We start from the raw sequence: 1037910 nt of genomic DNA, 5'->3' as shown, positions 1-1037910 counted from the left end.
CTTTAACAGCCGTGTGAGGAGTTTAAGCTACTGGCTTGCTGATACTGTGGGTAAATTTGACATAAATTGTATCAATGAGCCACACTTGCAAACTTAAATCGTCTCAGTCTTGATGGAGGCATGGAGTTCTTGGACAGATAAACTCACACAAATCTTCAATTGTCATTCAAATGTGTCTGTTTTCAGCTGCCATTCAAAAGCTTCGCTCCCCCATCTACTTCCCCACCAGCTCCCTGTAGTTCACCTGTAATGACTCTGAAGGCCCTTTTGATCCTATCCATGGCTTTTGTCAAGCTAATAAGCTTTGATCCACACCACTACCCCAAGGATTCTGATGATGACATTAGTTTCTCACTTGATGGCTTAGTTTTGATTTTCTTTACCGGCATTTTAAGCTTGTCTTGTCAGGGCAGCACCCACATGGTTGTTGCGTGTCTTTCAAGGTCGTGAACCATCAATTAGGACTCGCCGGGGTAAAAGTTCACCTTCAAGATCACATCCTCATCCGAGTTCATGGATTCATATCAAAACCTTTGCCTTTGTTAAATCCTTTTTCCTAATAATTGTGATGCCCCTGACACCCACAGCTATAGGCACCCTTCATGTTGGGACATCCGTATTTTGTAACTAATGATAGATCAGGACACATGAGGACATAGCAGCAAGTTTGGGGCAAAACGTGTTGTAACAAGAGCACTAGGGGGCATACCAGCCACCCAACCCAACACAGACAGACAGACACCAAAGGCACACGTATAAAAACACAAGTTTTTACTTCTCTTTTCTTCGTCTGTGGGCAACGCCTTCCCCGTTCCCACAGGCACAACACATTCCCAATAAGCACTATCCCAATCACAATACTTTTTCTTCTTCTTTTCTCCTCCACTCCTCTCCGGCAAGCTTTGTCTCCCTCCTTCTGACTCTGGCTCCTAGAGTGGTGGCTGCTGGCTTCTTTTATAGCCCATCCAGAAGTGCTCCAGGTGTTTGACCACCTATTTCCGGTTGCACTTCCGGGTGTGGTGGAAGAGCCACCTACTTGGGCTCAGGAACCACTGCAGCGATCCCTGGCGGAACCCCCCGGATCCTAATGGGGTTATAGAGAACTCCATTTCCCATGGAGCCCTGCAGGAATCTGAGGCACCACTGCCACCCAGGGGGGCTCCTATCTAGCGTGCCGGGGGAGGTACTGTTCAGTCCATGTCTGTTCCCCCGGACCATATGCAGAAGAGGTGTCCGCCACAGTGTATATTTTTTGGAACAAACATCAACAGTGTCCCTTTTGTGGTGCAGTTAAAATCCTTCAATAAACAAATGTCAATAAAAACAGTGGAGAGCATTCAAAAAATCCATAAAGCCAATAGAAAAATAAAAGTTCCATCCACAGAGCAGCCACCCTTAAAGCATTTCCCAGTAGACACAGCACTGTCGCATCCATCGCCCTTTTGCAAATAAGGAATCCTGGTAACTCTGTTCTTTCTCCATCAACTCCTTCCTCCAACAAGCACTGCAACCATCCTTCTTCCTTTATCCCAGAACTCTGATCCTTGGGCTCTCCTTCTTCCACCTCCCATCAGTACCTGCAGAAACATACCAAATCCACAATGTCTACCCTATTCCTTGTTCCATGGGGTCAACTCTGCTTTCCATGAGGGCTCAGTTCTATACCAAGAAGATGACCTTACTCAAGGTCTCATAGTTCAGCCCTTTTCTCTCTCTCTGTCTTTCTTTGTTCTAATTCTCCGTCAAGATAGACATTTTTCTGAATCACTGCTCTCCGGCTTTCCACATTTACTCAGTCTCGTATATATCTAGTAGTGTAGGCCCTTCGCTCCATGATCAACGGAACTGCTAATGAGGGATGGCGGCACAAATAGCTAACCCACATGTGCATGCTTAATTAATCCATTCTCCCATTAGATTTCTGTGGCCACACAGCTTTTCTACACATCTACATTACCAACGCGGCGTATTGCAGGGATCATACCAAAATAAATAAACTGCACCTTGTCATTCTGCCATGGACCTGAGGCATGTTATGCCTCAATGATCATTCTGATTTAGATCTTTTGCTCTCAGTTTATGAGTTTAATTTTTTTCTTGCGATCTTGTCATGGTGGCTGCACTATTTTATCTCCCAGTATCTGACTCGTTCCTTTTTTTTGTCCACATCAGTTCTCCTAATTACTTATAAAATCCAACAAGCTCTCCTATCCAGCACAACAGCGCTCTCATGAATGTCTGGCCTGTAGTTTGACATCCCCAGCTATTCAAGTCATGACGATGTTTGACTCACATCAACAAAATCAAAGAGGTTTGAGTTTATCTTAAGTCGTAGTTGTCATGTTTTATGTTAGTTGCCCTTTTGTATTTTTATGATTTCCTCCCCTTGCTTAAGTTTAAATTTCCTTTTCCTCTCCTTATCAATCAATTTTCAGCATTGTTAGTTTTTTTATGTTTTTTTTCTGTTGTATTATCCTTTCCATTTATGATTTAGTAGATATGTTTAATGTATTATTATTTTTGCTATTTGTGAATTATTTATTATTTAGTTTCTATGTGGGTGACTGTGGGTGGATCCTTAAGAGGAAGTGAAATCCTTGAAGTTCATGGAATGTGCTCTGGAGGAGGCTTGTGTGAATATTGCCATGTCTTTGATTTTGGTCAAATTTCTGATCTTTTGTTCATTTTTATTAGATTACTAGCAAAATACCCGCACTTCGCAGCGGAGAAATAGTGTGTTAAAGAAGTAATGAAAAAGAAACGGAAACATTTTAAAAATAACGTAACATAATTGTCATGTAATTGTTTTGTCACTGTTATGAGTGTTGCTGTCATCAAGGATTTGATTATCATTATTTGTTTCAATCAGGTTCGTATTTGCAGGATGTGTTGTGTTCAAGTTACATTCCGTGTTTGTTTAGTCTAACCCTGACCATCTCATCTTCGTTGTCAACCGTTGTAAAGATAACAGGTGTCATTCATTGAAGTGTTCACTACCCAAATTAGTACTCATGAATCTAAGATGTTTAACAGGCATTCCTGGTATTAAGTTGTGGATTTGCCTGTGAATATTTAGCGGCAGCGTGTCTATGGACGTAATTTAAACTTAAGCTTTACACCTTGCTTTCCTATTGATATGTCTACAAAGGCTTGTCCTGCGTCCTCTCATTAAACTTGTATCTCGTGAATATTGTAATCGTCTTAGGCATGACAAACGCCAGCGGCAGCCTGTCTATGAACTTAATTTAAACTTAAGCTTTACACCTTGCTTTCCTATTCGTTTGCATAAGCACAGTCCTTCACCAGCAATTTTAACTCCGTTACAGCAATTTTAACTCCGTTACAAAGTGATCAAAAGTCTTGTTTATACCATGCGTCTTCTCATTAAACTTGTATCTCACGAATATCGTATTCGTCGTAGGCATGACAAACACCAGTGGCAGCATGTCTATGAACTTATTTTAAATTTAAGCTTTACACCTTGCTTTCCTATTGATATGTCTACAAAGGCCTGTTCAGATTCAGAGGGTTGTTCCTTTCTTACTGCATCAATAAACAGCTCGTCTTTCTCTTTATCTGAGACATCACACACTGCATGCACAGGTTTACCTTTCCCAGTCCTGCAAACTATAGCAAAGTGGTTCAATTTACCACATTTTTTACACTGTCTTCCTTTAGCTGGACATTGACTTTTTCCACCGTGTGCTTTCTTTCCGCAGTAGCTGCACTTATGAACATGCTTGTATGCGTCACTCGCTTCATATTCTTTTCTCTTCTCAATTGCGTAACGTGTTTTTTGTTCAGCGCTCTTTGGAGCTCTTGCCTGTTGTCTGCGTGCTGCGTTCACAGCCAGTTCACGTGAGCCGCTCGGAGTACATGCATCGAAGGTTCTCAGCTGTGCTTGTGCTATCTCGTGCGATCTTGCGATTTCCACGGCTTTATTTAATGTTAGCTAAGACCCGGCACTTAAAAGTTCCTCTCGCACTTTCGCTGAGTTTGTGCCAAACACTAGTCTATCCCTGACCATCTCATCTTCGTTTGCATAAGCACAGTCCTTCACCCGCGAATATTTAGCGGCAGCGTGTCTATTGGATTGTCACTGACGGACGGCCTTATATGGGCAGGCACTCAATTACGTGGGAGGTGTGATGATGGGGGACGCAACTCCGTCTCACATGGTGACCGAGCTGCAGGCTATGGCTGTATATATGTACATAAGTAGATTCCAGTTATGACCGTTACGTGTAGAATTTCGAAATGAAACCTGCTTAACTTTTGCAAGTATCTGTAAGGAATGAGCCTGCCACATTTCAGCCTTCTACCTACACGGGAAGTTGGAGAATTAGTGATGAGTCAGTGAGGGCTTTGCCTTTTATTAGTATAGATTCTTCTTGGACTTGTTAGCTTTGGGTTGCTTTTTGCTCCTTTTTTAGAACCTTTTGCTATTGCTTTTAGTTGTCAATAAACATATTAATTTTCAAAGGTTTATAATTCTCCCACTTGTGATGCATATTTATTGATATTTGTGATAATCTTCATATATTTTGAGACATTTAAAGTGATTTTGCCAATTCTCCTCGGTTGGGGCCTTATATTTCCAAGGGTCAGGTTCCCCTGGGGTGAGACCTATTTTTGCCCAGGTCAGTTATTACTCTGGCCTGTTTTCTCTTGGTATTTTAAAAGGCCTCACCTATTTTGCTATTTTATGGTACTAGAATCACAATACTGCAGTCATGCTAATTAATGCACCCGGGGCCTGTATTTAGAGGTCTTACCGCCACCTTAATTAAATATAATAAGACAAATAACAAGAAACAGAGGGAACATACAGTAATTAATCCAAGTAAAACAAAAAAACTAACTGAAGAAAGTTAGTAATGAGACAAGTGACCAAAAGGTAAACTAAAACAGAACACTACAAGAAAACCAGAAGCAAGAGAGCAGAATATAACAGTATGAGGCCCAACAAACAGTACCAAAGATTAAATACAACCTGATCGAAATTGGAAGAAATGGAGGAGTGAGAGGCTGTCTTCAGAATTTTCACTCAAAATCATCCAACTTTCAACTGTAATATGATTGAAATGAGAATAAAACAAGGGGTTGGGGGACAGTTAATATTGGAAGAGACTAAATGTAGCCTAATCAAAGCTGGAAAACAGGAGGTCATCTTTAGAATTTTCACTCAAAGCCAATTTTGAACTTCATACAACTGAAATTGGAATCAAAAGATGACCGGCAGGACTGTGGTCTAGTAAGGGCCATACTGGGGAGGCCGTGCGATTTTAACTCTTTGAGGGCTGAATATTTTTTCTTAAAAATACAGTTTTCTGAAAAGCACACAATTGTTTCACACATAAATCAACAAAAAGTGCCTGTTGCTGCATGTTGTGGCCGCCATTTCACCGTCTCTTGCTCCTCAAGCTGCTCATGGGTGGCACGACTGCTGGCAGGAGTTCATGGCAGGCTGGCATCCAGGCTGTTTTCGTGGGGCGGCGGGGCAGCAGCAGTGGTCACGGCACAATGCAATATGTCTTGCACCTCTTGCCATTGTAAGTGGCAGTCCTCCCCAGGTGAACACTGCCATAAGCGCATCAGCTACATGAAAGTGTTCAGCACTATGATCAGCTCGGGACCGAGCAGCTGATGCTGGAACTTCATGATCATTTTTAATTACTCGAAGTCTAACAAGTCAGAGTCCAATATACAATATAATATGCAAAACATCATCCACGCAGTACTTTGCTTTGCGCATTCACTTGGACCTCTTGCCAGAGGTCGATGCAATTTTTGCCGTTGTTTGCTCCTCGTTATTCATGCTAGTGGAGGGAATCTCAGTCAAACCAACTAAGCTAACTTTCCTTCTAGCAAAGAGAGTCGAACTAAACATAATGGCAAGTTTGGTCACCGTTTAAAGTTGATTAACACCCTCAACCCTTTCTGTTGACAAATGTCGACAACTGCCCTGAAAGAGTTAAATAAATAATGAAACATTGCTGCTCAGGCTTCATGGGTGTGCATACTTGTGTGGCCCTGGGGTGTTTAGTGGAGAGACGGGGGCTGATCACACTTGCATGTGAGTGTGCGATTCGTTTCAATTGGCTCATTGACTTTCTGTGGGTCGTAATTAGGGAGCTTCACCCGCGGAGGATGAAAGAGTAACCTGAGCAGGAAGCCGGGGGACAAAAAGAAAAAAAAAAAACAAGACAAGACAAACAAGACATGAAGGTTAAAGTGGAAGAAAGGGAAAAGAAGGCAGAATCATGGAGGAGCCTATGCTGACAGTTGGGAAGTGGACCCTGGAGAAAGCGCATGGCAGGTCGCTCTTGCTGAGAAATCTACGAGCAGGATAACAGGTGGGAGAAAGGAGCATACCTCAGCGTGGTATCCTGCAAATGTTGAAGGACTGGCACCGGGGACACAGGCTTGTGTTTTAAGAGTTGACTGCGCCTGTGGGTGGACATCTCCTCTTGTTGCTGAGGCTCATTCAGGATAAGCAGAGGAGACATTGGTTTTAATAAAGCAGCACTGTATCTCCTGCTTTTAATGGAAGGATTCATGTCATGGTTTTAACCTAATTTTAATGGTTGTATTTATTGTGACTTTTGTTTTTCATTTAACCTCCATTTTGGACACATGCTATCACTGGTTCCCAGGTTTGAGAACTGCCAAAGGCTCTTGAAGCCAACCCAGGACCATCTTAACATATGGGCACAATGGGTACTGGCTGGGTGTCCCAGGTGCTTTGGGGCCCACTATATTTCTGAAGCTTATGTATGTTTCTGTTTTGCTATCTAAGCAGGGCCTCCTAGTGCACTACTTTTCCCGGGGGCCTATGATGCTGGTAAGATGGTCAAAAGACGACCTCCATAGTCAGGCACCCCACTTATATTCCTTTAGCTCTTGCAGGGTGGGGTTAGGTGTTGTCTCCTGGTGGTGGGTCGATGCAGTGAAAAAAACCTGAGATACAATTAGCAGCAGCAGCACCACTCTCTGTTTGGTGGTGGGATTGCTCAGTTTACCTGAATCCTCGGGAGAGTTTCTAAGTGTGCATGTGTGGAGCAGCATTATTAGATTCTTTTTGGTTTTGCTATTGTTAAATTATACTTTTTGTATTTTTGATATCGGTTAGCCAAAGGGACACCTACGTAATACCTGGCTGTGGCAGATAGATGGTCATTTCGGGAGGGTAGGACTGGACTGAGTGTCTGTCCTTGGGTTCCAAAATGGGATCTTGAGCTGTTTCGTCATGAGTGCTTCATGCTCCCCAACCTGACCTGACCTGACCAGACCTGTTAGTATTAGATTTTTCTTTTAGGCACAGTCCGGAATCAGCAAGAAAAAAAAAAATTCACTGCATCTTATACTTATGTATGATTTTGCATGTGACAAGTAAACGTCTCAAAGTGCCAGTTTATTACATAGATGCAGTACAAATTAATGGCTAGAGGCAAGTAAGCAGTCAATCAATCTGCTTTTTCATATAGCACCTTTTACTGAAGGTATCATCACAGACCAGTACTTGAATGTCCAGGTCTGCACCCTCATTGTGTCTAAAAATAAGAAGACGCAGATGGGGTGGACAAGGGAGAATCCACTTCTGCGTCAGCAGCACCTGCATGTGCCCAGGCATCAAGTGAGTCCTAGAAATAGAAAGAAGTGGAGCGCCATTTGCAGGAACGATGCTCATCCACTTCAGAAAGGACAGTTGTTTAGATCACCATTCATGTGAACGTTTAACTTTTGAGTTACTAGATCCAAAATTTATCTCTTTAGAGGTCGTATTTCATAGGCCATGTATATTTAATATTTTTCAAAAGAATACTACATCCAAAAATGACATTTTTTTAGTATGCTGCTTAGCCTACGTACTTCTTAATCGTGGCCGAGATAAATTTGTAATCTCATGTTTTCTTGGAGAAAGGACGTGGTGAGAAGTTAAGCAAAATGACACCTTTTATTGGCTAACTAAAAAGATTACAATATGCAAGCTTTCAAGGCAACTCAGACCCCTTCTTCAGGCAAGAAGGGGCCTGAGTTGAAAGCTTGCATATTGTAATCTTTTTAGTTAGCCAATAAAAGGTGTCATTTTGCTTAACTTCTCACCACATCCATAATGGCTAACACGGTACAACACCACAGTACTTGGAGAACGGACATAAGAGAGATTCTCAGTGAGTGGGCTTGATAGGTGACCAATACTTGATAGTGGCAAACGCTGTTAAAAAAGTCCATATAAAAAAAAAAAACTTGCGTTACATGCGTCACATAACCCATAAGACTTTTATACAGTTACTAGCTCAAAACATGCAAAACAAATGCTTTTTTGCTGAACAGTTGTTAAACACCTACTTTTTGAATTCTCAGCCTGTATGCAAACAGGAAACTCAAAGACTTGAAGACAACACTCTTGACCAATGAATGACAGGGAGAGGCGGGTCTTAACACTGGAGCATAGAAAGGTTAAGTGATGAGGTTAGTGTCACACGGCGAGGCCAGAAAAACTCGGGGATAACATTATATCTTTTTTGTTGTTAGGACACATATATACTATAGATGGATACATTGATTAATTGATTACATTTCAGTGGTCCCCAAACAACATAAAAACAAAGTGAGAACAATTAAATAAATGCTAATGTGATGCCAGGGGAGTACAAAGTAAGTTGCACCCTCAAAGGTCTGACGCACACCACCAATGAAGCCAGAAGGAGAAAGAACCAATAAAAAGAAATGGCAGAGGAGTGTCCATGAATAGAAAAAAAAAAGAAAATAGAGAAAAATGAGTCGGAAGTGTGCATTGAGTGCTGATTTCGATACAAGAGACATGAAATCAGAGACAGAACACGAAGAAGCAGCTCAGTCCCAGAGAATCGCTCCAATAAATAATGAGTGGCGGTCCAGAGCTGGATGAGATGTGGGTAGTAAAGGCAAGCTGAAGACTTGTGAACAGAAGCCAAAGAAAAGACAGACGCCAGCAGTCCCAGTGAATTGTTTTGGTATAAGGCGCCAAGTGGAACACAGCGGGCTGGGAAGGAATAAAGAATATATAAATATATAAAAAAAAGAAGAAGCCGTTGGGGAAATACAAAATGGACGAAGGATAGAGAGTGAGAGAGAGACGGAGTTTGATTTGCCACCTATCAGAATTGTGACATCATGGAACACTGAGCTTTTAGGAGTACTTCATACAGTGATGACTCCAGATGTAAGCCGTCTCAGTACGTGGGTGCTGCGGAAAACATTGATTCCATATTGGTGAAACGTGAAGGTGAGGTCAGAACAGACATAGCAGAATGAGGATTTAAGACTAACAGTGAGTAGGATAACAAAAAATGAGACGGACCCTGTGTCACACACGTGCGAGTAGCAGACAGCTAAAGGGCCTGCATAATTTTTATTCCACATCCGACCAGGGGGCGGCAGGGTGCACTAACTGTCTTTCTCAATCCCTTGCAGACCATTCTCGGTAAATCCTGCAGGGTTCCAGCGCCTCCAATGACGTCACTTTCCGTTTCCCCATGCCTCTGATGACGCCACTTCCGGTTCCAGGACATACGATGATGTCACTTCCGGCACTGAGGCCTCCGATGACATCACTTCCGGTGCTGGCAAATAAAGACGCCATCTTTACTATCAAAGAATCAGTTCATTTGTGGACTCTGATCTGTAAAGATCTGCTCAAAACTTTAACCTTTTGTAGCCTGGACATAATATACGGGTGGCTGCCCCAAACCTTCTTGATGTCTTTGTGTGCTCTTTGTGACACCTGCTACCCCGATGACACCCAACAGCTGAAGTAGAATCTGTGCTATCAAACTCTTACTTGTTTTTTTTTTTGTTTTGTATCCTATATTTTTAGCCATATTAAAGGATATATTTAGTGACTGAGTTAAAATAGCTGCTATATGTAATTTCTAAGAAATGTCTGAAAGTAATAAGATGTCATATTTAGTTTTCTAACAAAAAGATAGAAAAGTTAAAAAAAAGAAATTGCTTTCATTGTTTATGGTCTATATTAAGATTTTTGCTTTATTTAAAGAAAAAACTGTTTTGTTGGTGTGTTAAATACATATTCATTTTCTTCAGAATTGTAAAACTGGGTCATTTGAATTGCCAGAAATCTGAATCTTATACTTTTAAGTGTGCAGAAAGGGGGATGGCATTGCTCAGGGGAACTTTATAATTCAAGAGAGGTGGCCAGAGCCAAACAATTGGCAAGTGGCAGTAGGGTGTTACACTAGACACAAGACTGTACACATAATGTGCCTAACATATATTTAATAAACATTGTACCTAAAATAATATTATACTTATGCAGATGTGTCTGTTATACAATAAATAGCAAGTTTACAGACACTTACAATAGGAGGATGGATTATGCAGTCTTATATTTGTGGGAAGAAAGCAGCAGTGCAGTAATGAGGAGGTAGTTGGTTGAACACTTCCAACCACATCTCTGCTAACAGCTCCATGTGAGACACTCAGCTACTCATCTACTGTCTCCATGCTCAGCCACCTTCTTCTGTTTTTCTGAAAGCACAGTTTCAATCACAGTGCCAGTAGCACCTCTCATCACATGACACTGGAATTGATCTGTGGTTGAAGAAGCTCCAGGGTCTTAGGACACCACCGCAGAAGGAATTTTGGGATGGTCCAGGATGCTCTGTGCAGAAATGATTTTCGTTTGCGACATCAGTAACAATATCAGCCAGACAGGCAATGACAACCATGTGGGGCTGCAGGAGGTGGGTATCCATAGTGACTTGAATCCAACAATCCATTGTGCAAATTGGTTACCTGCTTCTAGTGCCTCACTGCCAACCACAAGATAAAAGCAGATTCCCACCTCAGCCAGATTTCAATTATTCCAATGGCAGGCCAAGTAGTCCTTTTAATGATGGCGGTCTGAAAACCATTAGAAACAGCACTCTGCATTGTTATGGCATAGCCAGGGTTTCATTTCTGGCTCAGGTTTCTTTTCTTTTCTTTACTTTATTGTTTTGATGTATTCTGATGTCATTTATGTTACTGAACACATATTTTTTCTTTCTAATGGTACTTTACCATTTCTTAGTAAGGATTGTCTAGTGTATGTATTGTCCTCTTCATGCTGAGCCTAAGACGATGGGGTTGAAGCTGTGTCACCAACCCCAGGCCCACATGAGCTGGTGAAAGCCTCAGTGCTAGCGTAGAGGTATTTGCACGCAGTCTTCTGTTTGGCTTGTCTTAGTTATGGTCTGTGTAAGCTTCTCGAGTTTGGGGAATGGCTAATTTTAATTTTAGACCTCATGCTAAGCTTTGAAGTTTAGTTTTTGTATTGAAGCCCTCTTTTCATATACAGTATGTGTGCTCTAACATCACCTGGATAACAACCAGATGTTATGATTTCTGCAACCCCTGTAACTGGAACAAACTACTGAGACATGTAACTGAAGCAGAAACCTTGCCAAAAATCTAGATGACATATTGGGACAGTTTAGCTATTAGTTAAACAAACATGTTTGAAGGACCGAATGGTCTCTTCTTGTTTGTCAAATTTCTTATGTTCTAACTCCCAAATACTAAAAAGGGGTGCAGGCCTCAGAGAACAGTCAATATCCAGATCTAACCCCTTCACAGGTCTGGGCCCACTGAAAAGGCTTCACCCCAGGCAGCCTAGCCTCAAACTCAAATGACAGGCCCAAAAACAAGGTTAAGTCTTTAAAACAGCAAAGGTCTCACAATGTCCCAATAACCAATAACCCGTGACCTCAACATTACCAACGCAAAGTGTCTTGAATATTGAAAGAATATACATTAGAATTCAAAAATAGTTCACAAAAAGACAAGGCAAAAAAGGAGATAAAATAAGCAAAATCTAAAGCAAACAAAATCCAAATAGTAAAACAAAAACAGTACCTTGTAGAGAAATTGGGGTCAAAGCCAGAAAATCCAACAAAGTAGTCAATATCAAGAGCACAATACTAAATCTGTAATTACTTATGCGGTTTCATCTTTTATACAACTGGGGCAATCACCTATATTCAGGATGAGGTGGCCCTGCCTCCTTAGGCTCCACATAAGGGGTAAAGGGCAAAAAACAAAAAATGCTAATGCATACAATCTTAACATAAACACACCGTATAAAACAGATTCAGTCCTGATGGGCCACAGTGGCTGCAGGTTTTTGTTCCCAACCAATTGCTTAATAAGAAGAACTTATTGCTCAAGTAACACTTCTGCTTCACTTTAGTTGTCTCTCTTGTTAAGATTTTGAACCCTTATTGCTTATTTTAGTCTTAAACAGCTGTAGACTTGGTTTTTAATTGCTCCTTATTAGCAATAAGATGCAAATGACAAAAGAAACCAGCATTTCTCCATTTAGCTTGTTTCCATTTACACCGGTGTGTATTTATCATGCATTATTGGGTTTAATTAAATACTTGGAAGGAAAGTGAAGAGAAAAAAGTGAAGCACTGCGAATAACTCATCTGTTTTAGACTACAAATCATTTGGATGATATCCTTAGAAAGGAAAAAAATCTAGGATATGAAAATGACCTGACATAGCAGAGTTAAAGCACTACTAGCCATGAAATTAAATAATTAACAAGGATTAGTTTTTAATTAAGCACCTGGGTTGGAACAAAAACCTGCAACCACTGTGGCCCTCCAGGACTGACTTTGCCCACTCGCGGCATAAAACAACTAAACCAAAAGCAGAATTAATAACATACAAAACTAATTTTTAAGTAAGAATAGAAAGATTAAGTAAACAAAGAACCTACTTGGGTCAGAGCCATGTCAGGTTCAGTCAGGGTGTTCAAATGATTGTTTAGCATCTTTTTTGTTCATTTTTGATTCTCTCGTCTGTGTTAATATTGTTATGCTTGTTGTTCATCTGAATTATTAGTTTTGTCATTTTATGTGTTTATGCTTGCTTTATTGTGTCGCATGTGTTTGTGAATGGTTCCTCGAGATGCAGGGCCAACTCTCCATCTCCGTCAAGGGGCAAGCAGTCCCTTGCGGTTCATTGAATGCACTTAGTGGTGTTGGTGAGGTCTCTTATGATTATTGTTTTTTGTTGATTCTCTAGATCTTTGACCTCTGTGCTCTGTTTTTGTCTTTGCCTTCAGATTTTCTAGTTTTAGGTTTTGTTTAGCCTCTGTTGTTTAAGATAAATCCTTCTGGACCTTTTGTGCTCTTCGAAGCTTCCTTGTTTCAGAGCATTTTTGGAAATAAACCTTCAATCTATAAAGTTTCTTTGTTTGCTCCAAGCTGAAGTTGGGCAGATCCTTGCAACTGAGACTGTTGTGCTTAGAAGCTCCTAAGTTCAAGACAGGCCTTTTGTTTAATTTCCAAATAAATGCAGTTTTGTATTTTCACACAATAACTAAACATATTCTTGATTATGAAATTTACAGCATTTTAAATTTATATCTATATTTATTTTGTATGCATCCAGAAAACACTGGGTATTCCTATTAGCATAAAATAAAAATGAATCTTTACCTGATAATTTTGTCAGTACAGGAAAAAGTACACTGGTACCTAATGATTCTGCCAAAGATAAATGACATTTTCCAGAATTATTTAACTTCTCCCCAGCTTTTACTGTGACATGTTAATTCATTTATTTAGCTGATTGGTGGCCCCTCACAGTGCTTGGACCCTTGTTCCAGTCCTCTTTTTTTCTCTGGCCATGAAGGTTTCCTCCAAGGTCTCTGCAGACATGCTGTTACAGTACGTTGATTGGTGGCTTGCCCGGCTGGCCCCACAGGGCTCGTTTTGCATGGAAAGCACGCAGCCATGAGTCACCCCCATCCCGGGATGCAAACTTAGGTCATGCAGCTTTATGCACAGACGTAAAAACAACAAAAAAAAAAGAATTTGAGCAAGTCAAGGTAAAGAGAACTTATTCTTCTCAAACAGCTAACTTTTGACTTTTGACAGGCACTGCTGCTTTTATATCCAGCTTAGAGCTGTATCCTGCCTTTCGCCCAGTCCTGCCCGAACTGGCAGCGGCTCCCATCAACTCTGTACTGGGAAAGTGAACTCAAAATGTATTTACATGAGCTTTTCCACTTGTCATCTTGTGTATGACGTTAATCTGCATCCAGCCCTGAAAGCAGGTCCTCCAACTTGCAGGGAAAACTTGAGGGTTGGTGGCAGGACTGGCATTTCAGCCACCGTAAAGAACCTCACACTGTTCCAGTGTGGTGCTGAGGTGTCACCTGCTGCACTCAGGTCCCAATCCAGGTAGTTTGTCGTGTGGTGGGTACGTCAACGCTCTGTAAAATCAGCACATACTCCCAACCTCCTCCTCCTCCTCCTCTTTTACTACTTGTACTTTTGTTTCTTTATTCCTTTAAGTGGAGCTTGGGTTGGTTTAGTGGTTGTCATCAGAACCAGCATCCTTTTACTGCATTGTCTTACATTTTAACCATAGCCTACAGTCTTATAAAAGTAAACTACTACACCACACTAGTGATGAAGCAGCACTGATGAATAAAAAGTTTACCTATCAGTGAATGCACTTTAAATCACACAAGGCTGGTCTCATAATCACACTTTTGGCTTCCTACTAGTTATGTCCCAGCAGTGAATATTGAGTGTTCATTTGTGTATTGTTGTTATTATTTTTTTACTTGTCTGTAAATATGCACTTCATTTTATGGTCACCTTTTGTACCTACAAGGTGGTGTTGAACACTAACGTGGCGCTGCCCAGGCCTCCTAGCTATCACCTGGGTCAAACTGCCATCTGTGCTTTTCTTTAAACGAACCCTGCATGGCATGCAAGTTACACTGAATGCAAATATATATAAAACATATACAGTATGTGTGGCACATGGATCAGACCAAATATATATAGTAGGTCTGCTGTTTGTGTACACGGTCTAAGTAGCAAGCAAGTCAAAATCCTGGACAGGGTCACACATGTGTGCCATGAGGACAACTTAAAGGCTCTGGCGGTAGTAATTCATAGCCAACCCACAAGATGGTGCTGTTTCATAATGCCTCTTATCTTCCTCCCACTACAGACTAGATGATTGACAGCCGTACCAACTCTGATGTCACTTCTGGTGTCTGCTCCACCCCCTGCCAGGACCCGCCTCTTCCTGCCTGGCCTGAACTTAACCAGAAGCATCGCCATTTTGGGCAGTCACCTTGAGACTCACATCTTTTATTGCCTTTTTCAACACATTTACAGTATAAGTCGTGTTTGGTTTCAAAACTACAGGGTTTGCCTCCGGGTATTTCAAACCTTCATGCTTGTCTGTGTTTTCCATTACAACAGTTTTAGAAATTTTATTAATACTAGGGGGCTTCGCCCCCTGTTCGCTTCGCTTGCCAACCCCCATTTTTGTTTTAAGGTATACACACTTTTAAGATTTTTTTCCCCTTTGAATTGTTGCTATTTCATTAGTTTCACTTTAATTTCAGAACTTCTGTAAAAACAATATTTGGAATCTTTTGAGTCCCAATGTGCTGAATCTTTTAAATGAGGTTAGTGAGACACGTGTTTAATGACTTTGTACCATAATTCAGGACAGGTTTCTCTGTTTGGAATTTTAGCACAAACAAAGCGATCTACATCATCAGAAGTTAATAATTTTGTTTGCAAAGTAACCAATAAATGCATGTGAGATAAACTTTGTTTTTGAAATTCTCTTGACTTAAACTTCAAAGCCTTACAATATTTACATACTTCTGACATATCACCTATGTCCATATATTCGATCTCTGTTCGCCTTTTTATTATTTCTCCGAGTAATAATTTCTCGTTCTTTGCACTAATGCGATCTTTACTTTCTTTGTTTTGACACTGCCATTTTTTTCTGCTTTCATATTCTGTATCTTGCTCTGCATGTGTTTCTACGACTCTTTTGAATTCCAGTTTTCATTATCTCTGACCTGCTCTGCATGTTTGGCCCCTTGTTTTTTAATCTCTTTATGACGTTTTACTTTGTTTTCTACTCTATCTTTTATTTCTGACCTCACTTTGTCCTGCTTTTCTTTCAATGACACCTGGTCCGTGGTGATTACTTTTCCTTTTTCGAGTAATAATTTCCGTTTGTTCGCGCTCCTGAAATCTGTACTTTTTTTTTATTCTTTCTAATTTTCTTACTTTCATATTCTTTAACTTTCTCCACATGTGTATTGCACCACGCTTTTTTTTTTCAGCCTTTCGAATTCCACTGATTTCATAATCTCTAACCTGCTCTGCATGTGTATAGCGCCAACGTCCTGATTGGACGTGCTTTTTTTTCCAATTCCACTTGTTACGGGCTGAAAATTACTTTCCTTATTTTCTGAATTTGCTCCTAGATTATTCTTTTTCTTTTTTGTCTCTCCAATGCTTTTGAGTCTGTTTTCTCCACGCTTCTTTCTGCCTGTACAGCGGCTGTCCTTTTGCCACTTTGTATCTCTTTCGCTTGCATTGTGAAGTGGGGGTGAGGATTAGTTTGGTTGAACGCACGCTAAGGAGAAGCATTCTGATCATTGGCAGGCCTTTTGCTGTTGGCGAGCTGCGTGGTTTGCTTGTCGCTTGTCATTGTTTTAAGAGCTGGGAGCACATGAAGTGTGTCCGCCAACAGTAATCCAACAACTGCTAGGTTAGATGTCCGTGGACTTGATTTAAATAATGGCTCACTGCCTTGTCTCGTGTGACATTGTAAACACAATACTTGTCCTTTATTTCCGGCCCCAGGTGCAGTTAAATCTCTTTCTCAGGACGTATAATGCTGCTCGCGCTGTCGCGTTGCTCGCATTGGCTGAACGCATGCTAAGGAGGTGCCATCGCGTTGCTATCAGTCTTCCGTGCTGTACTCCGCCCTCCCTTAATCGGACCTAACAATCATTTAAAACAAGAAAGACTTCAAACTGCCTGGGATGCTACAATACTTTCGAATTTTACTGCTTTCGTATTCTTTAGCTTTCTCTGCATGTGTATCACACCATCGTTTGTTTGAGCCTTTCAAATTCCACTGCTTTCATAATTTCTTATCTGCCTTTTTTCTCTCCAACGCTTTTTAGTTCTTCCCCTCCTCGACCTGCCACCTTATCGTGGTGGAGAGGCTTGCGTGTCCCAATGATCCTAGGAGCTCTGTTGTCCGGGGCTTTATGCCCCTGGTAGGGTCACCCAAGGCAAACTGGTCCTAGGTGAGGGATGAGACAAAGAGCGGTTCAACTAAACCTCCTATGAAGAATAAAACATTTGGACAGCGTTTTCCCTCGCCCGGACGTGGGTCACCTGGGGCCCTCCTCTCGAGAAAGGCCTGTAGGTGGGGCTCGATAGCGAGTGCCTGGTGGTCGGGCCTGCACCCATGGGGCTCGGCCGGGCACAGCCCGAAGAGGCAACGTGGGATCCCCCTTCGCATGGGCTCACCACCTATGGGAGGGGCCAAGGAGGTCAGGTACAGTGTGAGTTGGATGGTGACAGAAGGCGGGGACCTTGGCGGTCTGATCCTCGGCTACAGAAGCTGGCTCTTGGGACGTGGAATGTCACCTGTCTGAGGGGGAATGTGCCTGAGATAGTGAGTGAAGTCGAGAGGTTCCGGCTAGATGTAGTCAGGCTCACCTCGACACACAGCTTGGACTCTGGAACCAATCTCCTTGAGAGGGGCTGGACTCTCAACCACTCTGGAGTTGCCCCCAGTGAGAGGCGCCGAGCGGGTGTGGGCATACTTATTGCCCCCCGACTTGGAGCCTGTTCATTGGGGTTTACCCTGGTGGACGAGAGGGTAGCCTCCCTCCACCTTCAGGTGGGGGGAAGGGTCCTAACTGTTGTTTGTGTGTATGCGCCGAACAGCAGTTTGGAGTACCCACCCTTTTTGGAGTCCCTGGAGGGGGTGCTAGAGGGCATACCTTCTGGGGACTCCCTCATACTGCTTGGAGACTTCAATACTCACGTGGGCAATGACAGTGAGACCTGGAAGGGCGTGATTGGAAGGAATGGGCTCCCCGATCTGAACCCGGGTGGTGTTTTGTTGTTGGACTTCTGTCATTCAAGCATAGGGGTGTTCTTATGTGCACTTGGCACCAGGACACCCTAGGCCTCAGTTCGATGATCAACTTTGTGGTCATGTCATCGGACTTGTGGCCACATATATTGGATACTCGGGTGAAGAGATAGGCGGAGGTGTCAACTGATCACCACCTGGTGGTGAGTTGGCTTCCATGGTGGGGGTGGATGCTGGTCAGGCCTGGTAGGCCCAAACGTGTTGTGAGGGTCTGCTGGGAACGTCTGGCAGAGTCCTCTGTCAAAAGTAGCTTCAACTCCCACCTCCGGCAGAACTTCGACCACGTCCCGAGGGAGGTGGGAGACATTGAGTCCAAATGGGCCATGTTCCGTGCCTCTGTTGTTGAGGTGGCTGACCGGAGCTGTGGCCGTAAGATGGTCGGTGCCTGTCATGGTGGCAATCCCCGAACCCGTTGGTGGACACCAGCAATGAGGGATGCCATCAAGCTGAAGAAGGAGTCCTACAGGACCCTTTTATCCTGTGGGACTCTGGAGGCAGATAATAGGTACCGACAGGCCAAGCGGAATGCGGCTTCGGTAGTTGCTGAGGCAAAAGCTCGGGAGTGGGAGGAGTTTGGGGAGGCCATGGAGAACGACTTTCAGATGGCTTCGAGGAGATTGTGGTCCACCATCTGCCGTCTCAGGAGGGGGAAGCAGTGCAGTGTCAACACTGTATATGGTGGGGATGGTGTACTGCTGACCTCTACTCCGGACATTGTGGGTTGGTGTGGGGAGCACTTTGAAGACCTCCTCAATCCCACTAACATGCCTTCCAATGAGGAAGCAGTGCCTGGGGACTCGGAGGTGGGCTCCCCTATCTCTGGGACTGAGATCACCGAGGTGGTCAAAAAACTCCTTGGTGGCAGGGCCCTGGGGGTGGATGAGATATGCCCGGAGTTCCTCAAGGCTCTAGATATTGTAGGACTGTCCTGGTTGACACGTCTCTGCAACATCGCATGGACATTGGGGACATTGCCTCTGGACTGGCAGACCGGGGTGGTGGTCCCCCTCTTTAAGAAAGGGGACCGGAGGGTGTGTTCCAACTACAGAGGGATCACACTCCTCAGCCTCCCTGGAAAAGTCTATTCGGGGGTCCTGGTGAGGAGGGTCCATCGGACAGTCGAACCTCGTATTCAGGAGGAACAGTGTGGTTTTCATCCTGGTCGCAGAACAGTGGACCAGCTCTACACCCTTAGCAGGATCCTGGATGGTGCATGGGAGTTTGCCCAACCAGTCTACATGTGTTTTGTGGACTTGGAAAGGGCGTTTGACCGTGTCCCTCAGGGAATCCTGTGGGTGGTGCTGCGGGAGTATAGGGTACCGGACCACCTGATGAGGGCTGTTCAGTTCCTGTACGATCGGTGTCAGAGCTTGGTCTGTATTGCCAGCAGTAAGTCGAACCTGTTTCCGGTGAGAGTTGGACTCCGCCAGGGCTGCCCTTTGTCACCGATTCTGTTTATAACTTTTATGGACAGAATTTCTAGGCGCAGCCAGGGTATTGAGTGGGTCCGGTTTGGTGGACTTAGGATTGGGTCACTGCTTTTTGCAGATGATGTTGTCCTGTTTGCTTCATCAGGCTGTGATCTTCAGCTCTCTCTGAATCGGTTCACAGCTGAGTGTGAAGCGGATGGGATGAGAATCAGCACCTCCAAATCCGAGACCATGGTCCTCAGCTGAAAAAGGGTGGAGTGCCCTCTTAGGGTTGGAGGCGAGATCTTGCCCCAAGTGGAGGAGTTCAAGTATCTCGGGGTCTTGTTCACGAGTGAGGGAAGAATGGAGCGTGAGATTGACAGGCGGATCAGTGCAGTGTCCGCAGTGATGCAGGCTCTTCATCGGTCTGTCCTGGTGAAAAAGGAGCTGAGCCGTAAGGCAAAGCTCTCAATTTACCAGCCTATCTATGTTCCTACCCTCACCTATGGTCATGAGCTATGGGTAGTGACCGAAAGAACGAGATTGTGAATACAAGCGGCTGAAATGAGTTTCCTCTGCAGGGTGTCTGGGCTTTCCCTTAAAGATAGGGTGGGGAGCTCAGTCATCCGGGAGGGGCTGAGAGTAGAGCCGCTGCTCCTCCGCATCGAGAGGAGTCAGATGAGGTGGCTCTGGCATCTGATCAGGATGCCTCCTGGACGCCTCCCTGGTGAGGTGTTCCGGGCACGTCCAACCGGGAGGAGACCCTGGGGAAGACCCAGGACATGCTGGAGGGACTATGTCACAATTCTCCCGGAAGACCTAGAAGAAGTGGCCAGGGAGAGGGAAGTCCGAGCATCTCTGCTCAAGCTGTTGCCCCCATGACCTGATCTCGAATAAGCGGAAGAGGATGGATGGATGGATGGCTTTTGGTTCTCTTTTCTCTGCGCTGCTCTTTCTTCTTCTTTCGTTGACGTTTCATCTAGAACACATTGTCCTTATACTCTTTATATGTGCTGAGAGCACAGGATCCGTGCATGCTACGTCCCTTTACACGAGTGTTATTTGATGTTGTTTGCATCTCGTCTTTTAAGTGTCTTCCGAGAACTTCCGAGAAGATCACGTATCATCGCCCTGCTTTTCCTTTTTAGGATTTTTTTTATAATAGAGAGACAAGTCAGAGTGCTGTTTTCGGTTTCAAAAAGAGGACGTCTTGTCTGCCTATCTGTTCGTTTATCTATTTTATATTTATAAAGGACATCATTAGATCAACTCTGATTATATTATGGAAAAGATGAAAACAGTCATAAGCAGATTCACTCCCATCTTCTGATTATTTTTTCTCTTATAGATTCTGCTGTTTTAAGAATCCATTTAGGCTCAGAGTCCAAGTTCAATGCCCTTAAAGGGCAAAGTGGGAATGCGGTCAGGACTGGCATGGAGCCTTTTGCGGGTGATGGAGAAAGCAGGTGGGAGCAGGAAGTTTAGTCTCTACCTGAGATTTTAACCCCTTTTTCCTGTTGGGATTAGATGGAGGTCGTTGGCTGAGCCCTTCCAGGCCAGTTCTACTGATGCCTTGTGAGACGCTTCAAGTCACCTTTGTTAAAGGTGTGAGCGTCTTCATTTTTTCTGTTTTTTTCTGAAACCAGTTTTACAATCTCAGACCCACAGGGAGTCAAAATCTATTTATGCTTTACAGGGTGCAAGCCTTGAGCCTCCCCTGGACAGGCCACTGGGATGGATGTACAGAATTTCTTGAATTTGTCAGATGCTGTTAATGTAGGCTACTTCAGACACTGAGGTGTAACAAGCTTGGGGCTCAGACCTGTGAGGAACACGCTCCAAAGGTGGCCATGGGCTGCCAAAGGTGGCCACAGACTGCCAAAGGTGAATACCTGGAGAAACTGGCTATAAAGCAGCCTGTGAGCAGCAGGTAAAGAGAGGAACAGCCACAGAATTTAGAATTACACTCTGATCACATCTTATGGCTGCTGCAGCCCATCAGTCCAGATGCTTATCTGCCAGCGAACCTCAGATGTGGACCCTGGCCATGGGTTGGCTCACAGAGTCAGGGGATAGTTGCGTCTAAATCCTTGTGAGTAAGATGAGGTGGAGCCAGGTGGCAGGCATTTGTGTACAAAGGAACAGATCTGCTAGAAGCACATGGCACCACTGAGCATCTGAGCAGCATGGGAGAAGCAGCGATGAAGAAGCCAACACAATCCTTTATGGGCCCACTCACCAGTGACTGGCATAAAGTGGCTAATTCCATTCTTCCATCTTGCACACCTCAAGGTCTTTATGGGGCTGTCAGGGTGAATGGCTGAACAGTCATGAAAGCAGAAGTCAGGTGTCAGGTCCGTTCATTTTCTTAAGGGACAGAACAGACAAACTAAAATTAACCCTTGCGATTTTTGGAGGTTAGGGGTGCAGGACCCTCCTCAAATGCAAAAATCCACAAATACATTTTGGGCCCATGACTACTAAATATTTAGTTTATTGCAAGAAACGCGAGATAAAATGATCACTGCACAACCGAACCATGTGTGTGAGGCTGGCTGCCCAAACAAAGTGCATAGTTCAGCAATTCTTTATTAATCTGGAACTTTTTACAAAATTTAACTGATTATAATAAAATTGTGTGCATATTTATAGTAGTAAATAACAAAATGATTAATATTACAGATACAAAAGAAGTCCAAAATACTACGCACAAAATGAAAAATGATAAACACTCTCGACACAGTCCAGTCCTGCAGAGGCAGATGACATTGGTGTAGTTATGAAATAAAATTCCCTCTAAAAGTTACGCAAAGTTTTCTCCTATCATGCTGATGTAAATAAAGATTTGTAGAAGGCAGGAGCATGCCCAGATAAAGATGTTTTCCTACCAGGATGAATTCACACAAACAAGCGGGTAGAGGCAAAGAACATAAATCCAAGGAAAACTGTAATCCGATGGCTGTAATTGTAATCCAACTGTGCAACGAATCATTTCAAAAAAAAAAAAAAACAAAAAACTACTGGCCTGTTACGACTAATTTTTAAAGCTAGCACCTTATCTTCTTTTACCCAGCAGCCCTGGCAGCAACCTCCGAAGCTGCCCAACAATGCTGTACTTCCAGGACTGCTGGGATTTGCAGTCCATTTATAAATAGCACTGCTACAGTGTCATCTGTGGTTTTCAGCAATAGGACATAAAACTCACAAAATAATTTCAATATATTTATTGGTGACATAACCGCGAATAGGCGGATCCACAAATCAGAAACCCATGAATCACAAGGGCCGACCTGTACTTCCACTGATAGTAGGACCTCAAATGCCCATTTGGGAATATCCAGAAAATGTTTATTCACTATTACCAGGTGTGTTTCCCTCAAATGTTTGATTGATGTGCAATAAAATGGATGAGCTACAGTTACTTATAAGCTTCAAGACTGATTTCTCTATCACTTCATTGTTTTGTTTTACTGAGCTAAATGATTTGTTCCATGCTGAGGTTGTCAAAGGTGATGGAGTTTGCTTCATTATTAACAGTTTGTGGTGCACAGATATCAACACCACGAGTTAACGGAGGACCATCACATCACCTTATTGCTTTGAAGTGATTGCAACTTCATGGGGGGGATTATTGCTTCGATACGGTGCACAACGTGGGGCACCAGGGAGACGGTTATGAAGAGTGATGAGGTGTGAAGTACGGCACTCCATCTACTGCGGTTTCTTCAAAGTTCAAACTACTAACAGATTTGTAAGATGGTGCTAGTGCTTGTGGTCAACCAAGCAGCACAATTCTTCACCCAAGGCCCACCCACAATAATTCCTGGTTGAATGAAAAGTACATACCATGGAGTAGGAGCTCAAGAAAGTACCAAGAACTACAAATGGCCGAAGTTCCTACATTGGGAATGCTACAAAAGTTCCTGAGTTTCTAGAAAGTCCCTGGTTCCTGGAAAAAGATCCTGTGGTGGGAAAGCACCTATGCGGTGAGTGGATGGGGGAAATGGAACTAAGAGTCTTATTGCTTACCATCCAACGTCCATCTATGACCACATCTACTATCTACTACATCTACTAATCCAACATTGACTATGAAACTAACATTAAGATTTAGGTAATCCCAGAGGTGCCCCAGAAACAAGTTTAGTCCTCACTGCTTAAAATTCTGGGTTGTCTTCTGTATGAGAAGGGCTTTTTAAAAAATATTATTGTAATTCACTACTATAGCAATTTTAATCAAAATCTGAGATGTAGTGGTTAAATAAAAAAAAAAAAATTGTAGTGCTCTATTGTGGAACAACCCCTTTAAAGTAGATAACAGTGGTTACCCAGACCTCATTGCTGGTTGTAGCAGTAAAACGGGCATCCTGGCTGGATCAGAGGATAGTTCATTACCCCGATGGGAGGCCAGTGCAATGAACCAAGCAAATTGGCTGGGAGGGCAAGAAAATAAATTTGTACCCATCCAGTATGATTTAATGGGCAGACAGAGAAAATCCGAGTATTGACAGTGGTTCCATTCCCCATACACTAGGTGGCAGAGGTGAACATATGGTAACTCAATTGAGTCACCTGCAGAGCTGCTTAGAACTGAAGTCCTGAAGTTCAGCCCTGTTGGGGTCCCCAGGGATCGATAGAGGGCACTGTTGTTGGAGGATCGTCCTACTTTTTCTGTGGCCAGGAAGTTCTTCCGTGAGGACAGAGCGTTACACAGGAAGTATTCCAGGGTCTGAATTGAAAGGAGTCCACTGCCTCACTTCATTTGAGTCAGTGTTGTGAGGTTGCGGGCCTCACTCAGCAGAGGTGGAGAGGGAAGAAGAATTGTATACTTTGCATTGCTGTGTGGCTGATTACTGGAGAGAAGACTGTGAGAAGAGCTTGGTTTGAATAAAACATCCTTTATTTTATGCCAATAACTTGAGGTGTATTACTGGGTCTTTAGTTTGAGCTCTGTGGTGCCCCCTTGTGGTCACACAAGTCAAGCTTCAGAAGTTAGTCCACCACTACTAGTACCTCAGTCACCAGGCCACACCATCTACGTATAAAAAAAAAACGCAAAAATGTGCTTTTGTTCATATATATTGTCTACTGGAAAAATACATATTTTTACAGAAAACAATAAATGTCAAATGATGCTGGGAGCTTCTTCTGGCTGACGGGATGGTATGCCATCTGTTTCGCTCATCTACTCTACAATATGAGTTGTGAACTGAAATATAGTAGTATGATTAAAACACCTGACAAATTTCCAACTTGAGGCCAAAATGCAACAAAATGTATTTGTTGGCTTGAAAGTGGCTATAAATTTTGGAGTCTGTCAACACTAGCTAATGGCGGAGCTCAGTGCAGGGATGGTCGCAAGAATGTGGAGCTGCGGATGCACAGCATGGAACAATGCCACATAAATAAAAGTGTCAGGTTTCTCGTATGCGCAGAGTTTTACAAGTTACAAATGGCCATTGGTTTTCTATTAGATTTTTATCGATATGGTGCTTTTTTTTCTTTTCCTCTGTTTATTTGGTTTTCACAACTCTACAGTCAGCCAGACTGTTGTGTCGGTTCTGCTAATGGCATTTCCATTTCCTGTTCATGAAGCCACACGGCTCTGTAACTGTTTCTTAACCTCACACTACTGACCCTTTAGTTCATTTAAAACACTGCAAATATACAGCATGTACCTGTACATTTCATAAAGATTTCACTTAGCAATTTTAAAAAATATGCATTGAGAACAACTGGGGGGCTACCAAATGAGCCCCAAAACTCAAACAAAGCCAAGGAAGTCAAACTGTGAAACAAGAATGTCCTTCATTATAACATATAAAACAGGTGAAGGAAGGCTCAGAGGTGCTGTAACCCAAGGTGAATACAAAAGGGGCGCCAGAAACAAAGCCTAACACACCTCAAGGCCTACCGAAACTCAGGTCGGTCCTCCCTTCTCTTTGTTAGGGTGGCTCTTCCACTTTCAAAGATTGCTCCTCCAGTCTGCACGTTCTGCTCTTTCTCCTCTGCCTCTCGGTGGTTGAACCCTTAACTATTCCAGTCCTCTTGACCTCAAACAAGCTTTCCTGGCTCGTAATGGGATGGTCCTTTTGAACCCCAAGTGAGAAATCCTTCTGGACCAGTTGAATCAGGTGTGCTCCTGGGAATTCCTGGAGTCCTCAAGCTAAATCTTTACCTAGCAGATCCTGGTGCTCCCGTAGGTCTACTTAAAGGACCGGGCCAATTCTGGATTTCCTGTTCAATATGTAAATTATCATGAGGCCACACATATGCTACTGAGCCATCCTCATGCCACTTTTCTAGAGATGCCACCTAGGGATGCTTAATAGTTCCCCCAGCTGAGGAAGGTCCACAAAATAACTTCTTCCTGAGCTGTTAGTATTAAATTGGGCATTGTGCCCTCTTTTGGTGAAGTTCTTGTATCACGCCCATTTTATCAATGACAATGCACTTAACATGGATCCAATGATGCAACTCCTCTCCAGCTAGGAGTCCCAAAACCCTTTCACACATGCACATTGGAGGAACACCTTTTGGGCTTATCACAGGAATGCAATACCCCACCAGGACAAGAGGGGGCACTGTCACTAACAGTCTCGTTATTTTCTCTCCTGTGCAGCAGTGATAAGATACCCCTTGAGGACAATTTACCCTGCCCCTTCTGGACGAAGAGCTATAAAAGTCCAATGCCTCCAAATGTCGGTGTCTCATTTGGGTCTGGCCTTTTCGAAGAACGGAGATCCCCTTGAACGACCCGCTTTTAACAGTCATCACCCTTAGGCAATCAAGGCGACTATATTATTCTTGTTTCTGTTTTGCACCCTATACTTGTATAAAAAACAATGCTTCTTAAACTACAAAAAATATTTTATTTCAAAGATGAAAAATTGGATATAACTTTTTTTATAGAAATACAAACGTGCTTTATTCATTTTTTTTTTGTTCAGGTCCCAACATCCAATCTTTGTCTCCTTTTTCCTCCTTCCTTCAAAATTGTTGACACTGTTGAATTTTTTTCACCATTTGATTTTCTTCATTTCATAATCAACTTTTTCAGGTATTGTTAATTTTTTTCCAGGATTGTTATTTTTTTCAGCATAAATTGACCCACATTTTTTTGTTCATTACAAAGAAAACTAAGAGAAATGCTACGGAACTCAATAAGTATAGTATATATATATACACTCACCTAAAGGATTATTAGGAACACCTGTTCAATTTCTCATTAATGTAATTATCTAATCAACCAATCACATGGCAGATGCTTCAATGCATTTAGGGGTGTGGTCCTGGTCAAGACAATCTCCTGAACTCCAAACTGAATGTCAGAATGGCAAAGAAAGGTGATTTAAGCAATTTTGAGCGTGGCATGGTTGTTGGTGCCAGACGGGCCGGTCTGAGTATTTCACAATCTGCTCAGTTACTGGGATTTTCACGCACAACCATTTCTAGGGTTTACAAAGAATGGTGTGAAAAGGGAAAAACATCCAGTATGCGGCAGTCCTGTGGGCGAAAATGCCTTGTTGATGCTAGAGGTCAGAGGAGAATGGGCCGACTGATTCAAGCTGATAGAAGAGCAACTTTGACTGAAATAACCACTTGTTACAACCGAGGTATGCAGCAAAGCATTTGTGAAGCCACAACACGCACAACCTTGAGGCGGATGGGCTACAACAGCAGAAGACCCCACTGGGTACCACTCATCTCCACTACAAATAGGAAAAAGAGGCTAAAATTTGCACGAGCTCACCAAAATTGGACAGTTGAAGAAAAATGTTGCCTGGTCTGATGAGTCTCGATTTCTGTTGAGACATTCAAATGGTAGAGTCAGAAATTGGCATAAACAGAATGAGAACATGGATCCATCATGCCTTGTTACCACTGTGCATGCTGGTGGTGGTGGTGTAATGGTGTGGGGGATGTTTTCTTGGCACACTTTAGGCCCCTTAGTGCCAATTGGGCATCGTTTAAATGCCACGGGCTACCTGAGCATTGTTTCTGACCATGTCCATCCCTTCATGACCACCATGTACCCATCCTCTGATGGCTACTTCCAGCAGGATAATGCACCATGTCACAAAGCTCGAATCATTTCAAATTGGTTTCTTGAACATGACAATGAGTTCACTGTACTAAAATGGCCCCCACAGTCACCAGATCTCAACCCAATAGAGCATCTTTTGGGATGTGGTGGAACAGGTGAGTGTATATATATATATATATATATATATATATATATATATATATATATATATATATATATACTGATAAAAGGCAAAGCCCTCACTGACTGACTGACTGACTGACTGACTCATCACTAATTCTCCAACTTCCCGTGTAGGTAGAAGGCTGAAATTTGGCAGGCTCATTCCTTACAGCTTCCTTAAAAAATTGGGCAGGTTTCATTTTGAAATTCTACGCATAATGGTCATAACTAGAAGCTATTTTTCTCCATTTACTGTAATGGAGTTGAGCTTGAAAGCTGTGGGGGGCGGAGTTTCGTGTGACATCATCACGTCTCTCACGTAATCACGCATTACGTAGAAAACCAGGAAGAGCTCCAAAAAGCGCTGAAGAAAACATGCATTATATAATTAAGAAGGCAGCGAAACAATTAGAAGCGAGCGAGTGACATATAAAACCATATTCAGTGGCTCACGTGAACTGGACGGAGTGTGCAGACAAAAGCAACAGTTCCAAAGAGTGCTGAACAAAACCGAATTACACTGCTACGCTCAAATAGACAAACACGCCGTGGCTAATAGTAGAGGCGCTCTAGCGGACTCCGAGGTTCGATTCGAGAGGGGATGCACTAAGTATGTACGTGCTCTTCTCGATTCATTTTAGCCTCGCATCCCCTTGGTTTGAGACGTATGAAAAGATATGCAGTTAACGCAGAAAGACAGATCACCAATTGAAGCTTTATGAATAATGGATACTTTATTCGCCATCAATGATTGTTTTGGTAAAGCCATACTCAGTGTATTCATTAGATGAACGGTAAAAAAGTAAGAGCGAGGGGAGGGTAACTTATTGAGGCACACAGGCAAAACCACAATAGCACGCGGGCTCGATGTACTGTAGTGCGTCAACTTGATCTGAATTGCGCGATCACATTTGAAAAAATATTTCTTTTCAAGTTCTATTTAGTCCATATGTGTCAAACTCAAGGCCCACGGGCCACATCCGGCCCGGCGTGTAATTATATCCAGCCCGCGAGATCATTTTATATACTGTATTATTGTTATTAATGGCCCGGGATATGAAGCGCTGGTAACACAATAAACTACAGATCCCATAATGCAGCGCTTCAGCTGCCTTGCGAACACTTACGCGTTAATCAAGTCTAGCTTATGATGCTGCAAGTTATTGCGAAGCTAGCCCACATGATGCAGAAGAGAAAAGGTGATTCTGAAAATAGAGCCTTTAAAAACCGATGGGAGGCTGAGTATATGTTTACTGACATTGCGGTAAACCCGTGTGTCTCATTTGTGGAGCTAATGTGGCTGTAATTACAGAATTTAATCTAAGACGGCACTATGAGACAAAACATCAAGATAACCTGAAAGACCTGAATGCAATGCACAAGATACAGAAAGCAGAAGAGTTAAAGAAGAATCAGACACTTCAGCACACCCATGCAAAATCACAAAGTGATTTCAAGTAAAGCTGCTTTTATAGGAAACACAAATGCACCAGCGCAACTTGCCCCACTTTCCCTGTTGCCAAGTAATGTTGAACCAAGTCGGCACAATGGTGTTCCCAAATACGCACTTTGCTGATAAACTGAGCGCACTACGCACTGAGTTCTCACGGCGCTTTGGTGACTTTGAAGAACAAAAAGAATTTTGAGTTGTTTCAACCCATTTGCCGTCGATGTGGAAACTGCACCTGTGCAGATTCAGATGGAGGTGATTGAGCTGCAGTGTAATGGCACACTGAAGGCAAAGTACGATACTGCACGGCCCGCACAGTTTATTCACTCCATTCCCACAGAAATGCTCCAGCTCCGTCTACATGCGGCTCGAACCTTGTGCATGTTTGGTACCACATATCTGTGTGAGAAGCTCTTCTCAGTCATGAAGACTAACAAAACAGCACACAGGAGTCGCCTCACTGATGAGCACCTGCAGTCCATCCTGAGAATCTCCACAACACAGAACCTCACACCAAACAGAAACGAACTTGTTGCCAAAAAAAGATGCCAGGCGTCCAGCTCTGATAAAATGACATAAGAGCAAAGACAACTGAATGATTTGATTTGTTATTGCTGAAAAGAACACATTTTATTTATATTTCCAGGTTTTGTTATGCACCATGTTCATATTTGAATTTGTATAATTTTGACAGGATATATTTTATGGAGAGCAAAATCTTTTGGGATATTTAAAATTTAAGTTTATTTTTTATATAAAATTACATAAGAGTAAAGAAATTTGAATGTTTGTTCTTTTAACGTTTACTTTATTTCTAACTTGTATAATTTAGACAGGATATATTTTTATGGAGAGCAAAATATTATAAGTTATTTAAGGTTTGAGTTGATTTATTCCGGAATAATATTCTGTCGACTAAATAAAAATTTTAAATTTAAATAGAACTTGAACAGATACGATAGTTCATAATATCCACGCAGACTTGCACGTAAGAGCAAACAAATAGCGTTTTAACAAATAGCGTATTGCACTGATACGAAATGGCCTGCCCATTTAATTATTTAGGAATGGATTAATAAATTAAGATTTTGTACAAATAATGTTTTTCATTTTTCTTCCTTCATGGATTCTGGCACCTCCAGCAACAGTTGCTCGCACCCCAGACTGTATATATGCGTGTATATATATATATATATATATATATATATGTGTGTGTGTGTGTGTTTGTGTATATGTAGATATGTATGTATATATATGTTTATATATATATATGTGTGTATGTATATATATGTATTTGTGTGTATATATGTGTCTGTATGTATATGTATGTGTGTATATGTAGATATGTATATATACCTGTATATGTGGATGTATGTGTATATATGTATGTATAGTCACGCACGAGCGATTAGGAGGCCGCGGACTGATTCGAGAACACCTGGGAAAACATTCGCCGCCAGGGAATGGCGGGGTATTAACTTTCTCCCTCTGCTTCCTTGTAGAAAAAGAGACCTTCCAGCACCATAGGCCTGGTTTGACGCAGTGCGGTACTTCCGCCCTTCCTCCGCCATCTTGCCCTGACGTCATCCTTCCCATCCTCCCTTGCGGTCCTTCCCAGCTGTCCTTCACTTCCGGCTCCACCCCTATAAAATGGCCGCGACGCCAGGAGACGGCGTCGCGTTATGAACTGTTTAGTTTATGCTTTTGACCTTTTTCTTTGTTTGAAAATTTCTGTACAATATACGGCCACCCGGAAAACCCCATCCCTTATTGCTGTCTCCTCGGTCCTTTTTACAACTGGCGTAGTCGGCAGGATACAGAGATCCCGAGATGACGGGCTGGTGGAACGCTTTAACCAGACGCTTAAGCAGATGCTTCGCAAGGTAGTCAGCGCGGACGGCAGGAACTGGGACCAGCTCCTCCCGCTCATGCTTTTTGCTTACCGGGAGGTACCCCAGGCCTCTACTGGCTTCTCCCCATTTGAATTGTTATATGGGCGACAACCCCGGGGAATCCTCGACATCCTAAAAGAAGGCTGGGAGGCCGAGGCCCTTTCTTCCTCTAACATTTTGGAGTACATAGCGCAACTGCGCGACCGACTCACAAAGATCAGGCCCCTCCTAAAAGAGCACGTGACTCGTGCGCAAGCAGCGCAGGCCCGGTGTTACAACCGCAACTCCGTCCTCAGGGAGTTCCGCCCGGGGGACCGAGTTATGGTGCTCGTCCCGACCTCCCACTCGAAGCTGCTCGCCACTGGCAAGGGCCTTACGAGGTTAAGGAGAGGAAGGGCTGCCGACTATTTGGTGAAACAGCCCAATCGTCGACCGGCGAGAGGATCTATCATGTCAACCTGCTAAAGCCCTGAGAGATAGAGAGGAGCTTCCCAGCTCCCATAGGTCGCTCTCCTCTTCACGAGCACAACTGCCCTTAACCTCGGAGAAGAGCTGACCCCCAAGCAGCGGCAGGAGTTAACCCAGACCCTCCGTGCCATCCCCGAGGTGGTGAGCGAGTCACCCGGCCGGACCTCGCTGATTGCCCACGATATAGTCACGGACCCCGGTGTAATCGTCCGGGAGAGGCCCTACAGACTCCCGGAGGCAAAACGTGCAGAGGTCGAATTGGAGGTGAAACGTATGTTGGACATGGACATAATTGAAGAGAGCCATAGTCCCTGGTCCAGCCCTATTGTCCTCGCTCCAAGCCAGACGGCTCCTGGAGGTTCTGTAACGACTTTAGACGCCTGAATCAGATCTCCAAGTTCGATGCCTACCCCATGCCCCGCATTGACGACCTCCTTGAGCGGCTGGGTACGGCTCGATATTTGACTACCCTGGACATGACAAAAGGGTATTGGCAAATTCCCTTAACGGCATCCGCAAAGGAAAAAACGGCCTTTAGCACCCCTAGCGGGCACTGGCAGTACAAGGTCCTCCCATTTGGGCTGCACGGGCCCCGCGACCTTCCAACGCCTGGTAGACAGAGTGCTGAAGCCCCATCAGTCCTATAGTGCCGCCTACCTGGATGACGTTGTCATCTATTCCGGCACCTGGGAGGAGCATCTATTGCAGGTCGCCGCTGTCCTCCGAACACTGGCTAAAGCCGGCCTCCGCATAAACCCCCGAAAGTGTTTTTTTGGATTAAAGGAGGCCAAATATTTAGGCTACCTCATGGGACAAGGACAGGTGCGGCCACAGGGCTCCAAAGTTAAAGACATCTTAGAATGGCCCCGTCCGAATACCAAGAAACAGGTGCAGGCTTTCTTGGGGCTTGCGGGTTACTACCGCCGGTTTGTTCCCCGCTTCTCCGAAAGAGCAGCACCCTTGACTAACCTGACAAAAAAGGGCGCTCCCCTCTGCGTGGTGTGGACCGACAAGGCAGAACACGCGCTCAGTGACCTAAAGAAGGCCCTAACGCCGGCACCTGTGTTACGGACGCCCGATTTTGGGCTCCCGCTTATCCTCCAGACCGACGCCGGACACAGGCCTGGGCCGTGCTGAGCCAAAGCGCCGATGGTGTCGAGCACCCTGTGATGTACCTTAGCCGGAACTGATGGACCGGGAGACCCGGTATGCGGCGGTGGAGAGGGAGGCCTTGGCCATTAAGTGGGCAGTGACCCACCTCCGTTACTACCTGCTGGGTCGCGAACGCTCTGGTGACTGACCACGCTGCACTTCAGTGGATGTCCCTGCACAAAGAGTCGAATCCGCGGGTCACTAGGTGGTTTCTGGACTTGCAGCCGTATAAGTTCACTGTCACTTATCGGCGGGCACCCTTCAAGCCAATGCCGATGCTCTCTCGTATTCACGACCTCTCGGTTAGGTCCGCCCGACCTGACGGTCCTGGGCTAAGGGGGGGATCGTGTCACGCACGAGCGATTAGGAGGCCGCGGACTGATTCGAGAACACCTGGGAAAACATTCGCCGCCAGGGAATGGCGGGGTATTAACTTTCTCCCTCTGCTTCCTTGTAGAAAAGAGACCTTCCAGCACCATAGGCCTGGTTTGACCAGTGCGGTACTTCCGCCCTTCCTCCGCCATCTTGCCCTGACGTCATCCTTCCCATCCTCCCTTGCGGTCCTTCCCAGCTGTCCTTCACTTCCGCTCCACCCCTATAAAATGGCGCGACGCCAGGAGACGGCGCGCTATGAACTGTTTAGTTTATGCTTTTGACCTTTTCTTTGTTTGAAAATTTCTGTACAATATACGGGCTGGAAAACCCCAACCCTTATTGCTGTCTCCTCGGTCCTTTTACATATATATATATATATATATATATATATATATATATGTATATATGTGTGTGTATATATATATATGTGTATATTTATATATGTATGGATATGTATATATATATATGTTTATATGTGTGTGTGTGTGTGTGTATATATATATATATATATGACAGTAACACTCATCACTCACAACAGTGACAAAACAATTACATTGACAATCATGTTACGTTATTTTCAAAATGTTTCCTTTTCTTTTTCATTACTTCTTTAACACACTATTTCTCCTAAGCGCAGGTATTTTGCTAGTATATATATATATATATATATATATATATATATATATATATATACAGTATTGATATACAGTATTGTTGAGGGCAATATGTCCTACAGGAGCTGGGATGGTTCAGCCAGTTTAACAGAAGGACAGAAATTGCATGGATGATATGCTCCCCAAATACAATAGGTGGTAGTCTTCTTGGGCTACGGTGTCATAATGGATACCCACGTAGCATGCTGGGGATTGCAGTCCTGTTAGACAGCCCTGCTGGGTTCAATGGGTGCCGGCAGGGGGAGCTGCAGGGACAGAATGTTCATATTTTAAAGAACTTCCACCTGACCCAGAAGTGCTTCCAACATGCAGTGTTGCAACACTGGAAGTACTCCTGGGTCTGGCATAAAGGAAGCTACACGACCTCATCCAGGCAAATTGGAGTTGGGAGAGGAGCAGGACAACAACTGGCCAGAGGAGAGAAAGGAGAGGAAGAAAGAGAATAGGAGGCATTGTGCCTGTGCTGTGTTGTAAATACCTGTGAAGGTATTTGTTAAAATAAATTACTATTTGAACCCGGGATTTGATTTGGTGTTGGTGGGTTTAGGGGAACATTCATACCCCTTACAGGTCACTATATATATATATATATATATATATATATATATAAGCTCCTACACTTGGAAGTGTGTGTGTCTGTCTGAACCAGAAGTGACAGGTGGAGTAGGGCTAAGGGCTTCACCTCTGAGGAAACAGAAAACTCGCTTAGCCACTAATAACACAAGCGAGGCCAGCATGTCAGCAAAATGAAACCTCAGAGGAAAGCAAAGTTGCTTAGCTGCTAACATCGGCAAAATGGTATCCCTTTTACTTTTCCTTCCATAACTAATACACAAACGAGGTGAGCATTTCAGGAAAACGAAACCTCCAAAGAATGACAGTCGCTTAGCTACTAATACACAAACAATGCAAGAATGTTGTCAAAACGAACCCTCCTAGGAGAGAGATGCCCAGAGTAGCTCCTTTCAATTACCTGACATCTCTACATTTCAGTTTATTTTCTGACGATTTCAATAGTTTCTAGGACCCTGAGCTTTTTACAGCATGGCCTTACATGGCTAGTATGTATATAAATATACACACAGTATTTACATTTAAAACTGCAGACATGTTGGGATTTCAATGGAGGGTAAAAATCCTTCCCCCCTGCATGTCACCATAACTCTCCCACTGCGCTCGTCTGGCAGGCTTGTGTCAAAATGCAGACAGCACTGAGATTTTTTTTTTTTTCATTCAAAACAGCCCCGCATCTGATATTTCAACATAAACATAACTTATTCCTCTCTTATGGCCATTTGTCATTTCTTCAAATTATTCCATTATATTTTTTAAGCTGATGAATGCTTTAGTGGAGCATTTGTTTTCCAGGCCTGAAAAGAATGTTTAGCTTTCTGGGAAACTGATGACAAATCTGTTATTTCTCATTCACCAGTCCATTCACTATCTCTGTAATGGTGAGGGTCCTAAAGGGAGCTGGCCATTGTAATCAGAAGAGGGCACCACTGAGCCCCAAACCCAAGACACAGCAATACACCACACAATATTAGAATAAAAGAAAGAATATTTATGCTCACAAAGCACTTTTCCCACATCACCTCTTCAAATACCAGCTGTACAAGCATGATGAATTCCTCAATAAACCTTCTTCCTTCCATCCTCCGCTAAGTGTTGCCTGCTTTCTCCTGACTCCGACTCCCCAATGTGAGGCGGCAGACTTCTTTTAGGTCAGACCCAGCAATTCTCCCAGCCATAGAAAAAGTAGGAAGGTCCTCACCTGACAGCATGGTCTATCGATCCCCAGGGACTCCAACATGGTTGTACTTCCGAACTGTAAGCCCCAAGCACCTCTGTGGGTGTCCCAAATGGGTTACCATATGAGGACCACTGCCACCTAGTGTATGGAGGATAGAACCAAATCCTGATCTTCATTTCTTATCAGCTCATCCCTTAAAAGGGTACAAATGTATTTCCTTGTCCCATCAGCCAATCTGCTTGCATCATTGCATTTGCCTTCCATCCGGGTAAAGGAACAGCTACCAATCCAGCCGGGATGCCCGTTCTCCTACTTCACATTGAAGAAATGTTGATTCCCCACAGGGATCACTTGTTCATCCACTCATACTATGATAAGTTGCCAACCAATCTAAAAACATACCTTTGGTGTATTGCAGGAACCCACGTAAACTTGACAAGACAGTGTGAACTTCATTCTGATGGCAGGAGTTAAATTGAATCAATCCTTTGTAGCACCCACAACAAATTCCTCCTTGAATTCTTCAAATGTTCAATGTGGTTATTCACTTTGGGGTTCACAGAGAGCTTTTGTTCATTCCAACAGCACCAGGTAGAAGGTAACACCCAACCCTACATGGGGCAACACTTGAGATCTGTATAAACTAGCTAGGAAACAATGAAGATATCAATCATGATAAGAGAAAGAAAATGTCTGCTCAAATGAAGCAATTGGGACACCAGGCCATTGCCAAACCTTACCAAAGATAACATGTCTGCTTAAATCATCAGCGTAAGACGGAGTTGGTGAAACATTACCAGTGACGTCAACTGAGCAGATTACAGTCCATCAGGTGAATCAGTACGTCCATATTTACTCATAGTTGGCCAATTTACAATCATCACTTGATATCAAGTGTACGTGGGAGAAGAGCCCATGCAGGTGTCCTGCTCATCGCTTTCAATAAGTAAAGACTTCAGTAGTGAAGAGTGGCACAGTGTTAAAGAAATAGCCAACATAAATATCTAAATTGTCCTGAAAATGTGATTTTAAGCAACAACTTTCTCTAACCCTGAAGTGGATAAGCAGATTAGAAAATTGAAGATGAGGTCAGGTCAGGTCAGGTTGGGAAGCATGCACTGGTACAGCGCACCCACCACAAGACGAAACAGCTCGGGATCCTTGCTCCTCAACAATGAGCCAGATCACCCTTGGGGAACCACGCCACATGGCTGTAGTGCCATAACTGACGCTCCCTCACAATGCAGGTAATGTGCCTCATTCGGGTCTCCACAAGCAAACTGCTCATTCAACACAAAGTCAAACTAACGGTACCCAAGGATTCTCCAAAGAGACACAGTACCAAAGGAGTCCAGTCTTCGTCTCAGGTCACTGGATAGCGTCCATGTCTCGCCAACCATATAGCAAAACAGGAAGCACCAGGACTCTAAAGACTTGGACCTTTGTCCTTTTGTATAGTGTGGACACTAGGGGCGCTATTGCCCCGTGAAACCCACCAGACAGATGTCCAAGACACACGTGTAAAAGCACCAAGAAGAATCTTTTAATATTTTCTTAAGAAAAGTGCACAAATCACCACACACACCACAATTCACCATCGATACAATAATAAACAATAATCCTCCACTCCCAGCAACTTCGTCACCCAACCTCCCAACTCTGGCTCTCCTGCTGGGTCTTCACCAGTCCTTTAAATAGTCCATGACCTGGGAGTGCTCCTTCTCTTTTTCCGGGTCAAATGCCACATCCTCAGTCCTCAAGCAGCCCGGAAGTACTGCGGGCTTCCGTCCTTGTGACTCTGAAGTACTTCCAGGTTGTAGTAACAGTAGGAGTCCCCAAGTTCTTTGTGAGCTCCCCCTGGTGGCACCCAACAGGGCTGAGGAAACTGACTCCATGTCCCAGGATGCCCTGAAGGAATCCGGGGAACTGGTGCCAGCCAGGGGAGCTGCCACCTAGCGTCCCTGGGGAGACAGTGCCCCGAAAAGGCTGCCTTCCTTCATTCTTCTCTTTCAGGGATGTCCTGGCCGGATTGAGCTGCCGGCCGTCTATCACAATAGACATTGGGAGTGCCACACACCCCTTCCAGTGACCCCATGCCCCCCCCCTCCATGCTCTCCCAATCCGTCTACTGACTGCATAGGAAGAGTCACCAGAGACATGACTGTAACTGCCGAGGTAAGTAATCCTCTCGACAAGGTCGACACTCTCTCCGCAGACAGACACACTGCTGACGGCTATGCCCAAGTGGTCATTAAAGGCCTGGATCTTGGTTTTTATCCAGGACATGAAGAATGAATGAATTATTATTTAATTACATATAGCTTGATCATTTAAAAAATCCATTTCTTTTTAATAAAATAATCCTAAATATTATTAAAATAATTAACTTGCATAATTAATAACTTACTATCTGTATTTTGTGGAGCTTGCTGTAAATCTGTTAAGTGGCTGTAGTCTGCCATTCATTAGTGAAGTATATCTACAAACCGCAAATACAAAATAATACAACTAAAGTAATTAAATGAAATGGCTCGTTATTTTTCTGGCATGCAGTTCTACAGGAGCCTCTGCATTTAGCTTCATTCCAAGCTTGTCTTGTTGCTACTCCATGTGGTTAAACTACGTACAGACAGTTCTGTGCTATTAATTTTTATGTGGATTTAGAATTTTTATCAGCTTCCCTTTTAATGTACTATTAGGCTGTCCCTTAGAAAAGAGCACATATTAAACTTATTACCAGGACTGCATTTTGAGGTATGCCGCCATAAAAAGTTTCTTTCTTATTATAATTAATTATTATTATTATTATAATTCATATCATGGAGCTGTTATTGTATTATAACTATAATATAATAATGTGTAGGAGTCATCATTTAGTTGGTTTGGCTGCATTTCTCTATTTTATCAATGATGCTGTCATTTCACAGTTTCTCTGAAACGTTGCGTACACATGGGTCAGAGTTTCCATAAATATTCGCATCTTCCTCTGTCAAGTTTTCTTTTATAAATCCCATCGTTTGTATGCAAAGTTGCATACACGAAATTTGAGCCTCTTTTTGTGCATACGCAAGCTTTATAAATGAGACCCCAGAAATTCACTAGTTTGCTAGAAATTCAGACTTACTCCAGGCAGCAAGACTCCAAACTAAAGAAGCAGGCTTTCAGGCCTATACAAGCCTGAAATGTGGCACTGGCTTTAAAAGTGTCAAAATACTTTTGAATGTCCCAATTATGCAAAAGTGTCCTTCAAGGGAGAGGAACACTGTATAACCTCTAGTGTGTAAAGACAGGCCAAATGATAATCAAGATTCAACAGGTTTATTGAGAAAATAAAAGAGAAAGACAGATAAGAAAACAGGCAAACAGTAGGCGAAAAAGGATTTATCAATAAAGGCAACACAACCCTGACATACCCAAAATATGATTCAATGACAAAGAGACAGAAGCAAAATCCACAAAAATTACAAAAAACAATAATATTCACTATAAAAATGATCCACACTCCATCCCAATCAATGAACCACTGAAAAATAAAGAGTGTGGGTGATCCCTCAGTTGTGACAAAATGGTGGCCCCGTTTCCTCAGGTTTCACCCACAGACCACTAAGAATGCCACATCAAAGCACAAGTAGAGAATACATAGAAATATTTAAATGACAAAACTGCCATAAAAATGTATGAAAAAAAAAATCAAAGACAACAACAAGAAGATTAAACATAAAACAAGTAGCAAATCCTGGCTGTCACACAACAAATTATGCAGTAATTTACTGTGTTAAATTTTGCCTTGAGAAAAGTTATTTCAGCTTGTATACTTTGTATATTTTCCTCTTTTACACATCCTGACACAAAGAGGCCCCCTCATCAGACCTCCACAAAGCCAGCCACGAGAAGTTATATGAAACACTGAGAAAATGGTGTGTCACATTATATGACATTATAGGCAACAGATGAGTAGGCGTGACACAGTAATATAATAATACTTGAAATCTCCATAAATTAGCCAGTCGACAATGAGAAAGTCTATCATGATAAGAACAAGACAACGTCTGCTCAAATCAAGCCATTGGAACAATAGGCCATTGCCAAACTATACCAAAGATAACTCATATGAATGGCGAAATGCTACCAGTGACATCAACGGAGCAGATTACTGAGCATTTAGGAGAATCAAGCATCTCAGCAAGTGCGATGGAAAAGGCTGCTTCTGCTTGTCCTCCTTGCCCGCCTCTTCCCATTGCAGATGACTATCAGTTTATTTATAACAGTATGCTGAGAAACGTGACAGCCCCAGATCCAGATAGAGATAAGGATATGCAGTATTTGCAAAGGGACGCCTGGAACCCACTGCTAACACTGCTTCCCTCGCAACCCAGGCAGTGAAAAATGAATGAAGGAGTGAATGCAGGAAATTGCCAGATTTTCTCAGGACCCCAGCAGTACGTGGCAGGGGGTGCTGTGTTTAGGTGATGTTTAAGCCAGAATTCCATCCCTGACTTACGTTTGTACTCTTTTTCATTGTGTTTTTTGCTCATTTCTTAGTTTGGATCAATTATTAGGATTATTTCTATTAAAATTGGGCTCTTCATTTTTCATTTATTTGTTGTGTTTAATGCTTTATTTCTTTTGTAATGTTTAAAATTATTTAGGTTCCATTTCTTTAAATGTCTTTTGTGAAAAGTAACAGCCCCCAGCCTTTAAAGGCAAGTTGGGAATGTGAGTTTGAATTGCTTCAGAGTCTATTGCGAATATTGCCAATCTCTTAGTTATGCTGGTTTTGTTGATTATCTTTGCTTACGATTTCAGTTTCAATTTCTGGGTGGCGTATTTCGAGTTCCTCGCCTTACCGTTGCATTTCAGGCAACTTCTTGTTTCTTGTATTTTTTTTCTATTGTTAATAAACAATCTATTTTATAAAGATTCTTTCTTACACACTGAGGATTTGCGGTCATCCTTTCTCTTTTTTTTTCTCTATTTTGGGATATTCCTTGGAATTTTTGAAAATTAAAAGCCTGTTCTTCAATCTGAGGCCTAGCCAGTTCTGAAGCTCCCCATTTGCCTGGGGGTCAGGCCGATTTTGGGCAAGCCAGTCAAGATTTTATCCTGTTTTTGAGGATCTTTTTGTAGGTTTCTGTATTTTGGCAACAGAATCTTAACAGTTAAGGGTTTTATATAAACAGTACGGGCCAAAAGTTTGGACACACCTCCTCATTCAATGTGTTTTCTTTATTTTCATGACCATTTACATTGGTAGATTCTCACTGAAGGCATCAAAACTACGAATGAACACATGTGGAGTTATGTACTTAACAAAAAAAGGTGAAATAACTGAAAACAATCGAGATGGTTTGGGGTGAGCTGGACCGCAGAGTGAAGGCAAAGGGGCCAACAAGTGCTAAACACCTCTGGGAACTCCTTCAAGACTGTTGGAAAACCATTTCAGGTGACTACCTGTTGAAGCTCATCGAGAGAATGCCAAGAGTGTGCAAAGCAGTAATCAGAGCAAAGGGTGGCTATTTTGAAGAAACTAGAATATAAAACATGTTTTCAGTTATTTCACCTTTTTTTGTTAAGTACATAACTCCACGTGTGTTCATTCATAGTTTTGATGCCTTCAGTGAGAATCTACCAATGTAAATGGTCATGAAAATCAAGAAAACACGAGGAGGTGTGTCCAAACTTTAGGCCTGTACTGTATAAAGCTGTCATGCAGTTTTCAAGAATCATAACTTCAGTTCTATATATGATAAAATGAATCTGTAAAATAGGTAAGTGAAAGAATTTATTACATTTTTACAGATATATTGCCCACCAATTGTCAAACCCCAATGTGATTCTGAAATTCTACTATTCTGTATTTGATTCATACTATATCGATAGATACTATTTTCTGTAGTTGATTTTCAGTAGTACCCTGAATCACATTTGTTATCTTAGCCCATATTTCATTTAATGAATTTGGTCGAGTGGGGTGGTGCAAGTTTCTTGTAATGGACTCAAAGTCTACTTTGGACTGTGATGAGCGATTTTAGTTCAGCCAACCAAAGGATACGGTTTACTTTCTCTATTGAACTCATGGGTCAATTGTCCATCCATCCATCCATCCATCATCCAACCCGCCATATCCTAACTACAGGGTCACTAGGGTCTGCTGGAGCCAATCGCAGCCAACACAGGGCGCAAGGCAGGAAACAAACCCTGGGCAGGGTGCCAGCCCACCGCAGGGTGCACACAGACACACACTACAGACAATTTAGGATCGCCAATGCACCTAATCTGCATGTCCTTGGACTGTGGGAGGAAACCGGAGTACCCGGAGGAAACCCACACAGACACGGGGGGAACATACAAACTCCACGCAGGGAGGATCTGGGAAGTGCGCTAGTGCAGCAGCGCTACCCACTCTACCCTGCTGCCCATGGGTCAATTGTAATTCTGAAAAAAGAAAAATCATCATATGAATAAATGAATTTTAAAAACTATTCCTAATGTATTATTAAGCTACAATAAAGTAAATGAATTATGCTTCACAATGTTCTTTAAAGATTAGTTTTTTTATGCACAGTTAAGAGGTGACACATACTTCAGACTCCAACACAGGGTACCCCCAGTATGAATTGTAATTGTCTTCAGGGATCATCTGGCATCCCGTCCAGAGAGAAAGGTGTCACCTCGCCAGGAGGGGAGGCTGGAGTGTAAGGACACTGATGGATCGGCGTCCCAACCAGGTCGAGAACTGAAGAGACCAGGGGAGTTAGCTGTCCCAGAGCCTATACTTCTTCAGTCCAATTGAGGGCAGCATTCTCGTCTCACTGCTCCCTTTTTTTCAGCCCACAGGCATGCTGGTAGGTGTAGTCTCATCGTGCAGCTCTGTTGTGTGCCATGGGTGCTGCCAGGGAGAGCTCCATTCCTGCATTATAGAAACTTCTGCCTGACCCGGAAGTGATTCCTTCAGACTTTGGGAGGCCACCAGAACTTCTCTGGGGATTTGATTTAACGGAAGCTGCTCTGCCTTGCCTCAGTGGGTTAGAGACGAGAGGCAGAGGACACCACTTGCAAGAGAAAGAGAAAAGGAAGGATTCACTGTCCATATATGCATTGTATTATACTGTAAGTGGAACATGGGGGATAAAATCCATTATAATTGAACCTGTGACTGTGCGTGTGTCAGTTGTATCTGGGGTTTGGGCCTTGGTAGTGCCCCCATCTTTCACAAATAGCCAAGCTACGAGCTATCAGGGTTGAAGAGTGGTGAGGAGTTGAGGTATGCCACGTGCGTTTCACTCTGGTCGTGAAAAATGGGTCACACCACTGATGTGAATAATCGCCAAAAAAGGGTTATTGTGTTCGGCCATGCCAAAGGGTACAATGAAGAGGAAGTTGTCAACTTTGCAGGTGTGTCAAAGCCTAACGTCCAATGGGTCTTTCAGCAATCGTAGTCAACCACTAATTGTCAGCAGAACTGTGGTCGAAAGATGGTTCTCACAGATAGGGACCGTCACTGTGTGCTGGGACAGCAAACCACTTTGCTACCGCTTTGCAGGAACTACCAGAGACTGTCAATGCAGGCCCACAACAAGTCAATTCCAAATGAACACTCATAAGGAAACCACCTGCCATGGATATCCGGAGCAGAATACCACAGAAGAGGCGCGGTCACAGGGGGCATGGAGCCAGAAACACTGAACTGTTGACACCTGGTCTGATGAATTGTGTTTCTGCTTGTACTCGAACGATGTGAGGTGACGGGTACATCGTAAATCACATGAACCCCACCACGAGGACTGTGTGCACAGTGCTGCTCATTCAGGAGCAGTGGCATAGCTAGGGGGAGGCGGAGGGGGTGGTCCACCCCGGGCGGCACATTTTTGGGGGTAGCATTACTGGCCAAAGGGTTCAATAAACTTTGTGTGTAATCAGCAGGGTTTGGAAAAATGAAAAAAGTAAAATTCTCTGATTTTTATCCACAAATGCTTCAAAACTAATTTTCAGACTGTCCTGTGACGGCATCAGACACAGCAGTTGAAACTTGAAAGAGGCAATAAGAAAAATAAACATAAACATTACACCGGTAATAATTTCTAGGAAGATAAACAGCTAATTTACAATTTATAATTTCATTTCATTATCAATCCAAATGCGTTCTTGCTCTGCTAATTACTGTAATGCACTCCTCTCTGGACTACCCAAAAAAGATATAAATCGTTTGCAACGAGTGCAGAATGCAGCTGCTAGAATCCTAACTAGGAAAAGAAAATCTGAACACATCACACCAGTCTTAGCGTCACTACACTGGTTACCTGTGTCATTCAGAATTGACTTTAAAATTCTGCTTATGGTTTATAAAGCCTTAAATAATCTCGCCCCATCTTATATATCGGAATGTCTGACATCTTATATTCCAAATCGTAACCTCAGATCCTCAAATGAGTGTCTCCTTAGAATTCCAAGAACAAAACTTAAAAGAAGTGGTGAGGCAGCCTTCTGCTGCTATGCACCTAAAATCTGGAATAGCCTGCCAATAGGAATTCGCCAGGCTGATACAGTAGAGCACTTTAAAACACTGCTGAAAACACATTACTTTAACATGGCCTTTTTATAACTTCATTTTAATCGTAATTTAACTTAATCCTGATACTCTGTATGTTCAATTCATCAAAACAACTATTCATGGTGGCTCTAAAATCCGTACTGACCCCTACTCTCTTTTCTGTTTCTTTTTCCGGTTTCTTTGTGGTGGTGGCCTGCGCCACCTCCACCTACTCAAAGCTTCATGATGCTCCAACTTGCTATCACTTATACACTACACTGGTTCTGTTTCTCGCAGCGTAATTATATTAAACTAATAATTAGAACACGGCTTATCAGTGCGTCATTACTATATTCTTGTCTATTTGATGCTTATTAATAATTATATGTGAAAAATTATTGCTGTTTCTCTATATATGAATAAATCTGTGATAAAAAACTTTATCTTAATTTTTCTCTATATGTCATTTTAATAGGTTAACATATTCAGATATGTTGGAGGGCGGCACATTGAAGCACCACCCCACCCCGAGCGGCACGAACTTGAGCTACGCCACCGTTCAGGAGGTATCTCTCTGGTGTTCAGGAGGTATCTCAAATATGAGGAAATGGGTCCTGTGGTTGAGTTGAAAGTAAGATTAGGCAATAGATAGATAGATAGATAGATAGATAGATAGATAGATAGATAGATAGATAGATAGATAGATAGATAGATAGATAGATAGATAGATAGATAGATAGATAGATAGATAGATAAATTAATTAGATAATCCCACAGTGGAAGCTCGGTTTGCAAGCATAATTCGTTCCGGAAATGTGCTCGCATCCAAAGCACTTGTATATCAAAGCGAATTTCCCCATAAGAAATAATGGAAACTCATATAATTCCTTCCACAACCCAAAAATATCCATCCAGCCATTATCCAACCCGCTATACTGTATATTAACTACAGGGTCACGGGGGTCTGCTGGAGCCAATCCCAGCCAACACAGGGCGCAAGGCTGGAAACAAACCTCGGCAGCCCACCACAGACACACTTGAATAACAAAGGGCTACACCGATGACCATGTGTTACATTTTGATCTTCATCTCCAGAGTAAATGGCTGCCCGCAGTCTTCTAGTCTATGTGACTGTCATGAAGACAATTTTGAAGTATTCTCACATCTCAACTGGCCCTCAAAATCTTCAGATTTAAATCACATAGAAAATCTGTGGGGCTGTCTGGAGCAACAAGTGAAACACTGGTGGAGTCATCTAGCAGGACTGGAAACATGCTTTAAAATTAATGTTGCAAACTGGTGGCATCCATTCTGGACAGAAAGGTCTCACAGAGGAGTTCCGCACTATTAGATAAGATTTAGTCAGGGTCGACTCATTTTTTTGTCCTGTATTTTTAGGAACAATAGCTATGATCCTGTTTAACGTGTCCTGAATTTGGTCTATTTAATGTGTTTGATTATCAGTGTCATTATGTTGTTCATGAATGTTGCGTTCAACTTTGCATTTGATTTCTGAAAGCAAAGACTGTTTTCACAGTGCAGCCCAATTGCTATTTTGGCGCTCATACTGTATGTGACACCGCACTGGAGGGGAAGCGAGTGTTTGCTTCTGTCCAGATGTTTCATTTAAACCTCATCAGTTAAGCCTGGCCATCTTTGTGCCGAGAAGTTTTTTTTTTCCTGTTTTTTGAAGGCTGTGGTTCTCCTTTGATTTCCAAACTGGGAAATGCAGACAGGCAGAACCCATCTTGATGAAGCCAGCTGATTCCCGTTACCTCAGCCAGAAGGTAACATTCAGAGACAGAAATGTAGAAGTGTGAGATTTAAAAATAGGCCCGCAATGCAATTTCCTGACAGACTCCTCAGGTATGCTGATCTCGACTTCAGATTAGGACATTCCTGTCTCTCAGAGTCCCTGTTGATGTTTTGGCTCAATTTAAATAACTGAAATGCCTCTAAATAACAACACACAAGCGAGCACACGACCGGCTGAGTTTAAACGGAGAGCTCAGAAGAGTTACAGCTGGTAAGGCGCAGCCTTCATGATCTCCAGCAAGGGTGTCACCTTCTAAATGAGTATCCAGTTACTCCTGCTAAATAAACTTTCTTCTTCTTGCCCTAATTTTAATAAACTTTCTTTTTAAGGTTAACACCCATTAATTGTTTCTTTTTTCCCATAACCAGCAGTCAAGCAATAAAGAGATAAAAGCGAGCCAGTCGATGGATGGCCAGCTTATCTCAGAGCCCTCCAGCTCAGGTCCTCAGGTCAGTGGCTGCGGCTTCTGATGCTTTAGATTGCAGGCGTCCAACCACTGATCAATGAATGCCATCTACCCCATCTGTCCAATGCACTTGCATTTCTAGCCGCCGATGTTTGCAAGCCCAGCCCTTGTTCTTCCTGTTTCAGCATTCTGACAATAATTATTGACCTTCTGAAACCGCCTCGCCCCCAACCCATTTTTCAGAGAAGGGGGCTAATAAATGCTTAAGCTAGTGATGCCCCTGAGGCCACCATTTTAAACCTTAATTGGAAGCCAACTCTCACTGTTAATGAAACCCGTAATTAAATTTTATGTCTTTTTTGGTTCCTCATTCTGCTATGCCAGACATTTCCAAAACTGTCAGCTTTCTTTTTCCTGGGTTGTGCCCAGGTGACTTGCTTCAGAGAAAATGTCCAAAGGCTGGTTGGCTTGATGACTTCCAGTACAATGTCACTCAGATATTACAAAAAGTATTCGTCCCTTGGAAGTTTCACAGAGTGTCACAGTGGAAGCACTGCTGCCTCACAACAAGGAGCCAGCGGGGTTCAAGACCTGCGTCCTCCCAGAGTGGCCCTGTCTGTGTGGGTTTCCTTCTGGGTGCTCCGTTTTCCTGAGACAGTAAAATTGGAGTTGCTGACTTGGCCATTAAGGTGTGTTTTTGGTGAGACTGGCCTTGTGTCTTATGATTGCTGGGATAGGTTCCAGCTTCCCGTGACCCTACTCAGGATGAAGATGGTTTAGAAGATAGAAGGCTCACATTGAATCACAGTGGATTTCATTTGGAATTTTTTGACACTGATCAACAAGGAAAAGACTCTTGAATGTCAAAATGAAGCAGCTCTCTGCAAAGTGGTCTAAATGAATTAGAATTGTTATTACAAAGGAAGGAATAGTCAGAAAAACAATATATTTAAACAGAAAAAGCGATACTCGCAAAAAACAAGACTGCTTATTCCTGCCTATGGCTGCAGTATAAATCCCTAAGGAGGACTCAGCAGCTATGATGTCAGGGTGGCCCCGCCTCTTGGGGAGCCACCCACAAAGAACAAGGAACACAGACACACTTTAAAGGACTGAGTTATGAGCTAGAGAGGTCTTAAGCATACAATGCCAACTAGAGGGGGAAATCTTACTAAACCCTGGCTAGTAGTCAAGAGGGATAAAATAAAATAAAAAGATTTGTTTCACAAAGTGCTTTGTAAAACAGTGAAGCTCAGAGGAAGACAAAATACAGCACAGTAGATGCCTGAACAGGCAAACGAATCCCAAACACAAATCCATAGAGTAGTCGAAAACAAAGCGCACAGGTTGAAGAAAATCTAGAAAAACCACAAAAGCACAGAAAAAAAAAACACAACAGAAGCTCACCATACCCTGAGCATATTCGCAATGAACCACAAGGGACTGTAGGTTTTCCTCAGCCTTTTTTTGATTAAAAAAAACTGGGACAGTATGTGTATCCAGCAGGGGGCGCTAGCTCCCTTGTTGGAATGTTCTTTTGTAATTGTGGCATGTTACATAACCGAAACTATTATACAGTAGATATAATATAAAAAGGCAATAACCCTCCCTTAGAGATACGGCAGGTAGAAATAACTTAGCTTTCTTTAATGACGGATTACACGACATAACAGACGAAGGAAGCCATGACAAGACCTTCAGGAGTGGGGGCCCGACTTGTAGAGTTTGCCATTTTTGTCGCTGCGTTGGAAGGATTTTCTAGATCGGATGACATTATCTCCCATTCGTCTGTCGGCTTCAAAGGAGTGCCGGGCAATGTTCCAAGGCTTTATACTGTTTCTTCATGTGCAGGCCCCCACTTAGGTGAATAATACAATTCCAAACAAGGCAAAGAGAGGATACAATTTCATGCTGACTCTGACAGATGAATAATAGTGCACGTTGCCCATTTTGCAGTTGTCCCTGTCTTGTCTTGTAATGCTTGCCTAGCAGTTCTAAATGATGAGCCTAAATCTGGCTTTGTATTAGCTGTGCATGTGAGTAGAAAGAAAAGTAGATTGATAAAATATTTGTACAGAGCACAGTAACATATTAAACATATACACTTATTACAGTATGGATAATACTAACAAAAACGAAACAAAATGAAATGCAAATTCGATTCACTCTGTATTATATTGAAAGATCTGCAACAACACATTATTCGATGTTTCACCTTGCAAATTAAAAAGTTTTTTTGAAAATATCCATTTGTGAAGGACGACCCGTGTTCTTACCCGGCTGGGACACCCTTGAAGTGGAAGGACAGGGATAGACAGCTTACACGAGGCTTTGTCTCCTCCAGGACAATAGATGGCAGCGAGTCCAGGCTCAGATCCCCGCATGGGTGCCTGCAAGGCCTGCAGGGTATTGTAGTCCAAAGACAGCCTTGCTGAGTCCTATGGGAGCTGCGGGATTTGGGAGTCCCTACTCCATAGGGCTCCAGACTCACCTGGAAGTGCTTCAGAGCTGCAGCATCATGTCACGGGAAGCACTCCCGGGGACTGGATAAAAGGAGCTGCCTGCCTCTCATGGATGAGCTAGAGTCAGGAGGAAGGTGGACAACGCTTGTGAGAAGCAGTGCAGGAAACAGTGTGAGACAGAAACCGAGAAAGAAAGAAAAGAGTTGTGCTCTACAGTGCTTTATTGTACTTATGGCTGTGGTGGTGGGAAACGTTTGTGAGAAGAGTTTTCCCACAATAAATGGCTCTTTGTGCATTTACTTTGTGTCCTTGCCTGTTTGTGTTGGGTGTTTGGGGAGCTGGAGTGCCCCCTGGAGTCCACACCATTCATGCCAAAACTGATGACTGTAACATGCTGGGACATTTGAGGGCTTACATCTCCATTTCTTTTAATAACACTTATTAAGTATCTGAGCACTGAAAACAGAAGCTCATTAAGTTTAACAAATGGAATTTTCCCCCATTCATCTATTTTGCAGGTCTACTTTTTGCTCAGTTGTACAAGGCCTTCATCGCCATATTTTACACTTCATAAAGTGCCACACATTCTCAATTGGAGAGTTGTCAGAACTGCAGGCAGGCCAGTCTTGTAGCCCCACTCTCTGCTTACACAGCCGTGTACCTATAAACCAAACAAAATGTGGCTTGGCGTTGTCCTGTTGGAAAAGTCAGGGATGTCCCTGAAGAAGACGGCAGCGTATTTAGCTCATATCTGTCTGCATTAATGGTGCTGTCATAGATATGCAAGTTAACCCAAGGCATGGGCACAGAAAACCTCCGTACCATGACTGACAGAGTTTTGGAACTGACCCTGATGACAGTGAAGATGGTCCTTATTCTCTGTGGCTTGTAGAACACGATGGTTGTTTTTCCTAAAAGTATTTGAAATGGTGACTTGTCGCACCTGTAGCTGGCGGCTGGGTTCCTTGCCCGTCCGGGATGCCCCTGCTGCATATGTTCCGGGGGAGCAAACATGGGCAACTTAATACCTCCCCCGGGACGCTTGGTGGCAGCCTTCCTGGCCGGCGGTGATCCCTCAAACTCCCGCAGGGCTCCATGGGAGATGCAGTCCTCAACAGACCGATTGGGAGTTAGGGTGGCTGCATGGATTCCACAGCCCAGCTGGACAACTCTTCAGCCCCACCCAGAAGTGCAATTGGAACCAGGTTGTCAAGCACCTGGAACGCTTCCGGGTGGGCTATAAAAGGGGCCAGCCACCACCACCACTCAGTGGCCAGAATCGGGAGGAAGAGGAAGAGGTTGCCTGGGAGGAGTGGTGGTGCCAGAAGAAGGGTTGGGAATTGTGTTGTACTTGGTACTTGGGACTGTGTTATGTCTGTCGGGTTTACGGGGAAGACGTGCCCCACAGGTGAAGAAAAATAAAACTTTTGTGTTCATTACACACGTGCCTCAGTGTGAATCTGTGCCGGTCGGGCGCCTTTATAGAGCCTTATTTCACAGACCACAAAACATGATTTCACTGGGCTATTTTCCATCTCAGGCGAGATCAAACCCAGAGAAGTTGTCGTGCTTCTAAGCAGTGTTGATATATGACGTCTGCTTTGCAAAGTAAATCCTTAACATCTGTGGATGCAGCAATGAATGGTGTTAACTGTCAAAGGTTTACTGAAGTATTCCCTTGTCATGATATCCACTACAGATACTTGACAGTTTTTAAGACAATGCTGTCTGAGGTACTGGAGATCATACACAGTCAGAAATGGCTTTTGTCTGGGATCTATAGTCTCTGGGGATATGAAATGGGAGACCGGTGTAGGATCCATCAAAAAAAAAAAAAGGCACAACAGCAAATGTACTTCCTGCGACAGCTGAGGAAGTTCAACCTTCCACAGGAGCTGCTCATTCAGTTTTGCACAGCAGTCATTGAGTCTGTTCTCAGCTCATCCATAACAGTGTGGTTCGAATCAGTGACTAAACAGGACAAAAACAGGCTACATTGAAAATGTCTGCCCACCTTACAGAATCTGTATAACTCCAGAGTCATGAAATGGGCTATGAAAATCATTACCGACCCCTCACATCCAGGCCACAACCTTTTTTTTTTTAACCCTTTAGATTAATATACACCAAAACAATCAGGTATACAAAGAGTTTTGTTTTTCCCCACAGGCCATCAAGCTCACAAATGGTTAATTTCATCCCACCAGGCCACCCAGGGCCTTGCAATACTGTTCACATATTGTTAATCTCAGTGTTTATTTCAGCATTTCTTACACTGAGTTGCACTCTGCACTTTAATAATAATTCTTTGCATTTCTATAGCGCTTTTCTCGCTACTCAAAGCGCTCAGCAATTGCAGGTTAAGGGCCTTGCTCAAGGGCCCAACAGAGCAGAGTCCCTATTGGCATTTATGGGATTCAAACCGAAAACCTTCCGATTGCCAGTGCAGATCCCTAGCCTCAGAACCACCAGTCCGCCTAACTTTGTATGCATATATACATTTTTACATTCTCTATCTTGTTTTTTATCTCTCCAGTGTGTGATTAACTGTTGTGTGTATGTTGATTACATAACTGATAACTGGGAGAGTCACCAAAACCAAATCAAGTCAAATTCCGTGTATCAGGGGTGACCAATGCGTCGATCGCGATCGACCGGTAGATCGCAAAGGTAGTGCAGGTAGATCGAGTTTCATTCAAAAAATAAATTTTTTTTCAACGTCAGTCTATCATATATCCTCCCTATGGCATTTGCCACTTGATTGACATACAAGGCAGCCAGTCTGAGATCTCTTTTCTTCTTACACACTGGTCATCCCGCATGCACGATCAAACACGCGAGCTACTGCAAAACTCCAGCTGTGATCTAGTTAGCCTTCCAATTTATATCGACTAAAGAAGGGGTTTAAAAATAAAATTGTTTGGGGAGGGAATGGGCCGGATGTGGAATTGGAAGAGGATTTTTTTTTTCTCACAATGTCACAATCAAAGTGCGTTTGTCTGACGGCCGAGGTTCGATCCCAGATGAGGGGTACAGTGGAGTGTGTACGCCTGATGAACTGAAAATAGGGCAAAACACATGTAGCGTACTCTTTGCATTATTTGACAGTTAACTATGTAACATTCTATGATCTGCTTCTCGCAACTGAAGAGGGCACCCGTGGAAGATGTTTGCCGACTTGCAGACCAACCACACGCGTTACCTGGTAGGTAACCGCCAATACAATCAGATTGTGATTGAGACTTCCAATGCTATGTGTATACTGTGGCTTGCAAAAGTATTCAGCCCCCTTGAACTTTTCCACATTTTGTCACATTACAGCCACAAACATCAATCAATTTCATTGGAATTCCACGTGAAAGACCAATACAAAGTGGTGTACACTTGTGAAGTGGAACGAAAATCATACATGATTCCAAACATTTTTTTACAAATAAATAACTGCAAAGTGGGGTGTGCGTAATTATTCAGCCCCCTTTGGTCTGAGTGCAGTCAGTTGCCCATAGACATTGCCTGATGAGTGCTAATGACTAAATAGAGTGCACCTGTGTGTAATCTAATGTCAGTACAAATACAGCTGCTCTGTGACGGCCTCAGAGGTTGTCTAAGAGAATATTGGGAGCAACAACACCATGAAGTCCAAAGAACACACCAGACAGGTCAGGGATATTCTCAAGTTATTGAGAAATTTAAAGCAGGCTTATGCTACAAAAAGATTTCCAAAGCCTTGAACGTCCCACGGAGCACTGTTCAAGCGATCATTCAGAAATGGAAGGAGTATGGCACAACTGTAAACCTACCAAGACAAGACCGTCCACCTAAACTCACAGGCCGAACAAGGAGAGCGCTGATCAGAAATACAGCCAAGAGGCCCATGGTGACTCTGGACGAGCTGCAGAGATCTACAGCTTAGGTGGGGGAATCTGTCCATAGGACAACTATTAGTCGCGCACTGCACAAAGTTGGCCTTTATGGAAGAGTGGCAAGAAGAAAGCCATTGTTAACAGATAACCATAAGAAGTCCTGTTTGCAGTTTGCCACAAGCCGTGTGGGGGACACAGCAAACATGTGGAAGAAGGTGCTCTGGTCAGATGAGACCAAAATGGAACTTTTTGGCCAAAATGCAAAACGCTATGTGTGGCGGAAAACTAACACTGCACATCACTCTGAACACACCATCCCCACTGTCAAATATGGTGGTGGCAGCATCATGCTCTGGGGTGCTTCTCTTCAGCAGGTACAGGGAAGCTGGTCAGAGTTGATGGGAAGATGGATGGAGCCAAATACAGGGCAATCTTGGAAGAAAACCTCTTGGAGTCTGCAAAAGACTTGAGACTGGGGCGGAGGTTCACCTTCCAGCAGGACAACGACCCTAAACATAAAGCAAGGGCAACAATGGAATGGTTTAAAACAAAACATATCCATATGTTAGAATGGCCCAGTCAAAGTCCAGATCTAAATCCAATCGAGAATCTGTGGCAAGATCTGAAAACTGCTGTTGACAAATGCTGTCCATCTAATCTGACTGAGCTGGAGCTGTTTTGCAAAGAAGAATGGGCAAGGATTTCAGTCTCTAGATGTGCAAAGATGGTAGAGACATACCCTAAAAGACTGGTAGCTGTAATTGCAGCAAAAGGTGGTTCTACAAACTATTGACTCAGGGGGCTGAATAATTACGCACACCCCACTTTGCAGTTATTTATTTGTAAAAAATGTTTGGAATCATGTATGATTTTCATTCCACTTCTCACGTGTACACCACTTTGTATTGGTCTTTCACGTGGAATTCCAATAAAATTGATTCATGTTTGTGGCTGTAATGTGACAAAATGTGGAAAAGTTCAAGGGGGCCAAATAATTTTGCAAGCCACTGTATATATATCCATCCATCCATCCATTATCCAACCCGCTATTTCCTAACTACAGGGTCACGGGGGTCTTCTGGAGCCAATCCCAGCCAGCACAGGGTGCAAGGCAGGAAACAAACCCCGGGCAGGGCGCCAGCCCACCACAGGTATATATATATATATATATATATAATTTTTTTTTAATGTAGGGAGATCATTTCGGCCTGGTCATTTTAAAAGTAGCTCGTAAGCTGAAAAAGTGTGGGCACCCCTGCCCTGTATGAATGCATACTTGGTCAATAAATCTCATTCTGATTCTGATTAACACCCTGAGATATGAGTGCCTGTGGTGGGCTGGCGCCCTGCCCGGGGTTTGTTTCCTGCCTTGCGCCCTGTGTTGGCTGGGATTGCCTCCAGCAGACCCCCGTGACCCCGTAGTAGCGGGTTGGACAATGGATGGATATGAGTGCATTCCTTGCATCTCTTATTCCTATTGTGCACTGCAGATGGCGAAAAGCCCAAAGTCCTCCTGATTTGGCTTTTGGGAACTTTCTTCTCAAGTGATGGATTAATCATCTGTTGCCAGACTGGTGAGGCTCAGCCCATCCTTGCCCTAGAGGGACAGACCTTTTTTTGGAGGCTCCTTGTATGCAAGAACACAATTGCCTCCCCTATATCACATCAGCTTGTCATTTCAACTCGTCCATTGTTGTTTGTCCTAAATTACTCAGTGCCAGCTTTTTTGGAATGTGTTTCAAAGCATCAATTTCAGAAAGAATGTACATCTTCAAGAAACAATACAGTTGACCAGGTAAAACATGAAATCACTTGTCTTTATAATTTTTTTTTGCTTGAATACAAATCAAAGTAAACTTACAAACTATGTCTTTTTCTCGTACTGTCCCATCTTTAAATGTAGGCTCCTGCCTAACCTAATGCTGAGTTACCCCCAGCACTACATAACCAGTCTGGGCAAGAAATGTAATTATGCTTTCTACGAGGGTGTCTTTCATTAAAAAAAAAATCACCTGATTAATTCTTTATGAATTCTTAAGTATATTTTGTGACATACGTGCGAATAGGAGGACACCGAGTGGACCGAAAGAAGGTAATTCCACGCCAGGCCAGGGTGTGACGGGTGCACTAAACTTTCAGATATGGGAAAACCAGCCTGATTTCTCTGCAATTCAGGCCACAGTTGATGTCACTTCCGGTTCAGATGCCACCAGGAAACCTCACTTCCGGTCCCGGCCTCCAAGATGATATCATTTACGGGACCTGGTCTATAAAGACGCCATTTTAACTAAATGATTCAAATCAACTTGAGAACTTGACCTGTGCACTTCAGTGCTTATTTAAAAAGCATTGCAGCCAGGTGTAATATATGGGTGGCTGCCCCAAACCTTTCTGTGTATCCGAGGCAGAATTATTTCACAATTTATATATTCTGAATACTATTTTTTAAATATAACAAGAGTATTTTTAATCTCATAAAAATGGACATCCCGATAGCGTGGGCACAGCCCCTGAGGCTCTCCCAGAATAATAGGTCAGCCCTGACACACACACACACACACACACACACACACACACATGTCTTTGTGTCTTGGAAACTCGAAGATTTCCATGCTGATAATAAACAAGTGTTGACACTAAATTCAGGACTGTTGATTTATGAGGCAGCAGTGCTAAGCAGTATGCTGCTGTGATGCCCGCCTATAAAACACTGAGTTGGAAGGTCAGCCATTAAGACACTAGTACTCATCCTGCAAAGAAAACAAAACAAAAAAAAAAAAACACATTTAAAAGAAACAGAAGAGTTCTGAGGCCATGTGCTCTGGACACATGTGGAGCCATTTGGTTTTCATCAAACCTGACAGGCTGAATTACCGCCAAACGCTGCCTTTGATCAGAAGCACCACATCAGAGCCGGCGGTGGACGGTGTCCTAATTCCCTCTGTCCTTATCTCTAATCTTTTGATGTCCCCTCAGTTCTTCTTCTTTTATTTTGTCCTTTGTGGCTACAGCCCTGTCCTGAAACAGAATACTAATTCACTCATACTTTGTTTATGTTGGGTATACTGGGGAGAATGGTTTGTAAGGACTGTAAGATGGGTTTTTTTTCAGATTATATTGTTAACCCATTTAAAAATGCATTCTGCCTATTAAATTAAAAATAATGAAAAAGCCAAAAATACCTGTAAAAATGCACTGGTTCACAACATTTCAGGTCTGGGTTCAGCCCTCACTTATTCCCTGTCTATATGAATTATTCCACATCTTCATGGCTTTTCTCCAGTTACGCAGGTGTCCTCCAACATCCCAAAGGCATAATAATGTAACGTTTTCACACTAAGCTTAATTCCTTTCAAGTCTGCAGCTGAGACAGGCACAAGACAGCAATTAACCCTGGACAGGTCACCAGTCCGACGCCAGGCCTACTCATGCCAAATAAGATTCACAGATCAAACTAATCTGCAGCTTATGAGGATTTGGTGTACTTGGAGAAAAACTCCTATAAACACTGGCACCGCTACAAGCTCCAAGACATGAAGGTTAGACTCGTTAGTGACTCTCAACTGGCTTGATGGACTACTGACTTGTCCAGGGGTTGGCTCTCTGTTACTGTGAGCAATGCAAAACGAGATGGCAAAAAGAGAGTAGACCTCCACTAGTTGGAGCAGGAGGCTGACCCCAAAATAGGCTTCACTCCAGGTAGCCTGATGCCAAACTCAAATGGCAAACCTCCAGTGCCGGTGCAGGCCCAAAATGAGCCACAGGCCTTTAACAGTTCAAAATACTCAGAAATACATAAAAATGTCCTCCAAGGGAGAGGGAAACCACAAACCTCTGGCTTTTAGGACAATACATAACAAAATTCCTTATAAACAGTATGTTAGAGAAATACTCCACCCAAAATGTATATTTTTTGTATGTTAACCCATATAGTTCCTAGTAGTGGGCAAGAAAATTTTTTGATCTCAAATTTTGATGGGAAACAGACAGAATAGGATCAAATTGTGACCAGCTCTGGATAACAGCAAACAATACCAAAAACATTATTTCATTATTCATGTCACACCTTAAGAGGCTCAAAATCAGAAGTATGGGCCTGAGCTCCAACCTGCTCTGACACTAATTGAGTCCAGTTTCAGGGCAAAAATTCTAAAGTACCTCTGGGTTACCCAGAGGTGGGGCCCCTGATGGCAGGCCCTGGTGGTCACATATTATATATGTATGTTGCATAATTTACTGTCAAATAATGCAAAGAGTACGCGACATGTGTTTCGCCCTTCTTTGGGCTCATCAGGCATACACACCCCACTGCTCCCCTTGCGGGGATCGGACCTCGGACGTCAGCGTCAGAGACAAAGTCCCTTTACGCTGCGCCACGGCGTGTAGTTCATTTATTTGACAGCCTGTAGATTGGAGTAATTATATTCATTGCATTCGTAGTCTGAGTTCCGACCTGATTGTATGGGTGGTTACCTACCAGGTAACGCTTGTGGTTGGTCTGCCATTCAGCAAACATCCGCCACGGGGCCCTCTTTCAGTTGTGAGAAGCAGATCATGGAATGTTGCATAGTTTATTGTCAAATGATGGCTGTCAAACAAACGAACTACACGCCAGCGTAAAAGGACTTCGTCTCTGACCCTGACGTCCGAGGTTCGATCCCCGAAAGGGGAGCAGTGGAGTGTGTACTCTTGATGAGCCCAAATAAGGGCGAAACACATGTCACGTACTCTCTGCATGATCTGCTTCCTGCAACTGAAAGAGGGCCCGTGGCAGATGTTTGCCGAATGGCAGACCAACCACATGTGTTACCTGGTAGGTAACCACCCATACAATCAGGTCGGGACTCAGACTACGAATGCAATGAATATTTATGTATGAAATATATATACAGTAATCCCTCCGCGATCGCGGGGGTTGCGTTCCAGATCTCCCCGCGATAGGTGAAAATCCGCGAAGTAGAAACCATATGTTTGTATGGTTATTTTTATATATTTTAAGCCCTTAGAAACTCCCCCACACTGTTTATAAATATTCTCCGCACAATTATACAGTAAACCCTCATTTATCGCGGTTAATCCGCTCCAGACAGACAAATGAATTTCCACGAAGTAGGATTCTTTATTTATAAATCTAATATTTTCGCAGTTAGAGCATAGAAAACCTGTTTACAACCTTCTAAATACGTTCTTTAACATTATTAGAGCCCTCTAGACATGAAATAACACCCTTTAGTCAAAAGTTTAAACTGTGCTCCATGACAAGACAGAGATGACAGTTCTTTTTCACAATTAAAAGAATGCGAACATATCTTCCTCTTCAAAGGAGTGCCGTCAGGAGCAGAGAATGTCAGAGAGAGAGAGAGAGAGACAGAGAAAAGCCAACAATCAAAAATCAATAGGGCTGTTGGGCTTTTAAGTATGGGAAGCATCGCGATAAAGCAGCCGCAATGAAGGGATCAATGTGAAGGTAGTCTTTCAGCATTTTTTACAGGTGTGTCCGCGTCCGTATCTTCTAAGCAAACAGCCCCTCTGCTCACACCCCCTCCGTCAGGAGCAGAGAATGTCACAGAGAGAGTGAGAGAGACAGAGAAAAGCCAACAATCAAAAATCAATACGGGCTGTTAGAGCTTTGAAGTTTTCGCGGGAAGCATATCTTATATCATTGAGGAGTTTTATTTAATACGTAATACGTGCTCTGATTGGGTAGCTTCTCAGCCATCCGCCAATAGCGTCCCTTGTATGAAATCAACTGGGCAAACCAACTGAGGAAGCATGTACCATAAATTAAAAGACTCATTGTCCGCAGAAATCTGCAAACCAGTGAAAAATCCGTGATATATATTTAGATATGCTTAATTTAAAATCCGCGATGGAGTGAAGCCGCGAAAGTCGAAGCGCGATATAGCGAGGGATCACTGTATATATATATGTATGTAACAGAGTAATAAATAGAATCTCAGCCAGGTCATCAAGTTTACTTGCAAAGTAACTGAAAGTTTGTAGCATTCAGGAAATGGATAGATAGATAGTTGCCCAAAATAAAAAATATTGCTTATAGCAAAAAGAAGGGATCTAACTTGGAGCTTCATTTTACAGAGAGTTTGGGTCAGAAGTGAGACGCCACCTACTCAACACTGCTGGTTTTATATGCTCCAGATCAGAAAGGGTGTGGCTTGTGTAGACAATGGGGTGTGGTCTGTCGGTATGCTGGGGCATCTTCTCAGAACAGCGGAGGAATAACACAAACAGGCAGCAACGGTGTCCCTCTTGCACCAGGGTGGTGCTGCCTACATGTACAAAGTCAGCAAGGAGGTCATCAGACATGCATGAGTGACACTATATACTATATATATATATTTGAAATAGAAAATTTTTGTTTCCCATCCCCTCCCATTGCATAGTGAGCAGAACAGTACTTTACTGTTGTGTTGTGTTTTACAGAGATTCATGTGCTCACACAGAATTTTTTTATAGTAAATCTTACTTTTAATAAAAAATGATGTGGCCCTTTTTGTATTTTTTTATTTAGCCCAGGTTTAGGATGGGATTTCCCCCTCTAGTAAAGATTTTTACTAGACTTTAGGACTTTCAGTCACAAAAAGAAGTAGATACTGGTTTTCCAATAAGACAAAAACTATGACAACACTCTTTTTACACCCACGAAAGCAAAGGCAAATGATAAAATGTTTCAGTAAAGATCAGTGATCACCAGCACTAAAGACGTCATGTGGGATTTCAGCAAACACAGAGAGAGGCTCATACCCTGGCTTGTATCAATGGGACATGAATCAGCTGCTTTAGATTTATGAGGTTACAGACAACAATCAAAAAGACTGACAACAGTGCTCAACAAGACTGAAGCCTTCCCGGAAACACACACACCCCAAAAGTGCCCCCACTTCTCAGGCGTCTTTAACAAAAGCAGGATGAGTAAGCAGACACTTTGAATTATTATCACTGCATTACAGAAAGAGATCTGACATCCTCACAAGAGAAGAAAGGCTGTGATATCTACCAAACATTCATCAGTTAAGGGATCTCCACAGAAATGCTGCTGTGATAAAGCCTACTGAGCACATTAATGAATACCAAACACCGTCCCCTAAAAACCACTAAATGTCTCCACAATTCAGACCTTTATCTTCAGGATTGGAGAATTTTACACAAAGCTTGTCAGTGCCACACAATGAATAACCAAGAATATCCTAATTGATGGAGGGCTGTTCATTTTCACTGATACAACTATAAAGCATTAAATGGCCAAGGTCCGGCTTACCTGTCTGAACTTATCATGACTTACAAACCTGAGCGCACATTAAGATCTCAAGATGCCGGTGTGCTTATGATTCTAAGGATTAATAAAATAACAGTAGGAGGTTGAGCTTTTAGTTACAGGGCCCCTAAACTGTGGAATGGTCTGCCTGCTACTATAAGAGATGCCCCTTCGGTCTCAGCTTTTAAATCCCAGCTGAAGACTCACTACTTCAGTTAGCATATCCTGACTAGAGGTGCTGATTAACTGTACAGACTGCATCTCTGTTGTCAGTCATTAGCACTAAAACATAAGTAGTTATAGTGATGATAGTTATAATTTGATACTAACCCTCACCTATTCTGTTTCTCTTCTCAATACTCAAATGTGGCACTTGGTGCCACTGCCCACCTGCCAAGTTGTTGTGCCTGCTTATGGTAAAGTTATCCCTGATGGAGGATCGCTGGAATCATGGGAAAGAGAGGTCCTTTTATCGGATTGGCTGGCCCAGCACTGTTTCAGCTGTGGAATGGCCAAATGGGAGAGGCAGCTTGATGGATGAGGTCTCCAGGACTCTAAACAAATCCAAATCATATTATGTGATGTCATCCATTGTTAAATTCTGCTCCGTACTTCTAAAATTTTTATTTTTATACTGTATTGAGGATTTGTTCTGTTCTGTGTATTGTATTGTATTGACTCCCTCTTTCTGACACCCACTGCACGCCCAACCTACCTGGAAAGGGGTCTCTCTTTGAACTGCCTTTCTCAAAGTTTCTTCCATTTTTTCCCTACTGAGGTTTTTTTGGGAGTTGTTTCTTGTCTTCTTAGAGAGTCAAGGCTGGGCAGCTGTCAAGAGGCAGGGCCTGTTAAAGCCCATTGCGGCACTTCTTGTGTGATTTTGGGCTCTACAAAAATAAATTGTATTGTATTGTATTGTATTGTACTCTCATACATCATGTGGTTGTATGTGATTTATTTTGAGTTCCATCCAGAATGTTAAAAAAGTATATTTTAGAATTTGGGACACTAAGAGGCAAATATCAGATGTTTGGGAATGAACTGGTCATTTTGGCTTCATCATATCTGATGTGGTTGAGATGAGAATGATCTCCTCCCAATATGAGGTCAGGGTCCTCTCCTAGTAAACAGTGGCTTCTTCCTTGAACAGCTGTACCATATGGAGGAGATCAATTACACTCGACAAGAAATATTTTCAAAAGTTTTGCTTTGTGAAATATTTTTGGTGATTTTGATCGACAACTTCAATCTGAAAACAAATATAGTTTTAAATTGACTATATCACGTAGAAATGTAGATAAACATGAAATTAACTTTGCTTGACTTCAGTGTGTTTGACCACTTAATGATCCTAAAACATTGCATTGGTACCACTGAGCTAAAAGTGTTCCACTGCTGATTGTCACTCGTACACTGAAATTCATCTCACTTTGATGTGTCAGCTAGCATTGACGGACTCCACTTCTCCTGATCATTTACAATGTCCTAGTGAAACCTTTTTGCCATGTCTGTCACTAACTGCACCGAAGGAAGAAGACCAGCTATGAATACAGGAAACAAATCTTTAGCAACATGTTGCACTTCATGTTTTGTAAGACTGAAGCATGTTGTCGACAAGCTGGATGTAATTTGATGCTCTGTAATTGCTAAGAAGATGCTCAGTAACATCTTTATTCGATTTCCTTCAGCACCACTAGCAGATCTTCAAGCTCTTTGTCATTGATGAGGTGTCCGATTTGTGGACCAATAAAAATCCTGTCATTAATCTTGCCATCTGTTATTTGTGGAAATATTGAAATATTTGTCAAATATTCAAATCCTTCACCTTTCTTCTTCATTGATTTTGTGAAATTTTTCATCAGTTCAAATTTCACATGAAGAGGAGGCAAAATCTCTCTGTTGGTTCAACAGCTGGTTTAAGTGCCACACTTTTCTGCCCAGAGTCAACTGCTTACAGAGACTCTTTGGCATAACGGCCCATTTTCAAATAAAACAGCAGTGCCTGGTGTATCTGACATGAATTCCTAGAAGCAGGACAACTGCTTTTAGATCACCACAGGTGTTCCAGTTGTAGTTCTTGTAATGTATATTTACACTTATAACATGACAGAAAATCACACAAATAAGTAATCGGAATAAAATGGTATGTGATATGAAAACCTAAAGGGGGCTTCTATGATTAGCAGGCCAAAATCTGTAAGACACATGCAAATGTATTCAGAAAGCAAAAGTTTTATTGTCCAGTGTTATCTGACAGTCTTGTACATGACTGAGAGAAAGGGAGGTCACGAGATTGACCAGTGAGTCAGTGAGGTGGCACCAATATTGTGGACATTGTACCAGACTACGGCAGAGAAGCAGGAGGATAATGCTCTCCATTTACTGTTCAGTCTACATTACATCCTCACCTGTGGTCGCAAGCTGTGGGTATTGACCAAAAGAATGACATTACCAGGACAAGTAGCATAATGAGGTTCGTTCATTAGGCTCTCTTTGAAAGGATGAAGAGCAGGAGAACCTCAGAGTGGAATCACTGCTTCTCCAGAACAAGAGGAGCCAGCTGAGGGGGTTCAGCCGTGGACTTAAGATGTCCCCTGGGTGTACACGACAGGATGAATAGATAGAAACAGAGTGTGTAGCTGCTCCTGAAAGTTTCCTCCTGGTACAGATGAGACCACGCTCCGTCTGATGTTTGAAGAGTACTTATTTGCTCTCTTTCTCTCTCTCTTTTTACAGCTCTCAAACACCGTGAAAAACTAAAATAAAATAAAGCTAGTAAATGAAACAATAAATGAATTGCACAGGTGTAGGGATATCAAAATTAAAACATACCGTGTGCGCCTTCTGACCAGAAATTCAAGAGTCTTTATTCCAGTCTCTCTGATACTTCACTTCTGACTATCGTATTGAAACTAAAACCTTTCTTCAGCTCAGCGTCCATTAAGTGTGTCACTATGTGCATTTCCACTCCACCAATGAACCTGATTATGTTACCACAGTTCCATTCAGACCAACTTTGTAAACTTATGTACAAATACATTGAGATCATATTAGAAAAGAAAATATTATCATCAATAAGATTGCACCCAACTATTATGATATACAATAGAATTTACAAAATATATTTTACAAATACAAACATCAAATTTACATATACTAGGGGGTTTTGCCCCTTACTCGCTTTGCTCGCCAACCCCCGTTTTTGTTTTTCCAGATACACACTTTTAAGATTTTTTTCCCCTTTGAATTGTTGCGATTTCATTAGTTTCACTTTAATTTCAGAACTTCTGTAAAAAACAATATTTGGAATCTTTTGAGTCCCAATGTGCTGAATCTTTTAAATGAGGTTAGTGAGACTTGTGTTTAATGTCTTTGTACCCTAATTCAGGACAGGTTTCTCTGTTTGGAATTTCAGCACAGATAAAGCGATCTACATCATCAGCAGTTAAGAATTTTTTTTTGCAAAGTAACCAATAAATGTATGTGCGGTAAACTCCGTTTTTGAAATTCTCTTGACTTAAACTTCAAAGCCTTACAATATTTACATACTTCTGACATATCACCTGTGTCCATATATTCGATCTCTATTCGCCTTTTCGTTATTTCTCTGAGTAATAATTTCTCTTTTTTTTCATTAATGTGATCTTTACTTTCTTTTTTTTGACACTGTCGTTTTTTTCTGCTTTCATATTCTGTATCTTGCTTTGCATGTGTTTCTACGAGTCTTTTGAATTCCAGTTTTCATTATCTCTGACCTGCTCTGCATGTTTGGCCCCTTGTTTTTTAATCTCTTTATGATGTTTTACTTTGTTTTCTACTATGTCTTTTATTTCTGACCTTGCTTTATCCTGCTTTTTTTTAATGACACCTGGTCCGTGGTGATTATTTTCTCTTTTTCGAGTAATAATTTCCGTTTGTTTGCGCTACTGCGATCTTTACTTTCTTTTTTTATACTTTCTAATTTTCCTACTTTCATATTCTTTAACTTTCTCCACATGTGTTTTTTTTTTTTTTGAGTCTTTCGAATTCCACTGCTTTCATAATCTCTAACCTGCTCTCCATGTGTATAGCGCCAATGTCTGGATTGGACGTACTTTTTTTCAGTTCCACTTGTTCCGGGCTGATAATTACTTTCCTTATTTTATGAATTTGCACCTAGATTATTCTTTTTCTTTTTTGTCTCTCCAATGCTTTTGAGTCTCTTTTCTTCGCACTGCTTTCTTCTTCGCTTAGTCATCGTCGTTTCATTTATAACGTCCTTATACGCTTTATATGCAGTGAGACCCTGGATTTGTGTGTGCTCAAAGCCTTAGTTTACACGACTGAGTGTGTTGCTGCCCGTGCTCTTATTTGGTTGTAAGTAGGACATGTCTTGCAAGAATCTCATGTTCTACGTCATCGCGAGACGGTCCTGGGTCAATGTCTTGGCACAATGTCTCATGTTTAAGGTCCGCCCGAGACGCTCCGTGGCCATTCTCTTTAGTCTTGTGGGTCTTTTAAGTGTCTTCCGTGATCTTATAAGATCACGTCTCGTCACCCTACTGTTTCTCTCCAGGATTTTTTTTTATAATAGAGAGATATACACACATATTCTGCAACAGCTACAGAGTGCATTTTTATCGATTTATTCTTTAGTATTTAGACAGTAAAGTATCAGTAGTTCAAATATGCTCCTAACATATGGCAAGTAAATAATCAAATACGAACAAGAATAGATAGTTCAAAAATAAAGAAACTAAAAGTGTTAAAATTATGACAGGTGAAGACTCACAGATAAAATTTTTCCAACATTTCTGAAGCCAAAGGGTGGCTTCAGCATAACATGAAGAACAAACAGCATGTCAGGATTTAAAGTATTGAGATGGGTTATGTGGTTCTGGAGTGTCTGACTTTAAAGTTTATTATGGTTATAACAGATTTGATTTGAGAAGGATTTAATATCAAATTCAAGGTTTTTGTCACTTACGCATGGTGCAATGACATCATTCTCACGTAGCTGAAGTAGAAAATTTGGAAAAGTTTTCTGGATGACATAGTGAGGCACGTAGCTATTAGCTTAACAAACTGAATGGTCTCGTCACCTTTGTCAGACCTGCTACTGTATATTTGAACTTTGAGATGGAGAATCGACCTTGTCCCCTTACCTGTCTTGGAAGCCAAAATGGGGGGCGGGGGGTTGGTCTTGTCAGTAAGGGAGCTGCAATAACCCACAGTGCCAGTAGGTGGACATGGGAGAGACATTGTGGCAGAAGATTCACCACAGTTGGCTTCGTAGCAGCCATGTAAGAACGTGTTGGCTGGAGAAGCAACCCATCTGGGGTGGCTGGTAGTCCCTTACCTGGTCAGGAGGCCAGAAATACAGGACAGTGGGAAACTGCCTGCTATGTGTAAATTATTCCCCCATACATTGGGTGGCAGCATCACTTCTGTCTGGCCCTGGTACAGATACTGCAGGGCTACACAGGAGTTACAGTCCCATACGGCTTCCCTGTCAGGTTGCATGGTGGCTGCCAGGAGGAGCTGTCTGGAATTAACGGCTGAGTGAGCAGCGTGGTCCTGCCTAACCTGGAAGTTCTTCCTGGCAGCAATAGACCGAGTACTGAAAGTACTATGGCAGTGCAAAGACAGAGCCCTCCACTTGTCCCAGCGAGTCAGAGTCAGGAGTGGAGAAGGGCAACAATTGCAGGGGAGGAGTGGAGGATTAAGGAGTTGAAGGAGAATGAAGCTAAAGGAAAGGATTCATTTGTGTTGAGCAATTAGAAAAGAGACCTCTGGGGAGGTACTTTGTTAAATAAAAACATTAACTTCCAGCCTAGGACTTGGGACTCAGTGGCAGCCCCTATAGGCCAAAACTTGCATAGGTCCCAACAACAGACCAAAAAAAAATAGCATGCGTTACATTAATGCAACATATCCAGTATATTGTACAGTACATAGCTTATACTTATTGTCAGGTGTGGGTGCCTAAGGAGCGTCTTATGGGCCCAAACAAGGCAGGAACAACACTGGGACTGAGAGCGGTGACACTGGAGCTACTAACCTTTCCTTCTGTGCTTAAACTGGGCCAAGAAAGCTGGGACAACCAGTGATGAACAAACTGGGAGTTGCCGTTCATCAAGGAACCTGACGAAAAAAATTGACAGATCAATGCCTTTGGAAGTAATTACGCTGCAGATAATAAAGTCAAGGTTTTGACCTTATGCTCTTGTTATTTACTTTACTTTCCAACCTGACACAGACCCCAAGACTTTATTTGCGTCACCCCTTTATTTGTTTTACAATATATAGAAGAAACATTTGTCAAACAGAAAGCAAGTAAACTGAGGTCACTGAGGGTTTTCTGGTTGTTGTATCGGGTCCAACGCGAGACTAACATCGGCCACATTAACCTACCGGCCTGCCAAGACAACAAACATTGAAGCCCTGCAGTCCCATATCGGCCCTGTTATAATTCTGATACCTATTAAAAAATACCCTAAGTATATATTTATTTGTAGCTTAGAGATGAACAACTATTTGAATAAGCATGGGAAATCGTTATATATATATATATATCTTAAGCTGCTTCTTTCCCCACAATTTAAGAGGTTGTTATTGTTATTAATATTATTGCTAACATCTGTTTTTGTATTCTTGCAGTATCACCCGTGTTGTCCAGTTAGCAGTCAGACTCCTTGGCTACATGTGTTCGGCTCGAGCATCGCTATGCTCGGAGCATGGCGCTACTCGAACGAGCACCACGTGTGCTCGTGCCCCATGCTTGAGTCTCCGCCCCGCACGTTTTGCGGGTTGGAGACAGCCAATAAAGGGGCAGGTAAGTACTGCCCTCACTGTAATGCCAGTAGCCATGCCAGGTGCTGGAACACGTCATCGGGTGCTATATATGCAGGCACTGTCATATAATGTTTTAGAGCGTCAGCTCACCTGCAGGCACTGTCATATAATGTTTTAGAGCATCAGCTCACCTGCAGGCACTGTCATATATTGTTTTAGAGCGTCAGCTCACCTGCAGGCACTGTCATATATTGTTTTAGAGCGTCAGCTCACCTGCAGGCACTGTCATATATTGTTTTAGAGCGTAATTTTTCCTGTAAAATTGATTGTTTTGGGGGGTTTTGGGGGTGTTTTTGTCAGTCTGTAAAAGTGGCATACAACTCGGACAAAATGGTTCCCAGCAGCGACTTGGAAGTCCAAGATGCATCCAGACATCGTCCCCTTGCTGTTCCCAGTCCATTCGGATGGTGTTTCTGTCACTTTCTGACCTTTTCCAATGGACCAGGCACCCTCCCCTCTTCAGAGCAGGGGGTGCCTGGTTGTCTCCCATTGACTTACATTATACTCGGGTGCTCGGTAGAGCACACGAACATCGCGATGTGTTTGGACCGAACACCTGAACACTTTGGTGCTCGCTCATCACTACTGGCGACTCATTTTGTTTGGTTAGAAGTATGCAGTAGCCATCTTGTTCAAAGAGACCACTTTCAGTGTGTTAGCTTTTATATTAATACTAGCTGTGTAAGCCCATGCTGTAAAAAGCCAGAGGTCCTAGAAATCATTGAAATCTTCAGAAAAAAACCTGAAATGTAGAGATGTCAGGTAATTGAAAGGAACTACTCTGGGCATCTCTCTCCTAGGAGGATTCGTGTTGCCGACGTGCTCGCATCGCTTGTGTTATTAGTGCCTAAGCGAGTTTTCCGTATTCTCAGAGGTGGAGTTCTTACCCCGACTCCACCACACACTTCCATGCATAAACGTTTATATATAAGACTATCTAGCTACATTACCTATTAAAGACAGGTAATAGAAAAAAAATACACATTTTATATTATTATTATTTCTGGGCAGCACGGTGGTGCAGTGGTAGCGCTGCTGCCTCGTAGTTAGGAGACCCGGGTTCGCTTCCCAGGTCCTCCCTGTGTGGAGTTTGCATGTTCTCCCCGTGTCTGCGTGGGTTTCCTCCCACAGTCCAAAGACATGCAGGTTAGGTGCATTGGCGATTCTAAATTGGCCCGTGTGTGTGTGTGTGTGTGCATGCCCTGCGGTGAGCTGGCGCCCTGCCCGGGGTTTGTTTCCTGCCTTGCGCGCTGGGATTGGCTCCAGCGTGACCCTGTAGTTAGGATATAGCGGGTTGGATAACGGATGGATTATTATATCTGATACTGCTTGCCTGAACCCTCAGTGTTTGTCATGCGCCTTTCTTCGACATCCTTGTGTGTCTCAACCTCTCCTGCCCGGAGCTTCCCCTCTCCATTTTGTCTGCTTCTCAGACTCTTATCATTTTGAGGCGCATTTCTCACCTCCTGCCTGCTTTTTGACTGCCACCAGTGGTAGACAGTTCCCCATGAGCCACTGTGAAAGCATCATTCCTATTCTTGCAAATACTTCCGGTGTTTGAAGGCGACTCTCAGCATTCCTCCTACATCTTTCCTCAGTATCCTTGTGTGTCAACCTCTCTTGCCTGTGTCGATCGCATATGACTGAGCAACCAAAGTGAAACTGACCAATAAGACCAAAGCCAAACTGAGCAATTGGACTGCCAGAAGGGACTGAACACACACACACACACACACACGAACACACAAAGAGTAGCATTTTATTATACAGGTAGTAGATGTTGTCTTGTCTTACAGAAGGATATCAATGCAGCTGGTCACACAAAGAGGTGGTGTGGTGGTGTAGAGTTTAGTTGCATCACAACAACAAATTCCTGGGTTTGAATCCCGAATTGTTCTCACCATGTCCATGTGGGTTTTGTTCCGAGTCCATTTTCTTCTCACATTGCAGATGCATGCATGTTAAGTTGATTAGTAACTGTAAACTGCTCCATGTCACTGAATGTGGGGTTGGACTGGCACCCTGGTGACTGACACTTTGGTCTCCTGTCCAATGCCTGATGCTACCTGGCACAGACTACAATATTGAGACAGAACTGAACTAAGCAGGCTTAGACGGCAGGCTATAGAAGATTTTAGTGAAGTCTCAATTACATTCTTCATGCACTTCCTTCACAGAGTCACCCCACCCAGAGCTACGACTTCATTTTTGTATTTTTATTAAGCTTTTGGAATCATTATTTCTGACTTCAAAACAGGCGTCAAAACCATCATTCTAAAACATCCTGAAGTAGCAGCTTAAAAAAACGAAAAGAGAATTTCTTGGCTATAATTTTTGTCCATAAAAGGTAAACTAATTACGGGAGCTCTGAAGGAAAGCTGCCAGCACGACTGCTGCTCATTATTCACATTTTTAGCTCAGAAGGTCAAGAAAAGCCATCTTAAAATGATTAGACGCAAGATGGAGGTAAAATTCCCAGAACTAAAATTACCACATACTGCAGAATAATAAGGGGCATCAAGTGGCAGTGCCAACTGTATGCTAAATGTTGCTGCAGGCGTAACAATCATAATAATAATAATAATCATCATAAAGAGTTCAACCTATATGGATATTTTCATAAAAAGTAAATCAAAGAGATTACTACAGAAAAAATGAAAATGTACACAAGCATAGAAAAAAGAAATAAGAGAAATATAAATATACAGCTGCGGTGGGCTGGCGCCCTGCCCGGGATTTGTTTCCTGCCTTGCGCCCTGTGTTGGCTGGGATTGGCTCCAGCAGACCCCCCGTGACCCTGTAGTTAGGTTATAGTGGGTTGGATAATGGATGGATGAGTGGATAAATATACAGTATAGGCCTGCAGACTATACATGAGAAGCAAGTAAATTATAACAAATAAATCAATAAAAAGATTTGATCTTCAGGTTCATGAGAAGTGGAGCAGGTCACTGAGGCAGAAGGAGCCTAAATAATGAAAGACCAATTTATAGTGCTTAGTCCAGCTTAGGGACACCAGGCGTTACAGCGGGGTGGGAAACAACCATGGAGCGGGCACCAGTGCCTTGGAGGACACGCTCATGCACACATACCACCAGTATGACATGTCATCTTACTGAACCTGCTCATCCTTACACAATGGGAAACCAAAGAGTAAAGGCAAAGGCAATTTGAAAATAATGTGGTCACCAAAACGGACAGAAGCTGCTGCAATACAACACGATCACAAAGGCTTATGGGTAGTTCACACACTAACAGTGCAGCACTCTGACATTAGTCTAGTGGAAGTCAAGGTCAAATGTACATGGACGCTCCACTGCGGGATTGCACCCTTATTGAACAATGTGCTTTAGTTAGATTTCCTTGGGCAGGGGGACTGCAGGAGGAGCTGATCAGGCCCCAAGTTGTATCCTAGCAGCATCACTCCATGGGTCATTCCTCCTCTGATGCCCCTGCGATGCCAAGCAGAGTGTGAGTTTTGCAGAGCAAGCAGCCAACAAATCCTTTGCAGCGACTTTGATAGAGTCACATTGCACTCTCCCTCCTTTCCTTTGGCATTCTTACACCAGCTCCTCAAACTTGCTCCTTTACCTTTCATTGGCCTCAGTCATGTCTTTCCAAAGTACTTTTAGTTCCTTCATGAAAACCTGGTGCGAAGCCTCTGACAGTAGGACCATGTCCAGCCTCTGTACTTTGTCACTATGGAACTGCCACCCCAGGCTGAGTTGGACCTGCCTATCTGAAACTGTCGTGAGCAGGCCTCCTGTGGCTGCGGATGTTCTTCTGCCCCAATGAAGGCACCTAGTAGCTGGCCTGGATGATGGCGTTTGGTGTTATTGATAGCTGTGTTATTCTGGCATTATAGTTGTGTAGTTCCTTTCATAATTTAAAAAAATCCAATCATGTCACCTCTTAATCTCCTTTTGCTTAAACTAAAAAGGCTCAGCTCTTTAAGTCTTGAAGCCCTGGACTTCTTCTAGTGCTGCTATGTCCCTTTTATAGTCTGGAGACCCAAAACTGCACACAGTACTCCAGATGAGGCGTCACCAGTGTGTTATAAAGCTTGAGCAGAACCATCGTGGACTTGTACTCCACACATCAGGGCGCTATATAATCTAAAGTTCTGTTAGCCTTCTTAATGGCTTCTTAACACTGTCGGGACGTTGATAGTGTCAAGTCCACTGTGACTCCTAGACATGGGCTCTGACAGGAGGGGAAAATGGGAAGATGGGGGGCCAAGACAGTGTTTACAGAAATGTATTAATTTTGTGATGGTCCCATCAGTAACAAAATTATTGTTATTAAATTTGCTGCAGAAAGTGCTCCTCTTTACTGAACACATGAAATTTAAGTAATAACCATTGATAAGAGGCGGTCAACTGAATGGCGTACAATCTGATTTTCGTGGGGCTCTGAATTTTTCACATCAGTAACACCACCAGCCTCAAGCAAGCAGCGCAACAAGCACCATGGAAAGCAACTCTTCTATGCCTGCTATAATGGAATCATTTTTTCTTCTGTGAAGGACGACCAGTCACTGAATCTGACCTTATAATGAGAAAAATCAAATCAGGGAAGGGCCAAGAAATATGCAGAGTGTGATCTGTTTTTGCCCATCCACACCAAAACACTCACGCTACGTTTACAAAAGTATCCGGCTCTGCAGAGAGTTTTTAAAAATCTTCATTTCTGTGGGTTTAAAACACTGGGCTAGAGTGGAAAAAAAGCAAAAACGGATGCAAAACACCCCATTTTTAAACAAAAAGGTGGTAGTGTGGAGAAGGTTTTAGATGGAAGACAACTTGCACAGGAGTTGAAGAAAGACTATGAGTGTGTTTGAATTGATCACATTCAGTCCCGAAAAGCAGCTTACTGAGGCAAAATCTATGGATCATCTGCTTCTCTACCCAGCAACACTGGCTGTAGCATTGAAGAGCTTTTGTAAACTTAAGCTCATCAGGACTTACCAAGGCCCACCATAACACAGGATCGTTTCAGTGGTCTTGCTATCGTTACCATCAAGCACATCTCCTATAATGATGTTACTGATGTTATTGCAGCAACGAAAAACAGAAAAGTAACCTTTTAGACTTGGAGGTGTGAAGTGATTGTGATGGATTTAAATGCTATATGTCCAGTGCATATAAACTTTATATATAATTTATATATGTAAATAATTGCATGGAATGTAAACTTTGGTGGAATACTTTTTGTTTAGTTTTATTTATTATTCACCTTAATTAAACGATTACTGTGTGTTCGTCCAGCCGCTATGTCTCTCATTCCAACAGATGGCACAGCACAAACATTAACACTGCTTTTTACAAATGCCATACCAAATGGAATATAACAGAGGCATATGCATATCAACTGTCATTCCGACAGATGGCGCATCAAATCATTTGTAGTAGTGCATTTTATTACTACAAATGTTTGTGATGCACCAACGTTTGGAATGACAGTTAATCACACATCCTCTGACGCACAGACGTGGACACCAGTGTTGTTTCCTGGTGTCATTAAGGTGTATCAGGTCTTACAACTGACACCGTGTGACCCGGTCAAGGTTTGTCAAGTCTCTGCCCATGTCCAAGTGTCATTTTGCGGTCTCCACACGTCACCCCCTTTTCAGCCAGATCTATCTTGATGCCCTCTTTCCAACCTCCATGCTGTTGGTGATGGCTCTTCTCTTACTTCCACCAGTAATACCCTGTGTTCCATAGGCTTTGCTGAGGGAATGGCCTGCAAACCCTTGGTGGCCCACTTCCACCAGTATGCACCTGGTCCTCCTCCCTTTTCTACGGCAGGCCTCCAGCAGTTCCTGGTATTCCTCCCTCTTCCTCTCCTGTGCTTCATCCATCCTTTCCTCCCAAGGCACAGTTACCTCCAGGAGGATGAGCTGTTTTGTGACTAAGATGACGTCAGGTGTCAGAGTGGTCTTGGTGATATGTGCTGGGATTTTCAGCTGCCTCTCTAGGTCAACTGTCATCACTCAGTCTTGAGCCGTATGGAGTAAGCTAATAAAGTTAGTTTTGGTTCTTTCCATGGCCTGTGCTCCCCACAGTGCTTTTTATTACTACATTCTAATAGATGGTGCTCTGCAAATGTTAACGCTGATTTCGCAGATTTCAACCTCTCTTAGATGGGCAGCATAGCTAGTAATTATAATATTTTTGAAAAATCATTTATCATTACAATTGTTAGCTTCCCATTTCCCCTTTTTATATTTGTGTTATGCATTTCAATAAATATGGTGCATATTGTACCACATTCAAGTTAACACCATCCTGTCATCTCTGGAGGTTTGGGAAGCATGGACTTGCAAAGCATTTCCTTCCCCAGGTTGATTTCAGAGGGCCACCTTGGCACAATTAATGCAAAATTCAACTAAAACTCAAAACTCACAATTTCTAACCCCTGACTCAGAAAATACAAAAAAAAAAAGAAATCCCAAACTCAGAATTTCTACTCACAAACTCAGGGCTGGATTCTCAAGTCCGAGTTTGTCCGAATTCAGATTATGACATCAATCCAAAATGGCAGAGTACACAGCAAATGGTACGTTGGTTTATTAGAAGAATTTACTTTAAATTAATGACCTCAATCCAGAATACTAAATATTGAGACGGTAAATGTATTGGACTAACCACTGATAAAGTACGCTCTACTGTTCGTACATTGCACTCAATGGCTCCTTTGTGCAGTAGTTTTATGGACCACAAAGATGACGACGTGTAGTCTATGCGGACAGTGACATGAATGTGTTCCTTGATCCAAAGTGGAGTATTAGATCTTTGCATGCTCCTCTGCATCAGGCACCTTTCAAGCACAAATAGTACTAATTATTGCTGCCCAGAGCATAAAAATCTCTTTTTTAGATATGATAACACACCCTTTGCATCCTTCTTGCTATTCGGTTTCTTCTTCAATCCAGACTATGGAACTGTTACTTAGCGTTTGTTGTTAGCACATCTAAGTTTACATTCCCACTTGGGCAGCACAAACATGCAGAGGACACCAGCGACACAAATGTGACTTCCAACTTCACAGTTGTGCCATATGATGAATGCAGCGTTAACGCTGGGCACCAAATGTGCCAGGACTGCCACTGGGAATAAGCCTATCCTGCCCGCACTCCAGCCAAGTGCTTTAAATGGTGCTGTACGCAGGTAGATCCGGGTGCCAGATCAGTGCAGGGCCTGGCGCTGTGGCTTTGCAGATCCAATGTCCTGTGTTCAAATCCTATGCCCCATGTTGTTGCCTGCTTTTTCTTCCCGGTACTCTGGACCGCTCATGAGTGAACGGACCCTGCAGTAGACCAGACTACGGTTGTTTCCAGCTGTGCCTGGTGACCTTGAACTGGATTAAGCAGATTTCAGTAACTGACATAAAAAGGGCTTTCCATGTGGTTCACAATGGCAGGCACAATGCACAATACACAATAGCCTTGCACCTGATGCTGCCGAAACCCTCTATTAGATCAAGTGGGTTTCAATAATAGAGAGTCAGAAATTTCATTAATTGGATTCTGGTCATGAAATGTATTTGTGTGTTAGTAGAACAATCAAAGCAATGACAAAATCTTTAAAGACAAACAAGTGACCATCAGAACAGGAATAAGATGAGAAAGAATGGAGGTGAAGGTGCTTATACAGAAAATGGGGAGACTAATGAGGCCCTCGTTGACATGGGAAAACCCAAAAGAGTCAGGACAAGGCCTGCGACACACTGATGAGCAAATGGCATTCATCTTAGGTTGCCATTTTTCATTGTGAGTATCATTAGAAGGCTCTTTACAGCCCTGAGAGTTGCCCATTAATCAGCTTTCAGGCTACTTTAAAGTCCATCCACAGTCAGCTGCCTAACCAGGATCGAAAGAGAACCGCTATGCTTGTGAGTGGCGGACAGACATGATGATGAAGATGTAAAATGACAGACAATCCCACACCTAAAGTTGTTTGGAATCATAATAACAAAACACTCTTTTTTTTAACTTAAAAATCTCTGTTTTTGCCTGGGAGATTTCCTCCGGCTTGATTGGAGTGAAATATGCAACACAAAAATGCATTTCAGCCATGAGTACATTTTGGCAATCCGCACAGACTCAATAAATTACAAACAAGTCTTCTACCTCTTCAGAACCACAGATATTTGAAGGCCACTGCCAAGATCTACAAGTCTGACCTTCTAGTTTATGTTTCAGGCCTAACTGGGCTCCTGCATGCCTTCCCACATAGCCACAGTCTGGACGAGGACAAGGAAAACAAGGAGCTTCAAGAACTCGGCTCCTAGTAGAAGCTGTTTAATGCCAGCGTCCCTAAGAGGAACTCACTGTCCGAGAAAGGACGAGCAGTCGAGTCTTCACTTCGGCAAAGAAATTAGGCTGGGCGCTATATTAATTAGCATGTGGGTGACTGGGGGCACTCTTGAGCTTCCCCAGTCCATAAATAAACACCAAATGCCACACTTGTACAAAAATCTTGACCCTTTATAAGTTTTAGGCGCTACCAATTACAGACTTCAGTTATGCACGCGGTCAAAGGGACATTTTACTTCTGCATACTGAGGAATTGAAACAACTGACAGAAGTCCAGTTAGGAGAAGTTAACGACTCGAGCTACTACAATCAAATAATAAACACCAAAGGGGCCAAAGTTGTAAAAATGAAACCTTTCTGCTGCAGGGTCATCTTAATAACATCACAGGCCACCGGGCAAAGAAGCGAGCTGGGTCCCCTGTATTGACAACAAAACAGAAACACACATAGGCATCAGAAACACGATGGGTCCCTGGCCAGTGCCCAGTGTGCCCATAGGTGCCCTGGGTTATTAAGTATAGATTGATGAGCAAAATGGCAAATTCAACCATTTAAGATTAAACCTACAACACAATAAAGTGTGTAGAAAGTGAAGGGGTCTAAATTATTTTTGAATCTACTGTAAGTGTGTACACTTGATGAGCCCCAATAAGGGCAAAACACGTATTGTGTACTCTTTGTATTATTTAGCAGATACTGTATCACTTATCTATGATCTGCTTCTCGCAACCGAGAGGACGTGGAGGATGTTTGCCAACTGGCGGACCAACGACAAGCGTTACCTGGTAGGTAACCACTGTCACACACGTGTGTTTAGGGGACAACTAAAGGGCCTGAATAGATGTAATTCCATGCCAGACCAGGGGGTGGCAAAGTGCACTGATTCTCTCTCTCAATTACTTGCAAACCATCCTCAGGAAATCACACCCGGCTTTGAGGCAACCAACGACGTCACTTCCGGTTCCTGTCCTGATGACATCACATCCTCTGCTAGCATTTAAAAGGCCCCATCTTAAGACAACAGTCAGTTCTGTTTTGGACTCGGTCGTGTGAACATGTCTGTTCTTTTTGATCGATTTTGCAGCCGGGAAATATTATACAGGTGGCTGCACCAAGCCTTTCCAATGTCTCTTGGTCATTCTTATTAGACCACCTAAATAATCAGATGCCATAAACTGTGGCAAGAAGCCCAGACGCATACAGCCGCCCTGATCCCGACGCGTATAGGCAGGACACAGGTTCAGCACGCAACACACACTTTTATTTACAGCTGGGGAGTTCCTTTCTCTGCTCCCCACAGCACAATACAACACAGCAAAGCACCAACACAGTCCCTTTGCCGCCCCTTCAATCCTCCACACAGGCTTTGTCCTCTCCCTCCCAACTCTGGCCATTGGATACTGGTGACTTGCCCCTTTTCATAGGGCATCTGGGCAGGCTCCAGGTTCCCAACAAGCTTCTTCTGGCAGCACTTCCAGGTGTGAGCTTCTATGCTCATGACCTGTGGCTTTGCTGGAAACCAAGGGGACTGCCCGCTGTCAGTCCGGGGGAGAAACAGTCTTGAAAATACTCTCCCCCTTGGTCCTTCCATAATCAGGGAGTCGTGGCCGGGTAAGGGCCTTGTCTGTCTGCCACAATATATATATATATATATATATATATATATATGCACACTGTGTGTTACACTACAATATTTGTTCTTATTACTGGCTGCCCAGCAACCTTAACCATGTCTAGGTAGAGAGTGTCCCTGAATCTACATTACTCTCTGGCACCAAACAGTTGATCTTCAAGAGCTCCCAAGAATGTGATATTCATCTAATACTTGTGCTACAATTAAGGGGTGGGGTGCTAAAACCAACAAGGCGCCTGGATGAGTAAGTTGGCTTAAGTTTGAAAAGAAAATACAGCTCAGCCAACGTTTAAATGTTTTAGGGGCTACAGATTTCAGATTTCAATTATGCATCCAGGCCCAAGTGACATTTTGCTCCTGCATCCTGAGGATCTTAAACAACCGACAGAGGTCCAGTTATGAGGACCTTACACAGCACGAACATGAATAAGCTCTTTAACGCCCTGCAGCATTACCTACTCTGAACTCCTCCACTTTTGTAACAACCTCATAAGATTCTCCCCAATAATTTGAACCAAACTGGAATGTTAAAATGACATACTATGCTTGTACAACCCAGATCTTGTGAAGTATTGACTTACCTTTACAGTGAAGCATGGTGAGCAACAGCCATTGTGTGAAGTCTGCAATGTGGCACTTCCAAACGAAGCGTGGAGCTTTAGAGACATTTGGAAACAGAGTATGATGCTTACAAATGCAAATTGTTAGAATTTTTTAAGTGAAAAAAAAAATCTTAAGGCTTCATAAAAACATTATTTAGATACAGGCATTCGGGACATCGTCAATTGCACATCGAATTGCCAGCAATGAGAAAGCGTACACAATACAGGAACAGCTCGGCTTGCCTTGTGCAATAAACATGTGCACCGAAGTTCTAGACGAGTTAGCCACCTACAGAATAAAAACATATTCCTTCCTCTTCACTTAGCCCTGAATAAAACAAACTTGTGAAAATCAGACAAGCCAAGGGCACATATTTGTGTCGAATTATTTTTGGATGCGTACCGTGCGTTTTGCATCTATTATGTCCGCTATCACTGCGCCACCGTGTCTCCCTATCTATTATGTAGTGTATTTAAATACAGAACTTGCATTTTGTTATTTGTTAATGTGGGCAACTCAGGGAAACAGTTGACGAGTTTACATGAAAATTATTACTACAAAAAGAGTAATCACTAACAAAGCCAGTTAAAACTGTGTGCCAAGGCCGGAAAGACTGAGAACAGCTGACCTAATGGATAAAAATTAAAATATAATGCTGCATTTCCAGTTAGCAGAAATTTGCCTGCTGTACAGAAAAGCAGTGAATCATTAACTTGATTTATTTTTAAATATGACACGAACTTGTATACAGTGGATTGCGTTTAGTTTTGATAATTAGAGGAGGTGGACTGGCGACCATACTTTATCCATTAGCACGCTAGACTGGCTTATATTGGAAACCTCCATTCATTTCGATTTGAATTAAAATATGTTAAGCACAAATTCCTCTTAAAATATGAATGATTCGTCGTTTATTAGCCGTATACTATATAACCCTCCGCACGCATTACCACAGAGGGAATGACTGGAGCGATGAAACCGAGAAACCACGCCCATTTAAAAGAAACCCCTCCCCTACTTCTTAAAATCTGTGGCCACTGGCCAGAACCTCCAACTACAGTCCCCGTTTCGGTTTTGTCCACTTGTACCTTAATGAGATATTTAAGATTTCTTCTGCTTTAAAAAATATTGTTTCAGTTTCTAATTTAGTCCGACGCTAGATTGTTCAAAATGTGTTACTTTCTCTAAATGAGACAAAACTTTAAAACGATTGAAGCACGCATCCGAAACTCAGACATGCACGGTTAATAAATTACTGAATATTTTCGTCGTTCGCACCACTAATTGATTGATCTTAATGAGGTACTCGTACTTATTAACACCCGTTCAGCTCGAGCTGCTTTCTAATGGGTCTGCGATTTTTTGGGTAGTCGGCGCCGATTCTACTTGAGTGTCTCGTTGCGCTCTTTCTTTGTTCGTATTTTGTGACTTTCTATGAATTTATTCTTTACAAAAAGAGAAAGATGGTAAAGTCGCGCCAACTGCTATGGATTAAATTATTTCTTTGCCTTCTAAACTCCGTATTTTGGGTAAGAATCCCAATGTTCGGCGAGCTCCAATGCAGCGTTCACGTGCTATGGGAATTTGTCTTCTTGTGGCGTCACAATTATCAACTTTGTTGTGATCACGTGACTTTCCGCTCGGGCTGTGTGAGAGATGCGAAGTCGCAGTTGATCTGCTATTAAATAAGAAGTGTTTGTAGTGTGTCGTATCACTGTAAATAGAATTTTAACATAAAATGCCTTTTTTGTTGAAGTGGTTATCTTTTATGTTGTGTTTATTGAAGAGTTTAGTTTTGCTAATTGTAGAATGGTTCTCTTCATGTGATCCTATCTGGAGCTTCTCCTTCGCGGGAGCTTGTATTTGCGTTCGGCGCCACAGCAAGTGAACGCTGCATTGCAGTCCGGTCTGATGCATTGTCTCATTCAGGGGCTAATTGTCTTCTTTTGGTAGATTTCGGGGATTGTGCTCATGTGCGTGGGGGGCTCTGTGCAGCTCAACTTCTACGACGTGTCTGTGGTCGTCAAAGAAATCTCCTCTGGTGCACCTACTGTACTGTTTGCCACAGGCATCCTCATTTTCTTCCTGTCCCTTTTTGGATGCATGGCTGTTTTGTTGGAGAGTAAAATCATGGTTCAGCTGGTAGGTATAAATGTTGCCCTTGGCTTATGTTTAGAAGTGTTGTGATAAATTCCATGTTTTCTGCAGGTTTGTGCACAAGATCTAGTGTCTGTCAGAGTTCTAAAAACAGTTTTGTAGATGGGCTGCTGTCCAGGGGGAATTGCATAAATCGGGAACCAGATCTGTTTGGTCTGCCAGGAAGAAACCCCAAAGGTGCAAAGCACATAATTCTATAATTCTGCGTATTCCAATAGAGAGTGTTGAGGTATTAACACTTTATATTACGAAAGTGGCATTGTTGCAGTTCTAATCACTATAGCCTTGCACATTTAAAATCGTAGGTTCAAAAATCCCATGCCTGGCTAGTGTTCTTTTTGGACTTGTGCACATTCTCTCTTTGTTTGGTTTATTCTTTTATGCACCATAAAGTGTGCACTTTATGTTAAAAGGCAACTTTGCATTGGCCCAGTACATGCCTGTTTCCTGCCTTGCATCCAATGCTGCCAGAATAGGCCCTTGTCCCTCCAGTGACCCTGAATTGAATTGGGACTGTTTGAGAATGCTATGTGGCAGCAAAATTAAATATCTGCAAAAATAAGGCCCACAGTTGCGAATGTGCTTGCTGACCGAAATGGTCAATTTGCTGTTCATAAATTACTATAAATTGCTTCATATAGTGGGAGGGGGGGATTATAAAATCTAAAGCCTTGATATGCACCATCAAATCCAGAAACCAAACAAAAATGAATCCAGGTTTGAGTTTTAGCCAGTCTTAAACTCTCCAATAGCAAAACTGGAAAAGTTGCCAACCTCCTTATTGGACGGTAACTCTATCTAAATAGCCTGGATGTGTTTACACTCATTTCAAAAATCCTCTCTTACTGGAGACTCAACTGTTCATTACTGAAGAATTATAAAAAGTAATTCAGAATATTTCTTAAACCAGGTTTTGTTCTAGCCTTTGTGAATGTTCAGATTGTGTTGGGTCCTTTGGAGCATTTGATTAATATCAAAGATAGCTATGATATCTTCTTGAGTATATGCGTTAGGTTGTTAAAATATGAGCATCTTGGCCACAGTTTAGTACTTTGTGTGGGATGACTAAGCAAACATTTCTATCACTTTTTGACTTGGCTTTAGTGGGTTTCATAATGGAAGGATCAAGTTTTTTGAACATAACTTTTAGCACTGCTGATTGCCAAGATTTTCTCTGAGTGTGTGTGTTTTGTACTACTTGATCGTCGGGTTTCCTCCACACTAAGTGACCATAAAATTAGGCTTTCAAGCAGGCTTAAAGTTTTGACTATAGCGTCTCTAGAATAACCCCTGTTTTATGGTAGTAATTGTTTCCATCTTGAACTAGGAATGCTATCTCATGTAATGTTATCTTTGTTACTCTTACAGCCCTGTTAAGATGGCCAATTAAGGAACAGGTTGGTCATCTATGGACAGGAAAGGTTTGCTTTATGCTTGGGTGTCTCCCATGTTGATTTTGCTTGTTCTCCCTCTTTGCATAGACTAGACTTGTTGTAGAATGATTTGGCTACTCGAGTATTGGTATGCCTACTGGTAGACTGGCATACTGTCCAAGGTTGGTTTTTGGCCCTGTGCCAGATCTCGGCTTGTAGTAGCCCAACACTGAATAACAAGATGCAAGTAATGGAAACACCATTAGATAATCAAATATATAAGGAAAGCTTTGGTCTCCTAATGTCCGGCATTGTCCTAACTTGTTTGCAGTACCTGTACATTTCCAGACCTTGAGCACTGAAGAGGTCCAAACAAGCCTACATTAGCATGGCCATCCCTTCCAAGAGATCAGATCCCTATATCTGCCATTAACTTAACCCTTTCAGTGTGACAGTCTGGTTTTCTTTACTGACATGAATTTCATTTTCTCCCCTCTGGAGGAAATCTGTTCATTTTTTCTTTTTACGGTTAAATGTTCTTATTAGTTCAACCATTTGGCTCAGTGGCCATCTGGTGAGGACATCTGTAAGATGAGTGGCTGCCAGTCCTCTTGTTTCTTGGAATGACGACTCCCTTTCATCAGGTGCCAGTCCCGTTACATAAAAAAATTTACTTGGAAAGTGCCTTAGGATGGAGGACACTATATACAAAGAACTTTGTTTTAGGCCGCCAACAAAGTAATCCGATTTAGAAAATGGTGTTTTATTTGGACTAAAATGCTTATAAATAAGTGGCAAAGCAATTTATTACCATTCATGCCCGTCTCCTGCTTTCCTTTGGTTGGCTGTGGCGATCGGTGGTTTATTTACAGTACCCCCCCACTGTTTATGGCAGCAGTGGATCTTTATTTAAAAATGCACTCTACGTTGTCTTCTGCATGCCAAAGAAATGCAGTATAGGCACACTGGTAACGCTAAACTGGCCTCCGATGTAAGTGTGTTTGACCGCACATTGAAGAGTGCCTGAGATGGGTTAGCGCCTCATCCATACTGGTTTGTGCCTTGCACCCAGTCCTTCTGGAATGACTTCTACTATGACCCTGAACAGGACAAGCAGGTTAGTACATGGATGGATGGATGGATGGATATCTTACCAAAATATAAGGAGATTTCATTGAAGGATGGCATGGTGATGTAGTGATTAGCACAGCTGCATCTTACAGTATCTCCTTGGACCAAGATTGGAATGTTCATTCACAAACGGTCTATGTTGAGTCTGAATATTTTCCTCATTTTCATCCCTGCCATACCCCAGAGTGTTTAGTTTTAACTTGCACCTCCTAAGGATGCATGTGATAGGTTCACTCGCTGAACGCAGAAGTGTGTGTAAGTGTGACACAGCATTTTAGTGTCCCTGGGGTAGGGTGCAGGATCGTTTCTTGGCTTAGATGGCATACTTATCGTGCATCCCTTACTTTCCTTCAGCGCTCCTCCATGTGTGTGTGGTGTCCCATATTGGCCAGAAGAGCCATGAGCGTTCTCGTATTCCAGGAAAAACCCTGTTTGGGTAGAGGAGTGAACTTGGTCTCTTGTGTCTTTTCACTTCTTTCATTTCTGAGTTTATTTTTATAGGACTTGAGCAATGTAAACAAGGAAATTTACAAAGGCTGGTTATTGAACTCTGACAGATAGCTGTGGGCTCACACACTGAGCCTATTGCTGAGAACACACTTTCGCCATTCCGGCTTTCAGTTGCATACTGAGGTGTTGGCCTTTATAGTATCTTATGAATTGCAAGGCTATGGTGGTTTTAGTCCCGGTTGTTCTATTCGCTTTTCATTGTAATCGGTTGTTTCTGTGTGGCTTTGCAAGGCCCAGTAAACCAATCCGTCATGTATGATGGTCTGTTTAACCAGCCACTCAAACAGACAATTGAAAGAAAGTAAAAGCCCTGATCGAGTTATACTTCACCTTTTGGCTTCCCTGCCTTATTACTTCCATTATTAGTTAATGTTTTATAGCCCCTTTTTGAAGTGTCATATAGTGTATATTCAAAGTTCTGTGTATGGGTACAATACACTTTGAGGCGATTAGGTATTTGAGTTGCAGGTCTTATTGAGCTAATGGTGGGATCTGAACCTGTGAGTGCGTAACTTCCTTATTCTCTCCAGTATCCCCCGTTTTATTGCTGCTTTTCTGAAGGCACATGCATGTGGTGTTTCATTCTTCATTATAGATTGTTGTTTTACAAATCATCTTTCCCTGAACATGGTTAAATCTAGTTTAGTTTCGAGTCCTAGAGGTTGGAGCCCAATCTGACAGCATTAGGCTTATGTTAAGGAGCCATTCTGGATGGGAAGTCAGTACTTTTTTGGGCACATTAATCAATCCAATCATTACCAAGCTAATTTAGGATTGCCAAATAACCTAAACTGTATGTGTTTGGGAGACAGAAGAAAAAAAATGGAGTACCCAAAGAACAACAAATACAAATTCAGGGAGAACTACAAACTCCACAGAGACCAGGCTAGGATTTAGACATCGTACTGGAGTTGTGAGGAGGCAGCACTGGTCACTATACTACCCTGTCACCCCTAGAAGTGCAGACTAAAATTCTTGTACTCTGCCCTTTACAGACTGTTGCTCTTAATTCATGCTGGGTTACATCTGATGGCTAGTGAAGAGAAAATATGCTGCAGTGCATCGGAATATTGCCTGATAATTGGCAAATAAAGCACAAAGTCTTTACAGTTGTCTAGGGACCTTTACATGTTCACTTGGTATGAAGGTGCATAGGCAGAGAGACGCTGTACTGACCTTTTAAAGTGAATTCGTGCTGCCAGCATGGACACTGAGATCTCCTGCAGCTCTTTATGTAGATCAGGCTTCCTCCACTCTTGTGTACTTTGGCTGTGAATGGGGCTCCATTTGTAACAAAGCTGTGTCTGCAGATAAAGTACACAGTGTAGTATGTGGTCTTTTGCCGTGTCTCTGGCTGCTCTAACAGCTTAGTCTGGTCTGTTTCAGCAGAGCATATTTTTCAAATCTGCCACATCTTGAGGCTCTTGAGACATTTAGTGTATTAAGTTTTACGAACTAATGGAGACCAGTCCATTAAGCTCCTGTGGTTAGCATTGTGGAGCTTAATCATTAAAGAGAGGAGCTGTGCTTAACAATAGATCACCTCTAAATATACTTGAAATATGAATTTTAATATGACTACAACATCCCTAGTTATTAATGTTCCTAGGATCTGAGTATTAAAACATGTATTAGTTTCTTCTGTAGCGATCTCTGCTGAATGCTAAAGGGTGCCACTTCCAAATAAGACATTCCCCGGCCCTTTTTCCTTTCTTCCTCTCCCTCCTCTCATGCTCATGGTTTCAGCTCACAGATCTTGGCTTTGGATCCCTCTGAGTATGCAGGCTGATGTTCATTTATTGCATTTTTGTTTTTTTAATTAGTAGTTTTGGGAACAGTTAGGTTTAATGTACTTATTTTAAACCTTTCTTTTTCCTTCTGCAGTTTACAGTTTTGATGATCATAATGTTTTTCGTGGAAGTTGGCGTTGGAATCTCTGCCTATGTTTACAGAGGTCTGGTAAGTGCTGACTGGCACTGTCTGTCCACTTCTTATCAAGAAATTAGGTTGAGTTTAAGGGTGGAGTGGGTGAGATCTATTGGCATCCCCTGGGTGATTTTTACCTGAGGCTTTAGAACTTTCATATCTGTTGAAATAATTGAGTTGAAAGAGACGGTAAAGGTTCAAGATGAAGAGTTTAAGGCTCTGACTTCCAATAAATGTAATTATTCTTGGGAATACCTGTTGGGCATCTTAATTTTGTATTGAGAAAAGTGTGTGTGTGTGTATGAATATAGAGATATCATATACTGTATATAGTGTGTGTGTATGTACATTTTTTTTCTTTCTCTTTTTTTTTTTTTTTTTTTTGTTCATTTTATAAAATTCAACAATTTCCGTGACAGCTGATTTGAACAAAGCAGGTTTCAAAATGAATGACTGCATTTAAATAAAAATCAGAATCTAAAACTGTACCTGTGCTAGCTGGCAGGGTCATAGCAAAGTTTGCTAGGGTTCAATGGAGCAGTTGGAGGTTTCTGCTTGGGGTGTCAGTTTTACATTTTTAAGCTTGGAATAAACTGTGCCTTCAGAAAGTATTTAGACCCCTGCACTTTTTAATTGTTTTTAAGCTTCAGCCTTATGCTAAAATTGTTTTCCTTAAAAGAAACATTGTCTGACCTTACTTGTGGAGTCCTTTTACTCTTCCTATTCTATTTCTACTTGCACATTTTCCTCTTTTTTACTTCAGCCGATGTCCACTTCTGATGGCAAAATGGATTATATACAGGCTTTGATGTGCTACACACTTTCAAATATTTAATGTTTAAGAGGTATGAACAGTTTGTCATGGACACTTCACAACCAACTTATAACCAAAGTACATCAATTGATGCAATTCACTACATCCCACGAGCTGGAATTTAGTGTCTGTGAAAGCTGTTGTATTCACCAAAAACTTCTCTAGGCCTGGGTTTTGACAACTAACATTTAAAAAAGATGTACTGTAATAATACATATTATACTATAATCACTTTTTTTAAATATAACTCCTTGTCAAAACAGTCAATCTGCATAAATGTAATCTCTGAAAATGAAAATTATTGCATGTTTGAAAACAGTAAACCAAATGCCAGAATGCACCTGAATATTCTACCACGTGTACATTTTCTAACTTAAGATCTTGGGCGATTCCATAAAATATTTTGATCTCTGGTTATAAAAGCTTTCATCACTTTCTCCCACAGCCGCTTAATTAGGAAGGCCTCCCCATTTAGCCACATGGGTGGGGGAGCTCCAGGTAAAACAATTTCAAAAATGCATCCAAGACTTTGCTGCTTTTAAATCTTCTGTGTTCAAGTGCCATCTTGTTAAAGTGCCAAAAAGCAGCATCGCAAGTTCTAGGCGTGCAAATCATGCCGTAAGTCGATGAGCATTATTATAAAACACAAAAGACTGGTCACTTTTTTTTTTTCCTACAGTGAGTGACATAAAGGTTTTAACCTTTTATACTGACTTTCTAACTTGCCTTGCCTCTAGTTATGAAAGAAAATTCTTCAGTGTTTTTGTTTCTAACACATTTTCTGGATGTGTTAATTACCACAAAACGAGTGGTGGCTCTGAGGCTAAGGATCTGCGGTGGTATCCCAAAGGTTGCTGGTTCGAATCCCCGTCGCTACCAAAAGAGATCCTACTCTCCTGGGCCCTTGAGCAAGGCCCTTAACCTTCAATTGCTCCATGGGCGCTGTATAATGGCTGACCCTGCGCACTGACCCCAAGGGGTATGCGAAAACTTAACAAATTCCTAATACAAGAAATTGTATAAGGTGAAATAAAGAACAAAAAAAAAAAAAGCTGAGTTTAACATTTTATGATGAGTTTTCTGCACGTGCTCCTACCACCCAACTACGCTGTACAAGGGGGAGTGGTGCATTTATAAAATCTGTGAAGCGGAGAAAGACTAGTCATTTCACAATCATGGGATGAAGTTCACTTTGAGTAGCTAACTGGACCATAGTTTTGGTTCTTTGGTACTTGAAGATGTCTGATGGGCTTCCTTATCTCCAGCATGATGCAGCTCATTTTCAGGCTGTGAATCGTGTATAATGATGAGGAAGGTCATTGTTGATCAGTGTGATTATTTTTAACCAGTACTGCTGCTAGATTAAGGCCTGAGTTTGGTGACACGGGGGAAAGGATACAGATAATGGAGGAATTTGTCCAGGATTGATGCAGTGTTTCCTGTTGAGTGGTGTAAACTTTTTTTTTTTTTTTTTTGGACCCCCTACCCCCCCAAACATCCCACAAAGTGTAGAAAAAGCTAATGACTAGCACAACTGGTGACTTCAATTTGTGCTTCTGTTCTTGGTCTACTAGACCTCCACTGTGGCAATAGATCTGTTCCACATCTCGTTCATATTGTTTTATGTATTGTACTCCACAGTCTCTGCTGTCAGGGAAGGGGGGTCTAAGCCTGTCTATAGGCCTGCTGCTCTAGGACATCTGATTCTTGTAGTTACTGCCTTATTCATGTCGTTTGGCACTTTAATAATAATAAAAAAAAATTGGTTCTAATTTGACATTTTTAAATCTATTGCCTTTTTAATATAGGAGGACAGGACAAGAAAAGCAAGGACTGTTTCACTTAAAAGAAAAAAAAAAAAACGCCTTGATTTAAAAACATAACTAGTTTAGAATAATAAACCCTAGAAAATGGTAGAAGGATATTTTGTTTGCTACGCCTTTTCTTTTGAGTATGCTAGCAGGAAATGTAAAAAAATGTAAAATACTGGAAAGTGTGTGACTATAATGAATTGGTTTATCCTCTTATCTAATAAGTAGCACAAAACATACCATTGAAATCAAATAGAGTACAATTGATATTGTGTGTGTGCGCACTCATGAGCCATCTGGATGAATACTCTTAACGCTTAATATAAACAGCTGAGATTTGAAAGTGTGATGGGGCGCCTCCACCACCACCTTTTCTTTTTGAATAGAGAAGTGTGTTTGCCTTTGCTTTCCTCCTGTAAAACTGTTGCAGATGGAAAACTAAATGCCAAACTGTCCACTAAGCACTAGGGTCCCAACATGTGTCTTGGAATGAAGTGTCTGTCTGACCTTTTCTGTTTGCTTCTTTTGGATTGGTAACCATGATTTCTTTTGAGTATTGCTCTCAAGTCCTGGCTTCAAATTAAGGGCCCAGGCACAATCCGTGTGCTATATGCATATTTTCCCCATGTCAGAATAAGTTTTCTTGTAGTACTTTGGCCGTCCCATCACATCTCCAGTATGAGCTTAGGAGTTTGATTGGTGACACTAAACTGGCCCCTTATAATCGAGTGCAGTTGTGTGCCTGAACCTGTCCCACTGTGGGCTAGTGTCCCATCCAGTGTTGAGGTTGTCCTTGCACCCATTAATGGCAGCATACACACAGACTCCTCAACGCTGTGTGAACGCGGCCCCAAGAGGACGTGGCTGTTCTTCTGAAACCCCCCTCGTAACCAGTGATACAATGGGAAACAAACACAGCATTTCATCTCTTCTTTGCGGATCGGCAGCTGCTTGCTGCGTGTTCTGCATGTCACTCGTGGTTTCGAACATTTAAAAGACTGCAATGTGGCTGTCCTAATGTCTCACTGCCTTGCCCCTCTTCCCTCAGACATTCCCAGCTTTATTCTTTATGCTTTATTATGCTGTATTCAAATAAAGTTTCTCATTCTTGAAAACCCTGAATGAACCTGTGCAACTTTGTGACACAAACGTGACCGCTGATTCCCTGGGTGATTTTTACCTGAGGCTTTAGAACTTTCATATCTGTTGAAATAATTGAGTTGAAAGAGACGGTAAAGGTTCAAGATGAAGAGTTTACGGCTCTGACTTCCAATAAATTTAATTATTCTTGGGAATACCTGTTGGGCATCTTAATTTTATATTGAGAAAAGTGTGTGTGTGTGTGTGTGTATGGATATAGAGATATCATATACTGTATATAGTGTGTATGTATGTACATTTTTTTTCTTTTTTTTTCTTTTTTTTTGTTCACTGTATAAAATTCAACAATTTCCGTGACAGCTGATTTGAACAAAGCGGGTTTGAAAATGAATGACTGCATTTAAATAAAAATCGGAATCTAAAACTGTACTTGTGCTAACTGGCAGGGTCATAGCAAAGTTTGCTAGGGTTCAATGGAGCAGTTGGAGGTTTCTGCTTGGGGTGTCAGTTTTACATTTTTAAGCTTGGAATAAAATGTGCCTTCAGAAAGTATTTAGACTCCTGCACTTTAATTGTTTTAAGATTCAGCCTTTAGCTAAAATTGTTTTAATTTTCTGTTCTCTTCAAACATTACTCAATACCCAAGAATTAAAGTGAAATTAGGATTTTGGGAATTTTCAAAGTTTAACATTTTAAAAAAAAAAAAATCTGAAATATTACATTGATAAAAGTATTCAGACTTTTTGGTGTGACACTTTAAAATTGGCTAAGGTGTATCCCATTCCATGGATTATCTGTTTTCTACATCTGATTTGGAGTCGACCTGTGGTAAATTCAATGAGCATGAAAGACAAAGACCTGTCTATACAGTAGAACGTCCCACAGCTGACAATGTGAATCGGAGACCAAACCAAGCTGTGAGCCTGAAGCAACCGTCTGCTCAGCTTAGAGAGATGATTGTGTCTAGCCACAGACCTGGGGAAGACTACAAAAAAGGACGGCAGCATTGAAGGTTCCCAAGAGCCCAGTGGCCTCTGTAATCCTTAAAAGGAAGAAGTTTGGAACAGCCGAGAGACTACCTAGAACTGTAAGCTCATCCATACTGAGCAATTGTTGGAGAAGGGCCTTGGTAAGAGAGGCGAAGAATGGCAGGAAACTCCTAAATCCAGGTGTGTAAAGTTTGTGGCGTAAGATCCAAGAAGACTTGTGATCTCTGCTAAATATGCTTCAACTAAATACTGAATAAAGGGTCTAAATACTTGTTAATATGATTAAGGTTTTTTTTTATTTTCAATAAATTTGCAAAGATTTCTAAATTGTTTGTTATTCTGAGGTGTTGAGTGTTGCTAGCAGATTACCCAGTGGCTTCGCTAACTGAGTGGAAGGGAAAAATTTGCGGCTCTTGTGAGGCAACGGCATTAATGACCCAATTCTATGATAGATTTGCCCCCACATTTTAAATGTCGGCATAACGCCAGACACGTCAGGAGCAGCCGTGGTGCCAAACGATGTCATCTGAAAACCCAAATTGTATTTCCGAATGTTCTGTAGAAAATGAATTGAATGTGGATTTGCGCCAGAAATAAGAGACAACGGTTCAGGTGGATGGCTTAAAGGTGTTCATTTCACGTTGCTGTCTGATCAAATTTAACCCTCTGTGCTGGCAGTACTCGGACATGATGTCCATTTCTCCCATTGTAACTTTTGGATGTAGGCAATAATCTCTTTCAATGTTATAATTGAATCCCTCCATATCAGACCTTGACGCCTGTGTGGCGTGGTAGCCTGTGAATACTGCATCCATCGAATTCGGTTCTGTTCAGCCTGTAGTTCGGGTGTTAGTGAGGCCCTCAATTGTGATTTTCGTATACGTTGATCAGCGAGCCTGCAAGCCTTTCTCAATCTGCTTCTGTCTCACTATCTCTGTGTAACCTGACTGTTGTGGTCATACGTAATTTCTGTTTTAAACGCAAAAATTTTATATTTTTGTATTTTTTATATATATATATATATATATAGAGAGAGAGAACGAACGAACTGGAATAGAATAATGTGAAAGGGTCTGAATGTACTGTGTATGCATATATTTTATCCACCTTAATAAACGGTCAAGTGCCTGACCAGTTCCTATGTCTGTCATGGCAAAAGAGAGTGCATCACAAACATTAACATCGCTTTTACAAATCCTGTACCAAATGGCATGTAATAGACTGAGGTTTTGCATGGTGCGTAACAAACGTTAACACGGAGGTCCACATTGATTACTTGGATTTCAACCCATCTTAGGTAGCACAGCTCGCTGTATGTGTACAAATATATAATATAAAAAAGAGAGAGAGAGAGATCTAGATATACTGTAGATACACATTAGAAGTCCAGAAATTCAGACCACCTGAGAATTGGGACTTTTTTAGGAACACAAACTTAAAATTTACAGGCTTTTGCATTTGAGAATGCATGCACTTGCATATTCATTACAGATGCACAGTGACAACACAGGCCACGGGGACACAAAGAAATGAGCGTTCTAATCAAGGTGATCTATACAGATATATTTGTTCCATCCACAAGTGGTGAAGTAGATTTGACAGGAGTTTGGAAATGAACCGAGATACTCCTTTTGATAAACTATAATGACCCTCTATCTGCTGCAGCCACGTGTTACATGGGCGACCCCTTGGCCTGGTCTAGCCACTCGGGTCCCCAACAATTAGGATCTTATTAATCAATTTGCCTGTGGGGTGTCTCTTTAATCCTTCCTTAATTTTTTGAGTTTTAAAAGTACTGCCTGAGAATCTGGTAAATCCCAAAATCAGGGGATTGAGGGAATGATGTGTACTTTTAGGCAGGCAAAACAACTCTCAATAGGTATTTGTGATTTAGCATGATGCTCTGTTTACCACTGTTTCCTCATCCTGGTCTGTATTGAGTTTGCATCGTTTCCCTGTTTTGCTTAAATGAATCAAAAATGATTTGTGCTGGACACTCGGACAGTTTGGTCTGTCTTGCAAATGGTACCGTTGTACGCTCTAATTTTCAGTCCTTAAACACCATTATTAAAAAAAAAAAAAGTGATATCGAAGACAGATGTGTATTTGTTTGGATTAATGCAACACAAACGGGTTTGATATTTCTGTGTTCAGTATAGTAATGAGTCCTTTTTAAAAGTAATAATTGGCACCCTGACTAATAACCACCAGTTGAGACGAGCTTGGGTCACTCTTTCATAATGGTTTGTTTAGGTTTTAACTCATTTATCTGAACAGGTACAATAATGGAAGGATGTTTTATGAATTTATTCAAAGTATTTGGCACTCGCAAGTACACTTTTTTTTTTTTATGTATTCCTGCTGTTGGAATACAAGTGGATGAAGTGACTCCATTATTGTTACATATTAAGTCAAGGTGGGTATTCAACTGCCCCTAATGGTTTTCAGTCCACCTTCTCAGTCAATAGGTCACACTGCCCATTTGGTAACCCTGGGCGGCTTAGTTAGGCTTTTATTATAGAGTTATCCGTACACAATTTCCACCTAAAATGTATGTTTGCACTACACTCTCCCGTGTGATGTATTAAGTGTTAGTTACAATTAAAGCCGTTTGAGTATTTCTCGGGGAGAAGTCCACAGTAGGAGGGAGATCTGTTTCCATTTTCTTCCACTGCTAGCCTCTTTACTGGTCACTCCGTGAGACAATGTGCAGGGATGCGCCCTCTGCCTGTCACGTGGATTATTGCAGAGGTAGTGGCCCCAGAATCCTTATGTGGCTTCAGAAATCTTGGGTGCCAGTGTGTGTTTTGGTTTTTTTAATTTTTTTATTTTAACCTAAGGTTGAACTTGCATGCTAAAATATTGCGTTGCGATGCTTTGGAAAAAGAGGAAACTTTTCATTTCCCTCTGGAGGTTTTTTCTTTTGTCTTTCCTGAACTCTTCACCCCAGCATTAAGATGCATGCTAATCTTCAAACCCACTATTGGTGCATACTTTCTGAAATGATAATGGATTCCAGCTGTCCCAGTGGAAAGAAGTACACTCTGCTTCTGTGTTTTATTATCAATTATTTGACAACTGATGGCAATTTAGCCGGGTGGTTAGTTGGCTGACTCTTTTGTGCCATCTTGTGGCCATGTAAAATTACTATATGCCACCAATAATCCATTAGTCCTTTTGGAATAGTGATTTTTTTTTTATGTTGCTTTTACATTACATCTTTATCCTACATAACTTGCAAGAATGATGATAACTTAAAATATCTTAACGTTTGGCAGACAGGCATGCTCAATGAGTTGGCAATATTAACCTGACAATCTGCTTTAAAGTCCTTGTCCCATAGTGTTGTAGCAGGTGATGAGGATTTATTGATTTGTGGAGAGGAAAAACAATTAGAAATTGAGAACAAAATAAGAGGAACTGACTTTAAAGGTAAAACCAGATTGGAAGCCTAGTGAACCTTCACTGTTCTGCAACAGAAAGCATGTTCAGGAAAAGCTCTGGATGCTTCAATTTCTCTTAAATTGTAGTGTTTGTGGCCTTTTTGTGAAAGGCCCAGCATGAAACTGGGTGAATCGTTTTATTTTTCCACTCGGAAGGAGTGATTGGTGGGCTATGTTGCAGTAGTGGATACTTTTCTATTATGTTTTTGCTATGGGTGTGACTAGACCTGAAGGGAAAGTTTATGACCCAAAGTTTTGGAGAAAAAATAAAGTTCTAGTACTTGAACAGATTAGTATGGTTCAAGTTGGTATACCTTATGTCTGTGGAGAAAGATCCATAGAGTCTGGCATGAGTAAGGGTGTGCAGCTCAGCTCATCAACAAATTAGACAAAAGATGATGGACTGGATTGCATTGCACGGTGGAAACAAATGTTCATTAGGGGATGAAAGGGGTTCTCTGATTGATCTACTGCTGGTCAACATTACAGTGGGCCGACTGAAAGTTCTTCAAAATCTGTTACGGTAGAGGTGGTAATAACACTGGAAGTGATTTGGGAGGAAAATCTCTCGGCCCTTAAAAGGCCAGTTTCTGCAAGAGCATATGAAGCTTTAAAGTCCAGTAATGTCCTTGTTGAAGAACTCCTTTAGTAACCGCTGACATCCACCATACTAATACCCTGCATCATTTTCAACACTTCATATCACTTAAAGCTCCAGTTGTTTAAACTGAAAAGGTCGATTTCCTTTGATCTGTCCCCATACCCCTATAGTCCCAGTATCTGCATACTCGCACTTCTCTGGGCTTTCTGTGGCACTGCAGTGTGTGTGTGTGTGTAATACGGGTACCAGAGCTGCACAGGGGACTCCAGAGGAGGACTTACTAATGACGGAGTTGTACGGCTTAAGCTTGGCTTGCATATACTGTAACACATTGAGGTATGTAACCTAATATCACATTAACTTTGATAGCTGCTTCTGTACATGACCTGGATGTTGACCGTGGCGAGTCCTTCTTATAAGAAGTACTTTTCAGGTTTCAGTTCTCCTATTGTGTATTTATATCTAACATATTTACTTCCTTTTTGGAATGTCTGTAGTAAAGTATGTATGTGTGGTGTACTAGGGTACTTTAATCTCACTACCAATGCATCTTACTTCTAAGACTTTACCTCCAACACAAATTGAAGTATAGTGGACTTTTATTTATATATAAAATATATAAATAATCATCAGGAAAAGGCTCTGGTTACAATGAAACCTGATCTCTGCAAAGTGATTTAAAATAAGTCTAAAACGCACAACGATTGAATCCTACGTTTTCACTCGCTTTATGTCCATATTTCGTAGATGCACCTTTGGCAGCAGTGACAGTCTTGAGTCTCGGTGAACAGGTCTCTATCAGCTTTGCACATCTGGATACTGATGTTTGCTGGGGGGGTGAAACATTCTCCCCCCTCCTGGGCACAAGTACTAAGGCTCTGTCTGGTTACATGTAGATTGTGAGCAAATGGCCTTTTTTCCAAGTCTTGATTAAAATTCTCAATTGGATTGAGATCGGGATCAGGACTCTGACTCTGCCACTCCGAGACTTTTAACCCTGTTGTTTTAAGCCATTCCTGTGTAGTTTTTGCTTGTACCTTTTTTACTTCGGTTTTCCTGCTTGATTTCTGTGTACGTTAAAGCATTTATTTTACCCTGCTAAGCCTTTCAAGCCCTGCCCTAGAGAATCCTCTCCACAGAGTGATGATCCCACCACCATACTTCACAGTGGGATGGTGGTATTTTTTGTTTAATGTGTAGTTACTTAATGCATAGTTTTTAGTTTGATTGTCAAAAAGAACAGTTTTGGTTTTATCAGACCACAGAGTCGTCTTCCAGTTGACTTCAGAGTCCCTTGTACTTTCTGTCAAACTCCAGCCCAGATATCCTGTGCGTTTCTGGTGGTTTGTAGGATTTTTTTAAATTTTTGTCACCCCTGTGGGGTTCTCTTTGCCACTCTTCCATTGGTAAAGCCCCCTTCAACAGTTGCTATATACACTGTCTGACCAGTCTTTGCCCCTGTAGCTTGTAACTCCTTTAAAGTTGGCATAGGTCTCCTGGTTGCCTCCCTCGTTTCTAAATGATTTAAATTGATATTCAATGACTTTGGTATTTTCTTGTCTCTTTTTCCCTGACTTTTCAGAATTGCTTGGTGTGTTCTTTGTCTTCAAAGTGTAGGTTAGGCCACAGTACTGACTGACCACAAGTTGGACCTTCCAGCTAAGGTATATTTTATACTGCATTAATTGAAATGACTTGACTACTGATGGATGATCTCCATTGAACTAACTCTGCCTTTTAAGGCCAATTAGCTGCACCAGTGAGGGTGTGTGTGTGTGTGTGTGTCACATTAAAGGGGGTGAATGCTTTTGTGTTTTAGTTTAGTTTATAGACCACTTTACAGAGATCTAGTTTCACTTTGAGTAAAGTGGTTTTTCTGTTGATCAGTGACACAAAAGCCAAATTAAATTCAATATTGTATACCAGTAAAATGCAAAAACTCCTAAGGGGGCGAATACCTTTTGTTTGGCACTATATTTTCGGTATTCTACTGATCTGCTACTCTACCATTTAGGTTCAGAATGGCAGACCAGACGCTTCCTTCAACATATCTTAGGGAAGTTGTTGCTTTCTCAGTGTACCTCTATAATCAATATAAAAACCAAACTTTACTCCTATCTAATTTATAAGCCATTTTTCATGAAAAATGTATTTATTTTTAGGTGCATAACACTGTTGTGAATTTGTTCCTGAAAACAATGCAGAAGTATTCCACTGAGCCTGAAATAAAATCATCCATGGACCATTTGCAAGAGATGGTAAAATTTTGAAAATTTCTTTTTGCACTTTATTTAATACATTTATGTGGTTATTTAATACATCTTGATCAACAGAACAGTTGGTGTGTCCTGATAATTCAGTTCACTACAAACGAGGGACTTATTTGCTTCATAGTTTAATTTCAGTTTTCACCCATCAAAGGGCATTAGCAAGTTGATTTTCACTTCTCACCAGCCTCTTGGGAGAGAGTTGTGCTTCCCAGAGAGGTTGGTGGAAATGCTGGGGCAAACCCATAGCAAAGAAACTGTTATGGTCATTTGGAACAAGACCGATCCCTTCAAATCTGTCAGGCTCGCCCAGTCCTGGGGCTTTACACAGTGATGCGGTGCTAAGGCTTCATAGTGCAAACCTCCTTTGCCCCCTTCCCAATTTCCATGCATAGAAGAGGCATTGGTGTATCCCTAGACTCTGCCACATTGTCTTCTGCCACAGAGTAACCCCCAGTGGTGGTGTTATCCACCTGATCTTTTCATGTACCCACTTTTCCCATTCAGGTCAACTTGGGGAGCATGCACTGGCACAGTGTGTTGCTGCACCCACTAACAACGAAAGAACTCGGGATCCCAGTTTGCAACCCCCCAGGCAGACATGCGGTCCAGTCCAGTCCCACCCTCCGGAAATGACCCTCTGTCTGCCACAGCCAGGTGTTATGTGGGCGACCCCTTAGCCTGGTCCAGCCACTTGTGTCCCCAACAATGAGGATCTTACAAGCTGGATGACCCTCTGGGAAATGCGCCACACGGCCGTAGTGCCGTAACTGACGCTCCCTCACAATGCAGGTAATGTGCCTCATTCAGGACTCCATGAGCAATCGCTCGTTCGACACAAAGTCAAACCAACCGTATCTAAGGATTTTCCGGAGAGACACAGTACCAAAGGAATCCAGTCTTCGTCTCAGGTCACTGGATAGCGTCCATGTCTCACAACCATATAGTAAGACAGGATGCACCAGGACTCTTATGACTTGGAACTTCGTCCTTTTGCATAGATATCAGGAGTGCCACACACCCCTTTACAGCGACCTCATGACCCCTCATGCTCTCCCAATCCGTCTACTGACTACATAGGAAGAGTCACCAGAGACATGAATGTCACTGCCAAGGTAAGTAAACTTCTCAACAAGGTCAATACTCTCTCCGCAAACAGATACACTGCTGATGGCTGTGCCCAAGAGGTCATTAAAGGCCCGGATCTTGGTTTTTATCCTGGACACGCGCAAGCCCAGACTCTCAGACTCCTCACTCAGTCTCTTGAGCGCCCTGATCAGAGCCTCCATTGACTCCGCGAAGATCACAGCATCGTCCGCAAAGTCAAGATCCGTGAATCTTTCTTCACCAACAGATGCCCCACAGCCGCTGAACCCCACGACCTTGCCCAACACCCAGTCCATACAAGCATTGAACAGAGTAGGAGCAGAACACACCCCTGACGAACCCCAGAATCGACTGGGGGAAAAACGCAGAGGTCCCGTCTCCACTCTGCACAGCACTCACAGTACCAGTGTACAGGCCGGCCATGATATCCAGCAACCTCGAGGGGATCCCGTGAACCCTCAGGATGTCCCACAGGGCAGCTCTATCAACTGAGTCGAGCGCTTTGTGAAAATCGACAAAGGCTGCAAAGAAACTGCCGATATTCACATTTGCGCTCTATAAGAACCCTCCGTGCCAGGATGCGGTGGATGATAGATTTCTTAGGCGTAAAACCAGACTGTTCCTTTTGCTGGTAGGTGAGCAAGTGATCATGGATCCTATTGAGGACAACCTTAGCGAGGACCTTACCTGGCACCGAGAGCAGTGTTATCCCCCTGTAGTTGCTGCAATCCAGGTGGCAATCACCCTTCCCTTTACAGATAGAGACGACAAGTCCTGTTTTCCAGTCAGTTGGGATGATGCCAGTCTCCCAAATGGAAGCAAAGATTGCTTGGAATGCCAGGAGGACAGCCTTGCCACCAGCCTGGAGAAGTTCACCATGGATACCACAGATCCCTGCAGCCTTCCTCCCAACTTGGGTGGCTCACAGCTAATTGGAGGATCAGCCCCAAGAACCGAGGACCCAGAGATATCCAACGTCCTAGCTGGAGGATCAGCTTTGAACAACTGCCCAAAGTAGCCAACCCAGCGAGTCACAACTTTTCCCATTGCAGGGTCAGAACATGTACGGAGGTACAGTAGACCCTCTGCCTGCTCTAGTGGTCCTGTGAAAAGTGACAAACAGAATTGGATCAGTTCAGTCCATCAAACTGACCAAGCTGGGATATGATCTGAGGAGCACGGTGCTGGCATGAGCGCCAACTCCAGTCCTGCTCATGTTTCTTTATGTTTAATGCAATGTAATTGGTTATTTTTATGAAATAAGTCCTATTTTTCCCTTTTTGTGTTCCTTTGCAGTTGGACTGTTGTGGTGCCACAGACTTTACTGACTGGTTTAACACATCGCTTGTCAACGTTGTTCCAGACAGTTGCTGCATTGAAATGAAATACAACTGTGGATTTGATGTTGAAGTCAGTGGTCAAAAAAACATAAACATGCAAGTGAGTGCTACCATCCTTAATTGTAAGAACGTTATTCTGCTCACACATCCAGTGATTTGGCGAAGCCAACCAGTGGACCTTCCCCCATGAAAGCTCATTTAGATTTGCTGCACCTTCACTCTGGAACTCTTTTTGGTCTGCTCATTGTTGATCACCTTTACACATCCAACTTGTGTTCCTGATTTTTTTTTTTTTTATATATCGTCCACACATTTGGTCAGCCATCTCCCTTCATGTTAAGTTGTGCAGACTCTGTACAGTTTGCCAGATTCCCTGTGGTTTACTGTACCAGGCTCACAAAATGTATTCAGATCTTCACTTTTTGCTATGTTACAGCCTTGTGTAAAAATCATTTAAAATCGTACCATCGGGCAACACTCAGTACCTTAGGATGACAAAGCAAATATATTAAAAATAAACTGACTTCTCATTAATACAAATATTCATACCCTTTACTGAGGACTTTGTTGAAGTGCCTTTGGCACAAATTACAGCCTGGAATCTCCGAAGGGTCTGACGCCACAAGGTTTGCACACCAGGATGTGGGGATTCTCTGCCATTCTTCTCTGTATATCCTCGCTTCGCTTGCCAACCCCAGGGAGGGCGCTACTCACTAGCCACTTCGTGGATCTGCCGCTTGCGGATGTACAATTTAAACAGATTATTTTCATGGGAATTGTAACATATACATAATAGAACTATTTTACATTACAGCGAGTATTTAACCATAGTAAAATGTAATAAATTGAAAATGCTCGTGTTGTGTTAGAGGTATTTGTTGCGTTTTTATACATTTTTTGTTCTGTTTGGCTTTGAAATATACTTTATTAATCCCAAGGGGAAATTCACAAATTAACATGCAAATACTTTTTTTAAACTTACACTTTTACTGTAAAACTTCAGTTTGTTGCATTAACTTTTCGTCAATATCGCATTGAATTTTTATTCCGTGTTTGGACTTACATCGTGACAATGCAACGTATAACTGCCCATGAGTGAATATTGTTTCTTTCTCTCTAATTAATAAATCGACTTTTTTTTTTTTTTTAATGTTTGTCCTAGTAATTTAATTGTCCTAACAAAAGCTATTCTAACAGGAAACTGTAAACGTTTTAATACAAATGGCCTAGCAAGATCTCTTTTGGTGTCTAATGTTAACCACGGAAGATGTGCTACATTACCTTTCTTGTCACCTGTTAAATTTTACGTGTCAGAATTGCCAGACCGTTTTGAATATACTGTAACTAATCTTGTCCTATTGCATAGCCCATCACTCATACAAAAATTACGCAATAACATTTCAATACATCCTCCTTTCAACAGTAATAAGGCCGGTGGAAGACCGTACGTTGTTAACGGTTGTAGAAATTCTATGGGATATTGTAAGCTGATGATTTCATCTTCCGTACCATCACCACCAACTGCTTCAGCATAGTCTATTGATGCACATTTAACCAATGTGCTGTGTAACCAATTGACGACAACTTTCACATTAATTTGTTTGACTTCATTGTTTCTTGGTGCTAGGATTGCCCGTGTTCTCCTTAATTCTGTTGATAACCCTTTGGGATGAAATTCTACAGTAAGATTTGGACAGAATAAGTCATCTTTTATTGGGAACTTAAAGTGAGGAAAATGTAAAAAATTTATACGAGCGGAGAGCGCAGGAACTGTGTCTGTCAAAAGCATTCACAAGAATGAGAGGTGAAAGGACCGTGTGGGGTGTTTTTTTTTTTTTTTTTATTAAAAAAAAAAATGGTTGACAGGAGGGCGGAATTTGAAAAAAATCTCTTGCCAATAGATTTTCTTCTATAATCAAGAGATTTGATATACTAATTTTTAACGTATCTCTTAATGCAGTGCAAGTCATTATAGATTAAAAGATTTAGATTTTGTTGGTTTTTAATCCATCTTAACTATTAACCACTAAAATACACAGATCAGCCATAACATTAAAATCACCTGCTTAAATTTGTGTAGCTTCCTCTTGTGCCACCAAAACGGGTCTGACCTGTCGAGCATGGACTCCACAAGAGCTCTGATGGTGTCCTGTGGTATCTGGCACCAAGGTGCTAGCAGCAGATCCTTTTAAGTCGTGTACGTTCACGAGGTGGGGCCTCCATGGAACAGACTTGTTTTTTCAGTCCATCCTTCAGATGTTCAGTTGGATTGAGACGTGTGGAATTTAGAGATTGTCATGTTCTTCAAGTCATTTTTGCACTCCTAAACATTAAAAATTGTACCTTTGCCATAGCTAATGACATCTGTGATGTAGAATCAAAAAAATGGTGGCAGACTTCGAGGTGACTTTTGAGGAAGAAATATTTAGAATTAAGGTGCTTCAGTCTTTCCAAATAAAGTATGGTGCTAATAGAACTATAAGAAACATGTCACTTATGTATTAATAAATAAGGATGTATTACGCTAACTGAACAAGTGTAATCTAATAGAGACACTAAGCTGTAAGAGTCTATTCCTGAAAGACAAATGTACTAAACTAACTTTTTTTAAGGTAGCTTTTGATATTGTATAACCAATTATTATGTGTGATGATCATTATGTGCGAAATGTAAGCTATAATAAGATTCTTAAATTGTAACTGCCACATAGTCGTTGAAGTGTTGTAACCTTGATGGTGCAGAAGAATAGGGAAGTACATGTTTTGCAAAGTGCTGTCTCTGTAACTGTCTTGCAAAACTAGCCATAAAGACTACCGTGTACTTCTGCACGTAATGATTTAATGTGTCCTCTTACTGTAGCTACTTGCCAACTCGGTGGGACCTCCAATTGAACTGCCATACTTCCTCTTTTTGTGTAGTAAACAAACTGGTATAAAACTGAGCTAACTCCCTTCTTTGGACAGGCTGCCTGATCTGACCAGTCAGTGGCACTAAGCTGGTTGTGGCGGTCTCTCTGCCACCAAGAATAAAGAAATAGATTTTTCATTTGAATTGTTTTATCTCCCGTGTTTCTGACTTCAGCATCCACACTTTCATGTGGCATGTTGTAACATCGTTGTCTATCTTTCTGCTTTAGGGGTGTGTGGTTAAACTGCAGAACTGGATTCAAGACCACCACCTCCTGATTGGTGGAGTTGGAGTGGGGCTTGGCATCACACATGTAAGTACCTGATCAGTTCATTCTTTTTATTTTTATATACAGTACACAAGGTGTGACTGAGCTGATAAAGTGTAGCATACAAGGTTTCCATCTCTGTGTGACCCCCAAGAACCTTCACTTAATGTCACTTAAACGGATGTATTTGTAGAAATACAAACCAGTGTACCTTTTTCTTAATGGCACTCAGCACAGAATGTTGCATTATTGCAATAGTTTGTGTTATTTTATATAGTGCCTTTCACAGAGGGACTAAAGTAACAAGACTAGCAGTCAGGTTGTGATGAACCAAGTTTAGTACCTTATGAGAGCCACGCTTACAACTAAAGAGAAGCGCTGAACATGGGCGAGTGACATGCTAAGATCCAGGCTTTTGATAGCGGACCTCTTGAAAGGTTAGTGATGTTTAGTTAACTAAAAGTGGTGGGAAATCAAGAGTGTGGTCTGTCGGTTTGGGAAATTGGCTCAAACACACAAGAATCATGGAAAGGTTATGGCAAGGGCAACTTTTTCAGAATTAGAACATAAATTTGACAAACGCTTGAAGACCACCGAGTCCATCAAGCCCGTTTTTTGTTTAGCTAATCGCTACAGTAAGCTGTCCCAGCATCTCCTCCAGATTCTCCTTAAAAGGTTGTCGAGGTATCTTCCTCAAGTACACGTCTCCCTAGTTTGTTCCAGAGTCTTACAACTCTTTGCATAAAGAAACTCTACCTGGCTTCAGCCCTAAAATGCATTACCCCCTGCACCTCGACTTTCCACCAATGTCCTTGACTACTTGATTCACCCTTGGGGTGACAAATTAGGCGTTGTTAAAAGTGGGTGTCCCTCAGGGGCCACTGCTGGAGCTGCTGCTCTTTTTTTTTTTAAATACACAACTATCTGAACACGAATATAATCCATAAGCTGGTTAAGTTTGCAGATACCACCCAACTACTTGTAGGTACAAGGGCAGATAATGGGCAATTGGTCAAATCATTACAAGAAGGGCTTGAGCAGGTTTGTGGCAGATGAAATTTAATGTAACGTATTATGTGTAGGAAGTAAAAATGTTAGGTTTGAAAACACATGGGAGGTCTGAAACTTGAAAGTACCCCTTATAAGAAGGACCTTGGGAGTCCTAGTGGGCTCACTAATGTACACATCCACACAGTGTAGAGACGTGATCAAGAAAACGAAAGGTTTTACAGTGTGTGTAGTTCAAGTCGAATGCTTTAACACACCTAGTGAGGCCTCGCCTAGAGTACCGAGTCCAGTTTTTGTCTCCGCGTTCCTAAAAAGACGAAACGGCACAAGAGAGAGTCCAGAGGAGAGCCACTAGGCTGATTCCAGGACTGAGCTTTAAGGAAAGACTGGAGGAGTTGAACCTCTTCACAAATTAGGAGGGGACGTGAATATAATGTTTAAAATTACGAAAGGACTCAATGGATCCCAGTTATTACTTGAACTCTTTGAAAGCGAATTTATTCTTTTTTTTTCCCTCATTTTGGCCCAAAAACTATTTTCTGAAAAGCACACAAACCAACGGTTTCACATCATAATCAACACCTCTATTTATAACAAACTAGCCGTCCCCCGCTGCTCCACCCGTGTACTAATGAAACAGGACAAAGTTTAAAAATCGATGAACAAACCAGTATCGCTAGCTAAGCGGAGGCAAGGTCCACTCCAAAGGTAGAGCGATTCGAACAGAGGCTGGCGGGTGAGTGAGGAGGGTTCTGCCCGGCTCCCGCTTTCCCTCGGCCCGCAGCCTCTTCCTCAAATTAACACGAAAAAATCACTCCTGCAAGTGAACTGTGATACTTAACGCAATAAGAGAAGGCGGAAAATCAACCGGAATGTTCAAGCAAATTATAGAAAAAAATAAGAAGAAAAAAAAAAAAAAAACCCCGATCTAAATCTGTTAAGTAGTTCTCTTGTGAAAAGCGGACAGACAGACCGATGTCACTTTTGTTCCGTGAGCCTCTACTGTATGTGAATTTACATACCTCTTTTGTCTCCTCACTCATAAGCTGAAAGACACTTTCTGGAATAACAGCTTGAAGTAGTTGACTGGCGGGTAATCCGTAGTGTCCACTAGCACGCTGTGTCGTCTGAAGGCTGGTAGCCAGCTTGCCTTCCATTGGTCCTCCCAAGCGAACGTTGATCCGCACGTCAGCTACACGTGTTTAGCACTACGATCTGCTGATGCAGGTACTCGACTTTCATTTTCGATCTCCAGATCACTTGCATCAAGATAGGAGTCCAATAAGTCAGAGTTCAATTTCAGTAAATAACATGCAAAAAGTCGTCCACGGAGCTTTGCGCTCTTGCCAGATATCGATGCCATTTTAGACGTTTACTTTTTGCTACTCATGCATGCGCAGGGATTCGAGGTCAAATCAGCAAAGTTCATTTCCCTTCTAGCAAAGGGAGTCAAACTATTGTGTAACAGCGAGTTTTGTCGACATTTACAGCTGATTAATGCCCCCTAACTGGATGTTGATGTTGGTCCACCTTCACCAATGTGTGTCGACACACTCCCACCTCCAAAGTGTTAAACTGTGCATCAGGAACATGGGACAGTATCAGAAACATGAGTGCAGATTTTGTACAAATGTTCGGTTTTTCTTAATGCAAAGAACTACAGACACTTGGGATAACTGAGAGCAGGACTTTCGAGGAGTTCAAATCCCAACTTGACATTATTTTGGACAATCGATGCATAGGATGGAGGACTTTGTTGGGCTGAGTGTCCGGCCTGTGCTTCTCATAATTGTATTAATGTTGTTTAAAATCCATTTTGTCCCCAGATTGTTGGAATGACGGTTTGCTGTATCCTGCTGCATCAGCTGAAAGAAGAATATGAAGGCATGCGCTAAGGGCAGTGGAGATGCTGCCTCATCTGAACACATGGGACACGTCCAAAGATCTTCCCATCACATACAAATGGTGACTACGAAGCAGACTTTTTTTTTTCTCCCCCCACCAAATTGGTCTTCCTTGGTTTTTTTTTTTTTTTAAGGATCTTTTATAAAACACAAACGAAGAGACCAGATTAGGCCCCCAAGTGTGGCACATAGCTGTGTAATGGCATTGTCTTTTATTAGATTTGTTTTTCTTTAATCACTTTACAGTGTGTGGCTTAAAGGAGATTTTTTACTTTTCTTTAGCCCAAATGTAGCTGACTGGCCGTTTTTTTTTTGTATTTTATTTTAAAACTCTTCTTTTAACGCTTAGCTGTGCACTCCTCTTGATGATCTGTGACCCGTATTCTGGCCTGTGCCGTAGGATGCCAGTGCTGACAGAGGAAGCTGAAATTCTTTCATTATCTCTGCAAGAAAGGGGGAGAGAGAGCGACCGACCCATTTTTAGTGTTCCTTGAATCCGCACCAGATGCTTGGGCATGTTTGTGGTCCATTCGGCCGTTTCAATCTCCAAATTTGGAAATCTGGAAGAGCAAAAAAAAAAAAAACCGCAGGGGAGCAAATCTTGAGCACCTGGGGACATGTTTCTTCTAATAATCTGGCCATACTGAGTAAAATAAAAGACAAAAACGCTTAACATTTTCAATTGCTACGCTGCAAATTGTTTCCTTTGTCCAAGCTGTATTGTTGAACCAGTCTGTCCACAGTCTGCTCAATCCCGTGCTTATAAACGTCTTTCCAGTCCAATAAGTCCATGAGTGTGGTTTTTATTTTGTCTCGCCTCCTTTGCTGACCCGGCAGCCCACCCAGGTCCTCCCTGATGATCTGCACACTCTCTGCTGGCGCCACTGAATGTAATAATTACCCGAGTGAAGCCAAGAATGGGCAGCAAAAGTGTAAACGTACAGCTGATCAGGAGGACTCCCATGCCATAGTAGCAATGACTTCTCTGCATGTCTAGCTGAGGTACATTTGGCCAACAGTTTATGGTAAAAATAGTAAAACGGCCACCAATGGTGATTAGGAAGTCTGATGTCTGTGGGGGTCCATAGTGCACCAACTGAAAGTGGATGGGGTAGGGCACAACGCAAAATACGTAACGTTTAGTGTGTAAGGTTGTGCTTGGGTATAGGGATGGCCACTCCACAAAGCAAGAAAATTTGTGGTGCCAAGCAGGGTGGTCTGTTTATTGTTGGAGGACACACAATGCAGAAGAAAAGAAATGCTCCTCAGTGTGCTTCCCATTAAACAACCAAGGCTTGTGGTGCTGGTATGCCAAGGTCACAGTGGTAGCAGACCTCTGTCGGGTGGGTTGCTCATGCCAGTAATGATGCTCATTTCTGGAAGGCCTAGATGTTTATGGCGGCAGCACCAGAAGGGATATTTGGGGGGCCTGTTCCTCTCGTTGGGTGGTTTCTTGGAACTTTGTTTGGGAGAGAGATGATGGTGAGCAACTGTGCCCCCTCTGGTCCTGGCACGTTATCGCATACCTTGACATAGCCTGTTAGAGGTCCTCAGATGTGCCGGCATGCCAATGTACAGTATATCTCATTATTGAACAGAAAGACTAAATCTTTTAATGTCAAAATGAAAGCCAATCTCTGCAAAGTGGGCTAAAGTGATTCCAGGTCAAATCCCGGTCTGGATAATATTGCAGCGACAATTTTCAGAATAACGACTACTTTATTGGGCTGGACAAACTTTCATACAGCATCTTGTTAAACGGATTCCATTTTAAAGAAATGTATATTTCAGTGTAATGAACTTTTTTTTGACCAAAAATGGCCACCGTCAGTAATGCAATGCAAAAATACTTAGGCCTGCACCTCTACCAAGTCCTGAAATGAGACAGAGTGTTGCTTGTCAGACCAAAAGAAGGTGGGCCGCCTGTTGTCAAATTTCCAGTCTCGGCGCAAGTGTAGGAGAGACATCACGCCACACACACCGCAGCCGAATGCTGCGTCTACTTCAGTAGTTCTGCCATGTGCGGATACCATACTGTTAGTTTTTCAGTGGATTTCTCAGTTTTCTTTTCAATGACCAAAACAAAAAAAGCGAGAAGTGCCGTCATTTTACACTAAAAGAAAAATTAACCGTTAGTTGCACAGGAGACACAAATGGGAGTCCAGGTAGGGTGTTAAATGTTCGAAGCATCAAGCACAATATGCAGTAAGATGCAGGAGAGCAGCTCTTAGAGATGGCAAATCACTGGTGACCCCAGTCATGATAATATACGTATTTTTCTCATATTTGTTATAATGAAATTTTTTTTTGGTCCCATGCATTTCATTACAACAGGACTCCACCTGTACAAATACAGAAACCGAAACAATCGATTTAAGAATTCACCCCTTTTTAGTCAACCTCTGGCACCCTTGAGAGACTCGACTCTTCCAACTCTCTCAGCTTTGCACGGCTGCCGAACCTGAGTGAGCAGCTTTTATCACGACCAGCCACACATTCTCAATTGGACAAGAGATGCAAATGGGGCTCTACTCTTTGGGAAATTAGTTCTATTCCTAAGTTAGTAATCTACAAACTTCAGCAGGAGTTAGGAGAGCTGATGAGCTGTGCTCACTTGGTAAGAGCTGCCAAAAGATGGCTTTGAGGTGGAGAATAGCTGGAATATCCTGGGACTGATAGGCTGGACACCAATGAGCTCATAAAAATATACTGAGTTGACAGCAGTGGAATCATTATTACAAATCTGTAATTTTTTTTGTGATCAGTACATCATCAATCAAAGGCAGGATCACTGCATTAACACGCAGCTGGTCATGGATGCAAACCCCACTCTACTAAACAGCATAGTACACTGAAGGGAGGTCAGGTTTAATGGGTGACTGACAGCAAAATGAACCCTGCATTCCACAAACCTCTAGAACAATGAAGTGCCACTTTAGAAGCCTGGGAGGGCTCGCAGAAGATAAGCAGGGGCTGATGGATAGAGGCATGAAGCATTGTGCAGCTACAGAAGACGATCTGGTTTGCTGCTGAACTGCAATGGGCCCCCTACTGTGACTGTTGAAACAAAGTTTCTCACATCCTTTCTGCATGAAAGGATTAAAATTAAAAAATTTTTGGCAGCCTCTATAAAACACCCAAGTTAAGTAACATTTAAGAAAATATAACTGTTGGGTGGAATACTATCACATCTTCCACTGCTCAGCAGGCAGTTGCCACTGGGGTAATTGCTCATTTGTGTCCTGTTATTCAGGTCTTAGTACCACTTTGGATGAAATTGCTTGCTCATGCTAATTCATTAAAACGATTCATTCAAATTTCTAGAGGATTTAAACCAGAATTCAATCCACAGCCTTCAGGATTCGGCAGGGCATCACTGATGGTACCCTTTCTTTAAAGTCCTCTGCTAAAGCAAACGGCCACTGCTCTTGAGCAAGCTGGGATTCCTCCTGGTTCATCTGCCAGATCTCAACAACGAAACAATCAAAATCCCCAAGACCTATCCAAGATTTGCATGCATGAGCATTGGGCTTAATTACTTCTGGGACATCTGAAGTGAGGGTATCGGGAACTTCTTTTAATATATAGAAGTAGCCAGGAACAAAATTCTTTATAATTAACAAAAGATCTAATTAATGGGTTCATCTATCCATTTTCTAACTTGAGGAACCAGGGCAGCAATTACCAGGTGGCAATGCTCATCCTGGTAGCATTGGATGGAGCACCAGTCTGTCACACAGTCCACACGGAGCATAGTTTACTAATTACCACGGACATTCACATTTTTGGAATATGGGAGGAAAGCAAGATTGCCTGGTGAAAACCTCACACAGACAGACGTCAAGAGAACACGCAAACCCCACACAGGCTCCTGGGAGTCATGAGGCAGCAGTGACACTGCCACTATCAAATAGCTGAACTGGGTGTTAAACCAGTAAATGGCTATGCAATGGAATCAACAGCAAACTAGATTATTCAAACAGATTTTCAATACAATTGTTTCTTTATTAAAATACAAGTTTAAAAAAATTATATTAAAATTAAACACAAACATGTATAAAACAGACTACTTACACAAATGCGTTAATTTTCCAGCTCTTAAGAAGATCAGTTAATAAATATCATCTTTTCAAGTCTGATTTTATTGTCCTTTGTAAATTAGCTATACTGGCATCCAGCGCAGCAAGTCCGTTTCTAAAGTCCTGCTCGTCGCGAGTATTAAACGTCGTTGCAGATCCCATACTCCAGTCAGACTTTGCACAATCAAATTCCACGACTGAACAAGCAGAGTTAATAATGGATGGCGTACTTCTATACTTTGGTCCTTGGTTTATTTTTTGTAAAGCAGAGTTCGGAAAATATTTTTTTACCAGGTGGTCTTTTGTGTCTGTGATTTTTTTTTCTTCACTAGTCCTGGTACCAAGTGATTCAGCAAGTGTATTGAATTTCTCAAAATTGGACAAAACTACAGGATTATGTGACCTTTGTAGATTTATAAATGCACTCGGTGAGGTCTTGCCATCGTTTTGAGGCTGCCTATCTAAAGCACCGCTGTTACAATCAATTGTTTTTCGACCAGACAATGTGGTTGATGCTTTTGTTGCTGCGTCATTGGATAGTTTTGCAGTACCAAAAACTGGAAAATGTGCTGCCTCATGAACCTTCCCTCGTTCATTCAAAGAAACGCTACCCTTATGTTCAAACTCTGAAAGAAATTTGGAAGTAAACTCTCGACTTGGTGACGTTCTGGCTGTTAAAACTGCAAAATCATTTTCCTTTGAATTTGAAAGGGAGGGTTTAGAACCATGATTAAAATTTTCTAGTGACCCTACGTCTAATTTGTCTGAGAAGCCCTCATCGGTTTGTAAAGAACTATGATGCTCCACCATCAATGTGTCAAAGTATTTTTTAACCATGCCTCTCACAGGATTCAATGCAGGGTCTTCTATGGGCTGACTTTCAAATTGTTCCAGGAGCGTTTGGGTGAGACGTGAGGCCGTTTTCAGTTTGTTGTTGTCCACACCAAGTTCTGAAATGAGCCTGACCATGCTTTCCTGTACATTCCTGTGAAAATAGACAGCAATTACAATCATAACAAGGGTGACAAACACACAGCAAAAAATACCCAAGAGATCTGTGGTGCTTAAATATAAAAATTAGAAACATTAATAGTAAAAGAATAGGTTTTGGTAATTTGCAACTCCATATATTTTTCACACTAGTTGCAAATGCTCATATGCTGTAGAAAGTTGTGCTTTTTAAGCAAAGCTGTATTTATTTAAATTATACTAAAAAATATTATGAATTTAAAAAAATCACACTTAGTTTACAATTAATGGCAGTGAGACACTAAGAAATTTAACACAAAAGCATAAAATGCATCAAGTACCTCCATTTCGAACTGGCAAACATTTCAGTCTTGCAAATAATACCTTCATTATTCTGGTGGTATTTATATTAAAACAACATTTGAAATAATTTTTAAACACAGGCTCTTGGCACCATCCTTTCAGACAGAAGGACACACACACTTTCTGCTGTGGGTGTAGTTTTCATTGAAATAGCAGCCCATGTAAAGGTTTCAGTGTCACCACCTGAAGTGCTGTGGGCTAGAATATCATGAATAACCTGAATGCTAAACAGGCTCTTTTACTGTTTATATAACTACAGCTAATCTTTCAGCTAAATGCACATACCTTGGCTATGGAAAAAAATGACAAAAAAGGGAAATTTCTATAGTTTTCACTGTTGGCAAAGCATGATAGCAACTTGAGCATTTTCAAAGTAAAGTCTCAGTCACTGAAACCGTGAAGGTGAAAGTTTCTTACGTGGGTAGATAAGGTGAACTGGGAAACCAGAGTTGTTTAAAAGTGTAAGATCCTCACATATATAAATTGCATTTTTGTGAAAACAATGTGGATAAGCACTTTCCCGATATATATGTAACCTCAAGACATGAATCAATATGCAGGAACATTTGTGGGTTCAGAGTGGGCATATTTGCTGGGTTTTTAAGTCTTTTATTTCACAATTCTTCTGGCACCCCATTGGCTGTAGGTGCAAGTAGATAGGGGGTGACAGTTCAATCCAAGATATATGGGGCAAATTAATTTTGCTACAATTGTTAATAACACCAAACCTACCCCTTAAGTGTGAAAAAAGTTATCCTTACATATTGAGACAAGTTCATCTTCATTCCTAATATTGTGTAATTTTGAAGTCTAAGACCAAAAAACAATATAGCCATGTAGTATTTTGTGCTGGAGATAATGCCTTCCTTGCTTGCAGTTTTTGTGGAATACACAATACTTCTGACATGAAAAGTCTAGTGAGACTCGGGGCATATCATCACCACTGTCATCTACAAACAGATTTTACTCAAAACCTTCACGAACCCTCAATACTTTGCCCATAAAAAACACAAACAGGAAAGGAAACAAGAGCCTCAAACTCCTACTGAAAGACTTAAAGGCAAGTATGCAAACACAAACCCTGCAAAAACAGTGATGGAGCAGCACACAGGAGCAGATTCAGAACCCCATTCTCTTGTAGCTTCTTTCATAATATAATCGGGGGGGTAAGTGGTCAAATATACCAAAAAGCACATTTACGCAGGATTGATAAACTTTTATGAACCACTAAATATCTGTGCAAGGAGTTGATCAGCTGTTCCATTGCTAAGACAGAATTTGAACTGTTCCCCAAAACACAACCTCCAGAGCTTTTATAATTTCTGATTAGATCTCATTCACCTATGTGGCCATTTCTGCTACAAAGCTTTTTAATCATCTTAAAGATCTCAGACATGGATTCAACCCCAAACAATGTTTCCAACATGGTCTTCTTTCATGAGAGTAAACCCATTGTCTTTTGGGGTTTCCTAAAAATGCCAGGTTTTACTTCAATGATATTCTCAATTTAGGTCAACATATTGCCAACTTTACTGAGAGCAGCCTAAGCAACATCTCACCTACCCTTTACTAGTTGTCAAGAAGGTTTTCAAGAAACCTCCTCCATGCTCTCACCAAATTTCTGACAAGTGGGCCTTCACTTTGACCACTGCTGCAGCTGCCACCTTTTGGCCTGCTTGCACTTTTCAGTCATCCTTGGGGACTCTCCTGCTAACACTGCATGGAAGGCTCTTCAACCCAACAGCTTAACACTGGTATCCATCTAAACATCAAGACAGCCATTTTAATCTCCTTAGTGTTAGACCCGAGCGTCACACAGGCTGTGAAGACAGTGTTAAAAGCTTTAGTCACTTGGGCAACTGTTTAGACGCATTTTGCATAAGCATTAGACCCGAAGGATTACTTGGGTTGTAAAAGTGCTAACAGCGTTAGTCTTGAGCATTACTTGGGCAATGGTATAGGCGTGTCTTATGTAAGCATCAGGCCTGAGTTGTGTAGATGTCTCTTCTCCTGACCTCATAAGCGTCTCATAAGAAATGTTTTTCAGCACTCAGGTATGGCATGCTCTTGACAGTGATACAAACAGTGATTTTGAGGACTCTCTCATTTGAAGTGATGTTGAAGTGAATCTGTCTTCAGGCAGTGAAATTAAAACGGACAGTGAAACTGAAAGCGTTTCTGATGAATCTGAGTGACGATCACGTTTGGGTTTCTATTGACACTGCTTCAAATAAACCAGCATCATCTCGTTTTGATTTAGTGAGGCAGCCAGGAATAAAAGTGAACGTTGACAGCCAAGATCCATTTACATACTTGGAAGTAATTTCTTTATAATGACCTGATCGAAAGAACTGTTGTTAAGACGAACCGTTATGCAGTATATACAGTGCATCTGAAAAGTATTCACAGCGCATCACTTTTTCCACATTTTGTTATATTACAGCCTTATTCCAAAATGGATTAAATTCATTTTTTTCCTCAGAATCCTACACACAACACCCCATAATGACAACGTGAAAAACGTTTGAGGTTTTTGCAAATTTATTAAAAATAAAAAAACTGAGAAATCACATGTACATAAGTATTCATGGGCGGCGCGGTGGCGCAGTGGTAGCGCTGCTGCCTCGCAGTTAGGAGACCTGGGTTCACTTCCCGGGTTCCTCCCTGCGTGGAGTTTGCATGTTCTCCCCGTGTCTGCGTGGGTTTCCTCCGGGTGCTCCGGTTTCCTCCCACAATCCAAAGACATGCAGGTTAGGTGGATTGGCGATTCTACATCGGCCCAAGTGTGTGCTTGGTGTGTTTGTGTGTGTCCTGCGGTGGGTTGGCACCCTGCCCAGGATTGGTTCCTGCCTTGTGCCCTGTGTTGGCTGGGATTGGCTCCAGCAGACCCCCGTGACCCTATTCGGATTCAGCGGGTTAGACAATGGATGGATGGATGGATAAGTATTCATAGCCTTTGCTCAATATTTTGTCGATGCACCTTTGGCAGCAATTACAGCCTCAAGTCTTTTTGAATATGATGCCACAAGCTTGGCACACCTATCCTTGGCCAGTTTCGCCCATTCCTCTTTGCAGCACCTCTCAAGCTCCATCAGGTTGGATGGGAAGCGTCGGTGCACAGCCATTTTAAGATCTCTCCATAGATGTTCGATCGGATTCAAGTCTGGGCTCTGGCTATGCCACTCAAGGACATTCACAGAGTTGTCCTGAAGGCACTCCTTTGATATCTTGGCTGTGTGCTTAGGGTCGTTGTCCTGCTGAAAGATGAACCGTCGCCCCAGTCGGAGGTCAAGAGCACTCTGGAGCATGTTTTCACCCAGAATGTCTCTGTACATTGCTGCAGTCATCTTTCCCTTTATCCTGACTAGTCTCCCAGTTCCTGCCGCTGAAAAACATCCCTACAGCACGATGCTGTCACCACCATGCTTCACTGTAGGGATGGTATTGGCCTGGTGATGAGCGGTGCCTGGTTTCCTCCAAAAGTGACGCCTGGCATTCACACCAAAGAGTTCAATCTTTGTCTCATCAGACCAGAGAATTTTGTTTCTCATGGTCTGAGAGTCCTTCAGGTGCCTTTTGCCAAACTCCAGGCAGGCTGCCATGTGCCTTTTACTAAGGAGTGGCTTCCGTCTGGCCATTCTACCATACAGACCTGATTGGTGGATTTCTGCAAAGATAGTTGTCCTTCTGGAAGGTTCTCCTCTCTCCACAGAGGATCTATGGAGCTCTGACAGAGTGATCATCGGGTTCTTGGTCACCTCCCTAATTAAGGCCCTTCTCCCCTGATCGCTCAGTTTAGATGGCCAGCCAGCTCTAGGAAGAGCCTGGTGGTTTCGAATTTCTTCCACTTACGGATGATGGAGGCCACTGTGCTCACTGGGACCTTCAAAGCAGCAGAAATTTTTCTGTAACCTTCCCCAGATTTGTGCCTTGAGACAATCCTGTCTCGGAGGTCTAGAGACAATTCCTTCGACTTCATGCTTGGTTTGTGCTCTGACATGAACTGTCAACTGTGGGACCTTATATAGACAGGTGTGTGCCTTTCCAAATCATGTCCAATCAACTGAATTTACCACAGGTGGACACCAATTAAGCTGCAGAAACATCTCAAGGATGATCAGGGGAAACAGGATGCAGCTGAGCTCAATTTTGAGCTTCATGGCAAAGGCTGTGAATACTTATGTACATGTGCGGTCTCAATTTTTTATATTTTTAATACATTAGCAAAACTCTAAAGTAAACTTTTTTCACGTTGTCATGAATTCTGAGGAAAAAGATGAATGTAATCCATTTTGGAATAAGGCTGTAACATAACAAAATGTGGAAAAAGTAAAGCGCTGTGAATACTTTCCGGACGCACTGTAACAGTTCTCCTGTTAAAAGATATACTACAAAAACATATTTTGACAGTATATACAGTATTAGCATCATCATTATTCATTTCATATTATTAATCATTATTATTAGTATCATTGTACTTTCAACACCTCTGACTTTGTACTTCTAGAATTACAAAGTACAAATAAGTTTTTTTTTACAGTAGAAAGAGTAGATTTAATAAAAATGTAACTTTTCAAGCCAAAAAATGCAAAGTTTTAACATTTTTTTGAGAAAATTGGAATACTAAGGAGGCTAAAGTAAATTTTATTTGTAGAGTGTTAATATTTCATGTTTTCAGGATACACTAAATAATTTACATGTTGCTATTGCTGCAGACAGTGCTAAAAGTAGTTAATTTCTCAAAAATATGGTATGTTTCTTTGCCTGCACTGGGGGAAGTCCTGGAAAAAATGTAACTTGTATGACCTCTAGTGGCAGAAACATTATTTCTGAAGTACACTGTAACAGCATTGAAGCCAATATGAAAATGTAATTGTGCACAGGTGCCAGAAACACACAATTAAGATTAGGTTGTCACTATTCACATTTTCAGAATGTCATGGACATATACAATATACAAAGAGTTAAAACATGATATAGTATAGGCAGATAGAATAAACTAGCTTAAACCTCTTCTGGAAAGGTTCGCTGAAAATGCAGGCAAAATATTTAAAGCTGTACACAAAGACAGACATTAGATTTAAAAACAAAATTACCTTGTCAGTTCATGTAGTCGAGTAACTTCTGCATCCCGCTGTTGAAGATTCAACTTCAAAACTTGGTTTTCCTTCTCAGAGGTTTCTAACTGAAACTGAATATTCTTCATTTTTGATAGTGCTTCTTCTATATCTTAAAACCAATTAACAAAATATAAGAATTTATATCATGGACATGTACTCCCATAATATAAAAAAAAACCAGAACCATGAACTATAACCGAAAATCATGTAAAATCTTGAGTTTGGATTTCTCTGATTACTAAAAATGAACTAATAGCAGGAGACAATAAAAGCATTACCTTTGGTGGTATTTTTTTACCTTTTAAACTCCATTAGCACATTCTAGAGGCAACTACCAGGATATTCAGTCATTGCACACAATTAAAAATATCATTGCCAAGAGACCTAGCAACTACAAATCAAACATTATAGTCCCATTTTCAACTTGAGAGCTCCAGGGCAGAAATTTTAAACAGCAGCAAAACAATGTTGTCCTACTTTCCTTTCAGGAAACTAATCTGCAGCAAATATCATGCAGGTCATCAAGCTCAACTGCAATCTGACTTTTTAACTCTGAGTAATGTAAGCCTGTGAGCATGCATAACCAATGCCATACAAATTAAATTTAATATGAACTGGAAAGTTGCTTTCTGTAAGAATTGTGTACTACTTGTGTTCTTTACAAGCTGATAGCTTCTTTTCATACTGTGATTGGATTAACTACCACATAGAAGACCAGCAGTAAATTTAAAATTTATGCAGACTTTTAAGTTCCAAGTCGATGTATTTTTGAGTTTGTATTCTGTGTTAAGTGGAGCTTCCCAAGCAGACTTAAATTGCAAAGACATGGTTGCAATATTGACCGCCATCTCTAAACTGGCTCAGTTTGAATAAGCTGATGATGTGTTTGTTTAGGCAAGGGCTTAGAAGCACTGGTGTCTGAACTAGAGTTTCAAAGTTTCAGAAATGCACAACTAGAAAGGTACTGCTAAGGAGGTAAAATGACAATCATAATATGGATGCATTGTTTTGTATAGAAAAGTAAATTTTGTGGTCTAAAAATTTTGCCTAATAAAAATATGTGGACTGACCACAGATACATTGTGTTGTATTTTTATAACAAATACTACTCTATGCAGATGGGAATGGAAAACCAAGTTGCTTAAAATGACAAAGGTACATTAGAGTCAGGATTATTTCTGTGAAATATGGAAAACTAGAAGTAAACTCAGGCTTTAAAACTGATCACTAATTTGGAACCTGAAAATACTTGCTACTATGTTTTAGTTAATAAAATAAAAAATGCTTGTGGTTATTTTATCTACAGTAATACTGCAGTGCAAACATATTAACCTTTGAAACGATTATGGGGGAATTCTTGAAACCATTACTCCATTAAGTACAGTAAAACCTCCATTTCTCTGTTAACCTTTGGGAGAGCAAAACGCCAGTGTCCACCCATTGCTGTACTACAATTGCTGTGTGGTACGCTGAAAGTTTTGCACATTAAAACAACTTTCCTTTGTGCTAGCATATAGTGTTCTTCCCCAGCGACACAATGTCAGTTACGTACCTTCAGTTTTAATAGCGTTTGGTAGCTTCTCTCTTTTATTATAATTTATCGACTATACCTTGTTATGGCTAATACAAACAACTGTATGGTGTTGGAATTGTCACAAAAAACTGAAATTATTAAACATTTACAAAATGGTAAAAGTGCTTCAATTTATGGAGTAGGATGAACAACAGTGAATGATACAAAGCGTGATGCCAACAAAATTGAATAATGTTAATGTATTAATATTAATATTAATGTTCTGTAAATTGTTATAATTTGTTAATATATTGTGACATGCATGCAGCTTGTGATTAGCTGTTGGGGAGCAGACAGTGTGTAATGAAAGCTGTAAGTAATGGGACTGGGTGAAGGGTGAACACGCCTTTTAGGAGACGAGTGACAGGAGAAAAGGGAAGGTGCGGCAGAAGAAAGTTTTGAGTAGGGAGTCTGTAGACAATAAGCAGGAGTGTTAGTGGTATAGAGAAAAAGGGAATGTGAATGGCAGGGGATAAACTGTTTGGTGGGAAAGCTTTCTTTTATTGTTTTGGAGGTGTGCTCCATAACCCAGATAACAGAGTATAAAAGACAGGGCACCGTTGGTTATGGAACGAAATTTCCAAGTAATATGCAAAAAACTCCAGTACCTCCGAGTTGTTTCCTTATTGCGCTAGTCATTAAAACATTATGTTAAGTAATCTTGTTAATACTCAATTATATATTGTATTGTAAATAAATATGATTATTCGCTAATCACAGTGTATCATTAAAAGTAGCCGTTCTGTTATCCATCTTTTATCTGTCACAGCCTAAGTCCCGACCCCTGATGGATAATCAAGGTTTTACTGTAGCTGTAATTAACAAAAACAGCAAAAAATATTCAATAGATAAGTGTTTTCTGTCTCTATATATATATATATTCACACATACACCAAATAAACATTACCTGTTTTTATGCTATTTATATCAGAATCACACTGTTGTCTTATGAGCATAATTTCTCCTTCCTTGTTTTGAATCGTGTTCAAGAGCTCTTGGTTCTGTACCTTCTGCTCATCAACTGCTTTCAGTAGTTCCTCACACTTTTTCTGAAGTAGTTCAATGCTTTTGTTTGATTCTTTTAACTGTGCTTGCAGAGTCATATTCAGAGACTGCACTGAAATCACTAAAATAAAACACACATTTCATATTTCACTAGTTTATAAATCGTATATGTACTGTACAAGCACAAAGTCAGTGGCCACCTTTATTAGTTATACCTGCTCAATAATGGAAGTGATCTACTTTGACTGTGGGATGACTGCTGTTGCAAGACATGCTGGTTGTAGCATACCCATCTGGGATTTTTCACACCATTATTGTCAAGTTTAGGTGTGATAAACAAAACCAACAGTGAGCGGCAGTTTTATGGGAGAAAACACTGTATTAATGAAAAGGGTCAAAGGGTAGCAACAACACTAACTTAAGTTAACATAAGCCACAAAGCGTTAAACAACAGCTCTGTACATACAGAAGGGCATCTCTCTTTAAATGCACAATCCATTGGACCACAAAAAGAATGAGACTAGAGTAGGAGAAGAACACTACTATCAGATGGAAATAGGAAGATGAAGCTAATGTGGGCATATTAACACCAAAATTGGATGACAGAAAAAGGGATAAATGTTATCTGGACTGACAAATCTCATTTTTTTGCTTTCAGAAATTTTTACTCTGCATATATAGTCAAAATCCTAAACGGTATGAACCCTATAGATCTATCCTGCTTTGTGTCACTGGTACAAGATGTTAGTTGTAATCCAATGATGTGGAGATTTTTATTTTGCCACACTATCAGATAAGCATGTTTTGAATGACACAGCTTATCAAAGTATTGTTGCAGACCAATTGTAAAAGGATAATGCCTCATGTCACAAAGTGTGCATCATCTCAAACGGACGTCATGAACAAGCTTATATATACAATGCCTATATTCCAATACAAGACCTTTTTGAAGAAGTTGTGTTCCTGAAAAATCTACAGGAACTTCAAGATTATGTATCGGTGTGGACCAAAATCCCTAAGAAATGTTTCCAGCACTGGTGAATCCGTGCCTTGAAGAATCTGGAATATGCTGGAGGCAAAAAGAAATCTTACCAATAACTAGATGTGTACCTAATAAAAGTGGCCATTCTGTGTGTTTGCACACATGTAAGTATGTTAATATATTTTATAAATACTATAAAACACAACCTTAATTGATTAAACATATTTACATTCAAAATTTACATCCAATGGATTTAATTCTTTTTCTGCTCTCTCTCGCTCTCTCAGCTGTTGATTCACTATTCTCAGGCGTCTGAAATAGAGAGAAAACAATTTAGCATCTAATAAATTTAAACCCAGTGAAACAATTAATAACTCCATTATTCAATAAATAAAGTAAATTTGCATAGATACAGAAGTTTTCTAATGCACCATAAAACACAATTAAAACATTTCTTTATATTATTATTGGACCACAAACAGTCCATATGCATTTCTGTTTTGTCAAAAACATAGTTAAGTCACAGAAGGTAACTGTATTCCAAACTTGTTTTGTGTCACTAGAAACAAAGAATAAGAAACTGTAAAAACGACTATCCTAAACTACCTGAAGCCATAGCTGTGGCTCTCTCTTTCACTAATGCCAAGATGTACTTTCTTCGACTGTTTCCCATGGGTTGACCAATATCAGATGGGGAATGGGGAAAACTAACATTCATTGTAACAACTGCCTTTTTCAGTGCAGGTTCACAATTGCATCAATAAAGCACAACGCAAGAAGTAAGCATGATTCGAGAAGTTGCATCATATATCATTGGAGTCCGTACCCACACACATACAGTTACATTAGATAAGCCAGTGTTTCCAATCAGCCTACAGTACACATTTTTACCACGATCACCATTTCTTTTGTTCAAATTACATAAACAATAAAAATGCGCTTAATTTCAGTATCTGTTTCCAGATCATCATTTGTACTGTACTCTAGGTGATAGCAAGTACTAAGAATATTTAGCTGCCAAATGTTTTACAATGCACCAACTAAACATAAATAAAGAAAGCTACAAATAGGTTATGCTGGGATTTGTTTTTGCTCCCCTGTTTGCTCCCATCTCTTGATTTTTGGAAAATGTAGGCCAACAACATACCTATCACAAGGTAGCCAAACACAAAAAAAAAACACAACTATAGGAACTGGAAGGCCAGTAAGGAAGCAGCTATAGTAGTGGCCAAAACAAAGGCAGAACAACACTGCTGGGCTTTCTCTGTATTATAGCATGTGGAGCTCAGCAGTATGAGAGGATTTTGGACTAGAAACACCGTTTCTCTAGAGAGTTGAGATTACTCGCACATAATCTGGCTTCCTCATTGTGGTACACAGGGTCTGTAGCTCAGAAAAAGGAGGCAGAGTTTTAAGTAGATAATTGTTTCTTGAATGTGCAGGCTCCAATCAGGTGCAGCTGTGTGTGAGTGTGTTTCACTCAGCAGTTAATTGGGGAACTGGCTGACTGCACAGCATACATATGTGGAGGCAGGTGGATCAGTCAGGCACCTAAAGGACACTACAGAGAGAGCAGATCCTCGCACACATACACAATTAGGAAGAGGAACATAAAGGAGCCTGTGCAGGACAGAGGGGAGAAGGAAAGAAAAAAAGAATGGAAGTTAAAAGGAAAGAGAAAAAATATAGGAGTGAGCGAGAGCCAGTACAAGATGGAAGGAAGCGGGCGGACGAGAATGGAGCCCCCCAGGAAGGAACGCGTAGCCGGCACTTAAAAGGGGGCTGAGGGATCACTCCTGTTGAGTGACTACAGTGCAGAAGAGAACCATTGTGCTCAGGGTGTGTTCTTGCCAGGAGGAGCCAGGGCTCAGCAACTCCCCATGGAACACACTGGGATTGGCGGCGGGTACAAGGCCCGGAATAAAAGGTTGTCTGCATGTTTTGGTTGGATGTCTCTCTGTGCTATGGGGCCCAATCAGGGTAAAATGCAGAGACATCAGTTTTAAAAGGAAGGCATCAAGGCTCTGAATTGAACAGTTTCCTGCCTGTGTTTTTAACCTCACTTTTAATGGAGTTATTTACTGGAATTTTTAACCTCCACTGATACTTTTTACGGGTTATTTATTTAATGAATTTTTGCACTGCACTTTGTTTTGAACACGGTTTGTTCCGACTGTTTTTAATAAAACCACTGGATCACTTGCACCTACCCGTTTGCTTTGTGTATGTCCTTATCAACTGGCTAATCCCGCTGGTATGTTATTGACAGTAGCAGGTTCAAGAGGCTCCCTAGAGCAACTCGGTCGGTGGAGCCAACCCACACCGTCACACCCATTTGCATATTACATGGGGTATACTGGACAAAACCAAGGACACAATGAAGGGATTACCCTCACCATCAGATTGCCTGTTGGTCTGGTCTGTTCATATTAGTATGTTTCCATGACTCACAAATATAGTAATAATTATCTGCATTCACAGTCAATATTATTGTATTATACATTAACCCAAGTAGACACTTCTTGTTCCTGATCACACTGCAAATAATACAATTTCTCCAGATCAAATTTTCCCAAGCTCTGCTAATCTTGAATTATGCATAGAACATCATCAGGCACTGATGATTTACTACATCATTAAAGATTCTTGTGAATGATTATAATGACTGTAGGATTTAGGATTGAAAGGGACTCCATCCAGAGAAATGTCATGTCTTGAAAGTACTGTTACTGGAATAAGCTACCTGCAACCTTGTAATAAAAAAAGCTAATTCAGGAACTAAAGGGATATATAATTAACTTATCACAGGTTGGCATTTTCATTATCTTTAGTGCATGGAACATTTAGGCTGTTCTTGAAGAATGATACAGGGAAAAAAATAGAGGGGTGTGTGTATATATATGAGACAAAAAAGTAATAATTACAAGTTCAATACACTGTTTTTGTTTTCTTTAGGAATATTCCTTTGGTCATACCATGTAGTCTCGTGTATCTGTTTTACCACCTGTAACATCACTTTATTGCTTACTTCACTACAACGGAATTTTATCAGTCTCATGCCAAACTGATTCACATTATTTATATTTTGGTACATCAAATTAATGTCATACAAAACAATAAATTACCAAGTCAAGAATATTGCAAATAATTAATTGCTGCAAATATGGATATACATTTGGCAGAATCCTGCATCCACACTGAGTGGACTTGACTTTAAAACAGATCAAGTCATAATCAGCACTGAAACCTCCCCACTAAAGCTACTGTGGCAGGCAGGTAAAAAACATAATAGTAAAACCCTATACAGTACCTATGTTCCCACAACATACTGTTCTCCTTACCACAAGGGACACTCAGCTATTAATTCATTACTATTACTACAAAAGATCAAATACAATTGTGAGACATGCTACCTACAGAAGTTTTCAGGTGACTTTTAACCATGTATAAATGGTCGACAGGGAGAGGAATACATAGACTGCTGAATGATTTTGTGGAGCTGTAATATTGTATCTCAATATTAACAAAAACATATGGTGGTAGGAAAAGCAAAACATTTATAGCTGTGGTCTCTACCCAAGGACCATAGATGTTGATGTAGTTCAAGTATACAACTACCTGATGGCAGTACATGGCCACATACCTGGACTGGTTTGCAAAGACAGACATCACTTAAACAGAATTGCAATTAACACTATAAGGAGGCACAGATCAACTGTTTGGGCAAACATTTCTAATTATATTCTATTAATCTGTAGTTACAATACCACATTCTGAGCAGCAGAATGAGAACAGGAGATCCCAGCAAGCTTAAACTGAAAAGGTTCTATGGACCAGTCTGGACTGTGTAAAGGCAGTGGCTGAGAAAAGGATACTGAACATACCGCTGGCTGCCATAAACAATTCCTTACACCCTCCACCTGACGCCCTGGTCATTTTTTTTTTGTTTGTTTGCTTCTAGAGCTCCAATACAACTCGATTTGAATTCACATTTTATCATTATGTGGAGGCAAACTCTGGTTGATTAGGATGGGGGAAAGTAAAGCATCTGTAGGATGCATTTGAACCCTACAACTCTCTGATGAAAGTGATAAAAAGATTGCCATGAGATTTCTATTACACAAAGTTTTCATAACCCTTGTATCCTTAACTAGTAGATATAGTCCCCGAATAGACAAACAAGTTTGAAATATAGCGGTGTCCAACTGGTGGTAAGTCCTATGCATAAGTGGTTAATATTTTTGTCAGCAAGCAACTTCCAAAAAAAGCACATTAAAACTTACCGACGTAGCTGGGCGTTTTCACTTCGCAAAGGCTGCAAGGCCAATGCAATTTCTGCCTGTACATTTGTACTTCCAACCATGGTAGGCAACAATGATATATTATCTTCCACCTCTGTTATTACCCTGAACACCTCTGGATCATCTCCTTAATAGAAATAATATAATAGATTACCTTTTCCATTCACAATGCATGCTGCACCATTATTGCAAATAAACTACAAAGGAATTACTACATTTCAAAAAAATACAGGCTCGTAGTGTATAAAAACTCTACTTGTGGGAATTTCTAAAATTAGAAACCCTGAGCAACATAAAAGAAACATTTGGGTTTTAAAGACTCTTTATACTGTATACACAGATTATTAGTATAAACTTTGTTTTACTTTGATCTGTTTACTTTCTAAACTGCTTAACCTGAAGAGGCATAAAGCACAGAGTGGGTATCCCTCAGTTCACCATAAGGGTTATGGGAGGTGAAGCAACATAAATTTAATAAACACAGTTCACCAAGTTTGTCAAAACTGTGGCTATTAAACACTTAAAAGTGAATAATGTGCTCCAACAGTACTCAATTGCAAGACATTTTTTACATTAACACTATTCATATGTGAATCTTAGTGCATAAAACACAATGACATGAAAAGTCACGCATCACATTTATATTTGGCTTTAATTAGAAGACAGGAGTGTTTTCACTTTGTAGATGGTTTTGTCACTGGAACTATAGTTCATTTTAGAAATATATGAAATAATAATAAAAAAAGATCTCCATGTTTGGATGAAAATGGTTGTTTCACTAACATTTCAAAATGATGAATAGATTCAGGCATTTGCATACACAAACAAAATCCTGGATTCGTACTGCTATTTCACTCATGTGTGTTCTTGGTCTAATGCTTTGGTAAGGCAACCAAATGTATGAGTATTTGGCAATATGTTTAAAAAGTCACAGAATATTCCCTAAGCATCACCGCTAAAATAATAATGATGTTACTCCCTTCTCTGCTCCAGACATTCTTATTTTTGTAAATTTCCTAGGGTCTCAATTATAAAACCTGTTGTGTATTCAAGCTTGAAAATATATGTATGCCATAAAACAGGAAAAAAAATGTATGACAAAAAATGTGTGATTTATAAAAGCTGGATGACCTATGCAATTTACCATTTATAAATCAAAATTGTCTTAAACGTATACATGGACATAAATCAAACCCTGCCTGGTTGCCAACCCGAAAACAACCATATATTGACCATGCTAATTAACTTCATAGAATATGCAAGCACGATGCTTCAGACCTTCATTGGCTGGTAGAGCAGCCTCACATACGATGCATCCAACCATCACATACAGCACCAGTGTGGTCTACCAAAACTACTTTTCCTCAAAATAAATGAATAGTGGTTTGAGCAATTTCATTCTTGCCAGGTGCCCTTATTAAGTGCTTGACATTGGCAGTGTATGGTGTGTACCGGCAGTTTTTAGACTACAAGCGCATATAGCGCAGAACCAATAATCCCAAGCTTCAAACTCCACGATGGACACTATCCAATCTAATGTTATTCATCTTGGCACTCAAAAGTCCAAGGTAGACAGAATGCAGCTCCTCCGTTTATAGCTTTCAGCACAGCGGGCATGATGGACCCAAAGCTTGGCCAAGATATTTCTGTCCTACAAACAAGTTCTCTCTCGTAGGTGTCTGTTGCCAGAAAGCTATTGTTAAAACCAAGACATTATCTGATACTGCTCAATATCAAGCAGTGTGTCGATCTAATACCTGGTCTAATTCAGCACATAGTTCCAACAGAATGGCTCTTATGAGCCAGTCTACACTATGGGCAAAAAAAAAAAATCCTGTAGTCAGAAAAGCTTGTTCTCTTAGTATACGACCATTTGTATAGCATTCAAGCAGCTAAACAGAACATGCTGTGTCAAACCAATAGGCTACACATAGTCTGTGAGACATCAGATTTATAGCTTTCTGCAAGCAGGGAGGAAATGACAACTGTGCATTTACTTCATGTAGTTACTGACAGCAAATGACTGCATGTCTTGAGGGCAAATACAAAGAATTGACCCACTTTAAAGTGAGCTAAATTAGTCTTTACATCATATTAATCACTTCTGAAATTCAAAATGTTTATTGCAACATTATAACAATGGCTTGTGATGCAAGTTATTATATGCCTGAAACATCATTTGGCTATACTTCCCTACTTGAGGAAGGGTGTCATTATTTCGCACTCTCAGAAATATTATGTACCGTTTATTTCACTCTAAATGATTTTAACTGCATTTTGTTCCCTTATTCCAGTATGACCAAGATCGGTCACATCACAGTATAAGAATAGGAATATTATAGAAAGTATTTGACTATTTTTACCTACCAGTTGCATTCTAATATTATTGATTAATTTAACCACAATTTTAATCACATATCTAGGTAAAATAAAATAATGTATATACTAAACATTTTACATAAAAACTCACTATTCATCAAGTAAAACACAGGAATCACCAGATTGCAAATTAAAGCTTTAACTTTAAACATGGTTACTTTTCCAAAAAGAGATGCATATTACCTTTCTCTGCTACAAGTGCCTTTAGTTCTCCCAAAAGATACTTTACAGTTTGTACTTTTTTCATAGTCTGGTCCGGACTTGCACTTTTCATTCTGAGAAGGTTTTGTTTATCAAAACTAGTTTGACAACTAGTATCCCTTACTGGAGTATGATCTACTGAATCTAATTCATCTTCACTCGTAGTCCACTCACTATGTTCAGATTCTGATAGTTCAGCAGAAGCTTGCGTCTGGGTTGGGTCCTGTACTTGACTAGACACTACTGGCTGCCAACCTTCAACCTGATGATGCTGAAGATGTGACAAATGCATCTGAATTTGCCTTAATAGGTCTTGATCCCGAGTGTTTCCTTGCTGCAGTCCTCCTTCATTAGGGCATGGTGCATGTGGAATTACCTGTGCTACTGCTGCCTGAGAGGCTATATGCAATGGTACTTGCAATACAGTAGGAAGAGGGGCAGGACTTATATGCACAGGAAAATAAGTGATCCCTCCTTGCTGAGCACCTTCCTTATGAATATCCCTGGAAGTGGTCTGAAATGAGATACAGAAATGTTGTATACTAAATAACTAATGCATAATCAGAAGCTTAACTATATAAAAGTACATAAAACATTCCAATATGCACTTTATTTTTGGTTATTTTACTTATTAAATTTCTACCTAAAAGAATACAATAGATTTTAATATTTAAAACAGATAAACAAAATATTCACGTAATAACTAATGTGCAAGAATTAACGTATTTCCTAGAAATTTTATAAACACAAAAAAGTGGTCCCTTTTGTTATACATCATATACATTTTCTCTCCAATGTATACAAAAAGTCTTTCAGCAAAAACAATGGTTTGTAAGTATAATAAAAGCATGCCACAAGCCATATTTATTTTAATATTGCTAAGTACTTCATGTATATAGATATTAGTTTTAAATGTGACTAGCAGACACAGAAAGGTGTGACAACTTACTAAAAGAAGAAATTTGTTCCATGTGTCTGCATTTGAGCAGCAAAGAACTTTTCTGACATTATGCAGCATTAGTATAGTGAACACTCAATAAGTGGCAGAAAAACTACCCAAGGAGAAAGGTGTAAATGGCAGCATAGATGTTGTAATGCTTTCAAAACAACAGATCTCTAGAATTAGCTAGTAGTACTAAAAAATATTATGGAAGAGAAAAAAAAAAAAAAAAAAGATGCATTAAGGAAAGATTAGCAAGGGATGCGCTTGCTTTTTTAGCAAAATACAGTATAATGTGTCTTCGGTAATTTAGCATCTGATTCAATTAGTCTATTTTTAAAAATATACTGTTGCCATTCTTTTGTTCCATTATCACCTGGCCAGCATGACACTACCTAATTCATTTTGTTTAATTAAAACAGTATTAACACTAGCACAGTATTAGTTTTCTTAACTGGTTGCTTGACTCTTCTCTCTGCATTAATATGTCACTCTAAACAATTCACAATCAGTTAATGCATTATTTAGCACCATTCTTTTGCACTTTTAATACACTTCATTTGGGATTATCATGGGCCCACAACATTAAAATGGCTTGCGATAAATGAATACGGTTAGCCTTTCACCATAAATTGTGATTTCATGAGCTTTACTTGTAGCATAGTATGGGATGACAAACTCATTAATGGGGGCAGTGGGGGGTACAGATACAAACGCATGCACACTGGTTCACAATCTGCAAACCACTCTCTAGAGTAAATGTAAGGCAAATTCACTTTTGACATTCTTTGTGCATGTCAAAACCACAATCAGATTGCTACGTAAGTAGCTGAAATACATCCTGATGAAATATGTCACTCATTTTAACATGCATATTAAAAAAAATTACTACTAATATAAAAACACAGCTTAGCATCCGTGCCAAATCCAAAAGGTGTTAAGAAGCAGAAGTCATATTAATTACAGGGCTTACAGGAATTAGTAAAATGTTACCAATACAAAAGAAGGCATTCTTCCCACTTTTGTTTAAGTGTGATCTTTTTTGTATGGCAACTAGTGAATACATCAATTGAACAGATTTGTATAAAATAAGGCTTCTAAAAGACTGTCGAATCTTCAGTTCTTGCAACCTAGATCATAATGTGCAAATGAGAAAACTAAAAACCAAACTGAAAATATGACAGTGGCACAGCATAAAATTAATGGGTGCCCAGCATACAAAGCCTTTGATTTGTCACACCACTTCCTATTTTATATATATATATATATATATATATATATATATATATATATATATATATATATATATATATATATATATATATATATATATATATATATACACACACACACATATATATAGATATACATACACACACGACTGCACTCTGTCTGCTTTAGTACTAGAAAAATCAGGTTCAGAAAAAAGATTAGACAATTTACAGAAACAAAAATAGGCATGTAGTTTTCATGTGTATGTAACTGCAAAAGTGATCTAAAAATCAAGAAGAAAATGCTTGCTACTGCCTTTAATACGAAAATTAAAATTAAATTGTTTTCCTGGGCCTTACAAATTTAACAGCACCAAATCTTTAGGTAATTAAAAAAATTAATAATAATAAGATGTAAATTTAGCTTATAGTCTGCATTATTAATTGTAGAAGTACACATAATTGTATATGCTGGGTAGTGCATAAGCCCTGTAATGGTTCATTTAACACTCCACATGGAAAACGTTCAGGTGATTATATCACCAAACCAGAAGGGAAAAAACAAAAGTACTGAATACTATGAAACATAACCAAATGCTTACCAATGGCATATGAGATGGACTCAATGAATTTTGTGGAGGCAAAGTAGGTGTAGAAGTGGTTAAGCGACAGTTGAACTTAGTGGGACTTTGCGTTGCTAAACATAAAACAAAAAACATTAATTAAAATAAAAAAAACATTTATAATGAAAACTTTTACCATTAAAATGATTTGGCATATCTTACCTGCTGCACCAGTTGAAAAAGGGATTTGGCTAGGAGCACTGCATACCGGAACTTGATGTACTAAAGATGTTGGTGTTTGAATATGGTCAGAGTGGACTTGCTGAGCTCCAGGACCAGATGCAGTACACTGAATTACCAGCTGTTGGTTACCAGAATGTTGGCCTAGATTTCCATGTTCTTTTTGCTCATTCCCAAGACTTGTACATAAGGGCATAATTCCCTTTTCCCCTGAAAGAAAAGCCATTCATTTTAAATATTAAATTAATGAATTCATCCATCACTCTCCTAATCTGCTTAACCAGTTGTGGACTGCTGATGGCTGGTACCTCCACCAGCAGTACTGAGCACAAGTTGTCAATCAATATCATGTGGACTGCCAATCCATTACAAGGCACATTCCCACAATGTGAGCAAACCAGAACTGACAATTATATTTAACTGCACATCTTTCAAATGCATGAAGAAAATCGATGAACCGAAAGAAAAAAAAAAAAACAAACTGATGAATACTCCTAAGTATACAAACTCCACAAAGAGAATGGCAGGAAGGAATTCAAATCCTGGAGTCTGGACATGTATGGCAGCAGTGCTAAACAAGAATGCTTATTTAGGGGTCAAAAATAGTTTTTCTTTGAAAAATAAACATTCCAACAGAAAGAGAATTTTGATAAACATATATTCCATTATTGCATTGCATACGAAGTGTTTGCTATACAACTCAAGACTGTTGTATGTATAATCAAGAAACATCAAATGATACAATGTTAAAAAAGGGAGGTGTGTACAAGAGATTTTTGCAGTTAAATATGCATTTATCATGTGCTAATTTTAAGTTACAGTTGTCCAAAAAACTTTACCATCTGGTGGATAAAATAACACGATGCGTCAAAAAAAAAATAAAGATAAAAAATCTTGAATATGCTTTTGCTGCTCCAAGGTAACTCATCAATATTAATGAGTGATGCAGAGCTTTAACCAAAACACAATGGTGTGTAAACGAGAAGCTGTAAAAACTAGCAATAGTGATGACAATGTGAGTAGGTCATCAGACATTGACTCAAATAGTGAGACTGATGCATACAGCACTGTACGACTGAACTGCCATGATAGGCCCAGTGAATTTGGTTGTCTGAAGTTAAGTGTGGCGCATGCAGGTGTGTGGCAAAATGGCTATGATCAAGTGGAAGGACAAGAAAGACGTTAGCATCCTAAGCACTGTTTACAATGCTGTAATTGTCAAGAGTTCAAGTTGGGGAAATGAGGAAGTCACTACGTCTTGCACTGTAGTAGTCTATAATAATTCAAGGTTTGCGTCAATTGTGCAAATCAGGCACCTTCTACCCTTATACACAAGTAACAGATAAAACATAAGAAATGCACTTCTACTGTCCTGATTACAAGGTCAAGTTGTACATTAGTGACTGCTTCATAACATATCACACGGAGAACATGTACTAAATCTGCATCGGTACACATGACACACCTTTCCTACTGTATTTTAATATTTATGTTTCGGTATTTGCATGTTTCTGTTACACATAATAACATTTTATTGTCGTTTTAATATTTATTTTTTTTTTTTTAACATTGTTGGCTCCCTTTTCCAGGAGGAAACATAACACTAAGGAGGTTAAGTACAGAGAAACAGAGACTATCCTGGCTTTAATGAACAGTATATGGATAAAAACTTTCAGTCAGTTACTCCCTAATTTAAAACCAATGTCCATATGCACATCCTTGGGATACCGGAGGAAACTTGGCCAACCAGTAAAAAAAACCCTATGCAGACATGGGATGAACATGAAAACAGATAAAAGTATATGGTATTGTGGTCCCTACAGATATCAGGCAATAGTCCAAATTACTATATTACTCTCGCACGCAAAAATATGTTTTAATCTTACATTAGTGTAATTCTTCACACCTACCCCTAACAATTCTCTTAAAAATGGGGACACATAGACACCTACCTGTACTCTTCTTTAAAGTACACGAAACCGTAGATCGGTGAATTTCTTTCCTTTTATCATTTTTTCCTTTCACAGAGGTCATTTTAGTAGCAATCTTGCCAGGTTTTGAACTTGAAGGCTTCACATCTAATGTAAGTTTGAATATGTTACTTAAAATTATATATATATATATATATATATATATATATATATATATATATATATATATATATATATATATATATATATATATATATATATATATATATATATATATATATATAAAGTCACAGTAACAATAATAAAATATAAATGGTCATATACCTGCTTTTTCAGTCTGCAAAATACCTTTCAGCAAGGCAGCACAGCGGTCAAGACCTTTGTGAATAGTAGCAACCTAAACAGAACAAACAAATTGAATACATATTTTACCCCATTTTAAGCCACCAATGTAAACCTCAAGACAGCTGTCTTAATCTTTACCTGATCTTCAGAGTCTGTAGAATAGAGTGAGTAACCAGAATCTACAGAAGATGCCAAGTTCTTTCTTCCAGGGGCCCTAAAACAAAATAAACCTCAATAAATATAAAATCAAACACTTCCAACTATGATACTGGTACCAAGCTTTACAAAAATTAAGTTGTCTATTTTGTTGCCAATAGTTTGATTTCAGCATATGAATATACAAATGCTATGGTTTATTGAATGTCGCTTAAGAATGACAAAGCCTGTAATCAATAATTAAAACATCTGTCCATCCATCCATTATCCAACCCGCTATATCCTAACTACAGGGTCACGGGGGTGTGTTGGAACCAATCCCAGCCAACAGAGGGCGCAAAGCAGGGCACAAATCCTGGGCAGGGCACCAGCCCACTGCAGGACACACACACACACACACACACACTAGGGACAATTGAGAATTGCCAATGTACCTAACCTGCATGTCTTTGGACTGTGGGAGGAAACCCACGCAGACATGAATATTAAAATGTCTTTATTTCAGAATGGCTTCAGAGGTAACACTTTGGTTTAGGGCTCTATTACTCATTTACTATTATGTAAAAAGACTTTAATAATAACTTCTTTGGACCTTCATAACACTTACAAAGCATCAGTAAAGGGTTTATCTCTTCAATGTGCTTTACTAACAAAACTTCTTTTTGGAGTAGCCTGAGGTGCCTTAACTGAAACACATTTCTCCTGATATTACATATTTAGTATAAGATTTGTGAATTCTTCATATTAACAAGCACTTTTACCATCATATCAATATGCCACACTGCACAGTTATGAATAACCTATATACTAATATTTTACATGCGTTATTAAGACCAAAGGAAGCCTTTGTTAAGGTCTTGTTACTTAAAGAGTAATAGTTGAATTTTTGCAGTACCTAAAATGTTACCACAAGTATCTTGGGTTATAGACAGAATGTTTTCTGCATAAAACTATAATCGGTTAACACAAACTTGAATTACATTAAAAAATTATTTAGATCATACAGTTTTAAAAGGACTCTAATTTAATTTTTTTTTTTTTTTATATTTTTCAAGATTCTTTCACATGATGCCCATATGTGTCCATCCCTCTTAGACTTGAACATAATGCTAATTCACTCTAGGACAATTTCTAGCAAAATATTCAGATTAGACTTTTTATAAAATTGATTTGAGCAGAGACAGAAACAATCAACACATGAAATACTATATATATATAAAATGAGGTCTTGAAGTACTAAAGTGCTCCATATTTTAGTATCAAGAATTTCTTACAGAAAGTGTATGAAAGTGCTAAAGTAATAAATACATTATGTTTTCCTATATTTACTTGTAATGAAAAATTTTACATTTTTTGAAATTACACCATGCAGTATACAAAACAATTCCAGTGTAGCAGCAAATACCAAACAATAATATGAAAAAGAGATACATATGTTGTTTTGGCCATATTTCCTGCAAACAGATAAAGCCTCACAAAAGGCTTTATCTGTAACTTCAAAAGTATAGTATGTGGTTGGTAATAGTGGAACATTAATGCAGTGTGTAATTTATTATATACATAATACACACACACACATTTCAATCTATACAAACTCTTTATTATATAGGCTTACAATGCCTATAATTTAGTTCTCATCTAATTCGCAACTGGCATATAAGAGTTGAACATGGGAAATATATTTTAAAAAATAGCAAAGCAACTAATTCAAATGGCTTTTCACAGGAAAGTCAAATAGAGGAAGGTGCTTTGCATGAAATTGTTGAAATGCACGCAGTCTCAGCGTTAAAGATCCGAGTTCGACCTGGGCACTGCCTGAAAGAATTAGTATTGCGGACCAAGTGACAGACTCGAAATCCGTTAAGGTTTACCAGTTGCCTTGCGACACATGCAGCGACAGACCCCTGGAGCCCCCTAGAATAACCATACACCGGAAGGAAATAAATGAATACATGAGAAGTTTAATATTACTTACCGTTTTCTACAAATTGGAGCCTTTGCAGATCCAACAAGTCTTCCCGAAGAGATTGCCTTAAAAACAGATAAGCGATTTTTTTTATATCTTCCAGTCGAATTATCTCTGCTGTATTTATAATTTAATACCGATGACAATAAAAACCGAGATTATAGACATACTATCGTTGTGTAATGTGTTTTTGCATGCAAAATTGCACCCGTTAATTCTAGCATAATTGTAAGTACAAAAAACAAGCGCTAAAGCTAACACACGAAGTTCTATAATTGTACACTAAAAACATTCACACACACACCGCCAATCCCAAAAGGAATCATGCCGCATAGTATCAAAATGCTATTCAGCGCTGTACGATGACATCTGAGAAGTACATACGAAATCAGCATTAACGATTTCTTACCTTGCTGGTTTTATTTAAACCTTGCCTTGCCATTTTTCTTCTAGATATGGATTTCACCAAAGAATGGGGTACCAGTTAGAGACGTGTTTTCTTTTGCCCATTTCGTAAACGATCTGCTTCGTTTAGATCGATTTTACCTGAAACAATAAAGCCATTGCGTTAACCACCGCCCACCTGCAAGCTCGAAACAGTAACCAACTAGTAGCGTGAATAAAGTCAAGTTCCGTCATAGGAATGAAACGTGACGCCCTATGACATACTCCACCCATAACACAACAAAAAAAAATCTTATTTGTCTTCTTTAAAAAACGGAAACTTGGCTTACTGTAACAAACCAAACACAAACACCGCCAACGCCATATTTGTGATTGACAGAACTTTCCCTTTAAGGGCCGTTCAAATTCGGTTTGTGATTGGTGGGCAATCATTTTCGCGGTTCTTTAAACCAGCGCCTACTATGGTTCTCATTCGCTTTTGCTCTCAATTGTGCCTTTCTATTGGTTACTCGTATGACAGTCCGTTGCTCGAAAAACGAGGCCCAGTAGCGCACAGTCTACGCCATTTCCGTAAACATTACCAAACAAAGGGCAAGTGGTTATGACACGACGCCCTCGGTTGCTAGTAACCACGGAGACCGTTGGCCGGCAAACTGAGAATAGAGAGCGAGAAAGAAAGAGAAGCGATCCGTTTTCGCGGCGTTCAGACGGACTGTCCCGCTCGGTATCCTGAAAGCGCGAGAAAATGTATATAATGCGGCTAATGTAACTGTTACTTGTTACGTGTTATGTTAGCTTTAAGTACATTTAAGTACAGCGTTACTGTTAAAGTTGCATTAAAATACCAACAATATTTAAATTGCAGTGGGAGGTTGAAACTTTAGCAAAAATTCTTCAAACTCGGTAAACAGATGTGTCTGATTGTATGACACAGTCTAACCTTTTACATTAGAATTTACGACTTATTATAGAATAGAATACTCTTGTTAGAGCTGTGGGTGAGGTTGTCCATATTGCTTTTAAGGAGATCTTTGTGATTAACAGTTATTGAGTGTTGTCTGTTCTTTATCACTTCGCAAATATTGCATATTTTCATACATGCATATAGCTTAAAGTGTATTACAGATAACAATAGACAAATTACAATAAAAAGAAAAGTGTACAGTTGTTATATGGGCAAAAGTTGGTGTCCCATTTGAAAGTATATGTAGTTTTCAAATGTCCAGAAAAGATGAAGATACTAAACCTGAAAAGAGTGATGACTGTTGATGTCTATACTACCCCGCAGGAAGACAGTAAAATGTTTTTATGTAAGGAGCGGGAGATATGCAAAGTACAAAAAAAAGCAAGCCAAGATTAGAAATGAAGTGAATATTATCTTTCAAGTAAAAAGGAACATTTTTTAGAAGTCAGAAACAAGAGCGTGAGATCATAACCTGGGAAGACAAGAAATGTTTCTATTAACAAAACCAAAATGTGATAAAAAAATTTAAGTGAAAAAGCAAAAGCAAGGATTCCATAACCAGGAAAAATCAAAAGTAAGTCTTTCATACAGTGAATCAAGGTTTTTCAGAAAATTCAGATAAAACATAGCTGCTCAAGCCAACCTTTCCCCAGCAGCCAGCGGTCGCATCATGGCAATTGGATCCAAATAATGTTGACGCCAAAGAAGCAAAGACAAAATAGTATTGATGGTAAAATAATTAAATAAATTGTAAACTTTATTAAGTTGCAAAAAACAAAACTTAGACATGGAATCTCTGTGTGTCTAAACTTTACAAATCAATATACAATTAGCCAGAAACTACTAGAATTTTCACAATATTTTTTTGAAAAACAGCAATCATAGCACTAGTGTCACTATCATTTTGATCAGGTTTCCCCTACTCAACTTGGTCCTGAACCTGAGCAATTATGTCATTACCAATGAAACACTAAGACTTAACCTAACAATCTAACAATAACAGTGGTTGCCTGCACTCTTCAGGTGTTCAATGAATGTCTATAAGCAGCCAGCACAGCAGAGATGGAATACATTTAGGTTTGTTTCAATTTATTTTGCTCTTTCCTGTTGCCAGATGGTCTTAGCTTAGTATTGTACCAACACTGAGAAGTTGCATTAGCCTCAGGATTAGTCATGTAAATGATTAGCTTGAAAGTTCATAAAAACAGCAAGGCTGCCAAAGTCGCAAATGAATTGCAATTTGTGTGCAACAGTGAGTAGTCCTTTTAAGGATAGCAAGATACTTGAAAGAGCGACATAAAGAGTAAGAATACATTGGTACTGAGAGTTGGCCAGCTGCACAGCAGTGCTGGTTCTACATTAGTTTCAGACATTGGTTCAGCTTAGCAAAGTACCAAGAGCCACAGTAATCCAAAATGGAGTTGTGGGAGAGTCATGAGGCTGATATTTAGGATCTGGAATCCTAGCTGCAGTATTAATACAGTACAGAAGATAGTTGAGAGACTGCTTGTGTTATAGTGGGTCTGCAAATAAGTAACAACTGGTCTGTTTTTAAATAAATAATTGCGCCCCAAAAAAAGGTACAGGCTGCAATCGGGCGTGGGTGTGCATGAGTGTGTTTCACTTTGTGGTTAATTGAGGAGCTGGCTGACCACGCTGCATACGTGTGCGGAGGTGGGTGGATCAGTCTGACGCCTCAATGATGCCACATGGGAGCAGCTCCTCGCCCCTGCACCCAATTAGGCAGTACAGGACATAAGGAGCCTGCACAGCACAGAAAGGGGAAAATGAAAGAAAACTAAAAGAGAGATCAGGTGGTTAAAAGACAGGAGACAGAAGCAGACAGGAAGACCGGAGAGTGCCGATGCAAGAGTGAGCAGGCAAGCAAGTGAGAGAGAGGAAGCAGGCAGCTGTGTGGAGAGCCCCTCAGCGGAGCGTATGGGAGACACTCAGGAGCTAAAGGGGACCTTACCAGCTGAGGGACTCTGGGAGCTGGAGTGACTCAGTGCTCACTCTGATGTAAGTCCGGGGAGCGCAGTGGGAGTTGGAAGGATTAAGATGAGGTTCTGATAGCCCTGGTGGGAGCCATGAACAGTTGGGACCCAAGCTTCAGTTCAGCTTGGGAGCCCAGCTGGGAGCCATGGGACAGCTGGGATTCAGACCTGTGGAAGAAGGTTGACTGCTCCTGTTGTTTTGAGGTCTCTCTGTGCTGTGTGTCCCAAGCAAGGTAAGCCAGGGAGACACCCATGTTAAAGGGGAGCACCGGGGTCTTGATTTTAAAAGAAAAGTTTCCTGCCATGGGATTTTAACCTATTTATGGAATTGTTTTTAACCTCCAGAGTACTTTGTTTTATGGATATATTTATTTATTCTGTGGTGGGCTGGCACCCTGCCTGGGGTTTGTTTCCTGCCTTGCGCCTGTGTTGGCTGGGATTGGCTCCAGTAGACCCTGTAGTTAGGATATAGTGGGCTGGATAATGGATGGATGGATATTTATTTATTGAAGTTTTGAGCTCTGCACTATTTGAACAGTTTATTTTGGGTCTGTTTTTAATAAAAGCACTATTACACATTTACACCTACCCCTTGGCTGGATGCATGTGTCCCCATTTGCCTGGCTCATCCCTTGGTTACGTTACATGTGATGCGGGTTCAAGAGGGTCCCAAACAGGAGTGGGAGTGGGGCCCCAGCCTGCACTATCATACTGCTACTTCTGGAGCCCTACCACTGCTTCTCAGTCTGAAAAATTTTTTTGGCTTGGGCATTACAGAGCAGCCATGGAGGGAGAGTCTCAAAGCTGAGATTCAGACCTGGAATGTGATTTGCAGGATAATTTCAGTGAAAAAAGAGACATCCACAGTTCCTCACAAGGAGTTTTGCCTACCCACATTTAATGGACAGATCACCAAATAGAAAAATTCAGTGTCAAATACCTCTGCTGCACCTTATGACTATGTAGAATTTAACATCCCTGCGATTCCATTTCACAATGCAGCAGTCAACATCTCTGCTGTACCATCAGACAATGAAGCACTGAAGGCATTGATGTGTCTTTGTCACCGGCTTTAGGACCATTGCAGAACAAAGTCCACCCTGCCGTTTCAGAGGATTTGTGCACCATTCCAAGAAGCTGGAAGTAATCACTGGGGACAACAACTTCAACAGGAGGGCCATTTAACGGCACGGACAAGTTACATCACTTTGGGCATGAATGACCAACCTTATGAGCTGGCATTCCATCATACAAATGAGCAGCTTCAGAGCCAGCAAGGGGGCCCACAAAAACAGCAAGCCTGCCAAAGCTGCAAATGAATTCCAACTAGTGCAGCAACAGTGAGAAGTTTTTTTTTATATATAGCAAGCTACCTAATAGAGCAGTGTAAACAGTACTATTATTATCTGCAGTTTGTTCATATTTTTGGAATGGAAGATATTTCTGGGTATGGAGAATTTAATTTCAAGTATTATTTAACTTCAAGTTTGTCTTGTGTACATAATACACAGTAATTCTTATTTGCATATCTTCCATAGACTTGTGACAATAATATAATGCTACCAACAGACAAAAAATACAGTAAATACAATATCATACAGTACTTTAATTTAATGTAAAATGTGTATACCATATATTATGCAGTACAGAAAACTGTTTTCCATATAAATGGCTGCTGAGTTACCTTATGACCCGTTTCCTAATCTAGTGGTGTGAGTGCTAATGGCCATGCAGGAGGAAGGAGAAAAGTGAGCAGTCTGCCATTCTGTAACAGCATGTGTTATATATGTCCTGAACAGAAGGATGTCCTGTGTCATTGTTATTATGTGCCAACTTCACCACCCTCTGTAGTTCTTTACAGGCCTGAGCCTAGCATTTGTCATACCAGGATGTTATGCAGGCAGTGAGTATGGAGTCTACTGTGTAGCTGCAGAAGATGGAGATGTTATCAAGGACATTGATAAGTCTGTTTAATTACAGCTGAGACATGTTGTGTCCACTTCAGGTTGTCAGCGATGGTGACTTTAAGATATTCAAGATGCTGACCCTCTCCAAAGCATACTTTCTGATACTGATGGAAGTGTAGGTTACCTCCTATTGTTTTTGCCAACATTAAGGTAAACCTTGTTTTGCTAGTACCACATTGTCAAAAGGTAAATCTCTTCTCTTTAAGCTGTCTCATCATTGTTGGTGATCTTCAGGTAAGATGGTGGCATCTTCAAGAAAATGAAATTATAGAATTGTACCAATGAACTTGGCACTCTACTCAGTGTTGAGAATCTGTATTGAAGAAGTAATTCAGCCAGTCCATATATGTTGGGGTCTGCAAGTTAGAAAATTCAGGATCCATCTGCAGATGCTTCATACTGATCAGCCTTGGTGGTAAAAATATGTTGGTTGTTGTTTTGGATGTATATATGAGGATGCAAATCTGTATTGTTGTCCGCACATTGATGTGGCAAAATTTAACACTGGATGCCCTTTCAACGTAACTCTCCCCACAATGCAGAGGACAGGAAGATATGGAAAAAGATGATCTGCTGTGACAACCCCTAATAGAAGCAGCTAAAAGAAGAAGAAGAAGATATGCAAATATCTAGCCAAATCTATTTACATTAGCTGCTTTGATTTTGGTCTTTGTAGAACAAACATCACATTCTCCATCTAACCATTCTGAATTTAACTCCAGAAGTTCTCCACTTTGCCCCTTCCACCATAAGAAAAGTATTGAGTAAGATTTCAAAATTAATGGAATATATCTTTCAGAGGTAATGAATATATTGATTTTCACCATGCTGACAGCATTGGTTTACAGTGCTGTACTGAGTTTGACTCCGGGTGAACCAGATTTTTTTTACCAGTCATTTCCCATAAAAATTATTAATGAGTTCTAAACAAGGTAGTATTGGAGCTATTATGGAGATTTCAATTAATATTCAATAATAGGTATGTTATTTAGATACATTTAACATGTCATTATTTGTTGTGTGGGAGGCAGATTGATCATTTTTTAATTAGAAAAAAAACATAGACTTCAGAATACATTTATTCGATTCTATGAAAGGTATATTTCAGGTCAGTTATACTCCATAAAAAAAGTTTTCAGACACTATATTTGAGAAAACTCAAGATGATATCAAAATAAAATATCGAAAACATTGTAGATCTATATGCACTACTGTTCAAAAATTTGGAATCACCCAGAAATATTCGTAATTTAAATAGAAATGTATACTTTTTCACCATTCAATTGATTAAAAAAAATAGCCAAAACATTATGTTGCAAAAAGCTGTTACTGCTTGAAATTAATTATTTATAATTTATTATTCATTTATAGATGTCCTAATAGTAAACTCTCTTAGCTCCTCCTTAATTAATCAAGTCTAAATGTTGATTGTTTATTAGAGAAAGCTTTATTATTTTGTTAAAATAGTTGGAAGTTGTTATTCTATTCAGATAAAGGAAGTGAATTATATTTTCCTGGGTTGTAAGGTTTTGGCAATCCTAAAAATCAATTCTGGCTTCAAAAATGGACAAAACAAAATGGCTTTCTCAAGGATCACTTCAGTCTATTGTTGTTTTGCAAAATAAAGATGACTCCATGCCACAGATTGGCAAGAAACTGAACATTTCATACAAAGGAGTCCACTACTGTCTTGAGGGAAGAGAGCAAATGACATGGAAGGCTCAACTGCACAACTGCACAAAAGCACAAATACACCAGAGAATGTAGTTTGAGAACTAGTTGGCTGCTTTCTTAAATATTACATGCCAAATAAGCTCTTTGTGTTATGCTGAGCACTCTGTCGGTCTGTGTTGCATGCTGAATTGTACTAAAATTGTGATTTACTAAAACATGTAAGAAAACGTATAGTGTACTTTGCCATAAAAGGTATGGAGCAGATGCACAATTACTCCAATGATGTTATTCTGCTTTGCAAAAACACTTATTAAGCCACCAACGATTTCTAAGGGGACATGGGTAAAATACATTTTGGATGGGATGCCAGGACAGATATGCTTAAAAGCCACTGCAAGTTATGCTATCATTTTCAGTTAAAGTCATTGAGTTACAGAATAATAAAGATGTAGAATTAAAAACGTATATTTATTTAGTTAGTGCAGGTGTAATTTGTTCAATGATGGAATGCCAGTAAGCTTTGTTCAACGCCTCTGTATGCCTATCTTATCTTGCACTGTCATTATTCTGACAAATTTAAGGCAGCTTTGTTGTGAGCACTCAGGTTTACAGGAGATAATACATCATCCTTTATACGTCAGCCATTGTCTGTACTGAATACATTAAAAAAATGGATGTAGTTGCATTGCCATCTCCCTACCAATGCACATTTATTAAGCAGTTAATTCCTGAGTAGGGAACAAGCTTTTATTAGACTACCTGTGCTTAAAGTCGCAATAATACACTTAGAGCTTGAAAAGTATAATGTGGCTAGTACTACGAAGCCAACTAAATAACATGTCAAAACTGGAGCATGTTATAAAATTTAACAATGCAAGATTCCTGGCATATATTTCCAAGGAAAATGTGTTAATTTTATTTTGTTATATTTATTTTGGGTGTACATAAATGTTAATAATGGCACGCTCAAAAATAATTAGCTTCCATTTTACAGGGTAAATGCTTGCAAAATGCACATTTTATTTGTATGTTATAAATAAAAAGTAATTTATTTAATGTAATGCAAAGGGTTCCAAGCCCACCACAGAGTGCACGTGTGTTTTATACTTCTCAAGTTTATATTTTTCCAGAATGACTTCACAAGTTTTGGTAATGACTTAATTTTACAAGAGTACATGCATTGGCAGCAGTGTTCTTTTTTTCTGGACCTGGGACTTCTTGGAGAAAGGCTATAATTTACTGTTCTGCTTCCATATTAATACAGTTAGCAGAGAGGAAATGAATACCTCATTTACTTAATGTACAATAAACCTTTGATTGCTCTCACAATATAAAGTTTACTAAAAACAGGTAACATGTCGTGCACAAAAAGTACTTTTTCAAGCTTAAGCCACCCAACCCAATGCTCGTGGAGGGTACACAGTACAAGGGCACTATATGGACAGAAATATTGGGATGCCCGACCATTATACCAACAGGGACTTTAATGACATCACATTCATAGACTTTAATATGGAGTTGCTCCCCCCTTTGTAGCTATAACAGCTTCCACTCTTCTTGGAGTGTTTCTGTGGGAATTTGTGCCCATTCGTTCTGTAGAACATTCATGAGGTCAGGCACCATTGTTGAATGAGCAGGCCTGGCTCACAATCTCCATTCTAGTTCATTCCAAAGGTGTTAGATGGGGTTGACGTCAGGGCTCTGTGCAGGCCAGTCAAGTTCTTCCACGTCAAACTCATCCAACCATGTCTTTATAGACCTTGCTTTGTGCACTGGGATGCAGTCATGCTGGAATAGAAAAAGGGTCTTCCCCAAACTGTTTCCAAAAAGTTGTAAGCATGGCATTGTCCAAAATGTCCTGGTATGCTGAAGCATTAAGTTGCCCATCACTGGAAGTAAGGGGCCTAATACAAACCCTGAAAAACAGCATGTTGATCATGCAGATCAGACACTAAAATTCGACCATCTCATGCACAAGCAACAGAAAAAAAGATTACAAGAAAAATGTGCAAAAAAGCATGCTTTTATGGTCCCAATAGCGACATCATGACTGTATCAAGACATATCACATGAAGGACATGTACTAAATCTGCAAAAGTATAGCAGTGGACTTACCTTTCCTACACTATTTATGTTGACATTTCGGTATTTACATGTTTCTGTTGCATGTAATAACATTTTTTCTTGTTCAAAAAATTCAGCATTTTTAGCTCATTTTTCCAGGGATAAACATAATGCTAAGAAGACTACAAATTATTCATTATCCCTCCTTGACTAAACTTCACAGTTGGCACAATGCAGTCAGGCAGGTAATGTTCTCCCAGCATCCTGCAAACCCAGACTTGCCTATCTGACTGCCAAACAGATAAGCATGATTCATCACTCTATAGAAAATGTTTCCACTACTCCATCTGATGCCTGGTATTGGACCTGGTGATGGGAGGCTTGCATGTAGCTGCTTGACCATGAAAACCCATTCCATGACGCTCCCACCACACAGTTTTTGTGCTTAAGTTAATGCCAGTGGAAGTGTGGAACTCTTTAGCTATGGAATCAGCAGATCATTGGCGACTTTTATTTATCCTTGCACCTTAGCAGTCATTGACCCCGCTCTGTGTAGTTTGCATGGTCTTCCACTTCGTGGCTGAGTTACTGTTGCCCCTAAACACTTCCACTTTCTAATAATACCACTTCGAGCTGACTGTGGAATATCCAGCAGGGAGAAAATTTCACAAGCTGTCTTATTGCAAAGATGGCATCCTATTACAGAACCACACTTGAAGACACTGAACTCTTCAGAGATTTTGTTTCACAAATGTTTGTGAATGGAGACTGCATGGCTAAGTGCTTGATTTTATACATCTGTGGCAATGGGACTGATTGAAACACCTGAATTCAATAATTAGGAGGTGTGTCCCAATGCTTTTGTCCATATAGTGCATGTGGCTACTAATAAGGAGGAAGTACTTGTCAGTACATTAAACTAGTAAAACTCTATGCCAGGGGTGCTTATTAAATGATTAAATTACTAGAAAACACGCAGATCTCCGATCTTCCGAACATCAAGATTCCAGCCACAGGCAGGGCTGTTTTTTTTTCCGATCACGTAATCAACTTCTGCAATTTGCTTTTCCATCAGCAGATGTCGCTGCTCTTCTTTTTCTCCCTGCCATGTCACCCTTTCAAGAGGTTTGCTGTAAGATACAAACCACTGATAACTTCACAGAGGTTGCCACAAGCCACATTTTTGCTTCATCAGCACTTCTCATAAGCTTTTGATTAAGACCAAGATCAGGCCCAATGATTGACGAGTCATCGTATGACAGACGGACTGATAGATAGATAGATAGATAGATAGATAGATAGATAGATAGATAGATAGATAGATAGATAGATAGATTATAAACAGTCCAATTCGTTTGCAATAACATATCAAAATAATCATTTGAATAATCTTTTTTCCTTTTTGTATAGGGTGACAATTCAAATGAAGCCTATCCTGGAAGCACTGCTGCAAGACAGAAACCAACCATCGACAAGGCACCAGCATATTGCATGACACACTAACAGCATACAAAAGATGGATTTCTCTGAAATTGCACAGTATTATTAAGTAAGACTGTGTTCATGACTCCATTCCATAACGTGGGAAACCAATAAACATACACACTCAGTCAAACTACTTCAGTTCAGAACTTCCCATTAACCTATAGCATGTGCAGTATGTCTGGGTGTAGCAGGGCTGTGTTCTATCTCCATTTTTTTTCAACATGTATGCTGAAATGATCATGAGAAAACAGGATATTGATCATTTGTAAATTGGAATTAAAATCAGTGGGTGTAACACCAACAATCTAGGATACGCAGATGACTCCACCTTGCTTGTAGAAGATAAAAAAGAAAAACCTTGAACAGCAGAACTAACAATTTAGAAATGAGATTGCAACACTGAACCTGCACCTGGACATCAAAAAGACCAAGATAATGACAATGGCATATGGGATAGTAAAAATAAAGATTGATGATGAAGAAATTAAATGCGTTCATCAATCTGTTTTCTTGGATTCCAAAATTGCCTGCTGTGCCAAATGAAGGCCCAGCAACAAATAATGCATAGTCTTGGGCTGAAGTGCAATGATCAGCATGAACAAATCAAAGATGCCAATCTTGTAAATAAATGCAGACTTGTCACCCCCATTGCTATGTATTGGTGCGAAAGCTGGACTTTAAAAATGGTGGACAGATAAAATATCAATGTGTTTGAATCATGGTGCTGGAGGAAGCTGCTTTGTATACTGTGGATACCAAATGTTGCAAGCAGAAACGTTGTAAGTCGAACATCTCTCTGGAAGACAAGATCACCAAACCAAGACTGACTTATTTTGGAAATGTAGTATAGGCCAGCAGTTTGGAGAAAGGAATCATGATTGGAAAAGTCAGCAGAACATGGACACCAGGACTACAATACACTGGATAGATACCATCAAAAATGGCACAGACATTAGCTGCAGCAGGTTAGGGATGCTGCTCAAGACAAAAATGCATGGAGGAAGCTGGCTCAGGGTGTCTCTAAAGTCAGAAACAACTGAACAAAAAAATCAGACAAGGCAGGATTATGCCTTTGAAGCAAATGCAGACGTTGTAACATGCAAACTCCATACCATCAATGACTAGGCCTGGAGTCTAATTTAAGGCCTCTGAATTTTAAAGCAACAATGGTGAGAATTTAAGTATCATGCTGTCATGCAGCATTATGATGTTTTGTAAATGTAATATTGATCTGGGAAAATTGGTTTTCACACTAACAGTACAAATGAAGTAAATGACTTTGATTATAGTGAGAAAAACAGAAATATACATAATGCTTAATTATCTCTGTCTGCAGTGAGAGAGACAATGAGGAGAACCAGGAGTACTGATGCAATAAGAAAACGTGTCAATTCTTAGAACCAGTTAAGTCCATATGATTTTTGGTCAAACCCTAAAAAAACTGAGCTGAAAATCAAATAACTGTAAACAAAGATAAGTATTTTAACACCAGAAATACACCAAAATACACCAAAAGAGCAATGCACAGAAAACTTGCAATATCTAGATCTATCTAGATAATTCGGAGATGTGTGTGCTGACCTTCATACGGTCGCTAAGGGGTTACATGCTACACAAAAATAATAATAAAAAATTATAACATTTCTTAGGATGCTTCTAACATGACATAATTCTTTGTTATGAATTGATCGCCCTAGGTAAAAAAAAAAAAAAAGAAGTATGCTTTGTTTAAATAATAAGCAGAAAACTCACAAAAAAGAATGAAAATTGTCAATCATAATAAATTACAAGGAAAATGCTTGGTTTTACTCTAGCCAAGAGTTGGTCATTTATTTGTTAGAAACTTTTTAGAAGTTCAGGTGAATGAAAATGATTGAAGAAACACCATTGATAATTTAAGGTTTGGCTTAAGACTAATGTAAAACTGTAAATTGTCGGTCCTAGTTAGGGCTGCTGACAGCGAATTTGCTGGGATGATGATCAGCCCCACCAAAGTCTGTGGTCATGGTTCTCTTACAGAAAAAGGTCGATTGCTCTGTTCAGGAGAGGGGGACAGGAGTTTTTGGGGTCTTGTTCACAAGTAATGGAAAATGTGTTATTGATATGCGGACTGGACTGGCAGTAGCTGTTTAATTAGCCATTGTACTAGTCCATTGTAGTGAAGGTGGAGGAGACTCTAAAGACAAACTTCTCGGTGTACCAGCTGATCTACTTCCCTGTCCTCAGCTATGGTCATGAGCTATGGATAATGACCAAAAAAATGAGATGGTGCGTACAAGTGTCAGAAATGAGGTTTCTTCACAGAGTGGCTGGGCTGACACTCTGTGATACGGTGAGCATTTTGGCAATTCAAGAGAGCTTCAGAGTAGGGTCACTGCTCCTCAATATCGAGAGGAGCCAGTCGAGGTGCTCCAAGCTTATTCCACTAGGTAAAGACCCTGCACCAGACCCAGGACACACTGAAGGGCTGGGTTGGGTATGTCTGAGAATTCCTCAGAATTAGCTAGAATCTGCAGCTTTGTATATGGAAGTCTGGGCTGAACTGCTTGCTCGGCCTGCTGCCACTATGACTCTCACCAGGAGAAGCAGTTTATAAAAAAAGGAGAAGAGACAGAAGGGAGCTAAAAAGAGCAAAATTTCTAAATGAGACGTGACTGCAGATGCAAACATCCACCATCAGTTGTTGATACCAGGTCAGCAGAAGCTACACTCAGCCTTATACCTTTTAAAATGGATTGATGTACTACTCTCTTTAGTACATATGTGAGTCTCGATGAAGAATAAACACTAGATAAATTACATTTTATCCATAAGTTGTTAAAAGCCTGATTATTTTTCAAACTAAGTTGCATTACATGTGATTTCAACTGGAACAAATGGACAAATTAAGTAGCAGGTGATGACCTCCTGTATATTGAATTGAATGGCCTCTTATACTCATTAATATCCTCAATGTCATGCCACATGGTCACACCATTAACTCAGGTCAGTACACTTACGTTGCAGAATTAGTGTTATCAGAGTTCAGACTCACTAAAATGGTGCTGAGATCCTCCTTCAATGCAGCAGTAAAGGACCACACACAAGTCTGAAAATACCCGGGGTGGACTGTTCTTCTCCATCTACCCAGCAGCCCTGTTCTCGATCCATCAGACTGACACCTCTTTGGAGGCCTCAGATATTTCATCTGTGGAAAAAGGTTTAGGAGAGATAATGATGTTACTGAAGCAGTGATTTTGAGTGAAGGATTCAGACTGATATATGAAGAGGATACACATTGTTTTTTTTTTTGTTCCCTGGTGCAAGGTTATTGAAGTTGACAGAGATTAAACAGAAAAATAAGAAGTGTGTTCTTTTGACAATTGCAGAATCACATAATTTTGGACAACTGTGGGCATCAATGGAAAGTACATTTAAGACTGAAGCCAGGAAGCATTACTTTACTCAAAAAGTCGTGGGAATCTGACACAAACTACCAAGCCATGTTGGTTAAGCAGAAACCTTAACAACCTTTGAGAAGAATCTACAGTGTATATGAGAAACTGGGTCAGCTTAGTCATTAGCTAAACAAAAACGTCTGAAGGACTGAATGGTCTCTCCTCTTGTCTGTCAAATTCCTTACGTTTTGCATTTCTTGTAGCAAATTTCTCTGCCTCTAATTTGCAACAACTTTTTTATTATTAGTTCTTTATTGTTGAAATATGTGAGCATACTCATAGGATAATTAGATTTTTTGTTTTTGTACATAATCTGTTAATGTAGCATTGCAACACCAGTAAGAAACAAGAGTAGTGAACCCTTCTTGTATAAATCTGAATTCTGCAACTCTTCATATTTTCAATAACCTTGCCATTGCTACTAAATGTCTTCTCACAGATGACATCTCTCAATATGTTTTTTTTTTTTGGTACACTGTATTAATCCCTGAGGGGAACTTGTCTTTGTAGTTGACCTTTGGTGGTCAGACGGCAGGGTCAATCATTGTATAGCACCCCAGCACACTTTTCAGGTTAAGGGTCTTGCTCAAGGGCCAACGGAGTAGAATCCCTTCTGGCAGCAACAGGATTTGAACCTGCCACCTTTCAGATACCAGCACAGCACTACTCCAAAGATTTGGAAATGTAATTGCATAATGTTATCCAAAGTCACAGTGGCCATGACATTCCCTGCAGAAGGGAATAACCTCAAACTTCTTTAACTGAGACATTGGATGAAGCCATTCCATTGACTGTCTTTTGGTCTTCAGTTCCAAGTGATGCATGCATCTTTTAACTCCAGTAATGATCCATGGCAAAAAGCTTTGATCTTCACCCTCATGACAGGATCGCAATTCTGAAAACATCTCTTTCTAAACAATTTTGTGACTACATAATTAAAATTCATGGAACATTAATATCCTAATACATCAATAATAGTGTTCACATTTCCCACAGATAATGAGTGCAAAGCTTTCTGGTCATAATCTATTGGTAAGGCATAAAACGTAAGAGGCATTTAATATTTCTATGCCCATCGTTCCAAGTCTTCAATCATTACTTACAATCACTATGGATCAGGACAGCTCTATTACGTTCTGAATAAAGGAGAGTGGATAACAAAATTCATCCTCAGTATATCAATAATATTTGTTCTTCCTGTGTCATGCTGGAACACTTTGGAGATGCCTTGCTGGTTGTGATGGACATCTCCATCTTATTTGGCTTCTCATCAGTCTCTGGAGACATTTTCCAATACTTTGGACTTTCCTCTAAAAAGAACTTGTTACTTATCAGGGCTGGCGCATGGGGTGAGGCGATGAGGAGATTGCCTCAGGCTACACTTCAGTTGGAGCGCCATTTTCATTTTTACAAAATAATAATAGAAAACTGAAAGGTAAGAGTTACATACTTTAAGAGATACATACATATTAGGTGCTTCATTTATATACTGCTTTGAAAAATTGAGAGAAATATTTTCAATGCAAATGTTTAAAATACAGCATCTCTGAACAGCAGCTTGCAAAACCTTGCAGCACTGTGAACATCTGACAAGCTACATGTCAATAACTGATATTGCCATTATTTCCTTGATTTTTGTACATGTCATATTGTGTATAGAGTGATTATGTCATTTTGCAAAATTGTATTAATTTCTGAAATGTTATCATGGAATCAATCACAAGTACAATACCTCCTAAATATCTCTTTGCAACACATGTTTATGCAGAAAGGTCAGGCACCTTTTAGCTTGCATGAGTTTTGAAAAGCGTGTGGGAGAGGTGATACAGCTGAGCTTTATTTCACATTCAATTTTGCAATCACAAAACTCAATAAAAATGTACATTTGGATCAAACAGAAGTGGTAAAGAGTTAATACCTCTGCATTGTTTTTAATGCCTATTTTCTATATTTTATTAAGCTAATTATTTTCATTTTTTCACATTCTTTCCAAAAATAATAATAATTTATTATTTGCCCATTATGGAAGTATTTTATTCTGAACCCTGTATTGCAATACATGTTGTATGTGGAATAAGTGTATCCCTTAGTAAGGGATATATGGGGGGCGGGGGTTGAATGGCAAAAATGTGCCTTGCCTCAGGCAAAAATATTTAACTCACCGGCCTTGACTGTTATTATATAAACTGCTCAAAAAAATTAAAGGAACACATTGAAAACACATCAGATCTCAATGGGAAAAAGAAATCCTCCTGGATATCTATACTGATATAGACTGGGTAATGTGTTAGGAACGAAAGGATGCCACATCGTTTGATGGAAATGAAAATGATCAACCTACAGAGCCCTGAATTCAAAGATGCCCCAAAAATCTGAGTGAAAAAATTATGTGGCAGGCTAGTCCATTTTGCCAAAATTTAATTGCAGCAACTCAAAATTGTACGCAGTAGTTTGTATGGCCCCTGTGTTCTTGTATACATGCCTGACAACATTGGTGCATGCTTCTAATGAGATGACAGATGGTGTTGTGGGGGATCTCCTCCCAGATCTGGACCAGGGTATCACTGAGCTCCTGGACAGTCTGAGGTGCAACCTGGTGGCATTGGATGGACCAAAACATAATGTCCCAGAGGTGTTCTATTGGATTTAGGTCAGGAAAGTGTGGTGGCCAGTCAATGGTATCAATTCCTTCATCCTCCAGGAACTGCCTGCATACTCTCACCACATGAGGCCAGGAATTGTCGTGCACCAGGAGCCACTGTACCAGCATAGGGTCTGACAATGGGTCCAAGGATTTCATCCTGATACCTAATGGCAGCCAAGGTGCCTTTGTCAAGCCTGTAGCGTTCTGTGTGACCCTCCATGGATATGCCTGCTCAGACAATCATTAACCCACCACCAAACTGCTCATGCTGAATGATGTTACAGGCAGCATAATGTTCTCCATGGCTTCTCCAGACCCTTTCACTTCTGTCACGTGCTCAGGGTGAACCTGCTCTCATCTGTAAAAAGCACAGGGCACCAGTGGTGCATCTGCCAATTCTGGTATTCTATGGCAAATGCCAATCGAGCTGCATGCTGCTGGGCAGTGAGCTCAGGGCCCATTAGAGGACATGGGGCCCTTGGGTCACCCTCATGAAGTCTTTCTGGTTGTTTGGTCAGAGACATTCACACCAGTGGCCTGCTGTAGGTCATTTTGTAAGGCTCTGGCAGTGCTCATCCTGTTCCTCCTTGCCCAAAGGAGCAGATACTGGTCCTGCTGATGGGTTATGGACCTTCTATGGCCCTCTCCAGCTCTCCTAGAGTAACTGCTTGTCTCCTAGAATCTCCTCCATGCCCTTGAGACTGTGCAGGGAGACACAGCAAAACTTCTGGCAATGACACGTATTGATGTGCCATACTGGAGAAGTTGGACTACCTGTGCAACCTCTGTAGGGTCCAGGTATCGCCTCATGCTACCAGTAGTGACACTGACTGTAGCCAAATGCAAAACTAGTGAAGAAAAAGTCAGAAAAGATGAGGAGGGAAAAATGTCAGTGGCCTCCACCTGTTAAACCATTCCTGTTTTGGGGGTCATCTCATTGTTGCCCCTCTGTTGTTAGTTTCATTAACACCACAGCAGCTGAAACTGATTAACAACCCCCTCTGCTACTTAACTGACCAGATTAATATCCCATAAGTTTCATTGACTTTATGCTATACTCTGATTAAAAAGTGTTCCTTTAATTCTTTTGAGCAGTATATTTTTAAATTAGTTTATTCTAAATATATATGTTGCATTCCAGCATTTTTACATTGCTGCTGTAAAATACATGTAGTCTCTCTTTTGAATTTGCCTTTGGAGATGAGATTATCAATAAATTAAAGCAGCACTGGGTTTGACTGCTGCTGTTGGTCTGCATGAGTGACTTCAGCCACTAACAGTGAATTTATAACAAGCATTGTCTTTGTAGATATTTTTAACCATTTTAATAACCATTTGTGAATGTTCTTTGCTGATTCTTCCTACATGAGAAGAAATTCAATAAAAGGTCATTCAGAGATTAAAATTCAGGTCAATACGCAGTATGCATAACGCTATACAGTAGGTAGAAATCAGATTGTTCCAAAGCATTGCTGTAGCAAGCAGGACATTTCAGATGATCCAAAGAATATTTCGCAGAAATTTTCCTTTAATTTTGACAGAAATATAGGAATATAGGCAACTTATAAGATTTGTTAGGCTAAATGGCCTATTACTGTATCTTGTTATGTTCACCAATATCCTTAATTTGTTTATTTTCTTAAATAATTAGACCAGAGGTAAGTATGGCTGAAACACATGTTCCACGTTTAACAGATTATGCCAAAAGTTTTCTGTCATTCTGGTTATACACATTTGCACTGTAAAAATCTTTGCGGCATGCAAATTCCTTCTTTGAGTTTTACACAAGTTCACACAAAAGATTCCTTTGTCAATTGAGTTTGTCTCCTTTTCCATTTATTTTTTAGGACCTAGCCATGTACTGGACAGTCAGTAACATTAATTAAATTATATCTGACCGAGACTGCATTGCTTATCAGTGTTTGCAAGAAGTGAGTAATTTAATTAAAACAGATAATGGGTAGCGCTGCTGCCTCGCAGTTAGGAGACCCGGATTCGCTTCCTGGGTCCTCCCTGCGTGGAGTTTGCATGTTCTCCCTGTGTCTGCGTGGGTTTCCTCCAGGTGCTCCGGTTTCCTCCCACAGTCCAAAGACATGCAGGTTGGGTGCACTGGCGATCCTAAATTGACCCCAGTGTGTGCTTGGTGTGTGGGTGTATGTGCCCTGCAGTGGGCTGGTGCCCTGCCTGGGATTTGTTCCTGCCTTGCGCCCTGCGTTGCCTGGGATTGGCTCCAGCAGACCCCGTGACCCTGGGGTAGGATATAGCAGGTTGGAAAATGACTGACAAACATATAACATGGGTGATCTATTTCTAATTCTCCTTGAGATCCATCCGTCCATGACTGGAGCCACTTTTTCCAGTATGTAGCAGTGAGAGAGATGAGGTCTGAAGTTGGTCAAAAGGTGAGAACCAATCCTAGACTGGACTTCAGTACCCCATGGTGCACATTTACACACAACCACACTGTTTTGTTGTAGTAGGGTCCAAGGATGACCTGATTTTTCCTTTCAGACTCTTTATTATGTACAGAATACCTCAAGTCCGATATATAGCCCTTGTACGTTTACTCTTATCAGCCTCACTACTGTCAAGGTTGACTGTGACAGCTACTGTAATATAATTCCTCCCTTTGCTTCTATGTCTATAATGTCAGGCAACTATATGAAAAACCAGAACAGATAGAAGAGAAGAGTAAAATGAGTACAACCCGATTAATAATCATTTTTCTTGTTTGCTTAGACTACCAGGTGGCTCTCCATCTTAGTATGTTGATTGGTTTCATGTCCAGTATGGTTTAGCACGGGCCTTTGAATGGAATGGTAGAAACAGATGGAATGACTGTGTACACAGAGATGCAAAGGCACTAAATGTATGCTACTCTGCCTTCCTTGATATGCCTCTCAGACCAAGGGATGTCAAACATTTCCCAATTAAGCAGACTCAGCCCACATTCCACCTCTGGCTAGAACTAACTTGCTTGTCCTTTCTTCTTGTCTGCACTCCCCTAGGATTTCTTCCTGGAAGGGAGATGAGGTGCTTGTGATTCTACCTGCTTGTCCTTTCACTTTGCTTGTATTCCCCAAGGTCTTCTTCTTGGAAGGGGATGAGGTGCTCATGAATTGAAAGCCTAACCTCTTTTGTAGAAACTCAAGGGGTTTTACCTTTACAACTAATTTGCAACCTTCTGATGTCACAGATAATGTACCAAAGCAGCAGCTTCGCACTCAATTGGGATGCGAGTTGTAGCAAAACATTCTTGTTACAAACAAATTGGTACAGAGCCCTCAACCCCCCTAAACACAAATTACACATCCCAGAGTAGCAATTAACAAAAGTTCTTCTCTGATCTAGTAGGGTCATATGTGTGCCCTAAAAACAACTCCCCCTTAAACATTATTAATTTTCAAATAAAAGTATGGCTTAAACTTAGGCATTAAAGACAATTCTACAAAAAAGGCGATATGATCCACTTATATGCTAGGTATTACTCTTGATTGTACACACTCAGAAGAAGATCTGTAGAAAAGTCTCACTACTGAAAGAAAGGAATGACAGATCTTGTGAATATAGAAGAAATTGAATGATCTCAACAGCCACCTTGGAGACAGAGAAGGGGTCTTAATTTTAATTGTAGGAAGTATGCTCAGTGAAACATATGCCTCTATTTGGTAATTTTTGTATTTCTGTTTCTTTTTTTTCTTGGTATGTATACAGTGGCAATTAGAGGAAAATCCTTTTGTGTACTTTTTATTGAGTTACAGTCTCACATGATAACTTTAAAATATATAATATGAATGTGCTGCATTTACCATCCCGGAAGGTGGAGGGAGCAGTGGAGAGACTGCATTTTGTTACAGTGTGTTTGTTGCAATATGAAAAGTATTAACCTAATCTTCTCAAACTCACTTATTCCCACTTTGCGGTTAGGGGTGGTGAATAGGAATTGGGCCTGTAGGATGAAACCTATCTCAGAAGTACAAGACAGGAACCCAATTAGGACTGGGTGACAGTCCATCTCAGGGTTCTCTCTAAAAGGCAGCTACTTTTAACTATGATTTTTCTCAACTAAATCTCAGTTTTGCATTACTTCTGAAAACAGCACCCCAATGTCAATGTTTTAATTCTGAAAAATGCACTTGTACAACACAGCATGAATATTTCATTAAAATGTAACACATTATATAAAACATGAGCAATACAATTAAGTGTAGACACTGATGTAACATTTCACACTGATTGCCATGGCAATATTTTAGCTGTATGAAAAAGAAGATATTCAGTATTTTTAGTGGGCCCAGAACAGAAACCTTTTTCCTTTTTTGACATTATATAATACATATTGAGCTTCAAAATCTAAACATCAGGCATAAATCACCCTTATTCTTTATATATGCCATACAAACATCACTGAAACACAGCCTAGAAAATAAAACTCAATAAAATCAATGCCATATATGTAACATATTTTTATTATAAATGTACATCTCTAAACTACTACCATTTTCTTAATCATATAAAAACACAAATATCAAAAGAGCCTTACCTCAGTGTTGCACATCAGTAGTGGCAAGAGCTAATGGTTGCTAAAGATTATTTTTTAAAGTTCCCAGACTATTCCACTTTTTCAAGGGTGTGCTAATTCGGATGCAATGATACAAAAAAGAGACACAGTTGTTTTCAAATTATTTTTACATTATGTGGTTTACTCCAGCTATTAATTTTCATAATGTGTGCCTTACAGGTTATCAAATCTCCCTTTATTCGTGCTTTTTTAGCTTGGTTTTATGTAGCAGTGTACAATCAAGACACCAAAAATACAGGCGTGCTACATGTTTCAGCCATCCAGTGTTTACTCCAGAGTTGATGCAGTCAACTGTCCAACCACTGCCCTATCCACCTTTCTATAGACTACCTTCTTACCAAGTTCAGGGTCAGAGGAGACCTGTGCTCACCACTGCAGTATTCAAATTCATTTATTATTTTGCTTATAGCACATACACATTTGTCTCTCTTTTTTTTTTTTTGTTATTTATTTTGCATTATACAATTTCTTGTATTAGGAATTTGTTCATTTTCGCAGGGTCAGCCATTGTACAGCACCCCTGGAGCAACTGCATGTTAAGGGCCTTCTTCAAGGGCCCAGCAGTGTAGGATAACCTTTGGCAGTAATGGGGATTTGAGCTGGCAACCTTGCAGACACCAACACAGATCCTTAGCCTCAGAGCCACCACACCACCCCCAAACTCAGGGGAGAGTGTGAACGCCGTCCACCACTACCGGAAATTATGCAGTCGAGCTTCCTACATTTGGGGAAGTCACAGGAGTCAGCACACCCGGAGTGCAATGGATGAGCCTCGCACTGGGAAAACCACCTTAGTGATCATGGTATCTCCCCTGCCAGAGAAGTATATTATTAGGTAAGTATGTTCTTCTTTAATGTTGCCTAAAAATGTTGGATTGTAAAGCATAAGACTAATATTTGTAAATGCCTTGTAGTGTACATCTTTGGTGAATCACTACTGTCTTGGAGATGGACGTTGACACTTATCATAATTAATAAATATTAACTACTTTTGTGATGATGGGGGTTGGCCCCACGCTACTGGCTCCTTCCTGTGAGCCACTTGAACCCGCTACTGCTGATAACGTACCTGAGGGAGGAGCCAGCAGATGAGGACACAGCGCACAAAGCAAAGGGGTAGGTGTATAAGTGATCTAGAGCTTTTATTAAAATCCAACAAAACAGAACAGTGTTCAAAAGTGCCGTGCAGATCTTCAATAAATAATGAATCTATTAAAATGAATGATGGAAAGAAAAAGATTCAATAAATAAATCCATTAAAAACATTAAGGTTAAAACCAAAGACGATCTACAAAACTTTGAGCTCAAAATATTGCCCTTTTAAACCTGGCGCCTCCTCCCCTTCATCCTGTTCAGACCTCGCAGGAGGAGGAAGAGGACACACTGACCAACCGGTGCCATCAACCTTTATATTCTGATTCTGTTCCCTGCCGCCCTTCCATTGGCATGCACAGGGCAACATGTTGAGCCACATATGCCTCTCCTGCCACTCACACTTGTGGGATACGCTGACAATCAGGCTGCTCCTACTCCATGGCAATCGCTCAGTAGGAACATGCTTTCTTCAGCTTCATGCTCCTGCAGCCATGAGGCTCATTCCCAACCACCTGCCTCTCACTGTCTCTCTCTTCGCGTCTCTATCTTCTCTCCATTCACTTTAGCCTCTGTCTTTCGCTCATCTTTCTCTTCCTAGGGCCATTCTATTTTCCCTCTCCCCTCTCATGCTGGCTCACTCTTATATGCCTCCATGGGCACTGTGTCTCAGTTGCGCACCACAGGAAACCAATTAAGCAATAGAGACAGACCTCACCCTCATGTGGAGGTGCGTCTCACCCCAATAACTCCTCCAACCTCCCCACAACTGTGTGAGCATGCACACCCATGAAGATTGAGCCAGCAAATTAATTAATTATTTATTAAAAATATTTTTTTCTAGGCCACAGACCTGCTATACAACAACTTTAACTTGAAACTTCTTTCTTCCTTGCCCTATTGTTATAACTGGCATAAAACCAGCTAAATGTTTAAACAGAGCAGACATAACTACATAAATGATGTGTCTTTATGATAATCACATGGTTTAAATAAAGCAGCCTAATTAATGTCTTAAAACATCTAATTCATTATTGTTGAGTTATTGTATATAGTGAGTGTAACAAAATAAAAGAAAAACAAGCTAAAGATTTGGAGTATCTCCTGAAAATAAAAATTCAGGACTGTTAATCAAAAGAAAATAAGGAGACTATCATAGTTTAAAGGTAAAGCCAGGATGCTATGGGAATGTCCCACCCAAAAATGATTTTTTAAAATTGTTGTTTAGCCCATGTGGTTTGTAGTGACAGAGGATGGGAGCATGCACTGAGAGTGTGTTGCTGCATCCAAGACACGATGAACCACCTGGACTGGGACCCAAGTACAGCGGGTGAAACCTCAGTACCACACTAGAACATGTGTGAGGCTTTTAACAGTAGCTGGAATGCCAATCCTGCCACCAATCCCCAAGTTTTCCCTGTAAGTTAAAGGACCTGCTTTCCAGTCTGGATGCAGATTAACGTTATACCCGAGCCAGGATGAAGCAATTACAGGTTAAGGGCCTTGCTCAAGGACCCAACAGAGTAGAGTGACTTCTGGAGTTAGGATTCAAAGTAAGCATAAAGTGACCAGTGCAGGATAACAGCAAACATATCAAATCATCCATAAAAAAAAAAAAATCTTGTGTTGCTTGTATGACATACAGTGGTGTGAAAAACTATTTGCCCCCTTCCTGATTTCTTATTCTTTTGCATGTTTGTCACACAAAATGTTTCTGATCATCAAACACATTTAACCATTAGTCAAATATAACACAATTAAACACAAAATGCAGTTTATTTACATGATGGTTTTTATTATTTAGGGAGAAAAAAAAAATCCAAACCTACATGGCCCTGTGTGAAAAAGTAATTGCCCCCTGAACCTAATAACTGGTTGGGCCACCCTTAGCAGCAATAACTGCAATCAAGCGTTTACGATAACTTGCAATGGGTCTTTTACAGCGCTCTGGAGGAATTTTGGCCCACTCATCTTTGCAGAATTGTTGTAATTCAGCTTTATTTGAGGGTTTTCTAGCATGAACCGCCTTTTTAAGGTCATGCCATAGCATCTCAATTGAATTCAGGTCAGGACTTTGACTAGGCCACTCCAAAGTCTTCATTATGTTTTTCTTCAGCCATTCAGAGGTGGATTTGCTGGTGTGTTTTGGGTCATTGTCCTGTTGCAGCACCCAAGATCACTTCAGCTTGAGTTGACGAACAGATGGCCGGACATTCTCCTTCAGGATTTTTAGGTAGACAGTAGAATTCATGGTTCCATCTATCACAGCAAGCCTTCCAGGTCCTGAAGCAGCAAAACAACCCCAGACCATCACACTACCACCACCATATTTTACTGTTGGTATGATGTTCTTTTTCTGAAATGCTGTGTTCCTTTTCGCCAGATGTAACGGGACATTTGCCTTCCAAAAAGTTCAACTTTTGTCTCATCAGTCCACAAGGTATTTTCCCAAAAGTCTTGGCAATCATTGAGATGTTTCTTAGCAAAATTGAGATGAGCCCTAATGTTCTTTTTGCTTAACAGTGGTTTGCGTCTTGGAAATCTGCCATGCAGGCCGTTTTTGCCCAGTCTCTTTCTTATGGTGGAGTCGTGAACACTGACCTTAATTGAGGCAAGTGAGGCCTGCAGTTCTTTAGACGTTGTCCTGGGGTCTTTTGTGACCTCTCAGATGAGTGGTCTCTGCGTTCTTGGGGTAATTTTGGTCGGCCGGCCATTCCTGGGAAGGTTCACCACTGTTCCATGTTTTTGCCATTTGTGGATAATGGCTCTCACTGTGGTTCGCTGGAGTCCCAAAGCTTTAGAAATGGCTTTTTACCAGACTCAATTACTTCTGTTCTCATTTGTTCCTGAATTTCTTTGGATCTTGGCATGATGTCTAGCTTTTGAGGTGCTTTTGGTCTACTTCTCTGTGTCAGGCAGCTCCTATTTAAGTGATTTCTTGATTGAAACAGGTGTGGCAGTAATCAGGCCTGGGGTGGCTACAGAAATTGAACTCAGGTGTGATACACCACAGTTAGGTTATTTTTAACAAGGGGGCAATTACTTTTTCACACAGCGCCATGTAGGTTTGGATTTTTTTTTCTCCCTCATTTAAAAACTGCATTTTGTGTTTACTTGTGTTATATTTGACTAATGGGTAAATGTGTTTGATGATCAGAAACATTTTGTGTGACAAACATGCAAAAGAATAAGAAATCAGGAAGGAGGCAAATAGTTTTTCACACCACTGTAATTCACCTATCAGACCATCCAGTTGCATGCTGACAGCATGCAAAACACATGAATTTTTTGCTAAAATATTACTAAATATATTCCTTCTGAAAATGATTTTTTGTTTGCAGGCTTTGGCTACAGCAAATGCAGCTGCTATATCCTAAAGGTCCAAAGACTGTCAAACACTGAGTGCTACTGAAGTTAGAGCTCAGGCTGAATGTCTCTGCTGGCACATAGTAGATGACAAGTAAGATTAAAACAGCTGTAAAGATTGAAGCTTCTCTCACCAGAGGTGACAGTAATAGGAACAGTCAGTGCTGCTGAGGGACTACATTTTAACTTCATAGACCCTTGTCTCACTGTTATCCGCTCACCCTGTGGCGGAATTGGTGCTGCTGATTTTGGCCGTGCACAATAGGGGTCTGAAGAGACTGAAGCCGAATCAAAGACAGCCAAAATGCCTAAACAAATCAAGTCAATCCATTTGATTCTAAACATATAAATGCTCTTCATAATTAATGAAATCAGCTCTGATTACATTTAATGTTACAAAAAAAATTCATGTTTATGACAAACACTGACACTCTCACAAACGGAGATTGGGACCCGACTGTGTCATTGTAGAGTGTTGACCCTACTTCAAGGGAAATTCCCATAGATCTGTCATTGAAATTAGTAACTGTGTAAACGGACCTCCTCGGGGAGCCCCTCTCTAGTTCATAGCCAATAGGATGTCTTGCATGTCCTACAGCTGCAACACTGTCATATGGGGCTAGTAACATTTAAACCAAATGCCATTTTTAGAAGGAGCAAATTCATTTAAGTAATTTGCTTCTGCAGAGGAGCTCTGTTTACCACAGACATGGGTTTATGACTGACTGCTGAATTCTGGCCCTGCATGTTCTGAAATGCTGGCAAAGGCGCAAGGGGCGAGACTTTTGGGTCCAAGAAGAAAGTGATGTCGGTCCATTTCCGGCCACCCGTCTTCAATTCTACAGATAGAAAGGAAGAAAGAGTTGACAACTGTGTGTACTTCTTGCTCTGGAGTCACCATTCTTACCTCGGTAGAGTCATGAAAACACCCCTTAAGTGCACAGGTCTGTCTCAAGATAAAGGCACATCTTTCATTAAAGCAAATATATTCCTACATTTAGACACAAATATTTCCAAGGTTAATTCATAAATATTCTTTTAAAAGTCTAGCTTTGCAACTCTAGCTCTAAAAAATCAAAACATTCACAAAAAAAATATTATTCTGGCTTTCTCCCCATCACAGCATTACCTCACAGACTTACAGTGTTACTTCACCATGTTTTAATACACCTGATGCAAAGAATGCAGTTACTAATGTGCTAATATAACTCAGCTCAAATTTTCAAATTTTTAATTTCAGCATTCCGGTTAATAGGGGTGAGAAGTCTAATATTACCAAGCACTCTTCTTGGATAATTTATTACCTATTTATCAAATCATTTGCAATATGTTTAGAACTCCTTCATTTGTGTTTAAAGTTGGATACAGTAAAAAATATATCTTAACCCCGTTGGAAGTTTCTGCATGTTAATGTTATAAAATATTGCATCACAGTGAATTTAATTTAGGTTTTTTTAACACTGGTAAACAGAAGAACAATTTGAAGCAAAAACAGATCTCTGCAAGGTGGTTTAAATTAATTATAAATATAAAACACAAAATCACTGATCTCATAAGTATTCAGCCCCATAAGTAATGACACACTTAAATCTTCAATGGGGCAGCCAATTGCTTTTAGAAGTCACTTGATTAGTCCAATAGAGATCACCTGTCTGGGAGGTTCAGTTGATTGTAGTATAAATGCACCTTATCTGAAGATCTAACTTGGGGTGAGTCAGTATGGTGGCCTAACCTACACTACACACTAAAGACAAAGCACCACTCCAAGCAACTCCAAGAATAAGTGAGTGAAAAGCACGAGTTGGGAAGGAGACAAGAAAATATCCGAGTCGCTGAATATCCCTTGGAGTTCAGTTAAATCAATCATTAGAAACAGAAAGAATATGGAACCACGGTAAATCTACATAGAACACAAAAACTGAGTGATCATTCAAGAAGAAGGCTAGTGAGGGAAGCCACCAAGAGACCTATGAGAGCTCCAAAAGAGTTACAAGCTACAACAGTTGACATTGGAGATGCTGTGTGGATAACTGTTGCTTCTATTAAATCCTATATTCTGAAATAACCTAACATGAGTAAAGGATCTGAACATAGTAGCTAATTATTTACTGTGTTTATGCCAAGTTTTCACTTGTGCACAATGCACCCTGAATCTCTATTGCCTTTAGTTTGGCCTTGGCAAAATATTTTGTAGATAATATTAAAATTACTATTCATAATACTGTAGCATATTAGTAAAACACAATGCATGTTGTTTTAGGATACAATGACTGTCCACTAACATATCCTGCTGTACAGTGGCTTTACTAGGTCGTCTTTTTAATTTACTGTTCATAGAAATTAAACTCACTGCCTTCTAATTACCACTCTTTAGCCTCCCTTTATAAACTGCTCAATGTTAGCTTGCTTCGATTCCCCAGGAACTTCTCTATTTACAGTGACCTCTTTAAAATGGCATGTCATTTTCTAGCCCACTTAATCCAAGGCACGGTTGTAGGGTGTGCTGGAGCCTATCCCAGCTAGCATACTGCACAAAGAAGAGACAATCTTTGGGCAGGGCACCAGCCCATTGTAGGGTGAACACACATACACACACACACATGTTAGGGCCAGTCAGGCTACACCAATTCACGGCTTTGGACAGAGGGAGGAAACCGGAGCACCTGGAAATCAATCAATCAATCAATCAATCAATCAACATTTATTTATATAGCACATATTCATACAAAAAAATGTAGCTCAAAGTGCTTTACAAAATGAATAGAAAAATAGAAGACGCAATAAAAAATAAACATAAGTCAACATTAATTAACATAGAATAAGAGTAAGTAAATAAATAAATAAAGAGTAAACTTGCAACCTGCAAACTCCACAAAGGAAGGATCCAGGACATGAACTCTGGTGTCCTTACTGCAAGGCAGCAGCACTAGCACTGCACCACCGTGCTGCCCGACCTCTTTAAATTCATTCTTAAAAGTGCAGCTATGATGAAAATACTCAAACACAAGTCCATTTGACAAGAAGCAGGTTCTGTTCACTTTTTCACATTCTGGCTTTAAGCTAAAGCAAATAAATGAGGGCACGAAAATTGTTTTAATGATCTGCAACCAAAGTTACAATTTTCAAAAATATTGTGCATGCTTTTTCTGACTTGTTTATTATTTTTTTCTGTAGTATACTTTAGTGACATGAAAGCTTTTTTGCTAAATCAAATAAATATCTGTCTATCTTTAATGCGTATTTTATATATACACACTGTATATTTACATAACCTAATGAATAACATGCTTTGCCTCGACTCATAAATCACTTTTTGAAATATAGCTCATACAGACCGGAACTGTAATAGAAGTGTGTGGTTTCACTCACATTGGTCAAAGATAAATTATAAAGTCTCATTGTTATGACAGATAAAGCCAATGTTTATGTGCATCATATGCTATTCACGTGGCTTAAAAATTGCATTAAGGAACAGCAAAATAAAATTGAATATGGAATAAATATTTCTGGTACTGTGTTAAAAAGGAACAACAGCCATATATACAGTGAAATCATTTATGGAAACTCTGAAACAGGAAAGGATCATTTTTAACATTCAGTATCATCTGAAAGACCACCAGTTTTCACACTAGGTAATGGTTCATATTTTTTGGACTACCATTATTTCTATATGCATCTTGTAGGAGGAGAATGCACATCCTGGCCAAGGAGAATCATGGGCTATTACCTTGACAAGAGGCCCAAGAGGAACAATGGAGGGATTGGCCAGCTGGATGAAAAGATAACTTTGTGTCCAGGCGGTATAAAATAATGGATGGACCAACAGAAGCCATAACTTGGGAGTGGTTCCATCCCCTGTGCGTTAGGTGGCAGTGGTCTTTGTATAAGAACCCACACCAAGGGGTGCTAGGGAAATGGAGTCTGGAAGTGCAGCTCTGTAGGGTCCCTCTGGGGAGGACCACCCTACATTGTCTATGGCCTGGAAGTGCTTCCTAGAGGAGACAGAATGGCACTGGAAGCATTCCTGGGTGCTGGGATTAAAAGAAAGCCCGCTGTTACACATGGACGAGTCAGTGTCGGGAGGCAACATTCAGCAGAGAAGAGAAGGAGGAAAAATTGGTGATTTATTGTATTCACATATTGTATAATTGTGGCATATTACTGGGAGGAGGTCTGTCAAGCTGCATTAAGGAATAAATATTCTTTAATTTATTCTATTAATGTGTGTTGCATTGCTTTGTCTGTGGTTTGGGGCTCTCTGGCACCCCCTTGTGGTCACAATCTATTTACTCTAATATTTGAAGGTAAAATCAATCAGTGCCTTAGGCTGACTGGCCCAGCATGACTGCGTGTATGATGAGGCTATGCCATAAACTGGGGTTACTGTCTACTTTTCACCCGATAGTGAAAGCATAGCTACTGGTTCATTACTGCCCTGAACTAGATTGATTGGGTTTGAGGATGTGATCTTGTGTGATGTTTTCAAAGAGACTCCATTCATTGACATTAAACAGTCTTCACTATACTGTAGTGTAAAACTGAAAAGAGACTGAACAGAGACAATTCAGAAATTTCTTCAAAAAAGATTGCACCCTACTGCTAATTTGTACCAATTCTTGCACGGTTTATGGCATAAACAGCGAGGACCATGCTTCCTTTTTCTTTACAGTGCTTTGTGATACACTTCACCACAAGGATTTGTCTAAATTAAGCTATAATTGAATCATCAATCACTTATTTACTTACATAAAAAGAGGAGCTGCTCTCAGTGACACGAGTTTCCATTTAACTGGTCATTCATTTTAAAGTGAAACTGATTACATTGTGTACCTTTTGTGAATAAATGCGTATAATGCTAATCATTAATGATTTTTGGAAAATATAAAATTGAGTAAGATAGTTATACTTGAATTCTTGTATTTTACTGTAATACTTGGAAAAAGATTTTGTCACAGAACAACTTAGGGATGTTTAACTAGTCGTTTTTAAGGCTTGGTTTTTAGCATATACACTCTTACTAAGATGTATTTTTTAAGTTAAACTAAGGATTAAAATGTCTTTTTATTGCTGTTTGTGAACATTTTATAACTCTACAGACTGGAAATCTTGGGACGGTAAGGAACAAGCATGGAGAACAGTTTCATCAGAACATTTCTGAAATGGAAAAACAATGCCAAGGCAACTGGAGTGCCAGTATGTTTGCTGACTACTGCTGGACTTTTAACAGAGTGTCATGAGGATGGTATTATAATACTATGATAAAAATAATGTCCTTAGACAAAAATGCTTTAGAAACCAATTGCATTTACCACAAGTTAAAACCAGTAATGATGAAATCTCAGAAACAGACAAGTCAGCTAGCCTGGGGGAATACAAGTGGGCTGAAATGAAAGATCACTCTAACTGGAGATTGAAACAGGAGTGTGTTGTGCTGAAACAAGTACTGGTAGGGAGTCAGCTCATCCCATTGGTCATTGGAGAACTGAGTTGTGGTTAAATAGGATTGGTATGAAGTAGGGAGTCAGATTATGCTATCAATCCGGGAGGTACATCAGTAACCAGGTTTCCATTCAAGGAGTTTCTGCGAAAAAATATTTAGCGCTTTAAATTTTTTTATCGATATAGCTGATGGAAATGCTAATTATCGATAAAATGTTGTACATGTCGACATAATATTTTTCCGTTTAACTTTAGCACATAAATTCCATATCGATACTTCAGATGTCGCAAAAACTACATTGGAAACACTTTTTGTAGTAAAAAAGGGCTTTAACGCAAATAAATGTGTCACATGATACATTTTCCTCACGTGCAATCAAAACGAGATCGCATGGTCTGATGAAGAGACTCGTTATTTCTCGTGATGAGCCAATGCAGTAGCGGATAGGCTGGGTCTCCTGCTATAAAAGGGGTACCTGAACTCCCTCCACATCAACTGTAGCCTGGGGGTGTCTCTCAGGATGTTTAAATAATACAAAAACCACAAAGGTAATTTACTGTGCCAGTCAAAATTTTTAATAAACCGTGTGTTTCATTATCTAAACATTTTTTTCTTATTATTAAATGGCAGATGTTTTAGCATATATGAGAAATTCTCTCATTAATATTAACTTTAGTTTTTTTTTTGATTAAACGCCGTTATTTTGTATTAATTCAAATTTCAGTTTTAATTAAAAACCTCAAGGGAAGCAGGTTACAGTACTAATTCAGTTGTTATCGCACTGAGAAGGGATGTTGAAAGGTAGGCTCACCTGTACAGATCCGATGCTACAAACACAGCTGCATCATGGGCACTTCCAGGAGTGCCAACGCAGATGTCTCGTATCATGCACCTGTCATCAACAAGGGCCTGGAGAACAATAGATGGCCACCCTTTGCACACCGTAAATCTGTGGCACAAGATGCACCAAGGAATTGCAGTATACAATTTCATTGGCCTCCGCTACAGTCGGAAGTCTGATATAACGCCGCATTAATTTTTCTTTAATAGCGGTGCACACAGCATATACACATCAATGGACGGTAGTTTTACTAACTCCGAAAGTTTCTCCAACTACTCTATACTTGGCGCAGGTTGCCAGCTTGAAAAGGGCGATGGCAATCCGCTTTTGGGTTGTAACCGGTGGTCGGTGGCTACCTGTGATGGGCGCAACATCAGGACTGATGAATCCACACAACATCTCAAACGTCGGCCGTGTCATTCTAAAATGTTGCAGCCAGAGATTTTCTGTGAAGTGCCTCCCCACCACTTCCTCCCAGAAGGTCTTATTCCGTCGTCTCTCCCATACCCGTGGGTTTCGTCGCACTGGGGTACTTTCTTCGAGCTCTAGGGCTATCAGACAAGAAACTGCTTCATTCTGCTGTCGTCTTCGGGTATTATGTACAATTCCAATTATTTGTGAAACTGAAATAACAGCAAACTGGCAAATTTCAAAAAACTGTCTGAATAATCTCTCCATTTCTTTGTTTCTTTGTTTAGTGGAGGGGGTGTAACGTGGAAAACAAAACGTAGATAATTTGCGACATACACAAAATTATGTATGGAAACGGCTCAAGGGCAGATTTTTTTTCGCAATACAACAAAACTTATGCGACAGTTCGTTTTGGGGGGGATGACGTCATCACGCACACTATTTTATCGATAAAAAGCCAGTTGGAGGGAAACAGGCTGAAGACAGCAAATTTCGCACATTTTTTTAACGTATATTCTGTTTGTCGATAACAAAACGTCGCAAAAAACTGGATGGAAACTTGGCTACAGATACTAGACTAAGATAATTAACAGGAGGCTTGTAAAGGCTTGCAGTCTTTCTCATCCATAGAAAAGAACACCAGGCCTTCATTGACTCCAGAGCCAGCTCTAGCATTTTTGTTGCCCTAGGTGAAGCTGTAAAAGGCCCCCTGCCATTCCCTATGCTTTGAATGAAACCTTCACTGCCAGATCTGTACATTGAAACCTGGAGACATCTGGTTCAGAGCTGATGACGTCGCTTCCAGCACTCAACATGACATCACTTCCAGTTCTGTCACCCAGAAGAATGACACTTCCGGTTCCGGTGCCCAGAAGAATGACACTTCCAGTGCACAGATTGACATCAGAAGAACATCACTTCCAGTTCCCCAAAATCACTTCTGGTCTGATCCCTTAAAGCCGCCATCTTTGCAAACCCTTACCAGTTCTGTTTTGGACTCAGTATTGTGAACATCTCTGTGCTATTCAAAAACCTTTTGCAGCCAGGAATATTATATGGGTGGCTGACCCAAACCTTTTTAAGTGTGTCGAGTTTGTTCAATTTCACACAAGGCATAAACTTAAATAAGGTCTGAAACTGGCAAAGATTGGTTTCTAATTAAGCAACTGGTTTGGAACAAAATCCTGCAGCCATTGTGGCCCTCCAGGACCAATACTGCCTACCCCTGACCTATATTGATTCATGTGAAAAAAAGTTACATTTTGCCACCCAGTGTTTGCTGACATTTTGTGAATGCATTTTTTTCCATTCACAAAGCAGCAAGACGGGAATGAATGCTTGACAGGATATGTGTTTATTGGTCATTTTTACTATCTGTATTATTTTGTAAACTATTCCTATTTCACATGTTAGTTTGTCTTACTTTGTGTAAAGCACCCTCTAATTCTGTTCTTTGTGACAGGTACCATTTTTTATTAAATAAAGATTAACAAACTAATAATATTTAACATATAAAGAATAAATATTCTGTAGTGGGGATGAACAGTATAGTGGTGCAGTGGGTAGTGCCGCTGCCTAAAAGTTACATACGTAGCATTTACTGTACTTCTAAAGCAGGCTTGCATCTGAATCCTTATATTCTAATTCAGGATATTGGGAAGCCAGGGGCTAACATGGCATCATCAGGTGTGCCCAAACTGGACAGGACACCAGCCCATCAAAGAGCCCAGACACACACTCACTCACACAGTCACCAGTCAACCTAATCTGCTGGTCTCTGGGTTGTTGGAATAAACTAAATCCTTGGAGAAAGCCAACACTGATATAAAGACGGAATACAGAGCAAACCCAGGCATCAGCTATGCTGGGAATTCGCCCTCATCTCCTTGAACTTCATGGCTGTACTGCTAATCATGGAGTGACAATTCCTGCCTATTCTAAAGCACGGCGTGCAGCAAAGACAAGATGTTGTTTATGACTTTGTGACGAAATTTTGCTAATTGCTTGATAAATATATGTGTAAAAGTTATCACAATGTGAGGAAAAATAAATTAAAAATTCTAACTGAGCTGGATGAAACAGAATATGCATTATATATTATATGGTACACTGCAAAAGAATATTGAAAGGACAAGTTTGGTATTTTTCAAACTGGTTATTTCTTCACAAACATGCTGTATATGCATTTCCAACACAAAATTGTGTTCTAAAGTTAATTGCTTTCTATAAATGTAAAAAAAATATCTCACCCGCACTGGCACTTTACATTGTAGTCATTGTAGTCATGGGGCACGGATGAAAAGCTTAAAAACGTGCCCAATATGTAGGGTCTATTTTTCAAGCCAAGACAGTTGCTGAGTACCGAGCAGCATCTTCCGATTACAAACGTGCTGTAATATAGTCCCAACATATAATTTTTGAAGAAAAATCACCAATATTATGAGATTCTGCCATTTTAAAAGGTGAGCACTCATGCGTGATCGCTCAGCACTTAGTCGTCCTGCACAACAACCTTTCCTTCCGACAGACCAAATCACAGTACTCACTTTCCGTGCCACGTGATTTTAATTGATTTCCGCATTGTTGTCAGAAACATGGGTTGGAAATACGTAAGGGGGGGATCAATACTGGACAACTGTCTTAGATTGGAAAATCAATGTATTTGGTAAGTTTTTAATCTTTTCATCTGTGCTACATACGCACCCATTTTAAAGTGCCAGATCAAGTAAGATTTTTTTTTTCAATTTAGAGAAAGTTCTTAACTTTGGACCACAATTTTGTGTGGCAAATGCATATATAGCACGTTTGTGAAGAAATAACTTTGATTTGAAAAATACCAAACTTATCCTTTAAGCTATAGAATGGTTGAAGTGCTTTCTGCTATACTTAAAAAGTGACTCTTGGTGGCTACGATTAAAAGAATTTAAACACACGAGTATCTATTTTATACCTACTGTTTGTATAAAGCGTGTCTTAAATTGTTTGAGTGACATGCTTTCCTGTTTCATATGAGTTTCATAAAATTAGGATCAATTATGCAAATCTGACCATTTTACCCTTTTAAATGTTGCAATTATATCAATGCAATGACAGATGAAGACGTTACAGAGATTTAAACATACTATGATATTAAGCCTGCTTTTAAAATGCAAACAAAGTTTTGGAGTAATTCTTCAAAGCTAGGGGGCAGTAAAGGCCAAGAAAAAAAATGGTTATGAATAATTTTTCATCATGACAGAATAAAAAATACAACTAGCATTTTTTGCATTTTTTTTAAAAATAAAGAAAACTCATCTCACAAGGCTTCAACCCAGAGAACTGGAATGTTATATATAAATTCAAATAATATATCTAGTAATATATTATATTATTTAATTATATTATATAAATAAATATATTATTATTATATATATTATTATTTAATTATTTATGTATAATAAACATGATAATTTATCACCCAATGACCATTTTGGTATAAATGGTAATATTAGTAAATGTCAACCAGCAGTCCCTGTGACTTACTAGGTGTCAAGTGATATGTTTAAAATGTGTCCTTACAAGATTTTAGTCTACTCATTCATTTACTGCACCCACTTACTTCGTTATTATCTTAACGCGTGGCCTGATGATACACTGGGAGTGTTGGCACTAAGATAAGAAGCAACCTGGGATGTGCTGCCAGTCTATCACAAGGTGCCCCCTATCGCCCACTTCATCACACTTTATCATTACCAGGTCAAGAAAGAGTTGCCACTTGATCAAACACTGAGGGATCTGACCAGATCACAAGTCTCCAGTCTTGAGAAAAAATACACACACAAGCTGGCTGCAGAAACATATATCTTCCATATAAAAACAGTAGCCATGAACTGAACCTAGCATCTTAGAGCTGTAAGATGGCACCAAGTATCACCATGCTGCCATCATTTATAGTACCCTTCTAAACAGCATTAATGACAATAATGTTTGCACTGTCGCAATAGAGCATTGCAATCAGTATTCTCTGAATAAAAAATTACAGCAATAATGTTGTCCATCAACCCATCTATTTTCTCAGCAAGCACAGGGTGCAAGACAGGAACAATTACTGGACAATGTGCCAGCCCATCACAGGGTGAACACACACACGCACAGATCAGGGGTCAATGCATCTAATTACATGTCTTTGGGATGAAAGCAGACCACCCACCGGAAACCTACGTGGACATGAGGAGAACATGCAAATGCCATGCAGAGAGTACCCAGGAGTTGAGCCCTGGTCTTGTCTTTGTGAAGCAGTGGTACTTACCACCGTGTCACCATCATTTTATTCATGAAATTAATAATGATTATCCATCCACTCTTTTGGACTCATTTTTTTCTTTAAATATGCACGTGTGAGATGCAGCCTATCCTGTCATTGTTGGTAACGAGGTAGCAGTCAGCCATGGATAGCTTGTCAGTCCATTGTAAGGAACTCTCATTCACTCATTCATTCACTAACACCAGACCTTCTATTATCCTAACATGGACAAACTTTCACTCTAGAAAAGATCTGAGTAAATATGGAAGGAATGTGTAAACCACACACAGAAAATAACTGGGCAAAGCAGAATTATGAATGCCTCCATCATCCTGCTTAACAATGTAATTAACTTTTATAACCTAACTTTTCACAATTACTATTATGACAGTGTTAACTACATAACATAGCATTCTCAAACCAGTTTAATCTGGATCAAGGTTGAGGGAGGCTGGAGCCTATCCCAGTAGCATCAGGTGCAAAGACATAACTAGCCCTAGAAGGGGGGTCAGACCATTATAGTGCCCACTCATCTACCACAGGGTCGATATTACAGTCATCAGTGAATTGAGCCTGCAAGTCTTGGGGGAGATGTGAGAGGAAAACCTCCACATACTAGAAGAATCTGCAAACTCCACACAGGCAACAAAATGTGCATTGGATCTCATCTGAGAATGACACATTTGTGAGGTAGTAGAGCTAACTGCTGCTCCACGGACATGCAAGTAAGAGTTTTACTCTACTCTGTGACATGTGACGATACTAATACTAACATATGCCACACTACATTGTGTTATGTAATTTATATGTAAGTCCTATAATTACAAAATCACCATTATCTCTAAGCTGTCATGTCATTTTCTAACCAGTTCAATTCAGACTAGGGGCGTAGGGGGCTGGAACCTGTCCCAGCTAGCATAGAATACAAGGCAGGAACAAACCCTGCACAGAGTGCCAGTCCATCAAATGGCAAACACACACATATTAGGGCCAATTTGCCTTCGCCAATTCACCTAGCATACATTTCTTAAGGACACTGGGAGGAAACTCACGCAGACATGGGAAGAACATGCACGTAAACCTAGGTCTCCTTACTGGAAGGCAGGAGTGCTACCATTGTGCCACTGTGCTGCCCATCTAAGAAGTATATTTTATATTTATTATTCCAGTACATTGCCAAAGCCAAGCAACGGCATGAAGCATCAAGCCCACTCACACTTCCATGCTCACTCTTACAGGACCAATTAGAAATGCCAGTCAACCTACTTGTGAGTCTTAGTAATGTGCATGGAGTACCCAAAGAAATGAGAAGAACATGCAAACTCTTCATACTATAGACTGGCCACTAATTCAGCCATTTTCTAAACACACTTTTTCAGTTCAGGGTCACAGGAAGAAAAACACCTGTTCAGAAATGAGTTCACGGAGGTCCATCTCTGATCCTGGACGGCCGCAGTGGCCACGGGTTTTCTTTCCTGTCACTTTCTTCACCATCAATGACCAATTTCTGTTGTTATTTGACTTCTTTTCCCTTCAATTGAAATGCCTTGATTTTTAAAACTCAGTCCTCTCAATTGCTTCATTTTTCCATAAATGAACAACAGATGATAAGCTATGTTGGGTCCTCAAACTCCAACCAATTTCACTCCAACCAGTTTCTTAATTAGAAGTCGATTCTTGTTAATTAAACCCATTATTAAATTCCATGGCTTATTGCTGCTCTCATTTTGTCACAGCAGACAAGTGTTGGCTCACTTTGTATCTCGTTTTTGCCTGGTTGCTAATTAAGGGGAAAAGAAACAATTAAGAGTCCTAAGTTTTAAAAAGAAAGTCAATTAAAATGAATACAAAAGAAGTTAATCAGTAGCAGCAAAAATAAAAACATACACACACACACACACTGATTAAGGACATGGTTAGAATGAAAACCTGCAGCCACTCTTGCACTCCAAGACAGGAGCTGGACACCCCAGAATTAATAGGTGCAAAGCAGTAAACAGTTGTGAATGGGACACATCTGTTCTGTATCAATTTATAGACACCGGCCTTTTGTAATAACTTGGGAATAACAGCAGTAAACAGGGATGAGATCATCCATCCATTCATTTGTTGAATCATCAATCCAGAACCTGGAAGCTGTCACGACAGCATTGGGTCCAAGTCATATGAAGCACTGTTTTCTTGCAGGGCACATGTACTCGTACAAAAGACTCGCGGCAGACTGGCAGAGTAGGATTTGAGCTTCTCTATAGTTTCTGTGCAGCTTTGAAAGATTAATTAATAAGTTATTATTTTGTAATCCATCACAAATATTAGTAAACAAAAATTGAATCATTCAAACATTTACTGAGCCCAGTTATGCCCATTCTTGGTTGCAGGGGTTCAGAGCCTTTATAAGCAGAATTAAGTAAAAGGATGGGAACAATTCTGGATAAGTTGCCTTTCCATTACAGCAAGTGTTAAGCCTTTGTGCAATTTAGAGTTGATTAAACTTTGGGATTTTGAATGAAAAAGAACAGCTCACAGAGACTGGTAAAAAAAACATATACCAGTACACAGATGCATTGACCAGGCAAGGATTTGAACCCAGTTCTCTGGAGGTGTGGTATGGAAGTGCTAACCACTGTGCCACCTAATAGGAAATCAGTGATTATCAGGTGATGATCTTGTAACCTGTAGCCTGTAACCAATTTAAAAAAAATTCTCTTTTAATATGTAAGACGTTCAGTGGCACATGGCATTGCATACAGTTCATTATATTCCACAGTACAGTTCGAGTATATGTGTGAGAACTGATGGTGTAATTCGAACGTTTACTGAACCTCGGGTACCTAGTGGAAGGCTGTGTGAACATGGTATGTAGTTTTCATTGACTGTGAATCTTCATTGTTGTTCCTCAATCAGGCATCCCGCAAGTCCACTAGTGAATGGTAGCCCCGTCTCTTTAGAGACAGAGAATGGCACGCCAGCACTCGTTCTCAATAAGCATTGTTCTGTGAGTGTGCACATCTCACACACAACACACAAAACACACACGCACGCACGCACGCGCGATGTATACATTTTGCATAGTATACCTCATGTAGGCAGGCAGCGCTGAGCGGCGCTACCTAGTCGAGATTTTACGCTGGAGGCCGGGTGGAAGCGATCCGAGGGTGTGGCAAGTCAGGGTGGGGATTAGGAAGAGCCCATTGTTATGCCCCCCACCCCTAACACACGCGCATACACATACTGTACGTAAACCGTAAGGCGCACAACAGAGGAAATGCTGCTGTGACACATGCGATCGCAGTTTTTCATTTTTTTTTTTTTTACCTAAATCCACACGCCCCGGGGCATGTTTCTTTTTTGCTTTCATTCTTCTCCCGCAGTTGATTCGGACGTCTCTGGCATAGCACGGCCATAAAACACACGGGCGTCCCGGTCCAAGTATCAGCACTCTGGCACCCTAGGCTGGCAGGGAGACAGCCGCGACTCGCACAGATCGTGACATCACTGCTAATGAGTTGTAAGGTACCGGTGTGAAGCAGCCGGACCGAAGGGAGGCGGGTTTGGGGTGAAGTGAGGCTTGAAGCCGGTTCGGCTGGTGGCGCCCATTCGCCGCTTGTCCTTGGCGTCGTCTAGCGGTATGCCATTCACATGTGCGGCGGGTCGCTTTTCGTGGCGCCGCCGGAGCTGCTAGCGAGAGGAGGGTGGACTCTAAACAATAGAGAGTCAATGCATCGCTCTTCTTTGTAATCAGCGAGCGCGGAGAACGGAAAAGCACGAGTGGAAAGGGAAAGGCGGCGAGCGCCCGTGAGCGCAGCAAACATGGACGGGATCGTGCACTGATTTTTTTTGTTTCAACACACATACATCTCTGGATATATTTCTTGTTCTCTTTGGGCATTGTTTTTATTTGCGCAAAAATCATCAGAGGTGGAGGGGAGAGAAAATGAATTCGGCAGAAGGAGCCGAGGAGGGACTGAATGATTCAGACACTGACGCGTTTTTCAAAACAGGTAAGAAATGATTTCATTATTATTATTATTATTATTATTATTATTGGGGTGGTGCACCCATCACCCCTTTCACTTTACTGGAAGGAAACGGTTCTGCAGCATCCTGTGTAGGCAGTATCGAAGTGTACTGTGTGTGTGAATAATTTGATTAGAGAGGGGGTGTTTGGTTGTGTAAATTGCCTTGTGAGTAACACAAACATAACGGGGATTTTATTGTGCTGACGGATCGCGTAACAGTAAGCTGCAAGCAAAACAGAACAGTGACAGAAAGAAAACTGTGCGGACAGTTAACGGGAAAGCAGAACAGACACCGTTCTCCAGTGCCGTCTATGTCTTTATCTATACGATGTGTAAAATCTATTTTGTATTTATTCAGGGCAGCGCTATTATGTATCCGTGTACCAATTTTGCATACTGAAAATGACGCGAAAGCTTAAAGCACCTACTACACTTCATTCCCTAATGTATTCAGGGTCCTCACATCCCTATGTTTTGTGTGATGAGTAACAATAAGCAGTTGCTCGCAAGCCTCCAGCATTAGCAAACTAAACACGCCTCGCCTTCTGCCTGCCTTGCAGTATCCACCGATGATGCCAGAGGGTCAGCCGGAGCGGCACATGGTGCATTAATGCGATGTCACCAGCATCGAACAAATGCTACTCATTTATTACTTGGACTGAGCCCGACGGGGTAGTTTATTTGGCTCGAATCCATTCTAGGGGTATGTTGCCCTACAGACATGGCTGACAGTTTTTCTTCTTCATTGGTTCACCATCACCCAGTAGTAATCACGACACACTCCTAGGTAGTATTGTTGCTTTGCTGTCATTTCTCAACGTGTTTGATGACAACACCTCCTATGAAGCTTGTGTAAGTTAAAAATAGAATTATTTCGGTGTAGCATTCTGTGTTGTATATTGATCTGCCTCAGCAACATATCATTGAAACCATCATGTGAAATTTCCTGAGTGTTTTTGAATTTTTCAGTATGTCCTTAGTGAATTTTCACCTCCAATTTGATATTAATGATGATGTGGGTAGAGCATCCAATTATGAAGTGATTTTGGCCTTTCTTCAATATTTCTGCTGCATGTCAGTTTTTTTGTAATGGATTCCTGTACCAGACTGGCATCTCATCCATGCATGGATTCATGTTAATGAATCCTGCAAAAGAATGGAAAACAGTCCTGAGTTCGTTTGTTGAATTTGAACTGCTAAGTTAGGCTGGTGCTTCTGGATAAGCAGGGCCAAAAATGTATAGAGAATTTAATGTGCTTGTCCTTCGGGGATTTCTAACAAAGCCCAAATGGGTACTATCAGCTTCTACTAGTAATATGGAGTTTGTGTGTGATGCCCAGTTTATAAATACCTGGCATTCATTTCACTGGGTGAATAACTCCAGTACATAACACCTTTAAACTTGATTGCGATTTTTGACCTTCTATTAGACCCTCAGTAAGACTTGTTTTCTGCTGGGTAGTTGTAGAATACAGAATGTCTAGTGTTCCATCTGGGAAAGGTGCTATATAAATAAAATATCTTCTTATTTTTAAAATGATTGTTATTATTGTAAAAGCAGTAGGAAATTGAAAAGACATGTATTAGCAGGAAAATAAGAAGACATGATTAATTCTGGGCATACAGGTACACTTTTACCAATCCAAGAGTAGCTCCACTGTGGGAAAAAATCACAAACTAAACCTAAGTAAGATCTGTCACACCGTAGACACACTAAATGTTATCTTCAGCATGTTATCTGAGTGGCTGTTTGGTTTGCACTTCTTCCCAGAGTCAAGAAACTGCATTCAAATCCTGGCCATATTTTTCGTCTGTGGATATCAAGTGTATACCTTCTCCTGTGACAGCACTGATTTTTCTCCCTTTACTCTAAGTTTCCTTCCACATCCAAAAGATGAACAGGTTAGGTCAACTGGTGACTCTACAGTGTGACTGGGTGTGGATGTGTGTGTGTGTGTGAGAATGCCCTGAAAAAGACACATTAGAGTTGGTTACTGCCTAGTACCTGATGAAGAAGACATAAGCTCCATCTCCAGACAACCCAGAAATTACTTAAAGCAGGGTCAGTAAGAGGATGGACAGTCTTATGTTTGTGAAATGAACATTATCCTAAGACGTTATAACTGTTCATTATTTAAGTATAATTATTTAAACATGGTTTTTACATGTGAAGCACAAGCAAGTTATGTAACTTGATCAGGCCTAACCAGTCAGTCAATCCTGGTGACTGAACCACCAGCTTTGTGGTTTAGAGTACTGTGCTTTTTTGTTTTTCACTAGGCCACAAAGCCAGCCATTGATTCATTCACCACTGGTAAGTGTTAAACACCTGCCCCATTATAATAAAAGGAAAAATGCCAGATCAGGGTGAACTTTATTATCCCTGAAAAGGAAGTTCGTTTAGTCTTTTGCATTACAATTGAATAACACAAAAAAAATCAAACAAAGAAAAGTATACGGTACAATTAAAAAAAGTATCTCAAATGCAATCTGCGTCCTTTTTGAGCTTCTCTTTATTACAGAACAGTGCAATTGTACTGATAGTACAAACGATCTCTTATATTGTCTTGTTATTATTCTGCATTGTAGGGTTTCATCTTTGTCACACTAACAATGCAGAATTTATAGAGCAGACACTGAGTAAGATCATTTCTGCTTTGGTGAAGGTTTCTTAGGGCAAAGTCAACCAATAGGTGCTCCGCAAATGTTTGATCAACCCCAGTGCTGTACTCTTGCGGTGCATTTTAACTTTATCTCGAGTGTGTGTAATTCAAACAATGCCCGTCTGATCAGGAATGAACACTTGGCAAAGCAGGCACTTAGAATGTTTCCAGAATTGTCTTGGCGTACGTTTCCATGTGTGCAGTTTGTGATCAAATGGTTAATAATTAGGGTGAGTTCCTGGCAGGACACAGGGAGAACATGAGGGCTGCACAGGGGAAACCGCAGAGCCAGGGAAAGTAACTCCATGTACAGCTGTGATGTAGCAGTGCCTTCCACCTCACCACCATGCTACCTGTACTTTGATTTAAATTGTTCAGTTCTATGAAACATGTTTACATTTTTATCTTTAAAAATGATGCAATTTATATTATATAATTTATTTGTAATACAGTAGTTCAAGGATTTTAGATACTAACCACTCTTTTTACTTGTATGTAGCATTTTGCAATCAACTGCTCAACAACACATCTGGTATCCTGTTTTTAAGTGCAGAGTTGTAGGGGCTGGAGTCCTGGTGCAATGCAAGAACCTGTCTTAGGTGGGGCATCTGTCTGTTTCAAGGTGTGCTCAAATGCCACCAGTTAAAGTATTGAGGACTACAAAACAGCCTATGTTAAAGTTACTAGAACAAATTGTGCTTATGTCAGATGCAGTGCGGTTTCTGAATTTAGATTATTTATTGCCTAAATGTGTGGGTGCATGTATAGTATTATCTCAATGCCAAACCTTACCAGGATACGTGGATATGTGTGTAATGTTATGTACATTTATATTATATAAGTGTGTGTGTGTGTACAAGTACTGTAAAACAAAAGTTAAAATGCCCTAATAAAGGGTTGGGAACCTCCTGGACCCAGTTTAAATTAGCAAAAGTTAAGAAAAGATTCAAATTAAAATGGTCATGGATGTTTTTGTCCATCACAGTCTCTCTCAGGCAAAAGTATTCAAATGCTTTCCATACTGAAGCCCCGTCCTCTTCTGAATTGGTTAAAGAAATGAATGTCAACTTCCAATGACATCCTACTTTTAATATCCTGTGGGACAGAAGAGGTGGGACATCTGGGGCCAAACTGGATGTGATGTCAACAGTCATTGTGCGACTTGTCCTGCGGGTGAAAGGATAAAGGTTGTTAGTGACCACGTTGATGTGCTCACTGTAGTAGTGCCGCGTTGTTCCCAATGTTCAAACATGTGACAGTATGTACTGTATGTAATTTTGCATGTATGTTGTATGTGAATGTGAATATATATATATAATGTATTGTAATATTTCAGTATTTCATGAGCTTGGTGCAAAAAAGTACCAGTTGTCTATATTTCTGTCTGTTGTATACAGTACATACATTCAAACATGCACACATGTAGAAACTGAGACTTGCTGTTTTCGACCCGCACTGTTAAGCTGTGCATTTAACGGTTGTGCTGTGAGGCACCTGTCGCGTAAGCTGTTGACCCTCAGAAACTTGTGTTCTGATTGGGTTGTGACTTTGAGTCTGCCAAATCTCTTCCTATCAGATTTTCTACCGGTTTCCAATGCCTTTGGATTGTGTAGGACACCACTGTACTCACCAACACTTTAATTGGATTGATATCTCTAAATGAAAGGCCTTCACGTCGAAGGGTAATAATGCTCAGTCTCATTTCATTTGTTTATTGCCATTTCTTTCCATTATCACTGGAATTTGCAATATTCCACAGTATAATATTGTCCAAGTAGTACTTTGGAGGGTGTATTAACACAGTCTGTTTAGACTCTGCTTTAGACAGACAGAGGGTTTTTAAGTAATCATCAGAAGTTGGGACACCTGTGCAAATTGTTTGCTTCAACTTGCAAGGCTTAATTTACTTTAATTACTGCAGAACATCTGTAGGGTGTAACCTATTAGTTGTTCCCTGAAGAAGGCCTATTTGTAACATTCTGAAATTTCATTGTTTTAAGTTTTTGCTAATCTAAACTTTAAATCTAAACATCTGACAGTTTATGTCTTACCTTTTCACCATTTTAGGTCATTCATTGTATTTCAACTGATTAAATATGAAGAAAAACCTACAGCGAAGTAAAAAGACAGTGACAACATCAAAATGATGGGGTACCAGCCTGGTAGCCCTGTTTCGTACAGACTTTAAATGAAAATTAAAATGAAAGTCTCAACCAAAAATAAATAACCAAAAAGCAAGGACTGCAGGTCCTGAGGTACTCTGTAGAGGCCACAACAATCAAAATAAGCCTGTCTCCGCAGGAGGTCCTATATCTGTGGGAACAGGGTCCAAAATGAATGACAGCTTCTGGTTGTACTTTGTCTTAAATAAGGGAAGGACTGGAGGGGCCATCAGAACATCATTGCTGGTCAGTATTGTCTTCCTCTGATCTAAGGAAAAAAATGCCAAAGGAATGACTGACTGTGTTACACCCAAATCCTTCTCTGTCATGAATAAATGACCAGAGCCACTGGCACACTCCTAGGGCTTGCATGTGTGAAAATATGTAGTATGTATTTATTTTATTTAAACAGATAAAAACAGAAGTAGAACTACCAATAATTCAAAAATAAACACTTTTATGCTATTTTTTTAACTGTAAGGGTGAGAGTTAACTGAAGAAGTAAAACACAGCTAACCAGAACAAATGCCTGCTGGCCCCTCTGGGACTACCTTAGCAGGTGCTCCGTTCTCTTTATAGCAGTGGGGATGGCTGGCCTAATTTTCTTAAGCCCATACTCTTCCCTTACTAATGTCCGTCTTTTACAATTCTCACCACCTTCCATACACCAGAGATTTCTTTTCTCTGACTCTTGCTTTAAATTTGGATTAAATTTGGACTAGTCATCTTCTAAGTTTTTTCTGGAGTTTTCTGACAGGACATTCCTTGAAATTATTTTGCAGGTGAAACACCTATAAAGCCAAGTGTCTTAAACTAATATTGAACCCTGATAGTTAATAAACATTAAAAGGGAAATTCCACTGTATTTACCATTTTACATTTACTTATTTTGCTGATGCCTTTATTCAAGGTGAATTACATTTATGATACAACTGGTTATATTTTCTTTTGGTTTTCCAATTGGAGCGCAGGCAGGCGAAGTGACTTGTTCAGGGTGACATAGTGTCAGTAGCGGGATTTGAACCCACAACCTCAGGGTTTGAAGTCCAAAGCCTAAACACTACATGGGCTCAGTTTAAGAGCTGCCAGGGCTTCTTTTAACATTACATTCCAAAATGTATTTTGTATTTAAAAGCATGAATGTTAATACTTTCTATTTGACTTTAAAATAACTTTAAATGTAATGCATTTACTATGTTAATAGTTTTTTGAATGTAAGTACTTCATTTAGATAAATAAAACCTATACAGTATTTTAAACAATATTTGCACAGGCCTGCTGTACCTTCTTATTTGTCCTCTTCTATAATAGCTTTTTATCAGTGATAATTCCTAATTACACATCCTTATTGGAACTGCTGTTTTAATATTTCATTACTTCTTACAATTTTAAATTATGACCAACAGAAAATACAAATAAGTATCAAAGATGTGTGCGTTTATAGGGTGTGAACAAGGGACTTTCTCTAAAGTGTATTTCATCCTTTTAAGAGTCTGTCCCTTAGGTGGGTCTTTCTACTGCCTTTTGTTGACCTTTAACTTTCCATGACCTCCTCCAGAGTACCCAGGGCTACTCTTACTGTACATCGCCTCCTAAATTAAAATATCAATATTGGGACAGTGTTGGATGACAGTGTAGACTTGCACCCTTAATTGCCCATCTAGTCAGGCCAGGTTTCAAGGGTCCTCCTTGCCAGAGCTGACCTCAGTTTAATGCTAAACTCATCACCTCTGATGTCAACAAAAACTCAAAGTTGTGTTCTGGTCAGCCTCTATGGTGAGACATCCTCTGCTAAAATATAAATGAAATTTATTTAAGACATTATATTGTATATTGCATTGTGGACACTGAATAAATACCAGGCTTGAATTAAATGAGTGACTTAGAGCTTTTAACTTCAGGCCATTGCGACTTTGTTCCTGAGCACTTCTAAACAGCTACTGAATTAAGCAATTGTGCTGAGGAGAGTAAGAATTATAAGGGAGCAGGGCAGTTTGCCAGCTTTGTTAATACTGTTGAGTAACATTGCAACGACAGTGATGAGCATGGCACCTAAGTTCCCCTTCGCAGCGATGACACTGTGGAGCATTTTCTAAATTAAATTGCTGAGGGATAAGGAATTAAAAGAGTAAGTGAGCTTTGATCTTATTTGTAAATCTATGGGGTCGATTAGTACATCATGAACTTGAGAAGACACTGACTGACCTTCTTTCTAGATGGCAATGCCATATTCTAGATTGAGGCATCTTTTAAACTACAAAATATGGTTTCTGTTATTAAATTATTGTGACAAAAATAATGAATTAAAAGTGGAATGTCATTTTTGCTCCTTCAGCTTTGTAGCACTTGCTCTTGGGCACTGCCTCACTGTGTTTATCCAACAGGTCCGCTTATTTTCAGTATTCAAATGCAAACCCAAGACCCCATTCTTCTGCGAGGTACTTGATGAATAGCAATCTGTATTTTACTTTAAAGTAAGTAGCGAAAGTTCAGCAGAATTTGGGAAGCTGGGTGGTACAGCAGGTATTGATGAAATTAAAGGCCTTGTTTGATTCCAGGTGACTTTCTTAGTGCTTTGTATGTGAAGTTTGGTTATGTTTCAATGAGGTTTTTTTTAGCCTGCTGTTTAAGCTGATCTGAAATCCTAAATGTACCTGTGGTGGGTCTGGTCGTGCCCTCTAGTGCACTAGCTTCCTGCCTTCTAGCTGTTGATGTTGGCACAGCCTCTGGCCTTTTTACAACTCATTAATCCATTTCAGGGTTGCCAATGCGCATCTTCAGACTCAGGATTCATTGGGGGACCTTACATCCATATTCATTGACATGGAGCTATTTTTCAGTTGCCAGTTAACCTAACATGGCTGGAGTATGAAAATCCAGGATTTCCAAAGTAAGACCTCTGGATACATAGCAGACAGTTGAACCTAGGACTCTGGATCAGTGAGGCAGCAGCACTAACAACTGTGCCATAAGGATATACTTGAAGTAACCGTAAAAAAAAAACAGTGTTGATGTGTAGACTGTATTGACTTCTCACTGAGACTGATTGGGCTGGGACTGTGAACCCAGGACTCTGGAATTGTGTGTCAATGGAGCTACTACTGTAGGGTTAATATGCCATTCCTAAACAATAACAGTGGAAAGCAGTATAAAATACAGAGCCTGTGATGTTATTTTTCTGGTTTGAACTTTCTTGCATTAATGATTCCGACACTGCAGCTGACTGCAAGTTTAAAATTGTTTTTGCAAGGCTCCATGCTTCCCACATTTTAATTTATTTAATCCCTTTTTATTTACTGTTCAAGCGTTGCAGCCCTTAAATGTTCAGCAGTTTGCAGTATTGACATTTACCAGCAAACGGAATGTCATCATTGCTTCTTCAGCTTTGAAGCACTTGCTCTCGGGAACTGCCTCACTATGTTTGTCCAACTGGCCCGCTCAGTTTCAGTATTCATATGCAAAGCCAAGACCCTGTTCTTCTGAGAGGCAGTTGAAGAATAACATTGTCAAATGCATTACTTCATCCTTAATTTGCCTTCTTTTTCTTATTTTCTCTTGTTTTATTTTTCTGCCCTTGTCATATGAATTAATTTTGATGATTTTATTATTCTAATTCTAATTTTCAGTGATGATGATAATAATACTGAAACAACAGCAATAATAATACAGGGTGAGCCAAAAAAAAGTGCCACATTTCAAATGTTTCTTCTATAAAAACGTTACAAGATAGAAATACATTTCATTACGAAACAAGAAAGGGTAAACAAAATAGAATTTTTTCACTGTGCTTTAAAATTGATGTCTTCAAGGTGGTGGCCATCATTAGTAATACACTCTTCAAGACGATTTCTGAAGACTCGCATGGCTCTTTCCGTCATTTCAATAGGAATAGCGGCGATTTTGTGGCGAATAGCGTCCTTGGGGGTTTCAAGGTTTTGAGGTCAGTGTATGTATACCTTTGACTTGAGATTGCCCCACAAGAAGAAATCGCACAGAGTGAGATCAGGCGAACGTGAAGGCCACCCAGCATCGCCATGCAGGAAGATCAGCTTCCCCGGAAACATCTCCCTCAAAACTTGCATGTATCTCTGCTCTGTATGTGCTGTTGCTCCATCCTGTTCAAACCAGGCATTCACCACATCCATTTCTTCCGGTTGGGGCCACAAAACGTTCTCTAGCATTTCAAGGTAAACCTTCTGAAATGATGGTGACCGTTGCTCACCCTCATCAAAAAAGTAAGGGCCTACAATGCCAAATTCTGCGCACTAAACTGTAACATGCTCAATGTGCAGGGGTCTCTGATGAAGTTCATGAAGGTTGGTTTCAGCCCAGTAGAGAAGGTTTTACTTATGTATGCAACCATTCAAATGGAAATGTACCTCGTTGCTGCACATGATGATGCCATTTCAATGAATGGTTTGCAGAATGTTCACACACAACTCTCTACGGCTCTCCCAGTCTCTTTCAGTGAGTTCCTGCACTACCAGCATTTTGTATGGATGGAAATTAAGATACTCATGCAAAATCCTCTTCAAAGACTTGTTGGAAATGCCTAAGGCAGAAGCAACTTTGTGCAGTCTAGGATACTGCGAAATTGATGCCCTTACAGCATGGATATTTTCAGGCATTTCGTACAGTCCAAGGACAGCTGGGAGATTTTCTGTTCAATGTTTTACCCGTCTGTCTAAATTTAGCCACCCACTAAAAAATTGTTTTCTGATTTGAGACGTCACCGTTTGGAGGAATGCTGAAGTGCGTTCGGAAGGTGCGTTGCTTAGTGATGATGGATTTGTTCTTTTTGAAGAACGCTTCGACAGTGAATGCAAGGCGTGCACCGGACCAAGGCATGTTGCAAACTGAAAACTACAAGGGATCGCCTATCAAAGAACCCCCACCCCACTTAGCTGTCTCTACCTCGTGCAATCAATTTGAGAAACATGGTACGTCATTTTGGCTCACCCTGTACTTATTATTCATCTATTTTCCAAACTCAGAGCAGAATCCCAGCAAGCACTGAGCTTGCAGGAATAATGCCTGGACAGGGCGCCTGTCCATTGTACAAATTTGACTCTCACGGTTTTGGTTATTTGTGAGTTAGCTGTGAACAGTTATTTTTGGAGCTTGCTGAAAGATTGTAGAAACTTGTACGTCAATATATAAACAGTACTGAAAGTGATTTCTATCACATAAAACCATATAATACACAAATAGTAGTGTTATTTAATATTCGTTAGCATAATTGCATGCTATATTTTTAGAAATAAAAAAAAAAAAGAACTGTGAGATCTACACACCTTCACTGCTCCCTTAGTTATTCAGCAGATCAGGACTTCTCCTCTCAGCTGGTTTGCTCTCCATGCTTGCATTCTTTCTTTCTCTCACCTCCACCAGAAAACCGCATAGAGCTCTTGCTATCCTTTTTGGCTCTCACCTCTCTCGAGTTTGCACTCAATTGCTCACTTCTTGATTTTGTTTCATCCAATTTTTATATTCTCCTTTCATAACTGCTCCTTTTCTTTTCATCTGTGCACACAACTCCCGCTGACGCTGTTCACTCACATTAAAGAGATGATTGCCATTTAGAGTGAGTGGTAGCTCTGGTTAACCAGTAGGGTAAGTTTAAAACAGAAAAACATAAAAAAATAAAAATGAAAGCAATTAATAAATCAAAACACTAAAATATCCTGCTGTGGCATACCCCACCTCAGTTTAGGGGTATTACAAATTTTCTGCCCCTAACCTTTGTGAAGGGAGTGACCTGTATTTAAAATATATATTTAAACTTAAATTCCTTTTTATTGTCAGAATACCCAAGAACAGTGGAAAATACAGATAAAAATCAAAATAAATATAATAAAATTATAATTAATTATGCAATGATATTAATTGTACATCTTTGGTAAAAACCCATTTCCATGCAGCAAACATTAAAACTCACAATCAGGCCATTAATCCATTCATTTTCTTAAACACTTTTTAGTCCTATTCAGGCAGCATTAGGCAGTAAGGCAGGAAACAAAAATGGAGGTGATGCTAGTTCATTGCATTGGCACAGTCATGCTCATTGTGATGATTTCAAGACAGTGAATAACCCTACACACATTTCTTTGGAATGTTGAAAGGAAACCACGATACTCAGTAAATAAGAAACTTTAGAAAGACAACAACCTCATCTGTTATGAAAAACTGGTCCATTTGGAAGTCAGGCAGCACTGTTAACCACTACGCCACTATGCTGCCCATTATATATAGTTATAGTGGTGGAGTTATCAAAATAGAATTTTGCAATTTTATTTACTATACAATATACATTTTGACCAGTGGGAGGCAATCTTAAGTCAACCTCTCACTTACAAAGACCCACCAATCCAGTTAGATGAGTTTTTTTAATAGAAATAAGGGTTCCAGTGACACACAGGGCACTTTTTACATAAAGATAGACTCTGAAGTGGCGAGTGTTTATTGTATTTACATACTTAAATTTTTTTCCCTGGTCTACATTTTCCTCCTCTTTTTGCACCAATGATACTGGCTTGTTTCTCTCCTTTTTCTCCACTACCTTGCCAGATGAGTCCTTATTTATTCACATGTGTCTCCACATCACTCCAAAATCTGAGATCACCTGGCTGAGGGAAGCTGGCTTCTTTTAAAGTGTCAGCCTTGACTACTTCCAGGGTCATAGCCAGTTTATCTGACCAAAGGTTCCAGGTCATTCCTGACACTTTGGGAAGTATGCTGCTGCCTACATAAAGGACCAGGCTCACACATGGCCCTGAAGGACTAATAGGTGGTCTGTAGCCCTCATTTGGTCACCTTTACTACTCCATCTGGAACAGGATATCCAATTCCTGGATCACTCCTTAGTGTGTTGCCCAGGCAGTGGTCAAAACCAGCTCCCGGATGGCTCAAAAAACCCCTGCGCCCTGCTGGCTTTCACCTGATTTATCACAGTCAATGGAAATCTTTACAAGGAAAAACATACAAAGGTAGATTGCAGTCATTCAATGTACCAATGAAACAAGTAGTGTAATAAGCAGTGTGGTTGTTCAGGGAAATCGCATACAAGGGGTTCTCAGCAGTGTGTTACTTCTGTCAACCTAGACTTTCTGCTCTGTCGTATCGAAGTAGTATGTTGCCCATGACTTGAGTGGTTCTGCTGTAATTGAATATGAAATGCTAAAGAAACAGTATGGATGAGTATAATTCTTTTTATTTTATTTCATATAGTGCCTTTCACAGTGGGTGAAATTACAACCTTTCAAATTGATTACCAGCTTTTGTGATTTTTGTGGAAGGTCTGATGTTCAAGGGGCAAGACTCAAAATGTGTGTGATGTAATGATCATTTAGAGAGGGAAGTGGCATTGTACACAGTAGAGCATGCAAAGCTGACACTTCATTTCCATTGTTCTCTTAATATCTGATGGAGGCCATTGAGGCTTGCTTCCAGCATAGTGGAGGTGTAGTTGGGTGAGAATAAATAGACCTGGAATGTGGCCTTAAACCAGAAATGTCTATACTTTTAAGTTAGTTAATGGAATACCCTTGTATTTCTTCTTAAGTTAAGAAGTGGATGAATAAATTCTATAGTACTATGCATGTGGAGCTGTGGTAGTGCCACTGCTTTTCAGTAAAGAGATTGTGGATTTACTTTCCGGGTCCTCCCTGTATGGAGAGTGCTTTGAGTAGTAAGAAAAGTGCTAATTATGGTGTCCCTTAAAGCAGTGATTCTTAACCAGTGGGGCCTTGCCCACTAGAGGGCCTTACTTAACTTCCAGTGGGGCTGTAAGATGATGGAAAATAATGATAAAATTGCATCAAAATACTCAGATTAGTAAAAATCAAGATACATTTGTCCTCCTTGAAATATCTTTTTAAAGTAGACTGCTTTATAATTATCCAATATATGTTACATGGAGCACACAATTACTGTCAGTTTTCTCAAAGATCCCTATTCATGTTCGTTTCATAGATTGTATCTATATAAAATTGAGCTAGAATACATTTACTGTATACTTTTCAGTAAAATGTGTCACCAGTGTCCAATCTATGCAGCTCAGCACACTTCAGTAGCTATCTTGTAGTTTGAAATGGAATGGGATGCCCACAATCACTACATTTGCCTGCGCTTTGATAACGCAGAATTATTCACAGAAACCTGGTTTCCAAAGTGCCATGTAAACCCTTATTCTAGTTGGAGAATCTAAGTTGTAGGTCTCTGAGAAACCAGGTTAACACATGTAGATTTCATGACAAGTAACCTGATTATTAGACCATGTAAACCCTTAACCAGGTCACAGTTGAGGATTTTGTAGTTTCAGCTTGGTTGCTGCACTCTGTTCACTGGTGCACATGTGAGCAGTTTTTAGCCACCACAGGTAGAAGACGATGGAAGCATTTACAAGATAAATTTCCTGAGGCAAATGATCAAGTGATCCCATTAGTCCTTCTCCTGGTTGAAATAATGTCTCCATATTTCAGAAATTGCTAAATTTATGGTGCTGAGCTGACCGCACAATTGCAAAGATTAGCAGCACAATCTATCGAGACATAGGGTAATGTGTTAAAAGGAACATGTGTTAAGTAATCTGATTGCTTTTTAAACTAGCAAGTAACTTAATACAATAATTATTTTATTATAGTAAAAGTACATGCTTTATTATTGTCCCAGCAACACTGAATGTAAGGCAATAAGCACACATACCGTTGCGCCACTCCATTTCAGGGCTGAACCACCCAACCAAGCATAAAAGAATGTGTTGCAAGCAATCATCCTCTGAACACTTCATTTTTATTGGATTATTTATTTATTTATTTATGGTAGACCTTTGGAGCATTGCACTATTTGGACGATGCTTATTTGATTAATTTTAATAAAAGCACTTGCTCACTTTTGCACCTACCCCTTGTCTGGATGCATATGTCCTCATCTGCCTGGCTCATCTCGGTTATGTTATCGATGATGCCGGGTTTGAGAGGCCCCCAAAGAAGAGTGGGAGCATGGAGCTAACCCGTGCCGTCACATGAACAAATTCCGGCACTTGTAAAATAACTTTTACTTAATGAAAACACACATACTTCTCAATTTTATATTATGCTTTAAAACACACAGGTTGTGTAATAGCATAGAAGCATATATTTTTGGTTAATAAAGGAGAGAGAGGTTAGGAGCATGTGCTGATACAGTGCACTGCTGCGCCAACCACATAACAAATCAACTCAGGATCCCAGATTAGGACCCAAGTGCAGCCATGCAATGGGTGACACCTCAGCACCACACAAGTTCAGATGGAGTGGAACAGTGTGAGGTTTTTTATGGCGGCAGGAGTGCCAATTCTGCCACCAACCCCCAAGTTTTTGCCTGCAGGTTGGAGGGCCTACATGCAGAGATGAATGCAGATTAACATCATACCCAGGACGGAGCAATTACAGGTTAAGGGCCTTGGAACCGGCAACCTTCCGATTGCCAGTGCAGATCCCTAGCCTCAGAGCCACCACTCTGCCCTTTTGTTAATAAAGCTAAGTTTAAAAAGCCCCTTTGTAAAGACTACAGCAAAAGTACAGGAAAGTCAATATCATGTGGGGGCCTTGCTATATTCTTAAGGTACACTAGGGGACCTTCGATGAATAAACGTTGAGAACTACTGGTCTCTCTGTTCAGAGAGTCAAGAACAAAACAAATATACTATTACTCTGCTTAAAATTGTAAGGTTACAATGTCTTTTTTTTATACAGTTTTGAAATTGAAGAAAAGAAAAAAGAACCTGCAGCAATAATTTATTCACTCACCTAGCAAGAATGTAATCTTCCATAAGAACCATTTTTGCACTTTACGTGCACACTTTTTCATATCCAGGATCATAGACTTGCACATATAGAGGATGCAAAGGTTAAAATCAAATGCTTATGAGTAACAAGTTGCCACTTAAAGGGATTTGTTCAAAGCAAAAAAGTTCACCTCTGTGCTGCTAATGGTTTAAAGGAAGAGCTGCAATTGAGATAATAAATGCATGGGAGCGGAAGCGTGACATTTTGTGAAGCAGTTCAATTTAGAGGGCGCCTTTCCACTCAGAGCAATAACTGATACAGAAAACATATAAAACAAAGGAAAGCTTGTGTTTTAATTTTTTAGGCCAGTGTAGCCCAGGTAATGAGAAAGAATACAAAAGATATGTCATTTCTAATTTCTACAAATCCTCGATGAGCGCCAGAGAAAGTATTTATCTCTCCGCTTCTTACCTCATATAAACCTGTGTGACAGCTGAGATCTTCCCAAGCCCGCTTCCTAGCTGTTCATTATCCTGTTGATGAATGCTCAATCAGTTTTTTTTTGGCACTCTTTTTGTCGTTCTTTCTCCTGCTCTTGATTAGATGCGTGCTTTTTTTATAATGGCATTTGGAAAATGCAATTATCAGATTCCTTATTTCCCCCACCGCTTGCTTAGATGTAAGTCCTCAATTATTCGGTATAGTCTTGCTTTTAACGGTGTCCTTGTATTCTGTTTTGCAGAGCTGAGGCAGATGATGGGATGCTCAAGGTCACAAAGTGAGCCCGGGATGAGATTTCATTGTCCAGTCTTAAGACTTTAAAATGCGTTGTTGTTTCCAGGTTGTATATAGGGCCTCCTATTAGTTCTGAGTGAGAGAAGTCAACGTTTGTGACTTAACAACAAAATCTCACCTTTTATTTCTGCAACATTCTGCACATGTATGTTTGAAAATTAAGAGTAAATACTACTTTTTGTGTTTCAGTTCCCTTGTGCAGGTTAGTAGATATTTATAAAGTAGGACAGAAGAGACCCTTGGGCTGCAGGAGCGGTGGCAAGTTATGCTTTTCTTCTTTAAATGAATCCAAATGGTAGATTATCCCCCTAAGGAAGACTTTATTTACGTGAATGCACAGTGATTATCTTCAATATAAAACCAATGCAAAGCCCATGATTAGATGTCTCAGTGGAGAGCAAACGCATCCGATTGTTAACTCTCTATTGTAGTAGCTTACATAACAGGGGACATATTACCACTGCAAATGAAATCTAAAGCATGTCTACTGTATAAAAGTTAGTTAATTTACTCTGCAATGCATACATTTTACACTGGCATGCATGCTAGCCATGTCCGACCTATCAGTGAAAATCTTTCAGGTGGGGAACAGTGTAAAAAACTCATGCTTTTGATATTTGTACATTTCTGCCTGAGATCTGCAGGACATAGTGACTACCTCCACTTGCTTTGCAAAACTCTGAAGTTGATCCCAACAAGCATGTAAAGATAGCCCGTTTTTTAAAAAATCGAAGAGGAAGCCTTTATTGTCATTGTAAAAAATTACAAGAAAAACAATATAAAAATAATAAACATACAAAAATGTTATTGCACTAAAGGAAACTGCACATATTAGTCCAGTTTATAGATAACAATTGTGATAATAATACACAAAAGACATCATCAAGATTTTGGGTAGCCACCCAAATATTGTGTTATTTTCTGGCTGCAAAAGTTTTAAGTTTTTGAAGCACGATGTGCATAGAACAGAGTGCACAACAGAACTGACTATAGTAGCCCAAGATGGAGGCTTTAAAGGCCCGTAGAGGAACTGAAGTCATCAAAAGGGGCGGAACCAGAAGTGACGTCAGCAAAGGGGCTGGCTATGGGAGTGATGTCAGCAAAGGGGCCTGCTTCGGAAGTGATGTCAGCAAAGGGGCTGGCTTCGGAAGTGACGTCATCAAAGGGGCCGGCTCCGGAAGTGATGTCTTCTGAGGTGCAGGAACCTTGCAGGATTTCCCGGGAAAGGTCATTAGGGAACTGAGAAAGACAGTCAGCCCCGTGGTCGGATGTTTTATTACACTTACCCAGACCCTTTAGCTGCCTCCTACTCGCATGTGTGTCACAGTATATTATATGTAAAATATATACTTGAAAAGAAATTAGATCAAAAATGAAACCAGTAGTAGTATAAAAAATAATACAATCTCCCTGGGGAGTAGCTGCATGAGGGCAGCAGTGGTATGTATAAGTCTATTTCTCAGCACTGACCAAAAATTGTTTAACCTGCCTTAATTTGCTTATTTTTATTCAATGTACTAGCAAAATACTCGCGCTTCGCAGCGGAGAAGTAGTGTGTTAAAGAAGTTATGAAAAAGAAAAGCAAACATTTTAAAAATAACGTAAGATGATTGTTAATGTAATTGTTTTGTCATTGATATTGAGTGTTGTTGTCATATCTATCTATTTATATATATATATATATTTATATATATCTGTATATATATATATATATATCTATACTAATAAAAGGCAAAGCCCTCACTGACTCACTCACTCACTCACTCACTTACTCACTCACTCATCACTAATTCTCCAACTTCCCATGTAGGTAGAAAGCTGAAATTTGGCAGGCTTATTCCTTACAGCTTGCTTACAAAAATTAAGCAGGTTTCATTTCGAAATTCTACATGTAACGGTCATAACGGTCGATAACTGTCGACAATGTCCGCCATGTCTTTCTTATTTATGGCCCCATCTTCACAAAATTTGGTAGGCGGCTTCCCTGCGCTAACCGAAACCGATATACTTACTTATTTCGATGGTATGATGCCACTGTCGGCTGCCATATTGAACTTTCCAACGTCACCAATTTTCAAACTTCCTGTGTAGGTAGAAGGCTGACCCCATCTTCACGAAATTTGGTAGGTGACTTCCCTGCGCTAACCGAAACCAATGTACATACTTATTTCAGTGGTGTGACGCCACTGTCAGCCATATTGAACTTTCCAACGTCACTAATTCTCCAACTTCCCGTAGGTAGATGGCTGAAATTTGGTACTTATTTCGGTGGTATGATGCCACTGTCGGCCGCCATATTGAACTTTTAACAGAAACCGATGTCTGTACTTATTTCGTTGGTATGACACCACTGTCAGCCGCCATATTGAACTTTCCAATGTCACTAATTCTCCAACTTCCGTATAGGTAGAAGGCTGAAATTTGGCAGGCTCATTCCTTACAGCTTACTTACAAAAGTTAAGCAGGTTTCATTTCGAAATTCTACGCGTAATGGTCATAACGGTCAACAATGTCCGCCATGTTGAACTTTCATATTTATGGCCCCATCTTCTCAAAATTTGGTAGGCGGCTTCCCTGCACTAACCGAAACCAATGTACGTACTTATTTCGGTGGTATGATGCCACTGTTGGCCGCCATATTGAACTTTTCAACAGTCTTTGTTACTTATGGGCCCATCGTCAAGAAATTTGGTACACAGGTTCCCAACGCTAACTGAATCCTACTTACGTACATATATACGTCCATAGCCTGCAGCTCGGTCACTGTGTGAGGCGGCGTTGGGTCTCCCATTCAAACACCTCCCACGTTGTTGGCTGCCTGCCTATATAAGGCCGTCCGTCGCTCCAGTCTCTACATTCCCTTCCTTGCTTCGCCATGGGATTCACGTCTCCCTACTGATAATTACAGCCTTTTTGTTTAATCCACGGCTTCTCCACTGTTTTATTGTTTGTTTATTACAATCGAGATGATCACTATCGATCTAAGAACTATCACAAACCAGTGGTTTCCATGCCCGGAGATACCACCTACCCTTTTCCATTCTCTTTGTTACATATTGCACGGCCATATCAGGCTCACTCTTGATATCCGGAGGAACATTGTGTCTTATGTATTGAATGACTGGGACAGGTTCAAGGTGTGGACTGATGACGGTACAAGAGATAATTATACTACACAGGACCACTATAAGAGTGAAATGCTTAAGCCCTTCACCTATGGTTCTGCATGTGAGTTGATGGCTGCCGCTGAATTGTTTGGTTGTCGCTTTCAAGTGTATCAAATGGCCAAATATTTTACACCTTTCGACAATGCCTCTTAAACATCTTAGATTCACAGGTGACGATTTCAGTAGTGGACACTTTGATGTTTATGAATGTTTAAACTCTCAAAAGCTGGATGTGATTTTATCACTGAAACCGGCTGTGTGCTTACAACGCTTGACAGATGCCGAATGTCACTTCAATACAACAAATCCTGCAAATACTGTCATAATTGAAACAAACCATGAAACTCAAACCGATTATGACAGCAGCAATCCAAGCTGTGAGATTTGAGACAAGATTACTGTTTACATGGCCAACTGTATGTTGCATGCTCAAGAGTAAGCTCAGCGCACAGCTTGGTCATATTACAACCGGAGGGCCGAATTGACAACATGGTATACAAAGAGATCCTTAACAAATAATTATTGGCATATTTTCCCTCAGTTTAAAAAGGTTAAATTTTCTTCTTACGAAAAATTTTAAATGCAGTACTTCGCCGCTGCGAAGCGCGGGTATTTTGCTTGTATATATATATATAGCAAAATACCTGCGATTGGCAGCGGAGAAGTAAAAAGAAAAGGAAACATTTTAATAATAACGTAACATGATTGACAATGTAATTGTTTTGTCATTGTCATGAGTGTTGCTGGCATATATATATATATATATATATATATATATATATATATATATATATATATATATATATATATATACACACACACACACATATATAAACACATATATATATATATACATCTATACACATATATACACATATATATATATACATATACACACATACATATATATATATACTGTATATACACATATATATATATACAAATCTACATATATATATCACATATATATATATTAGGTGGGACTCGATTAAAAAATTAATCCAATTAATTAGAGGCTGTGTAAGAATTAATCTTGATTAATGTATGTAATCGACACGAATTTGCCCCAAATCGCAAATGTTTTTTTTAATTTAAAAGTGTTTTAGTGGGCTTACAGAATCAAATAATAGACATGGACATGAATATTGTAAACTGAAGCTGTTTTAATTTCTGAAAAAAGCCTTTAAACTGCATTTGAATTCAAAACAGAAACAAAAATATCATCCCTGGTTAAAATTGGGCAGACTTAAAAATAAAGTGGTAGTTTAAGTACTTTAAGTACATTTTCAGAATAGTATTGTCTTTAAATAATAATAACCAAAATTTCAACATAAAGTGCAGTTTTTCTTCTTAAAAAATAAGTCAGAAACATAAAAGGTAATTTGACCAACTTAATCTTTAAACTCTGAGTAACATTAGCCAAAATTATTTTGTACATTAGGCTAAAACAGTGTGATCATTGAACATTTTGTAATTAGATGTAATTAGAATTACTAACGGTCACGGAAGTCCAATGATCCCCAGTAAGAGCCACAAAGTCCGCTTTCTGTAATGCATCTAATTTTGCTTGCTTTTCAGTGTGCACAAAACCATGCTTTTATCAAGGCTTTGCTCGAAGTCGAAATGATCAGTCGTAGGAACGCGCTTTATTCCGACTCTAACATTTTTGTAGCTGTGATGTGTGCATCAGTGTAATGGATGTACCAGGAAATCATGCATTGACAAAAGTTCCCGCTTGCTTGGAATTGAAAGTGTGATTAAATGCTATTTTTAACGCTATGGAGTACATGCATCAAGCTTCTCAGCTGTGCTTGTGCTAATAAAGGGAAACATTTTAAAAATAACGTAACATGATTCTGCTAACCTAATATTTTTTCATACGCCCCAAACCAAGGAGATGCTAAGGTAAAATGAATCGGTAGCGCTGCATACATACTCAGTGCATCCCTCTCGAATCAACCTCAATGTCGGCATTAGAGGCTTAAGACTCTACAATTAGCCACAGCGTGTGGCTTGTCTATGCGAGAGTATGTATTGTAGATCGGGGTATATATATACATTTATATATATACCCGCGTATCGCAGTGGAGAAGTAGAAGTTATGAAAAGAAAAGGAACATTTTAAAAATAACGTAACATGATTGTCAATATACAGTAATTGTTTTGTGAGTGTTATTGAATGTTGCTGTCATCAAGGATTTGATTATCATTATTTTTTTCAATCAGGCTCGTATTTGTAGGAGTATTGTGTTCAAGTTACATTCCGGTTTGTCAATCGCTGTAAAGATAAGAGGTTTCATTCATCGATTAGTTTCTTACTGCATCAATAAACAGCTCGCCTTCCTCTTTATCTGAGATGTGACAAACTGCATGCACGGGTTTTTTTACACTGTCTTCCTTTAGCAGGACATTCACTTTTTCCACCGCGGTGCTTTGTTTCCGCAGTAGCTGCACTTATGAATATGATTCTATGTATCAGACGCTTCATATTTTTTTGCTGCCTTCTCAATTGTGTAATTCGGTTTTTGTTCAGCACTCTTTGGAACTGTTGCTTTTGTCTGTGCACTGCGCCAGTTCACGGAGCCGCTTGGTGTTCTTGCATCGAAGGTTCCCAGCTGTACTGGTGCCATCTCGTAATGTCAGCTAAGACCCGCACTTAAAAGTTTCTCTCGCACTTTCAGCTGAGTTTGTGCCAAACACCACCCTGACCATCTCATCTTCCTCTGCATAAGCACAGTCCTTCACACGTGAATATTTACCGGCAGTGTTTGTATTGGATTTCCACTGATGGACGGCCTTATATGGGCAGGCACTAAATTACAAACGCTAGTGGCAGCCTGTCTATGAACTTAATTTAATATAAACTCACGGTTCACGCCGTGCTTTGTTTCCGCAGTAGCTGTACTTATGAATATGCTTGTATGCATCATTTGCTTCATAATGTTTTTCTGCCTTCTCAATTGTGAAATGGCGTTTTGTTCTAATCGCTGTTTGGAGTTCTTCCTTGTTCTCTACGCACTTACGTAGGAGGCTGATGATGTCACACTAAACTCCGCCCCCCACGGCCATTTCCAACTCAACTCCATTACATTATATGTAGAAAAATAGGTTCCAGTTATGACCCTTACGCGTAGAATTTCGAAATGAAACCTGCCCAACTTTTGTAAGTAAGCTGTAAGGAATAAGCCTGCCAAATTTCAGCCTTCTACCTACACGGGAAGTTGGAGAATTAGTGATGAGTGAGTGAGTGAGTGAGTGAGGGCTTTGCCTTTTATTAGTATAGATTAATGGCCATTGGAAAGAAACTGTTTCTGAATTTGTTGGTCCGTGCTTTCGAAGATTTGTAATGTTGACCAGAGGGAAACAGTTCAGACAGGTGGTGACCAGTGTGTGAAGGATCCTTAATGATATTTGTGGTTCTGATGAGATAGTGAGAACAGGCAATGTCTTCAAGGAAAGGCAGAAAGCAGCCTGGGATTTTTTTATTTTTTTGTGCGGAGTTTATAATTCTCAGGAGAGCCTTATTGTCTTTTGCTATTCATCTGGTCTACCATACTGTATGATACAGTATGCCAGGATGATCTTGATGGTTGAATAATAAAAAGCCACCAATAGTTCTTGCCCCAAGTTGTTTTTCCTAAGCACTCTTAGAAAGTACAGTCTCTGTTAAGATTTTTTGACCATTGCTTTGGTGTTCTCAGACCAGGAAAGGTTTTCTGACATGCGGGCTCCCAGGAATTTGATGGTGTGTACCCTTTCTCCATGGCCACCGTTGATGTGAACAGGAACCAGTTCTATGCTGTGCTTTCTGACTGCAGAATATGTGCCCCTACTTTATATATTTAGCATTAGCTGAAACCAGCAATCCAGCTTTTATCTGGAGTATTGTGTGCAGTTCTGGTCACCACGCTACAAGAAAGACATAGCAGCACTTGAAACTGTGTGGAAGAGGACAAACAATTGAATCCCAGGACTTAAAGAATAAGTCCAGTATTTTCCAAGTCAAAGTTATTTCTTCACCAGCATGGTATATATGCACTTTCTATGTCAAATTGTGTTCTAAAGTTAAGCACTTTCAATACATTTTAAAAAATATCTGGTGCTTTGAAATGGTATGGAGGAAAAGCTTAAAAACCTTCAAAATATGTCAATTTTTTAAGCCAAGACCGTTCCTGAGAGGCAGTAAGATGGTCAGACCTGTTCAGATGTACGTTTGAAGGCATTAACATTTGAATACAGCAGGCCCAACTGGTTGTGTCCACAAAAGAAAGTTGCCATTAGAAGTTTTTGTACATTTTTTCTTGGCTGTTTTTGCTGCTTCGATGAACCTTTTGTGTTTCATTTTGGTTTTGGAACATGTACGTTAGATTCCACTTCTGTTAACTGCTTTTCTAATGGGAATTTATTTAATTGGGTTGAATTATTTTTGCATCTTGTTCTATGCTATTTTGCTTTTCATGGGTACCACCATTTTGGGGAGCATCTGCTACCACTTTGCTAGGTAAAGAACCAGGAAGAGAGTAGCTGTGACATCATAGGGTCAGGAGTATAAAGGGTAAAGATTAAACACCTCTTATTCATCCAAGTTTATGGAGTGAAAATTAAGAGATTGGCGAATTGTACTTGCAATCAAAATATTCCTGACTATGTGTTTGATGAATCTTCTTCTCCATGTCTTATCCTCTGATTTCTGCCTCAGTATTTTTGGCAGAACAGTAGCATATTTCAAATTATTTTATATATGTAATTGCATTATTGCTGCAAGTGTGATGAGTGTTCCCTTAGTCCTTTGGTAGTTTAAGAATGAAAAAGAGCCTATCTTAATGCAAACTTTCTTCATTAGTAAATAGAATTAGGCCCGCTTTATGGGATTGATGACCACTGAACAAGTTTGGAGGAGTAAAATGGCATGTCCTCCTTTTAATTTATGAGTTTGATCGCATTTAGTTGTTGTAGTAGTTGAATAATGCCTTTGGGCCTTTAGTGGTTTTGAAAGAGAATAATCATGCCTTTATATTGTTTTCTATATTTAATCACATCCAGTTTAGTTGATTGGATAGACATCTCCTTGCTTCATGGAGATTTTGGCCACAGGGAGGACATTCTCGTCTGCACTGAAATCTCCCATCACAAAGTAGCCCTAAGAAGGTGCAAAAAACTACTGGGATCAAAATGATTTTATTGGATAATTAGTGAAGTTTCTATGAGGGTGGCAGATTCCCACAGGCAAACATACATGGATTTTGGAGGGAAGAGATGATTGGCTATGATATTTTCCAATGATAATGGTATGCTTGTTTTTGCTTCTCATTTCCAGGGTCTATTTAAGATCTTGTCCATACATTTATAATTCTTGCAAAATATTTTCAGATTGACAAGAAATATGAAAGATTGAAGGGACTCATTAATGAATTAGATGTATTTGTGAAGTTTTACCCTTAATTCAAATCTCAGCTGTGAGTCATGGAAGGGTGAAGAATTCCTGCTAGTCCGGCCATGAAGGAGTAATTGAGCATGTTGGCAGGGAACAGAAAAGTATGGACTTGGACATCTTTCCAGTGTTGTTTACTCAGAAATTCAGCAGAAACTGCACACACACAGACACGGACACACACACACATACACACACAGAGTAGAGAATTATTTGAAGTAACTATGGAGATGGCTAAAGCTGCTTCTCACTCTCGGCAGTTTTTACAGTTAGTGAACTTAACGTGTCGCTTCCAAAGAAATGCTGACATACTGCAAATATTGACTAAGTGATGGCTCAGTGAAAGCCTGAGAATTTCTCAAACAGAACTAAAATCCTGCAGTTTGCCAAAATGGAGAATATACAGTTTACGTTGATCCTATATATTTATTCTGTGCTTGACAAAATAGGTCAAATTCTTACCTATATAAGGGGGGAGCAGATTATCTAGTAATACAAAAGGAGTAAAGCTGTTAACCTACAGATTATCAATGTTTTTATAGTTGTTTAGCATCCTACCATATAGTAATAGAAATACAACCGGTCAGACAATACATAATTTCAACAGTGTACAATGAATACAACAATAGATAAAACAATAGACAATGCAGCTGTGCCTGATTAAGATGTTTTTGAGTAGCCTTATGGCCTTTGGGTAAAAGCTGTCTTTGAATCTATTGGTGCAAGTACTAAATGGAGGAGTAAGAAAAGTGACTATCTTCCTTTCTAACTGTTTGTGTTAAATATGAATAGAAGGGAGTCATGTGCCAATAATACTCTGAACTGACTTCCCCACCTTCTGTAATGTTTGTAACCCTAAACTAGGCAGGTGCTATGCCAGGATGATATGAAGCCAATGAGTATGGATTCCACTGTTGAGCATAGATGGCAACATCTAGGCCTTCCCAAGACATTAAGCAGGTAAACATGTTGGTGAATGTTCTTGACAATAGCCAAGGTGTGCTTGTCAGTGATGGTGACTCCAAGAAATTTAAAGCTACTAGCATACCTGACAGCATCCCCACCAATGCAGAAGGGAGTGTAGTGTACCTCCTTATTCCTGAAGTATGTGAGCACGAGAGCCTTGGTTTTGTGGACATCAAGGGAGAGACTCTTCTCCTGGCATCAAGAGTCCAGACACTTCCCTTTGAGCCAGCTCTCCATTTTAATCATGAAGTACTTTTAAAGGTCTTTGGCAGCCTATAACCCTAATATACACTAGTAGTAGAAAGAGTAGTGGTAATGGCAGTAGTAGAAGATATGGCCTGGAACCCCTACAGATTTTATTTTTTTCTCCATCTCTATGGAGTTTGTTTTTTTTTTTTTCTGTCCTCCCTGGTCATCGGACCTTACTTATATTCTATGTTAATTAGGGTTCCTTAATTTTAATTCTTATTTTGTCTTTTTTCTCTTTCTTCATCATGTAAAGCACTTTGAGCTACATTGTTTGTATGAAAATGTGCTATAAAAATAAATAAATGTTGTTGTTGTAATGGGAATATGTTGGGAATATGGGAATATATTGTCTGTGCAGGCTCTCATACTGTATCCTAGTCCCCATCGACACTATTACAATTTCATTTGAAAAATGCAGACATTAGTCTTTGGTTGTACTTTTGTCCAAAATATTAACCCTTGAAAATGTACACTTTAGAAAACACCCACCAGAGCCTTAAACTTATGAAAAGGCCTGCTCGGCGTTGTAATGTGGACAGGCCAAAACACAGATTTTTGAAAGGTCAAACTCTAATCGTGCTTTGATTTGTTTGTGCTTATTACGTAGCCCTTGCCTGATTGGATTATGCTCATTACATCGACTCATTTCCTGATTGGTCATCCTTAATGGATGAAAAACGTGTATCAACAAAGCAGAGATAGAAGAGTTGCTTTCCTTGGCCCTTGATTTTCTGCTTACCTGTATGCATCTAAATTGCATTTTGCACAGTGTAAGTACTGTAGACATGTGCAAAAGGTGGCGTTGTTATCTATTGAAGGATTTTTCTGCTGATGCGTGCATACCCAATGTAGTCAAACATCTACGTTAGAGGCGTTTTCCATCATTTTATTGAGAGAACTATAGTAAATGATGTAACAGAGGTCTTTTTAATTAAAAACGCTTTTTAAAATGAAAATGTAGTAGTGTGGACATAGTCTTAGTTTAGATTGAGTTATCTATTCCAACTACAGACAAGTTTTGAGTTGACTTCATTTGGCACTATCTCCTTGGATCAAGAGTGAGTGACCATAACAAAGGGTGCCTTTTGTTGCATTGCATGCTAAGAGTATGTCATTTACATCATCATAATGTAGCACTAAATCTGCTTTATATTACCTGCTTTCACTTCCATTCAGATGTCCCTTAATAGCACAATTAATGATTTTTGTGGATATTTGAAAATAAGAGTTACTTTTAGGAGTGTTGAAGAGCAGAATTCAGTGCAGATGAGCCATACAGCTCGGTGCCATATGCTGGACAGTTGGTGTTGTATAATTATAATTGCAGAAAACAACCTTCATCTTGTTAAAATCCTTTTTTCATCTCATAAATCCACTTTTTCTTTATGGACATAAGACCATTCTGGTAGAAACCAGCCTGGACTTTGGGCCAGGGACCTTCAGAGTTGGCCCTGGAGGGTCACAGAGGCTGCAGGGATTTTGTTCCAACCCGGTTGCCTAATTATTGCTGGGCTATCACAGGGCCTACACCCACGCTCATTCATGCCAGGCCAATTTGGATTTAAAAGTTAACCTAAAATGCATGTCTTTAATTCTTCAATAATCAGGAGTTCTTGAAAAATTCCATACACATGAATTGGTGCATCCTGTCAAATTCCAGTTTTGGATAAGCAGCAAGGTAGAGCAGTTATCAGAAGGCTGCATCACAACTAGAGGTGTAGTTTGATTATTACAAGTATAGTGGTGGTGTGACAAAATTGTTTAATAAGAAAAGATACATAGTAGTTAATACTAAGCAAGTCTGATCAGGTGCCATGCAGTTTTTAACTATTTTTTGTGAACAAGCTTACTTTACAAAAAGGTTATGAGTAGCTGGAGCCTACTTTCGCAGTGTCAAGTTCAAAGCAGGAGCAAACCCTGCATGGGGTGCCAGTCTTCAACGCAGACAGTGAATTGGCCTGGCATCAAACCCAGTTCTCAGCACAGCACCAAACACTGCACTACAGTACCACCAACATGCACTCATCTATTAATCCTTTTTATTTTTCAAAGCTCAGTGACTTTCATTAATCTACTTGATAAATGCGTATGACTGGCTGCTGTCTGTGAGAATCGATATTAAGAGAGATCGTGCTTGGCTGTCTGCAAAAAATAGTTATTCTTGACTTGAGAGGTCAATAAGCTGACATTGTTGCTTTTTGCCAGATTGAGTTTTGCACTCTCTGCTTTAATACAGTGCTGACAAAAGGATTTTAAGTTTAATTAATCCACTCATTAGACAATCTACCTAAAGGTCTGGTGATGACCATTTGGAATAAAGCCTCAGCAGAAGGAGCAATGAAGGCAGGTATGTGTCTTTGGGAAGTTTAAGAGCACTCATTGGATGAACGTACCACCTATATTTAAGTTTTCATTGTCATTTTTTAAAAATATTTATATGTTGTGAGAGTGCCCTCAGAATGGAAGGACTGCGGGAGATAGCATGAACAGGGCATTGTTTCCCCCGGAGTGCTAGATGGCAGCCCTGTGGGTTGTGGCAGTGCCATGGATTCCCACTGGACCTAATGGGAACTGGGGTTCTTTAGCTCAGCTCTGTTGGGTTCCTTGGGCACCACAAGAGGGTACAGTTGGGACTAACGAGCCCTACCTTGTCAGGCTCCAGCCTAACCCGGAAGTACTCCCAGGCCATGATTTTGGGACACTGGAAGTACTCCTGGGTGTCACATAAAAGGAGTTGCCTGCCATTACTCCAGGAGCCAGTGTCAGGAAGAAGGAGACAAAGCTTGCTAGGAGGAGCAGAGGAAGCAAAGAGAGAGACACAGAGAGAGAGAGAGAGAGAGAGAGAGAGAGAGAAGAAGAAAAGAAAGAGTTTTTGTGTGCTGCTCATTGGTGTACCTGTGTTGGTACTATGGGAAACGATTGTGGAAGCCTTTCCCACAGAAAACACAATAAAAATCATCTTGTTTGCCGTGACTTGTTTCCTAGCCTGTCTCTATCGAGTGTTTGGGGAGCTGGAGCACACCTTAGTGGCTACAATATGACCATTATTTTTAGCTTTGCTTTCAATAGCTGTAAGGGCATGTATAATTCTTAGAGTAACTGTAATGTGTAAAATTCCCTTCACATCCAAAAGACATATGGGTAGACTCAGTTACCGTAATGAGTGAATACTGTGATTGATTGGCATCCCATCCTATTCGTGGGTTTTTGCCTCGAGCCCAGTTTTTCTAATGTAGACTTGGGTTTCTATGAATCTAGCCTGGAACATGTGAGTTGAGAAAATTGAAAATGTGTTATGTGTAACTAATATACCTTGCCTAAATTTTAAAGAATTGTAAATGTTTAATACAAAAATTTGATCTGCTGCATCATACAGTATCTTGGCTTGGACATTTCAAATGTATGGTTATACCTCTATCTTCTGGGAGAGTGTTTATGCTAAGTTCATCTGGCTATACATTTTCCACTGTGTGTGCAATTTGCACAATCTCTGTGTGTCTCATTGGGTACCATCATTTTTCTCCCATATGCCAAAGTTGCATGTGTTCATTGGTGTTCCTACATTGTACTGGGGTGTGTGAGAGTGAGTGTGTGTGTGCGTGTGTGTGAGATTTTCCCTACAATTTACAGGCATGCCATCTAGAGTTGATTTCTGGAGTCCAAATGCTGCTGAGAAAGATGACCTCTAATCCAAGTAAGCAGTTTGGATAATAAATAAATCAAAGAATAAACTTAATACAGAAAGTGATGGTTCTTACAGACGTTACAATCTGTAACTGAGGCCGCGGCTGAAACATGCACCACTCTTGTGTCCTATTTTATTTACTGTTCATACTCCAAGTGTCTCCTTGTTTTTGCATGGTTACGTATGTATATTGTATTCTTTAGACATGCATTGGTGGGCTTACAGGTGGGGCAAGAAGAGGCTGCTATTCCCATCTACTATAGATGAGAATGGAGGGTGGATAAGAAGGGACTGATAGACGTAGCCCACTCTTTCTTGTGTTTTTAATTGTGTGCATTGAATTTTTACATCTACTTATAAAAAGCAACATAAAAATAAATCTTGTCATACCTGACCTACAGCAGCTAGCAAATTTTGAAATGTATCAGTTAAAGAATTGCTGATGCTTTTTCTTGGTAAATATGATCATTTAGGTGCTGATCAGTATTATGTTTTCACTGAAATATACTTAGACTTATTTAAGATTAAATAAAAAATAATCTACAGTCATTAAGTTGACATAATACAGTGTCTTACAAAGCCCAACATTATTCAACAATTTAGCTGTAGTATCGAAACTGGCATAAGACAAGGAGCCCAGCTTGGTGGCGCTGTGGTCAGCACTGCTACCTCACGGATTCAGATGGTTCCTGCACCAGATCGTTGTCCATGTTGACATGGCACATTTTCCAGTGACTGCGGAATTTCCCTGCACATTTCCAAAAATATGTAAGTTAGGTTAATTGGTACCACCATATTGACCTCATGTGGGTGTAAATGGACCCTGTGATTGAAAGGGAGAACAATATCTGACATCATAATTTGCAACAGTATTTCAGTCGCCACGTACAAACTCACTTTTCTGAGACAGGATAAACTAAACCTTTTGTCGTGTTATTGCTTTGGTTTCTCTACTTACTGACTTTTTAATGCTCTGCTTCATGTTACTGAAATCGGATTCTTGAGTAATGATATAGGACTAAAGAAAGATCAGTTAGACTTTTTGGCATTTTGAGCTCAGCTTGTTATTTTAAGCACATCTGTAACTTCAGGTTCTTTTGGATATTATTATTACTTACTATTTAAATGGTTTTGATAAAACCCTTCCTATCTCCCTGAGACAGAACATCTGCCTTATGTCTCTTATGATCACCTTCTACAAGGAAGCAGGCCTACACAAACCCACAAAACAGGCCAGGCAAATGCTGATTTAGGTGTGGGCACCAGAAGTAGGCCTCATCACAGGTAGCCTAACCCCTACTCTAATGGCACACTTTCTATCCTGCCCAGGCTTTTTAGAAAGCAATTGTCAAAAGATATCAACAAAAAGGGAAGAGGAAGACCTATAAAAACTACAACCCAAAGGCACAAGTTTCTTTTTAATTATAAAATATTTGTAAGAAAAATTTCAAAAACATGTCAATAACAGAATAGTTTTAAAAATAAAATAAGATTGGTTTGCTTTAATGACAAACAAATTTAAAAGTCCACAAACCAGGAATCAGTACCTTATGTGAAAATGCAGGGGCCCAAATCAAGAAAATCCACCATTAAAATCCAAAGTGAAATGCATGAAACCAAGTAAAACAATGCCAAAGGTAACCAGACAGAAATTCAGCTTCTCCTTAAATATCTTCTGGGACAGATCCCCAGCTGCATCATTCAGTGGTCCCATATCCTTGAGTCATGAATTGAGTTCTTTAAATAATTTCATGAGTGTTTGTGTATTAAGTGGCACATTAGTACACTCCTACACAAACTTAATCTAATACTTCTTCTTCTTCTTCTTCTTGTTTCGGCTGTTCCCTTTAGGGGTTGCCACAGCGGATCATCTTTTTCCATATCTTTCTGTCCTCTGCATCTTATTCTGTTACACCCATCACCTCCTCTTAATAGTTATAATATTTTATATTATGTTTAAATAATAAAAAAATGAAATGAACAACCCATCAACCTAAGCCAGGGTAAAAACTCTGGTTGAGCTCTAATAGGGGCTCATGGCCCCATAGAATTGGCTTAAGCAGGACTGAGAGTGTTATGTTAATGCAAGAATTAAAATATAATGAGTAACAATTAAAGCAAAATATGATTACAAGTGGTGATATGTATCAGTCAACACAGGCAGCCAGACACAATGCAGCATCCAACAAATATTTGAAGTAGGTGCCGTTGTCCACTGTCTACTGACCAGTCAGCTGCAGTTTAAGCTTGGAAATCTCCTTTTTAGGCTGAAAAAAGCCTTAAACAAACTGCTAGGCAGAGCTCAAGACTTGTCCAGCAAACGTTAAGATTTTGCCAAGGGAAAATTAAAATAAAACCCCTAAATAATTTTCACAGTTGGTGTCTAGTAATTTGCCATTAGTCATTTTTACATTTGTCTACAGCGGTGAGTGTATGAGTCTTTTTAACGATTGTCTGGTTGTATGAGAAAGTGTTTTGCTGCACCTTCAATTTTTATGCCAACTTCAAATGCTACTGATTTACTCTTTGTGTCTGAATTAGAAGAATGTATATCTAATCTAAATTTGAAATTGAAAAGTACCCATCTTGGCTCAAAAATCCCTAAGTGTTGTGATTCTCTGATATGATTTGAGCTTCTTTTTAATTTTTCTTGGGTTCTTCCCTGAAGCTGGAACACTATTCTTAATGCCATTTTTTAGGGATCTTAACACCCAAGAAATCTAATTCTGCAATCAGAACTTTATTAAGAGCTTTGGTTTAGAAGATATTTTTTTTTGCCATCTTTTGCAACGCTATAACTTTCAACGCACTTTGGCGCACCTTTAGCTAGAGGCTCATTCAACCATGGTGTGCTAAGAATTGTCTCTGGGGGTCTTTTCTGCTCACTGCTATCAGACAATTCAGTGTTTCTCCCTGACATACAATAAGTTTATTTTGAAATTTCGGCATAATATTTGTATTTATTGATTGATTGATTGGCTGTATTATTAGTCCTGTGATACTGTATCCTTGTTTTTATGTGTCTGCTGCTGTAAGCATCTGAATTTCCCCTTGGGATTAATAAAGTTTATCTTACCTAATCTAATCTATTTTGTTTTGAAGTTGCTATCTTGTGGTTTTTGTGTTGTGTGTTTCCATGGGGATTTGCCATGAAGGATGGGGCTGCACTGCTTGTGATGTTGCATTTTATAAAGAACACCCTAAAACACTAATGAGTATCTGAGATTGGACCAAACTTAGTATACAGTACTCCTTAACTTTGAACTTTGCTTACTGGTATCTTGAAACAAAGCTCTGCCTTTTGACTGCAATTTTTGGTTTACAAATTGGCTTTACAGTTTCTGTCTTTTGCTTTTGACCTATTCTTTGCCCTTTGACTCCATCCTTTCTCCTGATCCTCTCTCTTTAATTATTTGGGCTGACTGTCTCTTTTACGGTCCGTACACTAGGGATGTGCACTTGACCTCACATGAGTTGGAGCCTTCTGCTTTCACCTGTACTGTCCAGTTCTCATCTGTTTAGCAGCTCACTATCCAGTTTTCTCACCCTCCTGTTCCCTAGCTTCATAATGAATATTTACTGTGGAACAAAATTGAAGGTTTTTTGAAACTAAACTATTGCTATGTTATCCCTTTTTATTTATTTTTAAGACCATATTGGTTGTCACATGCTTGTCTTGGTGCCAGAGAGTGGGGACCATGCAGGTAAGAATATTACTGTACTCTGTACAATATTACTTCTACTACTGCTACTGCTACTTAATCCTTCACAAAGTGTACTCGCTCACCAGTAACTCACTAGTAAAAATGATTAATTATTAATATTACTTATTATTTGGCTGACACCATTATCCAAGGCGACTTACAACAATTCTTTTGTTTTTCCAACTGGAGCACAAGCAGTTGGCGTGACTTGCTCACGGTCACAGAGTCACTAGTGGGACTTGAACCTACAACCTCAGTGTTTGAAGTCGAGAACCTTAACAACTACATAAAAATGAATAGAGATCTGTTTATTTATTTACCTAGCTAAGAAATTCACCCACTGTATCATTTCCGATCACAATGGTCCCTCACAAATGGCCAATTTGGAAACGTTAGTTGTCTTAACATTTATGTGTTTTGGGATGTGGGAGGAAAGCTGAAGTATTCAGAGGAAGTCCAACATGGGCACAGGGAAGCTGAGCAAATTTCATAAAGGCAACATTTGGAAACCAGAATGTTGAATGTCTAATGCAGCAGTGCCACTGTGCTGCCCTGCTCTGAAGGTGCTTTATGAAACAAAGATTGCATGACTGTACACAATAATCTGTAAAAGGTGCAATACAATATGGCCGGCTTAACTGTATACTATAGAAATAAGGGTGATTTATAGGACGTGGTATAAATATACTGCACATTAATCTGGTTTCTGCCCTGTGCTCAATGCTGCCAGGCTGTAAGTATGAAAATAAATGGCTCTTGCTATTCATAGCTTCAAAACAGGGAGAATACTTTGCATACAATATTTTATTAGTGCTTCTTGATTAATTTATTTTCGTCTGTTTGTCATTTGACTAATTATGTCTCATCCAAACCAGAAAGGCGCTTGCTTAAAATTTAAACAACTATCTAGATTTTTCAAAAAGATATTTTAATAAAAAAATGAATGAGAGTGTTAACATGTTGCTCACAGTTTAAATGGTAACACATTCAGTGTAGCTTATACATTTGGCACAAAGAAACGGCTCATTTGACGGCAATCCCTCATCATAGGGGGACACCAGTGCCCTGCTGGCAGATCACAAATGGATACTATACGCTGTGCAAAACCAGGAATTGAGAACAATGGGGGGGCTTGATTCTTGGCTGTCACATACAACAATGGTCCTGCTGATGCTACGTCACTATGGGTTCCATTCAAGGAATGGGCTTTTGTTTTTATTGCAATACCGGCATGGCAGATGGCTAATTGGACAAGATAAACCACTAGGGTAATAGGGAGAGTAAAAGAAGATTTGCAAGGATTATTGAATCATGATCTGACGTGGAAATTGGAGGAAGTTAGCCTAAAAGCAGCAGGCTTGAACTTTTTGTGTCGGCCATATGTCACTTAAGGAGTAATTGTTATCCGGCCCCACTAATGTGCACTGAATCAAATTAGACAAAATAGCCGCCTCATCATCAAACAACACTGTTCATGTGGTAATTGTACTTACAGTTCAGATTTTGGAAATCAGTTTCCATCAACATCTGGAAAAAAAGAAATGAGCTGTGTGTGAAATGTGCCAAAAGAAGAAAGTGGAAAATTCTTTACTGTGAGGCAGTCTTAGGAGAAGCGGCCTGTATTTAAATAAACTTCATTGAAGAGAGCTGCTTTACTGTCTGTCACCAGGAAAATGAATGGAGATCTCTGTATTCATGTACTTGACCAGTGGGTTCACCCAAAGCAACATTGGGACCACAGTAATCCCTCCTGTCTCTATTAGCAGGTTCAGTAGGGAGGACTGAATTGATACCTTTGTTGTTTCCAGTCCACCATCCTTGCCACTAGGCCATACTATCTAGAACCCTAAAAGATTTTTACCATCTAGTGGTCCTGTCTGTAAATCTGGTCGATAGTTAGGAAGCTCATATCCTTTCTGTCCTAAGGGCTGTCAGTTCACAGCAAATGTATTATTTGCAGCATCTGATGTTTTTGTGTGGCTTTCATGCATTCAATTTTGTTTGATAAGAAACTGGTCTTTGATGTGATGTCAGGTGTCCCAATGAACAGAAACATTTTTTTAACATAACTTTCACAGCATGCCGTACATCTCATTTATGCATATTCCTCCTACGCCATGGCCAAATGTAGTGAACTGTTGGAAACTGTGATGTTTTTTCTGTAAAAAATAAATGAATAAATTAAATAAATAAGTAAATCACAGGGTCAGTGGGAGGTGGTGGTGGGGGGAATGCGATCTGTCTGTTGGCTGGACATATGTTTGTGGAGTCAAAAAGGGAAAGCCTGGTTTCATAGTAATAATGACAGATGGTTTTATGCTGAATTACTGTTAGATAAAATGAAAACCTGTTAGCCTTGGGGCTCAGCTGTTTAACGTTATTCCACCTTATTTGCTGCCATCAGTAGTGTTATTTTTTTTATTTTTTTTACCTGACCTCTGTCCGGGTGTATTTAGTCAAATTGTACTACATCCACTGCAAATACCGAATGCAGCTGCACGAATAATAATCACAGCACGCACCCACACACTTTTGATTGTTCTTCAAGAATTACTAAACATGTTAATTTTTTTCCTCAGACTTAACGCAAACTAAAATACTAATTTACCACCTGGCCTTACGCACATTGAAGAAGGAGTAAAAAAAGAAAAAATCTTTATTTGTATTATGCTTGCATACAATGAAATTTTGTATGACATCTCTAATAAAAGCAGCAATACATCAGATGAAAATAACTCAAATGTACAAAATAAAATAAATATACAAAAGAGAGAGCAGTAAACTAATAACTAGCAATAAATGCAGTCGTGAAAAAGTAGGTACATCCCATGGAAATGGATTTTCATGCAACCGGTGCCTACAGAAAAAGGTGATGTACTTTTATAAAAACACAAGGAAATTTTTCGTTTTAAATCATTTATTCACAGGCGGCACTGTGGTGTAGTGGTAGCGCCGCTGCCTCACAGTAAGGCAACCGCCAACACCCATCGCGATCCTGTTCAGGACTTAGAAAATAACTGATGACTGGCAATCATTTATTCAACAAAAGTACCAATAGATTTAATGGTCTACTGGGGGAAAAGTAAGCCCACCCTTGGCAGCAGAAGCTGGTGTTGCCCCCTTTAGGAGAAATTAATTCTTGTAAGAGTTTTGCCTAACTGCCCATCAGTCTTAGACATCAGCTCAGTGAAATTTTTGACCAGTTCCTTCATGCAGAATTCCTTTAGTTACAAGTTGTAGGGTTTCTTGCATGTGCTTCCCGTTTCAAATTCCCCCACAACATTTCAATGGGATTCAAATCTGGGCCACTCCAAAACTCTCCATTTCTTCTTTTTGAGACATGCCTTTGTACTGTAGATTTGCTTCAGATTATTATCGTGTTGAATTGTCCATTTCCAGTTCAGCTTCAACTTTCGGACAAATGAACTCACATTCTCCTCAAGCAGTCTTTGATGTGATTTATAATCCATAGCTTGATTCAGTCACTACAAGCTGCCCAGGCCCTTAGGCAACAATGCAGCGAAGTGACCCTAAGACATAATATTTCCACCGCCCTGCTTCACAGTTGGAATGAGGTTCTTCTCCTGAAATACTGTCTTTCACTATGCTCCAGATTTGCCTCCTGTTGCCTTGGCCAAACAGCTGTATCTTTGGTGCATCTGTCCAGAGCACATTAGTTTGAAGGCCTGGTCTTTGTCTGTCTTGCTCAATGTCAAACTGTTGTCTTGTTCTAATGTTCTTGTTGGAGAGCAAAGGCTTGCAGGTCATACAGTATTTGTGCAATCTCTTTCTGATAGTAGATGCATGTACTTTGTCATCAACTGTTGCAAGAGTCACCTGCAGCTCCTGGAGTGAAATGTTTGATTTTTCAGTATGAAATGGTCAGCTCTTGGGCTCAGTTTGCTGGGTTGGCCAGTCCTAGGCAAATTAGCAGTCATTTGAAATCTACACCACTTGTAGATGGTTTTCTTTTCAGTGGAATAATTGATTTCAAATGTCATCCTGGCACGATGATACCACACATTTCAATAGCAAAGGGAACACCACACCCTAGATTTGTGCATACATCCTTCAGGTGGTTCTAATGATTGACACCTAATCTGGAGCTCTTGATTCTAAATGTATGGATTTAAACTGATGATCAATGTAAGGGTTGTGAAAGATGCCCTGGACGCAGACAGACACGATACCACACCAGTTGTCCACGACACACACGTTTTATTTTAATTTCCACCACGCACAGTACACAAACCAGCACAATAAACTCAGTCCTTATCTTTTCCATCTCAGTCTTTTCTTCACCGCCTCCACTCCTCTCCTGCAAGCTCTGTTCTCTCCCACTAGACTCTGGTACCCTAAATGGAGTGAGGCGGCCCCTTTTATAATGCACCCAGATGTGCTCCAGGTGCTCCCTGATGATCTCCCTGCAGCACTTCCTGGTGAGGTGGAAGTGCTGCATGGACACCTGGAAACACTCTGGGTGTGCCTGCTTCCTGGTTCAGCAGCACTTCCTGGTGTGGCGGATGTGCTGTGGACCAAGGCTCCTTAGTCCATCAGGCGCCCCCCTGGCCATGGCCACGGATCCCCACAGGGTTGAGCCTTCCAGTTCTGTGGTTCCCAACAATCCAGGATGGCTGCCCTCTTGCATCCTGGGGAAGGAATTGCCCCTCTTCCGGTCCCCTTCTTCTCCAAGCCTCCCAGTGGGGCAAGGTCCCTGGCCATCCATCACAGGGTGTAGTTACTTTTTCCATGTGACAAATCTGCATTAGTGTTAGTTTAGATAATGGGAGTAAATGCACCATGTCAGTTTTATGTGTATTTGGTCAAGTATATTACATTAATCTGCAGGCACTGTTGACACGAAGAGCTAATGTTTGCATGTACAAATATGTTAAAGTCAACATTTTCCAAGGGGTGTGCTTACTTTTTCACATGACTGTACATAGATAAAAAGATTCAGCCTTTGGGATCTGAATTGTGAGTGTGTGTGTGTTTGTGTAAAATAATAGTCCAAGGTGGGGTTTAAATCAATTCTTGGCAGTTGGACCTGGAATGATGGAGACCACATCTGTGGGAGGAAACTACTTTTTAGTCTGTGTGGCATTAGATCACCTTATAGCACCTACCAGATGGTAGTGGATCAAACGGTGAATGCCCAGATTATGTTGTGTTTGTGAAGACACCGCTAGCCACCTTTTTCAGTCGGCTAATGTAGACACCGTCAGATATGAGAGGCCTGTCCTGCTGAACCACCTTCACAATACAGTACAGATCCTTCCATGCAGCTGGCATGCCACACAGTCACTCAGTAGAAGACGAAGGATCTCGATGGTGTTGTAGCAGAAGTCCACCAAGAGTTGTTGAGAAAGATGGGCCTCACTTCCTAAGGAAGCAGGGTCTCTGTTGGGCCTTTTTCACCAAGTAAGTGGTTTTAAGGGACCATGTCAGCTGTTTTGTTATATAAACTGCAAGGAAATAGATGCTGTGTTGGGCTGTCCTCTGAGTTCTTCTGAAGTCTACAATGATCTCCATTGTTTTGGTGGTGTTTAGGACCAGGTTGCTCTCCTTACACCACTTAACCTGATGTTTCACCTCATTCCTGTAGGACACTTCATCCCCATCTGAAATTAGTCCGACTATTGTGGTGTTTTCAGTGAATTTAATTACAGTATTGGACAGATACATGGGGTGTTATCATGGGTAAACAGAGTGAAGAGAATTGAGCTTAACACTCAGCCCTTTGGGGTTCCCATGTTCTCGAAAAGAGTCGAAGAAATATTAACAATTCTTGCAACTGCCATTTTCTTGTTCTTTGTTAATTTATTTTTATATGTGATGACAAAGCATGTGTCGAGAGGTTTACTTACTTTTGCAGTGATATTCATGTCTCTGGCGACTTCCTATGAAGTCAGTAAATGGATTGGGATAGCACTGGGGGTTCATGAGGTTGCTGGAATGGGGTGTGGCACTCCCGATATCTATGCAAAATGGCGAAGGTCCAAGTCTTTAGAGTCCTGTTGCTTCCTGTTTTGTTACATGGTTGCAAGACATGGATGCTATCCAATGGCCTGAGACAAAGACTGGACTCCTTTGGTACTATGTCTGTTTGGAGAGTCCTTGAGTACCGCTGGTTTGACTTTTTGTAGAATGAATGATTACTTGTGGAGTCTTGAATGAGGCACATTACCTGCATTGTGAGGGAGCATCAGATACAGCATTATGGCCATGTGGCGTGATTCCTGAGGGTGATCAGGCTCACAGGATCCTCACTGTTGAGGACTCAAGTGGCTGGGCCAGGCCAATGGGACGCCCACGTAACCCCTGGATGTGGCAGATAGAGGGTCATTTGTGGTGTGTGGGACTGGACCACGTGTCTGCCTTGGGGGTTGCCAACCAGGATTCCGAGTTGTTTTGTCATGTGGTGAGTGCGGCAACATGCTGTACAAGTGCATGCTGTCCAACCTGACCTGACCTGACATTATGTAGTACTGCTGTTTTACAGGCCCGGCACTTTAGGTTTAAACGTCTAGGAGGAGTACCCACGTTCCACACATCTTTGTGATTTGACCCTGAAATCTCTCTACTAAAACTGGATCAGTGTGCGTTTGACTCGGAGTGTGTGTGTGCGTGTGTGTGTGTATTTGTTGCCTGGCATGTTGTCTAGGACTGGATCCTTTCAGAATGGGCATTGACTCCATGTAGTTCCCAATTAAATTAAGTAGAATGATATGTCAGCCAGTCTACTATATCTTAACACAGCATCACGGGGGTCTGCCGGAATCAATCCCAGTAGAATAATATTTAATTTAGAAATGTGTGTACTGAGTTTAAAAATTTATACAGTCCTCTGAGCCATTTGTCCATTATTCAACCTGCTTAAGTCAGTTTAGAGTCATAGGAGCCAGTGACTATCCCCTTACCACCAAGTTCAAAGATGCTTGTCCATCGTAGGACATACTTGTACATATTTTGAACCAATTTAGAGTTGTTTTTGCACACGTGTTTGTGATATAGGAGGTAAAACATAATAACCAGGGAAGAACTCACACTGGCACTGTGGAACCTGGTAATTTTATATAGGACTCTGGAGCCATGAGTCAGTGCTAAAGATTCTGCCAATCTTTCTACTGAAAGTATAAAAATGAATATAACTTAATCCTTCGACTGACCTTCGCCAAATCAGGCAGAGCAGTATGGGTTTGTGATTAAGAATAGAACTTAAAGTCCACTACTGGCTGGATGTGGCATTCTGATAAAATTCACTGAAGTCTGCTGAAGGTCTCTCTGTCTGTCAATGTGGTTTTCTTCCTTCTCTATTAGGGTCTCCTCTTTGGCCAGAGCCACCTTGATGTCACATCTGTTACAACAGCCTCTAGCAAAAGACATAGTAAGATATTCATAAACATGCTTACAGAATCGGGAAGCAAGAGGAAGAAGCCCAATTAAGAAAATATTTCAATTAGATGGCTTAATTAGTCTCAGGGTGAAACAGAAGCATGCAGCAACTGTGGCCCTCCAGGAGTTTAGGTTGAGCCAACTTGTCTAACTGATTCAATATGTTAAACAGTGGTTCCCAAAGTTGGTCCTGTTGGCCTACTCACCATTATGGCTAATAGTTTTTATTGTACCCAGTTTATTAACCCAGGGATAATTCCTGTCTGTAATTAGTTACCAACTTGGCTCAACAAGTTTTTGTTTCTTGTAACCACCAGGGGGCACCAGAGAGTCCCAAACCACAGAACCAGCAATACACCACAAAGTTTTAGGATGAAATAGACATTTTATTTTCTCCTAAGGCATGTTCCACAATCCTCTCCAGATGTAAGCCACAATCATGCAATAAATGAACGTTAAATCACCAATCCTTCCTCCTTCTGTTCTCTGCTGAGTGTTGCCCGCTGTCACCCGACTCTGACACGTACATATATGGCAGCGGGCTTCCTTTTATGCTGGACCCGGGAAATGCTTCTGGGGCCACGCCACATCTTCTGGGAAGCACTTCCGGGTCATAATGAAAGTAGGGAGGTCCTTCCATGACAACACACTCTGTTGGAACATAGGGAACCTGTCAGGCCAGCACTTCCAGACTCAATATCCCAAGCACCCCTGCGGGTGTCCCAACTGGGTTTCCATGCAAGGACCAGTGCCACCTGACATATGGAGATTTAACTGCTCCCGGCTTCTGCTGGTCCGTCCATTATTTTATACCGTCTGGGCACAAAGCTATTTTCTCTCTGCACTGTGCAATCCATCTGTCTTTCTGGTCTGGCTTCCCATCCGGGTAATAAACCATTCTCCTCCCCGGCTGGGATTCCCGTTCCTATCCTGCATCCCTTATTTGTATGTAACAAATATTTAAAAAAAAAAAAAAGAGCTTTATTTTACGTTCTGTTCTTTTGTTTCTTTCTGATTGTCCCCTAAATCCAGCGTCCTGGGTTCAGATCACACATTGATTTGGTGCTTATGTAAAGTTTTCGTGCTCCTTCATTGCCAGTGGTGGTTGGTTTTTACCTTCTCAGGTTTTAATCTGTCATCTTTAGTGCATAGTGCTTAGTGCATAGGCACACATTACAGGATAACTGGCTCGAATCTGAGCCACATTCATCTCTTCTGACAATAGCAAAATGTGTCCAGATTATAGGTGTGAAATATTATCCAGTTTATGGTGTAGTGTAAGTGGACATTAATCTTAACCTTCCTGATTTACTCACAAGCCATTTGGAGAAACCCCAATTTTAAATCATAAACATGTTCAGTGTGTTTAACACAGTAGGAAGTCTGAAAATTGAAAGTACACCTTATTAAAATGACCTTGGAGTCATAGTGGACTCATCACTGTCATCATCCAGACAGTGTACAGAAGCACTAGTGAAACCTCACCTCACCCAGTGTATACTGTAGGTTTGGCCTTCATATTATAAACAAGACATTGCAGCACTAGTGGAAGTCCAGAAGAGAGCCACTAGGGCTGATTCAGGGACTGAGCGGTGTGGGCTATGAGGAGAGATCCAAGGAGTTGAACCCTTTTTAGTTTAAGCAGACACTGACTAAGAGGGGTTTAAAATTATGAAGGGAATTAGTACAGTGGATCACAGTTATTACATTAAAAAAACTGAAACATGAATAAGACACAGCTGGAAATTTGCTAAGGGCAGAAATGGTAGAAAGTTTTCCTTCTCGCAAACAACCACAGCCATGTAGAATAAATTACCAAGCAGTGTGGTAGGGAGCAGAATTTTAGTCAGCTTCAAATCTCATAATGATGTTATTTTGGACAATTGGTGAATAGGATGGATGGGATTTTATGAAGAATGGCCTGTTCTTGTCATAGTTTTTATAATGTTATAATACTCCAAATGTAATATTACAGGTAGTAACTAAATTTATTTATGCAGTGCATCTTGATGTCACATGTGAAAGATGAGTACAGATGAGCAGAGGAACTTAAATAGACATGGCAGCAAAGAAGGGAGTCTAAAGGCCTAAAGTAATGGAAGATAAATTAGTAGAATTTTGAGAATTCTTTTCTTTTTTATTTTTTATTTGCAGGAAAATAACAAATAAACTGTCACACAAGCCGAATAATTTATTTTAAAGTCATTTTGTTTGCGAGAAATTCAATGACCTCCCAGGTTCAAAGAGTTGGGTCTCTTTAAATTATAAATGTAAATCTCTTTAATATACAGTACTCTTTGTTGACATAATCATCTAGTGTATATGCTCCAGTAACGGACTAGAACAAAAAAATGTTGAAATATGTCATTATGTCACTGGTCTCTTATATTTTCAACAATTAAAAAAAACCTTGTCTGTGCTAAGACATGCTAGTTTGGTTCATTTTTGACTTTGGCCTCTTACAAATGCAGGCGTATGGTTGTAGTACCATGTGATTTATTGGTTCCTTGTACACAGCTTGTTCCTGCTTTGTGCTTAGTACTTCAAGGATGGGCTCCTTTCTCTTGTGTCCCTGAATTAAATTACAGGTCTACCCTTGCAAATTGCGGGTTTATGATTTGCAGGTTTGTCATCAATTATTAAATGGAAATTATTTTTCAAGTTTTGCTACCTATTGTGGAAAGTTACAGACAAAGCAGTAGCCCTACTACTTAAATGGACTGCAATTCCCAGCAACCCCGGTAGTACTGCGTCTTTGGGCAGCTTTGCTGGTTGCCACGAAGGCTTATGGGTGAAAGATGAGGGCACTAGCTTTAAAAGTGAGCCATAAGAAGCTGTCAGCTTTACAATTGGTGGTGTCTTTTTGTTTCAAAGCTTTTGCACAAATGGATTACAATTACAACCAGTAGATTAGTGTTTTTTCTTGATTTATGTTCTTGTCGTGTGCCATCTTATTTGTGTGAATTTGTATGGATTGGAAAATGTCTTTGTCTGGGAGCACTCCTGACTTCTACAAATCTTCATATACAGGTGCCGGTCATAAAATTAGAATATCATGACAAAGTTGATTTATTTCAGTAATTCCATTCAAAAAGTGAAACTTGTATATTAGATTCATTCATTACACACAGACTGATGTATTTCAAATGTTTATTTCTTTTAATTTTGATGATTATAACTGACAACTAATGAAAGTCCCAAATTCAGTATCTCGGAAAATTAGAATATTGTGAAAAGGTTCAATACTGAAGACACCTGGTGCCACACTCTAATCAGCTAATTAACTCCAAACACCTGCAAAATCCTTTAAATGGTCTCTCAGTCTAGTTCTGTAGGCTACACAATCATGGGGAAGACTGCTGACTTGACAGTTGTCCAAAAGACGACCATTGACACCTTGCATAAGGAGGGCAAGACTCAAAAGGTCATTGCTAAAGAGGCTGGCTGTTCACAGAGCTCTGTGTCCAAGCACATTAATGAAGAGGCGAAGGGAAGGACAAGATGTGGTAGAAAAAAGTGTACAAGCAATAAGGATAACCGCACCCTGGAGAGGATTGTGAAACAAAACCCATTCAAAACTGTGGGGGAGATTCACAAAGAGTGGACTGCAGCTGGAGTCAGTGCTTCAAGAACCACCACGCACAGACGTATACAAGACATGGGTTTCAGCTGTCGCATTCCTTGTGTCAAGCCACTCTTGAACAAGAGACAGCGTCAGAAGCGTCTCACCTTGGCTAAAGATAAAAAGGACTGGACTGCTGCTGAGTAGTCCAAAGTTATGTTCTCTGATGAAAGTAAATTTTGCATTTCCTTTGGAAATCAAGGTCCCAGAGTCTGGAGGAAGAGAGGAGAGGCACAGAATCCACGTTGCTTGAGGTCCAGTGTAAAGTTTCCACAGTCAGTGATGGTTTTGGGTGCCATGTCATCTGCTGGTGTTGGTCCATTGTGTTTTCTGAGGTCCAAGGTCAACGCAGCCATCTACCAGGAGGTTTTAGAGCACTTCATGCTTCCTGCTGCTGATGAACTTTATGGAGATGCGGATTTCATTTTCCAACAGGACCTGGCACCTGCACACAGTGCCAAAGCTACCAGTACCTGGTTTAAAGACCATGGTATTCCTGTTCTTGATTGGCCACCAAACTCACCTGACCTTAACCCCATAGATATTCTATGGGGTATTGTAAAGAGGAAGATGCAATACGGCAGACCCAACAATTCAGAAGAGCTGAAGGCCACTATCAGAGCAACATGGGCTCTCATAACACCTGAGCAGTGCCACAGACTGATCGACTCCATGCCACGCCGCATTGCTGCAGTAATCCAGGCCAAAGGAGCCCCAACTAAATATTGAGTGCTGTACATGCTCATACTTTTCATGTTAATACCTTTCAGTTGGCCAACATTTCTAAAAATCCTTTTTTTGCATTGGTCTTAATTGATATTCTAATTTTCCGAGATACTGAATTTGGGACTTTCATTAGTTGTCAGTTATAATCATCAAAATTAAAAGAAATAAACATTTGAAATACATTAGTCTGTCTGTAATGAATGAATCTAATATACAAGTTTCACTTTTTGAATGGAATTACTGAAATAAATCAACTTTGTCATGATATTCTAATTTTATGACTGGTACCTGTACATTAACATCACGGTAGGACAAAATTTACATAACTTTCAGGAGGCTTCTTCACAGGGGATTTCATTTCATATCTACACCTCCTTCATCTGAATCTGTCAAAGTAAACTGTCGTGTTTATCATTTTGTGCGTAGTGTTTTTTTGGATTTCTTTTGTATCTGTACTATTAATCACTTTTGTCATTTACTACTATAAATATAGAAACATTTGTTATAATTTAAATTTTATTAAACATTAATTACAGTTCAATAAACAACTGCTGAACTGAACACTTTGTCTGGGAGACGCCACACATCTTTCTCTCAGCAGCCAGTCTTACATGCATGATTTGCCTGTGCAGTGATCATTTTATCTTGCATTCCTCAACACATTTTGCATCCTTTTTTAGTTCAATAAAATCAGAATTTTACATTAATCATGACCCCAATACCATATTTGTAGATTTTCACATTCACAGGGGTCCTGCATCCCTAACCCTTGCGAATCGCAAGAGATTACTGCAAATGCTTCCAAGATTGTTATGTAACATTTGTTTTGTGATGAACATGCTGGGGCAAACAGAACAGTTGAGGAAACTTTGTCATTTCTACTTGTAGCTGCTATTTTAAAGGATACCATTTAAATAGATTGTTGACCCCCTAAAGATAGATTCTTAATGCTTCGAGTCCAAAACTGCTGGATAGTTAGGTCAAGGGAAACGATGGGCTGTTTAATGTTAACAAAAAAATACAAAAAAACACCCATTAATGTTCTAGATCTCTTTTGTGTGTTCCTCTAAAACACTGTCTCTCTGTCCATGAGTATTTCCTGCCTTACATCCAGTGTTATCAGTATAGGCACCATCACCCTGCAGCCCTGAATTGGATTATGCAGGTTTACGAATGGTATACACATATGTGTTGTCCACTAAAGGGTCACAGTTTAGGACACATGACATTCTCTAGTCTATTGTAGGAACAATTTATATTTGCCAATAAAGCATTTATGGATGTGTTTAGCATGGGAAAAATACACACATATCAGAAGGACAGTAATGGGACCTGGGCCTAGATCCCCATGTCCCCCCTTACTCAACTAAATATGAATGAAGGACAACGGATCAATGTACAAGATTTCCTCTTGGCTAGTTGTAGTCAGAGTGGCAGCATACGATATTATACAGACGTTATTCCCGCACAAAGGCTTATTTTACAGAATGAGAGCACAAGCAAGGCAATAAGATAAATTAAATGCAGGGCCCTGACTAACAAATGGGCTGAAGAGCTCAGTCCCCTGATGTAAGCTATTCCCCTACCCATCCTTGAACCTGCCCCCAGCTGTCTGTCACGCCTCTGCTGAGTACATGCAGTATTGTGGGGAGAGGCTTACACGTGAAAAGACCTTCCAAGAGTCATTTTTAGAAGCCAGCTGCTGCGGTGCGCTACAAAGCTTCTGTCCTAAGGAACGGGTTCTGATAAATGAGCTGCTAGCTGAACTAAAAAAAACAAAAAGTGAGTTCTCAGTTTGATGTATTGCAGCAAGCATGGATTTTAAAATGAGCTGATGCTATTTAAAAATGATGAAAGAAGCTTTAGTTTCAGTCTTTTTTTAGTTTGCCATGTTTTATTAGTGTCATACATGCAACATCTGCTGATCTCCCTCTCTCTCTTTGTTTCCTGGGTTTCATCTACTCTTTATTTTCATTTCAGTGCTCACTCTGTGTCCTTGGTTGGTTTCTACATTGTGCCTGTCATTGTAGAGATGGGCTTCAGCCCCCTGTAATAGAAAATAGGAAAAAACACTGATACAGAAAATACATGGATTGTTGATGGGTGGGCTAGTGCCTGTCTTCTTAGTAATGAGACACCATACTTAGCTAAGGGAATGACCTATAAAGCGTAAAACCAGGGCATGTAACTGCAAAAGAAAGACTAATGATATAGAAAGAGATGCTGAATGGAAGTGGGGGATACATTCTTAAAAGCAAAGTTTTAAAATTTTGTACAGTCTCGTTCTGTGTGGAGATTGTATATCCTCCCTTTGTGCGTGTGGGTTTTTGCTTCTGGTTTTCCTCCTTCATCACCAAAGAGAAGTGTGTTTGCCTAACTGGTGATTGTAAACTGACTGTAAGTCTGATGAGTGGCGTGTGCAGTGGTCTGGCAACCTGTCTAAGGTTGGTTCCTGGCTTGTGTTCAGCATTTTGGTCATAGGCTCTTGCCCCTTGAATACCATTAACATGGAAGAAGGGGTTTCTAATATTGTTGTTTTATGCCCTTTTGATGATTTTAAGCTGTTAGGAAAAGAGTTGTGTGGTTGTGGACAAATATCCCAAAATGAGCTGAGTTGAGTTCTTCAGAAGTGAAGACCTCAGTTGTCAGGTTCCAAATCCTGTCCTTCAGCCTGAGAAAGTCTCTTCCACTGCTTAACAACTGACTACAGTATATAAAGGTATGCAGTTGTGCTCAGGACTTTTGTTTGGCTCTCATTTCGAAAGGTGATATATACATAAAGGTTGGATGTACCATGTTATAAACTAACAGCTTTACATTGTTCTGATTAGGAGTTTTTGGACAGGACTGATCTCTTGAGATCCAGTGATTCAACCCAGAGTATGGTAGTGTTATTTATAGTTTTATCCAATGGTGATGCATGGTGGCACAACAGGGCTACTTCACTACATCCTGGGTTCTGTGTGTAGATCCCTATGTTCCTGTGCAGTGACATGTACACTGTACTGTAAAAACCAACGCCTTCCTTCAGATGAGGTGTAAAACTAAGCTCATGACTCTCTGGCATCTTTCGAAAAGAACAGGGTATCCCTATGTCCTGGCTAAATTTCCCATCATGACCATGTCCATTCTGGCCACTTAATTATTCCTTGTGCCCTACTAGCTAACTATCTCTCTCACACATTCCTCACTTAAAATCTAAAATGCGGTGAACGTACTGGCACAAGAAGGGTGACCGTCACATCATACAGGTGTATGGTGCACATTGGTGGTGGTTGAAGAGGTTCCCCACTGTCTATGTAAAGCGCTTAGAAGCTATTTAAGTGCAATTAATTATTATTGATTATTATTGGTGACTAGGTGCAAATTTAGAACTCAGCCTGATTACTTTCCATGAGGACTTTACCCATTTTCCCCATTATCTTTGTGGGTTTCTCTGAATGGATTTTTCAACCCAAAGAATGGCCAATGGAGACGATTGATGACTATAAAATGGCCTTCATGAGTGAGTGTGCCATGCAGTGGACCTGAGCTTTGTAGCAGTTTAGTTCCTGCCTTCTGCCTAATGCTTCCTGTTGCCTTAAATTCAATGAAAGGGCTCAGTAAATTAATGATTGATGAATGGTGCTTGATAATGGATCATTTATAATGTGCAAGTGAGAACTCATCTGGAGTACTGTGTGCAGTTTTGGTCTCCAGTCTACAATAAAGATATAGCAGCATCAGAAGAGGTCCAGAGAAGAACGACTAGCCTGATTCCATCTATGCATGGGATGAGTTATGAGCACAGACTGAAGGAGCTGAACATTTTCAGTTTAAGCAAAAGAAGATTAAGAGTGGAGATGATTTAAGTGTTTAAAATTATGAATGGAATAAATACAGTGGATCCAGCCTGCTACTTCAAAATGGGTTCTACAAGTACACAGGTGTCTAGTTGGAAACCTGTTAAAGGTTAATCTCACACAAATGTTAGATAGTTTTTCTTTACACAGAGAACTGTAGATACATGGAATAAGTTACCAAGTACAGTAGTATGGTGGAGAGCAGGATTTCAGGGGCCATCAAAATTAGACTTGATGTTATTTTGGAGGAATTTGGTGGATAGGATTGAAGAACTTTGTTGGGCTGATTGGCCTATTCCTTCTTTTTTTTTTCTACTGTTCTGATGCTTAGATAGATGAATGGCTCATATGAAGTATATGATATGATAAGGGTAAAATTGTTTTAAGACACTTCAAGGAAATACTCACATAGATGATATTTGTCCTTTACCTGTTGGCATTAGACTTTATTCCTTATTTCTTAGAGGTGCTTCCTCAGAGCCCCTGGGATCCTGATTAATTCTTTGCTGGAGTTCCTTCTCTATGGAGCTGCTATTTTCTCCCATGTGTGTGTGTGTGTTTGTGTTTTCTTCTGACATTCTGGTTTCTTTTAGCAAACCAAAGGTAAACGGCCATGTTGATCTCAAAAGCCTCCTTTCACATTTGCTTCCCCTGTGAGACAATGAGAACCTGCCATTGCACATGTTGGTAGTCAGATGGGATATACATTATTTGCTGTTCAATGCATTCAGTGAGCTCAATGATTGTGCAAGTGCTGTGCAATGGACTGGTGTCCTAATCTGTGCTGATTCCCTTCTTTAGGATTAGACTATAGCAGTGTACCGCAATGCTCAAAAATAGTGTAATGAAGACCGCTAAGCAGTAGAGGAAAAAAGTGGTGTTAGTTAAGGGAAACAAAAGATGAAAACTGCAACCAGTGAAAATGCACCGAAGGTGCACAGTCTGCCAGACCGGAAACATGTTTGAGAGGTGAGTGATGGATTGGCTGTTGTGGAATGCCTTGGCTTATTTGTGTCAGTAACATGATGGTTCTTCCGATGGGAATCAATTGAATTACTAAACTTCACCTCCTATTCAGTGTCATCTTGCTATTGGATGACTTTCTTTAGCATACCCTATTTTATCTTGTATGTACATACATGCATACATTCCCAAGCGTATTTAATCCTGTGCAGGGACACAGGGCTCTCAGCCTTGTGTTAAATTCACATCTAAAAAAGTTCACATTTCTGAGGACAATCTGCTCTTTCTGCAGCTCATTTATATAGTGTGTGAATTTTGTGCTCCTGGTTATTCCAGTGCAGCACTGGGCGCAAAGCAAAAACCAACCATGGACATGTTGAATTTGGATCTTTGGTTGCTGTGATGCAGCATGGTCATGTGATATGTATGGGTGTGACAGTACATTTCTTTTAACCATATTTTGAAGGACAGCCTGCTTTTTCAGTAATTGTCTGCACTTTGATTTGATAAAGCCAAGGGTTTTATTTTCCAACTAGCTGAAGTACCCACTGCCCAGTTATATTTGCTTAGTGGTTTAAGGTAATAAGTAAATCCAGTCAAATATCTTTGCCAACCAGATGGCCTCTAAATCCTGCTGACTACACCAGCTGTGGCCGCTAGGAGGAAACTTGGGTCATTCTTTTCCTTTCTTTGTTCAAACCTCCTCAGGCTGGTTTTGTCCTCTTCCTCCTGTCCTGACTCTAACTCCCTAATCAAGGTGAGGTGGAGGGTTTCAAGAAGCTGGAATAATTTTCAGCCCAAGGACAATTCAAAAGCTGCATAGTGGCACAAGAGACTACATACCATTGAAATCTGAGAGTGCTAAAATACTTATAAAGGTAAAGGGGAGTCCCTGATGGGAGAAAACTAAGCAAAGAGGGCAGTGGATTGAAATATAGCCCAATATACTACATCTTTAAAAAAACATGCCCAAAAAAACACAACCTGCAAAACCCTATTTCCCCTTGGATATTGGTCAAAAATAGCTTAACTGGATTGGAAAACCACAGACAAGGAAACACTTGTGAGGCGGCTCGTTACACCAGACTCAGGTGTACTTCTGGTGTCACAATGTTACACAGGGGAAGCACTTCTGGATCAGGAGGAAAAACGAGACTCATTGCTCCCCATGGTGGGACCCACAAGACCCAGCAAATCTACTCAACACGACTACAATTCCAAAGTCACTGTGCACTTGGGTGACCCATCACCAGGATGCTGTCTCCTAGTGAATGTGGGGAGTATACAGGCCTGATAGGCTGTCTTTCTCCATTTCATAGTCTCATCTGGGGAAAGGGAACACCATCCATTTCATTCAGAACATCCATCCATTGACACTCTCCATTCACTACATAGTTCCTTCAACAAGGCAAGGAACCATCCATGCAGGTTATGAAGCCAGTCTGTCCCTGCCTTCCCTTACAATCTATTGTTTATGTTTTTATTTATTATTCTATTGTTTCAAGGATGCAGTGATTATGCAAATATTTTACAGCATATTTAGGCTTGTATAAATTGTATGTGTATTAAGTGTGTTATCTGAAGCCTGGTAAAGTTATATGTAGGAGGGTGGCAAAAAGGTGCCTTGCCTCAGGTGGCATTATTTAACCCGCTGGCACTCTGCAAATGACTGGTGTATTTTCTAGGTTTGGTTCCTGCCTTATTCCTGCAACCCTTCTTTTTCAATAAAGCATATGAACAAAATCACAAACACAATGTAATAAGTTGGAGCCCCAAATCTGAAAAAATCACATTTACTCTTAATAGGTAGAGTAAAGATGCACTAACTTACTATTTCCCTTTGTCAAAAATGTACCAGAGACTGGCGTTAAGTCGGGGTTATAATTCGTCATCTGCATTGACATCTTGAAGGCTAGCAGAAGAACAGCAGAATTAAGTCTTGTGCACCTTTTAAAAGTCTTTTAGCCTGAACACTGATGCTGACATAGGCATCAGTTAAAGTATTACAGCATGTAGGCCACAGAAATAAAGGCCATGGCACAAAGCACAGTTAAAAAAAATACTGAGGAAAAAGAAAAAAACAGCAGCCATTTCCAGTTTGACCCAACATCAGGGGTTCTATAATGGACTCTTATAACGTAAATTGAGCAGAACACTTTTCATGTTTTTCCACTACACTGGCTTCTCTCAGGTCAGGATGGATTTCAGACTGCCATCTGCTACAAGGTATCAGATCTCTGAAAGAGTTCTCCTAAAAAGGTCCACTTGGTCGGCCTCAAAAAGCAGTCTTGTCTCAACTCCAGTGTGAATTATCAGCCTCCAGGGCTTTCACAGAAGTTTTGTATTCTATGATAAAGTTCGAAGAATTCCTGAGGGTGAAAATGAATCTATTTTGTATTTTGCAGCCAATTGGAAACACATGCGTTTTTGGGCATGTGCTTCGTTTCCTACTGATAACTTAATAAGGCGGCTAAATGCACTGCCAAAAGACAGGTGAAGTTTACTCATGCTGTTTGTGTAGTGATCATATTTCTTTTTGTCCATCCATCCATATTCCCAACCTGCTGTATCTTGAGCAGGGTCATGGGGGGCTATCCCAGCAAGCACAAGGCTGGAACAATCCATCGCAGGGTAAACACATACACACAGGCCAGATTATCATTGCCAATCCATCTAACCTGCATGTCTTTTGGAAGCAAAGCGGACCACCCACAGGACACCCATGCAGACAGAGGGAGAGCTTGCAAATTCCAAACAAAGAGGACACAGCACATGGACCAATGTTTTTCTTACTATGAGGCATCAAGTAATACCACTACACCACAGTGCTGTCCTGTTTCTCTTTGAATTTATGTGAATGTTGCATTTTCTTGCTTACACTTCATGACAGTCTGAGGGTGATGATGATGAGGCAAAAATGGGTTGCTGCTGCAAAGTGTTGCAAGAATAGGCACTCAAATGTGGCACTTGGTGCCACTGCCCACCTGCCAGGTTGTTCTGTCTGCCTAAGGTAAAGTTATCTTTGATGAAGGATTGCAGGAATTATTGGGTAGTGGGGTCCTTTCATTGGACTGGCTGGCCCAGCACTATCGCAGCTGTGGAATGGCTAAAAGGGGGAGGCAGCTTGATGGCCGAGGTCTCCAGGACTCTGAACAAATCCAAATCGTATTATGTGATATTATCTACTGTTGAATTCTGCTCTGTACTTGTAATATTTCTATTGCACTATTGTATTGTATTGAGGATTTGTTCTGTTCTGTGTATTGTATTATATTTACCCCTTTTTTTGACACCCACTGCACGCCCAACCTACCAGGAAAGGGGTCTCTCTTTGAACTGCCATTCCCAAGGTTTCTTCCATTTTTTCCCTACTAGGCTTATCTTTTGGGAGATTTTCCTTGTTTTCTTAGAGAGTCAAGGTTGGGGGGCTGTCAAAAGGCAGGGCCTGTTAAAGCCCATTGTGTCACTCCTTGTGTGATTTTGGTCTATACAAAAATAAATTTATTGGATTGTATTGTCCAACTTTGTGTTATGGTGGTCAGGGAATGGAATGGCTGTGAGGTGAATGTGTTGTACATGTGTGCCTTGGTCTGTGTCCTGATTAGCTAGATTAAAGCTGTAGTTTCTGTCCCAGTGACATACTGTCTTGTGATGGGGTCAGAGGCAGCCACCTGAGAAGTGGACAGGAGTTTTCTGCCTGATCTCTTCCCTTACCCTAATGTGCTCATGGACTTTGTGATGGAGCAGAGAAAAGGCATGGAATGGAGATAGCCTGAGGGTGATGGCTGGGGTTCTGTTTTGAAACCCTTTTATAAATGGTGAAAAGTAGTAAGTTAGAATCTGTGTTTAATTATCTGGTATTAAAAGATATCTCACTTGATGTTTGCTACCTTCTTCGATCTTTATACCTCTGGCATGCCCATAATCCTGTGGTAATTACTGTAGACCCTGCCTACGCTCCTTTTGTTTCAGGATTGTCTCCATGTAAGATAAGCATGCACACACAATTTAAAACAGCATTATCGCTAGTTTATATAAGAGCTTAGTCACTGCAGAAATAGTCTTCAGCTGCAGTTTTGTCCAAGATATGCAACATTTACAGTCTAGCAGCACAGCCGTGTAGGGAATGACTGTTACTGCTTTTATTATAATTACTGAATTATACATATTAATTTTTCAAATCTGCTTATTCTAGTACAAATCTCTTGTAAGCTCAAGTCTATCCTGACGGCATTAGATGCAAAGCGCAAAACCACCCTGAATCAGGTGCCAGTCCATCACAGGACAGACCCACGCACTTTTGCCACATTTTTAGCATGTGGGTGGAAAACTGGCAAATGCAGAGAGAATCACTGTAGGCATGCAGAGCATGTACAGACAGCACACAGACAATGCCCACACTGGAATTTGAACCCATAATTCTGGACTGCAAGGTAGAAGTCCTAACCATTACACCTCTCTCCTTATATGCTAAGACATACTGTACATTCACTGAGTAAATTTGTAGGAACACATTACTAATACTGGCTAGGGCATCCTTTTGTTCTCAGAACAGCCTCAATTCTTTGTGCCATGGATTCCTCAAAATGTTGGAAACTTTCCATTAAGATTCTGGTTCTTGTTGACATAATTGGATTACACAACATCTGTAGGTTTGTCAGGAGTACAACCCAGCCTGTCCTTCTGCTGTTGTAGTCCATCTCCCTCAATGTTTGATATGTTGTGCATTCTAGCTGTATCAAGGTTCGACGTTTCATGCATTCCGAGATGGTTTTCTGCTCACCACAGTTGTACAAAGTGGATATCTGAGTTACTGTCACCTTTCTGTCAGCTTGAACCAGTCTGGCCATTCTCCTCTCACCTCTCTTATCAACAAGGCATTTCTGTCCACTCCTGGTACAATTTTAGCGCATAGAAAGCGAACCACTTCTTGCAACTCTTCAACAGAGATGGGACCTGCCATGTTTACTGCAGTACTATAAAACAGCAATAAAAATGGATGGATCAATTTCAGAACTTTAGCAATGAGACCACAGACACACCATGTCTCCACATGTGCACGGGAAAAGCTGTTCAGCCAACCCAAAATGAAATGATCACAAAAGTGTGGGTAATTATTGACTTACCTCATATGTTATAACAAGGGATTTCTCTTTTTATGGGAATATCAGGTCATCTCTAAATAATTGGTGAACATTAAGAAATGATATTCTGGATATATTATTGGACTCTAATCTACCTTAACCATTCTCATGTTATATCCTCTACAGAAAACAGGAAAAATGCAAAATAGGGACATCCCAGCTGCATTGACTAGAGGTCACCAAAAGCAGGGTCAGATCCCTTGATTAGTTTTACAAATCATAGCAGTTAATTAGAACAGCACTTAAAAAAAGGATCATTTGTTCCTAAAACCCCAGCTTCCCTGACATCAAATAACTGCACAATTTCTCCTGGGACTGCTAAAATTAGCCCAATTTGACTAAGTGGCCTATCGTTTGGGCGCTTCTCTGCACTTGTCCGCTTCTCTTCTCTCCTGGTCTGTGCAGGCCATTTCTTTCCCTAATTGGTACAGACATGTACCTTACAGTGATCTCTGCGATGCTGGAGCAGCTAATAATTACTCACGGGCTTCTGTACGCGTGTCGCACTTACTGTTGTGGTGATTCATCCAGCCTCATTAAGTGCCATCCTTTTAACTTTTAATGCTCCTTGATAAACACATTGGTCCCGTCGTGCCTCCTCTTGTGTTTTTATTTATTTATTTTTTATTATTTTGTTATACAAGTGCTGTCTTCTGCTGGCTTTACTCAGCAGGGAAGGGAAAGAATGCGCTCATTTGTTTCAACCAGCAAAAAGCCATTTGGAGTTAAAACAATGTTGCATGCGTGACTTTTTTTGCTCTTCTTTATTCCAAGTTGTTTCTGAGGAAAAGAGAAGTTGACTCACTCAGTAAATTACAGTTATTTAGATTTTGGTAAATTGCATAGCTTAGATGTGTACTTACCCTTTAAAAGACCATTATTTTGGCTGATTGGGACATACATAAAGTGCATAGGGAATCAAGCTATAATAAATTTGTCTGATAAATGTTGATTAAACCATCAGTGTTTATTTTATATAGCACCTTTCATTTTGCAAGATACCACAAGTATGCTTTTATTTTCTGAGAGTTTTTCATAGTATTCCTTCACGATTTATCCCCTTCCAGGGCCAAAGCTACTCTTAAAAAGGTGGGTTCGCCCAGTGGCACGCTAATCAGTTGTCTTTTCAGGTCACAGCTTGTAACAGAATACGACATTCTCAAACCTGCTTAATCAAGTTTAGTGTTGTAAGGGACCAGACAGAGGCTATTCCAGCAACACTGGACACAAGGAATGAACCAAACATGAGTGAAGTCCGCATATACACATACTCATATAGAGCCAATCAACTTTGTTTTATATAGCACCTTTAATTATAAAACTTTAACAGAAATCAGATATAATTCTATGGACTGTTTGTTTGCTGTTCTGTTCCCTAACTTTATACTGAGCTCTCTCACTAATCTGAATGCCTTTTGAAAGTAGGGTGTGCATGAGTCTACCCAACAGTGACCTTGTGTCACATGCTTCTGAAATATGCACCACATACCTAGAAACCTTTCATATGAAAGCATTTCATAATTACATTTTATCTGTATAAATACAATTGTAAGCAACTTGTTTTCCTGTTCGCAATTCATTCAAAATGGTCACACCAATATTGGTGATACGATATATTTGGGAGTGGAGTTGTAATAGGAATCATTGCTGACGTGGGGATTGCAGTTTCCAGGAGTGTGCTGGGGCTGATGGGAGGACACTCTTATTAGCACACACAAAGTTTTGCACTGGCCAAAGCAGGATCTCATCCAAGACGACAGGTGCAGCATTTTCTTCTGAGCTCTTTTGGACTACAAATTAATTTCTTCTTTAGATTACAGCCTTTGTCTATGAGTTTGTCTTTTTTATGACATTGTGGATTGTATTTAGCAATAGAAATTGAAAACCGAGTTTTCACAGAGAACAGGCCAGTCAGCTAAACAATGCTCACCAATCCAGTCCACCTAATTCCTACAAAACAGCATCAAGTCAAGTCAAGTTCTGAAGGACCCACAGTCCCATTGTCCACCACACTACTTATTAACTTATTCCATGTGTTTATAGCTCTCTGTATGTAGAAAAACCTCAATTGTTTTGATGGACTTTAACCCTAACAATTTCAAAACTGCATTCTTGTTGCATTTATTTTAAAGTAACAGCCTGGATCTACTGTACTAATTCCTTTTTTAATATTGGTCAGTTATGTCCCCTCTTAATCTCTGCTTGCTCGAACTGAGAGGATTCAACGCTTTTAATCTTTTCTTATAACTCTCAGTCCTAGAATAAGCCTAATCACTCTTCTCTGGACTTTCTCAAGTGCTGCTATGTCTTTTTTGTAGCTCAGTGACCAAAACTGTACACAGTACTCCAGCTGAGGTCTAACCAGTGTGTTTTAAAGCTGGAGCAGAACCTCCTTGGACTCTACACATTGTGTTATGTCACCTCATATTCTGCCAGCCTTCTTAATGGTTTCTGTACAAAAAATGTCTAGAAGTTTCAAGTAACAAGTCAACTATAACTGCCAGGTCCTTCTCGCAAGAGGTACTTTTAAGTTTCCGACGTTTCCATTGTGTATTCAAATGCAACATTTTCACTTCCTACGTGTATTTGAGGTTTGTTTTATTTAGTAATACTTTTCTACTCTCGCTGCTTGTCTGTCAGTGTTTTATAATTTGACAGTTATTATGAATGAGTACCTCCATGTCACAGTGGATGCTGGTGCTACCGCACATATCCACAGGTTTAGCTCTCGTGCTACATGGTGGATGTCTCTGTGGACTTTGCTTGTTCTCCACTTGTCTGTGTGGATTCTCTGCTGTATACTGTGGTTCATACTGCAATTTAGAATAATTGGCAAGTTCAAGTCAGCTTTGTATGTGTTCGCTGTGATGAAATAATGTCCTGTCTGGGGCTGTTTCTGCCTGAGGCTGGGTTTATACTTGACGCTCAGAATCCTTACGTGCATGAATCCTGGCTGCCACGCATTCCCAGGACATGTCCACTGAGCACGTCATCACTGTTGAATGCTATGCATGTGTGAGTTGCGGTATCAACAAAAATTTGGATGGTGTGTGCGTTCGAGTTTTAGTATGTGATGTGAGCATCATTGTTTCTTATCAACACTCCATAGTTACAGTAAAGCTGGCATCAAATCGCCAGCTGTTTTGAAAGTGGATGTGGAAACTTGCAAGACAAAATGGAAGCAAATTTGAGACCGATACATCCGTGCAAAACGGAAAATGTCCAAGAAAAGGAATGAGGATTCAGCTGTTGCAAGATAATGCAGTGTGATGGCAACCCACATTCCAGCTCCAACAAAATCAATGTGTGTGCTTCAATGTTTGATGCATAGTTCGATGCGGTGAAGCAAATCATCAAACTTAAATGCTGACCTGCGAAAGTGTATTTGATGCTTTTCTTCATCCATTCTCTTGTAGGCAATGCAAGCATTGGATGTTTCCCATCGTAATGGCAAGATTTTTTGCACATGTGCAACAGCATCAGAATGCAAAGAATTTTTATCTTCAACATCTTTCTTCCCTCAGCGTACAACACAGTGAAACCAGACATTGTTTTCTCACCGTGATGATGTCTCATTCTGTCCTCCAGATTTACATATAGTACATGCGCAAGTATAGACAATACACTGTTTGTGTAGTAGCAGCGCCCACATAGCGTAAAGTATATCCTGGCCCTTAAACCCAGTGCTATCAGGATAGTGACACTGACCCTGTAACATATTAAGAGAGTTTGCGAAAGTTCTAGTAGTATATAGGTTACAGTTTTAGTAAAGATGTTTCCAGATTTCTTTAGAGTAGGCAGCTGAAGAGATTTATACAGGGACAGACATTGAGCAAGTGATAGGGATTGAGCTGCATTTTTTATGAAGTGGATTACAGTTGAATGTCTTGACCACTATGAGGCCATACTGCCTATTCATGAGCACTGGCCAGAGCTATGTTTGCGGGTATTGTGGGTTCAGGATCCTTAAGAATCTTTGTGGGCTTCGCTTTTCATTAAACAGACAATTTTTCATCCCTGCCAGAGTTTCTTGGAAAGTTGTTCTTTAAACATGCAGCAAGTTACAAGTGCCTTTAACTGAATGTGTTGGTGGTTTTTCGGCTGCTCCGTAACAGCACAGATAGCATATAGTCAAAGATGCCTAGTTGAGCCGTGTTGTTCTGCTTCTGACAAGACACCACTTAAAGTAAATAAGGGAAATGATACACCCATGTGCAAATGGGATATATGTGACTAACGGGTAGGCTGCCATGCAGCAGTTGGCACATAAGAATCTTCTCAGCACCCACCCACCAGACAACCTCTTACTTTAATATACAGGAGCAGACCAGCTAGTGTCGTTTGTGCATTGGAAAAAAGACTAAACAAAAATCTTACGTAAGCTTGCAGTGAATCCATTGCACTAAGCCTTGCACTCTTTCAAATCTGTTCCCTCTTTGCCCGATTCTTGAACTCTTTGATGTTAACGACAGTTAAAAATATCAGACTAATTAGACACTGGTGGAGAGCCACATCTTTACTTTAATTTCGTTTTCATTTTTTTTTTTCCTAGACTGCAAGATCAAAGTGATGTTAAGAAGTTACTAATTTTATTCTGTGTACTCGTCCGCGGTCCCACACTCCTTTGACTTTTTGCCACAAGGCACTGGGACTGTGCCATGTGATCAAACAGCAGTAAAATTGACAATGAGCTATTAGGCTTGAAAAACACTGCATGACTCATGACGTCAATATACTGTGTTGATTTTCAAATTCAGGTAATGTAAATGAGATGGTCCAAAGACAGGCTATCTATTTATATTCAGGGGATAACCCTGTTTGGTTAAGTTCTAGCCCACAGTAACCTGTTTGTAATTTATGTGCCTTTTCAAGCAAATGAGAATGTACTTAGAATTTCAAATAAGCCCTTAAATCATGTCGTTCTTTAATTTTGTTAACCTGTGTAATCTGAAAAGTCTGGAGAGACACAGCGCTACCCCTACGGCATCAGGTGCATTGCAGGAACTGACCCGGAGCCAGTGCAGGTCATTGCCAGTTCTTATAGTCAATATATTATATAGTCAACATATTGTCAAAAACACTGGACAACCGTCTAAAGGCCATGTCATATTATGCAACTTTTCCAGCAATTTTCATCTGTTACCTTCATTTACATAACCTGAGTGAGTCGGAGGGACTCGGTGGGGTGCGCCCGTGAAGCTAGTAGTGTAAATCGACATACCCAGTGATTTGCCCCAAGTAGTCCATGACTGGTGGGCTTTGTTTGCCTGAGAGGTGACAACCAGTGAATGCCATTCTGAAAGTACAATGCATATAACACAGCGATGAGGAATAATGAACATAGGGGCTTTGGACCTCACAAACAAAGGAGAAGCTCATCTATCTGATGTGTTGTATTTTATGTACCACAACAGGTTGGGGGGGGGTTGGAAGAGTGCTGCTGTGATTAGGGCTGAACTCGCCGTATCTGTTGACCGTTCGTACAACACTGACTCCATCAGGCAGCATGCTATTGGCTGTCACAAAAAAGGGAGATCACGACTGTGCTGGAATGTTGACATGCAGTCGCTGAATTTGACATGCCCAGAGATTTTAAGTCATATAAATTGACATGCGGTTGGCATGTCTGATGTGCCCAATGACTAAAAGTACCATAATTTGATTTAGTCTGTCACAGTAACAATGTTACTAGTGATGTGTGCTAGGGGAAATCGGGCAATCATAAGTCTATTGTTTAACAATTTTTTTCAGCTCATGGTTAAAGGTGCTAGGAGTCTATCATGGTGCAAAACAGGAACAAGATGTGGATTAGGCATCAGTCTATTGCAAGGCACACGCCAGTACTGGTCCAGCTTTACATTGCCAGTTACCCTAATGGGCAGGTTTTTGGAAAGTCGTGATAAACCAGAGTACCAGGGGAATAACCCTTATGGACAGAAGGATAATATACAAAGCCGACAGTCTGTGCCCAGGCCTCTTTGGAGTTAACCACTAGCCACTGTGTCACTGTACTGCATTAGACACTCAGTTAATGTTTATTTTATATAGTGCCTTTTAGAATGACTCCTCTCTCAGAGGATTTTGCAGAGTTGTTCATTTTCCAAGACAGAAAAACAAGCAGTCCTCACATACATGAAGCCATGCCAAAAAAGGAAGGCTTCAAGGCTAAGGCACAGAATCTGGTAACCACAAAAATCAAATGTAAAGTAAAGTAAACCAGCACGGCTATGTGTTGGACTGGAAGTGGAGGGTCAGTTTTCCTGCTCAACCTTCTTGGGGATTTGTGGATAGCAATCTGGCTGAAACCACATATCCAGTGTCAGAATATGATGATTGTCTTGACTCTTTGAAGTGAGCAGTGTGCTGCTGGCAAGGGAACAACATGTCAGGCCCCTGAGCGGTCTGTCACTCACTGACACCCTACAGTGGAAAAGCCAAATATTTTTTGGCTTTCAAAAGCTGAGTAGCATTGCTGGCAGCTGTTAATCAGGAATTATCGCAGGTAAAGTGCAGTAGGATGTCAAGGAGGCAGGTGTTATTTTATGTAGCGCCTTTCACAGTGAATCCTATAGTAGAGCAATCAAGAACAAGGTGGTAATAGTTCAGATTACTTTTACACTGCATACCCGTGTCTTTTTCATTCTGCTTCAAGGTTGATTATCATAGGTTATAAAAGAACTGGGTGCTTTTGTAGATGTAATTGTTCAAATACATTTTTGTTGGTGGGATGCAGTGATGAAATGTAGTGCCTGTTGTGATATCTTAGAGGTGGAGAAGGTGGCATTTCAGGAGCTTTTACTGTGTTTACACTTTACTTAATGTGGTTTTAATGTTGGAATATAATAGGAACACAACAAAACTGTAAAATATCTGTAGTGATTATTTTATGCACAAGAGAATGCACAATATTGATAAACAGAGAATCACCTAAAAATCCCATTGGTAACTGCATGAACTAAGAAACATGCTCCATGCGATTCATATTCAGAACTTTACAACTCACCACCTTGAGAATTAATATTGCTGTGGCTCATCAATTTTATTCCCCTGTTGTTACTACAGTTCTGCACATCCCCCTTATTCTTAAATATCGGCACCAGTACACTTCTTCTCCACTCCTCAGAATTCCTCTCACTTTCTAAGATTCCATTAAACAACCTGGTTAAAAACTCCACTGCCATCTCTCTTAGACACCTCCATGCTTCCACAGATATGTCATCTGGACCAACAGCTTTTCCATTCTTCATCCTCGTCATAGCTGTCCTTACTTCTTCCTTGGTAATCCGTTGCACTTCCTGATTCACTATCTCCACATCATCCAACCTCTTCTATCTCTCTTTCTCTTCATTCATAAGCCTCTCAAAGTACTCTTTCCATCTGCTCAACATACTCTCCTTGCTTGTGAGTACATTTCCATCTTTATCCTTTATTACCCTAACCTGCTGCACATCTTTCCCAGCTCGGTCCCTCTATCTAGCCAATCAGTACAGGTTCTTTACTCCCTCCTTAGTGTCCAACCTCACATACAACTCATCATACGCCTTTTCTTTAGCCTTCGCCACCTCTCTCTTCACCTTGCGCCTTATCTCCTTTTACTCTTGTCTACTGCATCTCTCTGACTATCCCACTTCTTCTTTGCCATCCTCTTCCTCTGTATACTCTCCTGTACTTCCTAATTCCACCACTAGGTTTCCTTTTTCTCCTTCCTCTTTCCAGATGTCATGCCAAGCACCCTTCTTGCTGTCACCCTTACTACATCTGCTGTAGTTTCCCAACTGTCTGGTAATTCTTCACTACCCCTCAGTGCCTGTCTCACCTTCTCCCTAAACTCAACCTTGCAGTCTTCCTTTTTCAAATTCCACTATTTGATCTGCCCTCACTCTCTTCCTCTTCTTGATCTCCAATGTCACCCTACAGACCACCATCCTATCCTGCTTAACTACACTTTCCCCTGCCACCACTTTGCAGTCTTCAGTCTCCTTCAGATTGACTCTTCTGCATAGGATGTAATCTACCTGTGTGTATCTTCCTCCACTCTTGTACGTCACCCTATGTTACTCCCTCTTCTTAAAATATGTATTCACCACAGCCATGTCCATCCTTTTGGCAAAATCCACTATCGTCTGACCTTCTTCATTCCTCTCCTTGACACCATACATACCCATCACCTCCTCGTCTCCACTGTTCCCTTCACCAACATGCCCATTGAAATCTGCTCTAATCACCACTTTCTGTCCCTTGGGTACACTGTTCATCACTTCATCCAACTCACTCCAAAAATCTTCTTTCTCATCCATTACACACCCAACTTGCGGAGCATATGCAATAAAAACATTCATCATCACACCTCCAATTTCCAGCTTCATAATCATTACTTTGTCTGACACTCTTTTCACTTCTAAAACATTCTTTACATACTGTTCCTTCAGAATAACCCCTACTCCATTTCTCCTCCCATCCACACCATGATAGAACAGTTTGAATCCACCTCCGATCCACCTGGCCTTACTCCCCTTCCATTTAGTCTCTTGCACGCACAATATATCATCCTTCCTTCTCTCCATCATATCGGCTAACTCTCTCCCCTTACCAGTCATACTGCCAACATTCAAAGTTCCTACCCTCAGTTCCACTCTCTTTACCTTCCTCCTCTCCTCCTGCCTGCGGACACGTCTCCCCCCTCTTCTTCTCCTTCTTCTTCGGCCAACAGCAGCCAATTTCCGCCAGCACCCTGTTGACTAACAGTGCTGGGGTCGGTCGTTGTTAACTCGGGGCTCGACCGATCCGGTATGGAAATTTGTATTGTTGTCCGCATATTGATTTGGCAAAATTTTGCACCGATTGCCCTTCCTGATGTAACCCTCCCCATTTATCCGGGCTTGGGAGCGGTACAAAGAAACACACTGGTTTGTGCATCCCCTGTGGCTGGGTTACTCTACTGCTATATATGTACTGTATATCTATTTACATAACATGCATTCAGTTGTGAGAGTTGATTGAGTTTACAGTAACAAAAGCAGACAAGTGCCTGCGAGTCAGAGGTGTTTTTAATGTAAAATAATGAAAATTTGCCACCAGGCAAAACATAGGCCATTGTACTTACAAGAAGGTGAGAGAACATGCATGCATTAATATGCGTGATCCAGTTCACTGCATCACCAGTGACATGCTGCGATAATTGAGTTAGAAAGCAATGTGACCTCCGTGGTGTGCATCACCACCATTCCACCACACTGATTGATCCTCCTCTGAATGTTTGGCTCCTCTGGGATTACTAGAGCACTGACAGACCTTTGCTTTTAAGAGCTGATAAGATCAGAATGCAGGGGTCTGGATGAAGGCTGTCACCATGGGGTTTGAGTCCACATCAGTTTTGGCTCATTTGTAAATCTTTTTTTTTTTTTTTTGAAAGAAGAATGAGACAGAAAGTCAGACATTAGATTTAGCCTGTTTTAGAGAAATAAGAAACTAATGTCATTGGAGGTAAACACTTTCACCACCATTACCAGAAAGGCCCTGCTTGGTGTTTGTTTGTTTGGGACTGCTTATGGTTTCATGGTTAGGAGAACTGAATCAAAGCACATAATGCTTTATTTTAGCATTATGTTAATTATTTTCTGGGTGGTTACCTTCTGGTATCTGGTACACAGTATGGGTGATCCATACACACGTTCTGCTTACCATTATGTGAGGTGTTAGTGGTAAAGCAGGGAGTGTCCAACTCAGTTCCTGAAGGATCTCAGAGGTTGTAGGTTTTTGTTCCAGCCTCTTTCTTCATTAGTAACTAACAATACTAGAACATACTGTTACTGTGATTTAATTGACTTGCAAGTTAATTGCTTAATTTTTTTTAACCAGCAGCAAAACAATTATGAGAGACAAAGCAGACCAACAGATTACCAGACTTGCACCTGTTTCTATCATATGTCGACCTCAATTCAATATTTGAAATTAAAAAATGTCAAATTTATTTGGCAAATTACTTCTGATACATGCTATTCATCATTAGAAGTACAGCTCGGTCATGCATGTGAAACACACAATAGTCAATATCTGGCCTGTTCACCAAAAGCAAAGGTAACTGCTTGTACACAGTATAGCAAGGACAGGAAGTGTGTGGAATGGTATGCCATGCAGCTTCTATACGTACCCAAAGCTTATCTGTGTTAACTGCTGTTGGTCTGTGGTACACCTGTCATCACCCGGCTACATCACAGATGTACAGTAGTCAATGGGGAAATAATCCTGAAATGTGTGACCTGGGAAGAAGTTGTATATGATGGTTATTAGGAACTATAGCAGTTTTCATGTCACATGTGGTCAAGCATTGTCATGTTGGAATATGGTATCAGGGAACCTCTACTTGTAGGTTTCCACCTCAGTCTCCAACACCTCTGTGATGTATTGCTGATTGGTCAGGGTATCGGCAAAGAGTATGAGGCGGGAACAGGAATAGAACCCAGGGGCACCCCAGAACTTAACACCTGGTAGTGGGCATGTATGGTGCTGTAGAATGCATGCCTCTTGGAGACTTTCGCAGTGGTGCCTCTATACACAGATTTGTCATTATGTTACAGTAAATTGAACTGTAACTTGTCCAAAAATATAATGCCACGCCATTTATTGTGCTATTGGTGATGTTTTTGCATTCACAGACACATGTGGTTGAGAGTCAAGGGTTTTCAAAGGAACAGGTGGTCAGTGAGAAAGCCGCACTGCAGCAAGTGACATTGAACAATGTATGTGGACACTATTGACATCTGACAGATGCCACCTGTTGGGTTAGGGTCTCTGATGTGACTATTCATTTCATCACTGCCATGTGAATAAAATGTCTGTCCTCCTGTTCTGTTGTGCCTTGGGGTACTCTAGATCCCTCAGTTTTGTGGATCCAACCCTCCTCTACCCACTGATGCCACACTCTCATAGCTGTGCTTGTATTCTGTCCAACAGAAATGCCGATGTCCCAGAAGGATAATTTGCATTCCTAAATTCCCACAATTCTTCCTTGCCCAAAATCTGAGAGCTGAAAGTATGGCTGTCATCTACTTATTTACCTGGTACATGTTTGGTCACTAAGAGTAAATTAACTGACAGCTGTCACTTAATGAAGTTCCCATCTGTCCTGCAAGTTTCAGACCAACTCGATGTGTTCTTCCCCAGTATTGCAATTTAATGGTATCAGCTAGAATCTCTGCATGTCTTACTGATGTTGTAACCTGGATGAAGGACCACCATCTCTAGCTCAACCGCTCAAAGACTGACATTTTTGTGATCCTAGTTCATTTATCTTTTGAGCACCCCATCTCCATTCAGCTTGTTTCATTATTACTAATACCTGTGAAGTTGGTTTGCAGCTTTGGGGTGGTGATTGATGACCAGCTGTTCTGAAAGAACCAGGTTTCTATGGTCTCTCAGTCTTGTAGATTCACTGTGTACAATACCCACAAGATCAGGCTGTATCTGACAGAATATGTAGCACAGCTCATTGTCCAGACCCTGGTTTTGGAGTTGCAGTTCTCTGTTGGCAGGATCACCGGCATGTGTCACCAAGCTGCTGCAGATGATTCAAAAAACAGTGGCACATCTGGTGTTCAACCATCCGAGGTGAGCACAGGTCGTTTCTCTCTTCAGATAACTGCACTGGCTTCCTGTAGCACCACCTATTAAGTTCAAATCCTTGATGCTTGCCAACAGAGTAGTCAGTGGGTCTGCACCTATATATATGGAGACACTTGCTCCATCACTATGCTCCTTCTCGACCATTCAGATCTGCTAATGAACGGTGTCTGGTGAAACCACCTCTGTCTGGTATTAAATCTCAGTGCAGACCATTTTCATGTGTAGCTCCTGGCTGGTGGAATGAGCTGCCCATTTGAAACTCTGACTTTCTAAATATGTTCAAGAAGCTTTTGAAGATTCTCTTGTTTGGTGAATTTTTGCCTTACTGATAATGGCTGTTAGGTTTTGTAAATCTGGGGCTTGTAACTCACTTGAGCTCTTTGCTCGTGATTATTAATTTTGCACCTTTGTCCTACTACACTTGTCCCCAAACAGTCTCCAGACTGATGTTACTTGGTTATGTTGACCTATTTTGTAAGTCACAAATAAGTGTAAATGTAGATGTAAACGTGCAAACTCCACACCGGGAGGACCTGGGATGCAAACCCTGGTCTACTTACTACGAGGCAACGGTGCTACCATTACGCTAGTGTGTCTCCTCTGGAAAGAGGGCAGCCTGTTCCCTGTATAGTATTTGAAACTGGACTGTGGCGGCAAGAGCACCAAATCCTAACCACTAGACCACCAGGGATTATTAATATTATTGTTATTCTATATTTATTAGGTGCCGTGATCTAAATCAAATTACTGTACAGTACTGTAAGCAAAACAGTCTGTAAAGCATCATGAAGCAGTGCAAGAAGTGAAAAGTGTATCATCTAACCCTACCCCTAACACTATTAAATATAATACATCGAATTTTAATTAAGAAAACCCTTGCCGATTCTCTGATGAGATTTTTGTACTGCTGGGGTGGGATGGGGCAGGGGGCCTGGGTTTGTGTTTATTTGGACATGCTGCCACTTACAGTTGGATGAATTGATTCAAATTGGCAAGTACAGAAATGGATGGGTGGATAGAAAATTAGTCCTATTCAGTGTTCCAACACAGAGATTTCTCTGCTACAAAACATGACAGATCAATGCTCACTGTGAAAGGAATTGTATAAATTCTAAATTATTACAACAGATTAATAACTAGAAAATCCTTGTTACTTAGTTGATGAATGGGTGACTGTGTTTTTAGCTCCCACGTTACTTAATCTGTTTTTGCTGCACTTTTGTGAAATTTATGGCCGTTGTCAAAGGGCCACATCTCAAAGGCGTATATTGTCATTTTTAGTTATGTTAATTAGGCCGAAATTGATATGTTTTACTCTGCATTTAGCTTTTGCATGTTCATGTGTGTAAATGATGTATGATTTAACTTTTTCCTTTATTCATTGCATCTGCAGACTTGTGAAGTGCTCTGAGCCTGCACTCTGTTCAAAAATAAACTGAAACTGACCTCTCATTTTTTTGGGGTATTTTCTACACAAAGAAAGTCACTATATTAAATGAATTAACGGAAGCATTTTTTTATCATTTAATGTTGGTCCTCCTCTGCCAGCTGCACTGATGAACTCTTACTCTTTAAAGTATTTTTTGATATTTTTAATATTAGACCTCCTCTTGCACCAAGACCATCCTGTATGCTTTTAGGTTCCTAATGTTATTAGTAGAGCAGATTTAAAATTAATGGCTTGCAGAGAAAAATCTCATTTTCAAGATGCTTCATGCAATTTTTTTATTTTTTTTTTCTGTAATACCGAACTGTGTGTGACATAAGCCAGCACTTTGAAATAGGCTTACAGCTGTGTAGCGAGACTCCGAATTAAATACATTGAGCCTAATGCATTGCCTTTATTGGACCAGACACGTTTTTAAGGAAAGTGCTATTTAAGCTCATTATCCTCTTGGACCGCCTAGAAAAATAACATTACGTCTCAGGGGGCTTATTTTAGGCTGACAATCCAAATAAATCAGGGACCGACAGAATTAGTTTACGAGAGGAAATTCTCTTTCGGAAAGTCTTTATTACTTTGACGCTCAGCTTGCTTTTGGATCCGAGGTACGATGGCAGCCTTTACTTAGCATTTTATTGCATTTATTAAATTGTTAATGTGTTAAGCATCCCACAGTTACTCTTACATGTAGTTTGTGCACTTATCGAGAAACACACGCTAACAAAGGAAAATTTCAAATGTGCCAATGGAGAAGTGAATGAATCCATTTACCACCGGGCCAGCTGGGGTCTTGACGGACGGATGGAACTTTTTAATGGGGAGAGCAGCTGTCGACTAAGCCACAGGCGGCAGAGATACCATATTAAATAAAAGAGAACACACTGGAGAAGTTTATTACAAGTCTGAAATTCAAAACGGGGATCTGGGGGGCATGAAAGAGACACAATGTTAAAGGAAATGCTTTTGATGTTGAATAAACAGTTCTTTATTAGAATATAGAGTTTGGTAATAAGTGCCTTGAGTCTGATGCTTTCCATTCATAGATGCAGAAGGAACGTCAAAATTGCAAAAAACAAAAAAGAAAAGTCAGGTAGGTCCACCCTGAGCTCTGCTTGGTGAAAGGCACTCAATTTTACAAAAGGACCAAATTATAAGGGGGAGGAAAAGGGCCGAAGCTCAAGTCCGAGAAACTAGGGTGGCCGAGACCTATCAAGTCAAGTCCAATTTATTTATATAGAACTTATAAAACAACTAAAAGTTGACCAAAGTTCTTTACAACAATAAAACGAACAACAGTTAAGAATAAGTAAAAAGCATTAAACGTTAGAGTAAAAGGATAGCAAAACAAAGGCAAAAGCAGCACAAAACTAAAATAAATGCCTGACAGTTAACACCCACAAAAATACATATACAGAAAATAAAACAACTGATTTAAAACTACAAAATTAAGCTTGACTTTCAATGGGACCTAAAAACGAGGGAATAAAAGTATGTTTTTAACTTTGATTTAAACTAATTATAGGCGCTGATCTTATTGAGAGGGGATGGCTGTTTCATAGGTGAGGACCCACTACAGCGAAGGCCTGATCACCCCTCAGCTTCAAGTGTGTGTGTGTGGAACAGACAGCAATAATTGATTGGAGGACATGAGAGACCTGGTGAAAGAGTACGGAGAGAGGCAGACCAGCAAGATAGGTGGGGGCAGAGCCATGTAAAGTTATGAGTACAAACAACAAAATCTTAAAAATCCTCTGTGAAGAGAAGCTAACACGGCTGAAATGTGATGTCTTTTTTAAATGCCAGCCAAGACTCTGGTGGCAGCTTTCTGAGTCAGTTGTAGTTGGGGCAGAAATGAGTGGCAACACTAGTGCGGAGGGGATTACAGTAGCCTAAACGGGATGAAACAAAAGCGTGAGGTCTATCACAAATCCTGCTTCCTGCCCAGACGTTGTGTATGGTTTGCTATCGCAGATCAAAGTCTGTCCTTCATTGGCAACACAGAGTTCTGTTCTTTTCAAAAGATTTTACTTTGATTTTTTCTTATAAAGCACACTTGCAGGTAAAAGTTCAGCTGCAATGCAGTATTACAAATACATCCATCCAGACTTATTTAGACCTTCTTAATCCAATTTTGTATTCATTATACAGTAGTTAAAGTAAATTACAATATTGTGTACACCAAAAACATAAAAACCACAAAGCTGATCACAAAACTATCTATCTATCTATCTATCTATCTATCTATCTATCTATCTATCTATCTATCTATCTATCTATCTATTTAGACTTATGGATGAATTTGAAGCAAAATATCAAGACATGCAGTTGAAATAGAAACCTTAACCACCTTTAAGATGTCTCTGGAGGAGATCTTAGGACAGCTTAGCTATTAGTTAAACAAACAAGCCTGTTGGACTGAATGGTCTCCTCTCATTTGTCAAATTTCTTACATTCTTATGTTCTCTCTTTCTTTTTTGTAAATTATCATTTGCATTCTAGAAAACATTACACTCAGTTAATTTGTGTAGAACATACTGTAAATATTCTTTATCTATTACATAGTGTCTTTCAAATCTGCCCACAGTATATGCAGGTACATATAAGCTATATGTATGGGTAAAGTGCCACTGCTAGGTTATTTTACACCCTAGGCCAAGCATATTAGTGTGCCAACTGGCTGTTTGGTAGCTAACTTGTGTGGTTGGGTTCCCCTCCACTTATGATATGCGCCCAAGGCAAATGCCTAATTCACCTTAATGGTGTCAGTGGGCTTGTTTGGATACATCTAATACATCATAGTGTTAAGTGGCACTGCCTTGCACCCAGTTATGGTTTGTGTTTGTGGGGTTTGTACATTTCTGTCAAGTATGTTTGAGTTTTTCTTTCTTGAATCCCCAAGAAGTATGCATTAGTTTGACTGGTGACCCTAAATGTGCCCCGTATTAGTTAAGTTGGGTGTGTGTATGTGTTCCCAGCAATGGACTGGCACTACACCCAGCACCCACTTTGTGCCCTGTTCTTCAGTGATAGGCACTAGCGCTGTATGACTTTAAATTGAATAGGGCTGGAAAATGGCTGGATTGGTATGTGGATGGATGGGTGGCTGATGGATGGATATACTGCATACTGACAATGTGTCTGTACCCCTTAAATGATATGGGGAAATAAAATTGGGTGCATAAAGTCCCAGGAACAGCATTGAGCTGTTCTATTCATCAATATGGGAGATGATAATGAGAAAATTAAGTTTCTACAGGAGAAGGCAGTGTTACACCCATACTTAAGCTGGGATTTTTAAATACTCTAGCTAGAGTTTAAGAAACTCTAGTACTGGATTTCTTAAACTTTTTTTTTGTTGTCACCACATCTTGCCATTTTTAGCGTCTTTAAGACCTACTTCTTGTTAAATGCTTGGATGATTGTCAGTGGGGTGGACCCCCTTGGAGAATAGCGACTGATTATCAGTTTCTCCCTTGGAGAATCATTGACAATCATCAGGGCTGTTGTCACCCTTTGGGAATTTTGGACGATCGTGTGTGTGTGTGTGTGTTAATCAAGGATGATCATCGGATGAAGAATGATAACTTAATCAACACTCCATGACCTTCTGCGACACACTTTGCAAACCAACTGTGACCCTTTGCCATTAAATACAACTGCAACCACAATCCAACCTGTACTTTAAGAAACTCTGCTCTAGTATTTCACTTTATTTAAATAGCCAAGCAGCATGGAGATTCTTTTCATATTATCAATTTCAATATGCCATTTTATTCATTTCTTTAAAGGTATTTTTAAAGTGGCACTTCAAGTAAGGCCCTTTTTAGTATGACTGAATAATAATAGTAAATTATTTTTTGCCCGTGTTTCTAGCTCTATTGTTGTCTGTCAGTGTTTACCCCTCTTTTCTTCCACTTCTCTGAGATGTGCATATTGGCACCTCGACATTGGCTCTGCAGGAGTCAGTGTGTTCTACTATGGAATGGCTACCTTTTTCCTAATTCTTTCACCCAGTACTGTTTCATTGTATGACAATATGCCATTGTAATGATCATGAATTAGAAATGTTGTTGATTCAGAGTACAAAGTAAAATTACAGCTGCTCATAAGAAAGCATGCATTGGCAACGTAAATCATACTGAACTTATACCTGCTGTTGAACAACAGCTGCTGTGGAGTGATTTCTCAGCCGGCAATAGTGTACCCCGCCAGGATGCTGCTGTCTATTTGTCGTGTATGTGCAGCATTCACACTTGAGTGAGCATCACGGTACATCCTTTGGATGATTATTGTGTGCTAATTCCATAAGTCTCTGCCTTCTGAATTTCCCATTAGTAAGCAGTTGCAGAATTTTAAATTAAAAACACAAGGAGTATCGAATGATGATTTCTTAAAGCACCAATGGGGACTGTATTAACAAGAAATAAAATACAGCGAGCGTAACTTTGCAAAGTAGGGATTTCACTAAGAAGCTTAAGAATAACTTAGCTATTGTTTTAACACACTAAATCCCCTTGGCTAAGCAATATCTGATGTCAAAGCAGTCTGCTCATCTTTTTTTTTTTAATGCCTACATTTGAATTGCCAGTTCACACATGGCAAATAAATTCCGAGCTACTATGTTGTAAAATGTAATATTTGCTGTTGTGCTATGGGCCCAGATCGGGAAGCATGGATTGTGTCTGGTTGTGTTTGTCGTTATCAAATAAAGCCTTACAGCGTGGAGACAGTTTTCCCTCATATTTATGTACTTTAAAGGTACCACGGGTCATGTGGAGAACGAGCAAATGTCTTGGCATGTTTCCCCATTTGGTTACTCTTGGTTAGTTTGCTTTGCATTTGTGTTTTCATTGCCTGTATGCTTGTAATATTCAACGTCATGCTTAGAATCCATTTATTGTAGTGAAAGTAACACAGATAGCTACAAGGCAAACTGAATAACCATCTTGCCTTACAAGCATTTACTCATTGCGCCTTTAGGTTTTCCTTACTCCTTACTATGTCATGTGACAACTTTCTTGAATGCAATTTATTTTTGTATGTTATTGTCTTAATAATCCCCAGACGTGTTTCTTGTCTTGTGTCTGAAACTGCCAGAATAAGCTCCTTCCCGTCTCCAAACCAGATCAATCAGGTTTGATACTCTATTGTTATAACAATGTCACTTGAATGTATAATCTTAATTTGGTGAAACTTACGAGAAGAATATGAATAAATACATCATACATGCGTACAACTGTAAGCATTAGGTCTTTTTAAAAGTCGGCTTAAGACCTACTTGTTTTCTTCCACCTTTCGCTGTGTATAGTGGGATTGTGGTGGATGTTATAATTGCTTGTTTTTTTAATCTGCTTCTGCATATTTGTTTGCATAGTGTTTATATTAATGCTTCTTTGTACAGCACATTGGTGCAACCTCTGTTGTTTTAAATGTACTTTCATAAATAAATAATCTGATCTAACCAACTAATAACAACTAATGAATGCAAACATGCTTACATGTATTTATTGGATCAGTGTAGAAGGTGTTACATCCATGCATCTCATTGAACTAAGTACTGTTTTGAAATCTGGTAGCCCTGATCCTCATTGACCTCAGCTACTTACCAAAAAGAAGCATGCTGGGCTCAAAAAGAACCTAATGGGTTTACATTTCAGTCTGCAAATGTAGAGTGAATCCACACTAAGGAGGTGGAGACTAGTGATGAGTGAACCCTGCTGAGATCGCTTTGCTTCATGCTTGGGGAAAACATGGAAATGTTCAGGAATTTCTTGGCAAAATTCATTGAAATTAACGGGGGAAGCATAAACTGAACTACCTTTGAGTGAATTATAATGATACAATAGTCTTTGAAGTGTCCCTGAGGGCTAGGAAACCATCAGCCCACAATGCTGAACCAAATGTTATGGCCAAAAATATGACCTGAGCAGCGAAGCTGCAGTGCAGACCATTGTACCACTATGCCTCCCAGAGATAAAAATACTGTCAGAGTCCACAATAATCTGAGTCCTTTATCTCTCTCTGTGACTGCTTCACTATAAATAACACTCACAGAGCCTGTGATGGATCAACATTATATACTCTGTGTCTGTCTCTGTCGGTACCTGATCTGTGCTATATTGCATAACTTGCTTAATCAAGCAGTGAAGACATGACATTTAATGAATCTATGCAGAACAACAAAATATTTCATGATATTCTTGGTTTCATAATGTTTCATAATATTCATAATATTATGGTTTGCTAATGTAACCCACAAATGAAAATCCTGTTTTACTTACTTTTTTTAATAAAACAAATGCATAGTGCAAATCTGGTTAGGGTACTGATCAGATAGTGACATCACATATGCCATAAATTATTCACACATGCATAAATCAGACCGTGCAGCACTGTAAAGTGTGAGGTGGAGTGCACTTATAGGGTGAATGTGTGAAATAGTTCCTCTAGTATGTTGGGTGATAGCATTTTGCTGTTGCTCCTCCAGTCTTGATTCCTGCAGGGCTTCATGGGAATTGTTGTTGTATCACTGTGGTTCCCAAACTCATCCTGGGGATCCACTGTAGGTTTTTGTTCCAACCAACTTCTGTTTTTCAATGGACTCTTCGCCTTATTAAGTGAGTCATTATTTCCCAGTTTCAGTGTTTTGGAGTCAATGTAGAAATTACAAAGTAAGTTTGGTAGATTTTTATTAAAATTTAATAAACAGTTATATGGGGAATATGTAGATTTTTTAAGTCGGTAATCGTATTTTCAACCTAATTTTTATTCTGCTTTTTCATGTGATCTGGTTATTTAATTGATTATTTATTAATTAGTGTGTCTAACACTGGGTGTCTGCTGTGCTGGTTGTTAATTGTCGCTATTAGAGTTAAATGAAGGGAGCAAACTACACAGGAAAAGGGCAAAATTAAAGGAAAACAGCAGAAGAGGGTCAAGCATTTACAGCTTTAGAAAAAAATAGAAATATTTCTAAATGTCTTATAAATGTAAAAACCATACTGTTGTGTTTTTCTGAATGCAGAATAAGAGAAAAGTAAAAAAGACCAACTAATTAAAAGAGATCAGTTGTTATCGATTATTATCACTGATTGTGAATCTGGTTGGAACAAAAACCTACAGGCACAGTGGGTCCCCAGGACCGAGTTTGGGAACCACTGTTGTATCTTGTAACCCTGTAGGAGACCACAGGGGCCACTGAAGGGAGCTGCTGGTTGCCAGCTTCCCTACCCGTACTGGTACTGGTGATATACTGGAAGTACTTCTGCTCATTTTGGAGAGTCAGAGTCGGGAGCGGAGTGAGATGAAACTCATCTGGAATGAAGGAAAAGCAAGACAAGAAAAGAAAGAGTAGTAAATTACAGTATATCTGATTATATTTCGGTAAAGAAAGCTGTTTAAAAGAAGAAAAATGAACAATAAAAGGTCAAAAATATTATGTGAACCAGGAATTGCAAATTGCATAGTTCTTTCTGGGGTTTGGGGAGCTGAGGCGCCCCCTACAGGCCACAGTGGACAGACAGAAATTGCAAATTACCCAGGCTTGTACTTGGTATTCTTTACGGTGTTGTGCTGGCACACCTCTGATGCCTTCTGCATTATTGGCATTGGCTTAATCCTTGCAAAAAAAAAAAAAACTTATCTTATGTGTGTGCCATCTTTTGCCTGATTCCAGACTTTATCAGAGTTGTCTAACATTGATAATACATTTTATTTATATGTATTTATTATTATGATTATTATGTATTAGATGTATATAACACCAGTCCTGCTGCTCATTCAAGTCACAAGGCTCTGCCAATCACAAATGCATTGAGCCATGTGCCAGACATCTAGTGAGCAGAATTTTTTTTGCCTGTTGTTATACATTCTAGTAGTGGAAACTTAGAAAGATGGCTGTTGGGTGGCATGATGGTGCAGTGGTTAGTATTACCATCTCAAAGATCCAGTGTCCTGGTTTCAAATCGCTGGTCCAGTTACTGTCTGCATGGAATTTTTGCTCTCCCTCATTGTCTCTTTTGCTTTTCTCTGAGTACTCTGATTTTCCTGTCATGTCTTGTCAGCTTGATTGGCCACTATTGATTGTGGTGGCATGTTTGTGAAAGAGCTGGCACTCTGTCTAGAACTAATTCTTGTCTGGCACCTAATACTGCTTGGATATTCTCCGGTCTCCCATGACACTGAATCAACATGTTCTATTGTAAAGATGTCTGCTAAGACCTTTAATCAACAATGTTTTATTGTTGACATTCATCAAAGTCATCAAACACATAAATTCAGTCATATTAGAAACATACCAGAGCTGATAAAAGCTGTGCCTTTTTTTGTCTGTCCATTTTCTAACCCACTTATCCAGTTGTCTGTCCTAGCAGTACTGGGCCCATGCAGTAGTTGAAACCAACCCTCCAAGCATGCCAGGCCACTGCAGGGCCCACTCACGCATGCAAAAGCAATTTAGAGTCTCCAGCTGACCTAACACGTATGTCTTTGGGATATGAAAAGAAAATAACTCTGTAACCAGACAAAAACAAACACAGGCACAAGAGAGTGTGAACACCTAGAATGATGTATCCCCGAGGCAGTGGCTTAAGCACTGTGCCCCCATGTTGCCATTTTTGCATTAAACTCATATAAATTCTGTAGTATTGCACGTGTTTCATGTCAACAGTAAACTGTTAACTAGAGTTTTATGATAATTTTGTGATGCTTTCGAGAACATGCAAACTCCACACAGGCAGTGCCCAGAGCTAGTTAAAAATAAGCAGCAATCGTTGCCCTCTACTGTTACAACTCTCCATGAAAAAACACACATTTGTACATCTACAGTTGTTTCAGAGTCTGCAGATTGCAATTAAATACAGTACAAGATGTGCATGTGTTCCATATGGACAAATGTTTGTACCTCCAGACACCATGGCGTTGTTTTGTACCCAGCACTGAGTGAGTAGTTAAACGCTATGCACAGCTGTTGCTGCTTTCCTTGAATGCACATAAGCTCACGCATCTAGTTGCCAGGGTGTTCTTTTAGATCCGGTTAACATTTAAATGTGGTTGATGCTCTGAAGCTGTGGCTGCTGTCCATGCAAGGCCATATTGTGTTGTCGTCTAGGCACCAGCTTGTTGTTCCAGATCAAATTATCTGTTAAACATGGCACATGGTCTGCTAATGTCCATTTATCAGCATAGGTTTTATGCATTTTGGTGATAAAAAGATACAAAGTAGACTAACCTGTCTGTATGGTCCAGGGCAGGGGTCGCCAAGTCCGGTCCTGTAAGACTACTGTGGCTGCAGGTTTTCATTCTAACACTTTTTAATTGAGTGCCCTGTTTGTGTTGTTAATGAACTTCTTGTGAATTAATTTAATTGATTTGCTTTTTTTAAGATTTGTTCTCCTGAATTTCTTTATCATTCCTCTGAATTCCTTCATTTCTTTCCTTAAACGGCACTCAAACAGAAATGAAATGCAAAGTGAGTGAGCCAACAGAAGACCAACTAAGTCAGGGCTTCAAACTCCAACCAATTTCACTCCAAACCGTCTGCTTAATGAGTGCCAATTCCTGTTGTTAATTAAACCCATTCTTTAATTTCATGGCTTGTTGCTGTTCTTGTGGTGCATTAGCAGACATTTCTGAAATTGTTGATTTTCTCTTTTCTAAGAGCACTGTTAAAATGTTTTGGGGTCCTGAGTAGATCGACATTGCTGAGACTGTCGTCTTTCTTTATTTTCAGATATTGTATGATGGACACAGTTTGCTGGTCATGTTTTAGCTCATTTTGTATCTCATTATTGTTTGGCTGCTAATTAAGGAAAAATAAACAATTAAGGGGTCTGAGTTTTCAAGAGCAAATCAATTAAAATTAGTTCAAAAGAAGTTAATTAGCTGCAAAAACAGGTTACTCATTAAGAAAAAGGTTAGAATGAAAACCTGCAGCCACTGTGGTCCTCCAGGACTGGACTTGGCGACCCCTGGTCCAGGGAGTAACTATGCAAAAGTTGGTCCAGGTGAGTTAAAGTGTGTAGAATTGTATAGGTAACGTACATACATACATACAGACAGACAGACATTTTATTTATACAGAGTAGATTAAGCAATTGTAGCCCAGGCTCATTTCACTATATACTTCTATGAAGCCTCTTAATCTTTGTTTAAAACCATTGTAGCAACCACCGATACGGGAGCGCGATTCCCACACTTCACGACCCACGAGGGAAGGGGACGATATTTGAAGGTTAAAATAGCATTACCATATTTCGGTCCTCGGCCCCTCTTGTCCACTATGCATTCCCCTTTAATAACTGGCAAAACTTTACACACAAAAGAAAGTGGGACTGATAAATATATTGAAATTTGAGGTTCACATTTACTTGCCCAGCGCCTAAGTGCTCATTAGTGATCTCCCTCCCCAGTGGCCAAATCCTAACCCCCGGTTTAAAACAGAAAAAAAAACTGTAAAATAGAGAAAACAAAAAGAAAGATTTCACGTAGTCCACATATAAGGAGAAAAATCCTACAGTTCAGTTCCTACCGAGTGGCATGAGGAAACACAACTGTCCTCTGGCGAAACGGCTTCTCTGCTGACTATCCTGCAGAAACGCACTCCGGAATCCGACTCACCAGACGAGAGCACCCGAAGAACACCAGTACCTGGCCTCTTCTTGGGGATCTGTCACCTGAATGTTTCTTCGGGGTGGCCACCCACAAATAGCAGACGTCCCTGGGTGAAGTAAGATTCTGGACAATTCTTAGAACGTAGATAGTCGCCTCCTTGGCTTCAGCCTTTTCCTTCCTTTATTTCTTTCCCCTTAAAAAAAGCTGGAATATTTACCGGGCGGGGATCCTCCCAGACTGGAACACCATCAACAGTGCCTAAAGGGCTATTTATAAACACCCTCCCAGCCAACATTATAAAGTGAAAGACATTCCAGCAGGCCAACCCGAACAGTCAAGTTATGTAGCCTTGCTACACCATGGTCAGGAGTCCCCTTCGTATTTGTAGAAATCTGTGCTTGATATGCAAGCAAATTATTGACGGTACTTTTTTTATTATGATATAGCTACATTTGAAGGCTGGGAGATATAAACTCTCAATCTTGTCCTTCTTGAAGATTTATGAATAGGTTCTGGCATGCCAAAAAAGATGCAGGTATGGTGAACCATCAATCAATCATCATGAAACAGTGAAAGTCCATTGCGGGTTCCCAAATAAAGATTCTTAAAGAAGTCCCGGTACTCACTGGTACTCTAAGGGAAAATACTGGTGATTATCAACTCACTTCAAGCACTGATAGAAGCCCAAAAATGGGTGAATCATGTTTTGTGGTTTGGGATGTACTTTGTGGTGTGATCTCATACATAATGGGACATATTCATTATCTGTTCAGATGTTTGCTGAAGGCCGGCTTTTATTCTATTCATTTTTTTTAATTCTGTGACCTCCTTTTGATGTGTTCCTCTGTTGTCTTTGCCGTTAGGTATTGTTTGTGCTGTAATGTTAATATATTATTTTTTTCTACCCTATTTCTTATACAGAAAAGCTGGGTTTACTTTTTAAAGGAAACAAAATGGCACTACAGGTACAGCAGGAATCCTGATTCAGTTCCTGAAATGCTTACTGCATAAAGTTTGCATGTTATCACCCACAATTCACAGGTAGACCTTGAACTGGCATGGTGTGACTGAGTAGTTAATGGGTATACTGTGGGAAATAATATTTCAGTTTATTTAAGACATGACACCAGTGTGCCATCTAGAGTCAGTCCCCAACTTCTGCCTGTTGCTACTTAGTTACTAGTTTCTCATGGCTATGGCCAAAATAAGTCAAGTCAGGTGAGCTTTATTGTCAAATCATCTATACATGTAACTTGGTATATCATACTGAAACATAAAATTATGTTTTCCCATGGCCACAGTGCAATATTTAGAGAACAAATGTGACAATATAACAATAAAGATGGGTGGATAATTTTACATAACTGAATGTAGAATATAGAGCAAAGACTGGTATCAGCAAGAGTGAAAGGGAAGGTCTACAAGACTGTAAAGAGACCAGCTATGTTATATGGGCTGGAGATGGTGGCACTGACCAGAAAGCAGGAGACAGAGCTGGAGGTAGCAGAGTTAAAGATGCTAAGATTTGCATTGGGTGTGACGAGGATGGAGAGGATTAGAAATGAGTACATTAGAGGCTCAGCTCAAGTTGGACGGTTGGGAAACAGAGTCAGATAGGTGAGGTTTTGTTGGTTTGGACATGTGCAGAGGGGAAATGCTGGGTATATTGGGAGGAGGATAGTAAGGATGGAGCTGCCAAGTAAGAGGAAAAGAGGAAGTCCTAAGAGAAGGTATATGGATGTGATGAGAGAGGACATGAAAGTGGTGGGTGAAATGGGGTAAGATGCAGAGAACAGGAAAATATGGAAGAAGATCCGATGTTTTGACCCTTAATGGGAGCGAGCATCCTATAGTAGCAGAAGAAGAATGTAGAACAAGGAACAGCATCTGTACAAATGGACGTCATATTGATAAGCAACAACCAGTAATGATAGGAGATGTACACTGGACAAGGAACAGAAGAGTAATAAGATATGAACCTATGATAAGGGGGCACATGCAGGGACCAACCATGGGGTAACATTGGCTGCATGTGGAACGAAGCTGTTGTTTGGTTTTTAGACTCCCGACACATTCTGCCAGAAAAAGTCCACGATCATCATTACTTTTATCAACATTGAAAGACAGGTTATTACACTTGCACTAGCCTACCAATTACTCAATGGATCATTGCTGATGAGATCCATTACCATTGTGTCATCTGCAAACTAGATGATGCTGTGGGAGCTGCATGTCATAGTACAATCATGAGTCGGCAAAGTGAACAGAAGTGGGCTGAGCATTCATCCTTGGGGAGCTCCAGTGCTTATGGTGCTGGATGCAATACAGTATTGTCAATGCTGACTTTCTATGCTCTTTCTAACTGAAAGTTCCAAATCCTTTTGCAAATAAACAGGCACACTAGATGAATGAACACATGGAAGACCGATTCATTGATTGAGAAGCCTTTTTCAAAATGAAAGCAAATACCAGTGCTATCATAACTGTTTCCATGTTTATTTAAATATATAAAATAAACAATAAATGTAGTAGTGGATAATACTCCTCTCAAAGTCAAGCAGGTTAGGCCAAACTGGCATGCTTGTGTACATGAGTGAATCTGTGACAGGATGAAATTATGGTCAAGCTTGGTTCCTGCCTTACAGCCAGTACTTCTGGGATGAACTCTCCCTTCCATGTTTCTGTATTGGAATTAGCAGATTAAGAAAAATAATTAGAAGTTCTCACATTTTTCAGAGTGTGTTTATAGATAAATCAAACAATTAAAAAAAATATGCTTCAGAGAAGATTGTCAGGCTGTCATAAACTAGTAACATTTATGAGCGTGCCTAAGACTTGGAGGTAGACTGAGTTTTTCCCAGTCTCCATTCAGTGCAGGAGCATTTGCTGTTTGTAAGAAATGTAATTACCTTGGAGGTTTACTTATGAACAGGCGAACTTCACACTCATTGGTCACTTTAGTGGGTCCATCTGTCTATTACCAGGTCAGATTTCCTTTTGCCTGCAGAACACCCTGATTTCTTCAAGGCATGGATTTAAAAAGATTTTGGAATTTTTTAGGGATTTTAGTCCATGCTGACTTGATAGCATCACACAGTTCCACAGATTTTTATTCCAATCTCCCAATTTGTGGGGGTTTATTGTCTGATTGACTGGAAATCTGTCCAGATCTGATCACTGCTGTGAATCGCTTTGGCGCCTCATTATTATTACAGGATATTTGGTTAACCCCTTTGCCCAGGATGAACTGCATAATGTTGAATACAACAAAATAATGTATAACCATTTTTGTAAAAAAGACTTAAGCAGCTCACCACATTGTCCATTCATTATCTTGTACTGAATAAAAAACAAGTCCAGAAAATAATGGTCTGGCTGGAGGGATGGATTATATGCTCACTTTGGAGCTTGTGGCTTTCTTGTTTTGTTATTAGCATTGAAATTACTTGTAAACCCATTGGTTTCTAGTTGCCATGGCATCTGGGACTGCACACTTAAGTGATTTTTCAAATTGGCAAAGAGTTATGGAAGTCCTAGGAAATGCAAGAGGCAACAGATTATTAAAGGTTTTTCTTTGTTTTTATAATATTACACTCTTATCCCATGTCTGTCCAGGTCTGCTCATCCCTTGGCTCAGCCTTCTAATTATAGTTCTTTTTAATCTTCAACGTCACTTGTAATGAAATACAATGCCCGGCTGGATTTGAAACAGTTGTCAGTGTGGGAATGTTTTTATTTTTTTATGTTATTTTTAAACAGCACCTTGTGGAACATGGACATTGTCGGTGGAAAGACATGCTGCTGTTCATTTCTTCATGGGGGGGCAAGAATCGAAACTGAGACTGTTGTCCACCTGTTAGATTACAAAGAACTATAAATTTAAAGTAATCTGGTTATTTTCAGGCATTGTTACTCCTTATTTTCTGAAAGATAAAAATATATATATACTGTAGTAAGTACGGACCAGGAGATCCAAAGAAAATTTAGGGTGCTACCCTATCGTGTTTACTGCAATCGTCCAAAAAACAGAATAAAAATGAGCGTGCGGTGGTGCAACTGAAAGCAGGTGTAATAACTGCCTTTTTAGCCTCAATGGCTTTTCTAAATAATCAGCTCTCTTGAGTGTGTCTGCTTCGGGAAGCTTGTGCATGTGGGACAAAGTTCCGTTAATTGAGATGCCATTTTCTGTGAGCACCTCAGCTTTATACTGTCCTGACCTTATACTTAAGTAAGGACGATGCTGAGTTGCCCTTCATGGGTGGTTTCTCTGAGGTAGTGAAGGGAAAAGATTAGATAGGGTTAGCTTTGACCCCCCTTCTTGTCACATCGGGTTATTGTTGCATACCTTGTCTGAGCCTGGAAGGTGATCCTCAGGAACTCATGTGTGACTGTTGTGAACTTGGACCCGGACACAGACAGACGGACATCTTTGTTTCACCCAACACACCGTTTATTTACAATATATACAAGGATCACGTGCACCACAAACCCCAGTGCCTTCTGCACCGATTCCCCAAAGTCCAGGGCTCACAGTTCCTGTGCCTTTCTTTCCTGGCCGCCTCCAGTCCTCTCTCCAGCTCTGTCCACTTCCACCCGACATCCACTGCTGACTGGAGGGAGGCGGCCCCTTTTATAGGAACCCGGATGGGCTCCAGCTGCTTCCTGGCAATCTCCCATGGACATACCCCCGTGTGGCAGAAGTGCCGGCTGCGCACCCGGAAGCCGTCCGGGTGTCCCCTGTCGTCTTCCCCCCGGCACTTCCTGGTGTGGCGGAAGTGCTGGGCTCCCGGGATAATAAGGCACTGGGGCGCCACCTGGCGGTGGCCACAGGCCCATACCGGGCTGGGCTTCCAAGCCCTCTACCCGAGGCCCCCAACATAACCAGGACGGACGCCCCCTCGCGGTCTGGAGGAGGCACAAGCCCTCCTCTCGTCCTCCTGGGCGTCCCGGCCGGGCTCCAGCCCCAGCCGGGGACCACACTGTATACACACGTTTGACATATATATATATATATATATATATATATATATATATATATATATATATATATATATATATATATATATATATATATATATATATATATTGTGATGGGCAGCCAGGACCTATGTCCGGCCAGGACGCCCCTTCTACAATATGTTCCAGGGGAGCATCCATGGGCTTCTCAGTACCTCCCCAGGGACACTTGCTGGCAGCCCCCCTGGTTGATGAAGGTGCCTCAGTTTCCCACAGGGCTCCATGGGAGATGGAGTTCTCCACAGCTTTGTTGGGATCTGGGGTGGCCGCCAGGGGTTGCCGCATGGTTCCCTGAGCCGGACAGGACAACTCTACAGCCCCACCCGAAAGTGCAATCAGAAACAGGTGATCAAGCACCTGGAGCACTTCCAGGTGAGCTATAAAAAGGGCTGGCAACCACCACTCAGGGCCAGAGTCGGGAAGTGGAGGATGAAGCTAGACGGGAGGAATGGTGGTAAAAGAAGACTGTTTGTTGTGATTTGTGCTTACTGGGACTGTGTTATGCCTGTGGGGTGTAAGGTGGAAGACGTGCCCCACAGGTGAAGAAAAATAAAAGTCTTACTTGTATTTTACATGTGCCTCAGTGTGAGTCTGTGCCGGGTGACGCTCTATTTAGCACATTTTATCACTCATTTTATATACTGTATATCAGAATGAAGATGTAAGATTCACACTGGAAGAACTGCAAAGGCCTTTTCAACCCTCTGCTTTACTGTAAGGGTAGTAATGAGGAGCAATGGCAGGTCTGACCAAACATGATCACACTGGGCCAAGGTCATATGGGGTGAGGTGAGGATGACCACCTAACTGTATGAGCCCATCTAGACTCTGGCCTAACCCCTTCTGATCAGATTTTATTCCAACTTAGAATACAAAAAACTAATTTTAAACTATATTTTATTAGCTATTGCATTTTAACAAAACATTATATATTGTAAACGTGCTTGTTAGTTTAATCAGCCCATGTGTGAGTGTGTCCTGTGGTGGACTGCTGCCCTGTCCAAGTATTGGTCCCTGTCTTCTGCCTGATGTTGCCAGGATAGGCTCTGGCCCTCACAACCCTAAAGCAGATTAAGTTGGTCAGATAAAGAACAGATGGACAAAAGGACGTGTTAGTGTTTGTGTTAGTTTATGTGTTAATGTTACATCATTGTATATTTTTTCCATTGCTTTTCCATTTATATTTATACAAAGTTATCTAAGTGATCTGATCTTCAGTCTTTTATGAAAGGTGCTACATATGAATAAACTAAATTGGATTAATTAATAAACCTGCAAGATGTCTTTTTAGAGCATTTCTTTGATGGCAAACAGCCTACTCTAGTGTGACCCCTTGATACACTCAATATTTGAGTGATGAGCTCTTGATTTTAAGAAGTACCATTGACAGTAGATTGGAAAAAGCTGAACAAGCACCTGTCATCATGTCTCAGAGTGTATCACATGCACAAAAATGTAAGGAGGAAAAGAAAAATGTGATAATATCAGATGTGACTGGTGGACAGATTCTGCTAAAGCCAGAGAATATTTGGAGCACCAGCTGGGCGGCACCGTTTAATTCACAGGACTTTTCTGCACAACAGAACGAAATAAAAAGAAAGTCCTGTAAAGGCCCTGGCTTGCTTTTTGAGACTTTTACTAGGCCTTACAGCAGGGGTCGCCAGCATGTCGCTCGCGAGTTCTCTTTCCAAGTAGCTCACCACAGGGTTAATGAATCCTACATAAATTTGAAAACTTGATTAATTAAATTAGGGGGGGTGATCTTTCCAAAAAATCGTATCATGATCCACAATCTGAATTGCAATCTATCTTTTCAATGAGGCATACACTTAAGGGACTCAAACTCATCAAGACCTAAGTAACACCTTATTTTAAATATCAAACAAAGTTGAATTAAGTTGTTCTCTCGTTCGCTAGCTGAGCAGAGTTAAGGTGCATGCCCCAAGGCTGCAATGTGAGTGAGAAGGGCCCTGTCCCCCTCCTCTCTGCCCGCTGCGTCTCACTCGGATTCACGTTAATAAATCGGTACTGCAAACGAACTATGATATACAGCGAAATGACAGAAGTCGCAAAATCAACCAGAATGTTCATGCATATTTTAGAAAGAAACCCAACCTAAATCCGTTAAGTAGTTCTCTTGTGAAAAGCGGACAGACAGACAGAGAGACATGGTATTTTATATATCATATATTAGTAAACCTTCAAAATAATGTGCAGTTAAAGTCTCAACAGCATTCTCAGCATTTCTGGAGCTTAGTAGAGCCAGATAACTATAAGAATCTTCACCAAGCAGCTCTGAAAATGTCTGCTTTGTTTGGGTCTCCATACCTCTGTGAGTCTGACATGAATGTCATGAAATCAAAGCTCAGAGCAAGACTGACAAATGAACATGGCTGTGAATGAAGTGGCTCCATTCCACCATACACCTGCCTCTCTTGTTGACTCCATGCAGTGCCAGTCATCTGACTAACTAAAAAACACATCACACATGCAACTGGACATGTGAATACTCTTGGGAAGTGAAACAGTGACATGTAATAAAATGACAAATGAATAAGTAATATCTGTGTATTTGTAATTGCATTGCTTTGTTTTGACAGCATTCATGTTTTAATTCAATAGTGTGAGATACACTAGAAAACGCATACAGACATACAAAATGCACTTGCAGGGAACTAAATATGTTTTGTGATGTTTTAATGCAAAATGTGAGTTGTGCACTCCAACATTTTGTAAATGTTCAGGCAAAACAAGATTATTCAGTTTGTTTGGGTTGAAATAAGCTATGAGAATAAACGTTAGCAAACATGAGTAGCTCTCGGCCATTTTCATTTTTGTAAAACTACCTCTCAGAGGAAAAAAGGTTGGAGACCCCTGCCTTACACCCTTTCCCAAATTTGTGTCACATATGGCAACAGAGGATGGTTTTAGGATTACTTCTGTTTTGTTCTGTGTATAGTATTGTATTTACCCCTTTTTTGACAACCACTGCTCACCCAACCTACCTAGAAAGTAAAGTCATCTCTGTTGGAGGATTGCAGGAATTATCGGGTAGAGGGGTCCTTTTATCGGACTGGCTGGCCCAGCACCATCGCAGCTGTGGAATGGCTAAAAGGGGGAGGCAGCTTGATGGCTGAGGTCTCCAGGACTCTGAACAAATCCAAATCGTATTATGTAATATTATTTACTGTTGAATTCTGTTCCATACTTATAATATTTCTAGTGCACTATTATATTGTATTGAGGATTACGTGTGTTCTGTTCTGTGTATTGTATTGTATTGTATTTACCCCCCTTTTTTGACACCCACTGCACACCCAACCTACCTGGAAAGGGGTCTTTCCCAAGGTTATTTTCCATTTTTTTCCTACTAGGGTTTTTTTGGGAGTTTTTTCTTGTCTTCTTAGAGAGTCAGAGCTGGGCAGCTGTCAAAAGGCAGGGCCTGTTAAAGCCCATTGCAGCACTTCTTGTGTGATTTTGGGCTATACAAAAATAAATCGTATTGTATTTTATTGTATTTTAGGTTTGTGTGCACCTTGTGTGAAGGGGCTTCCTGTTAGTGAACTAACTTCACCTTCCTGAGTTATTTATTTAACAATATTTTAGCAAAAGATACATATGTTTTGCACGTTGTGAGTATGTGACTTAACATGTATATTCCGTGACATAAATAATGAGATTTTTTTTCATGGATATTTTTTGATACTGTTCGCTGTTGTCCAGCATTGGTCATTATTGGGTCCTGCTCTAACAGAAACCTTATTAATGTCTGTAATCCATGAAATCATGAGGTTAAAAAAAAAAAAGTTCTCAGCCATCACCACACACTACATGGGGTAAGCAACATATAAAAAATCTCATATTCGGGTGGAGCATACTTTTAAAGAATAGGACAGTCATTTTTCATTCTAATCAGTAAGATAAAATGTTAAATATATGATCAAAATTTACATTTTGGTATGTAGCAGATTTCTTCTTCTCAAAGACAGTAGATTCAGTCAGCTGTTATTAAAGACCTAGCATATTGCATCTTTTTTCATTCATCCATCCACTTTTAAAACCCCTATATTCCAGTAATGGGTTGTGAGAAGCCAGAGTCTGTCCCACCACTATTGAAGCAACTGTTGGGGAATGATGGTCTACCTTAGGGTTGTCTCGTATACACATGGCCAGTTTAGAGACATCAGTTAAACTAGGCTGAACGCCCCTGAGATGTCTGAAGACAATCCAGCTACAGGTAGTGTATCCACAGGGGCACAGAGAGACCCTGCTGACTGCAGTCATACTATCACTGGGCTGTGGATATGTGGAAACTGCACTCAGACTCCATCTAGGCTGGCATTTGAAACCAGAAGTGCTAACTACTGCACATTCATTTTGCTCTACACTTAAAATTAACATGCTGATGTAAAATTGAACTTGGTGACATTTCAGAATAAATAAAGTGTGTCCTTTCTGTGCTGTATAGCAATCTTGTTACCTTGTGTAAAATGTATGCTGATGGAATATGCCATTGTTAATGGAATTACTGTATATAAAATAATGAATGATTGAGATATGAAGTCTGTATTGAGCAGGAGACCTTGGTGTTTATAATTGGGAGGGCATAGTGTTGTAAAATGGGGACTTGGAATATAAATGTTTATTTGAGTGGCCTTGGGGCCGCAGTGTTTTACGGCTATGGGCAATCAAAATGTATTTATTTTTATTTTTACTGCATAAGATGTAAGCCTTTAGCTCAATGAATAAAAAGAATGATCATAAACTTTCTGTTGCCTCAAGTGTTTTCCTGTCACTGTACATTCAGTATTATATACCTTATATTGTCACATGATGCTCAGTTCCTCATGGCAAAAGCAACAATGAGTCTAAAATCATCATATGTCACTTGCTAAAGGCGCAATAATTACATAAAAAATGAAATAAAGTACAAAAGCAGCCTTAGCCCCCTTTTGATGTTGCTCGTTCCTCTTTATGTCCCCTCACTGGCAGCTTTATGGATGCCTACAACCGCGTGACTTCTGTGTCCGTGCCTCTGCTTAACTGACAGTATGGCGATGGCATTCGCACTGTGCATTATGGGTAAATATCTAATAATGCATTTATAGCAGAAGTTAAATGTATTCATCTTTGATCATTATGGGAAACAGAATAAATCATAGTGCAGAGCTTAAATTAAATCACATTCTGAACTTGCAAGATGCATGGGTGGTTTAGACACAAAGAAGAATTTCACTAAACTAGAAACGACATGGCAGGAGTTCATTCTTTTTGAAAATAACCAATTATTATTACATAATCAACATGTGCCATAATAGCAGTCCATTCCAAAGTGGCGTGATGAAGTTTACATGCTCAACAGGACAAACAGGAGGTGTCAAAGAAGAAATGTTGTAGCGAGCAGCAGAGACTTGTTTTAAGTTTTTTCTTATAAGAGACAACAGAAGCATAGCTGCTGGAGGTTCAGACTGATATCTTAGCAATTTTTTCTTTTGACTTTTTTTCTCTGGATTTTTCAGTGGGTGCTGCCACTTTGTGGCTGCCAACTCAGCAAGTTCCCAGGCAATGTGGTAGGGACATGTGTGCCACTTGACATCGGAATGACTGCACTTTAAAATAAGAGGGTAGGCACAGAGAAGCACCCAAAACTTTGTCTCAAACAAGGGTAAGATATCAATAAGAGACTTAGCACTAAGAGAACCAACAAAAACTTGGCTGACCGTGTTGCAATTTTAAAATGTTTATACAAGAAGGCAACTGCAGAAATTAAAAAAAAAAAAAGAAAGCTTACACTATCAGAGGGAATTCATGTATTTTAGGCATGAGGTGCGGTATTGTGGTTAAGGCGTTGGACTTCAAACCCTGAGGTTGTGGGTTTACATCCTACTTCTGACACTGTGTGGCGATGAGCAAGTCAATTCACCTGTGCCGTGCTCCAACTGGAAGACCAAAAGAAATTTCACCAGCTTTATCTCAGATGTTAAAAGTTGCCTTGGATAAAGGTGTTGAAAAGAAAAATGATTTAAGGGAAGTGACTTCTTGCTTTGACTTGTGTTTTATTTTGTGTTGTTTTATTCTAGTTTGCTCCTCGTAGCTTGGCAAAAGAATTGTAAAGATGACCGTTTATAACATCCTCCAGCTTTGCTTCTGTTGACTCTTATGAGAAATACCTTAAACAAATCTATGCTGCTTACTACAACATTTGATCTTTGGAACCACCTGTTTGTCCTGCGGAACAAGGACATTTCTTTGTGACATCATCACACCCTTTTAGAATGATGGCACATGTAGATTATTTAATAATTAGTATGTTTTGTTGCCTTGTTTTTGTATGTTTTGTGATTTTTTTAGACATGCAGATCAAGTGTTCCTTGTTTTATTTTGATCTTTTTCTGAAAAGTTGATTTTGGCTAGCATGTTACTTTTACTATTTACACAAAGCCTTTGGCAGGCTCACATAATAACCTTAGTCGTCACGTTAATGATATTATGCGTGTGGAGCTATAAAGACGTGATGGTTCCTGTATTCAGTTTCCCTCGGTGGATAAAACAATGTTTGGTCTTGCATATATGTCCTAGCTCTAGTCCAAATCCTAGTGCTAGGTTGGGTTTTTATGTTCTGACTCTTACTTATTTATGTCCTTGACTTTGAGTTCTGTTTTGCCCCTTGGCTTGCATATTCTCAGTCCATTTTAACTTCTTGGTTATGAATTTATTTCTCACCCCCAATTACATCTTGTTTGCAATATCATCTCCTGGTTTTTGCCACTCACAATAATCCTCTGACATTTTGATTGTCCCTTAACAGATAAGGGGAGTGGCCTATGGACATGTGTGTCACATCCCATGCACGTGGTCATAGTGACCATTTTCACAGCATTAAGCCCCATGGTCAGAAAACGTCTACACTTTGTTCTCAAATGAAGAACAAATTCAAGTGTAAGAAAATTAGTTTGTTGAGCAGTTTAGTTTGCTAAATTTTGTCCTTGGCTAAATATTTGCCCTGTTTGTTGTCAGATTTTCATTTTTAGGTAATCATCAGAGGCTGACACTGACTACACTGTGTCCTTGTTCTTGGGTAATGTACTCTACCTCACTTGCTGCTAATCATGATGACTTTTGATTCTACCTTTATGGTATGACTGAGACATAGAACATTTGTATATTATGACATATTTGATCTGTTCCTTCATCAACTTGGTGATTATCCTTAAAGTAAAAAGTAAAAGTTGTTAAACACCATTTCCATAGCCACTCTGTCTCACACTTAACATGTATCCTACTGCCAATGACATCTGCTGTTGTTGGGCAACAACAATTACACTGTATTCAGAATTATTAAATAATCTCCTTTCACTCATGCATCGATTGCCTGTGACTCAAATCTGCGTACTATAGTGGTCTATAGTTTCTAGTCTTTGAAATCATTTTGAATCTTACTGCTCCATATAAGGAAAAAACACAATTTAAATTTTTACATCCAAATGTTATGTCTATGAACAAACAAGGTTTGAGAGTAAGCCAGGAGATGAGTGAAATCCAGAAAAAGGGTCAAAGTTGGTAGATAATAACAAGAATCTAAGCTAAAAATGTATGGTTCAAGAAACAAAAACAAGGTGAAATGTACCAGGAATCAGTGATAGCAAAGCTAGCAAAAGCAATGAAAGATATGGGTTTTGAACCTACAACTTGGATGTGGCATTGTCTTCATGGGTGACCATTGTGACAGATTAATTGCACTCTGTCCCCTGGTGTAGCTTCAGCCACCTCCGTTACAAGGAAAACACTGTCTTATACAATGTTCTAATGCTAAAGAAGCATATTTTCAGACTGCCAAACAGACTTCTAAACTGCATTCTAGTTCTGAAGCAACACAGTTTCTGGGTAACAATTGTCACTTCAGCAGCTGGCATATTGAATAAAGCACTCATTGCACGTTATTACGAGTCTTCTCACCTGTTGTCCTTTGCAGGCTACGTCTGACCCGGTTCAAGCCTCTGCTATGCCTCTCTGTACATTGAGGTCTCAATGAAGACACCTAGGAGTTCTTTTAAACTGAAGAATTTGAGTTGCTGTAACATAGACAACTTCTGTTCGCCGTGTATTTGAATCAAGCCGTTGTAATTGAGTGAAGATTAAGTGCAGTTCCTGCAAGTGCCAAAATAAAAATTCTGTTTTTTCAGTCTTCTTCTGTCTTTTCTTTGTGCAACTCTACATCGTTTATCCCATTGGGTTATGATCGAAGGTCATGACATCTGAGGAAACGTCCCTAACAACCGGCACATTAACCGAGGAAAACTAAAAATAGCGGCGACCACGAATTTACAAATTATCGGAAGAAACAGTCTACAAAATATTTCATAGTGAAACCGAAAATGAATAGGGAAATTTGGACACTAGATTCAACATCCAAATTAACTGCCAAACAAGTATAAAAATACCCCAAAAAGTATGGAAACTCCTATACAGTTAAGAAAAAGGAACAAGCTCCTAACACATCTTTTTTATTTTCTGCTGCGAGTTGAATTCAGGAAAATGTAATTATGCATAAGTTCTGCTATATTAAGTCACTGCTGTTCAGATTAATAGTCATATATATATATTTAAAAATTAAATTTCACGCTGTGTAAAGGTAAGCTTGAGGTCTGTTCTTTTTTTCCTTATTGCGTCTCGTACTTCATCATGAAACTTTGTCCGCAGTGGTAGGTCAAATGCCAGTTCAAGTCTGTAACGCTGGATGCTTAAATTAGTTAATTGTGACGTGTTTATTTTACTAGGAGAAAACACATCTTAACAATTTATAATAAAGAAATAACTGCTCACATCAGGACGTCAGAATGATGGATGATATGGCACTCTACAGTGTGCACTCTTATCGGAGGCTGCATTCAGCTGCATGAAACAAATTTGTAATGTAAATCTTTCCATCCGAAAATGAGCCTCTGAAATACAGTTGAAACGTGGATCTCTTATTCAGGGTTTAATTATAGTTGAGCTCAGTAGATTATGGAAAAACATTTGTGGCATAAATAAAAACAACAAAAGAAAAGTGATGACAATCCACAAGCCATATTTCCAGATGGCACAGCGCCTTTGAGGGAGCGAGTCAGAGTCTGCAGGGGACATTTGGCTTTTTTTAAAAAGGCGCTCTGAAGTTGGAGGGGTTATGAGTTATGAGTGGCAATGCAAAGGGGAAAATGAAAAAGAAATACATCACAGAAAGCGCATAATAATAAACTCCTGCTTTAGCGTTTAGTAACATGAGTATAATCACAGTCCCAACAAACATGGATGGATGGATGGATGACATTTCCTGGTATACATTGGCTTTTTGATGTGCCCTTAGATATGAAAAAGAGATTCTGATGTAGACGAGATCCTAGCTGGTGTCCTAGTCAGACGTTTTTTGGAAAATTGTGTTATTCATTACCTTTCTACTCTCATGTGTTTTTTCATTAAATAATTCAAGAGAGGTTTTATTAATGAAATGCTTTTAAAGCACTTAACTGGATTAAATGGGCTCCATAGTGGATGGATGGATGCTTTTAAGATGAACCATCACCCAGCCTGGCAGGAAAGAGCAGACACTTAAACCGATACACTGAATTTTATCCAATGTCCTTTCCATATTCCTAGAAGGGCAGAATTAAAGCTATTTTCCTTGCCTGAGATGGGCACTTACAGGAGTGCTGCCAAGCCAGTACTGGATACCAGTTAGCCAGTTATTCATGATTGTTTTCATTTTAACTATTATTTGTACCTCTTATTAGTTTTTCCTTCATTTTTTAAATAGTTCAGCTTAATTTTCCTGTCTATCACACTCAATCTCCCTGTATTATTATGATCAAATCTGGCATTGTGTAGTATTACATTATGGTAAAAATCATAGAAAATGTTTGCAATATTTTTGCGGCAACCTGGCTTTGAAACTTTAGATTTTGTCAGCTTGCATTTATAATTTTCATACGGCCAAAAATGTAATGAAAGGTAAAGTTAAACTTGCACATTCTGCTTAAAAATATCACTTCACTTTCTATGTGATTTACCTGGTGAGAGTTGCAGTGCCAGGCTGGACAGATCATGTCTTCCTGTACTAAGCAGCTTCTTCCAGCTATTCTTGGAATTTTTAGATACTTACAGGCCAGTAGAGAGAGAATCCCTCCAGTGGTAAACTTCCACGGGGGACATCCAAACTGCATGTCTTTACAACCTCTTCTGGCTCCTCTCAATCAGGAGACATAGCGGTTGTACCTCATGCTCCCCTAGTAGTGCTGAACTCCTTGCCCTGTGTAAAAGAAGTAGCCTCAACACACTTAAAAAGGTTTGGAGCAGCCACCCGTACATTGCCCTTAGCTGCAAAAGCATATTGAAAACAGGAATGATCTGTTTGGTTTGAGTTCCAAGACTGAACTGATGAGGTTTTGGAAAATGGCAGCTTTATAAGCCATGAACAGGAAGTGATGTCAGTCTGGGCACCAGAAGTGACGTCAGCCTGGGCACTGGAACCAGAAGTGATGTTAAATCAGGCACGTTTTCCCGTATTTGTCCTGTAGAGATAACAGAGGTAGGTTTAGTGAACCCCGCCACCACCTGGCCTGGAGGGTAATTGCCTCCATTTGGTCTACTCAGCTCCTTCCTAGTTGCACATGTGTGACACCTGTCATGAAGGTTTCTCATTTTTTTGGTCACTATTCAGAGCTCATTGTAAACTAATAAATGTTCCAGACAGTAGAGGACTATTCAGCCCATATGCCTTCTTTGAGTTCACTTAGTTGTCCCAATAATATCACTCAGCTGCTTATAAAATGTGGCATCCTCTTCAAACTTCTGACATACTACTTGTAGATTTTGACAACTGTAAGAAGCAGCCAGGTGGGTAGACAAGGCAAAGACCCAGAAAAAAGGTTACGGTACAACACCAGTGGCCCAGTGTAGTGAAATAACTGCAGAGACAGTCAGTAACAGCTCAAAACAAAAAGACTGTGGATCAAGGCTAGCTGTTGGTGTGCATTGTGGGAGTGCTGTCTCCTGCGTTTGTCAGGTTAGAATCTGATGCTGCATTCTGTCAATGAGCTGTTCTTATATTCCGAGGAATGAAGGGGTGAATCTATCGTCACTCTTGGGTGTATTTTCTTGGCTGCAGGGAAGAAAGGAGAAGACGCTGTTAGCATCAGCGCCCCCACTCACATCCTGGGGTGTGGTATTGCTTACCTCAGAGTCAGGAAGGTGGTCCCCAGATGCACACACGACACAATATATGTATTTAAACTTTCCTCCTGGTTTTCTTTATGAATGCACTTCCTACTAATCTCTATGGGTGTATGTTTTAGACTTTAGCTGAAGAATTTAGTTGTCACATAGCATCAGAGAACCAGCCTGTGTCTGTGTGAATTTCCATGTAATCCATGAACTTTGTGACATTTTGCCATGTTTTCTGCCTTTCAGCCATATTCCAATTGTATTCTGTCTTTGGACTAAAAGATTCAATGATAGGTTCCTTCAACTTGAAACCAATCCAACTCGTTTTTAAAAGGGCAACTGGGACAAGAGAACAAAGATGGAAAAAAGAGTCCGAACTGAGAGATTAAAAAAATAAACATTCTTTAGAAATCCATGAAGCAAGGTTTTTATTCACAGCTCAGATAAGGAGAAGGTAAATCGAGCAACCTTTTTAACCCCTACGACAATAGGATACAACGTGATGGCCAGAAACAAAACAAAATCCAAAGTACATAGCAAAACCCTCTAATAAAAACAGGTTCAAAAAATGGATGGTTATTTGAAGTGTTTGTTGGATTTTGCCTTTCAAAAATGTAAGTAGAGAGAATGAATTTTAGTTTGGTAACCTCGAAGATGTGGGTAGTCTGGTATTAGGACCCTTCCTTCCACCTCAATCCTGCTTTAGACGACTGCTTTAGATACGTTAGAAGGCGTGAAAAACGTGTGATAGAGGGGCACAGCAAAGTGTGAGAGGTTTGCTAAATGTTGTAAGGTGGAGTTCCAGACATGACCAATGAGCATGAGACTAATTTTATAGACAACATCTTTGCATCCTATGAACAATTACATTCCAAATTTAACTTTCCAGCAACACATTTCCTTCACTATCTTCAACTTAGAAACTTTGTTAAACAGAACCTGCCCAATTTCCCTCATCTCCCACCTTCCTCTATGCTGGAAAAAATATTGCTCAGTTTTGAGGACTCAGACAGCATTTCTGCAATATATAACATTATTTTACAGTCCCTCCCTTTCAAAGATCCAAGAGGACAATGGGAAAAGGATCTCTCACTCAACATATCAGAAAATGAGTGGAAGGTAGCAATTCAGAGGATTCACTCGAGCTCCATATGCGCAAAGCATATAATTATCCAACTCAGAATTATATATCAAGCACATCTGTCTCGCCTAAAACTGTCCAAAATGTTTCCAGGGCAAGATCCAACCTGTGAACGCTGCAATCAAGTCCTAGCCTCACTGGGTCACATGTTTTGGGCCTGCACCAAATTAACATCATTCTGGACCAAAATTTTCAAGTGCCTTTCAGTCAGCCTCAGTGTCACAATCCCCCCTAATCCACTAACAGCTGTGTTTGGTGTTCTTCCAGATGGGATTAAAGTGGAGAAGGACAAACAAACTGTGATTGCCTTCACTACACTATTGGCACGCAGACTTACTTTGCTAAATTGGAAGAATCCTAACTCTCCCCTTTTAAGTGTAACTGATGTTTTTTTGAAATTTTTTGAAATTGGAAAAAATCTAATTCTCACTTAGAGGATCCGTGCAGACCTTTTTCAAAACCTGGCAGGATCTAATCAATAATATTTTAGAATAAGATTCTGTTCCCATTTCTTTTTCTTCTCCATTTATCTTTATCTGCCTATTAAACTCATCAATTTATTTATTTTTACTAGCTTTAAGTTTTACTCTGTTGGCTATGCTCTCTTTCTCAGGGGTGATGGTTGATTTGTTTTCAATCCTATTTTTTTGTAAAAATGTATCTATTTGTATGGAATGATTACATTAAAATCAATAAAATTAAAAAAAAACACTAATCTACACAAAGGTGGTGTTTTCATCGGTTTGGGCAAACAGAAGGCCAGATGATTATATAAAAGTATGCTCTTTACAGTGCCATCCTGTTGGAGAGTGGGTGGCATCAGTAACACATCCAAGAATGTCTGTGAAACCCTGAATACTTGAAAGTGCAGTAAAACAGAATTGGGTCGTAGTATTTGAAGCGATGTGCCGAGATAACGTCACTCAACTACAGGAGAGGCCAAATTTGATTTAAGCCTTGATCTGGACATGTAAATGACAAATTTATAGCGCCTCTTGCTAGTATCAAAATGGTGTTTTAGGTTTGTGTAGGTGTGAGCTTTGATCACTCCCATTTTTATTGCGTGTGGAGACTATCAGCTCTTAAAGCACACATAATAAAACCTGGCAGGACAGTGAAGAGCTGCTTCATTTTTTATTGTGACTAATACGTATCATGACCTTCTAACTGCATGGCACAGTAGATCCAGCAAGTATTTAGGTTTTTAGGCCCTCCTTCAAGACCGTTATATCATAATAGCAGAGTGAAACGTCCAAGGTTTATTTCAATTGCATGAGCTTGTGAGAGACAGAGATGTGGGAGCAACCTTGTGCTGGCAGTCCTTGTGCATATTCTTGCCATCAGATTTTCTGTGGTTGAGGCTCCATTGGCTTTTTTCTTCTGTCTCTTAATTTGGAGCAGACCAGCTGTGGTAGCTTCAGTGCTACAGGGCAGCAAGATGGTATGCAGGTTATTACTTTAGCCTTACAGCAGCATATTTGAGCCCAGGCAGGTTTTGCATAGGTATGCAGATTAGACTGATTGGTGACTCTAAATCTAGAGGGTCTGGAAATGGGGTCATGGTGATGGGCTGGTGCCCCATTCACAGTTGGTTCCAGCATAAAGATGTTGCCGGATTTAGAGTGTGGATGGATTTAAAAAAAAGCAGTTTAAAGGTACTTCAGGTAGAATCCCATTATAACAAAATTCATGGGACCATAAAAATATTTAGTTATGACAGAAGTTTCGTTATAACAAATTTGGGGAAAATATGTTTTCTATTGTGAAAAGGATTTGCCATCTATAATGGCAGCAACGCAAGGACAAAAAAGTAAAAAGTAAACCAAGAGCAAAGTAGTTGGTTGTTCTCTGCAGGATCAGGCTTACTGCATAACATGCTTGTTGCACGATGTTTTGAAAGTTTAACACCAGGCTTTGACCTGCTCTTCCTCACACTCTCCTGGTCTGCCACAGTGGTGATTTCGAGCTGCAGGTGTTCATCTAATCTGTAGATAGGAGCTAAAGCAAGACAACTGCCCTGGTGTTGTGGCTCCTATCTCAAGCAAGTGCTTGACTACTGAAGTAACAGCTTCTATTTTGACTGAAGTCTTGAGACTGTACCTGCCTTTTCTATACAGTAATAAATTACTTGCATTTTCCTTGGAAACCTGGACCCACCTTTCTGTCTCTTGTGCAACTCTGTGACCCAAGCTTGACAATACTTATATGAAGAAACAGTGCTTCTTAAACTGAAACATTAGATGTAACTTTTTTTATAGAAATACATATATAAATACAGAACTAAAACAAGATGTTAGGAATACAGGTATGAACACAAAGTGAAAACGGGACGTTAGACGAAAATAAAGTCGCTATTCTGAATGCTTTTGCCACGTCATTTTTCTTCATTCTGTAATCAACTTTTTCTAGTATTGTTAACTTTTCTTTCAGTGTAAACTGATACCGTTTCTCACTTTTTTGTTCATCACAAAGAAAACTTTGAGAATTACTATGAAATTCCAACAGTACAGTATCTGCGCACGATACAACTACCCACGTGAATGCTAGATGGAGCACTGACTCAGAATTTGGGTATGTGCATAATGTCACAGTGACGCTATTGCCAAGCCTTGCTCAAAATGCCTGAAACCAGAAATTTCACAACAGACTAAATCTTTCTTTGAGACCACAGGGTTCCTGAGACTGGTGTGGAAAGTGTTGGTGCGGCACTTTTTTTTTTTGCATCACGTTATTATCATCCGAGATTATTTTTTCTTGAAAAAACACTGAAATTTACATTTCGTTAAAATGTAATTTGTTTAACATGATGCTGTATAACGTTTATACATATAACGTTATATATAACGTTTGTTTGGACCAACCAAAAATATTTGTTATTCTGAAAATTAATGATCAATTCCTTATCTTTTTAAGGATGTCTGATAAGCAAGCATTTTCTTAGATATAAATCTTATCCTGCCCTGGATTTGGATTTCTTTTCAGATTCAGTTCAGTTTTCATATTCAGCTCTTTATCATTATATTACTTTGGCAAACATCTGAAAATTACGTGTTGCCATATAGTGGGACATTGGATGATGTCAGTAAGGCTTTGATGTACATCAATTGTTGCCCAATGGTTGGATTAATACGTTTTTTATTGGAGCTTCCACACTGCTAACTTTATGATCACATGTACAGCCATACAGTATTGCTGACAGGTAAAGGAACCATGGAAATCTCTGTTGACGACACCAAAATGACAGCTCTGCTGTAATGTGCCATTGACAACGTCCACAAAAACATGCCAGAGGTTACATGGCTTGTCTCCTTTCAAAGGCATTTTTTGCATATTTTGAAGGACATTTTATAATAACTCGAATTGTTAGAAAACCAGGGCCGTATTTTAGGCCCTAAGCAGGTCAGTGAAGGTCCAGGCCTAGGTTGTGGGACTTTTCAGAGGTCTCACACCCCTTTTTCACTATGTTTTTGTCAACCATTCCCTACAATTTGTTGCTTATTTGATAGACTATTATGATTCATTTGGAGCCTGCCTAGTGACTGATTTGTTTATCACGTGTGTTTTGCTGCAGAGGTACCAGTGGCAGAAGCAGAGCTATAGTCAGAAACAGGTAGCAGGGTCAGAACTTTAAGATCAAAATTGTCTTGTGTCATAACAAAATCAAAGTTAAATTTGAGAGATGAAAGCGTGAGTCAAAACCCAAAGACAAAATGCAAAGGTACTTAGTAAAAATTTCTTTGTAAAAAAAAAAAGGAGTTTAGGGATAGGGAAACATATCAAAAGGCTTTCCTTTAAACCCATCGTGACACAGCAACACAGCAATGACCTCTGAGGACACGTCCTTAACCACCAGATGAAGCATCCTAACAGTGGGCAAGCTTATCCATACATAATTTCAAAAAACAAATGATATTAATCCTTGTCCCCAAAAACCTATAGAAAGAAGCTCAGAATAAGTAAATCTATAATATTAAACTTGAAAAAATGAATAAACTTTCTAATTACAACAATGTGGCCTTTTGTTTCCCTTTGGCAGAGATTTCACAAGTAAGTGTCACCCATCCATATATAGCACTTTTAGAAAGCACTTTTCAAATGTCAAATTGCATCTTAAAGTGATTTCCATACATTATTAAAATAAATGAATATAGTAAGCAAGACATGAATAAAAATAAATTTTACCAAACATAAATGTGTTAACATTTCTACCCAAGGAAAATCTTGGGGGACACTCATGTAGCTTTCTTACACCATAGGCACTGCATGGTGTCATTATGGCTTTGTTGTACATACAGCACTGATGCGTCTGTGGCCTTTGGTGTTTCTTTGGACAACATCTCATGATTAAGTGACACCGTCTAGCGTGTAGCGCCTTTGATGGTGCCAGTGTGGCTTTGTTGCACACCATTTGTTGGTCCTCAGTTGAACTAATATGATTCTGATTCTTCTGGAACCTCCTGACTTTTAACCTCTTGAACTCAGTTTCATTTTGGCTAAAATCTCATGACCGGGATGATTTTTTCAGAGCCTTACTTCCCTTCTAACCCCTTGACCACATGTGGCCTTTACTCTTATTATACAGAACATCCAGAATTCTTTCTTTTTTTGCTTTTCATTACATCTGGGTAAAGGAACACGCATGTTTGTGGTTTGTGGTTGAGGCTGATGCACAAGTGTAACATTTTTTGGAAAAATTAAGAATGTGACCTCAGGCGCTGCCTTGCATAATTTTTTCTAGGCATGATGGAATCTAACAAGCTCGCTGTTTTACATTCTGCATAAAAATCAGGGCCGCCTGGAAATGCTGCCCACAATGTACTTCTGTATGCAGCTTCTAGGACCCTGGCCAAAATGTCAGGGTTGTGGGGTTGGATTGAGACACTCACTGGAGCCTACTGAACATGAGCTGTTGGCCTCCAGTTCCTCCTACGCAGGCCACCACGCAGAAACAAATGAGAAGGGCACCCAGGGCATTGCTTCTATTTAGACCCAGCACCATTCTGGGTCCATTCTTATGTGCTTCTGTTAGCCTGGACTGGCCCACTTCCCCTCGATGAACGCAGAACGCCTCCATTAAGTTAAGTACACTTGTGTTCGCACTCCAGCAATACTTAATGAAGAATAAGCCTGTATGTGTCAGGGAGATTGATGACTGTCAACCGCTACTTGGAGACTGTTAGTCATCTGTAACAAAAAACAGAAAGATGTCATGTCTCTGGAAATCTTTAAAATGCCAGCAAAACAAAATTTTAAAAAATACTCCAGAAATCATCTGCTTGCTCAAACTCCGTGCTTTCTATGTCTAAGTGTTAGTCTTTCTCCATTTTTTCTGTATTGTGAACACTGTACTAATCTTTTGGCAAGTAATGGTATATTCATTATATAATAGAATAAAAAAAATTGTTAGTCTGGACAATTGTAGTATTGTAAAATACCTGGGCCAATGCACAAAAATAGCTACAGTAGCAAATATGGTTGATTATCAATCAGTCATTCAATCAGGGGTGTGTATGCTGAAAGCTTCGTAATACTAAGTACTGTACTTCCTTATCTCACACTTTAAGATTGTTTGCTAATTAGCGAGTGTTTCCTGAAATGCTTTATAACTAACGTAGCACTTAATCTTGTTCAGAAGTTAATGAGCAAGCTGACCCACTTGTTATATTTAATGCCGTTCTTTATTTTGACTTTTGCCTGCGATTCTATTACAGAGAGACAGAGGTCACCCTAAGTAGATCACAAAGAACACACTGACACTCTTATTTAGACAACATAGTAACAATACAGGGTGGTCCAGATCTAATTACGCAGATGACTTTGATTTATGCGAGGACGATTCCAGTTCGGCACAAAGACGATTCTTCATGTCGTCAGTTCGCACACTTCTCGATGGTCCAGGATTTTTCGGTTGATTTTCTATGTCATGAACTTAATAAGTTATAGCGTAATGAAAATTGCATAATTATATCTGGACCACCCTATAATAATAATAATAATAATAGGTTGATTCTGCAATATAAATTGTACAATTATAATGTACAGTAGGTTCTAGATTAGCAGAACAAGGGCTCTTTGTAGCTTTAACTTCAGTATAGAATTTGAGCACATATTGATAGATAGATGTTACTTTATGAGTTAACTAATCAAACCCTCTATGTAATCAATCACATCCTTAAAAGTTGGAATGCGAATCACCCCTTAGTACCAACAATGACAATGTTAGCTAAGCAGAAAATTATGCAGTTTAATGCAATTTGAGTCCATGAAGCCAAGTTGCTGACCTAAATGCTCTTTTGCTGGCAGACATGAACCCCTTGGACCAGCTCAGTTATCAACAATACAGGCTACCTGAGATGAATTAAAAACCCGCCTTGGTCTTGTGCAGGACAAATTGGAAAGAGGGACATTCCAGAATTTGCCCTCAGTTCCACTATGTAGTTTCTGTGGATTCCTGCAGACCATCGGTGATGCGCATGGCCTCAGCTAGTCTGTTATGTCCTAATCTGTACTACTGTACCATATACACAAAAGACCCTGAGATTTTGGGTTCCAAGATCCTGCCTGACCATGAGCATGTCACTTCACCTTCCTGTGCTCCAACTGGACAAACAAAAGAAATGCACCCAAAGGTATCTAAGATGTCGCCTTGGATAAAGGCTTTAGCCAAATAAGTAAATAATAATATTATTAACAAAGTGCTTTGCATGACACTAAAACTGGTTTTCATGACATTGCAGTCATACCTGACATTGTAGGTGCAGTGGATGGAACAATCATTCCTATTCACACTCCCAGCCTCTTGAATCCCATCCATAACTGATGAAAAGATTTCTTGGCAGTAAAAGTCCAGGTGATAGGCAAGTGGCCATCAGGGCATTGTGGCTAAGAGGCCTGGGAGTACAGATTGATGTCTTTATCTGGTCCAAATCCATTATGTGTACAATGGCAAGGTATTGTGGGTGTGGTGCTGGTGGCGGCTTACTGGGAAATAGTACCTCCAGTATTGACTCTCCAAACCATGGCTGAGCAGAGCTGTAACACTCCACACCAGGGAGATGTGATTCTGGTGCCTGCTCAGGTCCTCAGGGGCTTCCATGAACCTTGGAAAACAACACTTGTTAAGTTATTACCATGTCCTCTATAAATTGCTTTTACTTATTTTGTGAGGTTTTACTCTCTTTTCATATTACTGCTCACCATTTTTCTTTTTTACAAGGAAGTCACATCACGTGTTGAACCCACTTACAGATTTTTGACTGACAGGTTAAATTAACCTTACCTAGAGGTCAAAATTTTCATTTATTAATTTTGTGTTTTTTTCCTTATTTTATTTTACTTCTCGTTGCATTTTTCACTTTCTCGTTTACAAAGTATAAGGAAAGTATTGTAATTGTCCAAAGATTCAATGTTGAGATTTTGATGAATCTTGACATTTTAGACCTCCCTGACTTTCTTGTATTTGAAGTGTAGGGAAAGTATTGGAATCTTCCAAAAATTCCATTTCATGATTTTGATGAATCTCGACATTTAAGACATCCCTGAGTCCGAAAATATGGAATTGTGTCTGTGTGTCTATCTCTGTGTGCTTGTGCATGTGTGTGTATGTAAACATGATTACTTGAGTATGCTTTGACTTAGGTCAACCAAATTTTGCATACAAGTAATAGGTGCAAAAAGCAAATTTCTATCAATTTTTGGGCTACTGTATTTCCATTAACTGGAAGTGGTACTTTACCTTTTATTCATGCAGCAGCAAAGTCCGATTTATTCAACTTTACTGTTATAATAATTGTTAAATATAATTATTAATTTGATTTGAATTGTTGTTGATGGTTCTTTAAAGTACATAATATAAAACTAGAATCATTGTCTTCTGGTTTACTTCTCAAATATCCATTCCCATATCTGAGTATACAAGAAAGTCTAGGGGAGACCACTCCCGATTTTTTCTTTTTACATTTGTACATATCTGGTGTAACCATATATCAATCAATTAATCAATCAAAATCTTTATTGTCATTGTAGCAATGAGACATTGTACAACAAAATTTGTAGGTGCAATTTTCCAGTGCAAAAAAAAATAAAAATAAAAACAAAACACAATTACTCAAGTTACAACTAAAATAAGGAAATAAAATAAATATCCAAAATTGTCCATAACAGCAGAACAATGTTTTCCACTCATACATACATAATATTGCACTTGTCCCTTATCTAATGTTAACTTGGAATGAAGGTGCACTCGGTCAGATTGACCACTTAGCAGCATTCAGCATGGTGATGGCTGAAGGATAGAAACTGTTTCTCAGTCTGTTTGTCTTCGTCTTTATGGATCTGAAACGTCTGCCTGAAGGCAGGCGTTCAAACAATGCATGTCCTGGGTGTGATGGGTCCTGAAGAATTTTCTTGACGTTCCTGAGACAACAGGAACTATGTAGTTCTTCAAGTGAAGGGAAAGGGGACAGCTGACTATCTGCTGGACGACCTTAATGACCCTGTGGAGCTCTTTCTTTTGTGCTACTGTGCAGCTGGAGAACCACGCATTGAGCCAGTAGACCAGGATGCTCTCTACGGTGCAGTGGTAAAAGGGCACCAGCAGTTTCTCAGGGATGTTGTTCTTTCTGAGCACCCTCAGGAAGTACAGTCTCTTTTGGGCCTTCTTCACTACCTCAGCAGTGTGTGTTCCACAGGTCAAGTCCTCCTTAATGGTGGCTCCCAAGAAGCAGAAGTCTGAGACCCTCTCCACACAGTCCCCATTGATGATGAGTGGCTGGATGTTGTCTGCCTTCTTCCTGAAGTCCATGATGAGCTCCTTGGTTTTGGCTGTATTTAGGAGCAAGTTGTTATTCCTACACCACGTTGTCAGCTGCTCCACTTCATCCCTGTAGGCGGACTCATCCCCCCCAGAGATGAGCCCTACTACTGTGGTATCATCAGCGAACCTAACAATGGTGTTACTGTAGTGGGCAGGAATGCAATCATGAGTGTAGAGGGTATAGAGCAGGGGGCTCAGCACACAGCCCTGTGGGGAGCCAGTGCTGAGGTTGATAGGTGTGGAGAGGTAGGGGCCCACTCTATCCCTGTGTGATCACTCAGGAAGTCCTTGATCCAAAGGCAGGTGGAGTGTGGAAGTCCTATGTCTGACATCATACCATTGAAATACATCAGATTGATATTCCCGTTATAGACGGTCTGCCTTTCTGATGTGGATGCTGGGGAGGAGTTCAGAGTGTTTTGGGGTCAGAGAGCAAGGTCAACTGTATGTACAGTGCCCCTGGACCAATTGCAGTTTAAGGGCCTTGCTCAAGGGCTCAATGGAGCAGCATTCCTTTTCTCACTGCCGGGATTGAAATCAACAAACTTTGCGTTACCAGCCCAGATCCTTTAGCCAGAGAGCCGCCACTCTGCTTCTGCCTTGTAGATTCAGCATCCTGGATTTAAATCCTCCCTCCCAGTTTTTTTTCTATGTGGAGTTTGCACATTCTCCTTATGTCTCTATGGGTTTCTCTGTAGATACTCCGGTTTTCCTTTCCATATCCCCAAAACTGCATGTTAGGTTAACTGTCAATTCCAAATTTGCCACATGTTGGTGTTTGGGTGTAGTTGGGCACATGGTAGGAAATAAATCTGGACAGGATGCCAGTCCATCACAGAGCATGGAGCACACTTATATATATCTACATTTATATACTTACTGTACTGTACCCCATCTGAAAACAGACTGATTCTCATTTCCTTATATGATGAATGTAAAAGACGACAAAAAATAAAACAAACTGAAAAGTAAAAAGCAGAAGTGGTAAAAGGAAAATTAGAAGAAAGTGCAGGTTTAATACTTTAAACAACACGCACAGCACCAACACACCACCAAATTCAAATTTAAAAGAGACTGAATGACTGGATGCAGGCTAATTGGTGAGCCTCTGGACCAGAACTGGGAAGCCATTTGGAGTTTATATAATTTTCAGAGGATTTTCAGCTGCTTGACTTGGCTGATAAGCCATCTTACTCCGTGTACCCTATGTGGTTTGAAATTCTAGAGGACTTATGCGTTTGAAAGATAATCCACTGTTTAAAACCAGTGGTCCCTGATATTTTTCTTTGTTTTCTGAGGCTTTGCTATTTTTCACGTTAAAATGTTTTTGTGAATATGAGCACAGGTGGGTTTCAGCACAGTTCTGTCGTGTGTACAAACCTCAATGAAAATTGAATTACATGTCTTCTCAGAATAATCACAGTGATACAGTAACAATAAAACACACAACACATACAAAAGTGTATATAGAATAAAGCATGTTACATGCTTTACAAGATGAGCAATCACCTGTTTTGTTTTTGCTTCTTTGGAAAGTGTGCTTAAACTCACGCAACAGGAGGATGTGACTGATTCAACAGTGTCTTGTTAATCTGCAGTTGTATTGTCTTTTTGTCAGACAGACCTCACAGTTAAACCTTGGCTTTTGTGAGGTCTTCGTGCTGTTGTGTCTTGGTGCATTCCATTATCTTCTGTTTCTGCACTTTTGTTGTTAATGGCAAGGCAACAGAGCTGCTTGGGAGTGGAGCCAGCATGTGGCCAGTGAATGCACTCTGTCATTTAAGAGCTCCATGTTGAGGCACACACCTATCTGGGTGATTCATAGCTATGAATTATGGGGACAATGTCTATGCATGGCCGCCTGTGACATCAAAAGATAGTGAGTGACACCTTGTAATGTGGCCAGTCTTTTAAGTTTATATGGAAATGGAGAAGAAAAAGAAGATTGAGCATTACATGGAAAGAACAGGAGTTTTACTGAACAGTCAGCGTGAGTTCAGACGAGGGAGGTCATGTTTTACTAATAGGCCGGAATTCTTTGAGGAAGCAAGAAAACGATACAATCCAAGTGGTGCAAACGATATTATTTATCTTGACTTTCAGTAAAAGTTTGATAAGATCCTACGTGAGAGGTTGGGAATCAAACTTAAAGAAGTAGGAGTTCAGGGTGTAGTGTGTAGATGGGTGCAGAACTGGTTAAAACACAGGACGCAGAGGGTGATGGCGTGAGGAACCTTATCAGAATTGGGTGAAGTTAAAAGTGGTGTCCCTTCATTGTCAGTGCTGAGGCTGTTTCTGGTTTTAATATAGATGAACAGTCTGGATAGGAATATAAATAAAAAGATGATAACTTGAACACTCATATCTTGGGGAATACCTGTAATGTTGCTTTTCTGACTTCATACTCGTAAAAGTAAGCTCAGCTATCTGAGATATATGCTCAATATGAGGGACTTGTAACATTTTTGTCACCTAACAGACACTCCACCATATAATGTTTTCTCAAATCCTGCTGGTGAATATTCTCTTTTCTGAAAGCCACCCCAATATGGTCATTGTTGTGACATTTTGTGAGGTAAAGGACTTAGTCACCAGATGGAAATCTTATCGTGTTGACAGGTGTTGACAGGTATGGAGGAATATTTAGGACAAAATGAAATAAATAAATAAATGCGTAAATAAATAAAAGTACTGTGAAATGTGAGCATAAATAAATAAATGTGTCATGAAATGAGAGCCTAAATAAATGTGTCACGAAATATGTTTTTCGTTGCTTATTTATTTATTTCATTTTGTCCGTAACATTCCTGCAAACCGTCATGAAATATGGCTTGAAATAAAACTGTCACTTTCACTCGTCAAAGTTGAGAGGGTGGGCTCTAACACGCCCTGTAGTTACTGATTGGTGAATCAATAGCACAAGAATTAATTAGAAAAATGTTTACTACTGCTGATGAAATGGATTCTGCCGAAGATATTACGTATTTCAGAGACAGAATTGAAGATTTATCGGAAGAAATTACAATGCTGGCGCCCTTTTAGACTCCGATATAGATGAAACTGTTTTTGAAATTATCGAAGAACAGGTGGAACAGACTCTACTACACTGCAGTTCAGGTGACTCAGTTCCCTGCTCTGGATGTCCATCCTTTGACATTCCAGCTGAGTCAATAGAACACCTTCTGTTATGCGGTTTAAAAGTACAACAGATTGCAGATCTATATGATGTATCAGAGAAGACGATCACAAGACGAATGAGCCAGTTTGATATACGGTAAGCTGCAACGGCTGTATTAGTTTAGGTACTTATGCCTAAAGCAGCTCCACCTAATATTTTGAACTGAACAACTTTACCACTGATCAGAGCTGTACAGTTGTTTGAAAAAGTAGCTGCGAATATGCAACTGACTTTATACTCGTAAAACAAGGGTCAAATACTCAGTTCTAAAAGGGCCGCCAACATTGTAATTTCTTCCGATAAATCTTCAATTCTCTCTCTGAAATACGTAATATCTTCGGCAGAATCCATTTAATCGGCAGTAGTAAGCATTTTTCAAATTAATTTTGTGCTATCGATTCACCAATCAGTAACTAGAGGGCGTGTTAGAGCCCACCTCTCAACTTTGACGAGTGAAAGTGACAGTTTTATTTCAAGCCGTATTTCATGACGGTTTGCAGGAATGTTACGGACAAAATGAAATAAATAAATAAGCAACGAAAAACATATTTCGTGACACATTTATTTAGGCTCTCATTTCATGACACATTTATTTATTTATGCTCACATTTCACAGTACTTTTATTTATTTACGCATTTATTTATTTATTTCATTTTGTCCTAAATATTCCTCCATAGACAGGTCCCTTAAAGACTCACACGTGTGATGTATTGTAATATCTTACAGGTTGTTGAGCTCTGCCACCTGGGACACACTCCTGTGTTTTGGATGTTTGACCTCAACATGGTTTAACAGGGCACTTGATAGACACCTCACAATGTTAACAAATGTTCATAAATCCATTGGAGACATGCAGATGTGTGGTGTTTGTTTGTAATTTTTGCAGATTATTAGATTTGGCCACCTGAGGAGCATCCTGTCGTGTGACATGTTGTGTCATCCTTCAAGAGCATGCAACAGTAACGGTGAAAGCGTAGATATGATGAACACCTCCACATTTGTCTGGTGACATTTGGACTCCGAATGTTCTCAGCTCTTTGAGAGAGTTTGCCAGGAATCAACACACCGCTGTTTGAGTTACCCAGCGACACAAGCATTTTCAGAAATCTAAAGAGTTTATGTGGCACTTGAGAGACCTTGCGGTAACATAAAGCTTTCTGTTATGCTCACCCAAAGTAAGTTGTAGGCTGACATATATTTGTGTTTTTATAAGCAGAGGTTGGCACCCAGGAGGCAGTAAGCCTGAGTGCACAACTGATTAAACTGCAGTAAACATTTCTGAACAACGGGCTGCAGATTTGCTGAGGTCTTTAATCGAGAACAGGGACTGGTGGTAAACACACTTTTGGTTTTCGTTAATTTCCCGCCTGGTACTAATGTCCTGCAAGTAAAATATTTATTTTGTAATGAAAAAAATGTCAAAGTGATAGCAGGTTCTGTCTGGCAGTTAACAGAGTACCTTGAAACCTGTAGTGGAGGCTTTAGATAAGTTGGTTTCACAAAGGGATGTTCTTGATAGACGAGCTGTGCTGCCTGCCATGCTAGTAAGTGTACAAATGGTTGACATTGTGCAAAAAGAAATGACCAAGTCATGAATTCATTTATCTATCCCTTTTTTGCCTGCTTGTTCTAGTGAAGATCAAGGAGGTAACAAGTGGTGCATAACCATCCATGCTTACTTTCACCAACTACACATTCTAGCTCCTCCTTTGCTTTTCCCAGACCAGATGATAGATTGAATCTCTCCTGCTTGTCCTATCCAGCACAGGGCCTCATTATCATTGCTTGGTTCCTGTACAAGGCACCCAGGGTTTATGTGTAACTAATTCCATGAACATGGGAGGTTTGGGGGGTGGTGTGGCCCTTCAGTTGAGTCCTCCCAGCTGGCACATGGAGTTCCTAGCACAAAAGTCTCAGAAAAGCCCATCAGACGGGGGAAACCACCAAGCCCCGGCTAGTGAAGAGAGAGCAAAGGTAGAATCTTTATAAATAAAAAGGCTTATTTTTAGAAAAATAATCTGTAGCATTGAAGCTTCTAAGAGCACAAAAACAGCACAAAATCACAAAATTTCTAAAAAAAAACAAAAAAACAAAAACCACAGAGCACAGAGGTCAAAAATCCAAAAAATTTGAAAGGCGCAGAATATTTATCACAAAAACTCACCCATTCCACCACAATGAACTTCAGGGGACTTTGGCTTTCCTCAGACTTTATAGGCCTTAGGGCAGTCCCTTGACAGTCATGGACACACATTCAAAAATATCTAGACATACAGAAACTAAATAATCAACAATGTTAACATAAAAAAATGAACAAAATAGACATAAAAGAGACATTTGAACTCCAGCCATGGGGGGAGCCCAGGTTTAAACATAAGAGCACTTTTCCCTATCCTATACCAGAGCACTGCAAATATTTAATGATAACTGTGGTTGAACAGTAGTAAGAATCAAATCCTAATGAAATGTTTCGACATCAGCCGGATCGTCCTGTTTAATTCAACAAATAAATCAAAACAAAAGTAAACACTTGATGGCACTGAAGAACAGAAATGCATGATATAGCCTTTTCGTATATTGAAATTACTGCTCGGTTGAGTGGGTTGATCTTGCAGAAGCTCTATATTCTAGTTTGGCTCAGGTCAAATTGAGATGGCTCTACGAGTTTATAGGAGTTGGCCTGGAAGTGGAGTCAGTCTGAGCTAATTGGCCTGCTGAGCATTACCAATGTAAAGGAAAATGCTTTAAGAACAGTGTACAAACAACTTTGGCGGAACAAAGTGAAAGCACTTACCGTATATATTCACTGATAAGTCGGGAGTTAAATTATACTGTATAATTTCTGGTATTTTATAATGTCGGTCGTATAAGAGGAAAAGCCTATAAGCTGTTGGTCCAAGAGATTCTGATATGCTAACACCCACCTGAGAGAGTAACCACGGAGCACTCTGCCTTTTTATTCTATGTATTGTGCCTACGTGACCACACGGTAACACCTGAACTATTCCAAAGCGACGTTTGCACTGATTTTTGTTTTTTGTATCTCACACCGTCATATACCTTTATCATAAAAGCATTCTTTATCTACAATGGAGTGTTCGATCAGAAGAAAATATGAAGCTTGTTTTAAATTATAATTATAAGGCTGCAACAAAACTCAAAGTGTGTGAGAAACTGATGCGAGATTAGAGGAGGCAAGAAGATGTAAAAAAAAAAAAAATTTAAGTGTTGCATTTTTGGAACAGGCGTATAAGTCGGGATCTGGGTTTATAATCGATTTTTCAGGTTTCAAGATCCAACTTATACATAAGTATATACTGTACCTTGCTAAAGCGTCGAATTGCAGGTTGCACTTCTTAAAGATGTTAACTTTGGCTTCAGGGGCATCACACTGTGTGGCGCTGACGGCAGGGTAGGTGTGTATTCAGGATAGGCCCGATGTATGTCACGCGTACCCAATCAAAAAAAAAAAGCATCTCCATAGCCACCTGCCGTTAACAAAGTAAGAAGAGTAAGAAGTGTTTATTTTGGGTTATTTTAGTTTAAGCATGCATGTATTCGTTTTAAAGAAGGGGATCCCGAGGTAAAGTTATGAAAGAGTAACTTACTTTAGTAACTCTGGAGAAGGCATCAGCTTGTCCGATTGAAGCACGTCATGGGTGTGCTTGTGTTCATTCACACGCATGTGAGGCCACTTTGCGATTTATTACCGACCTCAAAGGTGCTGAGTGTGGCACATATGCAGAAGTAACCTGCGTCAGCCGCTGTTGGAGAAAGGGAGCCCTTTGATGTGGGATTGGCTTGACGTTTCATACCCCGATATAAAGGACTCTTTGTGTCTTTAGGGATTGTCTTTTTCAGCTCAGTCGTGGGGAGAATGAGTTTGGTGTAGCTTATTGTATCAAGTATACTAAGCCTAGCAGCCTGTGCCCTATTTTATATGTATTTTCTTTTTGTATATGAATAGATATAGATATCTCCAAGTAGTAGTATTGTTTTGGTGGAGGGTTTGTGGTGCATTTGTTGTCTTTCTTGTATATACACTGTTTTTTCTTCTTGTTAATATTTTTGCAGTCATTGAACTATGTTTTGTGTAGTTTCTTCCTGATTATATTTTTATTTAGTCTTCATCCATCCATCCATTATCCAACCCGCTATATCCTAACTACAGGGGTCTGCTGGAGCCAATCCCAGCCAACACAGGGCTCAAGTTAAAAAAACAAACCCCGGGCAGGATACCAGCCCACCGCAGCACTGATTTCATAAAAGGTTAAATTATATTTTAGAGGAAGATGTTGTTGGATGTTGTTATGTTTAAGCCAGTGTTCTTCCCCAGACTTATGTGAAATGAAAGGAGATACTCTAACTATCTATGAGACCAAATTCATCAAATTGCCTAATATGAAGATTAAAAAATAATAAGACTGACTTTAGTGCCTTTATTTTAGGTCGAATGCCCATTGGGGGCTGGGTGGTCTTTTGGCGTGGAACCCCGGTAGATTTCGTTTTTTTGTGCTTCTCGCCCCTGGAGGTTTTATTTTTTTTCTGTCCTCCCTGGCTACCTGACCATAGATCAGACTTATCTTAATGGATTTAATAATCTTATCTTCAAATTAAGATTCTACTGCTAGTATATGTGTGTTATGTAAGCGTATATTGATTCTTTAAAAATTCATTTTTTATACGTTATTTAGTTATATATATTTTAACTTGGTGTTTTTTTCTTCCTCTTGTAACTCTTGCCTTTTTTGTTCATTTTCGATTCTTTGATTATTTTCATTTAGGTTAATATTGTTATTTATTGGTATTATTTGACTGGTTATGTAATTTATGCCAATTTTATTTTAATCCTTGATTATTTAGTTTCCATGTGCATATTTTTATTCTGCTATGTTTCTTGTATTTCAAGAGGCGGGCCCACCAATACCTCACAGCAAGGAACCGCCCCCAGCCTTTAAAGGCAAGCTGGGTGAGTGAGTTCCTTGCAGTTCATTGAATGTGCTTTGGAGGAGAGTGGAGTGCCAAGCTTGTGAGATGAAGAGACCATGGTGCTAGTTTAAAATGTTGAACTGAAAATAACAGAGGAAACTCAAGAATATAAAGATTTTTTTGGGGTGTTGTAAGGGATAATTCAATTAGGTGGGGATATATAGTGCCATGGCAATGCTGTATGCTAAATGCAGTTTCAGTGGCCATGGATAATTGGTTGGTACCTCATCCCATGTTCACCTTTAAGGTATACATTGATTCTAAATCTGTAACAATGATGTGAATGTTTTGTACTTAGTTTAACATGCCTCGGTTAGGAAAAAATCCTTCTCATAACAATATAAAATATCAAGTGCTTTGATACATTTTAATCTACCAGTAGCATGGCTTATGTTTGCCAGACCACTGACAACTGTCTTCGGGTTATGTAGTCTGACATACCAAGCGACTCTCTCATACAGGTTAGCAACTCACCCGACAAAAACAAACAGGTGACAAGATCAGCCACTACAGTTATCATGTCTGACATCCCCACCGACTAGAAGTCATGTAATGTCATATCATCTTGAACAGAGCGGGAGGAGTATTACATAATGGCTAGAGCTGAAAGCTGGACAGAGAAAGCAATGGGGTGTGCTACATTCTTACCTTTGTTTTGTGTCTCCCCCTTGCATATCAGTATTCCTTTTAGCACGTATTGTTTCGTCTGCTACCTTATGTATGTGTCCTTACATTTTTTTAAGGTTGTTTGGCATTTGGAGGTAAAATATTCACAGACACAGTAAGGATGGTGTTTTCAGCTATGGCAGTGGATTTGGTGACTTTGTTGCCTTTAAATTGACTTTGAAGTAGCAGATCAGATATAAAGCAGACAGTGTCAATAGTGACCTTTAAATGCTACATTAGCAATGGACGGGTGAGCACTCATCTATCTGGTATAATAATTCTGCACATCAAACGTGCAAATGTCTACACCAGAAGCATCAAAAAATCTCAGCATAAATACCAAGAAAAACAGAAAAGGAATCAAGTAGAAAAATTAGTAGAAGGCTCAGCTTACAGTCTGGGCATAGAGTCACAAAAATACAGCCAACGCAGCTGACGTCAGTATGCAATAGATTTTTATAAAGCTAAAATTGTCAAATACTACGTTGTTATTGATGGGCAGTTGATGGATACATTACATATAGAGTATTTAAGAAAGTAATTTGCTCCAGCCGTCAATGCCTAAAATTCCCTGTATTATACGTTTACTTATTAAGATTGTAAGAAATTAATTTTTTGTGCCTGCTCCTTGGAGCATTACCAAACAGCAGGCATAGGTGTAAATACGGTAGCCAACTGACTTAGTGTGAGATCATTGCAAGAGATATACATTAAATGGCGGCACATGTTGCTCTGTACCATACCTGAAAAGAACCAAACCCCTAATCTTCTTCAGTTAGGTTTCTTGGTTTTAGGTTCCGCAACTTGATGACCTTTATTTCACCCAATCACATTTACATATATTTCCGATGCTGAAATTACATTGATGAATCCTCTTAATCACTTTGACATTGCACACTGGGGTAAGGTCTTCACGCTCACTTAATACAGACTGATCAATGAATCGGGATATGAGGGGCTCAATAACACTGGAAGCCATCATTCAGTGACCTTCACACTTGTGTGTACTCATCTTAAAGTGGCTGCTTTCATAAATCATTAAGGACTAATAATCTACACTTGCCTGTAAAACATGCACTGAGTATATCTGAGGAGGTACATATAGAATGCAGCAGAAAACCTTTTTTAGGAGCATTCACATATGAGGTCCGACACAAAAAAAAAAACAAAGGCTGTGCCTATAACTCTTTTTATGTAACAAATTAAGAAAATTCACCTTCAAAATAGTTCCCTTCTGAGCTGACACACAGCTGCATACAATGCTGCCAATGTTGAAAGTAATTCCACAGATCATTTTCTGAAAGGCCATTGAGGATCTCCATCGATTTTGCTTTCGCATCTTTTGCTGACAAAAAATGGGTTCCTTTGAGCACCGACTTGTGCCATTCAGAAGCGTGTGCACGAGACATGCAATCTTTCCACGTAAGCATCTGTCAATAATTGGAAAGTTTCCAGTAAGGATTTCATAAGTAACTTGATGTTAACTCGCTGTTCACTGTTGCACTCCGACATTTTACGAACGAGGGTAAGAAAATATTTATACTTGAACACGCGTCCACTCTTGCTGAGTAAAGCGATCGAGATGAGCCTTTTCAGACTCTGATGTTAGAACATATTCTATAACCATCTCTTTGTTTGTCCCCTTCCAGTCTTGGCTCCCGAGCTATAGGGTTGGACCTTGTATAGTGTGAGAAGCACCTACTGTGGTAGCTGCGTCAGTCTGTCTGTCCTCATAAAACAACCTGTCCCCCAATGGACTGATGTTGTTGAAATCTGACACACTTATTCTTCAAAGATTTTTTTCAAGGTTGTTCAATTTTCAATTTTAGTGGACTTGTCACTATCAAGCTCCAGACAGTGTTCAGAATATTATGTTATATCGCACAATGTGTAAAGTACAAGTCAAGTTAGGACTGCGCCTCCTCTTGTCTTGGGATGGTAGTGCTTACCTAAGATGAGCCTGGGAGGATTCCCTCTAAAGCGCACGCAAGATAATTTCTTTTGGTAATTATTGGGAACAAATCTATTGTGTGTACTTTCAAAAATGTTACGTCCACCACTACCACATATCAATCAACGCCATTTTCACATCACTTAAATTGCAGCCTGCTGTGTATAAAAGCTATTGTGTTGCATTTTTAACTACATGATATAAAAAACCTGTATTTAATGCAGTCTACTAACAAATCTAATTGCGTTCTATTGTCACTGTTATTTTTGAATGGACTCATTGTTACAAAAATGTTTAATTAACAAAAATGTGATAACTGACTCTTGAATGAAGTAGCTAAAAATGCAAATGCTCCAAGTTTCACAGCAGGTTGCTTAATTTCGCCTGAACGTTATGCCATGGGTACATTTTCTAACTTGTTCATTAGGACCTGGCATATACGTAATAGAAATAAGAAAATGAAAATACAACTAGAACCTTCATTGCGTGCCTTGGGATTAAGTTTCCAAACAAGTTTTTTAGCCAGTGTTTATCCGGCTTCTCTGAGCTCTTCAATTGAAATCAAAAGACAGGCCTTGCAAAAGCAAAAGTTAATTTGACAGAGTGAGAAACAGTCTGTCGTAGGACCTGCACTTTGTGTTTAAAACTGTTGAGGTTTGAACTTCTGGTACTCATTTTTGTACATTTTGTGGATTCGTTTTTTTCAATTTTTTATTTATTATATCCGTATTCTGGTGATGCCTTTTTGTGTTTTGTTTTTCGGGTGATTTCCACCACTTTGGTGCATTCTGTGCACTCCAGTGGCCAATTTGTTTACACCCACTATGTCTGTTAAGAATTGCGAAATCCTTTTTGGCAGGTTTTTGTTTTGTAGTTTTCTCACCCTCTTAGTCCTGAGCAGGGTTGCCTATCCCAACCAACATAGGGCGCAAGGCAAGAACAAACCCTCGACAGGGTGCCAGTCCATCAAAGAACAAACTCACATAACCACACACCCCAAACACACACTAGGGCCAATCCACCAAACCTGCATGTGTTTGGACTGTGGGAAGAAACTGGAGGAAACCCATGCAGACACGGGGAAAACATGCAAACTCCTTACAGGATGGACCCGGGATATAAACCCTGGTTTCCTTACAGCAGCACTACCACTGCACCACCACGAATGTTCTAAATATTTTTTGTGGTTTGAATATTTTTTTTTGATTCATGAGATTTTTTTTTTGTTATTTTGGATACTTCATTTTTGAGATGTGTTTTTATATACTGTATGATTTTGAAACTATGTCTTTGTCTGAGAAAGATTTTTTTTTTTTTTTTGAGTGCCTCACATCGCCATTTTAGAAGCCTCTATGGAGAGATAATGGGTTGCCAGGGGTTCTTTTTCTAGTTGCTAAGGACCACCTCCCTGTCTTGGGCCATGAAGACTTGTTAATGTCTATCAATGCAGCGCAGGAGCTCCTTTGTCCCAGAGTTCAATCAGTAAGCTAGTGTGGTTGGTATCATGACTCCTTCCCTGACTTGTGTTTTTTCTCCTTGTGTTTATATTTCATTCATTTATGTAAGTATCTTATGTACATTTTATAAAGTTCATTGTTATTTTTTGTTTAATTCCATCACCATTTCATGTCATGGTTGCAATTTTACATTTGCTGTTGCCCTAGAGCAGGGGTGTCAAACTCCTGGCCTGGAGGGCCGCAGTGGCTGCAGGTTTTCATTCTAACCTTTTTCGTAATCAGTAATCAGTTTTCACTGCTAATTAACTTTGTTTTCCTTCATTTTAATAGCCCTGTTTTTAAGGCTTCAGTCCTCTGAATTTATTCCTTTCTTCATTAAATGACAGCCAAACAAAAATGAGATGTGAAACAAGCCAACAGATGACCAGCTAGACTGGGTTTTCAAGCTCCAACCAGTTTTACTCCAACAATGAGAAGCTGATTCTTGCCATTAATTAAGGCCCTTATTTAATTCCATGGCTTGTTGCTGCTCTCATTCTGTCACAGCAGATGTTTCCAAACCTGTTGATTTTTCTGAGGACTGAGGCCATAAAAACAGGGCAATTAAAATGAAGGCAAAAGAATATAATTAGCAGCAAAAAATGGTCACTAATGAAGATGGTTAGAATGAAAACTTGCAGCCACTGCAGCCCTCCAGGACCAGAGTTCGACACCCGTGCCCTAGAGAGTGGTCCTGGGAGTTTCATAAATTGCATCATTTGCATGACAGTATAAAGATTAGTGCAACAGATCCATAATTATCTGATTCTGATTTAAAACTGTACAGATTTTATTTCATTAATCTATCCTAAGTTTTGCCTTACCTTCTTGATTACTGCACTTTAGTTATGTTTTGGCTTTGACAATCTCTATGTTTGTCTTCTGGTTACGATCCCTTGCTTGTTTAGAGCGTCTTCTTCTAGTCATCCCATTGTTTTGGTTGCATTTCAGTGTCAACCCTAATAGTTTTCTGTTTTGTCTTGCCTTGGTTTTCATCTTAGTGTTTTGGCACTGGTAAAATAGTAGAATTTTAATGAATTACTCTCTGCAGTTCTTATGTGACCATGATTACGGTTCAAGCTCTGGCTTGAGAAGCTACTCACAACAATTACAAAATGGTTCCTTCTGACTTCTGACAATATCTGTTGGTGGTCATGTGATGTATTCTGTCATTGTGTCCCACCACCTGTAAAACATGCTATCTCTCTCTTCCATTAAGGCTTTAGTGCTGGGACCTCTTATTTATTCTCTTTACTTTGATTCGTGTTTTTGTATTTTAGGCTGTTGGAAAATCATTATTTTGACTTTCTCTGACCCATTCACATGTTCCCAACCATGACTTTGTTAGCCTCTTTTGTGCCTCAAATTCCTGGTCACAGCTTTTTAGTTCTGTTCGGGAACTATAATCCATCCATCTATTATCCAACCTGCTATATCCTAACAACAGGGTCACAGGGGTCTGCTGGAGCCAATCCCAGCCAACACAGGGCGCAAGGCAGGAAACAAACCCGGGCAGAGCACCACCCCACTACAGGGCAGGGAACTGTAATAATACAGTAATCCCTCCTCGATCGCGGGGGTTGTGTTCCAGACCCCCCCCGCGATAGATGAAAATCCGCAAAGTACTTTGTAGAAACCATATGTTTGTATGGTTATTTTTATATATTTTAAGCCCTTATAAACTCTCCCACACTGTTAACATTATTAGAGCCCTTTAGACATCAAATGACACCCTTTAGTCAAAAGTTTAAACTGTGCTCCATGACAAGACAGAGATCACAGTTCTTTCTCACAATTAAAAGAATGCAAATATATATTCTCTTCAAAGGAATGTGTGTCAGGAGCAGAGAATGTCAGAGAGGGCGAGAGAAAAGCAAACAATCAAAAAATCAATACGTGCTTTTGGGCTTTTAAGTATGCCGAAGCACCGCAATAAAGCAGCATTTTGTAGAGGAGCGTCTGTATCTTCTAAGCAAACAGCCTCTGTGCAAACAGCCCCTCCGTCAGGCGCAGAGAATGTCAGAGAGGGTGAGAGAGAGACAGAGAAAAGCAAACAATCAAGCACCGTGCGGGAAGCATATCGTATATCATTGAGGAGTTTTAGTTAATATGTAATACGTGCTCTGATTGGGTAGCTTCTAAGCCATCCGCCAATAGCGTCCCTTGTATGAAATCAACTGGGCAAACAAATTGAGGAAGCATGTAGCATAAATTAAAAGACCTATTGTCCGCAGAAATCCGCAAACCAGCGAAAAATCTGTGATATATATTTAAATATGCTTACATTTAAAATCTGCAATAGAGCGAAGCCACGAAAGTCGAAGCGCGATATAGCGAGGGATTACTGTAATTATTATTATTCTTTACATTTACATAGCTCTTTTCTCACTACTCAAAGTGCTTTACACAGTGAGCAGGGAGACACTTCAACCACCACTAATATGCAGCATCCATCTGGATGATGTGATGGCAGCCAATTGACACCAGTACATCCACAACACATTATCAGTTAGGTGGTGAACTGGTGAAGATAGCTAGCCAATCAGAGACAAGGGATGATTAGGGGGGCAGAATGACCAGGCCATGGTGGGCAATTTAGCCAGAACATCAGGATACACCCTACTTTTTAAGAAGGGTTCCCAGTGATCTTTATTGACCACAGAGAGTCATGACTTCAGTTTTACGTCTCATCTAAAGGATGGCACCAATTTTATAGCACAGTGTCCCTATAACTGCACAGGGGCATTGGGATGCATATTCAGATCACATCGTAAGTGCCCCCTGCTGGGCTCACCAACATCTCTTCCAGCAGCAACCCAAGCTTTTTTCTGGTTGGTCTACCATCCAAGTACTGGCCGGGCCTGAACATGCTAAGTTTCAGGTGGATGGCCTCTTCTGAAGTGCATTTGGTATGGCTGCTGACCACAGCTTGCAGTTCTTAAAACTAACAATAACTAAATGTATTTTTGATCAATGTGCAGAACAGTTGTCCTTTCCAACTCAAATGAGTTCCAAAAAGCTTTCACATGAAATTAATTCTCAAAGGTATAGCTGGGTAGGTTAGTGTGTGAAAGTTGCATTAGGTGACATGGGGTGCAAGGAATTCCTTAGAATAACAAACGTAAATAGCTGAGCCATGGCTGCCTCCACACACTTAAATACCATACACAGTAAGGATGTGCACAGCTCATTGTGCCGCTGAATCCAGCTCAGCTGACCAGTTTGCAGTGATAAATCAATTTTCATAAAGTGCGCCGTCATAATGTGTGATATCCTACTGTCCCATGAGTCTCGCTGGCACGTACTATTTATTTACTTGTTTTTATATGTCTTCATACGTATAGCTGCTGAAGCAGATTCTCAAAGATGAATCAGTTTATGGTTGCTGACATTTATTCCATCCATCCATCCATTCATTTTCAAACTCCCTCAATCGGATTAAGGGGTCATGGGAAATTGTTATGGAGTACTGAATTTTTAACAAAATAAGCAAACACATTAGTATGAGTGCAAGTGTGTGTGTGTGTGTGTGTGTGTGAGAAGGCCCAGTGACAAACTGATGCCCAGTGCTGCAGCTCTGCATGGCTCTCAATTTGACTAAACAAGTTTGACTATGTTATGTTATTATAGTTCTTTTTTGTTTTAACATCAGTACGGATTCAGGTTTAAAAAGCTAGCTGCAGCCTCATGTTCAGAAGTGGAGCGTAATGAAGAAATGTTGGCCACTCAGATATCGAGACACTAAATCTAGAAATTCACAGTGTGCAGAGGTCCATGGTGTGGCTCACGTGGTTGTTTTTTTCCGGGAACAACTCCAGATTTTGAAGCACAGCATGAGAGAGCTGCCTGCCGAGAACTGCTAGCACTCTGGATCATCCCACATGCATGCTGTTTATTGATTGTGTCTTTTGTGAAATACATTTTCCTAGTGCCTCGTATTGATAGATTTCTGCTCCCTTGTGGGCTTCCCTTTAGTTCACAAGCTGGGTATGTTATTGTATTCATTTACTTACAGATAATTCTTTTTTAAATTCTTCTTTTTCTAATGATATCTGATTCCTGAAGTATTAATATCGATTATCTGCCAGCAAGAATGTGTGATAAATAGACAGCAGGTTTAGACTCTAGTTAATAAACTCATTAGACACACTGTTTTTTTATTTTTGAAGAAATGTTCTAAGAGAAATAAAATATCTGCATTAATGTTTGTACAGTCTGGGCACTTTTCTAAAGACACCGGCAGACAGACCACAGCTGTCATATTTGATAAGTAAGGGGAAAATCACATTTGTATACAGAAAACCTGTTTGTGGTTTACTTGGTTTCTCCTGTGAGGTTGGCTTTTATGAAGTGGTGGAAGCACTGGCCTTTGGTGACATCCACTCATCGCTAAAAGTCATGAGAGCCATTGTTGAGTTCTTTAGGGCTATTTTGCTACAAAGGCAGTAGGAACTGACTGGGCCACCAGAAGTAAAAACTTTAAGATAAAACTGAAAAGTTAGCCAGTCCATTACAGGGCACACATACATACAGTAGGACCATGTAGGCTTGCCGATTTACAGTGCCAGTAAAAAGTATTCAACCCTTGGATGTTACACAGCATTGCATCACTGTGGCTTTTTAACTATTGATCAACAGAAAAAGACTCATTAATGTCAGTGTGAAAACAGATCTCTTTAAAGAGGTCAAAATGAATTGCAATTAAAAAGCACAAAATAACTGAACCCATAAATATTCAGTACTAGCCGTTCCCCGCAGCTCTGCCCACGTAGTAGTGAAACAGGACAAACTTTAAAAATCAAGAAACAAAAAAGTGTTGCTAGCTAAGCAGAGGCAAGTAACACTCCAAAATAGAGAAGTAGACCGACTCCCCACTCCTGACGTTACGGTTCCCCCTTCCCTTGGCCTGCAGCCTCTTTCTCAGATTAGCACGAATATATCGCCCCTGCAAGTGAACTATGATTCTTAGCGCGATGAGAGAAGTCGCAAAGTCAACTGGAATGTTCAAGCAAATTCTAGAAATAAACCCGATCTAAATCTGTTAAGCAGTTCTCTCGTTCGCTAACTAAGCGGATGTAAGATACGCCCTGAGGGTGGCATGTGAGTGAAGAGGACCCTGGCCCTCTCCCCTCAGCCTGCTGCATGTCTCTCGGATTCACACAAATAAATTGGCACCGCAAGCAAACTACGATACTTAGCACGATGAGAGAGGTCGCAAAATCAACCAGAATGTTCAGGCAAATTATAGAAAAAAACCCGATCTAAATCCATTAAGTAATTCTCTCGTGAAAAGCGGACAGATCAATAGACAGACAGATGTTGGATTTTATCTATATAGAGATTTAGTAAATGCAGCTTTGACAGCTACAGTACGACAGCCTTGGAATCTGTGTGTACAGTGTCTGACAAAGACCAGGCACTGCACGCAGCATCCCGCTACAGGGGTGCCTTTTAGCGGCAGGGACAGAGAGAACTGGTTCAAACTGAGGGAAGGATGAATACAGGCAAATACAAAAAGGTCCTTGAAGAAAACCTGCTCCAGAGTTCACACGGCCTCAGACTGGGGTGACGGCTCACCATTCAGTTTGACACTGATCTGAGGCATACAGCTGAGACATGGCTGGAGTGGCTTTGTTGACAAGTCTCTCACTTGGAGTGGCTCAACCAAAGCCCTGACTTAAACCCCATCTGTGGAGAGACCTGAAGATGGCAGTTTACAGATGCTTCCCATCCAGGCTAACAGATCTTAAGGGGATCAGCCAGGCGATGAATGACATAAGCTGCCCAAATCCAGGTGTGCAGAGTTTGTAGAGACTTACCCAAGATGCGGTAATTGCTTCCAAAGGGGCTCCTACAAAGTACTGAAGTAGGGTCTGAATACTTACATGAATGAGAGATTTCAGTTTTTTTTATTTTTAATCAATTTGCAAACCTTTCTGAAAACATTTTTCACTTTGTCATCATGGGTTATTAAATGTAGATTGAAAAGCAAAAATCTGCAGTGGGCTGGCGCCCTGCCTGGGGTTTGTTTCCTGCCTTGTGCCCTGTGTTGGCTGGGATTGGTTCCAGCAGACCCCCGTGACCCTGTAGTTAGGATATAGCAGGTTGGATGGATGAAAAGCAAAAATGGCAAATGTATTTGTTTAAAATTAAATCTATAAAAGAAAGTGGAAAAGTTGGAATACTTTTTGAATCCACTGTACTTGAACATTGTGTTGACATGAGTTTTTCTCCACTCCTTCTGAGGCTGGTGTCTGCTCTTCCTGGGTCTTCCTCCAGGTACTCCGGTTTTCCTCCCACATCCTCAGAGTCATGCAGGTTAGTTTAAGTGGCAATTCCAACTGGTCCCGAGTGTATGTGTGAATGGACCCTGTAGTGGACAGTTGTCCTATCCATGGCTGTTTCCTGACTTGCGACTAGAGCTGCTGGGCAAGGCTTAGACCCCATGCTGTGTTGATTTGGGCTCTTCAGGTTTGACAATGGCATATTATGAATTCTAACAGCTGCCTGGATTAATCAGTCATGTACTCCACCTGCTTTTCAGCTTCAGTTTCTGTATTGTTCGTTTTTCTCATTGTCAGCACCTTGCACCCCGTTATTCACAACTGCCAGCTTTACTTGATGTATTGTGCACTCAGTCTGTAATGTCACTTTGCCTTTTTTCCACAGATTTTTTAGATTATGTTCTCTTCAGCCAGTTTGAGGGCCATGCTTCCCTGCTGTGGTACATTTTTTGAATATTACACATGAATATATCAAATAGTTTTGCCCAGCTTATGCCTTAAATTCCAGTATTTACCCATAAGTACAAACTATGGTTTTTGCACACCACAGTGGAAAAACATTTCCCTTCCGCTGTCTCTTACCCTTCCTCGGGTTATTCTGTACGCACACCACAATTAGGATCTCGGAGCAAGGTGAAACGTGTCTGTGGTTGTAATTTGAACATGGCACGAGGCAAGCAGGGCCTTGGAGCTCTCATGGCCTCACACATCCTGCACAAGCCCTCTGCCACAAGGGTTGCTGCCACTTGCCTGGACTTTCCAAAATGTCTCTCTTGATTATTTTGGTTTCCCCCTCCTTCTCCACTGATTGCCCACCCTCCATGCTTGTCTCCCAACTCCAAGTTCACTGGTGTTTATGCCTCCAATCCCCCAGTCCTCATTGTGAACATGCAACTGGATGACTTGATGTGTGGGTTATGTGACATGAGTAATGTAAAATTTCTTCATGGACTTTTTGATACTGTCTGCTGTTGTCTGGCATTGGTGATCACTTACCCCTATTTATATCAGAAAATGTAGTTATTCCCATTCTGCTTGATAAAATTAGATTAAAAATTTCTCTCGCCCATTACTACAAACTTCACGGGGCAAGAGACATAAAATATCATTCCTTTACTGCCCAAGAGCATTGAATAAGCACTTTTGAAAATGGAACCTGCTCAGTCCAAGTTAGGATCATGGAGGCTTGAAACTGTGCTGGCAGCACTGGGTGCAGAGAAGGTACAAGTCCTGAAGGGGATGTTAGTCCAGTGCAGGACTTATTCACAGACAGACAGACACACACAAACACACACACACACGGGGACAATTCAGATTTCCAATGAAGAGCTAATATGTACAGTGGTGTAAAAAACTATTTGCCCCCTTCCTGATTTCTTATTCTTTTGCATGTTTGTCACACAAAATGTTTCTGATCATCAAACACATTTAACCATTAGTCAAATACAACACAACTAAACACAAACAGTTTTTAAATGATGTTTTTTATTATTTAGGGAGAAAAAAAAATCCAAACCTACATGTCCCTGTGTGAAAAAGTAGTTGCCCCCTGAACCTAATAACTGGTTGGGCCACCCTTAGCAGCAATAACTGCAATCAAGCGCTTGCGATAACTTCCAATGAGTCTTTTACAGCGCTCTGGAGAAATTTTGGCCCACTCATCTTTGTAGAATTGTTGTAATTCAGCTTTATTTGAGGGTTTTCTAGCATGAACCGCCTTTTTAAGGTCATGCCATAGCATCTCAATTGGATTCAGGTCAGGACTTTGACTAGGGCACTCCAAAGTCTTCATTTTGTTTTTCTTTAGCCATTCAGAGGTGGATTTGCTGGTGTGTTTTGGGTCATTGTCCTGTTGCAGCACCCAAGATCGCTTCAGCTTGAGTTGACGAACAGATGGCCGGACATTCTCCTTCAGGATTTTTTGGTAGACAGTAGAATTCATGGTTCCATCTATCACAGCAAGCCTTCCAGGTCCTGAAGCAGCAAAACAACTCCAAACCATCACACTACCACCACCATATTTTACTGTTGGTATGATGTTCTTTTCTGAAATGCTGTGTTCCTTTTACGCCAGATGTAACGGGACATTTGCCTTCCAAAAGTTCAACTTTTGTCTCATCAGTCCACAAGGTATTTTCCCAAAAGTCTTGGCAATCATTGAGATGTTTCTTAGCAAAATTGAGACGAGCCCTAATGTTCTTTTTGCTTAACAGTGGTTTGCGTCTTGGAAATCTGCCATGCAGGCCGTTTTGCCCAGTCTCTTTCTTATGGTGGAGTCGTGAACACTGACCTTAATTGAGGCAAGTGAGGCCTGCAGTTCTTTAGATGTTGCCCTGGGGTCTTTTGTGACCTCTCGGATGAGTCGTCTCTGCGCTCTTGGGGTAAGTTTGGTCGGCCGGCCACTCCTGGGAAGGTTCACCACTGTTCCATGTTTTTGCCATTTGTGGATAATGGCTCTCACTGTGGTTCGCTGGAGTCCCAAAGCTTTAGAAATGGCTTTATAACCTTTACCAGACTGATAGATCTCAATTACTTCTGTTCTCATTTGTTCCTGGATTTCTTTGGATCTTGGCATGATGTCTAGCTTTTGAGGTGCTTTTGGTCTACTTCTCTGTGTCAGGCAGCTCCTATTGAAGTGATTTCTTGATTGAAACAGGTGTGGCAGTAATCAGGCCTGGGGGTGGCTACGGAAATTGAACTCAGGTGTGATACACCACAGTTAGGTTATTTTTTAACAAGGGGGCAATTACTTTTTCACACAGGGCCATGTAGGTTTGGATTTTTTTTCTCCCTAAATAATAAAAACCATCAATTAAAAACTGCATTTTGTGTTTACTTGTGTTATATTTGACTAATAGTTAAATGTGTTTGATGATCAGAAACATTTTGTGTGACAAACATGCAAAAGAATAAGAAATCAGGAAGGGGGCAAATAGTTTTTCACACCACTGTATATTCCTGCTGGTGTGGAAATACCTGGAGAACTACCCACACTAGCATGGGGAGAACATGCAAACTCCACATACTGATGGGCACTGTGAGTGGGATTTGAACCCTCAATGTCCAGATCGGTGAGACAGCAGAAATAAGCACAGTGTCACTATGTAATACAAGCTTAATAATAGTATAGAACTGTTTAGTTCAGCAATGTTGTATTGAAGTAAAGCTAAAAGCCTTTGGCAGTCTGACATTGCACTCTCAATGCTGCTTTGTTTTTCTGCCATTTGTAGTCTCCCTGTTGGCTCCAGCACTGAGACCTCAGATGGTGTCCACACCATCCTCCAAGGCCTTTCATGAGAATGTGTGGCTGAGTGAGTCATGAGAAAAGTCAAGGTGACAGATAAGAACAGCAGAGATAATGGAGTTAAGCCTTTACTTTCTTTAGGGTCTTATCCCAGGCTGTTTGATGTACCATCCTGTTAATGATCCTTACATTTCCTGCATTTTTTGACAAGCTGGCAATGTTGTTTGATTTTATAAAGCCTTTTGTGATAGTTATTTTGGGGCAAATGAGAAATGGTTGTTAATTTGCCGATTAAAGCAACATTCTGGAAATAACGGACTCTAAGTAATGTTACTGTTTGTGTTGGATGTGCACGTTCTCCTGGTGTCAGCTTGGATTTTCAGCCTGCAACCCAAATGTTGACAGATTAGGCAAACTGGCAAAGCTAACTTTTTGTGCCCCGTGTACATAATACTTTGTACATAATACTTTTGGGAAAACGTATGGCCCTGCAATTCCAGATTGAAAGTTTTTAGATAAGACATGGATGATTAAATGAATGAAAACTTCTTACCTATTTTGGTGATTTATATGTCCTTATCGAGGCAGAGTAAGAACTTATCAGGTATTAAGGGCATCAATTCAGTTCAAATCATTGTCTATTCTTCTAGACCCACTTGTTCCAATACAGAATTGTGGGGTACATGAGCTACCAGCACTGGCACATGGCAGAAACCACCCTGGACTGAGTGCCAGTTAATCAAATTCTCTGATGGTATTAAATATAATCAAATGTTGGCAGTCCTGCTTATTCCATTAAGGGGACGTGGGGAGCTTTGAGCACAAGGAAGAAACCAACGCTGGACTGGAAACCAGTCCAGCACATTAACAGATGACATTGTGTTCTCTTGTTTCCTTAAAGCTAATTCTGTGTTTGCAGTAATTTATTAATTGTTTTTGTTCATTTATACAAGGCTATGGTGATGGGAGACTCCTTCGACACCTGATTCTGAACTTAAGGCACCACCAATTCCAACTCTGAGTCCTCTATTTTTAATTAGACTAATATAATTACACACAGCATACAAGATATAAGGCATTTTATCACTGCCAACGTGAGTGATCAGGCTACTTTTTAGCACCCTAACCTATGAGTGTTTGGGTTTAAGGGCTCTATTATATATTAAAAAGTTACAAACAACGAGCAGCAGTAAACAGAAGACAAAACTTCGAAATTTAAACAGAAGCTATATTTTTAATGAAAGGGCTAGAAGGAAAAAAATTGAATCGAATTAGTATATGTGAAACTGAAAATTTAAACACATGATATTACAATTTGGGTGGCTTAGCGGTAGCACTGCTGCCTCACCGCAAGGAGATCAGGGTTCGTGTCTTGGTCCTCTCTGCATGAGGTCTGCATGATCTCCCTGTGTCTGTGTGAACCCTGGCCTCCTTGATGCAAGGCCATGCCACCTTGTGAATTTTATTTTTTGTTTATTATATACTACTTACTGCGGTTGGTTGGCACCCTGCCCGGGGTTTATTTCCTGCCTTGCGCCCTGTGTTGGCTGGGATTGGCTCCAGCAGATCCCCGTGACCCTGTAGTTAGGATATAGCAGGTTGGATAATGGATGGATGGATATACTACTTACAGTGTATATTATTATATACTACATATATTATGTATATCCATTTTAATTAATTAATCAGCTATCTAACTTCATCCTGCAGCTTTTCTTTTGTCAGGAGGATTTGCTTGTATCGCCATATCAGAGGATCATCCTAAGCTGCTGCTTGCTTTTTTATGCTCTACTTTAATACATATAATATTCCATCTGATCCATTTTTCTTTCTTGTTTTGCTTGTGTATATCCTAAGGATCCCCATAGATTTTCCATGGACCATTATCAAGTGTGAGACGATTAAGTGTGGATAATGGACACTCCCCAACATCTCTGTAATGCAGAGACCTCTTTAGTCCATCACACACTTGTCCTGTGTTCTCTCCTCTCCAGTATCAGACCGTACTGTGTTTTGCGTACAATGTTCTCACCACTCTGAGTGTTAAGGAAAGTGCAAACAACCATTTTATTCCTTTAATTATTCTAGAGATTATCTTTTTTTTTTTTAAACATCTCACATTTTGCTCCCCTTCACTTTTGAAAGTGGAATTCCCCAGCGAATGTTTTTCTCTGTTTGTGTGGTACGGACTGATGAGTGGTGATGACTTTCTCTTCAGCCATGGCATATTTAATCAACAGAGAATTTATTTCTGAAAAGGCTTGTCATCGCTTAATTATTTCATGATAATTACAGGCATTAGCTTTTTATTTTGGTCTTCTTTGCTTTGCATAATTTAGTAAATTAACTGTTTGCATCTGATGCACTAACAAAACAAGCTCAGCCTGTCCACAGGACACCATGTTTTGAAAGATGAAGAACAAAATCAACCATTCTCCTGATTTTTTTGTCACTTCAGATTACATATTAGTAATACTTACTTAAATGCGGTATTAGTAAAACCGTTTTATTGTCATCTGGGCTAGGACTGGATCTTTCATTGCGCCCAGCAGTTTGGTGATTGAGTCCTGCTCCCCGGGCCTCAGCTCATTTAATCAAGCTCTGTAATTCTTGACTCTTTGTCACCATTGCCACACATTTCAGGGTGGGTTCTCACTTTGTGCTCAATGCTGCCAAGATGGGCTCTGCACCCCCAAGACACTGTTATTTATCCGTGAGCTACTTATTACTCTATGCACTTTTTTATGTTTATCTGCTGTGCATTTCACTATTATTACTGATTCTTAGAACTGTCATTTAATGCTTAATTCCTAAACTAGCCATTTAACACTTGTCACTTTACACTATTGCCCTGTTCCACCTCACTGCTACTCTAGGCTGTATGTTGTTAGCAATTGCACAGTATTTATTATTTTGTATTGTTGCACTATTCTCCTGTTAATTTTTAGTCAATGCAAGCTACACATTAACATAAGAACTGCACTATGCTTCTACACTATACTCTTTGTATATGGCAATATAACTTTGGGTTTGATTTGACACTGAAGTAGGATTAAACAGGCTTAGAAAATAGATGTGCAGTATGTATTTTAACGCTGGCATTCTGTCCAAGGCTGTCTCGTGATGCTTCTGGGATCAACCCTGAATTGATCTCTCTCTCTCTATGTATGTATATATATATATATATATATATATACGTATACACTGTATATATATCTATATATATATATATATATATATATATACGTATATATATATATATATATATAAAATCGTAAGACTAAAAGTGCAACAATTTTGTGCAAAGATTTTATGTGACGTTTTTTGTCACGTTTTAAATCTGGCTTATTTTAAATCCTACATATATATGTTTGGTATCATTCTTTTCAGAATTTATCGAACTTTAATGTGATGTTGTAAGATTTTCAAATTATTGTTCCATTTTTAAATTATAAACTTCAAAATATCAAGAACTCACATCCTGCAAGACGAGACTTTGTGCCAAGAGATTTAACCACACCCGGGGCCGGAAATGAAAGACAAAGAGTAGGACAGCTGCTGTACAGGCTTTTAAATGTTCAAAGTGCCGCTCGAGATGCAGATCATGCAGCAGCAGCAAGCCAGCAGCTGATCGAGCAAAGAGGAGGTTAAAAAAACTGTATTTGTTTCCCATTGCATCACCATTTCAGAGGGGGTTTCGGAGGAGCGACCGCGTCTCCTTGGGGTGCGTTTAGCACCCCTCTTCACAATGTGAGCAGCAGAGATGTGAACTGGCTGGCGCGTAGCACAGGCCGGGGGCGAGCGAAGTGAGCAGGGGGCGAACCCCCTAGTGTATGTATACAGTATGTATATATATATATATATATACACATTGTGGCAAGCGGCTGGGGGTGGTACCCAGGACGGGACAATTGCAGGTTAAGGGCCTTGCCAGTGCAAATCCCAGTGCAGATAGATAGATAGGTAATGTTTTATTTGTCTCAATGGGAAATTCACCAGTAAATATAGAAATATTAGAACAAACAGCAACAACAACCACCCACAAACACACATAAAAGAATTAAAAAAAAAAGAAGAAAAAGCATTTGACTTGAAGGAATGATAAGAAAGTAGTCTCAGTCCCAGTGAGGTGTTATAAAGGCATATTGCTATAGGTGTGAAGGAGTCCTGCTAAAGTTTCTTGACACACTTCTACTGAATACATCTTACAGTTTTTTTATACCTACAGTGGTAGCAGAGGGCTGAGAAGATAAATAAATGGATGATGGATAAATGGAAGGAAGATTGCGCAATGTCTTCATTAATTTCATATCTGACATTAGATGGGCAACAAACATGTTTTTTAAGCAAAAAACAAAAATACCAGAAACATGTTTCATGGCAAAAATATATGAAATTGTTTTCTTACAAAAAGCATCTAAAGAAAAAAAAGTTTAATCTTCTAACCTGTTCATGACTGTCCTTCCAGCCTTCATGTCGGCTGCAGTGAGTTTCCAGGATATGTGCCCTGAGTCCTCATGTTTTTAAGAGCAATGAGATATTTTTCCACTCTCAACCTACTACTTGTAAAACCACACACCATTGTCCAAATTCTTCTTATCTAATAATATGCATTTATTTTCCAAACCCGTTTAACCTTAAGCAGGGTCGTGGTGAACCTGGAGCCTACCCCAGCAATGCCCTGGCACAGGGCAGGAACGGTCCATTTCTTCAAAACGCAGTGACCAGCCTCTTGAGCTGAAGGAACATTAAGCTGCTCCCCATATGGACTGCATTAACACACTTTACCCTGTTACAGCTCTTTATGATTTTTTGGTTTACACTCTAAAAAATTATATTTTACTCAAGTGTAAAGCTGATGTTTCAGATGTTACATTTAAATAATGCATTTTCATACAAACAGTGTAGCTAAACCAGAAGTAAAACAAAGAATTACAAAACAATGAAAGCATAAGAAGTGCAAGAAAGAATTATGAATACAAAGACAATGGATAAAGAAAACAAAAATATATACATACCAGTAATGGTGAACTGCACGAAAACATGCAGTGAATACATTTGACTCACAGTCTTCATCCTCTCCATTTCTCTGTACGCTTAGCATTCGTTTGCTCAGAGGTTGATGCACTTGCTGCTTCCTTAGCAGCTCTTCTTTTCTCCACCCTAGCGGCCCGCTTCTTCTCTTCTTTCATTGACATCTTTTCGCGTTAAAACTGATTAAGTCAGCGTTTGTGTTGCAATTACTTTTTCCTTAATTTTTCACTTAAGCTGGCACTTAAGTCTTCAATCTGCCTCAAGAATGATTTAAGATATGAAGAGGTAGGGGAAGTCACGGCAAAGGTGGTAGGGATGAGAATGGTGTCAGTACACATGCGCCACACGGCCGCCCTGCTTCCGAGAGTTGATTCTACAATAAAATAAAATAAAAAGAGTAATAAAAATCATCACCCCGAATGTGGGCATTATAGGTCATGTAGTATATGTGTACCAAATTTCAGGTTAATAGTTCAAACAGTTTGTGAGCTACAGGTGATTTAAAATCTTGGACAGACAAACGAAGAACCACGGTAGCATATTAAATAAGAAGATATTCAAAATACCAATAAACAAATTGATTTAGAAATGGAAGAGTCCCCACACTCATCTGGAAAACTATTAGCTAAACACAATTTTTAATTTCTAATGGTTATAAAGGTAACTCCAGCTGGTGAGATGGTGGTGAACACAAAGCTGTAGGGGTTCTAACCCGAAATGACCTGTCAGTCCCACTGGATATTCTGCAACACATAAACAGGATCAAATAATTTATTATTATTATGTTGCACTGTCCCAGAAGATTGGATGCAGATGGTGGTATCAGTAGCTGTAGCGTTCACATTTCTTTTGCTGCAGAGTACTTTGGTCAGGTGGCAGTGGTACAGGACACCACCGCAGAAAACCAGAAAAGAAAACGGAGAGAAGTTGCGGTTAGTGATGCGTGCAGATCTTTTCAGTGTGGGATATTGCAGTACCTCTTACAATCTATTACAACCGGCTCAAAACAAAAGCCAAGTTAAAGAATTGGGTTTTTTGAAGTTTTCCATTTCCATATCTCTAGCAGTAAAGCATTCCAGATTTAAGGTAAGTAAGAACAAAAGGAGTCCTTACATGATCTTTGTTTCTTGGCTTACATAATAACAAGCAAACCAGTGTTTGATCAAAGAATAGGCTTGGGAGTGTAAGAGGACAGACACATCAAAACATAAGAGGGAACAAGATTGTTCAGAGCCTTACACACGGTTATGGGTGTTTTTAAAATGATTTCGGCTTCCAGTGTAATGATTGTAAGACTGATGAAATGTGCGTGGACACCTACATCTGATGCTTGTTCAGGCCATGATTGCAAATCTGCTACATTATTAACATTGCCTGTCTTCATTTCCTGAGATGATTACCTCAGTGTAAAGTGGGAGTGCAGCATTTCACATAAGAGTAGGCTGAGCTCATTTCTTTTTCCATTTTGCTGACCAATCACACTGGTTCAATCATCGTTAACAGCTGCGTTTAAATACGCATTAATGGCCCGACAAAGACGTTTCCGCTCTGCGGTGCAGAAATGCAAACAAACGGGAGATTCAAATGCTACTGCTAAATCTGGTTTACCTGAGAAAGGCCTGTGTGTTGTAATCCCATTTTATTTATCTTTGATTATTCTGCTAGAGTGCTGAATAATGAGTCTCCGTGTGGTGATTCATTTTCATTAATTGTAACCATGTGTGTTTGCTGCGACAGGAGCAAAGCTGCTTCATAAATTACTGCTTAGCTGGATGCTTAATAACACATACGGCACTCTTTGGTTGGATCCTGCCAGGCTGATTCGCACACTACTTACCCGACCTAGGTGGTGGCGTCGCCATTATAAATACAGTAAATACAGATAACATGATCGGGTAAACAGAAAAGTGATTAGTAGGTGTCTTAGGCAAAGAATCTAAATAAAGACATGTTATACTACTGACAACCGAAGCTCAGTCTTTGTCCACTGTGATTAGTTAACTGTCCCATATTACTTTAAAAAAGAGAATTAGATGATTGAATTTACTTCTGGTTTAATTTCTGTGGGCTCAGGAGCTTAATTAAGATACACTTGGAATGTCGCCTGGTATACGACCTCTGTGAATTAACAGAATTACTTTGGAGTGCGTGTGCTGAATAAAACATGCAAAATTAACATCTTATATCTGCGGTATTTTCTGCCATTAGAGTGCTTCACACACCTTGTAGTGAATGCCGGGACTTCCCTTTAGCGGCATACCTGTCAGAGGCCAGGCCAGGCTCATTGTACCCAGAAGACCGACAAGAAACAGCATTGATGCTAAGTGTGTTTAAAATGAAGAGACTTCAACTATAAACTGCCGCTTACCTCCTGAACTGGCGTTAGTTCTTATACCCAGTGCTTGAAGTGGTCCAACACTCTGCAGTACCGGCACTTCCCAGTTCTTGTCTTACGAGTACTTGTAGTAAATGTATGCATACTGGTGTGTGCTAACACTTCACGCCACATTACCAACACGTATGTCTGTCCTTTCAAGGGGGTCCTCCTTTGGAGCTTTCACGCCTCCAAATGCAGACCCCATTCTTCATTGCATCACAAGGAGTACCACTACAGACACTGTTATAACATTATCAGTCATGATGGGGCAACTGCTGAAATAAAACAGGGGTGTTGTAGTTCGCCAACATTTAGAGGGACTCACAAATATCTTCACTCACATGTACTTATTTGGCAACTTACAACCTGTATGATCTAATTGGCTACATTTCTTTTGGTTTTCCCATTGGAGCACAGGCAGGTCAAGTGACTAGCTGAGGGTCACACAGTGTCGGTAGCGGGATTTGAACACACAACCTCAGGGTATGAAGTCCAAAGCCTTAACCACTGCAACTCACTGCCTGCTGCTGTGTGACTTGACTTTGATATACCTAACTGACATTTTGCCTTATTTTAATTTTTTTGTGAATTACTATTACTTTAATTAATTATTTTGTTGTTCACATTATTATTTTTTTGTGTGTACATCACATATGATATTGCTTTCGGGACATGTTTCTGTCACTGCCATGATGCAACACTTGTCTAGTTGTGCCTCCATGGTCCTCTGATTGCTTGGGTAAGTGGTGTGAATACTGCTTTTTAACTTAACTATCTTATTAAACAGCATGTATACCTGTGATGTTCTAAGACACATCTTTGATGAGGATTGTTAGAAAAGAAGAATGTGCGATTTTTTCAAAATCGTGTGATTCTGTTACTGCATTGCCTTTTGAGTCCCTGACTAAATCAATATTTAACCATTCGATAATCAGCTTCTTTAGTAGTTTGCTTAGTTTCAGTGGCGAACAAACATGTAAAGGGGTGTGAGGCCTTCAATAAGAGCCACAAACCAGGCCAGGACCTTCACCAGCGTACCCAAATAAGGCTACACACCAGACAGCGGGTCCCAAATACTACATGCCCAAGCCCAAAATGGGGAACTGCCTTTAAAAGTTAAAAGTACTTCTTAATGGTCCCAACATGTCCCAAAATGTGGTCTTCTTGTGATTTTCCTTGTTTTAAAAATGTATTTCTCTTGCAATAAATTTTTCCACAGACTTTTATAGATGGTCTTGTGGGTTTTAACCACAATGCAGCAACAAGGCTAGCATCACAATCATTCCTTAATGAATCTTTAAGGTAGTTTAAAGTTTTTGTACTTTACCGTGAAGCCATCTTCTTTCAGCATGAGCACCATCGTGTTCTGTTCCAGGCCTAATATTTTTGGTCCGGTTTGGTCCAGTCCTTATTTCGATATCCTTCAAATGCTGTTTGACCCATGTCCGACAATATCTACCATAGAATTGATCAGTTTAACTGAGATGTTTGTAGCCTGCTTTCTTTAGTTATGGGACCAGACCTATTCATTTGCAAAAGTACTTTTTAACATAAATAATTTGTTAAAATGTACAATAGCACGCACACGCGCACACGCGCACACACACACACGCGGTGGCACATGCAAGCACATGCAAGCACAAACACATATTCCAGAAATTTATAAGTGAAGGCTGATGGCTTGTTTGCCTCACCAGAGTACAGTAGCTGCTGGATGCTAAAAAGAAAGATATAAACACAAACAAATACACACACACGTCACAATAGAGCTGAAATGGACAGAGGCATTAAGCCACCGGTCTGTCTGTGCAACTTGTTTACTTCATATGACCCAATGTTTTTAGCTTCAAATGAAATATTAATTAAGTTGTTCACTTCATTCAATTTCTTGCACATTTTACTCTACATTTATATGTGTACATAATAAATAATACATAAGTTAGTCAGTAGAATTGGTGGTATTGTATTGTAAATTCTTCCGTTGAGTGATTTGCTTGTATATATAGTTTAATTTACATGAAAGTAGTGTATGGACCATTCCATCCAGATTTTTTTTCTTTGTTATCTTGTAAAGCACTTTAAGCTACATGCCTGCTATAGAAATAAAAATGGCTGTTGTATGCAGTGAGTGCACTTTAAATAGGGCTGTGGTGTCTTGCTATGATCATTATAATGACCATCGCCTATTAAGTAACCATTGAAAAGTAATTGGCCTCTGTCATTTCGTAGAGCCCACACACTGTATAATAAGCACTGCTTAGGATAACCAAGAAACTGGGAAACTGTTCTGTTCAGTTACCAGTAACATTAACTTGGCATATTATAATACTCACCTAGAATACTCCTCCATTCAGTTTCTAACCTGTTTAATACAATTTAAGGTTGTGGGAGATGAAGCCTGTCTCTCAGTACAAACTCATTACAAAGTACAAACTCTGACAGCAGCTTGGACATCAAAGAATTTGGGCTACAGCACTAACAACTGTGCCCCCGTGCTCTTCTTTAGTACTCAGTCAGCCTTATTTCATAGGACTGATGACACCGGCCTAACAGATACTGATGCCTTTTGCACATAAAATAAAGAATCTCCTAAATACTTTCTTCCTGACCCTGAGAAGAAGATGGCCTGTCACAGATAAGACTGCTGTAGTAAATAACAAAAGACCATTTCTATAGACCTGGACAGTGTTTTATAAGACTTGATTAATACTAGCATTGATTTTCTCAACACAGCTGCAGCAGAAAGATTCCCTCTCACCCCTTTGTCAATAAAGGTCGGTCTAATTACTCCAAAAAGCAGCTATTTGCATCCTGATGGCTACTCTCATCTACCAAGTGACTGAATAATATTACCAATGGAAATGTAAAGAGAGGAATTTTAATAGTAACCCATTCAAATGCAGGTGTAGTCTTCTTAGCAATCCATTATAGCCATTTTGCATTCCTAACATAGTGTACTAATAATGCTAACTCTGGACATAAGGCCACAATGGTGATATTAGTTCTTTGTTTCCTGAGTGAATGATGGTTTGTGTAGGATTAATTTTATTGACTTACAGGGAATCATCCATCCTGACAGTTTAGGGACACAGTAGGCCAGAGCCTATCGTAATGACACTGAGAGACAGGTAGGATCAAACACAAAGCCACCCGTGTACAATCTGAATCTACACACTCAACCACATTCAGCATGTGAAATAAGAAAACAGTTGGAGCAGGTGCTTGGGATATGTAGGCTGCTGAGTAAAACTGGATGCTAAATAATCAACTAAATTTACATGTCTCTCATATATACAGTGGTAGATGAATCTCTGATTGGAGGGTAAAACAAGAAAAGGAGTAAGCGACAGTAACAACCTATGATCCGGGGCGGAATTACATGTAGTGACTGAATGAGGATGTCTGTTCTTCCCAGCAGACTTGTTCATTTAGAGCTGCAGTATTTTATATTCATTTTCTTGGCGTATGTGTGGATTTGCTCCACATTAAGAGTTGTTTCAGCCACGGGCCTGGTGTTACCAGGATAAGCATAAGCTCCCTGGAATCCTAAATTGCATAAGTAAGAAAGAAATTAGATGAATTGGTTAATCTGAAGTTTCAGTTTTACAGACAAGAATTACAGCCATTTACATTTATTTGCTTGGCAGATACTTTTATTCAAAGTGACTTACAAAAGAGGTAAACGAATAACATTAGGTTAGGGCCTGTTTGTTTAGCAACAAACAAAATAACAAAAGCTGATTACCACGAGTGAAAAAGATGTAATTAATAAATACAATCATGGATTACAATCAATAAAGCAATTAAACTTAGTCTAACAACAAATTAACCAACAATATAAAATATCCATCCACTATTTCCTAACTACAGGGTCACGGGGGGTCTGCTGGAGCCAATCCTAGCCAACACAGGGCGCAAGGCAGTAAACAAACCTCGGGCAGGGCGCCAACCCACCACAGGACACAAACACATACACACCCACACACCAAGCACACACTACGGACAATTTAAGATCGCCAATGCACCTAACCTGCATGTCTTTGGACTGTGGGAGGAAACCGGAGCACCTGGAGGAAACCCACGCAGACACGGGGAGAACATGCAAACTCCATGCATGGAGGACCTGGTAAGTGAACCCAGGTCTCCTAACTGCTGGTTAAATCCAAGACAGGCCGCTGCATTCTGGACCATCTGCAGTGGCTATGATAGCACATGTGGGTACTCCTGCCTGAAGCAATTTGCAGTCGTCCAGTGAAAAGACCAAAGCCTGGACCAGAGGTTGTGCTGCATACTCTGTCAGATAAGGTCTGATCTTGTGGATGTTTTACAGTGTGAACCAGCATGAGCAAGAAATAGTAGAAATGTGCAGAAAAAGATAGGTGCTCACCACCCCCAAGTTGCGTACTGACTGGGCAAGTGTTAGCAACAGTGAGCCAAGCTGTACAGAGATAGGGAGTTGAACAGACTGGCTGGCCAAGATAACAAGAAGCTCGGTTTTTGCCAGGCTGAGCTGTAGACAGTGGTCCTTCATCCATGTTGAGATATCAGTAAGACATGCAGAGATTCTAGCTGATACCATATTATCCTTCAGCAGTAATGACAGGTACAACTGTGTATCATCGGCATAGCACTGATAAGAGAAACCATAGGATTGGACGATGGACCCCAGTGAGGTGGTGTACAGAGAGAAAAGTAGAGGAGCAAGCACCAATCCTTGGGGCACACCTGTGTATGTCTGGTGTTCCTTTGACACCTCTCCTTGCCAGGACACGCTATAGGGTCTGCCCAAGATGTAGGACTCGAACCATCTGAGAGTAGTCCCAATAATGCCAAGGTCAGAGAGGGTGGCAAGAAGGAAATTATAGTTGAGCGTGTAGAAGGCAGAGGAGAAATCTAGCAGGATCAGGACTGGTGACATGTTAATAGCCATCTGGTTACCCACTATTGCCCAGACTGGGTTCTTCTCTTATCAGTGTGGTGTCTCCTGCTATTTAACACTTTCAGGTGCATTTTTGCTTTATAGCACTTTATAGCACTACTGAGCAGGAATACTTTGAGACCTTCATCATTTGAGAGAGGCACCACAAGATGCCCTGTGATTATACTGTTTAATTATGCACAGTAGTTTCTATTAGATCATGGATTGGTCATGAATTCTTTCATAGAACATTCTTAAATAAAGCTACCAAATTGGAGGCCAACCAGGTAGGAATCCTGATTTACATGGTAAAACTCAGGAGACCACCCAAAGGAACATTTAGAAGAATTTTTTCCATCCATTTTTTGTAACCTACTTATTCCAGTTTAAGATTGCTAGATGTGACACCATTCCTTTGCTGGGCATAATCACTCGCCCAGAGTCAATCGCCATTCAAATAGCAGTCCTCTGTGAGCACAATACATATAGCACCCTCTGGTTTAGCCATGAATAAGTTTAAAGTGTGGTAGTTCTATGTCTACTAGCAGTTTAACACAAGGGACTTGATAAAGTGAGGTATGTGCAATTTCAGATTGACAGCATATGAGAAAGACATTCAAAAGTAGCAGTGCGCTCAAGTGACGTAAAATAAGTACATTAAAAGATAAACACTATTTTTGGTTTAAATGATTTATGTTAGACTCTTACCTTACAGTAATGTAATCTTTCAAAACCAGCGGGCTCTGCTTGGGAACTGCAGAGGGTGTCACAAGCAGTTGCTGTCATTTCCTTGTCAATAACGACTTTCTTGGTGCTCTCCTTTGATAACAAATGAATGACACTTCTGTGGTTGAACTCCAACATCAAGTGATGCCAGGTTTAAGTGTCCCCTCTGAAATCAGACTTTAAACAGATGGTGGCTGATACTGCCACTTATAAGAGATATTGTGTGAGGTTGTCCTTGCTGTGGAAGGTCAAAGTACATGTCTGCAGATCAGTGAAGTTTGGCACAGGTTTGGATGACTAGTAGTGAACTGGTGCTGTGAAGTGTGGACTGTTTTCACAGTGAATATGCCAGCTCCAAATATACGGTGAGTGAAGTTTTCCCAAGCTTACATGCAAATTGGTTTTTACATAAATGGACTTGCATTCTCTGAGGTGGTGTGTTGTGTTCTTGTCACACTGATTTTTCACTTTTTGTTTAATACATCAAATTTTGCTGGCACCATTGCCTAATGGCTCCAGCATTGAATTCTTACACTCAGGCTGTCTGTCTTAGTCTGGGTGGCTTTTCTTCCAGGCACTCCAGTTTTCCTGCCACACCCACAAAGTTGTGTAAATTTGTTTAAATCTAAATTAGCTGGTTGTGTATGAGTGGGCCCTGTGTGAAACTGACAAGCTGTCCTGCCGTGGCCTGATGTATTTGATGATCCACATCATGAATATCCTTAGCTTATTAGTATTATTTGCAGGTGGTCCCCTTGTGCTTATTTAAAAGCAAGCAGTGGTTGGTGGTTACTAGATAGAAGGCTAAGGAATTAGCTAATAATAGAATGCTGAATTGGGGCGGCACTGTCGTGCAATGGTAGCGCTGCTGCCTCGCAGTTAGGTGACCCGAGTTTGCTTCCTGGGTCCTCTCTGCGTGGAGTTTGCATGTTCTCCCTGTGTCTGTATGGGTTTTTTCCAGGTGCTCCGGTTTCCTCCCACAGTCCAAAGACATGCAGGTTAGGTGCATTGGCGATTCTAAATTGTCCCTAGTGTGTGTGCCCTGCGGTGGACTGGCACCCTGCCGGGGTTTGTTTCCTGCCCTGTGTTGGCTGGGATTGGCTCCAGCAGAACCCTGTGACCCTGTAGTTAGGATATAGCAGGATGGATGAATGGAGAATGCCATTCAGAGCCACTTCAGAAAATGGATGGATGGCTGGACTCTTGTTTTAGTCTGACTGCATCGCCTCAGAAGTAACACTACGTAGGAGTGCTTTGCAGTTGTTTGTAGCTTTTTGATTGGTCATTGGATTTAGAAAGTATTCAGACTTATTGAATTTCTGCACACTGTATTGTGTCATAGATTTAATTTTAAATGGATAACTGCACCATTTTTGCCCATCAATCTACACTCAGTAACCCATAATGACAAAATGAAAACATGTTTTCCGAAAGGTTTGCAATTTACTAAAATCCACTGTATGTGGTGCCAGTTTTATGATAATAAACTGTTTTATTTAATCATCTAGTTCAGTTCCTGGATGGCCGCAGTTTATTCATGTTTTCAATCCATCTGTTTTTGTGATGCATTTTAGCTTTCTGGCTAGCAGAGTCTATCCCAGTTCATTATGAATATCATGGAAGCAGGTAGAAGTGAAAGTGTGTCAACTTATTTTGCACAAATATTTGTTCCTGTGCCACTTTTTGAGCCAGCTTTATGACACGGGGTCCCTCGAGACAGAGTGTGATGTAAATGTTGAAGCTTTATTAGGGGGGTGGCAGACACCAAGCCATTCTCAGATACTCAACTTTTAATGGTTGTACTGTTGATAACCTGGCATCTTCTTGACACACTGACCCTGTTTGCTGGATCTGTTTTGTCCATAACTCAAGCATTACAAAAAATAAACCCATGCGGTCTGCTGTCTTATTTGGAAAATACCAAAATGTGTCTTTAATGAACGTAGCAACATTTTTTTTCTCACAGCCAGATGCTCATTTAGCTGGGCACATCTGTATTTCACTCCTTTCTTCTGTCGTTTTCACCTGCAGAGCTGTGAATTTCATGTATATTAGTTCAGCAATCATTCAGAGCTTGAACAATGTTCATTTTATCACCCAAATACTTCTGCTTCTTCCTATTTTGTTCAATCGCCAGCTGGGATGTTGACATTTCAAGCTCAGAATGCTTTATTTTTTTCTCCTTCTGTGTTATTCTTTTACCTGAAGCAAGTTATTCTTTTGATTTCTTGACCGGCTTGAGCTCATTGACAGTGGGTGCGATCATCATATGTAACTTACACATAAGCAGTTAATCAATTCTTAGAATTCAAGGTGCTGCCTACAGCTAGGGGACTAGGTGACCAAATACAATATATAAAAAGTGTAAGGGTTGCATTGCTTCCTTGAGCTGCAAGAGCAGGCTTTGGCCTCCATGACGCTGGTTTCAATTAAGTGAATTTCATTGGTCAACAAAAGACTTATTTTTGTCCCAAGGGTGAGTTTACCTGAATCTTATAGTATTATGTGTGTTGAATCCAAGTTCTCTATCATTTAAAGGTTTTTGAGTGGCATTCAATTTTGAAAATATTGTTTATTTATATTCCATATATATTGTAAAACGTACCTATTTTTGATTTTCTGCTGTACTACATCTCTTGTAAGAGTCCAGCAGTAGTCAGCCAGCACACAGAGACTTGCCTTGGTAACTCTTCTCCATGTTTGAAGTGTCCTTAATGAAACTGCTTGCCATGTTCATCACTGAGTGCACCAAGGTTTTCAGTGGACAAAGTTCAAGTGAGTGTCCAAGAAGTTAATCTTCAATGACAAATTGCACCCAGTTGTGTGGTGTGACTTGAGAAGGTCACACACTATTTTAGGAAAGCATTCAGACTTATGATTTCCTAAAACATTTGTTCTACACCTTTGAAGCTCTGCCCAGCAGCTTTCTCAGCTTTGTTTAGCCATTCTTCAGATGTCTTATCTTTTAATACTGCTCTGATCTGAGGACCTGCAGAAATGCCTTCCTTGATCTCTGTATCACTGACCCTTGGAAATGTATTTCTCAGGTATATGGATCCCTCTTGTGTTTTATTCATTGCTTTAACAAAGTTTTCATAAGGCCAAGTTGCATATACAGAAGAGGATAATAAACTTTCTCAGGGTCAACATGTGCACTGTCTACCACATTCTTCCTAAAAGTGAGGCACGTTTTGGCCATTCTTTCAGAACGTAGTGGCTCTTTTTGTCTCTTCTGTCCCACTCAGACTAAAATACAACAGGACTTGATGCAACTAAGCTGCAAGCCAAACAGTAGTGCAATCATATCTAGGTCTCCACAGATATTCCACTTATGAAAGTAACTTTATAATCTCAAGCGACTCTTTAAAGCTACAAGCATGTGCCATAGGTATAGAATGGAATTTATTTCTTTAGCTTTCAAGATGAAATTTCAGGAGTCAGTGAACAAATGCCATTCCTCCACATTGTGTAGTATCCATTACTTAATTATTTTTTTTAATGTAATGGTAATTAATATTTGAAAAATATATATTTATTAATCATTTTTTCCTTGCAAAAACACAAAATCAGCATTTCCCAACCTGTGGGCCATGGGGGGAACAGCAGGTGGGCCATAGCTTACCCCATACAAAACCCAATCCACCGGTCTGATGATCGTGTTCGATGCATAAGTGGATCACAGCTGATTCTGGATGGCCTGTCCAACCCTTGCTCTGGCAGTCACCTTGGAGGAAAAGCATTGACGATCGTGCTTAATTCTGATGACCAACCCACTTTGATGATTGCGTTCGATTCACTGAGGGGGACCATCCCACTCCCACTGCTGAGACGACTATGTTAAATTCATGATAGGGGACATCCCCCCTACACCCCACCAAGAGTGAGTGGCGAACACAACAGCATGTGAAAATTGAGTTGTGACACAACACAGGTTGGGAAACTCGGCTCCACATGTTGAAAATATGAGGATGGTGTCACATGAAAACTAAGACTCAGAGAAAACAATCTGTCTTCGTATTCAAATTCAGAATTATAAAGCAGGCTTAGAATGCTCATCACAATTCTTGGGACAAAATCGTTGTTGACTAGCAATGGATGGGTGGAAGGATAATTAGAAGTTGTAGAATTAGTATAAACACTAATGGCAAGTAGTACTATCATCATATGTACAGAGTAGAGTGAAATTCTTTCTTTTATGCCAAATAACATGCAACAAATTGCCAGTTTCTGGTGCCATGATAGATAAAAATGCATGAGAAAAGACCAGGCAAAGCCTAAGAAAAGTGAATATGTCAGACTTACCAACTGACAGTTAGTTGCTGATCTCATTGCTGGACCATATCAATTAGCAAAACAGAAGATTATTAGGCATATTAAATTTAGTGACTGAACATCCAGCACAGTTGAGTTTGTCCCTTTTTGTGACAGCCTATAAGGTGCTACCAGGCTCTGGCTTTTTTTTTTCCTATATTCCATTCTGTCGTGGTATGTAAAACACAAGACGTCTGTTGTAATGTGAGATTTTGCATTTAACTTGATAAATATTTTGTATGTCTTTATTTGTAATTTAGGCAAAGCAATGTAATTTAGTGTTAAGTCTGTGTTCCACCTGAATTACACATCACCATTTAATCAGGTTGTATGGTTGCCAATATTCAAATGTACTTTGCATATTGTTATTATTTATGAATATTATCAATAATACATTATTTTATGTGTAACTTAACTCCTGCTTGTCTTTTTACTACATCTAATTGCCTGAGGTTATAGATATAGAAGGGAAGGTGGGCATAAGGTATATACAATAATACCTTATTATAAATAGTGGTAAGTCTGTGAGCTTAGGCATTCTAATCATACATATTAATAATACAATAGGGGAAAGTAGAGCAATATAATACTCTACCAAGATAAAACAACGTCACAATAATGACTGTCTCTTCTGCATGTGAGGTCCAAATGACCCACGTTCCTTATTCCTTATTGCTGCTTTATATAAATTGTATTTCCAGATGACCAATCATTGGTTTTTGGCTCTCAGGCACACAGTGCCTGCCCCTGCAACTAAAGATAAAATATAACCTGTTTGATTTTGTTGGGGTGAGTCATTGACTAGTGGGAGTGAATTGCTGAGCATGTCAACTTAGACAACTGGCTTCGCTGGGAGCTGGAAGCTTCCGCCAACTGCATCTGACTAGCAAGGATTATGTAAAGAAGGCTACGACTGAATATCACTGAAAAATTGTCTAACATGACATTTTTCTCTTATTAACTTAAGGAATGATAAACATCTAAGAAATATAAATAAAGATACAGTACATGGGCATTAGGCCAAAGTTGTGTGAAACCAAATACAAAACCTTCTCAAGAGGAGAACACAGTAAACTACTGCAAAATGTTTCACGAGAAAAAAGTACCATGAACTGCAATATCATTCAAAAGGATTACATCCCATACTGTTAACAGTTTATCTTTTCTTCATTATCAACTTCAGCGTTGCTTTGGCTTTCTTCTCATCATATTGGCAGGTAAACTTAATTCCTTTTTGGAGCTTTTATTGAAGAAGGCTGCATGTTTTTATAATAATGTGTACTTTGCCTCATCTCACTTCTCTTCTGAGCTAACATCTCATTCAAGCCTGGTTTCTAGTTTGTACATGATCCTGTCAGGCTCCCTGTGACTATATTTGAACAAAGTGGATTATTATTTATCCATTTCATGAATTAAAAAAAAAAATTGCTATTACTCCCAGTATCCCTTTCTGCATTGCACTGGTACTTGGTAGCATCAAAGTATTTCAGGGCTGTGTGGCTTTCAGCAGAATACTGTAGACATACTTTTCAGCATTTTATATCTCATGTAACTTGCTGTTACTAGCCCATTGTGGATTTTACCATTCTTTTGGCTTTAAGGGTCATGTTTCTTGTGAACATTGGGCCACCCACGGGGACATAAGGAATGTCAGTGTCATAAGGAGTGTGATCGGCTTATGATGAAATGTAGAAGGAAAAGGTGAATTCTGGTGTGTGATTCCTAAAGCAGCTGTTGCAGAAGGCACAGTCAACCAAAGTAGAGCCAGATGACAGGAGATGAGTAAAATAGGCAGATGGGCTTATCTGGAGAAGGCACAGATGTTGTCAGTCTACAGGAGGTTTACAGGACAAGATGTCAAGATATTACATACCATAGACCATAACACTAGGTAAAAACGTTTTTGGCGTTATGTATGCATGTTTAAATTTCTGTAAGCAGTATTATTTTTGTTGTCTTTTAAAGTATTCTTTTTCATATTTTCTGTGATATGTCTAATTATGTAGTCTTTTTATGTGTGTTTCCGTTCTGTGTGTTTTGTGGGTTGAGCCCCAGGAGGCAGGGCCACTGCTGAGCTATTTAGGCCAGAACCAAGTAAGCTCATATTAGGAGGCCTTTCAGTTTGTTTTGTAGAGTATTGTAAGTATTGCTATTTTTTTTTTTATTTTTGTCTGCTTTTGGTAATTTCTTGCTTCTTTCTAGATTTTGTATTGGAACTTGTTTGTTTTGGATCACCTTTTAGGAAACTTTTCGTCTATTTTTGCTCTTTTGAGTATTTTTTTGTTCCTTTCTCATTTTTGTTTATCCATCCATCCCGTTATAGCCTAACTGCAGGGTCACGGGGTTCTGCTGGAGCCAATCCCAGCTAACACAGGTCGCAAGGCAGGAAACAAACCCCAGGCAGGGCGCCAGCCCACCGCAGGGCACACACACACACACACACCAAGGACAATTTTGAATTGTCAATGCACCTAACCTGCATGTCTTTGGACTGGGGGAGGAAACCGGAGTACCCAGTGGAAACCCACGCAGACACGGGGAGAACATGCAAAGTCCACGCAGGGAGGACCCAGGAAGCGAACCCGGGTCTCCTAACTGCGAGGCAGCAGCGCTACCCACTGCGCCACCGTGCCATTTTTGTTTACTTAATCTGAAATTTTAAATATCTTTTGTTTGCTGTTTTATTCACAAGCTTTGGGTTTATGGTACCCCTTCTCCTTTTGGGACTTTTGCTTTATTTTAGGAAATTGTTTGTGTTATTTTTGCCTGCTCTCCTTGTTTGGGGCCTGCTAGGCTGGAAGCCTACAGGTCATAGTTTGGAGAAAGCTGGACTGGGTGAGCCTCTTCTGCGCTGACCATAGAAGCCTCTTGCCTATTTTTTGGCTTTTATTTGGAGGCCTCACACCCATTTTTGATGTTTTAAGACTCCACTTCACATTAGTGGGAAGCTAAAGAAAGTGCACAAATCCAATTAACCAAAACGGGAATAGCAGTGGAAAAGTACTGAGGTCATCCATTCGCATTAAAGAAGACTAAACTCAAGAGAGGCCCCTTTGTTAAGTAACCAGGCCATTTCAGTTATATGAAGTTCTTGTCATCATGCCACAACAAAGACATACTAGTCCTTGAAGCTTTGCAGAGGAGAGCAATAGGAGCATCCCAGGACTTAAGGACATGTCGTACTATGAACTACTCAGAAAATCAATTCAGTTTAGTCACGAGCAGAGGAGACTTTGTGGAGACATAATTCACGTCTTTAAAATTCTTAAAGACACTGGCACACTATATCCACTAGAATTCTTTCAACTTAACATGGAATCATGTACTAGAGTACACCAGTGGAAATTACGGGGAAGAGCATTTAGGAGTGATGCCAGGAAGATCTAGTTTACACAAATTGTTGTGGGAATCTTGAACAAACTACAGAGTTATGTAATTGAAGCAGAAACCTTGACAACCTTTGACATATCTAAAGGGTGGTCCAGATCTAATTATGGAGATCCAGATCGTCTGGATGACTTTGATTTATGCGGGGATCATTCCAGTTCGGCGCAAAGACGATTCTTCATGTTGTCAGTTCGCACACTTCTCGATGGTGGGATTTTTCTGGTGATTTTCTATGTAATAAACTTAATAAGTTATAGCGTAATGAAAATTGCATAATTAGATTTGGACCACCCTATAGATGAAATATTGAAAACCTTACCTATTTACTAAATAAACAAGCTTAATGGACAGAATGGTCTCCCCCCTTTTGTCAAATATATTATATTCTAAATTACATTTGAAGGCATGAGGTATATGGTTACCACTTGTGAGGTGCAAGACTTTACAGCAGTGACTGAAGGTGGAGAATAGTAAATGTTGGAGTGAGTGCTGGCAGGCCCTTTCATGGTAAATTTGAAAGTCTTTTTATTTCTTACAGCCCACAATTCACCATGATTGAATTTTCTAGTATGCTATTTACAGTGCAACATGCACACCTTAGAAGGCGTGTTAGTTCAGTACAGCATAATGTTTGTGAAAATATAGAATTACATTTCGGTTAGAGCTCTGGAGTGTGCCCAGGGAAGGTCCAGTGCTGTAGAACAAGCTTAGTCAACTTTCCCTTGATTGTGGCTTTAGTTTTCATGTACCTTCTCCTAGAAAAGGCTCCGGATTGTGTCTTGTATCCACCGTTTGAATAACTGTAGTCATATTCAGTACTGGTTTCATACATGCCTTGTAATTAGATGTGTTAATGCAAACCTTGGCAAGACTTGTAAAGTTGGTAAAGAGTTACCCAACAAGCAAGGGGATGTCGAGTTTAGGAAGGCTTTGGTGAAGGCATTGAAGAGAAGCTCTGTTAGCTAATTAAGGGAGATAGAGGCCAAAATGGTGTTGTAAACTCTCTGACTCTAAGCAATCCCAAAAAAGTAGTTCTTCGCAAACTTGACTTTCTGTACCAACTCAGTAAAGAAGCACATTGGTGTAGCGGCTCCTGGGAATTTTGGACTGCAGGGACTGCATACCAGACCCAGGATATTACCCTGTAGTGAGGTTTAAAAGGCTACTCCCTGCTAATGGCATATTGACCCTGAAGCGAGGACGATTGGGGGGATACATACTGAAGGTTTGGGACAAGCAGGCAGTTAGGATCACCCTGCCGAGTTATTATGAAAATAGTAAAATTGAATAAGAGGATGTAAACTCATTTCATAACAGTGCACAGCACACTGACATTAATAACATGATGTGTCCACCTGGCTGGTGGCTTTGCTTTCTTACTTTATTAAAAGCTATCCACCTTCCTTTGTTATCAGTTTGACTAAGCTTCCAGAAAGAATCCGGTTTGTTCCCTTTTGAAACAATTGGGCTAAACTTACTTTTTCTTTGGTGCGTATAGTGTTTCTCTTCAGGTTTCCAATTTCCTCCACCTTGGCAGCCTCTGAAACATTTGTTCTGTAGTCGATTCCTCAGTGCTGACCCAAGATCCAGAGTTAGCCGCTGCTCATCTTGCAGGATCAATCTCCTCTTGTATTCCATTCAAATGAAAAAAAACACTTCTAATACGAAGAAATGGAGATTATGTTACTGTGGCGCGAGCACGTCAGGAAATTCACTGCTCAGTGATAATAAAAAATGACTTAGCGACTGGAGCTGAAAAGGAGTTCATGACAGGGGTAGAAATATGGACTGCGGCCATAAACATTCCAACATGGCGATAGGAGGATGTGTGAACAAGAAGGCATGAAGAGGTTGAAAGATCGTGGCAGAAAGAAATTCATAGGCCCCATTATCAACGATTGGCAGCTCGTCATAGAAACATTATAAAATCTGAGGGATAAATCTGAGATTCATAACTTGTTTTAGTATTATCTATCTATCTATCTATCTATCTATCTATCTATCTATCTATCTATCTATCTATCTATCTATCTATCTATCTATCTATCTATCTATCTATCTGTCTAACACAGTACCTTTCATCCAGCAATCATATATCCCCCTTTCACACCTACCTGTCGAACTGTATAATAGTTCTTTTGTTATATTGCATTGTTTATATGTACAGTACATTCCTGGATCATTACCTTTCTGTCTTAAAGGAGCCTGCACTCACTATGATGGTCCTAGGAATCAGTGTGTTGGAAACTAAAGAGCTTCTAAGCACCAAAGTCCCAAAAATACTCCATTTGCACACTAAAAGGGGGGAAACCATCAAACCCCAGCTACTGTAGTCAGAAAAAAGAAAAATGTTGAATCTTTATGAATAAAAAGAATTATTATAAGAAATGTTCAGATACAAGAAGGTCCTTGAAGCACAAAAAAACACACACAAACAAAAAAGACAATGCATCAAAATTGGCAATCCCAAAGTAAATACAATCGCATTACAAAATCCAAAAATGGTCAAAAGACAGAGCATTATGGTTAAAAAATCCAGCATATCAAAAAATATCAAAAAGAGCAAAAACCATAAGAGAACTTGACACCCACCTAGCACAGTCAATGAACCGCAAGGAACTGTGGGTTTTCCTCAGCCTTTATATGTAAAATCCATTTTTTTATTCAGTGGCATCCTAATACTCGTACACATTTGTACCCTTTTATTTAAATTGAAAAGCATTCTGATATACTTGCTATCCATGAAATGACAAATCACTATTTCCATTAGAATTTGTTGTCCTGTACCACTCAAGTTGATTAATAGAGAACATTTGACAAATGCGAGCAGAAACAATTAAAACCATTAAAATAAATATAATGAGATGCACCAGTCACTGAACACCACATGCTAAAACACACACAGAAAAAATAAAAAGACCATTTGCACAGTTTAGTAAGTGAACTGATGGGATGCCAATTCAGCACCCAGTAAGTGACTCCACAGCTGGTCATAGTTGGTTAGTGTAAGTATGGGAGGCTGAACCAGGATTAAAGTCCAGATTGGGTTGTAAGCACAAAGGCCATCCAACCCTGTGATGTTTGATGAGCATTACTGTATATGTTGTAATCTGCCTATAGTTAAAGGCGATCTACTTTACCCCACAGTAATATATTGAGATAGTAGGAAGAAAACAGGAGATGCCATTAGATTTTAAAAGGTAATCACAAAGTCCACCTTTTTTTGGGGCAATAGTTCATACCCTCTACATGGCACCCTGGATGACTTAATGAGCATTTCTAGATCCAGCAGAATGTAATTTCTAGCTCAGTGCTCTTGGGAGAGCTAGGGGGTCTTTTTGGACCACCTGCTATCAGACTTTACAATACATTCTCCAATCTTGGACACATAAAGTAGTTTAACTATTTAGATTTAGTTTTTGGTGTATATATGTAATAACTTTTAATTTGTATAAACTGCTATAATACTGCAATTTTCCACTGGGATCAATAATCTATCTATCTATCTATCTATCTATCTATCTATCTATCTATCTATCTATCTATCTATCTATCTATCTATACAATAAACAAGACATTTTCCAGGTGGTATCTCCTTAGTGGGTAGTCCTTGGCCGCTCTAATTCGAAGAGCTACTGTATAGCCATAGGAGAACAGCAACTGGTGGGAAAGTGAAGTTTTGACATGGCAAAAGCTGTTAGAGACAATCTGATTAAGTGACAAGACATATGAATAGTAGCAGTAGTAGTAGTATTATCCAGCAATTTTCAAATCAACTTAATCTTCTTTTTATTATTATTATTGTTACTGTTAAGCAAGTTTGAGAATAAAAATGTTATATGTTTTTACTACTATTATTGTCTTTTTAGGGCATGACAGTGCACAGCAGGTAGCTTGGCATGTGTATGTTTTTAAGACCCAGACTCATGTCATAGGTGGCTGCCTTCTGTGTATAGATGACATGCCCTATATGTGCCATGCATGGTCAACACTCTAATTTCCTGCATTAATAAATTAACAGTCACTATTGCAGCCTCCAAACCTCTCAGTATGAATGCCCTGTGATGAGCTGGTATCTTGTTACATTTAGCCTACAGCTATTATGTTGACGAGAGTGTGTCCATTCTCCATTCACTTTCAGTATTATTTACTTATTTCAAATAAATCCATGGAGATTGTTCATATGTACTTATCTAGTTACCTACTACGGGGCTCTAAAACCAGCATGTCCAGTCACAAGAATTGTGCTCATTCACATATTGTTGTACAGGATATGCTCACAGTCGTACTTTTTTTTTGTGTATGCCAGTGACAGATTGGATTCCACTCCTTTCTTCACAGTATGTATAAATGTATTCAGATCAATTGCTGGGATCCATTTAAACATCTGCTGCAGCTCAGTCATGACAGGAGTCAATAAACAGCCAGTCTCATTGACAGCCGACTGATGGCGATCAACAGAACGCTTCCCAGGGCATGGCACATTTCTAAATGTGCAGGAGGGGCTTAGGGTCCTTCTTAGCAGGTATATTGTAAGAGCACTGAAAATCTTCCAGATTTAATGATGTTACCAGGAAGCAACCACAAGAGTCAACATTTTTCCTTTTCCTTATACCATAGTTAGGAATATCTTGGGAAAGTGTTAACGTTTAGATGTACTGAATGCACTTTGATAGCTGTGAGGTAGGATGGGAGCCTGTGGGTGCACTAACGCAAAACAAATCAATCAATCGGAATGAAAGTTGACACCCTGATTAGTATTGTAAGATAGCAGAAGCCTATTGATTTAGAGCAAAAATACTCATGTAGATTTTGCGCTATAGAGATAATTATTTTATGAGGTTTTCACATTTGTGCCCCAAGTGTTGCACAGTTTGAGTATGAAGGCTATAAATGTTTTTCAATAAGATATAATTCATTCTGCCCACATAATAAAATGTTGGTCTGTAATATTTTACTGGTAGAAACACAGCTTAATGCATGGAAAGTCATGTGCTAAACTCATATTTTCATAGATTATTGGTGGTGCTGGTACTGTGACCCTGAATTGGGTAAACAGTTGTGGAAATTCATATGTAATATAATACTAGGCAGCACAGTGCCTCACTACTACTAATCCAGGGTTCAAATCCCAGCAAGTTCTCTGTTTGTGTGGAGTTTGCACACAGCATGTCCTGATGGATTTTTATCAAATAATTCTTATATCTCAAACACATGCAATTCATGTTGATGAGTGAGCTCTGGAAAGCTGAGCTACACCAAATCAGGATCTTCCTTCAGGTAGTGTTTGATGTTCTGCCAAGGGGAAAAGGAGAAACACCAGTTTGTCCCATCTGCCCTAAGCATGGAAACCACACATAAATCCTCAGTGGCTTCCCAAAAGCTCTGGCCAGCATCAATACTGCTGGCACCATGATCAACATCTAAAGGCAACTGCACAGGCCATCAGCATGGTAATAGAAACAACCAAACAATCTCACTCCTCCAAGACTTTGACCACCTTCATCAGAGCTGGTGAGCAACTGCCTCCCACCACAAAAACAATCTACTGGAATCTTGCCAACATCTTGTGACTGGATGTAGACTTGGAAAGAACATTCAAGTGTCCTCGGCATATATTAATGATCACCCTCAGATCAGATCAAGTGCTATGGTCAGATTCTACCAAACACAATATTCTAGCAGAGCTGACAATGCTTTGAGAGAACCACCTTGAAGAAACATTTGAAAGAAAACTTTTCAGATAGGAAGGGCTAATCACCTAGTGCAGGCAGTCTGGATTCAGAGCAAGGTGTCTGTTGAAGATGCATGTAGGGGGCATCTGCAGCACAATCACTTGCCAGAGCTCTTGCCACATTGATAAACAGATGAACATAGCGGAGAGAACCTTGAGTTGCCAGAGGCTCCAAAAAATAGAACCTTGACCATGCTGCATTTAGCTTCTGGTCAGCCGGACACAACTGATCAGTCGTTGCTGGGTCACCTAAGGAAGGCAGTGTGACGCTGAAACACCTGTAACTTCTGAAGATCAAAGATCAAAGTACATTACTAAAGATGTGTCCAGCTGTGGGCATCAGAAGATGCATGCACACAGACACAGTGAGCATGTAGTAAGGCAGACAGTCCCCAGTTTTTGGTTTGTGCCTTACACCTGACACTGCCAGGATAATCTGCCCCCAAAGTTTGATGTTCTTCAGCAATTGAACCTTGTTTCATTTCACAGCTCAGCTATTTGCAGGTTGTCTTCTGTGGTGTCTGCTTTCCTCTTTCTGTCCAAGTATGTGCTCTTAATTTGGAATTTGAAATCAGCCCAGCATCTGTGTGGATTGTTCTGCTTGACAACTGCCAAAGAAAAAGTGGCAGCAAAAGATAAATGGATGGGTGGACGGTTCAAGTGAAGTGTTCTGAGAAGGTACCATATAAAATAATGTCTTTTTCATAAAGTAATTAACTCTTAATGAATCCACTTAAAAAATTTCAGAGTCAGGGGCCAAAGTCTACAGTATCAGCATGGGGTGCATGGTAGGAACCAACCGTGGATGAGATGCCAGTCTATTGCTGGGTGCATTAGGACTATCGGATATTCAGCCAAATTAAGCTTGACAGTTAAATAAGAACATGGAAGTTTGGCAAACCTATGAATTTAATTGGGTTAGCTAATAGCTCAGTTGTCCCAATATCTCATCCACATATTTGTTGAAGGTTGTCAAGGTTTCTGCTACAAATTCCAAATTATTATCAGTTCCCATCAGTTAACATAACACTCTCATGTTTGAGATGAAGATCACACACCCCTCATATAAACCACACAGACATAGACAGGACCTTGGCTGACATTTGATAAAGTGTAAAGTAATATAACAGTGTCAGGTCTGCTTAGTTCACGTCACTGACCCTGGGACTGGGGCCAGCCTTGGCAGTATCAGATTCAAGGTAGGAACCAACCTCGGATGGCATGCTGATGAACGTAATTCACATGTATTTGGGATTTGGGACAACTCACACAGACACAGAGAGAATATACAGATATGTTGCTTGATTGTAAATATGATATTGTAATATTATGTAAAATTCTCACAACCTTTGGATTCACTTCTGAGGTTTAGTGGGCTGGAGACCATCCTGGTATTACTGGGCACCTGATTATTGGAGGGAACCATTTTATTGTGATGTAACATAACATTGTTATATCCTCTAAATGCAGTTGGGTATTGTAGTGAAGTTTGTGGTGCAAGAAAGGAACCATCTCTGCTCAGAGTATGATTCTGTAGAGGTGCTACATTTTTGTAAGACGTTGTTAACTTCCTTTTCTTGGCTATTTTATCTTCATGTATATCAGTAATGATCAGGTCACATAGAGGCTACAGTGATGTACAGAGTGACTGCTCTTCTCACTTTAAAGTCGATGAGCATTTCGTTAGATTTGCCCTGTTGTTCACAGTAAAGGAACTAACAACCTGCAAAGCACCAAACACCCACATTTCCCAATTGAGCAATAAAGATGGTGAAGTCAGTTTATAAAGGGCTAAGAAATAAAAACACAAGATGACCAGGTTTTAGTACTCCACATTTCAGCCCATTAAGCTCCAGAGGAAATCCCAAGAAGCTACTGCCGAGCAGCTTTTCACACATGGCAGTAAACTCCCACTTTACTGCCTCAGTGAAAAATAATGGCTGTTCTTTCAGTCGTCTAGAATCTACTGTAAGCCAAAGACAGCAAAGCTGGCTGTTCATCATAAAGGACGTGTTGCCTTACAGTAAGGTAAAAAGTCAAGTGTGGCTGGGGGGAGGCAGGGATGATCGCTGAGGTGGAGAAGTGCAGTGAAGCAAATGAAAGAATATGCAGTAGCAAGTAAATGAAGTGTGAAAAATGACTGGCTTTGCACATGAAATTCCAATTAATATGAAAATCACCATCTAGTCATCCATTCTCAGAGCCCATTTAATCCATTCTTATGGTCACTGGTGCTGGAGCTTATCCTGGCAAACTGGTCACATGGCAGGAACCTACTAGTCCATCATAGCTAAAAAATAATCATAGAACATTGCTTTAAATATTAAAGTGTAACTGAATTGTCCTCTTTTTAATCATTTGATGAAGAGCCAAACTTTTAAAGTATGTCTGTTTAAAGCTAAATATAGTGTGGCTGTTTACCTCAGAGGTAAAAGTGTTGTTTTTGGACACTATTGGGCTGCCATTCTTCTCTTTAACCTCTCGAAGTACAGGTCCGAGGGAAGACATACTGGAAGTAAATACCTAATAATCGATGTGATACTGGTTGGCCAGCACAGCCTTTTAAATCCTAGACAAGGCCTAACCCAGAAGTGACAGTGGTCTTGCCCTGAATGTAAAGTACAGTGTTAGAATCAGAAAATGAGCAGAGACAATTTGGCCAGTCCAAAGTACTGTAAAGCCATTCATCCTGGTTCAAACCGGACAGAGGTGGTGAATGAGTAATCATAATAGGGTATCTAGGGTTTCATTTGTTCTGATGTTTTGGGTCACTGTTAGTCCCTGTGATCATTCCTTCCTTGTTTGTGTGTCTTTTAATTTATAGTAACAGCCTTCCTTTATAGTTCGCTATCATTTATATGTACAATTCAGAATCAGTGTAGTACTGTCTATCTGTCTGTACATATAGTGCCTTTCATGTATCTATCTGATGGATGAAAGTGGTTTGGTAGCGAGAAGGGACATTTAACTCTCAAATTGGTATTATTTTTGGAGAAATTAGGTGTGGAGGATTGGGTAGGTTTGTTGGGTTGAATGGCCTGTTCTTATAAAACTTTTTTCAAATATTCTATTAATTTTTTGCCTTCTATCTATCTATCTATCTATCTATCTATCTATCTATCTATCTATCTATCTATCATGGCCGGATGAAAGAATGACAGATGACTTGATAAATATTTGGGCCTCCAAATGGGTTGTTCTGTTTAATATATACGAAAAATATTGAAAGTTAAAAGGAGCAAAAAGGAATTTCAGCAGAAAAAGGTTGCAGGAGTCAACGCTTTGAGAAACTCTGTGTCACGGGCACTCCATCAGCCAAATGACAACGCCTTCTGGGAACCAGCCCTTATAGTCAGTGAACTGGAAGGGGCGGAGCTAGATGCCCTAACTCGGCAGTTTCTCATTGCTGGTAGAAGAGAGAGAGAGAGAGAAGACGGTTAGCAATAGCGCCCCTTTTGTTTCATCGGATCATTACATACAACACAGCCCCAGAGAAGGTCCTCGGACACACATGTGTGACACTATCTATCTTTCTATTATAGTGTATAGCAAAATACCCGCACTTTGTAGCGGCGAAGTACTGCCTTAAAATTTTTATTAAGAAGAAAATTAAACCTAACTGAGGGAAAATATACCAATAATTATTTGTTAAGGATCTCTTTGTATACCACATTGTCAGTTCAGCCCTCCGGTTATAATATGACCAAGCTGTGCGCTGAGCTTACTCTTGAGCATGCAACGTACAGTTGGCCATGTGAAAAGTAATCTTGTCTCAGATCTCACAGCTTTGATTGCCGCTGTCATAATCGGTTTGAGTTTCATGGTTTGTTTCAATTACGTTAGTATTTGAAGGACTTGTGTTGAAGTGACATTCGGCATCTGTCAAGCGTTGTAAGCATACAACCGGTTTCATCGATAACTTCTCATCCAGCTTTTGAGAGTTTAAACATTCATAAACATCAAAGTGTTCACTACTGAAATCGTCACCTGTGAATCAAAGATGTTTAAGAGGCATTGGCGGTTGTCCAAAGGTGTAAAATATTTGGCCATTTCGGTACACTTGAAAGCGACAACTGAACAATTCAGCGGCAGCCATCAACTCACATGCAGAACCATAGGTGAAGGGCTTAAGCATTTCACTTTTATAGTGCTCCTGTGTAGTATAATTATCTCCTGTACCATCATCAGTACACACCTTGAACCTGTCCCAGTCATTCAATACATAAGACACAATCTTCCTCCGGATATCAAGAGTGAGCCTGATATGGCCTTGCAATATGTAACACAGAGAATGGAAAAGGTAGGTGCCATCTCCAGGCATGGAAACCACTCGGTAAGTGACAGTTCTTTGATCGATGGTGATCACCTCGATAGACATGTTAATGTGGGTACGGTTGGAATGATAAAGGAAATGGGTACCTGAACAATGTAAAGTAAGTCTAAAATATCTACACAATAACTATAATCATAATAAATGAACAATAAAACAGCAGAGAAGCCGTGGCAGGCAGCCAACAACGTGGGAGGCGTTGGGATGGGGGACCCAATGCCGCCTCTAACGGTGACCGAGCTGCAGGCTATGGACATATATATGTACGGAAGTAGGATTCAGTTAGCGTTGGGAACCCATCCATCCATCCATCCATGTCCTAACCCGTTGAATCCGAATACAGGGTCACGGGGGTCTGCTGGAGCCAATCCCAGCCAACACAGGGCACAAGGCAGGAACCAATCCTGGGCAGGGTGCCAACCCACCGCAGGCGTTGGGAACCCGTGTACCAAATTTCTTGAAGATGGGCCCATAAGTAACAAATACCATTGGAAAGTTCAATATGGCGGCCGACAGTGGCGTCATACCACCGAAATAAGTACGTACATCGGTTTCGGTTAGCGCAGGGAAGCCACCTACCAAATTTTGTGAAGATGGGGCCATAAATAAGAAAGTTCAACATGGTGGACGTTGTCGACCGTTATGACTGTTATGCGTAGAATTTCGAAATGAAACCTGCTTAACTGTTGTAAGTAAGCTGTAAGGAATGAGCCAGCCAAATTTCAGCCTTCTACCTACACGGGAAGTTGGAGAATTAGTGACATCGGAAAATTCAATATGGCGGCCGACAGTGGTGTCATACCACCGAAATAAGTATGTACATCGGTTTTGGATAGCGCAGGGAAGCCGCCTACCTAATTTCGTGAAGATGGGGCCATAAATAAGAAAGTTCAACATGGCGGATGTTGTTGACCGTTATGACCGTTACATGTAGAATTTCGAAATGAAACCTGCTTAACTTTTGTAAGTAAGTTGTAAGGAATAAGCCTGCCAAATTTCAGCCTTCTACCTACACCGGAAGTTGGAGAATTAGTGATGAGTGAGTGAGTGAGTGAGTCAGTCAGTCAGTGAGGGCTTTGCCTTTTATTAGTATAGATTTCATTCATCTATCTGTGTAATATAGTGCCTTTCGTATACTTGTTGATCTGAGTAATATTGTGTCATTCATCTGTTTGTCTCTCTGATTTATAATACTAATAATATTTTGAAGATCAATATATTGTATACTTCATATTGGTCTCCAAAATCATTTTAATTTTATAACGAGTCATTATCTGTATGCGCCATAACAAAGTGCTTTACAGGTCAAACATGATTATAATACAGAAGTACACTGACTTCCTAATGAATAGAACAAACTTAAAATGCAGAAATAAATCAGTTAGAATCTGAGAAGATATAATACAGTAAAAAGTAGAAGGATCCAGTACATGAAGTTGCCTGAAACGAATGCCGCTGGTCAAAGAGTAAGTCAAGAAAGAAAGAAAAAGAAAAGGTGATTCTTTGGCTTTCTTTTTAATATTGCACTAAATGGTAGTTCCAGAGAGTAGGTGTCATCAAATCTTCAGGGTTTAGAATGACAGTAAGACCAGCTTCAGCCTAATTTCCTTCTCTCTAAGGCTAGGTACACACTACTATGTTTTTTCCTAAAAAAATGCAGACATTAGTCTCTGTTTTCACCTTTTTTTCAGCACATTTTTTAAACCCTGAAATCAAAGACTTTTGAAAACACTCTCCCAAGCTGTATACTTCATAAAACACTGGCTCAGCATTGTAGTGTGAATGGGTTAAAATGTAGACTTTTGAAAACTCAGACTCTGATCCCATTTTGATTTGTTCATGCTTCCTTCCCTGATTGGCTTCTACTCACTACAATGTCTCATTCCTTGACTGGTCACCCTTCATGGAACAAAACCACATTCCGATATTGTGGACACGGAGGAGTTGCTTTCCATGACGCTTGTTGTGTTGCTTACCTGTATGTGTTTAAATTGCTTTTTGTACTGTACAGTGTGAATGCACGTAATTTACCGGTCACTACAGTTATGAAATAAATCCTGTGGCTGGCAGTGTTATTGTTCCTTAAAGGGTCTTTTTTTTCCATCATTTTCGGTTGTTTTAGGGTGGACTGAGATAATTTTGTAAACTACTTGAAAACACTAATGTGGGTGGAGATTGTTTTCATTTTAAAATGCTGTTTCTAAATGTAAATGCAGTAGTGAAGATGTAACCTATGTTCTTATATTTCTTTTCTGGTGGCAGTCTTGGTAGGCTGTCCTGGTGCTCAGTTATTTTGTGTGCCAGGCCAAGCTTATTAGTGCACCAACTGACTGTTTGGTAGCTAACCCGTGTGGCTGGATTTTTCTCCCTTTTCTGACAAATTCGCCTTAATGGTGGCGCTGGCCCTGTTGGTAGGACTTCTGCCCTCACCTACTGTATCCTTGTGTGAACTCTTACCCTGGTCATTATCTATGTAGAGTGTGCATGTTTCCCCCATGTCAGTGTGATTTGGTTTTCCTCTCACATCCCAGTGCATGTTAGATTACTTGCTGACTCTAAAACAGAGTGAGCGCGTATGTATTTGTGGCCTGTGCTGGACTGGCGCCCTTTTTAGGGTGGGTTCTTGCATTGTGTTTAATGTTGCTTTAGCCCTGTGGTCCTGTATTGGAATAAAAACATGTGGAAAATAAGCGACTGGAATACCTTCTCCTGATCAATGGAGCAGATGCAAGCTTTCACCTGCTATTGCAGATTCCCTTCTCTAAACAATAACCAAACCATTTCTTGTACCTTTACCTTTTTGAAAGCCACTCCAGTAATTTCCATTGCTTGTACACTTTTTGACACGATTAGCAGGATATTTTTTGTGATGAGTGTACCAGCCGGCTGATTACCTGTATTTTGTTGGGACACCTACACGCTTACATAGTGGGCATAGGACGTGAGTCAAACAAATGGTGTCACTAAAGTAAAGGACAAGTGCAAAGACCCCTGTAATTTAATCCACTGCACCTTGGGCTCTTTCCTCTATGAGATAATGAAAAAAATAGCACAACATGCAGTATCGTTCTGAATTAGACAAAATGTATGGAGGGAGCATGTCTTGACCTCCTTAACACTAGAATTACCAGATCCTACGAAAAACTCGTAGATCCGTCCCACCTTAAATCGCTTTGCACCTCTCCGTCAGCGTCTTTTGTCCTGTAAATGTGTTGATAAGCAGCAAAAAGCAAGCAGCCTGTTATCACATCCCCCCACCCCGCACAGTTTTCTCAGCTCAAGTCTGTTTACCTGCGTGTCAGTTGCTTAGAGTTGTATAGAGTGAGAAGTCAAGCAAAATGACACCTTTTATAAATACTATATCGTTATTTGGAACACATGCATTTCATTTGTGTTCCATGTCTACAACGATCTATGTAAACACATCGTTAAAACAGAAAAGTTTTTCATGTTTTAGTAATAATTGACAAAATGTAGACATGGAGAGTGTAATGTGTTAAGCCTGAAGTCCAAGTACCAAATAAACGCTTTCACAATAGGTACAAATATAACAGAACAAGTGTGCTTCTATTTAAGAATATGACTGCAGAAAAAGAACCCGCTTTAGGGTGTGATATTGACACGCCTTTGCTACGACTGCTTCGGTGGCTTAACGGTATCAACTGTTGACTGGTAATCAAAACTTCACGGGTTTGACCGTGGGCAAGTCCGTTTTGAGAAGTGAGCTGGTCTTATTCTTACTATTTTAGAATAAAAACATACATTTGATTTCAGTCTGTAACATCCAGTGTAAATTTATGATACTTGTAAAGGTTAGCTTTGTTTTTTTTTTTATTCAGTTTTATTCTCTCAGTCACGTTCACGATCCCACCCCCTCTCATTGGACACGGCTGTTTTCACATAAAGATGTGCTATAACAGAGGTGAACTCAGATCATGACGACGGTTCTACATCGGAGCAAGAATGCCTGCTGCACTTTTACCATCGCTGTACTTTGTATATGTACACAGGAAAATCTGCACTCTACTTGTGACTTTACGCTGTAGGAAGTAAGTAAATAAATAAAGGTAAATAGGTAAATAACATTCGATCTGGCTCTTACATACAAAGTACAGTGACGGCAGCTTCCACCTGCAGCTATAGACTCTTCAGTACACAAGCGACTCTCCACGCTAGTGTTTAGATCTGGACATTTACAGGACAAAAGACGCTGATGGAGGGGTGCGAAGCTATTTAAGGTGGGACGGATCTACGAGTTTTTTCGTAGTCTCTGGTATTTATAGTGTTAAGTTACTAGGCGCTAGTATGTGATTTCAAGATATTAACACATGTTTAACAGAAGCATTTTTATACATTAAGAAGAAAAAAATTGAGAAATACTTTATCAACATTGATGTTTTGTTTTTTTTGCAAATTCACAATTGGGAGTTTAATAAAGCAGAAATTAACAGATGTCACCTGAACGATTCTGTTTGTTAATTGAAAAGTCACATTTCCAGCCAGTGAAACAGGAGTCTAGAAATCAGGAAATTCCCCCACTGAGAAGTCTTGGCCGCGCTCCCATGAGCTGGGTAGGTGTGAAAAGCTGACGAATTGAATTTTGATGGCTTTTGTGATCTCGCCGGTGACCAGACGTCTGCTTCTTTATTGAACTGACAGAGGGGCAGAAGCAGAGGCAGAAACTGCTTTCTGTTTGACCTCAGTGGGGCGTCGCTGCAGATGAGATGCTTGTGCCGGAGAAATCAGCAGGAGGTTGCATCTCGCCGCTGACCAGAATAATCTTTCCAATGCTGCGCATGCGTGTAACACTAAGGCTACGACCGAACTGTGCAAACAGCCATTAATCACAATGTGAGTGTTGAACTGTTTTTATTTTTATTTTTATTTGGCTGGCCAGCACTCTGGGTCAGAACAACAACTTGATACCATGTTCTGTCACTTGGCTGCTCAATTGACATTGCTGGACAGTCTCTTGAGAATTAATTTTATGGGAATTCTTAAGGGTGTGCTTAAGGGTGTAAATTTTAGAGCCATTAAGTAGCACATGCTGGAAAGGGTAAATTGAAAAAATGTGAGGTTTAGCACCATGTTTTTTTAATGGTGTAAAAAAAAAAAAGTGATGAATTCCTTGGAAAAATGTGCTTCCTCCTTTCAGTTACTAGATTAACAGGGGCATGGTAATATGCAGAAAAAAAATAAATAGGTTTTACTCATTTGTTGTTATTCTAAGAAAACACCAGTCTCCATTTTCTAACTTGCCTATCCAATCAAAGGCCATGGGGAGCTGGAGCCTGTCCCGGCCGCACTCTTACTCTCTGACATTGTAATCTTATCCGTATCGTTAATTTAAATAAGATGAATATAGCATTTAATTCTCCCTGGGTAAGCTCTCCTCTGAGTTTTGTCCTTAGAAATTAGGTCACACCTGTCAAAAGGACTGTGCTTGGCGTAAATCAAGGGACGGTCAAAGTCAGTTTTGTTGAGGGCCAAAAATAACACTTTCTTTGCTCAGCGTGGGCCAGAATACATCAACAAAACAACTACCGCCACATTTTCAGTATAAATGAGACACCCAGGTGTAATAAGCAGTAGACTTTAACTCTTTTAGGGCTAATTATTGTTATTTTTTCTGTTTTGATCCAAGGCTGAATAATTCTTCCAAAAATCTCAGTTTTATGAAAAGCACACAAAGCAATTGTTTCACAAACAAATCAACATAAAATATGTATTTATTGCAAATGTCAATATGTTTTATGTTCCATGAGCCTCTACACCATGTGAATTCACATACCTATTACATAGCATAGTCCTTTCAAGGCATGGTAACGTTCCCAGCAGCCAATGGCATGCATTGCCACACTACACTGCTTGCAGTATGTGTTACACTGGTGCTGCTTTTTCAGGCATCAGTTGCTGCATGCTGTGGACGCTGCCAGCGCCTGTTCAGCCATCTCTGACAGCGGCCACTGTATGCAGCAAAAGACGCCTGAAATAGCAGCACCAGTGTCACACATACTGCATAAGGACAGCTCAATGGCTGGCTGCTGATGGAGGCAGCTGCACAAAGACAGCTCAGTATCTGGACAGCTGCACACTCCTGCTGGCCGCTGAGCTGTCCCCACACAGCTGCCACCACCAGAGACAGTGAACATGCGGTGACAAAATGACACAATGTGGTTTGTACCTCTTGTCATCATAAGCGGCAGTCCTCCCAGGCAAACGTTACTGTAGGTGTATCAGCAACATGAATGTGTTCAGCACTATGATGAGCTGGGGACCGATCAGCTGATGTGGGTACTTCACTTTCGTTTTCAATCTCCAGAACACTTACATGAAAATCGGAGTCTGATAAGTCAGATTCATGGAGGATTTTGCTTTGTGAATTTTCTTGTCTCTCTCGCCAGATGTTGATTCCATTTTAGATGTTGTTTAATCTTCGCGACTCATGCATGCGCAGGGTTTTGAGGTCAAACTAACGACACCAACTTTCCCTCTAGCAAAGAGAGTTGAACTAAAATTTAATGGAGAGTTTTGTTGGCGTTTACAACTGATTCCCGCCTTCATCCCCTGTGGCGACATGTCGATATAAGGAGTTAAAAGTGTATTATTATCGGAATGCATTTTTCTTACAAAATGCATATGTTGTTATTTATTTTTATTTATTTATCAGACACCTTTATCCAAGGTGACTTACAAAGCAAAGTATATGACATACAAGAATGAGGGTTCAAGAATCAAAGCATCAGTGAACAAAATAAAAAAAAGCGAGCAAAAGGATGTAGAACTACTACATAAATTATACCTTCATCTGGATGAAAAAAACAGGCATCCGTATCCTAAACTCTAAACTCAATCCTGTAAGAGAGAAGCTAAGTAGATCCAAAATATTGATCGAGAAGGTGCATTCTGAAAAGACACCCAAACACAAATAAATTCAGTGCAGTTCAAATGGGTAAAGAGAGACCATTCTACAGCTTTGGAGCAAAAACGGAGAAGCCTTGTCCAGTCCTGGCACATCTAGGCAAGATGAGAGATGGTCAGCAAACAGGCAGAGAGACAGAACAGACACTTCATGAGGGGACATGAGGAGAAACCAAGGATTGATGAACCGAGAATACCAGGATATGTGCAGGTGTGGAACGAGCCTCGGACACAGACCGGCGGACAACGTTTTTTCACCCAACACACACATATTTATTTGCAGTTCTATTTACAAAGTTCATGCACAACCCAGTGCTTCCAGCACCGATCCCCCAAAGTCCAGGCCTCTCTCTCCAGTGCCTTTCTTCAGGCTGCCTCCAATCCTCTCTCACAAGACTTCGTCCACACCTTGCCCGACTCCAGCCATCGAATGAAGGGAGGTGGCCCCTTTTATACAAGCCTGGATGGGCTCCTGGTGCTTCCCAACACTCCTCCACGGACACTCCCCTATGTGGCAGAAGTGCTGGCTGCACACCGGGAAGCCCTCCGGGTGTTCCCAGTCTTCTTCCCCCCAGCACTTCCTGGTGTAGTGGAAATGCTGAGGTCCAGGGCTCTCCAGGCACCCTGGCAGTGACCACGGGCCCCTGCTGGGTCGAGCTTCCAAGCTCTGCACCCGTGGTCCCCAATGCAACCAGGGCGGTCACCCCCTCGTGGTCTGGAGGAAGCGCAAGCCCTCCTCCGGTCCTCCTGGGCGTCCCGGCTGGGTACCACCCCCAGCCGTGTGCCACAGCAGGATATGTGGATTTAGAGATTTTTGTTTTCATAACAATTTCTTATAGATGCTTTGAAATCACCTTCTTTTTTTGCTTTGTTTTTTTGCCCGGTGCTTCCTAACTAACCAGTACAAGAAAACCTCCACATGTGATACACCGTTTGACTCGTCTTGATATTTAGTTATACAAGACATCAAGATATTTGAGGTCCCCTCCTCCCCCAGTTTTAGCCCGCCAGACACGAAAAACCCACATTTTTAGGCCATTTTAGACCATGTAGCCACTGGGGTGTAAGACGAGTTCAAGCACGGGGAGAAAGTGTGCCAAAAGTAATCTCAGTCCAAACGTTTGTTTATAAAAAATTTTTGTGAAATTTCAAAGCAAATAATCCACACAAGAATAATGAAAAAAATTATTACACACGTACAATAAAATGCAAAAAAAAAAGAAAGATGTCTCTTCTCTAAGCTTAGCTTTTCTTGTAAAACTTGTCATTTCTATACTTAAAGATTATTAACTTCTTCTTCTGTACACTTTATACGTACGGTGCAGCACTTTCAATTAAGTGCTTTGTCTTACTTGACACCCAAAACACGCACACAAGGTACGCAAGGCTCAAAAGGCACGGTTTAAAACCATGTGCCCTCTACACCTTACACATGGCAAGGGTGATCACTAACTGAGAATAATGTTAAGTCAGTTGCCATTAGAAATAGCTAGAATATACCAATTCAATTCAACTTATGGGGGTTATAGGATCCTCCCATAGATTATGCACTATCCATCCATCCACTATCCAATCCGCTATATCCTAACCCCAGGGTCACAGGGGTCTGCTGGAGCCAATCCCAGCCAACAAAGGGCGCAAGGCAGGAAACAAAACCCGGGCAGGGCGCCAGCCCACCGCAGGGCACACACGCACACACACCCACTATCATTTAGTAAAACATTTATGTATCTTATGTAACTAGGAAATGGTTCTTACAGACCATATTTTGAAATTATACCACTATGATAAACCTTCAGGAAAAATGATCAGAAGGATTTAAAGTTGTGCATACCACATCAACTGACCCCAGGGGTACAAGGGTTCAAAGTTACTCCTTTTCACAAATCTTAAGAAAAATGGTTATCAATAGTGTAAGTGCTATGCTATATTGAAGTTGCTGATCACAAATAGGATAATGTTTCTGAGATTGAATTCTTTACACGTGGTCCTTGCCCTCTAAGAGCCACTCCTAGAATGTTAATAATGACAAATATAAGCATGTGGGGGTATCATTTGGACTATTCCAAGATTTATAATCCTTTACTTTGGGACCTACCCCTCTATGGACCTTTGTCAGATGGTAGCAATGACAACTGAGAATATTTAGACTTTAATCATTTAAATTGAAGCACACATATTAGTATTTCATATATCTGATATTTCATATGTCTAACTTCTACCTCATGAAGTAAATCATTGTATTTTTTATGAACACCCTGAATTATGGCAGCCCAGGCTAATTCAGACATTTTTATACTCAAGAACAATTCTGGCTACTCATTGGTAATAATAGCTTCTGGATCTTAGTAGTAGTCATTTTGTTATTATTTTGTGTAATGTTATATTACTACCTCTGTAATAACATTGAGCAAAAACAGGAACCAACCCTTGGTGTAGTGCTGGCCATTTCCACAATCTCGCATGCAGGACAAATGAAGCACTGATTAACCTAAGACGTCCATTTTTGAAATATGAGCGACATCCACTGAAATGCTTTTCCTCTTGATTGCTTAAGGGACTACCAAGTACAGGTAGTCGTCGAATTATGACCACGTTTGGTTCTGACAGACCAGTTGTAAGTTGATCTGGATGTAAGACGGACCAGTATGTGTATTCAAACCTGAGTGTATGTATATCTATCCATCCTAACTACAAGGTCACGAGGGTCTGCTGGAGCCAATCCCAGCCAACACAGGGCGCAATTTGTGTGTGTGCCCTGTGGTGCGCTGGCGCCCTGCCCGGGGTTTGTTTTCTGCCTTGTGCCCTATGTTGGGGGGATTGGCTCCAGCAGACCCTGGTGACCCTGTAGTTAGTGTATGTATAGTACTTAACAATAAGTCCCTTAAGTCTTTTGGCAGGAACTGAACCCTCGGCTCCTTGTTGTGAGTGCTAGCACTTCACCACCGTGCCACTCCATTTTATATTATTTTATTTTATACCAGGCATTGCCCGGGTGTATTTGTAGATAGAGTTACGAAAAGGTTTATATGTTTTTTAAATGGTGACCCTGTTGTTAATGCTAGCAATCCCTAACCCTAACCCTATCCCATCTGTCATCCACACTGTGTCTGTATCAATGCTTCTGCTGTCATGAGTTGAGAATTTGTTTTTTTGGTTCCAGTTGGATTCCAGAATTTCAGAAACTCCTTGCTAGTTGCACCCATGAATGCTGTCATGTTTGACTCATTCTCTGAGTTCAAGGTGGACAGTTCATAGTACGTAAATTATGAAGAAAAGCTGATGAACCAGGAGTTAAATTTATATTATAAATTATAAATTATATGAATTATATTATAATTAAATTTATATTATAAAGTTATATTACCGTAGATAGAAGCAGCACAAGGTGTTGCTCGAGTGACTAATATTAAGCTTTGCTCATTTTGTCTGCTAGTCTGGCTTTTGTTTGTATGGAGGTTTTCCTTGCTCTGAGTCAGCAGGGGGCACTGGTGTGCAAATTGTAGCTTACTGAATTAAAAAAAAAACACACACATCAGACCCCCAGGGTCAAAATTTTGGGTTCCAAAATAGTCTACCTTGTCTGTATGGTCCTAATGAGAAACTATGCAAAATTTGGTCATTCTGTTTTATATACAATGATGGGCAAAAGTAGGTTTACAGATGTGAGTATGTGAAACACAGAGTTTATTCTTGCATTACTATTTATTAATTATAGCATTATTTATTTGTATTATTTGTCTTCTTCTTCTTAAAGCTATTGTCATTGTTAGCTATTTTAATAATTACACCCTGCATGTCTTTTTCTTTATGAAGAACTGTAAACCTACTTATGCCCACCCTGTATATAGATTATATTATCAAAGATCATGCATGGAATAAACAGGGTTTTAAATTATTGAATGAATTACCAGTCTGCTGTCCTCTCAGTAAACAAATAACAAGAAATGCTCCGTTCCACAAATGTTCTGTTCTGTGGGTTTCTTTGGCGGTAGGTGTGGTGGCGGACTGTGCTTCCCATTGTAGGCGGCTGAACTCTGGAGCAAATTAGGTGCTTGGTGTGGTGAGCTTCAGATTAGGAGTGAGTTTCCTCTTGAGGTTTCAGCAAAGCCACGCTGTCAGAGAGACACTCTCCTTAAGACTTGTGCAAGTGACTGATGTGGGGTGAACCACCGTTGAAATCTGAAACCAAAATGAAAAGCAAAGTGGCGCCTCTTCATTACTGTTTTGGTCTAGAAGAGCCCGGCATATGGCTGATAAAGCAGCCTGTCCTAAATCATGATTCATATTGTGGTGGCAGCTGGTGGGAGACCCTGCACAGATGTGCCGCCGTTAAATGATGAGTGTTTTTTTGTGACTGATTGTCTGGTTTTTGCTTGTCAAATCAGCCTCACTTGGGCACAGATTAAAAAATATAATGTGTGTTGCACATCCTGCATGCGTTCAGAACTTCTTGATTGTGTCACTAAAGACGAGGCTGGTTTTCCCGATCCAAGTACGTGCTGAGGTAAATCTTTTTGTCTTTTTACAATCTCCAATGGGGATTTAGAATCTGTGCTCCCAGTCATTTTGAAAAGCAGTGGATGCCTACGAATCCCGAGTGATTTTCTTGTCACCTAATTCAGGTAGGCCTGTAGCTCACTACTTTCAGTGCTGCACATGACTTTATTGTTGAATCTGCAACTCAGCTGAAAGGATGGAGCACTTTTTCCAGGTGAATCTCCCTTTACTAATGCCTTAAAGATATGGTGCTTCCATAATAGCAGTTTACCTTTGGGGGGTATTTGCTTGTAAACCCTTTCAAATTATTTTTCAATATGCAATTCATAATGTAAATTAACCTTTTCAGCCTTATTCAGTAGAGAGATGAGTTTCCAGGCTTATTGGGACTAGGAATTCCATGGATAAAAAATGTTAATTGCACATAATTCAATTTATGCATAAAGATTTGAAAAACAGCAACATCTTTAAAGCATGCTCAGCAAATGAACTGAGCAATACAGCAAAGGGTTCAAAAATTGCAGTTAAAGGTACAAATAGTTTTCTGAAGAAAAGCTGGAGAAGCAACAGCTTGTATTTCACTGTTGAGGGGTCTTCACATTGTGAACGCTGGCCCCGGCACAGACAGACGGACAACATATTTTCACCCAACACACCGTTTATTAACACTATGTACAATATTTACAGTTCCAATGTCAAAGTCACGTGCACTCACAACCCCAGTGCCTCTTGCACCGATTCCCCAAAGTCCAGGGCCCACAGTCTTTGTGCCTTCCTGGCCGCCTCCCGTCCTCTCTCTCCAGTTCAGTCCTGCTACCTCCCGACGTCCACCACCGACTGGAGGGAGGCGGCCCCTTTTATGGGAACCCGGACGGGTTCCAGCTGCTTCCCGGCACTTAGCGGTGGCCACACCCCTGTGTGGCGGAAGTGCAGGCTGCGCACTCGGAAGCCGTCCGTGTCTCCCCGGTCGTCTTCCCCCCGGCACTTCCTGGTGTGGCGGAAGTGCCGGGCTCCTGGGATAAACAGGCACTGGGGCGCCGCCTGGCGGTGGCCACGGGTCCCTACAGGGCTGGGCTTCAAAGCCCCCTACCCGAGGCTCCCTGCATAACCAGGACGGACGCCCCCACTCGGTCTGGAGGAGGCACACGCCCTCCTCTGGTCCTCCAAGGCATCCCGGCCGGGCTCCATCCCCGGCCAAAGACCACACGGGGTAAACTGGCATCGGGGAGCCGCCTGGTGGTGGCCACGGGCCCCTACAGGGTAGGGCTTCCATGCCCTCGACCCGTGGCTCCCAACAGAACCAGGACGGACGCCCCCTCACGGTCTGGAGGAGGCACAAGCCCTCCTCACGTCCGCCTGGGCGTCCCGGCCGGGGACCACAACATATAAAGTGGGAGAATGTGCAAATAGCATAGTGCTGACATTTCTTGACTTTACAGTTATTAAATCAACAACTAAATGACCTGTTTTTTAAATGACAGTGTGAGATTTTTTACAGGGCTGGAGTGCCAATTCTGCCACCAGCCCCCAAGTTTCTCCTATAAGTTGGTGAACTTGCTTGCAGGGCTGGATGCAGGTTAACGTCTTATCGAGGATGAAGCAATGGCAGGTTAAGGGCCTTGCTCAAAGGCCCAACAGAGACCCGTCTAGAGTCACTTCTGGTGTTACAGGATTCGAACTGGCAACCTTTCCGATCAGGTTCCCACAGAGCCACCACTCCACCCATGTTTATTCTAGACTTAAGAAATATTGCTGTTAATTGAGAGTGAAGTTTATTAGCTTTGTGTTTTTATTCACAGTTATTTTTATTTAATTCTTAATTGCTAATTCTAATTGAATAAAGATTACTCAGTTTAGTCAAGATGCTCATGATTGCTCTCAATTAAGGTCAAGGAAATTATTGCTAGATAAGACGCTGCTGAGGTTTCAGATTTTGCGTTGGGCATTTTCCTTCTTTAACCTTTTAGATGGTTCAAGAAGCTCAAAGCATTGCAGCATGCCTCTGAGACACTTGGAAAGCATGTACAAACCCACAGTCTCTCGTGCCTTTTTTTGTATTGCTGTATTTCTTTATTTTTGCTGTTTTTCTGATTTGCCTGTGCACCATTGTTTCTCAGGGTTCTGGAAAAGCCGGAGCGTATCGTAAAAATCACTTAGGCACAAGGTGGGAACAATCAGGGTGCCAGCCCAATGCAGGATAAACACACAAACCTATATACATTAGGGACCAATTTAGCATCACTAAATGCCCCCAACCTTAGAACTGTCGAGAAAAAAAAATGGAGGAAACCCCCACAAAAAGGGAAGAACATGCAAACTCCACGTATGGAGCACCTGGGACATGAACCCCAGTTACCTTTTTGTGAGAGAGCAGAACATGCACACTCTACCAGCTTTGTGATTGCTCTTCCTGCAATGAAAAATTGCAGAGCAGAAAATATTGGATGAGGATAGGGAGAAAGAACTAAAAAAAAATCATCCAGGATCAAAGACAAAAAGACAATATTTACCAATGCCCAAAACACTGAACGCATTCAGGATCGAGAAACACGTTGATGTCATAACCCTACATGACAAAGTAAAGAATTTTTTAACATGTGGAAAACTGGACAATTTGAATAGTGTGCCACCATCTTAAATAGTGTTGACTCGCGTGATGTTTTGTGAATCAACTTCTGTTCAGTACATGTTAGGAAGGAGCCATTGCTGATGAAAATAATACACAGAATGACATTGTCTAAGCATAGAAACTGTATTCAAAATAGTGACATGAAAACAAAAATGGTAAACATTTTCAAAATGAGAAACTTCTTTTTCTTCTAACGGCTGCTCCCATTAAGATATCTTCCATATCTTCCTGTCCTCTGCATCGTGTTCTGTTACACCCATCACCTGCATGTCCTCTCTCACCACATCCACAAACCTTCTCTTAGGCCTTCCCTGGCAGCTCTATCCTTAACATCCTTCCCCCCAATATACTCAGCATCTCCCCTCTGCACATGTCCAAACCAACACAATCTCACCTCTCTGACTTTGTCTCCCAACCGTCCAAAATGAAAAAATAAAAAAAGTGAAACAAAAACCAGATTACTTTAAGAACTGGGAAAACAAGTTTTGCACTTGCAAAACCCTAGATTACATGGAAGAAAGTGATATTGCCACAGAAAACCCAGTGTAGACATGGAGAGAACTTACAGATGCACACCCCTCACACCCATTGATACCAAGTCAATTTCTGAATCACCAGTTTACTAAATTGTATGTCATTCGAGTGTGGCAGTGAACTTTAAAAACATAAGAACATAAGAAATCTGACAAAGGCGAGGAGATTATTCAGACCATCAATCCTGTTAAGCTGTCCCAATGTCTCATCCAGATTCTCCGTAAAGGTTTATACTTTACGTCTGTGTCTGAGTAGTTTGTTTCAGATTCCCATAACTCTTTGAGTAAAGAAAGAAGTGCTTCCCGGCTTCTGTCCTAAATGCACATCCCCATAATGTCTACTGGTTTCCTCATGTATGTGATCCACTGTTAAGTTGAAAGAATTCTGTTGAATAAATTATTCTGAGGGTTACAAGTGAAGACAGGGGCAATAGGGAGCCAGCATACAAATGCCACTCACATAGTGATCACTCAAATAAAAGCCAGTGCTGCTAACCACTATGCCACCAAGCCTTTCTGACTTTGAATGCACTGAAAAATAGTGGAAGCTCATTTGTTGCATTTAATATGCCGTACATGTAATTTGCTCTCAGTTTAAAAAAATACAAAAACTCATCATTTAGGAATAATTAGAGCTAATTAGAGCTGTGAAATATAACATGCTGTTGTGTGATTGGTCTGTCTGAGACTGTGGGATGCATGTCAAGATACATTTGTGGCCAGGGAAAGGCGCATTATTCAGATTGCGTTGCTTCACTTTGATCGCTCTTCCTCCTAATTAGCCTCATTTTCTATTCAGACAGTCTTATAATTTGTTTAAGATGGAGCTGCTGTTTTGTACCTATGGTCAAATCCTGCTTTAGGAGGAAATGAGAGCTGTGTGCTGCACTGTGCCACCTCGTGCTAATGACTATAGCACATCTAAAAAATGTGAAATCTCACACTTTTCCTCAGAGACGTTACTCACCTCCCCACCTTGGAACTTTAATTAACAAGAAGTCAAAAGACCCCGTAATTTGTACCAACGGCGCGTGTGTGTTCAATGCTGTAATATGTTTGTAGCGCAATCAGTGGTTGACATGGAGGAGGGAACAACTTTCTTTTCTTTTCTGCTTCTTCTTCTTTTTTTTTTTTGCGGCCACAGGAACATCTGCTAATAATTGTGTAATGAATCAGATGAAGAGGCTTATTCGATCTCCTGACGCTAAAGATGAATGCAGCTGGGAGATGAAAACGTATGCCCACATCGCACACTAAATCCTTACTTCATTGCAGTTAAAGTCATTAAAGCTGGGCTGATTGGATGAAACACAGATGATCTTTCTTCACTTTTATCGGTTTACATTTTTTATTCTGTAACAAATCAACTTAGTTGATGATAATTGTATATTTAGATTTTAATTGCTTTGTTGACATGGTGAACACTCATTAACATTATGTACCCTTGCCTGCAGGCGAAAAGCATTATAACTTTTAAAGCATAAAAGAAAAAAACTCACTAGCTTTTTTGGCACTACAGAGAAATTTTAGATAACTATTACAATATTTATGCATAAACAGAGTTTATACAGTTGTAATTAAATTGTCATTGGCAGTTATATTGTGAAACCGTAATAAATACTCAAGCTCGCCTGAGGAAAATGTAGTAGACAGTGTGATGAATGAAGTGCGTTGACTGCATAATCACGCACAGCATGGGAAGAGTATTTAAGACTTGAAAAGCGTGGTTTGAATATCCATTTCAGTAATTTCTTAAATTAAGTATTTAAGTAATTAATATTCTACACTAATATGTTTTTTGAAAATGGCACAGCTTTTAACATACATAGAGGGACATAAGCTCAAATCTGTGCCTTGTTGCTCTGTGTACTGTTAGCATGTTCTGCTTGTGCTAGTGTGCTGTTTTCGCCTTCTTTCCCAGGTTTCAAAGACGTCCTGATAATACTCCCCTTACTAAGCTCCGTACTATGGGGGGTCGAGCTTTTTGCTCTGCTGCCCCACAGCTCTGGAATCAGCTCCCTGTTGAACTGAGAAATACACAAAACCTGGACATTTTTAAAGCAAATTTGAAGACTTTTTTATTTAGGAAAGCATATAATTGCTGTGATTGTTGATTTAATCTAGTCTTTTAAACTTTTAAATTGTGGTTATTGTAAGTGGTTATTGCTTTTGTTGTAGCATTTTGAGATCCTATCAATGAAAAGTGCGTTATAAATAAAATCTATTATTATTATTATTATTATTGATAAGAGTGATTGAGAACTTTATGTTGGCCCAGTGAGGGGGAGTGCATTGTACTGATATTTCATATGACATGCAAATTCACTGTCTTTTGCCATGTGTATAGAGGACAGTCTGCAGAATGAGGTAACCAAGGCCTCTAGTACTGCCTTGTGCTACCCAAATATAAATAAAATAAAGAAATAAATGTATTGAGTATATAAATACCTGGGGATGTGAGAGATGATTAAGCCAGAGTGTTGGTGTGACTGTAAAATGGACCTTTTCCTTTCTAAGCAACACCTCCACCATGACACCCAGGTCTGCCATGCCTCATCCGCGTGGTGGACTCACCCCCTGCCTTACTAAGCTCACCCAGTGTCAGAGGCAACCTGACCTCCTCACTATGAACCAACCCAAGTCCAGGGTCCACATTTGAGGGTTGCCAGCAGCCACACATAGACAGCTCGATTTGCAGAAGGAAGTTGCAGAATAAAGTGCTTACCCACAGTGCCATGTTTGCAACTTCATTCATGCTCTTCACTGGGCTGCTTACATAGCTGCCATCTCAGGATATGCCCACCCCCTCTGATATTTCACAGCATGTCCTTCCCAGGTCAGCATATACTAGAAATATGGGGACATTTGGCCCTACTACGACCATGGTTCCAGCAACTTGCTTCATGCTCAGCAGATGTCACTGCTCTTCTTTTTCTCTCCGCCATGTCACTTTCATGATTAGTTTGCCTATTCAGTTCACCGTAAGAAGGATGTGAGCCCTGATAACTTCACTGCAGTTGCTGCTACCCACATATTTTGCTTCACCAAAGCATATCATGACATAAGTTTTTGATTAAGACCAACATCAAAGTTCCAGCCCCAGGAGTTCATGAGTACCAGCAGGTTGCATGCAGTGGATGCTGGAGCTGTCATTCTTCTTCTTCCTATCATTCAATTGGCTTCATGCTCAGCAAATGTTACCGCTCTTCTGTGTCTCTCTGCTATGTCACTTTCTTGTACCAGATTGCCTGTGCAGTTCACCATAAGAAAAGCATAAATCCTGATAACTTTGTGAAAGATGCTAGTAGCCACATAAAGTTTCAATTAAGATCAAGATCAAGGTTCCAGCCCCAGTGGAGAGTCACAAGCCTTAGCATTTTAGATTTTTTATTGCAGCTCCCCAAACCCAACACAGACTAAAGCAGGACACAAGTCCAGCACACTTTTTAAAAACTTTTTATTGTAAGAAAGCTGTATTTAGCACAGTACACAAGTAGAGTATACAGTAGTAAACAGCACTCTGCACACTTTTCCTTCTATCTCTTCTTTCCTTCCACCTCCACTCTTCCCAGCAAGCTTCATCTCCCTTCCTCCTGGCTCTTGCTTCCTGAATGGAGTGAAGCGGCTCTTTTTATAGAGCACCTGGAAGCGTGCCAGGTGTCCCATAGTCTCCTTCCGTCAGCTCTTCCGGGTGTGGCAGAAGTGCTGCAATAAAGGGCTCCACATTTCCTACAGCAACCCCTGGTGGCACCCATGGGACCTAACAGGGCTGTACCAAACTCCATCTCCCATGAAGCCCTGTGGGAGTCCGTGGTGCCACAGCAACCATGGGGAGCTGCCCTCTTATCGTTCCGGGGGAAATAATGCCCTGAGCTCTGTCTCTCTCCCCTGGAGAAATTAGTCCACCCTGGTGCTGCTTCACAGAGTGGATGCCACTTTGTGCCCAATGTTGCTGGGATAGGTTCCAGCCCTTTGGGACCCTGAACTGAATTAAGTGGGCTAGAAAAGTGGATGGGTGAATTTTATTGATTATTATTTATTATAATATTCAAAGTGAAAGAAAGAAAGAGAAAGAAAGAAAGAACAAGCTAGTGCTGTTCTTAAAAAATTCCGTTAAGTTAAATGTACTGCCTAATGGGGCGGCCAGGTAATTAGGTCCCTTTGCGTGGAGCTGGCATGATGTCTGCTTGTCCACTTGGCTCTCTTTTGAGACTCCAGCTACATTACAGGGACATTCAGATTAAATGAAGTGGTGCCTGTAAATTTGCCAAGTTTAACTTGCTCCTTTGATAGACTAGCATCTTGTTCAGGGCTTGGACAAACCCAGTACTGCAATAATCGATTTTGAAAGAGAAGTAATGAGTGCCTGAGGAGGTACATTTCTTTGAGATTCTTATATAAGATCAATCCAAGTTGTCCTCCTAATTTAATAGTCGAGAAACTACTGTTCACCCATTTTCTGATCATTTCTGATAAGCCACTGAGTTTGTTGCCAGATGGCACGGCAGTCATTTAACTCACCCACATATTAGAGCACCTGGAAGTGAAATGTCCAGCAAATGCCTGTGATCACTCGCTACAGGAAGTTTAGTAGGCCGATGTTGGTCTCCTGGAGAACTAGTTTGAATATGCTGTATAAGGTAATCAAGTGCAGTGTGTAGGACATGAAAACCTAAAGCAGCTGGTTCAGTCCCCATTTTGTGACTTGTTAAAGTCCTCTAACCTGCTTGGACTGATCATATCAAAATATTTATGCATTATAGTTTGTAAGTCTCTGGGGGTAAAGGCATTTGCCAAACATGTGAAGATAATAAAATTTTTGCTTTCTATTCCAGACATCGTTCGGGACAGATGCTGATCCATTCATTTAATGAACCTGCTTAGCCTTGTCTTAAGTTTGTGGTGAGCCAAAACCTCAAACATTCTAAAATATTTATGAGAATACAAAAACATATTAGTGGCCAAACAAGTGCTGCTATAGGACAGCCAGTGAAATTGAAATCAGCCGCTCATGTGTCTTATGGAGCTCATCATGTCGTGTGATCGTCACCTCTCTCGGTCAGGGACACAACATCGAGGGCTTTTTAACAGATGGCACTGCAGTGGTTAAATAAGAGCTGATAACTGTTGAAGGTCTTTAGAGTCATCATCAGAGTTATTATCACAGACTTCACATTAACCCACAAAATTTCATTTGTTGGCATCTTTAAAGAATAATAAAAAATCCTAATGTGGGAGGCAGTGAGTCAGCCTTTAAAGGAGCCGAATGGAACAAATGCAATTGGAAGGAAGAGTGAATGGATGGAAAAGTGGCTCCATGCCAGCTACACGAGTTCTTTTGGTTTCAAATTGTTACACATAGTAGAAAAACTTTTTGATGAGCATTAAATAATTCCGTATGGTACCATAAATAGCATCTGTACTAATGACTATCATACGGTGGTCATTCCAGATTTATTTAATATTGTCTCTTTAAGGGGGGCTGACACGGTGGCTAGTGCTGCTGCCTCACAGCTCCAGTGACCTTTGTTTGAGCCTCACTTGGCTACTGTCTGTGTGGAGATAACACACTCTCTCCATGTTTATGTAGATTTTAGTTTCCAGTTTTCCTTCCTCATCCGACATAAGTGTTAAGTTGATCAGCCATTCTAAACTGGCCCAGTATGAGTCAAAGTGGAGGTGCATGAGTAAGTGTGGCCATCAATGGACTGCCTTACACTGGGAATGCTGGGATAGTTGCCTACTCCCTACAACTGGATTAGGTATGTTCAGGAATTTGGAAATATGTACTTTTTAAGAATATGCTCATTTGAATTGAGCTGTGGTGGTAAAGAGCACAGTGTAGAGCTATGGCTATAGTTTGCATTGTAAAGCTCTGTGCAAGACTCTTATTTTAATTCCATGCATGCTGCCATAGGTATCTCTGGTCACTCCTCCTTATCTTTGAGATAAATTGCTGTCTTCTTCTGTTAGTTCTGGTAAAAGACTTTTGACTAGGAATTTGAAGACCAATACATGAGGGGGAGAGGCAGCTCTTCAATTCAAAAGCACAGGATTATGGGAGTGTCTTTCCTATTTATGATGTGTGCTCATTTTTGTCCTTTTTGTCCTTTTGTCCTGTGCCTTTAAACATTGCCACATTTGTCACATCTTAGATAGTTCAGCTCCTTTTCCATTGGGAGCCAAATACCCGTGAAAGCCTTGTCCGGATGTCTGACATCTCCATTTCGCTTTTACTGTGTTATACTGGCTGGTTTTGATTGCCCTTTCCACATCTGCTGGGCTCCATTTTGAATACCTGGCATTTGGAAATTACGATGATGGCATAACATCTGAATTTTTAATACATACACAAGGTAGAGTTTTTTTGTAATGTAATGGTTTTTGTTCCTGATCAAAGCAACAAGGTTTTTGTTATCCTGCACTTGTCCCTCAGTCTCAATTCGTTCTCCCCATTCGTGCCCATGTAAGTGTGAAAATGCTCCTCGCTCACCACTTTAATGTTGTGTCCCAAAGGATTCCAGTCCAGCTGCACACCTCTATGGCACTGTTCCTCACTGAGCTGACAACAGAGCCACCGTTTTCATTTGTTTTTAATAAGACATTGAATTAGAGTTTTAGAAAACAAAGCTCTCAAATCAAATCAGATCCACTTAATTTACTCAAAATAACATCAAGTCCATCTCTCTACCACTTTACTAAGTAATTTATTCCATGAGTCTAAGGCTCTGTTTGTGCAGAAATTTTTTTTTAGCATTTGTGTGAAATTTGCACAAACTTTTGATTAGAACAGCCCAATCGGCCCATCAAAGTGTGCCAGTTCTGCCCTCCTAATTCCTTCAAAACAACATCAAGTCAAGTTTTGAATGACACTAGAGTCCTACAGTCCATGACACTACTTGGTAACTTATTCCATGTGTCTGTGGTTCTCTGTGAGAACAAAAACCTCCTAATGTTTGTGCGAACTTTACTATTAACAAGTTTCCAACTGTGCCCCTGTGTTCTTGTTGAGCTCATTTTAAACTAACAGTCGTGATCCCTTGGACAAACTCCTTTCATAACTTTAGAACTTCAGTCATGTCACCTCTTAATCTTCGTTTGCTTAAACTGAAATGGTCAGTCATTATCCAACCAGCTATATCCTAACTCAGGGTCACGGGGGTCTGCTGGAGCCAATCCCAGCCAGCACAGGGTGCAAGGCAGGAACAAACCCTGGGCGGGGAACCAGCCCACCTCAAGGCACACACACACACACACCAAGCACACACTAGGGACAATTTAGGACTGCCAATGCACCTAACTTGCATATCTTTGGAATGTGGGGGGAAACAGACACGGGGAGAACATGCAAACTCCAGGGAGGACCTGGGAACCTCCTTACTGCGAGGCAGAAGTGCCACTGTGCCGCCCAAATGAAAAGGTTCAGCTTCTTTAATCTGTCCTTATATCTTGTACTCTACAATCTTGGAATGAGCCTAGTCGTTCTTCCCTGGAGTTTTTCCAGCACTGCTATGTCATTTTGTAGCCCAGAGACCAAAACTACGCACAGTACTCCAGGTGAGGGCTCACTATTGCATTATAAAGCTTAAACACTACCTTCTTTGACTTGTACACTACATATTGTGATATATAACTTAATATTCTGGTAGCCTTCTTGATTGCTTTTGTATACTTCAAGTCAAGTGAAATTGTTTTATATAGTGAGCATTTAAAAACAACAGAAGTCGACCAAAGTGCTTTACAGCTTCCATAAACACACCGAATACATACAGTATATACAGTGAAATATATACTATATATATTTATATATAGTAAATAAATACACCAAAAATAAATACTCATAAGTTTAGAAAGCTAATCCGAAAAGCTTTCAGGTGGGATTTAAAAGTGACCAAAGTTGGTGCTGACCTAATATAAGAAGGTAGACTATTCCAAAGCTTAGGGGCAGCTACTGCAAAAGCACGGCCCCCTCTAAGCTTAAGTCCAGATTTTAGCACAACCAGCAACTTCTGGTCAGAAGACCTCAGTGACCGGGAAGGAGAGTAAAGGTGTAAGAGGTCAGTAAGATAAAGTGGGGCTAAACCATTCAGGGACTTAAAAACAAACAGTAAAAGTTTAAAGTCAATCCTGTAGTAAACAGGAAGCCAGCGAAGAGAAGCTAAGACTGGTGTGATGTGATTCTGTTTTTGTGTGCCTGTTAGAAGCCTGGCAGCTGCATTTTGGACCAGCTGAAGACAAGCAAGGGATGACTGAGTAGCTCCATTAAATAAAGAGTTGCAATAGTCAAGCCGAGTAGGTACAAATGCATGAATTAGTGCTTCAAAATCATGTACTGAAAGAAAGGCCTTGACCTTAGCCAATACCCTGAGCTGATAGAAATGGGCTTTAATAATGGAATTAATTTGTTAAATAATCTGAGGGGATTATTAAAAATCACACCAAAATTTTTTACAAAGTGTTTACAATAGTTTATCAAGGGGCCATGATTAATTGTAATTGGAACGTCTAAAATACATCTGTTTTTTTTTTTTGTCATTTAGACTACGTAAATGTAGTGACATCCTTTTTTGTTAATGTCTTCTGGACGTTCCAATAAAGGTTTAACAGAATTTGTTTTGATCTGTTTCAGTGGAAAATGTATTTGTGTATCGTCTGCATAGCTATGGAGGGAAGTATTGTGTTTTTAAAGATTGATCCTAAGGGCAACGTGTACAGTGAAAAAAGAATAGACCCCAGAACAGATCCTTGAGGGTCCGCACAGGTGATAGGGGCTGAGGATGAGGAATGATTGCCCAGGCTGACTGAAAAGCTTCACTAGAAACATTCCAAAGCAGTTCCTTGTATACGCACATACTGCTCAAGACGAGCGATGAAGATGTGATGGTCAGCTGTATTAAATGCTGCAGCCAAATCTCACAGCAATAAGACAGCAGTCCCCAGTATCAGTTTAGAACCCTTAGAAGTGCTTACTCCGTGCTGTGGTGTGTCTTAAAACCAGTCTGAAACTTATTTTCATTTAAGAGAGTTGGAAGCTGTAGAAAGACAACCCTTTTTGTATTTCAGAAAGAAAGGGCAACTTGAAAGTGGGTCTGAAGTTTAACAAGTTTGTAAAGTCTAGATTTGTTTTTTTTAAGTAAAGGCTACACCACAGCATGTTTATAATTGGCTGGGACTGAACCAGTCTCAAGACTTCTATTTATAACTAGCAAAATACCCGCGCTTCGCAGCGGAGAAGTAGTGTGTTAAACAAGCTATGAAAAAGAAAAGGAAACATTTTAAAAATAATGTAATACGATTGTCAATGTAATTGTTTTGTGACTGTTATGAGTGTTGCTGTCATCAAGGATTTGATTATCATTATTTCTTTCAATCAGGTTCGTATTTGGAGGATGTGTTGTGTTCAAGTTATATTCCGTGTTTGTCAACCGTTGTAAAGATAACAGGTGTCATTCATTGAAGTGTTCACTACCCAAATCGCTACTCATGAATCTAAGATGTTTAACAGGCATTCCCGGTATTAACTTGTGGATTTGTCTGCGAATATTTAGCAGCAGTGTGTCTATTAACTTGTGGATTTTTCTGCGAGTATTTGGCGGCAGCGTCACGAAGTTGTTTCCATCTAGCTGCATCAGAAAATGTACCACGACGTCTGACACGCCTCCTTTTTACTGTTTTCTCACAGCTTGGATTGCTGCTGTCATAATTGGTTTGAGTTTCATGGTTTGTTTCAATTACGACAGTATTTGCAGGACTTGTGTTGAAGTGACATTCGGCATCTGTCAAGTGTTGTAAGCATACAACTGGCTTCATTGATAACTTCGCATCCAGCTTTTGAGAGTTGAAACATTCATAAACATCAAAGTGTCCACTTCTCAAATCGTCACGTGTGAATCTAAGATGTTTAAGAGGCATTGGCGGTTCTCCAGCCATCAACTCACATGCTGAAGCATAGGTGAAGGGCTTAAGAATTTCAGTCTTATAGTGCTCCTGTGTAGTATAATTATCTCCTGTACCGTCATCAGTCCACACCTTGAACCTGTCCCAGTCATTCAATACATAAGACACAATGTTCCTCCGGATATCAAGATTGAACCTGATATGGCCGTGCAATATGTAACAAAGAGAATGTAAAAGTCAGGCGGCATCTCCGGGCACGGAAACCACTCGGTAAGTGACAGTTCTTTGATCGATGGTGATCACTTAGACATGTTAATGGGGGTACGGTTGGAAAGATAAAGGAAATGGGTACCTGAACAGTAAACTAAGTCTAAAATACCTACACAATAACTATAATCTTAATAAATGAAATATTAAAAAAGCAGAGAAACCCGTGAATTAAATAAAAAGGCTGCAGTTTTCAGCAGGGAGACGTGAATACCGTGGTGAAGCAAGGAAGGGAATGTAGAGCCCGGAGCGACGGATGGCCTTATATAGTTAGACAGTCAATTACGTGGGAGGCGTTGGGATGGGGGACGCAATATAGGCAGGCAGCCAGGCTATGGATGTATATATGTATGTAAGTAGGATTCAGTTATGACTGTTACGCGTAGAATTTCAAAATGAAACCTGCTTAACTTTTGTAAGTAACCTGTAAGGAACGAGCCTGCCAAATTTCAGCCTTCTATCTACATGGGAAGTTGGAGAATAAGTGATGATTGAGTGAGTGAGTGAGTCAGTCAGTGAGGGCTTTGCCTTTTATTAGTATAGATGTCCAAAATGGTGTAGATAGTGTTGAGTCCACTATGACTCCTAGGTCCTTTTTAATAAGGGGAAACAATCCATTGCATATTCATATCTAACATTTTTACTTCCTATGTGTAATTCTTTACATAATCTACTATACATTTCATCTTCCACAAATCTGCCCAAGCCTGTGTGCCGTTCAATTCCCTTTGTAATGATTCAACAGATTCCAGATTATCTGCCAATCCACCTATCTTTGTATCATCTGCAGACTTTACCAGCTTGTTATTTCCATTCCTATTCAGATCATTTATGTACATTAAAAATAACAGCCCCAGCACTGACCCCTGTATACATTGTTCTTAACATCACCCAATTTCGATAAGGTTCCTCGTACCATCACTCTCTGCTTCCTGTGTCATTGCTAGATCTGCAACCATCCATGCACTGCACCCTGAACTGCCACTTCTTTTAATCTGATACCCAACCTCTCTTGTGGGACTTTGTCAAATACCTTCTGAAAACTGAGATCAGTAACATCATATGCACTTGCCTTATTGTATGCTTTTGCTGCTTCCTCATGCAATTCTAGCATATTAGTAAAACACAACTTCCCTCGCCTGAATCCATGTTGAGTATTTACTAAAGCTCTTTTCCTTGCAATGTGCTGCTTAATAATTCCTTCCATTAATTTACTTGTGATGCATGTAATTCTTACTGGCCTGTGGTTACTTGGATCTGCCTGGTCACTGTTTTCTATATAATGGAGTAATACAGGTAGTCCCCAGGTTAGGGACATCTGACCTACAACTTATGAACGGGCTACAGCTGCGACGCATGCGCCTCAGTAACTGCCACTCCGTCATCTTCGGCCTGGGGATGCTGCAAGCAGTGGCTGGATGGAGGATGGAGGGGGGCGATTTCGCTGCTTGCGCAGTATATTGTCCCTTGGGCGGTTCCCGGTGGCAAGCGGTTTCACTGCCCGCCCACTACACACGGTTGCCCCTTTTGTTCTCAGTGGGCTGCTGGTGATGCTGCAAGCGGTGACCCGGTTGTGGCTGAACGGAGGCCATTGAGGGTGAACGGGGCGGTGGGGGGGTAGCATTGTAGTGTGCATCAGATGGCTGCCTATTGAATGGGGGCGATTCACTACCTGCCTTTGGCCACACCGTATTCGTTCTTGGTGGGCGGACGCTGCAGGCAGCATACTGTAGTGGAGGTGACTGTGAGGTGGGCTGGTGATGAACCCCCCCCTCGCCGCCCCCATTCGTTCTCAATAGCAGGCCTGCTTGTACTGTTACGCACATAGCAGGAAGTTGTCTCTTGTCAGGACATCAAACGTGTTGACAACGGGTGCCTTCCTGCTGTGATAGCGTGGACAGTGCTGTGCAGAAGAGCTCATCTTAATCTTTTGTCTTCACCCTTCAAGAATGTTTCTGAAACACAAGTCTGATGCAAGTGCTGGTGATACAGCAAAGAAGAGAAAAACTATCACTATTGAAAATAAAGTAAAAATAATAAAAAGGTCAGAGAGGGGTGAAACTCCATCATTCATTGGCAGAGCACTTGGTTACAGTTGGTCAACAATAGCATTTATTAAGTTTATGTACCTGTTCTGACTTACAAACAAATTCAATGTAAGTACAGACCTACAGTCCCTATCTCGTTCGTAACCCAGGGATTTCCTGTATTTGCCATTTTCCAGTTCTTAGGAATTTTCCCATTACACGAATCGAGTTGAGCATAAGTTCTTGGAATGATTTCTTGTCACTAAGATTCCGTATCAGGAAATGGGTCAATATCTTGTGAAATTGTATTGTGGAACTGACTCAAGCCTGGACATTCTTAGGAATGAACAACTTTGGGTAAACTGGGTGATATTTCTGACTGAATGCTACCAGGGGGCATGAAGATAATGTAACAAAGATGTTGATGTTTCACCCCACAGCATTTAGCTCTCCAGTCTAAAGTTCAGTGTTCCTTGAGTTTGCTACAATTATCACAGTTTTGACATAGCCTTTGACCCAGGGGTCTTCCATCTGCTTTTTGATTTCAGACATCTGTGACTTCCATATGGCGGAGTGCTTGACTTAAGGAGTAAGAGGATGTTTGCAGGTCTTGATTTCCCTGCTGGGTGGAGTTTGTGTTTTTCTTTCATTTACTCCATGGCTATCAAGTGGATGGCATCTCTGACTTGTTTCATTGTGTGTATATGTATATGTGTTGTCCTTCAAAGTCGCATCCACTGTATTTGACTGCCTTGTATCTGTTGATCCTTAGAAAGACTGTGGCTCTCTGTGCCTGTGACCAGAATAAAGGGAAAAATTGAAGTGATGAGAGGATTGTTCTTGATTTGAAACATTCAAATTTTGCACCTGGGATAACTGGGACAAAACTGAAACCTATGATTCTCTTTCTTTGAGGGCACTGGTTCATTGCACAGTCCGACTTATACAGTACATAACATAACATACTCAAATCTGCTTAATCCCGCATTTCAGAGTTGAGGGATGCTGGGGAACAACACGGGATAGCATATCCTTGACGATGGAGAGAAAGAGAACATGTAAACTCCATACAGATGACAATCAGGCTTACATTGATGAGGCAACAGCACTAACCACTGTGCATTCTAAACACTCTTCATGCTTCAATGCATGCTATCTTTTCCTCCTTAACATGACACTTGAAAGTGAAAATAGTAGCTAATCGAGGTTTTTTGCCTGGGAAGAGCGGGGTGTGCTGCTCTATCTCTGTCTCTCTGGCACTCTCTGCCTGAGTCCGTCTGATCTATCTGTCTAGTTCTTGTGATTTTCTGGACATGATTAACCTCCTTGACAGCCTTCATTGTGTTCAGCATGGTTCTCTGGTGACCCAGGTGGAATATTTCAGGACTGTGTGATGTTACCATCTTGACAAAGGCATTGTCCAAAAATCCACAGTGTGCTTTTATGATAAGAAATGTGGTGAAGTGTTTGTTGCCCAGTTACCACCACAGACACAATCTATGGACCCACGCCAGTCCCCACTCCTCCTCCTCTGGATTTTGACACGGCACAATCATTTATGTGGCTAATGCATTATCGGAAATTGAATCCTGGTAAAGCTTGGCTTCTATTATGTCTGTGTGTGTGACATGAAGAAGCCAATAATGTTAGAAAGTGAAGCTGCACATAAAAAAGCACCCGGAACCCACTTACAATGTAGCTTCAGAGCCTCTAAACCCTGGACTAGCTGCTGCTTTAGAGCTCTCATACTCCTTCAAATGAGCCAATATTGGGGGTCACCCATCAAAATACTGAGGAGGTATCACCTTGAAGGTGTTGTGTGGCGCAGTGGTTAAGGCTTTGGACTTCAATCCCTGAGGTTGTGGGCTCAGAGTCTGACACTGTGACTCTGAACAAGTCACTTCACCTGCTTGTGCTCCAATTGGAAAGCATAAAGAAATGCAACCAATTGTATCTCATATGTAATAAGTTACTTTGGATGAAAGCGTCACCCAAATAAATGAATGCAAAATGTAATTTTTCACACTATACACCTTGATTTACATAATTTTAGTAAATTGGAAGCAGTCGGTGGTGTGCTTCTGTGAACACAGTCAAGTAATATGACACACCCAACAACTCCTCCAAGTAGTCCACAACTTAAATAAAATTTTGTCTTTAGTCGTAGGGGTGGGCTCTGTGTGCATGACAGCTGACAACCAACAAGCACAAATCATATAATGTAGCAATGAAAAATAAGGAGTATGGGTGTTGTGGACCTTACACAGAAGAGAAGCTCGCCTGTCTGATGTCTCTTGTTGTACATAATATGACAGATTGGAAAAAAGGGTTGTGATTGCAGTTGAACTCACTGAACCTGGTAACCCTTCGTACAGCACCAGTTCCATCAGGCAGGCCGTCAGAAAAAGGGGTAAGCACGACTGTGTTTGAAGGCCGGCATGCAGTCAGTAAATGTGACACATGTGACGGATGGCCAGAGCCCTTACCTGGCCGAGAGTATGGAAAGACATTTTCTTCCCCAGGCTGACAGAGGGCAGCCAGGGGGCGCATGGAAATTTACAGGGACCTGTTTGGCAGCAAGTGCTTCTGGGAGAAGCTTGTTGGACACCTGGTGCTCTATACAGGGAGCCAATCGCCTGAAGAAGAGTAGAGGCAGATGGACTGGTGGCAATGAAAGGACTGTGTTGGGCTTGGCAAGCCTTCTGTCTTGGTGATTTGTGCACTGAACTGTAAATAAACTGTGTGTTGTGTGTAATAAAACGTGTGTCCTGCCTGTCTGTGTCGGGTTAGGGCGACTATACGCGCCCTTAGGCTGCACAAGTGGCATCCCAGATGGGACTTCCTGGCTGTCAACTGGTGGGAGACCCAATTTAAATTTCTTGTGGCCTACCCTACACAGCAGTATGAGGTGGCCAGAGTTGGGAGGAAGAGGACAAAGCCTGAGGAGGAGTGGAGGTGGATGGACTGGCGGCAAAGAAGGGACTTTGTTGGGCGCGGAGAGCCTTCTGTCTTGTGATTTGTGGACTGAACTACAGTATAAATAAACTGTGTGTTGTATGTGATAAAATGTGTGTCCTGCCTGTCTGTGTCAGGTTCGGGTGGCTGTACGCGCCTTTAGGCTACACACATGCCAAGCAATTTTCAGTTGTGTAAACTGACATGGTCAGCAACCACATTTGGCAAGTCTGACATGCCCCATGACTAGAATCACGTAATGTGACATCGGCTTAAGGTTACAGCCAAACTGTTTCTGTAAGTCAGGAGTTCACAGTTTGTTTAAATGAAGATCTCTTTGAAATAAAGGGCCATTGTGCTTTGCTGGGAGTGTTTTTGGTGGGGCTGTTTTTCACTATTTTACCAGGAAAGTAGCCTTTATGTAAAATCAGTGGTTGCTACTTGGCGCAGCTCTGTGAGGTTGATACACTTTGCGGATGTCAGGGGAGCTTGTCCTCAGTGAATTCTCACAAATGAGGGTGGAAAGTTATGCTAATTGTAAAAGTGGGGTATTTCACGGTGGTGCTGGCAGGCCAGATTTGGCCCCGGAGGCTGTCTATTGTCCACCATTACCATATATTTTTATCTGGAGGTCAACCAAGCACCCTTGGTCACTACAGTTCATAACTTCCATATGGCTGGTGCTTGACGTCTGAGAAAAAGACTGTTTTCTTTCAAAATTGATTCAAAAGTGTTGTGCTCCTTTAGTTCTCTATAGGACTGAAATCTGAGTCGTGTTTTTCCTATTGTTGTTCTAAACACATGGCACAGCATCTAGCAGCCTAAAGTGTTCTACATCAAAATTCATGAGTGACAAATTGAACGGATTATTTCCAGTGTAGGTGTATTTTGTTGCTAATAGCAACTATCTCCTTTTCTGCCTGGGGCAGTGCATGAAGAATGAGAGCCATTTTTCAGTAAAAGCAACCCAACTACAGTAGGGGGCAGGTTTCTTCCAAGGAATATGTGGAATGCCAAGTTTCTGTTGTGCAGAAAGGCTAATTCTGTTGTCATGGAAACGGTTTTGAAAAACTGAAGAAGAGGAGAGATTGGCATTCCAGTATGGTTGAACAGATGCAGGTTAGATTAAGGCAGAGGTGGAGAGATAGCCAAGGTAACGGAGGAGTTTGCACCGGGGAGGGAGGGAATTGATTTTTAAGGATGATGTAGTCATCCTTCACAGTTATTTCTTGCCCTGCCTTCCTAATGAGCGAGATGTCATGATGGCTTGAAAGATACAGCATGGTAATGTTGTAATAGGTATTTTGCTGTGCAGTGGGGTGTCAGGCAGGAAAATGTGGCATGGAACAAGTATGGTTGTAAAAAAGAACAAAAAATGTGACCTGAGAGCAATCAGGACACTATAGGTCAGCAGATCCAGAAAGCGTCAGAGATCTCCAACTGTCTGTCAAAGGTAAAGACGAGGCCTTAGGGGATTAGCAGGAAGTCAGAGCACCTCCTGGGTTATAGAGGGCAGCACATGGTCTCAGGACAAAACAAATGTTGTTGTTTAAAATGTGTGCACTGCCTGGAGGTCAGTTATTTTCCTCTCCCTATCAGATGGCAGCACACCATCCTGGCGCAGAAGGAATGGCACCACGTTTCCCTTTTAAGTGGCTGACTGGGGATGCAGTTATGTCAGGGGTCAACAAAATGCACTTTGTCTTGATGGCCCTCAAAATTTATAGGATAATCTTTGACCCCAAAAGCAGTACCAGTTTCAGTTTCCTATCTACACTACCTCTTATCCCAGTTCACCTTTGGATTCCACACCCAGCAGACCACTGGCCTGTGTCTGAAGTCGGTGCTCAAAGTTCTTGCCAGATTAGAGGTGAGAATAAAAAGTGTTCAGATCCTGAAACCCTGGTGCTTTCTCAGTCCCTGAGACCACTGCACTCTTCAAGCCTGCCATTGCAGTAAACACAGTGCTTATTATTGTTGACTGTACATTAGGTGCAACAGACCACAAGTCCACATCCATCCATCCATCCATTTTCATAACTTTCTTTTCCAGAACAGGGTCGCAGGACAGGACTGAAATCGCACTGAGTAATAATAGATAGAGAAATATTGAAGGGATTAAGTAATAGGAGCGGTACGGTGGCGCTGCTGCCTCCCAGTAAGGAGACCTGGGTTCGCTTCCCAGGTCCTCCCTGTGTGGAGTTAGCATGTTCTCCCCTTGTCTGTATGGGTTTCCTCCGGGTGCTCTGGTTTCCTCCCACAGTCCACAGACATGCAGGTTAGGTGCACTGGTGATCCTAAATTGTGCTTGGTGTTTGGGTGTGCGCCCTGCGATGGGCCCGGGGTTTTTTTTCCTGCCTTGCACCCTGTGTTGGCAGGGATTGGCTCCAGCAGACCCCTGTGACCCTGTAGTTAGGATATAGCGGGTTGGATAATGGATGAAGTAATAGATAAAAATGAGAGGCAATATGTAACAGACAGATAAAGATGAAGGTGATATATAAAAGGTGGATCAAAATATAAAAACAAACTTCAAATAAAAGAAAAGTGACATGGAGGCAGATTTGTAAGTACTGCTGCCTCACAGACTCATCGTCCAACTTTGAATCCCACTCTCAGTTGTCTGAATATGGTTTGTGTTTACTCCCCTATATTCATCCTCTTTGCTCTGGTTATCCTGGTGTGGCGGACAGCCGGGTCCCATGCCTGGCAGGGACGCCCCTTCTACATCTGTTCCGGGTGAGCAACCATGGGCAGCTCAGAACCTCCCCCGGGATGTTTGGTGGCAGCCTCCCTGGCCGACGGTGATTCCCCAACCTCCTGCAGGGCTCCATGGGAGAGAGCCCTCCACAGCCTGGTTTGGGCCAAGGCTGGCCGCTAGGGGGGCTGTCTGGTTTCAACAGCCTGGCTGGACGAGTCTTCAGCCCCACCCTGAAGTGCAATTAGGAGCAGGTGGTCAATCACCTGGAACGCTTCCGGGTGGGCTATAAAAAGGGCCAGCCACCACCACCACTCAAGAAGCCAGGGTCGGAAGAAGGAAGACTACGCTTGAGGAGGAGGAGGAGGAGGAGGAGGAGGAGGAGGAGGAGTGGTGGTGGTGGTGGTGGTGGTGGTGGTGGCGGCGGCGGTGGTGGTAAAGGAATAGGATTGTTGGTGTGTTTGCTGTGCTTATTAGTGCTTGGGGACTGTGTATTGCCTGTGGGTCATGGGGAAGACGTGCGCCCACTGGTGAAGGAAAAAATAAAAAGTCTTGTTTAGTTTATGCGTGCTTCTGTGTCCATCTGTTGTGGGTCAGGCACCTACACTCACCTAAAGGATTATTAGGAACACCTGTTCAATTTCTCATTAATGCAATTATCTAATCAACCAATCACATGGCAGTTGCTTCAATGCATTTAGGGGTGTGGTCCTGGTCAAGACAATCTCCTGAACTCCAAACTGAATGTCAGAATGGGAAAGAAAGGTGATTTAAGCAGTTTTGAGCGTGGCATGGTTGTTGGTGCCAGACGGGCCGGTCTGAGTATTTCACAATCTGCTCCGTTACTGGGATTTTCACGCACAACCATTTCTAGGGTTTACAAAGAATGGTGTGAGAAAAGGAAAAACATCCAGTATGCGGCAGTCCTGTGGGCGAAAATGCCTTGTTGATGCTAGAGGTCAGAGGAGAATTGGCCGACTGATTCAAGTTGATAGAAGAGCAACTTTGACTGAAATAACCACTCGTTACAATCGAGGTATGCAGCAAAGCATTTGTGAAGCCACAACACACACAACCTTGAGGCGGATGGGCTACAACAGCAGAAGAACCCACCGGGTACCACTCATCTCCACTACAAATAGGAAAAAGAGGCTACAATTTGCACGAGCTCACCAAAATTGGACAGTTGAAGACTGGAAAAATGTTGCCTGGTCTGATGAGTCTCGATTTCTGTTGAGACATTCAAATGGTAGAGTCAGAATTTGGCGTAAACAGAATGAGAACATGGATCCATCATGCCTTGTTACCACTGTGCAGGCTGGTGGTGGTGGTGGCCCCTTCGTGCCAATTGGGCATCGTTTAAATGCCACGGGCTACCTGAGCATTGTTTCTGACCATGTCCATCCCTTCATGACCACCATGTACCCATCCTCTGATGGCTACTTCCAGCAGGATAATGCACCATGTCACAAAGCTCGAATCATTTTAAATTGGTTTCTTGAACATGACAATAAGTTCACTGTACTAAAATGGTCCCCACAGTCACCAGATCTCAACCCAATAGAGCATCTTTGGGATGTGGTGGAACGGGAGCTTCGTGCCCTGGATGTGCATCCCACAAATCTCCATCAACTGCAAGATGCTATCCTATCAATATGGGCCAACATTTCTAGAGAATGCTTTCAGCACCTTGTTGAGTCAATGCCACGTAGAATTAAGGCAGTTCTGAAGGCGAAAGGGGGTCAAACACCATATTAGTATGGTGTTCCTAATAATCCTTTAGGTGAGTGTATATAGCGCCTTTGTTACACTGGTTTTCCTTCCATATCTGCAAAAAGAAACGTTAGGTTAAATAAAAGCTCTACCATGCTGGAGCACCACAAGTTGACCAGGATGTCATATGGAAGGTGTGAGACATTGTTCGTTATAACCTGCCATCAACTTTCTTCTCTCTTCTACTACTTTCAGAGCAGGGATCACCAACTCCGGTCATGGAGGACCACCGTGGCTGCAGGTTTTCATTCTACTCCTTTTCTTAATGAGTGACTCTTTTTTTGCTGCTAATTGACTTCTTTTGAATTAATTTTAACTGATTTGCTCTTGAAGACTCAGACCCCTTAATTGTTTCTTTTTCCTTCATTAGCAGCCAAACAATAATGAGATACAAAATGCGCTAAAGCAGCTGGTGTCCATCATACAATATCTGAAAATAAAGAATGATGACAGTCTCAGGAATGTTGGTCTGCTCAGGTCCCCAAAACTTTTTAACAGAGCTCTTAAAAAAGAGAAAATCGACAATTTCAGAAATGTCTGCTAATGCACAACAAGAGCAGCAACAAGCCGTGGAATTAAAGAACGAGTTTAATTAATGACAGGAATTTGCACCTCATTAAGCAGCTGTTTGGAGTGAATTTGGTTGCAGTTTGAGGCCCTGACTTAGTTGGTCTTCTGTTAGCTCACTCACTTCACATTTCACTTCTGTTTTGGTGCCATTTAATGAAAGAAATGAAGCAATTCAGAGGAACAAAGAAGAAATTGAGGGAAACAAATCTTAAAAAAACTATTAAATTAAAATGAATTCACATGAAGTTAATTAGCAGCATAAACAGAGCACTCATTAAAAAAAAGGGTTAGAATGAAAACCTGCAGCCACGGTGGTCCTTCAGGACCAGAGTTGGCGACCCCTGTTCCAGAGTGTCCAACCTAGTGCCCAGATTTGATTAACTTGTTAGATCTGTTTCCATCTCCTGTTTACCATACCGATGTTAGTACCTACTGAAGGTTGGAGGTGGTGCAGTCGACTCAAGACCCCTTTATATTCAGTGAGTACAGCCCATTCCAGATTCCTGGCCAAGTGTGTCCTTGCATTTCTTTAGCCTCATGTTTTTTTTTCAGCCAGTAATAGAAGACACTAAGGTGGACATCCACTTTCATTGACATTAGCTTAGCCCCCAGCAGTATGGGCTACATAGTGTTAAAGGTGCTGCAGATATCAAAAGAAATCTCATCCTGACATAGCTGTCTGTCCCATCTGAGGTCTGATGATGGTGTTGTCTGCTTCATTGTACGCTTACATTAAAATTCAAATGAATTTTGTTTGTTTAAGGTGACTGGTGAATTGAAATTGAACCAATATGAGAGAGTGTGACTGTGTGGGAGTGTATCATGTAATGGACTGATGCCTATGCTATGGCTGATTACTGCCTCACAAATAAAGTTCTATTTATTCTCCTGCCTCAAGCTCCTATCACTTTAAGCTTGTTTAGGCTGCTCCGCTCCAATAATGAGAAAACACCGATTCATTTGGAATTTGCAGTCTTTACATTGCAGTTTGTGTACTTAGTAGTAAGAGAATTACGTAGCTTTTGATGTTCTCTTGTAGACACTGACAGAGGACTATGTCATTTAGTCCATGAGGGCTTTCAGTGATTCTCTTTTGCACAGTCCTAGCTGATTTTTCAGGGCAGCACTTGTTTGAATGTTACTATTATTACAAAGAAGGTGATTAACTAACGATATAATTTTGTTTTGCTCCCTCAAAAATGGATTATGTTATTTCAAGCAGAATGCTAGCCCAAAACACCCACATAAATGTCAAAGCAGAAGGACAAAATATGTGAATGTGATAAATAAAAAGCACTGAGCTTGGGTTTTAGTGCTGGCAATTAGCTACAGAGACAGGGAGAATACCCTAATCATTGCCTTCTGAATGCGAGGCTTGACTATGGCAGGAATTTGGCAGGTTTCCTTGTCTGATGCTTAGGTTTTGTCCATCCAGCTGTGTCCCAGTGGCTTGGTTAAGAAAGAAAGGACAAAACCTGAATGGCTTGATGACTTCCAACAGGACAGCCCTGAGATGTTAAACCATGAAGACACAATAGATAGCCACATCAAGGGACTGTAAACTGCACTCTTTTATCATCTTACTCAGAAATTATTTACAACATTTGTCCAATAACTGATAAATCTTCATGTATTGTTTAACCGTGTATCCCACTTCTAGTCAGAACTCGTGATAATCTGTAGACGTGCAGCTGTCTTCTATTTTCTTTCTGAACACTTACATCTTAAGAGGCCCTGTTCTGCAGCTCATATTGTGTCTCATATTTTCATTACAGTTTTATGTGTGTAAGTAAATGCAAGCTACATCTGTGTAAAATGTGGAAAAATACCACAAGTCATACATTGTATACATACTGTATACTCTATGTACATAATAAATGAAAGCATAAAAGACACTGATGTAGTAATATTTGATTATAAATGTTGTTTATATCTAATGCACATTTCAGGCTTTTATTTATTTTTTAATTTAAAGAACCCAACACAACCCAATAAATTCAAAAAGTAGCAATTACCATAATATGATCCAAAGATAACCCATGAAACTCAACACACTACTCCAGTCCAACCCAGTGAGCTGTGCATTAACGCAGCTCAACCTAAAATGGTTTGTCATATAAAATTAATAAAATAAAATGGTTTAGCACAGGCCCGGTATGCTTACTTAATAATGACATTGATTAATTCTGAACGGATCCTTGTAAAGAGTAATTTTTTTCCAACTTGAGATAATATAGAAAATCAGAAAGTAAGACAGCTAATATGTGAAGGAGAAGAGTGCACCGACCAGAGCCGAATGTGACAAAGGCTTAGAGGAAAACTAGGGCATACAGCTCCTAAGCATCATGGGTAATTATTTCTAATATAATACCTGTATATACCTTTCATGAACTGTGATTTAGCCTGTGAAAAGAGCTTTATTTATCCATCCCACCACAGGGCACACACACACGAGACAATTTAGGATCGCCAATTCACCAAACCTGCATGTCTTTGGACTGGGAGGAAACCCACACAGACACAGGGAGAACATGCACACAGGGAGGACTCAGGAAGCAAACCCGGGTCTCCTAACTGCGAGGCAGCAGTGCTACCCACTGTGCCGCCGTGCCACCCGAGTTTTATTAACTTGAATGAAAATTATTATTTATGAAAACAGTATAAATTAAATAAAGATCCATCCAAACGGGTGGCGCAGTGGTAGCGCTGCTGCCTCACAGTTAGGAGACCCGGGTTCGCTTCCCGGGTCCTCCCTGCGTGGAGTTTGCATGTTCTCCCGTGTCTGCGTGGGCTTCCTCCGGCGCTCGGTTTCCTCCCACAATCCAAAGACATGCAGGTTAGGTGGATTGGCGATTCTAAATTGGCCCTAGTGTGTGCTTGGTGTGTTTAGGTGTGTCCTGCGGTGGGTTGGCACCCTGCCCAGGATTGGTTCCTGCCTTGTGCCCTGTGTTGGCTGGGATTGGCTCCGGCAGACACCCGTGACCCTGTATTCGGATTCAGCGGGTTAGACATTATCCAACCCGCTATATCCTAACTACAGGGTCACGGGGGTCTGCTGGAGCCAATCCCAGCCAACACAGGGTGCAAGGGAGGAAACATACCCTGGGCAGGGTGCCAACCCACTGCAGGGCCTATAGTTCCATAAGATCATTAATTAAGGGGTAAAAACCCTTTGAAATGTGTTAATATATTACATTAAAATACATTTGTTGATATACTCTGGAGACGCTACTTGAATCTTCATCTATATATATTACCTCAGCGATTGATGCACTGTAGATGAAATATGAGGGAAATAAAGTAAGCTACTTTTAATGCAAAGTTACTAATTTTATAAAGAAGAAAAAAATTGTTCCTGTAAGGTTAAATTTGAAGGCATAATAATTGATAAGATGCAAATAAGTGAGAGCTGTGAATGTCACAATCGCATGTGTCTTCCATAGATTGAATACTGTATAGGTTTGAGAGGACTGAAATAAGCCATTATCATCTATCGGGGCCACAGTTTAAAGCTTTGCTTTAAAATATGTCCTACATTGGTTCCATATCTTTAATAAATGGTGAACAACTGGTAATTTGGGAGTAATTTATGTTGACTGGAGCACAAAGCAGATTATGCAGAGATAATTTTCCTTTTCATGGCTAACCAGACAGGTGTAATTTCATTGACTTCTGCCAGTGTTTTATTGTAGGAATGTTTGTCACCCAGTAATAGAACTGAAAAGGCGGGTGGTGTCATGACACTGTCAGCTTTAGATCTTTGCAGAATCACCTTTATTATGTGTTTCTGTTTCGAGTTCCAGGTAAATTAGGTTACAACTGAGTCTGACTGAGCTTTTTGTTACAGTCCTTCAACGTAACTCTCTTAGTTTTATCTCCATCATTTGTGGAATCTTTATTTGAGATAGTGTGGGCCCCAGTTAATTTTGAGCCTGGCTGCTTTCACCAGACTGTTGTTCACATGTTTGTATAGATTGTCCCTCATATTTTAGAGAGGTGTGATTAATTGGCATCTTTGAACTGGCCCATATGGTTAGAGAGTGTACTTTATGGTGAACTATCCAGGGACGACTGCTTGTGCAGGCTCAAATATAGGCGTACAAACAGCAGATACAGACGATATATACAGACGATGTACAGGAGAATGTATTTATGTTGAAGAAGGGCACCATTTCTTTGCCATGCTGGTCTTTGTTTTCCGCCCGCAATCAATACACAAAAGAACCACTTTTGTCATCTGTCTATTTTTTTAAACCTTTGCTACCATCCACCTATTTTCAAGCTGCAAATGAACGTATTTTTTTGCTTGGCAGCAACTGCTTACGTGACAGTTGAAATGTTATATAATGCTGCATGAAAGTGAATAAGCTATGAATATGGGACGAGTCTCTCCTCTGGAGGCGAAATGGTCTTTCTTTTCTTTTTCAGTTTTTGTGAGGTAATTTAAAATGATCTGTCTTTCATGAATCGTCTTCATTTTCTGCAAAGAGGAAATATAAACATTACATATCCTCGTCTCTGATCATGCCATCGAACGTTTAGGTTTGTGATTAAAAAACCACAGAATATAAGCTTCCAATCTGTCAAATAATTAAGGCCTGCAGTGGCCCATTTAGACCTCTTTTTTACATAAAGGTATAATTGTGTGCTACAATGTCAAATACATGTTTGTTGCTATGCACTTGTTGTCACGGCAACAGGCGATGCTGCTTTTGCAAGGGGGATTGCAAATGGCACATGGCTTTTTTGCACATACTGTAGACTTTCAGATGCAGGTGGTGCATGCTTTATGCCTGACCACAATTTAAACTGTGCTTCTGGGCCATCATTTACGGGCTGCTCACTGAGCACTGCGAGTTTCATGAGGCTTTTTATTCCCTGATGGTAATATAGTCTTAGGACAGAAGTGTGTTTTTACTTGGTACTGAATTCCTTGTCTCTTTTCAAACATGACAGGAGTCCTTTCAAGACATGAAGCAGCCATCTGTGAGCACATGCAAACGACTAATGAAAGTGGAGCACTAGAAATGGCTTTTTAACTGCTTTTCACTGTGCGCATCTAAAACGAAATAAAAGAGTTAAGCTCACCTCATTAATATTTGTGATACTGTGAATTGCACTGGCATTAAACGTTCATTAAAAGGACAAATTACTTATGCTGGCAAACTTAAGGTTATATTCTTATGGTTCTTGGACCTAAGACTCGGATCTACAGTAGGATTTGACGGCTTTTGTGAGGAGTTGGCATATTCTATCTGGGTAGCCAAAATATTTTAAAAGGTCACATCATACACTCCGTAATGGATTGTCATAAGATCAGCTCAGTCAGATAACATACCTTGGATGGAATAGTAACTTATTTCATTTCATTATGTGAGATATTCATTTGTTTCATTTCATTCATTCTTTTATACTCTGCTTAGCCCAATGATGGTCATGGTACCAACATGCTGAACCAGAGAGACAAGGTCTACCAGTCCTCAGCAATGTCTTCAAACCCCTCATTAAGGAATATTCACACATTCCCAGATAAGACAAGAGACAGAATACCTCTAAGGTGTCCTATATCTGCACCAGGTCTTCTTCCATAGGTCCATGTACTCCTGTTCCTCTTTCTGAGGAGGATACCCTAGGTTAATTGTAACCCGTTTTTTACATAGAATATTAAAATGGAAACCAACACATTTGAGCTTGTAGGCCCTGGAATCAATAGAGGCTTTATCACACTTAAAGGGCTTAGATCTCAAAACTCCTAATGATACTGAAATGCGTATCCACCCATCCTGCCAGACATTTTCAGCCATATATTCAGGAACACAAGGACTGGAGTTTATTGAAACAGAACGGGATAGAATGGTAGCCATCAGTCTCCATTAACATGCACATTTTTCAGCTATCTTAGTCCAGCTGTAGAATTGTGGAGACCTGCGGCCTCATGTATAAACGTTGCGTACGCACGGAAATGTTGCATAAGGACTTTTCCACATTCAAATTGCGATGTATAAAACCTACACTTGACATAAAGCCACGCACTTCTCCACGGTACCTCATACCTTGTCGTAAGCAAATTCTCCGCTCGGTTTTGCAGACTGGCGCCACCCAGCGTCAAAGCAATGCTACTGTTCCTGTGTGGTTACTCCTTATTTTCCTGACACGGCTTTATAAATACACTGAAACTAACCGCATATTGTTTATTAGTGTAATGCATCTGATTGTAATTAACCTGTAACAATATAAAGGTCCAGGGAACAGCCATAGTATTCCAAATACCATAACTGCTTTAGCGTTGTTACTCTCACTGCACCTTCTCCTTCTTCTTCTTTCAGCTGCTCCCGTTAGGAGTTGCCACAGCGGATCATCTTTTTCCATATTACTCTCACTGCACCACTCGGAGTATTTATATCACTGTATCTGAGTGTGAATCACAGCAGCAGCTGATCGGAAAGAGAATTATCGGGATACAGACTCAAGCACACGCTACCTCAGCCATGGCAAAACGTTTCAAAGCCTTTCCTGTACAGACCTCGCGGTTCAGAAACAGTTTCATCCCAAGAACTATAAACACACTCAGTCAAGTGCTCTTTGTAGAACTGTTTGTACTTATAAGTACAATCACCCCACTGTAAACTTGCACTACAGTTATAATATCGCACAACCTGAGCCACATTATAAAACACGTATTTACATATGATGACGATATCATTTTTAAGATGAAATGCATCAAAATATGTTTATTATATTATACAAGTAAAACTTTAACTTCATTTAAATAATCCGTATTCTTCACTGGGACTGGCGTGAAGGATAGAATAATTAAACATGTACTACGAAGATATTTCAATGTTCCTTAAACATTTTGAAGAATCGGCACTCTAAGCTTACAGATGGCTTAACATCTATTACAGAGCTGATTGTGTGGTGATTGGGTATTTGGGGAAAGAAAAGCAAGGACTGCAGTGGCGGCTACGCCAATATATATTGAATTTAAAACAGAAAGAGAAAATATCGACACAGCTAAAAACACAACGGCAAATTTCGACAAAAGTTAAACGCTTGTATCATGAGCACGAGGCGGCTATGTAGTGTCCGTAATGGACGTGGCCATCCGCTGTGCATAAGATACCATATTGAAATTGGCAGGCGAAGGGGCCACCGATTCTTTCTCTGCCCAGTGCCGCCACAAGCCTAGAGCCACCCATGAGTACTGCTGTCATAAATCATTTCATCGAAGGTCGCACAAAATCACTGCGCCGTGAAACCCATGTTTAATAACGTGCTTTAACTCCTATCATCGTGAAAATGATATCACGTATACATCTCAGTATTTTAGTTATTCACAGAGCTGTAATATCACGAATGTAATGGATTCTGTGTCCAGTTGGAGGAAGAGAGCCGGTTTAAGAAGCAAGTAGTGATTCACACACATAGAGCACATAGAAGATCAAATACAAAACAAAGCATTTAACGTGCTACTTTAATTGCGATGTGATTTTAGAAACTGGTTAATTAAACGATTTTAAGATGAAGTTTATGATGTTCTACTTTCATGACAATATAAACTACGTGATTAAAGTGGAAATTTCGAGATTGAAGTTGACATTTCATGCTTTTTTCCCACTGTGTGCCTATTTTTTTTTTGTCTGTACCCAACTGAGCTTTCATATGACACTTTTCACGGCGGCTTTGATATCTGAGCTTTCAAGTTTCTCCAACACGCTATGTCATTCGATCAACTTCCTTTTGTTGATTATACCATGGTTTAATTAAACAAATAGTATGTTTTCCCTTTGCCTCCACTTGGTATTCGCTTAAATTCTTATATTTTCCCCCGTGCTTTTCCCATAGTCTTTTCACAGAAGACTGAGCTTAAGGGCTATTTATATTGATTTGCATATTCAAGGAGGCGTAGTTCTGGGAGGAGTTGGGGCGTTACATAAAGAGAGTGCACGAGCGTTACTTTTCACGCTGATCGGGATTTATGTAGCGGAAAACGTGGAAGTTGGAGTACGCACAGATTCCTGCATTTGGATTTTTGTGTGCGTAAGCACATTTTGGCTTTTGTGCTTAAGCCATATTATAGTGCGAATTCTACGCATGGTGTTATACATAAGGCCCCTGGAGCTTATTGAACCAACAAGTCAGAACCCACCCTGAAATATATTTTTAAGGTTTTTCTTATAAACATTTAATGAAAGAAGATATTTTACTTTTTGAAATATATAAAACAGTATCTTGTGTGGTTTAGCTCTGCACTCACAGCACATTATTGAGATAAGCAAACAAAGTGAATTAGCAGGTATTGTAATAAGATACGACTTTGCATTTATTGGTAGCAAACAGCTAAATGATTATTCTTTTTTTTTTCTCCTAAACAACATGGTACTCTGCAGACAGGATATAGAGTGCTACAGTAAAACACCAGTGGGAGAGAAAAATATATTCAGTCGAGTTAGTTTTCAGCCTGAATTTTCAAGAAGTCACTGACGAACTGAAGTGGAATCAACACACTTCGTCTCTTGTCGCTTCCACTCCCTCAAACATCTGACGGCAGCTCGCATCTCTCTTTCTGCTCTCATGAACTTCTACAGGTACACAGCTGAGTCCATCCACTCTGGCTACATCACACCCTGGTATGGCACCTGCTTGGCTCAAGGACATAAAGCACTGCAGAGGATGGTGAAGGTGGCACAGAATATTATACAATAGTAAAATGGCAGGATAAATATAACGATCACTGCCTTAGAAAGGCAAACAATAGAATTAAAGACATTAAATTCTAGCGACAAGTTAAAAGTTTGCTGAACAGTCAATCATAAGAATTCAAATATTATAACATAACAAAGAGTGTATATAAATATTTAATACTGGCCTGTATCTATTGTATGTGATTGTTTTGTATATGTTGCATGCCAAGTATACTATTTATTTATTTTTGTATTGTATTTTTATCTTCTATTCTGAGGAAATATTCCAGTACAATTTCCTTGTTCTGTGTAGATATGACAATAAACTTGGCTTGACTTGCTACTTTCTAGTGACAGTATTTAGCCTTGGCAATACTGTATACATGGCAGCATGGTAATGTAGTGTTTAGCACTGCCAAGGTCCTCTGTCCGAGGATCAAATTCAGCTCAACAAACCTAATCATTGTCTTTGTGGTTTGCATATTCTCCACATGTTAATGGGTGTTTTCCTCTGAACAAGTAAATACATCTTGTGACGTTTCTGGCCACATCTTTAGTGATGCTCCTGGATTCTTCAAGTATTTCATGTCTTTCAGCATCATACACTGTCCTCCAGTTGACCCAGCTAAGGTTGATCAGGTTTCAGCAAATAGGCTACTTCACCCGTATGGCTCTCCTCTCTTGAGCCACAGCCATCTGGAGGCATTCTGTGTCACTTTGATGGTGGTACTGATGACCCTTCTGCTCTCTCCTTTAAAGCCCAGTGACCTGAAGGCTCTGGCCAAGAATCGTCTTGTGAAGTGTCTGCATCCAACCTCCACTGGTAGGCAAAATGTTCCCCAACTGCTTAGTCTACAATTGCTGACCAGTTCCTCGTATTTTGTGGGTTTTCTCTTGAAAACTTCATCCATATGATCCATGGCTGCATACTGAGAGAACTTCAGCTGTCTCCCAGGTCGGTCCACTAATAGCTGTCAGTCCCTTGCAGGGAGATATGTCTCCTATTGATCTTTTGCCTGGATGTTTTGGCTGCTCACTAGGTCTAATAAAGATGATCGTCTCTTTAGAAGGACAAACCTGTTTGCTCCACTTGATCTTCTCGCTGATGGTTTCTGTTATAACCTTCAAAACTTGATCATGCCACCTCTGGTAAATTGCCAAAGACGTGCATGGAAGGATAACTGTCTGTTTGTAACTGACCCAGTGTGGGTGTGTGTCACTGATTGGCACCTGATCCAGGACTGAATGTGAGACCGGAATTGAAAAGCAGATTTAAGAGTGCATTAACATACACATAAAACTATCAAATTAAACTTTTGTGCAATACGGTTAAGAACATCTTTTTTTGTTTTCCTTTCTGTTGGTGCGTCTACCCACTGTTGGAGTTTCGATTCATTACAGCATAATAGAGCAAAAACCAATCCTGGCACCGTACATGCAAGACAGGAGCCAGTCCTGGATGGAGTGCCAATCCACATCCATCACACTGGGGCATACTTTCTTACAGCTGGCCAATTAACCCAACACACGCCTTTGGTGTATTGGTGGGAAACGGAGAATCTGGTGAAAAACACAACTAGGCAAGGAGAAAACATGCAAACTTGACACATCGAAGAAGCTGAGATTTGGACACTTTTGAATTTGACTGTTAATTTTATGTTAGAAATTATTTGTGCAGTTGCTGCCCTTGGACCATTTTTCCACATTCTAACAATACCAGTTTTTAAAGATTATGATTCACTAGGCTGTTTATTTTTTATTTATTTATTTACAGCTGGCTTTATGCACCCCTATATTTAGCACTAAAATAAATTTATTGTTTTATAGCTGTTTTTGCTAATCCCTGTAGGCACTGGCAGTAGTTGGAACCAACCAATATAGAGTACAGCTCAATCTAATTCTGCGTACACTACATATTATGTACATCTGTGTTTATAAAGAGAGGTAAGACACATGGCAACTGTGCCCCTGCTTGATCACAATGTTGTCCAGCGTTTACAAGATGGCAGGAATATCCTGTGAACAAAGGCAAGTGGCTGGCATGAGATAGTAAACAGTATGTAGTGGCGTACGTCTGTGCATTCTGTGTTGGACGAAAGGCAACAAGGAGCACAAACAAAGGGAAATGTAAGGGCTAGAATGTCCTGTAATAGAGAAAAAGGGAGGTAAGGCATATCCGGGGAACAGAGGTTCACAAATGATCGAAATAGACAAACTTATTTTAATAAACAGGCTTTTCACTATGCTAGTTTGCGATAAACTTTAACTTGTTATGAATGGTCCAGAAAAGGCTGTTAGCAGACATTTATATTCAAATCTACTCTGTATTTTTTCTCTGTTACTTCATGCTATTGCTGTTATTTAGGTTTACATGATATCTGCTCCATTTTAGATAGATAGATAGATAGATAGATAGACACTTTATTAATCCCAAGGGGAAATTCACATACTTCAGCAGCAGCATACTGATAGAGAATAATATTAAATTAAAGAGTGATAAAAATGCATTTTAGTGCTGAATGCTGGGTTTGCTGATAAATCCTTGATGTTACCATTCCGATGCTGTTGGTTATTTAACTTCTATTAAATAGTTTTGTGACTTCAGTTTGCTGAGGTTCTTTACAAATGGTCATAGATATCATTGCATCTACCAATTAGAAACAAGGGAGGGCAAGGCCAGAGGTTAACTCTGTCAGACTTTGGTCTCCACGCATTGACAGCCATTGCTGGGGGTTCTTCATAGCTGGTCTTACACAGCCCTTACTCTTAGACACTGCAGGTCGCTTTATGGGTGTTTTAGCCTGTCTTGTGTTCTGTTTTAGTTTCAGAGGCAAAGAATGCTTGGGCAACAAAAAATAATTATAAAGAATAAATGGTTCTGTTAGAGTAAAAGCTTGAATTACTAGATCAGTTTATTTATATTTATATATATATATATATATATACACACATCTTTATATTTCCTAGATCAAACGACTGCTGCTGTCAAAATATAAAATCAAAACTATTTATCATGCATATGTTTAAGAATAGTGTGCATAGAATAAAGTGAAAACAAAGATACTGATAAATAAAAGCTGCTTTATCCCCCTCATTTAAATGTGAATATTGTCAGCCTGCATACACTGCACAACTCTTCCAGAGGTTTCCATGTATTGTGACATCCCCAGTGACTCGATCACACCACTCTACAACACACCATGACAGAATCAAATGGGTTTCATTTTATCATAAGCTGTTGGGGTGGGCTTCTGTGCGTGCAAGATGATGACAACCAATGTGCGTTTAACCAGAAGTACAATGAATGCAGTGTGATCAAGAGGAAAGATATTTTGGACCACATAAACAGAAGAGAGACATGTTTATCATAGCACAACAAAATGGGAAAAGGAAAAAATGAACAGACTGAGGATGTTACTGAAATCTCCTGGAAAACATTTGTACAGATACTGACACTTTCCAAATGCAAGAAAGTTGAAATACTTTTTCGAAATTTGATGGAGTGCAGAAAAATTGTGAGGGAGTTGTCTAACAGATCATCCCTTGCAATTCCCAGTTGTTTAAAGGCCCTGTCACACTACAAAGTATTTCCAGTGATTTTCAATCACAGACCTTATTTAGATATCTTCGAGAGTTAGGGATCATAATGGCATGCTTCTATGACCGGCAGTCATGTAGTGTGACATTCCCAGTGAATTCAGTCTGACCCGTCTGCGACTCACCCTGACCAGTTTGATTTTTTCTCAAGTCGTAGTGGTAGGCTCTCTGTATGCTAGAGCTGCCCACCAATGGGCACTCACCAGCTGCAAGGAAACATGGAAAGTGTGCGTTTTGGATCTTACAAACTAAAGAGAGGCCTGTCTGTCTGATGTCTCGTGTTTAAATACCACAACAGAAAGGGAAAAAATGGGCTACTGAACTTGCCATACCTGGAACGCACTTGTATGGCACCAGCATGGCTGCCAGTAGAAGGAGCTTGCTAGCAATTACAAATGTGAAGCTGTGCAGGAAAGTCATCACGGTGGCATGTAGTTTCTCATCTACAGCAAGTCCTTGCATCACCCCATGTTATAACAGCAGCAACTAGACTTTAGAGAGGTACTGTGATCTATATGTACATTATATACCATTTGTTAATGTGCTGTGACTGTATTCAGGTATAACACGTTTGGCATTTGCAGTTAGAGAGTGATGTTAAATTACTTCAGTTATTTGTTTAGACTATGCAGCCATCGTCCATGGTCTGTGGTAATGTTAGTGTCATTCGGCCCATCAGCTGTTTCCAGTCTACTGGGTGCCAAAATCTTCTTCTCCTGTAGCTCTTTATTATCAATAGCAAAATGATCTTGCTTATCAGGAGCTCCTGTCTCCTCTTTTTTTTACTCGGTGCGATGACACACTGTTTAGTACGAATAGATAAGGTGCTGTTATTTTCTTCACTAATGTAGATGCCAGTTCTTTGCACCTCACGTTGATTCTGACTGTACTGTCTTATTGTGAACGACATTGACCATAGGCAGCTAGAAGCAGTGCATCGTTCACATTTACTACAAGTTCAGTGATGTGCTCAAATGCTTGTAATAGGTTCTGTTTATTTTTAAGACGTTTTGTTTCTGCACACACACTACACATGCTTATTGGGTTCACAAGGGCCCCTTTGGGAGTCTGCTTGGCCATGAAAGGTTTATCCATCATAACCGTAGACTTGATATTGTTTGGATGACATAGAGCAGAGCACAGACGCTGTTTGCTGTTTAAATCACCGCCTCTGCTTTGACCTCCACCATCATGAGACATTGGATTGGTACAGAAATGTCATGTGCAGTGAACCGTCCTAATGTTCCCACCCACATTGAAGCAGAGTTCACTCATGGTTGTCTCCAGATGTATATATTATATGTCTGACTCTCCGAGGTTAGTAGAATGACAGAGATCTGCGAACCACTATGTCCATCCCTGTGCTATAGGCAATGCTTCCCAGTGTCTTTAAAAGTGGATAAGCATTTTCATTAATGGTCTGGATGGACTCATTTTGGCAATCCCTACTTCTATGTTGCCCAGAAACCTCTGGCAACCTCTTAACCACTTGAAAACCGTCTCTTCATCCTGTACATTGTGTTGCATGAATCAGGGTCTTTAAAGGGGGGTGTATTTCTGTGTGTCACCAGTGACTTTCATACTTGTGTTTGCTGACGTGATCTGACAACAGGAGAAGCCAAGAATCCCCAGACCTCAGGAAGAAGAAAGGAAACAAAGGCAGACACCATGTGTAGTTCTGGGGAAAGAGAAAAGATTTGCCTGACATTTATGTTCAGTTTGACTTGTAAGACAAATATTTATACTGGCTTATGTAACTGCTCAAAAATTGTAATAATTTGGATGTTTGTGGCTTCAAGGACTAAACTTAGCTTTGATTGTCTCCTCACTTGCAGTACGTTTTCTGACCCACTCTTCCAAAGTACTTTGAAGTCATAATTTGAATTGCATTACATAAAACTGCATCCGCAACAATTTCAGGTTTGATTTTTGTCGGAAGCTCTCAACTACATCGCAGCTAATCACATTTACTTTATTATATTCTTTTTTTTTTTGGGGGGGGGCCTGGTGTGTGACTGACTTTCTCTGCCACTAATATTCAGAGATTTGGCTAAAGGAAAGCAGTATTCCAGACTGAGGATGCCATGGGCACACAAGTACCAGGGGTCCTGATTGTGGTTCATGAGGATGAAAAACATTTGTCATGATGGTGCTTTTTGGAGTTCACACTGCTGCAAGGCAATTAAAAACTGCCGGCGTCTTCAGCATTCTAAATTGTACCGTATATATCATCTTTCAAAGTGAACACTGCTCGAAAGCTATTTACAAAAATAATTAAGAAAAATGTTACAGAAAAGAAGGAGTGTTATTTAAATCAGAACAGTAAGATCCATTAAGGTAATGTGTAATCTTTATTTTGTGTAGCATCTTAGTGAATAGCATTAAAGAATAGTAGTGCGAAAAAAAAACAGCCTTTATATTCTGGGATCAAGTCTCAAGATTTCAGCTCCATTATTTGAGTAGCAGAATCCTCCAGTCTTATCGCCTGAAGCCCTGTCATCGATCAGCTCTGCAGAAAAGCCAAAATGACGGCTGTCTGCACAATAAGCTTAGCAGACCGTAGTACCACTTGGCTGTCCCGCTGCACGGTCATCCACCTCTAAGATCTAAATAGCATGGCATCCTAGTCAAATGATGGTGCATTATTACATATTTGAACTCATTTATTGAGGACTCTCTATTGAAGTTTGATCTGCTAAGGTGCAGCTCAGATGTGCGCCTGCGGCGGTCTGTATGAAGCCCAAATGTGGCAGCAAGACACTTAGAGCTGAGGTGACATGTTTCTGAGTTTTTTTTTCGTGGTTGTTCAATTTGTCTTGCCAATTATCTACTTGTTCCTCTTGCCAATTATCCACTTGCTTCTCACTAAGGGAATGCCAACATCCTCTGGCATTCCCTTAGTGGCATCTGGAAGGAAACACAAGAGGGGCCTCCTCAAATGATACCTTTAGATGGCTGTTCTCAGGCTCAGACTCTTCATCAGGAATCCAGGCCCTGGGGGTCCGAATAAAGCAAGATGAGCTGGTGAGAAGGAGAGCGACTCTGATGACAGTTATTGGATATGCAACTGCATCTGTTATTTAAAAAGTGTCAGCAGCCAAGCTGGCCTCGGCAATATGGGGAGTCTCGCCAATAAAAAATTGAAGCTTATTTTATATGGTGCCTTTCACAGTAAGCCAGAGGCATAAGCAATGGTGTGGATTTCAGGTTGGGAACCCCTCTAATGATATGATTATTCCAACTGATTAATCACGGACAGAATTACGATTCTTACAACCCCCTGAAATTATTTCCTGCCTATGTCCCTGCAGTAAGCATTGTATTAAAATACTGTATATTTAAAGGAGAAATTGTTGCATTATATGTTGCCTTGTCACCACTAGCACTGTAGAAAGCAAAATAAGCCTTATTTGATATGGTGCCTTTCTCTGTGATTTAAAAAAAAATTGAATAGTACTTTTTGTACATGTCCATATTACTTTTTACGATAAGCACATTAACCTAATTTCATAATGCATTCTCTGCAGTGGGATAGATAGATTTATTTTTCATTTTTTTACAGAAGCTTAATAAATAAATATAATATGACAAACAACAAACAGCTCTTAGGTTCCCACCAGAATTACTAAACAGAAAGAAACCTTCAGACTCGAAGACTGAGGCGTTATAAAAGTGTGCTGCCATGAGGGCCGCAGTTGTGTTTCCTGACACACTTCTGTTGAATGAATTGTTGGCTAAAAGTCATCAGTGTTAGTGTGTGAGGGAGAGGATATGCAACATTGTTCATAATGACACTCGGTTTTGTCTTCATTCGCTTCTTCCCTACAATCTCCAGGGGGTCCATGGAGTGCCCCATAACTGAGCCTGCCTTCTTATTTGGTTTGTTGATTTGGTGGGCCTCTCTTGAAGTGATATTACCAGTGGGCAGACTGCAGACTGTTCTACAATGTAGAAAATTGCACTGGCCCTCACAGAGTTGTAGAAGATGTGAATGCAGTCCGCTCAGAAAGAAGAGTCTTCTCAGCTCTTTCCTGTATAGCTCATTTGTGCTACTAGACCAGTCCAACCTGTCATTGATGTGAACCCCCAAGTACTTGTAGGAGTGGACCACCTCTACATCCACTCCTTGAACAGTGACCGGACATGGAGGCTCTTTGGTGCGCAGAAAGTCAATAATCAATTCTTTGGTTTTGCTAATGTTAAGATGCAGGTGATTATCTTTGCACCCAGAAGCAAATTTCTCCTCCTGACTCCTCTTCTCTTTCTCACCCCCCTTATCAATACACCCTATAAATGTAGAATCATCTGGTAATGTCTGCCAGTAACATGAGCCAGTGTTATATACTGTATATATAGTCTGAGGTGTATGGAGTGATGAGAACAAGAGACAGGACTCTTCCTTGTGGTGTTCCAGTGTTGCTCACACAGTTATTGAGCCTCACAAGCTGCAGTCTTCACAACAAGACACCATAGACTCTATTCTTGAGTTTACCCCTTAACATGGATGGCAGGATGGTAGTGAAGGCAATGGCGAAATTAAAAAAACAAAAAAAGGTAATCCAAAGCCAGCCTTGTCTAGCCTTGTGGAGTTTTTAGATAATTGCATTTTTCCCTCCAATCTTGGTCCATTAGGCACACCTCAGTGGGTCAAGGTGGTCTTTCACAAGAGGATTCATATAGTCCAAGACCAGCCTCTCAAAGGTCTTCATGACACGGGATGTAAGGGCCAGTGGGTTGTAGTCATTAGGTGAAGAATACTGAATAGTTGAAAGCACTAGAGGAATCAAAACTTTCAATAAATTGAAGATTTTACAATTGACATAAACCTTACTGTGCCCTTCAGAATAACTGCTAGGTAATCTCACTTCACAAAATGTGATAGTCCTTATTTTAAACAGCACCTTTTGCATTAAGCAGCACCTCTCATCCATCCATTATCCAACCCACTATATCCTAACTACAGGGTCACGGGGGTCTGCTGGAGCCAATCCCAGCCAACAAGGCAGGAAACAAACCCCAGGCAGGATGCCACCCCACTGCAGGGCACGCACACCAAGCACAATTTAGAATCACCAATGCACCTAACCTGCATGTCTTTGGGAGGAAACCCATGGAGACATGGGGAGAACATGTAAATTCCACACAGGGTGGACCCGGGAAGTGAACCCGGGTCTCCTAACTACAAGGTTAGTAGCGCTACCCAGTGCGCCACCGCACCTCTCTTGACACTTTCAAGTATGCCTTATTTTAATGTCGAGTTATGTCTCTTGTATAGTGTCCCGAGCAGGAGCCTTATGTTCTACATATCACCTTTCACAGTTGTAATGATTTTACACAGCGAGCAATCTTTACTTAAAATTGTGCCTTTTAAAGTAAGCACTAAAAGAATTTAAAAAGTAAACAATCATTACTTTTAAATGATGTCTTGTGTTAAGACCTATAAACCCAAAAATTAAAAATCTTCAAAAGTGCCTTCAAAAGTAAGCAGCTGTCTCAAAGTGATTTAAAAGGCAGCATGCATAACTTAATACAGTGATGTTTATTTTATATAAACCCTTTAGGAGAAGCACTTGTTGAAAGTGGAGGATTCTCCTTTGGCTGCTCTGGTAGATGTGAATGTGTTGAGTTTTTTCTTTTCTAAAGCTATCGCACTGAATGAGTCCGATTGATTGGCTGGTGCTGGCGACGCAGTGCTTAGCGCAAATACCTCGCTGCTCCCAAGTCTCACGTTGACATTGACACCCGCGCCTCGCCTGCCGTCAGTGTGTACCTTTTGTGCTTTCTTTTTTGTGTTCCCATTTAATTATTCAGACGTTCAGAGCTGACCAGTGTGGGTGACAGTGTAAGAAAGGACAAGATAGCGTTCTCGCCCAGGTTTCCCCAGGCAGGATCCCTGTGACAATACAATGGACAACACCGATTTGGTAAATGTCGGATTGGCGTCATTTTGTGTTTGGTTAAAAACTACTGAAATTTAAAATGAAAGCCCTGATTCGTCAAATTGAATCGGAATGAAGTCTGCTGATTCTCAGTCCCACATCCTACTGAAGACAGCAATTGGACAACGAGTTCATGACAGGCACCACAAAAGTGTTGACCAAGGTGAAGACCTGACCGCAGGGCCCACCATCCCAGTCGTGCTGCGCAGGTGTTCGAGCACATTACGGCCATGCTGTAGTTGTTGTGATCGCCTCACCGGCAGCAGGCGACCAATGCTCTCCCCACACCGTGTTTTCCCATCTGCAGATCTTTCAAATCAGTCCAATACGGTTTCCTTGTTAAAGCACGAGAGGAGACGTTAGATCTGGGCACAGTGACGCCCCCCACCCCCACTCCATCTCTCATCTCCCCCGCTTTGTCTCTGCGATTTTTCTCTTTTAAATGCGCTCTCTCCAAGCTTGATGTCTATTTTGAGCGTTGTGGCGCCCACTCGCTGGAAATGTCTCCTGCTCGTGGGGCTCTTTGAGTGAGGGACTGGAGAGAGGAGCCACCTCTTCAGAGATGCCTTTCAAAAGCGACCTCCTCATCCTTAATCGGCACCTCATTTCCCTTTTTTCAAGCGTTTGCTTATCCTTGCCTCTGTCGTTTTTTTTTTTTGTTCTTTTTGCCTGTGCCTTTGTGATGGTGCCTGCTTGTACTCAGTTTCCATTTTGTGTGGTTTCGGATTGGATTGGTTTGCGGGTTGCTGCAGTCCTCTGAAAGGCGCTATAAAAGTGTAGTTCGATTGGTGGATATATCATCTGAAGTCTGTCCCCTTGTCACTTTGGTTTGGTGTGTGCTATAGCGAGGCTGGCTAAAAAAGTGCATGAAGCCTGATTGGAGGAAAACTGTCTCCTTGTCATTAGCGAGCTGCTCTAGCGATTGACACGGCGCTGCAAAGCGACAACTCAGAGAGGCGCTGTCGATGGGGATGTCAGGGTGGCATGCTGGCCAGCTTGTTCTTCGCGAACAGAAAGACAGGTATTTATGGCATGAAGTGATGTCTCTGTGTCTGTCACTATGTCAGCATCTGCTGGGAAGGGCTGCGCAATGAACAATGGGCATACAGGGTGATGACGCCGCGGACAGCAAGGGGGCACGCAGAAAGAAAGAAAAACAAAAAAAAAAAGAATAAAGAAAGGATGAAGCCAACGTAATATTTTATGGGATCTTTAAACTTATGACATTCAGTTCCAGATGTTATAAACAGGCTTTTATCCTGGGCTTCCTAAAGCTATAAAAACGTATAAATGAAATTTTATAGCGTATTCCATGAAAACAAATGGGAACAATCAAAATCAAACAAAAGTGGGAAAGAAAGCCACGGCTGGAAAACCCATTCATTTCCATCTCCATTCGTCAGTTTGTGTTCTTTGTACCTGTTGAAAGGGAAGAGAAGCAGTTTGAAGTTAGGTGCCTTAATGAGCTGCAGGGTAACATGAACTAATTGCATTGATTTGTCTGTTTATGGACTAATACTATTAGTAAATTTCATAGTGAAAGGAAAGGTGTAATACAGTAATTGTGTTTGTGTGTGTATATATTTATATATATATATATATATATAGTTTATATATATATATATAAATTTGATTATATATATTATATTATGTATATATAAATATATATATACTGTATATTTTTATATGTACTTGTGTGTATATATGCACAGTTTATGTATGTATGATTGAGAGTAATACATGTGTGTATAAGTATTGTGTATGTAAATATATATATATATATATATAACGTATACTGTGTGTGTGTGTATATATGAGTACAGTATATGTAAAATGTAAAAATTTATATAAAGTATATGCATACACACATCGCATGTAGTAGAGGCATACAATTTATGCATATATTTCAATGTATGCTCATATGATTTTAATGAAATGCAGTTATACACACTCATATATACACACACATATAATATTTATGTATGTATATAACACATATATCACATACTGTATACCAGACGCACATATATATATATACATGTTTGTGTTTTTTTTATATTTAAAGTACATATATACTGTAAATAGCTCATTTATGTGAAAGTTTATTGCATTTATAGTATGCATATGCTTACATCACATATACCGGACATATCCAGTATTTACCAAAATATGTGTGTATGTGGGTGTGTGTGTGTTTGTAATATATATAACCTATGCAGCAAGTTACAGTATATCTATCTATCTATCTATCTATCTATCTATCTATCTATCTATCTATCTATCTATCTATCATATAGTGCCTTGTTCTATCTATCTATCTATTTGTACAGGTTATATACGGTACAGTATACACAAACATATTTGGCATTTGGCATTTTTATGCATACTGGATGCTTCCTATATATTTCTACTGTATACACAACACATAAACATTTTACAGCCTGATTATGTAAGTCTGTATGTATGTAAACAGAATGCAGTGAAGAAGCAGCAGTATTTCCATAACCTAATGTTTTGAAATAACCTGAAAGCATGTAGGAGATCTTAGGAATGGCAGATAATAAAGTGAATAATAATTTTGACTGTTTGTTGCTTCAAAAAGTCCAGAATGCATTATGTCATTATGACAATTACCAGAGCTCATTCTGCACTTTTTGTAAGAGCCCATTACTGAAATTGAGCTACTCTAAACCTGTATGAGATTAATGGGCTTTTATTAGAAAATTTAAAAGTAACAAACATGTTTTACTGAAATCAAGGTACTGTGAAGCTTTATTTATGCATCAGAAGAAGCAGTCAGGCTAACTGCCATTAATGGCTTATGACACAGCTAGCAGTGCTGGGCTTTAAATTACAAATCCTGCAAGATCTAAAATCACTGGCTGATTTGATTTTACAATCTCCTCATGAATTTATTATAAAACCGTCAGTACCTCTGTCGCTTGTTTGATTCCATTGTTTTGGAAGTGCTTTGGAAAAGAGTTCGCTGAGGGAGGCACTGATTGCATAATAAATTTGTGTGGATTTGCTTCTCAGCACAGACTAGCGACAGCTTGGAATCTGTCTTATTATATGCTGTAGCTTGACGCTTTTTAGAAGTAGTGCTGGCCATGAAAGGTCTTACATAAATGTAACATTGATTTGTCAGTTGTTTCCCTTACTTATATGCCATGACCCTTATAATACGGTGTCGTCCATTGCTTTTCATGTCAAAATACCCCTTTCTTATCAGAGTTTGTTCAGTTTCATGTTTGAATGTGTATATGTATATATATATATATATATATAAATATATAAATATAGATATATATAAATATGTGAGTGTGGGTCTGCACATGTGTGCTCTCTGATGGACTGGCACCCAATTCAGGATTGTTTCCTGTTTTGAGCCCTGGATTGCAGAGGTGGGCTTCATTTCCCACTATGTTGAATCATATAAAGTGGATTTGTATATGTTAGTTTTTGTAATGTTGAAGTTTATTTGCTCAAATTCAGAGTTACTCAGATTTGTTTAATCTTTTTTAAAAATTCAGAATCCATATGTATATACACACACATGTTTTAATTAATGTGACTTAGTATATAGAGTACTCAGTATATGTGCTGTGTGGGTTTGTTTTGCAGTGTCACTGAGAATGAGAGGGCAACACAATTTTATTAAAAGAGATGCGTTGTTGGTGGCAGACTACAATACAATCCTAATTAGCTCTGCTATTGTAGTGTACACAGAGTAAAATCAGAGATTTGAGCTTTGTTTCTTATTTCAAAGTAAAAAGTTCCCCATCTGTCTTGATACATAAAGCTATAAGATTTACATCCGGCCAGCGTTCTTGCTCATGCCCGGACATAATGTCACCTGACATCCACAAGAGGGCAGGAATGTCTGAAGAACAAAGTCTTGTCGCTAGCATGAGTTAGTAAACCGAGTGTCGTACATCCATGTGTCACGTTCTTCGCAACAAGGCGGGAATGTTCAACTAAGAAAGGCAACAAAAAGCACAAAGAAAGAGGGATGTAAGTGAGCAAAGGCATTCAGGCGCACAAAGAGAGAAGGATGTAAAGGCTGGCATATCCAGTGAACAGAGGCTTGTAAATCCATGATGTAATAGAAACAGAAGGACATACCATTATACCATTAAGCCTATTTAAACCAACGGGCATTTTGTTATGTTAGGTCATAATCATCAGAAAATCACATATAATTTCACATCTCCCTGTCTCATTGTCTAATAACCATTAATATAATCATTTTCTACCGACTGTTAACACCACTTTACTCACAATAGCACACTGCCTTAATACGCCATTATATGATTCTGCTATATGTTACCTTACCCTAGGTGGCTTCATATGAACATCCTGTTGCACCCTTAAAGGACTGCAGTTAGACAAGGAATGGACAATCTGTCTTCTTGATTGTACTAACAAATCAGACAGAGACATTGGTTTAAGCTTTTAGATAAAAATTATATTTACTTGCATCAAGAATAATACAAACAGAGTGGGTCAAGTCTTCATTCAGTCCCAGATAACAATTCCCAGATGGCTTCTTTGCTTTAATTGCAAATTATATATCCTTAATTGAAACATAAAAAGAAAAAGCTTCTTTACCAGAGGGAGCTCTTTTCTTCAAGCTTCAAGCAGCTAAGAGTCAGTGATCCATGAAAGTGTCCATTTCAGTTTTTTACAAAGCAACAGAACTAGTGTAAAAGGCTCCTTGCAAAGGTCCATTTTTGCAACTGAACAGAACTCTTAACAAAATGTCATCAAAGCAGAAATAGTAATAAGAGAACCATTTTTGAAAAAAAAGGCTCAAAGAAGGCAGTTGTTTTCCCCTCATCCTTCTCACACACACACGTTAACTGGCTTACTTGTTTTTCTTCTCCATTAAGAAACGCAAAGACACTTTTGCAGTTTTCTCAAAACCCATAAAATGTTACTGAATCATTATTATAGGCTCAAAGTTATTTTCTCATGGGAATCAAAAGCTGCACTTCCTAACTAAGCAAGATATTCTCAATCCTGTTTTGCCTTTCAGCTTTCCCAGAATACACTATACTCCTGTTCAGGTTGATGAGACTTTAAGGCCAAGTCCTATCACCTTCTGTAAACTGAATATCAGGTCATTAGGCCAACCAGGGACATATTTCTTCTCATTTCTCATGTTTCTGATATTCTTGTCAGGGGCAAATAACACTCGTAAGTATGGGGTGCTTCACGTTTGTATCTTCTGCTGTTGTATTCCTTTATGCTGTTGTCACTAATGCGTGGGAGACATGTAATTGCGCACATAACAAGAAATTTGAACTTGAGCTCAGGTCAGCGCTGGTCGAAACACCATTTGGAGCCCTGTGAGTTATGGATGGACATCACCCCTAATTTTCTGTAGCGTGTGGTCTGTATTATCAGACTGACAACCTAAACGATTCTCCCTCGGTGTCCAGAACGAGTGCCCCTTCAGTAGCACAATCAGCTCCCCTTTGCTTATATACTGCAGTCTTTAAGGAGCATGTGCCCCTTAGTATATGGACTGTATGCACTTTTACTTTTATAAACACCGCCCAGGGGGTAACAGCACCAACTCAGTATCATCAGAGTTCTTTGACCTGTCCCCTTCACTGTCCGGATCTCGCGCCCCTTAACTTTCATAAATGGTGCCCCTCTGATGATGGCAGCCTAATGGACTGACTGTCTCTGGCTTGGGTGTATCCTGTATGAATATCCAGCCATTCAAGATTTCCATCCATCCATCCATCTATTATCCAACCCGCTATATCCTAACTACAGGGTCACGGGGATCTGCTGGAGCCAATCCCAGCCAACAAACCCCGGGCAGGGCGCCAGCCCACCGCAGCATCCAGGATTTGCTCCTGCTTTATTATCTGAATAATGTTTGTCGAGCATAACAACTCACTGCTGTTTGATATTAAATAAATAAATAATGTTTTTGAAACAATATAACAGATTGTCTGTAGTACAGTAGAGAATCTTAATGCTTTGCTTTCTGGAAAATATGTATGCAAAATATTGATTTCCCTGCCTTTAATCAAGGCAGTTTCCATTTATGTTAAGGGAGGTTTCTTTACCTGTGAAGTACCAGTAGGTTAACTGACTTCCATAGGGTCACACCATGAGGCACAGTAGTTATTCTTGAGGTTTAAAATCCCCTGCCTTAGCCGCAAAACCAGACTGGCTCCTAATGAAAATATGGACTAAACTAAAATCTTTATAAAGTACAATGGTAAAATTTTCAATTATTACGTGAAAGAAAGGAATCTAAAGTATGAAGGCAACAAGAGACACCAGTCTGAACATCACCTACTGTATTAAGGTGCTGATGTCTGAGAGTTGTGCACAAACAAGAGCAGCAGCCAGCTGTTACAGTGTGACGCTCGTATGATGAGCATTGAGGGGCCGATCCGCCACATCTCAGCTTTTCATTCCCATTAAGGTCACACTTTTCAGCAGTAGGAGCTAAAATGGTTAACATCTGCAAGTGAAATGTTTTAAATGTGTGATTTCTGTGCATTGTGAATGTACCGCTAGCTCAACACACACCTGTTCATACTCCACATAGCTGTACATTATGGAAGGCAATAAATGAGCTGCAGCGCCCACAAAATCCTCTGTTTCGTGCTCATAGCAGATGGCATTGAGAAAAAAAATACTTTAATAATGTACTCAAACTATGTTCTGTATGCAGGCAATTAGAACCTCTGGTATCAAAAATGTGTTGTTTGAAACATCAACAAAACGGAAAGACTCATTAAGTGAAATTAGGGTAATAGTAAACAGGCGCGCTATATTTTAACACATACTCATGCATGTATTTTTAGCAAACAACTTCCCAAAATGAACCAAAAACACTGACACAGTTGGCCAAAGGAATGAACAGTTCGTATTTTCAAAAGCTAATCAAAAGTTCAGCTTGCCCTGCATGAAAAAAATGGGCACTTGTGGATTTAGTGGATTTATGATATAATTAAGGAGATTTGTGCAAATAGTGTGACCCTCATTCCTGCATTTTGTAACATGCTTATCATTTTCAGGATCACGGAAACTCAGTACCTGGCATAGCAGCACTGGGCACAAGGTGGGAGTGCCAGTCCTTGACAGGGCACATTCATGCTCATTAAAACATCTTTCAGGAAATGTCTGTGCAGTCACCCACTCTGCATGTCAAATGTTCAACATCTGTACATGGAACTGGCTAAAACAAATCTTGTTTGTTCGTCCCTGATTGGAAAGCTCAAGGGTTTAACTGTGTAAGCATGGACTTCCGCAAATTTTATTTCACACAAATGGTGCCTGGTGACATCATTCACAGCCTCTGAATACCTTCTGGCAGGGAGAAACATTCCTGCCACCAAGGGATTTTAATTTTAAATTTTTTTTGCATATGCAAGGGCACAGCATATTAGCGGGCTGATCAGACTGCAGAGAGTGGAGACAGCAGGTACCCGGAGGCGTTTCACATTGGCTCACACACCTATTTAGATGACACAAGCTTTGGCATGGATGGCGCACTTTAAATGCGAATGACTATTTTGTTTTCCAGAAAAACATCAAGTAAATATCGTGAGGCCACTGGTTAGACTGTTTCAGAAATCATTTATTAAGAAGCTTTATGAAGTTTTAAAGCAGAGGAGCAAAAATGTGATATCTGTTACCAGGACAAAATGTCTGATATGCAGTGCTTCAAACTGGTCCTGTGTAAGTGTGGGTAAATATATGAGTTTACCTGCTATGGAGTCTATATGGTGTGCCAATCATTCTAGAGCTTATTAATTAATCATTTAAAAAAATCAAGAGCAAAATCAACATTTACACAGGAAAGCCAATGCCTGCCACTAAACTGGCATCACACCCAGCCCTCACCCTTTGTCTTGAGGGTGGTGGGCCTACAAGGCGACTCCAGATTGCCATTATGAGCTGAGCCCAGCTAGGTTATGCATGTTGCAAGACCCAAACCCCCCCCCACCACAGACTGGCTCCAGGAGTGGGTACTGGTAACCCTATACTGGGCAGAGAACACTGTTTCTTAATTTGAAACACTATAAAGATCTTTGTGAACTGTTGTTTTATCTGACCTATCAGCCCAAACCTGTTCGCTAACAGAGACAATACCAGAAACACAAAAACTCTCTCAAGCAAATTTCACATTACGCGACTTCTAGTCATTGGGTTATGTCAGATTTGCCATCTGCGGTTTCTGATCCCATCAACGGACCATGTGAATTTAAATGACTGAAAATGGCTGGCCATGTCACATTTTCCGATCACATGTTGACCTTCCATGATGGTTATACTTGCCCCTTTTTCTGTGATTTTTTTTGTTTTCTTCCGCTTGAGATCTTTATTTCAAAAATAGATGACAGGCAGATGTATACAGAATTAATGCATGACAATGTTTCCAGACAGGAAATAAATACTTTTCTTCTTGTGTCAATTGCATGAATTTTGCTGGCTTTGAAACACAGATTTTTTGCTGCAGATTCAATGTCACACTCCTTGTCTCTAGCGTTTGGCCAGTAGTTAGCACTTACTGTAGCCACATAATTCCAGAGGCCACGGTTTGAACCCCAGTCCGCATGCTACCTGTGTGTAGCTTTTGCATGCTCTCCTTGTGCCTGTGTGAGGTTTCTGCTTTCCCTTCCACATCTCAAAGATGTGTTGATTAAATTCATTGCTGACTATAAATGGATGCCATTAATGTGGATTTGTTTGTGAATGTTCCTTGTGATGGACCCATGTCCCATCTAGCCTCGGCCCCGTGCTGCATCCAAACAATCTTAAAATGGAGAAAGGTTGTACAGAAAATGGATATTGTTATGAATTCCAGTATGCCATTTTAAAAAATGCAAAGTGGTTCTGTTCTGTAGGAAAGACACAGGAAAAAGGCAGAAGTAAATTCTGGGCAGACTTCCTACAAGTATTTATTCACACAGAGAGGGGTGGATCGATGGAGCAAGTCACAGCTTCCTCGAACTGAAGATATTTTGCTAAGTTTAGGTGAATAGCAAATGGCCTGCTCATTGTTATGCTCTTATTCACAGTGTTACTCTTCTTATAAGCTGGCCAGACTCATCCACCTCGACTGTCTTGAACTTTGCCAGCATGTAGACAGGTGCCGTACGTTCCTCACCGTTTGGACGCCTACAGAGCAATGGTAGAAAACAAAGAATGAGAAACTGATGCTTCAGAATGAATACAAGTCCAGGCACTGTTGACATTTTACATTTATTGTTGCTTTTGCCTTCACTGCCTTCCTGTGGGAGCACTTTGAGTGTGCAGCTGTTGCCTGTTGAAACAAAGTGAAAAATCAAAGAGACAATAACGGCAATGTCTGATTCAACTGGGAATGCCGGCGACATGCTGATGAAAACCTATTTATAATTTTATGAGCATTTAGTTGTTTTATCATAACACGTGCTAACAAAGAAGATGTGAAATGATCTTAAATTTACTGCAGTGTAGCACGTCAATGTACACTACACGTATCGGGAATCTTTGCCGTCATAATAAGCTGATTCAATTTTATCGTGTCTCCATTACAAGAACACAGGAAAGGCTGCAGCCACAGCTCTTCAATGGGATGCCATCCTGTTGACTGTGCCACTCACAGCAGGTCATGTCTAAGTTGCCACTCAGCCTTTCCAGGATTATAAGAAACCATCGTTCCAGGCAAAAAATGCATAAGGACACAGCAAGAGCAAGCACAGTCCTCACAAGAGTCAGGAATCGACCGAGAGTGTGAGGATTTTAAAGTGCTACACCACCATGCTGTCTGATGTTTTATACACGAAAATGTCATTGCTGTACGATGAGAGATGCTTGATTATTGTGCTCATGAATATACATGAGCTTTCTTATAGCTTAGATATCTTGATGCACTCTGTCTCGTTTTATTGTTGCAATGATTAAAAGCTATTTATAAATGAATCGTAGATAAAAGTGCATGAAACATACATAATTATCACTTGAATCAGAGACGTCTATACATTAATTACAGCATGATACCGTGGGCCGTGTTTTGAACAATGATCCATCCACCTGTTTACTGAAGCCACGTACAGTAATCCAATATGGCATTGAGTCTGGGGAGCTGGAGAATCTGCAAGGCTGGTTCAAACCCTAAATGGAGTGCCAGTCCATTGATGGGCATTGAATGATCATCCAGAAAAAAATGTATTTATACATGGACACTATTGTACAATGTCACATTTTAGTAAATACTAGGCTGACCTGCCTTTTAAGGCAACCGAACCATTTCTAAAGGCAATTCAATATGTAGATCAATTTGATATTTTATACAAACTCATTAATTTGGTTATTTATTTGATTACATTTGAGCGGTATTACTTTAATACTTGTAGTTTCTGTTATTTTTGTGATGAAATTTAAACTTTTTTTCTATATTGAGGTCACCCTTTTGGACCCCCCTGATATTTACTATGCGGTGAGGCATTTGTACTCCATCAACATTAATTATTTCTAGAGAAATAATTTTGTCTATTTTTCCAGCGCATTGCGCACAAAAGCAAGGGAACGATGGGAGCACCATAACTCTGCTCACATCATGTCGCTTCGTACCGCAAGCTGCAAGTAGTAAGTCTGTGATAAGCGGAATACCACTCACGGTTTCCACTCACGGGACGGAAGGACAATCCCGACCGCTTTTATGTAGTAAGAAAGAAGAAGAAGATATCGCACAGTCTGGAGTAGAAAATCATCTTTTACCTGGAAAAACAAAACTATAAATCCCATCGTGCATTGCAAAATGGACGGGGCGTGTGTGAAACTCCGCGCCTGCGTAGCACTCACGAGACGGAAGGACAATCCCGACCGCTTTTATATAGAAGGATATACTGTATGAATACTGAATATAATGTTTTCATGTTATTTAAGTATTACTGTGGCATGAAACAATTTCTTTGAATTCTTTGCCTATGCATGGAGTATCTTGAGCTGCCATGTGAGGATTGCCCAGAGCATCACTTGAGGATTTCATATTACGCAACTAGTATTACACTGGGCACATCAAATGAGATGACTTTTCTGCACAGTTCCATATTTCCAAAATATCTCAAGTTCTCTACTTTTTCTGATGGCCAGTAGTGTGCTACCTTACAGAGTGTGGACTGTCGGGGGTGTCCCAAAGCCCCAAGCACCACACATAACTCAGCCGAAGACAATGGGTAAAATAAAATAATGTTTATTTCATTATTGTACCTTAATACAGTAAAATGTAGTCTAACAGAATATAATTGAAAGAATAAGCATCTCTGTCTTATTCTACTCCAACCTCTGTGTCACCTCCTCCTGATTCTGGCACTGAGGTAGTTGAGGTGCCCTCTTTTGTACTTGACCAGGGAGCTATGGTGCTATGACATTGCTATCAAAGAGGCTCTCCTGGGTCATACAGAAGTTCCAAATCACAGGGATAATCAGTTTTCACAGTCCAACCTCTGTAGTCGAGTGCAGCTATGGCACAAATTGAGCGGGACAGCATGGGAGTTGTCTCGGGCAAATGTATGGTAGCTCTTTGTGTGAACGTACAACATGCATGCACCACAAAACTGGGTTTGTCTGCTTGGGTTGAATGCGAAGTGAGGTGCATGCTAGAACTGAAATAATGTAAAATTATATACATGCGTCATCTCACCAAGTGCCAGTCACGCTTGTATAAGCTTCTACATCTTCCCGTTTAATTTACACCAACTCCTATGGCTGTGGTTGAGCGTGAGCTGAGCGGACTGCTCCATCCATACACACACACACACCTTTCATAGTGAGAACTGAGGTACATCCAAGCACTGAAAAAATGTCAAAATGTATGCATGCTCTGTCTAGTGTCTGTGGTTGAGCGTGAGGGACTGCTCCATACACACACAGGTCTTTCGTTTATCTATGTCTAAGAGGTTTCAAGTGTGTATTGTGAGTTTTGACAATAGGGAACTACAGGTATGATGTGATGGATTGAACAACTTATATGACCGCGCATCCCCGAATGTGGAAGAGATGCAAGCAAACATTTCTTCATAAAAGAAAATCATTGGTTTTAAGGATCATGGAGATATGTTTTGTAACAATGGGCATCTCCATTAGGACATATTGCAGTCAGGTCACATGGAGCTCAAATGAGCTAAAATCCAGATGTCCTATTGTTGCTGCCTCTAGAATTGAAGAGGGAGCGTCTGCTCTGCCAAAGAAGGGTAAGTAGTGACTGGAAGGCTCTTGTGAATTATGTAAGAACATAAAACATAAACCATCTGAAAAATGAGTCCTTTCAGTCCAGCATCCAGATACTTTTGAAAGGTTATCAAGATTTAGTCATCACTGCATGACTTGGTAGCTTCTTCCAGATTCTCACGACCCTTTGTGTGAAGAAGTGTTTTCTGGCTTCTATTTTAAATGCACTTGCCTTTAATTTTCTCAAGTATGCAATTCACTGTTTAACTGAAGCAGTTCCTGGCTGGGCAATAGAAATACATTAGAGGCAATCAAATTAATAAGATAAATACTGAATTGTTAAAATAAATGTGGAGAAAAACACAAGGCTCAACTTTTTAAATAAATCATCATCCATTGTAGGCTTTACTGCATATAATTGTGTTGATAGTCTGTCTGTCTGTCTGTCTGTCCATTTACTTACAACTTAGTGTTCTATGTGTACGTCTATATACTTTTATAACGTAGTCTCTTGTAATACTTTTCTTTTTATTTTGCAGCATATAAATACGTGTGTGTGTGCGTGTGTGTGTGTGTGTGTGTATGTGCATGTTTCCTCCTGTGATAGAGTAACACAGAATTTAAGTTGTTGAAGTTCTCTGATGTGTTGCTATAACTGTGACATCCATAACAAATGGTGCCTCCTCCACCCCTGTTATCTGGGAGCACAAGGGTAAGGAGGGCGCTCTTCTTTCCAGTTAATCTGCCTGGTTTGGCGCACGTGTACTTCTTTGCTATATCACAAAAAGTCCTGGTAGCTCTCTTCTGTCTTCAGTCTCTTGACCTCCCAACTCTGACAAGCTTTGCATTTGTGTGTACGGTGTTACATGCTGGAGTCATTGCTTCCAGCCCCATCAGTTGAAGTACCACTACCTTTCTGTTCCCACATATTCCATCAGCAGTTGCCTACATGTTGCATTATTTTGTTATTTTGTAAATACTTGTGACCCAAAACATTATGACCACCTGACTAATATGCTGTTGCTCCTCTGTGTGCCACCAAAACAGCATCGACCCATTGAGACATGGACTCTACAAGACCTCTGAAGGTGTCTTGTGGTATCTGAGCTAGGACTTTTGCAGCAGATCCACCAACTTCTGTAAGTTATGAGGTGGAGCTGCTGTGAATCAAACTTGTTGTTCCAACACATCCCACAGATGTTCTGTTGCGTTGAGATCTGAGGAATCTGGAGGCCATGGCAATGCATTGAACTCTTATCTCATCTTCATCAAACCATTCCTAAATAATTTGTGCAGTGTGGCGGGGCACATCATCCTGCTGAAAGATGCTATTTCCATGTACCTGGTTTGCAATGATTTTTAGGTAGGTGGTACACATCATATTAACATCCACATGAATGCCCGGACCCAGGGTTTCCCAGCAGAATATTGCCCAAATCATCACAAACCCTCCACCAGCTTGCTTTCTTGCAACAGTGCATCCTGATGCCATTTTTTCCCCAGGTAAATGACACAACTGTAAGCAGCTGTCCACATAATGCAACAAAAAATCGGATTCATCAGACCAGATGGCTTTCTTCCATTGATCCAAGGTCCAGGTGTGATGCTCACGTGCCCATTTTAGACACTTTTAACAGTGGACAGGCGTTAGCATGGGCATTCTGACTGGCCTGTGGCTGCACAGTCCATACACAACAGGATTTGATGCACTGTATGCCATGACACATAACTGCCAATTATTAATTAACCAATTATTCACATTTTGTGCCACAGTAACCCTTCTGTTGGTTTGTATCAAATGGAAGAGCCTTCATTGATCTCTTGCATCAAGGAGTTTTGGCCGCCTTGTTAGTGGTTTGTGGTTTTTCTCTTCTTGTACCGCTGTTGGTATACACTCTGTCCATGATGATTAGGTGGCTATCAAGTTCACTCAGATCTTTGGGATTCAACACATTAATTACAAGCACCTAAAATTAGCTCACCATCTAATGCATCCCTAACCTTGGCATGTGCCAAGATGGTCACCATTATTTGCTTCATATGGGAGCAGTCAAATGTATATATAAATATTTTATACTGTATATGCATACCTCTTTTGTGAGCAAATTTAAATGTAAATAAAACATAAAAACTCACACAGTATTTCCAAGAAAACTGAAAAAAGTCCACATGATATATATATCCACATATCCACATGATATACAGTATATATGATATATCCATCCATCCATGTTCCAACCCGCTGAATCCGAACACAGGGTCACGGGGGTCTGCTGGAGCCAATCCCAGCCAACACAGGGCACAAGGCAGGAACCAATCCCAGGCAGGGTGCCAGCCCACCACAGGGCACACACACACACACCAAGCACACACTAGGGCCAATTTAGAATCGCCAATCCTGCATGTCTTTGGACTGTGGGAGGAAACCGGAGCACCCGGAGGAAACCCACACTGACACGGGGAGAACATGCAAACTCCACACAGGGAGGACCTGGGAAGCAAACCCGGGTCTCCTAACTGCGAGGCAGCAGCGCTACCACTGCGCCACCGTGCCCACTATATGATATATATATATATATATATATATATATATATGTCAAATATTATACTGTATATGATATGTATAATATTTGACATATTTATTTACACTTTCCTGCACTTTGTTGAGACATGCAATGTACAGAATATATAGACCAGGCCAGACCATGCTGAGGTGCACCTAACAGTCCCTCTCTATGCTTGTGCCCACTTCAGCAAACATGGCCACAGGTGAAAATAACCAGCAAGAGCATCCCATTAAGCTAAAGTTACATTACATAACTTCGAATCATAGGGTGTTTCAGACTTCCCAACTGTGTTTTCTGTTCTCATCACCAAACTATGTCAATTTAAATGACTGAAAATCACTGAGCATGTCACCTTTAGCGACTGCATGCTGACCTTCCAGCACAGTTATGCTCGCCCCTTTTTCTGAAAGTCAGTAGTGCTGCCTGTTGGAGCTGGTGCTGTATAAAGGGTTAACAAGTATTCTGTCTTAGCATATATAACATGAGACATCAGACAGATGAACTTCTGCTTTGAGTGTAAAGTCCAAAACAGGCCCGATCCTTACTTCTCATTGCTGCAGTAATTATTGTACATCTGGATGAACATTCATTGGTTTTCAGCTCTCATGTCCACAAATCCACCCCTGCAACTAAAGACAAAACCAAACCTGCTTGATTTTATTGGAACAAATTGTGGACTAATTTGAGAGAGTAGCTGGGTAAGTCACATTACATTACTGGCTCCATCGCTGACTTCATTTGGCTCACTAAGACTACAGAAATAACGACTATGACTGAAAATCGATTGAAAAGTTGTCTAATGTGACATGGCTTTTACAGATACCCACAGACACGTATGATTCAGTGGCACTCTTACTCAGACTCAGATGCTGACTAATCTCTGTCATCTATGCAGCCTGCGACTGAGGCCTTTATTTCCTTAAAGCTATAGATAAGAAGCAATGGCAAGTGGCTCTTTTCTTGACATGCAGTGGATTCAAACAAGATGAATCCCTACCAGCCACTTGTACCTCCTGGTGTAACTTTTTCTCATCTTTCTATGTAGTACAAATGACCATGAGTGATACATCCATCCATCCATATCGTAACTACAGGGTCACGGGGGGTCTGCTGGAGCCAACACAGGGCGCAAGGCAGGAAACAAACTCCGGGCAGGGTGCCAGCCCACCAGAGGGCACACACACACACACACCAAGCACACACTAGGGGCGATTTAGAAACACCAATGCACCTAACTTGCATGTCTTTGGACTGTGGGAGGAAACCCACACTGACATGGGGAGAACATGCAAACTCTACACAGGGAGGACCCGGGAAGCGAACCATTGTGCACTGTGCCACCATGCCGCCCTGAGTGATACATGTCTTTCATATTAAATAAGTGATGCATGTTGATGCAAGTGATTCAGTTCTGACCTCTGACTCTACATTGGTCCGATATGTCTGGTTGTTGTGGTGTATATTAGCATCTGACATAACCTTTGATTGCATGCGACCTTATACTTAATAAAGGTGGTTCAAAAAAAGAATGGACATTTAAAGATAAGCACAAGGAGCACTTTCTTTTTTCAGTTTAACCAGTATTATTGCACGTAATTGAGAATAACCTTTCATTTAGTACATATTTTAGGAATTAAATTACATCTTTACGGGCGCCCTGTTTCTTAGCTTGTGCACAAAGCTCTCAGGGCTTGGCTTCACTCCCCCAGTGACACTGAACTATTTGGGTCTGAGAATGTCATGTTATTACTTTTTTTCCACATCATCTATTTCACTCCAAACTGAAGAGGAGTGTGATGGTTTCCCACTGTTTCATTCTCACGAACAAAGAACTCAATTAGAGGCCATTTCTTTCTTAACAATGTCAGTGGTAGCCGTCTTGTTTGATGAATGTTACTTTAGCCACACTTGAGGGAGGTGAATGAGCGAAAAGCAGGGTGAAGGGCAGACATGTGTGCTGTGCCAAAAACAACGGCATTTAAAAAAAAATCATATGGATGTAATTAATTGATTCTCTGATCATTAGATATTTTTATTATGAGTATTTAAACTCAGTTTTGAAAAGTAATTTCCTCCCAGGAATGTGTAGTCATTAGACGCACCGAAAGATTTGTGATGCCAGCTCTTAACAGATTATCCTTTTCTCTGTGTTTCGGAGCCCAGGGACTCCTGACTGATGCCTTAGCACCGGCAGAAGGTATCTGGGTGATTGCACAATGTCTTTTTTTTCTGTTATGGCTTCAAAAAGAGCAATGAACCGTCTAATGTAACTTTACAATTCACTTCCTTTCATTACTCCACCGAATCTCCTAACAGCAGTAAAACATTACAGCATTTTAAAATGTCCTAAATTGTGGAATTCAGTCATTTTAAATATTTCAAAACAGTAGGCCATACTGAAGATTTACTTTAGCACCAGCACATAGCATGATGAAAGATTATTGTAGACGAGGAGGCCTTTCCCACACTTGTAGTATGAACATTAATGATTTTATCATTTTAAAGTAAAGACTGCTACGCTTCTGAGGTTCTCATTAAATTGTTAGGTGCTTGTGAGTCTCTACTTAATCAAGCGTTTAAAGGAAATTAATGGCAGTTTCTCATTCTTGGTGTGCCTGGTCTGTACACATCTGTGTCTCCTGCAGTAGCCATGAGAGAAGCTAACACTGCTCAGTTTCTGTACATAGCAGGTGTAAGGCATGAGACACAAAAGACAAGCCTTTCTTCATAGTTAAGTGTCAGAGGTGTGACGGGCTGATCATAAGCTTCTGCTCCGCTTTCAGGGCCCTCAGTTATATTGGGCTTAATGGCCTTAAGGTGTAGCTCCATCCAGGCTGTTTCCTGCCCCGTGCCCAGTGCTGTCGAGACCACAGACACTTGGATTAAGCAGAAACTGGACACTGGCACCCAAGCGACATGCTGGTTTTCCATTGTGGTCCAAAGCCCTGGGACACGGCTAATACTTTTCTAAAAGGAGAAACTTAAGACATCACAATAAGTCAATGAAAATCAGTATCAATGTGTCAGCCATGTTATAGCGACTTTTTGGCTGTGTGTTTACTGTAGATAGCAGAGACTCTTCCCTGAAAGAGATGTTCTGAAGAATTTCAATCCATCCATTTTCCAACCCACTGAGTCTGAACACGGGGGTCTGCTGGAGCCAATTCCAGCCAACAAGGCAGGAATCAATCCTGGGCAGTGCGCCAGCCCACAGCAGGGCACACACTTAGGCCAATTTAGGATCACCAATGCACCTAACCTGCATGTCTTTGGACTGTGGGAGGAAACCCACAGAGAGAACATGCAAACTCCACACAGGGTGGACCCAGGAAGTGAACCCAGGTCTCCTAACTGCAAGGCAACAGCGCTACCCAGTGCGCCACCATGCTACCCTGCACTCTCTTGACACTTTCAAATATGCCTTATTTTAATGTCGAGTTATGTCTCTTATATAGTGTCCTGAGCAGGAGCTTTATGTTCTACATATCACCTTTCACAGTTGTAATGATTTTACACAGCGAGCAATCTTTACTTAAAATTGTGCCTTTTAAAGTAAGCACTAAAAGAATTTAAAAAGTAAACCTGAGTACCCAGAGGAAACCCACACAGACGCGGGGAGAACATGCAAACATGAGGACCCAGGAAGCGAACCCAAGTCTCCTTACTGTGAGGCAGCAACGCTACCACTGCACCACCATGCCGCCCTCTGCTTAATGCTTAATCTGTAATTTTTAGATCCTTGACATCAAAATTATTTTAGGTGCATATTCAAAACTGAAATGAAGAGATATTTTAATACATTCTTGTTTATGAAGGTTCTGAACAGGTGATAACATTTTTCAAGCTGACGAGACATGCAAGTGAGACTTTCACTGTGCTCTGAACACGAGATAATAGTATTTCTACTGGTAATACTGATACCTCTCGTAAACTGTATAAGGGTGGGAGCCTAAATGACAGAATTAATTCAAACACCTTTAAAAGACAAGAAGGAAAAAAAAAAACAAATGACATTTGGCAACAAAACAACAAGGGTGTGAGCTCAGGAAGCTTCGGCTGATAAATAGGAAGCTCTTTCCATGTATTCATATGTTTGATTGTGCTATGATAGGATTTGAAATTACTCAGTTGTTTTTTTTTTATCTTTATTTGCTGCCTGTTTTACAAATCTGCTATGTCAACGTGAAACAAATGTCTACAAATCACTCTAAACCCCTAGCACCCTTGGGACCATATTTGCTGAAAGTTCAATGAGAAATTATTGTTAGTAAGAGTTGGAAACCTTTGAACCTTTTGTATTTAGAACTTTCTGCCTAGATTCTTAAACTTTGATTTTTTTTTGTTCACATTGTAAGCTCGTCTCACTTTCTGGTAATGACAGGGAATACCATTTAGGACGAGATTTCATCTTTTAAACCTGTTTCTTTTTGCCCTTGAGGGCTCCCAATATTAAAACAGTTCTGCCAGTGAAAGAAAAGCCCAAATGGCATGGGGAGAACATATAAAAATCTGCACAGATGGTGACGGGGCTAGAGTTTGATTCTGGGGCTCTGGACCTATGGAGCAGGAGTGCCAGGTATTCTGCCTTTTATTTAGTACATATATATATATATGCGTGTGCGTTTCTCTGTGTGTATAGAAACCCAGTAAAACAGTAAAGTTAGAAGAGTGTGAATTGTAATAGTTACATTTATAATACTTAATGGAGCTGCGTTGTTTCTTCTGTGCTTTAGTTTTCTCCATCCATCCATCCATCCATTTTCCAACCCGCTGAATCCAACCACTGGGTCACGGGGGTCTGCTGGAGCCAATCCCAGCCAACACAGGGCACAAGGCAGGAACCAATCCTGGGCAGGGTGCCAACCCACCGCAGGACACACACAAACACACCCACACACCAAGCACACACTAGGGCCAATTTAGAATCGCCAGTCCACCTAACCGGCATGTCTTTGGACTGTGGGAGGAAACCCACGCAGACACGGGGAGTAGTTTTCTCCATTTACTTTCCAAATTATAATAATTTGCATTCGCCACACAATAAAAGTGTGTGTGTGTGTTTTTTAATGACAAGTAATGGGATAATCCTTAGAGCCAGCCCTGATATAACTTTTGTGCTTTTCTTTTCAAAATCCATCACTGACGTGGACCTTAAAGCAGATAAACTACATCTTGGGTCTCACAATCCATGCATAAGTGGATAACCAATTCTTCTCTGCTTCCCCCTTAAAGGAAATTCATCCTTTTTTAAAATATGGACACATTATTTCAATTACGCGGCTTGAGTAGAAACCTAAATCAGTTTTATATTCCTTGCATACTTTAATACGTTTAAACTACTCTCTCATTCCCCACAGAAAACCATTCAACATGAAAACTCATCCCAAGAACCTTCTAAACACATCCTGTTCCTTCCCATCACTATAGCAGTCCTTGTAAATCAAGGCTCGCAAAAAGTTTGGTGTCATAAATTACTTCAGTGAATCGTATTTTCTTCTGTTAACGTTTCGAAGTGCATGAGGTAATGAAACGTCAGATGATGACTTACAGTGTGGCTGTGTTATCTGAAAATAGTTTGGTTACATTCTAGCAATCTGCGTCTTATTTCTGTTCATGAAGAATCAGGAAATAGAGGTTTGCTTATGTTTTAACATATAAAAAAAATGTTTTTCGGAAATTTGAAGCCGGAGGTTTATTATTTTGTTGATACCATAATAATTCAATTACATTTTCAGCACATTTTAAGTCTTACTGGAAATTATATTTGAAGAATAATTATGAGTGGTTAAAAGTCTAAGCACAGTTAGTAAGTCTTACCCATAAAAGGATGAGCTATCCCTTTAAGTTTATGTCCACTCTAACTAAAAAAGTGATCTAACATAAGAACAAAGTCTGACGAAAGAGGGTCAAACCACCAAAGTCATTTGGTTAGCTGAGCCCAGAATCACATAACAGGACTTAACATGGCTTCTAGGCAGAATGAGTCTGGATTGGGCTGTCTCATTATATGGCTAGGAAGTGCACAGGTTGATAACTGTCTCACGATTTCAGACTTATTGCGCTGTGATGTTGCCTCATTTTGGATCACACAAGAGTAAGATGGACAAATCAAGCCATATTTTTCTTTTTCCCCACTTTGCTGTGGTACAACAAACACAAAACATCAAATAGCATCTGTGCTGACTCTAAAGTTCAACAAGCCTCTCTTCCACTTGTACACTAGAAAGCACTTGTTTTCCTTCTTTCCTTGTTGCTGCCATTGGTTCTGTCTGTTTTTGGGGACCGTATCCATTATACTAACAATTGACTGCTTGTTTGTTGACAAAAGAGCCCACCCCAGCGACTAGCGGTTTGCTGAGTCACTTTGTGCCAATGCCGGAGCTACTGGGCTTGTCACACTGATGACAGTTTGCCGTCCGCTGTGGCTTTCTTCAGCTCATTGAGGTTTTCTTATAATAATGTAAAGGCTGTGACTGAAGGTCTTTGGGGAAGTCGTGTTGTCCAACACTGACGTGACAATTAAGTTATCCCTGCATCTCCACCAGGTACTTTTTAAACCCTGCCAAGGTCCTGTTCTTAAAAGGACATCAGACGCCTGAGAATTTACAATTGAAACCCAGAATCTGTCTTTAGGATTAGCAAATGTAAAATAGATGAAGGTGTGCACTCCAGCAACTCCAGCGTGTCTTTCACTAGGTGTTTGGATCATTGTGTCACTGGAAGATAAATCTTCTACCAACTCTCTTACTAACGTCAAACAGATTTTTTTTTTTTTTTTGCATTTACAAGCTGTGCAATCTGTTACACCAACAAGCTTTCCAATAACTGCCACTGCCATAGTGTGGACTCCATTCAACAAATGATGCGACTTCTAAAGTTTTCTGGCCTGCTTCTGGACCTCTTTAACTGTGCCTTAAGCAAACAGTGTGAATTCTGAAGGAATCGGTCATCTGATGTAATTATTTTGTGTTTGTCATTATTGCTCTTGTTGCACTGCTCAGTGGCACAATAACCTAAAACCCTGAAGACTCCATGTTGAGTTACAGTAAAATTTAAAATGTGAGGACTGAACACATTGACTCCCTGTAACCCTGTACTGTAAATTCTGAGCAGGTAGGTGACAAGTTCAAGGAGATCTCTAGAACTTCATAAAAACTTGGAGCTCCAATGTAAGGTCAACAAAACTACATGTAGGTAAAAGTAACATTAGCTACAAGTGCAAGAATTAACCTAAAACATTACGTTGTACATGTAATACAAATGCAGTTAAAATGACAAATAGGTTATATCACAAAAACTTGAATATGTATTAGGGGTGTTTGACTGTAATGTGCAATATGTTAAAACACCATTATAGTTGTGTGCATATACATTAATGTATATTAATATACAGTATATAATGGTGTCCATATACTGAACATTGCACTGACTTTACATTATAATTGTCTACATATACAGTACACTGACATATATTAGTATCAAGATACATTATAGTTGTGCCTAAATTGAGGAAAAGTATTATTACAGTAATATATATATATACAACTGAGTACATATAAACGGACATTATGTAGCTATTATGCATGCTTATTATATTATTTTATGACATTATCGACCAAACATTATAATGTACACAATACAAATACATTACTCTGGCAGTACGTTACAAATGTATCTGTATAAATTTAGCAAACATTAAATTGTGTTCATATACTGTACATTACACTAACAGATTAAAATTGTGGACATATACTTTATATCACATTGACATACAGTATACAGTATTAGTACGATGTTACATTACAGTTGATGAAATGGTAAAAAATATTATTACATTATGGTGATATACAAACTACAACTGAGCATGTACACATTTCACTGACATTACATTATAATTTGTGTGCCTGTATACTCCAATTATATAGATAGATAGATAGATAGATACTTTATTAATCCCCAAGGGGAAATTCACATACTCCAGCAGCAGCATACTGATAAAGAACAATATTAAATTAAAGAGTGATAACAATGCAGTGCAAGTTAAAAAATGCAAGGTGGAGAGTGCGAGGCAGGTGTAACAGACAATAACTTTGTATAATGATAACGTTTGCCCCCCCGGGTAGAACTGAAGAGTCGCATAGTGTGGGGTCTCCTCAGTCTGTCACTGAAGCTGCTCCTCTGTCTGAAGATGATCCTGTTCAGTGGATGAAGTGGATTCTCCATGATTGACATGAGCCTGCTGAGCGCCCGTTGCTCTGCCATGGATGTCAACCTGTCCAGCTCTGTGCCTACAATAGAGCCTGCCTTCCTCACCAATTTGTCCAGGCGTGAGGCGTCCCTCTTCTTTATGCTGCCTCCCCAGCACATCACCGTGTAAAAGAGGGCACTCACCACAACCGTCTGGTAGAACATCTGCAGCATCTTATTACAGATGTTGAAGGACGCCAGCCTTCTAAGAAAGTATAGTCGGCTCTGACCTCTCTTACACAGAGCATCAGTATTGGCAGACCAGTCCAATTTATCATCCAGCTGCACTCCCAGGTATTTATAGGTCTGTACCCTTTGCACACAGTCGCCTCTGATCATCACGGGGTCCATGAGGGGCCTGGGCCTCCTAAAATCCACCACCAGCTCCTTGGTTTTGCTGGTGTTCAGGTGTAAGTGGTTTGAGTCGCACCATTTAACAAAGTCCTTGATTAGGTTCCTATACTCCTCCTCCTCCTCACTCCTGATGCAGCCCACGATAGCAGTGTCGTCAGTGAACTTTTGCACGTGGCAGGACTCCGAGTTGTATTGGAAGTCTGATGTATGTTGGCTGAACGGGACTGGAGAAAGTCCAATCCCCTGCGGTGCCCCTGTGTTGCTGACCACAATGTCACACCTGCAGTTCCCGAGAGGCACATACTGAGGTCTGTCTGTAAGATAGTCCACGATCCATGCCACCAGGTGTGAGTCTACTCCCATCTCAGTCAGCTTGTCCCTAGAGGTTGGATGGTGTTGAAGGCGCTAGAGAAGTCCAGAAACATCCTTTTTACTGCACCACTGCCTCTGTCTAAGTATATGCATAATAAAGTGTACAGTACCATATTTGTAAATTACTCTGACATTACATTAGAACTCTGCCCCTATAAATGTACTCAAATTGCATTACAATTGTGTTTGAATACATTGCAGTAATATTTACTGTATATTACAACTGTGTACACTGACATTACATTATAATATGTATATATATATTATAATTATATATGTATTACAATGGGTACAGTATATATACATTACTCTGACATTATATTACATATATGCCTACATAAATTCAATCCACATTAAATTACAATTGTGTGTGAATACATTGCAATAATTAATACTCACATTACATTATAATTGTGCACATATAATATCCAGTAATTATGTATTACAGCTATGAACATATAAATTATACTGACATACATTAATATCATGTTACATTATAGTTACGCTTAGACAAATAAAAACAATATTACATAACAGCCATATTTACATATACATTACAGCTGTGTGCATATACTGTATGTTACAATTATATATGCATTGCAAGTGTGTACCTGCACATCACAATGACAGTAAACTACAAAAGTGCCTTATTATTTAAAACAACATTCTATTGTATCCTATTACGTACGAGTGTGTGCACATTACAGTTTGAAACACATTACGTGACAGCTGGTGCAGATGCAGTTCTTTATCCTTCCATTCATGTCCAGTATGCTGTCTGTTCTTCACAAGCACCACGTTGTAGTGCTGCCTTTGCCCCCAGTGCTGCTGGGTTAGGCTCCGGCTCCACCACTCTGGGCTGATTTAAGTGGATTCTCTTACCGATAGGTGGATGAAGCACAAGTGCATTAGGTGACTTGCTTGTGGCCACTCAGAGAATCAAATGAAGGGATTACACTGGCAGCTAGCTGGTTTACAGTCCAGTGCCCAAGCTGTTGTGCCAAACTGTCTACCTTATTCAGCTGAAACTTTGGTCCAAAGTGGCTTACAAATGATCGGCACAGTTGTTCCCTGTATTGTTACAAATGCATATTCGACAGGTTAAGCTGCCTTCCCATTTAGCCCACCGATGCCGACAGCCCTCTGCTTTACAGTTTAACAGCACAGCCGCTGAACCACACTTGTGTTTTACCAGTTGGCTGTGTGGGTTTCATGGCCTTTTTGAAACTCTGAACAGCCCCAGGAGAGGGCCCAGGTCAATGGAGTTTACATATGGTGCCTTTCTTGACACAGATGGGCATTTTGCATGCGTTTGAGGTGAGAGTGAGAACACCCACAGCCGAATAGATTGACTCCTATAAAAACTAGCCTATTGAAAAAGTGCCATGTTCTGTAGACCTGCGGCCAAAGCCTCACACATGGTGGCAGATTTCAGTTTTGGCAACAGCGGACTATTTGCTTGACACACGTGAGATTAGCCTTAGCTGTAGAAGACACAAAATGCTGCGGGGCAGGGATATCAGTGAGAAGTCCTGTTTTTGTAGTTATTAGCACACATAGCCGGATGAGCACTCATGTCTAAATGCTAAACATATAAAATGGCCCATGGGAGGGAAGAGAAGAATTTTATCAAATGTCTCTTGGAGGTTCAGAACGGAAAGAATTGTACAGCTCTGCTGAAAATTGTCAATGGCCAGTATTCAGGAGAACCCCCCCCATACACACACCTCACAATAGCATCTGCGTTATTTCTGCCTCCCGCTGCCACTGCCACTGCCCAAAGACTGCATTTATTTTTTCAAGGTTGGACTATTGTAATGCTGTACTCTGCAGGCTGCCGAGGAGCTGCCCGCTGTATAGAGCTCTGTCACTGCTGTTTTAACCCCTTAGATGCCCCCATCTTACCCTGTCTGAGCCCACTCTACTCCAAAGCTTGAGTGAGTCGGTGATCTTAACTTTGGTATCATCTGCTCATTTTTGCTTATCAGGGAGAAGATTAGCCCTTGGACCTCTGATTGGGTCCTGGGTGGGTTGCCTGATCAGAATGGAGTGCTATTTGTCTCCCAAAAGCCAAAGATATGCTGTCTCTTTATTTACCAGTGGTCCTCCTGCCCAGAAGCGTAGCTAGGGTTTTCAGCGCCCGGGGACAACTGAAGATTTCGTGCCCCCTCCTCTTTGCCAAAATGCAATGGGGAAGGGAAAGAAAATTTAAAAAAATATATTTAAAACTAGCCCACCCGCGGCGTACCATACGCTGCATAATGATTTTTAAGCACAAGGAGAAAATTAACATTTGAAAAATCAGTAATGTAATAAATCAGCAAGAAAAGCAACATTGTAACCATGCACAGAACGAACCAACACACAATCGTCCGTGACTGAAAACTGGCGGACTGCCATCGCGCCTTGCGTCCGGGCACATGGGCAGGCAGTGTGAATGCCTAGAGAGCGAGGGTAGACGCAGGCCGGTGAAAAAGGAGTGTTGGTGGGCAGGGAAACGTCTTCCATGTTCCTGCAGGAGTATCTAAGAAGACGCATGTTTGTCGCGGATGCGAATTGCTGTATGTAGCGTGTAAAACAGTTTGCTATGGTGCACGCGGTCGTGTGTCGTAACCGAAAACTCGGTTTTTAAAGACTGCTCACTTCATTGTGTTTTAACCTCAGTTGTAAAGGATTTTTTTAAGGATCCCATGGGATACCCCTCGCAAACCGTTTTACACGCTGCATATGCCGATTCACCTCCGCGAGAAACATGCCTCTATGAACAGTCAACGTGTCTCGGAGGTACATGTGACCTCTACGACAGACGAATATAAATGATGCCGTTTTTTGTGTGTCGTCGCTTCCGAGTTGGTGGGCGTGGCTCTGCGAGTTGTCGTCGTATCCAATGGTCTTTGAGTTGGTGGGCGTGGCTCCTTCCTGCGTGCGCCATAGGTGTCTTACTTATCGCCGGCTTAGTGAATCCACGCCCCTTCTGGCGTGCTTTCCATGGGTTTCTTGCCTTAGTGAATTATATATATATATATATATACATAATAGTATTTTAAGAAAGAAATTTCATATAAGTATCCGAAAATGATAACGCTGCATTGTGTTCTTTAACATCTAAATCCGTCATTAGTTTTTGTAAGAAAAAAATCATTTTCTGCATTTAAAAATGATTTTAATGAAAGTATATAGCAAGTTATAAAGCAAAATAATTATATATTTATAAAAACTGCATTACTTACAATTTATTCGTACAAAAATATGATTGGGAAACGTCTAGACTTTTGCAACCATCTACTAGAATACTTCACCACAGCCCAATCAATTTTTTATCAAACACATAAATACAAATCACTTGGCACACAGAAATGGCATTTGCAACAACTTAGATAATGATACCCTAATGCCTCATGTCAGTCGCGTGACCTGTTTAATAATGTCAAGAACGTTTCTGGGTGGGAGTCAAGCACGTTCGAGTAGTGGAGGGGATAAATTATTGTCTGTTGGGTAGAACTGATACGTGCTTCAAAATCAGAAAGAGACAAAAACATAGGAAAAAGATATCCTCATACTGATGGAGTGATGGACTGAGTATGCAAATGTTTTTTATTTACTTTTTAGTGCATTTAAGAATGGAAAACATTTCATTCTAAAATTTTGTAACATCAGTTTGGCGCCCCCTGGATGCTGCGCCCGGGGACAGATGTCCCCCCTTGCCCCCGTCTAGCTACGCCACTGCTCCTGCCTTGAGTCCTAATGGGCTCGGGCTTTTGGTGATACTAAATAGGAAAAGAAAAGTACAACTATGGGAATCTGAGGGATCCCCACAACATTTTTTATAACGGTTAGAAGGTAATAGTGGGTGACATTTGTGGTGTTATTATTGCTGGTTCACATACAGTACTTTCAAATTTCAGCCCAAGAGCTATGATATGTAAATGTTGTCTGCTCCATCGCCACTCTACCAGAGATCTGGATTTGAATTCCCACACCTACTCCACAGTCTGCGTGGAGATGTCTTATTCTCGTGTTTTGGGAACTCTGGTTTTCTGCCATATGCCAAAAAAGTGCATGTTTGGTTAACAGCAACTTTAAATTGGCCATGCTGGCATGTGAGTGGGCCATGGAATGCACAGGGTTGGTTCCTGCTTTGTCATCAGTGTGATTCCCATGAGACCTCCATTAGATTAAACTGGTTTGAAAATCTTACATTTGTCTGTATGGAGTGCTCTAATGCTCTAATTTTGAGTTTATCCATGGGATTAATAAAGTTTGATCCAATCTAATAGCCTCTAATAGGCTAGGTTTCAATTATTCCTCTTGTTACTGATGAGTATCAGCGTAGGCATAAAAATGTAAGAAGATGACAGACAAGAGGAGACCATTTAGTCCATCAAGCTCGTTTGTTTAGATAATAGCTAAGCTGGCCCCGTATCTCCTCACAGATTCTTCTTAAAGGTGTCAAGGTGTCAGCTTGAATTCCATGTCGCAGTACTACTCTTTGTCTCCTGCCAGTGACGCAGTGATTAGTACTGCTGCCTCTCTCCTCCATGAATCCGAGTTTGATTCATAAGAACAGAAGACTTTTGACAAACAAGAGCAAACCATTCAGTCCATCAAGTTCACTTGATTCCTAGCAATGCAGAGTTTGGACTTTCCCCAACGGTCTGATTAGAATTCTCTAGGTGATCTCGTTTCCCCCCATATGCCAAAACTGTATATGTTGAATGGACAACTTTAAATGAATGACTTCCTGCCCTTGCCACAGTATTGCTAGGATAAGGACCAGTCTTTTGTAACCCTTGCATGAAAACAAATGGGAATTGTGAAGAGCAGGCATTCTTTACATTTTTAGATTCTTTCCAAGAACCTTTAGTTTGCTGTAAGGCCAGAACTGCTTGCAGTAATAAAGTCACTTCATAAAATGACTGAAGTTCTTATAGCCATCACCGCGATCAAGGCATCATGACTGAGTGTGACCTCATATCCCTGGCTGTACAAATACCCATCACTTTGATTATTTCTTTAGCCAACACCCAGTCTACATCAAGCGGTTGTGTAAATTCTGAGGAAAATATCCTTTTGTTTAGCCTTTCCACCACATTTCACAACTTTCATATCACGATGTACACCAGATATCGCCGTCAATGTATTTGGAGTGATTGCGACACTGAGGCGGTTTGAGAAGTATGTCAAGGTTTTTGTCCAGAATGATGTTAATTTAGTGCATTTCCTAAACATGTGACCTAATGGAGCTGGAGCAAGATGGCAGTACTGGCAGGTTGAGTCTTTCCCTGGACAAATTTGAATAAGATAAATGTGATCGGTGAAAGACCTTTCGTTCAGGGGTCCTCAATCACGGTCCTGGAGAGCCGCAGTGGCTGCAGGGTTTTGCTCCAACCCAGTTGCTTAATAAAAAGCACTTATTGCTAAAGTAACACTTCTGCTTCACTTTAGTGATTTTGAGCCCTTATTGCTTAATTTTGTCTTATACAGCTCCTTTAATTGCTCCTTATTATCAATAACATGCAAATGACAAGAGAGAGCAGCATTTCTCCATTTAGCTTATTTACATTTACACCTGTGTGTATTTATCTGCACTATTGGGTTTAATTAAATACTTGGAAGAAAAATGAAGAGAAAAAAGTGAAGGACTGAGAATTACTCGTCCATTTTAGCCTTCAAATCATTTGCATGATAGAAAGGGAAAGAAAATCTAGGATATGAGAATGACCTGACATAGCAGAGTTAATTTAATTTCATAGCTTGTTAGTGCTTTATTGGCAAGAATTGCTTTCTAATTAAGCAACCAGGTCAGAACAAAAACCTGCAGCAACTGCGGCTCTCCAGGACTGGGATTGAGGACCCCTGCCTTTAGTTGAATTATGAAATGCTTGGCACGTGTAGAACTAGAGTGTATCCTCTACCTTTTCTGAGATGCCAGTTGAAAGGTCCTTTTAACTCTATTCCCTAGGATCGTTGAAGGGTAGACTCTTCGAAATATTTTTACGTATTGTTGAAGTGCTGTCTGAGTCTTTATAAAGACTACGTGTAATGACCTTAGGTATTGATATGGGTGCAAGATGTGAAAAATCTGGACGGTTTTTGATTATCAAAATTTCTACTTTACGTATAGGAAAAAAGTGTGTAATTGGAAAGTTAAATTTGGAGTGTAATTGCTCATAAAACGGAAATAAGCTGTCGATATAAAGATCTCCAAGTGCCTTAATCCCTAGTGTTTTCCATATGTTGAACACTGTATAGGTCTGAGAAGGTGGAAAAGGAAGATTATTGTGCGTAGGAGTGACAGACAACAGCTTCTCTGCCTTCAAATGTTTCCCGCATTGGTTCTGTATTTTAGGTAATTTGTGGATGACTAAGTTACTGGTGAACTGACGATCGTTAGTATTGATTGGAGCACAAAGTAGGGCACACAAGGAAGATTTGGAACTGGATTTGTTTTACATTACAAGCTAGGCCGAAGTGAATTAATGAGTTTTCTGCTGATTTCCTATCCATCCATCCATCCGTCTTCCAACCCGCTGAATCCGAACACAGGGTCACAGGGGTCTGCTGGAGCCAATCCCAGCCAACACAGGGCACAAGGCAGGAACCAATCCCGGGCAGGGTGGCTGATTTCGTAGATTTTATTTATTTATTTATTTGCATAGTTGTCTTTTGAATCTGTGGTTGTTTTGAATTTCGGTTGCATGATGTTATCATTTTTTAAAGAATGATTTTTTTTTTTACTTATTTTGGGATACTCTGGAATAGATACAGAAGCTTAGAGAGGATATTTATTTTGGCCACTTTTGAACCCAGGACTGGATTTTTGAATGGCAGTACATAGAAGCCCAAATGAACAGATTAACAGGTTTCAGCGGTGTTACATTATTTACAAATGTTTCTCTAATACCAAGTGAACATTTGAATTGAACAATTAATGATAAGCTGATGCTGCGTTTATGTGTTCCCCGACTATTTGGAGCTCTGAGTTGTGACGTTTCAGCTTCCCACTTCACATGGGTTTCCAGTCATACTCTTTGGAGAGACACAAGGTCAATGTTGATTTGTTACTTGGTCTGTAAACAATGAGCAATTAAAGATAAATAGCATTTTTGTGGAAATAAAAAGCAAAATAAACATCATGGAGGCGAAGGGACGAAGGGTCCAGAAGCAAAAAACAGTTTGAGGTGCTAACACGGCGCCCCCCCCTCCCCATTTAGTAACTTTCTTTCAAACAAAAATGATGCGCAATGGCATGAAATAACAACAAAAGCAGCTGCCACATAGCAAAGTGGCTTCGATCATCAGGCTTGTGCCGGTCACGCGCCTTCTAGTAGGGAGGTTCTCTCTCAGGTTCGTCTCCTTGGTCAAAGACACTTCCATTTGGTCCACTGTCTTTTTAAAACCTCGGGATCATAAGTGGTGGAGTCAGTTGCCCTCACTGGGCTCGGGACAAAGAGGATGACAATGCTGTTAGTGGCAGTGCCCCCTTTCAGCCCTGGGTGTTACTACATCCCTGGGAAACGGTTGAATGCTGATCCTCAGACACGACAACGTATTACATGTGTATCACTTCACTCCAAATGCAACTCTACCAAAAAATGATATTTGGGGCTGACTACGTTAAATGTTTTATTTTAAACAGTTGACTAAGTTGAAAGGTTAGCATTACATCGCAACTCAGACAATTCGGGTAGCTTTGTTTTGTTCAAATTATCCTCCTGGTAGCACTGAGTTGGTAGAATGTTCATGTGGAATTTTCAACTTGGAAACTCGGCATCTGTTGAAGAGCACATGAACATAGTATGAGGGAGCTGACCATTAGGACACTGCAAGAATGATGGCTGAAAATGCGGTTTTGCTGTCATATGTGCATAATGAAAGAAAATTCAGTATTTTAAAGCAGTTATAGCCATTAAGAACACTAGTAATGTCTTAGCTGTATTTTTGGTGGTGCATCACAGACATTAACACTGCTTTTATGTATCACGTAGCAAATGGCATATAACAGCAACATATGCATTACAATGGCCATTCCAACAGAGGGTGTATCACAAACATTTGTAGTAATGCATTTTATTACTACAAATATTTATGATGTGCCACCTGTTGGAATGACAAATGCATTTTATCACGCATTTAAGCAGTGCAAATGTTATTGTTGAGGTCTACAAGTATTACCTTCAGGTTGGGTCTTGAACGGGTGGCACAGCTACTATATATATAGTGGACCACCAGGGGGGTGTACAGCTCCACAAACCCAGTCTTGCCACACAACACACGTTTATTTATAGTGGGGAAACTCCTTCCCCTGTTTCCCACTAGTAAAGCACAGTTCACAAACACAAACATCGCACAGTACAACACAGTCCTTCTTTCTTTCTCTCTCTTCACCTCCACTCCTCCTCGCTCCTCCTCTCCAGCTTTGTCCTCCACCACCTGAGTCTGGCTAACCGTCTGGAGTGTGGCAGCTCCTTTTATAGCGCACCCAGAAGTGCTCCAGGTTTTCCTTGACCTTCTTGTGGCAGCACTTCCAGGTGTGGTGGAAGTGGTGCTACAAAGGGTTCAGCTGTACGTGCAGCACCAACTGGCAGCACCCACAAAACCAAACAAGGCTGCTCCCTAACCCTAACCCCTGCGGGGATCCGTGGTGCTGTAGCAAGCCAGGGGGGCTGCACTCTACCATTCCGGCGAAGATAATATCCCAAACGTGTTCCTTCCCTCTGTCCTTCCACCCAGCTGGCATCCCATCTGGATAATGGCCCTAGCAATCCATCACAATATACAGTATATATAAATAGTCTGAGGGCGGCACGGCGGCGCAGTGGTAGCGCTGCTGCCTCGCAGTTAGGAGACCCGGGTTCGCTTCCCGGGTCCTCCCTGCGTGGAGTTTGCATGTTCTCCCGTGTCTCGCGTGGGTTTCCTCCGGCGCCCGGTTTCCTCCCACGATCCAAAGACATGCAGGTTAGGTGAATTGGCGATTCTAAATTGGCCCTAGTGTGTGCTTGGTGTGTGGGTGTGTTTGTGTGTGTCCTGCAGTGGGTTGGCACCCTGCCCGGGATTGGTTCCTGCCTTGGCTCCAGCAGACCCCCGTGACCCTGTATTCGGATTCAGCGGGTTAGAAAATGGATGGATGGATGGATAAATAGTCTGAAACATCTAAAAAACTTGCAGCATGTATACAAGAACATTGCAATGCTGTCAGAAGAAGGAGCCACTGTCTCTGATATACACACCAGAGACACACTTACTGTAACTAGCACACGGTGGGAGTAAAATTTAAGCTAATACTAAAAGTGCTAGAGAGCTGGCTGAATCGTGGCTCTCAAATGAAAACTCCATTAACAGACATCTGGACATGAACCCAACATATGCAGGCTTAAAAAGAAGAAGAAGAAATAAGACTTTATGAGCAACACCCTCTGAACCCCACCTTATTAATCCACCAACCTCCCCAATACTATGTATTGCCTTGGATTCCTGAAGGTCTAATCATTTTCCTCTGATGAGGACTTCTGGAAGGGGTTGAAAGCTTAGGAATAAAAAACTATTTTTAAGATACGTGACTCATCTTCTCCCTTTGTGGATTTCTAGCTGCAAATATGCAAACTGTATCACAGACCTTCACTTCTATAATCAGACAGAGTTTATGTATATTCTGAAAATGGAAAAAATAAATATAATGTATTGACAGTTGCGTTTACTACATTATTGTCTGTTATAGTGCAGGAGAGTTATGCTAACTTAAAGAAATGTGTGGGCTGATCTTTGTGTTAATCAGAAGTCACTTATTACCATCACTTTATTACCTTAGTTTTCAAGGTGAGAATTAGAGAATTGATTTTTAAGGAGGACGGCACGGTGGCGCAGTGGGTAGCGCCGCTGCCTCGCAGTTAGGAGACCCGGGTTTGCTTCCTGGGTCCTCCCTGCATGGAGTTTGCATGTTCTCCCCGTGTCTGCGTGCTCCGGTTTCCTCCCACGGTCCAAAGATATGCAGGTTAGGTGGATTGGCGGTCCTAAATTGTCCCTAATGTGTGCTTGGTGTGTGTGTGTGTGTGTGTGCACCCTGCCCGGGGTTTGTTTCCTGCCTTGAGCCCTATGCTGGCTGGGATTGGCTCCAGCAGACCCCCGTGACCCTGTAGTTACGATATAACAGGTTGGATAATGGATGGATTTTTAGGGACATTGATGAATATTAAACCTCCCACTCAGCCTTATTTTGTCTTACACAAAAGTATCCCAACAGCTGCTCAGGATGGCAGTTGTGCTGCTGTTTTGCTTTCGAGGCTTCACCTAAGTGTTTGAGCTTTATGTTAAATTGGGCTCAGATATTGCTTATACTGTAATTCCCTTTCCAAAATTGATATTTTAGGGAGGTTTTTCAAAATAAAATGTCATGACCAAGCATAATGTTTCTACACAATAGCTTCAGTAAGCGTGTTAAACCTCAAAGACTGTGCCCTTGTAGAGCTGTAAGGGCTTCTGCTGACCATGTGAGCTTTGTGCTAAACAGGACAAAGCATTTTATTTAACGCATCATTTTTCACTGGTGCAAAACTTTTTAAAAGAATATTAGTCATTAAATCATGGCCCGCATAACTGTTTCCTCACACAAAGACTTCAGTATAAAACTACTCAATCTCCTTTCTATGGTGCTGCTGGGATTTTGGGGTTTCTTCTGTTTGAATGAGTCTGATGCTTCGGGATTTTAATTTTCCCTCCACGTCAGGCACCCGCTGCTCTAAATGACTAAACAAATTAAGTGAGAATGCTCTGTGGGAGGCCTAATAAAACACACTCTGGATTTGCAGCATGATTGGCTGCTGCCCAGTGACTAACACCACTTCACTTACACACGCTTCAATATTATTTCACTGCACGATTAATCCGATGACAGTGCTGAAATTGGCTATCGAACCAAGGTCAACATACCAAATGATTCAATCGAAATGCATGTACCGTTATGTCCCCAGGTCCCATAGTCGCCATCACTGGCATTAGGAAAGCAATACGTGCGGAGTAATGCGGATACCAAAATTAACGTTCAATGAAAGCAAACATGAATATTGAACGCAAAACCTTTTGAAAGGCGGTGTTCAGACTAACCTGGAGAGTTTTCCTCTTAACCGCTTTGACAGTGAAACCTCATTTCTGTTTCTCATTTTTGTTTAACTAAACGTCTGCGTTACCATGATGTGAAATTCAAAAAGTTTGTGAGTCATCAGATTGGCTTCCGCCTCCCCTGGAGTTTTTAAAAAAAAAAATGGATGGACGAGTGGATCAACATACTGGCCGTCAATATTCAATAGCTCAGAAGCTCTAAACTTTTTCATTTTCCTTTTGTTTCCGTTTTGCATGGCCTTTGTAAAGAAGGCAGCATTCAATAAAGAGCTGCAGGTGTTCATGGCAAAGACTGAGATTCTCCACTGGGTTTGTGTCTGAAGCCATGCGCTGAATTCACTTCTAAGGAATTAGGGGAGGCGCAGGAGGCCATCAGGTTATGGAGTTTTAAAGCTCTATAAACTCATTACTATTTATTTTCTCAGTCATTATGAGATTTTCTGCCTAGGGCAGTGGCATGAGTTGGGACGCTTTTTCATTTTTCTTTGGCTTGGCTCCATGCATTTTCTTCATTTTTCTTTCCATTTGGGGGTTTGGAATATGAGCCATTCATTTTATTTTATTATGTTATAGATTTAAAATCGTTCTGACGGTCTTAAAAGTATTTTCCATCTTGGCACTTGCCATTTGTTTTCCTACTCGGCGCCTCCTTTTGGTGGTGAATGGGAACTCTTGCTAGCTTCATTGCTACTGCATAAGAAATGGAAGTCATGATGCGTGACGTCAATGTTGCCATGATATAAAGGTCAGCATTATAAACATTCTGGTTGTCCAAGATTGTGGACACACTTTCGATGAGGGCTTAGAATATAGATGTTTCCTCAACTTGATTTTTTTATTTTGCGTCATTGGGCTTTGTTTATCTTCGTCATTTTGATGTTGATATGCCAGTTGTGAGTATCTAAAGAGGATAAACCAGACTGCAGCACAGACCGCATGCTTTTTCAATTCTAGCCGACCACCCTGAAATGACTGCTGGTAAAGGGGAAGTGAGCAACTGCGAGAACAGTGTTAATTAGAACAGGCGATGTGCAAGTGTTAGGGAAGCTGTAGTAATTGTCAGTGTCTAAGGCTACCTCCACACTACTTCATTTTCCATTAAAAATGCAGACATTTGATCCATTTTTGCCTTTCATCCAAACCCATGAAAACGAATACTTCAGAAAACGCTTTCCAGAGCAGAATAGTTTTAAAAACTGCGGTGTGGCATTTCAGGGTAGACGGGCAAAAACAAAGATTTCTGAAAATGCAGACTCTGTTGTGCTTTGATTGGTTTGTGCTTATTATGTGAAATCTTCCCTGATTGGATCCTACTCATTACAACATTTCACTGCCTGATTGGTCACCCTTCATGGAAGAAAAATATGGTGGGCAGAGAAGAGTTGCCTTCCATAGTACTTTTTGTGTTGCTTACTTATATGCATCTAAATTGTGTTTTGTGTGCTTTTTAGAAATCTTTGTCAAGCGGCTAACACGATAGAGTCACCAGTCATATATTTGCTCAAATTGCACAAGCATGTTCAATGAAATTGACATCCCATGACGTATGTGTACGATGCACACTCACTGCAGTTGCTGCACAATGAGTTTCATGAAATTTGATGGTGAGATCAGAAAATTTGCGTTTGGGACTGCTCACACTGCAAGACAGCCAACTGAAATTTCTGACATGACAGAAATTCTTCTGCTTATGTGATAGCCCAATCGTAAAAACGTGATCAGGCATCGCAACCGTTCTCATACTGTATGTGAAATGCTGGCCGATGAAGATGAAATTCGAACTGACTCAGGAAATCATTCTATGACTGCAAGTCAGGCTTAACATTGTGCCAAAATCACATAACGTATGCCCGGTTAAAGATATCTATGCTGCGCACATGCCCAGTGTCTGTGTATGATTACGTCATATTCATTTTCTGTCTTTTTAGAATATACAGAAATAGCTTCATAAATGATGTGAAAATGCTAGTGTGGATGGAGATCATTTCCATTTAAAAACAGTATTGAGGACCTAACTTAAGACTAGCCTAGACTAAAGAGCTAGACAATACATGAAGTCTAAACAAGGATTTCCAGGAGTCGTTAACTAGAAGAATTGTTGTCACCAAAACTGAGAAGTTTATCTCATCTCATTTTTCTGAAACCGCTTTTCCTAGTCCATGCCAGCGCAGGCGTCTCTGTTCCCTACAAGTAGGTATTCTAGCTGTTCCTGGGGAATGCCCAGACATTCCCAATCTAGTCAAGAGATACTATCCCTCCAGCGTTTCATGGGTCTGTCGCAGGGTCTCTGCCCAGGAATAAGTTCCCAGACATGTTGATACCACCTCTGCAGGCTCCGCTTGATCTGTAGAAGCAGCAACTCTACTCTGAGATACTCCGGAATTGCTGAACTCCTAAACCTATCATGGAGTGTCAGCCCAGCCAGCCGACAAAGAAACCTCATTTCTGCTACCTGGACTTATGATCTCATTCTTTGGGGCAAAGAATGGTTCACAACAACCTTCATCCATCCATCCATTATGTAACCCGCTATATCCTATCTACAGGGTCACGGGGGTCTGCTGGAGCCAATCCCAGCCAACACAAGGCAGGAAACAAACCCTGGGCAGGGTGCCAATCAAACGCAACAACCTTCATGATTGTACAAATTAAAAAGCAATATAGCCTGCCCAGGATAGAGTTACCAGAACCTACATCTGCAGCCAGGCCTGGGGTTATTGTTCACTGGTGATCTTCTGGTGGTCATGCAACCTGCTTAACTGGACTGGGCTCAGCCTGAAACAGCAAAGTGGAGCCACCTTAAGGGCTCACCACCTGCAAGATGATGGCTGCGGGTCTTGTGCAATGCCAGTTTAGTGGCAGGCATAGGCAGGAAAAGCCAAGACAGACTTAACTGAGACGCTAAGACTGTAAACAGTATCGAGAGATGGAAGGCTGTGAGTCATGAACTAGAAGACATACAATACTAAGAGCATTAGATTAAAGTTGTTTGGTGATGAATCCATAATGTTGAATGCTCTATCAAGTTGGGTTATGTCTATGATGTGGTGCATAGTGCCTGCTGGGAAACAGCCTCTAGCAACAGTGTAACACATTCTTGCAACACAATAGCATAGCACTGAAACTACAAAAATGACAATGTGAAAAAGTAACAAAATACAATTATATTAACTTAGAATTAAATTATTAACACAAAACTCCCATGTATTTCTATTCTCTGAAATGTGAAACCTCTAGGAATCCACAAAAGGGAACAGAAAGGAAATATTTAAAACAAGAAAAGGTTTTTAGCAGGGTGTCCCAGTTCATAACAAGTGTCGACCATCGCTAGTTTTTTGACTTTGAAAGGTTGTCGTGTCCATCTCCCGCTCCTATATATTCTTTCACTCTGCCAATCCTCCACCTAAGGCAGAACAGACAGCCAGCTGACATGGTGGCTAGCGCTGCTGACTCATAGCTGTAGAGTCTTGAGTTCCAGTATTGACAATCTGTGTGCAATTTGTCTGCTTTTCCTGCTACACTCCAAAGACATGCATGTTGGTTAACTGTCACTTCTGAATTAGCTCGAGTAACCCTAACCCTAAGTGAGTGTGAATGTGTGTGTGTGAGTGTACCCTGTCTTAGACTGGCGACACATCTAGCGTTGATTCTGTATTGCACCCCTGACTGTGAAGTGGGTCAAGTGTTTTTTTAATGGATGGCTGTTTCCATTAAAATTTCCATTTCCATCTCTATGTGTTCCAGTTTTTCTCCCACATCTCAAAGATTTGGCCGCTCTGGTGGCACCTTGTGTGTGTGAGTGTACCCTGCCATAGACTGGCGACACATCTAGACTTGATTCTGTTTTGCACCTCTGACTGTGAAGTGGGTTAAGTGTTTTTTTTTTTAAATGGATGGCTGTTTCCTTGTATTTCCATGCATTCCTCTAAATTTCCTTCACTTTCATTGTTAGAAGCTCCATCTCTACAGGTCTGTTCCCATGGGGGAAGAGGAATATGTTAATAATATCCATATGTTAATGTAGTTAATATCATCTTTGACACTGACAAATGGAAATGCCTTGGGGAAAGAAGACGAGTTCTGCCTCTTAAAGGACATGTTGAATGCAGATTGAGGGGCACTGGTAGCCAAAGCTTGATGTTAATTGAAGACGTTCCGGGTGCCGTCTTCTGTTCTGACTTCCTAATGAGCCCTCTATGCCGGTGAAAAGAAAAGTTTATATAAATATTATAAGGAGTTATATGGTGTGCAGGAGTGAGACATGCAAGTGAAGTTGGAAAGGACTGAAGTAAGTCTGATCAGGTGGATTTACTGAATTTAACTGATGGAGAAGAAGCTGAGAGTTGAGAGAAAAGATCAGTTTGGCTGTAGTAAGCTGAAACAGGCTGGCGTGGACTGACCTGGTGGAGTCGAGGTTGAAATATAGAAAGTCCCTGTCAGAAGAAGAGAAGAGGAGAGGATGAGGTTAGGGAAAGGGATGGAGCTAGTGGGTCTCGCTTGTAATGGACTAAGAGAACTTGGAGGCCAAACCCAAATGATGGCCACCACAATGGTTATTGCTTTATGGAACGCAGAACATTTTCTAATTTTCTGCTATGTTTTTGTTGCAGTGTTTCGTGCTACTGCCTCTCATCACCAGGTTCATATCCCACCCTTCCCACTGTCTCTGAGGGATATTTGCATGTTGTCCCTTTATCTTTAGGAGTTTTTCTCTAAGTGTTCCAGTTTTTCTCCCACATCTCAAAGATATAGGTGCTAGGATAATTGGCGCCTTGAGTAGAGCTGCCTCATGCAGCCAACTTTCTGTGTTCAAATCCTGCTTCCAGTTTCTATGTGGAGTTTGCATGTTCTCCTGTGTCTGCATGAGACTCTCTCCCACTTTTCCGTTTTACATCACATCTCAGTGTTGTGTGTTATGTTGATTGGCTATTCTAAATTGACCCAGTATGGCATGTGTGACTGGTCCTTGCTCACCATAATGAATGCTGGTACTACCTGATGCTGCTGAGAGAGGCTTCAGCACCCCAAATCTCTGGATTATGTTAAGCAGGTCTGAGAACGTTATGTTATGTTATGCCACTTGGCCTGGTGTGATGGAGTGCGCCCTGCGATGGACTGGCTACCCATTCAAGGTTGGATCTTCAATCTCCTATAAAAGGCTCTGGAATGCGTGTGTTCAAAAATGTACGTATGCATGTTTTAATGTTAAAGACACTGTGTAGATTTAAAAACAGTATTTTACTGTTTGTTTTTACTTTAAATATGTACTAGTAAAAATGTTTTAGCTGTAAGCTCCCCGCTAAATGGAGGACCAGCAAATGTCAGGAGGAGAGAGGGAAGCTGGGGAGTCGGAAGAAAATGTGCCGAGATTCAGTTGCTTGGTTTATTTAGAATCATTTGAGAAATGCTCGGCTGCTTCATCGCCTTGAATCCTGAATCTCGGGAACACAGCGCTCTTTGTGTGTTGCAGTGAGAAATGGATAGTAGCTACTTTTTTTTTCTGCAACTCCCACATTCATTATGTTCTCCGAGCGTTTGCTCCAAGGGATGGCAGGCTTGAAGAGCCCAAATGTACAGTACAACACTGCGTCATGCTGACAAGCCTGACTTTGCAATGACAAAGCAACCGAAAAAAATACAAACACTTGGAACTGACAAAATAAAAAAACAAAAAGCTGACCAGCGGCTTGTATTCCTGAAATGGGAATGTTGGGCAGTGTTGACCTTTTTTTTTTTTTTTTCCCTTTTGAATGTGAGGCCGGATGCGTTGCTACGGGTTACCTCCTCGACTCTTCTTATTGGTTTTCCCAGGAGTGCTCCTCATGTGGCAGCCTGCACACCTAACCAGAGAAGAAAGAGGATCGATAGCCGTGGCTGTGTGCTGCATGTGAAACTCCTTGGAAGAACTTCCTGTCCCATGCAGGAGCCCCAGAATGCATGCAGGGTAAACCAGGGCTGTTCGTGCTGTCAGTCAGATGAGATTATTGCTCTGAAAGCTCTCACCACATCATGTGTGTGTTGTGTTTAGCTCATCTGCTACTGCTTCATGTTGCTTCATCTTTAACATGTGCTGATAATGGTCAAATATTACAAAGTGTATTATGTGCAAGGTAAGAGAGCACCTGGTCCATCGTAATCACATGGAGAAGAATAACACATAACAATAACAAGACTAATAATAGTTCTTCTTATTTGTAAAAGGTAGTCTCCCAAATATAAACCTGAACTTGTACTTCCTTATGACTTAACCCAGTGACATATGGGCTGCCAAAAAAGACAACAAAGGGGACATCTTGAACCCAGCACTCACTCGGAGACACCCCATTTACGTAATCAATGGGAAGAGTGAGCAAATGGCTCAGTGTAGCAGTAACAAATAATTAACCAACTGAACAAGAACTGGCAATCCTTTTTGTTGTGATAGCCTTGTGGACTTTAAACCACAAAGTCTCCAGATCATCACCCACACACTAGCTTGCTGTGTGATCCTGAGCAGGACACCTTACAGACCTCTGTGCCAAAAAAATCTGATGCGTCCAGTACATGACTTTTCCCTACTGTGTGAGAAAGATGAGGCGAAGAAGTCCCAAAGAAAAATTAGGGTGCCAACCGGGCCATTCCATTAAATGCAAGGGTCTAAAAAATTGAAAAAAAAAAATGGCACAACAGAAAAGAGGTGTAGCAGCTGTCTTCTTAGCCTATTCAGCTTTTCAAATGATTCACCAAGTGGGTCTGCGTCAGGAAGCTCTGACATGCGGGTTTGCTTTTATGAAAATTAAATGCCGTCTTTCAAGAGCTCTCAGCTATATGTGGTCCTTATTGGAAGGGGAGGGGCTTCTGAGATAGTGAGCGGGGTTTAGGTGCCCTCAGTGGGCATCTTCTCGGCACTGCACAAGAAACGAGAGATGGTACTGTTAGTGGTAGTACCCCCTCTCATCCCAGTTCGAGCCCAGAAGATGATCCTCAGATGTCCAAGCGTGACGCTACAAAAAGCTGTGATTTTTCAAAAATTTTAACTTGTCATAAAAGAATAACAAAAGAGCATATTAAAGGATTTGTTTCATAGCCGGGAAAATCCCACTTTATTTGTCATAGGCAATGGTGTTGAAGGAAAAAAAGAGTTTTATTTAGGTAAAATGGAGACTGGCAATTAATCCATGCTCCAGCTTATTAGACATAAGACTGACGTTGACTTCTCGGCCATTGCTGCTTTTTGTCTCATCAGCCGATAGAGACGGAACTAAGTTGAAGGCGGAAATTACCTTAATGATTATCCTCTGTGGTGTTGCTCTCCAGTCCAAGGGCAGATGTGGAAGATGGTATTGGTGTAGCATTGTCACCTTTCTCTTTGCACCTTTGAAAGTGGTACACATAAGATACTAATTAGCCTGTTACATGTGACATTATGAAAAATATATGAATATATACACACACATATATATATACAGTATACACTGCACTAGCTATAATGCAGTAGCTGTGAACCAGCAAACCAGTGAAGGATTGAAAGAATCATAGGTGCCCAAGGCTCACTGATGTACATGGGGTGTGAAAGCTAGTCCATCTGGTCTGATCCCATAGAACAACAAAAACAACAACATTTATTTATCCATCCATCCATCCATCCATTATCCAACCTGCTATATCCTAACACAGGGTCAAGGGGGTCTGCTGGAGCCAATCACAGCCAATACAGTGCTCAAGGCAGGATCAAACCCCGGGCAGGGTGCCAGCCCACCGCAGGGAACACACACACTAGGGACAATTTAGGATCATCAATGCACCTAACCTGCATGTCTTTGGACTGTGGGAGGAAACCGGAGTACCCGGAGGAAACCCACGCAGACACGGGGAGAACATGCAAACTCCACGCAGGGAGGACCCGGGACTCTTAACTGCGAGACAGCAGCGCTACCCACTGCACCACCGAGCCAGCCCACATTTATTTATATTGCATTTTTCTTACAAACAGTATAGCTCAAGGCGCTTTATAAGACGACAAAAAGAAAGTTATATGAAATGAAAAACAAATAAGATTAGGGAATAGTATTAAAGAATAAGTAACAAAGAAAAAGGTAAAGGGAGAACAGAAAATACAAATAATAAAAAAAAACTCCAGTTAGGCCGGAGAAAAAAAAACAAAATCTGCAGGGGTTCCAAGGCCAAAATGAACGTCCAGTCCCCATTGAGCATTCCACCTAACATAAACTTCTTTAAATCAGTCCTCTTGGTTTTCAGCATTTGATGAAGTGGGTCTTGTGGACAGCTGAGACACCCACCTTCAATTCATCATCACAGGGGGCTACATGGTGCCTTGATCAAGTGGTGGTGCTGGTGCAGAAGAACCAGAAAAGACAGCAGAGAAAAGCAGAGATAAGTGCAGATTACGGATCCCTGAAAAATGTGATAGTTTTATTCCTACAGTGCATCCGGAAAGTATTCACAGCGCATCACTTTTTCCACATTTTGTTATGTTACAGCCTTATTCCAAAATGGATTAAATTCATTTTTTTCCTCAGAATTCTACACACAACACCCCATAATGACAACGTGAAAAAAAATTACTTGAGGTTTTTGCAAATTTATTAAAAATAAAAAAACTGAGAAATCCCATGTACATAAGTATTCACAGCCTTTGCTCAATACTTTGTCCATGCACCTTTGGCAGCAATTACAGCCTCAAGTCTTTTTGAATGTGATGCCACAAGCTTGGCACACCTATCCTTGGCCAGTTTCCAGTTCCTGCCACTGAAAAACATCTCCACAGCATGATGCTGCCACCACCATGCTTCACTGTAGGGATGGTATTGGCCTGGTGATGAACGGTGCCTGGTTTCCTCCAAACGTGACGACTGGCATTCACACCAAAGAGTTCAATCTTTGTCTCATCAGACCAGAGAATTTTGTTTCTCATGGTCTGAGAGTCCTTCAGGTGCCTTTCAGCAAACTCCAGGCGGGCTGTCATGTGCCTTTTACTTAGGAGTGGCTTCCGTCTGGCCACTCTACCATTCAGGCCTGATTGGTGGATTGCTGCAGAGATGGTTGTCCTTCTGGAAGGTTCTCCTCTCTCCACAGAGGACCTCTGGAGCTCTGACAGAGTGACCATCGGGTTCTTAGTCACCTCCCTGACTAAGGCCCTTCTCCCCCGATCACTCAGTTTAGATGGTCGGCCAGCTCTAGGAAGAATGCTGGTGGTTTTGAACTTCTTCCACTTACGGATGATGGAGGCCACTGTGCTCATTGGGACCTTCAAAGCAGCAGAACGTTTTCTGTAACCTTCACCAGATTTGTGCCTGGAGACAGGATTGCCTCGAGGTCTACAGACAATTTCTTTGACTTCATGCTTGGTTTGTGCTCTGACATGAACTGTCAACTGTGGGACCTTATATAGACAGGTGTGTGCCTTTCCAAATCAAGTCCAATCAACTGAATTTACCACAGGTGGACACCAATTAAGCTGCAGAAACATCTCAAGGATGATCAGGAGAAACAGGATGCACCTGAGCTCAATTTGGAGCTTCATGGCAAAGGCTGTGAATACTTATGTACATGTGCTTTCTCAATATTTTTTATTTTTAATAAATTTGCAAAAATCTCAAGTCAACTTTTTTCACATTGTCATTATGGGGTGTTGCGTGTAGAATTCTGAGGAAAAAAATGAATTGAATCCATTTTGGAATAAGGCTGTAACATAACAAAATGTGGAAAAAGTGATGCGCTGTGAATACTTTCCGGATGCACTGTACACAGTCTATCAGGAATACAACTAAAATAAAGCTATGAGAAAGCCAAATTAAAATAATGCCACCTATGGGACTTAAAAAAAGATGCCAAATACCACAGGACACCTTCAGTGGTCTGGTGGAGCACATGCCACAATGGGTCAGAGCTGTTTTGGTAGGATTAGGGGGACTTGCACATTATTAGGCAAGTTTTAATGTTGTAGCTGATCGTGTATGTATAAACAGTATATCCTCCAAGGGAGGATTTTTTAGTTGATTTACTGAGAATATACTGTACAAGGTTTCAGAAAGATATTATAACATGGTGAACGCAGTGTGCACATATCCTGCATATTATTGTTCCACGTAGAGACAGGAGAACTTAATACTTGACTTGCTTGTAATATATAGTGTGAACTGGGACCCGGACACAGGCAGACGGACAACATAGTTCACCCAACACACGTTTATTTTCACAACTATTTACAATGCACGAACCCCAGTGCCTCTTGCACCGATTCCCCAAAGTCCAGGCCTCTCCGTCACTGTGCCTTTCTCTTGGCCGCCTCCAGTCCCCTCTCCAGCTCTGTCCTTTTCCACCCAACATCCACTCATGACTGGAGGGAGGCGGCCCCTTAAGTAGGAACCCGGATGGGCTCCAGCTGCTTCCCGGCACTCTCCTTTGGACACACCCCTTTGTGGCGGAAGTGCGGCTGTGCACCCGGAAGCCGTCCGGTGTCTCCTGTTCTCTTCCCCCCAGCACTTCCTGGTGTGGCGGAAGTGCTGGGCTCCAGGGTTCCTCAGGCACCTGGGCGCCGCCTGGCGGTGGCCACGGGCCCCTACAGGGTTGGGCTTCCAAGCCCTCTACCCGTGGCCCCCAATACAACCAGGGCGATCACCCCCTTGCGGTCTGGAGGAGGCACAAGCCCTCCTCTGGTCCTCCTGGGCATCGCGGCCAGGCTCCAGCCCCGGCCGGGGACCACACGGGATATTCCGGCACCGAGGCGCCGCCTGGCGGTGGCCATGAGTCCCTACAGGGCTGGGCTTCCAAGCCCTGTACCCAAGGCCCCCAACATAACCAGGACGGATGCCCCCTCGCGGTCTGGATGAGGCACAATAGATAACTACTGTTCAGGGCAGGCAGGCCAAGTCGGCATAGGCTAAGCTCTTTCTTGTTGTGTTCCTTATTTAACATTAATAAATTGCATGTTCTCCCCGTGTCTGTGTGGGTTTCCTCCGGGTGCTCCAGTTTCCTCCCACAGTCCAAAGACATGCAGGTTAGGTGCATTGATGATGCTAAATTGTCCCTTGTGTGTGTGTGTGTGTGTGTGTGTGCCCTGCGGTGGGCTGGTGTCCTGCCCACGGTTTGTTCTTGCCTGGCGCCTTGTGCTGGCTGGGATTGGCTCCAGCAGACCCCCGTGACCTTGTGTTAAGATATAGTGGGTTGGACAATGACTGAGTGACTGACTGAAATTATTTTAAGCAGCATTATGGTATAACAGTGGGTGACATCGCTCCATTAAGGGAACACTGAAGCGGTGTTTTAAAATCGCTAATCAACCTACATAACACACCTCTCATACAAACTTCAGCAGGACGCAGATTCAAACTCAGGACACCAGGTCTATGACACAGCAAATGGAGCACCATACTGTCACCAGGAAGCTTAAACAAGCGGCTATCAAACTATGGATTGCTGCCTTGTGCCCACTGCTGCGAGACTACATTTTCATGTATCCCTGAATAAGTTGCTTAAAAAGATGGATGAAAATCAAGCTTTGGCCATTGGAAGAAGTAAATCAATAAAAGAGTTAAAAATGAAAGCAGTCGAAACATGTCGCTCCACTAATGGCAAGTGTGTACTCTGTGGCGAAGCTGAACACCAAGTCATTGACGCTGCAGTCCTGTGACGTCTTCACTTCTCCGATGAGGAAAATTGCAAACTAAAGTGTTCCTTGCAAATGAAAATAAAAAAAGGAATGATACACAGAGGATTCATTTTCTGTCTGGCTTCGTTGCCATTGCACAATACGCCAGCATACTTTAGACAAAGTGATCTGAAATAATCCCAGAGAAATGAGCCTGGCTGTTGAAGACACGTCCCTGCTGGCTGGTTTGTGGCTTGGAAAGGCTTAGACCAGATAGGAGGAAATTTCTTTGGATGCAGCGGAGGATTGTGGGGACGTGATTTTCATGCAGGGAAAAATAATTGCTTGGCTCGTGTTATGTGGGCTGGGCTGGTGCACTGCTTGTGCTCACTCATGTGGAGTCCATTCCATGTACTTGTGATCTTTTAGCTGACGCTTTTATTGAAAGCGACTCACAAATCACAAGTGCTCAAGGTGAATTGTTTTATGATTTTGGACCATTTGCCGGTGAAGGCACTCATTCAGGGTATTAAAGGAGGGGCTGTCACACAGCTGCCCTCTAACACTAGAATAATGTCAAGGAGGCCATAAAATGCTGGATGCTGGACTTACTAATATCAAAAGGGAACAGACAAATGTGACAAAATAGCCAGCCCACAAAACAAAACCCTGTGAGCATTCTGTACCTACCTGTTCATGTGCTTGTCCCATGTACCCATGAGGGGGCTCACTCATATCCCTTAAACAATGCAGCTCTGTCTCCTGCCATCACTGTCTATTTCCGTCTTTCTTCCACAAGTGAGATTTTGACCCCATCTCACGTCCCAACTCAGATGGCTGCTGGCCTGATGCAACTGTAAACCTGAGCCTCCCACCCGGAGTTACCAAGCCACATTTTCCTCTGGTGATCCGGCAACCCTTGTAGGATTACGTCACTTGAAACTGTGATATGGCCCTACTTCTCCATACCACTGCCACCTGATTTGCTAAAGAGATTTTGATGGTGATTTCCAACATTTCCGCGATAGCGTTGATTACATTTCTTTTGTTTTTTTCCAATTGGAGCAGGAGGGGTGACTTGCTCATGGTCACACAGTGTCAGTAATGAGATTTAAACCCACAACCTCAAGGTCTGAAGTCCAAAGTCATAACCACTATGCTACCCAGCCTGCTCGTTTAAGGGTAAATAAAAGCTGTCTGTTCCAGTCTTGGACAACATGGTGCCCACTACTGACCTAGCGTTGTATCAACCACCTGTCAGTCCCCTGAGGGCTCTGATAGCTCTTTCTCATTCCTTGTACTTGCTGGGTTACCTGCCATATTCTGATTATTTCCAGATCATATTTCCTTCTCTCTCTTTCACTAGTTCACCTCCCCATCTAACTTCCTGTAATGCCCGGGTTTGCCGCAGCAGGCATTACTCCTCTTAGAGTAACTGTGATGGACTGGGCAATGAAGAAACAAATACACACACACACACACACACAATGAGGTGGTGTAAAATTGCTTTGTGCTTTTATTAACAAACAAATCAGTGCCCAAGTAATCAAAACAAGCGAAATGTTCCAATGAATAAATAAATAATCCTTGATTACAAATAGTGCCCCTGTGGAGATTAAGAATCCCAATAAATAAATCAATCCAAAAAAGGCAAGGTTTACAACACCGTCGGGCTCCATTCTTTAAAAAAAGATCTTCAAGCGGCGGTGCATTCCTCTAAAACCAACAATCTGAGGGGATACATCCTCTGGCAAGCACAGTCAACTTGTCATTTCAGCTTTCAGTGGGCAACACCACAGGCCCTGCTCCTTTTTCCCACCGCTGCCCCTTGGCCTTCAGTGGGCGCTCACTCGGTTGGTCACTGCTGCTGCTCTGGATGCTCAGCAGAAGTGATCCTGTCCCATGAGTGCTGTCCACTTGCTCCTCTTGGGGCCACTTCCCGACCATTTGTCTCCATGCTACAGCACCAGCTCAGCCATGATCCTGCCTCTCTTTTCTTTCATTTCATTCCTCCATTTCTTTGGTTTTTCCAATTGGAGCCCAGGTAGGTGACATGATTCACTTATGGTGACACAGTGTCAGTGGCAGGATTTGAACCCACAACGTCAGTGCTTGAAGTCCAAAGCCTTAACCACCACGCCACATTGCCTCCCTGAGTTAGAAATACAGTGGAACCTCGGTTCACAAACGTCTCTGAACACGTACAAATCGGTTTACGACCAAAACGTTCGCCAAACTTTTGCATCTGTTCACGACCACAGACTCGGTATACGAACAAGTCAGTTTCCCTTTCAGTTTGTGCGCGTCGATGATTTCCGCACGTGTTCAGTCTTTCCCTGTGCATCCCCTGTGCAGAGAGAGAGAGAGAGAGAGAGAGACACACACACACACACACACAAGAGAGAGAGAGAGAGACGGCTGGACGCCTAAGGCCGAGAAGGCAGTTAAAGAATGCACCAGGCTTGTTTTTAAAGAGACAGATCTGAGCATTGTTTTAACCTCGACTGTATTTAATGAAGTCTTTTTTTCTATTGGATTTTAACCTCCACTTCACTTCTGTTTACAGTGATCGGTTTGTAGCGTGCATTGTTGCAATGTTACTTTTCTTGGTGTTTTATTAAATTACAGATTTTTCAAATGTTCATTTTTTTTCCCGTGCTTAAAACTCATTAAAAAAAGTGTTTTTAGCGAGCAGGTCGTAAGGCTATAGCGCAAACTCTTGCAGTGTTAGATTTCTCTGTTGTTCAAAGTTTTCTCAGTGTTATTCAATGTTTTTACATTTAGTTTACTGTTACGCTGTGCATTCTATGGTGTAATTAACTATATTTGTGCTTAAAAATGTTTAAAAAAATATATACATACAGTTCGTACAGTTTGAAATGGATTAATTGTATTTACTGTACATACAATCCTATGGGGGAAATTACTTAGGGGCGGCACGGTGGCGCAGTGGTAGCGCTGCTGCCTCGCAGTTAGGAGACCCAGGTTTGCTTCCCAGGTCCTCCCTGCGTGGAGTTTGCATGTTCTCCCTGTGTCTGTTTGGGTTTCCTCCGGGCGCTCCGGTTTCCTCCCACAGTCCAAAGACATGCCGGTTAGGTGGATTGGCGATTCTAAATTGGCCCTAGTGTGTGCTTGGTGTGTGGGTGTGTTTGTGTGTGTCCTGCGGTGGGTTGGCACCCTGCCCAGGATTGGTTCCTGCCTTGTGCCCTGTGTTGGCTGGGACTGGCTCCAGCAGACCCCCGTGACCCTGTGTTCGGATTCAGCAGGTTGGATAATGGATGAATGGATGAAATTACTTAGGTTCATGACCAAATCGGTTTACGACCAGAGTTTTGGAACAAATTATGGTCGTGAACTGAGGTTCCACTGTATGGTGAATTACAGTCCGGCACCTTCGCCACTAAGCAGGTTATCATTTTGGTGGAAATATTTTAATGGGCACCATGAACAACAATGCATTGTACTTTTTCCACAAGTAATCATTAGAAGGGGACATCTGTCAGTAATGCCCTGAAATCAGAATCCTAATACAGATCTGCCTTTTTTATTATTTTTGATTTGGCACATCTTTATCCCAGGCAACTTCTTGGTTCAGTAGACAGATTTTATTTTTTTTACAGTCAGAGCACAGGCGAGTGAAATGACTTGTTGAGGGTCCCTCTGTGAGCCATAGGTGTGAACTGAACCTTCAGCTTTTTAAGTTCAATGCGTTGGCCGCTACGCCACACTGCCTGTCCGTCAGCTGCTGCGGGCTCACTTACCGAGGAGAGAAAATCTGTGCATTAGTGGGAAGGGAGCTTTTCTTTATTCTCTGCTCAATAATGTTCTACTTTTTATTTTCAATAATCATGAAGAGTTGGCGGGTGAAGTGGGTTGGGATAGAAGGTGTGCTCTTACGTTGGTCACCTCTGGTAATAACAGTGTGCACAAGTGCTTGACATTTATGTTGGCTGATTGCTGTTGGAAGAAAATTATTTTTAAATGTATGAAGTTTGTAATATATGCATTTGATTTGCCTTATTTTTAAATACGGCTTGTACTAAGTAAATTATCTATCTTCCCGTGTCCGTGTGGATATTTTTTTTAGATTCTACAGTTTTTCTTCCCTTGCCCTAAATAGCGGAGTGTAAGTCTAAGGACTCTAAACTGGCATTGTGTACGAGTGTGCTTTGCAATGGACTGGCAGCTGCTTGGCGTCTCTGGCACTGCCAGATGAGCTCTGGCTTTTCACTCTTATGATCTAAACAGTGTTGTACAAAAAATGGCTGCATATGTTCCTTTAGTTTGCTGTTGTCTTGTCTGATGCAGATGAGCTGCATATGCTGAGTAGCACACTAGGTATTCCCATCACATTGTCAGATGGAGGGCCGGGGGTTAGGGGGGATCCCTGGGAGTGCTGAGGCTTCACATCTCTTCTTACCTTAGATAATCATGAAGGAATCTTTGAGTCTTAATATCATTTGGGGCCATCCGTGCCACACGTCATTTGTGGAAATGCGGAGGTTAGTTATGTGAAGATGGAGGTTTTTTTTAGTTACATTATCAAATCGAATAAACTGCGTTAGTCTTCCCACTGTGAAGAATTTGAAAGTCAAAGAGTGCTGATGTCACCCGATATAATGATTTGAAATACGTATTTATGCATCTGCAGTCTTAGAAATCGACTGGAGGTTCTGTGGCCTTTCCTTCCTTATGGAAATGATCGATTTAGAGTACAGTGCCTGTCACTTTATTGTTGCTGGTGATGTCTCTGATAATCATTAAGAGCTGTCTGGCCGGGATATGATGTGAAATGCCGAAACGTTCATGTAGAAAAATGCTATTGCTATTCTGAACTAAAAACATGAATTTGAGAGAGCTTTGGGTAATCATTTCCAGGTGAAGAGACTTGTGAGGTAAATATTTGGCTACCTCATACTTTCCGAGATTTTCAACTCCCCCCTCCCCATTCTCTCTCCATGACTCCGAGGGTCTCACTGGGAACAATGGCTTTTTCGTTTTAAGCTGATAAATCAAGCAAGCCTGAAAGCATTGAGCTCTTCATTATTTGGTTAGCTTAAAGATTTGATAAAGTTTACAGAAGATCAGGTTGGCTTGGGGTAGTCCCCTGTCTGTCCCAAGATTTATTTATTTATTAGGACTTGAGCTCAGCTGCCATGACCTCTTTTTATTTGCTTCAGCACACTGAAAATCTGTGGAAGTTAACTCATAACTCACCTTTGGCACCTTTCATTTGGAGCTCCAGGATATGAATGACTGACCAATGGCTCTCTAGAAGTGGCTCTCCACAGGCTCTCTATGATGGCCTAGGAGGGGATGAAGCGTCTGCACAATCAATCTATCTATCTATCTATCTATCTATCTATCTATCTATCTATCTATCTATCTATCTATCTATCTATCTATCTATCTATCTATCTATCTATCTATCTATCTATCTATTATATAGTGTTTCATTATCTGTCTGTCTGTCATGTGGTTCACCTATGTAGCTTTCATTTTCCCTTTCATAAAATATGCTTTCTAAAAAAGCAACCTTTCCTTCTTTATTAGATTATTCATTTAGATAATATTTATGCATATAGGCAATCCTTGTGCCTGCTATTGTACAGTCATGCCCTGTGGTGGACTGGCACCCTGTCTTGTGTTGGTTCCTGCTTGGCACCCAGCACTGCCACAACAGGCAGTGACCCCTGTGATCCTAACCTGGATCAGGAGGATTTGAGGATGTTATTTTATGTTATGTTTTACAATTTAGAGTCATATTTATTTCATGTAATGTATGTAATGATTATTCTTTGGTGTTAATTAGTTAATTGCCTGTCATTTAAAAGCTTGTTTTCATAATTACCGTATTTGCTTGCTTGATTTTTACTAGTTTACATACAGAAGTTAATGATTTCCTTATTGCTGATGTATCTTTAGATGCTCTTAATCCAGTTACAAAGTGATGGCAGGTGGCAGGCAGGGGCACCAGTCTATTACAGTTATTTTCTTCCTTAGATAGATTGATGCATAGATAGTTACACTTAAATAGTGGTTTTCTAGACACTCAAAGCACTTTACATAGACAGCCATTCTTGCGTCAGTACACTTACCACACATTAGCCAGTTAGAGACAGGGGATGATTAGGGGGCCAGAATGACCAAGCTATGTAGGGCTGTTTAGCCAGGACATCATGAAACACCCAACTCTTTTTGAATAATGTGTAGAGATTTTTTTATGACCACAGTGAGTTGATTTTTCTGAGGCAGCACCATTTTTCAGCTCAGTGTTCTCATCGCTGCATTGGGCCATTGGGACCCACACAAAGACCACAGAGTAAGCACCCCCTGCTGGCCTTACCAGCACCACTTTCTGCAGCAACCCAAACTTGCCCAGTTAGTCTCCCATACAAGTACTGGCTGGGCTGGAACATAATTAAGTTCAGGTGGATTATCTGGTCTGAGGTGTTGGTTGTTGTGGCTGTATACTTATTTTATAATTATTAGCTTGTTGACATGTCCTGCCTTTAAGTGCTCGTATCAGGCTAGTTCAGTGCTATCACCTTATATACCAGTCCGCAGCCTATCAGTTCAGCAGGTGGCACAAGACGGTGGAGTATTCACTTGTTCTTTAAAATGTCAGACGGTATTGGCAGAGTCTCGCACTCCATTCTGGGCACAGTCATAGCACAACAGTCCTCACGTTACTAAAATTTTTTAACCAAAAATTTGGAAAATTGTCAATCATGATTAGTCATATGAAATATTTACAAGTTAAATAGATCAGGAACATTTATATGTTGTGAAGAAGCACCTTACAAGGCCTTTCGCTGTAAGCTAATAGATTCCTTCTGCTTTCTCCACCCATTTGGATAAAGCCCTGCTGCTTATTCTGCTTTTTTTGTGACATTTCTGTCTAATGAGCAATGATCATTCCTAAAGTTGCCTGTCCTGTATATTTTTTATCCCAGCCGTAGTAACTTGAAAGATGTATACTGCAAACACACAGTTCTTGGAAAGCTCCAGTAGAACTGACATGCCAACTTTGTAGAGTGATGTGCAGAGCTCAGCAAGATGGAATTGTCTCTGCAACAGAAGTCTAGGATGCTCATGTCTTATTGGCCAATTTACTTTTACGACTTGCAGATGTAGAATTAAAAATATGAATGTGATATCCAGAGACAGGGAAGGAGGAGGGGCTGCAAATTCTCCAAAGCCCAGATATTTATGGTGCCATGTGAGGCAATAAAACTTCTAGTCTTAATACTGTTTTGGCCAGACAGACCCAGCTGGCTTATGTCATGTACTGTATAGTATATATTACAAATTTGTTAATTTTTTAAGGGCCACTTTCTTGATTACATTAATACCACATAAATCTAACACTAGTCTGTATATTAGGCTGATAACATATATATATATATACAATATAATGACTATATAAATGTGTGTGTGAGACCACGCCACTCCTAACAATCTGCTTAGCTGGCAAAGACTCAGTTGTCACTACTGAAATTCGGTGAGCCAAAGGCAAAATGGCGTTAGGGATTTGAACATGAATAATAAAGGAAAATGATGGTTTGTAAAAATCATTTTGATTTACTTCTAATGGGTTATAAAGCTCACTGATGACAAGACCGCTTTAACAACATTAGAGCAAAATGGATTGTGGTTGTGCCCGAGCCCATCTCCCTGAATTATGGCAAATCTTACAGACAGTAATGGAGCTCACAAATGGGGTTGAAGCTCATTTTGGAGTGAGGGGCTGCTGTTGCTACCGCTGCAACTATAGGGGCCAAAAGAGAAAGATCTAGAACTTCACTGCTGAATGTATGGGGCCTCGTGGATGCAGTCTCCATGTTTTAGACGCTGACTTGCCAAGTCTCCCTTTAGGCATTCCATGTTGAACTGCATTGGCTGGCATCTATCTATCTATCTATCTATCTATCTATCTATCTATCTATCTATCTATCTATCTATCTATCTATCTATCTATCTGTCTGTCTGTCTGTCTGTCTGTCTGTCTGTCTGTCTGTCTGTCTGTCTGTCTGTCTGTCTGTCTATCTATTGTATAGTGTCTTTCACATATCTGTCTGTCTGTCCATTCATCCATTCATTTTAGCCCAGTGTAAACTCCACAAAGGTTTTCATTAACAGAAGGTATTTTTCCAGCAAAAACACAGATGTCTAGTAGGGGAATAATAAAATCCACACAAGCCAGTAAGCACCTGCAGGAGCCCACCTTTAAAGGCATTTCATAATGCAGCTGCCCTGCGTTTCCTCCCACCATTGCAATTCTCTGAAGCCTCTTTTCTTTCACTTCCACCTACTGACTTGAGCCACCCAGATCTCATGTGAATGTGCACTGGCAGTGATTGACTATTCTAACCTTTCCATGGAGTTTACTTCAAGACAAGCACTTCTTATACCATCCTGTCTCAGTCTTTGGTTCTTCGGCACCTCAAATCCCGATATAAAGGTCCATGCACCCTTGACTGCTCCTGAACTCCCTGCTGTTACTATTGTCATGAATATGAAGAGTTTGTATTTTTTGGCAGTGATCATTCCATGTATTTCCATGTTTTTTTTGTATTTGAACAGTTTCTGAATATATGTGGAGTTAATTTTATTATTGTTTTTCATATTTGGGGCCTTTTACAGTTTGTTTGCAATGTTTGGCATCTTTGTGCGCTACATTATTATTTTCAGGATTGGTGCACGCCATTTTTTGCGCACATTGTTTGTTGTTGCTGTGAATATTACTGCCACTTGTCAAAAGGAGACCATGACAGAATAAAAGTCAGCATCACATGTCACTTGTTGTCCATGTTTCAGGATTTGTGGAAGGATTATGAGTAGTTTTGTGAGTTTTCCTTTGATTATTTGGCAATTGTTGTGATTAGCTACAGACAAAGTATCAAAAAGGGTGAGTTGTCCTTCAAAATACTACCAGCAAGACTAGGACTTCACTGTGTCTGACCCCAAAATAGGCTTTACCCTAAGAAGCCTGACTTTATAAGTAAATGTTTCTCTCTGTTATAATACAAAAAATCCTGGGATGAGCCGTGACTTTTTCAGAGAGATACTTTCACGTCCCACGAGACGAGACTTTGTGCCAAGAGATTTAACCAGGCCCGGGGTCGGAAGTAAAAGACAAAGAGTAGAAGACAAAGCAGAACATCGTAAAGAATTCAAAAACGTTGGTGTGATACACATGCAGAGCATGTTAGAGATAATGAAAGTACTAATATTCGAACGTCTCAAAAAAATGATAGTAAAGATCGCATTACCGCAAACAAATGGAAATTATTACTCGGTGAAATAATGGAACAGCGAAAAGAGATGAAATGTATTGCTCGGATTTAAACTTTAAATCAGAGATTTGTAGATTGTCTAATTCGTGTTGCCATCTGAGAAAAGTAGTGTTTCTTCCCAATGAAGAGGCGTATCCACGAGAATGAAAAGATTTGTTGTTTGCTGAAAGTGAAATCTACATACGTGAGCGGCAGAGATGCAAAGTGGCTGGCACATAGCACAGGCCGGGAGGGTTGGCGAGCAAAGCGAGCAGGGGACAAACCCCCCTAGTATCCAAAAAAATGAAGAAGGAAAATAATAAAAATGCTTAATTGAACTAGAAGTTGCTGCCTAAAAGGCTATCTCAGGTAAAAGCACTAAACTAAAGAGTAAGCCAAGTACAAGAGTGAAAAAGTCCATTAAGCAGCAATCAGCAAAAAAAACAGCACTCACATAAGACTTCAACGCCCATCAGTGAACCACTACTGGATCTCTCCAGCTGTCAGCCTTTTATAGTGAGAGGGAGGAGCCAGAAGAAGTAACATCAAGGTGGCCCCGCCTTTTGGAGGCTCCTCCCGCAATAAATATGAAACATAAGAACGTTTAAAGAGCAGAAAATAAATGAGTTCAAATAAAAGACACAACATACACAACAACACAATCTGACCCATGACATTTGACCCTAGCCTGTCTCTAAACTTTGATTCAGCGTTTTCTGTCTCCTGGGCTTTCTGCCCTGCTAGTCAGTACAACCAGCATGAAACTGAGTAGTCATTGTCTCATTCTGGTCTTCTTTGTGGCCCCAGTGCCATCCCCTGTTCTCAGTATTAGTGGACACCAGCTGTTCACAAGGGGAATAATGCAGCCCAATGACACATCAGGTACCCTTCAAGTCTGGAGGACAATCCTGAATCATGTAGGTTGGTCACTCGAGGTATCACTTGCTGTTTTCTGAGTGAATCAACACACTTTTCATGTTTAGGTTGTGCTTTATTTTTAAAATCAATTAGAGCTTTTTTTCAATTGCTTTTTGTGTAGACCAAGTAGCTAATGAGAAGTTCATACGAGGAATATGACTATCCATGTGTAGCTGTATGACAAACATACGTACGATTGATGTGTAAACACCTGTAAGGCAGTGTAGCAAATACTGATTTCAGCCCCAACTTTTACAAGCTGTTGGGGGAGCCCAGCCTGAGCAGGGAGAGTGGAATTAACTATTTATGACATCGGTGGCCTCCATGCTCTTGCTGGTAGATTTTAATCAATAACGCCAGGCAGCTGGGAGAAGTTCAAAAGAAATTGTGGCCTAAATGTGAGGGGTCGTGATGATTCCCCTGCCTGTGCCATGATTCTGTCCTGTAAGGTGGGAAGACTAATACCAGTGGTCTTTTCGGCAGATTTGACTGTTTATTGCTTTTCTCATATTTAGTTGTTGATACAAATTACTCTGTGATGGATGAGCTGAGAACAGACTCAAAGACTGCAGTGTAGAACTGAATCTGCAGCTCCTTTGGTAGAATGAATCTCCCTCGGCTGCCACAGGAAGTACATCCGTTGCCTTTTTTTAGAATGAAATCTCTATTGGTCTTCCATTTCAAGTCCCATGAGAGTTTAGATCACATAGATGTGAAGGTATCCACAACTGGCACGACAGTATCAAGTATGGAGAGAAGAGACAATATTGCGGGGTCCCTCCTGAAGTCTACTGTCGTCTCTACAGTTTTGAGTATATTTAGCTTCAGTTTGTTCTGACCACACCAAAGGTCCAGCAGTTCAACGTCCTATCCGTACACAGACTATTTACAATTTGTGATGGTTGTGTCGTCCTAATCTTTGAGGAGTTTGACAGAGAAGTTCTTTGAGGTGCATTTGTTGGTAAAGAGGGTGAAGAGCAGTGGGGAGAAGACATATCCCCTGGGGTCATGATATTGAGAAGAATACAGTGGTATTTAAGAGAATTGTTTTGGACCTTTTTGTTAGCAACTGAAGAAATCATCATATTGCTTTCAAGAAGTCCTGACCTTCAGTTTGCTGCAGTGGACATTTGTTCTGCGTTTACCTCTATTGAGCTCATCCTCATTTTGAATGTCTTATGTGCTGCAGTGCTAACAAAGGTGATCAGAATATGGAGCTCTGCCCCATGTTTAACCCTGATGCTCAATACATCTTTCATATCATAACCACATTAAGCATATTATATATTTAGAAATGGAAGAAGCCAATTAAAAATGACTCTTTGTCTAGAAAAAAAAATGTTTGCCACTAGCTCAAATTCACCATTGCTGAGGCGTTTCTTTGTGACACCAAAGTGTACGAGTCCCTTGGGACTTGTGGGATTTAATATTCCATTTGGCAGCAGATGGCTTGGCGTGGTGAATTGGCTTCATTTCACTTGGTTTTTGTCTTGTTTTTTCCTCTATAATGGCACACTTTGCCTTTTACATCAAATGTTAGTCCTGTTGATTTCTACAACATTACATGCATTGAAGGAAAAGAGCAATGAAGGCGAAACGTTTAGAGAATTCAGTGCCTGTGGCTGATGCAGCTTCTTCCAATTTGCGGCTCGGTCCTCTATCATATGAAAATGTAGTCAGAAATATGAAGACATTTCCTGTCTTATCTGTTCCCCTCGTGCCTCTTAGACGCCGATATGGATGGTTGACAGTATACAATTGAGACAAGTACAGTCTCACATTTTCTTTTGTGAAAGCTCTCTAAAATTAAAATAATACCGGTAGACGGTATTTTTTATTGTTTGCATTCTCATCACGCATCGTCAAATTTAGAAATGTGATCCTGAACAAGCTGCATAAAAAGCAAGCCATGAACAAGTAGAGGAAAGATTACATTACGGCAGGGAAATGATGTTTTCTTACACATCGGGGCAACAAATGTCATTTTCCTGTAATTGAAAAGCAATCAGATGTTTACTGCTTTGGGCCTTTGGTTATTTTTATCCATTCCTCTATGATTATTTGTTCTACGAAAAAGCTTACTCATTATAAAAACTCTATTTGTAGGATAAGGTTAGTCTAAAAAGCGTCGACTTTATCGGTAATTGATGTTTCTATTTTTGGACAAGTGTTACAGACCTGTTTCGTAGCTTGTCATCCTTCAGTTTTCCGAAGTAGTCATTGTAGGATTGTAGGAAGTAAGAATCCTACTCAAAAGTACCAGATGTAGAAACAAGAGCCCACTGTAAGAGCTGAACCATCACATCAGGCAAATTTAGTGATTAATGAAAACCAACGTCTTCTAAGAAAACCCACATGAACAAGAGGAGGGCATGCAAACGGTCGACAGGTGTCAGTGGCGGCACTTCCCCATAGATCTGCATTTATTGCTTTGTTTACATGTATTCATTTGGTTGCATTTTGCCTGCTTAGTAAATCATTTTAATGATAATATTTCATACAATCATGTCAGACTTAACAAGCCATAATTCAATTGTTGCGGGGCCCAGCAACCTCCACGGGTGTACACCATTGCTGTGCCATGTGCCTGCTGACATATGGCGTTATATAAATGTATGAGGTCTTGTTGTCTGAACTTGACTACAGCTTACAAAATGAAAAGCTCAACCTTTTCAAAGAGGATAAGGAAAATAATAAATTCAACAAAATGTTAAAAAAATATATACAGTATATAATTTAGAACAGGGGTTCCCAACTCCGGTCCTGGAGGGTCCCAGTGGCTGCAGGTTTTCATTCTGACCCTTTTTTTTAATTAGTGACCTGTTTTTGTTGCTAATTAACTTCTTTTGAATGAATTTTAATTGAAGATTTGTTCCCCTGAATTTCTTCATCATTCCTCTGAATTGCTTCATTTCTTTCCTTAATTGGTACCCAAACAGAAATGAAATGGGCAGTGAGGGAGCCAACTAAGTATGGGCCTTAAACTCCAACCAGTTGCTTAATGAGGTGCTGAGTCTCGTCGTTAATTAAACCCGTTCTTTAATTCCATGGCTTGTTGCTGCTCTCATTGTGCAATTGCAGACATTTTCTGAAATTGTTGATTTTCTCTTTTCTAAGAGCTCTGGTAAAATGTTTTGGGGAGCTGAGCAGATCAACCTTCCTGAGACCTTCACCTTTCTTTATTTTCAGATATTGTGTGATCGACAATGTTGGTTATGTTTTGCTGGTCACGTTTTGGCTCATTTTTTATCTCATTATTGTTTGGCTGCTAATTAAGGAAAAAGAATCAATTAAGTTATCTGAGTCTACAAGAGTAAGTCAATTTAAATTAGTTCAAAAGAACTTAATTAGCATCAAAAACAGGTCTCTAATTAAGAAAAGGGTTAGAATGAAAGGCTGTAGCCACTGGTGCCCTCCACGACCGGAGTTGGGGACCCCTGATTTAGTATATGGAACTTGATAATGAATTACAGTATATTAGCCAATGAGTGTAATAAATACAATAAAAGTCTGATGATCAGTCTATGCATTGATTGAGTAGTTGAAAGATTGGGGTCGGGGTCAATGCCCAGAGTTGTTAGTATGCTAACTGGCGGGAGCACATGCAGACGAGACCACTAGCGTCCTTAACAGTGTGATGCTGGGAATCGAGGCATGGATGGAGTGCCAGGCCATACACACTCATGTTGGGCCAATTTGTCAATCAATCAATCAATCAACATTTATTTATATAGCAAATTTTCATACAAAAAAATGTAGCTCAAAGTGCTTTACAAAATGAAGAATAGAAAAATAGAAGACACAATAAAAAATAAACATAAGTCAACATTAATTAACATACAATAAGTAAGGTCCTGGCACACACTGCATTGCAATGTGGGATGTAACCCAGAGCATCTGGAGGAACATCTGTGCTGATAGGAAGCAATCATAACATTTGAATAGATTTATAAAGGTTGAGATTTTATAGTTCTTGTTTTGCATGCATCCATATTTCCAACCTGTTTATTCTCAAAAAGGGTCTACGCATATCTTACATAACATTCTTAAATCCTAATTCAGGGATCTCTCCTGACAGCACGTAACACAAGGCAGGAATCTGCCCTAGACAGGCGACGTACATAACATAAGAACACGAGACATGGGGAGATCATTCAGTCCATAAGGCTGTCCCAGTATCTTCTCCAGATACTTCTTAAAGATTGGCAGAGGTTTTTACTTCAACTACATGTCTCGGTAGTTTGTTCCAGAATCCCCCAACTCTTTGTATTAAGAAGTGCTTCCTGTATTCAGTAATAAAAGTTGTTCCCCTCTATTTCCACTGCTGTCCTCCAGTACATGATTCGCCCTTAAGTTGACAGAATTCTGCTGTATCTACTTTATCAAAGTCACTGAGGAGTTTGAAGACCTGGATTAGGTCTCCACTGCTCGAGACTAAACAAGTTTATGTGTTCTGAAGTCTTGGCATGCACTTGGTTGCTCTCCTCTGCACATCTTGTGCTGCTTTGTCTTTGTCGCAGTGTGGTGACCAGACCTGCACACAATACTCCAGATGTGGTCTTACTTGTGCATTATATAATCTGAGTGTTATGTTCCTTCATTTATATTTAACAGTTTTCACAATATAACCTAACATTTTATTTGCCTTTTTGTAGCTCCTGCGCATTGCCTAAAGGATGACAATGTTGTGTCAATGCAAGCACCTAAATTCTTTTTAGCGGTTGCTTCCCATTGGATGGCATCACCCATCTTGTATTTTTAACTGACGTCCCTTTTGCTCTTTTCTACAGTAAACTCCATTCACCCAGCTTTGAAGCTTGTCCAAGTCTTCTTGAATTGTTTTTGCTGCCTCCTCAGTGTCTGCCAATTCTCCAGTTTTGGTATTTTCTGAGAATTTTGCAGGTTTACTAACAACACCAGAAATGCTGACATTAATATAGATCAGAAAAAGTAACGGTCCCAGGAGAGACCCCCGGAGAACTCCACCGATGACCTTACTCCATATGCCACATTTGACTCTTATCTGTACACTTGGTTTCCTTCTGTTTAACCAATCAGTCCATTGTAAGGTCCATTCACACGCACGCACGCACGCACACACACACACACTAATTCTCAGACTCCTACAGTGAACATAAGAGGCACATCTTTGATTTTTGGAAGGACATGCCCAGGAAGAACTTGCTGATTCCACACAGACAGCGACCATATGCAGGATTCAGACCCTGGGATGCTAGATCTATGAGGCTGCCATGTTAACCACTGCACCACCTAGCTGCACTGCTGTATAATAATACATTTCAAGTCCTGTCATGTATAACTGGTGGGCTCAAATGATACTTTTTAAACACATATACAAATTAAATAAGGAACCTTTGTGAATTTGCTGACTTTTATTAATCCCTTTGCCTTATTATCAAGTCAGTATTTTTGTGATGATTAGTGCAGTTCATTGGCCTTTCAGATCCTTCTTTTGACCCAATTGGCAGACAAGTCACAGCTGTCTCTTGTGTTTTGTGCCCCCAACTCCCCCCATGGCAATACAACAGATGCATTGGGGGTCTGTCCAGAACTGGTGCTGACAGATGGTAGTGGTTAGATTAACCATTTGCGTTTAGGCCTTTACTTGTAAATACATTTTACAATTGCAAGTGACAGTTTGCAGGTTGAGAGGGGGCATTGGGATTAAAGATAAAAAAAAGAAGAGGCGACCACGTCAGCATTGATTATGTGTTCAGGCCTTTATTTTTATGTGATACAAAATCAACATTTCATGTGGCTGTTATCATTATATAAAATAAAATAAACTGTACAATAAATTCTTATTTGCAAAGAAAAAACAGACAAATTATATTAATTGAATTGAGGCCTACTAACATTGGACTGATGTCTCTGTGGAGTTTGTATGGTCTCCATGTGTTTGAGTGGATTTTTCTGTAGGAACTCCAGCTTTCTTTCCTCTCACATCCCAAAGGTGGGCCGGCTAGGCTAACTGGTGACTTTCTGAGGAGTGCATTCTGGGGTCTCATCCACTGTTTATTGCTGGAACAGGTTCTACAGTATTGTCCATGACTCCCCATTGGATTTGGAAATGTTTCAAAATGTGTGGGTGAACATCTAAATTAACCTTGTGCTTTGTTGAAGTTTTAAACTTGAAAGACTCATTTCTTGTGGCTGTGCAGTTTAGTTTTCCTTCAGAATCAAATTCAAAAGATGCCAGTCTCCTTTTGAATTTTCCTACCATAGGAAGGCATGGTCACCCTTACAAGTATTATTGGTTTTATTTTGCACAGTGCATCCTATGATGAACGCTGTCAAGGAGCCTGGTTGTCAGCTTTCTTTTTCTTGCTAAATTAATAACTTTTCCTGAGAGCATGATGGTATGACTTTTGTCCTGTTACACTAAACACACTAGCATTTAATAGCTAAAGGCTCTGTATTAAGGACTGCGATCCATCATACTGATGATCTGAAAAGGAAACCTAAACATTTTGAGAGAGTACCTTATACTGAATGGTATCACGCTGTGATCTGATATCATACTGTCCATCTGTACTGATTTATTTAGTATTAATTTATTTGGATGTAAGACAGGATCCATCCCTGAATGACCTACACACACTCGCTAAGCAAATTATTCGAAACTTTACGCTAATACTGGGTAGGTCTTCCTTTTGCTATTAAAACAGCCTCAGTTCCTCGTGGTGTGGATCCCACAAAATGTTAGAAACATCCCTTTGAGATGCTGGTCCATGTTGACATGATTGCATCACATGACTTGTAAGCTGCACGTTTATGCTGTGCATCTCCCGTTCTGACAAATCCCAAATGTGTTTTAATGGATGCAGACATGGTGATTGGAAAAGACCTCTGAAGATCTCTGAACTCATTGTCGTGTTCATGAAAGCACGCAGAGACATTTGCTATGTGACATGGTGCATTATCATGCTAGAAGTCCATCCATCCATCCATTATCCAACCCGCTATATCCTAACTACAGGGTCACGGGGGTCTGCTGGAGCCAGTCCAAGCCAACACAGGGTGTAAGGCAAGAAACAAACCCCAGGCAGGGCGCCAGCCCACCGCAGCATGCTAGAAGTAACGCTTAGAAAATGGATAAACTGTGACCATGAAGTGATGCACATGATCATGCAAGAATACTCAGATACACCAAAGCATTCAAGAGATGATTAATTGGTATTAACGGGCCCAAAGTGTGCAAAGAGAACATCTCCCCCTACCATTACACCACCACCACCTCCACCAACCTGGACTGTTGACACAAGGCAGGTTGGGTGCATGGATTCATGCTTTTGCTGCCAAATTCTGACCCCACCATCTGTGTGCCTGAGCAGAAATCGAGATTCATCAGACCAGACTACGCTTTTTTGAGACAGTTTTGGTGATTTTGTGCCCACTGTAGCCTGGGCTTTCTGTTTTTGGCTGATAGGAGTGGAACCTGATGTGGTCTTCTGCTTTTGTAGCTCAAGCACCTCAAAGTTCGATGTGCTGTACATTCTAAGATACTTTTCTGCTTCCCACTGTTTTACGGAGTGGTTATCTTAGCCTTTCTATCAGCTCAAACCAGAATGCTTATTCCCCTCCGACTTCTTCTCACCTGTCTACAGAACTGCCACTCACTTGATGTTTTTGCACCATCTGTGCTTGAAAATCCCAAGTGCCACATGATTGGCTGATTAGATAATTGCATGTATAAGCAGGTGTTCAGGTGCTCCTGATAAGTTCCTAATAATAACCTCTGTCATCCTTCCACCTTAAATCCCACATTATACAGTCAAGGATGACTGAAATGTAAGGCTCACGTGCGATGGAAAATCCTCATAACAAATTACATTTTTTTTTAGTTTTTGGAGTTACTAGGTCTTTCCTGATGCTATAAAGTAGTGGTGATGGCCAAATACGCCTTAATTCCAGCCATAGCACGATGGAAGAATCTAGTATGTACACAGTATTTTACATACTGCAAGACAAAAACCTAGCAATTCCGCTGACCAATGAGGAAAGACCGCCTACCAATGAAAATGTTGGATTTTGACCACGTGATTTAAATGCCTGCGGTGGGCTGGCGCCCTGCCTGGGGTTTGTTCCTGCCTTGTGCCCTGTGCTGGCTGCGATTGGCTCCAGCAGACCCCTGTAACCCTGTGTTAGGATATAGCAGGTTGGACAAGGACTGGCTGACTGACTGATTTAAATGCTGCGACTACGTGATTTAAATGGCAGGTGTTGCTGATTCGTCAAAAAAACAATATTGTGTATGTGAAGCTCAGGAAAAATGAAATCTGGAGATCGGTAATTGTAGGGGTGACATCATTTTCTTAATTTGCTGAAAACTTGAAAGATGTGACATACTGCGTTTTTCCATAGTTGGTGAGAAGGAAAAAAAATGTTTAAGCCTCAGACCAGGGACATTAAAGGCTTGCTTGCTGTCTGTCAGTCACATTTTTGCAGCTATCACAGACAAAGCCTTTGTTTAGGTTGTGTTAGGTAGATGCATGTGACTAATCGATACATTATGGGTAGCCCCTCTCTTAATGTCATTGGTGCTTTGCAAGTCTTATTAACGTTGTTTTTGATAGCAGTAAGTGGCTAATAAATGACAGCTCGTATTGTAAGGTGCCATTGGTAACTTGTAAGTCATAAGAGCAAACAAAGCCTTTGTTAAGGTCTTCCTTCATATTTATAAGTGACTAGTAGATGTACTATAGTTGGCCCTTCTTGAAAGTCATTGATGCTGTTAGTCCTATTACTGTAAGCTTAATCAAAGCATTTATGGAGGTCTTTTTATAAACTCAGGGATGTAATATTTCTAGCCTACACTGTAAGTTGCTGTTAGGGATTTCTAAGTGTTTGTTAAGGTCCTGATGCTGTACACCAGAAGGATGCTGAGAATCTGCCCGTTAAAACAAAATGACTCCATTGAGACCCAAAGTGGGTAAAAAGGTGTTTTATAATATAAGCAATATACACAAGGAGATGAAAATAAGAAAGCACTCAATGTATCAAACAAAAAAGGAAAACAGTAAACTTACTGCGTCTCTTTACCTTTTAATAGATTCTTCATTCCCACCTGTCAGTTTGGGTGCTTACTGCAGTAATCGATCTCAAACACACAAAAAACAAACTCCCGTTCTCACCTCTAACACCTTCTTTCCATTCTCCTTGGAATCTCTTCCTCCTGCCAGTTGAACTCTTCCACATCTCTCCTTTAACATCCAAGTTTAACAGCTGTTTGGTCAGAAGGGCCTCTTAAGGCCTAGCCCGTGTCCACTCCCTTGGAACCACCTCTGGGTCAGGATCTGACCTCCATTTGGGCCAAGAATACCAAAATAGAGTTTGCTCATTGGCTTCTGATGTGCCTGCAATCCCCAGAACAGTATGACCGTCTTTCTGTCGTCCATTGACACCTCTTGTGTGTACAATTCCTGTCCTCTAGCAGCTGAAATGTATTTTCATCCTGGCCCTTACCAAGACTGTCATCACAATACAAATTAGACGGTGACAAACACAAGCATCTGGGTTGCCCTATTCTAAAGTGTTACTGACAAATCTCTCATCCATGGAAATTGTGTTGTTGTCAGACCCCAGAACTGCAAGACTTTGAAGACTTTGAGCCTATGTACATCGGACTTCCAATACAACTTGGAGTCCTGCCACGTGCAAAAGTTTGCTGACGACACTGCTATCGTGAGCTGCATCAGGAGTGGGCAGGAGGAGGAGTATAGGAACCTAATCAAGGACTTTGTTAAATGGTGCGACTCAAACCACCTACAAGTGAACACCAGTAAAACCAAGGAGCTGATGGTGGATTTTAGGAGGCCCAGGCCACTCCTGGATCCCGTGATCATCAGAGGAGACTGTGCAGAGGATGCAGACCTATAAATACCTTGGAGTGCAGGTGGATGATAAATTGGACTGAACTGCCAATACTGATGCTCTGTGTAAGAAGTTCCTTTAGAAGGTTGGCGTCCTTCAACATCTGTAATAAGATGCTGCAGATGTTCTACCAGACGGTTGTGGTGAGTGCCCTCTTCTACGCAGTGATGTGCTGGGGAGGCAGCATAAAGAAGAGGGACGCCTCACACCTGGACAAACTGGTGAAGAAGGCAGGCTCTATTTTAGGCATGGAGCTGGACAGTTTGACATTCGTGGCGGAGCGACGGGCACTGAGCAGGCTCCTGTCAATCATGGAGAATCCACTGCATCCACTGAACAGGATCATCTCCAGACCGAGGAGCAGCTCCACTGACAGACTGAGGAGATCGTTCCTCCCCCCACACTATGCGACTCTTCAGTTCCACTTGGTGGGATAAACGCTAACATTATACAAAGATATTGTCTGTTTTACCTGCATTTTTATCACTCTTTAATTTAATATTGTTTTTTATAAGTATGCTGCTGCTGGGGTATGTGAATTTCCCCTTGGGATTAATAAAGTATCTATCTATCTATCTATCTATCTATCTATCTATCTATCTATCTATCTATCTATCTATCTATCTATCTATCTATCTATCTATCTATCTATCTATCTAGTGGATTGGTAGTTTAGTCTATTCTATGTACCGTATATACTCACGTTTTAAGTTCTCCCGCAGATAAGTCGGGGCTTGATTTTACTGTATAATTTTCAGTATTTTATAATTGCAGTCATATAAGTTGAATGCGGAAAACTCCAAGAGATTATGATATGCTCACCCACCTGAGAGAGTAACCAAGAGAGTAACCATGGAGCATACTGCCTTTTTATTTCTATGTATTGTGCCTACGTGATCACACGGTAATACGGTAACTATTCCGAAGCGACGTTTGCACTGTTTTTTGTTTTTACTATCTCACACCCTCATACATCTTTATCGTAAGAGTATCCCTTATATACGATGAAGTGTTTGATCAGAAGAAAATATGAAGCTGGTTTTAAATTAAAAGTCGTTGAGGAAAGAAATTGGTAACTGTGCTGCTGCCACAAAACTCGATGTGTCTGAGGAGTTGGTGCGAGATTGGAGGAGGCAAGAAGATGTAAAAAAAAAAATTAAAATTAAGTGTCGCATTTTTGAACAGGTGTATAAGTCGGGGTCCGATTTTATGATCGATTTTTCAGGTTTCAAGACCCGACTTATACGCGAGTATATACGGTAAGTTAAGCAGTAAACTCATTATAGGATAGTTATGCCCACTACTCTGCAGAAGAGCTCCAGAAGTCTCCTGTTCTTAATTAACACCCCTTTGGCTTGAAATGTTGTTCATTTGCCTTCTCCATTGTGAATTTTGGGTCCTGATGGATGGATCACCTGTATCAGAGGGGCATGGTGAAAAATTCTCAGAGAAAACATTTTTAGATGGAAGGAAGTGAACTATATGACAAATACGAACATTTGAGCTCTCCAGCCTAACTTGTTCACATTACCAGGTTGTGTAGTGCAGCGAGATTTCAAACCATAACATGCTGGTTGTCTCTTTCTAACCGGGTAACCACATGCAAGTTACTTAACTCTCGTGGACTTCAGGTGTAACAAAAAGAAGCAAACAACTGAATGTCATCTTGGATAAAAATCTCAGCACTTTTATACAGAGTAATAAATAGGGCCTAATGGGTTTATATCAGTTTGCAGTACCTGACATTTCTCCAAATCTGTGCTTTCTTCCAGGGTCTTTCAGAAGCGATGGAATCAAGGCAGCTGACGTTTTGCCAATCCTAAAAGAAAAAGTGGCCTTTGTTTCAGGTGAGTTGCCTGTGAGGTCTGCAGCGTTGACACACAAGTGAACTAACATTCTTTTCCAGCCAGAGAGTCTAGGAATGTACTGGCTGCCATGGATTCTTTAAACAGAAAAACAGCATTTTTGTGTGCCATCAGCTAGCTGAAAGGAAGTGACACGTCATATTAAAAAGGGGACAGATGAAGTGTTAAGAGTGGAAATTTATGCAGGATGAGTGCTACTGAAGAGCTGGACTTAAATCCTCCTCCAAGGATTCAACTGCATTTACACATGTTGATAGATAATTCCTTTGAAAAATAACAATTTTCCTTTTTTTGCATTTTTAAAATTCTTTTTATTTGGACTATTGCTTTTACTTTTTATTAGGTTTGATGCCAGGGTCATTCTACTGGCAGATTATATCTGGCTGAGTATTTTTAATGTGAGCCCTGCTGTCAAATAGCTCAATCTCCCCAAGACCTGTCATTTCAGTGAATGGCTCGATGGATTATGAGATACAGTGCTCAAAAATCTTTTTTCTTATTTTAACATATTATGACATTTGCGTGATAGTTTCATATATGTTGTGTGTCATTGACAATTGAGGCCATGAATGGCAATTCTACAGTTGCTCCAGAGACACCAAATCAGAGCACTTTTTTGCAGCCCCTTGTTGTGTGTGCACCCCTGAGCAATCAGAAACCCATATAGGCCTATGGCACCTTTTCAGGAGAAAGTCAGGTAATCCTCTGCAAAGTCAGCATGTGTCCATGCAGGCTCTGGTTACTTTTCCTTCGGTTATGTTGTCTTGACCAGTAGCCTGTTCCACTCGCAAACCCTACTGCCCTTGGTGGTGTAATTATACTAACGGGGTGAATTGTGTTGCTGCTGTTAGTTTATGCTGTATTATGACCAGCGGCTCCCCACTACCGTATAAATGTTCTGTGCTCCATGTCCTGTCCCAGGCCAACATGTGATGTTATTTCTAAAGAGGTACCCTAGCATCAGCTCCAAAACACCACACTACATAGGCACAGAATATGAACATGCAATATGGTCTGTGATTTATCTTTATTGTTGCTAGCCTGCTGTGCGAAAAAAATTAAGCTTAATAGAATTACCAAGTGCTCTTCATGATACTGTGCATGATCAGGAGTCGATATATGGAGATGAATGTCACAGTGGATAGATAGATAGATAGATAGATAAAGGCATAAAGGCACTATACCATAGATAGATAGATACAAAAGAAATGTGTCATGAGAGCCAGAATCCTTGGTAGCTTTTATGAGGTACTACTGAGAGCATTCTTACCAGTGCCGTCACAGTCTGGTTAGGTAAACGCCCTACATAGATTGGTCAGGACTGCCCAAACCATTTCAGGAACATCTCTTCCATCTCTGGAGGACATTCATCATGTTAGGGCCCACAGCATCATAACGAGCAGAACCCAACCAAAACACAGTCTAGATAGGGTATACGCTGAAGTCCTGGCTAAATTTCCTATTACAGTCTGGTTATTCTGTCCCTGTAACAGTCCCCTGTCTTTAGTTGTCTATCTCTCTCACCCATTCGCACCTAATAGTTAATGTGTGGTGAGCGCACTGGCACAAGAATGGCTGCCATTTCATTATCAAGGGGGATGCTACATATTGATGGTGGTTGAAGTAACTCCCTACTGTCTATGTAAAGTGCTTTGAGTAGTGAATAAAGTGCTATATAAATGTAAAGAATTATTATTTTTTAGATAGAAAGATATATAGATAGATAAGGAGCTGTTTTGAGGCCTGTTTGTAGTGTATGATGATGGGTATCATGAATCACTGATTATCAGTTGTCATCACTGGCTGATGTACCTGCCACTCCAAGCATGAACAATAAAGGCAAGAAGGTGAGAATAAGGGAGCACTGAAAGTATCACGCAAAAAGGGAAACAGTAAACCTACTTTGTTTTTCTTCCTTATTTCAAATCCCCTAAGGTTCTTGAATCCCACCAATCATTATGGGTACATTTCACACTCAAACACACAAAAACAAACTCCCTTCTCACCTCCAACACCTTCTTTCCACTATTCCTGGAATATCCTCCTCCTTCTAATAGAACTCTTCTGCATCGCTCCTCAAGTCTGTAAGTATAGTATCTGGTTGGAAGGGCCTTCTAAGGCCCAGCTCATGGCCACTTCCAGGTTCGCTTCCCCTCGAACCACCTCCTTGTGCGATACAAATTTACACCACCACCAGTGTTCATGTGCCAGAAGTAAAGATACTAAATATGAATAAGCTACTGCCCATCTCATGAAGGCAGAAAATGATGTAAAAGACAGGTATAGATGGAGGCATATGATTCACTGTGATGACCCCTAAATGGGAGAAGACAAGAAGAACAAGAAGAAAAAATGTTATATTGCTCCATTTGGACCTAGAACACCAGAACTGTGTTCACCCATGGTGTCACCAAGTGCTCTTTATGATAGTGTGCATGATCAGGGATGGATATGTCAATAGCGAATGTCACATTAGATAGATAGATAATAATTCTTTGAATCTATATAGCACTTTTCTCACTTGTCAAAGTGCTTAGCATTTACAGGTTAAGGGCCTTGCTCAAGGGCCCAACTGAGCAGAGTCCATTTTTTCTTCGTTTTATGGGATTCTAACCAGCAAACTTCTAATTGCCAGTGCAGATCCCTAGCCTCAGAGCCACCACTCCGCCAACATAGACAGACAGACAGACAAACATGAAGGAACTATGTAAAAATATATAGTGTAAAAGATAGCACAGACAGAGATAGACACGGCTCCAGATGTCCAAAACACACACACGTTTTATTCACCCTATTTACAATATTTACAGTAGTTAGCTCAGTCCTTGCTTCTTTCGGCGACCTCCACTCCTTTCTCGCAAGCTCCGTCCTCTTCCACCCAACTCCGGCTCCTGAGTAGTGGTCCCTGGCTCCTTTTATCAAGCACGCGGAAGTGCTCCAAGGCTTGATTGGTGACACCTGGCTGCACGTCCGGGTGTGGCGAAACAACTGCCCAGAAGGGCCCAGCAGCTCCCGCTGCAGCACCCCCTGACGGCACCTGCAGAACCCAACAGGGCTGCACCAAACTCCAACCCCCATGAAGCCCTGCAGGTGTCCGAGGCACCGCTGCAACTCAGGGAGGCTGCCATCTAGCGTCCAGGGGGAGGTATTGGGTCTCCCATCCTTGCTCCCCCGGAATATATGGGCCCCAGCCGCCTGCCACAATAGTTATGAATACTACTATAAAAAAAGGCATGGAAGACACTATACCAGATAGATAGACAGATAGATAAAGAGCTGTGTTGAGATGTGTGTGACGGTGGGTCTATGAAGCACTGATTATCACATGTCATCACTGCCTCCCTTAGCACTTGGGTCCCCAGTCTGATCTGCCAGTTTGCCTGCTTTCCTGGTGTTTGCGTGGGTTTCCTCCTACAGTCCGTACACTTGCTGTTATGTTAATTGGTTGGTGATGTTCGCTTTTTTATTCTCAGTGTCTCTTTCACATTTTCTTTTTTTTACATATTAGCTACACCAGACTACAAGCAGGTTTTATTAGGTTTCTGTTTATTTAGTTTTCCTTTAGGTGTTCTAAGGTGACAGCACCCCTTAGCAATGTACATAGTGTGACTTTGTGGTGAAGGAGATGGACATTAATAACTCCCTGCTTGACACTGAGTAGGTCACGATACCTGCCCCGTCTCAAATGTTTAACAGAACTGAGCTGTCATGTGAGAGACCTTTTGGATGAAAGTGTCAGCTGAATAAATAAAACAGAATATGTGACAGTGGTCCTTACCTTCATAGTCATATTAAAACTCAAAGGAAGTAATGTACATGTAATAAGTGGAGAAACATTGCATAAGCTATTTTAATAGCTATTAAGGCCTAACAACCCTGTGTTTGAAATGAGATGCATTCAGAAAATGACTAATGGACAGTTTGTGTGACGTCACAGAGTAAAACATGGCCATTAGTGTGCAAGTCTTCTACTATGAAGCCCAACATGTCAGTCCCTAGAGTGCACTCCCTTATGTAATGAGAAGTGGGGTAAAACATTGAAATTGACCCAAAATATGTCCATTGTTCCATGCACCGATCCCTTTATGGATACCAATGTTGACGCCTTTTTCACCAGCATGGGATTAAATGCTAGCGAGCCAATTAAGACTATTCTTTTTAAAGTAGCCTGGGCATCTTTGGGATGTGTCAGTAAACTGGAGAAGCTGGAGAAAAACTCATGCAGATACGTGTGGATATAACATGAAGAACTCCACACAGCCCACTGACTGGGCCAGAATTAAAATCTAGTCGTCTGGAGCTGTGAGGCAGCAGTGTTATCACCCCCTCCACAAAGGAAATTTACAAAAATAAAGGTAATTCTAAATATACAGAGTTTGTCACTATATTTGGCTTATCAGTTTTTTTGTTTTTATTATTAATTTTATTACAATCCATACAAAGCAATCAAGTGTTTACAAAAAGAACAATTGAGTTATTAACAGATCGATCCCCACCCCTGAGAGAGAGAGCAAGCCAGTTTTTTATCTTTTGAGGAGATTTCCCATGTCGGCATGTTGGCACAGAGCATAGCATTTCTGCTTTTGCTGCTCGGCGTCATGAACCATTTTACACATACAGCATGGCCTCATTTATAGGAACACAGTTTACAGAATATGCAGTATTAGTACTGACTGAGGGTCGTGCCGTCAGGCAGCAGAGGGGATTATACGTGCAGTCTTGCGGTTTCCTGTACAGGTCTCTCTGCCTGCCAACATTTATATTGTTATGAGGTATTGACCAGAACTGTGTCCCATAGGCACTTTTTTTTACAGGTCACGGATAATTTTTCAGCCAATTTCAGGGAAGCTAAGTCAGTAGTCATTTGTTTGTAAAATTTCTTTTATTACATATATTGAAATACAAATATAATGATTTATGTAGAATATGTACTGATTATGTGAAGACATTTTAATAAAGAACATCTTAGGAGTAGCATGCAGTGTATCTTTACATGGCCTTATGACAATATGTTTGAGATTTAGTCTTCCTTAAGATGCATCTCCATTCATATTCTTACGGATTCTGTTTTTATGCTCTTAATTACTATTTTAAACAGACCTTTTGGGTTTAAGGCAAGGATCCACCCTTATGGCTTGCCAATACACTGCTGGACGCACTTCCACCCCACACTCATATAGAGCCAAATATTTAAACCTGATTAACCTAACGTGAAAGTGTTTGAGATGTTCAAAGAAACCCACACACCCTGCTTTATGGTCAATCGGACGTGACCATCTTGGGAAACTGCAGCCTCTTTGCTCATGAACTGAGACTGGTGTTGGCCAGGTGTCTCAAATAAGTTGTCATCTGGCACCCAAACATTAGCAGTTAACAGGCCTTTCAATGGCTCAGTTGTGAACAGGGCAGAAATTTCAGATGTGAGGCTGTTAGCGAAGGTGGTCTTTCTAAGATGCAGACCTCTTTTTAGTTTGCCATTTAATGGTCTGCATCATTTAGAATTTGCACAAATAAATGAAAGCATTGATATGTGTGTGTTTGTTTATTGTTTGTGCATTTGATTTATACCAAGACACTGTCCAAGTAGACATGTTCACAGCTTGTGTTGCATCATTGTCAAGTACATTCCCAATGTGCTGCCAGCCATACCCCACAGCTATTGTTACGATTGCCAGCTATCACTACCTAATACAGACTTCAGTTGCATCACAGCTCCCCATCTGACAGAATAGAAAGGGTGCAGGCTACAAATGGACAGACACCTGCTTTCATGATTAGTTCACTTAAAATAGTGAGAAAGGTGTGAGGCCTCCAGAACACCCACAAACCAGGCCAGGACCTTCACCAGCCTGTCAAAATGTAGACCATGCCCCAGGCAGGCTGACCCCAAACTCTACAGGCAGGCTTCGGCCTGCATAGGCCCAAATGAGAGCCTTGCTTTAAAAGTACAAACATATCACAGGCTATACTAAAACTGGCCCCTCAAGAGAGTGGTACTGCTGAACCTTGGTTTGAGAGATAAGTCTTATACAGAATCTTTAAAAATGAAGAAATGTACTCATAATGAACAAAGGAAGATTAGAAATTTCATAACGTACATTAAATGTGGTAAAAGGGGCTTTTCTAAAACAGCAACCCAGAACAAACAAGTTCTAATACACAAACAACTCCTGGGACCATCTCTTACACCTCAGTATAAAAGCTAAAGGTGGTCCCAGCCACATTGATATCAGGGGTGGCCTTGCAATTTTGGTTCTCATCACAAAGTACACAGAGCATAGAAACACAATACTCACATCTCATCCCAGTTTCTCAGCCGCATTTACTGGTCAGGTCACTGGGGCAGCAGGCCATGCAGGTCAGTCCAGACTTCCCTGCCTCCAGTTACAGATTTCAGCAGTTCCTGGGGAATTCCCAGGTAAAATCACTCCAGCTTGTCATAGGTCTGCTGTAGGGTCTCCACCCAGTTGAAGGTGCCTAGAGTAGCTCAATGGGGTACCTCCAGGTACAACACGCCTAAGCCACCTCAACTGGCTCTTCTCAATCCAGAGGAGCAACGACTCTACACTGAGGCTCTTCCAAATCACTGACCTTCTCACCCTAATATGGGCTGGTAGAGCTCCCATAGAACAACTGCCCCCACTCCTAAATAATTAAAGAAAATGTAATCAATGAAAAATAATATTTTCCTTAAAGACAAACCAATGAGAAACAGATAGACGCCTAATAAACAACAGAAATATGAATCAAACAAGAACTAAACAAACCAGGGCTGACCCATAACACCTGCTGCTAAATAAGCACATGACCTCCACTGCTCATTGCATAATTCTGAATGAGAAAATAAATGCATTTCCCTTGGGTATCTTTGCACAATTGTAAATATGAAAAACAATTGTGTATATGCATCTTTATAGGGGAGCTGCCATTTGTGCCATCACATTTAACTTGTCCACTTGAATTTTATTGCCACCTTACACATACCACCCCTTACACTCATTATTAGAGTCAATGGAAGACGTATGCAGACAAAAAGCAGGCCAAGCAGTAGTGTAGTGTGGGAAAGTGAGGCTGATTCTGTCCATTATTGTAATTCCCTACTGGCAGGTGCCCCTTCTAATCTTATATGACAGCTCCAGCTTATTCAAAACTCGGCTGCAAGAGTCCTCACTTGAACCAGCAGCAGCGAGCACATAACACCCATCGTGCTCCGTCTTCACTGGCTCCCTGTGTCTTACAGAATCAAATATAAAATCCTACTAATAACCTACAAAGCCTTAAACGACATTGCGCCAAACTACATCAGTGACCTTCTCCATCACTATGTTCCTGTCCACCCACTAAGGTCCTCCGATTCTGGCAACCTTGTTGTACCCCACACTAATCTACACTCCATGGGTGACAGGGCCTTCAGCTGTATAGCGCCCTGACTCTGGAATGACCTAACGAAATTAATCAGGTCAGCTGACTCCATGAATCCTTTTAAAAAACAACTCAAAACTCATCTGTTCAGGAAGGCTTTTAGCTCTACTTGACTTTATTACCCTTCTCTCAGTTTACCTCTCTGTCAAGATGTTCATGTAACCTGTGTGTGTGTGTGCTAGGCCATCAATTATGTTGTCTGTTAGGCTTTTTCTCTGAATTTACTGTCTTAATCTTCTTTATTTATTTATTTGGTTTGTACAATGCTATATACTGTATACCCTGCCATTCTTTCTTATATTCTGTAAGTGCCTTGAGCATGGGAAAGGCGCTATATAAATAAAATGAATTATTATTTGAAAAGGCAGAGTGAGCCACTACATAATGTCATACCCTCACAGTTGCAGCAGATGTCAAGCCCTCTGCTAAATGGGATTGGGGGACTACCTGTTAGCTCATCTGGATAAACTGCTGCTTACTGACTCAGAGGTCCTGAGTTCATGGCCAGCGTCTCTATGTGAGGACGAGAAATGAAGAGGAGCAGCTCATTGAGCGACTTGTCACCAGCACATCCTCAGCTGAGGGAGTGCAGATTTAGTGTTACACTTTTTAGAAGTGCTTCATGCATTTTATTTTACAGTATGAGGCGAGACACATTTTTTTTTTTTTGCAATAGATGTGTTCAAAGTAATTTTTTTTTTGTTCAAGCTGATTCCCGTTTTACTTTTTTCAAACTGAGCTCCGTTTTTTCTTCCTGTTCAGAAATCAGCTTGTAGCAAGCACAGAGGACACTGATTATCTTTTAACATCCATGAAACCTCTCTGAAGTGAGGCTGCTTTATCATGCATCATGCTGCCCCCTACAGGCACTGCACAGATTGATGCTGTTACTGTAATACTTTATAACTTGCAACAATTCTTACATTTTTCATTGAAAGAATACATTCTGTGGATTCATAAAGCATTCAGACCACTTCACTTTCTACACACTCTATTGTAAATGCATTTCTCTCAGGTATCTTTGTACAATTGTAAAAATGAAAAACAATTGTGGTGATGTATCTTTATAGGAAAGCTGCCAGATTTTTTTAAATAGATAAAATGTTTCATTTGTAATGTTCCTGCACTCAATAACCCATAAATGTGAAAACATGTTTTCACAATGGTTTGTAAATTTATCAAAAAACAGAAACTGAAATCTTTTACATCCGTATTCAGTACTTTCTCAAAGCCTGTTTGGCAGCAATTGCAGCTTTGAGTTTTCCTGGGTAAGTCTCTACAGATTTTGCACACCTGGATTTGGGAGTTTATCCCATTCATCCTGGCAGATCCTCTCATGCACTGTTAGATTGGATAGGAAGTGTCTGTAAACTGCCGTTTTCAAGTCTCTCCACAGATGTTCTACGGGGTTTAAGTCAGGGGATTGAATGGTCCACTCAAGAAGAGTCAGAGACAGTCCCAAAGCTACTCTAGGATTGTCATGGCTGTATGCTTCAGGTCATTGTCCTGATGCAGGGTGACCTGTCACATCAGTCTGATGTTGCATGCACTCTAGAGCAGCACTCTGTATTTGACTGCATTACTTCTTCCTGCCCCTGTCTCTGAGAAGCACCCCATAACATGATACTGTTTGGAGGATGTTAGGCAGGTGATGCTGCCTGAAGAATTCAGTTTTTATCTCATCAGATTAGAGAATCTTGTTCCTCATGTTGTCCGAGTCTTTTAAATGTGATTTGTCAAATTCCAAGTGGGTTGTCATATGTGCTTGATTAATGGAGTGCTGCTGAGATGGTTGTTTCATGTCAGGAGAGAACTTCTGATGGTCTGTTAATCAGGGTCGTTTGAAGGAATTTGGGGGCCCCAAGCAAAATGGACATGGAGGCCCCCGCACGCACGCATGCACGCAAAGGAACCACAGCATAGCCGTACAGTTTAAATTCACTCACACTTTATATAAATAAAAAAGGTTTACAGTGCAAATACTGCTGTAGCATATACTGTGCATAAATAAAAAAAATGTTTAGAGTGCAAATACTGCTGTTGCATATAAAGTGCATAAAATTTGAACATTTTCAACAATTGAACATTTGCAAAAAACACCACTGTACCATAAAATCAAATATACATTAAAAAAGTGCACAATAACTAAATCCAACATACTTAAAAACACACACACACATACTGTACATACTCACATTAACATTTTTCAGTTCTCTCAAACATTTGCAAATTATCAATTATCTAAAACTGCTGTTTGCGAGCCTTGTTTTCTGCAAAGGCAATCACAATGTCCTCCATGTCCAAAGACTGGCGAACATCCCGCTCAATTGACATAAGTGCCAGTCACTTTATAATAATAACAATCATTAATAGAAGGTAAATTGACAGTTAATTAATCTTTAGCTATGCATTTACTGAATGAGCACTGTGCAGCTGTTCGTCCGACTGAACTGTATTTTATTTATTTTATTTGCAAAATTGCACCATTTGTACAAGACAAGTAGAGCTATTTTATGTGTGTAATTTATCACTTACCACTGTCTTGTTTTTTCTTATCCTCCTCTTCCTTTCTCTTCTTTCTTTTTTGGCTTCCTGAAGCATAATTCCGCTTCATGACTGCCGAGGAAGTTTTGTATTTTGCCGGCAGCAGAGATCGCGTGGTTGGCTGGCTGCTGTCAGCGAGGGGCCCCCTTGAGGGGATCCCGATAACAGTATCATTGCACTTTACTGCATTCACTATCAATGGGGCGCTCACACAGTTTGTCGCTGCATTTTATTCTTAACCAGTCGTTGTCTTGGAGCCCCAGGCCAGCTCGGGGCCCCAAGCAATTGCTTGGTTTGCCTGCCTTGTCGCGACGGGCCTGCTGTTAATGTAACCATTAGGGTTTTGGTCACCTCCATGGTTACTCAGTTTGGTGAGACGACCAACTCTAGGAAGAGTCTTGGTGGTTCCATGCTCCTTCCATTTCACAACTATTGAGGCTGCTGTGCTCCTGGGAACACTCAAAAGCTTTATAATGGCTTTATATCCTCACCCTGATCTATGCCTCACAACAGTTTTATCACAGGGGTCTACAGAGTTCCTTGGGCTTCATGGCTTGCAGTGTGAATTGTGGACCTCATATACACAGCTCTACGCGTTTCTAAACTTTGTTAAATCAATTCAGTCTGCCACAAGTGGACTCCAGCCAATAGTCACATCTCAAGGATCATCAACGCATTTGGGTGAACATGAACACAGTTCGGAGTGCCACAGCAAAGGGTCTGAATACTTAAAGAAATGAGATTTCCGTTTTTGATTTTTAATAAATTTGAAAACCTTTCTGTAAACATATTTTCACTTTGTCATTATGGGCGGCACAGTGGTGTAGTAGTGGTGTTGCTGCCTTGCAGTAAGGTGACCAGGGTTCTAATCCCGGGTCCTCCCTGCTGGGAGTTTCATGATTTCCCCGTGTCTGTATGGGTTTCTTCTGGTTGCTCTGGTTTCCCCTCACTGTCCAAACATGTGCAGATTGGCCCACATGTGTGCTTGGTGTGTGTGTTCACCCTACGATGGACTGGCACTCTCTCTAGTGTTTGCTCCTGTCTTGTGCCCTATGTTAGGTGGGATAGGCTCTTGCAACCCTGTTTAGGATAAGCAGGATTAAAAATGGATAGTCAGTATAACATGCATGTTTTTGAGCATTCGGGAAGAAAACTGAAGAATTTGGACAAAAAAATCTCAAAGATGTAGAGAGAACTTGCAAGCTCTATTTAGACTGTAACCAGGACAGAATTAAAACGGGATCCTGGTCTGGGTTAAGTGGGTTAGAAAATAACATGTCTTTGTCATTATGGGTTATCAAGCGTAATTAAATGGCAAATTTGTCCATTGAAAATTAAACCAGCAACACAAAAAATGTGCAGAAAGTGAAGTTTCTGAGTTCACTGTACCCACTGAATAGAAGAAGTAAGGCATATTCTTGGTTCACTCAGTTTTTCTCTAACTCCTGTCGTAATCCCGTCAGAGAGTTGCAATCAGAATCCCTTCTGGGGTTCTTAGTGTCCTGGGGTGTGTTACTGTTTTTCAGCAGCAAGTTGTTCCAATGCAACCCAGAGCCATTTTGGTGGCAGCGGTGGGATCGATCAGGTGTTGAGAGGGTGTAGATGTTTTTGGAGCATAGTCCAAGACAGTTTTTAGCCTTATGGCTCCTAAAAAGAAGCAGTGATTCAGCACTCCCAATCATCCCAGGGGAGTCCCAGGCAGTTGAAGGTACAAACATCACTGGGGGTGTCCATGTGGCAGTTCATCACCATCCAAGAGGAGAAGAATTACCGGATGGAGCAGCACCTCAAGAATCTTTAGCACTATTTTACCCAATTTCAGGGACAGGTGACTCTGGTACAATAATCGCAGTCCTCAATTCCAGATGAGTCTGCAGAGAGGATCAGAGGCTCACCAGTAAGAACATGGAATTATCCTTGCTTAATGCCATTCCAGGAGCCAGAAAACAACTAACATTACCTGTCCACTTTTGAGAGGATGGCTACAGCATGCGAATGGCCAAGATCAGATTGGGCAATCCGTCTGGTTCATTTACTTTCTGGTCCCCAGAATTGTCCCCACGATTTCCATTTTAATTTCTTAGCCTAACATAGGAGGCTGTGTCCCTGATGACTAAAATGTCGTCAACACAGACTTGATGGTGTCCTCCTCTCACTCATGGAGTTCCAGTTAATACTTGGCCCTTTATGTGAGATTTCACTGGGCAAACTCCCCTCAGCATTTGTCCCACGTTCTGGACAGGTCATCATTTTTATAGGTTTATGGGGTCTTTATTGGCACCCTTACAGAATACTTTGAAAGTTTTACCTGCATGCAATAATCAACGTGCATCTTCGGAAGCTTATTCTTGCTACCAAATTTTATTTGCGTTATTACTTTTACAAAATAATGCAATCGAGTTTTTTTTTTGAGTGGGGGAGTTAAGCTTTTGTATGAAGCATGTCACCTCTCTCCAACACCATGATTAAAGACTATGACTGCCTTACCACAAAACCTCAGTCTCCCTCAGCCAGTGCTTGATCTAAAATCCACTGGAGTGAAAAATCACCACCATGCTTGATTTCAATAAAACCCCTTTGCTGTGCTCTGCCTACACTGCCTAATCTTTGACCAAGTCCACTAGTTTCGGGGCTGATGTTGAGCGTGGGAACTTAAATCTTATTTTCTTTCTGCTTAATGAGGAGTTTAAGCCCCCTGTAAGAAATCCCTGTGGTGTCTCGCCTCCCACAATCCTTATCCGTCGTTTTGCCACTCGCTGACGTCTGTTGCAAGGTGGTAGTCCGTCAGTTGCCTGACCTCACTTATTCAATCACACCCTTTGATTGTTAAGGAGGTGAGGGGTCCGTATTAAGCTAAGTGCGAATGATAAACACTGAAAAGCAGAAAGTGCGGCTTTTCTTTATTAACGAGAATGCAGCTTAAGTGGCTGTCAGAAATCATCAGGCTGCTTCTATCCAAAGAGCCCTTCTCCTCCTTTGAGCGAAGCGCTTTTGGAGGTCTGGAGCAGAAACCTCATGCAGACATTATAAACCACTTCCACAGTTGGGTATGATTACTGGTCTGCATGTCGAGAAGCCCTGAAGCAAGAATGGAAGCAGTGCCTGCTTTTGCTCTGAATGAAGAGTGCAACGCTGCTCCTCGAGCTGCCTGGAGAAGCCGGATGATTTGTGGTTGTGCAGAGGAGAGGCAGACACCCGTCTCCTGTGCAGTCAGCACTTCACCTACTCGACTGCAGCCAGCAAGCGCCGATTTTATCTCAAATACACACTTGGTCCATGTAATTAGAACATGCTTGTGTTTCAAATTAAATGTGAAGGAGCTGAAAGCTCCTCTTCAAGGCCATGGGCCCTCAGATTAAGTGCTTAACTTTGATTTGATTTTAGTGTTTATCTTAAAAAAGATGATCAGATGTCTTCACCGTGTAGCTGATTTATTACATTGGGCTCAGCATTGCTTCCACTAGTAGAAGAAATTGGTACTAAACATTAGAAGTTTGCTTGAAGATGTACTGTCCACCAACTTCTCCTATAAGTTGCTTTATCCCATTGAATTTCACTTTCTTACGTTTTTTTATTCGTCAAGCGACATACGCTCGAGACGTTGTCATGCCACTTTACCTTAGATGCCCGCCGAAGTGCTATGGGGAAAAAGCTTGCTTTGGAAACCCACGATAAGAAAAAAAGATACGCTCTTAGACAAAAACGAATCTTGCGAGACAATGCCAAATCAATGTAAAAAAAAAACTCAGCATGTGCCTTCTGCTTTGGCTTCTATAAAACATTGTGCACGCTTATGTCAGTATCCTCATCCCAGTGTGCTCATGCTGCCTGATGGGAAATGTAGTCCCTGTGTTGGTGTTGTTTTTTGAGCCTTCCCAATATGACTTATGGCCTTTTTATTATATAAAATGGACCAACAGCAAGGCACATATAAGATTTTGTGACAGTCACCTACAGCCGTTTTTGTATGATTAGCAAACAAATAAACAGGCAAACAAGTACACAGCTTATGGTTTTATTAAAAGAGATTATTATTAATTCCTTTAAAATCAAAAGCGCTTCCCATCCTGTAGTAGGGCATGGTGGTGCAGCTGTTAGTCCTACTGGGAACTGTCTGGGTGGTGATTGCTCATTCTCCCCACGTCTCTGAGGGGTTTCCCCTAAAGAAGTGTGTGTTAGGGTGATGGGTGCCCTGGTACAGACTGGCATGCTTTCTTTCCAGGGCTGGTTCCAGCCTTGAGCCCGATGTTGCCAGACTGTGGGATTGCAACCCTGAATTGGAATAAATACTTTTTAAAAAGTGATGGATTTTCACAGGCTTATTATTCCCAGCTCTCATCTAACAATTAATCATCTGCTGATTTTTATGGTTTGCCAGCTTTTATTATCTCATGATTAGTGCTCCTTATTTTTGAAAAATGTCTGGCCATTAATCTCCTAGTGATCTCATGTCATGTGTCTAATAAGCATCCTGCATTAAAAAGATCTTTATTCTGGTAAGGTGCATTAGCGCTAATCACCCAGTGATCTGGCGTCTTTAGTGTCCATAAAGCCCTCCAGCGTTCTCCACTCTCAGATCTCGCAGGGTTTTTATTTCACTGTGTAAACAGGTACATTCCCTGTCTTCATCGATCAGCCTGGCATCTTTTGGGTCGTAATGTTCTTCTTTGCCATGTGTGCTCCAAGGCCTGAAAGGAGCAATGGAGTTACTTTAACCCTTAAAATTGTCAAAGAGTTTTTGTTTTACAGCTAATGCTTGAATTTTCAGTGACACAAGTCTGGAAAACCAAACTCTTTTTAATTAACTCGTTTTTAATTGTGAATAGTTATTTTTATTTGAATTCATGAATACAATAAAAATACAACTAGAATGTTTCCATCATATTATATTTAAGTACAAAATTGACAAAAACTTTAATTAAAATTTTAAAGTGTAGAATATTGTGCTAAAACAATTTAACATGAAATCATTTAATTGATCTAATTTTTTTAACCATTTACAGTATGTATATGTATATGTAAAGGAGATGACAACACGTAATCCTTGACTTATAAATAACTTCTCTAGTTTTTGTTATTACTTAGTTATTTTGTTTGGTGGCCTGTTATTTGTCCTTTATTTCCGGTGTGTCCCTATGAATCATCCAGCTTTAGGCCGCCATCATACTGACACCCTGGCGCCCATGGGTCCTTCTTTCCATGTCTTTGATGGAGTCTTTCAGCCTGGTCTTCACTCCCCGTTCCAAGATTTTTCAGAGGAAAAGTCCAAATGCAAGTCCAAAAAGTGAACTTTGAGACTCATGTTGCAACCAAATTCATTAAACTTAACTAATACATTTTTCATAATTTCTGCATAGTTTGGATCTTTATTGTTATGTAAAAGCTAAGAAAAAAAATGATAAACAAGCCCGTCATTCCTGGTCACACCATCAAATTCTGCATCAAAAATCAGTTTTCTAGGAGCAGGTCTCGCTGCCAATTTAGCATCAGGCAAATGTGGAAACCTTTAGGACAAATCCATAAAACGGGCACCATCTTTTGTTTGATCGGGCTTCATTAAAGCAAACTTAATATCAAGCGGTGGTAACAGAACTTTAGTTGAATCCTCCAGCCCAACTCTGATGATGGGTTTGGCACCAAGCTGTAGCTTCTTTCTAGCAGACCATTCTTTCTGAACCTTCTTGGCTCTGCTGTGCCACTCACAAAGTAAACCTGGGATTATTGCAAGGCCCGATTGCTCATACAGTAAGATGCACACAACCTTCAGGTCACCACATATGAACCAACAGAGCTAATTGCAGTCCTTCTTCTTCTTTCGGTTGCTCCCGTTAGGGGTTGCCACAGCAGATCATCTTCTTCTATATCTTTCTGTCCTCTACATCTTGTTCTGTTACACCCATCACCTGCATGTCCTCCCTCACCACATCCATAAACCTTCTCTAAGGCCTTCCTCTTTTTCTCTGGCCTGGCAGCTCTATCATTAACATCCTTTTTCCAATATACTCAGCATTTCTCCTCTGCACATGTCCAAACCAACGCAATCTCGCCCACCTGACTTGAACTGACCCTCTAATGTCCTCATTTCTAATCCTGTCCTTCCTCGTCACCCCCAATGCCAATCTTAGCATCTTTAACTCTGCCACCTCCAGCTCTGTCTCCTGTTTTCTGGTCGGTGCCACCGTCTCCAACCCATATAACAAAGCTGGTCTCACTACCGTCCTATAGACCTTCCCTTTCAGTCTTGCTGATACCCGTCTGTTACAAATCACTCCGGACACTAATTGCAGTTAATTTTATCAAATAAAACAACTGTTTTGCTTTAAATATACATTTAATATAAGAAAATGTTAAAAAACATTTCAAACAAATTACCATCAAAATAAAATGCTGATATTTGACGAATTATTGTAAAGTCGAAAAACAGACCTCCGACAATTAAAAAATGTCAAGTCAAGTCGGGGAGCATGCAGTTTTGTGAAAAAATGTTACATGATTAAAGAAATAAAAACGGTTTCCATTTTTAAATTCAGTGCCCAAAACCATACAAGACTAACGTGAAATAATGAAAACATTTTTTTAATGTATGCCTGTGCTGTGTTACTTGTTTTCTCTAATTCTGCAACTGACCTCTAACACGTGTTACGGTGTCTATCAATGTTTGGTATTGTTAAAAGTCTATTCAATTTTAAAATTTTGTATAATTTTCCAAATGTGCTGCTGCTGCTTGTTTTATCATCTTTAGCTGTCCTCTTTCATACTCCCAAAGCGGCTTTTTTGGTCTCATCATTTGAACATAACACGCCCACATTGAAAGTCATACATCATTACTCTTTACAGTTCCAAATGTGAACAACAATATTGACTAAATTATGAGCTTCTAAAATAATTTATGACCAAAAAACATGCTGACACTTGATTTATTGGGATTGTTGTGGCCTTGGGAGGGAGTAGGGTGTGTATGTAAGACTAATTCTGATGTTGAGTGGGCTTCTCTGGGGAGCAGCTGGTGGGTTGGAGAGGTTGAGTAGATGGAATTTATTAATGTTGATCTTTTTGAGCACACAATGGCTATAAAAATAGCGTTGGGCATTGACATAGGTCTTATAAAGTATTTTAAAGAACCTTTGTTGTCAAAAGGTTGGAAGTCCTCTGTAAGCAGGCCCCTGCCCAGGACCAGCCCTGGAAGAGACAGCAGTCCTTGGCAGAATGCACTCGCACTCACTCTGTTATACCAGCTACCTTAATGTCGCTCACATCACTGGATGTGTGTTCTGACTTGAGGAGATGGTGGTGCTCTAAAACATTTTGTTTTAGTATGTGGTGAAGAGACATACAGTAATAGAGCATATCTTAAAAATCGACTGTCCATCCAACCATCTTCCAAACCCGCTTCATCCTGAGTAGGATGTTGGGGAGGCTAGAGCCCATATCAGCGAGCACAGAGTGCAAGGTGTGAGGAATCCAGTCTGTCGCAGAAGGAGCACACACAATGGGGCCAATTTAGCACAAACGTTTCAACAAACCTGCATGTCTTTGGGCTGGGGGAAGAAACTGGAGAACTTGGAGGAAAATCACGTGGGCACTGCGAGAACATACGAACTACACAAAGGGAGGACCCGGGATGTTAACCCTGGCCTCCTTGTTGTGAGGCAGCAGTGCTACCAGCAAAAGTTATGTTCCATGTCAGTGCCACACTTTTCAGTCTGCCTCACATAGCAAGTTCAGCTGTGGTCTCAGGCTGTATGTACTGACGGAAAGAAAAAGTTTGAGAGTACAGTCGCCCGAATTGGAGGACCTGCTCGGGTCTGCAGGGCACACAGGGTGAAGAGGACCCCAATACAGGAGCATCAGAGAGTAGAAATGCTGTTGCCCCATATTGACAGTTGTTTTCAGGTTTGTAGCTAGGTGGACCATGGAGAAATCCCATGAGGTGTGTGTCAGGGGGCTTGGGAGGAGGCCTAAGCAGCAGACCCAGAACATGCTTGAGGGATTCACCAGGAGAAGCTGTAAAGGTTGGTGAAAACAGGATGGTTACATCTGATCAGATTGGCATGTTCCCATTGGAACTTTTACCAGGAAAGAAGACAGAAGAAGTGATCAGCAAAAGTAAAAATACTGTAATGGCATGACAAGGGCATTAGTTATGAACCAGTGAAATCCGCCTTCTCACAAACCTAAAATAAAATGAAAATAAAAACCCAGTTAAAGATAAAGAGCTGTTGATAACTCTTTCCTCGTGTATTTAATGACTTTTGGCAGTTCATTTAGAGCAAGCAGAACTCTTTTATTTTGGCACTACATTCGTTTTTGTGTAGCTTGAAAAAACCCTGTTGCAACTTTGCTAAGCAGTGGTACTTGTGTGACACTCAGCAGATGTCACCTCTTTTCTTTTTCTTTCTGCCATTATGGTGGCTTTCACTTGGTTTGTTGACAACTTTGCTGTAAAAATACGACCACAGGTCACTTTGCCATCCTTTACTGATTTTTAATAAAGCTGGATGTTCAAAGATCATTATATAAAACTAGCTGTGTAAGCCCGTGCTCTAAAAAGCCTGGGGTCGTAGAAACTATTGAAATTATCAGAAAAAAACTGAAATGTAGAGATGTCAGGTAATTGAAAGGAACTACTCTGGGCATCTCTCTCCTAGTAGGATTCGTTTTGCCGACGTGCTCGCATTGTTTGTGTATTAGCGGCGGGAGGAAAAGTACAAGGGATACTGTTTTGTTTTGCTGATGTTAGCGACTAAGCTGTCTTCCTTCTGAGGTTTCATTTTGTTGATGTGCTGGCCTCACTTGTGTCATTAGTGGCTAAGCGAGTTTTCTGTTTCCTCAGAGGCAGAGTCCTTACCCCGACTCCACCTCTCACTTCTGGGCCAGACAGACGCACACACTTCCACGCGTAGGTGTTTATATATAAGATACTTACACTTGAATGTCAATAGATGGGCCTACCCACCAGTAATGTGACCACCAAGTTGCCACAACCTAAAATGTTTTGAATTCTCTGAATAGATCAGGCCATATTTGCTTGTCTGTGTGCTTCTGCATTCTGTCTGCTTATTCTTTCTCATTCTTCATCACTCAAAACACCTTCTGTGCTCTTCTTTGTTTTTCTACTTATTGTGGTTTTCTTCATCGAGTAGTCAGCTACTGCGATTTGTTTGATACTCAGCAGATGTCATTGCTCTTCTTTTTCCTTCTATCCTGTCACTTGGTCAGTCGATCATTTTGCCAAAGTAAGCACATGTAGAGGTCAGTTTGCTGTAGTTTCCAGAACAGATCAGGACATACAGTAAGCTTTCAATTAAGACCAAGACCAACCCCAGTAGTTTGAAAGTAATCGAGTGGCAGACCTTACCGTTTTAAATATATGCATAAGGGCTTGCATTGTGTTGTTTATTATGTATTCAGTGGGCCTCTTGCAACAGGTCACTGAGTGAGGATCGCAGCCGGTATCTAGAAAGTTGGCGGTTGAAATCCCCTTACGGCCAGAAGGGTTCCTACTCCATTGGGCCCTTGAGCTGGGCCCTTAACCTGAAAATAGCTCCAGAGATTGCTGGACTATGGCTGACCCTGCCCTTTGACCCCCAAAGGTCGTGTGAAAAAGAGAATTTCCCCTCAGGGATTTACAAAGTATATCAAATCAAATCAAAAATCAAATCAAATACAAGCCGGAGTGAAGAAATGGCAATAAGAAGGAAGGAGACATGTAAAGTGACTGCTGCCAGCAAGCCCAATTGGGAAGGGTGGGCAACAGACAGACCTGTGTGGGCTAACTAGGTCTTTATTTTATACACCCTTTTTGTGTGAAATCTATGTCTCTCTTTGCTCCACTTCCTCAATTTCTTCATATGTTTGGTACTCTGCAGTCATATTCTCCATGAACGGGGTGGCACAATGAGGTATCTCAGGTGAAGAAAATCTTTGTCTCCATAAAGTATCTTTTATGTAATTAGATTAGAAATATGTCTCACATTTATGAGATTTTTAGCCTCATAGTTTTTCAGGATCAATCACCTAGCAATCAAAAATCCTAATCAAGCCAGCAGTCTTTATTTCTTATAGCGATGTAGAAAGCTCAGTCTGATAATTGTGTCACATCAAGAAGATTGCTCATCCCGTGAGGCGTGACAAAAGCAATCGGCTAGAGACCTTGTGTCTCATCTCTCGTATTCAGACCTACTGATTCGAGGGCTTTCATTTCAGCCAGTGAGCAGCAGATGTTGGGCCTTCATCTCAGGGTTACACTTCTCAAGCTTTATTTTCTTCTGACTTAACGTTCTTTCAGGAGTTTTAAAGTTAATTGCCTGGAGATCAGAAACATCTACTGTAGTGTCATAAAATAAACTGCTGAGGTTTACACGTAGTTTAGCTAGTGATTGAAGATTACTTTTTTTTTTTAAGACTGGCAACTGCACTCTCAGAGATCATTACATGGTAGTGTGAAGTATTTTGTTTTATAATCACTTTTGAAGTTCAAACACATTTTTATTTTCATTTTAGCACAACCGTGGCATGTGTTTCATTTTTACATATATGAAATGTAAGCCCCAGTTACGCTGGGATAAACACTCCATGTCATTTCAAAGATCTCGCACAGCTCCATACCTCAGTTAAACTCTTCTAATATCTTTCCTGCAGGTGGCCGTGATAAAAGGGGTGGCCCCATCCTGACCTTCCCAGCAAGAAGCAACCATGATAGGATAAAACAAGAAGATCTGCGGAAGCTGGTGACGTACCTGGCTACTGTGCCAAGGTAAAGACAATTCCCTGTCATCTTACCTGAAGTTGTAATTGTGCTGCTGGTATTTAGTTGTTGCCATCGTATTGCTTTACCAACTTTCGTTTTATATCTGATTAAAATATCAGAATCTATTTCAGATTACAAATGAAGGAATTTACTACAATATATTATTATGCAAAATTGTGTTACTGTTGTATTTTTCCACATTATTGGATGTGCATATAGACTAAGCAGAAATACAGCAGTAGTAAAACACTTCATAAAAATAAATTCCGTAGTAGTCAGCCCCTTCACAGAGATGTAATTTTAATTAAAAGCTAAGCTGTGGGTTAAATATGTTTTATTGATAAAGAGCAAGTGAAAGAAATCAGTAGATTTTTTTTTGTCATGCATAAGAATTAATATACGCATTATTTAAAGACAAGCTGAACATTTTATTATTTTTGTGCCTACACATTTTTTTTTACTTTTAAGTCTTAACCATTTTCTTTCTCCAGTTGTTATTCGGGTTGAAAGCATATTAAAAGACTGTTAATAATAAATAATAAAGCTTAAAGTGGGTACTCAAGAGCTGTTCCCAAAACACAGAAAGAGATCAGAATGGAGGAAAAGGCTCTTTTATTAACCAAAAAAAAAATAAGTACAAGGAAGTTTGAACACAGAAGGTGTCGATTTGTGAGAGCACATCTAAACACTGGGTAATGTTGCTTCGGTCCCCCAGGTTCCTGCTGCACTTGCCGACATTTCAAACACACGTATTACCCGCCTTAGAGCAACATCAGCACCTTCTTCTGTATGGCATTGCTTCCTCCTGCCACTTGAACTCTTGTCCTGCACTCTTCCTGACTCTGACCTCACTGGTCTGGTGTCTGGAATGAGGTTTTGCTCTATTGTGATCTCAGATGCACATATGTAACATGAAAGGTACCAGCTAACCTCTTAGGAAGAAATGTCAAAACCAGCCACACTATGAAACTATTATATGTAACCTCTTAGATGTCTCATTGTCCATATTGCAGCCCACATATTCAACCCTGGAGACCTCTAATGGCAGGCTGCTTCTCTGACTGGGGCCATCTTTACTTTCAACCCGGTTTACCGCTAAAAGAGGGACTTCTCAAAGGCATCCTCTGGAGAACTTAAGGGGCCGCACTTAGACAATGATTGATCGATCTTAACCTCCTCGCGTGCTAGTAGCAATCAGAGACACTGATATAAACTTTCACATAACTTCATATCTATTTGTATTAAAACCAATAGCAGCAAATATAAGTAATGCAAAGAATTATGCAAACATCCTGGGTGGGTTCATGCAGTTTTCATTCAGCAAGACGCTCGATGTGGACCAGTTCCTAACTTACAGATTATATAAACTTAATCAAAAATGAAAAGAAAGATTTCTTGTTAGATGGAGAGAGAGTGAGAGAGGGAGAGCCCCTTCCCAGGTGTCCAGCAGATAAGCAGCAGGTAGAAAGTGTCCATTTTCAGTTGTTAGCATACAGAGAAAGGATCCTTACAAGCGTCCATTTTTGCATCTAAGCTGAGCTCTTTACAAAAGTGTCAGAAAAACACTTTACAGCTTTTTTACGTCATATCTTTTATAGTGATAGGCCTGTACTTCCTGGTAAAGTGAAAGGGATGTCCTCTTCTTCGGAGGGTCCTCCTCCACTCTAGGGCTGGCAGAGGTAGAGAGGTTGGTAGCTGCAGCTCAGCCTCATCTGTCCCCCAGTTTACCTTGTGAGCCGAGACTTCTGCATGCTTCCATAGCGAACACGTATGACACGATATATAAACTTGAAAAGGCCTAACCAAAGGCATAATTAGAAAACAAATCTATATGTGAATTCTACGTTGTTCCAAACCAATGATCAAATCTCACAGAAAAAATTACAAGTCCCAGAAAAAAAAAAGATAAAATACCAGTTATCATGGTAATAATATGTTGTAGTGAGAAGACTCTGTGACCCAACATTTGCACGATAGACATATGAGCACCCACAAAATAGCGCCGATTAAAACGCGGCGTCAAAATCACGCAGACAAAATTGCGAACATTTCATTAAATATGAATTACTAGTTTAAAGCATATATAATAATGTTTATTTTAGAAGTCAATATTATGAGACGCGGCATGCCATCAGCACAGCATGTGGATAGTCCTTAAGATCACGCCCTGCATATGTAGGATGAATTACAGCAAGACGTCTTGATAGTTGAGCGTATTTAGACTTGACGTTTTGTATACGACGCGTTATGCCAACCCTCGACTGAGTTATCTGTTCACGGCATGCCATCAGCAGTTATAACAGTTATAACCTAGCACATAATGTGTACATAATGGGCACGTACTCATCCCACTTTCTTGGCCTCTCTCGTGATTTTGTCGTGCCGATTTTGTCGGTGCGCATTTGTCGAAAACCAGTTAGCGGGTTTGTCGGCGCTCATTTGTCCATCGCGGTTTTGTCGGGGTACATATGTCTATCTCGCTTTTGTCGATGAACCAAAGACTCAATATTATGGGAATAAGTCATAAGATAATAAGGCGATGAAACAAGATTCAACATTGTGGGGTAGGCAAAAATATCAAATTATAATATACAGTAGTTAGGCATGGGGATATGACTTACTGTTATATGGCGGGAACGCAATGGAAATTCAGATTACATAAGGAGGATACAGCACAACAATTGAACATTGTAATATGAAGGGAGCAAAAAAGCAGACGTAGTGGCATCTCCTGCACAGAGGATAGTGAAGCCCTTACTTGTCTGTTCAACCATCATACAACATGTCACCACTCTCTGTGAAGTACAAGTGGTATACCAGTACTGGAAAAGTACCAAAAAAACACACATTTTATAAACATACGCTAGCAGCATTTCAGAATGTTTGGTGTCAGAAGTAAATGTCGGATTTCCTCTCAATATCTCCCACCCCCTTTGCTTAGACACATTCAGGATTTTAAGGGGGACACCACACAAAACACAACCCATCTGTCACAGGGACTTTATGGAGAGCATTGCTTCAATGTGTTTGGTACTTCTTAGGTAAACTGCCAACCACCCTTACTGGTTTTATGCAGTCGGGACTTCATGGGATCAAACCACTTCAATGCAGTTGGGTCTTCACAGGGGACCTTGGGAGGGGTGAGAGGTCACCCATGATCCATACTTCATGGGACCAAATTACTTTGATGTGATCAGGACTTCACAAGGTGCAATTTAAGGCTTCAAGAGAGAAGTGGTGCGTCATGTGTTAGAATGGTGTGGCGCACCAAGGAGTTCAGGGTAACACAGGGGATTCAGGAGTTATCCGTTAAGGGCTTTAGAACTGCTTTAGTACTGGTAATGAGGTCCGAATGCTGCTATCGATACCAAAGTTAAAATTTTAGCGCCGATCCAAAACTACAGGGGACCAAATACTTGAATTCAATGCTACAAGAGATTATGTCATAATACATATAGTAACAATAGTAGAAAGGAAACGGGAAAGTAAGCTGTGAGGCAGAAAATTATATTATTGGGTCAAAGCAGTAAATTGATAGGCTGTAACATGGCGCTGCGGCTAGGAAGCATCAGCTAACGTTGCTATGTCTCCTCAGTTCAGATACAAGTTCAGCTCTGGTCTGCTGTACCTTCAGGGTTATGTCTGGGTGTCAAGTCAGCTTTGAAATGCCTTTCACACTGAGCACTGCCACAAGCCATGGTAAACTTTAGGTGTGAAAGTTAAAAGGCACCGTAGCCCTACGAATGAGTCTTATTTGACACATTTCTAGCGTTCATTCATTCAGGATTGGGGGCTACAGCCTATCAAGGCAGCAAAGATGTAAGGCAGGACCAACCCAGTCATCAAAGGAACAGTACATCTTATATGTATTATCTGTTACACTCTACATTGCACTTAATATTCCTAGGCAATGCAAAATAATTACAATATTTTTAAGAATGCTCTCAGTAGGTGGTTAGCCTCACAGGTCTGCCTTTTTAAAAGACCCTTTAGGCCCAAAATATTGAGGATTTTTTTCTATACATCTTTACAGCAAAAGCTTTAATTACGGCTTTCATACCCGCAGTTCACAAGATATTCTCCAGCAGAGACAACTATCAACAAGTCGAGATATTCAGGCGGCTCATTAGAATACTGACATGTTGATTGACCCTTCCAGCACAGAGTCGTTCTGTTCAAGATGAAAGTCATGAGCAGCAGATGTGGAACATTTTTTTTATAGTGCTTACCCCTGGTAGTTTTTAATACTTTAACGTTCCTATTATTTCAAAGATGCTGCATATTATATGTCTCGAGCAATGTCTGTCAAAAGCTGCTTCAAAGAGCCACACCTGAGATAAAAAAGTGTTGCTGTTGATTGATTTTTTTTTATTATTATTATTTAAGCAATAACTTTTTTCTTCCTCTCATAAAGAATAGCAAAGTATTTTCACTTTCGGGCTAATTATTTTGAGATCAGGCTTCAATGCAGAAAGTCATTTTCTTGTATTTAAAATGTTTGCAAGACAAGCAGTGTGCTTTGAATAATTGTAAACCTATTTAAAAAAGATCCAGCGTGTAATACTGTTAAATCTATTCAGATGGAACAAGAAGACTGAGCATTGTGCGGTCAAGCATGGATCATAACTGGCCTTGAGATGCTAAGTCAGCTTCAAAGGTTGTCATAATACCGTGGACAGGCTGCGGTAATTAGACTTTCAACAACTGAGAGGGCTGAATAAGCAGTCAGCAGGTCTGGCATCTCTTCAGCCTGGCCTTTTGCAGCACAGAGGATATTCAGTAAGTGCAGGTTTTTCTAGTTCTAGTTTTCTAGCAGCATGGTGGCATGGGTTCAGATCCAGTGCCTGGCTGTTATCCAAGTGAAATCTGCACACATGTCTGCATGTGTGATATGTGTGTGTGTGTGAGGTTAATTGCCAGTTCCAAACTAAGTAAGTGTGGGTGTGTGGGTCCTTCGGTGGAATGGCACACTGTGTGGGGATGGCATAGGCTCATGTCCTGAATTGAATTAAGAAAGTTTGATAACGTTTTGCCATGTTATATGTACTGTGCCTTCCGAATGTTTTAAGATACCTTCACTTTTTTCACATTGTGTTATGTTTCAGCCATGTGCTAAAATCATTTATATTCATTTTCCCCCACATAAGCAGCACACAATACCCCAGAATGAAATGTCAAAAACAGGATTTTAGGATTTGTTTCGATTTATTAAAAAAAGAAAAAGCTGAAATGTCTCATTAACTTATAAGGAGACACGAGATTGGAAAGGCTGTGCAGACAACACCACTTATTCTTTTTCTTCTAAAGCTTTCCCACTTTCATCAATGGGTCGCTATATTGGACCGGCCACATCTACTCTTGTCTGTTGTCCGCTTTCTTGCCTGACACTCCTTTCTCCTTTAGATGCCCCTTCACACAGTCCATCCACTTTCTCTTTGGCGGCCCTGCTTTCCTCCATCCTGGTACCCCCTTCTCAATGATTCTTCTCCTCACATTGTTGACCTTTCTTCTTATGACATGCCCGGACCACTTTAGCCCTCTTTCCTATACTTTTCTTTGTGATTTCCCCAACTTTAACTTATCAATGATTCTCTCATTCCTGATCTTATCAAGCTTTGTTATTCCATACATCCATCTCAACATCCATGTTTCAGAAACATCACATTTTCTTTCATACACTTTTTTAACGGCCCAGGTTTCCTGTTATCTTCTTCCAATTTTTTCAAACCTGATTGTATTTGTTGGTATATTTCTAAAACTAGCTCTTCATCCTCGGTTACTGGTGATCTGAGATATGTGAACTATTCCACCCTTTTAAGCCGTCTTTCTTGAGGGTTAACTCCTCCATCTTGTTCCTGTCTGTTAAACCTGATCATTCTACCTTTTTTCTACTAATCTTGAGGCATTGATCCTTTGTAGCTCTTCTCCACGGCTCCAGCTTCCTTTCCATAACATTCTTAGTGGTGCCACATTGCACACCATGGGGCTTGAGCTGCACACTATGGAGCTTGAGCTAGCTACTATTTTCTTCCAACAACAACACCAGTCATAGGTTTATGGGAGAGTGGCAAAGAGAAAAAACACACATGACATCTCAGATGGAGTTTGTCAGAAGACACAAAGAATACTTTGAAGGCAGCTGGAAGAAGGTTCTATGGTCTGAAGAATCTGAACTTAAACTGGCTGTTTCATCGACTCTCACAAAGTTCATAAAGTTCAGACATGTTTAATGCATTCATCCATCTGTTATATCGTGAACGTCACGCTATCAAGAGATATGTTACTCTAATGGAGAATAATAGGCATCTGAGGATAACTGTGAGATACGTAAGCAGCAGCTGATAAATGCTAGGACAGGCATAGTCAAAAGGCAGGCAGAAGTTGAAAACCATAACGGCAAACACAAAACCAGGACGACGGGAATTAAAAGGGCTGAACGAAAAACACGAGTCAGATAGGTAGCGAAGTCAAAAGCCAAAAGTCCTAATGCACTGCATTATTGTTACCATTATTAAGATTTATCCAAGTTAAAATAAATTAGAGAGTGCAAGCATCAAAAGCAGCAGAGAACAAGACGATGAATTGGGCAAGAGGTTGGGCAAGAGGCAGTAATACTACTACTACTACTGTTTAATCATTCCTACAAATCGACTAACACAATAATCAGTATCCTAAGCTCTTTGTCAGTACAAAAGCAGCCATTCTGTAGAAGCGAAATTAATGCTGATGTCACATTACGAGACTTTTTGTCATGGAGTGTGTCAGATTCGCTGATCACAGTCACTGATATCATCGCTGCACCACGTCAAAAATCATAGCCTGTGTCACGTATACCAACCAGGTGCCGATCATCTAGCACAGTCGTGTGCGGCCCTTTTTCTGACAGCCAATTGTATGCTGCCTGTATAAAGAGTTAACAGTTGCAGCCAGTTCAGCAGCAACCTCTTTATTTGTTTCTTATGCTCTGTTATGTTATGTCAAATCCAAGGCATCAGATAGTAGAACTTCTCTTCTGTTTGTGAGGCCCAGAGCCCTCGTGCTGCCTGATGGTGCTGGTGCTGTATGAAGGATTAATAGCTGTGGTGCGTTTAGCTGTGGTCTCTGCCCTTATTTTTTCTTTTTTTCGATTCTGTTTTAGTACATAAATCATAAGACATTAGACAGACTAGTTTATTCTCTATTTGCGAGGTTCACAACACGTGTTCTTAATTCCTCATCACTACATTTTATGCATTATATGGCCGGCTGAATGTTCATTGGTTCTCAGCTCTCATACAGAAAAGCCAGTCACAGACAAGTTGTTGTCAGTCGTTGGGTATGTCACAATAGACGATCGGCTTCATGGGAGCACACAGCCAACTGCCTCCTACTGGCTAACGTTATATAAATGAAAGCTAAGACTGACATTCTCTGGAAAAGTCATCTAATGTGACAAAACCTTAAGGTGTATTTTAAAAAGACGCCTGGGCACGAGTAAAATGGGTGCAGCTAGAATAGGCAAATGGAGATCAATCCATAGCTTTGGAGCACGACTGGGAAAGCATTGTCCAGTCATGGCACATCTGTTGAGATGAGGGATGGTCAGCAGACAGGCAGAGTCAGAACGGAGACTTCTTGAAGAGACTTATGAAGGCATCAAAGACTGGTGATATTAAGGTCAAGACAAGAGCTTTGAACTGGGTCTTTGAAGTAACAGGGAGCCAGTAGAGAGACTGAAGCAGAGGAGTAGTAGGAGTGAAACAAGGAACAGCGAACACCAATCGAGAAGCTGGAGAGGGTGAATAGCAGTTAAAGGAGGAATCCCCACCATCAGAGAGCTGTAATAAAACAAGAACGTGTGGAATAATTAATGAGCAAGGATCGAATCCTGTAAATATTATAAAGAAAAGAACATCATGATTGGGTCACTGAAGAAGTATGTTCATTGAATGAAAGTGAGGAGTCCAGAGATTCCTGACCATGACTGGTGGTGAAAGGGTGGCATGACCTACTTAACACTATGGACTACTTAGAATTCAGCTGACTAAAAAGAGAAACTTGAAAACATTGAACCCACCAATTGATGAAGATTGAATGAGCTAAATCTCTGTGTATGCGTCATGTCCAATAATGCATCGGCTCTGCTGGTTGTGGTTACGTGACTATAGAAAGGAAACTGCTAACAGAAAACCACTTTTCAGTTCAAATATTGATTAAAAAAATAAACCATGCGAAACGGTTCCTTGTAATTTAAAATCAATAAGCATGTATATTAGGACAGTAATGTGCACATCATGTATCCAGCAATGCAAAGCACCAATGGGTCAAAACAGCAGTGCCGATGAAAATAAACACATAAAATGGTGTCACCAAAACAATCAATGGTAAAAATTAATAGCGTATATAAAAAAAAAAAACAGTAAATAAACACTTGAGACAAATAGTAAACACAATCTTTTAAACAACATGAGACATGATTGAAGTATTTAAAATTATGAAGGAAATTAGTACCATGAATCAGGACTGTTATAGTAAAATGAGTTCATTCATCAAGAGCACGGGGACACAGTTGGAAACTTCTTAAGGGTGAATTTTGCGCAAACATTAGGAAGTTTTTCTTTACACAGATAACAACAGACAAATGGAATAAGCTACCAAGCAGTGTGGTAGACAGGAAGACTTCTGGGCCTTTCAAAACTCGAATGATGTTATTTTGGAAGAATAAAGCCGATTAGACTGGTGAGCTTTGTTGGGCTGGATGTCCTATTCTCATCTAGATTGTTTTAATTTCTGACAAGGAGAAGCAGCCTATCTCGTATATCTGTCTCATATTCTTCATCTTCACGTGTTTGAGCAAATCTTCTTCCTTTTCCAGAAAGCTGATCTGTAATTGTTCAAAACAGGCAAAGGAGATTAAAAAATAGTTGCCTGCGGCAGACAGTCCACATAATGCAAGGCTATCAGCTCTGCACAAATCATTTTCATTGTCAGGAGCCCGATTTGAGAGTTATTCATAAATCATTGCATACTTCTGAACCATTGCCATTCTGTATTTTCAACTTAGCAGACTAAGTGTAATTGATGCTGTCATGGCGTGGAGGAGCCAGGGAGCCTAAAACGGACTCTGTTTATCCTCAGATGGTTTTATCAGCCTCACAGTCACAGCATAGCCCAGAATGAATTATTTTTCAGTGATAAACTGGGTGTAGTCCTGCCTTGTACCAGTCATTAGCTGACTTCATAAGCACGACCCTGACCTGCAGGAAGTTGCTTTTTTTGAATGAATGGAAAGAGCTATGGCATAAATTCACGAAGAATGTCGTCCTCTTCAGTATTCAAAGTAAATGTGGACGCATCCATTTCTAGACATTCTGTGCATGGGTATCTCGAGGCTCATTTCATCTCTGTTGTCCAGTCCTGTCATTGTAAAGTTCATGTCCTTACATTCTTTCAATCAGTTATTCACATTCATATGCTGCTAATGCGTAATGGTGGCACCGTGGTTCAAATCCCACCTTAAACACCATCAGTGTGGTTTATTGTTGAGGAAGATGCTCAGTAAATAAAGAAGAGTCTTAAGCCATTGTTATATTATGAAATTCTAAACCTGGATCTACAGGTGGAGTCCCATGTGCTCCTGTTTAATGCAGTAAGGCAGACTGAAGAAGTCTAACAGAAAAACTTGCTTCATCAGTTAGGTTCATTTACATGACACATTTGAGTGTGTTTTAATTTTCACCAAATAGCTTTCAGTAAATTGTATAGTTCTGAAACACACCTCCGAATTACCTGTTTTGTAAAACACATTTAAACATATTAAAAGTCCTAACTATAAAAAAAATTAGACTTCTTACATGTAAGCTGTTATCAGAGAACAACACACAAAGTTACACGAGCTCATTGTCTAATATAAAGTGTGCTAAAGTAGCTTAACAGGCCTGCACTTTCAAGCACCTTTTTCTTTGCTCTTATAGTGGATTATGACAGTTTGATGGTGGTTGGATGGTGCTTTACAGGAATAACATGATGAAAATACCCTCTTCCATCTTCCGTGCTCCATTTTGTCCTTTTGTCACTACACCGTGTATTTCTGATATGCTGTGCTCTTCATTTTAACTTGCACTTGTGCTGTTACGTGCTTATTATAATGCAAAGCTGAGAGCTGAGAGTTGAGAGTTTTCACTCTTTTTCTTCTTTTCTCATTGTCTTATCTTCTTTTGTGCTTGTGTTTTCTTATTAAGTATGGGCTGCTATCTTCTGACACTTCCATCCATCTGTTTACTATACAGTTTATGCAGTTCATACCCATCCTGACAACAGTAAGCACAATGTCGGAGCCAGCCCTGGACGGGTGCAAGTCTAATACAGGCCACCTTCTCTCACGTGAACACTCATTCAGGGACAATTTAGAGTTACTAGTTAACTTAAGGTGGCACAGTAGTTATGGTGCTGTCTTGCAACAAGGAGACTGGAGTTCATGTCCTTGCATGGAGTTTGTGTGTCCTTCCTGTGTTCATGTGGATTTCTCTTGGTGGCTCTGGTCCAAAGACATGCAGGTTAGTTGAATTGGCATTGCTAAACTGGCTGTAGTGTGCAAGTGTGTGAATGTTGTTGCCCAGTCTAGGGATTGTTCATGTCTTGTGCCCTATGCTAGCTGGGATAGGCCCCAGCTTTTCTGCAACCATGCTCAGGGTAACCAGGATTGAAAATATTTAGCTTACCATGTATGTTTTCTGGATATTTGGAAAGAAAACTAAAGAATCTGGATTAAAACTCACAAAGACGTAGAGAGAACTTGCAAGCTCCATTTAGACTGTGACCAGGACAGAATTAAAACTCAGGACTCTGGAGTTTGTAAGGCAGTGTTACAGACTGCCAGTCTGCGGCCGACAAAGCGTTGTGGAAATCCAGCCTACTACTATGTAATAAAACATTAAGGTCTGTGTGTCCAGTCCCTCAGAGCAATCTGATTGGTCAGTTTGGCTTTAGTGATGCGATGAAAGAGTGTGAGACGCACAAGGAGGAGTAATGGTGCACACCGAGAGAGCCGACTTCAAAGACAGAAAGTATACAACTGGATAGGAGGAGAGAAAGGCGTCTCGAAAATAATGACAACAGAGTCTGAGAAGCAGGCTTTACAAGAATGTGCTCGACAGAGGGAGCGCCACTGAAAAGACGATCAGACACATGTGAATACAGAGCAGAGGCGCTGAAGGCACATGTAGGGCAAGATATAGCAAACATTTTTCAATTATTCGTTTACTTGTCTTTGACAGGTACCATGGCTAGTATAAAATGCACTCTCGGATTCTAAGGAAACACAATATAATACAAATTTTTGAAGCGGCCTAGTCAACTTACAATGCCTATACATTCAAACCTGTCACCGCATATACAGTATATGTTTGACAAGCTCAGTCCTCCTGGGTATGGTAAGGCTCAGTGCCTTAAGAGCTGGAAATAAATGAACCAAAAGCCAAGTACCCTGCTGCAGGCCTCGGATCTTTCTCAAGTAGAAAATGACATCTGAACATCCTGAATGAACAGACCCACCAAAATGCTTTTTCCCAGCATCGTGTTTGAACTTAGCTTGATGACAATGCCATATTGTGAGTGTTGTCTACAAGGCCTATACAAAGTATTCACTTTTTGAATTTTATATTTGTTATTAATTGGTAGAGATCTATTGTCACTTTGACTTTAGAGTCTTTTTCTGTTGATCAGTGTTAAAAAAGCCAAATATAAATGCACTGTGATTCAATCTATATATATACTCAGCAAAAAAAGAAACGTCCTCTGACTTTCAACTGTTTTTACTTTCAGTAAACTTAATGTGTAAATATTTGTAAGAACAGTAAAAGAGTCAACACCATAAGACATAAACTAAAAACGTTTCACAATGTGTCCCTGAATGAAGAGAGGCTCAAAATCAAAAGTACCAGTCAGTATCTGGTGTGGCCACCAGCTGCTTGAAGTACTGCAGTGCTTCTCCTCCTCATGGACTGGACCAGATTTGTCAGTTCTTGCTGTGAGATGTTACCCCACTCTTCCACCAAGGCACCTGCAAGTTTCTGGACATTTCTCGGGGGAATGGCCCTAGCCCTCACCCTGCGATCCAACAGGTCCCAGACGGGCTCAATGGGATTGAGATCCGGGCTCTTCCACTGTGAGGATGATCAGCTGTCCTTCCTGTCTCCCTGTAGCGCTGTCTTAGGCATCTCACAGTGCGGACATGGCAATTTATTGCCCTAGCCACATCAGCAGTCCTCATGCCTCCCTGCAGCATGCCTAATGCACGTTCACGCAGATGAGCAGGGACCCTGGGCATCTTTCTTTGGGTGTTTTTCACAGTCGGTAGACATGTCTCTTTAGTGTCCTGCGTTTTTAGAACTGTGACCTTAAATGCCTACTTTCTGTAAGCTGTTAAGGTCTTAACGACCATTCCACAGGTGCATGTTAATTAATTGATTATGGTTAATTGAACATGCATGGAAAACATTGTTTAAACCCTTTACAATGAAGATCTGTAAAGTTATTTGGATTTTTAAAACATTATTGTTGAAATACACAGTCCTGAAAAAGGGACGTTTCTTTTTTTGCTGAGTATATAAAAGTCAATGTATGTATATGTATATGTGTGTGTGTGTATGTATGTATGTTCCAGCATCACTTCCGAACGGCTGGAGCGATTTCCATTAAAATTGGTACACATGTTTCTCATTGGTCAACTAAAAATACTGTAGGGTGAAATCAACCCTAACCCACCCCCTTCTGGGTAGGGTGGTGGGTGATCTTGTGGTCTTGTATGCATGTTATCATCCAGTTGACACTCAGAACGACCACCAGAGGGCGAACTGGAGGTGACTGCCAGCACTCTTTATGTGCCCCTGCTGCTTTTGAAATTAAATAGAGTTGGCTGGTTCTGAGCGTCAACTGGATGATAACATACATACAAGACTGCAAGACAAGCACATTTAATTAGTGAGTCTTCATTGTTTGTTAATTTGTTTCTATTTTTAAAGTTGTTTTTTTTTTTAATTATATTTTTCTCAAACAATTAAAACCAAAAAAACCACTTTGTTTTCCTCCCAGGCAACGCTGGGTATTTCAGCTAGTATTATATAATAATAAAATGTGAAAACATCCATGGGGTGAGTACTTTTTATATGCGCTGTATAATCTGGTCAGTCTGGTATTTCTTTGTTGTTCAGACACATTACTGTAATGTCCTACACAGAGAGACCTCCCCAGGGGTAAAGTCATGAGAAATCTTTAACTTTCAACAGGTACTCTGCATAAGTCATCACATTAGCAATGGAAGTGGGCAGTAAACGGCTCCGCCATGCCATTCTCTTGCCTCAGATCACTTTACCTCTCATGGCTGAGGGGCAGGAGAAACCTGAAACCGAGTAATCAAACGAACTTAAATAGGAATTGGCCGAGAATGAGATTCATGGCTTGTGCACAGATGTCCAGTAAATTGTTCTGCTCCTATGTGGTTTTCCTCTTTACGCTTTACTGATGCGATTTTCCTTGTTATAGTGAAAGATGTTATAAATAGTAAAATCTGACTGGTGTTTTGTTTGTTGTTTAATAACATTTTGTTTGTATGGTAGCAGTATTTTCACTAAATCCCACACAGGCCGTGGGCTGCGTTCTTTATTGTGGGTGGCTGTTAAGCAGCTCCGTGATTTGCAGAGCTCTTGAGCAGAATTTGTTCTTTGTCTTTTCTAACAATTCATTAGCGTAGCACTCAGAGTGGTGCGTCACCCCCATTAATTAATTCACCTGGAATCACTACGCATAATAAATAGTCAAAAAAATAATAAATGTGGAGGCCTAGTGCTCACCACTTCTGCCTCACAGATCTCCAGGTAGGCAGGTTTGACTTCTTTTCTGGTTACTCTATGAACTTTATGCTTGTTGTCTTTTTCTGTTACCTTTGTTTTGCTCCTCATCCCAAAGATGTTCCACAGTGGTGACAGTAAAGTTGCGTGTGTCTATGTGAGTTTGCCATAAAGTCCCCAGTTCAGTCTGCTGCTTCAGATGTGCTGTCTGTGCATCCACATGAAAGAGAATTAGTCTGCCTATAGTTTAAAAAATTCAGGCATCCATTTTCTGTTAAACTGCCAAATATATAAGAATTATAATAATATAACAGGATCGCCAAGTTATTAATGCTCCTGTCTGAAGAATCCAGCATCCTGGGTTCAAATGCACTCCCAGTGGAGGTTGTGTTGGTTTTCGTGCCTTACTGCAAACACATGAGTGTTAAGCTACATGGTGAATGTGAACTGGCCCCGTGTGTGAGTGGGCCTTACTACAGACTTATACCCAATGCTGCTGGCATAGGCTGCAGCCCCCGTGACCCCAAACTGGATTAAGCAGGTCTAAGAGTTTTATGTTGTAATATAACATCTGGTGCCCCATCCTGGGATGGTTCATGCCTTGTGCCCAGAGTTACTGGCGTAGTCTGTGGTCCACTTGACCCAGAACTGGATTAAGATGGTTTATTATCAGAGTATACTGAATACATTATATGCCACTCTATCCTGTTTATTAGTTATGAGATATTAAATAAATGGAAGATCATAAGAAACGTTTTAATGAGAACAAACCATTCAGCCTAACATAGGCTGTCATCCCTTTTCACTTCTTTCAAATATGTGCTTGGCATTTCTAAGCCCTTGAAGTATTATGTGCCTCCTTGTTCACTACTTGTTACTTCACTCCCTGTATCCATGATTCTCTGTGTGAACAGAAACTTATCAAACATTCATGCAAAATATATCCTTAACTAAATTGAATCTGCAATATTGTGGCTTTGTTGAAAAAATTACTTCAAAATAACAGCTAGATAATATCTACCATATTTATTCCCTTCACATTTTTGAACAGTACCTCTTAAGTTTCCATTTGTTTAAACTGAAAACATTCAGTTCCAACAATTTTCTTAATTTCTCTATCCTGGAATCAGCCTAGTTGCTGTTCTTTAGACTTTTGCTAGCGCTGTTATATACTGTATTTTTTTTTGTAACGGAGGAGCACATAGCACTCCAGATGAGTCTTCACTAGTGTGTTGTACACCTTAAGCAGAACTTCCTTTGATCAGTGCCATATAACCAAAGAGCCTAGTAGACTTCTTGGTCACTTATGTCTAGACAGGGACAGTGATGAGCCCATTACGACTTCTCATAATGAGTTGTTTTGTTGTGGAGTGGATGGTATGCAACACAATCCATTCTGGTCCAATTATGTGCACTGATAGATAGATAGATAGATAGATAGATACTTTATTAATCCCAAGGGGAAATTCACATACTCCAGCAGCAGCATACTGATAAAGAACAATATTAAATTAAAGAATGATAACAATAAAGGTATAACATACAGACAGTAAATTTGTATAATGTTAACATTAAGGGTTGGAACAGAAGAGTCGCATAGTGTGGGGGAGGAACGATCTCCTCAGTCTGTCAGTGGAGCAGGACGGTAACAGCAGTCTGTCGCTGAAGCTGCTCCTCTGTCTGAAGATGATCCTGTTCAGTGGATGCAGTGGATTCTCCATAATTGACAGGAGCCTGCTCAGCGCCCGTCGCTCTGCCACAGATGTCAAACTGTCCAGCTCTGTGCCTACAATAGAGCCTGCCTTCCTCACCAGTTTGTCCAGGAATGAGGCATCCCTCTTCTTTATGCTGCCTCCCCAGCACACCACTGCATAGAAGATGGCGCTCACCACAACCGTCTGGTAGAACATCTGCAGCATCTTATTGCAGATGTTGAAGGACGCCAGCCTTCTAAGGAAGTATAGTCAGCCCTGACCTCTCTTGCACAGAGCATCAGTATTGGCAGACCAGTCCAATTTATCATCCAGCTGCACTCCCAGGTATTTATAGGTCTGTACCCTCTGCACAAAGTCACCTCTGATGATCACGGGATCCAGGAGGGGCCTGGTCCTCCTAAAATCCACCACCAGCTCCTTGGTTTTGCTGGTGTTAAGGTGTAAGTGGTTTGAGTTGCACCATTTTCCACTGTGGTAATTGCAGGTGACCAGCCACGCACCCACACTGCCTTAGCTACAGAAGCACTGAGAAGCAGCACCTTAATGAATTCTTGAACCTGCTTCACCACCTATCTCATCTATCTATCTATCTATCTATCTATCTATCTGGTTCCAGTGATTTGCTTGACTTGACAATACAAGTGCGGCACATTCTCTACACCAGCACTATAGCTGGAAGGCTTTTCTGAGAGCACTTTAGAAAAGCGACTGCATTATTAAAGATTCTTACTTATTTGTGGTTAATTACCACTTACAACGTACATCATCTTGTACTTTATTAGGAAACTGTGCCTTATTACTTAACTACAATGTTCTTTCTAAAAAATGATTTCATAATGTTGCATGAGCTGTATTCTGTGTTAAATATTACATTAGTAATTATAAGTAAAATATACCAATGTATTTTATTATAGTGTTCTTTTCTATGGTATTCTTTCATTTTCCTAATTCAGTTATTTTACAAGAGTCTGAGCTTATCCTGGTACTATCAGGCTCTATGGTGGATGGTAGATCTTCACAAAATACACTCACTGCGACACATGGCATCATTTATATAAGGGCAGTTTTACAGTGGACAGTCAGTCTAAATAATGTGTTTTTGTGATATGGCAGAAAACCAGAGAAATATAAGAAAAACTTATGCAGATAGTGGAAAATAGTTTACCTAGACAGGGTTTGAACCTAGGACTTCTGAGCTGTGAGACATCAACTTTTAACAACTGCTTTGCTCCATCCAGTCTGCCTTTCCATTTTCTGTTCCTATGATTTACAGCTCAGGAATGAGATGGCCTGCATTAGCTGCTAGGCAGAGACTAACTCTGGACAGATGTCAACAGGGTATATCCTCACCACAGGCCGATTTATACAGTAAAAAAATTCATGTAAAAATTCTAATCAGGTGTATCACATGCCATCCTAACTTCTATTAAATGTCCATCCATCCTTACATCCGTTTTTTAGCCTCCTTACCTTATTAGATGCATTTATGTGTAATGTGGAAAGCACCTTCTGCCATTAACATGTCTGTCTTTCTGTTTTCTTTTTCCACTTTCATGTGGAAATATTAGACTATATTAGACTAGGCCTCCTCCATTTTGGTCTGTTGTATACTTCCTTGCCTGATACCCCTTTCTCTATCAGATCCCCCTTCCCACAGTCCATCCATTTTCGTTTTCATTGTCCTCTTCTCATCTGTCCTGACACCTCCATATCCATGATTCTGATCTCCACTTTCACCTTCTTTTCTATAATTTTCTTAGAGATTTCCCCGACTTTAACTTCACCTCTGATTCTCTCATTCCCGATCTTACCAAGCTTTGCCACTCCACGTACCCATCTTAAAATTCTCATTTCAGTAGCATCCTGTTTCCTTTCATGCACCCTTTTAACTGCTCAGGTTTCTGATCCATACAACAATACAGGTTCGACTGCTGTGTTGTACATTTTACTATTCACTCTTGATTTTTCAGTCACATAACATTCCTGGCATCTTTTTTTAATTTCTCTGACCTGATTGCATCTTACGGTTTATTTGTGTATCATTGACATAGGACTTTCGCAGGTGCCTAATGTCTGAGACAAGTTCTTAGACTGGCAGCTGGCTCCAGAGAGTGAAAAGAAGGTACAAAGCCTCTACTAACAGCAAGTCTAATGCAGTGCCCCCACTTGGCACACCATGGTACACTGGGTTCCTTGTAGCCCCAGGCTGTTGCTGGAGGACCAGTCTCATTAGCCTTGTCAGGCTGGTATGTCTAAGAGAAGGGAAACGAGAAACCATTTCAGATATTGTTCCCTAGTCAAACTGGAGAGGTCAATCCCCTTTGTGGTGTGCTGGGGGAGCCTGTGACTACCATTAAGCTTTTGTCTTGCAGCTGGACTTTTAATCAAAGGCTAGGCCCACCACCGAGAACCGAGACTGGTGTTAGCAGGGGCTTCCGGTCAATAACAATGACCAGTCTCTCTCTGTCTCTCTGTCCGTATGAAACAACTTGGCTCCCAGCAGACTGATTTTGTTCAAATTCGATATTCCTTAAGGAAGTTTGTCAGGAAAGTGTTTTTGGATTCATTTTTTAATTAAATTTAATAATGCATAAAGAGATTAACACACAAACCAAATTCAAATTAATTATTAGTCCACAGTAAAAACATGAACATTCCACATCAAAGAAACACTTACAAACTATCTTACAGAGCAGGTTACTATGTTTAGTGTACAAATTTCTTCAGATTTTTACTTGCATATGGTAGTGCTGTTAGATTGTATAAACAGTTTTGTTAATTTATACAGTTATACAATATTGTATACAATATAGCATTTCAATAAATTGCGGAGATTACAGCACACTCCTGCTGTTTTACGTACCTTTGTCGGGAAAGATGACATTCGACATTTGAGATATCTTGAATGGAGTATGTTGTACAAATTAGCGAAATCTCAATTACACCCATTTAAAAGCATTAGGGAGTTGTTCAGTTTTAAAACAGAGAAACACTCTGTGTGACTCCAGTTACTGAATAATTTACTCTTTCTAATTTTCTTTAGGAGAGGCTTTTTTTCCTCTGTTTCTCACTGGCGCAGTGCTTGTGCTGCTGCCTCGCAGTAAGGAGACGTCATGGGTCCTCCCTGCATGGAGTTTGCACGTTCTCCCTATGTCTGTGTGGGTTTCCTCCCACTGTTCAGGTCAAGTGAATTTCCAAAGCTAAACTGGCCCTTGTGTGTGTTTGGGGTGTGTGTCTGTGTGTATTCGTCCTGTGATGGACTGCCACCTTGCACCCAATGCTAGCTGGGATAGGCTTCAGCTGGACTAAGTGGATTCGACAATGACATGACATGACTATTTCTCATCTAAAGCCAGCACTGACAGTAAAACAGATTCTCAGTACAAACGTGTGGATGCTCTCACCCCGTCACCTCAATAGCTAGCTCACTTCTCATAGCTTCGTGAAGTTGTACCAGGTCACTGTAATAGTCGTTGTAAACATCGCAAACAAGGAAAGCCAAAAGTCACTCACATTGTCTGGGACTGGATGAAGGATGACAGCAAGAAGCCTCCTAAGCGTGGCTCTGTAAGCTGTGACGAAGTGAATGTGCTCAGTATTTACATTACAGTAAACACAACGACATGGCTGCATTATTATCTGCAGATTATAGTAATTCAGTATTTCGCTAATGCTACAATCTCTCAGCAGAAAGCCACAATGACCTGCAACCATCATGGTTCATTGCAGCCAACAGTTTTAGCCTTAGACTTCATCACAGGTTTTAACTCTCCATTGGGTGCCTCTTTTAAACATTTTCTGTTTAAGAAGTATGAACTACAATTAGCCGTAAGCCCTGCACAACTAACGACAGTGCATCAATCGATGTCATTTTGGCATCAGTTGAGTTGTAATCTGGAGTCTATGAAAGCAGTTTGAGGCACACAAGCCTACTTCGGCTGCGTTTTTAACTACACAATATTGTAAAATGCTTTTGAAAACCTTGTGTTTTATGCACTCTGCTAATACATGTAATCACATTCTGTTATCATTTTTGATATGGCTCATTTGTTACAAAAATATTCAATAAACCAAAATGTGACAACTTTATCTTTGAGAAAGTAAATAAACAAAGATGTAAAATGTAACTTTCAAAACTGTTTCCGAATGCACCTAGCGCTGCTCTATGAGTGCATTTTCTTACCTTCTTCACGGAGTCCCAAATGAGGCACATTACCGGCATTGTGAGGGAGCGTCAGTTACGGCACTATGACTGTGTGGTGTGACTCCCTGAGGGTGATCATTGTTGAGGACCCGAGCGGCTCGACCAGGCCAAGGAGATGCCCACGTAACACCTGGCTGCAGCAGATGGATGGTCATTTCTGGAGGGTGGGAACTGGACCACATGTCCGCTTGGAGGGGTAACAGCCAGGATCCTGAGCGGTTTCGTTGTGTGGTGGGTGCAACAACACGCTGTACCAGTGCATGACCCTTAACCTGACCTGACCTGCCCTGAACTGGACATGCCTTTTATCCAATGCCGCCAAGATGGCTCCCTTTAGCCCTGATTTGCATTACATGGATTTGGAAAGGTTAGGTTAGATAAATTATTTACTTACTAGCCATGGTGCCTATCGAAAACAGTTAATAGAACAGTTTAAAAATAGTATTCTGTCTCTTTCCCTGCATGCACACATTTCCTCTGTATTTGTGTGTGTTTGAACCTCTCTTTATAGGCGCTCGCATTTTCAAGTGCATTTACATAGAGTCTGTTTCTCTGACTCTGTCATTATTTTTGAGGTGCTTTTCCCACCTCTGGTCCAACTTTATACTTTAGCTCTTAGAAGGTGACTGTCTCAGCGTGTGCCTTTACTCCTCATCGTGTGTCTCACACTTCAGCTTTCGTTGTGTAACCAAAGCCAAACTGACCAATCACATCAAAGATAAACTGACAAATCACGCCAAAACTAAACTGACAAGTCACACCACAGTCTAACTGACCAATCAGATTGTTCTGAGGGACTGGACACACAGACTGTAGTGTTTTATTATAGAGCAGATTTAGCTGACAATTTATACTAAGGTAACTTCAGGTCTTAATAGTTCAGTAGTGCTGTTTCCATATTTTCCTAGGTCAGGATGCTTGCTTGCTTGCATGTTCTTAATAGTTTTTGTCAGCATAGTAACTAGTCCAGCATTAACACATCCTAACATAAACACATTTATCAGATTCTGATACAGTCATACTGGGGCATGATGCATATATCCTTGAGTTCACCAGTCTGGCTCCTTAAATCGCTAGGCCAAACTCTTCAAATGTTCACTGCAGCTTCCCATTCCTTGGGACAGGGACCAAGGCTCAGTAGATGTTAAATGGGTGACATATTTTAATTTATGGAGGATTTTTGTTTTTAATTTTTAAGAGGATGCGCCGACCCCTTGAGTTTATTTAAAGGCTTGTGTGCTGCTAAATAAATACACAAGTACAGTTGATGTGCTGCAATTACCTCTCCCATGCCTCCCATGTCTGATGAAGTTCAGTCCATCTTCCTCCTTGATTTAAGGATTTGGGAACTTTGTTGGTGTCTTTCGTCTTTACTGAAGGAGGCTGAGATTCCTGCATGCAAATCTTGATATTTGAGTGAGCTGAGCTAGTCCTCAGAATGAGCCCTTATTTAAGATACAAGAAGGATGTGCTTGCTGGAAGGTTTTTAAAACCGGATTAACAGCGTTGTGTGTGTGATGTGCTTCATTATAGCGAGGATCATCTTAGCATCAGCTTATTTAATTACGTGTAACGTCTGCCACTGAGAGCTGTGACATTAATTCATGGCGCGTTCCTCGCAGTTCAGGGCGCTAATGGGAATACTTAAAGAGGTCCTCCCATGCCTCACCTCTACTAATGACTTCTCAATCGTTGTCTTACAGTATCACACCTTGACTCTTCCCTCGTTTCAAATTATAGAATGCAGAAACAACATCAACGGCAACATAAAGCATTTTTCTCTCACTAAAATATGCTTAAATTCAATTTAGTTTTTACAGCTGGCTGATCTGGAGTGCCATAGAGACATAATAGACAGTCATAAGAGAGCCAACTCTGCCAGTGCCGAGTTCAGTTTATTTAATCATTTATTTTCCAAACAAGCTTATTCCATTACAAGCATACTGTATTAGGGCAAAGATGGGCACAAGGCAGGAATCAAAATGGGGGGTAGGATGCCAGTTCACCCCAGGGCAAACTTATTCACAGACCCACACTGGGTCAGATTAGATCCAACAGCAACCGTCATTTGTATCCAATGAGGGATGGAATTTACAAACCCACCCAGGCAGGATTGGAGTCGAGGACTTTGGACCAATCACTGCACCACCACCATGCCGCACAAAACCATCCATAAGTTACTGGCTCCTCTCATCATAGTGAGTGTCACAGGACTAGATATCAAGTAAATTCTTTTTAATTATTTGGTATACGTCTTACTTACTATTGGCAACTTGGAAATTCTGTGCAAATTTACAAATATAGTATAGAAAAAATAAATCACTTTCAGATCATAGCTACTGTACACCAGCCATTGGTCAATCACAACTGTTAAGTCAGTAGTTAAGGAAAACTATGACGTGACAAGCACCAAACTTCGTGACGACATTAGGGACCTGCAATGCCACATATTGTAAAATCTTGCGTATAACACACACACAATTTTCACTCATTTTACTTCGATAAAAATTAGGGTGTGAATTGTACACAAGACATAATTTATAAGCAATAGTTTCTCACATAAATCAACATAAAACATCTGTTGCTGTGTGTAGTGTGCTGTCGCCGCATGGTAGCCATCTCTGGCTGCAGCAGCAGAAGCAGCGGTGGGGTATTTTTGGGGGGGTCCAGCTGATTTCTGAAAAGCACACAAACCAATGGTTTCATGCGCAAGTCAACATAAAACATCTGCTGCTGGTTCTGTGGCCACCCTCGCTGCGTATTCGCCATCTCTGGCTCCAGTGGCAGTGGCTGTGCAGGGACTGGGAGTATAGGTCACAGTACAGCACAATCTGGTTTGTCATTGGTTACCTCTTGTCATTGTAAGTGACGGTCATCCCAGTTGAACGTTGCTGTAGGCGCATTAGATACATGAATGTGTTCAAAACCACAATCAGCTGGTCACCGATGAACTGATGCCGGTACCTCACTTTTATTTTCGATCTTGATCTCCAGATCATTTGCAACAAAATCATCTTCTGACAAGTCAGAGTCTGGTTCAGAACAATAAAATATACGCAAACGTTTGTCCACTGAGTGTTGTGCTTTATGCATTCACTTTGCTCTCTCGCCAGATGTTGATGCCATTTGTACCGTTCTTTGCTCGTCACTACTCATGCACACACAGGGATTAGACGTCAAGTCAATGAGTCTAACATTCTTTAAAGCAAGAAGAGTCTACCTTAAACTGTAATGGTGAGTTTTTTCAACGTTTACAGCTGAATATCACCCTCACCCCTCCTGTCAACAAAAGTTGATATCCACCCTAAAAGAGTTTATAAAATCTTGAAATGTTAAGGTTGCGCATTGTATATTAATTTTTTTTTACTTCAAATTTTTGGGCCAAATCAGCATGCGTATTAGACAAGAGTGTACATTATATGCAAGATTTTATAGTAAACATGCAAAATAAATCTGGCCATGGAAAAAAAGGTACTTGTGTACGAAATGGATGGCATGACAAAATAAAATAGAAGTATATTTATTGGGATAAAAAAATATATATAGGAATTTACAGAAATTGTAATATTGGAATATTATAGAAATTCCGGTCGTGGCACCAAATTGAAGTGGGAAGGTTTCCCCTACCCATTCTAGTGTAGGGCTCCGTGTGGGAGGTGTCACTGCCGTCCGTTTAGTACACAAGTGGAGGTGCCGCCTTCTGCTCTACATTGCCCCTCTTGCACCAATATTAATAATCGTGGCGAAAGACATGCTGATAAGGAACACAAAGACCTAATTAGATGGTATAATGCAGATTTCTCCGAATCCATTTACCTCTTCCCATTAAATCTGCCATTTCAATTTCATTTTGACAGAGGGTTAGAACCTGAAGTTGTGCCCCGTTACACAGTCTAAAATTGTATAGTAGGACTGTCCAGCTCCCCCGTTCTATGGCTTTTATTCCCCACACTTGCTCAGTAATTAACTTCCTCAGCGTTATGTTTAACACTAGAATTACCAAAGCCTATGAGAAAACTTGTAAATCCGGCCCACCTTAAATCCTTTCTCACCTCTCGGTCAGCGTCTTTTGTCCTGTAAATGTGTCGATAAGCAGCAAATAGCCTGCTATCCCATCCCCCCGCCCATCGGCGCAGTTCAATTCACAAACAAGTTTCTCAGTGCTTAGCGTTTATCTTCGAGTGAAGTGCTAGAGATTTATAGAGTAAAAAAGTACATCGTCATTTGGAATACCCACATTTCATGCGTGTTCAGTGTCATCAACAATCGATGTAAAAACTTTGTTAACACAGAAACGTTTTTCATGTTTTAGTAATAATTGACAAAATGTAGACATGAAATGTATAATGTGTGAAGCCTGACATACAAATATGAAATAAACACTTTCACACAAGCTACAAGTATAAGAAAACAAATGCACTTTTATTCAAGAATATAACCGAAGAAAAAAGAAAGCAGGTTACAGTAGGCGGTTGATACGACAGCTTGCGTGGTGCAATGGTAAGAACTGCTGCCTTCCAATCAAGAGGTCGTGGTTTCGATATCAGCTGCTTCCCAAATTTACCATTTTGAGTAGTGAGCTGCTCTTATTGTTAATATCATACAATAAAAACATACATTTGATTTGTGTCTGTCAATTTATAGCACTTGTCAAAGTTTTTTTTCAGTTTTATTCTCTCACTCACGTTCAAGCTTACCCCGATCTGACGCCATTTCAGATAAAGACGTGGTATAACAAACTAACTTGTTTTGTTACATCCCCTCTTTATTTGAAAACCGTGTCAGATCTTGTGTGCAAACGACACTGAAAAAACCGTGGACGGGGATGTGAGTGGTGTGCGTGACTGAGATTGTCTGTGGATGTGAATTTTATTTATTCAGTTTTATTCTTGAGTGTTCCTGCTCACGCTGAATTAGTATGCGCCTTCTGATCCATGATGTCAAAGCTACTGACAAAAAAGAGAGTCTTAGGTATAAATGACATTTGGAATAATTCATTTTATGACCTGTATTGTACATTGCACTGATGCAACATTATATTCATTTGCGTACGTTCATGCAGTTGTAGTCATGACGTGTCCGCGTTTGTTTTTGTTTTTTTCCCCGATCTTGGCCAGTGTTCTCATGTTGCTGCATGTTGGTATTTCTTTTGAACTCCAGGAGATGCAGAGGACAGCATAATACAGACAGATCAGTTCCGCGCTATATACAATCATCAAATTCAAATGTTAACAGTTCCCACACACACCCAAGGACCGTCCTTCCTACATTTACGACATGTGTATAATGTGTAAAGCCTAATGTCCAAATATTAATAAACACTTTCACAGAAGGTACAAGTATAACAAAACAAGTGCACTTTTATTCAAGAATATAACCGAAGAAAAAAGAAAGCAGGTAACGGCAGGCGGGTTGATACGACAGCTTGCGTGGTGCAATGCTAAGAACTTCTGCCTTCCAATCAAGAGCTTCTGGGATGGATGCTGGCAGCTTCTCAAGTTTACAGTTTTGAGTAGAGAGCTGCTCTTATTGTTAATACTATACAATAAAAACCTACATTTGATTTGCGTCTGTAACAGCCGCTGTACATTTATAGTGCTTGTCAAAGTTAGCGTCTTTTTTTAGTTTTATTCTCTCACTCACGTTCACACTCCCACAACACCTCCCTGCCCCCCCAACTCTGTTTCTAAGATTTTCAAAATGTTTTGGTGACCTGAGCAGACCAACAATACTGAGACCTTCAGCTGTCTGTATTTTCAGATTTTGTATGATGGACACAGGTTAGCTGGTCCAGTGTTGGCTCATTTTTTATCTCATGATTGTTTGGCTGCTAATTATGGAATAAAGAAACAATTAAGGCACCTGAGTCTTATATAGCAAGTCAATAAAAATGAAGGCAAAATATTAAATTAGCAGCAAAATCTGGTCACTAATTTAGAAAACAGTTAAAATGAAAACCTGTAGCCACTGAGGCCTTCCAGGCCCTTGGAGTTGGACACCCTTACCTTAGATGGACACCTCCTAGAAGAAGAAGAAGGCAAGGGCTACCAAAACCAACCTGATAGAGGACAGTGACAGATGAGTCTTACCTGGAGCAAGGCATGACATGTTGCTCAAGACAGGGAAAGATGGAGTCAGGTTGTCACAGCCTTATATCACAGAAGGGACAAAGCTGATTAACTATCACTGCTGTCTCATGGATCAAAAATATTTTTCATTTTTTTAAGTAATCAAATTCAAATATGTATTTCTATTTTTGAATAAATTAAATCCATCTGTTGTACAATTGGGACCACATCATGGGTTTGATTCCCTTGTCCATTTGTTATCCATTTGTGTGAACTGTACGCAGTCTCCCTGTGTCTGTGTGGTCCTCCCACTTCCTCACAGATGGGTGTAATTGGTTGATTGGTGAGCGGCCCCTTGTGTGTGTGGAGAAGTGGTCTCTGTGAATGACTGCTGCGTCACCCAGGGTTGGTTCCTTCTGTGCAGCTGATTCAGCCTGTTATGTTATAATGTCAGCACCCTTTATTGTTAGGGTCATACAGTGTATCAGTGGTGAGACCTGAACTTTTAGTTTTCATGATGCACAGCCTTTGCTGCTACGCCACATTCCCCGTCTTCATAGCCTAACCTGGCTAAGATGAATCAACTAGGCCCCCCGCCACCCCACCCTCTCATCCACCTCCACCCAGCTGAACTGTCATTCTTTGAAACTCTGCCTGTGCCTTTTCTTTGTAAGTTAAGGTGGCAGGCTCAACATCCTTCTGAGCTCCATGAAAGAACACAACCTTCAAGTGTGAGGGATACCCACCGCAGTATGCTGATTGTTATCTGCACATAATGGTGTGCTGCTGTTTGACATTGCTTTGCTGGGATCCACTAATGATATTTTCTCCTTCACAGCGAAGATGTCTGCAAGCGGGGCTTCACTGTAATCATCGACATGCGGGGTTCCAAGTGGGACTTAATCAAACCTCTGTTAAAAACCCTGCAAGAAGCCTTCCCTGCTGAGATTCATGTTGCACTTATTATTAAACCCGACAATTTCTGGCAAAAACAGAAAACCAACTTTGGCAGCTCCAAATTCATATTTGAGGTAAGACATTTCATGTCACTTTAAGCTGTTTTTCTCCTCTCAGTATGTTAACACTTTTTATTTATTTCTTTTCTCTTGGGTTTAGATGCTGAAGTGTTGAAACAGCATTGGATAATATTGGTTAATATAAAACCCAGCTTTCAATAACATCCTCAGAATATACCTAACTTATTTAATTTTTATATGTTAAAATATGGCGCAGTGGGTAGCGCTACTGCCTCGCAGTTAGGAGACCCAGGTTTGCTTCCCGGGTCCTCCCTGCGTGGAGTTTGCATGTTCCTCCCACAGTCCAAAGACATGCAGGTTAGGTCAACTGGTGATCCTAAATTGGCCCTAGTGTGTGCTTGGTGTGTGGGTGTGTTTGTATGTGTCCTGCGGTGGGTTGGCACCCTGCCCGGGATTGGTTCCTGCCTTGTGCCCAATGTTGGCCGGGATTGGCTCCAACAGACCCCGTGACCCTGTGTTTAGATTCAGTGGGTTGAATGATGGATGGATATTTTAAATTAATTTAAATAATTGTGTGCAATTAGGAGAGTTGACATTGGACAAACAGAACATAAACTTGTTAGAGTGTGGCTTGTAGGATGGTGTGCTTTTTCAAAGATTCAGTGTCCATTTCATAAGCCGTACTTGTTGCTTTTAAATAACACAGAGTGCTTAGCTATAAAGCTCTGGCAAGCAACATCACCTCAGATGAAATATTTCCTAGATATTAATGTTTAAGCAGTGTCTAAATAAATGCTGATGTACCTGCTTTAAAAATATCCTCTCACAGAGCATTAGCTGATTGCTCCTCACTGGATGGAGCCTACAGATGCATTCACCGTGTTAAAGTGTTCATCCCATGACCTTTAGCTGAGGAATGGCAGCCCTCCAGAGGACCCCTTAGGCCAGATAAAGTAGGCGGCTTCTACAGCCTTCCCAGCCTGAGACTTTTCTCCTGCTCTAAGATACACCCTCATTGACATAAACAATTAGCTGATGAGGATCAATAGGTTATCTATATATTATTACATAGTGCATTTTTCTATATGTCCTTGTATCTACCTCCTCAGACTATTTATTTCAGTGTGATTAATCATATCTATCTATCTATCTATCTATCTATCTATCTATCTATCTATCTATCTATCTATCTATCTATCTATTATATAGTGCCTTTCACATCTATCTATCTATCTATCTATCTATCTATCTATCTATCTATCTATCTATCTATCTATCTATCTATTGTGGAGGTTGACCCGGACACAGACAGGCAGACACCATCATTGTCACCCAAACACACGTTTATTCACAGCTATTTACAATAAGTGCACCACAAAACCCCCAAAGTCCTGGCCACATAATGCCTTTCTCTCACTCTCTTTAGGCCGCCTCCTTGCCTTCTCCAGCTCAGTCCTCTCCGCTCCCGACTCTCGCCGATGACTGGAGGGAGGTGGCCCCTTAAGTAGGAACCCGGATGGGCTCCAGCTGCTTCCCGGCACTCCCCTTTGGACACACCCTTGTGTGGCGGAAGTGCCGGCTGTGCACCCAGAAGCCGTCCGGGTGTCTCCTGTCTTCTTCCCCCCCAGCACTTCCTGGTGTGGCGGAAGTGCTGGGCTTCAGGGTTCCTCAGGCACCGGGATTGGCCATGGGCCACTACAGGGTTGGGCTTCCAAGCCCTCTACCCGTGGCCCCCAATACAATCAGGCCGATCGCCCACTTGCGGTCTGGAGGAGGCACAAGCCCTCCTCCGGTCCTCCTGGGCGTCCCGGCTGGGGACCACACTATCTTTCTATAACATAGTGTTTCATTATCTATCTATCTATCTATCTATCTATCTATCTATCTATCTATCTATCTATCTATCTATCTATCTATCTATCTATCACATAGTGTTTCATTATCTATCTATCTATCTATCTATCTATCTATCTATCTATCTATCTATCTATCTATCTATCACATAGTGTTTCATTATCTATCTATCTATCTATCTATCTATCTATCTATCTATCTATCTATCTATCTATCTATCTATAACATAGTGTTTCATTTATCTATCTATCTATCTATCTATCTATCTATCTATCTATCTATCTATCTATCTATCTATCTATCTATCGAATTGTTTTATTATATGGTGCCATTTACTATCATCTGTTTTTCAGATAGATAGTTTTCTGGTTTTAGTTTTAGTATCTATTAGTTTTTCAAATCCTCAAACAGGACCACTTTATGAAACAGTAAGCAGAACCCCACCATTTGCATTTATTTAAAAATAGGCTAAAACTAAAATTCACAATGTTTACATCCATTTTTTCACATTTCCTTCTTTTACAGTTTTAAAGAAGCAGCAGTATTAGGGCGTAGGCTGACCTTTTCTTCTTATACACAAGAAATGATCGTAATGTAGGTTGTCACCTGTAAGCAGAAAAAAATAAAACTCCTAGATTCAGTCTGTCCAGGCAGTCTGTGAAGGTTTCAACAATCCCTGCCACCCCCAGATGCCTCACATTCTGTTTTATGTTTTGAACCATCAAATCTAAAACAGGTGGAAACTCATTTGCTGCCGCAGGGCACACCAGCCCTAATTTAGAAGCCTCTCGTTTGTAGTTAAATTGAATTTAAAGGTTACTGGGTACGTTACTGTAGCTCAGGGCTGACGTTTTCAGGCGCATGGTGCATATGATTGTCCCCCGCCTAACTAGCCACTGTACGTCAGGCATTTTAGAAGACTGAATATTTCCAAAAAGGTGCATTGTAGATGGTCATAAATGAAGGACAGGATGGTCTTGCTGACATGACATCTATCCAGTATATGTATTAATGGTGTTATAGTGGCCAAACAAGGTCTCATATAACAGTCATTCTTTTCATATAGTGCCTTTTACAAGAAACGCCTTACAGGATTATCCATCCATCCATTGTCCAACCCGCTATATCCTAACTACAGGGTTACCGGGGTCTGTTGGAGGAAATCCCAGCCAACACAGGGCGCAAGGCAGGAAACAAACCCCGGGCAGGGCGCCAGCCCACCGCAGCCTTACAGTATAAAGAAAGCAAAAATGCAGAGCTGAGTAACAAAATAAAAACAGATTTGCTGTATATTGTATGTTACTTTCATTTTGTTCACATAGCAATAAATGAACATTCTTTTTGTTTTAGCTCAAGTTAATAAAGTCAGTGGCTACTTTGATTGACGTGGTTCATCAGGACTGTTATATTTTAAAATATTGTATGGTGACCTGGTGACATGGTGCTTTGAATGCTGGCTCAGTGACACCACTGGTGGTGGAGGCGTTTGAATGTTCTCCTGGTATCGCACATAGTCACCTGACACATCCTGAAGATGTGTGTTTTAGATTGGTGGAAATCTCTAAATTAGACCCATGTCAGTGAGCTCCGCCTGTTCACCCCGTCCAGGGTTGGTTTGACTTGCACCTGGTTGCTGCTGAGATAGGCTTCAGTCCACGTGACTCCCAAGCTGCAGTAAGGAGATTTGATTGTGCCAGGATAAGTCAATGCCTTAAAATAAAGTGATATTTGATCTTTTTCTGAGGATGGGAGGATGACGCAGTAGTTTTTCCTTCTACCTCCCAGCACAACAGTCCTGAGTCCTGTCCTTGTGCTGCTCATGTTCTCCTTATGTCCACATGTGTTTTCTTTGGGCATTCCCATTATCGAGTCACTCACTTAGATTAATCCTTAACAATAAATTGTCCTGGTTTGAGTTTAGGTGTTTGCAATGAACCGTTGTCTTCTCCGGAACTGGTTTTCCTCTCTACTGTGCAATGAAAAACCTGGCCTCTGAAAATAAACAAAAAAACGGGTGCACATATTAAGACTTTTTTCATCTTCAGAGTTGTACTAATAATAAGATTTCTAACAGTGTTTCCCTTCTTGAATTTTAGACAAATATGGTCTCAGTTGAAGGCCTGACAAAACTAGTGGATCCATCTCAGCTCACTGATGACTTTGACGGCTCCCTGGAATATAACCACGACGAATGGATAGAGCTGCGTGTGTCCTTGGAAGAGTTCATCAGCAATGCCATACACTTGCTGTCTCGACTGGAAGAGTTGCAGGAGATGCTAGCAAAGAAGGAGTTTCCAGTTGATGTTGAAGGGTCTAGAAGACTCATCGAAGAGCACACGCATCTCAAAAAGAAGGTGATGAAGGCCCCTGTGGAGGAGCTAGACCGAGAGGGCCAGAGACTTCTGCAGTGCATCCGGTGTAGTGATGGCTTCTCTGGAAGGAACTGCATCCCCGGCAGTGCAGACTTCCAAAGTGTTGTGCCAAAGATTGCCAGTCTCCTTGACAAGCTGCACTCGACTCGGCAACACTTACATCAGATGTGGCACGTCAGAAAACTGAAATTGGACCAGTGCTTTCAGCTTCGATTGTTTGAACAAGATGCAGAAAAGGTAAGCAGTAGTAGTATTGTGACAGAGTACACTGAAATTCTTACCTGCATGTCAGGCCAACATGTTACCACTCTCTGGCGTCATCCAGTATTTATTCACCAACAGCACATGTAACTCACTGACTACATGTCTTACATTTCCGTCTGTAGTGTGGTCCAGATCTGATTATGCAATTTTCATTACGCTATAATTTATTAAGTCTATTACATAGAAAATCACCCGAAAAATCCTGGACCATCGAGAAGTGTGCGAACTGACGACATGAAGAATCATGTTTGAGCCGAACTGGAATCGTCCCCGCATAATATTTCTCAAAAGGAGTGTGTAATGTATGAAAGTGACTGAAATCGGCAATTCAGTTCTGTCAGCTAAATGAAGACTCACATACACATACCTTATTGGGTGCACTGGACATAACAGGACACAAATAATACAGCATATGTCAAGTCAGTCATTGGCAGGATAAGCTTACACCACAAGACCATAAAGTCTGCACACTAAACCATTGTAAAAAGATAAGAGACACACAGAGGAAGTGTTGAGTTGTATTCTAGATTCCCTTTTTAATAGATATTATGATGATTATACCCAAAATTACCAAAAAAGAACCCTCTGGTGCATATTAGGGTTTCCTTCGCTAAGAAAGTTAAGCTTCTGAGAGTGATGACCCATCTCCTTCTGCCATTGGTCCATTAATGAATGTCAACTTCTGGTCTGATTGTTTCTTAAATAGTGTACAGAGCGGAAGGGGTCCTCCGGAGTCCAGGAGGAAATGATGTCAGAGGTCCTACTGGCTATCCTCCTGCACTCTGGGACTAAAAATTGAAAGGAAGTTAACAGCTGTGTCACACCACTCTCAGTTCCTCCATTTCCTTGCTGTGTAGAGTTCACAAAATGTTCCCTGGGCTTACATGTGTTTTGCACGCCATCAATTCACTCCTTTTCTGAACCTTCTGATTCTGTTGTTCCAGGGAGGCAGGGTGTCGGAGCTTGTCCTGTAGTAGTAGTACAACTGAAACGATGAAACAAGACAGGAGTCATGCTCCTGTCGATCCTAGAGTACGCTCAAGTGTAAAACATTACATTCCAACAACTTTGGTCAGTTTAGAGTCACCAGATATGCCAACATGAATGTCTTTGGGATGTGAAGGAAACTGTGGTATAGCGGGTCTGCAGCTTAACCTCTTAGTGTTCTGTTTTTAAATAAGTAAATAGCTGAATGGCTGGCTTGATCTCTGTGGGTGTGTGTGCTCATGCAGTTGCGGGGGGTTGGTGAGACGAGACACACCAGCACGTGAGGATGCGGTCTGTCTCAATTGCATCATCGGCTTTCTATGGTGCGCAATAGAGATGCTGTGCGAGGAAAAGGAAAGACAGAAAGACAAAGGCAGAAAAGAAAGAAACAAGGTTAAAGGAAGGAGAGAGAAATATGCAGGTAGATGGGAGACAGAGCCAGTGCAAAATCAAGCAAGTGCAAGAGGAGGCAGGCAGCTGTGAGGAGAGCCCCATGAGAAAATACTTTCTCCAAGTATGTAACTGACTCTCGGGGCTGCTGAGGTGCGTTGTTCTGGCTGAGCGTTTCAATGAGCTGAAGTGATAAGGGGTGCGAGCGGCTCTCCGTGGAAGACCGAGAAGGCAGCGGGAGTCAGAGGCTTAGATTGGGAGCCTTGCAGAAGCCATGGCCAGTATGGACCCAAGGTTGGGTTAAAATGGGGAGCCCTACTGTTGAGCCATGGAGCAGCAGGAACCCAGACCTACTGTTTAAGAAGGATGGCTGTGCCTGCCGGTTTGGGGTCTTCTTCTCCTGCAAGGTCTGGTCAGGATAAGGTGAGAGGAGACAACACGGTAGAGGAGGTTTATAAAGGACAGTTTTCTGCCTGAGAGGTTTTAACGTCAGTTTTAATTGATTTATTTATTAGATTGTTTTTAACCTCCACTTTTAATGCACTGCACTTTTTGGACACTTAGACACATGATTGATTTTAAGAAAGTACTAATCACTTTACACCTATCCCTTGCTATATTTGTGTGTTGTGCCCTTGTCTGCTGGATCATCCCTCAGGTACCTTATCAAAAGTGGCAGGTTCAAGAGGCTTAGAGGAAATCTAAACAGACATGGGGTAAACGTACAAACTGCATCCAGGCTGTGACCAGGCTAAGATTCAGACCACATCCCCAGAGCAGCGTGGTTGTACTAGTGTACTAGGAGTGTGCCACACTCCTTCTATAAACTTTAGAGTGAGAGGCATATTGTATATGACACCCTGAGACTCCCTCAGTATTTAGCAAGATGTACTCTTGAGTTGTACAATTAATAAGGAGAGGTGTGCACTGTTCTTTGCACATTATTCTGTATTCCAGCAGTAAGGTAGGTATTTCAGTTAAGGAAGGCTGATGTTTGGAGATAAGAAAGACAGAGGTTTTGAAGTAAAGTAGCTTTTATTGTAGAATGCTAAAAGAATTATGATGAGAACAGGCCATTCAGCCCAACAAGCGCATCCACCATGTTCTTCTAGATTGTCTAAAAATAACATCAAGTCAGGATTTGAAGGTCCCAAAATCCCGCTCTCCACCACACTGCTTGGTGCTTTTTTCCATGTGTGTCTATGTTTCTTTGTGTAATGAAAAACTTTAACATTTGTGCAAAACCTTCCCTTAACAAGTTTCTAACCCTGTTCCTGTGTTCTTGTTGCAGAATTTATTTTAATGTAACAGCTGGAATACACTATACTAATTCATTTTTAAACACTTCAGTCATGTCCCCTTTTAATCTCTGTCTGCTTAAACTGAAAGGGTTCACCTCCTTCAGCCTCTCCTTATAGTTCATACCTCTCACTTCCATAATCAGCCTAGTCGCTCATCTCTGGACAGTTCTACTCGCTCAGCATGGCACTGGAGACTGGCAGTGTGTTGACGGCACATGCAAGTAAGATTTCATTGTGCTCTGTACACGTGACAGTAGCAGCCCAATGAAGCTATTTAGTTTAAATTCAAATCTGCATGTTTACTACTGAGAAACAAGGGCTATGATATATACTGAGAATGAAATCCTTTATACTGAGGAGTGCATACTATATACAATAATGGAGAATAAGAAAAGTCAAACAAAATATTGTACATTGAGACAATCTTTAAAAGAAAAAAAAGGTGAAATGACATTTCCAAGCTGGAAAGAAAAGAAGGTTAAAAACAAGACATGTAAAGCCTCCATCAGGTGTGCAACTGAAAAGGAAAAGCAGGTAACACATATAGTGAGGGAACAAAGCCAGGACAGACGAAAAGAAAAAAGGAGAGAATAGGCGAGAAAAACCCACCATTACAGAAGTTGAACAACAACAACATTTATTTCTATAGCACATTTTCATACAAACAATGTAGCTCAAAGTGCTTAACATGATGAAGAAAGAGAAAAAAGACAATCAATCAATCAATCAACATTTATTTATATAGCACATATTCATACAAAATAAATAAAAGATGCCCACAATAAATAAATAAATAAGGACAAAATAATTACGAATTAAAATTAGGGAACACTAATTAACATAGAATAAGAGTAAGGGCCGATGGCCAGGGAGTACAGAAAAAACAAAAAAAACTCCAGACGGCTGGAGAAAAATATATAAAATCTGCAGGGGTTTCAGGCCACAAGACCATCCAGCCCCCCCTAGGCATTCTACCTAACATAAATGACCTCAATCAGTCCTAATTTTATTTAGGGTTCTCATGGAAGAATTTGATGATGATGGTCATGTGGATTTCTGGCCTTTAACCCATCAATGTAAGGACAGCACGGTGTTTTGATCGGGTGATGGTGGCGCAGATCGCCACCCCAGAAAACCGGAAAAAGAACAGAAGAGAAAGTAATTCAATTAATTGAATATACAGAGCATCAGGATTAGACTAAAATGAAGCTATGAGAAAGGCATATTAAAGTAATGTGTTTTCAGCAGTTTTTTAAAGTTCTCCACTGTATTAGCCTGGCGAATTCCTATTCAACAACAACAACAACATTTATTTATATAGCACATTTTCATACAAACAGTAGCTCAAAGTGCTTTACATAATAAAGAATAGAAAAATAAAAGACACAATAAGCAAACAAAATAAATCAACATTAATTAACATCGAATAAGAGTAAGGTTCAATGGCCAGGGGGGACAGAAAAAACAAAAAAACTCCAGACAGCTGGAGAAAAAATAAAATCTGTAGGGATTTCAGACCATGAGACCACCCAGTTCCCTCTGGGCATTCTACCTAACATAAGTGAAACAGTCCTCTTTGGATTTAGGGTTCTCACGGAAGGACTTGATGATGATGGTCACGTAGACTTCTGGCTTTTAATCCGTCCATCATTGTTGGAGCATCATGAAGCTTTGAGTAGGTGGAGGTGGAGCAGGCCACCACCACAAAGAAACCGGAAAAAGAAACAGAACAGAGAGTAGGGGTCAGTACGGATTTTAGAACCACCATGAATAGTTATTATGAGGAAATTGAACATACAGAGTATCAGGATTAACATATAGAGTATCAGGATTAATGATATATTAATGCTATTGGCAAGCTATTCCAGATTTTAGGTGCATAACAGCAGAAGGCCGCCTCACCACTTCTTTTAAGTTTAGCTCTCAGAATAATAAGCAGACACTCATTTGAAGATCTAAGGTTACGATGTGGAGTGTAAGGTGAAAGACATTCCAAAATATAACATGGAGTGAGATTATTTAAGGCTTTGTAAACCATAAGCAGTATTTTAAAGTCAATTCTAAATGGCACAGGTAACCAATGTAGTGACATCAAAACTGGGGTGATGTGTTCGGATTTTCTTTTCTGAGTTAAGATTCTAGTAGCTGCATTCTGCACTCACTGCAATCGATTGATATATTTTTTGGGTGGTCCTGAGAGGAGAGCGTTACAGTAATCTAGCCGACTGAAAACTAAATTTTTCAGCATCTTGCAATGTTATAAGAGGTCCAACTTTTGCTATATTTCTTAAGTAAAAAAATGCTGTCCTAGTAATCTGATTAATATGTGTTTTAAAACCCAGGTCAGAGTCAATAGTTACCCCTAAATTCTTTACCTCCATCTTGACTTTTAATCCTAATGAAAGTTTATTTCTAATAACCTCATTATATCCATTATTGCCAATCACTAAAATTTCTGTTTTGTCTCTATTTAGTTTGAGAAAATTACTACTCATCCATTCGTTAACACAAGTAAGATATTGTATCAGTGAATCAAGAATGTTGGGGTCATCAGGCACTATTAAGTACAGTTGTGTGTCATCAGCATAGCTATGGTAGCTCACGTTATGCCCCGAGATAATCTGACCTAACGGAAGCATGTAAATCGAAAAGAGCAGAGGACCCAGGATAGAGCCTTGTGGAACACCATGTAAAATATCATGAGTTTTTGAAGTATAATTACCACAACTTACAAAGAATTTTCTACCTGCCAGGTAGGATTCAAACCAATTTAAGACACTGCTAGAGATGTCCACCCATTGACTAAGGCGATTTCTAAGAATATTGTGATCAATGGTATCGAATGCGGCACTCAGATCTAAGTGGATGAGAACAGATAAATGGCCTCTATCTGCATTTACACGCAAGTCATTTACTATTTTAACGACTGCAGTTTCTGTACTGTGATTTGTTCTGAAACACAACTGAAACTTATCAAGAATAGCATGTTTATTGAGGTGGTCATTAAGCCGCATAATGACTGCTTTTTCTAGGATTTTACTTAAGAAAGGCAGGTTAGAAATAGGTCTAAAATTTTCAAAAGCAGAGGAGTCAAGATTATTTTTCTTGAGCAGGGGTTTAACTACAACAGTCTTAAGACAGTCTATACCACAAATCAATCCTGGTGTTTAAGTGGTTCAGTATTGGGGAGATGTACTATATTATTTCTAATATCATAAATTTTTTGATTAAAATATACATTAAAAGCCTCACAAGTTTCACTGGAAGTATTTTGGAAGCATTCCTTTGAGTGACCTGGGTTTAGCAGATGGTCAATCGTAGAGAATAAGACTCTGGGATTACTAGCATTAATAATTCTAGAGAAATAACACCGCTGTTCAAGACGAGCTATGTTGTTGTATTATGTTAAAAGAGAGATTAATAAGTTAGTCAGTCATTAAGACCTAGAGAGATGTGTGATCCCAAAAATGAGAATTACAGTACAGTACACTTACACATACACACATTATACTTAAAATATATAGTACATTAAATTGGAGTGTACAGTATGTACTATGCACTATAATGCAGAGAAGCATACTCTTTACAGCATACTGATATTTATGTACTTTTGTATTCCATAAACTGGTTTGTTAAACACATTATTTAGATAAACACACTCAGTGTAATCAAAAGCTTAAAAACATTGTAAAAGTGTAAAAGAAGCTCGGGCACAGACAGAAACTGAGACAGCCAGATGTCCAAAACACACACGTTTATTCTTTTCTTATTTTATACAACACAACTCAGTTACAATAAACTCACATGGCTCAGTCCTTTTTCTACTCTTTTTTCTTCTGCCGCCTCCACCCGACTCCGGCTCTCCGAATGGAGTGAGGCGACCTCTTTTATGTTGCACCTGGATGTGCTTCAGTTGCGCCTCGATGAGCCTCCTGCAGCACTTCCTGGTGTGGCAGAAGTACTGCATGGGCACCCGGAAGCATGGAGCCCATGCTTGTAATATTGGGGGCAAGGCAGGATTCAGCTCTGAACAGAGTGCTTGTCTATCAAACGGCCCACTCACGCACACACCCACACTAACATGGGGGTCTACTAGAGTCGGCGGTTAACCTGTTAGTACAATACCCACGCAGGCAGGGGGAGAACATAAAAACTCCACCTGTAAAATGACCAGACCTGAGATTGAAATCAAGGTTGCTGAATCTGGGAGGCAACAGTACTGATCACTGTGCCACCATGCTGCCTGTGAGACAGATACAGTACTTTATATAGAAGCACAGACTATTATAGGATACATTGGACTAAAATTCATTATCAGCCCCGACCCAAAGGTGATAAATGTGAGCTCTACATGCTGAATGTGATAATATCTGCTCTAAAAGGTATATCATAGTGTTCATGTGTTTAGTATTTTGTGTGTCACTGTTAATATGGTGCATGTCCTCAGTTTTTACGTGCAGTGAATACAAGACCCAATACAGTATACAGTACGTATCTGTGTATACTGGCCAGTAGGTTATTATATGTGATTACTAATGGCATGTTTACTTTAACAGGAATCAATAGAACATAATGAATTTGGGGAGTAATCATGGGATACGCATGTTGCCGGCTGAGAATCACAGACTTTACTGACATCTGCTCATTTCTGAAAGCATTGCTGTCATGGAGGAGACAGTAACCAGCCCTAAATGTTATTCCAGTTACCATCCGCTCAATTTAGAGTTACTGATCAGTGTAACATGCATGCCTTTGGGACGTGGGAGCAGAAAGGGAGTTTCCAGAGAAAATCTACACTTTCCGCCTGAGCGAATCAAACCTAAGTCTCTGGAGCTCTGAGGCAGTTGTGCCAGTCTCCGTTTCTCCATGCCAGCCTGTTCACTGGTACCCTTTGGCATATACTCTACTCCATAAAGAAAGGGAAGCAGTCGACATTTTTATTCACTATCACCCACCCTCAGGGTCTGTGTAGGAGTGACGTACCATCTAAATGAGGCCTTTTAATGCTGCTTACTGGCAGGAGAATTCTGGCCTACATAGGAGCTGGAAGAGATGATGCCAGTTATGTAATGCCATTTTTCTACTTCTTTTACTTCCTTCAAATTGGACATCTCACTTTTTTTCCTAGCAGGTATTGTTAATTGTTTTAGAACGTTAATGCCCTGTGGGCACACGAAAAAGCACATCCATCAGTCAGAGGTGTTCTTTGACGACTTCTAGGATGTTCAAAAGAAATGAGATTAGGAGAAATCCTTTGAGATGGGCTCTGTTGTTCCATGCACTATAAGCCGAACTAAACATTCATATCCTTATGAGTGTTTTCTTCGAATTTCCATTACCTTTATATAGCGACATGCTGAACAGACGTATCCATTTATTACCAGACCCCGATGTGCTGATTCATAATGCTGTTCTAAAGGCCGGACAGTTCATTGTTAAACTTGGGCTTCTCTTCTCTCCGGTTCACTGTCACTTTGGAAATGTTCGATCTGGTGGGTTCCGGTGTGTTTTTTTTTTGGCTGGTTGCTAAAGCCCCTACCAATGACTTTTTTTCCCAGTCACACATTTGACTGAAATTTTTTTCCTTTTTTTTTTATGATCATGATGAGATAATTACACAGCAGCGGAAGTGCTTAATAAGAGAAGTTGTGTAGTAGACACCAATTGAGCAGAAGAACGGCTCCCTCAGCGTCGTCGTCTTTGTGTCCTGATCTCTTTTGTAATGATTTGCTACTAGGACAATGGCTCCCAAATTATGCACTCCAGTCCTAATTTAGATAAATACAGTAACTTGCCTAATTATGGTCTGTCCCCTTGGTGTCTGTTCTTTAGATGAGTAACTTGGTTATTAATTTCCCTGGTGTAGGGCTGCCTATGGGGGACAGGCTTATGCTCATATTTTCGTCTTGCTTTATAGAATTACTTTCAGAGCTGGAACCATTCAGCTTTATTGCTTCAAGCATTTTCCATTTTTAGACTGTAAAGCATCAATAGATTAACCCAGTACTTAAAAAATAAAACGTACACATCAGATCATTTACATTCAGGAAGGATTTTATTAATTTAGAAGTTTGATGTGTGCCAGCCAGCCATACGTTTTTAGTAAACGGGGTTAGCTCAGTAGGTGGCCCGGTGGTTAGTGTGGCATGGAAATAAATGTATTCAACGCCTAGTCAGGACTGCGTGTGCATTTTTTTCTAGAGACTCTGCTTGTCCTCCCACATTCCCAAATTGTGTAGATTGATTGTTTAGTGACGTTAAATTGGCCTGATGTGAATGTCTGCATGAGTGTGTCCTGGATCACTGAATCTGAGACACCTTAAAAAGACAAACCTTTCATAAAACCAGCTGCTTGAAAAGGGCAGGGTCATGGCCTAGTGGTGAGAGCTGGTGTCTTCAAGCTTTGCCCCAGTAACTATAGGAGTGGAGTTTCTCCAGTTTTTCTTGCATATTCAGATTAGGCTAATTGGAACTGTACATTGGCACAGTGCATAGCAAGTGAGTGTGTGAGTGTGTCCTCCATGGATTTGCATCCCATCCTGTGTTGGTTCCCACCTTACGCCTTATTTTGCCGTGATAAAGTTTACCTTTTCATGCCCTTATAATCAAGTAAGCAAATTCTGCAAATGAACAGACAGATGGAGGAAAGTACAGTATAGACACGCTGTCACTAAAAGACGGTAATGACAGCTTCACTGAGAAGTCATCCAGTCTCATAGATAATTGCAAAAATAGCTGCAAACCTTGCAGGCCAATGAGGAGAGCTGGGACTTGAAGTCTCACATTACAGCATGATGGTTGAGCAGGAAAAAAGAGGTATGAATAATAATGTGTTATTTCTGCTCTTCTGCCTCAAAATGTTATTTTCTGTCTTCATTCAGTATTTATGTAGAGAGTTAGTCTATTCCTTCCAGGTTTCAGTGTCATTCACCAACTCACTGCAGTTTAATAAAAGCCTCAATGCGACTCCTTGTTCACATCAGGTTCATTTTTATTAGAAATGCAAAATGATTTAAATAGATAAGAGCCAATAGATTTAGAAATTATTTGAAAAGCATCTGAAGTCTTAAAGTCTGTGTTTCATGCTGGAGTTTCTGTATACAGATATTTAATATTTAATATGATGTCGAAATCTGTTCTGCCGTCACTGAGTCTCGTGGCCCAGAGGATGGATTTGACTGTATTATGTGATTCAGTGAAACAGTGTGCTCAATTAGACCAATATATTCATGTTAGTTTAATAATGGGACAAAAGCCAATGGCTGTTATTGCCAGGAAAAAATGATTTTGTACTGTATTTGTATTTGCCCAAGTTTTTAGAGTCCTGGTGCTTCCTGTCTTGTTATATGGTTGTGATACATGGAGGCTATCCAGTGACCTGAGACGAAGACTGGACTCCTTTGGTACTGTGTCTCTCCGGAAAATCCTTGGGTACTGTTGGTTTGACTTTGTGTCGAATGAGCGGTTGGTCATGGAGTCCCGAATGAGGCACATTACCTGCATTGTGAAGGAGCGTCAGTTATGGCACTACGGCCATGTGGCACGTTTCCCCGAGGGTGATCCGGCTCGTAAGATCCTCATTGTTGGGGACCCGAGTGGCTGGACCAGGCCAAGGTGTCGCCCACGTAACACCTGGCTGCGGCAGATAGAGGGTCATTTCCGGAGGGTAGGACTGGACCGCGTGTCTGCCTCGGGGGTTGCCAACCGGGATCCCGAGTTGTTTTGTCGTGTAGTGGGTGCAGCAATGCACTGTACCAGTGCATTCTCCACAACTAGACTTGACTTGTATTTGTTTATATTTAATTACTTCTAAAAATGCCAAAAACAATAAAAACGCTGTATGTTAGTTAACTAATGAATATTCTTCCATCAATATAATATAACATAATATAATCCATCCATCCATTTTCCAACCCGCTGAATCTGAACACAGGGTCACGGGGGTCTGCTGGAGCCAATCCCAGCCAACACAGGGCACAAGGCAGGAACCAATCCCAGGCAGGATGCCAACCCACCGCAGTTATAATATAATATAATATAATATAATATAATATAATATAATATAATATAATATTTCATCTCTTCATCTCCCACCTGGGGTCTTTTACACATAAGAACTCTGGAGTAGAAGAGACACCACTCCCGATCAGGACATTTTGTTCCAGAACCCATGCTGTGTGTGGAGGTGATACCTAATTCATTTAGCTGATATTTTCCCACCTCCTGCAACAGCTCAGGCTCCTTCCCCAATCAGAGAGATAGTATTCCAATTACCCAAGGCCAGTCTCTATCGCCTGAGTCTAGTCCATCAAGGTCTTTCCTGCCTATGCCTGCCACAAAACTGGCATCTCACTCAACCCTTACCACCTACAAGATGGCTGCACATCTTCATTTTGGGCTGGGTGGTGTGCCCAGTTACCAGACACCCGCCAGCCAGTGTCAGATTCAGGTCTGTTGCTTTTAACCTTATCCTGAGCGGGGTACCCTGTTTGTTAATTTGTACTATCATGAGGATTATTGTAAAATGTTCTCTTGTCTGACCTTTCAACCCACACCTGCTCACCAAGGGAAACCCTTCAAGGAGCACAAAGCTCCAGATGACCTAGAACTAAGTATCCCTAAGGTGCTCAAGGTCCACCACCATGTCCAGGTGATGGTCCAGGCTGCAGTAATATTGTGAAATTATGTAATAAAGGGACAGCACAATGGGTAGGACTGGCATCTCATAGATCTAGTGTCCTAAATTTGTATCCTGTGGCTGGCTGTTGCCAGTGTGGAGTTCACATGTTCTTCTCCTTTCCTTGTGGATTTCCTCTACATACTCCAGTTTTTCTTCCACATCCCCAGGTTCATTTATTATTCCTGACTGGCCCTCTGTGAGTGTTTCTCAAACATTCAGGACTGCAGGTGCCAGAGTCTATCCTGGCATTAGTGGGCAAAGGTAGGGAAAAGTACTGAATAGGACACCAGTCTATCGTGGAATCCAGTTATGCAGACACCATCACAGGGGTCAGTGTTAAATTGCCAATTTACTAAACTTGCAGAACTTTGAGTTCACAAAATGGCAGTGTTATCCATTGTGCCAGCATGACACCCATAACATAATAAAACTATAATATAATATCCATCCTTCTATTGTCTCCTTCCACTAAGATAATGTCATTCACTAATTGGAGCATAGCCCAGCAGCACTTAGAACAAGGCAGGAGCCAAAACTAAAAGGGGTGCCAGCCAGTTCATTGCAGAGCTCACTCACATTCAGTCAGATTGGGAAATATTCTATAAAAAACATGAATCATTGTTTAAAAAACAAGTTTGAAGTTGATTACTTTACCCCTAGTTATAAGTCATAGGAGAAGACAAATAAAAAAATCTAAAGGAAAGAGGTTACAGGCCAGAAAAGGGAGTGCTTCAGTGAACTGGGGTCAGGGTTCAGAATGGAGTTCTTTGACAGCTTTTCAGTTTAGTTTTTCAAGAGTGTAGTGGTGTTGGCATCAAACACATCATAAATGTATTCCTCCTATTACTGAATCTATTTAGTTGATCACGGGGTGCAGAGTATCAGAGTCTATCCCAGTTGCATCAGAGCAAGTGCCATCCTGGTCACTGGGCATGTTCACAGTTAATCTGATATGTACACTATGTCTTTAAAATGTGAGCACTCAGAAAACTCCACAGAGAATATGAATGAGCCAATAATCAAAGCCAAGGCTCTGAATATGTGAGGCAGCAAGGCTAAGTACTGTGCCACTTTTCTACCCATCTTTAAATCTTCTACAGTCCCTTCAGTTACTATAAATGTGCATGTTTCTCATATCAGAAGCATAAATGTGAGTTCAGGGTTATTATCATATTTGTATATTACAACAGTAGTATGATAGCACTAAAAACCTAGAATGTGTACCACCACATCATACTTTGAATAAATGCAACCTATATTTGTATCTATACTAATAAAAGGCAAAGCCCTCACTGACTCACTCATCACTAATTCTCCAACTTCCCGTGTAGGTAGAAGGCTGAAATTTGGCAGGCTCATTCCTTACAGCTTACTTACAAAAGTTAAGCAGGTTTCATTTCGAAATTCTACACGTAATGGTCATAATGGTCGACAACGTCCGCCATGTTGAACTTTCTTATTTATGGCCCCATCGTCACGAAATTTGGTAGGCTCCCTGCGCTAACCGAAACCAATGTACGTATTTATTTCGGTGGTATGACGCCACTGTCAGCCGCCATATTAAACTTTTCAACGTCACTAATTCTCCAACTTCCCGTGTAGGTAGAAGGCTGAAATTTGGTACTTATTTCAGTGGTATGATGCCACTGTTGGCCGCCATTTTAAACTTTTCAACGGTCTTTGTTACTTATGGGCCCATCTTCAACAAATTTGGTACGCGGGTTCCCAACACTAACTGAATCCTACTTACGTACATATATACGTCCATAGTCTGCAGCTAGGTCACCGTGTGAGGCGGCGTTGGATCCCCCATCCCAACGCCTCCCACGTTGTTGGCTGCCTGCCTATATAAGGCTGTCCGTCGCTCCGGTCTCTACATTCCCTTCCTTGCTTCGCCACGGGATTCACGTCTCCCTGCTGATAACTACAGCCTTTTTATTTAATCCACGGCTTCTCCGCTGTTTTATTGTTCGTTTATTACGATTATAGTTATTGTGTAGGTATTTTAGACTTACTTTACATTGTTCAGGTACCCATTTCCTTTATCATTCCAACTGTACCCCCATTAACATGTCCATCAAGGTAATCACCATCGATCAAAGAACTTTCACTTACCGAGTGGTTTCCATGCCCGGAGATGGCACCTACCTTTTCCATTCTCTTTGTTACATATTGCACGGCCATATCAGGCTCACTCTTGATATCCAGAGGAACATTGTGTCTTATGTGTTGAATGACTGGGACAGGTTCAAGGTGTGGACTGATGATGGTACAGGAGATGATTATACTACACAGGAGTACTATAAGAGTGAAATGCTTAAGCCCTTCACCTATGCATCTGCATGTGAGTTGATGGCTGCCGGTGAATTGTTCGGTTGTCGCTTTCAAGTGTACCGAAATGGCCAAATATTTTACACCTTTCGACAACCGCCAATGCCTCTTTAACATCTTAGACTCACAGGTGACGATTTCAGTAGTGGACACTTTGATGTTTATGAATGTTTAAACCCTCAAAAGCTGGATGTGAAGTTATCGATGAAACCGGTTGTATACTTACAATGCCTGACAGATGCCGAATGTCACTTCAACACAAGTCCTACAAATACTGTAATAATTGAAACAAACCATGAAACTCAAACCGATTATGACAGCAGCAATCCAAGCTGTGAGATTTGAAACAAGATTATTGTTCACATGGCCAACTGTACGTTGCATGCTCAAGAGTAAGCTCAGTGCACAGCTTGGTCATATTACAACCGGAGGGCCGAACTCACAATGTGGTATACAAAGAGATCCTTAACAAATAATTATTGGTATATTTTCCCTCAGTTTAAAAAGGTTTAATTTTCTTCTTAATAAAAATTTTAAGGCAGTACTTGCCGCTGCGCTTGGTATTTTGCTAGTGTATGTGTGTGTATATATATATATATATATATATATATATATATATATATATATATATATATATATATATATATATATATAGTCACAAAAATCAAAGAAACCACAGAAAGGTTTGGGGCAGCCACCTGTTTATTATTTCCTGGCTGCAAAATAGTTAAAGGTTTGTACTGATGTGTACAGATTGGAGTGCAGAATAGAACTGAGGGGGTAGAAGAAAGGTGGCAGCTTTTACAGGCCAATATAGGAAATGACATCAGGTGGGTCGGAACTGGAAGGGTCTTCATCCATAGGCTCGGACCTGGAAGTGACATCAAAGGGGTCGGAGGCAGACTTGATGTCATCAGGACCAGGCGGAAATTCCTGTGAATGGTCTGCAGAAAAGCAAGAGTCAGTGCACTCTGCTACATCCCGGTCTGGCTTGGAATTATCCTCATTCAAGCCCTTTAACTGCCACCCATGCACATGTGTGTGACAATATACATATATATATATATACACATATATATATGTGTGTGTATATGTGTGTGTGTGTGTGTATATATATATATATATATATATATATATAATATAGTATTACAATTATAGAGAACATAAATAGTCAGAAAGTTGGGGTTCCAGGTTGAAATCAGTATAGAGGCACAGATGAACATAATCCAAGGACCATTTGGAAGAGAGAGGGCTTTGCAGCCTCCTCTGTCTCGGGAGGTTCTGTTCTCTTCCAAAAGTGATTCCTAGATGAGCCATACCTTGCAGAGATCACATTCTTTAAATAGCAAAGTGTCCAGAAGAGGTGGGGCTTCAGGGAATCTGAAGGAAGTGATGTCAAGATTCCTCTGGAACAGGGGTCACCAACTCCTGTCCTGGAGGACCACCGTGGCTGCAGGTTTTCATTATAACCCTTTTCCTAATGAGTGACCTGTTTTTGCTGCTAATTAACTTCTTTTGAATTAATTTTAATTGACTTGTTCTTGAAGACTCGGGCCCCTTAATTGTTTCTTTTTCCTTAATTAGCAACCAAACAATAATGAGATACAAAATGCGCTAAAGCAGCTGGTGTCCATCATACAATATCTGAAAATAAAGAAAGATGAAGGTTTTAGGAATGTCGATATGCTCAGGTCCGCAAAACTTTTTAACAGAGCTCTTAGAAAAGAGAAAATCAACAATTTCAGAAATGTCTGCTAATGCACCACGAGAGCAGCAACAAGCCACTGAATTAAAGAACGAGTTTAATTAACAACAGGAATTGGCACCTCATTAAGCAGCTGGTTGGAGTGAAATTGGTTGGAGTTTGAGGCCCCGACTTAGCTGGTCTTCTGTTGGCTCACTCACTTCATATTTCATTTCTGTTTGGATGCCATTTAAGGAATGAAATGAAGCAATTTAGAGGAACGGTGAATAAATTTAGGGGAACATATTTAAAAAAGCAATTCAATGAAAATGAATTCACAAAAAGTTAATTAGCAACACAATCAGGGCATTAAAAAAGGGTTAGAATTAATTCCTGCAGGACCATACTTGGTGACCTCTGCTCTAGAATTTCCTCCTCTATTTTAGAGGGAAAAAAAGGGAAAGGAAATGATTGACCGTGTCACAGCCCTTTTCTTGCCCATATGGCTCACCTGGGTAGTGCTAGTAAAATGCTCCCTTAAGTTATGTGTCTGACTCTATGTGCAAGAAAGACCTGTGGATAAAAACTGTTCCTGAGAAGAGTTGTGTGAGTGCTAATGCTGATTGCCTTTCTAAGGATGGTGGGAGTTATATATTTTAAAAACATAAAGGAACTGTACTACCACCCTGTATAGTGCTTTGTGCCAGTCAATCGGGTGCTATACTTTGTTGTAGTGTAGGTAGCAAATATGGGTTCCATTGTGCACCTGTAGAAGTTAGTGAGCATAGATAACTGAAGTATTGTGCCCACTTTGGGTTGTCATTACTGATTTTATAGAAATTTAAAGCTGCTCACAATTTCTACGGCATCCCTCTTGAGGTACTGTAGACGGGCGTGTGGTCTACCACCTGCTCCTGAAGTCTATGGCCAGCTCCTTCATTTTGCTGATAATAAGGGAGAGATTGCTATCTTAGCACCACATCTCTACTCTCGGTACTCTCAGCATTGCTTGTGAACAGATGTCATCAGTAAATTTAAACGACAGAGTTGACGCAGTGTTTGGCCACACAGTCATAGGTTAATCAGAAATACAGCAGTGCCAGTACGGAGGATCAACATGGAGGAAGTTAAGCTACCAGTCAGCATTTACCGAGGTCTGCCAAAATCTATCAGCTTGATAATCGTTTTAAAGATACAACAGTGTTAAATGTTGACCTGTAGCCCATAAACAGGACTGGCATAACAGATTTTATTAACCAGGTGTGATACGATGGGATGAAGTGTGTGGAATATGGCATCCTCTGTGGACCAGTTAGCACGATATGCCAACTGGAGAGCTTCCAATCCATCTTGAATACTCTGTTTATTGGGTCCCAGCGTCTGTGTCTCAAAGCCATCACAATGGTAGTGACTGCACCAGTGTCTAGTTTAAATGTTTGCCTATAAAAATATTAATGGAGTCTTTTTAGCCATTTGTTTCACATAATGTGTGCTCTAATATAATTAGGTTTACCGACGAGAAAACACTAAATCTGCCTTACTGGTTTAATTAAGAGCAAAACTGTCACATTTCTCTGAACCAGTCATTTTATTAAAAGATGGCAGTGTATCTGCTTCAAGTATACGATTGGGGCAATTTGCTCCAGACCGCAAAAAGCACAGTACATAAATGACATACCCACCAATTCTTCCAAAAAATACTTGAATTTGTGTATATATCACTTGAGGAAGTATTTAATGACCTAAGCTTTATCCATCCATCCATTATTCAACACGCTATATCCTAACTACAGGGTCTCGGGGGTCTGTTGGAGCCAATCCCAGCTAACACAGGGCTCAAGGCAGGCAACAAATCCCGGGCAGGGCGCCAGCCCACTGCAGGGCACGCACACCAAGCACACATCAGGGACAATTCAGAGTCGCCAATGCACCTAACCTGCATGTCTTTGGACTGTGGGAGGAATCCGGAGCAGACACGGGGAGAACATGCAAACTCCACGCAGGGAGGACCCGGGAAGCAAACCCAGGTCTCCTAACTGCGAGGCAGCAGCACTACCCACTGTACCACCGTGCCACCCGACCTAAGCTTTATTATAGATATATTTTATGTGATATACACCTAACTGTCCTCTTCAACTGATAATATGTTCAAACTGGTGTGAAGTGATGATCCGGTCTGAGATCTGATAACCAAAGCTGAAAAGAAATCCAGGCAAGGACCAGAGCCGAGCCCCCCGATCTCTCCAGCAGAAGCAAATCCTCTTGTCTCTTGAGTTCCTTACAGAAGCATTCGAAGCCATAACAGTTTCAAGGTAACGTTGTATGGCAGCCATCCAACTTGATAACAAAGGAAGTACAGGAAACATGGCGTTATCAATAATGTATTGAGAGCATAACAGCAGCAACTGGTCCTCTGCTCTTGCCAAGAATCAGAGAGTAATAAGCCAAGAGAAAGTGCGCCCCACTGTGGCATGCAAGTGGAGCAGAGGGTGTGCATGTCGGAAGCCCTGGGAAGTCTTTTTTGTCACAGCAACTCCATGCTGGAGATGCTAATTATAAAGACAATGACAGAATGACATTTTTTTTTCCTTTCTAGAAGGAAGACATTTTTTTAGTCCTGCACTCTTGTTAATTGGTTGCTAGTATTTCAAGTAAATTGTAGGTCAAAATGTAACATATATTTTTTCATGGTAAGCTGAAAGAAGATGCAAATGTCTGTTCTTTATTTTGTAGATGTTTGACTGGATCAGCCACAACAAAGAGTTGTTCCTTCAGAGCCACACAGAGATTGGGGTCAGCTATCAACATGCTCTGGACCTTCAGACCCAGCACAATCACTTTGCCATGAACTCCATGGTGAGCTTTGACATTTTTCTCTTTCTCATTGTGTACAGCATTAGACGAAAATCATCAACGTTTGCCTCTGGCTACAGGACTAGAGGTTGAAGATGGTGCTGCCAGAGATGTGAAGCAGTCAGTAGGGAGAATGACTCAGGTTCACCTCCTACTTATTGAGCGACTCTTTGCTAAGATGCTGCCATTTTTTAATTTATTACTTTGTGTGTTAGAAAGCATAGCAGTGAATCAAATGCCAAGAATTGTTTACAGTTGTTCACAACACTTGAAAGACATTTATAGCTTATAACCCAAAATGATAATGGTGCCTGACAGGATTATCTGTGAGACCTTCGAATGGCTGAGGACCTGTAACCACAGATTGTGGGACACAGGAGGGCAGGATGTTCAGGTTGGAAGAGGTCTCTGCAAATCTAAGTTCTCTTCTCTCTCCTTCCATTGTTATCTTCTGTCTGCCTAATGAGTGTGGCAGCCAATCTCTAAGTGAACTTCTACTTGATAGCTTATGCTCTGCCAATGGAGGCTTCCACAACTTGCGTCTCACTCCTAGGGAGTTTGATGACTCTGTTTGGGAGGCACGCTTTGAAGGTATCCTTGAATCCATTTGTCTGGTCAACCCTGGTTTTCTGACATATGTCTTTATATATCTGGTTCTGCAAAACTATATGACAACAGGGAGTTTTTGCTTCCAGAGTGTGTCAGTAGATGCTGCTGTATAAATATTTAGATGTTTGAATTAATCCACTGCATCCACTGAACAGTGTCATTTCCAGGCAGAGGAGCAGTTTCAGTGACAGACTTTTGTCACTGTCCTGCTCCACTGACAGACTGAGGAGGTCGTTCCTCCCCCACACTATGCGACTCTTCAATTCCATCCGGGGGAGTAAACGCTAACATTGTTTAAAGTTACTGTCTGCTTTTACATGCATTTTTATTACTATTTAATTTAATATTGTTTTTTGTATCAGTATACTGCTGCTGGATTATGTGAATTTCCCCTTGGCATTAATAAAGTATCTATCTATCTATCTATCTATCTATCTATCTATCTATCTATCTATCTATCTATCTATCTATCTATCTATCTATCTATCTATCTATCTATCTATCTATCTATCTATCTATCTATCTATCTATCTATCTATCTATCTATCTATCTATCTATCTATCTATCTAATATCCATGCACTGCATGATAGTTGATAAGCTTCAGACGGTGATGGCTGAGGCTTTGTTCAGAACAGACAAGACCAGTTCTAAACCCAGAACCAAAAAAGTGCAACTTTTTGCCTTTTATTACTGTAAAATGGAATGCAAAGCCTGCAATTATCTCTGTACATGTGGAAAAATGGAAATAAACAAGAATCATGCCAGGTAAAATAAAGAATTAGCCTTTGATTACAAGCTGGCTGGAATGAAAACCAGAAGCTACTTTCGTAAGCTGGGAACAGATTTTAACCTTCTTGTTTCCTTGTTTTAATGAATATTTATTAACCATATAGAATCCTTTAAGTGAACTGCTTCATACAGTCAGGAATTAAATTTGCACACCCATTCCTATGTTCCATTTTTTTCAATGTATTCACTGTTGTGTTGTGCGAATGTTCTGTACGAAGTGTAAAAAAATGTGAGTTTCTCACTGGGAGATATCAAATGTACGCCATTGCAAGGGCTAGCTGACAGTGACTGAATTCTGAGTTGTCACTTAATTCTGACCCCTGCCTTTATTTTGTTATACAAAATTTTAATAAGTAATCAGCTCAATCAAAAAATGGCATTTTGATTTACTTTTTTATTGAGAGTAAAGTGATTCTTACTTACTACATTTTACACATAAATTTAAAAGAGCTCAGTTTTAACTGACGAGAGAAAAGAACGGCAACCTCTTGTTTTTCTGAAATCTACAGCAGGAAGATTTCATTAACTGAGCAACGTGAGATGTTGCAGCGTCACAAATGCAAACTCTGAAAACTCCCATAGCTGGTGAACGCAACAATAGAAATAGAAACAGTAATAAATCAAATATTTCTAGATTTTAGTATTTTTAGTAAGAAAACTGCAATAGAATGGCTATGCTAATGAATGATTTCCAGATTAAAAGACATAAAGCGCATAATTATACTAACATCATATGGCAGTAATAAGCACATGGTGGACAACAGGGCCCAAACTGGGCGACCATTAAAGTGCACGAGAAGCAGCCAGCATAAAAACAATCCCAAAAGCAATAAGCATTCTGCAAAAATGAATCTTTAAAACTGCGCGAGATTTGAACTTTATTAACTATGCATTTTCATGCAGAATTGGATTTTTATGAGGTGTAGGTGCTCATAAACAGGCCTGTCACCAGAGCCAGCCCCGAGGTGCGTCCTGGAGACGTAGAGGTCAGCTTGGAGGTGATACTGTGATATATTTGATTGCTTGTTTTAGTTAATAAATTCTGCATTTCTGCTTTTTATTGAAACAACAAACTATGGTTGCCTGGTAAAGGTGGTTGCAGAGACCAATGAGTAGAGCTTTTTACCCACAGTTTTTGGTTCATCATGTTTTCCCCTCCTCAGTTTTCATTACCACACATTCCTCAATGAGAGTCTCTGACTTAATTCAATTTACAGCTTTTTCTGCCTTTTAGTTGTTCACCATGTAATGCAAAAAACAGCTACTGCAAGACCCATGTCTGCCTGTCTTCAGAAACCTGGCACCCACAGTGGACTGATTTTGCTGTAATTTGACACACTCATTCTTTGAGGAAATTTGTCAGAACCATTCAATTGTCATTGAGTTATCTCAGATACAGCACCCTGTTACAATTTCAAAACCTCCCATTGAAAAGAACGGGTGAATTTGTGAAGGCGTCGATCTCAAAACAGATAAACACCCTGTGTGACTGCAACTATGAATTAGTTACTATTTCAATTTTACCTTGAGAGCAGTTACTTCAACTTGTATATATTTTTATTTTTTTCTTACTCATTCGATAACCACTCCTGACAGCAGAACAGTGAAACCGCTGCAGTTGTCCACACTGAAGCAAGTACACCTTGTTGGGGGGACATGGCATGGGGTGGAGTCAGTTGTGGGCGAAGAAAGCTCTAAGCTCTGTGTTTCTTTATTCAACTCGCTAATAATGATATTCCTTATTTATTTAATATGATTGTTATGATATTATTTATTTATTTGTCACTGTACAATGTTAGGACTGTCCCTAACTACCAGAATACAGTGGTAGGTCTCATATGCTAACAGTCTGGCTTCTGCTTCAAGTTTGACCCACTTTCGTCTCTGTGGCTTCACGGCATTGTGTGTGAACCTCGGCCACGGCAGCTCACTTCTCCTTCTGATTTAAACGGCAGCGAGTAAGTCACATGATGTTCATGTTCGTAAAGCACATGTACAAATGTATGAAAGTTGGCACTGTGACATTTTATGCTGCAGTGATTAAATGTGTACTCAGTATTTCCATTACACTAAAAACAACTTCATGGCAGTATGATCTCAAGGTTATAAAGATTCAATACTCCTCTGATTTATCAAAAAAGCATGCAATGATTAGCTATCTATCATGTTCAGATGCAGCTAATAATTTTACCTTGAGATTTCAGCACACATTAAATCTCCAACAGTACTTCTTTTAAAATTTTTATGTTTAAGAAATGTGCACTGCAGTTAGCCATAGACCCTTCACTTCCACCAACTAACAAGCTGTAATCTTTACATCACTTGAGCTGGAATCTGCTGTATATGGACGCAAGTTCAGGGACACAATATGTAAAATGGTATTAAATCTGCTTTATGTACACTAATACATGTCCTTCTGTTTTCACTATTATTTTAGAATGTGACTCACTGTTACAAAAATATGTAATAAACAAAATTGTGATAAACAACTTTCAGAGTAAGTCTCCGAACATGCCCAAGTGTAAATGCTATGCATACACTTTGTTACTTATTTATTAATATTAAGTATTTAGCTGATGTTTTTACCCAAGCTCACTGGCAAAGTCATACATTTTTGTAATATTGGTGCACATATAAATTCTGTGGTAATTAAAGTGTGGATTAAAACCTGGTACCTTGACCAATCCATCAGACAGACTGTATGGTATTAGAAAATAAGACATTTATTGTTCTTGAAGTGAGATTCTCTTTGTTCATTCTTCTATTAATTTATGTCTATGTGGTCATTTTGCACATTTTTTTTCAATAACTACAATTAATTAGCGCTACGTACTAGCCACTTCGCGGCTTTGCCACTCGCATATGGGGAAGTGGATGTACAATTTAAACAGATTGTTATTTTCATGGGAATTGTTACATATGCATAATAGAACTAACTATTTTACATTACAGAAAGTAATTAACCATGTTACAAAATAGTAAAACGTAATAAATTGAAAGAAAATTATGTTTTATGTTGTGTTATAGGTATTCGTTGCGTTATACGTTTTCATTCTGTTTGGCTTTGAAATTAACACACAAGTACTTTTTAAACTTACACTTTTACTGTAAAACTTCAGTAAAAACAATATTTGGAATTAACCTTTCGTCAATATTGCATTGAATTTTAATTTTTGAATTTTGGACTTACATCGTGACAACGCAACGTATAACTGCCAGTGATTGAATATCGTTTCTTTCTCTCTAATACATAAGCTGACTTTTTCGAATGTTTCTCCCTGTGATTTGTTAATTGTCATAGAAAAGGCTATTGCAACATGAAACTGTAAACGTTTTAATATGAATGGCATATCAAGATCTCCTTTGGCGTCTAATGTTATTTTCTTGTTGCCTGTTAAAATTTTACATGTTAGAATTGTTCAACCAATTTTGAATACGACTAATCTTTTTGTATTGCATAGCCAATCACTCATACATAAATTACACAATAAATTACGATACATCCTTCTTTTAACAGTAATTCGGCTGGTGGAAGATATTCTACGGGATATTGTAAGTTAATGTTTTCATCTTCCACACCATCACCACCAGCTGTTTCAGTATAGTCTATTGATACGCATTTAACCAATATGCTATGTAAGCGATCAACAATTTTCACGTTAATTCGTTTGACTTCATCGTTTCTCGGTGCTACGATTGCCTGTCATTTCTTCTTTTGATAACCCTTCGGGATGAAATTCTTCAATAAGATTTGGACATAATAAGTCTTCTTTTATTGGGAACTTAAAGTGAGGAAAATGTTAAAATTTATAAGTGCTGAGAGCGCAGGAACTGTGTCTCACAAAAGCATTCACAAGAATGAGAGGTGAGAGGACCGTGGGCGTGGACCGTTAACCGGAAATGGTTGAGACGAGGGCGGGACTTGAAAAAATCTTTTGGCAATACTATTGTCTCATTTCAAGATTTTCTTTTACAATAGAGAGATGTTTTTTAACCAGTGGCTAAAACAATAACATGCACACAGTCACATCAGTAAATGCTCTAGGAAAGTTTTACAAAGAAATAAGGAAATACAAAACATTTAGACATATTAATCCAATATTGTGTGCATGTATTGTACTACACATTTTTTGTTGGGCTTTATTTAATTTTTTTTTACAATTTTTCATGCTCGGTGCTTTACAAAAGACAAGCAAATCAATACATTTAAAGTAATCCAGAAAATGTTTCAACAAATCTTTGAAAATAAGCTTGGAATTTGTGACCATAAAGACGGAGAGCAGAGACAGTAAACACTCCGGTAAGATAAAGGTAGGAACTAGCCTCTGAAGAAGAAAACAGCAGCAATGGGGGGATCCCTAAGGGACAAGTGCGAGGGCCCTCTGCCCTCATGCAGGTGAACGTACGCATTTATTAAATAGAAATAGCATCCTAGCCAGTAAGCATGATAAAAATGTTTTCACCGAAGCAAGTTACGAGATAGCAGTCCTCTTGTGGTACAACGAGCAGCTGTGCCATGCATTTTTAAAAAGGTTGATCAGTGGCCTGATTGGTTGCCCCTGTTGTTTGTGCCAGATGTGTGCTGTTTATAATGAGATGATGCCACATTTCATTTGCTGTGCTCTCATTCTGCTGCTTTTTGTTTTCCAGAATGCCTATGTCAATATTAATCGCATCATGTCGGTGGCATCCAGGCTATCAGAAGCTGGCCACTATGCTTCCCAACAAATCAAACAGATCTCCGCACAACTGGATCAAGAGTGGAAGAGCTTTGCTGCCGCTTTGGATGAACGCAGTACTATACTGGCCATGTCTGCTGTGTTTCATCAAAAGGCTGAACAGGTTAGGCTGCTATGGGGATAAATGGAAGCACATGATGCAAGCTAAATCAGTCACTCAATGAATGAGTATTTCATAAAGTCTCTATGTCAGTGAGCCACATGATGGACTGGACAGGCTGATCCAACTTTGTGCCCGATGCTACAGGATAGACACTGGCGCACCTTAACACTTCACTTGATAAGTGAAGCAAAAAAACTGGTAGATGGATGTTTAATGAATCCTGTCAGTTCACAGTGTCACACATTGGCAGAGGCCAGGAATGTTAAGTGACTCGCTCAAGGTCATCCAGAGAGTCAGGCATGATGTCTGATCCTATAATCTTGTTATGGTGACTCTATTTTGTCATGCATTCTGAAAGTAATTAAGTCTGGAATACCAGTCTAAGCCAGACATTTTGGTGTTATTTTTTGACTTTTGATAATGACAACTGTATGTGTGTCCATGAACTTTTAAAGTCTGGCCTAATGCTACAGTTAAGAAAGAAGCAAATCATTTCTTTCTCACTGATCCATCCATCAAATCTCAGAACTCATTTATTTCAGTTCAGGGGCTTCAGTTACCAGAGTCAGTTCCAGCTACTTTTGGGGAAAGACATGTGATGCCAGTCCATTTGACAGTACATATACATACTTGCAGAACATACAGATCAGGTCGGGAATTGAACCTCAAGCTGTGTTCTTACCTCAGGTCCACCATTCTGTTCAGTTTGGCTACACAGCCCCTTACTAACTAGATAAGCTTGCTCTGCTTTTACCCTCTTCATAGCATAAACTAAGCCTTCTCTTTAGAATTCCTATTTGCTTTTTTCAAATTCAGTTTCAGGCCTCTCTACTCCTCTGCCAGTGAGCCTTTGCCCTAACTTATCTCTTCTGGCAGAGAACAGCTATTACACCCAGCCCCGGGAGTCACGTCTGGAGTCTGTAATGCCCCGGTGGAATCCCAGACCAGTGTTTTCTGGGAACCCATTGAAACACTGTACCCTTAGGTCTCCTCTTTCATTTAAAGAACAAGGTACCTTTTTCAGCATCCAGGCCACCTGCCGTACCACAAACTCAGCAAATGAAACAGTCTAACGTGAAAAGAACAAAACTTCCTGCAGCAAACTGCACTCTGGCCTTATCTCCCAGCAGTCAATAACATACTAGCAGGGATGCCATCTAGTGGCCATCTCTGAGATCTTACGACTGCACTCTTTTTAACGTTTATTGTGCACCTGACTTGGCAGTTGAACTTCTGTATCAGTTAGTTTGTATCCACCAAATAGCTACAGACAGAGACAGGAAGGTCAAGCATGTGAGTTTCACCAAAATGGTTGTTATATTCAGCGCAAAGGTTAAAAAACAAAGAGAGAGCTGAACTAATAGTGGGCGTCTTTAAGAACACACCATTTAGAATGGCATGAATACTACCTAGACATCATGATTACGCATAAATATACATCAAGAAATGGAGGTTTGAAAATACACCCAAGCTAAAGTAAAGCAGTGAAATCAAGTTGGGGAACAAGATGAGGTGCAAAAAACAGAAAAGTAACACAACTAAGGGCTTTGTTTGTCATAGATAGTTACTGTAGATGGATATGGAATGAAAAACACAGTATGATAGGCATATAAAAGTGCTGTATTAGATCGATGAATATGAAAGACATTCTATGATCTACAGGTAAATTGACTAACTGAGCAAATTATTTACAACAGTATACTAATACTGCATAGGGTCTCCTTTTGCCCTCAAAACAGCCTCAGTTTTTTGTGGTATGGATTCCGCAAGATGTTGTAAACATTTATTTGTGATTCTGGTTCATGTTGTGACATGGTACGTTATCAGGCTGGAAGTAGCCATTAGAAAATGGGTAAATTGTGGCCATGACAAGGAAACAGCCTCCGCACTTTACACCACCACCACCAGTACCAACCAGGACTGTTGATACAAGCAAGGCAGGTTGGGTGCGTGGATTCATACTGTTGCCAACAAATTCTGACCTGTGTACCTCAGCAGAAATCATAATCTATCAGACCATCAGGCGATACTTTTCTAGTCTTTGACTGACATGGTATAGTCCACCCATCTCAAGGTTTGACGTGTTGTGCATCCTGAGGTGCATTTCTGCTTACCATATTTATACAGAGTGATCATCTGAGTTACCGTATCCTTTCTGTCAGCTTGAGCTGGTCTGGCCAATCTCCTCTTCCTCTCACTTCAACATTGCTTTTACGTACACAGAACCACCGCTCACAGGATGTTTTTTGTTTTACATGCCATTCCCAGGATTCTTGGGACTGCCAGGCGTGAAAATCCCAGGAGATCAGCAGTTACAGAAATACTCAAACCAGCCCATCTGGCACATACAGTAATGCCATGGCTGAAATCACTGAGGTTACATTTTTTTTCCTGATTATGGTATTTAATGTGAGCATTAACTGAAGTCCCAGACCTGTATCTTCAGGCTTTTTTTGTGCTGCTGTCACATGATTAACTAATTTGATAACTGCATGTTTAAGCAGGTGTAGACGTGTACCTAATAATCTGCTTAGTGAATTCTGATAGATAGACAGATAAAGGCACTATATAATAGACACTACATAATAGATAGATAAAGGCACTATATAATAGACACTATGATAGATAGATAGATAAAGGCACTATATAATAGACACTATATAATAGATAGACAGATAAAGGCACTATATAATAGACACTAAGATAGATAGATAGATAGATAAAGGCACTATATAATAGACACTAAGATAGATAGATACATAGATAAAGGCACTATATAATAGACACTATGATAGATAGATAGATAAAGGCACTATATAATAGACACTAAGATAGATAGATAGATAGATAAAGGCACTATATAATAGAGACAACACGGAATAAAAATATATGCAAAACAGTTAAAAACAAACTGTTGTAACTTCAAGCCCCAGAGCTATACACACAATGTAATGATAAAATAATGACAAAATATTGTCGTTAAGTCAGTGTGTCTGCTGTAACTAACAAGGGTGAAGGTGGACACAAATGAGGAGGTGTTACATAGTCTAATGACACGGTAGCACTTCTTAGCACACTGTGGTCGGAATGAGCCGGTGGTGATTCCGGATGACAGTTAATAAAGAGGATGGGCCTCCATAGCCATGATGGCCTCTACATTGTCATCATCCAATGCCATCCAGCCTGGTGATACCACTGCCTTTCTGGATCAGGTTATGTAGTTGTCTGCTATTACTCTTATAGTAAACCACAGTCTAGAACAGTAAACTGACCACTATGGACTGGCAGAATACCGTCATCAGCTTATCATACACATTAAAGGACCATGATCTTCTCAAATAGAAGAGCCTGCTCTGGACCTTTTTGTTAAAGTTATTATTATCATTTGCCTGACATCTTTATCCACAGGAGCTTATAATATACAATCAGTTACATTTTGTATGCTTTAGTGATGTGACTTTCTCATGGTCGCACAGTGTCAGTAGCAGGATTTGAACCCACCACCTCAGGGCTTGAAGTCCAAAGACTTAAACAGTATGCCACACTGTTTGTATTTTCAACTGTTGAGATGGACTCCAGGATATTTATAGGACTAGTTGGTTGTTGGAAATGCTGCTTCTATCCATCTAAATCACTGGAATGATTTTCATCTGATTTTGCATTTCCAAGCTCCTATTGCTTATTCTCCAGGCTGGCACCGTTGCCCCCATCTGCTGACAAACGTCTATAGCATGCAGTCTGAATATTTGAGGTGTACTTCTAATGAAACATTGGCAACTGAAGGCAGGCCTCCAGTGTCTACGAGTAATGAGCTCAGTGATTATGCTTGTTTGAGCTAAGAAAAAGCTCCCTGTCGGCCCGCACTTAGCTGCCAATTCCTGTTTACTCTAGAAGTCATCTAGCTCTTAGAATGTCTATCTGACCTCCTGATTACTCTTGATTTGTGGCTATGAGATACCTTTCTGTTAAGTGTGATTTTATTTTGGACTTTTTCCAGTTTCTGTCAGGAGTGGACGCCTGGTGCAAGATGTGCAGTGAAGGAGGCCTGCCAAGTGAAATGCAAGACCTGGAGCTCGCTATACACCACCACCAGTCCCTGTATGAGCAAGTAACGCAAGCCTACACAGAGGTAAGGAAGAGAAAATGAAATTCAGGAAACTCAGTAGAAAATTAATTTGAACTTTTATGTGCAGTCCGATGAGTGCAAGCTTGAGATAAAATGTCTCTGCACACGCTGAGATCTCAGAAATGACATTCTGAGGCTGGCATATTACTTCAAAGTGGCAGAGACCTTGATGTGGAACTACTGTCAGAGTGTCTTTATTCAGTATGTGTGCAGGATGTGGCATGTCACCCTTTTCCATTAACCCAAGACTTTTTATGGCTGCAGTATCTGTCTTCCATGACAAATGACCATAGGAAAAATGTAGTGATGTGCTGGTGTGTGACACATAAAACAAAAGCACCCAGTTTACATGGTGAACTTTCCCTCAAGGGAAGCAACATTTCAGTTAAGGATTAGCATTAGTGATTGGATGGGAGTCAGACTGGCTTATCTCGAGCCTGGCCTGTAGATATGTTATGGCATATTTTATACAGGCCTTTACAAACATTTCCTTAAAGACACGTTTCTGCTCTTCAGTTACCTATCATCCTCACTCCTTTTCAGGCCTAGGACAAGATATTTTCACACCAGGAAAACAACAAAATCAAATATGGAATATATAAAGACATACAAAGTGCAATAGTAGATATATAGCTGTGCTTGAAAGTTTGTGAACCCTTTAGAATTTTCTATATTTCTGCATAAATATGACTTAAAGCATCATCAGATTTTCACTCAAGTCCTCAAAGTAGATAAAGAGAAACCAGTTAAACAAATGAGACAAAAATATTATACTTGGTCATTTATTTATTGAGGAAAATGATCGAATATTACCTATTTATGCAGAAATATATAAAATTCTAAAGGGTTTACAAACTTTCAAGCACAACTGTATAAATCGCAAAGCTGACTCACTCAGTCCTATTTCCTATTTAATCTACAGTATACTAATAAAAGGCAAAGCCCTCACTCACTCACTCACTCATCACTAATTCTAATTGTTTTGGTAAAGCCATACTCAGTGTAATCCCCCTTCCATGTTATAATTTTTCTGCGACTAGCCATGATTAAATGAACGGTAAAAAAGTAAGAGCGAAGCGACGGTGACTTATTCAGGCAGGCAGGCGACAGCTCAATAGCTCGAATTTGGATATAAGTAGGTTCTATTTAGTCACCAGAAATATCTTTGGTAGGAATGGAAGTTGAATTTAGTCTTTAAATTTCTATGGTGAAGAAAGATTTATGCAATGATGACTACATTTAACTTACATTCCTACTAAACATATTTCAGTCGACTAAATAAAAATTACTTATATTTAAAATTTAAATAGAACTTGAACAGATATGATAGTTCATAATACCCACGCAGCACTAAGTACACATAAGAGCAAGAGTCATCTGTTTTAACAAGCAGCGTATTGCACTGATACGAAATAGCCTGCCCATTTAATTATTTAGGAATGGATAGATAAATTAAGATTTTGTACAAATAATGTTTTTAATTTTTCTTCCTCGATGGATTCTGGCATCCCCAGCAACAGCTGCTCGCACCCCAAAGTAGATATATATATTTATATATAGATATAAATTTAGATATAGATATACATATATAGATAGATAGATATATACTGTAGATTATATAGATATATACATATAGATAGATAGATATATATATAGATATAGATATAGATATATATAGATATATACAGATATATATATAGATATATAGATAGATATATATATGTATATGTGTGTGTCTGTATATGTAGACATGTATGTGTATATATATATATATGCCAGCAACACTCATGACAATAGCAAGACAATTACATTGTCAATCATGTTATGTTATTATTAAAATGTTTACTTTTCTTTTTCATTACTTCTTTAACACACTACTTCTCCGCTGCGAAGCGCGGGTATTTTGCTAGTTTCCTATATTTCCTATTTAATTTAAAAGCTGACTTTAGGCACAGTGGTTTATTTAGGACAGTATGTATCCACTAAGAAAGGATATTTCGATATAACAATATTTAGCAGTAAAAACAACCCATGCAATAAAAAAACTAAATATCCCAAAATCCTTTAACTGATTTGATTAAAATTTGATGATGTTATAGAAAAAAGAAAATGAGCTGACCTGTGTTTTTTTTATTTGTTGACAATAATACTGTAATGATTAGGCTACTGTACGCTAATGCACCCCATACGGGGTCGGCGCAGTGCTGAGATGGAACCGGTTTATGCAAATGATCCCACCAACAAAAGTGATGGGTGGAGCACACAAAGAGTAGCCCTGTCCAATAGGGTGGATGTACGAGTGAAGTAAGGGAGGTCTTTAGAGAGCAAAAAGCGGCAGGATTATGTGTGCTGTGAAGTGAAAGGAGTTACTGTATATACTCACATATAAGTCGGGGCTTGAAACCAAAAAAAACAATCATAAAATCAGACCCTGACTTAAACGCCCGTTCAAAAATGCGACACTTAATTTTTTTTTTTTACATCTTGCCTCTTCTAATCTCGCACTGGCTTCTCAAACACATCAAATTTTGTTGCAGCAGCGCAGTTACCAATTTCTTTCACCACTTAAAGGACTTTTAATTTAAAACCAGCTTAATATTCTCTTCTGATTGAACGCTCCATCGTAGATAAGAGATGCTCTTACGATAAAGGTGTATGAGGGTGTGAGATACAAAAAACACAAAACAGTGCAAACGTTGCTTCGGAATAGTTTGGGTATTACCGTGTGGTCACGTAGGCACAATAGAGAGAGAGAGAGGTTAGGAGCCCGCGCTGATATGGCACATTGAGGCACCCACATAGTAAAAAAGGCAGTGTGCTCTGTGGTTACTCTCTCAGGTGGGCGTTAGCATGTCATAATCTCTTGGACCAATAGCGTGAGCTTTTCGCATTCGACTTATACAACCGACATTATAAAATACCAGAAATTATACAGTAAAATTAAGTCTTGACTTATCCGTGTGAGAACGTACTGTATCTGCAAATATATACGGTAAGTTTAATGAGGCTCAAGGAAGATGTGGTTACCATTTTTAACACATTATAAAGCTTGAGTGCCGGTCCACGTGCTGTGGCAGTGAGTGTAGGTGTTGCTTCACCAGAAGCAAAAAAGGGGAAGGAGAAAGAAATAGAGAAGGAAGTGACGTCCTTGGGACCAGGATAAACCAGAGGTGACTGCGCTCATTAGTCATTTTAAACGCTAGAGCGGCTCAGTTAACTGGTTCCCCACAACCAGGACAGAGTTGGGATGGAAATTGTACATAGTTTATGATATTTTATTTCTTTTCATCTGTTCTTTTCTGCACAATTGTTGCTTCTCTCTTGTATTGAGCACCACCCCATTCATAATAAGCTCCTCACTTTGTTATCTACATTAGCGACTCCTGTGTCTTCTTTCTTCTACTCATTAAAAGGTCATTACAATACATGTATAGAGAGAAAGCAACCCCAAAATTAAAAATGTTCAATTCATTATATGGGACACATAGATGTGCAGTCTATAAACTTCATTGCTGTTTGTAATAAGTTAGAGTAAAACACAATTTAGTGTTAGAACCTTATTTTTCTGGCAATGGCTTTCAGGATAAAGTCATATTAATAAAATGGAAAAAAAAACAAATTACAAAAAAATAGAATTTGAACAGACAACTAATTAAAACACGACAATAGATGCTGGAGTGAATGTAAACATATATAGGTAATATATACCCAAAACATTTAACATTATTCTTACTGAATACCCATTTTAATTCAGAAGAATACACTTTCCTTTAAAATCGTGTTTTGCAATTACCATCATCAAAAGCCAAGGCCAGTCAGCAGGAAAAGCACAAATACATCTTTACTCCTGGGCAACTGTATGTAGCCGCTCCAGGAATCTAATAATCTTAGTCCTTGGTAAAAAAAAAAAAAAATAATAAAAACCAAATGCTACTTTTCTTCTTCTTTTTCTTTTGACTGTTCCCGTTAGTGGCTGCCACAGTGGATCATCTTCTTCCATATTTTTCTGTCCTCTGCATCTTGTTCTGTCACACCCATCACCTGCATGTCCTCCCTCACCACATCGATAAACCTTCTCTTACGCCTTCCTCTTTTTCTCTTCCCTGACAGCTCTATCCTTAGCATCCTTCTCCCAATATACCCAGCATCTCTCCTCTGCACATGTCCAAACCAGCGCAATCTCGTGTCTATGACTTTGTCTCCCAACTGTCCCAACCTGAGCTGACCCTCTAATGTCCTCATTTCTAATCCTGTCCATCCTCGTCACACCCAATGCATATCTTAGCATCTTTAACTCTGCCACCTCCAGCTCTGTCTGCTGCTTTCTGGTCAGTGCCACCGTCTCCAACCCATATAACATAGCTGGTCTCACTACCGTCCTGTAGACCTTCCCTTTCACTCTTAATTTTATCAAATTAACCAGCAGAACTGTAACCAAGGCCTATTGTGTAAGGAAATTTACACAGCTAGTTATTGTATAAGTGCAAGTTATTGTGTAAGTTTTAGTATAAAACAATTTTTGAGAAATGTAACTCAGAGTGCTTTAATTACCATAGGAAGATAAAAAAGAAACAATCTGTAATGTCAATTTTGAAACTTTATCCTGTGGTCAGATGGCTAGGGGTCAGAGAAAAACAAAAAGTCCAGCGACACAGATGATAGAGAAATAAACTTCAAAGGGTTCCTTGGTCAAAAGGCTGACCAGCCATCCAACAGATCATACATGCGGCTGACTCGTTCATTAATATCGCGATACGCCGTAACATCCCAGAATGTTTGAAGCAGCAGGTGTCATCTTAGTCATCCTTTTTAACATCGGAGACAACTGAAGAGAACTTTGGTCTGGTGACATTGGCACAGGGGGCCAATACAGGATACCTGAAAGAGAAAAAAAGACAGAAGTAGTGATGAATAACCGGAAAATGAAATGTGAATAATTAGGACTGTCTAATAGTTGTACTCTGAAAACAGCCATGCCTGTTGCTGAGAATAAATGTAAAGCTTAAAATATGTGATTATGTAGGATTAATTTTAGCAGAATGGAAGTGCTATAAATAAATTATGAAAAGGCAAAATTTAAAAAGTGTGGTTTCAGCAGTTTTTTTTAGAATTGTTTGACAGTATAAGCCTGGCGTATCTCTACTGGTAAATTATTCCAGATTTTAAGTGTGCAAAAGCAAAAGCTTGCCTCATCGTTTTTTCTGTGCTTCCCTTCCAGATTATTTCAGAATGTTGAGGAAGACCTGTGAATTACTATTAGGGATGTATAGTGACAGGCTTTTTGAAACATTCTGTAGGAACAGCAACTGAGAGTATTTTACATTTTTTTAATTATGATTTTGACAGTGTAGTCCATATTGATTACCTGTCTTGAAAAGCCAGCATAACTGGTCAATATGATGCTGATTTGCTTTGGCAAGGAAAACTGTTGGTCACTGGCTCTGCTTGACGATAATGTCGCCAAGTCACAGTTCACAGATTCCAGAAGCTGCTCTGAGAAACAGTGGATATGAAAAAGACTGTGACTGTGTTTGGCTTTGTCTTTACGTTTCTCTGTTATAATTAACTGTGGATCTACCAGAGGTTTATTTTCTCCAGGGATGCTGCTGACTGGAGGTTTTGATTTTGTCTCCCCCGATGTCAACTGGCAATAGTTTAAGAATGAATTAATGGATGCCTGTTGTTGATGTTAATCAATTTCAAATTACTTTGTGTCTTTATTTGCTCATTATGTAAATAGTGACGTTTATAATTGCATTTTTCCTGAGAAGATGTCACAGTGCTCCGTGCCTGCACTCAGTATAGAGCAGTGTACAAAAATAAACGAAACTGAATTGGAATAAAAGCCTATTTGGGGTGACGAGAATGTGTACCTAATAAAGTGACACAGAAAGAATACAGTATACCTATTTCAAGCACTGGCAGGTAACTTTTTTCACATGCACTGATTTGGTAGTGTGACCAGAAGTTTCTGGTATTGATGTCATCATCTGTAACTCAGTGCCTTAACATCTTAAAACTGGAACTAATGTTCGTTCAGGGGTCCTTTCTTGGATCTGCATATTCCACAATGCCAGTCCCTTACTGTAAATTTCCTTTTTTATTGACTTGATTTCAGGTGAGCCAAGATGGCAAAGCACTCTTGGATGTTTTGCAGCGACCTTTAAGTCCTGGCAATGCAGAGTCCCTCACTGCAACAGCTAACTATTCCAAAGCAGTGCACTGCATCTTAGATGTGGTGCATGAAGTCCTGCATCATCAGCGAAGGCTCGAAAGCATCTGGCAGCACCGTAAAGTCCGCCTGCACCAGCGGCTTCAGCTCTGTGTCTTCCAGCAAGACGTTCAACAGGTACAATATTTCATTCTTATGCAGCATATACTGTGTATATAAAACATCATATTAGGCATATCCTGTATATTAGTTTAATAAATCATTTCTTCAGAAAGACCACTTCACATTTCTTACATTTTACTAGGTTGCAGCCTTATGCTAAAATCATTTAAATTAATTTATTTCTCTCATCAAGCAACATTTGGTACCTCAAAATGACAAAACAAAAATAAGACTATTAAAAATAAACTGAGATATTCAGTACTTTGTTGAAGCCCCTTTGGCAGCAGTTACAGCCTGGAGTCTCATTGGGTCTGACGCAGCACACTTCACACACCTGGATTTGGGGATTTTCTGCCATTCTTCCCTGCAGATCCTCTCAAGCTTGGATTGGATTGGTTGGATGGAGGCCGTCGGTAGAGAGCTGTTTTCAGGTTTCTCCAGAGTTGGTCAATTGGGTTCAAGTCCATGCTTTTGCTTGGCAACTCAAGGATATTCCCAGAGTCGTCCTGTCCTGTGTTGTCTTTGCTTTGTCCTGTTGTATGGAGAACCTTCAGCCCAGTGTGAGGTCCAGAGCGCTGATCTCAATTTCAGTTTGTCATTCTGGGGTATTCAGTGTTGTATGATGAGAAAAAAAATGAATTGAAATGATTTTAACATAAGGCTGCAAAATTACAAAATGCAAAAAAAAAACTGACGGTGTTTGGATACTTTCTTAAGGCACTGTATAATTAATAAATCATTTAACATATGTGCACACAACGTTTAATCTGATTTATGTTTTAATCTTCTCTTCTCCTGTGGAGAATCAACTCTTTCTGAATGTTGTTTCATTGTCAGTGGAGGACAACAACTGTCCTTTCAGAAGGTGATATTCTTTTCTTCCCTGACTTTTTGTACTCTTTTCATATTTTTTACCTTTTTAGTCTTGTGTTTTTGTGAGGATTATCTTTCATGTACTTGTAAGAGATCCTTTATCATTTTGCATCACTGAGCACAGACGGTAATATTCCTTTTTACAGCTTTCCTTCCTGTCTTCGTTGTGATTTTCTTCTTTTGTTACTATTGACGATTGGAATAAGATTAATTGGAGACTCTGGAATCATTTGGAAGATTTTTTTTTAGTTTTCTATTTTTTGCTTCATTAATATTTTAAATTATTTGGCTGAGTGCCATTAGAGTATCACACGGTTGAGGGCAAATGATAATAGTTAGTTGCTGAAGCATCTCCATGTATTTTTGTCATCATTTCTCTCCCTGATGCTGAGCTCCTTTTTCGTATTTATTTCTAGGCTTTATCGTTTTAAATTGTTTGTTTCTTCTAGTGGCCGAGTCTCTTATTTATGTCTGAACCAAAGCCATGCTACAGAGCCTCTGCTTGCCAGTAAAGATGCTGGTATACTGTGCCAACAATTCCATATGCTTAATCAGAAAGTACAGGGCATCATTCTTCATTCTTTCTGTTATTCTCTGTCATTTGTAATAACGCCCCTAATGGGAATATGCATTATAGTACGTTGGTCTGTGTAGAACAGGCGCTTTTTTATGGGGGAGGTCAACGGTTTTGACATATGATCACATTAAAAGACTTAACAAGAGTCTTGGTCTATACCCCAGAGGACTTTCGTTCTGTTGCTTGTACAAAAACATTTATTTTACATTTACACTATGAGGCTCTGCCCCCTGCTCGCTTCGCTTGCCAGCCCCCTATCTCACGGCTGAGCTGCTTGAAGGGTGTTGGGGTGCTCCTCCATTAGGGAAAGCGATTATATTTAAAGAGATGGCGCATAGAAGAGTATGTGGGGCGCGGGAGAAAGACGGTTTGGTCCTTAGTTATGATAAGATATAAAATCAGTTACTTGAGACTTTCACTATAACCGTCTTTTTTAAATACCAATAAATAATAATACATAGTAAAAAGTAAAAATAAAAAAGTAAAACAATAAAACACAAATAAAAAATTAAATTACATTAATGACTCATTAAAACAATATTATGAACTACTTTATCCTCTAACTTACATTCTGTAAATGTTGCTTTTTTGCATTTATGTTCGCATATTGTTCCAGATATTTTTCTCTTTTTTGTTTATTGGATTCTCTTTGTTCTTGATTTCTATGATACGCAGCTCTTTTTTGTTCATTTTCTTTTTTTCGATGTTCATTGCCAGCTCTTCCAGCTGTTTTTTATCGCGATTTAAAATTTAACCTTCTTGAACAGATATTTTTTTTTCTGCCTTGCCATTATTATGTTATTACGCATTATTGCATTGAAAAGCGAGTTAGCACTGAGAGTGTCACGGGGTGATACGGAGAGAGGAGTTGCGCTGTAGGAGTAATGATTGGGCAAGCGGTGTGGAGGCAAGTGGTCAAGGCTGAATAACGTGGACAGAACAGATAACTTTTTTAATATAGGGTGGTCCAGATCTAATTATGCAATTTTCATTACGTTATAACATATTAAGTTTATTACATAGAAAATCACCAGAAAAATCCCGGACCATCGAGAAGTGTGCGAACTGACAACATGAAAAATCGTCTTTGCGCCGAATTGGAATCGTCCTCGCATAAATCAAAGTCATCCAGACGATCTGGATCTGCATAATTAGATCTGGACCACACTGTATAATAGAAAGATTTATTTGCAGAGCAGATGCTTTTATCCAAAAAAAAAAACTTACAAAAGACAAGGAAACCTCAGTCTGGGAGACTTGTTTGGGAGCAAATGTTACAGGACAAGGTTACAAAACTGATCATCACAAGTGAGGAGTTGAAGAACAAAATACATCAAGGTTACAAAAAACTAACAATCTTAATACCTGTAACTTAACTGCCCAAGCCCAGAAACCCATTCAACATCCTGTGACATGACGTTTCCCATGAATTTCATTTACAGACTTCATTTATATAAGTTTAGATAGTTCAACCACGTTCGTGTAGTCTGACATACCCAGTGACTCAGTCCAACTGTGTCTCATTCTGACAAAACAGGTTTCATGTTGTTTTAAGTCATAGGGTGGGCTTTGTGTTAGTGAGAGCTGACAATCAATGAACGCTCATGGGAAACACAATGCAGATAATGCAGCTACAAGGAATAAGAAATTGTGTTGTTTTGGACTTTTCAAATAGAAGAGAGACTCATCTGTTTGATAGTTGGTGTTTCATGTACCATGACAGAATGGAGAAAAGAGATGAGATTGTAGTAGAACTCACCATACCTGTAAAGCACTCATACAGCCCCAGCTCCATCAGGCAGCACACAACTGGCTGTCAGAAAAAGGGCAAGCTCCTGATACTTTGGAAATGTAAAACTGTATTGGAATCCTGACACTGAGTTGTGTAGTTTGTCATACCCTGAGATTCTTAGTCATGTAATCTGACATCCCCAGACAACGGGATCTACATGACTAGAAGTCATGTAATTTGAAGTCCGCTTAAGTGTACTAACCTGTGCTTTGGTCAGGTCAGTTGGAAGAGTCAAGCCAGGCTAATGGAAGTTTGAATAAACTAATCAGGAATGCCATCTGAATTACAGGGCTGACCTCAATTCACTAGATACATTATAACTAATGGTGCCTAGGAAGCTTTGTCCCATAGAGAAAGTCCACTAATTGGCCCATTCCACACTGGAGTGCTCTACCATTATTCCCATCTTCACTGTAGCCTGTTATACCACATATTTGAACAGTGACAGTATTTTAGGGGCAATATAAATTAAACATACTGTGCACTGGGTATAGTTGTGGGTGTTGTACTTGGTGTTTACTGTATGTTCAATGCTACTGCATCAGTGAGGACATGTCTGTATAGAGACCAATAAAGGACTATCTATCTATCTATCTATCTATCTATCTATCTATCTATCTATCTATCTATCTATCTATCTATCTATCTATCTATTATATAGTGCCTTTCACATCTATCTATCTATCTATCTATCTATCTATCTATCTATCTATCTATCTATCTATCTATCTATCTATCTATCTATCTATCTATCTATCTATCTATCTATCTATGACTGCCATGGCCAGTTAAAACGTTAACATTGTACATCTCTGTTTAAATCTCCATTACAGTAAATCCTCAGCCCCTCTATTTCATTTCGTCCCACAACTTACTTGCTTCTTGTTACAGAGCATCAGCAGTGTAGTGCTGCCACCTAGGTGTCACAGGAGGTAAGAAACATTTTGGTAATAGGCTCCATGCAAATATATACTGTAAATATGTAAAGGCTTTAAAATGATGGGGTTACAACACATGGTTTTTAAAATTGCATATGGTCATTGAATTGAATTCTCTCTTATAGTGTCATACCTGTTAAAATGCTTTCTTCTTTGTAGCTTATGATCTCTGTTTCTGTTGAGGCACTTTATCGTGTGTTTAAATGATTCTTCAATCTATTCATCAATTTTCTGATCTGCTTATGCAGTTCAGGGTCACAGGGAGTTGGAGTCTGTCCTGGCAAGACTAGGCACAAGATGAGAACAAGCAAAAAAAACTGGCATCAAATGGCACACTCATGTAACACCCACAAGCACATTATTACTGGGCCTCTTTAGAGGCATAAGTTTAACTCAGTTAGGCATCATTGAGATGTGAGTGAAAATCCACAGAGAGAACATTATGTCACAGGACACATGACACAACAATACAATTCAAAACAATCACATAAGTTAATTCAAATAAATGGCTTCAAATCATGCTACTAATACTGTGTGACCATGAGCAAGTCACTTCACCTGTCTGGACTACACTTGGAAAATCCAATGAAATGTAACCAGTTGTGTCTGAGATATTGTATGTCACCTTGGATAATGGCATGAATCAAATAAGAAATAATAATAATGAAAATGATAAACACTTAGTGGAGACTGCAAAGGTTTAAAAGGAAAATGTCCTTAAGAAGACAAGTATTTTTAACTGTTACAAACTGCATGCAAATATTATTCCTAACCAAATTAATCCTAACCAATATATATAATTTGCATATTTAGGTCTCTTATGTTACATCTGTGTGTTACCAGTGCATCTTTTTGTAGCCAGAAGGTGTCACTGGAGGCAAAAATTGAAAGGATCTTCCTAAAAATTATAACAGGAAAACCAAAAAGACATAATATTGACATCAAAGGAATACCACATTATACCTGAAGACTGCAGATTTGGCTCAGTATCTCAGAATTCCAAAGATCAGATAATGACAGCAGCGTGCTGGCTAATAAATGGTAGAAAAAGCATTATTTACGCAATGGTTAAATTGTTAGGGCATTTCACCCTGCATAGCATGCCAGGCACACACCTAAAGGTTTGGCACAATGAGCAGCTCAAGAAAGGCAGATCAAGTGCTCTGTTCTGTTGTGTTTTTTTCATTCTTCTGACAAGCAGATATTTATTTTGGATGGCTTTCCATTGTGATTAGCCTACAGTAGGTGCTGTCAAAGAATCTTAAAGAAGAGCTGAGCAAACAGTGACCTGTGACTTCTGATGGCAACTCGCTCCCCGATTCATTCATATGTGCAGTTTGATGTAAATAACATATGGAAAATATGCCGCACTGACGGGAAGCTCTTCTCTGGCGTAGTAATTATTTTCGGAGACATACAAGGAAATTTCTAATTATTTATTTATTTTCTAAGACACTTGTGCTGATTTATTTGATTTCTGTATGAAGTGTGACGGCTAAACTCTTCATTTTTGATTACGATTGCAGTTCAGTCTGGCTTTCAAGTAGTCTTTGCTCCAGCTAAGCAGTCTTATCTCCCAAGGTCACCTTTTACAGATCGTACTGGCATTGAGCATTTCAAGTTAAAATGAATCCCAGACCACACTATGTCCCAAAGTAGCTTCATTTTTAACGGTATAAAAATATATAAAGGAAAACAGAAGAATGTGTGAACTATGGATGGTGTTGAAAAAAGTTCCCTCTCTGATAACATTTATTTGATACAACATTTTTACCACAGAACACTATTAGATTTACAAAAATCACTTGGATACAGGAGTATATAGGACAAAATCGGATGTTACAATAGATAGAAACTGTACGAAAGGCACTTGATTAATCAATTAGATAAACAGATTAGAAAAACAGTGTATAATAGACTGAGGAATATGTACAGTATATACTGTATCAGACCGTTTAATAAATAAACACATACAGTATGAAATATGATAGAAAAAGGCATGACATATTAGAGGCAGTAACTACATATATAATACTTTAATAACTTGATAATTAGTTTATTTGACATCAGATCAGAAGACAATGATATAAATCAAGTGCAAAAATGAGGTTATTTATGCTAATGATAAGTTAACAACACATTAGAGTTAATATCAACAAAGCATGTTCAGAAATGTCAAATATAAAGACAAAAACAGGGAAGTGACAGATCTTGAATTGAAGAGAGAAAAGGTAAATCTCCAGCTGTTATGGAATATTATGATTGAGGAAGTCTCATTATATTGTCTTCCGTTTATAATTGCTTTACCTGCATGGAGTCAGTGAGTGGGTCGGCCGTCCTTGAAGCTAGGTGGAGTTAATGTATTTGTGACCATAATTAATGGAGTGATAGGTATTATTTCGACTACAAGCATGATAGTATGGTATTTAAAAATATAAAATATATATATATACCAATGAATCATTACAAGTCATCCAACCAATGACTGACAATTTTGCCTCATATATATACTGTATATATATACTGTATATATATATATATATATATATATATATATATATATGGTTGAAATAGTTTTACTGTCAAATAATGCAAAGAGTACGCAACACGTGTTTTGCCCTAATTCTGGGCTCATCAGGTATACACACTCACTGCACCCCCTCTCGGGGAATTGAACCTCGGACATCAGTTTCAGAGGCGAATCCTCTTACGTTGTGCCACAGCGTGTGGTTCATTTATTTGACAGTATGTAGATCGGGGTAATTACATTCATGGCATTCTAGTCTGAATCACAATTCCCGAGAGGGGGTGCAGTGAGTGTGTACACCTGATGAGCCCAGAATTAGGGCAAAATATGTGTCGCGTACTCTTTGCATTATTTGACAGTAAAACTATTTCAACCATTCTATGAACTGCTTCTCGCAACTGAAAGAGGGCACCGTGGTGGATGTTAGCCGACTTCCTGACCAAACCACAAGCGTTACCTGGTAGGTAACCACCCATACAATCATATTGTGAGTCAGACTATGAATGCCATGAATACATATATATATATATATACTGTATATATATATATATATATATATATATATATATATATATATATATATATATATGAATGATACAAAGAGTACACAACACGTGCTTCACCCTTATTAGGGCTCATCAGGATTGAGGATCATTGTGCCATGGCAGCCTGTTCGCTTATTTGACAGAGTGTGGATTGGAGCACAGCATTACATTCTTAGTTCTGAATCACATTCTGATTATTTTAGGTTTTTACCTACCAGGTAACGCTTGTGGTTGGTTGACCAATCAGCAAACATCCACCACATCCTCTCAGTTGTGAGAAGCAGCTCATAGATATGTGATACCAACCACAAGGGCCCCCAAACCCTAGACATAAGTCTCTGGTATTTTTTATTTAACAGGCTTCTTTTCACACAGCACAATCCTTTTCTCTCACTTTTTCTCCTCCACTCCTCCCAGGCAAGTGTTGTCCGTCTCTTCTCCCAACTTCGACCGACCTGGGTGAAGTAGAGGGCTTATTTTTCTGGTACCAAATGCTCGTCTCCAGAAAGCACTTCTGGGACAGGCAGAACCTGTACCTTCATTTCCAGTTAGTTCCCCCTGGCAGCATCCAAGGAAGCCAACAGGGCAGTCTTATGAAACTACAACTCACATGCTTCCCTGTGGACATCCATAATGGGGTTTGCCATAAGGAATGCTGCCACCCACTGGTAGTTATCCTGACCGGGCTGCTCCATCCATTTTGTCTTTTCTGCAGAGTTGCATTCTAGCATGTGATTCCCAACCATGGCTACCTGGATGTTAGTCCTGTAGTACTTCCCAGGCTAAGTAAGTTAAGGGAGTCCATCTTGGTTCTTATGCCAGTCCATCTATTGATATATATATATATTAGAAGGCTTTGCCCCCTGCTCACTTCGCTCACCAACCACTTCACATCTCTGCCACAACGCATATGTGGATTTCACTTTCAACAAAGAACAAATCTTTTAATTCTCGCAGATACGCCTCTTCATTGGGAAGAAATACTGCTTTTCCCTGATGGCAACATGAATTAGACGATCTACAAAGTTTCCAACTTAAAGTTTAATTCCGAAAAATATATTCGATCTCTTTTCGCTGCTTCAGTATTCCAGTAGTAATTCCCATTTGTTTGCACTAATGCGTTCTGTACTAGAATTTTTGTGAGACTTTCGAATTTTAGTACTTCCATTATCTCTGACTTGCTCTGCATGTGTATCCTACCAACGTTTTTGAATTCTTTACGACGTTCTACTTTGTCATCTACTCTTTGTCTTTTATTTCCGGCCCCAGGTGTGGTTAAATCTCTTTGCACAAAGTCTTGTGGGATGTGAAAGTATCTCTCTGAAAATGTCACATCTCGTCCCAGGCTCAAAAGTTTCGTCTCATCCCAGGATTTTTTTATTATAATAGAGAGATATATTAGGGTTGTCGAAGTTAATGCATTAATGAATGTGTTTAATTTCAAAAGTATAACAAGTCATTTTTCCTTAATTACATTTAGTGTAAGTGTTGTTCCACACCCCTTGCTATCTAAACAGGTTTATTAATGATGGCTAAAATAGACAAAGTTTATGATGATTGCTTCTGATTTAAAACTTTCCCAGATGGCTCAAAGACCAGAAACATTGATATTTGTAAACATAGTGCTGGCAAATTTAAATATTATGAAAGTAAAGCGTGTTTGGCAAATCATAAACATTCTGATGTTAAATTCTATTTAATTATTAAAGTCCACGGCAGACAACAATCTACGAATATTCCACTGGATCCATGTCTATGAATGAAACAAACTCCAATCCGTTAAATACTGTTTTTTAAAAATTGACCGCATCAGACTGCAGACTTGTAAATATTGTAGAAGGTAAAGGGCTAAAAGACATTCTGACAATTCTTACACTTGAGGTTCACATGAGACAATTGTGTCACATACTGATGATTTGTATTGTGGGTATTAAGGAGCGTTACAGACACAACTTGACCAAACACCGTAAAAAACTACTTCATGAAATACAGCACACCTTTTCACAGGCTGTCCTGACAACAAGTAGTTCTCTCGTCATCCGCCATCACTGCTCTGCTTGTAGCATCTTTTTATTGGAGAACTGGAGAGCTGGGAGATCTTCCCCAGGAGCCCCCCTGTCAGCACCCAAGGAACTCAGCAGGGACACCGGCAGGAATTGCAGTGTCCATGCAGCCCCGTGGGTATCCAGATGAGATCACACAATGACAGGAATACTACTACACAGCATACTGAAGGAATATACTCCAGGGGCCAGTCTCCCACTGACCACCCGCTATAGTGGTCTCCTGATTAGACAAGGGAGCTCCATCCAACCCAACACAGGATGCCAGTCCATCCATGTCTTTTATAATATGAAAGCCACACAATTTTCACAATTTCAGCAGTTAAAGAGTTACAAGGCAGTGCCATTCACAGGACATCACTGAGCAACCAGAATCACCTTGTTTAAACATACTGACTACTAACTGAATGAAATTTTATCACAATTCAAAAATGTAATAATTTGCCAGCCCAAATATATATGTATACACAAGCCCACCTTCTAGACTTGTCTTGTGCAACTGGCCAAGCACATTTGGACACCACCTTGTTCAGCATGTCTTAAGGTGCAATTGGCCAGCTTATGCATGACTGATAGAAAGGGGGTCTAATGAGAAGGGTAATCCCTTCATTTGATCAAAAGAATGTTCAAAAGATCATTTTATGAAAATAGTAATACTGTGTGGCTACTGTAATAAAGATTTGATACTCTGACTTGGGTTCAAATAAGATAGATAGATAGATAGATAGATAATGAACGGCATTATATAATAGATAGATAATGAAACTATGTTATAGATAGATGGATAGATAGATAGATAGATACATAGATAGATAGATAGATAGATAGATAGTGAAACACTAGATAGATAGATAGATAGATAGTGAAACACTAAATAGATAGATAGATAATGAACTACTATGTTATAGATAGATAGATAGATAGATAGATAATGAACTACTATGTTATAGATAGATAGATAGATAGATAGATAGATAAAGGCACTATATAATAGATAGATAGATAGATAATGAAACACTATGTTATAGATAGATAGATAGATAGATAGATAGTGAACTACTATGTTACAGATAGATAGATAGATAGATAATGAACTACTATGTTATAGATAGATAGATAGAACTTTGTCTGTCTTTTTACATGGGTTGCTGTGATGCTTTAGAGATTGTGTGCTACTTTGGTACGCGGTGCCAGCCGATACTCGAGGTCTCAGTCCTCTCTAGTAATGCAGGCCACAATGGCCTTGCAAATTTGCCAGCATTTTTGTTTTTTCTTTTTCTCACAGAAACTGTTAATCCACAGAGAAGCACAACAAGTATTTAATGTGCAAAGACCTACAGTGCACAGGGTAAAGGATGCCAAGCTGCTGAGTAAAGAATAATGAAATAAAAAATACAGTGTACAGTATTTGTCAGCACTTGATTATCTGAGCAGCAAATGTGCTGATCCACAGTAGGTGCAAGGATCCAGTTTACCCTTTTGGATACTCGTGCAAGCAAGCAATTCATACGCTGACTCTAAATTCACGGGGTGCTTGGCAGCAGGATGAATTATCACCATCATGCTATTACACAACCGTCTGAATTCAAACTAAATGCCCTGACTTGCGAGTTTAAAGCGATGCATTGCTCTGTTTTAGGAACAGGAGGGCTTTGTCAGTGTGACAGTGGGGATCTTGTTGAAAACAGCACTTTTCTGTTTTCTGGGTTCCTTGGGGCCAAGCCTAATTATGCGCTCTTTTGCTAAATACATTGTCATTAGCCATTGTATCTTGTCTAAATGAATTACAGCTTGAAGTGCACAGAATGTGCAATTAGGAAAAAAAGGAAAAAAAAAGCACCCTGGACGGTGTCCCGATACATTAAGAAAGTCAGGCTTGGGCTTCAGTGTGTGCAATTCACATTAAAAAAGCCTGCTCAGCAATGGTGCCAGCTACGGTAATCTAATCCTAACAATATGTCTTTTCCCAACAAAGAGCTCTGAATGAAAATTTAGTTTAAAAAACAGAAAAGCAATAACGCTTGCCAGTGAAATAAAACAGGGCAAGAGAAATATTTACCTGTCTTTAACAAAAATGCCATAATATGATCTAATAGAGATAATCATTTGCATCTTTGTTTGCTTTTTATTTTTATTTTTATTCTGTCCAGTCATGGGTACACCTCTATAGATTATGGGTTTCATTCCATTTTATTTTATTACTATAATTGCTGAGATGGCTGAGCAGAGCTATGCCTGTAAGGGTCACTGGAGCTTCTCAATCCTTGAACCAGCCAGTGGTAAAGGGAGCCATCAGGTGGAACGAGGAGGCCGTGTGAGCTTAGCTGGCTTCTGGGACTTCGGTGGCAGCTGACAGGATTCAATGGGCCAAGACGAATGTGGTGATTGCAGTTACAGGGCAGAGTTTGGTGAGACCCAGGAAAATGACTTTCAGTTGGCCTCGAAGTGATTGTGGCAAACTGTCAGGCGACTCAGGAGGGGAAAGCAGTGCTTCACCCATGCTGTGTATAGCACGGATGGAGTGCTACTGACCTCCCCCGAGGGTATCAATGGGCAGAGAAAGGAGCACTTTGAGGACCTCCTGAATCAAGTGACATGCCTTCATTAGAGGAGACAGATATTTGCCATGAGCTGCTGTAATGTCTGGATGCTGTTGGGCTGTCTTGGTTGACACATCTCTTTAACACTGCATAGAGGTTTGGGACAATGCCTCGGGACTCATAAACTGGGGTAGCAGTCCCCCATCATTAAGAAAGGGAACTGGATTACATGTTCCACCTTTAGGGGGGATCACATTACTCAGCCGTCCTGAGAAGGATTATGCCAGGGTGCTAGAAAGGAAGGATCTGTTTGCCGAACCTGGGATTCAGGAGGAACAATATACCCATTTTGTACTGGTTGCAGAACACTAGACCAGCACTTAACCCTCACAGGAATTCGTGATGGTTAATGGGAGTATGCCCAACTAGTCTATATGCGTTTTGTGGACTTGGAATGGGTAAACAAATAGGCATAAATGTGTGTCCTTTGGGGTGTGCTTTTGTGGGTTCTTCAGGAATTTGGAGTACCAGGCTTGCTATTATGGGCTGTTCGGTACCATGTGCCACTGAAGGAACTGGTTTGCATTGCAGTAGGTCAGACTTGTTCTTGGAGAGTGAAAAACTCTGCCAGGGATGCCCTTCACCACCAGTCCTATTTATAATTTTATGTTCAGCAATTTCTAGGTGTAGAAAATGGGTGGAGGGGTGTTAAACTTTGGTGACTTTAAGATCATATCCCTGCTTTTTGCAGATAAAGTGGTCCTGTTGGTTTCATTGCTTGGTGACCTCAGGTGTGTACTGGGTTGTTTGCAGCCAAGTGTGAAGTAGCCAGGATGAGGATCAGCACCTCCAAGTCTGAGGTAGTAATCCTCCAGGGTACTGTCCAGGGTGGGGTGGAAATGCTACATAAGATGGAAGGATTTAAGTGTCTCAGAGTCTTGTTCATGAGTAAGGGAAGAAGGAAGAAAGAGATCAAAAGGCTGGGACGACATCAGCAGTTATTTGAATTCCATACTGGACAATTGTGGTGAGGAGAGAGCTTAGCCGAAAGGTGCAAATTCCTTATAGACAGTGACTGGGCAGATGTTTGAAATCAGGACACTGGTGCTTTTGGACTGCACATCTTATTGTATAACATAACAGAAATTTGTGAAACCCTCTTCATCCAAACAAGGATCACAAAGTACCAGGGGCTATCCCAGAAGCACTGGGCACAAGCCAGGATCTAACCCTGGGCATGGCACCTTGCAAGGCTCCCACATTACCCTACTCATACTCACACACACCAGTTTAGAATCACCGTCTTCCTCCATCTTTGTGTACTGTATCTGCTGGCCGACATTGAGAGCAACCCAAGGCTGTTAAACGTTGCACTTGCTTAAAGTAAAGTCAGAGGGAGCAGCCTGGGAAGTAAACAGCGCCCTGCATTAACTTATAACATTCATCACTTCTCTAGAATGTGAGCGGACAACGAGAACGAGTCATTCACACAAAGAAGTGTACGTCTGTGGAAGCAGTTGCCTGGCTGTGCAGCTGAATGTAGCACCCTGGGGATCTTTCCATCTCGCCTCAGTATTTTTGGAAGTACTTGTTCAATAGGAAGTGACAGGCAGCGTTTTACCTAAATGGGCTTTTTTCATCAACACTTCTTATATTCTTCTTGCATTGATTAATGTCACGAAGCCGTCACATACAGTATGTGTCATCTTCATGAGTCAGACCCGTCAGTCAAAGGCTGCATCCTGCATGTGGCCCTGGTTTGCTCTTACTAGGGCGTATCTGAGGATTGTTAATGTACTAATCAGGAATTGATTTTCTGTAGCTGTCGCTAAAATGTAATCTTCTGATCTGGAATCGATTTAAAATTCCAACCTACACCTAACATACAGATGCTGACTCACCTCAGGCTGTCTGTCACTTCAGCCTCGTTTGTTTATTGTTCTTACTGGACACCATGGCCCTTACAGTAGGCTTAGAAAGATTTCAAGCAGTTGTGTTTTAATATTTGTCTTCTGTAATGACAGGATACGTGCAGTGTGTAACGATAGGTTTGATAAGTCAATTATAAGATCAGCAAGGCCATTTTGGTGTTCCTAACTCCGTGTCTTCCAACTTTAAATGGCCCTCTAATTAGGACCAATAACGTGCAAACTAAACCAAAAGCTACAAGTCTTTTTTGAATGTTATTCTGGGGGCAAGTTGTATTAAGCAAGACCAAATTACAGCGGCCATCCTGTTGCATTCAAAACTTGTCTCATTATCATAAGGATGCCTGGGAGGCCTTTTGCTTTATTTCATGGAGTAGTAATCCACAAGATAGAAAGTTGCCTGTAACTTGGCTCTGACTCCTGGCCATGCAGTTGTGTGATTTGTTTTAATCCTTAGTATAAATAATTCATTCAAATCTCAGTCCCAGATATTACAAGATGCACAGTAAGGCAACTTAACTGTGATCCACTCCCACCCTCTGGAAATGACCCTCTGTCTGCCACAGCCAGGTGTTACGTGGGCGACCCCTTAGCCTGGTCCAGCCACTCGTGTCCCCAACAATGTGGATCTTACAAGCCGGATCACCCTCGGGGAAACACGCCACATGGCCATAGTGCCGTAACTGACGGTTCCTCACAATGCAGGTAATGTGCCTCATTTGGGATTCCATGAGCAACTGCTCATTCGACACAAAGTCAAACCAACGGTACCCAAAGATTTTTGGGAGAGACACAGTACCAAAGGAGTCCGGTCTTCGTCTCAGGTCACTGGATAGCATCCATGTCTCACAACCATATAGCAAGACAAGAAGCACCAGGACTCTGAAGACTTGGATATTCATCCTTTTGCATAGATATTGGGAGAGCCACACACCCCTTTCCAGCGACCTCATGACCCCCCATGCTCTCCCAATCTGTCCACTGACTTCATAGGAAGAGTCACCAGAGACATGAATGTCACTGCCAAGGTAAGTAAACCTCTCAACAAGGACAACACTCTCTCCACAAACAGATACACTGCTGTTGGCCGTGCCCAAGAGGCCATTAAAGGCCTGGATCTTGGTTTTTATCCAGGACACTCGCAAGCCCAGACACTCAGACTCCTCACTTAGTCTCTCGAGTACCCCGATCAGATCCTCCATTAATTCCACGAAGGTCACAGCATTGTCAGCACAGTCAAGTTCACCAACAGATGCCCCACAGCCACTGGACCCCACGACCTTGCCCAACACTCAGTCCATACAAGCATTGAACAGAGTAAGAGCAGAACACACCCCTGACGAACCTCAGAATCAACTGGGAAAAACGCAGAGGTCCTGCCTCCACTCTGCACAGCACTCACAGTACCAGTGTACAGGCCGGCCATGATATCCAGCAACCTCGAGGGTATCCTGCAAACCCTCAGGATGTCCCACAGGGCAGCTCGATCAAATGAGTCGAATGCTTTACAAAAATCGATAAAGACTGCAAAGAAACTCTGCCGATATTCGCGTTTGCGCTCCATGAGAACCCTCATTGCACACGCAAGTAAGAATTTCACTGCACAATAATGGCCTTACAAGCCAACGTCTTTGGAATGTGGTAGATAAAGCCAAGGTATCCTCAGGAGAGCTAGTGAACACAAAGAGAACAAGCAAACATCACACAAATAAATAGCGCCTGGCTCAGGAGTCGAACCCAGGAGTTTGGGGCTGCTAACACCATGCTGCTCTATAATTAATATTGCTATTAAATAGCAATATGGTTTAAATATTTTCCACTTTGTAAGTTGTGTTTTGTTAACCCGTAGCCCTGCATTTGGATTTTGAAGAGTGCCTCCAGCTTCTCTTTTTACTTGTCAGGTTTGTGAGTCATTGGGAGAGGAAACTTGGGAGAGTACATTTGAGAAAGTAATGGACAAGTGCTTTAAATATCAGGTTTTGAAATGACTGTTAGGAAGAGGTCGAATAATGGATAATATAAAAAGTCTACACACCCGCCATAATTGCAGAGTTTTTGTAATAAAGAAAATGAAACCAAGATAAATCCTGTCAGAACTTACTTCACCTTTACTGCAAAATTGCAATCAATTCAAAGAAGGTGAAAACAAACCAGAAACTGTTTAGCGAAGAAAGGAAGAAAAAATCCTACAAAAACCTGCATTAGTGTGCACACCCTTTAATAATCAGAGATGTGGCTGTGTTCACAAATCCCATCTTCAGTAGTAGTTAGCATACACCTGACATCAATTAAAGTGGCTCTGATTGAGCTCAGATAACATTTGGCTGTTCCTGTAGGATTATTCGACGTCCTCTTTTGCAACATACTCTAAAGGCCATGGTCTGCAAAGAACTCTTATGATGGGATCTCATCATTGAAAGATACGTATCAGCAGGGACAGGATACAAAAATGTATGCAGGGCATTAAGCATACCAAAGAGCATGGTGAAGACAGTCATCAACAAGTGGAGAAAAAATGGCTCAACAGTGACTCTATCAAGATCAGGACATTCTTTCAAGACTGATGAGAAGACAAGGAGAAAACCGGTCAGGAAGGTGACCAAGAGGCCTACGGCAACATTAAAAGAGCTGCAGGATTTCCTGTCAAGTACTGGTTGTTCCCTACATGTCATATTCTTCATAGGTCTGGGTTGTGGGGTAGAGTAGCAGGACAAAAGCCTTTTCTCACAAAGAAAAACATCCAAGCCGTGCTAAACTTTGCAGAAAGGTATACCTAGTGTCCCACACCATGTGGAAAATGCATTATGGTCTGATGAGACCAAATTTGAACTATTTGGCTATAATTCCAACAGGTATGTTTGGCGCAAAAATAACAAATCACATCAACAAAAGAACACCATACCCACAGTGAAGTTTGATGTGGGCAACATCACGCTTTGGGCTGCTTTTCTTAAGATGGAACTAGGACTTTAGTCAGGGTGGATGGACTCCTGAGCAGCTCCAAGTATTTTGGCACAAAACCTTCAAGCATCTTCAAGGAAGCTGAAGATGAAGAGGAACTTCACCTTTCAGAATTACAACGACCTAAAGCATACATCAAAATCACCACAGCAATGGCTTCATCAAAGGAAGATCAGTGTTCTGGAATATCCCAGCCAGAGCTCAGACCTGTGGGTGACCTGGAGAGAGTTGCGCACAGGAGATCCCCTTGTAATCTGACAGATCTGAATTTTTTTTGAAAAGACAAATGGGCAAACGTCACCAAATCTAGATGTGCCACACTGATACACTCTTACCCAAAAAGACTGAGTGCAGTAATAAAATCAAAAGTTGCTTTAGCTAAGTATTATTTAGGGGATGTGCTCACTAATGCAGCCAGGTTTCTGTATGTTTATGTGTGTGTAAACAGTATGTTATTTTTTTCAGGGGTACCAACTACATTTTTCAAACCAAACATAATCTGTTGTTCATTGTACAAATGGAAAATATGTGCAAACTTTGGTGGAAATAGACTGAATGGTGTGGCTCTGCATACAGAACAAACACACATTCAGCTTTATATATTAGATAATGTAGATATATATACAGTATATAGCAGTGAAACACAAAGATCTGTAGTCCTAAAATAAAATGTAAAGAAAATCAGGATTGTATTACTTAAAACTAGATGTTCTACCCATCTAAGATGGTTTGAAATCTAAGTAATAAAGGTAGACCTCATGTTTTTTCTTTGGTCTGGTGTAATAATATGCACCTGATCCGTTTCCCTTGTAGCAACCTCTTCCTCTTCAGATAGAGCCATCTGTTTTCACCGCTTCATTTCAGCATCACTTGTTGAACACTCATTTATACTGGAAGTATTTTGCTTGAAAAAATGCAGTGGTGGCCGCTAGCACATTGGCCTGGTTTAGCGACTCTAGCCAAGTTGTATCAGGGCTTTAGTTTCCTGATGTGTGCATCAGTTTTTCTTTATTTTAACTCATTCATTACTCATCACGCCAAGTTATTGATCATTAGTATTACAGCTATAAACCTCAATCATGTGGTTCGAGCTGGTGCAAAAAAAACATTATGACGCTGCAACAGAATAGGACAAGACCAATTTTTTTCATTTCTAGACCCTTATTTGGTATTTTTTATTATTTTGAATTTTTTTGACCCTTGTTCTACATGTTTTCCCTATTTTTAAAGTTTTCTTCCTAGTCCGAGCAAACAGAAAGAGTTATAGATGCACAGACATACACACAGATGCTTATCCTTTTATTAAAGAGGACAGCTGTGCTACCTGTCTAAGACGGGTTGAAATCTAAGAAATCAAAACAGACATCAACGATAACTTTACAGTGCATCGATTGGAATGTATTTTGTTTTGTAATGCATGTAGAAATAAAATTCATGAAATTTGTCATTCCAACAGATGACAGATTGTAATGCTTGTAGTAATAAAATGCATTGCAACAAATGTTTCTGATACACCACCTGTTGGAATGACAAATTACATGGCATTTGGTATGGGATTCGTAAAAACAATGCTAATGTTGGTGTTGCGCCATCTGTTAGAATGAAACAGATGCAACATATTTTATTACTATTTATGTTTTTGATGTGCCATCTCTTGGAATGAAAAAGTCATTGCAATTGGACAGACACTTGCCCTTTTATTAAGGTGGATTTTTTAAATTTCCGGAACATATCAGGTCATAAGCTTTCCATTAAGACCAAGATCAAATTTCTAGCCCAGTTAATTAAGGACTGATTACATGACATAAGGAAACATATAATATATATGTGTGTGCACATAGATAGATAGATAGATAGATAAAAATAAGAGATATAAAATGTCACACAGTATACATTTATTTAAAAAACCTTAACAATCATCCAGAAATATTCAAAAGAAATAGAAGAAACTGTAAAAGTCACTAGTTCAAAAATAATCAAGTAAAGATCTTTTTTGAAAGTTTATTACATAGAAAAATATTTTCATAAATAAAACAAAAGCAAAAAATGAGCTAAAAAGGTTGTGCCAAAAAAGCAGCCCTGAACAAACAAAAGCCAGTCCATATTCCAAATTCATAAACCACATGACTATGACAAGAGATCAAGAAAATCTGAAAAATCCAATACTTAAAAATGCAGATTACAATACCAAACACAAAGCCGTCTTTAGAACTTCGGCCTGCAAACATTACGGTGGTCCCGCCCCATTAAAACTCTATATAGGGGGACACAGCACATAACTACAAACATAATACAGTGATACTTTGAGATACGAGTTTAATTTGTTCCGTGACTGAGCTCATAAGTCAAAATGCTCGTATCTCAAATCAATTTTCCCCATTGAAATAGATTGAAATGAGATTAATTCGTGCCAGACCCCAAAAAACCACCCCAATTTTTTGTTAAATGTTTTCAACATAAGAAAAATTTATTTATAATGAACAAATATTGTATACAAACAAAATAAAACCTATTACATAAAAGAGAATCTAAAGAAATAAACAGATGTCGGCGAAGCCGATTAGCGTATTGTAATTTTTTTCTTTCACTTCACTTTTGCTTAACTTAATTATCTTCTTCACTGGTTTTTTTCTTTTTTGCCACGCTTTCATCACTTTCATTCGCAGGGCGTTTTAATAGAATCCTGTCCAAGGAGCTTTGTTTAGTCCTCCCCTTTAGAATGTTTCTGCACGATCAGTTGTAACTTTTTCAGGGTGTTTCTTTTCTTTAAAGTTCGAAACTTTTTCCCACATTGCAAACACTTCCTTTATCTCACTTTAAGAGATAACCTCCTCCGCGATACCGATCTCCTGCAGAACCTCCGTATGTTGCTGCGTCTGTACCTCCATCAACTCCTCCGTCGTCAGTTCCTCAGAATGTGCGGCGACAAGCTCTTTGATGGCTTGTATTTCGAATTTTGGCTCAGGTTTCATTTCAAAATTCTACGCGTAACGGTCATAACGGTTGACAACGTTCGCCATGTTGAACTTTCTTATTTATGGCCCCATCTTCACAAAATGTGGTAGGTGGCTTCCCTGCGCTAACCAAAACCGATGTAAGCACTTATTTCAGTGGTATGATGCCACTGTCGGCCGCCATATTGAAGTTTCCAATGTCACTAATTCTCCAACTTCCCGTGTAGGTAGAAGGCTGAAATTTGGCAGGCTCATTCCTTACAGATTACTTACAAAAGTTAGGCAGGTTTCATTTCGAAATTCTATGTGTAACGGTCATAATGGTCAACAACGTCCGCCATGTTGAACTTTCTTATTTATGGCCCCATCTTCACAAAATTTGGTAGGCAGCTTCCCTGCGCTAACCGAAACCAATGTACGTACTTATTTCGGTGATATGATGCCACTGTCGGCCGCCATATTGAACTTTTCAACGGTCTTTTGTTACTTATGGGCCCATCTTCAAGAAATTTGGTACGCGGGTTCCCAACCCTAACTTAATCCTACTTACGTACATATATACGTCCATAGCCTGCAGCTCGGTCACCGTGTGAGGCGGCGTTGGGTCCCCCATCCCAACGCCTCCCACGTTGTTGGCTGGCTGCCTATATAAGGCCGTCCATCGCTCCAGTCTCTACATTCCCTTCCTTGCTTCGCCACGGGATTCACATCTCCCTGCTGATAACTACAGCCTTTTTATTTAATCCACGGCTTCTCCGCTGTTTTATTGTTCATTTATTAAGATTATAGTTATTGTGTAGGTATTTTAGACTTACTTTACATTATTCAGGTACCCATTTCCTTTATCATTCCAACCATACCCCCATTAACATGTCTATCACCATCGATCAAAGAACTGTCACTTACCGAGTGGTTTCCATGCCTGGAGAAGGCACCTGCCTTTTCCATTCTCTTTGTTACATATTGCACGGCCGTATCAGGCTCACTCTTGATATCCGGAGGAACATTGTGTCTTATGTATTGAATGACTGGGACAGGTTCAAGGTGTGGACTGATGATGGTACAAGAGATAATTATACTACACAGGAGCACTATAAGAGTGAAATGCTTAAGCCCTTCACCTATAGTTCTGCATGTGAGTTGATGGCTGCCGCTGAATTGTTCAGTTGTCGCTTTCAAGTGTACCGAAATGGCCAAATATTTTACACCTTTCGACAACCGCCAATGCCTCTTAAACATATTAGATTGACAGGTGACGATTTCAGTAGTGGATACTTTGATGTTTATGAATGTTTAAACTCTCAAAAGCTGGATGTGAAGTTATCGATGAAACAGGTTGTATACTTACAACGTTTGACAGATGCCGAATGTCTCTTCAACACAAGTCCTTCAAATACTGTCGTAATGAAACAAACAATGAAACTCAAACCGATTATGACAGCAGCAATCCAAGTTGTGAGATTTGAAACAAGATTACTGTTCACATGGCCAACTGTACGTTGCATGCTCAAGAGTAAGCTCAGCGCACAGCTTGGTCATATTACAACCGGAGGGCCGAACTCACAATGTGATATACAAAGAGATCCTTAACAAATAATTATTGGTATATTTTCCCTCAGTTTAAAAAGGTTTAATTTTCTTCTTAATAAAAATTTTAAGGCAGTACTTTGCCGCTGCGAATCGGGTATTTTGCTAGTTAATACATAAAACAATATTCAAAACATAACATACAAAAGGACAAAAAACATAATCAATGACATAATATACACAATAATTTTTAAAGAAAATGTAAATCCACTTAAGCCAGTGTTGAGCCTGTCATGTCATGGACTGGCAGAATTGGCTACTGAGCTGTGCCCAGATGACCTTTCAGTATTTTAGACTCAGCAGGCTCAGTACGTGCAGTAGCTGGTAGGATGAATATATTTATTAGTAAATATTTATGTAGTCTCTTCTCTCAAAAGTAACAACATTTAAAGAATTCTAATGGTTAACGAAGCAAGACTGCTGTGTCATAAACTTCCAACAAGAACCTTCTAAATAGTGAAAAGTACTGTAAAAAGAGGTCTCACTTCTACGGCGTTTTTTTAAATCTAACAAAACAGTTCCTCTAATTTATGGCTTCGCCACGTGCAATAAATACAAATAGATGGGTTAGTCAATAAGGAAGACTTAAAAATGCTTGAACAATACAATATGGGCCAACAGCATCAATTAAATTAAAGAAAAAACAAGGAAAGCTGACTGAACTGTTTAAATTAGAGCTGAAAGGGCCAGTGATTTTTGAGTTTCTGAACTGCCTACAGCAATTTAACAAAAAGCTTTATATTTTTGATTGACTCACTTCATTAAACCAATTTGTGTGGGCTATTTCTATAAAAATTCCACTCTTTCAATTGATATTTTTTTGATCCTGTGTTAGGCATACAGAACAGTTTTATGACTGGAGTGAAAAAACTGATTGAAAACAAGGGCCCAAGAGGTTTAACAGACTGGTGACAGCAGGGCTGCAGAAATTAATTCTCTTCTCGCTCAGGGGAATAATGAGTAAAGGAGAAAGGAATAGTGTTATATTGGAATTGGAAACGGGGTTTTGTAAAAAAGACAAACAAGACGTAAATGGGGGCATCCTTTGATTCCTAAGTCAAGTCACATTTGATTTGCTCAATTTGTTCATCTTTGCTTTATTAAACTTTGGCTTATTGACATTTAAACTTTATTCTAAAATTAATAATGCACATTCCTTTGTCTTCTATACTTTTAAACACTAATCATGCGTTTGTTTCATCTCTTTGAAGCCGTATAAAGCCATGTGCAGGTAGTGTGAAATAGTGGCTGAGGTCTTGGATACGAACAACATCAGTCCTGTCTCGGTCCCATCTTACTGTGTAACCCCAGATAAATCTTTCATTTAACCAGCCAGTGTTCTGCATTAATAAATATAAAGATAACTGTACCACACGGCTCTGATTCATAAGCCATTTTAGATAAAAGTACAATCTAAAGCTAGCCATGTGATGCAACAGATGTAGGTGCTTTGCTTGGATTCTAAATACCTGACTACACCTCCGTTTAAACATTTTTAGACCTCTTCGACCTCCTTTATTATTTAAAAGCATTCTTAACACAGATGACATGATTAATTGTCAAAGGTTTAAGAATCTGCAGCTTTGATCTTGGATCCATTTTCCATAATAGCCAATCAGTTACCGAGCCTAAGTAATAGACGGTGAATATGACAGTATACTGTCCTCTTAATCAGCAAGTCTAAACTGACCAGTGCGGGTGCATGTGTGTGTGTGTGTCCTGTGATGGACTGGTGGCCAGACTGGGGCTGGGTCCTGCCTTGGGCACAGTACTGCTAGGGTGTGGATTAGAAACTGGATGGCTGGATGGCACTCCAAGTCCATGTGTAGGCAGCAACTGTCTTATTGTTAACTGATCTCATAAGTGACACACCTACATCATCACTGGTGTGACCAGTTGATTTTAGAAGTCACATGATCAGACCCCCGTGACCCTGTAGTTAGGATATAGCAGGTTGGATAATGGATGGATGGATGATTAGTTCAATGGTGGTCATCTGTCTGTGGTTTCAATTGATTATAGTATAAATACACTTTATCTAGAAGGTCCAACTTGTGGTGAGTCAGCATGGTGGGCTAACCTATACAATGAAGCACCTTCCACCTTCCCTCTGGATCCCTTTTCCATTCCGAGGGAACCATTGGGAATGGGGTTGATTCCATATTAATGTAACCTTCACAATGAAGACAAAGGAACACTTTGAGCAACTTGGTGAAAAGTGGACTGAAAAGCACAAATCAGTGGATAGAGACAAGAAAACATCCAGGTCGTTAAATATTCCATGGATTCCAGTTAAATTAATCATTAAGAAATGGAAAGAGCCTGGCACAGCTGTATATCTGCCACGAGCAGGCTGTCCACAAAAACTAAGTGATTGTGCAAGAAGAAGACCAGTGAAGGCAACCACGAAGAGTGTCTCTAGATGAGAACTCTGAAGGAGTCACAAGCTACAGTGACTGAGAATGGACAGACTGTGCAGACAACAACTGTTGCTCAGATGCTTCACCAATCACATCATTATGGGAAAGTGGCAAAAAGAAAGGCACTGTAATAAAAAAAAAACACATGACATTTTAGCTAGAGTTTGCCAGACTCCATACTCAGCTGGAAGAAGGTTCTAAGACCAAAATTGAGCTTTAAGTCTATCAGACTAAACAGTATGTTTGAACACTACACATTATTAAAAACATACCAAGCCAACCATGATGCATGGTGGTAGCAGCATCATGCTGTGAGGATTCTTGTCATTCCACAGATCCTGGAAGGCTTGTGAGTGTAGAGCAGGGGTGCCCAAAATATTTCGGCATGCAAGCTACTTTTAAAATGACCAGGTCAAAATGATCTACCTACATTAAAAATGCTAGGGGCCGGGGAGATGGAAGAAGTGGTCAGGGAGATGGAAGTCTGGGTATCTCTGCTGCTGCCCCTGCAACCCGATCTCAGATAAGTGGAAGAGGATGAATGGATATATATATATAAACAGCTCAAAAAAATTAAAGGAACACTTTGAAAATACATCAGATCTCAATGAGAAAAAGAAATCCTCCTGGATATCTATACTGATATAGACTGGGTAATGTGTTAGGAACGAAAGGATGCCACATCGTTTGATGGAAATGAAAATGATCAACCTACAGAGCCCTGAATTCAAAGACGCCCCAAAAATCAGAGTGAAAAAATTATGTGACAGGCTAGTCCATTTTGCCAAAATTTAATTGCAGCAACTCAAAATTGTACGCAGCACTTTGTATGGCCCCTGTGTTCTTGTAAACATACCTGACAACATCGGTGCATGCTTCTAATGAGATGACAGATGGTGTTGTGGGGGATCTCCTCCCAGATCTTGACCAGGGCATCACTGAGCTCCTGGACAGTCTGAGGTGCAACCTGGTGGCATTGGATGGACCAAAACATAATGTCCCAGAGGTGTTCTATTGGATTTAGGTCAGGAAAGTGTGGTGGCCAGTCAATGGTATCAATTCCTTCATCCTCCAGGAACTGCCTGCATACTCTCACCACATGAGGCCAGGAATTGTCGTGCACCAGGAGCCACTGTACCAGCATAGGGTCTGACAATGGGTCCAAGGATTTCATCCTGATACCTAATGGCAGCCAAGGTGCCTTTGTCAAGCCTGTAGCGGTCTGTGTGACCCTCCATGGATATGCCTCCCCAGACAATCATTAACCCACCACCAAACTGCTCATGCTGAATGATGTTACAGGCAGCATAATGTTCTCCATGGCTTCTCCAGACCCTTTCACTTCTGTCACGTGCTCAAGGTGAACCTGCTCTCATCTGTAAAAAGCACAGGGCACCAGTGGTGCATCTGCCAATTCTGGTATTCTATGGCGAATGCCAATCGAACTGCATGCTGCTGGGCAGTGAGCTCAGGGCCCATTAGAGGACATGGGGCCCTTGGGTCACCCTCATGAAGTCTTTCTGGTTGTTTGGTCAGAGAAATTAACACCAGTGGCCTGCTGGAGGTCATTTTGTAGGGCTCTGGCAGTGCTCATCCTGTTCCTCCTTGCCCAAAGGAGCAGATACTGGTCCTGCTGATGGGTTATGGACCTTCTATGGCCCACTCCAGCTCTCCTAGAGTAACTGCTTGTCTCCTAGAATCTCCTCCATGCCCTTGAGAAAGTGCAGGGAGACACAGCAAACCTTCTGGCAATGACACGTATTGATGTGCCATCCTGGAGAAGTTGGACTACCTGTGCAACCTCTGTAGGGTCCAGGTATCGCCTCATGCTACCAGTAGTGACACTGACTGTAGCCAAATGCAAAACTAGTGAAGAAACAGTCAGAAAAGATGAGGAGGGAAAATGTCAGTGGCCTCCACCTGTTAAACCATTCCTGTTTTGGGGGTCATCTCATTGTTGCCCCTCTAGTACATCTGTTGTTAATTTCATTAACACCACAGCAGCTGAAACTGATTAACAACCCCCTCTGCTACTTAACTGACCATAAGTTTCATTGACTTTATGCTATACTCTGATTAAAAAGTGTTCCTTTAATTCTTTTGAGCAGTGTATATATATATATATATATATATATATATATATATATATATATATATATATATATATTATACTGAGTATCAGTGGGTAGTAATGAGTTACATTTACTTGAGTAACATTTTAAAAAAGTTGTATTTCTATGAGTAGTTTTACTGCACCATACTTTTTACTTTTACTTGAGTACAATTATGAAGAAGAAACACTACTCTTACTCCGTTACATTGGGCAACACTCGAATTGTTACTTTTTTTCCATTAGATAAAGTATGACAGACAGTTTTCAATCTGCTCTGTGTAGCATATGCTGTCAAGTTGCGCACACGCCTTCCATTGCGTCTCAAGAGCGATTTTAGTTCCCTCTCTTTTCTCTTTCTAAGATCGCTTTTCGGAAGGCAGTCAGTTTCGTAGTTTTTATGAACAGTTCGAAAGTGCTTTTCCAGATTTTCCTTCTTTGGAATAGTAATGATAGATTGATAGATCAGACAAAAGCACTTCGATTGTGACATTGTGAGAGAAAAAAATCCTCTTCCAATTCCACATCCACATCCATTACCAACACATTTTTTTTTTTAAATCCCTTCTTTAGTCGATATAAATTGGAAGGCTAACTAGATCACTTAGATAGCCAGAGTTTTGCAGTAGCTCACGTGTTTTATTGTGTGTGCGGGATGACCAGTGCGTTAGAAGAAAAGAGATCTCATACTGGCCACCCTGTATGTCAATCAAGTGGCAAATGCCATAGGGAGGATTTATGATAGACTAACATTTAAAAAAATATATTTTTAATGCAACGCGATCTACCTGCACTACCTTTCCATCTACCAGTCGATCATGATCGACGTCTTAGGCACCCCTGCTGTAGAGGGTGAAAAGAATGCAGCAAAACAGGAGGAAATCCTGTAGAAAAACCTGATGCTGTCTGCAAGAAGCAAATGCCTTGAGAGACCCTCAAGCACTGGAATGGCTTTAAAACAAAGATGTGAATATTCTGGAATGATAGAGTCAGAGTCCCGATCTCAGTCAGCTTGAGAATTTGTGCTGCTCTTCACTCGAGATCCCCATGCATCCTGACAGAGCCTGAGCAGTTTTGGAGATAAATGGCAGCATGTTGATGTGCAAAGCTGACAGAGAGAGACCTGAGCACACAGCCTGTCACGGCTGTCATGGCTGACAAAGGTGCATCCACTAAATACCAACTTGAAAGGGATGAGTACTTCTGAGATCAGTTCACTTCTGTTTTACATTTGTAATTAATTTAGTCCATTTGGCAGAGGTCAGTTTTTATTTTTACATTAAAGTACGTTTTTCTGCTGCTCAGTGTTAAATTAAATTAAATCTGCTGTGATTCAATGCTGCCCAAAATTAAAATGTGAAAACTCTCAGGGTGGGTGTGAATACTTTTCATGGGATCTGTATTGAGGAGAAGGGGAGGACATTTAGTTTCTGGTTAATTTTGCTACACACAACAAATACGTACCGTATATAAAAACACAGCACCATTGCAGTGACATGACACATTTTTACTTTTGCCATTTGTCGAGATGCTGTGAGTTAACATCTGCTTTTAATTTATATGCGTCTTTAGGCTTGTAAGCTCTGAGGGCTTAAGTGGTGCAGACATTTACTGGAGAATGAATGTTCAATGCGGGATATTCTGTATGACCTCGAAGAAATATTCTGCGAACAACGGAAATCATTTTTCTTGCTGGAATACAAAATTGAGATGCACAGTGGAACAAATTGCAAATGGAGTTTATGTTTAAATAGTAAATATGTTTTATTTACTTTTAAATATGCACAGTGCCCTCCATAATGTTTAGGACAAAGACACATTTTTCCTTGATTTACCCCTCTGTTCCATGGTTTAAAATTATAAATAAAAACAATTCAGATATGATTAGAGTGCACATTGCAGACATTCATTTGATGGGATTTGCATACAATTCAGAAATGACACTTTTTCTAGATGGTTCTCCTCATTTCAGAGCACCTTAGTGTTTGGCACAATGGGCATCATAGGTGTTTGTGATTCCTCAGGTGTGTTTCATCGCTTCATAAGATCCCTCAGCTTGCTTCTACCCTTTGGAGTCTGTAGTTGTCTTTGTTCAACATGCGGACAAGAGCTTTACCAATGAAATCAAAGAAACCATTATGAGGATGAAAAACAAGAATAAAACCATTAGAGACGTCAGTAAAACCTAAGGATGACTTAAATCAACCATCTGGAGTAACATTAAGAAGAAAGAACACACTGGTGAGCTCAGTGATCACAAAGGGACTGGTAGGCCAAGGAAGACCTCCACTGCTGATGACAGAGGAATCCTCACTATGGTAAAGAAAAAGCCCCAAACTCCTATCTGACAGATCAGAAACAGACTTCAGGAGGCTGATGTGGATGTGTCAGAGACAACCATCAGAAGAAGACTTCATGAACAGAAATACAGAGGCCACATTGCAAGATGAAAACCACAAGTTAGCAGCACAAACAAGATGGCTAAATCACAACTTGCAAAACAAAAACTACTTAAAAGAGCCTGCAGAATTCCGGAATAAGGTCTTGTAGACAAATGAGACAAAGATGAACCTGTATCAGAGTAATGGCAAGAGCAAAGTGTGGAGAGGAAAATCGCAGACCACCTCCTCTGTTACACATGGTGGTGGGGGTGTTGTGGCTTGGGCATGTATGGCTGCCACAGGTCCTGGCACACTTATCTTCATTGATGATGGAACTGCTGAGGATGGTTGTACAATGAATTCTGAGGTGTATAGAAACATCTGATCTGCTCAGGTTCTAGTAAATGCCTCCAAATCCATTGGACGGCACTTCATCCTACAACAAGATAATGATCCCAAATACACACACGAGATAATGCAAGCTGAAAAATGAAAAATTCTTGAATGGCCCAGCTAGTCGTCCAATTTAAATCCAACTGAGCAGGCCTTCCATATGCCGAAGAAAAAACCTAAGGGGAGAAGCCCCTGAAAAACAAGCAGGAGCTGAAGATGGCTGCATTAGAGGCTTGGCAGAGCTTCACCAGGGAACATCCTCAGCACCTGGTGATGTCTGTGAATCGCAGATATGAGATATGACACAAAGTACTAAATATGACTGCTTTAATATACCTGCCATTGAGATATCCTAAACATTATGGTGCCCTGAAATGGGGGGATCATCTAGAAAAAGTGCAGTCATTTCTACCTGGTGTGACTGAAATGAATGCAAATGCCTTTAAATGAAAGTCTGCAGTGTGCACTTTAATCAGGTCTGAATTGTCTGATCTGTAGTTTTAAACTATGGAGCAGAGGGATAAATCAAGGAAAAATGCGCCTTTGCCCCAAACACAATGGAAGGCACTATCAATCCATCCTATATCCTAACTACAGGGTCTGCTGGAGCCAATCCCAGCCAGCACAGGGCACAAGGCAGGAAACAAACCCTGGGTGCCAGCCCACCGCAGGGTGCGCACACACACACCAAGCACACACTAGGGACAATTTAGGATCGCCAATGCACCTAAACAACATGGACTGTGGGAGGAAACCCACGCAGACATGGGGAGAACATACAAACTCCACGCAGGGAGGACCCGGGAAGCGAACCCAGGTCTCCTTACTGCGAGGCAGCAGTGCTACCCACCCCTGGAGGGCACTATATATTCTAAAATCAAAAGTAATTGGAATGTTATTGTTTAATACTACAGTTAAAGGAGAACATGTGAAACACTCCTAATTCATAGGTTACAGAAACATGTAAACGCTGTGTCTTTTGTAAATTTTAAATGTAATCAGTTCAGTTTAGTGGTAACAGGTAGCACACCAGTCAGGGTCAGTCCATGCTGTGCTCCTAATAGCCTCCAAGCCCAAAACCACTACCCTGAATTTGATTTAGTGGCTTTGGAAGTGGATGGACAGATGCTTCAATAGACAGATACTTTGCAGAGTATGCGACAGATAACCATAAACTGGTTTGAATCCCACCACTGACATTCGAGACACTGTGCACAAGCTGCTTAATCTGTGATGAGAAGGTCAAGACATGGTTGATGTTTGCAGACTTATGAGGTGCAGGGATAGCTAGAACTCAGGGCAGGGATATTCTGTGCAGAAAGGGCACTGTGCCAAATTAGCCGTGAAGAAAATGAAAGCAGGGACAAAAGAAGTGGAAGCCTTTCTTTTATTATGCTTGTTTGATCCTGTGGCAGACCTTTAGAAAGCTCATTTCAATTTATTAAAAGCAAATGATCTACATAGCTAATATTCCTCATACATTTGGGCTATAATTAAAAAGTTAATTGCTGTAACATTGTCTGTCTTTTGTGACCTGACTCGGGAAATTAGGTAGCACAGTGCCATCTTGTGAGCAAATAAGAATTTAGCAGCTGTTGTAACTTCACGGTAACCAAAGCTCCCGTTTTATTTACTACAGGTAATGGACTGGATTGAAAACCACGGCGAAGCTTTCCTCAGCAAGCACACTGGTGTTGGGAAATCTCTGCACAGAGCAAGGGCTTTACAAAAGCGACATGATGACTTTGAGGAGGTTGCTCAGGTAAGAAACACTGTACTGTAATCAAAGTGGACTGACCTGCTGGGACCACCTCCTTTCTGATAGCTAAAGGTCCGGGGTCAACAGAAAGGATTTTTTGACCCTTTAAAGATGATGAAGGTCAGTAGGATGGCCGTGAACTTCCAGCCTAGTATGTGGTAGCATACAGTCCTGCACCATAGTGTCCCTTTTAAGCATTTTACTTGAAAGACCCCTTATTTGAAGGGCACCAGAAGGCTCGTGGTACAATAACTCTGTGCTCAGCCAGATGTGACCCAATGATATTTAAAGGCCACCTCAAAATCAAATTTGTATCAAGTATGGAGTTTGAAACAGAGTTTGGGCTAAAGGCTCAACATGCTTGAGGAAGGGCAAGTGAAGAAGGAAAGAATTAGAGTGAGAACATCAAGAAATGAGGATGGGAGGTCTTGGAGATATTTTGGGAATGAAGAGGACAAGTCACCCTGCACTACAGACATGTTGACCAGCTAGCGGAGGTGTACCCAGTGGTGCTTAGTAGAGTTATTTTTTTTATCTTTTGAGATAAATGTATGTTTCAAGTTTTTATCACTTATGTTTATTTTATTAATCCATTTATGGTTAAAGTTTGGCTTCCATTGTGCAAAATTGTGTGGACAGGGTTGTATATCATGTTAAGTTTGATTAGGGTTTTGTCTCAGTAGTTGTCACAATAGATCTCCACATGACAGCCTAGGCATTGTTTTATGTAGACTCTTGGGAATGAAGATGTTTGCAGCCATTCATACCTTCTTCAGCGAGATGCTATTTGTTTGCATATTGTAGTGATCTTTCAGGTTTTTTTTTCCATAAATTTCATTGGTTAATTCGATCAAGCACTGCTGATAACAGCCACTATCATACTGTCACAGACTGATTTCAAATTGAAGGTGATGGGCAGACAATGTTTTTCTTCAGGGCTTCACAGTTTATAGAATTAAAGGACTTCTGTTTTAGTGAATTAACGCTATGTATGTACCAGGGCTAATTTGCTCGTAAGATTTCTTCTCATGCTGCATTGTACTGTAGGTTTTCTTTACAAAGCAAACAAATGGTTAGTGAAGCTGCTGGTAAGGAAGGACTTCCTAACAAATAAGAACTTGAAGTTTCTAAGGAGTCAGTCTTTTTGCCACAGTGACAAAGACATTCCTTGTCTTTATTGTTCCAGATTATAATGCTAAAAATGTAAAATTAATGAAAGGAACCTCATCTGGTCCAGGAGTTTCAATTTCTGTATCAGTTTATTCTTATTGTGCACACTTCCACTTGACAGCCCAGTGCTCTATGAATACAGAATGAAGAAAATAGGAGCATAAATGGCCTATGTTGAAACACAAACGTACAGTAGAACCATCCATCCATCTTTCTAACCCACTTATCCAGGGCAGGGCCGTGAGGTATCTGGAGCCTATCCCAATCATAGTAGGACCCAAGGCAGGAACAACATGTGGGCAGGATGCAGACCACCACAAGATGAGCGAACAACACGCATACACTAGGGCCAGTTTAGCAACACCAATTCATTTAACCTGCATGACACTGGGAGAGAACCAGAGCGCCCAGAGGAAACCCACGTGAAAAGGGAGATAACATACAAACTCCACGCAGGGAACAATTGAGATGTGAACCCTGGTTTCCAACTACAAGGCAGCACCACTACCACTGTGCTACCATGTCACCCTAGAAACATACAGTATATGCCAAAATTTTCACAAACACATATACTGTATGTGTGTGTGTGTGCGTATATATATATATATATATATATATATATATATATATATATATATATATATATATATTTAAATATATATTGTGGAGACCAGCCTTGACACAGACAGGCAGACACTAATGGTTCAAACACCACAACACGTTTATTCACCATATTTCCCAAGTAAATAAAATCTGTGCTGTGCTGGGACTTGTGCCTTGTGTGTTTGTGTTATGTTTGGGGAGCTGGAGTGACCCCTGCAGGCCACAGTATATAGTAAAGGAACATGTAAAATATGAATATTTCAAGGGTTCAAGTCAAAATCTCAATTGTTCAGGTCAGACAAACTAATTCCACGGGCAAACAAGAATTTCATTTAGATGGGTATGTGAGGATGGCTCCTCCCAAGGCAGGCCTAATGCCCTCAAGGACATGAAGAAGAGAAAGAAAATGGAAGAGACTTATCACAGGCAAAAATTACCAGAATTATGTGAAAAGCAATATACGAGAGAGATATTGTTTTTCAGTTTCCAGATTACGTGCTATGTGTTGTGTGTTGGTGAAGGTCATTACTGATTGTTCTGAGTCAGACTTAAAAATTTTAGCATGGGATTTGTAAAATAGGTCTATAAAGGGAAGTGTGCTGTACAAGAAATTAAATAAGCAAGTTTGTCTTTTGCATAGACACCACAACCTTGTTTTTTTCTGAAAAATATCAAATATTTTCTTAACCCTTTTCTTTGTTATTCCAACTCCTTGATATTGTAGTTGAAAATAGTGCTTAGTGTATATTTTAAAACTATGATTCATGCCAGCCTGGCAGAGTTGAGCTAGGCAAATTGCACTGGAAAAAAATTCCAATTACTAAACCTTTTTCTTACAATATTCCTGATTGTATTTGAGTTTTATAGCAGCCAAGTGCTATAAAATATCAACAATTAATGGCTTAACTTGAACGAAAAGGGCAAAATCTTTGAAAACTAGCACAGGCAGAATTGCAAAACGTAGAGAACGCAATAAAATAAATGACTTGAGAAACAACAGAAAAAGAATGACAGCCGCCTTCAACCTACTAAAAGAAGCAGACAATGTCAAAGGAAGAGAATCAGGGTTCAATATCATAAATTAGTCTGAAACATCCTTAGGAAGTGTTGGGGCATATACAGTAGCTGGCACAACGTGTGTTCATTCCTCATCATACTAAATCAGTTTACAGAGCCCAGTTAATGATGTCACACATTAGTGGGATGTGGGGAAACTGGATTATTTAAAGAAAACCAGTTCAACACGTGCAGACTTCATAGAGTGAACTCAAGTCACCAGAGCTCTGAGGCAAAATGCTAAACTATTGTTCCAAAGAAAGAAAAAAGAAAGAATGAATGAAAAATATGTAGAATGATGCCAGTGCTTTCCATTTAAGTTTTACTGCTTCTTTTTATTTAAAAATGGGCACATGTTGTACAATGGGCAGTAGGTCAGAACCTTAACTTCTAAAAATACATGGCTAATAACTTTTTCCTAGAATTTGTGAGGTCTATTTAATAATGACTGGTACAGTTTGCACACTGGCATATTTATGACGCCTTTATAAAACTACATTCCATAAGTTTGTTCTTCTCTAGTTTTATGAAAATTATTTTATAGTGTCTATACTTTCCATTAAGGCAATTTTTCCAAAAAGTATCTCTTTTTGCTGCTCTGGCCCCTTTCTAAGTGGCTACTCTTCTCTGAACAGCTATTTGATTTTTATTTTCTTGGAGAAGTCCCAAGTGGCCAAAGTCTCCCCCTGACTGTAAAGTTCTTCCCCTTCTTGTAACATCGTCTGCACATGACCAGTGATTTACCATAATTGCACTCTGAGTAATGGCACAGACACCATGCATGTGAATGCACTTACTGCTGGAAATGCATTGCCAGGGTCACTGGGGCTTTTTAGTGGTGACTGTAAGATGAGCTAATTGATCTTCAACCAGCTGTTTAGAAAGCATTGTTCAGCTTTGTACAGGCTATGGAGGTGGTATAGTTGCGGGGTTATTATGTGTGATCTGGCACTTTTAATATGCCACATACTAGGGTCAATAATCTGTTGATCTCTTGTTTCAGTTTTTGAAAATTGTTCATTTATATATTTATTTATTTTGTAGCATTTTATCTGATTGGCTGTCTCCTCTCTTCCAGCATTCCAAATACCCATGCCATCTTGACATCACGGGTGCTTCTGCACATTACCATATGTAATATCACAGTGCCCACTTTGCCTTATAAAAGGAACTTGTACAAACAGAATCTTTTCTGATTTATATTAAAGATTTAGGATTATCAGTTATAATTTGATCTTATCTTTAATCCTTCTTGGGTTTCCCTGAAGCTAGAGTATTATTGTTTGATGTCGTTTTGGGATTGTTAATACCCAAGGAATCCAATTGTACAGTCTGAATTTTGCTTAGCGCTTTGGTTTAAATGTTTAATATTTTTGACCTTGTTTTCTGTTTTGTGGATGGCGCCACTATTGTGTGGCCTGTTTCTATGGGGATTTCCCATGAAGCACCAGGGCCACAGTGCTTATGATGTCATCGATGTGCCAGTATAAATATCACCTTAAAAAATTAATGAGTATCTGAGGATGGACACTACTTACTTTGAACTTTGATTACTGGTATTTTGTAACAAAGCTGTGCCATTTTTGTGTTACGATTTGACTTTGACGTTTTCTTCTTTTTGACTTTTGGCCAAGCTTACTATGAAGGATCACTTTATTTAATCTGCATATATGGAATTAATGCCAGTGTGCATTGAACCATGTGGCAAAGAAAGCAGCACCAGCTTGATAACAATTAGTCTCAAGTTTTTCAGCGTATTCAAGGCAAAGGTTACCAAGTAATTAAACTTGTAAAGGCCCCCAACAACCATAGTCAAAAATTATTAAAGGCATTTAACTTATAGAAAACATATTGCAGCTTGTCCATTACTGCTTCGTAACTTCACTGCTATTTTAATATCACGTAATTTCTATTGTTGTAATAGCAGACATTACTTACAAATAGCATTCTGGCAGGTGAGAAGGCATCTGCTTAGTTTTACCAGCATGAGCTTATACTATCAATTTAAGAAACGCTTTATATTTATATAATCAGTGGGGTATAGCAAAATTGTTTCCGTATTTTTACAGTAAATTTGAGACTGGAGTAGACCTTGAACTGGTATCCTTGTGGTGCGGAGTCTGTTACTGCACTACACAGCCAGGCTTGTTTTTTGGAGATTTTGAGAAAGAAAATTTCTGGACATGCTGTAGCTATTCAATTTCAGGCTCGGTGTGAGCCAAATGCATACCAGCAAAATCAGGTAAAAGAAAGGAACTGCCCCTGGACAGGATACAGTACAAGTCAATCACAAGGCAGAAGAACACTCTCCTAATCACACTCATTCATACAGGGCCTATTTAGAGCCATCATTTAACTTACTGGTACATCAATAAGTTGTTAGGTGACCTATGAGAAGATGGAGAGGATGGGTAAAATTTCTAAGCCAGGAATTGGTCCCACTTCTCAGGGGATTTGAGGAATGGAATCACCGTGCTAGGTGTGAATAAATATGTAAAATATGAATAACACATTTTTCTAACCAACATTTTTCCAGTGCACTGAACATTATTTACAAAGACAGGCCTATTACAATATAAAATGATATGCAACAAAAACAAACCAAACAAAATCCTTCTTGTCACTATCTCTGACTTTGGCATCACTGGGACCATCCACAGGTGGTTTGAGTCCTACCACTTGGGTAAATCCTATCATGTATCCTGGCAAGAACAAATGTGAAGAATACACCAGATAAACTTGGGGGTGCCCCAAGGATCAGAGCTGAGTCCTCTCCTCTTCTGTCTATGCATCTCCACATTTGGAACTGCATGAGCAACTACTCATTCAACACAAAGTCAAACCAGTGGTACCCAAGGATTCATCGAAGAGACACAGTACCAAAGGAGCCCAGTCTTCATTTCAAGTCACTGGATAGTGTCCATGTCTCGCAACCATATAGCAAAACAGGAAGTACCAGGACTCAAAAGTCATTTTGTAGAGATATCGGGAGCATCACACAACAACCTCATAAACCCCCAAGATCTTCCAGTCTGTCAACTGACTTCATAGGAAGAGTCACCAAAGACATGAATGTCACTGCTGAGGTAAGTCAACCTCTCGACAAGGTCGACGTTCTCTCTCTCTCCACAGACAGAGGTCCCAAGAGGTCATTAAAGGCCCAGATCTTGGTTTTTATCCAGGACATTCACAAGCCCAGACACTCGCTGAGTCTCTTGGGAGCTCTGATCAGAGTCTTCATTGACTCCATGGAGATCACAGCATCATCGGCAAAATCAAGATCAGTGAATCTTTCTTCACCAACAGATTCCCCACAGTCGCAGGACCCCACAACCTTGCCCAACACCCAGTCCATTGAAGCAATTAACACATTAGGAACAAGAACAAACCCTTGATGAACCCCATAATCAACTGGGAAAAACGCAGAGGCTCTACCTCCAAGAGAACAAGCAAAGAGCTAATAATGTCTATGGTGAAAGACTATTATGATTTAGACTATAAACCAAGAGATGTGGTGATATGAAGGAGTATGATCTTTCAGAGCTGTAAACGACAACATATCTATTAGGTTTATCAATTATTAGACCCTAGAAGTTTAAGAAAAAAAGTATGTTAAAAATGGAACTGAAGTCAATAAATTAAAGGCTACAATGTATCTAGCTATTAATGCCTGCAATGTAGAAATTTGAAAGAAGTGACATGAAGCTGGCTGTGACCACATAATATGACTGAAATTCTCAAGAGGAAAAAGGAGACGCAAACAAAACACCATATGCTGCTATGTGCCTGAAGTTCAGCTCCTACTTTCATTTTGCAGTGTATAGTGATAAATCATTAGAACATCAATATGATTTATGCTTCAAATGTTATATTTTTGCACTGCTAACATACAGATTCAGCTCACATGTACTGTATATGCACAAAAGCATTTTAGCTTGTGCTTTGAATATTTAGACACTATTGAGACCTAGGGTGGCTCAGTCGCACAATGTGGAGTTAGCATGTTCTTGCCATGTAAGTGTGGGGTTTTCTCTTGGTACTCCAGCCTTTTTTTCCCATATACCCAAAGTTTGAGTGTGCATGAATGGTTCCAGCATTGAGTTTGCACACAGCAAGACGGTTTTCTACCTTATACACTATGATGCATGCATAGCCCCCACTATTCTGCGACCTTAAATTGGATTAAGAAGGTCAAAAAATGTTGTGTTATTGAGAATGAAAGAAAATCACCTTTTCAAATAATGATATTCAGAGACAAACCAAAAGACAAAGCCAACATTTTTAATAAACACAGGAACTTGTTGTACTGCAAACTATTGGTTGTGCGATATTGGCAAAAAAATGATGTCTCCATATTTTCTTAGACTTTGACGATAATGATATTTTGCATCCTGGCTTGGTCTTATTAACAGGATATTAATTGTAGCTTACTAATGAGATTCATAGAAACAGCAGTTGAGGAAAACAGGTCTATTTATTTACTTAAAACTGAAGTAAAATAGTGCCTTGTGTTGGCTGGGATTGGCTCCAGCAGACTGCCGTGACCCTGTAGTTAGGATATAGCGGGTTGAATAAGGGATGGATGAAGTAAAATAACAAATTCAGTTCACCAGTCAAAGTATTACTGAGATCAAACAGTGCAAGTATAAGTAAACCATTTTAAAGAGGCCTACAGGATTTACAGAAAACATTGCACTAAGACCAATAAAACTATTACAGTGAGGGCATTTTAAATTGACATGTACCCTTAATGTAAACAAGAATCCAACAGGAATAAAACATTAATCATAATTGAACTACAGGGCATGAACATTACAGTCCGGATAAACATAAACTGCTCTGTTGTAAGGTGAATTGTGCAGTATACAAACAAGAACAAAAATCTAACATACTATATATAGTGTAAATGTCCAAAGTTCTGTCAAAACATTGCACAGGATAAAACTATAGCATTGAAAACAAGTTCTGTCATATATTGCATATATAAGATAAGACACACACACACGCACACACACACACCAAGCACACACTAGGGACAATTTAGAATCACCAATGCACCTAACCTGCATGTCTTTGGACTGTGGGAGGAAACCCACTCAGACACAAAGAGAACATGCAAACTCCACACAGGAAGGACCCGGGAAGCAAACCCAGGTCTCCTTACTAGATCAACTTCACTTAAATGACATTTTAAAGAGAAGCCCAACTTGCACACCAATGGCCATATGAAGCTAATGTCTAAACAGTGCATCTTCCAGAACTTGCATAATGATGTTGCCTGTGTGGTCTTCTTGACTGTAGGATGTTTGCAAACAGCAGCTTTGCAGTTGTCAGGTTTCATTGATTTCAAGGAGAGGTATGGCTTGGATGTTTGGCTTTCTTGCTTCTGTTTTAAGGATTATGATTGTGGCTTTGGATTTGGACTTTTTGCCTCTTTTTTGCTCTTATGAGCATTCTGCTGTCATTTTAATATTTCTGACTAAATCATTTGTCTTTTGAAGATCTTTTATTCTTCCTTTTGTGCACAAGCTGGTGATTTCTGGTAGTCTTCCTTATTGTGGAGCTTTTGCTTTATTTTTGGGAAATTTCTTGTTCTTTTGTAAGTTTTTCTAGTTTGGGGCCTGGTAGGTCAGAAGCCTTCTGATGTAGTTTGGAAGGAGCAGGCCCAGGTGAACCTCATTTAGGTTGACTAGTGAGGGTCCTGAACTGCTTTAGTGGCTTCTTTTGGAGGCTTTACACCTTGTAGTAACATTTCACACTCCATATTAGGGCAGAGTTTTGTGTTCAATGTCCACAGTTTTGGATAAAGAAAGGTCATCGGGGAGGACTTATATTCTGTTGCTTTGATGATGTTACACAACGTGGAATTCTGGGTCATAACCAAAGAAATGTGTAAAAAAGTGTCTGTGAACAACCATAGAACAGTGCAAAGTAATAGTAAATATCTGCAAAAAAGTTCACAATGTAAAAAAAAAGCATTGCATAAAACAGAAACAATTTATATTCCCGTATTCCTTTTTGGACAAGAGATTGTTGTTCAGATGGTGTACTGCTTTTTTGCCCCTTGATAGCCATTTGCTTCTGAACTTAAATCAGAACTAAAAGTAAGCCTAAGTGCTGTTTTTTGTGTGATGTTCGAGCATCTTGTCACCCTGTCACTTATTTTAAGTTGAGTGTGTTTTGTGGAAGGACTAGGGAATTATCCAAGACTTAAACATGACAGAACACATCTTTTCAGAACCCAGGATGAGCCCTTTACAAGGTACACACACTAACACGAGTCCTTTGTTGCCATGTGAAAGTGTAGCCCTTACGCCCCTCTACAAACTGGCATCACACAATGCCAACAGTCAGCTATCCACTTGTCATGTCACTGGCACTATCAAGAGTGTAAGTTGTGACCTGGCACCATTTGGGGTTGCCAGGCACTTTAGTGCCTTTGATTGAAATTGTTTTGCCATCCGAGATCACAAATGCTTGCTGGTTTATGAATAATAAGAGCTGGCTTTTTATGCTCTCATATATTGAAATTTTGTATTGTCTTTTAAAAAAAAATTATCAGTGACGATATCTCAGCACCTGTGCTTTTCCTTTTTTCTTCTGAAAAAGCAAATCAGTCTTATCCTGTTGAAATCAGCCCGGGGGAGCTGCTGATTGGCAGCCTCTGGGGAGGTAAGGAAATGTGGCTTCACACCAGACTGCTGTTTTCTGCTGACTTTGTGATATCAGTCAAGAACGAGGATGTTTTCATGGTGATAACGTATAGTCTCCGATAAAAACGACAGGAATTAGTAAGGAGTGATTTGATCTCAAAAGTCTTCAAAGCAAACTCCCCTGCCACCTGCTGAGCTGGTCTCTTGGCAAAGAGTATTCTCTTAAGTAGAGATAAAGCAAATGTATCAAAGTCATGTTATCCTGTTATTGAAAAGACGGTGATTAAAAGAAATTTAGCTTTTTAACAGAAAAAGTGGTTTAGAAAAGACATAGCAGAGCAATGTAGTCCCTGATTTTGTGTTGTCTTTTAAGTTTAACTGAAAGATATTTGAGTTCTGATAAGGGATGAAAAGGCTTTGACTGGTCCAGTAAATCGTACCAATGGAGCAAGTTACTGTAAATGGTGGAACCGTGACAACACTTGGGTGTGAATAAAAATCTTACCGTATGGTTTGCAAATCTCTTATTGGTTGTGCTAACAGTATATAAAGCAACATTTAATTATCAAATTAAACAAGCATCCATCTCTATGTGTGACTAAACTTATATTTGACGTTCAGTGCCTTCAGCATTTATTTTTTTCAGATAATTTAAGTGAACTGAGAAGCGTGAAATGGCGCTAATTTGAGTAAGGATGGGTATGTATGTTCAACCTGTAAAGGCTCTGGCACCCATAATCCCAGACTGGATTAATTGTGGCTGGTAATTGATGAATGGATGGGAGATATGCACATTAAGTTAACTGGTAACTCTACCTTGTCCCAGTATGAATGAGTGGGAGAGTAAACTATACCATGCAAAGGACTGATGCCCTGTTCAGGTTTGAATCCTGCTTTGCCAAGTGCTGCTTGGAACAGGCTGTGGCACCCACCTCCCTTAACTGGATGAAACTTTCTATAATAAATGTTTCACATCTTTGTCTTGCCTGTTGCCTACTGTCCTTTTAATTTCTCACAACTAGCTCTCTTATTGCAAATTCACACTGGTTGGCCTGTGGTTTGATTCCAGGATGGGAAGGAGTTTTCAGCATTTTCCAGCAAAGACATACAATCATGTTATTGGGGCTCTGGGATGAGTGTTGTCATGATCAGCCAACACATAAAAATAAAAATATTTATATAGTGTGGCCAGTAGGGGGCGCCACTGAGTCCATAAATCCAGACACGACTGCACAAGGACAGTCCCAGGTTCAACGAAATGTTATTTTTATTTTCAAACAGTACCTCTGGCAGGCTTCTTTTCTTCAGCACTACACAATTCAATCTAATCCTTTTTGTTCCTTTTCTCCTCCGCTCGTCATAGAAGAGTGTTGTCTCTCTCATATTTCAACTCCCTGGCCCAAGTGGAGGGCTTTCTTTAAACACCCAACCCTGGAGTACATGTGGTGCTCAATCAGTTGCATCTGGGAAGGGCCAGTCAGGCCCACACCAGTTCTTGTGCGGTCAGTATCCAACAGTTCTCCCTGGCAGCCTCATGGGACCACAATTCCCATGCAGCACTGTGGGTATGCATACTGGGGCTCACCAGACAGGATGCTGCTGTTCAGTGTTCAAGAAGATGCTCTGCTTATAGCAGGCAGCGCCCACTGTCTTGTCCTTCCAGCCTCCTAGCCCCAACCAGGGTATTGCTCAAAGGCTCCTGGGATGCCAGCCCTGACATAATTGTTGTTCTTCCATGTCCACGTCATGGTGCCAAAGGTTCATTTCTTACAAATGACTAAACGTGCTGTTGAGTCACTGGGAGATTTATTACTGAGGACAAGGAAGAAGGTAACTTTACCATGGTAATCGTTCATTTGCCTGCATGGGAGTTCTCTCACACTCCAAAGGCATGCAGGTTAGGTGCACAAATGATGCTGAATTGGCCCCTGATGTGTGTGTGTGTGTATTGACTCTGCGATGGACTGGCGCCCTGTCCAGGGATTGTTCCTGCCTTGTGCCTTTTGCTTGCTAGGATAGGCTCCAGCGCCCCTGTGACCATGCTCTGAATAAGCAGGTTTTAAAAATGGATGGATGGGTTTTTGTGCTTCCTGTATGCATTCTTTGTGTCACCTTGTTGTCATTGTAATAAGAGCCACATTTTGCAGCTACATGTGCTTTTTCTGTCATTGTGTGTTGTCATTGTACATGTGCCAATTGATTACATCTTTAATGCAGTATTTGATGTGAGAGGGGATGATTGGGATTGCAGTTCTGCTACTTATAAAATTTTAATCTAAGCATTCTTCTCATACTGTTGCTTTAGTTTCTAACTCCTGGTAGCATATCAACTGCTGGTCATATACCTTGCAGTCTTAAGATTAGCAGCTTTAGTAATCTTTTTTATTTTGTTTCAAATCCATGGAGGATATGTAAGGAAGGATCAACCTTTAAGAACATGAATTCACAGATTTGGTGGAATTTGATAATCTGGAAGCCTGAGGAGTTCAGACTGGCCAATTTAATGAATTGGAAGGATTAGTTTTTCAATGTATGGCACTACTCAGTTTGTGTGCTGAACTGTACAATGCATACAGAAGCATGCTTTCATGGTTGAAAAAGCAAAAGAGGGTAGTAGAAGTTATCACTCCCTCTTTCTGTTTATCATGGTACGAAGGCAGAAAATTCTGAAAAGCCATAATAAAGACGCCACCACGTCTGACCATGACAATTGTGCAGAATGCTAAACAAATGAGCAGTTAGATTCAGTCAGTCAGTCAGTCAGTCATCATCCAACCTGCTCTATCCTAACACAGAGTCACAGGGGTCCGCAGGAGCCAATCCCAGCCAACACAGGACGCAAGGGAGGAACAAATCCCTGGGCAGGGCGCCGGCCCACCACAGGGCACACACACACACACACACACACACCAGGGACAATTAAGGATCACCAATGCGCCTAACCTGCATGTCTTTGGACTGTGGAAGGAAACCCACACAGACACAGGGAGAACATGCAAACTCCATACAGGGAGGACCCAGAAAGCGAACCCAGGTCTCCTAACTGCGAGGCAGCAGCGCTACCACTGCGCCATTGTGCCGCCCAGCAGTTAGATTATTTAAAAAAAAAAAAAAATTATGACTGGCTACTAGTTTATGATGGTTGACTGGGATGCAGCAAAAGTAAGTCAATGAATTCGTCTGGCCAATCTTTGAGCCATAGGTTGTCAAATATACAGACCCAGTGTGGAGTTTCCTGTAGTGAAGCAGATTGATTCTGTCAGCAAACCACTAAAAAAGAAAACATATTCACAAAGAATTAAAATCACATAAAAAAGAGGCTTAATGAGTTCTCTAGGAAAGAAAACATGTAGAAATGGTCACACTCACTCATAAAATCTGTCGCCAACTAACCTAACATACCCATCTTTAAGATGAGAAGGAAAACTGGAGTACCTGGCAAAACACCTACATGGACATGGCAGGAGTGTGTAAGCACCACACCAACACGAATAGGTGGATTTCTCCTTTAGAAAGAAAGTGACTTAAAATCTCATTGACTTGCCATGCTTTTTGAATATCAGTTCAATTTACTCTTATATAACATTTTTCAGTGATAATGTTTGCAAAAATCGTCAGCTATAATACAATATCAATGAATTACTAATCCACATAACACCCAACCATCCATTTTCTTAACCTGCTAGAGCCGATTCCTACAATCATTGCGCACCAAAGTCAGAAACAAAACCTGGTCCATCACAGGGTGAACACAGACACTTGGGTCAATTTAGCAACAGCAGTTCACCTAACCTGCATGTCATGGACTGTTGGAGGAAGCCATCTCCATTTAACATTTATCTATACATTCATAAACTAACTGCAACTGACAAAGAGGTAAACAAAATAAAGCCATGCCAATATGAAGTCCTGTTAGCAGAGGCACTGAATTCACAATGGAGGAGAGGAAAATAAAAGCTACAGGCAACAACTTTCCTGGACAACATAAACCTTTGCAGAATACATCCTTCCAACCTGCTATATCTTAACACAGGGTCTCGGGGGGTCTGCTGGAGCCAATCCCAGCCAACACAGGGCGCAAGGCAGGAACAAATCCCGGGCAGGGCGCCAGACCACTGTAGGGGACACACACACACAAACAGACCCACGCAAACACAGAGAGAGCATACAAACTCCACGCAGGAAGGACCCAGGAAGCGAACCCAGGTCTCCTAACTGCGAGGCAGCAGCAGCAGGGCTAACACTGCACCACCGTGCCGCCCTGCAGAATACATTTTCCTTTTTTTCCTTTTAATTTCATTGTATGAAAAAAAACAAATACTTTCTTTTTACTAGTATAATAGTATAAATCTACCATGTCCTTCTTATCCATTTTCTGTTGTACTCACATGAGGTGTAATAAATAGGTGCCTTTTTATGATAGGTCATCAAGACAGGGAATTAGATGTTTAAATACTTAACCTAAAAATAATACAGAAAATATTAACCTTTTTGAATGTCTGACACCAATTTGACTGATACTCATTTTAGAAGAAATATCTCAGTTAAGGACTGGGATGTGTTCAAAAATGATGTGAGATAGTGTGGAAGAGGCGGTAGTAATAGTTGTAGTAGTCGCATGTACAGAGTACAGTGAAATTCTTATTGCATGTCTGGCCAAAATGCAACACCTTGCCATTCTCTCGCACCATGATGAACATACTAAATACATAACTTCATGTTATTTAATAGAAAACACAAGTCAGCTTACCTTTTTTACTTAAGATTATCATTATGAACAAGCAATGAATATTTAGTTTAAGGAATGCCCTAGGAAGAAAAAATTGTCAATTGTTCCCTTAAGTATGTTGATGGTTTTCAAATCATTTGTTTTCGATATTGCTAGTCAGGGATGCAAAACAGTCATGATTTTCAATTTGTCATTTTCTGATTCTTAGATATTGAGCTAGATATTAGCTCTGATATTAACTTTTTGTGTTTGAAGATAGTTCTCTTAAGAATTGGTGTCATAATATTCCAAGGTTTCACAAGAAACTAGCTAAATAGTACTAAACTATGAATGAGGCTGCGACAATTGCATTTACTGCATGATGCTATAATGCTCGGATTGACTTCTGCAATGTGTGTTGAAAGGCTGCTCAAATCGTTCCTTATACAGCTTTCAGTTAATTCAAAATGCTGCTGCAACACTTATTACAGGAACAAGAAAGCACAAACACATAACTCCTTACACTGGCTCCTGGTTAAGTTTAGGGCAGATTTCAAAATCCTCTTTCTAATATATAAAGCCTTAAATGGCCGAGTCCTTGCTTACTTATCTGAACTTACAAACCTGAGCACACATTAAGATGTGAAGATGCTGGTCTGATTATGATTCCAAGGGTTAATAAAATAATAGTAGGAGGTTGTACTTTTAGTTACAGGGCCCCAAAGCTGTGGAATGGTCTGCCTGCTACTGTAAGAGATGTCCCCTCAGGTTCAAATTTTTAAATCCAGGCTAAAGACTCACTATTTCAGTTTAGCATACCCTGACTAGAGCTGCTGATTAGCTGTGCAAACTGCATCTCTGTTGTTAGTCATTAGTACAAAAATAAAAGTAATACGATATTTATAAACTAACCCTCCCCTATTCTGTTTCTCTTCTCGGTAGCCTAATGTGGCACTTGGTGGCATTGCTCTACTGCCGAGGTATTTGCCTGCCATGGAAAAGTCATCTCAGATAAAGGAGCACTGGAATAACTGAGTAGAAAAGTCCTTTCATCAGATTGGCCGCCCAGTACTGACTCAGCTGTAGAATGGCCAATAGGGGGGAGGCAGCTAGTTGGCCGTCATCTCCAGGACTCTGTGTCTGGCTTGTCTTAGTCCTTTTCTACAATCTGGCTGTAGTTCTACAATAAGCTGATGGATAGATATTTCTGTTTTTTTTAGTATTATTAATTTTTATTTATTTTTAACATATCTGAACAAATCTATATCCTCATATGTGATAGTTCTGTAGTTAGTCAGTGGTGTTGATTGTTGATTGTGGGGGCCTTGAAAGCTAAATTGTTAGCATGGGTGTCTCATACATCTGGTGTCCTGGGATTGGTATGCCATGCCCATTCATTGTTCATGTAGAGCATGCACATTCTCCTCAAGTCTATGTAGGTTTTTCCCACATACCTACAGATATATAGTCCAGGTTAGGTTAGTTGATAAATCTAAATGGGAAAGTGTGGATTTGTTCCTTTGTCTTCCCTGTGATAGACTTGTGCCTTGCCCAGGATTGTTTCCGTCGTGGGTCCAGCACTGCAGACCTGGACACCAGCCCCCTGCACCCCTAAAATGGATTAAATGGGTTTGAGAAGGCATATGCATGACTTTTATTAATTTATTTTTGGCTTATTAGTTATAAGCTCAATGTCCATTACAAACATGGTTAGAGGTTGATGGTCAAGAATGTTTGTAACCATTTTGTGACTATTTTATTTATTTTTGTCCCTGTGTTAGGCACATTAATAGTGAATCTTGAGAATAGGGATCTGGTGTTTAACAATTGGGAGAGTGGGTGGGGAAGGAAATAATATCAACTTGCATCATTTCTATATTTGTAAGTCTGTACAGTTTAAGGTAGGATCACCTGTACTCCCACTTCCTTACTCCTATCCCATTGCATAGTGTCAATGAATTTTACTTTCCCAGAAGTCCTTTTTTATATTGAACAAACAAGCAAATTCCCAGTTTACTATAATTTGTGTCTGATGACTGGCAGATACTGCCAAATACAAATCTATCGGACAATTAAGAAACATAAAGTAAATACTCAAGTCAAAACAGAAAAGACAAAAATTAGACCCAAGCACATCCTCACTCCTCCCCTGGTCTGTTTTTGATATTCTTTTACAATAGAGCTTAACCCGGGCTGTGTCATGTGTCAGCCGCTTTCTTGGCCAAGAGATCACATATTGTAGAAGAGCACTTTGAAAAGAATCTCTGAGCCTTCGAGGTCAAGTCAAGTTGCTTCTATATTGCAGCAGCAAAAAATTCCTAGGATTTTCTAGATAAGCACGTGCATTTGGTCTAATAATCCATCTTGTGGCTGCAATGCTCCAATGACAACTTATATCTCTGAGGAAAAAAAAAAAGGCACAAGATCTCTCATTGCAAGGGCTGGATTACGGGGCGTGGATTTACGGTGGAGTCGCTTGCAATTGTTGGTGTGGTGTCTAAAGACAAATGTCATTATTTTAACTCTCTAAACCTTACCTGCTCTGAGGTGAGACGCAAACTAAACTATAAATGTATGTGTGTTGGTGTGTCAGTTTTTTCATTCATTTTGCATTTACCTTTTTTTTTTCTTTTTTACAGAACACTTATACCAATGCTGACAAACTGCTGGAAGCAGCAGAACAGTTGGCCCAAACAGGAGAATGTGACCCAGAGGAGATTTACAAAGCTGCCCGGCACCTGGAGGTGCGCATTCAAGATTTTGTCAGACGGGTTGAACAAAGGAAACTTCTCTTGGACATGTCCGTTTCTTTTCACACACATACCAAAGAGGTAAGGCAGAGCGGGAGTGTGTGTGTGTGTTTGGGGGTCTTGTCCTCTTGTTTTCTGTGAAGAGTGAGGCATTGCATAGAAAAGGCCTCTGCAGAAAAGCAAACTACTGTGAACAATCCAGAGAGAGTCAGTTGTGTTCATTCCGAATGCCAGTGCCAAGCTTAAAGTGAATGAGTGCAGTACAACACAGATTTCAATTAAGTCAGCCACCAGGTGTTACGTCTCTTCTTTAGTAGAATAGTTGAGAAAGTCCTCACTAAATAGATTTCAGATACATAGTACAGAAGAATGGATTCATTCATATTGTCAGAGTGAAATTTAAAATCTCTGCACTGTTTTATTTATTGTTTGTAATTATTATCATTATTTTTGGTGACATAATTGCATTAATGGCTTGTTTAATGGGCACCACTATTTTGTACGTTGTTTTTCATGGTCCCAGCCATATTATTTATAGCTATAAAGAGGTGCTAGTCATGTGATGAGGAAGTCATTTGATATGTGATGTCATCAAGCTGCTGCTATAAAACAATGAGGTACCCACTAGGAAGTGACCAAAGTTTAGATTAAACCTAAAGAAGCAACTCTCTCCTGTCCTTCTTCTCTTTATCTGATTAGAGGTTTTACTGCATAAGTTTCATTTAGAAAATGCTGTGTGCAACTTTGTTTCAGTTTCTTACAATAAATTTGGTTAATGTTTGGGTTTTTAATAATTAAGTATTGTAATTCCTTGTGCTTTGACTGCTGCCAGTATTTCACATCCACCATTTGGATTTTCCCTTTGAAAACATCTTTGTTGCTCAACTGTAAATTCGGCCGCCCATTTTAACTTTTATTGTTCAACACGGTCACAATAATTTTGGCTGTCAGTGCAAACATTTTTCTGTTATTTCCTTATATTTATTTTGATTCATAGTCACACAATGTATAATCACTTGATGATGGAACACACACATTAGGAAGGACAAAAAATAATTAGGTGATTCTTCTGAAATTATTTTAAGCTTACTCTCTAAGTGGACATTAATAAATTAGTAATAACCCACTTAACGCAGAGTGAAGTTTTAGGCAGTGCTGGAGCCTATCCCACCTAGCTTAGGGCAGGAACAAACCCTGGACAGGGTGCCAGTTTATCACCGGGCGGTCACATACCCATCCACATACCAAACACACACTAGGGCCAATTTAGCATGGCCTTGTCGTAACCTGCATGTCCTTGGACAGTGGAAGGAAACCCTCACAGACATGGGGAGAATATGCAGACTCTGTGCAGGGAGGACCAGGGACGCGAACCCTGGTCTCCTTACTTTGAGGCAGCAGCACTACCACAACGCCACCCAGCTGTCTAAGTACGTTAGTACATTAGTAAATTTGGATGCTTCTGATGCTGACAAGTCAGAAGTTTTCTTTCTTTTCAGTAATTCTGGTATTTGTTGCTGTCTGTTGTAATATTTATTTATTTATTAAACTTATGTAAAAAGCTCAAATTCTCCCTTGCGACAAATAAAGTGCTGTCTATTTATGTATACAGGGTGGTCCAAATCTAATTATGCAGATTCAGATCATCTGGATGATTTTGATTTATGCAGGGATGATTCCAGTTCATCATGAAGACAATTCTTCATTTCGTCAATTTGCACACTTCTTGATGGTCCGGGATATTTCGGGTGATTTTCTATGTAATAAACTTAAAATGTTGTAATGTAATGAAAATTGCATAATTAGATCTGGACCACCCTGTATATGTGTATGTATTTTAATTCAAAGTAAGGATGAAAAACATTAGAACATTAGAACAATTTAGACGCGAACAGGCCATTTAGCCAAGAAAGTTTGTCGTTCCTATCCACTTAATTCTTCTAAAATAACATCAAGTTTAGTTTTGAAAGTCCCTAACGTCCCACTGTCTACCACACTACTTGGTAACTTATTCCATGTGTCTATGGTTCTCCATGTAAAGTAAAACATCCCAATGTTTTTTGTGACATTTACCTTTAACAAGTTTCCAAATATGTCCTTGTGTTCTTGTTGAAATCATTTTAAAATAACAGTCTTGATTCACTGTACTAATTCTCTTTAAAATTTTAAACACTTCAAACATGTCTACTGTTAATTTTCTTTTGCTTAAACAGAAAAGGCTCAGCTCTTTTAATCGTTCCTCATAATACATCCCCTGTAGCCCTGGAATCAGCCTAGTCGCTCTTTTCTGGACCTTTCCTAGCAGTGTTGTAATTTTTTGTAGCCCAGAGCCCAGAACTGCACACAATACTACGGATGAGGCCTCACAAGTACATTATAAAGCTTGAGCATAACCTGCTTGGACTTGTAGTCTACACATCAGGGTGCTATAAAACCTAACGTTTTCTTAGCCTTCTTAATGGCTTCTGAACCCTGATAGTTGATAGTCCATTATGACTCCTAAATCCTTCTCATAAGATGTACTCTTGATTTTCACACCTCCCATTATGTATTCAAACCTAACATTTTACTTTCTACATGTAATACCTTACACATTTACTTACATTAAATTTCATCTGCTACAAATCTGCCCAAGCCTGTATGCAGTCCAAGTCACTCTGTAATAATTAAATTGATTTCATATTATCTGCCAATCCAACTATCTTGGTGTCATCTGCAAACTTAATCAGCTTGTTATCTATATTACTATTCAAATCATTTATATATATATTAAAAATAGCAGTGGTCCTAGCACCAACCCCATGGAACACCATTCTTAACATCAGCCAATTCTGAAGAGGTTCCTCACACCATCACCCTCTGCTTCCTGTGTCTGAACCAATTCTGCACCCATCTAAAACATCACGCTGAACTCCCACTTCTTTTAGTTTGCCTCTCATGTGGCACCTTATCAAATGCTTTCTGAAAGCCAAGATAAATAATATCATATGCTCCACTTTTATCATATTTTTATTGCTTCCTCATATAATTCCAGCATGTTGATAAAACATGACCTCTCTCTTCTGAACCCATGTTGATTGTTCACTAAAACTCCTTTTCTTGCCTTCCATTAATTTTTCTGTGATGCACTTTAAGCTTACTGGCCTATAGTTACTTGGATCTGCCCTGTCACCCTTTTAATATAATTGGATAATATTTGCCATTTTCCAGTCTGTCGTAATTTCCCTAATGCGCAGTGACTTCCTAAAAATATGCATCAAGGGTTTATATAAATACTCTCTAACACCCTTATGAAGTTGAGGGAAAATATTACCTGCTCGTGGTGAATTATTTGATTTCAGCCTATTTAATCTAAGCAGTACTTCTCCTTCTACGATTTCCAAATCACTCAGTACCTCCTTAGTGCTCTTTTATTACCACTGGGAGGTTATCCACCCCCTCACATATGAAAACCTCAGAAAAATGCAAGTTTAGAGCATCTGATGTTTCACTGTCTGTATTTTTAATTGTCCTTTACTATACCTGATGAACTTCACCTTCTTCACAAGACAGCTTGTTACGTGGATCAGCAGAAAATAAAAACTTGAGCTAACACAGATCCATAAAAAATAAGCTTCTGGGATCTATTGTTCTTTGCAAAATGTTCCCACAGTCAAAGTCTACATGACGTGGGACAAATTGCTGAGTTTACAGGCTAGTAGTCACAAGTGACATGGTGGACTAGCAGGCGGTGTGTTTCAGAGGAAGCTGCACTAGCTGTTTGCACATCAAGTTGATCTATATCTTCTCAAAGCTATGGTCTGAGGTTTTCAAAGTGTCAGTGAATATTTAGGTTCTCATTATCTACATGTCGCACCCTTCAAGTTCATTTATCGTCATGGCCAGAAGCAGATTAAACGTAATTAAATTAAATTAACTTAAGACATGATCTGGTTAACAGAAGGGATCAGTATGTTTGGAATATTAACTCTATAGGTGATAATTAGACCTAACATATGATCATGAAAGGCTGTTGAACCTTTCATTATTTGCAACAGTGCTATTGAATCAAAGAGAGAGTGGACACCTTTAGCTGAACATGACAGTTACAGTATATTAAATGTGTCCATAAAGACTGTTCTATCAAAAAGTTTTGCTCATTTCTAAACTTCAGCTATTGATGAGAAGTATGGTCATAAGAGACTTGAAAATTACTAATATTACTATAGTTTGTATATATTACCTTAGTACACAAAAAGGTGAAGCCTTGAATAAAGTAGTGGTATCAGTATTTTTACATCAAGATTCAATATGCATGCTGCACAAAGTATACAAAGTCATTGACCACAGGAGCTGTGATTTTGAATGAGAAGATATTTACCAGTCTATGTAAAATACTCCATAAAGAAATAATCTCTTTATGATGTTATATCCAGCAGATTATTAATACAGTACAAGAATCATTAACTTTAGTTTGCTTAAGTTTGAGTAATTGGCCACAATCTTTAATTATGGGGTGAATCTGAGTTAGTGGCAAGAAATACTTTGTGAACTGAACACTCACTGATATAAGAGGCAACTGAGAGAGAAAGCCGGCTGAAAAAAAGAATTAAAATGAGTAAGACTTCCATGGGCTAAAATAGACAATAATGCAAATAATTCTTAAAACTTAAAAGACACTCAAAGAGCTCAGCATTTTTTTCTCTTTGCAAACTGAGAGCTACTAGTCTTTTTTTTTTTTTAGCTATGTCAAATAATGTCTCAGAATATGCAGTATTTCAGTATTAATGAAAAACATTTTGACACTTGTTTTTTACACAGTTACTACCAATCCTTGGAAGATAAGCAAGCCCCATTTAGGGTCTTTTTCTGTTCTCTGGTAGGTGATTAATATTATCACTTTAAAAAGATAAATAAATAAATATATAACTCTTGGAATCACACCCCAAAGTACTAATGCATTCAAGCGTCTTTTATAAAGTATTTTATCTGATACCATACTTGATTTGCAATGCACTAAGGTAGCATAATAATGACTACGATGTATACTGTAAATGTCTTGCTTATGTTGAATATGCATCTAGGAAAAAACGGTTACTTTAGCAGAAGAAATTGAGTTATCCTAACTGGGAATGGTTTACTCAGTCTGTTGTTCTCTGTGAAGAAAAAATATAATAGTCTTGCTCTCCAATTCAATTCAAAGTAGGCTATGAGATTAATGGGTGTTAATGCCAGCACTGGAAGCCAAAAGATTATGTTTTTTTAATGGCAGCATTAATTTCTGCTTTAGGACAGCTGCCAAAGTAGGTTACTTGGTAAATAGGATTTTCAGTTTTGTTTCATTGTTTGCATGCTTGTTTTGTATTTGATTTGTATCGTTACCTTAAGATCACCAGGATTCAAGATCCAAGAGTCAAGATTTACACAGGTTATACAGGTACAACGTGCAGAGAAATGAAAAAGCTAGCCTACTCCATGCAAAAAAAAAAAAAAAAGCAAACACATAATAGAATAAATAATAAAATTAAGAAAAAGATTGTAAAATTAACAAAATTAACTAAAATTAAATTAAGTTAAACTAAATTAAAATGAAGTTAAAATCTGAAGTCTAACACAGTAAAAAGTATAAAGTGGCCATGCAGTAAGATAAAGTGAGTTTTAGGTTCAGACGTTTTTTGGCATGTCAGAGTTCAGGATTCTGAAGGCCTGAAGGTAAACTCTCCTCGTGAGTCTCTCAGTCTTTGCCATTAGGATGCATGGCTGCTTGCCAGAGTTGAGCAGGCTGGACACTCTGTTGTTGGGGTGGGTAGAGTCCATTAGTATTTTAATCGCCCCGGTCCTGCAGCGCTTGTTGCAGATGTCCTTCAGAGAGGGCAAGATGTGCTCTGCTGATCTCACCACTCACTGCAGGAGTTTGTGATCAATCAACTGAGCAATTCCCAGACCATGATGTGAAGCTCTGTGTTAGGATGCTCTCTATGGTGCCGGTGTAAAACGTTTTCAAAATAATTGGCGAGACCTTGAATTTCCTTAATCATCTCAGGAGATGAAGGCACTGTCTTGTGTTCCTGACCTGAGTTTTCTGTGTGCTGGGTGCATGTCAGGTCCTCGGTGATATACACACGCAAGTACTTAAAGCCACTCACCCTCTCAACAGGAACTGCCTCTCACATTCTCGAAATAGGTTCAAACCCTGTTCTAGGCACTGTTTGGAATTTTCAAATCCTACTTGTATGGTTGTGGATTTTTTTTAATGGATATCCTAGATTTCCACTCACATGCATGTTTAAGTGACTGTAGGAGTGTGCGATTGATTGACAGTCTCATATTTATTAGCTTTTGTTGCCAGCTGGCACAGAACAGACCCCCAAAAGCAAAGCCGTGCCATCTCCTGAGTCATAAGGAGTGTTAATGAACACATATACTGTGGTAAATAAACAACTTTAACCAAATAACTGAAGCATAGCTCCTGTACTAAATGAAGCGGACGTTCTTAGGAGATTACTGTAGCACTTGCAGTTTTCAACATTTGATTTCATGAAAGTTATCCTTTTATTTTTATTGTGTGAAGTCAAGTCTGTTTTTAGTCCCCATGTTTGGGACAATTTAGTCTTAGAGTACTTTATTTAAGCATTTCTTCTACATTGTGACCAGAGAGAATTCCTCCCTTGTGCCCAGTACTGCTATGATTAACTCCTGCCCTACAATTGGATTAAGTAAACTCCGGGAACTGATAGATACATGGACGTAAATTGAAGTTCACTTAATAAGAGTAAACTGAATTGAATGTTGATAATAAAGATGGCATAGGTCCCACATTGTTAAAGTAGAATTTGGTGAACCCTGGGCAGGACACTCTTAGTAGTGCTGTAACCAAGGATATATAATAGGCGACATTTCTGATCAAAATGAGTCTCAAAATGAAGCAGATGGTTTGACAGCCAACCTACTTATTGTGTACAAAGACTTGTGGTAAATGCTTTCAGAATTACAGTTATGTGAATGCCACTGTACTTTGTACATGTGACAATAACAACCCTATGAAAGAAGTAAACACTTTTAATTTATTTGTTTAACTGATGTTTTCTAACCAAAGCTACAGGAGCTATATTTACACTACAAGGCTAAAATATAATTCCAGTATGCAGTCTTTTGCATACTGACATTTCTGTGCTCTGGTTTTCCAGTGAGATCCCAAATATGTGCAGGTCAGATTAATGGATGACTATTAACTATTAATTTAATGTGACCTGTGATTAAGTAATGGCATCTCCAGGATTCTTTCACACATTGTGCTCCATATTTATAGGACAGGCCCCAAATTTAAAGCTGAACTAGTAGGTTTAGAAAATGGATGTATGGATAGTATTTGGTGTAAACTGCCTTATCCAGGGTTGGCTCTTGCATTATGCCAGATGATGTCAGTTTCTGAATTGGTTAAGAAAAAAGGATGGATGAATGGATGGATTTTCTACTAATCGGAACTTGCCTGATCAGAAAAGTTGATATTTAAACTGCAAAGGTTAACATTCCTTTATTTAATGGCAGAACTGTTTTATTTCTCTAATTTACTTGTTTTCAATAAATGTGAGTTACCTTTTACACTGGGGATTTACCTCATAGCAATCAATCAATCAATCTTAATTTTATAGCCATCCATCCATTATCCAACCCGCTATATCCTAACTACGGAGTCATGGGCGTCTGCTGGCAATTTTTAAAGAATGCGCCATAACAAGGTGTTACATAAGGTGAATAATAATACATTTAAGTAGTGAAATAAAATGCAAGATATTTCCGGACATAAAAAAATTCATCCATAAATGTATGTGCTCTGCAAAGGTCCTAGGGCTTCACCCAGTGCTGGTTCTTCTCTTGTGCTCAAAGCTGCTATTATATGTTGTTGGCTACACACGCCTGAATTAAACAAAATGAGTAGTTATAATGGATGGATGGAACAGAATTTTGCTGTGGCTTCCACTGGCTAGATATTGAGTGGAACCGATGACTTTATAGCAATTAACATGAACCATAACCTGCTGAGCTAATGAAATGTTCCGTATATTGTGGCTTTCCATTAACAATTCCTGGCTTAAGACCATAAATGCTGAGTCAAGATCATTGGCTGACTATGTTTACAAATAAATGGAAGAGCTATGTGTGATGCAAAAATATGCTGGTGGCAGGTAAAGAAGACACAATCGAAAGACAAGAGATATGATTTAAGATGGGCTGTCTAATATTGTTCTGATGTTGCAAAATGCTACACTTTAATAATTCATCAATGTATCCTTTTGTCTGTTTAGCCACTGATTCTTTTATTTTCTGAGTCTGCTCATCTAGTTTGTGATTATAGAGAAATGGAGACAGTAATATCATGATTGAGTGCAAGCAAGGAACCTGCTGTGAAAGGAGTACCAGTCTGTCACAGGGTACACTAATATTCACACTGGTTTAAATCTTCCAACCCAATTCTCAATCTCAATTCGAGTGCTTTGAGTAGTGAGAAAAGTGCTATATAAATGCAAAGAATTATTATTATTAATCTAACTGTACTGCTTTGTGCCATGTGAGGAAAGAGGAGAACTTGGGGGAAACTCTCTGTAAGAATATGGAACGTGTGCAATCCTTATGAGTGATCCTAGCTCCGGACACTGAAGGGCAGCAGGAGCATCTACTGTGCCACCATGTCACCTCTTCATTCTAGGTATCTATCAATTCTCAAACCTGTTTAATCTAATTCAGAGTCTTAGGGTCGCAGAACCTATCCTTCAATGACAGTTTCACAAGTTTCTTAAGCAAAGGAGTTTAGCATCCGTTTTCTGCGAATAAATGACAAACTTTTTAAGCACAATACATTACACATCAGTTCAAAGGTTTGGCACATACCACAAAACTAACACATTAAACTACTGACCTACAAGGCAGGAATTTTTGGAAAACAATCACCTGGTTTGCAAGACTGAAAACCCCAAGCAAAACAACTCCCATCTGCATTACCTGAGTTGCAACCAGCGAGCCATTCACAAGGACATCCAAGATGGTCACTGAGGCATACAAGTGATGATGGAGATAGCACAGTATCCCAGGAAGACTCCTGCAGTTAGAAGGAAACAGCAAACAAGTAGTTACCATGTGACTATGGCTTTATTCCTAGAGTGGTCAAATGAGAAACATACAGTATTAACGAGGCTAATGAAAATGTTGAAAATAATTCAGCAGTTTCTACTTTTGCCTATTCTGCTGATATCAGGCATGAAAATGCAACTTTGTCAACAACTGTTGCAACTTTGTAATGAGTAGTCTTTAGGGAGGATTATTTTCTAGACATGTCAAAGCTGCTGATCCTTTTATAATAGTGCTGCCCTAGTAAAACAGCATTGAGTTCATTTTGGAACTTAAATAAATAAATATTTTTTGCTGGGATTGCACAGTAGTTTGTGTTGCTAGGTTTAAAATTTGGCATTGTAATTTCCTGTACGGAATTTGAATGTTCTTCTTGTTCTCATGGCTTTTCCTCCAGATACTCCCGTTTTCTTCCCACAACTCAAAGATGTGTGCATTAGGCTAGGTGTGACTGTGAGTTAACCATCATGTGACAAAGTGGCATCCTGTCTAGGGTTAGTTTGTGCATTGTGCCCAGTGATACCAGGGTAAGCACTAGCACCCTGGGATGAGTGGATAAGATAGAAGGTGGATGAATAGTGCTTACTGTAAACCATTGCATCCATGGGTGGGAGCTTTATAACAGATGTTGCCAACTCACCATGTTATCCAGATCAGAAAAAAAGACTGCTAAATTCACCACAATCCGGAATTTACCTGGTATGAAGAACAGGAAGCTGGTGTTTATAAAGGCCAAATCCTACAGTTACCAGAAAAGCATTTTTGGCTACAGTATATCACCAATTGTCTTTAACTTTTACCTACATTTTAGATTGAAGACTGACATCATATCAATAAATCAGTTGTTATTTTACTTGGGCACCCTTCAAAGATTGTACTCTGCCAAAGCATTGCACTGTACAATTCAAAGAAACAGGATCTTGTCATTACGCAGTAACATCAAAAGAAACCATCTGAAGTGTCTGTATGTAAAGATAAACTGAAACACGTTAACATCTGAACAAGAACACTGTATATTCAGTAAATTGGGTACGTTTCCAGATTAGATTAGATGATACCAAACTAAGTGGAAGGATAGAACATATAGAATTGGCTTAACTTAGATGCAACAGAGGCTCAGGCAGATTTGTAAGAGATGAAATTTAATGTTAGTAAATGTAAAGAGTTACATGTAGGAAGTAAAAAAAATTTAGAACCCATAATAAATGGTCTGAAACTTGAAAGTACACCTTATGAGTAGGACCTGGGAGTCCTAGTGGACTCATAACTGTCTATATCCAGACAGTGTACAGAAACAATTAGAAGGCAAATATAATGTTAGGTTCTAAATCACAGCACTGTATGTAGAGTACAAGTCAAGGAAGGTTACGCTTAAGTTATATAATATACTAGTGAAGCCTCACTTTAAGTATTGTGCACAGATTTCATCTCCATATTACAGAAAACGCTTAACTGTGGCACAGAAAAGTCCAGAGGGGAGCGACTAGGCTGATTCCAGGGCTGAAAGGTATGAGATATGTGGAGAGACTGAAGGAGTTGAACCTTTTTAGTTCAAGCCAATAGAGATAAGAGGTGACATGACTGAAGTGTTGAAAATTATAACAGGAATTAGTAGAGTGGATCCCAGCTATTATTTTCAAATGAATTCCTCACCAAGAACACAAGGGTATGGTTGGAAACTTGTTAAGGGAAGATTCTATACAAATGTAGTGTCTTAGAAAGTAGGACTTGATATTATTTTAGACAATGGACGTGAATGGATGGATGAGATTGTTGGGCTGAATGGCCTTTTCACAATTTTTCCAATGTTTTAAGTGAAGTACAAGATGGCGATATAATAGAAAATGTATTGAAATATATTTGTCAGAACCTTAAAATTAAGCTACACACAGTTTAAATGTGCCCAGTTATTTGACTGAGCACCATTTTTATGGCTGGCTGCTAATCCTTTAGGAAAGGGAGTCCAACTTGTGGACAGTGTATCTCTTAAAAAAACTGCTCCATTGCATGTAGGCCTGTACAGATCAGTATTAGCAATGTGAGAGGAGTTTGCTGATGTTTCTAACAGAGGTGTCCTTCTTACAACCAAAAAAACCTGCAATCGTCACACAAGTGGATGGGAAAAGAGATGTTTTAGAAATGGAAGAACAGAATAATCTTAGCATACAGCAGAACATCCTCCATATTAAAATTAATATCAATTTGTTTTTATACAGTTGGCACATTGTCAGGCAGCCCGGTGGCACAGTGGTAGCGCTGCTGCCTCCCAGTTAGGAGACCCAGGTTCTCTTCCCAGGTCCTCCCTGCGTGGAGTTTGCATGTTCTCCCCGTGTCTGCGTGGGTTTCCTCCAGGTGCTCCGGTTTCCTCCCACAGTCCAAAGACATGCAGGTTAGGTGCATTGGCAATTCTAAATTGTCCCTGGTGTGTGTGTGCATGTGCCCTGTGGTGGGCTGGCACCCTGCCCAGGATTTGTTCCTGCCTTGCACCCTGTGTTGACTGGGATTGGCTCCAGCAGACCCCTGTGACCCTGTGTTAGGATATAGCAGGTTGGATAATGACTGACTGACTGACTGGCACATTGTCCCAATGTTTTGTGGGTTTTCTATCAAGTATTCCAAGCTTCTCCCACACCCCTAAAGATGTGCCTGATAGGTTGACTGGCAGCCCTAAAGTGACACTATGTGGAGGTGTGCGTGACAAACTCGTGCAGTACAGTTGTGTTTCCTCCAGGACAGTGAATGGAAGAGAGGTCAGCTGAACAAAATAAATGGATACATTCCATTTATTCGCATGTAACCCTCTGCTCTGAAGTCAGAACTGAAATGTTTAACCAGATTTACATATATAAAACAGACAAAAGTAAAAACAATTACTCAGCTTTTACACAGGTAATCTTGTTTGTGTGTTCATATGAATGTGTTCAGAAATAAAGTGACAAAAAGGTCTATTTAATTTTCTCAACTGCTACCAAAACAGGAGTTTAAGAAAGAAATCTAGTAAAGACTTTTTAGTCTAAACATTTCCTTCAGATACTCTCTGTCTGCTTTGGTTTTACAATTCGTATCATTTACTATTTGCTGCTTATACATTATGCTTATTAGCTTTTGTTATGCTTATTATACTTTGTTAACATGTATACTAATTTATCAGTATACCCTCTAATGTCATCCCTTGTGTAAAATAATTAGGCTTCTTCTTTTATCGAGGCACATCATAGAAAGTCATGGCATGTAATCATCAAATGGTGGAACATTTTCTGAAAAGGATAATCAGGCAGCATTGTGTTGGGGAATTCTATCGCTAATTATGTTTTTTTTCTAAGAAATGTGATAGAATGCTTCATTAGGCAGAATACTACAAACGTAGTTGGTATTTATGAAGTTCTTAAAATAATATCCTTGATATATATTATTCTCTATGAAGGATTTTATTATCTAAAATTACACAGTTTTAACAGTGAACCTTGAATTAGTAACACACTGTAGTTCTCCAGTTCCAGCCGTCCATTATCTAAAACAGATTATTATGGAGGAAGTGCAAGTGTGGGTAAAACACAGGGTCCAATAGAGCAGGAAATAAAGTATTTATTGCTTAAGTTCTTCTTGTAGATAATGTGGTGTATTAGAAAAGAACTAGTAAACCTCAAGCAGAAGGTTAATGTCCCTCCCATAACCTTAAAAAATAAATAAATGAATACATGTAAACAGTTGTGCAGTGAGTCTACTAGTAAGGTACTTTGGTGTTTGTGATAGAAAACCATTTTATCAAATTAAGGTAAAAAAAACTTTGATAAGTGATTGTGCTGTTTAATACTATTACCACCATAAAAAACAATTGCATTATTTAGCAAAAGCACTGTATGGCATTAGTTCGCAAAGATATTGCCTGCTGGGATTGGTATTATTGTGCACATGCGTGCTCTAGTCATGTGCATAGCACATAAACAAGTGACAAGAATTGAACAGACATTATAGGCATACATTTAATCCTGAATGTGCTGAGAGGTAAACTTAAAATCCACCCAGTTTAGGGTCACAGCAGCACAGGGTGTAAGGCAAGAAGCAAACATGGGGGCGGTTTATCAATTCTTTGCAGGGCACAATCATAAAAAGAGTGTGCTCCGTGCACTTTGGTTAAAAAATATATAAAAAATGATCAGTTTAGTTTAATAAAATGATTTACTATAGATATTTTGAAACAGTGTAATCTAGTGACAGGGTGTTAATATCTCTTAATATCACAAATCTTGTGGGGCTCAGGTTGGGAATGGAAAAAGGAGAAAGATTTTATTTAATTCACATCACATAAATATTTTTTCTTAATTGAGAAGCATTACTGACACATGTTCAGTATTCAGTGTTCAGACAGTCATCCACAGTTAAGCACACTCTCTGATGCCAATCAGTCCATTAATGCATGGGGACATCATGCAAACTCCTTGCAGACCCTGGCACTGTGGCTCAGCGTTACTATAACCTTTCTTCAGTTCTTGTCACTTTATTGCATGCTATGGACGTGTTTAACCTATCCCTCAATAGCTGTCACTATACAAATGAAACATGTGCATGTGCAATATTAATAGAAATAAATAACAGAATACTTTTTCAAAAATAACATACTTCTTTTGCGTAATAATCTTGAGTGGTAGGAATAAGATTCTGTATAATACTGTATGTGGTTGTTGGACTGGCAAACTGCTCAGGGTGAGCTCCTAAATTTTGCTCAATGCTGTCAGAATCTCCTCTCCCTGAACGTCACTCTGAATAAATCATTAAATTGTACATAACAGTTAGTAGCAGTATCAACTAAAGTTAAGTGTCTAGTCAGCAAAACTCTGTGATTAAGCACTGGAATTCGATAGCACAGAGTTGAAGTCATTAGTTCTTCAGTTTGTCGGTATCTTTCGTTCAGATCCTAACCTGGTCAATGTCTGCAGAGTGTAACATTCTCATTTTGACAGCATAGCTTTTTTAAGGGTACCTAACTTTGCTCAGACATCCTGGGGATGTGCATATAAGATTGAGTGGCCATCCAAACTGGCCCTGTGTGGGCGAGTATGCATTCTGATGGAGCAGCACCCTCAATCTAGAGTTAGTTTGTGCCTTGCACCTTGTGCTGCCTGGATGGGCTCCAGCAACCTTGTAGTGGAATAGTCAAGCTTGTAAAATGAATGAACAGTTTGTAAGGTAAAGGCATATTGTTTTTGGCAGTGATCCAACTCTCTACATGCAATGGAGGTGTTTCTGCCATTCTTTGAAAATATTGGAAACATGATCAGTGTCTTAATGATTATTATACAACGTATAGGACTGTAATAGACGAAAAGATTATATTTACTGTAACAGTCCCTATATGTATTGATTGTATAATGGCAACATCAGGCACATGGCAGGAAACATTCATGGCTATGCAAGCCCGGAGCCTGTCTGAAAATCACTTGGTATAAAGCTGACATCAACCCTGCACCCTGTCTATTAAACCCAAGTCCAAACTAATCATATTGTTTGTCTGCTGAACATGCTGTCAATACAGGATGGCACAAGTGGAAAACTGTGTTAAACACATCTTGAGGTTAGCAAAGTTACAGTATTTGATCACTGTCATGACTGCTTTGATATCTCTCTAGTTATAAAAAAAACAAAACTTGGAAGGCGACGATACGTGATCTTCTCGGAAGACAATTTGACATCCCGTGAGACAAGGCAGTGAGACAAAAGGACAGCTGCTATATAGCAGCAAGACAGCAGCTGATCCGACCGCATCTCCTTAGCGTGCGTTCAACCCACTTGACAATGCGAGCGGCAGAGACACAAAGTGGCTGGAGCGTAGCACGCCCGGGAGGGGGTTTGGAGTGGGTGAACGAAGCGAGCAGGGGGCAAAGCCCCCTAGTTCTAATTAAAGGATGATTAAAGGTTAGAAAGTATAAGTTAAATGAGGCAGGCTATCAAAGTGGTGAAACAAGAAGGAACATCTTGAGAGAGCTGGGGTCAGTATGTACAAACTTTAAAAATCAGCAGGAAAACATGAGCTTATTATCAAAACAAAAATAAGTCAAATCCTAAAATCAAAAAAAAAAAAAACCCTCATAAAGAAAGTAATGTTCTAAAGCTAGGTAAGAGGGTCTTTGCTTTGCAACAGAGCACAGTTACAATTTACAGTATGTGTTTTAAACTTACAGAAGATTGCTGCCAAAACAACATGGCCATACCGTACTGATGTAATGTGCACACATATGTGACACGCCTCTAGTAACACATGGCAGCATAACAATCAAATGTTACAATGCAGACATCATTAAAAATGTATTAGGCCAAGACAACAAAGCTTAGATTAGTATCGTTTAGGTCTAAAACCTAATATAAACACCCCTAAAGCTCAAAAAAGCAGAAAATAATTTAAATATGTATTTAACAACAAACCAATCAACAAAGGAATACTAATGTAAATAATTACAATTTAATAAGGTAAAACTAAAGAAAGAAAAATGAAGGCTCGACTTGATAGAGAAAAAAGTGACAAAGAAATAAAATGAAATTAGAAACAGAGATCAATAAAGAGAAGCAGACTTAAAGAATAAAAAAACATTTTACAAGCCAAAACAAAACACACCCAATTAATCAAAACTAAATAAGAGTCAGAATTCTGTTAGTCTCTAAATAATCCAAAAGTTAAAACCCAAGGGCAAAGTCTAAATCTAAGCCAGAGGACAAACCAATAACTTGAAACCAGAAATTAAAAGACCTATGCAATAAAATTCTTGTAAATCAATGAGCTATCCACGGGAGAAAAGTGGGCCAGTAGGCAGAATGCCACAGCAAGGAAATCTGGCCAAGCGTAGACCTTGCGCATCCCTCAGGTGAATGAGCTACTAATTTCCACAGCACCTGATGGAAAGATGGCTAAATCGGGGCCTCCCTTTATTAATTAAACAAAGCAGGAAACAGAAGGTACATCAAAGGGTAAGGAGACAACATCAAACCATGACAATATATTATTCCCTTTAGTTTTTGTGATAATAGTTGCAATAATGATTTGCAGTGTCAACACTCTTTTGCGAAATAGCAAAATTCAAAAAGATGTTTCTTATTAAAAGTGTGCTGAGAGCTGCTTACAATATCTGGTTACTCTAAAAGTACGCACAGTAATAACCATACACCAAGGCATCCCGTAGCTCTATTGACAGCTGCATTCCTGATTTTGAACAGTGCTCTACTATTATACCTCTGCTTAAAATGTTGCTTTAGGCTGACTTTGCAGTACATCACTTTTTCTATGATTTTCAGTTATAGCCTTTACTTACAGCCTTCATAGTGAGTAATAGACAGTTGCGGCACATTCCCATCACAACCAGTTACATAGTGTGTCACCCCAGTGACTGTCAAACTGTCAAAGCATTCAGGAATTCTATGTGACTTTCAACAATTGTAATTTATTTCATTTTTTTTTTCTTTGTAGAAACTGCTTTTGAGGTTGTTTGATTATTTCATAGTGACCTGATAAAGTTGCATTTTATTCCCATTAATGTGTGTGTCACCTTGCGGGATAAATATGGCGGCAATTACATTACACATTTTTCCTTGGCAGATAAAACTTCTTGAACTTGAAATGTGCTGTAGTTAGTCTCTTTATCATGTAGGCTTTAACATCAGATTTCTTTTATGGTTTTTGATTTCGCTTTTGACTTCTTTGGTTGTGTGTTTTGGTTGGTTGTCTTTTTTGGTATTGGCCTGATTTTATGGTCTGACTATGATTTTTGCTTTGTGCTACCATCTCCTGGTTTTATTCTATTCTCACAATAATCCTTCAACACTAGCGTACAACATAATCATAGGGGTGGACTTTTGTGTTTGTGCGTGTATAGCTAGATGTATTATACATACAGTGCCCATGAGCAGTGAAAAACAATGGAAACTGAAAGGCAAGAAAGTGAGCCTTCTGGAATGTGCAAACGGAGAAAAAGCTGGTTAAACCCGAGACCCTGCACAGATGCTTCATATTTGTTTGAGCATGACAGAGTAAAAAAGCAAAACAAAAAGATAGGCCGAGATTGTAATGTATCACATTAGGCTCCATGTTGATTGCCTACTAAAATAAGGCAACATTGTGGTACTTTCTGTTATATTTCAATAAAGGTTCCTCTCCTAGTTGGGGTGCAAATCTTTGTTCAGTGTCTTCTTTGTTCATTTTTGATTCTTTTGTTTGTATTAACTGTATTTCTAATTATTTTGTTTATTGTGTTGCATTTATTTGTATCTTATTTGTACTTAAATTGTGTCTATGTACCGGTGCCTATGCTTGTGTCATCTTCTGTGTGGTCCCCAAGAGGCAGGGCCACCTGCACATCACAGTAAGGGGCTGGCCTCAGCACTATTTGGGTAGGGGGGACCCACAGTTACTTTTGTGATTTTCTTTTGAATCCCTGGATGTTTGAACCTGTGCTCTGTTTAATGGCTTCTGCTCTTGGATTTTGGATCGGGCCTCTGTTTCCTTTTGGAATTGCCTTATATTGGCATTGAATCTATTCCTTTGTGCTTTTCTGAGCTTCAATGTGTAACAAATATTTGGGATTTAAATGCATGGGAGTTTGTGAGATTATTAACACTTTCGCTTAGTAATATGAAATTTCAAAAGTCATGTGGAAATCAGGTAATTGATTATCCACTGCCATTCCTAGCTGGATAATTTGGCACCCACTGAGGCAACAAGTTTCAATAGTCACAGTTATTAAATTCAACATGCTTTCCATTCAGAAATCCTGCTGAATCTTGTAGTGTGACACTAGCCTTATGTAGGGCTCTAAAAGTCTTGCATTTTTTGCTGGTTTCCTTGTCAAATTTGAACTAATAAAAGTAGTTGCCTGTTCATCCTGTTTTAAGCACCCCTTTGATTACGGTTCTTTTATGCTTGTGCGTATCTATATCCCTGTCTACAACATGACTTAAAGAAGTTCAGTCTCATTTTCCATTCTTGGCTTCTTCATCCCAAAAACTGACTTTGTCAGATTCACCCAAGCAGATAGCGAGGACTACTAGATTTAAGCAAAAGGTTGAGGTGAAACTTAGATGTCAAAAAGCAAACAGTTGTGCTGCAATATGTGGGATCGCTCCACTTCCTCTAAACTCTCTTACAGTACATTCTTTGTCTATCCATTAATTTTGTGAACACCTCATTAAAATTAAATGTCGAGCTGGAGCCTGTAATTGTCAGCATGACCAGACAATCAAAGACAAAAAACATATGCAGTGTATATAAGAGTATCTCATATACAGTGCATTCAGAACGTATTCAGACCCTTTTATTTTTTACACTTTGATTTGATGCAGCCTTGTGCTGTACCTCATCAAGTAACACTCGATACCCCAGAATGACAAAGCAAAATGATGGAGATCACCAGTGGACAGTTACAGTATCTTCTGGTCTCTCCATAGATATTCAGTTGGGTAAAGCCCAAACACTGGTTGGGCCACTCAAGGACATTCAAAGAGTTGTTCCTTACCTACTCCTATGTTGCCTTTGCTTTGTGCTTTGGGTCAAAAGGTGAATCTTTGGCCCAGTGTGAGGTACAGACTGCTCCAGAGCAGGTTTTCCTTAAGGATATCTCTATCCTTTGCTATGTTCCATTTTCCTTCTACCCTGACTAGTCTCCTGCTACCTGCCATTGATAAACAACCTTACAGCATGATGCCGTGACCGCCATGCTTCACTGTTAGAATGGTACTCTATAGGTGACGAGAGGTGCCTACAGTTCCAAACAGTTCCATCTTGGTTTAATCAGACCATACAGCCTAGTTTCTCACAGTCAGAGAATCCTTTAGGTAGCCTTTGTGCAAACTCCAAAGAGCCTTTCACATGTCTTTTACAGAGACAAGGTTTCTCTCTGGCCACTCTGCCATAACACCCAGATCAGTGGAGTGTTGAAATGATATTGGTCCTTCTAGAAGTTACTCCCATCTCCACATGGCTTAGACAGAGTAACCATTGGGATCTTGGTCTACTCTATTACCAAAGTTATACTCCCCCAATTGCTCCCTTTGGCCGGGCAGCCAGTTCTTGGAAAAGTCATGATTGTTTCAGACTAATGGAGACCACTTTGGTCTTGGAAGTCTTCAATGCTGTCAGAATTGTTTCTAGCCTTCCCCAGATCTCTGCCTCGACACAATCATGTTTCTGAGTTCTTCAGGCAATTCCTTCAAACTCACGGCTTGGTTTTTAGTTTGATACACATTAGTAACTGTTGGACCTTATATAGATGGGTGAATTGACCACAGGTAGACTCTAAACAAGGTGTTAAAACATTTCAGTGATGATCAATAGCAAAGGGTCTGAATGCTTGTGTCAATGTATATTGCATTTTTAAGACATGTGCAAAAAATTCCATATTCTGTATTCACTATGTCATTTTAGGGTATTGAGTGTTTCTTGATGACTTAAAAATAAGTTTAAAAGTTTTTAGCACAAGGCTGCAACTTAACAAAATGTGAAAAAAGTGAATAGGTCTGAACACTCTCTGAATGCACTCTACATCCAGACACTCAAACTGGTCCAATTTCAAATTTTCCATCAACACAGCCACATACAAAGAAAATGTCAACTCAATACAAAAAAGGAACTGGGCAAAGATTTCAATGAGACTCCCAGAGCTGTGAAGCTCCAGTGCCAACTGTGTACTGCTGTAACAACTCTCATATATCTTGATAATCCTTTATTGTCTAATTATTCCTATTCTGTACATAAACAGTACTTTGTGTCACTTGTAATGTTTAGGAAAGCAAACAATAATGAATTGAGTGTCACCTCTCATTTCTGGAAAAAGTCAAGAACATGTTCGCCATCTAGTGGTGTAGTGTTAAAGCTCCCCTGCAGGATAACAGAGAAAGCAGCATTTCCTCCTATTCTTATCAGTCTATTGAATGGGAAAGGTAAATAACCTGAATCTTTTGACCTAAATATGAACAGTAGGCAAATATTCCACAAAACTGGAGCAAAATTTGTCTAACTACTGAAATTGCAAGCAGCTTCTGATATGTGCTTTTTGTTTATCATTTTTTTCTGTAACTGTAATAAATTAATAAAGAGGATATTTATTTTCCTTTGATAGATTTACCGCCAGTGATAGGGCTCTTAGTCAATTTTAGTGCAGTGTGGCACTTTGAGTGATCGTTAGGTCTGCCACAACGCTCAGTATTATTTAAGGCAGCATTAAAAAGAGCATCAGGAACAGTCAATCGATTCATTAGGAGTACAATGAAGAGCTAAGGAATTGTAAAGATTCATATGGGGGAAAAAAAGATTAAAGTTCATTTTGGTTAATTTTTTATTGTACATTTACATGCCCATAACATTGTAAACAGTAAACAAAATGCTAAATTTTATATTGTAACACAAAAATATAATACTGGACAGAAAACAAAAAGCGTGCCATATATAGATAGAAATATACACAGTGTGTACACTGAAATATTTATGCAGACGTTTTTTGTTCTTTAAACAAATAATTATATTACGCAGTCAAGAGTATTAATATTATTATTACTTTAATGTAATGCCTTAGTGTTAAAAAAGATGATTTATCTTAATAGCTCTTTTCCTGTATGAAGATTAATGTACAGAAAGTCCTGTTAATGTGACATGACATATATCATTTTCTGTCCCGCTTAATTCAGACGAGGGTTGTGGGAGGGTGCTGGAACATATCCCAGCTAGCACAGGGCGTAAGGCAGGAACAAACCCTGGACAGGGCACCAGTCCATCACAGAGCAAAGACACATGCACACTTGGGCCAATTTTGTATTGCCAGTTCACCCAACCTGCATGTTTTTGGACTGTGGGAGAAAACCCTCGCAGACATGAGAAGAACACACAAACTCCACACACAAAGGACTCTGGTTTCCTAACTGCGAGGCAGCAGTGCAACCACTGCACCACCATAGCACCATGCCACCCTGTATATTTGTAGCTTTAATCGAGTTATTAAAATTAGTAAAATTGTCATATTAATAATATAAGAAACACAGCAAAATAAAGCTTGATAAAAATGCTTTTTATAAAAATGGATACAACTGTTAAGTAAATGAAGATAAAAAGCAGAGGCTGGAGCTCACATCATCTGTGGCTAACTGCTAGGGAAATACAGTCCTTAATTTCTGTAATTTTCTTGACATTTCCCTGTACTGCCTCACAACCCACCTTCATATAAAGGAATCCAGCATGTGGAAAATTCAGTTAAATTAAAAAAAGTCTGTCAATAATTTAAAGGTAAAAGAGCTCAAAAAAAGCCCAATTAAATTTACCTCAGTAAAGCTACTCAGACCCCCAAGTGGCCTGAGTGCTGGCGGCCAGCGATGTCCCTGCCATGTATTGGGCTCAGTTCCTATTTATAGTAACAGTTCTCAAAACTCCTGCTCTTGTAATTCCAGCACATCTGTGGCAGATATATGAGCACATACGGAATATCACATGTACAGAGACTATATTTTTAATTTAGATGTTTACAGCGTGAATTTGTATTTTATAAAATGAGGGGTTGACAGGATTACAGTAGAGAGCTAGCCAATACTAAAGATAAAGGCTGTATTATGATATCCTTGATTCTGAGGTTTCAATATCTTGCTTTTGTGATTCATTTTGATTTGTTCATGAAGCACAGAAATGAGAATGTAGGACAGATCCCCAGTGACAGGTACACGAAAGCTCTGCCATGCATTGTTTAAAGCCTGTGTGAATCACGTGGCTTGGGCTTCTAGCTGGAAATGGTTTCTGATTTCAATAACATTTTCACTTTAGATGATACTACCTTCAGCTTTAGCAGCTCAAGAACTGCAACACATTGATAGTGTTACATGTAGTGTTATTACTTTGATTTTAAATTTAAGAGGGAAAATGGATTATTTACAAAGCTTGGAAGAGCTAAGCTGCAACAACTTTGCTTTGATTTTACATAGGAACGCAAAGGGTGTTTTACAGGATTGGCTGCTGTAGTAAATTGTGACGACTGAGGCACATGCACACTTCTTTCAATGCTGCTTTCCAGAAGAGCAGAATGTGGGCACAAAAAAGTGTGTAGCTTCAAAGTTTTTTTTTTATTTCAAATGGTAATGGGGATGATAAGAAAGGCACTTACTGCACCTGATTCATTTGGTTACACTTATTAATGGTGTGACAGACATCCAGTGACCTTGCCCCACCGGGACGCCATGAGAAGGGAAGGACCGGGAGAAGGACAGTGTCTTCCCTGGAATGGAAGAGAGCAGCCACCCTGGATTGTATGGGGGCCACTGACCTGGGGAGCTCAACCCTGTGGAGTGACGTGGCCACCACCAGGGGACGCCTGGGCAGCACCAGAACTGGGGTATGCAGCACTGCCGCCATACCCGCAAGTGCTGCCGGATGTTAATTGGGGAGCACCTGGAGCACTTCCGGGTGCTATATAAAAGAGGCCACCTCACTCCATTCGGGAGCCAGAGTTGGGTGAAAGAGGACGGCACTTATGAGGGAGGAGATGGAGGCAGCAGAAGAGAGAGCGAGAAGGAACTTTATTATTGTTATTTTGTGCACTGTGGTGGGGGTTGTAAATAAACGTGTTTTGGGACATTCTGTGTCGGCCTGTTTGTGTGTGGGTCCGAATATTCCACAATGGACAAATCATATTCCATTCATCTCACTTCCTTCTGTGTGCTTGGATAGATGGCTCAAAGAGTTAGGGGTTAGTGTAGTGCAGAGGCCAGGAAACTGATCCTGAAATGAGAAGATGCCAAGGAAGTACAAATTTATAATCATGTTATAAAGAGTCATCAAAGATTTCCACAAACTAGTGACATTAGTAGAATACCAGTGACATACAATACTGTAAATACCACAACATAGATTAAATGCAGCATCAGATGATAGACACAAAAAACTCATGCGTTTGTTGTTGTTATGCTCATCATTGGGATGTGAGAAGAAACCAAGAATATCAGGAATAAAAAAACATCTACAGGGCTAGGGAGCAAGAGTTTAAAAACATACTCTTTATCGAGTTGAGGAGGGAGAAAAGTGACTGTGCAGGATGACTAAAGTCTTAAATAATACTGTTAAGTAAGGATCTTTGAGTATTATCAGCCTCCTTCGCCTCCCTCTGTAGTGATTTGCAGTCCTGAGCCAGTAAAGATGTACTATAAAAGTTCAGTCCTGACTGCTGACTCACTGGGTGACCATACACTAGCAGCTTAATCATGCCATAGCAAGTAACAAAAAAAATACTCTAGAAGAAGCTTTGGAGTGGAGTTTGCCACATAAGGATGGGGATATACATAAAGCTATGTGACGTGTGCACTTGAGGACGCTGCTGCTACATAATCATTGTACTCTCTATACCTGCGTGCGTACTTTAAGTAAATAAGGAGGATGTGAGAAATCATCACGGTGAGAAATCAAAGTCTAGTTTCACTGTGTTGTACGTTGAGTAAAGAAAGGTGTTAAAGATAAAAATTCTTTATATTCTGATGCTGTTGTGAAGATGCAAAATAAAAAAGACACAAAAGATGGTATGTGAGACCTTCAAATGTATCAAGTCTTTACAACAGGGAATGTGCAATGCTTGTATTGCCTATGCGAGAAATTTATGAATGCATAAATACATTTGCATGTCAGCATTTAGGTTAGATGCTTCACCACTCATTGAAATCATTCAAACATTGAAGCATGCAGATTTATCTTGTTGGAGCGGCATTGTGGCTTGCCATCACATGTTGACAGTAAACAAAAAATGCTGCCATCACGTCCCAAAACTTAGGTAGGTTACAGTTTCTGATATTATGCCACTACAGAACTTAAACTTAAACACACACATCACCCATATGTTTCCTGGTACTGCAACTCATACATGCATCATGTTCATCTGTGATGACTTGCTCAGAAGATGTGCCAAAAGAATGCTGGGAATGCATGGTAGCCATTATGCGTGTGTGTATGCGTGCCATATTAAATCAGTGATTAATCGATGTCTTGCGGCTTGTCGTTTGACCTTCTGGGCTCCTTACTAGTTGATTCTCATCAGCTGGAAGTAAACTGCAATTCTGAAGGTTGAAAGGACTTCAGTTAAGATCTTTCCATGTGATTACAACATTAATTTTCACTTTTATCTTGGAGTTTACCTTTCTCTTAACTGTTAGCATAGCTCAGAGCTGAAACAATCCCAGATTTAATTTGCATATCATAACTGCATAATTTATTAAGGTCATAATCTTTTCTGAAACTGTTTTCAATATTCATTTTAATTTTATTCTTTTTATTTTTTGCACTAACAACCTTTCTGTGATAAACATCATTTGCACTGCAGAAAAACAACAAAAGAAGGCTGCGTTCGTTTCATGCTGCATTTCTCCTCCCCGTCTCAATTTTCTTCTTTTTTTCCTGAGACCCACTTTAGTTTCCAATCCCCAGTCCAAAGGCCTCATTGTATTTTAATGAATCTCAGTATTTATCATCAGAAATACAATTCAGCATTTAGACACACATACAACTTCATGCTTTATCTGTCTCAATCAATCTGTCTCATCCTCTTTTGTAAGAATGATTTGCGCCAGCATCACTTAACAAATACAATTTTGTGTCTTGAGCCCTTAAACGCTGATGTGCTTCTCTATGATTTGTTTTATGATGGCAGTAGCAAGTTTAGTGCTCTAATTATTTCTCCCCCTGTGGATTGCATGGCTGTGAACAAGATAAAGCTTCTGATATAACCACACTTGTGCTCGCAGGACACCTCTGTAAACAAGATGATTCATCTTGATACTGCATCTGTCTGTAAGGAGATTATTAATGCACAGAGAGTCCTATTAATATGACAATATGCTGTGGAATATGCAATAAGGATCTGCTTGAGACATACAATACGATGAAAAAGAAAACTGGGATTTGGATGTTTATTTGAACCAAGGCCAACAGTTTGAGTCTAAAACTTTAAAAGGGTGACTCTTACATGTCATATTTACAAGTAGTCATCAAGTCCAAGAAGGTCCGAGCACCTATTAAATCTGTAAAGTCACTTGTTTCAAACAGTCCTACAATTCATATATTTCACTAGTGTCTTTGTGTACAGGACACTGTGTGGAGTTGGCATATTCTCCCCTGATCTATATGGGATGCTTTTTCTACTAAATGCTGTTGTTTTCTCTGACATGCTGAGCATGTTAGCTTAATTTATGATCAGAGTTGGTGTGTGTATGCATGTAAGTGTGCGCTGCGATGGACTAGTATCCTCTCAGGGGCATAGTTAGTTTTTATTGTAGTGACAGATTATCACTATCTATTGAATTATGTTAATTCATTAAATAATTAATTAGATTATTGGAAAATGAACAAGTTGTATTAAATATGTAAAGCACACTGTGTCTTTTATTTATGTCACTGAAGCATGGTGATGCAGTAGTTACTGCTACTGCGTTTACTGGTTTGGGTACCTCTGTTCAAATCCTGGGCTGGTAACCAACCCAGTGGAGTCTTCCTGTTTTCTGTTTTCCTCCTACATCTCAAACATACGTTTTAAGTTATTATTTTATTCCTTCCCAAATTAAACCACTCACTAGTTGCTATTGTACTTTCTGGGGCTGATCCCCATCTCTGAGCTCAAACCCTAAGAAATAAACTTGACAAAATTAAAGTGAAGTTCAGCTGAACCTGTGCTTAGTCCTCTCTAAGGGCTCAGCTTTGCTACTGTAAGCATAAGCATGAACTAATTAATTCATGGTGGGCAGAGAAAGATAACTTTTCAATTAATCTGATTGGTGATTTGATAAAAAGGCTGAGATCTTGACATGTGATGTTAAATTTGACTGTTTCAAGTTTAACCTAATTGTCCTGACAAACTGCTACTTTTTTACTTAAAAAAAGTATATACTGTCCAAAGGTAGGTAGTGAGCATTTTTTATTTATATATATATATATATATATATATATATATATATATATATATATATATATATTTCATTGTACAATTTTCTTTCTCAAATCGTGTTCAGTTTTATAGTCTTTTCTCACCAGCATATGTAATTTCCCCCAATTTAGTACTAAAGACCCTTTTAACTACTTCCATGCATATTTAAAAGGCCTTTTTTTATAAAATCTGTTTTCTATCTCTCAGGGCTTTCTCTTCTCAAAATATATTCTATAACAACTGAAGTGAGTCCTGAACCATTCCCACTAATCCCTCTACATCCGCCCACACCCCTTGTGCACAACCACACTCCCAAAACATGTACTTAATTGTTTCCACTTGTCCACAGTTTGACCTCAGACACTTGTTTGTGATAACTTGTGCCTGAACAGTCCAACTCTATCTGACTATCTTCCCCCTTACCATTAGCCAATTCAAGTCATTTAAGGTGTTTCTTTCAGACACTCTGGCTGTACCAGTTTCCGTATCTTATTACCAGTGTCTAGTTTCATTGCCTGTTTGTTCTCTATTTTACAGCTAACTGCCTCACACAAACCGTTTCTATTGTCAACACAAACCCATGTCTGTAAATGTTGGTACCTCTTGTTCAGTTCAATTACATATTCAAACCCTGCTAAGTCTCTTCTTCACCTTTTGCACGGTATTGGACCATACCACTAAAGAACGCATCACCAAATAGAGCCACAGTGCTTCAGAATACTGGAATTTGTGAACAAGGATAGGACCTGGGGCGACACGGTGGCGCAGTGGTAGCGCTGCTGCCTCACAGTTAGGAGACCCGGGTTCGCTTCCCGGGTCCTCCCTGCCTGGAGTTTGCATGTTCTCCCCGTGTCTGCGTGGGTTTCCTCCGGGCACTCCGGTTTCCTCCCACAATCCAAAGACATGCAGGTTAGGTGGATTGGCGATTCTAAATTGGCCCTAGTGTGTGCTTGGTGTGTGGGTGTGTTTGTGTGTGTCCTGCGGTGGGTTGGCACCCTGCCCAGGATTGGTTCCTGCCTTGTGCTCTGTGTTGGCTGGGATTGGCTCCAGCAGACCCCCGTGACCCTATTCGGATTCAGCGGGTTAGAAAATGGATGGATGGATGGATGGATAGGATCTAAAGCCTGGCACAGTGATGTAAAGAAAATGCAGTACATCTTTAAATTCCACAATCCCTCTACTTCTCCTGTCCAGAACCCTTTCTATATAAGCCCTATTTACACTTTTGTAGTCATTACCCTACACAAAACAAAATCTTCCTCCCTAAACAACAAGGCAAATGAAAAAAAACCCAAAATACATACAGAATTACAGTACCTCTGTGTTAACCACCAATGCCTTGCTTGTAAGGATCAATGCCACCCCTGTCAACAATGCCAGCATGCACCTAATTGCATATGCATACTTTCCAGTACCTCCTCTTACTCTCAGGCCTGTAGAAATCAACTTCTAGAGTCCAAATGCAGCTTATATTAACCAACAGATCACAAAGAGCCTCCTTCTTCTCCTTCAATTTTCCAATAAAACCTTTATAAGTCGACTTAATCTTATTCAAACTTCAACCTGTTGCTCCTTACAACAGTTCAAAAACATCCAAGCATCTTTCCAAATCCCAATCATCTGTCATAAATCAAAACATATAATTTGTATATTGAGATAACCTATTCCACACTCCCTGGCAAAAGTAAGCATCAATATCATTACATTTATGTTTTGTGGTATAAAAGTGTTCTTGAAAGGTGCTTAAACCTCTAAAGTTCTTTTTATATTGGTGGACAGGTTAGGACTGGAATGCCTAAATTATCGGCCTCAATTTACATGTACATACCCCATAATATTTACCTCTTTAACATCTACTCATTACTCAGGTTTCAAACACAATGGTGAACAAGGGTATGATCAAGAATACCTTTCCATGGACATCAGTTTCAAAACGTTAACGGGAGCTAGAAGTCACTTTGCTCACAAACCACACTCCTGTTGACTTCCTAAATTGCTACTCCTCAAAGGGCTACACTTCACACTTCCGTAAAGTCCAGAAGCTGCTTCAAGAGCTGTCCTCGTGCCACAATTCACAGATGTTGTGCTGTTTCCAGATATCTACTTTTGAAAAGGCCAAAGCAGTAACAAATCACTTGAACAAGCACACTAGGTCAGACAATATCAATAAATATGAAAAATCTCAGTGAAAAATACTGATTACATCTTGCCTGAAGAAGGGGCCCGAGTTGCCAAAAGCTTGCATATTGTAATCTTTTTTAGTTAGCCAATACAAGGTGTCATTCTGCTTGACTTCTCACTACATTCATAATGGCTAACATGGTACAACACCCTAGTACTACAGTGAAAAATATTCAAACCTTAATCATTATTGATGCAGAGAAAACCAGGCATTAAACACTAGAAGTCAAAAGTAGGAGAAAAGATACAACCTGAATGATTCAAATCAGGATTCGTGAAAGTGAGCTTAGCTTTAGTACAACCACGGGAGAGCTGTACTTGCAATTTAAAGATTTCATTCTTCTTGATCCAGCTGAGACATTCTTTAAAAGATTGTGCAACCATAATGTTGTCCTCTTCTTTATTGGGGTGCACTTTCATAGCATGATGGTTTGATGCAATTTCAGAGCTGCCTACACCCTTCTCTCTCTCTTTCTCATATCAATAATGCATTGTTATCCCTCCATTATTCACTCGCGTACAGCGATTCTCATTGGTATAGCCTGGTTAGATTTCATTAGACCCATGTGTTTCTCAAGAAAGCTGTTTCATATTGGCCATTTTTGAACGCAGAACTCAACTTTAGGAATGCCAGTACCTTGCTATTAAAACAAGTTTACTCAGATAGCCAATTAACATATAAAATGACTAACGATATGCAAATGGAGCTGACCATTAGGACACTGAAGTAATGGCTACTGAAAATGTGGGTTTGTAGTCATATAAATAATTGGCCATTTCAAGCAACAATAGCCATTAGCAAGACTAGTAATATTTTGCATGTATTTTAAAATCACTTTAATGGTATCTTGATAAGAAATGTATCAACCTGTACCTAAAATATGAACATTTCTGGGTGTATCCAAACTTTTGACTGGTACTATATATTCCCATATTCACTTCTCATAACTTATATACCCTCTTCTCTAAATATTGGACCAAAATTATTTTCTTTCATACATTAATCCCTGTTTAAAAAAACAATTCCCCTTCCGCTTCCTTTTCTAGTTTTGCAACCACAAGACCTCGCCTCTCTGGTTATATTTCTGTTTATCAATATACCTTTACATCCCATATCCTCTTTTCCTTCAGACTAATAACTATAAAAATCAAAAGGATTCTCTTGAACTCCTTATATTCCCTCCAAGTCCCTTTCAAGGTTCAATTTTCTATTTAGTTATGATTATGCAAGAAAACACATATTTTGATTTCTCGGTTGCATCCAGTTGTCATGGACTAGGAGTTGCAAAAAATATAAATCTCAATAAGTTCCAAAAAGACTTCCAAAAATACTCAGTAGAGCGGGGGTATTACTAACAAACCCCAGCCAGTAATAAGGGCCAGCATCATCTTTATAAAAATAAAAATGTTTATTCTCAAAATGCTTTTTAAAAACAAAAAAGCTCCATCGGGCACAAGAGGCAAAGGAATTGCTCAAAAACACTAAGGCAATCCAGTGCAAACAGAGAAACAAGGTTCAAAAATCTAGAAATCGAATAATTCAATGACACATAATTAGACTTACCAACTCCTGGGGAAGACCCTCTGGAATTATAGGGTGGAGGGCAGTTCCCGGTGAGGATTAGCAGGTGGCCCTGCCTCTTGGGGGCACCACCCAGAAAACACATGGAAGATAACACAGGGAGCTTATAGACAAGATCAAAAACAAAGGATAATGCACATAATCAACACAAGCAACATTAACATAACCCTCACAAAAATTAAACAAAAGACATGAAATGAGACTTTAAACCCCAATCAGGGAAGGAACCCTGGCAGAAACATGACACCAAAATCAGGCAGAAAAAAAAACAAACAAATAGCGATAAAACGGGTTAATACATACATAAAAATTATTAAAAAGATTAATTCCTGGAGCGATTTGTATGGGTGCTTTGATGCTCCGTGATTTAATGAAGTTCTATGTATAATGGATGTCTGTCATCAGTTAAGATGATTCCCAGTTTCTTTCAACATCGTCCGCTGACACACACATATCAATCATCTACATCAGCCCCAGTAACTGGATGTTTGAAATTCTGCTGGAGTTTTTTAAAATTTTGTTTTTTCAAACTACAAAACCAGGAAATGAAGCTGAACTTGATGACAGACAGGATCACACTGCTATAAAAAAAAACAAGAAGTTTTCGTGCACAATAGTCTAAGCTTGCGGAGAAGTAAGCGCTGATTGCACTATAGAGATCAGAAAGATCTATTGATGAAAAATATGTTTTCACATTAATATTCCAATTACGATTATTACCTAGGGTAGCTCCTAAGTATTTATATCCAGTAATTATTTCTACCTCCTCCCCCAGAACAGTGATGGCTGAACACAGACCTTTCTCCCTTAATATCTCTTCTCAAAATTCAGACCTCATTTATTGGTAGCAAAATGGTTCTACAACACATACCTGATAACATCAAGACTCCTGTCATACTCCAGCCTCCCTGGTGTACCACACAATTGCTAGCCTCCCTGGTGCACTGCGCCACCGCGGCACATTACACACTGCTTTTCACATGATAGCCATGAAGTCTTGATAGCGTTGCAGCACGTGTTCCCCTGTGATGTGACAAATGCATTAAAGTATAGGAGGGTGGGGTGGTTTAGGTCCCCCATGAAGTCCTGATTGCACTGAAGCAATTCCCCCATGAAGTTCTGATCATATTGAAGCATGTCGTTTTGTTTCATGAAGTCTACAAAAAAAAATTTTTTTTTGCAGACATTTTTACTTCAACAAAATAAGTATTGCTTTAGGTTACTTTAAAAAAAAGTAATCGGACTAAACACATGTTACTTTTAATGTGTTACCCTACTACTCTCAAGATTGTGCTGCTGATCAACATAAATTTAGGGATTCTAAAATATCAAGACAGATTGTTTCAACCAGGAGGTGGAATAATGCGATCACCAGAGCATCCCCCAACAGAGTGTAATTCAGGAAATGTATCTTGTTGACACATCTATCGTCTTCTACCTGTGGCTGCTGAAAGCCAGTGTGAAGATGACCGGGGGAACAGAGTGCAGCAGTCATAGATAAGATTATTTTTTAAATTTCCTATGGCAAGAGAATACCCATAAAGTAAAAAAAAAAGAGTGTTAAATAATAGGATGTCAGATGGAGGACTTGGTGTCAACACTCAACTGAAGTATTAACATAAGGTGAATCAGAAGAATTCTTAAAAATCCCTCTAGTAAATGGAACTGCATACCTAATGTCTTTTTCAGCAGCATAGGTAGGTTACAGTTTCTGATGTTATGCCACTACAGAATTAGTAAGGTACCTATAAAGTTGTCTGCTTTACATATGTAAGTTTTGCTGAGGTGGCTTTTCACTTGCACAGTTTTTCCTTTAAGTGTTACTCGCTCTACTTTTATATAAATGGTTTAATAACAATATTCTATCAATTCAACAATTATTTAATAATAATCATTACAAGATGGTCTATTCCAATTTTGGCTCAACATTCTGAAATATTTCTTCAAAAAGAGAATATAAAATGATATGCAACTCTATCCCAGATGTTTTTTTTTTCTCCTTGATTGAAAGCAGCCACACCGCTGTAGACATTTTCTCATTAGATCGATTTTCATTATCTGTATAAGAGGTTAACATTGGACAAGAGTTGTAATAATAATTTTTAAGGAACTTATTAATTCATGAAACTAACCCTCCAGTGACTTTTCAATAGTTTGCTCAACCAAGAAAAAACTGTTGCTTATAAATAAATGTTTTAGGAATAACAAAATTGAGAATTGTCGTTTAAAATATTGCACAGATATTACCTGGTTAATAAATATACTATGTAAGTTTCTTGATGAACTTGATGCTTGTTTGTTCTGTAAAGGGGCTACAAAGACTACAAACATTTATTTTTTCATTTTGTATTTGTCAGCTCTATTTGGTTTGATTTTTCTTAAGTCTTAAAGAAATTAATTGGTGCAGATACCCTTTCAATGTTGTTACAATTGGTTATGTTGAACATGATATAATTAATTATTACACTAGCTAAATGTATATACATCAGATGATACCTCTCAGAAGGATACCATCATTTATATCTTTTGTATGCACTAATTTATTGAATTATACAATCACATTATTATGTTTGTAATCTCAACAAAATAAACAGTTAAATAAGACTATTGTTCTCTTACGGTATTTCAGTTTCATGTAATTTAAATATGTTTGGTACTGATTCTTTCCTTGACTTATTTACTCTGTGCATAGAAAATTAAGATTTTGGAATGTGCAAAGCATTTAATAAAAATAATTCAAAAGAAAAGGCTGCCGTGGACAGGTGGGCACTTCAAAAACCCTTAACCATAACCTGATTAAGGGTTTACATGGCTGTGGTATGCTCAGATAGCACAGCATACATACTATGCTGAGATAGAGGAAAAGGTCATCATTACCACTTCCTGTTGTGCAATATCTCTAATATCTCTTTTTTTCTCATCATAACTAATTGATAATATTGATACACAACTATTTATCTTTATTTATATTCAAACTTTATATTAAAATATTTTCATACTTAGGGACATCAAAACGGTGGTGGAATTTTTTCATGATTACAAATGCATTTACCTAGATTACGTACAAGGTAAAATGAGTTCTAGTAACCTAAAAACATCGAGAAAGTGTTAGTATTATATAATATTTGTTCCAATAAATTGCTATAGGCAAAACTGCATTTAGCTACATTTAATTATGATAATGATGAAGGAAATAAAAAAAAATCATAAAATTAAATGTATTACCAGGAACACGACGGGGACGTAGCTTATTGTTCCCATTACATCTTTATATTTACATGGCATGTTCAATGTTTACACGTTATTGTTAAACCGATGATGTATAAATTAAAACAAAATTAATAATACTTGTTGAAAGAATATATTATATTGAATACAGTTTTTAATAAACACAAAAAATTCGGACGGTTATTTAAATAAAATACTACTTCCAGTTTAGTAATTTTTCTCAAATTTCTTATCTGTTTGTTTTTTATCATTATAAATACAAAATTTGAATCATCCATCTATAATTATAACTATAGTTTACTTGAAAATTCGCGAAAGTATTCAGTTAAGGTACCACTTTCCGTTGTTGGAAGTGGCCCAAAAGTTGTAAGGATTCCTGATTTTTGATATAAAGCAAGTGTACAAAAATCTCAACGTTGATCAAAGCATTTTCGAGTTATGGTGTTTACACACTGACAGACATGATTTTAAAAATGGTATTTTCGGACTTAGGAAGGTTAAAGGTTTGTGCACAGCAAGTTTCCATCCAGTTTTTTGCGACGTTTTGTTATCGACAAACAGAATATACGTTAAAAAAATGTGCGAAATTTGCTGTCTCCAGCCTGTTTCCCTCCAACTGGCTTTTTATCGATAAAATGGTGTGCGTGATGACGTCATCCCCTCCAAAACGAACTGTCGCATACGTTTTATTGTATCGCGAAAAAAATCTGCCCTTGAGCCATTTCCATACATAATTTTGGGTATGTCGCAAATTATCTACCTTTTGTTTTCCACGTTACACCCCCTCTACTAAACAAAGAAACAAAGAAATGGAGAGATTATTCAGACAGTTTTTTGAAATTTGCCAGCTTACTGTTATTTCAGTTTCACAAATAATTGGAATTGTACATAATATCCGAAGACGACAGCAGAATGAAGCAGTTAGCTCGAAGAAAGTACCCCAGTGCGACGAAACCCACGGGTATGGGAGAGACGACGGAATAAGACCTTCTGGGAGGAGGTGGTGGAGAGACACTTTACAGAAAATCTCTGGCTGCAACATTTTAGAATGACACGGCCGATGTTTGAGATGTTGTGTGGATTCGTCAGTCCTGATGTTGTGTCCATCACAGGTTGCCACCGACCACCGGTTCCAACCCAAAATCGGATTGCCATCGCCCTTTACAAGCTGGCAATATGCGCCGAGTAGTTGGAGAAACTTTCGGAGTTACTAAAACTACCGTCCATCGATGTGTATATGCTGTGTGCACCGCTATTAAAGAAAAATTAATGCGGCGTTATATCAGACTTCCGACTGTAGCGGAGGCCAATGAAATTGCATACCGCAATTCCTTGGTGCATCTTGTGCCACAGATTTACGGTGCGCTGGATGGCGCGCATGTGCCTATTCTTCCCCCGACGGAAGGCTACCGCGATTACATTAATCGCAAAGGGTGGCCATCTATTGTTCTCCAGGCCCTTGTTGATGACAGGTGCATGAAACGAGACATTTGCGTTGGCACTCCTGGAAGTGCCCATAATGCAGCAGTGTTCGCAGCATCGGATCTGTACAGGTGAGCCTACCTTTCAACATCCCTTCTCAGTGCGATAACAACTGAATTAGTACTGTAACCTGCTTCCCTTAAGGTTTTAATTAAAACTGAAATTTGAATTAATACAAAATAACGACATTTAATAAAAAAAAAAAAACTAAAGTTAATATTGAGAGAATTTCTCATATATGCTAAAACATCTGCCATTTAATAATAAGAAAAAAATTTTAGATAATGAAACACACGGTTTATTAAATATTTTGACTGGCACAGTAAATTACCTTTGCAGTTTTTGTATTATTTAGATATCCTGAGAGACACCCCCAGGCTACAGTTGATGTGGAGGGAGTTCAGGTACCCTTTTTATAGCAGGAGACCCAGCCTATCCGCTACTGCATTGGCTCATCACGAGAAATAACGAGTCTCTTCATCAGACCATGCGAACCGCTCCGCTATTCTCGTTTTGATTACATGTGATGAAAATGTATCATGTGACACATTTATTTGCGTTAAAGCCCTTTTTCCGACAAAAAGTGTTTCCAATGTAGTTTTTGCGACATCTGAAGTATTGATATGGAATTTATGCGCTAAAGTTAAACGGAAAAATATTATGTCGACATGTACAACATTTTATCGATAATTAGCATTTCCATAAGCTAAAATTTGATGCGCTAAATATTTTTTTGCAGAAACTCCTTGGATGGAAACCTGGTTATACATGCGTAACGGCGGCAATAAAGCGCAGGTAAACGCATCGTGTGCTGTTTAGGAGAAATTCGTTACCTGTTTCGAGAAGGTTCTTGCTATGTCCGTTCTTATTCTACCTAACTCATGCCAAGATCTGCCCCAGCACTCTGTAATCAGCTGTCCAGCCCTGATAAGTTTAGGTAATGAATGTTGACCCAGGCACTAATGAAAACCGCACATTACATCATTTGCACAGAAAATGAGAATAAACAAGTTCTGCTGTCTGCTGCTGTGCATCATGGGTTCAAAATGAAAATATCCTACGTTTAGACAGGCAAAGCTCCTTGCATTCAACTTTCCACGTGCTTTTTCTTTACGTGTTCATATGATATACACCACCAAAGCAGAGTCTGCGAAGAGAGCACAATTAAAGCATATCATGGTAACATAAGCATTTTGATGATTACTAAACGTATAAAACTGCAGCAGCATTGAGCGCAATTCGAAGTGCATCATGGATATGCAAATGAGTTCCCAAATCTCGCCTCAGGTGCGGAGTTTCTGCGGACTGGAGACTTGAGTAAAGGCGCCGGGCTCTTCTATATCAGACGTGAGGTGACAGTCGCAGCAGTGCAGCTTTTCGTGTCTCCCCCATCATGGCATAAACAGTTATGGGGCCTTTAAGGAGACAAAGAAGGACCTGCATAATAAGGCGATGGAGGTAATTATTAGTTGTTGCTTGAACGCATTCTACCGCTACATCTTTGTAACAACCTGAAAGGTATCAATAAAAAGTTAAAGTTTGCTGTTAATTTATGTTTTCAGTACCTTTGTGGCTTGATGTTGGCTTGTGGTTGGTTTTAGTTGTGAATTGAATGCGTTTTTCTATGGACTTTTTTTATTGACTCGCATTTCAATCGCCTGTGTGCAACTTAAGTTTAAAGGCGGTAGGATGCCGTTGCTAATTGCATTCGTCTGCGTCTAAGCATTTCAGTTATACATACAGTCTACTATATGTGCAAGTTACTTGATAAAGAAACGTGAGTATTTAAAAACGGAGTATGCATACACCCTAGAGGGAAAGGTATGACATTCGGACCCCAAATTCACTGTGCACAAGACCCGCCATCCACGCGGTCACACATCCAGAGTGAGGCCAGGTCTGGTGCAGCCCATTACCGCAGCCACCACGCGACGAAACGGCAGGAGTGAGGCGGGGTTTAGGTGGGGATATGACACTGGTCTGCAAACAACAACAACAAAAGTTCTCTCCCGTCAAAACGTTTAGCTGTTGTTGATAGATTTGAGGGTGCTGAATCCAAACCTAGCAACAGAATTGTACAACAGAATCCAGGTTTTTGAGAGATGACTGTTTTGAAGTAAAAAAACGCTTTTTTAGAAAGCGACGGAGGGAGGAAACGCGTATTAGAGACTGCTTCCATGGCTTAGGGAAAAAAATCCAAACTAGAGTGAAGAAAATAGATTTTTAAACACACACTGCACCCGGGTGTTTTGATAGGAAGAGAGAAACTCCTCAGTTTGTTCCTGGTACTTTTCCACCTTTGGATTCCCAAGAAAATTGTGGCACACACCTTTTTTTGTTCAATAAAGCAATTGTGTGTGTTCATTTACGTTTTGCTTAACAGGTTATCTGGAGGAGACAATGAATTGATCAACCCCACCGTTGCATATTTCTGTAAAAATATTTTAAACATTGCTCTCTTTTCTGGACAATAAAAAGGCATCTTTTTAATTTTCTAAGTATAAATTCATGGCTATATTGAAGTAATAAAAATAGAGTAAAAAAAAAGTAATGATTGAGAGCAAAAATTGTGTAGCAAATACTTGGTTTGGATTGTTTCCACCTAAATTAGAGGAAGATTGCAATTTTTCAGCTCAAAATATATCTCAAAAATATTCTGAGCATGAAAACACTTAAGCTATAATATAAACTTAATAAAAAAAACATTTTTTCTCTAAATTTGATGTCATAGAAACTTTGTGGTAGAAAATTTTGAATTCTGCACACCAATATATTTAAAGTACAACTTTTTTGTGCTGAAGGATTTTGGTGCAGACCATGGTTATTTATGTAAATGTCTAGACAACCTCAGTAAAAACCTGGTAATCCTTAATCCAACAAATCTGATTAAAAATGGAAGCACGAATGGCATTGACAAGGCGTGATGACCAAAAGACTTTTGTTAGTGAAGTGTTAGAAAAAAAACTATATATACATGTCAGAGATAGACAATTAGTTACTTGTCCCAGTAGGCCTCCAGCAGAGACAGAGCAGGCCAAAGTCTAGAATGAGTAAATGTAACACTTGTGACTTCAAGTACACATACCTCCACACAACAAAGCAATTTTTGTTCTAATACTATTCTATTTAATATATTACCAAAGTAAAAATACGAATTTCAAGTCTTAATAAATAGCTTTAGTTTCTTTCCTTCTGTCACACATGATTACACAAACATCTGAAACTGACTGTTTTTTAAAACAAATAGGAGAATTTAAAACAGTTTGTTTACTTTTGGATTCTTATGGTTCTTTTCTTACAAAATACTTTCATGTTCTTGGTTTACTTTTTGGGCCATCTGGCTACTGATAATAACTTTTTCCTTTTCCAATTTCACTTTTGTTTTAAATAAAATTTATCCTGATCCAGAATTTTTGCAGAACTTAGTACAGTATCTTTACATAATATTATTTTAAATCTCCTTTTTGCCATTGCCTTTTCTTTTTTTGGCATATAAACATCCCATACTGCAAGTTCCATTTTGAAGCACATTTTTCTCGGACACTCTGATTTGGACTACTTTTTTACTACTTTAAAGCATTAACACATACTGTCACATTCTGAGTTCTGAGTTGCACATATTAAATTCATGTCTTCTTGGTCTTATTGAATTTTTTTTTAATTTATTTTAATTAGATTCAAAACATTCCATACAATCAACTCAAACTTAAAAAATCTAAATTCAATCCCCGCCCAAGATAGAGAGGACACCCAACAACCAGGGCGAATCTTTAAAAGCAGCATGGAAGGATGAGTATCCTTTTCCCTGATATAGAAGCTTGTTCTAAAATGATATTAATTAGATCCTGCCATATTTTTAAAAAAGTTTTGAACAGATCCTCTAAATGAGAGTTAGATTTTTTCCCAATTTCAAATAGTAAAGAACTACTGCATATATATAATATAGAACCCACTGACTTAAAAGTGGTGTGTGTGCGTATGTGGGGGGATTCTTCCAGTTGAGCAAGATAAGTCTAACTGCTAGTATTGAGGTATAGGCAATATACCACTTTTCTGTTTATTAGATTTTGGTTTATTCTCAAAATGTCATGTCCTTCAGTCCATTGGGAAGTTGTTTTGTGGCTGTTATATTCCACACTACTGCTTCATCTTGACGCTTGAGGGAATTCTTTTATCCACACAACATCTTGTTTTTCTTCTGTAGTTTTCTTTAGTAAACTCCAGTTATCCATCCATCCATTTTCAAACCCGCTGAATCCGAACACAGGGTCACGGGGGTCTGCTGGAGCCAATCCCAGCCAACACAGGGCACAAGGCAGGAACCAATCCCGGGCAGGGTGCCAACCCACTGCAGGACACACACAAACACCAAGCACACACTAGGGCCAATTTAGAATCGCCAATCCACCTAACCTGCATGTCTTTGGACTGTGGGAGGAAACCCACGCAGACACAGGGAGAACATGCAAACTCCGGACGCGCCACCGTGCCGCCCAAACTCCAGTTATTCTATATTTTATTATCTTCTCCCTTCAGTGCTGCTTGCTTTAATGTATCTGTACTGTCCATTTGAGTTGATGCAGTTCTTTAAAAACAAATCTCAGAAGCACATTTCTTCCCTGTCTTGAAAATTGCTGATTATATTACATTTTTGGGGAATACTTGTAACTCTTTTAAGTAGCTTGTGTGTGTCATCTGCTGGATTCCACAAAGAAAGCTGGCAGAAAAGGGGGAGTGCGGGGGGTTAGGGGAAGGCCTGAATTTATTCCATCTTTGAGGCCTTCACTGATAAATAAAGACTGTGATGCACAATTTATCAAAGTTTAAGCAGCCCCAAGTGAGCAAAGGGATAAATTAGGAATTATGTACAAGTAACAAACATTATAGGCGTTTATAATTAGAATTTTGAATAGGCAAGCACGTCTACAAGATGATAGACAACTGAATGCTGTGCCTAACCTGCATAGTTTTTATCATTTCACATTGCCTGATGCCACAATATTAGACTTTTTTTTAACAAGAATACTGTTTGGGTTGAGCAGTTTTACATATTAGACTGATAATTTTAAAGACATGCTTTCTTTAAAGAAAAAGTGACAATAGATTATGAAATATGGTCGGCAGCTTCTCCCGGCGAATACCCCCAAACTGCCAGATGGAGCCCTCCCTGCAATATGGAGGTGCCCCGAATTCCAGCAGGGCATCATGGACATTGGATTCTTTCTTCACAGCCCTGCAGGATAACATGGGTACCGCCAGGGGACGCTGCAGGGAGACCCAGGGACTTCTATTTGCCTTATAGCCCGGAAATACTTCCCAGTTGAGGGGACAGAGGAAATGATGTACTTCCGGGCTGAAGAAAATGACTTTTGCCCGACCCGGAAGTGTTATAAAGTCACATGGACACAGAGAGAGAAACACTTCCGGGTCAAGGACTTTAAAAAAGACTGTGGGAGATCCCAGCAGGGAGCCGAGTTGGGAGGAAGGGTGAGTGAGCTGCTGGGAGGTGTAAAGGATTAGTTATTGTGAATTGTGTATTATTTATTACAGTGGAACCTCGGTTCATGACCATAATTCGTTCCAAAACTCTGGTCGTAACCCGATTTGGTTTTGAACCGAAGTCATTTCCCCCATAGGATTGTATGTAAATACCATTAATCTTTTCCAGACCGTACGAACCGTATGTAAATATATTTTTTTTAAAGATTTTTAAGCACAAATATAGTTAACTAGCAAAATACCTGTGCTTCGCAGCAGAGAAGTAGTGTGTTAAAGAAGTTATGAAAAAGAAAAGGGAACATTTTAAAAATAACGTAACATGATTGTCAATGCAATTGTTTTGTGACTGTTATGAGTGTTGCTGTCATCAAGGATTTGATTATCATTAATTCTTTCAGTCAGGTTCGTATTTGGAGGATGTGTTTTGTTCAAGTTACATTCCGTGTTTGTCAACCGTTGTAAAGATAACGGGTTTCATTCATCAATTCCTTTCTTACTGCATCAATAAACAGCTCGTCTTCCTCTTTATCTGAGACATCACACACTGCATGCACGGGTTTTTTTTACACTGTTTTTCTTTAACTGGACATTGACTTTTTCCACCATGTGCTTTGTTTCCGCAGTAGCTGCACTTATGAATATGCTTGTATGCGTCACTAGCTTCATATTCTTTTGCTGCCTCCTCAATTGTGTAATGCGTTTTTTGTTCAGCGCTCTTTGGAGCTCTTCCTTGTTCTCTGCGTACTGCGTTCACAGTCAGTTCACGTGAACCACTCTCTTGTGTGATCTTGCGAATGTTTACCTTATATGGGCAAGCACTCAATTACATGGGAGGCGTGATGATGTGGGACGCAACTCCGCCTCACTTGGCGACTGAGCTGCAGGCCATGGCCGTATATATGATAGAAAGTAGGTTCCAGTTATAACCGTTGCGCGTAGAATTTTGAAATGAAACCTGCCTAACTTTTGTAAGTGTGTCGTGCGTGTGTGTCTCTCTCATGTGCGCAAGTACGTGTGTGTCTCTCTCGCATGCGGCTGTCTGTCTGTCTCTCTCTCTCTCACGCGCATGTGTCTCTCTCGCTCGCTGCACAGGGAGAGACTGAACACATGCGGATATCATTGGCGTGCACAAACCGAAAGGGAAACTGGCTTATTCGTATACCGAGTGTGTGGTCGTGAACAGATGCAAAAGTTTGGCGAACATTTTGGTCTTAATTCTGCTCGGGCCTCTCTATATCCTGTGGTAAGTTGTGAATGTGCTGGCAACTGCATGTAATATCCATATGGCATCGTAATCCAGTAGTAAGTGCGTAGGACTATACAGGTTCTTCTTAGCACACCTTACACGTATTACATCACACAGATATCAACACAACCAAGCAACGAAGCAGACTGCCAAGAGCCACTGCATCCAATCATACCGCCGTGTTGAATTACAATTTTCTTTTACAAGATGTTCTTTTACAAGGTTGACTCTGAACTCTGTATTGATATGATTTGGTTTCTGCTATCTACTTGGGGTTAACAAATTGAATCTAGCTCCTTTAATTCAAATAAGTATTTTCGGTATTCGAACAGATGGATATAACAGTAGTTAAAAAAGCATTAACGCTAAATTATTTTGTGTTGACTGGGTATTGCAAGAAGCTTTGCTACCTTTATAATCCAGTTTGCAGTTCATATAGCATTAGTCTAACAGAACAGTGTAAATCAAGGTACAGTAGATGCTGTATGCAGCTGAAACAAAGAACTCAGAGAGTTGGCAATGGAATCTTACATTTGTAGCCTTGTTGTTTCTTGCTCTGCTTTATCAAGACAAGAAACAACATGACAGCTCCAGTTTGCATGGTTTAGACTCGAAACAAAGCGTATTGCAGCTTGAATAAAACCAAGACTATAAAATTATGGTGTGCATTTGGTGAACCTAGCTTTAGGGGCTTTCTGTGCTTGTTTACATGCTCTTCCTATATTCATTATCCAGTTTTCTTGCATTATCAAAAAACAGTTGACTCTAAATTACCCCCATGTGTTCTTGTGAACCATCTAGGTTATATATCTTGTTTTTCCAATACTTTCTCAACATCTCATATTGATGGACTTTATTATGTAGAGCATTTGATGTAAGTGCCGAAATCTTCAGTACCAAGGCAGGGCCATTTCTCATACATTGCCTCTCCTCACTTCTGAATCATAGCGCAAAATGGGAATTCTTTTACATTTCCAATTTAAATGCCTTCAAGATTTTCTATAAACAAATGAAATTACATATCACAGTGAGTGTTGGTACATGTGTAAATATGTGCCCTCTAAATGTACTGGTACACCATTCAGGTTTTCTTGATGTCTTCTCTATTCAGAGGTTTTTAAGTTTGCAAATGCTCTGAATTTTCTTTTTGGTAGAATTAACTTTTGTAATACAGAATTAATAAAGATTAGTTTGTGGTTGTGTGTGAATATGCCTTGCAGTGGACTGTCAATCCACCCAGAGTCAGTACCTGCCTTGTTCTGCAGCCCCCCACAATTTTCAATAGATCTTTATGTTTGGTGAGGGTTGTCCCTAAACATTTTGGGCTCTAAGCGGTATACCTATGCTATCTCTTCAACACTCTCTTCTATGTGGATAATACCCAGAATGTGCTGTTGTACACTAAGAAATTGCTTACCCTCTTATGCCTGGAAATGACCCTTGTTGGACCTTTTTATAATACAGTGAGTGGGTTAGTGGGCCCTTAAACAGAGTGTTGCTCAATCCAGCTTTGCTTGATAACCTCAATACTCTTTTAAAATTTTCTTTATATAACATTGTATTTAGATACACAGACTGAATATACCTTTGCTCACTGATATGTGCATGAATGTGCCCTGTGATGAAGTTTCTTGCCTTATATCCCATCCTGGCTGCATCAAATACAGCACCAGTGACCATGAACTGGATTAAAATGTTCCATAATGGATCAATAACACTGGACAATGAGGACTTTGCTCCCTGTACACTTTTGGGTGCTTCTTGTTTTGGACTGCTAATCACAAAAGCCACAGTTAAAATTTCCAATTACATACATATCATTTTATTGAAGTCGCATATTTTTGTGAGTTTCTCTCATGTTATAAGTATACATGTACAGTACTACAACTACAGCTGGAGCATCTGTGGTGATTTAAAAGTAGTGGCGCTGCTACTCAGAATGCAGCTCAGATATACAGTGGTGTGAACTTTATTTGCCCCCTTCCTGATTTCTTATTCTTTTGCATGTTTGTCACACAAAATGTTTCTGATCATCAAACACATTTAACCATTAGTCAAATATAAAACAAGTAAACACAAAATGCAGTTTTTAAATGATGGATTTTATTATTTAGGGAGAAAAAAAAATCCAAACCGACATGGCCCTGTGTGAAAAAGTAATTGCCCCCTGAACCTAATAACTGGTTGGGCCACCCTTAGCAGCAATAACTGCAATCAAGTGTTTGCGATAACTTGCAATGAGTCTTTTACAGCACTCTGGAGGAATTTTGGCCCACTTATCTTTGCAGAATTGCTGTAATTCAGCTTTATTTGGGGGTTTTCTAGCATGAACCACCTTTTTAAGGTCATGCCATAGCATCTCAATTGGATTCAGGTCAAGACTTTGACTAGGGCACTCCAAAGTCTTCATTTTGTTTTTCTTCAGCCATTCAGAGGTGGGTTTGCTGGTGTGTTTTGGGTCATTGTCCTGTTGCAGCACCCAAGATCACTTCAGCTTGAGTTGACGAACTGATGGCCGGACATTCTCCTTCAGGATTTTTTGGTAGACAGTAGAATTCATGGTTCCATCTATCACAGCAAGCCTTCGAGGTCCTGAAGCAGCAAAACAACCCCAGACCATCACACTACCACCACCATATTTTACTGTTGGTATGATGTTCTTTTTCTGAAATGCTGTGTTCCTTTTATGCCAGATGTAAGGGGGCATTTGCCTTCCAAAAATTTCAACTTTTGTCTCATCAGTCCACAAGGTATTTTCCCAAAAGTCTTGGCAATCATTGAGATGTTTCTTAGCAAAATTGAGAAGAGCCCTAATGTTCTTTTTGCTTAACAGCGGTTTGCGTCTTGGAAATCAGCCATGCAGGCCGTTTTTGCCCAGTCTCTTTCTTATGGTGGAGTCGTGAACACTGACCTTATTTGAGGCAAGTGAGGCCTGCAGTTCTTTAGACGTTGTACTGGGGTCTTTTGTGACCTCTCAGATGAGTCATCTCTGCACTCTTGGGGTAATTTTGGTCAGCCGGCCACTCCTGGGAAGGTTCACCACTGTTTCATGTTTTTGCCATTTGTGGATAATGGCTCTCACTGTGGTTCGCTGGAGTCCCAAAGCTTTAGAAATGGCTGTATAACTTTTACCAGACTGATAGATCTCAATTACTTCTGTTCTCATTTGTTCCTGAATTTCTTTGGATCTTGGCATGATGTCTAGCTTTTGAGGTGCTTTTGGTCTACTTCTCTGTGTCAGGCAGCTCCTATTTAGGTGATTTCTTGATTTGAAACAGGTGTGGCAGTAATCAGGCCTGGGGGTGGCTACGGAAATTGAACTCAGGTGTGATACACCACAGTTAGGTTATTTTTTAACAAGGGGGCAATTACTTTTTCACACAGGGCCATGTAGTTTGGATTTTTTTTCTCCTTAAATAATAAAAACCATCATTTTAAAAACTGCATTTTGTGTTTACTTGTGTTATATTTGACTAATGGTTAAATGTGTTTGATGATCAGAAACATTTTATGTGACAAACATGCAAAAGAATAAGAAATCAGGAAGGGGGCAAATAGTTTTTCACACCACTGTATATATACCAAGTCTAGTGCTGAAGAGTCTCATTACTTTAAAAACAACTGGCCACTCCATAATCATTTGGGTCCAGGATAGAAATGTTTCTCAAATGAACCACTTGTTGACACAACAAAGATAACTTTTGCCTCCTACTCATTTTAAACTTGGACTGGTGAAATATATAATGAAGGTGATGAACAAGGAAGGAGAAGGATTTTAATATTTCAGACACATTTCCACAACAAATAAATTCCAAGATTAAGAAAGGCATTTTGTTGGTCCACAAAAGAGAGACATCGTCAAGCACAACTGGTTGCAAGATCTGCTAGTGGGGCCAAAAGAAATTGCATGGAAGGCATTCAAGGCCTGCTGAGCACAAAATTCTATCCAGCTAGTTGACAACATGCTTCAAGCATACAAAACCATCAAGTGCAACATGTTGCTAAAGATTCATTTTCTGCATTCACACTGGGATTTCTTCCTTTCTGTTCTTGGTGTAGTCAGTGACTTAACATGATATAAGATTTTACCAGGACATTTCAATGATGGGAGAAGCAATATCAAGGTAAGTGGAATCCATCCGTGCTGGCAAAATGGAAGTAGAAATAAAAAATTAGCACTAAAACATTGGTAGCGCAACTGAACTATTGCAACGTGCCAGCATCATAAGGTGATTAAGCACACTAACTTCAATCAACATTGGAAGTGTGATGGTTAGTGCAGCTGCTACCTTCCATTGCAGGTTGCACTCACTCAGTTTAGAGCTGCTGATTAGTTTAACATGCACGTTTTAGGAGAAAAACATTGAATACCCAAATAAAAACCCATGTAGACATGGGGAGTAAAAACTCCTTATGGAACAAGAATAGGCTGGGATTGAAATCCATTCTAGTGGAGCCTTTTATGCAGCAGTCCAAACCACTGTGCCACCCATCTGCCCATCTAACTTAATTTAAGATTATTGGAAGTATCCTGATCAGTGCAGCTCCATTTGCTTTTCATTTTGAAGATTTTTGAATGTCTGCCTTCTACCAACGATGAGCTTCCCTGCAAATGGGTGTAGATCATGTGATATTTTGCTACAGCTTGTTGACTGCAGGATGTAATCCAGAAGGGGTTAATCGAAACTGGTATTTCTCCTCACACCAGTTTACAAGATGAAGTGCTTTCATGCAGGGCTTCTACATCTGACAACTACCTTATGCTGTGAATTAAAGCAATTACAGACATGAAAGACAAGGAGGAGCCCGAGTATACTGCGTTTTGTAAATGGGCATTATACACAGTCTGATTCACAATAAAGGGTGGGACCTTTTAAGCCAAATGCTTAGTGATGTTACCCCACTTTAAAAACCACTATTCCATTTTTGTAATAGAAAGCCAGCGCAGTCATTCATTTAATTTACAAAAATAATTATCATTATTAAGAAACACAGGAAACCTGCATCTTTTGTAACACGCTTCATTTTACAATTCAAAGAAGACTGGCATGGACCCAAAGTGAGAGGAGCTTAAGTGAGGCAGAGTTAATTTTGTAAAGTGGTCCTCCTTACTGCAGTTTGAGTCATTATGTCACAGTGAAGAAAGAGTCAATACACAGAAAATCTGGCAGATTTTTTATGGGTCCACGTGGTCTAGTACAGTTGTGTGCTGAAGGTAGAAACAAATTACAAAGAGAAAGATGGTGCACAAAGCACACAGTGGTCTGATAAGCTGTCACATTTAATCTCATGGATAGCAGGTGGGAGAAAGTCACTATCTGTGTCTCTAGATTACTAAATGTGTGAGCAATTTTTGTCTTGTATTGGTTATAGGAAAATAAAATCCTATTTGATGAATTATGAAATGTATCTTCTAATTAAAAGAGTTCACTGGAAGCAGTTCCAATGCAAGGGTTGATGTTTGTTGCCAACATTTCCTCTTAGCAGCATGTTCAAAAAATCACATTAAATAAAAAATGAATGTAAAATAACAGTGAAAAAAGAGATACAAGGAGACTTAATAAACTACTGGCCAGTTTACAGTGCCTATGAAAGTATTCACCTCTATGGAAGTTTTCACCTTTTATTGGTATACAACTGCGGGGGGCAGGCGCCCTGCCCAGGGTTTGTTTCCTGCCTAGCGCCCTGTGTTGGCTGGGATTGTCTCCAGCAGACCCCCGTGACCCTGTAGTTTGGATATAGCGGGTTGGATAATGGATGGATTGGCATACAATATTGAATCAAATTAGACTTAATTTGGCTTTTTTGACACTAATCAACAAAAAAGACCCTTTAATGTTTAAATGAAAGCAGATTTCCATAAAGTGGCCTAATTTAATTACAAATGTTAAAGAGAAATAATTGATAGGTATTCACCCCCTTTAGTATGACAAACCTAAATCATTGCTGGTACAGCCAATTGGTTTTAGATGTCACCTAATCATTTCAATGGAGATCACCTGTTTGGGGTTTCTCTTGATTGTAAATAGTCCCAATATATGGAAGGTACAATTTGTGATGAGTTAGTATGGTGACCTGACCCCCACAATGAAGAGAAAAGAAGTCTCCAAACTACTCTATGAAAAAAGTAATTGAGAAGCGTAATTTGGAGATGGATATTTTTCTGCCTCCAAGTCACTGAATATATACCTTGGAGTCTAGTTAAATCAGTCATTAAGAAATAAAAAAGTATATTACAGCTGTACATCTGCCTACAGCAGGTAGCCCAAAAGAAACAGTAATCATGTAAGAAGAAGACTAATGAGGGAAGTCACCAAGAGACCAATGATACATCTGAAGGAGTTACAAGCTACATTAAATAAATTCATAGGGACTGTGCAGACAACAACTGTTGCCCTAGTGCCTCATCATTCACCAGAGTTTGCCAGGCCAGAACGCACTTCGAAGTCTCTGCAACTATAGTAACTGGAAGAAAGCTGTATGGTCTGAAGAGACCAAAATTGAGGTTTCTGGCTATCAGACTAATTTCTGTGTACACACTATGTTATCAAAAACACACCACCGTGAAACATGGCGATGGCAACATCATGATGAGAGGATGCATCTCTGCAGCAGTCCTTGAAAGTTATGTGAGGGTAAAATGAATGCAGCAAAATACAGGGAAATGCTGGAGGAAAACCTGATGTACCTGGAAAAGAATTTGCTTTCCAGCAAGACAACAGACCCCCAAGCAAAAGGCCAAAATGCATGTCCTGCTATGACAGACTCAAAAAATTAAAAACGTTTAGTTTCGAGCAGAGGAGACTGCATGGGGTATTTAAAATCCTAAAAAGCATTGATAAGGCAGATCTAGCAAAATTTTTTCTTTCTGCTTATGGGTGAATCATGTACTCAACGGTATCTAGGGAAAGTAAGAGGAAGTGCATTCAAGACTTAAGACAGGAAGCACTTATTTACACAAGTAGTAGTGGGACACTGATGCAAACCTCTATGGAGTTGAAGCAGAAACCTTGACAACTGTTAAGAAGAATCTGGATGAGATACTGTAATTAGGACAGTTTAGCTATTAGTTAAACAAACCGGCTTGATGGACTGAATTATCTCTTGCTTGTCGCATTTCTTATGTTCTTATTAAGATACAACACTAAAATAAAACTGCTCCCATATACTCTACTTATTGATAAAATACATTTCTAGTTAAATTATGACTTTTCAATAAAAAGTAAATGCAAATAACCTATTAAGACAGAAAAACAAAATGTGTTAGCTAAATAAAAGACTTCATAATTCTTTTAAGGGAAAGTAACAAAATGAGTTTCCATTTACTTGCTGAAACATTTCAATGCTTCGTCTGTGTTTTTCAGAAATATTATTTGTCTGGGGTTTTCTTCTGGCGCAGTCCAAAGACATGCTGCTTGAGTGAATTGGCATTACTAAATTAGCCCTACCATAATTGCTTTACACCATTATAATTGCTGGGATAGGCCCAAGCTGCCCTCCAACCTTGCCCTGGTTAAGCAGGATAGGAAAATTAATTGATTAGTTATTTTGTCTGAATTAAGTGCATTTCTGTTTAAAAGTCATAGTAAATCTAATTGTTAATTTGAAAATTAATTAAAGAATTTATTAAATATAGGAGATTCTAAGAATATTTGGTAAATTATTGGAATCGAATATTAAATACCAATTTAATTGTTTTAAATATTTTATTTTTATTTTTGAACACTGGTTCATACCTTACCAAATAATGCAGCAAACTCCTAATTTATAATTTCAGTCATGCTTGTGATGTACTGGCTTTCTTTTTTTTCTTTCACTGATTGACAGAATAGAATACTCTTACTTTAAAATATAAACATCACTTTTCAAATTGCCAAAAAGTTTGTTAGCCTCCGACTATCAGAGTGGGAAGCTCTTCAGTTTAATTAATTTCAGTCCAAGAAAATAAAAGATACCATACAGCAACATATAATTGTCCATGAGTGAAGAAGACGCATGTTTGTCGCGGATGCGAATTGCTGTATGTAGCGTGTAAAATAGTTTGCTATGGTGCACGCGGTCGTGTGTCGTAACCGAAAACTCGGTTTTTAAAGACTGCTTACTTCATTGTGTTTTAACCTCAGTTGTAAAGGATTGTTTTAAGGATCCCATGGCATACCCCTCACAAACCGTTTTACACGCTGCATATGGCAACTCACCTCTGCGAGAAACATGCCTCTATGAACAGTGAAGGTGGCTTGGAGGTACATGAGGCCTCTAGGACAGACGAATATAAATGACGCCGTTCTTTCTGTGTCGTTGTGTTCGAATTGGTGGGCGTGGCTTAGCGAGTTGTCGTCGTATCCAATGGTCTTGGAGTTGGTGGCCGTGGCTCCTCCCTGAGTGCGCCATAGGTGCCTTACTTGTCGGCGGCTTAGTGAATGCACGCCCCTTCCGGCGTGTTTTCCATGGGTCTCTTGCCTTAGTGAATTATATATATAGATAAACAACATGATCAAAACATTTCTTTTACATATATTGTTTTCATGTAATATTTTTATTCATCACCTTTATTATATACTTGTATATGACTAATGTTGTGAGGTATTAAACGTCCTGGCCCGCTTCAATGCTTACTTGGTAGTGTTGACTTTTAAAAGCATTCTATACTCCATGTTGGCCCTTTTTTGTACTTCTTCATCTCTGACTGTATTGTCATACACAGCTCTAGCTCTGGCATTAAAATTAACACCACCATCATAGACCTGATCATCAGCATTGATAAGCTAGCTTACAGAGAAGAGGTCTATTTGCTTACTTAGTGGCACCAGGATAAAAATCTCACCCTTAATGTCAGCAAATCGAGGGAGCTGATGCTGTTAAAGGAGTGAGCAGCTTTAAATTTCTTGGAGTGACAGGCATTCACTGGCATCATAAGATCCTGGTATGGCACCTGCTCTACTCAAGAATGTAAAGCACTGCAGGGTTTAGTTAAGGTGGCACTGAATGTTATTTGCACTTGGCTGTCATTTTTTCTGTACATTACAGCACAATACCCACTGCTTTCGAATGGCAAGCAGTAACATTAAAGACACTGGCCATCCTGCACTACCACTTTTCTTACTCCTTCATTCTGGAAAATGGTAAAGGGCCATTGGCTCTTATACCAATAGATTCAGCGACAGTTTCTACTCACAAGTTGTAAGATTGCTGATCAGTCAATGTTAAGAATTCATTTACTGAATATGTAGAATATTATGTACAGTATTCTTTTATGTATCCATCCATCCATTATCCAACTCTCTATATCCTAACTACAGGATCACGGGGGTCTGCTAGAGCCAATCCCAGCCAATACAGGGTGCAAGGCTGGAAACAAACCCTGGGCAGGGTGCCAGCCCACTGCAGGGTGCACACACACACCCACACCAAGCACACACTAGGAACAATTTAGAATCGCCAGTGGACCTGCATGTCTTTGGACTGTGGGAGGAAACCGGATCACCCGGAGGAAACTCACGCAGACACTGGGAGAACATGCAAAATCCACGCAGGGAGGACCCGGTTCTCTTAACAGTGAGGCAGCAGCGTTACCACTGCACCACCGTGCCGCCCTCTGAGAAAACATTTATAAAAGAATTTCACATTACCACGTAGATAAGATAATAAAGTTGACTTACTGAGTGGTTTTGTCAGCATTAATCTGCAAAAGGAAAGGCATTTCCACACTGAAAAAATGAAAAGTAAAATTAGGTTAGCGACTCAACATTTAGGCCAGTGGTCCCTAAACTCAGCCATGGGGGCCCACTGCAGCTGCAAGTTGTTGTTACTGTTGGGATCCTAGTCTATGTCATTTGTCAATTTCTGCATTTTAGGTTCAGTTTAGAAAATTCTAAATTAAGTTTGGCTTAGTTTTATTAGAATATACAAAACATTTCTGCATGTAAAATGGGAACAATTTTGTTTTCTTTTTAAATTGATTTTTAAGATTTTTGTCTTGATCATGATTTTCATTCTGCTTTTCCAGGTGGTCAGCTTATTTAACCCATTTACTAATGAGCACTGTAGTGTTTTTCTCCTCTGTTTTATTTTTAAGATTAATTTAATAGTGCAATTTGCTATTACATGATTCATAGCTACAGTAAATAAGGTATGTTTTCCTGAAGTTGGTGCCTCACTCACTAGTCTGCACTCACAGACAGTTATGTGCCTCATAAATAGTATGTAATACCTTATTGGATTTCCCCTCGTCACGGCAGCATGGAGAGTTTTACTTTCTGTTCAAAGGACAATGTCATGCTTCTTATACCAGTAGTGTTAGCAAGTGAATATAAAGACTGCCTGCAAGAGCCTTGCATTTTATAAGCAATTCATTATCTTTCATAAAGCAGGTTAATTTGGTAACAGAAATAGAAGCATTCATTTGGTTGTACAAATTCAGGGAAAGTCAAAGAAAATAACACGTTAAAAATAGCTACATGACATAAAACCATCAACTACAAAAAGGAGGAGTTGTGCAACCATCAGGCTGCAGACGGTTTACATTCAAGCAATGTTCCTGGGCTTCACCAAACCTATCGGCTCCCAGAAGAGTTTCTTTTAGGAGTGGCTCCTTTGGTCAGGCTTGAAAAATGTATCAGGAGCCACTGGCCATAATGCTTTGTCTGCTGATACACTTGCAGCTGCTTGTTGAAATGAATACAATAATTTCATGGCCCATCCATTCATTTGTTACCAAAGCACATTAATCCAAATGTTTAGTTTTGCCAGTTGCAGCGAGACTAAAAGGGATAGAGCCCACTGTCAGAAGAGATGCCCTCAAAGTCAGGTGCCTGATTCATCATTAGAATCGGGACTTGCATCTCAGAGGGGTCCTGTCTAATAACATTTTGTTCCGATTAAAGAGGTGTCAGAGTTTATCTTGGCAGCACTGGTCACAAGGCAGGAACCAGCTTTGAGTGGAATGTTAATCTATTGCAGGGCATACACAATCATAGAAATCGCACACAGCTTTCAGATGTAGGATAACAAAATTTGAGTACTTGAGTACAGGAAGAACATACAAACACCTCACAGGCGCTGACTGTGCTGGGATTTGAACATAACATTCCGTAGCTGTGAGATTGCACTCTACATTATGCCATCCTAATCTGTGGGTTACCAAGCTTCCAGTACATACTCGCTGTTTTGAGAGTTTCACCACAGTCATCATCACAATTGCTGTAAGACAGTGTTTAGGTTTAGCAAAGACGGCGTAAATGCACATTAAACATGTAGGGAGATCTACTATAAGTGTTCATCTGTCCATCCAGTTCTTGAAACCATTTACTTTAAGAATACTTAAAAAAAGTTATGTTACTTACCCCATTTAATTTGTAGTGATTGCCATGAAAATATTTTAATGTCATATTTTCGTGGAGAATCGACACTACAAAGTTTCTGATCAAACTGAACCCAATGGGGACCAACTCTAGCCAGCAGCAAAAAAAAATCCAAAAACATCCATAAAAAAATCTCACCCTACTCACTTGTATTTAATAATGCATGTCATGCTGTATGCTAACAATGTGCAATATATATATATTTTTTGCAAAAATATTGTTAAATTAGTTCAGAAGTGCAGTGACGGCAAGGCTAACAGTTGTCAAGATTCCAGTTCATCATAGCACACACTCCGCCCTAGCTAGCTTCCTAAAGCTTGATAGTTAATTCAACATGAACCTCTTTAGGATGAGGGTGGAAGTTGAGGTACACTGAAAAAACATGCAAGTTCCATAGTCAGTCTGGGAATTACACATACAGTAGGTGCCTAGAATTGATGTTAAGCATGTCATGATATTATCCTACTAATTTCATTTCAGTATTCACTTACTCTTCTGAGTTGTATGCCTTAATAATTGATCTAAAAATGGATTGAGTCCATTTGTTATTGTCTGGTAGTGTATCATAACAACTGTTGAAATCTGCTCTGTAATTTAGTATTTAGTAAATAGAGCAATGTTGAAAGAAAAAAAGTGACTCAATCAGATTTACAGTACATCAAAGGGGAAACTAAAGGGACATTTTTGGTTAAAATGTGCGTGAACTCTGAGGTAGTGGCTAAGGAAGTAAACTCTAAACCCTGAGGTTGCCAGTTTAATCCACTCCTCTGTGCCTGTAACTATATATATATATATATATATATATATGGAAACTTTCTCCTTGGGAACATATTTTATATAAAGTCTTCCTACTGAATATAGTCTGTTCCAAACTAAACATGCAACCTATTAAACTAAATAACAGCTTTCATACAATACATGTAAACCAAAATGATAATTCAGAGTTTGGTGAAACCTAGAATTGATTCATTTTAGCTCCTTTCTCACCTAGCTTATACATTTATTCCAAATAGGAGCACTGCATTACACTCACAAAATGAGTGATCAATAGTGGAAACGGAGAAGGAGGACAGACGAGATGGTTGTGATGTGTAGCTGTCATGAAAGAGTGGCACTAAGAAAAAAGATCCATCATATACTGATAATGTCTAGCCTTTAAGTATGTCTATTTTTAATCTGCTTCTTTGCAGCTGTGGACATGGATGGAAGATCTTCAGAAAGAGCTGCTGGAAGATGTTTGCTCTGATTCTGTGGATTCTGTCCAGGAACTAATCAAGCAATTTCAGCAACAGCAGACAGCCACTCTGGATGCCACTCTAAATGTCATCAAGGAGGGAGAAGATCTTATTCAACAGCTGAGGTGAATAAGGAGATTTTTCTTTTTATCTTTAGATTTGTTTTATTGTTTTGTCATTCCTTTTTATTGGTAGAGTGCTCTGTGTGGTACTGTTGTACACAATTGTCTCCCTAATTAGGTTTTTAATCCAGTATGTTTGGAGGATATTGTAAGTCATCCATTTTTAGCCTCCTTATGCTGTTCAGGCCACCAGGAGCTGGTTTCTATCCTGGTAGTATTAGGTGCGTAGTAGGAATCAACCCTGGATGGAGTGCTGGTCCATTGCAAGGCACACACTCTGTCAGGCCATCTAAGAAGCAGTACAATACACTTACAAGACCTCACATTTGAATATTGTGTGCAGTTTTGTCCTCCATATCACAAAAAAGGACCTAACAGCACTGGGAAAGGTCTAGAGAAGAATAGCTAGTCTGATTCCATGACTATGTAATATGAGCTGTGAGGAAAGACATGAAGAGGTCATCCTTTCCAGTTTAAACAAATGGAGATCAAGAGTTGAAATAATAGGGAAATATTAATGTAGATGGCAGAAGTTACTTTAAAATAAATTCATCAAAGGTACAGACAGAAGATCGATCTTGGTATATTTTCCACAAACGAGTATTTCTTCACATACAGAGCTATAAATATGTGAAATAAGTTACCAATTAGTGTACAAGACTGTAGTACTTCAAGGATTTTCACATCTTGACTTTGTTATATTTTGATGAGTTATGCTGAGTTAAAAGGCCTGTTTTGTCATAGTTTTGCTTATATTTTATTATATCCTTACCACTAAAAACAGGTGTTTTGATAGTCTTCCTTTAAATTCATTCATAACTTAACCTTCTTAACTGAATTTAGAGGTACAGGAGACCACAGCATATCCTGGGAACATCAGGTTCAAGACAGGTTCTGCTTCTGGACTGGGTGTCAGTCTCTCGTTATCCTTTCTATTTTTTAATATTTATGAGAACTGCCTGCATGAGCTTCACCTAGGTAGTGTGTATTAAAGGGAAATATATCTTTTTAATATAGTAGCACATTATTTTCTGTTGCTTCTCTTGGTCTGACCTCTGCTTTATATTTTACTTCTTGACTTGCTAACTGATGTTCCATAGCTGGTCATTGTGATTCTGTGAGTCAGTGGCAGATCTCATTCTGCATTTCCACTAAGCATTATTTTACAGCGGCACCTTAGCATCTCCTTTTTTTAACCATAGTGATGTAGGTACATTAAAGTAGTACTATTTGTCAAATGTAATTTGGTCTATAACACAATTGTTCTGTTATACAGTATATTAAGGGTTTATCAGAAACGTTATAGCCCAAACTATTAAGATAAACACCACTAAAACCAAAAATTATCCATCCCCATGAACACCAGAACACTCCTCATAATGTTGACAAAATATTTATGTACAACTCAAATAAAATCACTTGCCGTAGTATATCCCTTGGAGATAGCTCTTCAAATTGGAAAACAGAATGAGTTTGGCATCTCTTTGAAACCTTTGCAATCTGTATGGTGTGAGTATGAAGTAGAAGGGAGATGCCTGATAGCTTTTCTCAATGATTATCCCTATTTGACTGCAGCAAATGTCAAAGGAAATAAGATGGTTGTATGGTCTTTTGGTGACAATGGCAATCAATACAGACTTCTTCCTTAGTCTCATAAAGAAGTGTGCACATGATTTTGCCAGCACTGACTTGGACCTTGAATATATGTAGTGCTGAAGAATCTCCATGCTTCCATTGTTGTTTGGGTTTGGGTTCTTTTCATAATAATAATGCATTTTTATAAGGTGCATTTCAAGCATTGAATACATCATTGGGTGCATAGTAACAAAATAAACCAAAAAGTAAGTGAGAAGCTGTCAAAAGCTGGTAAAATGGTTTTGTTGACCTAGGTGAGATAGCCTCCTATACCCTCCTGAACTTTCTACATTTACTTGTACATCATCCAACTCTGTATTCTTTCATGAAACCATAGAACTCTGATGATGCCAGTTGTTCTTCAAACAGATGACTTGTTCCATAAGGTTGCTGAAAAACTTCCACAATTATGCAGTACCTCATTGCACTACAGCTAGGTCCAATGAAAGATAAGGGATTAGATAGATGTAAGCCTTCCTTTCATATGAATAAGTGTATCTTAACCCAAAATGAAACTGGAAGTCATTGTATTGCACATAAGACTGGTGTCTGTTCTGTTGTACTTAATCTTTGTTAAAAGTTGTGCTTGGACACAAAATTGCAGCGAACAAAGAAATCTGTAGATTTCCAACTCAAAATGCTTAAAACCTATAAAAAACACAGCTTCATTCTTGGTGATTCATTCTGTTTTTACTCATGAGGAAAACTAGTCTCATTTTGTAGTTGATGCTCTGTGTTGTAAAAAAATACTACATGCTTATTTTGTGGCGTACAATGGACTAAACTGTTTCCCTGCTGTGGAGGTGGAATAAAGTGTGAAGAGTGCAAGCATACAAACTGGGACCATCTGGACTTGTGTAAGCACCACGGAGCTCAATTTACTGGCAATATATACAGTGTTTACAAATATACAAAATATGAACAAAGAGCATAAAGAGTTAGGGTCCTGAGGGATGCCCCTTTGAATGTCCAAGGCTAAAGACAAATAGATTGACAAAATATGTAGAGTCTGGTGTATTACAGTTCAAAGTGAGCTGTCCTGAAGTACATTCCCCTAGGAATCTGGTCCTGAAGTGAATGCTAAAGATGCTTGGCTAGAAGCATCACAGCAGAAGTGTTGACAGGTGTCTTCCACATGGTTCTCTTCCACCGTAAGTGTGAAAATGGAGGAGAGTTTCGTAACTATCATCCGCTTAGTCTTTCCCCTTTGTTTTCCCCATATGCAAACCCATAAAGTACTCTGGATATTTGTATGTGTATAAAAGAATAAACTATAAATATATTTACATGAAAGGTAATAAAGGCTGGAGTCTGTCATTCTATATCATATTTTATATGATCTGAAAAACAGGCCCAAGAAAACAATCAAAGGGTTGGAGGAATCAGGGTTGGCTACCCATTAATTGTTGCTTTTGGGTGGCTTCCAAAAGCCAATAAAAGCTTTTGAAATTTCAGACAGAAAGTGTTGGTCAAATAATGCTGGTGGTTAGTAGTCACTGGTTTTGATGTCAGCAAGACCAGAAGAGGCAAGCATGAGAAGGGTCATAACGACACTTCCAGACTGGAAGAGGACATACTGGTCTGATATCTTCCTGTGCAACTCTTATCTTTTCCCGTGTACGTTTTAAGTTGCAACCAAAAAGAGAAAGGGTTTGCCTCCTGTGTGACACAATATTAATTATACACTAGTTCATAGCATTTGCTACTGATACAATCAAAATGAATAAATTTTTTTTTGATCAAAAAGATAAAAGAGATGCTGTTGTAGAAAGTGCCCATCACTACCTAGCAGTGGGTTGGCATATTAAAGATGCAAATCTACTATAAACATTAAATCTTGTATTCCCTCCTCTGTACTGTCTTTTAATGTTCTTATTGTAACCCAAGTCGCACACAGCCCCTCCAACCCAAATGCCAGCTGGTATTTCGCATTAACAGTGTAGATAGAAAGCTTTTTCACCCTATAAGAACCTATCTGGACTTGAACATGTTTTCACAGAGAGTTATAGCGCGGGTTGTTCACTGAATGCTAGCAACTGGCGTACTGACGCTCGTGGACAGTCGTGGCTTTGTCTCAAGAGACCTAAACAAGGGTAGCGCTGATCACGAATATCACATCAAAATTTACCCATCATGTACCGTTTCAGTTTTGTCATGATTTTTTCTTATATTTGTATCCAAACATTTTCACTCCTGTAAGTGACTTATCAACAACAGTTTGTGTAGCCTGGGCATCTCCAGCCATGGAATCAGGCCAGGTTGGAAGCTGTTCTGTGGAAGCTGACATCCTGGACAGGTCTGAATGGGCTTGACGCTGTCTCAGCATGCTATAAAGGTGGCTTGCATACACCGATCCTGCTCCTTTGGTTAATATAGATAGTCAGTATGTATGTATAGTATCAGTATAGTATCTGTAGCAATATAACAGTAAGTAAGCTTGATGCTATAGACGTTTTGGTGTCGGATGATATGTCTCATCAATGTCTTAACAGCCGTGATGCATTCTGCTATATCTGTGGCGACTATACACTTGTGCCTCAGAGACGTTGGATGACTGTTCTTGTGAAGAAAGCTTATTGTCTGTATTCCGGCTGCAAAATTGGTGATCAAGACAAGGAATGGGCACCTCACATTTGCTGTGCGACATGTTGTAGCACTTTGAGATCTTATCAATGAAAAGTGCGTTATAAATAAAATCTATTATTATTATTAACAGAAAGACCATGTGACGGATTGTTACTTCTGTTTGACTAATGTGTCTAGTTTCTCTGCCAAAAACAATAAGTCAATTGAATATCCTAATCTGCCTTCAGCAATGAGACCTGTGCCACATGACGACAGTCTTCCAATTCCGAAATTGCCAGAGGATTGGACCTTAGACGAACCAGTTGAAGAAACTGCAATGCAGGGTACTGATAGTGACATTGACCGGATTTTCAGCCGTGCTCATCAAGCGATCCACATCTGATAACACAGTCCGAATTGAACGATTTGGTCAGAGATTTGGGTATGTCAAAAGCAAAAGTCAAGCTGTTGGGTTTGAGACTGCAGGAATGGTGTTTGCTGTCTCCAGGTACGAACATTTCTGTGTTTCGAGGCTGACATCATGATATAACCAAATTTTTTGCACAAGTCGACAGTCTCTGTTTCTGTGACATTAAAGGATTGTTCTCGGCCTTGGGTTGTGATCAGAACCTGGAAGAGTGGCATCTCTTCATTGATTCGTTAATGTTAAGCCTGAAAGCTGTTCTGCTACACAATGGCAACGTTTGTCCTTCAGTACCTGTTGGCTATACAGCACACATTAAAAAAAAAAACATATGAGAATATAGAACTGTTGCTGAAGCACGTCCAGTATAGCAGGTACAACTGGAATATCTACGGAGATCTTAAAGTCGTTGCTCTGTTACTAAGACTGCAGCTCGGCTATACAAAGTACTGTTGTTTCATCTGTGAATAAGACAGCCGTGCCAAAGAGTCACACTTTTCTCGACAGAACTGGCCACTCTGTAAAAGGTTAGTTCCAGGACAGAAAAATGTAGTACAGTGAACCCTCGTTTATCACGGTTAATCCGTTCCAGACTCTACCGTGATAAATGAATTTTCGCGAAGTAGGATTCTTTATTTATAAATCGAATATTTTCGCAGTAATATTTCAATAGAAAATCTGTTTACGACCTTCTAAATACGTTTTTTTAACATTATTAGAGCCCTCTAGACATGAAATAACACCCTTTAATCACCATTATACTCGTATTACCCAATGTATTAGACAAAATAAGAGAAAATAAGACATATTAGACGTTACGAATATCATATTACTAGACGCACTCGCCTTTTAAGGCGACCGATTTTTATCCTCAATTTTTGTGCGCTCCATGTGTACATCAGGCATGTAAGTGTAGGGAATGAGAACATCAAAGTGCCCATTCATAACATCTCCCGAAAACCTAAAGTTTTTTTTATCCCCTCAAGTGCCTGTCCAAAGTCGTACAATGTCAGCCCGAATCTGTACCGCTAAAGACGGAGTTTCATGCACTAAATAAGCTATAGGTGAGAATAAGCAAGCATCATCTCCGCGGTGAGGCATTTGTACTCCATCAACATTAATTATTTCCAGAGACATAATTTTGTCTATTTTTCCAGCGCATCGCGCACAAAATCAAGGGAACGATGAGAGCACCAGAACTCTGCTCACATCGCGCTCGCACCTCAAGCCGCAAGTAGTAAGTCTGTAATAAGCGGAATACCGCTACGCTTTGCACTCACGGGACGGAAGGACAATCCCGAACACTTTTATCTAGTAGATTATTGTACTGTACATATAATTGCACACAACCACTAACCTATGAAGGCACGACCTTAGTAGGAGAGTCTTCAGAGGTGGTGCAGTATCTTCAGCAGGTGCGTTGTTGTCTTCAGTGAAGAAGTACTAGGAGTAGGCAGTGGGTGTCTGGGTGCGCGGCTGAAGAACATCTTGATAGGCAGTTGCTGGCACTGCCTTTTCATATGCGTGAGGAGGCTTTTGTAGGGTATTGCCATCTTTAATCATATCCAAGAGTTTCACCTTCTCCTGGATAGTAAGCATCTTCCTCCGGCGCTTAGTTTTATTGTCAGAAGGCTTAGAAAAAGCAGCACGTTTAGGAGCCATCGTAGGGCTTAGATAAAAGTTCTCAGAAAGCGCATGCGTAGTGACGTAAGCATGTATGAGAAAAAAATCGGGATAGAGTGAAGCCGCGAAAGTCGAAGCGTGATATAGCGAGAGATCACTGTACATGAATTGCTTGTCGGCCCGGCAAAGATATTTTTGCCTCCTCTTCACATAAAACTGGGACTCATGAAGAATTTCGTGAAAGCACTGAACTAGGAAGGCAAAGGTTTTCGTTATTTAAGACATGTTCCCAAGAATAACTGACGCCAAAATCAAAGAGGACATTTTTGTTGGCCCCCAGATCAGAAATGTTATGAGTGACAAGCGGTTTGAAGATCTTTTAGCTGGGCCGGAAAGAATTGCCTGGAAAGCCTTCAAAGACCTTGACAATTTTCTGGGCAATTACAGAGCCCCAAACTACATTCAGCTGGTAGACAAACTTTTGGAAGCATACAAGACAATGAAGTGCAACATGTCACTCAAGATTCATTTCCACCACTCACACTTGGACTTCTTTTCTGCAAATCTCGGTGCTGTCAGTGACGAACACGGTGAAAGGTTTCACCAGGACATTGCTTACGATGGAGAAACGATACCAAGGCAACTGGAATCCGTTAGTGCTTGCTGACTACTGTTGGGCAATGCAACGTGATGCACCAGACATTGAATACAAAAGAAAATCAGGAGCAAAACACCTAAATTCTGTTGAATGTAATAGCTTGTGCGAAACATAAACGTGACTATATATGTTATTGTCAGTAAACATATAAATGTCTATTTCTCAGAGTTCCTACGTGTTGCAGTAAAACCAAAACTATATTTGTGCATGCCCAGTAGTACCTGTCACAATCGGCAAGACTTTTGAAAAAAAAATTGTTGTACGGTGAAATAAAAGGAAAAAGTAGAAATTTGGTCATTCATTGATTTCAGCTTGATTTGCCCATTCTGAAAGTTGTCTGTATTATAAATGTGTTCTACTAATGTGAAATGCTTTCTTTAACAATGGACACTGGACAGAGCTTTAGCCTACTAAAGCAAATGTAGTCGTGTGTGGTTGAAAGGTCAAAGCCAATTGTGTGTCCTTAAATTGTATAGGAACCACAATTAATACAAGTGAAAAGAGGCCATTCTGTACAGTTTTACAGTTTTGTATATTCATGCTGCTACAAAAGAAAGAAATCTTGTACAAGGTTTATAACAAATTATTAGGATTCCCTAATATGACACACAATAATTCAGGAATATTTTAAAACTCTGGCTCCTTTCAAAACACATTCACTTCTGTTCCCACTATGAAATAAATTCCACATTTTGTGAAGATGTCCTGTCATTTGTCTTTAATATATATATCCCTATGCCCCCTGATATCTTCTGGTATAGCTCCAAGTTTTCTTTCAGAAAAACTCTGAAAAAGTTCAGCAATTTAAATGCTTGTAACAAGTCTCCCTGTACCTTCTTTCCTCCCAAATTATTCTTGCAACAGAGAACTTTTAACTTTGGTTGCATTGTATTTTTTTTTATTCATGTTTGCTTTCTGGTTGAACTCAGGGTGAAAGGAGGTAATTAGTGTAAATACCAAGTCATTCTACAAAGTCTAATCTCTTGCCCTTGCATTATGTTCCAGCTTTACCATATACTTGGTGATTGTAAACCTCATTTGCCTCCTCTTCCCAGAACAGAAACAGCGTCTCCACTTCAAATATTTATATTAAGTTAATTTCAGGTAACACTTACTGTATATCACACTATTCATTGAATCTGCTTACAGATTTTTACATAAAAATCATAAAGTTGAAAATATATATTTATGAAATATTTACTGTCTAGGAGGTGGCCCTCATAGTAACTGCCTAATTAAGTAAAAGACCAAGTAGTCAGAAGGTTAGCAGAAATCTTAAATCATTAACAACAGTAAACTCACAAGTAAAGACAACTGAAATAAAGCCATCCTGCTGTTCTGGGTCTGCTTAAATGCCTGTTAACCTCCTCTCCACATGGTGATGTTGTTCAGCTGCCTATTTAACCTTTATGTCACATAAAATATTTCTTTCTCATCTTTCATCAATTGGCCCAGACACTGCACTTTTTTGCTTTTGCCAGCTGAGTGCTTGCTGTCACTCTCTCTCTCTTTGCTCTCTCTTCTCAACTCCAAAGTGTGCTATAGCTACATTGTCATGCTATTACTCCTGCCCAGTGGCAAAAGGATTTTAATCTTACTGTATTGTCCAGCATATACAGTACATATAATATTGTTTTAAGAGTGGGTAGGCAGCCAGTTAACTTAGGTCATCACAACCCTTGGAGAATGGGAGTCCACAGTCAACTGGAGGAGAGTAGTCAAAGTGACGTCAGACATTGACACAGTCTTGGAGACCTCCCCCAACTAGCTGCCCACCTCTTCTGGCCATTCTATAGTAGAGATTGAGCTGGGCCATCCAATCTGATGACAGAATCTTTCCATCCCATGATTACAAGGCTCCCATTATCTCAGAAGACTTTTCCTTAGGCAGGAGAACAGTTTGGCAATACAGCAGTGACACAACAAAATACCAAAAAGAGAAACCGAATAGATGAGGGTTAATGATTGATTATAATTACAGTACTTCATTACTTAAATTTGATTACAAATAACTAACAAACAGAGATGCAGTATGTACAACTAATCAACAACTCTAGTCAGGGAATGCTAAACTAAAGTAGCAAGTCCTTAGCCTGGATTTAAAAGCGGAGGCCAAAGGGGCACTTCTCATATAAGCAGACCGATCATTCCACAGCTTCAGGGCCCTATAACTAAAAGCTCAACCTCTCACTGTTTTTTTTTAATCCTTGGAATCATAAGTATGCCAGTATCTTGAGATCTCAATGTGTGCACTGGATTGTAAGTAGTAATACGTTCAGATAAGTAAACAGGACCTTGGTCATTTTAAGGCTTTATATGTTATAAGGAGGATTTTGAAATCGGCTGTAAGCTTAACCTGGGAAACAGTGTAAGGACTTTAAAACTGGAGTTATGTGTTTGTACTTTCTGGTTCTTGTAATTCCAAATTACATATTTAAATAAAAATGTTGGTGGATTAATTTTAATTCCATCCATCCATCCATCCATTATCCACCGCTTATCTGAGGTCGGGTCATGGGGGCAGCAACCTAAGCAGGGAAGCCCAGACCTCCCTCTCCCCGGCCACTTCCTTTAGCTCCTCTGGGAGGACCCCAAGGCGTTCCCAGGCCAGCCGGGATATATAATCCCTCCAGCATGTCCTGGGTCTGCCTTGTGGCCTTCTCCCAGTGGGGCATACCCAGAGCACCACCCCAGGGAGGCATCCAGGGGTCATCCTGAACAGACGCCCAAACCACCTCAACTGACTCCTCTCAATTTGGAGGAGCAGCGACTCTACTCCGAGTCTCTCCTGGATAACTCAACTCCGCACCCATTCTCTAAGGGAAAGTCCAGCCACCCTGCGGAGAAAACTCATTTTGGCCACTTGTATCCGTGATTTTCCTCTTTAAGTCGCTACCCAAAGTTCATGGCCATAGGTGAGTGTAGGAACATAGATTAACTGGTAAACCAACAGCCTCGCCTTTTGGCTCAGCTCTCTCTTCACCACTACGGACCATTGCAGAGCCCGCATTACTCTGGATGCCGCACCGATCAGTCTGTCAACCTCCCACTCCATTTTTCCCTCACTCGTGAACAAGACCCCAAGATACTTGAACTCCTCCACTTGTGGCAGTAATGTGTTCCCAACCCGCAGAGAGCATTCCACCCTTTTCCGGCAGAGAACCATGGCCTCGGATTTATAGGTGCTGACTCTCATCCCCGCTGCTTCACATTCGGCTGTGAACCGCTCCAGTGAGAGCTGGAGGTCACTGTCCGATGAAGCCAACAGAGCTACGTCAACTGCAAATAGCAGAGATGAGATTCTGAGGTCACCAAACCAGACCCCCTCCGCTCCTTGGCTGCGCCTAGAAATTCTGTCCATAAAAGTTATGAACAGAATTGGTGACATAGGGCAGCCCTGGTGGAGTCCAACCTCAACAGGAAACGAGTCCGACTTGTTACCGCCAATGCGGACCAAGCTCCTGCTCCTCCTGTATAGGGACTGAATGGCTTGTAACAACGAGCCTTGTACCCTGTACTCTTGGAGCACACCCCACAGGATGCTTCAAGGGACATGGTCGAATGCCTTCTCCAAATCCACAAAACACATGTGGACTGGTTGGGCAAACTCCCAAGCCCCCTCCAGGATCCTGGCCTGGGTGTAGCGTTGGTCCAGATTTCCACAGCCGGGACGGAATCCGCATTGTTCCTCTTGAATCCGAGATTCAACCATCGACCAAACTCTCTTCTCCAGCACCCCTGAATAGACCTTACCAGGGAGGCTGAGGAGTGTGATCCCCCTATAGTTGAAGCACATCATCTGGTCACCCTTCTTAAAAAGGGGGACCACCACTCCGGTTTGCCAATCCAGAGGCATGGCCCCCGATGTCCATGCGATGTTGCAGAGACATGTCAACCAGGACAGCCCCACAACATCCAGAGCCTTGAGGAACTCGGGGTGAACCTCAACCACCCCAGGGGCCCCGCCACCTCAGAGCTTTTTAACTACCTCAGCGACCTCGGCCCCTGATATGGACAGGTCCCCCAGAGTCCTCTAGCTCTGCGAGAAGATCCTCGAAGTATTCCTTCCACCTGTCAATAACGTCTGCAGTTGAAGTCAGCAGGGCCCAATCTCCACTGTACACAGTGTTGGTGGAGAACCTCTTTCCCCTCCTGAGGAGCCTGACGGTTTGGCAGAAACTTCTCGGTACCGACCGAAAGTCATTTTCCATGGCTTCCCCAAACTCCTTCCATGCCCAAGTTTTTGCCTCTGCAACAGGAGATGCTGCCACACGTTTGGCCCGCCAGTATCCCTCAGCTGCCTCTGGAGTCCCACTGGTCAGCCAGACCCGATAGGACTCTTTCTTCAACTTGATGGCCTCTCGAACCTTAGGTGTCTACCACCGAGTTTGCGGATCGCTGCCACGAGAGGCACCGACAACCTTGCAGCCACAGCTCTGTTCTGCTGCTTTGACAATGGAGGCTCGGAACATGGCCCATTCAGACTCAATGTCCTTCGCCTCCCTCGGAATGAGGTTGAAGTTCTGCTGGAGGTGGCAGTTAAAGATCTTTCTGACCGGTTCCTCTGCCAGACGTTCCCAGCAGACCCTCATTATACGTTTGGGTCTGCCTGGTCTGTCCAGCAGCCTCTCCCGCCATCTGATCCAACTTACCACCAGGTGGTGATCAGTTGACTCCTCAGCGCCTCTCTTCACCTGAGTGTCCAAGACATAAGGTCGCAGATCCGATGACACAATTGCAACCTCGGGCATCCTGGCGCCAAGTGCACTTATGCTCGAACATGGTGTTCGTTATTGACAATCCATGACCAGCACAAAAGTCCAACAATTGAACATCTCTCGAATTTAGATCAGGGAGGCCGTTCCTCCCAATCACACCTCTCCAGGTTTCACTGCCATTGCTGATGTGAGCGTTTAAGTCTCCCAGCCAGATGATAGAGTCCCCAGGAGCTGTGCTTCGCAGCGCTTCTTCCAGGGACTTCAAGAAGGCAGGGTATGCATAAGTGCAAACAACAGTCTGAGTGCTTCCCCCAACTCGAAGGCGCAGGGAAGCAACCCTCTCGTCCAACGGTGAGAACCCCAACGTGCAGTCCTCGAGCCGGGGGCCATAAGCAAGCCCACCTCTGCTCAATGCCTTTCACCCACAGCAACTCCAGAGTGGAACAAAGTCCAGCCCCTCTCAAGAGGAATGGTTCCAGAGTCCAGACCGTGCGTAGAGGTGAGCCTGACTATATCTAGCCGGTACCTCTCAACCTCTCGCACCAGTTCAGGCTCCTTACCCGCCAGAGAGGTAACATTCCATTTCCCAATAGCCAATTTCAGCATCTGAGGTTCGGAACGGCAGAGTTCCCACCTTCGGCCACCACCCATATTACATTGCACCCCTAAGGCCTCTCTTGCAGGTGGTGGGCCCACAAGAGATCATTTTAATTCATTTACACTAAATCATTTAATATAAATAGAGATTTCTACAGTAGAGGTTTCTAGAGATTTCTATATTTCAAACCGTAATCCGAAGAACAAAACGATAAGTGTTTCTAGGACAAAGGCAATCCTCCTAACAATAATATTGTTTTCTGTTATTCAGACAGTCCTGGATCAGTGATTTGATATTCCCCACAAAATCATGGGCTTCTGGGTTAACCAGCAGTCTCTTTAGAAACAAGTGTTACACTCATATGAAAGTCCAAGTAAATCATGCTGCAAGCTTTCCATATATCCCCTTGTCTTAGCCATTCTCCAGATCTGATTCCTAACCTAGTTAGTCACAATGGTGAACTGTACATGTTTACTCCCAATGGATTTTCTTTGGATTATCCCATGTTCCAAAGGTATGTGTGCAAGGTTAACTGGTAAATGTTTATCAACCTGGTGTGGATGTGGATGTGTGCGCCTTGTTCAGTGTTTCGTCCAGCCTAGTTTTTAGAGCTTTCAGGATTCTTCCCAACTTTCTGTGACCCTGTGCCTAAAATAAGTAAGTTTCAAATGGCTTTATGTGTCCCTTTTTGAAAAATGTTTTATATGATGAAGGTAATCCATTATATCCGAGATTTTTATCAGTCATTTTCTCTTGTATCCCAGGGTGCATTTTACTAAGACCTAATGTCTTCTTTCTCTCATTTTATCGCTTCATACAGGGATTCTGCGATGTCTAACAACAAGATGCCACACAACAGCTCCATCAGTCACATTGAAAGTGTACTGCAGCAGTTGGATGAGGCTCAGGGCCAAATGGAGGAACTATTTCACGAAAGAAAAATCAAGCTTGATATTTTTCTACAACTTCGAATTTTTGAGCAATATACTATAGAGGTAAGATCAGAACTTTCAATTCACATATAAAGCAGGTAATCCGGGTTTATCTACCTCATAGAGAGACAGTGTTTTACAATATAAAGGAATGCTAAAAAAGTACAGTAAACAAAGATGACAAGGTGGCATGTTGGTTATCATCTTCAGGAAATTTCGTTTGAGTCCTGATCTAGTTGTTGTCTGTATGACCGGTTAGTTCTTCCCATGACTCCCTGTTTTTTTTTCTGTGAGTACTGGGATTTTTTTTCTCCCCATCCCAAAAACAGGAAGGTTAGATTAATTGCTATCTGTAGTGGTTCCTACCTTGAGCCCAGCAACACTAACACAGGCTTTAGCCCCTTTAAGATATCAACTGACACAAATTAACTTGTGCAAATTGTCCATTATTTTATTCTTGATCGATTTATGCACTCATTATGTTAACATGCCGTGCTGTGCGGACATGCATACACTTTTCTATGACCAACAATGTCATGTTAACAATTTCTTCCCTCCTTCCAACAAATCAATGTATAATGATCACAACATATTGTCTCAGGCCTACCATTTGTGGTTTTGCATGATGTAATAAATTCTGTATCTGTTCTGAGACCGCTATTGAGTGATCTCTTGATATTAAACAATAACAAGAAAGAAAAATATACATAGGTACACAGTGGCCTTTACCTTGTTCACACAACCGTCTCTTTGGAAAGACATTTGTATCATTTATCTCGTAACTACCTTATTCACCTGAGTTTGGGTTCAGTGTCATTGGTTTATTGTTTATGTACCCAATGTGTATGTTTAATTGAAATGAAGTAAAAATAATCACCAGCATATTTACTTGATCCCACTCAGATCATCAAAGTTTCGATCTGGTCTTGGATTAAGCCATCAGCTGTCTGTAATGATAATGATTCAGGATAATTGGATTAAAAAAAAGTATAATTTGTTAGATTTGGTCAAGGTTAGCATCCCAATGCTCAAGAGAGCCATGAATGGGACTCGCAACCCATTTTCTGCCTGTGTGGAGTGTGCATGGTTTGCTTATGTCTACTTGGTTTGTACGTCAGGTGCATATGCGTGTTTGATTAATTGATTACACTATTTTGTCCAGTGCAAGTAAGTGAGGTCATGTGTGGGAGAGTGCCTATTATGAACTGGTGCTTTGTGCTATTTGCTATCAAGATCAGCTTCAGCCCTGATAATACTGAACCTGATTACGAATGAACAAATGAATCATGTATACTTAAGTCATGGCAAAAGCAAGAACGTTTCAGTAGGATGCTTTAGTACATATACAATATATCTCATTTTTTCATATTGCTGTTATTTAAATTGTGTAATGTATTAACATTTACAGTAATTACAGTTAAGACAGCTATGAGCATGTGATCTTATCTCATTGAAGGTAACTGCTGAGCTGGATGCATGGAATGAAGACCTCTTAAGACAGATGAATGACTTCAACACAGAAGATCTCACACTAGCTGAGCAGCGTTTACAACGGCATACGGAACGAAAGTTGGCCATGAATAATATGACCTTTGAAGTAATCCAGCAAGGTCAAGACTTGCATCAGTATATCATGGAGGTTCAGGCTTCAGGTGAGAAATGACAAAATCTAAAAATAGGTTTCTTGATATTACAGAATGTATGGATACTAGAAAATAACGTGAGAGCAAATTTATAAAGGTAATGTAATGCACTTCATACCTTGATTCTTTCCATCCTTAACGGTACTTAACTTTCTCTCCTTTTTCTTTAAATTAGCAGGTAAAAACACAACTTTTAAATTCCTATTGTGCCGCTTATAGCAGCACATCTTTAGTTAAAGAGCATGGACAGTCAGTCATCCACAAATTTGTAGTGGCATTTTAGTAAGTATCAAGGGACAGGGAGGGGTTGGATGTTGAGAAAGAGAGAGAAAGGCTGCTCAGAAGAAATAGTTAATGGATTGACTGGTAATGTGTTGCTGCACCAAATTAACTCTGTCAATTATTCTGTTTAATTTTAATATCAAGGGATAGAACTTACTTGTGAAAAGGATATTGACCTGGCCACACAAGTACAGGAGCTGCTGGAGTTCCTTCATGAGAAGCAGCATGAATTGGATCTGAATGCTGATCAAACTCAGAAACGACTGGAGCAATGTGTTCAGCTCCGACATCTGCAAGCCGAGGTCAAACAGGTACAAAATTTAATGGAACTGATAGATTACTCTTTTTTGGTATTGCGAAGAGTGCTAAAGCACTAAAAGTATTACTGATCAATCTTTCTATCTACTGTAATCACCCAAAGAACACAAGTAGTCCAAAGTAACAGCTGGGGAGCTAGCCAGTCAACACAGTTTGTTTAAAGTAAAACAAAAATGTTAGCCTGGAGACTTGACAAATCAAAATTAGGCCAATCCAGCCTCTGTAGCACAGAATAGAAGCACAATATTGTCAAGTAACTTGGGAGCTCTGTCTGCTGTGAAGTTCAGATCCATAAAGAGACATCACCCTCTGGGCACACCTCCTTTCATTTTGTCCCAACTGAACTCTGGGCTCTGTGGCAGGGTATCATGCCTTCTTTGGTGTTTATCTATCTAAGGTGGCAGCACAGGGTTATTGCTTTTGCTTCACAGGTCCCTTGTTCAACTTTTGAATCTTGCACTTTTTCATTTTTTTGTTTTTTCTATATGTTTTTGTTTTACATTTCCTAATAAATGTAGTTTAGATTAACTTGTAACTCACAACTGTCCCTGTGATAGTGTAGGTATAGCATGAGAGGGCCATGAAATGAACTTGGCATCATGTGCTTTATGCTGCAAGGATAGGATCCAGATTTCTTGGACTGTGAATTGAGTAAAGCAGCAATAACTGACAAAATATAAATTTTAAAAAGAACCAAAGGACAAAGAACAAGGTTTGGGGTTCCACCCTGTATATTCTCGATATTTTATATTATACAACAGGAATAACAACAACAACAGAGTAGTCTCAAAGCACGGAGTCTAAGACGGAACTGACTGAAAAAGGTGTTTCCCGCAGGTCATAGCCAGAAGTGAGGGCAGGAATAGACTGGCACCAGAAGTTGAGTCTGTATGAGTGCTGATTTTAGGCAGGCTTTCCTTCCAACGATCTGAAAAGGAGGGAGAAAAGACATTAGTGCAATTATGTAACCCTTATTTCAGCGGCATACCACATTTAGTCAAACCCATTGACTACAATCCATGTGCTTATTTGTGACAACATATAACACATTTAAAAAAAATGAAACTTAAATGTCAATGTTAACATTTCAATCAACTTTGTAAAAGGGTCATGAAGCTTAAAAAAATCATGATTTATTTAATGTGCAGAATCAGATTTGTTATGCTTGATTTGGATTTATCTTTGATTCTTTCAGCTCTAACCTGTTCCCTGAAACTGTTTTCCATGCCCATATTTTGCTTACAAGAATTACATTAGATATGATTTTTGGATAGAAAAATGGACTGCTGTTAAAATGCAAAGAGTGTCAGTTACGATGATTTTTGCCCAAGGCATAGTTAACATATGCTACAGTGGCTCCTTTTCCCTGGAGTAATCAGTGACTCTAAATTTTGAAGACATACTTGTATAGGTCAAGTAGTTGCTGGTAGGAAAAATGCTCCCGTGAAAGTATTAGTATTTAAAATGATGTCATTGGATTGATGGTAGAAGGAAAGAATGGGTGCATGATGTTGGGAAACTTGAACTGTTTTGCTATAATTCTAAAATAAATACAGCTGTTAATTTGGTTTTACTATTTATTTGATTGAATTGCAATGTATTTAATTTGATGATATCAGATAAATAAAATTTCCCTAAAAGTATTTTTTTCTAAAATGTGGTACAACCACAATGGCCATATATATTTTTTTGCTTGTAAATTAATTTTAAGGTAACTATGTATTATTTGTGACCTCTTTGTGGAGTACTGGGTTGGAAGCTATACTACAGCCTATCCAGACAGCATTGGGTACAAGGCAGGAATCAGTCCTTCCAGGGTAGACTTGAGCACACTCTGACACTCATTCACTCACACTTGGTCAGTCATTAATGAACCTAGCATGCAACTTTGGAATGTATGTGGAAAATGTAAGTACCCAGAGAAAAAACATCTACATACACAGGAAGAACATGCAAGCATAACAAAGACTGGGTCAGGTTGCAATTTCGAACCCAGTCATCTGGAGTAAGTTTGTGTGTCCTATGACATACTGGTGTCTATCCAGGGTTGGTTGCTGCCCAGTGCTTTGTGCTGTAAAGATAATCCTAACTCCTGACAACCTAAAATTGATTTAGGTTTAGACCAGTCATGAAGCAGTAGGCCTGTCCAACTGAAATAAAATGATAATAATCCATGTACTTTTTTATGCAGTTGATTCATTTTGTGAGATTTCTGAGTATTGATTTTATGCACTCAGATTTATTTATTGTTTCAAATATTATTTGTCTATTAAAATGTTACAATTTTGTTAGAAAATATGCTCTGAAAATGTCACATGGGTTGTCAGATTTTTTTTTTCCTCTAGCCATACTTTAAAACTACAGAAAAAACAGTGTTGCAAATAATTATTTTTTCTGACTGCTGTATGTTTCTTCTATTTGAAGGTGCTGGGTTGGATCAGGAATGGAGAATCTATGCTCAGTGCCAGCCTTGTAAACGCAAGTTCACTTTCAGAAGCTGAGCAGCTCCAGAGAGAGCATGAACAGTTCCAGCTGGCTATTGAGGTAATTGGTGTAATATGGCTAATTGTTACAGTATGCTAGTCTGACATACTGTAGTTGTATCTGACTTTATGTGTCACTCTGGTTACAGTCTGGTGAACTTGTGAGATATAAATGAGCATAAATATACTGGCACTAACACTGTCTGCTAGAATTCTAGCCCTGGATTCCATTATAAAAGGTGGAGCAGGGCCAAACTTCTCCATTTGCATGAGTAATAATTCATTAACATCTTAGTGTATCATGGGAATTGTAAGAGCAAAAGCATGTGTTTAAATGTGAGACATATTTACGAAAATTGAGTTTAAAGGGTTCATACAGATGAAGTGCTAGAGTAACATTGCTTTAGATTTCTCACCTTTAAATCTCATAAACAGTCAGGTCAGGTTTAGATGATTACAGAGATGCATTAGGAAATTTTGAGACCTCTGACACCATAAAAATCTTAAAGAAAAAAATGCAGAGTGGCCACTTTGTTAGGTACACCAATCATGTAGCCGACTCTTTTTTGCCTCCAGATTAGCCTGAATTGTCCAAGGCATGGATTCAATAAGGTGCTGTAAATATTTCATAGAGGTTTTTGACCATGTATTTTGTAGTCCCCGCAGATTATTAAGCCACAGGTTTTGCTGCAAACCTCATATCGGAGGTATTCTGTTGGATTGAGATCTAAGGACTTGACAGGCCATAATCTTGAAATTCCCTTGTCCACCACTGTTACAGAGAGCTGTTATCTCAGTATTTGTGGCTTTTCTGTTAGCTTAATTGAGTGTACCATTCTCCTCTTATCTCACTCATTAACACCGTTTTACCTAGTTCATTGCACTATTCTCTGTAAAGCTTTGAATATCATAGTTTGTGACACTGACAGGAGGGCAACAGAGATGATAAAAACTACCATGTCTGACACTAAAAATAGTGCCACAGTCAAAGTCACGTAGACCACTTGCCTTAACCATTTTAATATTTCAATCAACAATTACTGATCCTCTTGAAAATGCAATGACTTTATGTTGTATATGTTAAGTGGCAGCCACATGATTGGCTATTTGCATTAACAAGCAGGTATACCAAATAAGGTGGCCATATTCCAAATTTGCAAATCAATTGAGTGGACCCTTCCAATGACCCTGAATTGGGGTAAAAAGGTAAGGAGGGGTTGGGAACTGACTGAAATTATATATAAAATAACGGCACCTAGGTGACTTATAACTAATTATGATTATGATAATTTAACACGCACTTATTTTTTAATAGATAATTTTCTGTCCTTATCTTAAAATCCTTATGTCAATAAAAGAAGCATTTCTTTTAAGACATACACATAGTTGTGTTGATTTAAAAATGTAATCTTCATTACATGAAACGATTTATTTTTTTCAGAAAAACCTCTAGTGTTGGGGCAAACAAGGCAATTACAATTTCGTAGGTCTATACTGTAAAAAAAAATATATATATATAATATACATATATATATATAACTGAAAAATATTTTATTTTTCTTGTATCTTCCATACTCACGCATCACTCTTTTTTTCTTACCATATATCTTGCTGTTCTACTCAAACTTCACTCGTCTTCCCCACACACAGTCCCTCTTTCATGCCACCTCTCTCCAGAAAACCCACCAGAGTGCCCTACAGGTTCAGCAAAAGGCAGAAGTTATGCTTCAAGCTGGACACTATGATCCTGATGCCATTCGAGGTTGTGCAGAAAAGGTGGCACTGCACTGGCAGCAGCTCATGTTGAAGATGGAAGACAGACTCAAGCTAGTTAACGCATCAGTGGCTTTTTACAAGACTTCAGAGCAGGTGAGTTTTACAAACATCTGAAGAAGATTCATATTTGTCTGATGGACTTTCTGAGGTTCAATTAAAAGAATTGAAATATTAAATTAATATAGTAAACTATGGAAACCATTAATTACAGTAAAATCTGCAATATCCAGCAAGTGTTGCATATAAAATATGCTCAATATTAGAATGCTACCAGCAAACCCGCGATTCTCGAAAGAATCGCTAATCCAAGAATGGCAATCACTTTCTGTTCCCCCCGATATTTGGAGGGAAGGAAAATCATGGAGGGTGGGTGCGTCCTGGGAAAGTTTTCATTTAATTAAATAAACATATTTGTACTAAAGCGGTTTCTTTTTGGAACCATGACTTATCTGGTTCTGGTGTTTCAGAAGCGCATTGTAGGCGCCTGCGTTCATTGTTTTCCATGCGGTCTCATTTTTGTTTTTCTATGGCTGTTTCGTTAGCTAGAAGTCGTTTGCTGTGATCATGGCGGCAGATCCGGGCTTCGAGGGCTACATTACTAAATGAAGGTGGTATATGCGGTGGTGTGGGCGGTCGCGTTTGGGCGGCGGTGGTAGTGTGTACGGCTTGCTTGTGGCCTCTGGCATCTGTGCATATATACAACCTGGCGTGCACGCTTTACCTCAAGTTTAGTTTACAGGTCATGTTGTGTTGTTTGGGCGGCACCTATTGACTGTGGGAAGCCACTGGGTTTGACTCTGGGGCGCCAAGGCGCAGTGCGTGTGTGCGTGCACTGTCGGTGCTTCTGGCCACTGGCCTCTGAAATCCTTGTATATATACAAACATTACTAAATAAAAGTTTTATATGTAGTGGTGTTCGCGTTCGGGCGGGGGTTGTATTGTGACCTGAAGTTTAGTTTACAGGTTGTGTTGTGTTGTTTGGGTGCCACCTACTGACTCTGGGAAGCCGCTGGGTTTGACTCTGGGGCACTGAGGAGCAGTGCGCGTGCGCTTTCGGTGCGTCTGGCATCCGAGCATATATACAACCTTCGTTTAGTAATATAGATTCCTAATCTATTATTATAGTGTTCATGACAATGACACATAACTCTTTCATCTAAATAAAAATAGCCATTTCAATCAATATATTGGGGCTGGCAGACTGTCGGATAAGCGAAAATGTTGGGTAATGGGAGGTGTTAAGAAAAAGCCTATTAAACTTTAAACTATGTTATGATTTTACACATTACGAACCTAATACAGTGACTCGGTTCACGAATGTCTCTGAACACGTACAAATCGGGTTATGACCAAAACGTTTGCCAAACTTTTGCCTCTGTTCACGACCACACACTCGGTATAGGAACAAGCCAGTTTTCTTTCGGTTTGTGCGCGCCGATGATTTCCGCACGTGTTCAGACCCTCCCTGTGCATTCCCTGTGCAGCCAGAGAGAGAGCACGAGAGAGAGACATAGACATGCACGCACGCACGCACACACACACGCGCATGCGCGAACATGCACGAGCGATAGACACGCATGCACACACACACGCGTGCGCGCGAGAGAGAGAGAGAGAGAGAAACACACACGCGCGTGTGAGAGAGAGACGCACACACACAAACACCCCAGAGAGGGCTGGCCACATAATCCACTGTAATCCTGTTTTACAACGAAACATAAGAAAAATGTAACTGAAAAAATGAACTTAGCAACAAAAATAGACTTTGCTCATGCTCGCAACTTGCAGTTCTTGTTGCCGATTGATGCATTTTTTTTTTGGTTTTTTTTTTTGCAGTGGGACGTCGGATATTACAGAATGTTGGATAAGCGAAGGTCAGATAAGCGAGACTCTACTGTAGCACAGAGAGCTTCAGCTTTTCTATATATTTAATGGATGTTTCTTTTACTAGAGAGTTTTTTTATTAGTAAATGTAAGGAAGAAGAAAGATTTTATTATACTGACAGTTACAGTAGATTGGTCAAACGTTTTGTAACCTTGTTAACATCAGTCACCATTACTATGTGCTTTACATAGCTAAGAAGATTACAATAAAAGCACTGTACTCTACAATTATAATCGAAAAAAATGCGAGATATGAAATACATTTGCATGCCAGGAGGAACCTGGATATATACTGGAGAGATTTTTACAAGTAGCTCAACAGATCAAGGAGAGCTACAGTGTAAAACTAAAAAAAATGGGTGCAAAATTATCATGACAAAGTAATAATAGTAAAGCTTACTTGATACACAGAATAGGGAGATTTTCAGTCAGAATCTAAATATTGGTATGGATTCAACTTTGCAAATAACAGAGGTAGAATAGAGTGCAATAGCCATAATAATTAAAAAATATTGAATGGGAGGTGCTTGGTGAGGCTTTAGAATTGTAAGGCCATTGTCAGACTATCTCAGATGCCTCATAACTTAACACGGTGTTTGCAGCATAGAGACATATTCTGGAGTGTTGGAATAAATAGCTTTATAAGTCAGTAATACTTTCAGGTGACAGTTTTTATATTTAACAAGAAGCCAGCGTAGGTGAGCCAAATGACGGATAAAAGTAATCCCAGCATTTTGATTGGATCAGGACTCTGTTAGCATTCTGAGTATTTTGTAACTATTGATGGTTTTTACAAGAAAATCAGTAAAAATTAAATTTACTAAAAAATATGGAGATGAACAGACACAGGACGGGGCTTTAAAAATTTTTATAAATGACAAAATTAAATTCCAAAGGTAGCAGAGAGATGGCTTTGAAAGGTATGGTGTCTGTTTAGTAAAAATCTATGACTGGTCATATAGGACCATGTCATAAGTTCGTTTACACTTTCAAGCTGACCCATTGAGAAATAAGCCAGTTTGTTTGTATTGAACTGAAAGGAGTTTGCAGACTTCCACGCACTGAGGTTGTCGGTTGCCTTTTCCTTAGCAGATGTGCCTACAAAGGAGGGTTTTTTTTTATTAGCAACTTTGAACATGATGTCATGCTGGTGTGTCAAGTGGCCCAGTGGCAGCTTGTAGATATTTTAAAGAGGTACAGTACATGTGCAGAGCCTCAAGGGAATGCACAGATGAAAGGGTTGTAGGCAGCTAGGTTTGCCATTGAAGGCAACAGACTACATACAGTACAATATAGTTGTAGAGAGAGAAGACAGTATCCAGAAGTAACATGGACCAACAATCAGTGTGGCATAATTCTTTACGAATCATAAAAGCAAAACAGGCACCAATTAATTGATTACTGATCAAGGTCAGACTTCATTATCTGTTTTAAAGAATGATCAGTTTATTTTATGTTAAAAATATAAGTAAAGGTAGTCACAGTTTATTCAAACATCTGAACAAAGAAATTACAGTTGTTCTTTCCATAGCATACCATCTGGGATTGCAAGTTATAGCAGTATACTGTCATTCGTAAAGAATACTCCACCCAAAAATTATATTTTTTTAGTTATTACTTACCCATTGACGTTTGTAGTGACGACTGAGAAAAATTCTTAATCGTTTGTTTTCATGCAGAAAGGAGAGAAAAATGGTTATAATAGATCCCAATGATGACCAATGCTGTATAACATCAAATGATGTGAAAAATATCCTTGGCAAAAAGAAAAAAAAATCATGTTAATCATGTCACATTTTCCACGTTAGTTATGCAGTTGTGTGCTCAAAATGTGCAAAATACATGGAGTTTATGCAAAACATTAATAGTTACTCCCCAAAAAAATTAACACACATCATAAACAGGAAAGACACTCCCATAAATGCTGTACTTTTGAACTGAAGATCTGCCTCTCTCCCTAATTTATTGGTCTTTAAATTCCCGGTCTAAAGGTGCTAATCAAAAGCCTTTTACCAAAACTAACAGAAATAGACAGTGATTTATTTTACGTAAGTATAAGAAAGTAAACTCACTGTGCCACCATTTTAAATGACGTAATTTCAACAAAATGTTTTCTGCAAACAAAAACTTTATGGCTATGACTGTGTCACAAGGACACAAAATAGTAATGCCAGTGAAGCAAAATAATGGCACAAATTGGCAGTAAGTGATGCAAAAATTAAACAAAATGAGAAAGTGACAAATGATAACAGTAAAAAAAACTTTAAAAAGTGACGCACAACATGCTCCACATCCAAATTATGACAGGGTGGATTGTTTAAAAATTATGAGGAAAAGGATAGTGGTATTAAATAATGCACAATGGTTGTTAATATACCGTGCTGATGATAAAGTTTAGTAATAACTCAGTGTGTTCAGTTAGTTTGTCTTAATTTACAACATTGTATATCTGATTCTAAAATTTGAACGCACAATTTTACTTGTGAAATAGGTGTGCAGTGTTCTGGAGAGCTTGGAGCAGGAATACAGAAGAGACGAAGACTGGTGTGGAGGTCATGATAAACTGGGATCCACTTCAGATACTGATCATGTTATTCCACTCATCAGTAAACACCTGGAACAGAAAGAGGCTTTCCTCAAGGTACATTTTTTTTTTTCTTTTGATTCTCAGATATTTTGGTTAAGAGCAAGTTATGTGGTGCTTTGGACATTTCATACTCAACTTCACTTATTTACTATTACAACACAGCAATTAACTCAGAATAGTCTGTCCCAACTAACGGCAGCATTCTCTCACCATAGAATAGTAGTCGGCCTCCAGCTTGTCTACTGATATTCAGGGCAAACCTCTAAACTCAATCCTAGCAGAGAAAATTAGATAGTGTTGAAGAGGGAATTATAATTAGATAGAGTAGAAGAGAAAATTATTTTCTAGAACATGAGAAAAACTTGTTTAAAGAGAGAAGATTTATAATTTTGAGTTTTTCATTCTCTCGTGGTTGCAAGACATTCCTTCTTATTTCTGAGGATTTTTAAATTTTTTTTGTTTTATATAAAATTGTTAGATTGCGTATGATGGAAGAGTAGGAGCTGTGAGGTTATGTTTATTATAGCAGTGATATCTGTGGTATTAGGAGAGGTGCTTATACTGTTTAGAAGAAGATAGTGTATATGCTATCCTCATTTTGATAGCGGATATGTTACCCTTTTGGAACATGACCCGGACGCAGACAGGCAGACATGTTGTAATCAACCCACACATGTTTATTACAGTACTCCATATTTACAAAAGTCCAGTGCAGTCCCCAAAAGTCCCCAATACCCCACAGTTCTAGCCAACACACAATGCCTTCAGACCGCCTCCTTCTCTCCTCCAGAGACCTTGTCCACTCTTCTCTCCTGACTCAAGTCATCCTCTGAAGGGAGGCGGCCCCTTTAAATAAGCACCCGGATGTGCTCCTGGTGTGTTCCTGGCAATCTCCCACCGACATGCCCCAGTATGGCAGAAGTGCCGGCTGCTTCCCCGGAAGCACTCTGGGTGTCCCCTCTCTTCTTCCCCCCCAGCACTTCGGGGTGTGGCAGAAGCGCTGAGGTCCAGGGTCCTCCAGGTATTGGGTTTGCCCCCTGGCGGTAACCATGGGCCCCTACAGGGTCGAGCTTCCCAGCTCTGTACCCGTGGCTCCCAGGGCAGTCGCTCCCTCGAGGTCTGGAGGTGGCACAAGCCCTCCTCCGATCATCTTGGGCGTCCCGGCTGGGTACCACCCCCATCCGGTACCACACCCTCTTTTCTTAAACTGAGATTATACTACGCACAAAGCGTGCTCCAGCGGATGCTAGTGGTACACAAGCGTTATACTGTTTATATTTGCGTGTGTACTTTATGTAAATCTGGAAGATTCCACCAGGTGACAGTGCAAGATATCATCACAGGGTGAAAATATTCGGCTTCATTGTGTTGTGAATTGCCCTGAAACATCCATTAAATTCCGAGGATACTTTGCCACAATATCTCTGAAAGGATATTTAATGATTACATCCAACAATCCAAGGATGCATTCATTCCAGCAAGCATTGGGCACAAGACAGAAACAATCCCTGGACAAGACATCAGCTTATTGAAAGGTGAACACCAGCACACACAGACACACACACACTATCGTCATTTTAGTGAAACAAAATCCCCAAACCTTCATATCTTTGGAAGGAAACCGGAGTACACTGTGGAAACCCACCAGGGAAACATGCAAACTCCATGAACCCAAGGTACATGATTCCCTGCGAGACAACAGCGATACTGTTCTGCCATTGTGCCGCCCCAAATGTATAATTATTAATAGTACTGTATTCATCATCTCTCTATTATAAAAAACAGTCTTGGTAGGGAGACGAGACGAGATCTTCACGGAAGACAATTTGACGTCCCGCGAGAGACACTTTAATGTCAGTGAGACAACATTTTAAACAAGTTCACGGACAACCTAGCAGTTGTTGGAATGCTTTTGGCAGACACACTTCTTATGCTTCCTGCTCTTAAAACAACGACAAGCAGAACATGCAGCTCGCCGGCAGCAGAAAGCCAGCAGATGATCTGAAAGCTTCTCCTTAGCGTGTATCCAATGTGAGCAGCGTTACACGTTCTGTGAGAAAGAGATTTAACCACACACAGGGCCAGAAATAAAGGACAAGTATTGTTTTTACAAATGTTTTAAAGTAAAAGTGAAAATAATGCATATATAACAATTCCCATGAAAGTAACAATCTCTTTAAATTGTATATCCGGTAAACCAAACCCGGAGGTGGGTGAGTGAGTGAAACGAGCAGGAGGCAGAGCCCCCTAGTTTAAATGAAGTTAAAGACTTGTCTGTAAAATGTAACATACATGCTTTAATGCATTTCATCTTGAAAAATAATGTCAAGTATAAATCTAAGGATTCTAAATGTGCAAAGAGCTGGAATATCATAAATGTAATGTGTTCTGTGTGGCGATTACTGCTCTCTATTCAGGAGGAAGTCCCAAAAGCATGTAGCGATTAACAACTGGGTTGGTTTTAAGATGACTTTTCCGATGGTCTATTTTAATGCTAAAGTAAACTACAAGGTTAAAGTGGACATTTCAAGATTAAAACTGAAATTTCCACATTAATCACAAAACAGACCTTTCAACAGTGTCCTTAGTTTTTTTCTTTGTGGCTCAAATACGCTTCCATACATTCTGGTGCTTTTGTGAAGGTGCAAAAAAAAAAAAAAAGATGGCACAGAAGATGGTATATATTACGTTGGGGAATATGCAATGCTTGAATATAAAAGCACCCCGACTACATTCGTATGTCAGCATTTTACTTCACCACATCGAGCCATTCATCAAACATCGAAGCACGCACATCAGCCCCGGAGGAACCTCAAAGCGGCCTACTGTCACATGTAGATAGTAAACAGAGACTTTGACGTCATGTTTCAGCTTGATCACAGCGTCCCTCGACTTTTTGCTGGATACAATACAGGAAAGTACTAAATACATCTAAAACCTGTCAGATATATTTCAAAGCCACAAGGCAAAGTTAGTGTATGGTTTGGAAGAGTCATTACTGCCATAAGTGGAGTGAGGGGTGATGTTTGGAAACTAAAGAGAGGAGACAAAAATTGAAGCGGGGAAGAACACATGGGTTCTTACTCTGAATATAAGAAGAGACAGAGAATCATAGACTCATACCCGAGAATAGATGATGTATCATCAGAACAATTTTAGAACAGTTAGATGGATAACATCACAAGACTATTTTAACAGGCTTATGAATGTGAGTAGAGCAGAGAAGTTTAGAAGTGAATAGAATCATACTCTGACAGATGCACAGAGGACAAAAGGTTTGGATGGCAACAGAGCCATTGATTTCAAAGACTGGTGTATAATCAAACATGAGTCCAGATTCTTCAGCTGGCCAAGTGACCCCAAGAGAGGCAGTTCAATTTTATTGGTGTTGAACTAGTTAGAGGTAGCATAATCCAGACATTTAGGCCTGATTCATATCTCATTAATATAATGGGCCAACCCGGACTAATGAAACAGTAGAAGGTGTTAAATAAATTAAACTTCAGCTCCTGTAGTACATAATATTTTCTGGCCTCATTTTGGGAAGAATGTATAATGACTTTTTGTGTAGGCCAGTTCTTTTTAGTTTAGTCTTGTATGATTATTGTATTACTTGTGGATTTTACTTTGTACAATTTTAATAGATTATTGAACCCTTCATTGCAGGCTTGTACTTTAGCAAGGCGGAATGCAGAAGTGTTTTTAAAATATATTCATAGAAACAATGTGAGCATGCCTGGAGCAGCAAGCCACACCCGAGGTCCTGAGCAGCAAGTGAAAGGTTAGTGTGTGAATTGAATTCTGTTTTGCGTAAAACACTGTTTAAGTACTGTGTTAACATGATTAAAATTTACTTAGAGAGCTTTTTTAATAAGATGGGCATCATCTGAAGAATGAAACTGGATAAACTAAGTGCAATTTCAGAATGGTAACCCTAGTGAAAATGTAGCTGGTGCAAAAGAAAAGTTGAGCTGTCTCCTGTTTGATGGTTTGCCAAAGCAGATCAACTGACTTAATATTAGTGGAGCAGTGCATCACTTGTTAATTTAAGAGTCCCTCCTTATAAATCTCTGCACAAGCTAAGAAGTATTAATATGTGTTAGTTACAACAACACTGAAGAACACATTTTTGAAAATCAAGTTACTTACTGAGCTCAGTTTTTTGGAAATTTACATAAATTAAGTAAAGTGTAACTTACAGCCTGTGATCTTGAATTTGATTAAGCAGGTTTGAGAATATTTTGTTATTTTAACATATGTATTTGATAACACTTGGTCCAGTGTCTCAGTTTAGCTTTCTGTATCGACTGGTACTTGACACCTAGTTTCTTACTTGTACAGATTAAATATAAACGGGCACATTTTACATAAATGTAATTTCTAATTTTATTATTAATTGACATTTTTGTTAAAATAGTAATATGAATTGAAGTAAATATCCATGTTTTTCTTGTATCCCAGTCATCATTTGGTAGCATTATCCTTTTACCTTTTTTTCTACTAGCCATTTTGAATGAGCTGCTTCAAAGAGAAAATCGAGTACTGCATTTCTGGACCATGAAGAAGCGTAGGTTAGACCAGTGTCAACAGTATGTTGTTTTTGAAAGAAGCACTAAACAGGTAAACTAAGGCCTGCTTGAGGTCATTTTTCTTACTAGAGCTGAACTGATTTGATTTCATCATATTATGGAAATGAATATTTTTGCAACAATTTTAGAAGAAACCTAAAGGTACAGTCAGTTTCAGTTTCAAGTTTATTGTCATGTGTACACCCTGTTATGAGATTCTCACTTGCATTTATTTCACAGACCAGTGATAGTAGTATAATATGAACAACAGACAATACATATAAATACAACATTGGAAAATCAACAAATATGGGAAGTACACATCAGGGACACTCATGCAGTAGTCAGTATGAGCATATTTTGAGTAGACTTATAGCCCAGGTGTTTAACCTGTCCTGAGTCTAGTGTAAATACTAATAGTCCTGTACCATTTTCCAAAATAAAGGTGAGAGAAAAGTGACAATACATGATTGCTAAGGTCTTTTGCTGTTTGCCTTTCTAAGGCAGTGTGTTTTTTTATATTCTGTACTAAACAGAAAGGACCTGCGTGCCAGTAATATTCTGTGCCAACTTCACCACTTTATGTCTTGCTTTGCTGTCCTACACTGAGCAGGTGCCATATCTCGATAATATACATCAAATGCTTGCAGAGCCTATTCTGCATCAATACAAGCTGGTAACATAACAGTGTAAATTTCAAAATAAAAAATTACAACATAAACAATTCAGCATAATAATAAAATGTACATTTTTCTGCAGTCCTTTACGTTTAACTTTGATGTGTTTAATGTTACCTGGAGCAGACTACAAGTAGACATAAAATTACTTGTTTCATAGATCTTATCTAACCAGGCTATACAAAAGCATAAACCTGAAGATGACCATATTGTTCACAAGAATCAGAGATACGTTAGTTATTTTTTTAAGCCAGCCTCTAAAGCTATGTTAGTGATAGGACAATGTCATCAAGCAGAGCCAGATAAAAGCTGAGGCTCGGGCAATTAATAAGGACTGGCATGCATTTATAGTCACTGCAAGATATTATATCATCCCTGCAGTTGTTGTAACATCATGATTCAGACACATATAAAAAAATATTTTGACACATAATGTTCACTAGGGGTGTTACTGGTGCCTAAGCTTTGTTGACTTCATTGAAAAAGTGTTCTGCTAGTATGTGGTGTGATTGCAGCACCCACCTCTTCATGTGTTTACTATGGTTTTCCCAGAGTTGCATGTTTAATATCATATGCTTTATCTTTCAAAAAAATGCACAAGTAGAAGTCAAGTATGTATATTTTTAGGACATCCGCTATGTGTATTAAACATGTAATCTTATTGATTCTACCTAGGCCTTAGACTGGATCCAGGAAAGTGGTGAATATTACCTTTCCACGCATACTTCCCCAGGAGAAACAAGTGAAAAAACTCAGGAACTCCTAAAAGAATATGGAGAATTTAGGATCTCTGCCAAGGTTAGTTTATTGGGTTATTTGCTATAACCTTGTAGACCTGTCTAAGGATGTCCTGTTCTCTGTGCCTGACACGGACAAGATAGGCTTCATTCACTGTAACCTTTTATTGATATAAACCATTTGGAAAACGAATGAGTAATCATTAATAAGGAAAGTTACTCAAAAAAAAACATTTTCTTAAAGCTTTTATTTATCAACTAAATAAAAATATCTTTAAATGTTTACTTTTTTCATTTTAATGAGAATATATATTATAATGGTGACCAGGTTATATTTCAGATTGGTTTGTTTCAACTTTGTTTAGGTTGCTCTGAATGAAACATTGAAAACATTTCTTATCATGATTTAAGTTACTTGTGTTGGCAGGAGATTCTCTAGCACTTTTTAAAAGTTAGAATTATTACTCAAACTTTGACCATTTTGAAGACTGGACAAATAAAAGTGTTGAGGATTATAGTCTAGTCATGTTGTGTTTTCTGTGGCACTTCAAACTGTGTATGGACATTCAATATAATAAAACAAATCAGTCCATTTATCTCTTTCCTGAAACATGTTGGGGGCATTTTAATTTTACCATCTTTCAAGGAAACCTATATATTGAGCTTAGGCAAAACAAGCTGACAGTTTACTATAGACGCAATTATTTCCAATTTGTGAAATTCGATAGTTAATAAATGATTGTAAACACAAGATACCTACATGGGCACCTTTGGCTGGAAGGATGTAGTTTTACAAAATGTATGAATCTAAATTTAATAGTATTTAAACACATTTTTCCCTCTATGTACCAAAGAATTAAATACATTTGTGCTTAACATTTTTACACCCAATTGCAGCAAACAGATTTTGATTCCATTTATGATTTAATAACAATTCTCATTCTTTAGCAAACCCAAGAGAAAGTGAAGTTGCTCATTCAACTGGCTGACAGTTTTGTGGAGAAAGGTCATGTTCATGTGGTTGAGCTTAAGAAATGGGTGACAGTTGTGGATAAGCGCTATCGTGATTTCTCTATGAGAATGACAAAATACCGCTCCTCATTGGAAAAAGCTCTTGGCATAAGTTCAGAGGTAATTCTTTGCTATCCATTTGATACTTATGAAAAGGAATTGACCTAATAAATTCTTTTGGAATTGACCTAATAAATCATTTCACTCTTTTTAAATTATTTGAAGTGAGTTTAGATTGTGTTCATGTATATCTTTGTTAATGTGGATAAATGCAGAATATTTATTGAGCTTGGTGATGAAAGTTTAAACAGCACGTAGATAAACTAACTTGCTAAGTTTGTAATGTACTTTTCAAATTTCTGGAGGTGATTTTGCGCAATTGATGACCACAAAGGTATACAATATGGCAAACACATTCATAAGCAGTAGGCAGCATTGTTGTGCTGCTGCATACAAACTGAAATCCTACAAAGAAGATGGGGTGTCTGTCTGGGTTATTTGAAGAACCATGATCATACTACATACACTGTTTCTATTATGGAAATGGCCATCTTGCTACATTATATCTAAGAACGGAATCTTGAATTTACTTACTGTAACTTAAATGTTCATGTATATCTTTATACACTGTTTGTTTACCGAAATATTTGGTGGTAATGTATTTAAGTATTTAGGATTTTGTACTATACAGTTGTAAATAAGCACTACACAAGAATAAACAGAAAGAAGATTAATAATTAAATTGCATTTGTAGAACAAAAGGGATCTTACATACAACTTAAACAACCCTTACAATTTTGGAATATTAGAAGGTATAACAGGTTGCTTAATTTAGCATTTTTGATGTAGAACATGCAGCTAAGGGATTTCAGTATCATCCAAGTTATTCAGCACTACAGTTAAGAGTTTAAAGGATAGGTTTGGTATTTATTTAGTCTGTGTTAGATTTTTAACACACGTGGCATAATTGCATTTGCCGCACAAAATTCTTTTCTAAATAAAAGAAGTGTTTTCTGTACTGGTGTTTTATAGTGGAAGTTATGGTGCATGGGGCAACCACTGAAAATAAAATCCTAAAAAAATAACAAATAAGTCCACTTTGAAGCAGCAAAAATTTCAGTATGAGAAAATATGCCTTCCATGTTTCCGATGCATGTTTGTGACAGCAAAGGTGTTCTGGAAATGATCATTTTATCCCATATTACTGGTACTGTTTTTCTTGAGGTACGGATGCATTTTCTGTTTGATTATATGATACAAGGAGGAGATCTCACATAAATAGAGAAATTAATTAACATGATTCCCAGCACATGCCAGGAAAAGAAACTGCAGAAGAAGATAAGCACTAAGGGAACGGGAGCACCCACGGCTAGCCATCCTTTGAAATGTGGAGTGGAGTTGTTTGTATGAGTGGAGTTTTTTGTTTGAAAATTACATATATGAGTTATTTTAAAATGTGTTTGTAATCTCATGACACAGATAAGTGTAAGTAAGTAAGTTTGTTGACTTAAAAAAGTGATATTTTGGTAACTTTTTAAGCTTTTATTTTCTATTGTTGCTCTGTGCCACATAGCCTCCATTATGAAATGCCAGGGTGGGCAAGATATTTTTAAAAAGTTATAGAAAACATTTAACTTTAAAACACAGTTTTGATCATACTCTGTACTTTCTTATGATAAAAATGTTAAGTTTCATGTTTTCTAGCCATAACAGTGTTTGCCTAATTTATTGGTTTCAATCAAAGTTCTATCTGTTGACTGCAAAATGATGTTTACAAATATGTGTCAATCAATGTTATTTAAATTTTATAAAGTCTGAGGTGTTCAGTGAGTGTTTAGGTGTGTTCACTAAGTGTCTTTTAAGTAATATCACGTAACAGATTTAAGTAATATGATGGAGTGTTGACAGGAATATTGTATGGAAATAAATTATATGTATTTAAATGTAATCTGTTAATTTTAAATCTAAAAGTTTGAGCTGTTCCAGCACAACTTGGTAATATATGATTAACAACTTTTTAAAAAATCACTGCTTTGTGCAAAAAATAACGATTTTGCTGTAAATGTTCCTCCTTTTTACAGTTAAAGAAACCAATGTCTAATCCTCTGTGCAAAAATTGTGGCATAGCTTAACATGTATGAAAGAAGGTATTTTCTGATATTTGTTAAGTTTAAGAACCTCTTGTAGAATGTCTTAGTATATGTCATATATTCTGATCTTTTTGTTTTATAGGCTTGATTTATTTTGTATTGTTTGGCTTATTAAGATTTTCTCTTTAACTTAAAGGATAACAAAGACTTGGAACTGGACATTATTCCGGCCAGCCTTACTGACCAAGAAGTCAGACTTCGGGATGCAAATCATGATGTCAATGAAGAGAAGAGGAAGTCAGCTAGGAAGAAAGAGTAAGTAATATAAAATTACTGTTGTAAAATATTAATATTTTGTTTGATTCTTCTATGTTGATGGAGAATAAGTAAAGAATAAAGTTGTATTCTTCATTCTAGAAAGTTAATTCAATTCATCTGGACATAGTTCTTTTCCAGGGAGATACGTTACATCACTTATCCAAGTGACTTCCTCAGTCTCAGTTGACTGCAGGTTTCTCCAACCTTATAAACAGTATCTTTGCATAATGACCGAAACTAGCACCATTGACTAACAATGGGGCGTGTGATCAATGATCTGCAAATTGTTTATTGATCAATGGCCATGAGTACCATTCACAGAGAGTTGGGGAATGGCTACAATCACAGCATTGTAAGATGGTGAAAGATGTACCCTTAGGCCCCCTTCTTGGTTCAGAGATGGTCGTTCCTTTTTCACATAAATGGCCTCCTTGACTCCTCGCTCAAACCAGCTTTCCTCCCTGTCCAGGATGTGCACATCTTCGTCACTGAAAGAGTGACCACTGTCCTGTAGCTGTAAATAGACTGCGGAGTCCTGGCCTGACAAGGTAGCTCTTCTGTGTTGTGCCATCCGCTTCACCAGTGGTTGTTTGGTTTCCCCAATGTATGATTCACAGCAATCCTCTTGGCACTTAACTGCGTAAACTATATTACGCTGTCTATGCCGGGGCATCCGGTCCTTGGGGTGGACCAATTTTTTCCCTAGCGTGTTTTGGGGTTTGAAAGCCACCGAGACCGGGGGCCTCATGTATAAACGGTGCGTACGCACAGAAATGTTGCGTAAGAACTTTTCAACGTTCAAATCGCGATGTATAAAACCTACACTTGGCGTAAAGCTATGCACTTTTCCACGGTACCTCATACCTTGTCGTACGCAAGTTCTCTGCTCGGTTTTGCAGACTGGCGGCACCCAGCGTCAAAGCAGTGCTACTGTTCCTGTGTGGTTACACCTTATTTTCCTGACGCGGCTTTATAAATACACTGAAACTAACTGCATATTGTTTATTAGTGTAACGCATCTGATTGTAATTAACTTGTAACAATATAATGGTCCAGGGAATAGCCATAGTATTCCAAATACCATAACTGCTTTAGCGTTGTTACTCTCACTGCACCTTCTTCTTTCAACTGCTCCTGTTAGGAGTTGCCACAGAGGATCATCTTTTTCCATATTACTCTCACTGCACCACTCGGAGTATTTATATCACTGTATCTGAGTGTGAATCACAGCAGCAGCTGATCAGAAAGAGAATTATCGGTATACAGCTTCAAGTACACGCTGTCTCAGCCACAGCAAAACGTTTCAAAGCCTTTCTTTTATGGACCAGAAACAATGTTCAGAAACAATTTCATCTCAAGAACTATAAACGCACTCAATCAATTGCTACTTGTAGAACTGTTTGTACTTATAAGTACAATCACCCCACTGTAAACTTGCACTACAGTTATAATATCGCACAACCTGAGCCACTTTATAAAGCATGTATTTACATATGATGACGATATCAATTTTAAGATGAAATGCAGCAAAATATGTTTATTATATTATACAGATAAAACTTTAACTTCATTTAAATAATCTATATTCTTCACTGGGAGTGTCGTGAAGGATATAATAATTAAACATGTACTACGAAGATATTTCAATGTTCCTTAAACGTTTTGAAGAATCGGCGCTCCCCAATTCTGATTGGGTATTGGGAAAGAAAAGCAAGGACTGCAGTGGCGGCTACGCCAATATATATTGAATATAAAACAGAAAGAGAAAATAACAACACAGCTAAAAACGCAGCGACAAATTTCGGCAAAAGTTAAATGCTTGTGTCATGAGCACGAGGCGGCTATGCAGTGTCCGCAACGGACGTGGCCATCCACCGTGCATAAGCTTCCTTATTGACATTGGCGGGCGAAGGGGCCACCGATTCTTCCTCTGCCCAGTGCCACCACAAGCCTAGAGCCACCCCTGAGTACTGCTGCAATAAATTATTTCATCGAAGGTCGCACAAAATCAATGCGCCGTGAAACTCATGTTTAATAACGTGCTTTAACTCCTATCATCATGAAAATGATATCACGTATACATCTTAGTATTTTAGTTATTCAGAGAACTGTAATATCACAAATGTAATGGATTCTGTATCCAGTTGGAGGAAGAGAGTCGGTTTAAGAAGCAAGTAGTAATTCACACACATAGAGCACATAGAAGATCAAATACAAAACAAAGCATTTAACGTGCTATTTTAATTACGATGTGATTTGAGAAACTGGTTAATTAAACGATTTTAAGATGTTTATGATGTTCTACTTTAATGACAAAATAAACTACGTGATTAAAGTGGAAATGTCGAGATTGAAGTTTACATTTCGTGCTTTTTCCCCACTGTGTGCCTTTTTTTTTCTCTGTACCCTAATAAGCTTTCATATGACACTCAGACAGTGGGCTACAACTCGCTTTTTCACGGCGACTTTGATATGTGACTTCTTTTTTTATTTCCGGCACTGTGTGATTTTGTGAACGTGAGCTTTCAAGTTTCTCCAACATGCTATGTCACTCGATCAACTTCCTTTTGTTGATTATACCACGGTTTATTTGAACAAATAGTATGTTTTTCCTTTGCCTCCACTTGGTATTCGCTGAAATTCTTGTATTTTCCCCCGTGCTTTTCCCATTGTCTTTTCACAGAAGGCTGAGCTTAAGGGCGATTTATATTCATTTGCATATTCAAAGAGGCGTAATTCTGCGAGGAGTTGGGGCGTTACATAAAGCGTGTGCACGAGTGTTACTTTTCACGCTGATCGGGATTTATGTAGTGGAAGAACGTGGAAGTTGGAGTACACACAGATTCCTGCATCTGGATTTTTCTGTGCGTAAGCACATTTCGGCTTTTGTGCTTACGCCATGTTATAGTGCGAGTTTTACGCACGTCGTTATACATGAGGCCCCTGGTGTTTTGAAAAAATGCGTCTCAGCTGTTCCGATACTCCTGACACATAAGGGATCACTAAAGTTTTTCGCTTAGGCAGTAGTTGTCCTTCCTATATCCTTGATTGCTTAGAGCATACTTTAGGTGTCTTCCCTGCTTTGACAAAAGTCCAGCTGGGATAACCACATTTACTCAGGGCCTTTTTGTTATGATATTGTTCTGCTTCTTCCCTGGCCGCTGTGTCTGTGGGTATGGTGTTTGCTCTGTGTTATAGAGTCCTGATGACACCTATTTTGTGCTGTAGCAGATGGTGAGAGTCAAACCTTAAATACTGATCTGTATGTGTTGGTTTACAGTACACATCAACCTTCAAATGTCCACCATTGCTGATGGAAATTTCACAATTTAAGAAAGCTAGCCTGTGACGTTTCATGTCCTCCCTGGGGAACTGGATGTGTTTTGTCCACTGAGTTGATGTGGTCAGTGAATTGTGGTACCTCCTGAGATTTGATTTTCACTCAGGTGTCATCCACATACCTGAACCAATGGCTCAGTGGTGTTCCAGGATAGGATAATAGCACCCTCTTTTCCATTTCTTCCATATACAGATTGGCCACAATAGGTGAAACTGGGGAACCCATGAAGCACCCATGTTTCTGCCTGTAGTTCTGGCCTTTGTATATGAAATATGTGGATTAAAGATACAGTTCCAAAAGCAGACACACTTGGTCAGTGCTGAGAGTGGTCCTTGTATTCTTCAGTTGGGCACATGTATAAGGAAGCACTTTTAACCGTATGCAGTCAGTCAGTCATTATCTAACCTGCTATATCCAAACCCCGGGTCATGGGGGTCTGCTGGAGCCAAATCCCCGGGCAGGGTGCCAGCTCATTGCAGGGCACACACACACACACGTACACCAAGCACAATTAAGAATCGCCAATGCACCTAACCTGCATGCATTTGAACTGTGTGAGGAAAGCAGAGCACCCGGAGGAAACCCACGCAGACACGGGGAGAACTTGCAAACTCAGGTCTCCTTACTGTGACGCAGCAACGCTACCACTGCGCCACCATGCCGCCACCGTATGCAGTTTTGCATTGAAATTTCAAATTACTACTGTACATAATGTCATCTATTTTTGTTCACACATTTCATCCTAGTTAGGTCTGTGGAGGACAACAGCATAAATGGTAACAAGCCTAAAATAGCTTATGAAAAGACAGTCACCCATTATGGGGCATGTATTTGCTCAATTAATCCAGTTCAGAATCAGAAGAACCAGGGCTAAGTCAGAATTTTCAAGTGAAAACTGAATTATATGTTGAACATTTTAAAAAATACATTTCTGTCAATCAGTACACAATTCTACCAGATTATTTGTGATTTTGATATCTATTTGATGTTTTTGTTTGTTTTTTCTGCGGTGAGCTGGCGCCCTGCCCGGGGTTTGTTTCCTGCCTTGTGCCCCGTGTTGGCTGGGATTGACTTCAGCAGACCCCTATGACCCTGTAGTTAGGATATAGCGGGTTGGATAATGGATGGATGGATGCTTGTTTTTTTTACTATCACCAATGAAATGTATTAGTTTCCGAGTCATTTAACTGAAAACATCAATTCATATAGTTTTTGCATTTTATATTAAAATATTGTGTTTAATCAAAGCTGTTCTTCATATTGGCAGGAATATGTGAACAGTAGCATTTTTTCAGTTTGAGCTTATGCTAAACAGTAAAATACAGGTAAAGCCAGGCCTGTTGTTTGAATGAACTGACACTGAATTGTGCACCACACATATGGCTCAGACCTGGTGCTTCAGATGTGATGCTACAGCTTGAGCTGTGATATGAGTTATTTCCTAGACATGCTGTAGGTTACCCTAAATATTTTACAGTGACAGAACAGTGTGGGCTTAAAAATTTGAGAGTGTGAGCCAAAAGTGTATTATTTGTCATTTATTGCCAAGTGATGGGCTGTTGTTGGTCTGAGTATTGTATATATTATATTTTTATTTTATATTAAAAATTAACAAATTGGAAGTATAATATTTTTCTCTTCTTTTAAGATTTGTTATGCCAGTGCTATAGGTCTTAGGCTCGAATGCTACTACTGGCAGTTCTATTAGTTTAAAAAAATTCTCTGCTCTTTTTTATATTTATGAAATATCTAATTTCTTAATTATTCTTTCTTAGGTTCATAATGGCTGAGTTATTACAAACAGAAAAGGCTTATGTCAGGGATTTACATGAGTGTTTAGAGGTAAGCAATTTGACAAGGGCTTTCTCAGTGCACAGTATGCTTTCTCTTGTCATCCCTGCATACCCTAAGTAAATGAAGATGAATCTGCCTCACCAATTTCTTTTAGATTTTTTTTTATTCTTAAGTGTTAACATAGAAATATGAAGAGATCTAATAGCAGAAGAAATTTGTGTTGAGCATTAATTATTCATTTATTTAGTTATTTTCATGTTTATATTTTTATACTGTACCTATTGGTCATTCAGGGATTATTTTGACACATCACATGGCTCCTGAGATATGCAACATACACAAGCATGTGCGTATAGATCTTTTTGGGAATTTGTTTAATTATGCTATTTATTATTATTCACAATATGAGTGCAGAATTAATTGCATGTTTGAATTTGCTATTTATTGTAAATATAATGGTTCATTTTAAGAAATAAATTGAGAAGAGAACATTACTGTATTTGGATACATCTCTGTAGATCTGTCAGCTATTTAGCTTATTTATTACTGATCTACACATTTTACAAAAATGGCTTTTAAAAAGTGGGTCAATAACAAAGAACACACATAGCCGTGGTTGAGTATTAATGAACATGTTTATTCTTAGAAGAATATAAAGGATTTACACTTGTACCTATTTTGTTAAATGGATTTTCTTTATTAAAATTTGTTCTGAACGTACCTCATTTAATTTAGTTTATGTGAGACTGATGTACTCTGTTGCAGGAGTGTCTTTAGTTGATCAAGAAAGAACAAAAAGTGGTTAACGAGCAAGTAGTTAAAACCTGAGTTTAAGTGAAGGGAAAAATCAGCCTCTTATTAAGGGTTAAGTTCAAGTGAAAAACCGTAGGCTATCATGGTTGGCATGGAGTGTGATGGAATTTTTGCCATTTTATTCACAAGTCAATTTAACTCTGTACTCGCCCATACCAGGCCATTTTAAAATGAACAGTAAGTAAATAGTAGGAAATGAAAGAATCATTGTGACGTGAATAAAAAATCACTTACATATATATGTATTAACATTTTTAAATTTCAGACATATCTTTGGGAAATGACAAGTGGAGTAGAAGAAATTCCTCCTGGTATTCTTAACAAAGAACATGTCATATTTGGAAATATACAAGAAATTTATGAGTTCCATAACAAGTATGTGAAAGTGTTTAATTTGTTTTTATGAGATTGTTATGTTTTATCAATTGTTAGCTAATGTATGCTTCCTCCTATAGCTGGACTATAGCTGAACAGTTGTAGGGTTAAGATGTATAAAAATACATTTAGGATGTTTACTGCATATACCTGAATTAATCAAAATACTACATCTTTAGAATGTGATGTTTAATTTTCACTTGCTTTGTCTGTGACTACATGCAAAAATCCTAAAATGAAACTTCAGTCTGTTTTCACATGCATAGAAGTTTATTCATGCCAGTTAAAAAAATAATATTATTAAAAAATGTAAATTATACAATTATTTTTATTTTTAGGACTTATTTGGATATGTATTGTATTGTTCTTTTATCATGATCACAGATACAGATTTTTTTTTTGTATAGCATCTTTTTAAAAGAACTTGAAAAATATGAGCAGCTGCCCGAAGATGTGGGTCATTGTTTTGTTACATGGGTATGTTGTTTTTTTTTTCTCCCTAATTTCCTATTAGAATATTACTCTATATAGAAATAAAGAAATGTTAGCAGCTCAGACAATAGTTAGTGGGGACAATAAACAGCGGGGTTATGACCTTGAACATGTGGTGAACAGACAAAGGGAGGCTGAAAATCCCCATACTCCCCCTCAGTTTCTATGCTACTTAGACCAGTCTTGTGTTTTGTTTGATCGATGATTCCTTCTTTTATTGAGAACATAATTTCCTCTTCAGATATGTCATGATTCAAACTATGAAGTTAATTCCAAATGCAGCTGTAATAATATGTCTTTTGAACATAATCCATAAGGGAGTTTAGCCAGTGACCAAAATATTTTCTACATTTCTAAGAACAATTATCATGAAATGTGTTTTTCTGAGACTTTTATATTTACTTGATCCATCCATTTACTTGAGAGACGGCACGGTGGCGCAGTGGTAGCGTTGCTGCCTCGCAGTAAGGAGACCTGGGTTCGCCTCCCTGGTCCTCCCTACATGGGTGCTCCGGTTTCCTCCCACCATCCAAAGACATGCAGGTTAGGAGCATTGGCGATCCTAAATTGTCCCTAGTTGTGCTTGGTGTGTGTGTGCGCGCGCCCTGTGGTGGGCTGGTACTCTGCCCAGGGTTTGTTCCTGCCTTGCACCCTATGTTAGATGTAATTGGCTCCAGCAGACCCCCGTGACCCTGTGGTTAGGATATAGCGGGTTGGATAATGGATGAATGGATCTTTAATTTGAAGAACACAATTGTCTTAATAGAATATTATTGAATATTAGTTTGAAATATACAATATCTTTATAAAGATGACTATAACATTGGGATGTACTTGATTGAATGTATGATTTATTTTAACTTTTGCATTATTTATAGGCTGACAAATTCCACATGTATGTCACATACTGTAAAAACAAGCCAGATTCTAGCCAGCTGATTCTGGAACATGCTGGGACTTTTTTTGACGTAAGTATTAATATTGACATAACCAAGCATGATGTGTTTAGCAAATGAAAAGTATAGAATTATTGAGGAGCTCTGTCATTGTGCGTTTGGAAAAAGAAAAAATGAATGTTTTAGTACTTTAGCAATGAAAATTAAAAAAAAAAATACTTTAAAGACCCAACTTTCAGTTAAATGGTAATGCAACGGAAACATTGGATCTCTATTTTCTGTTTGTTTTTTACAGAATGGAAATTACCTTTACCTATATGTTTTCCTTTAATATTTAAAATAATTTGCTTCAGATATTTGTATCTACTTGTAGGAATGTCATAATACCAGAAATTTAGTATTCAATACCAATGCCAGTGCAATAAAAATTGGTTCAATTTCTTTTGGTTTTCCAAATGTTGCACAAACTTGTAAAGTGACATACTCATGGTTGATTTGAACCCCACAACCTCAGGGTTTGAAGTCCAAAGCTTTAATCGTTAGGTCACGCTGCTCGCCAAAAACAGTGCAGTAAGAGCAGCTTTGAAAAACTGGTATACCCATCAAGAAAGTACTCAACTACCGTTTAAGAAAACGGTATTTAATAATATCAAAATATAGTGCAGGGCTTTCATTTTAAGGTGTGATGGAAATGGGTATTCCCTAGTGTAACAACAATTGGAGGAAAATGTATAAACCCAAGGAGATTTCAGCATAGGATTTATAAAGGATAATATCAGCATGGACTACCTAATTTACGTTACCATGTGCACATTACAGATGTATTCTCTGATATTTTCTCTCCAGTAACTGAAAAATACCTCTCACTAAACATAATTCAAGCATTATTATATCTGTACTGTTGAATAAGTGAATTTCAAAGTAATTCAGGACATTATAATATAAACAACTCTTTATATCTGTTTTTGTAACAACATACTTTTAAAATCTGGCTTGCCAGAGAATCACTCTGTTATGTTTGTAACATTTGCTATTGTAAGATTTATATTTGCTTCATTAGCTGTTTAAAAACAAACAGTAACAGATGAGTGAAATTGATTCATTTTAAAATGTCACAAAATCCTGAAACTTTAATTTTCCAAATCTCTCTCCGTTTATTTTCTTTACATTTGTCTAAACATTAATTTCCTGCTTGAAATCAAAATTGTCAGCTTTCGAGTAATCCTTTATTTTAGAACTACTGTAAAACATTTTTTGTTGTGGTGTTTTCAAAGTATCTTATATGACTGATCAGATTTTGTTATAGTAAAATATTGATTGACAAGACCTTCATTTTAACTGGTAGACTGTATTACATTCACCAATGTGCCTTACAAAAATATATGACATACAGATGCAAGTCAATAAATTATAATATTATCAAAAAGGTAATTTATTTCAGTAATTCAATTCAAAAAGTTAAACTCATATATAGATTCTTTACACACAGTGATATATTTCAAGTGTTTATTTGTTTTCATTTTGCTGATTATGGCTTATAGCTAATGAAAAAACAAAATTTAGAAAATTAGGTTATTCTGAAAAACTTCAATATTGTAGACGCATGGCATGATATCACACTCCACTCAGCTAATTAAACCAAAACACCTGCAAAGGTGTCCTGAGCCTTTCTGGTTCAGTACGCCACACATTCATGGGGAAGACTGCTGGCTTGACAATTGTCCAGACGACAGTCATTGACACACTCCATAAGGAAGGGAAGCCACAAAAGGTCATTGCTAAAGAAGCTGGCTCTTCACAGAGTGCTGTATCCAAACATATTGATGGAAAGTTGAGGTAAAGAAAAAGTGTGGCAGAAAAAGGTGCACAAGCAACAGGGATAACCACAGCCATGAGAGGATTGTGAAGCAATGTAAAGGAAAAGTATCCGGGACATGGGCTACAACTGTTGCATTCCTTGTGTCATGCCACTCCTGAACCAGAGACAACGTCAGAAGCGATTTAGATAGATAGATACTTCATTGGGCTAAGGAGAAAATGGACTGTACTGTTGCTCAGTGGTCCAAAGCTCTTTTTTCAAATGAAAGTAAGTTTTGCATTTAATTTGGAAATCAAGGTCCCAGAGTCTGGAGGAAGCATAGAGAGGCACAGAATCTGTTGCTTGAGGTCCAGTGTGAAGTTTCCACAGTCAGTGATGATTTAGGGAGCTATGTCATCTTCTGGTGTTGGTCCACTGTGTTTTATCAAGTCCAAAGTCAGCGTTAGCCGTCTACCAGGAAATTTTACAGCACTTCATGCTTACCTCTGCTGACAAGCTTTATGGAGATGCTGATTTAATTTTCCAGGAAACCTTGGCACCTGCCCACACTGCCAAAAGTACCAATATCTGGTTTAATGACCATGGTATCACTGTGCTTGACTAGCCAGCAAATTCACTTAACCTAAACCCCATAAAGAATCGATGGGGTATTGTCAAGAGGAAGACAAGAGACACCAGAGCCAACAATGCAGATGAGCTGAAGGCCGCTGTCAAAGCATCCTGGGCTTCCATAACACCTCAGAAGTGCCACAGGCTGATTGCATCCATGCCACACCGCACTGATGCAGTTATTTATGCAAAAGGAGCAAAGACCAAGTATTACGTGCATACATGAACATACATACAACATTTCTGTATTAAAAATCATTTCTTTTTATTGGTCTTATTTTCTGAGATACTGAATTTTGAGGTTTCATTACCTGCGGGCCATAATCAGCAAAATGAATGGAAATAAATGCTTGAAATATATCACTGTGTGTAATGAATCCATATAATATATGAGTTTCGCTTTTTGAATTTTATTACTGAAATAAATGAACTTTTTGATGATTTTCCAATTTATTGAGATGCACCTGTATGTGCTTTCATTGTGCTTGTCACATTTAAGAGATTATATAAATGGACATTAGTATGGCTTCAAAAACCAAATGAATGACACAAATTTAAAATTTTCACATCTGTATTTAGCAATGAAGTATGACGTTTTGCCCGTCCCGCTAACTGGCACAATCACTGTTCTTTTTAGTACTAAATTAATTTTATTTTGCTATTAACGATTGGAGCAGATTATTTCATTGCAAGCCGATTAGCCACTTCATTTTGAAATTTGCCTAGACTTTTACTTGCTTCAGCGGTTTACACTGCCAGCACACAGAGTCCTATATGCACAATGCTTGCAACGTTTCCCTCACGACCATGATCTATATAAACCTGTTAAAAAATGGATGGATACCTAAAAGCATATGTGGTGTAATTTATGAACTAACACTTTTATGGACCATTTAGTTATACAGTGATTGGGCTTCTGTGTTACACTGTTGGTTCTTCCACAATGGTGATGGGTTAGGCTCTAAACTTATGTGATCCTGTATTAGATTAATCAAGTTTGCCAATGTTATGTTAGTTACCATTTTTGGTAACCTTGTAAACCAATTTTGAAAAATGTCCAAAATCCCTGCTATTCAAATTCATGTACTACTAGCCACTGTGCCACCACATTGAATAGTGTTTCATGTTTTATGAAATTATTGTTAATTCGGAAAGAAATCAATATTCTTTTTACTAATGTCATTGGTCTTTAGCACACATAGATGTCTGGAACAAAGCATACTGGTACGTAATTGATGTTGACAGTGCTACCATAAAATATGGAAAAGTTTTAAAGCTCAGTTACAACTCTGTTTTTCCATTAGACTAAGAAGAGTTATGACACATTCTACCATGGTGTAGAGTATTACAGAGTAAAGATTAGTGTAAGTGATTTTTAAGGCCATAAGAGGAGCATTTATATAAAATAATTTTGCTAAAATTATATATAATGTAGAAGTTAGTTATTTTTTAAATGGCAGTGCTGTCCACTAAGCTTCTGTCTTTAGAATATCTCCAATATTTTGTGGTCACTTTATTCTGATTCTTAAGAAGAGGCATTTTTTTATAAAGTGACATTTGGTTAGTGAATGTTTCTAATTCATTATTAATATATTTACTGACAATTTAATTTCCATGTTGTCTGAATACATTTACATTTTTATTATGTATTAATACATGGCATAAACTGTCCTGTAGATGGTGCCCTAGGGCTATTTTTTGTATTCATTTAATTGCATAGCCTTTATAAAACCTTGTGAGTGTTTTATCACATAACACAACATTCTTAGCATTGCTGCAGTCAATTCACAAATATATAAAAAGCAGAATTTTTATAGGAATCTAAGACAATTGTGCACCGTCTAGTCAGAAGCAATTAAAGGGACAGAGAACTTTGTTTATTGGAGCCAACCCTCAGCATACAGTCAGGCATTCATGAAAGAACAATCTTATCACCGATCGGTGGATGATGATCACCAACCGTCTCATGACTTGTGTACCTCCCGCTGGAATATGTAGTTCAGGACTTGAATGTTTTGTTGTCATGTTCTTTGATTTCCATGGAGTATCCGAAGATAATTGTGCAATTGAGGAATAAAATGATTGTCAAAAATGCTGGCAGTCTACTCGAGATGGCTGTGATTTCATACGAAATCCTGGCATACAGTATATACAGTATATATTCTCTATATTTATTAAACCTATATTCTCATAAGGGTTCCAAAACCAAATTATACAAGTGCAGACAATTAGGCATGTCAATTGCTAAACGTTTAGCACTACAGTCCAAAAATGTAAGTATCCACATACATAAAAAAGTTTTATAGTGACATACAGAAATACAAAAAAATTCTGTGCACCTTTCCTGTTTTTATTTGTCTCCTTCACAGTATTACTTTGCTGTGGTTTCAGACATCTTTATATCATTTTAGTATTTTTATAGCAGGCATATACATTTTTGTAAACTGTTTTTTAATAATCTATTAACTTGTCAAAGACAAGTGACAGTTGAATAATTTAAGAGTTCATTAAATTACATTTGTGGATTATTAGAATCTTTTGGGTGTGTTGAGCGTAATATGTAATAATTTTATGGAATTTGTAGAAGTGGTCTTTGTTCCTACTTTTAATCATGGCACATTGAAATGTCAAGTGTGTTGCTTCTACTTAAACCTAATGAGGATTTGGTGGAATATTTTAAACCTGAAGCGTGATTTTAGATATTTGACTTCGACACTCGAGTGTAACAGCTTCACAAGCGACACATGTTGAAAAAGGATCATATGTACTGTACATGTAGAATGATGGTTCCAAGGAAGTTGGGACAGTATGTGAAAGCAAATAACAACAGAAAGCAGGGATTTGTAAATGTTCTTTACACATGTATGTACATACATATATTTTCTTACACACCTATCTACTGTCTCACCAAATATAATACTGCTAGGGGATTTTAATATAGACATGGATAATATCAATGTCCCTCTTCTAGGGACTTTACATCCTGCCTTGAGAAATTTGGATTCCAGTAGTATACTGATGTTCCCACTCACTCTAAAGGACATATTTTGGACTTAATCTGCTGCTCTGGAGATACCCCTCTTGATTGTACAGCAGATGAATTCTCCATAATTGATCATTTTCTCCTTTCATTTAATGTTAAACTCTTTTCATTACTAAGCTTCCCTGTCTCATGTCTTTCCGTAATATTAAGAATATTAACTTGGATTTTCTTTCCTCTAGTATTGATTCCCTCATGGACATTCACAATCTATCCACTTCTGAAGAACTGGCCTCACACTATAATACTGGACTGTGGCAGAATTAAATCCTGGTTCTCCTCAAATTTTCTTAAATTAAACTCCTCAATGGTACAAAATCAACATTATCCAAAACCGATAAATTTTCATTTGTTATTGATAATTCCTCTGTCTCCTCTTCCCCACGTGTCAAGAGTCTGGGTAACATCCTTAACGGTACTCTTATCTTTTCAGTTCCACATCAATAACATCTCCCATTCTGCATATTTCCACCTGCATAACATTAATCACTCCCCACAACACTGCTATCCTTGTTCATAGCCGTGTTACTTCTCGATTGGATTATTGCAATTCCCTCTTCTCTGGTCTTTCTCACAAGTCTCTCTGTAAGCTTCAGCTGGTTCAGAATTCAGCTGCTCGCATTATCACTAGAACTCCCTCGATTCATCATGTCACTCCCGTCCTGCAGCAGCTTCACTGGCTTCCGGTTAAGTTTTGCATTGACTTCAAAATTCTCCTGTTAACATTCAAGGCTATCCTCAACCTTGCCCCTCCATATCTGTCCAGCCTCCTCCATGTTGCCATTCCCTCCCGCACCCTTAGTTCCTCTTCCTGCATTTACTTGACTGTCCCCTTCATCCATCTTACCACCATGGAGAGCAGAGCATTCATTTGATCTGCTCCTCTGCTCAGGAACTCATTACCATCGGAGCTTAGAGATATTGATTCATTTTCACTTTTCAAATCTAAACTTAAAACTCATTTGTTTAAAACTGCTTTTTCTCTTTGTTTACATTTGCTCTGTCTGATTTTTTTTAATATTTCTTTGCATTTTTAGTTTTGTTTATAATGTGATTCTTATCTATATATCTATATATATATATATATATATATATATATATATATATATATATATATATATATATATACAGTATATATATATATATACAATTCACTAAGGGCACGCAAGGTAGTGAGCGCACGCAAGACAGAGAGCCGCGCCCACCAACTCTAAGACCACTGGATACGCACGGCAGAGCCCCGCCCACCATCACTAATCTTACTTCTGCGTGCATCGTCGCTCTCGATCAAACAGCAATAATTAGCAAACAAAGATAACTGGCAGTAACAGTGCAAAATTCACAATTGGTATGCCAGTTTGAAAAGATAAGTATTAAGGGCAGTTTTAAAATGTGTTATTGAATCGAGCTGATGTATATGAGAGAGAAGAGAATTCCCGAGTTGAGGAGCACTATGAGAGACGCTCGAGCTCCCATAGTACAGTTTGATGTGTGGTACAGAAAGTAGAGCTGCAGATGAGAATCAGAGTGAGTGAGATGAGTGTCAGTCTGTAGGAGATCAGTGAGGTTGTGGAGAGCTTTAAATGTTAAGAGCGGTATTTAGTATTGTATTCTGTAGTTAACAAAGAGCCAGTGAAGTTGAGAGAAAATAGGTGTAGTATGTTCAGTGGATTTAGAACAGCAAGTTATTATCCTGGCAGCAGAATTTTGAATAAATTGTAAGCGATGGATACGTTTTTGTGGGATGACAGATAGAATACCATTACAGTAATCTATACGTGAGGTGACTCGGGCATTAACCAATACTTTAGTACTGTGTTGCATAAGGACCGGACAAAGTCTAGAAATGTTTTAGAGATGGAAGAAAGCAGTCCAAGAAATGTTACTTATACGGGAGGAAGAATTTAAGAATAATAATTATTATTATTATTTAATAATTGCTATTATTTTTGTATAAATGGATATAAATAATTGCATGTAAACGATTCGGCAAAATCTGTTGTATGTAAATTATACTGCTTTAAACCTATTGTTTTTTCATCAGAAAACCCGGTTTCCACGTCTACCTGTATTAGTTTAAATGGCACTTTTACCACTTACAATAGGGCGGACGTGCTGACTTATCGTGTCGAATGGGCAACACCGTGAATGTCGCGTCTATCTATATATGTCTATGTTTTCCGTAGCCTGCTACAGGAAGGTACTGTCTCGACCATTGGCATTGGTTTCGCTCTTTGCTATTTTTGTTATACTGTGACAGTGGTTTCCTAAGCCTTTGTTATACTGAATTCCTTTATCACCATTTTTCATTCCTATTCTTACACCGCCGTATGCTACGGCGGGCTTTGGCTAGTTGTTATTATTATTACTGTTATTATTATATATAATTGAAAACGGTACCTAAATAAAGTTTAATCTCTTCAAGTCAAAAATAAATTTGTAAATGTAAGCTAATTCCAATTTTGATGCCTGCAATACGTTCCACAAGAATTGGGACAGGCACCAATTTAGTGTGTAGAACTTTCCACATTAAATAGGTAATTTGGTAACAGGTAAAATAATTGTGATTGGCTATAAAAAGAGCATCCTAGAAAGACTTGGTCATTTACAGGCAGGGATGCGTCAGAGATCGATACTTTGCACTAAAGCAGTTTAGAAACAACACTTTTTAATATACTGTATGGTTGCAATGAACTTGGGGATTTCAACATCTACGGTCCATAACATCATAAAAATATTTAGAGAATCCAGGAAAATCAGTTTGCAAAGACAAGGTTACAAACCAGTATTGAATGGACATGACCTTTCAACTTGTTTTTGGAGAAAATGGACATTGTGTTCTCCAGACCTAAGACGGCACGGATCATCCTTTGCTTCCAGTGTCAAGTTCAAAGTCCAGCTTATGTCATAGTATAGGGGTGTGTTAGTGTTAACTTGCACATCTCTGAAGGCACCATTAATGCTGATTGATAAACAAGCATTTTGGAGCAACATGTGGTGCGATTCAGACAACAGCCATTTCAGGGGGCTCTTGTTTCATCAAGTCAACACCAAGCTACATTCAGCATGTATTACAACAGTGTTGTTTTGCAGTCAGAGAGTGTGATTGGCCTTAGTGCAGTCCAGAACTGTGTCCCACTGAAAATCTGGTGAAGCATTATATAGTCCAGAATATACCAACAGAGACAAGGATTGTTGAGCAGCAGAAGTCCTACATCAAGAGAGAATGGGAAAAAACCCTCCACTTATAAAATTATAACAATTAATGTCTTCAGCTCCCAAATAATTGTTGAAAGTCATGTAATACAGAGACAAGTTAACAAACCCACTCCTGTTACCACATTTTTGGGATGTGTTGCAGGCATCACTTTTACAATGATTGTCTGTTTACCAAAATAAATGCTATCTGCTCACTGCTTTCTGTTTTTATTTGCATTTTACACACTGTTCCAACATTTTCAAAATATGGTGTTTTGTCTTCATAGGATGTGGATAATTGATTTCTACAGATATACTGTAAATGTAAATTAATAATTAATGTAAAAATGTTCTACTTTAAGTAAGTAAGTTATATGAGTCAATTATAAGCATGGTCTGTTTTCCAAGTTGTTAGTCTGTCTTTGCAGCAGGTAATGAAAATGCTGTCAAAATGTAAAGGTATTTATTCATGAGAAGAGTCAACCCTGTAGTATGCGACCTGGTTCCAGTTTTGTAGTGAAGACATGCCTAATTATGCTATGCTAATACTGTTTCAGTTGTTTAATAAAAATAAGACACAGTCTTTTATTATTAACATATGCTGAACCATACATCATGTAGATGTCCTGGCTTTCTAAGTGTTATTGGTAGGAGAAGACTATTAGTCTTTAGTTTTCACTTTGCAACATACATGGCACACCTTATTTTTGTGGGTCACCTGTCTGTGTATGGTGTATAAATATATACCTTAATACCGTTTCCCACATGTTTGAAAATTGTGATAAATGATTCAACACAGCTATAAAAACTACAGACAGGCTCTTAAAATTTGCATATAGAGTGCCGTTTATCTAATGTCTGAACGCACGTTTTCTGTTTCAGGGTACAAGACCACAACCTAGTCTGAATGAGATGTCAGTCCTCTGTAGCTTAAAATACCAAGGCAATAATAAATCTGCTTTGTACTTAAGCATATACCTATTAAGGAAATTCACTGCAGTGCCACTGAAATTTCAAAGTCTGGTAGAGAAAGAATCCAGATCTCAAATGCTACCAGCTTTGTTACCATGACACACCTTAGTTTTATATCAGTGAGAAATATGGCAGCACTCCCACTTTTGATAAGAGAATCTGTAAAAACAACAGTCTGTCTTTCCTGTGATTTTATTGTACAGATACCTTTTAAGGAAATTGTATACATGTATTAAAGAAAAGCAGCCTGTGCTATCTTGGGTTTTACACAACAAAAAAGTTATTTGTTTGTACTTTTTCCCCTTAACTTGTTAAACTGAGTTCAGTTAGAAATTGGTCTTTTTAACTGAAGGAGCTGTCTTGAATTATTAACAAGGAGATGCAATTGAAAATTCTTTGGTTTATGCTGTATATTTATCATCCATGCATCTGTGCTTATATTGATTACAGTGGCTACAGTGATAAATAAACTGACTACAATATCTTTTTGTAATAACCTTGATATTTGAAAAGTTCTGTTTTCCCGTGTAAAATTTGTTAGGCAATTTCCTTTTATTCATGGTATGTAAGTTAAAGTGTGGTTTGCTTTGTCAGTCAACACAGTAAGTATGCAACATCATAATGAAAAATGAAGAGCTTCTTAATTTTGCAGTTGAATAATGATATGAATAGGACATTATCACATATCAAACGAATCTGTGTATATATAAATAATTTACTACAAATCACTATCCCATCTAACAAATTGTTGCCACTGTCTCAAAAGTTAGAAGATCCCTTTGGAGTTCCAGCTATGCATTAACAGTTTTAGCTTATTCATGTTTTTACCTCTGATTTCACTGTACTGAATTACCTCCATCCATTTTCTAAACAACTTATGAAGAACAGGATTGTGGGAAAGCTGGAATCTAACCCAGCAAGCAATGGGAGCAAGGCAGAAACAATCCCTGGACAGAGAGCCAATTCATCACTGGGTTAACACACAGACACACACACACTATCAGGGCTAGTTTATCTTTGCCAGTCCACCGAATCTGCATGTCTTTGGACTGGGGTAGGAAACCAAAGCACGCAGAGGAAATCCACTTAAACACTGGGAGAATATGCACATCCATGTAGGGATCACCCGGGACTTAAACTCTGTTGCAGTATAACAGCACTACCACTGTGCTACAATGCCACCCTAGATTCTAACATTTGTTTGTTTTTTCTTTTTTCTTTCTCTTTTTTAGGTAGTTTGTTGAAAAGGGGCTGACATCCAATGGGGCTTACCATTATTTTCTATATTCTTGTCTTTCAAATGTTTTACCTGTCAAACCCATGCTGGCATTTCCTTATGTACAATGAAAACATGTGTGAATATCTGTGGCAGGGATTTTCTCCATAACAAGAAATTCCATCAACAAACATTGTTGATAAGACATGTTCTTATCAACTATTTTTTCTATACTGAACCATAACAACTTAATTAAGGCAGTTAGGACAATAAATGGAACTACTAGTTACAATGCTATGTATTTCCATGACCTGGCAATTCTAATATATTTGTGTATTTTTTGGTATATTTCTTGTATGTTTATTGTAATTATTCTCTAGGCGTCAACAATACGATTTTTGTAAGTAATTTTACAGGTTCTTTATACAAGGCAGTCAGTCAGTCACATATTAATAATGATGTTTATAATGTGTGTTCTGAAATTGAGTTTGGGCTGCCCACTCACATGCTGTGCAGAGACTAGAATATTTCATACCACGTAGACTCTTAATTTCCTGGTGGGGTGGCTTCTGTGTTTGTGTGGATTTCATCAGCAGCATGCAGTTTTTTGACTAAAAATTTTACAATGTCTAGGTGTGAGTGTGCCCTGCAATGTCTGGTGGATCTTCTTGTGTGGATTCTGCTTTGGAAATTTTGCTGCTCCTCCCAAGTAATAATGCATTGGAAAAAGTTGATATAGAAGATTAATTATATGATTTTGGTAACCCACTAGGCATTGTGATTTTTTTTTAGTTCAGAAAACTTGCTGGATTTTGGCAATAGGTCACATAGTTCTAATGTAAATTTTTCACAGAGTACTCAAAATAGCATTATATAGTTTAAAAAAAGTAAATTTAAACTTACATCATTTGTGTGCTATAGGTGTTTTAATTCCTATATTTTTCTTTAGGAAATTCAGCAAAGACATGGCCTGGCGAATTCAATCTCCTCCTACCTAATCAAACCAGTGCAGAGAATCACAAAATATCAGCTCTTACTGAAGGTAAAAATAACATCAGACCTTTTTAGTCCTCAAGGAAGATTAATTATCTTCAGTCCCATTGGAAGTCTTACAGCATCAAAGAGCTTGACTGACTTTCATGCTTTTCCCTCAGCCTACTGGAATGTTTATAAAGATAGGTCTGAAATCCAGGCACTAGTTATAAAACCTCATAAACATAGCATAGGCTGAGAGAGTGTGTCTGGCTGTGGTATGGCAGGCTATCAGCATATTCCTCATATTTGTGCCTCATTGCTATCTTAACTGTGAACAATGAAGAGAAGTGAAAGTTAGTTTAGATTATGTTTAGGTCAAATTACAAACTGTAACACAAAGGATATGTTCTTATCTTCCATTCTGCTATACATATAATCATTTTATTCTAAAGTGAATACATTCTGTCTCTGCAGGAATTGCTAACATGCTGTGAAGAGGGCAAGGGTGAGCTAAAAGAAGGTCTTGAAGTGATGTTAAGTGTGCCTAAAAGGGCAAATGATGCCATGCATGTTAGCATGCTTGAAGGTATGTAGCACATGAATCTTCAAGAATAAAATGTTTTCCTGACCTGGTATTCTCATGTGACAAAAATAAATAGACATTTTAAATAATGAAAACTAATCTGGTATTATTTGTCTAGGTTAGTTTCTAGGCATATTGAGCAGAGATGTTGGAGTGAGGGCATTTTGACCATGAGGTTAATGACTACTTGGTGAATATCATATACACAACATTGTAAATATGTTCAGATGTAATGGTTTTACAAATTCTTAATATAGTATGACTTCATAAGTAAGCAGTAATGTCATTGGCAACCAGCTACAATATTCTGGTGATTATGCATAGTATAAAACCAACAAATGGTGTTCTTACTTTTTGTTCATTTATTATTCTATTTAGTAATATACTCTTATAAAGAGCATTTTTTATTATATGCCCAGTGTATCATACAGGAATACAGAATACTTAAAATATACTGTATGAACAAAATAAGATGCAACAAAAAAGCAAAATATGAAGAGCTTTGTTGCAAATTGTGGAGAATTACCTTTTTTCTTGTGACCAAATACAGCAGTAAATATTGATAATGAAAAATTTTACGGGTTTATTACATCTATATTGAGATTTTTCATTTTCAAAAATAAATGTAAATAATGCTGTTTTCCTTAGAATGTTCTTTGATATAACTCAACATATGCATTAGAAGTTGTTTGTGATCAATTTTTTATTGTGTAGTGGTGATGCTGCATAGACAAAGTGGGATATGACTGAGTGAGAGTTCAGATGACAACACCAGAAACTGTTGTGCTTGTAGTGTTCAGAAAAAGTCCATGTGTGGCTGATTAATGGAATTAGCTCATGCAGCAAGGAGATGTGTTCTGAACCAGACATTATGGGCTTGCAGCAGACCACTGGCAGTTCACCACAGTGCAAATCTTCGGACTGAGATGCTTCATGGTATATTAAGAACAGAACAGTCAAAAAAATGATCCAAAACAAATATCAACATTAAAACCATGTGGAACCAACTTGCCTCAAGGCTCCCATCCTCTGTTCATCCCACCGAAAACCACCCTATAAAAGTGGTTCATTAAAGGTTTAAAAGTTTATGATGCCCATGCAGACCAAGGCATAACAGAGACAGTGAGAACTACAGCAGAGAGAATAATAGGAGAAAAGGAAAAATTAAAGGTTGAATCTAGGAACCTGATGATGACGACTAGCTAGCCAGCCCCCCACCAAAGGCACGGCATCTTACTACTTATATTAGAGCTAGATAATCCTTTGATATGTGATGCCGAAAGTTCAAGTAGGACTAGACTAAAGAAAGGATTTTGGAAAATGTACAGAGGAAGAATTAGGAAATTACCAGAGAAAGGCTGGGATTAGTTTTTTTGACAATTGTACCCAAACAAAATAACCTTTTCTGGGTAAAAGTAAGTGTAAGAATAGAGAGGTTAAAGATAATATTCTTCTTTTGCATCATACATATCTTAACAGAAAGAACAGAGGATGAAAATTTAGGTTTTAGAAGATTTAGAGATGGTATTAAATAAGATGTCACAAAGATGGGTGGAGACAAAGAGAGATGGCAGTGCCAGACTTAAAATAGGTTGAGGTCTAGTAGAGACCGTACTTAGACAAGTCTATAAGAATGCCACATGCTTAGTGAATTCCATTGTAATTTTTTTTAACAAAACATTACACGTAATGCCTATGAAACATATTCACCCCATTGGATTTTTTTGCATTTTATCATCTTACTACTTTGATACATTGTATAATAGTGGATTTAATTTGTTTTTTTTTTTAATATGTCAAACCTTTTAGAAGTCAACTGGAGAAACTGAACTCCAGTTGTAGCTTTTTGGGAAAGTGGCAGAAAATCCACTTTAAAAAAAAAAAACGACATCTCCATCTAGAGTTTGCCAGGAGGGACAAGGGTGACTCCGATGTCTGCTGGAAGAAGTTTCTATAATCTGTTAACACCAAAATTAAGCTTTCTGGCTATCATATTACATGCCATGTTCGATGTAAGCCAAACACTGTACATTATTAAAAACACACACTTCATCTATGAAGTATGGTGGTGGCCGCATTATTCTAGTGTGAAGCTTATCTGCAGCAGGCCCTGGAAGGTATGTGAGGGTAAAGTGAATGCAACAAGATATGGGGAAGTCCTGGAGGAAAACCTGATGCAGTCTGCAAGACACTTGTACCTAAGGGAAAAGATTTGTTTTCTATCACAACTACCACCACCAACTGTAAAGCCATATTTTTTCAAAGAAAAAGCAGTGTTCAGATATGCAGAGCGTTGACCTGTACACACAGACTCTGGGTTGTTATGGCTGCCAAAGGTACATGTACTAAATACAGACTGTAAGGTGGTGAACTCTTTTATGATCAGTTCTTTTGTATGTTTGTATTTAATTTGGACCACTTTGCACAGATCTGTTTTCACTTTGGAATTAAACTGTAATCAATCAATCAACATTTATTTATATAGCACATATTCATACAAAAAAATGTAGCTCAAAGTGCTTTACAAAATGAATAGAAAAATAGAAGACACAATAAAAAATAAACATAAGTCAACATTAATTAACATAGAATAAGTAAGGTCCGATGGCCAGGGTGGACAGAAAAAACAAAAAAAAACTCCAAAGGCTGGAGAAAAAAATAAAATCTGTAGGGGTTCCAGACCACGAGACCGCCCAGTCCCTCTGGGCAATCTACCTAACATAAGTCAAACAGTCCTCTTTGTATTTAGGGTTTTCATGGAAGGACCTGATGATGATGGTCACATAGACTTCTGGCTTTCAGTCTATCAATGTTGGTGCATCATGATGCTTTGAGTAGGTGGTGGTGGCGCAGGCCGCCACCACAAAGAAACCGGAAACAGAAACAGAAGAGAGAGTTGGGGCCAGTACGGATTTTAGAGCCACTATGAATAGTTATTATGATGAATTGAACATACAGAGTATCAGTATTAAGTATCAATGTTGTATAACAATGAAATTGTGAAACCTTCCAAGGGGGTGAGTGCTTTTTATAGGTGCTGTATATACATAAGAAATTAACACAGATAATAAGTGTAAAAAATTAAATGTTTTATAATAAAAAGACTAAGAGGGACATAATTAAAATAAAAATACAGGGTAATCGGAAAGCAAAAGACATGCAGGAGGAAAAAGCAAGAGAAAAACTACCTTCAGGAACTCACAGCAAAGGATGTCACAAAGACATCACAAAAGAATTTAATAAAAATAGCTTATATATACAGCACTGTATGTTTCCGCTTTTATTTGATGGCAAGTTAAGTGGTTTTAAGTACATTAAACATCTGTTGCAGTCCATTAAATGTATGCTTATACAGAATATGAAACAAACCTTTAGTGTATAGTGTGCATTTCATAGCACATGTTTTTCAGTATATAGTGTGCTTTGGTATACAGTGTATCCATTTTGGCGTAGAGTATATGCACTGTAAGCAGTAAATCAAGACATAAAACATGGGTTATTAAAGCTGATAATTCAAGAGACTTGTGTATGTGTGCTTTCTGTTTAAAAGATAACTGATAATAAATATGTAACTTAAAAAAAAGTAAATGAGGCACTTGGCCATCAACAATGAAACCTCACACTGTCATGTTTGTTATTTGAAGGGTCAGAAGTGTACATAGTGTTTTGTGCTAAAAACAAAGTGGCATTTGTCTCTTTTTGGAACAAAAAGTGTACATCTTAGCATGATTAACGTGATGATGTCTTTACAAAATATGATTTCTGCATTAAATGGATCAATATATCTTCATACACCAAAATTGGAATATGGCATTTGTTGTATTTTGCTTTATATGATGTAGAAAAACTAACTGAATAAAATCACAGTATTTTTTTATAAAAGAGATTAGATTAATCAGTTATTGTTTAATTAAATTTATTGTTTAACTTTAGGTTGTCTTCCAACTTCAGCTGCTTGACATATCCATTGTCTTAAAACTTATAAAATGTGCATGATGTAGTTATTGGTAAAGAAGTAAACATAACCAAGCAAGCAATAATTTTCTTGATGTGCTAAAATTAATTGGCATTCCCTAAGAGCTCAGAAAACAGTTTTTTGGAACTCTTTGTAGCATTAAAGTAGACTAACAAATAGTATAGCATTTTAGTAGACTAACAAATAATATGTGTGTAATTCATTGATTAAACCATTTTTATATTATATTCAAATTTCAAATTTTAACCTGTATTGATACTCAAAAGGTTTGTTGTCACCTAATTTATTTCTTTTAAAAATTCTTTTTTATTTCCTTTCAGCTGTTACACATTCATAACTATAAATTTAATATGGCTATTAACATTGCTGATTTCACTTTAACAGGATTTGATGAGAATCTTGATGTACAAGGTGAACTTATACTCCAAGACTCTTTCCAAGTGTGGGACCCCAAGTCACTCATTCGGAAAGGAAGAGACAGGCATCTGTTCCTCTTTGAAATATCACTGGTTTTTAGCAAAGAAATAAAGGATTCATCTGGACGCACAAAATATGTGTACAAGAATAAATTGTTGGTATGTTTTATGTTTACTTAACCTAATGTTTTAAACATATGTAATCTAATTGGTGTCACAGGTGTCCAGAACCTATCCAAGCAGCATTGTGATCTGTTACAATTTGAAGAACACATTTTTTAATTATTGTCCATCAGTTCCCATATGCACCTATGAATTCTCACCTTTTTATACTTAAACCAGTAACGGTGTACTGCACGATAATGTACAGTGAATACACTTGACTTGAGCATTCCTAGTTTTCATACTCTTTCTCTGTACGTTTACCATTCATTTACTTAGAGGTTGATCCGCTTGCTTCTTCTTGAGCAGCTGTTCTTTACTCCACCCTGCGGCCCGCTTCTTCTCTTCTTTCGTCATCATCTTTTCGCGTTAAAACCGATTAAGTTAGTTTTTGTGTTGCAATTACTTAGTACGTTTTCTTTAATTTTTCACTTAAGCTGGGACTTAATTTTTCAATCTGCTTCAAGAATGATTACGAAGGTGGTAGGGATGAGAACGGCACCCATATGCATGGCCGCCTGTTGCGCGCTGCCTGAGAGTTGATTCTACAATAAAATAAAAATAAAAAGAGTAATAAAAATCATTACCCTGAAAGCGGATAGTAGACATCACGTAGTATACATGTATCAAATTTCAAGTCAATAGGTGAAACGGTTTGCGAGCTACAGGTGATTTAAAATCCTGGACAAACAAACAAACATTTTAATACATTTATGTATAACAACAAAATGATGTATTATATTAACACAGCTGACTAAGAAAATTAGATTTACTGATTTACAAACTTTTGTTCAGCCTTGCATTTGTCTCTACTAATGATCAGTTTTGCTTATTCATGAAACAGAAACAAAACAAAGTTCAGAAACATACATAAAATACCTCCAGAACCTTTGGTTCAAATCCGTACAAAGTCAATGTGGACTTTTGTGGTTACTGCAGTTTTCTTTCCACGTGCCAAAGACATGCATTAGCTTTACTAGCATCTCTAGAATAATGGCCCCATGAGGAATAGTTGAACTGTTGATCGTTTTAAAATTAGCTGCTGCCTTGCACTCATTCCTGCTGAAATAGGCCCCTAAACTTCACCCCCTATTCCAGATTAATTGGGATCAAAATTGATCAAGATTGATATGTATAAAGCAGACTGAACAATCTTGCAGTCTTGTATGCATGTTATCATCCAGTTGATGCTTAGTAACCACAAGGGGGCGACAGACAGCCCCAGACTCAGCAATACAGTCCACAATATAAGAATATAAAAACAATAAAGAATTTTTATTCCACAAAGCACCTTCCAATGAACACCTCTGCAAACAATTAGCCACAATCTTATATATAAAGCAGAATGTAACAATCTTACAGACTTGTATGTATCTTATCATCCAGTGGACAGTCTGAGCGTTTCTGGTGTGCTCCATAAAAGCAACCGACAGTTTTATCATGAAAAATCTGTAGTATTACTTGTTTGTCATTTAATATTTGTTTTTGTTTACAATATTTTCATCTTGCATTATTCTTATTGTAACAATATAAAAACTTATTACTACATCACAAAACAAAAATTAATGTGTCAATTTGTGTTTTTTTTTAATTATATTTTTCTAAAACAAAAGAATAAACTTTATTTTCCTCCCAGGCAACACCAGGTATTTCAGCTAGTCAGTAATAATAATACATTTTATTTATATAGCACCTTTCCCATGCTCGAGAAATTGAGAGCTTCATATTTCATCTGTGAGAGTCATATAAATAGGTGTTCTTGAACATGTCTTGTCCTAGTATGCTACACATACAAAAGATCAGATCAATCCAGCAGGTGCTGGATAATTCATCTCTTAATAAATTTGCTTAATTAAGATTTTATTCATTTTACATTAATGACTAAGGCCTAATGAACCAAGCTATTGTAGTCATGGGGTAGTAATTAGTGTTGTTGATTCATAATTCTTGCATCCAGGGTTCTGTTGACATGTGTGGATTGTGCATATTCTCTCAAAATCTGTTTGGGTATGTCTAAACATTTTATGTCAGTTGACCATTTTACACTGGGCCTGCCTGAGTGGGACCTGCAGTGGACTGGTATCCTCTAAATGTTGGTTGTGATGTTGTTGCTGTCAGGATAAATACGACCTGCGCTTTAGATTGAGTGCATTATTTGAGATTGATACATTATATTCATGATATAATAATGATGGAGTTGTGTATGCTTAAAAATGGTTCCGGAAATAGAATGATGAAGAAAATGGGTTAAACTTACAGCTTTTTTTAAAATTTTTATTTTTGATTTTTTTTGTTAATGGATGTTTGCTGCATATTAGCTAAACAGACTTAAGCTGTCATAAATGGCATAATTCATGCCATATAATGGTGACATAAAAATACAACCCCAGTTCCAGAAAAGCTGGAACACTGTGTAAAATGTAAATACAAACAGTATGCAATGGTTTGGAAATCTTATAAACTGATAGCTTTCACAGCAGAATATAGAAGATGTATCAAATGATTAAACTGAGAAAATGTTCCATTTTAAGAAAAGAAAAGAATAAGGTCATTTTGAATTTGATGGCCACAACATGTCTCAAAAAAGTGGGGACGGGGCAACAAAAGGCTGTAAAAGTAAGTGATACTAAAAAGAAACAGCTGAAGGAACATTTTGCAACTAATTAGGTTAATTGGAAATATGATTGGGAATAAAAAGAGTATCTGAAAAGAGGCAGAGTCTCTGAGAAGTAAAGATAGGCAGAGGTTCACCAATCTGTCAGTTGAAAGACAAATATTTTTAACATGAGTAATTTTCATTGTAGACATCAGAGTTGGGAGTCACAGAACACGTTGAAGGAGATCCCTGTAAATTTGCTTTATGGTCTGGAAGAACCCCTTCGTCAGACAACAAAACAGTTTTAAAGGTATACTTCCAAACAGTTTTAATTTTGTTACATTTTACTTGTAGAACTTCTTTCTGCTTCTGATAATGGTATCCTGTTTTCATTACTGTCAATGACTAGTTGTCTTCATGTGTACATGCATCTATTTCTGTGTACTTATCAGACTAAATGATTGGCTTCTTGCTATTCAAAATGTTTCAGTGCTTAGTTAAAGCCATAAATTGATTTTAGTACCTTAACTTTATGAAATAAATTACAGAAAAGGAAAATGACATAATTTAGTTGTAATGAAACAATAATAATTGCTGTGATACGTAGGACAGAGAGAGGGTGAGAACATTTACATTATAAAGAAAACCTCTTTGAAATGCAGTGACCGAAAACCTTAATTTTAAACAATAAGTTCTTTATTTGTGAAGATTAATGACATGGACTTACTTGTCACAGACACTACTTTGTTGTTTAAAACCCTATTTAGGAATTTAATAAAACACTGTTTCCCATGTGTAACATGGTTTAAAATTTAGTGATTTATGTTAACTGCGAAGTGGAAAAACTTTCAGTTTAGTAAAAGTTATATTCAGCATTTTAGAAGTATGTTTGACAGCGAAGGTAAGTTGGAGAAAAGTCTGTTCCTCTCTTTTTTTTGAGGATCTTTGTTTTTTTTTTGTTTTTGTTATCAATAAGATCCACTGTACACAGGAGAAGCAACAGTGGTAAGAGATTTGAAATAATCTGAAAATTTAAATGTTTGTGCCTGAAGCTACTTAGAAAAATCCAATTAGTTGATGTAGTACATAAATGCCCATACTCAGGATGTTAAAACAGAATGAGAAAGGAGTTTTTGTACATGTTCTATAAACCCCCTTCCAATAATCAAAATATATGCTTGATTATGGGTGGAAACTTCTCCCCATCAGCAAAACAAATTGTGGTCTCTGACTCTTATGGCATCTCCCACTCTTATTCTACTGCATCTCCTATGTCTTTTCTACATTATATATGTAGTAAAATGTTTAAATATTATAACTTTTGTAGTTGGATATATTGATGGTGTAAATGACAGCATATTTATATCAGTATTTAAAAAATCTGAGTTACACAATAAAGATCTAGAACTGATATTAAAGAAAGTTTTTAACTTTAGTTTTTAGGAACTAGTAACCATGTATGGAGTAAAGAGAATTTTTATATAAAATATATTATAAAAAGAAAGAAATAATGAGGAATCCCAGCATTCCCTCAGTAATGACAGTCTGAAACAGAATGAAATATAATTTTGTGTAAACAATTTGATTAGAGTATAATATTAAAACATGAAATGAGTTGCATTCTCCACTTCAGACTAAATATGTTTATTAAGTTAAAGTTTTTGATTCTCCTTTGGACTGTTGCCCGACTGTTAACTATTCTTTGCCCCTCTGGGAGGCACAGTGTTTTGTGAAATGATTTAAATTTTGCTTTAGTCAGCAAAGCAAATGTCTGAGGCATATGACACCATGCCGCAATTGTGAAAAAATAACCTCAAATTCAAAAATACTGAAACTTATCCTTTAAGAATCTGACTTGAGTTAAGTTAAACTTGTGCTGTTATAAGACATCTAATTATTTTCATTTACTTCAATTTTTGTATTTGCTGTTTTTGAAGGAAAATGGTATGGATAACTGTCTTTGAATCTTTTTTTCATCTATAGTTGTCTGACTTTGTCTACTTACATTTATTAATATTTACTAACTGATTCTGTCATGGGGCAGCATGGTGGCGCTGCTGCCTCGCAGTAAGGAGACCTGGGTTCGCTTCCCAGGTCCTCTCTGCGTGGAGTTTGCATGTTATCCCCTTGTCTATGTGGGTTTCTACCGGGTGCTCCGGTTTCCTCACACAGTCCAAAGACATGCAGGTTAGGTGCATTGGTGATCCTAAATTGTCCCTAGTGTGTGCTTGGTGTGTGCATGTGCCATGTGGTGGACTGGTGCCCTGCCCGGGGATTTGTTCCTGCCTTGCACCCTGTGTTGGTTGGGATTGGCTCCAGCAGACCCCCAAGACCCTGTGTTGGGATATAGCGGGTTGGATGATGACTGACTGACTAATTCCTTCATCTTCCTTTCTCAAACACAAAAATACAAGGGAAGGTTTATGTGAGGTTTAAAAGCAGCTAAATATATTTAGTTTCACTATTTGGGGTAATTGTATTTGCAAGTATTGTTTTCCTCTTTTTGATAAAGAATTGTTTATTTTGTGCACCTTAGGCGTCTAGTATTGAAGCAAAACAGGAATGGATTAAGAACATACGAGAGGTTATTCAAGAAAGAATGATCCACCTTAAGGGAGCATTAAAAGAACCCATTCAGTTACCCAAGACACCAGCCAAGCAGAGAAACAATAGCAAAAGGTAAAAATGTGATTTTTTTTAACGTATCTTTTAAGTATTTTTGCCAAAGAAATTAAAAAAAAAAATTCTGTCAATTCCCGGGTCTCTTGACAGTTGAATTTAACTACACTGGTCTGCAAAAAAAAGAGAAAAATTACTCCTGACAAAAATTTCCAGTGTTAAATCCAAATCTGGGAACATCTAGTTTTTCCAGAGTTGAAGGTTTAAAATGAAAAAAACACTTTTGGGGAAAAAATGTAAGATACATTTAAACTTAATTATTAGAGGTGAAAAATATGACTTTTTTAAATAGAATTATTACCTACAAAAAGTAGTCACTCTGTAGGCTTTTTCCTTTTAAGATGTTTCATAATGAAATAACCAACAGATGTCTGCTAACATTGATTCACTCCACTTTCCACTATGACATCAATCCATTTAAGTGATATCCTATTAGAACCTCACCCTGTGTTCATCACGGACTGCTCCCATGTTCTTGGAGAAAAAAAAAAAAACAAATAAGATTGTAGAAAAAGGGTTTGTAAAGACATGTTGCACCAAAGTACTGATTAGAAAGAGAGAAACTCCTCCACTAGTATCTGTTCGTTTTCCACCTTTGTATTCCCAAGAAAATTGTGACACATACTTTTTTCCTGTAATAGAAGGGTGTGTATCCTTCTGTTTACTTTTAAACTTACCTGTTTAAGACAATGGATAGATCAACCTGAACTTGTATATTTCTGTAAAAACCATTTAAACCACAAATTTTTCTCTTATAGATAGTGCTATTTATAATTCAAATAAAAATGCTGTCTGAACTAGTATGTGGATAATAAAACAGAAGGGATTTATAGGTTATAGGTTAAGGAAGAGAAGAGTGTTTTAATAAAGTAGTAGTACTATTAATTGCGTATACTGTTTTGCTGTTTAACCTCAAGGCAATAACCCTGGGCTGAGGGTCTCTTGGGCATAGAATTCTATGTAAAAACAGTTAACCCTGAGTGTCTCTCAGATTAAGCTGTTATGATCTGAAGTACAGTGTTAACCCTGAATAATGCTGAGGACAGTATTCTGCTGCCATCTAGCGGGTAAAAAAAATCCTGATTATTTCTAGGCTTTTGCTACCCTGTGGCAGCTCATCAATATTTATGAGTGGGACAGACGCTTCAGCCAAAACACGCAATGGTAAGAAATGAAAAGCTGTAGAGCCATTTTAGAACAACCTGAAACTGAATCATTAGTTAAATTAAGCAATAGTGATGAAAATGTGAATTGGCCATCGGGACATTGACACAAATTGTGAAACTAATGCATACGGCACTGTATGATCGAACTGCCATGATATTACTGGTGAACTTGGTCTATGAAGCTTTAGAATGACAAAAGGCAAAATGACTGCAGTCAAGTGGAAGGACAAGAAGGTGTTAGCCTCCTAAGCACTGTTCACAATAAAGCAAGTGTTAATGTTTGTTTCGGGAAAATGTGGATGTTGCTAAGCCTTGCGTTGTGGTAGCCTACAGTTACCCAAAGGGCAGCGTTGACTGTGCGGATCAGGCGCTGACAATCTACCATCTCGTGCACGAGCAAAAGAGAGATATTATAAGAAAAGGTGTGTAAAAAATGCTCCTACTAACCCGATTGCAACTTCAGGCTGTGCGTTGGTGACTGTTTCAAAACATGTCACATGAAGGAGGTATACTACATCTGTATCAGTACAAAACTGGACTCTAGATATACCTGTCCTACTGTATCTTTATTGATGTTTTGGTATTAACATGTTTCTGTTACATACTGTATAATAACTTTTTTCTTGTTGATAAATAATACTGTACATAATGCTAAAGAGGTTAACTTTATTTAAAGTGATTTAGATTTTGATATTTTTTTCTTTTGCTACATTAAATGGAAACACAAAAATACTTACTCTCTTTATATAACTGAAAGAAATTATAAACAATATGTAACATTATAGTCTGTAGAAGCCAGTGCAGTTACAAAAGTGCACACAAGAAAAAAGTGCTGACAAAAGTGTGCGGTTACAAATAAACACATTTAAAAATATGCGCACAGACAAATGTGCATAGCTAGTGGAATTTAATTTAGTGTGTGCTTATGAAGATGAAGTAAAAAGTTTGCCTGTAATATTTCTTCCCAAACTACAGGCATCCAAGTTAATATATATCAAACTTAATCTCAGCCTTCAACAGGTAATACCAACATAATGATGGGTGCCACTTTTTAAATCGCATAATCTTTTGTCCTTGCATTTTGTTTTGTCTTGCCACATTTTCTTTATTTGATTAACATTACTTTTATAAAAAAATCTTTGCTTTCCAGTAATAAAAACATACTTTTCAGAAGTAAAGTTACAGTTCATGAGAATTCATTGTTCTGACTGTTAGGTAATTTTTAACTTTTAATGGTAATGTAAATCAGTAGGCACCTTCATCTCATATAGTAGACAGTGAGTGAGGGTGCTAGCTAATGAAGCTTTACATAAGAGGTACTGTATACACTTGGATCCCGTGGAGTTTAATGTAAAATTTGTGTGTACAGGACCATTTCATGGTCATGTGGGTAAGAATTGTGGAATGAAAAATTGCCTTTAATTTGCAGTAGAACTCCAGTAAAATGATACTGGTTTTAATATAAACAAAAATAGTACAGTACATTATAAAAAGGACTGTTTGATGACAATACCATTACATTTAAAATGTTATTCTGAGCACCAGATATTTAAAATATATTGAAACAATGGAACATACAAAGAGCAATAAAAACCAACCAGTATCATGTAGTTGAAAATATTGTGAAGTAATTTTAAGCAGGCTTTCACTGCTTGTAGATTCAGAAATAAAGGAATTGAACAATGTGAGTTGGGTTTAATGCACCCCTGGCACACCAAACTGTTGTCCAGATGGAAGCAAGGTGTAAGCAATAGAAATAACAAATATGTTGAATTTGTCTGGAAACATTTGTCCCTATGATGCTGTAGCTGCACCAATACTTGGTTGACAAGGATGTGAAAAATGGCAGATTTGATATCTGTGTATGCATTATACATCTAAATACAACACATACTTCCATATAACCAGGCACACTTTTTTCTCATTTAATTTTCCTGAAGTTTCAAAATGTACATGTTACCTAATGGGGACGCTGTTATACTGTTTGTTTTGTTGCATGTGTTTTCAAGAATGCTATCTTTCTGCATAAGAAAGATTTTCCATATCAACTCAGAGTAAACAAAAGGGGAACTTGGCCTCTGATGTCAATAGTGCATGCCTACATCAAGAATCTTAATTTTAGTTTTCCCTGTGTTATATTTTTAATTAATGTGCATTGGACAGAAGCAGTCAGAGTATTTGTGGGAACTCAAATGAAAACAGTCTGGAACACACTTCTAATGTACTGTATATATAAATAACATATACCTTGGATCTACACTTGCACTCTCTGGCTTCATAACATTATTTGTATTTCAAGCTTGTGATACATAGCTTAATCATGTTTAACATCCAAAAAGACCAAACGAAACTGTAATTGCAGTTGGTATATCTCTGTGTTTTTATTATTTTTTTAGCCTCTAAAAACTGACAAATGACTAGCTAGAGGTTTAGTTATGCTTAGAACTTGAGACACAAGTACTAGCAGCATTCATTTTTTGCTGCACTCTTTTTTGCCTCTGTACACTTGTCACCACAGATTTGTTTTGCCACATCATCTTGTACACTAACAGCCTTGTCAAAAAATTATCTGATTGTTGCCCTTTCAAATGTATCAAGAAATATGACTGTCTTGACATAAGTCACATTTCTGCTTAGTTTTTATCAGAGCTTCTGTAACCTTCTTCCTGTTAAACCCTGTTCTGCTCATTTCCATTGCACAGTAAGTGGTTCCCTACAACTGTGCTTTTATGCTGTTCTCACAACTCCCACACATAAACATACTGGCAGCAACACTGCAATACACAATAAAGACAGATAAACATCTCACTTTTGTAACTGAATAGCACTGTAAGTTCTGTCATCTTCAAGAGCCTAGAGGCTCTTAACTTGATGTATAATAAAAGCATTTAGGTCTTCATTCTTTAAAGAGTTGTTTGGAGAATACAGCTTTTGCCAGGACTGGAAACCATCTATAAATTTGGCATTATTGATTACTTGTGTAAATTGAATTCAACAAGTGAGTAGAGTTAAACAAACTAATATCTGAATTGTCTGTATTTTGTATGACAACTAATGGTTGTCAAATGAGTGTGCATCTTATTGAAAACGTGTTTTTTGTTTCTAACTATACTAGTACCAAAATGAGCTTAATATTGATATTACCAGAATTTAAGTATGCTGTCCATGTGTGTATAAATAGCGGTAATGCCCGGCTGTCTCTCAGTTTGGAAAAAAGTGAAACAGTTTCCATTTATCATTTGCCAATTAATTTCTCATTTGAATATTGTTCAAAGTCAAACTGCCATCATTAACGTTTAATAGATTATAGTTGCCACAAATCATTTAGAGTGCATTATTGCCAATGGGAGCAAGAACAGTATAACTTCTTTCCTGATCCTACTCTGGAACAGGTCCTGTATAGTCAGCCATGTGAAAAGCATGGTTCTTTGAGGTAAACTCCAGGTTAGACATCCTGGTTAGAATAGCAGCCTTGATTACGTGTGAATGAAATGACAATGTTGTCACATTTCTCACAACCTTGATGTGTATTTTCCTTCTGAATTAAATTAGAATTTACAGTTTTGGGATTTTCCTTAATTTTTCTAAACAGGTTCACACGTTTAAGTTTTTTTTTTATTAATCACCGAATCTGTGCTTTTGGATATTTTCGCTTTCCCTCACTTGGTAATTATGTTGTGGTGAACATCGGAGACAGAGACACTTTCTTGCTTATTTATTAGATGTCTAAAATTTTATGTAAGCTGCAGTTACACATTTTTGGCAGTGTTGAATGCTTGTATAGCGCTATTTTCTTTTTGAAACATTTGGAAACAATTAATGCATATTTTAAAAAATCCCCTAGTGAATGAGTTGAGTTTGGGAGCCTCTTAAACCCTAACAGTGAATAGTCCTGTACCAGGATGAGCCAGGCAAATGAGGACACAAACATGCAGCATGGAGTAGGTGCAAAAAGGTGTCAAGACATTTTATTAAAATCTAAAAAGAAAAATGGTGCAAACAGTACAGTGATTCAAATCTTCAATAAATAAATAATCCAATAGAATAGTGAAAATGTGGAGGTTAAAAAATCCAAATAAATAATCCATAAATAAAGGTTAAAATTCCAAAGCCACCGTCCACTTTTCGGCGCCACGGGTTCCCAGCAGCATGCTGTGCCTTGCCCTAACTGCTTTGTCTTCTGCTGCCACTCCTCGACCTTGCACGGGATGCCCTACAAGAATTGGGTCATTCCAACTACTCCTAGAAACGATCAACTGGAGGAACTCCTTTTGGCCACCAAGTGTTGGCCCTATACTCTTCCTAGGAGCTTTCCTCTTGGCTGCCTGTCTCCATTCTCCCACACCGGCTCTCTCCCATTCTTGCCTTTGTTTTCTTGTCTTTAACCTCAGCCTCTCCATCTTTCTATTTCTGTTTCTCTGTCATTTCTCGTCCCCCATCTGCTGTGCAGGCTACTCTTAAATTTGCTTAATTGGGCACATATGTGACCCTTGCCTACGCCTAGGTGAGAATGCAGCATTTCACTGATCCACTTGCATTTGCACATGAGTGCGCAATCGGGCAAGCACCGCAGTGAACCCCGGAGCAGGGCCCTCAGGGGCACACCTGCACCCGTTCTGAGCCTGCACACTCTCAGAACCTGATTATTTATTTAAAATCTCCCCTATACCATGGACCACTTATCACAATGTTCCTCTTTATTCATAGCTCTTCACTGAGGGCTTGGTCATAAAAGTCAACATAAATCTCCAGAATGTTTTACAAGAATATCTTTTGTTTTGTAGTCCACAGAAATGCTATTAAATGAACTTAGCTTTTAACTTGCTCTGTGTGGGTGAAAGGGAGGGAGAGAGTCTGGTAATGAGCTAGGGTCCTGACCAGGGTGTAGTACCTCATCACACACAGCATTCATTGTTGCTGCCTCCATCTGGTTGAGTTCATACTGTAGAGGAACAGTTTTTTTAAAGGATGGGAAAAACTGATTTATAATATAAGTAGCTAAAGAAACCTGTAACTTATCTATTAATATGTGCTTTTCTTTTTCAGATAAATTGTTTTTAACTGAAGTGCAGTGAAACTGTTTTTTTACTGTTAAAGCAGTGTTTTTGAAATGCATACTTGTTATTTATATGTTTTGTATAGTGTACAATTCAGTGTATATCCTATTCAGGTTTGTGTGTGTTAAAAAGTTATTAATAAAAACAAAAGCAGAGAAACATTTAAGAAATAACTACAATCTAAAATCATTTTAGTGTGTTAGGTTTCAAATCTTAAGCAAACATGCTGTATGAAATTTGTTACATGTTTTTTGTTTTAGTTCCAGACTGTCGCTGCCAAAAATAGTTGTTCAGCAGAACCTGTCATTATAGTTTAACTGAGGCTTTCAAGCAGTTTGCTCTATAAATATGCAACTACTGTTGAGCATGCCAGTATAGGCAGACAGCTCCTCTCACTTTCCGCTTTCTTTTACCAGGGACACTGGAGAGGATGCCGACAGTCAGGGAGATGGAAGTAGTCAGCCTGATACTATTTCTATTGCCTCAAGAACTTCTCAAAATACAGTGGACAGTGATAAGGTAGGGGGCCATTGTTTCTTTGTACATGCTGGAGTAACAACTGTTGCTATGAACATTACATACAATCACAGTGAGTAAAGCAGCAAAATTATTGTTTTCATTGTCTGGTTAGCTTTGCCTGCACTCAGACATTTTGGCTTTTCTGCTTAGTTTTTGTTTTCAATTACAAATATGAAATATATCTTACCTTTTTTCAGTCATGATATTTGAATTCTAAAAGAATAAGTTTATTTCCTTAAAACTAGTGTATAGTTATTTTTGATATACTGCAGGACCTGCAAAAATTATGCACTTGAGTTAATTATTTCAAGACTGCATACAAAAATATGTTCTGTGTGAACTCATTGAAAATTGAGGGGGCTGAAAGAGATGAGACCTTCTATAGTGAGCCCAAGCACAATGTTCTTCACAAAGCAAAATGAGATAATTAGTTTTTTACAATTAAGTGAATATACAGTAGATTGTAATGCTCTGCTTTACATGTCAGCAAAATTCAGACGAGTCTGTAAATGACATCGCTTTAATGTCTCTTTCATAAAAAAATCTTGATTAATATATTTAGATTACTGCCATGTTCATCCATCTGTCCACCTAGCTGATTAATTTGGAAAATGTTATTTTTGGAACCAAAAAACCAGATATAGGAAAAATAAATTATTTTAATAATTTTTTTTTTTTTTTTCATTTTTAATTAAGAGCACTGCTGGAATTTCCAAGAAATTTAAGACAGCACAATCTGCATTCTTCTCCAAACTAAATTGATTCAGTACTTTTAACAGCCTGATTTCAGATTGGTTTCAACAATCCCACAACACACAATTTTAAAACAGTGTGTAATGTAATGAACACAATTGTTAAAATGATTATACAACTTTTTATTATTTTGGTGTCACCCATAATCCCAACTTCCTGCTTTGTTGCTGACTTATTCTCAATTACCAGTGTTTTTTGTGTGTTGCTCATCTTTAAATTAAATGTGTAGGCATTATGAGAGAGATGTTGAAATAAAAAATGTATTAAGATGTTTCCAGACAAAGTCTGGAAAAAAAAACAAACCCTGGTGTGATTTTCCTGAAAGTCTTGTTCGTTTACGTAGATGTGACCATTACAATCACACTCGGGTACAGACCAAAACAACTGGACCAAGCCCTGTTGGAAAGGGTGGTCTCTGTACAGTACCAAGCGAACCCTGGAGCATTCTGCATGACATGTGAATTTGATCCATCATTAGAATGATGTAGCTACAGGAAATACGGTGCATTCGGGTGAATTTTTGTGGCAGTTGTTGGTAATTAAGGCATCCTATTCACTGCTTAATAAATCGAGAGTTAACATGGAGCATTAAAAACAATAGAAAGGTAAACACAAATAAGAATATAGGTTAAAATGTCACACAATGTGCCTAAAACAACTTGTATAACTAACTACCAGTCAGTGAGAGCAAGCCTAGCACCTGATCCAGGCTCACAGTGTATCACGCATAATAGCTGAAAAAGAAATAAACAGGTGTGAGTTCACTCATGATTGGATTGATTAATACATAAACAGAGGTGTCAAGAAATGAACAGCAGGGCCCCGAGGGACCCCTAATCCTGCATCACAAAAGTGATGCTCACAGATTGGGTGTCCACTCAATGTGATTGCTTTTCAGATAAAGTGGCACAGTAACTTTTGACATACTGTATGTAGTAGATGTTAATTAAATATGATAAAATGAACATTATTAACAAATTGTTATAGGAGTTAAAACAGTAGATATGTAATTTGAGAACCTAAATTGAGGATTTGTTCATACAGTTCTTACTGGGGAGTAAATACAAAACATTATATAGTTAAATGAAACTCGCCTGAAATGTCTACCGCCATAAAACCGAAGTACACCAGCACGTCCTTTTCAAACCATGCATTGTAACACTTACGTTTTAAGTATTTTTCCAGTTACTCAATAATAAGTGTTTTGCTCATAGAGCTGTGTTTTGTAAATAAACCAAATAATTATTGAAAATTTGGCAGTATGCAAATACAACTGTTTTTAGCCCTCAATGATACTTTTCCCAAGGAAAAAGTTTCTGCCCAAGGAAAAAATTCTACACTACACCCATGCCATGTTTATTCGTATGTTTGCTTTGGTTGAAATTCTGCAGTTTAAAATGCAAAGAGACTAACTGGAAACAGAAACAAAGTAACAAATCATCCCCTGATTCTGTACAAAAAATATTGACTTAAGTGTGAAAATGCCTTAAAATTCACTAAATCCTTCACTTCTACTTTATACTTACACATCTGGCCAAAGGTTTGTTTGTTTAGGCTTTCTATTTCTTGCTGAACACCTGGTTTAGAGTTTTGTTTATCATTTTTGTTAATGTCCTCCTTATGTAATTTGTGGCCTTGATACCTGTGCTTACCTAGTAACTGCTAATAACAAAATATCTTTTAAAGTAAACCCTAAGTGGTCCCAATGATACCCAAAAGAGTATGTTCAAAACTGAAGGCATTATAACTAAAGCCTCAATGGTGTTCTTCAATCACTTCACTGTACATGACTAAATACAATACCGTGCACAAGTTATTATTATTTTGTGTTTGGGTGGTGCGTTTTTGTGACTTTGAGGATGAAGCATAGTAGTTTACATATATTTTTCTCATTGGAGGCTAGCTAGTTTAAGTGATGTGCATAGAATCATACAGTGAAGAGTCAGAGGTATAGAATGAACTGATGGACTTCTGCACCTGTCAACGCTCATCCTGAGCAAACCACTCCAGCTGTGTCAGGTTTGAATGGTGCCATATCCAGACTGCATGTTTCAGTTCTTTCCATAGAAGTTCAATAGGATTGAAATACGGGCTTATAGTAGGCCACTACAGAGTGGTCCAATGTTTTGTTTTCACCCATTCTTGGGTGCTTTTAACTGTGTGTTTTGGGTCATTATCCTGTTGGACGATCCATGAACTGTGCCTGAGACATAGCTTTCAGATGCTGGGTGATGTTTCACTGTATAATATCTTGTTAGATTTGAGATTTCATTGTTCATTGCACAGACTTGAGGCATCCCATCCCAAATGCAGTAAAGCAGCCCCAAGCATAACCAAGCCTCCTCCATGTTTCACAGTAGGTATGGTATTCTTTTCTTCGAAAGCTTCATTTTTTCATCTGTAGACATTGAGCTGATGTGACTTGCCAAAAAGCTCCAGTTTTGTCTCATCTGTCCAAAAGACATTCTCCCAGAAGCCATGTGGTTTCTTGATATTCATCTTATCAAATTCCAGTCTGACTTGTTTGTTTTTTATTTTCAACAGTGGAGTCCTCCTGGGTCTTCTTCCATTAAGCCCACTGTCACTCAAAAGAGACAGATGGTGTGATCAGACACTGATGGACATTGACCTTAGAGTTCATCTTCTTTCTGTTTGGAAATTAACCTTGGCTTTTTGTCTGCCATTCTCACTATACTTCTGCCAATTCTGAGGTTGATTTTCCTATTGCATCCACATCCAAGGAGGCTGGCTATAGTCCCATGGACATTAAGCTTCTTAATAATATTTGCAATTATTTATTATCTTTTCTAGGGGTACCAACAAATGTGTCCAGACCATATATCTTTGTAGAATAAGTGATACTTTTATCACTTTTCATACTTGCTTTGCTTTACTCAATGATATAGCAAAGGAATGTAGGTATATATGGCACAATTGCTTTTAATGTAATCACTTTTCAGGAGGCATACAGTAATTTTTCAGTGAGCCATAAGGGCACTAACAAAATTCACCTTGCCTGGAGATACAGATTTGTTAAAATACACAGAAAACAAAATAGAAACAGATTAACATAAATGGGAACCAAAAGTATCCGTCCATTAATTAATTGTAGAAGTATGACAAGTTGATAACAAAGGTGACAAAGTTGTAAGAAATCGAATCAAAGACGAAGTTAAACATGGAGTCCTGGTGCCTAATTTATAAAGCTTGCATGCACACTAAAAGGGCCTTGAAATGTGCATATGGAACTTCCCACTCAAACATTGTGATTTGTAAAAGAAAACTTGATGCGAATGCTTGCGTATATTTATGGCAAATCTGACCCAAGCATGCATAGTATTTCAGAGAAACTGGTAAATGACGACTGCCTTGATCAAGCAGGGAAATGCATCCAGACCAGCTAAATGACGACTCACACATATAGTGATTCATATCACCAAGCTGTTACTATAATATGCATTGATGTGACAAACATATTAAACCTGAAAGTGTTATATATGATGCATAGTTCCTTTTAAAGAGTGGTAATGCTGTGTATTTGCACTGAAGAGCTTTTTTTGGTTTTTCATCGCTTTATATATCCTACCTGTTGTCACTTCTCAGGGAACAGGCCAACAGGTCAGGAATATCTCAGCCAAGCTTCAGTTCACTCCTCCTGTACAGGCAGTCTCCGGGTTACGTAGAAGATAGAGACTGTAGGTCTGTACTTAAGTTGAATTTGTTTGTAAGTTGGAACAGGTACATTATTTTAATAAATGCTATTGTTGACCGACTGTAACCAAGTGCTCTGTCAATGAATGATGGAGTTTCACCTCTCTCTGACCTTTTTATTATTTCTACTTTATTTTAAGTGGGGCTGGTTTTTCTCTTTACTGTATCACCAGCACTTGCATCAGATTTGTGTTTCAGAGACATTCTTGAAGGGTGAAAACAAAAGGTTAAGATGAGCTCTTCTGCACAGCACTGTCCACGCTATCACAGCAGCAAGGCACCAGTCGTCAACACGTCTGATGTACTGACGAGACAACTTCCTGCAATGTGCATAACACTACAAGCAGGCCTGCTATTGAGAATGACTGGAGGCGGCGAGGAAGGGTTCATCACTCGCCCACCACACAGTCACTTCCACTACAGTATGCTGCCTGCAGCGTCCGCCCACTGAGAATGAACACGGTGCATCCAAAGGCAGCTAGTGAATCACCCCCATTCAATAGGCAGCCATCAGAGGCACATTATGATGCTACCCCCCTCAATGGCCTCCGTTCAGCCACAACCGGGTCACTGCTTGCAGCATTACCAGCCGAACACTGAGAACAAACGGGGCAGCCGTGTGTGCTGGGTGGGCAGTGAAAAAACCCCTTCCACTCCATCCAGCCTGTGTCCGGTCAGGAGCAGTAGCATCGACAGTGTAGCGGGCAGGCAGCGAACCATCATCCTGCACACCAGCAATAGCTGTGGCCCCGGTGACTATGGACCACGGGTCACCGCTTGCTGCCGGGAGTCGCCCGTGGGACACTACACTGCGCGAGCAGCAAAATTGCCCCCCTCCAGCCACTGTTTGCAACATCCCCAGGCCGAAGATGACAGAGCGGCAGTTACTGAGGTGCATGCGTCGCAGCTGTGGCCCCGTTCTTAAGTCGTAGGTTGGATGTCCTGATCCTGGGGACTACCTGTACTTGAATCCATTAACCAGCCGATTAGGTGCTGCACCCATTTTTCGTATTGGTGTGCATTCACAAAACATCATTTTTTATTTTTATTTTTGCCAGCATAAAAAGGCAGTTGACTGCAGTGTTCTTTTCTGCTAATGTAACCAAATCACTTTACTGCATCCATATTGCAATAAGGGCATCTACTGAGAATGAAGCTGCTTTTGTTAAGCTAAGTTATTATATTCCATTAACTCTAGAATCCCTGAAGCTTACGATTTTTTTTTTGCTGTCCCTGACCTGTTTAAATTTTCCTGACATACACCAAGAAGCTCGTAGCTCCTTATCACTGCACTAATAGCCCGCTTTTTTTTTTTTGCAAATGTATGGATACACAGGATGTTACAGACTCACATCAAATGTAAGTTTTTATTATAATAATAATAATAATAGTAGCTCATTATTCAATGCACTAAGCACAGATAATGTGTGGTTCAAACCTGTTACCTCATGGTTACTAAACAGTAGCTTATCCACTGCACCATCTACATAGATTCATGATGGAGCAGGGTTACCACTGTGACAACTAGCTGAAAATGAAATGCGCAAACATGTGTATGCAATCTTTTACTTTGTACAGACTGATAGTTGGGCTTCAGCAACATGTCAGTTGGACAATTTCTTTTTCTTTGGTTTTATTCTTGCAAAAAAGCATACTTGTTTTGTGTTTATCATAGTTAGCTAGATGTGAGTTTCCCCAGTTTCACCTGCTGTTTCCTATTGATCATGAAATCGGTGATCCATTGACAGGTGGAGGCAGGGATTGAAAACTGGAAGGGTTTCGAGTGAAGGAGCTCCAGGATTATTGTGTTGAAAGCAGAGCTGAAGTCCACAAACAGAATCCTTGCATATGTCCCCTGGATTGACAAGATGTTGAAGGATGTAGTGCAGACTTGACTGCATCATCCACTGACCGGTTCTTTCAGTAAGAAAACTGAAGGGGGTCCAACACGGCAGCTGTGATGTCCTTTAAGTGAGCTAACACCAGTCTCGGTCTTTATGACCATAGATGTCAGAGCAACAGGTCTGTAGTCATTCAATTCTGTTATGCTCGATTTTATGGGGACCAGTATGATAGTGGCTTATTTGGAGCATAAAGGAACTTCACACAACTCTAATTGACTTGTTGAAAATCTGAGTGAAGACAGGGGCCAGTTCATCAGCATATATGTGAAGCCAAGATGAGACTAACAAAGATCATGTCTCAGTGGCCTGGGTTAAACTGTGATTTATTTATTTTGAGGCAAACTAGATTTGGTCAAAGTGACAGTATTACAGTGGAGGAAATCAGTATTGAATGTGTTAACATTTATTTAGTAAATATACTTCTTATCAGACATTGGTATTAACTCAAGAAGTCCACAAATATAAAGAATTCACAACATTAAAGGCCATAAATAAAGGTATGTGTAATAAGGTGGATTGCCACAGGGGAAAAGTATTGAATGCGCTAACTTAATACATAGTGGAGAAGCCTTTGTTTGTAATGACAGCTTTAAGACATTTCCTGTATGAAGAAACCAATCACCTGCAGTGCTCAGTTATGATTTTGACCCATTATTGTAAAGTGTCTTTAAATCTTGAAGATTCCGGTGGGACCCACTTATGAACTCTGATCTTTAGTTACTTCCACAAATGTTCAATTTAATTTAAGTCAGGTGATTGACTAGGCCATTCTAACAATTTGATTTTACAGAAAAAATGTTGACACATTCAGTACTTATTTCCCCCACTGTATACATGGTGGTTGGCTTGTTGGTAAGGTAACTGGCTGAACCCTCAGTTTTTCATACATTTTATACCTTTCGCTGTATCAGCAATTATATCATTACCAGTATGGCACACTGCACGTTGACTTGAGCATTCCTAGTTTTCATACTCTTTCTCTGTACGTTTAGCATTCGTTTGCTCAGAGGTTGATGTGCTTGCTGTTTCCTGAGCAGCTCCTGTTTTCTCTACCGTAACGGCCCGATTTCTTCGTCAGCGTCTTTTCACGTTAAAACTAATTAAATCATTGTTTGTGTTGCAATTACTTAGTACATTTTCTTTCATTTTTCACTTAAGCTGGCACTTAAGTTTTCAATCTGCCTCAAGAATGATTTGATATGAAGAGGTAGGGGAAATGCCGGTGAAAGTGGAAGGGATAAATGGCACCCCTACCCATGCACCACATGGCCGCTGCTTAGAGTTGATTGTATAATAAAATAAAATTAAAATGCAAAGAGGAATAACATTGTAAGTCAATCATCACCCGGAAAGCGCATAGTAGACGTCACGTTGTATATGCGTACCAAATTTCAGGCCAGTAGGTCAAACGGATTGCAAGCTACAGGTGATTTAAAATCCTGGACAGACAAACGAACAGCCACGGTAGCATATTATATATAAAGATTGTTTAAGGCAAGCGGCTGAAATGAGTTTCCTTCGCAGGGTGTCTGGGCTTTCCCTTAAGGATAGGGTGAGGAGCTCAGTCATCCGGGAGGGGCTCAGAGTAGAGCCGCTGCTCCTCCACATCGAGAGGAGTCAGATGAGGTGGCTCGGGCATCTGATCAGGATGCCTCCTGGACGCCTCCCTGGTGAGGTGTTCCGGGCACGTCCAACCGGGAGGAGGCCCCGGGAAGACCCAGGACACGCTGGAGGGACTATGTCTCCCGGCTGGCCTGGGAACGCCTTGGGATTCTCCCGGAAGAGCTGGAAGAAGTGGCCGGGGAGAGGGAAGTCTGGGCTTCTCTGCTTAAGCTGCTGCCCCCGCGACCCGACCTTGGATAAGCGGAAGAGGATGGATGGATGGATGTTTAAGGCAGTTTTGGTATTGATTGAAAAATGTAAACTTCTTATGCAGAGTCTGTTCTTTTTGGAAAAATAAAATTTCATTATTTATGCATTTTACAATTTGAAAATATTTTTTTATTCTGTAGCACAGTGGTCTACTTTTAAATAACTTAATTGATTTTTTATATAGTACTGTACTATTACAAGATACTTCACAGGGCAAACATGGTTGTAATACAATATCAAATATACAAATAAATAGACTAGAATAAAACAAGCACAGCAAATTCATAAAATAAAATACTGACAGATACCGTACATGACTGACAGTAGACACTTTGTTCAGTCTGTGAACACCATTATTCATTAGTCCATCACATGGCACACTCAAACAATGTAGAGTTGCCATTTAATGTAACTGGTATATCATTAAGAGGAAAGCCATAATACTAAGCAAAAAACAATTTAATATAGAGGATGTGCTAACTCCAAAGTCAATGGCTAAACTGGAATTAAAATCCAGGATTCTGAAGCTTTGGTGGCCACTATACTGCCAAACCTTGCAAACGTACATACATTTTTTTTATTTCAGTGAATAGCAGGGATAGCTGAAACTCATGAATGAAGTGGCCTCTCTTACCTGTAAATTTCATTAGACCTCACTCTCATGTCAAATCATTAAGTTATACTTTACACAGTAAAATCTGTGCCTCTCTATAAAATAAACAGTGTTGAGTAGAATGTCTGAGAAAATAAGTCAAAGATAATGGAAGCATGCATGTCACATATCAGTAAAAAATGTTAAATGTAATTGTATTATCATATTCTTAAATCACATAGAAATAATAGTAAAAGAAAGAAAATAATCCAAGACTGTTGTAAGTCAATGCCGTAGGCTAAGTTTAAAAGAATACATGTGTAGCGGTACGGAAATGCAACTGGCAGAAATCCGAACAGTGCACATATTGTGCTGTCAGATGACTAGGTTTGCTGTTAATAATTGTACCATCTGACATATTGAAAAAGCAACTCTGGTTTCCATCTGCAAGGCATTTCGTCAGTACATAAGGGTGTAGCATACACTTAAACAAACCTAGTCCAGTCTTATCTTAATTTCACCCTTAAATCACAAGACATGTTGTATGTTCATGTGACCACGCCTTAAGCAGGAAATTTGAGTCGGCTACTCTAAGCCTGTATTAGAAGACACAAATGCAGGTGTTTATAGGCAAATGCTATACACAGTGAATTTTTAAAACCAGGCAGTGATGTGCTACAGCAAAAAAGATTCAAGCAAACTCCCAGAGGACAGTCAAATAAGAGACAAACTCCATCATGCCTAAGTCAGAAAATTTGAAGACTTCAAGAGGAGAGACATTTGTAAGTAGTTAAGTTAGAAATACTTTAATTTAAGCATTCAGTTGATCTAGAACAACAGTTGACTTTATATTTGAAAATATATTTGTACCTTTTGCTTGATATTATACATCTCAACAGTTTGAAATTATATTTTTAACTGTTTAGATTACTAAAAGTCTTCTGTGTATCATTGTAGTTTTCAGAGTATATTAACTGACTGACCAAGATACAAGTCACATAATTTATTCTCCGCCTTATAAATCAGGTAAGTTGTTATCAAAGGATGGCCTGTTCCTAGTTTTCACTTAGAGGTATGCATTAAATATGTTAGCCAGTGGTGTGTGATAAGATCGTTCAATTAACATGCATGTTGGCTAGTAATAAAGGTAGAATAAATTTAAGTGACTTTCTTTATTGACATACGGGCAGCTGTGAACCTAGGGTACCTTCATTTAGTCCTGATATAACAGTCCAGGAGTCTTTTAGTTCAAGAATATCAATGTAGAAATGCATTCAATTAACCTTAGGAATGAGTTAACGTATATGAAGATTTTCACAGGAGTGATTGGCCATTAAATACAACTGGGCAGAAGTGGTGGATGTTATCATGCACACAGGCTAACTGGTAGATCTGAATTGCCCTAGTATGACTAAGCATCCCTCCTGAGCTACACCATAGGCTCAGCTGTGGCTCATTTTTTAATTGAGTATAAAAGAATACCTAACAATATAACCAAAGTATATAAACTAACTTAATTTTTAAAAATAACATTTTGTGAAAACTTCAAAAATACTTTTAGTAAAGCATTTTCAAACCAAGCATTTGGTTTGTAAAAGAAAAAAAAAAAGAAACAACTTTAGATATAAAATATACCAGTGGGATTATTGTTTGACTAGTTTGGTAAATTAATATATACAATTAATAAATGAATAACTGATTCCGTAATGTCCTAAGTCGACCTGTAAAAATACTAAATAAAACTGGATTTATTTTTTGTTTCAAGCAAATAAAGCAATAGATGTTTGTGAATAACACTTCAGTTTTACTATTTGCTTTACATATTTGCAGTTCTATTAAGATATTACCAGCTCAGTGAGGCTCTCTTGAAATCATGTTACCACCCTAGCACATCACAATGTAGAAAGCCACCCTGGCCATCACACAGTTATAGAACATGTACAGAAAATGTAAAGAAAGTCGCTTTGATGCAGCACAAGTTAATAACCAGCTTCTTGGTTTTAGTGGTGTTAAACTGCAGGCAATTCCTCCTGCACCAAGAAATAGAGTTCTTTATCTTACAATCTTGGTCTTTCTAATCTTCTTTATAGTGAGAAGTTAAGCAAAATTACACCTTTTATTGGCTAACTAGAAAGATTATAATATGGAAGCTTTTGTGGCAACTCAGGCCCCTTCTTCAGATCTTGCCTGAGTCCAGCCTCTCAAAGGTCTTCATCGTGTGGGATGTAAGGGTCACTGCTCTGTAACCATTAGGTGAAGAGGTGCCTGCCATCTTTGGAACTGTAACAATACAGTGGAACCTCGGTTCACGACCAGAATTCGTTCCAAAACTCTGGTCGTAAACAGAGTCGGCCGTGAACCGAAGCAATTTGCCCCATAGGATTGTATGTCAATACAATTAATCCGTTCCAGACCGTACAAACTGTATGTAAATATATGTAAAGCTTAAGCACAAATCTAGTTAATTACACCATAGAATGCACAATATAATAGTAAACTAATGTAAAAACATTGAATAACACTAACACAAAACACCCAGGCTTCCGAACAGGCTCGCTCGCTCTCGCTCTCTCTCTATCTGAACAGGGAGGAAAATTTGAACAAATCCGAACTTTAAAAACCAACCACAAGCAACCAAAAAAGTAACAGTCACGCTATAAGCCTTACAGCCCGATTACTGTACAATACAGTACAGTAAACAATTTTTTTAAAAAAAAATGAGTTTTAAGCACAGGGAAAAAAAGGAACATTTGAAAAATCTGTAATTTAATAAACCACCAAGAAAAGTAACATTGCAACAAATCGCGCTACGAACCACTCCATGTAAACACTTTTTTTTAATGAGTTTTAAGCACATGGAAAATACGAACATTTGAAAAAAGAGAAAAGTAACATTGCAACAATTCACTCTATGAACTGAAAAATTAACTTTTGAAAAATCAGTAATACAAAAACCATAAACCACCAAGAAAACTAACCTTGCATGAGTCGAGTTCTGGCATGAAGTGAGGAGGTACTGGGTGGAGAGGAGATTACAGTTTTGAGGGAGAGTCTGGCTCCGCGATGGAGGGATGTTTTCCTTCAGGTGTTTTCTCTCTTGTGCTTTCTTGGGTTTCTGGTGTTTTTAGCTGTCTAGCTGGTGGGAGCGAAAGCCTCATGCAGCCATTCCAAAAACAAAGTTCTTGTGACCCAACCCTTCGTGTTTGCCCTCCACATTACTGGCAGTCTGGCTTTGTTTACATTGTGCTGCTTGAAAGCACAAGGGTTCTCAAATTGGTAAATGAGTAAACTGGTAAACAGTTTTTCCACCTCTTCCAGCACTTGAAACCTCAGCTGCTTTAATAGATTCTTTCTGCTTTAGAATAGTCGAAATCATAGATTTTGACTACTTGTACTCGGCGGCAAGATCAGTAACACAAATGCCACGCTCAAACTTTTCAATAATTTATTTCTTTACTTCGATTTCAATCTTCTTCAAAACTTTCTTCTCACCACTCTTCACTTAGAAGCCATAGTTAACTGCAAAAGCACACAAAATACTGTAGAGCACAAAGAGATCACAGGTAAAGCATGCACATCTGACTGAGAACAATGAACAGGAAGCGGAGCAGCTCTGCTTAAATACAGTAATCGGCGCGTGTGAACCAGCCGGGCAGGCACGCACGTGCAGGCTCGCTCTGTCTGTCTCTCTCTCTCTCTCTCTCTCTCTCTCAGCAGCACCCACCCTCCCCCTCTCTCTCACGCACCCTCCCCCTCTCTCTCAGCAGCAGGCAGGCACGTATGACCGAGAACAATGCAACACGTGCGGAAATCATCGGCGCGCACAAACCGAAAGGAAAACTGGCTTGTTCGTATACTGAGTGTGTGATCGTGAACCGAGGCAAAAGTTTGGCGAACTTTTTGGTCGTGAAACGAGTTGTACGTGTACCGAGACGTTTGTTAACCAAGGTTCCACTGTACTTGATGTTTATTACAGCAGCAGCACATTTTGGTGTCTTAGTGACAGACTGAATACAGTAAGTGACAGAGGATACAAGAAAATTAGTTCACACAGACTTGTTCTTTGTAGTCTTGCAGCTTTTCCTGAGTGTATCGTCTATAGTTGAAGAGATTTTTATCAATTAAAAATCTTAAAGAATATAGGAAAATGTATTTTACAGATTTAAGAAAACTATTCAGCTCATTTGGTGTAGTGTACATTACATTAAGTAGTTTGTTTTTGTGTTTGTCCTTCTGTATACAGTATGTTTAACACTAGAATCCCTGAAGCTTGCGATTTTTTTTTTTGTTGTCCCTAACCTCAGTAAATTTTCCTGACATAAGGCATGAAACTCATAGCTCCTTATCCATGTGCTAATAGCCTGCTTTTGTTTTGCAAATGTGTAGTCTAACAGAACACAGCCAGCTACACTGAAACCCACCCTAACCCATTCAGTCAGATGAAGGCATCGCTCTGCTGTAATTCTCACGGTTAAAGTCTGTGTTGAAGTGTTTATCTGGCGATGCGTTTGTAAGGAATTATGTACAGTCGTGGCCAAAAGTTTAGCTGTTAGGTGGTGAAGGGGTGAAAGATAGCCAGTTAGAGACCAGGGATGATTAGGGGGCCAGAATGACTTAGTCATGGAGGGCAGTTTAGCCTGAGCATTTAGATGCTGAGGGATCTTTTATGACTACAGAGAGTCAGGACCTCAGTTTTAAGTCTGATCCAAAGGATAATGCCACATTTACAGCACCTGTCCCTGCACTGGGGCCTAAGGATCCATGTTCAGGCCACTGGGTAAGTGCTCTCTCTTGGCCTTACCAACACCTCTTCCAGGAGCAACCCAAGCTTTTTAATGGTTGGTCTCCCATCCAAGTACTGGCAGGGCCTAAAATTGTTTAGTTCAAGTGGATGACCTGTTGTGAAGTGCATATGTTTATAGCTGCTGGAAGATGGCTTATTCCACTTCAAGCAGTGTTGATAATCTAACCCTGGATTAACCAATAAGCACATGCTTAAGTCACCAAATAAGTGAAACAGAGCAGCATAGACTCTTTAAAAAAGTAGGAGAAAGCTTCAGGTATATATAAAAGTTCTAAGTAGTCAATAGCAAGCATTATTTTTACATCTTTAGATCATTATGTGTTGAAATGGGGTATAACTTCAGAGTTAGAAAGCAGTGGCATGGGAGACATTTTATTTCATATAAATAATGTTTTTTCATGAATCACTTTTCAAAAACTTCTCCACCAGCGTCAGTTTTTGTAAAACTAGCAAAATACCCGCGCTTCGCAGCGGCAAAGTACTGCCTTAAAATTTTTATTAAGAAGAAAATTAAACCTTTTTAAATTGAGGGAAAATATACCAATAATTATTTATTAAGGATCTCTTTGTATACCACATTTTGAGTTCGGCCCTCTGGTTGTAATATGACCAAGCTGTGCGCTGAGCTCACTCTTGAGCATGCAACGTACAGTTGGCCATGTGAACAGTAATCTTGTTTAAAATCTCACAGCTTGGATTGCTGCTGTCATAATCGGTTTGAGTTTCATGGTTTGTTTCAATTACGACAGTATTTGCAGGACTTGTGTTGAAGTGACATTCGGCATCTGTCAAGCGTTGTAAGTATACAACCGGTTTCATCGATAACTTCACATCCAGCTTTTGAGAGTTTAAACATTCATAAACATCAAAGTATCCACTACTGAAATCATCACCTGTGAGTCTAAGATGTTTAAGAGGTACTGGCAGTTGTCGAAAGGTGTAAAATATTTGGCCAATTCGGTACATTTGAAAGCGACAACCGAACAATTCAGCGGCAGCCATCAACTCACATGCAGAACCATAGGTGAAGGGCTTAAGCATTTCACTCTTATAGTGCTCCTGTGTAGTATAATTATCTCCTGTACCATCATCAGTCCACACGTTGAACCTGTCCCAGTCATTCAATACATAAGACACAATGTTCCTCCGGATATCAAGAGTGAGCCTGATATGGCCGTGCAATATGTAACACAGAGAATGGAAAAGGTTGGTGCCATCTCCGAGCATGGAAACCACTCGGTAAGTGACAGTTTTTTGATCAATGGTGATCACCTCGATAGACATGTTAATGGGGGTACGGTTGGAATGATAAAGGAAATGGGTACCTGAACAATGTAAAGTAAGTCTAAAATACCTAAACAATAACTATAATCGTAATAAACGAACAATAAAACAGCGGAGAAGCCGTGGATTAAATAAAAAGGCTGTAGTTATCAGCAGGGAGACGTGAATCCCGTGGCGAAGCATGGAAGGGAATGTAGAGACTGGAGCAACGGTCGGCCTTATATAGGCAGGCAGCCAACAGCGTGGGAGGCGTTGGGATGGGGGACCCAACGCTGCCTCACATGGTGACCGAGCTGCAGGCTATGGACGTATATATGTACGTAAGTAGGGTTCAGTTCGCATTGGGAACCCGCGTACCAAATTTCTTGAAGATGGGCCCATAAGTAACAAAGACCGTAGAAAAGTTCAATATGGCGGCCGACAGTGGCATCATACCACTGAAATGAAACCTGCTTAGCTTTTGTAAGTAAGCTGTAAGGAATGAGCCTGCCAAATTTCAGCCTTCTACCTACACGGGAAGTTGGAGAATTAGTGACATTGGAAAGTTCAATATGGCGGCCAACAGTGGCATCATACCACTGAAATAAGTACGTACATCGGTTTCGGTTAGCGCAGGGAAGCTGCCTACCAAATTTCGTGAAGATGGGGCCGTAAATAAGAAAGTTCAACTTGGAGGATGTTGTCGACCGTTATGACCGTTACGTGTAGAATTTCGAAATGAAACCTGCTTAACTTTGTAAATAAGCTGTAAGGAATAAGCCTGCCAAATTTCAGCTTTATGCCATAAGAGAAATTTTAATTATATTATGATGTAACATTTTGGCCATATTACTCACCCCTAGTAATCACTAAATTCCTTTTTGTCTCCAAAATTGGCTGAAAACTGTATAAAATATTCTTTGAGTCCGAGGATTTCCTTAAAAAAATTAAAACAGACACCAGATCATGGCAACAAGCAAATATTGTTTTTTTCCAGCCATGGTTTTTTCCTTGCCAATCTCCCATAAATGCCCTTTTTTTGCAGTGGAGATTGTTCAGCAAAGAAGATCCTCTGCATTCACAGTAATAACTTCTGCAACGTGACAGTTCTTGTCAGAGTAACATATCTGAGAAGAGATTTTTCATTTTCATTAACTAAATTTAGAGGGGCTGCCTGACCTAGGCAGTATGACTGTAGTTAAAAAAAATTTTTTGCCACTTTTATGTGATGGACCACACCGAGTTCCAAGGTATGCTCTGTGCTTTTGATATGCTGCTCTTTAATTACATCCCTGACTTGTTTTGGATATTGTTTTTTCTTCATTTTGGATACTCAATCCAACCATACTCTTGGACCTTAATTAAAGACAGGGGATTTATCTTCATAAATTAATTGAAATGGTTAATCTACATTTCTCCTACACAGGTGGAGACCATCAACAAACAGACTGAGTTAGAAAAGCAATCCAGTGCACCTCTGCAAAGTTAGTGTTATATTTGCAGAGGGTAAAAATACTTTTTAAATCTCACAATTTTGATTTCAGAAAGGTTTTCAGTTTGTTTTTTTGATTTGGCATGATGTACACTATTTTATAGATTAGCTAGAAAAAAATATTTCATATATTCACTTTCGAATCTGAAACTATAACATATATAAATACATTTTGGTGATAAGTGCTTTTTTAACACACTGCTAATAAAAAGATAAATAAAAATGTAGCCTCTGAACACACTTGAATGGTACAGAGTGCATATAGTTTCTGACTTGTTTTATTTGTGCCTTTTCTCTCAGTTCATAAAAATGGTGCAAAACTAGTGTGCATGATCTTTGTGAAGACAGTATTAACCAGTATAACACCATGCTGCCTATATTTGTGCCTCGTCAGGATATAGCTCATATCAATATGAGGACTGGTCATGGTATTGGAGTGGATTGTGGATCTCAGTTTTCTTCCTTTCCTGTGGTGTTTAGATTCTTCAATGTCTTGTCTTTATGTAAATGATTTACAGCTCCACTAATCCTTATGAATGTGGGCATCCTTCTACTCAATTTATTATGTCATTTAGCCTTAGAGTTGGCATCACTTATGAGCTCTTGTCTGTCTGCCAGTTGTTTCAAAAGCCACTGTCTACAGCAGTCCCTCCTCTGAAGCCGTACTGTGTGTTTTTCCCATTGTTATTTGTGTGAACACCCACACTTTTCTTTAAATAGCAATTTTTACATCATTTAAGTTAACTTGGAATTATAAAACCTCTAAATAAATACCTCCAAAAGAGGTTGACTGTATTGGATTAAGTTTACAGTGTGGCTAATTATTTTGTTATTTACTTTTTAAAATTTATTTAACTTTAAATTTAACATATTTAAAACGGGTGGAGTTTTGCTAATGGCAAAGCCCTCACTCACTCACTCATCACTAATTCTCCAACTTCCCGTGTAGGTAGAAGGCTGAAATTTGGCAGGCTTATTCCTTACAGCTTACTTACAAAAGTTAAGCAGGTTTCATTTCGAAATTCTACATGTAACGGTCATAACGGTCGACAACGTCCGCCATGTTGAACTTTCTTATTTATGGCCCCATCTTCACGAAATTTGGTAGGCGGCTTCCCTGCGCTAACCGAAACCGATGTACGTACTTATTTTGATGGTATGACGCCACTGTCGGCCGCTATATTGAACTTTCCAATCTCACTAATTTTTCAACTTCCCGTGTAGGTAGAAGGCTGACCCCATCTTCACGAAATTTGGTGGGTGGCTTCCCTGCGCTAACCAAAATCGATGTACGTACTTATTTCGGTGGTATGACGCCACTGTCGACCGCCATATTGAACTTTCCAACGTCACTAATTCTCCAACTTCCCGTGTAGGTAAAAGACTGAAATTTGGCAGGCTCATTCCTTACAGCTTACTTACAAAAGTTAAGCAGGTTTCATTTCGAAATTCTACGCGTAACAGTCATAACGGTCAACAACGTCCGCCATGTTGAACTTTCTTATTCATGGCCCCATCTTCACGGAATTTGGTAGGTGGCTTCCCTGCGCTAACCGAAACCGATATACGTACTTATTTCGGTGGTATGACGCCACTGTCAGCCACCATATTGAACTTTCCAACGTCACCAATTCTCCAATTTACCGTGTAGGTAGAAGGCTGAAATTTGGTACTTATTTCGGTGGTATGATGCCACTGTCGGCCGCCATATTGAACTTTTCAACGGTCTTTGTTACTTATGGGCCCATCTTCAAGAAATTTGATATGCGGGTTCCCAACGCTAACTGAATCCTACTTACATACATATATACATCCATAGCCTGCAGATCGGTCACCGTGGGAGGCGTTGGGATGGGGGGTTCTTGGCTGCCTGCCTATATAAGGCCGTCCATCGCTCCAGTCTCTACATTCCCTTTCTTGCTTCGCCACGGGATTCACGTCTGCCTGCTGATAACTACAGCCTTTTTATTTAATACACGGCTTCTCGGCTGTTTTATTGTTCATTTATTATGATTATAGTTATTGTGTAGGTATTTTAGACACTTTACATTGTTCAGGTACCCATTTCCTTTATCATTCCAACCGTACCCCCATTAACATGTCTATTGAGGTGATCACCGTCGATCAAAGAACTGTCACTTACCGAGTGGTTTCCATGCCCGGAGATGGCACCTACCTTTTCCATTCTCTTTGTTACATATTGCATGGCCATATCAGGCTCACTCTTGATATCCGGAGAAACATTGTGTCTTATGTATTGAATGACTGGGACAGGTTCAAGGTGTGGACTGATGATGGTACAGGAGATAATTATACTAAACAGGAGCACTATAAGAGTGAAATGCTTAAGCCCTTCACCTATGGTTCTGCATGTGAGTTGATGGCTGCCGCTGAATTGTTCAGTTGTCGCTTTCAAGTTTACCGAAATGGCCAAATATTTCACACCTTTCGACAACCGCCAATGCTTCTTAAACATCTTAGATTGACAGGTGACGATTTCAGTAGTGGATACTTTGATGTTTATGAATGTTTAAACTCTCAAAAGCTGGATGTGAAGTTATCGATGAAACCGGTTGTGTGCTTTCAACGCTTGACAGATGCTGAATGTCACTTCAACACAAGTCCTACAAATACTGTCATAATTGAAACAAACCATGAAACTCAAACCGATTATGACAGCAGCAATCCAAGCTGTGAGATTTGAAACAAGATTACTGTTCACATGGCCAACTGTATGTTGCATGCTCAAGAGTAAGCTCAGCGCACAGCTTGGTCATATTACAACCGGAGGGCCGAACTCGCAATGTGATATACAAAGAGATCCTTAACAAATAATTATTGGTATATTTTCCCTCAGTTTAAAAATGTAAAATTTTCTTCTTAATAAAAATTTTAAGGCAGTACTTCGCCGCTGCGAAGCGCGGGTATTTTGCTAGTAAAGAAATAAATGGTTTATTTGATAAAGTGCTTCTTCCTAATATTTACTCTAGAACATGACATAAATGTTGATTGTAAGACTGCACAGTAGTGTTAAGAAAAGAATAAAGAAGCAAATGTTTTAATCAGTATATTCAACATGTTAATTGAAATATTCCGTAAATATCATAAGTATTGTCTACAAAAGATAACTAAAACAGACATTGGCTTGTTGGTCATCTTAATGTAATGTGGGAGACCGTCCTTGACAAGACCCTGAAAGTTGTGGGCTGTGTTGGTGTTCCCAGAAGGAGGTATTTCAACTTGCTGGATTTTATGAAGAAGAGTTGCAATGTGAGGTTTGATGGCAACTCCAGTCTGTACCGAAAACTGAGAAGGACTGCTGCGAGGGCACTGAGGGCAGATAAGGAGGCGTTTGTTAGAGAAATCTGTGAGCAAGTGACACAGCATATATGGTCTAGTGACCCATGTCCTGTTTACAGAGGAGTTGAAGCATTACGCACATCCAGATCTGTTCCTCAGAGTCAAGTCAAGGCCGTTAGTGGGACTGTCCTTACAGATGGTGCTGCAGTTGTAACCTGCTGGGCTGGCTATTTTGAGCAGCTATTTAAAGCTAATCCACTGGCTAGGACATGATCCTCCAATTAGTTGTGATCCACCCAATCACAACAAGATTGCACAGATGGTGAACCAGTTGAGGGTAGGGAACGCTGCAGGGATCTGTTATATCCATGGTGGACTTCTCCAGGCAGATGGTAAGGCTATCCTCCTAGCAATGCAAGCAATTTTTACTTCCGGTTGGGAGAGGGACTGGAAAACATGACTTACTGTCCCTTATTTGGAAAGGGAAGGGTGATTACCAGGATTGTTGCAAATACAGGGTGATAACACCACTCTCGGAGTTGGATAAGGTCCTTGCTAGGGTCATTCTCAATAGAATCCGTGATCACTTGCTCACCTACCAGCAACCAAAGCAGTCTGTTTTTGTGCCTAAGGAGTCTACCATTGACTGCATCCTGGCACTGAGGGTTTTCATCGTGCGCAAACGCGAATATCGGCAGAGTTTCTTTGCAGCCTTTGTCGATTTTTGCAAGGCGTTCAACTCAGTTGATCGAGCTGCCCTGTGGGACATCCTGAGGGTTCACGGGATCCCCTCGTGGTTACTGTGTATCGTGGCCAGCCTGTACATTGGTACTGTGAGTGCTGTGCAGAGTGGAGGCAGAACCTCAGTGTTTTTCCAGTTGATTTTTGGGTTCGTGATGGGTGTGTTCTTTCTTCCACCTTGTTTAATGGTGGCATGAACTGGGTGTTGGGCAGGGTCTTGGGATCTAGCGTCTGTGGGGCATCTGTTGGTGAAGAAAGATTCACTGATCTTGACTTTGCCGATGATGCTGTGATCTTCACAGAGTCAATGGAGGCTCAGATCAGGGCTCTTGAGGGACTGAGTGTCAAGGCTTGTGTTTTGCATAAAAACCAAGATCCAGGCATTCAATGACCTCTTGGGCACAGCCATCAGCAGAGTGTCTGTCTGTAGAAACTGTTCACTATGTCGAGAGGTGTACTTACCTCGGCAGTGACATTCATGTCTCCGGTGACTCTTACTATGAAGTCAGTATATGGTTTGGGAGAGCATGGAGGTTTCATGAGGTCGCTGGAAATGGGTGTGTGGCACTCCTGATATCTATGCGATAGGACAAAAGTCCAAGTGTTTAGAGTCATGTTGCTTCCTGTTTTGCTATAAGGCTGCGGGACATGGACACTATCTAGTTACTTGAGACTGGACTTCTTAGGTACTGTGTCTCTTTGTCAACAATCGCTTATTCAACACAAAGTCAAACCAGAGGTACCCAAGGATTCTTCAGAGTCCCGAATGAGGCACATTACCTGCATTGTGAAGGAATGTCAGTTACTACACCATGGCCATGTGGGGTGATTCCTCAAGGGTTATCTGGCTCTCAGGATCCTCATTGTTGAGGACTCAAGCGGCTGGACCAAGCTAAGGGGACATTCACGTAACAACTGGCTGTGGAAGATAGACGATCATTTCCGGAAGGTGGGACTGAACCACTTGTCTGCCTCTGTGTTTGCCACCTGGGATCCTGAGCTGTTTCATCATGTGGTGGTGCAGCAATGCGCTGTACCAGTGCATGCTCCTTTTTTTTTGCTTATTTATAAAACTTATTACAGATTGCCAAACAACTTTAGTACAATACAAAAGACAAACCAAGTAAATATAATACACCATTTTTAAATGATCATTTAAATTATTGCAGGAAACAAGTTTTCCCCCTGTGTTACCTGTGTGCAAAAGTAATTGCCTCCTTTGTCACTCAATCAACCAATGAACCAAATTTAAATGATCATGGGTTAAATTGGACTAGACAGACGCCTGCCCTATTGAATATAAATATCACTTAAATAGAATGTTTCCAGTGAAGTAAAGTTGGCTAAAATGTGTCACCAAGCAGCACACCATGTCTCAATCATAGGAAAGGCCTGAGAAAGAAATCTGCTGAAATATGTTCTGCAGGAAGATTACAAAGCACTAGACAAAAATGGCATTTGAAAGCTGCAAGATAAAAAACACTCCTAAACATGACAGATATTTACCAAATAACACCTTGATTACCCCAAAACTTTTGGGATAATTTTCTGTGGACTGGTGAGTTAAAAGTGGAACTTTTTGGAAGAGGTGTTCTGTTGCATCTGGAGAAAAGCTAACACAGCTTTCCATAGCAAAATCATAATTGAAAGAAACAAGAGTTTGGTTTTGTACCATGAAGTATTGAAACTGAATGTCTGTTCATCAGTCCGTGATGAGAAGCTCAAGCACATTTGGGTTATGCAGGGGCAATGGTCCAAAGAATAAAAGCAAGTCCACATCTGAATTGCTGATAAAAACAACAAAATTGAGATTTTGGATTGGTCCAGCCAAACAAAGCTCTGACTTTAACCCTATTGAGATGTTGTGGCAGGGCCTTAAATGGGCTGTTATGCATCAATAACCCTCTCACTTGGTTGAATTAAAACAGTTCTGTAGAATGGACCAGAATTTCTCAACTGTGTTGCTGAAGACTTATCTCCTGTTACTAGAAACATCTAGTTTGCAATTGTTGTTGCTAATGGTGGCACAACCAAGTATTTAGGAGGTAAATTACTTTTTCATATGGGTGATACAGGTATTGCAAACTTTTTTCCTTCAATAAATCAAATGATCATTTAAAAACTGTGTATTATGTATACTTAGGCTGGCTTTTGTATTATACTATATTGTTTGGAATTAAGTGTTATGAATAAGCAAAAATAGAGGAAGTCAGAAAGGAAGCAAATGCTTTTTCACGGCACCAAGCAACAGATAAATTAGTTCAACATCTTATTAAAATGCATTGATAAAACACAAATGCTGCTGTCCCAACTAAAAAGTAAGAACATATAGCAATCATCCATCCATCCATCCATTCATGAATATACCTAATTTAGCTTACGATTGGGGGGCCTTAGCCAACCCTGGCCACATTGTGTTCAAGTTAGGAACCAACTCTTACAGGGTGCTAAGTCCCATCGTAAGGCAAACTCACCCATACACTACACCCATACCCACTCACATGGAACCGCTTTAGAGTTTTCTTTTTAACAAACTTTAAGAAGTGGAATAATCAGGTTGAAAATGGATGGATTAAACTAAGTTACAATTTATAGATAATGTGTGGAAAAACCCACATTGAAACAGTGTGACTATGCAAACAGCACACAGACAGTCTGAATTTAAACTCTGCAGCAGTGAAGCAATAATATTAACCATTGCACCACCATACCATGTCGCTCCATAATAAACTTTCTAAAATAAAGAGTAACAAGTAGTATAGTGAGTTATTGCAGGGCTGATTAGGATCGATTATTCTGTATTTCTTTAATTCTTATCAAGTCAGTTTGATTCAAGTGGACTTTATTATCACATCATCTATACACGTACCTTGGTACATTGTACTGTGGTATGAAATTACATTTCCCAGGGACACATTGCAATAGTTAAGATGATAAATTTGACACTATAATAATAAAAAGAGGTGGATAATTTTACATAAAGATATGTTGGTCTCACTGAGTCAGATATATAATATGTATACGGTGTTTGGTTTGGTAGTTCATCTGTGATATTGTGCATTGGTGAAATCATCAATAGCATAACTGCTTCTGATACAGTCATGCTGTTGTGTCTGGTGCCTTCTGTTATGCCCATCTTCTTGCACCTTACCATTTGTTTTAAATAACATTGCATCTATGATGAGGTCTCTAATTTGCACAATTATTTGACACCTATGTCAAGTGGGCACTCATCATTTAGAGGGCTTAAATAGCAGATGTACCTGAGTAAGTGGATGTTTAGTGAGGACTTAAATGCAAATGGACTGTATATAGTGAATACTTGATGTGTGGCTGTTTTAAATTTAATGCAAAGGTTTACAAAAAGTTTACATGCAATAAAAAGAATATATGTACTATATTTCTGAAATGTGGTGGAGTGACATGCTGCTTTTGTAATCTCCCAATTTGTTGTTTAAAATGGCACTGTTAAAATATATTTATTCTTCTTCCTTATATTCTGTTATTCAGTGTTTTTTCTTCACAAGTACTTTAAAGTTAAAAATGAAAGAGAAGGCCTCAAAGTTTGTTTTATTCTTATTTTCTTTTATTAACTGAGACAGTCTGGCTACAGGCCTATACTGTATTTCCTTTTGATTCATGCATTCAGTAAACATGTGTCTTTCATAATTGTACTCCAGTAAATAGTGCAGCTGTTAATTCCACGCATTTGTGATCTTAAAACTATAATTCTATTAACCAATGCCTTGTATATTTTACTGAGTTTACAGAGGTAAATTAAAATAAACCCAGTAAACTGATTTTCATTTCTGAAGAGATTATTATGTGAAGGGGTTATTAAGGGTCAGAATGCATTGCTGATCCCAGGAGGAGCCGCAGATCAAAGCACTCTTTCTTGGCTGCTATAAAATGTTAGTGTGTGTGTGTGTGTGTGTTCATGAGGAAGAGAAGGCGAGAACAAGAGGAGGGAGGGAGGGAGGATCTAAAACACCACAGTGCAAGGAAAAGCTGCAAGAGGCTAGCAGGCATGAAGGACCCTTATCTGGGTCCAAAGTTAACAGCAGAGGTTTTGGTGGCTATGACATATTCCCTTATTTCACTGGATTTTCCACCTCTCAGGGTAAGACAAGCGTTTTAGTGCTGAAATGTTGTTTTGATTGGAGAATGCTACACTTTTGTATGAAGAAAAAAATGTACGATATTTAATTGGACTGAATTTAATGCTGAGTTTGCTATTTTAACATTATTTCCCACAGCAGCACAGTGGATAATGGAGACAAATATATGATTAAGAGCAAATGTTTCACAGCAAAAATATGTACAAAAATGTTATAACAACTTGATGAATGAAACTATTTGCTATTAAAATGTTTAAAACCTTTTTTAATGTCTACAGAAACTGTACTTCCTTATTGTATGAGATGTGTCTGTGTATGTATTCATAGGACTACATCATTTCAATGAACTGTCTCAATAAAAAATTATAGAATAGAGCAATGGCTCTTTAGAGCTGTTACCATGCATGAGTGCTGGCAGCTTTATAGTTTCTCTGCTAACTTTTTCCAGCTGTGTTAATGGGCTTTTTAGTCAGACAACAAGTGGGGCCAAAGTGGCAAAGTTGTATTTTTTTCTCTTTTGAACTGCTGTGTTAAAAAAAACAAAAAACAAATCTGAGCTGGATTTCCTGTAATGCATTAAGTTGTGCAACACAGTGTATAATCTCTATTGCTCTATGTGCCACTAAAGCATTCTTCTCATACAAGTAAACAGAACAATATTAGTTGTTTACTTTTCTAAATTGCATTTTTTTGCTTCTTATGCCCCATTCGTTTCTTGTTGTCTTTTGTCCCTGACGCTCGACGATTGGGATGACCGTGCTATCAGATGCAGATTTAACAAGTCTTATTGTGAATGCACCACTTCCTCAGTTTCATGTCTTTTTTTTACTTTAAGCATTTATTACAGAATCAGTAAACAAAGTAGTGACAAAAAATAATACTTTTTGCATATAGATCCAAATAAAAAATAGTGTTAAATTTCTTTTATGAAGATGAACTTATGTGACATAGCATGTAGACAGCAACAAAATCCTTTTAAGAAAGGTAATGAAATGAATAGGAATTTATTGTTAATTAGATTTTTTTGTATAATTGAGCATTTAAAGTTGATACATGTATTTTTGTAAACCAAGTATTAAAAAATGAATATTTATAGCAAATACTACTACTGTAAGTTCTGATTCAAACGTCTATTCTAGTTTATTGTTTTTGAGTCGGGTGGGAATATCCTTCTTTTTTTTTTTTGCTATTTTCATTATATTAATTCCTTTATGTTTGTCTTTTTATAGCATGTATACCTGTAAATGTAAAACTCTAATATAAAATATATAGTCAACTCAAAAGAAAATGATTCAGTGTGAAATGGATAAATACATGTTATTTGTATTTATTAAATGAGTTAATCCACGTCCATTCATCCAGTCTCAAATGTACTTAATCCAGTTCAGAGTCACTATAACTGGAACTCATTCCAGCATCACTGGGCAGAGACAACTCTGGACAGGGTACTAGTCCTTCACAGGTCACACTGGTACACATTCCCATATCACTCACACTCGGCCAGTTAACATTGAACTAACTTTTTTGGGATGTGGAAGAGGAAACTCTATGCAGATGTATTATTAGGCACAACACTAGATTAGCCAAGTTTATTGTAGTACACGACATGCACAACATGGCCAGTTTAGAGTTGAACCTAGGTATCTGTGAATCACCAAAGCTTGACTTGTGTTTTTAAAAATGGATAGAGACAAATTACAATTATCAACTTACAGTGTTAAAATTCAGAGGCTCTACTGTAATTCCCCTTTCATCTAATAATATAATAGCTGTATAAAGATGTGAAAATGTACTTGTTATCTGATGATGTTATTTTAATTGTTTCTTTTCTTTTTAATTAGATTGTTTCAGGCACTGAAACATGTTTTTTTTGCTGCTTTTTAGAGACAGTTCTGCCATCTGTAGTTAATCTTTCTGCTTTGCGTAGTGTCAAAAGAATGTTCCTGATTTAGTGGTGGAAAACCTTCAGTGCTAAGATAAACAGATGAATAAAGCAGGCATACAACCATGTCACTTTTATTAAAGCACTGTAATGCAAAACTGTTGTTATTTCCTGAAGCTGTGTATTTGTTTCTATATTTTTAGGTTTTACCAGTGCTAAATAATAATGGATTTTATTGTATGCAGTCTACAAAAATTGCCTGTTCTCTAATGTGTATTTGCCTTTCCAGAGTATCTGCATAAGGGGAAATGAACACAATGTAACTGTAATTTAAATATACTTCATTTTATTCAAAATGCTTTTTACCATAAATCTAACATTTTGTTTTATTGTCAGTTTTAATTTAAAAAAAGAAATTTCTTCAGATTGAATCAGTAGATATTCGTTCACAAGTGACTTGAATTCTAAAAATACCATTTTCATTTGTAAATGTGGTGAGATGCAGTTGTTAGACTACTGGTGGGTTTTATTTTTCCACAGACCTAGTATCTTGTAATTACATTGCACATGTAACAAAGTCAGAATTAGTAAATTTAATTATGGTATAAAGTATCTCCAGGCAGTTAACTGATACTGTTAAATATTGTTAATTAAACTCTGTTGTGTCAGGGATTCTTCAGATGAGATTAGCTGTACACATTAGGCGCTGATTTGGGATCAAGAAGCAGGTTTTGTACATATTATGGGATGACTTTGTACTGTTTTTCTTTCCCAAATGATATCTTAGGTTATTATGTTAATGTTAACAGTAATTTTATCCCTTCTCATTTTGTCTGACTTTAGACCCACTTTTAATATGCAGTTAAACAGAATGTTAAGAATATTTTAAATAAAAACATTAACACACAGTGCAGCAGCCTTGCATTGATAGCAGAGAGTTCATATATTGGGACAAAACTCTCACATTCTTTACAAAACATACAGTAGTTGGAAGACTGCTTGAAATTGTTAGAAACAGAAAGGTAGTGTGCAAAAAAGACCCTACTTGAGAGATTAGTTCCGTCAATATACACCTCCAAGCCTGGGAAAGCACACCAATGGATATTAAATTCTTCTTTATACTCAGGAAATACTCTGCAGTTTAATAAGAGGGATTTCTCTACATTTAATCACATGCATCAAGCTCAACAGAGTTTTCTTGTCAAAAATTTTGATCTATTGGATAAATCAGCCTAAGAGGTCTGTTGTTAGAAACTATTTTGTGTGCTTTGCTCAGAGTCTTTGCTGGCAGAAGAATAATTTTATCGTCATGCTTGAAATGCATGAAGAAAGGCAGGCAGAAGGCAAAGTTTCGATTAACAATACTGTTTTTTCCAAAAAAGTGTTCAATCAGCACTTTAATTCAGATTGTTACTTGGAAACTGTGAGTAGTGATATCTCATCTATCTGCATTTAAGATTTTAAGAAGACAACAACATAAAGAACACAATGCCATTTAGGTCGTTGTGTGATCTCTGTTTGTCTAGTCTGCATCAGTTCTTATTACCTGATCTACTTAAGAGGAATCTATGATCATATTTTATTTTATTTTAAGTCTTAGAAGATTGTGTTTATTACAAATTAGAGATTCATCCATAGGCTTCATATAATACTTGCTATTTTCATTTGTACAGTTCTTTAAATTTTTGTTCATACAATGAGGGCATTTGGGATCACTAGTGACTAACTCCACCATCAGAACATTGTGTGATTATCATACAGTTCTGGACATTTCCATGTGCCTTGTAATATTATGAAATGGCTGTGATGGTATGGTTGGGCAGGAGGTTTGTTTAAATTGATTTAGACAGATATTGACTTTGCTTATTGGAAAAGTTTCATTTTCCACAGTAATGTTATTAAACCAAGGTTATATTCCACTTCTCCAGGGCCAAAATCCCATATCCTCTGGTAAACAGATTTATCTTACATTCTTAATTTCTTAGTGGATGGATGTATTCTTAATTCCTCCTTTGGGAGCAGTTAAGACAAAGTAAATCTTGTTAGCAGTCCATTACTGCTTATTAAAATATCTGTGCATGCTAATGTACTATATATAAATATTGCAAGGTCTGGCATTGTTGTTACAACAGCATTACAGAAGTAAAGGAATTCAAGTGTGGCTAAAACATTAAAAATGGAGGATTATTAATAAATGTGTAGGGTAAACAAAGGGAGCAGACCAAAGTATGTAACAAAAGAAGGAAAGTCAAAACCATACATACTTCTTTGAGCTAGCATATATTGTTTGAGCTCTTGCTTACCAGGAAAACACCTTGTCACACTACGGGACATTTATAGTGATTTTCAGTTGTATCCTTTATTTATATAATCTTAGTGATTTTGAGGCAGTCAGCAGCACACTCCTGTGAATCAAGGCGCGTAATGTAACATTTCAAATGACTCACTTCAACTTGTCTACATCTCACTCTGAAATAGTCAAATAAGTTTGGTATTGTATTCAGTTGTAGATTGGACTCTGTGTGCATGAGAGCTGACAATCAATAACTGTTCATTTGGAAGCACAAAGCATAGAATACAGTGACGTGTAATAAGGAACACAGAAGTTTTGGACCTCACAAACGGAAGACAAGCTGAACAGTTTGACATCTTATGTTTTATGAACCAAGACAGAATGGAAATCGAAAAAATGATACAGACTATGTATGAATTCACCATACCTGTTAACCCTTAGGACAGTGCTGGCTCCGTCGCTCTGCCACGGATGTCAAACTGTCCAGCTCCGTGTCTACAATTGATGGGAGCCTGCAGAGCGCCCGTCGCTCCGCCACAATTGTCAAACTGTCCAGCTCCGTGCCTACAATAGAGCCTGCCTTCCTCACCAGTTTGGCCAGGCGTGAGGCGTCCCTCTTCTTTATGCTGCCTCCCCAGCACCCACTGCGTAGAAGATGGCACTCGCCACAACCGTCTGATAGAACATCTGCAGCATCTTACCCTCTGTACACAGTCACCTCTGATAATCATGGGGTCTGTGAGGGGCCTGGGCCTCCTAAAATCCACCACCAGCTCTTTGGTTTTGCTGGTGTTCAGTTGTAAGTGGTTTGAGTCACACCATTAACAAATTCTTTGATTAGGTTCCTATACTCCTCCTCCTGCCCACTCCTGATGCAGGCTTACGATATCAGTGTCGTCAGCAAACTTTTGCACGTTGCAGGACTCCAAGTTGAATTGGAGGTCCTATGTATATAGGCTGAACAGGACCGGAGAAAATACAGTCCTCTGTGGCGCTCCCATATTGCTGACCACAGTGTCGGACCTGCAGTTCCCGAGAGGCACATACTGAGGTCTGTCTGTAAGATAGTCCACGATCCATGCCACCAGGTATGAATCTACTCCCATCTCTGCCAGCTTGTCACTAAGGAGCAGAGGTTGGATTGTGTTGAAGGCGCTAGAGAAGTCCAGAAACCTAATTCTTACTATACCTCTGTCCAAGTGGGAGAGGGATCGGTGTAGCATGTAGATGATGGCCTTCTCCGCTCCCACCTTCTCTTGGTATGCGAACTGCAGAGGGTCGAGGGCGTGGCGGACCTGTGGCCTCAGGTAGTGAAGCAGCAGCCGCTCCATGGTTTTCATCACATGTGACAGGGGTGTGGTTTTGAGATATGATATGTCTACATAAACATGTTGTAATGCTTTTTGATTGATGCTGAAGAGTTCATTTAATAATGTTGGGCCTGGGCCTTTAAAGTGTGCTTCAGCAGTTTTACTGAATAAGTATCTAGCTGAGGCGTTTATAGGCGTTCTGTGAAAAACATAGGCCTTTGTTTTCTAATTGAGTGTATTAACTTTACGAGCCTAAGTCTACAAATAAAATATTTTAGATTAGGCTAACACAGTACCTCAAACTTGATGTGAATTAAGCAAGTTTGATAATGAAAGGATATATAGAATTTTTTTTTATTTTTTTTTTGGGAACAAAAATTTGTGATCATTGAGCCTATACTGTATGTTGTAAAGTTATAACTGCCCATCCTATCTAATTTTCTAATCTGCTCATTTAATTCAGGCCATGGTTAGTGCCTTTTGTGGCACTATTGGGTGTAAGGTGGGAACTAGCTTGGTCATTGTAATACTGCATGACTGAGCACATTCAGTAATCCATCCATTATCCAACCCGCTATATCCTAAGTACAGGATCACGGGGGTCTGCTGCAGCCAATCACAACCAACACAAGGCGCAAGGCAGGAAGCAAACAAACTCCGGGCAGGGTGCCAGCCCACCACAGCATTCAGTAATATTTCGGTAATTTTAAATTACTAGGCAATCTAGCATGGCTAAAAACTAAACAGATAGAGGAACCTTGAGGAGAGTGTGTAAACAGACAGACAGTGCCTCGAATGGCATTCAAATCCAAGAATCTTTAATGCTGTATATTCTTAATTTTTATTAATTTAATCCCTCTTCAAAATGACTTCCAATTATTACCTGATAAATTTAATCAAATGGATTTTTCCTGTGATCTATCAGCCAGTTAACTTCTGCTAACATAATCAAGACATGGGGATTTAGAAGCAAATGGTTTTTACTGCTGCACAAGTGGAAGACAAATATTTTTAGCCTCATTAAAAAAACCTTATCTAGGACAAATCATTCATTGTTAATGTTTTTCAGACATTATTCAAGAGAATTGGTGAAGCTCATTCTTTGTGCAGTGGCCAATAAATGTTTTATAGCAGAACTTCCTACTGGTATAGTGAGAGGAGAGAGTGGCATATATTTCCACACCCAGTAGCTTATGGTTTAGGTACAACTGGCCTATGTGTGGCATTTGACAATGTCACACTTTAATAATAGCTTATTGATAGTATCCAGTCAAGTACTCAGGCGTCCAGCACAGCTAAGTCAGGCTAAGCCTTTTATACAGCATTGAGTAACAGCCCAAGTTCCCCAATACTAATATAGAAATCTCTGCAATGCCTCTTCTCCTCATTTATCTGTCATATCTGTATTGTTTACTGATTGGATGTTTTGAGTTGTGAAAAGGTGAAGATTGAAAACATTTTATTTCATATGTCTCTTTAAGTAGATGGTCCCAATCATTTATCCTTCTAAGTGGCACAGTCCCTGGGAGCTGGTTGCTCCCTTTTGCTCTGGAAGTGGCTACTGGTGACTCTAAAATTAGTGAGTTAGAAAGAGAACAGATGTATGAATGGAATTGTCATTGATTATACATGCAGATAAACCTTCAAGTACATGTTGATACATCCATCCATATATTTTTAGCATCATGATGCACATGTTGAGGTGTACCAGTCTAAATACTCTTTTACAGGTAACCACTGTTTTGATCAAAGACAAACAAAAAGGAAGTCTTGCTTTCATTTGTATCCATCAGATGGGAAGTTCAAATAAGAACGATCTTTTGTCTTTTCTCAAGAGCAATAAAACATTCTCTACAATTATACGATGTGCATTTGTTTTTTTAATGTTAACACATTAATGCACTGATAGATTACTCTGGCAGTATAAGGTGAAGTTGCAGCAAATAATATAAACACAACTAAGTAAAATATCCTCTGGTTTTAAATGTAAAGTAGCTTAGTAAACAAAAAAACAAATTTTATTATATTTTCAGGAAACCATGTGCTCTTAGTCAGCATTTCTGAGGGTAGTTGGATGTGCCAGTGCTGGATTTAAGAGATTAAATTAAAGTAAGATGGAGGTCTTTGAGACATTTTTCACACTATATAACTTCTTTGCAAGTTAAATGAATGCACTGTAGATGATAAGCCACTTTGTGAATGTTTAAAATATAAGGAGAAGGAGGGCATTACTATAACTGTCATATTTTGCATTAAACCAACTATACTATCAATCCATCTATTCATTACTACAACTTTCCATCCATCCAACCAAATCAAATCATTTCATCTGTTAGCCCATTTTTGACCATGCTTAATCCTATTCTCAGTTACAAATACTTTTTATGCTAAATGTAAAAGTGCTTTTATTAAACACAGTAAATCACCATAAAAACTAAAAGGTAACAAGGCACGTATGAATGGGAGTAGAAAAGTCTCTCTCTGTGGTTGGGTGTTACAGTATATGTCAAAAACATTTTATGGGAAGACAGTGTCAAGCCAATCTGCCTCATTCTGCATATATGTTCCAGGCACAAATCCAATTATTACAGAATGAACAAACAGTAAAGTGCAAGGAGGTCATGTGTAGTCTGTCTCTGGTTTGCCTCTAATAGTTATTACCACATCGTAGATATTATTAAAGTAAATGTGGATTGCAGTAGTTCAGTAGATATTATTTACTAAGTGCATACACAAGCCTGGCCAGCAGTAACTGGTTCTCTTGCAGAATTCTTTCCTAATCTTTGCTTAATGCAACTGGCATAGGTTCCACTCTCCTGACAAAGTAGGTGTGAAAATGGATTATATTTAAATCTTCAGGTATTAATTACAAAAATCAATAACTGGTGTTTTAATTTACATGTGTTATAAAAGAGCTTAGTTCTATGCTTCAGTAATTTATTTTGAATGAGCCAGTAACCATCTTTGCATCCTAATATTTCAAGGCTCATAATAAAATTTCCTACGGTGAAAAAATGACAATCCTGTGTGAATTTTTACTTAGTTTTTGTTTTCAGTATTTTAGTATATGGTCTGACATTAAATAATTGTTAAAAGCAACTGGTTAATTCATAAATGAACGCGTAAATTAACAAAATAAAAGTAAATGAAGTAGTATTATGCTTCAGCTTTGTAATTACAAAGTTTGAGATATGGTTGTCTTAAACATATAATCCAACTAACTGTGCTATTTTAGTAGCAATGTTGGTATGATGCACTGCAAAGTAATGAAGAAGGTTCACTAAAGTGAAATAAATGTAAAGAATCATTAAAGAAAATAACTTTTCCCTACCAGGAAATGGGAGCAGCCATACAATTTATGAAGAGAGACATGTTCATTTCCCAGAGTGGCAATTTTGATATCAATCAATATGACAAATTTAGCACATATAATACTAAATTAGCAGTTGAGCCCATAAGTATATTTCAGTTGGGCAATAACTGTGAATAATGCAGTGAGTAAAAGAACTTCTCTGTTCATTGATTGGTCTACCAGAAATAGTAAACAAGCAACCAGCCTTGACAGTAGAGGCTATGTTTCTTTAATGGCAAGCAGACATGTGAGCAGTGCTTTATTTACTATAGGTTCTTCAGGAATAAAGCCGCCATTATATTTTGCTCTAATTAACTTGATAAAAAGAAATAAAATTGTTAACATAGTGGACATAGCAGGAGGGTATAATGTGATAAGTACACAGTGATGATTTTGTAACATTGCTGAAAAAATAGCTAGTCACACATTCTGAATGTTTGTAAATTAAAATACCGTAGCATTTTTATTCTTAAAATTCACTAAGCAGGTCAGGGTGTCTTATTTTTTATAGTAGTTTGTTTTGACAAAGAGAGTATTTCTAAGGAGAAACAACTTTCTATTATTAATAACACACAAAAAAACAGCAAGTGCCTCATTTAAAAAACTTTAAAAACAAGTAAATAACACTACGTAAAGAGAATTGTTTTCAATTAGGAGGTTGCTAAGGACAAGGGCACCACTAGGATAACAAAACACTTAACATTCTCTGGCTGTGTATTTCATCCAAATCAGAATGGCAGAGGCTCTGAGGATCTCCTGGCAGAAATAGGCATGAAGAAAGAGCCAGCCCTAGATGGAAGTGTCAGTCCATCACAAGAGTCTATTTTGAACTGTCAGTTAATCTAAATGCAAGTCTTTAAAATGTCACGGGGAAAAATGGAGAGAAACTCCACACAAACTATACAGACAGTGACTAGAAAAGAGATTAAATCTTAGGATGTTAGATCTGTGAGGCATCCAGGATAACACATGCAAGGTGAAATCCCATAAGTAAACCTGGTTAATAACAGAAACACCTTCACTATCATTAAAATAAGACTGTACCTCTGCATGCCACAGCTGGAATACTGGGTTGCAGAAATAAGAGTCCCCATCCTACAGAATTCTGCCCTGAAAAGAAACCTCTAGGAGCACCAAGCAGAAGACGAAAAGAGCCGTGGTGATCACATTAGAGGTGAACTTGTCTCTTAGGATATTAGAGGACATATTGTTCCTAGTGGGAAAAGATGAACCTTGGTGCAAGATGATACCAGGGCAACTAGAATAAGGTTTAAGGTGCTTATAAGTTCTTTTGCTAATTTAGAACCTTAAAAGATGATGGGATATTGTTGGATGTGAGCCCAAGTAAGAATTAAAACTCTCTTAGGCCAGGGTGTGAGATAGGTTCTACAGCTCACTTATCTTCAGGTTAACAACTTGAAGCTTTGTAAGGTTTTTTCAGATCATGGAAACAAACAAGGGTCAATTATAAGTAAAGTCTTTATTTTTTATTACAAATTTTAAACCTTCAGGTTTTTTTAAACAGTCAGGCTAATGGAAGAACAAAAGACACTAAAATACAATGGTAACTAGCACTAGCACCTTTGGTTCATGGTCCCCAAATAAAATGTTTATTTAAACCAGTTATGTGACCTTCCATCCATCTGCCCATTTAAAAAGCACAGAGAGGCAGAATCAATCCTGAAACAAAACTCATCATCTCATTAAATGACCTGTTCACATCAAACCTTTTCATCATATGTGACTGCCACTAGCATCAAACCCAGTGACATAACTTCATACAAGGCAGGAACTCAACATAGACAAGGCACCAGTCCATTGCATTTCATACTCCTGCACCCACTCATGCTCACTCACACTGGGACATTCCAGAAGTACACCCCAGAAACAAATAAATGACATCATTTTTGTTTCCCTGCACATTTCAAATGCTTCAGTAATTAGACTCGTAATGAATACCTCATTGATTTAATAAGCAGTACCACTAAGAAATGAATCTGAGAGTGAGTCATGATTTCCTCTGCAGATTTCACTGCACTTTCAGAAGACTACTCGGCTAAACTAAGAGCACTTTGTATCAAGATAATTGGAATCTGTACACATAAACATTTGTTATATTTGCCCCTTAAGCAGAATGATGACAAGTGAAATATGAAAGATCACATATAAAAATAGGGCTATGACTTTTTGGAAGTTTTCACATTGCAGTTTATAAACCAACCAACATCAATGGTTTACATAAACTACTAGTAGTACCATTGTTGTTTTTCTCAAAGTTCAAGCTTGATCTGAATTCCAAATCATATTAGGATCTATCCTTAGATCTCTTTGCTTCCTATTCAATTGAGTTGTATCATCAACAGCCATGACTATAATAAGTCATTTCCCTGCTTGAGCTGTACCTTGTATCAGTTGCATTTCATGTGCAAAATGCCTTTACTTGAATTCACACTTGATTGTGGTTGTAGCCTAAGCTTTGTTTATGGATGGTATTATGAAACAAAACTCATCATCTCTTATATCTTGATGTCAAATATGCACATGCTGTGCTTTGCAAGAAACCCAAAAATAAATTCTCATTGTATTAGTCCTGCTATGATTGGGCCCAATAGGAAGATAAAAACTGACAAAAACATGTTGGCCAAGGTGAAACTATTTAGAGTTTACTAATTAAAGAATTCAAAATACAAAACTCAAAAAGTAACGTGTACAAAATTTAAATAACAGAAAGGCAAACAGTGTTATGATTTGCATTATTTTCCAAGATTTTTCTTACCTTTCTCTGTGTCTGTGTCCTTTTTGTTTCTTTTGGGATTTTTTGATTTGGATGATTCACTTTCATCATTTACATAATATTGAAAGCTCTTTAAACACATTTACTGTGATGCCAGTATGGCGACCACCATTAAATAAATGGTTTTGCTTATTTCTCAGAGTTTACTAGGAGTGTGTGATACATATCATCATAAATATGATGCTTTAAAAGGGCAGCTCTGTGTATTTTCAACTCATCTACGTGTGTAGATATTTCAAAACAAAACCTTCTTGATAATACGTTTTCATCTGGTAATTCTGGTATTAGACATTTTGCTTTGTTTTGTTTTTCTTTTACTTTCATTTCTGGTTAGTGATTCCATTTAGAGATGACAGTAGGACTTCTTGGCTTGGTCACTGCTATTCTGATACGTCTGGCCTCAAGAGATGGCAAAGACAAAGCAAGCAGAATTTTTTAAATTCTAAAATCCAATTTCAAAAATTCTAATTACCAACAAACTAATTCCTAAACCAGAGACCAAACTTGAAAAACAATAAACATTCAACAAAGGTGACACACAAAAGAACAGCTAAAGAGCAAAAATAATACCACGGCAAAGTAGGTGACAGGTATTTTTAAGCAACCAACAAGTAACTGGTGCCCTAATGAGCATAGCACCCATCCCAGCAAACAAGAAACACAAAGGGTAAAGAACTGACGATAAATTAATAAAATAACAAATCTGCCAAAAAAAAAAAGAAAAATGAAAAGAGGAGTGAGGCACTGCAACAGTCTAGGTTTCTTCAAGCAACAAACGGTTAGTGAATGACCATAGTGACAGAATTATGTACTGGAAATTATGAAACTGAAAGCATTCACCTTTGGCTTTGTCCTGAAGTTCTACTAAATCCCTTTGATGTGTTTATTTTTGACATTAAAGCACCTTTAAGGTTTTGACATAATTTTGGAAAAACATTTTTACACAATTTCCCTGAGATGGAGTCAATTTGATAAGCATTTCTTTGGTCATGTGGATGGGAAACCCATAAAGACACGGAGGCATATTGCATATTCCAAACAGATAGATCACTACTGCATCTCCATACCACCCTCAATCAGATTAAAAGCATATAAAAATAGTTTTGAATTATCTGAAAAAATTAAGAAGATCTTCGCAAAAACAGTCCTTTCAGCCCAGTGTACCTTGTCATTTCTTATCCACCTTGTGTGTCCTCAGTTATGTCTACCCATCACCATACCTGCTTTGTCCAATTTTGGGTTTTGATTGATTGATTGACTCCTATCATGGCAGAATCAGGTGCAAGGCTTGAACCAGTACTTGACATTTTTCTCAGAATGGTAGTATGTTATTAAATTGTTAACTTAACGGTGCTGGAAGACGAAGACAAAGAATGTTTGCTGTATCCGAGTTGGATAGATAAGGAATTGGTAACGCAATAGTACACCCATGTAGCCTTTAGGTTTCACCACTAGCATAATGAGACCATTCAGAGTTCAGGGTGTGCTCAGGAATGTCTGGAGGCTGGGCATTGAGAATAGAATTGGCTGTATCAAGGATTTAAGATACATAAGCATAGTTCTATTGATATGCATCATACTTCTTCAAAACTGTTTTATTTTACTAACTGAAGAAAGTCTACTGATGTTCTTAACCATCTCTGTGGCCCACGTTTCTACAGAAAGTGTTTTGTATTGGGTCTGTAGGTATAATGTAGTAAGTAAAGGTTCACCTTTTTGTCCAGTAAAGCTTCAGGTTTGGATATTAAAAAGAATCAAAGTGCTTTTTCTAGTTTCCCCCAGGTACAGAAAGAGAAAAAGGTATCTTTAAGCTTACTGGGTAAAAAAAGTAAATATGTTCAAAATTGAAATGCAAAAGGCCTTCCCAGTTTCTGCTCTTTAACCGGTCTCTTCATTAGTGAAAGATTTTTAGGTGAATAGAGGTTGACAGGAATAGGTTTGATTAAGTGACCTGTTCACATCAAACCTTTTCATCACTAGCATCAAACCCAGTGACATAACTTCATGAAAGGCAGGAACTCAACGTAGACAAGGCACCAGTCCGTTGCAATTCATACTCCTGCACCCACTCATGCTCACTCACACTGGGACATTCCAGAAGTACACCCCAGAAACAAATAAATGACATCATTTTTGTTTCCCTGCACATTTCAAATGCTTCAGTAATTAGACTCGTAATGAATACTTCATTGATTTAATAAGCAGTACCACTAAGAAATGAATCTGAGAGTGAGTCATGATTTCCTCTGCAGATTTCACTGCACTTTCAGAAGACTACTCAGCTTAACTAAGAGCACTTTGTATCAAGATAATTAGAATCTGTACACATAAACATTTGTTTTATTTGCCCCTTAAGCAGAATGATGACAAGTGAAATAACTATAGCTGTGAAAGACCAATTATAAAAATAGGGCTATGACTTTTTGGAAATTTTCACATTGTAGTTTATAAACCAACCAACATCAATGGTTTACATAAACTACTAGTAGTAACATTGTTGTTTTTCTCAAAGTTCAAGCTTGATCTGAATTCCAAATCATATCAGGATCTATCCCTAGATCTCTTTGCTACCTATTCAATGTAGAGAAAAGCCAAGAAAAATGACACCTTTTATTGGCTAACTAAAAAGATTACAATATGCAAGCTTTCAAGGCAACTCAGGCCCCTTCTTCAGGCAAGATGTAATCTTTTTAGTAAGCCAATAAAAGGTGTCATTTTGCTTGAATTTTCTCTACATTCATAATGGCTAACACAGTACAACACCCCAGTATTACCTATTCAACTAAGTTGTATTATCAACAGTCATGACTATAATAAGTCATTTTCCTGCTTGAGCTGTACCTTGTATCAGTTGCACTTCATGTGCAAAATGCCTTTATTTGATTTCACACTTGATTGTGGTTGTAGTCTAAGCTTTGTTTATGGATGGTATTTTCACTGCGTATTTATTTTTTCTTCTTCTGTTCCACATATGATTTGTTATGCCTGGTTTTCTTTGCATTTTATTAATATGAGTTTTATTCCTTTGAGAACCCATTCTGATTGTTAATTTGCATATTGTTTTTCTGAACATTACTGATTTGTAATGTTATTTTTTCATCTTATGTCCAATTTGTTTGTTTCTGACTGTTGGTATCACCATTTTGTATTCTTTGTTTGTTGGCAACAAGATTTTGCTTGCATCATGTGATGTCATCAAACCAACAGTATAAAACATACTGACAGCCTGTTCTCTGTGCCCAGGTTTCTGGACTATTCTCAAAAGACATTTGCTTGCTTTGTTATTCAGTCTTTTTGGAGAGTGAAGGCTCATTCTTGTGTTTTTGACAGCTATTTTGTTTTTTTGTATTGGCCTTTGGTAATTTGATTTCTGTCCTTAGTCTGTTTTTGTCTTTGTTTACTCTCATGTTTTTGTCGTGCTGGTTTGCATTCTGTCATTTCTCTAGCAGAACAGAACCATATTCCTGAATGAACTCTTCTTTTGACATCAAGATCCATTTCTTTCTTCATTGACAATTCATACTGATGTAGACATACAGACCCTAGAGGAAGATCAAAAGAATAAACATAATGCTACATGTGCATTGCTACAATATTGAACCAGTGACTAAAGGGAAACACCTGGTAACCAACTGTCCGAATACCTCTCCATTCAACATTTTCAAACCCAGTTAATCCAGGTCATGGTCGTTAGAGGCAGAGCTTATCCAGACTGTCCTGACTAATGTATACATGAGTGGTGTATGAGAGGAAAAGAGTAACAAGAGGAAGATCCAAACACAGATTAAGAACGTGTAACTCCACAACAATACCGCGCGCAAATATGAGGCTGGAGCGCCCTCCGTACTTTAGTTTACCACAGATAGGGAGCAGTAATACAAATTAAAGTACATTTAAACAGAATTACAAAAAATAAAAATGATATATTAAGGTGAATGTGTGTTTGTGTGTCTGTTTATCTGGTATCCAAATGCACACCATTGAACCTGACTCCACCAAACCAGATTCATCATTTGCAAAGGGAAAGACCAAGGGTTTTCCACTGAGGAACTTAATTTAAAGAACACTTCTGATCTTTATTAAGAAAGTGCCACCAGAAAGCATTTTGAGACGGCACAGGTATGTTTATATCTAAACATTATTTCCCCAGGAGAATTTATTTAGTGGCCATACTTACACCTTGTCCACCTTGGGCAATGCTGGGTACCCTTACAAGAAGTTTTACATTCTTCCTTTTAGCTTAAATATAAAGTTCTTGAGTATACTGTACAAATATTTTTGGTTTCACTGGTCCAGTACTCATATGGGTAGCACTGCATTTGGGAAATCACATAAAGTATCCTTAGATCTTCAAACTGAAAACGGTATTCTTAATAAATCTAGTGAAATCAGTAATATTGGTCTCCAGGAGACCAGATGTTAGCGAATCATTTGACAAAGACATTCAATTGACACATTTGCATGAACAGAAAATACTCAGAAGAGCCACAGATACAGCATAGTGACCTCTTGATGCTGATAAATGGATGTGGCGTGAAGTTTCATATCTAGATAGTGTCAAGTGGAGAAGGGTTTGTAGTTTTTGACAAGTTACAATATTCAGTTTTCCTATCATAACCCAGAAATATGTATGCTAGATTAATTAGTTAATCTTCTTCCTGCAGTGGACTGGCATTTAAATCCAGGTTTATTTGCTGCCTGGCGTCTCTTGCTGGTAAGATAACCTAACACAAATCTATAAAGGATAAAGAAATTCATAAAATGCAATGATGGATTTATAGATACTGGTAAAACTGCCCCTCATCATTCACTGCAGATTATGATCTTTTGCATGCCTGTCATTGGGGAAGTGGAAGTCATTAGGTTTCCTTCCTTTATTAATGTGCAATATACAGCATTATTTGGTAAAGCATAACAGTTTTCAGCTTGGGAACTAAGTAGACAGTGTGCTTGGGGGTGTCATGGAGAGTCATACTGAATAGTGGTTTATTGGTTTGGCTGTAGAGAAGGTCTTGTATCGATCATAATTTTCTGGATTAAAGTCTATAAGGCATCTCACCTTTTAGTTAAGCTGCACTTTATTCCCAGTGACTATTTTAGTGTTCTTGTAAAAGCCTAACCACTGTATTTCTTTAATCTATTGCTGCAACTGTATTTTGCTTTCACCAAAGTATGTAATACTGATGAATCATACTCACATTCTGCAGTTTATGGTGCCAAGGGATTTTAGAAATGTGGGGATCCCTGAACGAGGATATATTTTATTTCCCATTGATAGCAATCAAAGGTTGCACCAAAACAGATCAATGTTTAATAATATAAATAAGAAAGAACAACAGCCTTAAGTACTCCCGTGTTCTGCTTTCACTGTGCCTAGTTATTTGCACATATTGGTGTTGTATCATTTTTCTTCCACCAAAGCCAAAAAGTAGGACACTGCCATCTGTTTCTACTTTATATATTGATGTTTTTACAGCTTCTGTTTTCTCCCTACAGCATTCTGTTGTTTATCCTGACAGATCATTACCTCACAGTTCTGCTTATTATCTTATTATTCAGGATGTTGTTATTGCTTACCTATGCAGATATTAATGTTATTTAACTATATGAAACCATCAGCTCTTGTTTTGACTTTAAAAGAAAAAAAATTACTGCTAGAAATATAGTTTTAATTTGCACGTGGATTATTATATAAAGTAACATTCTAAATTTGGCGTGATGCAAGTCAGGGCTTTGAGGAGACAGAGCCTGCCTCAGAAGCATCAAACACAAGGCAGCAAACAGCCCTAAACAGGTTGCCAGTCCATTGCATGGCCTACTTATGCCCACACCACTTGGAGCCAATTAAGTAAAATCATATCTGAAGCTAGAACTGTGAACCAGTGGTGACTGAGCAAGGCCTGCCCAACAGACATCTCATTATCTTCTCACGCATCACCATGTTCTTGCCACAGTAGTTGTAGACAGGAATCTTTTTTTTTTAATAAAACATTTTCTCTGTAAATAAAACTTACCATCAGAAAAATGCTACGTAAAATAAGTCAAGGATAACAGCAAGGTACAAATCAGTGTTTGTAAAGAAGAGCATTGATAGTGTGCACAACTTGTAAGATGATCAAGTCAATGTCTTGGGAAATAAATTAAAAATGGATAAAGCAAAAAAAAAAGAACACTTTTTACTACATAGTCCCATTATGTCAGCCAGAAGCAAAACACAGGAAGAATGAACTGTCAGGAATAGAGCGTTGGAATGTCATTGTTTGGATGCTGTTCTCCCTCAGGAACCGGCATAATTTACACCTTTGAAGAAAACAGAAATTATACATTGAAGCATTTTTGGTGTGATTTTTTTTTTTTCGGCTATTTAAAAAAATAAACTGTTGCTTTGTTTTAAAAATTATACAGGGGAATGCACAAGTGCATTTGAGCCATGGACCAAGACAGATTGTGCTGTGACCTAAAACACGAGCAAATAAGCAAACAAATGTGAAGACATTTATATTTGAGAAGTTTCAAATGGTAGTCTTCACCCAGACCCTTAAAATATTATGGTAGAAACTACAATGTAAATGTCAAGGAATACTTACATGGAAAAACTGGGAAGTGTTGTGACATGAGAAACTGATCAACAAATTTGGAAAGCAACTGCCTGCTGAAAGTGATGCACTATTAGGGGAATAATTTTTTTTAAATGTAACTGTTGCATCGTACAAGAGCTCTCAGCCGTTATGAAACACCTTCCTGAAGCTGGCTGGACAAATGGTCAAGCATCACTTACAGTTAGCTAATTCAAGAATTATTTAATATACTTTTTGAAGTAATCATCAGTTAGTGAACTAGTTTACTGCTTTTGGTAAGATGGGTGTCAGGAACATGTTGTGGAGTGTTTTTAAAATTTGTATAAGCATAGTATGTTTTATTAATTTTTATTTGTGATTGTTAATGGTATACTTTTCAATCTTTTTTTGTGATATATCCCTTTTACTATTTTGTGTTTGTTTTTTCATCGGTGCTTCCATTTTAGTTCTTTACGTTGCTATGATACTGTATGTTTGCTAGTCACTTGATGTGCCTATCATTTCCGCCATGATATATATAAGTGATGGTACATCCAGAATTTAAGCAAATGAAAGACTTTGTGAGAGGCTAGAATGGGAGCAAATTGATAAACAGTTGAGGAAAGTACATTCTAGTTTTGAGACAGACTGAGATTTTTATCCTTTTAAGTTTTGATGTGTGTATTATTCATGACATTTATTTTGTAAAATCATTAATGAAAGACCTCCTTTGATCTCTGTCATTTATTAAAAAAACAAATTGCCTGAAAGAACACGGTATAGGTCCTATTACAATATGACAACTTGCCTATGATGGCATTTCATCCATTGCTCAGCTCAAGTTACTCATGTAATGATCTCCATTAGAGTGCATAGTCTGTCCACTTCTGTGCTGCCACAAAACAGTCATCTGTATGAAAGCACACTATTAAACTTTTTGCAAAGCATAAAAAAAGCTAATTTTCAGAGGTTCAATTAAAATGTAGATGTGGTTGGAGTATATCACAAAATGACCAGTTATATTCACTAGAGAAAGAAGAGTACATAAGGAAGTGTGATAAAGCAAATATTAATGTACAAGTTAATGCAATGTCCTTTGAAGAAAGTATGAAATTTGATAGTCACTATTTATTAAAGGATATGACTCAGCCAATCAGGGCGTCAAAGGCAATTCATGACATACTCTGCTTGGAATAAAAACTGTTTTTGAAATCTTCTGGTCTGAGTTTTGAAGCTATGGTAATATTTAACCATATGAAAAAGTGAGAACAATTTGTGCCTAATGTTTTTGGAATCCTTTACTATACACAGCCTTTATTTTGGCAGTGCTTGGAATAAATCCCCATCATCTTTGGTTAGTCTGATAGTTTATTATTTTACAACAGCGTTGCTATAGTGTGAATTTTCTCTTCTTCAACAGTAAATGTTATTTAAGACTATCGTCTTATTCTTCCCACTTTTTTTATCAGGTGAGGGTAGTCTAGCATGATGTCAGCATTGTAGCTTCAGATCCGATTCTCAAATACAGTATCTATAACCTTGGGATTGAAGCATTAAAATTGTTTCATTGTTGTACCATTGAGGCTGCATCTCTGTATGTCTGCTGAAGATCATATTAAGATACTGGGATTGGTTGCTTTCACTATTGCACTTGGATTAGATTTGCCACCTCATTGCTGTATATAGTCTTGTTACCCATCACTCCAATCACTGTGGTATCCTCGCAACGTTTGATTATATGATTGTTGCTGTATTTGCCTGTATATTTTTAGATGAAAATGGCACATCTAGGACAGAAGCAGTTGCCCTGAGGTACTCCAGTGTGTAACATCTGTATGAATGAAGTGAGGTTACCATTTGCATTCTGACAGTTTGTAAACGTATAGCAGTAGAGTGTTGTACCATGTTAGCCATAGATTGATACAGGAGAAAGTAGGGTGAAATGACGCCTTTTATTGGCTAACTAAATAGATTGCAAATGCAAGCTTTCGAGGCAGCTAAGGCCCATTCATCAAGTATGCTTCAAAAGCTTGCATTTGTCATCTATTTAGTTAGCCAATAAAAGGTGTCATTTCACCCTACTTTCTCCTGTATCAGTTTGTAAATGTAGCACACTAAAGATGAGATGTTAACTAATTACTATAAATTCATAAAAAGTGAGTTCTACCAAAGAAATAAATATTTTCCGAGTCTGGGTGCAAAGTCACTTCATTTTACATACTGAGATTATTGACCATTATATGATCTTAAAAGAGCCTTTTTTATTTTAACAGCTATCTGGAGGTTGCGAATTGACAGTGGTTCTTCAAGATTTCAATGCTGGTTGTAGCAGCGAACTGAGCATCCAGGTGGGACAAACTGTTGAACTTCTCGAGAGGCCAAGTGATAGGCCTGGTTGGTGTCTTGTTCGGACCACTGACCGCAGTCCTCCTCTTGAAGGCTTTGTCCCCAGCAGTACTCTCTGTGTGTCACATTCCCGCAGCAGTGTGGAAATGGAATGTTTCTTTCCAACGGGAAAAGGTAGGATTTTTTTCTTTCTTGCAAAAAGAATTGTTTTAATTCATTTTTTGTTGAGATTTCTTAAGTATAACATATAGAGAATGTCAGACAATGTATACACATTAAGAACAAAGGAAAAAAACACCAATGATGTAAATGTTTCATGTTTATGTCTACAAAAGTTATTCAAAGTCACCAGCGCATTCTGGTAATTTCTGGACAAAATGGACATTGGTCAGACATTCACTGAAGAATCTGTAGAGAGAACTTTATGTGACTGTTTCAGTTTCATTTCTAAATGGCATGTTCCAAAGACCTAGCCCAACATACACAAATAGTGTTGCTGTAGAAATGCTGCACAGTAATGAGTTTCAACAGTGAAACGATGTTCTGTTGGAGGATCAGTAGTAAATTTATGTCTCCACCATCTTTGTATTTTACATACATTCTGAAATTTCAATATCACTGGAAAAAGTACTGTATATTGAAAGCTTTCCAATATCAATTTTGTTTTTGTAATTCTGTCCCTATAATAAATTGTATAAAGGTGTAATTTTTCCATGTTTAATTTTTGAACAAATATTATTTACCAAAATGTGTATACATTTTGACACACTCTGTATTTCAATAGGAATGTGAGTAAATGTTGAATAAACCTTTTTTTTTCCTTTTTGATGAGAAACGTTTTCAATACAGCTTTTTAAGCTTTAGAGAAATTCCAATTTATTAACTGGCACAGTGAAAAATGTAGTGGGTAGAAAATTAATTAAACTGTTATTCAGCATTGTGTACAGTATTTTCTGAATAATTGCCATCATATACCATTATTCTAATAATATAAACCTAAAGTTACAAAAAATGACTTGTGTATTGTTTGATAAATACAATGGCTGTGATGTTGAAGATTAAGAACTATTTCAAGTTTCTGTTTTTCAACACTACCTATAAATTCTTTATTGACTTAATCATTATTGATACTTCAAATGATGTTACGATAATGTAGTAGAAATTGAAAAAGGTTGAAGAGAAAAGTTAAGTGGCATTTTGCAGAGAGGGAGGTAACCGTATGTTCTACCCAGTTCAGACAGCTGAAACTTTGTGGCAGAATGTCACCTTGTACAAGACGCTAGTGCCTCACACCCTTTCAGCATGATTTCTGACTAAACACAGGGAGAGCACACAAGATTTACATGTTGGGACATCAGAGCCTGCAGCAATTCCGCGATTTACAGTACTAAATCAGGATATTCAGGGTAGCAGTGGGGCTATATAGCCCATGTCAGCTGCATTGATATGCTGTGTGCGTAATTATTAGCTTGTATTATTTAAAAAAAAAAGAAAAGAAAAGCCATGTATCTTAGAAGTTAGCACTCAATGCACAGGCATCTTACAATTAACTGTTGCATCGTATTAAATTGGTAACAAAAAATTACATGTAAACTAAAATATGTATAATATAGTTCAAAACTGACATAATGTAAGTTTTTTAACTTTGCATCCAAATTTTGAGTTTAAATTTACTGTTCTCCAAAAACAATGTTATAATGGTCTTAAAACGCAGAACATTATAACATCTACAGTGCTGTTTATAAAAGTAGCATCTGTTAATATATGAATAAACTTATTGCCTTTCATGAAAGATTAATCATGAGGTGATTTACTTTTGATAATTGTTGCTGAACTCTTCATCTGAGTAGTTAAAATGTTATATCATTAAATAATCAACTTTGTTCTTAGTGGGCAGTGCAAATACAGTATATTCAAATGACAATGTAATGTACTTGAGTAGCAAAAAGGATAAGTTAATTTTGTTGCTTGGAAGAGCACAAAATAAAGGCTGCTTTGCAGTGGGAAACAGTCGCCTTATGTGAAGGACTTGGTGCCACAGCCAAGGAAGACAGCATAGTGAAGCAGTCAGGAAGGGTTAGTAGGATATTAGGGTATACTGTACGATGTTGAATACAAGTTAAAGAAGGTTATGCTTAAGCTTTGTTACACACTACGGAGATCTCCATATTACAAAAAAATAGGTAGAAGCCCTAAAGAAAGTCCAGAGGGATAGAGAAGCATGAGCTATGAGGAGAGATAGAAGGAGTTGAACCTTTTCAGTTTTAGCAAATAGAGATGAAGAGGTGATATGATTGAAATGTTCAAAATGATGAAGGGAATTAGTACAGTGGATCCTGTCTGTTAATTTAAATTGAATTATTTCAATGAAAATGCGGGAACACAGTTGGAAACTTGTTTAGGGCAAATTTGCTTAAAAAGGCTTTTTCTTCATACAGATAATCATTCACACATTGACTAAATTATCATAAAGTGTGGTAGAGAGTAAGATTTTAGAGAATCTCATATTTTTATGTTATTTTGGAGAATCTTGGTGAGTAGGATTGTTGTAGTTTATTGGACTGAATATTCTAATGTTCAAAAATTAGTATGGAAAGCATGGTGCATTCCTGTCAGTCGTAGGAGAGTTTTGACATTTCTAAAACTAATCTCCAAACAGTTCAAAGATGGAAACCCAACTGATTAGCCATTTAGCACACACATAATCTAATATTACTTTATTTTTACCACACTTAACCAGCAAACTTTTAAATTGCCTCTGCTAACCGAGAGACGTGTTCGGTTTAGAAAATTCAAGGGGGGACCTAGAAATTCCCGGAATTGTAAAAAAAAACACACTTTCAGCAGTTCCCTTTCAACCGTCTTCAAAGTATTTTCCTTGAGATGCATTACACTTGTCCTACTGTTCCACCTGTTCCTGTTTTCCTGTTAACATTTCCTGTACTCAACTTTTGTCACCATGTCTAGACCCTCCTGTGTTTTTTCCTGGATTTCTTATATAGTAGCGTATCATCTTTGCTTCAGTCTCAGTTTTAATTTCGTGGGGAGCGAGATCTGCCAATTATGGGAATGCAAAGAAACAAACACATTGTTTTTGGTCAAAAACTCTTTGACTGATTGCAGGGTGTGTGCAGGTGTGCTGTCATGGTGCATAAATGCAGTTTTGTGTGCACCCTTTTTCTGGACTTTTTTTTTTTTTCTGAAGCTTTCCTGTAGACACTATAGCAGCTTAATATAATGTCACTGATTAACCTCTTAATCAACAGGTCCATCAATGTTGCCCTTACGGCTTGGAACAAAAAAAATCATTGAAGTCACAGGACAATTGAAAAATAAATCGTCAAAATAATCACTCATTCAACTGAGTAGGATGCCACTCGGCAGACTGATTAACCACACTTGTAGGTACATAAAGGGTAAATAATACCTAGCAACATATTCAATAACTACTCCTATGCTATTGACTCATTCCAGGAGTTTTTGCCCCCAACCCCATACACAAAAATGCAAACACTGTACCATTAATGTTGTGATATGACGTCCTTGACTAAAGACTGTATTAAGACATCTCCCAGGCTAAGCTTAAATTATCTTTCTTTTTTTTTTGGTAATTAACTGTGAAATAGAATTGTAAATTTCAGTCTAATTAATTTCAATTCAATTCATTTTCATATTTTATAGTGCAATGATAAATATCTGTTTCTAGTCCTGCTGGTGCAGAGACTTTACCGGTGTAATGACAATGGTTACACGGTATCACAAAACAAATTATTGCCAATTAGCACAAGAAATAAATATCAATGAATATTAATATAATTTATATTAAAACAATGAATATCAGATATAAACATAGAAGGCATTTGTTGAGAAGGTTTTAATTTTTTTTTTTTCATGCTAGCAATTCATTATAAAATTGTTTCAACATACTCATAACCAGATGTATCTGCTGTACTTCATTGCATACGTAATCTGTGTCAAGTTCAAAAGCCTTGTACCAGAGAGAAACAAGAGCATGTACCTCCTCTAAATCCCACACTTACAGCCAGTTATTCACTCTTTCAGTAAGATTGGATGAAAACTGTAAGGACTCCAAAGATGTGGAAAATCGTTTAACGTTTGGTGAACGTTTGATACTTAATGTTTCCACATCACGGGAAACTTGGTAAATTCAGTTCTTTAAAACACTTGTCACCACTGAATGCCATATTGAAGGCCACCCATGCATGTGCTAGAAAACTGATTGCGCTGCAGTAGGAAGCAGGATATTTCAGATTAAAAGCGGAATAAATGGTAAACGTTTCCTATTAATTGAAGTGTTGAAGAAATTTTTTGCATTCATCATACCAAACACAACATGTTGTAGACAGATATTGGAAGTTACTGAGCTATAGAATGATCAATAACATTGCATTGCTGGAGCAGACACATATATAATGGAATCTAAGTCACTAGTCAAGCAAATAACCATTTGTGAGTCAAACAGCATAATGCTTAAGAATCTGTTGGTATGGCATTGAATTCCACAGTACTGCTGGATGGATGGTGGGGCAAAATGTTTGTTGCTGGATTGTTTGCGATCAAAAATGATGGAACAAGCTTTCTGCAAGTATCTGTGGCTATAAATATTCTGTGTGAATTGGTGCTTAGACCCAGTTGTGAACCTGGGCATCTTAACTACTACTAAGTCTAGTGATTCACCATACTAGACTCAACTAGTCAGTGTGTTCTCCATTGGGCATATCTAGATGCCAGTCAGTGACCAAATGACTTTCTATTGTTTCTTAAAAAATAAAGTTGAGCCTTCTTCACAGAATAGGCATAGGTGAGAGAACCCCAGTATTGTAAATCCCAAACGTTAAAGCTACTGACTGTATTCCGTGTAGACCAATTATATCATAAGTTGCCTAACCCACTCTCGTTCTCCCAAAGTCCACAATCAGCTCCTTTGTTTTGCTAATGATAAAGGAAGATTGTTACTAAACTATTGCACAGGAAATGTAACTTCCTCAGTGTGCCATCGTTGTTTGTAATTACACACTTGTAAGGTGAGAAAGTAAACCAGAAATCTTCAAAAAGCAATGTTGTGGGAAGGGGAGGAGGTCCTTGGAAATAAAATTTAATAACGTTATGGTGTTGCAAATTTCATGGTGCCCTTTAGAGTGGTTTCCAAGAAAATAAGCTAAAATATAAATTCAAAAGAAGGTCATTAATAAATGGCTTCCTTTTATTCCAGCCTGGCCTATTCCTTGAAATGGCATGTCTCTTCCCTCTCTGCTCTTACCCAAGTAGAGCTGCAGTGCTAGCCTTTGGCTGGGTGCTGTTAATTACATTTATTTTAATTTATAATTACTCTCTGAAACAAATAAAACATATTTATCTACTTGTAAAGTTTAATGTATGTTTGAAAAATGTTAACTAGAACAATAAAAATGTTCCAAAGCAAAAACATTTCCATTGAAAGTTTCACTGCCATTTAAATGTACATCCGTACTGCTTTATTCAAATGAGCTGGAACTGTCCTGCATAGAAATGCATGTGTGCCAAGAAAAGTAGCTGTTCTCCATGCTGCAAATAGAAGTACAAGGTGGTGTGGCCTTTCATTTGCAAACTGCATATCATTGTATGATGTAATATGTCTATTTAAGATATTCACAACCCAAATTATAGCATTTTACAGTATATAGCAAATTCTACAGTATATTCCACAGTGCCAGAGTTAAGATTTTATTTTTTATCCAACAATGAAGCAACACTGTAAAACATCCATCCATCCATTATCCAACCCGCTATATCCTAACTACAGGGTCACGGGGCTCTGCTGGAGCCAATCCCAGCCAACACAGGGCTCAAGGCAGGAAACAAACCCCGGGCAGGGCACCAGCCCACCGCAGACTGTAGAACATTATTCTTGTATCGTGAGCAAACGTGATGATTAAGTTTGTGTCATTCTACGGAATACATTTTCTTATAAGCCATCTATTATATTGAATCTCAGAAACATGCTAAAGTCTATTTTAAATAGAATTATTTTGTTGTACTGCCCCTTTGAAGAGAGCTCTTTGACATTTTCAAACCAAAATAATAATAATACACTGTACGTTTTATTTATATTGCACCTTTCCCATGCTTAAGGTGCTTATGGGATATTGAATCCATGAATATTGAAAACTTCAGAGTGCAAGATCCCATGCTGTAATTGGCTAACATGTTATGTGCGCAACTGGCGATGTAATTTTCTTAAGTACAATTATTATATATAAAAAAAAAAATTTGTAGTTATCACCAGGGGGTGCAGCAGCTCTCCAAAGCTGACGCAGACAGCCGTGGACACAAGTTCAACAACAGGTATTTTTTTATTTGGCTGTAGGAAACTGTGGGACATCACAGTTACAAACACCAATAAAGCACATAGCACTTTTGTTTCTTCTTCTTTCTTTTATCTTCTCTCTTTCTCTGTCCTTCAGTCTCCAATTTTCCTCCAGCAAGCTTCACTCTTCCTCCTAACTCTGGCTCCTCAAGTAGTAACAGCGGGTTCCTTTTATCCAGCGTCCGGGAGTGCTTCCGGTTGACCGTTAGCATGGTCCAGAAGCACTTGCGGGTGAGATAGTAGCCTGACAAAGTAGGTCTCCACAGTCCCTGCAGCACACTCTGGCTGCACCCACGGAACCCAACAGGGCAGTGACGAACTCCGTCTTACATGGAGCACTGTTGGCTCCAGGGGAGATAATGTCCTGTATGTGTTCCTCTCCCCTGGTCCTTCCATTATACAGGCATCCCAGCCAGGTAAGGACCTGGTCGTGTGCCACTATATATGTGTGTGTGTGTATATATATATATATATATATATATATATATATATATATATATATATATATATATTAAGTTTATTACATAGAAAATCACCCAAAAAATCCCAGACCATCGAGAAGTGTGTGAACTGACGACATGAAGAATTGTTTTCACGCCAAACAGGAATAAATCAAAGTCATCCAGACGATCTGGATCTGCACAATTATATCTGGACCACCCTGTATGTATTTATATATATTGTGACAGATAGGGGCACTGTCGTCCCCTTGAACCCTCGGATCAGACACCAGATAAAAGTCCAATAATAATATTTATTCGGACAATACAGTGCACAAAGCACCCTTCACTCCACAATACTCATAAATATTAGTCAATACAATACAAAAATCAATCCTCCTACTCCCAATTGCGTTGCCACCCTTCCTCCCGACTCAGCTCACCTGTCTGGGATTTCCCAGAGTCCTTTATAGTCCTTGACCCGGAAGTGCTTCAGAACCCTTAGTCCATGTGACTTCCTAGCACTTCCGGGTCAGATCAAAACTCTTCTTTTTCATCCCGGAAGTACATAATTTCCTCTGTTGCTGTGCCTAAGACGTACTTCTGGGTTATATGGAAAATAACAGTCCCTGCTCCTCCCTGCAGCGTCCCCTGGAGGTCCCCATGGTATCCATTAGGGCTGCGATGAAAAACTCCACTGTCCATGATGCCCTGCTGGAATTCGGGGCACCGCTATGTTGCAAGAAGGGCTCCACCTAGGGGTATTGGCCGGGATGAACGGCCATATCCCACTAACTATATATATATATATATATATATATATATTTTATACATATACCCCTTTAGAATGCATTTATATATTGGATTCAAAAATTTGGCACTGTACTTGAGTATAATAATATAATAATAATAACTTTTATTTATGTAGTGCCTTTCATACACTCAAGGACACTTTACAATTCAATACAAGACAGTAGAAATTACATACATGAAGAAGAATAATACTCTTTGAAGAGATGTGTTTTTAACAGATGTTTGAAATGAATAATAGACTTTTCCATACTAAGGGAGAGAATTCCAAATTTTAGGGGCTATCACTCTGAAAGCTCTGCCACCCATAGTTATTAACCTGTATTTAGGTACAGTGAGTAGCTTAGCATCCGATGGTCATAATGCACGGGCAGGAGTGTACGGAAGCAGCAGCTCAGACAGATAATGAGGGGCTAAACCATGAAGGGCCTTGAAAGTGAGAATAATTTTATATTTGATTCTTGAAGAAATTGGTAACCAATGTAAATCATAGAAGACAGGAGTGATGTGAGCAGATTTTTCAGTGTGTGTAAGTAAATGAGCAGCAGAATTCTGAACATACTGTAATCTGTTAATATATTTAGTCAGGAGGCCATGAAACAAAGCCTTGCAATAGTCCAGACTGGTAATGATGAAGTGTGAATGAGTGACTCAGTATCTTTCACACTGATGAAAGAATGCAGATGAGCAATGTTGTGATGATGAAAAAGGCTGTCTGTACTATTGAGCTAATGTGTGATTGAAAAGTAAGAAGCTGATCAAAGATGACACGCAAATTATGGACTGATGCTGAGGGTTGAACCAGGATCCCATCAATGTTAATTTTTAGCCCACGAAGGGTAGAGAGAACAGATTTAGTGCCAACTAATAAGATTTCTGTTTTGTCAGGATTAAGCTGTAAAAAATGATCTGTCATTCAATGATTTATTTCATGAATGCAATCAGTCAGTGCAACATGTGAAGATGTTGCAGTTCCATCCACGCTTACATAAAGTTGTGTGTCATCGGCATAGCAGTGGAAGTTCCGACCATACCGACGGATAATCTCTCCTAATGGGAGCAGAGAGATGTTGAATAGGATAGAACTGACCCTTGAGGGATACCTTGTGTGAATGAAGTTGTGTCAGATTTGGATTCCCTAATGAAGACATAATACTGGCGATCACTGAGCCAAGATGTGATCCAAGAAAGAGCAGCACCGGAGATACCAATAGCTGAAAGTCGGGACAGTAAAATGTCATGGTTAACTGTTTTAAACGCTGCGCTCAAGTCAAGAAGAACTAGAATAGCAGCCATCCCAGAATCTGCGGTTATCATCAGTATGTCATTGGCTACCTTAAGTAAAGCAGTTTCAGTGCTAAGTAGGGTTCTGAATCCCGATTGAAAAGGCTCAAGCAGGTTATGTAAATTTAAATAATCATTGAGTTGAGCAGCAACAACCTTTTCTAAGATCTTAGTCATAAACGGAAGATTAAAAATTGGGCAGTAAAATTTTAGCTGTAAGGGATCTGAGCCAGGTTTTTTTAAAACAGGGATTACAGCAACAGTTTTTAAATCACTTGGTACAACACAGGTGCGGAAACTACAGTTGATAAAGTGAGAAATGGGGGCAGAAAGTTGGTCAGTGCAAGCCTTAATCAGTGAAGTAGGTGCAGGATCTAGGTGGCAGGTAGATTGATTTAATTTAGATATTACTTCAGCAATATAAGTTGGTGTAGTGGGGTTAAATTTAGATAAATAAATATAGGTACTAGTAATTTTTCTAAAGCAAAAGAGGGTTTGCAGTCTTATATCTCAAAAATAGAATATTAAAATCAGCTCCAAATATAAGTGAAAGTCAGTGTAAAGATTTAAGAACTTGAAGTATTTATTCTTTTTATTTATACACTGCTCAAAAAAATTAGTGGAATACTTAAATCACACATAAGATCTTGGTGAACGAACTATTCAGGTGGAAAATCTTTACTGAGTAATTTATTGAGAACAAAATGATGGTCAATGGAAACCAAAATCACTAACCCATTAAGGTATGGATTCAACGTCACACTGAAAATCAAAGTCAAAAATTGAAATCACGGGCTGATTCAATTTGCGTGAATTTCATCACGGCAGCTCATAATGTGACTCAGTAGTGTGTGTGCCCTCCTTGTGCCTTTATGCAGTCCTGACAATGTCTGGGCATGCTCCTGATGAGACGGCAGAGGATGGTGTACTGAGGAATTTTCTCCCAGACCTGGAATAGGGCATCAGTGAGCTCCTGGACAGTGTGTGGTGCTGCTTGGTGGCATCGGATGCACCAATACATAACGTCCCAATTATTCTCAGTTCGATTCAGGTCTGGGGAACTGGCAGGCCAGTCAGTGGCATCAATGCCTTTGTCATCCAGAAACTGCCTACACACAATGGCCACATGAGCCCAGGCATTGTACTGCACTAGGAGAAACTCAGGGCCCACTGCTCAAGCAGAAGGGCTGACAATGGCTCGGAGGATTTCATCCCAGTACCTAACAATAGTCAGGGTAGTGTTGCCTAGCACTTGGAGGTCTGTGCAACCCTCCAAGAATTTGCCTCCCAGACCATCACTGACCTACCACCAAACCAGTCATGCTGGATGATGTTACAGGCTGCATAATGTTCACCATTGCAGCTCCAGACTCCTCCACATCTGTTGTGTGCTCATTGTGAACCTGTTCTCACCTATAAAGAGAATGGGGTGCCAATGGCCGAGCTGCCAATTGTGGTATTCTCTGGCGAATGCCAATCAAGCTGCACAGTGATGGACTGTGGGCACAGGTTCCACTAGAGGATGGCAGATCTTCTTGCCATTCAGTCTGTTTCTGACAATTTGATAAGAAACAAGCACACCAGTAGCCAGCTGGAGGTCATTTTGTTGGGCTCTGGTAGTGCTCTTCCTATTCTTTGTTGCAGAAAGGAGCAGATACCGGTCCGACTGCTGGGTTGTTGTCCTTCTACATCCCTGTGCAGCTCTCCTCATGTAATGGCCCGTCTCCTTTTATCTCCTCCATGCTCTTGAGACTGTGCTGGGAGATGCAGCAAACCTTTTTGTCACAGCACATGCGAGCCTGGATGAGCTGGACTACCTGTGCAACTACCTCATGCTGCCAGTAGTGACAAGGACACTAGCACAATGCAAAACTAGAGAAGAATCGGTCAGGAAGGATAAGGAGAGAGAGCAATTGTCTGTGGCCATCACCTTCAAAACCATTCTCTTTTTAAGATTGCGTTGCTGTTGCCTCTTCAGTGCACCTGTTGTCACTTTTTGCACCAAAGCAGGTGAAGTTGACTCACAATCACTTATACTTCGTAACTGGACAGTTTGATATTCCTGAAGCTTGACTTGGTGTTAGACTGTGATGACTGAGTGTTCCCTTAATTCTTTTGAGCATTGTACTTTGGGCCCTTGCAACTACAGTGTAATTATGAAAGATTTTGAACAGTCAGGCAATACAAATTTACAATGGTCAATTTTAGTTGTAGTACTTTTCTACTCCTTGCATGTTAAGAAAGTGTCTTTGATATGCAATATTTATAAATTAAGAAAAGCAGGTTTTTGATGTCGTGGAAGGATGACAAACGTAACATTTTTGGTGGATTTATCCAAGGTTAAATTCATCTGTTCTTCAATTTTCATAAACCCATGAATAAACTTGACATTTGAATTAAGAGTTGCAAATGTTGTGTTATTGTGGTATAATACAGTATAGCCATCTTTAAAAATTCAGTGTCCTGGCCTTGAATGTCTCACCATGTCACTGTCTATGTTCAGTAGGCACATGCTTCACTTGTCTTAAGTAAATTTTCTCTAGTCCCATCAATTTATCACCCATATCTTTACAATATTCATTTTAGGTTGATTGTCAGTGTTAAATTGTCTCATGGTGTGTGGATGAGTATGGCCTGTGATTGGCTGGCAGCCTGTTCAGAGCGTTGTTGTTGCCATGCACCTGATGCTGTCCCCGCTCCATCTCATACAGCCCTGAACTGGATTGAGTGGGTTTGATAATGGCCAGTAATAGTGTATGCTGTTGCTTTGTACATCACCCATTTCACCCTGCTTAAGAAGTAAAAGAATAAAATGATAAATTGAGGTAATTGTTGGAGAACAGTTATATGCCTTAGTTACTTGGTTTCAAGATTGCCATCTTTCCAAAAATCCCATTTTGGGAGCCACCATTTCGATTGACCAAAACAAAGATATTAAGGAACTAAGGAAGACAAAAATAGATCACTTTAATTAAATTCTAATTATAGATATATAAACATATGTAATCTAAACATATAAGTATATGTAAATAAGTACATATATAGAAGATAACATATATAAAATAGTCACAGAAGTACAGGTATGTTTAATATAACTTGTAACATGTTTTATGTTTCATATCATACAACACTATATATGTAAATAGAATGCAGATATACAGATATGACCTACCTTGTTAGTTGAAAAGTCTTTATCAATATCATTTCACTTTCACAACGAATTACACACGAGAATGAGCAGCCATGTTGGGCTCGAGAAATGTACGACAACATGAGCAAACGACATACATGAAAACACACAATTTAAACACTCAGATTCAGCTGACAGTGACAACATTTATTCATTAAAGGTGATACTCGAGGCTGCCTACAAAAATTTTGTGAGCCTCTTTAACTAGATATTGAATATGAAAATTTAATTAAATTTTTTTTTTTCTACATACAATTTTTGTTCTGTCGGGACTTTCTGAGGCAATGCAGGACACTGGATTTGTCTGTTGAACTTGGAACGTCTGGCAACCTTGCTTGGCTTTATAAATACCTTGTTGTAGTATAGATCTGTAATGAATTTTCTTTAAATGCACCTTGGGGCTGTCACAAAAACTAATTTTGTTGTGTTACACGATGACAATAAAGTACTTGAACTTGAATGTGCAGCTTTGACTGTACCCACATTTGGAACTGTGTGCACTTCTATAGTCCTCCAGAAGAGGGCAGTGGTAATTTAAAAGTTACAGCATCCAGTCTCTGTTGGTGTGTTGAGCAAATATCAAATAAACACAGACTATTATGATGTGTACTTAAGCACAGATCTAACACTGTAATGTTGCCAATATGCATTTTTTTAACTGTAATTGTTTATAAATATTCAAAAAGAATGTATTTGTGCATTATGTAATTGTAATATTTAGTTATAAAAACATTTTTGCACAACATGAAGACTCTAGTTTAACTTGATTATTGCTTCTACAAAACAAATGGTTAACATTACTACATTTTTGCTTCTCTATTCTAATATCTTTGATATAGGAGAGGCAGAAAATGAATGGGGTACAGGAAATGTTTGTGACTTTTTTTGCATGATTTCTTCATGCATTGATGTACACTGACCTCAGCTAAACACTTTTTTCACCAAAATGTACATTTATTCAAATGCTGAAACAATTTCATTGTGTATCCTTGTTTCAGATTAAAATAGGAAATATAATTCTACAAAATTACTGCAGGATGTAAATTTATGAAACCAATAGCAGAACTGTGCTCGTTTAACCATCAGCATTTAAGATTGCACAAAGTAAATTAAGTTCTAAATACCAAAAATATCTTGTCACATTTATAACCGGTTTTGCTGAAACCAGAATAAAATGAGTTAGCTAGAAAGAATGCTACTAAAAACGAAAGGAACAGTAAATCAGCAACTAAAGACAATTCCATCAGAAAAAATATTGTTGTCATCACCTGTGGTAGACTGGCGCCTGGTCCAGGGCTGGTACCTCCCACTTGCCTAGTGTGGCCAGGGTAGGTTCTGGCTAACATAACTCTGAACTTGATTAAGTGGATCAATACTGAATGGATGAATGTAGTGTTTTGTTATGTAATATGCTGAAGTGTTTTTATATTTAAATGCAGCGCTGTATATCAATATTTAGTTTTTAATTGCTGAAACAGTAAATGTTGCAACTTATATGAAAGTTTAGTTTTGTCTGTGCCCTAGTATAACAGGACTTCTCTGAAGCAGAACCAAACTGAAAATCTAGTACTGTATAGGGGCAGTTTTGACACCTTCATACTGACTGCTAGGCACTGCTGACTTTCTTATACATTTTTTAACTCCACCTCAAACGTGACACTGTTTGTTTCTTTCAAAGAATTCGAATAATGTTTTATAAAAGTGAGAGTTTTATTTTGAGAGGGAGGTGTACAAGATAATACCCAGCACTGACCTAATAGACACAATAGTGTGACCAGTCCCACCTAGTACAAATCTGAGGTAGTGTACATTAATGTAAAACTTGGCCTCGTGCTTCCAGTTTATTCTCTTTTAAAAAGAATTCAATGTTTCTTAACTGGGGAGTCTGGTAATAATTTGGAATGTTAGGAGGTGTGCTTAAGATCAAATTAAGCCAGGCTGGCTCTACTGTGAGTACTAATCAGCAAACAAAAGTAACTGTTTTGTTGTTATTTAATTATTTTTGTGTCAAAACGTTAACCCAAGGCAGCATTACTTTTTATCCTACAGTGTCTGTCTATATGCTTCTATGTATCTAACCTTTTCTTAGGCCACAGACTGCTTTTGTCCCCTAATGTCCTGACATTAGGACATTAGGAGCCTTGCAGTGGGCCTGCAGGTTTTGTACAGATGCAATAGTATATTTAAGTGGGCAACAACCTAACTTACTGCAGCTCTTCCTTCAGAGGCCTTTATGCAAGCAGTATTGTAGTCTAAGAATGATACAGAATGCTGCTTGCAAAGTCCTGACATTTACAAAATACCATGAGCTCGTAATGCCACAGCTCGCTAGACTTCATTGGCTTCCTGTCCATTTCAGAATCCTCATCAGGATCCCGCTACTCACCTGCAAAGCACTGAAAAAGAACACCCCAGAAATCTGTCTACACAGCTTATCCCTCATAAACCTGTGTGACAGCTGAGATCCGTGGAGCCAGCTACACAGTACTTCAAGGCCTCACGATCCTTCATCTTTGTGGTGCCCACCCTCTGGAACTCTTCCCTTATGTCTTTTCTCAGGGGTTCCTCAGTCTCATCGTTCCAAGTCCAAACTGAAGAGCCACGAGTTGTCAGCTCCTTTCGGAAACTGATATTTGCATCTTTTGTCTGTGACGCTTAATTTTCTGGTTCTGCTTTATTCTTGCCATTTTTGATGTACTGTTCTTTTAGCTTTTCTGCTCTGCTTATATTTATGAATTTCAATGTATTTCATTGCATTCTCTTTTTGAACTGTAATAATGTTTTGTTTTGTAAAGTACCTTGTGATAGTGCTAACTATGAAAGGCACTATGTAAAGATTGTGTAAAAGTATACAGTATCTATACACAGAAAATTAAAAAGCATCTGGTATTTATTCTCATATTTAATAAAGGAAGATTTGTGAATAATTACAAGGCCAGTTGAAACTAACTTTGAAGCTGTTGTCTTATTTTCATAGTGTATACTTTTTTCAGCTTATCTGCATTCTTTCCTGGCGAAGACACTGACACTACGTGAGATGCTAACACTGAAAGAATGCACAAATCTTAAATGTTGACTGGAATCACAGTAAGGGAAAGAAAGCTACAGTAATCTGTTGAGAATGGGTGTGAGAGCTTTAGTGGCCAAGAAAAAAGCATTACAAACTGAATTCTGTGCCACAAAAAGGCGTTTCTTTTAAAACGTTCTCATTTGACAGTAATATTGAAGCTAAATCTTAATATTAATTTTCTGTACCTTTAACATTTATGACAGGTAAGATATAAAAATCATATTCCAGAACACATGTATGGAGCAATTCAATGAAAAATTCTTTTTCAGCAGCCATAAAGAGGTAGTGGACAACACAGAGCAGTAATCCCCTTGGTAATTCAGTTCATAATGAATTTTAGCATCTGTGAAAGAGTTCAGCAACTGCCGTTCTTCACAAATAACTTAACAGTTGTTTATTTGTCCCGTAGGAGAAAGGATTTAGGTTGTATATCTAGCATGCATGTTAATTTCCTCTGTTGTGTATTAGCTTCCTTGTTTTGTAAAAGCCCATTTAAAACTTTCTTTATAAAAATAAGATACGTATTGTCCAAAGATTTATTTATTCCTGTGAGCTGACTGCCACTAAAAATATTTTGAGTTGGATGAAGATTTCATGTAAGCAGGCTGATCTGCCCTGACCCTTAATTTTAGCAAGCAGATCCTCAGGAGAATTCATTACAGTGTGCTGCTAATCTATACAGAAGCTGATTTCCTTCACAAGGGTGCGGTCTGTTCATGTTTTAGCAAAGCAAGCCATCTCTTGGAAAGGCATTTAAAAGTACGGTTGGAAAACTGAAAAACAAAGAGGAATTTGGACAAACATGTCCTACAGAACAGTACAAATAAAGTGTACAGTTTGACTGGTGCAGAGATTATTCATCTCATGTGTTATGACAAGTGACTGAGGTGTGCATATACACTCAGTGGTGACTTTAGTAGGTCCATGTATCTAGTAACTGGGTAGAACCCCCTTTTCTCTCCAAAACAGCATGGATTCAGGAAGGTGCTGCAAACATTCTTAGGGGATTTTGCTCCATGCTGACTTGGTAACATCAAGACACTTCTCCAGATGTTTTGTCGTAACGTTCATACTACAAACCACCTGATCCACCTCATCCTGAAGGTCATCTGTCATCTAGTTTTGGAGAACATAAGATGCCTTACAGCTTAATCTTCCTCTTCTCATGAGACAGAAAATTTGTAATTCAATAATATAACAGTTGGAATAAACTAAATCAGGATTTCTTTGTCTCCCCTGCAGTGTTTTCAGAATAAGGTTGGAAATCCTGCAGAATGTCCTTTGCCAAATTCCAAAATCAGTCATCTCCTGAAGCACCAGCCCTGTGCAGCTTTACATTTACTAAATTTCTATACCACTGTTGAGCCACGGGTGGTGCCTTTGAGTGCTAAGTTCAATTCCTAGCCTGGCAGCTGACTGTGGGGTGTTAAGTTTTGTCCGAGTGTGTTTTTCTCCGGGTACTCCTTAAAGACCAAATAGATGTGCCTGTTGGGTTAATTCATGATTCTAAACTGGCCCAGTTTTGACTGAGGGTGCATGTAGGCACTAGTGTACCCTGACACTGGAACCACACAAGGGCAGATTTCTGCCTTGTATGATAGTATTCTGGGCTTATTTGATAATGAATAGATACTTGAGTTTTTTACATAGAGAAGGAATATCCATCCATTATCCTACCCTCTATATCCTAACTACAGGGTCACGGGGGTCTGCTGAAGCCAATGCCAGCCAACACAGGGCGCAAGGCAGGAAACAAACCCCGGGCAGGGCGCCAGCCCACCACAGTAGAGAAGGAATAGTTTAGCCCAAATTTAAAATAAAAAATTTAAAGATCACATTTATCCATATAACACTTTATGTTCAAAGAAGCTTTTTTTATTTTTTTAATAGAGGAATTTCTGATTCATTTTTTTACTGAGTGAACAGGAGGCAGGAGTATTTCTTGCTGTTTCCCATTGCATGTTGTGCCAGTTGTATTAACACTTCTTTACTGCGTGGATGTTCATTCCTCAGACTGTGAAAAGTTGACTCTAAATAAAGAACTACATATAGATCAGCAATTTTGAGAGCCTAAAGACTAAATATTTTTAAATGCCATTCTCAGGCTTGTTTAATCAAATTCTTGGTCATTGGGAACTGCAGCCCATGCCAATACCATTGGGTGCAAGAGAAGAAGCAGCTCGGCACGTTACTAGTCTCAGGGCTCAGAAGCATACCCACACTGGGTCATTTTAGGGTGACTAGCTGACCTAAACTTTGAGTTCCAGACTATCCAGAGAAAAAAAACCCAGAGAAATACAGTATAGGTAAAATACTCTCTGTCCACACAGGCAGTGCAGCCTCCTAGGCTGCAAATCTAATGAAATGAAATGCCTAACAACCAAAGGTATATTGAAGACACTGCCCAAGTTTAATTCAATATAACATCCCATACAATGTGCTTCCTGATTTATAGCTTTTGTAAAGTATTAGTAATTCAAATTTAATTATCCTGTGATGCAGGTGTTGCAGTACATTGACATTCACGTTAGCAGAACCATGTAGAGCTCTGCATTTTTTAGTCAAAGCTATAGCAGTAGAACTATGATTAAGAACAAAAATGCCCTCAGGATGACAATTATTTTACAAGGAAATGTATAAAATAATCTTATATTCATACCAGAACAGGAGGGATTTTTGACTGGTGAGTAAAATATGGGTGTGACCCTTCTTTCCATCACTGAGTACAATTAGTATCAATCAGTCAGTGTGCCCTGCAATAGAATGGTATCCAGTACAGGGCTGGGCTCTGCCTTGTGCCTTATTCTGCCCGAACTTACATTACAATAGACAGGATAAGGAAATGGATGGTTAAAAAAATATAATCACTCTAGCAGTTATCATTCTAAAAGAAGTTGAAAGAAACTTCCATCTCTGTAATGTAATGTCCTTCGTTCATGTTAGAGTGTTATTATTATGATTAGGCACATTTAAGCTGTCACTTGATTATTTTACACAAAAGCAGATTTCAATCTAAAATTGGTTGTTTTCCTTTCTGTCACTGAGATTGTGAATTTTAAATACTATCAACTATTTCACAATACTGAATACCTTTTGACTAAAAGACCTGTTTAGCTGGAGGACACACTTGGTGGATCAGATTTCTTGAATATACAGTACTCTTACTTTGGTGCATTGTATTTATTTTTATCTTTTTGGCAAGTTCAGAATGAACAGCAAAAGGAATTGCATGTCAGTTTAAACTGTTGGCTTGTGTGAGAGAGATTAAAGAAATGTAGATATTGGTAGACTTTTCCTGCTATCTACCCTGCTTCTCTGAATTTTCATTTGAGGAAATTAGCCTCTCTTTGAAACAATTTAGGGTTTTGACATTGGCACTTTTCTTTATTTCATATATTTTTATGCCCTACTTTTTCCAACTGTAACAGATATTTATGTAACGACAGCACAGCAAGACATCATCCGTCTTTGTCAAGGATACATTGCTGCCATTTAAGGACACTAAGACCTACTTAATAGTGACACTTTAGAATATATACAGTATTGAACTTGATGTACTTATAAGTCAGCTAAAGTTACTGTACTTTTTTCTTGAGTGAATTTTCTTAAAGTCTTGACGGCCTTTTTTTCTCTATATATTAATTTTAAAGCCTCTATATTTCAGTTCGGCTTTGGTGGGGACCAGGGCACAAGGGTGGAAATTGGCATGTGCACTACACCTAATCACACATCCGTGAGCATCCATACAGACCACATTAGAGCATCTTTGGGATGTTGGAGGAAGAACAGAGTGCCTGGAGAAAAATGCCCAGACACATAGGAGAGTGTTTAAGATCCAGGACATGGAAACTCTAGTCAGACACTGACTGTGCTGGCATTTGAAAAATGGAGACACCACAAAGGCAGTGAATAAGTTTGGTTTTGTAGCAGTGAGGTAACAGCCCTAACCAGTCCCCTGCTGTTACTTAGTGTTGCTTTGCTAAATGTACTACTTATAGCATTGTCTTTATTTAGGCTTCTCTCTCTCTCTCTCTCTCTCTCTTTCTCTGATCCCTAGCTGGCATTGGGTCTAGATCGGCTCCTAAGCCCATACGCTGCTGTGGGTACCAATGGTTTTCGGATCTCCTTCACAACTCGCTTCCATGCATGACGATCATTGGCGATTGTTCTGGCCTCGTCGAGATTTATTCTGCGATTTCTGATGTCATCTTTGACCTGTTTTAACCATGTTTTCTTCAGTGCCGTTCGTTGGATTCGCCACTGGGTGGGTCGTTCACGCCAGAGGAGATGGTGTGGTAGTCGGCTCGCATCCATTCGACATACATGGCCAAACCATCGCAGTTGACGTGTTTGAATTTGTTCCTCGATTGGTGGTAGGTTGTCACATTTCCGTTGGATGTCCTCATTTCGAAGGCGGTCTCGGTGTGATACACGTAATATCTGCCGGAGGCAACGCATCTGGCAAACTTCAAGTTTGTTGTGGTCCGTCCTTGAATATCGTCCACTTTTCGAATCCATAAAGTAGAATCGGCAGGATCAGCGTCCGGAAAAGGCGGATTTTGGTCGGAATGGAAATATTTGTTCGCTTCCACAAGCACTACTTTAGAGAAGCGAATGCTGTGGTTGCTTGACCTATTTGACTGTGGATCTCCACCGTGGACACGACTTTCTTCTGTTCGATCAGTGAGCCAAGGTATTTGAACTGCTGAACTTGTATTTGGATGCCGTCAAGGTGGACATTTGTAGGCAATCCATCTGTTGTCAGCACTTTCGTCTTTTCAATGTTTTATCTTCAATCTATATATGACTGAGCGACGCGGGCAATCTTGTAGAGAATGTCCGTGGCTTCAGCGTCATCCTTAGCCAGCACACTGCTGTCATCTGCAAACATTAGATCTATCACGGTGCCTGACCCCGAAGACTTTCCTCATAATGGCGTAGAGTACGATGTTGAAGAGCAGCAGTGAGGCGACTTCTCCCTGGTGAACTCCAGTGCGAATGGCGAGTTCAGTCAACAACTCGTTTCGGATGCGTATTTGGCTCGATGATCCGTTGTAATTTTCCCGCAGTAGCTTTATGACTTTTAGTGGGATGTGCTCGGTCTCCAGCGTCATCCAAAGTGCTGGCCAAGCGATACAGTTGAACACGGATCGAAAGTCAATAAAGACGATGACCGTCTGTTTCCCACATCAAATTTGCTCCTCCATAACCTGGCGAAGGCTGAATATCTGGTCACAGCAACCGCGACGAGGCCTGAAGCTGGCTTGCTCCTCGCGGCTTGTTTGTTCACGATGCTTCTGCAGGCGTGATTGGATTACTTTCATGAAGACTTTTCCAACTATCGAGAGCAGACTGATGCCACGGTAGTTTTGGCATTCTCGGTTGTCGCCTTTCTTGAAGATTGGGATAATGATGGCCTTCTTCCATGTTCTTGGAATCGTCTCTGTACGCCAAATGTTTTGCAGAAGCAGGTGCACTCGGAGTATAACATCACCGCCAGACTTGATCGATTCTGCGGTGACCGCATCCACACCAGGCGCTTTACCATTTTTCAAAGTCCGGATGGCCATCTTCACCTCCGCCAGGGTCGGTTCATCATTGGACATTGGGGTTTCTGGTGCCTCGATGAGTGGTGGCTCTGCTAGTGGTCCTTGTGGCAGGTCGTGATTGTACCGTGTATCGAAGAACTCCTTCCAATGTTGTAACTGCGCAGTCGATGATCGTACGAAGGTGCCATCGGCTTTTCGGATGTTATCGTTTGTTGATTTGGTTTTTCCACTCAGGCGTCGGAGCGTTCGATAAATTGTGTGGTACTCATGCTTTCAGGCCGCTTCTTCCAAGTCAGCCGCTACTTGGTTCCAGTAAGCCTCGCATTCTTCCTTCATTCTGCGTCGGACGTCCTTGTTGAGCTGATGATATCGCTCAAAGTCGACCAGCTTTACACTTTTTTGTTCATCTACCATATCGAGGCATTCATCCGATATCCACGGCTGTGTTCGGTGGCATGTGAGAGGACATAGTTCTTTGGCGCTTTCCATGATGGCATCCGAAACTTGTTGCTCTTCGACGTTGATGTCTTCGGATGGCACCAATGCTGCGAAACGGTTGGATAATGCTATTTGAAATTCCGCTTTGCGAGCGGGATCTGACAAGCATTTCCAGTTAAGTTTTGCCAATCGATTAATTAGGCTTAATGCTATTAATGATCACATACTGTATAAGTGTGGAAGTATAGGTATTATTAAATATAACAAAATGGTGGAAATGAGAAATTGCATTAGCTTTATGTGTATTTCAGCTTGTACTGCAACATTTTAACTATAATATTGTCAGAGTCACATTGAGCTTTCCTCAGCATTTTTATATGCTTTATATAACAAGATCCTGATCCTAACACAGAGTAATACTATTAAACTCACAAAAATTATATTTAAAACACCTTAGGCAACATCTACACTACTAAATTTTTATTTTAAAATGCCATCTTGATAAGAAAAAATAAAATCTTAATTCTGATTATACATCATCACTTCTTCAGACTAATGCAATATTTAATTATAAGAAATTTATTTAACATAGACAGGTTTGGAGCACCCCATGCACCTGCCATTGTTATCACTAGTGCACTAAATTTTATTTGACGAAGGTTTTAATGTGTATGAATATGTAAAAGAATATTTAGCATATAGCTCATAATGTGTTAATCTAATATAATAAATACTTAAGGTCCATAGATCATCCTGTATTGGTTTCATAGAGAGAAACATGATACTTCATTTGAAGGCCAGGGGCTACCTGGGGGGCATACTTAAATGAACTTATCCTGCTTATAGCAGTTATACAAAAGGAATATAACTGAAAAGGTTAACATTAAGGTTTCCCGCTACAATTTTTACACCAAAGTGATCGCTGTGCATAGTAGGATTTTTACATCCACGCTAAAATTGCAGAAAACAAATGTGGTGTAGATGCTTGCCTACACTGAGCATGTATACAGCAGCAGAAAAATCCTTGAAGGGCTGGTAATGCCACCAGGTACAAGATTTATTTTGAAACTTTAGTGACTAAGTAAACGATTTTCCTTTAGTGTATTTGTGCAGCTTTCAAACTGTGCAAAATGCAATATAGGTAATGCATACGGGTAAGCATTGCTGCGCTGTAATATGGCTTTATACCGTGAAGGATGATCATTCAGGAAATGAGATGTTGTAATGCGCAGGATCCCTTCAGAGAATGGCCACATAATAAGCACAAACAAATCACAGCATGATTAGATTCTGCTTTTTTCGAAAATCTGTCTTTGCCATCCACTTTACAACACTGAGATTGAATTTTTCCAAAAGTATACGTCTGGTGAATGTTTTCAAAAGTCGTTGTTTAATGGGTTTGAAAGCACCAGAGTAGTGTGGATCAGAGGTAAAAACAGAGACTAATGTCTGCATTTTGTAGTAGTGTGGCTGATGGGGTCTTTTGGGGAATTCAAAACACCCTGTTGTAAGCTAGTAATATGAATCAAGTTAACTTATATACATTTAACAGCTACCAATATTCCAAAAACGACTGGATTACACCCTAAGAAAGGGACACCTCAGCCTTGATAGCATTTGCTCAGCTTTTAGTATGTTAATAAATTACTTACCTTTTTACACCAATGCACATACTGTATGTGATTAATTATGATGACCCGTTAGGATAATTAGACCATTCCTTAGTTAGCTAGCAGCTCTATTTCAGCATTCTAATTAGTATAATTTCTTCTTTTGCAAGCCTGATGCTTCTTATGTCAGTACAACTTGAAGGCAGCTTCACAGTTACTGTAGTTTGTTTTGTTATGTTAATTAAATCCCAATGAAAGATTGTAAATACACAGGACTTAGAAACTCTTCTGTGATTCAAAACAGAGTTTGTGAGTTGGCTTACCTTTCAATGTACTGCATATGGGTTGTAAAAGGCGCTATATAGCGCCCGACTCGGCACAGACCATGCAGAGGCAACGTGTACAAAACACACAGGCTTTTATTTTTCTTCAGCTGTGTGACACGTCTTCCCCGTGCCACACAGCCCAAACACAGTCCCAAAGCACCAAACAAAACACAACACAACACAAACCACAATTCTCCACCACTCCTCCCAGGCAAGCTTCGTCTCCTTCCTCCCAACTCTGGCTCTTCGAGTGGTGGTGGCTGGGCCCTTTTATAGCCCACCCGGAAGCGTTCCAGGTGATTAACCACCTGGTCCTAATTACACTTCCGGGTGGGGCTGAAAGCTCGTCCAGCCAGGCTGTGGGAAGCAGGCAGCTCTCCCTAGCGGCCACGCCGGGCCACAACCAAGCTGTGGAGGACTCCATCTCCCACGGAGCCCTGCGGCGGTTGGGAGTCACCGTCGGCCAGGGAGGCTGCCACCAAGCGTCCCGGGAGGTATTGGACTTCCCATGGCGGCTCCCCCGGAACATAAGCAGCAGAGGCGTCCCTGCCGGGCATGGGACCCGGCTGTCCTTCACAGGGTTTTAACTGAGATATAATAAATCTTAGCTGCAAACAGTTCACTAACCAAGACGTCAGGCACCTAACGAGGCCAGTCATAAATATTAGTCTGTCTTTAACAAGGTGATAAAAAAGTAAAGTTTCCCTGCACTGGAAACTGGGACACCTGCAGCATTGGGAATTGGAGAATACTTGTTACATCCACCGTGTTCCAGTTTTCTTATACCTGACTTTTTCTTGGCAGTCTGTCTGCAGGAGCAGATGACCTTCTTATGCCCATGGGCTACAGAAGATGCCAACTGAAGGATGTTTTCAAGATGAGCGTTCTAATGATAATAAATGGGAGCCATGTGTGAGCTACTTTGTTTCATTGTTTTAAATGGAAGGACATATTGGCTGTGATTATTCATTCACTTTATGCCAGAGGCCTAGTCCTGAGTTTTACATTTCCACTGTAATTGCCAGGATTCTGCCAGTAAAACACCATCTACATTATCATTAAAGGTAAAGTACCATAATTATATGCTATGTTGTGCTAAGTCTAGATAGTACCATAACACTTCACTACATCTGCCCTCCCTTTATTTGCTTTTAAAGTATCTGCTGACAAAAGGCCTCTGTGATACGTAGTTTAAAATTTGTGATTTTCATGTATGATTGGGCTCAAACTGGCAATTGGTTCAGTGCTACATTAATTTAACTTCCAGTGGTATGAGACTGTAAATAAACATAATGAAAATGACAAAGGTTTACATCACTGCATCAAAGTTCATTGGCTATAAACTTACTTTATTACACACGTACAAAAGAAATAGTAGCAACCTAGTGAAATTATCACAGATAACCCTGCTCCAGCTTATCGCCTGGTTTCAGTCAACTAATAGTCTCAGCAAGTCAGTATCGGAATGGGAGTTTCCACTAAACTCCAATAGTTGGCATGATTCCAGTTACTGCTTATATTCAGATTTTTAGCTCTATGTTGTTATTTCTGTTCTGAGCTTCTTAAATTATGTACTAAATCAAATTCCACCAACCTGACTGTATAGCAATATAGTATCTGTTATATTTATACAGTATCTATCAATCTGTCTGTCTGTCCTCTACAAAATATCTTAATGGTAATAAAAGTATCTTGTGTATTGAACCTCAAGTCACAGCATTATTGTTTAAATGTTGTCAGACAATGTGGCTTAATGTACCTCCGCTCCAGCGGTACTAAATTTATTTAAACTACTGTAATATACTTTAATGCATTGCTTGGGTGATGATATGTGCTAAATATACATTTAAGTAATTTGGTCAATGTAATATCTGTAGCTACATTTATCTTGACATGATTATAACATCATATCACTTACAGACATACGATGCAAGCACTTTGTAATTTAATGAAACTTTTGAAGACTATTTAATATTCATATTGCCTTTCCTGTTCTCTCATTTACTCGACATAATATAATTTTATTACAGAAATAAAATGGCTTTACAGCACCATCATGTGATTAGACTTTGGTACAGTGAAAACCCTTTATCTTAGTAAATGGAAATTTTGTTATGCAAAGATGCAGACGACAAATAGTACAAAGACAGCATTGAAAGTTGGCATAGAAGCATAAACTTTGTTTTACTGGAGAAAAATTTACATAGATTATAATGTGTATTTCAAAATTAAAAGTTGAAATTGAAGCAAACTTTATTTCCTGGAAAGCAACTTACAAGAGTTATCACTAAAAATAGATGTTTCTCATGGTTAGGATGCAGGGTTTGAGTAGATAACAGAGTCACTTAACACAACATACTTTAGTTGGATTACACAATACTAAAATGAATGGATTCTTCTTCAGGCTTTCACATTAGATGAGGATGACTTTTCCAGAAATTTTCAGCCATGGCTTTCATTTATTTAAACAGAGGCAGTCGGCCATGCACTCCCATGAAGCCAATCATCTAATGTGACGTACCCAACGACTGAGACCAACTAGTCTACGACTCGTATTGATTTTCTCTTTGGTCAAAGGGGTGGGCTCTTTCCGTGCGAGAGGTGACAACCAATGAGCATTCACCCACAAGCACAGTGCATAGAGATGACAAATAACCTCTCAAGTGGAAACGGCTGTAGAGGAGAAGCTCATCTAACTGATATTTTACATACCAAAAAAATAAAGGGGCGGAGATTACAGCTGAACTCACTGCAGCTCTTACCTCTTCGTACATTGCCTGCTCCATGAGGTAGCACGTTACTGGATGTCGACTGCGCTGGAAGATCGGCATTCAGTCGGTAAATGTGACATGGGCTGCTGTTTTCAATTGTGTAGTTTGACATGTTGCACTTGAAACTAACGAATACAATCAGCGAATCGAATCTGACATACCCACAACATCGGCTTTAGTGCTGCTTAAAAACTCAAGGAGACCAAGTTCAAATCCTGAACTTGCATATATCACCTCTACACTTTCTCCTTTCTGTTTGTGTGGGTTTTTCCTCCATGTACTTCGGCCTTCCTCTTACATCCCAAAGATTTGTGTGACAGTAACTGGCCCCTTTAAAATGACCCAATATGAGTGTGATAATGTGTGTGCACCCAATACTGCTGTGATATGTCCAAGCTCCCTATAACCTTGAAAGGTTACAATGCTGGTACATTATATGAATGGATGGAGCTGTTTGAATATGTTTACAATATTTATCCCACTAATTTGTCGCCAGGACTATTAGGCAGTAACTTTTTTGTTTCTTTAATGGGCTGTATAACTTGGCAACTTAAATATAAGTAGGTTATAGAACTTGACACCTTATATATAATGTAAAATTGCAAAAAAAGAGTTTTAACTTTGAAACAGGCTGCATAATATAACCTCATGACAGCCCAGCCATCCATGCTTGGCCGAGTTACACCTCACAAGAACTTTGAGATACTGTACCTATTGACTGAGTAATTTAGGTAACCATTTTTGCTAAGTCACGCTGTAAAGGTTGCTCATTAAAAGACATGTTAAATTAAAAAACATGCACACAACATGTAACTGCACTGAGAGTTTTAATAGTGGAAATGCCATACCTTATTATGCTTGTATACTGCAGCTGAACATGCTATAAAAGTGATCTTCCTGTCCACACAAGAATTCATATTCTTCCTTATTGGTGAAGCTTCTGTATACACATGAATTATATTAGCCTTGCCTGACCAATATTTGAATGTTACACCAATATCACCCTAAGCTTGACTTGACTTGACTTGACTTAGGTTAGTTATGAAGCAATACTTTAAAGTAAGTTTTACAGCAGAAGTTGAATTTTAAATGGGCTCCTCTCTCATTGTGAAATATTACAAGTTCTCTCGCCCAAACATTTCACTTAAATCTTTTTAGGATTCGTGGAACTGTGTCACTACCCCATCTTGAATTTCAAAACTGGCAGCACTGAATCTTCTGGTGGTCTTGAAAAAATTAAATGATATTGTACTCCAGTTCCCATGATGCCCTTTGGGTATCTAAAGGGCACCAGAATCCCAGATACATGAATAGTTTTGAGTTTTCTTTCACTATAACACTACATATGAGTAAGTAGAGCCACCTCTTTTTTCTGAGTTCCTCATTAGTGCAGTAGCAGTTTGTTTCACAACCAATCTTTCAAAAAGTCAGCAGCCTCACCCATACTCATAATTGCCAAACATTCAGTCTTTCATTTGTCATATAAATGAAATAGGAATACTTAAGCCAATATGGAGTTTTGCTTTTTACAGATCTGTGGGGGATTTCTGCAGCCCCCTATCTTTTTTTCCTCGTAAAATCCAGCATTGTAAGTCAACAGTATGCCACTTTTATTGCCAAATTTATCTTGGTCCTATGAAAGATAAAATGAGCAGTGTATTCAAATATAATGGAAGCAACATTACAAAATAGGCACTAATCAGCAACTCCATGCCAGACTATTATTTTTCTCACAGTTTTGCATGTCAAAGTGGTCTTTGATTTAAACCCTAATGCTCCTTCCATGCCATGTTGGTGGATTCTTCCCATGTTCATAGCAGTTTTCTTCGGGTATTTTACTTGTCTGTCACATCCCAAAAACATTCAGGTTATGGTAATCTCGTCTGCTTGACTGTGCCACATCCCGTCTATGGCTGGTTTCTGCCTTGCTGTACATGACAGGCAGTGCCTGATTAAGAGTGATATAAAATATACAGAGGAATGGATTTGTACATTCTAAATTTAAGAAATTATTTACATTAAATTGAATTTGCCATATATCTGTCCAAACATGTTATTGCTGTTGTGATTGTCTGTTTATTGTAATCTGCACATTTAACTAACTTGTTAGTGACATATTATGAAAGGTACATATAGAATTTGAAACAACAGCAGTCCCATGACTGACCTATCTTTTAGCCTTCTCTCGTTTTCAAATAGTTACTTTCACCCTACCCAGTTGTTTAAGTGTTTTCTTGCACCTATTTGTACATGCCTCCTGCAGTTTGACTACTGGCCTCTCATGGGCTAGTGTCCTATTTGCTCACTCAGCTTAGTTTGGAAAGTTTACCTGATTTATAAAGTGCCTTGATCGTGCAATATATCATCCACTTCATTATAGACCTGCTGCTTTAAGATGTTACATCATGAGAAGCCTGGAAATGCTTGTGCTCAACCACCACAGATCCTTGGTGAAAATAGCACTGGCGCTCCTGAAGTTCACCTTTCATGCACAAGTTGCTCCACAGGGCCTACTCCCATAAGGATAGGGCTGTCAGCAAGGATCATCTTTTTGATTCTCCAGTGCCCTTAACACCGTTGTTAAGCCGTACTGGAACAAAAGCTAAAGTCAATCAAAATCGCAACCCCCACCTCGCATCATACAAGCCAACCAAATGTTTTTGGGGTTAAAGAGTTGTGTGTCATAACGAGTGGCCTTCTAAAGAACTACCGCTAACCTTTTCCTGTTCACACTTAGAATTCTAGGACATACCAGCTGAGGAAGTGCTCAGTCAAATCTACAATCATGGGGGTTAGGACAGCAGGAGGAATACAAAGACCTGGTGAATGATTTTACTGAGTTATTTATCTTCAGCTTTTAAGCAGATGATGTGGACTTCTGGAAAAGCAGGGCTTGCCCGAGTCTTGTCTCCAGCCAGGGAGTGGAAGTTGAGGTATGGTGTTCAACCTGAGTGAATACAGATAGGCAGAACTCAGGACTGAGATGTAAATATTAAATGAAATCATAAACAAAAATGCCAAATGTAACTGGTTTTTCTGGGGAAGATTCAGGTGCATTGGTGTGGGTGGAACATTTTTCCATTTGTTTAGTTTGTATATTAGGGCAGGAACATGAAAACAGGAGATTACAACCAATTTATCAAAGTTGGCCGTGTTCTGAGTATTAACTTGGACTCTCTGGAGGCAACAGCAGAGAGGAGGACACAGGCTAAGCTACTGGGCACCATGAACACCCTTGGCATGACTCCTTGTTCAGCCTGTAGAGCATCTTCACCTGATTCAGGGAGAACTATAGGAGGTCTTTTTTTTTACCAGCTGTCTACTAACAACATGACTGTGATTTGTTTTCTGCCATTTATATATATTAATTTTGAATTTAAAGTTCTTAAAATATATACCTAATTTTTATCCTTTTCAGAGCATGTTTTGTGAGATTTTGTGTATACTATATGTGTCTGTCTACTATTAATTTGTTTAGGCTGTAAACTCTACTTTCCCCTTGAGAAAAATAAACTCTGTGGAATGGTCAGTTTAGTCTCGCCATTAATCTAACGCGCTCACTTGAGATGCAATGCTGAACTGAGAGTGCCAAAGCTGGCATATGATCCGAAGGCTCTAGAGCTACAACTCAAAAATGCCAATTACTATGTGGCCACCTCACCCCTTAATCATCCTTCTATCCCTAAACCCAACTCAGAATCACAAGCAAGAGGAGCCTATCGTAGCACTGAGTACAAGTCAGGGACCATTATTGAAGTATTATGATATCTGGTTATAGAATATAAAGGAAGTGAAAAATAAATATAAAATGTTAAAATGGCATTGCCTTGAAAACCTTGATTCACATCATAAGTAAAGTTTTTTTTCACAAAGGCCGAGTTTAATTTGGCAGAAGGCACAGAATGTTGTTGTAGCTTTGTATTCATTTAAAACTGGTTTGGACTTTTACTATTTTAATTTCTAAACAGATGTGTACTTTAAATATGTCTTAAGTTAGTGGACAGCAGCAAATAAACCAATCGCTCCTCCTTCCTCCCCCACAAACGGTGCCAGTTCATGGAGTTAAGGTCCGTCCATCCAATAACAGACCTACTTACTGAGTAGGAGCTTATCCTATCAGAATCAGGTGTGAGGCAGAATCACACCCGCGCTCACACACACCCACACACAGTCCATTAACCTACACATTTTTGGAATGTGAACAGGGAAACTGGCGTACTTGGAGCACAGACACAGTGTGCAAACTGCATAGGCAGTGACCAGTCTAGGATTTGAATTCAGGGCAATGGAGATTTGAAGCAGCAGTGCTAATCATTGTTTTACTGTTCCACCCCTCAGTGTGTCTGTATTTATTTTACACTACAGCATTAACAGTTTTCCTTATCCCAAGGTGTATACTAACCAAATAAGTTTAACAAGCAAATACACAAACAAATTAGTACAGTAAAAATAAAAACGAACCACTGACAGAGGCAAGAAAGAACCAAGAAATACAAAAACAAACAACTTCTAGAAGCAAACACAATCAGAAGCTTTCTTCCTAATCAGTAAGCACACTTAAGAACTGTAATCACCTAAAAAGGAGGAGAACAGTATAGAGTTTGTGGAAGTGAGCAGCCTGACTTAGTACATGGTGGCAACACCATAAAAAGCAGAAGGGATTGGTGAAACTTAAAAATAACAGGACAGCAGTTGGAGAGCCAAAGACCAGAGGTGGGCTTTCAGTAGAAATGAGTTTCTCATCTACCAAGGCAGAGAGTAGGAGCCACAGATCTGAATGAATTAACTCTTTGATACAGTAATAGTTACTTGATAAGATTTTGGAACAGTAAAGGCTGGCATCAGACAATTTCACTTTTCTAAACAGTTCCAATGTACATACACTGCAAAGCATAATTGTGGAGTTTTGTAGAAACAAGCTTTATAAAGTAGTAGTAGAGTCCTAGAAATGACCCGACATTGGCCAGGAAGCAAATATAGACAAGTCCACTCCGAGACTAAAGTGATGAGTGTTTAGTCAAATCTTTAGTGGCAACTAAACACATTTAAAAGAGAACTTTCAGTTTTGAACAACTCAAATTGTTCAAAATAGTTTATCAGCGTGTACCACCCCTAATGGCCAAAACTAATGGTTGATCTCATTTACATGCTGTAGAAGTTTCTTGCTTCTTTCGATCTATTTATTTCCTTAGGACTTTCTAGAAATTACCAAGCCCCTTGGGTGGCAGTCATCTCATATTAAACTTGTAAATACTAATACATGAAAAAAATGAGAAATTCCAAATGAGAAGGAATTGAAGCATCGTGCAATATTAGACCTGTGACTTGGGTGGGTGGTGGATTGATATGTATTGTTCACAGTTGTCTTCACGTAATCTAAGGCTTATTTCAAAGCATTACATTGAATGCTGAATTTGTTCTAAAATCAGTCCAGTAAGTTCTGTGTTCCACAGATGGTGTGTGTTCAGTTGGTCATATTATAGCTTGTACTGCTTTATAAGGATTTTCCATTATGATCCTGCTATTCTATCAGAGATGTGTCGATTACTTTGACTAGTGACTCTTGAGATTTCTTGTACAGTATGTGTGTGTGTGTGTCCCCTGTGATGGATTGGCAGCCTGACTAGGGTTGGTTTTCCTCCTTCTGGCCAAAGTTGCTGGGCTAGGTATCTGCCTCAAATAACTGTGGACTGCTGTAAGAGCATTTAGAAAATTAATCAAAAGAAAAATTTACCATTGCTGTTTTAGCTGAGGTGGGCACTTTTCCAGGTTATCTCTGTGGCAGGTTTGATTCCTGACCTGTGGTACTTTGTTTATGGAGTTGGCATGTTTTTTGTGAATTTCTGCTACATAGTGCAGTTTCATGCGATAGTTTAAAGACATGTAGTTAGCCTAATTAACTTGCCATTTTGTTGAGCGTGCCCAGTTATGGTTAGTTTCTTGCCAGATTAGACTCTATCTCCCTTTGACCCTGCAGCAAAAACAACATTTATTTATATAGCACATTTTCATACAAATAGCTCGAGTTGAAGAGAGAAAAGTTTATAAAAAATAAAAATAAGATTAGGCAATGCTAAATAACAAAATATAAAATAAGGTGTGCCCTTGTTGGCTGGGATTGGCTCCAGCAGACCCCTGTGACCCTATAGTTAGGATATAGTGGGTTGGATAATGGATGGATGGATGGATAAAATAAGGTCAGATGGTCAGGAGGACAGAAAAAACAAAAAATACTCCAGAGGGCTACAGAAAAAAAAAAAACAATCTTCAGGGGTTACGAGGCCATGAGACCACCCTGCCCCTGCTGGGCATTGTACCTAACATAAATGATCTAAATCAGTCCTCATGGTTTTCTGGCTCTGCGTGGAAGAATTAGATGGTGATGGTCATGTGGACATCTGGCCTTCAATCCATTAATGTATCGACTGCCTGGTGCCCTGGTCAGGTGGTGGTGGTGCAGAAAACCGGAAAAAGAACAGAGAAAGTAGGGATTACTTGTATAGTGTTTATATCGAATAGGTTTACTAAAACATTTGAAAATACATTTTAGTAGGAGATTGAAACATGGTTCGTATAGAAGAATCAGTTTTGACTTGCGTACACAGTAGTGCTGCTGCCTCGCATCTCTCGAGCCCTAATTTAATATGCTGGCCTGGACACTGCCTGTGTAGGTTTTTCTATGGATACCCCAGTTCTCCTCCTAGATCCTGAAGACATTCATTTTAGTTTAATTAACAATTCTAGACTGGCCAAGTGTAATTACGTTTGCATTGTTATAGACTGGCAACCCATGCTGAAAGAATCCCTACCTTGTGCCTTTGCTAACGACACAGAGTTCAGGCCCTGGTACTCTGAACTTGATTACGTGGGTATAATGATGGCAGCTCCAGGCTTTAAGATGTCAGAATGTGAATAAATGTTGGAGGAGTTCACACGTTTCAATAAACACTTCAGTTTTTATAGAGAATGTTGTTTTATTTGCTTTTTTTCTATGCATGCAAAACTTTTTCTTGTGTTAACCTGACAGATCTTCCACCACGTCCCATCCATTTTACCATGCTTTTCTGCAGTTTAGCAGAACCAACCCCATCATAATATTCTACACTGATAAGCAGAAAAAAGTTAACGCATTTCACTTGCTTCACTGCATAGTGCGTCTTTTACCCGTGGCTTAATGAAAAAGAAAAAAAAAGTTTGGGAGCTGCCGAACCTGTCGTTTGTTTTTACTTATTTATTTGCTGTAAATTACTGCACTCTAAACTGTGAGGTTCATGATTCCAAACTGGCAACAAATAAACTCGAGTTATTGTGGATCTGATTCTTATCTGCTGCCCTTTGAGGACTGTAACGCGCTTATCCCATCAAATGCCATATAACCCGACCCCTGTCACCAGCAACTGTGCAGTAAAGTTTTATCTCGCCGATTCCTATTAAAACTCTCAAGTGTAAAGGCAGCGTAACCCGAGCTCGAAGCGGTTGTTTTTTTTTTTTTCTCTTCTTTTTTTTCCGTCCTGCTGATCTGTAGACAGAAACTCCGAAAAGTCCCGCCCTGCTCGCCGCGATCCTCCCCGCTCTGGAAACTGGCCCAGATGCATAGTAAACTAGCGAGCTGGAAAGTGGCGGCTCTGATCTCAGGCTGCCAGCTCTGACGGGCTACTTTTAAGCTTCGGTCTGCAATGAGCAAAAGTAAGGCAGAATGAAAAGCGAGAGGGGATGCGGTTCCTTCCGTTTGTGCTTTCGCTGGATTCGGGCTAAATGTTGTTGCTGCTGCCTTCACATCACAGGTCAGTACACTGGACTTTATTCGTGTGTGCGGGAATGCGAGGGGGGAGATAGCACAGCGACTCGCATTTGCGAGCTGTCACTACAAAAAGAACACTTCGCCCACACTGAAGATTGTCGTTTAAAATGTTCAGTGTACATCAGGGGGGAGGCTTGGCTCCGTTTTTAGGGCGATGCGATGAACTGCGAAATGTGGATTTCGCCACCTTCTGATTTGCTCAGCAACCTGCTGATTCAATGCTGTAACTAACATATGTCTAATCAGGCTGACTTCATGTTTTAAAAATAATATTCTCGCACTTGCCGGCAGATATTTAAGGAGCTGCTCATTAGGCAGGCAGTGATTGGATTCGCTCACATGTTGAGGTGGAGGTCTTAGCTTTACACCTGTTTCCAGTGATTGTGTCATTGTAGGGGGATGTAAAGTTTCAGAATGGTATTATTGTCTCTAGTCCTGCATATCACTACTGGAAGCAGCAGGGGTCGGGTTATTGGGCAGGGGGAGGAGGCGAGGGTCATGGTAGGTGCACTGCTTTTTTAGTCATATGTTAATAAACCCCCAGTGTGCATTCACCTTATTATTAAATTGACTCTTTCCCAAACTACAATGCCTAACATAAATTGGAATGGTTATGTGAGACAGCATCACTTGCACCCTCCTAGGTTAGTTACCTTATTTGTAACCTAACCAGTTATGAAGCACCTTGACCATGGGAAAGGAACTAGAGAAATATAATTTATTATTATTATTATAACAAACCTTTCACATTGTAATAATGCTATAAATCTATAGTAAAAGAAGCTGTCATTATGTAATCATTCCTATACCTGGTTACAAATCATTTTCTCTTCATACAGTATATAATTTTTTGCAATTTGTTACCAGTTCCATCATCTTACAATGGCTTGTTGATTTGGGAAGTTGACTTGAATAATGAAATCTCCAATATACATAATAATAATTGTGGTAATTGATTACTACTGTCTCTGTTTCTGTGGTTGTTACTGATAACTTTATGTAGGCTCTAGATCAATATTTTATAGTGTCAAAGATGCGCTACTGTATTACCTTGAAAGGACCTGGGTCAGTGCTTGTTTAAGAGCTCAAATGTGTGGAGTTAAAAAAACAACACAATTGAATAAAGCTGCTTTTAACAGCATTAGAGTTAACATTTACAACAATCTTGAAATCTATGGAAATATCCTTCAGCGCTTTAACATATTGGCGATTTTGGAATGAAATCTGTAGGTGAAACGTGTCTGTCAGGATTCTTTCTATTGTCGCAGCAACAAAGATACTATGAGGAAATGCACTGAGATGTAAATAGGAATGCTGGTAAAGACAGTCATTGTAAACTACACAATTAGCAAGTCTAACAACTTTCAAAATAGCAGACATTGGTGATATTTATAGACTTTTTTCAATTTACATTTTTTGTTAATGAATATATTACATATATAATTGTGCTGTATATGTGTGCCTTTGTGTTTATATACTGTAGATATATGCTGTATGTACATCTGTTAATTTATGAATGCATTTCAACCAATTCTGGGTCACAAGAGATGATAAGTGATATTTTTGACATGACTTTATAATAGAAAACCTATGGAAGCCCCCTGGGGCTGTTACACAATGTACAGTATAACACGCACTATTCAAAAATAAGAGTCAATTTATTTGAATAAGCAATATTGGTAGGAACTACCACAATGCAGGTAACAATTTACAAACAGTATACCAATAAAGTCACACACTAAACTAATCATCTTTAGGATTTAAGTGAAAGAGCTTGCTGTCTTACCCACCAAAACACAGAGAATGTACAAATGTCAAACAGACAGTAACCACAATGGGGTTCATGAATTAGATAGATAGGCAGATTGGTCAGTCGATTGGTTGGTCATTATTTGTTTGTGGCTTTTTACTGAACCTTAATAAATAAAGGAATACATAAATATTATTATTCTGACAAACAACAAACCCCCTCTCAAATAAATACCATAATGGCTAAATAGAAAGGAAACATCTGTCTTGACTAAAGATAAAAAGAACAGTCCCAGTCACAGCGAGACATTATAAAGATAGTGACCATAAGGGGGCGCCACCGAGCCCAAGACATAGTAATATCCAACATGTTGTTATGACAAAATAAAGGTATTTATTCACAAAAGGCACAAGGATGATAAATTCACACAATTCTACAAAAAGCCAAATAATTCTTCCTCCTTTCTGCCTCCGCTGAGAGCTGTCTGCTGCCTCCAGACTCTGACTTATCGATGTGAGGCAGCGTGTGCTCCCTTTTAAGCTGGACCCAGGAATGTTTCTGGTAGGGCACCATGTTTTCGAGGAAGCACTTCCGGCCATAAAGAAAGTGGGAAAGACCTTCCCCAACAGAGCCCAGAGTCAGTACCCAGGAACCCAGACAGGGCTTCACTTCCAGACTCCAACTCCCTGGCACTCTCTCCTTTGAGTGTCCCTATTGGGTTGCCATAGGAGGACTACTGCTACCTGGTTAATGGGGGATGAAACAACTCCCAATGCTTGGCTTCTGTTAATAATTTTGCTCAATCATACCAGCTGGGTACAAATTTATTATTCTGTCCTGCAGACAATTTGTCTGATGATCCGATCTGGCCCCCCGCCTGGGGAATAAATTATCTTCCTTCCCCATTCTCCTCTTATAAGGTGTATTGATGTAGGTATGAAGGAGCGCCAATTGTTTTACTTAACACACTTCTACTAAATAATTTGCTGCCTAGATGTGCAGGGAGAGGATATGTGGCATTGTTTATAATGGCCATCTGTTTTGTTTTCATTCTCTCCTCCACTACCACCACCAGGGGACAGAAAGTGCTTCCCATAACTGAGCCTGTGTTTTTATTTAGTTTGTTGATTTTACATTATATGTCACATTTTTTCACTGCATGTGATCTTTAATTTGCACAATTTGCACTTGATTTTATTGGTTATATTAAGCAAACAAAAAATAACATTTTATTGTAAAATTATTGTGCCAAAAAGATTTGATTTGAAGTTGTGGATTGGTTATCAGTATACTTAAAGCCAGTCATATTAAAGCTGTTGAACACATTTAGTTTGAACTTCTTTCAGAGATGACTTGCACGGTACAGCAGTAGAGTAGGCCATTTACTGAAGAATATTCATACATCTATCCATTATCACTTACACCTGAACCATTTCAGGGCCACCGGTGCAGGAGCCTATCCATTTTGTATCAGATGTAAGGCAGGAATACTGAAAAATATTTTTTATATCTTAATATATGTACATATTAACAATACCAAAAATATTGCTTTCAAGTATTCAAATTAATTATACTGCTTAGAATTTATAGTTTTATTTTCAAATTGGGATTGATTTTGAGTTGTGTTACTGACATTAAATATTCTATAGTCACTTATGGTTCACAGTTACAAAGATAGCTCCTGTTTGTGTTTTTACATTTAAAGTTTAAAGTTAAAGCTGAGTTTCATTTGGTCAAGAGATTAGCACAATTTTAAACTGTGCAAAAGGTTGTAGATTTCTGTGACTGAGGAAATATTTTCACATTTTCACAATGCACAGCAGTTTTTGTTTCTCAAGTCAGCACATAAGCAAATAAACCATAAGCATCTGTGAGATCGTACCTCGGTCAACATGCAGGTCCACTTGCTCTGGGAGAAAAAGTGGGACCAGTCTTGGATTTGTGTTTCAGATTTTCAGTGCCATTCGCGCTCTGTCAGACTGGGTCTACTAGCAGAGCTGAGAGTATTAAATTCTACATAAACTTCCTTAAAGGACGTACCCAAGCAAAGTTTGGTATATTCATAGAGTTCAATGCTAATTTAGTGTTTCCTAACACAATCTAAATTGCTGAAAATCAGTGCCTTATTTCCTTAATCAACAGCAAGCACTGTGCAAAATTTAGATTAAATCTAAACTCAAAAACCTATGTAGACAAGAATGGCCATTTGATCTTCTCCTTCTTTTGATAGAGAAAGATATCAGTATGAACAACGATCAAGTCACTGCAGTCTATCCAAACATGGGATCCAAAAGGATGACTTTGCTTTAAAACTCCAAAGCTGACAATACCTAGACAGTAAAAGGGTATTATTTGTTTTTGTTTTGTTTTTTAAACTGGGTGATCTTAATAAATATAGTATATATAAAATAATTTTGCAATGTACTTTACAGTTCTGGACCATAAAAATTGTACTTTTCTTGCTGAAAGCCTAATAACAATGTTTGGTACCAGGTGAGCAGTTCTAGTGGTTTTCTGAAAATTTGACCTACAATTGGTAGTTTATTTAGGAACACTTGCTTTTAAGATGGAAAGAACCTGCATTTAATATTTCATGTAACTTGATTGGAATATTTTATTTGCTCTTTCATCTCATTAAGAAGCATGGGTGTCTTGTCTTTTCTGATAATCCTAACGTTATCAGAAATCATAGAGAAAGAGTTTTTGCCGAAACTGTGTTTATTCAATGCCCCTGAAGTTACATCCTAATTTTATGTCTCTCTATTATAATAAAAAAAATCTTGGGAGGAGAGACAAGACGTGACTTTCTCAGAGAAACACTTTCACATCCAGCGATACAAGACTTTGCGCCAAGAGATTTAATCACGCCCGGGGCTGGAAATAAAAGACAAAGAGTAGATGACAAAGTAGAACGTCGTAAAGAATTCAAAAACACTGGCGCGATACACATGCAGAGCAGGTTAGAGATAATGAAAGTACTAAAATTTGAAAGTCTCAAAAAATGATAGTAAAGATCACATTAGCGCAAACAAACAGAAATTATCCATCCATCCATCCATTTTCTAACCCGCTGAATCCGAATACAGGGTCACGGGCGTCTGCTGGAGCCAATCCCAGCCAACACAGGGCACAAGGCAGAACCAATCCTGGGCAGGGTGCCAACCCACCACAGTACAGAAATTATTATTCTGTGAAATAAAATACCAGCGAAAAGAGTTTGAATATATTGTTTGGATTTAAACTTTAAGTCGGAGACTTGTAGATCATCTAATTTGTGTTGCCATCAGAGGAAAGTAGTGGCTCTTTTGATCCACTGCCCACCAAAAGTTCTGTACAGTGACTCACAATAATTTACAAAAAACAAGCTTCTTGAACACTGTTTAATTCTCAAATACAGATAAAAGTGCTTATCAATTAACACATCCTGTGATATTCCACATCCCCTTTTTATTTTAAGGACATCAGCCTTTTCTTTTGCTAGTGGAGATTTATTGCTGCTCATGGAAAGATAACCATGATCAGTCGGGATAAGACCAAACAAAACATCTGCAAAGTTCCTGATCTTAATATAACAGAAATTATGAAATGCATGTTTCATATTAATCTCATTGGGAAATTCATAATTAACCAAAATGTTTAGACTTAAACATGGACAATATAAATATAATCTGTTGAATTATCCTGTTAGATAACAAATGGGCTCTATCTACAACATGGACATTTTTGGATGGGCACTGTGAATAGCATGACCTGTGACAGTTCATATACTGAAATTTCACTTAAGTTGTAATGATACAGCAAATATTGCAAATGCACTTCTTAATACTGAAAAAGCATTCTTTTGCATTGTAATTGATAACCACTCTCTGAGACCTTACACAACTGTCTAGAATTCATTTTTATACCTTTGAATTCAGACTTTTCACAGACCAGTGTCATTACTGCATGACTTACATAATTAGTCTTTACCTGATCAATGTCTCTAAATGAAATTTTATAATGAACTTGTGCCCTGTTTCCTGCTTACGCCCTGTGCTAACTGAGATAGGCTCCAGCATTCCTGCTACCTTGGTCTGATTAAGCAAGTTAGAAAGTGACATAACTTAATAATATAAATACAGGGATTCCTATTTTTTGTGTATCATCTGCATGTACAGTGTTAAGCATTTTAAAATATTGTCAAATATATAAAATATATAAGACATAGTATTTCACATAATTCACCTTTTCGTAAAGCAGCCTTTGGCTAACATACATTATCACAACTGAGGGGACAGTGAATTTTCATAAATTTTTTGTCCACTCCACCTAACAAGTCCCACTTACAAGCTTTTATTAACTAATGAATGTAATGAAATTGTTAAACCAGTCACAAATTTTTCATCCTCCATGCACTCTACTGTTTCCACATCTGCCCTAGTTGTTCAGGATTACCCGAAATTCAGGCAATATCTGACACATCATGTTTTTCCTGCAAAACTTCTTTATAGTAATATTCTTTTTCTTCTTCATTATGCCACAGGGAGTCCAAATTGAGTAAGAATATGCTCTAATTCACACTGTTTTGTAATTATGATGTTATTGTTCTCCTGAGTATTAAGAACTTCCATTAAATATCTTTACAGATATCTTGGCTTTGGTTTTTCACTGAAGGATCTTCTAGGATAATTATCATGCAGACCAGACATCGGTACACATATAGATGAACTTAGACCTAATTTATAGGGTAATGCTAAGTTAAAGTTGAAACAAAACAAACTCAAAGGCAGATTCCTAAATTAAATTGTTTGCTCAACTCTTTTAATTTTTAAAAAAGTGCAGGCATCTTTAAATTTGCAAGACACACCTTTATATCATAGCTGTCATGATGCTACATATAGTGATTGTATTATTTGCCTGGTGACACACAACATCATAGGAGCAGACTTCTTCTAAAATGGTGTCACCCATAATTAATTAATTAAATGATGATTAGGTCATAAAGGTAAAACAAGAAAATAAAAGCAGTTTAGTATTTCTTCCAGTCTGTACCCTCTCTGCAACATGTGATGTTGTGTACAGTGTGTTGTGAATATATAGTGGTTCAAAACCTATCGAGAATTTAGTTTCAATATATGACAAATCTGGGTCAGTGTCATTATTATCAATTGCACCCTTAAAAGAAAATCATGTGTTTCCACCTTCATTTCCACCACCCACATATCTGCATCCTCTAAAAAACACTAAAATCCCCAGTTGCTGAATTATGCTGCTTCATGTTTTTCTTTCTCTAAGATTGATAATTGTTGTTTTTGCTTCTTGAATTCAAAATGAAAAAAGTGATAGCCAAAAAAACTGCTTAAATCAGTTCCATAAATCTACAACACCCAGTAACTAAACTGTAGGTAGAAATTATTAATGAGAGAATATTAAAGCTGAAGCTAGTACATTATTTTAAACAGTGGAATGTCATGGTCATGGAGAATCCATTAACTCCCTTAAGGTGTGAAAGGCTGTTAACAAATCCATGTAGTCAAGATACATGTCAGGAGCCTTGTTTGGTCAACTTGGACTTCTTAAGGCTTGGTTTCTCTGTCCATAGACACTGTGTCTGGAACAAACTACTAAGCCAGTTGAAGTGGAAATCTTGATAATCTTTAAAAAGTATCTGGAAGAGGTACATGGCAACTTAGCAATCAGCTAAATAAACAAGCTTGATTAACTGCTCATGTTTGTCAAACGTTTTATTGTTGTGTTACAGCTTGAGTTTTCTCCCAGGCTTGTATTTATGTGTTGTTTCATTGTTATTATTGAATTATATTTTTTATATTTTGTGTATTTTTGTTTTAATTATGTACAATGTTTTTAAATGTGTCCCCATTCTGGGTACTTTGTGGGTGAAGCCCCAGGAAGTGGGCCGCTTTGACTTTATTGCTGGTTCATTCTGTTGTGACAGATAGGGGGCGCTGTTGTCCCCTTGAACCCTCAGACCAGACACCAGATAAAAGTCCAATAATTAATTTTATTCGGACAATAAAGTGCACAAAGCACCCTCCACTCCACTATACTAATAAACAATCACAATAATCAAATTTTCCACTCCCAGGTGCGTTGTCACCCTTCCTCCTAACTCAGCTCACACGCTGGGGTTTCCCACAGTCCTTTATAGTCCTTGACCCGGAAGTGCTTCTGATCCCACAGTCCATGGGATTCCCCAGCACTTCCGGGTCAGGTGAAAACTCCTCTTTTTCTTCAGCCCATAAGTACTTTATTTCTTCCATCCTCGTGACTGTGAAGTACTTCCAGGCTATACTGAGCCTCCCTGCAGTGTCCTCTGGTGGCCCCCACAGTATCCAGCAGGGCTGTGAAAGGAAACTCCAAGGTCCATGATGCCCTGCTGGAATTCGGGGCATCTCCACGTTGGAGGGAGGGCTCCACCTGGCAGCTTGGGGGTATTGGCCAGGTTAAGCTGCCGGCCATAGTCCACACTGTTTAAAGGCATCATCTAGTGCATATTTGCAATGACGTGCACACTCTGTTATACCTAACATAGAGAATTTAAAGTGCTTGGTCCCATAAAAATAAATATTTCAACAAATTATTGATCCATAAAATCATGCCCCAAAATCAAAGTGAATGTTCTTTGGTGTTTAAAATCCAATAAATAAGTTAAAATCCATAAGAGAGAGGTAAACTCTATGTCATGCCTTATTTCTCTTTTCTTGTCCTTATCAGAACACTGTGAATTCCCCCAGATGCAGCACACTGCACCCCCATGATCTGATACCTCTTTTTGTATCCATGGACCCGAATTGCCACCTCAGCTGGTACCTGCAGTTCCCATGGTGTCATGCCCATCCTTGGGTGCCGCCATGTCAAATCCCCTTCCTTCCATCAGCTCCCTTGGCCTTGCTTCCTCTCAACAGCCCACCTTTCAGCTGTTCAGCTGACGAGAACACTTCCAGCTCTCAGAGCTCTCATTCAGCTCTCTATCCTGCCCTCCGCAATTAGTCAGTGAGACAGATGCCGTCAAGCTCATCCTCCTCACACATTATCTCTCACAGCCAGTGATCATTTTATGTTTTCTATCCTCCTATCTCTACACTAACTCATTCATTTTATAGACCTTTTTGGGCTTAGCCAGTGATTCCAGATTATTACGTGGTTGCCTCCCGGCAATCATCAATTAACACGAGTACATGCTGGCATATGCACGGCTCCACACTAACACACGTAACAATGGGGCATGCTGCTACTAAAAGAATTAAATGATTAAAAGCCCCCTTAATCATCTCACAACAAGCTGACACATTCAGCACTCAACAATGTACCCATGCATCTATTTTCTAAAAATCCTATACCTTAGCCAGATTTGTGGATATTCCAAAAGAAAAAAAGAAATGTATGCACTAACCCTCAAGGGGGTTTTTAATGGGGAGACTGGGGCTAATCATGCTTCCATGTGAGTGTGCGATTGTTTCCGGTTTCATCATTGACCCCGTGCAGGTCATAGTTAGGACACTGTGCCCATAGTATTATAAAGATGCATGAATAGGACAGATCAAGGTAGAGATTTTGAGAGTAAGAAAAGAATAAGACAGTCAGGAGGTTAAACAAAAGAGATGAAAGAGCAGGATCGTGGCTGAGCTGGTGCTATGGGGAAGAGGCAAGCAGTCGGAAATGTGGCCCTCAAAAGAATAAATGGATGGCGCTTAAGGGGCAGGGTCACTCCTACTGAGCATTCAAGGAGCAGAAGCGATCAACCACTCTTGAGGGTCCTTGCAGACCCCGAGCACCTTTGATACACTACCCTTGCCATTTTGTTTGTGTCCTTAGTTGCCTTGGTCCATCTCACTTTATGACTATCAATGTCCAGGGTTCAAGAGGAAGTTTGCCAGGTTCGGGTAACCTGGATGACTGTGGGCAACCACAGGTGTCAAATACGTATTGTTATATTTATCTTCATTCAACATCAGCTTTACAAAGAGGTATGTCTTCACTGCAATATCCTATTTTTGGTTAGCTACAAGATAGTTAGTTAGTTGTTACCTTGGCTAAAAACTGTATAACATTATTAAAACTAAAGGAAAATGGTTGACACTGTTTTTTTTTTTTTTCATCAGTTTTGGGACCGTGACTCTTAAAACTGTCTCAGGGGACTGGGGATTCTGTCTTCACTTACTTAACCAGATTCAACAAGTAGACTCTTAAAATACCAGCATATATAAACAATAATTAAAGAATTTGTTTTAACTACTCTTATATTTTTTCTGTAGTGTTAACAGTTTGAAATAAGTCCATTATATATTTTTACAGCCAGACTCAAAATGCACTGGTCCTAGATGTGTGTGTTACTGTGCACTGCAACAGGGTGCTGTCGGGGTTAATTAATTTGTGTAGCGATTTCGGATTGCAGGAATAGAAATTTGCAGTGATTCTGTTTTATGCCAACTTCCTTGCATGTTTACCGTCCATGTACATTTGCTAACTAACATTAGTCAGTTTATGGTTGTGGGTTCCTGGAGCCAATTCTGGCAGTACATGTCGTAAGGCAGGAACCAACCCTGGAAGTGGAGCCAGTCTATTGTAGTGTAATGTAATCTTTCCTTACTAATAGGAAGCTTTTCATAGATATGAGTGTGCAGTCTGTTTTCTTTTTGTTTTCAAATTGATACTCTAAACATGATATTCCAAATATGGGTGGATTGCTGATTAAAGAGATTAGCATCCACCTCAGTTTCTGGTTTTCTTCAGTAATAATGGATAACTTTTAGAGGCGTAACTGGCACATTGAAGAAGTCATGCAGAACTAATTAACCTCTCAAACAAACTCAAGAGGTCAAATGCCTGAGATGGTATAAGCATGTAGCAGAACTCTAGAAGAGCAGCCTTGACTATGTAGCTTAAACAGATCATCAGCATTAAAACAGCCAGTTTATGTAATTTGGGGCATCTAGTTTAGAAGGCATTTATCATGGCACTATATTTGGCATATTAGGGGGTGATGCAGGGGCAGTCCCTGGATATTCTGAAGGGATTGTAGCACTTAGATGGCCTGGAACACCTACATCCCAGAGCTGATATGGATGTCTGGTCTGCCTGATTGTTCTGTTGACACTGCTGTCTTCACCGTGAGAAATTAATGGGAGGTAAAGTAGGTGAGGGAGTATTAAATAAGAACATATGATGGGTGAAGAGATTTCATGGTTTTAGCATTTGTAACAGATGGGAATAGATTTACAGTATTACCAATAGGCTCTCTGTAAGATGTGCAAAACCATGATGGCGTTGCTAAACTGAAAATTAAATACTGATAAACTGAATGTTTTTGGGCTGTTTTGAAGTTTATTGTGAAAAGAAAGACATCTCAAGGAAATAAGTATTTTGAGACAAAGTAATGAATTCATGATACAGTCTCCCAGATAGTATTCATGACCCACATGTGTCCTGAGCTGTACAACATGAAATTAAAGGCTATCCAAGCAACAACTGCTGCAAGCACTTGCCTGAGCGTTAAACACAAACTGACCTACACTAGAACAGTAAGAAAGAAATGAGAAGACTTTATCAAGCATACAGTATGCAAGTAGATGGCACATCAGTTTGGAATCACACTTTGGGACAAAGTGCTGTAAAACTGCATTACTTCCATGTAGTGCCTTTCACAAGTATAAAAAATGTATTTATTTACATTCTGTTGTAATTCACTTACCTAATTTATAATATATAAGTTAAACATATTTAATATTTTAATTTAATTAGTTAAGATTTAAATAATAAAAATGACTTTGTTTTAAATAAATCTAAAAAGAAATGTGGACACTTATAAGTCTTGGCACACTTATACACAACATAATATTGTAAAGATTATAAAGAATCATTATTCTCCTGACTGTTAATGAAGCAGCACATGAGAAGTATAATTTATGTACCTGCACCGTAAATTTGAAGTTTCCATCCTTTCACATTCCAGTAGTAAAATAAATTAAATGAAGCTTCACAAGATCAACCACCGTAGAACAAAACCAGATGTGTGAAATGAGAAGGGAAGCGAGAATAAGATGAAACATTTTTGGGAGATTTTAGTACTTTTGCATCAGAGTATATGATTTTTTTAAGACAATTCTTTCATTGGATTTTTATTTTTATCTTATTTAGATTCATATTTTAAGACATATTGTCACTTTGTGTATACAGACACAGTAGTTAGGCCTGCTGTGTCACAGCTCCACAGTGCCCAGTTCAAATATTATTCTTGTCATGTCTCTGTGTTTTGCAAGCTCACCCATGCCTCTGTGTGACTGTGTGTAATTTTTCTCAGGGTTCTTCAGATTGCCTTCTAAAGACATGCACATTAGGTTCATTGGCGTATGCACAAGTATGTCCAGGGTCTTGCTTTGTTTTGAATGCATTTAAAATAGGGGCATTAATGGTGGGTAGACTTTATAATGTGGTACTGTTTTATTAGTGTGTAAATCTCACTTTTCTTAAAACTTCCTTTTTCAGTTTTGTAGCCAATGTGAAGACCTTGCCTGGATTTGATAAACACAACACTGTGCATCTCTATATAAAACTAGTTTCATTTCTTAAGGTACTTGTTATACTATTTATTTACAAGTATTTGAGGAAGTGTGAAAAGTAAGAGCTTTTCACACATTTTAATATATATTAAAAAAAGAAGTGCCATAGTAGTAGATATTATTATTTCAATAATTGTATGGTTAATTTCTCCTGAAAGCAACAGTCATACTGGGCTCAACAGTACTCGTCATACTCCACAGGAATTGAGGGGCTAATAGAGCCCAGTTTTAATGCAGTGTCTGTTCTCCACACAGAGTCTTTGGAGCAGCCCCCTGAACAGATTTCCAGTCACTTGGGTGGTTGGCAGTGAACTGTCAAACCTTCATGTGTAATAAATAGGTCTCCAAAGGGCACAACCGGAAGGCACAATCTAAAGTTTCACTTGTTCCCTTATGAGACATCTAGAGCTCTTAAATCCTGTCTCAGGTGTTTTTTTCCCTATTGTTATAAAAATCTGTCAATAGGCAGCAAAGTTAATTATGACAGTACACAAAGAGAAGAAATCCATTAGTCAGTAGTTTTTACTTCCCAATGAGATGCTTGTTTAATTTTGTAAAGTCCCATATCATGGCACCTAGTTTCGCTTAAAAACAAAGGACCATATACTACATTTTGATAAAAATATCAAGCTGTTTAATACATGCTGCTCTCTATAAAGGCACTGTCCATTTTCATCAAGTGAAAATATGCTTATTTATGAATAACATTTAAAACTACAGCATTACTTTAAATTAAAGAGATAAAATAAACCTTCCTCATAATATAAAATAAATGTATTGACTAAACATATCTTGACCAGGTTAGCAGTAGTTAATCTCACATTACCCAGTGGTAGTCAGAATAGAAAATGGGAAATAACCAGAGTAGGAAATAAACTAAGGAAAATTTTGAATGGAAGGCATTGTGTTGCTGGACATAATATCCATTTTGTTTATCTTAAGTAGCAAGATTAAAATAGAACAAGCTGGTGCTACTCTCCTGTGCTTATGCAAATTACGTTAGGATCAAAATAAAATGAGAAACATGAAATGCACAAGGAAAGAGAGAAACTGTAAATGTATTTTGAAGAAACTGATCTAAGTTTTAGTGAAAAATGATAAAAACAAGTTTTAACAAATACATCCACACATTGGATAGGACAACACAGAATAAGATGCCACAAGGGCCTTACTTTGGCAAAGGTACAATATTATACTGTACAATGTAATGCTTGCAATGCTTTAGTTCTAGGAAAACATCTGGTTGGTGTGGTGGTGAAAGTGTTTTGATAAAATCTATCTACTTGTAAAAAATAAATGAAAGTCTGACAGAGCAGCAGAGAATCAGAACTGCAGGGGGATTTAGTCAAAATTTTTCACATGAAAGAAATTAAATGGAAATCAAAGCTAAATTTGAAAATATGGATAAAATTTGAATCAAATAAATCTGAAAAATTATCCTTTTAAGCTAATAATTAAACAAGTTAGTTAATAATTAAGTTAAAGGTGAGAAATCAAGTGTTTTTAACAATATTTTCATTTCCAGAAGAACATTCCTAAAAATACTAGTGCAGCATTTGGGGCGTATTCCCACACTTTGATTTATGCAGCCAGGATGGGTTCTGAGTCTCCTGCGATAATTAAGCCGATTTGATGAATGGTGTTTCTTAAAATGGCATTTTAGAGTTTGTACCTCAATGTAATAACTTGATAACAGTGTAGATAAATGCAAGAGAAACAATCATAATATTCCTCAGCAGTGTTCAAAGGAATTTTCCACTCAAAAATTGATTTTTTTTATATATATGTTACTTTCCCCATGTATTTTGCCAACAAATATTTTTAATCTCATGCAGAACAGAGATAAAACATTTATAATATTATACCAGCCAATTATGACCAATGCTGTAAAGTCACAAATGATGTAAAATATCTCCATGAAAAAAAGACCCGTGTCATCTAATCCACATATCAGTTATCCAGTTTATATGCTCAAAAAGCACAAAACATTTTTTTTTTCTATTACAAATATGATTTAATAGACTCTTCCAGAAAAATTAGGACGTATCATAAACAGGAAATGTAAGTCACGTTGGATTGCATTTTCAAATGAAAGATAAGACTCTTAACTAATTGGGGGGGTAGTTCTAACAACATTTTAGCACAAAGTTCATGTTTTGCATGTTTTAACCATACAAATGGATAAGTGACATGTGGATTATGCCGCACGAGTTTCCGTGGATATTATTCACATTGTTTGCAAAAGTACAGCTTTGGTCACCATTGGCTTCTATTATATCACAAACTTTTTTTTTTATCCCCAACCTACATAAAAATATTTCTCGGTCATCATTACAAACTACATGGGGTAAGTAACATATAAAAAAAATGTAATTTTTGGAAGGAGTATTTCTTCAGGACTGCAGAGGAATATTAATATTTTATTAAGGGTCTTGCACAAAGCCTGCTGGTCCATATTGTGTTTTTGGATTGTTTTATTTTTCATCTGTTTTCTTTAAATCATAACATACTCAGGAAAAAGCAGAAAATGTAATCTGAAATTTGTCAGAAATACAAAGCATGCATTAGTTTGTTGATTGCTTTATATAGTTTTGCATATTTGGTGACACCTGTCAGATATTTCATTTTGGAAGCTATTCTAATTTAAATAAGTACAATCTGCAGTTTCATTGTGATATACTTATTGAAAATACTTTTTACCACTAAATAAAGTAAGACTTTTTTATGCCTTGCTACACTAAAAGAATGTGGTCAATCTTTGCGCTGTAGCATTGATAGAATTCTACTACAAGAATATTCCTCATATTCTTGCCTTCCTGTTCCTGTGTGACTTTCGTTATTTTACTTTTGTGTTGTTTCTAGCAAAAATCCAAATATCACATCCTACAAGTTTAAAATGTAGTACTGTTAAGAAATTGAATGCATCTTTAAGCTCCCAACAAATGAAAAAGAACATGAGTAAATGGATAGTATGTTGAGGGTAAGCAGGAAGCTGTGGTTTTTATTCTTTATTTCTATAAAACATTTACATACACCAATATATAGGCCTTCTAGGTAAATATCTGCTTGTGTTGCTTTACTTATGATGCTGACCAACTGCTTGCTTTTATTTTTGACACTGCCTGCAGTAGCTTCTTACTGTGTAGAAGTGTCGGTTCTCAAAACCTTACATTAAATGTTTTTTTGTAATGAATTTTTGTGCATTTTTTTGGCAAAGGTTTCTTATAAAATAACCAGTAACGACCTGAGCATTCCTAGTTTTCATCGTCTTTCTCTGTACGTTTAGCATTCGTTTGCTCAAAGGTTGATGCGCTTGCTGCTTCCTGAGCAGCTCTTCTTTACTCCACCTTAGCGACCTGCTTCTTCTCTTCTTACATCAGCATCTTTCAGAGTCAGAGTTTGTGTTGCAGTTACTTAGTATGTTTTCTTTAATCTTTCACTTAAGCTGGCACTTAAATCATTCTTGAGGCAGGTTGAAGACTTGAAGATATGAAGAGGTAGGGGAAGTGATGGCGAAGGTGGTAGAGATGAGAAAGGTGCCCGCACGGCCACACTTCTGGCTGCTGCCAAGAGTTGATTCTACAATAAAATAAAAATAAAAAGAGGAATAACCTTGGAGGTCAATCTTCACCCCGAAAGCGGATAGTAGACATCACGTAGTATATGTGTGTGCCAACTTTCAGGTCAATAGGTCAAACGGTTTGCGAGCTACTGGTGATTTAAAATCCTGGACAGACAAACAGACAGCCATGGTAGCGTATTATATAAGAAGATTACATCTTTGTATGTAGTGTACTTTAAGGGTATAGCAGTCAACACTGCTGCTTTGCCGCTTGAGGCACTAGTGTTTACTTTCAGCCTCTTCATTGTTTTCATCTTCTCCCAGTATCTGTGTGGGTTTTTCCACATCACAAAAATGTGCGCGCTAGTTTAACTGGCTCTGTAGTGGCTGGGTGTGAACAAGCATGGGTGTATTTGTAAATGTGCCCTGCAAAGGACTGACTTCTCATACAGCACTAGTTTATGCATTGCACTTGGTGCTCCACTCACTAAAATTTGATTAAAGTAGTTTGAAATGGAAACGTGTATGGAGTGCATTTCTAAATCCATGTATGGAATGATGGACAATCAGTAATCTGGCAGTCACTGTGTAATATTAATTTCATCAATTTACTAAAGATGCCTGAATTTTAACTTTTTGTTTCACGTGGAGGCATAACTTGTCCAGTTAGTGGTGAGTATAAACTGGAAACATACCGTGGAAGGGATGCTAGTCCATCACAAGGCATATTCATACACATACGCACAGTCCTAAATAATAATTGCCAATTAACCTAAATTGCATGGATTTGGATTGTAAGAAGAAAAATGGAGCCATAATGACACAAGAAAAATGTACAGATTCAACACAGACAGTGACCAGAGCTGGGTATAAACATAGTCTCCTGGAGTTATGGGGCTAAAGTGTAACAACTGTGTAATCATTGTTCCCACTATAATGTAATCTGCTATCTACAAATCAATACCTTGATACAAAACATACAATATGAAAAATTAGTCAGCCATCCTTCTTTGCACTAGTTAAAGTTTGTGGGAGAAAGGCAGGAACCATCCCTGGACAACGTGTCTCAGGGCAGATACCCATACTCACTCACTAAATACCAATTTCCAGTAGGCAACTAAGGAACTTGTGTTTTTGGAATGTTTGAGCAAAATCAGAGGACATGAAGAAAAACACACACAGTTACAGGGAGAACATGCAGACAACCCACAAAAAGTGAGTGGACCTGGATTTAAACCCAGAACTTTAGACCTCAGAGGTAGCTGTGTTAAAGCACTAGACCACCTGCAGATATTCAGGTTGTTAAATAAAAACACATTTAGATGAAACATGCAAAAAATGCTTCAGGGGCTTGCACAACATTTTGTGGTATAAATTGATTCTACATATTTTATCACATTGCCTGTTTGCATTCAAAGCTTGAAAGCTTGCAACTCTCTAGTCTTGATGTTGTTTTGTTTGTTTTATCAGCATATGTCGGGCATGTCAGATAACACTGATGAGTCATTATTGAGACACAAATACTGTGCAGTATGTGCTGTATGTGGTTAAGGGTCAACTACAGTACGCTCGAGCATTACTATACATAGAAGAAGAAGCCAAACTGTTTACCATTAGCTTTATATAGGTAATAGGTAAACTAATTGGAATAATAACCAGTACTAATATATGAGTCAGCATCAAACATACATTTGTTTGCAGACGATAAAAGAAGTAAATGGAGATGCCATTCTCAAGAGGTTTGATATAGAACAGTGCCTAGATAAAGCTGGAATGACCACCTCAGAGTACAGATATATTTCTGGAGAGAAGAGTCAATGCCATATGATTCAGGTTATATAACTAGAATACCTGCAGGTATCTCAGATACAAAGCTAAGTTCAGTATGTAGGCAGTGACATTATAGCTCAACTTTCTGAAACAAGAGAAAGTTTAGAACAGTAAAATTCACTGGTGCTTCAAGAACAAGTTTGAACTGGTGGCTTTTCAGCAGTGGTGCAATTGACGGAGCCCCATCAACTTTATTTAATCCTCTCTTAAACTCTGCACAGGTTTGTTTATGAAGAATTAGGTGGTGAGGCCGTGGGCTACAAGAAAACCTGCCCTAGAAATGGTATTCAAATACATTTTGCATAACATTTTGGTGTAAAAATCAATTTATATTATGCATAATACAAAAAGCATACCCTCATCATCGTCCTTTGTGTATATTCCTTGTTGCCAGCACTCATGATTTGTAATAAAAAGGAGTTAATACAACTTCCAGGACACACCAGAGAATCGAACTTTAATTTTAATCCTTTACCTCGGTCCATGTCGTATCATTTGTTTCATATAAAACATAATGCTAGCAACCAGAAAAAAAAATGATGATTAACACAGGGCTAATATTATGCCCCTCAAATAGTCAACTGAAACAGCTTATTTTATCAGAAAATGTTGATGATGACTGTAGTTCCACTCCTCCGGCCTGTTCATCTAACAGTATTTTAACTTGAAAGCTGCTTGATTAAAGCTATTGAAGACTTACAGCTTTTAATGATTTAAGAAAAGTTTAAGTGCACCACCCTTGTGAGACCTTTATTGTGGTGTTACTTCTTGTCAATTTCTGATTCACATCAAGATGTATCACTTGTCTTCATTATAACAGAGGGTCTAAGAGGTTTGACCATCTGTTGGTTCTAGTGCAGGCCAGCAACAGTTGTTTCATGAACATTTACAGTAAAGCTCTCTCTATATAAACAATTGTTAATAAATGTTTTCGACCACCTTGAGGGATCTTTAAAAATAAAATTAAGTATGCACAGGCTAAAATGACCAATTGTTCTGTGAAGCATTTTATACCTGATTTATAGAAAAAAAAGTCTACATCCAAGACAAACTGTGTAACACCTCTCTCTGTGCTGGACATGAGATCCTTTGGGTCCTCGTGATTATCTAGGGAGTTTATTTTCACCACATGTTTACAATGAAATTTGGAAGTTCTTGAGCTTGACCTTTTGTTTTTTGGTTGATGACAATTAACTATAAGAAAATTTGCAAAAGACGTCCAGCAGAACCTCCTCTCTCCCAAATAAATACCTCCCACCTTTTATGGAAGCTTCTAAACTACTGAATATGTGAGCCATTTCCAAAAAAAGCTGAATGCTTATATCTAATCTGATGTGCAAAGAACATGAAGGTTAATGGCCACCCATGGTGGGGCAGCATCTGAAATGGAATTTGAAACAGCTACCTCCTTGCTTGAAAACCTTTAACCCCATTAACTCAGTGTCTCCATTCTGTTTATTCAAAGCATTTTTGTAAATGAAAGAAAGCACAGTTTGCTCAGTTACAGGAACGCAACATTTCTAATCCAGAAACCCTGAAAGGCTTGTTCTCAATGTGAAGTCATATTGGTCTCGTAAGTCGCTTTTGTGAGTGTGGAGTAAATGTCCACGTTGAACAGTATGAAGTGACAGAAGGCTTATTGAGCTCATTTAAACTGGCAAAACTGAAGTTGACATTTGTGAGCAATAAACCCCAAGGATCTTTCTGGAAGGTGGTTTGTAGATTTTTGGCCTTTGATGACTTAATTAAGATAGGACTTCTTCGATATTTTTAACATATACTGCACTCTCTTATTTCAGACATACAAAGGCCTTATTTCCAGGAATATCTACACATAACTGTAGACTCTACAGCAGCAATTTAAGAGTATATTTTTGAACTTGGTCCTTAGTGCTTATAATTATAATAATCATGTAACATGTGCAAAAAATGATTGTGAGCACCCAGTGTTTATGTGCTAGAGATAATAAAGCCTTTCTCTATTGTGGTCACCCCTATTCCCTTTCGTTTCTCTTGCATTTTGAATAGAGAATGCGCATGAAATCAGCTGACAGTTATTGATTCTGAATTACTTCATAGACGACACTATAATGATAATGTTAACACCTTTACTTACGGACAGGCCAGCTAAAAAGAATCCAGAAATGTATTTAATGCAGCCCTCATTCAGCTTGTTGCTTCTAGGCCTTTAGATACACATAAAGGCCGTGTTCTGTCGGCTGTGCTGGAAGATCATTTGTAATTGTTGACAGTAGAAGCCCACACAGTGTATGAAGAAATAAATTGTATTAGTCGACTTGTTCTCAATCCTAATTTTTGTAAAAATTGATTGATTTGTATGGAACGATTACAATAAAATTAATTAAAAAAAAAATCGTATTAGTAAAAATTTTATATGAAAAATATCAGGTTAAAAAAGATCAAGTTTGTATGCATTATGTACACAAAACATTAAAAAACAGCATTTATATTTACAATTTAATGCAAATAATTAATCAGATATGCCTGCTGTTATTGTCAGTTTAATAAATTCCATGAACAGCTTTAACAATAGTAATTGTGGGCAGTAAACAAAACTCCCCTAAAATAACACACCCGTCAAACACAGTTGTGAACATTTAATGTTAATAATCAGAAATAATACGTTTAAAAAACTCTTTCACTCCGTCTTTCTTAATGAGCATTTCTATTTTCTGCATTGGCTCTTCTAGTTTATTTGTAAGTTAGGTATTGAACTGAATGGATTAGGAAGTACCTTAAAATCAGATACCATGAATACATCCTGCCTCGCTCTGTGAAACACATCACAGGATAAAAACAATATCAGTAGCGGAGGGGAGTCTGCAATAGTTAAATAAGCATTTGTATTTTTTTCTGCTTTTGCTCATGTTCATTACAAATCTTAAATCAATTATCTTTTGGATACTGCAAGAAGGGCTCACCATTTCAAAACTATAAGTGAAAGTAATGAGAAATGTGATTTTGTGCAAGATTATTCCCATCAGCCGCTAATTGATATTTTTGACTTATGTTATTTAAAAAGGCAGCCTGGTAAGGACTTAGGGTGACACTAAAGGTTTTAAAAAGAGAACAAAAATGCTTAATGTGCAGCCTCATTCACTACTCCAAATGTTAATAGAAACTGGCAATTTAATAACCTGTCAGCGACCAGATCAAAACATCAGTTACCAGCCTAAAGTGTTACATTGTCTGATGCCCGTTAGAATGTGCCAGCAGGCTGGCTGGTGAAAGCAGCATACTGTATGAGTGGACTGAGCTAAATGAATGTCCCAGGAAGAGTGGCAGAATGGTTAGCACTGTAGTCTGACAAATTCAGGAAACTGGATTTAAATTGCCCTTGTGTGACTGAAAGTGAGCGTGCTCAACTGTCCTCTGAGCTGGACCGATGCTTCATTCAGGGCTGGCTGCCATCTTAGGCTCAGTGCTGCCAAGAATTTGACTAAGCAAGTTCAAGAAACTGACTGGTGGATAAATATATCTGTAGAAGGGAGAGGATGTCTCGTTAGACTTCAATAAGACAGTGTCTCAACCTGAGCTGCATGGTATATTTATTTATATATCGTACTATTCAGTACAGTTATCTTCCCATCAGGCAACATGCAGCCAATCAACTCACAGTATCCATTACATTTTGATTAAAAAAAAAACTTAATGAAAGCTTGGAATGGTATTTTGGTATGGTCTGAAAGCAAATCTGAAAATTAGAAAGCCTTGATAGATTTTAAAGTTTTGGGAAGAACACAAAATAAAACCACTAAAACAAAATAGGACTACACTAATGTATGTCTATGGCCCCAATAATGAAAGTGTGTTTTAGTACGTCTACAGGTTGACATCAGAGTGGAAAAAGATGAAAAAGTGCAGAGAAACAGAAGTAGTACTATGTGGAAAGATTTTTAAAGACTAATTCTTATCCCTGTGGTTTCAGTTGGAGGAAGTTCTGGAGGCTGGGCTGTGCACCAGAAGAGACAAATACATGTTATTCATACTCTTGTTTGCCCGAGGAACTTATAAACTTACTGGAAAGGGACACTGGCTGTAAATGGAAAGTTGGAAAAAAAGACACTATCAAAATGATCCGTGTTTTATATTTACATTTTTGGTAAATATTTTTATATAAATACTTTAAACTGTGCTTTAAATGTTCTAGTAATAGTTTTTTTTTTTTAAATATTACCTAAATAAAATGTGTGAATTATTAATTAATTACTCATCTTCAGTTCAGAAAAATATATTCCTACTGTTAAGAGTTCTGTTTGGAGAGTTCATACAGTCATTAACTCAATTTGATTTAGTGTGAAGCCCAACTGTAAGAGGTAAAGCAGACAAGCCGATAATTGCAAGTACATTGGCACTTTTTATTTTATGTGGACAGTGTCTTAAAAACAAAAAAATCCATACATTTAATCATTTTCAAAACTACTTTGTGCCATTTAAGGTCACAGGGAAAGGAAAAAAATATATACTCTAACCAACATGGAAGTGTCCATACAACAACAACAACAACTTTTATTTATATAGCACATTTTCATACAAACAGTAGCTCAAAGTGCTTTACATAATAAAGAATAGAAAAATAAAAGACACAATAAGAAAACAAAATAAGTCAACATTAATTAACATCGAATAAGAATAAGGTCCAATGGCCAGGGGGGACAGAAAAAACAAAAAAACTCCAGACGGCTGGAGAAAAAAATAAATAAAATCTGTAGGGATTCCAGACCATGAGACCACCCAGTCCCCTCTGTGTAACCAGTGTAGTGACATTAAAACTGGAGAAATTTGTTCGGATTTTCTTTTCCTAGTTAGGATTCTAGCAGCTGCATTCTGCACTCGTTACAAACGATTTATGTCTTTCTTGGGTAGTCCTGAGAGGAGTGCGTTACAGTAATCTAGTCGACTGAAAACAAATGCGTGAATTAATTTCTCAGCATCTTTCAGTGATATAAGAGGTCTAACTTTACTTATGTTTCTTAGGTGAAAAAATGCTGTCCTAGTGATCTGATTAATATGCGATTTAAAATTCAGATTACAGTCAACAATTACCTCTAAGCTTTTTACCTGCGTCTTGACTTTTAATCCTAATGTATCCAGTTTATTTCTAATAGCCTCATTGTATCCATTATTGCTAATCACTAAGATTTCAGTTTTCTCTTTATTTAACTTGAGAAAGTTACTATTCATCCATTCTGAGATACTAGTCAGACATTGCGTTAGTGAATCAAGAGAATCGGGGTCATCAGGAGCTATTGATAAGTACAGCTGTGTGTCATCAGCATAGCTGTGGTAGCTCACGTTGTGCCCTGAGATAATCTGACCTAACGGCAGCATGTAGATTGAGAAGAGCAGCGGACCCAGGATAGAGCCTTGTCTCTACACATATCATGTGTCTTTGAGTTGTAATTACCACAACTAACAAAGAATTTTCTCCCTGTCAGGTAGGATTCAAACCAATTTAAGACTGTGCCAGAGAGGCCCACCCATTGACTAAGGCGATTTCTAAGAATATTATGATCAATGGTGTCAAATGCAGCACTCAGATCTAAGAGGATGAGAACAGATAAATGGCCTCTGTCTGCGTTCACTCGCAAGTCATTTACTACTTTAACAAGTGCAGTTTCTGTGCTGTGATTTGTTCTAAAACCCGACTGAAATTTATCAAGAATAGCATGTTTATTTAGGTGGTCATTTAACTGCATAATGGCTGCCTTCACCAGAACTTTACTTAAGAAAGGCAGGTTAGAGATGGGTCTAAAATTTTCAAGAGCCGAGGGGTCAAGATTATGTTTCTTAAGAAGGGGTTTAACTACAGCAGTCTTAAGACAGTCTGGGAAGACCCCCGTATCTAATGACGAATTTACTATGTCCAGAACATTATCAATTAGCACGCCTGATACTTCTTTGAAAAACCTTGTTGGTATTGGGTCAAGGACGAGGTGGAGGTTTTAATTGAGATTATTTTTTGTAAATCAGGTAAATCTATCCTAGTGAAAGAGTTTAATTTGTTTATAACAGAATGCTGGGGTTTAGGAGGATCCTTAGTGTTGGAGGGATATACTATGTTATTTCTAATATCATTAATTTTTGATTGAAAATACAGCAATAGCCTCACAGGTTTTACTGGAAGTACTTAGGAGGCATTCCTTTGAGTTACCTGGGTTTAGTAGGCGATCAATTGTAGAAAATAAGACTCTGGGATTACTAGCATTGTTATTTATAATCTTTGAGAAATAGCAGCTCTCAAGACGGACAGTGTTATTGTATTCTGTTATTTTGACTTTTAATATTTCATAGTGGATAGTAAGTTTAGTCTTCCTCCATTACGCTCAGCTCTACGGCATGTTCTCTTTAAATCAGACACTCTTTGGGTCTTCCATGGTATAACAATGCTAGAAGATTTTTTCACTGTCTTTTCAGGTGCAACTATGTCAACAGCAGCTCTCACTTTAGTATTAAATCTTTCCACCTTACTATTTACATTATCCTCGCTATTATAGTTGGCACTATAAACGGACTGATTGCTTAGAATGTTTGTAAGTTTTAAAGCTGCTGCCGAGTCAAAGAAGCGTTTTTTAACAATATGCTTCTCATGAGTGTTTTTATCATTATTTCTATATTAAAAGTAGAAGAAAATGGTCTGATAGACCAATATCAATGATCTGTTTTATATCAACTTTCAGTCCTTTAGTAATCACTAAGTCTAATGTATGACCTGCTTTATGTGTAGGCTGATTTACGAGCTGTCTCAAATCAAAAGAATCCAGGAGGTTCATAAATTCTTTTACTTTTAGATCACACTGATTATCTATATGAAAATTAAAGTCACCAACTATTAGGAGTGTGTCATAGTTAGTAATTAAAATTGACATTAAGTCAGAGAATTCCTCAAAAAAAGACGCGTTGAATTTTGGAGGTCTATACACGGATAATACTAGAACTTGAGAATCTCCATGGATAACAACGGCGGGATACTCAAAGGACTTGAACTTACCAAAATTGACATCTTTACATTTTAATCGGTCGAGTAAATGTTAGCCAAACCTCCCCCCCTTTTTCCCTGGCGGTCTGCACGAGTAAAACTGTAATCCGGAGGCGCAGATTCGATTAAAACAGCCGCGCCATCTGAGTTAAGCCACGTTTCACTTAGTGCAATAAAATCTATTTTTTTATCACTAATAAGATCGTTGATAAAAAACGTTTTGTTAGTTAAAGCTCTAACATTTAATAGTGCCATATTTAATGTTTCGGATGGGCAGAGATGAGTATTATATGCGTTATTGATATTTGGAATAGGAACTAAATTATTTTTATTAGTGCCGCTCTGTGTGTATTTTTTGTTTAATCTGTGATCTGTTTTTATAGTTTTAATACATTGTTCCTCTAAAATAGTAATTTTAATTAGATTATTGGAGTTTATGCCGTATTTCCTAGATTTTCTACGTGCATTGAGACTGCTTATTACAGTATTAATGTTGTGCACTTTAACGGAAGATTCTATTAAACACTTATCATATCCTGGCACAACAGTATAATTTCGGAAGAGGTTAAGAGCAGAGATGGATAGTCAAGATAAACAAATTACCTTCGATATGTTTTCGGAGAGGACCTGGACGGTCGCTTGAAGAAACGCGGCCTTTCCAAAAAGAGATTCCAATTGTCGATGAAACCGACGACTCGTTGGATCGTCTGACGAGAGGTAGTGGACCCGAAACGAAGATCTTTGCCGATGGGGTCCTCTCCTTCATGTCTTTAATGAGGATTTCTGATTGTCGGTGCCTTATATCGTTTACGCCAGCATGCAAAACGATTGCTCCAACTGCCCTCTCCTTGTGCTTCTCGTAGACTGCTGGCGCACGTCTCATCACATCTCGGACACGAGCACCAGGAAAACGAGAAACAAACGATTTTCCATTAGGGCATGTGACATTAAGGTTTCTAACAATAGAATCACCTTCCACTATTACATCACCAGGGGCTGAAGGCAAACTGGGGACACGGAGAGGGTCAAACCGGTTCTGAGATAAGATGCTTGCCTGTGCCGAAGGAGGTGCTCTGGCCTTGAACCCCCGTCTGCATAGCTGAAATCCACCGAGATCATCAGCGGTGTCATTCCTACAAGACACGGGGGTGAGGTCGGCACAACGCAGGGTTGATGTTTAGCCGGTTACAGATGGCAAGGACGGTTTATCCAGCAGCCGGGCCTTCAGATCTCTAAGGTATCTCCGTCGGGACAGGAGTTTCTGAATCTGTTCGTCGTGTGCCTGGAGTTCTTCAACTACGATTTCAACGCGAGTTACCCCACTGTCGGCCATTTTCTTTTTCTGCACTGAACTTACAGGAGTTGCTCCTTCTGTGGAATTGTTTTGCCCCAAATACACATAAAGGTGTATCCCTTTACACATATTCAAATACATGGCCAACAGAGATGACATGAGCCACGTTGGGACCCTTATCCTTGACACTGAGTGCCACAGTGGTAATGTTGCTGCCTTGCAGTAAGGAGACCAGGCTTCGTGTTCAGGTCCTGCCTGCGTGGACTTTCTTTGTTCTCCTTGTGCCTGTGTCCAGAGACATGGAGGTTAGGTTCACTGTCGATCCTAAATTGGCCCTGGTGTGTACTTGGTGAGTGTGTATGTGTTTTCCTCCTGAGATGGCCTGGCACCCTGTGCTAGCTGGCATAGGCTCCAGCAGATCTCCATGACCCTGTGCAGGACTAAGCAGGTTAGAAAGTGACTGACTGACTGACTTTCCAAATCTCATTATTTTGTGGCTTTAATTGGCTGTGGGGCCGTTAAATGATTAAGTGTAGAAATATTTTCTACCTGCAGAGAGGCAGTGCTAAAAGTGTATTATGAAATAAATAGTAAGGAACAGTGCAGCTGATAACATTGCTACTTCACAGTAATACTCTAATGTGCCCACTGAGAGAGATTTGCATCTTCACCCTTGGGCTATCGCCAGTACCTCTAGTTTTTTCAAGTGTCCAAAAATCTTTAACAATTAAAACATATTTTGTACATGTGACAATAAGATTGAACTTACTTTCTGTTCAGAATGCATTTAATAATGTCCTAGTTTTAGCATCTGCACATGCCTAGTAGTTCACTAGACATCCAGACAAGGTTTGTTTGTCGTCTGCCCAATGTGGACAGGAAAGTCTCTGGATTCAAACCAACATAAGCATCTTATGAAAATAGATGGATTAATAATACACCAAGGTAATAGAAACAGAAATTGCATTATATAAGGAATCCTGTTGATGTTTTTTTATACATGTCACTTCCTCGGGAGCAGTGAGTGTGGTTTGGGTTATTACAACACTCAGTAATAAATAAAATGTATTTGTCATTCTAACTATACCTGTGGCACGCAGCTGCTCTGAGGAAAAGTTGCCTGCTACAAAAGTAAAATATATTTTCTCTTTGGCTGTTTTCTTCTGTCATAAACAGGGATTACGTTGATCAATAAAAAGCATGTAAAAAGCAACAGTTTTTCCTGTTCTTCCCATGTCTGCAGTGTTTTTCCCAGGTATTCTAGTTTTCCTCGTACACATTACTGTATTTGTTTAAACCAGCCTGATGTGTGTTTGTGTGGGTGTGATCTACATAGTACATTGGTTCCTCATACAGATACTGCCGGGAACTGCATAAAGTGGGTTTGATAATGGGTGGATATTTTCGTCGTTCCTATTTGTAAACCAGTTGGTATGGTTGAAGTAAATCAGTTTTGATCAGCAGTTGTGGAAGTTGACTTGAAGAATTGAGCTTAACATGGCACTTTGTCACTCTGCACTGAAACAAAGAGCAAGCAGCTTTGTCATTTGCTCACACTTTTCTTCAGCCTCCCACCTCCACCTTGAAGCCACTGACTCCATACAAACCTAAGAACACTTATGTTTGAAAGTTGACAAAGAAATTAATATTTTGGGTAGTCTTCTATAATTTGTAGTTCTTATATCTTTGTATATTTGCTTCTGAGTTTCTGTTTTGTTAACCCAGGAGAAATTTTGCTTTGTCAGAAAAGTGTTATTTACAGTATTTATATCAAACACATTTGCCAGTTTCAAAATAAAGAGAGTACGTGATTTGTGATTTGTTACCACAGCATCTTACCTTGGGAATAAGATAAGAGTAAGGATTTGTTCTGCTTTGTCCCATAGGAGAGTTTCAGTGTTATCTTATACAGAGTGTGGACATTGTGATGCAGCTGCACTCAGTTGCTGCTTTTTCAGTTTTCCAGGTGGTTAATGCAAATGCCCTCCTGCTGAGCCAAACAGCTAATTATGTTGCTGCAGTTCAATGTATTCAACATGCAAACACAGTCAAGCATTTTTGTTTTTTGATAAAACATTTGAATAAATAAAACACAGAATCTAAGCCCGACTTTTGACACCAGAATAGATGTCTTCACTATCTCAGGAAAAAATGACCTTATAGAATGTCCATGCACTACAATATCTAGAGATTACAGAGAGTGGAATAATGAACAAAAGCATCCACAGAGACCTCCTTCTTGTTAATAAGTGAAATTAGATGATAGTCAGACTTGTTCAAGATAACAAAATGGCAAATATTTAAATAACAGCTTTTTCCACTAGTTGTGTGAAGAAAGACATCTGTAAACACACAACATGTTGGACCTAGAAGTGGTTGGCCAGCAGCAGCACGAGACCATGGACTATTAAAGACTAGAAAAATATCTGATAACAAATCTTGGTGTGTGTTGTTACAGATTCAGTATTTGGCACAAAGAGCATTATCCATGGAAAAACCTTGCCTTGTGTTTATATTACATGATCTTTCTATTACAATAGGGTGAGTCTTTATAATAACCTACGTGAGCTTTGTGACTGACCTTGTACATCCCACCGCCTAGCCCTTTTCAAATGGATACTGATTATAATGCACCATGTTTCAAAGAATGCATTGTCTCCTATCTCAAGATGTTTTTTTTCTTTTCTTAACATGCCTGATCTCAATCTAGCAGAGAACCTGTAAGATCAGGTGCCATTACAGGTTCATAGTATGAAAGCTGGGGCCAAAAAGATGTGTGGGAACTGTGTGATGTTTTCAAATCAGCATGACTACAATCCTAAGGAATGTTTCAAGTTTCTTGTTAATTCCATAACACAAAGAATTCAGCCGCTCTGTAGGCAAAAGAAGTCCTACCTGGAATGCTCATTTAGACAAGCCAGATTCATTTTGGAACAAAGTGCTTTGAACTAATGAGACAAAAATTGAGTTATTTGGTCATAACAAAAAGCGCTTTGCATGGTGGAAGGACACCCGAATCCAAGAAAAACACCTGGTACCTAATGGAAAATTTGGTGGCAGTTCCATCATGTTGTGGGGCTGTGTGGCTAGTTCAGGGACTGGGGCCCTTGTTAAAGTCGAGAGTCGGATGAATTCAACCCAATATCCAAGATGAACCTCAGTAATACTGCCAAAATCCTTTGGATTCATCTATGCCAAGGATGGAGTCGTGGCCGCCGCCCACCACCTCCCCTGGGAGCTCGTCGTGGCCGCCGCCCACCACCTCCCCATGGAGCTCGTCGTGGCCACCGCGCACCACGTCCACTGGGCCATGGCTTTCAGTAACTTCTTCATATTCTGAAGGGCCACAGACCGAGTCACAGCATTCACATACTCTGTCATGACCACCAAGCTCTTGCCACCTTGCCAGTTTTTTGTTGTAAGTGCAGAACTTGGCAGTGTTGGTCACATCTTGGCTTTTCTTTGTAAACATCTTGCAGTGAAAGTAAACCTGCTTGTGGTCATTAAACTGGAAAGCAGATACTGTAAAGGAGACGACATTAGCCATCCTTGGCCTCTCAAATCTGGAGGAGCAGCTTTCCTGTTTACTATCCACCATACACCCATAGTTGTCAATTACAGTGTATTGTGGTCTGGAATTGGGATTTGGATTTGGAGTTGCATAGCAGGAGTGAAGGAAGAGCCATTGTCTGGTACTGTTGGGGTAACTAACTGCCTGAAAGTGGATTTCTTGGCCCAAATGATATTTAGCTTCAGATGGCTTAGAAAAGGTAGCATCCATTATCTTCAAAACCATGCCAGAAGGATGATGAAGGGACCGCACACCAGAGGGGACACTCCAGGTAGGGTGCACTGCACCTTTGTATACATGGTAGTACCTGAAAAAACAGCATTTCAGAGCAATATTGACAGGCTGCTTCCTACGGATTACTCCTAGCACTTTTTCTGGTTTGGAATGGAGAACATTCTCATACATCAGACAGCCCTCATGCATTGATCTTTTACCACCACAAACATTCAGAGGATATTTAAAGAGCAAGTCTCCAGTGGCTTCATCTTTGCCATTGCTTTTGCAGTTACTACCAAGAACAAGGTCAGCCTCAGAGCAGCCAAACCTAAAGAAAGATTTTTTAACCCTCACCACCATGTTTGAGAGGCTACAAGTCAAAGACACATCAGATTTGACATATATGGGTAGTGTCATCAAAGGCCTTGGAGATTTAGGGTTCAACAAAGCCTTCAGTGCTGGTGGCAGTTTTGCACTAGGACCAGTTAGTACTCGAGGATCCAAAATGCTTTTTGGAAAAGGAGTTGCAAAAAAAGGAACACCTTCAGCAGGCATAAAGAGCATTGATTTTGAAGACCCTGGAACAAACTGAGCCACAGCCCTCTGGGATGGAGAATCATACTCCCGTTCAAATGCCTGAAAATTATCAACTGGACCGGTTAATCCCAAAAACGGGAAACCACCAAAGAGACAACAAAAGAAACAAAACCATCCCATCCTAATCACCATAGACTACAAGTGCATCAAAAGAAAACAAAAAGAAAGACAAGTCAATCGAATTCAACCCAATATCAACAAATTCTTCAGGATAATGTTCAAGTATCAGTCACAAAGTTGAAGTTACGTAAGGGTTGGATATTCCAACAAGACAATGACCCAAAACACAGTTTGAAATCTACAAAGGCATTCATGCAGAGGAAGAAGTACAATGTTCTGGAATGGCTGTCACAATCGCCTGACTTGAATATCATTGAAGCAGGCTGTCCATGCTTGGCAGCCATCAAATTTAACTAAACTGGAAAGATTTTGTATGGAACAATGGTCAAAAATACCTCCATCCAGAATCCAGACACTCATCAAAGGCTATATGAGGCATCTAGAGGCTGTTATATTTGCAGAAGGAGGCTCAACTAAGTATTGATGTAATATCTCTGTTGGGGTGCCCAGATTTATGCACCGGTCTAATTTTGTTATGAAGCATATTGCATATTTTCTGTTAATCCAATAAACTTAATGTCACTGCTGAAATACTACTGTTTCCATAAGTCATGTCATATATTAAAAGGAAGTTGCTACTTTGAAAGCTCAGCCAATGATAAGCAAAAATCCAAAGATTTAAGGGTCATTTCATGACTGTAAATAAAACGACTTTCTCGAATGTTTGTCCATGCTCTTTCTCCTTCACTTTGTCGTTGACGTGTCATCTAAAACGTATAAAATTATTGGCCTGATAAAATTTATAAGAGCTGAGAGTACAGGAAGTGTGTCTGACAAAACCATTCACACAACTGAGATTAGGTGACCGTGGTCTAGTTTGAAAATATTTGTAAGTACGGTGTGACTCATACCACAACAACGTTTTTGGAATCTTTTAATTCACGCTGGCAACATGAATTAGATGACCTACAAGTCTCCGACTTAAAGTTTAAATCCAAATAATATATTCAATCTCTTTTCACTGTTCCGTTATCCATCCATCCATCCATTCTCTAACCCGAATAGGGTCACGGGGGTCTGCTGGAGCCAAACCCAGCCAACACAGGGCACAAGGCAGGAACCAATCCTGGGCAGGGTGCCAACCCACCGCAGGACACACACAAACACACCCACACACCAAGCACACACTAGGGCCAATTTAGAATTGCCAGTCCACCTAACCTGCATGTCTTTGGATTGTGGGAGGAAACCGGAGCGCCCGGAGGAAACCCACGCAGACACGGGGAGAACATGCAAACTCCACGCAGGGAGGACCCGGGAAGTGAACCCGGGTCACCTAACTGCGAGGCAGCAGCGCTACCACTGCGCCACCGTGCCGCCCCTGTTCCGTTATTTCACAGCATAATAATTTGCATTTGTTTGCGCCAATGCGATCTTTCCTCTCCTTTTTGTTTTTGAAACTTTTGAATTTTCGTACTTCCATTATCTCTAACCTGCTGTGCATGTGTACTGCGCCAAGATTTTTGAATTCTTTACGACATTCTACTTTGTCATGTACTCTTTGTCCTTTATTTCCGGCCCCAGGCATGGTTAAATCTCTTTCTTGCGGGGCATATAACGCTGCTTGGGTTGTGAAGGGGGAGCTAAACGCACGCTAAGGAGATGCGGTCGGATCAGCTACTATCTTACGCAGCTCGCCAGCAGCAGCAACGTTCTGCTTGTCGCACTGTGTGTCATTAATCATCATTTAAAGGCCAGCACAGCAGCCGTTCTTTTGCCACTTCACGTCTCTACCTCTCACATTGTGATGGTGGGGGTGGGGGTGGTTGCTGAACGCATGCTAAGGAGATGCAGTTGGATCATCTGCTGGTGAGCTGCATGTTCTGCTTGTCGCACTGTGCATTGATCATTTAAAAGCCTGTTTAGCAGCTGTCCTTTTGTTTCACTGCCTTTTCTCGCATGACGTCAAAATGTCTTCTGAGAGGATCACATCTCGTCTCCCTCCTAAGATTTTTTTATAATAAAGAGTCATTTTTGTACAAATAATGTTATTTTACAAGATGTCAAAGAGAAAGTTAGATCAGACAGTCATATTAAAGAATAAGTAACAAAGAAAAAACAAGTAAACCTAAATGATCTTAAAAACATTAATATCAAGTAGGAGTAGCGTCCTTATATACAGTGTCATGATACAAGTCCAATGACATGGTTAGATGGCCGGGAGCACAGAAAAAACAAAAACATAAAATCTGCAGGGGAAGGACAAAAAAACAACACGGGCCCACTGGGCATTCTGCTTAACATAATTGTTCTTAAATTAGTCCTCTTGGTTTTCAGAAGTTGATGAAGTTGGTCTCATGGACAGCTGGGGCAGCCACCTTCACTCCATCAGCGCAGGTGGCTGCATGGTGCTTTGATCAGGTGGTGGTGCTGTAGATCAGCACCACAGAAGAATGGGAAAAGACAGCAGAGAAAAGAAGAGATTACCACAGGTTGCAGATCCCTGATGAATATGATAATTCGGTGCCCATATACTCAATCAGGAATATTGCTACAATGCAGCAACGAGAAAGCCACATTAAAATAATGGGTCTTTAGCAGTTTTTTAAAATGTTCCACAATACTACCCTGGCGAATTTCTCTTGCATAAGTATTCCAGATTTTAGGTGCATAACAGCTAAAGGCTGTCTCACCACTTATTTTAAGTTTGGCTTTTGGAATTAAAAGCAGACCACCATTAGAAAATCTAATGTAGGGGAACAGGCATTTCAAAATATAGGATGGAGCAACATTTTTTTAGGCTTTGTAAACCATTAGTAGTATTTTAAAGTCAATTCTGAATGATGTGAGTAACCAATGCAACGATGCTAAAACTAGTGAAATGTGCTCAGATTTGTTGTTCTAGTTAAGATTCTGGCTGCTGCTCTCTGCACTAACTGTAAGCAATTGATGTATCTCTTAGGTATTCCTGTTAGGAATGCATTACAGTAATCTAATCAACTAAAACCAAAAGCATGAGCTGATTTTTCAATGACTTGTAAAATTATAAGAGGTTTAATTTTTGTAATATTCCTTAAGTAAAAGAATGCAGTCTTCGTAATCTGGTTAATTTGTAATTTAAAGCTTAGCTCAAAGTCAATGATTACCCCTAAACTCTTTACCTCTGCCTTGACATTTAAACCTAAGAGATCAATTTTATTTCTAGTACCCTCACTATTTCCATATTTTCCAATCTCTAACATTTAATATTTTTCCTTATTAAGTTTCAGAACTTTTCTGCTCATCCATTCGGAAATACTAAGACATTGGATCAGAGAGCCAAGAGCATCCGGGTCGTCAGGCGCTATTGATAAAAAAAGCTGTGTGTCGTCTACATAGCTGTGGTAGCTCACCTTGTGCTTTGAGATAATCTGACCTAGTGGAAGCATGTAGATTGAAAGGAGCAGTGGACCTAGAATAGATCTTTGTGGTACACCATATAAAATATCATGGGTCTCCGAATTACAATCACCGCAACTAACAAAGAATTTTCTACCGGTTAAGTAAGACTGAATCCAATTTAAGATGCTGCCTTAGAGGCCCACCCATTGTCTAAGGCAATTTATAAGAATATTTTGTAAATTGTCAACTTCTAAAAAATAAATGTTAGTTGCTTATTTACTGACCTTTAACATAAAATAATGCATATTACTTAATCACATAGGCCATGGTTTATTTTGCCTGTAGGTTTCTAATATTTGGAGTATTGCTTTTAATCCACTAATCATTGTTGTACCTGAACTGTACTGGGGCCTTAGCTAAAAAGGTTCAGCTTTGTCTTGCTATGAATGGCTCCTGACTCTTGCAATCCTGTATTAGAATAAGCAGGTACAAAAATGGATGAATGAGAACATAGATTTTCCAAGATCACTGCACTTAAATTTCTTGTTCTATTTGTTCATTTCTATTACATCGTATTTTACTCCTCTACCAGAATGTATTATAATGTGACATAATTCTCTGGCACAATATTTTTTGTGTGTTTAGTGGTAAAAGAATAGTTAAAACTTTAAATCACTTTAAATTATTATTTAATGAGCATATTTTATTGCATACTTGTCCATGGATCCACTTACTTCAAATACTTAACCACTAAAGTACTTTTTTAAGGTAACTTGTGTTTTAGTAGTTTTACCATCCTTGGAAAAATGTATTATTAACTTGATTGCTTTCTTAGAGAACACTTCTTATTTTTGAAGTTTGTATTTGTCTTAAATTGTGAAAGTACAAATATTACTGAAAACCAATAATTGGGAAATTAAATATCTGATTATTTTTAATAATCAATTTTATAATTCATATTGTGAATCACTAGGGTTTATTATCTGATTAGTTCAAAAGATGTGTTGTAAAAACTAACAAAGAAATAAAGGAACTGATGCGATCTAGACTAACATCATTTGCAACAACACTAGGATAGGCCTTCTTTTACCTCTGGACAGTCTCAGCTGTTGAAGTTTTACACTGTTGATTGAAAACAGTGTGCTTGATGTTCTGGTACCTATTCTAAGTCAGTTGAATGCAATTTCCCATCATTTCTGAATTTTTTCCATGTCCTCGCCTAGATTCTGTCAGTACCTTTTAGTACAATTGGAGACTATTCTGGGAAACCTGCATGGAAGGTCTTGTAGTTTAAGTTGAAAGCCACTCACACTGTTCCTGCCATCCCTCATAATTGTTTCCTATTCTTGAAGCCACCTTAATTACTATAACATTAATAAGAGTCCAGTCAGACACCATATCCCTGACTTCCAGAAATTAAGCTTAGAATAAATTCCAAATAAAGGTGCCTGCTAGGGCTTGTGTAATCAGTACTCCTTTAGCTGGCCTGGTTTGATTGTCAATGTGTAGGTTCTTTATTTGTTCACAAAGCTCAAACAATAACTGAACAGATTTATAGACAGTACCTGTTGCATAGGCTTGTAAGGGTGTCAGTATGTCCTTTGATAATCGGAAGTCACACCCAAGGTTTGGACTGACTGGTTTCCAACATACATGTTATGTAAACAGTAGGTTAAAAAAATGGCTGGATGAATGGCCTGCAAATGTTAAATCATGATTACAGTAAGTCCTTTTCTACCTCTTCTTAGTTTGGCCTTTTCAAACACATTTTAAGACACATATTGAAACTCAGTGGTGTTTTTTTTTTTCATGTATTGCCATGTACTCAGTAGTATTATACAAAAGACATGTAAATAATTTAAACATGAAGAAAGGCTAATGCCTTCCCTGTAGCTAAATGCAAATCTTTTTCACCGAATTAAAGAATAGAAGGAATGGTAAAGCAGATAACTAAAAAAAAAGTAAAATAAGATTATCGCCATACTGGTACCCTGAAACTGCAAAAAAAAAGAAAGCTCTATGGAGGAGGTATGGCACATAAAGGCTTCTCATAAGAGACTATAAATAAATATATATATACAGGGTGAGTCAAAATTATGTTAACCCTAATGGATTATTTTTATCTTGACCACACCTTTCCAGGTCAATGGCCTCCGCACTCCCCTGATTTGACACCTTTGACACACACATCAAGGAGCGTGTGTATAGCAATAAAGTTTGTGATATTGACAGAATACGAACTGTGGTATCATCTATTTCCCGCTAAATGTGTGTCCGGGCTTTAAATGGTACTGTTGCTCGTTGGTTTTTGTGTGTTGAACATGATGGCAAACAGGTTGAGACAATCCTGTAAATCGTCTTGCACATATGGAGTATGTTTTGGGAATAAATTGTTTCCGCCTTTCAAATGTTCACATAATTTTGACACACACTGTATATATATATGTGTGTGTGTGTGTATATGTATATATATATATATATATATATATATATATATATATATATACTGTATATATATATATATATATAACTAGGGGCTTCGCCCTCTGCTCGCTTTCCTTGCCAACCCCACAGGCCTGTGCTACGCACCAGCCACTTAGCATCTCAACCACTCGCTTATGTGGATTTCACTTTCACCAAACAACAAATCTTTTACTTCTTGTGGATACGCCTCTTCATTGGGAAGAAACACCACTTTTCCCTGATGGCAACACAAATTGATCTACATGTCTCCGACTTAAAGTTTAAATCTGAACAATATATTCAATCTCTTTTCACTGTTCCGTTATTTCACTGAGTAATAATTTCCATTTGTTTGGCCTAATACGATCTTAACTATCATTTTTTTGAGACTTTGGAATTTTTGTACTTTCATTACCTCTACCCTGTTCTGCATGTGTATCACGCCAACATTTTTGAATTCTTTACGACGTCCTACTTTGTCATCTACTCTTTGTCTTTTATTTCCAGCCCCGGGTGTGGTTAAATCTCTTGGCACAAAGTCTCATCTTGTGGGACGTAAAAGTTTCTCTCTAAAAAAGTCATGTCTCGTCGCAGGCTAAAAGTCTCATCTCGTTCCAGGATTTTTTTATTATAATAGAGAGATACAGGAACTTTTGATTAGCTGGGAGAAAGCTGCGTTGTGTGTAAAATGACAGTTTTCTTATGGAGAATTGAAGTCAGATATTCAAAAGCATTAATTTGTGATCTTAGGGAAACAAAATGTTACTTTAATTTATATTTTCACCAGAGATGGTTTAATTTTCTCTGTGTTTTGAAATAAATATTTTTCCCTGCCTGGAAACAGGCCATTTGTATGATGTTGCAGAAGTGCTTGAAAGATTTATAGTTCCTATTGTCTTATGTACCAGTTTCTTTGACTTTGCCAGTTGATAGGGAGATTCTGTAAAAAAAGAAGCATTCTGGAACCTGTAGCTAGAATAGGTTTAATATATGAAAGTTTTTAGAAATAAGGAGGCAAATTGTGCTATTCATTTCTTAGAAGTCTATGATATGCCAGAATTAGGAAAGAATTTCTTCAAGTTCAATGGCAAGTATCCAGTATAGAGTACGGTGAAATTCTTAACTTACATGTGTGACCAAAATGCAATATGCAGTCACTGTCTGATACCATGATCAGGAAAGATCTTTAGTCAAATGTGGACCTTACCTTGAGTAAAAGAAAAGTTGCCTTCTGGCCACCTCAATTTTGGTCTTCTATTTCCTGTATTTCTCCAGCTTTTATATCTATGTCATGGCAGATGCTGAAAGTAAGGTTTATTCTGATTTCTTTTAATGAGCATTTGTAAACATATACTACCTTTTAGTAAGCACTTGCTCTGTCTTTTTTGTCACTCAACGAAGCTGTGGATAGCTTTTACAGTTATTATTGGTTCTCTTCAGGGTCCCCTGTTCACCCAACTCTTAATAGTATTATAATTAATGATTTTGCCCATGGGTTTTATGGAAGGAAGGAATGATTATTAAGTTTTTAAACAGCAAATCCAAAAAAAAGAATGCTCTTTAATATGTGCCTCGTGTGAAACCAAATGAATAAGCAGCTATAACCTCTGTGAACTGCAGCACACCATCTGCTGACAGCACTTATCATTTCACTCATTCATCGCAGTTACACAGGCCATAGGAAAAGCTGAGTGTGCTTTCAAGAGGAAAGGTAACTAGGAAGGGAGGGTGGAGACACCTCATCCTCTTGTTAACAGGTGTTAGGGACATTGGGGGGCCTGCAAAAGGGAGCTCAAGCTGCGTGTCCCTGTAGCCAAAGAGGCTTTAACTTATTTCCAGCTATATTGTTCTATCATAACATGGAATGATCACCTTGGGCACAACTTGCACACTTTAATGGTATCTGATAGTTAAATTTTAAAAGTAGGCATGCAAATGTCCTCAGCATATCTTCTTTGTAGTGGCCTTGTTTATAGTTGTGATCATAATTTATTTCCAGTTACTGTATGTAGACATCTTAGGTAGTGTACATGAGCACAGTTTTATGGTTTTATTGCATTTCACTTAATCAGCATATAGTGTTATATCAAGCAAGAAGGTGTTCAAGAACCATTTGTGATCTTAGATGTTTTCACAATAATACCTGGATTGTTCACTATCATGCTTTAACACTTAAAGCCCAGTTGCTAAACCAAGGTTAAGTATTTCTTTTTACCAAACCTTTTACAAAAGTCAGTTGTCTCCCTTCTGTGATAAGAACACACATAGTGCCTATTTAAAGTATTCACCCCCTTGTAAGATTTCAAATTGTATTGTTCTACAACATTAAATCACAATGGACCTTGTTTAGCTTTTTGTCACTATCAACAGAAGAAGACTCTTTAATGTCAAAGTGAAAACAGATCTCTGCAATGTTAATTACAAATATAAATCACAAAATAATTGATCACGTAAGTATTCACCCCATTTAATATGACACACCTAAATGGTCAATGATTAGTATAGAAGTGACATAATTAGTCTAATGGAGATCACCTGTCTGGCATTCAGGAGTTTCCATTTATTGTAGTACAGTAATTTCTCACTATCTGCGGATATCGTTCCCATGGAGTTGCTTGTCCACTATTACAAAAGTGTAACCCATTTCACAACACCCATGCACAGCACAAAAAAATTACAAAGAAACCTACCAGGCAGCAATGAAACATGAGAATAAGTAATAACAGGTCAGTGAGGCCCATATATATGTGGGGCTGCACGTGCACTACACTGAATGGATCAATGTTTGTCTATCCAGTGCCAAGAGGCATGGGTAAGGCTCTGATCAGAGTTTTCTGTTGTTCCCAAAGAATTCCCAGTAAGTGCAGGTTGTAAGCTCTCACTGATTAAGTCCCTGGCCTTTGTACACACCGCCTGTTGCTACTACCTATGACATAGTTTAGTGAAGTCCTTGGATAGGCCCAGCTTCAGTCGATTGTGGGCTCTAGCAGAGAACATTGAAGGTGATTGAATTTGGCTATAGAAGAAGTCGTATCAAAGTTTCTGTAGATGAATCTATGGAAGGATCATTAACAAGACTGGAGAGGTGAGGGGGAGAGCCAGCGTTTCTCCAGTCTTCACAGCCCCATCTACCCCAAGCCAGTCCTCCTAACCCCATCTTCCCCTACCTACCCTATTTTTCCTATAAGATCAGTGCTTTAGTACCTGCTGTTTATATACCCATGGGGGTTTAGGAAGGTAACCCTTGCGGGTAATGAGAATTGGTTATATAAGTGTACTTGTATCTGGAAGGTCTAACCAGTATCATAGTCTAAGCTACTGATCACAATAAATCCAAGTCACCAAATATCCCTTGGAGTCGAGTTAAATCAACTATTAAGAAATGGAATGAATATGGCACCAATTTAAATCTGCTTAGAACTTGCCATCCACAAAAACTGAGAGATTGTGCAAGAAGAAGATTAATGAGGAAGACCACCAAGACCTATGAGAACTCTGAAGCAGCTACAAGCTACTGTGTAAGAATGGATAAACTAAGCATTACATAATAGTTGCACAGGTGCTTCACCAGTTGCAGCTTTATGGGAGAGCAGCAAAGAGAAAGGCACTGTTAAAAAAACACACATGACATCTCGGATAATTTGCTAGAAGGCGCACAGTCAGCTGGGAGTAGATTCATTGGTCTAATGTTGCCAAAACAGTGTTTTTGGCCATGAGACTAAATGCCATGTTTAACATTTAGTTGAGTTTAAACCGCCCCCTTCGTTAAGTATAGTGATTGCGGAATGACTTAAAATAAAAAAAACAATGGTAATGTTCTGGATTGGCCAAGTCAGTGCCCATATTTACAGTATCAAGAGTCTCAGAATTATGCCTAGGAATTGCACTAAAAGTCTGACTAGGATAAGAATTTGTCCTACCCCAGGGTTACAAAGCATCCTAGTCCTACTCCCAGCAAAGAGTAGGACACATTTGAGAATGAATGACGTCATAATTTTACAACACCCCTGGCCACAAACTGGTACTCACGTGAATGATTTGTAGTATGCTGATACTAACACTATAGCTGCGGCACAAAAATGATGATAATAATAAAAGTAGTAGGAGAAGGATAAAAAGAAGGAAAACATACAGTAGGATGATGTTCTAAACTTTATGCCACAAAGTGTGCAATATATTTTCTTGTTTTGGTTTTTAGAAGATGACTACACTGTAGTACCATTTATGTACACATCTTCGATATAATACTGGTAAAACAAAATCTTCGCAATTATAAGATCATTGGCTGATGACATATTGAGAATGAATATCAGTGTATTGAGGTTGCTGGCCGAGCAATCAGTGCAATCTCTCATTTTTATTGTGTGATCCACACAAAGCAACTGTTAATTTAGCATTGTACTACAAATGGCTACAAAACAGGCCTTAAAGTTTTATGTTGCTTATGATATTCATGTGGTATCCGACAATGACAAAATACTCACTTCATAAAGCTACAGCAGATAATTTCCATATCATTTAAGATTAGCATAATTCATGTTTGATTAGTAGCAGCTTTGGAAAAGTGATGACAAAACAGACACTTGCCATGACTATACAGTTTTATTTCATTTTATGCAAAATTGTTACCAATTCATTTGTTTTTCTGGGTTGACTTTCAGCTGTAAACTGACCCAATGTGCCAAAGAAAATGTGCTGTGCATTGAAAGTAAATGTGTTAAGTAAGTGCAGTTATTACCTTATGGCAGTTGCCGTCAATATGATCTGGTTTCTGAACTTTTTTCATTTGTAAAAGCAATGAACAAGTAACATTATTGTATATAATGTATATTGTTATATGAACGTATTTCATTTTATTTTACATAAATAACATGCAGGCCAAAATGAATTCTAAATGTGCACCATAGAAAAGATTAGCATAATCATCCATTTGCTGAAGAGTATATTTAATGGTATTGATTGATTGTTAATAAATACACAATCCTGAACACATTAATTACCTCATCTATTACAATCTACTTTTATACATAGTGTATGCCATACAATAATGTTAGTGTTTAATATTGCAATAAATGGTCTGTGTGTTAAATTTGTCAAATGATTCATCATGAAGGAAAAATAAGTACACACATTTATAGGACTCTAGACAGGAAAATATATTTTCTTGCTAACAAACCTCTCATTGGTAAATTGTATTTTAATATTATTGTTTTATACTTCTTCTTTTTTGGTACTTACTGAATAAAGATTGTCATGTGTGCCAAGAAAGTGACTTTTTAATTCAAAGCTCCAACATGAAATATAGGACTGTATGCCTCTATAAAGGTTACGGTTGAGGTCAGCTGAACTGAACTTGAAACACAGCAGCTGATTCTGTGTCTGACATGTTGGCACATTTTTTTGTGTGCTGGCCTAGATGGATAACCTAAAAGCTCCCTTTATGTGAAGTGCAGCAGTACTGAGCTGAAGACAATCTATCAACAGATTATGTTGTCTTGATAAAACTGAATTTCTCAGAAGGTTCTTTACAACTAAGGCTTGGTTGGTCGGAAGGACCAATTTTATATTGCTGCAAACTGTTCTACTAACTGACTCATATGCATATGTTAAATTTTATATATGACTTACAAATTAAAAATCATTATTCTCAATGTCTTAAAAGTCAAACTATGTCTTAAAAGCAGAACTACAGGATAAGCTAAACTACTTATAGAGAAGTAGCTAACTGGGAACACTCTAAACTACCACTGTAAAGTTTGTGTGTGTATTTGTGTGTCTTGTGATGAACTATAAACCTGAACACTGTATATTTCTGCCTTGTACTTATTGCTGCCTAGTTACTTTGTGCCTCTCAGTTACCATTCAGTAGAGAGAGTTAGATAGATAGATTGATAAAAATGTTGATTATCTATCTATCTATCTAAGTGGCCTGGTGGAATAGTGTTTAGTGCCATTGACTGTGCAAGTTTGCAAAATTTGCATGTGTCTGCATTTGTTTTTTTGTTTTTTTTTTTTCATTTTTTCTTTTTATTCTCCTGGGTGCTATGCCTTGATTCCACATCACGAAGACATGTACAGTGGATTCATTAGTGACCTCAAACTGGCCATCCATGAATAAGTGTACTTTGCGATGAATAGGCCTGGTTCCTTTCTTGTGCTCAGAGTTAAAAAGGTGGATTTAGGCCTCACTACTAACTGTATTAAGGGGAATGTGATAATGACTGGATGGAGCACTTTCAACAAGTTTCTATGTGTTTTGGAGAACAGGCTTAATTTATGTTATAGCAATGTCTATTTGTCCTTCTTGTTGCACATATAATACGTATAACTTTCATCCAAAAATGTAGTATAGAGTGAAATTCTTATGAGAATAAAAGTTTCTCATTTTTCAATTAAATCTTGTCTTAAATCAGGCTTTCTGCTTCCACACTCTAGTCAGAAATATGCAACTGTGTAGATATGAAAGCAGAATAAAGCTTGTTTATATTAGTGTCCACAGGGCTAGTATGGTAGCAGTTATGTCTGCTACTTCATAGCTGTAGGAGACATTCTCATTCAGACAGGTTTCTGTAATGACTCAACATTACTTCCACATCCTAAAGATGTGTATGTAAGGATAATTTGTGAGTGAAAACTGGCCCATAATGAATGAGCTTGCATGTGTGACTTAGTGTGTCCTGTATTGTATTGCTTTGCTCAGTATTTTTGATTTCTTTTTATGCGTGTTGTGGGAATTCAAGTTTTTCAAGTTTTAGCTGAAGAAATGGGAAAGGTCATGGAGGACCAACATACAGCTGGTTAAGCAGGAAAAATTCCTGAGTCTGTAAGTTTGAACTGGGGGTGTAACAAAAATTATAATAATAAAAACAGTATAACAATGAATTTATGCAAAATTAATGTATTGTATAAATGACGTAAATAACACATTTTTCAAGTGCTTCACTGAGTCAAATGTTCAAACAAAAGGCAACTTTGTTTCCTTTTTTATGTGCTTTTGAATAATATGAAAGCACCTATTGTTGTCGTCATCTTTGTTCACATAATACAACATCAGTCAACATAAAACACCTAGGCTCTCAATGGACCGAGTTTGTTGAAATGTTTTTATTCCAACCAGCTTCATAATCAGTGACAACACCTGATAACGCTGATCTCTTTTAATTAGCTGGTATTTTTTTTCTCTAATTCTACATTCAGAAAAGCACAGCAGCATGATATTTACATTTATAAGACATTTAGAAATATTTATTTTCTTGCTATAGATTTAATGCTTAATTCTCTTTTGTTGATTTCATTATATTTTGCCATTTCTCTGTGCAGTTTGCTCCCTTCATTGTATCTTATTAATGACAAATTAAAAACAAGCAGAGCAGACACCCAGGCAAACAACACTGAATAATCAAAGGCTTCAACTACTTTAGCGTCAGACCCACTAATTAGTAAACAATGGATTAATTACACAATTGGAACACCTGGAACAATGAAAATCAAGATGAAAATATTGTTAAAAAGAAAAAAAAAAGACATTATTCCCATATAACTGCTTGGTACATTTTAATTTTTTTTAACCAAACTTAGTTTTCTAATTTCAATATTGTTCCTAAAACACAGAACTTGGAAAATAACAGTTCACTTAATTAGCCCAGGAGTCCAATTAAAAACAGAAGCTGGTTGGAACAAAAACCTACAGCCACAGTATGTCCCCAGGACCGAGTTTGGGAAGCACAGGGTTAAAATATATCTACAACAAAAACTCAAATTTTTAAGTATATATTATTACATGGTTTCTTTAATAAAATAATGTACTCATTAGTGAGTATTTCTATACATGCAAAATGGCCATACATTTGAACATCAACAGGATGCCGAAAAGCCCTCAAAATCTCCAGTATCCTTTGAAATAGATGTCCCAGTGTGGTTCTTTTAAATAAACTGCACCTATATCCGCGGTCTCATGTGCCTTATACCCAGAAGTATTGTTTCTTCTCTTTTGTGTTTTTAACCATCTGAACAGTAAGTGATTCAATATAAAGATGATTGTTCAAAATCAAAAGATGATGTTAATCGAGGGTTTTTCTCTGAGATAGACATTTTAGTGTGGCCCATATTAAATGCATAATCTTACTCTGCAGAAATTTTTAAGAGGCTGTTTTACAGTCATGTTGTACCATTGAACTATTATGAGCAGACTGCCATGGTTAATAGAGCCACAGAGCCAAATGGGATGGAGCTTGTTATGCAAAATAAATCAATGATTAAGTGATCCAGACTTTTCATTGACCTAAAGTAAAAGAACACCATAACTCCCATCACTAGGCAGAAGCATTGAAGCTCACAGATATATCACTAAATTAGTTACACAAGTGAAAGTACTGAAATGAAGAGTACAATTGCAAAACACTCATGCAATTAGAGCCCAAAATTATTAACTGAGCAAAAGAATTTCTCCTTGGTTTGGCTATCCAGGGGACTGTTGTTCACTCTCCATTTGGAGTCAGAGGCTTCACAACTAAATTGCTGGCTATATCACACTGTCCCAGATACACATACTGTGCTCCAATACTAATCTAATTTAGCTCTTGAGTTATTTTTGCATGTGACCTTTATTGTTTTGCTTATTGGACTTTGGTTTCCACTCATATGCTTACTAATATGAGTGAGAATTCCATGCAGAGTTAGGTTCTTCCCTGTTGTTGTCTCTTGCCTTCCTGCAGAAAACATACAAATGGATTTAAACATGCCTGACCTTGTTAATTTTAGTTTATTTTAAATGTGTGCTATTGGAGTTTTGTAGCACTTTATCATAGCCGTGTTTAATTTTGCGTTCTTACCTACCTTTTTTGAGCGCATGATTTCTTATCTCCCCTTGTATTTTACATGTGCCTCCTATTTCCATTTATGGCAGTGTTTTAAGTAAAACACTGTCAGCCTTTGTGAGCAACAAGTTAGAAGACTTCATGCTTGGTAACACAATGAGTTTTATTGTCAGTTACAAAAATAGTGGATGAAGGCATACTGGTATCCAAAATCTAAATACACTGTATTGTAAAAATTTCTATTGATATATTCCTCCCAGAAACCTTCAAGTATTCCCTAGCTACCTTGTCTTCCTTAAATGAGTATCAGGCAAAGTACTTAACCTACTGTACTTGCTTAAAAGGTCTACAAATCCAGCAATGCTGCCTCATAGAACTGTCTCGGGCATTGATACACTTCTCTTTATCACCTATGCACTTGCTATGCGTGGCAGTTCAAACTTACAACAAAAGGGAGCAGATACATGCTGTTGTAGCTGGTATAGTGGTATAGTGTTTATACCTAAATTAAATTTGTAGGTGGCAACATTCTAGTAGAGAGCACTGGAAGCAAAATGTTTTTTAACTAGTCATTCAGTTATCTACTGCCATTCGTTTTTCTCTGCTGACTAGTAGGAGTTGCTGCATGCTATTTTTATACCTTGATAAAACAGTTTTAATTTTACTTTTAAGTACATGACATTGGCAAGAAATCAGCTGCCAGGAAAGCTAAATTTCTGCACATCATAATTGCATTCTCTATCACCACTTTGCAGATGACCTTGTGTCTTCTAGCGAAAGACAGCATTTTACCCTGCAGGAAGAGGAATCCCTGATGGTTTGTGATAACACTTTAATTCTAAGACAGTAGTGCCAAGTGAGAAGCATCCACTGTCAGTAATAATTACTGTTAGGTCTTGATAATAAAAATAAACTGTAGTTACAGTTTGAGTTTAGTATATTAATGATGTGATCATATAACATGAGGTGTAAATGGAATCTGAGTGTTTGAAACAATGTAATATAGGATTTATTCAGTCCTCTCATCTCAGAGGCGTATTCTTTGAAGCTGTTTATGTCCTGCTACTGCATTCTTACTTTATTTGGCTAAGAAAATAATTTGAGAAAAAAAAAAACAGTAAGGACTATAAATCTTTTCTGGAATACTTTTGATACTGTTTTTTAAACCAGATGAGATGGATTTCTAATTGTCAAATCTCCCTATCTGTTATCCAAAATATCCTGCTGCTGACCAGAGCACCTTTCATTTGCTGCTCTCGCCTGCAAGTAATAAATTTACATTACTCATTTTACAATTTCCACCTAGAACCAATGAGCAGCCCTATTCCAGTTTTTAAAAGGTAGGGAAAGTCCACTGCAGTGCACACAAACACCAAGTCTCAGCAAAAGTTATGCATAACAAGTAACAATGTTTTCTTAACAGTCTGGAGATGGTGCCAGTGTAATACTGATTCTATACAGGTATAAAACAAAACTCCAACTTTGAGAAATATTTTTGTATGGTTTATTCTGTTATCCACACTGGGGCAAGTGTCTCAACCAAGCTAGTATAAAAGAAGCAAGTTACCCTTATTAACTAAATCAGGACTTGACATTTAGAAGTGTGACATTCAAAAATGTTTGTTTTATTATAGTCAAACTTGTCAAGTGCAGGTGGTGACTGTGGGGTCACTTTTTTACATTCTGCATGTTAGCATTTCTATTGTACAGTGTTATGCTGACAGATGCCTCTCACTTGTTTCCCTGCAAAACAGAATGTGTGGGTTTTAGATGATCTGTTAGAGCTGTTTCCCTAAAATGTTCATGAATTATAAGAGATCAGTTATTTTCGGAAATAAACACATTACCTAACAGTAGGTGAGTCAATCACAATTTTGTTGTGTCCTGTGTAACAGTTTGCTTTTTATTACTGTTCCTGAAATGTTGACTAGCACCATTGTGGAAATTCATATTGCGCTGATCTTAATACGTATGGTGTTCTTTGTGTACTACTTACATTTTTACCTTAAGAATGTTATTTGTAATGTTATAAATGAACTTAATGTTTTTTCTGAATGTTGCAATTATCTTGTTCTCTATATTTTTCTAATTTCTGCATTTATGCATGAATAAATTATAGGATATTACTTCTGGAAAGAAAATTATATATTTCTGCATCCCAAAGACAAGTATGTTAGGTAAATGGGTAACTTTTCACTGGCCTGGAGGGAATTCAGAATGAATGTGAGTAAATGCACCATATAATGGACACCCACTGGTTCTTGCCTTGTGCCCAGTGCTTCCAAGATAGGTTTAGACTCCCTGCCACCCTACAGCTGAATTAGTGGAGTTTAAAAATGGATGTACACTTCTAAAATTTCACCTTCAGCTTCTTGAAACCCAGAGTTCAAAATAAACAGGCTGGGAATGAATTAATGGACTGCCATGTTTTTGTACAGTTTCTAAAGAGTGCTTAGCTGATGTCATTTATTAGGGATAAAGTATGTGTTTATAATATAAAATTCAAAAACAGGTTTTAGTTTTTCACATGAAAATTCCATGCAGATGTCAATCTGTCACTCTTTAATTACTCTGGTATCACAATTAATAACTTTCTTTCAGCAACAGAAATGTAACTTGCATTCCTTACAGTGAGTAAAATGCTTGTTAATTATTATTTTTTAGCCATAAGTAATAATACAACTCAGAATTGAATCCCTACATAGTGCAGTTTGTACATATCAGTGTGCATGATCCAAAACCAACTGCAATAATGCAAAACAACTACACTGTGAAATACTAAAAGAATCAGGTAGCATATCACTAGAATCCCTGAAGCCTATGAAAAAACTCATAATCCCGGCCCACCTTAAATCCTTTCGCACCTCTCCATCAGCGTCTTTTGTTTTGTAAATGAGTCAAATTAGCACAAGCAGCCTGCTGTCCCATCCCCCGCCTTGACGGAGCTCAACTCGGGTTTGCCCAGCTCAAGCCAAGGCTCCTTATCTGCGTGTAAGGTGAGGTGCCTGGAGTTGTATAGGATAAATAATACAGTATATCAGTATTTGGAATACATGCATTTCATGTGTGTTCCGTGTCTACAAAGATCTGGGTCTGTGTAGGATAAAAAGGAAATGCGAGAAATGCTGAACATATAAATAAAGCGGAAACTTTTTCAATGTTATACTAATAATGATGTGAAGTGTATAATGTATGAAGACTTTAGTCCAAATATCAAATAAATACGTGCACTTTTATTTAAGAATATCACCAAAGAAAAACAAAGCATTCGATTTACATGTGGCTGTCAATGAGTTGAAAACTCTAGCTCAAATGTCAATCGACAGGAAGTTTATACTTATTCTTGAATGGTGCAGAGGTAAGAAGTGCTGCCTTATAACACAAAGGTCTCTGGGTTCGAGACTGGGCACTCTGCGTTTTGAGTAGTGAGCTGCTATTATTATTATTACTACAATATAATAAAAACATACATTTGATTTGAGTCTGTAACACCCGGTGTAAATTTTGGTTACTTGTAAAAGTTAGAGCTTGTTTTTTTATTATTCAGTTTTATTCTCTCAGTGACATGCACTTGGTACAACAAACTTGCCTTTCCCTCTCTGAGTTGATGGCATTTATCTCCATTCTTTTCACAAGAGCAGCGCTGTGGCTGATGCCTGCTCAGAACTATTTTTGTTGTACTGGCAATCAATGATACAGTGTCCCATTACCACTATCAGACTGGACAAAGGCAGGACCGTAGCAGCAGACTGCTTCTTCACAGCATTTTCGCTGGATAATAGACTGCTGCACCACAATGCAACTCTGCAAGTAAAATGTGACTTCTACCTGCAGCTAAAGTCACTTCAGTACGCGAGCAATTCGTCATACTAGTGTTTAGATCTGGTAGCGCCGTGCTGATAGTACACACGCCCGAAAAGAAGAAGCCTTTCAGTCTGTAACAGCCGGTGTAAAGTTTGGGTAAAGTAAAAAGAAAAAACCAGAAGGCTACTTGAAACTTAAAACAGGATCCATGTAACTTTAGGAAACTTTAAACGATTCATGGTCAATATCACAACTCTTAATAAATCAAGTTGCACAATAAGTTTATTCCTATTTATGCATTAATGATGCTAATAATGGTTTTTTAAAATAAAAGGACTGCTGATTAGTTGCAACAGGAAAGTGGGTATAAATCCTGGCCAATGTATAGAGTCTGTATCTATCTATCTATTGTAAGATGAGGAGACCAGAGACGTAGAAAGGTTTGGGGCAGCCACCCGTTTAATGCGGTTTCCCGGCTGCAAAAGTCTTTGAGGCATTGTTAAACAGTTGTTACACAACAGAGTCCAAAACAGAACTGCCTGCCTAAGCAAAGGCAGTGAGCTTTATAGCACAGAGGGCGGAAATGATGTCGTCCTCTGGGCCGGAACTGGAAGTGACATCATCCTTGGGGCCGGAACCGGAAGTGACCTCATTCTTGGGGCCGGAACCGGAAGTGATGTGTCCTTCCTGGAAATGACGGCTCCTGGTGGGATTTCCGGTAAGACCTGCAGAGAACTCAGAAAGAGCGCCAGTGCACCCGCCCCGGGCAGATGTATAAACAGTATTTTCTAAGCCCTTCAGCTGCTTCCCATGCACACGTGTGTGACAAGACTCCCCTCAGCCCAGACCCGCGGGTCGGGCGACCTGCACCGAGAGGTCGTGGGCCCGGGAGAGGGCATCGGCGTTGGCATGAAGAGACCCCTGTCGATGAACGAGCGTATACTTGTACTGCTGCAGGTCAAGAAACCACCTCGTGACCCGTGGATTCGACTCCCTGTGAAGGGCCATCCACTTCAGAGGTGCATGATCCGTCACCAGAGTGAACACGCGACCCAAGAGGTAGTACCGCAGCTGAGTTACCGCCCATTTGATCGCCAGAGCCTCTTTCTCCACCGCCGCACCTGGTCTCCCTGTCCAACAGTTTCCGCTCAGGTACATAACGGGTGTTCAACACCGCCGACGCTTTGGCTCAACACGGCACCCAAGCCTGTGTCCGGCGTCCGCCTGGAGGATAAAAGGGAGAGAGAAGTTAGGGGAGATCAAGATAGGTGCTGAAGTCAGAGCCCTTTTAAGTCACTGAATGCAGCCCCGCTTTATCAGACCATACCACCGTATTAGGAGCTCTTTTCTTTGTCAAATCGGTCAGGGGCGCTCTCGAGAAGCGAGGCACAAACCGGCGGTAGTACCCGCCAAACCGAGAAAGGATTGGACTTGCCGCTTGGTTTTGGACGGGCCAGGCCATTATGGCTTGCAACTTGGAACACTGTGGCCTCACAGTACCCCGCCCACTAGGTAGCCCAAATATTTGGCTTCCTCAATCCAAAGAAACATTTCTTGGGGTTGATTCGAGCCCGCCTCTCCCAGTGTCCGTAATACTGCTGTGACCTGCTGTATGTGTTCCTTCCAGGTGCTGGAATAGATGACACGCCATCCAGATAGGCAGCACAGAACGAGTTATGGGGCCGGAGCACTTTGTCCACCAGACGCTGAAAAGTCGCAGGCGCCCCGTGTAACCCGAATGGAAGGACACGATACTGCCAGTGTCCGCTAGGAGTGCTAAACGCGTTTTTCCTTCGGACTCGCTAAAGGAACCTGCCAGTACCCCTTTGTCATGTCAAGTGTAGTCAAGAATTTGGCTGGTCCCAGTCTCTCGAGGAGGTCATCCACGCGAGGCATGGGATAAGCATCGAATCTGGAAACTTGGTTAAGCCGACGGAAGTCATTGCAAAACCTCCAACTGCCGCCAGGCATAGCAATCAAGACGATGGGACTGGACAAGGGACTACTACTTTCCTCGATTACTCCTAGTGCCAGCATTCGCTTGATTTCCAGTTCCACTTCTACTTTCTTTGCCTCCGGAGTCTGTAGGGTCGCCACGGACGATCACCCCGGTCAGTCAATATGTCATGCGCAATCAGAGAGGTCCGACCGGTTTTCACTTACCACCTCTGGGACAGAGCGGATAGCTGCTTCGAGCTCTTGTTTCTGCCTGGGGATAGCTGCTCACGAAATTAAGGGAACTTACTTCAGCAAGAGAGAGCAGGGCTGTCCGGAGGAGGGATCGGGACCCTCTCCTTCCACGGTTTCAGCAGGTTCACATGATATATTCGCTCAGCTGGTCGGCGATTGGGCTGTTTCACCAAATAGTCAACCAATCCCTTCCTTTCCTTAATTTCGTAGGGGCCTAGCAAATGCGAGCAGTTTAGAGTGAGAAGTTGGTACCAATACCATGACGCGATCCCCGGTTGGAACTCCCGGAGAGTCGTGCCACGGTCATAAAGGCGGGCCTGTGCTGATTGCCTCCTCTATATGACTTTTAGAATCGGTCTTATTGCATCAAATCTACCGCGCAATTGGGCGATATATTCCAAAATATTAGTGGAGGGCTGTGCCTCCCCTTCCCAGCCCTCTTTTAAAATATCCAATAAACCCCGGGGTTGTCTTCCGTACAGTAATTCAAATGGAGAGAACCCCGTAGAGGCTTGAGGAACTTCCGATATGCAAAGAGGACAAGGGGAGGAGTTGGTCCCAATCCTCCCATCCTTGCTGACTACCTTACGTAGCATTTGCTTGAGAGTTTGATTAAATCTCTCCACTAGGCCATCGGTTTGAGGATGATACACGAGGTCTTTAAATGCTTTATTTTCAGTAACTTGGCAGTCTCCTTGAACGCTTCCGAGGTAAAAGGCGTTCCTTGGTCCGTCAGGACTTCTCTAGGAATGCCTACTCGCGAAAAGACTCCTACTAGTTCCCGTGCAATATTTTTGTGGTAGCCGAGCACAACGGAACGGCTTCAGGGAATCGGGGAGCATAATCCACGAGGACGAGTATATATTTATATCCTCGGCTGAGGGTTCTAGGGTCCTACTATGTCAACCCCAATCCTATCAAAGGGAACGCCAATAAGGGGAAGGGGAACCAGAGGAGCACGGTCCTCCTAGGAATTTGCCGCAGTTGACATTCCGGACAGGAAATGCAAAAGCGCTAACCTCCTCATTAATCCCGGCCAGAAAAAACGGAGCTTAATTCGCTCTAATGTTTTATCGGAGCCGAGATGGCCTCCAAGAAGGTGGGAGTGTGCTAACTCGCAAACCTGCCGCCGGTAGGTCCGCGGGATTAGCAACAACTTCCGGACCTTCCCCTCATGTTCAGCGACCCGATACAACAAATCATTATCAATGACAAAGTGAGGTCCCTGTGGCATGGGCAAATGCGTGCGTTGGCCGTTAACGAGAACCACTGCATTCTTTATGTGTTTCAGAGAGTCGCCATTCCACTGTTCTCTCTTGAAAGAAGCCGGTGTTGCTCTAAACTGAAAGTGCAACTCAGAGAGAGGGTCCGGTCTGACCTCAAGGGGCGGAGATTCTCCCTCGCTGCCGGGCGCTAGTGGATGACGTAGTAGCCCGCGACGGTCCGGGAGTGTCTTCGTCACTCTCTTGGCCTACCGCCCCACTCCCTGTCGGCTGATTACACGGTGTGGAAGCAACTTGAGATGAATCGTTGTCATCTATAACGAGGCCATAAGTTTTTCGGGGAATGCTTTCTAAACTACGCCGTTACTATCAGACCAGTCTCGCCCGAGGATTACGGGAAACGGAGGATCCGGATGCACCGCCACGGTAAGCTGTCGAAGGGTTCCTCCGAGACATACGTAACACCGGGCGGTATTGTATGTGCGGATATCTCCGTGTATACATTTTAGACTGGTCTTCTTTTAATCCACTGTTGCGGTAGAATAAAACGGCGAGCAACGACAGACACGTTACTGCCGGAATCGAACAGCGCTGTTATTTTATGACCATTAATAAGAAGCTCCCCCGTATGTTTATCCGCCAGGGGATTGCTAAGGGCACACAAACAACCCCGCCATTGTCCCCTACGGTCCGCCTTGTTCCCGACAGGTCGCAAGCCAGACGGCCCGGCGACTTCGGAACAGGCTCTGGATTTCGTGGAAGGGACTGCTTTAGTAGGACATAGCTCCCGGTAGTCCACAGAGCGGCTGTTCTGCCTCCCAGGTTTCACAGCCGGCCTCTGGGTTTGCAAGGTTTGTAGCAGCTCGTCCATAGAATGGAATTCGCCCCAGGCGGCTGGGCAAAATCCTGGGGTAGCTTTTAGCAGCAAAAAACAGGCCACTTGCTGCACTATCTGTAGGGGTCAACTCAATGGCGTAGCCACTCACCCACCTTTTGCCAGAGAGCCATAGCCTGCTCTGACAGCCCTTTGTTTGGGTTAAACTCCCAGTTTATTATTTCCTTCACCTGCCAGCCTGGGGACAACCCATCGTTAACAGGGACCTTGGTCCCGATGGGCAGCTCGGCTTTCCTGCCAAGGAGAGCATACTGAGCCACTCGAGTGTGTTCCCCAGAAGCCAGCCCACGCCTGTGGGTCCCCTCTACCTTCTCCACGAGATGGGTGGTCAACCCCGGGTTATGCTCATGGAGCAGAGCCTGCACCGCCCTTCCTGACCCTCCGCGCACTCCCTGCCCTGAAACTCGGCCCCGTACTCACCCACCTGGTTCCATGAAAGTTCGTGTCCCGGGTTCATCGGGGACACCATCCTGCCGACTACGCCACTGTAAGATGAGGAGACCAGAGACGTAGAAAGGTTTGGGGCAGCCACCCGTTTAATGCGGTTTCCCGGCTGCAAAAGTCTTTGAGGCATTGTTAAACAGTTGTTACACAACAGAGTCCAAAACAGAACTGCCTGCCTAAGCAAGGCAGTGAGCTTTATAGCACAGAGGGCGGAAATGATGTCGTCCTCTGGGCCGGAACCGGAAGTGACCTCATTCTTGGGGCCGGAACCGGAAGTGATGTGTCCTTCCTGGAAATGGCGGCTCCTGGTGGGATTTCCGGTAAGACCTGCAGAGAACTCAGAAAGAGCGTCAGTGCACCCGCCCCGGGCAGATGTATAAACAGTATTTTCTAAGCCCTTCAGCTGCTTCCCATGCACACGTGTGTGACACTATCTATCTATCTATCTATCTACACTTCCTTCCCTGGTGTCATCAGTTTTCTTCCCTAAACTCAAAGACGTGTATTATGTTAATAATTAACGCTGGATGCCATTGTAATAAGGTCTAGCACACATTTAACACTGAATGCAATAATAACATTCTGAATGCAGAAATAACATTCTGAAAATGGATGGTGGCTATATGTGTACAGGTCCACAGCAATCTGTGCTTAATAATATCAAGAGACTTTCAGAATAAACGTTTGTCCATGAGGAGGATTGTCTGCTGTCGGTCTTTTGCCTCTTCAAAGGTTCAGAGTATTAATGCACTGATACTGATCTTATATTAATTTTGTCAATTAACCTGGAAAAATTCATCAGGCACAAATCTTTCAGCAGTAACATTTCTCACTTTATTTAAGTTTTCTGTACACTAGTGAAACTAGATTTCTACTTGGAAGGGAATTTAATTTAAACCCTAGAAAAGTCTTGTTACAATTCATTTTAAAATGCTTACTTGTAATTTCTTACTATCCATAGAGTGAAATTAAGTCGCAGAGGCTTTAGTCAGCTAACAGTACTTTTTTAAAAAATGATGGACACCAATTTTCTTAGAATACATTTTCCAAATTTGAAACTTGTGTGAAATGCATTGGATCATTCATTAGGTCACTGGTGAACTGCACATCTGTGGCTTCTTAGATTGAGAAGGCACAAGAATGGACGCTTAGTAAAAGCCTGAAAAACAGACTTAAAATTGAATGCTTTTAAACCAAACACATGTTTTAGCACAAACATCTTTATGAATCTAACAGCTCAGTGGTAATGAATACACCTTAACAGGTTTACGCACAAAACACCATGGTGATGAAGTGTTTACCAATGCTGCCTTCTTAGCTGAAGTATCTCGGGATCAATCTCATGTGTCATAACCATGTTAGGCTGTCCAGTGACTCTAAGTTTAAGGATGTCAGAGTGTGTACATGAGTGTGCACTACAATGGACCTGTCCAGAGTGGGTTTCATAACACCTCAGGCTCTTTGGCCTGTGACCTTATATTGTACTGAGTCAGACTGATCATGAATAGTTGGGAGTTTCACAAAGTAAACTACTGAATAGACGCAGTTTTGTATTAGAGTTTGAAATTTGAACTCTCTGACCATAGCATCCTTTTTCAGAATTTTTGTGCTCTACAGGCCTCATTTTAATTTCACTTTGTTTTGTTTTTTTCCCAGAAAATTATTCTTCCTCCAGCAATGAAAATGGTGCTAAGTCTGAGTCTGTGACCAACCTCCAGCCTCAGGCATCAATAAGTTCCATTCAGACAAGTTCCCCAGGACCTAAACGATCAGGAAACACCCTCAAGAAATGGTTGACAAGTCCAGTACGTAGACTGAGCAGCGGCAAAGCTGACAGTAGCAACGTCAAGAAACTGCCTAGCAAGCCGAAGAAGAGAGACAGCAGGAAAAGCTTTGATTTAGGATCACCAAAGCCTGGAGAACATGAAACCACACCTCAAGATGACAGTGCAGATGAGGTAAAACACTTAAGTTGAATTTTATTTTGTTACCTGGTAGTCATGTGAGTGTGTTGTTGAATGAATGCAACGTAAGGCAAGAGAAAATGACAACACGGTAACTACTAAATCATTAACTTTTCTCCTCATCATCACATTGCTGAACATTGTTTTTGTTGTGTTTATTGTTGAAAAAACTGAATGTTTAAAGGTTCCATTTTTTTGTAATGAATTGGCCTCTGTTCATTTGGTACAGAAACATCTATAGATTAATCTCTCTATATTTTATCTGAATATTTTGTTTAATTCTAATGACATCTGCTCTCATTTAAGTCCTTGACATAAAATACAGTGTCAATACAAGAGTAACATTGACAGTCACTATGCTATGCCAGTATAGATTATTAGGTGGTTTACAGATGACCTCCTTCTGAAAAAATTGTAATATAAAGAGCATAAGATGAAAAAGCAAACTATTATTGTAACTGACATAATTATTTTACATTTTTTTTTTACGTTCTTCTTGTTTTTAGATCAGAAATCGTTGGTGTTTTGCATTGAGTGTTGTATTGGTTCATACCACTAGATTTTATTTAGTTTCATAGATGAATCTAACATTAGGTACACCTTGCTAGTACCAGATTGGCCCCCCTTTTGCCTTCAGTACTGTCATAGTTTTTCATGTTACAGATTTAACAAGGTGCTGGAAACATTCCTCAGGGATTTTTGTCCATATTGACATGATAGTATCATGCAGTTGCTGCAGATTAATCAGCTGCACATCCATGATGTGAATCTCCCGTTCCACCACATTCCAAAAGTGCTCTATTAGATTGAGATCTGGTGACACTGGAGGCCATCTGAGTACGGTGAACTCAATCTCTTGTTCAAGAAGACAGTTTAAAATAATTTGAGCTTTGTGAGATGGCACGTTATCCTGCTGGAAGTAGCCATCAGAAGACGGGTACACTGCAGAAATAAAGAGATGGACGTGGTCAGAAACAATATTAAGGTAGACTGTGGCATTTAAACAATGCTCAGTTGCTACTAAGGGGCCGAAAGTGTTCCAAGAAAACATTCCCCATGCCATTATACTGCCATCACCAGTCTGAATCGTTGATACAAGGCAGGATAGATCCATGCTTTTATGTTGTTGATGCCAAATTCTGATCCTACCATCAGAATGTTGCAATAGAAGTCGAGACTCATTAGACCAGGCAATGTTTTTTCAATCTTCTATCGTCCAGTTCTGATGAGCCAGCTTGAATTGTAGCCTCAGTTGCCTGTGCATACTGTAGATGACAGGAGTGGCACCCAGTGTGATCTCCTGCTGCTGTAACAAGTGGTTATTTGAGATACTGTTGCCCTTCTATCAGCTCATACCAGTCTGGCCATTCTCCTCTGATGCCTGGCATCAACAAGGCATTTCTGCCCAGAGAACAGGCATTTCTGCCCAGAGAACCGTCGCTCACTGGATAATTTCCCTTTTTTGGACCATTCTCTATAAACCTTGTGTATGAAAATCCCAGGAGATCAGCAGTTTCTGAAAAACTTAAACCAGCCTGCCTGGCACCAACAACCTTGCCACATTCAAATTCACTTAAATCACCTTTCTTCACCATTCTGATGCTCAGTTTGAATTTCAGCAGGTCATCTTAACAATGTCTACATGACTAAATACACTGAGTTGCTGCCATGTGATTGGTTGATTAGATATTTGCGTTAAGTTGTTGAACAAGTGTACCTAATAAAGTGGCCAGTGAGTGTATACTTTAATTATAAGAAAGTGCCAGTATTACCCTGCTATTTGTAAAATTCCAAACAAAAGAACAAGTTATTTCATCTTCCTTTTCACATAATTACAGCAGAAGAAGTATTCACTTTTATTGCTAAAACTGCTGACTGCATCCTTCATATGAAAGAAAGTTTGTATTATCTATTGAAACTCTTCTGGCTACATTTAAAGATAAACACTTGGTTCAAACTCTGAAACCAGATGATGTACTATCATCATATTCCAAATGGATTCATGGTGATCAATAAAGTCCACATAAATTCTTAAGGTTATGTACCAGAATCTTATGTTCAGTAGTGTCAAAAGCTGTACTTAAGTCTAAGAAACATGGTGAGTGTAGAATGAAAGAATACCAGAATATCAATATCACTTACAATATGAGTTAAAGCTATTTTTGTGGTATGGTTGGGTGAACATCAGTGTGCAATTGCTTATAAAATTGTGTTTTGTAAAATAACATTTCAGGTTTCACCAAAGTTTTTTAAAGAACTTCTATATTTGAAATTACTCTATAAATCTTAACAACAACATATGACTTCTTTTATAAAGGTGTAACATTGGCCACTATGAGAGAATCTGGGAAAACACAGTTCACAAAATATGCATTAAATATGTACAGTACGAGCTATGCCAATACACAATGCGACTTTTTCCTCAAACTAAAATTTATCTAAAGATGAAGTTTTATGTTCTGCCATTCAGTTGTATATGTAATTTAATAATAGTAAATATGATTAAATAAGTATGATTTTAACTTGAAAGGACTAGCCACACACTCTTAGAAATTTTTCACATAAATAAAAACTTGTAGCCCAGATTTTCCATCAACATTATCTGTTATTTTCCAAAGGATGCAATGTGTCACATGGTGAGTTTGACCAAAATTCAACTTAACTTGCAAATTTGAAGCCACTTCAGACCTTTAGCTCTGAAATAGACTGAATGGATAATGGTCTACTTAGATAAATACCGGATACAATTAATGTGCCTGAATTAATGAGGTGCCCACCTTAATGGTTTTTTGAATGATTTATAATAAAAATGAGAAAAACCTGCAGCACAAAAAAATCAAACATATCAGTATCCCATCTGTGTTTAATGGGGACCGCTCAATGTTGACATACCTTTATAGAACAGCTGCTGTAACAAGTGTTACTGTTTGTTTTTCCATAAGAAACATAAACCTTGAAAAGGATGAGAGAAAAAGAGAAACAATGTTTATGTATGGATTAATTACATTCAATTAAGGAGTACCAATCTTATATATTAAAGGTTATTATTTAATACATTGTACTCTTTTTCCATTTATTTGCTAAAATGTTAGTTTTTGGCTCTTGAACTCCTTGCAGGATGTACTTTAAAAGTAAGTAATCTGAACCTATAAATATTTATTTTTTAAAAAGGAAATTCAAAAAACATTGGATCTGAATGAAGGATTTTCATTTTACTTTCATTTCATTTAACACTGGCTCAGATCCACATTCTTATTGGGCACACTTAATGCTATCAGTTGGTATGAGACACTAAACCTGGCGTCCTGCCAGACCTCTATATTAATAGAGTGCTTGTGAACAACTTACTTGCGGGGCACTTTTATACACCTTACAGCTTTTGCAATCTTACTGCAAACTTTTAAAGGGACCTCATACAATGCACATTTTTTGGAAGACAAAAATTTAAATGCAATAGCTGAGCATTAACCAAAATTAAATGCAAATAATAACATTGTAATTTTCTAAGTACTTTTGTTTCCCCAGTAAACTAATAAGATTAATTTTGTTTTTCTTCTCACTGACATTAGGTAATTTATTTGAAAGCAAAGTAACTATAAGTTCTTCAAAGACAGTTAAGATGTCAGCTCAAAGCATGTAAATAATTGTAATGTAGTCTTCAAAATGAAATGCCCATTCCGTTAGGATCAGCTCTGCCTCAATAGTAAATATGACTGATTGGGGTTAGAAATATGTGGAAATATAGATATTGCCAAATATTTATTACTAGCCAAAGCCTGCCGTAGCATACGACAGTGTAAGAACAGGAATGGAAAACGGTGAGAAAGGAATTCAGTATAACAAAGGCTTAGGAAACCACCGTCGCAGTATAACAAAAATAGCAAGGAGCGAAACCAATGCCGATGGTCAAGAGAGTGCCTTCCTGTAGCAGGCTACGGAAAACATAGACATATATAGATAGACGCCGCATTCACTGTGTTGCCCAGTCGACACAATTAGTCAGCGTGTCCGCCCTATTGCGAGTGGTAAAAGTGCTATTTAAACTAATACAGGCAGAAGTGGAAACTGGGTTTTCTGATAAAAAAAATAATAACGTTTTAAATAGTATCTTTTAATAATTTTTATTATTAAATAATTCCTCCTGTATAAGTAACATTTATTGGACTGCTTTCTTCCATCTCTGAAACATTTCTAGACTTCATCCTGTTCTTAAGCAACACAGTACTAAAGTATTGGTTAATGCCTGAGTCACCTCACATATAGATTACTGTAATGGTATTCTATCTGTCATCCCACAAAAACGTATCCATCGCTTACAATTTATTCCAAATTCTGCTGCCAGGATAATAACCTGCTGTTCTAAATCCACTGAACATACTACACCTATTCTCTCTCAAATTCACTGGCTCCCTGTTAACTACAGAATACAATACTAAATACCGCTCTTAACATTTAAAGCTCTCCACAACCTCACTGATCTCCTACAGACTGACACTCCTCTCGCTCACTCAGATTCTCATCTGCAGCTGTACTTTCTGTACCACACATCAAACTGTGCTATGGGAGCTCAAGTGGTCTCATAGTGCTCCTCAACTCGGGAATTCTCTTCTCTCTCATATGCATCAGCTCGATTCAATAACACATTTTAAAACTACCCTTAAAACTTATCTTTTCAAACTGGCATACCAATTGTGAATTTTGCACTGTTACTGCCAGTTATCTTTGTTTGTTTGCTAATTATTGTTGTTTGATCGAGAGAGACAGTGGACGCGGATGTAGGATTAGAGATGGCGGACGGGGCTCGGTCGTGCGTACCCCATGGTCTTAGAGTTGGTGGGCGGGGCTCTGTGAATTGGCGGGCGTGGATCTCTGTCTTGCTTGCCCTTAGAGTTGGCGGGCGGGTGTGGCTCTCTGTCTTGCTTGCCCTTAGTTTGAATTGGTGGGCGGGGCTCTGTCGAGCGTATCTCATGGTCTTAGAGTTGGCGGGCATGGCTGTCTGTCTTGCTTGCGTTCACTGTCTTGTGTGCCCTTAGTGAATTATATATAGATTTCCTACTTTTAAGATGTATGTGTAGGTATCATGAGTACCAGAGAAATGGTATACCCATTTGGGAGTAGCTTTGACTGATATTGTCAGTAAGTTTTGAACTTGATCCTACAGCTAAATGTGCTTATGCTAGTTGAAGAGGTGACAGAAATTGATTGTACTGTTAGGAGGGAGATTAAGTTGATAAATGCAGAAATGCTCAAAGAAATGAGTATACACTGTGTCATAAATAAAGACTCATAGCTGTGACAACTAACATCACTAAATAAAATGTATTTACGGACACCTGAAAAGTTTTCATAGAACAAACCATTTGGCCTAACACTGCTCATCAGTTCTCATTCATCTAAGTCTTGAAAAATGTTGTCAGGATCTACATTTGTCCAAATACTACCATCATCCACAATGTCTGGTAGCTTATTCCACATTTTCTGTTTCTCTTTATGAAAAATAAAAAAACAACTTTGTGAAATTTACTCCAACAGTTTGTATTTAAGCCTATGGGTTCCTAACTGAAGAAATCATTTTAAATTAATAGTTGGCATCCACTCCAAGTTTTAAACACATCTTTTATGCCCTCTTTCATACACTGTGTGCTTGAACCAAAACAGTTCACCTCCATTAATTTTTTCTTACAACTCATGCATCGTGGGGTGATGCTGTATTCATTTCTCATCATTGTGCGCTAGCTCAGTTCATTATGGGCATGTTTCTGACAGTTAAATTAAAATGTATATGTATTGAGCCTGATCGATTCTCTTTTCTTCAAATAATCCTTGATGAAAGTTACTTTATTTTTATATGATTTGTACCCATGAAGACTGAGTAGAACATGTTATGACAGTTTAAATTGTACAGGCCTTGTTTAAAATCAATCTGCTCATATACATAGTATGCAAAGACCACAGCTTTTACCAGTTCCACATCCTACAGATTCTGTAAAAGAAAGCCTCATTTTAATAAGATGGAAACTTTCATTTTTGGGCTGTGAGTGCTGTTACAAATGACAACAGAAACTCCTGCAGCAGATTGTTTCATATTCTCCTTTTGCAGTGTTGTTGTGTTCAATGAGTTCACTGATTTTATTTTGTTGCCCGTTCTTTAGAAAGGAAGAAGGGATGGTGGAACTTTATCAAAATCCTCTTCTGGAATGCAGAGTGGAGGAGAAGAGGAACCAGATGAAGAATCTCACACACCACTCCCTCCTCCTATGAAGATAATTGAAAATGACCCTACACAAGAAGATATGGTATGTCCCTTTCACATTATGCACTTCTTTCCCTTAAGTGTGCAAATAATGTTGCCCTTTATTTTCAGGTTTTTGCTCTTTCAAAAGTAATAATGTTGTCATAGGTACAGAGTGACCTTAACTCCAATTCCATGTGCCACATCATTCAACACAGGTTCATAATCAGACTCCACCTGTTGTGTTTTTTCTTCAAAGTTGTACCTCATGCCAGTAACTAATGGGATCTCTCCTTAATATGTCTCTGCTGTCAGTCCATGGCAGTCATAACCATCAACACTTATTAATTGTGTGTTTCCCTAATGTTTCTTCAAATATCCTGCTGTAGCTCTAGCCTCAAAAGTCTATCACACCAAAGAGTTTGTTCTTAATTTAATAGCTTTTAATAAGAGCTATTAAAAGATTTTAATAAATTGCTAATTATTAAATAATACTTAATAATAATTAATACTTGTGTATTTATCTCTTTCACAGCTATATCAGAAGTAAAATGTAGTTAAACAAAAAAATGAGTATCATTACTTGCATTTGGTATTATTTAAAAAAAAGATGATCTTTGTTTTTTGTGTTATTTGCAAGAACTGTTACAGTAGATTTACTTCTGTTAAAAAAATAATATTTCACAGTGTTTTTATTTTGATGAAGAATGCATTTTTCTGGCAATATAAAGTATTTATTAATTTATTTCCATAAACAGATGCCTTTGTGGCTTAAAAATTATACTTATTTCTTTAACTATAATACACATTATCTGAAAGATGAAGGCAAAGCATAATTTAAATGCATACACCCCAAAAATGCACACTACTGTATTAAGAGCAACTAGATGTAAATGTTAATAAAGTTTTTACCTAAAAGTGGAAGCATGCAAAAGAATTTGGCATTCTGAGAATAAAAAGTAGTTACTGTACCTTTCCCCACTTTAGCTTTCAATATTTATGTGAATACAATATAATGAAAATATTATATTGCTAGATTTTGTAGCATGCCTTCACTTCTCTCAGTGTGCTGTCATGAAATAAATACTGAAACATTTTCAAATTAAGACAGCATAAAACATTTCTGAGTTTGAAAAGATGGTAAAGTCCTACCTTGGTCTTTAAAATTTAAGTTTCACTACACATAAAATTCACATTATCTTTATAGAAGTCAAAAAACAGAAAATCCCATATAAACATACAGAGCATAATAGAAAATTCATTATTTACTTGCCCTGATACATGTTGTACAAACAAATATTTTAATTTTAGTTAAAACACTGCCAGATTCCTACTGCCATTGAAATATGGTTCAGTAGTAGACTATGTGAATCCTCTAACATGACTGCATTTATTTTCATATAATAAATAACAGTAATGGACCCTCATCTTAATTTTCCCGCCTCGTTTCTGTAACACTTGTCTGTTAACTGCTTGTTTCTTTTCTCCCTCTCTTGTTTTTCCATCTTGCTAATTCGCAAATCCTTTTTTATCAAACTGTGCCTTGCAGTCCTCCTCATTGCTAACCACTCGTCAATGCTCTGCTGATGTCCCCAGTGCCGCGGATCTTGTCAGTGCAATAGAAAAATTGGTCAAAAATAAACTGGTAAGTGTGGTGGTTGAACACTTGGGGATAGAACAGAAGTTAACCCAGTGTGACTGTGATCATCAGTGCTGGAAGAGGGAATAAACACTGGGAGTGTAGCAGTTTAGAAGATTGTTTGCAGTGTTTTGTGGGTTTTACACACTGTACATGAACACACTTGTTCAGTTAATAGAAAAGTACAACAACTGAGTATTAATTAAAATGTTTGTTTGCTGCTGGTGATGCAGCCTAATAATCCTATAAATACGTATTTTTCAACAGTGAAACTTCCTACCCTTCCAGGTTTCACAATAATATAAAAACAATTTAGATTAACTAATAACCACGTTCTTTTTACCAGTTTTAATTTTACACAACTACTCTCTAGCCACCTTATCTGCGCATGCTGCCAACCTCTCTTACCTAACTCTCTTAGTCTAATTTTCACATATGTGAGAAATTAACTTTGTGAAATTTATTCTACAATTTTAGTGCTTTAGTTCAGAAATCCTACAAAATTTTTGTTTTCCAACCTGTTCATAGGGATGCACATTTCACATATTGAATCCCATTCCACAAATTACAATCCTCATAATTGTTTCCACTGATAAATAATTTTAAATGTCTGACAGGTTTCTGCTTTTTCTTTTACACACTTTTAGCCTAGTGAGATTTTATTGAAGTTTATGTTGGCATCTGTTTCATAAAACACATAGCTGAATAGTGTGGTTGACCCTTATAAAGCTGTCATTTAAGCCAATAATTGAGATTTATATATATTTCCTAATAAAAATGAGCATTTGTTTAAATATATTCAGATGTGGCAAGAATGGTGAAGGGCTACGTAATTTCACGGTACTCTGTATAAGTAATAAACAAAATTGTCTTGCCCTTTTCTACCTTCACTCCTCGTCTCCAAATTAATCAGTAAGCAAATCAGAGACATAACTAAGAGATTTAGATAAACCTGTCATGTTTTAAGAGCTCTCTTTCTAGCCTGTTCCTCACCTACAGAGTAATATAAAAATAATTTTATTAAAGATTTTTTAAGACCGCCATAATAAATGTTGCCACTTATAATCAGAATTGATACAAATTTGGTCTCGGACGCTACTGGTATGTCATGGGCCTGACATCCAATAAATTGTTGGGTCTTGTCTTCACACCAGCCAATGTTAAAAATGCATATTTAATGAGATATGATAGTGGAAAAGGGACCATTTTTGTCAAAAGTGAGTAGGCTTCTATTTGTGAGGACCAAAATTCAATAAAATATTGTTTTAACGGTCTTTGCTTCAAATCAAATCAAATTTTGTCATGTACAAATTATACTTACAGTACACTATGCAATAAATGCTTAGTTGCTCAACTCATATGATTGTGCCTTGATGTGAATATTAAGGGACAATAACAATAAATAACTACAGTAGAAATTAAAAAATCATGAATAGAATTATACAAATGTAATAAACAATAATAACTAATACAAAATAATAAATACTTATAAATACATAGGTAACTTAAATAAGATCTAACAATAGGGCAATTTGTATTTCTAGACATTTTCCTTATTTAATATGCGGATGAATTGTGGAAAAGGCTTCTCTCTGAACTGGACTTTAGGTAGTTTTAGTGTTTACTTAACCAGTGCATAGAAAAGAGGCCATTGCTGCAATGGCTGTTGTCTTAGATAGTATTCCTTACTCTGGTTCAACATCACTTAGTGTAGATATCCTGGATGTTAGTGACTGCACACCCTGTGATGCGTTAAGCTGACCACCCCATTCTGTACAGAGCCTTCTGGTCCTACTGTGTGCTGTTCCCAAACCATGCAGTGATACTTCCTGTCAGAATACTTTTAATGGTAGATGTATAGAGGATCTTTAGTATCTGGGAAAGCAGACTGAAATCCCTGAGGTGGTACAGCTTGTGCCATGCCTTCTTCACCAAGTTGTTCATGTGCCTGGACCAGGTCAGATTCTCTGTGATATGGACACTGAGATATCTGAAACAGTCCAATCTCTCTACCTTAGTGATGTTACTCCTCAGAGAGTGGTAGTGCCTCTGCTGCATCGGCTACTTTGTCTTGCCACCAGCCTTGTTCTGCAAACTGCATATCAGCATCTTCCCAAGTCCAAATCAAATGATTTTAAATGTTCTGCTCTATAAGCTTTTCCATATGCTTCAAAATACTGTCTTAAATTTTTCAAAGTGATAGCCACCATACACATATATGATAAAGCAGTACTTTGCAAGCAGAATATTTCTTGGCAGAATATTTTGAAATGTCTGTGTTTCAAAGCTCGAGACCAGATGAAGTTTTCTACTTAGACAATGATAGCTGTAGGTACTTTTAAGTTTTAGAGAAAGAGTTGTTTACAGCAATGCATGGCAAGGCAGAAAACAGTAACACCACCTGCAGAGCCTGCAACATAGCTCTAAAGCCAGATTTCTTTCCCAACATGGAGAGTGTAACATTACTGCAAATAAAGCCCAATTTACACCTTATAGTCCAGAACTAATCAATTAGCTGGTACACATACGCAAGCTATGTGGTAGCCAACAGGGTTTTTATGTTGCAGAGTATCTCTCAAAACCTAAAAGTTGACTGCATTGAGCCTCATCAGTCCTTTCAACCAGTGGAAGTCCAAAGGGCAGATTCACTCTCTTGAGTTCTTCCTGGAATTAATCCAGAATACAAATAACATATCAAAAATGTGACAGATGTGTTTCCTCTGTTGCTTAAAGACAACACGTTTTAACTACTTGTTGGGCATAAGGCTTGATTAGGGTCTCACCAGCTTTGTGATACTTTTGTTCTTTACAATTAGATATGCCATTTTGTAGAATGCCTTAACAAATGACCTTTTAACAAATGGCCTTCAAGTAAATACAAGACCAACTTGAACAGTGTGTTTCATGTCTAGAATTGATCTTCCTTTTGCTTCAGTGATTGCAGTGAGTTTCCAGAATTTTCCTGGGTGCACATTTGTGTTTCAAGGTATCACTACCGATAATTTCTGACTGCAAAAAACATGTTTATGTGTTTTGGTTCTATCCTGGTCAAAACAGCATATGAAGCCAAATTTCACATAATCAACATTATTATTTTTGTTTTCCTATCTTTTTGTACACAAAACTGCAATTTAGAATAGACTATCAATCATACTAGAAATTAAAAGTAAAAACAACCACCCACGGTAAAGACAAACTGCTAAATAAACTAGTGCACATAGGTAAAGTGCATGACAACGCTGAATGATGCATATGCCTGCAGCTTGTAGACTGCAGTAATAAACAAATAACAGGCATTTGTATATATATAGGTGTATTTAATTAATGAGCAAATCAAGCTATTTTTAATTAATATTAAATATACAAAATTTTATCCAGTAAGAAAGAAACTACAACAAATTATTCTGGGAGGGACCCTCTATAACTCACCTGGGGAAGCACACCCCACACGTCAAGAATCTTGCCATTTAATGTGCATAATTCCAAGAATGAGAAAAAATACTAAGCCTTCACACAGATTTATTGCCTCTTCAATCTCAATACTGAAGTTCAATGTCAATTTACCACAGGAAAAAAACATTTTACCATCCACATCCGACAAAATATTTTAGGACTTCTTTTTCCCTTTTTCACTTTCCTGTGAGTGTTTTTGCTACTCAGGTTAGAGTTAAGTGCCAGTAAAATGATTAAGCATATATATTTTGCACACTGTTACGATTCCTTTAAACACAGCAGTTTAACAAGCAGCTCTTAAAAACATGTCTCTTTGCAGGACATCTTAGATATATACAGTTGCCAACAGACTGCCAACCAGCTGTTATTTTGCTAGATGTTTACTATTTATTCAGACTTAAAACTGTATTCTGTATTGGGTTTGATCCATGTAGTAATCGTTACAATAAAACAATACATTCAGTTGTTGAATCTTTAGAATACATAAAATACAATGCTTTAGCCGTTTACATAAATCACAAAACAGTTCTTGCAGTTTGCCAAAGCCCTAGGTTAGCCTTGGACCTCCTGTAACCCTGAATTGGATTAGGCTGATTATTAAATTGATGTATTGGCAGTGACACTGGTCCATTGTCCCCGAGTTGGTCACTACTTACAAAAAATTCTATTTAACCAAGTTTGAATAAACTGCTACAGGATATTATGCGCAAATATGAAATGGAAATCTTAAAAAAAAAAAAAATCATAAGCAAAATAATGAGATTAACAATTTCTGCAGAATATTTAATGCACTCACTATATTAAAGTGACAAGTCACAATTTTCCAAAATGGACTGGATTCATGTCATGCTTGTCATTAGACTTGATATTGAAAAAAAATCCAAATATGCTTTAAATTTTGAAATGTAATAATTAATACCATGTTGAAATCGGTTGTTATTGCACCTTCAAGAACAATTAAAAGTATTTTCTGCTTGCAAAAAAAATGAGAAAGGCTTTGTTTCTGGTAATTTACAAAATATGTACATTGTGTATTATTTTTAGGAGAGTTGTCAGTACATATATTTGGGTAGATAAGATTCTAGTTAACCCTCTACAAATAATAATGTGTCAGTGGAAACCTGATAATATACCGTAGCTTTGTTGTGCTGTTTGCCTGTTTTTGTCATTTGTATGTTTTTGTGATAGTGTGTTCATGTTGTACACCATCATCATGTTTAAATGTTGCCATTATGTTACAGTTATGTTAAAGGAACCTAAACAATGCAGTCTGAAGTATAGTACAGGAATTTCCCATTATATATGTATTTGATTCATCATTTTACGTTCCGATGAAGCTGTTCTTTCATGTACATACCTCTGAAAGCAACAATAAAACAGCCTAACAAATGCTTTAACCTTCACTTTACTTACTCGGACCTTACTTTTTATTGCAGGAATACTGTACTGTCGGTGTTCAATCTATGTTGTTACTTGTTTGAATGGTAATACGGTGCACCAAATATCCAGTCCCCTTTTTAAAGGCAAATTAGTGCTGTCATGATTTTAAATGACACTATAATTTAATACCTCATAATAGTTATTTGCAATTTAAACTTTTCACTTATTTGGTGGGAATCCAAATAAAAGAAAACTGAGATCAAAAAGCATAATTATAATTGACAATATTGCTCTTTTGACTTAATTTAACAGTGTATATTATACTGCCATATTGAATGTTGTGCTATTTTTGAAGCAAGAGTTAATCACAGAATGTGATTAGCTATTGAAAATATCACTACATTTAATAGGATTCAGGTACAAAGCTTTTCTTCTTCAATGAAATAACACCACTACAGCAACAGACTTAAAGTGATATGCTGTACATTTATCTCTGACTGCTGTAATAGCATATACTGTGGGACTTTATTGAACACTGTCTTGGTCCATACTAATTTAACATACTTTGATAATTCAATATATTGAATTAATTCTAAAAAAGCACAATTCTCAATTTAACAACACAGAAATGTATCACCTTATAAAACATTGCTTCAACAGCATGATTAAAATTATTTTATGACCTTTGGCTTGCACATTTTTCAAGTTTTATTTTTGAAGTTATAAAGTAACATTAGTTTCTACTGGCTTGCTTAAGAGACAACCATCTTTGTCCCTCTTATCATTAAAGTTGTGTGCTGGCTTTGAAGTCTAAGCTGGTCATTTGATTGTTCATTGATTGGGTTCAAATACAGGGGGAACATAGCTAAATCAAGGAAAATTCAAAAGTTAGGAATATGTGTTTTGTCTCTGGCATACTGTCATGGGTTTAGTCTACTAAGGCAACAGCCACATGACCCTGAAGTGAAATAAGGAGGTTCATAAAATGATAGATTGAATCATTCTGTCATTTGACTCCTATTTTTGTGGATTCCCAAGACAAAACAATCTTGTAATACATGGACTGTCTGTATTCAAATGGTAAATAGTCCATGTCATGACAAGAAATTAAAAATACAAATAATTAAGGTATAAGTGTGCCAGGTGATGGACTGGGGTGGCACAAGGGGCTGGCCCCTTCCTAGGATAAAGCCCAGTTCAACCAATGGCATATTGGAGTAACTTGAAAAAGAAAAATGACTGCCTTGCTAAACATTGTTCAGTTTGAGTGAAAACACTTTGGGGATGAATGAATGCTTTTGAGAATTTCTCCAGTGGTTGTAGTTTACAGAATGATGTTTTTGCTAGTATAATATAAGCAAAACAATATGTACAAAAAATGTAAAGCTAACCACTGTTTCAACCTTTTTTCTTTTTCATTCAGACAACAGAATCGGTGAGCTTTCCAGGATTTAGTGCAATTAATCCTCCAGATTCTCATCCCACAACAGTGCAGCCAAGAAATCCAGAAGAGGAACAGAAAGCCAAAGCATTACGTGGAAGAATGTAAGTTAAAAATAAAAAGTAATTACTTTAATAATTAATTTGCTTTTACTTAAAGTTCAAAAATTGAAATTTTGAAATTTTTCAAAAAATTGCTGATACTGAGCAACAACCTGACAAAATGATTATTACATAAAGATAACATTGTAAAACAGTAATATAAAATCCTGAATGCCAAACTAAGCTTACATCAATGACCCCATAATCTTGTGGCAGGACAGCTTTCTTATATTCTGTTAATACTTTCTTCTTGTACGTAGTCTCCTGCTACAAATTCCCCTGTAGAATCAGCTGGCTGAGGTAGGGATCAGCCTTTCTAAGCAGTCCTGTAGTTTACTTTCAAAACATCTAGGAAGACCCTTTAATGTATGTCTAATATTCATAGTACAGCATCTGCTGGTGACACCTGACTCAATAATATCTCTGGGCCTAGTGTTTACTTGGAGTAGAGAACTCCTGTCCTATACAAGTTCATTTCTGCCATACAGGCTTCCAGATGGATTTTGTCTTTACTAGAACAGATCTTAAATAAAAGTTCAATCAATCCTCTCATTTAACTTTCGCTTCTTCTATGCCATGTATTTCACCTGGCAATCGTCCCAATAATTACCAAACATTAGGGTTTAACAGATAAATTAATGTAAACATTCTTATTATTTCTCTTCACCTTTTCCCAATTCAATGTAGGGTTGATGTGCCTGATCAACCTTCTCCAAACCTTCAAAACCTCATCTTTCGCTTCTTTTCCCCTGTTTCACTCTGTTGCCCATATATTTCATTGTCTCTACTCATCACATGTCCATACCACTTCAAACTACAGTACTTCCTCTGCTTTCTTCGATATCTCACACATTTGTTGTACCTCTGATTGTCTCATTTCTTATTCTGTCCTTTTTTGTAACTCCACACATCCATCTTAACATTCTCATTTCTGCCACATCTAACTTCTTCTTCTTCCACTGGAGAATTATATGCATGTTATGAACTCACAGTCATGTAAAACAGAAAGTACACCCTCTATAGTTATACATATCGGGACATAAAAAAAAAACTGGTCCAAACCAGGTTCTGAAATTATTTAAATCTAACCTGAGGTGTTAAACAACACACAGCATATTCCACCGTGTCATTATTTATTTAACAAAAATGAAGTCAAAATGGAGAAGCCATGTGTGAAAAACTAAGTACAACACATGATTCCGTAGCTTTTAGAACCGCATTTTGCCACAATAACGTGAAGTAATCATTTTCTTTATGACTTTATCAGTTTCTCACATCTTTGTGGAAGAATTTTGGCCCATTCTTTTTTACAAAGTTGCTTCAGTTCATTAAGGTTTGCAGGCATTCGTTTAAGTACAGCTCTATTAAGGTCCTATCACAGCATTTCAATCAGGTTGAGGTCTGGACTTTGACTGGGCCATTGCAACAACTCGATTCTTTTCTTTTTCAGCCATTCTGTTGTAGATTTGCTGGTGTGCTTGAGATCATTGTCCTGTTGCTGACACAATTTCGGCTAAGCTTTAGCTGTTGGACAGATGACCTCACATCTGATTCTAGAATACTGGTATACAGAGGACTCCATGGGCGACTCAATGACTGCAAGCTGCACAGATCCTGTGGCTGCAAAACAAGCCCAAATCATCACCCCTCACCACCATGCTTGACAGCTGGTATGAGGTGCTTGTGCTGATATGCTGTGTTTGGTTTTTGCCAAACATGCCACTGTGCATTATGCCCAAACATCTCCACTTTGGTCACGTCTCTCCAAAGGACATTGTTCCAGAAGTTTTGTGGTTTGTTCAAATGCAACTTTGCATACCTAGGCCATGCTGCCATGTTCTTTTTAGAGAGAAGAGGCTTTCTCCTGGCAATCTTTCCAAACAAGCCATACTCATTCAGTCCTTTTCTAATTGTACTATCGTGAACTTTAACATTTATAACATTTAACATGTTGGTTTAGGCCTGTGAGATCTGAGATGTAGCTCTTGGGTTTTTTGCAGTTTCTCTGAGCATTGCACAGCCTGACCTTGGGGTGAATGTGCTGGGATGTTCAATCCTGGGAAGACTGTAAGTTATCTTGAATAGTTTCCACTTGTGAATAATTTTTTCTCACCGTAGAATGATGGACATGAAATTATTTGGAAGTGGCCTTATAACTCTTCCCAGATTGATTGGTAGCAGCACTTGCTTTTCTGAGATCCTTGCTGATGTCTTTCCTCCTTGGCACTGTGTAAACACACACCTGAATGCTCCAGACGAGCAACTGCCAAAACTTCTATTTTAATAGAGGCTGTCACACTTGGTTGCACTTTATTCAAGTGCATTTGATTAGTAGCACCTGGATGCTACTTACCCTCTTAATTCCTATGGAAGCAGTAAGGGTGTACTTAATTTTTCACACACTAATTCGGCATCTTGGTTTAGTTTTTGGTTAATAAATAATGACACAGTGTAATACGTCATGTGCTGTTGTGCATCTGAGGTTGTATATGGCTAATTTTAAAAACTGCAAAGGACCGGATGATTTTTTTACTATGTATTGACAGGTGAAACTTTAGAATTAAAAGGGTGCACTTTCTTTTTCAATGATTGTAGATATCTTTGCTTTATTTCTCTTCCATAATGAAATGTTTTTGTCGACACTCCACTCCGTCAGCAAATCATTTATATCACATAATGCTGTCCAAGAAAAATACATGCAATTAGGAATCTTGTGTGTTCATGAATTTTCAAAGAGTACATTGCAGTATTTGCATATTTTGGTAGATAAGCCAGTTTTAAAGGTCATGGAAAAGGCATGCATATTCAGTTATTAAATTAACTTAAATACCTAATGCAGAAGGTGCATTCAAGGCAGAATTAAGAAGAGTAACTAACTCAAAAGCAAATGAACACTGTAGGCTTTCTGTAACTCTAATTGTAAGTATGGATGTATAACAGAGCTACTCTAGAGAGTTCCATTTGTAGCTTTGTAATTAGTGCCTTGATTAGGATTCTCAGCACAAGTAAGATGTTGGTGTAATTAAGCCAAATAACTTCTGAAATAGTGTAGTGGATACTTACTAGTGTTTTTACCAGCTAGAGTTTGTTTACTTCTACATTTTATTCAGTTCATACTTAAGAGATAATTAAAGTAATCTCAGCTAAAAGTGATAAAGAAGAGGAATACTGAAGAGGAACTGGTGCCTAAATAGATGAGGAGTTTTTTTTGATTATATAATGTACTAACAACCAATGATACAGATTCAAATCAGTATAAGGAATGAAAACTCATTGGAAGAGACTTCCAATCCAAAATCCATAAATGAAGATAAATAAAAAAGTCCACATTCTTGATTTGTAATGTGCAGTTGTAAAGGCACTAAATAAAATAAACTGAGATGCTTACCACAACATATAAGCATTCTAGAGTACAGTCAGTTACACTGAATGTGTCACCAAAGTTGACCTTCATTGTGCTCCAGGTGTTTCCCTGTCCTGCAGTCACCTCTCGTTTCTATGGTAAGGGTACACCAGTCTTGAACTGAAAATGAAAAAGTACATAGGAAATTCACAATATATAAGCTGTACTATGATAAAATACAAACTCTGAACAGCTTCTGAATAGATCCAAGTTCAACAAGGTAAACTAGGTTATTCAAGTCAAAGTACATCCTATTACAGTATTAAATATTTGAGAAAATATTTAGCTGCAGAAAAATTTAGACTTGACAGACCTGTAACTTTGGAATGTATGTGTATGAAGGCATAATTGTTGCTTTGACAGAGTACATTCTTTATGATGTAAAGATAAGGGCATGAACAGGATATGAAAGAAGGAATTTGCATCTATTTCTTACAAAAGAGAAAGCCTTTAAAAGCTGGCCTAGTTTTTAATATTTTCTGCTTACAGAGAAAATATGCGGTTTTCAAAGTGCATTACACAGTCAATTAAAGCGAGAGTACAAGTAGTCCTCTACTTACATTCTGAAAAATCAGATTGCAAGTCGAATCGATCATAAGTCGCATAACCTACCCTAAGGTACTCTACTCATAGCCTACTTAATCTAAGCCTAGCCTTCCCTAATTCCGTGGAATATGTGATCAGTAATGCACTAATTTGTTAATAAATTGGGTAATATTTTAACAAAACACAATGTAAGCTTATAGAGTTTACAATAATTACTAAACCATGCATGTTTTATTAATTATTGTTAAGTAAAAAAAATGCAAATTCTTTGCCTACATGCACTGGGTATCCTTTTGCACTGCACTTACCAACGGAGTCAAGTTCATTGTAAAATACACGCTTGGCTAATGTTAATTGGTGTTAATGTCTATATATATAATTCACTAAGGCAAGACAACCATGGAAAGCACGCTGGAAGCGGCGTGGATTCACTGAGCCGCTGACAAGTAAGATACCTATGGCACACGCAGGAAGGAGCCACGCCCACCAACTCCTGGCACCTCCAAGCCATGTTGACTGTTCATAGAGGCATGTTTCTCGTGGAGGTGAATCGCCATATGCAGCGTATAAAACGGTTTGCGAGGGGTATCCCATGGGATCCTTAAAACAATCCTTTACATCTGAGGTTAAAACACAATGAAGTAAGCAGTCTTTAAAAACTGAGTTTTTGGTTATGACGCACGACCGCGTGCACCATAGCAAACTGTTTTACACGCTACATACAGCAATTCGCATCCGCGACAAACATGCATCATCTTAGATGCTCCTGCAGGAACACGGAATGTCTATGTGAGTCACAGTTGCATCTGGACTGTGCAAAGATGACAAGGACTCAAGTGACGAGTTGGAGGTGGGCACATGAGCGATGGCGGTTCGCCAGTTTTTAGTCACGGACGACTGTGTATTGGTTTGTTCAGTGCATTGTTATAATGTTGCTTTTCTTGCTGATTTATTACATTACCGATTTTTCAAATGTTAATTTTCTCCCTGCGCTTAAAAATCATTAAAAACCCGGCCTGATTATGCAGCGTATGGTACGCCGCGGGTTGGCTAGTTATAAATAATACACTAACTAATCCTATCTAGTACATACATTGAAAGAACATCAAAGGCTAGGCTGTACTCACCAATAAATGTGTCCGTTGTATGCATACGTGACCGATGATATGCTTGATCTTGATGCCTTAAACTAACATTAATTATCGGATGATGAAGCTGGGGGTAATACAGAAGCAGGGTGATCAGTACATTCTTTTTCAGCTCTTGATTCAACCAAAGTTGCATCATGTTTCGATTCTGTCTCTCTGTGATTTTCACAAGATGTTGAAGGCTGGGGCTCGGACCCTTTGGATGACATTTTCTTTAAAAAGATATCCATTGTAGCTTGGACTGTCTGTTTCTTCCATTCTTCACACATAGGTTTACAGCAAGCTAATGCATCATGAATCTGTGTCTCAACTTTTGCAATTCTCTTCCAAACGTTTAAGTCCTTGCTCAATGAAAGAAAATGCTTCTGCCATTTTCTTTGTTGTGAACTTTTCTGAATCTACCTTAATTTCTTCTTCCTCTTCAAATGTCTTTCTTTCTTCCTCAAATTCAATCAAATCGTCAGTTGTTAAGTCTTCCTTCTCAACATCTAGAAGTTCTTGAATGTCATCTTCTACTTGCAACTCCAGCGTTTTGCCTAGCGATACAATCTTTTTATTTATTTCTTCAACGGCATCATCTTTCTGAAAGTCTTTAAATGTGTTCACAAACACTTTAAAAGATTTTTCCATATCCCATTCATGCATTCCTTCGTTACTTCCTTCCATTCTCTAGCTATGTCCTTAACTGCATTCAGAATGTTGAATTCCTTCCAAAAGAGTTCATTTTCTTCGGTAGCTTCCACAGCCGTAGCCAAAGCGTTCCTCAAATAACATGCCTTGAATATGACCATAGCACCTTGATCCATTAACTGGATAAGGGAAGTTGTGTTGGGAGGGTAAAACACAACTCTGACATCAGGATCTGCACCCCCTATGTGCTGTGGGTGTCCTGGAGCATTATCTAAAGCAGGTGAGGCACTTGGAATACCTATTTACACACTGTTAAATGGGCTTCGAAAAGAAATCACAGAAAGAAAAAGCGCACTGTAACAACAAGATCACTGATCTCTATCTATTGCTAGTGAGACTGTGGCATCTCACAAGGTGGAAGTTCCCAGCATACTGGCAGCATCCCAATGTATCATACCACATCGCTCGACCCACAGAAAGTTTGATCGCTGCAGCAACTTGAAAATTTACACAGTATTTTACACAATTTTATATAAATTTTTGTATCGCTATCGCCATCTTAACTTAATCATAAGTCGACCTATTGTAAGTTGAGAACCATTTTTATACCCTCTTCCAGTTCTCTGGTTTTGTGCTGTTGGGTGTTTAACTCATTTTTAGGAAAGGAATGTGCCCTCTTATTTAAATAAAAAAAAGTAATCTATTACGGCCAAATAGTATTGCTTGAAAAAGTTGATGAGCAAACTCTGACCAATAAAATGTCTTAACAAATAGGGAATACAGTAAATGGCTAGCCTCTCTCAGAAGTACAGAAGCTAAACATGGTGGCTCACTTTCAGGGAGAATGGAAGGCCAAAGAAATGAGGAGGAGGCCGATAGTGAAAAATCTGACTCCTGATTGACCCTCCGTCAATTCAGGTAATCTCTCAGAAGGCACCTTGATATACTGGCACAGATGTGTTTGTGATAATAGTCTTTTAAGTGTTACTCAATAAAAATCAGCTTGGATATCAGTTTCTTTAATTTTCCAAGTAAGAACAGAGAGCTGGGACTTTCTAATGATATATATGACTTCTTTGTGTGCTGTTTGCAACCCCTTTAAATGTGTGTTTACAACGTTAATTCTATTTCCTGGTTAACTGATTGCATCACACCCCAGTATTTAGTAAGTACTTTGTAGTTTGATGGCAATCTTTGTCAATTAGAGGACATATTTCAAAGTTTTTTGGAACAGCTACCCAGGGGACACTGATCCAACAAGTTTATTGTTTCCTGAGAGTAACTATTGTTGTTGGTGTATAGAATCTCCAAGTAACTTTTAATAATTTTAAAATTTCTAAGAGAACATGGCTGTGACACATTTTTTAGCAGCAGAACCACAAGTGATAATGCTCAAGGTGACGAGGAACAAGGAGAATACTCTACATCTGAGTCATGCGGTGCTGTGGAGAAGCAAGCTTTTGCAGAGGGGGTCTCCATGAGACGCAATGTATGCTCCTGCAGACGCTTCTGCTACGCAAGCAATATACTGTTTATACTTGCGCACATACTTTACGTAAATCTGGAAGATTCCACCAGGTGGCACTGCAAGATACTGTCACAGTAAGAAAACATTCAGCTTCTCTGTGTTGTGAATTGCCTGAAACATTGATTAAATTCTGAGGACACCTTGCCCCAGTATCTCTGAAAAGGATGGATGATTAATAATTTTCATCTATCAATCCAGGGATGCACCCATTCCAGCATGCATTGGGCATGAGGCAGAAACAATCCCTGTACGGGGCATCAGCTGATCGCAAGGTAAATACAAGCACACACATATACTAGCATCACCAAATCCCCAGACCTGCATGTCCTTATAAGGAAGCTGGAGTACACTTTGGAAATCCACCAGGAAAACATCCAAACTTCAGGCAGGGAACACCAGGGACGTGACTCTTACCACTCCGTCACCGTGCTGCCCCCACATGTGTAATTATTAACAGTATCCATTATTTAAATGAAGTTAACGATTTATCTGTAAAATGTAATATACATACTTAAATGCATTTCATTATGATAGTGATATCAAGTATAAATCTATGGATTCTAAATGTACAGAGAGATGGAATATCATAAATTGAATGTGTTCTGTGTGACAATTGTTGCCTGCTGCTGCTGTCAGTTCAGGATGAAGCCCCAAAAGCACGTAGTGATTAACAACTGGGTTGGTTTTAAGATGACATTTATGATGGTCTACTTTAAACACAAAATATACTATGTGATTAAAGTGGAAGTTTTGAGATTAAAATACCGAAATTTCCAATTTAATCACAAAATAGACCTTTCACTTTGTCCCTAATTTTTTCTTTGTGGCTCAAATACACTGCTGTACATGGCATACATTCTGATGCTGTTGTGAAGGTGCCAAAAAAAGATGGCACAGATGATGCTATGTGAGACCTTTAAAATGTATTGCATCATTACGTTAGGGAATATGCAACGCTTGAAAAGGAAAGCAACACGAATACATTTGTATGTCAGCATTTTGCTTCACCACATCGAACCATTCATCAAACATCGAAGCACGCACATTGATCCTGTAGCTTCTGCAAAGCGGCTAGCTATCGCATGTTGACTCTGACGTCATGTTCTAACTTTAACACACTACGTCCCCCGATTTTTTGCCAGTACTGCAACTTGTGCATGCATCGTGTTAATTTCATGATAATGTCTACCTAAGGTTACCTAGCTGTAGTATAGGGTCCTCAGCTCTGCTTCAGCAGTTCTGCCCCATATGCTGCTGTGTCTTCCTGGCTTGCTTTTTCCTTCAAGGGTCGAGTGAAGTGCAGTCTATCACTTGTGAGATACTGTTGCCTCTTTAGTCATCCCTGAGAGGGATTTAATGTCTAAATCAAAACCTTTCCAGTTTGTTAAGAAAAATAGACTGCAATTTTGTAATTGTCTTTAATAAGCAAGCAGTATTTGCTGAGCTGAGAAATAACTGAGCCGTCTGTGCTTTCTTTTTGTTAATCTAATCAACAAATAATGAAAGAATCATTTGGCTAATTGTTGTGGCTCAGAGTTATGGTAGAAATAGTAACAATCCTGGTCCCATTCTTAAAGCCAGGAAAGTTATACTTGCCAACAATTCCACTTTTCATTTAAAGGAACCGTTTTTTCTGTGCCTGTAAAGCTCTTTGGCATGGTATTGGATATACAAATATCCATTCCTCCATTTTCTGACCTGCACCTGGATCAAAAAAGGAACTATACCTGGATGGAGCACCTCTGGACATATATACATGCACCACTCTGGGCCACCTTAGAATCTCTTGTAATTTTTTTTAATTGATTATAATTAAAAGCAAATAACATTCCATACAATCAAGTCAAACTTAAACCAAAATTCAATCCCCACCCAAGAGAAAGAGAGGAGGGCCAGAGCAAATCCTTAGAAGCAATCCCCAATATAGAAGCGTATTCTAAAATGTTTAGAAGCACTTTGATCCTGCCATATTTTTAAAAAGTTTTGAACATATCCTGTAAGTGAGAATTACATTTTTTTCTAATTTCTCATAAATTTAATCCACTTAAACTTTAGTGTTTTGGGAAGAAAATCTGAGAACCTGAGTACTATGGATGGACAGATCGATACCATAGTAATTTGATACTTCGATACTCAAGCTGCACTCATTTGGTATCGAGTATCATTAAAAAAATATTGACTATTTTGTACTTTTAAGATACAGTAGCAAGTTTCTTGCAAAGGCATAGAATGTACTTACACACTTTCTGCTCACATGTACTAAAATGAGCAGACATGCTATGACACAAGAATGCCATAAACCTATGCTTCTTGCACAAGCACTGTGTACAGCAATGGCAGCCCGAAAGCAAAGTGTTATATACTGGTACGTTTCACAGATGCAAAAGAATATGGCCTCCTGAAACAATATTTGTAGGAAGAAGGAGCAGTACAGAGGCAAAACAAGCAGCCTATATAAACATTTAAAAAGCACACTCATGGACTAACAGAAAGACATTTGTAAAACATCACAAAGATGCAAATCTGAAGCATGGCGATTTAGCTACAATTTGTGCCAGATAAGGGATGTTGCAAGTGAGTTTTCAAAGAGGCACAAGACGGTATCTAGGTAACTCTGCTGCTAGCTAGTTTATGTTTATGAAAAAGTTTGGGAACCCCTCTTAATTCTTGGGATTTTTGTTTATAATCGGCTGAGCTTTCAACTTCCTTTTAATATATCCCTGAACTAGCCACACAGTATGATGGAACCTCCACCAAATTTGACAGTAGGTAGCAGGTGTTTTTCTTGGAATGCGGTGTTCTTCTTCCGCCATGCAAAGCACTTTTTTGCTATGACCAAATAACTCAATTTTTGTCTCATCAGTCCAAAGCACTTTGTTTCAAAATGAATTTGGCTTGTCTAAATGAGCATTTGCATACAATAAGAGTGTGCAAATTGTGCTGAATTGTAGAACAATGTACAAATATACCATCTGCAGCAAGATGTTCTTGCAGGTCTTTGGAGGTGATCTGTGGGTTGTCTGTAACTATTCTCACAATCCAGCGCATGAGTTTAACATTTTGCCGTTTACCACTCCATAAAGCCTGTTATTAGTTAAGCATAATGGACGACACATAATAGTGTGAAGCATAACTGTCAGATTTTAGATTAAACAGTCCTTAGCAGTCTAGAGGTAGAACAGTTAAGTGGTTGACAACGTAAGAGTTCATTAATACGAGGGAATACAAACAGTGCGAGTGGAAAGCTTATAAGTATGAGGAGCGCAAAGTTAGGAGAAGAGACAGAGAAAAGTAAAGTTAACCTCATAGAAACAAAAATAGCAGGCAGCTGAGAGGGAGAACAGTACAGGAGCTTAAGGGGAAAAGATATAAAATATCTGTAGCAGATCTTAATGTTACCATTTAAGTTAAGGAGCAGCCGAAAGAAGAAGAAATTTAATTTTAAGGAAAAAAAAAGGTTAAGGCAGTTTACTAATCCCAAATCAAATTTTAATAATGGGGCCAGTGCAATGCAAGTCCTGTTGGATGTTGGACTTTTTAGATGATGGTTTGGAAGAGCCAGTTGTCTATCAGGGCTACATCTGCAAGAGATGCCAGGTGATCCAGCACCTCGAGCTCAGGGTTGTTGAACTGGAGGAAGAGTTGGCTGACCTGCGTTGTAATAGAGAATTGGCGGACTTGGCCCAGGAGTCCTTTAGAGAGATAGTGTGCACCCCCAAGGTGGCGTGGGAGGAGATTCCAGACCAGACAGGTAGAAATAGGTGGGTCACAGTCACAAGGCGTAAGGTAAAGGGTGCACACTGTCGGGGGCATCAACCCCAGAATTAGAAGTGTCAAACTGTTATCATGTCCTTCCCGAGCTGGACGGTGTCTCGGATAATTCTGAGGTGGTATGCAGGGATGAGGAGCCTCAACAGGCCACCTCAAAACCAGTTCCCAAAAAGAGAGAGGTAGTGATAGTTGGGGACTCAATCATTAGGGGGATTGAAGCGCAGGTGTGCTCCAGAGAGAGAGAGAGTCTTGCACGGTGTGTTGCCTTCCGGGAGCACAGGTGGGAGACCTCCCTGGAAGGGTGGATAGGCTCTTGGCCAGAGCGGGGTTGGATCCAGTTGTCATTGTCCATGTTGGAACAAATGACATACATAAGGGTAGTCTGTCAGTTCTGCGATCCAAATTCAAAGAGTTAGGTGTCAAGCTGAGGAGCAGAACTGACAAGGTAGTCTTCTCTGAAGTTCTGCCTGTGCCACGCTTAACATGTGGCTCAAATCTTGGTGCAGGGTAGAAGGGTATAGGTTTATGGGACATTTGGACTCCTTTTGGAACAGATGGGACCTGTTCCGCCAATGACGGGTTACATCTGAACTGGAGGGGTACCAAATGTATTGTGGATGCGTATGTGTAGGCTAGTCGATGATTGTTTTAACTAGAGAATGGGAGGGCAGGGAGTTTAGGAAAGGCCAGGTTTAGATATATACTTGGAAGAACAAACAATGGTGTAGAAATAAAAATGTATAGTAATGTAAATTCAAAGCAAATATTTAAATGTAGAAGGAGTAACACATTAAAAATAGCTTGCCTTAATGCTAGAAGTATCAAAAATAAGGTAAGTGAGTTGGAGTTTTATGTAGCAGAGCATAATTATGATATTATAGCAATAACAGAAACCTGGCTAAATAATAAATGTGGGGATGAGTATAACATAGAGGGATACACATTTTTTTAGACAGAACAGAAAAGGAGGTGGGGTTGCTGTTTATGCCAAACAGGATTTAAATGTAAGTCCTCTTCAGTTGGATGATGAGCCCCATCTTAGTGAGGACATGTGGCTTCGTCTGGAAAATATTAGGGAAACAGGACTTATTTTAGGAGTGTGTTATAGACCACCCAATTCAGACAGTAATTTCAACATAAATCTTTTTAGTAATATCAAAAAGGCAAGTTTATAGGGAAATATTATAGTCATGGGGGACTTTAATTATCCTAATATTAACTTGGGATAACCTTGCAGATCGAGGAGCACAAGAGCAGGAGTTTTTAGAAGTAATCAGTGACTGTTTTTTAACACAGCATGATAAAGCACCAACACAGGGCCTGTCTGGATTTAGTATTTTGAAAAATATTTTTAAAATGTTTTACATGTAATGCAGGACAGATACATAACTAAATCAGGAATTAATAGGAATACTCCACGGTGGATTAATAAAGATTTAAAAAAGAAGTTGCAAAGGGAAAAACTGCTTTATAAGGCATATAAGACTAATGACTGCAAAGTGAATCGTAGAGCGTATGAGAACATGAGGGCAACCATTAAGAAGGATATCAGGGAGACTAAAAGGCAGTTGCAGAGGAATATAGCAGATAAGGCAAAAGAAGACCCTAAGACAGCAGTTCTCAACCTGTGGGGCGCAAAAAAGGAGGCGCGAAGATGTGAAAAAAAGAAAACAAGAATCGAAAATATGAAAAATACATCTATTGAAATCAAAGCAAATTAACTTAAACTACATTCTGATACTAGAAAAATAAATATAGAGTTAGATAAATGTCGATAAAAGTTAAGTAGGTATAATAAAACTTGTAGCAGTGTATTGGCAGCAAAAAATATAGGAATAAATTTTATTAGGGTTTCAAAAAAACGTTAGGGGGTGCGATTAAAACTGTTATGAAAACTCGGATCGCAAATACTTAAAGGTTGAGAATCGTTGCCCTAAGAGATTATTTTAGTGGTAAAAGAACAGTCAAGGAGGAGGTCAAGTGCATTAGAAATAGTAAAGGGGAATTAAAAGATACAGACAGTGAAATAGCGGATGCCCTAAACTTACATTTTTCTGAGGTGTTTACAAGTGAGCAAGTGGATAACCTCCCAGAGGTAAACGCGACTACTAAGGAGATACTGGGGGGATTTGGAAATTGTAGAGAGAGAAGTGCTGCTCAGATTAAATAAGCTGAAATCATGATATTATTTATCTGGACTTTCAGAAAGCATTTGATAAGGTGCCACATGAGAGGTTGGGCATCAAACTAAAAGAAGTGGGAGTTGAGGGTGATGTTTTTAGATGGGTGCAGAATTGGCTCAGACACAGGAAGCAGAGGGTGATGGTGCGAGGAACCTCATCAGAACTGTCCGATGTTAAGAGTGGTGATCCACAGGGGTCAGTGCTAGGGCCGCTGCTATTTTTAATATATATATAAATGATTTAGATAGGAATATAAGTAACAAGCTGGTTAAGTTTGCAGATGATACCAAGATACAGTAGGTGGATTAGCAGATAATTCAGAATCTGTTATATTATTACAGAAGGACTTGGATAGCATACAGGTTTGAGCAGATTTGTGTCAGATGAAATTTAATATCAGTAAATTTAAAGTATTACACATAGGAAGTAAAAATGTTAGGCTTGAATACACAATGGGCGGTCGGAAAATTGAGAATACACCTTATGAAAATGATTTAGGAGTCATAGTGGACTCTAAGCTATCGACTTCCCAACAGTGTTCAGAAGCCATTAAGAAGGCTAGCAGAATGTTAGGTTATATAGCACGATGTGTGGAGTACAAGTCCAAGGAGGTTATGCTCAACCTTTATAATGCACTGGTGAGGCCTCATCTTGAGTACTGTGTGCAGTTTTCGTCTCCAGGCTACAAAAAGGACATAGCAGCGCTAGAAAAGGTCCAGAGAAGAGCGACTAGGCTGATTCCACGGGCTACAGGGGTTGAATTATGAGGAAAGATTAAACGAGCTGAGCCTATACAGTTTAGGCAAAAGAAGATTTAAGAGGTGATATGATTGAAATGTTTAAAATTATGAAGGGAATTAGTACAGTGAATTGAGACTGTTATTTTAAAATTAGTTTATCAAGAACACCGGGGACACAGTTGGAAACTTGTTAAGGGTAAATTTTGCACAAACATTAGGATGTTTTTCTTTACACAAAGAATGATAGACACTTGGAATAAGCTACCAAGTAGTGTGGTAGACAGTAAGACGTTAGGGATTTTCAAAACTCGACTTAAATACGAATTTTAGATAGTCTAACACTATGCAAAATACTTATTACCTATGCCTAATTTTTAGATGAAATCTCTCACTGAAAGTAGTTTTTCTTTTAGAAATTGTGTATGTGGATTTCACTTTCACCAAACAACAAATCTTTCAATTCTCACAGATACGCCTCTTTAAATCTCTTGGCACAAAGCCTGTCTCGCATGACTTGAAATTATTTCATACAGAAATCCAAGAAAACTTTGTCCATATTTTTCAGATTAATTTCATGTAAAGTGAGATATTTTTGGACATATGGATTTGTATCCATTATTGGCTGTAGAATTTCTAATACGTCCAATCGTTTAACTATTTCGATTCTTTGTTGCATCGCTTCTCTGTGATCATAGTTATAAACCTGACCAAATTGTGTTTTCTTTGAAATTAAACATTAATTGTTGCAGTACCACAGATTCTCATAGCGTATGGTCCTGAATTGTGTAAATCTATGTTTTGAGCATTGACTGATGCAAATGCGAACATATTATTGTAGATTTGGATATTTTGTCTGTAGTGTTTGTGGATTTCAATTTCACCAAATAACAAATCTTTTATTTCTCACGTATACGCCTCTTCGTTGAGGAGAAAAACTACTTTTCCCTGATGGCAACACGAATTAGACGATCTACAAGTCTCCGACTTAACTTTAAAGCCGAACGATATGTCATATCACCTATGTCCATATATTCAATCTCTTTTTACTGTTCCATTATTTCACCAAGTTCCGTTTGATTGCGCCAATGTTTTTGAACCTCTTTTCAACGTTCTACTTTGTCATCTACTCTTTGTATTTTATTTCCGGCCCTGGGCGTGGTTAAATCTTTTGGCACAAAGTCTCATCTCACGGGAATTGAAATTATCTCCCTGAAAAAGTCTTGTTTCGTCCTAGGATTTTTTTATATAATAGAAATAAGTGCCCAAGTAAATATTAATAAAAATATTATTTTGCAAGTTATGTGGATTTAAAAGTACTTTAATTGCATTAGTAACAATATCTATTTTAATAAAATATCATTTTTCTACTTAATTTTGTATTGTTAAAATTGTATCATGCTCCTGTCTCCTCCCACAGTCCAGAGACATTCAGGTTAGTTGGACTGGCAATGTTAAACTGGATGGGCTGTCACCCTGTCCCAGGATTGTTCCTGCCTTGCACCTGCAGAGGCAAAAAAGGATTAAGTATAAAAATGTCAATGTTACTTTTTCCTAAATGCAAATTTCAAACATAGCTAAATGTAAAGCTAATATGACAAAATCTTTCTCGATAAAACAGAAGGGCAGAATATAATAGAAAATGCAAATGTGCAAATATTTTTTTTGTAAATGTTAGTGTTCCAAAGGGAACAGTTTAATTACTTCCGTGAAGTGATTGCCTGTATTATATGTATTAAAAAATAACCAATTCTTTATGAAAAAGTTCATATTATCTTTAATACATTTGTATGTTCATTCTGGGTGGCATGTTGGTGCAATGGTAATGTTCCTGCCTTGCAGTAACTAGAAAGAGGTTTACATGTTCTCCCTGTGTCAGTGTAAGTTTCCTCCCACAGTCCAAAGATACTGTATGCAGTTTATGTCAAATGGCAAAGCTAAATTGGCCATAGCGTGTGTTTACCCTGCAATGGATAGGCACCCTGTCCTGGGTTTGCTCCTGCCTTATGCCGTATGGCAGCTGGGATAGGCTCCGATACCCCCCTGTGGCCCTGGTCTGGAGTAATTGGGTTAGAAAATGACATGATATGTTAATTCTATTAGTATCTTGTAATAAATTTGTTATGGTTATGGCTTTGTTGTGATATTAATTCATGTAAATACAGATTGACCCATCAATATTAGCCATTCTAAAACACTATCATCATTTGAAAATAACTTCCTATCTAAAAAATATTCAGTATTGGTACTGTAAATATGGACACATAAAATACTTGAATCAGAATCAATTTCAAAAACAGCAGTATTGTGCTTCCCTACTGATACCACATAGGTGCTGACAGACTTCCACACTGCCAGGAACCAGGCTGAGATTTGAACCCAATCTCGTGTTTTTTAGGAAACAAAAGTTTGTTTTACTTTGACTGCTTTTTATGTTTAACTTTAATTTTGTCTGTTTAATTTTAGGTTTGTACTTAATGAGCTAATTCAGACTGAAAAAGATTATGTAAAAGACCTGGGAATTGTAGTGGAGGTAAGTTTATCTGGTTGTCTGCCTAACGGAATGATTTTTTTCATGTTTTTAAAATAATATAAATACTATGTAATTATCTACTATCATGAAGATAGGAGCTAAAGCAGGGCGATCACAGCTCCGAACAACTCGTATTCTGAATGAAGTCTTGAGACTGTATCTGCCTTCTCTATACAGTAATAAGGTACCTGTATTTTCCTTGAAAACCTGGACTCTTCTTCCTGTCTGTCGTGCAACTCTGTAAAACACGCTTGACAATACCTGTATTTTAAAAAAAAAAAAAAATGCTTCTTAAACTGCAAAAAATGTTTTTTTGAAAATGAGATGTTAGACATATCTTTTTTTTTTTTACTAGAAATACAAGTATTAAAATACAGAATGAAAACAAGACATTAGATGAAGATGAAGGTGTGATTCCAAAATGCTTTCACAACATAATTTTTCTTCATTCTGGAATCAACTTTTTTCAGGATTGTTAATTTTTCTTTCAGTGTAAACTGACGTTGTTTCTTGCTTTTTTGTTGATCTCAAAGAGAACTTTGAGAAGTGTTATGAAATTTGAAGAGTATTGTATCCGTACACAACACACTTACCCTCGTGGATGCTCGGTGTAGCGCTGACTCAGAATTCGGGGGTGATGTCGCACTTACATGCTTGCCGAGCTTTGGCAAGACTGCCCGAGACTGTAAATTTTGCAATAGACTCTCTCTCTTTTTGAGACAACACGGCACAGAAGGTGTAGGAGCAGCATTAAGTATTTTTTGTATCACATTATTACCTTTGGTGGCCATTTTTGGTCAGAAAAAAACATTTATTATACATTTTGTTAAAACAAGATTAATTTAACATGATGTTCTATGAATGTTTGTCCAGGCTCATAAAAAAGCATTAGTTATTCTGAAAATTCTGTTACTTCAGTATTTGCTATAATGGGATTACCTGTACCTAAAATTCACTACTTAAAGCTTGATATGCTCTACCAGTTCTCTTCCGCTTACTTTTACTTTCCCTCTAAACAGCATTACAATAAATGTAAACCTTCATGTATTCCCAGCATTCCTGCCCATAAATATATTCCATTACTCTAACCTGTAGTCATATTACCCTTCTTTATTTCCTTACATCTCTGATGTTCATAATTGTAATATTTAAAAAGCCATCATATTTCCTTGCTGTTTTTGTGTATTTTACCATTTTACTTAAATACTGTCCATTTAAATGATAAGTTTGGTATTTTTGAAGTCAAAGTTATTTCTTCACAAATGTAGTATATTTGTATTTTATAAGCAGGATTGTATTCTAAAGTTATGTATACATTTTTAAAAGTATCTTCCTTGCACTGGTGCTTTATAGTTCAGACTAATGGGGTATTATAAAAAAAAGTAAATAAATAATTTAAATCTTTAGATAAATTATACTTTAAAAAATAGATTATTAGCTTTATTATACTATTTAATGTATTCTGATATCTGTTGACTTATTAGTAACTTCCATCTCTAAGGGTTATACAGAAACAATGTACTTAAAAGATAAACTGTACATAATCAGACACAACATTATATAATACACATTTTGCTCTGAATGACATGCTCAAATGTGTACATTAATTTAGAACTCTGGCAGGTTCGGAGACTCAGCATTACATAGCTCAAGAGAACTATAATTCAACATTGTTTTGGTCTCCCAATTTTTTAGCCATACGGCCACTTTTTCTGCCAATAGTGCACTTGTGATATACCTGGTAATGTTTTATGGGCACAGTAAAACACTTGTATAGTAAATGCCTGCACTTTGTTCCATCTTTTTTTAAATAGGGGTTCATGAAGAAGATTGAGGAAAAAGGTGTCCCAGAAGACATGAAAGGAAAAGACAAAATTGTTTTCGGAAACATTCACCAGATTTATGATTGGCACAAAGAGTATGACATTTGTTTTTACCTATGCATTTGCTTATTACTTATCTGCCTTTGTTTTTAACATTTTTAAGGGCTATTTAAATATAATAGTTTATTCATTTATTTGACATACTATATATCACATAGACATTTGAATTTACACTTGTACTTGCAATCAGTAAAGGCCGACTAAAAACTGGATAAAATGGTATGAAAAATAACAGTACAAGATATACTCAATACCCAGTATGTTATACATCATTATAAATGTTATAGCAAAAAGAACTTCATCGTAGAAGTTAGAATAAAAAAAAAGTTCTTCATAGCAGAACAACATTATTCAACAGTTTTTTTTAGTATTTTCTTGGGTATAGTTATTTAGGTTGGCCAAATCAGCCAGTCTTTATTAACTATTGATGCAGATCTTTGTGTGATTAATGAGGATACCAAAGAAGACACAATGTTTAAAATGGCTGATGTATGAGCGCTGAGCACGTGTCATTATTAGTCAGCTCTGCTACAACAGCACAAAAATATCCAAAGTAATCCAGGGATGATGAGATTACCCGGGATGATGAGATTAGGCAAGTGGGCCACAGTGAAATGTTATCAGTTACTGTTCACCCCTAGCTACACCTGACATTTGTTATAAAGTGTTTGATGTATTTTAGAGCTTGGCTGGGGCAGGAAGCATGACCTGAAGATATCAGTGCAAATGGTCGCATATCTTTACCATATCCATAACTGAGGCTAGACCACAGTTTCATGAGAGCCTACTAAGAAGTATATTTGCTTAGGCAATTAGGCCATAGGATTGAAACAATACAAAAAAAATACAAAGCAAAATCAAATTCTAATTAAGGTTATTATTTTGATAACTCAATCAGTGAAGCAGTAATTGGAAGAAAATAATATCCACTTTCAAAGATGAATTACTTAGATGATGCCTGCTTATATGATATTTGTAAAGCTTAAAATACATGCAGCTTTATTAAGTCACTGATGCAGATTCCTTGATCATCCAAAATTGCACAGAAATATTAGAATTTGACCAAATACGTGGAGGTGTCAAAATGTCTTGCTAAAATGTATGTATATATATAAGTATCAGTGCAGTTTATTTTATACTGTAATTATTATATTGTTTTAGTTTTTTCCAAGGAGAGCTGGAAAAATGTCTTCAGGACCATGACAAATTGGCAGAACTGTTTATCAAACATGTAAGTCTTCTCACAATGTACATTTTTGCCTGTGTGAAACATAATACATTCCATTGTTTTAACAATGCAGTAGGAATGTTACCTCATAACATTTTACAAAAACCAGTAGTGCACCTATTATAAAACTAGTTTGCTTTTTGTTTCAAATGGCTACTTCTAACAGAAAAACATGTTGTAACCAACTCAGTATGATAGAATACTGAATCCAGTATGTTATTTTAGTACTGAAAATATTTGTTGTTGAGAAGCACATGTGTGATCCAGTAGTAGTCTTAATTTAATGTAAAGCAGCATAGTAATGTTTGATGCTAGGTGCTGGCTTGCCTGACAGTTCTGGATCATTGCATTGTTTAACTGTTATTGAAACTATCAGCCAAGCCAACAAATTGCTTCAAGCATTACCATGCTGGGTATCCATTTTGCATGCACAAGATACTGAGCTACAAGTCTAAAATGGGAGTATATATTATTGTCGTGAGTTCTTTTATGTCAAACCTGTCAGGTGATTAATAGTTTTCTACTCTATATTGCTGTATTATGTAACAAGACATTTTCTTTCAGGAGCGGAGACTGCATATGTATGTTGTGTATTGCCAAAACAAACCACGATCAGAGTATTTAGTGGCCGAGTATGACGACTATTTTGAGGTACATATATATATATTTTTAAGAGCATAGAAAACAATAGATATCATGCCTTCAGGCACATAATTTTGTTCTGATTTACCGTCAGGGATTTTACTTCTCGTAATGAAGTATTAGTAAGGAATTCAGTTTAACCTGAATGATGAGTTTATAGATAAGGGGCAAGCAAACCAGTTTAAGTCTTACTTAGAATATGTAGGATGGGATCATTAAAAGGGTATTATTTAAAAACAGTCCCTTCTTAAATACACATTAAATAGTAGATTTGAATTTTCTGTATTTTATTAATTTGGACAGGTAATGTTGTTCTATTTCAAAGATAAATTCAAAAATAAAAAAATCACATTATAATTACACACGTATTGGAAATATTGTTTTTGTAGGAGGTAAAGCAAGATGTGAACCAGAGATTTACAATTAGTGACTTCCTTATAAAACCAATTCAAAGAATAACTAAGTACCAGCTACTTCTTAAGGTAAATATTACTTGTTTAATATTACTAATATTACTTATTACTGGAATAAAATTACTCTTACATTGTTTAAATAAGTCTATACTAAAAGCTTTAGTTTTTGACCCCAAATTAATACTAATACAGTAGTGTGAAAAACTATTTGCCCCCTTCCTGACTTCTTATTCTTTTGCATGTTTGTCACACAAAATGTTTCTGATCATCAAACACATTTAACTCATCCGAGGTTTGGATTTTCTTTTCTCCCTAAATAATAAAAACCATCATTTAAAAACTGCATTTTGTGTTTACTTGTGTTATATTGGACTAATGGTTAAATGTGTTTGATGATCAGAAACATTTTGTGTGACAAACATGCAAAAGAATAAGAAATCAGGAAGGGGGCAAATAGTTTTTCACACCACTGTATGTCTGTATGCATATATTGTCAAAGATGTGTTTAGAATATGTGACAAAAAACCTAAAAACAGACTAAGTAAAATATATTTTGACTGGGAAGATAGTATTAGTAGGGGTTACACCACATTATGGGGTATATTTGAGATGAGGCTACACTGTGGACAAGTACATTTCCACTAGAGTTGGGGTGATTGCTAGTGTTATGTTGCAAAGAGAAAGAAAACTTTCAGCTACTAATGCATTTGTCAAAATGTTCTACCATTGTTTTTAGCTGCTGGTATGTAACTGTAAGAATTTTCCTTTTTGTTTTAACATTGACATCTTCTGTTTAATGTACACAGTGGGTTGAGGGCAAACATAGGAAGATTTAATAAGGTAACAAGATATTAAAAATGTAAAACATTGCACAATTTTAAAGGAAATCACTGCAGTTATTGTAATTAAAACAAATTGACAAACATTGCTGTATTGCTTTTTGCAGAGATGACACACTACATTTTAGCTTAACATATTTTTATATGCTTAACATATTTATATATTAGTGAATCCATCATCTTTTAAGCCTGCTTCCTGCAGGGTTGTGGAGAGTGAATGTCTATTTTGTCAACGTCTTTATTTTGAAGAGTTACATTATATGGGAATAAATACTACCTGCTGAATTAAAAAAAAATGTATTTCTATGCATTAACTTGTCATGTATTGCCTGATTTAGGATTTTCTTAAATATAGTGAGAAGGCTGGACTAGACTGTGAAAATACAGAGGTAAAGTCTTTTTTAGTATTTTTTTCTGATTGCATTCTAATATTTTGCATAATTATGTAAATATCCAATTTACCTTCTTAATTACTATTATAATGTATTTAGCTGATACCTTTATCCATGACAAATTTCAATTATAAAAATATAACTGTTTACATATATTTTTCATGATTGGGGCAGAAACAGGTTAACTGACTTGCTTGAGTCTTATGATTCAAAGTTCAGTCCCATAGGCACTATATTGTACTGCACTGTCTGTAGGGGTTATCTCCATCCTACACCTACTGTTCTGTCCTCTTTTACAATGTGTACTTTAAGTTGTTTTTCATATGTAAATTTCCATTTTGCCCACTGTGTACAAAACTGGAATGCCCAAACTTAGCTGTGTAGATCATGCACGTATCAGGTTCTGGTCTAACCTTGTAGAAGGCAAAAATAATTACTTGTGTAACTTGACTAGAGACTTCATTAGTATTTGAAATCCACATTAAATCAGAATATTAACTACACATTTTCTAATGCTTATAAGAATATTAACCGCACATTTTCTAATGCTCATAATGGATTTCAGGGTTGCAGGAGACCAGAGCCTATACTATGTAACGTCAGACAGAAAGAAGCTCATCCTAGGACCCATTCATGCACACAACCACACTGCAAATTTAGAATCATAAATTAACCTAACATACAAGTCTTTAGAATCAGGATGGAGAATAGTTACAGAGAGGATGTTGCAATTACAATAAATTACCTGAAAATGCAGAGTAACGATGCAATACTACTTGAGAACTGAAACAGTAAAAAATATACAGTCATCGCTTAAATGATTATGAACGTTCACTGCATGTCATTACTCAAGTTACATAGTTCATACACAGTTTAACTATAGTTACAGTACCTGCAAATGGCAGCAACAAAGTAAAATTCAAAGTTGTTTTTATAAAAAATGTTTGCATATATTAGTATTATTTTCATTGGCCTCACATAAATATCCGTCCCTTGTACTGAATCCTCAGGTCGGGGCACTTGAGATAAAAGGTATTTTTAAATGTTATGTGTGCTTTTATTAAGTAGATAAAATATGGACCTTGCTTTCAGATTGTATAAAATCTGAAATAAATTATTTTTGAACATAGTTCCTGCTATTGTCATAGTTATAATAATTATTCAGAAAAAAGTTTTTCCTTATTTTAAAATATCAGTAACTGAAACTCTCTTTGTAGCTTGTATTGCATTCCAAAAACCAAAGTAAATTATATAGTTCATGCTTTTGGAATGTCTAAGCTAAGTTTTCTTGCTATCTTGTCAGCATTCCTGGTTCTAAAGACATGATATGAATCTGTTACTGTCAGGAACACAGCACATAACCAAACATTTGTTTTTGTCTGAGGAACACAAAGATCAAAACTTTACACTGAAGACACTTTTATAGTGTTGTACACACCAGTTAAAAAGATGACTAAGAGAGCAATGTTAAGACATCACATGACCCTGAAGGAGTCCATTATAACTGTCTTGTTTTTCTTCTAACAGAAAGCTGTGGAACTCATGTGCCTTGTACCAAAACGCTGCAATGATATGATGAACCTTGGACGTTTACAAGGCTTTGAGGTATCAAATTATACAAATTTTTAATATTTTAGTGACTATAGATTTGTATTACTTAAGATCATTTTCATTTAAATTGCATTACTAGAAGGAAGCCTGGAAAGAACCTTAAATTCATTAAGACATCAAATGGTTCCTCCTTCTTTGTAAGCTCGCATTGTTAGTTTATTAAATTACAACAATTTTAAAAGGTTTTCAGTTATTAATTTTCATTGTAAAATGATTTTTTTTTATAACTGTGGTAGTATTTTGAGAGTAATTAAAAAACTGACTGTGTGTTTATTTTTGAAAGATATACCTATCTTATTTAGTGTTTATTTACAAAAGGCTGTTAGCTCAAGAAAAATGGCTTTAACAATGCTGTATTTGCAAAGTTAGTAATGCAGAATCAAGCATGAGTCAAAGACATTAAAAGAAACTTCTCAGTCCAAAAAAATTTGTTTTTAAAAAAAGGTTTAGTGAAAATTCAAAGCAAACAGCTCACACAAGAATAGAGAAAAAGGTTGTTACACATGAAGAATAAAAGGCAAAAAAGGAAAAAAATATTTCTTCTTTAAACTTAACTTTTTCTTATTAAACTTCAGTTGTTTTCTACTTAAAGATTAATTATTTCTCTACTAGACATTAAGCCCGTTACAATAACGGGCGATAGAACAGTATTGCATAAACATTATTAGGAACAGTCTATATTAAATGGCAAGGGACCTTGACCTCATTCTGTTTGTTGTCTTAATTTTTTTGTTAAAAATATTTTTGCAAGAAGCCTAAAGTAAAATAATATTAAAAATAGAAACGTATATGACAATACAGTAAGTATAATTAATATTGCCTTAGTGTAAACTTTATAACAATCTGTAATACACAATATCTGAAGAAGATATTTAGGAAAATGTTTTTATTTTTTTACCTCAGGAAATTTTTCAATAAAATTTCATTATAGACAACATTTTTTGTAAACACTCTTGTTCAGGACCATCTACAACGTTGACAACAACATCTGTAAAACTTCTAACTCTTGATAATGCAACATAGAACTGACTGTGGCTGAATACTGGTTCTGGCAAGTAAATGGCAACTTTTTCTAAGGTTTGCCCTTGAGCTTTATTAATTGTTATGGCAAAGGCTAATGTAACTGGAAATTGTTGCCTTCTTATGGTAAAGGGTAAATTAGTAGAGGATAGAGCCAAATCAATATGGGGAATATTCTGACGCTCATTTTCTTTTTTACAATCAATCTATTTGCTCGTATTTTTCTTTGTCTTTCAGCCTTTCTTTTGTTGATGTTTACTTGCTGAGCTGGCCGTTCTTCCAGGAGATGTTGCTTATATACAATTTGAGTGTCTGTGTCTTTTGTCCTACTTGACGTGTCCTTTTTTTTTGGGTGGCATGTTGTTAGTAGATAGTTAGTTAGTAAACATGCAGGCGGGAGTATGCGTGGCATCTCCCCAGCAAAGGATTTTATGTGCACAGCCGCGACTACCCAATCAGCACGCTCCCCAGCTTTTTGCTTATTTTGCTTATCATGCGCGGCTACGCCATTCACTGTGTGCCCAGCTTCCAGTGTGTTTGTGTCCACGATGCTGGTCGTGCGTGTCGCACCGAGCCTCGCACATGCATACTTCACCAAAAGACACGCACACAGGGGTTTTATTAAAGAGGATAAGATGCTTTACTTAATACATTCAGTACGTTCTATTCAATGGAGCATGTTATGTTACATACAACTAGGCACAGTTTGAAATGGTATGCCCTCCATACCTTACCTACGGCAAGGCAGATCAGTAACCAAGACTTATCTGCAGCCAGAGAGACAAAAAATAATTAGAATAGAACCTCCCATATACTATGCACTAATATATATGCAAACATTTAATATACTGTAACTAAGAAAATACTTCTATCAACTTAATATAACCTAAATAACTATAAAATGGCTTTTACAAATGCATTTCTCCTTCAAATTTTATGAAGAGTTATAAATCATGCACGTTTTAAGAGTTGCAGCTCTGATAAAGTAAGGATTATGTAAATAATGTTGCATTTTTGTTTTAATTTTTTTTCTTACATAATGTCACAATCACTGTAATTTTGTGTATTCTTTTTTCATTGAATTGCCTTTATTAATCATTGCTAGGATGCTGTGTGTTAGGCAGGTGGTGAATGAAAAAATGTGTTTTGACCTTTTCAAACTTTGACAACACTTACGTAATATCCCTCAGTTTTCTTCCTCTTGATTTAATAAAATTGGTCTATTTAGGGAAAAAATAGGTGACAAATCTTGGTATCAGAGTGCCCCCCAATATGCAGTGCTATTATCCAGCATCCCTCTCAAGATATTCTACATCCTCTCATTTTTGAGCATTCTTTTACTTATCGTTCCACAATTTAATACTATATCTGACATCCACTGAGTGTGTGACTAATGTGTAATGCGTAATTTGACAGTGCACTGTTTAGCAACTGCCATACTATGCATGTTGTCCTCTTAGATAGAAGTGCCTCACTTATACAGACAACATTTGAAAGCCGTATTCCTCATTCACCTTCATCTACTTTTTCATAGCCATTAAAGAACAGCGTATTGTCCATTCATGGATGTTTAAAATAAAAACTGTTCAGGTGCAAAAAAAAAAACAACAAATGTTGGGTGACCAGCCAAGTAGTACATCATTGTGTTATTTCAATAAAGCAGATGTATTTTACCTGTAATAATAATAATAATAATACATTTTATTTATGTAGCACCTTTCCCATGCTCAAGGCACTTCAGAGTCTTAGAAAAAACAGCAGGGTATATGTAAAATTGGATACAAATGTTTTCCTGAACAGAACAATGAAACAGATAACAAAGCATGAAATAGAATAAAGAATAATAAATGTGTGTATTTATTTACTAATTATCCTACTTTATTATATTTTCAGGGTGGATCATTACAAAGTACAATTGATGTGCAATGTTCACATGTCCAGGTTCACAGTGGCCAATTAAAATAAAACTACATGCAAAAAGTTTGGGGATTGTCAGACATGATCTGGATGTACAAAGTATATTGTAAATGATGTGCAGTTTTCTTATTTTCACAGTGTGACGGCCCAGTGTATTACAGAGAACTGAATATGCTTTGTAAACGCTACCTCGTTGCATCCCTTCTACGGTGACTTTACATTTTCTGCTTCTTCTGGGCATACCTATGCAATGGACATTGTAGTTTAAAGTTCTCAATGTAGTGGTAGCAGCATCACTCTTTAAAAAAAAAAAGAGAGACGGTACTGCATTCATTTAGAAGAGTTGTTCAGGCCCAAGGACATACTGTAAGACAATGAAGCTGTTTTATGTGATATAAACTGTATCCCAAAAAACTCAAGTTCCATCCATCCATCATCCAACCCACTATATCCTAACTACAGGGTCACGGGGGTCTGCTGGAGCCAATCCCAGCCAACACAGGGCACAAGGCAGGAAACAAACCCCGGGCAGGGAGCCAGCCCACCGCAGGGCGCACGCACACACCAAGAACAATTCAGAAACGCCAATGCACCTAACCTACATGTCTTTGGACTGTGAGAGGAAACCGGAGTACCCGGAGGAAACCCACGCAGACATGGGGAGAACATGCAAACTCCACGCAGGGAGGACCTGGGAAGCGAATCCGGGTCTCCTAACTGCGAGGCAGCAGCACTACCCACTGCGCCACCGTGCCGTCAGGAAGCAAGTTGATTTTTAAATTAACGTGTTTAATATACAGCATACAAAATTTAAAAAAGAATCATAGTTAACTGTACTGAAATATGCAACAGTAAATTTCTGATAACCAAGTAGTGCCCAGTTGTACTAAAGGGTATGCTAGGGTACTAGGTGGCATAATTTTTAAAAAGATGTTCCCCCTTCATTGTGTAATTCATATGTGGGGTGCATTCAGCATATACATCATTTCCTAAATATGCATATAGTGTACACTGGTAAATTTGTAATATTTTGTAGTAACTTTCTATATAAGAATATGGGGGCTTGTAAAACTTTTGGTTTCACCATCTGAGCAAGGCTACAGAAAGAAGCTTCACATTGAGAATTATAATGACAAGTCCAAAGAACTGGTCACATGAAAGACATGGCAACAAAACGCATTTGACATTACATTGACGACACACATGCTGTATTCATCTAAAGGACAATTGACAAAATATGCTTATTGTCCATTGACTCATGTAACACCTACCTTCATTTTTTCTTTCTTTTTTAATAATCGTGTATCTGGGAGTGTTGGACACAATCAAAAGAATTTAACTGTAGTTTGTTCACCAGTGTTCTACTTTGCTATTTAGAGATAACATATTAACTGTGGTTTGAGCTTTAAGTTCCTTGTATGTTCTGGTTCTATACGGATTGCCCTTGCCTAATGATGACGGTATTCAAAAGTCTTTTTTATGATACTGTTCTTTATTTGCAAAATTGTAAACATTTCGCTCCACTAAAGTCTTTGCTTTCACAAATTATCTTATATATAATCGTCTACGTGTGGAAGTGTGTGTGTCTGTCTGTCCGGCCCGGAAGTAAGATGTGGAGTCAGGGTAAAGACTCAACCTCTGAGGATACACGAGCGAGGTGAACACATCGGCAAAGCGAAACCTCTGAAGAAGGAGTTACTTGCTTAGTGGCTAGAAGAAGTGGCTTAGTGCAGAAGCAAGGCGAGCACATCAGCAAAACGGTATCCCTTTTTACTTTTCCACCCACCGCTAATACACAAGCGAGGTGAGCAAACCGGCAAAAAGAAACCTCTGAAGAAAGACAGTCACTTAGGCACTACTGCACAAACGATGCGAGCAGGTCAGCAACACGAAACCTAGGACACAGATGCCCAAAGTAGTTCCTTTCAATTGCCTGACATCTCTGCATTTCAATTTTTTTTTTTGACAATTTCAGTAGTTTCTAGGAAAAAGCACGGGCTTACACAGCTAGTATATCATCAGGATACTATGGTTGCATGTACAGTATTTGAGATATAGGTTACTTCTGTACTGTGGGCTATTAGTGTAATGGGCTGAGATGACTGTGCTCTACAACTATTCAATAACTAAATTATAAAGCATCTTTAATATTGATTTCAAATTGTAATTGGTATAATGCATTGCACATCTTATAAATTATTTTGACTTATATTCTTAAATTTAAATCTCATTCCAGAATAACAGGACAGGCTGCTTTGTAATCAATGAAGGGTCCAGTTTACTAGAAGTGCTTAACAATACAGTTTAAAGTGCCATGATGGCACTGATCAGGGCAGCCACGGCTGCTTGTTTGGTCTGTTCCAGAGCGCTGAATCTATGGCTGGTTTTAAATGTGCCCCGCATCAACCTTTGGACGACAAATGTGTTATGCTGTAAGCCTGCCAACTTACAGTTGCACCAATGGTGAACAACCAATCCTTGTGTGCTTTCAAAATCAAAAATCTCACTATATATATATATATATATATATATATATATATATATATATATATATATATATATATATATATATATATACACACACACACATAGATATACATACATATATATTGTAAGAAAACAAAGGGAACAAGATAAAGGTTTGATACATTTGTCTTCTGGTGTCATCTCCAGTCTTAGCAGGTGCTATTGGCTGGAGGTTTCTGTGCAAAACACTTTATTAATTGGTAACTAATTACTACTGCTAATATAAAATACTTCTTTTGACTCGACTTAATTGGTGTTAGAAATCATTTGTGGATCATCATTTAGGAATTAAGTCTTTGTTGAGCATTTGGAAAGTAAACATTTTAAGTCCTCAAGCTTATGTTTGTTCCCTGGAATTTAATACTAGCTGTCGTAAATTAATACACTAACCAGGCTGGAGAAAGTCATTTTAGTTGAATCTTTTGTAAGTTTTTAAAGCATAGTAATGGTATGCAGAGAAAGAAATGCACTATCTGAGGGTTATGTATGCAATCTTGCCAACAGTGTTTCGTTTTAGCTATGTAAGGTACAGGAACTAGTTAACAATTGGATGAACTTGCTTTGCACATCCAGCAATCCGTTTCTGGCCAAATATGGCACAGAGAAATTATATATTTTTTAACAACTGCTGACGATGCTGTGAACTTTGCAGAGTGAATGGAGGCTCTGATCTGGATGCTCGAGAGACTGAGTGAGGAGTCTGAGTGTCTGGGCTTGCGAATGTCCTGGATAAAAACCAAGAGGCAGGCCTTTAATGACCTCTTGGGCACAGCCATCAGCAGTGTATCTGTTTGCGGAGAGAGTGTTGACCTTGTTGAGAGGTTTACTTACCTTGGCAGTGACATTCATGTCTCTGGTGACTCTTCCTGTGAAGTCAGTAGATGGATTGGGAGAGCATGGGGGGTCATGAGGTCACTGGAAAGGGGTGTGTGGCGCTCCCGATATTTATCCAAAAGGACGAAGGTCCAAGTCTTTAGAGTCCTGGTGCTTCCTGTCTTGCTATATGGTTGTGAGACATGGACGCTATTCAGTGACCTGAGACAAAGACTGGACTCCTTTGGTACTGTGTCTCTCCGGAAAATCCTTAGATACGGTTGGTTTGACTTTGTGTCAAATGAGCGGTTGCTCATGGAGTCCCGAATGAGACACATTACCTGCATTGTGAGGGAGTGTCACTTACGGTACTACGGCCATGTGGCGCGTTTATCCGAAGGTGATCCAGCTCATAAGATCATCATTGTTGGGGACCCGAGTGGCTGGACCAGGCCAAGAGGTCGCCCACGTAACACCTGGCTGTGGCAGATAGAGGGTCATTTCCGGAGGGCAGGACTGGGCCGCGTGTTTGCCTGGGGGGTTGCAAACTGGGATCCCGAGTTGTTTTGCTGTGTAGTGGGTGCGGCAATGCACTGTACCAGTGCATACTCCCCAACTTGACTTGACTTGATGTGCAATCTGTACCTTTATAAGTAAATTTATGATAGGGCTGTTCATCTAACCTAATTAGAGTGACCTTTTTGTTTTACTATAGGGCAAGCTAACTGCTCAAGGTAAGCTGCTACAGCAGGACACATTCTTTGTGACAGAGCAAGACTCTGGAGTACTGTCTCGCAGCAAAGAACGAAGGGTCTTCCTCTTTGAACAGATTGTAATCTTCAGTGAACTCCTCAGAAAAGGCTCTTCGACCCCTAGCTATCAGTTTAAGAAAAGCATTAAGGTACATTGTATAAAAAATGTGCTCTATTAAAAGATACCCTAATTATCTGAGAAAGTTGTAAACCGCATGATTCCATACAAAGTAACTAAATGTTGAGTGTTCTCTGTAAACCCTTTACAAATTCATCATTTACTTGATCAAAATCATTGATGACTAAGGACTCGTACATTTTTATTTTAGATGAGTTACTTAAGTATGGATGAAAATATTGATAATGACCCTTGCAAGTTTGCACTTTACTGCCGGGGGTCATCTGAGAGATTCACACTTCAAGCTGCCAATCCAGATATAAAGCAAGCTTGGGTAAATGACATTAATCAAGTCCTGGATACTCAGAGAAACTTTTTAAATGGTATGCCATTACATTTTTTTCATAAGCATGTACTGATATAATTAGCTGCATGTACAAAGTGGCAGTGACTTACTCTGTGATTTTTATTATAATAGAAAACTTTATGAAGAAACCTAATTTATGCATGTTATTTGCACTGTAAACTTCAAACATTATATACTATACTTAAGATATACTTTTTACAAAGCAAATAATACTTAGTATATCAAATTTTTGTCTAGTGTTTTGAAATTTCTTTCTTTTATTTGCAGCTTTACAGTCTCCAATTGAATACCAGAAAAAGGAATCAGGTAGCCATTCCTTAACTAGATCACAAGGCAGCTGCAGGTCCAATAATCGTCCTGTTTCCTCAGCTCCTGGTAGTACAGAAAAACCTCCAAAAGCTGGGATGCATCCATCATCACTACCACCCTTAAAGATACCTACCTCTAATGGAAGCTCTGGCTTTGAGCACCATAAACAAGCAGATATGAATGAAACTAGCAAGGTCAGTTAGCTAAAGAAACAAAGCAAAAAAAAAAAAAAAACAGTACCAAAAAAATCATAGGAATATACATACAGTATATGGAGTGACATTCTAACTGTTATTACATTAAAACACATAGAAAACCAATGTAGGAAAAAATTAAAACTAGTTCTTTTAGGATTCATAATAAATGATGGTGAACTCCATCTACTGAATAAAATATCTTGACAGGATGAAAAACCACATGAAGCACAATGATTTACATTCACCGAAAATGCACACAGTAAGTGCACCTAACAAGAGAAAAAGCAGTCAATTTTACATAGCATTCATATGTTGCTCCTGCTTGTACACAAGTTTAATTTCAGGGCTCAGGTCTCTTCCTATAATAAAAAACAAGCTGTCCCCAGTCATGTGGGTATGCCCTTTGAATGGAGTTGCATCTCTTAAAAAACAACGTATTAGATTAATGGGCCAGAAGTGCTGACTTATCGTCAGTGTTGTCTTTATGTTAAGTTATTCTTCAGCTACAATGAATAATATAGTACTGTATAATGTGCTATACTATACTGTGTATATAACCAGAATAAAATAAAATAATAACAGTTTTCCTTTTTTTAATGTTTTGTTTTGTTTTGCAGAATGATATAGCTGGATGTAATGGAACCTCATCAACTATGATGGTAATCCAAGACTACAATGCACTGAAAGAAAATGAAATTTGTCTAATCCATGGTGAGGTGGTTCAGATCCTTGCCTGCAATCAACAGAATATGTGCCTGGTTTACAGACCAGCTAACACACACTCCCCAGCTGCCGAGGGGTGGGTTCCAGGATATGTTCTGGGTCCCATATGTAAAAGCTACACAGAAAATGCTGATGGAAGCATCAAGTAAGTGCCACTTGGCTTCCTTGAGAACAATGTAAGGAATTAGAGGCAATGAAAGAGATGATTCCCCTGCTGATCCCCCCCTCACATTCTTTGGATCAAACTGTAAAATACTGGAATAAAAACGGGGAAGACATACCTGTCAGCCTTTTTGTTTATATTTGTAAAAAGAAATACAATAGGTGGACTGTAGGACAGTTATGACTTCTCTCATGAAAACATCTTACAAAAAATGGAACTGACTGGATTGGACATTAATTTCTGTTTTATGTTTCTAATATGTTTTCATTTGGGTTTTTAGTCATTTGGCCTTATGTGGTACAAAGGCCACAATCTCCAAAAGGAGATGGTTTTATGTTATTGTCTATGGCAATTTGTTTTGTACAGCTTGTATTTTTTATTTAATTTTTATTTCTTTTGAAAAATGTTGACAGTATACTGTAAAAATGTTTTGTTTGGTTTGCCACGACTCTTTCCAGTACATTCCTGTAAAAAGTCTTTTGCACTATTTAAAAAGAAGAAATTCACATATTAATGAAGTCAGGTTGTGCAATATAATGATAGTCACAATGTTCATCATTGTACCTGTAATGTAACTAAATTTTAATTGTATTATTTTAAATATGTAAAATAAATTTTCAACATGAGCATGACTTAAAGAGGCTAAATAAGTTGAACTTGTTTTGCCTCAAAAATATTAAAAGGTGATATTTGCTAACTATTGGCAACATAGTACATGTACGTACAGTACAAAACATTTCCAGATTACTGAAACTTTTTTAATGTTAGAAGAATGCAAAGTGTCAAAGGAAACAGTATCTCTTAATACTTTACTTCAAGTAAAACAGTAAAAACTACTGTCAGAATAAACCTGGTTCCAGCCATTCTTAGCTAATGCTATTTTTATATCTGAATTATTAGATGTTTGAAAGTGATACTGTTTCTAATTTAGTTATATAATCTGCAATGTTCTACTTATTGGATTTGTTGCAGACATAGATCTCTTCAAATTTCACCCAGAGTAAATTTAAATTATATACACATAGCGTATTACTATTGTGGCTAACCATTACGTACTCACTAGCACCCATTTCTAAATGATGAACCATTTTCAGAATTGTGGACTACATTAAATCTGGTTATTTTTTTCTTTGAAAATGCTGTGATGCGTATTACTTTTTTTTTTTTTTTACACAGTGTTTTTTTTTAGGAAACTAGAATGGAAAAATCCAATTGAAAGTAAAGGCCAACTTGCGTTATGTGTTCTTTATCTGCTTATTTATTTATATATTGTTAACATTTTTTCTACAGCATCATCTACTTTAAAGCATAAAACTGTATATATTTTCATGGAAGAATGTCCTAACAATGTCAAAACTACAGGAGTAACCAAAATAGTACTGTACTTAGTCTGGACACTAAAAGAAATGATCAATATGACAGAAAGTAAAATATTTATAAAAATCTAAATTTAAGAAGCAATCATTTCCACATAATTTATCAATGTAAAACTATGCAAGTATCTTCAGACCCCAGACCATTTTACAGTTTTTAAATGATACCTAATTATAAATTATAATAGTACTGTACATACTACTCCCGTCTATATTTTTATATAAAACTCACACTGTCTGGAAGACCATTTTTTGTTTTTTGTCAGTAGATATTTTAAAGTCTAAAACTGAATTATGCTGCTTTTTTTTTAGTTGTCTGGACCCCACAAAGTAATATTTGGTTAAACCACATGTTGCTGCAATATGTTAAATTGTCATGGTAATACATTAGGTGTCTACTTGTTTTGTAGACTGGTTAAGAGAAATTCTTTTCCACTCTAAATGGTAGGTTTGCTCCAACTCATAGTATCGTGTCAATTTTAAAACTGTACCACAGATTAAGAATTTACATTACTGAATTTGTACAAACCATATAATAATAAATTACCTTTCACCATGTTCAGTTAAATTATTTTTAGATGTAGAAGTAGAGCACACAACTAATAATATGTTTTGTCTTTGTACTATTCATTAAGGTTCTCTTCCCGGATGTATTACACTAATTTAAAATTTCTTTTGTAGGAAAGATGTTTTTTATGTGTAATTTATATTTCTGTAAATAGCAAAGGTGGATTTCTTTGTAACTGGAGGCAAAAATGCTTTCATCTTTCACCATATCCTACACGAAGAGCTGTCCTCCCCAATTTGACTGGTGCGTTTTTTGGTATAACAGGAAGTCTCTTTCATGGCACACCCTACGTATGAGAAAGCGATCAGAAAAGGAGAGTGGTGGCAAAATTGAAGCAAAGGTAGACAATGGACTTCTTCGTAAACCCAAGGAAATTCTGAACAGCAAGGTCCCTGTTAAAGTGAGTAAGCAGGTACCAAGGAAACACTATGCCACCTGCCTCTCCACCCGTGTTACAACCACTAACTACTTTATTATTTACTTATTTACATAACTTGCATGGGCATCATACTCACCAGCTTTGAAACACTGATTTCAGCAGACAATGTTAAAAATTACTAGGTAATACTAGTATTTTTGTAAGTGTTTTGTGAAGTAAACCACATTTTCACTCCAGCTAGTGTAAAAGAGACTACCACATTTTTAAAGTCAGCTTAATGTGATCACAAACCAGATGTGTGTTTTGTGTTTTTTATAATTTCTCACTATACTAAGCACAACTGTTCTGAAGGCATGCCACAAAGACTTTTAAAAAGTATGACTTTTCTAAATTTTTACATTGTTTTAAAAATACCTTGTAGAGCTTTTTTTTATTTGAGGCCTTGGAATTTTTTATACCATCATATTTGTTTGCTGGTTTTTATTCCATCTGAGCTGTGAATCTTTGAATTACTTGGAATCATTTTGCCTTTATTATAATTAATGTTTTTGTATTCTGTTTCATTTAACTACATGTCAGATATAGCCACTATCATCACAAGTTCCACTATGCAGGCATGACACAGGAGAGCCACAAAGGAACATGGATTAAGTGGTTGCGGGATAACAAAACTGACACCGATGCTACATTTTAGCAAATATTTCTATGTGGTTCCAGATTTTTGAATTGTCCACATGTTTCAGCAAATGTCAGCAAGCTGAAATGAGTTATTATGATATTTGTTTGTGTGTTTTTTTTGCATTGCTGGCCAACTGTTAAACCATCTACATCATCAAGAGTAAAGTATTGCAAGGTTGTCCAAGTCAAATATCCAAAAGTTATTTACAAACAACCTTGCTAGGCCAGTTCTCTTCTGTTATATTTAAGGTATAGTCTAGGTGGCCAACAGTATACTTACCTTCTTTGACTCAAAGACCCTACAGTCAGCACCTGTTATCTTGAAGAAGGGAATATTTATTAGATAGCAGATACAGTGTAACACAAAAATTAGTATTTGTACACCCTTGGTCAATATTACTAAAATGTTAAATAATCACAATCCTGTTGATTTAATAACATTTAAACTTGATTTTAGCAAAATCTAAGAAAAATGAAGTTGATTAATTTGCAAAACAGAAATGTTCGACTAATAAAACAATAATGAAAGGTCTGTGACTGCAACAAAAGCAAAGTACACCCTTCAAGATTCAATTATTTTATCTTTTTAATATTTTGTTTGTCGTGCTTTAATTTTGATAACAGATTCAACCCCCAAGGCATGGATGGCAACAGTCTTGCCCAAATCTTTGGAGAGATTTCCTGCCATTCTTTACAGATGGTTCATTTCATCTGCTCTTTTGTTGCTAAACAGCTTTAAAATGCCTCAGAGGTGTTCTGCAGAAGTCTAGTCAGGGGACGTAGTTGGCCAGGTCATAATTTCACATTTTTTTAAATTAAAAACTCTTTGTGTGATTTTTGCAGTGCGTTTGAGATCAATATTATGCTAGAATATCCCTCTCCCACAATGCTTCTTTTAAGACTAAAAAATCTTTTTATTCAGTACAGTGTATAAGAGTAAGTAAACTTACCTTCATCGTGCCATCTATAAATGTAATCTCCTTTACACCTTTTGCACTCATTCATCCGTGTTACTGGCACACTACTACCTCCATGTTTCATGGTTGGTACTATGCAGTGACTATGGTAATCCTGGCCAGGTCCATGACAAACAAGCTGGAATCTCTGATCCAAACAATTTTATTTTGGTCTCATCTGACCAAAAGATGTCCTACAAATATTCATCAGGCTTCTTTTCATGTTCTTAGGCAGTTTAATCATGCGGTTTTGTGAGTAATGGGTTTCTTCTTGAATGCCGCCCGTAGAGGTTGACTTCATGTAATTCCCTTCACAATGTCTTAGTAGTCACTGCAACACCAATTTCCACACTACATTTTAATTTAAAATTAGTACAATTACTGAAAGATGATACAATTTTAAATCATTTAACATTTTAGTGATAGTGACCAGGGATGTACTCGTTTTTGTTATATGCTATAAACATCAGGCCCTCCTTCCTTTTTTTAAAAACATAAACTGAAATAAAATGTGTACTGATTCAGTGGCCAGTTGGAAAATAAAAAATATATTATTATACGAATAAAAACTAAAACAACAATAAAATAGATGGAATGAGCAAATAGATAAGGATCATTTCTTATTATTCAGGTATGTGTATAAAAACGTGTAAATCATTTAAAATGGATGGATTCCCCAGTCATAGAATTATTTATTTCATACTTCAATATGTTTTAATTACACAGCTAAAATGTGATGTGCTCTATCTGTTCTTTGTTATTCTACTCTTATTTTCTTCTGAAAGTCCACCACCAAACAGAAAACATCCCCTAATTGTCAACCTAGGCTTATTAAAGAACAAACTTTTTTGTATAATGTAAATACTTCAGGTTCTGACCTGAACTGAATTAAGCGGTTTAGGAATATATGACTGTACAGTATGGGCTTAACTGTTGGATGTACAATATGCTTTGTGGCATGATAGGTGATGAGGCAAGAGAAGGAAAATTTGGCATATAGTTTGGGGAAAGTGCAAGAAGAATTAAGAGTGAACTGTGACTGTGCCAGTGTTGGAGGCACTTCTTTGTATAGAGAATTTTTCTTTCAAATTCACAACACAAAAAATTTGAAAGCTTTCAATAACTGGTGATGATATTTGGCATTCAGAATGCAGGTTACTAATCCTTCGCATATGGATAAGCAGATATTTGACTACAGCCAATTCTTAAAGCATAGTCTGATTTTCTTTAAAATGCGATACTTAAACATTTACCATGTACCAGTGAGTTCCATTCTGTAAAGATGATTACTTTGTGAGTGAGAGGGGCCTGGGTCTTGCTTAGTATAGTGTGCCAAAAGCACTGAAGCTACCCTGCCGCTTAAATATTGTGCTTCATTTACAAGAAAATCCTTTACTGCTCAGCCCACCAAAGTCTCAGAGAACACACCCACTGATTTACTTTGTAGGTAAATCTAAAAATTCTGGCATCATTATAGGCTCCTATTTTTGTTACACTAGTATCGAGTCTGCTGTTGATTTTTGTCTTGTGCTGCCAGAATGGGATGTGACCACTGAAATATTGATTTGGATTAAGCAGGTATGATGATGGAGAGAGTGACTGTCTTTGTGAGTTAACAGCTCAGTTGGAATAAAAAACAGTAAGGCTACTAGCAGCACAATTGCAATAAAGGATAAAAACTAAAGTAAAAAAAGTATAAAATGTTCACCTAGCATTTATGCAAATAATATTTTATAGTAATTGAACTGTAAATGTAAGCAACCAGTCTTTGTAGATTATAACAGAACACTAAGGAACATTCAATATCAACTTGATTCTTCTAAGAAAAGGAATTAATGAGCGACACTTGACTGAATATCCTCTTGCAGTGCATACCTTGTTTAGAAAGTGGCTGTTAATACAGGTTTCTAAAGTATAGATGTTAGATTGCATCTTGTTTCACATAATTAAATAATATTTTGGAAATTTATTCTGTGGATTGTTTTGCACAAATCTGTACATCAGTAAGTAGCAACTAGTAATAGTTAAATAATCTACATATTTCAGAAGCCTACTCATTTATCTTTCTTTTCCTCTTCTTTTGCTTTCAGCAGTTCATACAAAGGCATGCCATTTACTTATACAGCAAGTTATTATTGTCTGTCACTTTCAAGTAGCAGCAGCTCTAATTTTGCTTTCTTTCATTCTGCACTGCAGGGATCTAACAGTTCTGAAGAGTCAGATTGTGATGAACTAGACCCCCAAACTAGCATGCAGGTAGTAATGTACATCAAATCATAATGCATGCAGCCCTTGACCAATAAGATGAAAAAAAAATCCCTTTTTTATGTTGCCTTTCATTGTTCCTAAAAAGTTCCACTTTGGAGATGCTCTGCACAAACATAACATTTTGGGATGCGTTTGGATTTCAGGTACATAAAAGTTAACTTCCATCAAGAAGAAACAAGCAATATTCCACTCCCTGCTTTCCTCTTTGGGGAACAGCTATTTATTTAGGGTATATTGCATTAACATAACCACCACCTTGGCAATTTTTGACCCAACTGATTCTCTACAGAGCTAGTCTGTGCAGGGCCTCCACAATGGGACCTTATTAGCCTACTGCTTCTTTTTCTGTTTTCTTATAAAAGTGTGTTGTGAACTAATACAAGAATGCATGTGCAAAGCACTTCCAATTACTAACTCTAGATTGGCGGTTTAATATGAAGCTCCCTTTTAATCTTACAGTGAAGGTGTGCAAGAAATGCAATGTACAAGAATGATGCTTCACATTTAAACAAATGAACATTTTTCTTTGACAAATAAAACTGCAATCTTCCAGTGAATGAAATAATACATTTTTTCACCTATGCTGTAAAGTAATATTTGCTTTGAGGTGGTACTTGACATAAAAGGCATGGACAGAGATGAAGACCAGAAATAGGAAGATGCTTTTGGCAGATGTGGCCTACTATTAATAATAATTCATTACATTTACAGTATATAGCGCTTTTCTCAGTACTCAAAGCGCTATCCACACAGGGAGGAACTGGGAAGCGAACCCACAATCTTCCACAGTCTCCTTACTGCAAAGCACATGTGGCCTAATATTAGCATTCTCATATAAAATATTTCATACCAAACATTCATATCTACTATCACAAAGCCACTCATATGACAGGGCATATCAACCAATGTAGTAGTGATTGTACTATATAATATTGGTAGCTTCAAGTTAAATAAAATTTCAGAACACTGAAAACGCAAGAATAACAAAAGGAGACAATTGTGACTCATTAACAGAATATACAAAGGTCAGTTTTAAGAATGCTTGTACTTTTACTGTTACAAAACTACTGTATTTTGCATCCACATGTCACCTTGTATTAAGTAGCTGAAGTTTCACAATTTGTCATCACTCATCCAGTGTTGCCACACACTTCAGCTAATTGTGATTATTGGAGGTTCTCATAACCTGTTTTTTTGTACAAAAATAGTATGGCTTCTCAGGATGTAAGCAAAAATGCCAATGGCAACATAAATTAAATAAAAAACACTTGGCCCTTAAGGGACTTATGTCCTGATTTTATAGTAGAAAATAAGCTGAACTGTTTTCTCATAAATAAATCACACCTGCTCTCTAAATTATTTCATGTTGCACTTTCAATGGCAATTCTATTATTTATTTGAAGCTTATGATATGAGGTACAAAGACAAAATTGTTGAAATGTTTATTTATATTAATGTTTAATAAATAGTAAAGATGATAGTATTAATCAACAGTCTATACAGGGCCTTTCACACAAATAATGATTGTAAGGAATGTTAAAGTGCAGGACTGCATATATTGGCTTTCACAGTGAACATAATAAGGCACCTTTTAAAGCTAACACAAAAATAATACCAGACGTAATAAGGTAGAGTGTAATGTTAAGGATGGTAAAGACTAAAGTCCTGGGTTGAAATCTTCATACATTATCTGGGTAGTGCCTATATGTATCGCAGCGAGTTTTTCATTATGGTAATCTGGTTTAATGCTGAAGTTAGGCTGACTGACAAGACTATATCAATCTGGTGCAAGATGGTATATGATCAAGTGTACCTTGTGATGGACTAACACACCATCCAGCATTTCTGCCTAGTACCTATTGCTACTGGAATAGGATAGGACTCCCCGCATCACTGAATTAGAGTAACCAGGTTGGAGGAGAATAAACTAAATTAATAAATTGGAATTAATAAAAATTTGTAGTATCATATTAGTAAATCTCTTGAAAAAATATGCTTATTATTACATACTGGAAAAAATACTGATAAATGCAGCGGCCAAATATTAACACTGTTTGCAGTAAAAGAAGCAATCCTGCCATCTAGTGGAAAGTTTTTATTAAAAAATATCACAAACACCATGCATTAACCACATATTGTTACAGTGCAGATTTAACTCTTATAAAATACATCCTGGGGATGGAAAACAACAGAATGAAGGGACCTATGATCCTAAATATGGACTAATCTGAAAATGGATGGATGAATGGATAAAAAAAATATTTAAAAAAATAGAAAAAAGGATGTCTGTTACTCCAAAATATCCCTAAATTGAAAAATCAATTCTCAGAAATAGAGACATTGTGATGTAGCTTAATTTTTTAATAAACTCTTTTAATCTAAATTTAAACTGTGGATACTTGACCTAACCCACTTAAGTGTACATTATATTGTTTAGTAATAAATGCATTAGAATTGGAATTCCCAATTGTCATTTACTGCTTCAAAGGTTTCCAGTGTTTTTTTTTCCCCCACACTTAACCATAGCTGGAGACGCACAGTGTAATAACACGAAAGCTTGTGGAAAAACAATATGTTACAGGAGGCTTTGAATTTAGTAGCATGCATCCAATATTTGAATACCTTTTTATCGAAGTTATTTTTTCTCTATCGTGGTATTTATTCATTTGCCACATGAAATTTTGTTTAAATGCAAGACTTTTTTTATATATTTTTAAAAAGTATCATGTTAGTTCTTGTGGTTTAAAATAGTGTCTACGGGGCAACATATATTTTTTAATCTGTTATAAGTTACTTGTAGTAATGGCCAAAAAATGTTTATGTCATACTATTATGGAGAATGAAAATAAAGTTCTTGAGGCAAACGGATTCTAAGGAGACCAGTGCTAAAGCCATGGTGAAACATAACTGTTGAGGAAACAGAACTGGAGATACGAAAAGAAAAAAGTATGCAGCTTTAAACTACGACAAGGCATACGACAACTGCTGTTTGGTGATACACCTCTGGAAAATGTCAAAACTCAACCCACAATGGCCACTGTGACTAAAAAAAACAACAAGAAACATATTCTCACTTCAAGAAAAATAGTACCAAGATCTGTGATAAAATATATTTCTATATATTTTTTATTGTCACTAACATCCCTCAGTAACACGGAAGGCTTGCCTTCTAAAATCAAATACATTTGCTGCTTCAAAGTGGACCTATTCGGTAAGTTTTAAAGCTTTTGTTTTCACATTTGCATTTGTGTTATTTTGACATCATTTTAAACCACAGGAATATGCATGATATGGATGCTCCGATCAAGTTTTTTAAGGCTCATAACAATCACTAATTTCATGCTACCTGATCAGCCAATTCTGATACCAATTCCATTTTTTTTTCTTTATTCCTTTAAAAAGCTTTTTACACTAATCTCCTGCATAACCAGACAAATAGAAGTCTTATATCCTATATTAAATTGTATTTTTATAATTAAACTATAGACCACAGATGTTAACTGTTCATTTTTTATTAACAAAATGAAATTCTGTAGGCTTATTGTTCAGTGACCATGAAATACTAAAATAATTAAAAATTTCCTTAAAATGCATACTTTATAAAATATGTACAAATATATGTATCCATAATACATATAGCAGAAAAAAATGCTACTCATAAATACAAGCTGTCATTTTGTTTCATTTTTTCCTGTAATATACTTATCTAAAATAAGACTTAATTAACAAAAGTAATTTTCATCATTTCTCTAACAACATATTTATTTTTTAAAAAAAAGTGTATTGTTTACTAGGCCGCAATTTCAATTTTGTCTTAATCTTTTCTTTTTCCAGTTAAAGTGTAAGCTGCTGCATTTTAAACAAGCTCACTGTCCAAACTTGAGCTGTGTCTGTTTTAATTTAATGGACAAAACAAAAAGGTCTGAATTCCTTAAAGTAACTTTTCTTGCTATTTGTCTAGTTGCACAGAATGACTCGGATTACTTTTTATTCAGGTTGTTACTCCACCTTCTTTAAAGGAAAAGTTAACATGCCAAATCCCCTCTCATTCATTGCAGAACGCTTGCTGCAAAAGAAAAAAAAGCATTGGCTCAACTACTGCAGTACCTTGCATAAAGGAGAACTGCAACTAAAATACCACAAAGCTTAGAAAAGCAGGGACTGAAAAATATTGTTTTTTGTAATCAACCTTTTCACCAGTCACCAATCAAGTCGTTTATTTAGAGAAAATCTGAGATTTCGATCTGCAGCTGATCAATCGAAGCATCTCTAATTTAGAACAATTTCAAGCTGCATAATTAATATATACCTTGACTGTGAAGAAACAATTCCAGCTTTAACAATACCAAATTATCCTTTAAGCCCAGGATCTATAGGACTTGGGGTTACTATTGCATTTTGAATTACAAGGGAGCCACTCTAAATATGCAGAACCCCCCAGTCATCTGCATTACTCTAAACTTGCAATCCACACTGTTGTTTTTAAAGCAAATGGTGTTCTATTGGATAGTGACAGGAATGTAAAAGAAAGTTCTAAAACACCAGAACTACAACTCAGACTGTACGTCAGTTATTAATTGAGATGACTGAAATTGTAATATACAGATGCAACCATTAATTGATATTGATTACATTGATAACAAAATTAGTGTGCAAAACATTTTTTACAGCTTAGTTTCCTAAATATGTCACATGGACATCAACATCACTTTATTGAGAAAGGAAATACACATTTGAAGAGGTGGAAATTAAAACTGTACTTCATAAGTATACCAACTTTTTGCTTAGACTTCATCTAAGAAGATAATACTGCCAAATGCACAAACTTAAACTTGCACAGGGTGGGACAACAATCCTTCATGCTGTTATATAAGATGGTGGATATGTATCGTCAATGTACATTTGCCTCCCTGATTATTTATAATCCATTCAAATACATATTATGTTGACTACTTGTTTTCCTTATTTGAGTTAATGTTGGGTATCACAGTAACAAAAAAAGGTGCAAAGCACCACCTGTAGCAGTGTTTATGGTTAGTTGTTGTACTCTTTATATAGTAAGGTATGACCTCTGACCCTTTACCACTGTGCATCATGCACCAAAGAAATTGTTAAGTGAGAACATGATAGAGATATATCTAAATCATGCCAAAGGATGAAGTAGGATCAGTGCAGTAACTTAGTATTTTTAGTGGAAAATTAAACAATTTGTAGTAAAGCAGATCCCTACCCTGGTCACATTTTAAGTAACAGCTACTGTCACACAATTGTATCAACAAAATTACACCCAAACCACTGGCAATAAACCAATACCAATTTTGTAATCCACACCCACACGTATCAGTTAAATTATTAGAGAACATGTATGCACACCTATTTTTGTTGTCAGTTATTTCTAAACATTTCAAATTACACTTCATATTAAATGCAACCCATAATATTGTATATTTTTTATACACACACACACAAAGCCTTTGCTTTTTGAAAAACAGCATTGTGCAGAATGAGGGATAATATATTAATTTTTAATGTTTTGAATAGTGAACTTACTATTCCCAGTTATGACAAAATTGTTACTGATTGTAAAAAAAGTTACTTGCGGCTGCCCTAATATCATTATTTCCTTAAAGCTGAAAATGCAAACAATGCAATAGCTAAAATACCATATAATAAAGGTATGTTTTAGTTTAAGTTAAAATGATGAATGAAAAATCACAGATTTCTAATGAAAATAATTGACTCAATTTATACCATTTAAATATTTTTTTCTTTTTAAGAATGGATTTTCAATATTTTCTCATTCTCCAAAATAAGTCTAGGAACACCCAGACTCATGGTGCATAACACACACATTAGTACATTGTTAAATTTAGCTCTGAATGAGATAGATAGATAAGATAAATAAAGATGAGGCCTGTAATAGGGCTGTAAAAGAATGATTTATATTAGAATGGAAAATGGATGGATGGATGTTTAAAACACTCTTAGAACATACAAGTGTTTGTTTAAAATTATTGTGCTACATAAATGCATAATACCATGAGGGACTAGCAGACCATTAACATGTATTAAACTTACATACAAGCTCAAAACATAGTGAGCACTATTTCATCTAGATTAAACATGGGAAAAATTCCTATAATGCTTCACACACCGTTTCTTTTGCTTGCGTAGCTTCACTACTGCTCAGCTGAGAGAAGCCTTCAACAGAAGAGAAGCTAAAAAAGGGGAAATGTATTTAACACTGAAGCCAGGAATCACTTCTTTATTCAAAACGTTGTGGAAATCTGGAACAAACTACTGAGACATGTACTTTAAGCAGAAACCTTGACAACCTTTAAGAATGTTGTATCTGGATGAGATGAAACTATTGACTAAACAAATGCGCTTGATGGACTGAATGATCTCCTTTCATTTGAATAATATTTGGATACACAATGTTAGGTTAAAATGGTCATTACATAACTCAGCCTACCTGCAAGAGCCAGCTGCAAGTCTTACCCATTTTATGGGGTCCTTCTTTTACCGTGTACTATTGTTGTGCCATCCATCCAATTGACACACAGTTCTAAGGAACTTCATATAGAGCCAGGATTTGAAATTCAGCACAGGATTCTGGGTATCCCAAACAAATCAAGTAATTCCTGCAAATTCTAACTTTTAACATGAAAATTTACATTTATTTGTGTTATGTTCACTAACAAATTAATAATGGTCCAAGCCGTTTTCAAAACACACTTACTCCAGTTCAGAGGAGCTGGGGATAAGAGCCTACCCTGGCAGCACTGAACACAATGCAAAAATCTCAGTGCCCACTCATATGCTGGATCTGTAAAGTGGCATTGCTGTTCACTGTGCAGCATTGTGCCACCTAGGCTACGAATATATTAATTATATTTCAACTAAATATCTCAGATTTCTTAATTTAACTACATTCACACCTACAGCCTTGTTACTGTTTAACTGACTTGGAGCTACAAAAAATGATAGTACCAACAGCAAAAACAGTATGGTATAGATGAAAAATTCACATTACACATTTTTCTTAGCATGCTTTATTTTACAATCTGTAAATTGTTTTATATTACTCTACTGTTGCAGTTTTTCTATAGCTATTCTGGCTTTTTGGCTAAACATGAGTAGAAATCTGTACATGCAAAAAAAAAAAAACATTTATTTAAAGTTAAAATAGTGGAAATAAATTATTTGAAAAACTGGATATCTTGAAAATTTTATAAACTACTGTAAACATCAGAAAGAAGTTATGACATTAAAGAAATTATAGGGGAGATTTGCCCTCAGTTCAAAAATTAATTTTAAGCCATGAAAGTCTTTCCTTACAATTGTGAACACAACATGTATTCAATAAAAACTTTAGTAGTCAATTGGAATATTAATACTGCCAGAAATAATAATTTATTAGGGTTCCAACCAGTTCCACCAACTGGAATCGGCCGATTTTCACAAAAGAAAATATATTTTCAACACCTGCTTTTCTAAGGTGTATGGTAATTTAATTGCAGTGCTCCTTTACACAAGGTATTACAACAGTTTAGCCAGTGTAAGTTTTTTTTCTTTTTTGCAGCAAACTTCCTGCAGTGTAAACAAAGAGTAGCAAGTAGAAGCTTGTTTCAGGGAATCAGAGGCGACTAATTTATTAACCATTATGTTAAAATAAAAGTGGAGTAATAAACTGAAAAAAAGTAATTGGAGAAGGCATCCTGTGCAAACAAACAAGAAAAGCTACTTTAAGGAATTCAGACCTTTTTATTTTGTCCTTTACATTAAAACTGACAACACTTGAGTTTGGACACCGAGCCTGTTTAAAATGCAACAGCTTTAAAAAATAAAGATGAATTTGAAATTGATGCTTAGTAAACAACAGGATTTTTTTTAAGATTTGTACTGTGTTTATTTGTTGCTATGTTTCACACAGCATAAGTTTTGGTCAGAAACAAGTACTACACAATTAATATGGTAATCCATATTTTACAATTACACCTCAAGGATTAAGAATGCCTATCTGATACATTGAAGAAAAAAAAAACCTCTGTATAAATATAGTAAATGTACAGGTGCCCGTCATAAAATTAGAATATCACGACAAAGTTGATTTATTTCAGTAATTCCATTCAAAAAGTGAAACTTGTATATTAGATTCATTCATTACACACAGACTGATGTATTTCAAATGTTTATTTCTTTTAATTTTGATGATTATAACTGACAACTAATGAAAGTCTCAAATTCAGTATCTCGGAAAATTAGAATATTGTTAAAAGGTTCAATATTGAAGACACCTGGTGCCACACTCTAATCAGCCAATTAACTCAAAACACCTGCAAAAGCCTTTAAATGGTCTCTCAGTCTAGTTCTGTAGGCTACACAATCATGGGGAAGACTGCTGACTTGACAGTTGTCCAAAAGACGACCATTGACATCTTGCATAAGGAGGGCAAGACACAAAAGGTCATTGCTAAAGAGGCTGGCTGTTCACAGACCTCTGTGTCCAAGCACGTTAATGAAGAGGCGAAGGGAAGGACAAGATGTGGTAGAAAAAAGTGTACAAGCAATAGGGATAACCGCACCCTGGAGAGGATTGTGAAACAAAACCCATTCAAAACTGTGGGGGAGATTCACAAAGAGTGGACTGCAACTGGAGTCAGTGCTTTAAGAACCACCACGCACAGACGTATGTAAGACATGGGTTTCAGCTGTCGCATTCCTTGTGTCAAGCCACTCTTGAACAAGAGACAGCGTCAGAAGCGTCTCGCCTGGGCTAAAGACAAAACTGCTGCTGAGTGGTCCAAAGTTATGTTCTCTGATGAAAGTAAATTTTGCATTTCTTTTGGAAATTAAGGTCCCAGAGTCTGGAGGAAGAGAGGAGAGGCACAGAATCCACGTTGCTTGAGATCCAGTGTAAAGTTTCCACAGTCAGTGATAGTTTGGGGTGCCATGTCATCTGCTGGTGTTGGTCCATTATGTTTTCTGAGGTCCAAGGTCAACACAGCCGTCTACCAGGAAGTTTTAGAGCACTTCATGCTTCCTGCTGCTGACGAACTTTATGGAGATGCAGATTTCATTTTCCAACAGGACCTGGCACCTGCACAAAGTGCCAAAGTTACCAGTACCTGGTTTAAGGACCATGGTATCCCTGTTCTTGATTGGCCATCAAACTCGCCTGACCTTAACCCCATAGAAAATATATGAGGTATTGTGAAGTGGAAGATGCAATATGCCAGACCCAACAATTCAGAAGAACTGAAGGCCACTATCAGAGCAACATGGGCTCTTATAACACCTCAGTAGTGCCACAGACTGATCGACTCCATGCCACGGCGCATTGCTGCAGTAATTCAGGCCAGAGGAGCCCCAACTAAATATTGAGTGCTGTACATGCTCATACTTTTTATGTTCATACCTTTCAGTTGGCCAACATTTCTAAAAATCCTTTTTTTGCACTGGTTTTAATTGATATTCTAATTTTCCGACATACTGAATTTTGGACTTTCATTAGTTGTCAGTTATAATCATCAAAATTAAAAGAAATAAACATTTGAAATACATCAGTCTGTGTGTAATGAATGAATCTAATATACAAGTTTCACTTTTTGAATGGAATTACTGAAATAAATCAACTTTGTCATGATATTCTAATTTTAGGACTGGCACCTTTATATTTTAACACCAAAACGATTATATCATTTAAATTAATGATTTAAAATTATTAAAACGTATAAGTGCATATATATATATTTACATTTAAGCAATGTTTAATTGCTAATATCAAGTAATTTGTTGTGCAAGAATTTATATAAGAATATATATTTTTGCTGTTAAATAAATGGTGAAAACTACTTTTTTTTAAATTGAGCCTTGTTTCAGAAAGGTACATTACAGGAAAAAAAATTAAACAATATGACTGCTTGTAATTATGAGAAGCATTTTATTTTCTTTTATGTCATAAGTATTATGGATAAATATTTTGTACATTTTATTAATTAAAGTATGTATTTTAAGGAAACTTTATTTATTTTAATATTTTATGATCAACTGAACAATAAGCCTGCAAATTTCATTTTGTTAATAAAAACAGAACAGTTAACACCTGCACCTGTGGTAGTTTAATTATAAAAATACACTTTAATATAGAACATAAGGCCTCTATGTGTCTGATTATGCAGGAGATTAGTGTATAAAGTAAGTGATCTGAATCGGCTCATCAAGTAACATTAAAAATCGGCGATTAGTATCGGCTTTAAAAGAAATAAAAAACACACCTGATAGGAGTATCCCTATTATGCATACATTCGGTACTTGTGTACTAAATGGATGGCAGTGAAACCTCCCCCACGGAGCCCAACACTAGAATGGGTAGGGGGAAATCTTATGTAACCTCCCCTCTTCAATCTGGTGCCATGCCATCCATTTAGTACACAAGTACTATACATTCTGATCCTCCCCCAGGGCGTAGGGCAATCCCTAACTGGACATAGTTAAAGATGTGAACAGTTTCCACATCGTTTAACATTGTATAGCATTGCTTAGCACTGGCTTCGATTATGCTGTAAAAAAAATTCCTCACCATTCTGCATGAAAACATGAGATTCATTTTTTTTTCTTTGTCAATACAAACTACATGTGGTAAAAAAAATAAGCAAAAAAATATTTTTGAGTTAAGTGTTCCTTTTAATGTCCACAAGGCATCCAGTTCAGATGGTATTTCCATGCACATTTTAAAAATTACCAGCAACCAGATTCATTAGATCAACAATGACATTTCACTGAGAGAATCTGTGGTCCCCACCTTCTTCAAAAGGACCACAATTGTCCCTGTGCCTAGGAAAGCAAACCTTTACTGTGTGAATGACAAAAGAACAATGGCACTTACTCCAGCTATGATGAAGTGCTTTAAGAGACTAGTGCTGGGACGCATTTAACAGAACAATTTAAATTTGCATATCATCAGAACTACACCACACAAAATGCCATATTCCTTGCACTTCATACCATCATGGCACATACAAATTAAAAAAACTATCAGCCAGAGCCTTATTTATTGATTATAGCTCAGCATTTAACACTGCTGTACTGTCAAAGTTGACTACCAAACCCCTTAACCTGGGACTTAGGGACAACCACTGCAAATGCATTTTGGACTTCCTAACTGGTAGACCTCAGCTTGTGTTGAATGGCAGCATCACATCCTCCAACCTGACCCTCAACACAGGCACTCGCAATAAACTGCTTGGTATGTAGCTCTAAATTTCTTGGATTAACCATTTATGATGAACAGTGGGCACAACGCATTTTGGCCATTGTCAAGAAGGTTTACCAAGGTCATTACTTCTTCAGACATCTGAGGAAAACTCATATTTCTTCACTTGCTGTCACTAACATCTACAGGTAATTATTATAGAAGTGCTGCAGAATGTGGTAAAGGCAGAACAGAATGTTATGGACACCTAGTGGTCTTCTGTTCAAGATATGTGTGACACACACTGGCTTTGAAAATTGTACTCACTGACTCCGATTTTTTTTTTTTGCAATTTCTCTAAATGAAAGGCCTACACTTCTAAGGGTAATAATGCTCTGTCTCATTTTGTTTGTTAATTGCTGATTTCTTGCCATTATTACTGGAATATTATCCAATTAGTACTTCAGAGGGTGTAGTAAAAGTCTGTTCCAACTGTGCTTTAAGACAGACAGGATTTTTAAGTAATCGACAGAAATTGTGACACCTGTGCAAATTGCTTGCTTTAGCTTTCAATGCTTAATTTATTTTAACTGCTGCAGAACATCTGTAGGTTGTAACCTATTAGTTGTTACTTGAAGAAGGCCCATTTGTAATATTCTGATATTTTATTTCTTCAGTTTTCGTTAACCTAAACTTTAAATTTAAACCACTGGCAGTTTACTGCTTACCTTTTCACCATTTTTGGTCATTCATTGCATTTCAACTGATTACATTTGAAGAAACACTGAAAACAATGAGGTGTTCTAAAACTTTTCACCAGTACTGTATGTACCAATGACAAAGATTAACTATAAATAAGGAAACTTATTGTGTGTTCCTTACACACTCATATATTTCTAGACTATTTTAGCTTTTCAAAAGTGCTAGGCAAGGCTGTCTACACTTCTATGTTATAATTTCATTCTTGAACCATCGGCCATTGCACTTTTTAATTTAATATTTAATTAAATATTAAATTAGTTCATTTAACTATTTAATTTCTCCTATTACAGCCTACAGATCCCAACAAAGGTTCTCTTCATACTGACTGTCCTAATCTAGCTTTTGATTTTAATTTTTTAGTTTCTCTTTGGCCTCTAAAATTGTTCACCTGTCTTGTTAAAACTCCCAACATAATTTTGAATCAGATGCATTCTGGACAATTTTAGAAATGAAACATTTCTCTGCGCAGCTATCTTGTAATTGGTCTACAGACATGTGTTCAACAATGTTTGCATAATCTGATCTCTCACTCTCCCGCTATATCACAATTTCTGGGAACTTTTTGACTGCCCCTCATAAAAGGCCTTCTATTTAACACTTACTTTTAACAATGGCTTGAAATTCATTTCGCTCCACAAAGTCTGAAAACCTCCCTTTCTAAAATAAGAGTCTTTTAAGGTGGTGTCAGAAACCCACAGTTTAAAAATCTCTTTGATATTAATATTTTAGGCATTTTTAATGGCAGAACTTATTCTTTTTGAGGTTTACATAAGTTTATAACATTGTGAGCTGATCAAGTTATCAGCCAGTATTTCAAAACATCTGTGCCATTTCTGCTGTTTTAACTTTTAAATAAATATTGCATTAACTGGATTTAGAGATTTTCATTTAGCCAAAAACCTGCACCAGTTGAGTAATACAAAACAAATCTACAAAATATAAAAGTAAAATTTGCTGAGAGAAGTTTTTTTTTTTTAATCCATACTATACTTTTATTCTGTACTTCTACTATGTTATGGTACTTTACTTTGGATGCTATAGGGCATGGAGAAATAGCTTAATAATTTACCAAATACTGTACATTGATTTTTCAAGCCAAGACAGTTGTCAAGTACTGATCTGCGTCTTGTCATTACACACACATTGTAAAATAGTTTACACATGCCATTTTTGAACAAGAAAACTATTTCATGAGATTCAGCCATTTTAAAAGAAGATCTGCCACATGTGATAGCTCAGTGTAGGGTCTTTCTGCGCAACAACTTTTCTGTCCCCGGTGTACGGTTTTCTGCTGTAAGACCAAATTACAGTAAACTTATTGAGCCACGTGATTGGTTTTGTTTTAATTTACTTCCTTATTTATCTGAGAACTCACACATGTGAATAGAAAATGTACCCTTGCTACATGAAAAATAGTACTAGGAATCTTCAATAAGATTATTATTTCCAAATCTCTTTCACTGTCACAAACAAGTGTTAGAAACATGGAAAGTGTGGATCAATACTTAACAACTCATTTGGATTGAACAATGGATATATTTGGTACATTTTTAAGCTTTTCTTCCATGTCCCTTACCTTCTTTTGTAAAGCTCTAGTGTGGGCAAGATTTTATTTTTTTTTCAATTGACAGAAATTACTTAACATTACAACAAAATTTTGTGTGGCAAATGCATATATACCATGTTTGCAAAGAAATAACTTCGACTTGAAAGTACCAAACCTATCCTTTAAACACAAAGCTTCACTTGCTGACAAAGTACTTGACGCCTGTTGTGCAGTTGCGCAGCTCCACTCCACTGTTGATTTTCGCAGCTGCATGTTACGGTCACAAGCAACATCAATAATGAAGAAAAAATGTACTCACAAGCAACAAATTAGAGACAATTTGTAAACAGTAATTTAAAAAAAGACTGAATAATTTTGCAACAATCAAGATAGAATGCTTTTACCAAATAAATGTGCAGGAAATTCCCACATTAAAAATTTTAAACTTATGGAAATTACTAAATTTGTGTGGATATCCAGAGTCCTGCATCGAATTTCAAGCCCCAATTTAATTTATTAAAGTTCTAATGTCGGAGTGTTGTTACAGGGTTTGGAACTGTAGCACTGGTCATTTACACTTCATCTAATTTGGATCTGGCTAGATCCCCCATTTATGCTATCCTATGTTATTTTTAACATAGAAAAATTAATAGGAATTAATAGGGTAAAATGGTTTTCATTGGTTCCATTTGTCTAGTTTGTATTTGTATTAAACGTTTATCAAGTTCCCAAAATAAAAATGTATCAAAATGAAGTAATTAGTGTAAAGTAATGGCAAAAAACATGGAGATACTATGTAGCCCATAGAAACACTAATAAGTACCTATGGTGGCTTTTGAAAAAAACGACTCCGATATGACACAGTTGTTGTTTTGAGATTTCCCCTCAGTGTTTTTCAAAAATTATTTTTTGATTTTCAAAAAAATGTTGAACCTGTTAAAAGTGTTAAAACGTCTCATGCAGAAAAAGCTTTTTTTTTAATTGACAGACAAATGTAATTATTAAATATCCCTTTGAAACCCACAAGAAGTCCTCTATAAAATGGACATAGAGGCTAACTTGTATTCTGTATAAAGATGAAATATGCAGCATGTATCCCAAGTTAATAGCATAGAATACAAAGTAACAGGAGACAACAGGTAGTAACAGGGGATGGGATCCATCGTGACAGCACAGAGTACAAGGCAGGTCAGTTTTGACTAAACAGTTAACTTGGCCTGCACTTCTTTGTGAAAGTGGAAGAAAAACTGGCAGACTCTGTGGAACAGCCAAGCAGGCAAAATTAAAACATGCAGACTGCACATGGAAAATGTCCAATCATGGGATTCATTCACTCATTCGGGTGACACCTTTATCCAAGAAGACTTGCGAAATTTATGATACAACTAGTTACATTTCTTTTGGTTTTCCAATTGGAGCACAGGCAGGTCAAGTGACTTGCTCATAGTCACACAGTGTCAGTAGGGTGATTTGAACCCACAACCTGGGTGGTTTAAGTCCAATGTTTTACCACTACACCACACTGTCTACAAATTAAGACTCGTGATATTAGATTCATGATGATAATAATAATAATTTTATTTATATAGCTCCTTTCCCATTCTCAAGGTGCTATATACCTGTATATGTGATATGACAACTACAGGATATCCGAATCAACTTAAAACATATACTGTACTCTTTAGGGATATTTAGCGATTGTGTATGCTGTACACGTGTATTATTTGGATTGCAACTAGGGTTACCACTTTTAATACAAAAAAATAAGGGACGCATACTGCAGCGGGGGCCACATCCCTTGGGGGCCAAGCGCAATTTCATTCTCAAATACGGGACGATTCCGTATTTTAAAGGACGGGTGGCAACCCTAATTGCAACGCTCATTTGGGTTTACAGCGGACGGTAGCTCACTGCTCAACTACGGTAGAGGTTATATTATCCGCCGCCGCTAGAATAATCTGTCTGACTCTGTCAAGTTATGTTTCTTGTCCCCCGTGTATTCATACAACCCCAAACTAATAAAGTGATAAAGCCCGACCGCTAGCAACCAAGAAACGTTTTTTTAAGTGTTATTTAACTCGATGTCAACAAAAACAGGGAGCTTTAAACTTACCACTTCTCTATCGCACACACACTCGTTCAAGGTTTTGGCGCGTGCTCCTGCTCGGCTATTACTTTGGGGTTAAATTAAATATGACTTCACTTTTAACAACTCGACGTTATTTCAGTCTGCGTTTGAAGTCCTATCAGCAAACCAAATGATACCTTGGTCACAGCACGTGGACGGCTTGCCTGATGACGTAACAGGTCTCAGGCTCCCAAAGCCCGCGCTCTTCAAACGCCTCCAAACAAGCGAGGCGCAAGCTAGGCGGGTGTCACTTGAATTAAGCGGCAAAGATGGGGGGCGTTTAAAAAGGTGACACAAGTGGAGACATTTGTGACGTTATTTATTTTGAGGAGGTTCAGTTCTTTGAAGGTATCAAAGTGCCCTAAATGTAATTTTGTTCAACTATTTTTATTATATTGAAAAGAAGAAATCCACATTTATTATAAGTTACGAACAGCTCCACCGCACTTAAAAACTGGTATACCGTACACCCATTAGATTCGTTCAAAATTTAGTGCAGTTCCTTAGGTGCTTTTTGTAGATGCTTTTGCAATATTTACCAAGATATTTGTCTGGACGTGAAATTAAAAAAGAATCTGCAAATATTTTTGTTACAAGGTAGCAGGAACTTATTTGGAGAGTTGAACCATAAAACAAATTATTTCATTTATGTCATGCGTTACTTTTCTCAACAAGGTGTACTTTGTTGCACTTTAACAGAAATGCCCTTATATATGTCAAAAATTCAATATTTTTCTCCACTACGTGAACTGTGATGAACGATAAGAAAAAACGATTATCTTTTTCCTCTTCATCTTTTACTCCTTCTACGTGGGGTCGAGGTGTTATTGATTTTCACGGCCGGATGCCTTTCCTGACGCCAACCCTCCCCATTTATCCAGGTTCTCAACTAGGTGAATTGTAAGGGTATTTATGCGTGTATAGCAGACTCAGTGCTTTATAGTTTGGGCTTGGTATTGATGGGGAGATAGTTTGTTTAGTGTAGAGTTCATTTAACCCTGCAAGGTACTGTCGGTCTGTCCAGGGATTGTTACCGCTACAGCTTGGCTGCAACTCTGACCTCTTTAATTCCTGTGGCAATATTTACCGACTCATTTGTCAGGACGTGAAATTAAAAAAGGATCTGTACAATTTTTTTTTTTGTTATTCACCTTTTAAGTTTTATTTTTGTAGCCTCAAAGGACAAAATCATCACTTGTATTGACCTAGTTTGCTCTGACACCTTATGGGAACTTTTTACTTGGGGAATACAGAATTGCAAGAAGGTTCCCTGTATGCCTTGCAACATTCAGGAGAACACACACAGAAAAAATTGGATTTCATGTAGCTGCTTTCCAGTTTACTGTATACTTGAGGATCTCACCCCTAATTCATATCAGTGGTGTTTTTCATATGAAAAATTCTGGCATCAGATCATTGTTATACCTTCTGATATCATCATCATGTGACATAAGACAGCAATATATATATATATATATATATATATATATATATATATATATATATATATATATATATATATATATATATATAAACATTAAATAAACTGAGAGCCTCTCAAACTCCCAATATCCAGGAAATTGTATTGGCTTATTATCTGTCTAAATTGAAAAAGCAAATTTCTCCACTCCTGTCGTTTCTGCACCAGTACTCTGCACCTTTTTAAGACAGGGGTATCATACTGCTGCCTTCTCTTCCACAAGTTGAATTGAGCACAAATAAGACTTCCTTGGTAGTGTAGTACTGTCAGGTGGTCCTCCCTCAGCAGTAGGTAAATATCAGGTGGTCTTTCTCAGCAATGGACAAATGCCACTCAGCCCCAGTCTATCCATGCTAATGTCTTGTGCTTGATACATTCTTGATATTGATCTGCTTTCTTTCAAATTACTGTGACTACCATTAAGAGTGAAAATGGTACTAGACTTTTCATACCTCCATACTCACATGCATTGCATAACCTTTACTGGAAAAAAATGGAACCAGATAAAACAAAAATAAGGTACTTCTCATTTTAATGTGAAAAGTATGGGGCTGTAGCCGGAAAGGTCAGGTAGCATACACATACATAAGAGTAAACCTAGAACACTGCAGGGCCGATGGAGCTTGCAACGTGATCAGGAAACAGGTTTGCAGTATCTGGTACAAAGACAATTTCATATATTACAAAAATCTGCATTTTTCTAAATAAGAAATGATATCAGACGTATGACAGAAAATTGCTTAAGAAGGCAATTTAATAATAAGTTAAATTGCTGAGGGAATTGTATTACTTATGTAGCATAATATCTTATGAGGCTGTGCCCCTCTGGCCCTTAATGCAGAAATGCCTCTGATCCATATAAATTTATAAGCTTATAGTTTCCTTATTGTCAGATGTACAAAGTATAGTGAAACTCTTACTTGTGTGTAATAATTATCACACAAATCCATTGTGCCTCGAAAATGTTTAAGCTGCTTTCACCAATACAGCTGGCTGAGCCTTGAATCTTTAAAGGAATACTCCACCCAAAAATGAAGCTTTTTTATGTTACCTACCCCATTTTACATTGTAGTGGCATCTGAGAAAAAATTTTAAACTCATGTTTTCATTCAAAATGGAGAGAAAAATGTTTATGATAGAATGAGACCCAACACTGGCCAATGATGGAAAATAAAAAAAGAAAAAATCTATCATATTACTTGGGACACATAATCCACAATTTAGTTATCAAGTTTTATGTTCAAAATGTAAAATACATGCTTTTGTGCAAAACAATAGTTTTATTGCTACTTCCAGAATTTACAGCGCACATCATAAATGGAAAACTAAAGCATCATGGGAAATATGTGTTGAACTGAAGACTAAATTCTTCATTACTGAATGAGGGGTTGAGGCGGGTCTTCAATTCAAAACGTCCTACCCATGATGCTTTAGTTTGCAGTTTATCATTTGTGCAGTTTATGCCCAAAGTATCTATTTAACAATATTTTTGTAAAAAAGCATGCTTTGATCATATGAATGAAGAAGTAATATGTCGATTATGTGACACAAGTAATGTGAGTTTTTTTTTTCTTTTTTCCATGGACATTTTTTACATCATCTGCCATTGACCAGTGTTGGTCACCCTTTGTTCCCATTCTATCAGAAAAATATCCTTTCTCCCCAAACGTAACATATAAAAAAAAAAATTAATGGTTAATTTTTGGGTGGAGTTTTCCTTTAACAGTTTGATCATTCTACATTATCTATGCGGAAGACAAGAAATAGGCTTGACTCTCACACTTTTAGGGCAAAGAAATGGGAGTATGCATAAAGTAAATTTTGAAGTTTGTTACTACATAAAAAATGTTGAAAACTTAACAGTGAAGCTGTCATTAACTTAAAAACACAAAAATAGTTTTACCTAGTGGCATCACTTTCAGTATGTGAATTTCTTCATTTTGAAAGCAAAAAAAGAATAATCTGTTTAGGTGTTGATCACCATCCCAATGCCCTTTAAAAGTAGTTTTCTGTATTTCTACAAATGAAAAATGCCAGGTAAAGTGACATGGTAAGACACTTGTGGGCACTTAGCCTGCATCTTAGTGATTTACAGTTGGAAAGTCTTTAGGTCATCTTTCTTAATGAAATTAGATTGGGATCTGAATATCATGTATGCAATGTAGAAATTATAATAAATTTTTAATTTAAATTCATTACTCCAATGTAAGTTTGAAATTGTAATTTTGATTCCGTCAAAATTTGTTTAGGAAAAAAACTTGCTAACAATCATTTATTTATGTCTTTCACAGTTAATGAACCCAAATTTTATTCAAGAAGGTAAGTTGAATGTAAAAATAAATAATATATTTCTTCAATGATTTTAATTTCATTCATGTTTTATTTTGTACATTTTATTAATCCAGCACATTTATTTCTAGTGGCTCCTGAATTCCTTGTTCCACTCTCAGATGTCACATGTGCTTTCGGTGAGACGGTAGTTCTAAGCTGTAAAGTCTGCGGTCGACCAAAACCAAGTATAACTTTGAAAGGACCAGACCAAAACCTTGTGGTGAATAACAGCCGCTTTACACTTGATATCAGGTACTGGAAATCATTCAATAGCTATTTATTATAAGTAACTTGTATCAGAGGGTCACAGAGGCTATTTTCTATGTAGAATCTTTGTCTACTTACTTATTAATTAGTTTAAAATTACTTTAAAATTGTGTATCTGATTTTACTAATATTTTCTACATTTTGCAGATGATCTCAACTTAATTGGTCTTGATTTAAAAACTGAATGGCATGATGCTTTCATAGGCAATTTAAATCTTCGTCAGCTTGTCTCAGTTTTAATCTGCAATTCCACAACCCCCTAAGTAATGACTGAGTACTTCCATTCAAGTTAAAACTCTTGCCTTAATCAAACAGTGTAGCCATTTATAAAGTAGAATCTACTGATACACAGTAAACTGCAGACTGTGTGTGTTAAATGAAATTGATCCACTAAGCAGTGGATCAGTATCAGTTTGTGTGTTCGTCCAGTTGCTTTGTCTCTGTCATTTTAAAAAATGGTGCATCGCAAACATTTTTAGTGATACAGTGCATTTAACTTTTCTTGCTAATAGAAGACGCATCACAAAAATTTATGAGATGAATCTAACTGTAGCCTACAGTACATATGACATAGGTTATGTAACACCCATAGCAAAACAAAATGCCCAAAACATCAGTCACAAAATGCCCACTGAGTCAGAAAACCTTCCCACATCCCTAATCTTAACTATAGAGTAACCAGGCATTCAGTGGCAGTTTTGTAATATGACTGTTCTCATAGGTATCGCAGACTGGAATTACACTGTGTTGACATTAACATTGCTTTTATAAATCCCATACCAAATAGCATATAACAGAGACAAACATTAATGCTGAGGTCTACGTTGATATCTTAGATTTCAACCTGTCTTAAGATGTGTACCACAGCTAGTGATAACTAAACTTATCTGCGGAAAACAAAAGATTCAGGGCTACCAAGGTTTGAATTTTCTTTCAATTTTCTTTTCTAACTGATCCCCCCATTTTGAAAGAATTCTAGTCTAAAGTAGACAAAGATGACAAATAATAGCAAAATGTATAAAATAAAAGCACCATAAAAGCAAAAGAGGTCAAAATGTCATGCAAAAGCCCTGAAATGAAAACAGAATTAGCATTTAGACATGTTAGGGCCTACCCTATCCAACCTATCTACCTTCTTGCATTAGGAATATTTCTTCAGTCATGTGAAAAAGTAAGTACAACTCATGTACTCAAATGTTTTTTTCTTTAATCTGTGGATATATCTTCAGTTAAATAATATTTTTATATAAAGATGATGAATTAAAAAAAAATAAAATAATGAAAATCTGACTTTGCAATAACTAATTTAACAAAAGTCAATAGAAATACTATTTCCATATATGGAAAGGTAAGTATCCCTTTGGCTGTAATAGCTGATATTGATCCCTCAAGTAGACGTTGCCTCTAACTGTCTAACAGTCTCTGACATCGACTGTGTGAAAGTTTTTACCACTCCTCCATAGAGAATTCTTTCATCTGTGTGATGTTTGAAGGGTGTCTTGTGTGCACACCCTCTCCCCTCCCACGGCATCTCAAAGGGATTCAGATCCGGGCTTTGACTTGGCCATTCCAGAACTCTCCATTTATTTCTTTTCAACCATTACATGGTGGATTTACTGGTTTCTTTATCATGTAAGGACCACTTTCGGTTGAGCTTCTGACAGTTTCACAGTTACCCTCAGTCACCCTCTCTGCTACAATGAAGAATTCATGGTAGATTCTTTGATAGTGGGCTGCCCAAGCCCTGATGCAGTTGGGGTGAGACCCCACAAACTTAAATGGGAAAAAGCAGGTCCATAGAATGTATTGTCATTTTTTGGCAAGTTATTTAACCATAAAAACCAAAGACAAACAGATATATAAAATTTCTGTCAGGGTGACAGTTAACATTCATATATAATACATTTCACACATTTCAGTTTTATTTTAAATTAAAGTTATTGAGGTCAAATTTTCTTTTATATGTTTCCTGCAGAGAAACTGGAGAAATTCTTCTGAAAATCTGTAACCTAATACCTCAGGATACGGGTATTTACACCTGTGTGGCAGTGAATGACCATGGAAGTGCATCATCGTCTGCCTCAATCAAAGTACAAGGTTAGGAAATGGAAATTAAGCATTTACCTTCACTTCTACTGTTTCCATTAGACATGTTAAACAAAGTAAGATTTACACATTTTCAAGTCTAAGGTGTAAGTTTAGACTTCTGAAACTGAGTTTATGCCATCTACCGAGGCAGATGTATGCTTTTCAATTTGAGCCTTCAAATTAGATCTATTAGCGACTGTTGACAAACAGACAAATAAATGCTGAAATGCTCAAACCTATCTATGCAGTCATTGTTTTACAGAAATAAGATGTAGTCCCACCCAAGGATGTTTCAATGTGCTTTGAACCTTGTTGCCATTAGCTTCATGCTACTGAGACCTGGTGGAAATATACTGTATATAGAAAATGGGTGGAATTATTTTTTCATTCAATCTTCATTTTTGTTCTTTGTACTTTCATTTTATCTAACCATCCATCCATTCATTTTCTGAGCCCATGTATTTCTTTATAGGGTTGTAGAGAGCACTGCATGAAAGGCAAAAACCACCCCTTAATATAACATGTCGTTAGATGTTGTTTTTTGTCTTGTGCCCAATACTGCTAGTATAGTTTCCAGCTCACTGTGACCTCAAAGGGAATAACCAAGTGTGGAAGATAGAAAGAAAAGTGTGATTAGTCTCTCTCTCCCTAAATAGCAGCCTCAGTCAAAGCATAATATTTATTCTTGAACTAACTTCTCATTTTGCTACTTATTAATTATTTATTAAATGTTATGTTTAAATAAAAAAATAAATGTGTTCAAGTAAATTTTACTCCATGTCAGGTGAAGTACAATTCTAGAAAATCAAAAAAAACCAAAACTTAAGAATCTCCATATTGCTAGCTGAAATCAGCTGGCCAAAGGCAATGTGCAAAGTTTCTTCTACTGAACATCTCAGTAACCTGCTTTGGTCATCTCCTGTTTCTGCTGCAGGTGTGCCCGCAGCACCAGTCCAGCCGATGGCACAGGAGCGGAGCAGCACATCTGTAATCTTACGCTGGTTACCTCCAGCAAACACTGGCAACTGTGCCATTTCTGGTTACACTGTGGAATACAAGCAGGAAGGTAAGGATTTTCTTTCTTTCTATGTCTGGTGCCCTTGCAGGATGAGATCTTACCTTTGTGCCTCATTGGGTCCCCCAAAATTTCATGTGAGATTCCCTGGAACCACAGGAAATACTGAATTATATTTGTATCTTGATTAACATTCTTAACTTACACTGTTCTTCAATCCTTTGCAACCATGGTATAATTCAATGAAAAATGATGCATCACACACCTTTGAAGATTAAAATTGTCTGGGACAGAATCCTTACTTCAAGTAGTGCCTTCATACACTGTCCTCATCAGGTCAAATACATATTTTGGGAATGATTTAAATGAAGACTATTTTGGGAGAAATAATGGGTTATTTTTCAGATGACATTGATTTACAATTACTCCTGATCTCATATACAATAGTATATGATAGAGTAACACCATACAGAATAAGATTATGCCATGATAAATCTATTGTGATATCCTTTACAACATTACACATTACAACATTTTGCATAACTGGATGAATGCTAGCACAAGTAGTTTAAAATTAAATCTACACCCCAGTAAACTGTGCAGAAAGTGACAGGCTCTGAATACATTGTAAATCCACTGTACACTATATGACATGTCAATTGAAGGAAAATTCAGTTGTAAAAATACATCTCTTCAGTGCCTCTGATGGTCTCTTTATTTATTTCTTCATTCTAGCTAAATAGTTTGAGCAGTATGTTTCTTATTTTGGTGTAATTTTAAGCTTAAAAAATGTAACTACAAAAAAGAACTTTATTAATAATGGACTTCCTTAGCATGCTACCAAGTTTATTTAAAAGTGAAACACCTGGCAAATGTATTTATTAAAATAAAATTAGTGAATAATGAATGAAACACCTACTTATATTTTCCTGAAAACAATAATAATACATTTTATTTATATAGCACCTTTCCCTTACTCATTGTTCCTAAAGTCACTTGCTAAAACCATTTCAAATATTTTTCTTGTTATGAAAGGTTCTGTAAAATGGAAAAGCATAGCAGTGTCCACTTTGGACACCTTCCTTCTGATTGAGGACCTAATGCCAGGAGGCCAATACCAGTTCAGAGTCAGTGCCAGTAACCCTTGGGGAATCAGCACTCCAAGTGAGCCATCCAACATAGTCTCGCTTCCAGAGAATGGTGAGCACATTTTATTTGGAAATGCAGAGAAAATTTGCTTTAAAATGTGGCAGATGATCATAATGTATTTCATTGCTACACAGAAATACAGCTCTTAATTAATCTCTCTGAAAGGATAAAAGGAAATAATGGAGAAACATTCACAGATGAATGTAACATATGAAGAGCACTACTTGATGAAAAATAAGTTGTGTTTGATGAATATCTTTGGATCAAAGTTGCATTATTTTAAAAATTCAACTTTTTTATTTCTCCTTGTTTTATGTGTGGATATGTGTTTTTCTTTTTCTTTTAGATTCTTCTTATGATGGAACCACCATTCACTGGAAAGACAACTTTGAATCTTCTTATATTAATCTTGCTGAAATTGGAAGGTAATAATGCATTTCATTAACCAAAGTAGCTTGTTTTTTTAAGCCTAACACAACATAAATTGTTTTTTTAAAAAAAAGGAAATATGCTTCATTCCTAGTGTTGTCTAAAGATCAAATGCTATGAAGAAATAAAATTTAGTACCGGAGTGGTGTGGTGTATGATCTCTCAAAAGACATGAGGATTCAGTTAACAAACTAGCAGTACTTTCAGCCAATAAATCATTTATTCCATCAGCAATGCACCTGCGTAATACCTCAGTGGGACAGTGACTGCCAAGTCATAAATGTTCTTTCTTAAAATTGTCTTCCTTTTTAGTCATTTTGGTATGTGGTCAGACCATACTGTGTGTGTGTGTGTGTGTGTCTGTCTGTCTATCTATCTATCTATCTATCTATCTATCTATCTATCTATCTATCTATCTATCTATCTATCTATCTATCTATCTATCTATCTATTTAAAGAGCTTCTGTAACAAGCCAAATATCCCCCTGGGGAAAAATAAAATTCCATATAATTTAATCTAACTAATGGTTTTAAATTGGCCCAGTATAAGTTTCTGTGTGTTAGTGGGTCCTATGAGAGTCAGGTTTCTACCTTGAGTCCGATGTTGCCAAAATATGCTCTGGCTTCTCTGACCCTGAAAGGAAATAAGTGGATTTAGAAAATAGAAGGTAAACTGACAGCTTTTACATGACCGGGCTTGCTTTCAAATATTCTGTACTTCATGTTTCAATGAAGTGATGCAGCTATTGCTGTCATTTAATAAAGGTGCACATCCTTTATATTATGAGTCATTCTATTATTATTCACTTATTTACATTACAAAATCCAGGAAACTGTAGTCTATCCTAGCAGCATTTGAGGTAAAGGAGGAACCCCAAAGACTGAATGGAAGGCTATTAAAAACAAATGCAATATGCAATCACCCTTACCAATAGCAGGACAATTTAGTGTTGCCATTCATCTTAATGTGCACATCTTTGGCATCTGGGAGAAAAACTCAATAACATGGGACCATTCTCCTTATATCCCCATATACTTAGGATACCCCTATGAGAACATATTTTCAGTGATCTAACTACAATGCCCATAAATGTATTCACCCCTTAGATGTTTTCTTATTTTATTATTATGCAACATTGAATCACAGTGGATTTAATTTGACTTTTTGACACTAATCAACATAAAGTGACTTCCAAAATGAAAACAGATCTCTGCAAAGTGATCTAAGTTCATTCAATGTTGAATAACAAAAAATATGAAAACTTTCAAGGGGGTGAATACTTTTTATAGACACTGTATATGCTGTGGAGATACCACCACCAAAATAGCTCCATCTGTTATTACAGGCAATTGGAGAAGTTCTGCTCTCGATAAATCGGTCTGGGTCTCAGACAGAATGAACCAAACTGCCAGCAGCCACACCACATGCACTTCAGAAGAGGTCACCCACCTGAAGCTAAGCATTTTCAAGCCTGGCCTATACTTGGATGAGAGACCAACCAGGAAAAAGCTTGGGTTGCTGTTGGAAGAGGTGTTGGATAGGCCAGCAAGGGGCACTTATGGTCTGAATGTGGATCCCAGTGACAGGGATACTGTACTGTAAAAATTATGCCATCCTTCAGATAAGACAAAAAAACGCGGTCCTGACTCCCTGTGGTCATTAAAGATCTGTGGACATCCTTCATAATGAGTAGGGTGTATCCTAATGTCCTGTCTAAATTATCTACCACAGCTTGGTCATTCTGCCCGCCTAATTATCCCCTGTCTCTGATTGGCTAACTATCTTTCACCTGTTCACTGTCTAACAGTTAATGTGTGTTGAAGGTACTGGTGCAAAATGGCTGCAATCTTATCATTCAGGTGGATTCTGCACATTAGTGGTGGTTGAAGTGGCGCCCCACTCACTTTGTAAAGCGCTTTTTGTAGCAAGAAAAGCAATATATAAAAGTAAAGAATTATTATTAACTGGAAAGAGACTTCAATCCTTTAGATACACACATCCCCACACACATGCAGAGCCAGTTTAGTGCCACTTATTATGTATGTCTTTAAAATTATGGAATGAAACCAAAGCACTAGAAAAAAGTATGAACACAGTGACCATAAACTTTGCTCCCAGTACTCTAAATGCCCTGCTGCTGCATTCAAATCTGATTTGTGGTATAGCAGCAGAAACAACTGACTTTCATACTCAAAAACATTGTACATTATAGGCTATGTACAAGACCTTACACTATTATGAAAGTAACATAATAGGAAAGCCTGTCACTGACGGCACCCAGCTTCTTACATCTTTTTTGTCAGGGAAACTTTACTATCCTAAATAAATAATAGTTGTGATTAATGTTACTAATGAAACTAAGATGGGCATCCTGTATTACAACAAGTTTGATGGAACCTCCCATGTTCATTGGTCAGTGCACCATGACAAGACTGAGGAATGTAGCAAAGCTAGTTAGGTTAATTTGTAAAGCAGAGGTAAGAAGCACATCAGTTTGCATCAATTAGCATACAGATACATGGTATTTTTTAACACACCTACAATTTTTGTATATTGGAAGGTCTCAAAATAGAGAAAAAGTCATGGCACACATCTATACCTAAACCAAAATATCTTGTACTGTATATAAATTCATAGTGAGAACAAAAAAAAAGTATTCATTGTCATTATCTCATTATTGCCTTGGTAATGTCTGGGTAAAAATGGTACAGAATGACTTAGTTAAACAGGCAGTCACAGTCAAAAGCAGTTTACAAATTCATACAAAAAGTCTGCCTTGAATGATCATCAGTAAGAGTACTATAACCAAGGACCAAAGCTAATCATCAATGCCACCTTACTGGCTGCGGCTGGGCCTACAACTGTCTCATTTCTGTTTTTATATTTTGTTTCTTTGTTTTCAGGGGCAGGTTTTCTGTGGTAAGGAAATGTGTAAACAGGGCTACCAAGAAGGAAGTGGCCGCAAAATTCATCAGTAAACGATTAAAGAAGAAAGAGCAAGTGGCACATGAGTCAGCCATCTTACAGCATCTTCAGCATCCGCAGTTCCTTGTTTTGTTTGATACATTTGAATCCCCTGGATGCTTTATTCTAGTTTTAGAACTGTAAGTAGGGAATGTGGCTTTAATATGTGTAATGTTTTTAAAAATATTTTGTTTAAATCAAACCAAATGTTGTCACATACAATATACAGTATACACACTAGCTATGCTACCCATCTAAAACAGGCTGAAATTTAAGTAGTCAATGTATCACTTCATGTCTTTTTTTTAATACATGGCTTGTCCATTTTGTCTGGTATGATAATACACACACAATCTGTTGCCCTTGTGGCATCCTTATCATTTTCAGATAAAGTTGCTTGTTTTCACCACTTCTTCTTGGCATTGCTTGTCAAACTGATCACTCTTAAAGATGAAGTGTTTTGCTTTTATAATGTGGCAATGGCCGCTACCGAATACACCTGGTTTAGCAATTCTAGTCTAGATGCCCCAGGGCTTAGCTTTCCCAGCGTGTTGATTTATTGTTATCTTTACTCATCCATTGCCTGCAATGTGAAGTTATCAGTCATTAGCATGACAGCTATAACTCTCATTCGCATAGCCTTTATTTTGTATTTTTATCATTTTTTGACCCTTTTACCAGGAGGTAATACTTCTTATCAGGATACTTTCAATGATGGATATGTAGAAATTCTTTTGTAATTGGGAGGGCAGCTTGGAATCCGTGAGGCATCTGCGGCAGGGCTGTCTTAGCATATGGGCACAATGGGCACTGGCCAGGGGCCCCAAGAGTATAGGGCTCCACAATTTTTCTGATCTCTATGTATGTTTCTGTTTTGCTATCAAAACAGTGGCTACAGCATGCTACTTTGCCTGAGGGGCTACGATGTTGTTAAGACGGCCCTGGTCTATGGTGGTAAAGATGCTGTTGTGCCTTCTTTACCAAAATGTCAATATGCTTGGACCAGGTCAAGTCTCTGAGATATCTGAAACTGTCTACCCTCGCCACCTGAGTTTTGTTAATTCTGAGGGGGTGGTAGTGCATCTGTTGTATTTCCCCAGAGTCCATAATTAACTCCTTTATTATTTTGTTCTGGTCTGAGGTGAAATAGATGAAACTTGTACAAACTTCTACAGCTGCCACAGAGAGGTTCTCTGAAGCATCAGCCTTATAAACAATAGTAACAAAGTAAGAATGAAATTAAGTTTTGAGATTTTGTGTCTATATCTCATAATTAAATCTAAGTGGAGTAAATTGCTAACTGTGTTTGTGTGTCCTGCAGTGAACTGGCATTTCATTACGGGTGGGTACCTGGCTTGCATGCATTGCAGGTATGATGGCCTGAAGCTGTCAGTGACCCAGAAACTGAAGGGCCAGTAAAGAAAACATAGACAGGCATACAGATGGATGGATCAATTAATCAATCAATCAATCAGTCAGTCAGTGCTACATTAGAATAATTACAAGCTTTCCATCCAGATTTATTTTCTGTTGCGTAGGCTCCAGCTCCCTGTGTCATTAAAATTTAGGTGGGTTCAGAGAGCGGATGGATATTTTTCCATAATTTTTCAATTGCACATGTTCCTGTCTGTATATACTTATTACACATTATTGTGTCATTGCTTGACAGCCTTTTTTAGGAATAATGCTTTCCTGAGACATGATAGTTATTCAACAGTTTTGGTTGACTTTCAATGACAAATTTATTCCTTGCAGGTTGGACGATGGACGACTTTTGGACTTCCTTGTAAATCATGATGAACTTATGGAAGAAAGGGTGGCCTTTTACATCAGAGATACTCTGGAGGCTGTTCAGTATTTGCATAATTGTCGAGTGGCTCACTTAGATTTAAAGGTACATGGATACAGAACCATATTTTTGCATATTATTGTTTTGGTATAACGAAACCAATGCTTTAGTTGTAAATGTAATGGAATAAAATATGCTACTTGATAAGCATACCAAATGAAAATGTATAAAATATCAAAAAGTACTCAGACCCCCTCACATTCTGCACACTGTATCGTGTTGTTGATTTGATTTATAAATGGATACATTTGACAGTTTTGCCTATCAATTTGGACTCAATAACTTATAATGACAAAGTGAAAACATGCTTTTAGAAGGGCTTGCAAATTTATAAAAATAAACTGAAATCTCTCATTCAAGTATTCAGACCCTTCATTCAGAACTTTCTAGGAGCCTCTTCGACTGCAATTACAGCTTCAGGTTTTCTTGGGTAAAATTCTACAAACTTTGCACATATGAATTTGGGTAGTTTATCTTACTCTTTCTAGCAGATCCTCTCAAGCTCTTTTAGATTGGATGTAAAATGTCTGTGAACTGTCATCTTATGGGGATTAAGTCTCAGCTTTGGCTGGGCTATTCAGATACAATCAAAGAATTATCCCACAGCCATCTAAGCATTGTCTTGGTTGTATATAGGTCATTGTCGCGATAAAAGGTCACCTGTCGCCCCAGTATGAGGTCCTGTGCATTCTATATCAGGTTTTCTTCAAGGATCTCTATGTAATTTGGCTGCATTCATCCTTTGTTCAATCTTGTGATCAATCTCCATGTCCCTGCCACTGTGAAGCACCCCATAGTAATATGTGTGGTATTAAGTGGCGATGAGCAATGCCAGGCCTTTACCAGACATAATGGAGTTCTGCCCAAAGAGTTAAATTTTTGTCTCAATTAGAGACAAATACTCTCAAGAGTCCTTTGAATTGTCACATACTTTTTAATTAAGAGTGGCTTCCTTCTAATAATTCTATCATAAATGACTGATAGATGCAGAGCTGGTGAGATTGTCATCCTTCAGACAGACTCTACCATCTCAGCAGGAGACTTGGCCCTTAGTAACCTCTCTGACCATGCCCCCTCTTGCCTGTTTATTTAATTTAGTCAAATGGTCAACTTTAGGCAGACTCCTGATGGTTCCAAACCTTTCCATTTCACTATATTAGAGGTTCTGTGCTCCTGGGATCACTGAAAGCTTTAGAAATTGTTTTATACCCTTGTCCTTGTTTATGTGATCATGAAGGTCTATTGAGGGTTCCTTGGACTTTATGGCTTGGTTTTTGTCCTAATATGCAGTGTGAATTGTGGGACCTTATATATACAGGTATGTGCCATTCTAAACTATGTCCAAATAACCATAACTGCCACAGGTGGACTCTACTCAAGGTCTAGACACATCTCAAAGAGAAATACTTCAAACAGGATCCACCTGAGCACAATTTGGAGTGCCACAGCAAAGGCTCTGAATCCTTATATGAGTATTTCAGTTTTTGAGTTTTTAATAATTTTGCAAACCTTTTTGAAAACATTTTCACATTGTCATTATGCGTTAGTGACTGTAGATTGCTGGGGGAAAAATGTGAAATTTATCCATTTAAAATATCTACAACACAATAATGTGTGCAGAAAGTAGAGGGGACTCAACACTTTCTGAATCCACCACACATGGAGTAGCCATTTGCTTTGGAGTGTATATGAAAAAACAGTCATTCATGCAAGGTAGAAGCGACTAAGCCATAATGCATAACTAAGCCTATGGTGGAAATAAAAGGGTTTAATATTACAGAAAATGGTTTTAAATTTAATAATATGACTATAAAAATTAAACCAAATGTTAGCTGCCATTTTTCTGATAGTATGATTTCAAAACAATTGAGGGAGCCAGTTAATTACAAATGAAATTTATAGTAAGTCAAGAGACTCTGAATTGTGACTTGATATTACTTGTAAATAGTTGATATATATTGTTTAGCTGTATCATGAATTGGTTCCTTCAGCACTACTGTGACGGATATTTTGCTACCCATTTAGTCAAATTCTGCCTGCTAACTGAAATCCTTTCTTAGTCAGACTTCTTTTTTCTTTTTTTCAAAACTGAGTTGTTGAGTATAACATATGTGGTGTCAAATACCTTTTGTTATCTGGGATGGGAGGGCCCACCAGATTTTTAATGAAATGTAAATTTTGTTATTAATTTAATTCCTCCTTTAAACACATAGCCCACTATCTTCTGCCTTGGAAATTAAAAAAATGTGAATTTTACTTCTCCTTGAAATTCAGAGTGACATTTGCTACTGACATGGATTTAAGTGCTCACTATTTTCTTAAGTTAGTCTTTGCGTATTTAACTTTACTTAATTTACTTTTTAAGAATTTTGAGTTATTGTTTGCTTTTATCATCCAAAAATTTCAAAAAACCACAGCTCAAAACAATTGTGGAATACAATTTGCCTTAAGAAAGACAGTAATAAGTACCTAAATGCTGAAATACGATTATTTAACAGATAAGCCTGCTACAACAATTTCACAGAATCAGCTGTCAAGAAAGCATATTGAAATGTTGTCAGTCAATCAAAGTGGTGGGTAAATTCTAGAAAATCCCTATTTCTGGGTAAAAAAGGTAATTTCTATAATAAGTGTCCAATGATTCCTTGATTGGAGGTAGCATTCTTCACTGGCCTGAAATAATTCAGTGAACTATGCAATTTATGAGAAGGAAGTGAAGGTAAAACTGATACCATATTTGAAGAGGCAAATGCAGCATCATAGTGAAACACTATAGAAATAAATAAATATTCCTATTACCAAGTACACGGGAGAGATAAAATACAAATCTGCAATATAAAAGGGAACTTCTAAAGAGAAGAAAACAACAGCCAGTGTGACCACCACCCAGGAGCCGAGTTCAATGCCCCTTTTTAAAGGTACCCATATATATATTACAATGATTAACTGAGAGCCAGGCCCTCAGAGCAGCATGTTGCTTCAGAAAATTACGCTATACTGTATATTAAAGCTGAATGACCACATTCTTTTGCAATTTGAAAGCCTTCAGATTTACAGGAGCCAGAGAAAAAAGGAATTAAGTTTAGAATTACTGAAACAATGATTTTCAGGTTTCTGGTCACTATCTGAGTCTATCCTTATTGAGCATTACTTTCTTAAGAATTAAGGTTGTTGACCTCAAGCATTGTACTTTGCTATAGTAAATTGGTAGTAGTATTATTTTTCTTGGAATCACACTTTAACTTTGAATAGTGAAAAATCACTTCACTGAAGCCAATGGAAAGGATACAAGTGCTGAAATATGACCAAGTCCGGCAATTAGTATAAACTCACTTAAAACTCCCGTTTCAAGGGGGTTCTTTTGCCAAGTCTGAATGAACCTTCACAAGGTATTTAAAACATATTGTTGAGGAAAATATTCAGTAAATAAAGAGCCTTGATCTATTATTACATATGAGCTCCAAACGGGGACAACCTTTATTTACACCAGCTGGTAAATCCTCTACTTGCTTTGTTTGATGCACCATAGCAGACTGAAGAAATCTAACAGAGCACTGTGTTATCAGTCAGGTATATTTACATAACATATTCGAATGTATTTTAATTTTCACCAATCAGCATACAAATAAATGGTATTCCCTAAAACCACCTATTGTCATTAAGTATTATGTAAAGGTCCTAATTAGTTTAACATATTAAGAGCCATGTGTGATACTTGGTTAAAAGAAATAGGACATCTTATATGTAAACTTTTATCAGAGAACAAAATATACACTTAAATATTATATATGATCTTATTTTCTAATTGAAATATGCTGGTACAAATATTGGGATGACCTAATTTAACAAGCAGGCAGTTTCAAGAACATTTTCTCTTTTAAATATCTAACAAAGATTTATTTTCTCTCAACAGCCCGAAAATCTTTTAGTGGATTTCCACATCCCAGTGCCTCGTGTCAAGCTCATTGATTTGGGTGATGCCGTTCAAGTTACTAATCAGTGTTACATTCATCAGTTGTTGGGAAGTCCAGAATTTGCTGCACCAGAACTAATTCAGGGTTGCCCTGTTGCATTGAGCACAGATATCTGGAGCATTGGAGTACTTGCTTATGTTATGTTAAGTGGTATCTCTCCATTTCTTGATGAAAGTTTGGAGGAGACATGTATGAACATATGCAGACTTGATTTCAGCTTTCCAGGTGAATATTTCTGGAGTATCAGCAACGCAGCAAAAGACTTTATTAAAGCAGTGCTTCAAAGTGATGGCAGAAAAAGGCCTACTGCAGCAACCTGCCTACAGCATCCCTGGCTGCTTTCCCACAGCAGTGCATATTCTAAGACTCCCTTGGATACGTCTCGCTTGGCTTCTTTTATTGAGAGACGCAAACAGCAATATGACATATGTCCACTTACAAACATTAAGAGCTTCTTGCCAAGTAGCTCAAGCCACACTGTGTGAAATCCAACATGACTGACAAGAGACTAAATCAGTTGCAGGATACTTATTGTGGCAGACCTTCTATTCATTAAGTGTTCATATCACATACAAGTCTCAGCTATTTGATGTTGAAAGTTATCTATATGTAAATAAAATAGGATGAAAAAGTCACTTTTTGTGGTAAACCCACAATTTTGCTGATATTTGGTAAAGTGGACCATGCGTGAAGGTCACAAATTAAGCCAAATTAAATTCTGTAGTATCTGACATTGTGATACTCCTAAAAAGCTTGTTTTTATATGTCGGTATTTAAAATATAATAAACACAACCCACCTGTGAAGATGGGCCCATAATATGCAGTGTCACTCGTTTCATTTCTTTGCTGTCAGGTATTTTTGACCTTATTTGTTTTGATCTTGTTTGTTTCATTAATGCACATTATAATCATTTTTATAATTAAAGGCATTTAATGGACTCATGTTCTAAAACTGACAATAATTTTTCTAAAACATGGCCTTAATTAAATGATACATATCTGTTACAAGGAGATATCTACTAGCTATATTAGAGCCATTTTTGACAACATTCAGCAGACTGGCAAAACAAAAAAGTCTGAATTAGCGTACACTGTCCTAATTCAGACTGTTTATAAGAAATGTAATGATTTCCTTCATGAGGTAGAAGTTTATAATAATAAACAAGAATACTTGCAATCAAGTATATGATAAAGAGTGTGCTTCAATTTGAATGTTTAAAGTCTAAATATGTTCAATTGTAATACAATGGTAGTTTTTCTCCTTCTGATAAAGGAAGAGGGCTAGATCCCTAGTAAAGGATCAACAATCACATCACATTCATAATCATTGACCTTGAAATACTCTAAAATGATACCCCACATGCTTATGTTTGAAAAGTGCTCTTAAAGGGGTAGAACTACCAGTAAAAAATTGAATATCAAAAATATGATTGTATTTATGATCAGCAATCTTGAAATAGCATAAAACAACATGTCACATATCTATATTACCAATTCCCATTCTTTGAAAATTTTGTAAAAAGGACTGAATTTGACCCCTTGTATCCCATTAAGGGGGTGAATCCCTGGGGTCTGTTGATGTGGAATGCAATGCAGAACTTCATGTGTTTCTTCTGATCAGTTGTGCTGAAGACACTATTGGTTTACTCTTTATCATTAGGGTGTAATTTCCTGCACATAATATGGCCAAAATGGCCAATACATTTGTGTTTTTCAGGTGTAGAGGGCCAGAAATAGTAGGAAACTGAAAAAAACTCAACATCAGACTACAAACAAGTCAAATGGTATTTCATATGTGGGGGTTTTCTCATACCTCTAAGTCAGGAGGTGCTGGACAAAATAAAAAAAAAACAACAAGTGATTTCAAAGTGTTCATAAGTAATTCTTACGACCACAATGCAAAAAAAAAATCTAGAGTGTTCTCCAGTCAACTTTCTCGTATATGTAAAGTAATTGTCTGAATATGTCCGCTTGTGAAGCAAAACATGTACTTATTCAAATTTTAAGTTTATTTGATAGTTCTTTTTCCTTATTAGATAAACTTCCTATTATGGCGTTATTTTGTATTTGTACCATGTAATTTTTTTTTGGATTGTTCTCCACTCAACGTTCCTTATACCTGTTCAAGTAAAGTAGATGCCACTTCTGGTTGTCCGATTATAAAGATGCTTCATATATGTGTGTTTCTTACAAACCTTCAATCACTTATCTTTGTTTATAATGCAAGTTTATATGGCAAATAACTACTTCTGATAATCAGATCAAATAGAAATTTCAAATCTTATTGCTTTGTGTGGTCAGCAATTTACCACTTCCAGTCACCTGCTCTAGGTCAAATTTCATATCTAATGATAAGTAATGATCACATACAATTTAAATTATTTATCTATGTTTATATAATGTTAGTAATGCATATGTAATAGTGGTGATACCTGTTAAGATATCACTTCTAGTTATCCAATTAAGGTAAAATTCTATACCTATGTATTTCTTACCCTAACAACGATATTAAATTTCAATTATTTTTCTCTTCTTATAATGCAATTTCACATGAAAAACTACTATACAAAATTTCAATTAATCATTTATTTAAGCTATGTACCAGTTTATCTGAAAAAAATGACACCACGGAGGCCATTTTTGCACCAGTACTCTCACCACACATTGGCTATTAGGTGGTGAATGGGTGTGAGAGAGATAGTTAGCCAATAAGACAGAGCAGATAATTAGGGTGCCAGAATGACCAGGGCATGGTAAGCAATTTAGCCAGGACATTGGACCACACTGTACTTTTTTCAAAAAATGCCCAGAGATCTTTTCTGACCATAGAGAGTCAGGATTTCAATTTTATGTCTCTTCCGAAGGACACAGCACTGGGATATTGGGATACAAACACAGAACTCAAGGTATGCATCCCCAGATGGCCTCACCTACACCTCTTACAGCTGCAGCCCAAGCTCCTCCTAGATGGGTTTCTATCCAAGTTCTGGCTGGGTTCAGGTGGATTACCTTTTCTGAAGAGCAGGTGGTATGGGTGCTGGCTAACTTTTTAGTTAATATCCTCAGTTGTCATGAAAGCAAAGCTCAGCTTCAATAAAGGGCAGATTATTATTTTTATGTGGTTAGTTTTACAAACAATCATAATAACTGCTTTAGTGGCAAGAAAAATAAGAATGTTTGCTTCATTACAGTGCACAGGTGACAACTGTTGATCAGTATCATGAAAAACAGTACTATACTATAATACAGTAGTAATACAACATATAGTTTTCCTGTCATTTTGACCATCTATCCATCCATTTACTTAAAATGCTCACTCCAATTTTGGAATTATAGAGAGGGGAGCCTGTCCTGACATCATTAGGAGCAAGGCCGGAGTCAATCATAGACCAGTCCATCACAGGGCACACCAATGCAGACACCATGCACATACTGTACAGGCAGCACTGATTTCAGTGTGGTTGATAAATAAAGATGATCTTATTTTGAGCTTTTAAATATTTTTTTACTAATCTGACATTAACTGGATGTTCCACCAGTCTCTTCTTGTTCAGTACATAGTAAAGCAATATATATACGGTGGTTTAAGCATTAGGTGTGTTCTGTGTGCAAAAATCCTTGTAGCACTCAATGTGGTTCCCGTTAAAGTGACTCCCTCTGCCATTTTTATATTTGGTCATACTGAGGGTTTTGTTAAAGTGACCCCATCTGCCGTTCTTATATTTGCTCATATTTGGACCTACATCCATATTGCATAAAGTGTGCAGAAATCCTTGCAGCACACTGTGTCCTGAGCAAAAGTTTTGTCACTGAATTGCTTAATTTTTTGTTAAAGTGGCACATCTGCCATTCCTTCTTTTGTTCATATCTTGCTCTGCCGTAGTGCTAGTGTGCATTTAATATCTAACAGGCTCCCACTTTCCCACTCAAAAGTCTTATTCATAGGTACTTTTATTTTTTTTCCAAACGTTTTACCAACATGAGTAAAAAAAAGTGTTCAGAAAACAACACTGCTTAGTTTTTTCAGAAAAGAGACGCCACAAACTAATGATGATGCAGCGTCAACTCCTGATGTGGCAATTTCAGACAAAGACATTGCTCGTGCAACTGGAGGAGACTCAGCAGCCACAAGCTCCTTTCTCTCGACCTCCATCTTGGCTGCCTCCAGGCATCACGACCAGACCATCCGAGGTCGGCTCTCCTCCCTTCTTCCTTCGTGCTCACATGGTCGCACCTCGGAAGCCCAGGTAGGGCACCTTCCTTGTTTGCCACACTCCACCTGGATGTTCAGTGGGGCGAACTAGCCCCTAGAGCGCCACAGCTAACGCTCCTTCATGGGGCCCCAGCTCATGCGGTCTCCTCCTTTCAGGTGGCCATATCGTGCTTCTAAGACTGCCTTTCAAATCCTTTAACCTTTCTATTTCTTTTATTGTTTGATTTCTCCATCTTTGAATTCTTTCCCTTTGAATTCTCCCCCTTTTCTTGTGCCGATCCGTATATATATATATATATATATAGTAACAAATTCAGTAGGAAACAACAAAAAGGTTTGGGGTTTTCTGGCCCCTTATATTGTCGACACTCCAGAATTTCAAAAGTAAACAGTTTGGTCAAACATAAACAATTCATGCGAGACGCCATACTAGGCGTCGCGGCCATTTTTATATGGGAGGAGCCGGAAGTGCAGGAATGCTGGGAAGAAGTGATGGATGATGGGAGACAATAACGTCATCAAAGATGGCGGAGGGAGGGCGGAAGTAGACGTACTGCGGGCAGGTCTTATGGCGGAGTGTCTTTGGTCTGGAAAACAAAGAAACAAGGTTAGTACCCCGCCATTCCCTGCCGGCGAACATCCTTCGATGTGTTTTAAGATCCATCCGCGATCTCCTACTCGCGCATGCGTGACAAGACCCCCCCCTCAGCCCGAAACCGTCAGGACGGGCGAACCGAACCGAGAGGTCGTGGATACGGGAGAGAGCATCGGCGTTGGCCTGAAGGCTGCCACGGCGATAAGTGACCGTGAACTTATAAGGTTGTAAGTCCAAAAACCACCTGGTGACCTGCGGGTTCGACTCTTTATGTAAGGACATCCACTGCAACGCGGCGTGGTCAGTCACCAGAGTAAACTCGCGACCCAACAGGTAGTACCGGAGATAAGTCACAGCCCACTTTATGGCCAGGGCTTCCCTCTCCACCGCCGCATACCGGGTCTCCCGGTCCAGCAGTTTCCAGCTCAGGTACATTACGGGGTGTTCAACACCATCGATACTTTGGCTCAACACGGCACCCAAGCCTGTGTCCGAAGCATTGGTCTGGAGGATAAAAGGAGCTCCAAAATCCGGAGTCCGTAACACAGGCACCGACGTTAGGGCCTTCTTTAAGTCACTGAATGCATGTTCTGCCACATCGGTCTATACCACGTGGAGGGGAGCACCTTTCTTTGTTAAATTAGTCAAGGGTGCTGCTCTTTCGGAGAAACGGGGTACGAACCGGCAGTAATACCCAGCTAGCCCCAAGAAAGCCTGCACCTGTTTCTTGGTACTTGGATGGGGCCATTCCAGGATGTCTTTAATTTTGGAGCATTGTGGTCTCACCTGTCCTCGTCCCACTAGGTACCCTAAATACTTGGCCTCCTGTAAGCCAAAGAAACATTTGCGAGGATTAATACGGAGGCCGGCGTTAGCCAATGTCGCGAGGACAGCTGAGAGCTGCAATAAATGTTCCTCCCAGGTGCCGGAATAGATGACTATGTCATCGAGGTAGGCGGCACTATAGGACTGGTGGGGCTTCAACACTCTATCCACCAGACGTTGAAAGGTAGCCGGTGCCCCGTGCAGCCCAAATGGGAGGACCTTGTACTGCCAATGCCCGCTAGGGGTGCTAAAGGCTGTTTTTTCTTTCGCGGATGCCGTTAAAGGAATCTGCCAATACCCTTTGTCATGTCAAGGGTAGTCAAGTATCGGGCGGCACCTAGCCGCTCCAGAAGGTCATCAATGCGGGGCATCGGGTAAGCATCGAATTTGGAGATCTGATTCAGACGTCTAAAGTCATTACAGAACCTCCATGAGGCCGTCAGGCTTGGAAACAAGGACAATTGGACTAGACCAAGGGCTGTTACTTTCCTCGATTATGTCCATATCCAACATCTGTTGCACCTCCAGTTCCACTTCGGCGCGTTTTGCCTCGGGGAGTCGGTAGGGCCTCTCCCGAACGATCATCCCGGGTTCCGTGATTATGTCGTGCGCAATCAGGGTGGTTCGGCCCGGTGTCTCGCTCACCACTTCAGGGATGGCGTGGACAGTTTTAATAATCTCCTGCCGTTGTAAGGGGGTAAGCTCTTTACCGAGGTTAAGGGCATTCCCGCCAGCGAATAAGGAGAGGGACCTACTAGCATTGGGAGACTCTTCCCGGTCTTTCCAAGGCTTTAATAAATTAACATGGTAGATCCTCGGTCGGTCGACGATTAGGTTGGAGAACCAAATAGTCGACCAATCCTTTTCTCTCCTTAACCTCGTATGGCCCTTGCCAATGAGCTAACAATTTAGAATGGGATGTGGGAACGAGTACAATCACTCGATCCCCCGGACGGAACTCTCGGAGGACCGAGTTACGGTTGTAACACCGGACCTGAGCTGCCTGCGCACGAGTCACGTGGTCTTTTAGGATTGGTTTGATTTTTTCAAGCTTGTCACGTAGTTGCGCAACATACTCAAGCACATTTGAGGAGGGCAGAGGTTCGGCCTCCCAGCCCTCTTTTAGGATATCCAAAAGTCCCCGGGGCTGTCGCCCATACAATAATTCAAAATGGGATAAGCCCGTGGACGCTTGGGGTACCTGCCTGTAGGCAAAAAGGACGAGCGGTAGGAGCTGGTCCCAATTCCTGCCATTAGCGCTGACTACCTTACGGAGCATCTGTTTGAGCGTCTGGTTAAAGCGTTCAACCAACCCGTCTGTTTGGGGGTGATAGACAGACGTCTTCAGGTGCTTTATCCTGAGTAACTAAAGTACTGAGTACTAAATCTACCCCTATTCTATCAAACGGGACGTCTATTAAAGGAATAGTGATGAGAGGAGCGCGGTCCCTCCTCGGAATCTGGCGAATCTGACATTCCGGACAGGACTGACAAAAACGCCGGACCTCCTCATTGATCCCAGGCCAATAAAAGCGGAGTTTAACTCTCTCTAATGTTTTTTCGGCCCCAAGATGGGCGCCTAAGAGGTGAGCGTGTGCTAGTTCACACACCTCCCGCCGGAAGGTACGTGGCACTAACAACAGTTTCCGCACCTCACCCTCGTGAGTTGCCACCTGATACAACAGATCATTTTCTAACACAAAGAAGGGCTCACGTGGCATGGAACCATCAGCATGTGTGCTACCAGGAAGAACAACTGCATTCCGGGCAAACCGCAGGGAATCATCATTCCACTGTTCTCTTTTAAAAGATGCAGGCGTAGACCGAAATTGATGATCCAGGTTGCTTAACGGATCATGAGACGGGTTTGGCGGAAGTGTCCCCCGGCTTGTCCCTTCCCCGGCGGATACTTCCGGGTCAGAGGATGTCGCTCGGGAATCCACTCCCGACACGCCTACGCCATCTTGGCTTGCCCCTGTGCATGGCGTGGAGATCGCGGGAAGGGCACCTCGTCCCCTCATGGCTAGACCCAAGGAGGCTCTGGGAGCGGTGTTCATCCTACCGCTGCTAATTTTGGACCAGTCTTGCCCCAAGATTCCTGGATAGGGGGGTTCAGGCAACACCGCAACCATCAAATTGGACACCTGCCCCTTCCAGGTAACGTAACACTGGGCGGATCGATATGATCTGGTCTCCCCGTGTACACAAGTGACTTGTAAATGTTTCGTGAGCCACTGTCGCGGTAAGACAAAACGGCGAGCAACAATGGTAATGTTACTGCCGGAGTCGAACAAAGCCACCACCGAGTGCCCATTTAACAACACCACTCCCGTATTCGGACTTGCCAGCAGGTGAGACGGAGTACAGTACCTCTCTTTAGTAGCCCAGGTGCAGTCCATCGGCTCCGATGATGTGTTGAGGGGGCAGGTTGGCAGTAGATGACCGATCTCTCCACACTTGTAACAGCGTGGGGAGGCCGGCTTTTCTTTGAATTTCTGCGGCGCTTCCGCAGCGTGTCGAGAGGGCTCGGGTGGGCCACCCGTCCCTGTCGGTTCCCACGCGCTTGCCGTTCCGATCCCCCGGATCGGTAGACCGCCAGTTGACGTTCCAGTAACTCCAGGAGACCTGACATTTCCTTATAAGGATGTGACCGGACCTGCTGGGCGAGAGAACTAGGTAGGGCGTTAACCAGGCCTTCACAGGCCACTTGTTCGACCACTTTTCTGGCTTGGGGGCTTTCTGGCCGTAGCCACCTCCCGATCTTACCCCAGAACTCGAATGCCTGCGCTCGGGCCGGCTTCTTCGGGTCGAACTGCCAGGTTCTCCATTCCGCCGCCTGCTGGCCCGGTGTTATGCCGTAGCGAGCCAGTATCTCCTTCTTTAGGATGTCGTATTTGGCGGCCTCCTCCTCAGGGAGGTCGTAATAAGCGCGCTGCGCGGGACCCTTCAGGTAGGGCGCCAAGATGGACGCCCACTCGGACCGCTGCCACTCGTTCCGGGTGGCCATCCTTTCAAAGATCCCTAGGTAGGACTCTACATCATCGGCCTCTGTCATAGGTACCAGGGGTGGCGGTGTATGGCGTGGACGTTCTGCTATCGCTCTCCGGGCTTCGGCCAGCTGGGCCCTTGTTAAGTCCAACTCCCGGTTGGTCGCGGCCTGGGATTGCTGCAGTGCCGCGAGTTGGGCGCTCATCCCCTGTAGCACAGAATTCAGGTCCTGTCCTTCCGACATTTCTCTCGGACAACGATCCTGCCGACTACGCCAATGTAACAAATTCAGTAGGAGACAACAAAAAGGTTTGGGGTTTTCCGGCCCCTTATATTGTCGACACTCCAGAATTTCAAAAGTAAACAGTTTGGTCAAACATAAACAATTCATGCGCGACGCCATACTAGGCGTCGCGGCCATTTTTATATGGGAGGAGCCGGAAGTGCAGGAATGCTGGGAAGAAGTGATGGATGATGGGAGACAATGACGTCATCAAAGATGGCGGAGGGAGGGCGGAAGTAGACGTACTGCGGGCAGGTCTTATGGCGGAGTGTCTTTGGGTCTGGAAAACAAAGAAACAAGGTTAGTACCCCGCCATTCCCCGCCGGCGAACATCCTTCGATGTGTTTTAAGATCCGTCTGCGATCTCCTACTGCATGCGATGCGTGATATATATATATATATATATATATATATATATATATATATATACACATGTCACATACTCTTTGCATTATTTAACAGTAAACTATGCAATATATATATATATATATTATATTAGGGCACCACAAGGTGCCACACACACAATCCAGTGCCGCAGCACCAATCACCCCAAAGTCCAGGCCTTTCTTCACAATGCCTTTACATTTCAGGTTGCCTCTTTCCTCTCCTCCCAAGCTCTGTCCTCTTCCACTTGACTCCAGCCATCGAATGGAGGGAGGTGGCCCCTTTTATACACACCCGGATGTGCTCTAGGTGCCTCCTGGAAATCTTCCACCAGCACTCCCCGGTGTGGCGTAAGTAGCGGCTCTGCATCCAGAAGCACTCTGGATGTCCCTGATCCTCTTCCCCCAGCACTTCCGGGTGTGGCGGAAGTTCTGAGGTCCAAGGCTCTATAGGCATTGGGGTGCCCCCTGGTGGTGACAACAGGCTCCTACAGAGCTGAGCTTCAAAGCTCTGTACACGTGGTTCCCAAAGTCACCAAGGCGGTCGCCCCCTTAATGGTCTGGAGTAGGCGCAAGCCCTCCTCCAGTCCTCCAGGGCATCCCTGCTGGGTAGCAGCCCCAGCCACTCGCCACTATATATGGGCGCAGGAAGCCAATGAAACAATTGACAACGATCGCTCCAACTACCTCAATAACTCCCCGCAGTTGTGCTGTCGTGCCCATGGAGAGTGACAGGGATCTATGGATTTAAAACTGGCCCTTTTTTTTGAAGCCACTGACCACATTCTTTTTGATCATTACTCCAAAAATGGTAGCTCTTCAATTTTAAAATATGAAAGTAGCAGGCAAGAATGGACAGTTGCATCAAAAATGATCAGAAGTCAATCATACAAAGACTTCAGTCCAAAACAGATTTTACTAAAAAATGGTAACGACATCAGAACACAAAGAGTCATTCCCAAATTTACCAAACTAGCTCATATTGGGCTAGTGATCTCAGTGAGCACAGCTGCATGTAAAAGGCGGTTTTCTGCCCTTAAAAGGATAAGACATGTTTGAGAAATCGCATGAATCAAAGCACACTAAATAATCTCATGCTGATCTCCTTGGATGGCCCAAATCCTGGGGACTTTGATTAGCGAAAGCTGCAGAAAACTGGGCCTCTAGGAAGAAAAGAAGAATAAGTATTTAACTGAAGACACCTTCTACATATGCAAGTTGGCTTTGAGGAATATTTTAAAATTTTTCTTCATTAGGTTTCCCATACTTTTTACTCCCATGGAAGGATGCCGTTTTTATGGAGTATTTATTTATTTATTTGAGGAAAAAGCACTTATTGGACAATGAATTGTTTGAACTGTTTTAAATAAAAAACATAAAGCACATTTTACACCAGTCTTGCTGTCTGTGTGTCCTCATTTGCCTTAGTCAACCTTGTTTCATGATAATTGATGGCCCAGATTCAAAGAGGATATGCCTGCTGTAGGCAACAAGGCATCACAGTGCTTATGTAAGTTTCACAATTATGGTTATCTTTGTAGCACATGTAACATAAATGGACACTCCCAGGGCATACTTCAGGCAAAGCTACTGGTGCTCATTGCCATAAACCCTGTAAATACTGTTACTATCTATTAGGAATCTTTATGAAGAGATAGATCCCTGGTTCAAAATCCAGCTTTGTCTCTAAATTAATTTATATCTATTTTTCTACTAAATTTAATAAGTTTATTCTCAATTAAATTATATTATATTTTAATACACCTTTTTGGGCCAGTCTTTTTTTCTAATTTCTGATTTGTGGGGTATTGGAGGAAAAATGGAACCAACCCAAGATGATGTGCCAGTCCATCACAGGGCACATTTACATGTACACACATGCTAATTTCTTCAGGCTCAAACTGAAATACAATTACAATTATTCATATAAACTGATGAGATTCCGCACTGTAATAAAAAAAGCAAACAGTTAACCACTTCTGTTCTGAACTTTAATATGAAGTAATGTTCCTGCATAGTAAATATAAATGTATAATATTATCAGTTTTTTCATGTTCCATTTCATAATATTCACATGAAGCAAATGACTTGTATTATAAGATTTCTTATTTTTAATAATTAGGAGTGCTCCTTAAGGAATAAAGGTTTAAGTATGCTATATATTCTCCAGGATTAAGAACTCTTTATCCATCCATCCATCCATCCATTATCCAACCCGCTATATCCTAACACAGGGTCACGGGGGTCTGCTGGAGCCAATCCCAGCCAACACAGGGCGCAAGGCAGGAACAAACCCTGGGCAGGGTGCCAGCCCACCACAACTCTTTATCTTATTGTTTCTTTTTTTCAGTTCAGCATCTTCAAAGACTATTATAGACAAGGTGTAAATGCATTTGATTTATTGTGCTATAAACCCACAGCCATGAGACTTGCATTGTACCGTCTGTCTTATTTTCTGAATTCTTGGTCCAGAAACCCATAGGCCACCACACATTGAATTTACTGTATATAGTAACAATACCAGTTTGTTTAAGTGGGGGCCACAAAATCCTATAATACAGTATAATTTAGAAACAGGTATGATGCTAATTGTATTGCCATTGATACATTTTACTAGACAGCAAACATAAATAATAATACATATAATTTAAAGTTGCAGTGCCACATTGAAAAAGATGTGCAAGGGATTTTTCAGATGTTTCATGAAAAAACATGCATAAAAGGTTTATTTAAAGAAAGTGAATTGCTTGTTATTAAGTATGATGTGCTACCTATGAATCCCATTCTTCTTCTTTTGGATGCTCACGTTTGAGGTTCGCCACTGGGGATCATCATTTTCAATATCTTCCTGTCCTCTGCATCTTGCACCGTTACACTCACCACATCCATAATAAGGCCTTCCTCTTTTCCTCTTGCCTGGCAGCTCTATCCTTAACATCCTTCTCCCAATATACCCAGCCTCTCTCCTCTGCACATGTCCAAACCAATGCAATCTCACATCTCTGACTTTGTCTCCCAACTGTCCAACCTGAACTGACCCTCTAATGTACTCATTTCTAATCCTGTCCATCCTGGTCGCACCCAATGCAATTCTTAATATATAGTTTTCTAATATTGTCTAATATAGCCGTGCCTGTTTAATTATTATGCATGTTTCTAGCAAAGTCTATACAAGTACTGTACATAACAGTGTAACTTAGCATAACATTCTCAGTCACTCATAAACTCTGTTGGCATGTTGATTAATTTCAGCTTGAAATAGCTTTGGCTTCGCGGCATTTTACTTGAAGTGAAATTAATAAAAGGTCCTCTTTTTCTTTTTGCTGTCATTCATTACTATATTTTCGTCTCTGACTTTTGACGCCACTTCAATCAGCAACAAAAACGTATTTAACTCTTTTTTATCATATACTGTACAGTACAGGTCACAGTCTATTATAAACTCAAAATGCTTTCAACTTAACACCGTGTGGCAATTAAAAACCTATGCTCCGATAAAGAACCTAACTCCATTTTCTGAATATCGAGCGGTTTGTTATAACCTGAGTATTTTAGCATAATACTATCATAGTGTGTTACTTTATTAACTGGTGCGCTTTCTAATAATGTGGTGGACACTTAACCAATAGAAGTCTGCCGGGGGTGTGTCGCTTTGGAATCGCGTCATTTTTGTGCGACTAGACCAAGCGTGCAGCAAGCGCCCTCCGGATTCATTGCGACAAGTGATACTTGGACATACTGATCGCCCGGCTGTAGGAAAATGATGGTTATCGAGGAAGTAATTTTGCAGCTTTATGATATACAAGCGGTGAAGTTTGGCAAGTTCCAGTTAAAGAGCGGCATTTCTTCGCCGATATACTTTGATCTAAGGGTGATCGTCTCCCATCCAACTTTGATGAACCAGGTAATTTATTTTTGCCCAATCCTTGTTTTCACAAGTAACATGCTTTAAGCTGATCGTTATTTATATGTTTTAATTAAATCGATCAATGATATACCAAATAGTAATGTAACAATTAATCGTTTCGTTATAGTAATTAAATATGTGGTTGCACGTGGCGTAAGACGCATAGTTTTCTTGATTTTATGTTGAGGCATTACAGTAGTTTTCAACTTTGGTGACGAGGTTTCAGGTTTTCCATTTCGTCAGACATATTATGCTTCGTCTGTAACATTCCTACTTATATTTATAACGCTGAATAATAAAAGTTGTAAAAATACGACCCATTGTAAACAAGAGTCTAATTAATTCCAATCTAAAGATTCAATAGTTAAAATGTAGTTTTATAATTTTTTAAATTCAGGTTTCCAGTCTGCTGTTTCAGTGCTCAAGGGATGCTGATTTGAAATACGATTTATTATGTGGTGTTCCGTATACCGCCCTGCCACTGGCCACCATCATCTCTTCTTCCAATAATGTGCCGATGCTTATTCGGAGAAAAGAAGCCAAAGATTATGGTAATTAAATTTACAATTAAAGTAGTAATAATTTTTTTTCAGTTATTCTGTTTAGTATCAGTTGCATTGCCACATGTACCAAAAACAGTGAAGTTCTTACTTGGTGATGGCTGTACTAAAATGCATAATTTTAATGGAAAATATAAAATCAGGTTATTTGTGTTGCATGTTACCCCTGTTTTCATTCTACTTGTTCCATTACTTAAAACTACAACAACAATATCCGAGTTCAGAAATTCAGCACCTTGTGTGGAGTAGTGGCTCAAATAAAAAACTAAATTACTTGACCACTTATTATGGCTCTGGATGTAGGCAAAGTCACTACCTTCAAAAGATCCCAAAGCTTATATTTGCAGAATCCCAAAAATAAGGTAGACCAAAACAATGATTTAAAATAAGAATTAAGGCTTCTTTTTTCAAGAATTGAATTTTACCCTAGTAAAAAAATGCAAGTTTATACAGTATATTTATGGTGAAAGGTGAACTAATAATCAGCATTGAGAGACATTATGATGTCTCTGGGACTGAGTTTTCTGGGTTCAGATTGTTGTCTGTATGCAGTTTGCACATTTTCCCCGTGTCTGTGTAAGTTGCCGTGAAAATACTCCGGTTTTCTTCCCGCATCCCCAGAGCTGTGCAGGTTAGGTTAAATGGTGACTCAAAATTGTTTGGGTTTGTTTGTGTGAGTGGGACCTGTGTGCATTAGTGCTCTGTCTAGGGTTGTTTCATACCTTGTGCCCAGGTGATAGGGTCCAGCTCCTGTGGCTCAAATTTGAATTAAGTGGGTGAGAATTGATTTAGGTATGTAAACTTACTTTAATTAAATTATTAGGAGAACATTAATTTGCTATGAACAGCAGTTTAGGAGTTGAGTACCATGTCAAAAAAGTATTTTATCCATGACCTTACATATTAAGTGCAAAGTTCTTAAGATACTTCCTATCATCCCCGTGAAAACTGCATTCTTCCCTATCAGCAAAGTAAACTGAAGATGAAAATGGTTAACAAACAGATAATAGTGTTTGTCCAGCTGATAAAAGCAAGATACCATTTGCTTCACTCAGCAGCCCACTATGTTAAATATGAACCAAAGAAAGACATGTATAGCAAGACTCTGTTCTGAAGCACCAATATTCATGCTGATGCTATCACTAACCACACAAGTCTTATCTTTAAGAGTACTAATGTACCATAGCTCAATTTAAAATGTTACAGCCTCTTGGTTAATATCTTAGTCTTGTATTTTTGCATTTATTTATTTGGCCAGCACCTTTATTCACAGTGAGTTGCAACATTTGTGATACAATTGGTTACATTTCTTGTTCAGTTGGAACATAGGTGGGTGAAGTGACTTGCTCAGAGTGAATGGCAGGATTTGAACCCACCACATCGGCGTTTGAAGTCCGAAGCCTTAATCACTGTGTCACACTGCCTGCCTATTGTGTATGTCATTCCCAATCAACAAATCCTCCAGATTGCATAAATCACTTGTCCTTTGCACTTTTACTCCACATTTGTCTTGATGCCATAGCCGCTCTGACTTTCTCACAGCTGTATTTTCAATTGCTGCAATGGACAGAAAAAATTCTTTTCTTTACTTCCTTTATGCAGTTAACATGTCACATTGGAAAACATTGTTAAAATACAGAAAAAAAAAACATAACTTATTTGATGCATTATTTGAAGGTGCCTCATGTACAGTATTTGTTTTTACTGGCCACTGTCCAGTATTGGCAGGAATAGAAATAACTGCTGAGTTAACACAAGTTCTTATCTAATTTTGGTACAACTTGGTTAAAAATTATCCCTGACAAATCTTTGCAAATTTTATTCAACTTGCAGTTCACTACATGAGTGACTATGTCCTTCTGTTTCATTGTATTTTGTCAAAATGTGCTGAATGATATCTGAACTTTTGGGCCTCTGATCAGTGCAAAACCATGTTATATACTTGCAGTAAGACTTGATTGTAATAGGAAACGCATCCTTGTTTTTTCATTTTTTATTTCTTTTTCAGCTTAATTGAGTTTCGGCACAGGTGCAATAAATGTCCTATGTATGACATTGGAGGCCTATTATTTACTCATAATTATGTAATTATTTTCAATGTACCTGTATATAAACATTTGATTTGTTTAAAAGTAAAACTGAGGAGCAGCTCCCGGTACGAGGGGCGTTCAATTATAAACAGGAATGTTCATGCTTTGTTCTTATAAAAAGTTCAAGGTAGACCTGACTCATTGGACAAACACATGCGTGTTAGAATTTGTCGTTAGTAGTGCTAGCTGCACTTTTCCCCACTTGCGATCAGTTGCGATCAACTTGTTGGAGCAGGAGGTACACAAGTGAATTATTATTACCGGTACATCTTTGACAAATGAATGAGTCATTCCATCTTAGATTTATTTGAGACTTAATAATCAGTTTGAAGAGTGTCACTCTCCGTCTAGAGTGCATAATTGGTGCAAGTCATTCAGAGAGGGAGTATCATCTCTTCTGTCCACTTAAGGAATTTTTAGGAGGGAAGAAATTCAAGTCAAATGAGGAAGTTATTGACGCTGTGCAAGAATGGGTCAACATGCAGTCAAAAGACATCTACTCTTCTGGGAGTAAGAAGCATCCTGAGCATTGGAACAAGGGTATTGCAATGGCAGGAGACTACATAGAAAAATAGTGTGTAAGTCATTTCATTGTTCAAGTGTACCTCATAAATTCCTGGTTATATTTGAACGCCCCTCCTACTAACTCCATTGTCATCTGATCCTTGAAACACCCAGCCTCCACGTACATTCAGAAACAATTCATGTTAAATTAAACAAAGATTTAATTAATCATTAAAAACTGACCTCTGACTTAAGAAGTTGGAAGAACTGATAATCAGCAGAATTGGAAACTGAATTGGAATCAAAATCATTTTTATTCTCAGTTGGGTAATGAACAGGTTGGTTTGGAGCTGCTGATAACTTAACACAACACCAACTATGAATAACATAAGTTAAACACTATGCATAATAAACAGTTGCAGAATAGTGTATTTAAAAAGGAGATGTGCAAGTCAAAGCATGTGTGTGTGGTATGTAAGCACACGCTCACACACATACATGTACATATACTGCACATACACACACCTTCTTACAGTATATGAAAGAACACGGGCATAAGCAAGGAAGACTTAGACTAAATTACTGATTTGCAAGGGCTATGGCTCTGGGAAAGAAACTGTTTAGATGTCTGTTAGTTTTAGTTGTAATTGACCTAAAGCATTTATCAGAAGAGAGTTTTTGAAACATGTGATGACCTGGTTGAGGTGAGTCAGTGGTGATCCTTTTGACATTGTTAGTGACACTAGACGCATACAAGTCTGTTGCAGATGGAAGAGCACAGCCAATTGTTTTTTAAGCATACCTCACAGCCCACTGTAATTTATTTATGGAGGAGACCATTGCTGAACCAAACCAGACAACAATGGAGAATGTGATCACACTTTCAATTTTAACTTTGCGAAATTTGACTAGGATGAGCTGGGAATTATGTCATTTCTTTAGTTGGCATAAAAATTACAACCGTTGCTGAGCCTTTTCAGCGATAGAAATTGTGTTAATGACCCAGCTGGGAGTGTTGTGATATTTGGGGCCAGCAATTTGAAGGATTCCACCATATTGATTGTAAGATCATTCATTTTTAATGAGACAGGTTGTACAACAACAACAACAACATTTATTTATATAGCACATTTTCATACAAACAGTAGCTCAAAGTGCTTTACATATTAAAGAACAGAAAAATGAAAGACAATTATAAAACAAAATAAATCAACATTAATTAACATCGAATAAGAGTAAGGTTCAATGGCCAGGGGGGACAGAAAAAACAAAAAAACTCCAGACGGCTGGAGAAAAATAAAATCTGTAGGGATTCCAGACCATGAGACCGCCCAGTCCCCTCTGGGCATTCTACCTAACATAAATGAAACAGTCCTCTTTGGATTTAGGGTTCTCACGGAAGGGCTTGATGATGATGATGGTCACGTAGACTTCTGCCTTTTAATCCGTCCATCATTGTTGGAGCATCATGAAGCTTTGAGTAGGTGGAGGTGGCGCAGGCCACCACCACAAAGAAACCGGAAAAAGAAACAGAAAAGAGAGTAGGGGTCAGTACGATTTTAGAGCCACCATGAATAGTTATTATGATGAATTGAACATACAGAGTATCAGGATTAAGTTAAATTAAGATTAAAATGAAGTTATAAAAGGCCATGTTAAAGTAATGTGTTTTCAGCAGTGTTTTAAAGTGCTCTACTGTATCAGCCTGGCGAATTCCTATTGGCAGGCTATTCCAGATTTTAGGTGCATAGCAGCAGAAGGCCGCCTCACCACTTCTTTTAAGTTTTGTTCTTGGAATTCTAAGGAGACACTCATTTGAGGATCTGAGGTTACGATTTGGAATATAAGGTGTCAGACATTCCGATATATAAGATGGGGCGAGATTATTTAAGGCTTTATAAACCATAAGCAGAATTTTAAAGTCAATTCTGAATGACACAGGTAACCAGTGTAGTGACATTAAAACTGGAGAAATGTGTTCGATTTTCTTTTCCTAGTTAGGATTCTAGCAGCTGCATTCTGCACTAGTTGCAAACGATTTATATCTTTTTGGGTAGTCCTGAGAGGAGTGCGTTACAGTAATCTAGTCGACTGAAAACAAACGCTGAACTAATTTCTCAGCATCTTTCAGTGATATAAGAGGTCTAACTTTACTTATGTTTCTTAAGTGAAAAATGCTGTCCTAATGATCTGATTAATATGTGATTTAAAATTCAGATTACAGTCAACAATCACCCCTAAGCTTTTTACCTCCGCCTTGACTTTTAATCCTAATGTATCCAGTTTATTTCTAATAGCCTCATTGTATCCATTATTGCTGATCACTAAAATTTCAGTTTTCTTTATTTAACTTGAGAAAATTACTATTCATCCATTCTGAGATACAAGTCAGACATTGTGTTAGTGAATCAATAGAATCGGGTCATCAGGTGCTATTGATAAGTACAGCTGTGTGTCATCAGCATAGCTGTGGTAGCTCACGTTGTGCCCTGAGATAATCTGACCTAACGGAAGCATGTAGATTGAGAATAACAGCGGACCCAGGATAGAGCCTTGTGGAACACCATATTGGATATCATGTGTCTTCGAGTTGTAATTCCCACAACTAACAAAAATTTTCTCCCTGTCAGGTAGGATTCAAACCAATTTAAGACACTGCCAGAGAGGCCCACCCATTGACTAAGGCGATTTCTAAGAATGTTGTGATCAATGGTGTCAAATGCAGCACTCAGATCTAAGAGGATGAGAACAGATAAATGGCCTCTGTCTGCATTTACCCGCAAGTCATTTACTACTTTAACGAGTGCAGTTTCTGTGCTGTGATTTGTTCTAAAACCCGACTGAAATTTATCAAGAATAGCATGTTTATTTAGGTGGTCATTTAACTGCATAATGACTGCCTTCTCCAGAACTTTACTTAAGAAAGGCAGGTTAGAGATGGGTCTAAAATTTTCAAGAGCTGAGGGGTCGAGATTATGTTTCTTAAGTAGGGGTTTAACTACAGCAGTCTTAAGACAGTCTGGGAAGACCCCAGTATCTAGTGACGAATTTACTATGTCAAGAACATTATCAATTAGCACGCCTGATACTTCTTTGAAAAACCTTGTTGGTATCGGGTCAAGGAGCAGGTGGAGGGTTTTAATTGAGAGATTATTTTTGTAAATCAGGTAAATCTATCCTAGTGAAAGAGTTTAATTTGTTTATAACAGGATGCTGGGGTTTAGGAGGATCCTTAGTGTTGGAGGGATATACTATGTTATTTCTAATATCATTAATTTTTGATTGAAAATACAGCGACAGCCTCACAGGTTTCACTGGAAGCACTTAGGAGGCATTCCTTTGAGCTACCTGGGTTTAGTAGGCGATCAATTGTAGAAAATAAGACTCTGGGATTACTAGCATTGTTATTTATAATCTTTGAGAAATAGCAGCGTCTCTCAAGACGGACAGTGTTATTGTATTCTGTTATTTTGACTTTTAATATTTCGTGGTGGATAGTAAGTTTAGTCTTCCTCCATTGACGCTCAGCTCTACGGCATGTTCTCTTTAAATCAGACACTCTTTGGGTCTTCCATGGTATAACAATGCTAGAAGATTTTTTCACTGTCTTTTCAGGTGCAACTATGTCAACAGCAGCTCTCACTTTAGAATTAAATCTTTCCACCTTACTATTTACATTATCCTCGCTATTATAGCTGGCACTATAAACGGACTGATTGCTTAAAATGTTTGTAAGTTTTAAAGCTGCTGCCGAGTCAAAGAAGCGTTTTTTAACAATATGCTTCTCATGAGTGTTTTTTATCATTATTTCTATATTAAAAGTAGAAGAAAATGGTCTGATAGACCAATATCAATGATCTGCTTTATATCAACTTTCAGTCCTTTAGTAATCACTAAGTCTAATGTATGACCTGCTTTATGTGTAGGCTGATTTATGAGTTGTCTCAAATCAAAAGAATCCAGGAGGTTCATAAATTCTTTTACTTTTAGATCACACTGATTATCTATATGAAAATTAAAGTCGCCAACTATTAGGAGTGTGTCATAGTTAGTAATTAAAATTGACATTAAGTCAGAGAATTCCTCAAAAAACGACGCGTTATATTTAGGAGGTCTATACACGGATAATACTAGAACTTGAGAATCTCCATGGATAACAACGGCGAGATACTCAAAGGACTTGAACTTACCAAAACTGACATCTTTACATTTTAATCGCTGCGAGTAAATGTTAGCCAATACGCCCCCCCTTTTTCCCTGGCGGTCTGCACGAGTAAAACTGTAATCCGGAGGCGCAGATTCGATTAAAACTGCGCGCATCTGAACTAAGCCACGTTTCATTTAGTGCAATAAGATCTATTTTTTTATCACTAATAAGATCGTTGATAAAAAACGTTTTGTTAGTTAAAGCTCTAACATTCAATAGTGCCATATTTAATGTTTCGGAGGTGCAGAGATGAGTACTATGTGCGTTATTGATATTTGGAATAGGAACTAAATTATTAATATTAGCGCCGCTCTGTGTGTATTTTTGTTTAATCTGTGATCTGTTTTATAATTTTAATACATTGTTTCTCTAAAATAGTGATTTTAATTAGATTATTGGAGTTTATGCCGTATTTCCTAGGTTTTCTACGTGCATTGAGATTGCTTATTACAGTAAAGGTTGTAACTGCTGTTTGCGAAAGCCAATTATTATTTCTACTGTCTTGGTGGTATTGAGTGCCAGATTATTTATTGCACACCAAGACACAAAACTTTCTGTAAGCTATTTCATTACAATTAGAAATTGGTCCAATGATGGTGGTGTCATCAGAGAATTGAAGAATCATTGATTGTACAGTCATTGGTGTACAAGGAACAGAGTTAGGGGAAGTGCACAGCATGGAGGGGCACATGCTAATATAGAGGCAGTCTGAGAAGTGTGAGCCAACCAGACATACTGTTTCTGGTTTGTCAGAAAACTGCAAATCCATTTACAGGTGGAAGTATTCAGTTCAGTTTGTTGAAGTATAGTTAGCAACAGTTCAGGGACAATGGTGTTAGATTCTGAATTGAAGTCTGCAAACAGTACTCTGGCACAAGTCCAGATGCTCTAGCACAAAGTGAAAGATCATATTTATGGCATGGTCCATGGATCTGTTTTCACTACATGCAGACTAAAGTGGGTCAAGGTGAGCAGCAGTAACTGACTTAAGATGGGTTAGAACTAGCTGTTCAAATATTTTCATTACAACTGATGTAAGTGTAATAGGCATACAATTGCTGAGGCTGCTTGTTTTACCTTTTTTCACAGTGCTTCCCAGGACATTGAAATAAGGTTGACAATTAAAAAAACAAAAGTACTCTTCTTCTCAATTCCCCTGGGTTCCCACTGGAAAAAAAAAACAACCAAGCCTAACTGGACTTTAATATAGCATTTCAAAACATCTTTGAGAACATGAAGAAAATTATATAAAGACAAACCAAAGAAGTGTACATCTAGTGCCTCAGCAGAAGTTATCAAACCAAAGCCTACCATCCAACTTACTAAAGAAAGGTTTCACACTTGTCACACTACTGAATTTAGGTGATCTCAAAATCATACCTTTCAGTTTTTGTAATCCTTTTTCTACAGAAATCAATGTGGAGGACACTTTTAAAAAAGAGATCCTAATCAAGAAATTTTCTCATTTGTACCAAGCAAAACATCCATTCCGTTGCTTTCTAATCTAATAAAAATAATGATTAGAAAAACAAACAGCAGTGAATTAATTAAGAGTACATAGCAACTGAAACAATATGTCCGTGCAGGTATAGCAACTTCATTAATTTATTATTTCACAATAGTTGTGGCCAGAAGGTATCAGAGAAGAAGAAAACAAAAACTTCGGTAGAAGATCCCAAAGAAAGTAAACCTTAGTGGATTCATGATCCTTACTTGTTAAAGAATGCATAGGCCTAATAGTCATGTAGCTCCTCCTGGGCATTCTGTATTTTATAATCTACTTTGAAATTGTGGAGCTCTAATGGTGCTGAAATTACTGTAGAGATATAGTCCTTAAAGCTGAAGACAACTTCTGTTAGACTGCGGGAATATGTAGACAATAGTACAGTGGCACAAGCGGTCACCACAGGATACAGAGAAAGGCAAAGGGCTTATAATTTATTAGCAATTTAGTCACTTCAAATTTTAGCACATAGAAAACGTTGCTTTAGAACAGGAGTCCTCATTCAAGGTCCTGGAGGGCTGCAGTGGTTGCAGGATTTCTTTCCAATCCTTGCTGATAATGAAACTTGATATTTAACTAATTGGCCTGTTAGTGCTTTCATTCATCTAAGGTAAATTTTAATTACACTTTAGAGTTTCTTTCTCTGAAAAAGCCATGTGTTTTGTGAACCAGAATATATTTAAACTTAACAGTCCTTCCAATTTCCCTTTCGTTCATTTGTAAACTTTTTTTTTTTAACACAGTTACTTCATGGTGCATATTCATAGGTTTAAAAGGAAGCATGTTTGCAAGAGAGCTGCTGGTTTACTGGTTATCTGCATACATTATTAACTAATGTCTGGTTAAGAAAACAGGCAACCATTAAAATTTAAATGCAGCTGTTAAAAACTAAAATACGCAACTAAGGGTTCTGAATATTAGCAGGCAAGATAACTAAAATTAACTCAAACACTTGCTGCTTTAGTAGTAAATAAACGGGGCCTAAATAAAGAATTGGTTGAAGTGAACAGACCCCCAGGACTGTAATTGAAGACCTCTGATCTACAATATAACAAAAATTTGTCTTTGATTAATGAAAGTGCTAACAAGGCATATAGTTAAATATCAAGCTTCATTATCAGCAAATACTGAGTTCTAATTGGGAAAACTGGCTGGAATAAAATCCTGTAGCCACTGCAGCCCTCCAGGACTATTACTGAAGACCTCTGCTTTAGAATATTAAGTATAAATGGTTGTACTCATAACAACACACATCACAATGTATCACTTTGTATTTAACTGAGTTAACACAGAATGGCCGATAATGAATGCAAAATTATTGGTTATAATCCCTTGATAGTGGGATAGGTCACTGTCACCATCAAATTGAAAGTTGTTTGCAAAATAATTGTCCTGAACAATCTTGACTTGTTTTTGTTTATTGGAGAGTTGTTCTGTAAGATGGTTATTATAACTTATATATGCATAAATAATGAAATCATGATATACTATTTCAGATTGCCAGTGCTGGCAGTTTACTCTGTATGAAGTAAATAGATGCTTGTTGTACAGTAATTTGGAAAGCTTTTCTTTTTTTTCAGGTACCAAACGTATTATTGAAGGCGATTTCAAGAAAGGAGAAACTTGTTTAGTTATTGAGGATGTGGTCACCAGTGGATCCAGTGTCTTGGAGACAGTTGAAGTTCTGAAGAAAGAAGGACTAAAGGTCACAGATGCTATTGTCCTGATGGATAGAGAACAGGGAGGCAAAGCCAAATTGGAGGAATCGGGAATCCAACTTCATTGTGTTTGCACCTTGACAAAACTTCTAGATGTTCTTCACAAAAATGGGAAAATACAAGCTGAAATACTGCAGGATGTTCACCAATTTATTAGAGAGAATAATACTTTTGTTAGCCCTGAGAAACAGTCTGTCACATCTGCAAAGAAAGTTTGTAAAGAATTAAGTTATGGAGCATGTGCTGAACTTGTGGACATTCACCCTGTTGCTGCAAAACTTTTGAGGATAATGGAAAAGAAGAAGACGAATCTTTGCCTGTCGGCTGATGTGACTTCATCGAAAGAGCTTCTTCACCTTGCAGACACTTTAGGTCCTCATATTTGTATCCTTAAGACTCACATTGATATATTGGATGATTTTCAGTCCATTGTTACTTCAGAGCTTAATGCACTGGCAGATAAGCATGAGTTTTTGATTTTTGAAGATCGGAAATTTGCTGACATTGGAAACACTGTTAAACATCAGTATGAAGGTAATTCAAATTATAGCTATAAAGATGAGTGTAACAAAAGCATAATGCATTCTGTGTGGAGTATTATATCTGTTATTAAAATTTCTGTATATGAATTGCTAGAACTAATGACCATATCTGAGTGAAAAAATGAATGATTTATCTAAGTGAAGTGAATCCTTAAAGTAAATAAGCTATAGTGGTTAAACTGTACTAATGGTGTGTGCATGTTCAGTTGCAGACGAGAGAACATGAATCAACAAATATTTATTTTATGTAGTGCTCTTAACAGCTTGCATCGTCATAAGTAGCTTTACTATATGTTAGTAATAAACCAGCAAACCTGCGATTCCAAGAATGGCAATCACTTTCTGTTATTTGGAGGGAAGAAAAATCATGGAGGGTGGGTGCGTCCTGGGAAAGTTTTCATTTAATTAAATAAACATATTTGTACTATAGCGGTTTCTTTTTGGAGCCGTGACTTATCTGGTTTTGGTGTTTCAGAAGCGCGTTGTAGGCGCCTGCGTTCATTGTTTATATCCATGCGGTGTCGTTAGTTAGAAGTCGTGACCATGTTGGCGGATCTGGGCTTGGAGGGCTACATTACTAAACGAAGGTGGTGTGGGCGGTTGCATTTGGGCGGCGGTGGTAGTGTGTCCTGCTTGCTTGTGGCCTGTGGCATCTGTGCATATACACTTACCTAAAGGATTATTAGGAACACCATACTAATACGGTGTTTGACCCCCTTTCGCCTTCAGAACTGCCTTAATTCTATGTGGCATTGATTCAACTTTCTTTAGAAATGTTGGCCCATATTGATAGGATAGCATCTTGCAGTTGATGGAGATTTGTGGGATGCACATCCAGGGCACGAAGCTCCCGTTCCACCACATCCCAAAGATCATCTATTGGGTTGAGATCTGGTGACTGCGGGGGCCATTTTAGTACAGTGAACTCATTGTCATGTTCAAGAAACCAATTTGAAATGATTCGAGCTTTGTGACATGGTGCATTATCCTGCTGGAAGCACCCATCAGAGGATGGGTACATGGTGGTCATGAAGGGATGGACATGGTCAGAAACAATACTCAGGTAGCCCGTGGCATTTAAACGATGCCCAATTGGCATTAAGGGGCCTAAAGTGTGCCAAGAAAACACCCCCCACACCATTACACCACCACCACCACCAGCCTGCACAGTGGTAACAAGGCATGATGGATCCATATTTTCATTCTGTTTATGCCAAATTCTGACTCTACCATTTGAATGTCTCAACAGAAATCGAGACTCATCAGACCAGGCAACATTTTTCTTCAACTGTCCAATTTTGGTGAGCTCGTGCAAATTGTAGCCTCTTTTTTCTATTTGTAGTGGAGATGAGTGGTACCCGGTGGGGTATTCTGCTGTTGTAGCCCATCCGCCTCAAGGTTGTGCGTGTTGTTTCTTCACAAATGCTTTGCTGCATACCTCGGTTGTAACGAGTGGTTATTTCAGTCAAAGTTGCTCTTCTATCAGCTTGAATCAGTTGGCCCATTCTCCTCTGACCTATAGCATCAACAAGGCATTTTCGCCCACAGGACTGCCGCATACTGGATGTTTTTCCCTTTTCACACCATTCTTTGTAAACCCTAGAAATGGTTGTGCGTGAAAATCCCAGTAACTGAGCAGATTGTGAAATACTCAGACCGGCCCGTCTGGCACCAACAACCATGCCACGCTCAAAATTGCTTAAATCACCTTTCTTTGCCATTCTGACATTCAGTTTGGAGTTCAGGAGATTGTCTTGACCAGGACCACACCCCTAAATGTATTGAAGCAACTGCCATGTGATTGGTTGATTAGATAATTGCATTAATGAGAAATTGAACAGGTGTTCCTAATAATCCTTTAGGTGAGTGTATACAACCTGGCGTGCACACTTTACTTTCAAGTTTAGTTTACAGGTCATGTTGTGTTGTTTGGGCGCCACCTACTGACTCTGGGAAGCCGCTTGGTTTGACTCCGGGGCTCTGAGGCGCAGTGCGCATGCGGTTTCGGTGCGTCTGGCATCCGTGCATATATACAACCTTCATTTAGTAATATAGATATACAAACTAATTAGTACCATAAACGTGAAAAACACCAGCGAAAAACACAATATCCAATAGATCTAGAGAGTATATCTGATTGATTTTCATAGTATTTGCAATCAAAAGGAATTTTTCTTATTAAAATTAGTTTTTGCTTAACAGTACAAGCAAGAGTACACATGAGAGGTTAGGCATCAAGCTAAAAGAAGTGAGAGTTCAGGGTGTAGTGTGTAGGTGGGTGCAAAATTGTTTTCAAACACAGGAAGAAAAGGGTTATAGTGCAAAAAACCCAATCAGATTTGGTAGATGTTAAAAATGGTGACCCATTTAATGTAATGTATTACACATAGGAAGTAAAAATATTAGATTTGAATGCACAGTGGGAGGTTAGAAAATTGAAAGTACTGCTTATGAAAAGAATGTATATGTCATAATGGACTCGTGACTATTAACTTCCCGACAGTGTAAAGACAGAATGTTAGGTTATATAGCACAATGTGTAGAGTACAAGTCCAAGGAGGGTATGCTCCAGCTTTATAACACACTAGTCAGGCCACATCTGGAGGATTGTATATAGTTTTGGTCTTCAGTGTACAAAAATCGTACAGCAGCACTAGAAAAAGTCAAGGGGATGGCTGATTCCAGGATTGCAGGGGATTTATTAATGGGGTAGATTAAAGGAGTTGAACATTTTAAGCAAAAGGAGATCAAGAAATATTTTAAAATTATGAATGGAATTAGTACAGTGCAGTCTGCTGCTTTTCAACAAGAATACATAGACACAGTTGGGTTAACTTCGTAGAAACATTAGGAAGTGTTTCTTTACACCGGGAACCATAGACACATGTAATAAGTTACCAAGCAGTGTGGTAGACAGTAGGACTTTAGGGACCTTCAAAACCTGACTTGACGTTTTTTGGAAGAATTAAGTGGATAGGACTGGCTAGTTTATTTCGGCTGAATGGCCTGTTTTCATCAAAATCTTTTCATGGCAAATATGAGAGAAAGGCAATAACTTTATACATTTTGAGTAGAGATGTCTTAGCTATCAATCAGTGATAGTGTGCAGTAGTGGCACAAATATTATTATTCCAGATAAAAGAAGGAACTGTTGAAAATTGCAAATGAAGAAGCACCAGTTCAAACATTACAAAAACAATGTAGGTCTTTTGTCTCTATTTGAAGATCAGGGCAGATGGGAGCTGTTGAAAAGACCTTGAAAAAGATACTAGGTGCATAGGAGTGACAAAACTGATGCACATTTGCTAGAAGGTCAGTATTAGGAAATCTTAAATGTCCAGTGGAGCACAGTAAAACTAGCTGTATACTGTTAACTAATGTTGTCTTATTTTCATTTCTTATTTTGTCTTTTATTTTTCTTTTCTTCATTATGTAAAGCACTTTGAGCTACTTTTTGTATGAAAATGTGCTATATAAATAAATGTTGTTGTTGTTATATTTAATAACATAATTATAACTTAAATGTGTAGTTGGTCGCCCTGTGGTGGGCTGGTGCCTTGCCCGGGGTTTGTTTCCTGCCTTGCGCCTTGTGTTCGCTGGGATTGGCTCCAGCAGACCCCCATGACCCTGTAGTTAGGATATAGCAGGTTGGGTAATGGATGGATGGATGTGTAGTTTGTTTCAATGTGCTGTATGAATAGCAAAGTGTTTTATTCTTTATTATTGGTAACGTAAACTCGGAATATGGTTATATATATGTATTAGTCATAAATAAAATATGACATCAATTTGAAAAGTTGTCAAATCGGGATTAGTATAATAGGATCTAAGCATAAAAGCTACAAATGGAAGTATAAGGCTTTTCCTAAATCTTGTATCTTTTCCTGTTTCATTAGGGGGTGTGTATCGGATTTCCTCTTGGTCTCACATTGTAAATGCGCATGTGGTCCCTGGTCCTGGAGTGGTGAAAGGTTTAAGAGAAGTTGGGCTTCCTCTTAATAGAGGATGTTTGCTTATTGCTGAAATGAGCTCTCAGGGATCCTTAGCTGTAGGGGACTACAGCAAAGCAGCTGTAAGTATTGCTCTTTGGTGGTTCTTCTTATTATAACCTTACTATAATATTATGCATAAAGGTTTTGGCACAGTTTGAAAGCATACTCCTCAGGTGATCATCAAACAATGTTTTAGTACATGAAAGATTTTAATTTAATTGAAATGTGGATTTATTTTAAATAGGTTAAAATGGCTGAGGAATATTCCAACTTTGTTTTTGGCTTTATCTCCGTGTCAAAGATGACGAATAACCCAGAGTTTCTCCATATGACTCCTGGGGTTCAGATGCAGTTAAGCGGTAAGGACCATTTGAAAATGTATACTTCATGTGTTAGATTTAGAATTGTAATGTCCACTTTCAATTCTTTAGTCTTTTTACACATTTCTTACAATGAAGAGTATTGATTTCCCATCTTTTTCGTTTTGTTCATATGCATGTTTCTGCACGATCATTCCAGATATAAAGAAACTTTACATCAGAGAAGGAAAAAAAATACAAAATGATGTTCAGAAAATGTTACTCGCTGAACTGTAGTTCTTTTCTTAAAGTTTTTATTTACCTAAATTATTTTCATCTTTTCCCATTAGTATGTTGGGTTGATGTACAGTGGTTTCAGAGAGTATTTAGACCCTTTATTTTGTGCAAATTTTATTGTTGGAGATTTACTTTAAAATAGATAAATTTGCTCTTTTTGTCTGTCAATCTAAATTCAATTTCCCATGATGACAAAGTGAAAACATGTTTTTAGAAAGGTTTGCAAATTTATTAAAAATCCAAAACCGAAACACAGTTATCAGCAATATACTAATAACCCAATTGTGCTTCACTCACTTAGAATATGGAACCAATGTAGAAAGCATTTTAAGATGGAGAAGCTTTTATCTGTGGCACCTCTGCAAGAGAACCACCTCTTTCAACCTTCGCAAACATATGCAGTTTTTAATATCTGGAAAAAATTTGGGATTAACTTGCTTAGAGATCTTTATATAGACAACGCTTTGCATCCTATGAACAATTACATTCCAAATTTAACATTCCAGCTACACATTTCTTTCACTATCTTCAAATTAGGAACTTTGTTAAACAGAACCTTCCAGATTTTCCTCATCTTGCACCCTCATCAATGCTGGAAAAAATATTGCCCAATCTCAAGGACTTAGACACCATCTCTGCAATATATAAAATTATTTTACAGTCCCTCTGTTTCAAAGATCCAAGAGGACACTGGGGAAAAAAATCTCTCAATTAATATATCAGAAAAGGAGTGGAAAGTAGCAATGCAGAGAATTCACTCAAGCTCCATATGCGCAAAACATACAATTATTCAACTCAAAATTATATATCAAACACATCTGTCTCGTCTAAAACTCTCCAAAATGTTTCCAGGGCAAGATCCAACCTGCGAACGCTGCAAACTAGTCCCAGCCTCACTAGGTCACATGTTCTGGGCCTGCACCAAATTAACAACATTCTGGACCCTAATTTTTAATTACCTTTCAGTCAGTCTCGGTGTCACAATCCCTCCTAACCCATTAACAGCTGTGTTTGGGGTTCTTCCAGATGGCTTTAAAGTGGAGAAAGACAAACAAACTGTTGTTGCATTCACTACACTCTTGGCACGCTGACTTATTTTGCTAAATTGGAAGAATCCTAACTCTCCTCTTTTAAGTCAGTGGGAAACCGATGTTTTATACTATTTGAAATTGGAAAAAATCAAATACTCAGTTAGAGGATCTGTACAGATTTTTTTCAAAACATGGCAGGATCTAATCAGTAATATTTTAAAATAAGCTCTTAAAGCACAGAGGAAGCAATTATTTCTGTATTTCTTTGTCTTCTGTATTCATCTCTATTGGCTTATTAAACTTGTTAATTTAGGTATGTTTATTAGCCTTAAATTTTACGCCGTTTGGCTTGCTCTCTCTCTCAGGGGTGGGGGTCGACTTATTCTTATTTTTACTTTTTGTAAAAATTGATTGTTTTGTATGGAATGATTGCAATAAAATTAATAAAATTTATAAAAAAAAATCCAAAACCGAAATCTCTTATTCATGTAAGACCCTGAATTAATGCAGCACTTTTTATAAGCCCCTTTGGTAGATATTACAGTTTGAGTCTTCCTGGGTACGTTGCTACAAGCTTTGCATGCCTGGATTTTGTCAGTTTATCTCATTCTTCCAGGCAGACTCACTCAAGCTCAATTTGATTGAAATGGAAGTATCTGTACACTACCATCTTCAGGTCTTTCCAAAAAAAGTCCTACGAGGTTTAACTCTGGGCTTTGGCTAGGTTACTCGGGCACAGTGAGAGATTTGTCCCAAAGCCGCTCTAGCGTTGTCTTGACTGTATGCTTCAGGTAATTGTACTGAATGTTGAGCCATCGCCCCAGTCCAAGGTTCAGTGTACTCTGGAACAAGTTTTCTTCAAGGACGTCTCTGTTCATGTCTGCATTTTTCAATCCTGACCAGCCTCACTGTCACTGGCCCGAAGAAGAACCCCCATGGCATGATGCTACTTGGGGTTCGTCCCAGAAAAAAATTTTTGTCTGATCAGAATAGAAAACCTTTCCCCTCGTGCTCTCAGAATCCTGAAAACTGTCATATAAGCATTTCATTCAAGAGTACCTTCCATCCAGCCACTCTACCATAAACGTCTGATTGATGAGTGTAGCTGAGATGGTTGGCCTTCTGACAGTTTTTCCAGTGTTAGCAGATGACTTCTGCAGCTCTGTTAAAGTGACCATTAAATTCTTGGTTACCTTCTTGCCCAATTACTCAGTTTGGCTATAAGGCCTACTTTAGGAAGAGTCCTAGTGTTTCCATGGATCTTTGATTTCATAATTATAGAGGCCACTGTGCTCCTGGAAAAACTGGAAGCTTTAGAAATATCTTTATACCCTTTCCTGATCTGTGCTTCATCATAATTTGATTGGGGAGGTCTATAGAGAATTCCTTGAACTTCATGGCTTGGTTTTTTCCCTGACATGCAGCGTGAACTGAGGGACCTTTTATACACAGATGGTGTGCCTTCATAAGCAATGTCCAGTCAATTCACTTAGCCACAGGCGGACTCCAGTCAAATTCTAGACACATCAAAAAGGTACGTAAAGCAAACAGGATGCACCTTGACCACAGTTTGGAGTGTCACAGCAACGGGTCTGAACAGTTACATGAATGAGAGACTTCAGTGTTTGATTTTTAGTAGAACTGCAAACCTTTCTGAAAACATGTTTTCAGTTTGTCATTCATGGGTATTGAGTGTAGGCTGATGGACAAAAATGACAAATGTATCCATTTACAAATAAATCAACAGTAGAATAAAATAAAGTGTGCAGTAAGTGAAGGAGTCTGAATACTTTCTGAAGCCACTGTTTTATTTATCCATAATTAATATTATTTCTACAATTGTTGAATGTGAATTTTATTGTTAACTGTAGTCATTGCATTATGCTTTGATGTTACAATGTGTGTGGTAAAAGGTAGTCCTGTTTAAATTATCTTTTAACAAACTGTTGGATACATAAATTGAACTGGTGTTCTTTAATCACCTAAGGGGCTGGAGACCCGTTTTTTGTTGTTTTAACTTCCTGTTTTCAAAACCTGAACAATAATAATCCATCAAAGTATGTATGTGTCTTTTTTAACAGGAGACAATCTGGGTCAACAGTATCTGACACCAGAAGAAGTGATTGATAAAAAGAGGTCAGATATCATCATTGTAGGAAGAGGCATTTTAACAGCACCAGATCGACTGGAGGCAGCACAGGCCTATAAAAAAGCAGGCTGGGAGGCTTATCTTAAAAGGCTTACAAAGACTCCTTCATCAGAAGACTGAAAAAGGAAAGGCGCAAACATGCAAATTTCTGTATATGCATCCTTAAAACAAAATTCAAAGGCAACAAATATTAAAATCCCAGGTTAAATCACTACTGTGACTTAATATTCTATGTCTGTAAGGCCATCAGCTGTAACACTTGTTTACCCAATGGTTGTTTACAGAAAGGAAAAAGAAAAGTAATTTTTATATAAAAATAAGTAATGTGATACAAATATCTTGGTTTGCACTGTTTGTAATTAATTATCCCCACTGATAAGTGAGTATAGTGTGTTTCTGAAACAGTTGTGTTGAACTCGGTGTTGTTCACCGTGTCCATAATGTCAAAATGAAATTTATTTTTTTTTAATTATTAGTTACTAAAAGAATCAATTTGATAGTATTTTTACAAAAATAAATATACACATATTTGAAAAATATGTAATTACATTCTTCATATAATTTTTTCTGAAATAGCTTGTATATGCCTGATTTCATAAATTTGTTGCCATTTCTAACATTTTTATTTTGGATAAGCACACTTTACAATTACAGAACACGAAAGTAGAAAAGTTGAAAAGTAGAAAACTGTCCATGTAGGTGGCATTTATGATTTAGGATAATTTTAGTTTGACCAAAATGAAACCTTGATATCTAGTATCAAACAAATGGTAAAGATAAAATGCAGCTATTACACAATGAGAGTCCCAGAAGTAGTAAATGCAGGGAGAGACTGTTTGGAACTCTGAGTTCATACAAGTCCTGGAAAATCATGAAAAATTAACAAGCCAAAATCTGCTTAAAAGTGATTGAAAATATGCAAGTGAATTCCAAGTATCGCATATTAGGAGATAAAAACGTTTTATTTTTTGAAAACAAAGCACCCACATCTCTCATTAATATCACGTTTAATGACCTGACACATTAATATCACTTTGTGTTGTGTTCCGTGAGTGTGTGCAGACTGGTATAGATATGTAGTAACTGTTTGCCTGTACGTTGAATTATTAGTGGTGAGTTAGCAGTGTAAATTACACTGTGTTTATTAGACGTGTTACTGTGATGTATTGAGCAGACAAAGTGCCAGGACAGTGTGCGTTTAACATGAAATGGTTGGAAAATGTTGACTTCAAAGATTGGCTTCAACCAGACAAATCAAATGAGCATATGGCTAAGTGTGTTACTGTATGAAAACGTTTGACATTGGGAATATGAATGAATCCTCTTTGAAAAGCCAATAAGAAAGGAAATAAACATTGTGAACTGAGGAAAAAGACGGAAGCCAATAATTCTGTTAAGAAATTTTTGGACCTTTTCTGTTGCCACACCTGCCTACTACACCAATGAGCTGTTCAAGTGCCAGTGGATTAGCCCTCAGAATCGCTAGGGATAACTTTGGTTTACAAGGTTTTTGTTTGCTTCTTGATTTCCTGTGTGCCAGATAGGTTTTGTGACGCTGATCACAGAAATAACTAAAATTTTCTCATTGTGCAAAGTTTTTGAGAAACGGCTAATTTTGTAATATAAATTACAAAATTTTCAAATTGGGATGTTTCACATAGCCATGGGTGCTCAGGTTTAGCTGCCTGGCAGTAGCGCGTGTCAAAATCATTATATTATATAATAATAATATAATTATATAGCTAAAATACTGCAAGAAAATCTGTCTGATCGTGTGTGCTCAGGAGCGCTCAGCAATGCCCAAGTGCTCCTTTAAGAGTATGGCTTGTTTCCATGGCAACATATGTATGTATATATAAACTGCTCAAAAAAATTAAAGGAACACTTTGAAAATACATCAGATCTCAATGGGAAAAAGAAATCCTCCTGGATATCTATACTGATATAGACTGGGTAATGTGTTAGGAACGAAAGGATGCCACATCGCTTGATGGAAATGAAAATGATCAACCTACAGAGCCCTGAATTCAAAGACGCCCCCAAAAAAAATTATGTGGCAGGCTAGTCCATTTTGCCAAAATTTCATTGCAGCAACTCAAAATTGTACGCAGTAGTTTGTATGGCCCCTGTGTTCTTGTATACATGCCTGACAACATCGGTGCATGCTTCTAATGAGATGACAGATGGTGTTGTGGGGGATCTCCTCCCAGATCTGGACCAGGGCATCACTGAGCTCCTGGACAGTCTGAGGTGCAACCTGGTGGCATTGGATGGACCAAAACATAATGTCCCAGAGGTGTTCTATTGGATTTAGGTCAGGAAAGTGTGGTGGCCAGTCAATGGTATCAATTCCTTCATCCTCCAGGAACTGCCTGCATACTCTCACCACATGAGGCCAGGAATTGTCGTGCACCAGGAGCCACTGTACCAGCATAGGGTCTGACAATGGGTCCAAGGATTTCATCCTGATACCTAATGGCAGCCAAGGTGCCTTTGTCAAGCCTGTAGCGGTCTGTGTGACCCTCCATGGATATGCCTCCCCAGACAATCATTAACCCACCACCAAACTGCTCATGCTGAATGATGTTACAGGCAGCATAATGTTCTCCATGGCTTCTCCAGACCCTTTCACTTCTGTCACGTGCTCAGGGTGAACCTTCTCTCATCTGTAAAAAGCACAGGGCACCAGTGGTGCATCTGCCAATTCTGGTATTCTATGGCGAATGCCAATCGAGCTGCATGCTCGACATGGGGCCCTTGGGTCACCCTCATGAAGTCTTTCTGGTTGTTTGGTCAGAGACATTCACACCAGTGGCCTGCTGGAGGTCATTTTGTAGGGCTCTGGCAGTGCTCATCCTGTTCCTCCTTGCCCAAAGGAGCAGATACTGGTCCTGCTGATGGGTTATGGACCTTCTATGGCCCTCTCCAGCTCTCCTAGAGTAACTGCTTGTCTCCTAGAATCTCCTCCATGCCCTTGAGACAGTGCAGGGAGACACAGCAAACCTTCTGGCAATGACACATATTGATGTGCCATCCTGGAGAAGTTGGACAACCTGTGCAACCTCTGTAGGGTCCAGGTATCGCCTCATGCTACCAGTAGTGACACTGACTGTAGCCAAATGCAAAACTAGTGAAGAAACAGTCAGAAAAGATGAGGAGGGAAAAATGTCAGTGGCCTCCACCTGTTAAACCATTCCTGTTTTGGGGGTCATTTCATTTCATTTCATTAACACCACAGCAGCTGAAACTGATTAACAACCCCCTCTGCTACTTAACTGACCAGATTAATATCCCATAAGTTTCATTGACTTTATGCTATACTCTGATTAAAAAGTGTTCCTTTAATTCTTTTGAGCAGTATATATATATATATATATATATATATATATACCTAGCAGCAGCTGTCTTTCTTAATGATGTCAGTGTCCATGAGTATTCTATTAGAAATAAAATTGCTGAGTTCAAAGGCCGTGAATTTAATTTCATATAATTTCTGAAATGTCGTGCCATTGTCGCAGTAACCATGACATATTTTGTTACATGGCAAGTTCACTTTGAAAGCGCAGAAATGGAGAATGACGGCACTCATAAAGAAGGCATGTTGTACTTCAGCTGTAAAATTGGTGACCAGGTTAAAGTAACCCTAGTCAGGCTAGTGATACTTCTACAATATCACCATCTTCATATATAACTAAAAGTGAATGTCTGAAATCTCAAACCCTCTGTGATGGGGTCATTGTGAGGATGTGAGCAATCTTTCCCTAGAGTGAGATCATACAGTGTACGTGTACTTTCCACAACACTTTACTATCTTAATGTGCCAAAAAGAATTTTTGTATGTTCATTTAGTTGACTAATAGGTGTTGGGTTGCTAGGATCTCAATCTAGTAAATTTTCCATATATTTACATGTGCTTGGTAAACTGTACTCAAACAAAGCAAGCATTTTTCATGATTTCTTTGTACCTTTTGCTTGTGCACAACAACAAAATATTGGCATGAGCTGACTCGGTGCACACTACACAAACAATGGCACATTTGGTGTCCTGGAAATTATATACTGTATCTGCTTTTAAAATGTAGTGGCCATGCTTAGAATAGCATATAGAATGCATACAGTAACTGTGCTATTACTCCTGGTAAATAGCATGAGCTGCAATATGAGCTTGTGTAAGAAGTCAGCAATTTAAAATAGGCCACATATTTGAGTTTATTTGTGCTCTCATTAGGTTCATGTAATTTTGCTGTGGATAGTCCAGTATTCTTGTGTTGGTTGGTCCTGGAAAAGTCATAAAAAGTACTGGAATTTGAAATATGATGAAGTGTACAATACTCGGGGAGTAGCTGTTCCTGTAGCGGATTGGCTTCTTCCGATGGTGTGCGATGTCACTCCTTTCAACGAGCGTATTATGAGACTCCATTTACGGCACTCCCTGGGTGCCTTGTCTATCGTCTCAGTGTATGCTCCGACCACGGTGAGTGATGTCTCAGCGAGGGAGGCATTTTATTCGCAGCTTCGCTCAGTGGTTGATGAGTGCCCACAAGGTGACATTGCTCTGGTCATGGGTGACTTCAATGCAAACACTGGCACTGACAGGGCTATGAGGATTGTCTTGGTCCCCATGGGTCTGGTGACTGTGGTGAAAGTGGCTCCATGTTCCTTGACTTTGCAAAAGGTCAGGGGCTGCGAATCACTGGATCCTGGTTCCAGCGCCTTGAACCGCATCGTTGGACTTGGTACTCCAGTACTGGTAGTGCAGTAAAGGAGATCGATCACATCCTTGTGGACAGACGCTGGAGGCTCTTGCAAAACTGCAGGGTCTACAGAAGTGCTCAGTTTGTGAATTTTGATCCAGCTTAGGTCCAGTAGGTTGCCACCTACTAGGAAAATGAGCCTGGACTTAGCCAGACTCCAAGACCAGGCTGTTTCTAATGAGTTTACACGCAGTTTGTGTGAGGAACTTATAATGATTTGGGTATGACTGCAGATCCTAATGTGATGTGGGACCTTCCGTGACAAGACCCTGAAGATTGCTGAGGGTTGTGTCGGTGTTACCGGTGTTCCCAGAAGGAGGTGTTTCATCTCGCAAGGCACCCTGGATATCATCGAGAGGAGTTGCAGCGCAGTGAGGGCTCTGAGGGCAGATAAAGAGCCGTTTGTTAGAGGAATCTGTGAGCATGTGACACACCATCTATGGTCTAGCGACCCACGTCCTGCTTACAGAGGAACTGATCTTGTCCTCGGAGAGTCACAGTCAGGGCAGCTGATGGAACGGTCCTTACGGATGACACTGTAGTTGTGACCCACTGGGCTGGCTACTTTGAGCAGCTGTTCAAAGCTGATCCTCCAGCTAGGACATTGTCTGGGTCCTCGGTTCTTGAGGCTGATCCTACAATTAGCTGTGAACCACCCAGTCTCACTGAGATTGCACAGGTGGTGAACCTTGGGGGTTGGGGGTTTGGGGGGAGGAAGGCTGCAGGGACCTGTGGTATCCAGGCTGAACTTCTCCAGGCAAGGGGTAAGGCTGTCCTCCTGGCATTGCAAGCAATCTTTGCTTCCATTTGGGAGACTGGCATCATCCCAACTGACTGGAAAACGGGACTTGTCGTCCCTATCTGGAAAGGGAAGGGTGATCACCTGGATTACAGCAACTACAGGGGGATAACACTGCTCTCGGTGCCAGGTAAGGTCCTTGCTAGGGATGTCCTCAATAGGATCTGTGATCACTTGCTCACCTACCAGCGACCGGAACAGTCTGGTTTTACGCCCAAGAAGTCTACCATCGTCCGCATCCTAGCACTGAGGGCTCTCATGGAGTGCAAACATGAATATTGGCAGAGTTTCTTTGCATCCTTTGTCGATTTTCACAAAGCATTGATCGAGCTGCCCTGTGGGACATCCTGATGATGTCACTGGGAAGGGGTGTGTGGCACTCCTGATATCTATGCAAAAGAACGAAGGTCCAAGTCTTTAGAGTCCTGGTGCTTCCTGTCTTGCTATATGGTTGTGAGACATGGACACTATCCAGTGACCTGAGACGAAGACTGAACTCCTTTGGTACTGTGTCTCTCCGGAAAATCCTTGGGCACCATTGGTTTGACTTTGTGTCAAATGAGCGGTTGCTCATGGAGTCCCGAATGAAGCACATTACCTGCATTGTGAAGGCATGTCAGTTACGGCACTACGGCCATGTGGCGTGTTTCTCCGAGGGTCATCCGTCTCATAAGATCCTCATTGTTGGAGACCCGAGTGGCTGGACCAGGCCAAGGGGTCGCCCACATAACACCTGGCTGTGCCTTATAGAGGGTCATTTCCAGAGGGTAAGACTGAACCGTGTGTCTGCCTGGGGGGTTGCAAACTGATATCCCGAGTTGTTTCGCTGTGTAGTGGGTGCGGCAGCGAACTGTACCAGTGCATGCTCCCCAACCTGACTTGACTTGTACAACCCCTGTAAGCTGCATTATGCGCAATCTGAGATAGTTTGTCTGTCCTACACATGAAGCACCAGTTTACAGCTGCTTATAGTTTACATCTTGGACCCTCGCAGCATCCCAGTGCCTGCTCCTACATTATTTGAGTTATAGTATACCCAATTCATCTGATTCACATTTGGATGCTAAAGTCAAACATGTCCGGCATGTTACTTTACAAAAAAGTCCAGAGTATTTCAAACCTCTACTTCCATATAACATGGTTAAATGCATGGTTTTATAGTTAGAATGTTTTCACTTCATATACTGTATTATGTTTTGCAATTTTTTTCTCCAAAACATCCCTGTTTCAGGGTTTGTATGTTTCTAATCATGTCAGCTTTTTGCATTTACTTATTTGGCTGACGCCATTATCCAAGGTGACTTACAACATCCATCCATCCATCCATCCATTCTCTTCCGCTTATCCGAGGTCGGGTCGCGGGGGCAGCAGCTTAAGCAGAGAGGCCCAGACTTCCCTCTCCCCGCCACTTCTTCCAGCTCTTCCGGAGAATCCCATGCGTTCCCAGGCCAGCCGGGAGACATAGTCCCTCCAGCTGTCCTGGGTCTTCCCCGGGCCTCCTCCCGTTGGACGTGCCCGGAACACCTCACCAGGGAGGCGTCCAGGAGGCATCCTGATCAGATGCCCGAGCCACCTCATCTGACTCCTCTCGATGCGGAGGAGCAGCGGCTCTACTCTGAGCCCCTCCCGGATGACTGAGCTTCTCGCCCTATCTTTAAGGGAAAGCCCAGACACCCTGCGGAGGAAACTCATTTCAGCCGCTTGTATTAGCGATCTCGCTCTTTCGGTCACTACCCATAGCTCATGACCATAGGTGAGGGTAGGAAGGTAGATCGACTGGTAAATTGAGAGCTTTGCCTTACGGCTCAGCTCCTTTTTCACCACGACAGACCGATGCAGAGCCCGCATCACTGCGGATGCCGCACCGACCCGCCTGTCGATCTCACGCTCCATTCTTCCCTCACTCGTGAACAAGACCCCGAGATACTTGAACTCCTCCACTTGGGGCAGGATCTCTCCCCCAACCCTGAGAGGGCACTCCACCCTTTTCCGGCTGAGGACCATGCTCTCGGATTTGGAGGTGCTGATTCTCATCCCAGCCGCTTCACACTCAGCTGCGAACCGATCCAGAGAGAGCTGAAGATCACGGCCTGATGAAGCAAACAGGACAACATCATCTGCAAAAAGCAGTGACCCAATCCTGAGTCCACCAAACCGACCCCTTCAACACCCTGGTTGCGCTTAGAAATTCTGTCCATAAAAGTTATGAACAGAATCGTGACAAAGGGCAGCCCTGGCGGAGTCCAACTCTCACTGGAAACGGGCTCGACTTACTGCCGCAATGCGGACCAAGCTCTGACACCGTTGTACAGAGACCAACAGCTCTTATCAGGGGTCCGTACCCCATACTCCCGAGCACCCCCACAGGATTCCCCGAGGGACACGGTCAATGCCTTTCCAAGTCCACAAAACACATGTAGACCGGTCGGGCAAACTCCCATGCACCCTCCAGGACTCTGCTAAGGGTGAAGAGCTGGTCCACTGTTCCGCGACCAGGACTAAAACCACACTGTTCCTCCTGAATCCGAGGTTCACTATCCGACGGACCCTCCTCTCCAGAACCCCGAATAGACTTTTCCAGGGAGGCTGAGGAGTGTGATCCCTCTATAGTTGGAACACACCCTCCGTCCCCTTTTAAAGAGGGGACCACCACCCCGGTCTGCCAATCCAGAGGCACTGTCCCGATGTCCATGCGATGTTGCAGAGACGGTCAACCAAGACAGTCCTACAACATCCAGAGCCTTAAGGAACTCCGGCGATCTCATCCACCCCGGGCCCTGCCACCAAGGAGTTTTTGACCACCTCGGTGACTTCAGTCCCAGAGATGGGAGAGCCCACCTCAGAGTCCCCAGGCTCCGCTTCCTCATTGGAAGGCATGTTAGTGGGATTGAGGAGGTCTTCAAGTACTCCTCCCACCACCCACAACGCCCGAAGTCGAGGTCAGCAGCGCACCATCCCCACTATATACGGTGTTGACACTGCACTGCTTCCCTCCTGAGACGCCGGACGGTGGACCAGAATCTCCTCGGCCGTCCAAAGTCGCTCTCCATGGCCTCCAAACTCCTCCCATGCCCGAAGTTTTGCCTCAGCAACAACCGCCGCTGCTCCGCTTGGCCTGCCGGTACCTATCAGCTGCCTCCAGAGACCCACAGGACAAAAAAGTCCTATAGGACTCCTTCTTCAGCTTGACAGCATCCCTCACCGCCAGTGTCCACCAACGGGTTCGGGATTGCCGCCACGACAGGCACCACCACCTTGCGCCACAGCTCCGTCAGCCGCCTCAACAATAGAGGCACGGAACATGGCCCATTCGACTCAATGTCCCCACCTCCCTCGGGACGGGTTGAAGTTCTGCCGGAGGTGGGAGTTGAAGCTACTTCTGACAGGGGACTCTGCCAGCCGCTCCCAGCAGACCCTCACAACACGCTTGGGCCTACCAGGTCTGACCGCATCTTCCCCACCATCGAAGCCAACTCACCACCAGGTGGTGATCAGTTGACAGCTCCGCCCCTCTCTTCACCCGAAAGTGTCCAAGACATATGGCCGCAAGTCCACGACACCACCACAAAGTCGATCATCGACCTGAGGCCTAGGGTGTCCTGGTGCCAAGTGCACATATGAACACCCTTATGCTTGAACATGGTGTTCGTTATGGACAATCCGTGACGAGCACAGAAGTCCAATAACAAAACACGCCGGGTTCAGATCGGGGCCATTCCTCCCAATCACGCCCTTCCAGGTCTCACTGTCATTGCCCACGTGAGCATTGAAGTCTCCCAGCAAAACGAGGGAATCCCCAGAAGGTATGCCCTCTAGCAACCCTCCAGAGACTCCAAAAAGGGTGGATACTCCAAACTGCTGTTCGGCGCATACGCACAAACAACAGTCAGGACCCTTCCCCCACCCGAAGGCGGAGGGAGGCCACCCTCTCGTCCACCGGAGTAAACCCCAATGCACAGGCTCCGAGTCGGGGGGCAATAAGTATGTCCACACCTGCTCGGCGCCTCTCACCCTCTCAAGGAGATTGGTTCCAGAGTCCAAGCTGTGCGTCGAGGTGAGTCCGACTATATCTAGCCGGAACCTCTCGACCTCGCGCACTAGCTCAGGCTCCTTCCCCTTCAGAGAGGTGACATTCCACGTCCCAAGAGCCAGTTTCTGTAGCCGAGGATCAGACCGCCAAGGTCCCCGCCTTCGCCACCACCCAACTCACATTGCACCCAACCTCCTTGGCCCCTCCCATAGGTGGTGAGCCCATGGGGAGGAGGACCCACGTTACCTCTTCGGGCTGTGCCCGGCCGAGCCCCATGGGTGCAGGCCCGCCACCAGGCGCCGCCATCGAGCCCCACCTCCAGGCCTGGCTCCAGAGGGGGCCCGTGACCAGCGTCCGGCAAGGGAAAACGTTGTCCAAGTTTTATTTTCATTGGAGGTTTATTGAACCGCTCTTTGTCTCATCCTCACCCAGGACCAGTTTGCCTTGGTGGTTCTACCAGGCATAAAGCCCCGGACAACATAGCTCCTAGGATCATTGGGACACGCAAACCCCTCCACCACGATAAGGTGACGGTTCAAGGAGGAGACTTACAACATTTATGATGCAATTGGTTGCATTTCTTTTGGTTTTCAAGTTGGAGCACAGGCAGGTCAAGTGACATGCCAATGGACACAGTGTCAGTAGTGGGATTTGAATCCACAACATCATGGTTTGAAGTCCAAAGCCTTAACCACTACACCACATTGCTATTTTCATTAGCACATGCAAGTGGGAATTGCAGTGTACACTGTGTACATGACAGTAATGACCCCTTTAACCTATTATTAGAGGTAATTTCACAAAATTTTCTCAAGGATTAATTTACTGCTTTATCTAAGAAAGCATTCGTTGTATAGGTCAAATACTACACTTGTGAATCTTGAGAGTTCTGAATAGTTCCAAACCACTAGAGGGAGAAACACTGTCAAAAAACCCCGGCTACTAACACAGAGGACTGAACAGAATACTTATTTATAAAAGATGTATTAATACAAAAATGCTCTGTAATAAAAAGAAACTTCATGGAGCTCAAAGGGCAAAAAAGAAATCCTTGTAAAGGCTATCCAAGGTAAAGTAAATAAAGAGAGCAAAGTTTCAAAAATCCAGGAAATCACAAACAACCGAAAGTAGAGTGTTGTACCGTGTTAGCCATAGATTGATACAGGAGAACGTAGGGTGAAATGACACCTTTTATTGGCTAACTAAATAGTTGCCTCGAAAGCTTGCATTTGTAATCTATTTAGTTAGCCAATAAAAGGTGTCATTTCACCCTACTTTCTCCTGAAACAACAGTAAGTCACAGTAATCTAGAGAACTCACCACACCACGTGTGCATTCAGATAATTCACAAGGAACTTTGGATTGGCCCTGGCTTTAAAGGGCCATGGAAAATGAAGCAGATAATTAATAAAAGTACCATTGATGTAAATGACACAAAAATAAATAAAAAGGGCATAAAACCAGGATAAGAACCCTGGCTAAAATATAACAACTCTGTTCTCTAGATGGTTTTAACAAACATATGAAGTTTGTGTGAAAATTAACACAAATCTGATTAGACACTACTTAATCTAACTCAGGGCCACAGGGGCTTGCAGAACTGGATGCATGGCACGATACCCATCTATCACAGATTGCACACTTGGCTAGTTTTGAATCTCCAGTAATCCTATTATGCACACCATTAGGAATCTGGTGGGAAAACCAAGAGTACATGGAGGAAAATCCAAATGGGCACATGCATATTCCACATGGACAACAACTGACTGCAGAGTTTGAACTTAGAACACTCAGTTCATGAGGTGGCAGTGCTACACACTGTACCACCGCCTTGTAAAAAATTGATTTGTAAATATTATTGTTGAATGTTTGCTTCTCAAATGCAGTGTGTGGAGGGAAGCAGAAAGTTTTCCAACCTTTCTTTAAATTAGAAGCCAGTCTGCTGTTAATGAAGCACGTTATATAATTCTGTACTTCTGCCACATGAGATATTTCTAATACTGGAGGTTTCCACTATTTCCCTTTTTTATGTAAAGAACAAAAATATAATAGCAAAGCACAATCTAATCAAAAGATAAAAAAAAAAACATTTTTTAAATAGAACACAACATTCTACCCCTTCCTGAATCAGCTAGTGAACATATAAAAAGAGAGCTACAGTGATCTACAGACCAGCTGCAGTGGTTCCTCCTAAAGAATAAAACACTGAATAATATAGAAGGGTGCAGCACAGGACTGGTGTGAAAGATTTCCATTTCTGAGAAGCTGTTCACACCATTTTATGGATCTGAATACGACACTGTTTCAATGTTTCACTCAATATTTTTCAATCAATTTTTCAAGTGTTTGATTGAAAAATTGCATAAACATTCACAGAAACAATTGAGATTATTTTAGCTTTTGGTTCCCTTTCTTAAAATTTAATTTTTTGCTTGGGCAACTAAATAAAACAAATGTTTTCCAATCTTATTTGTGTTATATGTGACGTTTTCCCCAGAAATAAAAGCTGCCATTCTTTACTTTAGTTTGCTTCTTACTGTAGCTGTAAAGAACTGCTCAATACATTTATATATCAGGTTTTTCAAGTAGATAATAAAGTATGCAGTGCAGTGAATCTGTTGCATGTAGGCTTAACAAAACAGTGACTGCTTACTTTGAACAGCAGGGGGAGCAAGATCACTATTTTTCAATCCAAGCTTTTTACGCTAAGACTCCCAGCATCTCTAACTGGGAAATCTTTCAGTATAAAAACTAGTACTGTGGCAAAATAAGTTTTGTTAAAGAAATCTTGTCATTCATGAGTGTTGTTAATAAGATGGCATTGTTTAAATTATACATTGCCCTCCAAAACGTGTGGGACAAAGACGCATTTTTCCTTGATTTACCTTTCTGCTCCACAGTTTAAAATTGCAAATCAGACAATTCAGACGTGACTAAAGTGAACATTCTAGACTTTCATTTAAAGGGATATGCAAACATTTCAATCTCATCATGTAGAAATGACAACACTTTTTCTACATGATCCCCCGATTTCAGGAAACTGTAATATTTGGAACACAGCAATAGCAGATCTGTTAAAGCAGTCATATTTAGCACTTTGTCACATATCCTTGCATGCAACAACTGCTTGAAGTCTGCAATTCATAGACATCACCAGGTGCTGAGGATCTTCTCTGGTGATGCTCTGCCAGTGCAGCTATCTTTAGCTCCTGCTTGTTTTCAGGGGCTTGTCTCCTTAGGTTTTCTCTTCAGCATATGGCAGGCCTGCTCAGTTGGATTTAAATCAGGTGACTGGCTTGGCCATTCAAGAATTTTTCATTTTTTAGGTTTGAAAATCTCTTGTGCTTCCTTAACAGTATGTTTGGATCATTATCTTGTTGTAGTATGAAGCACCATCCAGTGAGTTTGGAGGCATTTACTGGAACTTGATCAGATCAGATGTTTCTACACACCTCACAATTCATTGTGCTGCCACCGTCAGCAGTTCCATCATGAATGAAGATAAGTGTGTCAGGACCTGTGGCAGCCATACATGCCAAAGCCTCAACACCCCCACCTCCACGCTTAACAGATGAGGTGGTCTGCTTTGGATCTTGTACAATTAATTTTTACTTCCACACTCTCGCCATCACTCTGATACAGGTTCATCTTGGTCTCGTTTGTCCACAAGTCCTTTTCCTAGAATTCTGCAGGCTCTTTTAAGTAATTTTTCACAAACTGTGATCTGGCCATCATGTTTCTGTTACTAACTAGTGGTTTGCATCTTGCAGTGTGGCCTCAGTATTTCTGTTCATAAAGTCTTCTGCTGATGGTTGTCTATGACACATCCACATCTGCCTTCCAAAGACTGTTTCTGATCTGTCAGATGAGGAGTTTGGGACTTTTTCTTTACCATAGTGAGGATTCTTCTGTCATCAGCTGTGGAGTTCTTCCTTGGCCTACCAGTCCCTTTGTGATCACTGAGCTCACCACTGTGTTCTTTCTTCTTAATGTTACTCCAGATGGTTGATTTAGGTAATCCTACGGTTTTACTGACATCTCTAATGGTTTTATTCTTGTTTTTCATTCTCATGATGGCTTCTTTGACTCCCATTGGCAAAGTTCTTGTCCTCATGTTGACAAAGACACCTACAGACTCCAAAGGCTAGAAGCAAGCCGAGGTATCTTATGAAGCGATGAAAATACATCTGAGGAATCACAAACACCTATGACACCAGTTGTCCCAAACATTATGGTGCTCTGAAATGGGGGGACCACTTAGAAAAAGTGTTGTCATTTCTATATGGTGTGACCGAAATGTATGCAAATCCCCTTAAATGAAAGTGTGCAATGTGAACACTTATCAGGTCTGAGTTGTCCGATTTGTAATTTTAAACTGTGGAGCAGAAAGGTAAATCAAGGAAAAATGCGTCTTTGTCCCAAACATTATGGAGGGCACCGTATTTCCTCCTTAATCCCAAAGATGTGTCATTTTGATTTGCAATTCTAAATTGACTTATTGTGAGTGGCAGTGGTTTTGTGTGTGCCAATGTGTCTTCAGTTGGTATCAGGTCTGGTCCCTGCTTTATCGTCAACGCTGCAGTGATGGACTACAACCCTAATTGAATGTAGAAGTAAGATTGTGTAGGAGCTTGGGAATGAATGGATGAGTGAGTGTAGATCTGTGCGTTCTACTGTAAGATCAGTGCCCTGGTTAGGGCCAGTTCTTACCAGCTGTGAAGGAAAATTCAGATAAAAAATTTGCAGATATGTTTACTTGAAATGACTTTAGTTTAATTCCAAGTGTTTTGTGACCAGGCAGATAAATGACAATCCAGATATGTCAGATAAAATAAAGAATACTACAGGGCTCGCAAGTTTTGAAGACTAAATCTTTGCCCAGTCAGGGCCATAGCCAGTGCCAGTGCCAAGTTATTTTGCACCCTAGGCCAAGCTTATTAGTGCGCTAACCGACTGTAGCTAACCCATGCGTCTGGGTTTCCCCCACCACTTATAATCTGCACCCTAGGCCAATACCTAATTTGCCTTAATGGTGCCACCAGTCCTGGCCACACCCGCATGGTAAAGACTGAATCATTGTATAGGTGTGTCTTGTATATGCCAGCACATCGATGCTTGTCAGAACTTAATGGATGTAGAAAGTGCAAGATGACCTAGTAGAAGGCCTGCTTGTTAAAAATTCAGTTTTCATCAAGGTGGTAAAGTCAAGTATATTGTAGTGCTATTTTGGTTGGCTTAAATGAACATGAGGATGTTACTTGACAATCACAAACCACCTAACATTTAGTCTTAATTGAAAATGCCATTTTATATTCTAATCTGCTTAATCCAGGCCAGCATTGAGGTGGGAGGACTTAATCCTACACCAGCTAGCATAAAATGTAAGGCAGCAACAAACACTGGACAGGGTGCAAGTCCATAACAGGTTGAACACAGACACACACACACACAATTTAGTGTTGCTAATTCATCTAACCTGCCATCCCCAGAGTTAGGGAGCTCTAAAATGGTAACAGGATGTGTGTGTGTGTGTGTGTGTGTGTGTGTGTGGATGGATGGGAATACAACGCTGGCTTGTTTACCCCCTTGGGTCCATTGCTGTTTGAATAATCTCTGGCTCCCTTGACCCTAAATTGACTTTAATGGGATTAAATGTGTATGTACAGTGCAGGACGTTAAGGAACCCAATGGTCCTTTTGCAGAGTTTGTAGTGCAGCTACTTTGCCCTGAATGTGAGCCATAGGATGGGTATAGATAAGCATCTCCTGGTACAGAGTAGTTCTTTGGATTTGGTGTGTGAAGGGGTGGTGTGAGGAAGAATAAAGTTTCATGCAGGTAAGCAGGCAAGATGGAGTAATTACATGGGAATCCCAGCACCAGACAAGAAAGAAAGGTAGTAATGAGGGACATATGATGTATGTTTTCTGTTCACAGAATGTAAAATAAATCCCTTATATTTGTACCCAATGTTTAGGTGCTGGACAACAGCAAATGGTGATAACACTATTAAATACAGTATGTTAACTGGTCTCCCAAGGGCCTGTCAGTTTCAAATGAGTTGCTCACAGACTTCAGAAACTGTAGCAGGCAGCAGCTGAACACCGCCATCAACAGCCCACTTGTCCCACTACTGCAAGATCTTCCAGATAGTCCCTCCAGCAAGGGATGGAATGGCATAGAGAGTTTTCATTGGCAGGCATTTTCTAGCTGTATGTTTTTGTAAGGCCGGCACGGTGGCACAGTGGTAGCGCTGCTGTCTCGCAGTAAGGAGACCTGGGTTCGCTTCCTGGGTCCTCCCTGTGTGGAATTTCCATGTTCTCCACGTGTCTGCATGGGTTTCCTCCCACAGTCCAAAGACATGCAGGTTAGGTGGATTGGCGATTCTAAATTGGCCCTGGTTTGTGGGTGTGTTTGTGTGTGTCCTGCGGTGGGTTGGCACCCTGCCTGGGATTGGTTCCTGCCCTGTGTTGGCTGGGATTGGCTCCAGCACACCCCTGTGTTCAGATTCAGCGGGTTGGAAAATGGATGGATGTTTTTGTAATGTCAGGGTGGAAGATGCATACGTACTCCCAAATTAATGAAAGCATGGAAAGCAGGTGTATCCTAATTTGAAATATCGTTGGGCAGTGTTTCAAGTGCTGACATTACTGAATATAGCAGAAATAATTAAAATTAGAGTATTTAGGTTTCACTACAGTTTCTGGATCCTAACTTCAATTCCCCACAGAATTTGTGCAGTTTGTGACTGTAAATATTTTCACCAGATATGCCAGTTTTCTTTCATATCGTAAAAAAGTTAATTTTAGGTTGAGCAAGACTGGGGCTAGGCCTTGTCATGGCCTGGTATTCCACCCAGGACTTGTTCTTACCCTGTGTGCAGTTCAACTTGGTTATCTTCTCACTTTGTAATGGACTAAATGTGTGTCCAAACACTCGGTGGCATTGCCACCTCAGTTTTTTGGAGCCTTGCATGTTCTCTGCATGTGCCTTTGCATGTGGATTTCCTCTAGTTTCCTCTCTGAATCAGAATCATTTTTATTTTCCAGTACTTAATGTAGAAGAATTTAGCTTGGTAGGTTTATAGATGCTTACAACAGAACAACATCACATTTAAATAACCTAAATAACATAAGTCAAACAACATACATTATAAACAGTTGAAGAATTCTGCATTTATGAAGGAGAAATGCAAATGATGTGCAAATAAAAGCACACACACACTCACACCCTTTCATTTATGAAAGAACACCTGCATAAGTGTGGAAGATGGCTAAGTTTCTGGTTTCTGAGGGCTATGTTTCCGTGAGATAAACTGTTTAGGTGTCCATTGGTTTAGTTTTAATTGACTTAAAGCGTTTACTACAGGGGAGTTTTTAAAACAAGTGATGATATTTCAGATGAGTCAGTGGTGATCCTTTTGACATGCCTTATGACACTAGATGCCTACAGGTCTGCAAAAGATGGAAGAGCATGGCCAATTATTTTCTCAGCTGATCTCACAACCCACTGTAAATTATTTTTGGAACAGACCATTTCTGAACCAAACCAGACAACTATGGAGAATGTGATTACACCTTCAATTCCGGCTTTGTGGAATTGCACTAGAACGGGCTGGGAAATACTTAATTTCTTTAGTTAGTGTAACAAAATACTGTACATCCACTACTAAGCCCTCTTAGGAATAGAAGTGGTGTTTGTGATAGTTGTGCCCAAATATTTGAAGGATTCTAACATATTGACTGTATAGCATTTCTTTCTAAAGGTAGAGGTTGTAACTGCTGTTTGTGAAAGTCAATTACCATTTTCACGGTCTTGGCGGTTTTGACTACAGAATTATTTGTGGCCCACCAAGACAAAAGATGAGTCTCCTCCTTTCTGTATGCTGTTTCAGTTCTATTAGTAATTAGTGCAATGATGGTGGAGTCATCAGCAAACAATGATTTTTATTGAAGGATCAGTGGACCACCAGTCAATGGTGTACATGGAGCAAAGTGTGTGTGTGTCTGTGTCTGTGTGTGTGTGGGCGTGGCTACACTGCTTTAAAGGGCACCTGTGCTAATATGGAGACAGTCTGAGAAGTGGGGGCTCATCTGAACCTACTGCTTGCTGTTTGTGAGAAAGCATTTACAGATGGGAGTATTCAGTTTGGTTTAGAGGTTTAGTTAAGAACAGTTCACAGAAAATCGTGATAAATGCTGACCTGAAGTCTACAAATGGTCTTCTTAGGTTTCTTCACAGTTCCAATTATGTTGTCAGAACAACCGTGTGAGAGTGTGCCCCCCGTACTGGGAAAGTTCCAGCTTTGTGCCTATAGCTCCCAAAAACAAAATGCAGCTCTATGAAATCCTGAACTAGATAAAGCAGGTCCGGATTACAAGTGTTCATATGCCTGTGCTTATTTCATTTGAAATGAGTGCCATAATTGTTAAAACAACAAGCTGCAAATGACAAAAGTACACATTGGATTGCCATCTGTGACTCAGTGTGTGGCCTGGAGTGAATCACTGGTGCTCACATTGCACATAAGCTAAAATGATCGTCCTGTATTATTGAAAGGCACTGTAACGGCACCATTTAGTCTTTTTCCATAACCATGACTTCACCTTTATATGAGCTCCCTAAATACATCTGTGGAAGAACACATTACAAAATACTTTGCAAATTGTCTAATGCATGATGCTTGTAATATACATTAAGATAAACAATTACATATTTAATTTACCTGTTATGGATGCCTTGACCAGGGTTATTTCCTACCTCGCATCCAGTACTGCCTGGATAGGCTTTGGCCCTTATGAGCCTTATTTGAATTAAGAGGATTTTATAATGTTTAATTTGAAAAATATAATTCTACTGTAGGAATAGAATGGTGAATGTAGAATAGAATGTAGAATGGTGGCACGGTGGTTGATGCTGTTGAAATATGAGGTCAAATCTCAACCTAGTCACTGTGTGGAGTTTGGAGTTTTTTCCTGTGTCTTAGATAGATGGCTCCTAGAAACACCCACAATACCCATAAACGTGCAATCTACAAAATGGACAAAAAAGAGATTTTCAGTGTTTTCACCGACAAACTTAATTCTATTTGTTAAAGATAAACAAATTTAGAAACTGATGCCTGTAACACACTCCAAAAAAGTTGGGACAGAGACAAAGTAAGACTGTAAAGGTTATAGAAGTAACATTCTGTAAGGTTCCTCAAATAGCAGGTTAAATGGCAAAGGGTGTGGGTATTAAGGTTGCGCATAAAAGGAGCATCCACCAAAGTTCCAGTCTTTGCAAGCAAAGATGAGTTATGGCTCCCCACTTTTTGCTGAATTTCATGAGAGAATTGTCTGTCATTTTAAAATCTGCCCAAGTCCTTCTGTAATGATTTAATGGATTCTAGATTTTCTGCCAATCCACCTATCTTGACATCATCTGCAAACTTAATAAGCTTGTTACCTTTATTCTTATCCAAATTGTTTATGTATATTAAAAATAGCAGCAGCCTTAGCATTTTCCAATGTGAAACACCACTTTTAATATTAGCCAATTCTGATAAGGTTCTCTCTACAATTTCTAAATCACTCAGTACCTTCTCACTTTTACCGCTGAGAGATTATCTGCTTGCTCACTTTTGAAGACCTCAGAAAAATATGAGTTGAGAACATCCGCTATTTCACTGTGTGTATTTTTAACTCCCCTTTACTATTCCTGATGCACTTCATCTCCTCCTTGACTGATCTTTTACTACTAAAATACTGAAAGAATCTCTTAGGGTCGTCTTTCGCCTTATCTGCTATATTCCGCTCTAACTGTCTTTTAGCCTCCCTGATATCCTTCTTAATGGCTACCCTCATGTTCTCATTTGCCCTACAATTAACTTTGGAGTTATTAGTCTTATATGCCTTATAAAACAGTATTTTCCTTTGCAACTTCTTTTTTAACTCTTTATTTACGCACTGTGGAGTTTTTTACATTTCCTACTAATTCCAAATTTTGGTATGTACCTGTCCTGCATTACAGGTAAAACATTTTTAAAGGTATTCCACTGCTCCTCGACTGTCTCCACACTTAAAACCTTATCCCAGTATACCTTCTTAAGACTTTGCCAGATCTGCTCAAAATTTGCTCTACCAAAGATAAACTTAACAGTTTTGTCTTTGCATCTGCACTCTTCCAAAACCCTGAGAATTGTATTATATTATGGTCACTTGACCCTATTGGTTCAATTACCTCTGCACCCTCAATTCTATCCTAGTTATTATAAAATATTAAATCTAGACAGGCTTCTCCCCAAGTTGGTGCTTTAACGTACTGTATTATAAAACAGTCACTGCCTACTTCTAAAAACTCCTGCTCTTGCGCTCCTCTATTTGTAAGGTTATCTAAGTTAGTATTGGGGTAGTTATGGTTCCCCTATGACTATAATATCCCCCTATAAACTTGTCTTTTTGATATTACTAAAAAGATGTGTGTGGAAATTACTGTCTGCATTGGGTGGTCTATAACACACTCCTAAAATAAGACCTCTTCCCCTAATGCTTTGCAGGCGAAGCCACGTGTTCTCACTAAGATGGGACTCATCATTCAGCTGCAGAGGTTGATGCAGCTCAGTCCTATGCAGTAAGGTAGGCAGAATCAGTCAGCATTTCAATGACTGGGTCACACAGATCAGCTTTAATTTTAATATGCTAAGCTTTTTATTTTTATGATTCTCATACATCTCCAGACCTTTTCCTGCAGTTTCTACTTTGCTAGTTTAAAATGTAATCCGTTCAGCATTAAATACCTCTGGAATATCACCACAGTCACCAAAATGCCACAATACCTGAACTTGCAATTAGATACAACAGTTCTTTCAATTTCTCTTTCTATGTAGGATAGTCAGTTTTGAATTATTTCCACCTAATGTTTGTATTTGCTCCATATTTTCACCCTTGCCATCTTTGGACAAGCTGTTCCTGTGGTAAGGTGTGAGATAGCTGTACATTCAGCTGAATACAGTGATATTTAATACCGGTATACCCTACATTATTTTCCTCAGATTCTTGTTTATTCCCAGATGTTGCAGTTGTATCCTTTAGTCTTACTCATATTAATCCAATTTCCTCTCACATCACAAAGACATATGTATTAACTGTCTTCTTTAAAATGGTTTGGTGTTATACTGTGTGTGCACTGTGATGAAAAGACATCCCATAGAAGGCTGCCTCCCATTCTGTGTTACTGGTTTAAGAACACTACAACTCTTTAATTGAGGAAACTAGTTAAAAAAAAAACAAATATCTGGCTCTTCTAGGATCTAGCAACCAATGGACAGAATGACAAGGTTGCCAGTTTGGTCTCCTAATTCCTTTGGGTGATCTGCAAAAGTCGCCTGTCCTGGCATGACTTCACTTTTATTAAAAAGATGTAACAAATCTAATAGAAGTTTGCTCTTATAAAACACCTTGAGATGGAGTTCACTACAGGATAATGTAATAAAAATGTTTGCTCAGTACAAGCTATATGTTCTGTCAAAATGAAAATATAAAGCTTCACACTGTTTATCAATGATATTCTCTCCATCTATTGGTTTTTTCAAGAAGTGAGTCAATAATTGCAGCCAGGATCCCTCAACACTCTTCTTGGACTATCTGTGGCATCTCTTTGGTCCTTTGTTTCTGACTCCCTCCCTTTAGTTCTTTCTTGTTATATTCCAATGGCCCCTCAAGTGGTCCTATTGCTGCACTGTTCCTCTTTCTCATCTCTCCAGTGGAGACTTACAATGTTAATTTATTTTGCAGCAAAGTCTTATGCTGTAAACATCTGGAACTGTTTTCTCCTGTCATTTGGAAATCTTCTTTGGACAGTGTTTTACATTTACAACTTTCAGCTGCTTGGATCAACTGCTCACCCAGCTTCACTATACAGAATTGAATGAATGCGATCAAGTTGGTCAAGGACTGGGCAATCTATTTGGGCAATTTCCCTTTCTCTTTCTTCCTTTTTCCACATCTTTCTCTTTATTGCCAATGGCTCCCCTGGTTGTCCGTGCTACTCGATCCTGTCTGATATTTGGAATGAGAAACAAGCTTTCTGTTTTTCATTTTTCAGGACAGGTGTGTAGTGGATGAATGAGCTACAGGTGTTTTGTATTAGTACTGTTTCTAATTAAGTATACTTTAATATTCTATTTCTCTTTTTTTGGCTACACATTTTATGTTCATTTGAATTTATTATTTGAATTTATTCTCTTTGTTTATTCTGGCCAATAAAAAATTATTACAAAAAAGCAATTTAAATGATCATAAAATAGGTCAATTAACACTTTTGGATAATACAAAAAAAATGAAAATCCACCATTCAATTCTCCTGATCAAGTCAGGTCAACTTTTCCAAGATCTGAACTTTGGCATGCAGGCCATTTTGGTCTTATCTATTTGACGTAATGAGGCTCTGTCAAAATCAGAAATGGAGAGAGCAATGGCTGTAGTCTGAATCCAGAGTATGGCACAATTATGTACTTCTCCACCATTCTAGTATGTATGCCACACGAATGAACGAAAGGCCACATTATCTGACTTTATAAAGGTACACAGTTGGCATTTCATTAAGACTGTCAAACCCAATAAGAAAAGGAATATCTGGGACAGTAACTGTAGTTTACATGTCATTTACAGTGAATGTCATTTTGATGAAAGCATCCGGAGAATGACTATTTTATTGCTTACTTGATTGAGTTAAGAGAAGAGGAAGTAAAGGATAATGAGTAAAATATATAATATTTAGAAGATGCACCAGGGACCCAGAGTCGATTCCTTTCGCTATCTGTTACAAATCTGTATGGTCTTTTCGTGTTAATGTGGCTTTTCTTAGATGCTTTGCTTTTGCTTTCCAATCTTTCAGATTTTTTTCGAGCAGACACCTGAATTAGTTGACAAAAGCAAAGCATAAAACATAATTTACTTTGACTTTTAAAAAAGCCTTTGATATAGTCCCACACCAAAGATTCATTCTAAAACTAGAAGTTGTAGGCATCAGAGGTAACCTACAAAACGTGATCTCAAGTTGGTTAGCTGACGTGGAACAAAGAGTACAGATAAGAGGGGACTGCTACACATGGAGTGAGGTCATCAGTAGAGTCTCTCAGGGGTCTGTCCAGGGACCGTTACTTTATCTGATTTACATTAATGACATTGATTCTGGTATGCTTAACAAACTTCTGAAATTCACAGATATCACTAAAATTCGAGGAATGGCTTTTACTGAGGAAGGAGGAAAATGCAGTTTAATGTGGAAAAATGCAAAGAGATGCACATGGGTAAAAGGAACTTCAGTAATAAATAGAGATGAGAGACACTGTCCTAAAGGAAGCAACCTCTGAAATGGGTTGATGTTGACACAACGTTAATTTTTAAGCAATGTGCAAAAGCAATTATAAAGGCAAACAAATGTTAGGTTATATCATAAGAACTATTGAATATGAATCATAGGACATTATGCTCAGACTATATAACAAACTACCAAGATGTGTAGTTGAGGCAGATATCTTGGTACCCTGACTCAATTCATTCTTTTAGAAAAACAACTTGAAACTTTATTTATTCGCAAATGCATTTAATTGACCCTAACTGTTCTAACTCTTCTTTCAGTTCATCTTCTTTGTCCAGCCACTCGGGATCATTTGCATTTGTATCACAAATTGTGTGATTTGTTCATGATTTTCTAATAGTATTTGTATTTTTGTATTTTATTCTGGGGCATTGTCTTTAATTCTATTTAAAAGGTTTGCATAACGTTCATTTATTTTAATGAGCATTTGATGCTCGATATTTGTTTTATCTAATGTTATATATACCCTGTTCGTTCCAAATTTCAGTGAACCACTTTGAGGATGGGAATGGCACTCTACATATTAAATGTATTCTTCTTCTTCTTATGTCTTTATTATAAAAGGAAATCCTGAGATGAGACTTTCTCAGGGATAATTTCCACTCCCGTGAAAGATAATTTCAGGCCCCGTGATACGAGACTTTTTGCCAAGAGATTTTTACAAGTCCTGCCCACCTCTCAAACATTTACGACCATGCCCACGGTTCAATGACATCTCATTCGTGTGAATGCTATTGTCAGAGACGGTTCCTGCGCTCTCAGCTCCAAGCGGGGTCAAAAATAAAAGACAAAGAGTAGAAGACAAAGTAGAATGTCGTAAAGAGGTTCAAAAATGTTGGGGCGATACACAAGCAGAGCAGGTTAGAGATTATGAAAGTAATAAAATTTGAAAGTGTCAAAAAACTGATAGTAAAGATCTCATTAGCGCTAAGAAATGGAAATTATTACTCAGTGAAATAACGGAACAGCGAAAAGAGACAGAATATATGGTCATAGTGATATAACAGAAGAATGTAGATATTGTTAGGCTTTAAACTTTAAGTTGGAGACTTGTAGATCGTCTAATTAATATTGCCATCAGGGAAAAGTAGTGTTTCTTCCCAATGAAGAGATGTATCCACGAGAATTAAAAGATTTGCTGTTTGGTGAAAGTGAAATCCACGACCGCTAGAGACGCAATGTGGCTGGCGCATAGCGCCCACCCAAGGGTGGGCAAGCGAAGCAAGCAGAAGGCAAAACCCCCTAGTTATTATTATTATTAACCTTTAAGAAGTATCTGGATGACATTTTGGGACAGCTTAGCTATCACCTAAACAAACAAGCTTGATGGTCTGAAAGGTCTCCTCTCCTGTGTCAGATTTCCTGTATTCTAAGGCAAGTTTGATTCTGCTCCCATCCCATTAAACTTTTCTGTATACTCCCCATGTTCATGTGGGTGTTTCTTTGCATTTTTAGGTTTAATTATTGACAAGCCCAAAGATGATTTGATTGTACAGACCAACAAACTGGCATCGTATCAGTCACATCCATCCAAACATGGTTCCCGTTTCTCTCCCAGTGTTTGCTGCGAGACCCCTCTGCCCTGTAATTGAGAAATCATGATAATGAAAAAGATTAAAGGGTACATAACAATATTTAAATTTAAAAATGTTACTCCTTATTTAAACATCATTTTTAAATTGAACAAACACGCTCACTTTCTTCATTTCAGTGCTGCTACAGCATGTCATGACACAAGAGAGCTAAGGAAGGAGCCGAGTGACCAGCAGGATGTGGAATATGGGGTCAGTAGGGCATATGACGGTGCTTCAGGGCCTCATTTCTAAAACAGGTATATGGGTATGCATATTAAGAGCCTAAAAAGACTAGAATTGTCCCTGGAATTGGACCAGCCCTGGAGTGCATGTTCACTCACACTCATCTAGTCTGACAGTGTCAGTTTGGAGCCGCACTTTAGCGCATCTTTGGGATGTAGTAGAAAAACATGCACATATACTGGAGACAAATGTAGACTTCACACAAATTTTTCCAGGGTTGAAATTGTCCCTTGCTGTTCATATATATGATATATTCAATCTATCCATCTGTTTTCAAACCAGCTTAATCTAATTCAGGGTAGGGGAGGCAGTGACTGTGATGTATCTACTGGATGCTCGGACAGCACAAGGAACTGCCATTGACACACAAACCCTTCTGCAACTTCTTTTAAGGGGTCACATACATCCAACATTGAATCACTTTGAATAACTTAGATATGTCCCTGTCTTTTAGTGGAATGGCATTCTGCCCAGGGTTGGCTCCTGTTTGGTGCCAGTTATTTGTGAGAGACTGCCCCAGACTTTCCTTGCCCCTTATAAAAAATGGACTTATGTTAATGTTTACTTGATTTACTGTATCTAATTTAACTTAAAATAGTCAAACTTGCTAATATTATACTGCATGTTATAATTGCATTGACTAATTCTCTTAGGTGTCACATCAAAATAATTAAATTATGATGAAAGAAAACCACTGAATTATTTTCTTTTAACAGAGGCGTAATCCACCTCCGGGAATGTAGTCATTAGTTACCTATTTTACGTTACTCTTATTCAGAATTAACCATTTTTTAATGCTGCAAAGATGGCATTCTCATTTTCACAATACACAGATGAATTAAGTTCACTTAACTTAAACAGTTTTTACATACATGACTCCCCTGTATACAATATTTGCATAGAGTATGATAGTTTGCATATTCAGAACCAACTCCCCCTTTTATTGCATTGTGGTCCAAGGGATTCTCCACACCTTTGTACAACTGGAAAGAAATTTAAAGACTTTTAGTAAACTGATTTTTTCTAAATGCTATGGGTCTTGTGTGGTTGTGGGAAAACATTTTTTACTTGTTTTGATAGACTGACAATTATACATTAGAAAAGCATCTTTCTATGGCTTCCTATACAACAGAATAATTAATTGTTTAGATGGTATGAAAAGTGCTATCAACCAAAATAAACAAATTACATCCCCTAAATGAATATACTTAGCATTGGTCTCCCCTCCAAAAAAACCATGATAAATATTTGTTGTTTTTATTTCATTTGGATATCCCTGTGTAAAGAATTATCTAGAAAGAAAGTAATGATGGCCTTAAGAAAAGAGAGGGAAAGGACTCACCAACATCAGGACTTGGCTGCCCCTAAAGTACACAGCACAGGAAAACTGGAACTTTGCTGAGGAAACTTGGTCTTCTAAGTCCGCCTATGACTTCCCACCTGTCCAAACATCTAAAGAGGGTGCAAATGTATACAATTACGTGATATAAAACCAGGGGGAAAAGAAGGCTTGGAATAATTGGAAACTTCTAAAGGAAACCCTAAAAAAAAGAAGAACACGATATAAATTAAGGAAATACCCAAAAACGAAGCTGAAGATGTTTGGCTGATGGTTAACAGCAAGAGACTAGATGATCTGGCATGGGAAATGGCACACAACATCCAGGACACTAAGAAAACTTAACTAGGAGGAACAGCATCAGGAATGATAAATGCCCAATGAGGAATTGTAAGGGTGTTGAAGGTGCAAAGGAAGTAATGTGGGGATACAATTAGGCCCAAAAGGTGGGGAACAAGGTCCAAATCCCCATGTCTAGCAACATAAAAATAAACAAAATAAACTAAGAAAAGGTCCTATATGGTAATACCCAAACCCCAGTAATGAAAACGGAAAGGAATAAGTGCTGGGTAAGACTAACCATTATTCAAATTGTACATGAGAGTACACATGGGAGTCAAGGAGGCTGCTAACAGTAAATGATAATATAATGCCGACTCTGAGTGTGTTTGAGAATACAATGGAATGGATCAATGAAGCAAGAATATGCCAAGAAAAGTGAAGCATTAAAATGCTCTTTTTGGTTAAAAGATGTTTTTATTTCTTTATTTTTTTTAAAGATTCATTAATCCTAATCTCCATTGTGTTTGGGTAAACAGGGGAAGGAGAAAAACTGAAAGATCAGATATAATTATGTTTTCGATTCATATTTTTTTTTTAAAATGTGAAATAAAATAGAAAACAAAGGAAAAGGAAGTCTTCAGTGCTCTTTATTATTTGTACTGACACAGTATAAATTGATATTTGAATGTTAATTATATCTAACATACACTGATGACTTTAAAATAATTTCAATGAATTGCATTGGAGATTTATTTCTTTGAATTGCTAAATTCATCTACACTCTTAAAAATATAGGTGCCAAAATGGTTCTTCAGAGAGATGCCATAGGGTCTACCATCTACAGTACATGAAGCTCCCAGAAAGACCCCTTATTTAGTGACATCTGCTTCATATAAACAGTAGATGATGATAACAGATTGGTGAAATACCAGTGAGTTCCTGATTTTACAAGGACATCAGCGCTGGCAATATTCAGGTTTTCTTGATCTGTCTGTTAGGGTCCTGCTTGGTACCCTAATATACATTCACGTGTTCTCTTTGTCCACATATTAGGAACCTTTTCAAAGCTCAAAGAACCAATTTCAAGGAACTCTTCCTACAATTAAATGTTTCTTTGTCAAGCAATTGTCCTACCAGGAACGACAAAATTGTAAAGTGCCATTAAAGAACAAGCATTTTTAAGGGTGTACCTGTGGATTAATCAATTTCATCAAAATGAAATAAATATATGTAGTATACACAACATTGTATATTTAAGTACAATTTAATTTATTTAGGTGAAAAAGCTTGGCCATAAAACACGTAATTAAATTGAAAGATTTATTTTTTGAGTAAACAAGAGATGAATATGTTAGATCTAAACATTTCTTTTAAAAGAGCTTACATTTTTAAATGGAAATAGGTGTCATCATTTTATAAAGTATACACACAAGAAGTTATTTTCTAAATGTACGTGAAAAATGGGAAAGATGGAAAGAACGGACGTGATCAGAAGAAATGGGAAATGAATGAAATGTATTACAACAGAAATTCCAGGTTTTGAAGAGATAAGAGGAATATTTTGAATAGATTCCGTGCTGTTTTTACTGTAACACATGTTTGTGTTTTGATGAACCCCGAAATAGACACACGGAGATTGCGCAGCGTAACACCTTTAAACGGTAAGGTCCAAAGGTGCTCGGAGACCCCACAACGTGCAGGGTTTTTAAATCTAGCCCTGAATTTACAAAGGCAGTGAGGGCTGAGGTTTGTCTGTCTTCTGTTTCAAAGCCAGTTTCTTCACACTCACCTTGTCTTTGTTCTTCCTAAAGTGGACAGGTGAATTACTGAGGTCGCTTTTCATTGTCTCTCCATTTGGACTGCGACCCAAAGGAGTTTAATATCGTGACTTGGATGGCTCAGAATTTGACTTTCTTTACGATGTAAATATTGCTACATTTGCATAAAGCTATGATGTCAATAATGCTCAATTTGTGTAATAAGTGACTCAATATGTGAAGTTACGTGTTTATGCTTATAACTCCCACGCACAGGCGCTTTTTATTTCTCTTATATTCATGCACAAACGTACAGTCCTTCTCACGGTGGCAATATAGAATCGCGGTACATTTTTATTTTTGCAAATTGTTCATAGACAAGGCCAGGGATCAATGCTGAATTACTTGAGTTGTGGGGCAAAAGCACCAGCCTCACCACTATTTCTTCTTCTTCTTCTTCTTCTTCTTCTTCTTTCAGCTGCTCCCGTTAAGGATCGCCACAGCTGATCATCTTCTTCCATATCTTTCTGTCCTCTGCATCTTGTTCTGTTAAGCCCCACCACTGCTATTAATGCAAATAAATCACTGAGATTAAAAAACTGAGTTGTATCTCGGCGCTCCATCCTTTAATTATCACAGAACAGTGACTCTGAAATATATCCCGTTCTTGAACTGCATGTGTGACGCAGGGATTGGTTTTAAAAATCAGTATATTTACATGTATCGAATACAGGGCGGAGTGATACTCCACACACTCAGTACCGCTTCAGTGGCAACTCCTGAAGACAGGGACTGCAGTGTCTCTGACCATGTGGTATAGTGCACGCAGCGGAAAAGATCATTAGGACCTCGCTGCCGTCCATTAAACACGTCTTTATAAAGCGTTGCGACTGCGAAGCTCATAGCGTTGTGAAGGACCGCTCGGTCTCTTCGTCCCACATCCATTTGGCAGACGGTACTGCAGCGTCCAGACCACTTCTGTCAGATTCTGCCACAGCATCTTCTATCCTTTGATTGTCTGAACTCCGGACTCTGCGCTGCCCTTTAGATCTGCTCCTAACAGCTACGCAGTGCATTTGTTTCTTGTTATTACTGTTTTATATTAGTAGTTGCTATTATTTATTTATTACAATCTATTTCAATGCATTACTATTTATTTATTAACTATTACTTAGTTATGTATCTTGTATCTGTTTATAGCATATAGTTCACTTCTCTTGCATACTTTTGCGTACTGTAAATTGAGCACCGACGTCCTGTTATATGTTATTTCGTGTCACTGTATGCTACAATACTGTGTATGAATGGCATGACAATAAAGCCACTGGACTTGACAAAGAATCGGCAACATCTCCTTTGATGGCAAACATAAATGTGATTGTCTCATTTTGGCTCCTGCCATTCCCGGTATGGGCCTCATCTATCCATCCATCCATTATCAAATTCACTCAATCATGTTTAATGTATACTCCTAAAACGAATGGTTTCTTATTGGGTTGTGTGGTTCATCGTCGTACTATTGCTTGAGCAAGCACCATTTCAATCTGGGAAAGGTCCATAGTGCTTTGAAAAAAATCATAATGTGTAAAAATAGAAGAAGAAAACACAGATCAAAATAAATAAACAAACATTTTTTTTTCCTGGAACCTTTGTGTGCATGGATTTTAGGGATTTGATTTCCCTTTTCTTCAGATCACATTTGTTCTTTCCATCTTTGTCTTTCCTCAGATACATTGAAAAAAATAACTTCTTGTATGTACTTAATAAAATTATGAAACCTATTTAAATTTAATTAAATTAGGTTGTCCTAATTTAAAATAAATGTGTAGATCTAATATATTCATCTATTGTTACACTCAAAAATGAATTCTTTTGATCTAATGAAATGTTGTCAAGATTTTCCACATAAATAAATTAAAGTATACTTCAATATAGGATGCCGTGTTTACTACTTAGATTCATTTGATCTTGACGAAATTAATTAATCCTCAGGTACACCCTTAAGAATACTGGTTCTTTAATGGCACTTAGCTGGGTTTTGTAGTTCCTGGTAGAACGATTGTTCGACAAAAAGCATTTCATGCTAGAAACGGTTTGGTTCTTTGAACTCTGAAAATTTTCCTAATATTCGGACAAAAGTGAAATCTTTAATGTTTCGTAGGCTACAGGAGGACACTAATAGATTAAGAAATCCTGATATTGTATGTGGCAAGAGTCCTTTTAAAATCATAAGCTACTGGAATTTTAAAATCGGTTACCATCTGTTCATGGTTATTTAGGCTACTGTATGGAGCCTGTTACGGATTTGTTTTTCCGGAACCTTCATTTTGATGGGTCTTCTGGGAACCAAATAGTTCCCCTATGACATCGCACTGAAGAACCACTACGGTACCTTTATTTGTAAGAGTGTTACGGTATCCCCGGTTCTAACCGGGTACAAGACAAAAATCGGTGTGCCAGTCTATCGCCCGGTGGGTTCACTCGCTCACACCAAGGCCAATGTAAAGGTGCATGCCTCCCTAATGCGTATTTTATAGGGAGGTGGAAAACCCTCTGGACAAGGACCGGCAAAGACTCAAAACTGACCAGAGTAAAGTGACATACTATTTTTTAAGTAAGCCATTCATTACTGGCAAAGTCAGAAATGAAAGCGAAAATCCGAAGTGATCTAATCCCTCCTCCCTTATACATCAGCAGTCGGTATCACTAATAAACACTTTAATGTTCCCAAACGTAAGGCCGGGTTACGTCAATTTTTTTTTTTTTTGCCAAATTCACTTGAATAAACATTTAAGTCACGAGTTACCTATACGCACTGGTGACAGCAGGTCCTACCTGTTCGAGACAACAGTTGTGCGGTCTTTAACTTTCGTCTCTACAAATAATTTTAAACAAATAACCTGTGCTTTGTGCAAAAGGCCCAGAGAATGTTTGCATCTCGCCCAAGATGAGCCGGTTAGCTTTCGTCTATTGATGATCTGACTTTCCAGCTCATGTATTTAGGGGTTAATGCGGAGCAGCTGGTACTGCTGTGATGTTATATTCCATCCCAGGACCCTCCGGGGGGTGCGCACACTGTACGTTCTCTACTTGTTCCTGTGCCTTTCCATGGGGGCACCCCGGGAAAATCGATTAGTGATCTTAACAACGGATGGGCAGCTCATGTTGATAAGAGTGCAGACATTCTGAACACCACAAATATCGCGATGCTCCGTACTTTTTAATGCTATGAAATTTTTCCAGCTGTGTGCATCTCATCCAGCTATGCGTCCTATACAATGTCTTCGACTAACCACCCCACCTAGACTCTACTACGGGTGCGAGCTCAGAAAATGTATCGATACAATGTATTTTTAAAAATTATTATTTTGTCCAAAACATTCGTTTAATCCCCCAACCGCCCTTTCGCCCGTAGCTCTTTCCTAATCCTCCTGCTATTTTATGCTACCTGCGTTCCGGTAACCAGGAAGGTGTCTTCATTTGCAAACCATATGGAAATGTTTGTGTAAATGAGAGACTGCAGGTGGGTGGAAAGTGGCAGGTGTTGTTTCAGCACAGGTTAATGAATGTATACGCGTCTCAATGGTCTATTCTCTTCTGTTTTACAATCGCCTGAGCAGAGCTCACCCTCCAGCGCTCATCCTATCAGCTCCATCAACTCTAATTAACAAAACCGGAGTAAAGTTAGTTTGCATAGAGAGCCTGCAGTTTGGAATAATCACGAAGACTTAATCGCCTCCTCCTCCTCCTGCTGCCCTCCCCTTTGGATCTTGTGTCAATATTTGACCAGAGCAAACGCACCGTGTGACAGGTGTACCAGAGACAGTCCTCTCACTTTAAAAGCTCATATCCTTTTTTCACTCCTATACCTTTACAGATAAATGGCACGGTTGTTATTTTTAACCCGGCTATATAAACTCGCACTTTCGAGCAAAAGGTTCATTTTCCCCTTATGATCGCAAGAGGGAGAAATCGCGAGTTTTCATTTCTGTCTTCAACTGCCGACGTGTCACCTTTAGTAAAACCCGACAGGTAAGCGGGAGAGCGCGGCGTGCACACGCACCTGTCTGTCTGCCTGCCTGCCTGGCTGGCGGCGCGCGGAGGACAGTTGCGCTCCTACCGAAGATGTTTCGCTTTACTGTTCCTGTTCCTATCATAACTTTTTTGTTTCCCTTTCGCAGGTGAGACGATTTCATTATGAGCCCGGGGGATTTACTCTACAGTCTGGAGCAAAAAAAAAAAAAAAATAAGGAAAAAGAAATGTTTAAAATGCAGTCAAGAATGACATCCCAGACGGGTAGACGTACAGCATCTGTACACGGAAAGCTTCATCCGAAGATGTCAAGAAGTGAAGAAGTGGAGCAGCAGGGACCCCCGAGCAGTTTTCTGTATTTGCCTCACGTTGAGCCGGTCGTACAATACCTAAAGCTGAAGTTTTGTTCGTTCGGCTCGCGTTAAGCAGCTGCAGATTTTCAACGATTCTGCCAAGCGAAATTCTGGAGAAGAAGAAAATCTTTTTTGCCTCCTTCACTGTGCACCATACTAATAACATATTTTTATTTAGGAAATGATGAAATATCACGTAAAAGGCACTTTGAAGAGAAAGCACGGTGAATAAATCCTGATCCTTTTTAAAGGAGGCAATTCAGGACAGTGTTTGGACGTTTCCATAAAATATTATAAAAAACACTATTGTTACTTTATTTCAAGGGCGACTGCTTAAAATTATGTACTTTTTTTGTAAAATAAATCCCTTTTTAGTTTTCAGATATTAAGAAAGCCAGACAACAACTGAAAATCAAAAGAATTTAGTACTTTTATAAGTTGGGTCCTTATGGCAGGAGTAGCGTGTAACACCATTTCGTATCTTGCAGGTGATCTCCTGGGAACAAAGTATGGAACTAGAAATTTCATGGCAAAACTGCAATTCAAATTGGATTTTTTTGAAAAATATTTTAGCGCTAACTTTGAATGTTTTTGAAAAGGTTTAGATTCATCCATATAGAGAACTATTATTAATTCATATTAATACAGACCTCCGTAATCCTGATCTGGGAGATTTTCTAATCTGGGTTAGAAAATGGATGACTGTTTCTTATGGATCCTGTGGATCTTTGTTAAATTTACATTAAATTAGCACTTAAATCTGTGGGTATATACTGTATGTATATTTATATAGCCTACTCTATGCACTGCCAGCCCATACATAATCTGGCAATGCTATTCTGAGGGAAATCACCTATGGGTGAATGTTTATTGCATGTAATAAAAACATTTTGTTTTCTCCGGGTATATGAACTTTCATTCTTTGAAGTCTGAATGCCTTTAGCAGTGTAACTGAAATACGTTCTGAAATGGTTCATGAATGGAACTTTACTGAGTTATTTGGTTCCTTGTTGAATCATTTCTCAACAAATAAACCATTTTATTCTGGAAAGGGTTTTTTTGAATATAAAGTTGGTTCTTTGGGCTTGAAGAGGTTCCTAATTTGTGCACAACATTGAAATCTTTAATTTATATTAGCAGGATACTGACAGATCAAGAAAACCTGAACTTACCCTGTGTGGATGTATATACAGCAAGAGATCTTTTCAAAATCTTGTTATCATATGTTCATTTATGAAACCCTTTACAATCTAAATAAAGGTTCTTTTTGGATCTCACCTTTCAGATGTTTATTTTGGGAACTAAAAATGGTTCCTTGATGACTCTGCTCTGAAAAAGAATTTTGGCACCTTTATTTTTAAAAGCATAAGATGCGGTGCATCTCTGTGGTGTAACTGGAGAGAGAGCTCTCATTTGAGTTCTTATCTTCATAAAGTGCGTGATGATGTTTTAATAACCAAAACCTTGTGCTTCTGGCAGCCTTATTATTTTCCAGCTTGGTGTTTACCTTGACCTTTTTTGTTTCTTTCCAGTGTGGAACATTATTTCTAAGGTTAGGTGCATTGCATAATTATTAATTTGGTTAAATCAAGGCTAATGGGAATTATGTGTAAATAGGACAAATCAATATAGATAAAGTTTAATGTATGCTCCAAAAATGTGCAGTATAGGACTAATTTATCGGGAATGGCTGCAAGTTTGTGTTTTGAGAAAAAGAGCTGCTCCTGGTCTTAAAAATTTTGGAAAGTTTCACAATTGGAAATATTTCATAGTGATGCAAGTTCTCTTTTACACAGGAAACCTTCTCTCCTTCTTTCTGTTTGGCAAAAAGGTCTCCATTTTGTCATCACTTCTCATCTTGTGCTTACTACTAACCAGAACCGGCAGTATGTTAATGAGAACAAAATAAATGTTTCTTTTGACTGCTTACTTTCTCTCCTTGTTCCCCTTTGTGGCTACTTCTACTAAAAGAAACATATTTACTAACTTCTAGGCAACACTGTATATGGTTGCCCTGTATTTTTTCATTCAGTGTTAATTTTTGCAGGCTAAAAAAATCTGAGTTAAGTGAGTAGGAGAAAAGTAGAGCCGAATGGCTTCATTTTAATTTTTCAAGCAGTGTGTACTCCCTTTTCTCATATTGCAGAAACCTGAGCTTAGAATATTTTGAAACAAGAATATGGAAGTTCCTGTAATTTATTAGGACCTGATGCTGCCATTCATGTCTCTTCTAGTTTTTACACAAATTTGGAGTGCTCTGCTGTTATATTCCTCTTTTTAGAAAATGTGTTTCCTACTTTACATTTCAAATACAAATGAATCCTTCCTAGAGCCTAATCCCAGTATCTGAAACCCCAGTTCATTTCCTTTAGCCGCCAGCACCAGTGGCTTAAGTCACTGCCCCAGAACAGTTGTCCTAGAAAATAAAAATAAATACATAATTGTTTAATCAGTAATAAATTTATATCCATAATGTTATAGCAAAGCACAATGCTCCAGAACCAGAACATTTTTACAATGTACTATAAACTTAACACGTAATTGTTATGAACTTTATTTTGTTTAAAATTAACTTAATAAAAACAGTTATATTTTACACACTAGTGTGAATTGTGTAGAACAAGCTGATACTGTGTTTTGGTCATTTTGTACCCGTGTGAGCTTCATTGCTAATTCCCACTTTTAATAAAAACAATTTAGAAATTTAGAAAAGGGGAACACCTTAGAAAATCAGTAAAATAATTAACTGATGAACCAAATATGCATCTTTCTTAAAGGTAATCACACAAGTAGTTTTATTTCTTAAACCCCAAAGGTTTTTTCAGTGTTGCATAGTGATGACGGCTTTGGACTTAAAGCCTTGAGGTTGTGGGTTCAAATCCCACTACTGACGCTGTGTGACCCTCAGCAAGTTGCTTCAGCTGCCTGTGCTCTAGGTAGGAAAACAAAAGAAATGTAAGCAAATGGTCTAAGTCACTGTAAATGAAGGTGTCAGCCTAGTAATACAGACAACCGATCTGTGCATTTGAATAATAAAATCTCCAGATGTGTCTCAGTCTCCCGATATCCCGTGAGCGACTGCTTCTCTGTTGTGTCAAAGCCAAACAGAATCCCTAGACGTGTATCCCTCGCATTGAATCATTTCAAGGCGATTTCATGTGTAGTGCCTTACATGTACTGTAGCCGCTCCTAGTAACTGAACCCTGATATTGGTGACCACTCATATTTTGTAGCTTAATTAAAAATACAAAACTTTAGAAAGATACTGTGTCCATATGAATACCTCATTACTTACCATATCTTCAGTTTTAATTAGTATTTTTGGAGTTCAGATATAGTCTTGCACATTATGTTATATACATTATAGAGTAGCAAGCATACACCTTAATCATCACTTAAAATCTAAAACTAATGAAGTTTTTAAAGGTTAAGGTAATGATCTCAATTTAAAAGTGTATGGAGCGCTTCTCTGCAGTCACAAATTTGTAATTAAACACAAAACATATGCTGTTTCAAAATATTGATATAAATCAGATGCTAGGCTATTGAGGAGTTCTCCCAGATTAGATACGAGTAGTAAGCATATACCTTAGGTATCCTTCAAATACCACAGTTTAAAAAGATTAAAGGGATGAGCTAAATTTAAGAAATGTCTGGAGAGCTACTCTGCAATTACAAATTCCTTATTAACCACCAAGAGTTCTCTTTTTGCAAATATTTCATTTAGCTATGCCATGTCCTCTGAATTAGATTATGTACGGTAGGATATGTATGTCTTAATTATTATTCAAATAGTGCAGATGCCCCCACAAAGACTGAGAAAATTGTAATTTAATTTGAAAAGATTAAGATCACGGGCTCATTTTAAAAACATGGATCATGAATGTGCTTTATTTTGGTGAAAATATTTTTAAACTGTTGATCTGTGCCATTGTTTTTTTTTTTCTGTATATGGTGGAAATAATGTTACTAGTTAACATGCAATCCATCACAACTCTCCAGTATCAGACTGGCAAGGTGGTTAGGACTTTGGACTGCAAACCGCGAGGCTGTGGGTTCAAATCCCACTGCTGACACCTGTTGACCAGGAGCGAGTCACTTCACCTGCCTGTGTTCCAACGGGAAAAACAAAATAAATGTAATCAATTGTATTTCATATGTTGTAAGTCGCTTTGGATAAAGGCATCAGCCTGGTAATACTTAACTGCCTTAACTTGAAACATTTGCATTCCCAAAGTGAAAAAATCTCAGAACACATTTGTTATTACCAAAGCAAGTTAAACCTAAGAAAATGTCTATATAAAATGCATCTTAGAACAGATCTGTTAGCTAGGAGTTACAGAGGATCACTCCAGCACTTCTTTAGTATTCTAAACATTTCCCTGTTCCTGTATTTACTATTATGACATACATTATTTGCACTCATAATGTAACAATTATTCAAATATTCAGAAAGAACACAAAAATCAATTTGGTTGCAAAATTACAGAGAAACCAACATCACACCCAACAACATTATAAAAACTGAAAAATTTTGAAGTGAACAGCCCATTCATTCCAACAAAGCTCAGTAATTGCAAGCAACAGCTGAGATTCAAAATAATTTTTTAACCTGAAAAGCTTTATGTGCTTCAGTAATTCTTTATACCTCACATTTCACAGTCCGTTAGTCAGCCTAGTCACTCTTTTCTGGATTTTCTTTAGCATTGTTATGTCTTTTTTTTATGAATCACAGAGACCAACACTTCACACAGTACTCCAAATGAGACATCACAAATGTATTATGTAGCTTAATAAAACCTCCCATCACCTCCACATATTAGGATGCAATATAACGTAACATCATATTAGCCTCCTTGATCGCTTCTGTACACTGTGTGGATATAAACAGTGATGAGTCTACTATAACTCCTAGATCCTTCTCATAAAATGAACCTTCAAGTTCCCAACCTCCCATCATGCATTAACTCCATAAGTGTAATATTTTACATTTCCTTACATTCAATTCCACCTGTCAGTCTGAATTTTGTCCAGGCCCCACTGTAATTCTATGACCAATACTAGGCTGTCTGCCAATATGATCCTTACAAAAGAAACATGGACTTTGCTGGCCAAAAGGAATAGTGCAGAGTTATATAAACTCAGATGCTCCACAATCCCGATGTGGATTTTCCAAGTTCTGTCATTTCATCTTTAAGGTTTGTGTTTCAGGAGAACTCACAATTCTAAATGTGCTTGGTAGGCCTACAGGTAAGTGTATTCTGTGATGGACAACATTTGTTCATGCTTAATGTTCATTGCTGCTTGAATAGGCTCAGACATTGGATTTCATCTAATATATAATAACACCCTCAGGTCTGTGTGTGTGTGCATGTGGGTGCATGTGGGCGTGTGTGTGCATTTGTGTCCATTCCCTCAGAGCAATCTGATTGGTCAGTTTTTCCTTGAAAGAGGACGTGTAAGACACACTGGGAGAGAAAATTCATAGAAGGTACACTGAGAAAGTCACCTTCAATGTTGGCAAATACAAAATTGGACAGGAGATAACAAAACACGCTTTGAAAATAATGGTGGGATTTGAGAAGCAGGCTTTACAGGAATGTACTCGATAGAGGGAGTGTCCAGCAAAAGAGGTTCAGACACACAGAGACACAGAGGAAAGGCACTGAAGGTACACAAAATTCACAAAAATAGCAATTTTTTAAAATTATTATATTATTTGTCCTCTTCAGGCAACATGGCTCGTTGAATGTAAAATAAATGATCAATTAAAAGTAAATAACATAATTTGTTAGAAATCTTCTTTGTTATGTGTTACGCATTTCAAGTCATAAGATAGGAGGGTTAGAAAATGGATTGAAGAGTGAAGTACATCAGATTATTTTATTTAAACGATAGCAAGTAGCAGGTGTCAAATTGTGGCAAACATAAAACATATACAATCTTTCATACAGAACAACAACACAATATCTCTCTATTATGTAAAAAAATCCTGCGACGAGACAAGACTTTTTGGAAAATGTTTTCGTCCCGCGAGTTGAGACCTTGGCCATGAGATTTTTTCAAGTCACGCCCTCCTCTTAACCATATTCAAACATGCACACGGTAATCTCACCTCTCATTCGTGTGAATGCTTTTGAGAGACACAGTTTTTGTTCTCTCGGCTCTTATAAATTTTAGCGTTTTCCTCACTTTAAGTTCTCAATTGAAGAAGATGTATTATGTCCAAATCGTATTGAAGAATTTCATCATGAAGGGATATTAACAGAAAAAATGAGTACACGGGTAACCGTAGCACCAAGAAACGAAGTCAAACGAATTAGCGCCAAAAATGTCGATCGGTTAAAAGTGTAAGTTTTAAAAGTATTTGCATGTTAATTTCAAAGCCAAACAGAACAAAATCATATTACACAACAAATCACTCTAACGCAACCTGAAACATAATTTACTTTCCAATTGTTACGTTTTACTCTTTTTTAATATGGTTAATTACTCACTGTAATGTAAAAACGTTCTATTATTCATATATAACAATTCCCATGAAAATAAAAATCTGTTTAAATTGTACATCCGCATCTCCTTACACAAGCGACAGAATCGCAAAGAGGCTCGCTCAAAGTGCAAGCATGGGGGTTGGCGAGCGAAGTAAGCAGGGGGCAAAGCCCTCTAGTACTGTATAATAAAAGAGAGCTCACAACTATGAGTATGAGCAGAGGAACTGTGGAGCACACCTCTATAATTGGAGGGGAGATGCCTACAGTGTTCAGGGGTCAGTGCAGCAAGTCATTCTTGTCTTAATCTTGGAGCTTTTAGTGTCATTATGATGTCATGGAAGTGATTCTGTGCTAACCCAAAGTAAACCCACTTTTATGACAGCAATTCACTGGAGATACATAAAGGAAGTAAAGCAGACTGCCTCCGCTGACACTGACTGTTATGCAACTCCAAAGCAGCCCACCAATTAGGCTGAGTACGTGTGGTCTGTGATGGACTGGCATTTCGTTTAGGAATCGTTCCTGCCTTGCACTCACTGCTGACAGGATTGGCTATGTAATAGAAAAAATGGATTCCAAACCTTGAAAGTAACAAACATGTTAAATACTCAACTTAAATACTCTTATCCTTGAACACACTACCCAATGTCCTATACTTAAAGATGACTGACTGTAGTAACCTACAAGACTGGAGAAGTTTCAGCTGTGTGCACTCAGTGCCCCATCCTCATCAAGGAGGACCTTAAATTCCGAATGCTTTGCCTCACACCCTGACAGGCAGAATGAAGTATTTTGGTAAACCAAAAAGTACGCTGGCACCATTAGCTTGACTTAAAGATGAACTGCTGGAACCCACTTTTAAATAGGAACGATCCTTGTTTGATAATATTAGGGTCATACCAAAAGCTATCCATGTGTAAATTAACCAGTTCAATAAGTTATGAATATAATATTACTACCTATCAAATCAAATCTGAGTATCTTTGTTTAACTTTCCATGTAATCACTAGCCTGCCCTGATATTTTTGCCAGCATTCCATATCTTTGAAGACACCCTTGTGAAGTCCATTCCTGCTCTTTGCTTTTCAGGTCAAGTGATGATAACTTTAGTCGTCAATTATAATATTGAGAAAAAGTCATCCCTTTAACAGCATTTTTCCTGAGCAATTGAAAGGAAACCTTTTTCAACAAATTGTATTTCTCATCCAGCCCGGTTCCTATCTTTCTACTTCTTGAGTGTATGCACGATCCCATATTGTTATGATTTGGCCCATTTTGAAAATTTTCCTTCTTTTATGCACGTTTTTTGAAACTTCTTTGTGGCCATGAAGGCTTTCACTGATGCTGTCCTGTAAAAAAAATTGAAAATGTGCTTTAGGTCCGTTGTACTTTTTCATGTCTCTTTTATTTGTATTGTCATTCTTGCTTCTTTCATTACAATGGTTTCTAACTGGATCATCCAAGATTAAGCTGCATTACTGTATATACTCACGTATAAGTCGAGTCTTGAAACCCGAAAAAATGATCATAAAATCAGACCCTGAATTATATGCCTGTTCAAAAATGTGACGCTTAATTTTTTTTTTTTTTACATCTTCTTGCTTCATCCAATCTTGCATCAGTTTCTCAGACACATTGACTTTTGTTGCAGTTACCAATTTCTTTCGCCACGTCAATGACTTTCCATTTAAAACCAGCTTCATATTTTCTTCTGATCAAATGCTCCAATGTAGATAAGGGATACTCTTACAATAAAGGTGTATGAGGGTGTGAGATTCAAAATACACAAAACAGTGCAAATGTTGCTTTGGAATAGTTTGGGTATTACCATGTGGTCACATAGGCACAATACATAGAAAAAAAGGCAGTGTGCTCTGTGGTTACTCTCTCAGGTTGGTGTTAGCATATCATAACCTTTTGGACCAATAGCGGGAGTTTTCCTCATTCACCTTAGACTACCAAAATTATGAAATACCAGAAATTATACGGTAAAATCAAGCCCAGACTTATCTGTGGGAGAACTTATCTGCGAGTATATATGGTATTTAAAAGCGTTGTTGCATTATGTGATTAATAATGGGGTATGCCGGACTCACTGACCGCAGTTGCTGATCTCATCACCAGACCATGTCAGTTTACAAAACTGTACATTTCTGGGTCAGTCATATTTAACAAATTTGTCAGCCAATAACATGATGTCTGACTCTGTATGAAATGTTTAACAGGCACGGCAAGTTCAGCTGCAATCTCAGGTGTTTTTTTCAGTTTTTCATTCTGTCGTGGTACGTAAAACACGAGACATCAGACAGACGAGCTTCTTTTCTGTTTGTGAGGTCCAAAATGTGGATGAGCATTCATTGGTTGTCAGCTCTCATGCACAACAGAGCCCACATTACAACTAAAGACATAATCAATCCGGTTGAACTAGTTGGTGTGAGTCACAATATGTGATTGACTTTATGGGAATGCGCTGCCACTGATTATATAAATAAAGCCTTTGACTGAAAATTGCTGGAAAGTCAACTATTGTGACCTGGTCTTTAATGTTCAGGGTTCTTTGCCTTATTTTTGACTTTTGGTATGAACATTTCTCTTATTGATTTTTTTTCAGCTATTACTGTTGATTTTAGACTTAGGCTTTGGCAAAAGAAAGGAGTACTTTTTATTTCTAAACTTCAGTTTCTGACTATGCTTCAGTCTCCTGATTCATGCTAAAATAAAACTTTGTGCCTTGTCATTTCAAAGGCTCAACACATACACAAACATTTCCTGCAATTTCTTTATTTTCACATATTGATTCCCTCTGTAATGAACTCATTTATTCTGTGCTTTGTCTAGTTTACTGTCTTTGAAGTGCTTTACCCATTATCTGACACTGCTAGTGGCCATGCGGCATCTCCATGACAGAAGACATCTGGTCTCAGAATGAATTTGAATAAAAGTGTGCTCTTTCCAGTGTATTCTCAAGAATACAATATTAGATTGGACTCCTTCCCTTTTATCATTGCAGATCAGTTTAAATATCTAGGGGTTAACATCACAAGTACAAATAAAGCTCTCTATCAACAAAATTTTGCTGCTTGTAAGACTTGCATAGATGGTCAACCCTTCATCCTTCCTAAGTTTCTTTTTTATTTCAAAACATTCCAATATACATCAATAAATAATTTTTTAAGCAATTAGATTCAACCATAGCCTCATTTATTTGGAACTCAAAACATCCACGTATCCAAAGAGTGGTCCAACAAAGACCTAAGGCAGAAGGTGGCATGGCTCTACCTAACTTTCAGTTTTATTACTGGGCAGCAAACATACAAGCTTTAAAAAACTGGACACAAATAGATGAACATACACAGGCTTGGTCAGCAATAGAAATAAAATCCTGCAGTACTTCTTTATATTCCCTGCTTTGTGCCCCAATAAATACAAGTTATCACCAATATACTAATAACTCAATTGTGCTTTACTCACTCAGAACATGGAACCAATGTAGAAAGAATTTTAAGATGGAGAATCTTTTATCAGTTGCACCTCTGCATGAGAACCACCTTTTTCAACCCTCACAAACATATGCAGTTTTTAATATCTGGAAAATATTTGGAATTAAATTGGTTAGAGATCTGTACATAGACAACATCTTTGCATCCTATGAACAATTACATTCCAAATTTAACTTTCCAGCAACACACTTCTTTCACTTTAGGAATTATGAACTTTGTTAAACAAAACCTGCCAAATTTCCCTTATCTCGCACCTATGACAAACTATGATTGCCTTTACTACACTATTGTCACGCAGACTTATTTTGTTAAACTGGAAGAATCCTAACTCTCCTCTTTTAAGTCAGTTGGAAACCAATGTTTTATGCTATTCGAAATTGGAAAAAATCAAATTCTCAGTTAGAGGATCTGTACAGAACTTTTTCAAAACCTGACAACCAATAACATTTTAGAATAAGCTCTTAAAGCATTGAGGAAATAGATTCTCTCCCCATTTCTTTTTCTTCCCCATTTATCTGTATCCGCCTAATAAACTCATTAATTTATTCATTTTTACTGTTTTTAAGTTTTACTCCATTGGCCATGCTCTCTTTCTCAGGGGTGGGGGTTGATTTGTTTTCAGTCCTATTTTTTTTTATAACAATTGATCTATCTGTATGGAATGATTGCAATACAATTAATAAAACAAAAAAACAAAAAAAAAAACGGAAGACAACATTTCATTCAAGTGTGAGATGATAAATAAAATTACTAGTACAGTATCACATACTACAAAATAACGAAGCACTTACTTTTGGTATGAATATTTAACTTATTATCCTTAAGTTGCATACAATGAGTTCTGAGTTTATGTTAGATATATCATGGGCACATAAAGGATATGTCACATTAGACGACTTTTCTAATGAGTTTCAGTTGTAGCCTTTATTTGCATAATCATAGCCAGTTTGAGTTGCGCTCTCGTGAAGCTGATCGTCTAATGTGACATACCAAACTAATGAGACCAACTAGTCTGTGACTGGCTAAGATAAAATTAAACAGGTTGGATTTTCTCTTAGGTTGAAGGGGTGGGATCTTTGCATATGAGAGTCGAGAACCAATGAGCATTTGGCCTGAAGTACAATACATAGAATGTAGTGGCGAGGAATAAGGAACACGTGTTTTGTACCTCACAAATAGAAGAGGAGCTCTTCTGTCTGATTTTTCATGTTTTATGTATTTAAACAGAATGGAAAAAAGGAAAATGGGCGAAGACTGCGTCTGAATGCACCACAGCTATTAACTCTTTGTACAGTGCCAGCGCAATGCTACCTCTGTCAGGCGGTATGTTATTGGCTGTCAGAAAAAGGGGCGAGCTTGACTGTGCTGGAAGACTGGTAAGTAAACGTGACATGGGCTGCAATTTTCAGTCGTGTTATTTGACTTGATGCAATGACAAGGCCAGAGACTGATCTGACATACTCCATGACAAAATGTTGCGTAATATTACATCAGGTTTAATATGAAGCCTTTAAACTTATATGATGAGGAATGTTTTAAATGATTAGCTCAATAAAGAACAAAATGTGTGAATTCCTTTTTATGAGCTTAAAGGGAAACATTCATTTAAGGTAAAGCTACAGTGTATTATTCTATCCAGACTCATGTGTAGCAGTAAAAAGCATAAATGTCAATTACCTCGAGAGAGGTCAATGTTAGCAGAAAGGCAGCCTTCTCTGTTTGCTTTCTTTGTTTTGTGTTTTCTTTGCACAACATTGGATGTACGGTACACGTTTGAAGAAGCTGATTTATTTAGGTATAAAACCATCTAATTTGTCCGAGGTACTGTGATGAAAACCAAGTAACTATGGGAACCAACTCTATGATTTGAAGTGTAGCAGACAGACAATGAAAGGCTGCAGATATAAAATGTTTAATAAATACTTTACCGGGGTAATGTAAAACATTAACTACAGCAGAGCCTGGAGGTCAATAATGTGAAAATGTCCATCTGTCAGCTGAATCACAGGGGCAGCATACATTTGCCTCATTGAAAATGAAGACAACATTAAAAGACGTCAACTATTCACCTATAAATTATGAAATGGTTCACAATGTCCCTGACAAAGCCTTCTTTGCAGCAGTCGCCTTTGTTAGAAATACACTGTCGAAGTCATATGTGCTTAGTTTGTCAAACCTACTTAATGTAATTCAGTATTGTAGGAAGCCACATACACCTTTAGGGATGTGAGAGGAAAATCCACATGGAATTTCCAAATCCATTCAGACAATGACCACATGCAGGGCTCAAAGCCAGATCTGTGAGGTGCCAATGCCAACCTCTGTGCCTGTGTGCCACCACTATTAAAATATAATACACAAACCTAATTAAAAAGTTTATTAGCATGCTTGTCCTGACTGGAGATTTTATTTTCTTGTACAAGTGACACTTGCTGAGAAATCTAGGAATTTGATGTTCTATTTAGAAACCCATTTTATCAATATACTAAAACGTACATTTGCCATGCACAAACAATTCTTCATAAAGCTGGACTTTTCACTGTACATCTTTTTCAAAGTACCAAAAATAATGCAAAACACCATTATCAACAAAAACCACAACAGTCATATAGTTTAATTAATCCACGTGTCCATTTACCTCTCTTGGTGTCTCTAAAGGGTTTCTCCTTGTGCTTTGAATTTACTTCTCCATCCTAAAGATGGCACTGGCTGGTGTGTGGTTTTCTTGTACTTCCAGTGTCCCTGCCACTAGCTTTTATCCAGGTAATTTACTGTCTTTCCACATTGAAAAGATTTCTGATGATTAATAACTTAAACTTAGCTTGGTACGAGTGGATATGTCCTCTAGTTGATTTTTGCCAAGCACCTATTGCTGTCGGAATAAGTTCTGACCCTGTAATGGAAAAAATGGATTTATTAAAATGGATGAACAGGTAATAATAATAATAATAATAATAATAGTTGTTATTATTGCCATCATCATCTCATTTTGAGCAGAGAACAATTCCAAAGCCCTGTGTTCAGATCTTGGCATTGATTTTATCAATGTGGGATTTGCATGCTCTCCTACATTCCAAAAATGTGAAGATGACATTGACTGACAGTTTTGACTTAGTCTGGCCTGTAAATGAGTTTACCCTGAGATGGTTTCTGTCCTCCATCCAAAGCAGCTGAAGAAAATTGTGTGTTTCTGTGAATTTATAGTGCAGGGTTGGCCATCTCTGATCTTGGATAACCACATTGGCTACAGGTTTTTGTTATAACTATTGTCTTAATTAGTGACTAGTGTTTGCTACTTATCAAGTTCATTGAATTTATTTGCTATTTAAGATTCACACCCTTTAAATCAGGTCAGAACAACATTGGTCCTGGGGGGCCGCAGTGGCTTCAGGTTTTTGTTCCATCCCAATGCTTCATGAGAAATCATTTATTGGTTAAGTGACTTTTTCATTGTCATTGTCTCGCTTGTTAAGATTTTGAACCCTTAATTACTTAATTCGGTCTTAAACAGCTGAATTCATTGTTTTAACTGCTCCTTATTAACAATAAGAAACAAATGACAAAGGAACCACCAGTTCTCCAACTAGCTTGTCTCCGTTTCCACCCATTTGTCTTCCTCACTCACTATTTAGTTTAATTAAGTACTCCAAAGTAAACAGAAGAGAAAGCGAAAAACTGAAAATGACTCACCATTTTAGGCTTCAAATCACTTGGATGATATATATATCATTAGAAAGGAGAAAAATCTGTGAATTAAGGGTGAAGTGACATGGTAGAGTTAAAACACTTAACAAGCCATGAAATTAAATAAGATCTGTTATTGGTGAGGATTGACTTCTAATTAAACAACTGGGTTGGAACAAAAACCTGCAGCCACGGTGGCTGTCCAAGGTCGAAGTTGGCCACATCTTCTATAGTGGAAAAGATTGGTTAATAAAATGGATGGCAAAATGGATGGTATTATCAAAATCATCATCATGGATGGTACAGTGATTAGTGGTACTGCTTCATAGTTCTAGAGTCCTAGATAGATAGATACTTTATTAATCCCAAGGGGAAATTCACTTTTTTTTTTGAAAGGCTAATTGTGTGAAATAGCTTTGTGTAATGTGTGTGTTCTCCACAAGTCTTAGTGGATTTTAAGAAAGGACTTTATTTTAATATCAGCTTCAGAAGAAATGTACATAGGGTCATTGATGTCTTCAAACTGGCATTCCCTTCTAGGTTGGTTCCCACAGTGGGCCAAGTTGTCATGCCTGACTCCTCACAACATTGTAATGGAAAAAGCAAAAAATAAATGGAAAGTATGAAGCTGCCCATGAACAAAGCCATTGGTGCAAAGGTCAATAAGTATTTGAATCTAATCACAGTCTCCTTTTTAACATCAACTTAGACAGTTCTGCTCATGTAACATCACAGAATGACATACTGTCCATACTGAAGGTCCTGCTGAAAATGATCCAACAATCAGCATATTCACTAGAATCAGATATAACAAGGCTTGCCCTTAATTTTTATATATGACCACTGGGTATGCTTAAACTGAAATGGAAGTGTGTTCAGGAAATGCATGGTAAATTGAATACATAATTCTCTATGGCCAGCTTAGTGGTGAAGCTGTCACTCTGCTGGTTTAAGCACTCAATTCTGTAAGCAATTTCTGTACCCTGATGTGGTTTTTATGGAATTTGTATGCTCTCACTGTATCTGTGGACTCCTCTACAGGCACTCCAGTTTTAGTCCCAAATATTTGCTGTGTAGTTTCGACTAAGGACTTTAACTTGTTCCATCATGAGTGGATGTAGTTGTATGTGTGAACTGGCCCCTATTTAAAGTTGGTTCTCACCAAGCGCCCAGTGTAGCTGGGTTTAGGACTGGCTGAACAGGAATTCATTATCAACAATGACACTCAAAATAAGAGCTATTAAGACATGTCCTCAAATGAACACATACAATGTAAAATTATACATTTCACTAATTTACTCCACATTTTGAGGGAGGACATAGAAATTAATGAAACAATAATAATGTCTGCAAAGGTGGACTTGAGAGGGACAGACATGCAGATATGTGATGGTTAAACAATGCAGCAGGGACTTAGTATGGAAAAGAAGAGTAAAAGATTTGGGATTACCTGGCACAATGGTGTGAACACGAAGGGTCCAATCTAATGATTTCTGAATGGATTTTGATTCAATGGTAACACTAAAAGCTCTCCCTCTGTAGGTGTACACAATGGTTGTGACACGCTTCCCATTTGTGCTAATTTCCTGCCTTGCATCTGCTCCAGGGATCAGTAACTGCCATTTATCAATCATGGATGGAGGATACAGCATTGTGCTTCCTTAATGAATATTTTATGTGCAGCTCATAATCCTTCATTCACTTATTTTTGCTTTCATTTATTTCAACTCTAGGTTGATGGAGATAGGGCTATCCTTGACTTGGTTGTGAGGTAGGCATCATTCCTGTATGGAGCCCTTCTCAGGGCGCAGTAATACTGGATAAATTTGGCATTGCCAATCAAGTTAACCTACATATGAGTGAGACGAAACTGGTGACATCAGAGAAAAAATAAAAGTGACACAGGAAGGGCATGCAAACCTTTCACCCATAATAACTGGACTAGGATATGAACCCATGGTGTGGGACAACAAAGGAGAAACATGTGCCACTGTGTTCTTCTGGCTTACAAAATGTGAGAAAAATTAAAGCCTTTAAATAAAACTCACTCAGGCACAACAAGAACAGAAGAACAGGAAAATCCAACAGATATGGTCACCAGGATAGGGACTGAACCCAGGACTATCAAGCTTTGAGACAGCAGGAAAAAACAATGTGCCACTATGCTGCTTTACCTTAATGTTACTAAGGTATTTATTCAAGACTCTGTACAGCATGACACACACACACATATCTATATATTGTATATAAAAGCCAAATACCACTGACTCACTCATCTGGAATTCTCCTGAACCATGAGGACTTGGGACTTGAAATTTGGAATGTAGGTTATTCTTGGCCCATAGGTGCTCGCTAAGAAACAGTTTTAAAAATTTCGTGGTCCAGGCGCGAAATTTCTTATAGTTTTTTAGACCTGTTTGTATGTCTGTCCGCTTTTCACAAGAGAACTACTAAACAGATTTTGATTGTGTTTTTTCTATAATTTGCTTGAACATTCCGTTGATTTTGCAACTTTCTCATCGCGCTAAGTATTATAGTTTGCTTGCGGTACCGATTTATTAGCGCGAAACCGAGAGACACTCATCGGGCTGCGGGGAGGGGAGTGGGGCCATCCTCACTCACGTGTTTACCTTGGGGCATAACCTTAACGGATTTAGATCTTTTTTTTAATTTGCTTGAACATTCCTGTTGATTTTGCGACTTCTCTCATTGTGTTAAGAATCATAGTTCGCTTGCACGAGCGATATATTCACGCTAATCCGAATCAGATCCTGCAGGATGAGGGGAGGGGGAAGAATGATGTCAGGAGTAGGGAGCTGGGCCGGGCCATATATATGTATAGTATATATGTATAGTGGAAAGAGAATGTGGACAGGGGTTCAAGAGTTGAGTTGCCTCCCCAATATACCCATCTATTTTAGTATAGAATCTCAAAGAAATTGCACACAACATAATATTCTGCTTTCTATGTAACAAGGTCAAGGTTGCCTCATAATGCTTAGGAGTTCAGGCTGCTTTTCTCAGTTGTCCTCAAATGACAACCACTTCCCCTGCGTTGTTGGAATATATGGACACTCACCTAGGAAAGGCAGAGCTATCAGAGCTGGTCAGAAGTTGTGTTAAGTGTCTTCTGCATTAGGTGCCTAGAGATGGTAGAAAAAAAAGGCAGTTAGCCAAAGTGTCCCCTTTCTCCGTGTGGTTGTAATATTCATCCTAAAAGAACCACAAAGGTATTCCTAAATGTGTGTGTAAGGAACTATAAACGTCTACGTGTGGAAGTGTGTGTGTGTGTCTGTCTGGCTCGGAAGTGCGAGGCTACAGCGTGAAGCACAAAGAAAGTGACTCTGTTACCAAAATGAAACTGCCGCCATTGATACACAAGCCAGGTGAGCACATTGGCAAAATGAAATCTCCAAGGAGAGAAAAATTCACTTAGTCACTGATAGACAATGGAGGAAAGCAAGTCGGCAAAACAAAACCAATGAGGAGCCGGTAATACACAACCGATGAGATTGATTGATTGATGTGCCAGAATCCATGGTTTCTAGGAGCCTGGGCTTTTTACAGCATGGGCCTTTACAGCCTTATTTCAAAATGGATTAAATTCATTTTTTTCCTCAGAATTCTACACACAACACCCCATAATGACAACATGAAAAAAGTTTACTTGAGGTTTTTGCAAATTTATTAAAAATAAAAACACTGAAAAATCACATGTACATAAGTATTCACAGCCTTTGCTCAATACTTTGTCGATGCACCTTTGGCAGCAATTACAGCCTCAAGTCTTTTTGAATATGATGCCACAAGCATAGCACACCTATCCTTGGCCAGTTTTGCCCATTCCTATTTGCAGCACCTCTCAAGCTTCATCAGGTTGGATGGGAAGCGTCGGTGCACAGCCATTTTAAGATCTCTCCAGGGATGTTCAATCGGATTCAAGTCTGGGCTCTGGCTGGGCCACCCAAGGACATTCACAGAGTTGTCCTGAAACCACTCCTTTGATATCTTGGCTGTGTGCTTAGGGTTGTTGTCCTGCTGAAAGATGAACCGTCGCCCCAGTCTGAGGTCAAGAGCGCTCTGGAGCAGGTTTTCATCCAGGATGTCTCTGTACATTGCTGCAGCCATCTTTCCCTTTATCCTGACTAGTCCCCAGTTCCTGCCGCTGAAAAACATCCCCACAGCATGATGCTGCCACCACCATGCTTCACTGTAGGGATGGTATTGGCCTGGTGATGAGCAGTGCCTGGTTTCCTCCAAACGTGACACCTGGCATTCACACCAAAGAGTTCAATCTTTGTCTCATCAGACCAGAGAATTTTGTTTCTCATGGTCTATGAGTCCTTCAGGTGCCTTTTGGAAAACTCCAGGCGGGCTGCCATGTGCCTTTTACTAAAGAGTGGCTTCCGTCTGGCCACTCTACCATACAGGCCTGATTGGTGGATTGCTGCAGAGATGGTTGTCCTTCTGGAAGGTTCTCCTCTCTCCACAGAGGACCTCTGGAGCTCTGACAGAGTGAACATTGGGTTCTTGGTCACCTCCCTGACTAAGGCCCTTCTCCTCCGATCGCTCAGTTTAGATGGCCGGCCAGCTCTAGGAAGAGTCCCGGTGGTTTCGAACTTCTTCCACTTATGGATAATGGGGGCCACTGTGCTCATTGGGACCTTCAAAGCAGCAGAAATTTTTCTGTAACCTTCCCCAGATTTGTGACACGAGACAATCCTGTCTCAGAGGTCTACAGACAATTCCTTTGACTTCATGCTTGGTTTGTGCTCTGACATGAACTGTCAACTGTGGGACCTTATATAGACAGGTGTGTGCCTTTCCAAATCATGTCCAATCAACTGAATTTACCACAGGTGGACTCCAATTAAGCTGCAGAAACATCTCAAGGATGATCAGGAGAAACAGGAAGCACCTGAGCTCAATTTGGAGCTTCATGGCAAAGGCTGTGAATACTTATGTACATGTGCTTTCTCAATTTTTTTATTTTTAATAAATTTGCAAAAACCTCAAGTTAACTTTTTCATGTTGTCATTATGGGGTGTTGTGTGTAGAATTCTGAGGAAAAAAATGAATTTAATCCATTTTGGAATAAGGCTGTAACATAACAAAATGTAGAAAAAGTGATGCGCTGTGAATACTTTCCGGATGCACTGTATATATACCACCACTCATGTGAAACCAACTAGTGTCAATTCATAAAATACATTTGATTTTCATAACCCCTTTCATATGAAAGAAAGGATAATTATAGATTACTGCTTGTCTGGCAAGCATGAAGCCAGAAAATGTGTTTGTGCTTGTGATTCTGTAAATTTTCAGTGATTTTGGTTGCTTGGTAAGACACAGTTGACTTAGGCCTCCCTGTTCTCAAATTACTAATTGCTTTCAAAAGAAAGTATTACCAGCAGTCGTTGCTTAGTCTTGAGACTTTGTTCACCATATTCAGTGTTCTTTACCCTCTAAATCTGATTCTGTATGTGTCAGATCTTTAATCATTAAATGTGAATTTTGATTTTGTCTTTTAAAGATTGACTTGACCTTATGTTTAATAATCAATGTCTCTCTGGGTAAATCAGTTTCCTTATTTAATTTAAGAAATTCTGAGATGGATTAGAAGTAGTCCATCATGAAATGCTAACTAGGACTGTGATTTAAATGAAGCTTGAAGGGTTCAACTACAAATGCACACCATGTTTACAAGCTAAAGCCAAGAACTTCCAGATGACTCTGACAAAAAAAGATATTCAAGGCAAAAAACTTATCTATCTATTCAATATAAAAAGAGAATCTTTCATGCTGTTTTATGTGCATATCCTATTAATCCACAGGAGTAGTCTGTGGTGGTAGTGATTTTATCAGATCATCTTAATTGAGTTCAGAGTAGACTCACATGCAGTGGTAAAATGGGAAGAGTAGACCATTCTCCTCATTCCAGCTGAACACAGGGTACCACACTTTTGAAGGCTAATGCCTCACCACATTTCACATTAATACAGTGTCAACCAAACAGTCTTTCCAACAGAGGCTTGCACTACAGTATTTATCACTGGACATTTGCTGTTCTTCCTGTGATTGTTGTGTCTTCTGTTTCATCCTGAAGACCAGCGATATAAAAACCACCTGTACCAGTGATATAAATAATAACAATGTGGCAGTTCAGATGATGGAGGGCCACAGTGGCTGCAGGTTTTTATACCAGACATGGCAGTTCTAGGTTTACAGAGTAATTGTTGCCACATGTACAGAGCACAATGACATTTTTACTTGCATGTGCTAATCAAGATGCAGCCCGTCTCCACTCTCCAGCTCCATGATTACTGCTCTTAATGGAAGATCCTTCTTTGTTCCTGATTTTAACTCACTTGCTTTCCAAGATTCAGAACCACTAATTGTATAGTTTTTTTCCTTAACCAGCAGTCAAACAAGAATAAGATGCAAACAGATGACCAGCTAACTTAGGGGTCTCAAACTCACTTCCTGGAGTCCTAACCTGATCCTATTTGCACCTATTTCTGCATCATACAAAATCTTTTTTCAATGAAATATTTGAAAAAGAAATGTCTGAGAAATACTGATCTTTTCTGATTCACAAAATGTTTTGATGGTGCTATCTGACAAACGAATTAACAGCTTTGGAAATGACTGCTATAGCAGAATAAGGGAACTAACAAGAACTAGAAACTAGTTGGTACAAAAATGGTGTCCCTCAATGACCTGAATATGAAACTTTAGATTTAGCTGGTCATCTGCTGATCCACTTTGTATCTCATTGTTGTTTGACTGCTGATTGCTGAGAACAAAATCAACAGTTAAGAGTACAGAATCTTGAAAAGCAAGTCAATTCAACTTAAGGCAAAAGATGGATGTTCCCTTAGCAGCACTAATTAGTTACTAAATTAGAATACCTTCAACCACTGGGGCCAGTCCTGCACTGAAGAAAGATATCTGATGTCTCCTATTGAAGGATACAGCATTACAATATACTTTTTAATTTCTTGAACAATCATTTAAGTTATTTTAGGCTTCCTCCTCTCTTTATGACAGATCAGCTCACTGTTAAGAAACAACACTTTAGCTTGAGTGACCTAGCAATGATCATTGGATGTTCTTCATTGTTTGGTTTGATTGCCCTGTATGTGTGAGGACACCTCTGAGCACCTTTTCAACCATGTTGGAGGTCAGTGGAACCTTAACTTTAGAATATAAGACATACAATAGACAATTTGATGTCTGCTAAATATTAAAAGTTCCCATTATCCTATGGTCTACTGCCTGGCTTTGTAATTTATTCCATGTGTCTATGGTTTTCTGTGTAAAGCAAACCTTGGTAACATCGGTAGAAAAATTTATCCCTGTTCGATTTGAAGAATTCATTTTTACCTCCATCTTTCATGTGCTGATCCTTTTACAGTTTCTTACTTTATACCTTGTAGAGCATGGAGTGCTTTTGTAAAATGATTTTGAGCATTAACTGATTTGTGGGCAAAATATGGAAACTCCTGGCAAAATGAGGGACACATATTTACTTGAAAGAAGATAGATGGTTGCTCACTTTTGATGTGATTTTCTTCCAGTCTGTCCATACATATATAAGAAAGTGAAGAGCTGGCGTTGTTGTCTTGAATTCTGACTAGAAGCTTTTCAAGAGCACAGATTGCTGGGCCATCTTTGTCAGGAGCTTTAGAGGGGAAGACATTTCCGCGTTCTGACATTTCATGTAGATCAACATCTCATAGATATCAGTATGGAAACATACAGACACAGAACAAATTATTAACAGCACCTGTACACCTGAATATCCATGCAATTATGTAATCAGACAATTAATGTGGCAGCAATGCATAAAATCATTCAGATATGGGCCAGAAGCTTCAGTTAGTGTTCACATCAAAAATCAGAATGAGGAAAAATGTGACTGCAGTGATTTCGAATGTAGCGTGATTGTTAGTGCCAGACGGACCGGTTTCAATATTTCTGTAACTGCTGGTCTCCTGGGATTTCTCGAGAGTTTATTCAGAATGGTGTGAAAAACAAAAAGCATCCACTGAGCAGTAGTCCTGTGGATGGAAATGCTTTGTTGATTTGAGAGGTCAGAGGAGAATGGCCAAACTGACTCGAGCTGACAGAAACTCTACAGTAGCTTAGATAACCACTCTACAACTGTGGTGAGTAGAAAAGCATCTCAGAATGCACAATTTGCTGAACCTTGAGGAGGATGGGCTAAAACAGCAGAAAAATGTAGTCTGGTCTGATGAATCTCAATTTCGGCTGAGACACACAGATGATATGGACAGAATCTGGCAACAACACCATGAATCCATTCACCCAACTTGCCTTGTGTCAACTGTCCAGGCTGGTGGTGGTGGTGTAATTGTGTGGGGAGGTTTTCTTGGCACTCTTTGGGCCTGTTAATACCAATCAATCATTGCTTGAATGCCACAACCTAATTGAGTATTTCTGTGGTCAATGTTCATCCTTTCATTGACACAATTTAGCCATCTTCTAATGGTTACTTACAGCATGATAATGATCCATGTCACAAAGCAAAAGTTGTCTCAAACTGGTTTCAAGAACATTACAATGAGTTTAGAGTTCTTCAGTGGTCTTCCTACACCTTATTCCAATAGAACACCTGTGGGATGTGGTAGAATGAGAATTTCGCTACATGTATGTGCAGTTGACAAACCTGCAAAAATTGTAGTATGCAATCATGTCAACTGTAAGATCAGACAAGGCTACAATAAAGATTTGGGAAACTATCCTGGTAACCCTATATAATTGAATGTCAAAGGAAAAACATGCAACAATTGTGAAAATGTCTTCACAGACTCAAGTCAATATGGTGATTCTTCTGGTAGGAAGAGGTGGATGAACACCAGATGTGACATCATTGATGTTATAGCCATCAAATGTCAGTGTGTAGAGGGAGGAAGGGAAAAGGCATTAGGACACAGCGCCAAACCCTGGAGCGGCAGGGAATTACAATCACCAGAGACATTAAGACGTGTGTGATACGACATGGACCAGAATCTCAAAGGAATATTTCCAGCATCTTGTGGAATCCATGACACAACAAATTGACTCTGTTTTAAGATAAAAAGTTCAGGAAGCCCTACCCAGTATCAGTATAGTGGAGTGAGTGCATACTCCTAGAGCATCAGTTCTGCATATACAGGTTTAAATGATAGGATTATCCATCTTTCCATCAATTTCCTTACATATATATTTAATTCCATGTCTGGACATGTTGCTACAACACTGGGGGCAAAACTGAAAGAAAACCTGGAAAGGAAACCAGAAGACTCACTTGGACATAAGGAATGTGTGCAAACTTACAGAAAGCGACAGGCAGGGATTTGAACCCACAAGTCCAGGGCTGATGGGCAGAAGCACTAACCACTGCACCATCCCTAAGTAAAGGAAATGAAACACATTAAGTATCTCTTCTTTGAATTTGTCTTCAAACAGTCACTTATCACATTTGAAAGTTTCAAAATGGCTTTCTTTCTGACAGCTTTTCAGTAAAACTCTATACATCCATGTTTAATGTAACTTGTTTTAAAATCTGCAACTATTTAAGGAACGGGAAGTGAAACCAAAGTAACAACACATTCGCTTTGTTCTGCAGCCTCCATGCCTTTGGCCATTATTTTTTTAATTGATGTTTTTTTAATGTTGTTAAAGGCATATGCAGCCTTCTTAAAGCGTGTATCCTGGTCAACTCCCAAAATGCTAACTTGCACACCCTTCCTACTGAGGTCTCACATGATTCTCCTTTAAAAACCTGTTGAGTCTGGCAGCACAGCTGAAACTTGAGCTGTCATGGTTATGGTGACTTGTATTTTTTAATATACCAAGAGCTCTTTATTTGAATCTTTATTTTTATTTTAGGCCGCCGCCTTACGGATTCAGCGCCCTGGTTTCAAATCCCAAATCAGGTCATTGTGTCTGTGGAGCCTGCACGTTTTTGCCTGTATCTGCATGGGTCTTTCTCTGGGCAAGTCTGGTTATTTAAACAGGTGATTCTAAAATGGCCTGGTGGGGGTGTGTGTGGGTCTTGGGATGAAATGGTGCTTACCCAGGGTTTGTTTCTGTATTGTACTTGATGATGCTGATAGGCATGGCACCCCTGAAATGGACTAAGTGGATCTGAAATTTTTATATTTTTATTATGGTCAGATTTCTATGGTTCTTGTGCAGAAATAATTAAAACCTCAAGTTCAAGGAATCCCTAATTTCTTAAGAAATAGGACAAAATATATAGAAACTCATTACAGACAAAACTATTTGGTCACCCACATCACTTTACACAACCTTATTCACTGCCAATAGTTATAGTGGCACAATGGTTCAATGCCCATTCAGGTCACTGTATTGTGTTTACCCCCAATCGTACCTACTCTCCCTCACATCAGCTCAGCTTACAGTGGTGATTCCCAATGTGGGGCACCCCCACTGGGGGGCAATTCCAGAATCCATGTATGTTAAACAATTTATACAATGATAAAACGGAAATTCACTGTTAAAAATGATAGAAAAATAAACAAATAATTTGTATTCTTATTTTTTACAGAGACGTTTATATATTTATATAAATATAGAAGGGATGGTGAAGAACCCTTTAATTTATGATTTTACAACCGGCTTGGGTTTTTCTACATAGAAATTGTTTTTACCATTAAAATAATATGAATTGTAACAATGATTATAAAATTTTGCAATATAACAAAAATTTAAAATGATCAAAATATTACAGAAAAACCTGTCATTAAAGTTATTTTTATATTTATGAATATCATGTCTCTTATTATTTGTTTTCAAAATTGTATTTGCTGTATTTTCATATTGCTTCATATTATATTATTTTTTTTTAACAGTTTCTTAGTGATTTCTTTGTCAGTACTTCAACTATCCTTTCCCTCTTCTGTTTCTTTGTTCTTTGGAAGCTTGTTTAGACCAAATTAATGACATTATGGGCTACCTCCACGTGAGTAGGAGTTCACTTTTTGAATAGGTAATAATAAGAATAAGGTGTGACAGATTGGGGGCACTATAACTCCCTTGAACCCTTGTCCAAGACATCAGACACCAGGTAAAAGTCCAAATGTTGACTTTATTATTCACAAACAGTGCACCAAGCACCCTCCTATCCACAACACTCATCAAATACAATACAATAACTAATCAATAAACTCTCCACCACTCCCAGACACGTTGCCACCCTTCCACCCAGCTCAGCTCACCGTCTGGGAGTTCCCAGAGTCCATTTATAATTCCTGACCCGGAAGTCTTTCCAATCCCCAGTCCATGTGATCTCCTATCACTTTTGAGTCAGATCAAAAGTCCTTTTCTTCGCCCCGGAAGCACGTCATTCCCCTTGTCCATGTGACTCAGACGTACTTCCGGGGTGTAAGGCAAATAATCGTTGTTCCTCCCTGCAGCGTCTCCTGTCGACCCCCATGGTATCCAGCAGGGCTGTGAATAAAGATTTCAATGTCCATGATGCCCTGCTGGCCTTCGGGGCACTTCCCTGCTGCAGGGAGGGCTCCACCTGGCGGCGTGGGGGTATTGAATGAACGGCTGGCCATAAATCACAAAGGTATATGTTACGGTGGGGGACATCATGATTTTAGCGAGGCCTAGGTGGGGTATGGCCAAAAAAAGGTTGGGAACCACTGGCTTACAGTCTCCTTTAAATACAACATCCACATCTTTTGGGTGTTGTAGAAAACTATAGCCCCCAGAAAAAACATGACGAAAAATAAATATATGTTAAGTCAATAGAACTGGCCAAATTACAAGGTATAATAATAATAATAATAATAATTAAAGCCATCAATACATATGCTATACCAACACTCACGTATTCCTTCAGAATTCTACATCGGTCTCAAACAGGTGTACCACAGCTCAAAAGGAAAACATGAACACGACTTGCAAAGAACAAACAACACCATCCCAAAGCAGCCATAGAGTGACTCACCCTTCCACGTGCTGAGAGAGTAAGGAGTCTCATATATATAATTAATTTATGCAACACACAGAATAGTAAAATCTTCCAGACCAACCATCATACATCAACACTATACACAGCAATAGTTCAAGAATATGCACACCAGTACACACCACTTAACCTACACAGCACAGAAAATATATCCCAGAGGACATTAAATTCACACAACTTTAAACACAAGCATGGCAAACATTCTTATTGAATTTAATCAGCCTTGTGTGGATAAGATTGTGCCAAATAGCTGGCTAAGGTGGGGTGATATTAGAAAGGTTTATGCTAGCCATACAAGATCAAGTCATAAACATGAGAAACTACAGAAAAAGATATACCTAAGGACACTAACATTACAGACTGCACATGCTGACACTGCCACAAGGAACCAGAACTAATCCTACACATCACATCAGGCTATAAAGTGTTGGCACAGGCAGAAGACATGCACAGACACAATCAGATGGCAAACATTACACGTCAAGACTGGCATTGCAACACATACTGATAGACACATACACACCATATTATACAGTAAGTACACCCCACCACAGAGCTTGAAAATACCAGCCATAAAGTATACTGGGACAGAACTATACTGACAGACAAAACTATCTGCCACAACAGACCAGACTTAACACTGGTAGACAAACAAAATAAAACTATAGATATTATTGACATTACCATAACAAACACATACAACCTACAAAATACACAAAGAAAATGCAGAAGTAGTCCAACTGACACGAGAAATATGTTGCTTGTGGAGAATGGTTAAGGTGATTATTGTGTTCATTGTTGTATCCACCACTGGTGTCATCCCACATACACTACAGAAAAGCCTACTGATATTAGATAAAAACCAAAGCACATGCATGAAACTACAGAAAGCAGCCATTTTAAATGCATGTCATATAGTGAGGCAATTCCTTAAATCATATACAGTACACACATATACACCACATAAAATTGCCCTATGTCTTGACTTAGGCCTTACATAGATGGTAGCAATGAGACTATCTCAGAAAATACTTTGAACCATAATAATAATAATAATAGTAACAACAGTAATCATGATCACAAATACTACTACTACTTCTACTACTACTGATAATACCTTTTTCTGTTTTAATATAGCTCTGACTCTGGTTCAAAGAACATGTTTCATCACTAGCTAGGTGGAGTATGCACCTTCTTTCTATGTCTGTGTGAATTGCTTATCTCAGTAATCTGGTTTGCCTCCAAAATTCCAAAAACAGATAAGTTACGTTAATTGGCATCCCCAATCAGGCTGGTGTGATTGGGAGGTTGAGGGTGTATGTGTGTGAGTAGGCCCAATAATGGACTGGTGCCCCCTCAATGGTTGTAAAGGGACCAAAATGGGATAGCGTTGGGAATGATGCACTGCAAAGAAATGGGCAACCGTATTGCCTGGCATTGTGGTCTACTGTGAAAGACTGTAAAAGATAAAGCCACAGGTTCAAAGTACACTTTAACTGACTGTAAACCTGCCTGTCTACTCTGAAGTCAACTTTGTGCAAATATATCCCACATAGGGATCAACCCTGTCCAACCTAAAACCAAAACCACCGATCAGTAACACAAATCAGTGAGTAGATCATAAACATATGGCACGCACAAATGTTCAGCTACAACTGAGACAACAGAAAGAACTGTAGCAGTGTGACCCCTGGAAGACTGTAAAAGATAAAGCCACAGGTTCAAAGTACACTTTAACTGACTGTAAACCTGCCTGTCTACTCTGAAGTCAACTTTGTGCAAATATATCCCACATAGGGATCAACCCTGTCCCCCTAAAACCCAAACCACCAATCAGTATCACAAATCAGTGAGTAGATCATAAACATATGGCACGCACAAATGTTCAGCTACAACTGAGACAACAGAAAGAACTGTAGCAGTGTGACCCCTGGAGTACAACACATCTGTGAGGCATGGTTGAAAGAAATAGTTTGACATGAACATCTATACGTAAAGAAGAGATGATTTGAAAGAGAGGTCAAGAAACTGGAGGGTTAATGAGTTGGGAGGAGTAAAGGGAAATGGGCATGGTGCATCACTAAAAAAAAAAATGAATCCCATCTATCCATCCATCCATCCATCCATACATCATCAAACCTATCTAATCCACTTCATAGTTGCTGAGGTTAGGCACACGAGAAGAATAACCAATAAATAGTAGGCCAGTCCATCATATGGCACCTTCAGTAATGCACTCAAACTGGGGACAATTCAGAGTTGCCAATTAATTGAACATTCATTTTTTGAATGGGAGGGTAAAACTACAGTAGCAGGGGAAAAACCCACATGACACAGGAAGAACATGACTCTGCTTGGCTTAAACCGCTGGAGCTGTAGTACTAGGGTGCTGTAATGTATTAGTCATTAAGGATATAATGAGAGGTCAGGCAAAATGACACCTTTTATTAGCTAACTGAAAAGTTTACAATATGCAAGCTTTCGAAGCAACTCATCCCCCTTCTTTAGGCATTGTATGAATTTGTGTTTGAAAAATGCATTGAGATTGTGATAGAAATGTGCTATATAATAAAAAAAAAGTTGTCTGCTTATTTCCTCTTCAAATTGAGGGTGTGCTTGATCATTTTATTTCTCTCCATTTGGAAAATTGTCCATTCTTTATTATGCTCTTGACTATGCCAGGACATTTACATTTATTTGTTTTAATCCAAAGTGACTTACAAAAGAGGTCAACATAATCAAGTAAACATCTGTCTGGTTGACTGTGTAGAAACAAATGTTGCAGAACATGGTTATCAAATTAATCACCACAAGTGAAGAGCTCAGTGCAAAACTGAAGCGAGTTACATGTCCTTGGTTGCAAAAACTAAACAGCCATTATCAGTTAGACAGCAAATTCACAGAACAAAATGCTCTTCAAACGCTTCTTAATTTGAATGGAGGTGGGCAGCTCATTCCACAAGCTAAGGAGCTACACAAGAAAAGAGTCTGAATTGAGACTGGATGCCATCACCAGATGCCGATCTTCAGCAGGTTTGAGTGGTTTAAAAGGAACATTGGACTTCATAAGTGTCTCCATACTGTATATACAGGCGCTGACTCAGTCACTACTCTGTAGGCAAGCATCAAAGATCTGAATATAATACGTGTTGCTACAGGAAGCTCTTGTAGTGATCTGAAAGGTGGAGTGAAGTGTGTTCTGGTTGTAAAGGGACCAGAGTGGGATAGCGTTGGGAATGATGCACTGCAAAGAAATGGGCAACCGTATTGCCTGGCATTGTGGTCTACTGTGAAAGACTGTAAAAGACAAAGCCAGAGGTTCAAAGTACATTTTAACTGACTGTGTAAACCTGCCTGTCTACTCTGAAGTCAACTTTGTGCAAATTATGAAAGGCACCATATCAAAACACTTTACTTGCACTGGATAGGAACAAATAGCAGGCATTTCATGCCTATAACTGTTTTTAACAGGCCAACCTATTATGTTTTTCACATACTTTACAGTAAATGAAGAATTTGTCAGCTTTGCTGGCTTTACATACAGAAAACTGGAAACAAGTGGCAAAGCCTGTGTTTGTGAGCACTTTGTACAATTACAGTTACCATATGCAGAGGTACTTTGACGAGCAGCATCATCACTGACAGCCCACGCACGCCTTTATTGGAAACGCATTTGTAAAAGAGGAATGCTCCATGTGCTATCACTTCACATCAGGGCTTTTTTTCTGCAAGCTGCAGCAATACTAAATGACAATTATGTTTTCCAGCTTTTCATAGATAATTTATTATATTTACAAAAGCCAGAGGAAAAACTGGCTTAATGGGAGGACAATTGATGCCTGTAGGGCGTGTGCTGTTTAACACATGGATGCATGAAAGATAGCTAATGAAATATGCAAATGTCTGTGGGCACTGTTCGTTGGTGCTGTGTACTGTAAAACCCTGCTGAAAATTAAAGAAACCGTGCAAAGGTTACAGCTAAAAAGTCTCACTCTCCTGCTAAGAGCACAATTCTATTGTATGTGAAGCGTAGGGCCATTGCTAGAACCTTTCAAAGAGCAGATGTTACCTGGAGGACCCGTCGATGCTTGTTCAAATTTGTCCTTTGGAGGATTAGTTTCTATGGCAGCAGCAAACATGTTGAGCAGGTCATTTTAATGCTCATTTGTTATCTGTTTAAATAGCATTTCTCAATTTTAAACAGCAAAAGATGCCTAGTAACTGAATGTCTAGCATTACCTGCATGGAAGAAAGGAGTCAGGCTCAATTGTCTATTAATATTGATTGCCTATGGATTGCTGGTATCCTTAAAAAACCAAGAATGGGCTTAGTAAATGGACAACAAAATTTATAAAATAAACACATAAATACACTGTACGCTGTACATAAATACCACAGCAAATTTACATTTATAATTGTATAATTTGTGTATGTGTGGGTCTATAAAATACATATACATACAGTATATATCACATACTGTGCAACAGATAAACTATTTACATAGAGGTGTATATCTGCATCCATAAGTATCCCTCCAGACAAGCTTTTAATTATCCAACTCTGGGTCACAGGCACCCAGAGTCAACCCAGAAGCATAGGCCACAAAGTGGAAAACATCCCTGGATGGGCGTCAGTCCACAATATAGCATGCACACGCACACACCCACAGTGGCTTCCACTGGGGTTGATTTCCAGTCATCAGTTAGTGTGATCTGCATATCTTTGTAATGTGGGAGGAAAACTGGAGCACCCAGAAGTATTAAAATATGAATATGTAAATATGAATATGAAAATGAATGAAACATATTTTAAGCTTATAAACTATCCACTTCCATATATAGTCTGTAGAATACACTGTATGTTTGAGCAGGGTCCTTTATGCTGTTAATTAATTATTACAATAAACACCTGCCCAAACATTTCAGCAACTTCATTTAGAATTATCTCCACAGTTGCCCTTATCATTATTTAAACATATACATTATAAACACACATTAATCCATATATACTATATATGTCATGAATATTAGTCTGTGGATCAACCTCCAGGATCATTTGAAGGAGGTATTACCACCCTTGGCTGAGAGGGAGCACTTGCACTAACCTTCTCCTCTTCTGTTCACTCTCTAGCACTGAGAACATGTCCTGTGAGGGCAGTGAACTCCTCACCTTCCGGTCTCCTGCCTTTAAAACGCAGGCACTGCTGGAAAGAGGCAATCAGTTCTGATTCAACTGAACGATAGAACAGCTCTGAAAACCCTGGTGAAGACTACCTAATATATATAGACTTGCCTTGCTTTTTTGTTGAGTTGATAAAGTGCATATTTCTGACATTTATTCTACTATTGTGCACATGACTTTGGTGATTTTTTTTTTCCACAAGCTGAGAAAAACACATCAGGCCATATCAAACATCAAGACAAGGATAATGCGTTTGACATTACCAAACTTGCTAATGAGAAGTCAAGCAAAATGACACATTTTAACACCTTTTAACGCCATTTGCTTGACTTCTCACTACATTCATAATGGCTAACCTGGTACAACACCCTAGTACTCCAAACTTGCTAATAAAGAGTTTTTATCCCTTGTGAATAGACTATTAAGCAGCAACATTACACTGAAGTGCTGAGGCATCTACAATAAAGCATCAGGAAAAACAAATGTCTGGAGCAGTGGCACACACAAAACTGTGTTTTCAATCATGACAGCACACCCAAACACACTGTGTTTTCAGTCAAAGAGTTTGTGTCCAAAAGCGATGTGGTTGTCGCTTCACACATAGAATCTTGTTCCTGTAACTTTTTTTTGTTTCCAAAATATATATAGTATGTAGTATTCATAGCATCCGTGGTCTGATTCCCAATCTGATTGTATGGGTGGTTACCTACCAGGTAACGCATGTGGTTGGTCTGCCAGTCGGCAAACATCCACCACGGGCCCTCTCAGTTGTGAGAAGCAGATCTTAGAATGTTAGAGATGGTTTACTGTCAAATAATGCAAAGAGTACGTGACACGTGTTTTGCCCTTATTTTGGGCTCATTAGGTGTATACACTCCACTGCACCCCCTCACAGGGATCGAACCTTGGAGTGTGTATGCCTGATGAGCCCAAAATAAGTGTGCACTCTTTGCATTATTGGGAAAAACACATTGAATTGTTTAACAGTAAACTATGTAACATCCATCCATTATCTAACCTGTTATATACTAACTACAGGGTCACGGGGGTCTGCTGGAGCCAATCCCAGCCAACACAGGGCGCAAGGTAGGAAACAAACCGCGAGCAGGGTGCTAGCCCACTGCAGGACGCACACACACACAGAGCACACACTGGGGACCTAACCTGCATGTATTTGGACTGTGGGAGGAAACTGGAGCACCCTGAGGAAACCCACACAGATACAGGGAGAACATGCAAACTCCACGCAGGGAGGACCCGGGAAGCGAACCCCGGTCTCCTTACTGCGAGGCAGCAGCGCTACCACTGCGTCACCATGCTGCTGTTAACATGGTGTTATACCTAAATTATATAATACATTTGTGAGATCTAACCTTGGGTAATAAGTGAGCAGAGGTGAGCAATGAGACTGATTCTGAGACTAAGGGGCTATGAGCTGTGAAGAGAGACTGTTTAAGACAGCAGAGATCCGGGTCTCCTAACTGCGATATATATATATATATATATATATATATATATATATATATATATATATATATATATATATATATATATATATATATATATATATATATATACTAGCCATGTAACTATGTTGCGGGTGTTAAAGTTATCTGTGAAGGGCTCCCTGTTTAAACGCGGCTGCCAGTCGTGAACTGGGCCCTTCACTGCACAGCATTATGATTTTTTATAAGGGAAGCAAAATTACAAAAGAAAACCCTTGGATATTGATTCGATAGGAACGGCCTACTCAGAATCACTGTCCGAATAGTAATTATGTGGTGGTGTAGGAGCATTTCTGCTTCTGTCCTTTCACAGTCCGTCTCGTTTTTAGGATGCTATCGTTTCCTCTCACGAATGTCTTCTCAACCTTTCTTTAATTTCGCAAGTTGCTTTGTGGCAATCCAAAGAGTAAGGCAATATACACGGAGCAATGGTTATAAAAGGGGGACACATAGGTATCCAGGCTCTTTAAAGCATAAATAGGGATCACTTCACTGACATGTGAGCAAGCCACGGTACAACTGTGAGATGCGCAGCACTCGCCGGCTACAATGTAACAGTAATAATTTCCGGAATGTGCTATTACGTTGTCATTCTTTTTACCCACTGTCTTTCTTTCATTCATATGTTATGTATGCACGTACCTTTTATCTTCGGCAATCTCATTCTCTAACCAGGCCTCAGGAGCTAACCAGCGTAACACTGTCCACCACCCCTTTCGTTATTCCGGCACATTGTTGACATCCGTGAGTAACAACAACGTACTAAACTGGAAGGTGGACTACGCATGCGTGGAATTCGCGGACAAACAAAGATCAAGATCTAAATGAAGATCTCTTTAGTTAATTTAAAGCACAACAATTTGTTTAGTTTGAATGTTTGTGTTTTGAGGTGTGACTGAAGTACTACAGTCTTCAGTAGTATAAGCCTGGAGAAGATTTTTAATGCAATGCCTATGTTTTAGCTGTCTCTCTACTTCCATCTAGTGCTTCTTCTTCTAATTCATTCGCGGACAAACAAAGATCAAAATCCAAATGAAGATTATATATAGAGATACTGTATATAAACCAGTAATGGTGTACTGCACAATAATATGCAGTGAATACACTTGACTTTAGTTTTCATCCTCTTTCTCTGTACGTTTAGCATTTGTTTACTTAGAGATTGATGCGCTTGCTGCTTCCTGAGCAGCTCTTCTTTTCTACACCCCTAGTGGCCCACTTCTTATCTTCTTTCGTTGGCATCTTTTCATGTTAAAACTGATGAAGTCAGTGTTTGTGTTGCAATTCCTTAGTATGTTTTCCTTAATTTTTCACTTAAGCTAGCACTTAAGTTTTCAATCTGCCTCAAGCATAATTTAAGATATGAAGAGGTAGGGGAAGTCACGGCAAAGGTGGTAGGGATGAAAATGGTGTCAGTATGCATGCGCCACACGGCCGCCCTTCTACAATAAAATAAAATAAAAATAAAAAGAGAAATAACCTTGGAGGTCAATGATCACTCTGAAAGCGGATAGTAGACATCACATAGTATATGCGTGCCAAATTTCAGGTCAAACGGTTTGCGATCTACAGGTGATTTAAAATCCTAGGCAGACAAACAAACAGCCACGGTAGCGTATTTTATATATATATACAGTGCATCCAGAAAGTATTCACAGCGCACCACTTTTTCCATATTTTTTTATGTTACAGCCTTATTCCAAAATGGATTAAATTCTTTTTTTTCCTCAAAATTCTACACACAACACCCCATAATGACAACATGAAGAAACTTTACTTGAGGTTTTTGCAAATTTATTAAAAATAAAAAAACTGAGAAATCACATGTACATAAGTATTCACAGCCTTTGCTCAATACTTTGTCAATGCACCTTTGGCAGCAATTACAGCCTCAAGTCTTTTTGAATATGATGCCACAAGCTTGGCACACCTATCCTTGGCCAGTTTAGCCCATTCCTCTTTGCAGCACCTCTCAAGCTCCATCAGGTTGGATGGGAAGCGTCGGTGCACAGCCATTTTAAGATCTCTCCACAGATGTTCAATCGGATTCAAGTCTGGGCTCTGGCTGGGCCACTCAAGGACATTCACAGAGTTGTCCTGAAGCCACTACTTTGATATCTTGGCTGTGTGCTTTGGGTCGTTGTCCTGCTGAAAGATGAACCGTCGCCCCAGTCTGAGGTCAAGAGCGCTCTGGACCAGGTTTTCATCCAGGATGTCTCTGTACATTGCTGCAGTCATCTTTCCCTTTATCCTGACTAGTCTCCCAGTTCCTGCCGCTGAAAAACATCCCCACAGCATGATGCTGCCACCAACATGCTTCACTGTAGGGATAGTATTGGCCTGGTGATGAGCGGTGCCTGGTTTCCTCCAAACCTGATGCCTGGCATTCACACCAAAGAGTTCAATCTTTGTCTCATCAGACCAGAGAATTTTGTTTCTCATGGTCTGAGAGTCCTTCAGGTGCCTTTTGGAAAACTCCAGGCGGGCTGCCATGTGCCTTTTACTAAGGAGTGGCTTCCGCCTGGCCACTCTACCATACAGGCCTGATTGGTGGATTGCTACAGAGATGGTTGTCCTTCTGGAAGGTTCTCCTCTCTCCACAGAGGACCTCTGGAGCTCTGACAGAGTGACTACCAGGTTCTTGGTCACCTCCCTTACTAAGGCCCTTCTCCCCCGATCGCTCAGTTTAGATGGCTGGCCAGATCTAGGAAGAGTCCCGGTGGTTTCGAACTTCTTCCACTTACGGATGATGGAGGCCACTGTGCTCATTGGGACCTTCAAAGCAGCAGAAATTTTTCTGTAACCTTCCCCAGATTTGTGCCTCGAGACAATCCTGTGTCGGAGGTCTACAGACAATTCCTTCGACTTCATGCTTGGTTTGTGCTCTGACATGAACTGTCAACTGTGGGACCTTATATAGACTGAATTTACCACAGGTGGACTCCAATTAAGCTGCAGAAAAATCTCAAGTGTGATCAGGGGAAACAGGATGCGCCTGAGCTCAATTTTGAGCTTCATGGCAAAGGCTGTGAATACTTATGTACTTTTTTCACGTTTCCATTATGGGGTGTTGTGTGTAGAATTCTGAGGAAATAAATGCATTTAATCCATTTTGGGATAAGGCTGTAACATAACAAAATGTGGAAAAAGTGATGCGCTGTGAATACTTTCCAGATGCACTGTACATATAGTACATAAATTAAATGCAGCAGTTGAAAAGGCAATGCATAATTCATACATAGAAAGAATCTGCACAGACAGTGACTGACTATACCAGATGAGTATATACAGTGCTTACTCCATCTTGAAATGGATTAATGGAAAATAGTTGGATGATTAGATGGCTGAAGGTATGACTTTCCAGTAAAGACAAAGCTTGGAAATACGCAGGATGTTGCACCATGATGGACTTTTCTGGGACTGATTCCTGCCTTGAGCCTGATGTTGCCAGTACCCAGTAGTTCTATTGAATTGTGTTAAATAGGTTCAGAAAATGCAAGCATTAATGGATATATGGAAGAGTATCAAAGAATATAATGTGTTGAAGTAAACTCAAGTTTTACACTGAAACGGTGTGTTTTATCTTCAGTAACAGGCAGGCTGTTTTGATGTTTTTTGGTATTCGCAAAGGTCTGTCATGTTTTTTCTTGACACCCACCCCAATCTGTTTTTCATTATAGTCAGTTTAACTCTTCACTGGACACTTTAAGATCCGAGTACCTTGTGGTCAGTCCAATGGAGTGATATGTGTTCAGTAAAGGCTTAATTGCTATGAGAAAGGTAAAGAGTTGGATAATAACATTCACTGCCATCATTGTTATAGTTTTAAGTTTAAAATATCATGTCAACTTGAATTTTATAAGGTTAAGAAAGCACTAAAAACTGCTAACTGGGTTATCTGGTGTATTAATACTCTCCTTGTAATGCATGCTGTAATTAAAAGCTACATTTTTAGGCTTGAACTCAGAATGACCGAATAACTCCTGACAAAAATGATTAAAATGTTTAAAAGTTGACCAAATAACAAAATACCTAAATATTTTTTAAACAAAACTTTGTGCATTTCCTAGTGACTTTTAACCTGCTGTTGGGAAGCCTGTATCTGCTTTTGCCACATGTAAATACTGAAATTTGCAAGTAAAATGTGCCTAACTGTCTGTAGAAAATGATGTAATCAACAGAAGTAGGAAGAGGGGCCCAGTCGCTTACTCATCACCTCTTTCAAATTTCAAATCCTGCCACTTAGTACAAATTTTGTCTTTAGTTGAGTTTTTAAATAATGAAATCTCAAAATGAGGCAAATCGCATTTGCATGTCGTAAATTTACACGTCTTCTGACACTCGGATGTGCAATTCCAAGACAATTATAAACGTACAATTACAAAACCATGGCAAAGAGATCTACTTTTTAGTTTTTTTTTTTTTTAAACAGATATCATGTTTCCCAGTCCTGCTTCATCCAGGGGAGTGGAGGTCAAGTAAATTCGCCCACCCTGAAACATACTGCTTATGAATTAGGTAGGCCAGCATACAATAATTTGCTTCCTTTTCTTGTGAAATTCTCGTTGCCTCAGAACATGTATGTTTACTCTGTTTTATTGTCAATATGGTAAACCCACAGCCCTCACATGTTGTGGCCAACTGCTGCCAATTTCATAGTCTGGACTGACCCTTACCAAGCACACAAATCCAAATAAACTGAATGGGTGTCTCAAACCTACAAACCAGAGGCTATTAATTGTGTGAAAACACAACCCAATACCCTCACTGTGTGGGCCTTTCTGGAATTACTACAGCAGTTGTCCTCCATTTAAATTTGGGATTCTCCCTTTATGTTTTTTAATACTCTTTCACCAGTCCTGCTGGGTGGGCACAGTTGATCTGTTTATAGCTCATTCACAGCTTATTTGCAAAATTACTCACTGCCTAAACTGTACCCCTGAAATTAAACTCAGAGTACCGTACTCCAGTTTCCACTGAGAAAAAATGTCACGCTGATAAGCTGAAGGGATTCCGACATAAAATGACTGCTATGTCTGGGTACCATAATATTTGAAAAGAGAACAGACTTCTGTCTAGGGTTTGCAAATTTATTAAAGCAACAATGACAATATTTATTTCTATAGCACATTTTCATAGACACGATGTAGCTCAAATTGAAAAACTGAAATCATCTTTCATTTATATAAGTATTCAGACTCTTGTGTGAGGCACTCTTGTTTCCTTTAGTTCACCTTGAGATGTTTCTAGAACTTCATTGGAGGACTCCTTTGACAAACTTAATCGATTGGACAAAGTTTATAAAAGCACACGCCTGTGTATATAAAGTCACACAATCCTCACAGCGTGTCAGGACAAACAACAAGCCATGAAGTCCAAGGAACTTTCTGCCAACCTTTGTGATAGAGTTGAGGTGAGGCAAAGATTAGGGCAAGAGGGTACAACCATGATTTGAGAGTACTCAGGAGAACAGTGGCCTCAGTAATTATGAAATGGAAGCAGAACTCTTGCTAGAGTTGGCCATCTGTGTCTAAAAGTGCCAGAACTGAGGGAAGGACAAAGCAGCCAGATACAGAGAGGTCCTTTAAGAAAGTGGAATGGCTTTGGGACAAGTCTGCCTCCGTCTTTGATTAGGCCCAGCCAAAGCCCAGACTTAAACTGCATAGAACATTAGTAGGTAGACTTGAAGATGGCAATTTACAGACACTTTCCATCCAATCTAACAGAGCTGATGAGGATCTGACAGGAAGAATGGAGTAAACAGCCCAAATCCAAGCATGAAAGCTTCTAGAGACTTACCCAAGGAGGCTAAAAGCTGTAATTTCTGCCAAAGGGGCTTCTATAAAATACTGTATTAAGGGTCTGAATACTTAAATGAATGAATGAGAGATTTTGGGATTTGATTTTTAAAAAAGGATTTCACTTTGCCATTATGGTTTATCGAATGTAGATTGATGGGCAATTACATCTATACCACAATGAAGTGTAAAAAGGTGAATACTTTCTGAATCCACTGTAGATAGGTAGACAGTTAGAAATGAAAGTTATTATATAATAAAAAGACAAATCGATTTCTGCCAATATACAATATTTCCCTGGCATCCGTGTTGACTATATTTTGAATGTATTTCCATTTCCACAGTAAGCAAAAACAAGTGAGGTGACAACAGGCCATCTGTAAATTGCTCTTCACGTGTTTTCTTGCAGCTGCTGGCTGCTGAGCTTATGGCCGGTAGCAGCAAAACTGACATAACAAGAGCAGGTGCTAGACTCATGGAAGCAAACAATGCCAGATTTTCATCAGTAGGAAAGGCAGATGCATTTGGACATTTAAGTCTCGTCATAAATTCAGCAAATGATCTCAAACTAGTCAAATCTCTTCTTCCTCTTCTGAAACCGGTGCAGTGTAGTAGCTGCTCAATGGCTTCTTTTACCGCATTCTTCCAGCCAAATTAACAAACAAAAGTACATTAGTGAGATGTTTGTTTTCTCCCCCTTAAAACTGAAATGAATATTTTGTTGTTCCTCCATTATTAAACCTTGCATTCTTTTTCTATTTGTGGTTGCTTTCACCAGTTATTATATATAGATGTGAGCCTCATTAGGCTTGGTGCCCCAAGAGCCAAGTTACCTGAACTATTCTACAACATCTCAATAATTATTTAATGCTCTGATGCTGATCTTCCTTATCATAAAATAGGTCATTACGATAGCAATTGATAAGAAGAATTCATAATTAATTGCAGAATTCTCTTGCATGATTTGGGTCAAAAACTAATCAGCACGTCGCCATCTCATAACAGGTGTGGGGTACAGCCTGGACACAGACAGGAAGACATGATGTTTCACCACACACACATTTATTTTCACTATAATATTTACAATAAGTGCGCATAATCCCAGAGTTGCAGCACCAATCACCCCTCAAGTCCTGGCCTTTCACAATGCCTTTCTCTTCTCTGGTCCACCTCCACTCCTCTCCTCCGAGCTCTGTCCTCTTCCACCCGACTCCAGCCATCGAATGGAGGAAGGCGATCCCTTTATTGCAAGCCCTCATGGGGTCAAGGTACTTCCCAATACTCCTGCGTGGACACTCCCCTGTGTGGCGGAAGTGCCGGCTGTGCACCTGGAAGCACTTCGGGTGTCCCCAGCCTTCTTCCCCCCAGCACTTCCGGGTGTGGTGGAAGTGCTGAGGTCCAGGGCTCCAAAGGCATAGAGGCGCCCCCTGGTGGTGACCATGGGCTCCCACAGGGTGGAGCTTCAAAGCTTTGTACCCATGGCCCCCAAAGGTACCAGGGCAGTCACCCTCACATGGTCTGGGGAAGGCACAAGCCCTCCTCCGGTCCTCCTGGGCATCCCGACCAGGTCTCCTCCGCAGCCGTCTCTGACACAGGATTAAGTTTCGAGTTTAGTATTTTTCTGTCCACCTCTAGATTGTCCTCAAGAAACTGTGACACTCAGACACACACCCAGAGACACATACAGACACACACCCATCATTGAGATATCAACATTTTCAGTATTAAGATGGAGGTCGAAATTTTTGACGTATCTAAAGCTTTCACTCCTGATAGGTTATGGTCGGGGTGGGTGCAAAGCAAAAATACAGGCCAAAGTAGATCCCTCTTAATGCTTCGCCATCACCAAGCAGTAAATGGTGCTCATTAGTGTAAAGATTCTCATATACTGTAGTCTTGAAAAATAAATTATTGTAGGCTGATGAAACAAAATCAAAAGGGAACTTCAAATAAAAGTACAAAATCCTTCATTTCTGTTAGTTGCTTAGTTTTTCCTTTTACTTAGTGTTGATTAAGGAAGAAGTGTGATTGTTTTAAAAAGGGAGCTGCATGGCACACACGCCAGTGCATTGGACTTCAAAGCACAAGACTGCTGCTTCTTACTCACCAGTGGCGTAATTAGGGACGGACGGAGGGGGCAGGCATATTTTTGGGAGCGGCATTATGGGCCAAAAGGCTCAGTACAATTCGTGTGTAAGCAGCAGTGTTCGGAAAAATATCACTCGTGAATGAAAAAAGTAAAATTCTCTGATTTTTATCCACAAATGCTTCAAAAATAATTTTCAGACTGATCTTCTGTGACGCCATCCGACACAGCAGTTGAAATTTATGAGGCAATAACAAAAATAAACATAAACATTACACCGGTAATAATTTCTGGAAGATAAACAACTAATTTACAATTTATAATTTCGTTTCGTTATCAATCCGAATGCGCTCTTGCTCTGCGCAGAAAACATCCCCACCTATCACTTGTACACTACACTGGTTCTGGTTCTCGCAGCGTAACTATATTAAACTAATAATTATTAGTTATTAATTATAATTAGAACACGGCTTATCAGTGCGTCTATACTGTATTCTTGTCTAGTTGATGCTTATAAATAATAATTTGTGAGAAATTATTGCTGTTTCTCTATGTATGAATAAATCTATGCAGAATGTATGTTCATTTTTCTCTATACGTCATTTACATTTGGTATTTAAATAGGTTAACATATTCAGATATGTTGGAGCACCGCCCCGCCCCGAGCGGCACGAACTCTAGCTGCGCCACTGTTACTCACTCTGTGACCTGACTACGTCTGTCTGTTTGCTGGAGCTTCCTTTGTAGGCAACTGCATTTTATCCAAAGTGAATGTTGTTTAAAGTGCAGACTTATGAGTTAAAGTGTGCTGCCTTATTGTTAGCACAACACCAGCGCATCATTTCCTAGCTGCTTTAGGTAAAGGCATCTTCCATATAAGCCATAATGTAAAAATAGGATAGTCAAATTAGGCTTCCTTTGTCAGGTTTAGTGTTCCCAAATAAAGGTACCTTACATTATATTAAGCAGGGTTAGAAAATAGATGGGTCAGTATTTGGAAGAATTTGTTGACCCCATGGATGCCTACCAAAACTACAGATCCAGACTGCATTTTTGATAGCAAATAGTGTGCTCTATCCTTCCTATCCAAGTATACAAGTTTTTTTTTCTCAATAATAGGTAATCTGGAGTTTAATTATATAAATCATCACATCAGTCCATTTTGCACCCTTTTGTTCTTCTTCTAAGTTAGCCCATGACACAAAACTTCATCAGTCTTGGATCACACATGGACACACACCCACAGCAGCATAATATAAAGCTGCCATTCAACCTCACAATGTGTGTTTGAGACCTGACAGGCAGACGAGATTCCCAGAGAAGTGCGGGAGAACCATACAGACGCCACAGAGGAGGCGTTAGAGCTGGGAATTGAAGTGGGGGTTAAAGTGCTGACTGGTAGCAACATCACCCATGGTGTCACAGTGCCACCCTGCAGTTCATTGTGCTTATGTAATAATTCACAATGTTAGGCTACCATGCAAAACACAAGGCTCACTTCCAAGCCATGCATAACATCTGTTTTTATGGATAGACAAAAACAGCTTTGCACTCCCAAGGTAGATATTACTACTGTGTTTTATTTTGCTTCAGAAATAATAATGTTTATTATGTGTAGAGTAGTAATGATATTCTAACACTGAACATTCTTGTTGATCATGGTGTAACAGAGAGTGGCACTGCATTGCAAGTTGCTCAGACATGGCAGTACTGGTGGCAATGCTACTACTACTATAATTTAAAAATGTTCTGCTCAAACACAGCCAAATGCAGTTGTCATATCATAAAAGAAGGGTCATCTTAACAGCATCACAGACCCTGGGGCAAAGTACTGTGCTGGGGCCCCAGTTTTGACAGCAAAGCAGAAACATACTTAGGCATCAGAAACATCATGGGCCCCTATGCTACTGGGGCCCCCGGCAAGTGCCCATTGTGCCCATACATTAAGACAGTCTTAGGTAAAATTCAGCACTAGCAAGGTGGCACAGTAGTCAGCACTTCTGCCTTATACTTAGCTCCTGGGTTTCAACCCTGGCCTGCTGTCATTTTTTTTGCCTGAATGTTTTCCCCATGCTAAGCAAATTAGGTTAATTGATGACCCTAAAATGGTCCCTGCATACAGTAAGTGAGTGCATCTGTGATGAACCAGACCACTGTGGTGGGTGTGATGACACATTCAATGATTTTTTTCAACTACTGACTGGGAGAAGTTAAACTTTTTTTCAGTTAATGAAGAGAAAAGGCCTAAACGTTAAGCATTTTTGATCAGAAACATTATGTTTCCACCCTACTTCAGTGTACGTGTAATAGTGGCTCTCAGGAATTTACATGGATTCTACTCCCTCCACCCATTTTATATTTCTGGTAAGAAAATAAATACATTTTATTTTTTTTTAATACAAACGCAGTTTATTATTTATAGCACCTCTTAACAGTGAAATAAGTTGAAGGAGTGCCAACTCCAGCTCACCCTGACAAACTTGGACCTTTTAGTTATCCCTGCCAGCCAGACTATTTAACACCCTGTCTCAGTTCAGCTTGGCTCCATGTTACTAAAACACCTTGGGGTGATGATCGATGGTCAGCTCTCTCCCACCAATCACGTTGCGTCCGTCTCTTGGTCTTGCAGATCAGACTCTATTTGACAGAGTATGTAGCACAACTTCTAGACCAGGCTTTGACTTTGCCACATCTGAACTACTCCTTACTGTTTGGGGTACTGCATGTGCCACCAAGCCATTGCCAACTATTAAAAATGCAGTGACCTATTTTGTGTTCAACAAGCCAAAGCGGGCACGTGTCATTCCTCTTTTCAAGGTCCTACCTACACTGGCTCCATGTTGCAGACGTTTTAAGTCCAAATCCTGAATGCCGGCCTACAGAGTAGTTAGTGGGTCGGCACCTTTGTAACTGGCAGCGCTCATGAGGTCTTTTGCTCTTTCACATCCACTCAGGTCTGCTGGTGAACAGTGACCGCTGCATCATACCTCAATCCAGACTCATTTCATGTATAGCTCTGAGCTGGTGGAAAAAAACAAACTGCTGACCCCCTCAATGTGTTTAGGCAGCTTTTGAAGAATCTCTCGTTCTATGAATATCTGTCTAATTCATAATGGCTTTGACAGATATTTAAACTGGGGAAAGAGTAACTTATTGTCTTCTTTTTGGTTTAGTGCTCTTAACTTGTGGTGGCCGATCTGAAAACCTTGTCCTGTAACACTTACTTGTTCCTAAACCATCTCTCAGACTGACGTTTACACAGTTTTGCTCACCTCTTTAATAAGCCACTTGGGATAAAAGAATCTTCTCGACTATTTGCTGTGGGACATGTCAGATTTGCCAAC

At 39.3% G+C, this 1037910-nt stretch overlaps 4 protein-coding genes, 3 long non-coding RNA genes and 1 other non-coding gene across 16 annotated transcripts; 4 read left to right on the top strand and 4 right to left on the bottom strand.

Annotated features, from left to right (window-relative positions):
• The first annotated feature begins 78458 nt into the window (after window positions 1-78458).
• On the top strand, window positions 78459-104366 carry LOC120531736 (CD63 antigen-like). The gene is made up of 7 exons (XM_039757416.1): window positions 78459-78654; window positions 79079-79267; window positions 84181-84255; window positions 95144-95239; window positions 97652-97795; window positions 100832-100915; window positions 103705-104366. Exons 1-7 carry the CDS (start codon window positions 78589-78591, stop codon window positions 103771-103773), a joined length of 723 nt encoding a protein of 240 aa, XP_039613350.1. The 5' UTR covers window positions 78459-78588; the 3' UTR covers window positions 103774-104366.
• Window positions 104367-107808: 3442 nt separating this feature from the next.
• On the bottom strand, window positions 107809-132927 carry ccdc14 (coiled-coil domain containing 14). The gene is made up of 14 exons (XM_039757415.1): window positions 132841-132927; window positions 132516-132652; window positions 132116-132171; window positions 130123-130198; window positions 129964-130036; window positions 129661-129786; window positions 127691-127918; window positions 127508-127602; window positions 124737-125268; window positions 122157-122301; window positions 118103-118185; window positions 116794-117012; window positions 114290-114422; window positions 107809-108846 (listed from the first exon to the last, which is right to left on the bottom strand). The coding sequence occupies exons 2-14, from the start codon at window positions 132546-132548 to the stop codon at window positions 107904-107906; spliced, it is 2742 nt and encodes a 913-aa protein (XP_039613349.1). The 5' UTR covers window positions 132549-132652; window positions 132841-132927; the 3' UTR covers window positions 107809-107903.
• Window positions 132928-153985: 21058 nt separating this feature from the next.
• On the bottom strand, window positions 153986-154149 carry LOC120531991. The gene has a single exon (XR_005634183.1). It is a non-coding gene; the product is annotated as a U1 spliceosomal RNA (small nuclear RNA).
• Window positions 154150-172003: 17854 nt separating this feature from the next.
• On the top strand, window positions 172004-930517 carry kalrna (kalirin RhoGEF kinase a). 9 transcript variants are annotated; one of them, XM_039757406.1, is made up of 60 exons: window positions 172004-172755; window positions 450818-450892; window positions 471518-471632; window positions 498278-498470; window positions 502367-502879; window positions 521013-521135; window positions 527183-527374; window positions 531372-531503; window positions 537619-537849; window positions 568063-568185; window positions 585012-585203; window positions 638912-639081; window positions 652120-652294; window positions 653688-653883; window positions 654301-654467; window positions 656899-657018; window positions 658608-658826; window positions 663109-663258; window positions 666871-666985; window positions 667709-667824; window positions 669125-669247; window positions 670135-670317; window positions 672484-672602; window positions 677721-677787; window positions 678818-678927; window positions 679335-679404; window positions 680298-680387; window positions 692119-692211; window positions 692619-692730; window positions 697088-697278; window positions 700086-700187; window positions 702414-702556; window positions 709196-709298; window positions 754310-754556; window positions 843350-843651; window positions 849810-849953; window positions 851439-851534; window positions 857785-857906; window positions 874316-874382; window positions 876197-876300; window positions 877427-877496; window positions 878058-878144; window positions 878525-878617; window positions 879726-879776; window positions 881307-881384; window positions 888382-888567; window positions 888748-888919; window positions 889171-889406; window positions 890027-890277; window positions 892501-892636; window positions 896446-896505; window positions 915922-915949; window positions 916051-916213; window positions 918204-918325; window positions 919251-919382; window positions 920367-920531; window positions 920827-920905; window positions 923814-924014; window positions 925630-925768; window positions 929637-930517. In XM_039757406.1, exons 1-60 carry the CDS (start codon window positions 172689-172691, stop codon window positions 930180-930182), a joined length of 8967 nt encoding a protein of 2988 aa, XP_039613340.1. In that variant the 5' UTR covers window positions 172004-172688; the 3' UTR covers window positions 930183-930517. The 9 variants fall into 9 exon arrangements, with proteins under 9 accessions (XP_039613340.1, XP_039613342.1, XP_039613341.1 ...); XM_039757408.1 differs by lacking the exon at window positions 172004-172755 and adding an exon at window positions 383250-383539; XM_039757407.1 differs by lacking the exon at window positions 172004-172755 and adding an exon at window positions 422446-422549 and having other exon boundaries at window positions 658635-658826.
• Window positions 535842-606576, bottom strand: LOC120531733. The gene is made up of 4 exons (XR_005634149.1): window positions 606519-606576; window positions 594102-594198; window positions 542148-542300; window positions 535842-536378 (listed from the first exon to the last, which is right to left on the bottom strand). It is a non-coding gene; the product is annotated as an uncharacterized LOC120531733 (long non-coding RNA).
• Window positions 655332-663164, bottom strand: LOC120531734. Its single transcript, XR_005634150.1, has 3 exons — window positions 663090-663164; window positions 662240-662372; window positions 655332-655402 (listed from the first exon to the last, which is right to left on the bottom strand). It is a non-coding gene; the product is annotated as an uncharacterized LOC120531734 (long non-coding RNA).
• A 12120-nt stretch (window positions 930518-942637) lies between the features above and the next one.
• umps (uridine monophosphate synthetase) lies at window positions 942638-961997 on the top strand. The gene is made up of 6 exons (XM_039757403.1): window positions 942638-942889; window positions 943290-943443; window positions 953338-954009; window positions 957914-958089; window positions 958254-958368; window positions 961718-961997. Exons 1-6 carry the CDS (start codon window positions 942746-942748, stop codon window positions 961903-961905), a joined length of 1449 nt encoding a protein of 482 aa, XP_039613337.1. The 5' UTR covers window positions 942638-942745; the 3' UTR covers window positions 961906-961997.
• Window positions 961998-993545: 31548 nt separating this feature from the next.
• On the top strand, window positions 993546-995585 carry LOC120531730. The gene is made up of 2 exons (XR_005634148.1): window positions 993546-993954; window positions 994104-995585. It is a non-coding gene; the product is annotated as an uncharacterized LOC120531730 (long non-coding RNA).
• The last annotated feature ends 42325 nt before the right edge of the window (window positions 995586-1037910 follow it).

The sequence above is a fragment of the Polypterus senegalus genome, chromosome 6, assembly GCF_016835505.1.
Source record: "Polypterus senegalus isolate Bchr_013 chromosome 6, ASM1683550v1, whole genome shotgun sequence".
NCBI classification, from domain to species: domain Eukaryota; kingdom Metazoa; phylum Chordata; class Cladistia; order Polypteriformes; family Polypteridae; genus Polypterus; species Polypterus senegalus.
This window is presented reverse-complemented; position numbering and strand designations above follow the sequence as displayed.

What these genes read in the sequence shown, in the direction of transcription:
- ccdc14 (XM_039757415.1), bottom strand. Translation starts at nt 132,548, where the DNA reads ATGGCAAGGCAAGGTTTAAATAAAACCAGCAAG. An exon ending in GTTTAAATAAAACCAGCAAG is followed by an intron (nt 132,172 to 132,515) that starts GTAAGAAATCGT and finishes TCTGTTTTTAAG; the next exon opens with GCAATCTCTTCGGGAAGACT. An exon ending in TATAAATAGCATAAAAACAG is followed by an intron (nt 114,423 to 116,793) that starts GTAATGTTTATT and finishes ATTGGTTTTAAG; the next exon opens with ATATAGAAGAAGCACTATCA.
- kalrna (XM_039757405.1), top strand. Translation starts at nt 422,459, where the DNA reads ATGGAGTGCGCCCTGCGATGGACTGGCTACCCATTCAAGGTTGGATCT. An exon ending in TACCTGGCTACTGTGCCAAG is followed by an intron (nt 471,633 to 498,277) that starts GTAAAGACAATT and finishes TCTCCTTCACAG; the next exon opens with CGAAGATGTCTGCAAGCGGG. An exon ending in TTGAGCAATATACTATAGAG is followed by an intron (nt 652,295 to 653,687) that starts GTAAGATCAGAA and finishes ATCTCATTGAAG; the next exon opens with GTAACTGCTGAGCTGGATGC.
- LOC120531736 (XM_039757416.1), top strand. Translation starts at nt 78,589, where the DNA reads ATGGTAAAGTCGCGCCAACTGCTATGGATTAAATTATTTCTTTGCCTT. An exon ending in GTAAAATCATGGTTCAGCTG is followed by an intron (nt 79,268 to 84,180) that starts GTAGGTATAAAT and finishes TTCCTTCTGCAG; the next exon opens with TTTACAGTTTTGATGATCAT. An exon ending in AAAAAAACATAAACATGCAA is followed by an intron (nt 97,796 to 100,831) that starts GTGAGTGCTACC and finishes TTTCTGCTTTAG; the next exon opens with GGGTGTGTGGTTAAACTGCA.
- umps (XM_039757403.1), top strand. Translation starts at nt 942,746, where the DNA reads ATGATGGTTATCGAGGAAGTAATTTTGCAGCTTTATGATATACAAGCG. An exon ending in AAAAGAAGCCAAAGATTATG is followed by an intron (nt 943,444 to 953,337) that starts GTAATTAAATTT and finishes CTTTTTTTTCAG; the next exon opens with GTACCAAACGTATTATTGAA. An exon ending in GGTTCAGATGCAGTTAAGCG is followed by an intron (nt 958,369 to 961,717) that starts GTAAGGACCATT and finishes CTTTTTTAACAG; the next exon opens with GAGACAATCTGGGTCAACAG.